Consider the following 1,153,433-nt stretch of genomic DNA (forward strand, 5'->3'; position numbering starts at 1 on the left):
AATTCGTGAAGTGTTCCATATGTTTTAAAATATTTGGATATAGGAAATGTTGTGTTATTTTTGCAGCCTTGATATTCAGGGTGGATTGTAAAATATAAATTTTTGTGAGATTTCAAAGATTAAGATTATTTTGATAACATTATTTACAGATTTAAAAGATGTGGTTATCACAAGTCTGTTGAGGGAAAACTACTGCATAAAGTAACTAACTTGGAATAAATATTTTGCATCAGTTAAAAAATTTTTTTTTAAATTACAAGCTGAGCATGATCACATACTTTGTGTTTTACTTGTTTGTTCTTTAAATGGGTAAAACTTTCACATAGCTCAAAATCCAACAGTGTGACATGGTAAATAGAGACTTTGCTGGAACTGGCTTGCACAGGTTCACTAGAGCCACTTCACACAGCTCTTCCTAACTCTGTTTTCAGTGGCATCACATTGGTATCTTGAAAATGGACATTGTGGCATATTTACACCACAGAGATTGGCAGGCAGTACAAATCAAGTCCCCCCTCACCCCAGCTAGTTATTAAACATCTACCAGAACCCTATGGAGAAAGCTCTTACCCCCATTTCCTACCTGGCTTCCTAATTTTGCTCTCTGCTAGCAACTATTATTATTTGGGATTACTGAGATACTTTTACAAACATATTTTGAGCATATAAAAGCAAAATATAAATATATACTTATTTATTTCTTCTTTTACGACACAAATAGTAACTTTTTTTTTGATACTGGGAATTGAACTTAGGGGCACTGAAACCCTGAGTCATATGCCCTCCTCTTTTTTACATATATATATATATTTTTTAACATATATATATATATATATATTGTTTGTTTGTTTTAAGAGACAGGATCTTGCTTAGTTGCTTAGGGCCTCACTAAATTGACTTTGAACTCATAATCCTCCTGCCTCAGTCACCCAAGTCACTGGGATTAAGTGATGTGTTACTGCACCCAGCAGTAGTAACATTTTATAAATACTATTCTTGGATTTTTCTTTTAGATCACTTCATCATGGTACATACAGTATTTCCTCATCCAGTTTTAAATGCCTGCAAGGTCATGCATTGTATGTGTACACCATATTTTTTAATTTAACCCAATATATGAACATGTAGATTGTTTCCCACCAGGGTGGGGGACCAGCCCTCAGTAATTACTCTGTATTTGCACATGAAGCAACATATATGTAGAATAAATTTCTTGAAAGTGGAATTGTTACATTATAAAAGCATGGAAAATATTTTAAATTTTAGTGAAGAATATCATATTGAAATTATCAAATCAATTAAAAGTATTCCAATTTGGTATGTGAAATAAATATTTATAATTAAGTGATAGCCATTTTATCATCCAGCTAATATAAAGTCTGTGTTACAGAGAGATGGTGTTTTTCTATTTTTCCCTTGAAAAACACAGGATAGATACAGTATAACATCAGTTCATTAAGTAAAATTCTTCAACTACAAGCCTCTTCTGCAACTTTACTCTCACTTGTAGTGTTTTGTGAAAAAGGGCTTCACTCAAAACTCTCAGGGAGAAAGTCATAAGATTTGACTTGAGAAATATTTTTTTATATTCACTTCTCCAAAATTATTTCTATCTTATTATTGCCACAGACAGAAAAAAGTGTATGAAATGATGTAGAGAACTTAAGTTAGGCATTGATTTATCAGAAAGAGCAGGAGCATGCATTTAAAATGCTCATCTTTAAGGAAAAAGAAGGAACAAGTTTTTAAAAATTACTTTGCTGTGTTTCTAACAAAAGAATCAATATCTGGCTTTTGCAGGAGCAATCCCATAGAGAAAATAAAATCATTCACCCTTGTAGCTTTAAACAATAAGTTTCTGTGCCTAAAGAGAAAAGGACATCTTCTAGCAAAGCTTTAAAAAACAATGAGAAGCAGAAATTACTTATGGTCCAGTCTTTTAAGAGTCTTGTTTCATGAAAATGAAGTAATGATTGCACCACTCCTAATGCCCAAAAGTCTTAAATAATTTCTCACAAAGTTTACCAAATAGATTTTTTTAAAGTACATTTTAGCCAAGAAAATTTTTAAAAAGCACAGAGTGTGTGTCTTCCTTTCATAAAGTATTATTTTTCTTTTGAAGACTTCAAATAGGCAAAATGTCAATAGAGTTGTCAGATAGAATAAGCTTTTCAAAAGCTACAGGAAAGAAACCAAGGAAAAGGTGCATAGTGTTTCCCTTAAAGGAAATAAAGCGAAATGCTAAGGGGGCAAAATCAACATTTCACAACCACCAGGGACCTTTAGGCTGTGTCCTCCGAGTCTCTGATTGAAGCCTCTTGTAGTCTTGAAAGACTATAATATTTATTATAATGAAAGAGTCAAAGCTAACACTATTTGCTGTTTGTTCTTCATCCAAAGCACTTCCATATATGCTTAAAGTCCTCTCTGTTGGGTTGTTGTTGTTGTTGTTGTTGTTTTGTTGTTGTTGGTTTTTGTACTGGGGATTGAACCTGGGGTGCTTTACCACCAATCTATATCCCTGGTCCCTTTAATTTTTGATTTCGAGACAGGGTGTCTCTAAAGTGGAACACACAATCCCCCTGCCTCAGGATTCTGAGTTGCTGGAATTACAGGCATGTGCCACCACCATGCCTGACTGTTGGTTCTGATAACCACACTTTTGGCACCTTGAAAATTTGCAGTTCAGCCCTCAGAGCAGAGTTCTCTTTAACTCACATGTCTTGCAATTTCCTTTTACTGCAGGAAACTACAGAAGAAGTAAAGTTATAGGATAAACCATGAAATGACTGATAGAATGAGACTATGAACAGGGTATTCTAGAAACATGGTCAGATCTGGTGAGAACCACTGCTGTGAATGCCATCAAAACTTTCAGGTCAAAATCACCTATGCAGAAAAACCACAGCAAGAAATAAATCAGTCTTTGTTTAGTGGGGAGTTTTTGTGGGAAGTAAGTCACATGCAGAGTGTGTTAGTCAAATTTTCATCATCTTGACCAAAATATCTGAGAAGAACAACTTAGAAGAGCACAAGTTTATTTTGGCTCATGGTTTCAGAGGTTCATTCCATGGTCAGCCAGCTCTATGGCTCTAGTCCCAAGGTGAGGCATAACATCATCTGGGAAGGGCTTGGAAGAGGAAAGCTGTTAGCTATGGTAACTGGAGTCAGAGAGAGCAAGAAAGGAGTCAGGGACAAAAAAAACCCGAGGTCATACCCCAAGTGACCTGTTTCCTTTAGTCACACCCCACCTGCCTATAGTTGTCATCCATTAATCCATTCAGATTCTTAATCCATCAAGTGGATTAATGTACCGATCTGGTCACAGCTCTTGAAATCTAATCATTTCATCTCTGAACATTTCTGCATTGTCTAACATGAACTTTTGGGGGACACCTCACGTCCAAACCATACAGAGAGAAAAATTATCTTGTTTTCTTTCATATGTGGAAGCTAGATTGAAACACAGGGAAGAAGAAGGGGAAGAAGGAGAAGGAGAAGGAGAAAAAGAACCCTGAATTTGGAAGTGAGACCACTAGGGTAGAGGAAAAGGATTGGGGAAGGAGGGGTATTGGGGACTGAAATTGATCAAGTTATGTTTTTATGTATGTAGGGATATCCCAAAATGAAACCCACCATTCTATATAAATAGTATGCAGCAATAAAAAAAACTAAATGGTTAACCAACTATTTTTAGTGTGTTGGATCAGAATCAGAACATCTTCTCTTTAAAAACAATTGTTCTTTAAAAACCCATTTCCAGGTGAAACACAGTAACCATGGTGCTGGCATTCAGTAGGAAGATTATACCTCAGCCAACCTTTTCAAAACAAAAACTCAGAAAACAGGACAGTGAGAATGTGTCCCAAGAGACCTTAACTAAGGATGCTAAATATAGAGGAGAAGGTTAGTTTTAAGACAAAGAATCACTAAAAAAACAAAAAAAAAATTCTATTACTTCCATATCATAAAAGAGTGTTGCTTCTGCACTGCGAACAAGTCTTTCTCAACCAGGAAGTTGAAAATGCAGTTCTGACATTCAAATGCATATATATATACACATACAATTCTTCAACATAGAGATTGGGGTTGAAAGATGGGCTGAGGCAGGTGCATCACTGGGTGCATGCAACACCACTTCAACACATATTTACTTGTCTCCTTGTACTGTGGTCCAGGAACCCTAACAAAGTATTTCATGTGTGGCCCCATTCCAACAAGATTTGGATGTGAAAGTGGACAACAAGAGGCAGCTGCCAGTCATGGGAAGAAGTCATTTTCACACAGGCAGGTGTAGTGGCAGAGGTGCTTGGGTCTTCTAGAACAGCCGTCTGGGAGTGCCTAGCAACTCTTCCCCGCATCAGGACTGGCCTCTCCTGGGCTCTTCTGCTGACTGTATCCCCACTGGCTTTACATTTCAGCTAAGGCTCAGGAACCCTGGGGTTCCTGTGAGTTTCCTTATTCTGTTTTATGAGTCTCTTTATGTTTATATTTGCTGAAGTAGATTTTGTGATAAGGTATTGGGCAAATTGAGAAAGAAATATCTGAGAAATATCTGTATCACTCCCATGTATGTTACAAGTTTATGTGCTATTCTGTCATTAGGGAGAGGATGGATGTGGGGTCCGAGTTGGTCTCTGTCTAGGAGTCTCACTCTGCATCGTCCTCCATCTTCCTCACTTGGCTCAGGCGAACACATTCTACACAGTCACCTTTCAGGTCCCATCAAGTCTTGCTATTGATATCGGCAGACCCCGCTACCACTGCTGGTTAGGGGTCTCTGTCCTCTATGGCCTTCCTGTTCCCCAAACCCAGTTCTTTACTCTTCCACAGTCCTCTCAGTATTCCCATTCCTGAAGGGGGTTTCAGAAACTCCTATATGCTTCTTCTTCCAAGTTATCCTTTCCCTGCCCCTGACATTATGCCATGTGGAATGCTAAGCCACTTCAAACTGGGTACCTGGAGCCTTGTCACCACAGCAGGAAATGCTGGGCAAGGGAGCATCAGTCTCCATACATTGTTTAGTGGTAATTCCATTGTTCCCATCCTACCCCTTTACAGAATTTTCAAAGTTGTGGAAGCCACAAAACTGATGTCTGCTGCAGATTTTTAAAAGTCTGTTTCGAAGAATTCTCATACATTTCCAGTTGGAGTTTAAAATAGTATAACCTCTATGGAGGGTAATTTTGCAATATTTAACAAGTTTTAGATATACTTGAACTTGAGTATCAATTCTGCTTTTAGAAATTGATACTCCAGCTACAATCATGCTCTCACAGAATGCCCTTTTTATGAGGTTATTCATTTCAGGATTGTAGGAGTGAAAGATTGAATACTACCTTGATGCCCATTAATAAGAGACTAGCTAATAAGAATTATACTAAATTCACACAATGAAATATTATGAAGGTATGAAAACTAGTGGGGTGGTTCTTTGTGCACTGATTTGTAAAATCTCCATTATACACCTGGAAGGTTAGACCAAAGCTAGTAACATTGGTTGTCAAAATGGAAAGGAAGTAGGTGGGTGTGGGTAGAAAGTAGGCATATATGGGTAGGAAGTAGATGAATTTGGGAAGGAAGAGGCAGAGAGAATTTCCAATAGCTGTTCTTTAATACTTCTTAAATTTTGAGCCTGTGACTGCAGAACCTATACATACCCATAAATAAACTTTTATCTTTAAATACTTTTGTTTTATGTTTAAAATCTACCCTTTTCCTTAAAATTATTTTTTAAAAACCCTTTTATAATAAAATAAATTTTTTCCAAGTTGAGAAATTACTTCTTTGTTCACTGGATTTTCTTTCTTTTCCCTAAAAATACAATTGCTTCAGTTTTAATGAGCAAAGAGTCTCAGGGCAAAAGGAAGCAATTCTTAGTTCTCTAGAAAAAGCAAATTCTGATAACTAGAAATGAATATCAATTTAATGTTTTCAAAGCTGCCATATTTTTACACATGTACAATGATTGAGATTTGCATTGTTCCTCATTCAGACTGTTGTGCGTTGGGTATTTCTCTTCAGTCCATTCAGTATTTACAACAAAATTCATTCTAAACCTATCTTTCTAAGGTTTTATAGATCCCATGAAATTACATCAGTCAGAGAGAAAATAACAACACAATACAACTTTTTGGTGGTTTTCAGAAAAATAAAAAGCAGGTGCTTGTTTTATAGAGTGCTCAGTACATATCAAGCATGTCCTAGGTTAATTATTCATTTGCTTATTAAATAAGTCTATTTAGTTGGTATTTTTATTATCAGCATTTCCTATACACCTGAGGAAATGGAGGCACAAGAAGTTCATCAGAGTCACATAGATAAGGTGAGACAAAAGGAAGATTCAAACCCTAGGTCCTGCTTCGTTAATGATGATGATTCTAATAACTAATGTCTATGGAGCCATAAGTACATTTAGTCACTGTCCTAAACACTTCCATTGATCAATCATTTTTGGAGGGTTTAACCAATTAAATTCTTACAACAATTTCATCAGTAGATACTATTACCCTCCTATGGGATGTGAGCACAGAATGTTCAAGAATTTTTTGGTGAGTTCTGGGAATGTATCTCAGTCAGTTGTAGAGCACTTGCCTAGAATGCATGAGGTACTGGTTCAATCCCCTGCAAGAAAACAAACACCACCACCAAAAACTTCATCATGTTCTTAGCCATTATGCTATAATATTTTATCCCCAAAACAAACTCAAGGGCAAATAAATTTATCTGTCTTTAAAGAGAGGACTCCAGCTCAGTGCAGTTCCCTAGTTCATACACTAACGAGTACTGGAGACAGGGTTTGAATCCAGTCCTGCCTGCTTTCCACAATCTAAGCTCTTCCCAGTGTAATGATCTGCATCTCCTTCAAAAAAGATACCTGGTCTACATGGCAGGAGGATCAGAGTCTGGACTTAGCTTGGTTACTAACTGGCTATTGCTATTGATAAAGTTGTCAAACCGCTATGAACTTTAATTTGCACACACTTTTTTTCTTTTCTTTTTTTTTTTTTTTTTTTTTTTTTGGTACTGGGGATTGAACCCAGGAGTGCATAACCACTGAGTCACATCCCCAGCCCCTTTTTATATTTTATTTAAAGGCAGGGTCTTGCTGAATTGCTTAGGGCCTTGCTAAATTGCTGAGGTTGGCTTTGAACTCAGGATCTTCCTGCCTCAGCCTCCTGAGCCACTGGAATTTTTAGATGTGCACCACTACACCCAACTGATTGGCACACTTTTAAAAGAACAGGAGGGAACAGATGATTTCTAAAGACAGTTACAGTCCTGAGAGGTTCTACCATCAACTTCCCCGTTCTATCTTTTCTATCCATTTAGAAATTTTTAAAACAATAATTTTCTACTTGCCCTTCATATTTTGACTCTACAAGACCCAGGAAAATCATCTCATGGCTCATGTATAAGCAGTTAAGGGCAAGGTTTGATGTTCTGAAAGAGAAGAAAAGATTCCTCTAACAGACTTGGGTTCAAATCCTGACTCTATTATCAATCAGCTACTCCTGATTCAACTCTGGACCATTGCTCCTGCAGATCTTTCCTGCTCCAATGCCTTATCCTTTCCCTTCTTCCCCTCCTTCTCCTCCTTTGGGATCCTAATCCAACAGTAGTCTTCAAATCTCTTTTCAATTGCTCCTTCTCTATGAATTCTCCCTGTTACTCACTCCCCACACATATGAGATAACCTCTCTCGCATCCAATCCAGTCCTTTTTCTACATAACAATGGGGGTCAAAGGAACAGAGACATTTTATTCATTTTTTGTTATCATTTCAGCATTTTCTCTGGTCAAAAAATTCTTTATTATCTCAAGTCAATTTTGCCTGCTACACTAGAACCCCGTCTTTTCTTTGGTTTTCATTTTTTTAACAGGTGAAACCTATAGCATAGTTTTTCCTCCAACTAGCAAAATAATCCAGACACTTCGATCTTTTCTAAAAGAACATTCCCTCTCCATTAAATATTTTTGTTACTTTTCCCTGCCTTTCTGAACACCTCCATACACATTCTCTTTTCCCTTTCTTTCTTTCTTTCTTTTTTTTTTAATGTGTAAATTCAATTAGGTTTAGCAAGTTTTTTTGAAGTCCAGCTTCAAAATGTTCAGGACTCTATCACTGTAGAACAGGGGTTAAAATTTTCAGAAATGATCTCTCCCCTCAAGAAATTTGCAATCTATTCAGAAAGAATATGTAACAACTAATTGCAGCACAACACAGTTTAAGAAATGCTTGGAAAATAGGAGATTAATCTTAATTTAAAACAAATATGCAATACAAACATGCACAAAAGCTATCTTGAAAGCAAACTGACAAAACTTACAACACATTTTCAAGGTAATGTTATTAACTTTACTAAAGGAGAACCCAAGGTGCAAGTTAATTATAATTTAAAAGTTCTTCCAATTTTAATAAAACAGGAAGCAAGGTATATTGTTACTGTTAGTTTGATAACTAATCAGATTAATTTATATCTAAATATCAAGGGATTTTCTTCTATAGTTATTTAAGAAAAATTTCATTGTAGCATAAAAGTTTTTGTTTTGTTTTTAGGACAGGTTAAGTATTAAGCAGAGTTTTTAATGGACCCACAAGTCCATTATCCATAAGATAATGTTAACTTTATATGGAAAATTTTCAAAGGAGTCCACTTCCGTTAAATGATGAGAAGCTATATATCATCCTGGGCAGTTCAGCAGATACTTTCAACTCAAACAGAGCTGCTTTTCACCTGGCTAGTATTCCCATGTTCTAGAACAGGTGGCTTTAAAATCTTTGGCATCTAAGCTCTGGTGAAGAATTTAGTGATTCAAGTTGGCCAGAGCTACCTTTCCGATCCACCACAGCGGCCACAGCCTCTTTCCCTGGCAGTGCCAAAAAGCAATTTAATTAATTTCTCCATTAGTCTCAAATGAGCTGCTCCATATTTTATAAGCACCACCATAAAAATAGTTATTCATAGTTGTGTTAACATACTAGGTTGATGATATAATCAATGCATTAATTTACTTTTCTACTGAAGAAATAGAAATAGTGCAGAGTGCAAAGCCTAAGTAGCACAGTGCAATTCCAGCAGTTGGCATATATAACATATTTTTGTTAGTGAGATCAGAATAAATTAAAATCATTCAAAGTATGCATCAGTCACATATACAAACAAACAGGAATAACTATATACATATTAAAGGTAGAGAGAAGAATCAGAGAGGCTGTAGTTCCATGACCCTTTACAAAATTTTATACTTTGGCTGACATTTTTTTCTTAACCTAACCAAAAGCCAAGTTTTAAAATAGCTCACACATAGAAAAATAACTTAATACAAAGCTCAGTGAACAACTGCTCTACTGAAAACCATTTTAGAAATGAGTGTCACTATACTGAAGTTATTTATCCATAATGCCAGTCATATGCATACTTATCATGTTCTAATTCATCAGCATTAAAAACTCAGACAGCATATAAGTGAAACATACTAGAGCTCTCCCATTATTAACAACAACAAGGAAACATAAATACCACGTCCTCTTTCATCCAGGGTATGCTTAGCAAGATTTGTAATGCATCTTATTATTATATTCACATAAACTATGCAAAAGGAAATTTAAAGTAGAACATAAAGTTTTGATTTATTCCTATTCCTTTTCCACATTTCTTCTGATGTGGCTTTGAAATAATGATAACACTTTATTTTAGTCAACAAAACCGATATTCTGTTTTTAAGAAATGAATTATAAAAAAATAAAAAATAATAGAAAATAATGCATTGGTTGAGATTCTTTGTATTTCAAACATTTTGTACTGACAGCATAAACATATTTTAAAACTATGACACAAGAGGAATTGCTTGGCCTATATATATTGTGAGGTCTATAAATCCTATTTTAAGGAATACTGAAAGAACAGTTTGCTTTAACCAGGAATGTCTTTTAAAGGAAACAACAACAACAAAAAAAAGTTTAGGGTTTTTTTTCTTTTTCTTTCTTTTTTTTTTTTTTTTCTTTTTATCTTTATTTGTTAGTTGCAGAAATCTTGTGTAGTTATATAGTACTAAAAAGTAGAAAGAAAACTGTTTGGCTATAATCCAACTATTAGTAATATTTTAGTGTGATATCTTTTAGTTTTTAAAATTGGTTTGGTGCAGTTTTTCTCCCATGGTTAGTTTTGGTTTTGTTTTTGTTTTTTGTTGTTGTTGTTGTTGGGTTTTTGGTTGTTGTTGTTTTAATAATAATACCCAGATTTCCAGATTTCCATCCTGGTTCTATTTTTTTTTTTTTTTTATTTATTTATTTTTTTTTTTTTTTACGTTTACATAGGGTAATGATGTTTATTATATTTTTCCCCTCCCCCCCACCCCTCCCACCCCTCCCACCCCTCCCACCCCTCTTTTCCCTCTACACAGTCCTTCTTTCCTTCATTCTTACTGCTCTCCTTAGCCTAACTCTAAACCTAACCCTAAACCTAATGCTAGCCCGTCCCACCCCCCATTATATGTCCTCATCCGCTTATCAGCGAGATCATTCGTCCTTTAGTTTTTTGAGATTGGCTTATCTCACTTAGCATGATATTCTCCAATTTCGACCATTTGCCTACAAATGCCATAATTTTATCATTCTTCATTGCGGAGTAATATTCCATTGTATAAATATGCCACAGTTTCTTTATCCATTCATCAACCGAAGGACATCTAGGTTGGTTCCACAATCTGGCTATGGTGAATTGAGCAGCAATGAACATTGATGTGGCTGTATCTCTGTAGTATGCTGCTTTTAAGTCCTTTGGGTATAGGCCAAGGAGTGGGATAGCTGGGTCAAATGGTGGTTCCATTCCAAGCTTTCTGAGGAATCTCCACACTGCTTTCCAGAGTGGTTGCACTAATTTGCAACCCCACCAGCAATGTATGAGTGTTCATTTTTCACCACATCCTCGCCAACACCTATTGTTGCTTGTATTCTTGATAATCGCCATTCTAATTGGGGTGAGATGAAATCTTAGGGTAGTTTTGATTTGCATTTCCCTTATTACTAGGGATGTTGAACATTTTTTCATATATCTGGTGATTACTTGTACATCTTCTTCTGTGAAGTGTCTTTTCATTTCCTTAGCCCATTTGTTGATTGGATTATTTGTATTCTTCGTGTAGAGTTTTTTGAGTTCTTTATAGATTCTGGAAATTAGCGCTCTATCTGAGGTATGGTTGGCAAAGATATTCTCCCACTCTGTAGGCTCTCTCTTCACATTTCTGATAGTTTCCTTTGCTGACAGAAAGCTTTTTAGTTTGAATCTATCCCAGTTGTTTATTCTTGCTTTTATTTCTTGTGCTATGGGAGTCCTGTTAAGGAAATCTGATCCTGAGCCAACAAGTTGAAGATTTGGACCTACTTTTTCTTCTATAAGATGCAGGGTCTCTGGTCTGATTCCGAGGTCCTTGATCCATTTTGAGTTGAGTTTTGTGTAGGGTGAGAGATAGGGGTTTAGTTTCATTCTATTGCATATAGTTTTCCAGTTTTCCCAGCACCATTTGTTGAAGAGACTATCTTTTCTCCATTGCATATTGTTGGAACCTTTGTCTAGTATGAGAAAATTGTATTTATTTGGGTTTGTGTCCATGTCCTCTATTCTGTACCATTGATCTACCTGTCTATTTTGGTACCAATACCATGCCGTTTTTGTTACTATTGCTTTGTAGTAGAGTTGAAGATCTGGTATTGCAATACCCCCTGCTTCGCTCTTGCTACTGAGGATTGCTTTAGCTATTCTAGGTTTTTTATTCTTCCAGATGAATTTCATAATTGCTTGCTCTATTTCTGCGAGGTACATCATTGGGATTTTAATTGGAATTGCATTGAATCTGTATAGAACTTTAGGTAGTATAGCCATTTTGACGATATTAATTCTGCCTATCCAGGAACATGGGAGATCTTTCCATCTTCTAAGGTTTTCTTGAATTTCTTTCTTTAGTGTTCTGTAGTTCTCATTGTAGAGGTCTTTCACCTCTTTTGTGAGATTGATTCCCAAGTATTTTATTTTCTTCGATGCTCTTGTGAATGGGGTAGTTTTCCTAATTTCTCTTTCTGAAGATTCATCACTTATGTATAAAAATGCATTGGATTTATGAGCATTGATCTTGTAACCTGCTACTTTACTGAATTCACTTATGAGTTCTAAAAGTTTTCTGGTGGAATTTCCAGGTTCCTCTAAATATATAATCATGTCATCAGCGAACAGGAATAGTTTGAGTTCTTCTTTTCCAATTCGTATCCCTTTAATTTCTTTGGTTTGTCTGATTGCTCTGGCTAGAGTCTCAAGGACGATGTTGAATAGAAGCGGTGAAAGAGGGCATCCCTGCCTTGTTCCAGTTTTTAGGGGGAACGCTTTCAGTTTTTCACCATTTAGAATGATATTAGCCATGGGCTTAGCGTAGATGGCCTTTATAATGTTTAGGAATGTTCCCATTACCCCAATTTTTTCTAGTGTTTTGAGCATGAAGGGATGCTGTATTTTATCAAATGCTTTTTCTGCATCTATTGAAATAATCATGTGATTCTTAACTTTAAGTCTGTTGATATGGTGAATGACATTTATTGATTTCCGAATGTTGAACCAACCTTGCATCCCTGGGATAAAACCCACTTGATCGTGGTGCACTATCTTTTTAATATATATTTGTATGCGATTTGCTAAAATTTTGTTAAGAATTTTTGCATCGATGTTCATTAAGGATATTGGTCTGAAATTTTCTTTCCTTGATGTGTCTCTGTCTGGTTTAGGTATCAGGGTGATATTGGCTTCATAGAACGAGTTTGGGAGGGTTCCCTCCTCTTCTATTTCATGGAATAGTTTGAGGAGTATTGGAATGAGCTCTTCTTTAAAGGTTTTGTAGAACTCGGCTGAGAACCCATCTGGTCCTGGACTTTTCTTTGTTGGTAGGCTTTTGATGACCTCTTCTATTTCATTGCTTGAAATTGGTTTATTTAAGTTGTGTATGTCCTCCTCGTTCAGTTTAGGTAGTTCATATGTCTCTAGAAATTTGTTGATGTCTTCAAGGTTTTCTGTTTTGTTGGAGTATAGATTTTCGAAATAGCTTCTAATTATGTTTTGTATTTCACTCGTGTCTGTTGTGATGTTTCCTTGTTCATTCCGAATTTTAGTAATTTGAGTTTTCTCCCTCTTTCTCTTTGTTAGTGTGGCTAAGGGTTTATCAATTTTATTTATTTTTTCAAAGAACCAACTATTTATTTTATTAATTTTTCCGATTGTTTCTTTTGTTTCGATTTCGTTGATTTCGGCTCTGATTTTAACTATTTCCTGTCTTCTACTACTTTTGGTATTGGTCTGCTCTTCTTTTTCTAGTGCTTTGAGCTGTAGTGTTAAGTCGTTTATTTGTTGATTTCTACTTCTTTTTTTGAATGCACCCCATGAAATAAATCTTCCTCTAAGTACTGCTTTCATAGTGTCCCAGAGATTTTGATATGATGTGTCTTTGTTCTCGTTTACTTCTAAGAATTTTTTTATTTCCCTCCTGATGTCTTCTGTTATCCATTCATCATATAATAGTGTATTATTTAGTCTCCAGGTATTGGAGAAGTTTCTGTTTTTTATTCTGTCATTTATTTCTAATTTCAATCCATTATGATCTGATAGAGTACAAGGTAGTATCTCTATCTTCTTGTATTTACTAACAGTAGCTTTGTGGCATAAAATATGGTCTATTTTAGAGAAGGATCCATGTGCTGCTGAGAAGAAAGTGTATTCATTCTGTGTTGGATGGTATATTCTATATATGTCCGTTAAGTCTAAATTGCTGATTGTGTTGTTGAGATCTATAGTTTCTTTATTCAATTTTTGTTTGGACGATCTATCCAGTGGTGAGAGAGTTGTGTTAAAATCGCCTAGTATTATTGTGTTGTGGTCTATTTGGTTTCTGGAATTGAGAAGGATTTGTTTGACGTACGTGGATGAGCCAATGTTCGGGGCATAGATATTTATGATTGTTATGTCTTGCTGATTTATGCTTCCCTTAAGCAGCATGTAATGTCCTTCTTTATCCCTTCTGACTAGTTTTGGTTTGAAGTCCACATTATCTGAGATGAGGATGGATACTCCAGCTTTTTTGCTGTGTCCGTGTGCATGGTATGTTTTTCCCCATCCTTTCACCTTTAGTCTATGGGTGTCTCTTTCTATGAGATGAGTCTCTTGCAGGCAGCATATTGTTGGATTTTTCTTTTTAATCCAATCTGCCAGTCTGTGTCTTTTGATTGATGAATTCAGGCCATTAACATTCAGGGTTATTATTGTGATATGATTTGTATTCCCAGTCAATTGACTCATATTTGTTTTTGACATGATTTGGTTTCTCCTTTATTTGGCTATTCCTTTAGGCTAGCGCCTCCTGTTGCTGATTTGCATCGTTGTTTTTCATCTCTTCCTCATGGAATATTTTGCTGAGAATGTTCTGTAATGCTGGCTTTCTTTTTGTAAATTCCTTTAGCTTTTGTTTATCATGGAAGGATCTTATTTCATCATCAAATTTGAAGGTAAGTTTTGCTGGGTATAAGATTCTTGGTTGGCATCCATTTTCTTTCAGGGCTTGGTATATGTTGTTCCAGGCCCTTCTAGCTTTTAGGGTCTGGATTGAAAAATCTGCTGATATTCTTATTGGTTTTCCTCTGAATGTAATTTGATTCTTTTCTCTCGCGGCCTTTAAAATTCTGTCTTTATTTTGTATGTTAGGTATTTTCATAATAATGTGCCTTGCTGTGGGTCTGTTTTAATTTTGTATGTTTGGAGTTCTATAAGCCTCTTGTACTTGGTTTTCCATTTCATTCTTCAGATTTGGGAAATTTTCTGTTATTATTTCATTGAATAGATTGTTCATTCCTTTGGTTTGTTTCTCTAAGCCTTCCTCAATCCCAATAATTCTCAAATTTGGCCTTTTCATGATATCCCATAGTTCTTGGAGATTCTGTTCATGATTTCTTACCATCTTCTCTGTTTGTTCCACTTTGTTTTCAAGATTAAATATTTTGTCTTCAATGTCTGAGGTTCTGTCTTCCAGGTGTTCTATCCTATTGGTTATGCTTTCTATGGAGTTTTTAACTTGGTTTATTGTTTCCTTCATTTCAAGGATTTCAGTTTGGTTTTTTTTCAGTATCTCTAACTCTTTATTGAAATGATCTCTTGCTTCCCGTATTTGGTCTTTTAACTGTTGATTGGTGCGATCATTTAATGCCTGCATTTGCTCTTTCATCTCCTCCTTCAATGCCTGCATTTGCTCTTTCATCTCCTCATTAGCTTCCCTGATCGTTTTAATTACGTACATTCTGAACTCCCTTTCTGACATTTCTTCTGCTGTGCTGTCATTGGGTTTTATTGATGTAGTATCTAGGTTTGTTTGGGACATTTTCTTCCCTTGTTTTCTCATAATGGTCAGTTGTCAGTGGGACCCTGAGATATTGCAGTTTTCCACTATTGGCTTATAGTGTCCCAGTAGATTTCCAGTGTATCACCTCCCAGCCTTCAGTAGCCTGATGTCTTGGAGGAATCTGATAAAGCAGCTCATTCGAAGAATACTGCCCCTAGCCCCCTACTGGTTCCACGTTTTGGAACTGGCTCTGTGCGGAAATGCTCTCACTGTGGGCCTGCACCGTGCAGCTGGCCGTGTGGGAAGAGCCCACTGCCGGAGTGTGGAAGACTACCTTGGGAGGACTCAAGCTGCCCTGCCCGGCTCTGCTAAGCCACCTCTATCTGGGCCTGCCACCCGGGCTGAGCTTTACCCAGTGGGCAGACTCACCCGTGGCTCCACTTCAGTCCGAGTCTCTCAATGCCTCCCCTTCTTAACTCCTGGGTTGTGGAGCGACCGGGGGTGCAGTCTCCCTCTAGGCCGCCATCTTGGATCGCCCCGTGAAGAGAGCCCGCAGCCGGAGTGGGCAGAGCCGCCTGAAGAGGTCTCTGGCTGCCCTGCCCTTATCCCTGAGGCTGATTGCAGATCGAGGCTCTCCGCTGGTTCTTTGCAGGAGTACACTGCACTGCAGCGGCTCCGGGACTCGGAGCCTGCTCTGTTCAGACAGGCTCTCACTAGCGGGCCAGTTCCGTTCCGAGAACCTGGAGAAGCTGGCTGTGTGGGCGGGGCCCACCGCCGGAGTGCGCAGGACTGCCTGTGGATGACTCTAGCTGCACTGCCCGGCTCCGATAAGCCACCTCTATCTGGGCCTGCCACCCGGGCCGAGCTTTACCCTGTGGGCAGACTCACTCGTGGCTCCACTTCAGTCCGAGTCTCTCAATGCCTCCCCTTCTTAACTCCTGGGTTCTGGAGCGACTGGGGGTGCAGTCTCCCTCTAGGCCGCCATCTTGGATCGCCCCGTCATCCTGGTTCTATCTCAAAAAGTTTTTGTCACTTTTTTCTCTAACCATCTAGTTCCTCATCTATAAAATGGGGATGACACTGAAGATTTCTCCATTGCAGTCTGACTTAAGCAAATATGGTTCTCACAATTGTCACGTTCTTTTAGGCGGAAGATGGTACCTGCCATAATCAGAACTTTTCCAAACTCTCTTTCTGCTAGGGAACCTGCAGCCATGACAGATAGAAAGACTCAAGCTGATTTCTACTATCATGCAAAGATTCCATTGGTGTCAGGAATGCTAATTCAGTATCTTTAGGTAACTCCACAGCAATATTCTTCAAAATTTTCATTCAGAAGCAAAAGAATTAACAATATTCTAAGATCCTTCAAAGAGGATCCTTCCAGCTAGAATAGATGATGAAATCTTATGTACAAACCCAGAGTTGTTAAGCCACTGGGTTTTCCAGATCCAGGTATAACATCCAGGCAATTATGTAGGTGTCTATGAAGTGTTTCTAGCTGATCAACATATTTGGAACATCATCCATGTCATTAATGAGAAATTACAGCTAAATGTTTCTTGTGCTAATAATTCGTGAAAAATCACACAGTGATATTTGAAACTCTGATATCAGTGTCTTTCAAACGTCAACCAATCATCTCCAAAATGAGTATTCTTGATTAGAATACTTGAATTGTTGATAAAATGTCTCTGGGTTATAAATAAAAACTAACATACAAATAACTATGATAAAATATTTTAAAGAACACTAGGGATAATTAAAAACTATCTCATATACTGTCACAGAAATTCAATGAAATCACTTAATAATTTTTGTTGAAATATAAAAATGTATCAAGAATTATTCTAGGTTTGGGGGAATATTTTAGGAATGAACAAGAAAAACCCCTGCTCTCTTGGACACCATATCAACATTGTTAGCATCCAGTCACTGTGCTCCCAGTAAATTATCTAATTGATGACTAGACAGTTGATACTCTGCTGTCATTATGAATATGATGATGATGTTGATGACAATTTGCTTTGTACCTAATGACACGCACTCATGCACACATGAACATTTTCTCTGAATATTGTCAGCTTACAATAGTGTTCCAGAGTCTGAATATGCTGCAATTTGCTTAACTATTCTTTTCAATGGTGTTTAAGCTGCTTTAAAGCTGTTTTAAATAGTAAAGATAATAGTGTGAGAAACTTCTAAGTGCAAGCAAGCTCTTTTCTTCTCCTTTTGTTCTTCCCCGATCTTCTTCTCCCTCCTACTCATTCTTTTATTTTTCCTTCTTCCTTTAAGAAGTTCCCTAGAGAAGATTCCCAGAAACTCATGCAGTCTTTTACCCCTAATAATACTTGTGATGCCAAAGAGGTTTCTGGGCCTATGTGGCTCGAGCAGAAGAGCTCCTTGTACTACAGGTTTCTGTTGCAAAAAATTTTCTGTGCCACGTTTCACTCAATGCAGGCAAACTTTGGTGTCACCTGGTAAATGGGTGAGAATCATTTTCCAACTGTGTAATGTACTTCCTCCAGAACATCAAGTGGCAACCACCACCCCATAACAAGGGACATTATATTGCTGCTTTAGATGTGTCTTTGCGGAAGGACTGGGTATTTTTACCATAGCTTTCCTTGCCTTGTCTTCCGGGAATTCACCTCTTCTTCATTAAGTGGATTCTACATTATAAAATTGGTTAATTTCTGGAAACTAGGGAAAGGATTATGAATTTTTTAGGGGAAGCTGTCCCAAGTCTTTGGACTGTCTTTGATTTATTTTGACTTTTACGTTGAAAATGTCCGTTGGCTTCTATACACGTTGATTCTTAAAATACTGTGTTCTATTAACCATCTCCATAGATAGATGCATTCTTAAATTAGTATTTAAAAAGGTTATCTAAATGGAATATTGATTGAAATGAACTGTAAAAGTCTAAGATTTTACTTTATTTGCAAGCTAACACAATTTCTTGAATGCCTGTAGAAGACATAAGATTTATGCATCAGAGACACAACATAGTTCATTGCTCACAGCAAGAGAAGTACTAACCAGAGTATGGGCATCTTTTGTGCTGGTTCACCAAGCTCCAGTTCCCAAAAGTCAAGCAAATAAGGTGCGATGATGCCTGAAAATGTAACTGGATATATTATACCAAATCACAGGAGACATACTCTGAGATTAGGGAATTGAGTCTTTCATAATGGTCAATAAGCATGTCTGCCCCCTTGCTTTACCAGGAACATTATTTCTATCTTTCAAGGCTATTTGCTAAACAGACACCCTTATAAAGATGGTTCAGACGAAGGGCAGTCAGTGCATCAGTTCTCAAAATGTGGAGAAATATAAGAGACTCGTAAAATTGTGTCCCCAAACTGGTAACATACATTTTAAAAATTCACAATATTTGTTTAACAAAATATGTAGGAGCTACAAAGGAGCTGCAATGTTGGTTTGGGGATTTAAGACCTTCATGAAAGGATTATGGTGTTTAGCCAGGTCAATAATCCTTCAATGACTGCTTTGTTCATTGAGATTTCAATTTTTGGATTATGTGATTGAAATTTTGTTGATTATGGAGAGGTTCATTTCCTTGACTCTACCTGAAATTATTTTGTTGTGTTTCATTGAATTTGAAATATAGATTATAAGATGTACCATTATTTTGTTTGCCATTAATTAAAAAACACATAATAACTATGTTACAGTGTTTTCTTATCACATCCACTGGGAAATGTATAATGATTTTAGAGATATTTATGGAAAATATGTGCGTCTTAAAATCAATAAAATTGGGTTGGGGAGATAGCTCAGTGGGTGGAGTGCTTGCCTCACATGCACAGGCCCTGGGTTCAATTCCCAGCACAACAACAACAACGAAAAAAAATCAATAAAATATAAAAGAAGACATATGAATGGAAAATAGGTATCTTTTTTTAAATTTATTTTCATTGTAAACAAATGGGATACATCTTGTTTCTCTGTACATGAAGTAGAGGCATACCATTTGTGTAAACATACATTTACATAGGGTAATAGTTTTTTATTCATTCTGTCATTTTTTTCCTTCCCCCCACTCCTCCTACCCCTCTTTTTCCTCTATACAGTCCCTCCTTCCTCCATTCTTGCCCCTCTGTACTCCCCATTATGTGTCATCATCCGCTTATCAGCAAGATCAATTCATTCTTTGTTTTTTTAAGATTGGCTTATCTCACTTAGCATGATATTTTCCAATTTCTTTTTTTTAATTTTTTTATTGTAAACAAATGGGATACATGTTGTTTCTCTGTTTGTACATGGCGTAAAGGCATACCATTTGTGTAATCATAAATTTACATAGAGTAATGCTGTTTGATTCATTTTGTTATTTTTTTCCCTTCCACCCACCCCTCCCACCCCTCTTTTACCCTCTATACAGTCCTTCCTTCCTCCATTCTTGCCCCCCTCCCTAACCCTAACTCTAACCCTAACACTAACCCCTCCCACCCCCCATTATGTGTCATCATCCACTTATTAGTGATATCATTCGTCCTTTGTTTTTTTGAGATTGGCTTATCTCACTTAGCATGATATTCTCCAGTTTCATCCATTTGCCTGCAAGTACCATAATTTTATTATTCTTTATGGCTGAGTAATATTCCATTGTATGTATATACCACTGTTCTTTATCCATTCATCAATTGAAGGGCATCTAGGTTGGTTCCACAATCTGGCTATTGTGAATTGAGCAGCTATGAACATTTATGTGGCTGTAGTATGCTGATTTTAAGTCCTATACCCAAGGAAAAGGAGTGGGATAGCTGGGTCAAATGGTGGGTCCATTCCAAGCTTTCTGAGGAATCTCCACACTGCTTTCCAGAGTGGCTGCACTAATTTGCAACCCCACCAGCAATGTATGAGTGTACCTTTTTCCCCCACATCCTCACCAACACTTGTTGTTCCTTGTATTCTTGATAATCATCATTCTAATTGGGGTGAGATGGAATCTTAGGGTAGTTTTCATTTGCATTTCTCTTATTACTAGAGATGTTGAACATTTTTTCATATATCTGTTGATTGTAGATCTTCTGTGAATTGTCTGTTCATTTCCTTAGCCCATTTGTTGATTGGGTTATTTGTATTCTTGGTGTAGAGTTTTTTGAGTTCTTTATATATTCTGGAAATTAGTGCTCTATCTGAAGTATGAGTGGCAAAGATTTTCTCCCACTCTGTAGGCTCTCTCTTCACATTGCTGATAGTTTTCTTTGCTGAGAGAAAGCTTTTTAGTTTGAATCTATCCCAGTTATTGATTCTTGCTTTTATTTCTTGTGCTATGGGAGTTCTGTTAAAGAAGTCTGAAACTAAGCCGACATGTTGAAATTTGGACCTACTTTTTCTTCTATAAGATGCAAGGTTTCTGGTCTGATTCTGACGGGGTCCTTAATCCATTTTGAGTTGTTTTGTGCAGGGTGAGAGATAGGGTTTAGTTTCGTTCTGCAGCATATGGATTTCCAGTTCTCCCAGCACCATTTGTTGAAGAGTCTATATTTTCTCCATTGCATACTTTTGGCCCCTTTATCTAGTATGAGAGAACTGTATTTATTTGGGTTTGTGTCCATGTCCTCTATTCTGTACCATTGATCTACCTTTCTATTTTGGTATCAATACCATGCCATTTTTGTTACTATTGCTTTGTAGTTGAAGTTCTGGTATTGCAATACACCCTGCTTCGCTCTTCCTGCTAAGGATTGCTTTAGCTATTCTGGGTTTCTTATTCTTCCAGATGAATTTCATAATTGCTTGCTCTATTTCTGTAAGGTACATCATTGGGATTTTAATTGGAATTGCATTGAATCTGTATAGCACTTTTGGTAGTATGGCCATTTTGACAATATTAATTCCTCCTATCCAAGAACATGGGAGATCTTTCCATCTTCTAAGGTTTTCTTTAATTTCTTTCTTTAGTGTTCTGTAGTTCTCATTGTAGAGGTCTTTCACCTCTTTTGTGAGATTGATTCCCAAGTATTTTATTTTTTCGAGACTATTGTGAGTGGGGTAATTTTCCTAACTTCTCTTTCTGAAGAGTCATCACTTATGTATAAAAATGCATTAGATTATGAGCATTGATCTTATATATTGCTACTTTACTGAATTCACTTATGAGTTCTAAAAGTTTTCTGGTGGAATTTCCCGGTTCCTCTAAATATATAATCATGTCATCTGCAAAATAGGGATAGTTTGAATTCTTCTTTTCTTATTCATCTCCCTTTAATTTCCTTGGTCTGTCTAATTGCTCTGGCTAGCGTTTTGAGGACAATGTTGAATAGAAGTGGTGAAAGAGGGCATCCCTGCCTTGTTCCAGTTTTTAGGGGGAATGCTTTCAGTTTTTCACCATTTAGAATATATTGGCCATGGGCTTAGCATAGATGGCTTTTACAATGTTAAGGAATGTTCACACTATCCCTATTTTTTCATGTGTTTTGAGCATGAAGGGATGCTTTATTTTATCAAATGCTTTTTCTGCATCTATTGAAATAATCATGTGATTGTTGACTGTCGCGCTCCCCGCCCGCAGAGAGACACGACACCTGGTTCTTTTCAGCCTTTTTATTGCGCGCACCCCCATCCTCCCTGTTCTTTCTTTGTTCTCTCTCTTTGAGGAACTTACACTCCAATATCTACAGTACTGTAACCAATCAGCATTTGAGCACAAGGGGAGAGCATGAACAGATACAGGCAGTAAATGTAGACATGCAGTGATCATGCACTGTCCACGAGGGAACTTAACCAATCCCTGGAACTTCCTCAAAATAATGTCAGTTGTTTGTGCAAAAGCCAACCATACTGGCAGCCTGCCAAGTGCCATCTTGGCTACGCATCTAAGTAAGCCAAGCCAGCTATGCCACACTCAGGCAGCCAAGCCACACCCAGGGCCAGGGGTCCGCGGTGCCCCGACAGTTGACTTTAAGTCTATTGATATGGTGAATTACATTTATTGATTTCTGGATGTTGAACCAACCTTGCATCCCAGGGATAAAATCCACTTGATCGTGGTGCACTATCTTTTAAATATATTTTTGTATGCGATTTACTAAAATTTTGTTGAGAATTTCTGTGCTGATGTTCATTAAGGATATTGGTCTGAAATTTTCTTTCTTCAATGTGTCTCTGTCTGGTTTAGGTATCAGGGTGATATTGGTTTCATAGAATGAGTTTTGGAGGGTTCCCTCCTCTTCTATTTCATGGAATACTTTGAGGAGTATTGGAATGAGCTCTTCTTTAAAGGTTTTGTAGAACTCGGCTGAGAACCCATCTGGTCCCGGACTTTTCTTTGTTGGTAGGCTTTTGATGACTTCTTCTATTTCATTGCTTGAAATTGATCTACTTAAATTGTGTATGTCCTCCTAGATCAGTTTAGATAATTCATATGTCTCTAGAAACCTGTTGATGTCTTGAAGATTTTCTGTTTTGTTGGAGTATAGATTTTCGAAATAGCTTCTAATTATGTTTTGTATTTCACTCATGTCTGTTGTGATATTTCCTTGTTCATTCCGAATTTTAGTAATTTGAATTTTCTCTCTCTCCTTCTCTTTGTTAGTGTGGCTAAGGGTTTATCAATTTTGTTTATTTTTTCAAAGAACCAACTATTTTTTGTCAATTTTTTCAATTGCTTCTTTAGTTTCAATTTCATTGATTTCAGCTCTGAATTTAACTATTTCCTGTCTTCTACTACTTTTGGGTGTTGCTCTGTTCTTCTTTTTCTAGGGCTTTGAGCTGTAGTGTTAGGTCATTTATTTGTTGATTTTTTTCTTCTTTTATTGAATGTGCTCCATGAAATAAATTTTCCTCTAAGTACTGCTTTCATAGTGTCCAGAGATTTTGATATGATATATCTTTGTTCTCATTTACCTCTAAGAATTTTTTAATTTCCCTTCTGATGTCTTCTGTTATCCATTCATCATACAATAGCGTATTATTTAATCTCCAGGTGTCGGAGTAGTTTTTTTCTTTTCTTTTTTTTTTTTTTTTATTTTGCGGTGCTGGTGATTGAACCCAGGGCCTTGTACTTGTGAGGCAAGCACTCTACCAACTGAGCTATATCCCCAGCCCCTGTAGTTTGTTTTTTATTCTGTCATTTATTTCTAATTTCGTCCATTATGATTTGATAGAATACAAGGTAGTATCTCTATCTTCTTGTATTTCCTAACGTTAGCTTCGTGGCATAGAATATGGTCTATTTTAGAGAATGATCCATGTGCTGCTGAGAAGAAAGTGTATTCGCTGTTTGTTGGATGGTATATTCTATAAATGTCCATTAAGTCTAAATTATTGATTGTGTTTTTGAGCTCTATGGTTTCTTTGTTCAATTTTTGTTTGGAAGATCTGTCCAGTGGTGAAAGAGGTGTGTTAAAATCACCTAGTATTATATTGTGTTGTGGTCTATTTGATTTCTGGAATTGAGAAGAATTTGTTTGACATACATGGATAAGCCAATATTTGAGGCATAGGTATTTATGATTGTCATGTCTTGCTGACTTATGCTTCCTTAAGCAGTATGAAATGTCCTTCTTTATCCCTTCTGATAACTTTGGCTTGAAGTTCACATTATTTGATATGAGGATGGATACCCCGGCTTTTTTGCTGGGTCCACATGCATGGTATGTTTTTTCCCATCCTTTCACCTTTGGTCTGTGGGTATCTCTTTCTATGAGATGAGTCTGTTGCAGGGAGCATATTGTTGGATCTTTCTTTTTAATCCAATATGTCAGTCTATGTCTTTTGATTGATGAGTGCAGGCCATTAATATTCAGGGTTATTATTGAGATATGATTTGTATTCTCGGTCATTTGACTCAATTTCATTTTTTGACACAACTTGATTTTTCCTTTATTTGTCCATTCCTTTAGGCTAGTTCCTCCCTTTGCTGATTTACATCGTTGTATTTCATCTCTTCCTCATGGAATATTTTGCCGAGAATGCTCTGTAGTGCCGGCTTTCTTTTTGTATATTCTTTTAGCTTTTGTTATCATGGAAGGATTTTATTTCATCGTCAAATCTGAAGGTAAGTTTTGCCGGATATAAGATTCTTGGTTGGCATCCGTTTTCTTTCAGAGTTTGAAAAATGTTGTTCCAGGCCCTTCTAGCTTTTAGGGTCTGGGTTGAAAAATCGGCTGATATTCTTATTGGTTTCCCCCTGAATGTGATTTGATTCTTTTCTCTCACAGCCTTTAAAATTCTGTCTTTATTTTGTATGTTAGGTATTTTCATTATAATGTGCCTTGGTGTGGGTCTATTGTAATTTTGTATATTTGGAGTCCTATAAGCCTCTTGTACTTGATTTTCCATTTCCTTCTTCAGATTTGGGAAATTTTCTGATATTATTTCATTGAATAGATTGTTCATTCCTTTGGTTTGTTTCTCTAAGCCTTCCTCAATCCCAATAATTCTTAAATTTGGCCTTTTCATGATATACCATAGTTCTTGGAGATCCTCTTCATGATTTCTTACCATCTTCTCTGTTTGGTCAACTTTGTTTTCAAGATTAAATATTTTTTCTTCAATGACTGAGGTTCTGTCTTCCAGGTGTTCTATCCTATTGGTTATGCTTTCTATGGAGTTTTTAATTTGGTTTATTGTTTCCTTCATTTCAAGGATTTCTGTCTTTTTTTTTTTTTTCAGAACCTCTAACTTTTTATTGAAATGATCTTTTGCTTTCCACATTTGCTTTTTTAACTCTTGAGTGGTGCGATCACTCAAAACCTGCATTTGCTCTTTCATCTCATCATTTGCTTCTCTGATCATTTTATTTATGTACATTCTGAACTTCCTTTCTGACATTTCTTCTGCCATGCTGTCATTGGATTTTATTGATGTAGCATCTAGGTTTGTTTGGGACATTTTCTTCCCTTGTTTTCTCATATTGCTCAGGTATCCATTTCTCTAGTAGTGAAACTCTATTGACTTATAGTGTCCCTGTAGATTTTCAATAACTCACCTCCTAGCCTTCAGTAGCCTGAAGTCTTGGAGGAACTTGCAGTGGTACACAAGGAAGCTGCCTCTCTAGGGGTGGTGACCTTCAGGTGGGGTATATTTCCTACTGGTGGGAAGAGGCGCCTCCACTTGTTGACCAATGGTCAGTCAAAAGGGGGACTAAACAGTCTGGGTCATAGCTGGTCTGAGCCTGTGTCTCTGGTTCTTACCACCCTGGTGGGAAAGCATTGCCTGGCAGGGAAGACTCACCCAGTGGGGACGTCTTGCTGGGCAGCTCTCCTCCGAGATGTTCCCACAGGTCTAGACCTGCCTCCTAGGCCTGAGAACTTTGCCCTGCAATTGAGACTCTTGCTGGGCAGCCCTCCTCTGTGACGTTCCCTGGGGTTGGAACTACCACCTGGTCTGGGGGGACCTGGCCCTGCAAGGGACTGTGTCTCTGAGCAGCCCTCCTCTACGATGTTCCCTGGGGACTGGACCTACTGCCCAGGCCTGGGACCCTCACTCTGCACTGAAGCCTCTTGCTGGGTAGTCCTCCTCTACCTGGCTGATCCTGGCTGTCTGGGTTCACTGCTCCAGTGGAGGAGTCTCACTGGGCAACTCCACTCCACGAAGTTTCCTGCATTCCAGGACTACTGACCCATCCAGAGAGCCTCGCCCAGTGGGAGAGACTCACCCGACTGCTCTGAGTTGATCCCAAGTCTCTCAATATCTGAATCCTGAGTCCTGTCAAAGGGCCTCCAGTCTCCTGTAGGTGTCTCAGGAAGGGAGGTGCCCTTCTGATGATGATGGCAACACCCTCAGGAATAATTCAAAATGCTTGCACCGGCCTCCAAAGAAGCAGGGGAGCCCCAGCAAGGGTGTGCTGAGTCAGCACAGAGGTAAATGCAGTGTCCCTTCACAGTAGTGAGGCAGGCAGGCAGGCTCAGCGATGGTGTCCAACCTTGGCATGGGGGTCAACGGGCTGGCTAGCTCTGCTTGATGGCGTCCCGTAAATAGGTATCTTAAAAAATACTCAATATCTGGGCTGGGAAGATAGCTCAGTCAGTAGAGTGCTTGCCTTGCAAGCACAAGGCCCTGGGTTTGATCCCCAGCACCGCAAAAAGAATAAATAAATAAAAAAAATACTCAATCTCATTAGTCATCAGGGAAATGCAAATTAAAAACATGAGATATCATATCACACTTGTCAGTATGTCTCCTACCAAAAAGACCGAAGATAACAAGTGTCTATGAGTATGTGGATAAGAAAGAACTCCTGTACACTGATGGTGATGGTGGAAATATGTATATTCATGATGGAAAATAATCTGAAGATTCGTAAAAGGTTTAAAATAGAACCAGCAGGTAATCCATCAATTCCACTTCTGGGTATATATCTAAAGGAAATGATACCAGTATGTAAAAGACACATCTGAACTCCCATATTGTTGGCATTACAATTCACAATAGCCAAGAAATGAAACCAAATGAGGTATCCATCAATGGATAAATGGATAATGATAATGTAATGTATATATTTGTACATATATAATATATGAATAAATATATAACAATATATACATATAAATTTATACATAATAATATTAATACAACTATCCGGAATATATGTATATACATACATTAAGCCAGTCACCAAAAGTGAATTAAACCCAGCACAGAAAAACATGATCTCATTACTATAGGAAATCCAAAGAATTTAAACTCAGAAAAGCAAGGAGTAAAATGTTTTTTGCCAGGTGCTGGTGGGAGTAGATGGCAATGGTGAGAAGTTGGTCAAAGTTTATAAAGTTTTAGTCACGTAAGAGCAGTAAGTTCTGAAGATCTATAGTATAGCATGATGGCTACAGTTAATGTGTTATACAATTGAAAATTGCTGTGTAGGTCATAAACATTCTTACCACAAACAGGATAAGTATTTGAGATAATGAACATGCTAATTATGTACATTCAATTATTTTCCAATGTGTGTGTGTGTATACATATATAAACACACCCATCAAAATATTGTGCCCAGTGCTCAGAACAGTGCCTGGCATAAAAATAGACATTTGGTAAATAATTGTTGAATTAATATAGAAAAAAATGTGTGCTCTAGATCCCTCCTTCTTTCCCTGTGGCTCTCCCCACCTCCAACTTTGTCCTATAATAACACTCAGTTCCACCTACATACAGAATCCTCTTGGGAGCATTAAAAACATAGCAAATGCCTTCACTTCATCCAGACTAATTAAATCAGAATTTCCTGGAGCAAGGCACACACATGAATGTGTCATAAAAACTTCCTAGGTGAATCTAAAGCACATCGAGAGGTTCAGAACCACTGATCCATGCTGTGCATTAATTGTACATATACATGCACCAACCATACATCTTGGCATTACAGCTTCTCTGTATATAGATATTTGATGCAAAGGAAATCACTGATATTCCCTTAAAGAGTAATAATCCAATTTGCTTGCTTAATCCATTCATATCAATTATATCATTTTATTCTCAAATAGTCAACTGAGGAAGGTGAAGCAAATTTTATATCAAATTGGAAAGAATTTGAATCTCAATTATTTGCTCAAGAGAAAAGGAAGGATATATATGATCACTTTTTTCTCCTCTGTTTTATGATTTCAAAAGAATCAGAAAAATGATTCTAAATTATTCTTAAATATCTATATTCAAATGACCTTTCTTAATCCAGGTGTTAGCATTAACACTGAGAAAGATCTAATTCCTATGAGACATTCATTCATTTAACAAATATTCACTGAATACTGATCTGTTTGTTGAGTGCATACAATGTTCCAGATGTTAATCTAAGGCAAACCGAGCTTCCCCTGTGACTGTTACTCCTTATAAGTAACTGGTACCTTTTTCCATCTTACTGATTCTTTACCATGCTCTGGACCTTTCTTTACCTTCCTGGTTTAACCCAGTCCCTTAGGTAAAGCAAACAACACAAGTCCATTCATACTTTTCCTTTATTTGAAAGACGTTGTCTTTTAAACCTACAGTGTCCTACTTTTTTCACACATCAAACTGTGATTCTTCCCTCTTTCCTTCCTCCAGTTAAATTTTAACCACTTAGTTTGGGACCAACCCCCTGAAAACAGATAGAAACATGCTAAAAAATAATATCCAATTAACCATTGGAGGACTGAAACAAGATATCTGAATTTGATTTTGTTTTTTATTTTTTCAGGGAAAGTAAAGTCTATGTCTCTAATGTGCTAGAAACCATTTTTCCTTGAGGGTGAAGAGAGTCATTAAACTCTCATTATCATTTTATAAAGTTGGAAACATTTAATAGAATTATAAGAGACTGAGAGAGTTTCAGCAACAGGGAATCTGCACTTAAATGATCTTATGTCCATAAATGAAAAGGACTTAAAATAAGACATTTTCCTGAAAAAACTGTTGAAGACTCATAGAATCAAGTCACCATGGCAAAGGTTTAGGCAAAATAGATACACTGTTCTAAGGATCTTAGGGACTAGACCAATTTCCTCCTAGGGTATTATAACATTATTAGAAAACTAATGAATATCAACCATCCTTAGAAACCTTTAATCCCAAGGATTTATATTACATAATTAGAGTCTTCATTAAGGAATTTCACATCATCCATAGGCATTTAAATTGATATGGAAACGATAATACCCTCTTTTGTTTTTGTGCAGTTTCCTTTTGAATTTGAAATGAGAGTGTGCAGAATCTATTGCTTCTAAGTACAACCAACATTCATAAACTGTCCAACCCAAACCCTCAATATGTTTCAAACATATTTTGAGGAAATGCTATATACTATTTCTTTCCTAAGCAATCATTTGCTCATCATCCTAAAAATTCTAAAATGACATGCAATAAATTGGGTGATCTAATATCCATATTTGCCTGATTTTTTTCTTTATGTAGCCTGTGTTCTGGCATAATTATCAATAGTGTTCCCTTTCTCTCTCACATGTATCCTACTTTGGGCAATAAGTCAGATGGGCACTGTAACAATTTTTGTTTGCCATAGTTTAACCTACTGTTCTCAACCTCATTTTACCAAGGAAGCTGTTTAACTTGTAGGACTCATCAACCTCCTTGGGAAATGCTGTTTTATAGCTTTCCTAATTAATACTTAAGATAATATCGGTCATTAGTTTAATTTTATGAGAATTTATTCCTGTCCTTCTCTTGGCAGTAACTATAAAATTCAGTTGCAGGAAACAGATGTGGTAGAAAAAATGAAGGCACGTTGAGACCTGCCAGAGGATGCAGTGCTCAGTCTCTTTTTCAGATGGAACACTTGCTAAATTGTAGCTCGGGGACATCTGGTCAGTCCTCCTTCTAGACATGTGTAGTACCAACTCAGCAGCACTACAGTAAGTGGATTATAGCTGGGATTTGTAGCAGCAAGTATTGCATGTCCCTACTTTAGTCCCCAAACTCACTTCCTTCCACCACCTGTCACCTATTATCCCCCTTGAATATTGGTGAGCAAAACAAACAACAAAAAAATACACTGCCCAGTAGCCAAGGGTGGAGTTGCCCTGCTAGAAGTTTTGTGATCACCCAGTATCCATTCAGTGTCCACACCAGCTTTGACTATGTTGGGGGAAGAAATCATAAATGTCAGAGGAATCCAACTGCTCTGGGACATTTTGTCTGGGACAGTAAATATTCAAAGAAGTATGGCAGAAGAGAATCCTCTTCAGAAACAGAAAACTGTAACTAAGTGCATTCAAAGTGACTGTATCATTTGGCTCAGGCCATTATCACTTTTTAAGAGATATGAGAAGGGAGTTCAAACTTTTATCATGAACACTGTCATAGGACTTTACAGAGTAGATCATTCAAACCTACATATATCAAAAACACACCCATACCATTAATTTTCTTCAAATATTTTGTTTTTCCACCTGACTCCCTTTTAACAGCATATTCACATAAAAATAAATCATTATACTATCCAAGCAAAAAATACTCATTACCTTGAAATAGACATAGGATTCCTGCCAATAAGAAAATCAATTGCAATTTCAAAAAATTTGTTTATAACTGCCAACATACTCAGTGTTCTATGGAAGCCATTTTCTGGAGACTAGTTGGTCCTCAAAAAACTTTGCAATACTGTCCCATGCCATTATTAAATATTCATATGCACCATTTTTTCTTATAACAATAGCTAACACCTATACATAATTTTCATGTGTTCAGGAACCATTCTAAGCACTTTCCACAGATCTGTTCACTTACTCCTTGCTATAGTTTAGATATGTCACCCCAAAGTTTATGTGTGACACAATGCAAAAATGTTCAGAGGTAAAAATGATCAGAAAATGAAACTGTAACCTAATTGGTGTATTAATTCACTTGAATGGATTAACTGGGTGGTAACCATATGACAGGAGAGATAGGTCACTTGGGGTGTGCCTTTGGGGTATATATTTTGTCACTGGCAACACAGCATGTTCTCTCTCTCTCTCTCTCTTTCTCTCTCTCTCTCTCCCTCTTTTTCTCCCCTGCTGTTCTGAACTCAGGTGCTTTCCACCACCACACCCTTTCACCATGATGTTCCTCCTCATCTCAGGCCCAGAACTATGGAGTAGATTGACCACAGACTGAACCTCTGAAACCATGAGCCAAAATAAACTTTTCCTCCTCTATGTTGTACTTGTTGGATATTTTGGTCACAGCGAAGGAAAATGAATAATATTCTCATAACAATCTTCTGAGATAGATGCAAATATTACCACACCCATGTACAGATAAGGAAACTGAGATGCTGAGTTTACTAACCAGTCCATGATTACCTGTTTAGTAAGTAGCATCCTATATTGTCCTCACCAACTACCTCTCTCTCTTTAAAATATAGTGTGTTTTTGAGAGATTTTGAAGGGAAGTATTGTCTTTCGTGTTTATTTCCAATATCTCATGCCTCTTTTAGGTGCTGCAAGAAGTTCAGAATAGATATGAAGAATCACAGACTTTGAGATAGGAGTCCCCAGTGTTTCTCCTTTGCTAGCAAAGCAACACCCATCTTTTTCCTTTTTCTCAAAACTGTATGCTCATTTTTGGATTGGTATCAGGGAGGAGGACCAAGTTTTCAGCAAAAAATTTGGCACCCCAAATGGGACCTGAGAGCAGCCCCAACTCCAGCTCTCTTGGCAGACCTGGATCTCTAACAAATGCCACTTTCATGCTGAGGATTCATGGTGCTGGTGAACTTGTTGAGAGCCAAGTGCAAGAGAGTTAGAAGACAGGTGAGTTTGCCTCTGACTGAACCACAGAACCTACTTCTGTGAGTAAAGGGAGGAACTCAGGGACCAGCCCAGCAGCTCTGAAGCTCATTTTGCTTCGGGGAACTCCCACCTTCTCTCGCTGAATGGTAAAGGTTGCTCCACCATGGTCCACTTTGAGAAAAAGGAAATTGAATTCAGTAAATTCTTGACACCCTTGGTCATTCAGTAAGCTCCCCAGGTGTGCACACTGAGACCCTGATTCTACACATCTGGTTCCCCTTTGTGGGAACAGGTGGTCCCTCTTCATGAGGACGTCTGTAAAAGAATAAAAGTTCACTGGATTAGACAAATGGGAATGAAGGGAAGGGAATGGTGATGGGAACAGGAAAGGCGGTAGAATAAATCAGACGTAACTTTCCCATGTTCGTATATGAACAGACCACCAGTGAAACTCCACAACAGAAATGACCACAAGAATGGAAAGTGAGACTCCACATATATATAATATGTCAAAACACACTCTACTGTCATGTATATCTAAAAAAAATTAAAATTTTAATAACAAAAATAAAACAACACATTAGGATTTTCCTTTTCCATGAATCACAGCTGCAATGTAAAACACTTTTACAATGACAACTTATTTCAAAATGATATTAAAATTCTTGCAAGAGGCAGCATTTCATGATGTGAATAGAACTGATATTAGGATTCCACTTTAATTAAAAGCCAACAGCTAATAATAATCTAGTATAAGACAGCTAAACATTGAAAAGGGGAAAATCATCAAGGTTGACAACTTAGTTGGCTCTTCTAAAAAAGACAATGAGTTATACCAAATCCTTAAAGAATAGACACCACTCCTTCTCAAACTCTACCAAAAAGTAGAAGAGGAAGGAACAATTCCCAACTCATTTTTCAGAACCAATATTACCCTGATACCAAAGCCAGAAAAAGATATCACATGGAAAAACAAAGACTAATACACTTCATGTGCATAGATACTAATGTCCTTTAAAAAAAAAAACACTAAAATTCAGCAACAAATTAAAAAGATTATATATCATTGTCACTGGGATTTATCCCAGGAATTATTCAATGTATAAAAATGGAGTGTAGCTGGGCATGGCAGCCCATGCCTATAATTCCAAAAATCAAGGCCAGCCTCAGCAACTTATTCAGATTCTCAGCAACTTAATGAGACTCTGACTCAATTAAAAATAAAAAGAACCAGGGATGAAACTCAATGGTAAAGCAACCCAGGGAAAATTACCAGAACACCCACCCCCCAAATAGTAAGTCATATAGGTGATAGACTGAGACATTATCACCAAGTGGAACTGGGGGAATGGCCAAGAGTAACTCTATCATGCAGGGTCTTACCTTGCTGGACACAGTCTCCTGAAATTAATTCAACATATATTCAGACCATGAATCATCAGATCAATGCAAGAATTGACAAAATTGGTAATCATATCTGAGATTGGAGAAAAATACTCCAGAACTCATAACTCAGGCTGGGGTGGAAGAGAGTGAAAACAGAAATAAGATATTGCCACACAAAAGAGTTGAAGAATGCTAGGAGTTTACACTGAAATCTGGAACACAATTTTCCTGAACTAAGAATGGTTTCTTGCAGCTAACTACTATGTGTAGAAAGGTTTTATATTATAGTGCACATTGTTACCACATACTCCACATATGGAGTGAGTTTATGACAGAGTGATTCCCCACCAGACTCATGAACATAATATCTTCATGTCTTGGACCTGGTCAGTCATACTATTAATTATTAAACACTAAAACTTGAAATAATGTGAATTATGTACTCTACCACATTAAGAGTGAAGGAAAAAATCCACAAAATCATTTCACATAGAAAAACATTTGTCAAAATCTAATGCCTTTCCATGACTGGAAAAGACACATAAACAAACATAAAACTAAGATAACAGGAAACTTCCTAACCTGATAATGGGCATTTGTGAAAAATCTAACATCATATGTATTAAAAGATAAAGCCACAAAAATTAGGGGAGAAAAATATTTTTAAAGTATCCACTCGAAAGAGAAAGAAGAAAATCTCTTTGTAGATGGCAAGAACTTGCATGTAGAAAACAGGTTAAGGCATTGAAGTCCTGTAACACCTTGGGAGGCTATGTGGGAATCTGAGATAGGAGAACCACAAGTTGAAGGCCAACTGGGTCAATGTAGCAAAACCATGTCTAAAAATAAAAAAGGGCAGGGAATGGAGCTCAGGGGTAGAGTGCTTGACTACCATGCATAAGGCCCTGGGTTTAATTTGATACCTGAACCACAAAATCTCTCTCTCTCTCTCTGTTAAACACACACACACACACACACACACACACACAATCCTAAAGAATACAAATAGGTGCACACTGACAACCAGAATTAAATATATATACGTTCTTTCTCTGTTTTGTGGAATAGTTTGAGGTACACTATGTACTATCCTGGTTGGTGGGTTTTCTCTCCTCTCATCTTCACCTCTTGCCAGGAAGGCCACAAGGTCAGTTACTATGATTACTACTGATGCCACATTGTAAGGATAAGAGAAATGCTAAGTGTCTTGCCCAAGGGCAAAAAACCAGAGAGTGTGGACTCACTCATGAGCATGGGTGTGCATAGAACAATGCTCTTCCCTTTCAGGAGGTACTTGTCCCAGTCCCTCAAAGCTTCCCCCAGGAAACACATTTCTCTGAATCTAGAACAGACAGGCAGACCAGTCATAGAATCAGCAAAAAACAAATTTATGGGGGTTGGAGAGTCATGGGGTCAGGGTGCTCCCAGCAGGGGAGTCGGGGCTCAGGCCTCAGAGGCCTGATGTGGGGCTCACATCCTGGCAGCGTGTCCATATCCAGGCATCACAGGGAGGGGGTGAATTGGAGACCAAGTCTCCCTGTGGGCCTTCCACAGCAGCACTGGGCTGATGGGAAGAGAAACAAGAGTCAGTACATGGGGCTCTCCCTGAACTCCACCCACAGCTCACAGTAAATTTTCTGAGCCCCTGGAGGCGGGACAGAAAGAGAGCTGGCACCACAAGTCACTAAAAGAGCACTTGGGAACACTGTGGGTTTCCCAACCCAGTACACATTTAAAAACCCACTCTTTATGTTTCACATGGGACTTCAAGTATAAATTTCCAATCAGAAAGAATCTCCATTAAAACATTATAAACTTCTGGACCAAAGTCTCAGTCATCAATAAGATCTGAGGAAACTGAGGCCCAGAAAGGTAAGGACCTGGTCCAGGGCCACCCAGCTAGTTAGCCAAGCAGTCTTTTCTCTCTGTCTATTCAGGGACACCTGGGTGTGGTCTGAAGCCCTGTGACCTGGACCTGCACCCTCACATCCATACTCCCACTCCTCAGCTCCAGGTGCTTCAGCTGCAGGGCCAGCCCCACCTCAGGGGCTCCAACAACACACGCGCAGCCCACAGACACCCCTGTCCACTGCACACCCACTACTCCTCACCTAGATGACTGCACTCCCTGGTGCTCCTTCATAAGATGTGTCAAAAGACACAGGTTGAGAGTTGGGCCCAGGGAGGTGCGGGCGATGGTGTTCTGGGGAGAATGTTGGTGGCTGCAGGGCCGCCATCGGCTCCCACTTGGATCCCGAGTCTTGCTGGAGCAACACAACTTCTGACATGTACCTGGGCAATGACAGGCCCAAAGCAAGGGTCACCACCCACCTTTCCTGTTCTCCCTGACTACCCTCACCCCTCAGCCTGGACAGCACAGAGCCCAGGGCTCCCATCCAGGCTAGGGTTCCTCTCTACCCCATTTCTTGGGGCTAGAACCTACAGAGGCAAGGAAGAGGGGAGTTCCCAGCGGCTCCCAGAGTGCCCTGGAGAAAATCCCCAAGGGTCAGGGCCAGAGAGCTGGCGTAAGGGACCAGGGAAGAAGACCCAGCCTCACCCACCCCACCAGCCCCAGGGTCCACCACTTGAGCCTCTGGTTTACCAACTTACTTGGACCCCAGTGGTGCACAGAGGGTGACATGCCAGTTTCTGATACAACCCTGGTCGAATGGGTTGTTGTCCTGAAGGGAGACGGGGATGGGAAGAGCAGCTCAGAAATGGCAGGACTCGGCACAGCCATCTCCCAGTGACCCTCCCTAAGTTGGTCAGCTGAGCCAGGACTGGACTCAGGCCTGGAGCGGGAATCCAAGGGCAGGGAAGCCCAGAGTGACCCAGGGATCCTGCCTCCCAGGGCTCCTGGGAAGAGCCACCTGCCTCCTCCCACTTGTGAGCAGCTCTCCCTGACAGTGCTGACCCTGCACCACCTCTCCTGCCTTCTCAGGGTTCCCTCCTCACCTTGTTCCTCCCCTGGCAGCATCCTTGTTCTCTCTCCATGGGGCCCACTCGTCCTCCCACCACGTCTTTCCAGATCCCTTATAAGATCTTCCCTTGCTGCTCAACTGCTCCACAGTCAGCGTCACCCCCTGCTCCCACTTCCCTCTCCCACCCCTCACTGTTCCTAACCATGTGCCTTCAGTGAATTTCACAATCTGGGAGGGCAGAGGCAGCAGGGATGCCCAGTTGTATTTTCCTAGTCAAAAATCACATGGCCCAGGAGAATCTGGGCTGAAGGCCTTCAGTACACAAAGGAGTAAAGGTCAAGCTCAAAGGTCAGGTCCTCACTGACTGGCTTCTCCTCTCCCTCCACACTATCCATCAGCCTGTTCCTGTCCTCCTCCCAGATTGGAATGAGTCTCACCCCAACTTCAATGCCTTAAACTATAGGGATCCAAGATGGCGGCCTAGAGGGAGACTGCACCCCCAGTCGCTCCAGAACCCAGGAGTTAAGAAGGGGAGGCATTGAGAGACTCGGACTGAAATAGAGCCACAGGTGAGTCTGCCCACTGGGTAAATCTCGGCCCGGGAGGCAGGCCCAGATAGAGTTGGCTTATCGGAACCGGGCAGGGCAGCTAGAGTCTTCCACAGGCAGTCCTGCACACTCCGGAGGTGGGCCCCGCCCACACAGCCAGCTTCTCCAGGTTCCTGGAACGGAACTGGCCCGCTAGTGAGAGCCTTTCTGACCAGAACAAGCTCCAAGTCCTGGAGCCAGTGCAGCACAGCGTACTCTGGCACACAAGCAGCTTCAGGTAGCAGGATAGGGCAGCCAGAGACCTCCCCAAGTAGCCTGGACCCCTGCGGTGGGAGGTGCCTTTCAAGGCTAGCTTCTGGGAGCAGAGCGCCCCCGAACCAACAGAGAGCTTCGATCCGCAAGCAGCCTCTGGGATCAGGGCAGGGCAGCCAGAGACCTCTTCAGGCGGCTCTGCCCACTCCGGCTGCAGGCTCTCTTCACGGGGCGATCCAAGATGGCGGCCTAGAGGGTGACTGCACCCCCAGTCGCTCCAGAACCCAGGAGTTAAGAAGGGGAGGCATTGAGAGACTCGGACTGAAATAGAGCCACGGGTGAGTCTGCCCACTGGGTAAAGCTCGGCCCGGGTGGCAGGCCCAGATAGAGGTGGCTTATCGAAGCCGGGCAGGGCAGCTAGAGTCTTCCCAAGGTAGCCTTCCACACTCCGGCAGTGGGCTCCTCCTACACGGCCAGCTGCATGGTGCAGGCCTACAGTGAGAGCCTTTCCGCACAGAGCCAGTTCCAAACTATGGAACCAGTAGGGGGCTAGGGGCAGTTTTCTTCGGATGCGCTGCTTTATCAGATTCCTCCAAGACATCAAGCTACTGAAGGCTGGGAGGTGATACACTGGAAATCTACCGGGACACTATAAGCCAATAGCGGAAAACTGCATTATCTCAGGGTCCCACTGACAGCTGACCAATATGAGAAAACAAGGGAAGAAAATGTCCCAAACAAGCCTAGATACTACATCAATAAAACCCAATGACAGCACAGCAGAAGAAATGTCAGAAAGGGAGTTCAGAATGTACGTAATTAAAATGATCAGGGAAGCTAATGAGGAGATGAAAGAGCAAATGCAGGCATTGAAGGAGGAGATGAAAGAGCAAATGCAGGCATTAAATGATCGCACCAATCAACAGTTAAAAGACCAAATACGGGAAGCAAGAGATCATTTCAATAAAGAGTTAGAGATATTGAAAAAAAAAACAAACTGAAATCCTTGAAATGAAGGAAACAATAAACCAAGTTAAAAACTCCATAGAAAGCATAACCAATAGGATAGAACACCTGGAAGACAGAACCTCAGACATTGAAGACAAATTATTTAATCTTGAAAGCAAAGTTGGCCAAACAGAAAAGATGGTAAGAAATCATGAACAGAATCTACAAGAATTATGGGATATCATGAAAAGGCCAAATTTGAGAATTATTGGGATTGAGGAAGGCTTAGAGAAACAAACCAAAGGAATGAATAATCTATTCAATGAAATAATAACAGAAAATTTCCCAAATCTGAAGAATGAAATGGAAAACCAAGTACAAGAGGCTTATAGAACTCCAAACATACAAAATTAAAACAGACCCACAGCAAGGCACATTATAATGAAAATACCTAACATACAAAATAAAGACAGAATTTTAAAGGCCGCGAGAGAAAAGAATCAAATTACATTCAGAGGAAAACCAATAAGAATATCAGCAGATTTTTCAATCCAGACCCTAAAAGCTAGAAGGGCCTGGAACAACATATACCAAGCCCTGAAAGAAAACGGATGCCAACCAAGAATCTTATACCCAGCAAAACTTACCTTCAAATTTGACGATGAAATAAGATCCTTCCATGATAAACAAAAGCTAAAGGAATTTACAAAAAGAAAGCCAGCATTACAGAACATTCTCAGCAAAATATTCCATGAGGAAGAGATGAAAAACAATGATGCAAATCAGCAACAGGAGGCGCTAGCCTAAAGGAATAGCCAAATAAAGGAGAAACCAAATCATGTCAAAAACAAATATGAGTCAATTGACTGGGAATACAAATCATATCACAATAATAACTCTGAATGTTAATGGCCTGAATTCATCAATCAAAAGACACAGACTGGCAGATTGGATTAAAAGGAAAAATCCAACAATATGCTGCCTGCAAGAGACTCATCTCATAGAAAGAGACACCCATAGACTAAAGGTGAAAGGATGGGGAAAAACATACCATGCACACGGACACAGCAAAAAAGCTGGAGTATCCATCCTCATTTCAGATAATGTGGACTTCAAACCAAAACTAGTCAGAAGGGATAAAGAAGGACATTACATGCTGCTTAAGGGAAGCATAAATCAGCAAGACATAACAATCATAAATATCTATGCCCCAAACATTGGCTCATCCACGTATGTCAAACAAATCCTTCTCAATTCCAGAAATCAAATAGACCACAACACAATAATACTAGGCGATTTTAACACAACTCTCTCACCACTGGATAGATCGTCCAAACAAAAATTGAATAAAGAAACTATAGATCTCAACAACACAATCAACAATTTAGACTTAACAGACATATATAGAATATACCATCCAACAAAGAACGAATACACTTTCTTCTCAGCAGCACCATATTTTATGCCACAAAGCTACTGTTAGCAAATACAAGAAGATAGAGATACTACCTTGTACTCTATCAGATATAATGGATTGAAATTAGAAATAAAGGACAGAATAAAAAACAGAAACTTCTCCAATACCTGGAGATTAAATAATACACTATTATATGATGTATGGATAACAGAAGACAACAGGAGGGAAATAAAAAAATTCTTAGAAGTAAACGAGAACAAAGACACATCATATCAAAATCTCTGGGACACTATGAAAGCAGTACTTAGAGGAAGATTTATTTCATGGGGCGCATTCAAAAAAAGAAGTGGAAATCAACAAACGACTTAACACTACAGCTCAAAGCGCTAGAAAAAGAAGAGCAGACCAATACCAAAAAGTAGTAGAAGACAGGAAATAGTTAAAATCAGAGCCAAAATCAACGAAATCGAAACAAAAGAAACAATTGGAAAAATTAACAAAATAAATAGTTGGTTCTTTGAAAAAATAAATAAGATTGATAAACCCTTAGCCACACTAACAAAGAGAAAGAGGGAGAAAACTCAAATTACTAAAATTCGAAATGAACAAGGAAACATCACAACAGACACCAGTGAAATACAAAACATAATTAGAAGCTACTTCGAAAATCTATACTCCAACAAAACAGAAAACCTCGAAGACATCAACAAATTTCTAGAGACATATGAATTACCTAAACTGAACGAGGAGGACATACACAACTTAAATAAACCAATTTCAAGCAATGAAATAGAAGAGGTCATCAAAAGCCTACCAACAAAGGAAAGTCCAGGACCAGATGGGCTCTCAGCCGAGTTCTACAAAACCTTTAAAGAAGAGCTCATTCCAATACTCCTCAAACTATTCCATGAAATAGAAGAGGAGGGAACCCTCCCAAACTCATTCTATGAAGCCAATATCACCCTGATACCTAAACCAGACAGAGAAAAATTGAGGAAAGAAAATTTCAGACCAATATCCTTAATGAACATCGATGCAAAAATTCTCAACAAAATTTTAGCAAATCGCATACAAATATATATTAAAAAGATAGTGCACCACGATCAAGTGGGTTTTATCCCAGGGATGCAAGATTGGTTCAACATCAGGAAATCAATAAATGTCATTCACCATATCAACAGACTTAAAGTTAAGAATCACATGATTATTTCAATAGATGCAGAAAAAGCATTCGATAAAATACAGCATCCCTTCATGCTCAAAACACTAGAAAAAATTGGGGTAGTGGGAACATTCCTAAACATTATAAAGGCCATCTATGCTAAGCCCATGGCTAATATCATTCTAAATGGTGAAAAATTGAAAGCGTTCCCCCTAAAAACTGGAACAAGGCAGGGATGCCCTCTTTCACCGCTTCTATTCAACATCGTCCTTGAGACTCTAGCCAGAGCAATCAGACAAACCAAAGAAATAAAAGGGATACGAATAGGAAAAGAAGAACTCAAACTATCCCTGTTCGCTGACGACATGATTATATATTTAGAGGAACCTGGAAATTCCACCAGAAAACTTTTAGAACTCATAAGTGAATTCAGTAAAGTAGCAGGTTACAAGATCAATGCTCATAAATCCAATGCATTTTTATACATAAGTGATGAATCTTCAGAAAGAGAAATTAGGAAAACTACCCCATTCACAATAGCATCAAAAAAAATAAAATACTTGGGAATCAATCTCACAAAAGAGGTGAAAGACCTCTACAATGAGAACTACAGAACACTAAAGAAAGAAATTAAAGAAAACCTTAGAAGATGGAAAGATCTCCCATGTTCCTGGATAGGCAGAATTAATATTGTCAAAATGGCTATACTACCTAAAGTTCTATACAGATTCAATGCAATTCCAATTAAAATCCCAATGATGTACCTTGCAGAAGTAGAGCAAGCAATTATGAAATTCATCTGGAAGAATAAAAAACCTAGAATAGCTAAAGCAATCCTCAGTAGCAAGAGCGAAGCAGGGGGTATTGCAATACCAGATCTTCAACTCTACTACAAAGCAAAAGTAACAAAAACCTCATGGTATTGGTTCCAAAATAGACAGGTAGATCACTGGTACAGAATATAGGACATGGACACAAACCCAAATAAATACAATTTTCTCATACTAGACAAAGGTTCCAAAAATATGCAATGGAGAAAAGATAGCCTCTTCAACAAATGGTGCTGGGAAAACTGGAAAACCATATGCAATAGAATGAAATTAAACCCCTATCTCTCATCCTACACAAAACTCAACTCAAAATGGATCAAGGACCTCGGAATCAGACCAGAGACCCTGCATCTTATAGAAGAAAAAGTAGGTCCAAATCTTCACCTTGTTGGCTTAGGATCAGACTTCCTTAACAGGACTCCCATAGCACAAGAAATAAAAGCAAGAATCAACAACTGGGATAGATTCAAATTAAAAAGCTTTCTCTCAGCAAAGGAAACTATCAGAAATGTGAAGAGAGAGCCTACAGAGTGGGAGAATATCTTTGCCAACCATACTTCAGATAGAGCGCTAATTTCCAGAATCTATAAAGAACTCAAAAATTCTACACGAAGAATACAAATAATCCAATCAACAAATGGTCTAAGGAAATGAACAGACACTTCACAGAAGAAGATGTACAAGTAATCAACAGATATATGAAAAAATGTTCAACATCCCTAGTAATAAGGGAAATGCAAATCAAAACTACCCTAAGATTTCATCTCACCCCTATTAGAATGGCGATTATCAAGAATACAAGCAGCAATAGGTGTTGGCGAGGATGTGGTGAAAAAGGAACACTCATACATTGCTGGTGGGGTTGCAAATTAGTGCAGCCACTCTGGAAAGCAGTGTGGAGATTCCTCAGAAAGCTTGGAATGGAAACACCATTTGACCCAGCTATCCCACTCCTTGGCCTATACCCAAAGGACTTAAATCAGCATACTACAGAGATACAGCCACATCAATGTTCATTGCTGCTCAATTCACCATAGCCAGATTGTGGAACCAACCTAGATGCCCTTCAGTTGATGAATGGATAAAGAAACTGTGGCATATATATACAATGGAATATTACTCCGCAATGAAGAATGATAAAATTATGGCATTTGTAGGCAAATGGACGAAATTGGAGAATATCATGCTAAGTGAGATAAGCCAATTTCATAAAACTAAAGGACGAATGATCTCGCTGATAAGCGGATGAGGACATATAATGGGGGGTGGGAGGGGTTAGCATTAGGTTTAGGGTTAGGTTTAGGGTTAGGGATACGGAGAGCAGTAAGAATGAAGGAAAGAAGGACTGTATAGAGGCAAAAGAGGGGTGGGAGGGGTGGGAGGGAAGGGAAAATAAATAAACATCATTGCCCTATGTAAACGTATAAAAAATAAAAAAATAAAATAAAAAAAAAAAAACTATAAATACTCACTCACATCCGAAGGAATCCAGCAGCATCACTCTCCCCCCCAACTCTCCCATGGCGCACACGTGAAGACTTTCATTTTCAACCCTATTCGTCACTACAAGGAATCAGGGTTCCACATCATCAGGACAGCTCTGGAATATTCCACTAGGTCCAAAAGCAACCTGCACCAATGTTCTCTATGAGCTTCTGACTGCTGTAAGGTGTTCACAGCATTTAAAAAACTATTATGTTGCAGTGGATCACACCTGTAAGTCCAGTGACTTGGGAGGCTGAGGCAGGAACATCACAAGCTCAAGGTCAGTCTCAGAAACATAAAAGACCCTCTGGGATTTAGTGAGACCCTCTCTCAAAACAAAATATATCGGGGGTTTCAAGATGGTGGACTAGAGGGTGGCTGCATTTCATGTTGCTCCAGGACGCAAGATTCAAAAGAGGAGATAGTGAGAGACTTGGGACCAACTCAAAGCCGCCGGGTGAGTCTCTCCCGTTGGGGAGGCGTCCCGGATGGGGCGGTAGTCCTGGAACGCAGGGAACTTTGTGAAGTAGAGTTGCCCAATGTGACACCCCTCCCCCTGCTGGAGCAGTGAACTCAGACAACTGGGAGCTTTGTAGAGGAGGACGCTCAGCACAGCGCTTGGACTCGGAGCAACCACTGGGGCTACGGGGCAGCTGCCCAGAGGAGGAGCTGTGCGGCAAGCTGTTTGGACTCAGAGCGACCGCTCCTGAACAACAGGGGCTACCCGGAGGAAGAGGAGGAGCGCGGTGGGTCGCTTGGTGTCGCAGTGACTGCACCAGAGCTACAGGCAGTTGCCAGATGAGGAAGCCCGCGGTGAGTTGTTTGGACTCAGAGCAACCACTCCTGAACACCGGGGGCTGCCCGGAGGAGGAGGAGGAGCGTGGCAGGTCACTTGGACTCGGAGTGACTGCCCAGGGCTACGGGCGGTTGGCGGGAGGAGGAGGCATGCAGTGAGTTGCTTGGACTCCTAGTGACCGCACCGAAACACTGGGTGGCTGCCTGGAGGAAGAGGCGTGCGGCAGGTCGCTGGGACTCTGAGCAACTATACGGGACTCCAAGTGGCTGCTCAGAGGAGGGGCTGCATAGCCAGGCAATTAAGTGCAGAGCAGGGTCCCAGGAGCTAGGAGGCTTCTAGAGCCGCACAGAGACACGCTTAGGGGTGGAGCAAAGGTTCCAGGACTGTGGGCAGATTCTCTGAGAGGCAGCCTAAGGAGACTCGTCTGTGAAGGGTGAGGCTCCCAGGCCCAGGAGGTAGGTCCGGACCCTGGGAACATTGCAGAGGAAGGCAGCCCAGCCCAGGTGATAGTTGTGGATTGAGGGGAACCTCTAGGAGGGGAACTGACCAGCGAGACCTCCCCACCAGGTGAGTCTTCCCTGCCGGGTGAGGTTTTCCCACAAGGACGGTAAAACCAGAGACGCAGGCCCAAACAGGCCTTGCCTCAGCCCGCAGCCTAGTTCCCCTTTGGATGACCATTGGTCAACAAGTGGAGGCACCTCTGCCCACTATCAGGGAATATACGCCACCTGAAAACCACCACCCCTAGAGGGGCAGCTTCCTTGTGGAGCACCGCATTATCAACTTCCTCCAAGACTTCAGGCTACTGAAGGATAAGAGGGGATATACTAGAAATCTTCAGGGACATTATAAGTCAAGAGAGGAAATCTGCAATATCTTGGCAGTCCACTGATACCTGAACAATATGAGAAAACAAGAGAAGAAAATGCCCCAAACAAATCTAGATGTTACATCAATAAAATCTAATGACAGCATGGCAGAAGAAATGACAGAAAGGGAGTTCAGAATGTACACAATTAAAATGATCAGGGAAGCAAATGATGAGATGAAAGAGCAAATGCAGGCATTGAACGATGAGATGAAAGAGCAAATGCAGGCATTGAATGATCGCATCAATCAACAGTTAAAAGAGCAAATACAGGAAGCAAAAGATCATTTCAATAAAGAGTTAGAGATATTGAAAAAAAAAACAAATAGAATTCCTTGAAATGAAGGAAATGATAAACCAAATTAAGAACTCCATAGAAAGCATAACCAATAGGATAGAACACCTGGAAGACAGAACTTCAGATATTGAAGACAAAATATTTCATCTTGAAAACAAAGTTGACCAAACAGTGAAGATGGTAAGAAATCATGAACAGAATCTACAAGAACTATGGGATATCATGAAAAGGCCAAATTTAAGAATTATTGAGATTGAGGAAGGCTTAGAGAAACAAACCAAAGGAATGAACAATATTCAAAGAAATAATATCAGAAAATTTCCCAAATCTGAAGAATGAAATGGAAAATCAAGTTCAAAAGGCTTATAGGACTCCAAATACACAAAATTACATCAGACCCACAGCAAGGCACATTATAATGAAAATACCTAACATACAAAATAAAGACAGAATTTTAAAGGCTGTGAGAGAAAAGAACCAAATTACATTCAGGGGGAAACCAATACGGATATCAGCAGATTTTTCAATCCTGAACCTAAAAGCTAGAAGGGCCTGGAACAACATTTTTCAAGCCCTGAAAGAAAATGGATGCCAACCAAGAATCTTATACCCAGCAAAACTTACCTTCAAATTTGATGATGAAATAAGATCCTTCCATGATAAACAAAAGCTAAAAGAATTTACAAAAAGAAAGCCAGCATTACAGAACATTCTCAGCAAAATATTCCATAAGGAAGAGAAGAAAACCAAAGAAGCAAATCAGGAAAGGGAGGAATTATCCTAAAGGATTTGTCAAATAAAGGAGGAACTGAGTTGTGTTCAAAAATAAATAAATAAATAAATAAAATTTTAAAAAATGAACCAAATGACCAGGAATACAAATCATATCTCAATAATAACCCTGAATGTTAATGGCCTGAATTCATCAATCAAAAGACATAGACCTGCAGATTGGATAAAAAAGAAAGATCCAACAATATGTTGCCTGCAAGGGACTCACCTCATAGAGAAAGATGGGAAAAACATACCATGCACATGGACTCAGCAAAAAAGCTGGAGAATCCATCCTCATTTCAGATAATGTGGACTTCAAGCCAAAGTTAGTCATAAGGGATAAAGAAGGACATTTCATACTGCTTAAGGGAAGCATAAATCAGCAAGACATAACAATCATAAACATCTATGCCCCAAACAGTGGCACATTCATGTATGTCAAACAAATCCTTCTGAATTTCAGAAACCAAATAGACCATAACACAATAATAGGTGATTTTAACACGCCTCTCTCACCACTGGACAGATCTTCCAAACAAAAATTAAACAAAGAAACTATAGATCTCAATAACACAATCAATAATTTAGACTTAATGGACATTTATAGAATTTACCATGGAACCAAGAGCGAATACACTTTCTTCTCAGCAGCACATGGATCCTTCTCTAAAATAGACCATATATTATGCCACAAAGCTAATGTTAGCAAATACAAGAAGATAGAGACACTACCTTGTATTCTATCAGATCATAATGAATTGAAGTTGGAAATAAATGAAAGAGTAAAAAACAGAAACTACTCCAACACCTGGAGATTAAACAATATACTATTATATGATGAATGGATAACAGAAGATATTAGGAAAGAAATTTAAAAATTCTTAGAGGTAAATGAGAACAAAGAAACATCATATCAAAATCTCTGGGAAACTGTGAAAGCAGTACTTAAGGAAAATTTATTTCATGGAGCGCATTCAATAAAAGAAGTAAAACTCAACAAATAAACGACCTGACACTACAGCTCAAAGCCCTAGAAAAAGAAGAACAGACGAACACCAAAATTAGTAGAAAACAGGAAATAGTTAAACTCAGAGATGAAATCAATGAAATTGAAACAAAAAAAAATACAAAAAATTGACAAAATAAATAGTTGGTTCTTTGAAAAAATAAACAAAATTGATAAACCTTTAGCCACACTAACAAACAGAAGGAGAGAGAAAACTCAAATTACTAAAATTAAGAGTGAACAAGGAAATATCACACAGACACGAGTTAAATACAAAACATAATTAGAACTATTGTGAAAATCTATACTCCAACAAAATAGAAAATTTCAAAGACATCAACAAGTTTCTAGAGACATATGAATTGCCTAAACTGAACAAGGAGGACATACACAATTTAAAAAGACCAATTTCAAGTAATGAAACAGAAGAAGTCATCAAAAGCCTACCAACAAAGAAAAGTACGGGACCAGATGGGTTCTCAGCTGAGTTCTACAAAACCTTTAAAGAAGAGCTCATTCCAATACTTCTCAAAGTATTCCATAAAATAGAAGAGGAGGGAACACTCCCAAACTCATTCTATGAATCCAATATTACCCTGATACCTAAACCAGACAGAGACACATTGAGGAAAGAAAATTTCAGACCAATATCCTTAATGAACATCGATGCAAAAATTCTCAACAAAATTTTAGCAAATTGCATACAAAAACATATTAAAAAGATAGTGCACCATGATCAAGTGCGTTTCATCCCAGGGATGCAAGGTTGGTTCAACATCAGGAAATCAATAAATGTAATTCACCATATCAATAGACTTGAAGTCAAGAATCACATGATTATTTCGATAGATGCAGAAAAAGCATTTGATAAAATACAGCACCCCTTCATGCTCAAAACACTAGAAAAAATTGGGATAGTGGGAGCATTCCTTAACATTGTAAAGGCCATCTATGCTAAGCCCATGGCTAATATCATTCTAAATGGTGAAAAATTGAAAGCGTTCCCCCTAAAAACTGAAACAAGGCAGGGATTCCCTCTTTCACCACTTCTATTCAATATGGTCCTTGAAACTCTAGCCTGAACAATTAGACAGACCAAAGAAATTAAAGGGATACGAGTAGGAAAAGAAGAACTCAAACTATCTCTATTTGCTGATGATATGATTATATACTTAGAGGAACCAGTAAATTCCACCAGAAAACTTTTAGAACTCATAAGTGAATTCGGTAAAGTAGTGGGATATAAGATCAATGCTCATAAATCTAGTGCATTTTTATACATAAGTGATGAATCTTTGGAAAGAATAATTAGGAAAACTACCCCATTCACAGTAGCCTCAAAAAAAATAAAATACTTGGGAATCAATCTCACAAAAGAGGTGAAAGACCTCTACAATGAGAACTACAGAACACTAAAGAAAGAAATTAAAGAAAACCTTAGAAGATGGAAAGATCTCCCATATTCCTGGATAGGAAGAATTAATATTGTCAAAATGGCCATACTACCAAAAGTGCTATACAGATTCAATGCAATTCCAATTAAAATCCCAATGATGTACCTTACAGAAATAGAACAAGCAATTATGAAATTCATCTGGAAGAATAAGAAACCCAGAATAGCTAAAGCAATCCTTGGCAGAAAGAGTGAAGCAGGGGGTATTGCAATACCAGATCTTCAACTCTACTACAAAGCAATAGTAACAAAAACGGCATGGTATTGGTACCAAAATAGAAAGGTGGATCAATGGTACAGAATAGAGGACAAGGACACAAACCCAAATAAATACAATTTTCTCATACTAGACAAAGGGGCCAAAAATATGCAATGGAGAAAAGATAGCCTCTTCAACAAATGGTGCTGGGAGAATTGGAAATCCATATGCAACAGAATGAAACTAAACCCATATCTCTCACATGCACGAAACTAAACTCAAAATGGATTAAGGATCTCGGAATCAGACCAGAGACCCTGCAGATTATAGAAGAAAAAGTACGGCCAGATCTTCAACATGTCGTCTTAGGACCAGACTTCCTCAACAGGACTCCCATAGCACAAGAAATAAAAGCAAGAATCAATAACTGGGATAGATTCAAACTAAAAAGCTTTCTCTCAGCACAGGAAACTATCAGCAATGCGAAGAAAGAGTCTACAGAGTGGGAGAAAATCTTTGCCACTCATACTTCAGATAGAGCGCTAATCTCCAGAATCTATAAAGAACTCAAAAAACTCTACACCAAGAATGCAAATAATCCAGTCGACAAATGGGCTAAGGAAATGAATAGACACTTCACAGAAGAAGATCTACAAGCAATCAACAAACATATGGAAAAATATTCAACGTCTCTAGTAATAAAAGAAATGCAAATCAAAACCACCCTAAGATTCCATCTCACCCCAATTAGAATGGCGATTATCAAGAATACAAGCACCAACAGGTGTTGGCGAGGATGTGGGGAGAAAGTACACTCATACATTGCTGGTGGGGCTGCAAATTAGTGCAGCCACTCTGGAAAGCAGTGTGGAGATTCCTTAGAAAACTTGGATTGGAATCACCATTTGACCCAGCTATCCCACTCCTTGGCCTATACCCAAAGGACTTAAAATCAGCATACTACAGAGATACAGTCACATCAATGTTCATAGCTGCTCAATTCACAATAGCCAGATTGTGGAACCAACGTAGATGTCCTTCAATTGATGAATGGATAAAGAAACTGTGATATATATATATATATATATATATATATGTATATATATATATATATATATATATATATATACACACACAATGGAATATTACTCAGCCAAAAAGAATGATAAAATTATGGCATTTGCAGGCGAATGGATGAAATTGGAGAATATCATGCTAAGTGAGATAAGCCAGTCTCAAATAACCAAAGGACGAATGATATTGCTAATAAGTGAATGATGACACATAATGGGCGGGGAGGGGTTAGTGTTAGGGTTAGAGTTAGGGTTAGGGAGGGGGGCAAGAATGGAGGAAGGAAGGACTGTATAGAGGGAAAAGAGGGGTGGGAGGGGTGGGGGGAAAGTGAAAAAATAACAGAATGAATCAAACAACATTACCCTATGTAAATTTATGATTACACAAATGGTATGCCTTTACGCCATGTACAAACAGAGAAACAACATGTATCCCATTTGTTTACAATAAAAAAAAGAAAAAAAAACAAAATATATCAAGGATTGGGGATGTATCTCCATAATAATGTACCCCTGGGTTCAATTCCTAGTACCAGAAAATAATAGATTATTTAGTAGCAGAACATTTGAAAAATTAAGAACTTTTTAAATTTATAGAAATAATTTTGATTAGATGTTTATAAATTATAGAAAATATTGGTTTTATTTAAAGTAAAGAAAAATCCTAAAAGGAATGTTAATTAGTACATTTTTCAGAACTGAGCAGTGAACTTGAATACCTTCCTCTCCCCACATGGAATCCTATCAGACACAAAATTAAAAGCTCTGGAGCACCCAGAACAGTTTCAATCACTGACTTCATTCTGAAACTCCAGTTCCAATTCTGGGTCTCAAATGCCATCACACTCCACAGGACCAAAATAAAGTGGCATGTTCTTCTTGCCCCATCTTCTGCCCAACTTCCTACTTCCTCTCCTTCTTCCTTTATCCTGGGGGGATCAGGGCATCAGGCTTGTCTCTCTTTTTTTCTCTCTTTTCTTCTATCCCCAAAGATTGACTCTTTTGTTTATTGGCCACTCATTTGTCAGATTCCTATTCTTTGTCCGTTGGGGATTGAAGCACCAGGGCCTTGCACATGCTAAGCACATGCTCTACCACTCAGACACACATCCAGCCAGATACATTTCAGGACATGAAAGATGTCTCAGTCAAGCCGGACAGAATGGCACGCCTGTAATGCCAAAGCCTGGGGTTACTGGGGCAGGAGGATGGCAAGTTAGAGACCAGTCTCAGCAATTTAGTGGGACCCTGTTTTGAGGTAGAGATTAGAAGACAATAAGGATGAATATCAGTGCTAATATGTGCCTGGGTTCAATACCCAGTAGCCAAAAAATAAAGTCCAGTCACTGAACTGGGTTTGAAAACACACTGCAAAGAGCATGGCCAGCCTACTTCAGGGTGCAGAGTCCAGCAGCAACATGAGGCCCTGAGCACCATGAGAAGTGGCCAGGGTAGCTCAGGGAGGGTATCATGGACAAAGCATAGGCAACCCAGCCCACAGCACCAGCTACACACAGAGGAGAAGCCCAGAGAGTTAAGCAATAACACAAGCAAGAGGGCTTGCTCAGCTACTTCTGGTTTCAGAGACGTTTTCCAGAACAAAATACTAGTCTGACGAATGTCTGCTGCTTTGGCCATTGATGGGAGCATCATCCCCACAGGAAGGGCAGGGGTTAGGCTGACAAGGGCCAGGAAGTGAAGGGTGAAGTTAGTGAGAGAGGTCAACTCTTTCCGGGAATAAGGCACAGAGGATACACCAGGTGGATTGGAGACCAGGACATTAATGGTAGAGCTCGCTTGGTTTTCAAGATAAGGCACAAACATGTATAAATGACCACGAGAAGGAATGGTAGTCATTGTAAATGCAGCACAGTGGGCCCTTTCTGGTACCAGCCACTGCTCTGTGTGTCTTTTGCAAAATAACGTATTCTTCACTGTGTACAGATAGGAGCCACAGATGGGAGGGGAGCCAAATGTGACTGTGATGGGGTGGTGACCAAAAGGCTGGGAGGTGACGAGCAGAGGGGCTCCTCTGTCTTTTCAGCTGTCTTGGGGTCTGCAGCTCCCACCTGCCCCACTGATGCTGCCCACCAGCCTTCCTGTAGGAACCGTTAGTCATGTTATTGTCATACTAAAGGAATCCCATGGCAAAGATGCCCACTCCTATCATTCCTATTCCACACTAAAAAGAAAATGAAATAAAGACACACAAATGGGGAAGAGCAATGAAACTGTGCTTCACAGATGACATGGTTTTCCATGTGCAATGGGCAACCACAAAAAATGCTAAGGGAGAATCTCAGCTGTAAAGCACCCCTGATTCCATCCCTGGTCCTGAAAAAACACCACCACTAACAACCCCTGCTCTTTGGAATATGTTATGAAGAAAATGAAATGACAAGGCACAGACTGCAAGAATAGATCTGCAAACCATAGATCTGAATCTAGCATAGAGAACTCTATGAAGTCAGCAAGAAAACCATCTTCTTTGTTTCGTTTGGATTGGCCAAAGATTGGAGCAAACACTTTACCATGATATACCAATGGCCAATAAGACATGAAAATATGCTGACCATCATCACTCATTAGGACAGAACAAACGGGGGCATGAATGGGATACCACTGCTCATTTAGTAGGCCACAATGAAAGCGCAAAACAAAATGACAATAAATGACAGCATCAAATGTTGAGGTTGTGGAGAAAATTCTCATTCATTGCTGGTACAAATTAGAAATGGTACAGTGGTTTTGGAAGAAAAATTTGGCAATTTCCTATAAATTTCCACACACAGCTACCTAATGCCTCAGCAATGCCATCCCTAAGTACTTACCCAACAGAAATGAAAACTTCCATAAACATGCCTGTACACCAATGTTTGTAAGTTTATTTGTAACTGTGAATAACTAGCTGGACACAATGGCCCACATCTGAATTCCAGAAGCTTGGGAGGCTGAGGCTGGAAGATTGCAAGTACAAAACCAGCTTCAGCAACTTAGTGAGGCCCTAAGCAACTTAGTGAGACTCAGAATCAAAAAGAAAAATAAATAAATAAATGGGTCCGTGGGGCTGGGGATATAGCTCATTGGTTAACCACCTCTGGCTTCCATACAGATCAAACAAAACAAAACAAAACAAAGAAAGTATGGGAAAACTAGATGCAAAGTTAAAATCTTTCCATTGGTGAATGTAGAGATAATCTGTAGGCATCCATACAATATTACATGGAAATAAAAGAATATGAACTACTGATATGAGCAACACATAGATGATTCTCAAATGCATTGTCCTAAATGAAGGAAGCAGAATGAAAAGGCAAAGACTCCATTTACATGGTGATTCTAAAAAAAGAAAAACCAGGAGAACTACGGAGAGAAATTGACAAACCAGGATGACTAGGGAGACAAAGTGACAACCAAAGATGATTTTCTGGGGTAATGAAACTGGTCTAACCTTCATCATGGTGGACAGTGCAGGATGTATTTATTTCTCAAAATCCCTGACCACAGACCAAAAAGGGTGAATTTTACTGTGTAAATCATTCTTCAATAAATGACTTAAAAAAAAGAAAAACCTTCCCATGGCTACCTGATTTGCAATTCAACCAAACCAAATCCCACAGTTGACTTTCTGGGCCTTTTTAATCTGGACCCCCACAGGGTCAACTTCATGGCCCCTGCCACCTTGTGCTTGAATTAGAGCCTTATCCTCATCATTCCCTCAACAGAACACCTTCAGGTTCCTTGCCTTTTTGTGACAAAGCGCCTCTCACAGGCAATGCCCTCCTGTCCTCTGCCTCTCCAAAATCACACCTGGGATGCATAGAGTGGCCTGTCCTACTCTACACTGCAGGCCTGGACAGACTCAGTTTCTTCCAGTCTGCTGCACCACTCAGGACCCACCCCCTCTCAGGAGTGTCCCTGGGGGTCTGCCTGGTGTCACTGATTGCAGCTTGCCTATCTACACAAGTGCCAGATGCACTGACTCACCTCTATCCCCTCCCTCAATGAACACGCAGCCTAGCACACAGTAGGCTCTGGAAGCAATGCACGCAGGAGGGAGAGTGACCACCGAGCTCCAGGGGAGAAGAGACCTGAGCTGCATCTTAAGAGGTGGGTGTGGAAGGACTAATGAGGTAGCATCAGGGCCCGGGGCAGCAGAGAAAGCCCAGAACGTGCCAGGTGGCAGAGGCACAAGATGTCTGAGCCCAGCCGGGTATCCGGGCATAGGCACTCAGCCCTGCTTACCTGTAACTCGTAGGGGTTCCTGGCGGTGTTCACCGATACAACCAGGACCACCAGCAACAAGAAGACTGGCAGCAGGGCGCCAGTGGCGGATAGAGCCACGATGAAGCTGTGCACAGGTTAAGAAGCCAAGTCAGTGGACGGTTCCTCACTGCCGCCCCCCCACCAGTCTCCGCCCCATGCCCCACCCATAGGCCTCGCCCATCTACTCTTCCTTTCTGGACTGGACTGGTTAGTCTAGTACACCCAATAGAAACCTCACTCCACCACGCTGTCCTCCTGCCTGTCCCTTTTCTACCTCTGTGTGACCCCGCTAGATTCTTAACTCCACAATCCATTCTACCCCACTCACCTTCAACATGGCCTTGACAGGTCCTCCCAAAGGGCTTTTCCCTCTAGACCCGCCCACATCAGCCCTGGTTCGAGACCCGCCCCTTGACTGTCCCGTCCTCCCACTCCACAGCTTGCGGAGTTCCCAGTGTGGGCCCCTGGGACTGTGTGGATACGACATGATTTTCTCTATGCACAATGGCATGTCCGAGATGCGCACCAGGAAGATGACACAGGTCACTAGCAGGGCAACCAGGTAGAGAAACAAGGACACCAGCAGGAGCAGGAACAGCCAGAAGTTCCGATGCCCAATGCAGTTGTTCACCCACCTGCAGTGATGGTCATACTCCTAGGAGAGAGGAGGCAGGTGTTCAGGGTCATTCTGGTCTGTCCTCCATCAGATCCCCCCAAATCCTGGGCCACCTGCTCTTGGCCCTACACATGGGCTCCCAGCTCCAGAGAGAACCTGGCATTTCCATTGATAGAGCGTAATTAGGACTCCATGGCTCATGAGATTAGCTGTCATGAATGATGCCTGCCATCACTTGGAACAAGATATAGAATAACTCTGGGCCTATCTTTTCTCAGATACTGGACAAGGATATAAAGAACTCCCTCACCCAGTCAGCCTTCTGCAGGGTGTGCACATGAGAGAAGAGCACTCAGAACCCAGGAACCCTCCAACTTGGACACTCAGAGGAAGACAAGCAAAGATCCCCAGAACAGGGAAACACCTGGCCTAGGGTCTGTGTATCTAGTGTCAGAAGGCAGGGGATGGGACAGGGACACCTTTTCCTCCCCTGACTCCACCAGGCTCAGCACAGATGTGATGCCCTTCACATGTCAGCACCTGTGCAAAGAAGGCCTCTCTCAGGACAGGTGCAGACACAAGGTGTTAACAAATATGAATGACCAAACGTGGCAGAGAGCCACCCTTAGCAGTCTGAGAAGACAGTCTCATACCCACCCCTGGCCCACTTATGCTGTGAGGTTCCCAGTCCTGGCCAGGTGCCCCAGGCTGGATTGGTGAGTGGACAGGGAGGAGGAGTCCTCACCTCCACGCAGATGTTACAGGTCGCACAGTGGAGGGTGCGAGGTGGGCGGTGGAACTTGCACTGGTGACACCAGGGCATCTGGGACGCATGGCGAAACATCCAAGCAGTGTGACATGCTTCTGGGTCCTGCTCCAAGGAGCCTGGCATGGGAAGCGGTTTGGGCAGTGTCAGGAGGCCCTTCCTTCACTCTGTTGCTTGGAGCATCCTGCTCTGTCCATGTTGACTGTGCTGGAGCATGTGATGATGTGGATGTGGTTTGTCCTCCATAGTTTCGCAGGCTGGGCGCTTGGTCCTCAGTGTGGCAGTGTTGAGGTGGTAGAAGCTGTAGGAGTTGCAGCCTAGTGTGAGGTGTTTCCTTCACTGGGAATGGTGCCCTCGGAAGGGAGTAATGTGCTTCTCATGGCCCCCAGTAGTTCCTGTGAGAGTGGGTTGTTCTGAGAAGAGCAACTCAACTGGTCCCTCCCCAGGTTTCTGGCCAGGCAGCCTCTTCCCCTCACATGTCCTTCCACCATGATGCCATTCACCATGTTGGGATGACCCTCACCAGAGCTCGGTCACAGGGGCTGCCAAATCTTGGACTCTGGGATAAATAAACATCATCTCTTTACAAAGCACCCAATCTTGGGTATTTTTCAGAACAAAACAAGATGAAGTAAGCTAATGCATGGTCTCAAGGGAGGTGGCATGGGGAGAATTTGACTGATTCTCATCATCCTTTCAGGCCTGGTGCTAATTGAAGCAGACAGTGCTCATTGCTTAATCTATCTTCACTTCTTTTGCTTTGTTTTGTTTTGTTTGTTTTTTTTTAACAGAGTTCCAGTTTTTGGAAGGAAGTAACAATCTACCCCACTAAATAGCTTGCCCATCTCCCTCATTTCCTGGGTGGGCTTTATGACACAAGTTTAGTTAAAGAGATGTGTACAAATGTCAGTTGAGGATTTCTGGGAAAGCTTTTGCCTTTTCAATGAAAGGGAAGATGATGCAGTTGGCAGAGCTCTGTGTCCCTTCTTCCTGTCTCAAAGCTAGACCTGCTGGCCAGGGTGCCACCTGGGACACTTGAGGTCACAAGTCATGCTACCCAGACACAACTTGTGACATTGTTGAGTCCCTGTCCTATCCCTCAACTGCCTCCCCCTGAGCTGAATATTATGAGAGAGTAACTGGGTTTCTCTTACACTGACATGTCATCGTATTGGTCAGTGAGCCCCTGAGAGCCTCTGTGTTTTGTGGATCTTCCTGTCATTAGTCTTGGTGAGGGACTGAAAACATTTTCCCATCCCAATTTGAGCTATACATGGCCAAATACTTGTGACTTCTCTCACAGTGATGACAGAGGCCTGTAATCCAGGTGACATCAATGTCACTGTAGGACTGCTACCACCAACTGACAGAGTATCCGTGATGTGATGCTAGCAATGGCACAGGCATCCAAAGACCATATGTTGTACCCAGTACCCTTTTGGACTGGGGATTGAAACCAGGGACATGGAGCTATACCCCAACCCTTTTATTTTGAGACAGGGTCTCTCTAAGTTGCTGAAGCTGACTTTGCACTTGAGATCCTCTTGCCTCAGCCTCACAAACTGCTGGTATCACAGGTGTGAGCCACCATGCCTGATCAAGGAAGTTAAATTGATTAAAGTAGATGAAGACTGGTGGCACTGAGACCAGAGCAAAAGGACAGTCAGTGTAGATATTAAATAATTGGGTCAGGAAGATGGGGGCTGATTTTAGAGAAAATAAAATGCTAATACTTCCAGAGCACTTCCCCTCCTCCAACCTTTTTCCAGGGCTACCTGCCCCCAGGGAATTGTTTCTCCCAGTAAGGAGTTGTTACTGAATACTACTTGGCGACTCCCTTCCTGCCTTTCTGAGCAGTTGTAGAAAACAGAGAGAGGTACCAGAAAGGCTCCCTTCCCACCTTTTGTCCCCATAGGCAGCATGGGAGGGAAGGACATGAGATGAAAGAAACCTGAGATCATGTAGCATAGGTGATGAAAGAAAATGACTTCATGACATCCCCACACCCTTGGGCACCTGCTCAGGATCCTGCCTCTTTAGAGGCCTCCCTCTCCCTCTCTCTCTTTCTCTCCTTTAAATAATACCTTTTGCTCTTGCCTTGGCATTTTTTTTTTTTTTTTTTTTTTTTTTTTTTTGTGGTTTAATCTTCAACACCTGGAGTCGGGGGACTTGAACCCGATCCTGATTTTCAAGACTGGTTTCAGATGAGGGCTCTGCACAGATCACCACCAGGGTAAGTTCTTCCACCCCCCACTTCTTTCTTAGGTGTGCAATTCTGTATTTCTTTTTGGAGGACAATAATGTACACCTGACTTATTAAATGCAGTTAGTGCAAGATGCACTCCCAACTCATTTTACACGACTCATATTACACTGAAACCAAAAGATATCACAGGGAAAAACAAATACCCTTTATGTGTATAGATGCAAATGTCCTTTTAAAAATTCAGTAACATATTGAAAAGTTTATATATCATTGTCACTGGGATTTATCCCAGGGATCCAAGAATGATTCAACATATAAAAATGGAGTGTAACTGGGCATGGCAGCCCACGCCTATCATTCCAGCAAATCTGGAGACTCGAACAAGAGGACCACCAGTTCAAGGTCAGCCTCAGAAACTAAGTCGGGTCATCAGCAAGTTAATGAGACTGTGACCCAATTAAAAATTTTAAAAACTGGGGATGAAACTCAGTGGTAAAGCAGCCCTGGGTTAATCCCAGGTTCAGCCCCTCCCCACAAAAAAAGTCTCCATTGGCCCCATTCATCCTCCCACCACCTCTTTCCAGATCCCTTATAAGATCTTCCCTCTGCTGCTCAACTGCTCCACAGTCAGTGTCACCCCCTGCTCCCACTTCCCTCTCCCACCCCTCACTGTTCCTAACCATTTGCCTTCAGTGAATTTCACAATCTGGGAGGACAGTGGCAGCAGGGATGCCCAGTTGTATTTTCCTAGTCAGAAATCACATGGCCCAGGATAGTCTTGGCTGGAGGCCTTCAGTACACAAAGGAGTAAAGGTCAAGCTCAAAGGTCAGGTCCTCACTGACCTGCATCTCCTCTCCCTTCTTCCTCTCCCCCCCACTCCATCCATCAGCCTTGACCTGTACTCCTCCCAGACTGGAATGAGTGTCATCCCAACTTCAAAGGCTTTAACTATTAAATATTCAGTCACAGTGGGACAAGGTTCAATAGCCCTACTATCCACTCCAAGTCTTCCATGACCCACACGTGGAGACTCTGATTTTCAACCCTATTCGTCACTACAAGGAACCAGAATTCAACATCATCAGGACAGCTCTGGAATATCCCAACATGTCCAAAAGCAACATGAATCATTGTTCTCTATGAGCTTCTGACTGCTTTAAGGGGTACGCAGCACTTAAGAAACTAGTATCCTACATTGGAGGACACCTGGAAACTCGGTGACCTAGGAGCCTGAGGCAGGAGGATCACAAGCTCAAGGTCAGCCTCAGAAACTTAGAAATACCCTCAGCACCTTAGTGAGACCCTCTCTCAAAACAAAACATATCAAGGATCGGGGATGTAGCTTCCATAATAGAGCAGTCCTGGGTTCAAACCCTAGGGCCAGAAAAAAATAGATTGATTAATTAAGGAGACTAAAAAAATTTACAAAATTTTAAAATTTAGAGTAATAATATTTGATTAGATGTGTATAAAGTATAGAAAATGTTGGTTGTATACAAGGTATAGAAAAATCCTTAAAGGAATGATAATTACTACATTTTTGTGAACTGTGCAGTAAACTTGAATCCCTTCCTCTCCCCACATAGAACCCTATCAGACAGGAATAGAATCCAACAGCTCTGAAGTAACCAGACCAGTTACAATCACTGGCTCCCCTCCTGGGGCTCTTGTTCCATCCTGTGTCTCAAACACCCTCCCACTCCACAGGACCAAAATCAAGTGGCATCTTCTTCTTGTCCCATCTTCTGCCCAACTTCCTTCCTGCTGCCTCTCCTTCTTCCTCTTATCTTGGGGGGATCAGGGCATCAGGCTTATCTCTGTTTCTTTCTCTTTTCTATCCCCAAAAGTTGATGCTTTTGTTTGTTGGTTCACACATTTTTCAGCTTCCTATTCTTTGTGTGCTGGGGATTGAAGCACCAGGGCCTTGCACATGCTAAGCACATGCTCTGCCTCTCAGATACACACACAGCCAGATTCATCTCAGGGCATCAAAGATGCCTCAGCAAAGCCAGGCATGGTGGCACACACCTGTAATCCCAGCACTGTGGCTAATGAGGAAGGTGAATTACAAGTGTGGGGCCAACCTTAGCAACTGAGTGATTCTGTTTCAAAGTGGAAAACAGAAGGGACTGGGGATGAAGATCAGTGCTAAAGTTCACTGGGTTCAAAACACAGTAGCCAACAAATAAAGTCCAGTCACTGCACTGGGTGTTGAAAACACACTACAAATAGCATGGCCATCCTCAGGCTGGACTCAGGGTGTAGAGTCCAGCAGCAACACGAGACCCTGAGCACAATGGGGAGTGGCCAGGGTAGCTCAGAGGGAAGGTATCATGGACAAAGCATAGGCAACCCAGCCCACAGCACCCAGCTACATGCAGAGGAGAAGCCCAGAGAGTTAAGCAATAACACAAGCAAGAGGGCTTGCTCAGCTACTGCTGAATTCAGAGACTTTTTCCAGAACAAAATACTAGTCTGAAGAATGTCTGCTGCTTTGCCATTGATAGGAGCATCATTCCCCACAGGAAGGGCAGGGGTTAGGCTGACATGGGCCAGGAAGTGAAGGGTGAAGTTAGTGAGAGAGGTCAACTCTTTCAGGGAATAAAGCTCAAAGGATACACCAGGTGGAGTGGAGTTCTGGGACATTAACAGTGGAGCTTGCGTGACTTTTAAGATGAGGCACAAATGGGTAAATGACCACGGGAAGGAATGGTAGTCATTGTAACAGCAAATCATAGGACACTTTCTGGTACCAGCCACTGTTCTATGTGTCTTCTGCATATTAACCCACGCTTCCCTGGTAACAGATACGGAAATTGAGTGACCAGGTGGTTAGTTAGCATGCCCATGATCTCCCTGATGGTATGTTGTAGAGGTGTGATTTGGAATTCTGCGATCTGGCTCCAGAGTCCTTGCTACCAACCACCAAGCAATTGACTCCAGGAGGAGCTGCATGAAAGTGGCTGCATGTAATGATGCCTGCACGGGTGCTGCCAGCAATGGGGGGGAGCCCTGTCTGGCGAATCCAGAGTGCAGACCACATTTCCCTAGAGTGGGGATCCTGCACTTGGAGGGTCTCATCTGAGCAGAGGAGGCCTATGGCCTGACCTGGGGCTGGAAGAACCACAGGAGGGAGGAAGGGAAAAGGCTGCTGGGCAAACTAAATGATGGCCTGAAACTGGAGAGAGAAGAAGACAGGCAGACCACAGGGTGATGAATAAGGGTTCAGCAGAGGAGCCACAGATGGGAGGGGAGCCAAATATGGCTGTGATGGGGTGGTGACCAAAAGGCTGGGAGGTGACGAGCAGAGGGGCTCCTCTGTCTTTTCAGCTGTCTTGGGGTCTGCAGCTCCCACCTCCCCCACTGATGCTGCCCACCTTCCTGTAGGAACCTTTAGTCAAGTAATTATCATACTAGAGGAATCCAGTGGCAAAGATGCCCACTCCTATCATTCCTATCCCACACTAAAAAGAAAAAGAAATAAAGACACACAAATTGGAAAGAAAGTAATGAAACTGTGCTTCACAGATGACATGGTTTTCCATGTGCAATGGGCAACCACAAAAAATGCTAGGGGAGAATCTCAGCTGTAGAGCACACCTGATTCCATCCCTGGTCCTGAAAAAACACCACCACTAAGAACTCCTGCTCTTCGAAAGATGCTATGAAGAAAATAAATGACAAGACACAGACTGCAAGAAAAGATCTGCAAACCATAGATCTGAATCCAGCATAGGGAACTCTTGAAACTCAGTAAGGAAACCATGGTTTTGTTTCTTTGTTTGGATTGGTCAAAGATTGGAGCAAACACTTTACCATGATATACCGATGGCCAATAAGACATGAAAATATGCTCAACATCATCACTCGTTAGGACAGTACAAACTGGGGCACGAATGACATACCACTGCTCATTTATTAGACAGGCTCCAATCAAAAAACAAAACAAAATAAGAACAAATGACTGTCGAATATTGGTGAGGATGTGGAACAACTGGAATTCTCATACATTGCTGGTAGAAACTAGACATGGTGCAGTGGTTTTGGAAGAAAAAATTGACAATTTCCTATAAAGTTCTCTACAGTTACCTTATGACTCAGCAATGCCACCCCTAAGAATTTACCCAACAGAAATGAAAACTTATGTTCCAATGCCTGTACACCAATGTTTGTAGCAGCTTTATTTATAACTGTGAATAACTAGCTGGACACAATGGCCCACACCTGAATCCCAGAAGCTTGGGAGGCTGAGGCTGGAGGATTGCAAGTTCAAAACCAGCTTCAGCAACTTCGTGAGACCCTGACCCATAAAGAATAAATAAATAAAATTAAGAAAAAATAAAGGGGCACTGGTAATGGGGATGTAGCTCATTGCTTTAGCAACCCTGGCTTTAATCCCTGGTACAGGCAAAACAAAACAAAGAAACTGGAAAAACTACATACAATGTAAAAATCCTTCAATGGGTAAATGTATAAATAATCTGTAGGGCATCTATACAATACACAGCAATAAAAGGAAATAAACTGCTGATATGAGCAACACATGGATGAATCTCAAATGCACTGTGTTAAATGAATGAAACAAGACTATAAAGGCAAAGACTCCATTTGTACATCGATGGAAAAAGAAAAACCAGGACTAGAAGAGAAATTGACAATAAACCCCTCCTGACCCTCTCTCCACTTCTCTGCCTGTACACTAATATTGTCTGTTTTTCCTTCTATCTCTTTGAAAGAAACCCGAGAGCTTGTATGGGAGGCTCACGGAAAAGCAAAGAGGAGGCCACTAAAGGTGACCATCATGACCACATTGAATGCAGCCAGCAGGCTTGGCATCAACCATGAATTTCCAACCAAAGGCTGGGTTGGGGGCTTCACATCCACTGAGAACATCCTGGCTAGGCCTAGCGTTCTCAATGAAATGAGAGAACCTGTTACCTCTTCTGAGTTGCCATTGGGAGTGCAGTGACAACATCAGAGAAGAAAAGAAGTATCAAGGGTGACATCACAGAGTTTTGGCATGGGGACTCTGGCTGCTTCCAGTGACTTCTGAGAGCAACCTTCCCCTACCTCCACATACACACTTCTCGTACACTGGGACATCTTGCTCTAACAATGTTGGCTCAGAAATAACTATCTCCCAAATTAACAAGTGAATTATAACTCCAACAGAGAACATGTGGAATCTAGCCTTTGCATCACCTCTATAAAAATCCCCTATTCCTGCTGATGTGTGGAATGCCTTTAGGACAGGAGTCCTCTGTATTCCTACTTTGCTAACATTCTTTTTCCTTTTTCTCAAAAAAAAAAAAAAAAAAAAAGAATAGATGCGATAAATATTTTAATCACTAGTAATCATGTTTCATATAAATGAAGTCCAATATTCTCTGCAAATGTGTCAGGCAGACTTACTAAATATTTGGTGATTTTTTTCTGCTAAAGTATACAAAGACTATACCAACATTTCCTTAAAACATTAAATACTGAGTTATTTTCTAATTCTGTAGTCTATAAAATTCAATAAAAATTAAGCCACTGAAATGGAGCAAATTATATTCAATGCATATAAGGTTAGGTCCAAATGAACCCCATTATCAATGTATAACTATAACATACTAATAAAAACATTAAAAAATTAAACATTTCTTCCAAAATAAAAATGTTTAACTGTTAATTCAGGTATATGAATACTAAAAGTATATTTTGAGCAGCACTTTTGAACTATTGTTTCTTTCCTTGCACAGGTTAAGATGCTGTATTGGGTCGAATAGTATTCCCTTAAAATTCACATCCGACCAGACACTTAGAATGTGACCTTAACTTGGAAATAGGGTCTTTGCACAAGTAAATGATTAAGTTAAGATGCAGTCACATTGGGTTAGAGTAAGCCCTATATCCAATGATTACTGTCTTATAAGAAGACTGTGTGCCACCAGAGAGACACAGAGACACGTAGGGAGAAGCCACGTGATAATGGAGGCAGAGACCGTGTCCTTGAAGCTGCAAGCCAAGGAGCATGAGGTGCTGCCAACAACCTCTGGAAGCCAGGAGAGGTGTGCTGCAGATCCTTCCCCAAAACCTCTACAGAAAAGCAGCTTGCTGACACCTAGATTTCAGGCTTTTAGTCTCTAAAACTATTAGAGGATTATTTCTATTTTTTAAGGCTCCCAGTTTGCATTGTTGCATGGGTGCTCTAGAAAATGAATATTGACACCCATGTCAATTTTTAAAATTTGTTCATTGTTAAAATTTCTCTAATTTAGCAATTGTTTGAATATTAGCAAGAAAAAATTATAAATATTGCATTTTATATTTTAAACAAACATGGTCGTTATCTAAAATGGCCACTTTTTTGAAGCCATATTTAAATGCTTAAGCTTTTGAGTAAGCTTAATCTCTGCAGTTATTTGTCACTATAAAGTGACATGAAGCTAGTACTATATTTCCTCCAATAACATTAGTAATGAATTGTTTCATCCCTACCTGACATATAATGCATTAGGCTTCTTATATTGTACAATTAATTTCATAGGACCTTTGGTGAAGGGCAAGTCAGACCTATTCCATTGTCTTTTCAAAACAATGAACTTCCAAGAAGGTAAAGCTCATATAAGAGCTTTGCAAATAATTTTAATTATCATAAACAATTTTGGAAATAATTTCTAATGTTACATTTACTCCATTAATTAAACTGAAATTACTGAATAATATATCTGGTAATTATTTATTAAGTAGTCAAAATTTAAAAAACCTGCCGAAGTCAGTTCTGATTCTATGAAGCCATCTTGTTCTATTCTACAAAAACATTTTAACCCTTTGTTTCATTTGCTCATGCAAGACTCTCCCTTTTTACTATAGGAATCTTCAGGTTGAAATAAAAGGAAAAAGAAAATAATCATGTTTATAATTTGCTTTTGGTGCCACTCAGCAACTGCATTAAACTCTAAAAATATAACTCAATTAATTGCACTTAAAATATAATGGTGATAATTCTTTCATATATCTGTTGATTGCTTGTAGATCTTCTGTGAAGTGTCCATTTCCTTAGCCCATTTGTTGATTGGATTATTTGTATTCTTGGTATAATAGAATGAATCAAACAACATTACCCTATGTAAATTTATGATTACAAAAATGGTATGTCTTTACTCCATGTACAAACAGAGAAACAACATGTATCCCATTTGTTTACAATGAAAAATAAATAAATAAAAAATATATAATGGTGATGCTAATTGGAATCCAGAGGTATCAAGTTTTTTCTACATTAGCAATTTCTTGATTTCTAATACCACTTAAGAGGCCAAGTGTATTTCCAAGTATCCAGGAGAAATGTGTGATTTTAATTTAGTATAAGAGTAATATTTACAGTTTGAACTTTTTTCAAATTTTACATTTGGGATTTTAGTACACTTGAATCACTAGAAGAGCTTGGTTGTTGTTGGGATCAACTACAGTCTTAAAGTAGACCTGGAACTGTATCCCTGGAGAAATAACTACAAAAAGAAATGAAAGAAGAGTGTGAAGTGAAGGTGCTGACTAGTTCTTTATTCTAGCCATGAAAATATAATTGACAGTTCATTAATTTTTCATTTGTAAGATAAACATATGACTATAGTTTCTCAGCAGAGAAAAAAAGTACTTAGAGAGGCAGTATAATAATCAAATGATTTCCCTTCAAACTTTGGGCTGGAGAATATATACAAATAGATGTTGTAGTCCAACTTCATTCATCCATCATAGGTATGGTTGAAGACGCTGAGTTGCCTTTTCATTTAAACAGGTCATGAGTTTATATGTAGTCCTCAGCTACATACCACATCAATACAGTACTATTTAGTTCTTATGGAATATATTTTCTAATGTCTATGGCAATCTTGAATGGCAATTGAAAGTTCTATATTAAATGAGAAGGCAGGAGGGGTGGGGGTGGAAAAGGTGGTGGAACAAGACAGATATCATTACCTTATGTATACATATGATGACATGAATGGTGTGAATCTACATTGTGTACAACCTTAGAAATGAAAAAGTTGTACCCCATTTGTATACAATGAATCAAAATGCAGTCTGTAAAAATAAAAAATAAATAAAATATAAAGAAAAAATAAATAAGGTAATTCTTTATAACAAAGATATAAAAATTAGTAGTAGTATCAACCCACAGAATGTTTGCTTTTCTAAGTTATCTAAAAACAGAAAAAGAAGTCAGTTCCTGGCTTAGTGTAGACTTTACTTTATTTGTTACTCTTATGACATCATATTAAAAAAAAGAAAAGTCAGGAAACAATGGGATGTTGGCCAGCGGCCAGCTGGTGCTCTAGCCCGAGCCTTGGTTCACAGTATCTTGAACCCAGCCTGGTAAACCAGCCGGATTGTGTGAAGAGAAGAGATGGTCAGGTGGGGAAGCAGGGGGCTAAAACCAAGCCTCCCTACATGCAGGGAGAACATGTCACATTAAGAACTGAGAATAGATCACAGAGGAACACCAAAAAGGATTAAAATTGCATATGCACCCTATTCCATGTACAGATAGAGAGGTATGTATTAATTTGGCTCTTCTGTACCTACAAACCAGGGACATTTGTAGACATGGAGTTGAAGGAAGAAAATGGAGAAGAAAATAATTGGCATTATGGTCTCCATTCCATTACCCTTGATGTGCCTGTGTGTCTTCTTATAATGACAAGGAAATGGAAGCCAAAAGGCTGTGAATTGGGAGGACAGAAGAGGTTGTGGGGATTGCTCCACTCACTCCAAAGTACAGGTGCAGAATAGAGTTAGCTTAGCATTTAATAAATCAGGATCAACTGGGTGTGCTGGCACATACCTGTAATTCCAGTGACTCGAGAAGCTGTTCGAGAAGCTGAGGCAGGATCAAGCTAAAAGACTGGGGACATGGCTCAGTGGTTGAGCACCCCTGGGTTCAATTCCTGCCACACACAAAAAAAAAAAAAAGAGAGAGAGAAAGAAAAGGGATCAGCAATCTGTTGAGGTAAAAGTAACTATAGTTTACAAAGGACCATATTTTTGAACTTTAGTGAAAAATATTTTTATTACACTACTCAGAGCTAAAGGCAAGCAGTGTGGGCAGGCTTTAGTCAAGTTGTCTGCAATCCTCCATCTTCATTCTGCCTCTTCTGGGCAATCAGAGCCCTCTGGATTTTACCTAGTGATGCCCCAGCCCCAAATCACCAGGATTCAGTGATAGGCACTTTAACGGTCCATGACACTGTGGAGGTGGGTAACCTACCTCATTCATACAGAAACCTATACCAACCTAGTCATCTCCAATTGAAGACTTTGGGTCTTCATGTCTTAATTAAGGAAAATTTCAAATATTAGTAAACTTGTTTATGAAAAGGAAAAAAACTGAGTAGTCTAATTATAATTCATAGATATTTATTACAATTCTGTGAATCCTGCATGCAGGGCCAGCAAAATGCTCCCAGAGGGTTCAGATATTGATGTTCCTGACCCTGGCTTTACTATTGTGTAACTAACTGGTGTTTTGAAAAAACAATCACAAAGTAATATGTGTGTGCATATTAAATGCAAATGCATTTTCTAGGTGACAAGCCCATATTTCATTGTGCAGTTCATTCCATTGTCCTAGGCAGATTAAACATATTGTTTTCAGGTTAGGTATGACATTTTTTCCCCTTTCTAAATTTATGCTATAGCTGATTTTTCTCCCAATCTAGTTTCGTTCTTATTAAACATGTATGTGTGCTCTTCAGCCACCTCAAGAGAGCAGCTTCTTCACTAGCTTTTGCAACCTAAAAACCATCACAGAGTTTAAAATACTGAACTACCCAAACTTAACTACAAACTTTGCATTAAGGTTCCTCTATGTCTCAAAAAAGTTTCTTGACTTCAGTAGACACTTGGTTTAACATCATATTTGTGGTTTTGAACTGTACTGTCCACACTATGAGCAAATAGCAGAAATGGCTGCTATGGGATAATATCTTTTTCCTGACCCTGCCAAAGAGAGCAGAATCAATCAACCAACCAACCAATCAATAATAAATAAATAACAGAAGCCAGAGGCTGAATGAAGTAGCTGCTTTTGCCTTACGATGATACTTCTTGGTATTCATCTGCCTTTTGCGTGGTTTATCTCTATGATACGTAGAGCACATTTTTCCATGACGCTCTTAATTTTTATGGAGGGCCCTAGTGAATAATCAATAATTGCTGAGTTGTTATATTCAGATTTGCCTGAGACATCTTGGAAGTGGTTGAACAGTCAGGAATTCAACCAGGGCCGTGGGGACATGTCATTCTATAGAGAGTATTTGCACAACACTTTCTTTTGCCTTGGATGGTCATTTTATTTTCCCTAATATGCTATTTATTTTCTCTAAGAGGAGTCTATGAAAGTGGAACTTGCTTGATTATTTTAAAATAAGGGGTAAATGAGGCAGATCAACTTGGATTATTATTCAGTTTTCTTTGGCTAGACTAATTCATTTATTTTTCAGCATCTAGTTGGCATATTGCAACTCACTGGAGATTAAAAAAATTATACTGCTTTGGGGATCTTTAAATATTTCATTTATTTAAAGCTCTGGTAAGCCCCAGCTACCACGTAATATTGTTCAAAGAAAGAAGATAGCTAGATATGGTGGCTCATGCCTGCATTCCCAGCTAAACAGGAGGCTGAGGCAGGAGATTGCAAGTTTGAGGCCAGCCTCAACAACATAGTGAGACCCTGTCTCAAAATTAAAAAAAAAAAAAAATGATAAAAGGACTGGGAATGTGGCTCAGTGGTAAAACAACACTGGATTCAATCCCCAGTACTGCAAAAAGCAAAAGGTGGTGGGGAGAAGAAGATGATGACAAAACCAGGTTGGCTTCTGGCCTCTAAACTAAGCTGCTATTCCATACCCATCCTCTTGCTCAGTGAAACTTGGTATGGAAAGAGAGAAGAGAAACCTGGGAGTCAAACAAGTCAGAGGAAGATGACCCCAGCTCCAGCTTACCATCTTACCAGTGAGCACAGAGAGGCTTCAGACCAAGACACTTGGCTTCTTTGGAAAGCTAGTGTATGTTGTTGCCAGGGATCCAAGGGCTGTCTCCTTGACACACCATAGGAAGGACAGACACCTGGTGCTACTATTAGAACATAGCAACTGTGATTGGCTCACCCTAGTGCATTGCTGTATCCTGACCAGCAGTCCCCTGACCAAACAGTGTTCATAGAAACTTTTAGTTCATTTATATAATATATATAATATAGATACATATTCTTACACACTGAGTCATGCTATATTTATTTCTTCCCATAATTCTAGTCAGAATTAATACTAATTAAACTGCCAAAATGCTCTCCTTTGGGGATTCTTTGTTATTCTATAAAAGCCACAGTGTATAGGTTTGAGAAACATTGTTCAGAGGCAAAGCAATCACGTTATGAGTTTTTTCTCAAAGAGCAGGAGATTAATAGAATTATTGACTCACGCAATTCCCCACTGCCATATTCTGAAATCCCCAGTGAGAATGTGTGAAAGACAGCAATACCTCATTTTTATAGCATTTTTAATTTATTTTAAAATACTTCAACATGGACAGAAGACTTATATACTAAGGCGTGGTATCTATGTGGGTGGGGGAGGTTAGTTCACTTAGGAAGTTGACATAGGCAGTACCCTAATTACAAGTGTATACCTCAGGGATGTTGATCAACCCTTGGCAGAGCAAATCTAGTGACTCCAAACTGGCAGAACACTAAAATCATCTGAGGGCTTTTATAAAGAATTTAATGGTTATGCTATTTTACTTTTCAGATTACCATACAATAAAACAAACTTTTTATTCTCATTTACTGTGCAGTTCTGTGAGTTCTAACAGATGCTTAGATTTGTATAAGCACCCTCACAATCAAAAAGTAGCTCCCCAAAACTCCTTTGTGTGTTCTACCCCCTTAGAGTCACGATCTCCCCATAATCCCTTCCCTTGATTTTGGGGAAGCTTTTGAAAAATGTCAGTGCCAGATTTTGCCCTTGAAACGTCTTATTTAGATAGACTGGAATGGGGACTGGGATCTTTTGCAAAATTTTTCTCAGTGATTCTGATATACAACCAGGTTTGAGAAACTGGGACTCTCACCAGAACAGATTCCAGAAGTGGCTGCCACAGACACTTCAACACTCTTCATCCCAAATCAACATCATCTCACTGGACAACACTATGGATCTTACAGGCCTTCACGGGGAGGAAATTGTGTTCAAAATAGAGGGAGAGCATTGTGTAGGTACCACTACCCTTTCACCAAGTGGGGTGAGGATATGGTGAGTCCAGCGCCCTTGCAGAAGGGCACGGAATATGACTAGAAGTCTTGTAGAACTTTGTTCCTGGAATATTATAAGGTCTGTCCTGAGCAAATCTTTCATAACTAATGATTTCTAGAATGCCCCCCAAATGGGTGTTGTGACTTCAGTGAGCTTTCATAAGAGTTTGGATGTCTGTTTCCACTGGCAGATTTGGTTTGAGATTTGGTTTTATTTAATGATTATCTGGTAGAGAGATGGTAAGACTAATATTCTCATATTAGTCCTTCCAACTTCTAACTTACAAAGAGGTAGCTCTAAGTCTTGGCTACAGCTTAGAGTCACTTAAGGAGATTTAGAAGTCCTGTTGCCCAAACTGCACCCTGAAGCAATTAATTCAGCATCTCCAGGATTGGGACCCAGGCATCACGATTTTAAACCTTTCCACATGAATAGCCAAGGTGGATAGGGTACTAACCATATCTTTTAAAAACCATCTAATAATTTTAACAAATAAATTGGCTTATTCATTTCATTAGGTTGAATTCTGTCTTCCCTCACCAACACATCCAAACCTGGCTTCCAGCAGAGCAGCTGGCCAGATGCCGAAGTACACCATGCAGCTGCACATCATCTTCATAACTGACCTCTCCCTCTAAGTCAGAAACACTACTTAGAAGATGTAGTGGTTATCTATGCTGTGTGCCCGATTATTCCAACACCTAAAAGAATAAACTTCATCATCTCATGTTTTGTGTGGGCCAGGAATCTGGGATGACTTATCTAGGTAGTTCTAGCTGAGTTTCTCACAAGGCTACAGTTTGCATTCATCTGAAGCCTTGCTCTAAGCTCACTCCTACTAGCAGGAGACCTCAGTTTCTCCCTGGTTGGTGACCAGAGGCCTCAATTCCTTGCCACATGGATGCTGGTACCATCATAAGGTTGTTGGAATAGTCTCATGACAGTCCTTGGCTTCTTCCAGAGTGAGTGATCCAAGAGACATAGCCCAGAAGAAACAATTTTATTATACAATCAAATCTCTGACTCCCACAGTTAGTTTGATTAAATTTTATTTGTTTAAGGTCAGTAACTTAGTCCACACTCAAGAGAAGGGGGACTAAACTCAACCTCTTGAAGGGAAGACTGAAAACCATCACGAATGATAAAACTAGTGAGGATAAGGAAATATAAAAGGAGTTTTGATCATCTTTGTGGGAAAAAAAGTAAATCTGCTAGGGTACATGAATTTAAAAGGAATCAGATACCTACAAAAAGCAAAAAACAAAACAACAAACAAACAAACAAACAAAAAACTCTCAAAACTGAGACCACAAATTTGACTCTAATATATTAATGGTCACCCATTATAATTGGATCTTAAAAGAAGAAAGAACATACCAGATTAAAAGATGTCACCTCATCTTGTTCAAACCCATGTTTTCCAATGAACCCGTTCTTTTGAAGACATGTACTTTATGGGGAATGCTGTGTATGTGTTAATGGATAAACAGAAATGTGTTAACAGATAAACAGAAATGACATTTAATTTCAAGCTCCATTAGTAACTTACAGGGAATAGAGAGAACAAGGTCAGACATGATGGTAAAGGACAAAAGTATTTCATTTCCAATTACTTAAAACAGTATACAAACGTAGAAGCTAAGATAATGTAGAGTGCTTGCCAAAGGAATATAGAAGAGATCATAGGAAAGAACTAGAAAACTTTAATACCTGAATTTCTCAAAATCTTCTATATTTTATTGAAATGTTTTTACAGCAAGCATTTGGACCATATGGTCTGCAGTTCAAATCCAGTTTGTTTTCTGTTTGTGTAAGTAAAGTTTTATTGGAACATAGCCACATTCACTCCCCTGTGTGCTGTTTTGGGCAGTTTTTATTGTACAGCAGTAGATCTGAGTAAGTTCAAGAGAGGACCTCTGACCCAAACAGACTGAAAGATTTACTACCTGACCCTGTGTGGAAAAAAAAATTGTCAATCTTAGCGTAGATTAATGAATGTGGACACATAAGTACTCCTAACTTCATTAGGATAATCTCTGAGCTTTTATCACAGATTCTCTGGATCTCAAAGGCAGATCGAAGAGGAAAATTGTTTGTTTTTAAGGCATGCAATCATTTATTTAAACTTGCTATGTTTGGGTTAATATGACTAAAAGTTAATCAAAAGTATTTCCTTTGTCAGGATAATATTATTCTTCCTCTTAAAAAAATAGTGCTCAACTCAGTTTTCTTTAGTCTGTTTAAGAACCTCAAACTAGCTTAATAAAAAAAGTGGGGGTGGGGTGAGGGGGAGCTGTGCATTTACTGGCAAATAGTCCAGTGAAGTCAGACCTGGGAATCTGAACACCATTGTTTCCTTGTGTCTCTTGGTTCTTTCATTTTCCTACCATGTTTTTCTCCTCCTCCTTCTTCTCCCCTTTCCCACTCCTTTTTATATGCTGGTCTAATGTTTTCCTGCTGCAATTGGGTTTTCCCTATGAAGAGGGAAGTATGGATTCTTGGCAGCTCCAGAGGTATTAGAATCATGCCACAATCAAAGCAGCCAGAGAGTGTTTCTCTCATCCAACCTTATGTAGAAATCCCAGAGCAAGAGGTTGCAGGGTTATTTTGGGAAATATCTCCCCTTTTCTATGCCTTGGTATAAGGGGTACAAAGATTGGTTCAGTTCAGGTCTTGGGCCCATTCCTGTGGTACCAGGATCTGCTACAAATGAAGAACAGAAAAGGAAATGATATGCAGACAAAAGCACAGCTTACTTCCCACGTCCACTGGCCTTCTCAGGGCACAAGAGTCAAAGGGAGACTCAGAAAGTCAAGGGTTAAATGTTTTCTGTCATATATGGAAGTTGGAGGGTATGAAGAAATTATTAAAAAAAAAAAAAAAAACAAGATCTTGTAAGAAATAGAGCAATAGAGTAGAAGCAGAGGACCAAGGTGGAGGGAGGAGGGGAGACAAGGAAAGAACTGGGCAATAAAGTTGACCAAATTATGCTCTGTGTATGTATGAATATATCACAACGCATTCCTATTGTATGTGTGTGTGTATACACATATATATATGTAACTGTCATGCATCAGTTAAAAATAAATTAAATAAAAGAAAGACCAATGGAGTAGACAGAATCAGGTGGAGGGAGGAGAGGAAGGAAGGTGATTTTAGTAAGAAATAGAGAAGACTGCTACATGTATTTATGAATATGTCATAAGGAACCCCACTATTATGTATAACTACAATGCACTAAAAAGAGTCAAAGGAACTTCAAAGAGGATATTGCATCTATTCTTCAACACTGGCACACCTCTCTTGACACATGATTATTAAATGTATTCTGATTTGAAGACCTGCCTTGATTTCACAGCTTCATCACTTGTTTCTCAAATGATTTGTTTCTCGTCCTACAATTGATGCTTCAAAGACAGAGATGCAATGCAACATCTTCCTCCAGTTATCCATTTCTCTGATCAACTCATTCCAATTTCTTGGTTCCTCCTCAAGACTCTGTGGTGGAGATTCCACTTATTTTTGACTCTAAGTATTTGTTACTGCAAAATTTAAAACACAACTTTGTAACATATGAATCTCAGCATGTAACACAGAACAATAATCCAAACAACTCTGGATATATTTGGAATTAAAGGTAGAATCGGATTTACCTGGAAAGAATTATTAGCTCTATCACTAATTCGTTGTATGATTTTGAAACAATCAATATTGTACTTAGATAAGAAGTATAAGACATTCATTTAAATAACTATTTATTGAAAATCTGCTATACATTAGTGCTTAGAATTCACCAATGAACAGGATGGTCTCTACTCTCTCAAAACATACATGGCTTGGAAGAATAGGCAAGTTTATAGACTGCTTTCATACCCTGTGATATGAAATGTATGGTGCAGGTACTATGGGAAGACAGAGCAGGAATGCAATCTGGACAGAGGAGTGGGTTTAATATCCCCTTCCTGGAGGAATCAGTATATGAGACCCAAAGCAATCAGCCAGGCAAAGTGGCAAAGAGTGAATAAAGGGATGAACAGTGTTTTGGGGGGACATTATTTTGCAAATGTACCATGATACAAATGAGCATGATTTGAAGGAGCTAAATATCATTTGGGTATCGGTCAGGAATCTTTAGGTATAAAGTGACAGAAATTCATTTCTAACTGGTCAAATTATGAAGTAAATTTTTTTGTGCATCAACTGTTTTCGTTAGTTTTTTCACCACTGTGACCAAAATACTTGACAAGAACAACTTAAAGGAGGTGAAATTTATTTAGGGCTCATGGTATTAGAGGTCTCAGTCCATAGATGGCTGATGCCATTGATCTGGGCCAAAGGTGAGACAGCACATCATGGAGGAAGGGCCCAGCAGAAGAAAGACTATCAGCTCATGGAGGAGTTGGGAAGAAGAGGAAGAGTGGGTAAGGGGCCACCAGGAAGATGAACCCTTCCAGGGAAAGCCCCTGGTGGACCCACCTCTTTCAGTTGTGCCCCACCTGCCTACACTGTCACAATCAGTCCATCCAAATGAAGGTGGGCTGATTACAGTACAGTTCTCATAATCATTTTACCTCTGAATATTCCTGCATGAACAGGAGCTTTGGTGGGGACACCTCATATCCAAACCATAACAAATCAACCTATGAACACACTTGGATGGCATTTTTAGTCATGGAAAGATCCAGGACTGGAAAAATGCTACAACTCTTTTATCTCTGCCTCAATCTTTTGTTTCTTTTCATGGGTTAGATATTTTTTCTCTACTTTACTTGTAGACTGTTTTCTCCGTACAACTAAGTACATGAGTACTAGAAGCCAGATTCATGAAACAATAGCTTTTCTATTGGAGAGGAAATATAAGAGGCTATTTTCTAACCTGCAAGAATAGGAAGCATTGTGATGGTGAGGTTTTACCCACCTAGCAACTGAATGAGTTAGCCAGCTAGTTTCCAAATGCTGGCAGAAGACACTAGGCTATTTAGGCAGAGACTGAAGACTTGTTTCTCATGATACCACAAGTAGTATAGGGTTTGTGTTCACATCAGTTCCCTTGGTTTACAAGTGTCATGAGGATGAGTGGATGTTAAACACATCCACCAATAGGTTTGTGTCACAGCTGAGGATCCCAGATCTTAGGAAGCCTTCACTTCATAAAGGAGCTGCTAGCACACGTGTCCAGGCTTTGTCCTGAAAGGAGATATCATTATCCAAATCAGAGTATCTGCTCTCTGACACAGAGGGAAATGTCTCTAGCTTCCAAGGAGGATTGCTATGCAAGTGTCCTTTATCATAGCCCAGGATAAGAACCGTCATATGGTGTGCAGGAATATCATAAAAGGACTGCTTTCCAACAAGAAAATCCCAGAGAAGGAAATCAAATTGATGAATCTGGGGTCAAGTGCCTAATCTGATCATGTACTTTTTTTCATGAGATAGAGTCATACTATTGACTCTGTTTAAGTCAATTTTCCAACCAGAGACTAGGGTCAAGATCACTTATCAAGCTGTTAGAATGTACTTGACAAAGATGATCCACTAAGAGGGTGTATATTATCAGGTTTTAGAAAAATCACACTGGCACATATTTTATGGACTAGATGCAAGTAAATGGGGAAATGAATTAATCAACTTTCCAAGTAAACATAAGTGAGTCCTGAGCCCAGACAGTGGGAGTGGAGAAAAGTAGCAAAGATGAAGATATTGCAGAAGCAGCTATGAGGTGGGAAGACAGAATTCAGGATAAACTTTATGTTCTTGTTTGGGGAAACTTGGTGAATTAAGACACAGGACCTATAAAGAGAAGGTTTTAAGTTGCAGGTGACTAAGAAGGCAAGTTTAAGTTTTGAGAATTATATGACTGTGAGGTAGGAGGGACATAGAAAACTAGGCTGAGGGAATGAATGAGAGGACATGGGTATAACACATGGGTGGGAGGAAGGTAAACAGATGTTCAGCACAAAACTGGAAAAGAACCCATATTTAAGTGATAGGCATTAAGAGAGGTGCTTATAAAAAGATGAGGGAGAAGCTAAGATGCTCAGAAGGAAATTAGGAAGAAAGAGTCATAGGAAGACAAGTCCTGAAGAGAAATTAACCTAATTCACTCTTAAGGCTGTGCAACATACTATATAGCATGGACCTTTCAGAAGGTAATCAAAGAACTAAGAACGAACACAAAACAAGGAACTCAAAGTAGTTTGAGTAAACTGTGTTGAATGCTCTGAAAGAGGAAATTCTGCAGTTGTGAGGTTTCCATCAACCTTAAAGCAGAGTGGTAGGGATTAAAGTGGATCCTTCACAAGCTCCGTGTACTATGAAGACTTTTGACACATTCAAATAATTTTCCTTCATAATGGTGAGTCACTGGTACCTGTGACTAAGATCATGATTCTTACTCTCAGATCTTTTCTGATCAGTCTATATACCAGCCATTGTATTTGAACTAACAAAGTTTGTGTGTGGGGGGGGCTCCACTTTACTTGTCCCTGATAAATGCCCCCTCTCCCCGCTTCTGCTGATTATGTCACTGATACCAAAACCTTTGACTTTCAATTGCATCAAAGTCAGATTAATTGGCAGGATAAATACAAGTGGTATTTTATTTCTGTTCAGCTCATTAATATAGGTCAGCTAAGGCTCAGTTCTCCTGGAAACATTGGTTACAAGGGCCCCTACCATGTGCTACACATGGATTAGAAAGGTTCTGACTGCTACTTTCTTGGAGGAAATTTAAGTTTTTAAAAAATTTGTGTGTGTACATGACACTTCCATATATTTTCTGTTCATTTTTTTTCCTCCAAGAACTAACTTGAATACAATAAAATTTGGGCTTGAGTTTTAAGGAAAGGAAGAAAAATTCAACTGCCAATCCAAGCAGAAAAGGATAAGGAAAACAGAAAGTGGGGAGGAAGGCATTTTATAATTCATTAATTCATATCAGTATCTCTAAAGATATTTTTTTGAAAAAAGTTGGAGAATGTTAGATCAGAAACTAATAAGAAATCACACATTTAAAAAGATTTAGCACTTGCTTTTTATAGCTTTATTGACTATTACCATGTTTCAAATAATTAAATACTGCAACTGGGACATTAAAAATACAAACTAATTTACCAAAATAATTGTATTCTGAATATTATGTACAATATAATACATTTTACATTACATAAAAGGATTTTTATACATAAAGGTAAGATTTGATTTATCATTATTGGAAATCCAAAATACATTTGAACAAAACATTCCTATGCATACATACACAACTGCTCAGCTGGGATAATCCAAACCATACATGAGTGTGGTTATTAAAAAATAAAATTACATTCATATAATAGTGGTAGAAAATGAAATTTGCTTTTATTACTTTGAAAGTATTATTTTAAAAACCACACACATGAATTATATAACCTAGTTCTATACATTTAAAAATATTTATGCGTGCAATTGAAATATGTTATTTCAGGGGAAGTTTTTGACTTTTAATTTTCTTATTTTGTTGAATCTTTTATAATTCATAGTCATTAAACTGGTGAAAAGCAAACTGGTCCCCAGCACATGGAAAAGCCACAAGGGCCTATCTTATCACCATGTATATATTTCACCACATAATTTTGAAAAATAATCTGGTGAAGTTGTACAGTTTGGTATGCTTTCATATTCATAATTGGCATCAAAGTGATTATATATTGAGGCACAGAGTTTAAAGGAGAAATACATCTTATGGTAAAGAACTAGAAATACAGATATCACTAGGTGACTTCAGGAAAAAATATCGTGAATAGGTGCTTATGTATAAAACACCACACACACTAATTTAGTTTTTAGGCAAGTTCTGTCCTTGAAAATGGTGAATACAATGATATGTCATACGTTGTTGGAACACTGAAATACCAAATTAAGTACATGATACTGCCATACAAGTTTTAATAGCATCTCACTTTGAAGTTTAATTCCTCTCAAGCAGAACAGTTGTGACTTTAAGTAATACCAAACATTTTCCTAAATGATCTGAAATGCCTGAAAAAATGGTATTTTTTACCCTGCAACAAAAATGGCTTTCTAGTTGCATGTCCCTCTGTACAGAGATCTCATTCCAAAGAAACACAGACTGCTGAAAGCTCTATCAGAACTATCCCTAGAGCCTCAGAAGAGCAGCAAGCCGTAAAACTAGTCATTCTCCTTAAAGTCTGCACAGCAGTTTTGCAGTACTTGGTTTTCAATCCTATATTTTATGAAAGGCAAAGGAAAGAACACCTGCAAACTAGAAGACAGAAAGGTAACAAGTTGAAACATATACAAAAGCAGTGCCCTTTCCAACATTACATATTTGAGAAAAATGAGAATCAGAGCCTAAGACACACTTTCCTGTTTTTCTTCTTGGTCATGTTTAGCCTGTATACAAAAGTTCTACCCTAAGTTATCAAAATATATTCATATAAATGTATGAGCATTTCTAATACAAAAGTTAAAAACAAAGTCTAAATTCTTTACTTTTTGTAATTAAATATCCTAGAGTTCAGTAGGCAGATTTCAAAGCAGCTTGAAAAAAATGTGCTGGACGAGCACTGTCTGGAAATTGGGCATAGTTACATCTCAGCTCTGCGATGGGATTTCTCAGCAATGGCAGCCCCGTCTTCCTCCTCCTCCTCCTCCTCCTCATAGTGTTCCTCTCTGCCTTTGGGGTGGTTGTCATCTCTCGCTTCTTGCTCTTCTCCATCATTGTTTTTATCATCAGCCTTAACATTACAAGAAAAAAGAAAAACTAAGAAATAGAGCGAGTGATCAAAATTTTTCTCTAAAACAATCCAGTTTGGGAGAAAGGAAACAAGTGAAGAAAAATGATCCTACACCTGATCTGTGCGTGTTCAGTTTCCTAGTTCCAGGTGGGCCTGTTCAACTCAGGGGCACTTTACAGGTGTCTTCTACCTGTGCCTGTCCCAAAATTACCTATGTACCTCCAACCTAGCATGTGCGTGTACATGCACCCACGCACGCACGCATGCACGCACGCACACTCATATGCTCAGTAGAAGCATACGTACACTTCAGTAGAAGCATATCCTACACTTACATTCTCATCATTGTCACCATAGGTCTCTTCTGCATTATGCTCCAGTTCCCTTTTTTTCTCTTCAGTCAAATCTTCCTGAACCTAAAGTGAACCACAAAGCACACGTGATGCATTCGTCATTTCAACACCTGCAGTGACATTTTTTGATTTCTAAAAAGTTTGTCTGAAATACCAGAAACAAAATTACACTTAAAAGTAAAATTGAAAAAAAAATTAAGTCAAAAGTTTGACTTGTCTATTAGGTAAGAGGAAATGTCTAATATACCTATTACAAATCAATCTACATCGTGCACAACCATGGAAACAAAAAGTTGTACTCCATTTGTGTACAATGAATCAAAATGCAGTCTATAAAAATAAAAATATATTAATTAATTAAAAAAAGAAAAAAAGATCAATGTGACTGTTTCTCAGTCTGATCTTTCCTTTGAATTTCTGATTTCTCTGAATAAGGAATAATTCTGCAGGGATAATACCTGAAGAAATTCAGCTTATAAAGTTACTCACTTTTTTCAAAATGAGATAACTGTACAACTCTGCAAACTCTGACAGAATGTAAGTTCTATGATGGCAGGAATTGTCTAATAGAATGTCTAATTAAAGTCTTCAGTAATTAGATGCACACCAGGCACACTGAAATGCTCAGCATTGTTGAGTGGATGAGTTACTGAACGAACAAATAAATCAGTGCAAAAAGTATCCCTTGTAAAAGCACACAAAAAAGATACTACTGTTAAAATTGATGGGTCTGTTCACCCTTTTGATTAATGGGGATGACATATACAAGTCATGTTCACTTAAGATGCTTGAGTTATTCATGTACCAAAATTCTTATTTTCTTCATGTAATTTGCCAAATACTAATAAATCAAAAATGGCAAATACACTGAGAAAAAAAAAAAACAATAAATCTCTCAGGTTAAAATATTCAGAAAACAGAATGCAATCATTTCAATTTCTGTATGAAATAGTCTAATAAACTAGTTCAAATCCCTATCTTCATTTAGTGTTCTAACACAGCATATGTTTTAAGTCATTTTCCTTTTTGCACACTACTATTACTGTTTCATTGATCCCAACTGCTTATCTCAAAAGGCAAATCAAGGAAAGCATCCGATTTTTACTAAATAATTTCTCTTTAACAATCATCTCACAGAAATAGAGGCTAAAATGTTTTCTAACTTGTTAACTAGTTTGAATACCATACATTTGCCAAAAGGTTTAGGTCATTTGAATGTATTTTTAAAAATTGCTGAACAGAAGTTAGGCATAAAGTAGTGTCCTGGTACCAAAAGCAAGACTGATCTCTTCCAGGATCATGGTATAGGAGTAAAGTCCTCTGGGGTAACACAAAAAATTACATGATTTTTTGGAAAGAGTTGGAGTAGTGGTTAGTGGTTTTTGAAAATCTGAGAAACCGGCAAGGGATGGAAAGTAAGCAGATGCTATAATTAAGTAGGAACAAATCCAGTGCTGCCTCAGTGGACAACCTAGGGGAGACGAGAATGAACACACCCTCCCAGAGCTTTGGATAGTTTGGCCTTTCAGGAGCCTACTCTTTGAAGGTGACTCTTCAAAGATGCCCTAGACAGAGCCAACGCTTTATTAATCTCTTCTAATCAGCCCCCAGCAATGGCTGGACCCATGGCCCTAAACTACACTGGTTTCAAGTAAATACAATTTGAAAACAGAGGCATAGAGCATCTCTGGATTCACATTTCCTGGTGGAGTAAGCTAGGGATACCCTTGTCTCACCTTACAGCTCTATCAGTAGTCCATGACATCTCTTCTGCCATTTGTCACAGAATCTCACAGCAATATCCCACAGGACATTGGGATGAAGAGGATGAAGCACTTATTTCAGACTTCATTAAGGTCTAATTGAAATATTATTAAATTGCCGAAGTGTCCTTGTCTTGATGAACAAAGATGTCTTCTATGTGGGTAATAATGAAAGCTCAATTTGTGAACACTACACATGGCGGGCGTTCAGAGTGGGAAAGAACTGCCTCAAAATTATGCAGTATGGTGGAAAGAGTACATAAATCTGGGGCAGCAAAGTCCAGATAGTAATTATTTAGGCTTTCTGGGCCATAAGTTCTCTGTCACAACTGTACAACTCCACCACTGTAGCCCCAAAACAGCTATAAACAATGTGTCAACACAGAGGCATGGCTGTGCTCCCTAAAACATTTATAAAACAGGCTGCAGCCTGCATTTGCTACCTCCCAACATATACTGGGGAGACAGACAGACCTGCACCAAAGCCTCAGTTCTGTAGCTTTTCTGTCTGAATAAACAATAAAGTCAACTTCTTATTATGCAAACCTTCAAGAGCAGGTAAATAAGGAAATCATTCAACAAACCCTTCATAAATACTTCCAATGTTCCAATTGTCTCAATATGGCCATATTTCCACTATCACTTTTCTATTTTTTTCTATTAATTATTCTTATGATTTCTAGATATGATGTAATTTTACCCTTACATCATGTCAAGGTATGTAAAAGAAGTGAACTTCTTTTTATACAAACATAATGCTATCATTATACCAGATAAAGCCAGTAATTCCATGGTATCATCTGATATCTAGTTGACATTCTTCTGATTGACTTAATAATGCCTATTCACAATTGATTTGTTCTAATCATAACCCACAGGTCATGCATAACATGGGCTTTCCTCCATTATTTTTATCTTGATGCTATTGACTTGTTCTGTAGAAGGACCCACATTTTGGATTCATTTGCTTCTGTATGGTATCACTTCACTCATTCCTCTAGTCCCCATATTTCCTATAAATCAAAGTCAGTTTGAAGGCGTGAGTTCAAGGTGCTGAATATTTCACATTTTCATCACATCAGGAAGCACATTTGTCCTACCTTTAGGAAGGCTGAGGTTGGTCAGTTAGCTCAGATGGTGACAGCCTGACCTGTCCCTGCTCAAGTACCTTGTTCATCTAGTGATACCATCCATTGATGATTATTGATTAAATCAATGGTGTTAATTAAGGGTTACAAAGACAGTAACTTTCTAGTTCCATCCCTCTTTCTGCATCCACCTATTTCTATACAGACATCACCTGTCGACTATGTACTTACCATGCTTGGTGCACTTAAAAGTGACATCCTTTGAAGTCAGAACTGGGTGGGCTCTGATTATGATAACAAGCTGTGGAACCTTGACAAATTCAACTAACTTCTCTGAAGGTCAAAATATCTTATGTATAAAATAAAAGGGCTGGGTAAAATTCTATAATTTTCTGTGTGAATGGAGTTTGAGAATCATAGATGCAGTTAAGACTGTGGCAAAAAATGCTTTAGCAAATGTGCTTAGACACACAGCATTCTGCATAAATGTTCAGTGGGGTTACACTTCCCAAGTCCTCCACTACTGCCTGCCTCTAAACGGGGTGTTCCCTAAACATAAGCATGAGCTGGGGGTGGGGAGAAGGGACTTTTGAAGAATTCTTGATTCCTAGGCATCACAACAGAGAAGATCAAAATTTCCAAGAGCAAGGTTTAGTCCAGGGATTTGTATTTTTCACGAACTCTTCACCATGATTCTTGGGCTGGGCACAGCAGCGCACCCCTGTAATCTGAGCAGCTCAGGAGGCTGAGGCAGGAGAATCACGAGTTCAAAGTCAGACTCAGCAATTTAGCAAGGTCCTAAGCAACTTAATGAGATCCTGTCTCAAAATAAAAACTAAAAAGAGGGCTGGGGATGTGGCTCCATGGTAAAGTGCCTCTGGGTTCAAACCCTGGTACCAAAAAGAGAAAGGTGATTCTTGGTCAGAGTGAAGACAGAGAACTATTTCCTTAAGTAGAAAATGGATGCTGGGTTAAGAATATCTCTAGCTTGGGAAATAGTATTCCTTCTCTAAAACCTGTTTTCTCATTCTTGGGACCTATTGTAGAACACTTGGCTTGTTCACCACTTATCAGTACATTCTTAGTTGAGAACCACTGATTTAAATTACTCTTTAATTTAGGGAATCCACAAATGAACATTCTATAATTTTCCAGTCATATAGAGAACAGAGGCTCAGAGGCTTATATACACATTATTTTAATAAGATAGTCTTTATGTTTGTGGCAAAAGTAATTCAAACTCATCTTAAAGGTATCACTAAAATGAACGACATGGCATTTCTAATTGACCTTTAAATACACTTTGACAAAGCCAGAGGCCCTGTGCTATCATCTAAAAGTGTAGATACAGCAATTATGTCTGCAACACTGGACCCTCTTTAGAATCCTGAGGCTGATGTAATGCTCTGTTAAAGATTTCCCATAAAGGTCTGCATTATTCATCTTCATCCACTGGAATCTAGCATTTTAGGCATGTGACAGATGAACCTTTTGTGACAGGGTAAAGTTTAGTAAATGACAAAGCAAAAGAAAACAAATCACTGAATCTGAAATGGGCTTTGACTGGTCACTGGGTCCTGGCCATGTGTGCTAACACCTTTGTTTACACATAGAAGACACTGTAGGATGAGCCAGGACCAGCTGGCTAAACCTTGAGCAGTCATGAACGCTAGGATCCAACGAGGAGGGTAGCATGTGACAGAAGTCGTCTTTGGCAGAGTCAGTTAGAGTGAAGAACACCACTGGCTGAGGGGCCACGCTGAATGGGAATTTCTGCCCATCAGATGCTTCTTGACATGAGGAATCCCAGGCTGAATCCCAGTCTGTGGTCTGAGTCAGTATGTATACATATCTGGCCTCTAAAGGTGAACAAATAAACCTGAACTTGCTCTTTCCTGAATGTTCAGATTAATCTGTTTTCTATAGTTGAATAAAGAAAGCATTCCAATTTTTCAAAGCATTCAATCTATATATATATATTTTAATATTCAAATTTTATACTTCAAATTTTGAAGTATAACACAGTACTTTTTGGCTATGTGATAACTTGTCCTATTTCTCAAAAGTAGACAAAATATCTGGAATATAAGCAATATGAGGAGGACATTAAGGTGGGTATGTCCTTCACCTTGACATCATATGAATAAATCAGGATTGCGGGTCAATAATCATCAGTTTTAAGTCTTAATGCTGCTGCATTAACATTAAAAGAAAAAAGGAAGGATAGTACAAATGGACAGATTTCCTAAAAGCACACTTGTTTAGGGTGATCTACCCCCGTGGTTCAGATCTTAAGTCTGATGGCTCCACCCCAGGACAGGTTTAGCCCTGGCAGGATACAGTTCCTCCTGAGGAGCAAATGCTAGCAGCCGGAGTTTGGCTGCAGGCTGGGAAGGCAGGAAACTGGAGGAACCTACAGTCCTATAGCCCTGTGGCCAGGGGGACAGCTGGAAAACGCAGAGATTTACTGGAGATTATAACCATGGATAGTCACACAGCATTTTGTGGTTTTCAAAGCACTTCCAAAAATATTGTCCCAGGCACACACACACACTTCTAAACAATACCGTAGGTGTTTCTGCTTCATTTTCTCATTTTCCTGCAGTGCCGAGTGCTTCACTGTGACTATCACTAGGGCTCAAATGGTATTTGGCAACCACCCTTCTCCCCTCTCTAGGAAAGATGACCTGGGAATGATGGAAAGATGCAAAAACTAATCATCTCAGGAAAGACCAGAAAAACACAATCCCCCCTGAACAAGGGATGCTCAGGGGACAGGAGGAAAATGATACTGGCAAGAAGACAGGCTCTCAGGGTCTTCTTGGCACATTCACATGGCAGGAGTCTTAAATGATGGGTGGCAACCTGGAGCCTATGCAATATGGGGTAAGAAAGTTGGGACAAACACTATTGTAAGATTCCTGGCAGGGAATAAACAAAGTAAAATAATCAGGACCTAGGGCTGGGTGCACGAGAGGAAAACAGCCCTGTCAATTCAGCAGGGCTGGAGGGAGGGGCTGTAGCGGGAGGGCGGCTGCTGAACCTCAGGGTGGCTGAGCCAGCACAGCCTCCTCTGCCTTGTCTCCCCTCTCCTGACCGCTGCCGTGGTGAGTCCTGTTTTTTTCACCCAGGTCCCTACTGGATCTCTGGATCTCTCTCTTCCACCTTAACTGATCATAATACAAAAGTGAAAAAGAATCAGTAAATACTGATTAAATTTTTATGTTTACCCTTCTGAATTTTTAAAAAGAAGCCAAGGTGAACCCTTTTCTCTCTTAATCCCTCAAAGATTCCTGGTATCTGACATAATGAAACAAAGTAATATTAGTCCAGACATCCTGTTACAAGAGAAGCCCAGATGAATATCTTCTTCTTGCTAAATGTCTTAATATTCAAGGCTGCTGCCTTCTCTAATGCTCTCTTTCTGATAAGACAGCTCAGAGTCCTGATTAAGATGAACAGCAGGATGAGAAAAGATAGACAATAAAAAGATCAAGCCTGTTAGACAGAACATAACTTGAGATATTGCCACTGGCCATAAAGGGCAACATCCTTTTCTGTTTTCCTGGTATAAGCACAAATTTTAGCATTAGTTCTGCAAAGCTGAAAATATCAGTAAGAATAAGAAAGCAGACCCAGGTAAGGGAACTGAGTGCGTGCTGAGCACGAGCTTTCAGAATAGGACTTCCAGTGGTGGGCGTGGTGGGCGCGTTTCTTCAGTAGGCCACGGTTGACCTCTCCAGAGGTTCCCTTAAGGGTAAAGCCATGCATTTGCAAGATACCAGGCTGATGAGTAGCTTTGAACCAGGCCTTTAATCTGGGAACTACTTACTGGTCCTTAAAGAGACTAAATGTGGGGTCAAGGCCTGGTCCATATCACATTCCATCATATTCCCAAGTACTGAAGTGTCCAGACAGGAGAAAGCCATGACAAAAAGGCTACAGCAAATAGCCTTCACCAGCTGATTGAGCACAGGCATCTGGCACCATGACAGATGCTATACAAACCTAACTAATGATAATATGCCAGATGCTTACAGTAAAAAGCAAACTAAAATGAAGTATTAAGAAATTCCATCTAAATGCATTTTAATTCAACTCAGTTCCATATTAAAAACTTTCCCTTCTCTTCATTGTTTTTATGGTGCTGGAAATTGAATCCAGGGCCCCATGTATGCCAGCTAAGTGCTCTGTCACTGAGTTGCATCCCCAGACCTTGTTTTTGTTGAACTTAATTAAGATACTAAAATCTTATGAGGGAAGAGGTCAGAGGGAAAGACTGTAAAATTCATAAAAATGTCTAGCAGGTGTTACGTGGATTCCAGTGGGCATTATGGGGTATCCCTGTGAGGCAGACACACAGGATATGTCCACAGAACAAGTTACAGGGTCAGTCCATACTCCTTCAAGGTGCCAAGCTTCATTCTCTCATTTGTGAGGGAAAAAGAAATGAGAAAAGTTTCGCATAAAGATCACATAAATCTAAGTCTGCCAACCCTGAAAAGCCTGCTTTATTTGATATTTCTGGTGAGACCCAGAGATGGATTCTATTACCCCGGATTTGTTACCTTCCAACCAAACATCTCACTGCCATGGTTCATTTCCTCTTAAACCACCCTTTCAAACCCTGCTTAAGTCTTTCTGAACTTTCTACAGAAGGAATATCAGAGTCAATACTGCCAGGGTTTGTTTACAGTTTGTGTGACAGACCAAACAACTTGATCAGTCTCCGGCATTCAATCTTCCTACCTCCTCTTCTCCCTCTTCCTGGTACTGTTCATCAACATTATCCTCCTGCTGGTCTGGATTTCCTGCCATCTGTTGAAACAAAAGGGGAGGCTCATGTTACTGTACATTGGAGATGCCTTTTATAGTACTCAGGGACAAAGAAGGAGCATGCCACCATGAATAGTGCACTCGCAATGCACCGGTGGCCAGGAAATGATGAATAATCATGGCTAACACAAAGCACGGGGTGTCTGTTACCCTCTGAGTGCAGGCATGTCATTTCACATAATGGCCTAAAAAAACACTAGAGTGGCAAACCTTTCCTCGATGCAGATTATGACCAACCTTTTACATAAACCAGGCATTTACTAAAGTGCTCAGGTTAAATCCACCCTTGGTAGTGGCGTCTGCTTACCACCAAATGCTCCTCCATGTCTGCGTTCTCTGGCTTTTGATCACTTTGTTTTGGCTCTTCGTTTTCATCTGGCAAATTTTCTTCTCTCACTTGCTCAGCTTCCTCAAATTCGTCTTCGCCTTGATTATTGGGGTCGTCTGCTGGGTTTATATCCTCTACAGCTGCCCTCTGTAAAATTTTAATAAAAACCAACCGCCATTTCAAAACAGAGGATCAAGTTTAATTTCATTTGAAAGGCCACACACTGGCAGAAAATGAAATCATCCTTCACTGCCATCCTTCAGCTCTATCCCTGCCAGCACTCACAAGTATCAAGCACCCCACGGTCAAAAGATGAAGCTCCTGCTTTATTTGCTAGAGGTTGAGGAATCAGAATGAAGGATAAGCGGGGCTTCCTTTCTGCAAGTTATTCCAACACAGTCTTCCAAACTCTACCGAACCAAGAAATGTGAGCAAAACTACCCAGACAACCAGCAAAACAGCTAGTAAGTTGGAAAACCAAATAGGAGAAAAAAAAAATCAATGCTAATTAATACAGGAGACTTAGATGGGTGAAGAGTTAACTCCTCTCATGGTGTTGTTGAACTTTATACAAATTTCCCTTTCAAGCAATTTTAAACATGAAGCTAAGTGCAAAGCAGATGATGGGAAGGAAGACCTACCCCTGAAAAGACCCAAGACAAGAAAAGGACTAACTCTAAAGAAAATGGTATACTTGTAGTATGGACCACGTTCCTTCCTTCCCTCTCTTTCTTTCCTTTATTCATTCATTTCTTTTTATTTTTGGTACTGGGGATTGTACCCTGGGGTGCTTTACCATTGAGCTACATCCCCAGCCCTTTTCATTTTTTATTTCAAGACAGGGTCTCACCAAGTTGCCCAGAGTGGCCTCAAACTTGTGATCCTCTTGCCTCAGCCTCCTAAATCACTAGGATTACAGGCACGCCCCACTGCACCTGGCTGAACAGCTTCTCACTTAAGAAACACTACCATGAAACTGGGAGATACTGCACTGGCAAGGGACAGGAGAAAAGAGCCATTCAATCTTTGGCAATATATCACAAAAAGTATCCCTCCAGATCCACCCTTGAGTGGTTCTCAGTTACTGTGAGACAGTGACTGTCCTTTAAACGATCAACTTTAGAATTATTTCAATTTCCCACTTAAGCTCCCCAGACACCTACCAAATAACACACATCCTCACAAAGATTCAGCATTTAGAAACAGAGAAGGGCAGAAATGGCGATGCTTGCTCTGAGCATCCCCAATCCCTTCCAGGTTATCTATGGGACACTTACTTTGAAGTAGCAATTGCTTCAGAGAGACACTGAAACCTCTGAGTAAGATTTGGTCTCTCCCGGTGTTCTCCAGACAAGATGACTGTACTTCACTTTGCCGAAGAGCCCTGAACACGTTCAAGAGCTCACTGTGGTCTCAGCTGATCTATTATCTGCACAACTATAGCCAGAAACCTCATTCAAGTGCAAATAACACTTTTCTTGGGAATGTAGTGACAAATCCTCACCTTTATAGTAAACCCTAATTACTCCAGAATCTCCTGCCACACAGACTTCTTCATGTGTTGTCAATAATCTGTATGGGGATATAGGAAAAGGGCAGCACACTCTCTTCAGAAAAAAATTACTAAATATATTTTGCTACAGTTCTTAAAAATGTGCACAAGTTTCCAGGTCCAACCACGTAATAAGTGAGGGTTCATGGGCACAAATAGTCACATTTAAATAAAACAGCTAAGACAGAGGGACAATGGGCCATTTCTAATTAAGAGAAGGCATGGCAGAAAGGCCAGTGTTCCCAGTAGGTCCTCAGAGCAGATAAAGGAGAGTAAAGGATCACATGGCGAGTAGTGAGCCTGCAGCCACTCCATCCACGTGAGTGGCCGCGAGGCTGCCCTTCGTCCTCCACGTACGCTGGCTTCCCTGCTCTCCTGGGAGAGCCTCTCACACTCTCGTTCTCCTGGTAACCCTTGCTCTGTCCTGACAGTATTTCCCTGCTGCCTGCTTTCCTGAACACCAGGGAGGGTAGGGCGGGAACAACTGCTCTGTGAGTCAAGTGGAAAAGCCATTTCCGTGAAAGGGTTGAAAGCGGCCGGCAGAAGGACTTGCTCAGTGATTATCAAGGAATGACGTGGATCTTCTTATTAATTCCCTGGACCAATATAAACTGGATCCACTGGCAGTGGAGATTGAATGTTATTAACAGGGGGGTTGCTTTACTGAACAAAAGACGACAGTAAAGGTGAAAGGAAGCCAGGCACGGTGGCACATGCCTGTAATCCCAGCAGCTTGGGAGGCTGAGGCACGAAGAACACAGAGTTCAAGGCCAGCCTCACCAACTTAGTGAGGCCCTAAGCAACTTAGTGAGACCCTGTCTTAAAATAAAATATATAAAAAGGGCTGGAGATGTTTGGGTTCAATCTCTGGTACCACACACACACAAAAAAAGCTAAAATAAGTTGTGAAATTCATCTTCACATAACACATGATCACTCACTCAATGTCTGCTTGCCTCACCTATAACCAAGGCCAAGGCCCTAGACCACCACCCAGGTGAATCAGAGGTCTCATTCCTTTTTTGGAAAACATAGAATAATACCAATTATTGAATGTTTACTTAAATGTTTTACACCCTCATGTACTTGAGCACCTCTTTTAACGAGTGAAACCACGTATTTTATCAGTATATTTATTAAAACGGTCTGTGGATTGCTGGGAGGTGAGAGTCACTCTGCATACCTAACTCCCTGGCAGGCCACTGGGCAGGCTGAGGAAAGGGTGATTTCTCCAACTTCCTTGCTTGCCTTTCCCATTCCCTCCATCTTTCAGAATTACCACATATTTCAGTGCCTCTTAATTTTTCTTTTCTAGGTTTTAACTTTATTAAAAACTGTCAAAGGAAAACCCTTTCCGACACTATTTTTCCCAGAACAGCCTTTAACCCAGGCTCCTTGCACACCCTACACTCTGGCTGATGGTAACACACTGCTCACAGTATGCAATCCCCTCTGTGCGCTGATGAAACGGCCTGCACATCCGGGGCTGGACCCTGGAGTCGGACAAATGCTCAAGTTTTCTTTCTGTCCGTGCGTTTCCAGGTGGCAGGTCCAGGAGAGAGGATGCTTACATCTGCCTCTGATTCTGGGTCAGCTTCTGGGGGTCCTTCTTCATGAGGCTCCTGTCCATTTCCGGGGTCTCCTTCTGCTTCGTCTTGGTGCTGGTTGTCTCTTTCATAGGCTAGTAAATCAAAGGAACTAGGATCAGCTGAAGGAATCAAGCGGGATTCCTCCCTTTTGACTCAGAGGAGAGCTTCCGCAGGCCTCTGGATACCAAGTCACCCACTCTTTCCCACCCTCAGGTAACTCCACAGCTTTCCGGAAGTGTTGTCCTTTGCCCAGACTGTGTGTTTGAGGAGTTGGGTGTGGGTGACTGATGTCATTCTAACTCCCCAAAACTAATGTTTAAAAGCAGAGGCTGTGTTTTCCCCATAGGCAAGAAAACGACAACAAATGAAATTCCCTTCAAGAAAGAAAATCCAGGCCACTGGACAGTGCTAAAATAATCAATTAATTTTTGGATAATATTAGAGGCAATGGCAAATTTTCAAAAGAAGTGTCATTAGAAAATGAAAGGAAAAACAATCTCAACTGTGGAACTCAAAAACAAACATGGCCTGTCACGGACACTGTTATGGAAGCGAGGACACCACCACAACACAGGGACATCACACATTTATGCTCACACACTGCAGGTTGTCGAAAGAAAACTTAGATGAAGAGAATTTTAAGAGCACACCGGAGAAGAGAAAATCAGTTTTTAAAGTCAGATATAAGAGGAAAGAAAGGTTAAGTATATGGAAAGCATTTAGTTTAATACAAAGACACAGGGTAGCTCACCATCAGGCTACAAGTTCACAAAGGGGTATATTAAATAAAGAAGGGGACAAACTGTTTAACAGTCTTACTGGTAACAGAAACAGAAACCTTAAAGTCACCTCAGGGGACAAAGGGAACAGGCAGGCTCTTGACTTTCAGGGTTACCAAACTGTACAACCCGCTGTTAAGGCAGGTGTCCTCACCCTCCTTTAGACTCTCTTTAGAAAAAGATTCATATCTCAGCATGGGTGGTGTTGGGGAGGGAGTCACCTTCGAGTTCTCTCATCACAGCAAGGAATGTGACAGATCCCACACTAGGCACTTACCATGAAAGAAAGCCACTGCTGATTTAATCTGAAAAACTTTTAAGGTAATGATGCAAAGACTTTCAAGGTGTGGAGAAAATGTAGAATTCCCCAAAGCATAACAATCCTATGATAATTTGTCAGAAATAACTATTTGATATGCAAGAAGCTTAAATGATGGGGAGAGTAGTAGAGACAAGGGAGATTATCTTGACCAGTTTTCTTTTTTTATGGTACTGGGAATCAAACCCAGGACAACCTTGGAGCACTATGGCAAGGATTAAGACTCATGAAGTGACAACAGAGGCATGATTTCTTCACCCTCACTCAGATATGCATTTGGCTTGTTGATGTTAGGTAACACTGGCTCACTGATATTATATGATATAACCAAGTAACGTTATTAAAACATTCATCATCTGAGAAGTCTTACCACCTCCTTCCTCTTCCTGGATTCCCTGGTCCTCTGCTCCCTGAACGATATCATTATCCATAGCATTATAATGAGCTTGCTGCCTGCCAGGGACACAAACATTATATATTCAGGGACACAAATTAAGTGGCACAGTTTGACATAAGTCATTTATCTTTCAAGGTAGTAATAAACAAGATTTTTCAACATCTTTTGAAAAGCCATAAAAAACTTTTTTGAACTTTTAGGTACATGATAAAGTATGATGAAGATTCTCGATATGCCTCCAACAGATGCCTTAAAAAGATGAAGTATCGTTCAATGATAAAATTAAAAAGTTAACACAAAGTCTTCTAGGCTACTTTGAGACCTACACTATCACTTTTAAGAAGGAAAAAGCCTGATTATTTTTAAAATTAAATATTGGCCCTTTAATTCTCAGGTAGTCATTCTTCCTGGACGACATGAGCAATATGAACCCCTCCTGTTCACGGATCAGAAACACACAAATCTGCTGGCAGTGGAGGAAGGGCCGCCTATGCCCATCAAGGGAGGGGGCAGGCTACCGTAGCTGCTCCTGGTGCTGCTGTTGGCCCTCCTCTTGCTGGACCTGCCTCTGCTGGGCCATCTCTCGGGCCAGAAGCTGCTGCTGCTGCTGCTGCCGTAACAAGTGTCCCTGTGGCCTCTGCTGGTGCAAAGCTTCCTGGTGTTCTCGCAGCCGCTGGGCCTCCTCATCCCTCCTTGCTGCCAATCTCTTCTGTTCCAACTGCTCCTCATATGGGGATCGCAACCTGGTGACCGGTCTGACTGATGGGTACACCTGGGGCAAAGAGGAGGTGATGCTGAACAAGAGGGCTCAGCACCTCAGGGGTTGCCCTCCCTTTGGTTCCCATGACAAACTCAGGAGGCAGGGAGGGTTTATTAACACCTATTTGTCAGGTGAACTGTGATTATAAATTAAGCCCAGAAATTCCTATTTGTCCTGCTGTCTCTGAATTGCCCTTGGCATCATTTAGCAACTGGTCTTCCCAATTTGCTGGCATTAAGGCAGACTTTCAATATGCTCCCTGCTCAAATGGAACACAAAGCACAACACAAGATATCAGTTTTGAACCATAATTAAATTTGTGTTCATAAGACTCTGACGCAAGCAGTCACTTGGTAACCTCACACTAATTGGGCAATTTGTGAAGCTGAGGACTTTTCTATGAAAAGTTAAAGACCTAGGAAAGCTAATTAACTTCAGCAATGTATATACCCATAGCAGGTTGAGCACAGTCAAAATAATAATGTCAAATATAATGCCAAATTCCAGATTACAGTGCAAAAGCAGTAACTGAGCTCCTTCAAAGAAACTAAGAATAGTGAGGCAATAGTACTGATTAAAGGAAAATCAGATTCAGCAATTTTTTTTTTTTTTTTGTACCAGGGATTAAACCCAGGGACACTTAGCCACCAAGTCATATCTCCAGCCCTTTTTTGAGTATATTTTAGACACTGGGTCTTACTGAGTTGTTGGGGCTTCACTAAATTGCTGAGGCTGGTTTTGAACTTGTGATCCTCCTGCCTCAGCCTCCCAAGCTGGCGGGATTACAGGCATGTGCCACTGTGCCCAGCAGATTCGGCAATTTTTAAAACTCCACTTTATTGAGCTTTTCACCATCCTCCCTTCCCCTCCTCAACTAACATAAACACAAATTCTCTGCTACCGCAAGAGAGCAAAACATGAGGGGAACTGAACCAAGTGGAGAATTGCTGCAGAAGGGTATAGACTGCCAGAGCTTCTGAAGCTAAGGTGGCACCTTCAGAGGCCGCCACACCTACCCAGCCTGAAGCCTCAAGCAGCCTCAAGTTTCACTCTGAAGCCAGATAAAACTTCAGTTATAAACAGGTGATCAGTTGGGTACAGTGGTGCACACCTGTAAGCACAGCAGCTTGAGAGGCTGTGGCAGGAGGATCACAAGTTCAAAGCCGGCCTCAGCAACTTATCGAGATCCTATTTCAAAATTTAAAAAAAAGGGGGCCTGAGGATGTGGCTCAGTGGTTAAGAGCCCATGGCTTCAATCCCTGGTACAAAAAATGAAAACTAAAGAATAAACAGGTAATCAGCAACCAGATAAAGGCCAGATACCTTATGGCTGGTATCAGTGTATAGCTAGCAGAAGAAAGGTACCTAGCTACACTCGGTGTGGGTTGATTTCAAGTTCCTTTAAAGTTTTACTTATAATAACGGCTGCTTTTTTGAAGAAAGGGAAAAGTGTACCTATGTAGAAGGGCATGTTCGGGAAGCAGGATCTGAGCGAAACTTGTTGAACACACTCACCTAGTGCACTATCCCTAAGGGGTAAGGCAGCTTGTCCTGAAAGCCTTTTGATTCATCCTAGAGAGAGAACAGGCAAAAGCCAACCCACCAACTTGTGTAACTGAACAGGAAGAAGGGGACTCTGGATCACAGAAAACGAGACCTTTGTATGCCTCAAGATGCTCGAGACAGGACTTAAACGTATCCTGAGAAGGTGCGCCGTTAGGTGCTCCCCTATGCACTGTCAGATGACGTGAGGACGGGTCTCTTACTTGCACCACTGACAATGAGGACACACCCACACACCAGTTGCAACTGCTCCAGCCTTCTTTCTGAGCTAGGTAAGAGCTGTGCTATTAATATTACAAGAAAACTTAAATATGTGCACAGGACACCTAGTGAAATCACTCAAAATATTTTTGTAGAGCTTGTGATGCATGGGGAGGCGTTTTTCTTTAATAAACATAACGCCACATTCCCCATCCCAGTGCATTTGGGTGGGTGACCCATACCTCAGCCTGAGCGTGCCCCTCCAGGAGGTTGGCAGCCTGCTTTTGTTCCTGCTGTTCTTTCCACTCCCGGTCCTGCTCTTCTGGTGAGGGATCATGTTCCTCCTCCAGATGTTCCGCCTGCCCAACCTGCTCCATTTCCTCCTCTTCCAGGGCTTTTCTGTGTTCCTCTTCCACCTGATGCTCCTCTGGCTCTCGGGGCGCCACTTCTTGTTGGTTAGGCTGGGCCACAGTCTGAAAATGTGCCTCATTCTGGGTGGGGGGATAAGGCTTTGCGTCTTCTGTTCTTCTGGGCATTGCTTCATGTTTCTGCCACGCACTGCGATATCGAGACACCTGGGCAAGCAAACCATAAGAAATGATGCTTGTCCTTTTCAAAAGTAATGATATCATTCATCACCATGTCCTTGGAGCTACAGAGTAAGCAAAATCCTGGACTCTGGAAATATACATATTCTCCTGACTTAAAAAGGAGCAATGGAGTCACTTAATTTTCACTGTATAAGCTCACCTATAAAATAGAGAGGACACTGGCAAAATTTTATCTCAAAAGAACATGGTCAATAACCAGGAAAATGAATCCTCTAAGCAGCCACATCTTAGAAGTAAACCTTTCCCCCTTTCCCAAAAAGCAACCCAACTCCTGCTTTCCCTTAGAATAAAAAGGAAAAAATTCACAAACTTGAAGTGATAAAATGTTTGCATAATTTTTTCAAAGTCAATTTGATTTGCAATTCATTACTTAAAAAGAAGAAAGATGCAACTGATGAGGTTTGGTTTGGTTTACTGGTAATTAAAATAGAAATGCCATTACGAAGGGATATCCATGTTGTTTTAAAAATGCCTGTTAAACAAGGTACAATAAAATATTCTTAATGCATTAAAAAGAGATTTATTTGTAACCAGAAGGATTCTTTTGTACGTATTTTGTATTGCCAACAGAAAACTCAGGATAGAAAGAAATAAATGTCTTTTTTTTTAAAGAACACTTCTCTAAAATTGGTTGGTTCAAATCAGTTTTTCCTTTAACTTTCAGACATCTCTACATGATCTGAGTTACAGGAAACTGAAGGGAAAATGATATAATATTGATAGGAGAGTATGTCATGCCCTTTTCCTTCAACCTTTTTCATCAGGAAAAAATAACTTCTTCAGTGAGATTACTCTTTCAGATTGAAATAAATGTGAAACTCTATTCAGAAACTAGCAGAGATATAATTACCAAGCTTGAGAAGCTGTGCTGTATAGATAATACACAAGGGAGAAAAGTCCTTTGTCAGGCAACATTTAGAGGTATACATTTTACCAAGGCCTTCAACTATCTGGCAAGTCTGACATAATACTGCCCTGGCTTTATGGCAAATACTTCTCTCAAGCACTCTAAGTGCTTTGAAACACCTCTCATTTATCTTCACAATATCCCTGTGAAGAAGGTTGGAGCAGATAATTATCATCTCTGACACACAGATGGACAAACTAAAACTCTGAATCATCAGAAGATGAATTCAGTAAACTGGTAGTCACACTAGGAGAGGATAGAATCAAATGCCTGGCCATGCTCTCTTAAGTTAGCAGCTAACATAGGGTCCAGGGAGAGAAGAAAAATCACGAGAACACTGAGCCTGTTAATCTGATGCGAATCCAGTCACATCAACTCCATTATCCCCACAAGATGGTAGCTTGCAGGCAGATCTTCTGAAACATTTATTGTTGAAACTGACTTTGTTAAGGGGAATGATAACCGTATTTCTCATTGTTTATTAAATACATGATTGTAAAAACAACTGTATAAGAATTAATGATAAGGAAGACAATACTTTTGATGTCCCACATATGAAATATTCCTAAGTCAGGCTGGATTTTCATGAAGAACAAGAATAAAGTGCATGATGGGACTAGCAACTCATACACCAGGCAGTGTCTTAACTTTTTTTTTTAATACAAATTTGACAGGCTTTGTATGGACCCAATACTGCACCACTTTAATATCCCTATGGGCTGTCACATAATCTCCTCATGATCATTTAACCTTCCCGCACTATCTGAAAGAGTGAAAAAAAATCCACTGACCCTTGAAACACTCAGACACTACAGTTCCTTTAAGACAAACCCATATGAAAAAGACAAAGCCAGGAAAATCTTTTCCAGAAAACACTAAAGCAGTAGCTCTCAAAGTTCTCTTCAGACCAGCTGAATCTAAATTAGAAATGCAAATCCTCAGGCCTAACCTCAAATTAACTCAATTTGTAAGTTAAGGAAACCATGGGGCTGGGGCTCAGCAGCCTGAGCTTCAACAATCCCTATGGCGAATTCTGATACACACTAAAACTTGAGAACACTTGTCAAGTTTTTACTGACAGCGGTTCACTCTGTGACAGCTTAACGGGAAAAGTGACCTAGCCACAGATCACCAGTTAATGCCTCTCACCTCTTGTGACTCTCTGGTTGGCTGCTCCCTTGCTGCGTTGTAACCTCTTGGAGAACGTGCCACCTGAGTAAGGGTAGCATTCTGCGGCTCTGCTAGGTCAGGATTTCGAAAGCTTGGGATTCTATTCAGAGTATCTTTCAGTTGCTTATATTCTGCAACTTGGGTCTGCATATAAATTGCACAATTGGATGCAATTGCACAATTTGAGGAGGGAAAAAGATATCAATCATAGATGGGCATTTAGGTTCATTGGAAGACTAGACAAAAAAAATTATACCTAAATACAAGTTAGAAAAATGTGGATTATGTGGATTATTTTCATGCATTAGTTATTCTTCTTTAGACATGCTTAACCATTTTTGAGCACATGCAAATTAGAGTTAAAGGAAACAGAAAAAAAGTATATAAGACAAATGTTAGTTTTATGCTATATGAAACAAAGAGAGAACTCTGTGAATAACTTTCCAGTATAATTATGAAAAGACAAATATGTAATCCAAGTTTTATCACATTCACATGTCTATTAGAAATTGACAGTTATACAACTGCTGATATCTTTTACCAATATGGTCTGAGTAACATTTTTCAGTGAAAAGAAATATATGCATATGCGTGTGTGTGTGTGTGTGTGTGTGTGTGTGTGTGTAACAAAAGCATTCAAGCAACCTTCTTTTGCTACCCCAGTTACTAGTTAATTTGTGCTTAAACAGGGTTCCTTCCTTGCCAAAACACCTCCTATGCTGTTTTGTTTTTCTGGAAAGCAGAGAAATAGGCATAAAATCAAACTGGATTTTAATTCCCCAATTCTTAATATTGTTTCTTTCAAAGCCACAAAGGCAGTGATGTAGGTATAGAACAGAACTGGAATACACTCACGTAGGAGAACCTGTGTATATATGCTGTGGGATATGTGTGCAGGATGGTTGTGTGTATGGCTGTAATATTTTTAATACTAGGAGCTCGAAAGATAGAAAATAAATCAAGTATCTTAACTAATAAAATTAACAGACACTGTGTATACATAATTCATCATATTCACCCACTCTGTTTTCCTGAAAGCAGAAATACTGTGTGTGTAAATATACACTTACATAAACACATACAAAGAACACAGAAATCTTAAACAAGATCCCCAGACAGGGCCACTTCCCTTGGTGGAGAGTGTAGCGCTGATCAGTGGAGCCACAGTCAGCCAGGCCTCTGGGACCACAGCCCTGCATGCTGCCCACAGTCCTCTTTTGAATTCACACAGAAGTGAAGAAGTCAGCCTACTAAATCCCCGTCAAAGGAGTGCCTTCATATAATTTGTACAGCAGTGTACCACCTGGCTGGTGGAGGTCTCTGGGCTCTCACTCTAGAAATTATGACTCAAAACATCTGATGGGGGGTGGCGGGTCCTCACTTCAATAGAGGAAGACCTGACCTTCAAGCCTGGCTCTTGGTCACTGATCTTGGGTTAGCTACTTGACTTCCCTTCTGGCATCAGTTTATTCAGTTATAAAATGTTACGTACTTCACTGGATTATGAAGATTAAATAAAATTCTTAACTATATTTTAAATCAAGTTGTCAAGACAGAATCTCACATGAGATCTTACGTGAGAAATGCAGATGCCTGAAACAGTATATTCCCCCCCCAACCCTCTGTGCCCAGGAGATTTTGGGAAAGTGCTAATATGGTATTATGGACTGATTATTTGTATCTTTCCAAAATGCACATATTGAAATCCTAATCCCACATGTGATGGTATCAGAAGGTGGGGACTTTGGAAGGCAATTAGATCATGAGGACAAATCCCTTACCAGTGGATTACTGCCTCATAAAGGGGCTCCTGGTCACTCTTTCAGTCTCTTTCTGCCTTGTGAGGGTACTAGAAGTTGAGTGTCTACAACCTAAAAGATGGCTTTTCCAAGAATCTGATCATGCTGGCACTCTTACCTAGGACTTCCAGCCTCCAGAACTATGAGAAATACATTTCTGTTTTTTATAAGCCAGTCTATGATGTTTTGGTACAGCAGTCCAAACTAAGACATATGGCTTTTTTTTTTTTTTTTTTTTTTTTTTTTTTTTTTTTTTTTTTTTGGCAGTGCTGGGGATTGAACTCAGGGCCTTTTGCTTGCAAGGTAAGCACTCTACCAACTGAGCTACATCCCCAGCCCAGACATATGTCTTTAATTGAGTATTGTACCTAGTCATATTACTAGTTTTTTTAAAAAGGCAGGAAAAACTTGGAGCACCCTCCCAAAAAAGGAATAAAGAAAACTACACATAGGTTACATAAAAATATTTCTTCTATTACAAAAAATCTAAAAGTCACACTGACAGTGTACATATTATAGAATTTGGTTTTGGCTATTAAAACAACTATTTCACTTACATTTGCAAGGATTTTCAGATTGTGGCTTAGTCTAATATTTTACCCACAGTGTTCAAATCCATGTTCCACATTTCACGGTATAAACAACCGCTTCACATAATATAACACTTGACAAAAGTCTGTAAAGAAGGCTTGGAATGAAATAATCTCCTCTGAAGTCAATTTAATTTATACATATGTAAAAAATTACCACAAAGCCACAGTTTAGTAGGGTCACCCAATCAATGACTACTTTTAAGAAAAGAAAAAGAGAGAAGCCACAGCCTCTGAGATGGGTCAGGGTCTAGCATATTGTACTATTTGAAAATTTTATAAAGACAAAAATTATGCATGTCCTCCTGATAAGCACGGAGAGGTGGTTTCCTCTTGCCCTTCTCTTGTAACTCCTTCAACAGGAAGAACAATGAAGACCTGGCTGAATACAGCCACTAAGCTAGCCATTCCTGTTTCTTAGCTTCTCCCAGAAGCACTCAGCACGGCAGCAATTTCATAAGCTCTCAACACTCATAGTTGTTCTTATCCATTCAGTAAATATATGCTGAGGGCCTGCCTGTACCAGGGGTTGTTCCAGGCTTTGAACAAATGGAGATTATGACTCCTGTTCTTCCTTCTCTATTGACTCTTCTCTTTTCTGTACTTTGACCAACACCACATAAGCCTTGTCCCAAAAGGAGTGTGTGCAGGTTGGAATGTGGGAATGAGGAAGGGATAGAAGAAAAAGTCTGACGACGATTTGTTGAGGTGGCTAGCATCATAAATCCTATAGGCCCTATGCTCAGGGTTGACACAGATCACACAGTTGCAAAAGGCCATATGTATGGGGCAAAATCTGTGATTTAAATAAATATTAGATGATGGCACGTAGGACTGGAAGAGGTAGAAATAGGCGCACCATATAACCAGTGCAAAAAAAAAAAAAAACAACCAGCAAAAATTTATTTAATATTCTCTGGAGTGAATTTTAAAAGCATGCATTGTGCTCAGGATTAGGATAGCTCTGTCCTAAGTAACTCACTGAAGACTGGCTTGTCAGAGACCACATGCATAAAGGAATTCAGAAATATTAAGCAGACTGTAAAAAGAACCCAGAGAGGCTGCTACCCTCCTAACCTGTGCAGCAGCTAGTGCACTCTTGTGGTCTTCCAAAGTCACTACAAGTTGTTCATGCTCGGAGAGTAAGTTCTTATGCTGTTGCTAACAAAAGAGAATTTTACACATTGAGCTTTACATTGTAAGAGAAGTTCTTCTTTGGTATGACCACCCAAATGTTACTTGCTTATTTGTTGTTGTAGAAGCATTTGTCAAGTTTAAAAGTTACTGGAGAGAGAAGATTATGATTTATGTGGTATTTCAAATCTAAAATGTGCTACCCAAATATAACCATTAACAATGAAATCAAATCCAAAGCAACAGCTCTTTCATTATTAATAAACTTTTGTCAATAAAAATCTTGTTAATATGCAATCATCTGACAAAAAAACAATTTCAGTATTAAGGAAAACATTTCGATTTTCAGATCACTTTTAGCTTATAACAGAAGGATAAAAGTGTTGGGTACATTCCAGTTATGCAAAGCCCACAGTCACAGTCTGGATTTGTAAAGCAGGTCAATTAAGGGATGATTTTTAAAGTCATTCTACAGCAGGCAAATAAATGTCTGGTTAAATTTTACCTTGACATCTTGAAGCTGTGTATGTATGTCTTGGTGTGCTTTCCTTAGTTGTCTATTCTCTTCTCTCAAATTGTACACAGTTTCTATTATAGAAAAAGGAAAAACACACACATACATAAAGCCTTGAAATTCTCAAGTTTTGATTCTATTATTTTTAAAATTGAAGTCTCTATCCCCCCCACCACCCCCACCCCTCACACGCACACTGCCCCTGTACTGAGAATAAACCCAGGGGTGCTTTACCCCTAAGCTACATCTCCAGCCCTTTATATTTTTTTTTATTTTTGAGACAGGGATTCAATAAAATTATGGAGGCTGGCCTCAAAATTTCAATTCTCCTGCCTCAGCCTCCCAAGTGGCTGAGATTACAGGCATGTACCACCATATCTGGACTCATATAACTTATTTTTGGGATTTACTTTGAATTTGACAGAATAACAATTCAAATCAACAAAAACTATATCATATTGAGATACAACATGGATTTGTCTGGACATCTTAGTATAACCCAGCTCAGTGGTATACTTTTAAACAAGTTATGTATTATATAATTATAAAAATTTTGTGTAAAATTGTGTAATTATAAAATTTTTAAACTAACCATGAGATACAAATAAAATATTTATGTTAATAAGCAAGCCCTTAGGAATAAAATATAAAGGGCAGGAATGGTCTCAGATTTGAGTCTCTTCCCAAATTAAAGTTATCAGCAAGTACAGGCCCTATTTCTCACAGTGTAATTTCCACAGTCCTCAAAGGGTACTTCAATTACAAAGGCAATTCACAAAGTTAGAGAGAGACAAAGAGAAATCCCACTTATCTGTTAAAAAACTAAATGTTTTCTTTTTCTTACCATTGAATTCTTGATTAATCCGAGTTCAACTTCTAATAGCTATGGGACATTTTTTTTTTTTTTCTTTCTTTCTTTTTTTCCAGAGCAACAATGTGAGACTGTAGCAGTCAGAATGAACTCCTAAAATCTCTTCTCTCAGGCTCTACTGTTTGGGGAAAAGCTTCCCACTTAAAGATTCTAGACCCATCTCTTTCATCTCTTTCGTAAATTTTCGTCACTCTCAGTATCTGGGCATTGTGCATTAAGAAGTGGTAGCTACTAAGCCAAACCCAACCCGCAAACATTACCTGACCTCTGAGATGTTGACCTATACAGTATTTTTCACATTTGGTTGCCACCATTTCAAAATAGAGAAAGTGGATCTGATAAAATCCAGCAACATTGGGCCAATTCTCATGTTCAACAACACTCAGCAGAAATTGAGCATCAGCAGGTATAACTGTTTTCCAGTGGGAGGTGCTTTGGAGATGGAATAGCAGGTACTATGATCACTTAGCAGGAAGAGCTGGTGTAAACCCGGAGTGTCCTGAGCAAACTATCCCTAAATGACAGCCATCTCCTTCGGTCAAGGCCCTAACTCCCCAGGTGTGCTCAGCACTGAAGGAAAGTGTCAATCACCAGCTCTCCTCATGTTCTGGTCATTTTTACTCCCTTATAGTCCCTTCCTGACTCCTGGACATTGGATCCATGACTGGGTTTGGGGGAGAGATCAGGAACAAGGTGGGAAGTATGGCCAGTAACTGGGTGGTACACCTACAAGTAATGAAGGATTTTCTCAAAATCCAGTGGCATCTAAGAGGACCTTATGATGTGTGCCACTAGATGGTGGCCTTCAGTCGAACACACACACATTTGAAATACCAAAACTCTGCTAGTTTTTGAAGCTATTTCAGATTATAAACTTAATGGCGGTGGCTCTGGGCCTTTGCTGGGCTTCTCCAAACTAGAGGCTGTTTAACTGCAGCAGGCCTCTACTTGTTCATATGTCAAAGGAGGCTGACCAGCATGCACACTTCAGTGGCTGTTGTAAGAATTAGATGAGACCACACACATGAAGAGGTTCACTGGAACTGCTGTAGGCACTCCTTCGTTCTGTGCTGGTGATCAGAATGATGATGATGATGAGGAATTACCTTAGCTTTGTGCTATGGGCTCACCTCCCTAGGAGTTCCAAGTTCTCTCCCTGTGTCACGTTCAACTACCAAAGACTGCCTGGACTCCACACCTTAGCTGGCCACCAGTGACCTGCATGGATCACAAGGTGCTTTAATTAACTGCCCTATGCTTTTGTCAAGAGTCATATTCAAACAAAGGTGCTAATGTGCACACTGTCTGTGAAAGTGTCAAAGTCACTGTTTGGGGCTCTAGAAAAGTTTCTGTCAACAATTGGTATCAGAAGTACTGCTGTCTTTAAGAGCCTACAGAGTGGGAGAAAATCTTTGCCAATCATACTTCAGATAGAGCACTAATCTCCAGAATCTATAAAGAACTCAAAAAACTCTACACCAAGAATGCAAATAACCCAATCGACAAATGGGCTAAGGAAATGAACAGACACTTCATGGAAGAAGATCTACAAGCAATCAACAGATATATGAAGAAATGTTCAACATCTCTAGTAATAAGAGAAATGTAAATCAAAACCACCCTAAGATTCCATCTCACCCCAATTAGAATGGCGATTATCAAGAATACAAGCAACAACAGGTACTGGCGAGAATGTGGGGAAAAAGGTACACTCATACATTGCTGGTGGGGCTGCAAATTAGTGCAGCCACTCTGGAAAGCAGTACGGAGATTCCTTAGAAAACTTGGAATGGAACCACCATTTGACCCAGCTATCCCACTCCTTGGCCTATACCCAAAGGACTTAAAATCAGCATACTACAGAGACACAGTCACATCAATGTTCATAGCTGCTCAATTCACAATAGCCAGAGTGTGGAACCAACCTAGATGTCCTTCAATTGATGAATGGATAAAGAAACTGTGGTATATATATACAATGGAATATTACTCTGCCATAAAGAATGATAAAATTATGGCATTTGTAGGCAAATGGATGAAATTGGAGAATATCATGCTAAGTGAGATAAGCCAATCTCAAAAAACCAAAGGAAGAATGATCTCACTGATAAGTGGATGATGTCACATAATGGGGGGTGGGAGGGGTTAGTTTTAGGGTTAGAGTTAGGGTTAGGGAGGGGGGCAAGAATGGAGGAATGAAGGACTGTATAGAGGGAAAAGAGGGGTGGGAGGGTGGGGGGAAAGGGAAAAATAACAGAATGAATCAAACAACATTACCCTATGTAAATTTATGATTACACAAATGGTATGCCTTTACTCTATGTACAAACAGAGAAACAACATGTATCCCATTTGTTTACAATAAAAAAAAAAGAAGTACTGCTGTCTTTTTCTCTGAAGTCACCAGTATGGTCTCTTTCTGACAACTGAACTCCTGAATGCTTACTGTATTTCCCCTTTTTGTCCTGGGTGTTGGGAAGTTCAGATCAGATTATGAGGCTGAACCACCTCAGTTCTCAGAAATCACGTGTCCTACTATTTCCCACAGGTTGGCTTTCGGCTCTGTGTTAAATGTTATTATGGTTTAGAGGTGAGGTGTTTTTCAAAAGCTCACATGTGAGACAATGCAAGAGAATTTAGAGTGAAATGATTGGGTTATGAAAGCCTTACCCTAACCAGTGCATTAATCCACTGATAGGAATTAACTGAGTGGTAACTGTAGGAAGGCAGGATGTGGCTAGAGGAGGTGGATTATTGGGGGTGTGCCTTTGGAGTTTATAATTTTTCCATGGTGAGGAAAGCTCTCTCTCTCTCTGCTTCCTGGAGTCATGTCCTAAGCTGCCAGCCTCCACCACACTACTCTGCCTTGATGTTGGTCTTCACCTCAGGCCCAGAGCAGTGAAGTCAGCTGTCTACAGACAGAGACCTCTGAAACTGTGAGCCCCAAATAAACTTTTCCTCCTTTAAAATTGTTCTTGACAGGTATTTTGGTCATAGCAACAAAAAAAGCAACTAAAACAGTAAGTTACAAGTTCAGTGGATTAGACAAAGGGAATGAAGGGAAGGGAGGTGACAGAAATAGGAAAGACAATGGAATGAATCTGACATAATTTTCCTACGTACATATATGAATACATCACAGTGAATCGCCACATCATGTACATTCACAAGACAGGGATCCCAATTAGAATAAGATGTACTCCATGTTTGTATAAATATGTCAAAGCAGACTCTGTCATATTCAAGTATAACTAAAATGAATTTTTAAAATTAAAGGGTAAATAGATCTAAGAAAACCTGTTTTTCAGTGCTATTGCTAAAGTTGAATGTATCAAAGCACAAAAAGTTCTTAAATCAGGCATCTAGAACATTTTATTTCTCTGTATATATACTTATTATTCATATAATTTAATGAATTTACTCAGTTTAGCAAACACTAAATAGTGTATCCATAAGCTAATGTCTCTTCCCTCTTCACACAAAGCTGTGACTCCCCCAGACACTAGAATCCTCTGGTTTTCTCTTCCTTTATGCCATTTTTGTGAATGCTTCCAGTATTTAGTCTTTCTTGCTTTCTGTCTCCAATAATCTCTCACTACCTGGCCATTACCATAGACATGCCAAGGACATATTCTCTCTCTTGGGTTCCACCTACTGACACCTGGTCCAAATAGCAAGACCATCTTAACCCTTCCTAGGATTGCTTCAGTCATGGCTTACCTATGTCTACAAGGCTTTTGTTATAACTTGCTTGGGGGTGGATATTTATAGACAAAATATTACAAAATACTGCAAAATATAGAAAGGCCCTAAGTGCCCATCACCCATCTTCACTCCATGATGGTATCTTAGTAAATGTGGCACATTTCTCAAGCTAGGACACTGTGTCACACAATACAAATGATTATAGGCCTTATTCAGATTTCACAACTGGTTTTGCATGTGCCAATTGTCTTTTAAAACTACTTCTCACACTCCAACCTTACTTAGCACTAATGCATTTGACTGCAGAATGCACTGGTTTCCTGAACTCATTTGTACTCAAAGAAGTGATGCCTTTTGTCCCCTATTACTATGAAAATGTCTGCCGCTGATGTTGGTGGAGTTAATACACTGTCTGCCAGTCACTATTCTACGTGCTCACACCAACCCTACGAGGTCAATACCTTTATGATCATTCCTGTGTAACAGATAAGGACAATGAAGCCTGTGGTGATCACACAACTTGCCCATTGTCACATTAGTCTTTGAAAAAGCCCAGATTCACAGCAGTGTGTGACTGGAGACTGAACTTTTCGTAGCTCCTATTAGTTGTCAACAGGACATCTCCCTGTCCCCCTGGGGATTTTTGGAAATGTGTGGAACAATTTTTGATCATAACAATAGTTGAGGAACACTGAAGGCATGTAGTAGGTAGGGAATCTAGAATGCTAAATGTCTCACAACACACTTTCAGAGAATTGTCTTACCCAAATTGGCCATATGCCCCACTAAAATAGAACAGAATAGAATACTAAAGTCATTTATTTTGCTTCCCTATACAAATCCATTAAGATAAAAATGAAAAGTTACAATGAAGCAAGTAGCTGGTAAAGGAACACAAGATACATGTAAATCAATCACTACACAAAAACAAGATGAAAATGAATTATTCTACAGAAACATTAATAACTACTCAATCACAAAACAACGGGCTAAAGCTAATTTGATTTTCAAAATACCTTTTAGTTTAGAAAGTTCTTGTTCCTTTTCTTTCTGAAATTGCAAGTATTTCTGTTTGTGGTCATTGAATGTCCTACTGAAGTCTTCCCCTTGTTTACGATGTTCTTCTTCCAAGTCACTGTGCTGTTTCTTCAGCTCCTCATGTTGACTCTGCAAGACGAAAACTTGAGTAGAGATATACATTCTCTAAATTACATGAGTCTTTTTTCTTTTCTTTTTTTTTTTTTCTTGCAATATATTCATAGAGGACCCAATCTTCTATGAATACTGAGGGACAACTGAATGTTGCTGGGAAAGTACCAGATTGAAAAGAAGGAAGTCATAATATTTGTCGAGGGTAATTTTGCCCTTAGCCTTATCTCATTTCCACAGTAATTGGAGTCCCTCAGACTTTCTCTAAATCTCTTCCTTTTCCATCTCTCATGCTAACTTCTTGTTGTTCGCAGCGATGCTAAAAATTAAGGGAAAAATTACTTTTGGCCTTGATCCCAAAGTCATTTGAAATGGGAAAATGGAATATTGCTGCACAAAGGAAAACCAAGCTGAGGAAGCCAAAGCCGACATCTGCATTTGCTCTTACTTCTTCCAAGAAAAGTCAAGAAATGGGTTCTTATGCTGGGTGTGGTCATGCACACCTGTAATCCCAGGGACTGGGAAGGATCGTAGGTTCAAGACCAGTCTGGGCAACTTAGCAAGACCCTGTTTTAAAAAGGACTGGGGATGTAGCTCCATGGTGTTCAGAGATGTCCCGGTTCAGTCTATTATTATTTTAAATAATATCTAAACTGCTTATAATACTTAATACAATGTAAATGGTATGTAAAACACTATTGTATTGTCAAGGGAATAATGATGAGGAAAACAGTTCATTACAGATTCAATTTCCCCCAAATATTTCAGAAATATAGAGGTTGGTTAAATACATGCATGAAGAGCCCATGGATACAGAGGGCCAAATTTCTTTTCTTTGGTCTTCCGTCTTTCAGGTAAATCAGTTTAAAAGTGAAAAAACAAACAAATCAGACTGTTTTCCTTCTTTGGGAGGTAATACAGCAATTGTTTCTAGAACTGATTTCTATCTACCTTATTTTTTATTATAACCCGACATGAAATCACAATTCAGTTCAACTCCACAGCCTCCAAATGCTGACTGTGAAAGGATGGTCTGCTTTAAGTTGTATACTGACTGGCGATAGTGGGAAAGGTTCTGGTTTCAATAAAAAGCCTGTGCCCTACTGATACAGGGAAAAGAAAACACAGAACACAGAGCTGGGGGCTTGGCAGGATGGAGTCGACAGCAGGAAAAGTGATGCTCATCTCTTCTAGCTTGACAAAAACAATGACTTTTTTTTTTTTTTTTTTTTGGTCTTTCTGACCCACAGTAATGAGTTTTACCCCAGGACCTGAGGAGAACGTTTAAATAATAAATTATGCTCCTGTGGTAGGTAAAAGTACATTTATTAAATATTGGTAGCGCAAAGGAAGCATTTTAAGAGTTCTACAGTCTCCAGGCTGTCTAAGATAAAAGAAAATGTCTGAGGAAAATCACTGATAAATTTAACATGCAAACAATTTTAACAATAAAAAGAGTAAAATAAGAAATTAGGGAACCAAAGAGCCTATTGTATAAGAAATCAGGTAATACATCAAACCTGTTCTTTGTAAACAGGTAAATACTACATTGGGACAGTACAACTATAGGTAATTTTTAGCTAAATATGACTTTAACATACTATAACACAAATCAACCCTCAGTACACTTTCTTTAATCACTTTAAAGACCATTAGTCAGTTCAAATATTAGCTAATCCTTTCATTTATTCATGAAGAACAACTTTAAATTACTCACTTTCAACATTTGATGTTGGACATTCAATGCACTGTATCTGCTATTGGAATCTTGCTGTAAATTGGAAAAAAAAAAAAAGTCAACAAAAGAAAACTAATCTGGTTCTCTTGCTAAAGACAGCTTCAAGGTCCTAATAAAAGATTTTCATTTATTTCACATGTATGAGATAAAATGAATTCTATGCTTGAAACCGGATGTCTCTGGGGCTACCTCTCTATTTAATAGCAGAAATAAAATTTTTATATTCTCATAGGTTTGCTACATTTTAGTGATGAAAATGGAGGACACTGAATTGTAAAATGAAAGGATGACAGGGCCCTTAAAAAGTCTGAGCTCTGCCTCTCGTAGTCTAAAGAACTGAGGCCCAGACATAGGGAGGGACTTCTGAGACACATGATCACTGCAGATAGCTAAAACCTTGTGCTGGGTGCTCCAGGCAAGTGGGGGAAGGGGACATGTCAACTGCGACCCAGGCCTCACAAGCTCAGCATGGCTTAATGGCAGGAAGGTAAGAGGCACTTTCCTTCTCTCAACTTCAAGAAATTCTACATAGATGGATTTCACCACAGAATGGGTCACTGAGACAGGCCAAGGACCAGGTGGCCAGCTCCTCATTAAGCAGCAGAGCCAGGGCTAGAACCTGAGCCTAAGCCTGTGGCTGAACTGCACATGTCCAGTCCATGTTTCAGGGGCACAGCTTTGGGTCCAATGGAGCACCTGTGTGTAGGGGCCTCACACACTGCCACCATCCTGGGCAGCCACAACCAGTCAGTACACAAAAGACACCTGGAATGTTCTCGCCCCTTCACTGTGATGATTTACCTATAGACAACACACCCTGCTTTTCTCCATCACCAACACAAGTACACTCTTAGGTATATTTTTTTCTTGTTTACAACTTCTAAAATGCTTTATCATTTTATTTTATTGCTTTACGACTTTGGCTTATAAAGAAAATTCCCTTACAAACGTATAATAGATTGCACACACTTTTGGCTAAGGCTTTTAAAATCATAAGAACTGAAAGCTGAAGGCATCCCAGGCAATTCAAAGAACTGACTTTTCTCAGTTTTAATACCCCCAACACTAGCATTTTATACAACTAAGGCTTATATATTTTTCTTGGTATAAGAGAATGACTTGCTTTTCTCCAGTAAATTTGGTCTTAAAAAACATTTTTAAATGCCAATATCATTCCTCCCTTCATTCATTGCATATTTGTGTTTCAATGCCAACTGTAGTCTAGGTCTTGTGTTAGATTACACTTGCAAAGCCTAACCAAAGCATGATATCCTACAAGAGACCCAATAAACAAATAAGTGAGTGAATAATCTTCTCTTTACTGTTAAACATTGAAGCTATTCTCAGTTTATCACTATCATCAATAATGTGATAAGTAAAGGTAGATTTTTTTAAAAGAATGCATTTTAAGAACTTCCTCTTAGAATTTTTTGGATAGAAAAAAAAAAAAGTCCTATAATCCTAACAATCGACAGTGAAATATATGTAATTGTATTACTATTCCTTCAAGTTTGTGATAGCAAATTAAGCAAACAAAAAACACTTACCCTTCCTTTATTTAGTGTTTCTTGTGCTTCTAACTTATAAACAAGGAAATCTAGGAGAGACGAAATGGAGAAAATAAGAGTATAAGCTCATTCACTGTGGAACTGTAAAACATCTAGAACAAAGATAAAATTTACTCAAACTTGCAAAACTGTTTTAGGTTTAAATCAATCTACTTGGTGATTTATATACTTTATACTGCCTCTGAATGTGCTTGAAAAAGTTGAAGAAAACATTACAGTTTTCTTCCTTACCTTGTAGTTATAAATCCTGCATCGACAAAATCCACATTAAAACCAATTGATTAAAAGTGCACTTAGAATATCTCTGTGGTTAATTTGTTTTGAAATCGGACTGGGAGTGGGGGAAAACTTGCACATCTGAAGACAAGGCTGATTTATGGTTACCCACTAGATGGCATACTAAAATTCTTCTGGGCCTGAATAGAGAAATCAAGCCATCTAAGCCATTTTTAATGCTCTGAAAACTTTATTATCCACTAGATGGCTCTATAAAATCACTCTGCATTTGAAGACGAGAAGACTCAGATCCTCTCACAGCACTGTAATGATGTTAACTCCTGTTCTTCACATAGGCCCAAATGAAGGGTCAGCCAAGTTCCCAACCAACACATACCTCCCCGCTCTCTCTTCTACCCCACCAAGGGGTTCAGGCACACTAACTCCGTTTTCAAGATTTACACAAAACATGAATAACTAAAAATAAGAATGCACACAACTTCAAATCATGAGCTGGATGAGGACTGTGCATTATAGAAAATTCCTAACGAAAATCAACAGCATTGCCTAAAACCTGCATTCGATGTTCCTTTTTCAAACTGAACCAATCAGCTGTGCCAATAAAGGTTTTCAGGGAAAAAAAAAAAAAAAACAGGTATTTTAATTCAAAAGACAGCAGATAGTGTGATTGATTCGTTGTGTTGTACATGGGTGTCTGTGTATCTATCAAAAGCATCATCTACTGAACAAAGCTTGCTGTCCCCCACCATCTGTGACAGAAGCTCCAGGAGTTGGTAATATACCTCTGTAACATTCAGATGAAAAGTTGTTTATTCTGAAATAATACACATAACCAATATATGAACTACCTTAAGGTTGCACAAACAAACGATTCCAAATGTAATCACAAGCAGGAATAGTTGCACATTGCCTAGCATATTTCTTTCTCTGTCCATCTAGAAAACTGACTTCAAGTTGATTTGAGAAATATCTCAGCAAAAAAAAAAAAAAAAGTCGTAATCAAGTACATGATACTTCAAAGAATGTGAGAAAAGTACAGAAGGCAAATGACATGATTAACTTACCTTCCTTTGCTTTCTTATGTTCAAGTCTTTCCTTTTGCAAGGATTTCTCTAATCTCGATCTATGTTCATATACAACTGGAAAGAGAAGAGTTAAAAGTTTGTCTTCAAAGAATTAGAAATTCTACAATAATACTAACATCTGTTTTCAAAACAGGAAGAAAGCAGTGTGGGGCCCTTATGCACAATTACAATAAAAACAAATGCATTATAAGTTCCACTTTCTGGATAAGGGATAAACATATTAAGATACATAATTATTGGCTGACTCCCAGACAGTGTCCCCTTTTCTGGAACAAACACTCTGATACACTCATTTTCTTTGCCTGTTCCTTCTGCCTCTAAATGCAGGTGTCTCAGTGAGGGTCACTGTCAGGTCCTGGCCAATGGTGTCCGCTTTCTTGACTTCAACCCCCATCTGCAGAGCAGCTGCCCCCACATCTCTAATTCCTGCTCTCACCTGTGGTAGCCACTGTATTTCCACCCAGATATCCCATAAGTACTGCAAACCCAACATGATCTTCATCTGAATGAAGGCTGCCTAGATCGACCTGTAAGGAAACCTTGGCAGCACACCACTGGGATGGAAAAGAACGTGTATTCCTACCCTGCCCTAAATCAGGGCAAACAAGTAAGAGAAGCACAGACCCAGAGTGGGGAAGGACTCTCCAAGAATCCATAAAGCACCCACAAAACAATGAGTCAGGTCTACAATCTGCCAAGGCTTGAAGAAGTCAATGGCAACAGACATCAGTTCTGTAAGACCCTCTCTCCTCTCTGCCCACCCATCTACTCTGCAGAGGCCAGAGGTGCTGGTGAACAGGGGTGGTGGGTTGAAAGAACCAGGGAGAAGTAGATCCCAGCTCTCTTCTCTGCTGCAGGCTTCAGGCCAGCAGGAAACAGAAGCTGTGAGAGAGGGAAAAGCCCAGCTTTGTGTGAACAAAGTGTGTTTAATGACACTGGACCAGACCAGAGAGAATAACTGCCAAGCTGACACTATGAGGGTATAAGCTACGGAACGTTAAGTTTTGTGTTTTCAAATCTGAGAAAAGTCAGAGAAGCAGCTAAGTCTGTCTTAGGTTTCACCCAGGAACAGAAAACTCAGTTGCCTGAGTGGTTGGAACAGGCAATGAGGGGGGACAGGGAAAGGATGGATTACATTTCTGATGTTCCCTTTGAATCCTGTTTGTTCAGCATTGTGTCAAGTATGATCTCATTCCCTGGCATGTGAGGCCAAACCTGCCACTCCATTCTTTTACAGACCCAAGCTCCCATGGCATTCCACGATTTCACCATCAGTCACAAGCTGACGGTATGATATACACAACTTCCCCAACGCTACCGCTGCTGCCAACGTTGTCAGGGTTCCAGCAATTCACCTCCCCAGCCCTACTAGGCGCCTGTGCTGCTGAAGGGATTTCTCCTGCCCTTCCTGCCCCCTCCCCCCCGTCACAACTTCCACCATGGCCACCATCTCCTGGATCCTCCACCTTCTCCCACATAAGCCTTCCATTCCTGAGGCTCCATCTGCAGCTGTTACAGACCCTGCACCCACTAGTGCCCCTGCTAACATCTCTGCCATAACACCTGGAATGCCTGTGGCCACCAAACTGGCCTGGTGCAGTCCCCTGATGGCATGCCTGTCCCATCTCATGTCCCCCCAGATCCTCAGCAGTCACTGAAATAAGTCCTGCCCCATTTCCCTCCTCTACCAGGCTGCCTATTTTATCCATGAGACAATCCTTTTCCCTTACTATTATTATAAAGGAATTCAATACAACCCCATGTGTATGGAGCCCCTACCTGAACTAGAAGTCCAGTGTGGGAAACCACATTTTTTCAAACACTTATATGTACGGTATGTAAGCTCCTGGGTCAATTCTAAAAGCCTATTAAAATCAAGAGTTTTCCTGGATTGCTACTAATACCCTCATCCTCAATGATTGGGGGATAAGCAGAAAAAGGACAAAGATTAGCACTATACAGGTTCAGTAGGCCAAGCTAACTGTGCACTCACAGTCTCTAAGAATTTCAGGACAGGGAACATAAGGGGAATTAAATATGAAATTAAAATAACATCTTTATACAACAGAGGCAAGAATAGGGTGGTACAGGAAGACCTAAGTTCCCCAGTCAGGAGCAAAAACACTCCCTCTTCCCCGATGTACTGGCCAAAGTTCTTATGGTCTGGGTAGAAGGCAGTAGGAGGATAAGCACGTCGGTGAAAAGGGAATCTGACGCCAGGCACTGTGTCACACCCCTGTAATTCCAGATACTCAGGAGGCCGAGGCAGGAGTGTCCAAAGTTCAAGATCAACCTGGGCAACTTAGCAAGACCTTATCTCAAAAAGTCAATAAAAAGGGCTGGGGATGTAGCTCAGTGGTACAGCATTTGCCTCGTTTATGCCAGGACCTGGGATCTAGCCCGAGTACTGGAAAGAAAAAAAAAGGCAAGGAAAGAATGAAAGAAAGAAAAGGGAATCTGGGTACAGTAAGTGACACTACAGACTGGACTTCAGCAAGCATGTGCTTCATTTTCAAAGGAAAGAACAGGCAACAGAGTGGAGATCTTGCTGAGCAGCAGCAATGGGTCCCAAGTCCGGGGGCTTCTGAATGGGGGTCACGCATTAAGGGGGAAACAGCCCCAGCACAGCGACACCAATGTTGATGGTGATGATGGTGATGCTGATAAAGAGCAGGACAGCGGAGAGGCACTATGAGGGCTGGGGTGCTCATCACCTGCCCCCAGCCATGATGCTGATAAAGAACAGGGCAGCGGAGAGGCACTATGAGGGTCGGAGTGCTCACCACCCGCCCCCAGCCACCTCAGGTTCTAAGTGTTAAACATCATTGTGGAAGATTAAGGAGAGAGGGAAAAGCTGCATTTAAGATCCCGTGAAGTTCTTTACTTAGTAAAATATGACAGCAATCACTATGAAGTCACTGTGGCAAAGTCAACATCATGTGGTTCCAGGGAATCAGGGAGCGATGATTCTGGGCTGAGGAAGCAGAAAACTCATCAGGGTGATTTCATCTTCAGAAAGAGTGGAGAGTCCACCAGATTCAACCAAGCAGAGAGGGAGCGTGGGGGATCTGGGTGGAGTGTGCTGCTGTGGTGGGGTGGGGCTGGGGGTAGGAGATGGTATTTCATTCTTTGTTCTCTTCCCTGGGATTCAGTCAAAAAGATAACGTGCTACCTAGGTCCAAAGGACCCATTTATCAAGCTGAATCACGCGACCATCTCTGACAGCCCCACCCTCAATAGGAATTTACACATTTAACATATTAACTGCAGTGTGTCTGGAGAGCCAGGAGACCCTAGGATACAGAGTTAGAAACTGTCATAAATAACTTACATAAAACCTATGCAATGCCCACACACAGGGAAGCATGTTTGTGCACTCTGGTAAAGATTTAAAGATCTTGGGAAATCTGAGACACATGCACTAATACACAGAGTCACATCACTAATTACAAGCTCTAAGACCAGACGAATGTGTTTTTGCAAATATAGTAGGAAAAAAGAAGATGTGGTAAACAGCAATAAAGAATATATGAAGAAACCATGAGGTAACTGCACTATTAATACTATCAGAACTGGCCAAGTCATTATTTCAGAAGCAGCTTCTGGTCCTGATGTAATATAACTTAAGTCAGAAATGGCTTAAGGGTTGGAGGATATCACACTGGAGGAAGAGGAAAGAGCAGAGCAGCAAAGAGTGATGGAAAAGTGGAGAAGTACCATTCTTCATCACTCTCAGGAGAAGGAGAAAGAGAAACAGAAAAAGGAGCCTTAAACTATAAACTGAGAAAGCCACATTAGGTGAAGGGAAGCAGAGTGGAAACCAACCCCGAGTTTAAAAGTCTAGAAAGAAGTGGGAGCAGAGCCAAGAGGGGAGAGGCAGGTGGTAATGGAATGGCTAAGAGCACATACCTGGTGCCTGGGTTCAAATCCCAGCTCCACTTCTTAGGGGTAAGTTGCTGAATTTCTTAGCACCTGGGTTTCCTTTTATGGTATATGGGGATAATAACAGCACCTATCTCTTCGACTGTATGTTAGAGTTAAATAAGTGAATATGCAGTGTTCAACTTCTGAATCTTTGTACTCACAATGGTACAAAGCGATATGCACTTAATGGAGATAGTACTTTGAATTTTTATTTATTCAGGGACTGGTGATAGGTGACAGAACATTCTCTTGCGATGCTGGGCAAAGGTGGAAAGCTGCAGCTCCCAGTCAGCCACGCGGTTAAAGAACCCACACTCTGCAGTGTACCCTGCTGCCAAGTTAGGATGCTCAGAAGTTTAGGTGTATGAAATGCATTTTCAACTTCTAATATTTTTTACTTACTATGGGTTTATCAGGACATAACCCTATCATACATGAGAACACTTATATATCAAGTGCTTACAACACTACCTGGCACACAGTGAACAATATAAAATACTAAATTTTTAACCTACATATTGACTTAAAAGTGTAAGAGAAGGCAGGGCACAGTGGTAATCCCAGTGACTCTGGAGGCTGAGGCAGGAGGACTGTAAGCATGAGGCCAGCCTCAGCAACTTTAGCAAGGCCCTCAGCAACACAGACCTTGTTCCAAAATAAAAAATAAAAAGAGATGGGGATGTAGCTCAGAGGTAGGGTTCTGCTGGGTTAAATCTCCAGCACCAAAACAAAGAAAAAAATACAAGAGAAGGAATCAGAGGCTCTCTCATAAGTTCTTCCAATCTTACAATTAAAGTCTAATAAAAAACAAAGTCAGAATACATGCATATTACCATATATACACTGACTTGAATGGCAATAATATTCTTCTGTTTCTTTTTACTTAAAGAAATTCCCCTGTAAACAGAGAAAGCAAATAAATATCCCCATAGCTCATTAAGTCTGTAAGCCTTTCTTTTTTAATAAAAACTGGAGTGAAATAGACCAAACAGAACCTTCGTGTCCTTGTAGCACTTCTAGAACTTTCACTATTTAACATACACACTCACACTCACACCCTTAATTCTTTCACCGCGCATTTTTCAGGCTTTTAGGTTGGCAATTTATCTAGATAGGTTTACTGTTTCACTTAGAAGGAGGACTGCTAATCAATCCTTGTCACCGATCTCTATTTTTCTATTTATACTATGGAGTCCAGGGCATCAGTCAAGATGAACTAATGCTGCCTGAATCTCTACAACAGAAAATGGTATATAATGAGTACACTCACAGCACTGAACGAGTCTAAGGAAAAATAAGTGTAAAAACAATGGCTCAATCTTGGCATTCAAATTGTTGAATGCAGAGTTAGACTGGATCTGAAACGTAAGAACTCATGAGAAAAAATATGAAAATCCATAATACTCATTTCCTCCCCTGCTTACTGAAAATGAATATAATTTTTTCCAAGCAGTGAAGAATGGAAAGAGGTTTTATTTCCTCTTTAAAAACACTCAGGAGTTTAAAAAACATGCCAGCTTCCTGCAGCAATTTTCCATCTCAGCTCTGACTTCCATCTGAAAACCACAAAAGAAATTAGCTGTATATATTCACTTACAGGCAAAACAGGCATCTATACCAGTTCAGAGCAAAGTGCTCCAATTCAGAATTAGAAAGCAACATTCCAAAATAAGGCAGAAAACACTGCTGAGTCCCTTAACACCTTAAGCTAAAAGACGGCAATGTTTCTTTGGCAGAAGCGACAGACCATGGAACTTTGCTTTCAGTTCTGACTACAACCTGATGTTTTTTATCTTTACAAAGCAAATAAGTGACCCAGGCTTGGCATCAAAGTCACACAATTCAACTTGTGCAAACATTAAGATCTGGAAGCAACTTTCTCATCGATGTGTTATCAGATTTAAAATGAGCACACCTGTACTTTGGATAAGTGTGACTGAGGAAAGGACAAGAGCAAGAGAGATGACCCCTCCCTCCAAAAATAAAAGTAAAAAGAAAACAACAAGGCAAATAAATAGAAATCAATACACAGTTCCCAAAACACAGCATTTGAGGTTTTGGAGGTTTGTTAGGCCTGAAATCATAGATATTTGTCATAGTCCTTAAGAACAACTTTGGATTATGGTTCTGTAGCTGGAAGTAGGGTGGAAGCCAGCCACCAGCCCACCCCTCCCCCACAGAACAGTGTGCTGGTGATTCAACATGAAGACAACACCACAGACACATTTTTTCCAATTATCTTTTCTTCCTTTCATAATTTTACTTCAAGTCTACAAAGGAAGACAGGAAATTTCCTTAGGAAAAATAAAGCAAAGAAATCAAAGAAAAAAGGAAGCAGACAACTACTGCCACTTCAGGGTTCAGACTACAGGTCTTTCTTGCAGCCCCCAGCAGTAGAGAAGGAAGGGCATCCCTAAAGCACAGTCTGCCTGCACCCATCTTCAGGACTCTCTGTGGCCTCTTGCAGGTGACTCCAAACCTTATTAAGTCCAGCTTTTACTTCTCACTCAGTCCAGTTTCACTTTGCTATACTCTGGATCTGGAACATAACCCCAACGATTTGGGGAAAGGCTTGGTTCTCAGGGTGGTGCTACCGGGAGGTGGTGGAACCTCTGGAGGCAAGGCCTACCGAGAGATTCTTAGGTCACTGGGGGCATGCCCTCAAAGAAGATTCTGGGCACCCCCAGCACTTTCCTCTTTTTCTGTTGTTCCCTGTCTCATGATGTAAGCAGTTTTCTTCTGCCATGCACTGCCACCACAATGGGCTGCCTTGTCACATTCCAAAAGAAATGGGACCAAAGAATGGATTATGAACTGGAACCTCCAAGACTGTGAACCAAAATAAACCTTTCTTCTTTTTTTTTTCCTTTCGTCTTTATGAGTTAATTATCTCAAGACTTTTGTTGTAGTGACAGAAAGCTAACTAACACACATCTTCCAGTACAACCTCTCCAATCTGCTTTACAATTCAAAGCTAAATTCAATTATTAACAAACACTACATGTTCAAGTCCAGGTTCAGGGCAACCCCTCCCAATGTCTTCCCACCACATGCTGAATGAAACCAAAGCCTTCACAAGGCCTTACTCACTGTTCATCCCGCTCCAGTTCCATGGCCTCCTTCTTACACCCCGAACATGGCAACGTGTATCACCTCAGCAGCTCATACTGCCTTTTCCTGGGTTTCCACTGCACCTTCTCCAGGTATCTGAGTGACTGGTTTCCTCACTTCTGTCAGATCTTTACTAAAAAGACATCTTTCCGCTAAGGACTACCTCTCCAGAATTGCAACCTACCTCCCACCCTCAAAACTTCCAGTCCCGCAGCACTCAGTGGCACATGCCTGCAATCCCAGTAGCTGGGGAGGCTGAGGTAGGAGAATCACAAGTTCAAAGCCAGCCTCAGCAACAGCAAGGCATTAAGCAACTCAGTGGGATCCTGGATCTAAATAAAATATATCGTAGCGCTGGGGATGTGATTCAGTGGTTGAGTGCCCCTGACTTCAATACCTTGTATCCCCCCAAAATGAAAAACTTCCAGTCTCTTTTCCTACTTAATTTTTCTAACACTGATTACTATCTATTATATATTTTGCTTTTTTGTTATATGCCTATCCCATGAAGCTCAACGGGAAAGCAAGAGCTTCTGATTTGCTCAATTTCATTTTTATATCCCTGGTACACTGGATCAGAGGCATTCTATAGCTGTTGGGTGGAATGAGTGAGTGAATAAATGAACAAACTACAAGCCTTGTCGCCTGGGACTGGCTAACTCCTTTTTTCTTCTCCTCTGTATGTCAAGTCCCCACTACTGTGCCAGCCCCCATTGCTCAGTTATTAATATCTAGTCATATTCAATAATATTTATTCAATGAACAAATGCATTTTTAAGATTGTCCGTTGTTTTCTTCCTCTGCCTGCCATTCTTTATGCTCCAGCATTCTTAACTGAATTCCTACACTGCCTGGCTCATTAGTACTCACACATCCCAGAAAACAGACAGATAACAAAATAGAGATTAAATATAAATTCATCTGTTGATGTATAGGCTCATAAGATTAGCATTAGTTAAATCACAGCCCTGAAATATAGATGCTTTCAGAATGCTGAGAGAAAAAAAGAACAGTCTGATTAGATATTTTTCCACTGCATGGCAATTGCACTATTTTTTTTTTTTTTACAGCACAATAAAGTTCCTATAATAGTTCACACGAGTGTCTATTTTTAAGTTTGCTAATGCATACAGTTTAAGAAGTAGTTAAGTGGAAATTTTAACCATGATTTGAATTGGTGCTTAACTGCCTCTTCTATTTTAAATAAAAATATACTCGGGCTTTTCCCCATGCACACTCTAATTGAGATTTGGCTTTTCCCAGCAAGAGCTGTACCAGCTGACTTAGGATATACTTGTGTGCACTAGTCTTCTTTCTGGCATTCTTTCAAGTGTGGGCCACTAATAATCATTCTGATTTTCAGATGCAATCTATTCACTCTTGGGAAAGGATTCTTCTCTTAGCAGCACAGAGCTATTGTATTACAGCCCAACAGCATTCCAGGCACCCTGGGAAACACCAGGTGTAGGAGTTATTCTTATAAAGACTTCCAATCAAACAATTTAAGTTGCCAGAAGAGGCTAAGATGGGTAAAACAGAAGACGATTAGAGATCACCAAAGGTTAGGCTGGCTGGGACGACATGGTAGTTGGCTAAGCCAGCACATTGTGCTAACTGAATCTACTGGAGTGCGGAGGGAAAAATATGCTCCTGTCCCATGATAATGCTTCACTCTGGAAAGCAAAACTCTATCCTCAAAGGTATGCAGGACTGCACAGGTATACAGGTTAGGAAGGCAGGGACATACAGAAATAGCAGCAAGTTATTCTAAGGTTAGATATGTATCAGTAGACCTGTGTGGAAGCAGTCAGGTTTCATCTGGACAGCATTACAGTATTTCAGGAATGAATGCAGGAAAGAAAAAGGAGGGAGGAAGAATATGTGGAGGGGGGGGGGGAAAGATAGACATTTTCTGGTCCCACACACTGACACAAGAGTGTGTTAAGAATACCCTTAAGATGAGCTAAATTTGCAAAGACACACTGTTTTTATAATGAATCTATGAATTTATGCATATACTCTTCGGAACTGATATGCTTGAATCAAACAAAAAGGACATTTAATTTTCATTAGTCATGATTTTTCTCTCCCAAGTGTCTCCTTAAGGACACTTGAAGAAATGCTAGCAAAAAGAGGGAGCAACCCAAAATTTCTGTTCTATTGCAGAGAATACCCACATGCGGGTCACGATGAACCTGGCTACCACTGGTTTTTCCATGAAGCCAATGCAGCAGTAAACAAGCATTCCCACCTTTATCACTTTCAATGTCAAGTTTTCACTTCAAAATGTGAAAATGGGCAACATATCTTTGAAAAGGTTTTCATAAAATTCCAGCTTATAAGGAGTTAAGGTCTCATATCTCTATTGCATCCTGAATATTTCATTTAGCAAATCAAATATTTAACTGAGCACCCACTATGTCCAGGCATTATTCTGATATTTGAGAATATATCATGAGCAAAACAGTTATTTTTAAAGGGTTCATTTTTAAATAGGTGATGAGGGCAGGCCTCACTGAAGAGATATTTGAGCCAAACCTGAAAAAGTGAAGCAGTTGGTTTCACAGACAGCAAAGAGGCAAGTGCTCCAGAGACAGGAAGCAGCCCACGCAAAGGCCCTACAGCACCAGCATTCCTCGGATATTCTAGGAGAAACAGCGAGGTCAGTGAGGTCAGCACGCCTGGGGCAGAGCCATCCTCCAAAGCACAGGGTGAAGGAGGGGAAAGGGCAGGTGTCCATGAATCTTGCAGGGCTCATGATGACTTGGGCTCTGACTTGCAGAGCTTCTGAAGAGTCCTGAGCAGAAACGCAATGCTGACTTCACACTGATCGGTTTTGACCAAATGGGCCCAAGGTGCTGGCAGGGAAAGTAATTAGTAGGGAGCCTCTACAGCAGTCGGGCATGAGGAAAGGACACAGCAGGACCACGTGGAGGTGGTGACAAGCTCAGATTCTGCATGGGCGCTGAAGAGCAGCCACTGAGCTTTCTCAGCTGACATGGAGAAGACTGCTGGTACCATGGGTTTGTGAGGAAGACTAGGAATAAGAATTTACTCATTATAGAGTGATGGACTCAGTCTGGAAAAGTCAAGTTAGACTCCCAGAGGTGACATCAGGTTGGGTGTTGAAAGATGACACTAGAGGAAGGACAGAAAAACCCAGACAGCAGAGAAAATGTGTAAAACCAAAACAAAATTCTTCAGACTTCCTCAAGATAAGGATAATCTGCAGTACCTGCTAAAAGCAGAGACTCCTGGGCCTCAACTCAAATTAACTGAATCCAGATTTCCAGAGAGAAGGCCCAACAAACTGAATATTTAGCAAGTGTGCTGCACCCATGCCTGCGGACATTTTCAGGGGACTTCTGCAAACACTGGATTCAGCGGAGTTTAGCACAGAGTTGACAAGAAGGTGGGTAATATGGGCAGGGGGAGAAAGAATGAGTTAGGGCTAAAGACAACTTAACTAGATCTGCATGATTATAAAAGCTAGCTCTAAGTGTGCAGAAGATCACAGAGAATCAGAGAACAGTTTCACAGGAAAAATTAGGAGGTCGCCACAATGCAAAAAGTAAAATAAAAATAAGTTAACCTGAAGGTTAAATTTCCTATTGTCCAAATATAAGATCTTCAGTTTTGCCAATATGCCAATGACACAATCTTATAAAAATGTTGATAATTTTTTTTTCTAAATGAAATATATAAAACTTTAGGGAAGTGGAAAAGAGTGGGGCAAAGAAGATGAACAGGCACATTTTAATAAACATATTTTAAAGGATATTTTAATGCCCATCAAATATATGGAAAGTGTTCAATTAGTCATCAGAGAAATGCCAACCGTAATCCCACTGTTCTCTCATCAAAATATAAAAAGGACAGAAAACAAAAAGAGTGAGCAAGAATGTGAAGGAGGAAACTCATCCTTTGCTGATGGATGAAAATTGCTATCACCACTACAGAAAACTGTTTGCAAGTGTTTATCAGAGCTGCTGAAGGCAAACCTTGAATCAAAAATCCCACTCCCCCCAGCACCCAAAAAAAAAAAAAAAATCCCACTCCCAGGCATCCACTCAACCAAACACTTGACATTTGTTCACCAAAAGTCACATAGGAGAGTTTTAATAACAGCAGTGTTTACAACAGTCCCCAACTGGAACCACTCTGAGTACATGTCATAGTAAAATGGATATGTGAGATTGTTCAAACCCTAAAATACCATCCAACAAGGTGAACAAATGCAATGTAAGCACCAAGATGATCCCACCAACAAAACCTCAAGGAGACAAGCCGGAGAGTAAAGTGCAACTTACTCAATGATTCTATTTATAAAAAGTTAGAAAACAAGCAAACCTCATCTACACTGACAGAAGACTGGGTACTGTTTATGCTGTGCATGTGGCAGGGCCCAGGCAATGACTGGAAGATAGCAAAAGGGAGCATTTTGGGGCAGCAGTAATGTTTTGATTCTTGGTGTGAGCGTTGACTATGTGGTCTGCCTTGTAAAAACTCACTGAGCTGTACACACATGATTTATGTACTTCTGTGCATGTATGATTTGATAATTTACCAAAAATTTAAGAGATATGAAATCTCTTTATATAAAATCATGGCATGTTAATTTTAGTTACATAAATAAAATTAACTGTGAAATGTAACAAAAACATTTAGATAGGTAAAAACAATTTGATTTAAACTTTTGATATGCATGATTCATACCTGTGTACACATCAACTTAAAAGTCATTTTTTTTTTGTCCTTTGATTGTTTTCTAGAGCACACTTCTCTTCACTTGAAATAAGGCATTTGGGGAATTTCTGGCTGATGCCAACCCTGGAGAACTAGTTCTAAGTCACATTTCCATTTGTTCCATGGGGGCATATTTATGCTTTTTCTATCACCAGCTCCTGAATGTACTAATTTTGTTTTTGTTTGTTTGTTGTTGTGAAAAGACTTGCTTACAAAGACATTTTGCATTTGCAATTGTGAGGACACAATCTTGGGAATAAATACCCATGTTATTTTAAACGCTACTGCAAGCCTTTAAAAAAAGATTTTGTCAGGTGTCCTCCAGAAATATCTAACTGCATTAAATGAGGTCATTTTGGGCTAATGTGTCTTCCTCACACAGTGCTCTGCTGTTTGAAATAAAGCAGTGAGGAAAGAACCCAGTAATAGCAGAGGCTTTGTACTGATTCCAGTACGAGATGCCTTCTTTTCTGAGGGGGGATTTTGCAAAGAGAAAGGAACCTCACTTGTGTGTGCACATATACAGTAATCACTGGCAGAGGGAGGGGAATGAACAGAAGCAAAATATATTTAGGATATTGAATCAAAATGTATATAAGTGGCTGATTCGAAGTACACTACAAAAACAGATTCAAGGACGGCTTAGCTACTAGGTAAAATGTGGACCGAAGATAAAGGAGGGTGAGGGGAGGGTCCATCTTGGGTTCCATTTTAGATGTTTCATGTTGGATAGGGACAGGAAGATAGCAGAGAGGAGCATGGAGACCAAGAAATGTGCATGCCACCGGCAGCTGAAAGGACACTGTGAGGAAGGTCTCTGTTCCCCACCACTAACATGACTAAGACCAAAAACAGAACCCTTGGGAGTTATCCCTGTCCTTCCACAGCCACCTTGAAATTCTTCTTGGCATCCTACATCCACCACTATTAACTACTCAATTCCTTATGTTTACCATTGAGGAATCTTAGAACTATATTATAAGAAACTATGAAGTCATCACCAGGAGACAAAGTTGATGGTACATGTCTAAAACCTGCTTCACCAGCTTGATCGGAATTCTCAGTGACAATCCTATATTCTCTTCTCATTTTTGGCAACCTGTAGCTCTCCTTTAGGACAATCTAAACGTTTGAAGGCTTTTTAAAAGAGAAGGTTTAGGTTCACAGCAACATTGAAGTAACGGTATGGAGATTTCTTTATGCCACCCTTCCCATATAATTCTTTCCTTTTCTCATATTTGCTACAGAAAAGGAATATTTTCCTGATGGTTTGTTAAGAACACATGTGGCTCTGAACAGCAGTATCTTCGGCCCCCTGAGATACTGGGCACTGCTACATGAGGGGAAAGGCGTGGGCATTTTAATCAGTAATCACTGCAGAGTTTGCAAAAGCCCTCAAAGATTGAAGCTGAGATCACTGGGTGAGATCCTCTCAAGGTCAAATTTAAGAGTTACTCTTCCTTCATTCTTTAAGACATTAAGGAAGGATATTGGTTTCAGGGTGGATAGTGGGAGAACTTTGATGAGGGCAGAAGGATATGGAAGTGGGCAGGTCTGGCCTGCATCATGTGAAGAGTCAACTGAGTTGGTGAAGGCAACAGGTTCTTGAGGCCTCCCTGGGCTCTGTGAATGTCCCTCCTCTACTCTCCCCTAGGACTCTCAGGACCTCTCAAACCCTACTCTTTTTAAAATGCTTTATATATATATCTGTCATTCCCACTGCATTGTGGGATTACTTATGAGAAAACTGACCTCTTCATAAACCTGTGTCCACTGTCACCTAGCCTTGAGTCTGGTACAACATGGGTACATGCTGAGTGTTTGTTAAATGACTGATTTTTTCAAACAAAAGAATAAATGCATCTAAGGCAGAATGCAATGTAGTCTTACTATCAAATGTTATTTCATAAAAAATACACATGAAAAAGGTAAATGGTTACATTTAAGACAAGACTGCTAAAGAGTCCAGTTTTAAGAAACTTTAATTTTGATACAGCTGATTTGTACCATTATAAGCACAGGAATTCATTGTCAACCTCTGAAGTTTTTAAATGGAAGTTAGAGAATATATCTACATTTAACAAAGCATATTGGGATTTTCTGGAAGCACAATAAAAACAATCAACAGCCAGGCTCTATGGAAAGGGATAGAACCAGATGCTAAAAGAAAGGAAAAAATACTTGATATCAGCATTCTAATTAGACTTTTAATCTTTTTTTTCAACCCCATTCCATAATCAGAATTCAAATAAAATCTGAAAATAACTTAAATGAGATTGAGATAAATCAGCTTGGGAGGAAAAAAATAAAAGAGGGTAAAGAAAAAGAAACAGAAAAACAAACAGAAGCAGATGATGCCAAGAGATAACTTGATGAGGATTTTCAAGTAGTTGGGGGAAAATAATGCTGGTCAGAGCCAAGGCTCCTCAGCAACCAGCCACCTAACAAACCCGGTTCTGTCCTCTGAGTCAGAATCCTCACTTTTCTGTTTCCGCAGCAATAGAATGAAGTAGTTGGAGAGTTGAGTCGCCAAGATCCTTCCAATTGGAAAATTTTGTGCTTTTACAGGCGTACACTTATAGTAAAGGAAAAGTGTACAGAGGGTCCTCGACTTCCACAGATTGACTTGTGGTTGTTCAACTTTGTGACTGTGTGAAAGTGCTGTATGTTCAGTAGAAACCGAATGTTTAATTTTGATTTTTTCCCAGGCTAGAAATACGCTGTACAATACTCCCTGGAGGCAGAGAACGGAAGAGTCCAGTCAGCCAACCGATCGGAGAAGCAACTGGTCTACAAAATGCTGTTCTGCTAAGCCAGGATGGTGGGTAGGTTAGGTGCACTCAATGCATTTCCAACTGGCTATGAGTCAGGTCAATCTCAACTTACAGTGAATTTACCGGGAAACAACCCCACGGTGAGTTGAGAAGAATCTACAAGAGTATCAGCAATATTGCTTTCGAATACTCTGAATGACTTAAATTTGAATAAGAAAGAAAAAATTCAGTTTAGCAGAATGCTGGTAAAGGCTCCAATTTTTCAGAAAAAGGCTTTTACAAAAGCAGACTGTGTTTGTCACTTATGATTTTCAGTAACTTGAAAACTATTACATGTGAACTAAGACCCTATAACATGCTTAAGTTGTCGGATAGAAGGGCTCTCCTTTTCTATATGTATGACTGGCAAATGCAGTCACATTATCTTATTCTGACATTGAATGAATAATAAAAGCAGCAGATGCATACAAACACAATTGCTCTGACTGCAAGAGGGTCTAAAGAGTCTGAAGATGCTTATATTTTTCCTATTTTATGTATGAGCTTCCATTTAATCCTTCAGTAAAAACTCTTCTGTGTCCTGGGAAATAACCAGGTATGTGTGGGGACCACCTTGGCTCAGGCAGGAGAATGTTAGCTTCCTCCACGGAGTAGGCAAGGCTCTGCACACATCTGATTGTGTGTTCTGCAGGACACATGACATGGTGAAACGGGCCAGCGGTGAGAAGCCCACAGATTTGGCTTAATTTTTAATCTGAAGAGTACTGAATGCCTCAGACTTTATCACTGATATAAAAGACCTTAGCAAATGAATTCTAAGGCCTTTTCATTCTCTAACATTCTCTGGTCTCCAATCTGGTTTAGCAGGCAAGGATACACAATCAGAATTATGAAATGACCTGGATAAATGTTTAAGATCTTAGAACCTAAGAGAGGTGTGTATTCAAAAAGAATTGTCCTAACTAGAACAGAGGACCCAGCAAGGATATAAAAAAAGACGAGAACACAAGGGACAACATCTTCTTGGCTAAAAGGCTTAAGACTAGAGCTGAAGGGCTTATGGTCCTTTTTATTCTGCAAAGTATCTGAAAATGATTAAAATTATTTTGACAGCTGCAAGTAATTGGGAGGTAGGTGAAAACAGGAAGTTCAGGCACAGAATAACCTCAGTAGTTCCAGATTCTACCAATTCAATATTCATTTTGGACATGAATAGCTGATATTCATTATTATACTACATATTCATTTTCAAGTAATGAGTTAAACTAATTATAATAATAGTACTTAAACCAAGACTCATTAACATACTAGACATTTCACCTTCATGTTATTTTTCCCATTGACAAAATGTAAATTAGAATTTCTCAGGAAGAACAGTCATTCCATTAAAGATCAGGGTTCTATCCTTTATCACCTTGTAGATAAACTTGTCATTAAGAGGTTAAATGTATTGTGAATGTTTATATATTCAGGAAAAGAAGTTCTTTAAAATACACTTTAGTAGCAATCATAATAAACGATGCTTTTATGGTCCTTTAGAGGATATAAAACCTCTTAGTTTTATATCCACTCAAATATAATTTGTGGGTGAACATGTACGCTACTAATTAGAAATTACTTCTATCTAGTCATCAGAAGATATAGTGACCTTTCTTTCACCATTAGCTCATGTTATGTGTACAGTACTGAAAAATGCATTTACTTAAAATGCATTACACATTTTGGTGATGTAGTATGGTCTGTAGTATGGTCTTCTTTTATTGTTCTGAAGTCCTGAAGAGTTACTTCATAAAAAAAGGAAAAGAAACTACTTAATACAGTAATTTTGTGAGTGTTATTCATAAATCTGTGAGAAAGAAAAGAGACTATCATCTTCAAATTTACCTTCACATGGTCCATGCAACATATGTCCCCCAAAAAGCAGCATGAATACAAAGAAGAGAATTAGGACAATTTTTAGTTAATATTCATGCTTCATTCATTCATCTTTGTTTTAAATTCTTGAGAACACACCAAGAAAAGTTTTGATTTAACATTTTAAAAGATCCACTTTTAAGTGCTAATTTTAATGCAGATAATTATGTGGCTATTTTATTACTTACTTAATGATGGAATAAAAACTACCATACTTTCAAGTACTCTATCCCTTCAATACCACAGATTTATGAATTAAAAATCCTAGCCTTGCTCCAAAGAGGTAAACCTAGGAAGACACACTAAGCAGTTATCTAAATACAAAATAAGTATTATATATAGGCAAATGAAAAACAGAAAAGTCATTAGCTTTTGTTCAGAGGCTAATACAAACACATGCACACACACACACACACACACACACACACACACACACACAATTTTTAAAAAATAAAAAAAAACAACAATAAAAACCCTTCTGTTATGAGTTGGATGTTTCCCCAGAAAGCATGTTTTGGAAATTTTATCCTCAATAAACAGTTCCAAGTGTGAAGAAACTTGAGGACAAAGTTTCCAGAGTGGCATCTGCAGGGCATCAGCATTAACTGCCCAGGACCACCTGGGGACTCAGCTTCCCAAATTCTAGCATTGTGCTTGTGGGCACGTGCATCTGTGGTTCAGGTGGGCCCAGGTTCAGTTTATGCCACAGCTGCAGAAGGTATAAGACATAAATTTTAGCAGTGTCCTCCTGATGCTAGTTCTACACATTTTCTACACAGGTATGCAGAATGTGAGTCCTAGGGGTCCATGGTCACCTCCACCTAGATTTCAAAAGATTTACCAGAAAGACTTGGGGAGTAAACAGAAACTTGTTGCAGGACATGGCTACTGCAGAGAGCCCCTGCTGGGGTAATGCCTAGTGGAGTCATGAAGTGGGGCAGCCCTCAAGACCCCCGAACTGTAGGATCACCATCATGCAACTCCAGCCTGGGAAAGCTGTGGAATGAGACTCCAACTCATGAGAGCTGCTGGGTGAACTGAACCCAGCAAGCACATGGACACAGATGCCTGCAGCTTTGGGGAGTTCAAATCCTTGCAGCCTCCAGCATCCAATGTGCCCATGATGCTGGAAAGGAAGTCAGAGTAGATTTTTCTCCAGTTTTAAGGCTTAATGTTAGTTTCCTTTTGGGTTTTGGACTCACGTAGGATCAGTTACCTCTCTCTTCTTGCCTACTTCTCCCTTTTGGAATGGGCATGTCTATCCTATGCCTGTCCCACCATTGTATTTCAGAATCAAGTAACTTGTTAAATTTACAGGCTCACAGCTGTAGGGAAATTTTCTGCAGAATAAATTTTGTCTTGAGTCTCATCCATTTCTTACTCAGATGAAGTTCTGGACATTGGTCTTTTGAGTGGGTGCTAGAATAACGTAAGGGTTTTAAAGCTTCTGGGATGGAGTAAATGTATTTTGCATGTGAGAGGGAAATGAGTTTGGGGAGCAATGTGGAATACTATGGTTTGAGCATGTACCCACAAAAACATGCACTGGACATTTGAGAGACGATTAGTCAGAAGGGCTCCACCCTCATGAATGGATTAATTTTAAAAGAGCTTGAGGCTTCCAGTTCCATCTCTTTCTCTCACTCTCCGGTAAGTTCTCACTCACTCTCTTACATTCTTGCCCTTCTGCCTTCCACCATGGGAAAAAGCAGCAAAGGGATCCACACTGAAAGTGAGCCCTTGAACTTTGGACTTCCCAGCTCCAGAACTGTAAGAAATAAATCTGTGGTCTTTATAAATTCCCCACTCTCGTGTACCCTGTCACAGTAGCTCAAAATAGATGGAAGACACCCTCTGACTTGAAAGTACTTGCTAAAATACTGACAGAATTCAGTAAATCAGACCCATTAAATGCATTGAAGAATATAACACAGACATTTGAGAAATACAAAGGCCAAGACTCAAAAAATTCCTGAAGGGCAAATAGAGAAATACTTCATTATCAATATGCAGATTGTGTGTGTGTGTGTGTGTGTGTGTGTGTGAATGTGTGTAGAACATTTATGTATAGGATGGAAATCAAGTATTTCCATCATCCTTTTAAGAATTTTATGGCTCGGAAAAGAACATATGAAACCAAACAAGAATAAATTAGTATTTTCTAACCTGGTGTTTCTCTGGTTATATACAAAAATAATTTTATAGCTCTTTTAACTTCAGAACTCAGAAATAAAGGAAGTTATGAGTTTAATTTCTCATTCTTAACTTGAATATATTTATAAAATTTCCCTATCTGGTGAAAATACACACCCAATATTACTATACTACACAATGAAAATAACTTTCCCAGATTTTCCTTAGAATTTCAATGATTAAGAATTAATTAATATATGCAAGATAAAACAAACTCTGATAACTCATGGGTACATTTTTCTGTCAGATTTACTTTCCTTACCATGATCGAAAAAAAAAAAAAAAAAACTGAAGTCAACAAAAAATAATTATGATTAGAAATCGATCATTTAACACTGTAAGAAAATAAAGCAAAAAAATTTTTTTCTTAAAATTTAGCTTCTAAGTGGTTCCATTTTCAGAGCAATTTCTTTTACCTGAGTCGTGAAAACATGCGACTTTTTTACATATCAATTTCTTAAACAATAAAAAAAATTTTAAAACATGTTCTTTTTCTATATACCCAACAAGACATTACAATATTAAGTATAGCTATTATAAACCATAGAGATATAGCATTTCTGTTTTTTCATCTATTTTTTTCTTATAATTCTCTAAAATTTCAAATGGAAATAAGAATACATAAAGTAAAACACCAATTTAGATTAAGAAAAAGAACTGTGCTTCCATTTGCTTTGACTCAGTAAATAAAGTTGAAAGTAAACTTTTACAGATGTTTCCTCTGATTAGGAACATCACTATGAATGTCTGTGTCTTTTGCCTCTCAAAATTTCTGCATTTTTCAAACACTGACACAATCATAAACTGGTATTTTAATTCATATTAATGAATTCTGATGATGCTTGTTCCAATATAACTCAACACAGAATTTTGGTTCTTTGGGGAGTTTTTTTGCACTCAATTTTTAGAAGGGAAAAAACAGAGGCTGGGGCTATAGTCCAGTGGTAGAGCACTTGTCTAGCATTCAGGAGGCCCTGGGTTTGATCCCCAGCACTGCCAAACAATTAAAAATAAATAAATAAATAAAATCTAGATAAGAAAGATCAAACTCATAAGACCAGTTGGTTCTTTATCCAAGGACTGATACACATATGGCTGATTCTTCATATCTGATCTATGTCACCAGTACAGAATGATAATTGATATTTTGGTGATCATCATTCTTACTACTGAAGTAAAGCAAGTAATTATTTGAAATGCTTTTTAATAATATAACTTAAAACTAAAAGGATTTTCTTTAACTAATTTCCCTTCCTTTTTGGGAGGAAAATATACAAACTCAAACGCAACAGAATGATTTAACTAGAGGCCTGAATCCATATGAGTAGAGAAGGTAATATGTTTTCTATTTAATGCTGACTACTAAATTCACCAGAATATTCCATTTCCTGACTATTCCACTTAATTGAGTTTTGCTGCTTTGATGTTCATAGTCTGAATAAAATGAATGAACAATGGCAACGGCAGCCTTTCAAAGATCATTCCAAAATATACTGCGTGAGAGAAATAAAAATGCTTGCTAAAAATAGCATCTTATAATATGCTCCACTTATATTCCTTACCAGAGACCTTGCAGTGGGTCATCAGAGCTTTATGTGATCTCTATATTTTTATTTTCTAAGTTAGTACCACTTTATGTCTTTGAACTAATATGGTTAGTTTTCAACTATGAAGTCTTTGTATATAAGAAGATGAAGCTGGAAGATGAAGTTGCTAACTCATCCTTAGGTAAGTATTTGTTTTTCCAGATGCTATAGTTTGTTAGCTATAAATGGTGGGTGGGGCTGACTTACTTTTTCAAGATGTGGACCAAGGACTAGGCACATGTCAATGTTCTCATGACCTTGATAACTAGAATACTCTTTATTTTAACAGGCAATGGTACAAGCTAAGTGGCTGTGTAACTTACCATAGGTCATTCAGGCATCTAACTGGAGTCTGAATTTGAACTCAGGTCTACCCTCATTCCAAATTTGGGGAAGTGCACAGCTATTTCATCTTCCTAAGCAGGATTTTCACATTGTGGCCTCCATAACATCTCTGAAATAAACGTCTACCTCACCAAACAGATTTGAAAGCAAAGTATAAAAATTCAGAGAAAGTGGGACACAGTGGTGCCCACCTGTAATCCCAGCAACTGCAGATGTAGCTTCGTGATAAAGCATCCCTGGATTCAATCCCCAGAACCAAAAAAAAAAGAAAAGATAAACCCAAGATGAATTTTTTTTTACTATTCTCTAATTAATACCTTATTAATTAATCAATAATTGTCTTTTTTTCAACCCAGGGAAAATACATTCATTTTTATTAACAGGTTCTTAGATGAATTACTTAAAACCATTAATTTCTATGACTTGCCTAGATGAGGCACATGGTTTTATACTCTGAAAGGGAAAGTCTATTGATTCAATTAACACTTTTCATATTACAGATCAAATCCTATATTCTGAAAACACTGAAGTCAGAAGTTCCCCAATTTTATACTCTTCAGACTGAGTTCAGTTCAGTCTTCTCAGTGAGGGTCATTTTCTATCCTGAGGTGTTAAGTCTATTCTAAGCCCAGTCCTTTTGAAGTTCACAGTGAAGGTGACAGCTTTCTCCATATTCCACAGGCCAGGGCAGCTCTCACAGAGCCAGAGGGGACCAGAGACAGGTGCCTGGGGCACACTGCATAGAGTGGCGACTCTCCAACCAGAGGAGGGAGGCCAGCAGAAGACTCAAGCACGACCTAGCAAGGCCTCCAGATTACATTGTCAGCTATTCTCAACTCTGGCACTCCGGGAGGAAAGGGGAGTTGTGCTAAATTGGAAAGAAAAACCTGCATTTGGAGTCAGCAGACTTGCATTAAACTTCCTTCTATATTTCATTCCCTTTGTCTTTTGGACACATAACCTTTCTGAGCCTCATTCTTTTAATCCATAATGTCAAGGATAAGGGCTTAATTCAGTGTATGGCACATAACAAGTACTCAGTGAAATTCAGCTGACTTTAAAATAAGACAAGAGCAGAGTCTGGCACTTGTCCCAAGGCTGGATTATGAATGAATACAAGACGTGCAACATTCTGGAGAGAGCAACCTGGAGTGAAGGAGCTAGATATGGTGCAAGCCAGGAGCTGGCCCAAGGGGAAAGAAAACAAGGCAATGGGCAGAAGGAAGAAGTCAGAACTCTAAGATGTTCTGGGGTAGACCAGATAGTCCACAAGCCAAGTCAATGACCCGGTTTGCTTGATGATAGAGAGAATGCTGACTTCACTGGTTTTGCTACTGAATAAATCACAAGGGTGGATAACTTCAGAAAATATGTGAAGGAGTGGGAAAATATAGGTAATTAATGAAGGCTGAAGAACTTTAATGTAAAAATTCCTTGCTCTGAATGTTTTTCTAACATTGGGTATTTACATCCTCCCTTGCAAAAACATCATGGCTGAGATGCCTGTGACTGAGTTCCACGGCTGTGAGCCCCAGGGAGGGAGTGAAATTTCATGCAACAGTAAAAACAGCTTCTGGGTATCAGATCTCTGAAGGAAATCTAGAAAGCAAGTTCAATTTTATAGCCGGTCCTAGACTCTGGGTTTTCTCTGGGCCAATTTCCTGGTACCCCTCTGTAGTGAAACTCAACTAGCATCACCCCAAGTTGCACTTAGGATCTTTGGAACGAAAGGTGTCTCTAAGATTGGTCTTCCTGGTAGGCCCTACTCTGCAGGACACAAACCAGAGGATCCTTGTCAAAATGAAGGGCAGGCATTGTGGATGATGCTTACCAAGGTGTTCGTCACTAGGCACTAAGTGACAAAGCGTGAATCTAGTTCAACCTCATTGAGTAATGACAGGAAGGAAACAGACTGCCAAGTAACGTACTCATTCATCCCTTACACCAGCTCTGTGAGGAAAATGTGTTCTTTTGTTTGTAATGAAGCCCAGAAAGATTCCACACTTGTTTCATGACCAAAAACTAAAACTGACTTCAAAACCATCTAAGATATATTAATCAATGACAAAAGTTAAATAGAAAAACCTAAGTAAAATATAGGAAGTTGTTAAAAAAAAACAAAAAAAACGGTGAGTCCCAGACACATGCAAAAGTGGGCCAAAAGGAGCTAAACTAAAAATAAAACCTCCCTTAACACTTAATTCCTTGAAAACAAAAATGGGGGAGGGATAGACTTACGTCTTTATATACAATTCTAAATAATCCTACCAGGGTTGGTTCTTTGGCTTTCAAGCCCACAGCAAAGTCAGATGAAACAACTTTAAAGAGGGAGATTCAACAACTACAGTAAGAAGCTGACACCAGCAAGGAGTACTATTAAAAAAAAAAGTCACTACTAAGAATTAATACTAAAGATGCCTGATCCAGGACTATTTAATGTATGTGCACACTGTTCTCTGTAGGGTGAACACGAATAGTGAAACAGAGTTTAATGTAGTTTTAGTCATTTAAGTCATTTAGCCATTAGGTGAAATTTTAAAAGGTATAACTAAATAATATACTAAGATTTTCTAATTTCCTACTTGGTGTTTTTTTTTTTTTTTGGTTGTTATTGTTCAAACAGTATAGTTTGTTTCTTTCTTATACTCTGAGGATGATAAAAGGAACACAGTATTACAGAGCAAAATAACACCCGTAGAGACAGCAAGAGGGTGTTCCATCGCATAGCCACCCACAACTCTCACGCTTCCTCCAGTTCTGAATTTTTTTTCTCTCTTCATTTTACTTATCCTCGCGTGACCCACACCGTTGTCTGCCTTTCTCTACTAACAGGACTTCTTGAGAATAGGGACCACATCTTATTTGTGTTGGCAACTTCACAGTATCTAGAATAGTACCTTCTACAGTACACACAGTAAATACTAGTTAAGGCCACTAAATTTTGTTCAGATATTCAATGTTGGCATACAGCCATGCACATAGAAACACTTTTATGTAAAATGGTTAACACAAAACCTCCAGGGCTTGAAAAGGCAAACTTACTTATCCATGTATGAACAATTGATTACCAACTGTATTTCAGGCCTTATCCTCAGCTCAAAGATTACAACTATGGACATGAAATACCAGTTCTCTGGATAGGGGGTCTTTATAATCTTTGGGGGAAAGACAGTCAAACAAGGTAGGCAACATCCAAGATGACACGGAAATGAGATTTCAGGTAGTAATAAGTTCAAATAAGAAAATAATGCAGGCTGATAGGTTAGGCAGAATTTGGGAGGGATGAATGTAGGCTTCCATAAGCATTTCTCTTATGGCTTATATAGGTCTTCCTCTTAACATGTCAAAGAAGAGATGCAGCTATGATGTCTATGGATCACTCAGAGGTAAAACCACAAATGTGCAGCTTCTCTAAAGCAACCAGTGAAATCTCCATGGACAGCACACCAGCCTCCTGCACTGTCCCCAGGGATCCCCACCTCCTAGCACTTGAACCCTTGTGCACTTCCCTCCCTCAGGGTGCAGGGCTGGTCTGTGTGAAGACCAGCACACAGCACAAGTGATGGTTATGAGAGACCGTGGTTTCCATGTTGGGCTCCACCTCTGTTGGATCCCTCACTCTGTGGGAAGCCAGCTGCCATGTCACGAGGACACGCAGGCACTCTACAGCAGGACACACATGGTGAAAAACTGAGGCCTCTGTCCAATGGTGAGGAAGAGCCACGTGAGTCAGCATGGACGAGGATTCTCCCTAAAGACCGCAGCCTGTTAACAGCATGATTACAACTTATGAAAAACTCTGAGGCAGAACTGCCCGGCCGAGCAGCCTCAAGGTTCCTTAACCACAGTAAACCACATGAAATAAATGTTCATGGTTTTGTTGCTTGAAGGTATTGCATCTTAGAGCAATTAGTTATTCCTTTTCAGGAAGAGGCCTAAGTAGCTGAAGTCTGAGCAGAGGCCCAAATTAAGAATAACAAGTGATTAATAGATCTTAGGAAGAACATTCCAGATGGAAGAGTAGCATGAAGATGCTAAGAAGGATGTGCACTTGGAATGTCCCTGAAACAGCTAAAATGCCCACGTGGCTGAAATCATGTTAGTGACATACAAGGAAGTTGGAAGAAAAGGGTTAAAACATCCTTCAAGGACAGGTGGAAAGTAACATTACCTAATCTACATTTTACAAATGATAGCCTTTGTAAACTATTGGACTACCATGTGGGACAGAAGGCTGTCAGCAAGAAAACCAAGTGGAAGCCTACTAGTCATCCAGTCAAGTGGTGCTGTCTATTATTTCCAGTAACTCAGAGTAGGACGTTAAATATAACAATGTGGCTTGGTAAGATGCAAGACACATCCATATTTTAAAAGTAGAGCGAATACAACTTTATGAAAAACATATCCATATAGCCTACCTCATTCCAACTGGTTTTTGAGTGACACAGCACCAAAAGAGATCTAGATAGTGGAGATATTAGATGTTATCTAGTGAGCACAACTCAAAATTCAAAAAAAATCATTTGTAGATGCAGTCATTAAAAATCATTATTGCTTATTATCAAAACTATGGGACCTAGAAACAAAGACCTTACCATTTATAAAAGAACTAAGTAGCCAGAATTTTTGGTGCCAACCAGACTGTTAAAGTATTTAAGCAAAACTAGAAAAGGAAAAAAAAAATTAAGTAACAAAACAGAGATGAGGAAGACCAAAAATAAAGCCAAGTTATTTTTTTTCCACATCAACATATTTCCAAAGGAATGGAGTGAATAATAAGAAGTATTTTTTTAAGTTAGAGAATAAACACACTGGAAACTGGAAGACTATTCACTAGTTTCATAAAGCATTTACAGTTTCAATTATTAGGGCTTAACAAGAATCTACATGTCCCCACTAAAAATTTTCTAAGGAGGCACTATTCATAAAAAGTACATAAATGATCCTGTCAAAAAAGTCTGCCTCTTCTTACTACTTCTTCTATTATATGCACAAAAAGCACGTCAAGATGACTCATAAGAAATATTCATTTACAAATCAAGTCTACATTTGTCTACCTAGAGACCAGTTTTTAGCTTCTGACATTATTAGACTAACAGATATGAAAAATAAAGATTTAAACTGTAAAATACAAACTTCTATTATCTTATGAAAGAAGGTCAATATAATAACTGACTAGTCACACACACACCATATACATACACACACACACAATATACATATGATAAATACATAGGTATACCTACATATGTTCTATATTTATGGAGATCTCACATTAAATGGTAATAATAAACATGCATCTTGGAAAGTACTTAAAGAAATGCTTAAAATCAGGTAAATTCTTCAGAAAACCAAAAAAGGCAGCATCTCCCTCTATGAATTTTCCTATCTTTTCCCTAGGCCTTGGGCCATAATAAGGGTTAAAACCATCAAATAAATACAAATGGCATGATTTTTTCATTTAATTTTTTATAAAATTATCTAAATGAATAGGTAACAATTTTCTTAAAAAAAAAAAAAAGGAAAGAAAGAAAGCATTACATACATTTGCCAGAAGATTACATAAAATTTATAATGCTCAAGCCTATCTGTTGGTCCTTGCTTTAACTTATTCCAGTTCTTTTTAAACCCACATAAATTGATATATGAAAATAAATTCTATGCTTTTCATATCTTATTTTGCTACTAAAACCAGCATACTAAGTATGAAATACTCTGGTAAAGATGTTCTATTTCACTCACACTACTTCATTTACATCCTATTCTTAATGGTGCACTTGAGTCATTAAATTTGTACCCTCAAGAAATCTATGGACAATAGGTGCCTCAGAAAAAGTATCTTGAATAAAAGAATGTATGTACTTATTGCCTTTTATTTAGAATTTATGATAAGTGCTTACTCCTTATAAACTCACATCCTCTGCCTAGATATTACACAAATGGACTGATATTATGTTCTTTGGTGTTAATCTTTTTAAGAATTTATATCAAGTCACCGTAAAATGACTTAAACAAAGGAGCTTTTTCTTTGATTTCATACTGTACCCCATTTTGAAACAGACTGTGGTACACAGGGCCATCGTTCCAAATGCTTCCCCCTTGCTACTGGAGTTACACATCCACATCCAGCCATGCACTCTGCAGTGCTTATCGATGTAGACAGAGTGCTCTTCACCTTCCCATTTATGTTGAGCTTGTCTGTGTGATCCGTCTGACCCATAGAAGGTAAATGGAAGTGACAGTGAGCCACCTGCAAGGTGTTAACACTCACCCTCTTGTGCTCCTGTGATCTCCCATGAGAAGATCATCCCCAGGTCACAATCCTTTCAGCTCAAGTTATAGATTAGAAGTATGAGGAGACAACCTGAAATCCAACAAAAACCTGTTGTTCAGGCCCAGGCCCAACCCAGCCCATAACAGCCAAACCACAGACCTGGGAACACGATTATGTTTGCTATTATAACTATGCTACTGTAAGTCACTCATTTCGAATTTTAATTTAATGGTCTGTGGCACCTACAATGAAAAAAGTGGTTAAAAAATAGTATTTGTGTATCACAAAAAACCAATTTCAAAATTGTTAATGGTGACTTTATTAGGTTATTATTGATAATACACATGCTGAATTTTCTTTTATGTAAAATCACTTTTGTGTTATATACCACATAAAAATGAGGAAAAACAAATCACTGGTGAGATTAAATGTTATAATGAAAAGGTTTGGAGAAGGAGAAGTCAGGCAGTACTTTAGTAGTAAAGAACATGTCTGCTGACAAGCCGAGGCCTGCCCCCCACAAGCTGGGTGCCCCCTGTCAGGTCAGTACAGTTCACAGACAATGCTCTTTGAAACAGTTATAGTTTTAAAAATTTCCAGTAGCCACATATAAAAACACAGAAAGCGTATGTGCAGTATAAGACTGTAATAATAATCTATACATCACAATAAATTGAAATGTAGTCCCACAAAAACAATCAAGTTATATTTTACAAAAACTGGGTGTGGGCTGGGGAGATGGCTCAGTTGGTAGAGTGCTTGCCTTGCAAGCACAAGGCCCTGGGTTTGATCCCCAGCACCACAAAAAAAAAAAAAAAAAAAACTGGGTGTGATGGCACCAGTACTTGGCAGGAGGATTACAAATTCAAGGGCATCCTAGGCAACCTAGGGAGACCCTGTATCAAAATAAAAAGTAAAATGAGGTCCAAGATGAAGATCAATGGTAAGGCACCCCTGGGTTCAAACCCCAGTACCAGGGAAAATAAAAAGTTACATTAAAAAAAAAAAAAAGTTTATACTGCTCTAATTTTAAAATTTAAACTTAAATTTAACAAAATCTGAGATTCAGTTCCCTGGTCACACTAATACTTCCAGGGTTACTGCCACACCAATACTACCATCAAGTCGTTCTGTTTCTCTGAGGGTAACTTTCTTCATGGATACACTAAAATAGTTATTTGAGATGAAGAATTTCAAACACAGGTGCTTACAGAGGCTGGGCTACAGATACCCGAGGCAATTAAAATGGTATTTTGATCAACTAAAGGTCCCTCATATCCCATTCCAAACAGGAATGCTGGTCCCATGCTACCAGACCTCATGACTTTTCCAACAACTTGGAAATCTGGATGTTTACATAAAACTTCTTTTCTTTTTTTTTCTTTTTTTCTTTTTTTTTTTCCATGTAGAGGCTACTGTGAAATTTTTCAGAGCATTGCAAGGTCCAAACCAAAACATATCCATATGCTGGTATCTGCAACCAGGGCTCTTAGTTTCCTGCTCTACCAATCTATGATTTATTTAGAGGAGTGGTATGACTTCCACATCTAGAAGATAAAAAACACAGCCAGATAATCACTGAGTGGCAAGCTTCAAAGCCCCTCTATGAAGTCAAGGTGAAGCTTGAGTTGCCTGGCAGCCTGCGGTGAATGTCAGAACTCTAGGGTGAGCTTAAGCTCTTTCTACACAGCAGAATGCAGAGAAGTCTGAAATGGAATCATGCTAAAGTAAACAACCTAAGTCTCCAATGCTGGATAAAAAAACAACGTGCCAGAGATAGAAAAGGGGGTGGAGCTGAGTTCCCCACAATGATTATCACCCTCAATACCCAAACCCAGATCCTAGGGAGCCTGCCTGGGTTCTCCAGGGCTTGTGAGAGCCCAGAAGGAACAAGGTAAGCTACAAGTGGAAAGCTGCAGAGAGGCAAGAGAGATTAGTAGTTTGAATTGCTATCAGCACCTTCCACGTACATAGAGGATGGAGATGAACTGGGGTGTCAAGTGGCAGTGGAACTCCAAAGAGACCAGTTCTTAAAGTCCAGGTGAGTCACCACCTGGGAGTATTCTTACTTGGCAGAATCTGAAAGGGTAGCATGGCTTCAGAGGAGGCAAAGTGGAAACTTTTTGTGAATGCTATAATACCTCATTTTAATTCCAGGTTAAGGAAGCCTTGGAAACTGGGGATAATAGTAAGAGTCCTGAATTAGGATTCAAGCAACTGAGCCATAATCCCAAAAGGTGCCACTGTCTTTCTGAGTGACTTGTTTCTCAAGAATAAAACAGTAATAATGTAGCAGATTGCTTTACTCTATAACACAGGGTTTTTTTCAGACCAAATGATATCCTAAAGATAAAGCAATTTGAAAGTATAAATTTCTCATATAATTTCAACATATTATTATTTACTAAGCAATTGCTAGTGGCTTCAAGGAATGCAATTTATTAAATGCTATTTAAGTCTCTAATCAGAATTATTCCAATTGGAGACAGGAAGAAGAGTGACAAGTTCTGATGACTCCATTACAAACTCAGGCACTTGCAGTCATGTCTAAAGTGTCCCATGGAAAGACCAGAAGAGGTCACCTTCCAAGATGAACTCGAAAGGACCTCAAAAGGTAGAATGGGCCCTGAAGCAGTGGTTCCTAAAACTTTTTCAGGTCACTGATGCTTTGAGAATCTAATTAAAACAAAAAGACACATATGCAGAAATGACATGTTTCTAGGAGGTTGGTTCATGAACCCCCAAGGATCCCAAAATGAAAATGTTACCTGTAAGGAACAGAGGGTCACAGATGAGACTCTCCAATATGGTCTTAGGCAAAGAGTAGCTGCTAAATAGGAGGCAGTTTTGAAAACAGCTGGAGGCTAAGGGTTAAAAACAGCAGATTTTATAAATGCTCAGCCTATTCAAAGTATTGCTACTATAGGCCCCTTGGGAGAGTTCTTAGAACCTATATGAAGGGTCTTGCACAGATTCACAAAAACCATCATTCTAGCTAACTGGCAGCCACTGCTTCCTTGGTTGGTGTCAACAGGAGGGAGTATCCTCCAGTTCAATTCCTAGGAATCCTAGCCAAATTCAGAAAACCAAAGGAAAATCATATGAGAGAAAAATACAACATGTAAGTCTCCCTAAGAACCACACCGCATAACAGCAATATTTTTCAGAACATGTAGGGGGTTGTCTTCATTTTGGTTTTTGAAGCAAAGAAAAGAGATCACATGTCCTGAGGATCTTAAAGGTATCCATGGAAATACCACCATGAGCAGAAGGCCACAGGCCCGACAGTGCCAGTGAACACTGCAGCAGAAACCTGGCAGCCACAGAGAGAGCAGTGACAGGGTAGGATGGCTAATGCCACAGAAACCCAACAGCCAGTCCTCAATGACAGGAGCAGACCTGGCCTCAAAGCTCAAATATGGATGCAAATGAATTTTGACAAAATATCCCCAATTCATTCCCAAATCCAATCACAAATAAAAATAAATGTTTCAGGTAGAGAATGCATCAGTTATTAAGCTGATAACAGATACTGCACTTGATTTTGGCCAAAAGACTGAAAAGCAGTGAAATACATTTCAGAAAGTTCAAAGAAAGTCAAATTGAAAATAGATATAATTGTCTTAATTATTGGGGAGAATGAGGACATACTCTGAACTTAGAATTACAACTGTTCAGAACATACTTAATGATTTTTTCATAATGTGCCAAAGTACTCTACTTTTGATTTTATTTTATTAATACCACATAATACTATTCATATATCATAAATTTTTAAAACTTGACTTTCAAAGTAGCGGTGAATGAAAAAATTGAAATCACCAGTCAAGCAATCAATGCTTCAAAGGTATCTAAAACCAGAAAACTTTGTGAAAAAAAATGAACTATTAAAAAACAAGAACTTCAGCAAGGACTGCAGTCTATAAAGTCAGAAGAAGATGAAAAATGCTACTTGAAGAGACACCCTGCTCTTCCTTTCTATTTACTTGCCAAGGAAATGCAGTTACTGGTAGGAGGAAGGAACTTTAACATTATTTACAGGGTTGGAAACACCCTCAGTGAGAGGGTACCTTCCTCTTTGTTATTTCCCTCAACAGTCTACTAGCTGCTTTATACTTCAGAGATTTGTATGGAATTTTAATTTTTACAGGTCGGATAGTTAAGCACCAGATGATTTTCCTCCAAAGTACCAGGATTTCAAATGCCACTTCTTGCTGATATACTTTGAACTTTATAGCAAATCATATTTTAATATGTAGTTTTACAAAAGTATGAAGTAACATAATCCAAGAAAATAACTGAGAACACAGCCTGCATGTAGCAAGTGCTCCCTGAATGTAATGACTTTGGTAATGATGATGTGGCCCACAGTGACAACCATAATGTTCAAATAAGGATTCTTGCCTCCTGGTAGGCAGTGACTGAGACAAGCCCCAATGGTTCCAACCTTCTGTTCTTCATATCTTCACAAACCTCTTCCCTTGAGTGTGGGTTCAACTTGGTGATTCAATTCTAAGGAACCAAACATGGCAGAAGTGATGGAACATCACTTCCAAGATTATTAAAATGCTTCTACTTTCATTTCAATGCTCGCATACTTCTTTCTTTCTTGGATCTCTTGCCCTAAACCCAGATGGCCACCATGTTGTGAGGCAGTCCTGTGGAAGGGCCCTGCAGAGCAGAAGCAAGTTGGAAGTGGATCTTCTCAGACCTGCCAACAACCACAGGAGTGAACTCTGAATCAGTCCCTTCAATTCCAGTCAAGTGCAGAGAGGACTTCAACCCTGGTCAGCAGTTTGACTGTAACCTCGTGACAGACTTTGAGTCACCCAGCTAAGCCCAGATTTCTTTCCCAAAGAAGCTATGAGATAATGTTTGCTGTTCTAAGTCAATTCATTTTGAGATTACACAGGTTTTAGAAAGGTAAAAGTGGATTTGGAATTGTGTAGTGGACTTTAAGAAGAGTGTTTTGAGAATGTAAGAAGTTGAGAACATACAGCACACACAACTTTGAACTTCAAGAAAATTGATACAAGGACTTAAGGGAACATGAGAAAAAGTTCATCAGAAAGTAAAAGTCATAGAATACCTGAGAGTTTAGTAATAGCTACACTTAAGTGCAGTTATGTGGCCTCAGTCACCTGCACTTATATGGGAAGTAAGCATTTCCAGATAAACTGTGTGATCCAGTTATGATTTCCTATAAAAATGTTACAGGTATCACTTTGGTTTCTTCTTTCTATTTAATACCAAACTATAGGGGAAAAGTCAAATGAGGGGAAAATGGCAAAATAAAAAAAAAGGAAGCCAGAAGTCAGAGTTTGATGGTTATGAAAATTCTCAGCCTCTCTAGATAGAAAATCATGCTACAAATAAGAAAGACACCACAGGAAAATATGGTTCTACCAGGACACTATCATAGAAACATGATCTAAGGACAAAAGCTGAGGGTATGGCCATCACACCTCTTTATTATGACCTTGGAAGGATTAAAAGGAATGTCTCAAGGTACATTCAGTCACATCACAGGACCTCCTAAGAGTGTCTCAGATCCTCTAAAGAGGCCTTTAAGAAGTTTAAGGGCCTTGTCCCTTACCTGTCTAGCGTATGCCAAAGTAGAGAAGGACAAATTTCCAAGAGAAAGGTTGATGTGGCTTCTGTCTAGTGGGAAAAATTTTCAGGAAGTTTCACAGAGAGCCCACAAAATTTTTGAGAGGGTTGTTATCAGGATAAACGAGGCCACTATGAACTGAAATGAAAGAGGCCATGGACCTCCAAAATTCTACTGGCAGGAAGAAATATGAAAAACTACTCAGTTGCAAACATATTCTACCTTTCATTTAAAAAAGCAGAATCACTCCAAGGCTAGAACCTCTTTGCCCAAAGGTAGTGTCAGGAGCCATTGGAAAATTATTGCCAGGCCTCAAGGCCGCATCACAGAGCAGTTGCCAGCTTGGATTTTAGAATTGCTATGGACCACTGACCCCGACATACTTCACATTTTCAGCCTCTTTTGAACAGAAAAACATAGGTAGTCTGTATTAAAGGCAGATAATTTGACCATTTAGTTTCACAGTTAAAGAGAAACTGTATTTGAAGAGTTATACTTAAGGAATTATATCCAAGAAAGCTCACCACACTTGGATCAAACCTGAATGACTTTTAGATTTTGGCTGATATAGTTAAGATTTATTTTTCATGTTCTAATAAAAGTGATATTGGACGGTATTACTTAACTTGTTTTAGAGCATCCAAATCTCTAAGCAGAATGCAAAGTCCTTTTAAAAGTTCCCTCTCTGCTTAATAAAAGGTTAAGATATTGAGGCAGTGTGACAGAATGATAGAAAATAAAGATTTATAATAACATTAAATCTCACTAATGTAAAACTTGATTAATTGCTCTATTTAAACCAAATTAAGTAATCAAATAATTATCAGCTATCCAACTTTAATCTATGTTTATCATTATTTTTAGCATTACAGCCATTGTCAAGATAGCACATAGGCAATGTCAGAGTCTTCTTAAATAGCTTCATTTGAAATTTTTGTTATTTCTTGCAAAATTTTCAATTAAGGAAGAAATTCTGAATAACATGTGAACTGAAAAATGGAATGTTTGATTCCCCTAAAATGATAGTATTTTTAATTCACTTACCCTCAAAGAAAAGCAAATGGTATCATTCAAATGTTCTACAAGACCTATCCTTCAGAATGACAGCACATCTTTTACTTCTCTGTTCACTATCTATCATATTGTGACATTTTATATATGAAAAATAGTTAAAGCAATATTTTTTAAATGTCAGACTCTTACAGAGAACAATTTATTCCATACCCATGTCCCCTGAGGCAACGGGCCTGTTTAGTGAAGCTTATTAGTGAAGGCAATGACTGACAGACATGTCCTCAGTGCAAGCACTCTTGGGCCAATAAAAACAAAGAACACAAGTACGCCATTCAGAAATACACAGCATTGTTTAAAAATAGCAATGCCCACTGCTGTTCAAACTGAGAAAAGGGTGCTGTTGGTCTACAGAGACAGCACAGGGAGGTGAAGGAACAGCATCTTGTTTGGGAGTCAGGGTGTGTGGACTCTGGCCTTAGCTTCAGACACTCAGCAAATGACTTTCCCATCTCAGAATTTAGTTTATTAACTGTAAAATTCAGTGTTACACGTATCAGATTTGACCAGTTAGTACATTTCTAAACTTCAGACCTCTCACATGAGTTCTTTTTTAAAAATTTTTAACTTATTCCTTTTAATTATAAATGACAGTAGAATCTATTTTGACATACTATAATACATGTAGTATAACTTCCCATTCTTATGGTTGTACACGATGTGGAGTTACATTGATCGTTTATTCATATATGAACATAGGAAAGTTATGTCCAATTCATTCCACTGTCTTTCCTATTCCCATCCCCCCTCCCTACTTCACATGTATTCTAATCACACCCATGCAAAACCTGTAGGGTACTAAGAGTTAACAAAGACTCACTTTCCCCTAAAATAAACTTCTGGAAAGAAAACTTTACACCACTGCCTCATCAATTAAAAATTTGATTTACATGGCATTAATGGGATGGGTAGTCAATAGATCATTTAAATTAAAATTGTATAACATAAGACAACAAAACAATTATTAAGTTCTAGCTGTCAGTCTGTTGGTTACCCAGTCTGTCTGCTAAAAAAACAGGTGAGCAGTCATTTCTAGGAGATTCTAGCATTACACCGAGAGTTTCTCCTTGATTTGTCAAGAAAATGATAAAAAGGAATTATACGTTTTCATCATATGATTCGATGTTATTTCAGGAAGCATCTGCATCCACCAAAAATCAATTCCAGTGCCAACCAAGATCATCTTCCACAGCAGCAGCAAACGTCCGAAACCCTGGAGATGCTGCCTCAGATAATCACACCTGTTACTTCCAACTCTAAATTTTATCTTGAATTCTCAGATGACCCACTTAACCTACTTTCTCAAACCATTAATATCATCATGAGAGATACTAAAATAATTTTGAGGGCAATGGTGTGTCATGGAAAAAAACACAGGCTATAAAGTCACATTAGGGTTCTAAGCTCAGTTTCATTAGATCACATCTTTTCACTGCTGGGTTAATTAACCTAAGTCACAGACTGGTCATTCACATGAAAGTGCTAGTGTCTCTGATTAACAGTATCATGCATGTAACATGCTTAGCAGAGTACCTTGAACATGGTAGGCACTCAGTAAATGTGTATTAAAAATAAATTAATCTCTTCAGATAAATCTTCTAAATCCTACCATGATAAATTTACTCCTCTTATCAGTGGCTCCAAAGGGAAATAGATATTACCATTTTTCTTTCATAGTAAGCTACATACATATACTTTTCACTTCTAAACAAAGTTAGAAAATTCACAAATCACCTACTGGCAAAAGTAGCTAACACATTTTGTCCTTCATGATAAAACAGGAACACTTGGTTGTCAAACTGAAAAACAGCAACTCTTGGCTGCTATTCTGTAAAGTGTTTTCAGGTTTTCTTTCCCGCCCCCCAAAAGGGTAAAAAGTGTAGAAGAGACGAGAGTGTTTCTTAAAGTTTCATCAGCACACAGCTCTGAAAACAGTCACATTTAGGCCACAACTAATAACGCCAGTACCTACCACATGTAGTAAAGCATTGGCCCCATACAGAGAAGCCCAATACTAACCCAGCAACAGCAGTCCCAGTAGTAGTATTGTACTCCAGGACTCAAGCTAGTCACTTTAGGGACAGTATTTGTAATTTCTACAAGTGTGCAAGATAGACCTCCTTAGCCCTAATTTGAATGTGAAGAAAGTGAAATTCAGAAAGGTCACTAGCCTGCCTGAGACCAAACTACTGGTAAACACCAGTTTCACTCCAGCGGCATCTGATGCCCACAGGAACTCTCCCTCCAGTAGTCCCTACTGTCTTTCTTCAGAACATGAAGATGTGAACAATCTTCCTGAGTGCTTGAAAAGTCATCAGCTGATATCAATTCCCCTTTTTGTTTCTTCCTCCCCTCTTCTGGTTTCTCCCCATTGCTTTGCTTTTGGGTCTGCTCCATCCTCAGTCTTCATTTTCCCAACTCCAATTCACTTATTCCTTCAGCCACTGAAACGCAGTCTTGTATCCCAGCCCTATAGAAAACTGTCCTTGCTAAGACAGGAAAAAATTTAAAAAGTGGAGGTAAGGTTTCAGAACGCAAACTAAGAGCACAATTCTCTTACATAGTCAACCAGTTATTCTCATTATAGAGTTGGCATGATCCATTTTACAGGGATGACTAAGACACACATCATGTATAGAACTGGTTATATACTTCTGTCTGAATCATATGCATTTAACAGAAAGTTTTACTCAGTTTTTTAAAGTATCTAGAGCTTTTATCTTTTAATCAGGGAATGAATGAATGTACATGTAAAAACCTACTGAATTTAAACAGCATTCTTTTAAACAACAGCTTGATAAGTATCTACTTTTATACTGTAAGATGCACATTAGTGAAACTATTTCATAAACATTGTCTCAACTGAAGTTAATAAATCCTAGTTTTGCACTTGAAAATGACTGCATCTACCACACATTGCCCACACTTGTCACCTATATTAGAGGTCTGCAAATCATTCTGTTGCATTCCCCAATAGCCCAAATGCAAGTTTCAAACACTAATGATCCTCATGATAGCTTTTTAAAAATCCTATTATCCCAATTATTACACATGAAGAAACTGAGTCATAGGGAAGTTAACTCACTTGCCCAAGATCATAATAAAAAGGATAGAAGAAAGCTAAGCCCATTGCTCAGATTACTCAGCTCACAACTACATCTCACTTCCCTCCATAAATAAGTACATTCATAGGCAGGGAGAAGACTACATAGATATAGACTTACTATTTACTAAGTACCTACTGTACGCCAGGCACCTGGTACTGGAGATGAAGGAATTAAAAAACTGAACTGATGGAGATTTTTCTTTTTTGAAAGGAGATTTAGGAAATGTGGAAAACCAAGATGTAACCAATTTCAATAGGAAGTCTCTATGCTTAGGCTAGTGGGCCTTCCTAAGTGGCAGAGAGCCCAATACGAAAGGAAGATAAACTTAAACAACAAATGTAACTCTCAGAAGCACCCAACTCTTTTATTTGAAACAGCCATAATATACTTATCTGAAATAGGAACATTTAAAACATTATATAAACCCTTCTCAATTTTTTTTTTTTTTTTTTTTTTTTTGGTCATCATAGGGAAGATAAAAGGCACTACAGTGCTATAACCCAATGTTTTAGGAACACAGGGCTCTTTGCCACTAAAACTATTTATAAAACTCTTCAGTTATCTTTCTCTCAGATCTTAATTGCACATGGTCGTTCACTTAAAGTTGCTCCCCTCTCCTAATCTGATATGATCTAGAAGAGAGTCCATTCGTAACCATACTCTTAATTCTATATTTAAATGTTAAGGAAGAACTCTTCTCTAGAGTAAAGGACCCTGGATTTATCCCTATTTTTCTATTTTCCTTGATGTTCATTTAGAAATAATCAAAGTAGGTGGCTAATTACAAAAACAAATTTTGTCAATTTCAAAATCTGTACAAACCTGGGAAGAGAAAAATAGACAAACCAACTCAAACAGGGACTCTGATGATATGAACAGCTGATCTTTAAAGAGCAACTATGTGCCAGGTATATGCTAAGAGTTCTATGGGAATTATTTTATTTAATCCTCAAAACACCCCTGCAAAATGAGTTATCCCAACCTCCATTTCATAAATAGGAAAAAGGAGGCCAAAGTTCACCCAAAAAGTTGCAGAACTAGAATTTGAATCGCAATCCAAAAACCAGTCTGCTTTTACTCGCGTGCTCAGGATAAGACACAGATGTCTCTGGGGCCTAATCAACAAAAACAAATGTATAAAGTGGCTCAGTTTTAAGATTATAAAGCTGTGTTCCTCAACCACGGCTGCACACTGGAATTACCTGGGGAGCTTTAAAGACTACTGAGGCCTGGGTTCCACCCCCTGCAGATTGTGATTTAATTGGTCTGGGAGCTGCTAAGTGATTCTAATGGGCAGTCTAGCCCAAGAAGCACTGCTAATAGGTACACAGAATGGTGCACTTGAAAAGCAGAGAAAAAAAAAAAAAATTAAATGTGAAATAAATATTGTGCTGTTCAAAGGTTGTTACTGCCTCTGCTACCAGCATGTGACCTATGCCCTACTCCTCAGTGCAACTAAGGTATCAGTATAGGACCTAGAAACATTTATGACTGATGGATGTATGGACAGATAGACAGATGACTGATTGACTGACAGAGACAGGCATAGACATGGGTTTTAGTGGAGGGGTAGGCTAGTCTCTCAACTTTCCCCATGCTACCCTTCACTATCTCCTGTTTATGGGACTATTCCACCACAATATTTACTCAGGGTAAAAAGTAACCTCCTTTAAAGGAATTTCTAGAGTACAGCCTTCTCTTCATCCAAAGATGACCCAACTATGCTCACTTAGTGAATGTATATTATCTGGTTATAGAACAAAACTACTTGAACTTTTTCAAGAGTCAGGTTTTAAAAGAAGGTCACTCAAAATTAACTCTGATTTTAACCCAACCCAGCTCAAGAGATCCTGCTCCCTAAACAAGTCTTAAGAAAGGAGAGTCTGATGCCCTAAAAACCCATCTATGCAGGTAGTAGATAATACTGCTAAGTAAAATATCACGTGTCATTGCAAAAGGAAAGAAAAAGCTGCATGCCATCAGAAAATATTTATTAAATGGCCTGCAAATGTGAAATCCAAAATAAATGTTACAGAAGTCAAGAGTAAATCCATTAAAAAAAGAAGAAACTTTAGTCTGCTTGTGAATTAATTCTTTCTACATAATCATATTTTAAGTATTGCAGCAATACAATCCAAGAGGAAATGGCAAGAGAGTAAATTAGGAAATGAACTTTAAGGCCACCCATTCAAACTAGGTACAAATATTTTCATCTCCTGCTACAAAGCAAAAATTATGCATTTTAATGATCTCCTATCACCATTTTCCACCCCTCCCTACCTACTACCACCATGGAAAGAAGACAAATTAACAGAGAAAAGAAATTGAGATTGATTTTCAAGTGGAACACTGCAAAAAAAAAAAAAGCTGTGATTCAGAAACCCAGGTCTCAGTCAACAACTTCTGGCACTGGCAGTTAAGGCAAGAGAGCTACTTGGGCAAAATATTTGTTGTTTGGTTTGATTTTTCAAAAAGCAGAGACGTAGAAGCAAAGCCTAAGAAAGCAGACAAGTGTCTGAAATTAACTTCTCACTGCAGTTTGTTGTTTAAATTAATACATATGGATTCTCCTTTTGAGTATCAGGTACTATATAATGCCAAGGATGTAATGGTGAAAATGAAGCCCTGCCTCCCTGGGTCTCCTAAATAAGAAACTAAGGAACACAACTCCATGTAACCCCATACATGCCTCTGCCACACCTTTGCGAAAATCCAGTCACCCTGATGTCCTAGTAGACAGCAAGTTTTTCTGTTGGTCTTGGTGCACTGAAATTCATAGGGAAGCTGCTATTAACTTCTAAATAAATAATACTCACCCTTCTCATACCACAACTCATGGGTAAATCTGAACATACTTAAAGAAAAATTTTTAACCTAAGAGTGTATCAAAACAGGTTTTCCTTTTGAGCCAAGCCCAGCCACATATTTTCATTGCCTGTGGCTATGAAAGTTCAGTGGGCTAAAAATACTTTCCTTTTTCTAAGTCGGGAAGAACAAATGAGTCCAAGCAATCAGCTGTGTATCATTTTCTCTCATCTTAAAGTTTTTACTAGAAAACACTCAGAATAGCTGGAGCAAGGAAAAGGCATCTGTTTTATATTTGTATACACATACACAAACAGAAAGGCCCCTCCAGCTTGCTTCTGCTTAATAATATAAAATAAGCTCTATCTGCATTATCAGCAAAGACTGTCAGCATTTCAATATTTATCACTGTGGCGGGGGTTGTTGGAGAAAGGGCTATATAAGTGTTGAAAACAAACCACAAGCACAGGTAAAAGCTACAAGCTTTCAAAAAATATATAGGTATATATGATGATTATGTCCTTAACAAGACCACATCATTTGTTTCTGAAATTTACATTAAATGATATTCCAAACTAGAAGGACACAAGCTTTAATTCTTTCTACAGATTTTGCTCAAGTTAAGTTTGCCGTGCCTGACAAAGTGAAAAACTGTTTCTCCTTTGACTTCCCAAAGCTAATTGCAAGACAGACAGACAGACAGACAGACACAGACACACACAGACACACACACACACACACAGCTCTGTGATGAACTAAAAGCTACTCAGGAAGACAAATTTTAATTAAAAAAAAAAAAAGACAAAATACCTTTAGGATCATGAGCAGTTAAGTAGTATGGACTTTTCCAACACACCCGAAATCTCTCAACTCACCCTATTAAACTAACAATTAAAAAAAAAATAGCAGGTTTAAGTCCCATTCGACTGACTCTAGTTGGGGTTATTAGGTCACAGTTTATTTTTCCTTCGAAAACATCACTGCCCAACTCCCCATTTCTTAGGCAACTGGCAAAGTCAACTTGAAAGCAAACACCTAGAAACCACGGAAGGGACGGGCTGGCAGAAGCGGCTGCAGAGCTACTAGTTTGTCTGCCTGGACTGTAGCTGGGCCTTTGACAAGTGCTAGGGTAAAGGACTCCTGTGCACCCGCCCACCAAAGCTCGGCTGGATGACCGGCTGGCGCAACCGATTTCAAAGGAAACCGCAGAAAAGAAGGAAGAGAATGGGGATGTCATCTCCCCTGACGCTGGGGGGCGGGGGTGGGCGGCAGCCCTGCACCGCTCACTCTGAAGTCCCTGAAGGTCAGAGGTGACACAGCAGTGCAAACGGCTCGCGAACGCCACTTTTTCAGTCCCGGTGAAGGCGCGGGGCAAAGTTGGCCGCGCGCCGGGCGCGTCCACTGTACCTTGTAACTGGGCGGAGAGGGACTCCTGGTGCTGCTGGTACTTGAGCGCCACCGCCTCGGCTTTCCGCAGCTGTGTCTGCAGCTCATAGTAGAGCATCGCGCCATAGAGAAAGCCGAACACCACGGTCAGCAGCAGCAGCGTCTGGAAGATCCGCTTCTGTTTTCGGGAGCACATCCCGTTTCCCATAGTCCCGCCTGGACCCTGCGCTGCGGCGGTCGCCGCCGTCTTCTCCTCTCCTCGGCCCGAGCGTGCGTTCAGCAGCGGCCACCGCAGGAGGTGGCCGGACACCGCATGAGGAGGAGACGCGAGACACAAAAGCGGGGCCGGAGGGGAAGTGGCGCCCGCTCAGCCCCCGCGCGCCGCGGGGCGCACAGCCATCAACGCAGCCCCGGCAGCGGCCGCCAAACTTCTGCAAGCCTCGCTCTCAGCGAGTGCCCGGGCCCAGGAGGGGGCCCTCTGCATACTTTAGGACTGGCTGCCCTCGCGCCAGTCCCCAGACACCGCCTGCTCTTTCCCTCCTCCCCACTTTTTGGCCCCGCTGTCCCCGGCGGCTCTCGGAGTCCCGCCCCGGCTGCTCCCCGCCCCCTCGCGCCGGCTCCCACTGCACGACTTTGTTGCCACTTAGAAGAGAGGGTGCTAGCCCAACAAAGGGAGCGGGCTCCGGGCGGCGCCCCCGCGCATGGCCAGCAGGGTGGTGGACAGGTAGGGGCAGATTGCCTTGGCCGGGTTTGGGGCAGGGTGGTACAGTGTCACTGACCCGGCTGCTGGAGCCTCGGCTGCCGCCACCTCCCACCCAACTTACGTGTCACCCACGGCCCCGCTATTCTGGCCAACGGGATTCCGGGAGGAAGTCCCACTCGGGCTCCCCGCTCATTGGGCCGGTCAGAGCCGCCGCTCCCTCCCTTCGGAGAGGCAGTGCTAGGCTCGATTGGACGCCCGCATTGTCCGTCCGACCCCGGGGCCGCGCCTTCCCTCCCAGTTCGGGGCCGGCGAGGGGTTCAGTGGGCCCAGCGATTGCCTGGCGCCGGGGTGGGCCCACGTGGAGCCCGGGCGGGTGGAGGAAAGGCGGAGGGGCGGGAGACTCCGGGTGGGCGGGGGACATGTCTGGGCCTGAAACTGGGTGAGGTTCTGTGTGCAGGTGTGTGTGTGAGAGATCCAGCTCTTGGAACGCACGTGGGGAGTAGTACAGTATACATACATATGAAGAAATGATGGCAGCAACCGCGTGCATCCTGCTGAGTACCTTTATTTTTTTTTTCTTTATTTCTCCCTTCTGCGTGATGCTGCAGCCGCAGAGGATAGACACAAAGTCAGCACCGTCTCCCTAGTTGAACAGCAGATGCCCCACGGACTAGGACTAAGACTGTCCCATCCAGTTTACTAACCAAGACGTTTGCGTGGCCACAGATGATTTGACACTTGGAGCTTGCTAGACTAGTACTGCTCAACTGTCCACGTGGGATGGGGAAATCAGTTTGCTCTTGGCAGAGGAAAAGAAATGATCTCATGTATTTCCCCTGACTGCAAATAGAATAATTTAAAAACAAATCTTACAGGCTGAAATGACTTTGTATTCGTTTTGTCGTATGTATTTGTTTTATCGGTGGCAAAAAGTACATCAATTTCATTTCCAAATTACATTTTAAATGCCAACAAAAGTTCCCTATGTAAAAAGGGAAAAAAAAGTAAAATAAATATAATAATCTCAAATCTTGACAGTGAAATCCAGTTCTTTTTATGTACTTGGGGGGGGGGGTTGAAGTTATGCATAAATGATAATTTTATTTCTTCTCTTGACCTGACTTCTAAGGGAAGTAAATTATTTCTCAAATGCCTCAGTAATGTGGTGGCGTTTATTACATAATGCATAATTTTATGGTATTCTAACAGAAATTTAGTTGTCACCATCAATAATGGGAAGTGAGTGCTCAAGATGAGGGTAGATCTGTTTAGCTAATTCAATCTAAAGACAGTCCCTAGTGCTGAATTTTTTTAGGTGGACTCTGAAATTATAAGTTGCCAAAAACCATAAAGTGAACAAAATTTACAACAAAGCTAGCCTGTGACATTTATACTACTGTAAAGATTAAATGTGCCTGGCATGTGCTTTTTGCTAATGAGGAATAACACATTATATTTTTCAAAATGCTTTCATTTACAAGTACACTGGCTTACTGATCAAAGCAGAGTATTGTGCATGTTGGTAAATAACCCATATTTTACCACAGTGACTGTGATAGCATTAGAAACTTCTGGGTCTTACAGAAAATTTGTTGCTCAGCAAGACTAGAATCTAGATCAGCATCCTGCTCTTTCCATCTCTCTTCTGTGGAAACCAAGTTCTCATTCTATTTAAACATGTAATATTAAGAAATTGTACTTGTTCATTATGATGAGAACCTACCTAATTTGAAAAAAAAAAATGGTCTGAAGAAGTTTTGGAATCTTATTCTGTGTAAATAGTATGTGACCTTACTTGTTACTGAATTTGACTCTTTAAATTTCCCTCTTTCTGTTTTAGAATTGAGACCAGTTAATTATGAGGATCCTCATAACTAAAAATTCTTTACTGTTTTCAGTATAAAAGTTGCTAAATGAATACCTCCTATGAAAACAGTACCCAAACTGCTATGGAGGAACTGAAGTTCATCGTAATAATTCTGGCCAACACTTGAATTGAAAATTATCTTGGCCACAAAAGAAAAAGAAATTGTACAGAGCATTGGAAAACTATTGCTGATATATCACTCGGTATGCAGTATTTAGTTGTATTCCAGAATCTTTGGAAAATTCTTATGCTTCTTGAATACATGATTACTCATTTTAAACTTCTGATTTCTTTGCATCTAATTCCAGACTCTAAAGGTAATCTTTGCCTAAAGCTCCTGGCTGACTCTACAGAATGTAATGAATGTAGGCTGTAAAATACAACTCAATATTTTAGTCATAAAATTTGAAAGAGAAAAAATTATTACCTGAACTTATCCATTATTTCAAATTCAAGAAGAGCATGTAGAAGTACATAAAATCACTAATGGCATTGTCTTTATAATATTACATTTCCATGGTGAAGTATGCTGCTAGTTTCTTGAAGATATCAGTATAGAGTTGAGCAGCTAACACAAAGGAATCCAGGGTCTATAAATTAAATTTACATAACACTGACTTGGGGTAGATCCTGTAATATATGGGCTACTTATACTGCTCTTAGAAGGTCTATTGTTACTTCTATTTTATTTTTGTTTCCTTACTATTTTAATAATAGTATTATATAATTATATTTCTATATGCATATAATTTGAAGTATTTAAAAATATATGCATGTAATTTAAAAGTTGTAAATCCTGGGTCTGGGGAGATAGCTCAGTCGGTAGAGTGCTTGCCTTGTAAGCACAAGGCCCTAACTTGCCCCCCCAAAAAAAAAAAAAAAAAAAAATGTAAATCCTGAGGAATATTACTGACTTACTAATTTATTTCTAAGCAAGAAGAAATTAAAGAAACTGAAAACCTTATATTTGAGAAGAGCTAATTTAACATTTGGGAACTTCAGCATTCTCTCTGGCTTAAGAGAATTTGTCATTTTAATCAGATATGTTCATTTTCAAATTGAGGGAAGTTGAGAAAAAGTTGGGAAAGACAACGGATCTATAACTTGAAAAAATAGATGATTCTAAATTACTGTTTAGGATCCTAGAGTAAATAATTTCCACTGTCTGAAGTTTTTAATTTAAATCTCTTTACTACAAATGGAATTCAGTGGTTTAATCTGCAAAGGAAATCAACACCTAAAACAGATGAATACTGAAATTTTAAAAATGGCTTTTTAAACTCAAAAAGTCAAGGGTCATATGTTTTTTTCTCATGTGGAAGCTAGAGACATAAAAGGAGAAAAGTGGGGGGATCAGCATTTCATGAAAAAAAAGGGGAGACATGTAGAATAGAGAAAGGAGGCCAGGGGAGATAGGGAGAGAAAGGATTGGTACCAGGGCATGAAATTCACCAAATTATGTTGCGTGCTTACATGAATATGTAACAACACATATTACCAGCATATCTAGTGATCATCCGCCAATAAAAAAATAAAATGGCTTGTTAGTATCTTTTCTTTTCACAATTACAGAAATCACGTATTTTTTATCCTTACAAGCTTTCTACTCTGTGTCTTTGCCCTTTTGTTTCTTGCTGTCACCTAATTAACACATTTGCTTTGCTGCTTGCCACCTTTACCAGGCTTCTTTGGCAGATGAAGGAAGCTACATTCAAGGCATTCTGTGTTTTGGAGGATTCTGTGAGAGATGTGTTATAACTCCTTTTTCACAAGATGTTGCTCAGGGCCGGGTGGTAATTGTCAGCAGATTTTCCAAGTTAGGAGTAGCTGGTGGCTAAAACCATGGCTGGGTAGCTGCACCCACTTCGCTGTATCTGGGTGCCTTGCTATGGTCTATGACTAACCTCCACCTTTGCAGCTTTCAGCTATTTAAGGAGTTAGAGGAAGGCAAAGGGAGAAGTAGATGATGAGCTTTCATAAGTCAAAAAAACCTCATCCTGGATATCACTAGCGAACAGTACTTTGGTAATGGAGAAAATGATTTAGAATGCCCTACTGCCGCAGATGTATAGCTTGACTAAAGAAACAGGAACTATTGTTTCAAATTTCTTGGATGATATTTGACAATATTCTAAAGCAGGACCATCAAGCACACTCTAAATTCTTCCCGGTTTCAAGGCAACACATGAAATTATGAATTTGTGGCTTAACGCTTATTATAACATATATAGTGAGATAACTAGCACAGTACTTTTAGGGGGGAAATGTTTAATTTTATGGAATGTTAGAATGCACAGAAGGGGACCATATACCAGCCTTAGAAGTAAACTTTCCAAATCTTCCAATGACTTATTCAGCTTTTCACTATAGCACTGCCTTTAGTAACTCAGAGACATCAGACAAGCAGAGAGATCATAGGAAAGATCAGCATCCAGGAAAACAAAACATAATCTATGTGTGTGTGTGTAGGTAGGAATTGAACCCTGGGCCTTTTGCATGCTAGGCAAGCATTCTACCTCTGAGTTGCATCACCAGCCTCAAAACATGACTTTTTAATGCCCAACCCCCTCACCACACACACATACACAAATGTAGATTGTTGTATTTCTTTGCCTAAAAGATATACTTGACTTTTCTGTGACTTTTATAAAACTGGTACAATTTCTTCCATATTTTTACCAGTGCATTATAGTTGTACATAATGGTGGGATTTGTTGTTACATATTTGTACATGCACACAGTATAATATAATTTGGTCAATATCATTTCTTCTTTCCCTCCCCACTGGTATTATAATTTTATTATGTTATGTGATAGATATTTATACCAATTTCTTAATTGATATGAGACATAGGTGATCATATTATGATGTATCCAATGCTAACTCCTGAGTCAGATATTCAACATTTAATTTTAAATCTATTCCTAAAGGACATCATAATCTGCTTCATAAGCATTCTTTATGCTGTAGTTTTCAGGAATATTTTGAGTCTTAACAAAGAAACTACCAATAGTTTTACTTAAAAGTAAAATAGAGTAATTTGTCAAATAAAAGATAGTAAGAATCAAGTTGTTATAATATTAAATTCAACCCAAATTAAAATAGAAATAGAAACAAATATCTGGGATCACACTGCTGTTTCCCGTTCTAGTCGATAGTTCCACTCTTCGACCCCTGGAAACAATATTTTAATAACCTCAGTAACAATGACAATGCCCTTCTCTCACAGCCTCGCTTGCTTCACCCACCCACATGTACACACACTGGACTTTCCTTCTCTAAGACAAAGTAGGTTAATCTAAAATAACCCCACGTCAAAACTCCCATCACTGTCAGTTCCTTTTCTTGGAATGACTATTTCATCAAAGGAAAGCAAATTGGGTATGTTAATTAATAGGAAGATATTTTAAATGAATTATTTTTCCTCCTGAGAACTTGGTTGGAAACTGTGTTGAAGTCCACTGTCATAATCCTGAGGCCAGAAGAGCAAAAACTACTAATCTAAAGGTTTGACTTTTCATTATCTGGTCCCTGATGCTCCTGTCCAGTTGTAAAAGGGCATCTAAACGATGACTTGATATGCAGAATGTCATGGCACAAAGTCAATGTGAATCACAAACTGTGAGGTCAAGATGAAGTGAATGCCAGGGGTGTGGCACACACCTGTAATCCCAGTGACTCAGGAGGCTGAGACAGAAGGATCACAAGTTCAAGGCCAGTCTCAGCAACTCATCAAGGCCCTAAGCAACTTAGCAAGACCCTGTCTCAAAATAAAAAGTAGAAAGGGCCAGGGATGTGGCTTGGTGGTTAAGCACCCTGGATTCATTCCTGAGTAAGTGAGTAACTGTTAGAACAATTAGTTCTTTCATCTGTCAAAGGGAAAAGATAATCATATCTGTCCTGTCTGATTCACAGGAAATCAGTTCACAGGGCTCAAGAGAGAAGTGAAACTTTAGACTTTCAAGTAATACTGCATACCACCCATACTTGATGTTGTCTATATGCTTCCAAAAATGAAAAATGATTTTTTTTATTAAGCTTCAGCTACACAACTGAAAGTAATTTTCCTATCATAACTATTAATGGAGCTCCTTTAATTATTGAGTAGGAGTACATTATGACTTCAAAACAAAGGGATTTTTTATGACACATTCCTTCAAGTCCAACTTCTAATTCTTGGGTTATAATTTACAGCCTAATGTTTTCAATGCACTTTAAGTCTCACCTTTTTTTAAAGTAGTTACCGCATTCAAAGCACAGGTGGGGGATGCAGTGATGAAGGCACCAGTGATCCTTGCTGCAAAGAGCATGCAGATTTGGTACTTATTTGTTTAAAAGCTATATTGAAGCTCTGGTTGGAATTAATGCTCTCAAGAGAGCAGAACAAGGAAGGAAAAGGTCTCTTGATGCAATCATGAGAGCAAGTAACCTCTTAGACAACGCAATTGGGACAGGTAGTTGGTTAATTAGTAGAGTCAGTTGAAGCCAGGAATCATAAAATTGATGCATAGTCACCTTAAAACCTCTAAGTGTACTTTGATTGAGTTCTCTTTTGCTTTGTGTAAGAACCTGTTGTTGGTTGGAGCTCAGCTTTGCCTTTTAAGCCACAGAGCATCATTAGAGATTCCAGTCAGAGCATCAGTGAGAGGTGCACAGTAAGATAATCTCAAGATAAAATACACTTAGCTTTTGAGGACTCTTTTTCATGGTCTTATTTTTTACCTAATTTGACTGTAATTTTTACTTAAGCCACCAGCCTCTATGGAACTTTCCCAAAGCACTCTTAATTTTTATAAAAACAACTCTTCGATAAGGGCAGGGCAGCCGGAGACCTCTTCAGGCGGCTCTGCCCACTCCGGCTGCGGGCTCTCTTCACGGGGCGATCCAAGATGGCGGCCTAGAGGGAGACTGCACCCCCGGTCGCTCCAGAACCCAGGAGTTAAGAAGGGGAGGCATTGAGAGACTCGGACTGAAGTGGAGCCACGGGTGAGTCTGCCCACTGGGTAAAGCTCAGCCCGGGTGGCAGGCCCAGATAGAGGTGGCTTAGCAGAGCCGGGCAGGGCAGCTTGAGTCTTCCCAAGGTAGTCTTCCACACTCCGGCAGTGGGCTCTTCCCACACGGCCAGCTGCACGGTGCAGGCCCACAGTGAGAGCATTTCCGCACAGAGCCAGTTCCAAAACGTGGAACCAGTAGGGGGCTAGGGGCAGTATTCTTCGAATGAGCTGCTTTATCAGATTCCTCCAAGACATCAGGCTACTGAAGGCTGGGAGGTGATACACTGGAAATCTACTGGGACACTGTAAGCCAATAGTGGAAAACTGCAATATCTCAGGGTCCCACTGACAACTGACCATTATGAGAAAACAAGGGAAGAAAATGTCCCAAACAAACCTAGATACTACATCAATAAAACCCAATGACAGCACAGCAGAAGAAATGTCAGAAAGGGAGTTCAGAATGTACGTAATTAAAATGATCAGGGAAGCTAATGAGGAGATGAAAGAGCAAATGCAGGCATTGAAGGAGGAGATGAAAGAGCAAATGCAGGCATTAAATGATCACACCAATCAACAGTTAAAAGACCAAATACGGGAAGCAAGAGATCATTTCAATAAAGAGTTAGAGATACTGAAAAAAAACCAAACTGAAATCCATGAAATGAAGGAAACAATAAACCAAGTTAAAAACTCCATAGAAAGCATAACCAATAGGATAGAACACCTGGAAGACAGAACCTCAGACATTGAAGACAAAATATTTAACCTTGAAAACAAAGTTGAACAAACAGAGAAGATGGTAAGAAATCATGAACAGAATCTCCAAGAACTATGGGATATCATGAAAAGGCCAAATTTGAGAATTATTGGGATTGAGGAAGGCTTAGAGAAACAAACCAAAGGAATGAACAATCTATTCAATGAAATAATAACAGAAAATTTCCCAAATCTGAAGAACGAAATGGAAAACCAAGTACAAGAGGCTTATAGAACTCCAAACATACAAAATTACAACAGACCCACACCAAGGCACATTATTATGAAAATACCTAACATACAAAATAAAGACAGAATTTTAAAGGCCGCGAGAGAAAAGAATCAAATTACATTCAGAGGGAAACCAATAAGAATATCAGCAGATTTTTCAATCCAGACCCTAAAAGCTAGAAGGGCCTGGAACAACATATACCAAGCCCTGAAAGAAAACGGATGCCAACCAAGAATCTTATACCCAGCAAAACTTACCTTCAAATTTGACGATGAAATAAGATCCTTCCATGATAAACAAAAGCTAAAGGAATTTACAAAAAGAAAGCCAGCATTACAGAACATTCTCAGCAAAATATTCCATGAGGAAGAGATGAAAAACAATGATGCAAATCAGCAACAGGAGGCGCTAGCCTAAAGGAATAGCCAAATAAAGGAGAAACCAAATCATGTCAAAAACAAATATGAGTCAATTGACTGGGAATACAAATCATATCACAATAATAACCCTGAATGTTAATGGCCTGAATTCATCAATCAAAAGACACAGACTGGCAGATTGGATTAAAAAGAAAAATCCAACAACATGCTGCCTGCAAGAGACTCATCTCATAGAAAGAGACACCCATAGACTAAAGGTGAAAGGATGGGGACAAACATACCATGCACACGGACACAGCAAAAAAGCTGGAGTATCCATCCTCATCTCAGATAATGTGGACTTCAAACCAAAACTAGTCAGAAGGGATAAAGAAGGACATTACATGCTGCTTAAGGGAAGCATAAATCAGCAAGACATAACAATCATAAATATCTATGCCCCGAACATTGGCTCATCCACGTACGTCAAACAAATCCTTCTCAATTCCAGAAATCAAATAGACCACAACACAATAATACTAGGCGATTTTAACACACCTCTCTCACCACTGGATAGATCGTCCAAACAAAAATTGAATAAAGAAACTATAGATCTCAACAACACAATCAGCAATTTAGACTTAACGGACATATATAGAATATACCATACAACAAAGAATGAATACACTTTCTTCTCAGCAGCACATGGATCCTTCTCTAAAATAGACCATATTTTATGCCACAAAGCTACTGTTAGTAAATACAAGAAGATAGAGATACTACCTTGTACTCTATCAGATCATAATGGATTGAAATTAGAAATAAATGACAGAATAAAAAACAGAAACTTCTCCAATACCTGGAGACTAAATAATACACTATTATATGATGAATGGATAACAGAAGACATCAGGAGGGAAATAAAAAAATTCTTAGAAGTAAACGAGAACAAAGACACATCATATCAAAATCTCTGGGACACTATGAAAGCAGTACTTAGAGGAAGATTTATTTCATGGGGTGCATTCAAAAAAAGAAGTAGAAATCAACAAATAAACGAGTTAACACTACAGCTCAAAGCACTAGAAAAAGAAGAGCAGACCAATACCAAAAGTAGTAGAAGACAGGAAATAGTTAAAATCAGAGCCGAAATCAACGAAATCGAAACAAAAGAAACAATCGGAAAAATTAATAAAATAAATAGTTGGTTCTTTGAAAAAATAAATAAAATTGATAAACCCTTAGCCACACTAACAAAGAGAAAGAGGGAGAAAACTCAAATTACTAAAATTCGGAATGAACAAGGAAACATCACAACAGACACGAGTGAAATACAAAACATAATTAGAAGCTATTTTGAAAATCTATACTCCAACAAAACAGAAAACCTCGAAGACATCAACAAATTTCTAGAGACATATGAACTACCTAAACTGAACGAGGAGGACATACACAACTTAAATAAACCAATTTCAAGCAATGAAATAGAAGAGGTCATCAAAAGCCTACCAACAAAGAAAAGTCCAGGACCAGATGGGTTCTCAGCCGAGTTCTACAAAACCTTTAAAGAAGAGCTCATTCCAATACTCCTCAAACTATTCCATGAAATAGAAGAGGAGGGAACCCTACCAAACTCGTTCTATGAAGCCAATATCACCCTGATCCCTAAACCAGACAGAGACACATCAAGGAAAGAAAATTTCAGACCAATATCCTTAATGAACATCGATGCAAAAATTCTCAACAAAATTTTAGCAAATCGCATACAAATATATATTAAAAAGATAGTGCACCACGATCAAGTGGGTTTTATCCCAGGGATGCAAGGTTGGTTCAACATTCGGAAATCAATAAATGTCATTCACCATATCAACAGACTTAAAGTTAAGAATCACATGATTATTTCAATAGATGCAGAAAAAGCATTTGATAAAATACAGCATCCCTTCATGCTCAAAACACTAGAAAAAATTGGGGTAATGGGAACATTCCTAAACATTATAAAGGCCATCTACGCTAAGCCCATGGCTAATATCATTCTAAATGGTGAAAAACTGAAAGCGTTCCCCCTAAAAACTGGAACAAGGCAGGGATGCCCTCTTTCACCGCTTCTATTCAACATTGTCCTTGAGACTCTAGCCAGAGCAATCAGACAAACCAAAGAAATTAAAGGGATACGAATAGGAAAAGAAGAACTCAAACTATCCCTGTTCGCTGATGACATGATTATATATTTAGAGGAACCTGGAAATTCCACCAGAAAACTTTTAGAACTCATAAGTGAATTCAGTAAAGTAGCAGGTTACAAGATCAATGCTCATAAATCCAATGCATTTTTATACATAAGTGATGAATCTTCAGAAAGAGAAATTAGGAAAACTACCCCATTCACAATAGCATCGAAAAAAATAAAATACTTGGGAATCAATCTCACAAAAGAGGTGAAAGACCTCTACAATGAGAACTACAGAACACTAAAGAAAGAAATTCAAGAAAACCTTAGAAGATGGAAAGATCTCCCATGTTCCTGGATAGGCAGAATTAATATCGTCAAAATGGCTATACTACCTAAAGTTCTATACAGATTCAATGCAATTCCAATTAAAATCCCAATGATGTACCTCGCAGAAATAGAGCAAGCAATTATGAAATTCATCTGGAAGAATAAAATACCTAGAATAGCTAAAGCAATCCTCAGTAGCAAGAGCGAAGCAGGGGGTATTGCAATACCAGATCTTCAACTCTACTACAAAGCAATAGTAACAAAAACGGCATGGTATTGGTACCAAAACAGACAGGTAGATCAATGGTACAGAATAGAGGACATGGACACAAACCCAAATAAATACAATTTTCTCATACTAGACAAAGGTTCCAACAATATGCAATGGAGAAAAGATAGCCTCTTCAACAAATGGTGCTGGGAAAACTGGAAAACTATATGCAATAGAATGAAACTAAACCCCTATCTCTCACCCTACACAAAACTCAACTCAAAATGGATCAAGGACCTCGGAATCAGACCAGAGACCCTGCATCTTATAGAAGAAAAAGTAGGTCCAAATCTTCAACTTGTTGGCTCAGGATCAGATTTCCTTAACAGGACTCCCATAGCACAAGAAATAAAAGCAAGAATAAACAACTTGGATAGATTCAAACTAAAAAGCTTTCTCTCAGCAAAGGAAACTATCAGAAATGTGAAGAGAGAGCCTACAGAGTGGGAGAATATCTTTGCCAACCATACCTCAGATAGAGCGCTAATTTCCAGAATCTATAAAGAACTCAAAAAACTCTACACGAAGAATACAAATAATCCAATCAACAAATGGGCTAAGGAAATGAACAGACACTTCACAGAAGAAGATGTACAAGTAATCACCGGATATATGAAAAAATGTTCAACATCCCTAGTAATAAGGGAAATGCAAATCAAAACTACCCTAAGATTTCATCTCACCCCAATTAGAATGGCGATTATCAAGAATACAAGCAACAATAGGTGTTGGCGAGGATGTGGTGAAAAAGGAACACTCATACATTGCTGGTGGGGTTGCAAATTAGTGCAACCACTCTGGAAAGCAGTGTGGAGATTCCTCAGAAAGCTTGGAATGGAAACACCATTTGACCCAGCTATCCCACTCCTTGGCCTATACCCAAAGGACTTAAAATCAGCATACTACAGAGATACAGCCACATCAATGTTCATTGCTGCTCAATTCACCATAGCCAGATTGTGGAACCAACCTAGATGCCCTTCAGTTGATGAATGGATAAAGAAACTGTGGCATATTTATACAATGGAATATTACTCCGCAATGAAGAATGATAAAATTATGGCATTTGTAGGCAAATGGTCGAAATTGGAGAATATCATGCTAAGTGAGATAAGCCAATCTCAAAAAACTAAAGGACGAATGATCTCGCTGATAAGCGGATGAGGACATATAATGGGGGGTGGGACGGGCTAGCATTAGGTTTAGGGTTAGGTTTAGAGTTAGGCTAAGGAGAGCAGTAAGAATGAAGGAAAGAAGGACTGTGTAGAGGGAAAAGAGGGGTGGGAGGGGTGGGGAGGGGTGGGAGGGGGGGGGGGGAGGGGAAAAATATAATAAACATCATTACCCTATGTAAACGTAAAAAATAAATAAATAAAAAAAAAATGCATGCAGGCATGTACACAAGTCTCTTTATTTGCTGCCACAATAATTACTCAAAACGTGGAAGTTTTATTATGTATTCTAAGTTGTGTAATCTGAGTTAGTTCTAACAATTTTAGCATAGCTAAACCAGTGCTCTCAATTTACAGTATGAATATGCAAACAGTGACAAATTAATATCTTTCTGTAGCACCCTTAATTTTAAAATGGAAATTTGTAACAAATGATTTTCTATTTATAGAGCATTACTCAGCTAAAATATATTGGCAGATTTTTAAAGTCTAAACAAATAATTTTCTCTTTGTTTCCATAGTTTCTAACTTCATGTGATCTATTTCTAAACAAATAATTTTCTCTTTATTTCCATAGCATCTAACTTCATGTGGCCTATGTAATCCAGTTGACATGATTCAGACAAAAAAAATTACAACAATGAAACCATTTCACTCAGAGTAAAAGCATACGAAGAGTGGGGAAAGGATAGGCTTTTTAAAGATAGGCAACCTATAAAGAAAAGCATTTCATTGTAATTACTTAACAAATTTTGTGTGAATTTAATGTACTATACATAGATGACACACACAAGCAAGAGTTATAAGTACTACAAGTTATAAGTACTAGAGAACAAGACTATAATATAAATTATTATAAGGCTATAATATAAACTAGAGGATAGGAAATGAGAGAATTTGCCCAAAAAATAATTTTAAAGACCTCTCTCTATTCTTTATAAGTTTATTGCCACAAAATAAAAAAGCTAAATCAGTAAATACTTACTCAAAATGAGTAAGTCTTAAAAGCATGGAATGACTAATATATCCATAACAAAGATGCAATTGTTACCATTTTTACTGTCTCTGTATATAAATCCCTATGATTGTATACATTAGACAGAATTATGCTAGTGTTAAAATAATAGAGATTTGGGGATATGAGATGCTAAAGATCATCTACCCTGAAATATCACAATGTTTTAAAGCTAAGTTTGTTTTTGAGAAATAATGATTAGCTGACAATTGACTAAATGTACTGGAAATTTATCATGTGCCAGTTAACTATTCTGTGTATTCTGAGCTTCCTTCTGAAGTTACTAGTGCTATTTCTCAACTTTTGAGAAGAGGAACATGAAAAACAAAGAGGTTACATAACTTACTGCCCTGCCTGGCCAGATTCAAACCTAAGCAGCAGTTTTCGAAGCCCACATTGGCATTCAGTAAAATGTAGGGCAAATGTAAACATGATATGCCCTTTATCATATTTAATTTTTAAAAATAGGTTTTTAATTTCTTTAAGTACTTATAGTATTCAATGTACCTTTTGAAACAGTCACACAAACCCAAGATTCTGATACCCTTCTCTCATTTTCCAAACTGACTTTTACAATTGTCGCTGCCTGCAGCAACAAGCCTGCGGACAACAATCTCGCGGGTATTTATCGGAGGTGGACTGGAAATAAACTACTTCCTATAAATAAACTACTTCCTAATAAACTAAAAAAAAAAAAAAAAAACAACTCTTCTTTTTCACCCTCATATTTCTAAGTTTACATAATATTTGATTAAGTTTCATAATTAAAATATCAGATGCAATCAGTTTTTAGAACAAAACACTTGTTTCTACTAAGCACACAGATCAGTAGGCGTGCAAGGCCTAATACAGATCAGTTTCTTAGCCCTGAAGGGTGAAGGAGAGGGGCAGGAGGCATCAGATAGCTTGACTTTAAGGAGGGGAGAGCCATCCCCAACCCAGTGAGTTGGTTAAGTGGAATTAAGTACTTCCACCACACATTCAAATTACTAGTGAGGCATAAGGAGGAATCATGGATTTGATGTCAAGAAAAGGGGAGAGAAATTACCAGAAAACCAAAGGAATTAGTAAAAGCATTCTTTAGAAGAGTGGGGAGTAAAGAGAGGACAAAGAGGAAAAGTCTTTGAAAAGACCATGACGGGTCAATAGACAGGGGCAGATGGAGAAGATTGCAATTTATTGGGAAATAAATGAGTAAAAGGTAAATAAGTAAAGAGCCACATTGAGGATGAACTCTGCTTTTGATCTGTTTGACTGAGAAGGGAGATAAAAGTAGGTGTAGCTTCAGGAAGGAACTTATTGAAAGAAGGTTTATTTGAGGGGGTTTTGTTTTGGTTTGGTTTTTTGGCTTTTTTGTATGGCATACATTTATTAGTATTTGAAAAAGTCAGTAGAGAAGGATAGATGTAAGATGTAAAGTGCTATATTTAAATATAGATTCTTAGAAGCAAAGAAGGCTCTGTTTTATTCATTAGCATGTATGGAAAATTATTTCTTAAGGTAATACCCTGTGTTAGTTCATTTTCCATATAAGAGGCTCAATAAGTTATTGAATAAATTCTTTTAAGAGTTACTCATATGGAAAAAATTGAAAACAATTGCCTGGCAAATTGAACAAGAAACTTATTTGAAGGACTAAGGTCTTATAAGCTTGTATGTATTCTCTTTGATTAAATGTGCATGCTCAAAATGTAGGCATGATTATCTCGAATAGTGGATCTATAAAAAAGACCTATTTTTTTAAGAAGAGAAATTAACTACTTTGAGAAGAGTAATGGGTCCATTAAAAACTTTGTAACTATTAGATATTCTTACTAAATAATTTATGACATATGCAGATGTCGTATAATGTTAAAGGAAAAGTGTAGACTGTAAAGTTATATAAACAATGTGATTTCAAAATTGTTGAAATGTTTATAGAAAAAATATTTTCTTATACCTTCCTACTATTTATTTATTTTGAGAAAAAGGATAAAGAAGTTATATCTGCCCCAAACAAGAGACTTTTAAAGAGGTAATTCAGAAGACTCCTGTTTCCTGAGATTATGGAGGAAAGATTAGGAAGGAGACAACCAGGGAAAAGAAAATCAGGGAGAAGATCAGAGTGGAGAGGATCAGGGAGGAGAAGGTCAGGAAGAAGAAAAAAATGTCAGTTTTAGAGCAGCAAGGGACATATTCAAAGCATAAAGTGAACCACTGTTACATATCCCCACTGTCAATTTCTATATATCATTACGGGAAAATGGATGATGACACCTGCAAGCTGCTTCCTGCTGAGAGAAGGCAAAATTAGGGGAAGTGGCCTGAAGTCCTTGTTCTCTATCAGGTGGGGTGTGAACAGTTAAGGGTATGAGCATCAGAGCTGTCCAGAGGTCCACAGTGACAGATGGCAGGTGACTGGACAAGGCATACATAGGTCAGGGATCATGCTAAGACAATAATAAACTAGGCATCAAAGTATTACTTTTTGTAAACAATTAGCACAAAAGCAATTAGTATTTTAGCCAGTTTGTTAAAACCATGAGGACAGTAACTCATAATCTTATCAGTGAAAAATAGATTGAGTTTATCAATATGGGAGGTTAGGAAGATTTGTAGGTCTATGAGATCAGGCTCAAATTAACTCAGGACAAACTTATAACTCTAGAGTCCTTTGTGATCATTATTATTGGGCATTCCCATACAAGAACCCTTCCTTTAGAGCCTCCAGCTTTACTTACATTTTTTGTAGGACTGACACAGTGTGTATCTTAAGTTACATGAAAAAAAAAATTGTTTTTTCCTTTTAAATGTCCATGTAGGGCTGTGCTTAGGCTATACTCTCCTGACAGGTGTTTAAGACCCAGTGGTTTAAAACTGATCTTGTTCCTATCTATTCTTAAGAGTCAGTTGAGATTCCTCAAAGATGACACTCGGTGATGTGTGTGAGGCCTCGTGGCTCCTTTAGCTTTCCTCTTTTATGGTGCCATGTGTCAGGATAGGTCAGTGTCTTGCTAACCACACGTGGCTTCTCTTGGAAGCATCAGGGACATTTCCACCTCCAATGACTCTCATCTTTACAACATGTGCACTGGTTGTCTTCCTGTTCTCTAGGGTCCTCTCAGTCTCCCTGATCAGCCTATCAGATGACTCAGTGGAGTTACAGGGCCCAGAGAGGGGTCCTGTCATTCTTTAGCTAATCTTAGAGTACAAGGACCAAAATGTTGGCTGCTCTTTCCTTGGTCCTTTTACTTCCTTGACTTTGGTCTCCAGGTTTTTCATTTTAAACACCCAGCAAGCCAGTTTTGCCAGTCTTAAAGAGGAAATAACAGACCAAAACTTCAATATCTATAATTTTATAGTTACCCATTTCATTTAATTGAGGTCAGTATCAGTACTGGAAGTCAGCATTATATACTATCTGTCCTGTAGATGATGATGGCTTATTATCTAAAATTAAGCCAGATTTCTTTGTTTGTTTTGAAGATGTATCTCTGCAAAACACTAACAGGAAACAGTTATAAAATTTACAAGGAAAATACAAAATGAAATTAACAAAGTAAAAACATATTTGGTTTTTATAATAGCTAGGAACCAAGAAAAATGATTTTCATAACCTTGAACTTTTACTTAGTTATATATTATATCCCCTGTTTGAGAACACAGTAATTTGCAGGGGCATGGGAGGTACTGGGAATTAAACTCAGGGGCACACAACCACTGAGCCACATCCCCACCCTTATTTCATAATTTATTTACAGACAGGGCCTCACTGAGTTTCTTAGTGCCTCCCCTTTGCTGAGACTGGCTCAGCCTCCTGAAATGCTGGGATTACAGGTGTGTGCCAGTGGGCCTGGAAGATAATAATAACAATAATCTTCACAAGAAAAATCAATCTTTTGAACACAACTTTGAGTGAGCTGAAATCTAGCCTATACTGGAGCCACTCTAACATGGAGTAAAGTGAGAGGCAAAGCTTTATCTCAGGTAAGGCAGGCCTTTTCACAAATAGTACAATACAACTTTACATCTAAAACATGAATCAAAGAAAGGCTAAGAGAACTTTTAACTTTCTTTTTGTGGAAAAAGTGGCAAAATGTTTCCATGTTTTAAAATGTCACCTTTAAAATGATCAAGCTCTCTTTATCTTCCAAAAATGCATTTAAATTTCAATTCCAGCATGAAGAGTAACAAAAAATTGTAAAATAACTTATTGACAATAGGTTACTTTATCCAACTATAAAACATCAAATAACATGAATAAATACCAATCACATTTGTTATTTCTATACACATCCGAGACTTTTGCTACAGATAATTTTAGTTTGGAGAACACCAACTTGGCAAAGTGCTCACCTAAGCTTTAAATATAAATAAGTTTAACTTTTAAAGTACAATTTAGAATCCAGAGTGTATGGTAACAACAATCACAGGTCTGCATGAGTTAACAAAAACAAAATCAAATGATAGCCTTATATCTCTTATACAATTAGGAAACAGTGTTAACCATCAAAAATTGACTTAGTCAAAGAAAACAGATATAAAACAGGTCTTCAAATGACAGTGTGGCCTTTCCATGTCAGCTACAATACATAAAAGAGAGCACTTATTGGTTATCTTCCCAGTGAACTTACATAAACTTTTATTTTATAAACTTTGATGTAACACTTAAACAAGGCTTAGACAGATAGTTCTCAGATGCATACATATACTTAGTCACTTATATTTAGGGCATCAACTATATTGTTATAACCTAAATAACAGTTGTTTGTTTAACCAGTTACAAAGTAATAATTTAAGACTTTAAAACAGGTACAAACTCTAATTCCTTTAAGACTTTGTTTCCCCAAGTAATAAAACCTAACAAATACAAGAAAATTATCTTGATGGATAAAAGATCAATGTTTCAAACTTTGTTTCACATCAGTGAATTACAGTTCAAATAACTTTAACTGATTGTGCCAATTATATTCAATTGAATCACAAACACAAACTTTTTGAAATTTACCTTCCACAAACCTTCTATGACTTACTTAAACATTCACAACTTCTTTACATCCTTAGTTTTGTCCTCTTTCATCTTGAACTTTAGCACAAGAATATTACATAAAATAATATTTTCTCATCCGTAAACATTTCTTTTACTTTCTAATTTTCCATACTAAAATGTATTTCCATACCTATAACTTTCTTTTATCTTTTCTAGATTCAGACCCTTTTTTAAATGTATATTCTGAAACAGTCCTTATGAATGTTATCTGTGCATTTAATGTACACAAGAAATTTCACCCAGGAGAGGGGTGGACAATCCAGCATATACAAAAACTGTGCCTTAACCTTTTTCTCCCAGGTTTCATTCAAGGGGTTGGAGCACAGGATATTTTTTCCTGACCTGTCTCCCTTATCATTATCACAGTGCCATCAACTTTAAGTGACTTCCCCACTATCAATTATATCCAGAGGCTCCTTTTGGGCCTTTAAAAAAAAAAAATACTAGGCATATTGCAATTGAGGAGGCCTTTTTCATCTTTCTCTTCAGGCTTCCTTGAAGATTCCTTTGCAGAGGTTGCCTACAAAACACAGGTTGATCTTAGTTTCTTTTTCTTTTCTGGGTGCATTTATTTTTCTGCCAGTTTCCCCAAGCATTTAGTTTGATGGAATACTATTAAGCAAGAATATCCCTTGGCCAAATGTTTGTCCTGTCAGATCTTAAAAGAGGAGACTGTTCCTGTCCCTAGGTCATGAATTGACAGTGCTGGAACCTACTACCACATTCTTTGTGGCCAGCAGCCCACTCCCAGGGGGAAAAGGACTGAAAGACGGGTCAGAATCCAGATTCTCTTTGATCATTTTTCTACAGCTCAGGAAATTTTCTGGAATTTTTTTCCCAGTTTAGGTCTGGTGTCCTTGACCCACAGTGAGATGGTCTGCAGCTGCCTGGAGCCAGGCTGAGAAACAATGCTGGGAGTGCCAGCCCTGGATTTAAAAGACTTAAATCTTTTTTAACCCTTTCTTCTGATGTCCTGCTATCCTTGCACACCAGAGGCAGTGCCTTTTGGCACCTTCAAATTAGTTCCTGTTGGTTCAGACCCCTTATCATCAACTGCATAAATACCTGTACATATAGAATGTCTCATATACTTTACCCCTGACAGACCAACTTCAATGTTAAGATTGTACAATAGTCCAGAAAAAAACATTCAAGGGCCAGGTTGCGTTACAGTAAACCCTCTTTCTCTTAGACAGGCTTATCCTTGGCTCATGCAGCCAAGATCACTTTACTCAGGAGACTACCATGCAGCATGGTCCATATCTTAAAAGGGGCAGTAACAGATAAAACAAAACAAAAACACAGACAATCAGAGGGCATTCCTAAACCACAGCCAAGGGACAGGAACCTTTAAAACAGACAGACCAGAAGGGGAAAATCCCAAGTTCCCAGCTCCTGCTTTTTTTTGTTGTTGTTGTTCTAATTAGTTGTACATGACAGCAGAATGCATTTTGTCACATTGTACACAAATGGAGCACAATTTCTCATTTCTATAGCTGTATATGATACAGTCACACCAGTTGTGCAATCATACATGTATATAGGGTAATAATATCCATCTCATTATACCAACCTTTCCACCCCCACACCCCCTCCTCTCCCCTTACTCCCTTCTGCCCAATCCAAAGTTCCTCCATTCTTCCCTAGCCACCGTCCCCCACCCCCCCAATTATGGGTCAGCATATGCATGTCAGAGAGAACATTTGGCCTATAGTTTTTTGGGATTGGCTTATTTTGCTTAGATATTCTCCAGCTCCATTCATTTACCTGTAAATGCCATAATTTCATGCTTTTTTATGGCTATTATTCCATTGTGTATATATACCCCAATTTTTTTTTATCCATTCATCTGTTGAGGGTCATTTAGGTTAGTACCATACTTTAGCTATTGTGAATTGAGTTACTATAAACATTGATGTGACTGCATTACTGTAGTATGCTGATTTTAAGTCCTTTAGGTATAAACCGAGGCCGAGGAGTGGGATAACTGAGTCAAACTGTGATTCCATTCCAAGTTTCTGAGAAATCTCCTTACTGCTTTCCAGAGTGGTTGAATCAATTTTCAGTCCCACCAGCAATATATGAGTATCTTTTCTCCCACATCCTCACCAACATTTATTGTTGCTTTTATTGATAATCGTCATTCTGACTGGAGTAAGATGAAATCTTAGAGTAGTTTTGATTTGCTTTTCTCTAATTGCAAGAGATGATGAACATTTTTTCACATGTTTGTTGATCAATTATATTTCTTCTCTGTGAAGTGTCAGTTCAGTTCCTTAGCTCATTTACTGATTGGGTTATTTGGTTTTTTGGTGTCAACTTTTTTGAGTTCTTTATATAATCAGGAAATTAGTGCTCTGAGATGCATGTGATAAAGATTTTCTCCCATTCCGTAGGTTCTCTCTTCATGTTATCAATTGTTTCCTTTGCTGAGAAGAATCATTTTAATTTGAATCCATCCCATTTATTGATTCTTGATTTTTACTACTTGCCCTTTAGGAATCTTGTTAAGAAAGTCAGGTCCTGAGCCCACAAGGTGAGGATTTGGGCCTACTTTTTCTTCTATCAGGCACTGATGTAACAAGGGTTCACTTGATTCTTTAACTATATCCCTTATTGCTTTGAAACTTATATGTTTTTTTCTTTTTCCCAAACTTCTTTTCTCTGACTTTCTCCCTGATCTTCTTTTCCCTAAACTTCTCTTCCCTGATTTTCTTTTCTCTGATCATCTCCTTCCTGATTTCTCTTCCCTAATCTCATTTTCTCTGAATCACCTCTTTAAAAGACCTCAGTTCCTGCTGAGGGGCAGAATCACAGCCTTTGGGACAGGAGTTTCCTGTGTTTCTTCTTTGCTAGCAAAGCAATCAACCTTCTTTTTCTTTTCTCTCAAAACCATGCCCTCATTATTGGATTAGCAGTGGGGACAAGGATGGAGCTTTAGGCAACAAGTTGTCTCTGTTCTAGTGTCTAAGTCTTTGATCCACTTTGCCAACTCCCACTTAACCATGACTTCTACAACAGTGGCACCACAGATATCCCCATGAAGAGGGACCAGATGTTCCCACAAAGGGGAACCAAATGTGCAGGAACAAGGGCCTCAGTGTGCAAACCTGGGGAGTTTACGGAATGGCGACTTTACTGAGTTCAGTTTCTTTTTCTCAAAGTGGACCATGATGGAGCAACCTGTACCATTCAGGGAGAGAAGGTAGAATTCCCTTAAGCAAAAGCTTCAGAGCTGCTGGGATGGTCCCTCAGTTCCTTCCTTTACACATAGAAATAGCTCCTCTGGTTCAACCTGAGGCAAACTCAAAACACTATCTCTTCTGCAGTTGACTCTCAACAACTTCACCAGCAACTTGAATCCTCAGCATGGAAGTGGAGTTCCTTGGAGAGCCAGGCCTGCCCAAGAAAGATGGAGCAAGGGCTGCTCTTGGGTACCATCTGGGTACCAAATTTGTTGCCAAAAGCTCAGTCCTTCTCCCAATGCCAATAAAATAAGGATGACATGGTTTTGATGAAAATGAGAAAGGTTTATTGCTTTGTTAGCAAAGGAGAAACACAGGGAACTCCTGTCCCAACTCTGGATTGCTTCATTTCAATGGTGGGTTTGTACTCAAAGACAAATAAGTCTGCATAAAATGGGGAAGAAAGGTAGTCCTGTTTTGCCTGAAACTAGGAAGGGTAGAGATTAGGGAGGGGTAGATATTAGGGAGGAGAAGGAGGAGAGGAAGAGAAAGAAACAAGTCCATTTTAAAAATAAGTTGCAGTGGCAGAGCAGCAAGAGTCACATCCAAAGCATAAAGTGGACCACTGTTGCAGTCTGGAGAGGAGGGGATCCAGAGCTGGTGCCCAAGGGAATGGAGGTGTCCTGTACTTCTATAGATTTCAGGTTTCTTTCTTCTGATGTCCATCTCCCCACATCCTGCTTATATGATCAAAAGACAAGGGATCCATCCTGGTACCTCTCCCTATTGTCCATATAGGACCAAAAAGGCCAGAAGGGAGTTGCCCAGGGGGTACTCATTTACAACTCCTTGCTGGGAGGAAAATTCCCTGGAGGCACATAACCATGGCAACATGTTGGAGGAGGGGAAGTGCTCTGGAGGTAGTAGCATTTTATTTCCTTTTGAATCAACCCCCATCTTCCTGACCTAATCGTTCCTTATCTACACTGATGGTTCTTTTGCCCCAGTCTCAAAGTCACCAGCATTTTCTCCACGAATATATAGTAGAACATGCCACTCTATGTGTCCTAGGTGTGATTGTGCCAAGGGAGAGGACAGGAGGGCATTGCCTGTGAGAGGAGCACCTTTGGAAAAAGGCACAGAAACTGAAAGTAGGATGCTAATGGAATGATGAGGACAAGGCTGTAATTCAGCCACAAGGTGGCATGGGTCATGAAGTTGACCCCCGGAGGGGAGGGGTGTCAAGATTTAAAAGACCAGAAAGTCAAGTGTGATGAAGTGAAAACCTAGGAGCCATGGTAAGATTTTTTTTTTAAGTCATTTGTTGGGAAATAACTTACACATGGTAAAATTCTTCCTTTTTAGTCTACAGTTAGGGATTTTGACAAAAAGATACCTTCCTGCACTGTCCACCATGATGAAGGTTAGACCAGTTTCACTACCCCAGAAAATACTTTCATCATCTTTGATGTCAATTTCTCTTCCTATATTCTTCTGGTTTTTCTTTTTCCAGAAAAAAAGTTATGTTAAATGGAGTTTTTGCCTTTTTAGTCTGGCTTCCTTCATTTAACACAATGCATTTAAGATTCATTCATGTGTTGCTCGAGTCACTAGTTCACTTTCTTTTATTGCTGTGTAATGTTGTATGGATGCCCTATGGATTATCTATACATTCACCACTTGAAGGATTTTTACATTGTATCTGGTTTTCCCACAGTTTCTTTATTTTGTTTTGTCTCTACCAGAAATTGAAGCCAGGGTGCTTATCCAATGAGCTACATCTCCAGCCCCACTGCCCCTTTTACTTTTTCTTTCTTTCTTTCTTTCTTTTTTCTCTTTGAGTCAGGGTCTTACTAAGGTGTTTAGGGCCTCACAAAGTTGCTGAGACTGACTTTGAGCTTACAATTCTCTAGCCTTAGCCTCTCGAACTGCTGGGATTCAGGCATGGACCACTGTACAAAGCTAGTTTTTCACAGTTATAAATAAAGCTGCTACAAGCATTGGTGTACAAGCATGGGAACACAAGTTTTCTTTGTGTTGGTAAATTCTTAGGGGTACCATTGCTAATTCATAAGTTAACTGTGTGTAGAACATTATAGGAAATTGCCAAATATGTCTTCCAAAAGAACTGAACCATTTCTAATTTCTACCAGCAATGTATGAGAATTCCAGTTGCTCCACATCCTCACCAACGTTTGACACTGTCATTTGTTGTTATTTTGTTTTGCTTTTTAATTGGATCCTGTCTAATAAATCAGTACTGGTATCTCAGTGCTCCAGTTTGTACTGCCCTAATGAGTGATGATTTTGAGCATATTTTCATGTCTTATTGGTCATTGGTATGTCTGTGGTAAAGAATTTGCTTCAATCTTTTGCCCATTAAAAAAATATATATATCTATATATTTTTTTGTTTGTTTGTTTGTTTTGTTTTGTTTTGTTTTTGTTTTTCCTTGTTGAGTTTCAAGAGTTGCATATGCTGGATTCAGATCTGTGGTTTGCAGATCTATTCTTGCAGTCTGTGCCTTGTCATTTTATTTTCTTCATAGCATCTTTCAAAGAGCAGGGGTTGTTAGTGGTGGTGTTTTTCCAGGACCAGGGATGGAATCAGGGGTGCTCCACAGCTGAGATTCTCCCCTAGCATTTTTCAATATTGTTCTTTCCACATGGAAAATCATGTCATCTGTGAAGCACAGTTTCATTACTTTCTTTCCAATTTGCGTCTTTATTTCTTTTTCTTTTTAGTGTGGAATAGGAATGATAGGAGTGGGCATCTTTGCCACTGGATTCCTCCAGTATGATAATTACTTGACTAAAGGTTCCTACAGGAAGGTGGGCAGCATCAGTGGGGGAGGTGGGAGTTGCAGATCCCAAGACAGCTGAAAAGACAGAGGAGCCCCTCTGCTCGTCACCTCCCCTGCTCGTCACCTCCCAGCCTTTTGGTCACCACCCCATCACAGCCATATTTGGCTCCCCTCCCATCTGTGGCTCCTCTGCTGAGTCCTTACTCATCACCCTGTGGTCTGCCTGTCTTCTCTCTCCAGCTTCAGGCCATCATTTAGTCTGCCAGGGAGCCTTTTCCCTTCTGGGCTGGGTTGTTTTCTCCATGATAACCTCCCTCTGCGCTATGCTGCCATTCTCCATGGTGCTCAGGACCTCATATTGCTGCTGTACTCTCTATCCTGAAGTAGGCTGCTCATGCTCTTTGCAGTATTTTCAATCCTCAGTGCAGTGACTGGATGTTATTTCTTGGCTACTGGATATTGAACCCAGGGACACTTTAGCACTGATCTTCATCCCCAGTCCCTTCTATTTTTCTGTGTTAAAACAGGTATAATTCAGTCTGTAAGGTTTGTCTCCAACTTGTAATTCACCTACCTCATTAGCCACAGTGCTGGGATTACAGGTGTGGCCACCATGCCTGGCTTTGCTTTGATGCCCTGCAATGCATCTGGCTGGGTGTGAATCTGAGAGGCAGAGCATGTGCTGAGCATGTGCAAGGCCCTGGTGCTTCAATCCCCAGCCCACAAAGAATAGGATTCTGAAAAATGTGTGAACCAACAAACAAAAGCATCAACCTTTGGGGATAGAAGAAAAGAGAGAAAGGAACAGAGACAGGCCTGATGCCCTGATGCCCCCAGGATATGGGGAAGAAGGAGAGGAAGCAGGAAATTGGGCAGAAGATGGGGCAAGAAGATGCCACTTGACTTTGGTCCTGTGGAGTGGGAGGGTGTTTGAGACGCAGAATTGGAACAGGAACCTCAGGAGGGGAGCCACTGACTGTAACTGGTCTGGGTGCTTCAGAGCTGTTGGATTCTATTCCTGTTGATAGGGTTCCATGTGGGGAGAGGAAGGGATTCTTACTGCACATTTCACAAAAATGTAGTAATTATCATTCCTTTAAGGATTTTTCTATACCTTACATACAACCAACATTCTCTATGTCTTTATACACATATAATCAAAATTATTTCTCTAAATTTAAAATTTTTTAAACTTCTTTAGTCCCTGTATTTAATTAATGTATTTTCTGGAGGTTCTAGGATTTGAACTCAGGGGTGCTTTATTATGGAAGTTACACCACCAATCCTTGTTATATCTTGTTTTGAGAGAGGGTCTCACTAAGGTGCTGAGGGTCTTTCTCAGTTTCTGAGACTGGCCTTGAGCTTGTGATGCTTCTGCCTCAGCCTCCCCAGTCACCGGGCTTACAGGTGTGCTCCACTGCAGCATAATAGTTTCTTAAGTGCTGTGAACCCCTTAAAGCAGTCAGAAGCTCATAGAGAACAATGATTCATGTTTCTTTTGGACCTGGTGGGATATTCCAGATCTGTCCTGTTGATGTGGAATCCTGGTTCCTTATAGTAAAGAATAGGGCTCACAATGAGCATCTTCATGTGTGAGCCATGGGAGAGTTGGGGACGGAGAGAGGTGCTGCTGGATCCCTTCCCATTGTGACTGAACGTTTTTAATTTAAATCCTTGAAGTTGGGGTGAGACTCATCCCAGTGTGGGAGGAGGACAGGGCCAGGCTGATGGATGGAGTGGGGGGAGAGGAAGAAGGGAGAGGAGAAGCCAGTCAGTGAGGAGCTGACCTTTGAGCTTGACCTTTACTCTTTTGTGTACTGAAGGCCTTCAGCCCAGACTCTCCTGGGCCATGTGGTTTTTGACTAGGAAAATACAACTGGGCATCCCTGCTGCCACTGCCCTCCCAGATTGTGAAATTCACTGAAGGCACATGGTTAGGAACAGTGAGGGGTGGGAGAGGGAAGTGGGAGCAGGAGGTGACACTGACTGTGGAGCAGTTGAGCAGCAAGGGAAGATCTTATAAGGGATCTGGAAAGACCTGGTGGGAGGACGAGTGGGCCCCATGGAGACAGAGCAAGGATGCTGCCAGGGGAGGAACAAGGTGAGCAGGGAGTCCTGAGAAGGCAGGAGAGGTGGTGCAGGGTCAGCACTGTCAGGGAGAGCTGCTCACAAGTGGGAGGAGGCAGGTGGCTCTTCCCAGGAACCCTGGGAGGCAGGATCCCTGGGTCACTCTGGGCTTCCCTGCCCTTGGATTCTCGCTCCAGGCCTGAGTTGAACCCTGGCTCAGCTGACCAACTTAGGGAGGGTCACTGGGAGATGGTTGTGCCGAGTCCTGCCATTTCTGAGCTCCTCTTCCCATCCCCGTCTCCCTTTAGGACAACAACCCATTTGACCAGGGTTGTATCAGAAACTGGCAAGTCACCCTCTGCGCACCACTGGGGCCCAAGTGAGTTGGTAAACCAGAGGCTCAGGTGTTTGGACCCTGGGGCTGGTGGGGTGGGTGAGGCTGGGTCTTCTTCCCTGGTCCCTTACCTCAGCTCCCTGGCCCTGACCCTCACTGTTCTCTTCCTTTCAGGTTTTCTCCAGGGCACTCTGGGAGTCTATGGGAACTCCCCTCTTCCTTCCCTTTGTAGGTTCTAGCCCTAAAAAATGGGATTGAGTGAAACCCTAGTTTGGATGGGAGCCCTGAATGAGAGCCCTGGGCTCTGTACTGTCCAAGCTGAGGAGTGAGGGTGGTCAGGGAGAGCAGGAAAGGTGGGTGGTGACCCCTTGCTTTGGGCCCGTCATTGCCCAGGTACATGTCAGAAGTTGTGTTGCTCCAGCAAGACTCGGGGTCCAAGTGGGAGCCGATGGCGGCCCTGCAGCCACCAACATTCTCCCCAGAACACCATCGCCCACACCTCCCTGGGCCCAACTCTCAACCTGTGTCTTTTGACACATCTTATGAAGGAGCACCAGGGAGTGCAGTCATCTAGGTGAGGAGTAGTGGGTGTGCAGTGGACAGGGATGTCTGTGGGCTGCACGTGTGTTGTTGGAGCCCCTGAGGTGGGGCTGGCCCTGCAGCTGAAGCACCTGGAGCTGAGGAGTGGGAGTATGGATGTGAGGGTGCAGGTCCAGGTCACAGGGCTTCAGAGCACACCCAGGTGTCCCTGAATAGACAGAGAGAAAAGACTGCTTGGCTAACTAGCTGGGTGGCCCTGGACCAGGGCCTTACTGTTCTGTGCCTCAGTTTCCTCAGCTGTTATTAAGGACTGAGACTAGTCCAGGAGTTTATAATGTTTTAAAGGAGATTATTTTTTATTAGAAATTTTTACTTGGAGTTCCATGTGAAACACACACAATGGGATTTTAGTAGTAAAGTGGAATGGTAACACACGGTGCCTCCAAGGGCTAATTTATTGACTTGTGTTGCCAGCCCTCATTCTGTCCTGCCTCAGGGGCTCAGGGCCTTGACGGTGGGCTGTGGGGTGGAGTTCAGGGAGAGCCCCATGTACTGACTCTTGTTTCTCTTCCCATCAGTCCAGTGCTGCAGTGGAAGGCCCACAGGGAGACTTGGTCTCCAATTCACCCCCTCCCGTGATGCCTGGATATGGACATGCTGCCAGGATGTGAGCCCCACATCCTGTGATGTGAGCCTCTGAGGCCTGAGCCCCGACTCCCCTGTTGGGAGCACCCTGACCCCATGACTCTCCAACCCCCATAAAATTGTTTTTTGCTGATTCTATGGCTGCTCTGCCTGTCTGTTCTAGATTCAAAGAAATGTGTTTCCTGGGGGAGGCTTTGAGGGACTGGGACAAGTACCTCCTGGAAGGGAAGAGAGATGCTCTCTGGACACCCAAGATCATGAATCCACACTCTCTTACTTTTTGCCCTTGGACAAGATACTTAGCATTTCTCTCATCCTTAAACTATGGCATTAGTAATAATCCCAGCAACTGACCTTGCTGCCTTCCTGGCAAAGGCTGAAGATGAGATAGTGAAAACCCACCAACCAGGATAATATATAGCGTACCTCAAATTATTTCACAAAATAGAAAGGGAACTTATGTATTATTTAATTCCTAGTTGTGTGTGTGCACATATGTGTATTCTTTTGGATCATGTGTGTGTGTGTATTTTGTGTGACAGAGTGAGAGATGGGGAGAGAGAGAGAGAGAGAGAGAGAGAGAGAGAGAGAGAGAGAGAGAGAGAGAGGAGATTGTGTGTGGTACTGGGAATCAAATCGAACCCAGGGCCTTATGCATGGTAGGCAAGCACTCTACCACTGAGCTACATTGCCAGCCTTTTTTTATTTTCAGACATGGCCTCACTTCATTGACCAAGTTGGCCTCCAACTCATGGTCCTTCTATCTCAGCCTCCCACATATCCTACCATGGTGTTACAGAACTTCACTGTGAAAAGTGGCTTAGAGTTTTCTATATGCAATTTCTTGCCATCTGCAAGTAGTTTTTGTTCTTTCTCAAGTGAAAACTTAAAAAAATTTTGTTGCCTAATTTCTGTAGCTTTTACTTTTCATACATATAATGTTAGATTTTTCATAAATGCCCATTATTATCTCGAGGAAGTTTCCTTTTATCTTGGTTTTTTGTTTGTGTGTGTATATTTTTTAGTCATGGAAAGGCATTAGATTTTGCAAATGTTTTTCTTCATGAAATGATTTTGTGGATTTTTTCCTTCGCTGTTAATGTGGTGTGTAATACATTATTCCATGTTTTGTTGTTTAATAATTAATAGTATGACCGGGTTTAAGACATGAAGATACTATGTTAATGAATCTGGGGTATCACTATATAATAAAGTAACTATATGGTATGTGATAAGAATGTGCATTGTAATATAAACTCCTTCTACACATAGTAGTTACCTGCAAAAAACCATTCTTAGCTTAGGAAAGTGCTGTTCAAGATTTCAGTGTAAACTACTAGCATCCTTCAATTCTTTTGTGTGGCAATATCTTAATTCTCTTTTCAAACTCTTCCACCCCAGCCTGAGTTATGAGATCTGGACTGGTTTTCTCCAATCACCAATGTGATTACCAATATTGTCAATTTTTGCGATGATCTGATGTGTCATGGTCTGACATGTATCTTGCACTCATTGCAGGAGCATTTGCCCACCAAGGTAAGATCCAACACAAGTTGGAGTCAGTTTAGCAAACTCCCCAGTTCAGTGATAATGTCTCAGATTATCACCTGTATGACAGATATTTTTTTTTTTCAGAAGGTTATACTGGGTATTTAACCCAGGGCTGCTTTACCACTGAGTTTCATCCTCAGGCCTTTTTATTTTTAGTTGAGTCAGGGTCTCATTAAGTTGCTGAAACTGGCCTCAAACTTGTGATCTTCCTGTCTCAGCCTCTAGAGTCTCTAGAATTATAGGCATTCACCACCATTCCCAGCTACACTCCATTTTCATATGTTGAATCATTCTTGTATTCCTCAGGTAAATTCCAGTGGCAATGATATATAATCTTTTTAAGTTGTTGCTGAATTTTGGTGTTTTTTTAAAAGGACATTTGTATCTATACACATGAAAGGTATTAGTCTTTGTTTTTCCCTGTAATGTCTTTGTCTGGCTTTGGTATCAGTGTAATATTCGTCCTGTAAAATGAGATAGGAATTGTTCCTTCTTCCTCTACTTCTTGATAGAGTTTGAGAAGCAGTGGTGTTTATTCTTTTAAGGTCTGGTAGAATTTACCAGTGAGTCTATAGTTTTCTTCAGAAGAGCCAGCTAAGTTGTCAACCTTGGTCATTTTCCTCTTTTCAATGTTTAGCTGTCATGGAGTAAATTCTTAATAGTTGTTGACTTTTAAGTAATTTAAGTGGAATTCTGTTGTCAGTTATATTGACATGAAATACTGCCTCTTGCAGGAATTTTAGTTCACTTTGTTAACAGCTGTCATTGTAAAAATATTTTACATTGCAACTTAGATTTATGGGAAAGGAAGATGCTAGTGTGTTGTTTTTTGCTTTGCTTTTTGTTATTAATATTTTGATTTTTTAGATATACATGGGAGTAGAGTATACTGTGATAAATTCTACACACATGGATATAACATCCCATTCTTGTGGTCTACATGACATGGAGTTTTACTGGTAGGGTGTTTACATATGAACATAGGAAAGTTACAGCCCATTCATTCTACTGTCTTTCCTATTTCCATCACCCCTCCCTTCCCTTCATTTCCATTTGTCTAATCCAATGAACTTCAATTTTTTCCTCCCCCTCTTCCTTTCTGTGTGTTATCATTCACATATCAGAGAGAACATTTGGTCTTTGGTTTAATGGGATTGGCTTATTTCACTTTTGCTTTTTTAAAAAATGTTTTATATGTTTTTTATTTGTAGATGAATGCAGTTTCTTTATTTTATTTATTTATTTACTTTTATGTGGAGCTAATTATCCCTTAAAATGGGGAAGAAAGGTAATCCTTTTTTCCCTGAGATTAGGGAGGGGTAGAAATGAGGCAGGAGCAGGGAGAGAGGAAGAAAAAGACACATGTCCATTTTAAAAACCAGTTGTAGTGGCAGAGCGGCAAGGGTTACATTCAAAGCATGAAGTGGAGCTCTGTTACATTTCCCCACTGTCAATTTCTACATCTATATCTTTGAAAAAACAGGCAATGACATCTCTAAACTGCTTCCTGCTGAAAGGGGGCAATGTTGGGGAAGTCCTTGTTCTCTGTCAGATGGGGTGTGGATAGTTAAGGGCAGTCAGCATCAGAGCTGTCCAGAGGTCCAAAGTGACAGATGGCAGGTGACTGGACAAGACATACATAGGGCAGAGATCATGCTAAGAAAACAATAAACAAAACAAATGAAGCATTACTTTTCTGTAAACAATTAGCACAAAAGCAATTCGTATTTTAGCCAATCTCTGAAATCCATGAGGACAGTGACTCATAATCTTATTAGTGAGAAACAGATCAAGTTTATCAATGTCAGAAGTTAGGAAGATTTGTAGGCCTTTGAGATTAACTCAGGACATATTTGTGACTCTAGAGTCCTTTGTGATCATTATTATTAGGCACTGTCACATAAGAACCCTTCCTTTAGTACCTCCAGCTTTACTTTTATGGTAGGGATGACAAAAGTGCACATTTTAAGTTACATTTTTAAAAAAACATTGTTTTTTCCTTTTAAATGTCCACGTAGGGCTATGCTTAGGCCAAGTGTTTAATACCACGTTGATCAAAACTGTCCTTGTTCCTATTTACTCTTAAGAGTCAATTGAGATTCCTCAGAGATCACTCTTGGGGATGTGTGTGAAACCTGTTGGCTTCCTTCATTTTGGAAGGATAAAGGAACAATTATCAACCATGTTAGTTAATAATAGTACCTAATGAATGGGTTTAGCTAAACTCTGTGAGAAGCATGCAAAACTCTGCTAGGTTGAGAGAGTGCTGAATAAATTCATGAAACCCTCATATCTTATCTCCTTTTATATTACAAGGATTTCTCCTTCCAGCCCTTCAAAAACCTGAGGAATTGTTCTTTGCTTCTGATTTTGTTTTTGTTTTTTCTTTATGTTTGTAGGGAAATAGGGACATTCATTTTCATTGACTCATCTGATCCTATTTCTAATATCTTTGTTTTTTTAAAAATTTATTTTTATTGTAAACGAATGGGATACATGTTGTTTCTGTTTGTACATGAAGTAAAGGCATACGATTTGTGTAATTATACATCTACACTGGGTAATGGTGTTCGATTCATTCTGTTATTATTTCCTCCCCCTCCACCCCTCCCACCCCTCCCACCCCTCTTTTCCCCTACACAGTCCCTCCTTCCTCCATTCTTGCCCCCCTCCCACCCTCCATTATGTGTCATCATCCGCTTATCAGTGAGATCATTCATCCTTTGGGTTTTTTTTTTGTGTGTGTGTGTGTGGTGCTGGGGATTGAACCCAGGGCCTTGTGCTTACAAGGTAAGCACTCTACCAACTGAGCTATATCCCCAACCCCATCCTTTGGTTTTTTGAGATTGGCTTCTCTCACTTAGCATGATATTCTCCAATTTCATCCATCTGCCTGCAAATGCCATAATTTTATTATTCTTTATAGCTGAGTAATATTCCATTGTATATATATACCACAGTTTCTTTATCCATTCATCCATTGAAGGACATCTACGTTGGCTCCACAATCTGGTTATCGTGAATTGAGCAGCTATGAACATTGATGTGGCTGTATCTCTGTAGTATGCTGATTGTAAGTCCTTTGGGTATAGGCCGAGGAGTGGGATTGCTGGGTCAAATGGTGGATCCATTCCAAGCTTTCTGAGGAATCTCCACACTGCTTTCCAGAGTGGCTGCATTAATTTACAACCCCACCACCAATGTATGAGTGTACCTTTTTCCCCACATCCTCACCAACACCTATTGTTGCTTGTGTTCTTGATAATTGCCATTCTAATTGGGGTGAGATGAAATCAGGGTAGTTTTGATTTGCATTTCTCTTATTACTAGAGACGTTGAACATTTTTTCATATATCTGTTGATTGCTTGTAGATCTTCTTCCATGAAGTGTCTGTTCATTTCCTTAGACCATTTGTTGATTGGATTATTTGTATTCTTGGTGTAGAGTTTTTTGAGTTCTTTATAGATCCTGGAAATTAGTGCTTTATCTGAAGTATGAGTGGCAAAGATTTTCTCCCACTCTGTAGGCTCTCTCTTTGCATTGCTGATAGTTTCCTTTACTGAGAGAAAGCTTTTTAGTTTGAATCTATCCCAGTTATTGATTCTTGCTTTTATTTCTTGTGCTATGGGAGTTCTGTTAAGGAAGTCTGATCCTAAGTCAACATGTTGAAGATTTGGACCTACTTTTTCTTCTATAAGATGAAGGGTCTCTGGTCTGATTCCAAGGTCCTTGATCCATTTTGAGTTGAGTTTTGTGCAGGGTGAGAGATAGGGTTTTAGTTTCATTCTGCTGCATGTGGATTTCCAGTTTTCCCAGCACCATTTGTTGAAGAGGCTATCTTTTCTCCATTGCATATTTTTGGCCCCTTTGTCTAGTATGAGAAAATTGTATTTATTTGAGTTTGTGTCTGTGTCCTCTATTCTGTACCATTGATCTACCTGTCTATTTTGGTACCAATACCATGCTGTTTTTATTACTATTGCTTTGTATTATAGTTGAAGTTCTGGCATTGCAATACCCCCTGTTTCACTCTACCTGCTAAGGATTACTTTAGCTATTCTGGGTTTCTTATTCTTCCAGATGAATTTCATAATGGCTTGCTCTATTTCTGTAAGGTACATCATTGGGATTTTAATTGGAATTGCATTGAATCTGTATAGCACTTTTGGTAGTATGGCCATTTTGACAATATTAATTCTGCCTATCCAAGAACATGGGAGATCTTTTCATCTTCTAAGGTCTTCCTCAATTTCTTTCTTCAATGTTTTGTAGTTTTTATTGTAGAGATCTTTCACCTCTTTGGTTAGATTGATTTTATTTTTTTTTTAAGCTATTGCAAATGGAGTTGTTTTCCTCATTTCCCTTTCAGATGTTTCATCGCTTGTGTATAAAAATGCTTTAGGTTTATGAGTGTTGATTTTATAGCCTGCTATTTTGCTGAATTCATTTATGAGGTCTAGAAGTTTTCTGGAGGAGTTTTTTGGATCCTCTAAATATAGAATCATGTCATCAGCAAATATTGACAGCTTGAGTTCCTCTTTTCCTATTCGTATCCCTTTAATTTCTTGTCTGTCTAATTGCTCTGGCTAGAGTTTTGAAGACAATGTTGAATAGAAGTGGTGAAAGAGGACATCCCTGTCTTGTTCCCATTTTTAAAGGAAATGCTTTCAGTTTTTCTCCATTAAGAATGATGTTGGCCATGGGTTTAGCATAAATAGCCTTTAGAATGTTCAGGTATTTTCCTACTATCCCTATTTTTTCTAGTATTTTGAGCATGAAGGGGTGTTGTATTTTGTCGAATGCTTTTTCTGTGTCAATTGAAATAACCATTTGATTCTTATCCTTAAGTCTATTGACATGATGTATTACGTTTATTGATTTATGTATGTTGAACCATCCTTGCTTTTCAGGGAAGAACCTCACTTGATCGTGGTGCACAATTTTTCTTAATATGTTTTTGGATATGGTTTGCCAATATTTTGTTAAGGATCTTTGCATCTATATTCATCAAGGATTTTGGTCTAACATTTTCTTTCCTTGATGTGTCTTTTCCTGGTTTGGGTATGAGGGTGATATTAGCTTCATAGAATGAGTTTGGTAGGGTACCCTCCTTTTCTATTTCCTGGAATACTTTGTGAAGTATTGGAATGAGTTCTTCTTTGAAGATCTTATAGAACTTGGCTGAGAATCCGTCTGGTCCTGGGCTTTTCTTGGATGGTAGGTTTTTAATGACTTCTTCTATTTCATTGCTTGATATATCTTTGTTTTTTGAAGTAAGGATTATAAAGCATTCATAAGGGTATGGTATTCAGTATCTAAACAATCTACAGGACCATCATGGTGTCAGTTGATGGGTGACTATACAAGGCATACATAGGTCAGGGACCATGCTAAGACAACAGTAAACAAGACAGGAAAACATTACATTTTGTAGATAATTAGCACAAATGTCGGAGTCTTAAGCCCCCCTGCCCTTCTCAATCAGCGACAAGGAAAGGGGATAGTCACCAACAAGGTCAGACCGGGATAGGTAGGGCCGACTGACCGCCCGCTCCCAGTCCTCTGGGCGGAGGACAATCAGACGCATCAGCGACACCAGTCAGCAGGAACTTGTTTACTGAGGAAGTCACACAGCTTTTATGTAGGGTGGAGGCTAGGCAGGAACCAATCAGCTTAAAGGTCAGCAAGGCAGGGAGGTTCACGCAGGCGAGAGTCCCATTGGACTATATGGCAAGCACGAGCTGATCACATTCGCGGAACTGTTGTTAACCAATCCCTGACGGTGGTCCGGTTTATCGTCATGAACCTTTGAAACCTTTGAGGCTTTGATCTTGCTCACTCGCCAGGGCGTAAGGAGTCAGCCTGAGTTAGTTAACGTGTCATTAGTCCCAACACACAAACATATTTGTATTTCAGTCAGTCTCTGAAAACCATAAAGACAGTAACTCATAAGCATACTAGTGAAAAACAGATCAAGTTCATCTTTGTAGGGGATTAGGGAGGTTTGTAGGTCTATGAGATCAGGCTCAAATTGATTCAGGACAAACTTGTGACGCTACCATCCTTTGTTGTCATTATTATTAGATACTCCCACACAAGAACCCTTACTTTATAACCTCCAGTTTTACTTACTTTTATACCTTCCTACTATGAAGTAGCCAGACAAAGAGACATAAAGGCGAATATTACCAATAACCCCTGAAAATCTGTTCTCCTTAGGATCATGATGCTTTATACTCATTTGTAGTTTTTAACATTGTTGAGCACATTCCATAGTTAGCCCTGAATAAATTTTTCTTGAATGAATTTTTATTGAAAGACAGATACTACTTTCTATGCCTGCTGTATGTCAAAATAAAATTTAAAAAAAAGAAAGAAATTCAGAAGATAAATATCAGAAAGAAAAAGAAAAGAAAAAATTCTACAGGAAAATGTGGGATAAAATTCCTCTACTTTTAAATATCAAATGCATTTTTAAATAGAGAAGCATTAGATGACTATATCAGAAGCATTAGATAACTATATTATTTGATAATTAAAATGATCATATTTCAAACAGTAAAAATTTTAAAAGCAAGTACAGAGAAAATATTTGTATAAAGTAGATTGTGTAAATCACATAGATTTAAAAACTTTAAATTATAAGATTTTAAGCATTTTGTTAACAGATAATTAATTAAAAAACCCCCACAAAACTCATAAACAGATAATTCACAAGAGAAACAACCAGGAAATATGTAGTAAAGTTTTCAATCTCATTAGTAATCAAAGAAATGAAAATAACACTAGCAATCTTTTATCTCTAATAAAATCAGAAAACTTAATTTTAAAGTTCCTATTAAGATTAATTTGATGTGGTAACATTTTTTCAAAAGATGCTGAAAGGCAACTCTGAATTAATACATATTTTGTGAAAAACAAGTTGGCAATATGGCTCAAATACCATCAAATATTTGTTCCTTTTGATTTCATGTTTTCCCTTCCAGTAATCCATTTGTAAAAAAAATAATGTGGAGCACAGAAAAACATTTTGTATGCAAATATAATCATTGCAAAGCTAGAACTGTGGCTGGATGTGATTTGTTCCCCCTGGTTCATGTACTGGGAGGTTAGACCCCAGTGCCATTGTGTGAGAGGTGGTGGAAACTTTAGAGGATGGACCTAGTGGGAGATCCTTGGGGACATCAGAATGGATGAAGGCAGTTCTCTTGTTTTAGTTCTGGTGAAAGTGTCATAAGAAGAGCAAGCCTGGCCCCACCCCTCAGCCTTCCTCTCCTCTCACCACTTGTTCTCTTCCTCTCCCAAATGCTACACAGTGGCACTACCCACCCTGGGGTGGTGCAGCCATGGCTGGAGCAGAGCTGACCCATGCTACTTGCACTTTGAGTCTCCAAATCTATGAGTTAATAAACCTCTTCTTTAAGTTATCCAGCCTCAGCTATTTCATTCTGGTAGTGGAAAAGAACTAGCTAGTTACTGCTGAAAACACTGTGGATAACGATTTGTCTTCCCTGCATACAAAACTTCTGCCAAAATTGCCATCTGTGGAAAAATTATCCATCATCATGGTACTTCACACAGCATTGCTTCTGATCAAGGAAACCACTTCACAGCAAAGCGTAGCAAGGAACCCATGCACATGGAATCCACTATCTTACCATGTTTCCCACGTTTGTAGCAGATAGTTTGTCAGATCATTGGAATGAGCTTTTGAAAAACAGAACAGTACCAACTAGGTGGTGGGACCTTTAAGGCCTGGTCAAAGGTTTGTATGCTTCAAATCAGCGTTCAATGATACATGACACTGTTTATCCCATGGTCCAGATTCACAGACTCAGAAATCCATAGGTGGAAATGGTTTCCATCTATTTGGCCTTTCTCATAATATTCCTCATTCCACAGGTCAGTTAATCAATATGGGGATTCTGCTAGCTTCTAAGTATATCTACGTTTTAGCCAGGTTTCTCTAGACAGAATCAATAGGATATTTGTTGAGAGAGAGAGAGAAGATCAGAAATGATTTATGAAGGAGATTGGCTCACATGTCACTCAATTATGGAGGCTGAGAAGTTCTAAGAGATCATCTACAAACTAGAGAACCAGGGACACAGATAGAATAGCTTAGTCCAAGTCCAAAGCCCTCAAAACCAGAAAAGCTAATGGTATAACTCTTACTTTGAGGCTAAAGGCCCAAGTACCCAGACAGTTACTTGTGATATAACAAAATATCATAAGCTGGATAGTTTATAACTAATGGAAATGTATTATACATAGTTTTTGAGCCCAAGAAGTTGAAGGCTAACTTTGGTGCCTAGTGAGACCCCACTGTTTGATACATAGATGGTACCTTTTGACTGTGATCTCACATGATGGAAAGGGTGAGGTTTCTCTCTGGAGTTTCTTTTGTAAAAGAACTAATGCCACTTATGAGGAATCCATTCTCATGGCTTAGTAACTTCCTAAAGTGAGATTCAACTTCCACTGTGAGATTTCAACATAAGAATTTAGAGGGGACACAAAGATTCAGACTATAGCAGAGACCCACGGCTCTAGTGTAAAACAGACCTGAGCTAAGACTTCATTGATCACCCGACAAGCACTAGTCTCTAATATGACTGGTGGGACACAGTAATGTTTGCAACCTCCTGGAATAGTGTCCATTAGAACCAGTGTCTGATAGTCCTTGAAAAGTCTTATTTCCTTCTCTTCAATGTATAATTACTCTGGCTAAAGGCTTTAGGAAGTTGGAAGAAAAAGGAACAGAATAGAGTTTTGGCAGTGTACTGGGGTCCTTCTTCAAGAGAAACTGGCTCCCTTTATTCAAAAGAGTCTATAAACCATGCTTATAAATTTACTGGAGTTTGGGAATTGATGAAGGGACTATGAATCTATTTTATTTTATGATTTAGGTTAGACTTCATTAACTTGACCTAGAACTTTTCTACTTATACAGATCATGTAAGAATTTAGTAGGTGTTCTATTTATTTCACTTATGGGAATATTAAGTTAAACTAGCTACATATATGAGACCGCATGAATCAGTCTATTCTTTTTAATTTTTCCCTTGATGATGGTGATTGAACCCAGGGCCTTGTGCATGCTAGCAAGTGCTCTACCTCAAAGTTACATCCCCAACCTGAGTCAGACTATTCAGATTGTTACTTTGAATCTGCTGTCTATTAAAGTACCCACATCCACCTTGCCTTTGATGATTGAGTGCTCCCAGTTGGCCCTGCCATCCTGAGATCTAATTATTGTCATTGCATTTAGGTTTTTCAATTCAGCAATTTCAGTCTCCACTATAAGCTCCAGCCTACAGAGAAGAGTAATCGCAGAGCTTTTCAAGAATGTCAGGGTCCTCTTTACAAATTTATTTATTAAAGTCGTGGTGAAAATTATATACTTTGGACTATCCCAGGGTGAATGAGTTAGAAATAAATGACAAGTACAATCTAATATTCTTAATTTCTCCTAAATCCTTTTAATTTCTTCATTTATATTAAACCAAAGCATGTCTGGCAATTATAATTCATTCATGATAGGTCACCTTTACATTCATATTTGAAGGAAATAAACAAACAAGATGGTACAACCCTTCTCAATTTCCAAAGCTGAAACACTATCTAGAATCTCTACTTAGCAAACCCATATTCATAAATTTGGACTGATTCAACTTTACATTCCTGCCACCATATCTACAATGTACATTCCCACACATGTTCCCTGATTTCTGCCTGTATACATGTAAGTTATTTCTTTCAGAGTACAGCCCACTGTGTACTTCCCAATGAGACTTGAGTCTAGTAGTAGGTGTAGAAGCAAAGGGAGGTGGTGGGGGTGTCCTGAGGAAAGTCTATATTATCTTGCTTGGTAGTTGCCTGAGGGAAGGCCATTGTGGGTTCCTCAGGTAATGCAGGGTTAATCCCATTAGATGAGGATGGAGAGGCCAGTAACACTGGGTGTGGGTAGCTATGATCACTGGAGTTGGGGAGACCACTTCTTGTACTAAAGGGAGAGGCGGACTCTACCAGCAAAGAAAACTCATCAGAATTTAGGGCCTCAATGTCCCCAGTTTCACTATGATCTTCTCATATGTCCCCCTTCAACTTACAGAACCCTAATTTTCCCAATAAGTAGCCTCACTTTAAGAGTAGGCAATGTTCAAGACAGAGTTTAGTTTGTGTTGTAATTCAGGCAATCTCAGGATGAGTTTCTGCCTTTGATTTTCAACATTTTCATTCCTTTAGTTACAAAAGATAAGAATCTCCTTAGGGCACATATGGAAGCTTTCAGATCATTTATGAGATGTTTGAACTGGGAATTTGCATCTCTAAGCTTATCATTTTCTTTCATTACTCTGACCAGCTCTATTAGAAGCAGCCAATCTTTTTATATTTTTTATATTTCCAAAAGCATTTGGAAGTATCATCTACTCAGTCACCTAGCTCCTTCCTTTTTGTAAGTGGTTGATTAGAGTGTCCGATAGAGATATTTTGCTTATCCTTATTGCCAGATCATTTTATGGACTATCATTGTCATTAGTATCTCTGAATCTAATCAGATCTGTCTTAGTTCATTCAGGCAGCTACAAAAAAGACCTTAGACTGGATAATTTATAAACAATAGAAACTTATTTCTCACAGTTCTAGAGACTGGGAAGTGCAAAATCAATACTGAATCAGTAGATTCAGTATCTGGTGGGAATTTGCTCTCTGGTTCATAATGGCACCTTCTTGCTGCATCCTCACATGCAGAAAGAACAAACATGCTCCATTCAGTGTCTTTTATAAGGCCACTAATTATGAGGACAGAGCCCTCCTGACTTAGTCACTTCCAAAGACCTCACCTCTTAATACTATCACACTGAGAATTAAGTTTCAACAAAAGTATTTCAGAGGAACACCTAATTCTCAGTGTGATGGTACTAAGATATTAGCAAAATTTACTTCCAGCAACCACAGAACCAATTCTTAAGGCTATATTCCTCTAGAACCACTCTTGACACTAAAATCTGTGTGTATCTGAGTTTTCCAGGGAAATAGAACTTAGGACATATGTTTTTAAAAATGTATGTGTGTGTGTGTGTGTGTGTGTGTGTGTGTATGTGTGTGTATACATATGACATATATAATATGTATATATATTTTTTTTTTATTGAAATTAATTTACTTTAAGGAATTGACTCACATGATTATGGAGACCATAAAGTGCATGATTTCAGTCTGAAAGATGAAGCATAAGAGAAATTATAGTGTGAGTCCAAATGCTTGAGAATCAGAAAGGCCAAGAGTGGAAGTTTCATTCTAAGTTCAAGTCTGAAGGCAGAAAACTGAAGTCTCATTTTGAAGACAGTGGACAGACAGAAAGACTTTTTTTTTTTTTTTTTTTTTTTTTTTTGCGGTGCTGGGGATAGAACCCAGGGCATTGTGCTTGCAAGGCAAGCACTCTACCAGCTGAGCTATATCCCCAACCCAAGAATTCTTTCTTACTCAGTTTTTTATTCTATTTAGGCCTTGAATGGGTTGGATGAGGCCACTTGAGGAAGGCAGTCTGCTTTCCAAGCCTACTGGTTCAAATACTAATCTCATCCCCAAACACCCTCGCAGATATACCCAGAAAAATGTTTAACCAAATATTTGTGTACCTTGTGGCCTAGTCAAGTTGGCACATAAAATTAGTTATTGCTTGAGGATAAAAAAAAAAAAGGAATCAAAGGCAATTTCATGTTTTCTACATTAGACTCTTACATGAATTGTGGGTCAATATATTCTGAAGACAATAGGGAAAGAAGGATGGAGTTGAAGGACAGGTAAGAAATTCAGTGTTAGGTATGTTTTATGAAGCCTATATTGGACATTCAGTTATAAATATATGGCTTTGAATCTCAATTGGAAATATAATATTACAGCCATCAGCACATAAGCTTTAGAGGGAGTGAATGGAATTCCCCAAAGAAAGTATATACAATGAGAAGAGTAGAGGGTGAAAGATGGAGCCCTAAAAAATTTTGAACATGAAAGAACAAAAGAAAGTTAAGGGTACAGAGGCAAAATGACCAAGACTGAATGAGAGCAGAAAAGTAAGGCAGGAATATCAAGAACAAAGGAAAGGTAAATTGAATCATCCATTGCAGAGAGGTTAAATGCAACAAATACTATTGTTTCCTATATATATGACCATGAGAAGGTCCATGTTATCTTCAGAGAGGACAATTGCAGAGGTAAAATGGATTAAGAAGTAATTTAATGGGGCTGGGATTGTGACTCAGTGGTAAAGCATTTGCCCAGTGTGAGGCACTGGCTTTGATTCTCAGCACCACATACAAATAAATAAATAAACAATTAGTAAAAAAAGTGAATTTTAAAAAAAGGAAGTAACTTACTACAGAGAAGATAGAGACATGAAATATATACTACAATGTCAGCAGCTTTAATTGATGGGAAGTAAAATGATGATGCAGGATGGAAATAGGGTCAAAGAATTCTTTTTTCTAAAGTGTTGAAAGGAAGATAAGTAACAGGAAGGAGAAAGATCCCTGGAGTCAGAAAGTAATGGAAACCAGAACACCAAGACTATTTTAGACATGCTGGGATCCCTGACCATTCACGACTTTCTGGTCTAGATAACCATAGGAAAGTGTGTCATTTCAATATTAAATTGCATTTTGTTACAGGTGATAAATAACGGTTTCTATTTTTTAGCTATGTGACCCATGCTGAGGATCTTACTTAATTCCATGATTTCAAAATATATCTATATCTAAGTGGGATAAAATATTTGAAAGTACTATGCAAATTAGAAACTCTGAAGAGTTATATAACTGCCTGCAATATAATCACTGGGAGTGATTTGAAAAAATTGCAATTTTGTCTTTTATTATCTACTCAAGTAATAATAATAGGTCCAGGATATGTGTTTTCTTTCACAAAAGATTTACAAATTCCCTCTCAGGTTTTTCATTCTATTTCTTTTATTTTCAAAATATCTACTAAATCACTCCTTTTCTTTCTGTTTGATGGTTCACTTGTCCATTTTCTTCATTAGTCTAATGATTTTTTTTTTTTTTTTTTTTTTTTTTTGGTTACTGGGAATTGAACCCAGGAGCACTCAACCACTGAGGCACATCCCAGCCCTTTATTTTATTTATTTATTTATTTTTAATTTAGAGACAGAGTCTTGCTGAGTTGCTTAGGTCCTCACTAAGTTGCTGAGACTGGCTTCAAACTCGCCATCCTCCTGCCTCATTTTCCCAAGTTGCTGGGATTACAGGCGTGTGCCACTGCATCTGGTTACTAATGATCCTTTGTAGACTCTCTATTTTACCAATTTCTGTCCCTTGGATCTATCCTGAAATCTGTAACTTAAATTTAATTTTCCTAAATCCCTCATTGCATTTCCATTATTCTATTCAAAATCCTTCAATAACCTCCTCAGTCTATTGCCTGCATTAAATGCAGGATAAACTCTGAATTTCTTGGCCTCACATCCAAGCACCTCCATAATGGAGTCTCTACTTTTTCTCTTTAACCTTCTAACTTTTACCTTGTTCCTAGTTATCTTTCACCTGGGTTAAATTTGTGTGTTCTTTGTCCATCAGGATGAGACTTACAGAGCTATAAGAGTAGTCTCTTGCCAAGAAACACCATTCACACTGCAGTGAGATTGATGTCCACAAGAGTTCTGCACTGCACAATCTGCATAAATGTAAGTGGTGATCCTACGACACAACAGAAATATTCCAACTTCTCTTATATGACCTGCAGCTGGGTTGCCATTTCATTCATCTACAAACTTACATATAGTGAAATTCTAATAACTCTATTAAGTTTGAACTCATAAACCCAGTTCAAAATCTTCTTTCAGTTAACTTCACTATAGCCATCTGACCCAAAACATAAATTCTCCGTTATAAGTGAGTCTACAAATAAGTCTCTACAAACAGAGTGTCTTCTTTGAAATTTTGTTCTTTGTCTTTCCACCTTATTCTTTCTTAACCTCTCCCAACAATTCAAAAACAATCTATCCTTTGTTAATAAAAAGTGCTCCTCATCACCTCCATAAAATCTTCAGTGACTAATCTATTCCACAATCATCCTGAGTTATTACTAAGGTTATAATCTGTGCTCCATTGACTCTGGGTTAATACAAAGTCTTATATCCTTTCGTTTGTCAAATCTCAAATTTTGTTCACTACCAATTAGACTGTCATTCCTTGGTGGTTGTAACTTTGGCTTTTATATCATTTGTGTCCCTTGAAAATAATACAAACTCATTTAATACATGCTTATTCATTTCATATTTTCATTAAAATTTAAAATTAAGTTAACCCTTATGCTAATCTGCAAAATTTCTAAAAATTCACTCAATTTGAAATTTGTGGTGTAATTTTATAAATATTTTTACTATGAAAATTGTCTACCACTGTCCAGCATGCTTTCTTATCACTTGTCTGTGGTTGCTCTCATTCTGTACTTGATACAACTATATGGAACCCCAGCTGAGCCAATGCTGGTCTTCCCTGGAGTGCGTGACCCGAGGCTGTTCCTCCCTTTCTGGTCCATTGTGTGGAAAATATCTCCATGAAAAATGAAATGAAATAGACATGAAAAGAGTAGAGAGATTGAGAAAGAAAATTGAAATGACATTCTCTTCAATCCTTTTATACTCCCGGTCAGTGGTATGCCTGAACTGCCCATTTGTATGACCCAGTGAATTTCTCTTTTAGAAGCAAAGCCAGTTTCAGTGGGGTTTCTACAATTTTGCAATTGAATGGAACCCTATTCATAAATATGTAATATCATTATATTCTCTTGCATTTTATATATGCAAAACTGCATTTTTGGTATTATGAGTAATATCTATATGGCAGATAATGTATATTCTGCCCTCAAGTTACTTACAGTCTAGTAAATGAGATAAAATGTGTGAAGACAATAGCACAGCTTAATGCATGATGAGTGCCACATGGTATGTAGAAGGGTAAAGTAAATTTGGATAAAAGATATCTGGAAGGGTCACAGAGGCTTCATACAGAAATTGATATTAGAAATGGGCCAAGGACTATGCAAAGCTTTCTCAAGGAATGATAAAAGACCTAATAGTATGGGAATATGTGTTATGTATAGGAATAGAAATTAAATTAGCAATAAAATAGGCCAGAGAGTTTAAGCTAAGTCATGTGGGATTCGTTTTTTAGAAAAAATGGAGCCATAATAAGATTTTTAGAAAGATCAAAGTATTGTAAAACTAAACTCAGTATTAAAAAAAGAACATCAGCACCAGTACACAATCCAAGAATTTGGGAAAGGAACATTTGATAGTATGAATCATAAGATCTCTAAATCTCTTTTTTGTTAATAGTGTTTTCTTAAATATTTCAAGTGAACAAGAAAGTGAAAGACTTTAAATTAGTAGCTGTCTGGTGAGGATTTTAATTATTTATTATATCTGTATTCTTCAAAGATTAATGCTTTGCTCAAATCTGTAGCTCAAACATCTCTATTGCTGAGTTTGAATTAGACTGAGTACTTTAAAACATTGTAAATAACATTAACTCTCCATTTAATTCAAGGGTGGGGATTATTACATTTTCTTGAAATACCCTTAGGATTGAAAGTAGAGTGCATTTTTTGGACAATATTACTTAGGTAATCTGAGAGCATAGTTTTTTTTTTTTTTTTTTTAATTTCTTTGTCTTTTATTCAGTTATTCTTGGCACTCAGAAACCTTGTTATTGTGAGCGCATGCTTAGGAGGGAACCCAGAGATGTTCTCTTTCACTAAGTTGTGGGCAGAAAATGACATGCGATTGAGCACAAAGCCAAATAAAGAAGCGAACATCCCACAGACTCATGAGACAGCCCCATCTGGAATTCTGGGTGTAGCTGTGGTCACATGCCAAACCTCCACTCTGGAGGAGTTAAATAGGACTCTTTCCCAGAACTTCTGAGAACAGTCGTGGCAGGGCCCCACTTGACTGTTATGATGTCAAGTATCTGACGACCAGTTGCTCAGAGATTCAGAGGAGTCCCTTCTATGCAGCATCGTCCCAATCACTTAGGAGAAGCCATGTTGCTTTGTGACAAAGAAACTGTCTAAATCTGGAAGATTAGAACTCACTTGATAATCCTGAGATTAATAAAGAATTGTTATATTTTGTTGGCCTTACTGAGTTAGGCATTGAGGAATCTTGTTATGTATTTAGAAAGATTTCCACTTACTATCTGTTAATTTAACTTTACTTTTTAATAAAAACAAGTTCTGTGTAAGAAGGGTGATTGTCTCCATACTTTTGTATCTGAGGGAAAAAAAAGTAGAACTGTTGTGAAGGTTTTCTTCTTGGTGATTGGCTAAAGAAAAATCACTGACATTTTTACATTGAATTTGCATTGCAAGTCTGAACAGATAAAGCTGTTTCAATTTTAATAATCTCCACGGAGCAATTAATTATGTCTGATGTGAGTTTAGTCAAGAAGATATGCTTCTGTTTCTAATCTGTAGGACTGGCCAGAGAAAAAGCAGTTCAACTAGGAATAAACTAGGGCTGTAAGAAAAAGCAATTGAGAGTGCAAAGTTTTAGAGAGGAAGGGACTGAGAGAGAATGCTGTTTCTCAGGAGTGACTCTTAAGGGAACAGAGGCCTTATTGTTGTGAGCATGCCTAAAGGGCTTATTCCTCCTGTTTGTTTATTTTAGTGCCTATGTACTCATCCGTATTAGTATTAATAAATTACTCTTTCTTAGCACCCCATGTGAGAACCTATTTTCCTCATAGCCTGGAACATTGCCACCACTACCACAAGATGAAACAAGCATGAAAGGTTGAGAAGTGTCGCAGTGAAGCTACATTCTGCTTTATTTCCTTTGCTCTTCAGATAATAATATCTCCGGGGAAGGGAGAGAAACTCCAGAACTACTTTGTTCTCTTCAAAGTTCAAGCCTGGGGAGAAAAAGTAAGATGAGACACCTCTCAGGCCAAGGGGCCACAAAACACACCCGTCCTCTGCCTGTGTCCCTATTTTATTATATTGATGATAATAAGTTCAAAATGACTTTTTAAAAAACAGCTCTGGGCAACAGGTAGGAAAGAAAACCTTAGTGGTGATAGATAAACCAACAGCTTGCTTCACATGCATGTTTCATGGCATTTCTTGAACAATGCAGAAATTTAAGTGTGAAGAGGAAACAAAACTAATGAAAGTATAATGAAAAACTCCGGATTCTCATCGTAAAACCAGATACTATAAAAGAAAGGAGCATGCCTTTGTAAGTGTTAGATGCAGGCAGATCAATTACAGATTTATGGGGGTTTACTGTAGTTGAGATGCTGGTTTTCAGTAAAAAAAAATAAAAATGGCACCCTTGGATCATCAGAAAGAGCACTGTGGAAGGAACCTAAGTGACCAACAATTTGCAGTAAGTGTGCCCCCGTCCACAGGAGGGAAGAAAGGAAAAGGGCAGGACTTCCTCCAGGAGCATATGCTTTTCAGGTCAGTCCTTTTCTTCCAGCTCTCTCTTGTCCAGTTTCCCATGCTAGCCGAGGAGATCAGGTTCTGGCCTGCCCAATTCCAGCCAGCCCTTCACACTCTGTGTCCTTGAATAAGGAATCTTGCCTTTCCTGCCCTTGTCCACTCACCCGTAAAACAAGCTAAGTCAGATGATCTCCTCTTTTTTCGAAACTAACATTTTAAAGTTGAAGTTATAGAGTTGAGACAAATAACTGGATATTGTATTTACATCTCCTCTTAGCTTAATGGGTGTGTGTGCGTGTGTGTACATGCCTCCGATTATTTCTAGATCCTGTTGGAATTACTCATTTTTTTTTTTCTAAATGTCCTTGGTTGGTCCCTAACCTACCTCTGTCATCTCTGAGCATAACATTTGCCTCACAAACTGTCTCTTACGGCTCAATCTTATCTTTCCTGTATTCAAGTCACATGAATATACCTCAATTTCAGCTGAACCTGTCAGATCCATAACTGTGATGGTGTCAAAGAGAAGGATCTGGAGCTTAGAATGTGATGGCAGCACATCTCCAGAGGTGTGGATTGTTTTAGGAAAATTTATGGACATAATTGCAAATGGTTCGGAGTAGATGTAATTATAACTCAAATACTATTCATGCACTCTTCAATCTTTTGTTGCTGATTGAATACGGGTCTTGTTTGCCAGGATTTCCTCATAGTCAATGAAACAACTCTCCTCTTGCTGATTAAGTATTTGATTTTGAATCACTGCTGGCAAGGTTTTAGAGCTGTTGTCATTCTTTCTTGAATATTGAATGGATGAAAGGTATCCAGTCTGAGATCCTTAAAAATCAAATTTATGTCAAAAAAAGTTGGTTTTGATATCAAAACCTTAATATATGAAGTTCTGTAAATGTCAGATGCCCATCTTTTTTATTATAAACTGTATTTTTAAAGTAATCTCAAAGCTTTGTGTGTTTACTTACACATACTCTCATTTTCTCAGCCTTTATTTATTTATTTTTTTAACTTTAGGAAGAAATTGGTAAGGGAATTTATGGAACTTTGTATGTTGGTCAGCTTTCCATTACTGTAACGAACACCTGAGGTAATTAAGTTATAAAGAGGGAATGGTTTATTTAGGTTCACAATTTTGGAGGTTTCAATCTATCATCAGTTGGCTTTGTTGCTTTGGGCCCATGATGAGGTAGCAACATCCTTGCAGGGCACACATGGTGGAGCAAATCACTCACCTTGTAGCTGGGATGTGAAAGAAAAAGATACCACGCTCACATGGTCCCCTTCAGGGCATGTTCCCAGTGATTAGAAGACCTCCCACTAGGGCCCCACCTCTTAAAATATCTATCATCTCCCAATTGTACCTCCTTGGGAAACAAGTCTCTAACACATGGACCTTCAGGGGGACATTTCAGATCCAAACTAGCATCATGAAACTGAGAGATACAAGAGTTGGGCTGGTACATCCAGCTGCTCAACACATGTGTCCAGAGCTCTCTCTCTCTGACTCTTTTGCACACCAATGTGGTCTTTATTTAGAAGATAGGCAGTAATGTACCTTTGGAAATTTGTATACAGAGTAGCTGCATGACTGGTTTCTAGAAGAAGAGGTCTTGTATCACCTTATAACACTGCAAAAGACAGTAGTGACCTTTGCATGGAAAACTCTTGACTACTCACTAAATGAGTATTGGGAAGTCAAGTCCTCTGAATGCTTGAAGAGACTGTCTTTCCAAAGTCTGGCTAATCCCTAGAGAACTCAAAAGATCACCCCTGAAGTTTTGTTGAGTAAGGTTATTTTTACACCTTCATCTTCATACAGATATCAATAAATTGAACTTTCAAAAACTCAGCTCTATAACTTCAAAGATATTTCTTTTAAGACAATTGATGCTCTTCTATTACATGTTTTGCCAAAGTAACAGGGATAATTACTTTGCCTCCTTTTATTGGCACACCAGTAATATTTCCTATGTGTACCTCCTGAGGAATAAACATGACTACTCATTTTATCTCATTTTGGAGAGAAAAAGAAATAATTATCAGCCAACTCCTTAATCACAGTACATGATGAATAGAGTTCAGCTAAACTCTGTGAGGAGCATGACCAACTCTGCTAGGTTGAATGAGAGCTGGATACATTCATGAATCCCTCATGTCCTATCTGCTTTTATGATCCTACAAGGGTTTCTCCTGCCAGTCCTTCAAAAACCCTGGGAATAGTTCTTTGTTTCTGATTTCATTCTTTTTTTTTTTCTTTATGTTTATGTTTGTATGGAAATAGGGACATTCATTTTCATTGACTTATCTGATCCTGTTTCTAATATCATTGTATATAGAGGTAAAGATTATAAAGTACATTCATATACATCTGACTTAATCCTTAGAAATACCTCTGAGACTAGCTTGGATGGTCAGGGTATATCCTCTCTTAGCACCTGCTTTTCCCTTATAGGACTTAAGATTTAATAATTGCCTACTTATTACTATCTGTGTGACTTGCTTAGTGCTTGGCACACAGTTACTGCTCAATCAATACTTGTCAAATGAATGGATGAAATGACGAATAACAATTTTTATCTCTGTTATAGTTGGGAAGATAGACTTGGAGTTACTGGTTTAAATTCAAAGAGTTGAAAATAGGCTAAGTCAGGGCTCAAAACTCTTTTAGACCTCAAGCCTTTTCTTTTCCATCCTGCAGCTGCCAGAGCGGAGAGAAAGTAACCAGGGAAATTTCAAGAACAAATAGAACTGGTAGAAGTTCAATGATGTATTACTTTCCTAGGGCTGTGACAACAAAGTGCCATGAAGTTGGTAGTTTAGAACAATAGAAATGTATTCTTTTACAGTTCTGGAGGTCACAAGGCCAAACAAGATGCCAGCCAGGTGGTTCTTTCTGTAAGTCCACAGGGAGAATCTCTTCTATGGTTTTTCTCCTAATCTATGATTCTGTCCTCCTTTTTAAAAAAAATTTTTGGGGGGTGCTGGTGATCAAACCCAGGGCCTCATGCACGCTAAGCAAATGCTCTACCACTTACATATGCCCCAGCCCTCTACCTCTGTCTTCACATGACCTTCTGCTTTGTATGTCTGTGTGTCCTCTGCTCTTATAAGAATACCATTGCCATTTCTTATAAGTAAATAGTTTAGAGCCTTCACTAATCTATCATGACTTCATATTTACTTATGGCTTAATTACATATGCAAAAATTCTATTTACAAATAAGATCACATAGACAGGGACACAATTAAACCCACAATAGTTTTTTAAGTACTAATATGTGAATAATTGAAATATTGGTAGAATATTGGCAAACTACATACAAAAACACTTTAACAAGATACTACACTGTCACATGGGTTTCATCTCAGGGATGCAAGGTTGGTTGATTGGTCTGAGTTAAAAAATCAATAAATGTAATTCACCACGAAAATAGACTTAAAGACAAGAATCACATGATTATCTCAATAGATGCAGGAAAAACATTTGCCAACTACAGTACCCATTCATGTTTAAAACACTAGCAAAACTAAGCAGAGAAGGAACATACCTCAACATTGCAAAGGATATATATACAAACCCAAGGCCAACATTATTCTGAATGGAGAAAAACGGGACACGTTTCCTCTAAAAACAAAAACAAGACAAGGATGCCCACTTTCACCATCCCTAGAGTTCTTGAAACTCTAGCCAGAGCAATTAGGCAGGAGAAGGAAAAGAAGAGCTCAAATTTATCCCTTTTTGCTGATGACATGATCCTATATTTAGAAGACCCAAAAATCTCTGCCAGAAAACTTATAGATCTCATAAATGAATTTGACAAAGTAGCAGGATACAAAATCAACACCCACAAATCAAACACATTTCTATACTCCAATGACAAATCTGCTGAAAAAGAAATTAAGCAAACTATCCCATTCACAATAGCCTCAAAAACACAAACAAACAAATAAACAAAAACCTTGGGAGTTAATCTAACAAAAGAGGTGAAAACTATAGAACACTACAGAAGTTAAAGAAGACCTTAGAAGATGGAAAGACCTCCCATGTTATTGGATAAGAAGAACTAATATTGTCAAAATGACCATACTACTAAAAGTGGTGTACAGATTCAGTGCAATTCCTATTAAAATTCCAATAATGTTCTTCCTAGAAATAGAAAAAGTAGTCATGAAATTCATTTGGAAAAAATAAAAGGTGTAGAATAGTCAAAGAAATCTTTAGTGAGAAAAGTGAAGCTGGAGGCATCACAATCCCAGACCTTAAATTATACTACAGAGCTATAGCAATAAAAACAGCATGGTACTATCACCAAAACAGGCATGAAGACCAATGGAATAGGATAGAAGACACAGAGACAAACCCACATATATATATAGTAATCTTATACTTGACAAAATTGCCAAAAACATGTTGGAAAAGACAGCCTTTTTAACAACTTGTGCTGGGAAAGCTGGAAATCCACATGTATTATGATGAAATTTAACCCCTCTTTCACCCTTCACAAAAATCAACTTGAAGTGGATCAAAGACCTAGGCATTAGACCAGAACCCCTGTACCTGCTAGAAGAGAATGTAGGACCAACAAGCCATCATGTTGTCTCAGGAACTGACTTCCTTATCATACCTCAACATTGTAAAGGCTCTATATAACAACCTCAAGGCCAAGAAGTAAAATAAAAAATCAATAAAAGGTATGGCATCAACTTAAAAGACTTCTTCACAGCAAAGGACTCTCACTCCAGTCAGAATGGTAGTTATCAAGAACACAAGTAACAATATATGTGGGTGAGGATGTGGTGAAAAGGGCATGCTCATACCTTGTTGGTGGGACTGCAAGTTGGTGCAAACATTCTGGAAAGCAGTATGGAGATTCCTCAAAAAACTAGGAATGGAAACACCATTTGATCCAGTTATCCCACTCCTCTTTATATATCCAAAGGATTTAAAATCAGCATACTACTTTGACACAGGCACATCAATGTTTATAGCAGCACGATTTACAATAGCTCAGCAATGAAGCCAACCTAAGTGCCCTTTAACAGGTGAATGGATAAATAAAATGTGGTGTATGTGCATGATGGAGTATTACTCAGCCATAAAGGGGAATGACTTTATGGTATTTGCCAGTAAGTAGATGGATCTGGAGGGTCTTGTGCCAAGTGAAATAAGCCAATCCCCCAAAATCAAAGTTTGAATGTGTCCTCTGATATGGGGGAGATAATGCAAAATAAGATGGAGGAATAATAAAAAAGAATAGAAGAAAGATGAGTGGAATAGACAAAGGGAAATGAAAGAAAGGGAGGAGGGATGGGATAGGGAAAGACAGTGGAATGAATCTGACCTAACTTTCTTATGTGGTATACTAATATACCACAGTGAATCTCACCATCATGTACATCCACAAGACACTAATTAAAAACAAACTCTAAGTATATAGTAGAAAGATCAATAGAGAAGAGGGAAAGAAATAGGGATGGTTAAAAGGGAGAGAATTACTGTGGACTGAATTAGAACAAATTATATTCCATGCTGTTATACTTATGTCAAAATAAACTCTATTGCCATGTATAACTAAAAAGAACCAATAAAAAGTACTAATATGTGAATAATTGAAATATGGCTGAATTATTTCTACTGCTAACATTTGCCACAGCACCAGTATCATAACTTTATTAAATATCTCTGTATACTATTCCCTAAAAATACTGCTTGGACCAGGCATGATGGCACATGCTTGTAATCACAAGTCACAGCCAACCTCAGCAAGTCAGTGAGACCCTGTCTCAAAATTTAAAAAATAAAAAAAATGTTTCAAAGTGCTGGGAATGTGACTCAGTGGTTAAGTGCCCCTGGGTTCAAACCCTGATACAATTCCCTCCAAAAATGCTTCTTTGAACATTAAATGGTATTGCCAAAGGTGGGGAATAAAGGTTTTATTATTAAAAAATTTAAAGAAATAGTAGGTAAAAGAAAGTTTGGTAGCCTTGCTAAAGGACTACTCAGAGTCTAAATTGCCAGAGTACATCATAAAAATATGGTAAGTTCCCCAAACTTGTATGAAGATGAGTGATATTTAACCATGGCTTTACAGGTACCACTATATTGTAATGCTCTTTTTACAGACTTGTCTCATCTATTAGATTGTAGGCTTCTGAAATGTAGAAGAGCTAGGTCATTCATCTTTAAATCCCCAAACACACTTGGTGTTAGGCAGCCACAGGGACACTTGGTTGTAGCAGAACAACTCCCACAAGGTTCTCTACATTAGCATATCAACTGCACTGGACACATAGAGCAGGTATTCTATCAGTTGGGTTTCTTTCAGCCACATGTCACAAATTATGACCATTCTTCCTTGACCATAAAGGTGTTTCTTCTGAGATAGAAATATTAGAGGTGGGAGCCTTGAACCGATGTGCAGTTGCTCAAAAGGAACCATCAGAAATACAGATCATCTTGTTTCCTTGTTCCACCTTCTGTGCAGGAGGGTTTTACCTCAATTTTGCAAAATGGCTACTTCATAACCAGTCACCAGATCTGTTATGAGCACTGAGAAGGAAGAAAAGGGAAGTTCCCTTTGTGTCTCTCTCTCTCTCTCTCTCTCTCTCTCTCTCTCTCTCTCTCTCTCTCTTTCTCTCTCCCCCGCCCCCATCTCTTAACCTTCAAGAAACAATAGCTCTCCTGGAAACGTCACCAAGAATTTTAGCTTATTTATTGCCTAGAATACATGGTCACACGAGCTGCAAGTGAGTTAAGAAGAATAATTGTCAAGTCAAAAAAAAAGTGGGATTCCTAGTTGGAACAGAAGAATGAGAAAAAGGTGTTTAAAGAGGAGCATGCCCAATAGTGCTCAGTATATGCCCCACTCTCACTATTATTGTCCACTGGGTTAGAGTAGCGACTAGTGCTGGCTTTTTGTCTATATGGAAAAAAGACTTTTAAAATTTTGTAGGTTTTAAATTCCATTGAGAAAAAAAGGTTGTTTAATAATTACTTAGGTTCTTAAGGTTATATAATGTATTAGTAATAAACCATCTTGATGGAGGAGAAAAATGTGTTGGAGAATGTCCCAGGAGTTTTGGACCCAGAATAGTAAGCTCATTCACTGATTATGCAATTGCTGAATAAACTCATAATACAACTGGACAAGGAATTAAATTTATTAGTTCAAGATATTCCATTGATTTATTATGTTGGGAAACCAGTACCAACTTACTGCATCCTATTGATTTGGCTTGATAAATAGAGTGTTTTAATGGAGACTTTCATTCTGCAATGAGTCAAGTTTCGAGCATGTGTAGAGATCTTAAATCAGCCTTGAAACAACTAACAAGGCTTGGGCCATGCTGATAAGATGTTTGCTTTACAATCTGGCTGCCCTTTCCCTCCTAGTTATAACCACTCTCAATTAAAATCCTACAATGTTGACTAAGTAACACGGCAACAACCAACATTTCAATTGTGGAGGAAAAATTCCAAAGTGCATTTGAATAATAGGAAGCAGGAACTCAAAAATAGAAAGAGCTTTTTGCTGTGATCACGCCAGTGCAGCAAGCAGATATTTTTTTTCTCCATTGATTTTGGGAGTGAAGGAGATGCAAATTGAAAACAAATAATTTAGCACCATTGTCATGACTTTTTCTGTCACATTAAATTAAACAGAAGTTGGGAAAAAGTAGAACTTTGATTTAGCTGCTTTATTTTCTTTCATTCGATTCATAGGCTTCCTGTTCATATTTAATGGGTGAATTTCAGGGATATAGGACTAACTGTCCTTCATGGATTTTTTTTTTCTTTAATGTTTAATATCATTAAACATTAAATTAATTAATTTAAATTAATTAATTAATTTAAATTTAATTAATTAAATTAAATTAATCGAAGAGTTGCTCCTGATTTAACAAGATACTATTTAGCACATCTGTTTTCTGGGTCTGATCTCACTTTCTCTTTCTCTCAGGGTGAGCTTGTAAATTCCTACTCTTGGGGACAGAAAGCAAAAGCTTTTGGTTCTATTATCTGTCAGAAGATTATGAAATTGGAAAAAAGTCTAAAACCTGAATAAAACTCATTAAGATGGAACCCAAAGTCTTGTTAAAACTCTGTCCCTAAATTTGTGATGTGGTCACTCACAAGAGCTTCCTTGTGTTTTTTTATTGTATTTATTTAAGGTGTGTAACACGCTGGTTTTGATAAATATATGTAGCGAAGTGATGTTACAAGTAAGTTAATTAACATATCTGCCCCTTTCCATAGTTAGCGGGTGTCTCCGAATATTTCTTTTGGTGTCATAAAAACACCTAAAATTTACTGTCTTAGCAAACTTTCAGTATACAATATTATTAAAAATAATATCATTAATGCTATACATTAGATCTCTAGACTTACCTATCCTTATATAACAGCAACTTTATATGCTTTGACCCATATGTCCCCACTTTCTCCTTCTCCCCACCTGATATGTACTTAACTAATTTTTAGGTTCCATGTGTAAATTAGATTAAGCAATACTTTTCTGCATCTGGCTTATTTCACTTAGGAAAGCATTCTCCAATTCCCTCTCTGTTGTCAAAAATGGAAGTATCTCTTTTTAAGGCTGAACAATATTCACACACACACACACACACACACACACACACACACACACACACCACTACAGATCTCACAAATTCTTTGTTCATTTGTTGATGAACCTTTAGATGATTTCTACAACCCGGTTATCATGAACAGTGCTGTAATAAACACAGGATTGCTGATTATCTCTATGATGTGCTAATTTCATTTCCTTTGGATACATGCCCAGCAGAGGGGTTGCTGGGTCATATAATCATTCTATTTTTATTTTTGAGGAAACTGCATACTGTTTTTCATAATTACTGCACAAATTTACATTCCCACCAACAGTGTACAAAGGTTCTCTTTTCTTTTCTCCTTGCCCTCACCAATATTTACCTTTTGCCTTTTTGATAACAGTAATCTTAACTGATAGAAGGTGATATCTTATTGTGAGTTTGATTTTCATTTTCCTGATTATTAGTAATGTCCAATGACTTTTCATACAAGTGTTGGTCATTTTTATATCTTCTTGAGAAAAATGCCTATTCATGCATTCAGGTCCTTTGACCATTTTTTAAATTGGGATTTGGGGTCTTTTTTTTTTTTTTTTTTTTTTTCTTTGCTTGTTTTTCTATTAGGTTTTGTGAGTTCCTTATACATTTTGGACATTAACCCCTTATCACATACATGGCTTGCAAATATTTACTCTCAATCCACAGGCTAACTTTTCACTGTATTGATTTTTTTCCCCTTTGATCTGTAGTTTTTTAGTTTGATACAGTTCAATGTTCTTTCATGATAATAATTATCAGCAAAATAGAAAAAAAATTTCCTCAACCTAACAAAGGACTTTTATGAAAAGTCCAAAGGTAATGTAGTCAATGAGGAAAAACTGAAAACTTTTCTTCTGAGATCTGGTCCAAGGAAAGAATGCTCACTTTTGCCACATGTATTCAACATAGGACTGGAAGTATTAGCAAGAACAATCAGATAAGAAGAAGAAAGAAAAGGTATCAGAATTGGAAAGAAATTGGTAAAATTATCTGTTTGCAGATGACATGATTTTATATTTAAAAACCTGAAAAACCCCACCAAAATCCTGTTAGAACTAGTAAATGAATTCAGTAAAGCAGCAGGATATAACATCATCATTCCAAATCAGTTGTAATTTTTATATTTCATATCTATTTGAAAAATCAGGAAGATAATCCCACTTAAAATAGCAACAAAAAATCAATTACTTAGGAATTAATTTAATCAAGAACATGAAACATCTGAACACCAAAACTATAAAACATTGATAAAAAAGTTGAAGAAGATACAAATAAAAGGAAAAATATATATTGATAGATAATGGGAATTGATGTCCATACTTTTCAAAGTATTATATACATTCAATGCAATTGTTTTCAAAACTGCAATAGCATTTTTACAGAAATAGAAAAATAACTTTTAAATATCATGTGGAATCACAAAGGATCCTGAATAGTCAAAACAATCTAGAGAAGGAAAAACCAAGTTGGAAACATCTCTTCCTTATTTCAAATTGCATTACAAAGATATAGAAAGCAGAAGAGTATGGAAGCAATGCAATGATGGACATGCAGACCAATAGCATAGAACACAGAGCCCAGGAATGGACCCAAGCATAGCTGTCAACTACTTTCTAATAAGGCCATCAAGAAGACACAATGAGGAAAGAATGGTATCTTCAGCAATTGTGTTTGGAAGACTGTTATTCACATGCAATGAAATTGAACCCTCTTCTTGAAAAATACATACAAATCACTATAATAATGTACTAAAAACCTAAATGTAAGATTTGAAACAATAAATCTTATAAATAAAAAAAGTTGAGGTGAATCTCCTTGACATTGGCCTTGGCAATGGTATTTTGGACATGAGACCAAAAAATCAGGCAATGAAAACAAAAATTAGCAAATAGGACTACATTTTCACTGGTTTCGACTTCCTTCAAGTTTTAAAGGAAACCTGTGTAGTATGCCAAGAGCATGTCAGGCTTAGGCTCTGGGGAACTTCTCAGGGTCCTTTCTTGACCACTTTCTACCACAGGCCTTTTTTTTTTTTTTTTGCTTAGAATGCTCTTCTCTCCCTGTTCCTTTGGGTCTTACATTCCCTTCAGTTCTCATTTTAAATTTCATTTGAACACTAGGTGAGTTTTCCCTAGTTCTGAGGTTCCTGACACCCCTCTCCTTTATAGAGTGTAGCATATTTATAATTATTAATCATTTAAAAATTATTTGGCTAGTACTTTACTTCTTTCCTTGAGTGCACCTTAGTGGAGGCAGGTCTGAGAGGTATAGGGGAGATACAGAGCACCCCAGCACAGTGCTTCTTCTCACTTTAGCTCTTATACAGTGTGTTGTATTGGCCTATTTAGCTGTGCTTGTTTCCAATCGGTTATTTGTGCCCCAGCACTGAGTATTTATAATCTGGCACTGGCTATTCCCATGTCCCAGGAGTTGATAATCTAGAACCTAGTTATCGATTTATAAATAGTAACTTCAAATTAGCATATGCTAAATACCAAACAATTAGCAACTATGATAGACTTGTGCTATCCATTATGGTAGCCACAAAACCCATCTTGCTATTGGGCATCTGAAATGTGACTAATGTGAACTGAAATTTTCTATAACTCCAAAATGCACACCAGAGCCAGGAATGGCAGCATATGCCTTTAATCCCAGTGACAAGGGAGATGAGGCAGTAGGATCACAAGTTCCAGGAGAGCCTCAGCAACTTAATGAGACCCTAAGCAACTTATCTAGGAAAAGGACTGGGGATGTAACTCAGTGGTAAAGTGCCCTGAGCTCAATCCCCAGTACCAGAAATAAATAAACCCCAAAGCCCACAAATGCGCACCAGATTTTGATGACTTTGATGACTTAGAATGAAAAATTTTAAAAGAATGTGAAAACAGCTCAATAATTTCAGTGTTAGTTTTATGTTAAATGATGAATATTTGGATATGTTGGATAAAATTAAACATAAAATTAATTTTACTTTTTTTACTTTTGTAATGAGGCTGCCAAAATTTTTTTAATTAGATATGGTACATATATATGGGACTTACATCATATACAGTTCTGCTATATGATTTCAGAGGAAGCATTCTGGGTAATGCTTAAGTAACTTCAGTGGGCACTGAGTGAGGTAGAGATGAGATCAACAAAGAAAGCTGAAGACAATTGAGACCAGTGCTAACAAAAACCAAAGATGAATATTACCCTAGGTAAATGTATGATTACAAAAATGGTATGCCTCTACTTCATGTACAAACAGGGATACAAGATGTATCCCATTTGTTTACAATAAAAATTAATTTTAAAAAAGATGGATATGCTTGATACTTCATAGGAGACATTGATTAGATCTGTATGTCTGGCAGTGAGCAGTCATGGACAGTAGTTGTCTGGAAAGTTTTTGAGTACACAGAGCAAGCTCTAGAGTAGGTATGAGAGAAAGAATGTGGAAGTATTGTGGCAATATTTAATGTTCCAGAAAAAAAAAAGTGTTTTTCTTGCATAGTTATTGGTAGCCACTATGGTTTAGATAGAAGGTATCCCCCAAAAGCTCATGTGTGAGACAATGAAAGAATGTTCACAAATGAAACAATTAGTTTATGAAAAACTTAACTAATCAATGGATTAATTCACTGATATGAATTAGCTAGGTGGTAACTATAGGCAGGTAGGGTGTGGCTGGAAGAAGTAGATAACCAGGGGTATGCTTTTGGGGGTTATAGTTTGTCCCTGGTCTCCCTTACTTCCTGGTTTTCATGTCCTTAACTGCTTTCCTCCACCACACTCTTCCACCATTATGTTCTGCCTCACCTCAGGCCCAGAGCTGTGAAGTTGGCCAACCACAGGCTGACTCTCTGAAACTGAGCCAAAATAAACTTTTCCTCCTCTACATCGCTCTTGTTGGGTCTTTTGGTCACAGCAACAAAAAGCTGATTAAAAACTAGTAGCAGTCAGGGAGAGAGGTTTGAAGAGAAGGGTTTGAAGAGTTGAACAGCAGAGGAATGATCAGGGGTATCAGATCATGGAACTTTAATTCTAAGGTCAAATACTGCAAGGACCAAAAGCAGATTACAGTGAATCAATTCAGACAGGTCAGAGCAAGAGGTTTAGAACCAAATCTCTTACAGGGGCACTTTGCCATGTGGGGCAGACCTTAAAGCTCAAAGTTTTGGAGAAGATGAGGCCATAGTGGGTCACATATGGCCTTAGAAGTCAAGCTAAAGACTTTGAATACAGACCTTCACGTTCTTGGTCATTGGCACTGGGATGTTCTGCTTCCAAAGTCAACCTTTGCAGTGGAGTGATGAAAGAGTGAATTAAAAATGGGTAATGCTGAGAGAGGCAAGAATTTCATTCAGAAGGGTGCCTGATGCTACATCGTGGAAAAGAAAGGCAACCAGAAGATGGGGCTGTTTGGGTGGAATGCAGGTCAGGCCCTTGGATTCTCTTAATGCCAACAAGAAGGTTTTACCCAGGGAGAGAAGACACTGATGGAGTTTTTGGAAAATTCCAGAAAATACATCCCTGCAACAAAAATGATTTTCATTAGCATTAAAAAGAAGGCAGACTTAATAGTGTATCTCAAAAAAAGCTACTAACAAGTAATACTTGGGTTGTACCCACCTTACCACAAAATAGAATTGCCTGGTGTCTTTTTATGTATCTTATAATTTAATTGATTGAAACACCAGAATTCAGATTATAAACGGTTGACAGAATATTTCTGATGGACAATCCTGATTTAAGTAAGATTGGCTTGTGGTTAAATGCTTATGATCTTTCTTGTCATTTGTTGTTAATTTTGATAGTAATTCTGGTTCAGCAAGTACTGTCATTGTTTTCTTCTTCTAAAAATATGACAGGACTAGAAGGGTGTCATCTCAAATCCAATTGGTCTTACAGTTAGACTTATATAACTGGTTCATATTGACACACTTAAATACTAGGGAAATCCCTTCACAGTCTCAAAACTGAGCAAGGGTTACCTATGTTTCAGTTTGTGTTCATTAGTCTGTTTAGGAAATGACTGAAAATAAGGAAGCAATGTCTACTGTATAATTTTGGTCCTAATAAGCCAATCTAATTATATTTCCCTATATCTAAAATGCTGTCTTTTACTTATTTAAAGTAATTTTTAGCATGGTTTAGAGATAATGCAAATCAAAAATATTTAACACTACTCATATTTTATACATGAGTTTTAAGTTCAGATACTTTTGAAAATTAACATGACAAGATACAAAAGCAAGTTAAACATTACTTTAGAATTATTTACCATCTAAGACTAAATTTTAATTCAGCATTGTTTTTAAACAGAAACATGCAAGATGTCTGTTTTTGTCAGTTCTTTCTTCCTGCAACTAAGAGCCCTGACCAGAACAATTGTAAAGGAAGAAAAGTTTATCTGGGGGCTTACAGTTTCAGAGGTCTCAGTTCATAGACAGCAGGCTCCATTCTTCAAGGTTTGAGGTGAGGCAGAACCTTATAGCAGAAGAGTGTGACGCAGGGAAGCAGCTCACATGATGATCAGAAAGCATAGAGATCTCCGCTTGTCATCACACCCCCAATACCCACCTCCTCCAGCCACACACCCTACCTGCCTTCAGCTACCACTCAATACCATCTGGTGATTAATTCACCGAATGGATTAAGGTTCTCATAACCCAATCATTTCTTCTCTGAACCTTCTTGCATTGTCTCATGCGTGAGTTTTTGAGAGACACCTCATCATGTGTGTGTGTGTGTGTGTGTGTGTACACACGCATGTGGTTGGTGAAGGTGCTTTTGCTGATTCATTAGAAGGATAAAGTAGAGCCAGGCACAGTAGCTCAGGCCTGTAATCCCAGTGACTCAGAAAGCTAAGGCAGGAGGATCCCAAGTTTGAGGTCAGCCTCAGCAATTTAGCAAGGTCTAAACAACTCAGAGAGACGCTGTCTTAAAATAAGAAATAGAAAGGGCTGGGAATGCAGCTCAGTGGTAAAGTGCCCCAGGTTCAATCTCCAGTACCAAAAAAAAAAGAAGATAAAAGATAACATAAAGAGATATATATCATCAGAACAACTTTATAAATTATATGATCGTAAGATAGTCAAAAGCAAAATCAGAGACCATGAAAAAGAAAAAGTATTGGATAAAGAGTAAGAGGATTTGAAGGGTCCTAGGAGAATACAAGGGGATTACTTCTACAAAAATTCATCTGAAGAATGCATCTGTTAGTCAAGCTAGTGGATGGAAAACAAGAGACAAAAAAAAAAAAATTAAGAGTTTTAGAAAGTAGTCCCAAATTAGGTAATAAAGACAAGAAAGAGGCAACTGGATTAGGATAAAGAGGGATAACATATAAATTACAAAAGAAGTTTACAAAGTCTAGGGATGGCATATATGTTGGAAACAGAGATAAAGGACCAAAGAAGACTCCCAAGTTTTGATCCTGCTTTATTATAAGAATATAAAAAGCATGGAATTCAAAAAAGGGATTTTTTTAGGTGGAGAAAGAAATTCATTATATTATACATTTATTATTCATTATTATAATTTTAGGTACTTGCTTAAGATACTCAAAAGGAGATTTTTCCATGGGCAGTTAGAAATATAACCATAGATCAACATCAACGGAAGAACAGAGGAAGGAAATTTGGGACCATCTACAGAGAATTACTTGTACAAATGGACAAATCACAGTGAGAGAAAAAGAGAGTGACAGTAGACCTTAAAGAAAGGCTGTAGCCAGGTGTAGTGGTGCATGCCTGTAATCCCAGTGACTCAGGAGGCCCAGGCAGGAGGACCACAAGTTCAAAGCCAGCCTCAGCAACTTAGTGAGGCCCTAAACAACTTAGTGAGATGCTCTCTCAAAATAAAACATAAAAAGGGCTGGGGATGTGGTTCAGTGGTTAAGTACTCCTGGATTCAATCCTCAAAAAGGAAAAAAAAATAAAAGGCTGTAATGATGTAATGACGGAAGCAGAGAGGGAATGAGGCCAAGAGGAGCATTAAAGTAGATGGCCAAGACAGAGGGCAGGGGTGGGTTAGACAGCTTAGAAGAACAGTTGGTCCTGAGGTCAATTCCTTGGGTGTGGCCATCATTTTGGAGAATTGGGTTTCAATAGAGAGAAGAGGACCTCTCTAGGTGACAATTTTGATAGTAAACTGCAAATAGCCCTAATTTTATTTTCATAATTAGCGTGAGTAAATTGCCTATGAATTTATCTAATTCCTTCATTATTCTATTTATTAATTTATTCCCACAAAAATCTAAGGGAACACCATATGTATCATTTGAGATATATATGTATATATATATCATTTGAATATATACTATCTTGGCAGGACATTCAAAGGCAATGTGCATCAGTGGAAATAATTTTGGCTGCAAAATGAGATCAAGATCAGGGACCGAGAGACTGGATTCTGGTCTCAGATGTGTCATTCATTAGATATATGATCCTGAGCAAGCTGCTTAATATCCGTGGGCCTAAGACTCTTGATCTACAACAGAGTGAATTTGGACCATATGCTAGGTTTTTAAAATTTGCTTTTTCATCATAAATTTTTATTTAAAAACTTCTAAAATAAAACAATTGTGTTATTATTATAAGAATTTAAAACTGGGCATATTTTTCAACAAACCCTTGCCTACACTATTTTATATCCCTTATTCCTATTCCCCACATGAGATGGAGAAACAACTTATTTTAGTAGTCATTTTATTGACTAGGAGAGATGACACATTAAAATAAAGAGATGGCATAAGTCTGTATATATATGTAAATTTAAATGCTTCCTAGTTTATAAATCATACCCTAATGAAGTTCTGCATTCTTGGTAAAAGCAATTCCTCAGAATATTGAAGGTGCACATACAGTGTTAAACAAGAGAGCTGAAATATCGTATCAGGATGTGGAAGAGGAACAAGATGTGATATTAATGGTAATTTACTATTTTTAGAACTGCTTAGGGCACAGTCATGTCTCTGAACAAAATATTGAACTTTGTAAAATATTATTAGCTGCTGAATTTTGTACTACATGAATTACCCATTCAAAATAAAATTAAGAGCAAGGAAATAATAAAAGTGATAATATGGGTACATTTTCTTTTCAGTTTTTAAAATATTAACTAATATACCTTTTCGAACTTATTACATAGACATTATTATACTATTACTATAAAAGCATACTTTAATAAAAATATATTTTGGGGCTGGGGTTGTGGCTCAGTGGTAGAGTGCTTGCTTAGCACATGTGAGACACTAGGTTTGATCCTCAGCACCACATAAGAAATAGAATAAAATTATTTTAAAAATGCATATATTTTGAAGGCGGGCTTTAGAAAACCAAGATGAAATATGTAACTTCTGTGACAGTGGGATGAGGGAACCATAGCTAGAGTATCTATTGACCACAGGGATGCTGCAGAGAGGTTATAGAACCACTTCCCAGCCAGCTGGTTTTACAGTTCTTCCATGATTTTGCAGCAGTGCTGACTTCTGTCATCTTTGTTTTGTAACTAAGAAGCTGTGGTTTTCAAGAGTTTTTGCCTTTGATGTATTTGATGTTCAGAATGTCCTTACTCTTCCCTGTCCTCAAATTCATTTCCTACCCAATAATTTTTATTATGAAGGAAATGAACATTTTAAACATTTCTCTATGACTAAAACATTAAGAGTGTGTCAGTTTTTATTATGAACATAATGGATGCACAAGTTCCAGTCTGTATTTCTATTTTAATGCTTGGTTGCTGTTTATTGTGTTCAATGAATGCTATTGATTGCATTAGCGAGATCCATTTATAAAACAGCTGTTCTTTATAGTCAATATATCAATATTAATTACTAGATAAATCTTCCAAATCCCTAAAATGAAAATGTTAATGTTCATTTTGTAATATTGCAAAAGCACATAACTCTCAAGACTCATAAAGACTTTAAATAATTTTAAAAGCAAGTCTGCTTTTTGTTTTTGGTTTATATAGAAAAATTGGTTAACTTATAACAATCCTAAGTTGAATGGGAAGTTTCCTCTGCTTAAACAGATTGAGAGTCAATTTAAGACAAACATTAGATCTCTTAGATTTGCTTTCATTATTTAAAAAAAGACTTGAAAGTTGTTTGGCTCTGAATGTCACATAGAGATTTTGGAAAGGAATATGTCTATCACAACAATGTCCAAGTTTGTAATAACAACAAGCAGAAACAAGAAATCATATGCAGTTACATCTTGATTAGCTAGAGAATGTGGAGTACATGACCACTAATATTGTTATTCTCAATAATGTATTTTAAATGTAATATGAAAGGGGGATATATCTTCCCAAATGATACATATTATTATAGTGAAATACAGGTTATTGGCTGCTCTATTAACCTGGTAATTCTCCTACTAAAAGTGTCTATATGTGGACAGTAGCAAGACAAATTCTGTTAGATGCTATTTTTGTGTCTCTAAAAATGTGTGAGATTTTTAATAACTTCTGATTTAGCAAAGAAAGATTAAATTTTATTTTTAAGTTGCTTCAGTATCCAGGAAGTGCTCATTCTTCGTAAATATTTAATCTAAACACTATGTGAATGTTATTTTTTTCTTTATTAGAACATCTTATTCTAAGCTATGTTACAAAACACAGGATGTGATCATTTTTCAGTTTTAAATCTTCTTTACAACCTGTTGAAAATTACTGCATATAAAACTAATTTTTATAGGATACAACTTTTACTTTCCTTTTATTCATATATTCTTTAAAAAATCAAGGCAGAATTACGATATTTAGATATCCTTCTGTTTCTGAAAGCCCACAATTATGAAACATTTCTGTTATTTGATTCTCTTTAGAGTATGGTTCTTAAAGATCTTCTTTCATCTAAAATAGGAATTTAAATTTGAATAAGAAATAATTGGAATTTTCTTTTTTTTCCCATTAGTATGCTCTATTTTCAGAAATATCTATTCAGGTCCTTCATTAATCTTTAAATCCCAACATTGAATTCCCTATATACTTTGTTTTCTTATTTTTTATTTGTTATTTTTAGATATACATGATGGTAGAGAGAATTTTGGCATATTATACATACAGGGAGTATAACTTATTCTAATTAGGATTCCATTCTTGTGGTTGTACATGATATGGAGTCAAATTTTCTAAGTGTGAAAAACAGACTGAATTTTTTTAAAGTTCTCAGGTTCCCTTTGTGTGTAATCCAAACAAAAAGGATGGGTTAGGTTCAGCATTAAAAGTGGGTTACCTGTGACTGCATATACAACAAGATATAAAAAGGATCTTGTGGTGTATTGAAATATAAATTAAACCAATAGCCCAGGTTTTCTACTTTGTGTTCTATTTTGTTTATAAATAAACAGTTAACCAAACTCTGGGTGTAAATCAAGCATCTTTTAGGACCATGAATTCATTTGCTCCCTCCCCTGGGTTAACCTCCTTCACTTAACAAGGGTTCAGAGGTCCAATGGAACCTTCTCTAATCCAAAGAGCCCTGGTGACCCAAGCAACCAAAGTTAAGACCAGCAGCAGCCAGGCCACAATTCATGGTCCTGTGGGTTTTGCACCACACACTGCCTGCTAAGGCAGATGCTCTTCTCCACATGTATGTTAAACCAAAAGAAGAGAAGTCACATACCATATTGCATCTGACTGAAATCCAGGGAAAATGTAAACCTAGCTGACAGGACTATTAACCAGCCTGGCAAATTTGTCAGGTCCCACGATTTACTCTTCCAATATTAAAAGATGGAATGTGTCTTTGGCACAATGTATTCATTTCCTCTTCATTTTGTCTTGGCTTTGCATTTATTATATGACCTTAAACTTGTTTTAATCTTGAGAAAGCTCAAATGTTCCTGGAAAGTGAAGCAAGTGGAGTAGTTAGAGTCTTAGAGAATTCACTATGACTGTGCTCAAATCCCAGCTGGGCCAAACCTAGGTCTGGCAAGTATGAACTTCTGACTCTTGGTAGTCAGGAGAGTCAGAGGCTCACAAGATTCCTCATCTTAAAAGGAGTTTTGAAACACTTCTCACAGGGAGCATGACTGGATGTTTAGGACTCACACTGAAGCACTTGGTATGTAGTAGGTTCTCAGTAATATTTGTTCTGAGCCTCTTTTATCCTTTTGCATCTCTGCTTCTTAATAGGACACAAGACTCTTGATGATAGCAGATTCTCTGAGTGTTTTTCTCTTCGTGTGGCACTCTGACACTTATCTTATCCTCCTTTCCTGAAATTGAATCCTCTGTTTTCTATTAATTTATTTCAGGTCAGAATGAGCCTTCTCACATTATGATAACCCCCTGTGAGCTAGACACCTGTAACTGAAAAGCAGTTGGCTTGCTGAAGAACTGATATTTTAGTGTTAGGAAATCACCCTTGTATCCTAAAAAGAAAGTTTTATTGTATGTGTGGTTTTATTTGTTGTTGTTGTTTTTCTGTTTTTGCTAACATTTATGGCTATATTGATTTTCAACTCATATTTTGGCTGGATTTTCTTTTTATTATGGATTATAGTTCCTGCATTTTGTCTTTGTGAAAGGGATAATAGTATATATTTTCACTGTTACCAATGGGAAGTTATGGGATGAAAGGGACAGAATATTGTTGCTGGACAAAGAACAAGTTAATTTTCTTTTCTTTTCTGATTTTGTTTCTTGGACTATGGATTCTGTATTTACTTTCTAAACCTTAGAAATGGAAAATATCTTCTTTCCACAGTTTTCAAGGTTTGTTGTTGTTTTTAATGCAAGGGTTCCTAAACATAAAAAACAAAAGGATTACTGAAAAAACAAGGAGACTGAAAAAGAGTGAAACTGTAGAGCTCACGTCTGTGGTACTTACTAAGATGAGCACCATTATAAGGATTTCATGTGAACTAACTTGTTAATGTCATGAAAGCCTATCATTATCCCTCTGTTACAGATGAGGACACTGACATACAAATATGTTAAGGTGATTTATCCACTATTCCTCTCAACCGTTGGGGCTAGGATCTGAACTCAGGAAGTCTGGTACTTTACCTGCCTTAAAGAGTATGACATGATAGAATCAGCTCCATCTCTTAAAATTATACTACTTACTCAAATGTCATCCTTGACCAGATGCACCAGTACAACCTAGAAGCTTATATACAATGCATAATCTCAGGTCCATCCCCAAGCCTACCAAATTATAATTTGCATTTTAACAAGTTCTGCATGCAAATAGCTTACACATTAAAGTTTAGGAAGCACAACCAAAAACATTATTTATATATATATATATATATATATATATATATATATATATATATATACTTTTTTGTGTGCTATAAAAAGAAAAAAAAACAAGTTTAGATCTCAAAGGGATTAAGATTTAGAGACAATAAGATTCAATCTTCCTTTTATAAATGTTGAAAATGAGTTATAAGATGGTTAAATATGTATTTAAGAATAAATAAATATTTATGAATTCTTGAAAATTCAATAAGCATTTATTGAGGGCCTGTCACCTGCCAGACGACATGCCAATTGAGATGGGGATACAAACACAAATAAATCATGCCCTTGGAGAACCCATTGGAGGAGACAAATAATAAGTGCATGAAATTTACCAGGGCTATGATAAAACCATTATCTGTGTCTGTTTCTTGGACTGTGAATCACGTATTTGTTTTCCCAACCTAAGGAAGGGAAAATATCTTCTTTCTACAGTTTTTAAGACTTTTTTTTAAGGTGAGGGTCCCTGAACATATAAATGGATCACTGCTCAAACGAATGGACGGTCTGAAAGGAGTGAAGACTGCAGAGCAGAGTTCACAGAAAGAAGGATCGGGGGATGGGGATCAAAAGAGACTTCTTAAGGACTTGATATTGGAGCTGAGTTCAGAAAGATCATAAGTACTACCAAAAGGTACAAGAAATTGAGTCTTTTCATTTGCAATTGAGCCAAAAACCATCATCAGTCTGCAGAAGAAACTATTTAGAGGAGTGGATCTCAAACTCAGTTTCACTCAGAATCAACTGGAGAATTAACATGAGATCAAGGTTGTTAGAGCTCTCCTGTGCCAGGTTTCCTGATTCATTATCTGTACTTTTATTTCATCTGGTTCCTGACCCAGGTTTCTGCCACAGGCATAAGAGCCGCTCTTGTCATGAATCATACTTGCTACTTTCCCAATTTTGAACTACATCTCACATCAAATGCCACATTCTTGTGACCCCATATGCATGGAAAACTCCTTCCACAAATCCCAGTCCATAGTCTTGGAAACTAAGCCGAGGGTAAGACCTCCTACTCTCTAACTAGTATCCCACTCTTTCCACAGTATATGGTGTTGTGATCTTCTTCCTCAAAGAAAATAAAATGTAAGAAGGTTTTTCTTTACAGTTTTGATGAGCCTGATTTCAAAACTAATGATAAGACCTGGATTCAGTGAGAGACTAGGCAAAAGTCTTTGTAAATGAGGTAGAATCTGTTACATTTTGCTGATACTCTATGGATCAGCATAAATGAGATAGTTCATGTTTCTCAAAGATTGACTTTGGGATCACCAACATCAAAATTTCCTTGGAAAACTAAATACAATTCAGATTCTGATTCCCTCTTGAATCCACTGAATAAGAACCTCTAAAGTTGGACCCTAGAAGGTGAATATTTAACACTTACCAGATATAATTCTGATGGATAATAGGTTTGAGAAAAACAGGGTAAGTGTATGATTTTATCTGAAATAATTTTCTTAATCTTTCAGATTTATGATTTTCATTTTTCTTCACTTATTCTTTCATTTATATCCAGAGGAAAATGTGTTGTAAGTTGTTAGTGAACATTATAAATAAAACAAGAAGTGCATTTCAAATATTTGAGCTTGCAAATATGCTGCTTATTTTTTATGTTGGACCTTTTTAAAAATGCAAGAGTTAAGAAATGTTTGTGTTTTGAATGTTTGGAGCATGTATTTATTGGTGTGATTTCATTTTACAGCAGTGATTTTGTTAATCAAGAGTAACTAACAGAACCGCAACAAGGAGAGTCTGGCACAAGGCCCAGGGATCATGGATGCTCCATAGGTACTGCCAATGGGTAGCGCTAGTGAGAAGCTCTGTGTGTGTGTGTGTGTGTGTGTGTGTGTGTGCGCGCACGTGTCTGGAGAGCAAACCCAGGGCACATGCTAGCAGTGCTCTACCTGTGAGCTACATTCCCCAGCCTAGAAATTCTGCTTTGAATGCCCAGATTTGCTAGAGTATGAAAGATGTCCTTCCCTAGCACTCGTCAACTTGTCAGGTTGTGGAGTAACTGGTGTAACCACACAACCTGTAGTTGAAGTCACATGACTAGAGATGAGTGTCTTCCACGACTACTCTCCATTTCTTCTAGTTTCTCCCTTTATCTTCCTGATCTTTTGACAACTACTCTTCATTTCTGCTGCCTATATTAGAACTCTTTCATATCTGCTTTGGATTATTGTAAAAACTTTCTGATTTCAGGTTCGTCTCCTCTCTTCTACCTGTGACCAAAATCCCCTTCTAAAATCAGATCTGTTCCATTTTTTTTTTTTAACTTAAAACCTTTACAATAATGTATTCTCATTGTCTATAAGGTCAAGTCTAAAATCTTCACAGTGATGATTTGGCTCCTGCTAACCCTTTCCCTCCTTGACTTTAGTCACTCACATGCTGTTTGCAGCCTTGTTCCACTATGTGGAGTGCCATTCCTTGAGCCATTCATGAGCTATTAACTCTGACTTTCTTCCTCAGGTAGAGATAAGCCATGCAATCTATTTACCCTCTTGAAAGTATTCCTTCTGACCAAGGCTCTCTATATTGGTTTATTATCATTATTCATAATAGTGGGATTGGTTGTGACATATTTGTACATGCACATAACATAATTTGATCAATTTAATTCCCCAGGATCTCACCTTTCCTTTCTCTCTTCCATATCCCCGGTCCCCTCCTTCACTCTACTGGTCTCCCTTCTATTTTCATGGGTCCCTTTATAAAATATGTTTTTCTCTCTAGCCTCCACATAAACTCTTTGAGTTTACTTTACTCAACATCATTCTCTTCAGTTCCATCTATTTTCCTGCAAGTGACGTAATTTCATTCTTCTTTATGACTGAATAAAGCCCTGTTGTATATATACACCACGATTTCTTTATCCATTCATCTACTGAGAGATACCTAGGCTGGATTCATAACTTGAGTTGTGCTGTTATAAACAAGGGTATGCGTGTATCACTACAGCATGCTGACTTTAATTCTGGATAAACACTGAGAAGCGGAATAGCTGTGTCATGTGGTGGTTCCATGCCTAGTCTTTTGAGGAACTTCTGAACTGACTTCCATAGTGGTTGTATTAATGTACAATCCCAACAGTGTTTAAGTGTTCCTTTTCCCCCCACATCCTTCCCAGCATTTATTATCTCCTATATTCTTGCTGGGTATCATATTAATCGGAGCAAGATGAAATCTCAAGGTTGTTTTGATTTTCATTTCCCTGATTGCTAGGGATGTTGAATTTTTTTAATGTATTTGTTTTAATGGTCAAAATGCATCAACCTGAGTTCCTAATCTATGCAACTGCTACTGAGAAATAAGGAGGAAGGGAGGGAGAGAGAAAGAAAGAATATCATCTTGTTACCAAGGCTCTTCACCTTAGTCTGGAAGTTGCTCTGATCTTCATGTGAGGTGACAGCGTCTTATGACAGTCCTTTCAGATCTGGGTTTTTTTTCCTGAACACCTTGGCACTTGTATCCCTTTTCCATGTTCAGCCTTACCCAATTGGGACATTATCCAGAATATCCTATTTTTCACCCATTAGCTGGGGAAAAGATGAAGCACCTGAGACAAAAAGCAAGGGTTGTCATATGGTGTGTCATAGGTATATGCAGACAGGAAGAAAGGGCTCCAACACTGTTGACTCCTGCAGCAGTTCTTACTCCAGGCCTGATTTTGTCTTGGTCATTGTCTAACCTACTTAGAATATTCAATTAGAAGATAGGCCAACTTTAATGTTCTCTCTCCAGCTTGCTAAAGATATACCTAAGGTTAAATATTAATGAGATGCAAGTGAATAATTCTGCTCAATTCCTAACATTTCTTCTTTTCTTCAAAAACTCCCCAGCTGTCTGCAGATGCTTAGATGTTTGTTCTCCAACAGGATTCTTAGATGCTTTAGGGCAAATATTCTTTCTGTCTCTCAAATAAAATTCTTTTATTAGGTTACTTGATTAAAAAATTATATAGTGAGCTTTAGGGGCTGCATGTTTGCAAGATGGAGGCAAGCCAAGGGCAGAACAAAGTTTGACAGTCACTGTAAAACAGTGTCATTAAAGGCTGTCTTTCCTTTCTTCCTTTTATCTCTGTAGTCTCTTTATCTTTCTCCTGCTTGGTATTGCCGTTTCTGCATCACCGTTTTTCTTTTCCTCTTTGCTTTCATTCACTTAGTGAACAATACAGTAGGGCAGAAACAAAACTAAATCTTTAAAATAAAAATATGGAAAGAAACCATTACCACTTTTGGGAAACCCACAATCTAATTTTGGGAGAAATACACAAGCACACAAGTAATTACTGGTATTTTAAAGAGAGGGAAGGCTTTGCTACCTCCCCTTTAATCATACAAGTTTTCTTTCCAGGTGCCAGGACAGTCATGACCTATATGTCACTCTCAGTAACTATAGTATGTGGGCTGAGCTGGATAGTTCTAGGAAGGGAACTAAGAACAAATAATGGTCTTTTAGTTCATCATAAGGGATCTGACATTTGTGTAGAAGTCTGTGAGAAGCCTTTGCTAAAGGATTTTAAACAGGGAAATAAGACTTGCAAATTATTAGAAAAAAGGTATTCGATAATAATGAGGATATAACAGGTAGTAAGAGCATTAGAGGTAGGGAGAACTTTCAGGAAGGCATTGCCATCATGTAGACAATAGTAGAGACTTGGACCAGGTCTTTTGAAAGTTAAATATCTAGAGAAGATGGGAGGAGGATTTGACCTCCAGGAAAGATGTGGGAGAATAGTGGAAATGCAGAAGGTCAAGGTAGCCCCAGGTATGCATGCTTGGTGCTGTTAACAGAGATACAGACCACAGGAGAAGGAGGCCAGGGGCTGGGGTAGAGGGAGGATAATGGGTTCAGTTGTGAACCTGTTGAATTGGAAGTCTTTTACTGGACACGCAACATATATTTAGGGAAAAAGAGTTTGTCACTCAAAAGAGATATCAGTATTAATGACAGATCAGCTTTGTAAATTGTCGGTCTACAGCTGAAATTGTTAGTCTCCAGGTGGTCATTAAGACCATAGGAGTGCACACAATTCCACTTGATGGGGTAAAAAATGAGTGGAGAGAGATCAGAATCTTAGGGAACATTGCTATTTAAGAAAATAAGAGATGGAAACTAAGGAATCTGAGATTTAAATGACCTGTGAGGCAGCAAGAGAGGCTAAAGCAGGTGATTTCATGGGAACCAAGGAAGAAAGTTTCAAGAAAAGGTAAAAACTAGCAATGAATGTTGTAAAGAATCCATGTTATGAAGGTACAAGAATGTTCATTGCATTCAGCAACACAGTGGGTACTAGTGACCTTAGTGAGAGATGTCACTGTGGAGCAGGTAGGGAGGAGAAGTCACATGGTGTTGACTGAAGAGAGGAGAGGAGGGGACATGGGGAAGCTGGACAAAACCTCAGAAGGCGAGGGCTGCACGTGGAAACAAGGCAACACTAGGTTGACTGCAGAGAAGCTGTGACTCAGCTTGCACACCCTGCCTGCTGGGGCTGGGGACAGCCTTTCTGTGGAGGCCCAGGAACTGGAACAAAAGAGGACAAAAATGTGTCAGAGCTACAGGGCCACAGGAAGAGATAGAACCAGCTGCCTGTCCTCTGCTTACTCAGAGTCCTCACTGTGGGGTCCTAGAGCAGGCTGTAGTGACCCTGAACACCTTGAGAGGCTCTGTGAGAACTCTTGGAACAGGAAACTGACTCTATATTCTCTTCTTGTGCAATTCAACTTAAATATGTAAAAAGAAAGGAAAATAAAATAAAAAATTGTTTTCAATCTCTATTCCCTTCACTGTGCTCTTCATATCAAACCCTTCAAAGAGGAGACAGGAGAGAGAGAGAGAGGAAAGTAAAAAGAAAGTCTGTCCTTGCTTAGTCAATCTCATTTACAATACTCAAAGGGGAAAGAAAGATGTGAACTCATTTATAGGGAGGAGTTCATATTTGGTTTTACTTTGGGGCATATTTTATTAGTTATATCACTGGCCCATGAGTTTTCAAAATTTCTTGTACTATTATTTTTTAAAAGGGTTAGACAAATATATATATGAGTATGTCTATATCTATATATAGACAGATATAGATATATAAAGATATGTAGAGACAGATATAAATATAGATCTGTATCTATATCTGTCTCTCTCTATATATATATATCCAAAAAAAAAATCTTGAAAAGAAGGATGTAGATGTAGATATAGATACAGATAGATCTATGGATATATAGATATCTGTCTATATATGTGTGTGTGTGTGTGTATTCCAAAAAAAATCCTGAAAAGAGACTGGAGATTCTAAAGAGAAATGATCTCAGAAGAAGTGGTGGATGTCAGCAGATGTCACAGATAAGCCTTGGTGAAATAGGAGAAGAGAAAGTTCTTTCCACTGAACTGGATGAGCAGAGAAAACAGATTTAAATGTGAAAAGTCAGGAATTTGACTTAATGTTTGTTGGTCTCTAGTTTTTCCACATGAAGGAGACTCATCTTGGCTCTGAGGTGTGTAGGGCTATAGGCATACCTGGGCACAGTGGGTAAAATGGAGAAACAGGCTCCAGAGTAATCAATCAGTCATATGAGTCAGTTTCCAGACAAGCTTTATGGTTCTGTAAAATTATGAAGGAGACAGAAATTTTTGTTGGAGATGAAAATGGGGGTGGGGAGAAAGATAAGGGTCTTATTTATAGCTGCTGCAAAGAAAGCCACCAACAAAAGCTAAAAGATTTATATTCCCTGAGATATTTAGGCACTCCCCTGAGATTTCCTGACTTCTCTGAGATACCTGACTCTAGGTAAGAGTTCGCTGAAACAGAGCCCTACCTGACACCTGGAGGACCCTGGCACTTTGGTTCCTTTTATTACAATGGCAAGGCCTTGGTACCAAAGGAATCTGTGAAAAACATGGAGGTGCTTAGAGAATGCAAAGTTGGAGACGGCATAGGTCTCTAAGGGATTGGTGTCTCTTATTTGGGGATGGATACTCTATGCTGATGCCCATGCAGTTACAGACTACCAACCTAAAGGTGGGGGCTATATCAATTCACATTACATTATGAAGAAAGAGGCAGGTTTCTACAATGGAAAGGGGGATGTGCATCTTTAGGAGAGGAGTAGAGGTCATTGGAAAATGGGACAGAGCCCTGTTTTGGAAAGATGAAAAATCACTGCACAGTTTGGAGGGCCTTCCTGGGAATGGTGAAGGTAGTTTGTACTATTGCCATTTATCTGCTTTTCTTCAGTGTTTAGCATTTGGACATCAGAATGAAGAATGCAGACAGCTAAAAAACTTCCAGGACTGAGATAATATCTGAGAGGAAAGTAGAGGGATGAGGTCATAAAAAGACAACTCCAAAGAATTCCCTGAAGTAGAGGAAGGTGCCTAGAATTCCCATGGACTGAACAGGAGAACACAGGTGACTACAAGAGAATAAAATCCCTGTTTTAAAAAGTCACTGTGACCCAGGGGAAATCTTTGTTTCACTTCTGGTAAGACAGACCCCAATTGCATTAGCATTTTTGGCAACCACATCATATTGTTGGTTTATATTGAGCTTACAGTCAAACAGAACCCCGAAATCTTTCACCCATGCCACTCTTAAGCCACGCTTCCTACCATCTTACACTTACAAAGTTAATTACTGTTTTGGGCCTAAAAGTAGGGTTTTACATTTATGTCTAATAATTTCACCTTGTTGATTTAGGCTACTGGGACAGCTTTGGATGAATATTTTATGTAGTGATTCAGGTTCTCACAGACCTTTTCCCATACTTTCAATAAGACAGAACCCAGAAGAATTCTTTCTCCAAAATCAAAATGACAGATTTACCCAACCACCATCTTGTTTTTAAGTCTACGTCTCCATTTTGACTAAAAGGGTCTTTCTCCTCTTTCTTCACAACATTCTGAGCTGCCAAACTGCCTTGGTTAGGATGTTTTTGCCTGCAAGGCTGGAATGCTAAATTAACCTGGAACAAACAATAAGAACCTTTATTAGTGCATAGAAGTTGGGAGGCCCAAGCATGGTACATTCATGGGTGTGACTTTGTTTGTGGTTGGGTTGTACCTTCTCCCATGTGTTTTCCTTCGGTCAACTTTGTGGTTGTAAGATGGGTGCCAGGAGCACTAAGGTAGGATAATTCCTTGTTGGTGTCCAGAGGGAAGGTGGAAAGGAAAGTTCAGATGGAAGATTATTCTCTAAGTCTAACTAGGACACCTCCTAGGCCCTAATCATTCCTGATTTGCTTAGGAGTGAGGGGCTTCCTGGGACATGGAACTTGCCATGCTAAAACCAAGAACATCTTGGGCACACAGCGATAGTGGGTCAACTTAGTACCTCTAGCTGGACCAGTCACCATTGCTAGGATAAGACCTGATGCCAAGTGACTTAAGCTAAGGCTCCTGGCAAAGTGATGGTCACTCATAACTAGGGTGGAATAAGTTTCTCAAGTGTGGTTCCAGTCTATCTCTACTAGGTTCATCCGGAGGCAAATTCCTGGCCCTCTAAATCTACTGATTCAGGGCATGGACACTGGAAATCAGTTTTCACCAAACACTACAAATTGCATTTCTATACACCAGTACTTGGAGAAACACTGATTTAGATAAAACAGTACTCACCCCTGAAGCTGGGATTCCCATCCAAAAGGGCAAGGCTGCTCCATGGTGCAGCAAGGCAAGAAGGTGTGCTGGAAAATCACACCTTCTATACCAGTACCCTATTTCCCTGGGTTTCCAGTAAAGTCATCTTTCTGCTCGGAAGAAAGGGAAGTTGTTTTGCGATTGCTTGGTTTTAAGAGAAACCATCCTTTCACTAAACACTCACAAATCATGCTTGAGAGCCACTCTTGGTTTTTGTTGTTGTTGTTGTTGTTGTTTGTTTGTTTGTTTCTTTCTTTCTTTCTTTCTTTCTTTCTTTGTGGAATCAGTATTAAACCCACAAGAAGTAGCTTGTAGGATCTACAGTCATCAGTTTTTTTAAAAAATTTGTTTAAAAGTCAAAAGAATATTTCTCATATTCAGTCTCTGGGGAAGCAACACAGATTTGAGGTGAAGAAATTGAGCTGTGGTCAGGCAAACTAAGCAAAGGATCTGAGCACCTCATTTGCACATATTGATTTTGCATATGTTTATAGTTAAATTATGAAATATATCGTATGCCTTATTGTCTATTCAGAGAATTAAATGATATAATGTTTAGAAAAATTTTGAATAGTGCTTGTCTCATTAAGTAGTAAGCAAATTCTGATAATTCATAAGCTGCCTTTTCATTCATTCATTGTTTGAGGTGTTCTGGATTTTGAGGAGAGGTCTGCACAGTGTTGATCACTAAAGAAGACAAAGTAAGTAGTAGTCCCTGCTATCATGAAACTCAGAGAATTGTCATTAAACTAGGATGACACTATAATAAGCTTATATACAAGATACCAGGACAGAAAGGAAGAAGAAATAATCAATCTGTGGGATAATCTGGGTCTTGAAGAATGATCAACAGTTGTCTAGATGAATGTGAGAGAAGAGGGAAAGAAAAGGATATTCAGAGAAAGAGTACACACAACTGTTAATAATAGCAAGGGAACAAGAAATGGTAGACAGAAGCTGACTGACTGGCTTTTGAGAGAATTAAATGAGATGATGTTTAGAGGACTGGAGAGTTTCATTCTAGAGAGAGAACAGAGATTTAAATAGAGGAGAGTTGGTTGCATAATCACACTTGTGTTTTGGAAAGACCCATCTGGGGACAGTTAGGGTGATAAATTGGGAGATTTGTTAAGAGCCTACAGCATTGCTCCTAGTGAGAGGTGAGGAGGGCTTAAACCAGGAGAGGAATGATAGGAATAGAATATAAGAGTTGGGAACAAGAGATATATAGAGTAGCTACAAATGGCAGGGCTGGGTAATGGATTACTTGTAGAGACAGGGAGAAGAAAAATTTGAGGGGGATTCCCTGGTTTCTGTCCTTGGGTGTCATCCAGATAATGTCTAGAGCTCAGGGTGGCAGAGTCAAATTTTGGACCTATTGAATGAGTTCTCTGGTGGACATCCAAGTGGATATGCCCAGTAGATGGCCAGCTCTGCAAGTTCTGTATGGGGAGTGAGTTCAGGCCTGGATTGATGGGCTGGCCTCAGTGGGGAGCAGTCTTTTTAAAACATATATATATATATATATGTGTGTGTGTGTGTGTGTGTGTGTGTGTGTGTGTGTGTGTGTGTGTTTTAATTTAATATTTCACCATTTAAATTTCCCATTGACCTATACAGCATTTACAGACTGGAAAGCTACCAGATTATAGTTCCTTTGATTCTGTTTCAAAATTATCAACATTTTCAGAGAAAGTAGTGCAGTTATCCTAAAAAAAAAAAGAAAAGAAAAGAAAAGAAAAATAGGGACCCACACACAGTCTCAACAGAAGAGGCACCTGAGAGCAGCCTCAGGAGCCAGACTGCCTGGACTGGGGTCCTGGTTCTGCCAGGTGCTATGTAACCACCTCAGTATTTTTATAAACTAGACCTCATAATATTCACTTCACAACTTTGTGGTAGGAATTGAGTTATCATATTTTAAGCATTTAATGCTGCCTGACACATTTTTATTTTTTTTTCCCTTTAAAAATATTTTTTTTAAATTGTGTTGGTTCTTTTTAATTATATATGACAGTAGAAGTCATGTTTATATGATTATACAAGCAAGGAATATACCTTATTCTGGATAGAGTGCCGTTCATATGGATATCCATGGTGGTGGGATCACTGTGTTATTTTCATATATGTCCGACTCATTCTAGTGTCTTTTCTTTGCTAATCCCCCTCCCTTTCCTCCATTCCCCGTTGTCTAATCTACTGCATTTCTATTTTTTTCCTCCCCCATCCCCCTATTGTGGGTTAGCTTCCACCTATTAGAGAAAACATTCGACCTTTTGTTTATTGGGACTGCCTAACTCCACTTACCATGATGATCTCCAAATCCATCCATTTGCTGGAAAATGTCATAAAGTCATTCTTTATGGCTGAGTAATACTCCACTGTGTGTCTGTACCACATTGCCTTTAAACATTCTTCTGTTGAAGGGCACATAGGTTGGTTCCATAGTTTAGCTTTTGTGAATTGAGCTGCGATAAACACTGATGTTACTGCACCACTGTAGTCCGCTGATTTTAAGTCCTTTGGATATATACCAAGGAGAGGGATAACTGGGAACAATCTTTTAGTTTTGGAATTTGAGGTGACAAGAATTGCCAGAAAGATGCCTCAGCTGAAGCTGTAGACTAGAATGAGGACAGGAATCCCCAGAAGCAAAAAAATTCCACAAAGCGCTAAACGAGGGTTCCGTGAGGTCATCTGCATGTTCTCCCAGAGTTCAGGCCAAAAGGACTAATTTCATTAGAGCCATTCACTCCCTTATTTCCAGGATGTTTTAACTAATCTTTCTAGGCCCTTATTTACCTTCTAATTATAGACGTAGTCCAAATTTTTTTAATTACATTTTGAGAAGTTAGTTTTCTAAGTAAATGTTTCTAGTTGTTTAGAAACCACTTGTATCTGCTTTCTTATGTTCCTGTCCCCAATGTCAACAATTCTAAATAGAAAACTTTTTTCAAAAATATTTAATTTAAAATGTTAATATCACTTCTGATGGAGAAATGAGAGTAGGAAGCATAAAAGTATGACAGATTTGAGAAATAAATGCCAAGGGGAGAAAAATCTGACAAAATCTATGACCAAAAATATTTTTCAGGGAGAAAAATATATGTTTACTGTAGCTACTCTGGTATTTAAACGAGCTGCAGCAAGTTGCTTCCTTCCTTTTTTCCTGCAGCAGTTGCTGAGGTAGCCTGGGAAAGATTAGGGGGAAAATATCCCAAGAGTATCACATATGAAGAAAATATAAGCGCCTAGTGAAATAGTCAAAAAAGACTTCTGCCAACAGCACACAACAAACCAGGGTCACTGGGGAGAAAAATCCAACAACCCAGGAAATAAAGAACTCCAGATGGTGGACGCCACCTAGCGGGCATCTGGAGGATTCCATGAAAATAAAATGACAAGAGGACTTTAGAATTTGTGGATGACTTAAAATCATTGTTAGCGATTTTATTCACTCTTTCAGTAAACATTTAGTGAGAGCCTGCTATGTACCAGGGACATTATTGAGTACAGAGCCTTTTGTATTAATGATTTATTGTTGAGTCTATGAAATCAGCTGTCCCCAAATTCTAACTTGATTATTTTTCTGACATAATTAATATCTGTATTAAACCTCAGTTTCATTTGGTGGTGAAAACTTAATCTCAGTCACTGTAGTACTCCTATGTCCCATGGCCTGGTGAGGTCTGTGTCCTGGGGCTTAATGCTGGTGAGGCAGCTGCACAGGGAGGCTTCATCTAGCTTCCTGCAGTGCTATCTGTACATAGTCTTCAAGGGAGATGCTCTTTGAACATGGGCTCTCATAAGTCATGATGAATCAGCTCTTATTTCTAAGCACTGAGTTTCTTTGTATTTACATCATTCTCAGATATTTCCGTCATCTTCTGCAACATTCTGCTGCTCTTTTACTGCTGCTTACTGCATACACATTGGTTACCCATAAAAACTGTCTTGAAACTTATCTTAGTTTCATGTAGGAACTGAATCACTGGTCATTGTGGCCTCAAATTCTCCAGATCTCTCTTGGACACAATTTGCTCCATTTTCTAAAGGTACAAAAGAGTTTATGTTCAAATCATTCCATGGGGCTAGATCATAGGCTACATTTTGAATTGTAAAGGTAGGTGAGGCCGGTTAGGAAGTTGAGGCTAGACAGCAAGATTTTATGTTATGCTAAAGGATTTTGCATATTTATTGCATTTAGCAAGTGATTGCAGTGGTATAGATAAGGGGTAAAATGATATTGAGTTGGACATTGGAGAATTATAATTTGAGAAACAATTGTGTGGTGCAACTGATTGTACTTGGAAACACCAACCAACCTCAGTCCAAATATCACCATTGTGCAAAGCACACAAAAGCAGTTCCTAGAGGAAGAGACAATCCATGGGTGCTCAGTTTGTGGAGTAGGGTGGTCTAGGTTTTATCCCACACTTGGCCAGGAGTCTTGGGTAGTAAACAACCTGTCTTTCAAACTGTGGTGACCCTAAGCATTGAAATGGAGAGTCAAGTCAATACCCTTGAAAGCATGTCTAGAAACAGATTTCTACTTATTAGTTTCAAGTATTTTTTATTTTGACTATGCAGGGTGGTAAGGTATAGTCAGATGTGCTAGTTGAGTTTCAATTTTCCCCAGTGAAATTATGATACAGTCAACAAAGATAAAACATCTTTAAAAAGAAAGTAAATATCTTAGATGATTCTTTAGGGAAAAATTATCTTATCCTTAAAATTTCTGAAAAACTTTTTTTCTTGAGAAAGTCTAAAACAGTCACAGCAAAGAAGAGCCTAAAGAGACAAAATGGGTAAGTATGACTAGTAAACACAACTATAATATACCTGATGTGATCCTTGAATAGGAAAAGGACATTACCTGAAAACTAAAGAAGTCCAAAAAATCATGGGTTTTTGCTTAATAATAATGTAACAATATTTATTCAAACGCTATCTGAGAATTTAATACCAGGGGAAACTGGCTGTAAGTTTGCCAGAAATATCTTTACTATCTTCTTAATTTTTCCATATATCTAAAACTTTTAAAAATAAAATCTATCTTTAAAAATTAAATAAATTGGGGGAAAATATGAAAAAAAATGTTCCCTTGATTTAGAGTAACTAAATTGTACCTTGAACATTAAATAGTCAGTTTATTCTGATAATCATTAAGGTATGTGTTGGACTTACCAACAACCTAGTTGGGAAGATGAGCCATCCAGGTATGTAAGAATGAATCACAAACAGGTAGCAAATGTTAAATTCCAAAAGAGTGAAATGCAAATCAAAATCTTGGAATTTAAAGAAGTATCTTTGGTGGAAAAGAAGCATTGGCTAGTGGTAGGCAAAGAGGTCTGCAATAATTTCATGTAAATGATAGGAGTTCAAGGGGATCTGAAGAAAGAGTGAGGCTTAGATCTCTTTTAATTGGCATGATGTTACCCTCTTCACATGCTAAATTAAAGTTTTTAATCTTCTTGAGGTAGAATTCCTGAGTTTTTTCTTGCATGGATTATGCTTTGGTGTCATCATAAGAACTTCTTGCCTAGTCCCAAATCCCAAAGATTTTATCCTATTTATTTTCAGGTTTATGTTTTACAGTTAAGTCAATGATCCCTTTTGAATTAATCTTTTCATAAAGAGGTTTAATTTGAAATTGCATTTTTCTTTATCTTTTCTTTCTCCCTTTCTGTCTTTAATTGTTGCATAGGAATGTTCAATTACTTCATCACTATTTGTTGAAAAGTCTGTCCTTTCTACGGTTAGTTTTCCTTTGTCAGAAATCAATTAAGTTTGTTTGTGTGGGTCTATTTCTGGTTTCTTTATTGTGTTCCAACTGATGCAGGGACCTATCTGTCCACCAAGGCCACATTGCCATGATCAGCATGGCTGTATGGTAGGCCTTAATGTTCAGTAGAATGATTCTTCTCATTTTATTCTTGTCAAGATTGTTGTAGCTGCTCTAAGGTTTTTGCCTTTCCATAAAATCTTAGAATAATTTTATCTATGCCCACAAAAAAATGTGGGCAAATATTTCTATACAAATAGAAATTGTATTAAACCTGTAGATGAGTTTGAGGACAATGACATACTGTGCTGTATTCAGTCTTCAAATAAAGACAGTTAAATTTTTTCCTCTTTAGTCTGTGTATTCTTTATTTCTTCTCCTTGCCTTATTTAAGTGCTTAGAACTTCAAATCATATGTTGAATAAGAGTGGTAAATGTGAATAAACATCCAATTTTTCACCTTTTACATTTTAAGATATCAGCTGTAGATTATTTGTAGATGCTCTTAAGCTGATTCTGCTTTATCCCTAATTTGATGAAAGGTTTTATCATTTCATCTTGTATTTTATCAAATGCTTTCTCTAAATCAATTGATTTAACTATATAGATTGAATTACAAATATTGAACTAAGCTTTAATACTTATAATGAATTTGGTTATGGTTTATAATCATACTTATACATTGTTGCACTTGATTTATTACTCTGTTGGTGAGGATTTTTTTCCATTTCAGTTCATGGGAACTTCTAATCTGCAGTTTTCATTTATAGTATCTATTTGGTGTTGGTATTAGGGTAATATGGATCTCTTTTTGTCTAGCTGTTTTAAAATGTATCATAAATTATTGTAGGTTAGACTGGAAATGTTCCTTCCTTTATTTTTTGGAAAAGATTTTATAAAATTGGTGTTAATTCTTCTTGAAATGTTTGATATAATTCTTCAGTGAAATCATTTGGGTCTGGAGATTTCTTTTTTGGGGGGAGCCTTTACTAATTCAACTTCTCTAGTGATAAATTAATTACTTAAGGAAAAATAAGCTATGTGGTTCCTTTTGTTGGCATTTTGATAGTTTGTGGTATTTAAGGAATTTGTTCATTTCTTCTGTTTTTAAATGTATGAGGTTTACATTGTTCGTAGTATTGCCTAATTATACTTTATAGTGGCAATAGAATCTGTAGTAATATCTTCTGTTTCATTATTGGTAGCTGTGACCTGTTTTCTTTTTTTAACTATTGTCAGTCTTATTAAAGATGTACCCATTTTACAGACTGTTTCAGAGAACCAGTTTTTATTCATTGATTTTCTCACCTGATTTCCTAATATTACCAATTTCACTGATTTCTGCTCAGTTTCCATAATTCCTAATTTTCGGTTATTTCCTAATTTAGGTTTATTTTGCTCTTATTTTTCTGGTTTATTGAGGTAGGAACTTTGATTATTGATCTGAGAAGTTTCTAGTATTTAGTGGAATAAATGTCCCCTTGGTACCATTTTAGCTACATTCTACATATTTTGGCCTGTTGCATTTTCATCCAATTCTCTGTAGTTTTCAATTTTCCTTTGAGATTTTTTTCAGCAGGCATACACCACTTTAGGTTTGGCATGTCAATCTTAGCGTGCTTTTGTGGGCTGTGGTTTAATTTTCAGAGATTTATAGTGTTATTTTCTTTTCCTTTGTTTTTATCTAGGGTTCCCACTGGTCTGCTTGGGCTGGGGAGGTGGCAGTATTTCCCAAGGCTGGCAGTCTGTTGTCTCTTGCTGAAGAAGAGTCCTCTCAGGTCTATGAGGGTAAAGAGGATTCCTTAGATGGGCTACTTGTTGAGGCAGGGTTTTTTCTTGCAAGAAAAAAAGTTCCTGCAAGAAAAAGTTAGGAAGTTCCATGCCCAGAGGGGAAGCCAGGAAGTGCTTCCCTGGCTGAGTTTTGTGAACAGGGTTGTAGGATCCATTCCTTTAGCTAGTGGTGTCGGGCTCATCCAGTGTTTCCAGGGAGACTCAGTATAGAGACAGAACAGGCCCACTGAACTGACTTCTGTTGCTAGGTTGGGGGTTGGGAAGTGCCAGTTCTGAGTTGCCTTCCTCTGTTCTGTTCTTGGCTCCCACCTTAGTTCCTGTTACCACCTTTTGAAATTCTCCTTTGGTTTCCTCTTGTGTTATTTCACGAATTAGAATTTAATTTGGTGAGGAGGAACAAGGAGAAATAAGTCTATGCTATTTTATCTTGGCAAGAAGCTTACCAGTGTTTTTTCAATAAAGCGAAAGTTGAAGCCAGTCATGTGCAGTGGCCTATACCTGTAATCCCAGCTACCCCGGAGGCTAAGGAAGGAGGATCACAAGTTCAAGGTCAGCTTCAGCGACTTAGTGAGAGCCTGTTTTAAAATGAAAAATGAAAAGGGTTGGGGATGAGACTCAGTGGTTAAGTACCCCTGGGTTTAATTCCTGGTACCAAAAAAAAAGAAAGAAAAAGAAAAGTTTGTTCATTTATATTTAATAGGCAAATAATATTTGTATATATTTATGGGCTACAATATGATAATTCAATACATGTGTTCAATGTATAAGAGCAAATCAGGGTAATTAACATTTCCACATCCTCAAACATGTTTCATTTCTCTGTGTTGGGAATGCTTGGACTCTCTTTTCTAATGATTCTAAAATATGTTGTGTTCACTTTAGCAGCACATATCCTAAAACTGGAAGATACAGAGAAGATTAGCATGTTCCCTGCCTAAGGATGACACGCAAATTTGTGAAGTATTCCATATTTTAAGATGAAAAGTTATACACCATTTGTGTACAATGAATCGAAATGCATGCTGTTGTCATGTATGACTAAATAGAACAAATAAAAACACTAGGCCCTACATGGATGTACACCACAGTTATTCTGCTGTGCCCTAGAACACCAGCAGTAATCCCACCCATCTGCATTTTGATGCCTGTTGTCTATCTTCTCTCCATTCTCCATCCCTCCTACTTTACTTTTCCCATTCTCTAGTCATTGCTACTCTACTTTCTTCTTTTACGAAATAAATTATTTTCAGCTTTCACAAAAGAGCGGGAACATGCAATATTTGTCTTTCTGTGTCTGGTTTTATTCCTGTAGCATGATGTCCTCCAGTTCCATCTGTGGGCCACATAATTTTTTTTTCCATCTTTTTGATTTGAGAAGGAAATATTTGTCTAAATTAATGCCTCAAGGATTTTATCTTATATTTTCTTCTAGAAGTTTGATAATTATGTTTGAGGTTTTGATACATTTTACATTTTTTGTATGCTGTGAAATAACAAGGTTTGTCTTTTGTCTAGGGATATCTAATTGTTCTAGCATCATTTATTGAATATTCTATCTTTCCCAGTATTGGACTGTCTTTAAATATTTAAGAAAAATCAGTCATTTATACATAAGAGGGTCCATTTGTGGGCTCTGTCTGTTCCATTGATTTCTATTTCTATCCTTACACCAGTGAAAGTCCTCCAGTTTTGTTCTCCATTGCATTTCTATCTTATTTATAGAATCAGCTTTTTAATTTCAATAGCAAATAGCCTAACATGATTTTGTTTGAGGTTATGTTAAATTCACAGAACAATTTGGGCAGAGATTAACAATATTGAAATATCTAATCAATGAACATGGTATATCTGCTCCATTTTCTTAGATGTTATTTACTTTCTGTAAGCAATGTTTTTTTTTAATTGTATACAAATGGATACAAATAATCCAATCAACAAATGGTCTAAGGAAATGAACAGACACTTCACAGAAGAAGATGTACAAGTAATCAACAGATATATGAAGAAATGTTCAACATCCCTAGTAATAAGGGAAATGCAAATCAAAACTACCCTAAGATTTCATCTCACCCCAATTAGAATGGCGATTATCAAGAATACAAGCAACAATAGGTGTTGGCGAGGATGTGGTGAAAAAGGTACACTCATACATTGCTAGTGGGGTTGCAAATTAGTGCAGCCACTCTGGAAAGCAGTGTGGAGATTCCTCAGAAAGCTTGGAATGGAAACACCATTTGACCCAGCTATCCCACTCCTTGGCCTATACCCAAAGGACTTAAAATGTAAGCAATGTTTTGTAATTTTCAATATGTTTGTTCATTTTTTTTTTAAAGGTGTCTCCAAGTATTTCAGGGCTTGCAAGGCTATTGCATTAAGAACCTCTTATCAAAGAATATAGAGTAAAAGAAGAAATCAGTTATTTTCAAGGAACAATTGGAAATAAAATTACAAAAGGAATAGAGCATTCATATTTCCTAGGACTTTGAGTATTGTGTGAAAGATACTTTACTTGTTCCCAGTCTTAAGGAAGAAGTATTTAATCTCTCACCATTCAGTATTATGTTATATTAAGAAAGCTTAAGAACAAATTTTAATTTCATAAAATGATTTTTTAATCCATTGAGATGGTCATATGATTTTTCTACTTTAGTATCATGTACTCTTACTCCAGACACCAGTTTTCTGGATACAATATATGTGGGTGTGTGTGTGTATCCTTCTCTCTCTTTCTGACTGGATCTCATTTGTCAAAATTTTGTTAAATATTTTTACATCTTCTTTTCACAAAGAATAATGATTGTGATTTTTGTTTTTATGCACTTGTTCAGTTTTAGGACAATAGTAATGCTGATCTTATAAAATGAGTTAAGTACTTCCTCCTCCTTTATTTTTTGAGAATTTGTGTGGAACTTGCGTTATTCATTCCTTAAACAGTAGTAGAATTCTAGACTTCCAACACTTACTTTTCTCTCCAGTCCCAGTCTTCAATTTCCAACTCTGAAAAATAGTTCTATTTTCCTTCCTTTCCCTCTATGACTTCACTAGTGCAGGTCACTCATAATCAACCCAGCTTCTCCTAAATTACTGCAGTGTTAGCTAGAATCCATTCAGCATTGGACTTGAAAGTGACAACTATGCATTCTAGACCTTCTAGCTGTTCATATATTGTCTTTTTGAAAATCAGACACCTTTAATCCCTTTAATGAAATATAGTACTTCCTAAAACAATGTATTAATCACTTCCATAATGTAATGATTTATTTACAATAAAATATTTTATACAACTCTATGGTGATGAGGAGGTAAAAGCCCCTCCCTTAGATGATGTACTGTCAAATAGTATACATTCTATACAAATATAGCAGAAAAATAAAACATCGTTATCTCTAAGGTCAAGAAAGAAAAGATCAAGATTGTGGTCTTCATAGCTGTGGGCTCCACCACAATTAAAAGACCTCATTTTAGTCAGCTTTTATATCACTGTGAACAAAAGATCTGACAAGAACAATTTAAGAGGAGGAAAAGTTCATGTGGTGTTCAGAGTTTCAGAGGTCTCAGTCCATAGGTGGCCTATTCCATTGCTCTGGGCCTGAGGTGTGAACTTAATGGCGGAAGGATGCGAAGGAGGAAAGCAGCTCAGGACGTGGCCATCAAGAAGCAAAGAGCTCTGCTCACCAGGGACAAAAAATATGTCCTAAAGGCACATCCCAGTGATCTACCTCCTCCAACTACTCCCTACCTGCCTTCAGCTACCATCTAGGTAATCCATTCACGAGGATTTATTCACCAGTGAGGTTAAGGTTCTCATAACCTAAAATCATTTTACTTCTAAACCTTCTTGTATTGTTTCACAAATGAGTTTTTGGGGAACATAGAAGGCACTTTAAAAATTCTAGTGATTCCTGCTACCTTCATATCTAAACCATAGAAAACATCCTAAAGGATCTTAGTGATTCCTACTACCTTTCAGTGAACAGATCATGGAAAAAATGATTAGTATTGTGGTTTACTGGGAAAACACCTTTATTTGCATAAAGCCCCATATTAGGCAATGTATTGGAGGCATGTGAATAAATGTCTTGGAAATATAAATTCTACCTTGTTCCTTGACCAAGTAGCCATAATATAAGTGAGATACTCAATGCCCAAACAGAGGGTGAGCACAAATGCTGAGAAAATATAGATCATGCTGATAACAAATTTCTGATAGTTAAGAACATTTTTGGTGTTCAGTGATTTGGTGTTCAATAGACTTAAATATAGGTTCCAGACAATTAACAAGACATCATGAAAAGAATGTATGAAAACAGATATCTGGAAAACTCTCGGAGAACCAGAACATTTGGGGGGGAGGACATTGAGAGCTTTCTTTGGAGCATTATTAGTCACCTGGCAATAGCATCTGATGGTAGATAGTGGTTATAGTTCCTGACAAAAGATTCCAATGCTCAAAAAGGTAGTCCAGGAGAACAAAGCATAGGAGTCTATTACTTATCACACAAACATATAATATGTATTATATATGCATGTTAAATAGAGTAATAAAAAATCTGTATGCACTTGCACCTATCTTTCATTTGATTTATATGAGCATTTTGCTCATATATATATATATATATGCTCATATATATATATATGCTCATATATATATATGTATCAATATATAGTTCTCAGAAACATCATTTAGAAGTTAATATAGTAGTTCATTGTGAGCTGTAACTTATTCAGAATTCTATTTTCACTATGTTTACTCGTTTGCCTTTCTAAACAATAGGGAACACAGATACAGGAGAATGATTAAAATATAAAGTTCAGAAAAATGTTTATGTACAGAAAGTTATATTATTTTTCTTGGTATGTATTCCTGAAGGGAGACTTTGTGAGATGGTTGAATATTTTTGTGAACTTTGGTATAGATTTCTGAACTATTCCAGAAGATGGTGGCAGCTTCCTCCTTATTCTCCTTCTCCTCCTCCTTCTCTTCCTTCTGTCTTCCTCTTCTTCCCTGCTCCTCCTCCTTTTCTTCTTCTCCTCCTTTTCTCTCTTCTTCTCACCCTTTCTCCTCCTCCTCTTTCTTTTCTCCTTCTTCTTCTCCTCCCCCCTCTTCCTCTTTCATCCCCTCCTCCTCCTTCTCCTCTTCCTTCTTTCATCCTCTTCTTCATCTCCTCCTCCTCCATCTTCCCCCTCTTCCTCTACTTCTTCTTCTCTTCCTCCTCCTCCCTCTCTTCTTTCCCTTTCTCCTCCTCCTCCTCTATCCCTTCCTCCTCCTTCTTGTCCTCCTACTTCTCTTCCTTCTTTTTTCCTCTTCTTCATCTCCTCCTCTTCTTCTTCTTCTGTTTCCTCTTCCTTTTTTTTTTTTTTTTTTTTTTTTTTGGTTCCAGGGATCGAACCTGGGCACTCAACTACTGAGGCACATCCCCAACTCTTTTTATTTTTAATTTTGAGACATGGTCTCAATAAGTTGCTCAGGTCTTACTTGCTAAGCTACTGAGGCTGGCTTTGAAATTGCAATCCTCCTGCCTCATACTTCCAAGACATTGGAATTACAGTCATGTACCACCATGCGTGGCTACAACTTCTTTTTTTTTTTTTTTAATATCTTTAGTTATAGATGATACAATACCTTTATTTTATTTATTTATATTTATGTAATGCTGAGGATCAAACCCAGTGCCTCACACATGCTAGGCAAGTACTCTACCTCTGAGCTACAACCCCAGCATTACAACTTCTTTTGACAGACTCATATGACTGCTTTGTCAAGGGAGAACTATGGGCATAATGTAGTTGGATATTACAAAGAACCTGGTAAAGAATTAGTTCATTTTTAAGGAAAAGTTTTAGAAATGCAAAGGAGATAATAGCTCAATAAAGTGGATTTAATATAACCAAAAGGTGCTGATTGATATAAAGATAAGAGTTTAAACAGGTTTCTAGCAGCCTGTCACTCTATATTCTGGAATTTGTTTTCTATGCAGTATTTCTTTTTAAAATCGATGATATAAATAAAGACATAGAAAATCTGTTTAGAAAACTTGATGATCAAGAAGATTGAGTTTTAGGAGACAGTTGTCTGGCTAAAATTTGTAGACACTGGAACATATGGGTTAGTCACATGGGATTTGGAGTAGGAGTGGGTTTTAAAGGCAGCTCCATCCCTTCGTGGTTCTCTTAACTTTGATCAAGTGACCTAATCTCTCTCCATTTCATTATCATTTTCATTTTGCCCTTTCTACATGAGCCTTGTCTTATCTGTACACTGTGGACACAAACACATATTTTCATGATATATCTACATTTTTCTTTCTCTACTCAGTTATTTATGAATTTTATCATGGCAAGGTTACTTCCCACCAAGAAATGAACTTCAATGAAAAGATTTATGTCTTCCTTGGTAGAAGAGTGGAGTGGGGAGTGGAAGAATTTAGGGACAAATGAACATATTTCTGATAGTATTATCAGGAAAAGTGAAATAATAGAAAGTGTGCAAAATGCTTAACATGTTTTCTAGCACACAGGAACTATGCACGTAATTATTATGAACCTGAATATATTCTGGCAAACTGGAAATTTGAGTCAATTAATAGCATCGTGTATGCTAGAGATAAGTATAATTCTTGTACCTGGTTCTAGAAATAAAAAACATGATTCGTCTCAGATTTAATTATAAGAACATCATTGAGCTAATTAAACATAAGATGAATGGTATGATGTGTCATTTAAAAACACTAACTACTGCACATGACCTGTGGATGATTCAGTAGACATGTGTAGAGAAAGGGAGATGAGAGCTTTGGTCTACGCTGTGTTGCTCACTCCACGCCTAAAGCATTGTGCTACATTTGGGGTTTGGAATTAAAGTCGTGTTTTTCAGATTGATTTGTTTATATTATTAAGGTTTTTTTCTGCCAGTAACATTTTTTTAGGAGACATTGTCTAAAATAGTTACATTTCACATGAAGAAGAAAAGTTGGGGAAGATATGATAGCTATCTGCAAATATTTGAAAACTACTATCTGGATAAATTAAGTTCCTTTCAATACAAGTAGGAGAAATTAGGGAAATTGGAGAATTTCACAGGATCTGTGGAAGGTCTAGCACCAGGCACGAGTTGCACAGCTCCAGGTGCCTTAAGGCAGCCCAGCTCAAGACTTCTTCCCGGGGAGCCACCATCGTGTGCCTTAGCACCAGCATCCTCTCTTCCTGGTTCTCTGGAGAGAGAAGCTGATGAAAATTGACCATCAGGTCCGCTCTTTAGATCAAAGGATGCAGCAGGAAATAAAGTGGGCTTTAAATTTAGCTTTAGAAGTCACAGCTGAAACTGCCTCCCCTTAACTTCTTTCATGCCATCTCTTAATCCCAAGTGGATAGATTTTTTTCAAGGGCACTCGACCACTGAGCCACATTCCCAATCCTATTTTGTATTTTATTTAGAGATAGGGTCTCACCCATTTGCTTAGTGCCTCACTTTTGCTGAGGCTGGCTTTGAAATCAAGATCCTCCTGTCTCAACCTCCCAAGCTGATTACAGGTGTGTGCCACCGTGCCCAGCTCCAAATGGACAGATGTTTAAAGAGGCTTTTTCCTTGATAATGTCCTCCATTTCTTTCAGTGTATTGCTCTGAACCCATTATATGACAGTTGCTGTTGAGCTTTACTTAAAACTGAGCAGAAGAAAATATCCTTTATTGAGAGTTTGCTTTTTTTTTTTTAAACTGAAAGAGGATGATTTTATTAATCACAACATAAAACTGACATGGAATCCCATTAGAATGGAACCAGGATAAATAATACTGTTATAAAATTTACATTTCTTATATTCAAGGGGAAAATATTACATATTAGGGCTCTTCTTGGTGTTATGAACTAATTTCAGCAAAACTTTATTTTAAAAAATACTAAGTAGCAATTAATATATATTCTTAAACTGTGCTAAGATAAAGTTAGAAAAGCAACTGGTAACAACCAGCAGACTTAGAATACATTTTGTTACACATTAAGAACCATATTTCTTTTTTAGCTATTATATCAGTGAACCTTTTTCATCGATAAGGCAAGTACTGGCTATGGGTGACACATGATTAGTAAGTTTTTTCTTAAGTAACAAATACTTGACTAATCAAGACTCAAGTGAGTTTTCTTTCTTGATTTTGTTCTTTTGTACTAAGGGAGGCAAATATGAAATACAACTGTTGTAAATCTTCTTAAATAAGGGTAATGAATTATTAAGAATGCCTCTGAAATATATCTACTATTAAAAATAATAGGCCTCTGAATAATTTTCAAAATTCAGTTCTCATTTTGGTATAGAATTTGATAATCATAACACATCTGATCTGTATTTTCTTCTATCAACTACATTTTGCCCTCAATAAGGGTTAGCGTTATGGTCTCAAATTATTTCTACATATAAAGCATCTTTAAATAAGTTGTTTTTGCTGAACTGATGACTTTTCTCACTTTTGTGCCCATGAAAATTAATGAGCATACACATACATATACTTGCATACGTATGTATGTATATATAAGTAAGTTACTTTACCATTAGAATAAAACTAGACACTAGGGGGACAACTCTGAGGAATAGTTTGGTCTTCTATAGAAATCTTCCTCTAGACTGAAGAAGGCAGGTATAGTTCACTGAAGGATGTGATGAGGCTGTAGTAAGTTTTTTCATCATCTGTTAATCCTGCATTGCCAGGTCTCACCACCACAGCTACATGCACATCTGCTTCCTCAGCAGCACTGGCCTCTAAGGTAACATCTGTTAGAAACAAGATGTTGTTGGTTGAGCATCCAATGCTGTTTGCAATCTTTCTGTAACTCTCACTCTCTACTTTGTGTCCAATCTTGGTATCAAAGTGACCATCAAAAAGCTCGAGAATATTTCCCTCTGTAGAATGCCCAAATAATAGTTTCTGAGCCTCTACACTTCCAGAAGAATAGATATACACCTTCATCCCAACTTCTCTCCACTTCCTGATTGCTGGGACAACATCTTCAAAGAACTCTGCTTTCATGCTCCCAGCTGTGAATGCTGCCCTCCACATGTGGCCCTGCAGTTGTTTGAGTGCTGTGGTCTTTCGGTCCAGAGACATCTGCCAGTACACATTATCTACCACGGCGTGGATCGTCTGTTGTGAGTTATCTACCCCATTCCCGGACGCTGCAGGGATTGGAACAGCCCCATCCAGGTGGGCATCTTCTTCAGCCTGTTTCCTCAAAAGATTGACATCCTGCTGGCACTCCTCCTCTTCCCAATGTGTCTGCAGATACTCTTTAACATTTTCTTTGATGTAAGGAAATAAAATGTCCTTCGATATCTAACAAGATCACAGTGACTTCAGCGGGCACCGAAAGCACGACCATTTCCCCACCAGATGTTACCACGGAAATCGGTCTGCTGGTAGGGAGGGTGGAAGGCAGCGCCAGCTGCGCCCCAAGACAGTCCTGGGCTTCCGAGAGCCCCGCAACAATCTCGGAGATGGCGACCGCGTGGGGCCTGAAGAGAGCAGGAGAGGATACCTCCGCGGACAAGCAAGTGGAGAGGACCTCCGCCCAGGGGTCAGAACTCAACGCTCCCGAGAGTTTGCTTTTCCTCTGAAATTAGTGATTAATATGATGCACCTTCAAAGGTAGAAGGCTATAGCTAAAAATCTCCTGGAAGGAATAGCTATAAGGTAATGAATTTGTTTTAAATTTGGGCCTACAGAGGCAATGTCTTTTTATACTAATATTTTAAGGAGTTATTGAATATATAATATATTAAAATAAGAGATGAGCTTTAACAAACTGAATTTTATAATATAACCTATCTCTGTTAACCTGTTAACATGGGAATATGAACAAAAACACATAATAGCGAAACATAGCAGCCACAGACAATATAGAAATAAATGTGCCTGACTGTGTCTCAGAGAAACTTTACAAAACCAGGTGGTACATAAGATTTGGCCCAAGAGCCTCAGTTTTTTTATGCCCATTTTACCTAATTATGTTTCTATAAAAAAAAAAAAAAAAAAACCTACAGACTCCCCAAATCTAGTTGTTCAAACAGGTCCCAGGAGTCTCAGAATGTTGACTCACATGACCAATGCATTTTAGGATTAAATCTATTTGAAAAATTTGTCTGCTTTTTTTCATTGAAATTAATATTCCAGAAATCATAAACTGTTCTTCAACAATCTTCATAATTTGGCATGTTACATAGAACTTTACCTTTATTTTTTTTTAATTAAACACTTTTTTCATTTAACCAAAATATGTAAAAAGAGAACAATATATCACCAATGTAAATATAAAATCAGCATCACTTATCACAGAGAAGGTGCTTAAAAGTATTAATAGAAAATGTGTGTGTGACCTAATGTTCTCTTTTTAACACCAAAGATAGTAACTATTTTTGGAAATACTGGTTTAAATGATTTCTGTTCCCTGTTTGCCTTTCAAATTCTAGCCTAACCAAACAATCAATTGGTGAATCAGTCCAAAACTGGGACTTCCTTCCCCACAATTATTTTCCTACCCTTCCCCTTCTCAATAGCCTCTTTATCTTCTAAAAAGAAGGAATCTAACAAAGCCCACTTCAACTCTCATCCCTTACTGCCTAAAATGATGACATACAAACCTGTCCGAAGGCTTCACATCCTTCTTTCCAATATCACACCAACTGCCACTCAAGTCAAGGACCACCAACCCCAGGAAAGGACATCATGTAGCAAACCATGTATTTCATCCTTCAATAGATAAATGAGTCTCAGACTTGATTTACTTTATTATATTGAATTTTAAATTTTTTTTCTCCTTCCAACTAATGTTGGTGAATTAAAAGAACTTAATTTCTAGAAAGCATATAAGGTTTTTGTCACTAATACACATAAAGCTATTGAGGAAACAAAAATTTATGGAGGAAGAGATGGTTCTACCTTTCTTTAGTGCAGTACGTGCAGCTCATTGCATTAAAAAATATATGGACATTGTTTCAGAGTATGTCGTATTTAAGACTTGGTCTCAGTCCTTTAAATCTCTTTTGTTATGATGTAAAATTGGTTTTAAATACATCAAAATATTGTTTATATTATGGAATGTTGACTTATTTTGTATTACTTTTTAAAGTTGAGACAGATACTAAAAATACTTGATAAACATAAATTTTATCAAACCAACAAATGACCCTGAATCTTCACCCCTGCTTGGCAGCGAGCACTTCATGGAAAAGGCACAAAAATTTGACCTACTTAGTCTGATACAGAAGTTGTCCTAAATTTGAGAGCTTTCCAGTTGGCAGTGCAATATCAAAAGGCCTAATCCCTTCACTAACTGCCATTTCTACAACTACAAAAGATTACGAAGGGTCACACTGTCCATCTGCCATCCTTTCCAATGAGTAAAATTACTGTACAATCCGTTTAATAACCCACAACTATCTCCCTCCAAACTCATGGCAATGCTGGCTTGTAAGATGGATCCACTAAGCCGGGTGATGTCTGCGTGCCCAAACATGGTGTTTTAACCCACCCCACAGGGAACAGAGAAGCAGACCAAGGGAAAATGCCTATCCCAAGATTCTCTGTTTAAATTCTGTTGATATTGGCCTCATTTCTATAATTCCTACTTAACAACTTCTATCTTTGTGCTGGGCATTTTATAAACAATATTGGTAATTCTACAGCAATTCAGCCCGATGGATAATTATACTCATTTTTCTGAAGGAAAAGCAAAAGTATCAAAATGGAATTATGCTTCAAGTTGAGTTTCATTTTGTGTTATCCTTCACATTTCTATTTTACCCCATAACCTTTTTTTTTTTTCTTCCATACATTTTGAGTTTGGAGTTTACTTGATTGCCCAAGTTGGAGGATTTTTCTGTTCTCTACTTTTGAGGAATTTCTAGAATATTGTACTTAGCTTGTGTATGAAAACTATGATTCTGTGGTACTATTTCTGTACGATTCTGTGTCCTTGCCAGAGGTGGAAATGGGGAGAAACTGCTTAATGGATACAGAGTTTTATTTTGAGTGGTAGAAAAGTTTTTTGCAATTGATAGAAGTGGTGATTACACAACATGTGAACATATCAGATGCTCCTCAGGCATTCATTTTATAATGATTAATCTTATGCTTTGTGAATTTCACCCGAATCAATGAAAGAATGGAATAATTTCAGTTTTTCTATTTTTGGGGGGAAACTGCTTATCATTCTCATCATGAAACTGTCAGCTAGAGCTAAGGAGCCACTAATCATTTAGATGGGAAGGAAGATGCACTTTAGGGTACCACAATCCCCAAAACTCTTGATGGTTTACTTGACTCAGAGACAAGGTATCAGGGTTCAGTTATGATACCCCCAAACTCTCTACTTGACTATAGTAGAGAACTGTTTCTTTGTATATTCCATCAAAAGTGGGAAAACAGAATAATTACTGAATGGTCTGTATATTTGAGGGAGAAAAGTAGGATCAAGGGAGAAGGAATAAATTATATGTTTTGTGAAAAAGAAATATTATCTTGTATTTAACCTATTATGTTCTGGCATCCCATATATAGGACACTTATAAACACTTAAACTGATCAACAAAGTCACCATTAAGTGGTAACTCAGCAAGTTAAATGTATTCATGCTGCACCAATGTCAAATGGAAGGCTCACTTCCATGCCCACTTCTGTGGGCATTTGTGCAGGTATACCTAACTCAGGGTAGCCTTTCAGTAATCAGATTCACAGGAATGGACTAGAGGAGACAGAGCAGGAAAGAAAGGGAATCAAGTGAAGTAAAGACCTGCCGTAACAAACAAAAAAATTGAACAGTATCCATTTTCTCCCATCACCTGTTGATGCTCCATGTGGTGAAAAGAAGAGAAGTACTCATTCCTTCTTCTAAAGAACATCATGGAATGATGTCTGAAATCAATTGAAAATAATCAGGATGTATGGTTTTACTCTTTTAATGATTTCTTCACTTGGAAGCCTGTGTAGTAAAGAATTCAACCTTGCCCCTTAAGAGATCTGGCCTTTGATCTTGCCTTGTGAGACGTATCTTTGATGTCAGGTCTGATAGGAGATTGTTTGCCTGGGCATTGGTTCATCAGATAGTCTAACAAAACAATATATGGTGGGAGCTGACCACACCAGAACCACCATTTTTATTTAAGGTGGGGGATTTGGTCTATATGGTGTCAGACAGGCTGGAAACCAAGAGCAATCACATAAGTAACAAATCTACCAATAGATTTGATGCAGTGGAATCTCAATACAAACTCTAAAAAGTGAGGCTCCAGGGAATTTCCCTGGTTGGCAATACTCCATGTGTATCGCCATACATCTATGCCAGGAAAGTAATACGTCTGAATTCATGGGAAGGAAGTCCATGTTTAGTACTTCCTGGACGCCTATATGTGTCATTCCCTGGATGATTTTAAACTTCATCTTTTCCCTATAATTAACCAGTCGTTAATATAGCAGCTTTCAGTGAATTCTGAGTCCTCCTAGAGAATTATTGAATCTGAGGGTGGTTTAGGGTTCTCCAAAACGTTGGTGTCAGAACAAGGGCAGTCTTGTGTGGACTGGGTGCCCTTTATAGTTGTGTAAACTTCTCACAAAACCTCCTTCCTGACTTTTTTAAAACACATACATGTGCGTGCACACACACCTGCCCCCCCCCGCCACATTTTATCTTGATTATTTCATAGAAGTAATGTAGAACAGGACCGATTTTACCTCTTCCTTTATGCATTTTCATAATTTTTTAAACTTTTGTAACTATGCATTAGTTTTTAAGAGCAACAAAAAATTAAAGAGTTTCATCATTTCAGCATTACGCCCTTGAAAGCAAGAAAAATTATGGAGGAAGAAGGTGGTTGACAATGATAACAGAAATAGTAAATCTGGAAACCAATCACAGAAATACATAATTAAGGTGAAATTATGCACAAGACACTATAATTCACTTTAATCTTTGGCATAACATTTTAAAGAAATATACTGAATTGCATATATAATGTGTCTGATTTTGAATAGCAATTAGGTCATTTAAACTATAATTAGAATTTTTCAAAAATCATCACAATTCCCTAAATATGCATTCTGAGTCATAATATTGCTTTATGGAAACCACATGAGAGAACTATTTAAGGCACTGAAATTTTCATAAGTTTATGTCTACACATATTTTGGACAATATAGAGGTCTTTTGTCTGGAAAAAAACCCAAACTCCTCTAAATGCCAACTTTAGAATTAAAATAAGTATTTGGAAGAGCATTAGGATATAAAATTTAAGAAACATGGAAAGTACATAGAACAAAATAAGTGAAAATAGCATTTGCTGATTTCTCCCTCCACTCTTTCTTCTTAAAGTAAGGTAGTACTCTATACTTAGGCAAAAAGTATAACCATTTCATGATGTAAAAGATAAAACTGTGTCAGAGACAAAATTAGCAAAGGTAGTACATTTATAACCTGGGCAAAGGAACCCATCTGTTATCACTTTCCACAGCAATTCTAAGATGGTAGAAAGAAGAGTAAGACTGATAGAATAAAAAGGAAATGTGTATTCATATTCATATTCACATTAATTTATACACAAAGTGTAATTTTTTAATAATTATTTTATTTTATTTATTTATTTTTATGCTATGCTAAGTATCAAACTCTGTGCCTCACACATGCTAGGCAAGTGCTCTGCCACTGAACTACACAACCCCAGTCCCATAAAGTGTAATTTGATGAAAATGCCACAATGAAACCTACTATTCTGCATAAATAATAGACATCAATAAAAACAGTGGTAAAAACAGAGGAAACACAGACTCTAATGGTGGGGCCTATTTAGGTGGGGCCTTTGGAAACCAGAGACTTTCCATCTGGTCTCAGGCACATTTGTTACTCTCCTGTTGGCTTCAAGGGGGCAAGTGAGCAACCAGGGAAAACTTGAAAAGTGGTAGGAATGTTCAGAGTTAGGGTGGGAACTTTCCCTAGCTGACCATTTCCTGGACCAGGTGGTGGTCAATCCAATGCCATTTTTGAGATTTAACTATCATAATGGTTCGTAGGAGATAGAATAGTAAAGTCTACCATAACAGTTTCTCAATGAAGAAATGGTTGGACATTTATCAACTACTATTCTAGGGTGAATCACCTGCCTCTTCCTCCCTTTCTACCTTTTCTCCTGTGGTTCCCTTCCTCATTCACTTAACTTTGAGCACTGTGAAGTCCTTCTTTATTATTTTTTAAATTTACACATAAAAATTATATATATATAAATGGACTCTCCTATATTGTTTCAAAACATGCATGCACTGTGTAATAGGTAAATCAGGGAAAGCATATCCATCTTCTCAAACATGTGTCATTTCTTGGTGGTGAAAAATTCCAAATCATTTCTACTAGCTTTATTTTTTTAAAAAATACACAGTGCTTTATTGTTCCTGATCCTTTTTTAAAAATTTGTTCTTTTTAGTTACATGACAGTAGAATATACTTTGACATATCATATATACATGGAGTATAATTTCCCATTTTTGTGGTTGTACATGATGTGGAGTTACACTGGTTACGTATTCATGTATGAACAGAGGAAGGTTATGTCTGATTCATTCTACTGTCTATATATAATGAGATATCTTGGAAATTCCATCCCCCTTCTCTTCCTCCCAATCTGCCCTGTCCTATCCAGTGAACCACCCTCCCCCATGTAAGTTAGCATCTGCATATTAGAGAGAACATTTGGCCTTTGGTTTATTTAGGATTGACTTATTTCACTTAGCACGATAGTCTAGAGATCCATCCATTTACTGGCAAATGCCATAATTTCATTCTTCTTTATGGCTGACTAATATTTCATTTGTATATGTACCACATTTTCTTTATCCATTCATCTGCTGAAGGGCACCTAGGTTGGATCCATAGCTTAACAATTCCGAATTGAGTTGCTATGAACATTGATGGTGGCTCTGCCATTATAGTATACTGTTTTTAAGTACTTTGGGTATATGCTGAGGAGTGGGATCACTGGGTCAAATAGAGGTTCTATTCCAAGTTTCCTGAGTAATCTCCATACTGCTTTCCAGAATGGTTGCACTGATTTGCAGTCCCACCAGCAATGTATAATTATACCTTTTCCCCCACATTCTTAACAACAACATTTCTTGTTATTTGTATTCTTGATAACGGCCATTCTGACTTGAGTGGGATGAAATTTCAATATTTTGATTTGCATTTCTCTAATTGCTAGAGATGTTGAACATTTTTCATGTATCTGTTGATAAATCATATTTCCTCTTCTGTGAAGTGTCTGTTCAATTCCATTGCCCATTTATTGACTGGGTTATTTGTTTTTTTGGTGTTAAGTTTTTTGAGTTCTTTCTATGTCCTGGAGATTAATGATCTCTCTGAGGTTCAGGTGGCAAATATTTTCTTCCATTCTGTGGGCTCTCTCTTCACATTCATAATTGTTTCCTTTGCTGTGAAGAAGCTCTTTAGTTTGATACAATCCCATTTATTGATTCTTGATTTTACTTCTTGCACTTTAGGAATCCTGGTGAGGAATTTGGTTCCCAAGCCCACATGATGGAGAGTTGGGCCTACTTTTTCTTCTAGCAGGCACAGGGTTGTGGTCTAATGCCTAAGTTCTTGATCCACTTTGAATTGAGTTTCGTGCAGGGTGAGAGATAGGGATGTAATTTCATTTTTTTATGGATTTCTAGTTTTCCCAGCACCACTTTTAGACGAGGCTATCATTTCTCCAATTCATGTTTATGGCACCTTTGTCAAGTATGAGATAGCTGTACTTACATGGGTTTGTCTCTGTGTCTTCTATTCTGTACCATTGGTCTACATGTCTGTTTTGGTGCCAAAGCCATGCCATTTCTGTTACTGTAGCTCTGTTGTTCCTGATTCTTATACTCATGATGCCAATTCCCACCCAGGTCTCTCAGTCTCTTTCTCTACTCTGCTGAGAGTGTTCTCCTCCCTGAACTTCACATGATTCATTCCTCCTGTTACTCAGGTTTTGGAGGTGCTTTCCCTACCCACTCCATTTGAAACAATCATTTAAAGGAAGAAAATAAGGAGGAAAAATATATTTGTTCACAGTTGCTTGTGTATGCATAGAAACACCCTGGAAGTACACATGAAAATCCAATGACTAGTTACTTCTGGGAGGAGCAGTGAGAACAAACTGAGAATATGAAGGGGTGAAGTGGAGGGCAGTTCTACCCTTATATAGTTTGAATATTTTGATTTTAAAACCACATGAATGAATAACCTATTCAAAATATTTTTTTAATGAAAGTGTATATACATAAGCAGCATTATGTCTTCTGTGGGTTTGTATGTGTGCGTGTTTGTATTCTCTTTTGTTGGAAAAAATTTTTATTCTATTTTATTCTACCTTTACAGCGAGTTAATAATTTGTCTTGGTATAGAAATTTAAATTAAATGCAATTTTAAGACAGAATTTGAATACAGTTTTCTTGTTTTCTAGTGTCTAGTGTTCCTGGTAAAGTATTAAGTGCACTTATTACTTCTTCTTTTGGTAGGTTACCTGTATTTTTCCCCTCCCATTTAGAGAAGGCTTTTAATACCACATATTATTTCTTGTCATTTTTTTTTTTACTTTTTATTGTGATAAAATACACATTATATAAAAGTTGCCATTTAACTCTTTTTACAGATTAATGGTGTTAAGTAAATTAGCACTGTTCAACTATCCATCTCTACAGGTTTTGAAAAACTGAAACCCTACACCTTTTAAACAATACCTCTTTTCTTCCCCTACTCCCTAGTAACCACCATTCTCTGCCTGTCTCTAGAAATTTTACCATTCCAGGTGCCTCATATAAGTGGAATCATATTTTATACTTTGTGTTTTACGGTGATTTTTCTGCATTTTCTTGTGTATTAATTTTTTTGTACTGGGGATTGAACTCAGAGACACTCCACCACTGAGCCAGATCCCCCTTTTTTTTTTTTTTTTTGTATTTTCTTTAGATACAGGTGTCACTGAGTTGCTTAGTGCCTTGCCATTGCTGAGGCTAGCTTTGAACTCGCTATGCTCCTGTCTCAGCCTCCTGAGCCACTGGGATTACAGGGATGTGCCACCATGCCCATGCATTCATTTTTTTATTGTTTGTGTTCTCCACTGTGTTTTAAGCTCCCTGAGACCAATGCCTAGCTTTCCTGTTCATCTCTGGATGCCCAGAACTGAGAACAGGGCCTAGAACAGAGTATGAGTTGGTTCAGTGGATATTAACTGGTGCTCAACATGGTAGGAGGAATTTCTACACCACTTTCCCAGAAAGGGTGCTGACCTGGCAGATATTTACATACCACCAACTGCCCAGGATACAGGGTGGGCTTGGAGTTTGGTTTCATTGCCAGAAATTCTGACTTGCTGTCCATTTAATATTTAGAATGGAATAACCAATATTGGTCTCCACTTAATATGATCAGTTTCAAACTACCATTACAAAACAATCCTGGGGAAATTTTTATGACGAGAAATCATTAGGTAGAGTTTCTTAGTTGGCAAAAAACTGACCTTTTTCTTCTATCTGGCCTTGAAAGTAGAAAAAGTATTTTCAATCATCAGATAAATACCAGCATATCCTGTCTAGTAGAATCTTGGCTATGATCTCATTAGAATATCAATGTTCCTTTATTTTTCTGGGATAAAGGTAGGCTAGACAGAGAGTCAGCAACATTTTCTTAAAGGCCCAGATACTCAATATTTCAGGCCTTGTGGGTCTTATGATTTCTTTATAACCACTCATCTCTGCTGTTGTAATGTAAAAACCAAATAGTCAACATGAAAATGAATGTGCTGGCTGTGTTCCATTAACACATTATTTATGGATAGTAAAATATGAGTTTCCCATATCATGATCTACTACTCTTGATTTTTTTTCTGACCACTTAGTAAAACTCATTCTTAACTCACAGACTGTACAAAAAGAGGCAGTGGGACATATTTGGCCCATGAATAGGAGTTTGTGCACTCCTGAACTAGACTGTTATTACCTTAAAGGAATGATTACCTGGAAAAGTAACATATGGGACTCACGGAAGTCAACACATAGATGCTTATAGTTCATTGAATGTGGATGTTCTTGAAATCAAGAAGACAAGGATTTATTGCTTTATAAAGGAATGTTTGAGGGGCTGGGGTTGTGGCTCAGTGGTAGAGCGCTTGCCTAGCATGTGTGAGGTACCGGGTTCAATTCTCAGCTCCATATATAAATAAATAAAGAAAATAAATGTCCATCAACAACTAAAAAGAGAAATTTTTAAAAAAGATTTATAAAAAGGAATGCTTGAGGAAGAATATTGACAATTTAAATCATTTAGACTTACAGCATTTATTAATGAGGCAGAAGAAAATTACCACATGGAAGGATGAAGTACCTCTGATTGAGATTTGCTTTTAGAAATCATTTATAGCAATATCCACTTTGTTCACAAACATACTGATAAACTGAACATGTCACCACTGGGTGTTAACTTTGACTTCACTTCTAAAAGAAATTATTCTAGTACTAAAGTTAGACACTAGCTAAAAAAAAACCCCACACTTATCAAAATAAAGTGAGCTATGACCTTCTTACTGGAAAGGAAACACACCACACAACCTGATGGGAGTTATGCACATGTGTGTATAAATTCTTGTATTTGGTCTCATTTTGCCCTTAGTGTTCTTTATCTTCAATCACTCAACCTAATGATTAAGTCCACAACATTCAGTGAGTTGTGTGTCCATGCAACAAGTTTAAAGATGAGAGAGATGAGGTGGAGAGTAGTGAAGAGACTCACAGCCCAGAGACACACAGCTGCCACATGCACAGCAGGATTCAAAGCCAGGCAGTATGACCTCAGAGTCTGCTCATTTTTTAAACCAGTACAACTTTTATTTTTCATACTAATAATATTCTTTCTTTCCAAGGGAAATTGTTCCCTCTCTGAAGAGAGAGAGTTTAAAAATATTTTCCCACATCAATAAATAAACTATGAAATGTGCACATTTAAATCTTAAGGATGGACTAAAATATGGTAAAAGAATTATCAACCTGACAAAGTAAGTCTTATCCAAGATCCTTTCAGACAAACCACTTCAACTCTACATGTACCTGAAAATATTGCCTTTCTGGAATAATGCATAGGAACGATAGTGTGTGTGTGTGTGTGTGTGTGTGTGTGTGTGTGTGTTTGTATTTAGGAGGAACACTGTACAGAAATCATTCCTCTATGAATATGTTCATTTTGCCAGATTTCACCATATATGCAAAACCTAATTAAATGAAATTTCAAATTGGTGCTTGCAAAATACTTCTTGAATGGAATTGTCTCCCTCCAATATAGAATGCTAAACAAGGCTCTTAAAAACTGATTCTAGAATACACTGTAGTCTCTTCCGGAAGATGAACGCAGGGTAAATATCTGCTCCAGAATGGTTCCAGAATAGTAAATGCAGGGGCTAGTAGGCAAACCCCTATGGCATTTCAGGTGATTTCCTTTTCATCTGACTTACCTGGGAAACTATATTAAAAAGAAATGAGACCCTGTAATGATAATGGTTTTTTCTTTTCTAGCAGTTAATATATTTTTAATCTCATAATTTTTCATTGACATTGATAATAAAAAAAGCCAGGATATGCTGACCTCCAGTATTAAGGATAAAATTAGACAGAAATGACACTTTTGATGAGGCAGTTATTGAGTGCAATTTCTTCTATTTAAAACTCCATCTTCAGTCACTTCTATCCCAAATAAGAAATAACAATATTATAAACTTAACCTGCATATATAATATTTGAAGCATTTTTGCATATATGAACTAGTCTTATCTACCCAATCCTGGTAAGTTTTCTCACTTCTCTTTATGGATGAGGAAATTGAGGAAGGTTAGGTGGGTTTCTAGGATAATTTTCTTCCTAGTGTCTCTTTTATTTTCTCTAAATGAATCATTTTATTACTGAAGTTTTTATAAAAAGACATTGTAGAGAAATGAGACTGTTGTAAGCATTCTATAATTCTTCCTGGTGAGTTATTAAATATATTTAACTCTGAGAGGGTAGGAGAAAGACACATTGATGTTTGTCTTTTGACTTATTTTTCTTAATAATATTAGTCACCATTTATTGAGTTTTTACTCTGTAGTAGGCTTTATTATAAATGTTTAATGCACATTAACTTATTTAATCATCACACACCCTGAGTGATGGGTGCATTAAACTCAGATGTGGAATCAGAGCCTTGGAGATATTAATCTACACAAGGTCACGTATCTAGTCAATGATAGAGCAGGATTCAACCCAGACCAGATGGCCCTACAACCTGAGCTTTTCTGTGTGCTTTGCTAATCCTGTAGAATAGTAAGACTACATTCTGTATTTTCCTTAGCCATATTGTTTGGTGGTCCTTGTAGAAAATTAACTTTCCTGTATCTTATATAAAAATCAAATAACTTGAAAAATCTGGGACTGCTTGTAGGCTATGGTTTGTTTTATTTTTGTTAATACTGTACATTGTGAAGGTCAAAAAGATGAGACTGTGAAAGGCAATATCAGAAATCTCCCACTGGTGTCTATTTTTGGATATAGGATATGGCAACTGGCAGAGACATAGAAGAGATAAGATTAGGCAGTTACAAGAGATAAGGTTGAAGAATGGGTGGGTTATAATAAATAAAATGATAGTTGAAATCTCCTTTAATGAATTAGACTCAATATGGGGCCATTTACTTCAGTAATATCCTATAAAGTATGGAATCATGAACTTCTCTTAACACTGTGGGTGGGGCAGTCACCCTGGACCTTAAGAAGCATGACTAAAAGGAAAGGGTTCCAACAACAGGGACAGATTAGGGCCAAGTTCAACCACCTGGAATATGGTAGAACTTGGGCCTCAAGCCCAAGTTTTTTCACTATATGTTTGAGTGTAGAATATTATTTTAAGACAACCAGAACCAACTCTAGGCAAATCTTAAGGTGTAAATTTATATGTTAACATTCTCATCTCTAGAATGCCCATTTCCCTGGACCCTTTGCACTCAGGATGGTCAAATTATTCCCTGGAATAAGAAGACTTTATTCTGCCCTGCCCCTAGCCCTGCCCATCTGAGTATGTCAGTGCTTCCCAACCACACCTCTGCCCTGTTGAGGCTTTTCCCTACAATTTAGTTTAGCAAGTCTGACAGGACTCACTGACTTCTCTGATCCACAGTAAGGTTTGAAGTACTGACACCTATCATTTCCTACACATCGGCATTTTAATGAAACAGGAGAATTCTGATGTTTTGATCAGCTGTCCCTCTTTCCCCCAACAAAAGAATTCTGGATGGTGGAATTTGGCAGTGATGCATGATTTAGGGTGAGAAATGAAACTTAGAGAAGAAAGAAATTATTTCAGAAGTAAATTCATGCTTTTAAAATGTCTTTATTAGTGTGTTACAATTATAGATAATAGAGGGCTTCATTTTTACATAATCATACATGCATGGAATATAACGTCTCCATTTTAGTCCCCAGTACTTCCTTTTCCCCATATACCCTGTTTCCCTTCCTCTATGGGACTTCATTTTATCTATTTATTATTTTTTAAAATTGATGCCTTACAGATATACTAAAGGTGGAATTTGCTGTAATCTGTTCATATATGTACATAGTATAATTTGGTCAATTTCATTCTGAAGTTTCTCTCTTTCATTAAGAATATCTCAGAACTAGATTCGAGTACAGAATGTATAAGTTCTTAGGCTATGTGATCATATACGAGTGACTTAAATGTTCTAATTCCGAGTTTCTTTGCCTGTAAAATGGAGCTATTTCTAAACTCTACCTCAGAGGGTAGTTGTAGAAATTATGTGAGCTCATGTTTTTAAAATGCTGTGTTTGATTATGGTAATTAGTCTTGTACCAATTACTGTAAAAAAGTTGTGTTTTCAAAAAATGTGTACCACTTACCAGAAAGAGTTGACTAAGGAGCTAGGATTGGGGTTGGTACATAATGGGCCATAAACAGATGAATGTAATGCAATGTTCAATCAGTAAACGGTACCTAACATCTGTAGGCAGGTCCAAATTTTCACATCCACCTACACATAAGCATTCATGAGCTTTCTTTGTGCTATCTTGGTAGCTTACACTCTGGGAAAATTGCTATTAATAATCATTATTCAATACTTTCTTACATGTATATTTTAAAAATTGATTTGAACATGAGTTATCACTAACACTATTTTTGGCCACATATTGGAACGTGATTTGAGACAAAGACACTCTAGTTAATGAGACTCTAAATATTCTTTATTTCAGATAGTATCAGAATTTCATGCGCATCAGAATCACTTGAGAGATTCTGGCTAAGAATCCTGTTTCATGGGCCCTTCCCCTAGAGATCTGGATGCAAATATTGAGTATAGAACTCAGGAAACTGTAGTTTTAATAAGCACCCCCAGTTTACCTGATAAAGTGGTTAGAGATCCATATTTTGAGAAATTCTGTTTCTTTTCTTTCTTTTTTTTTTTTTTACTTCTATGAAGAAGCAACTGTTAATCTGGCCCAAAGTTTTCCATATTTCCCCAGCCTCCTAATCCTTTTAATATCACTTTATGAATGCCCAATATAGATTTGCATGTGAAAGGACAACCTATCTACCTACTCCAGGGACCATCTCCAAACTTCAAAATATTTCATTGTTTGCACTTGAATCTCTACTGAGACAATTTTTTTCCCTATTCTCAGTCTTAAAGTCCCCACACATATATAATTCTAAGTCACTCTTTCCTGAGTAAGAAATTTTGCAAGTGCTACTTTTCAAAATTTGATAGGAAAACACAGACTTCACATTATCTACTTTTTTTTTTCTCATAGAGGCCTCAGTAATTCTCATGTCTCAGTTGAGATAAAATGACAGATGGGCCATGCATGCTATAAGGTGTAATTAGATAACGCTAATTAAATGTTTTAACATTATTAAATGAAAGCACCTTACATGCACTTCCAGATCTCAACAACACAGCCACATACCAAAGGGCACAGCTTGAGGGAGATATTGGGATCACCCTCTTTGAAAGTGCTTTCTGGTAATGAATTCCTTGGATTTTGCTTTTCAGATTGTGTTTATTTTCATTAACAAGTACAAGAACAAAGCATCTTCCAAGCCCTCATCCAAAATCCTGATGCTGTGTGCTTTCTATGAGCCTACGTAAGTTGTTTCAAAGGCAGCACTGAGGTCCTGGGTGTAGGGGTATATTATAAAACAGACCATGGCTTAAAAGCTTCTGACTCATAGTTCAATGTTGCATGACTAATAAAGTCACTTCACCTTTTGATCCCACCTTTACAAACAATAGATCATTGTAAGAGTTAACGACATCATATTTAAAAACATCCAAAATATTTAGAACTTGATAATCAATAAATGCCAGTTATTACCAACCACTATTTTTGCTGAACCCAGTTGACAAGCTAGCACCACTTTCATGGAAGGATCTAGACTTGCAAACAGCAAGTGATACCTGAACTGTAATGTTTGTTCAGATAGGCTTTATATTGATTCAATTTTGAAGTATTTAGTCCTATGGAAAAGGCACAAAAGGAAAGAGAACGATTTGGAAAGAAGGCAATATGTTGTTCACCTGGATTATACTAGTGGCAGAAGTCAGTATGAGAGAAAATTTTAGAGAAACAGCTCAGCTCTGAGGGCAATGAATTCTTTTAAACATATTCATGATATAGAGCTCTTTCTTAGTTTTGGCATTATTCTTTCTTGGGTCAGATATACATGCATTTAGTTACTTGCAAAATTTTTCCAAAGAGCATAAACCTTTCTTTAATTGATAATTCAAGAGCATTGCTACCCAGAGAAAATACCAGGTTACTGAATTTACCCAGGTAACTCTCCAGAATCCTTTATTATTTTGTGGGAATTTGATCTGAATAAATGGCACATCCAGGATAAAGGGACAACTTTCTAATGACTCCCTTTTTAAAAATGTTTGAAGGCCAAAAAATGTTTGTTTAGCCATCAATCAAATATGTCTTTCTCACCTATATACTTTGCACTTCCAAAGGATGGGTACAGGTCAACTTATTAGTACACATGAGTCTGATACACCCTCCATTTCTATAACGTTCTCTCATTTGTGTTTAGGCACAGATGCTGATCTTAAATATTCTTGACTAACCTACTTGGGAACAGTAAGACAACTTGATTGAGTAAATATTTATGGAAGGCCTGTGCAATGCAGAATGTTGAACACACCATTACGTTTCAGTGGGAGCAGGTGTGCTTTTCAGGCTAAAAACTCAGGTGTGCAACAATGGAAATCAATTTTCTTCACTATGAAAAGTTAGCAGATGAATCATTTTGATACTTTTCCCCCACATGCTCTGAATCTTTGCTCCTGTCATCCAGAATGGCAGGTAGCTTATTCTGCTTCATTCTTTTGGGGAAGATTATGACCCTTGCCAAATAAGTCCTAGCAACTCTTGCTGGTTTTTGTGTCCAAAACCCTAACCAAAGGCTTCAAATCCAAACATTTAGAGTGTCCTGGCTAAGTGATGGAGGAATGGGCTGGACAGGTCTGTGACAACTGCAGGGTGTGTTGTTTGAGTAAAGGTGGCAGCTGCCATGTACCCCAGCTTTTGTTCTATGGGACATGAGCCCAGGGAGGTCAGACTTCCAATTCTTAATGGAATCTGGAAATCCACGTTTTTAATACAAAAAGAAAACTCTGGCCTCAACATACTTAGAGGAAAAGATCAGAAGAAGAGATACTTTCCCCCAAAATAAAAAAAAAAAAAAAAGGATTTTTCAAGGTTCAGAAAAGAAGATTATTTTGTGGGCTCCAGAGAAGTAGCAATCTCTACCCAAACTTCCTGGAAGCACTTTCATGGCTTACAGAGAGCAGGATTGGCTTCATAGTCTTCTGGGGAAGAGGGATTCCAAACACTGGGATTTCCAGAGGGGAAAGGCATTCAATGAGTCAATAAAATGAGCTTTGATGTAGAAGCCCGCCTTTAGGAATGAGAAGAATAAAGAATAAATTTGGGAGGGTTTTCAAGATGGCGGACTAGAGGGCGGCTGCATTTCACTTTGCTCCACGACGCAGGATTCAAAAGAGGAGATAGTGAGAGGCTTGGGAACAACTCAAAGCCGCCGGGTGAGTCTCTCCCATTGGGGAGGCGTCCCGGTTGGGGCGGTAGCCCCGGAACACAGGGAACTTTGTGAAGTAGAGTTGTTCGGCGAGACGCCCCTCCCCCCACAGGAGCGGTAAACACGGACAACTGGGATCATCGTAGAGGTGGCTGCTCAGCACGGCGCTTGGACTCGGAGCAACCACTGGGGCTCCGGGCGGCTGCCTGAGGAGGAGCTGCGTGGCGAGCTGTTTGAACTCAGAGCGAGCGCTCCTGAACACCGGGGGGCTGCCCGGAGAAAGAGGAGAAGTGCGGCGGGTCACTTGACCTAGGAGTGACTGCATCAGAGCCACAGGCAGTTGCCAGAGGAGGAGCTGCGTGGCGAGCTGTTTGAACTCAGAACAACCGCTCCTGAACACCGGTGGCCTGCCTGGAGGAGGAGCTCCGTGGGTCGCTTGGTCTAGGAGTGACTGCATCAGAGCCACAGGCGGTTGCCAGAGGAGGAGGTGAGTGGTGAGTTGATTGGACTAAAAGCGATCGCTCCTGAACACCAGTGGCCTGCCTGGAGGAGGGGCACGGTGGGTCACTTGGTCTCGGAGCCACCGCTCCTGAACACCCGGGGGGCTAACCCGAGGAGGAGGAGGAGGAACAGGGCGGGTCACTTGGACTCGGAGTGACTGCCTAGGGCTATGGGCGGTTGGCGGGGGGAGGAGGAGACGCGAAGTGAGGTGCTTGGACTCCTAGTGAATGCATCGGAAACCGGGCCGCTGTCCGGAGGAGGAGGTGTGTGGCGGGTCTCTGGGTATCGGAGCTATTGTACAGGGCTCCAGGTGGTGGCTCAGAGGAGGGGCTGCATAGCCAGGCAATTAGGTGCAGAGCAGGGTCCCAAGAGCTAGGTGGCTTCTTGCTGGAAGAGCCTCACAGAGACACGCCTAGGGGCGGAGCGAAGTTTCCAGGACTGTGGGCAGATTCTCTGGGAGAGGCAGCCTAAGGAGACTCGCCTGCAAAGTGTGAGGCTCCCAGGCCCAGGAGGTGGCTCCGGGCCCCTGGGAACGTTGCAGAGGAAGACAGCCCAGCCCAGGCAGTAGTTGTAGATTGAGGGGAACCTCTAGGAAGGCAACTGACCAGCGAGACGTCCCCACCGAGTGAGTCTTCCCTGCCGGGGGAGGTTTTCCCACAGGGACAGTAAAACCAGAGACACAGGCACAAACAGGACTTGCCTCAGCCCGCAGCCTAGTTCCCCGTTGGATGACCATTGGTCAACAAGTGGAGGCACCTCTGCCCACTAGCAGGGAAGATACGCCACCTGAGGGTCACCACCCCTAGAGAGGCAGCTTCTTCGTAGAGCTCCACATTATCAACTTCCTCCAAGACTTCAGGCTACTGAAGGATAAGAGGGGATATATTAGCAATCTTCAGGGACATTATAAGTCGATAGAGGAAATCTGCAATATCTTAATGACCCACTGATTCCTGAACAATATGAGAAAACAAGGGAAGAAAATGCCCCAAACAAATCTAGATGTTACATCAATAAAATTCAATGACAGCATGGCAGAACAAATGACAGAAAGGGAGTTCAGAATGTACATAATTAAAATGATTAGGGAAGCAAGCGATGAGATGAAAGAGCAAATGCAGGCATTGAATGATGAGATGAAAGAGCAAATGCAGGCACTGAATGATCGCACCAATCGACAGTTAACAGAGCAAATTCAGGAAGCAAAAGATCATTTCAATAAAGAGTTAGAGATATTGAAAAAAAACCAAACAGAAATCCTTGAAATGAAGGAAACAATAAACCAAATTAAGAACTCCATAGAAAGCATAACCAATAGGATAGAACACCTGGAAGACAGAACTTCAGATATTGAAGACAAAATATTTAACCTCGAAAACAAAGTTGAACAAACAGAGAAGATGGTAAGAAATCATGAACAGAATCTACAAGAACTATGGGATATCATGAAAAGGCCAAATTTGAGAATTATTGGGATTGAGGAAGGCTTAGAGAAACAAACCAAAGGAATGAACAATCTATTCAATGAAATAATATCAGAAAATTTCCCAAATCTGAAGAATGAAATGGAAAATGAAGTCCAAGAGGCTTATAGGACTCCAAATACACAAAATTACAAGAGACCCACAGCAAGGCACATTATTATGAAAATACCTAACATACAAAATAAAGACAGAATTTTAAAGGCTGTGAGAGAAAAGAACCAAATTACATTCAGGGGGAAACCAATACGGATATCAGCAGATTTTTCAATCCTGACCCTAAAAGCTAGAAGGGCCTGGAACAACATTTTTCAAGCTCTGAAAGAAAATGGATGCCAACCAAGAATCTTATACCCAGCAAAACTTACCTTCAAATTTGATGATGAAATAAAATCATTCCATGATAAACAAAAGCTAAAAGAATTTACAAAAAGAAAGCCAGCATTACAGAACATTCTCAGCAAAATATTTCATGAGGAAGAGATAAAAAACAAAGAAGCAAATCAGCAAAGGGAGGAATTATCCTAAAGGAACTGTCAAATAAAGGAGGAACCAAGATGTGTCAAAAATTTTAAATATGAACCAAATGACTGGGAATACAAATCATATCTCAATAATAACCCTGAATGTTAATGACCCGAATTCATCAATCAAAAGACATAGACTGGCAGATTGGATTAAAAAGAAAGATCCAACAATATGTTGCCTGCAAGAGACTCACCTCACAGAAATAGATACCCATAGACTAAAGGTGAAAGGATGGGGAAAAACATACCATGCACATGGACTCAGCAAAAAAGCTGGAGTATCCATCCTCATTTCAGATAATGTGGACTTCAAGCCAATGTTAGTCAGAAGGGATAAAGAAGGACATTTCATACTGCTTAAGGGAAGCATAAATCAGCAAGATATAACAATCATAAACATCTATGCCCCAAACAGTGGCTCATCCATGTATGTCAAACAAATCCTTCTCAATTTTAGAAACCAAACAGACCATAACACAATAATACTAGGTGATTTTAACATGCCTCTCTCACCACTGGACAGATCTTCCAAACAAAAATTGAACAAAGAAACCATAGATCTCAATAACACAATCAATAATTTAGACTTAATAGACATTTACAGAATATACCATCCAACCAAGAGCGAATACACTTTCTTTTCAGCAGCACATGGATCCTTCTCTAAAATAGACCATATATTATGCCACAAAGCTAATGTCAGCAAATACAAGAAGATAGAGACACTACCTTGTATTCTATCAGATCATAATGGATTGAAGTTAGAAATCAATGAAAGAGTAAAAAACAGAAACTACTCCAACACCTGGAGATTAAACAATATACTATTATATGATGAATGGATAACAGAAGATATTAGGAAGGAAATTTAAAAAATTCTTAGAGGCAAATGAGAACAAAGAAACATCATATCAAAATCTCTGGAACACTATGAAAGCAGTACTTAGAGGAAGATTTATTTCATGGAGCGCATTTAATAAAAGAAGTAAAACTCAACAAATAAATGACCTAACACTACAACTCAAAGCCCTAGAAAAAGAAGAACAGACCAACACCAAAAGTAGTAGAAGACAGGAAATAGTTAAACTCAGAGCTGAAATCAACGAAATTGAAACGAAAGAAACAATACAAAAATTTGACAAAATAAATAGTTGGTTCTTCGAAAAAATAAACAAAATTGATAAACCTTTAGCCACACTAACAAAGAGAAGACAAGAGAAAACCCAAATCACTAAAATTCGGAATGAACAAGAAATATCACAACAGACACGACTGAAATACAAAACAGAATTAGAAGCTATTTTGAAAATCTATACTCCAACAGAATAGAAAATTTTGAAGACATCAACAGGTTTCTAGAGACATATGAATTGCCTAAACTGAACGAGGAGGACATACACAATTTAAATAGACCAATTTCAAGTAATGAAATAGAAGAAGTCATCAAAAGCCTACCAACAAAGAAAAGTCCAGGACCAGATGGGTTCTCAGCCGAGTTCTACAAAACCTTTAAAGAAGAGCTCATTCCAATACTTCTCAAACTATTCCATAAAATAGAAGAGGAGGGAACCCTCCCAAACTCATTCTATGAAGCCAATATTACCCTGATACCTAAACCAGACAGAGACACATCAAGGAAAGAAAATTTCAGACCAATATCCTTAATGAACATCGACGCAAAAATTCTCAACAAAATTTTAGCAAATCATATACAAAAACATATTAAAAAGATAGTGCACCATGATCAAGTGGGTTTCATCCCAGGGATGCAAGGTTGGTTCAACATCAGGAAATCAATAAATGTAATTCACCATATCAATAGACTTAAAGTCAAGAATCACATGATTATTTCGATAGATGCAGAAAAAGCATTTGATAAAATACAGCACCCCTTCATGCTCAAAACACTAGAAAAAATAGGGATAGTGGGAACATTCCTTAACATTGTAAATGCCATCTACGCTAAGCCCATGGCTAATATCATTCTAAATGGTGAAAAACTGAAAGCATTCCTTCTAAAAACTGGAACAAGGCAGGGATGCCCTCTTTCACCACTTCTATTCAATATCATCCTTGAAACTCTAGCCAGAGCAATTAGACAGACCAAAGAAATTAAAGGGATACGAATAGGAAAAGAAGAACTCAAACTATCCCTATTTGCTGATGACATGATTGTATACTTAGAGGAAACAGAAAATTCCACCAGAAAACTTTTAGATCTCATAAGTGAATTCTGTAAAGTAGCGGGATATAAGATCAATGCATATAAATCTAAGGCATTTTTATACATAAGCGATGAATCTTCAGAAAGAGAAATTAGGAAAACTACCCCATTCACAATAGCTTCAAAAAAAATAAAATACTTGGGAATCAATCTCACAAAAGAGGTGAAAGACCTCTACAATGAGAACTACAGAACACTAAAGAAAGTAATTAAAGAAAACCTTAGAAGATGGAAAGATTTCCCATGTTCTTGGATAGGAAGAATTAATATTGTCAAAATGGCCATACTACCAAAAGTGCTATACAGATTCAATGCAATTCCAATTAAAATCCCAATGATGTACCTTACAGAAATAGAGCAAGAAATTATGAAATTCATCTGGAAGAATAAAAAACCCAGAATAGCTAAAACAATCCTTGGCAGAAAGAGTGAAGCAGGGAGTATTGCAATACCAGATCTTCAACTCTACTACAAAGCAATAGTAACAAAAACGGCATGGTATTGGTACCAAAATAGAAAGGTGGATCAATGGTACAGAATAGAGGACATGGACACAAACCCAAAGAAATACAATTTTCTCATACTAGACAAAGGTGCCAAAAAATATGCAATGGAGAAAAGATAGCCTCTTCAACAAATGGTGCTGGGAGAATTGGAAATCCATATGCAACAGAATGAAACTAAACCCATATCTCTCACCATTCACGAAACTAAACTCAAAATGGATTAAGGATCTCGGAATCAGACCAGAGACCTTGCATCTTATAGAAGAAAAAGTAGGTCCAGAGCTTCAACATGTCAGCTTAAGACCAGACTTCCTCAACAGGACTCCCATAGCACAAGAAATAAAAGCAAGAATCAATAACTGGGATAGATTCAAACTAAAAAGCTTTCTCTCAGCAAAGGAAACTATCAGCAATGTGAAGAAAGAGCCTACAGAGTGGGAGAAAATCTTTGCCAATCATACTTCAGATAGAGCACTAATCTCCAGAATCTATAAAGAACTCAAAAAACTCTACGCCAAGAATGCAAATAATCCAATCGACAAATGGGCTAAGGAAATGAATAGACAGTTCACAGAAGAAGATATACAAGCAATCAACAAACATATGGAAAAATGTTCAACATCTCTAGTAATAAGAGAAATGCAAATCAAAACCACCCTAAGATTCCATCTCACTCCAATTAGAATGGCGACTATCAAGAATACAAGCAACAACAGGTGTTGGCGATGATGTGGGGAGAAAGGTACACTCATACATTGCTGGTGGGGCTGCAAATTAGTGCAGTCACTCTGGAAAGCAGTATGGAGACTCCTTAGAAAACTTGGAATGGAACCACCATTTGACCCAGCTATCCCACTCCTTGGCCTATACCCAAAGGACTTAAAATTAGCATATTACAGAGATACAGCCACATCAACGTTCATAGCTGCTCAGTTCACAATAGCCAGATTGTGGAACCAACCTAGATGTCCTTCAATTGATGACTGGATAAAGAAAATGTGGTATATATATACAATGGAATATTACTCAGCCATAAAGAATGATAAAATTATGGCATTTGCAGGCAAATGGATGAAACTGGAGAATATCATACTAAGTGAGATAAGCCAATCTCAAAAAACCAAAGGAAGGATGATATCGCTAATAAGTGGATGATGACACATAATGGGGGGTGGGAGGGGTTAGTGTTGGGGTTGGAGTTGGGTTTAGGGAGGGGGGCAGGAATGGAGGAAGGAAGGACTGTATAGAGGGAGGGGAGGGGTGCGAGGGGAGGGGGAGAAGGGAAAAAATGGCAGAATGAATCAAACAACATTACCCTATGTAAATTTATGATTACACAAATGGTATGCCTTTATGCCATGTACAAACAGAGAAACAACATGTATCCCATTTGTTTACAATAAAAAAAAAAGTTAGAAGTGCCTAAAAAAAAAAAAAAAGAATAAATTTGGGATTTTGAATGTACTTGCGTAAGATAACATTACATTGAGACACCTGCTACTTAGTAGCATGGTTAAATATAAACTTCTCAACATTGAAATTTGGGGTTCAGATATCATGAATCCTATTGGCTCTATGTCTTATGTCTTTAGAAAACTTATCTAGCTCTGTATCTTAGTTTACTCATCTTTAAAATCATAACATTACTCAAAAATACTAGGACATATCTTATAGTATTATGGGAATTAAATGTTATGTGTATATCTGGTATCGTAAACAAGTAATTCTCATGGGATAGAGCAGAAAGTATCTTTGTTTTCACCCTCCATTGTTATTCTAAATGTTATTCAGTAAGGAAATCTTTCTCAAACTGCTGATTGGAAATAGGTTAAGTGATGAATTTTCTGCTACATTTTATGTATTTAAAATTTTTTTTAAGACAAACTTTAAAATACTGCCTTCATTCTAAAAATAAAGTCTGGTTTCATAAAAAAAATGAAAATTCCAAATTTTATTTAAACTTAAAACTTCTCCTCTCTCCTATCTGGATTTTCCATCAGTGAGAAGGGTGGGAATGGAAAGTGCCTGCGTTTTTGGAATGGTTCTAAGACATGATTAAAGCTGACTGTTCTCTGGTCATCATCATCTCCTTTAGAGGTCCCCACTGAGAATCTCCTAGTGATGCAAGCAAAGCACTATCCTGTAGCAGGCCGCCTGCTCCTCAGTCCTCGTCTTCTTTTTCTTTCTCCTGTTATCACAGCACATACACTTTTATTACTTGCTGTCCTATTAACTTGGTAGTCCCCTTGTGTGGGTTTAAAAACACCTCCGTGCTGCCACCTGGCAAGTGCTGAATAAGTGTCACTATTATTACTGTAGTTCAAAGTGACTGGTTCAGAAGATGACTCAAAAAGACAATCTACCTCCAAACTAGGACCTTGTACTATTTGTTTTGTTTGTTTGTTTTCATGTTTTGTATTTTTGGTACTATTGGGGGCTGAATCCAGAGCTTCATGCATGCTAGGCAAGCATTCTACCACTAAGCTACATCCCCAGCCCTTAAACAGTTTTGTTATATAAAAAAAAAAATATTATAAGAAGAAATTTGACAGTTTGCTGCTGAATATGTGTACCTCTTATAAGTGTCATTCGTGAGCTCTTGAAGTGTGCATGGGACCCTGTAGGATTCATTTACTGAATATATGTGGGATTTCGATGAAGGGGGCTTGGAAGATTTCCTGGATGAGGCAGGATTTGAATTAAGTCTTTGGGGAGATGGAGGACTTTTTCCAAGTGTTTTAGTTTGGTTGTTGAATGCTCCTCAGAGGTCCATGTCCACCAGGGGTCCCCAGGGTGGTGCTATTGGGAGGTCCTTGCATCATTGGAAGTGTGTTCTCAAAGGGGACTGTGGGACCCTTGTCTCTTCCTCTTCCATTCTTTGCTTCTGGCTCATGAGGTGAGCAGTTTGCTCTGTGTAGGGAGGGCAGGACCAAGATAGCAATAGTTAGGCTCTCTCACTGAGACTTCTGGCAGCTGTTTTAGTCTATAGCCAAGGTCATAAAACACCCTGATTCAATATATGTACTCAGGGTCATAAACATTTACTTGTGAGCATGCATTCACTTGTCACCTGCTGGCAATGCACCTTCTTCGTTTGGCCTGTATATGATAAAGACCTATGGAAAAACTCAGGGGGCTGAAGTCTGTTGCCACCTATGAATAAAGCATGTCTCCTATCCCAACTGCACCTCACATCTTCTTTCACCTGCTGAGATCCCGAATGTGTTTCCCAGCATCTGAACCCCCGCAGGACATTCTGTCACATGTTTTTACCATGATATTGTGTCTCATTAGAAACCCAAAGTAATGGGATCACTCAATCACAGACGGGAATCTTCAAAAGCATGACATAAATACATATTTTTCTTTATAAGTTAATTATGTCATGTTTTTTATCTCAGGCATTTTGTTAAAGTGATAGAAAGCAGAACATCATGATAGGCCCAGATAGCAAGAAATGGGGAAGAAGTGGGAAAGCAGAGGCCAATGGAAAGTGTCCGAAGTCAACATCCATGGGTGACAGTGTGTTGCAACAGAGTTCACTCATAGCTGATGATAAAAGCTACTGTTTGTGGAATACTGAGTACTTCATTTGAGCTACTTGATTCATTCTTCCCAATTCGGTGAGGCAGGTGCTATTGGGATTCACTTTTCATGCTCACAGCAACTGAGTTACAAAGGGGAAGGTGGTTGCCTGTGGTTTCCAAACAGGTGAGCACAGGAGCCAGGGTTGGACACTTGTAGTATCCTAACTACTACATTATGTGGAATCCTTCACTGTTAGGGTTATAGGAAGGTATTCACAATATACATTGGGTGATAAAGAAGTTTCAGATAGTCAGCTTAATACAACTTTTATTTATGCATTAAATTTTAGAAAAACTTTTAGTTTTTACTTACAGTAACTATTTCTGCAATTCCCTTCTTTCCTTGTTTACATTCTCCCTTTCTTCCTTTTTCTTTTACCAAATATTTATTACCCCAGAGAGTGTATTAGTCCCTGGATATACAATGTGAATCAAAATATATGCAGACTCTGTCCTCAGAGGAATAATATTCTAGCAGGGAAGATAGATATCCTAGGAATTTCCAAAACACAATTGCAAGTGTGATTTTTACTCAAGTGAGTGTAATTTTAGGTACTAGACACTGAAAACATGGGTTTTGACTGCAAAAGGCATGGGAGAATAAGTGAGTTCAAACTATGAAATATGAATAAGAATTAACCAGATGACATGGGAACAGAAGAGTTCCTAGGCAGCAGGAGTAGCAAATGCAAAATTCCAATAGGAAGAATTAACTGTGAAGAAATCAAGAGTGGAAAATCTGAGTACACAAAAGGGTTCAGGGTGCAGAGGAAGGCTGCAAAGATGGGGACTTGATCATATAGAGACTTGCAGTGTATGTTGGGATGTGGCATTTAACTTAAGGTCTATGGTTCTGACAGAGGATTTTAAGCAAGGGTGGCTCCATGATAAATATTGCATTTAAAAAATACATACAGCTTTAGCTACAGTGTGGAAAGAAGATTGGAATTGAGACAAGTGGAAGGTGGTGGAGGAGTCAGGAGCCTGTCCAGTAACCAGGTGAGAGAGTTGAACCAGGTGGTGATAATGTTGAAGAGAAAGGAACAGATTTAAGAGATGGGGGAGAAATCAACATCAATCAATAACTACATCTGGAACATGAGAAAGCATAGTGGCACAAGCAGACTCTATGTTTCAGCTTAGAAATTAGATGGTGTGCCATCATTGACAAAGGAAAAGGAATAATTCATTGGTAGTTTGTTGAATGTTGAGCTGATGGTGGTAGGGAGGTCCATGAATTTTGCCTTGTGGTACCTGGGAAGCCTCCAGATTCTTAAATTTTAGCTTTGACTCTTTGACAGTTTCTGCCTCCAACCTACTTCAGCTTTTTCCATTCCAGGTTCAATTCTTTTCCTGTGGGGGGTGGGGAAAGCTTCACAGACCCAGAGGGCCAATTGCTATTGTCCAGAGTCATTTACTGGACATGTCCTTTGGCCCTTATATTTGACCTCTCCCTTCTGCAGATCTCAGAACAAGCACAACTGCCCAGAATGGACTTCACCTGGCCCAGGTGTTCTGGGTTTGCAATCTTAACTCAAACCTTGATGAGTGAACCCTTCCTACACTGATTGGTCATTCTGCTGCTCTGTCCTTGCTGGAACTCTTGCTAGTTCAGCTGCGTAAGCACTTTCTCCCATCCTCCTGCTCCCGCACCCATCTTCTTCATCTTCTTACAAATTTCCCAGTACATCTTGTGACTGGTACCACATTTTTTATGACTTGTGAAGATTAATAATTTTTCCTTCCTTCCGCAGATCCAAAAGGAACTTCCTTCCTCAGAAACATTTCATTAGATCCTTAAGTGAAGCTGCAAACCTGGAAATTATACACCAGATGGCACCAAAACATTATATTCTAAGAGTTAATGCCTTTCTACACTTCAAGGGAAAAAATTAAAACCTTCCACTATTTTGAGATTACAAAGTACAGTTCCAGATGCAGGTTCAACATGAATTAAAATTCTTCCCAGAATATGTGATGTTGGATTTACCCATTGAAGTGGCAGGGAACGTTTCTCAGGAATAGATCTTTATTTTTTCCTCTTTTGACTCAGACCAAGGACTATGATGGACATTATAAAGTGAGTGACATGAATATTCTCAGGGAACCTGTCATTTTCACTCTGTGTTTGCTTCCTTGTCCTTTTCTTGGTGCAGAAGCTCAGTTACAGAACTTTGGTTTGTCAAGAATAGAAATACAATAGCTTCCTTTTTACCAAAATATCTAATATAAGAGAAAATAAATCAGCATCCAGTATTGTAGCTAAACATAGGAGTAAAATTAACTATTTTTTCATTTAAAAATGTAATTACTATTTTTCTCCCATTTTAAAATTAAATATCATTGGTATAACAAAAAATAGCATTAAAGACCACTTTAATTATTAAAATAGTTAATAAAATTAATAAAATTCATCTTTGTATTATGTTTTAACCACAGAAAAAAATTTTGTTCAATCAACATAATTAATAGTTGATGGTACTGATGATATAGTTTAAGAAACTTAGGGCTTTTAAAACGTTAGCAATATTGTAATGATTGAAAGAATAACACTCCTCTGATAATGTGACACATTTTTCTAGGTAATCAGGCATCCATTTGGGCAAAATTTGATCAAAAATTCTTGTGAAGAAAAGTCTGTAAGGAGTTGTTCTTTCAAATTTGGAAATTTGATCAATGATTTTGCCAGGGTAACAGGATGTAGATGAAGAGAGAGTAAATATTAACTTTTATTATTTTTCTTCTTCTTTGGGAAGGAAGAGAAAAAGGATTCATGAGAAAATATACAGCATAAAGTGAATGTAGAAGATGATGCCAAATTAAGAAATAAGTTGATGCTATTAGTTTTGTGTATACATTTTATAAAATTTTGTATGCATTTATTTTTGTAATATTTTTGCCCAGAATGTTAGCCTACACATACATACAGTACGTTAATGTTCCATCTTTTATAAAGGTGTGTGAGTGTAAGGAGGGGAGTGCTGGATTTTTCCACTGCACAAAATAGAATGTGTCTTGCTCCAGGGTTTGGATGAATGTCTGGCTGCTTCCCTACCCCTGGGGAGTCATCTGAATGTCCACAGTTCCCAAAGTGCTTTGGGATCACTTAGGCTAAAAGATGCTGTTTATTGTGAAGCTATCTCATTTTATTCCCAAAGGAATTTCGTCATTTGTATTTGTGAAAACTGTCAGTGTGTCTTTCTCAAAATGCAATTATCTGAAAGAAGTAAACCAACACAGAGTGGACCCCTTGTCTTCAAAGTCATTTTATTAAGAGTAAATTAGACTGGAAAAATGATAGTCTAAAATGCATTTTCAATAGATTGCTGTCTAAAATGCATTTTCAATAGATTGCTGTCAGGCTTGCTACCTGTCAAACAGAGAGGCCTGAAGTTTCATAGTGACATATGGATTAGCCCAGTCTTCCCCGCAGCGTGAAAACAAAAGACAATTGGTGATGCATGGGGCAAACTCATCTTAAAACAGAGATATCAACAAAGGAATATGACAGCATGAAAAGACAGAGTGCAGTCTGCTGTCCACATTTGCAAAGAGATTCTGTCTGAATCCATAACTTCAATACACTCTGAGACAGAAAAAGAGAAAATACACATTAAGTGTAATTGTTCATTGGGTACTTCGTTTCAGCAAATGCTGAATTTCATTCTCTAAAATGGGGACTGAGTGGGAACAATGGATAAAATTGATGCCATTATAAAAAGTTATTATGAAAAAACATATGGAATTAGAATTATTTGATTTTTAAAAATCACCCATAATAGAGACCTGAATGTTCAAATTTCTCATCCACTAATCAGTCCAAAAAGAAAGGCTTAGAGTTACAAAAGAATCTCAACAACAAAAATTCTTTTCACAGTTGGAACTTTAAGCTAGACCAGTTAGGGCTTTTAGTTCAGTGTTTGTTTAGGAAAGAAGTGCATATCAAAGTTAAAGAAATCATTCAGATCTGCTTGGGTCCGGGAAAATACAGTATGGATTTTTTTTCTTTAACATCCCATGTGAACAATCACATAGAACACTTGTCTGACCAGTAACTTTCAATTAAATAGAAATGAAAGTTCCTCTAATAGCCATTTTAATCCACACATCCTAAGGGACTAGATAAACAAATGTAATAACACAATGTAAAAGTTAGTGCAGGAAAATGGTATATTAAATTACGGAAGATGTTTGCTTTCTAAGTTTAGGATTAGAGGCTCTAAAGCCAAAGTAAGATACTTTGGGAGTTAACACCATGCCCACTGGAGAACAATGTGGAGCTCTGTTGGAGAAGTTTAGAAAAAGGTACTTTCAGGGTATCCTAAAGGAATGGGCCTATGGAACAGGGGTAAGTGATGAGCATTATTTTATCCAGTCATCACCTGTGAGATGATTTCCTCACCTGGGATAGAGCTGTCTCTGCAAAAGGAATAGGTCAGTTCCATACAGAGGGTCATTTAAGGGGAATTGGAAGACCCAATGGGGTGCCATGGTACTCAGAGATCCTAGGATTAGTCATTCCTTGAAGACCTACTATAAGTGTTCCTTTTTCACGAGTATTTTACATAAAAGGAGGAGCATATTTTCTAGTTGCTCTATTAGGATTGTTTACCAAATCCATGTCTTAGAGATTTGAAAAACAGGGCAACCAAATTTGGGGGTAGCCTTTGACTGAGCCAGAGTTTCAAATATATGAGGCACTACGTCAGAAGCCATGGGGACTTGGGAGGATCTGAAGGTGTTAGATTCAGTAGGGAAATGGTAAAAAATAAATAAATAAATAAATAAATAAATAAATAAATAAATAAGGGACATTGAAGAAAGCATTTCCCAAATCCACAATTTTTCTGTTAGGTAGAGTTGTACCTGGAGAATGTATTTGTTTTAATACTATAGAGAGTTAAACATACATAGAAAATTACAAATGAGTAAAATAAATATGTTGGCTCTTTTAATATCATTTCTATGCTTGTATTTTCATTTAATGTCCCTTTGCTTTCTCTATTGATTGTATCTCTTTTCAATAAATGTCTCTCTTGCAAGAGCCCATAAGAATTGGCTTCGATTTCTCATTTTAAGGGGTATAAATTCACATCCCAGAAACCTCAGTGTGTATTGTTCTGCTGTAATTATTGATGGTTTTGTTGCTATTAGAGTTGTCCTTGTTCTTGTGCTAATGTGTTTCATTATATTATTACCTTAGCATTAGCACACTGTGGTAGATAAGATTCTTTTTAGTTACATGAAACAGATCATAATTGATTATTATCATAAGGGTTTATTTTGCTCTGAGAATAGCCCAGGGATCAGCTATGCTGGACAGTTTCGGTGGCTCTTGGTGTCATCTGAGTGTAGACGATCTCTCCTTCTGCTCCTCTATTTTTGGCATATGATTTTTATACAAGAGGTCATCTCATGAATCCAAAATGCTCGGTCTCTAGCCTTCCCTGAGCATCACAGTTTGAAGAAGAAAGCAACAGGGGGAGGGGGTTGTGTCCTCTCCAAGAAGGCAAAACTTCCCAGATACCCTTAGTCATCTTCTGCTTACATTTTGCTAGCCAGAACTTGCCTGATGACCACTGTACCTTGAGGATCAGTTTTTGGCTGGCACAAAACCAGATTTTGGGTTGTATGGAGGAAGAAGAGACTAGGTATTGGTAGGTAACTGGCAGACTGTATTCCACACTGACATCTCAGAGAATGCATGTAGAGTGGAATAAGAAGATGCACTTTTAAAAAAATCCAATTCAACTGTTTAGAATATAAAGAAAATATATTGGCAGGAAATACAGACCAATAGAAGAAGGATGGTTAAAAATTCTACTTGGGGATATGAAGAATTTTATATTGGCCCAAGTGCACTAAGAGTTGTTTTTATTTTTATTTTTTTAATTGAGTTTGGCTGTTTAGAATGAAGAGAGAGAAACACAGAACAACAAAGGAATAGAAAAAGAGAATCATGGCTCATTCTTTCATTATGTTTGAAAACCAAAGATAAGCTGGTGAATTTTATCTGTCTGTTCCACACTTGGAATGACGAAGAGCAAAGGCAGCCATGACTGGCCAAATCTGGCTTGACACTTTACAACCTGTTATGACTTGGCCGGTAACTGAGCTTCTAAAATTCATGTGTTGGTGAAATGGAGACAACAACCATTGTTATCTTATCCTATCTTATTGGCTTATAGAATTAAATGATATAATGCTATAACATATAACAGTCCATCAAAATGTGTTAAATAGCAGCAGCATTAGTATCATCATTCATCTTACAACTACAGACTGGGAATTATTTCATTCTTTCTGGCCCAATCCTCACAGCAGTTCTTTGTCACCTTGAACAAGTCATTTTAATTTTAGGCCTTCAATTTTTCTTCTTCAGTAAAGTGAATATAATAATACCAACCTCATGGGCTAGTTATAGCAAACAAATGGCAGAATTATATAAAAAGTTCTTTAAATAGGGAAATGTTTTATCTAAACAGAAGATAGTAATAGTGTTACTCTACTGTCTAAACATTATTTTCCCTTCCTATTTATTATTTTTTTTCTGTCCTACTCTTTACTGGCTCCTTCAGATGAAATTGGCAAAGGATAGGGTAGATAATATTTGGAATCTCTGAAAAAATACAGTCAATAATTATGGATAGTATTTCTTCAATGCAGCCATGAGTGCTCAAATATTTATCTACAAGAAACTGAGCCATGGTCTAAAATATTCTTTGTGATTTTTAGCTCAAATGGATAAAGAGTGTTTTCAAGCTGTGTGTGCCAGAGATGAACATACTATTCTGACATGTTCTAAATTCTCAGTACTTTCTTTCAAATTTGGAAGAAATTAAAATTGTCTATCTTTGTAATAAGCAATATCCATTAAAAACAGTCCCAGTTTTCAGAATTCCCAGAGGAGAGTAGGGCAGGACATCTGCCTCTGAAGGTGGGTGCTGTCACTGGTCTCTGTTACCAACTGCCTCTAGCCCTGGGGTCCTTCCACATACACTTGACCTCGACTATACCACGGTTCCCACAGATTGTCAGCTTTATTCATTTTAAGTGGTATTCAGTAAGCACTATAGAAATGGTTTCAGTAGGCTATTCCTAATTTTTAGGGTTTACCTAGTTTCCAGCACATTCCTTTTATGCCTCCTACATAATTTTCTATTTGTACAATAGATTGAATTCCTATTCCAATTTTCCATAGCTTTACTTAAGGGACACTTAGTACTTGATAACAACCTTTTTTCCAAATTGATGCATCAGATCTTTTGCTTTTCTGCCATTAATTCTAAACCTTTAAAATGAGGCTGAGTAACCTCAGGCATTTTTCTTTTTCATGAGTTAAAAAGGAGATTTGTTAATATTTGGCTTCAGTTCTTCTTTGGTTTATTCCTATTTTCTATTCTTTCTTGCCTTCCTTAGGGGCAGGATTCTGATGTCATCCAGAAGGTCAGCAGGCACTTAGGCAAGGTACAGCAGTGCCTTGGTCCTGATGTGGTCTCTGTGGTTTAGAGCCAATTCTCAAAGACACAGGAGTAGGAAACTCAGTTGATAGGATGCCAAGGAAGTGGTTTAAAGCAGGAAATTTTCCAGAGATGGATTTATAAATAAGAAGGTTAATGTACTATCTTATAACACAAAGTATTATTTATCATGGCTTTTATGATTGACTATCCTTAGTATTATCAGGCTCACCCTACTTTTTGTGGGACCTGGGGTGAAAGTATAGAGAAACCATTTAAGTACTTACCATTAATAAATAAAGTTATTAATGGTTGAAGAACAGAGTTCAAAGTCTCCCAATATAAATAAGTGATACATTTTTAAAGAAAAGGAAATGCTAATTATCCTGATTTGATCATTATACATTGTATACATGTATCAAATTAGCCCACCACACTCCATAAATATGTGCAATTTTATGTGTCAATTAAAAGTCAATAATAAAAAAAATCTCAAATAAACTGGGCACAGTGGCATACACCTGTAACCTCAGTGATTCTGGAGGCTGAGGCAGGAGGATCACAAGTTCAAAGTCCACCTCAGCAATTTAGCAAAGCCCCAAGCAACTTAGTAAGACCCTGTCTCAAAATAAAAAATAAAAAGGACTGGGGATGTGGCTCAGTGGTTAAGTGCCCCTGAATTCAATCCTTGGTACCAAAAATCAAAAACAAAAACAAACAAACAAACAAACAAAAAAACACAAATATCACAAATATACCTTCGTTTTAATCTAAAAGTACAGTTGGAGTTAGAATTTTTTGCTTTTAACCAGGCACTGTGACACACCTCTGTAATCCAGCTACTATGGAGATTGAGGCAAGGGGGTGGCAAGTTTGAGACCAGACTGGGCAATTTAAGAAGATCCTATTTCAAAATGATATAAAAAAGGTCTGTGATTGTAGATCAATGATAGAGTGCTTCCCTAGCATGGGTTCAATTTCTAGTCACAGATAAATAAACAAACAAACAAGAAAACAAACAAATAAATAACTCTCTGCTTTCCTTGTAAGAAGGAACCAGTCTCATATCTCCCAGTTGCTTCATTCCCATACTCTCCACACCCAGTGAAGACCCTCATATCCTTGTTGTGAACACCCCAGGCTGCATAAGCACAAGTTCAATCTATACCCCAAATAAACACCTACCCACTACTATGCCTGCCTCTGGGAAGTGGGACCCAGGGTGGCCCAAGACAGACTCTGCAGTCAAATTTGGAGCCATTTGGGCAGGGATATCTAGAGTCCTGGGTACCCAGCTTCTGATGCTAAATAGGAGATCAATCCTAGAATGGTGACTGTGATGAAAAGAGGGCCAGAGTAAGGTTTTTTAAAGTACTGGGCCCAGGACAGGGGTTTCTTGCCAGGTTTTAAGAACAGACTGAATATCAGTGTCTAGGATGTTAAACTCAGTGGTAGATAGCTTCTGGTGAGGTGGGGAACGATGTTAAATGGAAAGTCAAAAGCCTTTGAGAATATTCTCTCAGTTCTCAGGTTCCATCTCTACAAATGAATCACTTCTCCGATGAATAAAGCATGTGTACATATTGAATTCTCTTTCTCTGATTCTCTCTCTTTCTCTCCCCATCCTTCCAAAACCTGTCTCCCTCTCCATTCCACCTACAGGGCTTTGTATTCACTGTCAAATTCTTTTCCTTATTTTTTTCTTAATGTGTAAAAAGCTCTCGATATGTATTAATTTGTGTCCATGTAAGTCAGAGTTGTTCTTCTCTTTACAGGTATGTGCATGTGAGGCATACAAGACGGGCAAAAGCCAAATCCCTGGTTTGGGACAGTTGTCAATGGCAGGGTAGTCTCCTGACAGAATGCTGGCAGCTCATGAAGGGAAACCCTCAGCAGTTGCAGTCGCCATGGGAGGAGCTGCTGGGGAAACTTGGACACATGCAATGTTTCTCAGGCCTGGTCGTTAGCTTGAGGATGAAAATTCAGCTTCCATTCAGGTCCTGGATGCTTGAACAATGTTATGGTTTCTCTGCTGAAAATATTTTTCATTTTGCATGGTTTTAACAGCTTTGACCCTCTCTTCCCTTTTTCATTAAACTCTCTGCTCTCATCCTCTTCCTTTTCATCTCTACTCCTTGCTTCAGAAAAGGAGAGTCTTTATCTTTCAAGCAAATGTTTTATCCATTATATGAATTCACTGTGTCCTCAAGGCTTAAATCTTTGGAAGCAAAGTCAGGAAGAAGGTAGACTGGGTATTTTTTTTTTTCCTTTCTCTTTGCTTTCACCCAATTATGTTGCTCTCCTGGGTAACATAGCCAGCATGGAGCAGGTGCTTCTCTGTAGGTTGACATGAAGGTAGGAAGTACACTGTCTGCAAAAGGAAAATATGTTGGTGATTATGTCAAAACACAACCTGGGATTCAATTCATCATGCTGCTGGAAGACTTGACTATAACCACTCCGTGGCCAGGAATTCTGTGCTATTCCTATTGATCTAGGTAGCTATCTTGGCTGTCACCTGCAGTGCCTGTCATATTCACTAAGGGATCAGGAGGTGTCACAATTTTATCCCAAATGATGGCCTGTTGCCACCATCTTAGAAGAACTTCAAAGACCCCTAGTATGAATGCACCCTTGGGGTTTTAGGTCAGCAGGTTTTAAAAGATCCTCTTGAATAATCATCCTGTCCTTCCCCCCAAGTCCTATTTCTCCAGATAATCCAGGGTCAGTAGCAGCAGCAGAATGCCAGCAGCAGTCACATATGTACAAGTCAAGCTTCTCTCCATCTGCTTCCTCCTTAGGGAAAATCTAACGCTAAAATGACTTTCTAAGGGCAGGGAGGGGGGGAGCACAGCTGCTGTCACCACTATCCTTGTAGAGTTGCGCGGAAAAAAAAAAGCAACCAAAAAACCCTTCCTCTTCCCTTAAGCTCTAGTTTCTCTTGGACTCATTTTGAATGGCAGCAATGATTCACTTTGCTGCCTCCAGCAGCACCTCCTTCGCTGCTCTGGCCCCCACCCGTTTGTCTTCTGGACCTGGGAGCCAGCAACACAAGACTATTTCCATCTCAGGCATCTGAGTTTCCGATCCGGCTGGTGTTTTAGGTTAGTCTAAGAGTGAGGACGAAGTACTTCACATTTCTTTGAAGTTATACTGCCACTTAGATGATGGGCAGAGAAGAGGTGCTGATGCGGCAAAGCCAGAATCAAAGTGCAGGGAACTCTGGAAGGAAATGCTATTGCTGTCTCTGAGCACCCTGGTGTGATTCTGGGATCTTAGAAGCAGGAACACTGGAGAAATCTGGCAAATTCATCATGTTTCTCTGTCTAATGATGAAACAATGACACATAGAATCACTTTTTATTTCTTTAGCCCTTGAAAATACTATTATAGATTGGCTGAGTGATCTGTTTTTTTTTTTTTACATTAGCACCTTGATTTCCAGAGGTGCTCCAACTTTAAAAAATTCTAATTTTATATTAATAACTCTTGGTTTGTTGTGCTTAGCTTGTGTAATTTTATTCTTCTTCAGAAATAAAGTGTAATTCTAATTCAGTGGGTTTAAATGTAGGGCCTGGACATCATTATTATTTCAGTCTTTTGCAGGTGATTCTATTGTTCAACCAGGACTGAGATCTGCTGATTGAGAATCTGTAAGGTTGTTTCACTCTAAAATGTTATTTTATGAGTCTAAGTTTTGCTAACAAGTTACTAACAGCAACTCATTCATTGGTATCTTGCTCTGTAGTATACCAGTATGTAGTTGCATATTTTATTTAATTGTACACTTTATTTTCAGAACAACAATTCATTAGAATTAGAATATAGGGAAAATGGATTATTTCCTTGTGACTTAATAATATCATGATATATTAAGTTTGTATGGTCCTTTGCATTTATCAACAAATTTTATGTCATTTCATTTAATTCTCAAAATGATTCCACAGAGTCAGTGTGCTGCCACTTGTAATGAAATGGAGGAACAATTTCTGGAAAACTTCATGAGGTATGTTATCAGTAATGTGGCTTTTGTCTCTCTGTTCTAGTCCACTTTAAGTTCCCAGCAAGAGGTCACATTCGAGAGTGTGAAAACATGAAGAAGTGTGAAGCTCATCCCTTCTACCTCATGTGAATGGGAAGGAGTACGGGCTAGGAAGTGAGGGAAGGTAATTGTTCAGGAGGGTATGCATGGTTTTGTTTCTTGGAATGAAAACCCTAGGATGAGGGCATCTACAGGAATGGTGGTCATTCCAAGGGACCACCATTGAAAGCAGATCTGTATACTGACCTCCTGTGGGAACATAGGCATAGATTAAAGGCAAGAACAGGAGATAGTTGTGCAAAAGGATGAAGATGAGATCTCTTGGTCTCATGAGGAAAGCTAAGGTAGCTCTGTTGAGGGTCAGTGAGATTTCTCTGAGGCTACAGGATGGAGAATGTGGAGGAGACTCTGTGGAATCAGCAAATGCCAGAATAGGGTCAAATTGTCAGAGAAGGGCTCTAGGCTTCTGGATTTTCTAACTGTTTTCTCTTTACTAAACCTCACCTACTTTAGGTCTTTCCTATATGGACACTGGCTTAGATTAAGTAACAGATGGATAATTTAAATAGAGAGGGATTCAAATAGAGAGGGATAGAACAGGAATACTGTGTTATCAGACAGGCCTAGTTCAGTTTCAGCACTCTCTAGTTAGAGTTCCTCGAACAATTCACTTAGCATCTCCGAGCTGAGAATCTCTTCAGCATCAGACATTTACATCTAGTTCTTACATCTAGCTCTTTACTACATAACTCTGCTTACTAGTTTGGTCTCTATGGGTCATTGCATTAGCTTCAGTGCCTAGTACAGTCAGGTCACAGTAAACACAAAACACACAATTGTAGAATAAATTGTATGGATGGCTCTGCCTTCCTAGTTTTAATTACAAGTAGTAGTAGTAGTAGTAGTAGTAGTAGTAGTAGAAATCCAAACCAGACTCTATAAAATGAAGGAATATATTGAATAATGTAATTGAGAAAGTACAGATGTTTGGCAGTGACCAGGTATTGTTTAACTGTGGTTTTATTTTTTGTAAGTCATTCCTTTTGCCTTCCTGCCTGTGCTGACTTCTTCCTCACGCTAGTACTGAGATGGCTATACAAATTGTAGGCCTTATAATGTACAAAGAAAATTCAGAGAAAGGGAGGACATTTTTGGTGACTCAGTCTTGGGAATGAAAAAATGTCTTTCTGAGAATAGCATCAAACCTCTCTCTTCATTCACCATTTCATACCCAATGTCTACATGAGCCAGTGTCTGTGATCTAAGTGATATCATTCACTGCATAGTCCAGATATGGGCTCCTAAACCAATCACAAGCAAGGAAAACTTGGGTTACATTTAGAGTAATCAGTTAGCAACAGGGGAAATTCTTCTTGAAGAGGATGGACAATGTGTGTGGGGGGCGGCTACTTGAACCCAAATTAAGGTGCTTTGGGAGGGAAAAAATGGTTGCTAGTGTAGGTGTGGAATGCAACCAATCACTAATATTTCCCACCATATGTAAGTATCAGTTACCAATCTGGACATGTGGTAAGCTCTTAGTTAATGCTTCATTTTTTTATAAGAATGACTTGTGTAAGGACTCAAAGAAAGTGATTAAGATTTTAGGTGGCAGACAGCAATTTGGTGGGATTGGGGAAAGACCGAGTTGGAAAAATCGATAGCACATGTAAATGAGGGAATTGAAGAGAATTTTAATAAAAAAATTATTTATAAAAGCAAAGGAAACCACCTAGGGTTAGAGAAACACTGTGGTACTTGCAATGAGGGTTCCATTACTACCTCTAGTCTTAAAAGAGCCAAGAGAAGTAATTAATAACAAACCTGGAGAAAGTAGCTGTCCCTTGTTCTTAATGATGGGGGGTAGGGAATAGAAGGAGATTTTGCCACACAAGGGACATTTTGGAAATGTCTAGAAACATTTTGAACTGTTATGATTAAGAGGATATCTTTGTGGATACTATTGCTACCCAGTAGGTAGAAGTCAGAAGTGCTTTTAGAGAGATGCCTGCAGTAAAGAATGATAAGACCCAAGAAATCAGTAGTGTCAAGATTAAAAACTTTGTATTAGAGAAAGCATTGTGAAAATGAAGGGTCACTGAGTATGTGACCTTGTTTATAACCCCAGGTATTCTGAAGCAAGAAGAGAGTTAGGACAATAGACACCTGACCTCCCAACCTCCTGCCTGCCATATAGCATGGCTCTCATTGAGTAATCCCAAACCGAACCTAGAGATCAAGGAAGACCATAAATGTAGACTACAAATGCAGACCATAATGCTACTCTCACAGGTAGAGTAGAGTGGAGAAGGATAGTGGAGCTAAAGGCGCCAATGGAAAAGATCCAATGCAAAAGAGAAAGACTTTGGATGTGATTCAAAAATCCTCAAATATGAAAAATTTTACTTGGTTCAATCTACTAAGGAATCTTTCAGGTGGATAAGGTAAACTCTTGGTTCTGAATTCCAATTATACTCAGAACTTTTTTGCAGGACTCTGAGAACATGAGACAATGAGTGTCTCCCAAAATAGATTCTGTGGAGTGCTAGCCTCTCTTGTGGGTATAATGGGTGGGGTGCAAAATGACTTTTAACTAAATGGTTTGGGAAATGCATTAAATGATGGGAAATAGGACTCATCAGAGATTTTGGATATACCACTAGTTATGTAAATTTCCAAAATTTTTCCCAAAATATATTTGAAAACCTTTGTACTAGACAAAGCATTGTGAAAATGGAGTTTGGTTCCCAGACTTCTTTGACTCAGCGAAGAAAACACACATGAATCATTTCATAAATTACTGCTTTCGTCATTGCGGATTGGAAAATAATGGCATACCACTTGCTGAAAAAGATGGATTTTCTTGAATTGTGCCTGGAAAGACAAAACAGAGAAGAATATCAGTAGGGAGACTGGTAGATTCTTTTCCTCAGGTCAGTGTTTATTAAGTTGATCTTAGTGGTCTTTAAATGTTTAGTAGTTAGAAACCAAGAATATCATGACTTTTAACTTAGATCAATATTAATAACATTTTCATTTAATTCATAAAACACATTGAGGAGAGATTTCTTTTCATATTATAGAGGCCTCATTTTTGAAGTAATGAGTAAATGGAATTGGTGATTTATTGGGTCTCTTCTATGTGACAGTGAAAGATTCATGGGTGGCAAATGGTTTTGAAGCACTCAATAGAGCATGTTCAGGCACTAATAGTTAGAACTTTTCTCATTTCTGTTGACCCCAAATTCACCTAAACAAACATAAACTTAAAAGGAACTCATTGATTCATACAATGGAAAAGTTTTCAGTTTGTCTTGATTTTGGGTGTGGTTTGATTCAGGGGATCAAATAATGTTATCATATGATTTCTGTTTCTCTTTGCTCAACCCTCTGCCTATTGACTTTACAAGTTAGTCCCAGGAGTCCGAGTTTCATAACATCTCTTAGGATTGATTTTCCCAGCAGTTCAAACAATCAGGCTTCTTAATGGAGTTTTCTGAATCATATAACAATGACTTCTGTATCACTTAGGCCAGAGAATCAATGGTCAGCACTGACAACATACCCACTATGAAACCAGGGGTAGTCAGCTCCATCTAAAGCACATAGTAGAAAGAGGGAAGGAAAAACCCACAGGTTTCACCAGAATGGAATTTTGGGGGCAAATTCAGCAGAGGTACACTTGAACAGGTGTTGTTGCATAGGACAATTCTTCACATTTTAGAGTTGGAAAGGACCTTAGAGTTTATCTTCTCTGACTGTTCTTGTACAGAGGCAGAATTGAAGGGGCAGAGAAGTTAAATGGTTCTTCAAAGCTCATAGCTATTGGCAAAAGGCAGGTTACAAGCCAGATTCCTAAATTTTAGTTAGGGCTCCATTCTGTTTGACATTACATTTTACCAAACAAAGGCAAGTGCCCACTTTATACAAAGGAGAAAAACAAAAAAGTGCCAAAGGACTCATTACTAGTCATCAATCTCACAAGATGCTATCAATAAGCCAGATCTTCATGCCTTTCAAATCTTTTCTCTGAATTTACAATGGCCCTATTTCCTCATCCTTATATATTTGGTAATCTCTCTCTTAAAGTCAATAAATGCCTGAGACGTGTGTCAAGCAACTGGGTTAGCACAAGAATAAAAATGCCATTAAAATTGGGTCTTATAATATTAATCAATTAGTGTGCATGTCTGTGTAACTATTTAATTATGGCAGTCAGACCACATAGATACACTACCTGCTTTATGGAGCATGATCAGTATTAATCTTTGCCTCAGATTTTTATTTGTCTTGGTCACCACAGAGTGCTGATGCTAACATTAGCTTCCTTTAACATCTTTTACAGTTAATGCTAAATGAGTATCTTTGGTTCATCTCTCAGGGAGAAAACACTACTATATTAATTTTTGGTATGTATAATACTAAGTTTCCAGGTAAAAACATTGAGGAATGGAAGCAGGCCTTATGCTTGGAAAACTGCAAAGAGGACTAATTTTATGCTTGGCTCTTTTTCATCTTTCTTGCCTTCTGCATCTTTTTTCTTCAACTGTTGGGTGTCAGTACCCAATGCCACCAGTATTTGCAGGGCTATTGTTTAGAGATGAAATTTATTTTAACTCTCTTGGAAATCAAGTTATCCTTTAGGACTACAGAAGGTCTATTTCTAATTTGTTGTGACAAAACTTACAATTCTGTCAGGTGAATATGAGTTACCCAGAAGAGACTGGTGTGCTAAATGCAATAGTAATATTTAGTGGAAGCAAAATTGTAAGTCTAATGTTTTGAGGTCAAAGTAAGAAATGTCTTCTTTTTCCTTGTCTTTGAGGTTGAATAGCATTCCATTGTTATATATAGGCGTGAACTACATAAAGACACTTCCATCAACAACAGATGGCATATATAACAATTATAAAACTATTTTGTCTAATGAGCAATATAATCTGCTGAATGCAGCTTAGTTTCTGTAAGTATCCTCTGTAATATTTGTACAGGATGAACAGTGCCTAACAATATATTTCTCAGAATATATAACTATCTTTAAGTGATACAAGACCATATATTACATTTTCCTCATTCATCAGGTGATAGATGTTTTGGTCAATTCTATATCTTGGCTGTTGTGAAAAATACTGTAATGAATGTGGCCATGCAGCTGTCTCTTCAACAAATTGATTTCATATCCTCTGGATAATAACCAGTAGTAGAATTGCTGAATTGTACTTTTATTTCATTTTTAATATCTCAAGGGTCTTTTCTTTTCAATTTAATTGTTATCAAAAAAGTGAATCCTTTATAATAATATTGACAATTTTAAAAAGAAGAAAAAAACTTGAAATTATATTAAACAAGGGAAATAGACAACTACCTAAGGCAAGCAGTACCAAGTCCCTGTAATTGCAAATATATTCTTTCAAACAAAGATGATAAATAGCTGGGCATGGTGACACATGCCTGTGATCCCATCTACTTAGGAGGCTGAGGCAGGAGGATCTCAGGTTCAAGGTCAGCCTGGGCAATTTCGTGAAAACTTCTCAAAATTAAAAAAATAAAAAAGGATAGGAATATAGCTCAGAGGTAGAGCCCTCTCCTAGCATATGCAAAACCCTGGGTTCAATCCTCAGAATGGGGGTGGGGATGAGGATTACTGGTAGGTAGAACCAGAAAATAAATATCAATCAATCTCCTTCAACAAGTGAAATAAATAAGAACAAATTATGTCACAGCTATCTTTCTAATTTATATGTATCTGTTCTATAACCTTATATGGCCCTCTAAGGTCCCAGAGATGAATCTCAATATGTATGTAGGTAAACTTATTTCTTTCTTCCTGTCCCAAGCAAAGAAATAAAAATTTTTTCCTATGCAAATATTTACCACTTTGGTCTCTGATCAGTGTATATTAATTTTATTTTTCTTTCTCCTGAATATGGGAAGTTTTTGTCCTTAAATAAGTATGGAGCAAACTTTTGCACAGCTTATTATAGTTTTCACCTGACCTTGTTATTTAACAATAATTGAGAAAAAGTATAAATGGCCAATATATACAATGCTCACTGTTTTCTTATGTTACACATTTTTTGAAGGTATTTACTCTGTTGGTCCAGACATTTTATTTTAAGATGTTTTAGATAAAAGACAAGAAAGAAGGTGCTCTGAACCTTCAGCAAATGAAGGTAGTTAAAGACCCTATGGCTCTAGGCTAAATAATAAGCAGTAGATGAATGCCTGCTAGAATTATCACCAAGAAGCACTCCGTTAGGACAGTGGAGGCTCTTGAGTAAGATTCAGGGTAAAGCAAACTTATTAAGAGTTTGAAATAGGAAGCCTAATTTTATGGTTATGATATTTAAGTTCTTGTTTGCTTCTTTTGGGAATGTTTACTCTTAGATTTATTTACTTACAACTAAATGAACAGAAAATTCTAACATCTTGTTAACAAATACTGACATACTTATCAAATTATGTCTATGAAGTATCTTGGAGATTTATAATTATTTTACTGTAAAAATCAAACCTGAACAATTTCACAGTTTATGCAACTCTAATAAGCTGTTGGCAGCAATGAACAGGAGACAGCACAGTCCAGATGAGACCCTTAGAACTCATGTAGGTCATTCCCCTGTGCCTACTGAGGGATGCAACGATAGGCACAGCTCTAAAAAAGTGAAAAAAAATAGTCATAAAAACATCGTGACCTGGAAATAACTGTGCAGAAAAGCAAATCCTGGATATTTATAGCAAGATTTTTTGGTTCTTCCACCTGAATTTCTATGTAAAACTGTAATTTTTTTAAAAGCAAAATGACTAATGAGTTATTGACTATAGACTGTTACAACATCAAGGAAGTTTGCAGAGGAGTTCATTTAGCCTGCTGCTTATTCCTCATCTAAAAGATCATGGTCGCTGTTTTGCTTTTGATATTGCAGTGAATTGAAATGAAATTTTCTATATCAAAAAGAGGAAGTTAGAATTTTGGGAGATAAACAAGTAACTAGAATAGCTAAAACCCTGAGAGATAAAAAGATGTTCTTTTTATATTTCATTAGTGTCCTTCTGTTTCCAACCTCCCTGCTGTCCGACAACAAAATTTTTCAGAAAGTTCCTACATGTACAAATCAAATATAATGAGCCACATTTTTTCCCTAAAGAGAACATACTAAAAATGTTTTCAAAGGTATTTAAGAAGGAAGACAGACTCTGACAACCTTTTTGGTCTCACAATGAGTGTCTGGAGATAGACTTAGTAGAGAACATTGCAAAAGGTGCTCACCAAGTCAGGTCACCTGGGAGGTTTGGTTATAGGACACTGCATGTGGACATAGATACTAAGCCTTTATCCCTATTCTCCTCACCTTTTACAATGGGAACATTTCTTGGATAACCAGGAAATGAGATCCACTTTAGCTATAGGGTTTTTCAACAAAGTAATTTAATGAATCTTCTTCCCAGACCCATATCTGCAAATCTAGGTACACATTTTCTTGTCACACTCCATACATAATTCACCTGTGACTTGTGTATGTGCTTACACACGTGCAAAACATCCATAATAGATATTTTTTGGAGGTGGGGTCACCTCAGCCTATTCTGTGTGATGAAGTACAATCAGTTTCTGCCAAGACTCTTCTATTTTTCCACTCACCTCTCAGTATGTCTGTTGGCTACCATAGTGTGTACAGTTATAGCTTATCTCTTAATTATACGTTGGAGCTCAATTAACAGCTGAATATCAGATGATATGCTATAGCAGATATATCCTCCATCAGGCCCTTGCCCTTTTTATTCATTTTCTTTGACAGTTATCCTCAAAGTGACCATGCTGGGAAACAAGATGAAGAATCACAGGTCTGACATGATGAACCTGTTTACTTTTCAGACAAAGAACAAGGCTTGCTTGATGTTGCTCTAAGAGTGGCAGATTCCCTTAGCTGATGGATCTCCAGGAGCACACTGTGCTCATGTTTCACCTGGACTTCCACATATTTCTGTGAAAGGACTATAGGAGCTTAGGGCACCAGCACAAATATGCTGGTACTTCTGCTATTGTTTTTGCTGCAATTCAGTTCTTTGCTTCTGACAAAGAATCTTATGTCTTCAGTTAGTAACCATGGAAGTTATAGGTTATGCATTGGTTTGTACAGTTAATTCGGGTGGAGTTCTATGTCTTCCACTCTTCCTCTACTCAAACTTCCTTAAGTAGAGAAAAATTTCCACATTTCTAAGACTTTATATTTGTCTAAATTTATTATAATAATCTTGTGGGTTGAGATCATGCTATGCACTTTTAAATCCTCCCATCACTTAGCAGTGCAGTGATTATGGTAAGCATTTGATATACATTTGATGGATTGTTGATCTGTTCAAAGGGATCTTACGTTATTCAAGCACCTTTAGGATAAATATCATTACAACCCTAATTAATTTCTTACAGGGATGACAATACTTCTCTCATGTCCTCTTCTTTTCCATTTTCTTTTTCTTTTAAATTATCCTCCTTCCTTCCTTTCGCTACTATTTATAGCTCTCTATGACTACCTACCCACCTACCTCCTCCTGTCATCTACCATCTTTTCATTTATTCACCGAATATTTCCTAAATGCCTCCTATATATCAGATACTATTCTAGGCTCTGCAAATACAGCAGCAAACAAAACAAGTGTCTCTCATTTTTGTCTTTTAATAATTAACTTTACTTTAAAAATTACTAAAACACATTTTAAGGAATATCTACAAAGAGCAACATCCACTCTAGACACAGGAAAAAAGAGATGGAAGACAAGGAAGATAAAAGTAAAGAAACACAACAGGGCTCAGGGAAAAGTCTAAAAAATGTGAGAAACATACTTGTATTTTGCCACAAATTTAGCTCTAAGGTTTAAAATTTTCTAAATCCCCTGGCATAACAAAGGTTTCTACAATTTTTAAGAACTCTTTTTAACAAGGCCAGATGCCCAAGTACATATTTGTATTCTCCATACAATTGATTCTAAGGCAGATGTTCCTCTATTCTGTGGGAATATCTGGCCATGTGGACTTCGTGTAGAAGCCCTGGGCTGGAAGTTCGTCAGTCCACATCCATCTCTGGGATCTAAGTTCCCTGTTCAGCACATCATTGTATTGTTTACTGTAGCTCTATAAATTGTATCTCTCACTGATGTGGAATTATGTGTTATAGTATATGAATCTGGAAGCCTATGAAGGTGAAAAGTGATTATGATTTTAATCTGAGAGTAAAATGCATTTTGGATACAATCCTGCATGGAGAAAATAGATTTTTATTCCTTCACACGTGTCCTTCATTGTACCCAAGTTCTGGCATTTCAGCTCCTTAAGATTCTAACTTAGTCTTTAAGACATCTTTCATATATTAAACAATTGCAATAAGGATTTCTCAGCATGTTACTTGTTAATAAAGGACATCTGCATTTGTTTTAATGCTTATTTAAAAAGAAATTGGGATTTAGTGCTTGTCGGCACTAATGGAATCAATGGTACTTTAATATCTGTTAATGGCACTTCAGTTCCCTTAACAGCAGAAAACAGTGAGGCTATTAACCAAACACACTATTGCTCCATCGAAAGAGAAAGTATATGGAATCTAGAAAAAGGCAAAGAAGACGCCTGATTTTGCCAGCATGAGATCATTTAAACGTAAACGAAATGTATACATTTTTCTCCTTTGAAATATTTTATTTCAAAGGGCAAATAAAATTGCAATGGTGGTTTGGGGTAAAGTCATCATGCATCTTATCAAAACTGAAGGGAAAAGTACATGCTCACTCGTCCTCCTTGTGAAGTTTCAGTGAGATGCTGTGGGTTGCTTGCTTTAGGAAAGGATTTTCCTCTCCATTGATTTATATGACTTCAAAGAACCAACCGATTAAAAGGAATGTAAGGAAAGATGTGTCCTAAAAAGAACAGAGGACAAGACAGAGTTAGGCCTTAGCTCATTGCATTAAACTCAACTAAACAGGAAGACCAATTAATAACAGACTTTGATTTGCTTTTGGACCATGAATCTCTCTGTACCTGGTACCTCTATAGAGTCTTGATCTAGGCTCATTTCTGGATACATTCATTACATCTGGTGGCAGAATTTATAATTTAGGCACCAAATGTTGTTTAGTCAGAAACTAGAAACAACATTATAAGAAAGTAAGATATAATTTTCTTCCAAAAGAATGCTATTCCATTTGCTATAGCTTCAAAACAATCCTAAATATTTCCTAATGCAGCTAATCTTTATATTGTTTTTAAAGACTGGTGAAGGTTTTCTGCAGTAAATGGTTAGTCGAACACTTTGAATTAGTAAAAAGTTGTTTAATTTTTAGAATATTTTGCATAGTTACTGAAAAAATATGTTTTTTTGACATTTCCCTAACATTCATGTTATTTCTCCTTAAAATGGAAAAATAGACTTAAATCCTTACCTGAAAAAGAAAGTCACTTGAATTCTCACACAATTGATTTTTAAACTTTTACTTAATGGTTTTTAGACTCTAAAAGAATCTTCTCTAAAATACAACCTTTTTCAAATTTTATATAGAATGGATAATTTTTGGCATTTTTGGAAACTGAAAGGATAGGTAATGATTAAACCTTTGAAATGCTAGATTGGAAATCAGGAAACTTAAGGTATTATCTCAGCTTAGCACTCTATGGTCTCAGAGTCTAGGCATCTTCAAGTTGTTACAAATCCCAATAAGGCAATTTTAAGAAAGTGCTTTGTACTTTTGGGAAGAAAGGTTTTATATCAATATAAAGCATTAATATGAGTCACTTGGAGTATCAGTGCTTGAAATCTGGGAGTCAATACATTATTTGTTGTTGCTAGTGTCTAGTTACATAAAACCCGCTAGGATTATGCTGTCAATTTCATATCCACATAGGGTTTTTGTTAAAACCCACTATAAAAGGGGATGCTAAGCAGTGAGATCAATAAACTATTAGAAGTCACTCTGTATGTGGGCAACAATTCTTCCTGTACCATCCGTCCCAGTTTCCTAGAGGAACATTTTCCTGTCTTGAATGTCGACATGTTATATTTACCTTCACATTACAAAGCAAACATATTGTTTAAATTTTCTCTCTTTTCAAGGACAATGATACACAAAAATCAGTAGTCTTGAATGTTTCACAAAAAAGGGGACAACAATTCCATTGTGAATTTACATCACAATGTTGGACATGAGTCAAACAGAAATGAATTAACTCAATAATGCTGTGACTTCGATCTAGAGAGAATGGACTATCTAAAAGGCACGAGCATAACACAATTTCTGACACAAGACTGTAGCTATTTTCAAATCTTTTAAAATGTATTTCAGGTAGCATTCTTAGCACTTTAATGCAGGGCCATTTTCTCCAATGTTCTCTTTGAGGTGAATAGCTATCATCCTACAAAATGAGAATTCAGACCACATGTCAAACATTCAAGAAGGTACACTGGGAGGTGATAATGCCCCAAAGATAAATTGGAAAGATACCATAGGTATTAGCTTGTGTAAATGCTGCTTTCAATTTGTGTAGCAGCCACTGTAGCATTTTCAGAACAAGATAATGAATTAAATGTAGTTCTTGGCTGTCCCCTGAAGTCCTAATAAGGACCAAATAACTGGATTCAAACTGATTTGAAACTTATTCTGGAACCATTCCATAGATGCCTCATTCTCATTCTATAATTGGGCCAAGACAAGCTTTGATATAGCTTAATTTCTACTCTCTTTAAAGCACTGACAAGAGTAGCTCTTGAATTAAAATAAAACCTTATGTGTTTCTCTGCTTATAAAGGACTCACCAAGTGCCAAAACTTGTCCTTGATTCTCATTTCTTAGGTGGAACAGTGTTTATACTTTAAACAAAAGAAGCATTGTTATTATCTTTCTTTTTTTCTGTTAACCAAGATATTAATAATAGTTTGAGCAGCTCATTTGCTAAATAGTTTTCTAGGTTGAAAATTTAGTTTTAATTTAAAAATTTCAATCATTCTTTATGATTTCACCAAATACTGTCAAGTGCTCTGGATGATATAAATGAGTATAAAAGACACAGTTCCTATCTTAAGGAACTCAAAGTAAAACTGAATGGGGGAATCAGACAATAAAATTGAATTGTTTGGATATTAATTTGAAACAGTAAATTTCATATAATTGTATTACATGACATTCATTAAGTGGATAGAAAATGTTGCAATTTTTTTAACCCTCCAATATTAGTTATTGCCAGGAGTATATTGGGAAGGGTTTTCCCATAAGGAAAAATTGTGAAGGCAGATTAAGAAGAGTATACTTTCTTTTGAAATATACAAAATAATATTTTCTAATTCAATTTATATTTTGGTTCATGCTTTCCTGAGTATTTCTGAAATAGATTCAGCAATCAGTCAATCAAAAAGGATTCATTAAAGCATTTTCCTCCAAGAAACGATTTATTAAAAAATCAAACAGAAAGCATCACTTAGGTCTGAATGTTATAGGGAGACTAAGCACATGAGGTCAAGGTTTCTAGACGAAGAAGCAGGCTTCAGAGCTTCCTTCTTCACAACTAACTTCAGAGAAACTTCTCTCCCATAAAGGAATTCCCATTGTTGCTTTACTTTTGCTTGAATCTCTCTCTCTGACCCTGTAGGCCACTACATCATACTTCTCTATGACATCTTGCCTCTAATTGCGTTGAAACTTGTGTTGTTGAATGTGTATACACCACACTCCAGGTTCCACCAGGTTCTGATTGTCTCGTCAACCTCTTTCTGTGGTTGTTCCAGACTCTTGGTGAGTTTTCTAGTATTTAACCGATACAGAGGGTTCTCCTCACATATGGGACAGCCTCATTTGTCTTTGTCCCTCTTTCTGAAGGTCTACCTGCTATCACCCAGCAGACCAAGCATGGTATGTCTCCGCATGGTGTGTCTCAGCTGGGTGAACCTCCCCTTTGACCACTGACACCATGTGAGAGGCCTAAGTAGTCGTGCTAAACCACCACCCACCATCGCCCAGAGGATTAGGTTCCCAACATCTTTCTGAAGAGGAAAAGAAAGCTGCAATCTGCCTTATTTGCCAGAGCCTGTGTGTGTGGCTTCCGAGGAATTAGAGTAAATCAGATAATATTCTTGTTGTTGAGGCTCTAACAACTAATACTCAAGGCAGTATAAACCTAGAGATTATATGGATTTAAAGAAAAAGGAGTAATCTTGAGAGGAAAGAAAATTACTGCCTCTGGAAAATCAGAGTTAGAAAAAGCATGGGATTTTAACAGGTAGGTTTATGATTTTATTCAACAGGTAGAAGGATTAAAAACAATTGTTATATTCCTAACAATTTCCTAAAAGTCTACCTTCATTTTCAGATTCCTTCTGTACTTAGTTTCTGTTTGTAGTTTGAGCATATTTTTTAAAAAAATGTATTAAATAAAATGTTCCCTGCAAAATAAAATGAATGTCTATGCATCAGCAAAAGGCATTGTTCTTTGCATGCTCTATCTAGAAAACAACTTGACAGAGATGGAGGCTATGAGACAGCAGTGTTGGCAAGGAGACCTTGGGTCAAGCATCACATTTTGCATGTAGTCTTGAGAATGGGGCCACAGAAACACACAGTAATTCATAAAAGGAATCACCGAGAAGGAAATTCAGGATTCTAAAATCGAGGGGCAGAACTGAATTAAAAATCAAATGGGAATTCAGATATTATAGGGAAAAAATAAGGCTATAGGGCAAGATGGTTTCTTAAGTTTCACTGAGCAGATTTCTTCGGTATAGCCAGCTTTTACTGGTCCAATCTGATTTGCAAGCAGATAAACCAGTGGTGTCTTCAGGGTACTCAGGCTTCTGACACAATCACTGTGACAGAATTTCATTATGTGAGGTTACTAAGAAATATGCACATAAAAACTAGCCAAATAAGTCCATTTATCTAAAAGACATTCTATGTTTCCCAGAATCTATTCATCACCTATGTGAGCAAGAATCCTTCCAAAGAGAAAAGAAATGTTTTAAACTTTATTTCCACTCCAAAGTGTGAGAATCCAATATGTTTTAGGTTTCTCTTGGATTACCTGTCAAACAACAAATACAGCCACGTGCAAAGGTTTTGGGAGAGACCCCAGTGAGGGCTACTGTGAAGACAAATGGTTAATGTCTGCTCTCCCAGCTGCTCAGTTAATTACTGTAATAGAAAACATCTTGAGGGAAAACACTGCATACAGTTATTAGCAATTAACCCACAACTCTAAAAAATCACAATTCTTACTAATAATAGCACATTGCCCAGCCAGCCTAATTACAATTTCTACTCAAGTCTTGTATTTTCAGAAAATGTGACATATTATAAGTCACTACTATTTAAAATGCAGATAGGAAATCAGGATGAAGAAGATCACATTGAGAAATGCAGAGTGGAGTGGAGTAGCTAGAAATGGGAGGGAGCATGATTTACGTGGTAATGAACTAATTCCCTGACATGCAATAGATTCATATATATGAGTGAAAGAATTTTTTTGAGTGTTTACTTTAATATGGGGCCCTGTGGTGTTAATGGTTGATGGTACTAAAGTGGTGAAGAAGGTACAAAAGAATAACACCTGAAAGAGAAATACATAGAATAAAGCACACAAATATGGTAGTGCTTTGTTTTTCTTTGAATCATTGAATCTTCTAAGTTATAATGTAATCTATGTTTTTCCCCTTTGGTCCTGGGGATTGAATCCAGGATCACTTTACCACTGAGCTATATCCCCAGTCCTTTTTATTTTTTATTTTGAGGCAGGATCTCACTAAGTTGCCAAGGCTGGCCTTGAACTCACAATCCTCCTGCCTCAGCCTCCTGAGTCCTTGGGATTACACGTGTGTGCCACAATGCCTAGCTTATAGTACAATCTTTAAGCTAAACATTTTTTCTTCCATTTAGATTTGTCACTTCTCTTCCACATGTTGCTGACTTTGTTCAATGCTAACTAGTCTTGTTCTTTCTAGAACACAGTAAGTTTATTCCTGCCCTCAAAATCTTAGCACCTGCTCTCACTTCTACCTGGAATATATATACCTGAGATGCGGCATGACTGATTCTGCCTATTCCTTCTAAGAATTCTGTATCTGCTAAGAGAAGGCCTGATCACACTACCAGAAAACCTGCTCTCCTTTATAAATAAAGTTTATAACATTCCTTTATTTTCTGCACATAGACCACTATCTGATAGAATATCCCATTCTTCTATTTCTTAATTTATCACTATGAAGTACACTTATTGGCTTCCATCCTATTTTGGATCTGTTAAACTGCCATTTCCCAAACCCTCCTTATGTTTTCAGTGTGTTTATGTTACAAATCTGTATAAATATTTACCTCATTTTAAAAGGGGAATGTTGTTTACTGTTAAGCCAAATAATGTCCTAGGATATTTCCTTTCTCATATGAATTATTTTTTCTACAGTTAATAATTTTCTTGCATTTTTCCTGAAAATAAGTAGTTAATTTCCTCCCACATACTCTAATACCTAGAAATAATTTCTATGACTCTCAAACACACTAAATGATTCCATTTTATCTTCTGGTGGTTTTCATCCTATACTCCCTACTCACTCCCATTGGATAGGAGGCTGCTTAATTCTGACCCACAGCTTGGGCTGCAAAATTTTCCTTTGAAAATTTCCTGTGAAATTTGCCTCCCTGGAAATTCTCTTTGCCTCTTAAATGTCAGAACCCTTATTTTCTGATTGTCTACATTTTTCTCTCTTTGTTCACTTTCTCATGTTGCTGAGGCATTTCCTCCAATAGCTTCCTAAGAGAAGGTGCGTAGTTGGTCCATTTTCTGAGTTTGGTATGTCTGAAAATGTCTTGTTTTATGCAGGTTGATAGTTGGGCTGAGTATGAAAAATTATTTCTCTCTTGTTCTATGTCATTTTGGTGTTACTTTTCTGGAGCACAATATCATTCTGAATGACAATCTTTTGTGCATACCATCTCTGTCTCTTTTAGGGATTTCTCGCTGTCCCTGGTGTCTGGAAATTTCATGATGATGTGCATTAGTATGAGTCTTTATTGCTCCAGATACTCTGTGAGTCTTTTAATTTTTCAGTCTGGAGATACATTGTTCAGTTCTTGAGTTATTTCCCTATAATTTCCTCACCTTTGTTTTCTCTATCTTCTTTTCCTAGTTCTTCTGGATTAATTTACGTATTTTATTTCTTTCCTAATCTCTTTCTCCTTCACCCCTTCTCCTTTCTGGGAGATTTATTTGATTTATCTCTAATTCTCCTACTGAGTTTTTTTTCATTTTAGTTGTCCTTCATCTCGAAAACATATTCCTTATTTTCTGGGTGTTACTTTTTACAGCTAAATATGTTTGTACATATGAATGTAATATAATCTCTTCCTGAAGATACATGTTTTTGGAGGGAAGAACATTTCCTCTTCTTTCAGATTTTTAAAATTCAAAAAAAATTTTAAACTTCTTTTCATGTATGTCCCTATATCCTGGAAGGCCTCTTGCCATCTTGTGACCCTTTATAGTTAGGAGTAAACACTAAAACTTTATTGGAAGGAAGCTGGGTTTTATGTGGGAGTAGCTAAATGGTAGACTTCACTGGAAGGTGATGAGCCACGGAAATTTTCATTGGGGTTTCCAGAGAACAATCCTCCAACCTCTTGAATGGTGTAAAAAATACAAACTTAGATGTGGGTTTTCTGGGGCTCGCTATGGGGGACCATCAGCTCATACTGTAGACTTCCATCTAATCCTTATAAGGTCAGTGCTCTGTCTCACCTTTGTCAAGGCTGGTCTACTGCAGTTCAGTTTCTCCAGATGATTCTCCCCTGTCTTCTAAGGGGCAGAAGGAGAAAGGGACATCAGGGAGCTAACTAGTGTACATATTTTATAATCAGATCCCTCAGTTAGACTCACACATCACCCCCACCTTTCAGGATACTCGAGTCATTAAGCACTAAGTCCCTGGACTTCCTTCCAGCATTAACTTCTTGCCTCATGACAAGTGAATTCTATCTACCAAGGCAGTTAGGAATCCTTAGCGGACTTCTTCTGTCTTTTGAACTATTCCTGAAGTAGTTGGCCCATTTTTGTCTCCTCCTTTGTTTGTTTTAATTAGATAATAACTTAAAACTTCATTCTTCATGTAATGAGATTTAGGAAGGGGAAGACATCAACTAATGTGGTCAATTTCTTGAACTAAAACAGAACCCTCCCTAGGATTTATTTTTTTCTTTTAAGACTCAACATCTATTTTTGAAACTACTTGCCATATTTATTGAAAACAGTGGTTGTAAAACTTTAGTGTGCATCAGAATCACTTCAAGGGCTTGTTAAAACGCAGATTGCTTTGCTCACTATCAGACTGTCTGATTCAGTAGTTAGGGGAAGAACCCAAGAGTTATTTTTAACAAGGTCACAAACAATACTGGTGATGCTAGTTTGGGAACCAGACTATGACAAACATATTCTATCTATCTATCTATCTATCTATCTATCTATCTATCTATCTATCTATCATCTATCTATCATCTACATCAATCTATCAAATTTTAGTTAAATCAAGTCTAATTCTATTCCTTCATCGTCACATGAAAGATGACTAGCCCTATTCATCCTTTCTGCCCCATGTCATACAGTTCCCATGAAACATTCCTGATCAAAGGAGGAGCTTATCCTGAGACAATTAACCCCTCCTCTAATTTTTACACCTTCTTCTTTCATTATACTAATCACATTGAACAAATCAAGTGTATGACTTCCCTAGAACTGAGTGAACTCTTTGCAGAGTAGCATCTGTCTTAGTATTTATTTACATTCTTCTTCCTTCTCCTCTGCTTCCCCCTCTTCTCTACTTCCTATCCTCTTCCTCTTCCTCTTCTTTCTGCTCTTCATCTACATCACCCTTTCTGATATATAAGGAAATGATGAATGGAAATACATTTATATCACCATGTGCATTCAAGAGGTAGAACATAAGCTTGAAGTGGTCTCTCTTAAAAATGCTGAATGTCTTAATTCATTCATGAGTGGATCACATACTCAGTGGCAGGTGCACCCCTATAGTAAGTCCAGTTGATTATAGCAGCTTTACTCAAAGTAGCCAGTCTGAACTCTTTCTCACTACCTGATCCCAAGGATGATAAAGAGCTTTCCCAGAATGAAAGTCAATAGATTGCTTACTTTAAATTGAGAATGCCATGCTATTAGGAAAAAAATGTCAGCTGAACTAAATAGGATGTGTAGTGATGAGACCTATTTTTATTCTGGCATAATCTGCTTTTCATCCCTCACATCATCAGAGACCAGTATGAAACACTTTGCCCTTTGACAATAGTATGAAGACTTGCTTTTTTAAAAATAGAATGTAATTCACATACTGTAAAATCCAACCTTTTAAAAGTATACAAGTCAGATTTTTTAGTATTTTCACAAGGTTGTGCAACTACCACCACTTTCTAATTCCAAAATGATTTCAACACCCCCAAAAGGCACTAACAGTCACTACTAATTCCTTCCTGCCTCCAGCTCCTGAAAACACTAATATACTTGTTCTCTATATGGACTTCTCTGTTAAAGAACTTGCATATAAATGTAATTATAGTCAAAATGTGGCCTGTTGTGTGGATTTGTTTCACATAGCATATTATTTTCCAGGTTTATCCATATTTGATCATATATGAATACTTCATTCCTTTTTATTTAAGGCTGAATAATATTCTCTCGCATGGGTGTGCCACATTTTGTTTATGTACCATCAAATGATAGACATTTAGATTGTTTATACTTTGGGCTATTACAAATAATGTTTCTATGAGTATTCCTGTACAAGTTTTTGTGTGGACATATGCTTTAAATTCTCTTGATCTAATAATGGAATAACTGGGTCATATGGTAACTCTATGTCAAATGTTGGGAGGTACTGCCAAACTGTTTTTCAAAGTGGTTGTACTATTTTATGTTCCTACCAGCAATGTGTGAAATCTCCATTATCTCCATATATATCCAACACTTGTTATTGTCTCTGAACATAACATTGCATCATAGTAGGTGTGAGCTAGCATCTCATCAGGGTTTTGAATTGTATTTACCTAATGACTAAAGATGAGACATTTTCCTTTTGGAGAAATGTCTATTCAAATTATTTCCCCATTTTTCTTTTTATTGTTGAGTTGTTAGCATTATTTTTAAAAATTTGTCTTTTTAGATATACATGACAGTAGAATGTATTTTGGCATATCATACATGAATGGTGCGTAACTTCCCATTCTCATGGTCGTACACCATGTGGAGTTACACTGGTCATGTATTCACATATGAACATAGGAAAGTTATGTCAGATTCATCTCTACTGTCTTTCCCATTTCCATCCTTCCTCCCTTTCTCCATTCTACCTGTTCAATCTGGTAAACCTCCACTCCCCCCCTACCTCCTGCCTGATATGAGTCAGCATTGGCATATCAGAAAGAACATTGGACATTTGGTTTTTTGAGATTGGCTTATTTTGCTTCGCATGATAGCTTCCAATTTTGTCCATTTACTAGCAAACGCCATAATTTCATTCTTCTTTATGGCTGAGTAATATTCCATTGTGAATATTACTTTATCCATTTTCTTTATCCATTCATCTGTTGAAGGGCACCTAGGTTGGTTCTGTAGTTTAGCTATTGTGAACTCTTTAGCTATTGAGCTGCTATGAACATTGATGTGGTTGCATCACTATAGTATACTGACTTTAATTTCTTTGGGTATATACCAAGGAGTGGGATAACTGGGTCAAATAGTGGTTCCACTCCAAGTTTCCTGAGGAATCTCCCTACTGCTTTCCAGAGGGGTTGCACCATGCAGTTCCACCAGCACTGTATGAGTATACCTTTCCTCCCACATCTTTGACAACATTTATTGTTACTTGTATTCTTGATAATTGCCATTCTGATTGGAGTGAGATGAAATCTTAGAATAGTTTTGATTTGCATTTCTCTAATTGCTAGAGCTGTTGAATACTTTTTCATATATTTATTGAACATTTGTATTTCTTCTGTGAAGTGTCTGTTCAGTTCTTTTGCCCATTTATTGATTTTTTGTGTGTGTGTTTTTGATGTTAAATGTTTTGTGTTCTTTATATATCCTGAAGGTTCATGCTCTCTCTGAGGTGCAGGTAGCAAAGATTTTCTCCCATTCTGTAGGCTCTCCATGTTCTTGATTATTTCCTTTGATGTGAAGAAGCTTATAGTTTGATACCATCTCATTTATTGATTCTCGATTTTACTTCTTGCACTTTAGGAGTCTTATTGAGGAAGTCAGTTCCTAAGCTGATATGATGGAGATTTGGACCTACTTTTTTTCTAGTAGGCACAGGGTCTCTGGTCTAATGTCTAAACCCTTGATCAAATTTGAGTTGAGTTTTGTGCGGGGTAAGAGAGAACAGTCTAATTTCATTTTATTATATATGGATTTCCAGTTTTCCCAGCACTGTTTGTTGAAGAGGCTATCTTTACTTCAGTGTATGTTTATGGTGCTTTTGTCCTGTATGATATGACTGTACTTATGTGAGTTTGTCTCTGTGTCTTCTATTCTGTACCATTGGTCTTCACCACCATGCTGTTTTTGTTACTATAGCTCTGTGGTATAATTTAAGGTCTGGTATTGTGATGCATCCTGCTTTACTTTCTCAGTAAGGATTGCTTTGGCTATTCTGGGCCTCTTATTTTTTCAAACAAATTTCATGACTGCTTTTTCTACCTCTATGAAGAATGTTATCAGAAACTTCATAGGAATTGCATTAAATCTGTATAGTGCTTTTTGTAGTATGGCCATTTTGACAACATTAATTCTGCCTATACAAGAGCATGGGGAATCTTTCCATCTTCTAAGGTCTTTTTCAGTTTCTTTCTTTAGTGTCCTATTGTTTTTATGGTAGAGATCTTTCACCTCTTTTGTTATATTGATTCCCAAATATTTTACTTTCTTTGCGTCTACTGTGAGTGAGAGAGTTTTCCTAATTTCTCTTTCAATTGAATCATCACTGATGTACAGGAATGCAATTGATTTATAGGTGTTAATTCGATATCCTGCTCCTTTGCTGAATTCATTTATGAGTTCTAGAAGTTTTCTGGTGGAGTTTTTGGCTCTTCTAAATATAGAATCACATTGTCAGCAAATAGGATTGTTTGAGTTTTTCTTTTCCTATTTGTATTTCTTAAATTTTTTTCTTTTATCTAATTGCTCTGGCTAGAGTTTCTAGGACTATGTTGAATAGAAGTGGTTACAGAGGGCCTCCCTGTCTTGTTCCTGTTTTTAGAGGGAATGCTTGCAATTTTTTCCATTTAGAATGATGTTGGTCTTGGGTTTAGCATATATAGCTTTTACCACATTGAGGTATGTTCCTACTATTCGTAGTTTTTCTCTTGTTTTGAACATAAATGAATACTGTATTTTGTCAAATGCTTTTTCTTCATCTATTGGGATAATCATGTGATTCTTTTGTTTAAGATTATTGATATGATGCATTACATTTATTGATTTCTGTTTGTTGAACCAAACTTGCATCCCTGGGATGAATCCCACTTGATCATGGTACACTATCTTTTTAATATGTTTTTGTATTCAATTCAACATTATTTTATTAAGAATTTTTACATTTTACATTTATGTTCATTGGGGATATTGGTCTGAAATTTTCTTTCTTTGATGTGTCTTTGTCTGTTTTTTTTTTTTTTTTTTTTTGTATCAGGGTGATACTAGCTAGCTTCATAGAATAAATTTGGAAGAATTCCCTTCTTTTCTATTTCATGGAATTTGAGGAGGATTGGTGTTGGTTCTTCTTTGAAGGTCGGGTAGAAATCAACTGAGAATCAGTATGGTTCTTGGGTTTTCTTTCTTGGTAGGTTTTTTATGTCATCTTCAATATGCATTGCTTGAAATTATCTATGTTCTCCTGATTTAATTTGGATAGATCTTATGTCTCTAGAAATTTGTTGATTCTTCAAGATTTTCTATTTTATTAGAGTATAAATTTTCAGAATAGGTTCTGATTATTGTCTGTATTTCAGTAGTGTCCATTGTGATATTTCCTTTTTAATCATGAATTTTAGTAATTTGAGTTTTCTCTTTCTCTTTGTTAGCTTGGTTAAGGGGTTATCAATTTTATTTAGTTTTTCAAAGAACCAACTTTTTGTTTTGTTAATTTTGATTGTTTCTTTTGTTTCAATTTCATTGATTTCAGCTCTGATTTTAATTATTTCCTGTCTTCTACTGCTTTTGGTATTGTTTTGTTCTTCTTTTCCTAAGGCTTTGAATTGTAATGTTAGGTTATTTACTTGTTGACTTTCTAATCTTTTATTTATTTATTTTTTCTCATCATCCACTTATCAGTGAGATCATTCGTCTTTTGGATTTTTGAGATTGGCTTATCTCACTTAGCATGATATTCTCCAATTTCATCCATTTGCCTGCAAATGCCATAATTTTATTATTCTTTATAGCTGAGTAATATTCCATTGTGTATATATACCACAGTTTCTTTATCCATTCATCAATTGAAGGACATCTAGGTTGGTTCCACAGTCTGGCTATTGTGAATTGAGTAGCTATGGCTGTATCTCTGTAGTATGCTAATTTTAAGTACTTTGGGTATAGGCCGAGGAGTGGGATAGCTGGGTCAAATGGTGGTTCCATTCCAAGTTTTCTAAGGAATCTCCACACTGCTTTCCAGAGTGGCTGAACTAATTTGCAGCCCCACCAGCAATGTATGAGTGTACCTTTTCCCCCACATCCTCAACACCTCAACACCTATTGTTGCTTGTATTCTTGATAATCACCATTCTAATTGGGGTGAGATGGAATCTTAGGGTAGTTTTGATTTGCATTTCTCTTATAACTAAAGATGGTGAACATTATTTCATATGTTTGTTGATTGCTTGTAGATCTTCTTCTGTGAAGTGTCTGTTCATATCCTTAGCCCATTTGTCGATTGGGTTATTTGTATTCTTTGTATAGAGTTTTTTGAGTTCTTTATATATTCTGGAAATTAGTGCTTTATCTGAAGTATGAATGGCAAAGATATTCTCCCACTCTGTAGGCTCTCTGTTCACATTGCTGATAGTTTCCTTTGCTGAGAGAAAGCTATTTAGTTTGAATCTATCCCAGTTATTGATTCTTGCTTTTATTTCTTGTACTATGGGAGTCCTGTTAAGAAAGTCTGATCCTAAGTCAACAAGTTGAAGATTTGGACCTACTTTTTCTTCTATAAGATGCAAGGTCTCTGGTCTGATTTCAAGGTTCTTGATCCATTGTGAGTTGATTTTTGTGCAGGATGAGAGATAGGGATTTAGTTTCATTCGTTGCATGTGGATTTCCAGTTTTCCCAGCACCATTTGTTGAAGAGGCTATCTTTTCTCCATTGCATATTTTTTGGCACCTTTGTCTAGTATGAGAAAATTGTATTTATTTGGGTTTGTGTCCATGTCCTCTATTCTGTACCATTGATCTACCTGTCTATTTTGGTGCCAATACCATGCCGTTTTTGTTACTATTGCTTTGTATTATAGTTGAAGTTCTGGTATTGCGATACCCCCTGTTTCATTCTTCCTGCTAAGGATTGCTTTAGCTATTCTGGGTTTCTTATTCTTCCAGATGAATTTCATGATTGCTTGCTCTATTTCTGTAAGGTACATCATTGGGATTTTAATTGGAATTGCATTGAATCTGTATAGCACTTTTGGTAGTATAGCCATTTTGACAATATTAATTCTGCCTATCCAAGAACATGGGAGATCTTTCCATCTTCTAAGGTCCTCCTCAATTTCTTTCTTCAATGTTTTGTAGTTTTCATTGTAGAGATCTTTTACCTCTTTGGTTAGATTGATTCCCAAGTGTTTTATTTTTTGAGGCTATTGCAAATGGAGTTGTTTTTCTCATTTCCCTTTCAGATGTTTCATCGCTTGCGTATAAAAATGCTTTAGATTTATGCGTGTTGATTTTAGAGCTTGCTATTTTGCTGAATTCATTGATGAGGTCTAGAAGTATTCTGGAGGAGGTTTTTGGATCCTCTAAATATAGAATCATGTCATCCGCAAATAGTGACAGCTTAAGTTCGTCTTTACCTATTTTTATCCCTTTAATTTCTTTGGTCTGCCTAATTGCTCTGGCTAGAGTTTTGAGGACAATGTTGAATAGAAGTGGTGAAAGAGGACATCCCTGTCTTGTTCCCATTTTTAAAGGGAATGGTTTCAGTTTTTCTCCATTAAGAATGATGTTGGCCTTGGGCTTAGCCTAAATAGCCTTTACAATGTTCAGGTATGTTCCTACTATCCCTATTTTTTCTAGTATTTTGAGCATGAAGGGGTGTTGTATTTTGTCGAACGCTTTTTCTGCGTTAATTGAAATAACCATGTGATTCTTACTCTTACGTCTATTGACATGATGGATTACGTTTATTGATTTACAGATGTTAAACCATCCTTGCATTCCAGGGATGAACCACACTTGATCGTGGTGCACAATTTTCTTAATATGTTTTTGGATACGGTTTGCCAATATTTTGTTAAGGATCTTTGCATTTATATTCATCAAGGATATTGGTCTAAAATTTTCTTTCCTTGATGTGTCTTTTCCTGGTTTGGGTATGAGGGTGATATTAGCTTCATAGAATGAGTTCGGTAGGGTATTCAATAGCATATTATTTAGTCTCTAGGTGTTGGAGTAATTTCTGTTTTTTATTTTGTCATTGATTTCTATTCTCAGTCCATTATTATCTGATAGAACACAAGGCAGTATTTCTATTTTTTTGCATTTCCTAAGGGCTGCTTTGTGGCATAACATATGGTCTATTTTCAAGAAGGTTCCATGTGCTGCTGAGAAGAAAGTGAATCTGCTCGTTGATGGATTCACAAAATCCAACCAAAGAAACCATAGAACTCAATAACACAATCAGTAACCTAGACTTAATAGACATATATAGAATATTCCATTCATCAACGAGCGGATTCACTTTCTTCTCAGTAGCACATGGAACCTTCTAATCTTTTAATGAATTAGCTCAATGCAATGAACTTGCCTCTTAGAACTGCCTTCACAGTGTCCCAGAGATTTTGATATGTTGTATTGCTATTCTCATTTACCTCTAAGTATTGTTTTAATTCACCCCTGATTTCTTCTGCTATCCATTTGTCATTCAGTAGTGTATTATTTCGTTTCCAGGTGTTAGAGTAACTTCTATTTTTTATTTTATCATTGATTTCTCATTGCATTCCATATGATCTGGTAGGATGCAAGGTATTATCTCTATTTTTTTGTATTTGCTAGGAGTTGTTTGTGGCCTAAGATATGGTCTGTTTCAGAGAAAGATCCATGTGCTGCTGAGAAGTGTATTCAGTCATTGATGGATGCAATAATCTATGTATTTCTGATAAGTCTAAATTTTTAATTATATATTTTTGTTCTATAATTTCTTTATTTAATTTTTGGTTGAAGAATCTTTCCAGTGGTGAGACATAAGTGTTAAAGTCACCCAGTATTATTGTTTTGTGGTCTATTTGCTTCTTGAAATTGAGAAGGGTTTGTTTGATGTACATAGATGTTCCATTGTTTGGGACATAAATATTTATGATTGTTATGTCTTGTTGCTGTATCATTCTCTTAAGCAGTATGAATATCCTTCTTTGTCCTTTCTGATTAACTTTTACTTGAAATCCACTTTATCTGATAAGAGGATACTACTTGTTTATGAGATTCATATGAATGACATTTTTTCCCATTCCTTTACCTTCAGTTTGTGGATGTCTTTGTCTATGAGATGAGTCTCTTGGAGACAGCATATTGTTGGGTCCTGTTTTTTAATCCAATCTTCCAGCCTATGTCTTTTGATTGATTAGTTTAGGCTGTTCACTTTCAAGGTTATTATTGAGATATGATTTTTATTCCCTGTCTTACTGATTTTCTTCTGGTTTTTAATTTGAATTAGGTTCTCCTTTGATTCATTGTCTTTTAGTGTAGTTCCTCCCTTTGCTGGTTTTCACTTTTATTTTTCATTTCTTCTTCTTGAAATATCTTGAGTATGTTTGGTAGTGCAGGTTTTCTAGTTGTGAATTCTTTTAACTTTTGTTTATCATGGAAGGTTTTATTTCATCACCAGTTCTGAAGCTTAATTTAGTTGGGTATAGTATTCTTGACTAGCATCCACTTTCTTTCAGAGCTTGATATATATTTTTCCAAGACCTCCTAGGTTTGTGGTGTGGATTGTGAGATCAGTTGAGATCTGGATTGGTTTTCCTCTAAATGTTACCTGTATTTTTTTCTCTGGCTACCTTCAAATGCTATCCATATTCTGTATGTTGGCATTTTCATAATAATGTGCCTTGGTATGGGTATATTGTAATTTTGTTTATCTGGTGTCCAATAAGCCTTCTGTATTTGATTTTCCATTTCATTCTTTAGATTTGGGAAATTTTCTGATATTATTTCTTTGAAAAGATTGTGCATTCCCTTGTTTGTATCTCTAAGCCTTCATCTCTCCCAAGATATCTTAAATATGCTCTTTTCAGGTTATCCCATATTTCTTGTAAGTTCTATTCATGGTCTCTTAACATCTTTTCTCCACATTCAACTTTGTTTTCAAGATTATATATTTTGTCTTCATTGCCTGAAACTGTCTTCCAAGTGATTTAGTCTGTTGGTGATGCTTTCAATTGAATTTTTGATTTGGTTTATTCATTTCTTCATTTTAAGAATTTCTGATTTTTTTTCAGCATTTCTATCTCTTTATTGATCTTTCACTTTTTTATTTTCTCTGATTTCACTCCTTATACTGTCCTTTACTTTGCAGATCAGTTTAACTATGTAAACTCCTTCTCTGACATTTCATTGTGGTGTCAGTGAATTCTGTTATTGGAATACCTTGATTTGTTTGGGGTAATTTGATCCCTTGCTTTTTCATGTTGTTTGTGTGTCTACCCATCTAACAGTATGGATCTGAGGCAGTAGAGTTTTTACCCTGTGGACTTACAGTGCCCCTGAAGGTTTCCAGTGCCTCATTATTTAAGGGGAAACAAATAATAACAACCAGCAATAAACAATATATAACATTAAATCAAATAGTTCCTACTATGATGTCTACAAGGTTAATTATCATAATGCACAGAAATGAAATGATATGATCAGTTATTGACTACAATAAAAACAGCAAGTTTGAAAAAGGGTTTATAATTTCAAATGATGAACATGGAGAGAACAGAAGTGATATAGGATGTGATGATTATGAGGGAGAATGGGAGAAGATAGAAGTAAAAAATTAAAGGAAGAGGGAAAGATATAATAATAGAGATTGACTGTTAGTGGGAAAAAAGAGAATCAAGAGAAACAGGAGAAAAAATTATACATATAAAGTAAAATTTTTAAAAAAATTAATAATAAAAATTAAAGAATACAAAAAACTAAAAGATAATAATTGAATATCCTAGTTCACAAAAAACTATCCATGAAAAACAACTGTCTTCAAAAATGCTAGAAATGGGAAAAAAATGAATATTATAAATGTCCATGTGACCATTAAGGTTACAATTAAACAGAGAAAAAGAATTTTTAAGAAGAAAAAAACTTTGATGAAAAGTTAAGGAATTCTTTCCATTGGAGTACAAAAGATTCTCAGCTTCTCTTCTCAGCAGTTTTCGGTGGGGTCATATGGAGCATGATGCTCCACCCTCTGGATTGCTGGAGTGAGAGAGGTCATCCCCTAGGCGGAGTTCCTGGAGGCAGGGTTTAGGCTCAGGTGGGCACCAGGTTCTTTGCTGAATGCGATTTGGTCTGGAGATTTTAAATCAGCACACCTTCAGTGCCCAGTAATTACTGAGCCATGCTGGAAGACTGTACCCCAGGGATATCCTCTGGATTTCACTTGTGTGTGGAGAAGCCAATTCTTAGTCCCCTATATCACCTGTAGACTTCATGTTTCCTGGTCCTGGGTTTAGTCTCCAAACTCAATCTCTCCTGCTCCAGCCATTCCAAATTCCTGGCCAGATTCCAGGCAGTTCTGCAAGCAAACAAATTGGAGTGGGAGGGGTAAAGCTGGGTGGGTTTCCATGATCAGTTGACTCCTCTCTCCATGTTTGATTTTCTCCTGGGCACTTAAGCACACTCTATGTTGTGCAGTGTGAGTTTACTTGGCCTGAATTCCAGACCAAACTCAGGTTTGCCAGGAATCAGTTCCCTCAGCTACTGGCCATTGTGCAAAATGGTTTCTGCCATTGTTTTCCAAATGCCACCTGAAGAGATGGTGGCTTCCTTCCCACACAATGATATTGTGTAGCACATCTTTCAGTTTAGTTGGGCAATGGATCTCTAAAGACTTCATATCCAGACAGGTCTCAGGTCTTCTAAAGATGTGGGTTCCTTTAATTCCCTTATCCCCCACACTTGCTGAAGGACTTTTCTGACTGGTACTTTTGGCCTGGCCAAAGCAGCAGCTATGCTGCTAAGAATTTCTTCCTCGTTTTATTATATCCAGCGTCCTAAGACCCTGATCTGCTTTGAGTGCCCAGTTTTCAATTCCAGTAAAGTCCCTCCACCTTGTTTTTGTTTACCCAACGTGCTGAGAAGCTGCCTGTCTGCATTCTTGGTTTCGCACCATGGAGCATCTAGGAAAGTGACCCCTTCTATTCTACCATCTTGAAAACCCCACTGTTAGCACTCTTTATATATGTTGGATACTAAACTGTTCTGAAATATGACTCACAAATATTTTATTATATTCTGATTTTCTTTTCACTTTCTTACAGTATGTTGACTATATTTTGGACACCAATTTCCATAACTATATAGATGAAGCTACCAGTCTTATCTGCTACATAAAACACACGTACAAAACCATAGAAATATTTCAGGTGCAAAAATATGGGGGAAAAAACCCAACAACTATGAAAAAATGTTATAAATAGAGTTATCATATGATCCAGAAAACCTGTGTCTAGAGAAATTTACCCCAAATAAATTAAAACATATATTCATAAAAAAGAAATATTTCAGGTGCAAATATGTACTGTTTGTATGAATATCTGTTAATAATTTTCAAGTACCTTAAATTTATGCTAAGGAATTACATAGTGGTGTTAGCTCTACAACATTATGAAAATACTAAAAAAAAAAACAAAACTGAATTATGAACTTCAAAATGTTGAGTTTTATGGCATGTGAATTATAATCTTCATACCTCTGTACTTTAAATTATGGCTTTAGCCATTAGTCATAATTAGTGCTTGGCTAGGCCATCTAGATTTGATCATTTTTTTTTATAAGTGAATATTTTTATTTATTTACACTGAGGTTCATTAGCTACTATTTCTCTTATTTGTGTACTTCTATGAAACTCTTCTAAATTATCCATATCAAGTTGGAAAAGGAGTGAGAACTACATTATCAAGGCTTGGTTTTGATAATGCTCAAATATGAATGTTTGCTTTACAAAAATAAGCTAATGATATAGTATTAGTACCTTATTTCAGCTATTTTTTAAATAACTGCGTCAGAGAGTCTCTACTATCAAGCACATATTAGACTGATTTGATCCATTCTATACTTCTTTATGATCAGATTTATTAAACTGACTTAGCAAGTTATGTGTAGAGGCATTGGTAATGACTGTCATTTACCCAAGGAAGTAAAACACAAAGAATTGGACATCAGAATAAAATTTGCCTGTTTTTGATAACATGTGAAAAAATAGAAAGTCAAGGACTTCAATATGTTGACAGCCTGAAATAGAAAAATAGTAAGGGACTGCAACACTCCAGTTTTATCAATGAGTATATCACACAGACAGAAGATCAATTAAGGAGACATTCGTCTTGAACTACACTTTAGACCAAACAGACCAAACAGACATATACAAACATTCTATCCAATTGCAGCAGAATACGCATTCTTCTCAATCATATCTGAAACATTCTCCAAGATAGATTACGTTAGGCCACAAAATAAGTTTTGACAAATTTAAGAAGATTGAAATCAAATCAAATATCTTTTCAACCACAATACTATGAAATTGGAAGTCAATTTAACAAGAATTTCATAAAATTTGCAAATATATGGAAATTAGGCAAAATGTTATTGAATAAACAATAGGTCAATGAAGGAGCTAAAAGATTTAAAATATCTTGAGAAATGAAAATGAACACACAAGACACCAAAACCTGTGATTTGCAATAAAAGCTGTTTAAACAGTTAAATTTATAGCAATAAATGTCCTCATGAAAAAAGAAGAAAGTTCCCAGATGAACAATGTAATGGTATATTTGAAAAGGAATCATGAAGTAAACTCAAAGTTAGAGGAAGGAAGAAAATAATAAAAAAAATAAATGAAATAAAGTCCAGAAAAACAATGGAAAAGATCAATTAAGCTAAGAATAAATTCATTTAAAAGATAAACAAAATTGAAAAATCTTTAATTGTGCTTAGTAAGAGAGAGAAGACTCAAATATGTAAATTCAGAAGTGAAATAGGAGACATTAACAATTGATACCACAGAAATACAAAGGATCATAAAAGAACACTTATGAACAATTCTGTGGTGACAAACTGGATAACCTAGAAAAATCAGGTGAATTTCTAGGAACAGAAAACCTACCAAGATTACCTCACATACACACACACACACACACACACACACAAAAAAAAAAAAAAAAAAAAAAAAAAAAAAGAAAAGAAAAAGAAAAAGAAAAATTTTGAACAGGTCAATAATGAGTAAAGAAGACTAAATCAGTAATAAAAATAAAAAGTTTCCCATCAAAGAAAACCCTAAGCTCCACTGTTGAATTCTAACAAACATTAAAAGCAAACTAATATTAATCCTTGTCAGTTCTTCCAAATATTGAAATGGAAGGACTCCTTTCAAACTCATTTTACTCTAATACCAAAGCCAGATGGTGAAAGTACAATACGAAAAGAAAATTATAGGCCAATATTCCCAAAGAATATTGATATGAAAATTCTAAACAAAATACTACCATACACAATTCATCAGCACAATGTTAAGATCATTCACCAAATTCAAGTGAGATTTATCCTAGGAATGCAAGGTTGGCTTAATATATGAAAATAAGTCAATTAACAGAATGAAGGACAAAAAGTCTTATGATCATCTCAATAGATGTAGAAGAAGCATTTGCAAATACTCAACATACTTTCATAATAAAAACACCCAACAAATTAGGTATATAAAAAATGAACCTCAATATAATAGAGGTCATATGTTACAAGACCACAACTAACAACACTCTCAATAGTAAAAAGTTTAAAGCTTTTTCTCTAAGATCAGAAAGACAAGAATGCCCAATCTCATCACTTCTATACTACGTAGTACTAGAAGTTTTGTCCAGAGCAATTTGGCAAGAAAAGGAAATAAAAGGCTTCCACATTGGAAAAGAAGTGAAATTGTCACTGTTTGCCATACTCTGCTCTGTAGAAAACCCTAATGACTCCTCCCCCAAACTCAGATCTAAAAAAATCAGTAAAGTTGCAAAATACAAAATCAACATACAAAAATTAGTATTGTTTCTATATACAATGATGCAACCAAAAAAGAAACAAAGAAAACCACCTTATTAATAATAGCTCCAAAAACAAAACATCTAGAAACAAATTTAGTCAAAGAGGTGAAAGATCTCTACAATGAACTTAAAGAAACATGATGAAAGAAACTGAAAAAGACAATAGTAAGTGAAAAGGTATCTCACGATCATGTGCTGAAAATTCATATTGCTAAAATGTCTGTGTTGCCTAACATGAGCTATGGATTGCACGTACTCTCTATCAACATTCCAATGACATTTTTCACAGAATAGAAAAAAGTAATCCCAGAATTCATATGGAACTAAAAATGACTCCTAATAGTTAAAGCAATATTGAGCAAAAAGAACAAAGCTGGATGCCTCCCAACAGAAGTATCATGATTAAAGCAATAAGGTAGGCATAAAAACAGACACAGACCAATGAAACATAATAGAAGGTCAAGGAATAGATGAGGAATTTAGAATCAGCTGATTTCCTACAAAGATAACAAGGACACACAATGGGGAAAGGATAGTCTTCTTTTTAATAATTTATTTATTTTGATCCATTGTAAACAAATGGGGTACAACTTGTTTCTCTGGTTGTACACGAAGTAGAGTCACACCATTTGTGCAATCATATATGTACAAGGATGGTCTTTTTAATAAATGACACTGGGACAACTGAAAGCCCCATGCCGAATAATTAAATAACAAAATTTGAGCCTTATCCCAAGCCAGATTTAAAAATCAACTCAAAATAGTGTAAGATCTTAAAGAATAAAACTTAAAACTGTAAAACGAATAGGATAAAACACAGAGGGAAAGTGCCATGTCATTGGTCTGAGCAATGATTTTTTTTCCTTATGAATCCCAAAGCATAGACGACAAAAGCAAAAACAGATAAGTAGAATTAAACTAAAGAGCATCTACACGGCAAAGGAAATAATCAACAGAGTGAAGGGATAAACTAAAAATGGGAGAAAATATTTGACAACCATACCTCTGATGAAGGGTTAATATCCAAAATATGTAAGCAAATCGATCAATTTAAGGGCAAGAAAATAAATAATCCAATTTAAAAAATGGGAGGAGGATCTGAATACACATTTTCCAAAGACATAAAAGTAGCCAAGGGATGCATAAGAAGTTGCTGGACATCACTAATCAACAAGGAAATGCAAATTAAAACCACAATGAGAGCTTACCTCACACCTGTTAGAATGCATGTTATCAAAAGGATGAAAGATGCTAAGCAAACTAAACCTTTCATAAAACACTACAAGAAATACTGTAGGATTATACTGTAAAACATCTAAAGTGGTCAATAAAGAAAGACAAGGTAGAAAGGTAACTACTCAGGGCTGGAGGGAAGGTGGAGGGGGAATTTATGTTTAATGGGTGTAGAGCTTCAGTTCTGCAAGATGAAGTTCTAGAGATCTGTTGCACAACAGTGTGAATATGCTCAACCCTATTGAACTGTACAGTTAAGAATGATGAAGACTGTAAATTTAATGTTATGTGTGTCTTACTCCCCATACACACACACAAAGCATCAACTATGCAAATTAAGTTTCCAAAAAAGTACAAATGTGTATCTGGGCTGAGCTTCTAATTATGTCCTAATAAGCATATGTAATTTCAAAGCTGGTAATTCCATTAAAACTTACATATGATTTGTAAGTCATTATGACCAATAAGTATCACAGTACTGAGAAATTATGTATAAATCACTAGACAAACATGTTAGGAATTTTATGTTGAATTTATAATTTCCCTTTAAAGAGAGAGAGGACTATGTGTCTGTAGGAACAAAATTTAGTGGCAGATGAAATCAAAGCAAGAATGATTATTCACATCTTGGTATGACAATCCCAGTTGGTTCCTGGGTGAATTTCATTCTATTTTGCCTGACATCAAGATTTCAATGTACATGGCTCATTAGTGCTTGTAGGCATTTCTGTAATGGCAATTTATTACACTTTCAGGTGACAGAAGCTGTCCTTTGAAGAATTGCTTTCTGACCTCCTCCTCTTTCAACCCACAACACCTGCCGGATGAAGTGGCCTGCTCTTTTTTTCTGTCCCCGTATAGACACTAGAAGTTTTTGTGTGCAGAAGGAGAGCAGGACTGAAAAGCTTTGGCAGGAAGGTTTTTGCAGCAGCCTGCCTGTCGAACTGCATGGATCAACAATTTCTCAATTAGAAGAAGATAGACGAGAAGATAAAGTATTCGGTGACTGTAAAGCTTCAAGCAGCAGCTGAAGAAGATTTTGAGAACATCTGGTCGGAATCTATTTCTTTTTAGGTAAGCATTCCTTTTTACAACCAGCATACATAAAGCATGAAATTGGCTTACCCCACCTCCTAACAAGGAAGAAGCTTGTTAGATTTATTATGCCTTAGATGCAGGTATGGAGGGAGAGAGAGTGGCATGTGGCATGCCCACTGGAGATCTGCCCCCCCCAAATCTTTTGGACTCCTCTCAGAGAAAACATTCATCTACTTTGTCAAACCTATTTTTAAGATCCTATCTAGGTTGGCAGTGTAAAAGATCATTCACAAAAATAAAGCCAATTCATGATGATTCTGGCTTTTACCCCATGAAATTTATATTTGAGTAAGGCATATTATTAGTATAACACTTCTGTTAATTTTTAAAATTGATTCATTGTGTACCTGACTCATTCTCTTCCTTTGTTAATTTAATGTTTTTCACTCTGGGCAATAAAAGTATAATTAACTGGTGTTTTATTTTCTTTTTCTTCTGTATACAGCTTCAATTTGTGTGTTCATAGCACCCGGAAACCATCAAACTATTGCTATTTTAATCTATAAGACTGTAGCCAACAGGTTTCATAAAGCTATCCTGTTTTAAAGATATGGCATAACCAGCCAATCAGACCACATAACCAGTTATTTTTAAATTGTATGAATAAATTGCAAAGGGCGAGTTGAATTCATGTCAGGGTTTTAACCAGTTTATGGTAAAAATTTTAATGCATTTGCTTTTTCATTTAAGGATAATTGCTTACATGGCATTGTGTTCATATTATAAGCCATGCTAGAATAATATGAAATCAACCTTACTTAATGAAATGTACACTAATTTTTAACTGTTACATCCAAACTGTTTTAAATGTTCATCTATAATAAAGTGCTTTCAAAATCATGGAAGGAAATTCTTCTAATTTGTGATTTACTTTTCATGTACCTAAACTGTCCTTTACTAAATAACCATGCCATCAAATACTTTCCATATATTCTTGTATTATTGAGCTCTTAGAATAGTTCCAAATTTCAGAAGTGACTTATACTAAATTTAGCCTTATAATAAGTATGGTTTACTATTTATTTGTCTTTTTAAATATAAAGAATGTATACAAATCTTTAACATACCCAATGGAAAATGAGATTAGTTGAAGATGGACTCCTGCAGAGTTAAAACTGGTCCAGAAACAAAGAAAGGCTTAGAAAGTTACAGGAAATTTCAGGGAACAGTTAATCTTTATCATCACCTTTAGGTACACTGTAAATTTTCATCAAAACTATTAAAATCAAGCTGTATTGAAACAAACTGGAGACTTTAAGTTTCATCCAAAGGACAAACTAGAAAATTGAGTCAATGGAGAGGGTTAATCTTTATACCTATGCATCTACCCTATACAATCAGTACCCTAGTTCAGGAGCTGTAATCATTATGGTTTATCCAATTCCTTTTCTTAATTCCCATCCTTATAGTGCCCTACCTGCCTTTGGTCATTTCACTGTTCAATAGCACCTCCCTTGAAGAGGGAGAGGAAAAAGAAGAGGAGGTGAAATTAAGTAATCAACTCTGCCTCTCGTTAACAAAGATAGCAAGGAGGTTTAGAAGAATTTGGAATTAAGATTTAAAAATAAATTTTAAAATTGCCAATGTGTTTTAGCAACCTGTGCTGGGCCTGTCCCTATATAACAGAACTAATTATGAGTTAGCCACATGAAAATGCATCTCCATAGTTGGTATCAGCACCAAGTCCCCTGTCTCTGGGTTTGGAGAAGGCCTGGTTCATGTATAACTGGTGTTTAGAAAGGAAAGTAAGAACAAATTCCTCTTTTATGAAATACAGGAATTCAGATACTAATTTCTATTTTGTAAACAGCTCTAAAATTCTGTGTCAAGATATTTGCCAAAAGATAAATATATCATCTAGTGTGTATTTACAATATTTTTCACTTTAAACTTTATTTTAAAAGGTTAAAAATACACAGATAATAGAATAGAATATACTGCAAGGTTGCCTAAATTGCAAACTCGAAAAACCAAGGAAAGCAGTCACAGAACGCTAAAGAATTCAGAAGTGTGATTCTCCCCCACTCTCATCTTTGTATTCCTTTTCAGAGAACCCCCAAATGTGTGCTCTTCAGACCCTCCTGAAAATGTCCAATTGCTTCTTTAGTGACAGAAAAACCAGAAAGGGGAAAAAAAAAGGGGGGGGGGGACAAAGGCTTAGAAGACTGAAATTAAGAACCAGATGGTTAATTCAACTATGAAGGGCATGAGGGAGTCCAAAACACCTTCTGAGAAAGATCATTTTAGTGCTCCTAGGACTGTGGAAATCAGGTGGTATCGCTTTAAGTATTTGATTATGAATGAGTCGTTGGAGAGTCACTTCTGCTAAGTTTAGGAATAAAAGAAAAAAGTTGTTTCACTGCAGACGGTTCCGTTTTCTGCAGGGTTAAACTGCAGACGATGACTCCAGAGCCTGGGCTGTCCTTGTTGGAGGGCACGATGCACCATAGATTTTTATTTTCACGAAACAGACTCCAGAGGTTTGCGGCCTTCCAGACAGCAGCTGGCGCCGAGCACAGGCATAGCCTCAGGCCGGAGCTGCTGGCGACCGCGCTGCTCTTGGCTGTGCGTCCCGGGCAGCGCTAGCCAGAACTACAGCCCAAGCTTCCCGTTCAGAGCAGACGCCGTTCCCTTCTGGAAGGGCCGTAGGGGCTCGCAACTGACTGCTTTCTGTATATTCTGGGGAAAGGGAGGTGGTTTGAAGGAAAGGAGGGAGTAGTTTTATAGAACGGTTGGCTCGTTCCTATAACTCTGGTGCCTAAATTGGGTGAGATGGTGGCCAAATAAAATGAAGGGAGATTATCCCATTTTGAGTAACTAGGATTTCTGGATGAGCCGAAGATGTGTCCTGCAACTGTCGATTTGGCAGGAGATTTGACTCAATCAACTACCGTTTGGTTCCCACTTCAAACACACCTCCACCAGTCTGGTGTTCCGACCCACTCCCCAGAATCAAGGTAGGGAGTGAGCTGAAGGAGAGAAACAAAAGTCAGCCTTCTTTTGGTCTCTGCTTGTGGCAGATGCACAGCTGGTTTGATTCTGAGCAGGTTGGCGTGTGAGGTGGGAAACCAGAGCAGCTTAGCCTCTTTAGCGGGTTTTGGGGGGTGTGTGTTTAGAGGGTGGATCGGAAGAGTTAGGCGGAGTATTCTGCGAAACCCCTGATTTTGCGTCCCAGCTGCCTCTCCAGCCCCCCACTGCCCAGCCCCCGCCGCTTCTAGTCCCCGCAGCGCTGGCGTGGAGAGGAGGGGGTGAGGAGGGCGCTGGGGGGTGGGGGACGCCCAACAACGCGTCGAGCCCGCGGTGGTAGCGGGGCTGTCTCTTTAAGCGCTCCGGAGGGGCCGGGCCGGGAGGGCGGCGAGCGCGTTTCCATGGCACCGGGGCTGCGGGGGCTGCGGGGCCGCGGGGCTCGCTCTGCTCCAGTCGCTCCCGGCGGAGCAGGACCGTGCAGCTCGCCGGCCACCGCGCCTCGGGGCTCCTTTGGCCGCTGCTCCCGAGCTCAGTCTCCTGTGACGCCTGGTGGGGCCGAGCTGCTGCCGCGCCCTCCTCAGGGAGACGCACCTCGCCGGCCCGCAAGCCCTGCACGCCAACTTCTGCCCGGCGAGCCCAACTTCTGCGCGGGGTTCGGACTTGGCGGATTCTGAGCGGCGCGTGGCGCGCAGTTCGGGCGGTGACCGGAGCGGCTTGGCCTCGCCGAGATGACCTCGCGACTGTGGCTCTCGTGCTTCTGCGCTTGGGTGGCCGCCAGCTGGCCGCCAGGAAGCGCCCTACAGCTCCAACCGGGCATGTAAGTGGCGCCCGCGTGCTCCCGAACGAGTGGAGAGAGCAGGCGCCCGTGCGCCTCCGCCCCACCCTGACCTGCTGCGGTCACCGCGGGCGGAGCCCTACCCTCAGGAAGGGAAGGGAGGGATGAGATGCTGGCAGGCACGGGGAGGGATCTTTGGGTTGTCCCTGGCGGAGCGCGGCGGGAACGCTGTCACCAGCGTGTCCTCGGGGAGCGTCAGCTCTGGAGCAGAAACCTCGACCCAGGGCCGTGTGCCTTCTACCTGATACTTTCTAAGCGTCTGACCGATCCTTACCCACAACCTCCCCAGTTGGAGTGCTGTGCACGTGTGCTTGGTGTGTGTGTGTGTTTCAGTTAAATTTCCTGTTTGGGAGTAATCAGCTATTACTGATGCCACTTTCTAAAAGGATTTTAAATGAAATCCTATCGAACTGCGAGTTTCTTGACATTGTCTTCTTTATAAAAACCAATGAGCTGGTGCACTTTTTTTTTTTTTTTTTGAGAGGTATCATTGAGTCCAAGGAATGGATTATTCCACAGGTTTGAGAAAGGCGAAGTGAGAGATGAGTGTGTCAACCACTGAATGAGCTACTTGCGAAGATGCTTAGATGCTAGCTCCCTTTAGTAGAGAATTGAAGAGTTCGGAACATGACTGGAAAGCCTCGTCTGAGAATGGGACGTGGTTTTGTTTCCAGGTCAGAAAGGATGAAGGGATAGGAAATACTAAGTCTTGGTCATTGTATCAAGTGCAGCGAGATGCTCCTGGCAAGTCTTTGCAAATTGCTTGGTCTCTTTGACTGTCTGGAGAAGTTTTTGTCGAATTCTGTAGCATCAGCGGGATCATCGTCGTAAGGTCTGAGAGAAGAGCCAGATCAAATTCTGCTTTTCATTTTCTGCTTTTGAGCAGTTATGAACAGACAGTATTTTGAACACTTAAATATTTTTGCAACTTTGCTACTTTTTTGCTTCATTTTGCTTTTCTAAAATGTGAATATTTTATGATAGAAAAAGGATTTAGATAAGTACACAAAAGCCATCCATACCTTTTCCCAGGCTTCACTTTTTCGGGTAAGAAAAATACTATTTTTGGATTCACTTTACATTTCCATATTTCATCCCTCTCCTGTGAGATTCAATTTGCTACCTGGTTACTGCAAATGTCACTAACTATAAATCTTGAGACATGGCCAGGATATCAGTCGTATCACATAACTTCTTTCCTGTATAGTTTGTAAATACATATTTGGCAGAAATGCAAGGAGTTTCTGTGAATGTGATTTCTCTTGAATTGATAAGATTTGCCTTGTTTATTTTGAAGAGGTTGCTTTAGACTTTTCAGTTTATCTTTGAGAACATCTCACTTTGGATAGCTTGTGCATGCATAAGCCTTCACATCTTAGAAATTGCTTTTTAGCAAGCTCGCCCAGTAGCCCTGCTCTTACCTTTACAAGTGGATCCCAGGTTGCCTTATTAGGTAGTCACAGAATCACCCATGCACACTGAGACTGAATAATCCCTTTGGAGATAGGAATAGAGGCATTGAGAAAGAACAGAAATATACCACTTTTTTTTTTTTTTACATAACTATTTTAACTCATGTTTCAATAGTGATTCTTTTGTTGAAAAAGCTGGAGGGATGACATTGCACTTTTTTTTTTTTTTAAGGAAGCTGCTCTTGCAGCTCATTTATTTATCATGTGAGATGAAATCAGATATTAAAACCAATATAAATTCTTGAGTGTTTAATAGAGGTGTGTTTTCCAGGGAGTTATTGAGATCACTCTGATGACTTCTAGTACTTTTAGAAAACTAGATGGGAAATCCAATCAAATTTATATTTAGTCCTTCCTTGTATTAGAGTTAATGGTAGTTTCTTCAACAGGAACCATGTTGGGATTTAGTGCTAGGTTTCTGCAGATGTCTTTGCAATTTTTGTAGGTATGTGGAATGCAACCATGTATAGCACTTGGCTTCACACACCTGTCCATCTGTTAAATTAAAGAGAGTCCTTGCCTAGATTTTTTTTTATTGACCTCTGAGGTCCATTATCAGTGAAAGCAGGCTTCTAATGAGGTGAAGACCACTAATGAGAATGCATCATCTTACTGACTGGCATTTATAGGTCATTAACACAGGTATGGGTTTTATGTAGCTGATCCTGTACTTGTGCAGATTTCAGGAGCTAGAGAGACAAGGGAAATTAGGAAATGAATGTTCAGCTAACTAGCGGTCAGTTTAAACATGCATTTTATTTATGGTGCAGTCCTCAGAAGGTAAACACATTTTGTTTTATTTATTTATTTATTTTTTGGTAAACTCATTTTCAGAAGAAATTTTATTAATGAAACAAAAGATGTATGACATATGGATTTTCCAGTTTTAATGATAATTGATCAGCTGTCCAACGATCTTGTTTTATTACATTTAGGAAACCTTGTATAACTTAAGGTTAGGCAGATTCATAAAATCAGTATTCTGTAAAGAGTGCTTAAGTATCTACTATGTAAGTAGGCATTTGAAATCATAGCTAATAACTAATCCATCTGAATTCTTACTTAGATGCTAGGCAGATTTCTAGCTACTTCACATGTATTATTTCATTTAATCTTGGAAATAACCCTAGAGATAGGCACTATTATCATTTCCATTTTATGATGAAGAAAGAGACACAGTAAGTTTAAGTTCAGACTTCAGAAATTCAGAAGATCTGAAGCTAAGCAGTCTGTCCAGGGCTGGGGTTCTTAACATATGGCCCATTTCAGAACATCCAGTCCCAGCCTGTTTTTAAGAACTTCTTAAAGTAAGCCTTCTCAATGGGAATGGAACTGATTGGTACCTTCTGCCTAGTATCTAATAAGAAACCTTTGGGTCCTCTTTTGATGGTTGAAGTAGCTATAGGGTTTTACTGGCTTTTGATGCTAGTTTGGAAAGATGATTATCCTACAGTGGGTGTGATTTCTCTTTCCTCATGGAGACTCTCCACAAGAAATTGTGCTTTCTCATGCCTATAGGCACTTATGTTCTAAAATGATGAACTAGGCTTCAACTGGGATGTGTGATACGGGGAAAGGTATCCTTGGCAAGTGCATTATGAAATCTAGAGTTGTAACTGGTGATGGCATTTTGATAAAGGGATATTGAAGAGTTTACTTATGTTAATGGTGCTTGGCAAATGTTTTGTGAAGGATTAAGTAGGCGGAAATAAACTCTACCCAGATCTTTGAGACATCAAAGAAAATGACTAGCTGTAATGCATTCTATTAAAATTCATCCTTTGTAATGCACTCTTGTAAATACTTGCATAGTAACATGATGAAAAGCAGTAAACATGGAGTTGTTGTAGCTCTAATGCCAGACAGAAATGAATAAAGGCAGAGCCAGTGGCTTAATCTTCTCGAACTTGGGATACTTGGATTTCTGTGATACTTGGAGGGAATTTTAAGAGGGTGTGGCTACTTTATGACTCAGCAGTCTTCTAAATTGTGCAAAACTTCTCACATCCAACTCCTAATGAGGCTATCCCATATAGACAGTGTGGACATACAGATTTAAACCATGCTAAATACAATACTGTTTATTCACTTCTCCTCTACAATACACATGCATAGAAGTATGTTTCATTTCCTTTCTGTAGCTGTTGTAGAAACTCAGGGGTCAGAATGGGAGTGGTAGAGATTCAGATTTTATAAAGAATCCATGGATTTAGAAATGAACTTGTCAAGAAGGTGTGATAATAATCTGGAATGGTAAAAGGGAGTTGAGAGTTGTCTCTTGCCCCACATACCATGCTGGAATTTGTTTTTGGTTTTTACTTTTCTTATGACAAAGCCTGAACTTGAGCTATCTTAGTTTGTTCAGAATACTGTTACAAAATATCATAAATTGGATGGCTTATAAATAACGTTTTTATTTCTCACAGTTCTGGAACTGTAAAGCCAAGATGAAGACTTTGGTAGGTCTAGTTGATTGGTATTTGGCAGGGCCTATTTACTTGTTCATAAATCTAGCTGTGTCCTCACAGGATCAAAGAGTCAAAGGAGTTCCCTTGGACCTATTTTAAAAGGGCAATAATCTCCTTCATGAGAGTTCTACCCTGAGAATTATTTAATCACCTTCAAAGGTCCCACTTCCACTACCTCCATCTTGAGGTTAGGATTTTAACACATGAATTTTTAAAGGAAACAAATACTCAGACCATAGCATGAGCAACCTAGAGATGTCTAGGGCTAGTAAAAATCCACTTTAAAGCATGAATTGTGTTCTGTCATTTATTCATTAGCATAAATTATTTCAAAAATTTGTTTCTTTCTTGTGGGTCAACCACATTAATGCACATATAATGAATTTAAAAATAAAGCTGTGTGTATTGTGAGAGAAACTCTACTTTTAGCAATTTGTATTTTAAAAATTTTAATCCTAACAGCAATCATATAAAGTGAATAATATCATCATGTTGTTTTCAGATGAGGCGTAGAGAGGTGAAGTGATTGGCCTAAAGTTTCATATCTGAGAAGCAGTAGGATGAGTTTTGGACCCACCCTGACTAGTTCTAGGATCCAATCCCTAATCACCAGGCTCTGGAGGTCCCTTTATGTTTGACCTCTTAAACTACCGTTTGAACTATTCCATTGTATACTCTTGAACTACCAGACTATCTGATCTTTTTGCTTGGTTGGGTCTGTTTACTTACATTTAGTCATGGGTATTCTTTCTCCTTTTCTGCCAACTAGACCTCCTTTGTCTTGTAGTTTTAGCAATTCATACTGTATGGATAAAATTGACATTATATGCATTTTCTCAATGCCCTTGTCCTCCACTTCAATATTTTCCTCATATCTTTACTTCTTTCTTTTGTTTTTCCTTGGACTCAGTTTCCTACTCTTGTTTCAAGGTAATCCATTCCCTGTTTATTCTAGCTTCCATCTTTTACATACTTTCTCTATAAGTCATCTATTTTCTTTTATTTCCAACTCTTCCCTTTCTACTGTTTTTTCCCCTCTTCTCCGAAATGCTTCTAAGACTGCCATTCTACATCTCTTTCCAGTATGTCTGTGACCCATCTTGTCTGTGTATATACCTGTCTTGACCTTGCTTCTTCTCTCCTTCCCCTTCAGTTTCTTGAGAACAACTCATTAATTGATGCTACTTGCTTTCTGATAATTTATAATTTAACCCATTGCAGCCTGGCCTCCTCTGCTACTGACTTTCCAGAACTTACCCTATTCTCATTTTTCTGTAGCACAGTGACATGACAGCTACTCCAATTTTCCACTTTCCCACATCTTTACGTGTGCTTTTCCTTTGGGCACTTAGTATCATTTTTAGCAGTCCTCCACTGGCCCCTACATTCTCCGACCTTCTATCTTTGTTTCTTTCCCTATTCTTTACATGCTACCCTATTCATCCTCTCTTTTTTTCCCCCTTGGCTTCATTATATTCTCTGTTCTAATGAGACCCAGATCCGCACAGGTGCTTCAATCTCTTTGGAGCATACACTTGGTGTTTTAAACTGGTGTTATAGTTTGGATTTGGAATGTTCCCTGAAGATTCACCTTTTGTAGGCTTGGTCCCAGCTGATGGTGCTATTTGGAGGTAGCAGAAAATTTAGGAAGTGGATCCTGATTGGAGGAAGTCGTTCACTGGGGCGTACCTTTGAAGAGTTTATTTTATGACTAGCCCCTCCCCCCTGCTTCATGAGAGCTGTGAGGTGAGCACCTTTGCTTCACCATACCCACCTGCTATGATGTTCTGCCTTAATTCAAGTCCACCATGATGAGACCAAGTAACTATGGATTGAAACCTGAAACTGTGGGTCAAAATAAATCTTATCTCCTTTAAATTCCCTTTCTCAGGTATTTTGGCATAGTAACAGAAAGCTGACTGACAGAAGAGTGGTACCAATAATTAGAGTTGTTCCTGGAACTATGCCTGACCATGTGGTTCAGAAACCTTTGGAACTGGTTTGTGGGAGAAGTTTCAAAAGGTTTGGAGATTCAGACTGGAGAATCCCTAGAACATTGTGAACAGATTCTTGTGTGAACTCAGAAGACTGCTGGCAGCAGACTTCGGCATCATTCACATGATGCTGGTTTTGCAGGCATGCAGAATGCAGGAGTTACAGAGTCATGGAGGCTTTCACTAAGATTTCAAAAGAAGGCTTGAGAAGCCAAGCTTGTGTGGCAGAGTTAGAACTCCTGTGGGTAGCCAGTGAGAGAGCAATATGTGAAGCTGTAAGACTGAAGCTGAAGGGACAGTGGAGGCTCATGGAAGTTAGCAGTGCCAGGAATGTGGAACATCTACTGAGAGAATCCGCAGGCAGCAAGCAGAGCCTCTCCCATGGGAGAGGCCATTGAACTAACTATAGCCAGTAAGGCCACAGGGTTGGGTCTGCCCGAGACTTTTGGTGCTCATATCATGCTCCCATGTATCCTGGATTCTGGACATGGAGCTTCAGGGTTTAATGTTTGTCTTGCTGGGTTTAGGTTTTCCTTTCATCCCATCCCTCTTTTCTATGCCCCTATTCCTGTCTTTTGGAATAGGAATTTTACTCTTTTCCATTGTAGTTGGAAGTATATAACTTGCATTTTATTTTTATAAAGACCCACAGCTTAGAGTTTGCCTTGAGTTTCAGAAGAGACTTTGGACTTGGACTTTTGAGCACTGCTAAGACTATAGGGACTCTTGGAGATGGACTGAATGCGTTTTTCCATTTTGAGATAGGAATGCATCTTTGGAGGCCAGAGGAGGACTGTTACATTTTTTTTTTCTGGAATGTCCTCCAAACATTCATGTGTTGAATAGTGCCAGCTGGGGGCACTATTGGGAGGTGATGGACACTTTAGGAAATGGGTCCTAATTGGAGGAAGTAACTCACTGGGGGGCATAACTTTGAAAAGTTCATTTGTCTCCTGACCCTCCACCCATTTCTTGACTGCCATGAGGTGAGCAGTTCTCCCTATATTGATGCTGTGCTTCATTTCAAGCCCACAGCAACAGGGCCAAATAACTATGGACTAAAATCCCTGAAGCCATGAGTCAAATAAATCTTTCCTCTTTTAAGTCATTTTTCTCAGGCATTTTGTCACAGCAATGGAAAGCTATCACAACTATAAACTTAGAGGGTTTTAGACTTAGAACATTGTAGGCCATCTCTAGTCATCATTGTCTCCAACATTTTTTTAGGAACTTTGCCTACTTTCTCTTTTTTATATTTGTCATCTTAAATCTGTTACTTTTCTCCAAGTTTACTCATATTATAGGCTTCAGATAACATGATTGTGAAAAGGCCTTTTATATAACAATTATATAAATGTAAGTTAGTGTTTGTATTTCTGTAATTTGCTAAATCCTATAAGCAATTCTTGAACTATATTTAATTTCAATTGTTGACACATAAGCCAAGTTATGATTCTTTTACTCCTGTACTATTATAGCTATCTCTTGTTGGATCCTCTCTTTCATATCTTCTCAATTCTCTTTATTTTTATTATATATACCATTTAATTTTTAAATGTTTTTAGTTTTAATTTTTTTAACTGGTACATAAAATTGTACATATCATGTGATATTTTGACATATGTATACATTGTGTGACAATACAATCAGGGTAATTCTATCTCTGTCCTCAAACTTATAACATTTTTTATGTTGAAAATATTCAAAGTCCTTTTTTTTCACTTTTGAGAAAAATATACAGAACATTATCATTATCTATAATCACTTTACTGTGCAGCAGAAAAGAACTTCTTGCTCCTGTAACTTAGTACACATTAATCAACCTTTTGCCGTACTTCTTCCCTAGCCCTTCCTTCAGTATCCACAGCCTCTGATTGCTACCGCCATTCTAATCTCAACTTCTTGAAATCAACTCTTTTAGATTTCACATATGAGTGAGATCATGTGGTATTTGCCCTTCTGTGCCTGGCTTATTTTGTTTAACATAATTATTTCCAGTTCCATCCATATTGTTGCAAATGACAAAATTTCATTATTTTTAGTGGTTGAAATACACACCCACAGGCATATGTACATATATATGTATATACCATTTAATTTTTATCAAGGTTCATTTCTAAAGTAAATTAGTAAATACCTAGAAATGTTATTCTCTTTCTTCAAAATTGATTATGGAATAAAGCTCAAGCATCAGAATGTACTTCTTAAATATCAGTTATTATATGCCAGGAACAATTTAAGTCCTTTGCATATTTTGGCTCATTTAATCCTCACAACGATCATAACAAAATATAATATTAGTATCTCCATTTTATGATGAAGACATTGAAGTCTAGGGAAGGTAAGGTTTTTTTCGGGAGAAACTGCATATAAGGGTATATAGTTCAGAGAGGAAGAGTTAGATTATGAACCTGTGCTGACTTTAAAGTCTGTGCTCTACTATACAGTATCAAATCAAAGTCTTATTTTCTGGTATAATTCAATTTTATAAATATTGACCACTTCTCTTTTGTTTTTGTTTTGTCTTTAGTCTTCTCACGCTGTGAAGAGTCTTAAGATTTTGCTCCATTGCATGGGAAACTAGTTAGTCCGCCACAATTCATGGCTGCTCACAGAAGACATAAGATTCCCGAGTCAAAGACAAATGACTTTATTAATCCTTTATTTCATAGCAGGCAGCATGCATACCATGTTTGAATGGACTTATTTTGTACCTCCATTCCACCTAAATTTCACAGGAATAGTGAGGAGTGGCCCAAATGGATCCTGCGTACACAGTCATCACAGTCATAGCTGATAAACCTGGAATATAGGAAAACCTCTAATCTCACAAGAAGCCTACTAGCAAACATGCATAACATGTGTTCTTAGAGAATTATATTATTATGCTCAGGAAAAAACACTGTCCTTATCCCTGGCAAGAGACTCTTTCTCTACCTTTCCAGGCTGTTTGCTATTCAAACATCCTGCTAGAAAATGAGCGAGCTCTCAATGACTTTTTTTCCCCCCAGTGCTGGGGATGGAACCCAGGGCCTCATGCCTTTTAGGCAAGTGCTCTACCACTGAGCTATGTCTCCAGTCTGCTGTCAATTCTTTTTGCAAGAAGTGCAGGAGACCTTAAAGAAATCATCACCCAACATCCCTAGCATTTTCCTTCCCATTTCTAGCAGTATGTTTTTCTGAGGTGAAATCTAGTTTTGCTGTCTTTTGTTCCATTCAGCACTTGACCCTCTCATTCTTTTTAATAGATAGAAACACATTGAGACTAGATGAACACAGGTTTAGTGAGCTTACCCAAGGGGTTGTTTTCAAATCCCTAGTATTTGTTTTTTCTTCTTTGACATTGAGATCAAATCTCTAACCCAGTTGCTTAATATGTGGCTGATTTCTTTTCTTGTTACATCATTCAACAAACATTTATTCAGCGTCGAGTACTCTGCTAAGCAATGAGGATTCAGAGAGGAGTAAGGCAATTCCCTTTCCTTAAGCAATTCATAGACCTAGGGGGAGACAAACAAATGTACCAAAGCTTCCCTACACAATATTCCAACCCAGCTGGAAGGAAGAAAATACAGGACTTCTGGGTAGGTTTTCAAGGACTTATTTTTCTTAAGTTGACTCTTTTGTGGATATTAAATGGGTGGTAATGGCAGTAGTCTCCTGGTGGTGAGAAGAACAAGATGAAGGCAAGATCTCCCCTTTATGAAAACCATAATTCATTTTCTTAACAGTGTATCTGCAGGGAAGAATCTGTGTGGAGCCACTGCAAAAGATGAGATTAGGACAACTCAGATGGGGCATCTCAGGAAGGGTCTTGAGTATCAAGACTTTGGACATTCTAATAGATGGGGAGCTAGGAAAATACTGACTAAAAGCAGAGTAGCCTAATCATGTTTGTGTTTTTTCATACGGAATGGGTTGTAAAGGGATGACCAGAGGCTCCTATTCGGAAATTCTTTCAATAGTCTAGGGAGAAGTGGTGTGTCTTATAATCAAAGGAAATAGTGCTGGTGATGAAAGGAAGGAAGAGATCTGCAAGATTAATAGTAAGAGGAGTTAATGTGTGTGTGTGGGGATGAGGCAGTGAGAGAAAAAATTGAGGGTAGCCTCAAGAAAATGGAGAAAATTGGAAACACAAAGAAAGGAAGAGTGTGAAAATGAATTTGGCAGTGACCATGTGGGTGTTTATTTATGTATCTGTGGAATTTCAACTGAAGAGTTTCTGGAGAAGCTCTCCCATAAGAATTTGAGGCTCAGGAGAGTGGTCTGGGCCAGAGCTATATTTTGATGTCGATGTTATAGAAGATAGGTAAGTGAAAAAGATCACTGAGAAAAGAAATCTAGAAATTGAACATACAAGAGGAGGACAGATGAAAAAGAGCCAAAGGAGCAGATGAAGGAGCTGCCTGAGGCAAATCAAAGAAGGAGAGGTAAGTGCAGTGGAAGGCCTCAGGGAAGTATGTAGAAAGTGAACAGTGTCACTCAAAAAGTGCTCTAAACATAACCCAATGGAAGAACATTGTTCTCATTGAGGATGTAATTCTCCCAGCCATCACTTTTGGTCATGGCCGTAAGAAGTGGAAACTCTGACAGGAACCTCATGTACATTCTAGCCTGCCTAAACATTTAATCTGTATCTGCCATCATTCTCAGCTCATTATTCCATGGCGGAAAGTGTCAGGAGAAAGAACTTCTTTCTGTACTACTCCAGCAGAAGTAATTACCAATGGGGCACAATGCATCATCTGCTCACAATCACCAAGGCATGTCCTTGCATCTTCAAATATTGCAAAGATGGGTGAAATTGAGTCTCTACCTCCAGGAGCTTATGATCAACTACAGTGCTCTTTGTTGCAGGATAGTCAGGTGTCACGAAGTTAGACCAAAGCATTCCTGTATTAAGAAGGAAGGTGAAGCCAAATTCATGAGACAACTCTGAAAAGTGGTGTGGGATTAGGATTAGAAGAGCATTCATGACAGGAAGACAGCAGAACAGACAGGGCAAGGTGTTGGAGGCAGAGCAGAAACTTCTGGGGTGACTGATGTCCATATGCACATGCAGGTCTATCCTTGCTGGGGCATCCCAGGATCCCCAAATATACTCCCTGGGACCCTGGGATGCCTTTGTTCTCAGTAAACTCGAACTCTGCCTCTTCCAGACCAATCTCTAAGGTCCAGTAAAATGTCTCCTCCTTCACGAGTCCCTTACACAGGAGTAATTGTGTCTGTCTGTCTCAGCAACCAAAACAGATGTTTTTTATTTGACATAGTTACTTGGGTGTTACTATTTTCTTAAATCTATTTGATAACTATGTGACAATGATGAGGACATGTTTGGAGTTAGTAAAGATTCTTCTAGCAGACTCTTTGCAAATTCGGTTCCTTGTGTATAAATTATGTGGCTTGTCAACTTGTGATCTGGAAAATGTTTTGTCACTCCTCAGAGGACAGTTTTCAGTGGTGTTTAATGTTCCTTCTCATTGATATGGTTAATTAGGAATTGACAGTAATTCTGAGCTTTAGTGGATTTTACTCTTGAAAGAAGAGACTTTCCCCAGGAGACTTGAGCTGTACTTTCTCTGAATTTTTAAGAAAACATTTTCACGATTTAGTGTACTAGATGCTGACCAGGAGAGAATCAACCTAAATTTGAATAGTTCTTCCTTCTAGAGCTCAAAGCACTAGTATTCAGTGGCAAAACCTGAAGATTTTTTTTTTTTTTTCTAATACTGTGAAGGGTTTAGTTCATAAAGAAAAAAAAAAATGTGAGGATCTAATTTATGGCATAGTGCCCATAGTTAGTGATACTGTGTTGCATACTTGAAATTTGCTAATAGATCTTAAATATTCTTATCACACACAGGGAAAAGGTAACTAGGTAAGGTGATAGATTCGTTAAGTAGATAGATTATGGTAATCATTTCACAATACATATATATCAAACCATCACATTGTGTACTTTCAATTTATATAATTTAATTTGTCAGTCATACCTCAATAAGAGCTGGGAGAAAGGATATCATAATAAAATAATAGTCAAATTGTACTGCATCTTTATTTATTATGGAGTTTAAACAAATTTTGGCTATCCCAGCTTTCAAAGCCCAAAAGATAAGAAAACAATTCTCAGCGTGAATAAACTGGGAATGTATCTTGACATCAAAAATTTATTTTCCAACGCATTTCACAGTTTACTCATGCTGAGAACCACTTCTTATCTTTTGAACTTTTGAACTCTCTGTGTATTGGGATGAACAAAAATGAACATGGGTTTCCTTTAAATGTACTGGAATGCCAAATGTAAAATAAAACAAGTAGAAACTCAAGACACAGCAATACACATTAGCCAATTATGTGATAGCAGAATAGCATTTGTGTTGGGCTTTAGGCATGTATATGAAAATGAATTTTGATATAGGAAGCACCACAGGCACCAGCCGTTCCATCTTACGGATGCATCCCTTATATCTCCTGTGAAGCAAATCTTGCTTGAATTCAACTGACAGTAACAAGTGTGGGCCAGGAAACAGCTCAGTCAGCATTCTCCTTCTTTCATAAATCTATTTACAGTAGAAACCCTATTAACATTTTAATTGTTTCACAGCTAAAGTTGCTCTCAGTGCCACCTTTAAAGGGCTCAGGTTCATTAAAATTTAAGGGACCAGAGAGTTCAGTCTATTCTAATGACCTAGTGATGGTTGTAAAGGCTCTAAATTTTTTTTTTTTTTTTTTTTTTTTTTGGTTCGTTGAACAACTGAGAACTTTTTGTAGTGGCCAAGGATGTGCAGAGGAGGATGTTTTTGTATTGCTCTGTTTCAATTCAGTCAGAAACCTCTTTCCCTCGTCTGAATCCTAGGGTCTCTTAATGTCCCTGTCAACATTTTTTGTCAACTTTTATTTCATTGTCTACATTATTTCTACAGCTAGGTTCCAATTTCTTTGAGGGCTAAGTATGAGCCCAATGATTGTTGAATTAAAACTAGTCACTGATAATCTACCTACAACTTATATTTCTTACCTCTCATGTTACCCCCCAATAAAAATATGTACCCGAAACTTAAGTAAGCATTGGGAGTTCTTGTTCTGAATGTGCTACAAATTACCTGAGGAGACTATGATGTATCTTTTGGTCTCTAGTTTTTCATTTGTCTCTTAAAAATTGATATGTTTCAGGACATTATTTTTTGTTTTGGTTCTAAGATATATGTGCTTTGACAATGAACTAGTCTTAAAATATGTCACTAATGTTAGCCAGGCGTGGTGGCACATGCCTGTAATCCTGGTGGCTCTGGAGGCTGAGGCAGGAGGATCTCAAGTTCAAAGCTAGCCTCAGCAATGAGGAGGCACTAAGCAACTCAGTGAGACCCTGTCTCTAAATAAAATAAAAAACAGGGTTGAGGATGTGACTCAGTGGTTGAGTGCCCCTGAGTTTAATCCCCAGTACAAAAAAATAATAATAATGTCATTAATGTGATTTGCTATATACAGTTATTTAACATTGATCATTTCAGTGGAGGGAATGTCTGCCCAATACAGTAGTTTTTTGTTTGACTCCAGCTTATGTTAAGCCCTACTCAGGAGGTAATGTTTTTTCTTCTCTAAAGAATGTTTCTTATTAATAATAATAGAAACCTATAATTTATATGTAGAAAAAGAAAAATGTTTGATTTTTGTGGGAAGACTGAGATGGAAAGAGGTAAAGACTAATGTCAAATTGATCAAAAAGCAAAGTGCATTAAAGCCAGTAAGACCCAAGATCAGCAGGCTATAAATTACTATTTGAGGGCTAAGAATCTATTTTTAATATTAAGATATGATAATTCTAATAAGATGCAGATTATGTAAAAATAGTAATAACTGGGAGCATGTCAATCACTTGTCCCTTTTTAAAATTATGTATTTTCTACATGTTTATAAGCCTGAAGAATGAAGTGAAGCTGGGTGTGGTGATCCACACCTGTAATCCCAGCAACTCTGGAGGCTGAGGCAGGAGGATCACAAGTTGGAGGCTAGACTCAGCAACTTGGCAATGTTCTCAGCAACTAATGAGAACCTGTCTCAAAGCGAAAAATAAAAAGGGCTGGAGATGTGACTTAGTGGTTAAGGATACCTGTGTTCAATTTTCAGTACCAAAAAAAAAATGTGAAATATGTTTGTGAGGTTGTCAGTTTCTGGAATTGGCTCCTATGGGTTTTGGGCACAGTGTGTATTCCATTTCCAGGTGTTCTACTTTGTCTTGAAAATAAGTCTTTGGACTCATATCCAGAAGGTTCTGGTTGACAGTAGCAAAGGCTGATTAGGATAGATTTTTAAGTATCATACCAAGATGGTGCTTTTACAGGTCCAATTATCACTAGAAGCTTTAAAATTTTCTTTTTGGTTCGAGAGATATATTTCAGTTTCACTATCTTTCTTTTCATAAAAAAAAATTCTTAATTGTGGTATAAACATAGAATATACTGTCTTAACCATTTGTAAATTACAAAATGGAAACTCTGTGCTCATTAAACTCCACACCCTATTTACCTCTGCTCACTAGACCCAGCCCTGACATTCCATGCTAGATTCTATTTCTAAGAGTTGAGCCTCTTTAGAAGTGGAGTTATACACAGGAGTTGCCTTCCTATGACTGGCTTATTTCATGCAGCACAATGTCCTGAAGGTCCATTTGTGTTGTAGCATGTGGTAAGATTTCCTTCCTTTTCAAGCTGGATAATGTTCCTTTTAATGTAAATACCATATTTTCTCTATCATCTGTTGATAGACATTGCTTACACCTCTTGGTTATTATGAATGGTGCTTCTATGAACGTTTGTCTGCAATTATCTCTTCTAGATCCAACTTTCAATTTTTTTTTTTGATTCTTCTGGATACATATCCAGAAGTGGGATTGCTGGATCATATGGTAGTTCTATTTTTAATTTTTAAAAGTAACCTATGTACTGTTTTCCATAGCAGCTGCACTATTTTACATTCTCACAACAGTGTACAGGGTTTTAATTGTTCACATTCTTATAAATGTTTCTTATTTTAAAAATTTTGGTTCACAACATTGCATATGTTTATGGTGTACAATGTGATGTTTTGAAATATGTGTACATTGTGGAATGGCTAAATCAAGCTAATTAAAGTTTGCTTTACTGCACATCTTTATCAGTCATTTGTCACTAACTTTTTTTGTCTTGAGATTTTCATTAAAACTTTTTTTATTTCGTGTTTTTCTACACGAAATCAGTATAAAAGCGCCTCTATTAATTTTGTAAATTTTTTATCCTTCTTTAATTTACACAGTAGACTGGTATACCTGACAGTGCATGTTCAAATCAAAAGTAATTTCACAATCCCTAATCCGTAATCCTGAAATCCTAACACTGGTAGGTACCATTTTTTGTTGTTGGCTGCTGTTATTTGTCACAAAGCAATTAGGTGACAAAACTTACACTGAGCTGTCATGAATCTAATTATAGACTTTATTCATATCTGTATGAGAGATCTTAAGTTTCCTTGAAGAAATATTAATGTATTTGGTTGAGGTGTGGCTCTCTAGACAGGTCTGGGCATGTATGTACCACATTGGTTTTCTAAGATCTGAAACTTCTGCGTTCCAATCAAATTGGCCTGAAGAATTCTAGATGATTCTAGTCTGTATTTGTCTCTAGTATTTAAAGAATATATTGCTTTTCAAACAGTAATTTGGACTTTCAGAAGTTTGCTTATTTGAATAGGCTTTATAAAATAAGGAATTGCTTTACAGCAAAGAAGTATCCAACTACTTCTGTTTGTCTGAATTCTGGATGTTGGTTGATAAGAAGCATGGAAGGTTTAACTCCATGGGTTCCAAAGGGGGGACTTTATCATATATTAATGGATATTCTCATCCAATATTCCCAAATTTCATTACATACTCTGCCAAAAGCTTAAAAATAAAAATAATTGGATTTTATCATTTAAAGTTCCCATTCATGATAAAAAAAAAAAAGTAGAGTTTAGATAATCCATTCAGGGTGATGCATGAAAAGGAATTCTGTTATCATTTTATTAAAGTTATTCATTGCTTCTGTATAGAAGAAACAATCAGTTGACATCTGTAGCATCTCCATGCTAGGCAATATAGCAAGGACTTTCCATATTATTTCATTTATCACATCTGAACAAAAAGCAATGTGCACTTGTGCTGTGCTTCTGATATTTAAAAAGCCATTATTTAGGGACAGAAGGATAAGATAAAAAAATACCATTTTGTATAACTCAGATACTTTACTAAATCCAATTTCATTTTCTGTGCAATGGGGATAAACTCTGATTGGTCTCACCTTTGGTTACTTTTTGTAGTATCTGATTCCAGAGAGTGTGTTGGTCTTTTGAAGGATAAGGTGATCTGGTCAGGATCAGGCTACTGTATCCCTAGTACCAGTTCCAATATTAACAGAAGTGGACACTGAAGTATTTGCTCTCCTTTGCTCTGCAAACTTTCCTATTTCATCTTTTCATAAATTTTATTCTATTTGTCTTGTGATGTCCCTATTTGACCCTAACAAGATGTTATATTTTTAATTTAGATTGCATTCGTGATAGATCTATAGATGTTTAGACGCTGGTTAACTACTAGGTTCAAGAAAAGTCAACTGAAATGCATAATTCACTTTGCTGCTGCCTTGCATTTTATATTCAGTGTGCTTATAAATATTCTCTTTTGTATGTGGAGTCTTCATGACCACATGTTGCATTATTAATCGCCTCCCAAAGGCTTTGCTTCTTGCTGTGACTACTTCAATTATCTCAATGTTTAAGCTCTTCATGTGGTGACACAGGTGGGACATTTATGTTTCTAGCATGAATTTCTAGTGTAGAGGAAAGAGGTCTGTTCTGAATGAAACAGCGTTCCTCTTATGGTGGGGCAGAGTCCTTTCGTGGGGAGGTCTGATCCCCAGGGAGACAGACACTTAAAGAGAGCTCAGGGCCTAGGCAGAAAAGTTAACTCTGGAGGACCCTGGAAGCCCAGGGAAGACACTTCTGCTTTGGACAGACTGGCCAGGGATTGAGCTTGAGGAAGTGCTAAATATTCTCACAAAGGAGGAGGGTTGCACATGGGGAGGACTGTAAGTGAGGCTTCCTGCCTCTGTTCAGTGTGGCAACAAGAGATAGTAGGGCTTTTGACCTACAGACAAATTAAATGCCACCTGTCAAAAAAGTGAGCTTTATGGTGGAGTCTTTGCAATCATGTGAGATGGAAAACACGTTTGTGAGGAAGCAGCTAGGAATGGAAAGTCTGAATTAAAATGAATTATTGCTTGAAGGAAAGATAAATGCCTATTCTGATTGAACCTGAGGCTAGCAGTGAATCCATTACACTAACACATCATCACTGTCTGTTTCCTTGAGTACTTCATTTTTGTATGAAGTAAACTTGCTTTCTCTTAAAAACCATCTTTAAAATTTCAGTGTGTTAGCTTAAAAGAAAAAAAAAAAAAAAAGGAAACAGCCGAAATATCCAAGAATGAGGAAACAGTTAGGTAAATTATGGGATACCCTTACAATAGAACATTTATGCAGCTATTAAAAACGTTGCTTATGAAGAATTTTAATGCCCTATAAAATGCTTACATTATAATAAGTCAAAAAAGAGCCAGGATACAAATGCCTATAACAGGACGATTTTATATACAAATGTATAAATATAAAGACAGTAAGCACAAAAGGAGGGACATGGATCAAAATATTTTAATAGTGCTATCTCTTGGTTGTGAATTATGGATAATTTTATTTTCTCATACACAGTTCTCAGTTTTTGCCAACTTTTCTACAATGAACATCTATTGCTTTTTGTTAGCAAAAAGTACTTTAAAATTTTTATCTGCCTCTGGAATTATTTTCCAACCCATAATGTATTGCCAACCACAGCCACTTGAAGACAACTCTGTAAGAAACCACTTTTAACCTATCAGTGGCACAAAATTTTATTATACAAAATTTTATATTATTAGATCGAATAGTCTATTAAATACAAAAGAACCTTCTGGCTCATTTGTAGTTTGGTAATACTATGTCATCATGTATTCTCCATCTGGGTTGCTCAACTGCAATGATCAAATATAAGATAAAGGCAATTTTCTATATTTGAAGGTCATTGAAGCATCCCAGAGCAAGGAGGTTGAGGGGCCATACCACCTTGTGCTATGTTAACTGATGTATGCACATTCATAACCAAGGAGGCCATGAACATGACTTCTTCAGACTGAGAGTAGTTGATTCAGGGTAACAGTCTTATATCATCTCTCTCTCATTTTTTTTTTCTCTTTCTCAAAATTCCATCAAAATACCACTCAAACTTTAATGTGACTTGGCTTTTTAGGTGACACTTTTGAAACAAGTTGCCTACATATAGAAAGTTTGCTTATCTTGAACTCAATTACCTGGCAGTCTCTGTACCTGAAAAATAATTAAAAAACAGGAAGTGAATAACAATAGCAGAATAAATGTGTTACGTTAGCGTTTCATTGTTGTGATCAAAATACCCAGCAAGAACAATTAAGGGGAGGAACAGCGTATTTTGGCTCATGGATTCAGAGGTCTCCATCCATGGTTGGCCAACTCCATTGCACAGAACATCATGGTGGAAGGGCTTGGTGGAGGAAGGATGCTCAGCTCATGACTGCCAGGAAGTTGAGTGGTGGGGAGAGAGCAAGAGAGGAAGAAAGGAACCTGGAAAATAAACCTATTCAGGGAAAACCCAGTGAGCTACTTCCTTCAAGGTAGGTCCCACTTCCAGTAGTCCATTCAACCCTCAGTAGATTAATCCACCGATTAGGTCAGAACCCTCATTCCAATGACTTCCCCAAAACCCCACCTCTGGACACTACTTCAGTGGGGTTGCATGAAACTTTGAGAGACATTCCAGATCCAAACCATAGCAGTAAATAATAAGAGTTACTACTTATTGTGTACTTTGTATTGTTTTTAAACTTAATGAGGAGGACTTTGTTCATTATCTTATTTAATCATCACAACACTATGCAATATTTATTGTTTTCCCTATTTATAAATGAGAGAATGTAGGTTCAGAGAAGTTGAGTAGCTTGTCCAAGGTCACATAGATCGTTACAATGGATCTAGAAACTGAACCACATTCTTAAGTCCAAACATACTCTCAACTATTATGGGAAACAGTACATGTAAACAGATCTCACAAAGTCTGTGCTCTAAGAATGCCACACTTTATATTTCAGAATCCAAAGAAAGGATCCCTTTATTTTATAACTGCTTTTGGCAAATTTTCAAATAACATCTTTGAAAAGAGGAAGATAGGGCTTCTAAAAGTAGAAATTGATAGCAAAAGTAAGATATGACTGTAGATTGATGGTAAGAGGAGGTGAAAAACCCAGAGTATATTAACAAGAACTCCATCTGTGACCTTCTGGATTGGTTAGGTCAAGGTGTCTTGCTCACTTTATTAGTTTCTAACTGTGTCAGCATAATAAACATGGAGTTTGATCATGGTATGGATTTACATTGTCAATAAAAATGAAAGTCAATGTAGTTCTAAATTTTTAAATTTTATATTTTTATTATGGAATTTATACATTTTATTGTAGAAAGATTAGAAAACAGAAATGAGAAAGAAAAAGGACAAAATAAAAATATCTCATAATTTCACTTAGCAGAGTCATCCACTGTTAACGTTTTGGAAGAACAACAAAATATAAATACAAATGTAAATATAAAAATGTATGTTAATGTTTAAACAAAATGAAACTGCTTTAATTTTAAAAGATCATCTTCACTTACTGTTCTTGAGTATATTTTAAAGTTTGATTATAAAAGTAGAGAAGTGTATACAACTTTTGAGAATGATTTTTTTCCATTATCTATAAGAACATGCTCACACTTATTTGATGCTTTAAGGAAAAATACACATTAATCCTGAAAGTCATTTTATGTGAATCAGCTGATTTCTTAATAATGTTTATCAGTGAGTCACTACTGTACCTTAGTTATGTTCATGCCAGAGAGGTCTCATTATTTTCCTGTGTTTACATTAACTATTTTAAAGAAAGCCTTTTCTTTTTTTCTTTCTATCTTTCATTTTTTTTTTTTTTCAAGAAGAAAGATCAAGACTGAGAGTGACAATTTAAGGGTGTTTTGAAAGGAAAAGAGTATATATTCCCTGGCTGGAGCTGATGTGATTTAAAGCCATCTGCTTCTCTCACTTGAAATGCAGTTAGCTGTGTATCCATCAGCCTACTTAATTCAGGAGGAAAGGCAGGGCCAACTTCCAAAAGCTATGTTTGCACTTGCTATTTCATTTGAGAGAAATCTATTGGACCCCAACTTAGTGTGGGTCCTTTGTTAGGTGCTTATTTAGTGGAAATGTGTAAAACGTGCCCTCCATATTTAAAAAAGTCCAGTCTAGTCATAAAAGACAAATAAACAGGTAATTAAAATTTGGCACAGCAGGTCCACAGAGAGATGTGAGCATAGAGAGCTATGGGAGGATGTGGGAGGTAGGAAAGTTTCTCAGGCTATAGAGTAAAGAGGCAAGTAAAGAGGCAGGGGCAGAGCAAGCCAAAGAAAATGGGTATGTGGGAAGGGGAAGGAGAGTGATCCAGTGACGCGAGAGGGCTGCAAGGACAGGGTCTGGGGGCTCGAGAATGAGCACACAGTGTTGGGGTCACAGAGATTAGGATATGAGGTGCAGCAAGGCTTGAGAAGTAGCTGTGGCCTATCCAGGGTGTATCATATGCCATGCGGAGAAGCTGAAGGAAAGAGGAGTCACTGCAAGTATTGCCAGTTGAGCCAAGAAGAGACCAGCTGTGTGAAGCGGCCCCAAGTTGGGGTAAGAGATGACTGAGATCTGAACAAAGGTGTTACAGAGGAAGAAGCTAAGCTGATCAAATCATTGATTGCTGAATGTGGGAGGTAAGGGTGTGGAAAAAGAGACACCATTACCCATGAGTTAGGTGACTGGGTGCATGGTGATGTCCTCTACAAGCAAAGAAGGCTCCAAGGAAAGCAAATTGCAAGGATATTACAATGATGAAGAGTTTGTTTTGGATGTGCTCAGCAGGCAGTTGGATGCATGGAGGTTTAACTGAGAGCAAACAATATCTAGAATAATGGATCTGGGGATTGTCTGGATGTACAAGTATGAAACCTAAGGATGGGAAGAAGATTACTCGGGTCATATTTGTGGGTTCAGTGGGACCCTGGAGAACCACTATCATTTGAGGATTAATATGGAATAGTAGTTAAGGGCTCTCTTGGGGCTCAAATCCTAGTTCCACCACTTAGTAAAAGAAGCAGTGGCCCTAGTAATAAGCGTTCTTCAGTTTCTATACTACAACATGGCCGTGACACATAATTGAGTCATAGGGTGGTTGTAAAACAAATGAGTTAGAACTTTAATTAAAGTATGCATAATAGTGTTGGCCCATAGTAAAAGTTGAATAGATGTAGCTTTACTGTATTATTAATATGTGTGTGTGTGTATGACATTTGGAGAGCAGGAGGGAGAGAGAAAACCAATGAAGAATACAGAATGTGTGTTGTCAAAGAGACACAGGAGAACTCTGTGAGCAGAGTCCTAACAATGAAGGCAGAATTCAAGAGGAAAGGAGAGATGTATTAAATGTTGCAGGAAGGACAAGCAAAGCAAGAGCTAATCATGTCCTTTCTATTCAGTTAGGAGACTTTGCTGGTGCCTTGGGTGGGATGTGGCTGGATTCCTCCTGATACAGTGGTCTAAGAAATGAATAGGAGGTGAGAGTGGAGTGAGTGGGCATGGGCTGAGTGGAAGCCAGAGTAAGGGCAGCAGTCAGAGGGAGACAGTAGGATTGAGTGAGTGAGTGAGTGGGCATTTGCAGTTGTGTAAGAGAATCAGAAACATTTTAAGTGAGGCAAGAGCCAGCACAGGGAAAAGAACCAGGCAGTGTGTTAGAAGAACTCCTCGTTCATTTATCAGACTTTGTCACTCTATCCTGTGTAAGTACCCAGGCAAAGGGTGATGAGAGGTGGTTCTCACTCTTCCATTGCTGTGTTCTGGCTAACTGTACAGTTAGCAGAGGGGCTTCTGCCTCCTTGTGGCTGAAATGGTCCCGTGAGACTTGTTCTGATCAGGGTGGCAGGATCACTGGGTGCTGGGCAAACTACCTGAGGTCTATGAGGAACCTCAGATGCTTCTCCCGCAGGTCAGACCATAGTTCAAGGAGCCTCCTGAGGAAGAGAACCGCCCTTCAGGCTGGCTACTTTAGTCATGCTGACCAATCTGTTACTCTGTAAGCTTCTGGCCATACTTTTCATATGAATACTTTGACTTAAAAAGGCAGACCAGTGTATTGGAAAGAACATGACATTAGCAGAAAATCTGTTTCAATTCTGTTATTCATTCATTTCAAAATGTGCTTTGAGCACATACTGTATATCTGATGATGTGCTGTGGACTGGACAATGGGGTCAGGACAAGCAGGGCACCTGTCAAAAAGAACTTGCATTCCAGTGAGGGAGACCAGCAATTAACAAGCAACCATGCTTTGTGGGCAGGACAGAGGTCATCAGCTCTGTTCAGAGAAGCCAGCTTCATCTTGCAGTAAAAAGTGATTGATTGCAAAGCTGAGAGCTGGGAGTTAGGCTGGGATTAGCCAGGTGCAGGGGACAGGGGATTAAGAGTTTTCCAGGTGGAAGAAAGAGTATGTGTGGAGTCATCAACCTTATGAAAGGGTCTGGTATTTCCTGGGCCTGAAAAAAGTTGGGTTAGGCTGGAATATGAAAAAGTGCTTTCTCTGATTAGTTAAGCGATGATGGGCAACGGCAACCCTGATCTTCTGTGTCTTCTCTATAGTCAAAAGTGGGTAGAAGGAAACTCTTGTAGGCTGCTGATCTTAGAATGACTGCAGAAGTGAGAGCAGAATTACTCTGAGGACACAAGTAGGATGCACTGGGGTGCATGGAGGGCAAAGGAGAAACCAAAATCAAAGAGATCTGCAGGGAAGCTACCAACTCTTGAGGTCACTGTGCTGGAAATGTGGATGGAGAAAGGAGTGCACTGGGAGAAGAAGCCAGTTTGCAAAAGAACAGGAGATGCTGGGCTACACAGTTACTTGAGAAGTCCCGGATGGTGGGTCATTTGAGAGGGATCACCTGTGATGGAAATGAACAGAGTTTTTGTAAGACAAGTTTTAGAGTAGACTGGGCAGGGGACAGGATCTGGAGAGCCAGTGAAGAGACACAAGGTACCACACCAGAGAACTCCATAAATTTGTGTTCAGGAATTTGAAAAGAAAGCCTTTTGATGGGGCCAGAGATGTAGTTCAGTGGTAAAGTGCTTGCCTAGCATTCAGGAGGCCCTGGGTTTGATCCTTGGCATCCCCATGCCCCAGCCAATAGAGCAACCAAATAACAACAACAAAAGACTTGAAAAAACAGATTTAACTCTAACTTGGATTTAGTTCTAACTTTCCTTTGATAAATGCTCTTTTCAATCTGGTTAATTGGATAAATTCTGGGTTTAACAACAAAGAACTGAAAAGTGTCCATTTGTGACCCGTCAAAGTATACTTGGCAAATTGTAGATGTCGTTTTTTTTGTTTTTGTTTTTGTGTTTGTTTTTTTAGCAAAGAGTTGATTTCTTTTTTTATTTTTCCTAGTTTTTGAGTATTAATTTTATTTTGAAGTTTCCAATATTCTGTGTGGGGTAGCACCTTCCCATTCCGTAGCTGAGTTCTTCCTGAGCAGACTCGGAGAAGATTGGATTCTCACGTGAAGGCTTTTCAGCAATTATTTGAAGTGGAAATGTGTGGAAATTTGGCTCTATTGATGTGCGTTTGAGTTCTGAAAGAAGCGAAAGATTCCGTGAAAATGCATTGCGCGGTGTTTGTTAGGAAATGGGATTGCCCAAAAGAGCACAGCCAATGCCGGGTACAAATTCATCCTTGATCTACCCGGGTGCGCGCTGGGCGGGGCGGCTGGGATCGATAGGCAATCAGGGCGCCGCGGGAGCTGCGCGCGCCCCCGCCGCTCCCGGCTCTCCCGGGAATTCAAGGTTTCCTTAGCATCGGACCGGACCGCGTGCCTGGTTAGCACGGAGAGTGTCAGAGAGGAAACTTGGGGCCTTTAAAACAATGCCTTCTTGGGCTACTCGGATTCGGCTTTGGTTTCATTTTTCTCAGTAGTCAGAGAATAATGTTTCCAAATGTTTCCAACCAGAACATCCTTCCTATTGTGCCCTTCAAAGGACTGATTTATGGTTGCTATGGGAACTAAATTATCAAATTCTGAAAATTAGTATATTTCGGGTCCTTGGAGATGGCAACACCGTGTGTATGTGTGTGTGTGTGTGTGTGTGTGTGTGTGTGTGCGTGTGTGTGTGTGTGTGTAAGAAGGAACAGGACCTATAGAACCTTTTATTCCTTATCTATTGTTATTCGAGTGGAACATACACTTTTGTTAGGCGAATTAGGGAGTGTGTGATGTGACACTCCTTTCACTCATTTATTCATATTTATTGGGTGTCCCCATTGTTGCATTCTCAGAGGCACACAGTAACTAAAGTGCTGAGGGAGGCAGGAGGTTACTTTGATGTGATGACAAATCTTCCCAGTTTCCTTTTTAATGTGAAATGAATGATTTTCCCACAATCTCAGGATAAATAGGTTCTATTTCTCTATCTCTACACACACACACACACACACACACCTCACCCTGTATGGGGACTTTTGGAGATTTGATTGATTTTGAACAATTTCATGGTTTTCCCCCCTGGAGTGCTGTGTTGGTATAAGGGGTTTGAATGGATAGGTGTGGATACCACCTATCCATTGTTTCTTCTCAAACAATGCACAACTTTTTATTTTCCACGTCAGGAGTCACTGGTTATCACTGCAAGGATAAGGACACAGCTTCTTTCTGCTCTCACTCCCGGTGACCACTGTGTCCAGTAATACCGGGAACCCAGAGCTGCACTTCTCTGGTGGATTTGGAAGGTCCTGGCTTGCTTCCCCTTCACACCCTGCTCCCTGCCTCACCCTCCCCAGTCCTGATACTGTTCCTCACAGGAGGTTGAGGGTCTTGTTTTAGCCTCCCTTGGGGTGGGGTGTCACTACCTCTTCCAAACACACACTTCATCTTGTACATTTTTATGCTTTTTAAGCGAGTCAAAGGATTTTTTTTTTCTCCACAGCGTTTGCTGTGTTTTGCCCATTCACTTCTTAACTGGCAGTCTTCCTTTGTTCTGCAGAAGTTGCTTACCTGCATTTTAATAGACACAACTCCAAATAACTTGTTTTGTGTCATTATTGTGGCATTAGTTTTTTTGTCTTTCAGTCTTTGACCCTTGTTTTGTACCCCACAAGCACTCCCTTTTTTTTTTTTTGCAGTGCTGAGGTTTGAACCCAGGGCCTTGTGCTTGCAACAAGCACTTCCTGAAAAACAGATTCGGCCTTTGACCACTCCTTGACATCTTCCTTTTGGTCACCTGGTCCAAATCATCTGCATTTCCTGCCTGAATTATTGATATACCCTGTTACTGGAACCTCTTGGTTTAAGCCCCTTCCCCTTTTCTCCACCCTAGCCCTAATGTGCTTCTGTTAAAATATGTCAGAAAATGTTATTTTGGGGTTTATTTTGTGTGGGTTTTTGTTTATCTCAAAACCCTCCATTTGATCCTCAGGTGAGGATCAGAATAAAAGTCAGTGTTTTCACTGTGATGCACAGGCCTTGTGTGGTCAAGCACCGCCTGACCCCAACCCATCTCTCTGCATTCATCTCTGGCCACTCTCTTCCAGTTTCACCCTACTGAGGCACACTCAGCTCCTGGCAAGGAATTCTTCTGTCTCAGGGCTCCAGACCTTGCTGTTCTTTCCACCTTGGACAGCTTTCCCTTTAGACATGTGCGGGGCTTGCTCTGTGGTCTCCTTCAGATTCTTGCTCCAATGCCACTTTTGAAGGAAAGCTTCCAATTCCCCAAAACCTTAATGTCCCTTTCTCTCTTCCCTATTTTATTCTTTTCCCCATAGCACTTAAGATAATCACATCACTATATGTTTTGCTTATTCAATTTATTTATTTGCTATGCATTTCCCACATTAGGATATAACTTCTACAAGGGCAGAACTTTTTGTTCATTTTATTCACTGTTGTATCTCCAGCATTTGAAAAAAAAAAAAAAAAAACTTAGTATACAGTAGTTGCTAATAAATACTTATTGAATAAATAAATAAATTTAATTGTTGTATCCTGCTTTGCATAGTCTCCACAATGGTGTCTTGTTTCTTCTAGGAATAGTTGTTTAGTGCCTATTCAGGAGTTAATGACACATTAATTACCAAATAGCTTCCAACATTCCTAACACATTGGGGGGCCCACTCTCATCTGTGGGGAGCCCACTTTCAAGAAAGGAGTCAGGTAACTGCCTGACACTGCAATAAGTGCAGTAAGACAAGATAGCTCAGTAGCTTGGGGAGAAAGGGACACAAACTTAGCACCATTTACAAAAGGCCAAGTATCTTGCTGGCTGGTTCCTCACCATTACTCTCCCATTTTTCTGATGAGAAAATACAGCTTTTTTGAGGTAATGTGAGTTTCCCAAGAAGATATGACATGCAGATTATAAAGTTAAGGCTGGACTTGTCCAGTTCTTTGCCTGTGCTCTGGCAGATGCCACATTGCCTCTTTACTGGGAGGTATGTTTAACTCTTTCTAATACCTATTTCCTTCTTTGCTGATGGTCCTAGAGGCAGAGAAGAAGAGATTGCATAAATTCATATGATTATTTCTCATTATTAAATGTCCTGAGGTATTGTGTTGAGGCCATCATGAATGAGAATAGTAGAGACATCTTTCTAGAGTCCTCTTTGTGGAGCTTCCTAGACCACAGGCAAAGTTTTAATGCTTTCTTTTCTGTTTATTCATAGTTCTTACTTCCATATTGCTATCAGATTTTGAATAAGTATATGATTATTTAGATCACTCCCTCATCAGATGGGAGAATGTCTTGAAATAGAGGGACTTTTTTTTTTTTCTTTTTTGTCTTGATTATCTCTGTGCCCAGTGCCTCTGAAAACGTTTGTTGAGGAAACAAGTCCACAGGAAGAATTCACAATTTAACCTACCTATCTTTAGGAAACATGTACAGCATGGTGAAACTGTAGTGTTTCTTAACCTCCAATTACACTGAGGAGTTGGATACAAAGAAAATGTGTTGTGTTTGTGAACCATCTATTCAAAGCTGGACAGTGACAAGATATAGGAAAATTGATTTCTGAAGTGGAAGAGCCGATGACATTTGGAAAAAGTCAAAGAAACATGATTCATAATTAGGATCCACAAATTGCTTTAAAATTTACTAAGTGTTTTCACAAACATTGTTTAATTATTACAAAACTCAATGAGATAGAAAGAGAGAGAGGAGAGTAGAATATCTCATTTTACAGATGAAGAATCTTCAAACAGGTTAGGTGAAATGTATTTATTATTTATTTATTTATCTATTTATTTATTTTTGGTATTGGGGATTGAACTCAGGGGCTCTTAACCGCTGAGTCACATCCTTAGCCCTTTTAATTTTTTGAGACATGGTCTTACTAAGTTGTGTAGGGTCTCAATAGATTGCCAAGGCTGGTCTTGAACTTATAATCCTCCTGCCTCAGAGTCCTCACTGGTTGGGATAAAGGCATGTGCCACCACTCCTGGCTAGGTAAACTTTTAGCTTAGAAGGTCACACAGTTAAATTGTGGAGACTACATACAGAACTAAGATATTTTGATTCTACTTTCTGTTTATTTTCCACTATATCATGTTCTTTCCAGAATATTGGACTTTTGCATCAGTAAGATAATATAGGGTCTGTCTTATAGTCTCCATTCTTATTATGTACAAAAAATGAATTTTATATCATTTGTCTCATATTTTTCTATTACAACATGCTTTGGTTTATCACTTTATAAGATCATGGGATGCATGTTAAACCGCATGTTATCTTTTACTGATCTTTCATCTACAAGATGGGATTATACCTCTGAATTTCACTGAATAACTTGAAATATTTAGAATAGTCTTATGCAAAATCCAGATGCATACAATAATTTTATAATTCTTCTATACAAATTTTATAATTTTATGTTCATCGTTTGAGTTCTACCTTGAATATCATGACATTTCAAAGGCTTGTGGTTAAACCCAAAGTAACATATTCCCAATGCTATTTTCCCAAGAAGCGATGAGATTTATATATGGTAGAAGGTAAATGTAATCTTTGCAGATGAATGCTAGTAATATGAAGCAGATATTAATATGAAAAATGACAGCTTCTTTAAAAAAATCAAGTGAACTTTTGACTTAAAGTTAATACAGCAAGCCTTCAGGGACAGTAAAGACCAGATACAAAATCCTGTTCCACACCTGCATATTTAAATCAACTAGGTCTGGTTTCCCTCCAGCATTACAGTTTCATTGATTATAGTTCTTATTTTTCTTTGCACTTCATCCAAGTTTCCAGACAATTCAAAGTGGTTAGATGATTGATCTGTGTGTATTTGTTGATTGATTACATTTATCACAAACCACAATGGAAAAAGTTGTCATAAAGATCTCGATTAAATAATATACAAGCTGCCATGAACAAACATCTCATAGTTGAATTTTGGCTCAATACACTGGGCTGCAGTTTTTCATTTCATATTGATTGAACAGCCTAGTGATTGCAGATAGGGGTTGAAAATAGTTCTCTAGAGAAATTCTATCCTTATAGTGTCTGGGCAGGTAGGTTTATCTGTGAAGCAAGGTGAGAGTGCTAGGAAGGTTCATGAAGTGACTATTGATCTAGCATCTGGAATTCAGTTAAGATAATTTTGGGAGAGTATAGCAATCTCTGTACAGATTGGAAAATAACATAAACTGAGACATTAGTTATAGATCATGGTAAATAGTAATGCTAGCTTAATCTGACATCCTGGTTTAGTAAGGGCAGAACTGGATTTCTGCTTTTTTTCCCTTGTGGTTAAAAGGGAAGGGCAGTGCCCTTGTCCTGTGTCAAGTCAGTGTTCCTTCCTAGGGAAGCTTTTCCCATTTAAAGGTACAGTTTAATATATGAGAAAACTAACTGTGTGATGATGTAGGACACAAAACATCCACTTGGTAGAGTTTTTACAGGCGGTGAGAATTTTACTTACCAAGTCTCTACAGCATGAAAATTGCTTTGATATGTGATAAGTGAAAATTTGTTTTTTGTAGATAAAATTATAGATAAATTACTATCATATTTTGCCATAAATATGTATATGAAAGGGGATTTATGGAAAAACAGTAATCATTTGTTGGCTCTTATCATCAGTGTTTTACAGATGAAAGGACCAAAGTTCAGTGTGACTAATCCTTGACAGAGGCTCCATCTGAGCCCATGGTGCCTGCCTCCCAACCCAGGCCTTTAATATTATACTAAACTTACAGAATTGTTTCTGCATTGAAAATATAAATATATTTTATAAGGAAAATCCAAAATGGTATCATTCAAATGTTTTTATTTGACAGTTTATTCAACTTTTTTTACTTTATTATTTTGGGTTCCTCTTCATTGATTTTTCCCTTCCCTCTCCTATCCTTTTCTTTTTCTCCATACTTTTTTTTCAATTAGACTAAGTTTGGGTGACTAATCGAGTCTCTGCTTCAGTTCTGGACTGTCCTCTCTCAACCTTGACCATTGCCTCTTGAGGAAGCCCCCTGACCTCTCAGGTTCTTCTCAATTGAGGCTACAGGAAGTAGCCAAGGGAATAGCCAGACCCTCTTTAGGTGGTGACATGCATTGAGTCTCATAATACTTTAAATCTGAGCAATTGGAAATTGCTACTCCTGCTCTTGAGCTCTTGTTTGTGAATTGTCTTTCCTAAAGGTAATGACCGTGTGGAGCGAAGTTAACTATTTCAAGAGGAGTCACACTAATTTGGCTTTTAAACATTTTAAGCAGAGAGACTATTGCCCCTGGCCTTATAAGGTGTAGTGGGTAGAGGTGCAAAATGCTGGTGTTTATCTCATGTTTTCAATTAACATGTTTGTTTTTAGGATGTCTTTTCTTCTCTGACATTTCTCCCTCTGGACTCAGCAAGTTGTGAATTGCTGGCTGTCCTGCCAGGAGAACATCCTTTGAGAGAGGGCTTGGAGATGTGAAGAGACTCAGGAGATCTGGAGAGATTTTAATTAGTAGAAGTAAATAAATGGCCTGTTTATTGGTATGCGCATTTTAATGCTGTTCTTTCCTTTTTTAAATGAAGAAGTAGAGAATGTACTTGTGCTTAAACGTAGTGTCAAGTTTCCTATATTCCTTTGGGTGCTGGTATATCTTCCCTGATTGAAGAAAATGTGTTCAAAAGAACTTATATCTCTTGAGAATTTCTCTCCTCTATTTTATTGCTTTTTATTGTTGCTGCAGCACCCTATACAAAACCAGTATCTGAATAGTAATAATATTTTATAATCTGCAATAGTAACCATACTGACTTATTTCCAAAAATTACACAGGGCTGGAATTAAAGAATCAGAGGCTTGGGAGTTGTCCATCATTTGCATAAAACTCTTTTTATCCAAAAGTATAAAAATTCAGAGTGACAGAGCAGGAATGAACCTTTAGAATGTCTCCCCATTCTTATCTTCAAGCAGCCTCTCACTTAAGACAGCTCAGGAAAATGAAATGCTGGCCTATTTTGAAAACTGTTAAAATTATTTTCAAAACTTTTGCTACTATCCTCCTTTCAAAATATACTAAATCATGACAGTGGAGTTTTCTTGTTAGTATTTTACTTAATCTCTTGTGGCAGAATATTCTGTTCAAGGGAGGCACTATGGAATGTGCTGTGGAGTGATGGGCATGAACTCTGGAGCAAGACCCATGGTTCAGATTGTGACTTTGTCACTTCCCATTTGCTATTTGACCCTAGATAAAGAGTTAACATTACTTAGCTATGGTATTGTTGTCTCTAAACTTGGGTAATACTAGTTGTGAAAATTTAATCAAGCGTTACATCGAAGAAACTTAAAGCAGTGTCTGTACATAGTAAGTGCTAAATTATTGTTATTGGGTTAGATTTACAGTTATGAAAAGAGGAAGATGCCTGAGGTTTGGAAAGAGGAGAGCAGTAAGTGACAGGGAATTAAAGCTCAAGATGTCAGGAGATAATAAGAAAACCCCAATGCAAAGCTTCCAATGCGAGTCTAATTACATTCCAGATTACTGAGATGATGTGCATATGTTATAATAGAACCAGTTTTGGCAGTCTGTATGGGAGCTTGGAGATATTTCTGAAGTTAGGCAAGAAATGAATAATATTTTCAAGAGCCATACAGCAAAGCCTAATAACATCATTGTGTACATGATGGAACAGTATTGCCTTGATTGTAATACTGTTAGCTGGATTTACAGATTTAGACTAATACAATTACAGTGCTAGCTCATGAGTCATGAAGAATTTTTCTTCTATCAGGAGTTCAAAGCATTTATAGTAGAAATGCTAATAATAACAACAAAAAAGAATAAAAGTAGAAAATTGTCAGCATGGTGTGGAAGAACCTAGGTATGACATCCTGAAATCTAACATTCGCGTTACCATTGAACTGCAGATTTAGCCCTGAGGATCTTGAAAGCCAAGATGACAAGGGAGAAGTGATTAGTTGCTTTACTGTTATCTAAAAGAGGAGAGCAAGATAGTTTCTCAGGAGTTAATTCTTCCTACTGCAGATTTTTAAAAGAGATTAATCACATGGGACCAAAGATGATGAGCACTGATTTCACAGGCAATTCCTTCAACAAAATTTTTTGAAGCAAATGTTCTCTTTTAAAGCAACCTTGGGGAAAAAGTATAAAGGTTATCATTAAGTATGAGTTCAGCAAAGGCACTCTTGGTGAAGAATAAACTAATATGACCTGAGCACAGGAACTTCATGAGGTCATGCTTGATCCTTGTGTAGTTTTGGAGTTCCGGAACCATTCACCCTGTATTCAGTCGTGGTTTTCAAGTCGCTTCTCTCAGCAAGAACTTAAAAACAGCTGGGTTACAGGTTCTAATTTGAGAAGTGGGAAAAGTAGGCATATTCTAGGTTGGGAGTTTTAGCTGGACTAGCATGCTGTAGATATCAGCTAGGAAGCTAGAAAAATCAATTTCCTATCAGGAAAACCTTAACATGTTTCATTAGGGGTGCATTGGGGCACTTGACTGCTGGGGAAAAAGAAGGTTTGAGGAATGAGATTAAGTAGCTCAGCTTTACCTATTGTTACATGTTGGGGTTTTGCAGATGACTTAGCATGGCAAACAGTGAAAGAGGTCATTTTGCTTAGAAATGTTTGAAAATTATTGTCATATTGCGTGACTGTTTTGGTCTCATTTCATATAGCAGTAAAAAAAAAACCACAATAAACTCTCACACATTCGTTTGTTTTACCAAGAACCTTTTCTGAAGATCTAGCCAAGTGAATTAGTTGCCCAATGTATTTTTTGAGGGGTAGGAAAATAAGCAAACAAATAAATAGATACCACTTGCCTTTTGAAGAAAATTTTCCAAATATACTGATTTTAGCTTTAGAATAATTAATACTAATCCATAATCCATTAGTTTTTTTTTTAACTTTGTCTAGAAAACAGGACAAATTATGAGGCCAATGTAGGATAATAAAAATAAAAACTTATATCAGCATACAGAAGAGTAATTATTTTTGTAATTTCTCTGGAAATGGAGAATGCTTCTAGTTCATCTTATTATTCATGACAAACTTAAGACACCAAAACACAGTTATGCTCCAAGCAAGTAGAGCTCATTTGTTCTGTTTTGATAACCTTGATTATTCCAGTGTATAAAAATGCAAGTTTTGCAAAAATAGTCTATAATGGGTTTTCCATATTGATATCGAGCAGCTTGGGTCATAGCTGGGTCTGTCACTAGTGTCAAGGGCAATTCAGGGTACATAAAAAACTGCCATTAATTTATATTGAAAGGGCAAATTATGGGGAAAATTAAATAATAAAGGGCACATTAAATAATAAGGTCTTTATTTCCATCTCTCCTCTATAGTTGAAATAGAGCTTTAGAGTATTGTGGGGCTGAAGAAGACAAGTCATGGATTTGAGGGTTCTTTACCCTTCTCTACCCTTCCACAAACTTATGTTCCCAATCCTACAATTCAGTTAAAATATGATCACTATCAAATTTATTTGTAAACCAGGAGGATGGAAATGGTTAATGTCCGGACAAGTGACAAAAAAAGAGGGTACATGGGAAAGCTTCATGTATAGTCTGCAAGTAAACAGGTACAAGGATCTCAGTATATAAGGGGGTAGGGAGATGGGAAAATGGTTGATTCTGATTTAATAAAATGAAACATTCCCTTTTCACCAGTTGGACTATATAAAAATAAAAGTAAGAAAACATAAATCACCTAAGAACCTAATTCCTAGAGATCATTATTAATATTTGGGTGACTGAATTTTCAACTAGAATCTTTATGTGAACTGAAAAAAATATTTGTTTTTCTCTTTTTTTAAAAAAAGATTAGATTTAATTACTGTTTTGTGTCTCTAGCTTTTATTTAACTTTTAGTCATGAGTGTTTTCCCATGTCAAATATTATTTGAAAATATACTCATTTAAGGCTGCAAAGTATCTTATCTTAAAATTGCACTATCATTTAGTAATGTTACTCAATCATTAGTATTTTGAGTCATTTCTAAATTTTGATTCTTCTAAGATGTGATAAATATCTTTGTACTTCAGTTTTTGAGCTTATAATTTCTCAAGGATAAATTCATGTTTGTGAAATTACTGAGTCAGGTTTTCAGGGGTTTTGTTGTGTGTGTTGTGTCTGTGTGTATGTATCTAAATTGTCTTTCTGCAAAAGTATGCCAATTTAAAATACCAACAGCAATATATTATATTGTCCTAAATGATTGCTTTTATTTCTCTTCTGTAACATCTATAACACCAGTACCTCAAATCTAAAAAATAAAAGTATGTGTGTGTTTGTGTGTGCACATTGTGCATGTGTGTATAGTTTCTCCCAGATGTACCACATGAATTGTGGTGTAGCAAGTAAGTAGAAAATAATTACATCCTTGAGCTGTCTTTTGCTTGATTAACTCTGGAGAAATCATGAAATCTTTTATTTTCATCTTTTAATGTTTTTATGAAATGACATGCAGTGTATTTGGGATTGGTTATGAAAACATAAAAAGTTAAAGGGAATTGGCACCTAAATTAGTGTTGAATTGGTACTTTTGACTTAAGTACCAATCAGGTAGAGTGTGTGAGGTGATGTGAACATCAGGGCTTCTCACTTAAATGGATATTCCAAATAGGGTGGTTGGGCACTTTGATTGTGAGAGGAACATCAGCTGGGGAATCATGCCTTTGCTCAGTTGTAGAAGATAAATCAGGTTATTTTTCAGGGGCTTAAGTCTATCAAACTGGCATTGTTTTTTATTGAGAAGATGGATAGGTGATTAGAGGAGCTCATCCTCAGAGGGCCACTGTGATCGAGACACAGCAAGTGAGTGAAACATGTATTCCATTTTAATGGATCTCAGGAGCTATAAGTAGGACTTTACAAGAGTCATCAGCAAAGTTTCTTCTCACTCTATTCTAAATACTCTATTGAGAAAAAGACCAGCTCCAGATAACTTTTTCTTATCTTCTGAACTGAAGAAAGAGAATTAGTTCAGCGTTCTGAAAGGATCCTTTCATAACTATGTCATGTTTAAGGCATATAAGGCAGGAAGGCTTCTCTACCTGGTAACACATGCTCAATGGTCCTTTTCCCTCCTTCTTTGTCTTAGGTACACATTTCATGAGTGTCCAGAGATGACTGGATGGAACTTATAGACTCAGGTCAGTGAACTCTTTATTAGGACTAGTATGGAATATGAGAACACAGTATTAATTGGACACATCAAGTGTTTTGCTAATACGTGTAAGTCCTGTGGACTAGTGAGCTTTTTTGGATTTCTCCATGGAAGATGAAATCTTAAGGGAAGCCGGTCACATCACCAATATTGTGTGAGAGGCTGGATTAACAGCTGTAAGTTACCAGGCTTAAAGCTGAATCTTTCAATCCTTCATAGGCTTTTGAAACAGGAGATTTCAGCTTAGAAAAGATAACTGTGCCGAGAGGATAAAGAAATAGGATGTCTCTGATGGAGACAAAATTGTATGTACTCTTGTTTTCTAATGAATAAATAATATAAAAGACAATATCATCCAAAAGAAAAACAAAATAGTGTCAAGAGTTTCTTGGGACATATCCTAAAGGTCCTTCCCTCACAAATTATACTGAGGAATATTACTGTCCTTCACGCCTAGCGAAAGAAAAGGAGAGAGCAATGTCTCTAGCTCACAGTGTGAGAAAATTTAGGTTGGTTACAGGAATCATGTTGTGGTAGGATTGTTAAATGTTGGAAAGGAGAGACTGTGAAGCCCTGAAGAGGAAGGCAGTGGTGCAGCCCCGCAGTCTCTCTTGCATTGCAATCAGAATCTTGGCAAAGTTTATATGAAAAGTGGCTGGAAAGCCGTGGCTACAGAAGAAAAGGCGGGTGGGGGCATTTCAGGGACCGTGGAAGAGTGACGTGCTAATGCACATCAAAATAGGAAACAGTCACAGAAGGAATCGTCTAAACAAGAAAGCACACTGTGAAAAAAATAAAAAGGGAGAAGAGTTAAAATGTGAGCTTGTGATGTTTATAGGAGGCCTTATGTGATGGTAGAAATGTTTCCATTAGGCGGGTGGAAAATATGAATAAACCGTAACTATCTCTTGTATGTAAGACATTTTGAATTACTAACTAGCAGAGTATTAAAGAGTGATAGACCCTCAATTGCCTGAGATGTTTATATGCTTTCAGAATGAAGGATAAAAGTCAATGGACTCCAAGAATCACTTCTTATATTATGAGTCACTGATAATTACTGAGATTTGTTGGCGCCAGGTGTGTGTGTTATGAGGTTTCCAGTGCATATGATAATGATGAAACAAATTTACTAAGTAACTACTTTTGAAAAAATCATGGAATATAAAATATTTTGACAAGACATGATGTATTTTTTAAAGGAACTTGTAATATTTGCAGGGGATTTGATGGTAACAGATCTGGTAAGGTTTACAAGGGAGATGCACGGTTACTCCTGAGAGGACAGAGAGCAGGCAACAGTGACTTTGGACCACAGGGGACAGCAAAGGCCTTCCTGGAGGGAGGACCTTTGGGCTAAGCCTTGAAGAGGAGATGGGACTTTTGACTGATGGAGATGGGTAGGTGGAGAGGAGGAGGTCTTAGGCACAGAGAATGTAGGTGGTAGTGCGTAGAAGCTGATGTGTGTGATGTGCTATTTTCTAAAAGGGTTTTGAGGAGGAAAGGACACCATTGGAGCTTTAGGGGATGACCTTGGGAGGCAAGATGACCAAAAGACCAGTTAGACAGCTGAGAGAGGACAACTGCTCATCCTAGGTAAGCAACTTAGAAAATGAAAATGAAGGATCATGAGAGAAATGAAGACCTGGGTGGGCATAGTGGGAGAACTCAGATATCCTAAGACAGCAGAATGATTGGTTAATGCTGAGGCCATTGCAAAACAGAAGAGAAGAAAAGGACACTGATAAGCAGGTCCTTGGAATCAGAGCTAGCTTATTTTCTGTCCCCTTCTTCCTTCCCATTCCTCCTTCCATCCTATCTAGTCCCTGGTTAGTACCTATCTCTGTGCAAGATAAGGTAATGAAGGGAAATAAAAACATAGAAAAAATATCTCTCTGTTCTTTAAATGCATACCATTTAGTTTGGAGAATAGGATCTGTCCATACATATACAACAGCACAGTTAAAGACAATGTAACCACTGTGTGAATTCAAAGGAGAAAAATGAGAGGTTGGGGCCTCAGTCCTGCAGAAGCTAATCTTAGGTGCAAATATGCAGAGCATACTCTTTCAGTGGTGTATCAGGTAGTAAATGAGGTCAAGCTCACCAATTCTTGTTCCAGTTTGCTATTAACAGATTTCTCTTTCAGGTGTTCTTGAAGACGTTAGCATGTCTCCATGTGTTGTCACCCTCATATCTGGAGATCAGAAGAATATTAAATAAGTTTGCGACAAGCGATTCCTGCCCTCTTGTTATTTATTAAGATTCCTTACCCCTAGGAATTATTTTGCAGATGCTTCTTTTTTGAAAGCTTTCCTGTACTTCAAAATTATTTGTTGAACTAACGAATAGGGTGACTTTTCCAATTAACTAAACCCTAACTTTCAAATAAAGCATTCCTAGATAAAGTGAAGTCTGCAAATGATTTCAGAGTGGGATTTGTCCTGGTAGTACCTTAGCATAGGATTCAAGCTTTAGATTTCACATCTGGTAGTGCGAACTAGAATATTTAAACAACCACCCTACACGCTTCCTTTCTTTAAAGGCTCTGTCACTTCAGTAGAAGCTATAAGACTTTATTCCTGGACTATGGCTTTCAAATATCCTAAAAGAATCTGAAATGGGCTGGTTATTTTGCACTTCCCTCTTAATAGCACCCAGGGATAAATACTGGTATCTTTTGTTGCCATCTGTTTTCTAGTTTCTAGGTCTATTTTTATTTAATGTTTCTATTCTGTTAAAAATTCAGTTCTATTTATAAAAAAAAGTACATATAACTGGCAAAATGAAATATTTTTGCATCTCTTTTTGCTTTATGAGACAAATTACTTGATCATTTTGGAAGACATAGTGATTTGTGAAATTGGAGTATGAAATCCAAAAGCAAAGGGAGGAAAGCCGTCAGAGTATTTGCCAGAAGGAAGATTGCTGCTCTTGCCAAGGCCAGGGGTGAGAGCCCTTGACAGGGAAAGCCTCCACATAGCATCTGATCTCCTGATCCTCACTCAGGGCACCCACAGATTTCACTAGAGTTACTCTCTTCAGCAGTGATCCCGGTGGGGTACTTGAAGACATTTTTTCCCCCTATTTCTACTCTTTCGAGGCTCAGTTCTCTAATTAAAGTTGGTGTTTTGGAAAAAGAGAACATGAATTCAGAATATGGTAATAAATTATATCCTTGCCTCAGATGGAATTAAAATGACTGCAGACTTGAAATTTCCCTGCCTCTGAAAACTTAATTTGATATTTTCTGTTACACACCAAGTAGTGATTTGCAGAGGCGCAGACTGTAAGATTAATTGAGGCAGCCATCTCTTCTGGCGCATCTAATCTTACATCTAATTATCTGATCATCTGAATCGCAAATACAGTAGTTAAAGGGTATCTGTTGAAAGGGCAGCCTTAAAATGTAAATATTAAAAAGAAGCACTCTGGTTTTCAGGAAGCAGACATGTAGACTTGTAATAGCCCTTAAGTTATTCGTGGCATTAGGTCAGCAGGTTACATAAAAACGTGGTTACATTGCTCTGTCACTAAAATGTGAAGATACTTCTGAAGTCTGTACTAGGCTTGTTTTGACAATTAACCTCCATTAGTATTCTAGACCACATAAGAGCAAAACTCTTAAAAGGCTCTCTTTTCATGAATGTACTGTCAAATTGACTTCATCATTTAAATAGGACTGTAGTCACAGTAAATGATGAGTTGATATTTATACAAAGCATAACCTTAATTAAAATATTATGAGCAATTAAACCTAGTGTTCACGGAATTATTGTGCATTTATATGTAACAGAGTAAAAACATTACATAGGACTGTTAAGCTTTTTGTATGAATCTAATTAACTTTGACAGGCTTTGGGCTTTTCTCCCTCTTATTTTTAGAAGTGCTGTAGATAAATGTACTTGCATCTGGAAAACTTCAAACAGTTTTGATCAGCATTTCAGGTCTGATTTAAAATATATGTCTTGAGACACTGTCTTAAATACAGAATTGACAGACACGCAGTGTATCATTTCTTGTAGCCAGAAGGTGGATGTGGCAAAGAGATCAGCTGTAGGCTGGAGCCAAGGTGCATATTGTTTTTGTCACAATTTAATGTCAGGTGGTCACTTCTATGATCAGGTCTTTATATATTTGGCTCTGGTTAAAGCTGAGGATGTGAAAAGTAAATTCACACTGCAGATACCCTGCAAGGCAATTAGGAGGGATGTATTTCTCCTCATCTTTACACTCTGTAGCTTTCAGAGAACAGAGGTGCTATGAGCAAATCCAGGTTTCCATGGAACCCCAATGTCCTCCTGTTTTTATAAATGCTGTGGTTTGAATGCCACCTCCAACAGTCAGGTTGAAATTTAATTGCCACTGCACTAGTATTAAGAGATGGGACAAATATGAAAAAAAATTAAAAATTCTCCCTTCACATCTAAGGTTTGACTTGCCATGATTTAGTTAACCACAGTCATCACAATCCAAATTATTAAATGGAAAAGTCCAAAAATAAACAATTGTAACTTTTAATTTGTGCCCTATTCTGAACATAGTGATGAAATTTCATGCCATTTTACTCTGTCCTGCTCAATTTGTGAATCAATCATTTCTCCACTGTATCCACAATATATATGATACTGACCTGTTATTCATTTAGTAAATGTCTTGGTATTAGATTGACCCTCACAATGTTGCATTGCTGGTGGTCAAGTAACTTTCATATAGTAGCCTAGCACTGTGTCAAAATGCCTATGTCATTCACCAGACTTTTCGCAGGTATTTTATCATTTCTCATCCACAAGAAGGAAGGGATTGAGTAAGTACAGTATGATATTTGAGAGAGAGAGAGAGAGAGAGATCACATTCATATTCATATGAACTTTATTAAAATATATTACTATAATTGTTCTATTTTATTATTAGTATTTGCTGCTAATCTCTTGCTGTGCCTAATTTATAAATTAAACTTTATCATAGATATATATGTCCAGAAAAAAATAGTATAGAATTTGGTATTACCTGCAATTTCAGAAAGCCAGTGGGGATCTTGGACCATATCCCACCTGGATGAATGGGGATCACTCCATGCATGCATATGTAAATACAGATAGAAAGAGTCAGAGCTGAGTACAACAGGTTGCAGGCAGTAGTTATTTTGAGGTGGCTGAGCAGGGGAAAGTACAAAGCAGAAAGTTTTGTTTAGTAATTTCTTATATTGTTCAGAAAGATATTCAGGTTTTGTTCAGTTACTTCTTATATTATTTAAATCTTCAATTCATATGCCTCTTGGATAATTACAAATTTAAAGATCAAGAAAAGACTTTTGCTATTGAAGTAAACATCTGAAAACAAAAACATCAAATGAAAAGTGGTGGCAGCTTTCAACTGGTGTTGTCTGACTCCAACATTTGTGCTTTTCCACCAAGCTGTGTGGCCTTTTAAAATGTATATTAATGTTAAAAGCATCCATGAAAAGGGGTGATCAATCTCCTGATCTCCTCTTGGTCCTTCCAAACACTGCTTACACATAGATGACTTGAGGATATGCCAGAATTCCATTTTTAATAAATTTAAACTAATGCACAGATGTCAGTATCCATGATGTACCATTTGCATTAAAAATCCCTGAAGAGGCTGTGGAGATGGATGAGGCATTGACTTTGCTCCTTTATATATATATATATATATATATATATTGAACCCAGAGGCACTTTACTACTGAGCTGTAGCCCCAGTCCACCTTTTAAATCTTTTTTAAAAATTTTGAGACAGAGTCTCACTTAGTTAGTCGTTGAGGATCTTGCTAAGTTTTTGAGGCTAACCTTGAACTTGTGATTCTCCTGTCTCAGCCTCCCAAGTCTGTGCGCCTGGTTTGCCTCTCTGCCTTTAAGGAGTGAACAGCACCATGCGCAGACAGACTGATCCCCAAACAACTGACATGCAAAGCCCAGCATTAAACAAGTGACGACAATGGGGGAAACAGTGCCATGGGGCTTTAGGGAAGGGGAAATGAGTGTAAGAGCAGCTCATTCAGATACTAGGTAGTTGCTGGGAGATTGTGCATGATGGAAGATACCAAGATGTGACCCTGTGCTCAATGACCATTTTTATTGTAGGAAGAACATTAAAACACATGAAAATACTAAGAGGAAGAAAAGCCAGGAATAATGCTACATACTTGACAACTAAATGATAAAGGATAGGCCTTATGTGAAACAGGATTCAGTAAAGGAGGTGATCACTGTGGGTGAGAATTTTAGAAGGCTTCATAAGGAATAAAATGACAATACCAGTACTTTTTCAACTTAGCAGTTACTCTATAAAAGAAGAGTGATTAGGAATCTTCATTTGCAGATTGAAATTGGTCTTTGAATGGAGTCTCTTTTCATCCTCTGACCCTTATTAAACAAATAAATAGAATGACAAGTCTATGTATTAAGTAATATATACGTACAATACATGCATTTAATTGGTGTATAAATGCACATGTATGTGTTTATGTGTGTGTGTGTGTGTCAGGCATCACAGATGTTTCCTTTCCTGTCTTTCTTGTTCCTCCCTCCCTCCCTTCCTTCCTTATTTGATTTTTTTTTTTCTGCTAGTGCTGCTAAGACATTGAATCAGATACAATTGGTATAAGGAAAAAGCATTTTGACTGTAAAGAATAGAAGAAGGAAGTGTGGTGAAGCCAGCTGTTTAGGGAGCTTCCCTCTAAGAGGCCTTAAACCTCATATTTGGATTCCTCTAAGTACTTTAATACATAATTGTGTATCTAAAATACCTAAAACAGTGCTAGAACACACTAGGTACTTCATAAGCATTCACTGTCTTCTTCATAAGTCCTTAGTGGTCAAGACCAGGAAGGAGAAAAACCCACAGGAGAGGGGACTTCAAAAAGAAAAAGACTTTTCCCCCGTGGCATCCTTGCCAGCATTTGTTATTTTTCCTTTTCTTGATAATAGCAATTCTGACTTGGATGAGATGGAATCTCAGTGTAATTTTGATTTGCATTTCCCTGATGGCTGAAGATGGTGAACATTTTTTCACATAATTATTAGCCATTTGTACTTCTTTTGAGAAGTGTCTGTTCAGCTCATTTTCCCATTTATTGATTGGATTTGGATTACTTGTTCTTTTGAGTTCTTTATATATAGCTGGCAAAGATTTTCTCCCATTTTTTAGGTTGTCTTTTCACTGTTGATTGTTTCCTTTGCTGTGCAGAAGTTTTTTAATTTGCTGTAATCCCATTTGCCAGTTCTTGCTATTTCCTGAGCTACTGGCATCCTATTCAGGAAATCATTGCCTGTTCCAGTGTCTTGAAATGTTTTTCCAATGTTTTCCTTTAGTATTTTTAAAGTTTCAGGTCCTACTAAAGGATCTCTGATCCATTTAGAGTTGATTTCTGTCCAAGACAGGATCTAGTTTTAATTTTCTACCAGTGGATATCCAGTTTTCCCAGAACCATTTGTTGAAGAGATTGTCCTTTGTTTGAAGAGAATCTTTATTGAGAATCATGACTGTAGAAGTGTGTGTTTATACTGGATCCTCTCTTCTGTTCCATTGGTCTATGTTTCTATTCTAGTGCCAATAGCATGCTGTTGTTATGGTTTCTCTGTAGCATATTTAAACTCAGGTATTGTGATAACTCCAGCATCTTTCTTTTTGCTTAGGGGGATTTTTCAGCTTTCATATGAACTGTCGTACACTATTGGTAGGAATATAAACTAGTATAACCACTACAGAAATTAGTATGGAGGGTCCTCAAAAAACTAAAATAGAACTACGTATGGTCTTCTATATCACTCCTGGGTATATATCTAAAGGAATTGAAGTTAGCATACAATAGAGATACATATAGCCATGTTTACCATGGCACTGTTGACAATAGCTAAGTCATGGAATCAGCCTAGGTGCCCATCAGCAGATGAATGTATAAAGAAAATGTGATACACACACACACACACACACACACACACACACACACACACATATACATATATATATGAGTATTATTCATTCATAAAGAAGAATGGAATTACCTTATTCATAGGAAAATGGATGAAATTGGAAATCTTTAGAAAAACAAGTATCACATATTTTCTCTCATCTCTGGCACCTAGAAATAAAAAACAGGATAACAGATAACAGAAAAGTAGAAGGGGGGTTATTAGAGAAGGGGAGGTCACAAAGGGGAGGCTGGAAGGGGTAAGATGGGATAATAGGGAGGGCAGAGACGATCAAAGTACATTATATGCATGTATAAAAATGTAAAAAAATAATTATTTTGTACAATTAATATTTATAATATTAAGAAATTCAAAAGACTGAAGGTTGCACATTGGAAGAAATATGATTTTCAGTAGCCAATTTCTGCCAACATGTTGATAATATAGTGATTGAATCAAGTATTTTTTAGTAACTCTCAATTTATTCAAGGAAAGATAACAGTGTAAGTCATGAAAGTCAGTATAAGTCTGTTGGTTGGATTGTAAATTAGTATAACCATTATGGAAATCAGTGTGGAGGTTCCTTAAGACTAGGCATGGAACCACTATATGTGACCCAGCTGTACTACTTCTTAGTCTTTATCTTAAAGAATTAAAGTCATCATGCTATAGTGATACATGCATACCCACATTGATAGCAGCTCAATTCACAATAGTCAAACTGTGGAATCAGCCTAGGTATACATAAATAGATGAATGGATAAAGCAAATGTGGTATATATACACAATGGATTTTTATTCAGTCATAAAGAAAAACAAAATTAATGTTGTTTTCAGCAAAATGGATGAAACTTGAGATGATTTTGTTAAGCAAAATAAATCAAACTCAGAAGGACAAGGGTCATATGTGGAAACTAGAGAGGAAAAGGAATAGACAGGTGTGGCAGGGGGATCTCATGAATATTGAAGGGAGATCAGTACAGTAGAGGAAAGGGACCAGGGGATGAAAGGAGGGAAGGGAGACAGGCAAATGCTGGGAAGTGATAATGACCAAATTAAATTGTTGTATTGTGTGCATGTGTGACTATGTAACCACAAATCCCATCATTATTTACCAGTAAAGTGGAGGAAAAGCAAAGCAAAAAAAAAAAAAAAAATCAGTTTAAATGTATAAAAAGTACATATGCAAAAAAAAAAAGTACATATGCATTTAGGGCAAACCACATATGTTATTAAGTATCTGAAACTGTTATTTATTCAAAGATATTCTATAGGGCTTGAGATATAGCTCAATGGTAGAGCCCTTGCCTAACATTCATAAGGCCCTGGGTTTGATCCTCAAAACAAATTCTATGATATAAATTTCTTTCCACTTCTTGTTTTTTAAAATAGATAAAAGTCATTATGGCCAGTCTGACTCTTATTTACTTAATTGAAGACCAAAATCAGGTCAGCGTCTCTGCATTTTTTAAAATGATCATTTTCTCAATTTAATAAGTATGTACTCTCACCACAGAAAATGTGTAAAATAAATAAAGTAAGTATAAAAACAAACAATAAAAGACTTGCAGTCCTGACATGCTGAAAAAAAGCTTGTTAGCATTTGGTTCCAGATTCTTCTTGTCTTGTTTGTGCTTATTCATAATGTAGGTATTACATGTTTGCTTGGGATCATATTGTTTGGATTCAGTTATATATTTTCTAGTGTGACAGTGAACAATCTCTCTTCCCTCTCAGCATATTCCCAAAGTGGCCTCAGAGAAAAGGCATCTATGATCCTGGTGGGACATTCCATGCTGAGGTCCCCCAGAGTGTGGAAGCTAGAGGCTGGCTAGGCAGAGCTGCACTATGTCTGGGAGGGGGACAGTGGAGGTAACTGCTCAGTCTGAAAGAGATCATCACAGCTGGCTGGAACAGAGGTTCTTGAATGACTCAATAGATGGTATCAGAAGCAGGAAGCAATTTGAGCTAATTGGTATGTGTCCTGAGATTTGTGCACAAATAGAACAATGGTTTAGGATCTGGTATGACCTGAAGGTGATGGACCACTGGGCCATAAACAGGCAAGAGGAGTGGAGAAATACCAAGAACATGTATAGATGGAGGACTTTGACTTTTAGTAATCTTTTCTTTCTTGCTGAAACTCTCTGGATATTAAGGTGCCTGCATGTATCTAGGTCTGACCCAGACCATCTGTAGATGGAGGATTAGGACAACATGTTTGGAAAGGGAGACAAGATGTTTGTCCTAGAGCTGTTTTGGTCTGCTTATATGTAATTATATGGAGTATCTCTGGGGGTTCTGGTGGAACTTGTAGGGGGGGAGGATTAAAGGCTCCTTTCCGCAATCATCCCTTGGTACCCTTACTGATTATTTATTTGGAGCTCAAGCACCTCCCTTAGTTTAGGGGAACCTTGAAACATTGTTTGAGGGAAGTCATTATCATCTAACCAACCAGGGATGCCATGGAATGTCCCTAGACTCATGGAGGTCCTGGAAACCCATGTCCTTTTATGTTGGATGCCTGACTAAAAATACTCCTTTATTCAATGTATATTTATTAAGCATTAACCATGTGTGCTTAATACTCTGAAGACTACTGCAGATTAAAGACCTAAAGAGATGATCATCTTCACCAAGAAACACAATATATAGACAGCTTTTAAGAGATGAATATAAGTCTTGGAAGTGGTGGTAGGGTCGTTTGTCCAGTCATGGAAGTTGAATTGAGTAGGTCCTAGTGAATGATTGTTGGATGATTACATATCATGTTTACCTACTTAATATAACCTTTAATCAAAAGCTGAATTTTGCATATAACTTGTATCATGCAGAACATCTCATGCTTTTGATTGTGTGTTGAAATCTGAGCAAATACATGGTACATGACTTTTTTCCCCCATTGTTACAATGGGTTTTTGTTGGAATAGTCCTTTTGATATCCTGTTTTTTTTCTTAATTCAACGTTTAATCTCATTTATAATCTAATGAACCAGGAAGTGGATCCAAGAAGTTTCCAGTTTTATTATTTCTGTAATGGTCTTAAGGTCAGGTTTCAGGTTTGTAGCAACAGTTCCTGAGGCTCAGAAATGGGAGAAACTCATTGAGCAATGGTTTTCTGACTTCCATAGAAGGAGGGCATTGATATTAGAATATTTGACAAGTTTCCCAGATGATCAGGTGCTTATCATAGTTCAAGAATCATTCTTGACTTGGAGCTATCACTGAAGACTGTCTCTGGACACACCTCAGTTGGACTAAATATACTTTCATGATTGACAGTTGTTCAACAGTGAGTCTGCCACTGGAGACAAAAGTGGATCTGACTTTTGGCCTTTTAAAAGTAAAATAAAAGTTTGAAATTTATGGAAATTGGCTAGTTCTCTTAATGCCTCTCCCCTTCTCTGGTTCTCTTTTCCCTCTCCTCCCCTTTCTACTTAATGTCTCCTGTTTTTCTCCTCTTCATCATCCCTCTCCCTCCCTTCTCCACACTTCGTGATAGTAGAGGTAATTTGGTGTCGTCAGGGTCCATTTAAGATCACTTGGGGAGATGTGTGAGCTTCTGACCTGATTGAGTAGATGTCTAGGGTGTAGTTTTCAAACTATAACATATATTAGAATTGCCCAGAAGTGGCTAAAACCTGGATTGTTAGACTACTTCTCCAGAATTTCTGATTTAGTCCATCTAGGTTGGACCAAGAACTGGCATGTTTAAAAAGTTTTGAGATGGTGCTGATGCTGCTGGTCCAGGGATGACACTTTGAGAACCATAGATTTTGGAGATTCCCTATGTGAAAACTATTATTACTTTTTTAAAAAGTAAATTTGAAAAAAAAATGTTGAGGAATGGATTCTTATTCTGAATACATGTTTTTCTTTAGAAGATTAAAAGTCTGATTTTTAAGTGTTTTCAGAGAAGGAGACCATAGATTTCCAAATAACTTATTCAAATATGTTTTCAGTGGGAAAAACATCTAGTATAAAACCTTTTCCTGAAACTTACCTTAGCTTTATCTTAGACATTTTGGCCTTGGAAAAGTGACATCACATAGTAATTAAAGACAATTATCAATCTTCTCTATTTCCTCCCATCATATCCCCAGTACAAACAATGTGTTGTTTAGTACCTTCCTACTGTCCTTAATTTAATTTTGGTGAACAAAATGATGTTGAAGAGTAAGGACAATTATCTTTGATGAAAGAAGGTTAAACTCTTTTAACCTGCATAAGAAAGATTTAATGGAAGGCATTACCTTCCTGGAAGGAAGATTCTCTGACCCAACATGACAGACAGAAGTGACTTTAATTTCAAGTAAAGCTTTGTATTAGAGATTTCCATATTGCCAATCATGTCTTCTAATTAATAATTAATGACTGTTATAATACTTAGACTGTAGAATAGTTGTACAACCTCTCCTCAGAAATCAGGGATAAATCTCAGGATTTACATTTTTTTATACTAAAAATCATTTTTAATTGATAAATAAAAATTGCATATATTTACTAGGTACATGTCCTTTGGAACTACATATACATCATGAAACAACTGAACAGAGCTAATTAACATATGCATTATCTCACATCTTTTTCATACTTTTTGTGATGTGAAGAGTTAAAATCTACAATCTTGGTCATTTTTAAGAATGCTCTCCACTGTTATGAACTGGTCACTGGGGTGTACAATGACCTCTTGAACATATTCCTTCTATCTAACTGAAATTTTGTTTCCTTGGACCAATATCCCAATATCTTCCCCACTTACCCAACCTCTGGTAATTTTCATTTTAGTCTCTACTTTTGAGTTCAGTTTTTTTCAGGGGGTACAGGAGATTTAACCCAAGGGTGTACAACCTCTGAGTCACATCTTTAGCCTTTATATTTTATTTAGAGACAGAGTCTTGCAGAGTTGCTTAGTGCTTACTAAGTTGCTGAGGCCGTCTTTGAACTCTCAATCCTCCTACTTTAGTTTCCAGAATCACTGGGAATATAGGTGTGCACTATCATCCCTGGCTCTGAATTCAAACTTTTTAGATTCCATTTATAAGTGACACCACTTATAAACACTTGTCATTCTGTGCTTAGCTTATTTTAATTAACATAATGTCCTCACTGTTTTTTCAAATAACAAGATTTCTCTCTCTCTCTTTTTTTAACTGGATAGTGTTCCATTTTGTGTGTTTATGTGTGTGTCTCACATTTTCTTTATCCACTTGTCCACCAATGGACACTCAGTTTGATTCTCTATCTTAGCTATTGCCAATAATGCTGTAACAAACACAGAAGGACAAATGTCTTTAACATAGTGATTTCATTTCATTTGGATGTATAATCAGAAGTGGGATTACTGGATCATATAGTAGTTTTGTTTTTTAATTTTTTTGAGGAATCTCCATACTTTTTTCCATAATGGCTGTACTAATCTACATTCCCAGCAATAGAACACAAGGGCTCCTTTCCCTCCATATCCTCTATAACACTTATCTTTCATCATTCTGATAGTAGCCATTTTAATAGATGGGGGATGATATCTCATTATGGTTTTAATTTGCATTTCTCTGATGATTAGTGTTGTTAAGGATTTTTTCATGTACCTGTTGGCCATTTGAATGTCTTCTTTGGAAAATTGTTTATTCAGATTCTTTTCTCTCTTTTTTAATTGGGTTGTACTCTTACTGTTGAGTTGTTTGAGATCCTTACCTATTTTGGATATTAACCTTTTATCAGATGTATAGTTTGCAGTTTTTTTCTCCCATTCCGCAGGTTGTCTTGTTACTCTATTGATTGTTTCCTTGGTTGTGTAGAAGATTTTTAGTGTGATATAAATTCATCTTCCTATTTTTGCTTTTATTGCCTGTGCTTTTGTCTTCATATCCAAAAATGCATTTCCCAGGCCAGTGGTGTGGCGCTTTACTCTGCATGTTTTTCTACCAGGAGTTTTGTAGTTTTTAAATCTTACATTTAATTCTTCAATCTGTTTGGAGTTGATTTTTATATCTGATGAGAGATAAGGCCTCACTTCATTCTTCCGCATGTAGATATCCAGTTGTCTCAACACCATTTATTAAAAGAAATTGACCTTTCACCATAGTGTGCTCTTGATGTCTTTGTAGAAAATTGACTCTAAATGCTTGGATTTATTTCTGTGCTCTTCATTCTTTTCCAGTGTTCTGTGTGTGTCTCTTTTTACACCAGCACCATGCTGTTTTCTTTGCTCTAGTTTTGTAGTGTATGGTGAAATCAGGTATGATAATACCTCCAGCTCTGTTCTTTTCATTTGCAGATTGCCTCACTTATCTGGAGTTGTTTGTGGTTCCATATGAATTTTAGGATTTTTTCCCCCGTTTCTGTGAAAAATGTCATTGGAATTTTGGCAGGGATTGCATTAAATCTGCTTTTAGTACTATAAGCATTTTAAGAATACTGTTTCTTCCAAATCAATGAGCATGGGCTACCTTTTCATTTCTTCCTCATTTTTCTCATCAGTGTTTTATAGTTTTCAGTATAGGGGAGTTTTACCTCCTGATTAAAGTAAATCTCAGTTTTTATGGAGCTTGAGGATTATATAATATGAGACCATCCATTCAAAGAATAAAATTATATCCTTTATTTCAAAGTTTACAAAAACATGTACTAATATGAAAACATTGTTTAACTTCTTCCAGGGCTGTAACAAGTGTTGTTTCTTTAACTTCAAAGACAATTCATTTCTGATTATATTATGGGCCCCTGACACAATTGCTGATACCTGGTGGATGCTCAGGGGAATCTTGTAGAGTGAATTCATGAATTCTTCATCACAGTATCTTCAAAGCAGTGTGCTTTCCATTATTTTTGAACTTCTTGATGTCACTACCTATGACTTGATGTTGAACATACATTAGCACTATGAATTTTTTTTAGATAAAGAAAGCACACAATCTAAATCAATCAGTGTTTTCTCTGTAGAATCAATAACATATTCATCAGGAGTTTCCTGTCATAGGCTCTGGCAATGAGCAGTGAAGACAAAATGAGATGAATAGTTCAGGACAAAGAGATACCAGCTGGATAGATCTGGCAAATGGGATGCAGGGTCGGCTGCTTGGAATTCTGTAAATACTGCTGTTCTAGCTTCTGTTTTTTGAGGAGACATGCTGGGAGGTTTTATATGGTGGAGAATTTCCACTAGTGAAGTTCTCAAGTCAGAAAGATGTTGGTGCAGGCTTAGGAGGTCAGATTAGGGAGGACCAGCAAGGGGAGACCCAGTGACCTCTGATCCTAGAGCTCAGCCCTTGGGGTCAGGATGCATTGTCTCCTCTGTTCTCCAGTATGTGTGGTCAGGTTAAAATTCATACGTGAGATGTCAATAAAAAGTAAGAGAAGACTAACTAGTTGCAGTTTCCTCTTGATTAAGATCAATATAGTGGCTTAGGATCCTAGAGATCCTAAAAGAAAATATAATAAAATTGGATGATTGTGGAGGTAGGCGAAGCATTTAAAGATATTTGCAAACATTTAAAAGGTTTTTTTTCCCCCATGATTTAATTTGAAATTGTGAGGTGATCATTTAAAAGAAAGAGAGGCACATTATTAGCCCATTATATCCCAGATCAATATAGACCACCCAATTCCTTTTAAATAGTTTATGCATCATCGCTAATAGATTGCCCAGGGAAAACAAAGTATCATTTATAATTGTTATTTGAATATTTTATGTAAAAGCTAATCTTCTGAAGACTTAGAGAAATCATTGTAGATTAAAATAAGAAATAAAGATTTGCATTTATAAGATATTAATGATGGTTCTGAAATTGAAGAACCATTTAGGGCTGGGAGAAATAAATACAAATTGTAACATCTATCTGATGGAGTTTTGTTTAGATTGCTTCTGGTGATAAACCATCTATAATAATATAAATCAAGGGCTGGTGTTTGCCATAAATTTGCAATATTTAGCATAATTTTCGTTTGCACTTCATACTAAAGTGACACCAAGAAATATGAGATTAATAGTTAGTTATTAAGTGAAAATGACTTTCATGTCTGTAGTCATTTTTAGAAACGGTTACGTGTAATTCATTTAGGGAGCAAAGAAAATTAATTTGCAGCTGTAGAGGGATCTAGCACATTAAAACAAAGAGGGAAGTGGCATTTGGTAATAAACTTTCAAAGCATAAGGGTGGATTCATTTTTAACCCCTCATTTTGATTTCTCTATACCTTAAGGTGCCCCTCAGGTCACTGTACTTTTGTTGACTCCAGAATATGATACCATTAGCTTAGGGAGCAGGAAACATAGTAACTGTTCTCCAGTTATGTCCTAACGCTGACCAGCACAAGCTTATGCCCACCTAAGGGGATAGAGGGTCGGACAGCAGCAGTGACAGTATTAATTTTAATTAGTGTTTTCATTAGGAAGTGTCATATGGAGTTCTGATTCTTTAAAAAATGACACATCATCTGCTTTCATTTATTTTACTGTACTACAAATCAGCAGTGATTAAAGTTAAAATTCTATAGACAGTATTTCTTTGAGAAATTTAACCTCAGAATTTCTTTATGAGCTTAAAAGACATATAACTAATATTTCCTAAACACATTTCATGTGTCAGGCACTATTTGGAAGGGCTTTATGTATCTTAACTGATTCATATTATCTTCATTACTTGAGTCTTGCTCAGGCAGTCACACATTCTCTTATTCAGGGCAAATACCTTACTGAATAACTTGCAGGCAGCCACTAAACTAGGTTTGAAGCACAAAGAGGTGTAGGGAAAAAAAGATCATATTTGTGGAATTGAAAAGATATCTTAGGACTTCAGGTGAAAATGGTGTCATAAATTCGTATTTTGAGACTCTACTTGTTAAAGTATCTATCAAAGCTGTATAAAATATTTTAAACATGAAAGTAAAACAATATTAAATGAAAACCTAAAATTAAATCTCTAGTGGAACTTGAAAAGATATAGAAATGCTAAGTAGTGATGGGCTGGGAGGCAGTGTAGGCTTGTTAAACTCTGGGTCTGAGGTAGAGGTAGCTCAGATTTAAGTGGCCAGGTGCCAGAGAACAATAGTATCTCAAAGCCAAATTCACAACATGAAATGAGGAACCGTCCTTTCCTGTTGTCTTTCCTCCCTGCAACTGCTGTTTGGGACAGTGATTTTCCTGAGGCTGACAGCTCATTCTGGATTGGGATACCTAGGGTGACAGTTGGAGGGAACTATACCAATCTGCCAGGACTGCTGGCTTGGAAGAAGTTTCAGTATGCTAGAAAGTGACACAGGACTGTATTTATTTTTATTGTTTTTCTAATAAATTATATTACTTGGTTCCTTTTTCCCATCTTTACAACATATCACTAGCTAATTTCAAAGATGTATAGTTGCTTTGATTTATTAGCTTATTCTAAATTAAAGATTCAATTTAAATTCAATTCTCAAAACCTGGCTCCTCCTTTCTGACATCACAAACTAGAAGTATAACCCTCATAGCCTGAAGGGATTATCAAGAGTGAGGCCAAGGGTTGCTTGTGGTCTGGGTCTGAGGCATCTTCTTTCTCTCCCGTTATTCTTCTGACAGCCCTAGTTCCTCCAGGGTTGGGAGGGGCAGGGAGAACAGGTGAAGGATGCTGACTTTCTGCTCCTGGTGGACATAGTGCCTGATGTTACTTGGATGTGGTCTGCTGTGGTCTGAAGTTGGTGGTGTGCCCAGTGTCTTGGAAAAAGTATGTACCTTCAACCCCGTCTATCTCTAAGAGTCATTGCAGAGAGGGCAGCCCAGGTCTGCTTTGGCTGCCACCAGTGATCCACGTGCTCAGCCCTTCTTTGGCTGGATGTGCGATCCCTTGATCCAGCAGTCCTGAGCAGACTGACTACTATCTCTCTTTGTCTAATCTCAGTGTCCAGAACATGAAACCAAGGGAAACCTCCCCAGACTGGGAGAACTGAGATGGGTGAGAGCTTACTACAGCTCTGTACCTATAAAAACCCTGTTTTATTAGCTCTTTTATCAGCAAGGTCTCCTTACTTTGATTAACAAATCTGTGGACCCAAAGTTGTCACTCATTTACAGAAGACTCCAAATGCCAGGGAACCCTTGCAAAAGAATTGCAAGAATGGGCCTATTACTTTGCACTTTTTCGGTGCAGCCTGTACTGAAGGCTTTTTAGTTTAGCAGAGATCAGGCAGGACAAAGAGGCTGGCTTCTCTTCTGGCACAAAGGCAACAAATTTATGTCCTTTCCTCCATTTTTCAGTCCTTTATTGTAGGGGGAAAAGAAAAGAGGGGGAGCAGATGTTGATAACAGTGAGGCTAGTTTTCCAGTCTTTAAGAACTTCCCATGGGGAGGTGTCTTACAACTTTTCAGTGGCACTCTCTGGGATGTGGGAATATTTAGTGCCTTTTGCTTTTAGCTCTTGCCCTTGGTCACTATTCCAAGACAATAAGAAAATGTCTTCTCATAATCCTGTTGCCCTGTATAGGTGAGGAGAGAGAAAAGAACTTTTCAATCAAGACAAGCCTGCAAACTAGTAAACTAGTCTAAAACAAATAATGAAACTAATTCCAAGGAAAGCAACTGTCAAAATCACTGATCAGATTATCAGTTCCTGTAGAAATAAAAATAACTCAAAATTATGAAAACGTCAAATAATTGTTAAATCCTGGAAGGAACAGAGCAAAGCATACCTATATTAAATATGAGATGTGTACATTATAAGAGAGAGAACTGAGCATGGGATTTGGCAAGATTGTTTGGTGATTTAATCAATTACTGACCTTAAAAAGTCTCCATTTCAAGCTGGATATGATGACACACACCTGTAATCTCAGTGACTTGGGAAGTCAAGGCAGGAGGATTCCAAGTTCAAGACCAGCTTCAGCAACTTACTGAAGCAGCTCAGTGGTTAAGTACCCCTGATACTGGGTTCAGTCCCCAGTATTTAAAAAAAAAAAAAAAAAAAAGGATCTATTGCAGTGTGTCATTTGGTAGTTAAAACATGCTACATTTTGTTCTTGTTTGAAGGAATATACATGAGGACTCTGTTTCAACAAACCTGTCTGACACTACCTGACTGTGCTGCTATTCAATTCTGACATTTATCTGGCATTAGCACAGATCCCATGGGTTAAGGGTATGACTGACCCTCCACACGACTGCCTTCACTTTCAAGTGACAAGTCTCAGGAGGTCCCCAGGCTGCCCATGCTTCTGACCAACTACAATTATGGTGCTTTCTATGACCTCCTTAGGTTCAATAATTCTGGTAATTTGCTGTAATGACTCACAGCACTCAGGAAAGCATTGTATTTATTATTATACACCAAGCTTCAGTGTCCAGGGTTTTTACTGGGGTTTCATTACATAGGCAACTAGATGGGTTGCGTTCTTTGTCAGAGATTGAACCCAAGCCTTGACACCCTTCTAGTCCCTCCCCAGAGGCCAGGCAGCTAAAAGTTTCTACCCTCTAGTCATGTGGTTGGATTTTTCTGGTGACTAGTCCTCATCCTTAAGCTACCTACGGTCCCATAAGTCACTTCATTAACATTGGAAAGATATTTCTATTGCAGAGGAATTTTCAAGAGTTTCAGAACTTGTCAAGAACTCATGGCAAAGATCAGACAAATTCTTCATTATATCACAAGGAATAATGTTAAATTCTATTACAGAGAAGGCATATATTTAGGTATAAAATGTAAAAGAAGCCACTGAAATATTAGAATTATAATATAGAACTAGGTCTTATAAATTGTGCAAAATAGAATATAGGAAACATTTTCTATCCCAAAGGGATAAGAGAGAGGAAAAGAGTAAATGCACACTCCTGGTAAACAGGAGCCACAGAGGGAGCTGAGACTAGACCAGTTACACTTGTAATGAAAATGTGTGTAACTATATTTACTTTTTATTAAAAGATAAAAATTAACAAATTAAAAAATTTAAATGCAGCTATAAACTGATAAAATAATGTATGCTATATTTAAAGTAGCAGAGCTAGATAAAGCTAAGAAAATGTTAATCAAATGAAAGCTAGTATCAAAACGTTAACATCAGACAGACAGATTAAAGATAAAAGAAAGCAATGCAAAACACATCATCATGGGCTAGGAGAAACACCGCATTATGAAAGGAGCCATTCACTAAGTATATCCAACAATCATAACCTTGTTTATCTTTAACAAAATAACCTAAAATACGTAAAGAACTAAACTGTCAGAATTACAAGTACTATTCAAAATGACTCATGGGAAATCTCAATACACATCCAAAACTAACCAGAGGAAAACGTTTAGTAACTGTAAGAGACTTATCAAGAAAATCGTACCGGTTTGAAAATTGTATGTATGTGTGCACATGTTTGTGTGTGTGTGTGTGTACAAACATACATGTCCATGCTTCTGTTACCAAAGAATGCATATTTTTAAGTACATAAGTATGCAAAACATATAAATACATTTAAACAGACACGGATATGATTGATTCAATATACTAATTGGTGGTAGATATTTTTGTATTCATAGATTTTGAAAAATTAATACCATACATGACAGTCTTTGACATCTGTGTAATTTAATTTAATACTCAGTGTTTCTATGTGTAGGAGGAAAAATCCTTTCTTCTATTGACCAAGATCTGAGTGGTATGTGAATTAATTGATACAAATTTATAGGAGAAAAGTTTGTTATGCATATGTGGGAGTATCCTATAGGGAATCGTTCACAGAACAGCTAGAAGTAAGAATTTATGTACCCCCTTAACAAGGGGCTATTTAGGGATTTGAAAACTGGAAAGTTCTGACAGGGTTCATTTACACAGTTTTTTTTGGAATGTCCTGGTACCCAAGGTGAGTAACCTCCCTGACTGGAGACCTCCCTGGAGTCAGGAAGGAGAGACTAACTCTTGGAAAGCTTTTCCGTAGCCAGTGTCTGACAGAGTATCAGAAGCCCATCTCTACCTCCCAGCTACAGAAATGTATACAAAAATCAGAGCTCTAAAAGTCTGTATGCATTTTTGTGCACTGAGAATAAAATCAAAAGTCCTTGGCCTGGAAGTTCTGCCCAGCTCACCAAGCACCCCATCATTTGAGCCACTTTGGTCTTATTTCAGAGCCTTAGGAGGCCAAGAATTTTTCTTGCAGAGCCTCTGCTCACTCTGCTCCTTCTGCCTGAATGGCATTTTCTGGCTTTTTTCCATGGCCGTCTTCTCTTCTTTGTTCACCTCTTCAGTGCAACCTTTCCTAATTAATGAGCTCTAAGTATGCTTCACTCAATTCCAGTTCAGCCCCCAGGTATTTTTACCCTAACATGTCACATTTTGTTTGCCTTTTACTTCTCTTCTGATTATCAATAAATATGTAAAGAATGTGGACTTTCTTTCCTTTGTTAACACTTACACCTGAAACGCAGTGCCACATCCAGATACCTTCTCCTTCCTTTGCCCCTGTGCATTTCCTAGGCTTTCAACTACCAGCATGCATTTCTTGGCTTGAGGATTCACTTTGGTTTCTGGATGCTAACTCTTGTCTCTCTTTGGGCCTGAAATGCCATGGAAGGAGTAGCCCTGAACCAATCACCAACAGGAATTAGTGTATAAATGCTCAGGATCCATCACCCTGTTGGAGAGATGGTTCACGATGTCTAGTTCCATAATGCATCTTTTATTGGCTGACTGTTCTTCTGTATCTCATTTCATCACTTGCTGATTAGTGTTTTATATAGCTCCCAAGAAAACTACTTATATCCAAATCCTTGTTTGGGGGAATGCTTCTGAAACAATCTTTATGCATATAGTTACACAATAAGTATTTTTTGAATGGATGGATGGATGTAGTAAGTGGACAGATGAAAAAGAGGTTGAAAAGGGATTTCAGGGTGGGATGATGTGTAATGTTTCAAACTATTGACAGGTGCTGTGAAATCATTCTAATTGAGGCTAGTTGGCTAACAAAAAAGCATGTAAGACACATAAAGGTGTAGGTATGGCAGTTTACAGAAAAATCTAATATGGAATTTTTAAAAGCTAAGATTTTCTTTAGGCTTGCTGCCCAATTCTTGAAGATTTTATGGAAGTCTGGTTTATGCACAGTTTTTACACTTCCTGGTTTTATTACAATATTTACCTAAAATATTAAAGTGTGCTATGCAAACTCATAAATAAAGTTCATCATGAAATTTATTCAATTTAAGAGAGTTTAACAGTCCAAACAATCGCCTTTTAAAAATGCATCTGGAAGTGAGGATTGGGCTGTAAGTGAAATCAGATGGTGAGATTTAGAGCCACAGGAAAAAAAAAGTGATAACCAAAAGAAACTGCAATCACAGAGGATGATGTAACTGATAAATAGTGTGGGAGATACTGTTGGACATTCATCAGCATTATTATTTTGTCACTGGACAAGGTCACAATTTTGTATTTTTGGGGGGGCTGACTAGAGCTCCTGTCCCAAAGCTCATTTATTTTCAGCAGATTATATATGTGGGAGACTAAGTCAGACTGTGAGCTTCCTGAAGGCAGGAATGTCAAAGTCTGAAATCATCTTTCACATTCCCAGTGGGGTCAATGCTTGACTTGTAGGTGAATGGAATGTGTAAGAAGTACGAGTGGTTGGACCACCTTGCTAATAATGAGTAGTATTCTCAAATGCAAAATGATGTGAACTAGCAAATCATTCATCCTTAAGCAAAGCATTCCTCAAACTACAAAAGATTATTTAAAACTAATAATTCTGATGCTTCAGGCTCTCAGTGTATTCTAGCCCTACTCACTTAAAAATTAAAGATGGCTGATCTAAGATTCTGTAAAATGATACTAACTTTCTATAAGGGGATATTACTATGATGCTGGTTGAAAAATATTTGTGTTTAAACAAGCATTATATGTGAAATCCAATTAAATGTGCAGATGGAAAACATTATTCAGAAATAATTTCCAGGAAAAATTTAACTTCTTTTGATGAATTGGCTTGCTTTTTCTTCATGGATATTGAAATTCCTGACATACTGTTCTTTTTCAAAATTTAGGCTACCAAAGAGCTCAGAACTTAATGTGTAGCTCAATTTTTCTACCCACATGGGAAGTTATGACTTGTATATATGCCTTTTAAAATTTTCCTGGTCTTTAAATCTATTCTAATTTTTTTCTTTTGCCTGGTACTGGATTTTTAAATTTCACTTTAATTGACATGCTTAAATTTTTATTTAGATGGCCTGTATTTTTCTCTTAAAATATTTTTTAAGCTATGAACTTTTTGTGTTAAATAGAAAAATAAATGACTCATTCTTCATATATAAAACATATATTTCTGACACATCACTGCTGTTCTTTTTTCAAGGCCCAATGTTTGTGAAGAACAGCTAGTGACGGTGGTGGGAGTCGTGCATCCATGTGTCCAGGCCTTCACTCACACTGTCAGACTCCGGAAACAAGGCTGTACTGGCCCACCGTGGTGCATGGGTTATGAAAGAAGGTGAGGATGCTTTCTGCTCTTTCCTTGTGATTATGAAAAATGAAAACCAGAAGCTTTACCTGCTTCTAAATATTTCATCCAATAAATTTTAGGAAATAATTGCATACTTAAGTAAACGAGCATACGGTATGCTCACTAAGAACTTCAGAATAATGTATTTCCTTCAGAGACAGAATGTATGATCACTTCACTTAGGCCTCGTTTATGTGTGAAGTATTTTAGGCTAGATGCCACTAATTTTACCTCATGACATGATACTCCATTGAAAGCTGAAGATCAGAAGACTGACAGAAACAAGGAATATTGTGTCAGTTTGCTAAATTTAGCACGACTTGGATCCAGGGGATCTACAGTTGTGAACCATCCTCTGACCTGCCCTTGTACTCTTGTAACACTTTGAAACCTAGAGCTTCTTTAACTTTATTATGGCCTTTGAATTAGGATTAACTCTGCAGGCTTGGAAGAGGAGAGAAAAGCCAGTGTCCACAATGCTTTCTGGGAGCCAGGGCTTCCTGCAGACATTTTTTTCCCCAAAGTTTTAAAATAGTTTTACAAAACATCTAAGAACCTATTGATACAAACAGTTGCTGATGGATTGAGTTTTATGTAAATTAGTCACCTGAATCTGAATTCAAGATACTTAGCCTTAAAAAATGTGTGGTTTCAGGTTAATGAAGAATTTAGTATTCATACTCTTATTGCCAGTGGAAAGTTGAGGACATTTATAAATAACTGGGTTTGCCATGGTATAGAAATATCATAACACTTACAATATAGAACTAAGTACAATACAGTAAGACAAAATAGTTTATCATGGGGATGTTTACATATATCTTGTGTACACGTGTGTGTGCACACATGTGCATTCAACCTTTAGGTGAATACACTTTTATTTTTGGTCCAAACTAAGGATATTTAACTGACATTTAGATCAGAAAATTTCCCCTGACTTCAAGTAGTTGTGCAGTCTTACACAAAATTCCTACATTTTTCTGTGCCTTAGTCTAAAAAGTCGGAAAAATAATGCCACACATGGGTATTATGGGAATTAATTGAAATATATTTAACACATGTGGCACAATGCTTGGTACATTGTAGGACCCAATATGTGTTAGATAGTATAATGTTGTGGCAGAAAAATTTATTTTAAGAGAAATTAGAATGGAAACCATACTTACAGGGCACATGATTTATTCATCAGAGTACTTGTTTTGTAAATGGTTTTTCATTTAAATTTTCTGTAGTGCTCACATAAGTTTTAATCATTGTTGGTATTAGTCTGAGCCAAAGAAAGAAATACCTCTTCCTTATAGATATTCAGAATTGGGAAGAGCAAATCTAAATAAGTAATACAGGTTTTATATTTGTATTCTAAAGAGCTTAGTAGTTTTAGATATTCCAGGTTTGACTCTGGGTTCAGAGCAGTGGCAGCTTTGAAAGATGCTTGGGTCTTCGTACATTACTACATAATCCTATACTTGTATCCTAATCAGAGAGAGATGCTCCAAAATATTAGGTTACACTTCCAGGTGGTTAAAAATGTAATAAACTATGGTAAGGCCAATAAGTCCTATTTTTGAGAGAAGAGAAAGAGCAATATACATTGCCTGGGGGAGGGGGCAGAGAGAAATTGGAAGAAGTAGAACCTGAAATTGACCTTGAACAATGAGGAGATTTAGGCTGGAATGTGGGGAAGGTGTCTGAAGGGGAGAGAATATGATAGTGCTTTGGGGATAAAGAATGAATATAACATTGATCTGATAGAAAGGAAATCAGACTGGAGACATTGGTGTAACAGTCTCTTGATAGGTCAGCACAAATGCTTCAGTGTTGTTCCTGGTTTCCTCCCTAAGGAACGCTTTCAAGGTTTTTTTCCACAATTGCTCCCTCCCTGCGAGACTTTAGCATTGCATGTATATTTTACATCTATTTATGTGCTGTGCTCCTTCAGGGGCCACACACCATTGAATTAGTTGATTCTTTTTATTTCCCCTTGAACTAAGGACTGTCAGCTCCTTGCATGTGTCAGCACCATGGTTGAGATTATGCTATAGTGAAGTTGTGCTATAGTGGATCCAATATCTGGGGAGTCTTCAATTCCACATTGAAAAGCATGTACCCATGATTCTTCAGGGTTTCTTGATTCTCTTTAGAATTTTGGGTTTCATTCTTGATGGCTTGAGCGATCCTGAGGGTATTTTAGACCATAACACATGGGGTCCTTCTCGATTTTCATTAACCTATATTTATAATTAACTTTGGTTGCATATGTAAAGAGGTCTGTGTGTATAATATATTGAAATTATATGCACACATACACATATAAACATATACATATATCTCTATAGATCTCTCTATCATTTCTCTCTCTATGTAGTTATATATATGGTGGGATTTGAAATGGAGGGAAAGAGATTTTTGTGTATGAAAACTTTGCCTTAAAAGGAAGCATTACATTCCCCTGATCCAGATTGCTGTCCTCCTTAGGATTCGGTACTACACCACCTACAGACAGGTGTACAACATGGAGCGGCAGACAATCTACAGGTGCTGCCCTGGTTGGAGCCGGTGGGATGATGAACCAGGTTGCCTCCACCGTAAGTTATAATTCTTCCTGTCTAACTCTCTGTCATTAGAAGGAATGGTTTTGCTCTGTGTTTGGCTTCAATCATCTCATGCCTGTCAAGTTTTCGGCATCTTTAGAAGCACCACAGATTCACAGCATCTCTTTGGACTGAATATTCACACATGACATGTGCAAAAATGCACAAAAAGCCTTTCCGTTAAGCGTTTCTAATGATAGGTCATGACTCAGGACCTGTGGAAGTGCTGCTTTATATTCTGTCTTTTTATTTAAAAGACAGTTGATTTAAAGCCAGACAGGTTCTACCTTGACTTCCATTTCTCTTTTCTGTTTGCCCCTTTCCCATATCATCAAATTTGTAATCCACAGTTGATTCAAAAGTCCAGAGGGAAATCACTGTACTAAATCTAAATGGGATTTCTCCACTTGTGCTTGTCATGATTAATTGCAGAACTCTGGAGGCAGTTTACTTTTTAAGATGAGGTATGCAGTCCTTTTACAAACCTCCGGTGTGGGTGTTTCAGAACCCTTCAGGTATGTTTGACAGCACTCACCAGCAGAACTAGTGGCATTATGTAGTTCATTCTTGCCAGGAGAAATGGTTCCGTTTAGCGACTCCTTTACCTATATTATGTGTTTATGGTTATTGCAAAGTCACTTAAAATGCTTCCGTGTGTTGCAATCAATGCAGCACATAGCACAACAATTCATCTCCACTGCTATTCTGTACCTGAGGGAGTTTGTTGGCATCCTGCTTCCTTCCCCAGTGTGCTTTCTGCTCTTGAAATGTCTTCGTGAGGTTGCCGCGGGCTTCCCATATTAAGCAGGCTTACTGCTGAGTGGTGCAGCAAGGGTCACTGTGTATTTCCATGAAGTGTGAGGCTACTGCAGCTGATTGGTTTAAGATCACCAAAAAGCGCCATCCCCAATACTATCTCACTATGTAATGAACTCAACAACAATGGGACGAATTCTTTATGTTGGTGGTAAGATACCTATCAAAGTCCTTTCTTTGCCTCTGGTTTAGAATTGGTAATTCATTTGATTTTTGCATTGTTTTGACCACATAGTCTTCTTATCCATGCAGGCTTTTTAGATCAGTGCTTATCAAATTGAATGTGAATGCAGATCAACTGTTATTTTGTTAAAATATGAATTCCATTCAGTGGACCTGGAATGGGGCTTGGAATTCTGCATTTCTACATGCATTTCAGGTGATGGGAATATTTCTACACAAGGAATTCTTTAGGGCTTTAGACAGTAAGACCTTAACTTGTAATGACAACACTCTTTAGACTTGCTTTGAAGGGGCTAGTAGAAATGTCTAGAATATGTTATATTAACAATATGGAGCCTATATTAATGATTCTTTCTTTCTCTCAACTCCATTCTCCCACCCTCCTTGATTGCCCTCCTTTTAGCTGTCTCTGCTATGGGAACTCATTTCAATGGTAGGAAATGCTCAGATAGTGAAGTCCAGCGTTGCGAATGTTCTCAGGGATTTCATGGACCCCACTGTCAATATGGTGAGTCACCAACAAGACCATTTATTATGAATTGGAACTATCTGCTTTGCTTTTAGGGGACAGCCAATTTCGTCGATGCAAACTAATGGCAGGGTTATCCCTTTGGGGATTGGTGAGTGGTTAAAATGAGCCACTAAGCAGAAACCTACAACCTAAAGTGTAATCAGCCTCACAAAATATGCTTTGTAGTTTAGTTTTAATTATTCACTCTAAGAGTTCAAATGGTAGCAGTAAGTACAAAATACTCCACTTTGTAAAGGAAATGGCAGCTTAATAAGAAAACCTCTTTCTGACCTCAGATGTTAAATCTTTCACAGAGCCAAGGTTTGAAAATGCTGGTACAGTATTCTTCTGTGAGATCTCTATGGTTTATGAATGAACAAAGTGGGATTAACATGAATTCCTCCTATTGTGGTACTTACTACTTCCATGCCCTTAATTTAAAAACTCCAAAAATAAAAACTTAAAACTTGCATGATTCTCAGTTTTAACACTTGGCTACCTGGTTTTCTAGGTTGGTATTTTATCAACTGTCAATTTCAGACATGTATATTTAAGATGTTTCTAGTGCCAGAAAATTTCAGAATGGCCAATTATGCATCTTTAACTGAATTACCGGTGAGATGGGATCGTTTCAAAAGGATTTGCTTTGACTTGATCATCTGATTCTAGTCTCTAAAGAGTATGGATACATCAGCAGTTATCTTTTCAGAGGAAGAAAAGGAAAACAAAACCTAACCGAAGGAAGTTGAAGGGACAGATGTAAAAGAGTTATCCAAAATACTGCATTTATTGTCTTCTGCTGATGTTTTCCTTCTTTCTCTATTACTTGGATCTTTGTAAGAGAAATTGGGCGATTGCTAAGAGTTCATCACTCATGTCCATTTGTCCCCTCCACCCTTGGCAAAAGGTTAAGGCTTCCGTTTTTCATGGGTCACCTCAGAGTTATTCTTCTTGTAAATTAATCCTAATACTCTCTTCTGAGCTGCTTTTTTTTAAAAATGCAAATTAAAATAAAACTGCTTTTTAACCCCAATTTATTCTTTGACTATGGAACACTGATTCTGAAATAGAGGTCAGTGGATGCTTTGAGTTCCAGGATGTATCTTCAGCTATTTCATGATTTTAAAGAAGTAACAAATTCTACATTGATCCAGGATAACAGTATTTGCCTCTAAATAAATTATTTTAGCTACATATACAAAACTGGTTTTCTTATCTTGATCAGTAACTGTGATGGCTAATTGAACATATCATTGAATCATTAAGAGTTTTTAAAAATTAATTATTACTTTATAAATGCATTTGTTTTGGTACAAGCAAATCTTGCAGAACATTAAGTCCCATAGGAGAAAGGTAATGAAGGAGACATATGGTAATGATAATGATCTGGAAATCATACCTGAATTAATTTATTCTTTATTTTGTACATCAGTACTTGGATATTTTGATTATTTCAACATCTTAACAACTTTTATACACCAAAGTAATTAACATGCTTTCTGAAATTTAAGTAGGTAGATTCTTTTTTTTTTTTTTCTTTCAATTTTGGGTTGGTGAAAATACTGGCTTTCTTTAAACACATGTAGAATCATCTTGCCTTTCCCATAGGTTTGTACATCATTAAGTTTAGGAGTCATGAAAACACCATCCCTACAAAGTACCTTTCAGGTATCTTCCCTGCATTTTTTGGTATCATTGTCCAAGTGTGCTCACCTTTAGATTTTGACACTGTTCTTTCTCCCAACATGATAATTCCTGTAGAATTTAAAAAGGAATTGATAAACCCTGAGAGTTATTCAACCTGAAATGATGGGAGTTCACACATTCACTACATGGTATTGCTTTTCATCTGTCAAACAAAAGGAGATACAAAAACTATGTGAATTTAAGGGAGTTTAATGCAGACATTTTGAAGACTTTCTAGGAAATCAAACATTTGGAAAACAAGTAAAGAACCAATTGAGAAGAAATGGCATTAGCTGAGATTTGAAAGATTAAAAATTAAAATCAGCAAAGACTGTTTTTAAAAGGAATGTACTTGATAGAACATATAGTCTATCGAGCAGGATGATTATAGTCTGGCAATAGAGTTTCTAACATACCACTTATCCAGTGGTTGTATTTGAGTTCTGGGGTATGAGCACACAACCCTTGGGCTGATTGATGGGCTCAAGCACTCTCTCTCTCTCTCTCTCTCTCTTTCTCTCTCTCTCTCTTCTCTCTCTCTCTCTCTCTCTCTCTCTAAATATATATACACACACATACATATATATACACACATATACATATACATATATAGATATAGATAGCTTCAGATAGATCAATATATCTAGATATATATATCTCAATAAAATGACCTTAATTTTTTTGAATTATATAAATAATAGCTCAAATGAAAAAAAAATTAAAAATTGCAAATGATTAAAAAAGTCAAGTTAGCTCTTGGTGGTTCTGGATCGATTTTTGGTATCCAATACTTACTTCAATATTTTATTATTTTACTTCAACATATGAGCGTCCCATTGATAATTTCTAAATTTGAGTTTTGTTTTACTTTCTTATCTATTATTTAACTAGCAAGCATCAAGCTATATTTCATGCTTGAGAAATTCTGCTTAAGGAGGATGCCTGTGTTCAGGAATTCATAATTGTAAAAGGTTGACTTTCAGCTTTCAACTTTGAACGCCTTAGAAACTGATCACCATGGAAGATACTGTCAAATAAAACTGATACTTTAGGGAAAAAAAAAAAAAGCCCAGTTAGTAACACTACATAGTACTACTGCCTTCAAAAAGTGATTGTGGTCATCCTCTTAGGCACATTTATTCTTATCCACACACACAGGAACATTTACCTAAATGAGATCATATTTTATATACTATTTTGTCACGAGTTGCTGTTCTTTTCTTCCTTTTCCTTTTCTTCTCTCCTCTTTCCTTCCAGCTTCTCTCCCTTCCCCATTAACAACCTGCTAAATACCCCTTTGAACTTTGAGTTCTTTCTCTGAACTCATGTTGTTATGTACACACAGGTGCACAGTATTCTTTGATACTAGTTCATCAGAAATTTGCAACTACTCATTTATTGATAAACATTCGATTTGTTTCCATTTTTTCACACAATAGTCAGTCCTTTAATAATATGATGTTTTTAATTTTTTGGGATAGATTCCTCATACTGTGATGGTTGGTGTCAATGATTGTATGTTCTTAAGTTTTAATGTGCTTAAGAATAAAAATATTTATTTAAATTTTTTGTAAGATATTTGTGTATGTGTATGCCTCAGAAATGGTTTTACCAATTTATTTGTTGGGATGTATTATAGTCTAAGTAAATTCTAATTATTTACTTCCTTGTTTGACACATTAGAGGTTTTCCCTGCATCTGCATCCAAAACCAGGGATGTCATACAGATACAGTATCTGTGATCAGGATTATTATAAACATGAATTGCTGGTGTAGGGTAAAGTTGATTTTATATGAGATGTATGGAAAAAAGAAATTTTAAAAATAAACCAGATGGCTGTTTTTAAAATGGAGAAAAGATTCTAGTCTTAGAGAAAGAAGGGACTTGCTAATAACTGAGAAAAATGCTTGAAGTTAATAATGATTCTAAAATTGCTGATCTACTTAACTCATTTGAAAAATCTACCACTAATAAGGAAAAATGAAGAAAATGAATTTGGACAATTAGGAAGTAATGAAGAGCTTTCTAAAATAGCTATTGATTAAAGGAATCAAAAGGAATACTTTGAAGATTTGAACACATGCAAATCAGGCTAGATAACTGGTAGTGAAATTCTCTCCCTGTCTTTTTAATTCTGTGGATTCAGGCAGAACAACTTGGAGATTCATTAACTGATTTATATCATACACAAAGTCACACCTATTTTCTCACCACTTATTCCATCTTCCTTTTCTCTGGTCAGAAGTCAAGTTAAATAATAATGCTCCTCTGGTTGGATGTAAGTCTCTGGGGTCTTCTTTCTTTTATTCATATATTCATTCATTTGACCTTCCAGTTAGTAAATATTGATATAACATACTGTGTACTAGGTACTTCGGATGCCAAAACAATTAGGCTATTCTTAGTGTGGTGGGAAATAGAGACCAGGAAGCAAATGATTAGAATACAGCTCACAAGTACTGTGATGAAGGATGCTTCTGTCCTAAAGGAAACAGGAGAGGGTCCATCTATGTCATGCTAGGAGGTGAGGGAGTTTTCTCAAAATACTGGAAAATACAAAATACAACTCATTATCAAAGATAAACAGAACAATAATATGAAATTTGGCAGAGTGAATAATACATTGTCCAGAGACATGAAAGAGCATGGCAAGTTCAAGGAAAAACAATAATAATGAAAGTAATAGTTCTTTTGCCTGCAGTAAGAGATGTACATGGAGCATGCCAAAATATGGCTTTTTTTTTTTTTCAAGGTCTAGGGCAGCAGTTCCTTTTGCAAAAACTTATCTTCCCCAAGTTCAGTTCTCTGTGCAAGCAGTCCTACAATTGGGGTGGCTTGAGCTTATGATAGTACTGATTGGTACTCCTCCTCCTGTGCTGTGGAGGAGTTCTCAACTGTCTACCTCAAAGTGTCATGTATGATATTTATGCACAAATAATCTTGTTGCTAGAATGCTATGTGGTGATATGGAAAGTGCTCAAGAGTTCTGAGGTTGAGATTGGGTCTCACCATTGACTGCTTGCATTATTTTGCAGAAGGCATTTTATATTCCTAGCCTCATTGTGATCATTTGTAAAACAACAGCTTTAATTTTCCTTAGCTTCTGCCAAGTATCAGACATTATTCTAAACATTTAAAATGTATTACATTATTAATCCTTATAGATTCATAACATGAATAGTCTTAAGTGCCCCACTTTTATACCCAGCTAGGCATACAAATTTGTTGAAGGTCAAACAGCTAGAAAGCAGAGACTATGGGGTCCAAATACATATGTTCTGGCTCTAGAAACTGTAAGCTTAACTTCCAAACCACGATGCCTTTATACTAACTAATATTTAGTATAATTATATGTCTGCCAGATGATTACTTGTGAGAGTACTATGAGAAAACACACATGATTTATAAACTGTTATCTAAGCAGTGCTTCTTCTTATTGACTGCAAATTCTCTGAGAATCATATGGGGAGAGCTCAAAGTGAGAAGGGAAAGGCTCTTACTGGGGCTTTGTTTCCCATCCTGTGGGAAATCTGAGCACACCTTGAACGCTGGGTAATCAGTATGACTGTGAGCCACTGGGTGGATTATAGTCAAGGAGTCTAGTGGACTCTGCACGATCTATTTTTTCTGTTTGGATAGGAGTTTGGATCAAAGGATTTTCTAACGTTGGCATTTCCTTAAGAGCATTTCTTTTTGGGGAAGTTTTTGGTTGAATTAAATCCCCTACCTCCCTAACCCCAAATTTATATATTGAAGTTTCTGAGTACCACAGAAAGTAATCTTATTTGGATATAGGATTATTGTATATACAATTATTAAATTAATATAATTATCATATTAATTATAATTATGAGGTCATACTAAAATATGTGGACCTTGATTGAATCCAATATGACTGTTGCCCTTGTGGAAAGGGAGAATTAGAATACAGTTACATGCTTGCATGGAGAATACTGTGAGAAAATGAAGGTGGTGATCAGAATGATGCATCTACAAGCTAGGTACACCAGATTTCAAAACAGTGAACTATCCAAAGCTAAGTGAGAGGCATGGAAAGTACTTTCACTTGCAGTTCTCAGAAGGAAGCAACCCTGCTGACACCTTGATCTCAGACTTCCTGCCTCTAGAAATGTGAGACAACAAAATTTCATTGCTTAAACCACTCAGTGTGGTACTTTGTTACAGCAACACTAGCAAGCCAATATAGGAAATTCAGAAAACATTGTCTCTTTATCCACAGCTTCATTTCAGCAGTTGGCCTATTGAAACAATGAAAATGGGGAAAAAATGGCAGGGGGTTTATAAAGAGCAAGTCATGCTAAGAAAACTTGATGGCTTATTTTAATTGAATTATAAAATTAGTCTGGAAAGGCAATTTAATTTGGAAAATGTGCAGAAATCATTAATTGACGACACTTAATAATGTAATCCTAAATGAGCATTGTTAGGAAATATTATGAAATGAAATGCAGGTTATATTGTAGAGGTAAATTGATATGCATTCTTAGCATGAGTCAACAATGTTAAAATCTATAATTATTTTGTTTGTTACACAAAGATGAATTATAGCCTAAACCCTCAGCAAGGTTCTAGCAAGTCCATATTAAGGTGACTTCATTCTCTTTATATTACTTGACAAAGGTTATGACAACATTGACAGGTATTGGAACAAGTTCGTTTAAGTATGATGGACCATTTATGAGGATAATAAAGCAAGAAGTATCTGACCTCTTCGTGTGTAGCCAGAAAAAGAAAATCCTGCCGTTTGGAATCCATGCAGAAGATTTACTATCCTGACACTGATTTGGAAGCTTTGGAAATGCTTTTGTTAACATACTTTTTCAAATATGTTTTGCATGACCATTGTTAGAAATCTTAAATGCAATTTTTAAATGCAGCCTGAAAACGACTGCATAATAATCATTTGATATTTGCAAATATGACAGACTCAGAGGAGAATGACCTAACACCATCCAGGGTTATTTGATTTTACATGGTATAATTAGTGATGAACTAGAACATGTTGAATGTGGATAATAATGATAATTATAACTAACTCATAAATCATGTATTTTATATACTAGGAGCTCTCCTAAGTGCTTTACATGTGTTGCTTATTTAAGATTCACAATAATCCTATAAGACAAGTACCATTAATAGTCCCCTTTTAGAGATGACCTATTTCTTAGCCTGTTTTCTATTGTTAATAAAATGATACCACAGACTTTGTAAGTTATAAAGAAAAGAGATTTATTTTGGCTTATGATTTTGGTCCAAGGCTCAGGGGCCATATCTGGCAGTCTCTGGGTGACACAGGATATCACATGGTGAGAGACAAGAAGCATGCATGAGACTTGGTCAAACTGTATTTTATAGAAGACCTACTCTTGAGATAATCCATTAACCCATTGATTGGTTTATTAATTGAATAATTGGCTCAATTCATTCATAAGAGCAGAATCCTAATCACCTATCTATGGCCTCACATGGTGTCATCTTTTAATATCTCATAATGAGGATTAAATTTCAACATGAGTTTCAGAGGGAACAAACCATATTCAAACCCTGGCAATACACTGGAGATAAAGAGAAGTAAAACAAATTTTCAGAGATCATACTGGCTTCCAAGTTCATCTTTTTGACCACTATGTATGATCTTTCTTTAAAATGGAAGACCATTCTATTAATGAAAACATACCTGATATAATTCCCTTGAAAGAGTGATAGAGGATTTAATTTTAGTGTTTAAACCTGGCCACTGTGCTTAGGAAATATTCATGTAAGTATGAGCTAAATTATTATCTTGGTTTGAAGGTTTGCTCACTACACATGCATGTGTTGATTGACTTTTTAGGACCTGTGAAATACATGCATAGCTTTGCTATTGAAAGCCCACATTCTTGTTATGGAAGCAGGAAATCGAATCATTACTCTATGAGGAACAGCATTCTCAGAAATAATTCAGATTGGCACGGAACCACATCCTGGTGGGAATTGTGGTAAATGGGACTGAAAGTTAATGCCACGGCATGCATTATTGTCATGATAAATATCTTGGATCTCAGTTCTGTGGATATGGAATGGCACTGAAGATTTTAAGATGGAACATTTTTGTGTAAAGGTGTATTTTAAAAATGTAGTTACAATACAATGGAAATATAGTGAAATCCCAAAGGAAAAGAAGTTATCATTGCAGTTATCAGATATTATATGGTCATTTCTTCTTTGGTGCTTGCAGCCAATAGTATTTTTTTTTTCTGGTGTGTGTGTGAGTGTGTGTGTGTGTGTGTGTGTGTGTGTGTGTGTGTGTGCTATTGTTATTTTAAATTAAACTTCTCTTATTCTATCAGGCACAAAGTAAAACTTTAAAATGCCCTTTTTAGATTATTGACTTGAGTTTAAATCCTATTTTTTCTTAAGGAACATGATGAACATAGTTTGAAAGAAGGGATCTTGAGTAAGAAAAGGGAACATGCTTTATTAAGAAATCAATATTCCACATTTACTATGTCTTGGAACAGTATAGCAAGATTTCGGTCATTTGATTTTGAAGTTTGTGATGTGTGTGCACATATGTATAAGCATAGTGAGATTTTACTCAACCTTATTTATTTCTAGGTATAGTGAGCTGAAAATGCACTAACAACATAATTTGGTTTGGCAGTTTCACTTCTTAGTTATTTTTGAGACCATCAGTTTCTTATTCTACCATAAAAACCTACTAGTAATGGTGGCATATGGAATGGGACATTCTATTCCTCTCTATTGAATTAAGGCTGATCATCATTATAAAGTCTAAGTATGATAATCAATCATTAAAATTCCCTTCATGATTAGGGTATCTTATGTTGAGTAAAGAAAAGTCAGACTTCCAAGAGTCTCTGCATGCAGGTGTGTCTGGTGAGTCTGGCATTGGAGGGTAGGGGTGGGAGCAAGCACCTGGTGGGCCTACCCCTCAGGGGTGTTCTCCAGATAGGAGTGCCCTCGGGTCCTGGGAAACAAGTTCACTTAGGTATTGGCTTTTTGATTTAATGGTGCATTTCCTGAGAGAGGCAGATCAGAAGACTGGAGAAGAGAGTAAAAAGTTAAATCCTTTAGCATAAGCTAAAGAGAAGAGAGTAGTGATGGGAGATTTGAGAGGCTGAATGATATTGTAGGTGCACTTAGCTGCACAGGAAGGATATTCTCAACAGGAGTGTCTGTGCTGGGCAACCTCTTCCTTATGGGTCAAGGATAGGAAAACACTGAATATAAATGACATAATGGATTATTATTTTATTTGTGGACACAAATAATCAGCTTAATATATTATGTTTCTCAAAATTTATTCTCTGGATCACTATTCCCATTGTATTTTAGAAGTGTTACATGAAATTAAGTTTTTGTGTTTAAGTATGTTTTGGGAATGCTGCATTATATAACTTTAAATAGTGTTCCTTTCTGTAGGTCTTTCCAGAGTCTTCATTGTGCTAATTTTGTATTGTGACTCCCACACAATAGTGTATTGATTCCAGTATATTCAAACCCATGTGCCTTTTAAAGCCCTTTTAATGGGGGTATCTTGACTTGAAGCGATATTATTTGTGTGTGTATGTGTGTGTGTGTGTGTGTGTGTGTGTGTATGTGCGCGCACACACACACACACACACACATATATATATTTATATGTATGTAATAAAAAAGCAAATGTTATTTTTCCAATCTGCTCAACTAATAATAACACATTTGTATAGCAGTGGGAAGAAAACACATTTAACAAGGTGCTTTCCCATATGTTTCCTCATTTAAGCTCACACCCACTCTGTGAAAGAGTTCATATTGTTCCCAAATTAGAGCTGAGGTGACAGAGACCCAGAAAGCATAACTGATTTGCCCAAGTCACAGCTTGTGAGTAACCGAGCCAAGACTTTAGCCCGGATGTCTGACGTTTTATGGTATCGTCCCACAGCTACCAGGCTAAGCAGGCTTGCAGTGGCCCTGAGTGCCCTTCATTTTGCTGAACTGTGTACTGGATGAAGCAGAGTCTTGCTGAGGGCTCCTTTCCCATCTTCCTCCTTTTGGACCTTCCTGCAGTTTTCATAAGTAATTTTTTTCAATTTCCTCTCCTTTGCGCATCAGAATTCAGTTTGATTGCTTTTTTCAGTAAACACCTTCAAACTAAAGAATTTGTGGACACTGCTGGTTTCCCAAATATTTGCATTTTCACAGAGGCTCCAGAGGACACAAAACCTAAATGGGGACAGATCTGGTAGTCAGCAGGTAGTTAGGGGAGCTTTGAGGAATCCCCTTAAATGTGCTGCGAAGGCTAGTGTTCATGTTGTTTTCCTTCTCAGTTGTGCAGCAGGCTGTATCTCTCCCATCCCAAGCAGTGCTAGATGTTGGTGGCAGTCCATTCCTGCATTATGGCCAGTGTGTGTAAGACCTCCTGCCATGTTTGCTCCAAGCACATGTTGCAGTCTGGGTTTCTGAGTGACATCACACTGCATCCCACACCCACAACTCCCATCCTCTCATCTAACCTGACTTTTGAACCCATGAGCTTCAAATTACCATAGTTACAACCAAGATGACTATGTATACCATAGAGATATGTGCCCCAAATCAAAGTCTTAAGAGACAGTGAAGGTATGTAGTAAAATCGTTGACTACTAGAGAGAGATCCGCCTTTGACCTCAGCTTCTGGGAGGTACTCTCTTAGCCCTTGGCATATCATACCAGGTAGACTTCTCTTTTTCTGAAGATCTTAGGTCAACAATTAGGCTAACAATATGACTCAAAATGGGGCTGGGCACACCTACCTTGTCCTAAGCAGAGACTTTACCACACCAGAATGACTAACAAAGGATAGGGGATTTGGGTGATGCCCAGAGGCGCTATGTTGTAGACTGGAATCAATTCCACGGACAGTCAGAATCAAACATGCCTACTAATGGAGAGGCAACAAGTTCTCTGAACTCTGGAACTTGAATAGTTTTCCTGGTTGGTCCTAGTCTGCATACGATGTCGTATATGGGTAAGAGGAAATGAACTCATTCTAGCACCATGGGGAAAAGGAAAACGGAAGGTCCTTTTGGTGCTTTGCCAGACTCTCCTGGGCACTTCTTCCCTTGGCTGATTTTTAATCAGTCACTTTTACTGACTTCTGTGTGTCCTTCTAACAAATTATGGAATGTTAGGATGATTTTTGGACCTCCTTACCGAACTTGCAGTTGGTGTCAGAAGTGAGGATGGTCTCTGGTGAAGATTTTTCCCTTAAATTTCTCAATTGATCCAAACTCTCACAAATGGGAAATCTCTTTTCTTCTTCAAGAATAAAAAAGTTTTGGTTTCTGTTCTACTTCCTTATGAGTGTGGGATGTAGAGAAATTTAAGTAGCACTCTGGCTGCTCAACTGAGCAGGATGGCACTGAATAAGGGCTTTCCTTGTCATTGGTGAAGAACAATAGTGTCTGAACTGCCTAAGTGGGTTGAAAGTAATGGCTTAATACATCCATTTATTGAATCAGATGGCAAACCACAGAAGGCAAGTGCAAAAATAACGTTATTATAATCCGTTAGTTCTGAACAATTCTGGAGACAAGGGGATGTGGGAGAGTGGAAGAATAAAGTAGGAGACCCGGAGTTTCAAGAGCCTGCCTGCATTTTGAATGAACATTTGTCGGTCATCATAATGGCTTAAAAATGATTTTAAAAGTATATGTTAAAGAATATTTAACGACTGGATATTTAGTTATTTAACTTAAATAAAGACTATTTTTTCCCATTTTGACAGAAAAGATGATATGTTTTGTTGTGTTACAAGTTCTAGTGGCCCCTGCTTAGCTTACATTTATCACAAATAATCTTCTCCAGGATACTGCAATTGCTGCAATGTTGAGATGCTTATATTACATCTAACCTTGAAGAAGGGTCACATGAAATCTGTGAATTAAGTAAGACTATATTACAGCTGACTGAAGAGCATGTCAGGAATACCTGAAGAGAAACATAAAACTACTTTTCCCTACGGCCCATCTTCAAGTGGATGCGACACTCCTTTTTCATCAACGTGGTATTTAGTAGAGAAAAACATTTGTATCCACATGTTCCTCAGGTTCAACCAATTGCCGATTCAAAACATTGGAAAAAAAATTGTGAACATGAACAATCATTTTTTTTCTTGTCATTATTCTCTACACAATGCTGTATAATAGTGATTTATAGAGCATTTATAGAGCATTAGGTATTATAAGTAATCTAGAGATCATTTAAAGTATAGGGAAAGAGGTGCAGAGTCAATAGGCAAATCCCATGCTATTTTACATAAGGGACTTGAGCATGTGGATTTGTATCCTGGGGGAAGGGAGCTAGAACCAATCTTCTGTGGATACCAAGGGATGATTATATTGATCATCTTAGTCCCAGTGCAGGTAAATAGAATAGAAAGAACACATGACTGCACCCCTTGGGTTATTCGTAGGAAATATTCAGGTAATACACTAGCTGTGATAATTTATACTTACTGAGAAACAAAAACATACAATTAAAAGCTCAAATACCTGGACTATAAAAATATATCATTGGCTGAGGGTTAGAGATGATCCTGAACATCAGGAAAGCTCAATGGTAACTCCATTGTTGACTTAGTGTGGATAAATACTGATGGCACTTACAGAGGATATCCTGTGAAAAAGGATATAAGGAAAGGAATAACGTAGAAATTAAAATCAATGGGTAGCTCTGTTACTGTTGAAGATGTTACATACTCATTCATTTATTTAGTAATTGAACAAGTCACTGTGCAGACACTTAGCTATGTATCTTCTGATCACAAAAGTGAAATGCCCTCAATGGTTAAGAAATTTTCTTAGTGGTTAAGAGAAATAGGTAAGTTCTTTATAAAACTTTGAGCAATATTTTGTTTGGCATAAGCTGGTAATAAAAATTTCATTGTCTTATTAAATATATGGAAACATATGTGACCTTAAGGTAATCATATTTTTCCAGAGAATAGGAACATTCCTCAACTGTTCTGGATCATTTGTATTTTACTACAGAATAGTAAAGATTGAGTTATGGCAACATAACCACCAAACAACCTTTCAAACCTCATGGAAAAATGATCCCCATTGTAACCAAAGGTTCACTATTAGTATACTCAAAATCTTCTCTTATGTTTAAAAATTGCCCTAGTTATCTACCTGTTGTATAGAAATGCAGTATGCCCTCTCTCTTGACCATGTTGAATCCTGGAATAATTAATCTGGTTAGACAGAAAACAAGGTTCCAGATTTCTTTCTGGCTTTCTGACTTTTTGCATGTAGTCCTTTTGATTTCACTTATCTCAACGAAGTTTTACCTCTGAGAATCAGCCAGGGATCAATAGATGAGGCTCAACATTGTGATGCTAAATAGCTTTTTACCTAAAAGACAATCTTTTGATATCTGTCCATTAACATCCTTAATGTATATGTGCTCCTTACCTAGTTACAAAAACATTTTCACTATGCAAAGATAAAATAGAAGATACATAAGATCTAATTTTAGAGGCTTAGTTAATATGGATAATTCTTCAGTTTGTTTTGGAGCATAACATTAATCCTTACTTTATCTGTACTTTTTTTTTTAAAGGAAGAACTTCAGAAAATTTTCTTTCATTGAAGATGCGCTACTAGGTAGAATTTGCATAAAAGAGATTGCAAAGTTAAAATGAATAGTAAATGGGAAAAAAGATGATTAAGACCACTTAAAAGTCTCAGGTTGTGTGATCTCTGGATGGTGATTTTGAGGCCAGGGCTGAATCTTAGCTTCTTTGTATCTGGCCCCCAGCAAGGGACCTGAAACAAATTAAGCTCGAAATACGTGGGCTGAATGAGTGAATTATTGGCTTAATTCGAATTTCATTTAACTTGCCACTGATGGAAGTACAGCTTTAAATCTGAGACTGCAAAGTTAGGCTTCAAAGGCAGTTTATTTTTCTTTGAGTCATTATGTCAGTGGCTTGGGTCATTGTCTCAGAATGAAGAATGCTGCTGGGCTGTGACTGTCTGATCAGCTCAGCTGGGCTTTCCCAAAGACCCCTTCCTTAGTTTCACATCATGCCACATAACCCAATCAATAACATGATTTTTTGAGAAACTTTTGATCAAATAAAATATTCATATCAACCAATCACTCACATCAGCATGTGTTTTTAAAGATGTAAAAGCTTTAGAGCAAATAAATAAATAAATACCTGAAGAAATATAAATATTTTGCTTCAAATTAAATGTCATCACTGAATTTCGGAGGTAACTAATCACTACCTAAACTCAGTCCTGTGTCCTCCCAGGGATTAAGTGTCCAATCCATTCCAAAATTTGCTTGGAGTTAACAATCTTCCCAGCCGCACTCATGGCTCCACAGTGCTTTGGGGCTACAGAGCAACTTGGGCATCAAAGCTTTTATTTCAGTCTTTGATCCTTCTCTTTAGGTTAGACCTTTTTCTGCCTGCTTGCAATTTCTCAAAGAGAAGGCATTAATAATTTGCCATCGGAAGACTTCCAATTTCGTTGTCTTGTTTCTTTGTCTACTCTGCAACTTTTTTTTTTTTTTTTCCTCACAAGGAGAAAGAAAGGTGTTTTTTTTCCTTTTTTTTTTTTTTTTTTTTGACACCAAGTGCCTGGCTTCAGCACCTGGGAGGAGGGCTAGAGAAGCACTCCTGTGGCTTCTCTGGTAGGACTCCCTTGTGTTAGCCTTCTCACTTCACTTGACCTGTTTCTCTTGCCTAATTCCTAACCTCTTGGAACCTGCAGTTGTGAAGTTACTTTGCATCAAATTGACTCTTTTAAACAATTCTTGCAGCTTTACAGCAGTTGCCAAAGATAGTATTAAGCCAATAGCTTTTTAAAAGAATAAGTCTCATCTTCCTTTTGCCTATAAGCATTTAAGCAAAATATAAGTTTTAAAAATGAAGATGGGAGTGAATTACTAAGCAATAATTCTGGATGATTGCTCCCCTGTGATAGGAACTCAGTGGATATTTATTACTGAGTAAATGAGAGCAAGACTCTTAGTTGCTTTCTTAATGTCTCTTCCCTGATTTTGTAGAGAAACTATTGGGTTAAAAGAAGAGAAGATGCATTTATGGCTTATGATTCTTTTATATTCCTCCAGAGGTGATCTTGGTACTTAGATGAAATTGCAATGGACATTTGAAATACATTTTTCCCCCATATTGGCTTATTTCAGACCGAAACTAGTGGGATGCAAATCTGCCTATCTAATCTTCTTAGTATAAATTTGCCTTTGATGTTGTTGTTTCATAGACTAGATGTGCCTCCTTCACATTCTGTCTTCTGGCACACTGGGATATGGGAGACATTTTCATTTCCTGTGCTGGCTTGACTGGGGGGTCTGGTCTATCAGACACCCCTGCTTGATAATCACTTACTAAAGCCTGCATGTTTTGAGTCTACATGTCAATACCTTTAGGCATAAACCTCTGGAAAGCATTTCTGCCCTGGTCACCAGGCAGCATCTGTTATCTTCAGCTCTGTCCCTTTAGGAGGTCTCTCTTCAAAGAGTCATAGGTATAAAGCATTCGCTAGTTACTCTCGGCAATGTAAATTCATACCAAAGTTCTGTAATTGGAGTATCCGTATGGTGTTATGACATTATTGTATATCCTGACATTTTTCAGGTTAAAAGGTGAATGCTGAACACTGAGATATGATTAGTCAGACTCTCTAAAGCATTAAGATACATGTTAAATAGTAGAAATCTTCTGGCTTTGTTATGTTCTACCATAAAACATGACTTTTCCCATACTGAAAATAAAACCTTATATTTGAAAACGAGGAAAACAGACATGTTTTGAAGGTAAAACATTTGAAATTAAAAGGAAGAATGAGAGATTTAAATTTGAAAAAGTTTGCAGAAGATACCAGGGGGAAATGTCTGCTGATTTTGTTTGTACTTCTTCAAAGGTATATCTTCAGGCTGGTCACAGTTGCAAAAAGATTGATTAATCATGCTGAGTGGCTTTATATTTTCTGTATTGATATGGACAGATACCAGGCATAAGCACAAGATTGGATATAATAGAACCAGTCCAGTGCTATAGTTCATTTTTATTCTATACCTCTAGGTGACCTCCAATTTCATGTGTAATAGTTAAAATATATCAGGCATTTACTGTGTGCCACACAGTACTGTTAAGTATTGTGTACAAGTGCAGGTGGCAGTTTTTTCCTAATTAAAATGGAAGAAATATACTGAGAAATCAGTGCATCAACTCCCCATAGAGACTCTCTGAAAGATGTATTTTATTTTCATCCCCATTTTAGAGAAGAGAAGTTAGAGGCAAAGAGCAATTAATACACAAGAGAAAATAAATTGCCCAAGGTCCACATGTGTAATGAAACACAAACGAAGAGCCCACAATCTTAACTTTATTCTGTCCCTTACTGTGATATTTGGTCAATCAGTGTTTGCAGCTGACACTGCTGTTTTCTGCCTTGTATGATTCTTGTCACACGTCATGTTAGAGACCCCATAGTTTAACTGGGACATGCAGATTTCCCTTTCTCTTGCCTGTGGCTATTAAGATGACTCTTAGCCAATAGGATTCGCTTCTGTGGATTCAAAGCGATGTTGTAGGTTTTTATCACATTATAAATCATAGTCCCTTTCATCAGAAACAGTTTTATTGCTTGAAAGTGCACTTGCCACAGCTTCAGATGCTTTATGGAACCTGTTTAAAAGTGAGGCTCTCCTGTCATTTTTTCTGCTCCTTAAAAAGGCAACAGCAAAATGGTGATTGGAAAATCATCAGCCAGTTAAGTTCCGGTGGTAATAGTCCATCTTGAAGAAGCACTTGGAAGTTTCTGAAACTTCTGCAGCTGTTCGTTCAAAGATGCAGGGAGATAGACAGTGCACAAAATAGCAAACAAAGCCACGGCAGCCTGCAGGAGAATTGGGATTTCATTGTGTGTGTCAAAAGTAAATGAATTCAAGAATAACCACTTGAAAAGGAATTCTCCCTTAATGTCTTTGGTGCAAAAATGTGCTCAGATTGTACTGGCTCTGAAGAGTGAGACTCAAAGAAGTAAATTACTTTCTAGCTACTAGCTTTCAATTGCTACTGGCTCAAAGTGCTGGCTAACCTTGCAGAAGTGGAGCAGGGAAGAGAGTAGTTTGCATTTTTCTCCTAATCAAAATGGAAGAGAGGGACTGAGTGAGATACCAGAGCGGCACTGAGATTTCTGATGGCAGAAGTTTATAAATAGGCATAAACATCCCATCGCAAGCCTCAACAAGAACCACTTAAGTGTCCTGTATACATTTTTCAGGCAATTTTTATTTGGAATAAAGGGTCTCGGAAACGGTTTGGAGGTGTGAAAACTGATGTTTATAGAGAGTAAACTGTTTTCTTTGAAGGCTTTTCAAGTATATATTCAGCGGACATGTCATTATGTAAATCTGTCTGAGACAGTTAGCTAGTTAGAAGCCAGTTCTAATGAAACACTGGGTTATGGGTTCAATCAGGGTCTGGGCCAGTGTCTTTCATCTGCAGGAGAAGACTTTAGCATGGCCCAGGAAGCATCTGTGAGCATGCCCTGCAGTCTTTTGGGCTTCTTTGGTCATGAGGAGACTGGGGACATAAAAATCAAACCCTTTCTCAGAAAATCTTCCTGAATGGCATGGTAGTTGTGTCCTTTGCATCTCAAAAGGATAGAACTGGCTTTTATATACATTTTGGAAAGGAGAGGGCTGCTGTTTTGTTTTTTTTTTTTTTTAAAACACGAATCCAAGCACGGTATATTGTGCATGGAATAAACAATGAGTAATTTTTGATATAGATTCATTTGAATGAGTTTCAAAATCTGTAATTTCATTCACAAAATCACTCCAAGGGATTGAATTGCTTCTACTTTGCTCTCATCTATAAAATGAAGGCACTAATGCTTAGTTTCAGAGTTGTTAAAGGATTAAATAAAATCATTTATTGGTAGTACCCATTTCAAGTGCCAGGCAGATGGAAAGTACCCATTAAATGGTGCGTATTATTATTTTTAGGATTCTCCAAGGAATATCACTATTAATTAGATGCAACAAACACTACTTTGAAGTTACTTGTGTCAATTAATGAAAATACCAGCTGTCATTTATATACAGAACATTGATAGATTGGTTTTATGGATCTCTGAAATTCAACATGTTCTGCTGCATTGTAGCAGATAGCAGAGGGTTCTTTCTTTCTTTCTTTCTTTCTTTCTTTCTTTCTTTCTTTCTTCCTTTCTTTCTTTTTTTTTAAGAATTCTATGTGTGCCATGCAATACTTAGACAAAAATATATTAGAGATTTAGGAAGCACCGAGAAATGGACTCCAGTCAGATTGCACAGTAAGAGCCTTCTAGCAAATATCTAAGGTGGGAGTGAGTGAACAAGAAGGCAGAAGAAATTTTAGGTGTTTAGACCAGTGAGATGACTTGTCCTCTTGCAGACAGTGTTCAGGGGAGGGGCGGAGTAGATCAATTCTTCAAAAGAGCATGGGTTTAGAAGTTCTAGGTTCTGGCCCTCTTTCTGTTATAAAATCTTTGTGTTTTCCTTAGGACAGTGAATTAATTTTCTGGGCTTTGTTACAATCCTTCATACAAGGAAGAAATTAATTTCAGTTTCTAAGTTCGCTTTCTACTCTCACACTCTGTGGATTCTATGGTCTGACAGAGGCAGGCATTGTACAGGCAGCTTGCCCTTTTAGTCAGTGGCCTTCATACTCTTTTATCTTTTGGAGAATTTATCCTACCTAAGTGAATCTAAATAATAGATGTTGTGGAGGCCACAACGATAAATAGTTGTTTTTTTTTTTTTGGCAGGCTGTTGGGTACCAGAAATCAAAGCCAGGAGCACTCTTACCACTCAGCTACATCCCCAACCCTTTTTATTTTGATACAAGGTGTTACTAAGTGATTGAGACTGACCTCAAACCTGGGATACTCTGCCTCAGCCTCTGAAGTCACTGTCATTAGAGGTGCACCACTGAGTCTGGCTAACAGCCAGGTTCTTAAATAGCCCAAATAGGCTGCTAAACAATACTTATACCTTCAGCTGGGTATGGTAGCTAACACCTATAATCCAGGGACTCTGGAGGCTGAGGCAGGAGGATCACAAGTTCAAAGCCAGCCTCAGGAACTTAGTGATGTCCTTCCTCAAAATTAAAATAAAGGACTGGGGATGTGGCTCAGTGGTTTAGTGCCCCTGGGTTTAATCACTGGTACCAATAAAAAAAAAATAGTTGAATCTTCACACTTGAATGAGATTTATTATTTTTTTGGTTTGTTAAACAGAAGAAAGGATAACTTTAATGCTTGCTGGAAAACAAAAAAGTGAGAAAAGCTGGAGAATGAGGATGAAGAGAGGGATGAAAGAGGCCAGTAGTTGGTGGTCCTTGGGAGGAACAGAATTTAGAAGTGTAGAAGGAAGCAGCACTAATCAGAAGGGGAGGGTTGGGTTCTCTCATGCCCTCCTTCTCTCCTCATAGCAAACATTAATGCAAATTATAGAATTCTTTCCCATGAATCTGAACTTCAGTTATTTCTGAAGAATCATCCTGACTTTCACAAGGCCACTATCAACAGGAGCTGAAATATTGAAAGGAAATTATATTTTGGGATTATAAAATGAGTTCAAGTTTATAGGTTGTAAGCTTTTTAGACCTTAACTCTAATTGTATATAATATCCACTCTGGTTTCACCAACTCATTATTATTTCTTGTCACATTTTAATTTTTGTCAAATATTTGTTCCCTCTTATGGACTGAATTATTCCCCTTTCACATTCATAGTTTGAATTTCTAATGTTCCACCCATTGTGCCTGTTTGGAGGTAGAGCTTACAAGGAGGTAAAGTTGATGATTTTATAAGGGCAGGGTCAGGATAGAACAGAATAATTGTCCTTGCAAGCCAAGAGAAGAAGCCTCAGAATGAAACCTACCTTCTGGCACCTTGACCTTGGACTTCTCAGCTTCCAGAACTGTGAGACCTAAATATCTCTTGTTGAAGCTACTTGGTCTGTGGTTTTATTGTTATGGCAGCCCAAGCTGGCTAATATACTTCCTCTGCTGAGGTCTGCATCTTGTTCCCCAAGTATACATAAACTCTTTGAGCTCAAGACCACTTCTTACTTGTCTTGGTTTTCCTCACAGTATGTTCTTGACACTGAAAAGTTCATAGTTTATTGGTGATCAGGTCCTCACCATATTTTGCTTATTAACTCAGGAAACTATATAATCAATTTTGGAAGTTTTATAAATAACTGAAGTAAAAGCTTCAACACAAGATTAAATAATCTAAAATACATATTTCATTAACTATTCTGGACTGTTGGCACAGAAACATACTAATTTGTTGAATGTTGCTTTTTGCCATGCTAGACTGGACCATGTGCCCAAGACACTGGGGCAAGCCCATTGAAAACCTCAATATCTTTTGGCATATTTGAGTTCCAACTGATTCTGGGTAGTGGCGGAGCTAAGACTGAACCCCAGATTGCTTGACTTGAAGCTTCCTAGAATTCCAATAAACTGTGTTCTGATTTTTTCCATTCTGCTGGAATTTTCCAGCTGCTGAATTTGATGATGAAAATTATCCCTGTTCTGTTATTGCATGAGTGTTCTAAATGGAGGAGTATTTTACCCCTTACACATGCAGATGAAACTCTTCTAATTCATTTACTGAGCACCTATATTGGCCAGGCACTGTTGCAAGCCTTTTGCATGCAAACTGCTTTTTCAGTTCTGGCAATATCTCTCTAAAGTAGATACTCATTATCACTACTTAAAGCTGAGTCACAGAGTAGTGATGTAACTTTGCTAAGGCCACACAACTAGTTAATAAAAAAAGCATGAATTTGAATTCAAGCAACCCAACTCCAGAGTCCAAGTTCTGCAGTGCTGCCCTGTAAACTTCTCCATGAGTACATGCCCTAGAGGGCCTGTCTTTGATTGGTTTCATTAGCTAGTCAACATTGGCTAATGTTCTCTGCTGTTCTGAATGGTGGTGAACAGCCAGCAACTGTAAGGATGGTTATTTTCTGGAAGGTTAGCATAATGACTGCTCCATCCTTTAATTTGAGGCAATAGAGTGTAGTGGTTAAAAGCATTCTGAAATTAGACTTGATGATGTTTTAGCCAAGTTCTGCAGATTTCTATTTGGTAACCTAGGAAGGGCTATTTATTCTCTCTATACCTTCTTGTCTTCATCTACAAAATGAAAAAGAGGAACAGTTCTTACCTGATACCATATTGAATGATTAAATGAGAAAATGTATGTAAATTACTTGAACTTTTGCCTGTCATGAAGCAAACACCCCCCAAAAAACTGCCACCACTACCACTTCCATCTCTGATTTGACAGAGAAGTAGCCAGTGCTACAGGGCTACAGTGTCTGGCAGCCAGTTAAGTTCTACATTTGTTTTTAGGTGAAAGGGACAAGTCAATCACAGAGTCATTGGGTTGAGTGGACTTTTGCTAGGCCTGGCTATGCTCATAGGACAAACTACAAGTGGATCTTTATCTACAAGGACATATTGAACATAGTGAATAATTAATGACCCAATCATGATTCTGAATAGGGATGATATCATGGCATGTTTGTTCAGGGTCTTATGAATGAGTCACAGAACATTCATGATATATTTTAGGTGTATTTCTACAAAAAAGACAAATTATATTTAATGTATGAGAGTTTAACTATTTAGAAAATAATTGTTTGAAACCTAGAATGGTTCACTCCCAGAGGATTCCAGATAATGCCCATTTTGCTTTTTTTTATCTTAGCGTGGTACCATTTTAACATCCACTTATAGCATAGATTAATTAGTTCGATCACAAAAAATATATGCAGGAAGACAGGAGGGCATGATTTATGCCACAGCCACTCTGGTGGAAAAAGAGCATTTCAGTAATGCTGAGAAGAAGAGACTGAAGCCGCCTCCCAGCTGCGCCCTGGGGGAGCTCACTTGGGCAGAGTCCTGCCTTTGTGCCTATCAGCTATGCAACCCTAGGAAGATTACTTAACCTTTCTCAGCATGTTTTATCATATGTAAAATGGGGACCATAAGTTTCACCTTGTAAGGTGAGGATTATGCTGCCCACGAATACCTACGCCCTCAACAAGTATTTTTAGAGCACCATCCTTCATGTCCTGTGCTGCCATTCAGAAACAGTGGCCACTCTTCCTATGATTTAGAGTAAATATAAAGGCAATGCCCCATGCTGTTAAAATGTAGCCTTCCCTTTACTAAGAAAGGAATTTGAAGAGATTCTAGGTGTGAAATGCATGCAGTGGAGGAGAGTTGCCTCCTTAAAATGCCTAGACTTGTTTTGGTAAATAAGCACAGAGATAGATGAAGATTCACGAGTGGACTTTGTAGCCTGAGCTTTGAAAAACTGTTCATTTGGAGGGAAAAGTCTTGGAAATTAGTGATAAAAAACACCCAGATGAATATGGTACTTGTTACAATATGGGATTCAGAAGACCACCTGCAGGTGACACTTGACCAAATGTTAATAGTGGATTAAGAATTAGGGCAGATCCCAGGCAGAAGAGTTTCCTCTGAGCTAGTCCTGCTTAATGAGGTGACACCTGCTTCTGCACCTGTACACTGCTAATTCTCTGTGAGACTTGGCTTGGTCTTACATCCACATCCCTGTCCCTGCTCACACTTCTTGTCCCCCATACAATTCACTTTTCTCCTGAGCATTTAACACTATATCTTACACTATATACCTTTATTATTATTGTCTGTGTACCTCAATAGCATGGTCATTTTTTGAGGATGAGACTTTTTATGTGTTTCATTCACTGCCCGTGTCTTAATACTTAGAACATAGACATAGGCGCTCAGTGAATGTTCGTGGAATGAAATATATCATACTTTATATTTGCATAATTCTTAGCTATTGTGTCAGTATAATCCATTTAAGTAGAGTGCTGATGGTCCTTCACCAATTAGATTTAGTGATTCTCATTAGGTCTCGTCTGGAGCCCACAAACTGTTAAGCAGAAATATGTTAACTGGTGGACCAAAATACCCTGATATCTATCATGTAGGTCTGAGTGTCCGGAACAGGCAAAGACCTACTCCCTGTTATCTAAAGACCCTTCTCACCAAATAGTGACTAAATAGCATTATTTGAACCTACTCTGGCAATGTATATACAATTACAAACCATTTTGGTTTCATGAAGTGAAGTGTGAAAATCAACCTATATAAAGTCATAGACACCCCCAAGTAGGTAAGAAAATGATTTCTGGACACAAATTTAGTCATCAAGCATTCTGAGGTTGATGGCATCCTGTTTATTTATTCTGTAAGTCCTCAGGGCTCAACACCTCTGATGGCAGAAGAATATGAAACAGACAATCCTTTCAGACTCCAGATCAAACTCATGGCTGTTATGATTTCTTTCTCAGTCACCTTATTCTAAGACATTATATTCATTTCATTTATGTTCTTAGAACTTTAAACATCATTGTCAATTTTTTTCCAATGAAAGACAGTATTTTGCCATCATAATATGTGACTAAAAGAAAAAGGACATTGAATTCTTAAAAGCAAACTTTCTTATATTCAGGAACATTTATTTTTAATTCTGATAATGTGTATTAATGTAAAAATTGTGTGGACACTCATGTGGGTAGAATAATAGCTCCCCAAAGATGTTTATGTCCTAAGAACTTGTGAATACTTTGCAGATGTGATCATGGTTAAGAACCTTGAGATATGGAGACTTCCTGGATTGTCTGGATGGGTGCTCTAATAATAAGAATTCTTAAGAGTGGACAACTTCACCCAGTTATGATCAGAGAGAGTGATATAAAGATGCTGTGATACTGGCTTAGAAGATGGAAGAAGAGGGCCCTAGCCAAGGAACTCAGGCAAACTTTAGCAGCTGAAGAAAGCAAAGGAACAAATTCTATAGAGCTTTTCCAAGAAACCCTGCCCAGTTCATAACTCGATTTTAACCCAGTGATACCCATGTAGGATTTCTGATCTACAGAATTAGGAAAGACTATATTTTATTCTTTGAAGCCATTAAGTTTATGGTAATTTGCTATAGCAGCAATAAAAAATTAATACAGCCACTGGCTGTTGAATAAGCCATATTTGTAATGGTACTTATTTTGAAACTTTAGGTCTGTAAAATGAAACAACTATTATTAGACTTGTGCAAAGAAATGTGTTACTATCATGGAAAGTCTTTCTTCCTTGCAAATAATGTCAAGTGCTCATTAAATGGCTTGCATTGCAGTGCATTGTGGGCTATGTACTACTTTGTGTGCCATCATAATTTAAAAGTCATATAATTCTATACTATTTGAACTGTGACAAACTCTCTTACCATCAAGTAGAAAGTGTGTATGCACACATGCATACACACACACACACACACACACACACACACACTTTCCAATAGCTATGAGAGCACTTTGATATTGTTTCAATGGGTACAATGTTTGACAAGTTGGCTCTTTTACATTATGAACCACATCTTGTTTATAGGCTCTGGTGTTAATTTTTCATGAGCGATAAATTGTCAGTTAACATGAGATTTTGCAAGTGAAACCTGAAACATATGCCTATATGTTGAACACAATATTAATGTGTATTAGGTCAAATGGTCAGACACAAATAAGTGATGTTCTGGCACGGACTCAGCATCCTAATGATCCAACTGCATTCCTTTGCATGAATAGTGTTTATAGTAGTTTAATTCATAGTATTCTTTAGCTCTGAGTTTCATTTAATCTAAGAAGGCTAGTGAAGTTAATTATGTTGTCTAGAAATGGAAAAAGAAACCCACCAACAACCACTAAGATTGCTACTAATGTTGATATGATTGAATTCATAGTAGAGGCAGCTGGATTTAATTATCAGTTTGCAACATTGTGGTTTCAGCAGCAGTTGCTGAGGAATGGATAATGCAAGTAGCCTTCAAAGCCACTCACATTAGAGATAAAAACCTTGTCATTCAGTCAGACAGCTGACTGAACAAGTATTAAAATGAACAAAGATTTCCCAAGGGAGGTTGCAGACTAAGGTTTGGTTTGTCTCCTTGGCTTCGATTCAGATGTGTCAGACACACAGGATTTTTATTCTTTCTAATTTAAAATGTTAGCCATTCTTAGCATTAGGGGTGGGTTGTAGGGTGAGTTTGAGGGTGGGGGCATTAAGTGGTAATTATAGAAATCCTTAGTTAGCTAAATGCTCCACTCCTTATTTGGCTTATTTATGGGGAGAAATATAGAAAAGAATCTTTCAGTTCTAATTGTCTTTGTAGCATTATCTAAGTACCCACTTAAATCTGGTCACAGCCATGACTGAGCTTTCTAAGAGTGACAGTGGCTACTGGTAGTCTAACTCAATATATTCCCTCTAAATCAGGGTTTCTCAACAGCAGTGCTCTTGATATGTGGGCGGGCTGCTTCTTTGCTGTGGGCTGTCCTGTGCATTAAAAGACACTGAGCAGCATCTCTGGCCTCTTTGCACTGAATGCTAGGAGCACCCACTCCTAACTGGGAAGAACAAAATGGCTCCAGATATTGCCACAACTCCTCTGGGGGGAGGGTTTGAAGAATCCACCCTCATGGAAGCATGCTGTAAATCTGTGAGAGGAAGATATGCAAGTGACTTTTGGAAGGTAATAAGTTTCTCATTGTAACCAACTCTTGGTTGCTGTCCCATTACCATTCTATGAGGAAGACAGTTCTTGCTTAGCATTCCCAAGAGAATGGATCACTTGCCAGAAATACCAACAGCTTAGAGTTTGTGGGTGTGTGCACACCCAGAACCCTGCCCCCGACCTCTATGCATTATCTCTGTTTGCTTTTATAAATAATATCCTTATGATTTTCGGGAGAGAACATTCAGAAGCATAACGTGTCTCACATAAAATCCATAGTTGGTGTTGCTTCTCTGCACAGCAGTGCTTCATACTCTAGGAAGCAGCCCTTTAGCTACATAAGATATGAAACAGCAGGATGCAATAAGAAACGAATGAATCTTTAATGAATAGTTTTTAATAGAAGTCTCATTGTTTTAATAATGGGGAAGATAGCATGGTATTAGTGCTGGCAATTAATTAAGGAATTCTTGTCAAGATAATTGGTAATCATTTTCTTAATTTCTTTGTGTGATTCAATAAATACATTTTGGGCTTTGGGCTTTTTAATTTTTTATTTATTTATTTTTTCAAGTGTGGTAACATTAGCTGACTAAATCATAGCTCCCTTCACATGTAGCTTAGAGTTACTAGATTGAGGTTCAAAAACGTTAAGGGCATTTTTTTTTTTTTTTTGGTATTATTGTTAACTAATAAATCAAAAGAATAGTTCAAATAAAGATTTACCTGTCTTTTAAAGTATTATGTGTTAATAAAATAAAATAAAAATTTTAACAATAGCAAAATATGATTCAAGAGAAAAGCCCCTTTTGAGGTCCATTTGGTGATTGTGCTTGGGGTTATATTTTTAATATGTTCTCGTCCCAAAGCCCCAGTCCAAAGAACACAGGAATGCACAGATTGGGTATAGTTTGCAGAAAAGAAGAACTGGGAAATCTGAGTTCTGTTTCTGGCTTTTTCACCTGTATGACCTTGAGCAGTCTGGATTTACTCTTTGTTCCCTTATATATAATAGGAAATAAACTACCTCCCTGCACACACAAATCTCCCATTAGATGTTTTAGGGATTAATTAGAGAAGTCAGTTGAAGTGTTTTGTGAGCCTCGAGACAAGCACTATCTATAATACAAGATATTCCTCATTTTTTTTCCTTCCTGTTTTTTCTCTGTGCTACGCAGCTCTGCTTCCCCTATCTACTCTCATCTATCCATTTAGCTGTTGGGGGTTGATTAAACTGTTACTCACACTCTCTTTCCCAGCTTGCATTAAAGGAACAGTATTAGATTTTGTTTTGTGGAGAGATTTAAACCCTACCATGTCTGACAGATTTTGAATTCACCTCTTAAATGCATCTTACAGGCCCTAGTCACAGTATCAACAAAGTTGAAAGCACCAACTTTATTTCTTAGTCACCTTGAGTAAAAATGATGCCATTTATTTTTAACAAGTTTGGAATATTCTGATACAAACACCATCAGTTCTGATGGACTTCAGTAATGGGAATAGTGTCTATGCTATTTTTTTTATGGAAAACTTATTCTAACGGTTTCCTTTTTTTGTAAATCTAATTGCTTTTGGTTCACCAAGAATTCATGGGCAATTGCTTTTCTCACTATTACAAATATATTGCAAGTGGAGCTTTTGTATTCAGGGTTGCTGACCTGAATCTGTTTTCCTTCACAGTAATCTTGTGCTGTTTCCAAGCTTAGGAAAGCTGACAGAGTTTGAAAAGACAATATTCATCAGTCAGAATATGGGTGCTGCTTTTGCATCCTTTACACATAATTGTCAAAAAATCCTATTAATACCCAACTGTAGGCCAATGCATGAAAATATAATCAGAACATGCAGAACTGATTCAGAGACAAACAGGAACTTGAAACTGTCTGTCATTTTCGACCCAATTTTACTGCTATCCCAACAATTTGGTGTGTTCTCAATTTCTGAAGAAATTATCTACATCAGACGTGCAGGCTCCTTGTCCAGAGGTTATACGAAATGTCACTTTATATTAAAAGGAACCACCTCAAATCTGGTTTTGTGCTTTGCTCTTTGCATTAATAATGATGTCTTTCCAGCCTTGTTCTGCTTCTCAATCCTGGGGGACACATATTTTAATTTTTTATTGGTTGTGGCAGAGTTTCAGCAGATTCATGGGAAGCCCTTCCCATATGCTTCCTGATCCATTCAACCAGAGTTTGCAGAGGTGTGTGTGTGTGTGTGTGTGTATGAGGGAGGAATAGTAACAGTTGATAACAACTGAAGTAGCTCATTCGCGTCCCTATTTAAAGTAGATGGATGAAAATCGGAATATTTTCATGCACTAAGTTATTTTGCTCCTCCTGATAGAGCATGGACTCTAAAATGTGAAGTTGAAATGGGTTGGGTGAATTCAAGGCTTTATAAGGTCAAACTGTATTAATAATTTTGCCTTCTAATACCACAGTCAACTAGTTTCCACTCTCTACATGACTGCTTGACCTGACAACATTTGAAGGTAGGGTACTACATATGCCTTGGGATATAGATTTCATTTTCTATTCCTTAAATCTTTATGGGCAAATATTTTTCAAATTAAATGTTGAACCATAAAACATATCTAGAGGTTTGGAAAAATCAGAATATATTACATTTATGATAATTTGCCATTTGGAGAAATGACAGAGGACTTCTCAAATAAGTAATTGTAAGTTTTGACTTTTTAGGTAATGTTAACTTTCTTGATTGACAAGCAAGTAGATAGACATTATCCAAGGAGTCTATCTTTAATCCAAGTGTAAATATCATAGTTGGGCAGAAAACAAATATAAAATGTGTGGAACAGCCATATATATGTGAAATCTAATATTTATTTGTCACCCCAAACTATGGTATATTCTGGCAAAGGGTCTCTGGACTTCCTTTATTTGCCTCAAGGATGCCACGTTACTAAATGATATCATGATAGAATTGTCAAAAAAGATTTCTGTGAACCGACCTGAATTATATTTTCTATTGAAACCTAAATGATTTTTAGAATGAGAAATCCTACTTTTCATGTACGTGAGTGGAGGAGGTAATCGGAAGTTTTCTACCCTTAGATAAGTGGTGTTTTACTTCCCAACATCTGAGAAACTTACTGGTGTCATGTGTTTTGATATCAACTAGTACCTATTTATACCACTTACCTGAGTCTTATTCTTGAACTATTCTAATTGTATGAAGCGTGTTCCCTTTTAACAACGTGAATATGATGGCACAATGGGTGATAACCTCTTTGAAAATAGGAGAGTTGGTATTTAGCAATTTCTCAGAACCACAGTATTTTTAGAGCTGAAATGGCCTTCAAAGACTATTTCCCGTAGCCCCTGGCATTTTAAAAGGACTAGGCATATTCAAACTGACCACCCTTTCCTTCGTGAACTTATACTCCCAGGACTTTCTTCTTCTTGATGGTTAACACTATTTTTTTTTTTTGTTTTTTCCAATTGCTAAGGCCAAAATTGGAAGTCATCCTTGGTTTTTCTTTCTTTGGCAACCTATGTCCCATCTTTCCAATAATCCTTTTTGTTCCTGTGTTCAGATTATGTCCTAGAAGGTGTCACTTTCACCATCTCCATTGCTACCCTCATCCAAACTACCATCATTCTTTGCTTTGATTGTTGTAGTAGCCTCAGTTGAATCCCTGCTCTCTTTGCTTCTCATTCTCTTCTTACAAAGCAAGTCGAGTGATCCTGGTGAATGCATGGTCATCTTATGCATGGCTACTCCACTGACTGCATGCTGCAGTGCCTCCCCACTGACCGAGTGCCATGAGAAGCCACATGATCTGCCCTCAGGACCGTTTTCACTTCAAACACATCTTCCAGCTTCCCCTCTGTCCTCTCTCCTTTTCCACCACACTGGTCTTTTTGCCCATTTCTCACATATATGGGGCCTCAGGCTTCTGCAGAGGCTTTTTCCTAACCTCTGTCACCCCTATACATTCTTCTAGATATCTGTGTGCTGAGCTCCCCTATCCTGTAGTGTTTGCTTCCCATGAGGGAATTTTGATTTTCTTTAAGATCACAACAGTTTCCCTGGCACCCTCCACCCTCCTTACTCTGCTTATTTATTTTCTTCTTGTCTGGAACTTTCTAGCAGACTATACAATGTATTTATTTTTTGTTGTCACCTACTAGAATGCTACCTCTCAGAAGGCAAGATCTTTTTTTAGTTTTGTTCAATGTCATCTGTTCCCAGCCTGGAATATGTTTTGTACACACCATATTCTGAATCATCTTTCTCATTAATTTGTTGCTTACTGTTGATAAATTTCCCCTTTAACCATTGGTCCTCCTCTGTATTCCTCAGGCACTTTAGCACAACAGTTATATCTTGACTTGTGGATAGACTTAGCACAGAAAGAAGGAAAAGGAGTTCTAGGAGCTGGAAGAGAGTATGACAGTGTTCCAAGGTGTGAGAGCAGCATGTGAAGATCTGTGAGTGAGGGATTCAAGAGTGTAGGAAGTGAAAGGATGAGAGAATAACATGCACAGATTAATGGCAAACAGAGTATCAGGTGTCTGCATTTATATCTGGGCAGTAGTGACTCACTGAGAGTTTACGTAAGTGTTGACTTTGGAAAGGAAAATCTCTGCAATATATTTTTTATGATGAACTCTTCAAATGTATTGATGGATATAGAGAATAATTTTTCTTGTGGCAGAATTATCCTAAAACAATATCCTGGACAGGTTGTAACTTAATTAATTTAGACCCAAATTATAGTCACAGCTATGTTTGCACATCTGAACTTGAACAAGGGCTTGTGTGACCTACACAAAATAAATGCCTTTACACTGTATCACAATTTTAGGAGTTTTGTACTGATGATACGATGTTCTTGCTTACCATCACAACAGACTAGTTATTAAAGCACTTCCTGATCATTCAACATATTTTATATTATTGTTGCAAAATGGAAATGGATAAATTTTTAAAATTTTAGTAGCATTTCAATGATTTTTTAATGCATATTCATAAAAAAAGCCTAAATTTTTTCCTATGAATTACACTTGCCTTGTGAAAATAAAGACTTTTCTTTGTGGTAGAAAAAAATAGCCCCTAGTGGAAGAAATTTTATTTTTGTAGGAAGCGTTGGAGGATGATCTTTTAGAGATAATTGTAGGTTGCCAACAGTGATTACAAATTTCCAGGTAAAGAAAGCTTCTACTGAGTGGACAGTCTCTGGAAACGGCCACATGTTCAATTAAAATGTTTTAGCAAATTTAGAGAGAGTCGGATAGTTTTTCATCTTTATCTCAACTTCCAGCACATCAAAAGAATTTAGTTTTAATTGCCTCTTGTAGGAATTAATCTGTGTGGAAGCCTATCTCTAAATAGCCAGAGAGGCCATGCCCAAATGTGAAGCCAATCTTCTCTCCACACTTGCAAGTGCCCCAAAGAGATTTGCTCACATGTAAACAGACTCCTATCGGGTTCCCATTAGTAGAGGTAGCAGAAACTTATTTTAAATTGTGATTTTAGAAATTCTAATAAGTTTTTTGTCAGTTGGGATTCTTGGTTCCAAGCAACAGAAGCTGGCTGTTTATTTTAAGCCCAAAAGGATTTCACTGGAAGATGAGTGGGGAGGAGAGTGCACACAAATTGGTGGAAAGGTAGAAAGGCTGATGCAAAAAGTTTACAGCAACTGGGGAGTTCTGGGGGGAGCAGGAACCACTATCTGGTTTGTGCATGGTATTGCTGCTGCAGGGAGTCTGGCCTCCAGGCTGTTAAGTCTTCCTTCTTCATGATTCAGGCTGCCAGAGCAAACTCTCCATGGGCTAGCAGGGAGTGGTACTGGAAAACTCTGTCCCTTCAGTCCTTAGTGGGAGGCAACAGTATGAAGTCGATCCACTGCCAAGATGATACCCGACAGACAATTTCCTCCAAGAGAGACCAAAGTGTTCATGGGAAATTGGGGGCAGGGTTGGATGCAATCAAAATGATCAATATATCCTACATTTGGTATTTTTTTGCTTGCAGTTTTGCTTTACTTGAAAAGATTGGTATAGTGAGGGATAAAAGTTCTTGCCTTTGTAAATGGGTTTAAGATATCTATTTATCTTTATCTATTTGTGTAGTGTATGGATTTTTCTTTTCTTATAAGAAAAAGAACTGTGGGTTAAAATGGAAAATGGGGAAAATTTGACACAAACGGAATTTACTGTCTGCTTTTATTAACTGAGGATTTTCTGTAGTACTGGGGATTCAGAATGGTTGGTGTGAATTATGCTTGAATTGCTCTACTTTTCTTGCCCATCCCTTTAAAATTGCTAATAAGAGGGAGACAGGGAAAACGCAAAAAGACTTTGTATTTTATTACAAATCAGGTGAGGATCAAAAGGAACTACTGATTAAAACTTAAATAGTTATATGTGCACACATATGTATACACACAGATACACATGTGTATGTCTTTATATATTTTATCTAGTATCTTTAAGTGTTGAGTCAGTTGTAGGCATATTGCCCCTTAAAACTTCAGTATTTCCTAGGAACAAATAAATTATTTTATGTAACTATAGGAGGTTTATTAAAATCTGTACATTATCATATATTCAAACTATTCTTATAATCTATAAACCTTAGTTAGATTTCACCAAAATGTCCTTTAGTGAAATTTTCACCAAAATGTCATTGGCCAGATGTTTTTGTAGCAGAAAAGAAAAAAAAAAAAAAAAAGAATCTCAGTCCTGTGTAGCATACTATTGTCGTGTCTTTTTTTTTTTTTTTTTTTTTTTTTTTTTTTTTTTTTTTAAAGTATGAACCCTCCCTCACTGACCACTGACGTGGAAAAAGTTTCTTTGTATTTTAAGGTATAGATATTTTTGACTATGCATGGTGGAACATGCCTGTAATCCCAGCAATTTGGGAAACTGAGACAAGAGGATTGCAAGTTTAAGGCCAGTCTTAGCAATTTAGCAAGGTCCTCAACAACTTAGCAAAACCCCATCTCAAATATAAAAATAAAAAGGGCTGTGGATGTAGCTCAGTGGTAAAGTGCCCCGGGTTCAATTCCCAGTACCCAGTAAGTTAGATGAGCCAACATTTGGTAGATTGACCCTCATTTTGGGTTTGGCTGGTAATTCCTTATGGGTGACTTGAGTCACATGTTCTGGCAGGAGGATAATAGAAATGAAGTGCTTTCAGTGCATCCAGAGGTACAGGAGGTTAGGTCCCATGGTGGCACTGTTGACTCTGACTCTTAGCTGAGGTGGTGTCTGCCAGGCTTTATCACTGTAAAGGTGCTAGTTTTTACTTTTGTCATTAGTAGGTATTTAGTGGAGAGTTATTTGAGGACAATAGAACTAATCTGTTACTTCTCAAACTTCTACCTATTGATTTTAGTGTCTATTGATGATTCTTGCCAAATGCTGATTTTTCTATTGCTTTTTCTACATTTATTAGTTACATTATAAGGAAGAACTTTTTCTTGTTTGCTTATTTATTTGTATCATGGTGGACTTAATGGATGCTTATCCACTGAGTTATAATCCTTTAATCTCATTATTTATTTTAATGCTCAGCTTATCCCGGATTTGCCCTACGGTAGCCCTTTTAAGGTGACTCCTGCAAGATCCTATGCTTCTTTGCCTCCCTCAAGTAGGAAGATATTGTTTATATTCTCTATAGAAAGGAACTTTACCAATTATAGATGCTTAGTAACTAACATTGATTTTTGTCAATAATCCATGAATTATTTCCTCTGAAAAATTTTACCTTAGGTTTATGTAAAATTTGTTTTCAAAATAAATTTCTCTCAAGTGGAAATTAAAGGAAATATATAAAACTGTTTAATTATTTTCATACTGAGATGATCATGGATTGAATAAAATTCAAATTTTTCTAATTTTTTCTAAATTGTATTTGGCCTTTCTTCTTTTAAAAACAATTTGTTTTATATATATCATTTATTTTATGTAATGTAAGATAATTTTCAAAATTTATAATGAGAGTTTACCTATGTTGTTGTCTGAAATAAGATTCTGACAAATTGTTTTATATGTTACCTAGCTGTTTTTCCATCCTGAGGGAAGATGGGAAACTGCGCTAAATGAATGACAGTAGAAATTTTCTTCCACAATTAATTCTCTTCTGCCATACCCTCCTTTCTAACTGGTTAGAACCGTCTTCCCTCTGTGTTAATTCTCCATACTTCCTATATAGATAAATGCTTTTCAAAATAGTCAACATTCACCTCTTATTTCTCTATAATTTTTTTTTAAAGTTTAAAAATAGGCAAAATACCAAATGCCAAAATTCATATCTTGAATGTTATCTCTTTTTTCCAGTACTGGGGATTGAACCCAGCTGGGCTCTACTACTGAGCTGTATCCCCAGCCATTTTTATTTTTTATTTTGAGATAGGGTCTCACTAAGTTCCCGAGACTGGCCTTGAACTTGCCATCTGTCTACCTCAGGCTCCAGAGTCCCTGGGATTACAGGTGTGTACCACTATAGCACCTTTATATCTTGAATATATTTTGACACATTTTTTTCTTAGTCTTTTTCCCTCCCTCCCTCCCTCCCTCCCTCCCTCCCTCCCTTCCTTCCTTCCTCCTTCCTTCCTTCCATTCTTTCTCTCTTTTCTGTTCATTTTTCTTTTTTTTTGTGGTACTGGGGTTTGAAACTTAATGGAGCCCTTTTGCCACGCTACACTTCCAGCACTCCCCCTTTTTATTTTACATTTTGAGAAATGTCTCACTAAGTTGTCTAGGCTGGCTTCAGACTTGTGAACTTCCTGCTTCAGCCTCTGAACACAAATTTTTGAATGAAACATTCAAATTAACCTGGAGAAATGTCTTGTGAGGATAATATTAATTCATCTAACATTAGAGTGCTTATTTGTGGTGGGCACTGTGCTCAGAGCTTAAGTTATTGCATCATCTTCAAGTGTCTAACAATATAGTTGGAGGGATACATAAGCAAAACTTCCCCCAACACTAAGGGCAGTACACCAAGTATTCTGAGAGGGAGGATCTTTACCTGGAAGAAACTGGTTAACAAAACACTTTTGAAAGCAAGTGCAAATCAGTGTGTCCAAGAAACTTTCTTTCTATCCTTTAAAATGGTTGAAGTCAAAATAAAACTTATTCTAAAAGAAAGTACAGTTTATTTGAACAATGCACTGATCATTTTAAATCATAATAAAGACTACTATGTAACCATTATTAGGAATTTATGAACATGTTCTGACAAATTTGCTCTTATATAATGAGGTGATATAACAGCCAAATAAATGGACAAAAGTAGTAAATAAAGCCTATTTAGAATGTTATAAAGACTTTTGGTTAGTTTTATGTGACATAATCGGACTATTATGGATTCTTCATACTAAAGAATCCAAAATACATCAGGTGTTCATGTACCCTGTAGGAAGGGATGTGCATGAATCAGCTTCATGACTATGAAATCCTTTAAATCAAAGTCAACTTTAGGTGAGTTTTCACTTATGTATATTTTTCTCCAAAAACGTCCTTAACATTTATTAGATTTTCAGTGGGTCCCTCAAATCCTCCTTAATGAAGAAGCATGTGTGGAGTATGTTGAATATACCACTGACTAGAACTATAACTCTACACAAGTTACAATCAGTACAGCTGATAATTTAATCTTTCAAAGCCTCAGTTTCTTCACTTGAAAAATAAGAGCTTTATTAAGACCAAGACTCCCCAGCAGACATATCTCAATTGACAAATACACCTTAGAGATTTTTGCAAACTTATATGGGCACAGGGTAAGTTTTTTGGTCCATCATGTTGGCTCTCACCATGTACTTGGAAATTGAAGCCTGATTTTCAGTTTCCCTGGAAAACATCTGAAGACCTATTGCTCTGGGCCCACATGACTGCCCAGCAGCCATCTGGAGCAGGTCAGTGCTAACACATTTGGGCAGCCAATTTGCTCAGGTTCTCCAGAGTCCCTGCCTGGCAGTCTCACACCAGCCAGTACTACTCACGAGTATACTGGTTCTGCACTGGGAGCACTGATGTAGTATCCTCAGAGATGCACAGTGTACCCTTCAGCTAGGGAAGTAGATCAGATCAGATCACAGAGAGTTCATCTAATGGATGGAATGCATGACCTCAGAATGTCTTTCTTTAGTGAATTCTGAGGCTCTCTCTGTTCCTGTGTGTACCCTGATTATGGAAGAACATTTAACACTGGTTACTTAAAGAAGTTTTCTTTCTGGAAATTCGTTAGCAGCTTGCATTGTACACCTTGTGTGACACCCTGAAGCATTTGCCATCCACAATATTTTAGGATATTATGTTATACCAGATTTAATAAATTCCAACTTAGACTAGAAAGAGAAGTCTGAAAATATTGAAAAAGCCCATGATAAAACTACTCAGTCCCTGTTTGCTGAAAAGTAAAATGAAACCTAAACTTTCATTAACTGGATCAGGGGACCACAAACTGTTCTATAAAAAAGTCAAATATATATGCTTTGCTGTCTATGTAGTCTCCATTGCAAGCACATAAAATTTCTTTAGACAATACATAAATGCATAATGGAATGATTGTGACTGTGCTCCAATAAAACTTTATTTAGAAAAGCAAGCAGCTTTGACCTGGGGGTTGTAGTTTGACACATCTTGGATCAGGTGCTCATTAGTCTGCAGTTTCTGGTCAGTAAGACCAGATCACTTGGAGAGTGATCACCAAGATTAAAACAGGATGCTGTTTCAGGAGTTATTTGTAAACTGTACCCACAGGAAAAACCATGTGGGATTGCTTAACTCCACCAAAAGGAGGTTGATGGACAACATAATTTATCTTTGACATAAAAAATAACTTTTTGACAATGAGAGTGGTTGTATTTTAGATTGAATTTATTATTATTAGGCAGCATTGGAAGATGAACTAGGAAAGTAGAACTTTCTGAAAATAAAGTCGTAACCATAGTGGAAAGAAGTGGACAATTATTCTACAGTTCTTTTAAAATTCCCTAGGAGGTATTTATCCAGTCTCTGAATATCTCTGTACAGATTTTGTGTAGGGGGATTTTAAGAATATCTATTTTGATTTCATTAAGTCATTTGCTTATGTTGTATGTCACTGACTTAAGGCAGTAACTGTCAATTTTATTTGGTTTTAGGTTACTATTTCACTTAGATCAAGAAATTAAATAGAAGAATATGATAACAGCATTAGGAGGAACTTTAAAGGATATCTAGTTCAAATCTCTCATATTTACCCAGAGAAACTGGAACTCTGGTTTGGGTTCTAGTTCCTCCCACCCCCATAGGTAACTAGAACTTCAAGTAGGTTGTTTATTTTGCAAAACTAACTGTTAAAATTAGAGGGGTTTGTTTTGTTTTTTTGTTTTGTACTTTTTTTAGCCTGAACCAAAATGAGCATAAGAAAGTAAACTCAGGTTTTCTAGATCTACTGATCTACTCCATCATTGTTATCACTGCATAAAACCCACTCAAGTTTATATACCCAATTCTTTTCAAGGGCCCTACTCTGGTCATTCTGATAGCTGCATCTTTGATTTTTTCCCTTCTTCCTTCCCTCCTTCCCCCTTTTTCCTTCCCTCCCTCTTTCCCTTCCTTCCTTATCTAAAAATAACATAATAATTGTACATATTTATGGGATGCAATGTGATTTATTTGATGCATAAATGCCATGTATAATGATCAAATCAGTGCAATTAGAATTCCCATTTCCTTAAACATTTATTATTTCTTTTTCCTGGGAACCTTACATTCTTCCTTTCTAGTTCTTTCTAGAATATAAAGTTACGAACTGTAGCAACCCTACTGTGTTGCAGAATGCTACAGTTTATTCATTGTGTCATTGTGTTTTGCTGCCTGATATTCAACTCCATCATATCCACCTTCCCCACATACTTCTTAACCTCAAATGACTTCTATTCTGAATTGTTATGAAATCAACATTTTTAGCTTCCACTTATGGTTGAGAACATGTATTTGTCTTAAATGTTCTGTAAACCAGTTCATACCTGGCTTGTTTCACTTAACATATTGTCCTCCAGTTCCATCCACATTGCTATACATGACAATAGTTCATCCATTTATAGCTTAGTATTATTCTATTCTGTATACATACCACATATTGTCCATCCATCCATTTGTTCATCAGTGGACATTTCTGTTGCAAAACCATTAGAGTGCAGGTCTGTCTCTCATATGCTGAATTTATTTCTTGGGATATTTATCCAATATTGGGATAGTTGGGTCTTATTATGGTAGTTCTATTTGAGATTTTTGAGCAACCTCCATACTGATTTCCATAATGGTTGTACTAATTTACATTCTCACCAGTAATGTGCAAGGGTTTACCTTTCTCCATATCCTTGTCAGCATTATTTTTGTCTTTTTTTATTATAGTCATTCTAACTGGGGTAGGGGGGAGATGATATCTAGTTGTGGCTTAGATTTGCATTTCCCTGATGATTAGTGATGTCGAACATTTTTTATGTTCTGTATATCTACTTTTAAGAAATCTGTATTCAGATCATTGGTCCATTTGTTAATCAGGGTTGTGTTTGTGTGTCTCTTGTACAGTCTTGACATTAACTCCTTGTTGGATGAATTGTTCTCTGTTTTTCCAACTTCATAGGTTATCTAATTACTCTGTTGATAGTTTGATATAATCTAATTTGCCTATTTTTTTGTTGCTTGTGCTTTTGAGATCTTATTTTAAAAAATTGTTTATGCCAGTGTCTTGAAGTGATTCCCCTATGCTTTTTTTCTAGTAGTTACATAGTTTCTGGTGTTGCAGTTAGGTATTTGATCCCCTTTGGGTTGAATTTGTAACTAAAGAGAAATAAGGGTCTATAGTTCCTTTCTGCATATGAATATCCATTTTTCCCAGTGCCATTTGTTAAGACTCTCCTTTACCAATGTATGTTTCTGGGACCTTTGTCAAAGTCAATGGACTATAAATGTGTGGATTTATTTCTGGGTTCTCTATTCTGTTCCAGTGATCTCTGTGACAGTTTTTATGCCTGTGCAAAGCTGTGCAGGCCACTCTAGCTTTGTAGTATGTTCTGAGGTCAGGTATTGTGATGCTTCCAGCTTTGATCATTTTGCTTAAGATTACTTTAGCTATTCAGTCTCTTCTGTGGTTTCATATGAGTTTTAGGATTGCTTTCCCTCCAGTTCTGTGAAGAATGTAAATTGGTGTTTTGTTGGGGGCTACATCAAATCTGTAGATTGCTTTGAGTAATATGGACATTTTAACAATATTAAACATAACCCATAAACATGGAATGTCTATTTTTTGTGTGAGCCCTCTTCAATTTTGTTCACCAGGATTTTGTGATTTTTATTTTAGATGTATTTTATTTCCTTGGTTAAATTTATTCCTCAGTATATATGTTTGCACCTATTTTGAATGGACTTCTTTTCTTAATTTATTCATCATCGAGTTGATAAAATGCTACTGATTTTTGTATGTTGATTTTGTATTCTGTGTCTTTACTGAATTTGTTTATCAGTGCTAATAGTTTTTAGTGAAGTCTGGGTTTTTCTATGTATGAAATTATGCCATCTACAAACAGGGATAATTTAATTCCTGCCTTTTATATTTAGATTTTCTTCCTTCTTTCCTTCCTTTCTTCCTTCCCTCCCTCCCTCCATCTCTCTCTTTCTTTCTCTTTCTTTCTTTCTTTCTTTCTTTCTTTCTTTCTTTCTTTCTTTCTTTCTTTCTTTCTTTCTTTTTCTCTCTCTCTTTCTTCCTCTCTCTCTCTCTCTTTCTTTTGCCTTATTTCTCTAATGTATACACTTCTGTGTTGAATAAAAGTGGTGAAAATGGACATCCTTGTTTTCTTCCTGATATTAGAGGGAAAAAATACCGTTTTTCTGTATTTTATTGTGAAGCTAACTGTGACTTTGTCCTATATAGCTATTATTGCACCGAGTTATGTTCCCATTCATTGAAGGTTATCATGAAGAATGTTGAAATTATCGAATGCTTTTCCTGCATCTATTGAGATGATCACATGGTTTTTGTCCTTCATCCTGTTGTTGTGATGTATTGTTTATTGATTTGCGTATGCTGAATCACCCTTGCATCCCTGAGGTAAGACCTAATTGATTGTGGCATATAATCTTTTCGATATGCCTTTTGTGTTTGCTAGTTAAGAATCTGTATATTTGAGTTATTAGTTTGTGGTTTTCTTTCTTGTTATGCTTTTGTTTGGTTACGTACCAGAGTAATGCTGGATGCATAGAATGATTTGGAAATGTTGCCCTCATTCACTTTTCTGGAATAGTTTGAGAAGAATTGTTAGTTCTTCTTTAAAAGTTTGGTAAAATTCAACATTGAAACCATTCAGTTATGGACTTTTCTTTGCTGTGAGACTTTTTATTACTGAGTCATTATTGGTTTGTTCAAGTTTCCTGTATCTTCATTGTTCAATTTTGGTAGGTTATGTGTATCCAGGAATTTATCTGTTTCCCTGTATTTTCCGATTTGTTGTTATAGAGTTGTTCATGATATTTTCTAATGATCCTTTTAAGGTATCCTTTTTTTGTTTCTAATTTTGTGTATTTGTGTTTTTTTTTTTTTAAACCAGGGATTGAACCCAATGGGTACTTAACCACTGTGCAAAATTCCTAGCCCTTTATTTTGAGACAGAATTTCACTAAGTTGCTTAGGTCCTCCTTAAGTTACTGAGGCTAGCCTCAAATTTTAATCCTCCTGTCTCATTCTCCCAAGTTGCTGGGATTACAGGCATCTTGCTCAGCTCTTTTTTGTTCTTGATTAATCTAGCATAAAGTTTGTCAGTTTTCCTTATCTTTTCAAAAGGTCAACTCGCGATTGACCTACTGGAATTTTCTTTTTTCTTAGTTTCTTTAATTAGTGAATTCTCTTTTTATTCCATTGTAATTAGAAAAAGATTCTTGATATGATCTTGATTTTTAAAAAATTTGTTGAGATTTATTTTGTTACCTAATATGTTGTCTGTCCTGGAGATGTTCCAGGTGCAAATGAGAAGAGGTGTCTTTTGCAGCTATTGGATGAAGTGTTCTGTGAATGTCTGCCAGGTCTATTTGGTCTTTCATACAGTTTAACTCGAAAAGTTTTTAAAATTTTGTATGTGGATGATCTGTCCATTGTTGAAAGGTGGATGTTAAAGTCCAGAATTATTATTGTATTTGAGTGTTTATCTCCCATTGAATCAAATAATGTTTGCTTCATGCAATTTGGACTTCCAATGTTGACTACATCTCTATTTACACTTGTTACTTCCTCTTCTTAAATTGGTTCATTTGTCATTATATAGTGACTTTCTTATTTATATATTTATCTATCTATTGATCGATTGATTGTGGGGATTGAATTCAGGGGCTCCTGCATGCTAGGCAAGCATTCTATCACTGAGCTACAGCTACATCTCAAGCCCTCTTTATACTTTTTAATAGTTTCTACCATAACATGTATTTTTCTGATATAAATATACCTACTCCTGCTTCCTTTGGTTTTCTTTTGCATGGAATATCTTTTTCCATCCCTTCATTTGCATCTATATGTATTTTACTGGTGAAGTGAATTTCCTTCTGGTAACATATTTTTAAGTCCTTAAATCCATTCTGTCAGTCTTAATATTTTAATTGGGAAATGAATTCATTCACAGTCACAGTTATTATATAAAATAAGGACATGCTCTTGTCTTTTGTTGATATCAGTGGTGGTTTTATATATTATTTGTTCCTTTCTTTCTGTATTATTGTTTATCTTTGGAGTTTGGCAGTATTCTATATCAATGAAATTCAATTCTTTTCTCTTTCTATTTTATATATCAGCTATCTTAGTGAGTTTTATATTTTCATATATTTTCATGATGACAGTTATTGTCCTTTTACTTCTAGTGTAGAATTTCCTTAAATATATTTGTAAGATTCATTCTATGGGTGATGAATTCCCTCAGCTTTTGCTTGTCTTGGAAAGAGTTCATTTCTCCTTCATTTCTGAAAAATAACTTTGCTGGGTAAAATGTCCTAGGTTGGCAGGTTTTGATTTTGTTTTTTCTTTTAGGAATTTGAGCACATCATGCCCTTTGCTCTCTTGAACTGTGAGGTTTATGTTGAGAGATCTCTCTAATGGGACTCTTTTCTATGTGAATTCTCCCTTTGTCTTGAACTTTTGTTTTTATATTTTTCCTTGGATTTAGATGGACACAATATCTTTATTTTATTTTATTTATTCTTTTTATGTGGTGCTGAGAATCGAACCCAGTGCCTCAGGCATGCTAGGTGAATATTCAACAACTGATCCACATCCCCAGCACTGTCTTATACTTTTGATAGTCTGGCTATGATATGCCTCAGATGACCTTTTTTGGACAAATTACTTGGAATCCTTTGAGCTTCCTATATCTGAATGTGTTTATCTTTCCCAGTGTTTGGAAAATTTTAGTCATTATTTTGTTAAATAGCTTTTCTATGCTGTTCCCCTCTCTTCTTCTGAAAACACCAATAATACAAATCTTTGTTTAGTTGTGTCTCATGAATCTTGTTGCTTTTTCATACTTTTTAAGGTTTTCTTGTTGTTCTTGTTTTCCATGACTGAGTTATTTCAGAAAAGCATGTCTTTAGATGATGCTCAGAGATGATGACTCCTGCCTGAGCTAGTCTAATGTCGAGGTTCTCAGTTGCATTTTTTATTTCATTTATTGAGTTCTTTAGCTTCAAAATATGTTATTTTTGTGATCTCTGTGTCTTTGTTGAATTTCTCATTCTGATCACAAACTCTTTTCCTAATTTTGTTGACTTGTATTCTCTTAAATATCAGTGACTTTCCTTAAAATGATTATTTCAAACTCCTTTGCAGAGTTTCTCAGGCAAGTCATCAATTTTTCTTTTCTTTGGATTTTGTTGCTAGAGAGTTACTGTGTTACTTTGGAGGTGTCATGTCATTTTGCTTTTTCATGCATCTCGTGTCGTTACATTGATATTTGCACATCTGGCAGATCCGTTTCCTCTGCCAAATTTATAGGTCAGCTTTCATGGTGAAGACTTCATCCTGGAGATGTGTCCCAGAGTGTTGTTTGAGTAGGCCATGTTGGCTGTGGTTCCAGGTGGAATAATGTAATGTTTTTGTAGCTATTTCAGCTGTAATCATCGTTGGTGATGTCTGTGCCTGTCTCAGGGGGCCTACGCTGCTGAGGCTTGTGGGATCGAGCAGCCAGTGGAGATGCAGCTCTGTTGAATAGGGCTAATTTACCAGTGGCTCTGAACTTGTCCCACTCACCTGTGACTTCAGGTTACCCTATAGTTTCCTTGAGTCACGTGGGAGTGGAATACCTCCAGTGGGTCCAGCCAGCATGGCACAATATGCCAGGTAGTGGAGGACAGGTTCCTGTCAGTGTCTGAGGGCCACATGGGGACCAGGCTGCACCTGTGGTTTCCTCCATGGCACCTATCAGTGTCTGAGGCTTGTGCAGGAGTCTTCTCAGAATCTTAAGGGGCAAACCTAAAAGTGCACTCTCCAACTGTATCCTGGGTCTAAGGGTGTGTATACAGGATCACTTAGCTGCCTCCTGGAGGCCTTGGCAGGATAAGCTGCTCAGGGTGGGTTGCATAGCTGCCTCCGGGAGGCCCTGTAGGATAAGCCACTCAGGGCAGGCTGCCTGGCCTCTTCCCAGGACACAGGAGGGTAAGGATGGCCACTTGTGTAGTTCACAGGACCAGGTGGCCTGAGCTCTTGGGGACACTCTCCTAGCTGCTTCATAGCCCTCTGGATAGTTAGGATCTCAAGGTGACACTATCCAGTAGGAGGCTGGAAGGGCACAGCATGGGCTAAGCTCTTTTTCTGGGGCATGCAGCAGTGTGAATTTCCTAGCAACTCCCTAAACTGATCTCAGGGGTGACCTGTGAGTTCTGTAGACTTCTTGAGCAGCAAATACTTCAGTTGTCTGTGGTATTAGCAAATCCTGCTAGGGTCCTCCTACTTATCCCTTCCCCACTGTGTGATGTCCAGATTGGTTTAGTTGATCTTGACTGGGGTGAGAGAACAGTAGATGCTGTGTTCTTAGTTTCCATGTTTATAAGGTCATCAGGAGTCTCTGTGCTTCACATCTTTCCTGTCCCTTGCCAACTTGTGTTCTGTCTCAAACACTCCAGAGTGGGTGGAGCTTTTTATTTGTTTCGTTGAAGGAAAGCATACCAGACACATCTGGTCAGACATCTTGCTGGTGTCCACTTCTTTTCTTCGGCTAACATGGGCTATGTGCCAAAAGAATTTATCCTCTCCATCCCAATAATTGAAAAAAAAAAAAAAAAAAAAGACTCTGGTAGTAGAGACCACTATCCCATAAAGAAAGTTAAGGGTTAATTCTACTGTGTTATAGTCTTGTTGGGGAGAAGCAATAAGGAGGCAAATGTGATTGCTGCATTATACATATTCGATGGTAAATAAATTTTAATAGAGAAGACCTCTTTCTATTAGAAGAGATTAAATGTGAGCATAATTGCAAATTAAAATTTCATCTGAGAATATGTCTCAGAGATATTATATCAGACAAAAATATGAGATATTTCTTCCCCAGTATAGAACTATTTTAAACCATAGTGTGTGTGTATGTGTGTCACAAAATAACTGTGATTTTCTTATCAGTGCAATTATACTTTACTGCTGTCCCTTCCAAATGTGATTAAAGTTGCTCCCTTTAAAGAAGTGATACCGAGTGGCTTTGACACTTTTAACCCACGTTTAACCGAGGGATTCCACATTTACCCAAGAAGTTTTTTGAATGCTTATATTGGATTAACCATATCAATCAGTTTTGTAGTTGCTTGCATGTGTTTGTGTGTGAGTAATCAGTTTGTGAGAAAAATCAGTCTCATTAAATTAGTCACTACCTCATTATGATAAGCAAAACAGTTCTTTTCCAGCTGAAACCACTTGTATGGGCAGATTTGACCTTGAATGGTGCTGGGTATATCCGGAAGAATTTCACCTATAGGAAATTTCTGCCATTGATATCAGAGAAAGGTGTTGTGGTTGCTGAATGCAGTTCTAAAACGGGAGTTCCAGAACCTCTGTGCAACAACCATGTCATATTTTGAGGATGAATCTCCTCAAGAGGAATTGTATCTGATACACATACTTACTAATTCTTTACAATATGGAATATAATTTACTTACAGTCAAACAGACAGATCCTAATTGCGCAGTTCACTAGATTTGGAAAGTTTCATGTACCTGCGTAAACTGCAGCCTTTCAAATGTAGACCATCCTACCTCACGGGTCTTCTCAGCTGCTTTCTTGAATTTACTACAAAGGACCTCACCATTCTGATTTCTTCCCCCAGAGGTATCCAGAATATCATAAGAATGGTATTATCAAGCATGCCCTCCATTATTTTTAGTGTCTTTCCCTCAATATGATGCTTCTTGAAATTCACCCATGATGCTGCATGAATCAGCAGTACAGTTCACTAGTTTTTATTGCTGAGTATGAATCTTTTGTTACGAGCTCTTGTTTTAATTTTTCATGACATAACTTAAGAATGGTGTGAAGAATGGAGCATCTTCTTAGAAGTTAGAGACTAAGGTCACATTTTATTTTTCTTCATAACAAAAATGTTTATTAAACTTATGGGTCTAGAGATTCAAAGCCATGGTACCAGCCCTGCTCAACTCCAGTGACAACCTTACAGTGGATGGTGTCACAGTGGTGGGAATATATGTGGGAAGAAGAGATCACATCTCAAACAGGAAGCTAGAGAGGTTGAACTTCAAAATTTTTGCCATACCCCCCAGTAAAGACCTCCCACTAGGCTCCATCTTTACTTTTTCCACATTTTTTATTGGTACATTATATTTGTACATATTGATGAGATTGGTTGTTGCATATTCATACATGCACACAATATAACAACATAATTTGACCAATATCACTACCCAGCATTTCTCCCCTCTCTCCTTATCCCCCACCTCTTGATCCCTTTTCTCTGCTAATTTTTAGGAGATCCACCCCCACATTTCTTTTCCTTTTTTCTATCTACCTTCTGCATATGAAAGAAAACATTCGACCCTTGACCTTCTGAGTTTGACCTATTTTACTTAACATAATGATCTCTAGTTCTATTCATTTTCCTGCAAATGCCATAATTTCATTTTTTTATGGCTGAATAAAATTCTATGCATATATGTATACTGCTTTATCCATTCATCCATTGATGGACACCTAATCTGTTTCCATAGTTTGTCTATTGTTAACTGTGAGGCTCTAAACATGGGCATTCATGTGTCACTACAATATGATGATTTAAATTCTTCAGGATAAATACTGAGGAGTGGTATTGTTGGGTCATTTGGTGGTTCCATGCCTAGTCTTTTGAGAAAACTACATACTTATTTTCATAGTTGTACTAATTTCCCATCCCAACAGTGTAAAAGTGTTCCTTTTTCACTACATCCCCTCCTGCATTTATTATTATTTGTTTTCTTGATGACTGCCATTCTGATTGGTGTGAGAGGAAATCTCAGGATTGTTTTGATTTGCATGTCCTTAATTGCTAATAATGTTGAACTTTTTAAATGTATTCTTTGGCTAAGGCTTCATTTAATGGATTTTCTCCTTCATGTAGACCAATTCTTACTATAATATATCCTATTACTTAAGTATTTCTATATAAAATTATTCTCATCACAATGACAGCTAACAATTCACATATTTCAGCATAAATATTTTGGGATAAAAATTTTATATTAGGGTCTTAGCATTTTAATATATACCTAATAGGTATTAATTTTAGCCTACTATGTGACAAACAAAATACTATACGAATTTTATCCTGTTTTCAAGTGGTATGTAAAGCTCTCAAAAAAGGAGGCATTAGTAACTGGTCCAAATCAATACACTTATTTACAATGAATGATTGTTAGTTCTAATATTAGTCAGTCGCTTATTTATAGGCTGATGAAAATGGAAAAAAAAATGTGAAGATGTAAAATCTGCTAGAAAGATACAGGTACTGAGAAAAGCGAATTCCACTGCAGCATTTTTCAAAACCAGTTTGTCCTGGAGGCTTTCTTTCCTGTTTGTTGTTGAAAAATGGACTCCATGGGGTTGAAGCATCATGGAGATTTTAATTAAGTTTTAATTAAATGTTTTCCATGGTTTTGCATAATAAGGAGATAATATCAAATCTAATTCCTGCAAAATCTAACATGCATCTGGGTAATCAACACATGAGGAATCGCTAAGCATACACATAATTTAGTACTATTTCTATTAAGTGTATTTTAAAAGGACAATCCTCACAATGTCTCCAAATATGTTGATTAAATTGGCAAACTTAGTAGAACACAACAGGAGATAATTTTATTTTGTTTTAACTTTTATTTTAAATTTCATGGGTTTACCACACTACCAATTTTATTATCTCTGAAATTTGTGTGGTTTCACCTTTGGTCACAAAAATTTCTCGTATAAGCACTCTTGGATTTTTTTGATGTCTAAGGAGATGGAATATAAAATGTTGCATCACTTCAAACTGTGTGAACATGGCACAATTTGCCTAAGTTCTTTGTTTTTTTTATAATTGGAGACTATGATATACAAAGTCCATAAAGTTGTGGCTAGGCTGACATGAAATGGTATTTGTACAGTAACATGTGTACATCAGCAGAACCCATACAGTAAACTTACAAAGATCAACTAGCAGGATTAAATATTTAATACATATCACAGTTATGTCATTCTTCCATTTTTCATAGATTAAGCCTCAAGCAGGTGGAAGTGCCCCAGGCCTCTCTTGACCACCAAGAAACTCTAGTTTATTGTAGCATGTAGCATGTAGTAAGTTCAATTGACTAAACATGCATTGAATTTTCATTGTTTACTAAAGACTATAGTAAGTACTAGGAATATGAAGAGGAATAATGCAAGATTCCTCATTTCCTTTTCTCTATTCAGCTTTTCTCCTTACTCTTTTTAGCTTTTCATTCAGCGTGTATTTATAACCCTAATTTCAAGGCCTATGTTTTCATTATAAATGAATAGATTGGACTAGATGGTTTCTAAAATCTCTTCCAATTCTGCAATTCTCTGCCTTCAAAATCTATGCTTTAAATACTATCATGAATATGTGCAAATAATGAAACAGGTTTTGCTGAGAAATGCAGGAAGTTAGAAATTACATTATATACAAGTTCAAGAAACTAGGCTTTGGAGTCAGGCAGACCTCTAGCTACAAATTTTGCTAACTCTTGGATAAGCTACCAAATCTATTTGAATTTATGTCTGGAGAAATCTAGCAAATGGGATAAAATACTACTTTACTTCTCAAACTGTTATGAGGACTAAGTGAGAACTGAATGCATTATAATGTAAGGCATTTAAACAGATGTGTTCAAAATATAATGAACTCAAAATAAGTATTAATCATTATTATTTATGTACTGTAAATATAGATAGTTTGCCTATCTGGAAAAACATTACTAAATATTCTCATGTTAGATAAAGTACATTTGTCTTTATTTTATAAGAGAAAAAGAGAACTTGGAAATATTGACAAACAAATGTATCTTCTTTCTATCCTAATTATGTTCTTGTCAAGAACAACGCTGAGATACTGAGATTCTTTTTTTTTTTTTTTTTTCTGTTCTGGGGATTAAACCCAGGGGCCCTCTACCACTGAACTATAGCCCCAGCTTCTCCTACCACCTTGCTTTAATTTTTTTTTTTTTTTAATTAGGGTCTTGGTAAGTTGCCTAGGTTGTACTTGAACTTATGATCCTCCTGCATCAATCTCCTAAGTCTCTGGGACTACACGTGTGTACCACTGTGCCTGGGATTCTCTGCTGGCAGAGGACCACAGCACAGTGGAACCATCTTATTGCTTGTGTCCGCATTGCTCAGCCCAACACTGAATACAATGCTTTATGTTTGCTGAAAGGGTAGAGAAATGGTTGACTAATCCAATGCAGGAAATGGATTCTATAAGATGAGCTGTCATTAATGGATAAAGACAACATCTTGCCCAAGGTGACTTTAGTAAATGGTTGAAAAGACATCAGAATCCAGATTGCCTACATGTTGGCGTTTTCCCATAATTTTCTAATCCTCTCCTTCCTGCAATGACTCAAATACATGGGGACATGTTGCATTATAGTGACTTTACAAAATGTGAAACAATTATATTTTTTACTTATTACTTATTCATAGCAAGAATCCCAAGTACTGGAACAGCTACCATTAGTTGTTTTTTTTTTTTTTTTTTAAGTTTATATTCAGATCATGTGGGACTAGGAGAAAACAGATGACCTGAGATTGCAAATCAATTTTAGTAAATTCAGTAAATGTGGCCATTCACAGGGAAAGTTACAATGATACTCTATCTACTCAGTCTGGATGGTCTTTATGACCTGAAATGAACCTTCCAACTGTGCCTTGGGACTCTTTTGCACTCTCCTGACCTGTTATGATTACAGAATCCCATTAAGAAGATTCCCTTTGAGATATTGAGATAAAAACCCTGAGTTTATATGATTAAAAGTTACAGCACAGGGCCCAAGTCATGCTTCCCTTTCTATGTCTTTGTTCTTAATAATCTGAGTTTGGGTCAGAATGATGTTGGGCTCTTTAAATAGCTGCTTGGGTATGAAAGAGCATTTTTGAGAGAGATGAAGATTGAGAATTACAAATGAAAATCATCACTAGTGGGATTAATTCTGCAGGTACGTATGAAAGAGCATTGTGATATCTAGCACCAGTACTATTGGTAATATACCAGTACTTATGGGTCTGGAGTTTTAAACATACATTCATTAATTAAAAATGGAAATATGCATCCTTCTGATGCCCCTGACCCCATATTTTGTGTCTTGAGTCAGATAGAAATTAGAAATAAAATAGGGAACTAAAAAACTGCTAATAGGAAAATCAGTTGAAATAATCCAGATGCTTCTATCATTTTAAAGGTCAAATCTGGTTGGCTCATAAAGCCCAGAGTAGTGTGAAAGGAAATGTTTAATAAATCTTGGAATTTGGTAGTAGAAGAAAAGTGGTGAATTTACAGACCTTAAGCGTGGTTGCCTGGATTGTCACATTATGCCATCTAAGAGTGGAAAAGATTTCTTCCAGCTGTAAAATTGTGGGTTAAAAGAAATGTCACACTTTAACTTTTTTTCTTATTTAAATGAATATCCATATGCTGTGAATGTTACCAGATTTTCAGGCTTTAGAAACCGAGGGCTTTTTATTCATAGGACAGGCTTTGTAGGAGTTACTATAGTGCAAATTCATCCCCATAACTGCTAACATACGTACACTTCTCTTTGGAAATATCAGCTCTTGGGTAGCAGGAATAATTTCATCGTGGCCTTCATAGCTTTTGGCTTTTGTCTGAAAGATCCATAAAGTGCAGAGGTTATGATGTATTGCTTCAGTGACACGAACACTTGTCCCTTAGGATTGACATTTCAGGAACTTCTTCATGTGTTACAAAGCCACATGCAGAGAGTGTTTGAAAGTCACTGGATAGCTGACTTCACCCACAGGGAAAGTGACAGGGACCTGGAATAAAGCCTTTTCAGTTGAAACCTTTAGGTATAATTAGATTATTCTAGCAGGTAGTGGATTCATGTCAATCGAGCCATCTCCAGAGAATGCAGGGAGCTACCAGCATCACACGACAGCTTTCACTGGCTGGTTGCCACTGAACTCAGAGTTAACTTCAGGGACCTTTTGAACTGCCTTCGGGGTGTGGGCATAAGAATGCAGCAGACTCCAGAGACATTTTAAAGATTCATCCTTCTCTGAGTTGGCCCTAGGGATTCAGAGAGAACATGGGATGGTGGAATAATTCTAGGGTCCTCTGAAATGTGAACTCTAGACAATTCTGGTGTAATATATAGTGAACTATTCTGGCATTGCTACATTAGTGAGCCCAGACTGATATGATGTATGCAAAATATTTATAAAATGCTGGTCTGACATGAAGTGAAATACTTTGAAATATACATAAGCTATCCATGTTCAAACCAGGCTGATGTTATGTTATAGGTGAATTGGGTTTACATGATCTACTTGTGCATTGTTATCATGGCAGGCATAGTTTTAAAGGGACCATTTGATCACATAATCAGTAGTTCTTCTATGTAAAAATATTTAGAAGGATCTCGTGACAAACATGCTATTTGTTTACCCACCATTTCCTTTCTTTCTTGTTTAGCCCAAGACAATGCCAGTCTTGTGTGGTATTGCCTTTTCCTGCTTTTTCAGCCATGGGATCCCATCTTACCAATGAGATCTGAGAGCAAGTAGGGTAAGGTAGTTCTTGAAAAAGCCTTTACTTTCTTCGTAAAAGGCAGCACCCACCCTTAGCTTATCCACTCTTGGTATTTTAGCTTTCATTTTTCTGCTTGTTGCCCCATTTAGAAATTGGACTAGTGAGTAGAATTACCTTATACTTCGGGTTGTGGAAAATAAACTCAGTTATTTAAGGCATTTCTGAATCATGGTTGCAAAGTGGCTGTTACACCTCTAAGTATCACATCCTTTCTTAAGCTAAGAATAAAGCCCAGCATGACTACCTTCCTTTTATTTTTGTTTTATACTCTCTCTCTCTCTCTCTCTCTCATTTGTTTTCATTTTTGTTCGTTTTGTTTTTGAGATCAGATCAAGTGATCTTTCTGCCTCAGCCTCCAGAATAGGAGGCTACAGCAGGTAGCCCCCACTGTGTCCAGCTCTGACTCACTCTCAGATGTTATTGGCCAGGACAGTTTCATATGCCTAAAAAGGCAGGGCATAAGCAAAGAAGTGCCTGGACCCCAGGTGTCTCCATTTAGTAGCTGAATCTATGAGTTAAGATATCTATATCTGAACTTTCATTATTTTACATTTTGTTATAGTTATATTTTATTCTATTGCAGCTAAATATATTGCACATAGCTCAGTTGTAGAGTGCTTGCCTTGTATGAGTGTGGTACTGGATATATATCTGGAGGAGGGAGAACACTGAAGGATGATCTGGAGAATACGTTGTCTGAAGTAGATAAGTATTCTTTAGCCTAGGGGAAAGGAGGTTATTTAATCCATAAAAGACTTTTTTTTTTTAATAAAATGAGAGTCTATTTTAACATCATTTTATATTTCATTAACAAAAATCATAGATAAAATATTTTGCAAGTTTGTTTTCTAAAAACAGATTTTTAATCAGGATTTAGGAAATAACTCTAAATATGCAACTAACTCTTATATAGGCAAATTGGTAGGAGCTGGAGGGTATATAATCCAAAATGTTCATCTTGAAATATGTATGTTTGTATGTATCAATCAGGAAATATTTTATAGCACATTTACTTGCTGTAAACTGACCAGAAAAGCCTGAAGACTGTAGTCGTATGGTTAATTTATTCATGAATTATTAGTGATTAATGCTATATAACTCAATAGGTAGTACCCAGTATTCTAAAAAGTATTTCCTTCTGTTTAAACTTAGATTGGGTACACCTAACATGTGTTCACTAGTTTTAGATATTCAACTTTAAGCATCTAAATTGTTCTTTAAAGATGATTCTAATAGGATATTTGTAGTAAGATTTGTGCTTAAGACCAATGAATTTAAAATACTTCAGTAAACCAAAGAAGAACTGATTTAGAAATGATGAATTTTCTATCCAGTAAGCCACTGTCCTAAGTCTAAAAAAAATTCAGTCTGGTGTGTCAAAATGCGTTTTCACATTCCGATGCCTACTGGTGACTATTTCATTACTGCAGCGGAGCCCGATGTGGGTGAGATGTTACAAACACCAACAGCGAGGAGATCTGGTTCTTTCAAGTCTGTGATTTTGGCTGAGGCTACAGAGTTTCCCAGTGGTGTCTGTTATAAAGCAACATGCAGGACTTGGCAGCAAGTTAGAGATAACAAGACTTCCATCCCAAAGACCGTCCAAGCTGCATGCTAAATTTTGCCCATCTGTCACCAGTCTCCTCTGTCCCATGTTGGAGTCAAATTTGGAAACGGGTGACATTGGAGGTACTTGTTATGCCTGGCAGAACAAAACCCAAAGGTCTTATTGTTCATGACAGTTCAGATGTACTTGAACAGTAATTACTGTTCATATGGATCTCCTTGTGGTGTTCTCTGGTTTCATGAGCTTCCGTCTTTTCTTAGATGGTCCCCATGTGCAGGATACTGAATACAAAAAGCAATGAGAGGTGAGGCCACAAATTATTTTTAAAAAATTACTTTATGTGAAAGTCAAAGAATGCTACCTGACATTTATTGGATTGTGTTACTGTGTTTGTTGTTATTAATCAAGCAGGTAAGGGTAAGTAATATATAGCTATAACTTTTTTTCTGAGGGCTATTCTTTAAAAAAATATTTAGTTTTCTAAGTATATAATTGCAAAACTTACTCATTTATACACAACAATATGGGTAGATTTCAGATATAATTGTTGAGTAAATGAAACCCAGACCCAACAAAGTATGTGCAGTATGATTTTGTTTACATGAAGTTCAAAAATAGGTAAAACTAGTGCATGGTCTAAGAAATTAAGAGTATTGATTACCCTTGGGTTTGGACCTGGATGTGGGGAAATATAGAGGCTCCTGGGCCATTAGTTGTGTCCTCTTTGTCTTCTGGGTAAAATTCACATGATAAGTCATGCCCTGACAATTTATCAAGCTGTATATTGACAGTTTGTGTACTTCCCTATGTAGGTATCCTTTTTCAATTAAAAAAGTTAAAAAGAGAGAAAGAATTACATTGTAAAGTATATTAAGTTATTATCTTTTTACAAATACAAAAGAAACACAAATCAAGAGAATTATTTTTCAACATCATTCAGAATTACTACCAATGAAAATGGTGCTCACTTTTGGAACCCCTGTCTTGTGTTAGCTGTGGCTCCAAAGTGTTTGAATTACCTTAGGTTATTGAGTGATTGCACCGATTCTGAGATGGTGATGATCCCCAATTGCTGAGGAGCGATAGGAACTTGGAGAAGGTTAAGCCTTTCATCAGGGTCACATGGCAGGTTGGGTGTTGGTGGGAACTTCAACGCTTGTTTGCTTAACATCTACAGAGGTACTCTCTCACTAAGTCACACTCTTCCACTTTGTTATAGTTGCACATTGAGACATGTTGCTTGCTAATTTTAGACTCTGGACTTAGTTTTCATGTTCAGGACAGGCAGTTTTCTTTCTGGATTTAACTTTCTCTTCTCATGATCAGTGCTTGTTATTGCAAACATTTTGCTCTCAATCTGTACTCAGATTTTATAGAACTCAGGAAGGAATCAAATATAAAGCAGCAATAGTAGGTTAACACTAAGGATAGGAAAGCTAAAGAGCTAGTCATATTTTGCAGACAATTGCAACAGGTAAATTTAGGGAAATATTGATTGACAGCTTCATCCTTTTTTTAGGAAGTTGCTTCCTAGTTTTTGCCCTTGTGCTTCTAAAGCTTATGGTTGAGAGAGAGGGGAAAAAAATGAGGAATGCTAAGATAAAAATCTTTGAATTTAGGAACAGTAGTTTTTAATTTATTACAGCAATATTGAATAATTAGAGTTTGAGAAATCTGGTAGTCCAAGGAACTATGGTTTTGTTTCTTATTAGAAACAAATGATATATGGAAATTAACCCACAATAAGGGGGAATAAAAAAAGAATAGAAGTTGAATAGATTAGACAAAAGGAAATGAAGGGAAGGGAGGAGGGATGGGAAAGGAAAGATAGTGAAAAGAATCTGACATAACTTTTCTATGTATGTATATGAATATACCACAGTGAAATCTCACCATTGTGTATATCCACAAGAAATTAATTAAAAAAATAACTAAGGTAAATATCAGAAAGATCAGTAGAGGGAAAGGAGCAGTGGATTGGGGGAGGAAAGGGAAAAGAGAGGTACTGGGGACTGAATCTGAACAAGATATATTCCCTGCTTTTATAATTATGTCAAAATGGATTCTACTCTAATGTACAACTAAAAAGAACCAGTACAATTAAAACAGAAGAAAGAGAGAGAAAAAAAAGGAAAGTTGATTTTCTCTCATAGACCACATTACTGGTGAAGAGGTAGGAGCCTGGGAGAAGGGGATAAAAATAGGTAGTCCTGTGCCTGGAGGGTGACATTTGTTAGCTTTTGTGCAAGTCAGAATTAAGAAGTAGAAGAACTGAAGCATTCATGTCAGGTAGTTTGAAATGCACCTCCTCAGCTCGTTTTACCATCAGGATTCTACAGGATTGCTATCATTGTTATGTCCATTTTGAAGATTAGGAATCCAAGGCTCAAAGATGCTATTTGCACAAACACATTTGTTAAGAAAATCTGTGGGGATGAAGGGGAGGAGGAATTATTACTAGATACACTGGGAATGCTTTCTAACAGAAATAACTGAGGTTTTAAGGGAATAAGGAAGAGTCGAGCACAAGAAAGTAAGAGGAAGGGTACTGTCAGTTGAATGAGCTGTGAGTTCCCAAAGCCTACATGTAGTAAAAAGCTTGTCTCTTTTGGTCTATGGTCAGGCATCCGCAGTGGGTGGAGAATAGGCACAAGAGCCACTGTAGTTTGGCCAGAGGTAAAATTCTTCTTACATCAGAGATCCTGCTAGAAGGAGATACTGCCCTTGTTTTAGAAAGCACTTATTCTGTGGATGATTAGGAGATGGAAGAGATGGGAGGAAAGGGAATGTGGGCTTGGATTAGGATGAAGTGGCAGAATTAGGAAGGCAGGGAGTGGGGCCTGCTGGAGAGCACCCCAGTGTGGTAACTCTTCTCCAGTGAGGCCCAGAGATCTTACCTTTAGCAGGCTTCCTGTATGATGGCCATGATAGAGAAATTTCCAGGAATCTGATGAAAGCAACTTCATTGTAACCTATTCGCTGGTTTGTGAAACTAGGACTCCATATATTTAATGAGATGAAAGCAAGAGTAAATACTGCACTTTTCATTTATTCAGATCACTTTCTTCATTTTATGAAGACACACTATGAAATAGAATGGTGAATGACAAAACTTTGACTTTTAAGCTATTTGAAGTAAATATGACTCGCCATATCTCACATAGCCATAATTTCCTACCTTACATACTTCCTAGCTTGCATATTTAGCATGTTTAACACCCAGAGCAGATTTTTTTTTTCTTTAACACCCTATTTTCTACATAACAAGATGATTTTCTGGTAGTAGTCACAGGATAATCAGTAATGCTATTATTTTCTTGATTTGTTCTTTAGGTTGAAAGCAACATTGAAATCAGAATATATTTTAACTTTAAGGTTTAATACAAATATGATAAAACATTCCACAAATACAATGGAATTTGTAGTTAGCAAATGAAAGTGTTACATGTTATAGTTTGCACTGCTTCACTGTTTAAATTTTAAACACATATAAAAATTCCAAGTAGTCACCTAGAATGACAGGATTAAAGTACTTCAAGTTCCGTTTGTTCTGTACAAGACTGTGCTACTGTCGCTCATTTACAATTTACTGATTAAATGTAGGAACAGATAGTACTACATCTGTTGAAGACATTGCACCTGAAGGGAAACTGAATGGTACTGAACTATCAAAAAAATCAGACTTGAGATGAATGTGTGTAGTTTAGTCTTCATCTATTAGGAATTAGTTGTGTCAGTAGATGTTAGTTTTTTATTGGTTGTTCTCTGAACTTCTATACAGAATACAGTGTTCATGAAAAGATTAATTTTTAAAAAGTTCCAATTTGAAACATATATGTATATGGCTATTCTTATTAAACTCAATAATATCTATATAATTGTTTAGAAATTAGAACAACACAATATTATTTTCAAGGTATTTTGTCACTGATATTTACAGAATTGCAGATGCATGGTGATGATCAGGAGGTGAGCTTCATTTACTCAGTCTTATGAATGGTTTTGTATTATTTGTAGAAAACGAAGCCGTGGATGATGCCCAGGGTAGGCTGATTCCCAGCCCCACGCTGTATACCGCTGCCTTGACTAGTGCCTTTCTTACTTCTGACATAACTGTTCTCCCTCACCTGCCTGCTGTCCTGTGTGTGCGTTGTCTCTCCAGCCTCAGTCAGATAGTGCCTGCTCCACTAGCCCCATGATGTTCCCTTTTGAGACACCATTTCCATTACTCTGTAGAGCACCTTGTGATATTAACTTTACAAATGTTGTTGCTGAAAATAGACTCTTACTTGCTTTTCCTTTCCCAGCACCTAGAATTGAATATTCTTTTAAAATTAGTCAAATCAGTCCTTAGACACTTCATAATGATTAAACAAAAAGGAAACTATCACAACAACAACATTTGTTTTTATTTTGTTGTTTTTGTCATAGAAACCCCCAAAATAGGATTTGGAGGATATTAATGTGTAAAAGCTTCCAATTCAACATCAAATTTAATTATGATTTTTCCTAATAACATCTAAATTCATTTAATCCCTCTCTAGAACATGACAAAAAATTCTGCCCCCATCTATCTATCCCCATCCTTCTTTTCTTGCTATCTTTCTAATGCCTGGAATTTTTAAAGAATTCTAAATTAATTTTTTATACTCAGTGTTTAATTAGAATTGCAAATATATTTAATAGTTACTTTCTTCTTTCAGAAAAATATCCTTTAGTAATTCTTGCATGGTGTGTCCATTGATGGTATTCTCCTTGTCCTTGAATGTCTGGAAGATGTCATCACCGTTAAAGGTTAGTTGAGCTGAGCATATAATTTTAGATCAATAGGTATTTCCTTTCAGCATTTTAGAATATTCTGATTGCAATTGTAGTTGGTGAGAAGATGTTGTCAGTCTAGTCATCGCTTATCTATAGACAATTTATCTTTTGTTTTAGGAAGTTTGGAAAGTTTTGTCTTTATCCTTAAAGTGCACAGGTCTCATTATAAGTCTAAATGTGAATTTATATTTAATTTTTCCTTCTTTCTCCCAATTTCTACCTTCTATGTGAGAAAACATTTTTCTCGAGTTTTGAAACTTCTCAGTCATCATTTACTCCTTTTTTGTTTTTTCAATATTGATTCTTTACCATTCTCTTGACCTGTTGCTTCTGAAACTTTGAAACTTCTATTTGCAGTGTGTGGGAGCAAAGTGAATTACTAGTGCTCACCAATTTGAATGTTTATTTCTTCAAGGGCTTGTGTGTGTGTATGTGTGTTCTACCTCTTAGTTCCTTGTAGTTAAGCAAAACCATGTAATTATTGCAAATAAACTGTGAGCAGAACTTATATATCTTATTTCCACTTGGAAACAAGGACGAAGCCCCTGTGTGACTGTCCCGTTCTTTTCTTCTGCTTCAGCAGTTATGGAAGAGGGCCATGAGTGAGTAATAAATAAACTTTTATTAAGCCACTGAGATTTGGAGGATATTTGTTCTGCAATGTAGCCTATTCTTCCTGAATAAACTAGCCCTCTCAAATCCTCTAACATTTTTTTGTCATGGTTTTCATTCATTTGTTTGATAAAATCTTTCAGTTGAATAATTATTTCTGTAACTGTTTCCCAGTCAGGATTAGTTCCATTTTAAAAATGCTTACTCCAGTGACTCGACTCTGCTTTTCAATTTGTAACTCTGTTTTCATCATGATCTTATGATGTGGATTTGTAATTTTTTAAAATAATTTCTTATATTTGAATTATATGTTATCCATCTTTATTTATCCAAGTGTTTTAAACACATTCATTTGTAAATAAATTCCAGAGAGTTTTGTTGTTTGCATTCCCACCAAGTGAATTCTCTCCGTTGTTTGGGATGCCTGCTGTCTTCATGATACTATCCCCATGTGTCATGAAAGTTTTTTGGCTAATTCAATTAGGTGTCTTTTTATTATTGTTCTTATTGCTGTTGTTTCGTTTTTGATCTCTTCTCTTTGAGCATATCGTATCTTCCTTACCTAGTTGCCATTACTTGTATCAAGCTCTTCTGTATTTATATTTAGATCATGCATTGGCAGTTTGGTTTTCCCAGTCCTACAAGAATCTTGATATGATAAAAAATCTTGCTACTGAGTCAGGGAATGCCTGGACCAAAGATAGGCAGGGAAATAGTCTCAGCTCCCGCTCACTGCCACTGACCTGACCACAGTTTAATGTGGTCATAGCCCTGGGCAATGGGCACCATTTTGTTGAGGCTCTTTCATGAAGTCTGGTGTCGGCGCTGGAGTCTGGCCCCAGTCTCCTGACATATGTGGAGCAGTGTCACTCCTCCTTAAAATGTTCTTTTGGTCATTCCAGAAGCCTCCTAAGTTACTCATCCTGTTTCCTTTTTGATCCAAGATATTTATCTTGTTTCTGAATATTATTTCATCTTTTAAAAATATTACATATGAAATTAAATGTAAAGTATATAAATCTGTGTGTATTTCATCACTATAGGTTTGAAGCAGAGATAATGAATGTTTATACCTGAACTTACAATTCCACCTTAATAAGAAATAAGAGTTTTTAATTTAAATGAAATTAGCCCTCTGACTGGTCATATGTAATCATTTCACGTTATTTTTTTTTTTTCTCTTTTTTGCTTTTCGTTTTTTGTTTTTTGGTACCAGGGATTGAACCCAGGATTCTTAGCCACTGAGCTACATCCCCAGCCACTTTTATTTTTCACTTTGAAACAGGGTCTTGCTAAGTTGCTTAGGGCCTCGTTAAGTTGCTGACACTAGCTTTGAACTAATGATCCTCCTGCCTCAACTCCTGAGCTGCTGGGATTACAGGTGTGCACAACTGTGCCGGCTGGTGATTATTTTCTTATTACAAATTATAGATACTTCATTTGAATTTCACTTGATATTTAATAGATATACAATATAGATATTATATGTATATTATATATATATATATATATATATATATACACATATGCATGCTTTTAAATTTGCTGTGAAGTCAGGCAGTGAATTATGTCCAAAAAGCCATGATACTCGCCTAATAAGAACTATTAATTAAGTGTATTTGTCATCCAACTTTCTCCTGTGCTTATGTAAATTCTACCAAACCTTTAAAGAAGAGACACCACTCATTCTCAAACTCTACCAAGATGTAGAAGAGGAAGGAACAATTTCCAACTGATTTTACAGGACCAATATTACCCTGATACCAAAGCCAGACAAAGATGTCACAGAGAAAAACTAAGACTAATATCCTTTAAGAGTATAGATGCAAATACCTTTTAAAAATAACCCTAACACCCAAAGTCAGCAGCATATTAAAAAGATTGTATATCCTTGCCACTGGGATTAATCCCAGGAATGCAAGAATGATTCAACATATAAAAATGGAGGATACCTGGACATGGAGGTGCATGCCTATAATCCAAGCTACTCTGGAGGCAGAGACAGGAGGATTGCAACTTTGAGGCCAGCCTCAGCAACTTAGTCAGGTCCTTAGCAACATAATGAAACATGATTCAATTAAAAATAAAAAGGATTTGGGATTAAACTCAGTGGTAAACCATCCCTTGGTTAAATCCCCAGTACACCCCCCACCCCAAAATATGTTTGTAGTTGATAGTCTGAAACATTATCACCAAATTGGGAACTGGGGAGATGGCCAAGACCGACTCAGATATCAGGCAGGATCTCACCTTGCTAGGCACATGCTTCTGTCAAGATACATGTCAGACCACAACTCATCAAATTATTGCAAGAATTGAAAATATTGGTAATCACATCTGTGATTGGAGAAAACCAGTGCAGACCTCATAACTCAGTCTGGAGTGGAAGAGTGTGACATAAGATATGATGACACAAAAGAGTTGAAGGATGCTACTAGTTTACACTGAAAGCTGGAACACGATTTTCCTGAACTAAGAATGGTTTCTTGCAGCTAACTAGTATGTGTAGAAGGGTTTTATATTATAATGCACATTCTTATCACATATTATGTAGTTTATAGAGTGATTTTCCTCACAGTTTCTTGAACGTAGAATCTTTGTGTCTTGGACCTGGTCATTCATACTATTAATTATTAAACACTAAAACTTGGAATAATGTTAATTATGTAGTACAAATCACATTAAGAGTGAAGGAAAAAATACACAAAATCATTTTATGAAGAATAACATTTGTCAAAATCTAATGCCTTTCTATGACTAAAAAACACACACAAACAAACACAAAACCAAGATAAAAGGAAATTTCCTCAACCAGATAGTGGGCATTTATGAAAAAAATCTAACATTATACGTATTAAGAGTTAAAGCCGCAGAAATTAGGCAAGAAGAAAAATTTTTTAAGTATCCACTTGAGAGAGAAAGAAGTCGTCTCTATTTGCAGTTGGCAAGAATTTGCATATAGAAAACTCTAAGCAAGTTACGGCAGTGAAGTCCTATAACACCTTGGGAGACTATGTGGGAGGCTGACGTAGGAGGACCAGAAGTTGGAGGCCAATTTGGTCAATGAAGTGAGATCACGTCTGAAAATAAAAAAAGACTTAGGATGTAGCTCAGTGGTAGAGTGCTTGCCTACCATGCATAAGGTCCTAGGTTTGAATAGATCCCCTACTACACACAATCTCTCCCTCTCAGTGTGTCTTTCTCTCTCTCTCTCAATCTCTCTCTCTCTCTCTGACACACACACACACACACACACACACAATCATAAAGAATATACATATGTGATATGTGCACACACACAACTAGAATTCAATAATATATGTTTCCTTTCTATTTTGTGAAATAGTTTGAGGTACACTATGTATATTCTCCTGGTTGGTGGGTTTTCTCTCCTCTCAGCTACAGCCCTTTCCAGGAAGGCCACAAGGTCAGTTGCGTGATTATTACTGATGCCACATTTTAAGAATGAGAGAAATGCTAAGTGTCTTGCCCAAGGGCAAAGAGCCAGAGAGTGTGGACTCATGAGCTTGGGTGTCCAGAGAGCATCTCTCTTCCCTTCCAGGAGGTACTTGTCCCAGCCCCTCAAGGCCTCCCCCAGGAAACACATTTCTCTGAATCTAGAACAGACAGGCAGAGCAGCCATAGAATCAGCAAAAAACAATTTTATGGGGGTTGGAGAGTCATGGGGTCAGGGTGCTCCCAACAGGGGAGTCGGGGCTCAGGCCTCAGAGGCCTGATGTGGGGCTCACATCCTGGCAGCATGTCCATATCCAGACATCACAAGGAGGGGGTGAATTGGAGACCAAGTCTCCCTGTGGGCCTTCCACTGCAGCACTGGACTGATGGGAAGAAAAACAAGAGTCAGTACATGGGGCTCTCCCTGAACTCCACCCACAGCTCACGGTCAAGTCCCTGAGCCCCTGAGGCAGGACAGAAAGAGGACTGGCACCACAAGTGACTAAAAGAGCCCTTGGGGGGCACTGTGGGTTACCCACCCCACTGCACTACTAACTCCTCAATCTGTATGTTTCACATGGGACTTCAAGAAAAATTTCCAATCAAAAATAATCTCCTTTAAAACATTATAAACTCCTGGACTAGACTCAGTCCTCACTAATACCTGAGAAAACTGAGGCCCAGAAAGGTAAGGACCTGGTCCAGGGCCACCCAGCTAGTTAGCCAAGCAGTCTTTTCTCTCTGTCTATTCAGGGACACCTGGGTGTGCTCTGAAGCCCTGTGACCTGGACCTGCACCCTCACATCCATACTCCCACTCCTCAGCTCCAGGTGCTTCAGCTGCAGGGCCAGCCCCACCTCAGGGGCTCCAACAACACACGTGCAGCCCACAGACACCCCTGTCCACTGCACACCCACTACTCCTCACCTAGATGACTGCACTCCCTGGTGCTCCTTCATAAGATGTGTCAAAAGACACAGGTTGAGAGTTGGGCCCAGGGAGGTGTGGGCGATGGTGTTCTGGGGAGAATGTTGGTGACTGCAGAGCCGCCATCGGCTCCCACTTGGATCCCGAGTCTTGCTGGAGCAACACAACTTCTGACATGTACCTGGGCAATGACGGACCCAAAGAAAGGGGTCACCACACACCTTTCCTGTTCTCCCTGACCACCCTCACCCCTCAGCTTGGACAGCACAGAGCCCCGGATCACATCCAGGGCTCCCATCCAGGCTAGGGTTCCCCTCTACCCCATTTCTTGGGACAAGAACCTACAAAGGCAAGGAAGAGGGGTGTTCCCAGAGACTCCCAGAGAGCCCTGGAGAAAACCCCCAAGGATGAGAACAGTGAGGGTCAGGGACAGGGAGCTGAAGTAAGGGACCAGGGAAGAAGACCCAGCCTCACCCCACCCCACCAGCCCCAGGGTCCACCACTTGAGCCTCTGGTTTACCAACTTACTTGGGCCCCAGTGGTGCGCAGAGGGTGACATGCCAGTTTCTGATACAACCCTGGTCGAATGGGTTGTTGTCCTGAAGGGAGACGGGGATGGGAAGAGGAGCTCAGAAACAGCAGGACTCTGCACAGCCATCTCCCAGTGACCCTCCCTAAGTTGGTCAGCTGAGCCAGGGTTCAACTCAGGCCTGGAGCGAGAATCCAAGGGCAGGGAAGCCCAGAGTGGCCCAGGGATCCTGCCTCCCAGGGCTCCTGGGAAGAGCCACCTCCCTCCTCCCACTTGTGAGCAGCTCTCCCTGACAGTGCTGACCCTGCACCACCCTCTCCTGCCTTCTCAGGGTTCCCTCCTCACCTTGTTCCCCCCCAGCAGCATCCTTGCTCTGTCTCCATGGGGCCCACTCGTCCTCCCACCACCGTCTTTCCAGATCCCTATAGGTTCTTCCTCTGCTGCTCAACTGCTCCACAGTCAGTGTCACCCCTGCTCCCACTTCCCTTCCCCCCCTCACTGTTCCTAACCCTGTGCCTTCAGTGAATTTCACAATCTGGGAGGACAGTGGCCGCAGGGATGCCCAGTTGTATTTCCTTAGTCAGAATCACAGGGCCCAGGAGAGTCTGGGCTGAAGGCCTTCAGTACCACAAAGGAGTAAAGGTCAAGCTCAAAGGTCAGCTCCTCCCTGACTGGCTTCTCCTCTCACTTCTTCCTCTCCCCCCACTCCATCTATCAGTCTTACCCTGTCCTCCTCCCACACTGGGATGAGTCTCACCCTAACTTCAAGGATTTAAATTATAAACATTCAGTCACAATGGAAAGGGATCCAGCAGCACCACTCTCCCCCCCAACTCTCCCATGGCTCACACATGAAGATGCTCATTTTCAACCCTATTCATCACTAGAAGGAACAAGGATTCCACAAATCAGGACAGCTCTGGAATATTCCACCATGTCAAAAACAACATGAACCTTTTTTCTCTATGAGGTTCTGACTGCTTTAAGGGGTTCACAGCACTTAAGAAACTAGTATGCTGCAGTGGATCACACCTGTAAGTCCAGGGGAGCAAATATGGCTGTGATGGGGGGGGGTGACCAAAAGGCTGGGAGGTGATGAGCAGGGCTTCTCTGACATTTCATGTGTTCAGGGTCTACAACTCCTACCTCCCCCATTGATGCTTCCTGCCAGTCTTTCTGAAGGAGACTTTAGTTAAGTTATTGTCATACTAAAGGAATTCCATGGCAAAAATGCCCACTCCTATCATTCCTAGTCAACACTAAAAAGAAAAAGAAATAAAGACACACAAATTGGAAAGAAAATAATGAAATTGTGCCTCACAGATGACATGATTTTCCATGTGGAATGAACAACAAAAGATGCTAGGGGAGAAACTTAACTATAGAGCACCCCCGATTCCATCCGTGGTCTTAGAAAAACACCACCACTAAGAAATCCTGCTCTTTGAAACATGCTATGAAGAAAATGAAATGACAAGGCACAGACTGCAAGAAAAGCTTTGCAAAACCATAGATCAGAATCCAGCATAGAGAATGCTTCAAACTCAGTAAGGAAGAATCTTTTTGTTTGTTTTAATTGGCAGAAGACTGGAGCAAACACTTAACCACGATATACTGATAGCCAATAAGACATGAAAATATGCTCAACATCATCATTCATTAGGGACAGTACAAACTGGGGCACGAATGAGATACCACTGGCTCATTTATTAGGACACAATGAAAAAGTAAAACAAATACCAAAGATAGCCTCAAATGTTGGTGAGGATGTGGAGCAAATTCTCATACATTGCTGGTAGAAATTAGGAGTGGTGCAGTGGTTTTGGAAGAAAAATTTGACAATTTCCTATCAATTTCCACACACAGTTACCTTATGCCTCAGCAATGGCACTCCTAAGAATTACCCAACGGAAATGAAAACTTATGCTGACATACCTGTACACCAGTGGTTTTAGCAATTTTATTTATTACTGTGAAAAACTAGCTGGGCACAAACGGCCCGCACCTGAATTTGAGAAGCTTGGGAGGCTTAGGCTGGAGGATTGCAAGTTCAAAAGCCAACTTCAGCAACTTATTGAGGCCCTAAGCAACTTAGTGAGACCCTGACTCAAAAAGAAAAAAAAAAATGTAAAGAAAAAAATAAAGGGACTATGGGACTGGGGATGTAGGTCATTGGTTAAGCACCCCTGGCTTCAATACCTATTAGAACAAAACAAAACAAAGAAAATGTGGAAAAACTAGGTGCAAAGTTAAAATCCTTTCATTGATGAATGTACAGGTAATCGGTAGGGCATCCATTCAGTATTACACAACAATAAAAGGAAATAAACTACTGATATGAGCAATAACATGGATAACTCTCAAATGCATTGTGCTAAATGAATGAAGCCAGACTAAAATGACAAAGACTCCATTAACAAGGTGATTCTTGAAAAAGAAAAACCAGAAGGACTAGGGAGAAAAACTGACAACTGAGGATGATGAAAGCATTTTCTGGGTAATGAAACTGCTGTAACCTTCATTATGGTGGAGAGTGCAGGACTGTATCTATTGATCAAAATCCCTGACCATAGAACAAAAAGGGTGAATTTTACTGTGTATAAATTATTCCTCGAAAAAGATTTAACAAAAAAACCTGCCACGGCTCCCAGATTTTCACTGCATCCCACTAAATCCCACTGTTGACTTTCTGGGTCTTTCAAATCTGGACCCCCACAGGGTCAACTTCATGGCCCGTGCCATCTTGTGCTTGAATTAGAGCCTTATCCTCATCATTCCCTCAACAGCCTACTTTCGGGTTCCTTGCCTTTTTGCAACAGTTCGCCTCTCACAGGCAATGTCCTCCTGTCCTCTGCCTCTCCAAAATCATACCTGGGATGCATAGAGTGGCCTGTCCTACTCTACACTGCAGGCCTGGACAGACTCAGTTTCTTCCAGTCTGCTGCACCACTCAGGACCCACCCCCTCTCAGGAGTGTCCCTGGGGGTCTGCCTGGTGTCACTGATTGCAGCTTGCCTATCTACACAAGTGCCAGATGCACTGACTCACCTCTATCCCCTCCCTCAATGAACACGCAGCCTAGCACACAGTAGGCTCTGGAAGCAATGCACTGCAGGAGGGAGAGTGACCACCGGCTCCAGGGGAGAAGAGACCTGAGCTGCATCTTAAGAGGTGGGTGTGGAAGGACTAATGAGGCAGCATCAGGGCCCGGGGCAGTGCAGAAAGCCCAGAACGTGCCAGGTGGCAGAGGCACAAGATGTCTCAGCCCAGCCGGGTATCCGGGCATAGGCACTCAGCCCTGCTTACCTGGACCTCATACAGGCGCCTGGTGGTGCTCACGGCTAAAAGCCTGGACCAGTAGCTCAAAGATGACAGGCAGCAGGGCGCCAGTGGTGCATACAGCCACGATGATGTTGTGCACAGATTAAGAAGCCAAGCCCTGGGAGAATACCTCACTGGCCCCGCCCCTTGGCCAGGCTCCGCCCTTGGCCTCGCCCCCATAGGACCCCACCCACTGACTCTTCCTTCTTGGACTGGACAGTCCACCCAGCAGAAACCTTACTCCACGGGGCCGTCCTCCTGCCTATCCCATTTCTACCTGCATTACCCCTCTGCCAGGGCCTGCTAGAGTCTTAACTCTACCGTCCATCCTACTCTGCCTGTCTCCCTGACCCCACTTACCTTCAACATGACCTTGTCAGGTCCTCCCAAGAGACTTTTCCCTCTAGACCCGCCCACATCAGTCCTCGCTAGGAGTTCCGTCCCTGGGCTGTTTGTCGCTCCCTATCCACAGCATGTGGAGTTCCCAGTGTGGGCCCTTGGGACTGTGTTGGATACACCATGGTTTTGTCCGTGGACAATGGCATGCCTGTGGTGCACACCAGGAAGATGACACAGGTCACCAGAAGGGCAACCAGGTAGAGAGACAGGGACACCAGCAGGAGCAGGAACCACTGGATGTTCCGATGCCCAATACAGTTGTTGACCCACCTTGAGTGATGGTCAGACTCCTAGCCTCCATTACACCCAAAAGTCAAGTCCCCCCAAATTCTGTGCAACCTACTCTGCCCTACACACGGGCTCCCAGCTCCTGAAGAACCTGGCATTTCCATTGATAGAACATAGTTTGGACTCCATGGCTCATGAGATCACCTGTCATGAGTGAGGTCTTTAGAGATAAGACCTGCCTGGTGTCACTTGGAGCAGGGTATAGAATAACTCTGGTCTTCTATTTTCTCAGATACTAGACAAGGATGTAAAGAACTCTCATACCCAACCAGCCTTCTGCACTTGGAAGTCCGTCCAGGGTGTGCACATGAGAGAAGAGCACTCAGAACTCAGGAACCCCTCCAACTTGGACACTCAGAGAAGACAGGCAAAGATCCCCTACAGGGCAGAACCTGGCCTAGGATCTGGGTATCGAGTATCAGCAAGCAGGGGATGGGACAGGGGCTGCCTTTCCTCCACTGACTCCACCAGGCTCAGCACAGATGTGATACCCTTTGCTTGTCAGCATCTGTGCAAAGAAGGCCTGTCTCTCAGGACAGGTGCAGACACAGTGGTGATAACAGATATGAGTGACCAAGTGTGGCAGAGAGCCACCCTTATCAGTCTGAGAAGACAGTCTCATACCCACCTCTGGCCCACTTATGCTGTGAGGTTCCCAGTCCGGACCAGGTGCCCCAGGCTGGGTTGGTGAGTGGACAGGGAGGAGGAGTCCTCACCTCCACGCAGATGTTACAGGTCGCACAGTGGAGGGTGCGAGGTGTGCGGTGGAACTTGCATTGATGACACCAGGGCATCTGGAATGCGTGACTGAACATCCAGGCAGTGTGTCCTGCTTCCGGGTCCTGCTCCAAGGAGCCTGGCATGGGAAGAGTTTTGGGCAGTGTCAGGAGGCCCTTCCTTCACCCTGCTGCTTGGAGCAGCCCCATAGCATCACTGGGCAAGAAGAAGGGTGGGGAGGAGGTGTCCAGGGGAATCCTGGTCCATGTTGAGCAAGCTGACCACTCAGATGGGCTGGCAGTCAAAGAGAAGGGCTTTCCAGCCAGAAGCGCTCTCTGCAGAGCTCCACCCTTGGGAAGAGAGATCAGTGCTGGATGTCGTGTGTGAAATGGGAAGGAGCAAGAGTGAACTGTGCTTTGGAAGAGCCTGCTGGCCTCTCCTGCCAGCCTGCCCAGTCCTCCCTTCTAAAGTAACTGGGAAACCTCCAGGATTCTGTTTTCTCACACCTCAATGGCTTGGGAAATGAAGTGCCAGGGCCTAAGTCATGATGACGTGGAGTCAGGGATCCTGAGCCCATAGGTGGGCTTCACACTTTAGAAATCACCCCTGTGGGCATCAGCCCTTGGGGTACCACTCCTTCTCCCAGGTTTCTGAGGACTTACCTCGATGTAAAATGCCTGGGTCCGAGATGTTCAACGATACCAGGCTCCAGAGGCTCATTAGGAATAGAGGGCCGGTGACCAGGACAAAAGCCCACTCCCCATTGCCCACCAGCCATCTGCATCTGAAACCAGAGCCAGACTCACTTCTAGTCTGGGCCAACCCAGAGCTCCCCACGAGGCCTGGCTCACCTGAGGTTGGACTCACAGACCTTAAGGACAGGGGTAAATATCCAGGCTAGAGACACACCATGGAGACTCCAGCTAATGTCACCAGCACTCCCAGCCACCCGCAGTTCCCTAGATGCCTCAGGCACTCTAGACCTCTGAGCTGCTAACTGTATATCCTTCTTTCCCTCCTGACCCTCTGTCCCCACTCCCCTGCCTCTTCACTATCATTGTCTATTTTCTCTTTTATCTCTTTGTAAGAAGCCTGAGAGCTTCCATGGGAGACTCACGGGTAGGCGAAGAAAGCTGCACTCACATTGAGGAGCATCATGATGACAAAGGAGGCAAAAAGACTTGGTGTGAACCAAGTACTGCCAACCTCAGGTTCGCCAGGGGGCATCACATCCTCAGAGACAGTCATGGCTATGCCTGATTCTTTTGGGAAATGGGAACCAAGTGTTATCTGTGTTAGGTTCCCACCCAGAGTGCCATGACAATGGTAGGGAAGGAAAGAAGTATCAAGTGTGAGGTTCTGGTGGGGTTTGGACTGCTTCCAGTGACTTCTGAGGTCACCCTTCCCCCACCCCCACAAACTCACTTGTTGCACACTGGACATCCTGCTCTGTCCATGTTGGCTGTGCTGGAGCATGTGATGATGTGGATGTGGTTTGTCCTCCATAGTTTCACAGGCTGGGCACTTGGTCCTCAGTGTGGCAGTGTTGAGGTGGTAGAAGCTGTAGGAGTTGCGGCCTAGTGTGAGGTGTTTCCTTCCCTGGGAATGGTGCCCTCGGAAGGGAGTGATGTGCTTCTCATGGCCCCCAGTGGTTCCTGTGAGAGTGGGTTGTTCTGAGAAGAGCAACTCAACTGGTCCCTCCCCAAGTTTCTGGCCAGGCAGCCTCTTCCCCTCACATGTCCTCCCACCATGATGCCATTCACCATGTTGGGATGACCCTCACCAAAGCTCGGTTACAGGGGCTGCCAAATCTTGGACTCTGGGCAAAATAACATCATCTTTTTACAAAGCACCCAATCTTGAGTATTTTTTAGAGCAAAATAAGAGGAAGCAAGCTAGTACATAGTCTCCGGGGAGTTGGCATGGGGAGAATTTGGCCGATTCTCATCATCCTTTCAGGCCTGGTGCTAATTGAAGCAGAAAGTGCTCATTGCTTATCCTATCTCCACTTCTTTGTTTTTGTTTTTGTTTTGTTTTGTATTAACAGAGTTCCAGTTTTTGGAAGGAAGTAGAAATCTACCCCACTAAATAACTTGCCCATCTCTCTCATTACCTGGGTAGGCTTTATGACACAAGTTTGTTTAAAGAGGTGTGTGCAAATGTCAGTTGAGGATTTCTGGGAAAGCTTTTGCCTTTTCAATGAAAGGGAAGATGATGCAGTTGGCAGAGCTCTGTGCCCCTTCTTCCTGTCTCAAAGATAGACCTGCTGTCTGGGGTGCCACCTGGGACCCTTGGGGCCGTAAGTCATGATACCCGGACACAACTTGTGACCTTGTTGAGTCCCTGTCCTATCCCTCAACTGCATCCCCCTGAGCTGCATATTATGAGAAGGTAACTGGGTTTCTGTTACACTGACATGTGTCATCGTATTGGCCAATGAGCCCCTGGGAGCCTCTGGGTTTGGTGGATTCTTCCTATCATTAGTCTTGGTGAGGGGCTGAAAACATTTTCCCATCCCAGTTGGAGCTAAAAATGGCTAAATACTTGTGACTTCTCTCACAGTGATGACAGAGGCATGTGATCCAGGTGACATCAATTTCACCATAGAACTGCTACCACCAACTGAGTGAGTTGTCAGTGATGAGATGCTAGGAATTGCACAGAGGTTCAAAGACCATATGTAGTGCCCAGCACCTTTTTGAACTGGGGATTGAACCCAGGGGCATGGAGCCCATCCCTTGTACTTTGAGACAGGGTCTCTCTAAGTTGCTGAAACTGGCTTTGAACTTGAGATCCTCTTGCCTCAGCCTCCCAAACTGCTGGGATCACAGGTATGAGCCACTATGCCTGATCAAGGAAATTAAATTGATTAAACCTAGAGCAAGACTGGTGGCATTGAGACCAGGTCAAAAGGACAGTCAGTGTAGATATTAAATAATTAGGTCAGGAAGATGGGGGCTGATTCAAAAGGAAATAAAAGGCTAATACCTCCATAACCTCCCCCACGTTTATCTGCCCCCATGGAACTGTTTCTACCATCAAGAAGTTGTTACTGTGTACCCTCTTGGTGGCTCCCTTCCTGCCTTTCTGGGCATTTGTAGAAAATAGAGAGAGGTACCAGAAAGGTTCCCTTCCCACCTTTTTGCCCCTTAGGCAGAATGGGAGTAGGGGGACATGAGAGAATGGAAACCCTGAAATCTAGTAAAGGGTTCATGACATCCCCACTCCCTGGGCCACCATCTCTGGACCCCTGCTTCTTCAGATGTCCCTCTCTCTCTGTCTTTCTCTTCTGTTTTTTTAAATAAAACTTCTTGCTCTTGCCTTGGCATTTTTGGTGGTTTAATCTTCAACACCTGGGGTCGGGAGAATGGGACCCGATCCTGATTTTCAAGACTGGTTTCAGATGTGGGCTCTGCACAGATCACCACCAGGGTAAGCTCCTCCACACCCCACTTCTTTCTGAGGTGTGCCTTTCTGTCTTTCTTTCTGGAGGACAAAATGCCCACCTGACTAATTGAATGCAGTTAGTGCCGGCTGCCCTCTTCAAGACTCGGGTGCCAGGATTCTTGGCCTGTGTGGCCTCTAATTACCCGTGCTGCAGGTCGGGCACGTGGGGGTCTGCCAAAGCCCTCTCTCACTATCCTGTCCAGGCTGGGAGCGTGTCTGGTGTGAGTTCACAGTGTTCGTGATCCAGGTCTGCTTCTGGATGTGTGGGGATGGACAAAGGGTTGGTGCCACTGTGAGATTCTGGCCAGGGTCACTCCCCAGTGAACATCAAATATTTCTCCCCGACTCTTCTCCTAACCACCCTTATGGGGCATCCTGTAGTGACTGGTTGATGAAAAAGGTGCTCTCCAAAAGCCCCAGTGACACACACCTTCAGATGAGCCAAACTGCAGTCTTCCTGAGCATTCCCCTCCCCTCACTGATCAGATTTCAGCCCTTGAGAGACATTTCACATGGACAGGTTCCTAAAGAAACGACTAGATTCCCTTTGATCACATTTCAAGACTTTCCAAGCCTGTAGGGCTTCTCCCCATTGTTGTTACTGTGCAAAGGAGGCATTTTCTTTTTTTTTTTTTTTTTTTGTTTATTTATTTTTAACGTTTACATAGGGTAATGATGTTTATTTTATTTTTCCCCTCCCCCCACCCCTCCCACCCCTCTTTTCCCTCTATACAGTCCTTCTTTCCTTCATTCTTACCGCTCTCCTTAGCCTAAATCTAAACCTAACCCTAAACCTAATGCTAACCCCTCCCAACCCCCATTATATGTCCTCATCCGCTTATCAGCGAGATCATTCGTCCTTTAGTTTTTTGAGATTGGCTTATCTCACTTAGCATGATATTCTCCAATTTCGTCCATTTGCCTACAAATGCCATAATTTTATCATTCTTCATTGCGGAGTAATATTCCATTGTATAAATATGCCACAGTTTCTTTATCCATTCATCAACTGAAGGGCATCTAGGTTGGTTCCACAATCTGGCTATGGTGAATTGAGCAGCTATGAACATTGATGTGACTGTGTCTCTGTAGTATGCTGATTTTAAGTCCTTTGGGTATAGGCCAAGGAGTGGGATAGCTGGGTCAAATGGTGTTTCCATTCCAAGCTTTCTGAGGAATCTCCACACTGCTTTCCAGAGTGGCTGCACTAATTTGCAACCCCACCAGCAATGTATGAGTGTTCCTTTTTCACCACATCCTCGCCAACACCTATTGTTGCTTGTATTCTTGATAATCGCCATTCTAATTGGGGTGAGATGAAATCTTAGGGTAGTTTTGATTTGCATTTCCCTTATTACTAGGGATGTTGAACATTTTTTCATATATCTGTTGATTACTTGTACATCTTCTTCTGTGAAGTGTCTGTTCATTTCCTTAGCCCATTTGTTGATTGGATTATTTGTATTCTTGGTGTAGAGTTTTTTGAGTTCTTTATAGATTCTGGAAATTAGCGCTCTATCTGAGGTATGGTTGGCAAAGATATTCTCCCACTCTGTAGGCTCTCTCTTCACATTGCTGATAGTTTCCTTTGCTGAGAGAAAGCTTTTAAGTTTGAATCTATCCCAGTTGTTGATTCTTGCTTTTATTTCTTGTGCTATGGGAGTCCTGTTAAGGAAGTCTGATCCTAAGCCAACAAGTTGAAGATTTGGACCTACTTTTTCTTCTATGAGATGCAGGGTCTCTGGTCTGATTCCGAGGTCCTTGATCCATTTTGAGTTGAGTTTTGTGTAGGGTGAGAGATAGGGGTTTAATTTCATTCTATTGCATATGGTTTTCCAGTTTTCCCAGCACCATTTGTTGAAGAGGCTATCTTTTCTCCATTGCATATTTTTGGAACCTTTGTCTAGTATGAGAAAATTGTATTTCTTTGGGTTTGTGTCCATGTCCTCCATTCTGTACCATTGATCTACCTGTCTATTTTGGTACCAATACCATGCCGTTTTTGTTACTATTGCTTTGTAGTAGAGTTGAAGATCTGGTATTGCAATACCCCCTGCTTCGCTCTTGCTACTGAGGATTGCTTTAGCTATTCTGGGTTTTTTATTCTTCCAGATGAATTTCATAATTGCTTGCTCTATTTCTGCAAGGTACATCATTGGGATTTTAATTGGAATTGCATTGAATCTGTATAGCACTTTAGGTAGTATAGCCATTTTGACAATATTAATTCTTCCTATCCAGGAACATGGGAGATCTTTCCATCTTCTAAGGTTTTCTTTAATTTCTTTCTTTAGTGTTCTGCAGTTCTCATCGTAGAGGTCTTTCACCACTTTTGTGAGATTGATTCCCAAGTATTTTATTTTTTTCGATGCTATTGTGAATGGGGTAGTTTTCCTAATTTCTCTTTCTAAAGATTCATCACTTATGTATAAAAATGCATTGGATTTATGAGCATTGATCTTGTAACCTGCTACTTTACTGAATTCACTTATGAGTTCTAAAAGTTTTCTGGTGGAATTTCCAGGTTCCTCTAAATATATAATCATGTCATCAGCGAACAGGGATAGTTTGAGTTCTTCTTTTCCTATTCGTATCCCTTTAATTTCTTTCGTTTGTCTGATTGCTCTGGCTAGAGTCTCAAGGACGATGTTGAATAGAAGCGGTGAAAGAGGGCATCCCTGCCTTGTTCCAGTTTTTAGGGGGAACGCTTTCAGTTTTTCATCATTTAGAATGATATTAGCCATGGGCTTAGTGTAGATTGCCTTTATAATGTTTAGGAATGTTCCCACTACCCCAATTTTTTCTAGTGTTTTGAGCATGAAGGGATGCTGTATTTTATCAAATGCTTTTTCTGCATCTATTGAAATAATCATGTGATTCTTAACTTTAAGTCTGTTGATATGGTGAATGACATTTATTGATTTCCGAATGTTGAACCAACCTTGCATCCCTGGGATAAAACCCACTTGATCATGGTGCACTATCTTTTTAATGTATATTTGTATGCGATTTGCTAAAATTTTGTTGAGAATTTTTGCGTCGATGTTCATTAAGGATATTGGTCTGAAATTTTCTTTCCTGGATGTGTCTCTGTCTGGTTTAGGTATCAGGGTGATATTGGCTTCATAGAACGAGTTTGGGAGGGTTCCCTCCTCTTCTATTTCATGGAATAGTTTGAGGAGTATTGGAATGAGCTCTTCTTTAAATGTTTTGTAGAACTCGGCTGAGAGCCCATCTGGTCCTGGACTTTTCTTTGTTGGTAGGCTTTTGATGACTTCTTCTATTTTATTGCTTGAAATTGGTTTATTATGTCCTCCTCGTTCAGTTTAGGTAATTCATATGTCTCTAGAAATTTGTTGATGTCTTCGAGGTTTTCTTTTTTGTTGGAGTATAGATTTTCAAAATTGCTTCTAATTATGTTTTGTATTTCACTCGTGTCTGTTGTGATGGTTCCTTGTTCATTCCGAATTTTAGTAATTTGAGTTTTCTCTCTCTTTCTCTTTGTTAGTGTGGCTAAGGGTTTATCAATTTTATTTATTTTTTCAAAGAACCAACTATTTATTTTGTTAATTTTTCCAATTGTTTCTTTTGTTTCGATTTCGTTGATTTCGGCTCTGATTTTAACTATTTCCTGTCTTCTACTACTTTTGGTATTGGTCTGCTCTTCTTTTTCTAGTGCTTTGAGCTGTAGTGTTAAGTCGTTTATTTGTTGATTTCTACTTCTTTTTTTGAATGCACCCCATGAAATAAATCTTCCTCTAAGTACTGCTTTCATAGTGTCCCAGAGATTTTGATATGATGTGTCTTTGTTCTCGTTTACTTCTAAGAATTTTTTTATTTCCCTCCTGATGTCTTCTGTTATCCATTCATCATATAATAGTGTATTATTTAGTCTCCAGGTATTGGAGAAGTTTCTGTTTTTTATTCTGTCATTTATTTCTAATTTCAATCCATTATGATCTGATGGAGTACAAGGTAGTATCTCTATCTTCTTGTATTTGCTAACAGTAGCTTTGTGGCATAAAATATGGTCTATTTTAGAGAAGGATCCATGTGCTGCTGAGAAGAAAGTGTATTCGTTCTTTGTTGGATGGTATATTCTATATATATCTGTTAAGTCTAAATTGCTGATTGTGTTGTTGAGATCTATAGTTTCTTTATTCAATTTTTGTTTGGACGATCTGTCCAGTGGTGAGAGAGGTGTGTTAAAATCGCCTAGTATTATTGTGTTGTGGTCTATTTGATTTCTGGAATTGAGAAGGATTTGTTTGACGTACGTGGATGAGCCAATGTTCGGGGCATAGATATTTATGATTGTTATGTCTTGCTGATTTATGCTTCCCTTAAGCAGCATGTAATGTCCTTCTTTATCCCTTCTGACTAGTTTTGGTTTGAAGTCCACATTTTCTGAGATGAGGATGGATACTCCAGCTTTTTTGCTGTGTCTGTGTGCATGGTATGTTTTTCCCCATCCTTTCACCTTTAGTCTATGGGTGTCTCTTTCTATGAGATGAGTCTCTTGCAGGCAGCATATTGTTGGATTTTTCTTTTTAATCCAATCTGCCAGTCTGTGTCTTTTTAATTGATGAATTCAAGCCATTAACATTCAGGGTTATTATTGTGATATGATTTGTATTCCCAGTCAATTGACTCATATTTGTTTTTGACATGATTTGGTTTCTCCTTTATTTGGCTATTCCTTTAGGCTAGCGCCTCCTGTTGCTGATTTGCATCGTTGTTTTTCATCTCTTCCTCATGGAATATTTTGCTGAGAATGTTCTGTAATGCTGGCTTTCTTTTTGTAAATTCCTTTAGCTTTTGTTTATCATGGAAGGATCTTATTTCATCGTCAAATTTGAAGGTAAGTTTTGCTGGGTATAAGATTCTTGGTTGGCATCCGTTTTCTTTCATGGCTTGGTATATGTTGTTCCAGGCCCTCTGGCTTTTAGGGTCTGGATTGAAAAATCTGCTGATATTCTTATTGGTTTCCCTCTGAATGTAATTTGATTCTTTTCTCTCGCGGCCTTTAAAATTCTGTCTTTATTTTTTATGTTAGGTATTTTCATAATAATGTGCCTTGGTGTGGGTCTGTTGTAATTTTGTATGTTTGGAGTTCTATAAGCCTCTTGTACTTGGTTTTCCATTTCATTCTTCAGATTTGGGAAATTTTCTGTTATTATTTCATTGAATAGATTGTTCATTCCTTTGGTTTGTTTCTCTAAGCCTTCCTCAATCCCAATAATTCTTAAATTTGGCCTTTTCATGATATCCCATAATTCTTGTAGATTCTGTTCATGATTTCTTACCATCTTTTCTGTTTGGCCAACTTTGCTTTCAAGATTAAATAATTTGTCTTCAATGTCTGAGGTTCTGTCTTCCAGGTGTTCTATCCTATTGGTTATGCTTTCTATGGAGTTTTTAACTTGGTTTATTGTTTCCTTCATTTCAAGTATTTCAGTTTGTTTTTTTTTCAGTATCTCTAACTCTTTATTGAAATGATCTCTTGCGTCCCGTATTTGGTCTTTTAACTGTTGATTGGTGCGATCATGTAATGCCTGCATTTGGTCTTTCATCTCCTCCTTCAATGCCTGCATTTGCTCTTTCATCTCCTCATTAGCTTCCCTGATCATTTTAATTACATACATTCTGAACTCCCTTTCTGACATTTCTTCTGCTGTGCTGTCATTGGGTTTTATTGATGTAGTATCTAGGTTTTTTTGGGACATTTTCTTCCCTTGTTTTCTCATATTGGTCAGTTGTCAGTGGGACCCTGAGATATTGCAGTTTTCCGCTATTGGCTTACAGTGTCCCGGTAGATTTCCAGTGTATCACCTCCCAGCCTTCAGTAGCCTGATGTCTTGGAGGAATCTGATAAAGCAGCACATCCGAAGAAAACTGCCCCTAGCCCCCTACTGGTTCCACGATTTGGAACTGGCTCTGTGCTGAAATGCTCTCACTGTGGGCCTGCACCGTGCAGCTGGCCGTGTGGGAGGAGCCCACTGCCGGAGTGTGGAAGGCTACCTTGGGAAGACTCTAGCTGCCCTGCCCGGCTCCAATGAGCCACCTCTATCTGGGCCTGCCACCCGGGCCGAGCTTTACCCAGTGGGCAGACTCACCGTGGCTCTATTTCAGTCCGAGTCTCTCAATGCCTCCCCTTCTTAACTCCTGGGTTCTGGAGCGACTGGGGGTGCAGTCTCCCTCTAGGCCGCCATCTTGGATCGCCCCGTGAAGAGAGCCTGCAGCCGGAGTGGGCAGAGCCGCCTGAAGAGGTCTCTGGCTGCCCTGCCCTGATCCCAGAGGCTGCTTGCGGATCGAGGCTCTCTGTTGGTTCGGGGGCTTCTGGCTGGTTCTATGTAGAAAGTCTCTCACTGGGCGGTCAGCTCCGAGAAACTAGCCTTGAACGGCACCTCCCACCGCAGGGGTCCAGACTACTTGGGGAAGTCTCTGGCTGCCCTATCTGGTCCCTGAATCTGCTTGCGTGCCGGAGTACGCTGCGATGCGCTGGCTCCGGGACTCGGAGCTTGTTCTGGTCAGAAAGGCTCTCACTAGCGGGCCAGTTCCGTTCCGAGAACCTGGAGAAGCTGGCTTTGTGGGCGGGGCCCACCTCCGGAGTGCGCAGGGCTGCCTGTGGAAGACTCTAGCTGCCCTGCCCGGCTCCGATAAGCCACCTCTATCTGGGCCTGCCACCCAGGCCGCGCTTTACCCAGTGGGCAGACTCACCCGTGGCTCTATTTCAGTCCGAGTCTCTCAATGCCTCCCCTTCTTAACTCCTGGGTTCTGGAGCGACAGCGGGTGCAGTCTCCCTCTAGGCCGCCATCTTGCCAAAGGAGGCATTTTCAATTCATGCCTTCCATGAAGTCCTCCAGGAAAAGGGCGTTAATTATCTAATGACCAGTAGATGTCCTCTTTACCCTCTAGAGATTCCTTTGGCCCCTGGAGAAAATCAGCAACTTTTACAACTTAGTCAGCTCTTCTAAAAAGGACTGTGGGTTCACTGGTAGATTATACCAGACATTTAAAGAACAGACACCACTTCTTCTCAAACTTTACCAGAAAGTAGAAGAAGAAGGAACAATTCCCAGCTCATTTTATAGGACCAATATTGATACCAAAGCCAGACAAAGATATCACAGGGGAAAAAAAGGCTAATACCCTTCATGTGTACAGATACAAATGTCCTTTTAAAAAAATACTGAAGTTCAGCAACATATTAAAAAGATTATATATCATTGTCACTGGGGTTTATCCTAGGAATGCAAGAATGATTCAACAATATTGGTAATCATATCTGAGATTGGAGAAAAGCAGTCCAGAACTCATAACTCAGGCTGAGGTGCAAGAGTATGAAAACAGAAAGAAGATATTGCCACACAAAAGAGTTGAAGGATGCTAGTAGTTTACACTGAAATCTGGAACATCATTTTCCTAAGTTTAGAGTGATTTTTTACACCTAACTACTACATGTAGAAATGTTTTATATTTTAATCCATTTTGTTATCACATACTGTGTAGTTAGTTCATAGATTGATTTTCCCCTCAGTTTCATGAACATAGTATCTATGTGTCTTTGACCTAGTCAGTCAAGCTATTAAGTATTAAAAACTAAAACTTGGAATAATGTCAATTATGTAGTACACCACATCAATAGTGAAGGAAAAAATTCAACTCAATCATTTGATGTAGAAAATATTTGACAAAATTTAATACTTTTCCATAATTAAAAGCAAATGCATGTATACAAGAAAAAAAAAAGACAAAGATAAAAGGAAACTTCCTCAACCTGACAAAGGGCATTTATAAAAAAACTAACAGCATATTTATTAAAAGTTATAGCCACAGAAATAAGGCAAGAAGAAAGATTTTTAAATTTCCACTTAGAGAAAGAACAAAAAATATCTATTTGCAGATGACAAGAAGTTGCATATAGAACATCATAAACCAGTTATGGCAGTGAAGTCCTGTAACACCTTGGGAGTCTATGTGAGAGGCTGAGACAGGAGGACCACAAGTTGGAGGCCACCTTGATCAATGTACTGAGGGCATGTCTGAAGATAATAAAGGTCAGGGGATGTAGCTCAGTAGTAGAATGCTTACCTACCATGTATAAGGCCCTGGGTTTGATTTCTCTCTGATAACCCACACAATCTCTCTTCCTCTCCTCTCTATCCCTCTCCTCTCTCTCTCTCTCTCTCTCTCTCTCTCTCTCTCTCTCTCTCTCTCTCTCTCTGCCTGTCTTTCTCTCTATCTCACGCACACACACACACACACAAACAACACAATCCAAAAGAATACACATAAGTGCACACAGACAACTAGATCTAATAACAAATAAGTTCACTTTCTATTTTGTGGAGTAGTTTAATGTGTCTCTCGTATTATCCTGGTTGGTGGGTTTTCTCTCCTCTCATATTCAGCCCTTACCAGGAAGCCAGCCAGAAGTTGCTATGATTATTGTTGATGCCATATTTTAGGGATGAGAGAAATGCTAAGTGTCTTTCCCAGGATCAAAGATCCAAACAGTGTTGGTTCCTGAACTTGGGTGTCCAGAGAGCAATGCTCTTCCCTTCCAGGAGGCACTTGTCTCAGCCCCTCAGAGCCTCGCCCAAGACCCCCAGGAAACACACTTCTCTGAACCTAGATCAGACAGGCAGAGCAGCCACAGGAAGCAGCAAAAACACATTTATGAGAACTGGTCAGTCAAGGGGGTCATGGCACTCCCAACAGGGCAATGAGTGAAGACTCAGGCCCGACAGGCCTCCATTGGGAGCTCACATCCTGGCATCACCTGCAAGTCCTGGAATCACTGGGTGGGAGGGGTTGAATGGGAGGCTGAGCCTCTGCTGGGGGCCTTCCACAGAAACATCGGGCTGATGGAAGGATAAACACAGAGTCAGTATTTGGGGGACCCCACAGCTCATGGTCAAGTCCCTGGGATCCTGGAGGCAGGACGAAAGAGAGGGCTGGCACCACAAGTCACTAAAGGGGCCCTTCGGGGTCACCGTGGGTTACCCACCCCACTTTACCACTGATGCTCCACTCTGTATATTTCACATGGGACTTCAAGTAAAAATTTCCAATAAAAAAAAGAATCTCCTTTAAAACATCACAAACTCCTGGACTAGTGTCAGTCCTCACTAATAGAAGAGGAAACTGAGGCCCAGAAAGGTAAGGACCTGGTCCAGGGCCAACCAACTAGTTAGCCAAGCAGTCTTTTCTCTTTGTCTGTTCAGGGACACGTGGGTGTGGTCTGAAGCCCTGTGACCGGGACCCCTGCACCCTCTACGTCCATAATCCCACTTCTTACACTCCAAAAGGCCAACCCCACCTCAGGGGCTCCCCCAACATACTTGAAACCCATGGACACCCCTCTCCCAATGCACACCCACTACTCCTCACATCCTAGATAGCTGTAGTCTTGGTACTCCTTGGGGGATGCTGCCCATGTCTGTTGAAATTCATAATTTGAGAGATGGGCCCAGGGAAGGCTGTGGGACAGTGTGCTGGGGAGAATCTTAGTGAGCGCAGGGCCACCATGAGCTCCCACTGGGTTCTCTCCTCTTGTTGGAGCAACAAACTTCTGACATGTACCTGGACAATGACAGGACAAAATCAAGGAGTCACCACCCACCTTTCCTGTTCTCCCTGACCACCCTCACCCCTCAGCTTGGACAGCACAGAGACCAGGGCTCTCATCCAGGGCTCCTGTCCAGGCTGGAGTTCCACTGAACCCCATTTCTTGGGGCTAGAACCTACAAAGGCAAGGAAGAGGGGAGTTCCCAGAGACTCCCATTGTGCCCTGGAGAAAACCCCCAAGGATGAGAACAGTGAGGATCAGGGCCAGGGAGCTGGGGTAAGGGACCAGGGAAGAAGACTCAGCCTCACCCCACCCCACCAGCCCCAGGATCCACCACTTGAGCCTCTCATTTACCAACTCACTTGGGCCCCAGTGGTGCGCAGAGGGTGACATGCCAGTTTCTGATACAACCCTGGTCGAATGGGTTGTTGTCCTGAAGGGAGACGGGGATGGGAAGAGCAGCTCAGAAACAGCAGGACTCTGCACAGCCATCTCCCAGTGACCCTCCCTAAGTTGGTCAGCTGAGCCAGGGCTCAACTCGGGCCTGGAGCGAGAATCCAAGGGCAGGGAAGCCCAGAGTGGCCCAGGGATCCTGCCTCCCAGGGCTCCTGGGAAGAGCCACTTCCCTCCTCCCACTTGTGAGCAGCTCTCCCTGACAGTGCTGACCCTGCACCACCTCTTCTGCCTTCTCAGGGCTCCCTGCTCACCTTGTTCCCCCCCAGCAGCATCCTTGCTGTCTCCATGGGGCCCACTCATCCTCCCACCACGTCTTTCCAGATCCCTTATAAGATCTTCCCTTGCTGCTCAACTGCTCCACAGTCAGTGTCACCCCCTGCTCCCACTTCCCTCTCCCACCCCTCACTGTTCCTAACCATGTGCCTTCAGTGAATTTCACAATCTGGGAGGACAGTGGCAGCAGGGATGCCCAGTTGTATTTTCCTAGTAAGAAATCACATGGCCCAGGAGAGTCTGGGCTGAAGGCCTTCAGTACACAAAGGAGTAAAGGTCAAGCTCGAAGGTCAAGTCTTCCCCTGGGCACTGACTGGCTTCTTCTCTCTCTTATTCCACCTTCTACTTCCCCCAACTCCATCCTCTCCTCTCCCCCTCTTGAAGTCTCACCCCAACTTCAAGAACTTTAACTAGCAAATAATTGACCACAATAGATAGAAGCCCAGGGGCACCTCTCTCTACCCCCAATTTTCCCACGGCCCCACATGAAGACTGATCCTCAACACTATTCTCCACTAGAAGGAACCAGGATTCCATATCAGGAGAGCTGTGGAATATCCCACCATGTTCAAGAAGCAACAGGAACCACTGTAGTATGGGATTCTGCCTCCTTTAATGTGTTCACTACACTTAAGAAACTAGTATCCTGCCATTTTCAGTGGTGCACTCCTGTGATCCCAGTGACTTGTGAGGCTGAGGCAGGAGGACTGCAAGTTCAAGGCCAGCCTCAGCAACTTAGCAAGGCCCTCAGCAACACAATATAACAAGGATTGAGGATGCAGCTTCTGTGGTAAAGCACCCCTGGGTTCAATCCCTAGTACCAGAAAAATTAAATTAAATTAAATGCAGAGTTTAAAAAAATTCACAAACTTTTTAAATTTAGAGAAATATTTTTCGGTTAGATGTGTATAAAGTATAATAAATGTTGGTTGTATATAAGTTATAGCAAAATCTTTAAAGGAGTGATAATTAATACATTTTTAAGAACTGAATAGTAACTTTAAATACTTTCCTCTCCCCACATGAAACCTTATCAGACATGATAGAATCCAACAGCTCTGAAGCACCCAGAGCAGCCTTTCTCACTGACTCCACTCCTGGGGCTCCTTCTCCATTTCCCACACACTCCCCAGGACCAAAATCAAGTGGCATCTTCTTCTCGCCCCAACATCTGCCCAACTTCCTGCTGCTTCTCCTTCTTCCCCTTATCCTGGGGGGATCAGAGCATCAAACTTCTCTCTGTTCCTTGCTCTCTTTTCTTCTATTCCCAAAGGTTGATTCTTCTGTTTGTTGTTTCACTCATTTATTCAGATTCCTTTTCTTTGTGGGCTGGGGATTAAAGCCCCAGGGCCTTGCACATGCTAAGCACATGCTCTGCCACTCAGATACACACCCAGTCAGGTATATTTCAGGACATCATGGAAGCCTCTGTCAAGCTGGGCACAGTGGCTTACACCTGTAATCTCAGAGACTGGGGTCACTGAGGCAGGAGGAAGGCAACTGAATGAGATCCTGTTTCATAATAAAAAAAATAGAGGGGATTGGGGATAAAGTGCAGTGCTAAAATGCCCCTGGGTTCAATTCCCAGTAACCAAAAAATAAAGTCCAGTCACTGCAGTGGAGTTGAAAACTGATTGCAAGGTCAGGGCCAGCCTACTTCAGGGTGGAGAATCCAGCAGCAACATGAGCCCTGAGCACCATGTCCAGGGTAGCTCAGAGAGATGGTGTATGGGCAAAGTATAGCAACCAGCCCACAGCACACAGGTCATGCAGAAAAGCCCAGAGAGTTAAGCAATAAAGACATGCAAGTGGCTCTTTCAGCTGCTTCTGATTTCTAGTCTTTTTCCAGTTCCGAAAGAGTAGTCTGAAGAATGGCTGCTGCTTTGGCCATTGATGGGAGCATCATCCTGACAGCAAGGGCAGGGAGTGGGCTATCTTGGGCTAGCATGTGAAGGGTGGAGCCAATGAGCATAGACAACTCTTTCAGGGATTAAGGCATAGAGGGTACAACAGGTGGAGTGCAGGCCTGGGACATTAAGGGTGGGGCTTACTTGACTTTTAAGATGAGGTACAAACGTGTAAATGACCATGGGAAGGAATGTTGGTAATAGTAACAGCAGCACATAAGGCACTTTCTGGTACGAGCTACTGTTCTATGTGTATTTTGTGAATTTACCCATGCTTCCCTACTTACAGATAGGGAAACTGAGTGACCAGGTGACTAAGTAGCATACTGAACGTCTCCCTGCTGGTGTGTTGTAGAGATGTGGTTTGGACTTATGTGGTCTGGCTCCAGAGTCCTTGCTACCAACCACAAAGCAAGTGACTCCAGGAGGAGTTGCAGTCAGAGAATGGAATAGGGGGGGAATCAGTGTTGGTGCATATAATCAGTGTCTGAAATGGGTGCTGCAGGTAATGGAAAGGAGTCCTTTCTGGTGAAGCCCAGAGTGCAGACCACATTTAGATTTCTCGAGACTGGGGATCCTGGACTTGGAGGACCTCATTCTGAGTAGCGGAAGAAAGCAGTGGCCTATGACCTGACCTGAGGCTGGAGGAACCATAGGAGGGAGGAAGGGAAAAGGCTCCTGGGCAAATTAAATGATGGCCTGAAGCTGGAGAGAGAAGAAGACAGGCAGACCACAGGGTGATGAGTAAGGGCTCAGCACAGGAGCCACAGATGGGAGGGGAGCCAAATATGGCTGTTGGGGGGTGGTGACCAAAAGGCTGGAAGGTGATGAAAAGAGAGACTCCTCTGTCTTTTCAGCTGTCTCAGAGTCTGCCGCTCCCACCTCCCCCATTGATGCTGCCCATCAGTCTTTCCTGGAAGAGCCTTTAGTCAAATAATTGTCATTCTAAAGGAATCCCATGGTAAAGCTGCCCAATCCTATCATTCCTGTTTCATAGTAAAAGGAAAAAGAAATGAAGATACAAAGATTGGAAAGAAGGTGGTGACACTGTTCTTCCCGGCATAGACACTGGGCCTCGCTTAGGTGGGGTGCCTGGCGGTGCTTACATCTACAGCCTGGATCAGCAGCACCAAGATGAGTGGCAGCAGGGCACCGCTGGCAGGTACACGTACTGTGAAACTATGCAAAGACTAAGAAGCCAAGCCAGGGGAGAGTTCCTCATTGGCCCCGCCCCTCATCCTGACCCTGCCTCCATAGAACCCCGCCCACCTACCCTTCCTCCCTGGACTGGACTGTTAGTCCAGTACACCCAAGGGAATCCTCTCCACTGGGCTGTCCTCCTGCCTATCCCCTTTTTTACCTTCATTACCCTTCTGCCTGGCCCTCTTGGTTTCTTACCTCCATTGTTCACCCTACCTGCCTGACCCCACTCACCTTCAACATGGCCTTCACAGGTCCTCCCAAGGGACTTTTCCTTCTAGCCTGGCCCATATCAGCCCTGCTCTCGGTGACCCCGTCCCTTGGCTGTCCACCCCTCCTTCCCCACAACGTTTGCTGTTCCCAGTGGGGGCCCTTGGCACTGCGTGGATTCGCCATGGCCTTGTCCATGTACAATGGCATGTCTCTGGTTAGCACAAGGAAGATCACGCAAGTCACCCACAGGGAACTCAGGTACAGGCGAAGGGACACCAGCAGCAGCAGGAAGATCCGGATGTTACAGTGACCCATGAAGTTGTTCACCCATCTGCAGTGGTGGTCAAACTCCTAAGGGAGAGGAGCAGGCATCCAGGGTCTATCTGGCCTGGCCCCCATCACCCCCATATGCTCAGGCACCCCCCAGCAATGTGGCCCTCTAGGCTACCTGCTCTTGGCCCTACACACAGGCTCCCATCTCCAGTGAGAAACTGGCATTTCCATTGTTAGATCATAGTTAGTACTCCGTGGTTCATCAGGTCACCTGTCGTGAGTGAGGTCTTTAGAGACAGACCGCCTGGTGTCACTCGGAGCAGGATATAGAATAACTCTGGGCCTTTCTTTTCTCAGATACTGGACAAGGATATAAAGAACTCCCTTGCCCAGCCAGCCTTCTGCACTTGGAAGTCCGTCCAGGGTGTGCACATGAGAGAAGAGCACTCAGAACCAGGAAACCTCCAACTTGGACACTCAGAGGAAGACAGGCAAAGGTCCCAGAACAGGGAAACACCTGGCCTAGGGTTGAGTATCGAGTGTCAGAAGCAGGGAATGGGACAGGGACTCCTTTTCCTCTCCTGACTCTCACCAGGCTCAGCACAGATGTGATGTCCTTTGCATGTTAGCACCTGTGCAAAGAAGGCTGTTTCTCAGGACAGGTGTAGACACAGGCGGCTAACAGATAAGAGTGACCAAGCGTGGCGGAGTGCTACCCTTACAGACTGAGAAGGCAGTCTCATACCCACCCCTGGCCCATTTTTGTTGAGAGGTTCCTGGTCCTGGCCAAGTGCCCCAGGATGGGTTCCTGAATAGATAGGGAGGAGGAGTACTCACTTCCACACAGATATTGCAATAAGGACAGTGGAAGCTCTGTGGGCGCCAGGGCATTTGGAAAGCCCTTCAATGCATTCATGAATGTTGCTTCAGGGTTCTGCTCAAAGAGCCTGGCATGGGAAGAAGTTTCGGCAGTGGCTGGAGTCCTTCCATTATGGGTTGTCTTGGGCAGCCCCATAGCATCACTGGGCAACTAGAAGGGAGGGGAGGATGTGGGTAGGGGAATCCCAGTCCCTGTTGAGCAAGATGACCACTCTCATGGGCTGGCTATTAAAGAGAAAGGAGTTTCCTGCCAAAAGAGTGTTTATAGAGCTCCAACCTTTGAACAGCATTCAGTGCTTGAAGTCCTGTGTGAAATGAGAAGGAGCAAGAGTGAACTGTGCTTTGGAAGAGCCTGCTGGCCTCTCTTGCCAGCCTGCCCGGTTCTGCCTTCTAAAGCAACTGGAAACCTCCAGGATTCTGTTTCTTCCCACCTTAGTGGTTTGGGAAATGAAGTGCCAGGGCCTCAGTCATGATGATGTGGAGGCAGGGATCCTGAGCCCATAGGTGGGGTGGACACTTTAGAAATCACTCCGTAGGCATCAGCCTGTCAGGTGTCACCTTCTCCCAAAGGTCTGAGGCCTTATCTCAATGCAAGGTTCTAGGGTCAAAGAAGTTGAGAGAAACCAGACTGCACAAGGTGACTACAGACAGAAGGCCTGTAATCACAGGAAAGGCCCATTCCCCGTTCTGGGCCAGCCATCTGCATCTGAAACCAGAGCTGGACTCAAGTTCTAGCCAGGGGCAACCCAGAGCTCCCAATGAGGCCTGGCTCACTTGAAATTAGGACTCACAGACCTTAAAGATAGATCTAAATGTTCCAGGGTAGAGACAGACCATGGAGACTCCACCATTGTGAAAGCATTACAAAATGCTTGACATGTTCTTTACATTCTGTAATGAGTTGAGTAGTTCTCCTCCAAAATTCACGTCTACCTCAAACCTGTGAACTTATTGGAATAGGGCCTGCATCGTAGTATTTAGGTTAGATGTGGTCATACTGGAGTAGATTTTTTCCTAATTTAAAGACTGATATTATTATAACAGAGAAATTGTGACACAGACACAAAGAGAGGAGAATGATTGGTAAGCAAGGGAATGCCACTGATTGCTAGCAGTTACCAGAAGCAAAGCCATCACTCATAGTCCCTCAGAGCCTCCAGAAGGAACCACCCCTGCAAACACCTTGATTCCAGACTTCTACCTCCTGAACTGTGGGAAATAAGTTTTCCTTCTCTTAAGCCACTCAGTTTGTGGCACATGTGTCATAGAAACCCAAGGAAGCTAATACACATGGTTTACTACAATGTAGCCTCTTCCATATTGAGTAAAATGCATTTTGAATGTAAAGCAATCCTTGTCTGTAGGATAAATGGTTTGTGGTTAGTTTAATGCCATCATCTTCCAAGGGGCCACTGAGGTGCATTGGACTTACTTTTGCCCTTTAAAGAAACTAACAAGATAACCCTGTTGTTCCTGCTGGTATTCTGTCTTCTGTCTGAGCTCTTATGTTTCTTTACGTACCTTTCCTTTTTTTCTTTCTCTTTATGTTTATGCAGTTGTTGTACTTCAAAAAGGATTGAAGATTTCCCTGGAGAGAAAACAAAACAAAGATTATGAAGTCAGTTATTGACTTTTATATACAATTCTAAGTCTGGGGACTCAGGTCTAAGAGTCCTTGGTTTCTCAAAGTCTATTTGACCACAGATGCTCTGGAAAAAAATAGTGGTGGTGGTGATGGTATTCATAGTCAAAAATGGTTTGGGAAAGCTGCTTACAGTGTAACTCCTTGGGCAAATTTTCTGTTTTTCTGTCTCTGTCTCTGTCTCTCTGTCTCTCTCACAAATTATTTTGAGGAACACTGTCTTAAATGGAAAAATGTCCATTCCTTACTGAGCAGTTTTCTCCAGGCTCAGAGCTGACGTGTTCTTTGTGGATCTTCAGCTCTGTGACTTAGTTTTGAATTTTTGAAATTACTAAAAATCAGGAGTGTCAGAGACATGAGAAGTTGTTCTAATTTGTTCTTAAAGATAATTAATCTTTGCAAAGTTATTTGTTGTTGTTTGGGGTTATTTGCATTTATTTTCCTATCATAATCTAGGCCCTGAGAAAGATTAAATAAACCTTTATTTGGAAAATGCTGTATAAAATTGAAATCAAAGGCAGATAAGTATTACAATTTTTTTAAAAAAAATTTCTGTTCCTCACATTTCCACACTGTCTTGTTTTTGAGCTAATTATGCAGCATCATGTCTTATATCTACTAATTTTAACCCAGAAACCAAACAGGACTGCTTTATCAGTGCTGATCCAAGTTCTATAGGGAGTTGGAACAATTCATCCACGTATTGAGTCATTCTGAGACAACAGCTTTTATGAGCCAGGTGCTACTGTAGGAGCTGGTGATGCAGCAGGTAACAAAGCACAAAAAGTCCTGGCCTAACTGGAACATATATCCAAGTATGGAGAGACCAACTATAAACATCAGTTGGTTAAGGTTTCTAGTGTAGGCAATAAGTGTTATGGAGAAAAACAAATTATCTGGGACAATAGGAATACAGATAAGGGTGTGTGAAAGTTTGTACTTTGGATAATGGTAGTCAGATAATATCACTGAAGTAGTAGAATTTGGTAAGACACCCAGAGAGGGTAGGGGAGCCATGCATGTAGCTTGTGGTGGGAGAACATTCCAGGAAGAAAGAATGGCCAAGGCAAAGGCTGAGAGGCAGGAATGTATTGGGTGTCTCAGCACCAGCAGAGACTTACAGAGAGTGAAGATAAGGGGGGACAGATGGGGTGAGTAGAAGGGTGGAAAGACACCCATGGAGGCTGTAATAAGAACTTAGTTTCTATTCTGAGTGAGATGGAATTCACTCGAGAGAGGTAAGCAGAGAAATGACATAATCTAGCTCACATTTTAATGGGAGGATGATGAATCTTGGGTTGTTGTCGTTAAGGCTCAAATACCAAACCTAACAGAGACATTTTGAAAATGACTGAGTTAGTTCCTCATGAAGGGGGTCAACTACTGTGGAACAGATGTTACAGTAATTATAGGAACCAAGTGGACTCTTTCAAAAGGGCCTAGGAATAATGAGGAGTCACTGTGGTGGGAAAAATTTTTATACAATCTGAGCTGAGAACCCGGTTGTGTTCTGTTCTTCAGCTCTCAACTGGGAAAGACCTGCTCAGGCTGACAGGTGTCACTATCAGTTTGGATCTCATCATTTCTGCTCTGGCATTTAATTGCAACCAGCGTTTTAAAAACCTTGTAAGAGCAAGTCTTATGTTATGAGGAACCTAGGTGAAGTTAGAAGCCCAAGGTTCAAGGGTGTCTGCATTCAGCTTAATGAATATGCTGTCATTAAGTAGAGTTTTGAAAACTGGTAATTAAAGGAATAAAATCAAGACCTTACTATGTTTTTCTTAAGCAAATGACTGTATGTCAGGGTAGCCCGATAGTTGATGAGAAGTATGTTCTCTGTATGTGTTAAAATACATGAGTTCAGAGCTGTGAACCATCCTGTAGCCCCCTCGGATATTCCTTTGTTCAGATACCCATTCTGATTCCATCCTATGGTGTCACACCTTTTTAGAATAGAGTACCAGTATATAGTATAACATGCTTTCCTGATCAGTGTGTTAGATGTTCATATATTGAGCAACAAATGCAAATCATTTCCAAATGAAAACGATAATCATATAAACAATAATGAGACTGGATGAGGGGGCACAGCCTATAATCCCAGCAATCTGGGAGACTGAGGCAGGAGGATGGTAAGTTCGAGGCCAATCAGGCAGAATAGCAAGACTGTCTCAAAATAAAAAATTAGAAAGGACTGGGGATGTAGCTCAGTGGTAGAGTACCCCCATGTTCAATCCACAATACTAAAAAAAGAAAAGAAAGGAAAAGAAGTTGAGATTTAATAAAGTCAACAAGAATAGTAGCTAAATGACTTGTCAAACCACTTAAAATTATTAATAAACAAGAGTCTAGCAGACTTATATACTATTTGCCATTTGAAGGAGAGAAAAAAAATCACGGATTATATCAGAGATGGTGCTTCTAAAGTAAAAGTTTCTTGAATGTCAAAAGCTAATAATAAGGATAGTCATCAATTATTTAATGCATACCATATGTCAAGTACAGTTCCAAGAACTTTACATGTAGGCTCAGTTGGGATATTGGTTTGTTGAGTGTGGCAAAGTGTCACAATAATAGGAATTCAGATAAGCTGGACGTTTATATTTTTAATTGTAAAATCCTGAACAGATATAATGACTTTTCTCAGCAAGATGCTTGGGAGCCAAGCTCTTGAATTTCTCTTCTAGTTTTCTTCCCTTTAATGATCAAAGCTAGATGTTACACATATCACTTTTGATCATATTCCATTGATCAGCACTTAGTCATTTGGCCACATCTAGCTGAAAAGATTGGGGAAGTGCTGCATTTAATGTGGGGGGCTGTATGTACCACTGACTGCCAGCAGGCTCTGTCCCTGAGGAATGATTTTATTCCAACCCTGTAACAATCCTTCTAGATAGGTGCCATTCTGATCTCAGTGTTACAGATAAACACCTCAGGCAAGGAGGGGTTTGATGATTTCCTCCAAATTAGGATGTTATTTAAATGTTTTTGCAATATGACCTGTTGTGATCTTGTTTTGAAAAAAAGAAGAATGCCAGTGTTTTTCAAACTTTTGGTGATAAACGACCTGGGTTTGTTTTTTTTTTCCCCTTCATACTCAAAAACTCCTAGACTCATACTTGTGCAAAGTACAACAGAAATGTCATAGCAATTGCTGTAAGTTTCTAAACATTTTCAGTTATATCTTATTGTAGACTAGGAAAAATAATTTATGTACTTGTACTAGTCCTCAGATCACAATTAGTGAAACCCTAAATGAGGCTGTATAGTTTTAACAATCTTATTTGAAAAAATGATACTACACCCCCTCTCCTGACATGCTTACTGTATCCAGTCTTTGCCTCAAAAATGATGCACAAATGTAATTATTAAAAAAATAAACAAAGTGTGATATATGTCTAGCTATATGTATATATATATATATATATATATGTAGATAGATTCATGCATGCCCCATATATTATATATGCCTTAAATATCCAAGAGGACATCAGAAATAAGAAACAATTATACACATATGTATTTAAAGGTATATATTTAAGTAAATTTATTATCATAAGTTTTAGTTTTAATTTCAAAAAATAAGTTCTAATCATTTCTTTCTTTTCCTTTTTTTTGGTACCAAGGATTGAATCCAGGGGCACTTTACCACTGAGTCACAGCCCTGGCCCTTTTTTTGTATTTTATTAGAGACAGGGTCTCACTGAGTTGCTTAGGGCCTTGCTAAGTTGCTGAGGCTGGATTTGAACTCACAGTCCTCCTGTCTCAACCTCCCAAGCTGCTGGGATTACAGGCTTGCACCACCACATCCAGTAGTTCTAAACATTTCTTAAAATTCATTTTATTATTAGTAATGACATTATAAATTTCATTGTGTTTGAATTTGCTGTGAGTTATCTTTTTTCTTTTTTCCTTTCTTTTTACTAATTATCCTTAGGGACCACTTCATTTACATTCACAAGTGTACTCAAAACCTTTGGCAATCATGAGAGCTTTGGGATCTTTTAATTTCCAAAAATATGATTATACTTATGATGAAAGATATGTCAATAAAACTAACACATAGATAATGAGAAATTTTTAAGAAATCATTTGCAGGAGGGGTAGCAGATAGAGCTGTCATGTAGGCTGGTTAAAGCCATTTCATGTCATGTGCAAGTTCTGCTCAATTAGTCATGGATACCTAGAATATAATGTTGAGAAAGATTTTTGAGTCCAATTGGGTTCAACTGGGAAGTCCTGTCATGCTTGATTAATGATGTCTAGAGGAGGAGCAGGTGGGGTGGCACGAGTCCATGCTTTTCCTCCATTAACTATTATGCTGGATCTGAGCTTCCAACTGCAGAGGGAAAGCATTGAAAATGGGGAGTTATTATAATTATCTAATAAAAAGATATTCACATTGGTAAGAAAGATTGGCTTTTTTTTTTTTTTGGTTCTAAATCCAAAATGATTTTGTTTTAATAAGATAGAAGAACATGGAAAAATTCAATGATTTAAAATTTTCCCACATAGTATTCTCAGCGATGATTTTTCAGCAGGTGTGTAAATAATTAGACAGTGCCACTTTTAGAAATATCAACCCTTAACAATCCAAGAGCGTGTAAAAAATAAGAAATAAGGTTTAATTTTGGTAAGAATTTCCATAAATATTGCATTTTACTTGTAAATAGTAAGAGAGGAGGCTAGAATAAATATATAGAAAGTTAAAAGATCAAGCTGCTACACCCTTTTTTTTTTCTATACCAAGTTATGGGTTTGTATCTTTTTTTTCTTAATCCTTTCATTTTCCTTTCCTGACCAAAGAGATGATGTGACATTATACAGAAGAAGGAGAGATTCAATAATGAAGTATGTATTAGACAGGTCAGGAGGCTAGAAGGCCCTGTACAGTGATATTTGCAAACTTATAGATTATAATTGATGTTCTAACAGTGGTTTTGATAGACTGTGATATGGCAAAAGCACTGTGAATATGATTTTGAATAATTCATACAGGTAGTAGGCAAAACTGTTTCTACTGCTTGCTCTGTTTCTTTTATCTCTGGTTATTGTCCCTCGTTCAACAGTTTACATTCTTCCCCTTACTCACACTTCCCAGAATTATATGTTTTTTAAAAAATGTAATGGGAACATATTTAAAATAATCTCTAATTTCGTTATTTTCTTCAGTTGACAAAACTACCTATAAGCTCTTAACTGCTTAAAGTTTAGGTCAGTTGTAAAACAGGATGAATTCACAGTTACATTGCTTTCTCTGAGACTGCATGCCTCAATCTCAAAGTAATCCTTTTTACTTGTTTGTGTCTATCAAAATGGAAACCCCCTCATACACTAAATAACACTATATTTTAGACAACTCTCCTAGGAAGTAAATGCATTTTTAAACTATTTAAAATGTTAATCAGGGGAGATTTCCACTTCTGATCACAATACAGTGGCAGAAACTGGATTTAGGGGTCTACCTGAGAGAATGTTCTCAAAACAGATAAAATACATGAAACAGTGCTTTTCAAATCATGAGGTCCCAGGCCATGAAAGTCAGTAATCACAGAGATAGAAATCAAATGAGGTGTTGCCTATCATTGACCCAGTTTAAGGCCTTAGAAGAGTTTCCAAGCCATTGTACAGTTTGCCTAGCTTGGGTTTGGTTCTAGGTCAAATCCCCAGCACTGCAAAAACGAAACAAAAATCTCTGAACAACGCAGGAATAGAAAAGAAGCTCCTGAGCCTGATAAAGAGTAGCTACAAAAAAATCTACAGCTACTATCAAAATTAGTGGTCAGAAACAACAATAACAACACTGCATGCTTTCCTAGTAACATGAGGTGTAGGGAATACACACTCTTACTATTTCTACTCAACATCACATGAAAGTTCTGGCTAGTACAGTTTAGGCAAGAAAATAAAGATGCCATGATTAGAAAAGAAGAAAAACTGGCCTTATTTTCACATGAGGTTTTTATGTAGGAAATTGATAAAATCTATGAAGAATATTCTACTACTAAGTGAGTTTAGCAAGGTTGCAGGATATAAGATGCATATTCAATATTAAACGTGTTCACTATATATATTAGAAATGAATCATATATTTAAATTAACAAAGTAACACGGTTTATAATAAAATGAAATTGTTTGGATTAATTCAGACAAAAGAGAAAAAGATGAAGCTGAGGGTATAATTCAGTGGCAGTGCTTCCCTAATACACCAGGCCCTGGGTTCAATTACCAGCATCACAGAAGAAAGTGAATAAACAAGTAAATAAATGAAAAGATACGAAAAAACTATATGAAGTTATAAAACACTGCTGACGGAAATTAAAGAAATCCTAAGTAAATAAGGGAGGTATGTCATGTTGATTTATCAGAAGATAACGATACTGTTGAAAGTCAGTACACTCCACACTGATGTATAGCGTCAATATAACTTCAGTCAAAATCCCAGGAGACTTTTTATTTTGTTGGTAGAAATTGACTAACTTAATTACAATTTATATGGAAATTTAAAGTAGCCAAATAGCCCAAACGACTTTGCAATAGAAGACAAGTTAGAGAATTAACATTACCTGCAATCAAAGACTTAAAAATCTTCAATAGCCAAGACAGTATGGTATTGGCATACGGATAGACAAATATATCAATGGAACAGAAGAGGAGAGCCCAGAAATAGTTCCACACATACACACACAGACAGCTGATTTTCTACAAAGCTGCAAAGCCAATTCAGTGGATAAGGGATACTTTTTTTTCTTTTTTTCACCAAATGGTGCTGGAATTATTGGATATCCATATGCAACGAAAAAGAAGAGAACAGAAAAAAAAACTTGATTCAAAATGAATAACACCTAAAATATAAAACAAAATCTATAAATTTTCTTAAGGACACAAAAGAGAAAATATTTCTTAGGCATGATACCAAAAGTTCAATGCTTTATAAAAACAAATTGATAAATTATACTTCATCAAACTTAAAAACTTGTGTTCTTAGAAGTATATTGTTGAGAATATGAAAAGATAAGCCAAAAATGGAAGAATACTTAAACAATGCATACATCTGATAAGGGATGTTTGTCCTGGAAACAAACAGCATTATCCGAACTCAATAAGAAACAACTTAATTTAGAAAAAAGTTGGCAAAAATTTGCATCATCAAGGATGATATACAGATGGCAAATAGTATATGAAAAGATGTTCAACATTGTAAGTCATTTGAGAAATGCAAATTAAAACCACAAAGAAATATAACTACACAGTTACTAGAATGTCTACAATTAAAAAGACTGACCATGTTGGCAAAAATGTGGAAAATCTGGAACTTGCATGCTCTACAGGTGGAAATGTAAAAATGGTATGATCACTTTGCAAATAATTTGACAAATTCTTAAAAAATTAAAATGCATAACTTTCATGTCACTCAGACTTTCTTCTCCTAGGTATATATTTACCCAAGAGAAGCAAATGTATATGTTCAGACAAAAAATTGTACTTGAATGTTCAAAGCAGTTTTATATGTAATAGCCATATCTGGGGGAAAAAAGAACCTGATATATATCACCAGGTGTATCCATACTGTGAAGTGACCATACAATGGAACACTACTTAGCAATAAGAAGGAATGAACTATTTATATGTACATTATGAATGAATCTCAAAATAATCATGTTGGATGAAAGAAGCTAGAGAAAAAGGACATAATGTAGTTGCATTTTATGTGATTTTAGGAAATGTAAATTAATATTTACGCAGAGAAAATAGATCAGCTTTTGCCTGGTGGTAAGCAGAGGGAGGTAAACTGAAGTAAGGTTGGAGGGTGAAATAGCAAATGGGCAATGGAAGCTTTGCGGGGTAGTGAACAGGTTTGCGATGCTGATTTTGGTGGCAGTTTCATGGGCATGTATATACATCAGTACTTATCAAATGGTCTATTTTAAATGAGTGATGTTTGCTAGCTATTCATTTTACCTTAGTAAAGTCACTTTGGAGGGTTTTCATAATACCCTTTGACAACTATCTGGGGATATCTACCAGATACACAGTTTCAGTCTAGAGTAAAATGCATAAAGATGCCTGATCAATGTTGCTTTGTACCAGGCAACTACTCTCTGTTTACCCCATTTTCATTTTTAAAAATAACTGTAGCACCACAGAACTCAATAACTCCAGAAGAGACCTTGACTCACTCACCAATGATCTTCCCTGTGATCTGTCATCCAATCTATGCTTGAGCAGGAGTCTCATTCCTTAACAGGAAGGTACCCTAACTGTGGACAACTTATTCTTAGAAGGGCCTTGAGTTTATTGACTAGTTTCTTCTTATGTTGTCATTGATTGGACTGAATAGATAGGTTATTATGGAAGTATTTAATATTTTAAAACTCAAATCTAGGAATGTGGTACACATCCTGAGAGACACCTCTCTGTGTATCCTGCAGTGATTTTTCAACTAGATTCTTTTTTAGCTCCACCGTAGCAGGAGGGCCAGTGTGGGGGTGTCAAGTGTCAATGGCCCAGTTGGTAAGGCCACCAGTCCCTGATGTTTGCACATATTTCTTTCAAATAAAGTTATTTTTATCTGTTTTAATATTAGTTTTGTGTAAGTTTGTTCTTGTCAACTTTTTTCTCTGTCTTTTAAAATCATAGGAAAGAGCTTATTGTTTGAGCAGAGGGGCAGGACTTTACATCTTTCCCAGCCAGTTTGGAGATATCATACATATTAGTAACACTGGTTAGCTAGATTTAGTGGAGAAGGCATTGGAATGAAGAGTTTTTACCTCAACACTATTGTTTATTAGTTTGCTAAGTGAACATAAAATAACACAGAATGGGTGTCTTAAACCACAGAAATTTATTGTCTCACTGTTCTGGAATCTGGAAGTCTGTAATCAAAAATTGGGCAGGATTGCTTTCTCCTGAGGCCTTTCTTCATGATTGCAGATGGCTGTCTTCATGGGGTCACCCCATGGTCTGTGTCATCTGGGTCCTGATTTCCTGCTTTTTGTAAGGACACCAGTTATATTGGATAAACACATATATAATTTCACTTTACCTTAATTACTTTTTTAAAGGTCCTGTTTCCAAATACATCACATTCTGAGGCACTAAGGATTAGGACTTCAATATTTGAATTTTATGAGGATACTATTCAACCGATAACAGCTTCCTTTTTTTAAAAAAATTAAAATGAGAATCTACCCTTCAAGACTCTTTTTTCATAAAAGAGAATCTACGCAAAGCACTAGTAAAGCATCTGACATATTTTAGGTACTCAAATAGAGGATAATTATTGTAATTGTGAAATAAATATATGAATCTATGTTCAAGCAGAGAAAAAAAATTGGATCATTGGTGTCTCAATTCTAACTGCAGGATTTTTTCTCCTGCAATTTTAAATGTAAGATGTAATAGGAATCTATAAAGACATCATAGAAAATACTATTCAGTTTACAAGGCATGTCTATTTTTAACGAATTAGAATTAAATTTGAATGGGAATGGCAAGACTTGACTTCTGCTTACACAGCTCTTCATGCAGATGAAAAGGAACAATAGCCCTCAATGCTCTGTAGCTTTTTAAATTAGGAGAAGTCCAAGGAGGAGCACAGGTTATTGAGAGTGTGTATAATGGTAATCGTGGCAATTCACACAGCCTCCATCAAATTCCACTCAAGTTTTGCCTCAATTCCAGGAGAAAAATGAGGATTTACTCATCTGCATTCAAAACTGTGGTCATAAGAATAAATTATTTTGTTTCCTTTCCTATTGAGACATTGAGAAGTCTGAAATTCAAACACACTGTGAAATGCAAACAGTTTTATTTATTAATGGCCGCTAATGGTCGGTAATCATTACAGTTGATTAAGTAAGTGAGCCAATAATTTATTATAAGTGTGCAAAATTGAATTCACAAAGTTTTAAATTGTTTTTTTTCTTCATGTGGATGTAGCCATATCTGATCTTGAATTAAGTTAGGGGAACTAAGCTTCAAAAGAAGACAATTTTGAAGGAGCAGAGGAATGTCTTATAATTATTAAGTATCATGATACTCCTTAAAATTCTATATGTTACTCATAATTTCTAAGCTCAATGATCTGTGCTGTTATATTAATTAACTCTCAAAATTCTAATAGCTGAGCAGATCACTTGATTTCATTTGCCTACACTACTTTATGTTAATTAATGAAAACCATAAATTCGGAACCCTTGCAAATTGTGCTGCTTCATTGCATTTAGTGCTCTTGTAATTCCTACCCTTAATTAAATAATGAGGCTCCAGAGCACATTCCTAGCTGTGAGTTATACTAGATTGTAACTATAACTGAGATTCCTACTGACCAGTCAGACCAATCAATGTGTCTTTTCTAATGGATAGAAGAATTTATTATTCAGTTTTATAACCTGATGTGCTGGGGCATATGCCATAGGGAAAGCCATCTTTGTTTTGATCAAATTGCCCAAATTGAATTTTCATTTGCTTTTTCCCATTCTACCTATCTGGATAGGGACGGGTGAATTATTTTATTTCTTTGTGATTGGTGCAAGTCACATTTGTACAAGAAAGGAGCGAGCTATGGGAGGGGTATAGTGTATTCTTTCCTTTCTGAAGGTGACTCTATTTGTCATTCAGAAGTCAACTAGTATGGATTGAGCATTTTCAGAGTACCCTGGGGCTACAGCAGTGAGTGGGAAGATTCCTTTGAGAAAGCATGAAAATCTCCATTCACATTAGTTTGAGTCCTGAACTATTTTAACAGAGAGAACCTGTATAGTATTTTGAAACTTTTCTTATATAAAGCAATTTTTCTTGTAAAATGCATAATAGAAGAATTTAAGCTGAAAGTTCTCATAATTAATAAGCCAGACTTGGTTTTGACCTAGACTTATGTTATTAATCTATTTCCTTCCTTGCTCCTAACTACATTTCCTATCTAATTTATTATTTCATACTTTATACTTGTAGGATCTTTTATTTTTTATGGCATTGTATAGCACAAAATGAGATGTTTCCTATACTGTACATTATTCAATTTTATCATTAGGATGAGAACATCAATTACAGTTTATTAATTATTTATTTTAACTGACAATGATTATGTGCATGTGTGTATGTGTGTATGTGGGTTGTGATATGATGTTTCGAATTATGTATTCATTGCAAAAAGTTTGGTAAGGTGATGTATATGTAAATTGTATTTTACTTTTGTGGAATGAAAAATCTTTTATCACATGTAAGTTTTACTATAAAAAAGAAGCAAATTTTTCACCAGTGGCAAAAATCTTAAGGACCAAAGTAACACAGAATAGTAGAAGATATTAAATGACTGCCCTTGAAAGCAAGAAAAATTTAATTTGACAGACATAACCAATTCTTGAACCATGTTTCCAAAAGATGTAATATCTAATCTTCTTTTTCCTTCTTCTCAATTCCTGCTTTCAGATATTCAATTTGTTTCTGGAAAAAAAAAATATTCAATTTTACCATTGGCCTAGTTTAAGAAAATATTAAAATTCAAAACTACATGCAATAAGCACTATTCATAATAGCTATAAAATGGAACCAACTTAAATGTCCATCAACTGATAGATAAAGAAAATGCACACATATACAGTGGAATACTGTTCAGCTATGAAAATGAAATCTTGTAATTTGTGACAACATGAATGGAAGTAGAGATCACTATGTTACGTGAAATAAGCCAGGCGCAGAAAAACAAGTATTGCTTGATTCCACTCATATATAGAATATAAAACAACTCGATCCATGGATTTGAGACTAGATGCATAGATTATCGGAGACTGGGAAGAGTGAGGAGAAGAAGGGATGGGAAAGGTTAATCCATGGGTACTAAGTTATGGTTGGTAGAAGCAAGAATTTCTGCTGTGCAGTTGTACAGTTGGGTGACTACCAACCATGTGCTGTACATTTCAAAAAATATAGGAAAGGATTTTAAAAGTTTTCATCATAAAGAAATGGTAAATATTTGAGGAGATATGTTTAACCTGGTTTAATCATTAAACAACATATACATGAACCAAAACACCACGTTACCCCATTTTAATATGTGCAATTTTGTGTTTCTATGTCTCAGGTAATAATAAATTTAAGAGAAGCAACGAAACAAAATTCTATGCAATTTACTTTGGTTATTGCAATATTTCATTGGCTCAAACACAATGCTTTTGAAAATGTTGATTAAAGATTATTATGACAGTAAAATAATTGGAAAGAATGAGAGGTAAATGAAAAAATATTAGTCCTTCACCACAGATAATTCAAGTACTGATATATTATTAATTATTAAATGTGTTATCAATTTTAAGATATATCTCAACCTCAGAGATGTTAAAATGTGAAAAAAAACTGTTACATTAGGATCCTTAATAGAGTTTTCATTATTTATCTATTTCTTTATTTCCCATGGGGGATTTCTTTTTGCAGGGGTGTGGGGGATAGTCTGAGGGTGTTTACCTTATATTATTTGAAGTAATTTCAACAGTTGTGTGGTGCAGTAGAAGGTAAATGGGTGTTGACTTCAGGCTGACTTTTACTTTTTTTTTTTTTTAGTGTTACATTTACTGGGCTTCTGATCTTAGGCAAAGTTCATATCCCTTTATGGAAGAGCAATAATAATGCAACTCAGGATTGTTCAAGCTTCTTTCTTATCTCAATTTGACTAATTGATTGGCACTTGGAACATGTTTATTATTATTTATAAAAAAATATCAACATCATATACATACTTTCTGATGCCTTAAAATAATATAAATTAATAGTTTTAGTATTTAATGTGTACCTAGGATTGTAGTTATATGAGTAAGTCAAATTTTCAAATGAGATCAAGAATTACCTCTCATACTTTGACTCACTGACTTCCATTCTGAGTAATATCTCATTGAACAAATATTTGAAATGCATTAACATATTCTCCTAGCTTTAGTTTTCAAATTACTCCTCTGTTGCACCAAAATATTTGATATACATCTTCTACAGAAATAATATTTTATAAGCCAATATTTTAAGTTATTTGATAGAATGAATAATAATAACTCAATCTTGAGTTATTGCTAATTTTTTCAGTAAATTGAGTTATATTTAAAATCTTCAGAGTTGGATATAGCTCAATGCTAAAGCACTCACTTGCCTAGCATGTGTGAGGTCCTAGATTCAATCCCCAGCACTGCGAATACATACATATGTACATACATATATACATACATACAATTAATCATTAGCTAATGAAGAGTTCTTTGAAGTGGAATACTTACTTTAAAGGAAATAAGTCACTGGGATTGAGAATTTAACTCAGTGGCAGAACATGTGCCTAGCATGCTCAAAGCCCTGTGTTTAATATTCAAACCCAGGGGAAAAAAAAGACAGGAAAAGAAAATAGATCCCTAACACATAGTGCTCACTAGATAATCCTGACTACCACACTTGCATAAATAAATTCATGTTTATATAGCTTTTATTAAATGCTCTAATTTTGTCAGAATTATATGCTAATATCCAATTGTTATCCAGACATTTATTTTATATTATACTTACCTTATGCTTGATATCTATTAATGTTGTAATGTCTCAAATTGTATTATTAGAATAATAGCACTTTATTTCATCCTAGGTTAATGAGAAATTAGAACTCCTATGTGGAGATGAACTAAATTGCTGTATTAATAGAAAAAAACTTTCTTAACTTTATTTTTATTTGAATAATTTTAGTAGCATATTGTGGTGTGCAAAAGAATTTACACATATTTTAAATGTTTTTACAATTATAACAATATATAGCATTTATTTTTGAAAAGCAAAATAAATAAAATTATTATTTAAAGTCAGTTATTACTGTCCAACTGATCACTATTGTAAACATTGCAGTATGCTTCCTTTCAGTATTTAAAAAATATTTTTTTTGACTGGGGTTGTGGATCAGTGATAGAATGCTTGCTTAGCAAGTACAAGGCTCTGGGTCAAGGTCTCTGAGTGTGTGTGTTTGTGTGGGTGTGTTTATCTATATATGATAATATTGTTTCCTTTAAAAATAACTTTATGTTATTATCTGTGCTCATGTTAATGGTAGTCTCTTAATAATCATAACCCATACTGAGACTGTATTAACATTTAGAAGATTACCTCTTATTGAGTATTTAGGTTGGTTCCAATTTTTATCTGCTGTATAGTATTGTGCTCATGTCTTCACATGGTGTCTTGTGCTCATTACAAAAACTCTTTGGGTAGACAAGGACTGGTTAATAATTGTTTTTATTTTTATTAATGTATTGGGAGGCTAAGATACCACTCCAGTATCAGAGAACCAGTTAGTAAACTCAGATGCATGATGTTATATTAATTGTTTATTCTCTTAAAGTGCCCCATCATTTAAAGGATTTAAGACAGAGAGATTGTGTCCATAATACATTTTATGGCAGGTGTATAGTTTCTGTCTCTGCAAAGTTAGTGTCAATGGAATGGATTATGTGGCTTTGTTTAGATTAGATTCAGTGTTGGTAGAGCTTGTGACCTATCTTGGAAATGAGATTGAATACAACATAAAATTAGTAAGAGTACAGTATGAAATATTTGACAAAATGATGGTTGGCTTCTGCCACCAGCTAAAATGGAAGAGGATTCTACTTCTTTCTTTCTGGTGAGCTGAAATCAAACTTGGTCATCAGGAGGTGAACAGATGTTTGGGTAAGGCCAGCCTCATATCTGATTAACTAGAAACATATTTAGAAAACCTAGGACTAAAATTTGATGTATATGGATTCAACCATCGGTATCCCACATATGCATTTAAAATTAAACTGGAAAGTTATATATTAGAACATGTATCTTTCAGAAAAGACATATTCTGCCCTTTTGTTAGATTAGCATTGTTATTTCCCTTATACCCAATAAAAGATGTGGCAGTTCCTCTCTGATTCACTCCCCATAATGGTATGACTTTAATCTCATCTTCTGTTTTAGGGGCTGCTCTTTAATTGAATCATGGGAGTCGTTTGTATTTCACACTAGCAAAGCTGGCACACATCACAGTCAGTGGACAAGCAGATAGGGCTATAAAGAGCTCATACTTAGCCCTGAGCAAAACAATAACTGGCTCACAGGGATCTTCCCTTCCCAAAATGCTGAGGGCAGCTGAGAAGACAGCCAGAGAGAAGAATGATTTACACTATTTATAAATGGGAAGTGCTGAATTGCTGCTGGGTCCTACCCTGCTGCAAAATGAGCAGGCCACATCAGAATAATCCACATAAGTGTGTCCATGTCCCTTTCCTGGCTTGGTCCCTGTCACCAGAAGAGCTCTCTTCCCATTTTTTGCCTTCTGAAATAAGTATTCTGACTTGATTGTTTATATCCCAAACTCTCTAAATCCTAATACTGTTCTTCAAAGATGGTTTCACGCAGATTTCATGTTTGCTATCTGGGCTATCCACAGGTGCAGTGACTTGATGAGAGAGATTTTTTTGTTGTTGTTGTTCTTTCTCATGAAAAGCTAATACAGCATATTTAAACTTTTCTGAGCCTCTATTTCCTCTCATAAAATTAAAAAAAAAAGACTATTTTTACAAAGGTTATTGTAAAAAGTAAATGTAACAAATGGATATTAAGAAAGGTGAATACTCAATACATGGTAACTATTGTTATTTGTGTAAAAGGTGGTCATAATCATCACAAGTTTTGTGTCAGGTGAATCTGTTTCAAATTTTCTCTTTGCCACATTGTGGCTATGCAATCATGGTCAAATAATGTCACCGAGCTCCTATGCTGTATTATTCTTGGCAGCTCTCATGAGTTCCTTAGAGAGAAGGCACAGGCAGGTATTTTGAGTAAATGATTCTAGTGTCAGAAGAACTCTTCTGGAATTATTTAAGAGCAAATTGAGAGTTATTTTATAGTAGTCATTAATTTTTGGAGAGCACACGGTTGAATTTGGTTGTCAATATTTTGTAATGAGGGTAATGTATCATGAATGGTTGACATTCACTGTTGTAATAATAATTTAAGCTCATATAATGAATCCGTTCAAATCACTGAGCATATTTACCAACCTGTACACATAATTAACATTTTAATTCTCCCAAATATCTTATCTTATTATCCAGACAGCTTAGGAAAATTTATTAAATAGACCATAGCAACCAGCAAGCTTAGACTCTATCAGACCTCAAGAGAAGGGGGCAGAGTTTCTGTTAGTGACCAGGTTAGTTTGGATAACTTTTGAAATGAGGATAGAGTAAGTTGTATATGTTTTCATGATTCCACTCACCAAACAGAGCTTTGGAGGAATGGAAGTTGGAATTTGGATTGAGTGGGTGAGATTTGAAAGTAGACTCCTTTATCTTAGAAACTTTAATTTGCTCTAGTACAAGCAACTGGGCTGAAACGTTATCCAAGCCAACAAACAGGTAACTCTGAAATGGGTAACTACAGTGTAAGGGCCTTCCTAGGCATGAGTATAACATTCACACAAGCTACTTATGCTCTTCGGATTTCTACGCAATCAAACTGCCATCTAAATTCAAATAAGGTTTGACTCCTTCCCTTAGTATTTCTTACTTGCTTCCTACATTATTTTCTTCTGAGACTTACTTTTTAAAAAAGCAAATGTTCCACAATAGGATAGATTTTCAAAGAATAATATTGAAGATCTGGGGTAAAATATTATCTTAGGAGCAGCCATTATAATTCCCACTAGGACGCAGGGGGGAAAATTAGCAATGTTAAATGCCAAGATGTACTCTCAATCTATTGCTGGAATATGGGGAGCAATTTGTGATAATTACTAACTTGAAAAAATAAGAGGACTAACTTTGGTAGGATTCCATAAAATTCACATTTTTGAAAAGATATATATGTCTACCTATTTATTAGGTTAAAACATTTAATTGACATTAATTGAAAAATGTTGAAAATTGATTATTTTTTTAGGAGACTTCTGGCAATTGAGGTGACTGAAAATTGGGATGTTAAAAATGAAATCTTTGTACAAAAAAAAGATCAACTTAAGATAGTTTGATAAATAAATATAAATAAAAATGATTATTTCACAGTTGATAATAAAATTCAGTGGGAGAGTTAAATTCTTAAAGTATGATGGAAAATGTTAACTATCACATCATGAAAATTGATTAAATATTCAGTTTATAGTAACTAAAAACCTGAAATAATGTGGTAGAGGATAAGCAGAGCTAAAGTGTCATTTCTTTATCTTACCTAGAGAGAAAAAGGTTATAATTTCATTTGGTTTTTGATAATTTATAATTTTAAAGATAACCACTAGTGGAGTTAAAATATTCTGTACAATATGCAAATTATTGGAGAATATAAAAATATTAAGTTATAAAGTATTATAAAGCAGCATAAAGCTAAAAAATTAAAGATCAAATATAACAATTTTGTGAATTAGAATAAATTCCTATTCTTCCAATTAAAATAAACTCTGTGAACATGTAAGACTTTCACACTTGATTAAAAACTGCTTTCCCAAGGACAGAGAATTTCAAAAGAATAAATGGTTAGGACACTACTCAGACAGATACGACCAGAAAGAAAACAAAGGAGTTATTTTAATTTCAGACAATTTTTTTTCAGGAAGAATTTATTTTTCTTTGATTTAAAAGAAAGTTATAATCTCACTGATGCTGTTAAGAGGAAATGAATGTAGCAGACACTATTAGGAATAAAAGTAGAAAAGACAAATATAAATGTTTAAGAGGAATTTACTATTTCATTCAGCCAATGAAAAATTAAATAAAATAAAATAGTACCACTAGTAAAAATTGACTAGATTAAAATAATGTAACATTGAAATTTGTACATTTCAAAGACCAAATCCTCTTTAAAAATTGAGAAACACTTCTTTACAAAATCCCTTCAAAATTTAAAATTATGTGGAGTACGTTCTTTGATAACATAAGTACTGGTCAATAACAGTTAAGGAAAGCAAGTGAAGTAGAATTTAATGAACTTTTTTAGTGAAAAAAGTTCTTTAATACCAAAAATCTATATCTTGAGCTTGGGAGTGAGAATGATTATCTTAAGCAATGCAACTAAAACAGAAAGTAAGGGAAACACTCTTAGCTTCATATCCTTTCATTGTTAGATAAGAATTAATTCTACAAACTCAAAGATAAAAATGCAACAAGCATAAAGAAATTAGGTGAAAAATAATAGTTTCGAAGGCAGAAATTCATAAAAGAGAAAAAAAGCATTTTATAAAACATAGTATTAAAATTAATAAGAGATAACAAAACTGATGTTGAAAACTAGAGATCAGATATTATAAATGAAATATTAAAAATATTTTAAATATTGTACTCAATTACAAACTATTAAATTTGAAACCATAATGAAATTAAACATTTTTGGAAAGAAAATATACAAGTTACAAAAATTTATTCCAAAAGAAGTCAAACATTAGACCAATCCTAACAAGAAATACAAAATTAAAGTCAGATTGGTCACTTCATAAGTTTCTGAACTCAGATTGTACTTGAGTTCTTCTAGGTGTTTAGAGATATCTACCCGTACATTGCAGAGCATAGAATATTTAGAATATTGCACATCCCATTTTAGAACATCAGCATCAATTGTGTTTATTTGTAAATTTAGCAAAAAAAGTCAGTACATCTGAAAAGCACAGATATGGTGGCAGATCTTTTTAATTTTATGCTTGAACCTTCTCCACTCCATTTGTTCCTTGCTAATAAGACCCTCATTTTCTTTGTTTTGGATTCTTTCTTCCAACCCAAGGTGGTTAATCATGATTGGCCTAACTTAACATGATACTCATGTTCCTGTTTTCCAGCCATTTACTTTCCCAGCCCTTTTAGAGATTGGATTTGACTGATTTCAGAGTTCACTATATGTTTGGGTCAATGGAACTGTGGGAAACTCTGCAACAGAGAATTAGGGAAAACTGAATAGATACCCTGAATAGATAATAGATGTCTTCTAGAGTGGCAGCCACCATTTTACAAACATAAGGTGTTGAATGGAAAAAAATCAAAGTCTTTACTTCTGGTTATATATGATGTTGGACTGAAACTTTGGAAACTGTGAGCCCCAAATTAACTTTTCCTTCTCTAATTGTTCTTGTCAAGTCTTTTGGTCACAGTAGCTAAAAAGCTGACTAGAGCAATACTTTTGTTTGAAAATAATGTTGTTATATCCCTATAAATCCCAAGAAAATAAAATGCATTGCTAAGAATGCTCATTAAAGTGGTCCTGGTTGCAACAGGATATGTGTGATCCAGTGGAATTGCCAGAGTATGCATAGATGACATGTATATGGCGACAATAGCACTGATCCATCCAAAATGAACTAAGTTCATTAAGAGACAAAAATGTATAATGGGCATCCATTCTTATCCAGTGGAGAAAGGTATTAGCTATAAGGTAAATTAACTCCAATTACAATGAAAGTCTGCTGTGCTTTGTTGTGAGATTTATTTTGTAATATTTACCAAAAACTAGATGAAATATCCTTAAGAACACTTGTCAGCTTTCATTTCTGATCTCATTTGCACCTAACAACTTTCTGATAAATTATTTGACTTCTCAGATACCTTTGTCCTGGGAAGCTGTTTGTGTGGTGAAAGGATGCACGTGTTATTACTGATAAAAGGCTATCCTCATGAACACACCAGTAAGTTGGAATTCTGACTGACCACAATAGAACAGGAGGGATATAGATTGCTCAACAAATAATATTGTGAAAATTGGCTTATATGAAGAAAAATTGAGTGATATCATATTGGCGCAAAATACATTAAAATAAATACCATGTGGATGAAAATAAATAAATAAATAAATTTAGAAAACTTAGGAAGAATACATATATAAACATTTTAATTTATATCCCAGATTTGGAAAAAAATGTCCTGATAAGAAAAATCATTATCAGATGTGATAAAATTTTGCATAGGTTAGTAGATACTAATCATTTAAATTTTTATTTGAGACGTAAAATGTCCTAAAGTTGGCCAGTAGATCCACTAGTTTGGAGGGAGAATCTCCTCTTTTTAAAAAGAAAAAAAAATTAAATATCTGATCTGATTTCTGCACTGACTGCCCTTCTTGGGTCGGGGAAATCTAGTGGTCTTCTATGATCTTTTAGAAGTTCTGAGATTTTTTGCAGGCTGCCTTTGTGTCCCCCCAGTCATTTCCACTTACCATTAAAATGGAGTAAATCAAGAGTAATATCTCCTGCTCCCTACCCAGGATTGTACCCTCACTGTCCACAGTCAGCGGCTGGACAACTCTCAGTCTTTGCATCTCTGCTGGGACCTGTTCTGCACCTGAAGCAGGAAGAGAGGGAAGGCAGGCCTTGATCTTGGTCTGTTGTCCTGGGTGGGGCAAATGGGCGTTCTGTGAGCTTCTTGGCAGTGCCTTCCTCAGCCTACTCTTGAGGGTGGCTTCTCTATTCATCCTTGCTGCTCATCACTTTGTGGGACCTCACTGTGCCTCTGCACAAATAAAATGGAGAAAGGAGCATGAGATGTGGGCTAAGGAGGTTCAGTATCCTGACACAATCAGTGGTCCTGCTTGAATAAGCAGCTTGAAGACCTACACACCCAGAGCCTCTGTGGGAAACCACCACCCCTCACACAAACTTTGCCCCAAAGAGGAACTGAATCTGACTGCAGTTCTGCTTAAATATGACGTCACCACAAGAGCTGTGGCTTCCCACGTCCTCCTCTACAACTCTGGGTATCTCATCAGGAGCCTATATTTTTATCCCAGATCCATGAAATGTTCAAAATCACCCTTAATCACCTACTATGTAAAATGCAGATTCAAGTATAGGAAAGTATTTAAAGGGCATTGCATTCTTTTTTGATATATGAAAGGGCAGGGCGCGTGAAAGCTGTATGCAAAGGCAAAGGCTTAGCCTGCATAAATAGAAACACTTTCTCAAGGTAAAAAGAAAAATGCCCTAGAAATGATGTTTAGGAGATACAGGAGTTGGGGACTGTGTTTGCCACAAATAAGATAAGAAAAGGTTTGATTGTATTAATGTATTTTTAAAATACTCATGTAAATCAGTAAAAGTAAATCCTTATGAGCTCATGGTATAAGTAGATATTTAACAAAGAAGATTAAAAATGGAGTTATAGTTATTTAAAATTGCTCATGAGAAAATGAAATATTATTTTACTCATATCGATTGAGCAAAAATATTTTTAAATAGCAGTTTTCAGGAAGAATAGGGTGAAATGATAAGAACTTCCTTTAAAAACATCCACACATATGCCCTTCCACACACACACAAATATATTTGTGTGTGTGTGATATTAAAAATTCAAACTGTAGATAGGTAAAAATGAAAGATAAAATTCTATATCCACCTTTCCACCTTCCTACTAGTCTCACTCTTTAGAGAAAAACCTGTGCTTTCAGTATTTTTAGTTTTTTCTTGGCAAGGATTGTTAAGAATCTTAAAGCCTCATGCTTGTCAGCTTGATAATCAAATATTATTATCAACTATAATATTTATAGTCTGCTCTTTTTAAAAAGTAGTGACTTAAAATGCCTAAACTACCAATCTTTGTAAGCTTTTATATTTTCAATTCTTCCAGGTTTCTTCATTTATTACCAATGTATATGTGTGTACATGTGTGTTTGTGTGTGTTTATTATGTCATTTATCACAGTCCAAGGGAGCCAATAGGTTTCATTACCATTCCTCTTTTCTTTCATCCTCCATTTTATATCATTTGCCACATTGTTATTACCTTGTCAAATTTTATAATATTTAAATTATCTTCTGGCACTACATTTATTTTGTGCTTTACCTACAGATTGATTCTAAAAAGCTAAAAACCCAATAACATTGTTAAAATGTTATGATTTTGCATGTCTATATCAATGTAAAGCCACACTGTTGTTGGACCTATGGAAAATTTATGTCGTCTCAGTAACTTTGTTGCTCCAAGAATTATTCTTCCTGGCATTAGTTGTCATAGATTTTTTTCCTTCCTATTTTTCTTACATTTTCCTACTTTTTTTGTCCTTCAACTGTCTGTGTTTTATACTCCATGTCCTCATCACTCTTGGAGTTTTCTTGGTTTGGATGGAAAATCTGGTTCAGTAATTTTTTTTCACATAGAATGTGTGAGTTGAAAGTTTCTGTTTACTTGCATTTGCAGAAATGATTTCTGTCTCTCCTTTACTTTCATTTGGCTGGCTATGAAATTTTAACTTCAATATTTTCCTTTAAGGTTTGGAAATCATGCTCTTTCATTTTCTCCTAAGCACGATGTGACTGGGAATAGGATGGTGATGAGGAGTTCCTTTTTGCATTGCATGTACTTTGTTTTCTCCGGAAGTTTTTAGGATCTTTTCTTTATCTTGGAATTCTGAAATTTCATCAGGAAATTCATGGATGTATGTTTATATTGGATTTATTTTTAAATTTTACTAATCTTGCTCAACCTTATTTAAACTCTTCCCCAAAACATACGTTCATGTTTAGTTTTATTGTTTATTCTTTTCTTTTCTCCTTTGAGTCATTTCTTTCTTACTGCTTGGATCTTGTGCTTTCTGGATATTTCATATGTGATTTCTGACTTTCTACTCTTTCTACCCATTTTTTTGTTGTTTTGCTTTCCATTCTTTGACACTTCCTTATTTTGACCCTATAGACCACCCCTGGGGTTCAGTTGTTTTATTCTACCATTAAATCAACGTTTTTGTACTCCTGATCACAGCGCTATCAATGAGTCATGGAGTACATTTAATGAGCCCTTTAACAAAATGAGTAGAATTATCACAGAGAATGCATGGCTATGAGGGGTTGTATTATTTGGTGGAATATATATGTATATTATATATTTATTTGTTTAACTATATTTACACATGTACAATATGGATACATTTATACAGTGGTATATGCTTATTAATCAAAATAGTAAAAACCATTGATTTAGGGGCTGGGGTTGTGGCTCAGTGGTAGAGCGCTTGCCTAGCATGTGTGAGGCACTGGATTCAATCCTCAGCACTGCATGTAAATAAATAAATAAAGGTCCATTGACAACTAAAAAAATATTTTTTAAAAACCCATTGATTTAGCCCATAATTAGTTAGTTTTGTTAAAAAATTTCCAAGTCCTCTCTTGTTTGTCCTTGAATTACTGACTTGTCTTTGAAAACTCATCTTGATTTATAGACATCATATCCTCTTGGCACTCTCTGAAGATAGGGAATATATTATCTTGGAGAACCATTTTCCCCACTGATTTGACTCCATTGTCTATGGTTTGTTAATTTGTTTCTTTGTTTTTATTCTTTATTCTTTTTTTTTTCTTTTTTAAAATTTTTATTTATTTATTTTATTCTTAGTAAGTACACATCAGTTTAATTTGGGAACAGGAAAAGCGTGAATATTTCAGAGTAATCTTAGTAAAGTAGTATGTGGTATTGAAAAAATGTTTTCATTATCTTTTTTTGATAGTGATAAATATTTAAAAAATTTTTTTTCATACAGGTAGGTAGGGTTCTTTTTGTCTTTAGACATGTAATTTCCAGTCAAAATACTGTTTTCCAAGGCTACTTAAGTCAGCTCTTCCGCCATCCCTTAAGTGAGGTTATGTCACATATTTACAATATACTGATTTATTCATCACAGACTGTGTTCCATCCTGTATTTTCACATGTCTTGATTGAATTTTTAACTTTGCTTACAGTAAACAGTAAGGTTCTTTTTTTTTTTTTTTTTGGTACTAGGATTTAAACCCAGGAGCACTTAACCACTGAGCAACCTCCCCAGCTTTTTTTTTTTTTCCTTTTGTATTTTATTAGAGACAGGGTTTATGTTTGTGAAGAAAGCACTAGTTTAACTAGTATAGCTGGCTTATTTGGGATTTTTGTGCAGTGTGATAGGTCTGTTTTCCCAAACTCCTTTCCTTATGAGTTCTCATTTGAAAACTGTAAAGGGCGCAGCTTGTTGAGGGAGGCTCTGCACAGTAGTGCTGGCGGGCCAGGAATGTGCTGTTCGTGGTGCTCTCAAACACCAAGTAAGACTTGCTTTGGGAATGAGGGATCTCGGTGAATTTCTTTTCTTGGTCAGCTGGTGTATACTCACCCTCCTGTCATATATTATAGAGATTCGACAATTTTAAAGCCCTCTTCTTCCTTCTCTCAGTCTTCGACACTCATACCAGAATGCTCCACTGGAAGATGATCCATTATCTTAGGAGAAAAGTTCTCTGGGCTTAGTCCTGAGGAAAAAAATCAGTAGCCTCTATGTGCAAAAGAAGAGAAGGGTTTACCTGATCTAACTATTCTAAATAAAATGCTTTAATTAACTTGCTCACATGATGCATCTTGGGTTCTTTCTGTCCTTGTTCTCACTGACTTTGAACTGGAAGCTTCTAGAGAGCTCCTTTGGACATCCTTTGGAAGAATCCTATTAAGCAATGGTATTTGGGGCTGGAATTTTACCTGCTCTTATTTTCTATGATCAGGTTATATCTGCTTTTTATGTTTCAGGAATTTTTCAAATATATGAAATTTGTTGACATCTTTTCCTCCAGATTAAAAATATTGTAGTTTATTCTTTTCTTCTTTTTTTTCTAAAACTATCATGACTTTTTAAGTGGGAACTTGTGAGAGAAAGAAATAAGATATATTTGTTGTAAGTCTTAAAGTGTACAAATGTAGCCTTACCTGAACTAAACTTGGCTTTAAATGGCAAGAGCCTAAGATATTCTTACCCTCAGGGAACATATCCTGAAGGAAGTAAACTGACATGCAGGAATAAATTTGTGTTTGTATTGAATTATGAGAATACCACATAATGCCAAAAATCTAATACAGGAGGGTGGTTAAGTGAATTGCGATTTACCTATCCAATAATATGTCATGGTATTAAAAGTCATGTTTCTGAAATTTCTTCTAAGTTATGTGAATATTCTTCATAATATAACGTTAAGGTAAAAATGCATGTTTGTTGCATATATTTGAGATGATCACAAATCTGTGAAGAATATTGTGTATTTATAAGAAAAAAAGAATCTAATATGCTAAACTATTAGCTATACCAATTTGAGCAAGGTCTTGTTAATTATATTTTCTTCTTTGTAGCTTTATTTTTCAGTTTTATAAATATATTATTTTGCATTAATAAATTTAAGAATTTTAAGACAAATTCCATGAGAAGGGAATACAGCCTTTATTCTTTACCTCCACCTATATTTCTTTACAATGTGATTATAGTTGTCATATGCCATGTTGAAATTATCTTTGTGTGTCTGTTATACTAGCATAACTTCACTGCAGGTTCTTTAAAAATAGGGAAAACATGACTTTTTAAAATATAGCACTGTATTTAGTATAGAACTAGTGCATAGATTCTTTGTGTGTGTGTGTGTGTGTCTATGGACTCTGGTGATTCTGAAGTCACGCGGCAGTTCTCCAAGTGTATCTCTTTGGATCCCTAGATGTTTCCAAGACACTTGGAGGCATTCTGTGAGTACAGAATAATTTCCATTATCATTTTTTCAGTGTGGTGACAATTGTGCTGATTATACAAAGCAATCGTGGGTGAAAATAAACCTTAACACAGATGAAGTCAGTGGCCCTAAATCATGTATCATATGCATGATCATTGAACTCTTCCTCCTGCTCTTCCTCTTCTTCTTCTCTTTCTCCTCCTCCTTCTCTTCCTCTTCCTACTCCTTTTCCTAGTCCTCCTCCTCCTTTTCCCCTCCCCTCCTCCACCCAGTTATTCTACTGGGGCTTGAATCCAGAGGCACTTTACCATTGAGCGGCATCCCCTGCCCCTTCTAATTTTTTTTTTTTTTTTTTAATTTTGAGGCAGTTTTTCCCTAATTTGCCAAGGTTGGCCTCAAACTTGCGATCCTCCTGTCTCAGCCTCCCAAGTCATTGGTATTATAGGCATACCAACATGCCGGGTCTCTTGCTCATTGTACTCTTCATTGCCACACACTCACATTAAAAAAAATGCCAGTTTTACTTAAAAAATCTTTGCTGAAAAAGCAAAAAGATTCATTATAATAAATTATGACTCTTGCATACATAATTCAAAACATATTCTTTGTGATATCCTGGGATGTTTGTGGTTTAGTCAGCTTTTTCACTGCTGTGACTAAAATGTTCTGACCAGCACAGTTGTAGAAGAGAAAAGGTATATTTGAGACTTCATGGTTTCAGAGGTCTTAGTCCACAGAAGGCCGGCTCCATTCCTCAGGGCTGGAGGCAAGGCTGAACATCATGGCAGGAGAGAGTGGCAGAGGGAAGCAACTCACATCATGATGAGGAAGCAGAGAAAGAAAGTCTCCACTGTCCAGATACAAAATACATACCCCAAAGCCACACCCGAGTTCTAATCTCCTCCAGTCACATCCTACCACTTCAGTGACCACTCAATTAATCCCTTTCAGGGGATTAATTCACTGATTGTGTTAAGAATCTTACAACCCAATCATTTCTCCTCTGAACCTTCTTGTATTGTCTCATACATAAGCTTTTGGGGGACACCTCATGTGCAAACCATAACAGTTTGCAAAAAGCACTTCTGCTGCACTGGTAAAAGATCCATTGATCCATTTTACATGCAAGGTAGACTAATGAACTGTATGTAAAAGACAACACAAAATTCACTGATCTGGTTTCAGATACCTCATTGCAACTAACCTTTAAGATACTACCACTTGTCAAATTTTAGCATACTCTCAGAGAAGACCATCCATTATTATCTTAAAATGATTGAAATATTCCTTACTTCCTCAGCAAAGTATCTGTGTAGCTGTATATTCTTTCTGTACTTCAACCATTATAACCTATTTCAACAGAGTGAATGCAGAAACAGATATGATAATCCAGCTGTTTTCTATTAAGTCAGAACCTTAGAGATTCGCAAAAATATAAAATGTGACCTTATTCTACTTTGAAAATATGGTTATTTTTATAAATGTGTTAATATATTTATTATTATTGTTGCCAATTAAATAAATTGATGAGTAAATATTTCTTAAAATTCTCAATTTAAATTCCTCATATGGTGAATAGTGATAGACGTAAACTTATATATAGCAACTCTGGGTTCTTCAATAATTTTTAAAAATATAAACGAATATTTAATAGTTCCATAGTTTCTTTTAACTTATTATTAAATGTTAAGTGACTTGCCCAATGCTACTATATCTTACTAAAGACAAAGGCAGGATTTAAACTAAGATCTGACTGCTCCAAGCCCTTACTCCTAACATTTTTATATTGTATTTTTGAAATCTAATGGGCTTTTCTAGTTCTCTGTCAATATCTCATTCTGAATATTTTTTGCTTGATTATCACTTTCATCAGTCTAGCAGTCAGCAGGTTCTGAGGACTGAGAGAATGTTTTTATAAGTAGAGCTTTTGAGGAATCTTGTACACATTTCTGAAATATCCTTGACATCCTTAGCAGTTATCAACCATTCTTTCTTCAGTTAGAATTGACTTCCAGTTATCACACCTGTGCCTATTCAAGCTTTCAAATACTCTATAAGCTATTTTTTTCCAATTCTTTGTCTCTTCTGGATTTGAATGTTCTCAATTCTTAGTGAGCACATTGTTATCATAATGCTGTTAACAGTACTGTAGGCTACAAGTAAAACAACCATTGTTAAGTGGCTTCTATAATTTACCATTTATCACTATTATAGTATTCCTCATGTGATATTAACAATAAGTATTGTAACTTCAGTATTTCTATATGCAATTATTGGGACAGTTCAGTCTCCAGTGGCTACCGACAGCCTCCTCCTCCAGTTCATAGTTTGTTGGTTTGGGAATGATGCTACATGCTAAGTTATAGTGCCACCAACGTGGTTTCTTTCTAAGTCCTAAACCGTGTAGTTCTGCATCTACTGCTGGCTTTTGTGGGGATTTTTTCTTTAGCATATCTGCCCTAGGTAGATCACTTGCTCACTTCCTGCAACACGCCTGCCTCTGCCTGACTCAGATCTGACTCTCCTGTGGCAGTCCCCAGAGCCCCTGTTAGCTGGCATATAACATTTATAATAAATAAAAGAAACTCTTCTTCACTAGAGCACTTATAATCCCGAAACGCAGACCCACAAGTAGGTTTCAGTTCCACTCATCTCCTCTTCTAAGTCCTTGTGGAGACCACCTTCCATGGCCCTACATGACCTCTGAGAGGTCATACTGGGAAATTGGTACAGACATTTTGTGACATTGGTTTTAAACACCACCATAGTGTTCCAAACACTTTCTGAGTTGCTAACTGATTTCTGGGTAAGAATAAAAAACCTGCTCTATTTTTCAGAATAAAATGTCATTTTGCCAATTGTAGATCTGGACTCCATAGAAAAGGCTATCTTAGTTACATTCTGAATAGCTGTATGATCCAAGCATTTACTCCCTGTGATTAGTCCCGATTTTTCTGTTCTTTGGGTTTTTACCCCCCAAATTATTAAATGGTATTGTGCCTAATCAGTCCAGAAAGATGTTATGGAGTTTAAATAAAATGAAAGGCCTAGTGATTGACCATCATTTATGTCTGTTCTCTGGGATCTCCTTCCATTAATCAATTCCATTAATTGTCTGATATAGTTGCTTGTTTCTTAGTATTAATCCCTGCTTGTCTGAAGCCATTCAAGTTCATTACTTTTTGACTTTGACCTTTCTGTATCTGTCAATTCAGTCACCTGATCTTGGCTTTCTCCACATTTCTTCAAAGAGATCTACTGATAATCTCAGATTATCTTCCAATAATCTCACTTTGAAGGGCCAGGTGGTTTTACTTCAGAGACACTTCTTTATGGATGATCTGTACTATATTTGGACTTTTCCTGAATGTGAATATGGAAATGTCAAATAACCATTCTTCCAAATTCTCAAGTCTAGGTTAGTTAAGTCATCCTACCAGGTAGCCATAAGGCCTCACAGAGGAGATTTTACTCTGTTTTTTATTTTATTTATTTATTTATTTTTTGTACTAGAGATTGAACCTCCAGGAATACTTAACCACTGAGCCTCATCACCAGCCCTTTTTTATTTTTATTTTTATTTTTTTATTTTGAGACAGGGTCTTGCTAAGTTACTTGGGGGCTTGCTGAATGACTGAGGCTGACCTTGAACTTGCAATACTCCTGCCTCAGCCTCCTGAGCTGCTGGGATTACAGATGTGAACCATGGTACCCTGGCTATGCTTTTATATTATACTTTTGACTTCTCTGAGAGTTAGATTAAGTTCTATCCATAATAAAGTTTTTGTTGCCTTTGTTAGCCATACATAAGATCTTTCCTATTATGATCATTGTTGTTATTTTGATCATCCTTATATAAAGATTCACATAATGAATTCTTCTTAGAATATTGTACTGGGTAAGATTTATCTTCCTTAATTGTCTTAATTTAGACTAGATACCATAGACAGGGTGGACTTCATAACAGAAATTCATTTCACACAGTTTTGAGTCTTGGAAATCCAAGATCAGAGCCCCAGCAGTTCCATGTTTAGTGAGAGTCGTTTGCAAATGGTCATCTCATTGTATTCTCACATGACAGACACAGAGCAAAAGCAAGTTCTTGTATTTCCTCTAATAAGGGCATAATACCATTCAGGAGGGTTCTACCCCCATGACCTAATTACTTCTCCAAGGCCCCATCTCCTAAAATCATCAAATTGTGTGTTTGTACACAACATATGAATTTGTAGGGGGGACACATTCAGTTCCTGACACTAATGAAAAAGTACTTGCATATTATTATATATATAATGTGACATGCAGATTATTGCACACATTACATAAAAAGTGTTAAATAATTTGTCACATTTCCTGTTTTGCATTGACCACTAGGAAGCATAGAACTGTTTAAGTATAGAGTAGCATATGCTTACTTTTCATTTATAAAATTCCTTAATTTGACTTGGCAACTTACATTAATTCATGATTTTATGCCTTGCCTCATTCCAACACACAACTAAGGACAGAAATATAAAAATAATGAGCCAGGTGGAGTGGCACACACCTGTAATCCCAGTGACTTGAGAGGTTGAGGCAGGAGGATCAAAGTTTCAAACCAGCCTCAGTAACTTAGTGAGGCCCTAAGCAATTTAGCCTGACCCTGTATCAAAATAAGAAACAAATAAAAAAGGGTTGGGGATGTTGCTCAGTGGTTAAGTACCCCTGGGTTCAATCCCTGGTGCCAGAAAATAAAAATTAAAAAAGAAGAAATATAAAAATAATGATAACAGGACAAGAACCATGCCATAAAGAGAGGAAGTAGTTGTAGAGACCCAGCAGGGTAGAGAGAAATTAAAGGAAATTGAGATAATAAAATAAGCAAATGTTATCTAGGCTAAAGCATGACTCCAAGTCACCTTTTTTCTCTAACACACGAAGTGTTCCCCAATCCTCGCCTTCCCCTTGGTGGTGCTGGAGGCTTCTCAGCTGGACTGCTGACACAAGAAGTCACATGATAGCTTTACCTTAGAGTATTTCCATTCTGATTCTTCCTGCTTGATCATTAGAGGGAGTGTCACAGACAAGGAAGAAAACGGCATTAAGATATACTTTATAAGGCACAGACATAATGGAGATTGCCTAGCACCCTCGCATATGAAGATGTATGACCACGATGCTAAGGAGAGGTTGGGGTGTTGTCAGTACTGCCTTAGTGCATGGCAAGTTTATGGACTGAGTCGGTTTTTTTTTTTTTTCTGCACCATCTTTTATTCATCTTTATTAGCCCTTTCTGATAGGTTTTCAGTTGTAGAAGAAACCTATTTCTTTCTTTTCTTTTCCTCTCTAGGCACCTCTTTGATAAGGCCCGAGAGCTCCCTCTGAGGCTGCTGCTCTTAGATGATTTGTCCCAATGATCTTTATGACACAGCTTAGATTATTTTTTTTGTGGATTATTATTTTGGTATGGGAAATGTATTTCCAAAATATGAAACTGGGGTGCACAAGAGTGAACTCTTTATCAAGTCCTCCTAGCAACAAAGCCAGAGTGAGAATCACAGCTGTGAATGTTCCCTGGGGAATTGTGGTGCAGGTTTCTAGACATTTCTGTAGACTTGTTTGTAACCTTGGTAGTCACCTTTCCAAGGGTACCAGAGAAAAAGAGAGCTAAGCAGTAGCAATCTAATATACACCATCTTTCTTTTTCTAGGTGAAATGTTATGATCTTTAACATAGTATCTACAAAGGGAAGTAAAATTTTAGAATTTAAAATAGGAATTCAGAGAATTATCATAAGAAAAAGTTTATCCTTATTAAACGTGCATACCTCACCCCATTCTTTGTTTTTCCTCTATTCCATCTCCATATGCCTGTTGACAACTCAAATTGTATTTTTGTCTTTCTTTCTTTTTTGTTTCCTGTTCCTTATTATTTTTTTCTTTTTTCTATATTGCCCAGACTGGACTTGAACTCCTGGACTCAAGGAATTCTCCTTCCTCAGCCACCCTAGTAGCTGAGAATACAGGTGCATGCCATCATGTCCAGCCCTCAGATTGTATTTTAAGTGTTCTGTGCTTGGTTTTGCCTGCTGCCATTTTCAGAATATTTTTCATTAAATTTTTTTTCAAAATTTGTTTCTTTGAAAAGCCCCCTAGGGTTATATAGGGTGTAGGTCTACACAATTATTATCTGCTGTCAGCAAAACTGAATAGCTGGGAGGGAATAATTATACGCTCCCTGGTGCCATAAGCCACTTCTGAACATATTGCAATATAGACTGGATTCATTTTAAAGTGGTTGTAACTAAATGAATCACAACCTTTTGGGGATAGGGTAATAGATAGTATATTAAGACTGTGTAAAGTCTGTAAGAAATCAGTATATTAAAATCTGTCAGAAAAGGTCATCATTGACTGTGGGTTAATATCTGTAGTCAGTACCTCGAAAAGTACCAATATGTGTTGGTCCTTATCTTTGATATGACTCAAGGCAGGAAATGAGATCTGAAACTTTAGCAGAAGGGTGTGAACCAGATTGCCAAACTCCTTAATGGAGACAAGTTTCTGCCTTAAAAAAAAAAAAAAAAAAAAAAAAAAAAAAAGACGATTTCTGATGTTTTAGTGTTGAGTGTTGAGGTATATATAGGATTTAAAAATCTTTGGACTTTGGGACCCAGTAAGAGAAAGGAAATACCCTTTCTCTCTAACTCTACCCCCAGCCAATTACCTTTGGAAGAGTGAGTATCAGCTGTGTTTTGCTAATGAGCATTGCCGGAGGACTTTCTGGAAGCTCACTGAACAGAGGGACTTGTAAGAGTCACAGTGGAACCAGACAACCTGTCAGTCTGTTTATAGGTATGCTCACATTTTCTTTGCAAGGCATACAAACCAATTAGAGTGAGACTGTCTGATAACATTTTTGAGGGGGTGGATACCTCTTTTAATGTTTGTGATGGGCATCTATTATATTGCAGAAAATGGAATCAACAATTTTATTTTCAATTTTTGGAGGGGATTTTGGAATGAAGATGAAAAATCAAATTTCATTGTAACAAGGATCAGCAAAAAGTTATCTTAGTCCTTTATCTCTATAAGTTGAAAGTTCAAAAGAATAAGAATAAACATGTTTCCTTGGCCAGGCTTTTCATTAAGTACCCATTGTTTTGATAATTAGTTCATTATAAAGGAGAGATGTGAATAGTGACCTCTGTCCAGTCTGGCTCATGAAAAACAAATGGACTGATTTCCTCTGGGCAATGTGATCAATTACCAGTAATGAAACTGAAATGAATGATTCTCATATGCCTTTGCACATTTTATTTTGCAAAGAAATCAGTGTCTTCTGCAGTTTTGGAGAAGGGTGGGAATTAATGTTAGCACTGTAAACCATAAAGTTCTGCTTTCCACCCCCATTCTTTCCCCCCGTCAGGACTTACTGTCAGATAAATTCAACTGGTGCCTTGAGGAGAAATCAGGTGAATGTGGGGCAGAGACAGTGGAGTTACATTTTGAAGGTTTCCTACTATGTGACTAGCAGCCAGTTATAGAATAGGTAACTGTCAGCAGTTTATTTTAACTCTTTGCTATAGGAAACCTCAGGGAAGAAATATACTTGTATGTAGAGAGAGGTATTTTTTTTTTTTCCTGTTCCAATTGTATGTAGGGAAGTGGGGTTTTTTCTTCCAGTTGTACAACAATTAAAAAATTGTAGCTATCACTACTTGTAATTTTACTATTTGCAATTATAATAAAATGATGGTGTTGTTTAGAATTTGATATTGAGACTGTATAAACATTTATTGCACAAGCTGGCATTTAGCTTCAGCACCCAGAATTACTGCCACCACATCGCATTGAAAACTGACAAGGATCTGTGCCACTGGATGGTAGGTGGGTATTGTTATCTCATTCTTCTTAGGTTTCTCTCCAACTGGATATGTTGGATTTAGGAACTGTAACCCTTTACTTAAAGTGATATTGGACAAATGAGATAAAGTTCAAGTTCACTACAGTTTTGTATGTCCCATCTGTTTCTTACTTAGACCAAAACTTTAAAAAGTTATGTGCGTGCTTTTTTATACTAGCAATGAAAAACAGGTCTGCAAAGCGTTTACTTCATGTTTTGCTTCTAATGGCTTGAGGAAGAAAACTCTTGGGCCTTTTATCACTTGGTTCATAATTACTGGAGAGTGAAGAAGTAACAGATGTATTGCTTTAATACTCTCATTTATAGGTGTAGCTTATCAAAATGGTAATATGCCAATCAGCATTTTATGCTGGGAAGAGCTGAATAATAATCATCAGTAGACCCAGTCTGTGGTTCTGCCATTTATGAGTGATGTGATTATGAGAAAGTTGTCTAGCTTTTAGAATGCAGTCTTCTGATTTTTTTTCAATAGGATTTTGTCCTAAAATACATATCACTTCTAACTCTGACTCTGGTAGTCCATTCTTTAGTGATCATTAACAATAGCCTATGTAGACTACGTATAGGCAATGGAGTGTCAGGAATTTACTAGATGTTGAGAAGATTACACATGAGTAGCAACAAACTGGTTTTCAGCCTATAATCTAGAAGAGAAAACAGGTAAATAATTAAATATAAGAGTGAGACAAATACTGGGTAAGACCACTTTATTTGTCTACTTCTGAGACACTTGTGTGATGGTCAGAATTTGTGTGTCCATGGAAGGGAATAAAAGAGGCCCCAAGAGGTAAAAAGTGATGATAGATTTTTCTGACTACTCAGGTACTAAAGCAATTGAGGCACAAGAAAAAATTTCAATGTGAATATCTTAAATATGTATTTTTTTTTACCATAGTCCATTAAAAAGGGCCAAAGGTCCTTTGCTCTTCCAACCCACTGGTTCAGTTTCCCATTTATAAATTTTGTCACATTTCCCTAAATTTCATCAAATCTAACATGTCATTAAATGTAAGACACACCATTATTTTATATATAGTTAAGAAAGAAAAATATACTGAGAGAACTAAGGCTTCAATATTATATGCATCAATAAAGCTCTTTAAAGTGCTAGATGAGTTTCCTTCTTCTGTCTTAAACAACTTAAACAAAAGAGTACAGTTTTGTTTTTTTTTTTTCTTTTTTTCATTTCTCTGGCTATACTACCTCAACTGGCAGATATCAGCATGGTTGCTTGGTATAAAACCTGCCAGCGTACAGTCCAGGGGCTCTTTGATTTGGAAAGAGAAGGATGGAAAATAAGAACAGCTTTCTCCTCACTGGGAAGAGGGATTGGGAAGTAGAGACACCATAGTTCTCAGCTGCCAGAAAAGTACAAACATTTGTAAGATGCTTTCAATTAATAGATGCACCCTGATTTCAGATGTGTTAAAATGTGCATGTTAGAATAGGACAAATAAGATGTGTGTGGAGGGGAGCTATGTAATATTGACAGGTATGAATGTTGAAAGGGATTGGGGCACTTGCATAGATATTGAATGGGTTGTCAAGTAATTCTGTTGGTCAGCTTCTTTTTGTTATTTCAGCAACTCGCCAATTAGTAATCAGCCTTTAGTCATAGGTAAAAATTATAGATGATGAGACTGTGCTTCATTCTCTTCTGAGAGAGAGAGAGAGAGAGAGAGAGAGAGAGAGAGAGAAGAGAGAGATGAGAGAGATGGATAGTCTTAGTCAACTTTATTGCTGCTATGACTAAAAGACCCGACCAGCACAACTGTAGAGGAGGAATAGTTTATTTACGGGCTCATGGTTTTAAAGGTCTCAGTCCATAGATGGCAGGCTCCATTCCTTAGGACTTGAGGGGAGGCTGGACATCATGGTGGAAGAGTGTGGTGGAGGGAAGAAGCTCACATGATGATCAGACACCAGAGAGAAGCTCCACTAGCCAGATATAAAATATATACCCTAAAGCCACAGCACCCAGTGCCCCTCCTCCTCCAGCCATACCCTACCTGCCTTCAGTTACCACTCAGTTAATCCCTATCAGGGGATTGATTCACTGATTTGGTTAAGACTCTTACAACCCTTTAAACCTTCTTGCATTGTCTCACATGTGCGCTTTTGGGGGACACCTCACGTCCAAACGGTAATAGATAGGAAAGAGGGAGAAAGAGACAGGCAGACCGATTCTGTTTTGTGCTTTGAGAACAAGCTCCTAGGTTGATACTCAACCCATTTTGAGAGACTAATAAGGGCTAGAACTCAACTTTGAAAAGTATTTGTTGGTTCATGGTGAACAAGAGCCATCAGGGGCCTTGGAAGAAAAGAAATTTGGATCTAAGTGGTGTGGTAGATAGAGAATGTCACCTAAAAACAAAACAAAACATTAATGTTGCTTTTGTTAGGACTCATGTACTTTGTGCACTTCTCTCAGGTCCTCTTGGCTGCAGGGTCATGAAGAACATGGTGGAGGAAGAAGATAATCTATGCTGTTATCATCTCCCACCTCCACCTGGCTGAGTAAAATGTTCATGTGCCTAAGAGTCAGTTGAAGGACTGGTTAGAAAATGCTCAGTCCAGGACATGGTCCTGAAAATTCTTAAGTCCAGTAAAGGGGAAGGATCTTTAAATGTATTTTTTGAAAGTTTCCCAATCATTTCTAATAAAGGTGTTACAGGTGTCACATTTTGAAAAGCCATGCTCTCGTAGTCAGTGTAAATCATTTTATTTGGAAGGTCTTCTCTTCATATCTCACACTTTTTAGTTCAAAATTCCTTCTTTCTTTAAGAAACAACAGTACCAGAAAGATTTTTTTCCCTAACAGAAAGTCTCCTCTGGCATACAATGTGTGACCCAATTTGAGTTAGATGTTTACTTCAAAAAATATGTATATTAACAAATTTATTTGCATATAAATATCCTTCCTTGAGAGCTTTATAGATTCACACTTTCGTGGCAAGCTAAGTCCTCAGAAGTCCATTTCATTAGCCATTGGACCTGTCACTGCAGTGCAGACAGCTCTGCGAACAGCATTCCAACCTGCCATGCTCCTTATGTCTGAAGCTGCTCAGACACCACCATTCAGGCTTGTCTGAAGAAGAGAAAATCCACTCATGTGTTAAATTGTGTGCCTGGTAATATATTCATAGAGAAGAAGAAAACATACGATGCCATTGTTAATTGGGTAACCCAAGCATTTGTGATAATGCTCGAGCACATTGTGCAGAGTAACTAATGTGGATGGTTGCATGGTGTGGGTGGAAATATGTCAGCTGGCTCTTAGCCCATTGGCAAAAGGTTTGGACCATTTGTGTTGGAAAACTTGCTGGTGGATTTAAGAGAATTTGTTTTCCTTCGTGAAGGAAATGATGCATGCAGTATTCCATATGTAATGTTTTGAGTAAGAGATAATTGCCCTACACACTAACCGACTATTTGTATTTATTTCTACTGGGTTTTATCCACTGTAATTTTTTTTTTAAGTAAATGTTTGGTATAAGCTTGTCGTATTTAGTGACTTTTAAAAGATAATGGTATCCCTCAATACTTCTCAAGGTTATCTAAAAATCTTATTCAAAAGAAAAACATTTTAAAACTCAGCATCATAGGCTCCAATTTTCTCATCTCTCTGAGGGCTGGTACTCAGTGATGTATCATATTTGTACCAGCAGTGACATGCAGTTGAAGTTATTTGTAAGGTATTATGTTATGTATTTCAGAATGTTATTCAGTTACAACTTATTTTGTGTGTCTTTTCAAAAGGAGGATTGAGGAGGGTATGTTCTAAAGCAGGGTATTTCAGAACCTGGTCCCTGGGCTGTGTATATGAAACTCACCTCAGATGTTGACTTAAAGATTGCTTGGTATTATGGCCCAAACTGTGCCTTTGCACCCCTCTGATTCATACAATGAAGTCCCAACCTCCATTGGGACTACATTTGTTGACAGGGCTTTTAGGAGGTAACAATGGTTAAATGAATTCACAAATGTGGGATTCTAATTCTAGTAGAATTACAGGGTTGATGGCCTTATAGGAAGAGGAAGAGATCTCTCTGCCTTCCTCCATCCTCTCTTCCTTTTTCTTTCTCCATGTGCACACACTGAGGAAAGGTCACATGGGGGCGCAATGAGAAGGTGACTGTTTACAAGCCACACTGGAACCTGACCACTCTGGAACCTTGGTATGGATTACCAGCCTCCAGAACTGTGAGAGATTTAATTTATGTTGTTCAGCCATCCAGTCTATTTTGTTATGGTATCCCAAGCTTAATAGGAAGGATTTTGGTGCCAAGAGGTGGAGGTGCTGCTTTAACAAAAATCTTGGAATATAGAAGCAGCACTGGAACTGGTAGAGGCTGGAAGAGTTTTGAGGAACTTGCTACAAATGTGGATATTAAAGATGATTCTGGTGAAGATTCAGAAAGAAAGGAAGAGGGTCGGAGAGGAAGCCTGCATCTTGTTCTAGAACACAAATAATCATGATGAAATGTGAGTAGAAATGTGGAGTTAAAGGTCATTGTGGTGAGGTTTTAGATAGAAATGAGGAATGGTTATTGGAAACTGGAGGAAAGGTGATCCTTATTCTAAAGGTCAAGGGACTGGGCTAAATCGCGATCTAGTATTTTGTGGAAAGTAGAACATAAGAATGATGAAACTGCATTGTTAACAGAGTATTGGAAATATGGCTTGGCTCTTCCTTACTGCTTATAGCAAAATGCAAAAGAAAAAGTTGAACTGAGGAAGAAATTATTAAGCAAAATGGAGCTAGAAACTTGAAAGGTTTGGAAAAATTCTTGCCTGTCTATATCATTAAAACTGAGAAAGTATGTCTAGAACAGAAGACCAAGGGTGTGACAGGACCATCACTTAGTAAAGGGATCGTTGATTTATATGAACAGAAACACTGCCAGTTTTAACAAAAGGGAACAAAGATGGGATGAAAAAGAGGAAGGCTGTTGGACTTCTTAGAGTCTGTAAGACAGGGTGAAAATGCTCTTCACATGCAAAAGTATGCTGTTCTTCAAGAAAAGAAAAAATAGTGCATATGCAATTCAAGTGATTGAAAACCTAACTTGTTTTCAAGACTATATACTTTCTACTGAAACCACAAGGATGTGTTTGTGACCTTGGGAGTGTGACCCCACTTGGCAAGGCCATTATGGCAGAACTCACTGTCCTAGTGGGTCCGGAAGACAGAGCTATAAACCCAGTAAAGGTGGAGCATCAAGCCACAGAGGGTTAGTTTTGAATATCTTGATATTAATATTAACTAATATCTAATGGAGTTTGTCATCTTAGATGTTGGACTTGCTTGGGTTTTATCACTCCTTTCTTTCTTCTGGACTTTTACCTTTTGGAACAGGAATGGGGATCCTACGCCTGTCCCATCATTGTATTCAGGAAGCATACAACTTGTCTTGTTTCACAGGTTTATAGCTAGAGAGGAATTTGGCCTCAGAATTAATCATACCTCAAGTCTCTCTCATATTTGATTTGGAAGATTTTTAGATGAAACTTTGGTCTTTAGATTTAGAAGTGATGCTGGAATGAGTTAAGACATTTGAGGATGTTGGGATGGGCTGAATTTATTTTGCATGTAAGAATATGAATTGTGGGGGCCAGGCTAGAATGTCATGTTATGCCCTTCAATTCAAATGTGGAATCTACAACCCCCAACTTGACTATGTTTGGAGATGGAATTTTTAGAAGGCAATTAAGTTTAAATGAATGGGGTTCTAATGTGATAGGATCAGTGTCCTTATAAAAAGAGAAAGACCAAGATTGCTCTTTGTCTCCCCACAAATGCTCAAGGAGGACATAGAAGAAGCCAATAAGAGAAGCTTCACCAGAAACTGAATCACTCAGCATGACTAGGAAATCACTCAGACTTCCTGTCTCCAGAATTATGAGAGAAGATATTCCTCTTGTTGAAGCCACCCAATTTATGGTGATTTGTTATAGCGGATAAAGACACTTGGTTCCTCCCAAATCTTAGTCAACATAAAATAACAGAAATAAGGTGACTGTGAAATCTATTTCAAAGAAGGCCCTACCCCTGGCACATGTAGGCAGCTGACACATGGCAAACTTGTAGGAGAGGTCAACAGCAGCAGGACGGCAGGAGCTTGGGTTGAGGTATGGTGGCATCATTTGATTTCAAGGTTTAAGTGTTATGGTGGCCAAGACCTCAGCTGAATCAGGGAGGCTCTTGATGCTGCAGGCAGACTATGGTCTATGCTCAGAAAGCCCGTGAAAAGTTCTGGTGAAGTGTGGCACATCCTATTGACTCTGGAAGACGTCACCCTGTAAGGGACCCTGAGCCCAAATGCACAGGTCACTAACTCTGGCAGACCCCAGCACTTTTGCTTTTACTTTTCTCTTGAAAAGTTGTACATAATGTGAGTGGCATCTGGGGAGCAACTGTCAAGGGCCGGAGTTTGGACTTGATAGCATCGGTGTCCTCTAAGGGAGCTTTTTGTCTGCTCTCCAGATTATCGGTGACTTCATGCTGTTTCTGACCCAGTCCTCTCAGACTGTGGTTTGTGTTCCAGATCTTGTTTCCTTTTCTATTCTATCACATCTTTCTCTCCTACAAAAGTCCGTACGTGCCTGTGTGCATATGCCACGCTATCAATATATGCCACAATGGACTTGTCCTGGTCCCTGCCCTTGACCAAGGAATTGATAAACTCACCCATCTAAATATGTTAATGGATTTTCAGATGATGACTTTTCAGGTAGCTTATTTCCATTTTAATAGAGAGCCTTCAGAAGGCAAAGCCTTGAGGCATCATGGGGTTATTCTGCTGACACATCTTCAGGTTGTTTTCCTCTCAGATTAGGCAGCTGTCTCATTGACTTAAGTCAAAGAACCACCCAACTCGAAGGTATAAATAAAATAAAATGAACCCAATTCTTTTCCAGGACATAACAAGCTTTGAAAAAGACCTCCTGTACCCCAGCCTAGCACATGTGTGCCTGAATCCTATCCCTTCCTTATCCTCTTTGTTCAAGGATCATGCTTTATCAAAATTCTCATCCTTTCCTCACTTTCTCTCCCTCCCTCTCTCTCTCTCTCTCTCTCTCTCTCTCTCTCTCTCTCTCTCTCTCTCTCTCTCTCCCCCTCTCTCTCCCGACCCCCATTCCTGTGTGTGTCTGAATCCCCAGACTCCACTTCTCTGGCCATTTCCACTTAAAGTTATTCACAGATCTCTAAAGAACCAGCCCCATCTGTGCACCCATTTCCCCTCTTCTGTGCTCTGTACCTCCTAGGCCGTCTGAGTAGGAGCAGTAGTCTATAAAGTCCCTTCTACTCACAACTCTCACTCTTTACAATTCAAGTCAGGTCATCAGAAACTTCTATTTTACCAGGTTTAATCAATACTTCCCAACCTTTACCCTGGGAGGTGTTGCACCCTACTAACTATTCGCTGATTCTTTAAAACAACACAACCACCAACCCTAACACCTTGCAATTGTGTGTCCTCTACATCCAAAAGAGAAAATTTCCAGATTATAAATAACAGCTGTAAGAAAATGTCCTTGATCCTTTGGGCTCAAATAGGAGGGACAGAAACTACTGCTAAGTATAGTAGAGGAATGAGGTTCAGGGAGAAGGAAGTGTCTCATCATTCTCCTGTCACCTTTGCAGAATTTTAGGTCTACAGTAGATTCTGAGCAGGAGAGATATATTTTGAAGACAGGATCTATCAAGGTTAGCATTGCTGAGATTTTGGAACAGATGATTTGTTGTAGGATAATTAGCAGCGTCCCTGATATCAACTCACTAGGTTCAGGTGGCCTCCCCTTGCCCCAGTTGTGACTACGTTTTCTTAACTGACTATATCCTGATTTTGTCATCTTATTGTATAAAATTATTATAACGATTTCCTTCTCTATAGGGTAGATATATGAATGAATTCTAACTTGCCCCTTCTAAACACTTATATACAAGTTTAATTATTTATGGAGCCTCTTTCACTTTCCAAGTGTCTGTTTTGGGTAGGGAATTATTTGGTCACCTGATTATTTTTCCAAGTACAAGTTTCATGAAGAAAGCAGATTACTACCATGTGCACTGGTGTCCTCACAGTGCTGTTACATGGTGGCCTAATGACTGATCAATAAATGTTTGATGAACCTATTTATCAAATATTTGTTGAAAATAAAACTAATTATGTATATCATCAGCAGAATTGTCCTGGCTGCTAAGGAAACAGCACAGGCTCTCATGCAGAGTTTCGCTCTGTGAACCATCATGCAATTTGGAGTCTCTTCTAAGAGATACTGGAGTTCTGCCCACATTTCAGCCAGAATACCTTGCCCAGACCCAATGAAGAGAGCAGGCTGATATGCACATAGTTGAAGGCATTTAACTGTCACTGCTCTTTGCACCTAATTATATTTTGAAAGTACAACCATTATTCATACCTTATACATCATTGGTAGGTCAGGCCTTATTGTTTTTCCAAATGAGAATAAATGGCTATAGAAATCAAGTGATGAAGGATATTTCCTTTGTATACCAGAGTGCAGTGTCAAAGAGGTATGCCTGACAGAACTATTGTAGATTGATGTATTTGTTCCGTCATCCTTCTTTATCCTGTCCCTCATCACTATGGCATGTGTCCTGGCACACACACACACACACACACACACACACACACACACACAAGACACAAACCCATACACTCTCACAATAACTTCTCCATACTTTAGCTTGCCTTGTGTTTTGCAGGTTCCCATTTTGGGGTTGTATGCTGAGTAAATTGAGATGCACACTTTATGTAGGAGCCATTAAGGAGCAGCCTTTAGTAAGACTGGTACAATCTACAATTTGGCCTTTAATAAGAACAAGATGGAATGACTGGGATGACCTCATCATCAGCTTGAAGAAAAGCTTCTAATCATAAGCAAATGTACATTTACACTAATATCTTGGAAAATGCCTTCCTCCTGTGGAATTGCTGATATGGGTCCTTCCAAAAATAATGGTAGACTTCAGAAAATATTTATAATTCAAGTAGGTTAAGTACAAAATGTAATATTATTTTCCTGCTGTGCCTGGTAACTTTCACTTGCATTAATTTCTTATGACCCTGTGAATCAGGACTCGGCTATTATTGGCCTCCTTGTATGTTTGAGTAAATTGTGATTCTGAGAGCTTAGGATTTAAACAGGTCTTCCTGACTCTGAGCCATTCTACCTTCAAGTATTTTATTAGGAGTCTTTTGATCAATTAGAGGTCAAAAAACAAATATTCTAACAGATTTATTGCATTTAATGTGGGGAAATCTTTGTGAGCTTAGATAAATTACTTAAACAATTTTTTTTATCTGCAAAGGGGAGATAAAAGTGTAACCACCTCATAGGACTGTTAAGCGACAAAAATTAATTAGGTAAAGTATACAGAACTTGGCAAAATCTCAGTGCACAGTAAGAGTTCAGCAATTTTTTATTAAGTTCAGAGAAATAGTGCATTCTGATTCATTTGCAAGTTATTTTTAACACATATAGGAAATAACTTCAAAACATTAATGATTATTCAAATTCTTTTTGTTGTTGTTTTGTGAGCCATCAGACGTGTCACATGTTCCTTTGGCAGCACTGTGCCAGACAGACATCATAAAGAACATACAGAAGGTGTAAGGATGTTAGGCCCTTTGGCAGAAAAGTGAAGCAACTAGACAGATCCAAAACAACGACAAAAAATTTTAAGTGCCCAATTCTATTCAATGCTTCATAATTTTCCTAATGGAAAACTTGAGAAGTAAATGTATAAAGTAGGCCTCTTTGACTCTGATTGTTTTCTCATTCCTTACAGCAATGCTTACAGTAGCGAAGGAAGCAGAGAGCAGGAACAGAGATTAAGTAGTGCATGGTCTCCTTGTGTGGCTTCTCTCCATACAAGTAATATGTACAAAAATGCAAAGGCCATCCCATGATATGCTGTACATTTGTGCATGAAGTAACCTAAAAGGGTTAAAAAATGTATTTCATCACGACTCATATGCAGTTACAAGACCCCTCCTTGCCTACCTTTTGACCTTGCCTTTCACCTAGCAAGTGGGGAATGTTTATTAGACTGAGTAGTATTTACCCTAATACTTACTGTTGTGGTTTGGATATGGGGTGTCCCCTCAGAGCTCCTGTGTTGATGCAGGAGGTGAAATGATTAGATTATGACAACTATAACCTAAAGAGTGAATGAATCCATTTGATGGATTAATCATTTTAATGGATTAATGGATGGTAACTGTAGACAGGTGGGGCATGGTTGGAGGAGGTGGGTCCCTGGAGGTATGCTTTGAGGTTTATATATTTTGTTCCTGGGTCTTCTCTCTCTTTCTTTTTTTTTCTCTCTCTCCTTCCTGGCTGCCATGAGCTGAGCAGCTTCCCTCCTCCACACCCTCCTGCCATGAAATTCTGCCTCATCTTGGGCCCAGAGCAATGGAGTTGGCCGACTGTAGACTAAACCTCTGAAACTAAGCTCAAAATAAACTTTTCCTCCTCTAGATTATGCTTGTCAGGTATTTTGTTCACAGTGATGAAAAACTGACTAACACATGTACCTACCATTCATGTTTTCAACTGTTTATTTCAGTGGAAAGATTTACTTTCTTTAGATAAATTTTCAGTGAGATTTTAATAACCTTGAAGCCTTTATACTGAAATATCTATGCTCTCAAGTGTCCTTCCACATCATTTTTAACAACTTTATTGAGGTATAATTCACATGCCATACAACTCTTACTCAAAGCATACAGTTCAGTGGCTTTTAGTGTATTTAGAGCCTTCTGCCAAAACTCCTATAATCAATTTTGGAATATTTTCATCACCCCAAAAAGAAACCCTGTACCTTTAACCATCACCACCCACTTCCTCTACCCGCAACCTAGCACTATGCAAGCATGTAATACTTTCTATCTTCAGATTTGTCTATCCCAGGCATTGTGTGTAGATGGGATCATACAATATGTGGCTGCCACCTTTCATTTAGCATGTTTTCAGTTTCACACATGCTGTAACTCTAGACTCCGTCTCCGGATTTTAAATCTCTATATCCAGATGTTGGACAAAAGTTAGGTCTTTTTGAATATCTCACAGGAATTTCTAAATTAAACTGCTATTCATCTCCATTCCAATATGCTCCTCCTCCTATATATTCTAACAGGGTGAATGACACATCCTAATAAGAAATCCAATAGACATGTAAGGCTTGTTCCTTCCCACATACAATCCATCACCAAGTCTTATTGATTCAGTCTCCTGAACGTATCATGAATCTGTCCCTTCATCTCCACTTTCCCTGCCATTGCCTTTTAAGCTCTCAAGACTCTGTGCAGTAGCCTGTTATCTTGCCCTTCAGTAGATGACCCCCTTCCCCCTCATTCATTTTTCCTGAGGTTGCCAGAAGGACTGCTCTGAGGCAGAAATCTCTAAATATCACTCCTCTGCCTAAAATCGCTCATTGTTTCCTCATAATCTACAGAATAAAATGCAAATTCCTGGGCTAGGTGTATCAAACCTCTTGGGATCTTACCCTAACCATCTCCTGCACTTCTTCTTCAACTGTTTTCATCCTGAGTACAGATATACAAAATCTCTCAACATCTTCAGATAAGCTGTGGGTATTTTCAACTTCATATCTTCTTATCAGTTACCTCTACCTAAATGGTCCTGTCTTTGGTTTCCTTTGTGGTTTGGGAAATTCTGCCACAATTTTTTAGGTGGCGAACAAATAGATACACATTATAAAATAAAATTATATCTCTTAGTTTTTTAAGACGCCTCTATCCTTTGGGGAGAATTTTCCATAATCTCAGTTTGACTGTGGATCATGTACTTTGTTTCACCATAATTATCACTGGTCTATATTTTACGGGTCCCTTTTCTGGTCTGACTTCCTCAACTGACGGTTAGTTATCCAGGTATAGAACTACATCTGTTTTATCTTTGTCATCTGTGCACTCTACATTGGAAAGCACTGAATAATTTTGTGTTAAATGAATACATGAATTCTGTATGCTGCAAATATGCCAAGAACTCTCAGGTTTTCCAGATTTTCTATTTCATTGGACTCAACTTCTTCCAGGCCTAGAGCAGTTAAGTGACAGTATGAACACTTGATATGCAATGCTGGTGGTCCTCTATTCCATTGGCCTTATCTTATACTACTTTGCTGCTTGCTTTTCTCTCTGATTCTCACAATTATTCTCACTATTTTGCTTAGATTTATCACGGTTGGCTTCTTAGATGGATCCACAAAGGCCACAAGGCCACTCAATGGCTTGTGAAGGACCTGTGTACCTAGTCTTCATGCTGAGACCTTATTATTCTATGAGGCCCTGCAGGTGATTTTCTTTGCAAATGAATATAATGGGATATGAAACATTTGCTTTTGTAATAGATATTGCTTAACAACTAAAGAACAATCCAAATGGTTTTACAAGCTTTCTGTAAGTTCCTTCTGATTTTCCCTTTGAACAGCAGAATTTACTAGTTAGATTATTTTTTTTTTAAAGAATGGGGTTGGGGGTGATAAGGTAATTCAACCCATGCATACCTCTTTTCCCACACACAGTTCTAGAATCACTTCTTTAAACATCTGCTTCTGTTGTAAGGAAAACCGCTTTTATTTTAGTACCCCTGTGGGACTTCTGATTCCTCTTGTTCAAATGAATGTATTTGCAATTTGGAGGAAGAATTAATAAGGCTGTCTTGTTGAATATTGAAATGGAGAATGAATGCATGTTAGACAAAAGAGGCTTTTGCTGTACACATAAAATGTAAAATACTGTATGAAAATATTGATGATGTCTAGTTCCAAAAATATAGCTGCTGTTGAGTCTCTTAATCAACAAAATTTTCAATGCTTTCTTTTTTTTGTCATTTGACTTTTGATTAGTAGCTTCAAAATGCCTTGTATTTGGATATTGATTAAGATGAAGAAGTAGAGATAAAGAACTAAGAAAAGTTTTTAGCTTTTTGATAGTTCATATAATGTTCCAAATAGAATAAACAATTCCATTGGTGATTTTATAAATTTGAGTTTATCATCATAAAGCTACATTGCCCATGCTTTTTTTTTTTAATCTCTCAGAAGTTCATGGTTTAAAGATGGTTGGAAATCTTTTTCATAAAGTGAAGGGAGAAAACAGTGGTGTCATAAGGATCTGATGAAGTTAACACACAGAATTGTTTTTAGTTTCAAATATGGTAGGTCTGAAGAAACATGAATAGATTTTCAATCAAACAAATCCCAGCAGACATTTCTGGTAAGGTCAAGTCAGGAGGACATGAAAGCAAACATATAAAGTAGTAACTTTCATAATGAGACATTGTTTATCCCAGGAGATAAATGAGATTCACAGATGGAGACAAGAGATGTCTGCATTATGTGTAATATACTGAGTGACTAGATGATAATTTCTTTGAGAGGGTTCCCTTTGAATTTATGAAGTAATTTCAAATTCTGAAAATTTCTGCCCGTGGCTTGAGAATTGTTTCCTTCATTATTTGTAAATGTTTCTTGAAATTACCATCCAAATACCCTTAAGCTTAGAAAAATCAAAAAGGTCTTTTTAAATCTGTTGGATAAAGCAAGCATTCCTCTAAGTTTCCTTGTACACCTCCCCAGGTTCTGCTTGTAAAGGAGAGAACCAGGAGAAGGTAGGATTTGAAAGCACAGAGTTATAGAACCACTCTTTGTGGGTTGTCACAGTACAAAATGACAATAAGCAGCAGCATGAACAACAAGCATACCAAAATCAATGTGGGGTGGGTGAAGAGCCAGGGTACAAGCAGCAGCTGCCCTAGTTGCTTTTGTTGGTCGTCTAACGGAAGTCTGTAAATACAACTGGGTAGAGAAACAGAGCCAACACATCACTTGTACTTTTATGGAGTAACATATGAATACGGAACACACTAGGAAGGAAATTTTATGAGGTAGCAGTCTTTTGATGGAATGCATCCCATAAATTTTATGCTTGACTATATAAAAAGAGATAAACTGAAAAGCCAAGTCATTTTCCAAGTTAAGAGCAAAGGCTTATTAAAATGACACATTTTCCCTTTGCACTGGAGTTTAAGCTCTGAGATAAGGTTTTCAAAGAGTTGGGTTAGAGCTTTTCAAATATATTGACAATAGCAAGAGACAGATGTCTTATTTAGCTTCTGAGTAGGTTTCTCTCTCTTTTTATGTATTATTGTTAAATGCTTTTTCCTACCTGTTGTAACATAACAAAAATGACTGTCAGCAATTCAGTTCTTACCACCAATCACGTAGGCCTGATGTAGGAATATTCACAAAGATTAAACAGCAGCAGCGTTGGCAACGCAGATTCTTATTGTTGACAATAATGAGTATGTTGAATATCAGGCATGAAAAGTAGTATACTGTGGGACTTGAAGGATGTTGATAATTACCTCAACCCCCACCCCAAACCCCTACTCTGCCAACTGCTAGGCAATATTTCTCAGCAATCTGAAGCTTAATATTCCCAACATGCAAATAATTATTTGCTCGTTTATTAAACAAACACTTACATATATGGCAATTACCATGTGCCAGGCCCTGTTCAAAGTACCTAAATATCTGATAGGACAGCTAATCTTATTATCCTTAATTTGCAGATAAGAAGACAAAAGCAAAGTAACATATCAATTACTTTCCCAATTATTTGAACTCAGACTGGCTCCAGAATCTGTACCATTAGCTACTGAGTTATAAAATTCTACCTCTCCAAATGAAGAATTTATACAGACAGGCTGTATTTTAAAGATGAATATACCATAGTAACAAGGAACATATATCGATCGCGATGAAGACATGAAGTCTAAGCAAAATAAAATTCTCATTAAGAGCAGACTGGTTTTCCCAGTGAGGAACTGAGCCTGGCACATTTAGTAGAGGGACAGAAAGGCTTAAAACCCAGGCTGTGAGATCAAGAAGGCTTAATAAAGGCTCTAGGCATATTTAGAAAAGGGAATTTGGAAAGTACAATAGATGCAGACAGTGGACTTCTGTACAGACTTGACTATTGGAGAATATTAACTGGTTCTGACCACCTTCATGCATTCTTAATTTTGTACAACTCATTTCAATCTATTTATTGTTATTCTCTTATTCTTCCTTTTCTTCCTTTCTTCTTCTTCTCCTACTCCCTTACCACTCCTCTTTAAAAATTAATGCCAGGATTATATGCTCTGTGTAGCAACCTAAGATTCTATTTTACTTTTTTATTGACTACAATGTACACAAGCCCTTGTGTTAATCACACTCAGGGTGATTTAGACTGCAAATCAATGGTCCACAAAAAAATTCAATCCACATCGGTGTGGTGTGTGGGTTTGTGTTAGCCCACTTAGTGCTGTATTTGTGTTTTCAATGGTGTTAGTAGCTGTATCAACCAGAATAAGCTTTTTACAATGATACACAACTCCATACCCATGCACATCTCAGCAGTTCAAAATAACAAAGTTTTATCTCTCACTCATGTGACACATATATCATGAGAAGACAGTTGCATTAAATCATCTTCACTCTGGACCTGGCTTGAAAAAGCAGCGACTCTCTTGAATATTAGTAGCCACAGCAGAGAGGAAAGAATTTAGGAAGGTCATAAACTCACAGCTTAAAAGCTGGCTTACAGATCACTGATTAGAACTAATTGCACGACTCAATCCAGCCACTAGGGGGCTGGGCAGTGCTGTCCCAGGCTGTACCCAGCAGACACCCGTGATGCCCATTTGCAAAATTTGAAATTCAGAAGAATTTACATAAAGATTGGAATTTCTTTTGAAAAAAAAATTGGAGGATTTGACAATAATCCTCCCCAAGTCTTTCCAGGAAGAAGTTGGTTAAAGCTATATTGTAGGTGTCCCCTTGATATAAAATCTGAAGCAAGTTTCCCATATGTCTACTCTCCCTAATCTACCTGATTAGGTTCCTAGGCCATATTTATTGTACTTGTGTTATAAAAGGGAAGTGTTTTTACCTATGTCTATCGAAAGTGGGAAAAATAAAAGAAAATAAATAGAACACACGGACAAAAACAAGCAAATGGATCTTAAGAATGGAATCATTTAAAAAATATGTATGGGAGTTTAAAAATGTTTCTATTTGCTTCATATTGTTTACTCTTGGAGGAAAAAAATGTCCTGGTCAAAATTTACTTGATTTTCTCACTGAAGACATTTGAATTATCTACCATTGGTCTATATAAATTTAAAAATGGGGTAGATGGGGATTAATTTGTGTATATTTTTAAAAATCTTTTAAAGTTCCACTTCTTTAGTTTTATAAATTATTATTTCGTGGACATGATTTATTATAAATAGAGGTTATGATATTTGAGCTTTGAAAAGAACAGTAGCCCAGGCGGAGTCTAAAACAAACTCAATGGGAAAGGTGACATGTTTTTCCCTTTTGCCATTTTAGATGTTCTTAAGGATCTTATTTTCTCTAAAAGTCCTCTAGGAAGATTCCTATATATTTTCATATTGACAATAATAGGAAGAGCATGGAATTTAGTTGATTTAGAGATTGACTTTATTTTCCAGTTCAAATAATTATTCATGTATATAGACTTAAATGTAAAATTTGTCGTTCAAAAAGAACATGGGTTAGCCTAATGTTTTTGAAGTTTAGATTAATTTTGGGGGGAATCTGAGGATGTGTGATTGAAAGTAATATTAAAAGATTTTCCAAGTGGCAGTGAACACCACTGAAGTCAAACCATGACACTATGCTCTTTGTCATTTCGTGATCATTTACACTTCAGAATTGATCCATGGAATCTAAAAATGGGCATTTCACTTACCACTACTGTGAGATCTCTACATATTGCAGAGAACTTTTGAAAAAAACTTTTTCTATTAAATTGGGATGAAAAATGGCTATTTAAACCTGAATATGAAGTGTCACACTTTAAAGGATATTAAAATTTAGATGGCTCAATATATATTGCCAAATCATATGAATGGCCACAGACAGCTGAGTGAATAATTTTGAGGAATGACAACTCAATGTGTTATTCCTTTCAGATGAAAGCTGTAAAAACCCACTGTGTCTACTCTACATTTTAGAAGTTAATATAAGTTCAATCTATTTTCATATTTCAATTGTACCTGAATTTAAAATGCCAGGTTTCATCCATCTCTTACAGTCACTCTGAGTCTAAGCATTTCCCAAAATGTTTTCTAAAGTGCATATAAAAGATTATTGGAGAAAAAAAAACCCCAAATAATAGATTGGCTCTTGCAGGTAATCAAAGTATGGATAGTTAAAAAGAGACTCTCCTTAAAACAAGATTATTGAACATTTTGGATGAAGGTACCTCTCATACTGAAGTGTGATAGGCTCCAATTTCTTTTGAAGAGAGTAGAGTTGAAATCACAGCATATTCACAGAAAGACAAGTGTCCACATATCCATAGTTTCTGGTGGGCAGGGATTTTGCAATGATGAGTCCCTTAAGAATTTTGACCAAGGGGCTGGGGATATAGTCCAGTGATAGAGCACTGCCTGGCACATGCAAGGCCCTAGGCTTGATCCCCAGTCCTGAAGGAAAAAAAAAAACAACCACCAAGAATTTTGATCAGGTATACTCCTTACTAGCTTTACACATTAAGAACAGTTTCATCACAATATATAAAATACAGAATCCCTATACAATTACTTTCTTCTTGTTGTTTTTGTCCATATATGCATTATCATCTCTAATATCCCATGAACCTTTTCTTCTTCTTTCTGGCTAGGTTCTGTTCCTTCATCAAATTGTAGTTGTCTAATTTGAGCATTTTAGTCTGTTTGTTGAACTTCTTGTCCTATGTTCTTACCAGTTTTGTGATGTTCACACCATTCCTTTTTCTTTTCTTTTTTTCTTTTTCTTTTTCTTTTTTTTTTTTTGGTACTGGGGATTGGACCCAGGGGCATTTAACCACTGAACCATATTCTCGGCCCTTTTTATTTTTTATTTTGAGACAGGATCTCACTAAGTTGCTTTGGGCCTAAGTTCCTGAGACTGGCTTTGAACTTGCAATCCTCCTGTCTCAGACTCCTGAGCCACTGGGATTACAGGCATGTGCCACCAGGTGCCTGTAATCATCACATCATCTCTTTTATGACTGAAGTACACCCATTATTTTATTACTGAAGATATAATATAGGAAACCTTGAATCTTTACCTTCTTTACCCCTGTTGTTTTCTCTGAGACCTTTGAACCTTTATGAATTTCAGGGCTATAAGTGTTACGGGTGCTGTATACAACGACTTAATATCCTATGTAATGGTGTCATCATTATTTCCCAAGGCCTCCATGATTTCCTTAATCCATCGTTTCTTCCACTGGGTCAGAATGGTGTTGAGGGGTACTTCTTATTACCTTTCACTCTCCTGAGAGATTAAGTTGTCCGTTAAGCAAGTGAGACTTTTATCAAATCTTCTACTCTTGGCTGTGTGAGAACAGCCAGCTAGGTGAAGGCTTTCTCTGCTTGGCATTACCTCTGGGTTCATCTTCTCTTTACCATCAGGAAAGCTAAATATCTACAAGCTACTAGCATCCACACTTCAACTGTGTATATAGCCTTATTGTATAGTGCAGTATTTAATAAGTGATTTTGTAATGAATTTTTGTTGAATAATACAATAAAAGACTGATTCCAGACCAATTTTCTCTATCCCAAGATTCCTTCACGTTTTCTCTTCATCCTCAACTATATGTTTCCTCCCATGCTCTATCCTCAGGTTTGAGATTTTAGTGAGCATCTTCTACATCTCATGCAGCATTTTGCACAAGGTGACCACTTTCTTATTGCTGTGTTGAGTTGTGAGTTCTAAGTAATGTGATACAGAAACTAATTAGAATTTGTTACTAATCATGAGGTTTTCAATCTAATTTTACTGGTTATTCCTATTGTATACATTTTTATTTTCCTAAGTTTTATGTATTGTACCTGATAATCTTTCAAGCTAACTATGATGAAGGATTTATGGGTTCTTCCTCCAAGATATTTTTTGGAAGCTTTGCGTGGTGGTGACCAGTAGTATATTTTAGCATTTTCTCTCTCCTTTTCTACATTTCAGTTTAAAAGATTCTACTGAGTGTCTATTTTATGATCTCGTGTCTTTAAGTTGCTTTTACAATAAGAAGACACTAAAACTACCATAAGAATTTACACATTTAAAAGATGCTTTCAGGGCCGAGGTTGTGGCTCAGTGGTAGAACGCTTTCGTAACATGAGTGAGGCCCTGGGTTCAATCTCCAGCACCACGTAAAAGTAAAATAAAGGCATTTGTGTCCACCTACAACTAAAACAAAATATTTTTAAAAAATAAAAAATAAATAAAAGGTGCTTTCAGCATGTAAAAGTGTTGCTTTAGTTTCATAGGAGTAATAGCTAAAACATGTGTGTTGTGGATTTGAACAAAGACCTTTCACCTTAGACTCAAGATTATCTGATTATTAAAACACACTCACATCTCAAATCCTCAGTTCTCTTATAATGTCATGACCTTTAACTGCAAGAAGAGATGCAAATACCACTTGTTCTCACAAACACTTAAGCCATTAGAGGGGTATTTTAGATTTCATTCGGCTTTTCCTTTATTCTCAGAGGATTAGCTGAATTGATGAGGCTCTGATGGGTTCGGTGCATTTGGGCAGGAAGAGAGCAAGCCTCTCTATTAGCTCTTGATATATATCAATTATACAGTGCCTTGCCTGCATTTAAGAACATTTCACCAAATCAGCACCTGGAATTCTGTTCATCTATTTGTCCTTAAAGTTTTGGGGCACTCAGAATGCTCTGGCTTAACTTAAAAACAAAAACAAAAACAAAAACCCATCTTCTTTGAAAAATGCCAGAGTCTAACAACCCTGTTATAACTTCAGAATTCTAAAGAAACAGAGCAGTGGTCTTCAACCAAGTACACATAGAGGGCTTTTGAAAACCGCTGCTAGCTGGCATCCATTCCCAAAGACCCTGGAGGGCAGTGTTTTGGGGAAAGTTTTAAAAGCTTCCCAGGTGATTTTAATGTGCAGTGGATCTTGAGAACCATTGAACTGGTTAAGTCTCAGTGCACATGCAGATTCCCTGGAGGGTTTTGCAGAGTTCTTTTCAGGGAGTCTTTGATCAGGAGCCTATGAATCTGCATTCCTAACCAGCCTTAAGGACAATGAGATGCTGCTGGTTTGTGGGCCACACCAGGATAGTGAGCATGTAAAATTTCTCTTTCTTTCCCTCTTTGTCCTATTTTTCCCACTCTCAGAACTTCGAGGCTAGTTTTCATTCCATACCACCTTCCTGGAGCCTTTTTCTTTTCTGCTTTGCTTGTGGGTTTTTGCTCACAAGTTTTTCTAAGAGCTCGTTCCTTTCTAGTAAACCAGGATATAGAGGGCACTCCTCGACCCTTGTGCCTTCTCTTCCAGCAGGAAGGCCAACTTGCACTTATAGGACACATAATTGGTGAGTGCCTTAGGCAGGAAGATAAATATAACTCTGGTCACTGCAAGGTTTCCTTTGGTGGTCCTATCTCCCTTGTCTCAAGTTGAAAAACTGCCTTTTATCTCTCCCTTGGGAGTCCTTCTGCTAACTTCTGGGACAGAGACATCTAAGTGATCTAGCCAACCATCTTCCCCTGCAGCTAACCTCTGCTTAATTGCTCATTGTTGATAATTAGCACTAATTTGCCCCAGCTCTCTTCAACTTCGAAAGCAATATTCCGATATTCAATATTCTGTTTTAAAACCCATAGCTTTTTTTGTGTCTTTTAAGTTACCAAGAGAATCCCAGATCTCTGAACTATGTTAAATAGTGTTTCTCAACTTTTACTGTGGGTGAGAACTAACTGGATACCATGTTAACAATGATGATTCTCAATTTCATAACTGAGTCTCTCGGTTAGGGAGTCTGTTGAGGGCCCTCGAGTATCTGTACCTCCATTAAGTACCCATGGGCGCTTCTGTTGTAGGCAGTTCATCCTTGTGGAGAAACACAATTTCTGATGTGGCTTATCAAATTTTAACGTGCATACCGATGACCTGGAGTTATTTTTCTTTTTGCACTAATATTAAATATATATTTAGATATTATGCTAGATATAATATATGTGTCATATATTTATTTACCATACTATTCAGCAAATTCATTCATATAAACAGTAATTGATTGGCCTAGGATAATAGAATACTATGAGATTTTTCACTTACCTAATCTCTCTTCAGATTTATATCTCGGCCTGGACATTATCTCTTTTGTAAAATTTCCCCTGCCCCTTAGCAAGGTCAGGTATTTAGTGTTCACCCCGTTATTACACTTCTCTCTGTATGGGCCTTATACATTTGTCCTTTTCCCCAGCGACCTGTAAGAAAAAAACCAAAACAACAATTGTGAAGAGAGAGACATCCTTGTCTCTTGTATTTAAATTCCTAATACTGTACTTAGTACAGAGAAGGCATTCAATAAAATGTTCCCTAAATTAATGGGGGGATAACATCGTTCAATTGTATTTAGGGGTTATTTTGTATAGAAAAGTCTAATTTTTTCTTTTTTTTAATTGTTCTTTTAAGATATACATGACAATAGAGTGCATTTTGACATACATGGAGCATAATTCATTCTAAATAGGATCCAGTTCTTGTGGTTGTACATGATGTGGAGTTTCACTGGTCGTGTATTCACATATGAACATAGGAAAATGGGGTTCTTGTTACAAGTCAGATTCTGCCTTAGCAGTTCTGTGGTGGCTATTTGTAACAAGCCTGGGAGCCACCATACACTAATAAGGTTTCAAATCATATAATTAATACCACAAAATTTAGACAGATAGTATACAGTGCCTTAAACGAATCTATTTTTATTCTCATTACTATAGTTAAAACATAAACTTAAGGATTGAAAATCTGAAATCATAGATTTCTACACTTGGAAGTGAACTTCTACATAGCTAGTACAGAGGTTTCTTTCCCCAGCTCAACCTAAAAGCCCAAATCCTAAGCTCTACCTCATTCTCCAAAGAGAAGAAAATTAAAAATAACTATCTTTTAAAAGACTGGATTTTCCAGTTTTTCTCAGGCTCCAACTGGCCTTTCACTGGGCTAATGCAATCAACAGGCCTGTCAATCAACTGAAATAGAGGCCTTCACTGTGGCCAGGTAGAAATCTGTTGGTCAGCATCACACTGATAATCACTGAAGAATTAGGATGGGGTCTTAAACTTGTGCTGTGTGTGTAGTGACCATACAATTAGTGTCTTTTTGTTTATCGCTTAAATAAAATTTCCATCAGGGTGCTGATTTTAAAAGTTCTTTGGACCTATAGATCTTGTGAAAGACATAGCCCCTGTTTTGTTTTGTTTTCTTTGTTTTGGTTGCTGTTGCTGTTGTTAGTATTAAACATCAAAAGTTACACAAGACTACCCTGGAGATCCATTGTTGATTGAGATTAGGTTGGTCTTTGCCTTTTCGTTGCTTTAGCAACTGTAACGTAAGAGGGATCCACCTAAAGCTCCGATAAACTGACATCTCTCATGTCGAAAGGAAATTTCAGCTTTTCAAAACATCTTTTTCCAGTTAAGAGAAGTTCTTGTGCATCATCTATGGAATTTATCAGTGTATAGAAAAAAATTCATATATTTACCTAAGAAGAAAAGTGAATCAAAAAGCCTGGTATGGACTGAGCAGAAATCAGGCTGAATTCAATCAAGGTCCTGCCACCATCTGTGACAGGATTCAGATTATTTATTCTGGCGTCTCTGTAGTGATTTTCCCTCCTGTGAAACAGAGATAATAATAGTTAATCACAAAACTGTATATAATTATAAAACATGATAAAAAATCTATAACACAATATGCAGCAATGAAAAATCATTAGCTGTCTTCCTAGATTTGTTTTCTGACATGTCACAGCAACTGTAGATTCTCATTGTTTTTGCACATTTGCTTTCTCTGGGCAAAATGTTTAATTTGGGCATATTTGTGTATTTAAATCCTGAAAGTTTTATATAGGTGACATTAAAGACATTGATATAAATGGCAGATTGTGGTAAAAACATTGAAAATTACCATTGGACCTTTTTAATAAAATCCGGGTCAGGTATTCAGAATAAAATTTATGAGAGTAGCAAGAGGATACATTTGTACTGGATTATAAAATTGAACATTATTAGCTTTTTAGAAAACCATCACTTCATAAGATAAATCATTTCTCTGAAATATTTGCTGTAAATGGTCTAAAGTTTATTGTTCTTTCTGAGGAATTTTTTGGTCCATGGAAAAGCTACCAGTCTATAAGGTTTTTTTTTTACTGTGCCCTTTGAAATGTAAATAAATTCTTCATGTCCTTTTCTTTAACCTGGGAATTCTCAACCAGGGCCAATTTTCCCTCTCTTTGTCTCCAAAGGGGGCATTTGGCAATATTTGGGGACATTTTTGATTACTGTGACTGGAAGTGGGTGCTACTAGCATATAGTGCTCAGAAGCCAGGAATACTGCCCAGTGTCCTCCCATCCACAGGGCAACTTTTGCGCTAAAGAGGACTAAGCAAGGGAGTGAAGGGAGAGGAGGAGGCATGGGGTAGGAATGATACTAGAATGAATCGGACACTATTACCCTATGTTCACATATGACTACAAGACTGGTGTGATTCAACATCATGTACAACCAGAAGAATGAGCATTTACACTCCATTTATGTATGATGTGTCAAAATGCATCCTACTGTCATGTGTCACTAATTAGCACAAGAATTATTGGACCCAAAGCATCAATACTCCCAGGTATTGAAACCCAGGTACAGTCTATAGAAAGATTAAAATAATTGGTACAAATGATACAGTGTTAAAAAATCTGTGGCTCTGAACCATGCTTTTTTTTTTAATTCATTTTTATTGTAAACAAACAGGATACATCTTGTTTCTCTGTTTGTACATGAAGTAGAGGCATACCGTTTTTGTAATCATACATTTACCTAGGGTAATAGTTTTTGATTCATTCTGTTATTTTTTTTCTTCCCCCCCACCCCTCCCACCCCTCTTATCCCTCTATATAGTCCCTCCTTCTGCCATTCTTGCCCCCCTCCCATCCCCCATTATGTGTCATCATCCGCTTATCAGTGAGATCATTCGTCCTTTAGTTTTATGAGATTGGCTTTTCTCACTTAGCATAATATTCTCCAATTTTATCCATTTTGCCTGCAAATGCCATAATTTTATTATTCTTTATGGCTGAGTAATATTCCATTGTATATGTATACTACAGTTTCTTTATCCATTCATCCATTGAAGGGCATCTAGGTTGGCTCCACAATCTGGCTATTGTGAATTGAGCAGCTATGAACATTGATGTGGCTGTATCTCTGTAGTATGCTGATTTTAACTCCTTTGGGTATAGGCCAAGGAATGGATAACTGGGATAGATTCAAACTAAATAACTTTCTCTCAGCAAAGGAAACTATCAGCAATGCGAAGAGAGAACCTACAGAGTGGGAGAAAATCTTTGCCACGTATACTTCAGATAGAGCACTAATTTCCAGAGTATATGAAGAACTCACAAAACTCTACACCAAGAGTATAAATAACTCAATCAACAAATGGGCTAAGGAAATGAACAGACACTTCACAGAAGAAGATCTACAAGCAATCAACAAATACATGAAAAAATGTTCAACATCTTTAGTAATAAGAGAAATGCAAATCAAAACTACCCTAAGATTCCATCTCACCCCAATTAGATTGGCAATTATCAAGAATACTAGCCACAATAGGTGTTGGCGAGGATGTGGGGAAAAAGGTACACTCATACATTGCTGGTGGGTCTGCAAATTAGTGCAGCCACTCTGGAAAGCAGTGTGGAGACTCCTCAGAAAACTTGGAATGGAACCACCATTTGACCCAGCTATACCGAGCCATGCTTTCTTAATCAGGCTGGTATTGTTTTCAAAGGAGCAAAAATTGGTTCTTGGTGGGTGAAAAAGGTAAACATTATAATCAGGTGTGACCCTCTGAAGTTCAACCTTACCCACCACCATGAAAGATACACAGCATATCTGTGATTAATTTCTTATGGTAGAGGTGGGCACAATTGGGAGGAAAAAGTCTAACTTGACTCTGTAGTGGGTGATAATGAATAAATAAAGCTAAGAAACACTGCTCTATTTTTATGGGTATATGTTATCAGGGGGCCACTTGCTACTTTATGCCCACATGCCCTGGTGTATGCTCTTCCATGTCGGTGTCTTCTAGGTGCTGTGATAGCTGATCATGGGGCCTGGCAGGAGTCATGGGAACTCTTCTACCTGTCTCCACTATCTCCTGGCTTCCTTCTTGTTTTAATACCCAAACTTAATGCAGCTACAAACACCCTCTGCACTCCTGCGCATTCCCTCTTGCTTTTCTCAGATGAACTTTCCTAGCTCCTTTTATTTTTACTTTGATTGACTCTTGTTCTACTTTTAAGTCAGAAAATAACCCTACACCTTGACACGTCTCTGCTCAGGGAAAAGAAAACCGTAGAACTGTTGCTTTAGCATTGACAGCCCAAGTATTCTTTTGCACATCCATTCATTCCTCTCTGCTTTTCCTCAACTGCCCTTCCTTGAACATCAATATTTAATTCATCCTACAAATAATGTTCAAATGCCTCCCATGAGTCACTCACAGTAAATTCTTGCTGTTGAGGAATATGCATTTTAGAAGAGGAGACAAAAAAAAACAATGAATATAATAAATTAGTAAGTCACATGATATTCAAGGTAAAATGTGCTACAGAAGAAAAGTATACAACAGGATAGTGGGGATTTGGAGGTGCGGGGACAGCAGGGTTTGCATAATGAAATAGAATGCTCTGGGTGTGCTTCACTTATATATATAAAACAATATATTTCTTAATCATAGCTTTAAAATAGCTAACAATTTTTAAGACCTAAATTGTGCTGCTTTCAGTTAATTTTCATTAAAAATATCTGTGAAGTAGATACTATCATCACCATCTCTATTTTATAGACGAGGCCATCAAAACAGAGAGCACAGGGTACTTTCCTAAGATCACAAATGTGAGAAGTACCAGAGCCACATTCAAATCTGCAAGTCCTGCTCTGAAACCTCGGCCCTAACTGTTGTGTTATGCTGCATTTCTTCTGGATTTAATTTATTACTACTAAATTGCTATGTAATCACATTTCATAGGTAATACAGCATGTTGATTGTAAAAGAAAAAAATGCACTAGATGTTTATTTAAAATGGCAAGGAAGACCTTATTTAAGACTGTTGTGATAGGGGAGAGGTTGAGCTCAAATGTGAATATGGTAAAGGCAGCTGAGGATTTATAGGCAACACATAGTGCAGTCAGTAGATGAAAACATACTAAGAGGAACTTGATTCAGTATCAAAGATGGGATTCTTCTTTTTTAAATTTTTTTGGTACTGGGGATTGAACTCAGGGACATTCAACCACTAAGCCACATCCTCAGGCCTATTTTGCATTTTATTTAGTGACAGGGTCTTACTGAGTGGCTTAGTGCCTTGCTATTGCTGAGGCTGGCTTTGAACTCTGGATACCCCTGTCTCAACCTCCAGAGCCTCTGGAATTACAGGCATGTGCCACCACACTCGGCAAGGATGGGATTCTTGGTAAATCAACTGAGTAGGATTCTTTGTTACAACTGTCTTCAGGAGGCCAAGGATGAGACAGAGGTCATGGTTTACTTGAGAGGAGAGCTCTAAGGATCCTGGGGAGAGTTTGGTCAAGGAGGGAGTCCTTATCATGGTTGAGAAAGGACCCTGACACAGGGCTGCTGGATCTGACTTCTGGTTCCCATTTACCCACTGAATGACCCAAGGAAGGGCATTTGAGTTCTTTATGCTTCAGTTTCCCATGAATGCTAGTTCACAGGTGTCATCATGAGGGCTGAAGTGACATTAGCACCACTTACTGATTGAGTATCCACCATGTGTAAGTCTATGTATTCTCTTGTAATGCCACTCATTAGCACAACAATCCTGTGAGGTAGATATTATTGACTCCATTTTATAGATGAAGAAACTGAGGCTCATGTAACCTATTTATGGATTCAAAACAAGCAAGTGGAAAGGACTACATATGATTTAATTTCTGACACCAAAGCCTTTTTCTCTTTTATTAGCTTACTCTATAATGGTGTTATAGCAATGTTGCAAGAAGAAAGCAAACACAGGTCTAAAATTTTCATTGGGAGAAAACATGGTTATGACTTTTGCAATCCCAGCAATCTTAGGAAACTTGTTCCTTCTGCCTTTCAAGGTTGACTTCTGGGAAGGTCTCCTTCTCCATCCCTGCACTTGCCTTCTCTCCTGGAATCTTCCTCTCCCTTGCCTGCATTTTCCACCCATCATGGCCAGCTCACTCCCTACTGCCTATCCCATGCTCAGATCTCTCACTTCTTCAACCCTGCAACACCCTATATCACTCTTTTACCTCTTAGGCATTCACATTGCAAGACCCATTTATAGCTCTTTTCTTCTTCAGCTGCTTTTGCTTCTTCAGCCACCCCAAATTATGCTTCTGCTTCTAGTTCCCTAATCTCACTGCACTTAACCTATCTCTGGGATGTACAGTGTAGATACCCCTTTTCTACTTGAAGTTCTCTATTAATATCTTTCTAGAAGACACCTTACTCTCTTAGTTTCTGGGACATGCTTCTTCCCTGGTATTGCTCTGATCTTCCTGACCATTGTTTTGTGAACCTCTTTCACACATGCCAAAGTGAGGGTGTTCCGCAGGGTTTTGCCTTGACTATCTCTTCTTCTTGAGCTCTCTTTACCTTTCGTGTGTCCCTATCTTGTAGATCTATATCTTTAGCCATACTACTCCGAGCTCCAGATCCATATATTTACCTATCACCTACCAAATATCTCCACAGATTCATCACACCTAAAAGTAAACTGGTTCTGTCCTTTTCCCTGCCAATGTGATTCTCCTCTGCTAGTTCTTACTTGGATATTGGTACCGCCATTCAGGTTGCCATCCAAGATAATGTATATGCACCAGATCTAATCTTATTCATGGTGGCTACTTAATAGATGGTGGTTATTAACGTTAATCCTAACATGACACTGTGGTCTGAAAGCTAATATTTACATTATATAAATTAAAGAAGAGACTCAGAATGATTAAGTGACCTGCCTGGTGTTATTCTCTTTACTTCTTCCACGGCCTTTCTTCAGATTCTCTTTATTTCTTGTGGCCTTCCTCTTAATAACTCCCATTGACTCTTCCTATAGTGGTTCCCTGACCCCCACTTCCTATATCTGCATTCTGTGTAGGCCGGAGTGATCATTGTAAAAGATTTTACCTGTCTGTGATGCTGCCTTTCGAAACTCTATGGAGGGCTGCATGACTTGCACCTGATTCCAAACACTGTCGTGACCTGTGAGGCTTCCTGAGCTCACCTGTCTGCTTCATCTGCATCCCCAGTCTTGAATCATGTGGTCATATCACAGAAAATGATGAGTTTTATCTCCAGTGTATCAGGCTGTGTACACTTCCTGAGACTTCGTTCTCACTGCCTCCTCTACAAAATACTCTTTTCCTCTCAGGGAACTCCCACTCATTCTCTGTGGCTGCCCAGGAAATGAAATAAAATAATATAAATAAAAATTAGCTACCTTGGGAGGTTTTGCTACCCAGAATCTCAGGTACAACCGAGCACCATTTCCTTCCAATAAACTTTTAATGTAGTATCTTTAACAGTTCAGTTGTTCTAATTTGGGTGTCTGAGCATTTCAGAGGTTGAACTCTGGGTTTGAACTTTTCATCTAACGCAATAGTTTTGTGTCTTGGGGCAAATTACTCTTCCTCTCATTCTGCAAAACAAGGGTCAAATCGGGCCTTTTAGATTACTGAGATCATTAGCTGAGCTAACCTTAAAAAGTATTTGGCTTATCAGACCATGTCCCTCTCCAGTTCTCAATATTCCAATGAGTTCCTGTTAGAATTAAAGTTAAAATGATCTTTACTCTCCAAATATAGTCAGTTCTGACTCAGGAGGGAAAGAATGAAAGTTGCCTGGACTTACCTTTGTCTTGACCATCCTGTCCCCGTCCAGCCCTGGCCTATATTTCTTACTTGATTTCCTCCTCTTCTCCTTCACTCTCTCACTTCATACTTCCTGACTGTCTTTGTGGCAACTAGGCTGTCGCCTCAGGGCCTTTGCACAGTGTTCTCCACCTGCACTGCACTTCCTGCTGTCCAAGTGCTTCACCATCTTCTTCAATGAAAGCTGCTGCTCAAAGGTCACTGGGTAGCTCATCCACAGTAGACCTTCCTGCTTCCCTCATTTCCCTTTGACTTATTTAATTTTCTTCATCACCCTCATCACTGTTTGACACATCAGTCATTCTCTTTCTTTCTTTTCTTTTGTTTTTCCTTTTTTTGACCTCTTTAATTCATTGCCATGAAAATGCCATTGTTGCAAGGACTTTGTTTAGTTGACTGCTCTCTCTTCACATCAGGAATAATGCTTCGCTTACAGGAGGCATTTAAATATATTTCTTGAATGACTAGATGTATAGGTTAGGGGGTTATACTAATATTAATATTTTTCCTTATTGGATGTTTTCTGGAAGCTTTGTAAACTTGTTTCTTAGAGTCCTAAGTTTTTACACTGACATTCTGCAGGGGTCCAGTTGTCCTTGCTTTAGGGTTAGAGTTCCAATTTTATTGGTTGCATATACTGATCTATAAAAATGAATTGATTGCTAAAAACCTTTGAAATTCACTGACATAGTGTCCTTCCCAACACATTCTCTAAGTCATTTGATGAATGTGTGCTGGATAAAGGAGTCAGGTAGAATAAAACTGCAAGAGATATCTTTAACATAAAGAATAACATAGAGCTGGCACTCTTTTGAATATCTTACCCATAATAAAATATTCCCAGCAGAATTAACTTTTATTTGTGCATCCTTGCAAAACTAATTTAGACTTGATTAAAAAATTAAAATATATACTTAAAAATATTTCCCTAATACAGCCTAATGACTTTTCTGCTATTGTGGCATTACTTTTATTGTTTTCCTGATATTATTAAGTAGTCAGTGAATACCAGGGCTGAATATGAAAACCGTAAGCTCTAATTAAATTAATGACTATAGTATAATTGCTTTATTATTATTAGCAAACTGAAAGAAGATAGTTATTCAGCTTTCTTTGTTCTTATTAAAATATTCCTTACTAAAACTATACTACATTTCCAAGATATCTAGTGATATTTGACTTGAACAGGAGTGAATTTTTATTTGTATTTGATGACTGTTTTGAAAAGATTGCATAATCATACTTCATTGATATGTATAATTGATGCAAAAAAACTCATTTGAAATGATAGAATTAGGCATGGCCATACCGAAGTAAAATTTTTACGTTTTTATTTCTTTTTTTTATTTTATTTTATTTTATTTTATTTTTTATTTTTATTTTTTATTTTTTTTTACGTTTACATAGGGTAATGATGTTTATTTTATTTTTCCCCTCGCCCCCACCCCTCCCACCCCTCTTTTCCCTCTACACAGTCCTTCTTTCCTTCATTCTTACCGCTCTCCTTAGCCTAACTCTAAACCTAACCCTAAACCTAATGCTAACCCCTCCCACCCCCCATTATATGTCCTCATCCGCTTATCAGCGAGGTCATTCGTCCTTTAGTTTTTTGAGATTGGCTTATCTCACTTAGCATGATATTCTCCAATTTCGACCATTTGCCTACAAATGCCATAATTTTATCATTCTTCATTGCGGAGTAATATTCCATTGCATATATATGCCACAGTTTCTTTATCCATTCATCAACTGAAGGGCATCTAGGTTGGTTCCACAATCTGGCTATGGTGAATTGAGCAGCAATGAACATTGATGTGGCTGTATCTCTGTAGTATGCTGATTTTAAGTCCTTTGGGTATAGGCCAAGGAGTGGGATAGCTGGGTCAAATGGTGTTTCCATTCCAAGCTTTCTGAGGAATCTCCACACTGCTTTCCAGAGTGGCTGCACTAATTTGCAACCCCACCAGCAATGTATGAGTGTTCCTTTTTCACCACATCCTCGCCAACACCTATTGTTGCTTGTATTCTTGATAATCGCCATTCTAATTGGGGTGAGATGAAATCTTAGGGTAGTTTTGATTTGCATTTCCCTTATTACTAGGGATGTTGAACATTTTTTCATATATCTGTTGATTACTTGTACATCTTCTTCTGTGAAGTGCCTGTTCATTTCCTTAGCCCATTTATTGATTGGATTATTTGTATTCTTGGTGTAGAGTTTTTTGAGTTCTTTATAGATTCTGGAAATTAGCGCTCTATCTGAGGTATGGTTGGCAAAGATATTCTCCCACTCTGTAGGCTCTCTCTTCACATTTCTGATAGTTTCCTTTGCTGAGAGAAAGCTTTTAAGTTTGAATCTATCCCAGTTGTTGATTCTTGCTTTTATTTCTTGTGCTATGGGAGTCCTGTTAAGGAAATCTGATCCTGAGCCAACAAGTTGAAGATTTGGACCTACTTTTTCTTCTATAAGATGCAGGGTCTCTGGTCTGATTCCGAGGTCCTTGATCCATTTTGAGTTGAGTTTTGTGTAGGGTGAGAGATAGGGGTTTAATTTCATTCTATTGCATATGGTTTTCCAGTTTTCCCAGCACCATTTGTTGAAGAGGCTATCTTTTCTCCATTGCATATTGTTGGAACCTTTGTCTAGTATGAGAAAATTGTATTTCTTTGGGTTTGTGTCCATGTCCTCTATTCTGTACCATTGATCTACCTGTCTATTTTGGTACCAATACCATGCCGTTTTTGTTACTATTGCTTTGTAGTAGAGTTGAAGATCTGGTATTGCAATACCCCCTGCTTCGCTCTTGCTACTGAGGATTGCTTTAGCTATTCTAGGTTTTTTATTCTTCCAGATGAATTTCATAATTGCTTGCTCTATTTCTGCAAGGTACATCATTGGGATTTTAATTGGAATTGCATTGAATCTGTATAGCACTTTAGGTAGTATAGCCATTTTGACGATATTAATTCTGCCTATCCAGGAACATGGGAGATCTTTCCATCTTCTAAGGTTTTCTTTAATTTCTTTCTTTAGTGTTCTGTAGTTCTCATTGTAGAGGTCTTTCACCTCTTTTGTGAGATTGATTCCCAAGTATTTTATTTTTTTCGATGCTATTGTGAATGGGGTAGTTTTCCTAATTTCTCTTTCTGAAGATTCATCACTTATGTATAAAAATGCATTGGATTTATGAGCATTGATCTTGTAACCTGCTACTTTACTGAATTCACTTATGAGTTCTAAAAGTTTTCTGGTGGAATTTCCAGGTTCCTCTAAATATATAATCATGTCATCAGCGAACAGGGATAGTTTGAGTTCTTCTTTTCCTATTCGTATCCCTTTAATTTCTTTGGTTTGTCTGATTGCTCTGGCTAGAGTCTCAAGGACGATGTTGAATAGAAGCGGTGAAAGAGGGCATCCCTGCCTTGTTCCAGTTTTTAGGGGGAATGCTTTCAGTTTTTCACCATTTAGAATGATATTAGCCATGGGCTTAGCGTAGATTGCCTTTATAATGTTTAGGAATGTTCCCACTACCCGAATTTTTTCTAGTGTTTTGAGCATGAAGGGATGCTGTATTTTATCGAATGCTTTTTCTGCATCTATTGAAATAATCATGTGATTCTTAACTTTAAGTCTATTGATATGGTGAATGACATTTATTGATTTCCGAATGTTGAACCAACCTTGCATCCCTGGGATAAAACCCACTTGATCGTGGTGCACTATCTTTTTAATATATATTTGTATGCGATTTGCTAAAATTTTGTTGAGAATTTTTGCGTCGATGTTCATTAAGGAAATTGGTCTGAAATTTTCTTTCCTTGATGTGTCTCTGTCTGGTTTAGGTATCAGGGTGATATTGGCTTCATAGAATGAGTTTGGGAGGGTTCCCTCCTCTTCTATTTCATGGAATACTTTGAGGAGTATTGGAATGCGCTCTTCTTTAAAGGTTTTGTAGAACTCGGCTGAGAACCCATCTGGTCCTGGACTTTTCTTTGTTGGTAGGCTTTTGATGACCTCTTCTATTTCATTACTTGAAATTGGTTTATTTAAGTTGTGTATGTCCTCCTCGTTCAGTTTAGGTAGTTCATATGTCTCTAGAAATTTGTTGATGTCTTCGAGGTTTTCTGTTTTGTTGGAGTATAGATTTTCAAAATAGCTTCTAATTATGTTTTGTATTTCACTCGTGTCTGTTGTGATGTTTCCTTGTTCATTCCGAATTTTAGTAATTTGAGTTTTCTCCCTCTTTCTCTTTGTTAGTGTGGCTAAGGGTTTATCAATTTTATTTATTTTTTCAAAGAACCAACTATTTATTTTGTTAATTTTTCCAATTGTTTCTTTTGTTTCGATTTCGTTGATTTCGGCTCTGATTTTAACTATTTCCTGTCTTCTACTACTTTTGGTATTGTTCTGCTCTTCTTTTTCTAGCGCTTTGAGCTGTAGTGTTAAGTCGTTTATTTGTTGATTTCTACTTCTTTTTTTGAATGCACCCCATGAAATAAATCTTCCTCTAAGTACTGCTTTCATAGTGTCCCAGAGATTTTGATATGATGTGTCTTTGTTCTTGTTTACTTCTAAGAATTTTTTTATTTCCCTCCTGATGTCTTCTGTTATCCATTCATCATATAATAGTGTATTATTTAGTCTCCAGGTATTGGAGAAGTTTCTGTTTTTTATTCTGTCATTTATTTCTAATTTCAATCCATTATGATCTGATAGAGTACAAGGTAGTATCTCTATCTTCTTGTATTTGCTAACAGTAGTTTGTGGCATAAAATATGGTCTATTTTAGAGAAGGATCCATGTGCTGCTGAGAAGAAAGTGTATTCGTTCTTTGTTGGATGGTATATTCTATATATGTCTGTTAAGTCTAAATTGCTGATTGTGTTGTTGAGATCTATAGTTTCTTTATTCAATTTTTGTTTGGACGATCTATCCAGTGGTGAGAGAGGTGTGTTAAAATCGCCTAGTATTATTGTGTTGTGGTCTATTTGAATTCTGTAATTGAGAAGGATTTGCTTGACATACGTGGATGAGCCAATGTTCGGGGCATAGATATTTATGATTGTTATGTCTTGCTGATTTATGCTTCCCTTAAGCAGCATGTAATGTCCTTCTTTATCCCTTCTGATTAGTTTTGGTTTGAAGTCCACATTATCTGAGATGAGGATGGATACTCCAGGTTTTTTGCTGTGTCCGTGTGCATGGTATGTTTTTCCCCATCCTTTCACCTTTAGTCTATGGGTGTCTCTTTCTATGAGGTGAGTCTCTTGCAGGCAGCATATTGTTGGATTTTTCTTTTTAATCCAGTCTGCCAGTCTGTGTCTTTTGATAGATGAATTCAGGCCATTAACATTCAGGGTTATTATTGTGATATGATTTGTATTCCCAGTCAATTGACTCATATTTGTTTTTGACATGATTTGGTTTCTCCTTTATTTGGCTATTCCTTTAGGCTAGCGCCTCCTGTTGCTGATTTGCATCGTTGTTTTTCATCTCTTCCTCATGGAATATTTTGCTGAGAATGTTCTGTAATGCTGGCTTTCTTTTTGTAAATTCCTTTAGCTTTTGTTTATCATGGAAGGATCTTATTTCATCGTCAAATTTGAAGGTAAGTTTTGCTGGGTATAAGATTCTTGGTTGGCATCCGTTTTCTTTCAGGGCTTGGTATATGTTGTTCCAGGCCCTTCTAGCTTTTAGGGTCTGGATTGAAAAATCTGCTGATATTCTTATTGGTTTCCCTCTGAATGTAATTTGATTCTTTTCTCTCGCGGCCTTTAAAATTCTGTCTTTATTTTGTATGTTAGGTATTTTCATAATAATGTGCCTTGGTGTGGGTCTGTTGTAATTTTGTATGTTTGGAGTTCTATAAGCCTCTTGTACTTGGTTTTCCATTTCATTCTTCAGATTTGGGAAATTTTCTGATATTATTTCATTGAATAGATTGTTCATTCCTTTGGTTTGTTTCTCTAAGCCTTCCTCAATCCCAATAATTCTTAAATTTGGCCTTTTCATGATATCCCATAATTCTTGTAGATTCTGTTCATGATTTCTTACCATCTTTTCTGTTTGGCCAAGTTTGCTTTCAAGATTAAATAATTTGTCTTCAATGTCTGAGGTTCTGTCTTCCAGGTGTTCTATCCTATTGGTTATGCTTTCTATGGAGTTTTTAACTTGGTTTATTGTTTCCTTCATTTCAAGTATTTCAGTTTGTTTTTTTTTCAGTATCTCTAACTCTTTATTGAAATGATCTCTTGCGTCCCGTATTTGGTCTTTGAACTGTTGATTGGTGCGATCATGTAATGCCTGCATTTGGTGTTTCATCTCCTCCTTCAATGCCTGCATTTGCTCTTTCATCTCCTCATTAGCTTCCCTGATCGTTTTAATTACGTACATTCTGAACTCCCTTTCTGACATTTCTTCTGCTGTGCTGTCACTGGGTTTTATTGATGTAGTATCTAGGTTTGTTTGGGACATTTTCTTCCCTTGTTTTCTCATATTGGTCAGTTGTCAGTGGGACCCTGAGATATTGCAGTTTTCCGCTATTGGCTTACAGTGTCCCGGTAGATTTCCAGTGTATCACCTCCCAGCCTTCAGTAGCCTGATGTCTTGGAGGAATCTGATAAAGCAGCACATCCGAAGAAAACTACCCCTAGCCCCCTACTGGTTCCACGATTTGGAACTGGCTCTGTGCTGAAATGTTCTCACTGTGGGCCTGCACCGTGCAGCTGGCCGTGCGGGAGGAGCCCACTGCCGGAGTGTGGAAGGCTACCTTGGGAAGACTCTAGCTGCCCTGCCCGGCTCCAATAAGCCACCTCTATCTGGGCCTGCCACCCGGGCCGAGCTTTACCCAGTGGGCAGACTCACCGTGGCTCTATTTCAGTCAGAGTCTCTCAATGCCTCCCCTTCTTAACTCCTGGGTTCTGGAGCGACTGGGGGTGCAGTCTCCCTCTAGGCCGCCATCTTGGATCGCCCCGTGAAGAGAGCCTGCAGCCGGAGTGGGCAGAGCCGCCTGAAGAGGTCTCTGGCTGCCCTGCCCTGATCCCAGAGGCTGTTTGCGGATCGGGGCTCTCCGCTGGTTTGTTGTCGGAGTACGCTGCGCTGCAGGGGCTCCGGGACTCGGAGCTTGTTCTGGTCAGAAAGGCTCTCACTAGCGGGCCAGTTCCATTCCAAGAACCTGGAGAAGCTGGCTGTGTGGGTGGGGCCCACCGCCGGAGTGCGCAGGGCTGCCTGTGGATGACTCTAGCTGCCCTGCCCGGCTCCGATAAGCCACCTCTATCTGGGCCTGCCACCCGGACCGAGCTTTACCCAGTGGGCAGACTCACCCGTGGCTCTATTTCAGTCCGGGTCTCTCAATGCCTCCCCTTCTTAACTCCTGGGTTCTGGAGCGACTGGGGGTGCAGTTCTCTCTAGGCCGCCATCTTGGATCCCCTCTTCATTTTTCTTGTTTGATTCTTTTATTTCTGCTTTTCAAAAAAATTGATCAGTTATAAAATTTATATTTTCTTGTATGTCATTTGGATTTTATTATTAATTATCATCCTCAAAATTTTACACATATATTTAAACTAATATTTTCTATTTAGCATCAAATGTTAGTTAATATGTATACTCACCCCTATTTTTCCCAAACAAAATAATAACAATGTTCCTTCCCATCCACCATCATGCCTTCCAACAATTATGTCTTCAAATTTTCTTTTCTAAATAAGGCTGCATTCATGTTTTGTGGGTAGATTCATCATCTGAGGAGGCAAATTATACCTACCTCAACAGACAAAATCAAATTCATATGTAAGTACCAATATGGTGACGTGGAAATGAGAACTGGTGTGAAGGTTCATTTATGATGTGAATAATGGAGAGTCAGCATTGAATTGAGTAAATATATGATGTTCAATATTTAACAATCCATTTTATGTCTCCAGGACATTTATTCTCAAAATGTGATGCTCCTATAGTATCCCTTGGGGTCCCCTATCACAAATGAAGGTATTATGGGCTGGAGGTGTAGCTAAGGGGTAGAGCACTTGTTTAACATAGAGGAGGTCGTACATTTGATCCCCAGTACCGGAAAAAGGAGGAGGAGAAGGGGAGTGGAGGAAGGAGAAGGAGAAGGAGAGAAGAAGTATAACATTAGGTAGAGTGTTACAGTACATATCCCAGACACTTAAGCTTTACTATTGACTAGCTCACTCTCTCTCTCTCTCTCTCTCTCTCTCTCTCTCTCTCTCTCTTTCTTTGCCGATTCTGGCAGGCATGGCAAGTGATTCTTACACATTTCTTGGATGGAACACTGTTCCAGCATACCTCTTCTACCTTTCCTTTTTGTTGCTGTCAAAAATCACCTCTTCCTGGAATGCAGTACTTTCACAAATTAAGTTTTCTTTACAGTTTTAATGTAGTTGTTTGTACAAAACTCTTAATGCTGACTACATTTAAAGAGTGATTAATCTCTGATATGGGGTGTAAGTCTTGTGACTTTCAAAAATTCCTCTGATAAGGTCCTGGTGTTTATAGTTTCTCTACTGGAAGCATCATGGAATAGAAAACAGGGCATGTGTTTAAAATCCCCATTTCCCTACTTGGATGCTCCTTAGGCAGGAAATAAATATCTCATCAGATGGCTCCAAAGATGAAATGAGATAACAGATGAGTGCCTAACACAGGGCTGTTACACAGAGTACAGATGCTTGATCAATCTATTACTGTTTTCATTTCCCGCGGCAAACCTATACTATAGTACAAGAACCATCTCCCATTTTTATGATGAGTTAATTTAACCTTTCAAAGCACTTCTGTAGCTTTTCCAGGAAGTCACACAATGGGGAGGTAGCAAAAAATGATACCCCCAGTGGCCTGACCTTACTCTTGGTCACTGCTACAATTCTGAGATAATAATCCAGAGAACTGAATCAACTTGATTCATAATAACCACTCTCTCCCACTTAACAATAAACTTCTCTGTGTATTAGTAGCTAGTGGTAATAGAATGCTGTTTGTTTCATTTTAAATACTGGTACAGAGATATTGTAGTTTCAGGCATTTTAACCCAGGAAATTACTGAGAATACAATTTTCAGTCATTGGGTGGAAATGCTTTTAATTTCCATCTTCTCTTGGCAGTTATACTTTTTAATAAAATTCTTTGCTGTACATTCCAGTTTTACTAATGTGATTATGTGGGCTAACATCAAAAGGGGCTCATTGCTTAATGACCAAGAACCAAGCATGTCAGGTTGCAGGAGTTGAAAATGGTTTTAAATAAATCAATTTCAAGTGAATTAATCTTTGAAAACAGTGCTTGAGCATTTTCCATATGAAAGTCATTTCCATTATGACTTCATAGGAGCATTCAAAGTGTCTTTTTGATGTTTATTGTCTTTATGGTACCGAGAGTGGCTACATTGTGTTATAATAACATGGTTTATTTCTGCTTCTAAATTATCCACGGATGAGAGTGGATTTATATAGCTGTGTGTGTTTGCTCGGCGCCTCTTCAATATCCTTCAGAGTCACTTAGACATTGCCTATGGTTGTGTATGTTTCTCTGTGAAAATGACAACCAGTGTTGAATCAGAGAGGTGCGCCTTTTACTCAGCCGCGCTTTATGTATTGTCACCACAATTGCATGTTCACAGGACGCTCGGTGTACTTAAGATTTATAAACCATTTGTTTGCTACTTAGAAGCCATCAGAGACAGCAGTGTCTATTAAAGTCGCTAAACAAATTATGTTTTTAGGCCTCAAACTTCAACAATGCCAGGTGCCCTCCTTTTCTCCTTCTTTCCTTCCCTCCCTCTCTCCCTTCTATCCTTCCTTCTTTCATTGTTTCATAAAAACAGTTTGTCTTTTGTAATTCATTAGATAATTTCGTTGAGAACCTGAAATCATTTTTCTTAGAAATCTCTTGTCTTCCAGCTTTTGCCTTTGCATTGATGTTGTCTCTGTGTCCAATTTAATATTTAAGTCTCAAAGGGATTCACATTTTTTTCCCAGCACTGTTTTCCATGGTATTATTATTATGGTATTATTGAGCTTGAATTTTTTTCCTTCCTTCATCCAAGTCAATAAATTGATTAGGTCAGAAGCTCAGTGATAGATGTGTTATCTCTTTAAGAAGTTTTGTATGCACTTAATATGTGGAAAAAAAAAAACCACCAGTATGAGAACAATAGTTAATAAAAGAATCTACGGTTCTCTACAAACTAGTGAAATCTCTCTCTCCATTTTAAAAGGACACATGGAATTCTTATAAATGCTTTTGGTAAACATTTATAGCAGACCCTTATTAAAATACTTAAATTTTCTTAGAATGTAGTCTTAAGTGACACATTCACACTCAAGCTAGGTTCCTGCATTGAATCTGAAACCTAGACATGTCTATACTAAAATATCAGGTGAGATATCTTAATTTCTTTGGCATTTACTTATAGAGCGCTGCCTCCTCTTCCCCAGATGAGAGATGTATTGTTTATTATATAATTCAAAGTAAAATTTTGTTACCATCATAGTACGTTCGATAGAAGAATGCAGTGAATGAGAGTCTGTACCAGAGGCAGAGTGGGAGAAACCCATATGTAATTTGTGCGCACAAAATGCTAGTTCCAGTGCTGACTCTATATCATTCCGAGTAGATAAATCCCAAACACATAATAAATATCCTTTTATTTCTTCTTTTCTGCCTTTCTGCTTCCTTATTTCTTCTTGCCACAAATATAGCTTTGAGTTAGAAATGAAAATACAGAAGGGATGAGTACCAGTACCCTGTGGTGGCATTCAGACATAGAGTTCTGGTGCCACGAAGAACTTTGTCACAGAATTCAAAGTATTTTTCAAACTGTATAGGATTTGAATCATCAAATTTGAAAGAATTTGGCAGTTATTCAGCCCTCCATCTGCCTCCAATAAAAGCTGCTATTATTAAGTCATCTCAGTGAGATGGGAATCTATGCTTTCTTTTAGGCTTTGAGAGAAAATGATTCAATAATCTCTTTTATAACTTATTTCAGTGTTTAATAACTTGAACTGTCAGAAAAGATTTTTTCATCATTAGCCTAAATTCTTTTTGTTGTCATTTAAGCCCAAGAATCAGATGAACAGCCTCATAGAATTAATCTGTGAATGCAACATCAAAGGACACAATAATTACCATCCAGGCTGTTTTACATTCATCAAGCCATCCTAATTATAAAAGTCCAGAACTGGGACCCTTATTAATAGTGATTAAATGTTAGTATTTAATACTCCTAATATTTATAAGGAAGGACTTTCTAGGAGGTGGTTCTGAATATTTGTTAACTTGTCTAAAAACATGTTAATATTATTTCTTTGTAATGCACACATTGTTACTCTTTCTGTTTCCTGTGGATGAAATCATAAGTCTCTGAATACTATTATTAATAGCACAAATGTGTAGAATCAAACGAAAAAGTATTTATTCTTATGGAAACAATTTTACTAGCACTTTAATTTGCCTAGTTGGAACCTTAGAGAATGTCGGTAATTTTTTGTGAGAATCAAAATTCAAGGTCATTAATCCATTCCACTCAGAGTCCTGTGCTTTTCATCCGGTGCAGTCTAAACCTTTTTTCTTTGATCACCTTCCTGATCCCTCTGGTTCAGGTTCTAATCCTTCTTGTCTGCTCAGGCTCCAAAACTATTCATTTTCCTTTCTACTTTTGCCCTAGTTATAACTGTTGCTCCAAATGCTGTCATTATTCTCAGTATACTATTAGCTGTCCCCACTGCCAGTCCTAAAAAACCTTGATAGCTCATTGCTAGCTTGGATTTGGAAGGTTCCCCAAAGGCCCATGTGTTGGAGGCATGGTCTCCAGCTTGGCACTGTTGGGAGGTGGTAGAACCTTTAAGAGGTGGGGACTGGTGGAAGGTCTTTGAGTCATTGAGGGGTGTGCCTTGAAAGGGTTAGAGGGACCCCAGCATCTTCTTTTCCCTCTTTTACTTGCCAGCTGCGAGGTGTGCAGTTTTGCTTCCCCATGTATTCCTGCCTCAAAGGGCCACCACAGGGCAAAAGCACTGGGGCCAACTGATCATGGACTGAAACCTCTGAATTTGTGAGCCAAAATAACCCTTTTCTCTTTAAGTTTATTATCTCAGGTGCTCACCATGGTGGCAGTTCATTGCTGTTTCTATGCATGTGCCACCCAGTTAACAGGTGCCAGAAATATTGAACTGTGTCTGGCACTGGACTGGGAAATGAATATACTATCTGGAGATTTATAATTGCCATATGTATGAGTTAGTTTTCTATTACAATAGCAATAACAAAATACCTGAGGCTGGGTAAGATTTTAAAGGAAAAAAATTACTTATCTCACACTTTAGAGGAACTAGAATATGGTATCAATATCAGGTTGGCTTTAGTGAGGACCTGACACTGGAGAGCATTGTGATGGTGAGATTGTGTGTCAGTAGTGAGATAGGAAACCCAAGAGAGGGGAGGGGCCAGTAATAACCTCCTACTAGGCCTTGTCTTAAAGGTCCCGCCACCTCTTCACATCACCACAGAGGACTGAGGGTGCAACTAGTCAGTGGTAGAGCACCTACCTAACTCTAAAACTTCATTTTCCTTTCTCCTTTGACCCCTGTTGTAGCTGTTGCCCCAGATGCTGTCATCATCGTCAGGCCCTGGGATTCCACCTCCAGCACCCCCGAACAAAAACAAAACAAAAAACTGTGGACACACTGGGGACCAAGCTCTCAGGACATGACTTTTAGGGATAAACCACATCCAAATTCAAACCACAGCACCAGATAGTTATATAAAAGAAGCAGAAATAAATAGACTATCTGGATCTTTAGAATTTACTTTTCCTAAGATCTTTATTTCTTCATACGGTTTCCAGGTTCTGTCTAGTGTCCTTTCATTTAAATTTTCCACACGACCTTTGGCATTTTGTGAGGGGCAGATATACGGGTAATGAACTCCTTCAGCTTTTGATTACCAGAAATGTCCTAATTTCTCCCTAACTTTGAAAGGAAAGTTTTGCCAGATATTGTAATCTTGGCTGACACATTCGTTTTCTATCATCCCATTGCCTTCTGACTTCCTAAGTATCTAATGAGTAACCTGCTAATAAATCTCCAGTTTTTCTTATGTGTGATAAGTGGTGTCTCTCTAGCTCTTTTCAAAAAAAATTCTCTTTGTCTTTCAAAAGTTTGATTACAGTGTGTCTCAATGGTTCTTTGAGTTCATTTTATTATACCTTATTGACCTTTTTGGATATTTATATTCATGTCTTTCACCAAATTAGAGAACATTTTGGTCCTTATTTCTTTCAGTTTTCTCTCTTTCCCTTTCTCTCCACATTCTTTCTGGGACTTCCACACTGCATATGTCCATCCACTGTGAGCCTCATAGATCCTCTGGGCTTTGTGCACTTTTCCTTGATATTTTTTTCTTTCTTTATCTCAGACTCCGTATTTTCCATTCTCCTATTATTAAGCTCATGAATGCTTTCTCTGCCTACTTAAATATGCCTTTAAATTCCTCTAATGAGTTTGTCATTTCAATTATTGTACTGCAGAATTTTTTATGTTTTACTTCTGTTTATTTATTAACAGAATTTATCGTATTTGATTCATGCATCATTTTCTTGACTTTTTCCCATATTGTTTTATTATTTTTTCTTTGAGTGTGCCATTCATCCCTGCTTCTTTGCATGGTTTGATGTTTTTGTTGAAAAATAAGCATTTGCATCTAATAATGTGGGAATTCTGCCTATCAGAACCTCTCTCGTCCCCAAATTCTGCTGGATTTTGTTGGTTGTCATCACTGTTTGTGTTTTTGATTGTTGTGGGCTGTTTCTTTGCTAAAGATCACCCTAAAGTGAAGCCTGAAGTTCATCTCAGGTGTTTTCTGAGCCCATGTGTTCCTCTGAGCATGTGCCACGACTTTCTCATTTCCCTGGTTTGTGCATTTGTTTTTGAACGCTGTAGTCTTCAATATCTGGCTCTCAGAAGGAGATAAAAATAAAGCAGGAGAAAAGGTGCCTATCCTTTCAATTTCTTGGAAATCACATCAACCAGAGGGGGAGTATCTTGCAACAATGGAGCAGGTGCAAAACAATGGCTACTGCTCATTGTCTCTACCTCTGTGGGCAGAAAAAGACATCAGTGATCAGAATACAGATCTCTGGTCTTTAGTGGACAGGATCCTTTTTTCCCACTCTGGCTCCTGCAGTCCCTGCTCCAGCTGTTCCTGGCACGCATGCAGAACTCAGGGCTCAAGGATGGGGGATGAATAACTACTACATGGTAAGAGCTGAGATAAACCTAAATTCACCTCAATTTCCCATCCATGCCTTCGCCTGGAAGTTGCACGCCTTCAGTTGAGGCCAAGCTCCAGGGAAATTTGGCCAATACAATTGTTGCCTAGATAAAGGAATAGGTTCCTGGTGCTTCCTACTCCACCATCCTTCTATAAAACTTCTCTATTGTTCTTTGTAAACACATGCTAGTTAGAAATTACCCAAGAGGACATAAAGGATGTGCTTTATGTTTTAAAATTCATCGTGGAACATTACACATCAATTGAAAGAGTTAAAATCCCACTACAAGTAAGAGAAACCCAATTCAGAATAGTTCAGGCAGAAGTGAAGAATTGATTAGCCTAAGTAACCTCATGAGGTGAAGGAATGGAGATGTCTGCTATCAAGAACAACAGGAGCGAGTACACTAAAGTCATAGCAGAAGTCTCTCCATAACCCCTCTCTCCTCTTTGACTGAGGAATCTCTTCTCCTAAGATAGGTTTCCTATGTAGGATACATCTGGTCCTTCACAGCTCCTAACTTTGTTGCTTGATGAGCATTCAAATTCTTTCTGTAGTTCCAATGTGGAAAAATCTGATTTTTTAAAATAAAGATTCTGGTTATAAGGAGATATAATTTAAGGTTGTCAAGCAGGAATGTGTCTTGATCTGGAGGCACATCTTAGGAAGATTACCTTGGCTGCCGAGTTTGAATGTGGGAAAATGGGGGGTGGTGGGAAGAGAGGGAAGCAAGTTAGGAGCCCATGATGATACTTCAGGTGAGAAGCAATAAGGTTTGAGGTGGGAAGGCCAGAACACAAAGGTGGGAATGATTTAGGTGTATGGAAGATAACAGGTCAGACAGATGGACTGGAAGTAACAAATGAGAAGAAAAAGAGGAACCCCAAAGTAACTCCTGTGGGTTTGACCTAAGAAATAGGGTGGGTGGTAATAGCATGAAATGAAGAAGAAAATGTTTGTGGGAAGCAGGGATGGAGAACAGTGGTTGAAGACAAAAATGCTTATTAAACACGCAGTTGGAGACTCAAGTGGCCAATTGTTTATCCCATTCTGGAACTCAGGTCAGAGGCAAGAACAGAGATAAAATTATTGGAAGGGAGTTATAGGAGTATCATTATGTGAAGATAAATGTTGTTTGCCCATAAAGTTTTATAGAATTACATAAAAATTCTTAGAATTGGAATAAAGAAGTTTAAAAACGTGGAAAATCCTAAGATAAATATTACTGTATACTAGTAATAAAAATGTTAGAAGATATAAACTATTCTAAATTTCAAGGAAAAAAAATCTAGGAGTAGCCCTAATATATAACATGCCGTACATATTTTCCAGCATTTTTTTTTGTAATTTTAAATGGAGTAAAAAAATGCTCTTATATTGAAAAGAGAATATTGTAAACATTCTATCCAATTTTATTAGATACCCAATTTTAGCAGAACCAGAATAAGTCAGAGCAACTGGTAGGAAAAGTCTTAAAGAACACATCTCTCTGTTTCATGAATGAGTGGACTGATGGTAAACTCAAATAATACCAGTAGGGTACTTGGCATACCAACTAAATATTTTAATGTGATTTTTTTGTTTGTTCGTTTGGTACTAGGGATTGAATCCAGGGACACTTAACCACTGAGCAACATCCCCAGCCCTTTTTATTTTTTATTTTGAGATGGTCTCACTAAGTTGCCTAGGGCCTCATGAAGTTGCTGAAGCTGGCTTTGAACTTGTGATCCTCCTGCCTCCATCTCCCAAGCTACTGGGATTATAGGCATGTGCCATTGCACCCAGCTGGTGTGAGCTTTTGACTAAGTAATATAGAAACTGTAAGTTAGGCGGAGGGAAAAGAAGCTTGGTTTTAATATAGGAACTGAATTGGTGCAAGGAGGCTGAAATCACACACTGAGTTTGGTGGAAGTGAGAATCACACAGAAGCAAATAAAGTGGCACTGCATAGAAATTCAGGAAAATGTAGCAGACAGGAAGTGAGAAACGAATAAAAGACTTCTCCATGGTTTGAGAGATAAAGGAGTTGCCTTGATGCTTGTTTCCCCTCCAGATTCTGTATAGACTGCTTCAATTTCATTTCTTCTGCTTGAATATCAGTATCTCCTATTGTAGGTGTAGACTTGTGATACTTCCCTTATGCAGAGGCAGCAATGCTGATTCAGGTAAAGGAATTGTCTCAAATGTGGAAAATTTTGTCTGTATAAGGACACATATGACCATGTTATGTAAAAAGAAAACAAATCCTCAGTAAAGAGAAATGATCAAATTGTAGTATTAATTAAAATTTATAAGAAAAATTACATATTTATCAGTTATGTATTCATAAATATATTGTATTACACATTCATATATATTCATGTTATATATATATGATGTATATTTTTAAACATGACAATTATTTTTAATGACAATTCAATTTCATATACAAAAGCTCATGTTATAGTATTAAAAGCAAAAGCAGAATATAATAAGTCTAGGGAGCAGATTTGATAATACAAATGTATATGCATTTCTTATACCATCAGCCTTACCTGCCTGGGATTATGTGCTATTTCCATACATAAGCCATCCTTAAGTTCCCTCAGTTATCTCTGACAGGTTCTCACAGGGTGGATCTATTTATGCTTTATAATAAATCCTTCTCTGGCCATTGCTCTGGCCCTCAAGTCTTAACCTTACTATTGAAGGACCTTGTGATATTTCCACTCTGCCGGGACTGGTTACTATCCACTGGCCAATCAACACTGCTGCTCCAGTCTTGGAGTAGGAACTACTTTCTCTCTGAAACTCACAATACAATTATTCCAAGTTTTGCTAAAGGCATGGGAACAATGGAAGTGAAGTTCAAATTTGCTTTATCAGTAATGATTCTTAGAACTTATAATCTAAATGAAATCTCATATCTGGTCTTTGCAGAAGGTCTTCATATACAAGTTCAAACTTCCAGAAGTAGGAATTTCTAAAAAGGTCCACATCTACAGTTCTGGCCCAAGTGCACCGCAGCAACAGAGAGAAGAGGAAAATGTTTCCCATAAAGCCCACCCCTCTGAATTTTCTGACCCAGGATGATTGATGTAAAAGCATTTATTTCCTGCGAAATGAATTTGTTATAAGGAGGATGAATGATTCTCATGACCCACCATAATCACTATATTCCCACTACATTTCCCAAAGTTCATATCATTTAGTCTTAAAATAGTATTTTAATAGACTCGGTCTAAAGATGATAATGAACCTATGGAGAATGAAGTCAGTCATTCTCTAATCGGGGTGATGTGTGCTTTCTGCTATAATTGAGTCTTCCCATTTCTTTTTGATCAAATGTTTATATGAGAGTACACCATGCACTAAAGAATAATGATAAATTTTATCATAGGATAATTCAAATGTGGACTTAGGAGACAAAATATTTTCCAACTCAGCAAGGGTACAACCCTGCTGATAGAATTGATCTATGATACTACCAAAACCCACAATACTTTGTTGTCTGTTGTCCCTGTAACAATGGAAAAATGCCAACTGAATGCCTGATTAACCAAAAGGTTTGCAAAGGTGACCCCTTCAGAAGGAAAATTGCTTTAAGGGAAATTTACTTTTCTACCCTAAAATTCTGAAGCTGTATTCAATCACCAAAATGGTGTTATTAAAAATGAAGTAATTTAAGTTAGACTCTTCAGTGGTCATTTATTTATAGTAATGCTGTCTGGATAAAGAGATGGTACCTTTCAACAATTTTTTATACTTTTAAAAATGACTCTATTGAATGTATATTATTTTTAATGAGATAATTTTAAGAAGCATATGTTGGAGCTTACTTATCTTCATTTATTGCAAATGGTAATATAATTGTGTTAAGATAACTTACCAATGACTTGAACACCACTCAACTGACAGAGTTTCATTTTAAATGAAAATTTCTCATTCTGGATGAAAACTAGGTATTTCTATTAGTAGATGGTGGATATGTTTATAAAAAAGTTTTAGTCAGAATTTTGCCAATTAAGGGGTAAAAAGCACAAGATTCCTGAAAATTACAACAAGTATTGAATCTCCTTTTCTCCTTCAATTAAATAAAAATATTTTTAATTTATGTTGTTTGGAAATTGAGAGGAGGTTCTTTTTTGTTGGTTTTAGGTTTTCTTTGGGGGTTGTGGGGAAAGGTGGGCATCCATCCAAGTGGGGTTAATTAACTGAGCTACCAAATGAATGGTTTTTGTTTTAGGTACCAAGGTGTTATGGTTTGGATGTGAGGTATCTCCCAAAAGGTCACCTCTGAGACAATGCAAGAAGGTTTAGAGGAGAAATGATTGGGTTTTGAGAGTCTGAACTTAATCAGTGAATCTCTGATGGGATTAAATAAGCAGTAATTGGAGGCAGGTGGGGTGTGGCTGGAGGACGTGGTTAATTGGGGTATGGCCATGGGGTATATATTTTGTATCTGGAGACCCAAGTCTCTCTCTACTTACTGATTATGTGAACTTCTTCCGCCATGATATTCTGCCTCATCTTGAGCCCCAAAGAATGGAGCCTGTTTTCTATGGACTAAGACCTCTGAATCTGTGAGTTCTTAAATAAACTCTTTTTCCTCTACTCTGTGTTGGTTGGGTCATTTATTTATAGCAGCAAAAAAGCTGATTAAAACACAGGGTTGAACTCAGGGACACTTGACCATTGAGCCACATCCCCAGCCCTATTTTTGTATTTTATTTAGAGACAGGGTATCACTAGCACCTGACTTTTGCTGAGACTGGCTTTGAACTCGCCATCCTCCTGCCTCAGCCTCCCCAGCTGCTCGGATTATAGGCATGGACCACCATGCCCAGCTCAAATGAATGGTTTTTAAAAGACAAAGCCATGAATCATTCTATGGCCTGGTCTCTGAGATAACCAAGTGTTCACCATTAACAAAATTACTTTATCATTATATTATCATTTGTGATAGTATTTCTTATCTTAGATTTAAGTAATCATCTCAACTGTAATTTTTGAACCAATTAATCATAAATGCCAACAGAGTTCAAGTTCAGTTAGTTTTAAACTCAATTCCCTTTGACTATGGTAGAAACTTTAATTCAATTTTAAGTGAAAAATAATTAAATGAATTGAGCTTATGAATGGAATATTCCAACTGGAAATGCCAGGAAGTCAATTAAGAAGTTTTATAAGGTTCCTGTGAATGAAAATGTATCTCCAAGTAATGTGATAAGTATTCCCTTTATCGTATTGAAACCGTTATTGACTTCGTTGTCTTTCTTTTAATTAGACTTGAGTAGTTTCATTATATTTTACAAGAACCATTACAGAGATAGCTGAAGCTACCATTTCTTAGTATGGATAGCTAGGGAGACCTTTATCATTTCCTTTCCTTGACCAAAACCCTTTGGAGACATTTATTTTGATTTTTAGTTCTTTTATGAAAGTGATGTTCCTTTGGGTTGTATTTTGGAATATTTCCAAGCAATGTTTTGTATACTGAGATTCAGTTCAGACATATATTTTCTATAAACAGGAAAACAACTTTCATAAATGTTCTAAAAATAATGATTAGGAAGATGCCTATAACAGCATGATCTTCAGACTCTTTCTAGGTGTTTTGAAACTCAGAGCATTATTGCCCTTGAACTCTTCTTTCCTTCCATCAGTTGAAATGTCAACTTTTCAATCATGTTTTAATTGCATGTTCCAGTTTTATGTTCAGATGTAACTTACCCATCCTCTTACTGACTTTTGTAAGTAGTTCTCTTTGTTATAAGAACAAAGTTCCTGTGCCCTCTTATTTGATAATTATCAAGAAACTACAGGATCAAAGAAGGAATAGTTAATTTTACATCTTTTCCTTTTTCTGAATCTTCTATGCTGTTTGATGTCACTTCTTATCGACCAGAAAAGAAAGTCTACCTCCAGTGGAGGTGTAGGTCAGAAACACAGCCTCTGAACTCAAACAAAAGCCATCTTTTAAAATAGAAATCGAACTGTAATTATTTTTGAACAGGTTATATATGCTGTTTATATTTTCTGTGAAACACAGCAAATAAGTCAAAATGTCTGGTTTTCACGAATATTCACATAATTTTTATAATACAGTATTGAATTTGCCTATATGAAATAGTTGAGAACATGTCCATTTTTATAGAGTAATAGACCAAAAACCATAATCCCAGTCTTCACTTTGTAATTATCTCTGTATAGATAGTGAAAGGGGTGAATTTGTGGTCTTGACGTTTTTTTCTAGGTGCATTCTTATGCATTAGGTAGCTATTTGTTCTGCTGGATAATTTCTGTTAATTAAAGTTGATAATCCCAGAAAATGAAGCCTGCTACATTCATCTCTTGAGTCATTATTGCCTCCTCTAAGTTTTAGATAATGAGGTCATCTGCCTCTTTGAAATGCCTCGTGATTCTTAGCTGTTCAGAGAGACTGTCCATCTAAAACAGACTAAGATAATGAGACTCCTTTCCCACCTTATGGTGAGAAAGAACTTTTTTTCTTTTTGCTTAGAAATGCTATGTGGAGATAAGATTATACACCTAATATTTTATGACTGTTTCTCCTTCAGGGTTAGTTTCTCATGTTTTTAGTCTAATACATCTTGTTAAACAATGAAATAGGTATACTACCAATTGCTTTAATCATAAGCTGTTTAAAAGCGTAATCCATTCATCAAATTTATTTTTTAAATTATGGTTCCCTAGGCCATTTGCAAATATGTGTTGAAACAGTTTATTAGTGTAAAGATTAATTGTGGTAATTTCATTGTCTAGGGATTAGATAAAGAGACCTTCAAGAACTCCTTTGGATGAAAGAAGTGCTAAAAGGAAGAAGCTCGTTCTGTGGCTTAATATTTATGTGTCTGTGCTAGAAGCTTTACATAAATTTGAAAACTTTTTGTAGGTATTTGTCAAGTGAAAATACTGTACACTTGCTCATAAACTCCTCTCTTCTTCAGTCTCATGGGCTGTGTCAGATAAAGTTTGACATCTCCTGAAGGACTCTTAAGGTTTATTGGTTTAATGAAGCAACTTGGAGAAAGTTTTGGTGCAGCACCTTTTCTGTGCTCTGGGTTCTTTATAGAGTTGCAATGTTCCAATTTTAAGCAATTCTCAACAGAGGCTTTATTTTCAATGTGACAAAATTGGACCTGAGAGAATAACTACATGAACACACACATCTCTCTCTCTCTCTCTCTCTCTCTCTCTCTCTCTCCCTCTTCCCCCTCTCCCTGTCCACCCCTCTCCTCTCCTCTCCTCTTCTCTCCTGTCCTCTCCTCTCCTCTCCTCTCCTTTCCTCTGTCTCTCTCTCTCTCTCTGTCTCAAACACACACACACACACACACACACACACACACACACGTGCTATACCTTCTGTAGACCATGTTGATGGACCCTAAAGAGTATCTTCCAAGCAACAGTGCCTAGAATATTAATGGAAAATGGTTTGAGATTTTGATGATTAGCATTTTGTTACAGAAGAAGATCTTTAAAAGAGATTCATTCTTTATTGTCCTGATTTCTTTCTCAATACACCGATTTTCACAGCTAGACCATGGTACTGGACACTGAAGAATCCTAATTTTCTTCACTAAATCAGCTTCTACCAGAAAAATTGTCAATACTTCTTAATTTAGAAGAGAAAAAGAAAACAATGTACAAGTTCATTTAGTGTTTAGATAGATTAGGAGAGATGAATCTGGAAAATGTCCTTTCAGTAAACATAGAAAGGAGTAAAAGCTTTTCCTTTCTTCATTGTGGCTATCATTTAAAAACACTGATTTCTAGGTTCTCACTTGTAGTTTAAAGGATGCATTTTTAAAAGACAGTTTATTCCATTATTTTATAAATTTGTGTTCTTAGTGTGTGTTAAATCATAATCTTAGCTCAGTGCCTCAGGTCAGAAAACATATTCTGTATTCCCTGAAAATGAAAATAAAGTCTCTAAGACTACTTGAATCATCAGGCAAGAAAAAATGATTAGAAATGTTAAAAGATAATTTCTTAAAAGACAAATTCATGACTCCTACAAATATAAAATGAATACGAGTCAAAGATTTTATTTGATTCATTAATTAATGAGAAAACCAGGAAGATGTAACAGCTGGTTCAAAGGGCAATTTCAAAAAAATAGAGAGGAGGGGCAAAGAGGAAAGATAAAAAATGTGTAAGTCAATGCTAAACTTCTCAGTCTACCAGGCAGTAATGAATTTCATTCCTAAGAAGTCAACCAATTTGTATTTCTATAGATAAGAGACATCTGTGTCAGTTTCCTGCAATTTACAGGGTTTAAATAGTTCAATGACAAAGAGAGACAGAGGTGACCAAGAAAAGCACACCAGACAGGATGCCCAGGAACCTTTTGGCCCTTTTCAAAGCCTTTCTCAATTTTTTCTGGCAGTATTGAAGCTGTTCACTTTCTTATCTTTCCACGAAGCTTGCTTATTAAGCAAAGTCCATGAGTTTTGTTTTTGTTGTTATTTTTATGAGAAAATGTCTGAAAAAAAAAAATTCAGCTAGATTTAGGGTTGGGGTTGCAGCTGGGTCGTAGAGTGTTGGCCGAGCATGCAGGAGGCCCTGGTTTTCATCCCTAGGACCTCAACAACAACATTAATAACAACAAAAATCACAGACTCAAAGCAATGATTTTAGGACGCCTATGATTCCAAGATCAATAGAGCATGCTCCCTGCCGTCAAAACCCATTGAACTTCTTGAGAGCCGTGAAATCTGGAATGACATGTGGTAAGCAACGAGTGAGTGTTGAGAAGGCTTGACCTGGAAAGATGAGACATGACAGGACTTGATATTAAACAACTGACTCCTCATCATCCGTGTCTAACTCTTCTCACGTCCAACTCTTAGAGCAGAGGACAGACTTCCCCTCCATGAAGGAAGTCCAGTTGAGTGAGTGAGCTGTGCCCAAGTCATTTATACAAATTTCTGACACAGAATTGAAGAGACTGTAAATGTAATCTCCTGATCCAACCTATCCTGCTCTGAAGTTGTTGGGGAAGAAAAACAATGAATTACTGAAAAAGGAATGAAACAACAATTTGATATCCCGGATTGGAAGGTGGGAATCCAGTCTGAAGAAAGTTGTGTCCAAACCCAGAGTCAGATAATGTAGATATCTCAGAAATCTGGTTGGTGAGACTGCAATTAAACATAGTTAATATGCAAAAGCAAAAATTCTTTGAAATTAAAGATCAAAAGTGCTGTTATTTACTCATAAAGGAGGAAACTGTGAGTGCACCCTGAAAGAGTTCGGTAAAATCCAAATGTCATTTAAAATAGTTTGCAGGGTATTACTGTGATTGTTGTGTTTGGGAGACTGTAGCATAGTGTTCTTTACAGAGTTCTGTCTTATATTTTAGTATCATAATTATAGTAAACTTGTAAACTTTGCCAATGACCATTTTTTAAACAGGGTTTGGAAGTTTTTTATGCTCATTTTACTGAGCCCCACGACTCACATGGTAGTACATGTAATAGATGAGTCCTGTCCTACTCATTAGTAGGGACAGATGTTTCCCCAGGACTACTGAGAGATGTTCTTAGTAATGATCATTAGAATCTAAAAAATCTCTGTTTTATTAAGATGTGCTTCTGAAGAGGAATCTTTCATTTTAAAAGATAAAGGGCTTCTGGCTTGTCTTATTCACCAAAACCCAAAAATCTAATGTAGACTGGTAAAATATCCTAAATACAGTTGTTTGGGATCTCTTTGTCTTGAATGACATGTTATAAATTATACAAATGAATAAAATAAAGTAGCTGAGAAATTAATTTTGGCTTTTTCTAAACTAGTGACAAATTTAGTGAATTATAGAATTATGAATTATAGTAAATTATTAATTTATACTCTTGCATTTTAAAAACTGTACAATTGTGTGCATCAGTTGTTGACTGAATTTTGTGCAGGGTTGGTGATTCTCACCCTGCCATTTCCTACATCTATAATTTATTCTTGATTGCTTCTAGATAGAAATAAAAAAAAAAAAACCAGAAGTAGTGTATCTTCCAATTTAAAATGCACAGAAAAGATTAAAGAGGAAAGGTTTTGTAATGAGAGTTTCCTTGGAAATTCGTGTGTTTGGGCATTGTAGAGGTGGCTGTGACATTTATGGACTTGGTTAAAAATTGTCACCCGATAAAAATAAATTTAATAAGAGTCAGTTGAATGATATCTGCAATGGCAGATATATTGAAATCTAAGAGGAAAGGTTACATATATGTTGCTGATGAACTTGTAGAATAACAGGGAATCTTCTAAATCTCAGAAGAAAAAGAGTAGGGAATCTTCCACATATTACCTAAAATGCTATCAGTGTAAGATATCTGATTGATCTTGGGGTAATGTTAAAATACTGTGTGTTTTGTTTGGCTGGCAATAAGTAATATTAAAAACTAGTAGATTGGAAAGAATTAATTTAGAATAAAGTTGGGGAGACTCTCCTGTAGGGACATAAGGTTAGGCAACCAGAGAAGTATATTTTATATTATAAAATAAATTTAATTTTTGATTTTAAAGTCAGGAGTTATACCTTGGGTACCATCTTGTCATTTGTTAATCATCTGTTCTTACGAATATTGCTAAACTGTTTCCTCTGTCCTTATCTTTCAAGTGTGATTAATGATAACCATCACAGGCTAGTTGTAAGGAATAAATTAGACTATATGTCCTAATGCCTAGCACATAGTAGGTGTTCAGTAAGTATTTATTGACATTGCTTCTTTCTGGAGTCTATTTGGAATGATACACTGAATGATTTGGTTCCCTTTTGCTATGATCCTCTGATAAACATCCCTATGTATCTCACCACAGCGGAGGGAACCACTTCAAATCATCTTAGTAACAGAGACATATATCAGCAGTACCTATGTGATGCTAGAAAGTCTAGGTAATGTAGTGAAAATAGAGATAGTTTGAAAAACACCTCAACTGATTCTGATGTGATTCCCTCTAAGAATTGACATCATAATTACAATTTTTGAAAGCATATTAAAAGCAGTCAGTGGGTCTATGAATGAAATGTACAAATTTTCTGGCTCTGGAAATTCCTCATTATAATTGCAAATTAACTAATCACTGATTGTGTTCAGGTGAGCTATTAAGATCTAAAACTATGTATCTGAGGACCCAAAGCATTAAGGTGGAATGTCCAGGGAACTGATTTTTTTCTCTCACATATTTTTGTCTGTGTTTCTTCAGAAATGGACTGTGCTCTTTCATCGGAGGGGCTAGCTGTCCAATCAACCAACCATCTTAAACCAGAGATAGTCTTAGGTACCCAATTTTGAAGCCTAAGTAACATCCCATCAGTTGAACTAGAAACCTTTTCTTGAAGGCTACTTACTAGTTTCAAGCAAAAAGGGGGAAAAGTTTAATAATAGAAAAGGGACTTCTAAGTATGTTGTTTTTCTTGGGCACATTGTATATGCTGAAAAGTTAATGCTGTTTTTAAAGTTAATTCATGATAATTGAACTGAAGTGCTCTGAAAGTGCTGTTCGAGTCTATTTATGAACCCAGTGCCCTCTTTGTCAATTCAGTAAAAGCACCGTTCAGTAAAAGAAAGGAGAGCGAGATGGCTGCATGGTGTGCACTTAGCCATGTGTGCGTCCTTTCCCCCTAAAGTATCTGTTTTTCTAAGTGCTTTTTTTCTTTTAATCCATCCACCTCATTGAGTCAGCAGGCCTACTAGGCCCATTATCACTCCACTCTGAGCACTGGGAAGGGCTGATAAATGTGTTTTGGTAATGATTCACCACAAATCACTTTTGTGGCTCTGAGGCGGAGGTCAGTGTTGGCAGTGTAAGTCAGCAGCAGGAGTGTTTGTGGGACATGCGAATTAAATAAACAAAATGCCACACTGACAGATATTTTTAACAATATATAATGCCCAGACTTTGAGTGTGGTTATATTAATTACGTATGCAAGTGCTGTCAGGAGAGACTCTTTTATGTGAAATGTGATACTTCAACCTAGCAATTGCATTTTATAATGGCAAAAAGTTGGGAACCAACTTTATCTTCAATAATAGCAGATTAATTGAATTATGCCTTATTCAAATGATGGAATACTAAGTAGGCATTTAAATGGCGATGTAAAATAATATTTAATTACATGTAAAATTGTCTCCGGGGAATGAAATGAAATAGGATAATATATAAAGCAATATTATTTTTTGTTTTTTTAAAAAATATTTCTCCATGTTAAAGAATAAAGACCACCAGAAAAAAAAATATATTATTAACTTTTTGGTGATGTGATTAAAAATTTTTATTATTCATGCATTCTCTTATCTTTAATAAATATGAATCATAAGAAATAATAAGAAAATCATAGAATAAACTTTTAAGAGTATGTGTCTATCTAAGAAGTTCATTTTTGTGCATAAAAAGAAAGTAGAAACTGGGAAAGTCTTATTTCAGTATATTTCTAATTAATCACTCAATCATATTACATAGATCTGAATTGAGCATTCCAAGAACCTTTATAAAAATAAAACCATACTGACGAGAAAATCATATAGTGACCCTGAGCATGTAGTTGGGAAAAAAAAAAATAGAAACCTTAGAAATGTGTGTGAAAGCTTACAAATTAATTGAATCTATAATGATGGCTTCTTATGCTGAAAATGACATTGCAATTATTTGGAGGTAATCAACTAGAGTGCATTATTGTGTATAAAATTGCATTTTAAAGTGTTTGCAATATAAAATGCTTATAATATAAAATATTTCATGAGCTAACAGGAAATTGTGGAAATTAAGGCAATTTTAGCTAAAAGTTCCAGTCACTCAAATTGGCTGAGGTCCTTTGCAGCAATGTCTATGTAAAAGCCAGCATTCTGGGGGTTTCTGCTGGTGGTAATGGAAAGAACAGGGAGTCAGAATGGCTTTCTATTTACCTTGGTCTGTGTGACCTCTTTGGACCTTGGTTTTCTAATCTGTAAATTGGAGAAAATAAGAATAAATACCTACTAAAGCTGTTAAATAAAAAGCATATTTAAAATGCCTAGAAAAAGGCTTGCCAAATAGCAATGATTCAATGAATATTAGCTCTGTACTTGAATTTGGAATCTCCCTTGGTGATTCAAATTTAATTATTGGAAAGGCTAATGGCTTCAAAAGTAGCCATTTTAGAGAGTGAATTCACAGCAGGGAGAAAAGCTCAAGCAGTTATTCCTTCACAGAACTCCAGGAACGGGGTCCTGGGCTAATTTATTCAATTTAATACCAAAGGGCTGTGGAACAGTGAGTTTTCAAATTTCTATCATTTGTTTGGGTTCATTTTTGACTTTGATAAGTTCACAAGTGCAGAGATTCTTTTAGCTAGAGAACAAGTTGAGTTTTCAGCCTAGAAACTTCATATTCTGTGGGTTAGCTTGATTGACAGCCATTCTGAGGAAGAGATTCAGAGGTAGAATAACAAGTCTATGGCAATTAAAGACTGAACTTTTGAATAAGGAAATTAGGTTGGGATTTCGTCATCGTGACATCTGTTTGACTTCCATGATCAGTACCACAGGAAAAGAATTTGTGGATCTCTTTTCAAAGAAATGATTGTTGTAGGGGAAAGGAAATGCTAAAACAGCTTTATGAAATTTCATTCTCTGGGATGTTGTACAAATACACTCTTTGAAATGCAGTTCACCTTTAAACAATTTGGAATCACCAAATGATGATTCTGACAGTGATCTTTATCCAAAAAGTTGGGCAATGGCACCATGTGGGCTTAGCTAATTCTCTAGCGGCACATCCTGGTCAACTGGGACACAGGTGCAAGGGCAATTTCCTGGAGCCACATGGAACCAGAAGTTTCATTCAGCTTACAAAAGAAGAATCTTATCCCTTTCAATGTTTCATTCTCAAATCAATGCACTCCTAGAACTCCTTGTACCTATTTTGAAGTCACAATAATTTTGAAATGATCATTTCAGTAGCCAGAAAAAAAAAAAGTTCTCAAAGGCTTTCAGGATAAAAACAAAGCAGTTATATGATTGTAAAAAGCTTTAAACATCTGAATTGGGTCTGGGAAAAGAGCACTGTGTAATATCTTTTCAGACTTGTATAGCACATAGAAATGGATAGTATTAGACATATGGAGTTGTTCATTTTGCAAAATACTAGCTATCAGATGTTCTTAAATAACAGGATGAAGAACACATGCTTAATTAGCTCAATTGTTTGTGGATAACTGTGTTGATGCTCAACTTTTCTTTCCATTTCAAGTTTAGGATGCCGTCAAAATTCTCTCCAAAACCTGCTATAGTGTATAATGCTTGCACATTATGTTTTAATAAAATTATGTAGCCCTACTGAAATCCTGCTGTAGTCCATCAAAATCTTTCTACTCAGCAAGAATATAATCATGTAAAGTGATACAGCCATACCTTAAACTACAATTTTATGGGTTGTATTTTGAGGACATCACACTCTATGACTCATATTCAATTGTGAATACATTTTCCCATTACTTTTATTTGTAAAAGATAGACCTTAATATTAGACCTCATAGAGTTAATTTTTATTCTGGTTGTTTAGTCATTGAATGGCTGTTTTAAATGTCATGAAGTCAAATGCTGAAGATGTGAAGGGCAGGAAGAGGAGCTAACTGTGGTAAACTAGAAAGTGTGCAGCTGCCCCTTAGCTCCTGGGAGTTGTTGCCATGCAGTGACAGGGGCCTAATGTGTGCATTGGACTTGTTTCCTGTGGCTGCTATGACAAATTACTATAACCTTGAGGCTAAAACCAACACCCATTTATGATCTCACAGTTCTAGAAGTGCCAAGAGGGTGGCAGTGGTGAAAACTTCAGGTGGCTCTAGAGGGTATCTGCTTCCTTGCCCTTTCCATCTTCTCAAGGCTGCCCACGTTCCTTGGTTTTTGTCCCCTTACCTCTTCAACATCAATGGCAGAGTAAGTCTTTCTTGCCCGGAATCACTATTACGGTCTTCTCTGCCTCCTCCTTCCACACCTAAAGGAAACTTGTGCTGTTACATTAGATCCAGTTTGGATGATTAGGGTACTCTCTTTAGTGTAATATAAATTCACTAGCAAATTCCATCTGCAGTCTTGATTCATCCGCCATGTGTATTAATGAAGGTTCTCCAGAGAAATGGAAAAAATAAGACATAGACTGATGGTAGATGATAGATAGATTGATTGATTGATATATAAATATGTAAAGGTATATTTGTCGTAGGCATTATCTCATTTCCTGCCTAAAAATCCCACTGTCTACAAGCTTGAGAACCAAGAAAGATGATGGTGTTATTTAGTCCAGCTTCGAAGATCTTATTTGAATCAGGGTGCTGATAATGTAAGTCCTTGTCTAACCCTGAAAGCCTGAGAAATGGGAGCAGTGATGGCTGAGGGCAAGAGAAGATGAATGCCCTGCCTCCAGCAAAGAGTCAATTCTTGCTTTCTCTGCTTTTTTGATCGATTGGGGCCCTCAAAGACTTGGACAATGCCCACCCACACTGGTGAGAGTCAGCGTAATCTTTACTCAGTCTGCTGTTCCAAAACATACTCACAGATACACCCAGAAATAAGATTTTGCTAGCGATGTAGGCATCCTTTAGCCCAGTTACACTGCATATAAACCCATATTCACAGATCTAGGGGTTAAGGCCTAGGCGTTTGCAGGGAGCAATTCTGCCAATCACAGAATATATTTTCAGTTTTAAGAGATCTGGAATCCCCAATTTTAAGTGAAATATCTGGATATTTAAATGTTTAAAATGAATTGTTATCTTTTCTAAATCTATGAGGTGCACAGTATCTCCATAGGTCCATGTTGGCCTCCAGGCTGCCTGTTGACAGCCTCTGGTCTATTGCATGCCTGACCATGTGGAGTATCATGTATCTGTACTCATGGTTTTAAAATCTAATTGAGAAAGTAAATACTTAAGAATATCCTTAAAGCAACATTTGAACAACACAGTACATAGAACACTATGTAGAGACCAAAGGAATTATCACTGTAGGACGAAGTAAAATAAGTTAAAAAAAATGATGGACCTAGACTAGCAAACAGGAATTTAAAAGCTACTGTGATTGGGTAGAATAAGACTATCAATATCAGGAATAGTAAAGAACTTTGAGACGTCTGGAGGCAGGTCTTACTAAATTAGGAGGGACCAAATTGAGGATAGTTTCTTTGTTAAAATAGATCAGTTAGTATGCCATTTTCAGAACTTTTATAAATTGTCTTTTGACATGTAATAAACTGTTGCTTTAAATTCTTGTGCCAGAGAAATAGGTGAATACATTTTAAGAATGATCATAGAAGAGAAGAAAGCATGAAGACCAGGAAGATGACTGTAAATTTTAGTTATTCAAGAGTGCAATAATTAGAAACCTAGACTAGGATGCACAAGGTAGATTAAAAAAAAAAAAAAAAAAAAAAAAAAAAAAAAACAGAAAATGTCTGAAGGACTGTCAACAAAGAATCCGAAAGATTTGGTGACTGATTGCACCAAGCTAATGAGATAAAGGCAATGATAAGCTTTCACATTTGGGGACAAGGAACACAGAGGAATCATTGACTGAAATATAGAATATGATAGTTAATACCGTTGAATTCAATGCATTTCTCTGCAGGAGCAAAGAACTTGGAGTCAAGGACCAAGCTTTAAGAAATACCTACGTGACAGTAGTGGGGGAAAGGTGGAAAATAAAAGGAGAAGGAAGAGTAGAACATAGGGTCTCAACACTCAAGTCAGAGGAAGTTTTAGGGTAGTAAGGATTCCACAGTAACACACACATTATATTGCAGTGTTAGATTGCTTGACTAATACAGAAAACAGAAAAAATTTTTTTAAAGAAACTTGTTCAAAAATGTTTGCATTGGTATTTGAAACAGAATGATATGTTACCTGGGTGTGCAATAATGGGGTAACTCTACTAGGGTGCTCAAAGTGGGTTGAAAACCTGGATAGCCTGGAGAGGAGAGTGCAGTAGACTTTTTTGAAGGGTTTATAAGGTCACAGCTTCATCTATGAGATGTGCTCATTTAATCGTCTGTTAAGTCTAGGAAACCTTTTTCCCCTCAATAACTTTATCCTGTTGATGATAGCATCAGACTCAAACTAAGAGAATTGGAATCTTTACTCTAGAAATTTCTCATTGAGCTTGAGAAACTTGTCATTTATTTCTGTGGTGACAAGAAATGAGGGTGTATAAACTCAGGTTCTAAATGTGCTATGTGCACATCCATAACAGCAGTGAGAATCCATCAAAGGGTAGGGGGAGAGAGGAAGCAAGAGACAAACAGGGTGGGGGCAGAGAGATAAGATGTGGCAGAATGTGGCAGAGGCAGTCCACATTCTTGCTGGCTTTGAGAGTTCTGCTTTGAGCTCCTTTAGATGTTTCTCTCTTCCCCTAGGTTTTGTGATGATCCCATTATTTTACTGAGCATCTCCCTCTTCTTGCACATGGCTGAAGTGATGCTATTGCTTTTAAGCAAAACCATAATGAGTAAGATATAAGCAAAGGATAAATGTAGAATATTAGTTGATATCTTGGGGGTATCTCTTCCCCAAGTAATAGGGAAGCATATTGTACAATGAATACTCTGGAAAACCAGAAAACCAAAAGTGGTATTTTTAAAAATTTGTTCTAATTAGTTATACATGACAGTAGAATGCATTTTGATACATCATACATACATGGAACGTAACTTCTCATTCTTCTGGTTGTACATGGTATAGAGTTACACCAGTCATGTAATCATATATGCACATAGGGTGATAATATCTGATTCATTCTACTACCCTTCCTACCCCCAGACCCCTTTCTCTCCCTTCACTCGTGTCTGTCTAGTACAAAGTACCTCTATTCTTCCCTAGCCCCCCGACCCTGCCTTACTATGCAAAAGTGGCACTTTGGAAGGGTCATTTTCTTCATTCCATGATTATTTCAAGTCTTAGTGTAGAGGCTGTTTCTGAGAGATTTTTCTTACAATGCTACTCTAGTTAAGGTGCCTACTATAGTTTGGATCTTAAATGTCCCCCAAAGGCCCATGTGTTAAAGGCTAGGTTTCCAACATTGAGTTATTAGAATGGGCAGAATGTTAAATAGGTGGGCCTACACATTGGCAGGTCCTCAAAGGGTATAGTGGAACCCCATCTCTTATTCTCTCTCAATTCCCAGCCATGAGATGAATAGGCTTCTCCTGCCACTCACTTACCCTGCCTGGCATATTGTGCTACAATAGGCCCAAAGCAATGGAGCCAGTTGAGCATGGCCTGAAACCTCCAAAACTGTGAGCCGAAATAAACTTTCTCTCTTTTTAAGTTGATGTATTTCAGGTGTTTGCTACAATAACAGAAAACTGACTAACACAGTTTTTGATATGTGTCCCTTCAAAATGTTCACTCCAACATATTGCTATGAGCATCCACTATCACAGTATTTTACTGTATTTAATTTATAAGGGTATGTATTTGTAACAACCTCTAGACTTTAAACTCCATGAAGTGAGGAGTCATATATTTTCTAAAAAATACATCATATCTTCCCTGAGAATACCAACACTTGTCTGTTTTGTACAGTGTAAGTAAAACCTCTTTCAGTGAAAACAGCTCTTCCCCAAAAGGTTTAAAGTAGAAACGTAAAGAGTTGATCTTTGCAACATTATAAGAACATTCCTCAAGACTGAAAATGTGTTAACTTACTATTATAATTTTGAAGTATTTAAGTGAAACTTCTTTTAGGAAGTTGATGGTTTCTTTAACTATTAATAATAATTACATTAAAAAGCAATCTTGAATGTTTTTACATGATGGATTTAAGAGCCTACATTTGGTAGATACAAATATGAAAGGTAAGGAAAGCTATTAAAGTTTCCTGATAATTTTTAATTTGCTTTAGTACAGATTTTATTTTAAGAAGGAGTCTATATGGGCGTGGTGGAGCACACCTGTAATCCCAGTGAATAGGGAGGCTGAGGCAGGAGAAATCATGAGTTCAAAGCCAGTCTCAGCAACTTAGTGAGGCACTTAGCAACTCAGTGAGACCCTGTCACTAATAAAATATATAAAAAGGAGACCAGGGATGTGGCTCAGTGGTGAACTGCCCCTGAGTTCAATCCTCAGTACCCACAACAACAACAAAAAAGAAGTCTAAAGTGCAATTAGGGGAAAATCAAAAGTAGGGAATACAAGGGAGGGATTCCTACCATGTTATGAAACCAGTTGGACACCTGACCAGTCTACATTAGTTTCAAGAGTTAGAAACTAACTTTGAATCAAAAAGTTTGTTCCAGCAGGTCTCCAAGTCCATTGCTGTAATGAGTGATGCTCGCCCCTCTAGTGATCTCAAAGTGAAAGCATCAGCCAGGAGCTCTTCTCAATAAGACCAGAGACATATGATAATAAGGATAAAGTTGCAAATGTGATGACACAGTTGTACATAATTCAGGTCAAGTCCAGATCTTTTTGGATTAAGAGAGAGAAACCTTAATCATTGTTTCTAAGGCTCAATTTCACACTGTGCCTTATACAAATTTGCCAGCTTATTAGAACTGGCTTTAGCAAAGTCAACTCCTATGTCTGAAAACAATTCCAAAGACGCAGTTTCCACTTCTGAAAATAAGAACACATTTATTTGTCCATACCCACACCTTAGCTCTATCTTCACCTTGCACAGAAAAGTAGCCAACACATAAGGGGAAGGCCACCATGTCATTCATGTCAGTGTTGGCAGATGTCAGGTTGTCAGTCCTCCTTGGTCTTCCTGCACGTACTCGAGCTATCTGAATCAATTTTTTTCTCCCTCATTGAAACCCGTTCCATCATCTTCTGAACGTATTGATCTTCAGTCATGCACATACTCATCATACTCTTCTGGTGTTTCTGCCTGCAGGCCTCTCCTTCTCATTATTTCTGTATTGGTCACTCTGTCCTCACAGCTGATACCAATCACACTTCTTACAAGTGCATTTCAAAGGCATTGAGCCTCTGGTGTTTCACTCAGGAAAATAACACTGGCTTTTTCCTTTATACCTGCAATCTAGTTTCACTTAGCTGATTTAATGTGACTGCTAGTCAACATTTTAAAAACTTTTATAAAAGTACATGCATTTTGAGCCCCTCCCCATATTCCCTTTTCACTCAACACACAAGTGCAAAGAGAAGAGTTTCATATAAAGAGCACACAGAACAACTGTAGCACATAGAAAAAGAAAGGATCAATATTAATCATGACTTGCAGCCATATTCCTTTTGGCTATGATCATCTTAGAGCCCCTGAGAGGGGCTCAGCTGGCTGCATTTTTAAAAGAGGACCCTGTGGGAGAGCCAAGAGGTGGCCAGAGCACGTCTGGTGATTCTGTTTGTGACACTGCATTCCAACGACTCTACAAACCTGCCTTTCTTGAAAAGATGAGGTATGTTCACTGGATTTCTAGTGGAAATTTTCCCAAGATTATAACTAGCTGATGATGATCAATTGTGGACTGATCCTTCCTTACCTATTGCATAGATTCTTTAAGACATTCTGTCCAAGTAGATTCATAAAAAATAATAACTGTAATAGTCAAGCCTGATTGAACTGTTATGATTCCAGTTATGGTGCAGCCTACTTTATCACAGAAAATCCTCAATAATGTAAATTAGCTGCTATCCACATGCTACAGGTGAGATGGTTGTGGTTTAGAAACATTAAGCCTCATATCCCACGTATTTTGAAATGAACATTTTTTTCACAATTTATCACTTTCAAATGGGGCTGTCTCTTACTATTAAAATATCTTATGAAGATAACTGGCAATTTTATTTTTCTGAAAGACAAATAAAATACAAGTATATCTTGTGCCCAGCAACAACTTAAATTTCACAAAGTATGATGCCTTCTCTAAAGGCCAAGGATTCTAAAGACTTTTGCTGTTCTGACTCCAATTTTTAGGAAGAATAATTATACAGGTTAAAGGAAGCCATCTCTGTGGCACCGGATAGGGAGAATAACCTTGGGAATATCTTCCAGCTTTGAGTTTCTGATGCTCATATTTCATATGAAGATAAGGAGAGGACCTTTAAGTCTCTGCACATTCTGCTTTTGGGATCTTCTATTCCCCGAACTTTTCCTACACTGTTTCCTGTAGTCCTCTGCAGTCCTTGAATACACAGGTTATCCTCCCAGGATTTATAACCTAATTAATCAAAGACAAGGTCAGCCATTTCTTTGCTTAGGGACTGATAGTTTTCTGTTACACATTAGGAGATGTGTCCCAGAAGGCATTTATCTTTCTTTACTTGCCGTTCACATTGAGGAGTGAGTGAGAAAAGCAGTAAGTGGTTTCTCCTCTTCTAAGTGTTTCAGCATCCTCTGCATGGCTTCTCATGTTCCTCGGCCTCCTGTTTTAGTAGCACTTCAGAATGTCTGCCAGTCTGTTTTAGAGACACTTTATTGGCTGTGATACTGAGAAACATGTAACTTATGTTTCTTAGCTTTTTTTTTTTTTTTTTTTTTGCTATATTTTCCTTTCCAAATTAATACCACAAATGGCAACCATTTAAAAAGTGGGAACTTGTCAAAGGAACTGGAAAAAAATATCATCCAATCCCAGACTTCTGTGATATAATGTTAATGAAATATTTTGGTATGCTGAAACCTCAATTTAACACTGGCCTGGTAAGTGAAACTGTCTTGTAATGAGTAACTTGAAGTCACAAAAACTCTTGAAATGTTTCCAAAGATAATTGGAGTTTTATAATACCAAATTTAATCTGAGAGTAAATCATATAAATAACTCGAAATACTTAACACTCTCCCTATCAAAGATCAATCTCACTTTAGTTGTGAGATCAAAGATTTTATTGACCTTTGGTAAATGTAAATACTCTATTCAGGAATCTCTTGTTACTGGATCATTTGTCTTAAGATAGATATTTTTAAAATTAGTTATTAGATGGCAAATTTTAGTACTCAACAGATTTTTTAATTACAAGATTCATTTTTTTGTGATTTTCAGATTCTCTTAGAATTTTAAGTACCATGACTCTAGTCTTATACTTATTATTTTCCTGGAATTATTTCTTTTTATCCAGTCTGCAAGCAAATAAAGGTCAAATTCTCATTTGTAAGAATTGGGGAGTTTCCCACTAGAAGTCACTCCTTGACTCTCCTTCTTCCTGCTTGACTTCCACTTTCTTGTCACCAGTCATGCAGTTCATGAACATTCATTTTGTTTTGTCACCTCTGTTGAGAAATGTGGTTGAGCGATTAGTCCAATTTTATGCTGTTATCCAACGCATCACACATATGTAATTGTGACAAAATGCTGATGCATATAGACTTCCCTGAGTTTGTACCTGTCATTTATCACAGAGAGCTGGGGTAAGTAAGCACCACTCCTTCAGAAATGAAGATGACTAGGGTCATCTACATAATTTGTGGGACTAGGTGTAAAAAAAAAAAATGCAGCCTCCCACTGGGAGCTAAGAAAATCAGTCTCCTTTTCCCACAGGCAGCAAATGGGTGACCTCCAAGGGACTGCAATCTCTGGCACTAGACACCTGGATTGGGGGTGGGCAAGAGTTGACAACTTAGTGCATTGTGGTGTTGGCAGGTCACCTGAGGCTTGACGCATACCTGACCAACCTTCCTGTGCTCTCACTCAGGCCTCTACCCCAGTGACCAGACCCAGTTACCACCCACTTCATACACAGACTGACAGTGGCAGTGAGTCAGGGGTGGCCCTAGAAGAAGGGAGAACAGGTTTAGGGGAGGCAGGACACCTTGTAATGGTAATTCCAAGTTTCTGATGCATGCTCCATTGGCTTATTGTTCTCCATTTACACAGCACAAACACAAAGAAAAAATGAGTAAGAATCTCAAACCACAAAACACTAAATCCATTTGCAGCTGTACTGGTTGCATATCCATCAAGTCATCCCTGAAGATAACTGGTTTTTCTGTTGGGAACCACAAGTTTTTTGTTGTTATTGTTGTTATTGTTTTTGTTTTTTCTTGGTATTCCAAATACTTATTTACATCACATACATTACTCCTAGTTAATTTTGAGCTATGGAGCAATCTGATGGAAAGGGTAGTATGTCTCTTGGAATTTCTGTTATATCTTTAGCTGTCGTTCTTTGTGTAGTAGGTTCTTTTTAATTGGACAACCACAACAAATAAAAACACATGACTCAGTGAATTATTTGAAACCTATTTTCTAGTTATATAATTAAAGAATAGGACAACTACATATACAATGTACTAATATATACTTGAGTGTGATATCACTTTTCGGGTTTAAGGCCCAGAAAGAATATAAGAAAGTTGATTATTGTCACCTAATAGTTGTCCTACACATCAATGGTTTTCAACCCTGAAATACAAATTACAATCATAATCACCTGGGAATTATTTTATAAAATTATGCATGATTTAATTGACTGGGAGATGAGATTCTACTCACTATTACTTTTCAAACGCCTCGGGAAGATAGGGAATTGAGGAGAGGGGTTGATGATAGTTTTCAGCTTGGGAAGTCACCTGGAGTTCTTCACCTGTTCTTTGTCCACAGGGCTTGGCCTTCTCAGTGCCAGGCAGCTGGTTCTGAGATGCACCCTCCTGAGTGAATGTTGCAAGGAACCCAGGTGGAAGCTGCAAGGCTAGTGTTATAGGTTCAGTATGAGGTATTAATGCAGGAATATTCAGAGGTGAAATGATTGGACTGAGAGAACTGTAGCCTAATCAGTCCATCCAACTTTCAGTGTAGCATCTAGGTAGTAACTCTAGGCAGGTGGGGCATGACTGGAGGAAGTAGGTTCCTGGGGATGTGCCCTGGAAGCGTTCATCTTCCCTGCAGCACCCCCTTACCCCACTTCCTAGCCACCATATGAGCAGCTTTAATCCTTCCCCCATGATGTTCTGCCTCACCTCAGGCCCAAAGCAATAGAGTCGGCCAACTGTGGACTGAACCTCTGAAACCATGAACCAAAGTAAACTTTTGCTCTTCTAAATTGTTCTTGTTGGGCATTTTGGTCACAACAACAAGAAAACAACTAACACACCTAGCCTTAGAAATTCTAAGCATCACTCCTGCCACATTCTATATGTCAAGCAAGTCAGAAGTCCCACCCAGACACATGAGCAGGGTAATTAGACTCTACCTCTTGTTGGTGGAGTGTCAAAATCATACTGGAGAAAAGCAAGTGAGGTGTAAAATATCATTGTGGTTATCTCTGGAAAATGGAGTTTGTCAGAGTGTTATGGACCCTTGTAAAGTCATTTTAGGCAGAACTATAATATTAATAAAAATGTCAAGAAAATAGCCCTAGGTGTGGTTTGTTTCTGTTATTTTTTTAATTCATAAATTAGACTTTTAAAAATTACTACCCTTTGACTCCTACCTCTGATTGTAAAAAGTGTATTCATTAAGAAAACTTTGTAAAGATAAAAGTACATAGATAAGTTTCTAAAAAATTGAAAGCAAAAATGACAATGTGATTTTATAATACTCTATTTTCCTTTCCAGTCCCTCTTCACCAGAGCAAGCACCACTATTTTATGGAAATTTTAGGATTTGGAAGGTTGGTCAATATAACTCCCACATTTTGTGTGTATATATATATATATATATATATATATATATATATATATATATGCTAAAAAAAACTAACAGAGAAGCTAAATTTGAACAAACCTTACCTTAGCATGATCCCTTGATAGCTACCACCTCAATTAAAGTCCTCATTAATTCTTTGTCCAACATGATGCAACCCAGCCATCCAGGTCTATATGATAACAGGTATTCATTCACAACTGCCTGGATTCAAAACTTTCCTTGGCATGGTAATATTATGGAACTTTTCAGAGGGAGACATTTAGATTCAGTTTTTAGAAGCAAAATGGTATTGTTTTCATCTTACAAATGATCACACAAAGTTAAAAAAGAGTACCATGAAGGCTTCTTATTCAGCATATTTATAATATCCACTGAGCAACCTAAACTCATTTAGGCAACCTAAAATGAGTGTATAGTACATAGAATATATAGATAGTTTATCTGACTCTAAGGAGCATTCATCTTTGGTGAGAGTAAACTCAGCAGTACTGAATGCAGGCAAAGAAAGCATCTGGGTCTTCATTTTATCATAGGTAAATTTACACTTAACTCATATTTTCTTTCCAAGAACTATGAGCTATAATTAGTAGTAGAGTCTTTGGCATAGATCACTAGACCAGTCTTAAAGTATAAACTGGTATATTCATTTTGTGGGCAAAGATTCAGCCATAAGGAAGAATCCTGAAACTATCTGCACTTAAAAGCAAGCCAGTTACTGATCCAGTCCAGAGTCATTAATCTCTTATCATTCTGAGCACTTTTTAAAATTAAAGGCCTCTTTATACCTTTCTAAATGATCTTTAGATATTTTTTCCCTTTTAAAAAAAATCAGCAGTATTCACTCTCCCTTCATCTTGACATTGCTTTCACTTTTCAAAATGCCAGGATGAACACCTTCCTATCCTCCACTTGTCAGTGTGTCAATAAATGAAGGCCCACCTCCTCTACTTCAGTACTTGGAGTACTCACAAAAAATTGTGGGTTCTTGGACCTACTCCAGATCTATGAAATCAGTAATTGCCCAGTGTAGATTTTAACATGTTTCCAGGTGATTCGTACCAGAAATTTTGAGACTTACTGCCTGGTTGCCTTGATACATTAAGTGTAGCCCTAGGACCTGAAGAATGGGCATCTTTGGGGTGCTTGTTAGAAATGAACAGTCTTGGGATCTAACCATACCTACTGAAACAATCTGCATTTAAGCACATGCCCCAACAATTCTTATGCATTGAACAAGTGAGAAACACTGATGTAGACTGAGGGTTAAGTTCAAATCCCTAGACATGTCAAATATAGCCCAATGCAATTGTTATCTCCTATGCCTCTGGCTCCTCCTCCTACCTTTCCACCAAGGAGAACACTCTCCTGAAGAATTCCAACTATGCAGGTGAGCCTTCTAAAATTGCAGATATTCATAATTTTTAAGCTATAGGATAGAATTTTCATATGCTTTAGCATAAATATGTCCAATACCTTTTATAAGGGCTGCTATTCTTCAATTCGTTGCTTTTGGACACCATGAATTTCTGCAGCAATGGCCTCTTCCCATTTAGTGAATTGTCATTCATTCCTGAAGGTGACCCTTTAATAGGAGTCACCTTCCAAGATCCTGTTTTCATATGCTTGTCACTCACTGCAATGCATAGAATATATGGGTAACCCAATTCATATTTGTTAAATTAGTAAATAAAGAAATGTATAAATACTTAACAAATTTTCTTAATTTTACTATGTTCTCCAATAGAATAAACCCCTTACTTGTGATAGGTTTTCGTTTATTGATTCCTTGATAGCAACTAATATTGAAAAAAACAGAAGAGTAAAATTAGACCCTCCAAACAAAAAAATGAAAGTGGTGTAAAAATATACTTTGAATCCTGCAAAATCCAGATCTCGATATTGTGACTGATTGTGATCTTAGTAAAAAAGAAAATATGCCTTTAAGGAAAGGTTCAACCTTCTGAGGTTTTGGTCTCTATGCTATATTTTTTAATAAAGTGTTGACTCTTCAGATGGTAATAGGCACTCTTACATTTACCAATTTTTTAACTGTTTTGTTGCTACCTTTAGTGTTATGGGAAAGCGTTGGCAGTGAATCTCTGATTTGATTCCAGAAGAAATAGGAAACTAGAGAACATCTTTACATCTCAAGTTTTTCTGCTGTGATATAACTATGACAAAGAACACAGCTTGGATCGGTTTCAGCTTGGCTGGAGAATACATGCCTCACATATGCTCTTTGACTTTGGCAATATTACTTTCAGGGTTTTCCTTTTGGTTGGCAGGTTTTCCTTCAGATAAATGTATCCTTGATGAAAATGTGATCTTAATAAAACCCTACCTCAAATACCGCAAAATCGCACACATACTCTGAAAGAAAAAAAAAAAAATTAAAGATTTTGCATTACATCAAATACTAAGAGAGAAATTTTTGCAAATTGCTTAACCAAAGAATATCTAACAGTTTAGATTATTCATTTCAAAAAACTCTTTCTTTATTATTTTTTCCTGCTTGCAAAAGTAATGCTTGTTTATGCTATAAATTCTTCAAAGACACAGTAGAAAGTTTCATTCCATGGTAATAATCACCATTAATATTTTAGTGCATCTTCATTCAGATTTAATTCTTGGCCGATAGTGTACTATATGTGTTATGATCCACAGTAAGCAGGAAAAGTTGTATTAAGATGCACTGAGGGGACCCATGTTTCCCAATGCAACTATGAAGTATTTTTGATCAATGGTTTATGCAATATGTGAGTCATTGCATACACCTATATGGCAAGATTTCTCTTGGTGCTTTATTTATATATGAACATTAAAAATATTTTATAAATATATGCTGTCAGCAGTAAAATGTAAAACATAGTATTAAATGAAATGATTACTCAAGAATTTCACCTAATTTATCTTTTCCTGGAGTATTTAGAAGATTTTAATTTATATTTTTATTTTTACAGACTGCATTTTGATTCACTGTACACCCACTCCTCAGTTTATACCCAAAGGACTTAAAATTAGCATATTTAGAAGTTTTAATATTTATTTTTCAGGAACAAATAATTGGTAGAACTTTGTGAGAACTGATTGTTAAAGTTGTTTTTATTTTCTTACAATTGTGGGAAAATATTTCTAAATTGAGTGTATGGTTCTTTATGTTGTTTGTAAGAAACAAAATGAAAGCTAATGATCACTTTACTTGAACTTTATTAATCAAAAATTTATAGGTCAGTCCTTTATTTTACTCTTCTACTTTGCTTTTACCTTGAGACAAACAATTTTGGTATTTATTAATTTGCATTAGTTTAATATTCAGCATTATTTTAAATTACCAAAAGTAAAATTCCTCAATCTTCATTTCCTTTTCCAAGATATACGTGCTTTAGAGAAAGAATATCTATGAAACCGTTTGGTACACACGCACATACATTGACTTACAGATATTGGAAGCACATTTTAAGTTCAGGGTCAAGGTCTAAATATCTCAGTTGATTAAACTTAATGAGGATAAGGCATTTGAGACACTTGAATAGAGGATGCTATTCATAGTTCCAGTGATTATGTGATAATTATAAAAAGTGGACCCAAATGACCTTTATCTAGGAAATTCTCTAAAGAAAGGGAAAAGCAAGTTCTTATCCTAATAAGATATTGTTCTTTAAGATGACTCCTAAAATGGCAATAATAATTACCCTGGAAAACTTTTGAAATGCAATTCATCAGTAGCATTGGGTGAGATTTAAAGCTTGGATCAAGGTCAGGAATAAAATTACTTTGCTGAGCCAGAATATTACCTTTTTAACTGAAATTTGAAAGGACATTCCCTAAGTATTTTGCCTTGAGATTCTTCATGTTTTTAATTTCCTTCTATCATTTTAAGAAACAAAAATGAAAACTGCTTTACCCTCTTAGGAAGTCTATATGGCCTGTCTGCTGAAGTGTCAGAGGCAAAGATGATCTGTATTTTTATGTACCTTTACACCTTAGTTATCTTAAATATTGGTTCAATTTGTGAAAATGTGAAGGAAATAGCTTTATTAGGCTGATGGCTTTGCAACAGTGAAGCCTATCTTTTTTGTGTTCCACTTGGGCTCAAATTACTACAGCTATGATGCCTTTTGCTTAATAACAATGATCCCTTAGAATCTCTGGTCATCTGGATCTCAAAGGTCACACCAGCACAAGATGCTTTATTGATATCTACCATGCAAATGAGTGGAGTTTTCACCCTTAATAACCACATATTCCACACACTGGATGAGATAAGTTCCTGTCTTGCAGAATGCTGCAGAATTGCAAATTAGGATTGGGTTTTGTGAAGGAAAAGAATGGGTGGCAATGAGAGAAAAGTATTAATAGAATTAGGGAAGGGTAGAAGATGAGGGATGTTTTCCTTGGTTTTCAGATATTCAAGAAAAACTTTTTGAACAAATGTCATCATAAATTGGGTTCTTGGGGAAAAGACTCTGAAGCTTGCTATCAAGAGGCTGACTAGGGCTACTTTGCAGGATGACACGTAAGGAGTGAGAATTGACAGAGGTTGAACTGTGATGCAGTTGCAGCAGAGGCTTAGCCCTTCACGCTGAGATGTCTGGAGCTGTGATGGTCCTCCAGAGCTGTCCCTGCCTTGAAGCAGCAGGCCCTGACTTAGCCTTTGTGCAACACGTCCCACACTCACAGCTTAGAGTCATTGGGTAAGGATATAGCTTCAGGTGAGGTGACTCTCTTCAGTCAAGGATAATTCCAGGTTAGGAACTCAGCAGAGACTTCAGCCACTGACATTCCCAGCAGTGTGAGTATAAGCATTCGCTTCTGAAAGGGAAGCTGGATAGCAAGCTAGAGCGGCCACCATAACTATAATGAACTCCAGAGAAAGAGAAAGCAACAGGCGAATGAAAATGGTGAAGGTCCTTGTAGACAGGTAAGCATCATGGGTCACAAATGGGGAAAAGCTTGAGTTATTGAAGGAACTGAGGTTCAGGAGGAAAAATGTTATTGTTAGATGGAGAATTTGGTTTTAGTAAGAGTGTGAAAAATGTCAGGACATTGAACTGGTCCCAGGAAATGAAATTATGGCTTAGATATGATAGTATACATGAAGAAAAGCACACAAATCAAAGTGTAATTGAAGTACAGTCAACAAAACTTGGTGATGGGTTGTATGGTGTAAATGCGAAGAGAGGTCAAGAATGTGATCCACATTTCTGGATTGAATAACTGGGTATATGGTGGTGCCATTTATCCAGATGAAGAATGTAGAGAATCAAGATGAAGTGTATTATAGCCGGGCATTGTGGCGAATGCCTGTAATCCAGTGGCTTAGGAGGCTGAGGCAAGAGGATCACAAGTTCAAATATAACCTCAGCAACTTAGTGAGGAGCTAAGCAACTTAGCAAGATTCTGTCTCGAAAAAAAAAAAAAAAAAAAAAATTTAAAAAGGGCTGGGATGTGGCTCAGTGGTTAAGCATCCCTGGGTACAATCCCCAGTACCCCCCCCCAAAATGTCATTGATATTATTTAAGGAGCACTACAAAGCCTTTGAAAAATTTAAGTAGCTAATTGACATGATTTAATTTCTGTTTTCAGAAGATCACCAGGACTGATATGAACAATGCATTTTTAAAGGAACGTACAGTGGGAAGCAGTAGAAATTTATTTAGGCAGATGTTGGCCATTGTCAGAAACTATAGACTGAGAATTGGACTAGGGTGGTAGTAGTGGAAAAAGAGGAATGACTTGAAATTTTGGAGGTAAGTCTGATAGAAATTGTTCATCGAATCTGGAGGTGAGCAGAAAAGACACTCATTGATTTCTAACTTGAGCAGAAGTCTGGATATTAGGAGCGTACGATAAGAAGTGAAAGTGTGTCGGGAGAGTATTTTCCAGAAAGATACCAAATATTTGCTTATAGAAATGCTACATATGCTACTGGGCTTAATGTGGAACTGAAGGAAATAAGTCTAACTTGGAGTCATGAATCAGGGAATCACAAAAGGAGGGATATTGATTTATGCTATGGGATTTGTTGCCATCACCTCAGGAAAGATAATTAAAAGAATGAGACTCAGGACCAAGCCCAGGAACAGCGTGATCCGTACATTTCTGATAGAAGAGGAAAGTTCAAGCAAAAGCCACACATATACATATGCTTTTTCTCCACTCCCCACTGGTGGTACAGGGTGCCTAAGGATGGCTTTTCATTAAGCAGTGAGCTAGCAGAAGAAAGAGAAGATTGTGCAGTTACAGATACTAACAGTGGGGCGGGAGTTTCAAAAGGAGATGATGGTCCAGAGTATTGACTGCTGCTGAACGGGGGGCTGGTAATGTGAAAGTCCTTGGCAGTCTTAGTAAGAGCAGGTTTAGGAGAAGGCAGGGAACTGGAACCTGATTGCAAAAAATGAATGGGAGAAGCTTTTTAGTTTGGTTCCATTCTATTTATTGATTTTTTAAATTTTATTTCTTGTGCTTTAGGGGTCTTGGTCAGGAAGTCAGTTTCTGTGCCCATATGTGGAAGTGTTGGGCCTATCTTTTCTTCTAGTAGGTTCAGGATTTCACAGCAAAAGAAACAATCAAAAGTGTAAAGAGAGAACCTACAAAATGGGAGAAAATCTTTACCACCTGCACCTCAGATAGGGTGTTAATTTTCAGGTTATACAAAGAACTGAAAAAAGCTTAACACCAAAAAAACAAATAACGCAGTCAATAAATGACCAAGGGAACTGAACAGACCCTTCTCAAAAGAAGAAATACAAATGATCAAATATATGAAAAAATGTTCAACATCTCTAGCAATTAGAGAAATACAAATTAAAACTACACTGAAATTTCATCTACTGTAATCAGAATAGCAAGTATCAGAATACAAGTAACATTAAATGTGGGTGAGGATGTGGGGAGAAAGGTGCACTTATACTTTGCTGGTGGGAATGCAAATTGGTGCAATCCCTCTGGAAAAGCAGTATGGAGATTCCTCAAAAAACTAGGTATGGAACCACTATTTGGCCCAGTTATCCTACTCCTCAGCATATATCCAAAGGATTTAAAATCAGCATACCAAGTGACACAGCCTCATCAATGTTTATAGCAGCATAATTCATAACAGCCTAGCTATAGAACCAACCTAGATGCTCATCCACAGATGAGTGGAGAAAGCAATTGAGGTATATAAACACAATGGAATATTACTCAGCCATAACTAAGAATGACTTTACTACATTTTCCAGTAAATTAAAGGATCATGCTAAGGGAAATAAGCCAAAGCCAAAAAACAAAAGGTTTTATTTTTTTGCTGATATGTGGAAGGTAAACCACAATAAAAGGGGGTTGGGAAGGTAGAAGAGAAGTTCAGTAGATTAGACAAAGGGGAATGAAAAGAAAGGAGGGAGAACAGGAATAGGAAAGACAATAGAGTAAATCTAACATAATTTTCCTTTGTGCACATATGAAAATACCTAAGTCAATCCCACCATCATGCCCACCCAAAAGAATGGGATCCTAATTATAATAAGATGTATTCTATGCTTTTATAATTTTATCAAAATGGATTCTACTGTCATGTGTGACTAAGAAGAACCTATACAATACAATAAAAATAAATAAATTCTAAAAGATTTTTAAAAATGAATGGGAGGCAATGAAATATGAACACCAGCACAAAATACCCTTTTGATATGTTTTTGTGAGGAATTGGAGCAGAAAAGGACAGTGATCAATAAGGAAGAATGAGGAGACTAGAAATACATTTTCTAGAGAAGAGACCTTAAGCATAGTTTTATGGTAATGGAAAAATTCTAGCTGAAAGGGGAAAAGCAGAAGAGAGATGGGATAATTGTAGCAGTCATGTCCTGGAATGATGTTAGAGAGCTGGAGCTCAAATAAAGGGCTCAGCCTTTTATTGAACAGGGACAGGATGTGCCTTCCACAGAAGGAAGGCAAAGGGTGGGTATAGATGCAGAGACCGCCATGCATAGTGATGGAAAGGTGGAAAATGTTCCTGCTCTGTTGCATCCATTTCCTCCCGTGAATTACAGGGCACTGAGTATGGCAGGGGAGGTTGAGGAGGTCAGCATGTGGGAGGTGTAGAGAAGAAGAATACCAAAGCTATAAATCTTGCATGTCTTCTAGGGAAAGGTTTGAATGGAGCATTCTCAGGTTATCACTAACTAACCACACTTAATAGATAAGGAAAATGATAGCAGCCAGGAAGCACATCAAGGGCTGATGCCAAGGAGCAAGCAGTACTGACCAGAGGGGAGCCGTCCTCCAAGTCTGACTCTGCATTTTCTTTGCTCCTCAGCAGAAGTAAACACTTCTCCTCAATGAAAATTATGGACACATCTACTTCAGTTTAGTATGGACTTCTCTGAAGAGAAGTTAATGTTTTGGGAAGATTTTCAATATTAGGTTGTGTGTGTGTAGCCAAGAATATACTGAGACCAAGAAAACATTTCATCTTTAGGGGAGGGAGTTTTCAATTTGCCCTTTTTCTCCCCACAAATTAGGGGTGACCACCCCTTTTAGAGCCCTTGTTGGGTAGCTTTTAAAATATCTAATTTTAGGGCTGGGGATATAACTCAGTTGGTAGAGTCTTGCCTTGCAAGCACAAGGCCCTAGATTCAATCCGCAGCACCGCAAAAAAAAAAAAAAAAAAAAAAAAATCTGACTTTAGGGCAGTAAAACTCACCTAGAATGATCTTGTATCTCTGCATCCTCAACTCATTTTCCTCTTTCAGCTGTGCAGAATGTTAATTGTGCGAAGATCACAAGGTGGGGAAAATAAAAAAAACCTGCCCATGGAAGTGCTTTTGAGGGCAGATTTTATCATGCTTGATAAAATGCCTGTTCTACAACATAGTCTATCACTGGGAAAACAGATCATTCTGATCTTATAGCTTCTCCAGCCTGGGTGTTGACACCTTTCTGGATAACTCTTAAGTAGGAAAGAAGGTCAACTTTGGTTGAAAATAACACTGTGTTCCATTTTTAGTGTGGTTGCTCATTTATTGCATAATTGACAGGAAGGAAACAAAACCTAGGTTTTGATTAATTAGAGGGGAAATAAGTGATGGGCTAAAAATTTCCACTACCTACAAAATACACATACCTATGTATATATTTTCCTTCCCTCTTCATGTTAGTCACTGAAGGATGACTTTTTACTATGCAGTGTGATTTCCTTTGTCAAGATTAGCAACATTTATTAGTTGTTTACTTGCATTTTTAGCATTCTTAAATTACAGGAAAGAGATTGAGGATTTAAAATATTATCTAATACAAGAAAGGAAATGAGAGATCTGGTGTTGAAATTTGCAATTGAGGAAGTACAGATTTAGAATTACTTAGTATTTTTTATTTAGGTTTAAAAATATTTTTGAGAGCTGAGTTATGAGTTACAAGGTGGTAGAAATGGGAGTTTAGCTTTAAGCAAGTCTAACTTTGGAGAAATTGAAATCTGTATCCTCTGGAGAAGAACAAACACCTAGAAAGTTGAAATGGTACCTGGATACATAGAATAAAGAGAATATGACCATAAATTTTAAAGATTTGTGGACTGCAGCCAATTTGCAAAACATTTCTGAGTCTTCAGTGATCTTATTAAAATGCAGACTCACACACAGTATGCTATAATGATATGCATTTAAGCACCAACTTTGTATGCCTCCAAGTCTGCTATTCTCATCTGCAAGAGGATTTAAACTACACAATTCTACTTTTTTAATAATTACTTTATGCTTGGGTATTAGAATGTTTTGTTATTGGTTAACACTTATCTTCATCATATGTACACATATTATATGCACGTTCTTAGGAGACATGATACTTTATAAATCTAAAAAATAAATATGTACCTATTATTAATGTAGAGCTGCCAGTGTATATTTATGATACATGATATTTTTCTTTGCTCTTTTAGAATGATTGATTTTTGTCTGTATGTAGCTTTTATGGTTAGATTGAGTGATGATTTTCTCTCTCAGAGGTATCAGTGGAAACATTTCCAACTGCCCCAGGCAGTCATATGCCACAGCTGGCACCGTATTTAAACTACTTCCTCACGTAAGTGTATAATTTTGTCACCTGGTGATAAACAGCAAAGAGCTACAAAAGGAAATTTTGCAAAAAGTATCCTATTTTTACTGAGTTAATGTTGCAACTCTGTCAATTGGACTTTTCAAGGCAGATGAAGACATTTGTTTGCAAATTAAATAACTCAGCAGATTTCAACAAGACTCAGCAAAACTCAGAATGCCATCCACATTCTTGTTGGGCATGGACAATCAGATGCTTCCTGTGACCTTTAGTGACTCCCCAGATATCAGCGCTTCTAAGACAAAGAGAAAGCAACACTGTTAATTAAAGGAAGGTCTAAGAAGATAACAAATAAAACCAAAATACTGTAAATATTAAAATAAGTATTGTTGAAAAAGATACATCCTGGGGAAAAAGAAGGTGTGAAAGATGATAAATTGAATTTGAGTTAGTAAATCTTTTTATTTAATATTTCGAGGTCTAAGTCTCATTTTCTTGTTGCTAAATCATGAGAATTTATAAGGAAATAGCAGGCATATTTATTGCATGGATTGATATCTTGCCAATCGTTTAAATAAAGAACAGTGAATTAATGAAAATCAAGACTTCCACTTAAAGTGACATTTGAGGAATTACCTTAAAATATATTTTTTAAAGTTTTATACTTTTAATATTACTGCCTGTTTTTTTTTCATGACCTCATCAAAATGTATTTCTGTTCCAAGGAAAAAATATGGAAATATTTATAGTGGCACTAGTCCTACCACCACCTAACAGTTTCTGCTCCCTTGCTTTCTAGGGCTGCCTTCACCAGGAAGTCTTTGGCCTGTGTTCATATTTTCCTAACTCTTTATCACTATTAACTCTTCACTGTTCTGGATCCCATCTCTTAGATTTCCTAATTTCACCTTATTAATTTTTGCTTCCAAAGTAAAATGATACTCTCATCTAATGGATGTTTGTGTCCTTCTTGGGAGCAGGGGGTGGATGGCAGGTAGGGGAAGAACACAATTCAAGGCATCAGCAGACAAACATGTTCGTTCCCATGGAAGCTGGTAGAATGATTTGCTGCCTCTCTTTCCTTCTGTCCCCACCAAATTACGTTATGTTGAAATCTGCTACTTTTGCTCTTGAAGCTTGACCCTACATCTCTCTACAGAGAATTGAACTGTCAGCCTTTGATATAACGGAATAATTTAGGTGATGAGGTTTTGTTTTTTTCTTCTCAGAAGATCATACTAAAAAACATACTACTTTCTACAGAGATAAAACTCAAATTCAGGAAGAACAGGAAGAACAGCATCTCTTTCAAAATGGCATTTATGAAATAAGTGTACAGTTCATGTAATAAATTTGAGGTAGGAATTTCTTTCAGTAACATTATTGGCAACAAGATAATTAAGCTTCTCTGGGAACAGAAGATTGAGAGAAATAGGATTGGTTTTGATTCTAGGTAGATAGTGAAAGAAAATTACTTATAAAACAAAGAATTATGGTTATTTTTATTAGATGGGATAAGAAAATAAAATGCTGGATTGGAGGTTTTTGAGAAGCATTATTTTTAGGTAACGTTTGTTTGTAACCTGAATTCTGGAGGAAAAAAACAAAACAAAACAAAACAAAACAAAAAAAAACAGTGGTAGTGAGTTTGCTGCATGTCCTCCAAATGATCCCAAGTCACCACTGGGGGTATAATCTACAAATACAGTGTGACTAGGTTAGCTCTCAGCAGGTGGTTGATATAGTTTGTCCAACTGGGCCAGCTGTTTGTCAGGCTAAAAATATAAAAGACTAGAAGAATGAATTTAAGGAGAGAAAGGATTCCGTGAGAGCTAATAAGAATTCAAGCTAATGTCAACTCTTCATATATTCAGGCGAGGGTGAACAAATATTCCAATCAATGCCAAGTTTGAACAGTAGATTCAGTTCGGGTTCAAGTTAAGCATTTGAGGTACAACCAGCATGTGCTGATGGCTTACTTCAAGGGAAATGTAACAAGTTTGAACAGATTTCATGGTGACAGAAACTAGTATGATGTTTGAGACTCCTTGTAACAAAAACTAATACGAAATTATGAAGACTACAAAATTAGGTCCGTGGCTTTGGAAGGAGTTTATAGAAGTGAGAAAACCCAAAACACGTTTTTGAAGCTTCCTGGTAAAACTGGCCCTTAGTATGTGCCCTTATTATCTTTACAAAATTTTTATTATTACACATTTTATCAAAGGTCTGCATGAACATAACCGCATGCAGTTGATTATACAATGTTAAGACAGTTCTCCTTCAGCTTACTGTCCCATTTCCATTTTTTCAGAAGCCATCACGTTCATCTCGAAATTGAAAAACAGTATATAAACTGGTGATTGTGTGTGTGTGTGTGTGTGTGTGTGTGTGTGTATGTGCACGCACACATGCTACCTACCTCCATAACGCTAACAATCTGCTTGTTTTCTATTTTAATTTGAGCACTATCTATAGCCTTTTTCAGAAGGTGAAGATTTAATTATTTTCCCCCTCCTACCTCACAACTCATGTATACTCAATTTTAAATTAATCACTTATCAAAGTGGTTAAAAATAGGCACATTAGTTCTTCTCAGAACCCAAACTTAAAACTGTAATATGTTTATTAAACATTGGGTTAAATCCGCTTAGATGACATATATCCTTCTGTGGGGTATACGACTGTGGATTCATGTAATTTCCAGATGTGTGAGAAATTATTGGTGGGGTAATATAAAGATTAATATTTCAAGTCAGAGGCAGGAATTGGAAAACTATCAGAAGTACTAGGTTTAAAGGCTAGGTCATCCCAGAGGGAGTAAGAGCTGTAGGAAAAAGGTAAGGCATTGGCTCAAGATGGAACAGGACTGAATTTTAGAATCACCTTTGGAAATGTTTGAATAAAACCCTCTCTGGCACTATCTTTACAGATTTCCACCCACTACCTGGAATGGTACCAGGTTATTAGTATTATTTAGCCTCTGTCCACCATATAATTCTATTATGACACCATGGTTAAAAGCTAGTGATAGGTTTTAATAATAGAGGTGAATGAAGAAGATACTATATATGGAACATTCACTTTGTGTGAGAAATACTGCCTCAAACCCCTTGCAGGCACTATCTTCTTCCTCCTGATCTGCAGTGGCGTATGAATTACTATTACTACCCTCTTACCAGGATACTTCAGAGGCTCATGGAGGTGCCTCAGGTCAGACAGCAAGGTAAGGAGCCTGGATCTAAACTCTAGTGAGCCTGGTTCTTTCAATGGCCACATCTTTCTACCTTGTCAGTTGGCAGCATCTTTGAGGGGACTCCAGAAAGTCCAGCACCTCCTAGAATGAACTGAAGTGTTAACTGGATCCCACTAGGGGAATTTGCAAGAACTGCTTGCCAAATAATCTCTTGGAAGCCTAGGAACACAGCTATTTACTATTTCTGAATCTCAAAGATGTTCTTATGGAAACTTGTTTTATCACTTTTGTATCCTCTCTCTCACTGCATCCCCCACACCAAAAAAAATTGAGGGTTAAATTCATGATCAGCAGTAGTGACACAAGTCTTTGTCACACTTTCTCTCATTCACAGGTCATTCTTGATTCTCACAGAGGGCTGCTTGCTTCCTGGATGGTTATCACTGCCTCTCTGAATCCTTTTTTATTTTTTAAGAACTAAAAAATAATTTAAAAAATAAAGAAATGGGATCTTATTATGTTGCCCAGGCTAGACCCAAACTCCTGGGCTCAGCAGGTCTTTCTGCCTCAGCCTCCAGGTATCTAGGACTATAGGCATGCACCCTTGTGCTGGCCTAGATACCTTTTTTAATTTCCCATTTTGCCCCTCCTTTTCTCTCTCTGCATCAACTATGGGCTAATCTCATTGTGGATTTAGAGATTGCAGATATTATTAAGTTGTGTTACTCTCTGCTTACTGACTTGAAGTCTACTGTCAACTGTAATACAAAATCAGGAGAAATCATTAGAAAATATCTCAAACTCTTCTTTCTTGCTCATGTAGCATGTACTCAGTACTGACTTATACATGACATTGAATTCCCCCTTTCTATTCTGAAAATGTGCTCTTTCGCTGCTTTCAGATAATTGGTTAAATGAAACAACATGCGTTTTATTCTGGATATGGACCAGAAATAGAAATATAGGATACTTTTAAATCACATTTATAGGTTTTAGAAAAAATAATACAGGGCTGGGGTTGTGGCTCAGTGGTAGAGCGCTGGCCTAGCATGTGTGAGGCACTGGGTTTGATCCTCAGAGCCACATAAAATATAATAAAGGTACTGTGTCCCCCTACAATTAAAACAAAATGTTAAAAAAATACAGAGATTACATATGAATTCATTAATTATATCATCAAATCACTGAGTGCCTAGCCTATGCCAGAAACCATTCTAAGTGGTAGGAATGAGGTGATGAACAGACCACACAGAAATCTCTGCCCTCATCAAACATAAGTTCCACAACTAATAGGACAAAACATGAAGACAGAGTTCCCTCATATTTGCATCACGTGCCCACTATGACCATTAGCATATATTTGCTTGTTTGTATTATTACATGTTTTCAATATAGCTGAACCTAATTAAATCTTCCTAGCAATGTTTTGAGGACATGATTATACTTCATCTATTCTTTATATGAGGGCAGGCAATTTCAGAGGCACCTAAGGCCTGACAGTGGTAGAGTTGACCTTGAACTTTAGATTTTCTGATTTATGGTAACTTATACTTTCCATGCCTTTTAAAATCCTTATGCTAATATTCTTTCTTCTCCTCATGGTTTAACACTAGATATATTTCCTGGAAGAAAAAGAATTGAAACATTCTAATTTTTTCTTGCTTTGTAACACTACAAATGCAAAAATTATAATTATACCCATCTCAATTAATCAGTGTGAGTCTAAGCATCCTAGAAGAGAAATAAAAACAAAATTCTTGTATTAATAAAACAATCATACAAACTGGCAGTAGCTTATATCTGATATGGTTTTAAAATTTTGTTTGGGCTTTTTAGTGGTCTAGATATCACGAAAATGTATTATCCACATAGGCAGTTTGAGTTAGGTCTCAGCCTAGACTTTTATTTTTCTGCTCTCATTATTTTTACTGTGAACATAACAGTTTGGCTTTTCCTTGTGTGTAACTTCAGTGGTCTCCTATTGTTAGTTAACACTGAATCAGTATCTGGAGGTAGATAGATGCTCTCTCAAAAAGATGATGACAATAATGGTAATGATGATGATGATGGTGATTTAGACTATCTTTGGATGTGGATTTGGAAACAAGACCATCTTTTAAAGAAATCTATTGCATTAAAGCTTTTATTCCCCCAATAGCCCATTTATGAACTATTGCATAGATACACTTCAGCAGAGAATTGTGGATTGTGGGGGAAACATACTTTTATCTGTAGGACAATAGTGCTTTTGGTTGTGAGGAGCATTTGCTGAGCAGCTCACACAGATGCTTTTCAATCAGTTGTGCATAACTAAGTACTTGTAGTATAATATCGTGTTCCTGAAGCCAATCAACAGGAAGTAAAATGATCTATATTTTTCACACACTAAGAAAAAGTTCCTTAAGAGGGAAAGGAAAATGCCAATTTGAGGAAGTGAGAAACAAACATTTCCAATTCACAATTAAGGGAAAAGTTTTAAATATTAGAATATGTACCCACACGTTCTACAAACTGGTCACTTTCTGGGTACACAAACCCTGTGAGTCAGTAGTCCCTTTGACAAAATGTGCAAGATGCAGCAGAAAGGTCATGGACCCTCAGACTTTGATTCCATCCCTCTCAGAGCATTGAGGTTCAACAGGAAAATGGAACACATCAGTGTGGTGAGGTGAATTTGGATGGACATTGTATAAGCTTGTTTCAATTTTCTAAAAATCTTAGAAAAATGACATAAAGAATAATAATGAATGTCTAAAAAGAAAAAAAATTAAACATAATGTCACCATATTAAGTTTAAAAAAAATGGCCTCACTATCCCCCAGCAAAATTAGTTTATAGGTATTTTCTATTTCTGGAACATCCTTATTATGATCTTTCAATTATATTTGTCATCCATCAAATATTATTCTTTTAAATTTCAGAAACTCTACAACATTACCGAAGTTTCTTGATTATTGCCTGATTAGCCCTGTTTAATATCCCCAATAACTATGAAAATACATGGTACATAGTAGTTGTTCAATAAATATTTGTTGAATGGATGAATGAACACTGTATCCTCACATTTAAATCATTTTCATTTCTAAGATTCCCTTTTATCTCCATTCTACTCTTTTGAACTATGATTTTTTTAAAACACTAAGATCTGCATTCAGAATCTGTTCATCTTCACAGAAAGCAACCCCATATCCACTCTGGATAGATTCTCACTCTTACCTCCCTTCAGATCCAGGCAACCACAAGTCTAATACGAGTTTATGGATTTGCTTATTCTGAGCATTTCTTGTAAATGGAGTAATATGATTTATGGACTTTTTGTGCCTGACTTCTTTCACTTAGCATAATGTTTTCAAGGTTTTCCCTTTGCAGCATGTGTTAGTAGTGCCTTCATTTTTTATGACTGAATAATGTTTCATTATATGGACATACCACATTTTGCTTATTCATTTATTTATACTCATTTGAGTTGTTTTTAAATTTTTTTTAAAAAAATTCATAGTTGTAGATGGAGAGAGTGCCTTTATGTTATTTGTTTAATTTTAGTGGTGTTAAGGATGGAACCCAGTACCTCACACTTGCTAGGCACGTGCTCTGCCACTGAACTACAGTTCCAGCCCTGTTTTCACTTTTTGAGTATTAGAAATAATGCTTCTATGAACATTGATATACAAGATTTTTATGAAGATTTAAAAAAATTCTCTTGAGTAGATGCACGGTTGTGAAATTGCTGGGTCATATAACTCTAAAATTTTTTCTCTTTTTTGGGAGGAGGGGTACCAGAGACTGAGCCCAGAGCACTGAACCACTGAGCCACATCCCAAACTCTTTCTTTTTTCTTTTTTCTTTTTAAGTTGCTTAGGGCCTTGCTAAGTTGCTGAGGCTGACTTTGAATTTGAGATCCTCCTGTCTCAGCCTCCCAAGCCAATGGGATTACAAGTGAGTGTCACCACACCTAGCTCTATTTGACTTTTTAAACAGCTGTCAAAATGTTTTCAACATGGACATGCCATTTAGCACTCCCATCAGCAGTGGGATTTATACATGCATTTTCTTCTAAGAGTTTTATAGTTTTAGATCTTACATTTATGTGTTCAGTCCACTTTGAGTTAATTTTTTACACAGTGTGGTGGGGGGTAGGTGTGCAAATTAATCCTTTTGCATGTGTGTGTAGAGTTGTTTCAGCATCCTTTGTTGACCTAAGCTATGTGTTTCTAACACCGTCAAGCCTTTTCTTTCTGAATCTGCTAAATAGAATTTCTGAGACTGCGGTTCTTCATTCCTTGTGATTTAAGGCAGTAATGTAGACAAACAATTTGTTTTTTATTTTAATGATAACTGTTTATTTAGATAACTATCTCATTTTTATGTCTGGTTTGCCATTTGTTTTTTATTTTAATGATAACTGTTTATTTAGAAAAATATCTCATTTTTATGTCTGGTTTGCCATTTGTTGTAAAAAATTATTTCAGAAGAAATGATGTTGTTTTAAAGAAAAATATTAAGAAAACCATAATATAGGAGATACTTGGATTGACATATATGTCAATGAGGTAAGAATAGAAGGGACAGAAAGTATTGTTTGATAAGTCACAATTGACTTATCAAACTTATCTTAGATAATACTTAGATTAGATATTAGAAGTTAGCATATTTATAGTGGGGAATGAGCTATGACTTTTTTTATGTTCTGTGTCTTTTTTTATTATTATTATTGTATACAAATGGGATACATGTTGTTTCTCTATTTGTACATGGAGTCAAGGCATACCATTTGTGTAATCATATGTTTAAATAGGGCAATGATGTTTGATTCATTATTTTTTCCCTTCCCCCCACCCCACCCAACCCTCTTTTCCCTCTATACAGTCCTTTTTTCCTTCATTCTTACCACACTCCTTATTCCTAACCCTAAACCTAACCCTAAACCTAATGCTAACCCCTCCCACCCCCCATTATAGGTCCTCATCCGCTTATCAGTGAGATCATTCGTCCTTCAGTTTTTTGAGATTGGCTTATCTCACTTAGCATGATATTCTCCAATTTCATCCATTTGCCTGCAAATGCCATAATTTTATCATTCTTCACTGCGGAGTAATATTCCATTGCATATATATGCCACAGTTTCTTTATCCATTCATCAACTGAAGGGCATCTAGGTTGGTTCCACAATCTGGCTATGGTGAATTGAGCAGCAGTGAACATTGATGTGGCTGTATCTCTGTAGTATGCTGATTTTAAGTCCTTTGGGTATAGGCCAAGGAGTGGGATAGCTGGGTCAAATGGTGTTTCCATTCCAAGCTTTCTGAGGAATCTCCATACTGCTTTCCAGAGTGGCTGCACTAATTTGCAACCCCACCAGCAATGTATGAGTGTTCCTTTTTCACCACATCCTCACCAACACCTATTGTTGCTTGTGTTCTTGATAATCACCATTCTAATTGGGGTGAGATGGAATCTTAGGGTAGTTTTGATTTGCATTTCCCTTATTACTAGGGATGTTGAACATTTTTTCATATATCTGTTGATTCCTTGTACATCTTCTTCTGTGAAGTGTCTGTTCATTTCCTTAGCCCATTTGTTGATTGGATTATTTGTATTCTTGGTGTAGAGTTTTTTGAGTTCTTTATAGATTCTGGAAATTAGCACTCTATCTGAAGTATGGTTGGCAAAGATATTCTCCCACTCTGTAGGCTCTCTCTTCACATTGCTGATAGTTTCCTTTGCTGAGAGAAAGCTTTTTAGTTTGAATCTATCCCAGTTGTTGATTCTTGCTTTTATTTCTTGTGCTATGGGAGTCCTGTTAAGGAAGTCTGATCCTAAGCCAACAAGTTGAAGATTTGGACCTACTTTTTCTTCTATAAGATGCAGGGTCTCTGGTCTGATTCCGAGGTCCTTGATCCATTTTGAGTTGAGTTTTGTGTAGGGTGAGAGATAGGGGTTTAATTTCATTCTGTTGCATATGGTTTTCCAGTTTTCCCAGCACCATTTGTTGAAGAGGCTATCTTTTCTCCATTGCACATTTTTGGACCCTTTGTCTAGTATGAGAAAATTGTATTTCTTTGGGTTTGTGTCCATGTCCTCTATTCTGTACCATTGATCTACCTGTCTATTTTGGTACCAATACCATGCCGTTTTTGTTACTATTGCTCTGTAGTAGAGTTGAAGATCTGGTATTGCAATACCCACTGCTTCGTTCTTGCTACTTAGGATTGCTTTAGCTATTGTAGGTTTTTTATTCTTCCAGATGAATTTCATAATTGCTTGCTCTATTTCTGCAAAGTACATCATTGGGATTTTAATTGGGATTGCATTGAATCTGTATAGCACTTTAGGTAGTATGGCCATTTTGACAATATTAATTCTGCCTATCCAGGAACATGGGAGATCTTTCCATCTTCTAAGGTTTTCTTGAATTTCTTTCTTTAGTGTTCTGTAGTTCTCATTGTAGAGGTCTTTCACCTCTTTTGTGAGATTGATTCCCAAGTATTTTATTTTTTTCGATGCTATTGTGAATGGGGTAGTTTTCCTAATTTCTCTTTCTGAAGATTCATCACTTATGTATAAAAATGCATTGGATTTATGAGCATTGATCTTGTAACCTGCTACTTTACTGAATTCACTTATGAGTTCTAAAAGTTTTCTGGTGGAATTTCCAGGTTCCGCTAAATATATAATCATGTCATCAGCGAACAGGGATAGTTTGAGTTCTTCTTTTCCAATTTGTATCCCTTTAATTTCTTTGGTTTGTCTAATTGCTCTGGCTAGAGTCTCAAGGACGATGTTGAATAGAAGTGGTGAAAGAGGGCATCCCTGCCTTGTTCCAGTTTTAGGGGGAACGCTTTCAGTTTTTCACCATTTAGAATGATATTGGCCATGGGCTTAGCGTAGATGGCCTTTATAATGTTAAGGAATGTTCCCACTACCCCAATTTTTTCTAGAGTTTTGAGCATGAAGGGATGCTGTATTTTATCAAATGCTTTTTCTGCATCTATTGAAATAATCATGTGATTCTTAACTTTAAGTCTGTTGATATGGTGAATGACATTTATTGATTTCCGAATGTTGAACCAACCTTGCATCCCTGGGATAAAACCCACTTGATCGTGGTGCACTATCTTTTTAATATATATTTGTATGCGATTTGCTAAAATTTTGTTGAGAATTTTTGCGTCGATGTTCATTAAGGAAATTGGTCTGAAATTTTCTTTCCTCGATGTGTCTCTGTCTGGTTTAGGTATCAGGGTGATATTGGCTTCATAGAATGAGTTTGGGAGGGTTCCCTCCTCTTCTATTTCATGGAATACTTTGAGGAGTATTGGAATGAGCTCTTCTTTAAAGGTTTTGTAGAACTCGGCTGAGAACCCATCTGGTCCCGGACTTTTCTTTGTTGGTAGGCTTTTGATGACCTCTTCTACTTCATTGCTTGAAATTGGTTTATTTAAGTTGTGTATGTCCTCCTCGTTCAGTTTAGGTAATTCATATGTCTCTAGAAATTTGTTGATGTCTTCGAGGTTTTCTGTTTTGTTGGAGTATAGATTTTCAAAATAGCTTCTAATTATGTTTTGTATTTCACTCGTGTCTGTTGTGATGTTTCCTTGTTCATTCCGAATTTTAGTAATTTGAGTTTTCTCCCTCTTTCTCTTTGTTAGTGTGGCTAAGGGTTTATCAATTTTGTTTATTTTTTCAAAGAACCAACTGTTTATTTTGTTAATTTTTCCAATTGTTTCTTTTGTTTCAATTTCGTTGATTTCGGCTCTGATTTTAACTATTTCCTGTCTTCTTCTACTTTTGGTATTGGTCTGCTCTTCTTTTTCTAGGACTTTGAGCTGTAGTGTTAAATCGTTTATTTGTTGATTTCTACTTCTTTTTTTGAAAGCGCCCCATGAAATAAATCTTCCTCTAAGTAGTGCTTTCATAGTGTCCCAGAGATTTTGATATGATGTGTCTTTGTTCTCGTTTACTTCTAAGAATTTTTTATTTCCCTCCTGATGTCTTCTGTTATCCATTCATCATATAATAGTGTATTATTTAATCTCCAGGTATTGGAGAAATTTCTGTTTTTTTTTCTGTCATTTATTTCTAATTTCAATCCATTATGATCTGATAGAGTACAAGGTAGTATCTCTATCTTCTTGTATTTGCTAACAGTAGCTTTGTGGCATAAAATATGGTCTATTTTAGAGAAGGATCCATGTGCTGCTGAGAAGAAAGTGTATTCGTTCTTTGTTGGATGTTTGTTTTGTATTTCACTCGTATATTCTATATATGTCGGTTAAGTCTAAATTGTTGATTGTGTTATTGAGATCTATGGTTTCTTCATTCAATTTTTGTTTGGAAGATCTATCCAGTGGTGAGAGAGGTGTGTTAAAATCGCCTAGTATTATTGTGTTGTGGTCTATTTGATTTCTGGAATTGAGAAGGATTTGTTTGACGTACGTGGATGAGCTAATGTTCGGGGCATAGATATTTATGATTGTTATGTCTTGCTGATTTATGCTTCCCTTAAGCAGCATGTGATGTCCTTCTTTATCCCTTCTGACTAGTTTTGGCTTGAAGTCCACATTATCTGAAATGAGGATGGATACTCCAGCTTTTTTGCTGTGTCCGTGTGCATGGTATGTTTTTCCCCATCCTTTCACCTTTAGTCTATGGGTATCTCTTTCTATAATATGAGTCTCTTGTAGGCAGCATATTGTTGGATTTTTCTTTTTAATCCAATCTGCCAGTCTATGTCTTTTGATTGATGAGTTCAGGCCATTAACATTCAGGGTTATTATTGTGATATGATTTGTATTCCCAGTCATTTGACTCATATTTGTTTTTTGACATGATTTGGTTTCTCCTTTATTTGGCTATTCCTTTAGGCTAGCGCCTCCTGTTGCTGATTTGCATCGTTGTTTTTCATCTCTTCCTCATGGAATATTTTGCTGAGAATGTTCTGTAATGCTGGCTTTCTTTTTGTAAATTCCTTTAGCTTTTGTTTTTCATGGAAGGATCTTAATTTATCATCAACTTTGAAGGTAAGTTTTTCTGGGTATAAGATTCTTGGTTGGCATCCATTTTCTTTCAGGGCTTGGTAAATGTTGTTCCAGGCCCTTCTAGCTTTTAGGGTCTGGATTGAAAAATCTGCTGATATTCTTATTGGTTTCCCTCTGAATGTAATTTGATTCTTTTCTCTCGCGGCCTTTAAAATTCTGTCTTTATTTTGTATGTTAGGTATTTTCATAATAATGTGCCTTGGTGTGGGTCTGTTGTAATTTTGTATATTTGGAGTTCTATAAGCCTCTTGTATTGGTTTTCCATTTCATTCTTCAGATTTGGGAAATTTTCTGATATTATTTCATTGAATAGATTGTTCATTCCTTTGGTTTGTTTCTCTAAGCCTTCCTCAATCCCAATAATTCTTAAATTTGGGCTTTTCATGATATCCCATAATTCTTGTAGATTCTGTTCATGATTTCATACCATCTTCTCTGTTTGGCCAACTTTGTTTTCAAGATTAAATAATTTGTCTTCAATGTCTGAGGTTCTGTCTTCCAGGTGGTCTATCCTATTGGTTATGCTTTCTATGGAGTTTTTAACTTGGTTTATTGTTTCCTTCATTTCAAGTATTTCAGTTTGTTTTTTTTTCAGTATCTCTAACTCTTTATTGAAATGATCTCTTGCTTCCCGTATTTGGTCTTTTAACTGTTGATTGGTGCGATCATTTAATGCCTGCATTTGCTCTTTCATCTCCTCCTTCAATGCCTGCATTTGCTCTTTCATCTCCTCATTTGCTTCCCTGATTGTTTTAATTATGAACTCCCTTTCTGATGTTTCTTCTGCTGTGCTGTCATTGGGTTTTATTGATGTAGTATCTAGGTTTGTTTGGGATATTTTCTTCCCTTGTTTTCTCATATTGGTCAGATGTCAGTGGGAATCTGAGATATTGCAGATTTCCTCTATTGGCTTATAGTGTCCCAGTAGATTTCCAGTGTATCACCTCCCAGCCTTCAGTAGCCTGAAGTCTTGGAGGAACTTGATAATGCAGTGCTTCCGAAGAAAGCTGCCCCTAGCCCCCTACTGGTTCCAGGGCTTGGAGCTGGCTCTGTGCGGAAAGGCTCTCACTGGGGGCCTGCACCGTGCAGCTGGCCATGTGGGGGGAGCCCACCGCCGGAGTGTGGAAGGCTACCTGGGGAAGACTCTAGCTGCCCTGCCCTGCTCTGATAAGCCACCCCTATTTGTGCCTGCCGCCCAGGCCAAGTTTCGCCCAGTGGGGGAGACTTACCCCGTGACTCTATTTTTGTCCAAGTCTCTCAATGCCTCCCCTTCTTGAGTCCTGGGTTCTGGGGCTACTGGAGATGCAGTCACCCTCTAGGCCGCCATCTTGGATCGCCCCGTGGAAAGAGCCTGTGGCTGGAGTGGGCAGAGCCGCCTAGAGAAGTCTCTGGCTGCCCTGCCCTGATCCCAGAGGCTGCTTGCGGATCGAAGCTCTACGTTGGCTCAGGGACTTGTGGCTGGCTCTATGTAGAAAGGCTCTCACTGGGCGGTCTGCTCCGAGAAGCTAGCCTTGAAAGGCGCCTCCCACCGCAGGTGGCAGGGTTGCTTGGGTAAGTCTCTGGCTGCCCTGTCCTGGTCCCTGAAGCCGCTTGCAGGCCGGAGTATGCCGCGCTGGCTCCGGGACTTGGAGCTTGTTCTGATCTGAAAGGCTCTCAGTAGGTGGCCTGCTCCGAGAACCTGGAGAAGCTGGCTGTGTGGGAGGGGCCCAGCGCCAGAGTGTGCAGGGCTGCCTGTGGAAGACTCCAGCTGCCCTGCCCTGCTCCGATAAGCCACCTCTATCTGGGCCTGCCACCCGGGCTGAGCTTTACCCAGTGGGCAGACTCACCCGTGGCTCTATTTTGGTCCGAGTCTCTCAATGCCTCCCCTTCTTAACTCCTGGGTTCTGGAGTGACTGGGGATGCAGTCTCCCTCTAGTCTGCCATCTTGGATCGCCCCCTGACTTTTTTTTAATTAGTAAGAGCTACCATCAGTTTGAGTGGTCATTAAGTCCCACACAGTGATCAAGGCCTTCCTCATAAATTACTACCTTGAATCCATATGCAGTTAACTCTCCTGAAATCTCATGGCTGGGAAAGAATAGATCCAGGAGGAGAACCCAGCACCGTCTCACCCCTCTTTATACCAGGCGACCTTTCACCTCTCAGTTCATAGGAAGTAAACCTTTAATTCAGAGGAGTAGCTTCACATGTGGTAGTTCAGGCCACAAACTAGAGGTCAGGTGTGGTGACAGCAAGTGGAGAGACCTCCATCGAGGCAGCTATTTGACTAGCCTTTCCCTTTCTCCTCAGCCATTCCCTTTTTCTTCTTCTGTTTTCTCTTCTAAAGGATGTCTGTGAATGTACATTTATTGTTTTGTAGATATATGCACTTACTTGACCAAGATCCATATTTAAATAGGTTGATAGCAATTAAAATTACGTATTCATTATTTCCATAACTTATTATAAAAAGTGAATAACCTCAGGTTCGAACATTTTACCTTAACTTTATAAAATTAATCTTGAATCTCTTCACTTCCTTTCTTCCTTCCTTCTCTCTCACGTACTAAGAACCTGAAATATTAATATTTAGGATAGGAAAACTTTGGGGTTAGTTCTCATTATCCTGAGAGGCAATAAGATGAAATTTTACTGTTGAGTTTAAATTATGAGACATTCCCACTAATCATTAAATCTTTCTGAATTCTGTTTTTCTCATAAAATGAAGAGTATGAAACATATCTCACTGGGTTGTTCTGAATGTTACATGGTGTACGTTAATAACACCTAGATCTACAGCAGCTACCCAACAACTGCAGCCATTTTTAATTTTGTTGCAGATTGCATTATTTCATCATCATCCTCTTTGAACAAATATTTTGGGAAAAATCAAAGTGCTTAAACATCCATGCATAATGAGAAACATGATTGGTCTGGAGATTGCTTACTGGCTCCCTCTGCAGATAGATAAAGACTCTTCCATACTGGAGTAATGGAAATCCCTTACTAGTTAGTGTTCAGAATATACAGAGACTGGAAGTGTGCTTGTGACTTTTAAAAGATGCTGTGTTGTCCTTTCCATATTGAACATGATCTTAATTAAATCTGTTGGCAACATTGATTTATCTATTTAATAACCAGACATATATTACCTAAAATAAAAGTAGAGTCGTGATCCTTGACTAGTGTATTTCCAAAAATACCCTGCTGGGTTTTGCACATTTTCTTTGGATTAAATAATATATTCCATGCAACCTTTGTAATAATATTTCCACAGAAGGACTCCAAAAATCCTTGCAAACCACAATCCTCTGAGCCTACAGAGAGAAGTCGTAGGTATTGCTTTGTCACTAGGACCTGACTTGCTATATACTTTTATGGTGATATAAAATATACTAGTGCAGTTTTTGAACATTTTGATCTGGTACACAGGAAGCAATACATTTATATTGCAAGCTAGCACACAGGCATTCTTAACTTTAAAAAAAAAAAAAAAAAACTTTATCTTTGCTATGTGCAGTGTCCCCCTGTACTTTCTGATCTGTTGTAGTCTGTTCTATTTCATCAACGAATGTTGCTAAATTGATTTCACAACCCACTAATGGGCTGCAACCTACAGTTTGATAAAACCTTTGTTTCAAGAAATAACCACTTCACTTTTAACTCCCTGCCAGCCACAGTTCAAGGAATTTTTTATGAAACACCTAGAAAAATCTTAAGATTTATGAACTTTTTTAGCATTTTCCACTTTTATGTTGGACCATTCTCTTTGGCAATATGTTGCCTTGCCCCTTTCAAACTGGTCAACAGCATGCTACATATATGCACTTAAAATAAGGATGCAGACACAGTTGGTGCATCATGGAATTGTAGTTTATTTCCTTTAAGTACAATAAAAGATGATTCCACTAAATCTTTATTATATTCTTTCATTTTTTTCCTCCGTGATTTCTATTAATTTTCCTACATTTGATAAGGTTTGTATTTCATCTGAAGTTCTTCTAAATGAATGATTTGTATTGAATGTCATGTTTTAAATGCGAAAAAGAGTATATTATCACAATGAAAGGGATGGATGTCGAATAAAAGAGCACACGGACAGGGCTTGATTGATGTTCGGAAGTTATTTTTGCTGTGAACTCCTGTCAGCCTAGAAATCATAAAACAGAAAGGAGGCTTGGTTCAGCTCACACGCCCTTAGGGGATGTATGGAAAAGGATTTAAAATTCTGATAGAGTTACTTCAAAAATGGAGCAGCTGAAATAATTTATTTCACTACAGAGCAACCAGCTGAACTTTTACGTTGAAATGATTCTTTTTGAAGTTCCACATGGTAGCAGGAAGCTCAGTGGTCTCTGCACCTCTCCGCCCAGGAAGCCAGGATTGCAGGACTCTGCTTTTCTTCCACAACCTCAGCGCAGCAGCTGCTCTGGCTCTTGCTGCTCATTTTCACGATTATTCCCGAATAAGGGCAAAAACCAACCCGAAGTCCATAATTTCCAAGGAAGGGTTAAGGAGAACAAGGTTGAGTGTAATAATGAAGTTTTTTTTTTTTTTTTTGTTTTTTTTTTTTTGGTCCACATTCAGTTAGCTTGAATTATGATATTTGAATTGGTAGACCTTAGTGTCATCTTAGAAGAAGAAATAGAAAAGTAGAGAAGGCAAGGGTCACTGCTAATTGGTGACACATGACGTTTTTTTACATTCTCTCACCTTTTTATAAAGCTATACCTGGGCAGCTTCATGCATCTGCTATGCTCAGTGACATTGAAATGTAACCATCTCATCTGGACAATGTGTGATCCCATCTGTGATGGTTGCATAAATATCTTAGTTAACTAAGAATAAGCAGAATAATGATAATGGGGACTTTAAACTGTAAAATGAGTTAGCACTGTGTTAATTAAAGACAAAAACATAAATTTGATAAACAATGTATTTATCTATTATAAGAATTCATGGCCTATCATGTGTCCTATCTAGAAAATATTTTTGCACATAGGATTTCCTAGACTTCTTATGATCATTCCATATATCTTTAGTGGTCTGTAACGCACAAGTTGAAAGCAATTGCTCTAAAATTTGAAAAAAATCTCTATTCCAATCAGAGAAGGAAAGTGAACCCTGAAGGGATCCCTGAATTAATCATTTGTAGGGTCAGAAATTTTAAAATACAGAGAAAAGGAGTGTGAATAAAGAAAGATGTATTATCTAATTTTTCTATATTTATAACTATGAGACAAATTGAAAAACACCCAAAAAGATGGAAATGCATCTGTCTGCTTTTAGATTACCGTTTTCCTAAAATTTACAGTTTTTGGATTTGATCCTTCTATCTTGCATTAATGTAAAGAAACAACAGAAAATATGCTGCTACTATAAATAATATTTGTGATTTTAACATTTTCCAATGCTAATTACCTAGACATGTGATCTCTTACTAAAAACAGATAAGGTAGATAACTAGGATCAAAAAGAAAGTAAAAGAAAAGAAAAAAGACAAACAATAAAATCAAGTTTTCATATACATTTCCAGCAAAGGTGAAATAACTAGAATTAGAGAGCATTTTCAATTTATGCTATTGAAATTCTATTTATTTTTTTTTAATTCAATGAAGAAATGTCTCTATTCTTAAAGAAAAAATTCATGATCAGATACAGAACTTGAAAACTGGAAAATTCTCTTCAGGATGGGGGTTAGTATGGAATCCTTCCATAGTTTACAGTTAATTAGCATCTATCAAATGCTGGAAAGTTATAGCAAACTGAAAAGCAAGCCTCTAGGTAACAAGTTTACAATTGAGGGTAATTTTTGTTCCCCACTGAAGAACAACTAGATTGAATTCTATGCTAATGAAATTGTCTTTCAGTGGAGCATACAGTGATTTTCATAATTCTAGTCCTGGCTGGTATGTTGGGAAAATGGCACATAGCCAGAATAATTAAAATGGGATTTAAGGCCATATTTTGGAAGGATTTCATTTTTCAAGATGGTTATATTTATGACCAAAGTTACTTTGAAAGTCTCAAAAACTTCAGACCCGAGAGTAAACTTGGTATCAAGGAAAGTCATGATTTCAACTTTCATACTTCTAGCTCTGTGATTTTGAATAACTTAACCTCTCCAAAACTCAACTTCCTAGCTGAAAAATAATGTAATACTTACCTTGAAGGATTGTTCAAAAAGTTCTTATGCCCAGCACTCATGGTGGTACATGCCTATAATCCTGGTGACTCTGAAGGTTAAGGCATGAAGATTCCAAGTTCAAGCCCACTCTGGGCAAGCTGGAGAAATGTTGTCTCAAAATAAAAAATAGAAAGAGATGGAGTGCAGTGAGTGGTAGAGCGCCCCAGGATTCAACCCTAGTGATGGAAAAAAAAAGACTAGGTACTACGGGAGGCTGAGACAGGAGGATCTCAAGTTTGAGCTCAGCCCCAGCAACTTAGTAAGACCTTGTTAAAATTTTTTAAAATGACTGGGGATGTAGCTCAGTGGTAAAGCATCCCTGGATTATATCCCCAGTATTACGGGGGGAGTCTCTTTTTACATAAAGTATCTGTCATGCTGTGTTCAATAAAACATAGTTGGTATTATTATTAACGTTAGTATTACCAATATAAGCAAATAGTGATTATCATTCCTTTTATGATTTAGGTGATACTTTATAAATATGCTGAAAGTAAACTCCTTTCTAATGATGATGCCAGGTTAAATATAGCCAATTAAAAAATTATTTTGGGACTTGTGATTCTCCTGCCTCAGCCTCTGAAATTGCTGGGATGATAGAAGTTCACCACGGTGCCTCACTTCATTATAAAATAAATTAATGGGGCTATGAATGCATGGGCATGATGTACTTGTGATTATGAAATGTGGAAATGCTAAATCTGATAAATTGCCTCAATTTCCCAGAACAGATGAGATTCTTGAAGGACTCAGATTTTCACATCCATAAGTTATTTAATGACCTTTGGGACCTGCCCCTTTTCAAGTGAATATTTCTCCTTTGGTAATTTCACACTAGGTGGTAAACTGTCTGCACATTTTATGATTAACACTTCCTTCTTACATGGACCAGACAACGGTGTTGATCTTTCTTGGAATATTCCTTGACTTTGACCCAACCCACAATGCACTCTCCATTGGAAAAATAAAGTATTTCCTTTATGCTAAGAAAGGCAAGTGAAGGTCGGGGGTGAAGTCTGGGAAAACCTTTGAATTTTCATAGACTTTGTCTAGAAAAAGGAAATGCTTAGGACAAAGATATCACAGATGCGGTGGGTGTAGGTCTCTCCACAAGATGGCACTCGTTCTCCCTCTTTTTTTTTTTTTTTTTCTTCCCCTTTAGTTGACAAAATGTATGGGGCCAGAAGAATGTGGGGGGTGGGGGTGAGGAAGCAAAAGGGGAAGTAATCCAGAATGAAATTGATAAAATTATGTTATGTCCAAATATGTCACCATCAAGCCCACTGTTGCCTATAATTATTGTACACCAATAAATATTAAATACACGTGTCATTTTTAATACATAGAGTACATTGCTAGTTTATGGAGCTAATATAGCTGGTTTTGAATATTTTAAAAATTGTCTATCATGTCTCTTACTCTAATCAATGAGGTTCATTTTACCTCCTCTGTAGGTAAGTACATGATTTAGGTCTTGGGGGAACATACTTGGCCCTATTCTCACTCCCAAATGAGCTCATATTGACCTTGTAAAACTTCTCTTAAAATCTCCATGGAGTGTAAACTGTTTAAAACAAAATTGAAGATTAACTAAAAAGAACCACGCCCTTTTGTTCCTGTCATTACTTTAAATGTTAAGTGGATAGACCTCCAGACTGTAAAGAAATCACTAGGATATTTTTATTTGGCTGTGAGTCAGACACCTATCTGCCTTTGAAGAGCTTTGGTTCTCCTTACCTTTTTTAGCAATATGAAATATCACAACTATATTCTTGTCATCTTGGGCTACCTTCAACTGGAATCTCTATAAACATTGTGTGTGTGTATTCCTTTTAAAATTTATTTTTAATTTTTTGTTTTAATCAGTTATACATGACAGTGGAATGCACTTTGAGACATCATATATAATGGAGTATAATTTCTCATTCTTCTAGTTATACATGATGTAGAATATCACCCGTTTTATAGTTTTATATGTACATAGAGTAATAATGTCTGATTATTTCTACTCTCCTTCCTATAAACATTTAATATTTGATGCACTAAAAATTTTAAGATTAAATTAAAGGCAATGTTTATTACTTTTTAAAACATTAGAGAACAATGGTTCTATCATTCAAAGCCTATTTAGACTTTGAATGATAAATGGCAAAACAAAAAATAGAATTTAGTGACAATTATGCTGTTACATTTTTAACCTTGTATCACACCGCATTTCCTAGTTACCAACATTTTTCAAAAAGTTGAGGTATGAAGTGTATATGGGTAAAATTATAGTGTATTTGATTTGTTAATATGTTGATAATGATCCCCTGTTGACAAACTCTTGCTGTAACTTACATTTTCTTTTGGCAACCGTAGAATCAGACTTTATGGTTTCTTTAAGGCTAATAGTTGAAGATTATAGTAGCTTTCCATTACTATGGAGTGTTTCCCTCACTTTTTAGAATACTATTGCTATGTTGGAAGCTAATATTTACCACCCTCCAAATGAAAGTTCCATTTAGAAAGAAGGAAGAAAAAATCCAGAGAAGGCCCTAACAAGAGAAAAAAATGGTACAACAGGGAGAAAACTAAGACTTACATCAGAATGTTCATAAGAAAGCAAGCCTAATGCTTGCATTATTTAATAAAGATAATAGGAATTGCCATAATAGCTTGTTAAGGGCTGGACGCTAAGCTATGCACTTTACATTTATTAGTTCATTTATACTTCCAATGATGCTAATGAGAAAAAGATCATTATCATCTTTGTTAACAGGATGGCTGAGAATCAGAAAACCTAATGACTTAGGTTTGGAGGTAAGATTTAAACCAGGTATGACTTATTCCAAAGCTTTTGTGTCTACCCACTTTATATACACAACCCTACCTCCCTAATTTATAGGGACATAGAACATGAAAATTTGACTAAGCAGTTGTTTCACCCATTCAAATTTCAAGAACCTTGAGAAAATACATTTTCAATGAACTAAAGAGAAATTTGATTTGATATATGAAAGTTCTTGATCCTTAGGGTCTGGAAATATGGGGAAAAAAATAAAGAATGTGGATTCCGAAATAGGTATCTTCAAGAAACATGTAGCCAAAGCCAGGGGTGTGGGTACATGCCTGTAATTCCAATGGCTTGGGAAGCTGAGGCATGAGGACCACAGGTTTAAAGCCAGCCTCAGCAGCTTAATGAGACCCTAAGCAACTTAGTGAGACCCTGTCTCAAAATTAAATATATATAGCTGGGGATGTGTCTCAGTGGTTAAGTACCTCTGGGTTCAATCCCTGGTACAAAAAAAAAAAAAATGCATAGTCAAAACCAGCTTTAAAAAAACAATTTTATGGGTGAAACCCCCAAAAGAATATAAGCAGCTGCACAGGAATCTCCTTCTGGAAATTTTTGTCATGATTATAAACACTTATATATGAAAGGTATTTAATACTTTCAGAGTGTAACACCATTGCACATTCACTCTGGATCAGCATTGCTATAAAGTCCTAGGTCTTTAAACAGTTGGCATTACTTGATATGACCACTTTTCTCATTTACCATTTTTGCACATTCATTCATTGCACACTTTCACTCATAATAGCTACAAGGTGTCCTGTTGCTATGCCTTCAGTTACCTAGGTATTCATATACTGTTAGGTTTTAGATTTCCCTTGCCTTTTTTTCTACTGTGGGTGAATATTTGTTGTGGGTTTTTTTTTTTTTTGGCGGGGGCGGTGGAGTTGAAGAGGTAAATGTTGGTTTTCTTTGAAATAAAGTTACCAATATTAATAAATGTTTCATTCATGCTAAATATTTCCAGACTTATGTTTAGGAAGAACAAACAACTTTTTAATGACTTCAGCAATATATAAATCATAAGTCCCAAACTCACATCCTACATAAGTGAGCTTTTGCTAGTTTTCCACACTGTAAAATGATTGAGTGCAGTTGGTCAGGTGTGTGACAACAGGAGGTGGTGGGGCAGCACAGCCCCTGAGGGCACAGCAGTATATAAAGGGACTGTGGCCTTGGCTCATTTAGGCCTGATTGTTGCTTTGTAAAAATGAAGACCCAACATTAGTATAGAACTTTCCATTTTTATGGAGACTAAAATCCAGGTTTTATATTGAAATCAAACAACTTTTAAGCATTTGCAAGATATTCAAAGTATTTTTTTTAATACTGTGTAGGTGAAATAACCTTTCTGATTCTCAACCATCCTGTTAGCAAAGCAGATAATATTTTTGTCTCATTCAGAAAGTTGGATGTCTAAATGAATAAATAAACATAAAGTGCATAGTTTAGTGGCCAGCCTTGGGCAGTCCTCCAGTTGGTGACATCTTAGGTATGTATTCTACTTCCCCAAAGTTCTACATTGAGCCTTATCATTTTGTATTTTATTTACCCATATCAGGAAGAGTGTGTATCATTCATGTTCTCCAAAGAAACAGAATCAACAGGATTAACATAGAAGGAGATGTATTATAAGGAATTGGCTCATGCGATTATGGGGACTTGAGAAATTCGGGGGTCTGCTGACTCAAAGATGGAGGTCCAAGAAAGCTGGTGGTGTAGCTCCAATCCAAACCTACATGCTGAAAACTAGAGGAGCCAGAAGTTAAAATCCCAGTCAGAGGGCAGGAGAAAATGAGATGAGATGTTGCAGTGCAAGCCTGCAGGTAGAAAAGGGCTGAATTCCTTCTTCCTCTGCCTTTGAGTCTATTTAGGGTGTCAGGGAGTTAGATGATGCCACCCACTAACTGGGAGGGCAGTTGACTGAACTGAGTCCAACAATTTGAATGCTAATCTCATCCAGAAACACCTTCACAGACACATCTGTAAATGAGATTTAATCTGAGTACTCAATGGCCAAATTGACACATAAAATTAACCTCATTAATCTCTTGTCAACTATGCACCCATACACATCTCCTTAAGCTCTACTTAATCCCCAAATAATGATAATAACAAGGTCCTAATTGTGCTCAAATTGATACAACTATCCTCTCTATAACTGAAAACATGCTCATCTCTTCTTCAAAAGAAGGAAAGTCTCTAGCAATGTTTATTCCTCTCCTTCACATTCTCAACTTAATAATACTTAAATACTATGATATGGAAATAAATCATGTTACATAATAAGAGAATAAAAAAGAAAGAAAAAATATATATGCCACAAACATGTTCATAGCAAAATAAAGAAGAAATACATATGAAAATTACAGTCTTCGTTTCTGCATTCATAACTACCATCTTGTAATACCGTTCTGTGTTCCTTTTGCCTTCAACAAGCACCCTGGTACAGTGACCCACACCTTCATTCCTGAAAGGTCTTACTATTACTAGTTCTGCATTGATTGTTTTCATTTTCCATTGTTATCACAGAGCACAATGATACTAAGAGATGTTCGCTCCTGTATGGCAGACACTGTCTTCTGGACCCCCATTGTGAGGTAGTAGTCTCATTGGTGGTCCTTTGATAGTCAAGATCAGTCACCACTGTCAACACCAATATTCCCTTCTTTGCTTCTTGATCCAGGCACAAGGAGCCCAAAGTGGCCTGGTGCCAGGTTAATGGCATCACTGTTGTGTATCCTCATGGAAGCATTCCTTCCTCTGGAAGGAAGACCTCTGTGGCACAGAGCATAAAATTGCAGAAATGGGAAGCAGAAATGTATGTGTTTGCATATATACATGTGTATTTTTTTCAGACATTTATTACATTGTCATATCTTTCTTTCTTTTACATGTTTGCTTTCTTTTTTTACATGGATTTTCTAGTTGTACATAACTATGCTTTTCCATCTTGTCTCTGATGCAACCCTAATATACTCTATTTCTTTAATATTAGGAATGTATCTCTTTTCCACAGCTGGAGAGGAACTGTTCTTTTTCCTCTAGTTTTCAATAAAACGTTTAACCCTGACTCCTCTGTAATTCAATATAGTATGTGGTATAAGAAATAACTCTTAGGTAATTTTTCTATACTGATTGGCCCAACACTACTTATTAAATAGTAATTTATTTCTCTGTTGTTGGGGATTCACATAATCATTTGAATTGATTTTACCAATCTCAATTATATTTCATCTGTCTGGTGTTATGGGCTTTGAACTTCTTTGTAATACATAATTATTGCTTTGCCAGTTTCATCTTTAATATAGCAAATCAGGCAGAGATGTATCAAATTTCTTTATTGTGTAGATGAGGTGATCTCTTTATGTCCTCTAATGTCCTCTTTTACCCTTCATCACGAAGTGTCATCTCCTAAAGCCAACTAATATGGGCATGGAGAATTAATTGGTGCCAGTTGAGAATGAATGACAGACTGTCTCAGATAACATGTGCTATGCCAAATGAGTTGTATCAACTGATGCAGTAGTGTGATTGACAGTTTTTGTTGAATATTTTATGAGTTTATGAAATCAGGAAATGAAATAGATGGTCTCTAAGTTCCCTTATAATGCTGAAGTTCTCTGACCTTTTTATTTTCCTGAAATAACAAACTATAATAATTTGGATGATCCCAAAGTCTGACAGCACATTCCCTTGTGATGTGAAGATAATCTTAGACATGATCTCCTTTGGGGAACCATCTCTAAATGCCTTCAGAAACCTCATCCCCAAATCTACAACCTTTTCCAGCATTTCCTTTTTGTGCCCGTGGGTACCACGCACAGATCGCTATACACTGTTCACCGGAACACAGTAGGGGAGGATGAATTTGTTAAACTTCTGAGGCCCGTGGAACGACCTTCACTGACACAATGTTTCCTCCCCATGGGTGGAAGCAAGTGTCCAAACCTGCAAAGTTTGTGGTCCTGGCAGGAGGAGAGTCTGTCTGGGCTGCTTTCAGGAGGCAACTTTATCCTGGCTGTGGCTCATATGTTTGAGACTGGAGTGAATGTTAAAATGAGAACTGATGTACCTGATAGCTACAGTGACAGAATGAACATATGTGGGATTCTTTGAATTCTTTTCTTAGTCCAAGATGAACAGCGAAACTTGTATATAGATACAGAATTAGAAACTTAGGATATTTTCATACTCTGTCCAGAAACTCACAGAGGATATACTAAAGTGTAAAACTTAAAGTTGTTGCATCTTCACACTGTAATTTATTGTTCACTACCAGTGATAAACTGGTTATTCCTGTTACAAAAATGTTCCGTGCTAAGACTCTGGGAACTATATTTATCTAGACAATGATAATACATAACATAGTAAATACAAATGAAATTTTCCCATCTAGCATGTTTTCTGATTACATCTTAAGAAGAACATTTTGGTACATATATCTAAAATGAAGGTGAGGATATTTTACAACTGTAAACCATCCTTGCATAGCAGGGATGTAGTCCATTAATTCTCAGAGCTTGAGGCAAGGCTGACAATTCATAAGTGGTAAATCCAGGGAGTTATGAAGATATTAAATCTCACATCTGGTGAGAAAATGTGTTATTTCACTGGGTTGATTGATGGACACTTTCCCATTACAGTGCAATTTGGGAAACCGCACTGTTAATTGCTAGGGTTTTAGCAAAGCTCTGTAGTTCAATTCCAATTACTTTAGTTTTGAAAAACAGAACAGCTGGATGGTAAAATTGCCCAGAGCTGTCACCGAGGGAGGGCACAAGTCAGCAACCTGACCTCTATGATTCCTGACTTGGATTTTCTATAGAGCTATTAGTTAGTGAAATTGAAGGCTCCTGGCACAGAGGGGCTCCTTGCCAGGTGCCTCCTTCCAATTGGGAGCACTTGGGAACAGGCTTCTTTGCTTACTGTTCAGGTCCTTGCCATCCTAATGGTCAGGCACCCTCCTATTATTACTCATTTGCCTTTCTCTTCACAGGGGACAGATGAGAAATCCAAATCTCATCACATCTTAATCTCTTTATCACAGGGTGATCACTTCCTTGCTTTAGGTCCCAGAGGTTTTTTCTGCGTTCTCCTCGCAGATTTCTTTGGCTGTTGAATTGACCTTTGGGGCCTCTTTCTATGGGGTGAATTACATGTTTCCACACATAATCTCTTTGTCTCTGACTAAATCTACAATGAACAATTCCAGTTGTAGTTTGGAAATTACCTGGTATCAGGGGCTAAATGGAATCAAACTGGGTGGTTCAGCTACCGACTCCCTACACCTATCCTTTTCCATCCCTGTTCACTGTTTGATCCAGATAGCTATCAAAGGCTGCCTTTTGTTAATGTAAAGAAACTCCTGGAGGCTCCTTGCTTGGGATAGTGGTGAATATATAAGGGGATTTCTTTGGTAGCTTTAGGATTTAGGGATCCTTATGAAAGGAGGGTGTGACACTTCTTTTTGTCTCTCGGAGGACAAATTTGGGGAAGATTTTCAGGGGAAAATGCTGTTTTTTTGTTAGGAGAAGGAAAGCTCAGTTAAGCAATTGGGAAATTTAGAGAAAATACTGTCTAGTATTTCTAGAACCCCTACTGAGCAGTCATTGTATATTTTCGATATTGTAAATTCAAACTAACAATTTTGGGTGTTCCTTCAAGGTTAGTATTCTCTTGAAATATATGTTCAACTTATTTAGACAGGGCAGGCTGCAGGAGTTAGACTGGATCAGGAAACTGGCTACAAGAGAAGGCCTGTTTATTTTCCTCTCTGACAATTGTCCTGGGCAGCTCTGGCCCCAGAGCAGCATGATACTCAGTTTAAGAAAAACAAACAATAACAGCAAAACAACAAAACCTGCTCTGGCTACTTGGGGGAATATGATTTCAGTCTCTTATTCCCCTTCCTTCCCTGAGAGACTTATTAATTAGGTAGCTGTATGTCTATGTGGTTTGTGCCTTGTCCTAACACAGTTATTAGCAATGCTCCTCATAACTCTCAAAAGAGTCCCAAGTTGGATGACAAATTATATGGTCACCCTAGGTTTTCCTTTAGATATGAGGTGTCCCCCTGAAAGCTCATGTATGAGACAATGCAAAAAGTGGTCAATGATTGGGTTATGAGCATTAACCTAATCTGTGCATTAATCCCTTGATAGGGATTAACTGGATGATAACTGTAGCCAGGTAAGGTGTGGCTGGAGAGGTGGGTCACTGGGGTATACCTTTGGGGTATAGAATTCATACATGGTGAGTAAGTGGAAACTCTTTACTTCCTGATCATCATGTTCTGAGCTGTTTTCCTCTGCCACACATTTCTGCCATAATGTTCTGCTGCACCTTTGACCCCAAGGAATGGAGCCAGCATCTGGACCAAGACTTCAGAAGCTATGAGCCCCCAAATAAACTTATCCTCCTCTAATTGGTCTTGTCAGATCTTTTGTTCACGGCAGTGAAAAAGCTGACTAAAATACCCTACTTGTCAATGTATGTTTTTAGAACTGTATACATTATTTAACTTTAGACTTTCTCAGTCTCCCTACATGAATTGTCCTGTTTTTAACCTCTGTAGATTGATGCCCCAGTATGTGGCTCACTCCTGTCACTCATGTCAAAGCCATGGTTAAATTCTGAAGTCAGAGAGATGTGTGTCTAAAGAGAACCTTAAAACAAACAAAAGAAAAAACAAAACCACTTGGAAAATTAAGAGAGTTGACTTACTTTCAAAAATCAAGAAGTAGTTGTACACAGAAATATGGTTTTTATTGGTCATTATTTTTTACTTGGTATTTTACATCCATGGCAAATCTCTCAGTTCTGAAATATTCAGTTCTTTGAAATACTACTTTTCTGAACCTTCATCGTTGTCTCCTGTAACTCTTTTCTTCTTTACTTTTGACAAGCCTCTCACTCTCATTCTTCTCTTGTAGGTTTTCTCTTCCATCTTCTATTCCTGTGGACCTGTCCTGTAACCTTTCCGTACTTATCTTGTTTGGATTCATCTATTTTCTGAAGAATGAGTGGAGCCTTGTGGACAAGGTGTGTTTGATTATGAACAGAGGTAGGATTATTTGCATGGAACTATTTTTGCAAAACAAAATTTTGCTGACTCCATTACTAATGTATATTTTTTCAAAGAATATCTTGATTCTTCTCACATAAAATCCCTCCAAAGCTATTCATTGTGGGACATTATTATTCTTGTTTAAGTGTATGCACTGGTAGTTTTCTTCATTGACTTTCATGAACCTATACTCCTAACAACAGGGACTATTTATTGAGCCTTTATTCTATGTTCAATCCTGCTCTTCTTCCAGGTCTCTGAAGTTCTGTTTTGTTCTGTCCCTTTCCAGAGCTGTTATTGCACAGAAAAATGGGTATTTTTCCTTAGTATTTGGTTATGCATAGTAATCATTTCCTTTATGTGATTTCTGTCTCCCCGACTGTATTTAAAGTTTACTGGACGCAGAAACCATGTCTTCATATACCTTAGAGATCTCTTACAGAATTGAGGTTCTTGTACAGTGTATTTTAAAATTGTATTAGTCAAATTGACAGATCCTCAACCAAATATGCCAGCACTTTTGCAGTCTCTGATTCTTGGATACAGAAACTCTTTTAGTCAGGACCCTGATTGCAGGCATGAGAAACCTCTTCTAGCATACTTAGCAAGAAGTAAGAATATTGCTGAGAATATTAATCACCTCTTAAGGATCTCACCTCTTAGTACTGTTACAACAGCAATTAAATTTCAACATGATTTTGAAGGGGTTAAATATTCAATCCATAGTAATGCTAAATGCATTATGTCCTATACAAGTCTGAAGATCTGAAGGTGGCTTTAAATATTTAAGGAAAAAAGTCATGTGTATAGTCAAAGTTAGCCTTCTGGTGAATATATATGATATGGTAAGTGCTTATCTTAGTCCATTTGTGCACTGTAGCATATATATCTGAGATTGGGTAATTTATTAAGGAAAGAAATATATTTCTTCACAGTTCTGAAGACTAAAATATCCAAAATTAATGTGCTCCCTTTTAATTAGGTTCTTCTTGCTGCATCATCTTATGGTAGAGGGCAGAAGGGCAAGAGAGATGTAGAAGGGGTCAAACACCCTTTTTAAACAGTATCAGTCACACCTATGAGAGTGCACCCCTATGACTTAATAACCTCTTAAGGGCCTCATCTCTTAGTACTGTTACAATGGCAATTAGATTTCATCATTCATTTTGGAGGGGACAGATATTCAAACCATATCAATGCCAAATTTGTTATATCCTTTACATTGATATATATATTTTTAACCTTAAGTATATTGTGTTAGATATAAAAATAATTTGTTTTAATCCATTTCATTAACAATTTTTATTTATTAATTAATATTAAATATTAACACTTTATTGTAACACTGGCAAGGTACCATGATTTAAAATAATTTGTGCATTTTAAAGTGTAATCATACCTTATATTATATATATTATATATTATACCTTTATGTTTTTTCTATTTGGGGGGTATAATTTATTTGATTTTTTTAATGAAAGCCTATACAAAGAAAACTACTACTGAATTTTATTTATAGTGCAGTTAAGACATTATGAAATACTTTTATATCTTGTGTTTAATTTTAATTTTAATATTTTTGATCCTAACCATGAGATGAGGACAAGTGACTTAGGTCAAGAGCTTTGAAACCCACAATAACAACCTGAAGACTACAGTTCACCAAATGGACAATCGAGCAACGCTATTATGTGATTGAGCTCCAATAAAAACACTGAACATTAAAGTTTGGGGGAAGCACCCTAGAGGTCAGTCCTCTGTGCGTATTGTGACACATCAATGCCATGAAAGTGACTTTGTCCCCATTGGATAGCAAAAGGACAAAGGAAGCTACATATTTGGTACTTACCCAGATTCTTCCCTTTCCCCTTGATTGATTTCAATCTGTATCTTGCTCTGTAATAAACTATAACTGTGAATATAATGGCTTTCCATGAGTTCTGCAAGTTCTTCTAGCAAATTATTTATTTTAAGTGCAGCTTTTGGAATTTGCTATCTTATAATTGGTCTAACTATTCAGTCACCTAAATTCCTAAGAAGTTGTCTTAAACTCTTACAGTAAGGCACCCATGTTATTATTTTTTTCTAACCTATCATGTCAGTCCTTTTGTGAAAGAAACTAATCTGAATAATATTCCACTGTGTATATATATCACAGTTTCTTTATCCATTCATCTGTTGAAGGGCATCTAGGTTGATTCCACAATCTAGCTATTGTGAATCGAGCTACCATAAACATTGATGTGGCTGCGTTACTGTGGTATGTTAATTTTAAGTCCCTTGGGTATATACCTAGGAGTGGGATAGCTGGGTCAGAAGGTGGGTCCATTCCAAGTTTTCTGAGGATTCTCCACACTGCCTTCCCGAGTGGCTGCACCAATTTGTAACTCCACCAGCAATATAAAAGTGTGCCATTTTCCGCACATCCATGCCAACATCTATTATTGTTTGTGTTCTTGATAATAGCCATTCTAATTGGACTAAGGTGAAATCTTAGAGTTGTTTTAATTTGCATTTCTCTAATTACTAGAGATATTGAACACTTTTTCATATATTTATGAATTGCCTGTATATCTTCTTCTGTGTCTATCCAGTTCCTTGGCCCATTTATTGATTGGGTATTCAGCCATAAAGAAGAATAATATTATGGCATTTGCAGATAAATGAATGGAATTGGAGAATATCATGCTAAGTGAAATAAGCCAATTCCAAGAAAGCAAAGGCCGAATGTTTTCCCTGATAAGTGAATGATGATATATAATGGAGGTGGGGGTGAGAGAAGAATGGAGAAATTTTAGATTATGTAGAGGGAAATGAGAGGGAGGAGGGGGCAGGGTATGAAAGATGGTGGAATGAGATAGACATCATTACCCTATGTACATGTATGATTACACGAATGGTATGAATCTACATCGTGCACAACCATAGAAACGAATAGTTGTACCCCATTTATGTACAATGAATCAAAATGCAGTCTGTAAAAATGAAAAATAATAATAATAAAAGAAACTAATTTGAATTCAGTTTTGGAATACTTATGACAGACTTCACCCAATTTATTATTTTCTAAGTTTATCAAAGGAAATAATGTGTTTAAGGAAATCAGTTAACTAGAACTGTAATACCCAAAAATCTTTTATGTCTTAAAAATCTGATTTATTAGCAGCTAACTAATCTGATTTTTAGTTTTAAAAATATCTAAAAAGAAAGCAAGATAAGAAAGGAAAGGAAAGTGAAAAACAAAGGGAAAATAAATTCTCACACATGGTAAAAGTTCAAGCAGTACAAAAGAAATTGTGGGAAAATAAATCCCCTGCCTTCCTCTCTGATGAGCTCTTTTATGTTTCTTAAAATAAGAATTGCTTCCTCCTTTTAATTAATACATTTGTGAATTTATTAATATTAAAGAATTCCTTTCAGATTGACTGAAGGTCTTAAGGTTCTTCTTGTGTGTGAAGTTTCACACCACACATTGGCTCACATTTTCTCAGTGTGCTTTCTGTCTCCCTATCAATAATTATCAGACCCCACTTCATTTTGTTTTTGATCTCTATGTACATTAATTTTTATTATCCTTTTTTTATATCTGTCATTTACCATTTCTTTAGACTTTTTTGCTTTGTTACTCCTTTTAGAAATATGTGTCTCTCCCTTACCATATTGGTTCTACTACTGGTTTGTTATTGTGTGCCTACTATGTATAAGATACCACTTAATATTATGAGGGTCACAGTTTAGAAAAAACTCTGAGTTTTAATGTGTCTCTCTATTGTGTTTCCATTCTTATCTTAGATTACTATGTGTGTGCCTGTTTGCCAACCTTTCAGAAAAGACATTTCTTTTATCAGAAACTCCCAGTAGACTGGCATAATGGTTCATGCCTGTAATTTCAGCCATTCAGGAGACTGAGGCAGGAAGATCTCAAGTCCAGGCTAGCCTGGAAGACTCTGTCTCAAAATAAAAATTGAACATGGGTTGGGGATGTAGCTCAGAGGTAGAGTGCCCCTGGTACAATTCCCAGTATCAAAAAAGAAAAAAAAAAAAGGAAGCTTCAAATATTCTGTGATGTAGTCTTCATTTGTTGATGAGGGGAAGCAGACACATATCCTTACAACTCACTGTAAAAGTCTTAAGTAGATAATAATAGTATAAAGTGAATTTGACTGAATGAAAACTATGCTATACTTTGAAAATAGTACATACTAAGTAAGTGTCAAGATGCTATAATGAGAGTGTAATCTCACAGTAATTAAAACACAGAAGATCTAAAGAAGTTGACCATTAACAAAAGCCCAGTTGAGAATGTCTGTCATTTTCATTGGTAGATGTTAGATCTTCAGAAGACCAAAAGAGTAGTTTGGGAATTAATTGCTTAAATGAACTGATTTGAAAGAGCTCATCAATTAGCAAAAATATGTCTTAGTTAAGTTCTTGTATGGTACTCTTATTCCATTTCATAGATACATGCAGGAATTATAATGTTGTGACAGTGTATATTAAGAAACTATTCAATTTTATTATTTCTTACAAAATCAACAATGATTTCTATACCCTGTTTATAGATTTTTTACCCTCTTTATTATGAGATGATATATTAAGATTTCTTAAATTCTAATGATGACAACAGCTTGTGTGCTACTATGTGCCAGACAAAGCATTTTTTTATATGTTTTGATCATTAAAATTCACTAAATTACTCACAAAAACACCATAAGAAAAGTTCCATTATCTTCCCTATTTCAGCATGAGAAGACAGGGAGTTCTGAAATAGCTTAAATATCAGGTTTGAAAAAAAAAAAAAAATAGCTAATGAATACAGGTGCCAGGGTTTGATCCTAGTCTGACTGTAAACTCATCCCAATTAAAAACATTAGGGCTGGAATAAGCTGAAAATATGTGTCTCTCCCTTACCATATTGATTCTACTACTGGTTTGTTATTGTGTGCCTAGTGGCAGATATTGGCAGGTTTCAGCTAAAGAAACTGAGACTCAGCAAGTTAAATGACAGCTTATGGCAAAGCAGGAAACAAGGTGCACGTTCTCTGGACCACAGTTTAGGGCCTCATTTTCAGTTTCTTTTCTTTCTACATGTTAGTTCAAGACAGTTCCAGCCTCAAAACTTTCCAGTGGGAGCCATGCAGCAGGACATCTTTATACAATTTGTAACCTCTCTGCAATTTCTAAAGAAAAAGTCATCAAGTCATCTATTCAGCAGATGATTATTTAGATTAATTTAGATTATTTAGATTAATCATTAGTTTATTTAGGGATTATGAGAACTTCTTTTCAGTACAGTTGCTAATTCATCTCCAACCTGCTCTAAGCAAGTTACAAACTGACAAAATTGCTCACCCTAAAACAGATGGAAAAGATTCATGCCTGAACTCTTTTCAATCTGGATGACTAGGACTACAGTTTGCAGCCACAAAGAGAGAGAAATATATGGTTTCTGCAGAAGATTGAGTAAGGAAACAAACTTGTGTGTTACTTTAGGCATGTTTTTCTCTTGTTCTTTCCTTTCTTTTTATATTTAACTTATAATCCAAACCTAACAAAATATGTAACTTACTTTAAATGTTGGAAAGACCAGTTCTCTCACTGTTTCAGATCCCACTTCTCAAACGTTTTCACTGAAGTTCTCTGCATGGCAGAGGAAACTGGACTCATTCCTAGGTACTCGGGATGAGGTGGGGTGCAGCAGCACCCCATAAGCAAAAGTGCTTTAAAGTAATAACTTTTTCTTTGTTTTCATCAAAAATACTGTTTTCCATCTTTTAATCTTTAAATGGCTATTGGAGTGATGATTCCAGAGCTATATTCCATACTTTACTTTGAGGTATTTCTGCCATACAGCAGAAATACTCTTGTACAAATGTATGTTGTAGTCCAAGAAGCACAAGGGTAGGATATGCCAATTTTGGAGGCCATATGATCAGTCAGACAGGTTCTTACTCAGAATTTTTCAAAATTTTTGGTGCATTAATATAGTCTGAAAGTGAAGAAATAGGGGCGACGCAACTAAGCATTTCCCAAACATATTTTACCACATAAAATTTTCATGCAGAGTACTTAGCAGCATCTTATGAAATGAGAGTTCTAAAGAACACATATTTGGAAAGGCTGGCCTAATTCATTGTTACCTCTCTTTTATTATGCAAATGCATTTTTTCTCAAAATAATTGCCTTCATTTAAAAATTAAATACTATAAATATTAATTCTATTGTGATGTCAAAAAAGATTTATGTTTTGGTCACTTCTTTTAAAGCTTGTCATAAAACTGTGTCTGCTATTTGAATAAAGATTTCAAAGTATTTTTCTCAGTGTTTGAAAATAATGTCACTAGGTCACTAATCTAGAAATTTGTAGAATTTGTCACTTGGATTCTGATGCATACCAGCTCTGGGATTCCAATCTTTCTAGTTATCTAAACTTTCTTAGGCTCAACTGCTTGTTTAAATTTCTTTTTAAAATGATAACACCTATTCTATCCACTTCACCGTGTTTTGAGTATTAAAACAAATAATTAAATTTACTGCACAAACTGGGAAATGTGATAGCAATATCATTTCCATTATATGACTAATTACACTTTCCTTTATTTCTTTGTACATATTGTGTGGGTTGGAGGAGACTTCCAAACCTTGCTCAAAACAATTTCAAGTAAGGAATGATTGATTATTTTGATTTCTTCTAGTAGTTTCTTCCACCATCTTATGAAAAGAACCCTATCTATATGTGTATATACGTTAGATAGCTTTAATTTGTTTCTTTTTATTTGCTCTTAGTGATTACAGCTACCATTCCCATGGGAAGCTTTCTTTGTCTTATAATACATTTTTAAGTGAGATGGCAAAACTGTTTTAGTTTAATGCATTTTTTTCTTCAGGTTTCCTGTAAGTGGCATTTATGAGCAATTTCAGATTTATTCTGTTATAATGGCATTTTAAAAAGATTATCCTTAGGCATTATTATGGCTTTAGAATAAATCTAGCTAAAAATTTCATCCTCGGTGTGAAAAAGAAAGCTCCTAAAGGTCTTTAAACATAGTCCATCTTTCAGAGACCTTTCTGTTTGGAGACAAGTTTGTCTCCTGAGTATATTGAACAACAGTAATTCATGGCATTTATTCAGCCTTGTGTATTTTCAAAGCAATTTGCAATCATCAATTCATTTAACCACCCAGCAATCCCAGCACTGAGAAGCAAATGTGACCCGACCACCACCTGAGCTAGCATTAGCACCCCAAATTGCCTCTGTGCTCACATTATTGAGCCTTGCTTTGATTAAAAATCCCCTAGGCAAAAAAAAAAAAAAAAAAGTGTATATAAGCTACTTTCTTCTACTTTCTTGTCCTTTGTTTGCTTGGAAGTATAGTAATCTATTGCCATTTCAGTTGGAGCTGTCTACAATCCTTTTAGTCCTTAGAGGTAGTTTGCCGGTATAAATATGACAAACTGTTGTGGTGACATCCTTTTAGGGAACTTTTTGTACTCTCCCTTTAAGGTCCAACTCAGATGTTATTTTATAACTGAAATGTTCCATAAAACTTCTCCTTCTGTCTTCCCATGATTTAATTAATTTCTCCCTCCTGTGTTCTCACAAAATTTTATACATACTTCTGTTACAGCTTTTGCCACAATTTTGGTGTAGCTCTCAGTCTACAATGGGAGCAATTATATGGCCTGTAACCACATCTCATTTGTTCCTCCATCTATTGTCATCCCTTGGCACAGCGTCTGCAGCATGAGAACTCAAGCATCATTAAATCCAGTGTTAGAACTCAGCTGTTCCAGGTCTCCAGGGCTTTTTGACCTAGCCACCTACCTACCCTTTGCTCTGCTGCATGTGAAGAGCAGAGGAAGGGAGCCTAACCAGATGGATTTGGGAATTCTTTCTAGAGGCATCAGTCCTCTAGTTAATTCCTCAGAAGGATAAGCATTCTTTAATGAAAAGGACAGGAAACAGCATGTGAAGACTCCAAGGCAAAAAGGGGCACGCCACACCAAACTACGAATGATCCTCATGATAGTGAAAGTAGGCGAGCATCTCCTCATTGTCATTGCTGCCATCATCATCTCAGTCACCCTGTCCTGAGCACTCTTGAGATCCTGACACCATCCACAGTGTCTTAGAGACTCTCTGACACAACTATCAGCATCGTCATGCAATGTAGGACTTATCATCATCATACTTTTTCAGGGGAAAAAAAAGGAGACCACGCTCAGGCTCAGCAAGACTAAGAAATTTTCTTAAGTTCAAGCCGGACTTGAACCTTATCATGAGGATTGTATTTTTTCTGTGTTGTGTAGTGCCACTTGGATGCCATCTCAGGAACTGCTTGCTTCTTGGAATACCTGCTGATTGTATCATTTCTCTTTTCTCCTTTGTCTATGAACCTGTGAGTGGTGAGAAACCCAGAGGCTACATTCGGTGGAACTTTTCAGTTCTGTGATTCTGTTCACAATCCACACATCCTCTAAAAGGTTTCCTATAGAAGGTGTCCCCATTAACTGCAAATGGAGCTCTGATCACAGGAGGAATGAGGGCAGGAGCTGAGACCATTATTCTCTATTCTAAGATGTCTAAAGCAGACCATAGCAGCTTTTATGTTTTCATTCCTTGCTTTGAGGCCTATGCCTTGAAGGCTACCTTTCTTCTCAGGTCCCCAAAATGGTTTTTATTCTGAAAATTATAAAAGGCAATGCTATTAGTGCACACTCATGCTGTTTAAGGAAGCAAAAACTTTTAGAATCTTGAGTACAATTACTTAGGGTATATTTAATTTTAAACAAGGCAAATTGAGCTCTACTGCTTGAGGTTAAAGATGTGATATATTCCTTACAGTGCTTTGGACCATGTAGTGGCTCATTGCAGAGTCAGCTAGAACCACTTGAGAATTGCCTGACACAATATACAGTCACTCGCAATTTACATCAATCAAAGAAATCGATTAAATTTGCAAAGATCTGTGGTTTTCTGAAGACTTAGGTGTTACCTAGAGTGACACCAGTGAAGAACAGCCTATCGTATTGAAAGGTTCCATTCCATCTTCCATCCCAAAGATAGCATGTTATAATATTAGTTTAAGGGACATTTAATTAATAAAAAAAAGGATATAATGCATCATGCAATAGTGGATGTATTTGCATGCATGTGTTTCTGTACCATTTGGGGGTGTAGACCATGCATTTGGAAATTTAGAAAATGTGTGATGTGTATCATTTCCTCCTTTTCTCTCTATTTTCATAACACACACATATATTTTTATTTGATAGATTCCATTTTTAGGGCAGTTTTAGATTCACAGAAAACCTAAGCACAAGGTACAAAACTTTCTCTTATATCTCCTGCCACCTCACATGCATAGCCTCCCCCATTAGCAACATCCCCCACTAGAGTCATACCCTTATGGTAATTGAAGGACCTATGTGGACATTGTTATAGCCTTAAGTTCATAGTTTACATTAGAGCTCACTCTTGAGGTTGTATTTACTGTGGGTTTTACAAATATATGACATGTATCCACCATTATAATACCATACAGGGTGGTTTCGCTGCCCTAAAAACCCTTTGTGCTCTGCCTATTCATTTCTCATTCTCACCTACACCCTGGAAACCGATCATTTTACTGTCTCTATAGTTTTGACTTTTCCTGAATGTCATATAGTAGGAATCATGAAGGATATAGCCCAGTATATACAACATTAAAAAGAAATGAGTTGTCCAGCCATGAAAAGCCATAGAGGAAATTTAAATGCATATTTGTATGTGAATGAAACCATATGAAAGGTACGTTCTTTTTTTTTCTTTCTTTTTTTGTTGTTAACAAATGGGATACATGTTGTTTCTCTGTTTGTACATGGAGTAAGGCATACCATTTGTGTAATCATAAATTTACATAGGGTAATGTTGTTTGATTCATTCTGTTATTTTTTCCCTCCCCCCCACCCTCCCACCCCAAGGTACATTCTTTATGGTTTCAACTGCATGGCTTTTATTCTAATTTCCATCAGTTGCTTATCTTATCTTTAGTAAACTTGACCATTGACAATTGAACATAAGTATTCGTACATTGATCTTACCTGATCCATTTTAAATTTAGTTTCTTTAAAGTATATCATGAAAGACAGATGCTTTCTTGATCTTACCCAATGAACACTTTTCTTAGGTTGTAAATCTAGGCTGGATGACACGAACAATGACAAAACATGGAGTACGTAAACATTGAGACTCATGGTGTTCTTAACAAGAGATTTCAGTCTGGGTCTTACAATATTTTGAAAACAACTATTGTAATAGATGTTATTGGAATAAAAACAATAGGAAAAAAGTAAAACAGAGCATCAAAATTTTTTACACTGATGACTAGAAACTGGTTCATTGGAATTAAAATGTGCTGTTAAGTATAAGCTTTGTGATGTTTACTTGAAATCATCAACATGATTAGGTTAACAAAGGCTTCTCTAAATAGGCCAAAAATTATAGTGCTATTTCAAAAATATGTACAGACTATATATGAAATTGAGGAAATAACAGGGATTATAAATACTCTATTTTACAAAAAAAAAAAAACTAGAAAATGAGTGTTTTTGACATATTGGCAAGTGAAGGTAAGACATGGGAGTTTCTTAACTGGGGTAAGAAGATAGTTATTTTTAAATGAATTCATCATTTAAATGAATTTCACAGAATGTTTGGATTCCAGAAGTGAGTTAACAAAGGGAATAATGATAAAAATAATGATAATTCCAAAGCAGAAGTTCCGTGAAATTTATTTGTCCTAATGACTAGGTTCCTGAAAACTCTAAAGTAACTAGCTTAGAGCTTAAGTTATTGAAACCTAATGAGGAAAAACAGGATTGGGAGATAGAGATGGGGAATAAACCACTGAATGCTCTTATATAAATATTTTATGATCATTAAAATAAAGCAATTAAGGTATACACCTAAATATATATCACATTAGTCCAATTTTGTAGGCCTTAAAATTAGTAAAAAAATTTTTTTACCATATTTAAGGATTTCCATTTACCAATCTGTTGCTCATTGTAAATGTTTTAAGGATATCATTCACTGCTTTAAGAAAAGGTTCTTAAATATGCTGTACTTTGTTTCAGTTATAGCTGTTCCAGTCACCAATTCAAGGTTTTAATGTGTTCTGATCGAATCTCTGAATTGTTGACCCTTGTTCCAGGCTTTTTCCAAAGACCTTTGTCTGTCCTTGTGACACAAGTCTCAGACATGGCTTTATCCCAAGCAGAATCAGAGCATGCCTCTAAATCCACAGGTCTGCATTCTCTCTCTCTCTCTCTCTCTCTCTCTCTCTCTCTCTCTCTCTCTCTCTCTGTGTGTGTGTGTGTGTGTGTGTGTGTGTGTGTCTGTGTCATTTGCCTCTCTTTCTCTCTATGGATAGATAGATGAATAGACAGACAGACAGATCCCCCAAGATTTCATGGGGAGAGGAGTGTCAGGAAAGAAAATCTCATACTTACTCTCTGCCCTTCATTATATTAAATGAGAATCACAGTTCTTATTCTAATTGTTCCCAAATGTAAAGACTAGGCACTTAAGAATGTTTGAACCCTTTTTCATAATTACTGACCAAGCATCTAAAAATTAACTCACATATATGATGCTTGAATTTACAGTAGAGAACTCCTGGCAAGATTTTGTGTACCACTTGTTACTAATAAAAATAAATAAACCAATTCACTCCTAAAGCTCTCAAAATGGTATTTTTAGAAAATTTTTAATTGTGCTAGGCACGATTTGCTATATTATATGTATATTACAGAAAAACTCTTACAGTGATGATCTAATGGTTTAAAAATAATTTAAAAAGTTTGTTATAGATACCAAACATTGTGGTCAACATCTGAAATTTCTTCCATTGCTAGACAGTTCCCTAAGTCTCACTTTCTTACTCTCCGTCTTTCTACTGCCTTCTCTTTTCACACTTTCACTTCTTGCCAGAGGATGAAGCAGATGTAGAACTTCAAGACAGATGGGAGACCATCCAATGCTGTATTTCATGTGAGAGCACATTCCTAAGAAGGGTTTCAGATTTGATGCACAGAGATCACCTGGCTTCTGTTTAAACTGTGGAGTAGTGTGTTCCAGAGGGACCATTTCAGTGCTGAACTTTTTGATTCATAGCTCCAAAGGGCTTAAGGATGGTGTCAACTTTTTTCAAGCTTGTGATGAATTTTTATGCAAGAATAGAACCCCCATTTCCGTGCATTTTGGAATAATGGCCATTTGCTGGTCATGACATAAGGTCAGAACTTCAGGAACAGGTGATTTTAGCAGTGATTGAAATTCAGAGTTGAAGGATGGCCATTTCCTGAGTATTTTCCACATTTTGTGTTTTCATAGCATTGACATTGTTTAAAATCAACTAAATGGGAGACCACTGGGATGAGTTGTCTAATGTCTTGGGTTCCTACTTAAAAAAACCAAAACATAACTCAGAATTGAAAATAAAGTGAAAATTAAGCTCAGCTAATCTGAGTTCATCAAATAGGCATTAGCTATATTGTCAGAACTCCACCCCGCAATGTAATACAAATAAGGCAGTCTTTCAAACTTTAACCAATCAAGTGATGTATTTGCTCTGCTTCTGTGATCCTCTTTAAGAGCAGACTCTTGATGCCCCTTTAGTAGAGTCCCAAACCATGCCCACGTGGGCCTGTCCAACCCATGAATAGTCATCTGTTTAAATAAATGCTTAAATTTTAATGTGCCAAATGTATCTTTTAATGGATGTATGCATGCTTTATATCATAACACCCACCTACCTGTAGCTTTTCTGTTTTCAAGTTCAGGTGAGCAATGGCTGAGAGTCAGCTTTCTGAATTCTAGTCTCCACAGAATATTAATTAGCCTTGTGGTTTTAACAAAGGCTCTTTAACTCTCCGGGCTTTAGTTTAGTTCCTCCAAAGGTAAAATGATTCATTCTTCATGACCTTTAAGACAATTTACAGCTTAAAAGGTCTTCAATTCCATGCATTTCTGAATACAGATATCAGTCTCCATGAGGCATAGCTTCTGTATCTGACATATCTAGAACAGTGCTGGTTGTATAATTGAGGCACTCAAGAAATTGAATTCATTCAAAGGAAATAAAGTATTAAGGAATACACTTCTGCCATAAATTAAGGATTATCTTTCACTTCTTCTTGGCTCTCAGTAATGTACTGCTGGTGTATGAAATAGGGTTACCTGGGAAGCTGTTTATGGTGAGACTGGTCTTCCTCTGGCTCTGAATTGAAAGACTGTCATAACTGGATGTGTTTGATCAGGCTGTGTGTCTACAGATAACATGTGGAGAAGAGTATTGGAATTGTGATGAATTTATACAATTTCCTGCCAGGCATTGGAGAAGACGTACCCCTTCTTCCATTAAAAAAATCTTTCTAAAAATTGAAAATTAATATAACCCATAGATTATTTACCAAGGATGAATGATTCTTACCTGAGAATGGCCTCACTTTATTTCACTTAATTGGAGATGAAGTGAATGAAAAATCATTTTCTGGAAAAAAGTCAAATAAAACTGGATTTTTAGTTCGGAGATTTTCATTGACAGTGAGGCTGTATTTTTTTCCTTCTTTTTCCTTTCTTTCTTTTTTAACCAAGAACTCCTGAGCTTTGTTATTGGAAACCACAACTCCCACTGTTGCAGTTTGCAGTTAGGTGTGTGGGAATATTATTAAGAGTGCATTTTCAGTAGAAGTCTCTAGAATGTGTTACTGCTAATCTTCTGAGCCATTAGTGGCATTCATATGATAAAATGTTAATGTTTCTCTTCTAATTTAAGTGCATTTCTGAACATACCTCAAAGCCAAGCCAAGCTGGGTTGAAATGAGGAATGTGATTGGATTTGATTTTAATAGAACATAACATTGATGGAATTGAGATTGACCTCATTATGATTCTCAATTCCATACTAGATCTTTGCTTTAGGCATTAAAGAGCATATGGTAATAACTCTTTTTTTTTTTAAAGCTTTGCTGTTAAAGATTTAGTGGAAAGATTATCTAGAATACTTTTTATCAAATATCTTATTTAAATAAGAAGAATTCTTTAAAGCATTAGCATTAAAAATTCACAGAGCCTACAAAATTAAAGATAGAAAAATCTATTAGGTTATCTTTCTTCTCCCAGAAAAGGATTACTTCAGAGGAAAGAGCTATGAAAATGAAAATAATAAGTGAAACAATTATAATATCAACATTAGAGATGAGAGAAGAAAGAATATTCGATTGGTTAGAGAAATCAAATGAAATAAATATTCTATTCTTTAAAAATATTTTATCCTATTTTTATATGTTAAGTGTAAATGTCTATAGCATTTATTATTAAATCATCAATTATTTTTGTATTTTAAACCTAAGTGATTTTGAGAACTTTTTGTTAAAAATAAGAAGCTGAAATTTGAATTTGGTTGAAAACCTAATTCAGATGATCTGCTTGCAGAGCTTTAACATGCATTGGCTTTTTTGTTTTGAATTATCAACACAGAATTCAGTTTAATCACACATACATGACATTTTCATTTTGGTATATAATATGCACACGTATGAAATGTCTGTTTGTCTCATGTATGTATCAGAAAGGAATTATCAGCAAATTTATAAATAGAATACTGTTTCTGGTTTTATTTTCAAGAATCAATGAGCTCTCATCCTACTAAGCATAAAGTGAGAAAATAAACTTTAAATTTGTCAGTTTAGAGCATCAGTGGTACTTTCAATTTAAATAATCTTTTTTGGATGATTAAATACTGGTTAGGAAAAGATTCAGTCCTTCAGATAGACCCATGCTGACTCTGCTTCTCTCTGGCAGGACTTATGTGGCTTTGTCTCTTGTGGCGGATACAGCAGTAGTGTGACTCATCTGGTGTGCTCCTGGGGCTGGCACCTGTGACTGATGCAATCTGTACATTTGGGTGGAATGCTAGCACCCACACTTGTAATCTATTGCCCCAACAAAGCATTAATTTTTCTTTCTTTCTTTCTTCCTTTTTTTTTTTTTGTTGTTTTTTAAACATCCCCAGTCCTTTTTATTTTTTATTTTGAGACATGATGTTGTTAAGTTGCCAATAATCTCACTGAATTGCTCAAGCTAACCTCAAACTTGTGATCTCCTGCCTCAGCTACCAGAGGACTGGATATAATAGTGGACCTACAGGTGTGTGCCACCATGCCCAATTATTACTTGTGTTGATGTTCTATGGCCATTTCGCATTTCTTGTTGGATTTCAAGATTGATCTTACAAATTGAGGTAGGATTGATGCCAAGAGTCAAGTAGTCTTAGCTCTGGAGGAAGGAAAAAAAAAAAACAAGGTGGTCAAACAAAGTGGATGCTCTGATGGTTACTTTAAAAATAATATTAATTTTCACACTTGAAAGGAATTAACTTATTATGTGGCAGTCAACTTTTAGGTCCTAGTCAACTACAACCAAGAGACAAATAGAGCCCTTTAAGATTTTTCCTGCCTGCCTCCCCCAAATTATTGTCTTGCTCACTCTCTACCATTTACCAGCTACTCTGATCTCCTCTCTATTTCTCTGTCTTAAACTCCTCTGAAATAGCCTTTGAACTTGCTTGACTCTCCCTACAAGGCTCTTTGCTTGGATGGTTTCGTCTTACCCTTTTCTCCCTCAGCACAAATGTCCCTTCCTCAGTGGTATGTCTTTGTCCTTCATATGTTTTTAAATTTAATTTTTATTCTATATTCCTATTGCTTGGAATGCTGCCTATATATTTCATAATACATATTAATTAAATGAAAGTTGAATGAATGATACTACACAGTCTTCACAGTAACCTGATATATTGCTGTCTCTAGTGTATAATGGGAAAAATTAGAGAGGTGACTTGTCTAAAATTGAACATACTAGGGTGGGGCTGATATGGAATTCAAATTCAGGTCTGTATGAATGCAAAGCCCATCTTTGGCCACTAAACTATACTTTCTGCTTCTGTAGTGTGAATTTTCTCACTTATTTCTAGTAGCTTGGTCCATATGCCAATAGACTAATGTATTATTTTTTATCTATGTGCTACACAGCATAAGCATATTTTTATATATAAATTGAAGTAGATTCTTCTCCTTACATCTTATGTGAGAGCAGAACCACATTTGCATATTCATTTTTTTCTTAAAGCCTCCTAAAAGGGGTGGTTGAATCATGTCTCTTAACAGTAAAGCTGAAAATGTCAGATCCACACTGAAGTAAGGAAATAACTTTCAAAAACAATCCAAAGATATTAATTCATAAAATAACCCAAACGTTTTTAAGTAGTAACAACTTTCTCAACTTTAAGAACATGAAATTTCTTATGATATTTGGGTTTTATGCTCAGCTGCACTTGGAAATTTCTATCATAATATAACAACACATTTCACTGAATGAAAAATTCAGGTAGAAAAATTCAAGGATACTAAGGATTAACCAAAGCTTTATTCATACATTAACATAATTTCATTTGTTTTTTGACAGAGTTCCAGGTCCTCTGTGACCATTGTTATAGACAGTCTGCTTGCTCAATGGCCCACAAACACATCTAGACAGCAGGTAACAGGGAACACTCTCAGATAGGTTTTATCACTTATCCTATAATGAGAGATTTTTTGTGCTTCTACTTGCTACGGTTACTTTGGAGTACTTCTGACTGAATGCATCTTTTCTTATTTTATGGATGAGAGGAAAAATATAAGTATTTTTTTTTTCCCATCAAATTTCCAACCTATTCATGTTTTGCTTCAACAATTTGTGCACTGGGAGGTGGAAAACCTGAGCAGTTGCTAGGCTGTGCGTTTCTGTAAATCGATCCACAAAGGACAGAACAGGGTGCAGTCTGAAGAGGTAGGAATTAGAAGAGGAAGCCAAATCAGCAAAACCAAACAAAGCAAAGAAACTGAAGCAAATTAATCATGACAAAACCTGTACAAAATTTGGAGAACAAGTTGCTATACCTTGAACCTTCAATAAACAGATTCTGTTTTGACTATACTAGGGTGGAGATTTAAATGTAAACTGAATCTGCATATAAAACAAAGTCACTCAAATATGTCAGATGGACTAGCCTTCACTGGGAGAGATTGATTTTGAGAGAAATTAATTATACTAACTAAAATTGTTGTTAAATATTTTACACTTTGGGAACCAGTTGCTAGAATATTGCTGTTGTAAGGAAGAAAAGTGAGAGTTTTCATTTCCTTAAATAAAACTTTGCTTTCCTTTATTTAAAGTAAGATGAAACTACCAACATGGAATGCTGCAGTTTGCTAAGATCCTAATATTTGGGACTTAATTCTTGACCTGGAGCTTTAGAAATTTTTAATGTAAAACTGGCAAGTTGATGAATAAGAGAAATGATAACTATTATAAAACTAATTCCCTTTCTTTATTACCACCTGTTTATTTGAATGGTTTCTATTGTAAAATCAGCTTTATTAATAATCACTTGCCCTGGTAACCATCTTTACTGATTTTATGATAAAGAATATTAGACTGACTGATTTGCTTGCTTTTATATTGCTTCATGTGAAAATCAACTGCTAAATTACTAGTGGCATGCTCCAGAACTCAAAAGCTTGTCGCTGTCATACCTTGTTTCTTCTTCTCAAAACTGGTGAGAGATTCTTGTAATTAGGAATTCTCTTTTTGAATGAAAGACATGGGTGCAAAAAAAGAACTGGCTAATGATAATTACATGCACAGGAAAAAGAAAGTTAACATATTATGAGATAGAACTTGCTGAGATGCATGTTTTATGTAGTAGGACTAGTAGCACGAATTGTCATCCAGAAACTCAAAGAATCCTTGGTATTTCTTAAAACTTAGGCCGAAAACAGAAGATTTGGTGATCACAGTTGGAAGCTTCCTTGCTTCTTTCTGAAAATGGGTCAAATGATGGAAGAGACAAGGGTTGGAATACAGAAGATTGGCCAAAAAACAGCATAGTTAATGACCAGACCTTGAAGTTTTGAACCTTGGCTTAAGATACAAATGGTGTGTGGGTAGGGATCAAAAGAAAGAATAGAAAGATTTCTTTTCTCACAATAACTGCTAAAATTTTTGTAAAAATAGAATGGGCTGCTTCAGAAGGTAGAATTTCTTATTTCTGGAAAATGTGAAAGTCAATGAACAACTTCTTACTGAGAGAACTGTTAAAGAAGGTTCAATCGTAAGTGATAACACTAGATGATTTTTAGATTTCCTTATACTCTGAGTTGTCATGAATTTTTAAATTTTTCTGAACTCTGAAAAAATTATTTTTAATGAGGATGTTACTTTTTAAAACCAACTAACTTGGTTCCAAAACATAAAGTCTTCTAATTTAAAGAAAATTAAGTTGTCTCTACTACTTTTTAATCAAATCCATAGAGTTTATATAATGTGTATGTATGTATTCTTATTTAATTCATCTTCTCAAACTTAAGAAGGTTTAGAAAGGACTATTTCATGTAATCCCATATTGGGGAATGGGGATATGGCTAATTAGCTCTACTTAGTCACCCTTAAAGGTAAAAATAGAGAGCAAAACTTAGAACTACTGGGTGTGTGTTCAGAGGAAACTGAATCTCCAAGAAGATAGTAATGACCAGGGAAGCAGAGGAATTTTTAGATATTGGAAGAGCATGTACAACCAGATGTAGAGAGTGACTCCATTGATGATTGATGATTGATTATATTGAATATTTTTCATTTACTTGTTAGCTGTTGATGAAAGGATAAGGAAAATGTGGTCCATATACACAATGGAATATGATTCAGACAGGAAAAAGAATGAAATCCTGTCATTTGTGACAACATGGATTGAACTGGAGATCATAGTGTTAAGTGAAATAAGCCTGGCATAGGAGGACAAGAAGGGGAGGTTGGTGAAAGGGTAATGGAGGTATACTGAGGTACAGATAGATAGGAGTAGGTTATGGTGTGCTACTGCAGTAAAGTGACTTCAGATGGTATACTATAAATTTCAAAATGCTAGGAGAAGCAATTTTGAAAGTCTTCACCATTAAGATTTCATAAATATTTAAGAAGACAGATATATTTAACTTGATGTAAACATCATACAATATGTACTTATATCAAAATATCATGTTACTTCATTAATATGTATCATTTTCTGTTTATGTATCAATTAAAATAAATTTAATTTTTTAAAAAGTTAGGTAAACTGTTAAAACAATTTCCAGCTCTCACAATGCCACACATACCCTTATATGACAATAGTCAGAGTACTTCAACACATAATTTATAAATGTTAAAGTTGACGTGTCATTTTTTGTCACAGTGTGGTAATATATACCTTTGATTTTATTCATAGAAATGAAAATTATTATCAACTTTTCTGATAAATATGTTATAGCATTGAATGATTTTGTTTTATCTTGTGCTATTAGCTTGTGGCATTCCTAAAACATAATTAATGAGAGTCAACACATTCTAATTTAACTAAGCCCAATTAAGTAAGATTCAAAGAAAGTAACTGCCATAATTTGTCTTTTAATTTTTATTTCAAATCATTTCAAAGAAAACCAAGTAGTTTCATGGAATATACTGTAACTTGAAACCTCTCTTCATGATGGTTGAAATTAATACCTCAGATCAATAGACAAGGTTTTAAGGTGGTGTATTTTCTATTGCCATCAGAAGGTAATTAGTACTGACTTGTGATCTACTGGTCTCCTTAAGCTCCAAGTGTATCTCCATTTCTAACAAATTATATAGTTGGTTAGGTGATAATGACGTCTCTGGTCCTTTTTCAACCTGAGCATCTAAAATTCCCTTCTATTTTATAATTCTTTTACTGAGAACTTGCAGTAATTATTTTTTTCTTTAATAAAATTTATTTTTTGTTATATCAATAGCTCAATATAGTATAAAACTGGTTGTCAAAAAGTTGAGATTCTGTGTGAAATCCCTAAAATTAGGCCAGTTGTTTTGCTAAGTATAGCCAGCCACATTGGAAATGTGAATGTGTTACTGACCAAGGCTGGGAGTGTTGAGTGGATGAATATGATCAGACAACATGTCCTTCTCCATCCTAAGAGATGATATAAACACATTCCTTGGGGCCTGTTATGGCTAAGATATGAGGTATATCCCCAAAGATCATGTGTTAGACAATGCAAGAAAGTTTAGAGGTGAAATGTTTGGTTTATGAGAGTCTTAATCAAATCAGTGCATTAATCCAGTTGAATGGATTAATTGGGTGGTAACCACAGGCAGATAAGGTATGACCTGAGAAGTATCCTGAACTCTTTCCTCCACTGCACCTACCGCCTTCATGTTCAGCCCAGAACATGAAGGCCCACGTTGGACCCAGAGCAATGGAGTTGACCATCTACCGACTAAGATCTCTGAAACCATGAGCACCAAATAATTTTTTCCTCTAATAGTTTTGGTCACAGCAGTGACAAAGCTGACTAAATTTGGATCCCAAATCACTACTACAAATGTAAAAAGCCCTCTTATTCAGTATGATCAGGCCCAGAAATTGACTTATTTATGAATATGTTTGTTGCGGTATGGACTCTATATTTACACATGACAAACTTAAGCATTTATTTAAACTTTTTAAGATGTATAAATATATTTTCAATGGCCAATCTTTTCCTGATAAGAATTTTTTCTTTGAACATAGGTCCTCTCTCAGGTTTTTTTTTTTACTGTATTTTTTAGTATAAGCCACATCCGTTGCATATAATTTCAATATCCGATATTATTTTCTTGAAAAAGAAGTGAAAATGTAAAGATGGTTGCAAAGTTATCTGTGAAAAATCCTTCTGGGATTTTATGATTTTTTTTCCATGCTTAATCCAATCATAGTTTTTCAATTTTTTTGTGATTATCAAGCTCTCCCAACTCTTCCAACTAGTTCTGTATAATTTAACACTCAATTTTTTTATAAGATAAAATCAAATTTACATAGTTAAAAGGACAAAGGATAGATGGTTTGGGAACAAACACCACTGTCTCACTGTAGGTAGACAGTTCAATTGGGTAAAGAAGCTCATTAGCTCATTATGAAAGCATAGTCACTCCCTTGAGTGTCCAACACACCACAGACATGTCACTGTGTCTAAAGGAAGGAATGGTGAGCAAAGATTAGTTCAAGAAGTCAGATAAATGGAGGTCAGTTAAGAACATGTCAGTGTTTTAATTTCCTTGATTATAAACTCCTTGAATCAAGTGACTGTGTCTTCTGCATATTTTTATTTCCTGTTTACCTGGCACAGTACCTAGACAAAATAGATATAAGCATTTTTCCCTTCACTTGAATTAATACATTGACAACATGTAATCATCTCCATGAATGACTGCTTCCTCTAAGGGTGTGAGTGGCGGTTGTGTTTTGCTTTGTGTTTTCCCATGCTCAGTGAGCAATAAGGCAATATTAACATCGTGTTTGTGTTTCATTTTGATTGCCATTTGGTCAGCTGGAGCCTGAGAAAAAATTTATGCGCAGTGTTTAAGAGGACCAATTTATGCTGAAAGCTTTGGAATTATCTTAGAGCCATCTTGAAGCCACTGCAAATTGCAGTTGGAGTCATAGAAATGCTAGAAATCAAATGAGTAGAGTGACATTTGGTACGCAATGTCAAAACATGTTTGGATTACTTCCTCGAACACCAGCATAGAAAAGGGCCAGCTTTTAATGGACTATAAGATCTTTGTTAGATGTGTGCTTCCGATAAACTTATATTTGTATCTTATGAAAGAGACAGTGTTCATAGTTTTAAAAGTCAAAGAAAGAGTAATACAAAGTTCATTATTTTTGAGTTGGGGCCCTCTCTCCTTACCCACCACTCCTACTCTCTTACCTAGACTAGACCTAATCTCAGTCCTTTTATAGTTTTTTTCTTCCCATATGTATTTCTATATGTCTAAATGTGACTTTATTATTGCTTTCTGATATGTCTGTTCTGGTTATTATCTTTGTACTGCAGAAAATAAGGATTGAACTCTCTTTATGTCTCTATCCCTTATTATATACATTTTCTCTCTCTGCCACCCTCCTATTTACACCACTTATTTTTATTAAATTATTATTCAATATTTATATAACCATATGAATATCAATCATAGATAAGCCAGTTAGTGTACTATGATTACACTTCTTTTCTAACATTTTTTTGGGGGATCAGTAATTGCTTCATTTTTCTCGTATATTTTTCTCTGTAACTGTCATCGATTCAGAGCAAACTTTCTTAGAGAATTATAGAAAGGGTCAAACCCACGAAGGAACCTAAGTGTCCTATTTTCTCTTTCAAGAAACCTAGCTTCCCTTGGGGTCAGCAGATGCTGCTGCAGTGAGTTTGGTTCCTTTTGTCTGCAGCACAATCCTGGTATGAAACTGCTCTTCATTCTTACTCCAAGAGTTGCTTCTGCCTCTCACACATTGGTTCTCCATATCCACTTATTTCTTATAGCGATTGCCTTTCAGTAGCATCTTCAGAAAGACTGACGGGTAAATTTCTTGAAGTCATGCCTGTCTCAACTATTCCTTCTTAAGCCTTCATATGCATATGATTGATTATATGGCTAGTTATAGAATTCTAGGTCAAAAAAGTTACCCCTCAAAATTTTAAGGCAGTCATGTACAACCATAGAAATGAAAAGTTGTACCCCATTTGTGTACAATGATTCAAAATGCAGTCTATAAAAATTTAAAAAAAATTTGAAGGCAGCACTCCACATTCTATTCTAGTCAAATTTCCAGTTTGAGTCATCTTGATAACCTTCAGGTTCCAAATCTATTGTATCTGACTGGTGGTTTTAGATTTTACAAATTTTTCTTTCTACTGGGTGTTCTGCAATTTCACTATATTGTATCCTGTTGTGGACAATCAATTGTGTTATGAATTTGACTGATGCTTTAAATCACTTCCTTCCACACCTGAAAATTATCTTCTATTATTTATTGGGTCATGTCTGACCTTCTGTTTTCTCTTTCTGGAACCCCTACTAATCAATGTTGATTCTCTACTATATGTATATGATCAGTTTCCTATTTTCTGTCCATTTGTTTTATTTTTATAGTCTGAGAGATTTCTTCAACTTTTTTTCTATTATTTTTGAACAATCATTATTTTAATTTCTAGAAATTTTATCCTGTTTTCTAAATTGTTTCCATGTATACTTTCCTGATTATATTACATAGGTGCAATATCAGCACTATCTTTTGTTTTATATCTGAAAATATACATAAATACAAACAGATAACCTTTAATTTAGTTTCTTCCTTATGAAATGTGCTATTTGCTTTAAGGTTTTGTTTAAGGTTTTGTATTTTTTATTACTGCTTATTTTTGTCTTTCTTTCATATTAAAAGTATTCCTTAAATATAATCTTTGACTAACCATTTATATTTGAAAGCAAAGGACACAAAAGACTGAGTGGAAATCCTATGTTGTGTGTCTGTTTGGTGGTTGTGTATGAAGAGAGTCATCTTTGCGTTAATGAACAGGGACCAGCTATATTTTTGTTTGACTGATTTTGGAGAATTATCAGAATGTTAATCAGAATGTCTTTTATCTTGAACTACTTAGTTTCCTCAGAAAAGAATTCCCTGCTGCCACTCAATGTGGACAGTAGATTTGACCTCTCTTTTCAGTGAAGTACTTCACCCTCACCCTCATCTGGTACCCCTGAATCTTTCCTGAATGTAAACTTCACATGAGGAAAGAGCAGGTATCTGTCTGAATGGCCCATGGGATCTGAGAGTCTGGATTTCCTTACAGAGACTTGAAAGCAATCCTTCTTCTCCCAGTTGCACCATGCTCCCAGATGTCCGAGTTTCTTGGTGACTGACCCTAAAGGAGAAAGAATTGGGCCTGCTAACCTGACTCCATCCTCCTGGCAAATTCACTTCCTTTATCCAGCCAGTGACTTCCGGTTTAGCTCACTGAACAACCTCTTCATCTGCTTTCGTCTTGCCAAAATCTGGCTGCTTTTGCTTGTCTCCTGATGTCCCATCTCCTGTTCCAGGTACACTGCTGTTTATACTGGATTTCTTATTTTCATGTTAGTGAGATTTCGGGAGGGAATAGAATAAAGAATATGAGGGTTTCTTTTCTCATTAGTAAGGGGAAACTGCTCAATATTTGGCCTTTTAAATGCAAAATGTACTGTATAGTAAATTGCTATTGATTTATTTATCAGTTCTAACTCTTGGTTAACAGTGTTTTAGCTTTGGACATTACTTTTCCAAACTCTCAAAACCACTAAAATCATTTTTCATTTACTTTTATAACCTGAAAAATAAACAGTCTGAGTTTCCATAAAATCATCTAATTTACATACTGTTGCTTTTGAATGTTGTACTTAGATTATATTCTTAAGCTTGTCTTATCTAGTCTAATAATAAGATGTTTTAATGCACATCTGATTCCCTATCATCCTCACAGGTATTTGCATTTAGTGCTTTGTTTTCTTTATCTGATTCACCTTATGAAATATTTCTTTTCTAGAGATTAGAAATAGTGTATTACTTATTTTTTGAGTCAATGAGATTTCATATGTGTAAATATTATATTTCAGTTATATGGTTTGAATACTTCTGCATACATGCTTGAATCATTCTCTCTACTAACATAATTGTCAATTGAAATATATTACTTTCTTTTGCAGATAAAATGTATTAAGGGTCTCTTCGTTTTAAATAATGTATGAATTATAAATCTATGCTTATAACTTTATGATGCCTTCAAGTGGGCAACATTGTCAGTGGAAGAATTATGGTTCAAGTTTGTTTTTATGCTGCTAATAAAATGAAACTGTGTTAGGTAAGAATACATTAAAAATGATAGTTAAAGTTAAATAGGCAGCCACTAAATTGTGTTTGTGTTCAAATTTAAACAAAAGGCAATGTTTACCCAGCACTCCCTGAAGCAACCATTCCAATGAAGTTTTTATTGAACTTGGCAAACAAATGATGACATTCATATTCTTAAATAGAACAAATTGCTAGAAAAATGAACAGTTCCACCTCAATGACCATTTTTGCCATTTTTTAAACCAAATTTTGGCTTAAACTGAGCTTAAGTGGGTGGTTTCATTGTGGCTTGATTTAAGCAGAAATTTTAGCCTATATATGTAGGATGAGTAAACTCAGGTTTTTGTTGCTTTCCTAGTTTGAGTTAGTTCAACACAGAAATTACTTGAGAAATCCTGATCCTAGTAAAGAACCCAAGGCAGTATGGTAGGCTAAATAATATTTCCCTCTGTCCATATCCTAACCTCCTGATCTGTGACTGTGTTACCTTATATGGTAAAGGGGAATTCACAAATGTGATTAAACTAAGGATTTGGAGATGGGAAAATTATCTTGGATTTTTCAGGAAACCCAAGTGTTCTGAGAAGGATTGGCAGAGAGAGATAGTGCTTCTGACCCAGAAGATGATGTGGTGATGGAAGTAAAAGGTTTGAAGATTCTGCTGCTGGTTTTAAAGATGTAGGAAGGGTGCATGAATCAAAAGGAAAGCTACCAAGGAAATCGGAAAAGGAAAGCAAAAGGATTCTCTTCTGGAGTTTTAGAAAAAGTGTGGTCCCTCCAAATACCTTACTTTAGATCAGTGAAGCAGATTTCAGACCTCTGACTTCCAGAATGTTGAGAGGGAAAATTTGTGTTAAGTGTAATTTGTTGTAGCAGAAATATGAAACTAATACACCCAGTTATCCCTAAATCACTTCAGAGCCCAAAATAGAAAAATAAAGCCACAAAACCATATTTCCCTTCAGCCATAACCAAGATTCATGCCGAAGGAAGAGTCTGGAAGATTACTTGAAAAATGTTCCAGCTGCCCCTATTTTTGTGGAAAGGTTTCTGAGGAGGTTTTTCATTAGGAAGAATATTTAGCAAAATGGTTTGCAAAAGTTATCAAAGGTAACCAAGCTTAGAAATATCCTGAGGTTCAGCAAGAGAACAATTTTCTTTTAATCCCTCCTGGAATTTTCCTTTTTATTCTGTGTTCTCTAGAGGAAAATGAAGTGAATTATATAACACAGCAATTATAGAGAAACTTCAGGCTAATTTATTTCCTGGCTTTTTTAGAGATGGCTATGACACTTATCTCCTCTTTTTACAAGTGTTCATAGAAGAAATGAGATGCACATGTATGATTTTATGAAACTTAATGGGGAGAAGTTGAATTGCAAAACATTGTATGAAGCCACAACCTTGAAAATTAACTACTAAGTTACATATAACATAAATATAGCAAAGCAAGCACAACAGTCAATTCTTTTGAATATTACATATACTTCTCTTGGTGCATGGTAAGCCACCCCAATACATACTAACTTTAAACAGTAACCACGTATTTGTTCATCATTCTGCAGTTTGGGCTGAGTTCAACTGGTGGGTTCTTTTGCTGGTCCTGCTGATGATGTTGCCTGTAGACCACATTGATGCAGCTGTAGACATGTAACAACTCAGCTGGAGTTGGGTGGTCAAAAAGTATCTCACTCACACAGGGCAGAATCTTACTGTTGATTGTGGCACCTCTTTTCCACCTTGCATCTCATTTTCCAATAGGTTGGAAGCAAGCTTTCTTCAATGATGATGAAGCATTTTGAGAGGGCAGAAATAGCAGCTGCAGGTCTAGTAAGCTTAACCCGAGAAGAAACACAATAGTACTTCCATTATATTCTCTTGATGAAATTACTCACAAGAGCCATCCACTTTCAAGGGGTGGAGAAATAAGAGTCCACTTCTCAGAAGGAGAATGGTAAAGTTGCATTGAGAAAGATGTGGATACAGGGTGGTGTGGTAAATGAGGGCCACTAGTGTCATCACCTGCTGCTCATATCTGATATACATGGTCTCCACCTTTTTATCTTTGCCTAGACAAGGTGGGGTCTCTGTGTTTTTTATTTATTTTTAAATCAATGATGATTGATGGTGGGGAAAGGTAGGCAAGGAGGTAAGGAGAACTGTGGAAATTTGGCTGGGAAAAGCAAATTACTTAAATTTTGAGGACATATATGGTGGACATTTGTTTCTTCTTGTTGTCTTTTTTCACCACTTCCAAATATTTATTTGAATATAGAAAATATAGTACCCTGTTTGAATGTAGAAAATACTGTGAGATTATGCAAATTATCTGATAGAAAAATATTGAAAACCAGGTTGATTGGCTGTAAGGTTCTATGTGTTTGAGAGGAGAAAGTGATTAGATCTAAGATTTGGTTAAAACTGGCAGTGAAAATGGATGAGGGGAACAGCCAGGAAATTGCTGCAGGCTGTGGTTCTCAACCTGGCTGACACTAGCTCACCTGAGCAGCTTGTGAAAATGATGATGCCCAAGTCCTGCTCTGCCCAGTTACATCACGGTTCTAGGTGTCTATGTTTTTAAAAAGCTTCCAGGAGAGTCTAATGTGGAGCCAGGATTAGGACCACTCACAGCTTTAAGGGTCTGAGATTTGGAGGAATGGTTTGAAATAACAGGGTTCCTGGATACAGTGGTAAAAGGTTGGGTTTAGACAGTGGCCTCTAACCAGTTGTCAATATAATGATAAGTTGTCAGTGTTTCGAGGTAGAAAATTTATTAACCTTCCTATTCGATTGGACAGGAGAAAAAAAAAGTGCTAATTTTTTGATGGGGCTCCTAACTTTTGAAATATGTTTGCAAAGAGAAAACAACATCAGTGACAACACATTATTTTGAGGCAATATATGTAATCATACCACTCTGAAAGAAGACTGACTAGATATAGGAAAATTCTTTTACCATTATTTTATATCTAATGCATTTTTATGTTTTATACCTAAGAACAAACTTACTTATAACTAGAGTTGAAAGTATACTATTTAAAAGATGAGGCTTTTCAAAAGAGCAAGAGGCTATGCTACATTATTGTAATCATTTTAAAATATATTACCTCCAGGAAATGGAAAGCCACATCTGATTAAATGCACATTTGTCCAATTGCACTGCTGGATATAGGGGAAAACTATTAGCCACCATAGTTGGGGAATTTATAAGACTCTAGAGTAAGCTGAGATGAATAGAAATATAGTTTGTATATTGGTGCCACTGTAGTTTAGCTTATTATACCAACGGTCTTTTCTCAGTAATATTTTCCATAGTGAAAAAATAAGTGTTTGCATCAAATCTGCTTATAAAGGACTAAAATAATATAATGAAACTCTTCATCCATTGACCCTCAGAAGTGACTGATTAAAAATAAAGTCTTGATGGCCCAACACAGTCATCCCAAGACTTGATTCAATCATAATCAAGATCTGATTGTGAGTGGAAGAGTAATCTGATACTGTACCTGAAGTGAAAGATTAATGTCTCAGACTGGGTGAAACCATCAAGTAGGTAATATTTCTTTTTTGTTTTCTCCTTAAAAAAGTAATTACTGGTGGAATAAAAAAATGCACACAGGCATCCAAAGATTTAAGATGACATGAAATCTTTGGAGTTACAGTTATAAAAGGTGATTTATACTACAAGATCCCAAAAAATGTTTCAATGAAACCATCTCTGCATGTTGAGACTGTTTGCTTCAACCCAAGCCTTTATGATAGAAAAATCAGTATTAAGATAAAAAAATTTCACCCAAGGAAAATATTCTATGTAAAAGCTTAGGATTAAAAAAATTAAATAAAATTACTCCTTTGATCCTGAGGCTAAATCTAAAGTAATCTGGAACAATAGGCCCTTTCTGTTTAAGGATTCCCAATCCTTTGAGGTGAGGTGAGTGCTGTGTTTAATAAAGATTATGTGACTGATTACTTATCACCTACTGACAGCTCCCTGTGGTGTCTTTTATATGGATGGAGGAGATTATATTAAAGCTCTGTCTTTCTGTATGGTGGCCACCTGCTCTTAAAAAGGGTTGTATCAAACTTTCTTGGAAATGATGTTAGGGGTCCAAAACAAAGTGAAGAAACTGATGGGGCTGATCTGCATCTAAACTGAGCATTTGGTCAATAACAATGAGGCTGGGTGGATGGAACCCCCCCCCCCCCCCGCAAGTTAAGATACACATTCTGTTGTTATATTTATAAAGAATTATATTGAAGCCTAATTCTGACTTTCAATAGAGTGTTGAACAAAAGATAGTGAGTGAATAAGAACAAGTAAGAACCTTCTTTTTCTGTGATGTGTATGCATAAATGAACTTTATAAATCTATTTCCCTAATTGATTTCAGGGAGAAATCTGCCTGGGTCAGTATGGAAAAAGCAATTTTTACAGGAAGTGTTAGTATAAGGTAAAGTAAATGACAACTAGAGGTCCTCAAGGTAATTGTACTACATGGAAATCAATATAAATGCTGTATGAAGCATTTATTTCACTTATGAACATGCATGTGTGTGGTGGAAATGTTTGCAATCTTATAATAATCTCAGATGAAATTTACATTCAAAATAACAAAAAGTTAAACACCTTCTATGTTAATGTCGAATATGTTTAAAATCTGAGATTTGATAAAATAATACAAAAAACTTTAAAAGCTTTACATTTTTCTAGGATGATAATATGTCTTCCTACAGCCTGTGTAAAGTTTGATATGCACTTTTTTTTCTTGTTTACTCTCCCCTTCAATTTGAGGTACCTCGTGTTTTGTCCTCTGTCATTACATTTTATCTACATGCTGTCCTTGGAATGTCCTGATTATTCTTTTGTTTTTGTTTTTGGGGGTTTTAAAACTTATGATTCCCAAGTCTAGTATTTTAAATTCATCATGTTTAAAAATGAGCTAGTTTTCTGCCTTCTTTACATTTTTAAATGCATTCTTTTTTTTTCTGAATAAATGTCATCCCAGTATCCATGATTAGATAAGCTGAAAAACCAGATATCACCAAGCATTCTCCCTCCACTCAATACCCAGTTTATAGATTCTACTGAGTTTCAATGTTCTTTTTCTGTCTTCACTACCACAGTCTGATTTTATATCCTCTTCATTTTTTACCTGAAAATTGCACCAGTTTTCTAACTAGCCTCCAGTATGTCATCACTTCCTGGGAAAACATTCCCTGTTCCCTGGCAGTGCATCCAAGGTCTTTGGCAGCATGATTGTTCAAATCCAAACTTTCATCACTTTTCTGCATCTGTCACTGGGTCCTCCCAGTGACACATTTATACACATTTATAATACCCCTCTGGTGACAATGAACTTCTGGAAGTTCCTGAATATCCCCTCTCTGTTGTCTTTGCACATCTTTCTCTCTTTTCTACAGTTGTCCTTTCTATTTTGATTGTCCACTTAGAAAATTCCCTTTCATCTTCTCTCTGTCCATTTATACAAGTACATCTCTCACATTATGTATTACGATACCCACCAAATCATGTATTAATGATGGTCCTCTGGAAGATTCCTGTTATGTTTTCGGTGCTCTTAGAAAAAATACCATCCTCACATGAAACTTTCTACAAAAAAGTTTTGTTGGTTAAAAATGGCACTTGGGAATGAAAGAACAGTGCCTTGAGAAGTAAATCCAATGACTTTAAAACTAGAAATTGTTAACTAAGGGGCTCTCCCCAGACTGGAACACTTGAGAGGAGCAGTGTTCACACCAGGGACTGAACTGATGGGGAGGAGGAAGGTGTTTTGGTGGTGATTATAGTGGAGGGGAGAGTCCCAGACAAAATGGGTCTTCCTGTCTCAGCAAAACAGAAAAGTAAAAACCAAGGACAGTAGTATAAGGCAGATTTTTTTTTTTTTAGAGAGATCCAAATGCAAGTATCAAATGTAAATGTTGATGCAAGAGGAGATGACAATGAAATGAAGTTGAGCAGGGAGTCAGGTAGAATTGGAACTAAATAGGAAAAGGGAAGGAATGGATTAGGGAGGTGTTTAGGTCTTTCTTTAGAATCAGTCATGAAATGTCATTAGTTGTCATTCTTTTTGGAAGGTACATGGAGGCACGGAGCTTGGGCAAGTTGGACCTGCATGAGTCACAGATTTCAGAAACCTGAAGTGTCACATTTCCAAACTTAGATAAAAGAGAAGAACAGTGTTTTAGTCAGCTTCTTCTCTGCTATGACTAAAGGACCAAAAGAACCGTGCCAGCACTACTATAGACAGGAAAGGTTTACTCAGGGGCTCATGGTTTCAGAGTCTTTGTCCATAGAAGGCTGGCTCCACTCCTTGGGGCTCCAGGTGAGGCAGAACATCATGATGGAAGAATATGGTAGAGGGAAACAGTGATCAGGAAGCAGAGAATCTACTCACCATATACAAATATACACACAAAGCCACGCCCCAATTCCCACCTCCTCTAGTCACACCCTACCACTTCAGTTACCACTCAATCCCTATCAGAGGATTAAATCACTGACTGGGTTAAGACTCTCACAACCCAATCATTTCTCCTCTGAACCTTCTTGCATTGTCTCATATGTGAGCTTTTGGGGGACACCTCACATTCAAATCCTAACAAACAGTAACATCTGCTATGCCATTTCTAAATAATCAGGGTTGAACTAGAATCTTATTTCTAAGGTATCTTTCAGTTCTATTGTGCTATAACTCTAGGATTTTTTAAATTTAATAATCTTATCTGAACTATAACTGCATTCTACAAATTTAGGAGGATGTCAGTGTGCTTTTCATCTGTTACTTAGCTTCTGGTTTTCATATCGAAAGATTATGGTACACATTTATAATACCCCAAATTAACAGACAACATAACTCAAGTCTTTAGAATTTTTTAAAATGATATAGTATGCTTTTTTTTTTAACTCTGCATGTTCTAAAAACAAATTTGTCACATGAAGTTTAAGTATCATGAAGGAATTCAGTGGATTTATGTATTGGCAATATATCTTAGATTGTATTTATATATCTTTTTCTCTCTTGATATCTCATAAAAATGTACACCCACGTTAGAAGGACTCTATGGAAGTGCATGCTTTGTAAATACAATCCGATGTTGGAGAAAGTTAGGCATTTAGGTTCAGAATGATTGGTGTAAAGTACATTGGATGAGACTATGTAGTTGAATTTTCCAGATGATATAAAATAGACCATAAAGAAATATATACAAAATAAATTTCAAAAGAGTTGTTGAATGTTTGCCTGTCACTACAAATTATGTTAGAGACAGTACAGATAATCTGAATGGAAAATTGCACCTGAAATGTCTTCCTCTGAGCCATTTTTACTGACTCTTCTAAAATGATACTTATTCCAGGATTTCAGAAAACCTTCACTTGCTTTATTTATTCTTTTGCCTTCTGCTGATGCTCCTGACTGCAGATGTCCATCAGACTTGCCGGATGTGCTCTCCTGGCCGGTGAAATCAAGCGTGGGTGAGACCTGTTGCAAGCGGGAAGGCGACCCATACTTGGTTTCAGAGGCTGTGAGAATACCTGCGTTTTGAGAGGATACTGTTTATGTTTTTTTGAACCTTCCAGAAAACAAAAACATCAAGACAACCTTGTGTGAGTACAGACAGAAACAAATGAGAAACAGATAAAATTCATGCTCCAAAAGGTTCGTTTCGACCTTTCCAAATGATTTGAACCAAGTTGGAGCACAGTGATTGGATGCCTCTGTTAAGGATTTGACAATATTTTGCAAATCTGAAGCTCCTTCCTCTTCTCCCCCAGCTTCTCCAGCTCAGGTGGTCATTTTGCTCATGGTCCTGGGCTGACTCCTCTGTAGCTAACAAAATGGACAGAAAGAGATACAGAGTAAGAGTAAGGATTCTGCTGAGGCCTTCTTTTATGCTTGGGCATCTACCAACTCTTTTTCTAGCCACATTTTTCCCCCCACACCCAGCCTCACTCACATATGCTTGCCTATAGGGCCAAAAAAAAAAAAAAAAAAAAAGTCTCTAGTTAAAGATCTGCCAGAATCCCACTTTTCTGTGTAGGAGATTGGAGTTATTTCAAATAATCCATCTGGTAAGATGAAGAGAAGTAAAGAAACTGAGGTAAATAAAATATATATTGTTAAATACTTTATTGCACGTGTTGTATCTTGGCTGATTATTCATTTATAGACTATATTTATTAAACTGTTTTTGGTTAAGTTTATTTTTTTTCTTTGTTCGACTATAATTTAGTTTTGCTGGGGAAGGGTGGGGCATGGTGGTACTGATATGTGTTGTTACCCTTTAGGCCAAAGGAACCATTCACAATTGCTTTTTTTTTTTTTTTTTTTTTTATTTTCTCAACCAAAGATCTGAAGGCCCAGATCTTTGGCATAGAAAATTACAGTGGAAAGGAAAGTTCTGCCAAGTATATATTGCATAGCTCCTGGCCATTGATTTTGGTAGACTTACCTGGACAAATATGATAGTCACTTCCAATGAAGAGTTATTCTTTATTTTTTTTTACCTGACTTTCATATTTATAATACCTTTCCTATTTATACATGATATCCCTTTTTTCCACTTAAGGTAGTTTTATTTAGAAATAAGAAAAATTAATAAAGGACATATTCCCATTTTTGTTGGGCTCTGATACTTAACAAGTACTTTGCCCAAACTTTTCCTTTGTTGGTAAATGATTTGGAGAAATTCAGTTCCTTTAAACCTTTATCTCCATTAAGGAACTTTTCCTGGACATTGTAGAGAAGAACAATTAGTAGATTGTTCTTCAGTGATATAGAAATGAACTGTAATCTGTGCCAAGTTTGTAGCTGTTATCCACAGGATGCTGAAAATTTGAGTAACAAGATTGAGGAATTAATTTTAAATTTATGTAGCTGCACATGGTTAGTGCTTACCATATTGCCTGGCAAAGTTCTAGAGTACTTGAGTCATTTGGACAATTTTTCTAAGTTAAAAATTCACCAAACTCATCCTTATCAGTTCTCTTATTAATTTGATAGGCTTTAGTTGGTAACTTTTTATATTTTAGAGCAGTCTTAGTTGGTCAGATCTAAAAGCTGAAGAGTCCACAAACAGGACACATGCATATTCTGTGTTTGGTGGCTGTGGATTTCCTGGTTCATACAGAGAGACTTCTTGCAGTGTCTGTATCTGATGCAAGAGGCAAGCAATTATTCTGGGCTTCTTTAACAAGGACACTAATTACATTCATAAAACCTCATTCACAACATCCAGACCATAGCATCTTTAGATAATAAACTGTCCTAAAAAGATTGAACTTAAACAACTTTCCAAGTTTTAAAATATTTATAGGTATGCCACTTACTTTTTAATAAAAATATCCTTTAGATTTATGCTGAAAGCTAAAAGCTGGCCAATTATCAAGCAGTGATCACATAGTCATTTAGTGTGACTATTCAGTCAGCATTTTAAAAACTATTCTTTAATTTGCCAAAAAGAATTTGCGGTGTGTATTCTCCTCAAAAATCATATAGTCTTGCTGGAAAGACAAAACTAGAAGCCATGGATTAACTGAAAATAAATCAGTGCCAAATTCTATTATGAAAACAGGGGCATAGAAAAGAGAGAAATCAGTATGGATCATAGTAGTCAATCTCTGTATTTTAAAGTCAAAGGATCCATAGAAGTCATTTGTTCTGATATTTAGAAATTATAAACTTGAAGTTTAGCAGGCTTACCCATTCAAAATTCACAACCAGCTACTGAGAGGTTCAGTATTGGAAGGAAGGTCTCCTGATCTACCCCCATCTCTAGTCTTTAAACTAGTTTGCCTTTAAGAATGCTTTCAGACCCCCAAGATAGCTTGGGGTCAAGCAATTATAAACCAAGTTCTATGTTACCTAGCAGAACATTTAACTCAATACATTCAGTCATGTACTCAATACATGATTTTTGCCATATCCTTCTACCACCTATGCTACTATTTACATATTTTTATTTTATTTTAAATTTAAATCTATTACAAGGAAAATGGAAAAAAAACAGAATAATTTATTAAAAGTAAAACTAGGAAATAAACCCATGAAAATTAAAAACTAAATTTTGCCTACACCAGGGGCCTGTTCTCTTTCTTATAAGGTGATCAGTGAGTGGCAGAAAATGTTAGGAAAAATAGTCCTATATTAATATAAAGGCAATCCATTCCTTTATTTCCAGTTTTAAAATTTTGTAATTTACAAAGTCCAATTGCTGAACCTACTAGCTCTCTTTGATCCCCCTTTGGCTGTTCTGTGACTACCTAAGGAAGAAATTGTCCAAGGACCCTTAACTCTGTACCAGCCCATGCACACATCTGTGTGAATTTGTAGGTCTATGTTGGTTGGTGGCAGGGGACACTGAGTGATGGTTGCTTTTCCAATTGTCTAATAATTGTGTAAATCATTTTTATTTGTTTTCTTCACTGAATCAAAGCTCATTTGAATACTTGTTGCTCCTCTTTATGAGAGAAAGTAATTGTATAATTTAAAAAATCTTATTTTTTAAAATGTTAATTAAGTAGAATTTAGATAGATTATCCCTCCCTGTATAAACACACAATACTTATAATTCATAAGTAAAGGAATAGACTATGTAGATGGCAGGGCAGTCAGGACTACATAAGTAACTCTGTGGCATGTAGAACTGGTTTACTAGGGGGAAAGAATGACATGCATTTTTCTCTTAAAAGATGAAAGTAGAGTTTTTAAAATCTTTAAAACATGACTGATACAAATATCAAGTGAGATAGGTCACAGTGTATCTAACTCATTAAACCCTTAGGATGATGAATGGGTCTAAAGAGCCTTCAAGAAGCAGAGATTTACCTTGTTGTTTGGGAAAAGTATAATGATTTGGTTTTGCTAAGTTAGAGAAGCTTCCAATTAATGTTCAACAGGGCAATAAAATCATAACCTTCAAGTACATTTTTTTTTCTATCAGAAATCATTTGTATTTATACCACACAAAAATCTGCAAGTTAAAAGTAATTTGATGGACTGTGGGTACTTAACAATTGAATGTAGTAAACCAAACAATGACACATTTCCCAAGAGCAGTGGTTCTTGGAAATGTGGGAGATTTTTGCCCCCCCAGGGTACATTTGGTCAAGTCTGGAGACATTTTTATTCTTGCAACCTGGAAAGTGCTACTGCATCCAATGAGCACAGTCCAGTCATCCTGTTAATCTTCTTGCAATGCACAAAACAGTTCTCCCTGTCTTTCTTCACTCACCCGAGAAAGTATCATCCCACCTCAACCTCAGTAGTGCTCAAGTTGGAAAACCCTACCCTAAAGAATTTAATAAACCTTATGCTATCCTGCTGCTGCTCCAGTATGAAAGACCCCAGCTTTCATCCTTTTGTCTTATTTTCAAATTTCAGATATTTTTTTCTTAACAATGCAAAGAGACTTGTCATGCAATACAAGGTTTTTATATTTTCTGAATCTACCTAGAGGAAGTAGACATAGTGGGGTAGGCTAGAGGTCTGCTTTGTTTTTACATTTTTTGTCCCTCTCATTCATTCTGTGGTTGCTTCCTTACATTTGAGTTTTTTTTTTTTAATTCTAAAAATAAATGGTGAAGAAATGTTAAAATGAGTATTATCTGTCACTGTGACCATTTTAATGAATGCTTCATTCCATTTTCTACAGGACAACATCTTCCTCAACTGACTGTATCCTTTCCTGATTGACACTTGTGATTCTTGAAAAAGAAATACAGACTGATGCACAATAATACTGGATAGGAAAGAACATATCAGAAAAGCATAGACTCTCCACATTTCTCCCTCCACAGAAAGTGAAGGAAGACTGACATACTCTCTATAAGGAAATACGAAATTGATAACATCATACCTTATTCTTTTCAACCCTTCAGTGGATTGAACTCAGTAAGAAATTAAGGGAACTCTTCTCTTATTCCCCTAATTTAGTGAAAAGCTAGTAGAAAAAAGATTTCATTCATAACTAATTGTGACAATCAGCAGCAGTCACTATCATTTTTGTGTATTAATTCAATCTTTTACTGGGTACAGCCTCATAGTTTTCTTCTCTTTAACTTATTGCTATTTAATTCAACATATACTTCTTGGACTAGACAGTAGCATACAGAATCTAGAATGAAGATTTGATTCTGCATCCAAGAAACTCAGGCTAGTATTCAAAGTTGTAATTACACAGAATATGCAATTTTATTTACCAGTTTTTCCCTTGAAATGCATCAGCATTTTTCATGTTGCTACATTATCATTCTGGTTATCATTTTAATGGTATGAGTTAGATAGGTTTAAAAACAACTCAAGTGTCCTGTAGGAAATGTGTATTGTTACATTCCAAGCATAACTTTTAGCATAGGACCAACAAAAGTAAAATTATCCTCCAGATCATCCAGCACAGTACCTGGTACTTGGTAGGTACTTGGAAAATATTTGTTCTTTTGTTTTCTTCCACCTTCTGTCCAAGCAGAATTTTTATGCTGGAAAGAAGATTGGTGTAGACTCTTTCCTCTTTTCTTTTCCTTTTCTTTTCTTTTCACAGGAAAGAGCCTGAGACCTAGTTAATTTAATTGAGGCAATGTAGAGCTTCCCACTTGAACATTAAAGATTAAGTTCAAGTCCTAGTCCCACGCCTTATTGACTATATCATATTAGATAAATCACTTTACTTCCTGAGAAATTTTTCTTTGTAGTAGGGGAGTGAGTGGCACTAGATAACATGGAACATTTAAGATTTAATATTTTTTGCTTCTATCCAAGCTGTCATGCTAATAATTTTGATATAAAAATTCATAGTGTCTTTAAGAAAAAGTCTAATAAGGTGAGACTTAATCTACCAAATAAGCTCATTGCATAATGAGCCCCACAGTACTACAAAGTAATACATATTCATTTAGAAACAGAAACTTACATTTTCAGAGCACACTGTGTATTAAGGATGTCTTTAAATGTTTTATGTGGGTTTTCACTATTAATCCTCAATAATGCTTTCAGTAGCATGGTTCTCAGTTTATTTATGGAAACTAAAATTCAGGGAAGTTACCACATTGTCCCAAGTAGCCCATTTAGTACACTTTCTAATATGTTATGCCAATGTCTAGAAAATGATGTGTTCATTTACAAACATTTCTTAACCTGCTACTTGATAAGCAGTATTTTCCCTTACATCTTTAAAGCTTTAGAAGGGCCTTTTGAGAACCATTTTGTGAACCATGACTATTTAAGAAGCTCTTCATACAAGTAGGAGGTAGCTTCTAGTGGTTTTATCTGACATGAATTGTCCCTATAGCAAGGAAACTGTCAAAATCATTCCTTTCATCATTTTTCAGGAAAATGATAGACCATGAGGCCTGGTATGCCCTGTAACTGGATGTCCAGGGGTCCAGGGGAGACATGGAGAGCATCTAAGTGGAGGTCAGACCTCCCCACTCCCTGCCCAACACAGTTGCTAACAGGGTGTGAATTCACTCATTTCCAAGAAGGTCATCTATAAAAGTGGGGAAGATGTACCAGATGACCTCCAAGATCTTATACTGTTTTTTTTCCCTTATTCCTGTACATCTGTTTTTTGTTCTTGGGTGTTCTTTGTGTGCAGTGGAGCAGGGAATCAATAGTTCTAAAGACAGTGTCTCAATATTCAAGGTTTCAATATCCAGTATTCACAATTTCCCCATTTTTGAGCTTCATATCTTATCTCAGTCATCCACTCTGATTTTATAGGTACCAAATATCTTTTTCATTTTTTTTTTGGTCAGGCAACTCATATTTTTATGACTACTCTATGTTCAACATCCATTTCTCTTTTACATTTTTTCCATTGCTCAAAGAAATTTCCAGGTTTGTAATGAGGTTTCTTATTCAGACATAGCCCCTGCCCCATAATCTTTTTGTGATAGGTTTTTATTATCATTATTATACCTTTCCAATAATTTCAGTATGATTTCTAGACAGAACAGAGAAGAATACATGTAGGGGTTCAATATGAGGTAGCTGTGGGTAAGTGGGGATGTTACTGATAAGTTGGAGTCACAGGCAGAAAATATAAGTGGATACTCCACTTATATTAGTTAATTCCAGTCTGGAGAAAACCAGAGACAATTGGTAGAGCATTAAGAGACAGGACAGTTATTACAAACCACCAGAGAACAAATATGTTGACTTTTTTTTTGTATTGTGAACATCTGGTTGAGAAGGTAATACTATTCATTAATCCAACAAATATTTCCTGAGCACCTAGTATAAGTAAACTCTACCCTGGGTACTGTTGCTGTTAAGTTCAGTAGGTGCAGCTCTGTCTTCCATTTGCTCAGGACATTGACAAAGAGTCAGACCAGGAAAACCAACCAACAGAATAGAAATATAACATAGGAAGTGCCAAAGAGAAGATAATCATAACTTAGAAGGAACTAGCTGCCCAAACTAAAAGGGAAAACTATATAACACATATTATGGTTAATATTTTATAGGGTAGATGGTAATTAGCTTTTAAATTAATCAGAAGTTTGAAAAATACTTATTAGGGAGTAGGTCATATGATTACATCCAATCTAAGATTAATACATGGCATCTAATTCCAAGAATCATGTTTTGGGTATATAATCATAAAGAATATTAGAAGTGAAGCTCTGAAAGGAAGAGTTAATTACGGCTAGGATTCTTTCTTATTTGGGGAAATACAATAAATAAGAGGCAATGAAGCAGTGTTTTGTACTAAGTGTAGCAGCTCAAGGTCTAATGTGTATTGAATGAGATGTGCACTTTAACATACAGATAATACCTTACAGGGCAGGGGGCTCAGATGTCCCTTTGTTTAGAGGGAGACATATTTTCCAAAGAATAGACTTTCCTCAAGTATTCCCAGAGAGATTGTAACTACTCATATCTAAGCTTTGAAATGATGGGGACTTCAGCATGTACCTATCTGTAGACAGGATCTCCTGGGAGGGAGAGATAACTGCCTACGGTGTACTAGTGTTAGCAACCTTGAGATCTCTCTACCGCTTACCATACCATTATCTTCCTCTACAGTTTCTCTTATCCTGTAATTGGAAAGGGGCCACAGAGGACCATAATCTTGTTGCCCATCCCTTCAGACCCTTTCTAATGATCAGGAGGATGGAGCTGTGAGATAGGAAACACTTACTTCCAGGCAGGCAATGCTTTTTAAATTCATTTTCAACAAGGAATTGTTACCAGGCACAAGCCATGCTGTTATTAATTTCAAATTAAAACTCAGACTATGTATGACTTCTATAAATCAGCTATTTTCCAATTCATTTATTTCGGCTGTAATTATGACTGATTGCTCAATTCTTATTGAAATAGTATGTGTGGTTTAATTTTAGTTGAAGCCTTTACAATAATAACTAGGGAGTCTTTTCACATAAATGTGCATGATACCTATTTTTACCTTATAGAATTAAGATGACAGGTCTGCATACCTGATGTATTTCTCCTTACTAGCTTGTAGAAAAGAATTTGTTTACTTTATGTCTAGGTAGTTTTAACAAATTGAACTTTCTTATTTTAAAAAAGATACATATCAGCCATGAAATAATTACTGGTATCAAATGTTTGTGCACCTCCCCGCCTATTCACATGCAGTCACACATATGAACCTGAGAGCAGAAGCAAAGTATTCCTTGATAAGACATTTTTAAAAAGTCTTGTCAACAAGGACGTTGCATCCTCCCTCTTTTTTCTTTTCATTTCTTTCCTTTTGCTTTTTTCTATTTTTTGTTTCATTTTTACATATTGAAACTGGAAAAGAAGCTTCTTCGATTGCTTTTATTTTCTTAAAAGGCCCAACCTTTCTATTTGACACTGTGTTCTATTTAAGTCCATTCTTTATCATCTGACAGAAATCCATTTTAAATATTGTTTTGGAAGCCAGATTTCTGACGCTCTCTACTGCCACTAGACCTTATTTTTGTGTGTGTGATGTACTGCACAAAATTGTCTATTGATATGAAGCGGGCTGTGGAACGATTTTTCAGCTTTGATCACCAGAATGAATCGATTTTTAACAAGCCCTCGGTGTGGCAGCGGTTGCTGATGTTGTGTATCTAACAACTTCATTGAAGGGCTGCATTTGATTTGCTGTTGCTAAGTGCTCTTTCAGTGAGCTTGTCTGTGAAGATTTCCTCACCCAACGGAAGATCTTTTATGGGGTTAGAAAATACTGCTAAATGTTATTTACTGATTAAAATATAATTATAGGCAGTCTCCATCACACACAATCATCAATTTGCCATTAGTGCAACTTGGTGTAAGCTTTGAAAATGCTAATGAAACTCCAAACCAGACTTCCCACTGAACGTGCTGAATAAAATAAGAAGGTGTTTCATCACTTTGAATGTGCACGGTTAGTGGCAGAATGTGTTGTGGTGTTACTTCTCTTTTGTGTTCAGCTGGTAGGCTAGATTAGAAGGCATTGTTGTCTTCACCGAAGAACTCTGCAATCCCAAGTCTCCTGAACCGTCAGCATCCTAACATAATTGGCAACACAAAATCATAATTCCACTGGCTATTTATGGCCCGTTTGTGAGCTACAGTGTGGACGAGTATACCAAGCTGGACAATTAACTATTGTCATCAGCTTCCTGAAAACAGCAATATAAATTCTTAATCTACAATAGAATTGTCAGTCCCATTCCTTTTAATCCTCATTTGATTTCTTACATTTAGATGGTAAGCCAAACTGGATAAAATGTCAATAAAGAGGAAGTATTTTTAAAAGGAAATTTTCATTAATATTACTGCAAGTTTTATTTATCAAAGTATTTTACTCTAATCCTTCTTTTAATGCCTGTTATGAAGTTAATACATTAGGAAGTCGATATGTATAGGTGTGTATGTGTATTATTAGCTCTTTGAAACATGGAAAGAGATTTTTTTTTTCCTGAAAGAAAATTTTAGCCTGGTTGTGAGGTCTTATTCTCCTTTTCTTATTGGATTCCACTAAGAATTTAATGTCCTTTAAATATATTGACAACATGATCTCAGAATATTCATGATTTCTTCTTTCCACTTAAAAATATAGTTTAATTTTTTTCACTAATCTTGAGATTTTCATCTTGACCCAAGATTGACAATTTTAAGAGTATTTTTGACAGCTGTGACTGTTAAGAATAGAACAGAATCAATGATTAAACTGAGTAAATCCAAGAAAACCAACCTGCCATAGCAAAGAAAAAAATTAATTCTCGTTTTAGAAATAAATATGTCAAAGTAAAATGATTACATTTGTCTGCAGCCCACTTTCCTGAGAGGTTTGGATTCTAGCCACTTATCAGCTTCTTACTGCCATGCAAGGATTCAGATCAGAGAAAGAACAAATATTCTGCAGTTTCACAAGTATAATCATTTAGCATAAAAATTAGTCTCCTATTAAAATAGTTTTAAGTTACATGAAAACGGAAAGAAACCAAGATCATCATAAACTTTGAGTTTCATTTTTACCTACAAGCAAAGGATGAATGGAAACCAGATTATGACAAAATTGCTTGTAATTTCACGTTTTTCTTCTTGTCTTCTTTGCATTTGCTTATTTTTTGTGTTGGCAAGAATTGACCAAAATTTGGGGGATTTTCTGTTAAATACAGGTGCCCCAAATATTATTTAGTAACAATATTTCTCGATTCACATTTTGTTTTCCATTAACAAAATAGCAAAATAAACAATTCAATGAGTTTCTGTGTTTATTCTGCTTCCTTGGGTGATCTTTGGTTCTCAGTACAATATTCTTTTTTTATTCATATTTTAATTGGTATGTTATAGTTATATGTAAGGGGATTTGTTGTCACATATTTATACATACACACATATTTATACATGTCACATATTTATACATGATTATGGTCAGTATTATTCTCCAGTATTTCTCCTTTTCCCCTCCTCCCCCCTCCTGCTGGTTCCTTTCCTCTACTGTTCTCTTCTCCCTTCGATTGTCATGAGATCCCTCCCTCCACCTTTCTTTGCCTTTTTCCTCTCTTGCATTCATATATGAGAGAAAATATACTACCCTGGACTTTCTGAGTTTGACTTATTTCATGTAGCATAATGTTAAGTTCTTAAGTTCCATCCGTTTTCCTACAAATGACATAATTTCATTTTCCTTTATGAATGAATAAAACTCCATAGTGTAGATACACTACATTTTCTTTATCTTTTAGGAACATCCATTCATTTATTTCATTCTTAAACATAAAAGTAACAGAGCAAAAAATTAGGACTTTGTGATTTTATATGATTTTTCTTCACTCTAACAGGGCATCTAAGACTTTCAAGGGTATGATTCAATCCTGTCTTTTCTGAATAAAACTGCTAAGATTCAAACCATAAGCTACCATGTGTTACCCATGCAGTTTTTAACTGTATGAGAGCCCTTTATTAAGACCTCTTGGTGCTCATTTATTTATTCACCAAATCACAGGTGCTTAATGATTTACCACTTACCACTTGTATCACATCTTAGAGTAAAATTAGACACTTCCTTTAAGTAATTTTGTTTCCTTTCATTCTTCTTTGGGAAAGGAAGAATATTTTGTGCCAGTTGGGACATGTTTGAAGACCATCTTTGCTTAAATAATTTTCTCAGAGAACACTCAAAGTTTCCATCACTTTTCTAAAATGGCAATTCTATCTTCCTCTCTGAAAACATGTTAGAATAAAAGATGCCTGACAGCTGATTAGGAAAGTGACATATATTTTACCTCCTTTCAGATGAAACCTTCTAAAATCGTATTTACTTACCAGGGGCAGTGACAGCCTGTCTGGCAAAAATAATTGATATCCTTTCTGGTTATTGTCGAAGGGGAACAATGGAACAAGAAAGACCTTTCTCCTACCTTCAGAGACAATAAACTGGAAGAAGCTGATTGTCATTAAATTAAGGTTTCTTTTTGGGCACATCTGACCACTGACACGTTCTTGTATAATTGTAGGAACTCTTTTTCTCACTGGGGTTAATAATCAAACTTGGTGTGGTATTTTCAAATATTTCTGCCAGGGAAACAGGCATAGTCTGCCTTTGAGGTAGCATAAAAAATGTCTGAAAATAAGTAAGTTTAGATATCACTGTGTCCCTGAAATATCAGTTGCATCAAATATAGTGTAACTTCAGCAATTCAGATTGATATGTACAAAAGTCTTTTCTAAATAAAAGCTTATTCACTTTTGAATGAGATTTGAGCTGGATTGTTGGTTCCAGTATTTATAAGCTAAGTGATCAGAAGGAAGCAGGTCTACCTTTGGGATTTTCACTTTTGACGTATATAAAACAGATAAAGCATTCATAGTAGGCTAGATGTAAAATAGATTAAGTGCATATGTAGTATGCACTTCACAGAGTTCTTTGTTGCGAGGCTTCTCTGCCGTCATGCATAAGGAATTACATAAATATTATTAATTATTATGAATACCTTTAAAGAAATATGGTTTGGTTCTTATCTGTATAAAGAGTAAAAATGAAAGAAAAATGTTCCTTTATTCTGAAAGAGACTCTGTTCTGCTTTAAGAAACAAATAAAACCTGGTTGTTACTAGTTTATCAATTATTTGTTTTCAAAGTGTTGCAGCCACGGTTGCCAGAATCATTCTTTGAAGCACCACTTTGGTCACAGGCACGTTTACAACATTATTTCTGAAAAGTTTTTTTTTTTTTTAATAAATTATTTTTTTCTTCTTGGCACTTTAACCCCATTTAGATCAAACCACTATCTGTAAGTGTATTAATGTATATGTTTTCTTGTCTTTTTTTACCATTATAGATCAGTGTTGCTCATTTTAAAACTTGGTACAGTAAGGTTATTCCCTACTTGGGAAACTACAATTAATCCATGGCAAACCTAGGAACCAGAATCTGAGTCATTGTGCTGAATTCCATATTTTCCAGGCACTATGAAGTATCCCTGTTTCTGTATTGAAGCATACATCAATATGTGGCAGATCCCATCCAATTAGAGCCGAGTTGTGGGGCATCTGTAGAAGTCATGCTTTGCTGACCTAATGGAATCTCTGTCTTCAGAGAAGTAGAAAATTGGTTGTTTCTGTAGGTTATAAAGTTCCAAGCCATTGCTTGCCACCTGAGAGCATTAATTCCATTATATTGGTTGTTTCCATAGTTAAGGAGTGGCTTGTCAGAGGGCTAACTGTCCATGTCTCTTCCCCAAGCCATTAGGTAATAAATTGGATATAATGTGTAATTTTCATTTTTTTATAATGAAATATATTATTTTAAATTCTGTGCACTCAAATGTTCTTCACTCATTTCAAACATCTCATGTTTTCTGACCTGTGAAAACTGCAAAAACTCCTGCTTTTCAAGAGAGATTCCATTTTGCCACCAGATTTATCAGTTTTCTCCATTAAGAATGTTTGAATTTAGGGAAATCATACACAGGGCTTTTTGGCTCGATTTACATTTTATTAAATCTTCCCTTATGTCTTTTTCATTCCTCAATAATAGTGCAATTTTTAATGAATTTTGAGAAATCAAGAATTTGGCTGAAATTTTATACAGTATTGCCATATTAATAACTTTTCCATGGATACCCTTTATAATATGGAAAGCTAATATTATAAATCATACATTAAAACATTGAATACTGAGAAGTAGCAATTTTTTAAAATACAATGCATTAAAGTATTTCATATTTTTCAGCATGTTGTAATCTTTAGAACACATTGCTATATTATCTCACTACTTTTCATTATTAATTGCTTCTTTATGGAATTTAGTACATTTTTCTCTGAATTGAGGAAATTGGAGTGACCAGTGAAAGACCATAAAACTTGCCAGTGACATTCAATCACATCTGGGGGCAGAATATCTGACAAGTTAAACCACTACCCAGTTTTTGGGTTTGGAATCTTCCCTGTTGTGGGTAAAGACATTCTGTGCTACTCTGCTACTAATACTACTTGAAAAATGTAAATCAGGACATTTTCTTGAGCAAGTACAAAATATTTCAATTAAAATGTGCTCTAAATACGGAAACAGCACTATTTTATCACTTCAACCAGAGCATTCTAAAGCAACCCCATATCCCCAGTCAATTCTCTCCATCAGTGTTTCTTTTTTTCCCTCCTTCAGGAGAACCTTGTAACTTCTACCACTGCAGATTCTCCAAATGAAATTATAGTTGAAAAAACCACATAGGTTAATGTTCTTACCAATCACAATTTCAAGGACCTTTTGGATTCCCCCGTGTTTTGGTAGAGAATCAAAGAAGAGAAACTATGTTCCCAGTGGAGAAGCCACAACGAAGGCCTAATGTAGAAGCCAGAGTTAAAATGATGCCAACAGGCAGATGGAATCCATGTCTGAATGAGGAAATTCGGAGCCAGGCCTCTTGCTGTGGCTTTAATGTAACCCGGCTGTACCCTGATTTTGCTGTCCTTATTACTGGGATTCCAGTTATTTATGAATTGGATTCCCATGTAGTTATCTTGCTGTTATTGTGAAATGCCACATGATATTTTGTGCTAAGTCAATAAATGCCTCGTGCCACCACTGTATTTATTTTGGGTTTGTAATATCTGTGCTTTTACCCTTTTTCTGACATTTTCCAAGTCTTTCCCTGCAAATCAGCTGGCCATGAAGCAGAGCTTCCTTTCAGCGACTGACAGGCTGCTGCTGCAGGCCTAACTACCAATTCACACCCCAGGGGACTCTCCACCCCAGGAAGAGATTTGCTATCAGTCCTCTGACACTTTGGTTAGTTTAAAAATTACTCCTAGGATTTGGACTTCTTGAAGGTAATTCTTAAAGAGACATCAAAGAAAATATTGTTTGGTTGCAGCTTAAGCTTAAAAATAAACACGAGCATGAAGCAAGATCATTTGAATTGGAAAAGCAGAGGCTATTTCAAGAGGTCATTGGATAAATTTTCTAACTCAGTAACTCTCAAACTCTTTTGAACAAGATCCACAGTAAGAAATACAGTTTACAGTGTGACATTATATTCATACTCTGAAACCAACGTTGTATAAAATAATACTTATCCTTATTACATAGGATTATCAAAGTATACTTTCTAAAAGTTAAATATATTTTTCTTAAATATTTTGGTTAAATGTATATTTTCACTTGACTGGGTTAGGGCTGTCTAAGTAAGTGGAAAACTGTATGCCTGGTGTATGTGGGAGTATTTCTGGAATAATTTAGTATTTGAATCAGTAGACAACTCAGTAGATTCAAGAAGATCTGTTCTTCAGTGGATCTGCCAATGTAGGCAGACATCATTCACCCAGTCTTTAGAGAGCACTGCTAGAACAAAAACATGAAGTAAGAGCGGGTCCTCTCTCTCCCCACCTCCTCACATTCTCACTCTCTTCTAAGAACTGCCTATGTATGCATCTTCTCCTGAGTGTCAGAGCTCCTGGTTCTGAAACCCTCAGACTCCAGGGCTTACACCAGTACAGCCCACCTCCTACCCTGCCCACCTCCATTTCAGGCTATGAATTTGGCTGAATTACACCAGTGGCCTTTGTGGTTCTCCAGCTTATAGATAGCAATCATGGGACTACTTAGGCTCTAGAATCTCATGAGCCAATTACCATAATAAACTTCCTCTTAATATATGCCTCTATGTACCCTATTAGTCACATTTCTCTGGAAAACCCTGACTGATACATTTAAAAATAAAATAAACATGCGTCAAGATTTCATTCAACTTATTAATGAATGAGGGTTCTAGATGTTAAGACTAGCTAAATGATTAATTGGTGAGGTAAGTATTTGTACACAGTTTAATAAAGAGATGCTGAGATTGCTAGTTTGGGTGTGAACCTGAATGATGTACTACAGGACAATCAAATGTAACATTTAAACTTACCTTTTCTCTTGGACAGAAATGATTTGCAGTTCTGCTGGATAGAAATGTACATTTTAATATGTAACTTCACTAGATCTGTGACTCTTCATTAGAAAGAAGTCAAACTAAATAATTCTTGGTTGGGCCAATAATGCCCACATGATATTGAAAGACCTTCTGCTCAACTTTTTACTTATTTCTTCCAAATTCAGTTGACTTTTCCTACCAAGATGCACTCCAATATTTTCTGTTACATTTTATCATGTTTTATTCTACTTCATTTTTTAAAATTCTAGTACAGCTCACTAAATTATTTTCATAAGCCATGGAAGGTTATGACCAAGTTTAAATAATACTACTCTAATATGCATATATGATGCTCCCAAACACCATGAGACAGAGTCAGGTTTCTTTCTTTGCCTTATGAATAAAAAACTAACAGGAAGATGTGAAGAAGGCAGGAGAAGGGGCCATACAAGAAGAGGAAAGGCCTCTTCAGTCTATCTCCAGGATGTTAGCCCTGTATAAAATGACAAGATGTTCCATAAAAGTCCTAATTTTTTTCCTCTCACAAAGCACCAATTTTGCTTAGTTGCTACTCTGGCTCTTTTTCTCCTGATTAGAGTGGAATTCAGATAGTTTTGTAGAGTTTAGCTTAAAGTGAATTAGTTACAGTCTCATTTTCAGATCAGGAAACTATGATTCAAAACTAAGAACTTTTCCATTCCCAGCAATTCCATGGGAACAGTCCCTGGACTCACAGGGTAGTGACAGTTCCCAGATAGGAAACCTCAGGCAAAGTACTGGTCTTCTGAGTGTGACTTGCCTCATCTCTAAAATGGGGAGGGAACTGCTGTAGAGACCAAAAGATGAACCATCCATAAACATCTTTGTAGATCAGAAAAGCACTTTGAAAACATACAGTAGCTTTCCTTATTTCTGATACTTTATACAGTGAACACTTTTCCATCCCTGGATATTCTGTAGTACATAAACTCTAATTGTTGATCTATTTACACATATTTAGAAGTAATTGAGCTCATGAGTATAACATCTAGGTAAGTCGAGTTAATTCTGTAAGTGCCTTCTCTCTTCTACATCAGTTTAGATTAAAATATATGAAAACGTGATAGCTATTATTGTTAATAGACCATCACTGTAAAATGCTCTAAAATTTCCAAGTTAAAGAGCACTATTCTGAAAAAATGTGCTATTATTATATAAGGCTTTCCACCTGTGGAGGCTTCTAATTATGCTTTCCATGCATAAAAAATGCAGCTAGAAAAACTGATAAATGGCCAACAGCTACTTCCCTGCTGATTACACAAAATTTCATTATAGTAGAACATTTAACAATTTAATTCTGAGCTCTCACAGGAATAGTCTGTAAAATGTTTTGCTTAGGTCTCTTTTTAAGCACTGAATTCTCAGTTTAAATAAAAGGCATATCAAGCCTTTGCCATAAGCAGAGTTAAATCATTTAATCACCAGAGATGAGCTTGAAGATGGCAGGTAAAAAAAAAAGAAATAAACATGACCAGAACATGCTCGAATATTTTCCTCTCTTATTAGAGAGACAATGATTGTTGATATGGTAATGAGGCTGTTTTATGGCAAAGGCTATTTCAGATTCCTAAGAGATAGTTTTAAAATTCCCTATAAATATTAAGGGGAATATTGTAGGCATATTTATGACTTTTATTCTTTTACAAAGTGTTTCAGATAGTCACAGTAATAGTTATCTTGAGCTTTCTCTTTTTTGGTGGCTTCTTCTACCTCCACCTCTTTCCCTGATTCTCCTGATTGTATAAAAGAAGGCTTCATTCTGACTCTAATGTGTCTGTTACATTTGCTGCTCCTACACTGGGCAGGTGCTATTCTCCTGTTTTAAACTGGAGGAGCAGGCCCCAGATTGATGGCCCTGGGACCTCTCCAGGCAGCAGAGGGTACCAAGGCATGCGGAAGCAGAGTCTGCATTTGAGAACCAGCAACATTAGAGCCTAGGAGGACATAACAGAGAACATTTACTCCCAGCTTTTCTGTGTGAATCCAAAAGGCTTACATGCCATTGAAGTCCCAGGACTCTCCCTTTGATTCCTGCCTTATAGGACTTAAGTGCACACCACTTTTGGATACCATTTCCTGTTGCTAAATTCTGAGCCTCTCAGTCTCTTTCTTCTTTTCCAAGGATGCTGAAGGAAGCTCCGTTACTTCACTTATTCCTGGATACTTCCTTCTTGTGCTCCTACTAAGATGTTCTGGACCTCTGCTAACGACCTCTTCTCAGTCATACTCTGGCTCCCTCCCCTCTCACCTGCCCCAGCTACAGCACTCTTCAACACCACCCTTCTCACACACATGGGGCACGTGGTGTAGAGAAGATCATGGAGTTGGAATCAGATCAACCTGTTCTTGAGTCCTGGTGCTCACCAGCTGCATGACCTTTACTTTGATTCCTGTTGTATAAAATGGAAACCATCTCAGGACTTGTGGTGAGCCTCCTGCCCACAGCTTCACACGGCCAGGTTCCCAGTTCAAGGCCTCTGGGAAAAAGTGCTTCTGTATTCCTCCTGTTTCTGGAATTTATCCGTCCTTTCTCTACTCTCCATTCTATTAAGTTAGCTTAGTATCTTCCAGTTAGGCAATTCTACTTAGAGTTTGGGAGAGGAGACATAATCTACAGAGGGATGGATAGGGAAGAAGTAGAAGAATGAGTAATGAAAACATCTATCATTTTTGTCTCAATTCATAAATACAAACTAGTCAAATAATAATTTTTCCTAGAACAACTCCCTTATTCTCCATTCCCTATATTCACAAATAGTGCAGTTCTGATCTTTGAAGACCCAACCAAGATTTTATCACATTATTAAAATTGTATTTGATTACCATATCTGGAAGTATGTTCTCTCCCCCAGAACTTCTCAGGGGTTTTTAAATGTATTATCTTGGTGTCTTTCCTTGTTTAGGATAGACGTGTGTCTGAAGGGTCTCATTTGTTTAATTGACCCACAGAAACCAGTTTTTTTGTTTGTTTTTGTGACATGAGAATTAAATAAGTGCTGTACTTAAGTGGTCGAACTCACATCTATAAATAGAAATATTAGATTTAAATTATCACTTGATATGTGCAGCATCCTGATACTGTTCTACCATCATGAAATATTAAAAAAGGAAATAATTTCTGAAAGATTAATTTTTTCTGAGGCCCCAGGTTGACTCCTCTTGTCATTAAGATTGTTGATTGTGCCAATCATTTAGCAATGTAAGAGATGATTATTTTCTATAGATGTCTTCCTGCCTTGACTGATTGGTAGCAATTCCAACAGCTGATGTGTGGGGCAGGATTCCAAACAGAACCTTCTGGGGAAAGTTGTAGTGTCATCAGTGAATCTGTGAGTCCTCTCATCTTGTAGTTTGGAAGTTTCAAATGAAAAATTTTTTTTTCCTCTCACATACACTGTTTAAAGTTAGAGCAGACCCCAAAAATCTCAATTTTTTTTTTGAAGTTTTAGAAATTTTGTTAAAGAAAGTCAGTAACTATTTTCATTTTAGCTGCTTTTCCCACAAAAGGGCCCAGGAGAGTTGTGGAATACATTTTGGTGAGAATGAATCTATGAAAATCTATGGTTTAAAGTAAGGTGAGTCTCCTTATTATGGCAACTGGGTCTTGTGTTGAAGCTTGACACTTTATCATAGTTCTGCTTCATTCCTTCAAGACTTTTGGTGGTTTGCCTTTGCAGAACCAAGATCACATCTGTAAGTTTTAATTTCTTAATGACAAGAAGGAAGAAGAGAGGAAAATTATAGTTGGTGAGTAAAATGGAGATATGTATATATATACATATATGTATGTGTGTATATGTACATATATAAAGAAATAGATATAGATTCAACTATGATTGAGTTATCTAGAAGATTAGCCAACAAATGCCTTTGTATTTCCATAGTGGCTTCCATTTGTAAATTAGAATTTTGCCCCCAAAACTGAGTTGCTACTTTTTGAATACCATTGACTTTGGACAGGGAAATTCATATGTATGCCCTGAGGGGGAAAAATGGAAAGCTTGTCTTTCTTTTACCATCTCTCTCTGTCTTAACATAAATTTGTGATTCTATTGTGATTATTCTTTTCAGGAAAGGCAAAGCATGAATGATTTTCTTTGTAACGAAACATTGTGATTTAATTGTTTTTAATAGTTGATTCTGGTTTCTGACTTCAGCTGTGTTCTTCCTGACAAGCTCCTATTTCCTGATCTCCGCACTCCCGCCTTCCCATCCTGTAACTTGACAGGAAGACATTAAAAGACTGATGAAAAACTGCCTCATGCCTCTAGCATGCTGCATCTTATCTCAACAGTTACTCAATAGTTACTTATTGAAAGAGAGCTTAATTTTCCCTTTTATGCAAGACTTGGTGTGGGGCAGAGGGCAGTAGGCTGGAAGTGGTGTCTCATGCAGAGTGCAGAGCTCAGGAAAGAGTGAGCCAAATGCAGTCGGCAGGGAGGTACAGGAACCAGAGGGACTGATGCTGCCCTGCTCCTGACTGGGAACCATAAGGACCACTTCAAGCCATCCAGGACCCCTGAATTTGTTCCACGAGGTTAGAACCTCACTCTTTGTTCTTTTGCTCTTTAATCTCACACCTGGCACAATGAAAAATGCTATTAATAAACTTACTGTTAATACAAACAAAATTAACATTCTCTAAATGTGAAATGGAATGAAATGAATCCTCTTTTCGCCTCTGAACTACTTTAAGATGTTTCAGACTGATTTGAAAAATGATTATTTTTTGATGGAATTCATGTTCCTATGAAAGACAGTAAGGCTATCTGCAAAATCACTACAAAATCAAATACTGAAGTTGCCTTTCTATTTATTTTTAATATTGAATAGTAAGGCAGTGGCGCACAGTGTTCAATAAAATATTTGGCGACACAGACATAGAAAACACTTTAAATACTCTATTTTGGGGAGCAAAAATAGGATTTCTAATCAGTGCAGCACCCTTTAGAATCATTCAATTGATGCCTGTGTATTTAGGGAGAAAAGAAATGAGGAACATGAATAGATTTCCTGAGAGAGTTAGAATGAACAGTGATTAAGCTTAGAACATAAAATTACCATTTATGATTAGTTCAGTTCAATTAATTCCATCTATCTATCTATCCCTTAATTCATTTATTCAATCAACCCACATTTATTGAAAAACCTATTTTGTGTCAGTCTCTGTGCAATGCCCAGGGGACACAGGGATCAAAGACACCATCAAAGAATTCATAGTCTTGTGGTAAAGACAGAGATGTAATTGCTGTACCCCAGGGCAGCCCAAGTTTCATGCGAGGAATTACAAGGGGGTCTGGGAGCACATAAGGCTGGCAATTGGTCACAGATTACATAACCACATAGGAGGCAAGAGGAAGAGGCATCAAACAGTGACCAAAATATAGTTTACACTGAAATAGAAAATATTTCCTACCCTCAGGGAGCTTTCAGTTCTTATTTATCTTGGTTTTAATGCATATGTTTTTAGGCAATCATCTTTGAAGATATTTTTAGTTCTGAAAACTTTCATTGAAATTTCTGGTAATAAAACGGGTATGTAACCCCTTGCCTCTGATTGCTTATTTGTTCAGAGATTCCTGATTCATTTGCCACCATTCCTATCTGCAAAGTATTTCAGCACTATCACAATTTTTGCTTAATGCTATATTCAAAAAGTCATCAAGACACAGCAAGAAAATCCAAGCAACTAATGTTAAGTTCGGTGACATGACATGTTCATAAGGTTTTACATATTATCTATGAAATGCTGTAATCCTGTTTGTCCCAAGAAAACTCTTGCATTCCTGTCTTAATTAAATCTCTCAAACCAACTGGTTTTCTGCAGGCTATAATCCATTCATTCAGGTGTGAAAGGCCGGAACCTATTTACATATTCACAACCCTGATAGCTGTGTCTGGGATAAAATAAATTTATTTCTGAGTTGTCTGGGTTCTGCAGATATTGCAATTACTATTGTGTAGTCAAACTTTCTCCTAAAGGACTCATTTAGGGCAGTTCTGAAAAATATTGAAAATATGAAAATAGATTGTAAGCTCTTGGGGCAAAGACCATGTTTTGATTTTGGTTCTCTTTATTGCTCTGAAAGTGCTGTATGCCTGAAGTTCCTTATAAATATGTAAATAAAAATAAAATGATTAGCTGAACTAGAAGAAAGAAAGGAGGTTCTTTCTTATAAAAGAACCTTTATGTGAGGAAATAACTGGGCAATAGAAAATGCAGCCATTGGGAAAAGAATGTTCTGGATTATATAGCTCTGGGTTTATTTTCTTATCCTCCTCACAATGGGAATGATATTTGTTTGAAGTCATGGCAATAGTCTGAGATGAAAGAGAAAACAAGGAAAGCAGTAATTTGATACCTGGCAAGTAGAGTAATTATAGTACTTAGTCCCTCGTGCTGCGGAAATGACAGAATACTAAGGAAGGAGAAGGAGCAAAGAAACAGAATTCAGAGAGGGATGAAACAGACCCACAATTGGGCTTAGCATGTTTGAGGGTCTATCCGGCAGACACTGACTCTCAGGAAAAGAGGTGTAAGCGAGTTCTGGGAATTATTTTAAAAGTGAAAAAAAAATAAGAGCGTATGAAAGGCGAAGCATAGGGATAACCTCACAGATGAAAAGCAAGATAAGGAAACCATAGGAGTCCACCATCTGCAAAGCCTAGTCTGTTTTTAAGATCTGAAATGCAAAAGCAATTATCTTCTGAATAGAACAAGGGCAGATCAGCAAGGACGAGAGTAAGGGAACAGCAGAAGCCTGCGGGGCGGTCAGAAAGGCCAAGACACAAAATGAGTTCCAATTAGAGCAGGTCACCAAGGAGAAAGAAAAACCTTTCATAACACATTTGAAACAAGAGCAAAGCAAAAGGAAGTACAAGCTCCCCAGTTAATAAGAGGGGAAACAAATAACCTGAGACGGAGAAGCTTCAGGTTTTATATGTATTTGCTTTTAGTTTATGGGGAGGGGGAAATAGCATCAAGAATAAGAGACCGAACACAAGCCACAAATTGAGGCTCAGAAATAGTGATTAAAGGAAAGACCAAGCAATTAAAACTTCCCTCATCTTAGCTAAATTCAATAGAGAGATTACCTGCAGTGACCACTGAAATGACTTCTGAGAGACTCTTCTGCCTTTCTGTGGTTCTATTCCTGAACCACTGGGGGTTGGACAGAATTCTGTGAATTAGTGTTCAGAGGCCTTCTGGGATGCCTCCCCTCTACATAGGAGTGCTGCAAATGAAGTCATTGTGCCTAATTTTAAGTATTGGAAATAGTATGGAAATAAATAGAAATAATAATTTTTTTATATTTTTTGGTACTAGTAGGGAACGGAACCCAGAGGTACTTTTCCACTGAGCCACCTCCCCAGCCCTTTTCATTTATTTATTTTGAGACAGGATTTTCCTAAGTTGCCCAGGCTGGTCTCAAACTTGCAATCCTCCTGCCTCAGCCTTCCCAAGACCTGGGACTGATTACAGGTGGATGCCACCACACCTGGCCAGCAATACATAATTTAAACACACTTTCATACTTAGAAACTGGACTATTTCTTCCCAAGCCAAGCAGTCATGTTTGATTAGTGATGAGCACTGGTTTGCCAATAGAAAATTAGGTAAACTACCTCGACTTCTTTTTAGAAAATTACTGTACTTTAAGTTAAAGAGGAAATGAGCCTGTTTTACATTTTTCTTTGTATAGTCAAGGAGAACAACACAAAGGATAAGGCGAGTGATGTTCTCTGGTATCTGGAAATATCAGAGCATCTCAACATGGTGTAATGGATTCCTGGTCTCTTCAGAATTAACTCATTTCAATAAGCATTTATCATGCCTCTCATATGTATATGCAACCAGTTTATTGAGCAGTTGAACTCAGTGGGATAGTAATAGGAAATGGCTCTGCTTTTCCAAATGTCTTCTTAAACTGCATTTTTGTGCCTCTCTTACAGATTCTAATTGCTAGAGTTTGAAGAATGTGGTGTCAGTGGTGAGCACCTGAGCCACCTGTTTCTAACAGGAGATGGTCATCTCATATCATCCCAGGAAAGATATTTAACCCTTTATGCATCATTCCACATCCACCAAATGGGAATGACAGTGTTCATACTTCAAAGGACTGTGATGAAGATACAATAAATTATTTAAACCAATTGAAACTGTGCCTAGTATATAGTAAACACTCAGCAAGCATTTGCTATACTTTTTATCCCAGTCAGATTCCATGTTTCTTTCCGTCATGCTCAGTTATTGAATACTTTATCAATATCTTCTGAAACTCTCATCTTGTATTCTCTCCTCTCCCCAGTTCAGTTTTGACCCTAAATTTGAGGGAACTGCTTTGAAGAGAAAGGCAAGTTCTTTTCTTATCGTCTCTGAAGTTGAGACAGACATTTAGGATCAGGAATAAAAGGCACTGTGTCCCATGAGGAGGCCAGATTTGGGGCTCCTGACACACAGTTGATATTGACACCCTAGGTCTTAGGCAGCGACACAGGATCCATATGGCAGGAGCCCTTGCCTAGCTTTCTCATACTACATAACGTATGTGTCCTTGGAGAGGTTTCTGTAGGAAGTCCTCAAAGTATAGTCCCCAATGTAGAATCTGTCTTCTGCTTGACAGTTTTGACGTTTGTTCATAGTTCCCTTCCTTCCTGCCAACTGGTCAACCCCGTAACTAGGGTCTGCTCTTACTGGCAGCCCACAGTAGTGGGAAGGCACTGGCAAGACAACCCGGATGCTATTCTGGGAAGTCTCTCAGCTCTCACATTATTGCCCTGTGAAGCGGGAGGAATACAGGCGACTCCCAGCTACCCTCAGCCTTCTGATGATAAGATTTGGGTTGGCAAGTGCAGCAATACTTGGCATGTCTGTCTCTTAATTAGCCCTGACCTAATTGTTGGCAGCCCTTTTCAGAACACAAGATAATCAATGTCTATTTGGTCTCAGCTTTGGGGCTTGTCATCAATGCTAGGGCAACAGGAAATATTCCCTGTGAACTTGGTACCAATATTTGAGCCTCTTAATTTGAGACCAAGGCTATGCATTGTAGTCTTTCATCTTAAGAGATTCTCTCAATTTTCTATCCTCCTATGCTTTTACTAAATAAGAACATCCCTTGTTTGAGTCCTGCCTATCTGATTTGTTTCCTCTTCCCTGTTTTCCACCTTTCAGTCCCATATTTGAAACTCACTTTTAATTATTGACATTTTTGGAATTCCCATGAATACATGATGCAGAACAACTTAGGTAAAGATTAGTTCATTAAATTTTCCCAGTCTAAACTTATGGTTTGACTCCATTAAATATGCTGTAAGAGTAGGTATTTTATAAGAAGGTTATTGGATTCATAGGCAGAAAGTAAAATTGAGATGGTTCTAGTCAGTAGCTCTGTGTTCCTACATTCCTGGTCCCAGGTCTCCTCTTATCTATCTGAACTATGGATGGATGATGCAGTGGGTTCCTCCTCTATCACTGCTTGACTATTTGCATCTGTGTTTTATAATTCAAGGAGAGATGAAAAAAAAAAAAAAACCAGTAGATTAGGTACCAGATCATCACCTTAATGGCAAAAATGGACCGTCAGCTGTGCCATCTCAGGAAATGAAATACAAACTTTTTATAAGGCCCATCCCTGTTCTTGGGTGTGGTTAGGCATAGCCAGCTTTTCATGGATCCCTCTGCCCCAACATTGTTACCCTTGCAATGAGATGCTTTATCTTCACTTGTTCATTCCAAAACTCATGTGGAAGAAAGATCTGGTACTTTGTCTTATGTTTAATGATTTAAAGCTCTAAACAATGTGGCCTTTATTCTTTCCTTTCCTTCAAAATTTTCTTTCTTTCTTTCTTTCTCTCTCTTTTTTTTTTTTTTGCGGTACTGGTGGTTTAACCCAGGGACACTCTACCACTGAGCTACGCCCTCAGCTTTGGCACTTTTGGCACTGTGTATTTATTTTTATATTAAGATGAGGACTTGCAAAGTTGCTGAGGCTTACCTTGAACTTGGGATGCTCCTGGGGAAGTCCTCAAATCGGGATTACAGGTTTACGTGACCATTGCCAGCTTCCTTCTGATGTATTTTTAAATAAGGGAGAAACACTTGTGAAGGAAAATTAGCTAATGCAGACTAAAATCTTCTTTAATTTTTGTATCACAAGTGCCAAAATTCAGTAACTAAAGAGAAGAAATCTTTAGTCTTCTTAGCACGACACTGCCACTTCTCTAACTGTTCCTCCCCATAAGCTCATTATGCCAACTTTCCCTTCGCTATTGTGTGGTAGTCCCTTCTCAACTTAAGTCTGGTGTGAGAAAATTGAGAAATAACACTTTAATCCTGGAGGACTGATTTCATTAAAGATCTTATTATACATTGGTGATCCAGCCTTGCTGTCTTAAGAATGGCTCTGAGATGACATTGATGAAATTGCTCCTGTGGATAGAAGTCAGTTCTAACATGGTTCCAACACCCAGAGGCACAAGAGTGTTAAGTCATGTCAGGTGACTCCAGATTAGGAATTAAAACTCTTGGATTCTACCAGTTCAGAAAGCCACTCCATCTCTCTGGGTCTTGGCCCAAAATGTAAGGCTAGGTCTCAGTCCAAATCAGTCCTGTATTTTGTCATTCAGCCTCCCAAATAAAATTCATCTTGCTTTAAAAATGGCACTTATTGAGCACTTAGTAAGTGCCAGGCATTGTGCTAAATATTTCACCTTCATTATCTCATTTAATCCTAACAAAAGCCCTTTCAAAAAGTAATCTTTTATACTTGAAGAACCTGAATGCTAATGCAAGTGTTTCTTGTAAAGTTTGACATTTTTATATGGGGGATCAGGATTTGAATACAGTTCTTTCTGGTATATGACTTTACACTTTTAACTCCTAATACTGCTTTGAAATATTTAGACTCAGTCTTTTTTTTTATCAATTAGATTATTTAGCAGAGAATGACATGATAAAGATGAAAATTTTAATGACAGGTTTTTTATTTACATTGCCAAATTATATTTGTTGACATTATCCCTCAGATGGGTCAGGAAATCTTCACTTTAGGTTTGAATGTTATTTCATATATCAGAGTTGCAGTTTCACATAGAATAAATTATCAGCCTCATGAATGGAAGCGATTGTTCAGTGGGTCTTGTATTGTGTTCCTCTGTATGAGCTCAGGGTTGTTGTTCCTGTTACCATTTTCTGTTTACTGCTATTAGTGGCCTATGACTTGTCTGTATATTTTTGTTCATTATGGTTCATTCCATTGCCTTTTATTAAGTGCCTATGTCTATTTGTGTTATATGCTACGAAGACTTTTGTTAAGTGATTTAAGATTGCTACCTGAAAATAGTATTTATCTGATGTTGGGATAATATCAAATGGAAAGAAAATTCTAAGAAACTGCCAATTTATCTCTTAAGGGGAGTGTTTAACCCTTTCATTAATCAGGAACAAGTGTAGTTGACACTGCTATTAATAACAAGTGGTGACATGTGGTGTTATTCACTAGGTGTCAAGTTCACGTGGAATATTCTATCAAAGTTGCTGTTACCCCAGAGCTTCCCTTTTTTTCAGTGATTATGTTCTTATGTTTGTGATACAGCAGCCGCTTCATTGCAAAAAAAAAAAAAATGGATAAATCAGGAATGAGTCGAAAAAATGAGGGAGAGAAAAAAAGAAATAAAGGGAGAAGAATTCATTTTGTGAGCAGAGACCCAGATAGCTAGAGAGATAACATGTAATTCTTCCTTTTCCAGCCTCCCCACTTTCCTGTGGGAACCTGAAAACATGGAGCCAGACAGTCTAAATTTGGGCTAATTGTGATCTTTTAATGTGTAAACATTTGGCAGCAGAAATTTTCAAGAAAAGACTCAGATTTGGGGGAGCATGTTCCTGGATGCCTCTTAACTGCATAGATTCTAGGCATCATTATTTTCTTAAGGCATGTTCATTAGAGCATGTTTCCAAGACACGATGAGCCCAAGTGCTATAAAAAGTGGGGACACTCAGTGGTGGGTATGTTTGGGAAACCTGAACAAATTTAAACAGTTGCCTTTTTGACAGGATACCACAGAATTTTTTGTGTAAAGTGAATCTCTTATAAACATGTGAGCGAGGTCTATGGCCTGTGTGTTTGTGTCCCCTCCTAAATATTTGGGGTAAAATCCTGCCCGCCATGTAATAACATTAAGAAGTGGGGACTTTGGGGAGGTGATTAGGTGAGTTGGGTTCAGTCTTCTTGAATGACATTATAAGAGGGTATGTCATTTGCAGAAAAACAGATGGAACTTGAGAGCATTATGTTAGGTAAAATAAGCCAAATTCAGACAATCTAGAGTGGTATCTTTTCTCTCATATGTAGAACCTAGACAGAGAAAAGGGGAAAATTATCTGTTGGGGGAAGTGATCTTATGAAAATAGAAGGGATACCAGTAAACTTAGAGGAAAGGAACCACTGGGAGGAAGGTGGGGAAGAAACGGGGAGATAATAGGGAACAAAATTGACCACATTATATTATTATATTATGTGCATGTATGAATATGTAACAACGAATCCCCCTGTCATGTATAGTTGTAATGTGCCAGTTTTTAAAAAACTAGAAAAAAAAAAAAGAAAGAAAAGAAAAAATAAAGAGGTCCCTGAGGACTGCCTTGGCCCTTCGCCATGTGAGGACACAGTGAAAAGTCACCATTAATGAATCAGGAAACATGCTCTCACCAGACAACAAATCTTCCAGTGGCTGAATTGTGGACTTTCCTGTCTCTAGAATTGTGAGAAATATATCTCTGTTTTTATACTGCAGCTCATACAATCAAAGGCAGTGAAAAGGTGTTTTTCTAATATTTGGACATGATCACCTTCTTTAAAAAGCAATGACAGAGATAAGTATTCCTAGGAAGACTCTGAGGAAAAGAAGTGCTATTATAGACAGAAATTTGAGTGGTTTCCACCTATTTGGGACTGAAAGTCATATTCCCTCTGCCATCATAAATTCTTAATAAATATTTTCCCAAAATTTCTGGCAACAATGTATTTTTACAAATAAAGAGTCATTACCATATTTATACCCTTTGACCCAGTAATCCTATCTTCGAAAATATTTTGTAAATAAAGAATCACAATATATATATGTATATTTTTTAGTGCAGCATCTTTAACAACACATTATGGTATTAAAACAATCTAAATGACCAAAGAAAAGTAAAAAAATTATGCCATATTAATTTTGAATTATACTGTGGTCATTCAAAATGATTAGAAAGCCTACAACACTATGAAAACCGTATGAGAAAGAGTTCTCATAAGCATAATATAAAATTAATATATAAAATAATTTTTAAGTAACAAAAGAAACTAAGGAAAATTTCCCATAGAAAAAAACAAAATTCCAGTAGTAATTTTTTTTAGGTTTGTGGGTTTATGCATGATTGTTTTCTTGTTTTATTTTCTAATTTTAAAAACAATGTGGTTATTTGAGATTTATAGTAGTACTTTAAATGTATTTTTGTTAAAGACCAAGAAATTAAAAAAAATAAAAACTATTCTCTTTGCGTTCAAATTGAGGCTTTTGGATGAGCCACATTTGTTAATATTACTTATGATAAACAAGGCCCACCTTTCTCACCCAAGGCAGATGGCCTAGCTCTGAGGGATGTGGGAATTCTTCCAATTAGCTGAGGATGCTCCTGCCCAGACCTTCACTGATCAAATGGGAAAATTTTAGTAAAAACTGCAAATATTTGTGAAGTTGGTACGTGGGTTTGCAACATTGCTTTTTGTGCTGTCCATGAGTGATCAGGTAATAAAATGCGAAATGAAGAGAAACTGACACAAACATTTCTGTTTTATTTCATTTACATGAGCTCTTTAAAAAAAACCCCACAGATGAGCTCTTCAGCGTCTAAAGTTATTTCACACAGAATTTTAACATCTTATTATTGAAATGAAAGAGGAAAAAAATCAATGATAAACATCCTGTAGATGGAACACATTTGATTTCAATTTGCACCAAATTGTTAGTTATTAAATCCATTGTGAGGATCTCTTCTACTTGCCTAAATTCCTCACACTCTTGACTGCAGAACAAGTGCCTCTGAGTTTTCTGATACTTATTGGCAACTTTTTTCCATAGTATGTGAATTGCCATTCAGTGAAGGATGTAGCGTGAGAGAAATTTCCAAAATACATTCACATTCAATTTGACATTAGGAAGTTTACTTTATTGGTTTGACTTTTGAAAAAGAATAGGAATGAATCTCTTTTGTCCTAACACAAAGCTCTTTTGATTGGAGCCCTGAAAGTACTTGCTCATGGACCCTTCTCAAGTCTTCAAAAGAAAATCGGGGTGACCTTAACACTAATATGCTTTGGATGTATATATTTCCTTGGTTTCTGTGAAACTGTCTTCAGCAGTTTTGAAGTCATCTTAATCATATTTTGCAATTCCACATTCTCCTTAGGGAATATTTAAAGACAGAACAAATTTGATATCGTTGACTTCTTGAGATACCAGGTATATGATGCCTAAGGGTTGTATGGACTATGTTCAACTGTCAATAACTAAGATAAGCTCAAACAATGAGTAGGTTATTTGTCTCCTATTACAAGTGGTCCAGGGAAGACATGCAGAGCTGACAACATGGCTCAAGAATGCCTCCAAGAACCCAGGCTCCTTTAACTTTCCCACCCCAGCATCCAGAGAATGCTCACTTTTATTTCACTTTCCATCTGTGGTTTCAAAATGGCTTTTGCACCTCCAGACCGTCATCTACACCTACAAAGTTTGAAGCATGAAGTAGAATATGTCAGCACCTGTATTAGGAAGTCCCCCTGGAAGTCCTCTGTGGGTTTCTGTTTACATTCCAGTAAGCTGTCACTGTGTCCCACTGACCACCAGCAGCTATAACAGAGCTTTAGGCTCTAGAGAGGAAAAACAAACAGGGATTAGCAATGGGAGACAAGTGGACCTGTCTCTAGTAACTGCCACATATCAGTAGAGCACAGCTTATAACCGTAAAATAAACACAAACATTTTTTCCAAAACTAAGTTAAATGTTTCAATGGGCAGACACTTCACTCTTATCCATCAAGCATGTTCCCAGTTCTGAGCAGAATTATTTCAGGGAGAGGAAGTGGCCAGGACAATATTATTCCAGCAAGTTCGAACACAGAACACTCACAATGGATAAACCAAAACTCAAGGAAAAGAAAGAAACATGAGAAGAACAATCCTATAGAACTATTCAACCCATGAGGCACCTGGTTCTTTTAAAGTAGGCACAAGAAGCTGCTTATTTTTACAGTAGAGAACAATAAATGAGCTTTTCAATGGCCTCTGTGTTTTCACGAAGAGGAAAACTGTTCTGTCTTTATTGTTTCTAGTAAAGAAGACATGGCAGAAAGATTTCCTATATGTTCATAGTTGAACTTAAGATTTTATGTAAAAAGGCAAATTAATAGGCCACCTGAGAAACTCGAAGAGTTCCAAGACAGACTTCACCTTTTTCTTTCTTTCTTTTTTTTTTTTTAAATGAGGACCCTCACATGCAAGGCTATTGGGGGGAAATTCATCTATCATTAGCATTATTTCATATAAGAGACCATTTAACACCCCCCAAAAGGAAAAGGAACCATACAGTCTTAGAATTTAAAAATAGTTCTTAAGTTGAAGTAAAGTTAAACTTTACTAAAGGGAAAACATACTCTTCTCTCTCTGTTTTTTAAAAATTTTACACAAATGAGTATAAAAACTTGGTTGCAGATTAGTATCAGTTGAAGGAAAGATGTTTGTGGAATACTATGAAGGATTTTGGAATATTTGGGATTAGCTTTTTTTTTTTTTTTTTTTTTTCCTGATCTTCTACAAGCATTTGACATTCCTGTTGGTTTGATAACTGTTGTGTGTCTCATGCCCACTGCAGCCAGGTGCACCGTGTGATTTGTTATGTATGGTGAATCATTTCCCTTCCATTGTCTGAAATAATTGTCTTGTTTGGGGGTTAAGACCACGTTGGCAAGCACCATACTCATGCCATTGTTGATCCCATCCTATTTTCAATGGCAAACTTACCTATTCATAGTAATTCTTACTGCTGAGACTAGATCTGACGTCAGACTCTGTCTCGACACAACACTTAGGAAGCCACATTCAATCCATCAGAGCTGGCACATAAAATCTCTCTGTCCTTCGTGATTTAGGTATTATCCCCAAAAGGCCTTTGTTAAAATGCACTTGTTATGTGAAAGGGGAATCTTATTGACACATCAGTTCAGAATAACCGGCTGTTACATGGCAGAAAGAGGAGTACCAAGGGAATAAAATAGAAATCAATTATGTCTTAAATGCCCTGGGAGGAAAGGGCTGAGAATAGCAGAGAGCCTTCAACAGAGCAACGTGAAGGCAACCTCTGAGTGGAGGCAAGAATGCTATCAAATACCTTGCCTTTGAGCTCCTGTAGTTCCCCCGCTCAAGTGCTCCCAATAGCTTCTCATGTGCTCATCAAATTTCATGGAGCCCCCTCAATTTGCATTTCCACCAAATATCCTGCACCAACTCTAGCAAATTTGACATTGATACCATTGAGGCATTTGCATCTCTGGGCTTTGATGTGACTGTTCTCAAGCCTGCATGCTTAAGTATTCCAGGTAATTGCACACAAGTAACAACCAATACAAGAATATTATGGAAATTTAGAAATGTTAGCCATCTCTCAAACAGAATCTCTTCTGTGATCTCTTTCCAGAAAACTTTTTTTTTTTTTTTTTTTTTTGGTTTTTTCTTCCTACCTAAGGTTTAGGATTCATTTCCTGAAGAAGCAAAAGAAAAATGTCATGAAACATCGTTTCCTAAAATGCTTCCAGAAGGAGCAGTCTCAGGGTTACGACTAACCACAGCATTAAACAGAACAAGTTGGAAGTATTTATACTGTTCTAGGACAAAGTCTAAAACATATGATTGTAATTATAATTTCAATTAAAATCTATTTAAGTAAAAGATAATAGGATGAGGATTGCAGGAACATGAAAAACAATTATTCATAATTCCACTGTATTTGTACGAATGCTCTGGCATTGGCTGCCTTTCCTCCCAGTCTCTTTCTTCCCCCTTTTGGTGAGGGAATGCTATGCTTTGCTGTATGTTTGTATTTTACTCACTCAACAGATATTTGTACACAAGTTCTACCTGGTGGATATACTATGCTCCTTTATTATGGGAACAGATTTTACACAGCATGGTTTTCTTATATACATATATATGGCTTCATAGTTTTTGAAGCCTCTTTCAACATTAATGGATACAAATGTACACATTATTAATGGTTCTGTTATCAGTTTTTTAATGACTGAAAGGCACATTTGTACAGCATTTTCCTTCATATTGACATAATTCTTTCCGAAAGTTTAGATGACTATTTGTTATTCTATCAACAATTCCTAGAAAAGAAAACTTCATTTTATTTTCTAATTTTAAATAAAGTTATATTTTATAGGTTAAAAATGTGCTACCGCCTGGCATAGTGGCACACACATGAAATCCCAGCAGCTCAGGAGGCTGAGGCAGCAGGATGGCAGGTTCAAAGGCAGTCTCAGCAACTTAGCGAGACCCTGTCTCAAAATTAAAAAAAAATAAAAACAGGCTGGGTGTGGCTCAGTCATTAAGCAAACCTGGTACCAAAATTAAAAAAAAAAAAAAAAAAAAAAAAAAAGAAAGGAAAAAAAAAGGAATAAAAGCTACATACTTATTGTACTAATTTACTTTCATGTTTTCTTTTTTTCAGGATGCAGGGTACTGGGGATTGAACTCAGGGGTACTTGACCACTAAGCCACATCCCCAGCCTTACTTTGTATTTTTTTTAGAGACAGGGTCTCACTGAGTTGGTTAGCACCTTGTTTTTGCTGAGGCTGGCTTTGAACTCTCAATCCTCCTGCCTCAGCCTCCCTCTGGGATTACAGGAGTGGGCCACTACATCCTGCTACTTTCATAATGTTTAAAAAATGTTTTTTAAAGGTGTGAATTGCCCCATACAGATTTTCTTATGAATCTATTTAGTGATTTACTTATTCATAAGTATATTCTCTTTAATAAGAATGGTAAACTATTATTTTGATATATTTTCAAACATTATGGTTCATTCTTTCTTTTTTTCTGTTTTTATGACATGCAAATTTTGAAAAACAATTTTATGAGCATAATATACTGATTATTTTCTTTATATTTTCTTTCTTGTAATTACAAAAAACTATTTCCCTCCTCAGATATTAGATAAATATTCCATTTTAGTTATTTCACAGGTTTTAAAATACATTTAACTCTAACCCACTCAAATCTGTTTTGAGAAATGGTGTGAGGTGAGGCTCTAAATGGATTTTCCCCAAGATTGGCAACCCTTTATTTAAAGAAAATTCATTGAATAATTTACTCTCCTATTATGAATTGTGATGTTCTACAACTATGATTCAGATTTCATAGAGAATACACTGTTTCTGGTACAAAATATTATTTAAAATTTAAAAATCAAAACCCATTTTTAAATGCAAATTATTGTGACATTCATTTTAATTTTCAGGGTACGCATAGCAGACACTTTGAAATAGGTCTCTGAAGAGAGAGGAACATTGAAATCACTATTAACACATTAAGTGCAGAGTATGCTTGCAATATTTCCTTTGTGTATAGAACTTTTAAAACAGCATACAAATGACAGGTTAGCTTCAGTTGTGCACAGTTGTTTTCAGCAACATTAAGGACTCAAATTATAAGCATGTATACTTAGTATAAATATTTGGCTAGAAAGATGTTAATGGTAGCATTATTTATAGTAGTAAAAAACAGAAGCAAACTAAAATTCTTTAACAAGAAATTCTCTTTGTAAATCATGGCACTTCCTTAGAAATATGAAAACTGTTGTAGGCTTAAGGCAGGAGGATTTCAAGTTCAAGTCTAGTCTCAGCAACTTAATAAGGCCCTCAGCAACTTAGTGAGGTCCTGTCTCAAAATAAAAGATACAAAAAAGGATTGGGTATGTATCTCAGTGATAAAGTGTGCCTGTGTCAAATTCCCACTATAAAACAACAACAACAAAAACTAATTGTAGAATGGCTGTAATTTGGAAAATGTTCATGAAATATTTCTAAATTTTAAAAATATAGTAGTTGACAAAAATAAATAAGAAGAAAGTATAGTGTGGCCCCATATTGGTATAACTCTACATATATTTTTGCTTTTTTTGCTATAGAAGTCAGAGAGAAAAATATCTGAAAGATATCCAACACAAAATAATGGAGATTAGCTGTCCATCTTCATGTGGATCTATGGACATGACTACGTAAACACACTAGGATTAAGCAGCGCTCTGCTCTGGTTCTTTCCTTGTTTCTCTCTGATTCCTTACTATAAATAGACAATTGATATTAAGTGAAATTACTTTGAGGAGGTGGTTCAACAACATAAAAACACTGAGGATACTTGGTTTTTGTTTAGATAAGAAAATGGAACTGGCACCACATGTTATTCTCCTCCCATCTTTCCTTGCCTTTGCCATTAACAGAATTCAGTGAAAAAAATTTTCAAAAGCGTTCAGCATTCTTTCCAGCACCCAAAAATACAATGCTTTTATTTCCTGAACTCTGTATAAGGCAAAGAAAAGGAGGATCCTAATGAATAAAACCTTGGAATAAGTGGCTATCCTGAACTACCCATGCAAAAATCTTTTGTTGCTCCTTTGACATGTTTATGTGTACCTTATGGCCACTGTCTGAAGAATTATGTAATCAGTTAGTGCTGACAGGACCAAGCCACTAAATATAATTTGTTTGTCCTACTTTGAAAATTCAATCCTCCTAAAAAGTGTACCAAGTGTGGTTTTTATATTTTTGTCATTTGGGGCTTACTGGCCATTAGTGACATCAATCACATTATATTATAAGAGATAAAAATTGTGTCCTGCTCCAAGAGCAAAATATGTCAACATTGCCAAAAAAAGACAAAGGGGCAGGGGGTGCTAATTAAACTCTGGAGTTCTCTAGAAATGCAAAATTTTCCTACATAAAAAGACTTCATGTGCATGAAGAAGAGAATGTATATTTTATTGGGTACATGTAAGAAATCTTCTTGGTCAGAGAGCCAGTTTTCATCTACTGACAATACAAAAGGCATAACTAAAGCACAATCAAGGAAATCCTATGAGCCACATGGGACAATCAGTTTTATCACTTTATTAGTGACATCTCATATTCACTTTATCTCATGCTGCGCCAATCTCAGGAAGGACCACTGAAATTGGAAACAGTAATTGAAGCTTTGAATTCAATGCCAAACAGTTATATTAATATTCCTTTCTGTTAACAGTATAGATAAGGGTGATGGTGGAGGAAACATCTTATTTTTTGTGAAGAATACGGAAGACTACTATGTACTGAAGGGCTGATGTAGTGAAATTGGAATGAAACAATACAATATAAAGTGCACTGGGCACAGTGGCACAGTCTTGTAATCCCAGCTCCTTGGGAGGCCGAGGCAGGAGGTTCTTGAGTTTGAGGCCAGCCTGGGCAACCAAGCAAGACCCCACTTAAGAAAACAAAATATATAGTGCTTCACCTTGAGTGTGGAATTTATACAAAGGTGATGTTAAAAGTATATACTGGGTCAAAAGGTGGGTCCATGCCAAGTTTTCTAAGGAATCTCCATACTGCTTTCCAGAGTGGCTGCACCAATTTACAAATCCACTAGCAAATCCACTATCTTTTCCCCCAAATCCTTGCTGACACTTACTGTTGCTTGTATTCTTGTTAATTCCCATTTTGACTGGAGTAAGTTGAAATCTTAGAGTAGTTTTGATTTGCATTTCTCTAATTACTAGAGATGTTCAACACTTTTTCACTTATTTGTTAATTGCCTGTATATCCTCTGTAAACTGTCTGTCCAGTTCCTCAGCCTATTTATTGATTGGGTTCTTTGTATTTTTGGTGTGAAGTTTTGTAAGTTCTTTATAAATTTTGGAGATTAGTGCTGTATCTGAAATGCGTATGGAAAAGATTTTCTCCCACTGTGTAGGGTCTCTTTTCACATTATTGATTGTATCCTTTGCTGAGAAAAAGCTTTTCAGTTTGGGATCCATCCCATTTATTGATCCGTGCTTTTATTTCTTGTGCTTATCCCACTCCTCGGTTTATACCCAAAGAACTTTAAATCCTTTAGTACAGCATACTATAGTGATACGGCCACATCAATGTTTATAGCAGTTCAATTCACAATAGCTAGATTGTGGAACCAACCTAGATGCACTTCGACAAATGAATGGGTAAAGAAACTGTGGTATACATACTCATGGAATATTATTCAGCCATAAAGAAGAATAAAATTATGGCATTTGCAGTAAATGGATGGAAGTGGAGAATATCATGCTAAGTGAAATAAGCCAATTCCAAAAAACCAAAGACGGAATGTTTTTCCTGATAAGTGGATGATGATACATAATTGGGGTGGGGGGGGTGGGGTAAGAGAAGAATGGAGGAACTTTGGGATGGAAATGAGAACTTTGTAGAGGGAAATGAGAGGGGGAGGGGCGGGGATATGAAAGATGGTGGAATGAGACAGACATCATTACCCTAAGTACATGTATGATTACACAAATGGTGTGAAGCTACATCGTGCACAACCATAGAAACACAATCATTTGTGTACAATGAATCAAAATGCAGTCTGTAAAAAATAAAAAAAGTACATTCTGTCCCAGTACATACTATCCTGGAGGCCCCCTGCCACAGGGCACTAACTAGTAACTTCTTTTCTGGGCTGGGAGCAGCCTGAGAAGTCCTGGAAAGGAGTGAGGTAGTTCAGAAAGTGATGGGTGCTTGGGGATCTCAGCAGAGAGACTATTTTCCAACTGGTGTGGAAATACATAATATTTTAAGTAGAATGCATATCAACAGCCAAAGTCCTGTCTGGGAATTAATTAGGGGATGTATGTCTAAGATTTCAGATTTCCAAATGTAATTGAGAGCTTAGGATCCAAACTTTTTTGATTTTGTGAGATTTCTTTCAGGCATTTCCTGCAATCCCTTTCCTTTGGGTCCTAGTCTTTTGGCTGACCTTGGTACCCCTTGCTTCCCAGCTTAAGTCCTGAGAGGAAGTTTCCATTAGAAGACCATTTCCTGTGTCTTCTGATGGAAACAACTGTCATGGAAGTGACCCTGTCCTAGGACCACAGCTCTCCTGTATGAACCCCCTCCTTTGAGACCAATTGTCTGTGCCTGTGACCCCCTACCAGTGCTGCTCTTCTGGTAGAAATGTGGGGCCCCAACATCTGGGCCTGACTTGGAGAAACATGTCTCTTCACAGGCACCTTTTGAAACTGTCAATTAAAGGTGTCAAGACACATCTGTTCAATGTACAGAAAACTCCACTTACCCTGGGAAGAGGTCTGTCAGTCCTTAAAGATATTAATGACTTGACTTACGTCTGTACTTTAACATGTCTCTCCTTAGCTAGTATTTGGATTTTCATCCCTATTCTTTGTCATTTTGGGGAGCAAAACTTTGTTTCTGACCATCATTTGTTTTTCATAGGCTGATTTGACCTTAAATAACCTTCTGTATGAAATAAGTTCTCGCTTTGGGGGGTTTAAATGTAAGTCGTCCAAAAAGCATATATATATATATCAATTACTTTTTGTTAATACAGAATTCATTTTAAATCAGATTGAAAGAATATTTCATTTTAAATGTTTGGGTTTTTTAGCACACCGACCCTTATTTTTTCTTTACATAAGATCCTTTTAACTTCGTCATTGGGAAGAAGCAGGGGAATTGATCTCCAGGTGAGATAATGAACTGATGATGTCACAAAGGAAAAAGAAAGGCAGTACATACACAAAAAGTTGGAAGTAATGATAAACTGTGCTAAAATTAGTATAGGGGAATGCAAAAATATTTTGAGAAAAATCTTAGCCGAAATATTTTTAATGGACTGATGGGGTCGCTTTCTAATTCAGTTTCTAATTCTCCCGTTACTTACCTTTCTGGGGTTTAAAAAATAAGCAAGAATAGGAATCATTTTCCAAAAGCTTACATAAATGTGACATTGATTCATTGATATACAGTCCATTAGCCTAGAGTTTCATCTCTTCATCTATCATTTCAATTATCTCCTGATTTCTCCAGGGCATTTGATAAATGGGAGACCATTTACATTTGGTGCATTAATGACCTTGGTAAATTCTGAAAATGCACCCCCTTTTATGTATCTTTATTTTTTCAAAACTAACCTACTAGTTCTTTGGGCATGCTAAGGGACAGCATGACATCCATGCAACCCCATTACTTGGAGGTAATTTTAAAATAAAATTCTGCAAATGTAGGTTTTTCATAATGATATGTTATTATATCCATAACAAGAAGTAATTATGTAAGAGTTAAAAATACTTATTAGCAAAAGAGGCAAAGGACAATGTTCAACATAAATATGAACCTTTTGGGTTCTTTTACTCTTTGTGTCCATTTCCTAAAATCTACCTTATTAGAAATGATTACAGACAAATTTATTTTGTTTCTTTTGATGTTAATGTTATTTTATTATTGGAGTTTTTTGTTGGTTTGTTTTTTTGTAATGGTGACTTGAGTTTTTTATCTAAAGTGTGGTTGGTTTACCCCCAAAGACACAACAATCAAAGGAAACATTTTATACTTATAATATAAATTAGACAGAAATGGATGTGAGTCTACCTACCTACCTGTTGGGCCTTATTTGTAGTTGTTTCTTCCTTCACAGAGGAGTTGTGGGTGTGAGGAGCACGCTCATGGGTCCTACCCTGCTGCAGTCTGGAGTTTCATTGATCATTAAGAATTGACAGACTTCTGCAAGAAATAAATGTGTGCAGGAAGGAGCTCTTGAGCATCTCTAGTCTCTTCCAGTCTTAGAGAACTGGAGACTGCTAATTGTTTACAAAATCCAAATTACTTATAAGCAGCTTCACTGGCCACAGTATCCAATCTCTTTCCTATGGAATTTGGGCTTTTAATTCTTCACATTAATTGAAGCACATCAATTATCTTTGTGGAAAAGAAATTTATATCACTTCAATTAACTTATATCAAATATGCAGGATCATCTGTACAGTTGTCTCTTGTATTAATTTCCTCATTAGTTTCGTGATATTGCCCAACACATCTTTGATCAAATAAACTTCTTTAGAATTAGAATAAATGTATTCTTGTGAAAGGAACTTTGAAATTATAAGATAAATAAGAAATTTAGACTGAATAGTTTTAAATGACTGATAATTAAACCAACATTGCTGAGAAATAAAAGCTATTGATTTTTTTAATGCAACATTTAAGTTTGTCACAGATCAGTCAAATCATTGTAAAACTTAAAAAGTAGCTTATAGATCAGTTAATGTACCATCCTTATTTTTGTGTGAATTTAAGGTAAACTAGAATATTTCGGATTAGAAAGAATCTCTGTGATGACTGTCAAAATCCAGAGAATAACAGTTAGATTTGACTTAGGAGAACTCTTTGAGTTTCATTTCTGCTTCCCAGTACTTCAGGGTTACAGTCTAGTCTGTTTTGACAGATGGCTCCTTTATGTGCAGGGCTTCTGAGCAGACATGTGCAGACCTGGAATGTACTAGAAAAGGTCAAATGTTCATTGCTTTCTAGTCCTCAGTGGTTCAGATTTTGGATGACAAGTTTATATTTTATTTATCTATATATGCCTTCCAGTCCCCAGCATAGTCCTTAATAGGTACAAGGTATTTAATAACTTTTTGGCAAACGAACGAATGAGTGAAACAATGGATTTGTGAATGAATGAATTCTTTGCTGAAAGGTTACTAGAGATATTTACAAAATCACATGACAAGTGCTAAGGGCTCAGGAAAGCAGACCTGTGCCAGTGACCCACAGAAGAACAAAGGACCAGAGAAAAAGTTAGAAATCACATTTATTAATGGAAAAAATTTTCATCTCTGTGCAGGTGACACAAATATATTTTTCTGGCTCCTGTTTTTGGGTAAGGCTCAACTGAACACCCAGCCAAATGAACTGCATTCTTCATTTTTAGGTCTAGATTGGTACCAGTATATCCTGCCAGAAGTTTTAGGTGAAATCTGGCTCGGAGGTGCTAGGATAACCAAAAAGAAAGCCTGAGGACAACATACCAGGGAGAAAAGAAACAAGAACAAAGGAGAGAATTCATATGAAGAACACAAAGCCAGGATATAAAGCCTGTTAGAGGGATTTGATCACAGTGAAGATTGTTAATGAGAAAGGCAGAGGACAGGGGAGGAGGCTTGAACAGTTTCCCAGGTTTCAACCTATAACCTGTCTGTTTTAGGAACTCACTGATAAGGGATGTGGAAAGAGCAAGCAGAGCTGACAAATCTCTTCCCACTTGTCACTCTACTGATAGGCAGCTTCACATTTCTGATTGCATGCAGAACATGTCTAAAATGAAACATTTTGCATTGATTGTCAGAAAAAATAGTCCAGGATTGGAAATGAGCCAAAGAAGACACAGGGTGACTGTCATCTCACTGGAATGCCGAACATCGTTTAGAGGACCAATCTAGGGGTTATAATTTAGTCAGCTTTTTCATTACTGTGACTAAAAGACCTGACCAGAACAATTTTCGGGGAGGAAAAGTTTATTAAGGGCTCACAGTTTCAGAGATCCCAGTCCATAGACAGTGTGCTCCATTCCTTAGGGCTTGAGGTGAGACTGTACATCACGACTGAAGGGTGTGATGGAGGGAAGCGGCTCACGTGAAAGAGATTCCACCCAACAGATACTGAATATACCTCAAAGGCATGCCCCAAGGACCCATCTCCTCCAGCCACACCCTACCCACCTTCAGTCACAACTCAGTTAATCCCATCAAAGGATTGTTCACTGATTAGGTTATGACCCTCACGATCCAACCATAACAGATTATCTAATTCTAGAAAAGTGTGCACCTTTGATTGTCTTTCCATTGACTGGGTTATTTTACAACTCTAAAGGCATAGGAGTTAAGTAGTAGAAATCTGATAATCATGGAAATGATTCTTTTCCACAGCAATTCAAAGATATTTTGCCCCATAGAGACACATTGAATTTCTGCATTATGGAAAAAAAATGACCCAAATCATTTTACCATAATAACTAGTTGGGCATTTATCAGCAAATTAATTTCAGCATTCCCGATTGCCTTTGCGTGTATTATTGGTTTCCTTGTTAATTAATAAGTTGAATAAAATCTGTAACATGTTCCTTCGCTATTTCCAGGAAAGTGAAGTTTTTTAACTTTTTGGAAGATATACTAACATTGTTATTGCTGTTAAATGTCTTCACTGTGCCAAACGCTCAGTACCATTGAAAATGGATCTCTGGCTCTAGGTTGTATGATTAGTGTCCAAATTAACACTTTATGTTAATCTCTTTCTCACCATCGGTGAACCAGTCTGAGTCACCATTGTTTTGTATTTGGACTGGTCCAATAATCCAGTACTCTCCAAAACCATCTTCCAAATTCTTCTGCCCCACCACTACATTTCAAAGAAAAAAGCCAAACCTTTCCATCTATACCCAGATCATCAGGACATTCTCAACTCAAAAACTTTGTTTGATTTCCCATTGACTGATAAGTCAAGTCCCTGCTGTTCATCTCTTTAATAGCAATTCAAAGATATTTTGTCTCATAGAGACACAGAGGTTTGAAATAAACAGACTGGGTGACTTTAAGCAACAGAAACTGATTTCCTCAGGGTTCTGGAGACTAGAAGTCCAAGCTGCTAGCAGGGTTGGTTTCTTCTGAGGTCTCTCTCTTTGACTTGCAGATGACTGTCTTCTGCTGTGTCTTCACTTGGTCTGCCCTCTGTGTCTGTGTCCTAGTCTCCTGGTCTGACAGGGATACCAGTCATCTTGGTAGGTTCCACCCATGTGCCCTCATTCTACCTTGTTTCTTCTGTAAAGACCCTATCTCCAAATATAGTCACATTCTGAGGTACAGGGAACCAAAGGCTTCAACTTACGAATTTTGGGGGGGAGATGTGGTTCAGCCTATAACACCATTACGGGAATGAAGAAAATTGTTTGCTGAATGTTTACCAAGTCAAACATTGTTGTGTTTTCTGCTTTCATGTAAGTTAAAAATGGTGTTTTCCTGAATACAGTTGACTTTCAATATCCACAGTTCTGCATTAACCAACCAGGGATCAAAAATATTTTTCTAAATATTATTTCTGTACTGAATATGCATGAATTGTGTTTTCTTGCTCCTATTTCATAGACAATACAGTATAACACCTATTTACATAGTATTTACAGTGTATTAGATATTATACATAATCTAGAGATGATTTAGAGTATATGGTAAGGTATATGTAGGTTCTATGCAGATACTATACCATTTTATATAAGGGACTTGAGCATCTACAGATGGGTGTCTGCAGGGGTTCCTGGAGTAATTTCCTTGTCAATACCAAAGGATGACTGAATATCCCTAGCTACTTGATTCTTGCAATATATCATGTTGACTTTGACACCTCTCTCTTTAAGACTCCTGGCGTCCTCCTGTCAGAGGTGATGCCTCCTTAGTCTGAAACCTCTCATGACCCTTTTCCCCTTTATACTACTTTTAAATTCTACCAGGTTTTATGATCATTTGCATTTATATTTATCAATAACAGATGATTAATTCCATAAAGACAAGACATTCGACTCAGAGTGCCTTTGTGGTATATAGCCTATTGTCTGGAATATGAATGTTTATTTAATTAATAACCTAAAGGAAAAAGAAAAGGGTTGTGAAAGAAAGAAGACAGGGTAACCATGATTTCTTTTTTGGGGGGAGAGGGCATAGGGAAAATGAGGCAAGCGTGAAAAGGAGAAGTAATGTTAGGTAAGAGCTACAATTATAAAGTTTTTAAGTTAGAGACCAGCGAATAATATACTACTTTTGGAACATGGAGATGCTAATACTTTATCTTTTTAATTGATGTTTTTAGTAAATCGAGTCATTTAAATAGTTTCATGCCTTCAAGCAATGGAGAACATTTTGATTAACGGGATCAAATGATTTTAATATTGACCTTCAGCCAGGCAAAGTGTTTCATGCCTGCTGTCCCAGCTTCTAAGAAGGCTAAAGCAGGAGGATTTCTTGAGCCCAGGAGTTTAGGGTGAACCTAGACAACACAGGGAGACCCTGTAACAAAATATATATTATATATTGATCCTCATTTCCATTCTATCACTTTTTTTTTTTTTTTCTGAAATAGAGTCTCACTATGTTGCCCAGTCTGGCCTAGAATTCATGTTCCCTCAACCTCAGCCTCTTTAGTAAATGGGATTACAGGTGCCTAACACCATGCCCAGCCTTATCACTTAGGTTTGAAGATCCGATTTCATTAAGATGGTTTCTCTTCTAGAGTCAGCTAGCGTGTGACTTAAGGGGACGTTGCAGCTAATATGTTCTTCAGTTCAGCCAATCTGGTATAGCACGTGAAGCGTGAAAAGACTTGAAGGTCCAAGCTAATGTGCGTTTCATATGTCACATTTCCTAAACCAGGTCTTACACATGTGAGGCTATGATCATAACTCCATCTACTGCCACCACAATGTGATATTTATTGCTGTGAAAATGCCCGTGACAAATTTGTTTCTGTGGCACATTTACCATTATGAATTGACACGGAGCCATAGATGTGGTGGTGTCAGACATTTCAGCCCTAGTGCTTTTATTATTTTTTCACTTCTTAGACGTAGGATACTATGGAATTATTAGAAGTTCCTGTTTTCTTGAGATATTAATAATAGAAAATCATTCTCTTGATAAATTATATTATTATTCAAACATTTTTGAAAACAAAGATTCATCTGATTTCTAAATTTAAAAGTGTGCTCTTTTCTTGAAATTTCAGTCACCGGCCACTTAACATGTATCTTTCTCATTATTGAAGTATTCTAGATGCTTCCCTTTTTAAAAAAGACTTGAGACTAAATTTAACAGTTTACACAGGGAATATGGCGGGAAGGATATACATATATATACACACACACATACACACACTTATAATTTCCCATTAAAATAAGGTCTTCTAAATTGAGAATTGTACAGTTGGATTTTTGATTCAGTGGGCGTGGCTCTGTGCCATGTCTGGGTAACATAGGGATGAATATGACATTGTGTGGGCTCATAGGAAGTGTATAGCCACCCACCCACCAAAAGAGGCAGATAACAAGGTATGAGTTCACTAGTGCTTCTCAGCAGGGAACACTTTACCCTCAGGAAACAGTCAGGATGAGGGTCTCTATCAAAGACTTAGATACTGTTGGTACTTAGATAAGGACACACCCAGGTAGAATGTGTTGAAATGCTGTGCACTTTGAATTAAAGGAAACTGGAAGGCCTTAAAAGCTGTCTTAGAATCAAGGTCTCTCTTACCTTCCCTTGTTCCCTCCTCTGTGTCCCAGGGAAAGGAGAGACTTTCTCTGAAATTCACTTTTTAAGCAAAGATCTGATCCACCAGAAGGGAGAAAATTACCCTGGACTCCACTCCCTCCCCCCATAGAGTACATTAATCAAGGGTGATTAAACTCATATGCCAGGAAGGAAGGCTCTGGAATGTCATTACACCTGGACAGACTTTGTCACAAACTGTTGTTCTTTGGGCCTATTAAATTTCCCTGAAAATCATTTACCACCCCACAAAATTACCTATATTGCCCCATTTCCCTCTCCCCTATAAAGAAGGGTACATAAGTTATGGAACCTCACTGGGTCATTGGGTAATTACCTTCCTATGATGCCTTTTGCACACTAATAAATTGGGGTGTCTTTTTTCCCATTAATTTGTGTCTACTTTCAGTTTGTTTTGGTGAACTTTCAGAGGGCAGAGGGGAAATTTCCACATTCCATGTATGGAGAGTTAATGGAACACGGGGCTGCAGACACAGATGTGGTAGTAGGAATCAATAATTGTTAAAAGAGAAAGGTAGCTAGAATGACCTAGCAAGAGTGTATAGATGACCAGGGTATTGGGAGGGTTATGCCTATATTTAAAAGGATGGACACAAAAACATGAATCACAAAGGTAATGGGAAAAAATGATAGAACAATGCTAGCAAACATTTTTTAGAAACTATACTATGCAAAAAAAAGTTGTGCTAAGCATTTTACTTATATTAATATTCATAACTGGCGTATTACTGTCAGTTTTTTGTCCAGTGATTAAGGGAGGCCAACAGTACCAAATTCAGCAGTTATCCATTACAGTGAACATGAAGTGTCCATAGATTTTGCAGTTAGGGGTCATTGGTGACCACAGTAAGAGCAGTCTCTGCAAAACAATGAAGGTGGTCCAGTGGGTAGAAAAGCACAAGGTTGTCATGGAAGTGGAGAAGTATAATCCAAAGAAATTTGAATTTAGAAGGAAAAAAATGGGAACCTGATAATGCTTTAACAGGAATAAAACAAGAGGACGGCATTTTTTCTTTTCAGGGTGGAAGAGATGAAAAGTTAGAGGAGCAGACATTGTTTACAGACCTTGGGGACAAAATATGAAGATTACTTACAGACTCTAAGGGGACCATAGAGGTTTGACAAAGGAGGTCAGAGAAAGAACTGTGAGAGAAGGTACCTGGGGCCCAACTGTAGCTGGATTCCACTTTCTCTGTCCCTCTGTCAACCTCTTTTTGAAATCTTTTTCCCTTTCTCACTCACTGTGGCTTATCTGAACTACTCTTTCAGAAACATTTTTGAGTGTCTCACCAAACTTATTTAGTAAGATCCCATTCTGTGAAACCAAATCACGTGAATAACAGCATTGCAGGCCTTCTAGGCTTCTGCAAACCCAAGGAGTTTCATACCTGAGGGAAAATCATACACTGTGGTACAGACAGGCCGTCTTGAGGGAGGAGATTCCCCCACATGGGTGTGACAGTGGCCACTTTACCATAGTGTGTCAATGCATGTTGAACATTTGTTTCCCTAATGCAGTCCTTATGAGGAATGATTTTTCCTTCCTTACATATCTTCCCATTTCTGAATCTTAGTCAGATCAAAAATGTGTTTTCTGCACTTTTTCTAGTCTCCTTCATCTATTCAGTTACAAATAGTGAAGATCTGCTGTGTCCCAGGGTTCTGGTGCTTGAAAAGGCCAGACTCTCTAAGAAAAAGGTAGGCTAATAACCATCTAAAATAGAAAAGAATAAGTGCCTTAATAGATACAATATGTAAAGCGATTATGCAAGCCAGTGCAGTAACAACAGCCCCCTTCCTGATAAAAAGTCTTTTACCCAAATACTGAATCACTTTTATTTTTTTCAAATGAGCTGTCAAGAATAGAAACACCCCTTTTCTTTGCTTGATAGATTTTTTCTCCTCTTTATTTCTCTTTTCTCTTTTTGGTTCTTACCCTGCCAATTCTCTGCATGGGCTCCTTTTATATTCTGAAATCCCAGTTAAGGGACTTTCTCACTGATTATAATGACATAGGTTTGTTTTCGCAGCTGTAATCTTAACGTTTCTTAATAATGCTCTGCTTTAAAAATTATTCTGAAACGCTAGAAGGTTCGAAGGCACCAAAAAAGTAAACAGCTAGCTCATTTAAAAAGAAGAGAACAGTTAAAATATAAAACTTTCAACAATTTGTATCAGATCAGAGACACTTCATTGAAAATCTCAAACTCTTAAGGCAACAAAAATTTCCCCCCAAGGGGAACTAATTCACTAGACATGCGTGTACATTAGAACCAGATGAAGGTGAAGCAAGGAAATTGGAAAGACAATTCCTGCGCTTATTAGAGGCTGGAGACCAAGTATTTGTGTCTACTGGCTTCTTTGGCCTTGACAAGAATCATTTTCCCAGCAGAGCAGATTTTGAGAATTTGCATTTATGTTCATGATCACCTTTGACATCTGAGGCTCTGAGGACTTGACATCACATACTATTATTATTATAAACAGAGCTCCCAAGCTGTTAAGCTCAAATTGCTACTTTGGTGTTAACAAGAATGGTGCCACATGGTGAGCATATGCTGTTTGTGAAAGTAAATGATGCTTTAAGGGTGTTTTACTCTCAGAAGGAAGCCTAAGAGGCAGATAGCTTGTATTAAAATGCCGTATATGTTTTCATCTGACCACCATAAACAATGTTTAAAGAGTCAAGGTTGTTACTCGAGAATAAATCAGGGAGCCCTGGAATATTTGGCTGACTATATTCACTATAAAACATAGTGGACATTTTCCCCAATGTTTATCCTTTTAAAAATGTATATATTTCACTTCAGGGCTCCATAGATCTTTTAGATGCTATCTTAATAGAGCTTCCTCAGCACAGAAGTGATTTATTTCTTTCAATGGAGGATTTACTTAAATCTGCTATTTAGAAATTTAGCATTATTTTAATTGGGTGTAGAATTCCTTTACTTTGGACAGACTTAAAAAATTCCCAAGACTAATTAGGCAGTTTAAATGGTGAATAATGCTATTTCCCTATGCATTTGCTTTGTGAGTTAAACTGATGAAGATTTAATCTTCTTTTTTCACAGTTCCTTTTGTCTACAAAACTAAAGATCCATTTTTATAAAAGATTTTTTCTTTGTTTTGGTTTAGAAAGAGATTTGACACCTGAATGTTAGTGGTAATGAAATTCTCTGTGGGTTAGGCTTCAAGGAAGAAATATTAACATGAAATTAATGAAGTATTAACAAATAGATTGAGTTCATAATAGTTACCATTTCCCTATGTTAAATGTGATAACTGTAGACTTATGTGTGAGTAGTGTTGAGCTTTGCATCTGATCACTCTTAGGAATGCCATCAATACATTTCTAAAAATAAAGCAGCTGGGAAAAACTATAATTAATAACTTCACAGAATGAGATTATGAACTCCTCAGTTCTCTCAAATCTTTTTTTTTCCACTTTATTTTTTTCTCATAAGGACTGAAATTCTAATGTGTGATAGCCTGAAATTGGAGATTAAAAGTGAATACAACTTGAATTGAATAAGGAATTTGACTTCCATTTTGTATCCTATAGATTCTCATTCTTTATGGCAAATAGCTGTAGTGTACAAGACACCAGGTTAATCTTACTTAAATTTGGTTATCAACAAATAACTACTATGCACAACTGATGAAGGACCAGCAAGGCGAGCAGAACCGTTGAGTCCCCATGCAATAATAGAGGCAGAGTCACTGATAATATCAGAGCTTCCAAATAGTAAGATGCAAATACCTTTAAAGGACAATTAGTCTGGAAACAGGAATAAAATAGGCATGCCAGAGTGAAAAGATGGAGACAAAGAGACAGTGTTCTGATCATGCGGAGAACCTGGCATCAATTCAGGAAGTTTTTTTCTACCTGGTATGGCTCAAGGCAAATTACAGTGGAGAAAAGGCCATTGGCCTACAATGAGGAGACCCTTGGTAACTTTAAGAATGCATTTTTCAGAAAATTATGGAAATAGCTATCAGCTAGAGGGGAATTTGAAAGGAAAGTGTCTGTAAATATAGAGAGATATAATAGGTATAGGGAATGAGGACTGATGCAGGAAGTAGAGAAAAATGGAAAAATAGCTTCAGGAAGAAGCAATACTACTTCTAATATGTTAAAGTCCTGAGCAATTTGGTACCACACCGGAGTGATACCCAGTGAAGATGAGTATGTGTCAGCTGTAAAATTAGTGACTTTGAGGAATAATTCAAATTGCTGAGTGCAGAGGTCTTAAGAACTCAGTTCTCCAACCAGGTAGCCCCCAAGTCTGGGGGGTTCACCATTAGATATTGCAAATATATCTTGTATTTTGGGATTCAGCAAATGGTTTGATTTCCTGAGGATAAACTTTGTGAATGAGTCCACTTTCCCAAGTGACAGATGTGTCATGAGGGCCATAAGTAGGGGATTCTTTGATGTCTCTTTCAAAAGCAGAAGGCTGCCAGTTCTTCCTTTGTATAAAAAAAACAAAAGAAAATTACAAAGGGAAAATAGAATGTTCATTAATATTTCCATGAATCACATTTTATAGTCACAGCTGTCCCCAGCAGGAAAGGAATTCACAGTATCGATGGCTGGTGGAGGGAGGGGTAGAGGAGAGAAGGAAGAAGACTTGAAGGGGAGGATCCTTACAGTGTGTGTGTGCAAACATGAACTAATTTGCTTACATACCAGGAGCTAAATTTTATACCAAAAGTTTGTCTGTAATTAAAATGCTTTAGATGTTTAGTTTCAAAGACATGCAGGTTGACCAGTAGTTTAGAGAGTCGTAAGTTGTTGGATAATGATCTCAATCCAGCTCCCTCCCCTCACCCAACCAAAACTCTTCAACCCCCAGCAGTAATTACTTGGGTTTTAGCTTTCAGGCACCAGACAGCTGATCATGATCAATAGCAGCTCTGTCATTTGGGGAATGAGGCTGCAGGTAAAAGGTGAGAGGCACTTCTCAATTCACAAGCTTCTGGAAACAAGTGTCTTCTCCAGTCTTCAGCCTGCTGCACTAAAGGGTGCTCTCTCCCTCTGTCTGTCTCTCTCTCTCTCTCTATCTCTCTCTGTGTGTGTGTGTGTGTGTGTGTGTGTGTGTGTGTGTGTGTGTTTTCCAGTTTTCCAGGTTCACATTTTTATTGAAGATCCTTTAAATGTGGATCTATGATATGCCAAATTCTAGATTGCTATGCCTTTGAAAGCCCTTGGTTCTTACAGCACATGAACCAAGCACAGTGTCTATTTTTTCTTTTGTCACAGATCTTCACTGTTACTGAAATTCTTCTCTATTTTTGAAGGAAGAATAGGATTTAACTCATCTCCAGTTTAGCGGGTTTATTTTCTCAGTGTTTTCTTGTTATGGCAAATGTAATATTTGAAAGACAAGTATCTATCACAAATCAAAATTGATGTTTAAACACAAAAGATGCATTTGCCAAATTACTTCTTCTCCCTGATGCTCCTTTAGGGACATATGAGACAGTAAATGGAAATTAATTTTTGTCATATGCATGTCTTTCTCCCTTTCTCTAACTTTCACTGGTTTCATTCAAATTTGAACATTTCAGCCTTTATCTTTTCTGGTCTTCTGTGAGACTTATAGTTCTTGTCCCCTGGCTTTCTGTAGTCCTATTGTTGTAGCAGTATCACATTTACTTTTCTTTTTTTTTTTTTTTTTTTTGATATTGTTGTTTCTGTTGTCTTTTTCTCTGTCCTGTACCTTTTGGTGAACAAGATAGCAACTTCACCCTATAATAATAGGGTAATTAAATTATGCTGCATTAGGTGCTTTGGACTAAGTGGGGACAATTACCTAAGAACTGGAGGATTAGAGGAATCAGGCTGATGCTGAACAGGATGAAGCACATAACAAAGAGTTGGGGGAACATTGAAAGAGGATATGCATACACAGCTCAAAAACAGAAGTACATTTGCAATGTCATGACACTAAGTATCTAAAGACTTGTCAAGTTTTAATCCTGATTTTTCTGCTTCCCAGCTCAGTGACCATGAGCACATCACTTCACAGAACTTCTTTTTCCCTTTTGGAATATCTAGATCATAGCACCCTGGCAGGATTATAGTGAGGAAAGCATGAGTCCTTGCACAAACAGTGCTTTGAATACCATTGATTCTTAAAACCATATTATGCTGGAACTGTGGAAGAGAACGAAAGCAAGCTAGAGAAGGGCCATGGGGAAGGTGATTCTTTTCTTTACAGTTCAGGCTTTGCAGGGTGGCATTGGAATTTACCCTTCATTTGGATTGAAGTCTAGATGCTGTTTTTTAGGCAGAGTGACAACTTCTATTTACTGCTTTCATTAGCCTAACCTTGCTTCAGATTCAGGTACCCACTTCTCCTCTCTCTAATTAGCAGATTCTTTCAAGAAATGGAGTCTCATTTTCTCTTACCTTAGTGTTGGCCCTGGTTACCTTCTAAGTTGAATACGATAGCTCTGCTCAAACCATCTTCCTGGTGACCTCGTGCTCCACCTGATTTTGAGCATTCTTCCTTACATGAGTGGACTTCTCCAGCCTTCTCATTGTCAAGGCAGTGAAACTCTGGGTTTGGGAAAAGTTCCCAAGTTGTAGAAAGGACTTCTTTGCATGTATGGGAGGATCTAAAGGTGGCCTAGTGAGTTTTGTCCCATTTCTCTGTTGTGCATGCTGTCTTCCTGTAGCTAAAGGTGAGAATTCTGAAATACACTAATATAAAACTGAGGGCTTTAATTTTCATCCTCATGTTTAAACATCCAGGGGATACCAGTAAAGTGGGTAATTGTGGGTTATTAGAGAAGACTTTCGCATATTTAAATTGCCATGTTCCTGCACAGTAATTTATGTCAACTCTTAAATTATAAGCGTTGTTTGTCTCTGGTGGGTATAATCAGCCTGGTCCAGCTCTGTGACCCTCTGTTACTCGTTCTGGGAAAACTCATCACTGAACTTCATCCTACACTTGGTAATCCAGGCAGCAGCATAGCACAGAACAGTTTGCAGATTGGCAACTGGTGGGGTAAATGAGCCACAAGAATGTTGTGTTTGATTCATATAAATTATGCTAACTTTTTTTTTTTTTTGATACCAGGAATTGAACCAAGAGACATTTCACCACTAGTCCACATCTCCAGTCCTTTTTATTTTGAGATAGGGTCTCACTAAGTTGCTAAGGCTGGATTTCAACTTGTGATCCTTCTGCCTCAGCCACCTAAGAAACTGGGATTACCAGCATGCACCACCCCACCCATCTGTGCTAACATTTAAACATTGAAAGAGTTCATATGAAATTTACAGATTAGCTTAACATAGCAAATTATCTGACAATCACAAACCAACTTTCTTCTTATAGAAAATCTTACTCTTGTTCACCACTCACACTGGTCATTTGCATCCAGTACCTCGAAACTCCCATCAGGTATTTAAGTTTATTCAAATAGATTTGGTTTATGTGTGTGTTAGAAACATGGAAAAATGGTACTTAATTTTTCTTATCAATATGCACATGAAAAGGAATTGGGAAATCTGTTTTGATAGAGGATCTTTAGTACATGTAGGTGAAAATGGGGTATGTTTTCTTCCCATTTTCACAATGTGTCTGTACCCAAACTCACTTTCTATCAGAGAAATGATTCTGTACTTTAAATTGTAGGATGATGGAATCCTGACTAGCCTAAGTGAGACTATAATACAGGTGAATGAATTTGCATATTATTGGATAAAATTTTAAAAGTACTATTTAGAGATATTCAAGAAACCACACAAAATATTAATGTATAAAGTGCCATGTAACTTTTTAATGATATCTCTATTTTATTATACCTAAGTGAAGTTTCCAGGGCAAACAAAGATACATTGTCATAATGATAAATTATACGGTTTAATCCAACTTCACCAACGATAACTTAAATACCTTTTACAAATATAAGAACATCTTTTTCATGTTTGCTCCTAATTCCAGCACAAACACCTAATTATAGAACAATAGTAGCAAAAAAAAAAAAAAAAAAAAAGTTTCTCAGGGAAAAGGCTTTATAAGTAATCAGAGCAAAAGCAGAACTTTCTTGCTAGGAATAATATGGGCCAACTAAGGTTTCTATGAGGCTTTTTGTTTTGTTTTGTTTTGGTTTGGATTTGTAGTGCCTGAATGACCTCTTCTTCTCATCCATCACTTCATCAGGAAATCAAAAGACAGCAAGCTGCAAGCCAGACTCTTGTTCAAGATAAACCCTGTGACCTCCTAACAGGTTACTGAATCTTCTGCAGGAGTTCAGCTGGCCAAGTGACTTCTCATATTTGGGAATTTATTCATGAGCCAGCAAAACTCTGGCTGATCTCACAGACCTGAGTGCATTAATGTGTTCATGGCTTCATCTTTAGGCACAGCTATTCTGTTCCCTTTCAGAAATTCAAATGAGGAATTAGACCTTTAAAGTCAAATATTTCAGATAAAAACAGCATCCACTTTTTCCCATGAGCACATGTGCATCTTCCATTGATCCTAATGAACTAGGGCCATTTTGAACATTTTGATATGGTAACAGTACTGAGTCTTTTTTTTTTTTTTTTTTGAGAAAGAAATGGGCTTTCTGTGGGGTGTACAGAGCAGTTTATTTTCAACAATTAAATTGTTTAGAGATGAAGCATGTAAAACTGGCATGCTTTTATCCCTTTTGTATTTTCTGAAGACAGCTCTGCCTACGAATCCACAAAATGGTACAAATACAAATACATCACATTTGCCTGCTGTGATTAAATTTCTCTAATTACACAACCACACTTGATATGTAGGCCTGCTGCATCACCTCTTTTTTTTCTCTTTGTAATCATTGTTATATCCGTGGTCTATAATCAACGTTCATCACAGCTAATTAGAGTTTCTTCGTCTGTTGTTTCTGAGAGCTGACATTCCTAGAGTTCAACTGCAAAATTCATTTTAAACATCTCTGGGCTCTGGGGGAAAAAATGAAAATTCTAGGGTTGTATTATTCACAAATGGCTTTTTGAAATTTTAATGTGCTATGATTTTCCTTTTTATTGAATTCAAATGATTATTCTTAGATCAGGAAACCAAATTCTGCTCATGGTTTAGCAGGGCTCTCCTATGATTTACAAGTACATTCCTGTTAGTAAAAGGAGCCAGCAGTCTTTGTTGTTGATAAAGGTCTCATGCATTTTTATATGATACCTGAGAACCGATATTTCTGTTGCATTAGATTGACATTAATGTTGATTTCTCTTCTAAAAAGAATGGAATGCTATGGTTTTATGTTATTTTCAGGTTCAAAGCTTTTGTTCATTCTCAAATGCAGCTGACTTTAAGCACATTTTTTTTTAATTGTGGACACTTTAAATGCTAAATTACAGGGATAAGAATGCTAGCAAATTTGAGATAGTCTATTACAACCAATTTAACCTACTTTCTAGGTGTTAATTCAGGATCAGAGTTTTCCAACTCACCACACTGTTGTCTCATCTGGAAATCTGGTCTCCTGATACTCCTTATTAAGGTGACTGTAACCTTTAAAGTGTTGAGAGAGGCGCAAACCTAACTGGAAGTCAAACATTCCTTATAGTGTAAGGAATTACATGCTTATACACCACCTTCTTTACTTTGTATTGTCCTACCTTGTTTTCACCATTATCCATTTGCATTTTGATTGCTGATGTTTTCACATGTACTGTAGAGTGAATCATCCCCCCACCAAAAAACACCTATATTATGGGACAACCATTTTGATTCCTGCTTCTGAGATGTTCACAGAACACTGGGGGATCTATGTGCCCTGCATAATTACAATTGGGCTTTCTTAGCCCAATTGCATAATTGGGCTTCCTCTGCATAATTACAAAATCTAAAAGGTCTCTTAGACAAGAGGCAACTTCACAGCCATTGTGAGTTTGAAGAGAGTGAAAACTCAGTGAGAAAAATGGGGAATTCTTCTCAGCACTGACTGTGTATATCAGGTACAGTTCTTAGAACTGTATTACCTCCTTAAAAATCTCAAGAAAAGCTTACAAGATGCTGTAGAGAATGTCCATATTTAAATAGAGAAACTGACACATGGAGAAGTTAGGTAGTTAGATAAAGGTCACTGGAGGATTTTATTTTCCAAAGATAGCTATGATGATATCTTCCTTTCTCCATGTTCTTCACAAACCTTGCCATTACCACATTAAGGAATCAGCTTAATTCCTCTTCTTGAATCTAAATTGGTTTGGGACTTATGTGAAACCAACAGGAAGTGGCAGAAGTGACACATAGGCCCTTCAGTCAGAAAAGAAGATAGACATCCACCTAAATCACTGGAACACATCCACAAAAGTGCCAGAGAACTGAGCTGCCCCAGGCGGTCATGCTCTGAGGAAACCCAAAGTAACCCAAGTGAGGCTATCAGAGGAAGCTGCAGATTACAAAGAAGGGGAAAGAGGCTCTCTGTGGGGTGTAGAGAGCAGTTTATTTTCAACAATTAAATTATTTAGAGATGAAGCATCTTGAAACAAGTCTTTCCAAAATTCCCAGTGACAGAGTCTATGAAATAATAAAATAACTGTTATACTCAGCCACTAAATTTTAGGATGATTTGTTACACAGCAACACTAACAGAAACAGTCACATGGCTAATAAGCAGGAGAGCCAGAATTTGAAGAGCTGCTTGAGGTTTATGAATGTTCCTTCAGGTTTCAATAAAAACTCTGTATTACATTATCTCTCCTTCAAGTCAGCATTCTGAGGAGCAGGAAATGTTTTTGCAGAGTGAGCTATTTCTTGTATGGTTGAAAATTAAACTAAGGAAGCAAAAGAGTAGGTTTAAGGAGCCCATAAATACATCAGCTGTCACATTTGTAAAAGTTGATTGTCCAGTGATTGGGAAGATATATGTTGCATCATTAGGGTGATGACTTCGATTAGTATTAAAGTGATATGAAACTTTAGATAGAGATGGAAATGGTAAATGCTTTTAATGAGGCAATAATTTCTGATGTAGCACCTTTGATTAGAAAATAATGAAGACAGAAATCTTGGACTTTAATAAGTTTGAATTTCAACCTTTCTTTTAGTTATTTTTACAGCAACTTGTTAAATGACATCTCTCATACTAACCAGTAACTTTCTTAGCATGGGAATGAGGGATTATCTTCTAAAAAAGTAATGGGGTTGATCCTTAGATTTCCTGGACCCAGCATAGAGAAGACACTCTATAAATATTTATTCAGTAACAAATGATGATACTCTCTTAGAGCCTCAGTTTCCTTATTTCTAAAATGTAAATCAGTAGTTGAGTTTGCAATCCAGAAATCATCAGCATTTGTCATTCTAGTATAGGGGACTTTCTAGGTCATGAAGGGCTTGCACTTCATAAATAAATGAATAGCTACATTTAAAATTTATCTCCTTGACATGTTAGAGGATAGATCAATGTTATGTGTAAAGCAAACACTATTAGCACTAATGTGACATCTGTTCCTTCCATTGTCCTGTAATGATGCATGAATGAAAGAGTACAAGAATCCAGCAAAAAGATAGATTTAGGATATCTCATTTCACTTCAGGCTACAGAGGTTCATGTGATTTCTTAATACCCTTCTGAGATAGAAGTTTCTCAACCATGGCTAGCACAGTCAGAAAGTTGTATTTTAACATTATTAATAAGAAGGCATATTCTACCTCCCTGACCATGAAGTTCAAATGAAACCCTGGATGTGGAAACTATATTGCAAATGTGCAACTGTTGATTATATAAAACAATGTTTACTAATTTTAATTATTCTTCATGACTAATTGATGTTAATAATCCTAGGAAAATATAGACAAATTATCAAATCATTTTTATTGTTTCATCAGATTGTTGTTGTGTCGTAGACTTTGCATGTGACTTTTTGTCTTTCTGAAGAAAAACTGATAGTAAGACTATATGTTACACAAACTTCAAACCTTTCAACATATCACACAATACACAACGGAGCAATTTTTGTGCAGCTTCTTCATGGAAATTATTTATAAACTGCAAGAATAATTTGAACTAAAGTCAATTTCCTTTGGAAGGTTACATTACTATAAATAGAACCAAAAATAAATAAATAAATAAGAGAGAGAGGGAGAGAGAGAGAGAGAGAGAGAGAGAGAGAGAGAGAGAGAGAGAGAGAGAAAGAATACATTTTATATGTAATTATCATTTGGGAAATAATGATAATAGTAAAGATATCACACTTATTAAACCTTACTATAAAACTGTTCTTCTCACATGTAATGATTCATTGTTTTTTCACAACTGATAGAGCAGGTATCACTACTATTATACTTATTTTACAAATGAGGAAACTGAAGAATCATGAGATAAGTGATTTAACCAAATAATAGAGAATCTGAGATTCAGATTCAGCCCAAATCTCATAGCCTTGACCATCTCACTATAGTTAGTATGTGATTATTAATTTCAACTGAAAATTTATGTTAAAATTTTTAAATAAAATAAATTCTCAAATGTTTTAAATATATCCCAATTATTAACAGATAACAACTATAGTGAGAAGGTAACTAATTTTAGAGACATCACTTAATTTACTGATTCATCACAAGTTTTGTGAGCTATGACACTAAGTTTAAAATCAGCATAATTTTAGTTTTAGTATTTCCTTCACCTTTTGATGTCTTCTTTAAAAGTAAATATATCTCTAGTAGCAATGTAGGCTGCATTACATGGATGCACTCATATAATGGCTCTGTTTTCAATGCTCTGATGTCTTATTTGAAGCAGCATATTTTAATGTAAAATCCTTTCTACTCAAATGTAGAATGCTTTTTCCACAATTCCTTTTATTAGGTGAATTTCTGCTGAATCTTTTTTAAAAGTCTGCTAGTAGAGATATGAAAGAAAAAAATAAAGCATTTGTATTTCATACCTGAGAGTGCAGTTAGGTTGGATTTCAAATATATAAGCCATTTTCATAGGTTTTATCATATTTATGCATATCAATATTTCTAGAAAGTATCATCATTCTCTTTTGCAAATGAATAAGAAAAGTCCCACAAATGCAAAGCAAATTATATACAGTATTTCACAGAAGTGGTAGAATTAAGAGTCAAACCTGCTTTTCAGAGCCTGAAGTTTGATATTCTATTGTCTGATGGCTGTGATTTTTCATTTTCCTTTCTTTATCTCCGCCACCTGTAATGAATAGTGTACAAAGAAACTTGGTTGGGCCTTGGAGACTCATGAAGGTCAAGATTTTTCTTTTGAGATTCTTTTGTCTTCTAGTGACTAGAATAGAGTGAGTTAAACCAGTCTTGAAATGGAACCACATCTACATCATTTTAATGAAAATCATAGAATTAAAGCCATGTATTGAAGTTATTCCATTGGCATTATCTAAGTTCTTCAGATAGACATTTTTTAGTATGCTTACTATATAAATCTATAGATTCAACAACAAGGTTATAAAGTTACAGGACACTGGGGTATTTGTGAATTTTCCAGTGATGTGGATTAATGTCATAGCTTACTTTAACCTAAAGAGAATTACATTAAGTGTGGTACCTAAGAGAAATTGACTGACTTGCTATAAATGCTAATTGCAATTAGAAGCTTAGGTTCTCACTTCATGAAATCTATTGATTTGAAAATGACTGTGATAAGCAAGATGCATATGCACTTTTGGGTAATTTTCATAAAACAAACAAAAATCCTTTGAAAACAAAGCAAAAATACATATACTAAATCGGGTCCAGTATATTTGGTTTAGAAGGAGATGTGAATTAAAACATTTCTCATTTTGCCTTTTTTTCTCTGTTGTGCTCACCTCTGTTCAGTTTATTTGCCAAGTTTCTGAACACAATATAAGGTACCACTAAAACTATACAATCATAGACTAAATGGAGCACACAACTTAAAATATAGAAGTCTGTTTAGGAAAATGATCAAATATAAGGAACCTAACCCTCAAAATTTCTTTAAAGGTAGAAATTAATAGCTAATTTGTGCAGCTAATATTAGAGATCTTTTATTTATTTGCAGTTCTATTGTATTTTTTTGTCCTACAAGCAGAAATGCAACACCTCTCTTGCAAACATCATATTTAATTCTTGAAGAGACTTTAGTATGTCATTACAGATGGATTGATAGCCTTGATGATATCATTGAACTTTTGTCATGACTAACCTGGAAGATTTGCTATATGTCAGAGAATTTTTGTCATTCATCTTGCTTTTGAAAGACCAAATTTATTTGCAACCTTGAATGACATTGAACACATGAAACAGCCTGAAATATATCATGCCATGAGTATCTTATAAAAGTGCAATTTAAATCCTATGTATTGACCCTGTTTTCAGAACTATCTTCAAAGCCGATGGCTTTCAAATTTTTAACTTATGAACACTGATTTCCATTTGATAGCAACTTTATATTTTCATTAATTTATTTCTGAGTACACAAGTTCACCAGATGTGTTCCATGTGTTTTTATTTACTTTTTAGAAGCAAAGTAGAAAACAACAGAATGGGGAATGCATGTATATGCCTTTCATTTATTAATGTAACTGACCAGTGAACAAGGTTAGATAATGGAGTTTAACTTTTGGTTGGTCTATTCAGCCAATTTTTAAAATATTCAAATTGAACATAAATGTAGCAGAAATGCATGAAAATAATGATATCAGAGGAAAAGAAATATTTTGAGTTTTCTGTGTTGTGCAGCAAGAAGTATATGTTCCTATGAATTTATAATTCTATCCATATTGAAATTGAATTCATGTTCAATGCAAATTAAATAAGAAAGCAATTGAGCACCTTCCATGAACTGGACTTGCATTTTTAAGTATAAAATAATAATTAATGTTTAGCTAATGATAAGTGACCTTTTAGATAATGGCCATTTATAAAGCCTATTCTATGCTAGAAACTATGCTAAGCATTTTTAACATATATAATTTGATTCTCACAATAGCCTTATAAAGTGCTTTCTTTTCTTTCTTTCTTTCTCTTTTTTTGTCTTTCTTTCTTTCTTTCTCTCTCTCTCTCTCTCTTTCTTTCTTTCTTTCTTTCTTTCTTTCTTTCTTTCTTCCTAACTATACAGATGACAAATTTAACATGTATAAAGTTAGAGAGAAACCTCTCACAAAGGAGTTGACTCTTGTGATCATTTGTGCCCTGACAGATCAGGAACCCAACTAAAGTTAGACAAGAGTCATTTCATTAGAAGTTTGTACATACTCAGGAAGGTTGCCTGCCTGTTAAAATTAGTTGTCATTAAAGGGCTCTACTTTAGTCTTGACAGGGGTTTTGTGGTAGAAACAGTGTGACATCCTTTCGTTTTATCAAATCTTCAGCATGTAAGTGTGGCTGGAGTTTTCAGGGGAATACGTGGCCTCTTACAAGCCTTCCACTGAGGATATTCTAGAATGTTGGCATTGTCATTCACATCTGAAGAGTCCTCCAGAGCACAAAAGCATTCACATGCCTTGCTGCTTTCTCAAGTGTGGAGCATCCAACTGGATGGATGATATGAACTTGGCCACAAAGACTGACTGAAAAGAATGCCAGCATTCCACATCATTGAGCAGCTTTAAATTCTTTAGGAAACAATTTAATCAAAATCTTGAAGGTTTGCCGTGCATATTGGCCCAAACCTGTAATCTCAGATACTTGGGAGGCTGAGGTAGGAAGGCAAGTTAAGTGAGATCCTGTCTCAAAATACAATTTAAAAGAAGGCTAGGATGTAACTCCGTGCAGAAAGCTTTGGGTTCATTCCCCAGTAACACACACACACACACACACACACACACACACACACACACAGTCTTGAAAATTATTTATTTTTAAAAATTCACATATTCTATTAAATATTTTAAAACTTAAGTAAATATAGTATATGGACTAAAATGATATAATTGGCAGAGAATATATGAAAAAGGAAGATAGAAGGAACTTTTTAGCTTTATAAAGAAATTTTTACTGTTCATTCGCTGTTTTGTTTTTTCTGAAAGAATACTTACCATAAAGAAATTGGGAATCAGGCAAGCAAAGAACAACAAAACCCAAAGCATCTATAATCATTTTTATTCAAAGTTAGACACTACTAGCATAGTTGATGATGTCTTTCAAAGTACAAATATTTTAGATATATAGTTACATATGGAAATACCTTATGTATGTAAATATTAGTAAACATCTTTTTTATAGAAAGACATTTGTAAATGTAAATAAATATTATTTAGAAACATTATTATTAATTACTACATGGTAATCCTTGACTTGGACATGTTATAATTTTCTTAAAATTCTATTGTTTGCTATCCAAGTAGTTTCTACTTTTCTTCCTGTGATATTAAAAATCTGGTTTACATTATGTACATTATGATTATATCCTTGGGATTTGTTCTTAAAAGTGGATTTGCTGGGGAGGAAGGTAATTGCATATTCTGTATTTGTAGCCACTTTAATCTCTATTTTTCCTAATTTGTGCTTTTATTAGCAAAGTATGGTACATCTTTTTTGCCACAACCTGACCACCCATGTACACTAATATTGATTTAATATTTTAATATTTGTAAATCCAACAATATAAAGATTATATTGACTTTATTTTACTTTTAATTTTTTTGATTACTAATACACTTAAACAACATTTGACATTTATTGGACATTTGTCAGTTTGACTTTTTAAAATTTATCTTATTTCATTAGACCATATTTCTTTTTGGAAATTTTCATATTTTCCTGTTGAATATAAAATATATTTATGTACTATATTTAATGTACATTAAATATATATTGAAAATATTAAATGTTTAATGTCAAATATTTAATATTTTACTTATATATATATAAATGATTTTTGCTTTTATTTGTACAAATATTGTTATTTTCATTTCTCATTTGTCTTTGAATTTTGAATACTTTAAAAGGGAGATTTTAAAGCGTGTATGCACATATTGATCATCCTTTTCATTTATGCTTTCTATTCCTGGTGTTATTCTAGTTCCAAAAATACAAAATATATGTGTGAAATATTTTTAGCAGTTTTGTGTTACTAAAATTTTTCTCAAGCAAAAGAAAGAGACTTTAAGTCCTTTCTGTATCATTTTGACCAACAAAACCTCTAATTATCTTTTATTTCGCCCCTGCCAATGTGCAAGTTCAATATTAGCAGTTTGAGAGTTTTCTGAATGCAAGGGGCCAAATTTAATTTTACATTTGTTAAGAATGTGCATAATTATTAGGCTTAAGGTAAATAGACCTACAGAAATGGTCCCCTATATATGATATTTATTATTTTAATATTTTAGACTTAAAACTGGGCATCTTTATTAATAGTTCTCTCTGGTGTTATCTTACAGAGATATACTTATTCATATACATTATAAGTAATAGATCTTGTATTCATCTCCCCTTCAATTAGATATGACAGTTTAAGGGAAGAGAGTTTCAAATATTTTTAATAGAAAAGTAGTCACTTTATTCAGATAGATTTTAAGTAGAGAGATACCTGATGTGCTCAGCAGATCAAAGAGGTTTCACTCATGGGCTGGGTGTGATTTGCTAGGGTGTCCTCCCCCTCAGCCTCTTTGCTCCCTGCCAGGGCCTTCCCTGAAGCTGCTCTGTGGGTCCTTATGGACATGAACCCAAGCCTTTCATATCACAAAGTCAGTCAAATGAATGAATGAGCTTGCTCAGTGCGAAAGAATAGGCAGTGTGGATGTGAAATGTCTGTGTTTGATCCAAAAGTATAAATTATTTTTCAAGAAAACCCTGTTCAGAACCATGAAAACCAATTATTACTTTAAAAATTTTTTATAATTCACTTAAAACCAAGCAGAAGCAATTTAAATGAGCCACATTCACTTAGCTTTACAGGCAAGTAATTTTGCAAAACTATGGTGTTACATTACGTGTTATATTTTAGTACTGGTCAACATTAATAAGGAATTGAAGAAAAACATGTGGCCATTTTTGAAAAATTGCTGCTGGAGATTCCACTGATGCAATAGTTTTAATTTACTTAATTATTCTTCCCATATTGATGAACATTTAAATTGCTGAAAATATTTTTACTTTATACACATACACACAGAATTGATCTTTAATGCTCTTTTTGATGACTATACTTTTCTGAATAAGCATAATTTAATATGGTCTCATCAGTTCATTGTAAGATCTGCAAAATAACATATAGGAAAAGGTGTCTAACTCAGTTTAAGTCTTAAATCATTTAGAATATATTTTTGAATTAATTTTTAAGAGTGGCATCACAAGACTCTTGATACCTGAGATATTACAACATAGGTCCTCTTTCTCAGAACTAAACTTGAAAAATTATATGCAAATTTATTTTTAAACTTATACCCTGATGTTCCTTGGGAAGTCAACCTTCATTAATCTTTTTCTCTATGATGATATTCTGCAGCACAAAGCACAGGACCTAATTATAAAGTCTTATATTCTTTGTTAATTACTTTATGTTTATGAGTCACGAAATCCTGGCTTGTCGAATGAATCATATGTAGGAAAGATAAACAACTACATAAACCTCAGTAAATGGAATTTTCTTTGGAATAATCTTAAGTAAAAATAAGGAGAGTTATTATGGTTTGGATTTGGATTATCCCCCAAAGGTTCATATAGTTAAAGGCTTGGTCTCCAATATAGTGATGTTCAAAAGTGAGGCTTTTAGGAAATGATTTGATCATGAGGTTTCTAACCTTATCAGTGGATTAATCCATTTGATGGATTAATAATGTGAGTGGACAACTAGAAGGAAACCGCGAGCATATGAGGCATGGTTGATATAATATGTCACTGGGGGCATGCCTTTGGAAATTATATCTTGTTCTCTAGCCCCCATCCTCTGTTTCCTGGCTACTGTAAGTTGAGCCACACCCTTCCCTCATGACATTCTTTTTTACCTTAGGCCCAAAGCAATGGAGTCAGCCAACCAAGGACTGAACTTTGGAAACCGTGAATCAAATAAATACTTCCTACTCTATGTTGCTCTTGCAGGTATTTTGATCATCAGGATAAAATGCTGACAAACACAAGGTTTGTCTATTTAGACATTCTCTTCTTAGTTATAATGTGCTAAATAGTAGCACACTGATTCTCTTTCTGAGAACAATCAGAATAGTTAGATATAAAATCAAAATCATTCATTGGAAGACATCAGAGAATATCATTGCAGCCAAGGCAATCCATGAGGTGAGCTTTCCAAACCTGGAGGAATCAATTCATAAGTGGCATGGTGGGAAAAAACTGAAAGGGATGAAAATAAAATTTTCTAAATGGGCAGACAAAGCAGGCTGAGAAGGCTATAACCTCATTGGCTAGGAAAACAAATGAGTTCAAAATGAACATGGAAGCCAAAGATGAATTCAAAACTAGGATAAATCTAAAATTGAGGTACCATGATACTGGAGAGAAAGTATATCATTCAAAGTCCTGCAAGTGACTAAAATAACAGCAGGGAGTTGGTCAGAGAAAAAAAAATCATAAAGAATTATTCATTAGAAGTTGGATATGAAATACTGAGAGTGGCAAAGAGGACATTGAAGAACACAGGAATGCAGATATAGAGTAGTTACTATGTTCAGGACCAAAGGAGAGCACCCAAGAAAGGAACACACTTGAAAGCATCCTCTTTATTCCCAAGCCAGGATGAAAGTAAACTCACTAGAGAGAGGGTGTGGCCATGGCCCACTCAACTGCAGAAAAGTTTTCAGAGATGCTACTGACCAAGAATGGTGGGCAGGAATCTGCCCACTGTGGTGGTGGAAAGATTCGCTGGAGCATTGGTGAGACTCCCTGGAGGTTATGCAACACTAAGCTCCCCACACACCACTAGCAGGGTGGCAGCTCCTGGGAAAGAGGCTTCTTACTGATAAAGCAGAAGCCTGATGGCAGGTACAACACAGAAGCCTGAAAAACATATAGCACTGGCACCAAAGTGAGGAGTCTTGCTCCTGCAGCCTTCCTCCAATGCACTCTACTAAGAAGGCTCAACAGTGACCAGTTGGCAAGGGAGGAATGCTTAGATTTCAATTCCATTGTCATAAAGCAATGCAAAGAAGAGCAGACTTATAAATGCAAGAAAATTGATGACAATGTGGAAAATTTCACCAGAGAATGATAATATATAAGAAGAATGAACTGCAAATCATGGAAAGGAAAAAGATAGTGTACAGTAAACAGATGAGATTAATTGATATTATAAATAGCTGATTACAGCATTGATAACCTGGAAGACAGGTTAGTAGACTGTATCTAGACTAAAACTGTGAACAAAAATATGTACATAATATATTAAAACAGAAAATAGCACAAAACAAATGATATTTAGATAATAGAGCTCAAAAATATGCGTATGGAAGTACTAGGGAGAAAGGACAGAGAGAGTAAGGCAGAAGCAATATTTGAACATTAACAGTGGGAGCAATTTCTTTAAAATGGAAAGACCTGAACTACAAAATCAAGAGGCATTACAAACTCTGTGTAGGAAAATCATAAAGGAACTACAATAAGACATTTAATAGTAAACCATATAAGGAATAAAAACAAAGAGAAAATCTTAAAAGCAGGCAAAACCCAGTCACACTATTTTCAAAAGAACATTAAAGTGATAATGGAAGGACTTTTAATACTTAAAGCATCCAACAGCCAACCTAGAGTCCTATCCCTTTCAAAATATTCTCAAAACTTAATGTGCAATAAATGGAACACAGGCAAATCTATATGTGGAAGAGTTTCAGGTAAATTATGTAGATACCACTCTAGATGAGAGGAGTTTAATTCTTCACTTCTGAAGTATGGGCTGTACATGATGACTTTGTTCCAAAAATTACAACTTAAGAATGTGAAAAAAGAATAATTTTATGACTGTATAGTGGAGAAACTGACAAATACTCTATCAGTCAAGGGATCAGGGTCAACATAAATAGTGTTGTTATGTTGACATGAAAATGGCACTTCACCTCTGTGGTCTTCCTCCTTGAAACACATAATGCCAGTATAAAATAAGAAAAAGTCATTAAAAAATCAAGTTGAGAGTCATTCTACAAAATGAACATTCTTCCTCAAGAAGCAAGGAAAGTCTGAGAAACTTAAAACCAAGAGGAATCTAAAGAAATATGACAAGTAAATGTAATATCATATCCTGGAAGGAATCCTGGGACAAAAAAAAAAGGAAACTGTGAAAAACTAAGGAAATATGAATTGTTTGGACTATTTAATTATAAGTGTCAATGGTGATTCATTAATTATAATTAATGGACCATATTAAAGTATGATGTTTCTAATAGTGGAATTCGGGGTATGTGGGTTGCAGAGGAATTATGTAATATGTTTGCAATTTTTTCTATAAATCTAAAAATGTTCTAAAATAAAAGTTGAAAAAAATTCAGTTGAAAAAATATTTCCTGACAAACAAAACCTGAAGAAAAACATATGCCAGCTAATGCATATGAAAAGAAAGACTAAAAGCAATTTTTAGACAAAAGGAATATTGTTTCAGAAGGAAGCACAGAAGCAGAAAGCAGTAATAAGTTCCAGAAAAGGGGTGATCCAAGATGGCGGCCTAGAGGGAGACTGCACCCCCTGTCGCTCCAGAACCCAGGAGTTAAGAAGGGGAGGCATTGAGAGACTCGGACTGAAATAGAGCCACGGGTGAGTCTGCCCACTGGGTAAAGCTTGGCCCGGGGGGCAGGCCCAGATAGAGGTGGCTTATCGGAGCCGGGCAGGGCAGCTAGAGTCATCCACAGGCAGCCCTGCGCACTCCAGCGGTGGGCCCCGCCCACACAGCCAGCTTCTCCAGGTTCTCGGAACGGAACTGGCCCGCTAGTGAGAGCCTTTCTGACCAGAACAAGCTCCGAGTCCCGGAGCCAGTGCAGCTCAGCGTACTCTGGCACGCAAGCAGATTCAGGGTCCAGACAGGGCAGCCAGAGACTTCCCCAAGTAGTCTGGACCCCTGCGGTGGGAGGTGCCGTTCAAGGCTAGCTTCTCAGAGCTGACCGCCCAGTGAGAGACTTTCCACATAGAACCAGCCATAAGCCCCCGAACCAACGGAGAGCCTTGATCCGCAAACAGCCTCTGGGATCAGGGCAGGGCAGCCAGAGACCTCTTCAGGCGGCTCTGCCCACTCCGGCTGCAGGCTCTCTTCTCGGGGCGATCCAAGATGGCGGCCTAGAGGGAGACTGCACCCCCTGTCGCTCCAGAACCCAGGAGTTAAGAAGGGGAGGCATTGAGAGACTCGGACTGAAATAGAGCCACGGGTGAGTCTGCCCACTGGGTAAAGCTCGGCCCGGGTGGCAGGCCCAGATAGAGGTGGCTTATTGGAGCCGGGCAGGGCAGCTAGAGTCTTCCCAAGGTAGCCTTCCACACTCCGGCAGTGAGCTCCTCCCACACGGCCAGCTGCACGGTGCAGGCCCACAGTGAGAGCATTTCAGCACAGAGCCAGTTCCAAATCGTGGAACCAGTAGGGGGCTAGGGGCAGTTTTCTTCGGATACGCTGCTTTATCAGATTCCTCCAAGACATCAGGCTACTGAAGGCTGGGAGGTGATACACTGGAAATCTACCAGGACACTATAAACCAATAGCGGAAAACTGCAATATCTCAGGGTCCCACTGACAACTGACCAATATGAGAAAACAAGGGAAGAAAATGTCCCAAACAAACCTAGATACTACATCAATAAAACCCAATGACAGCACAGCAGAAGAAATGTCAGAAAGGGAGTTCAGAATGTACGTAATTAAAACGATCAGGGAAGCTAATGAGGAGATGAAAGAGCAAATGCAGGCATTGAAGGAGGAGATGAAAGAGCAAATGCAGGCATTAAATGATCGCACCAATCAACAGTTAAAAGACCAAATACGGGAAGCAAGAGATCATTTCAATAAAGAGTTAGAGATACTGAAAAAAAAAACAAACTGAAATCCTTGAAATGAAGGAAACAATAAACCAAGTTAAAAACTCCATAGAAAGCATAACCAATAGAATGGAGCACCTGGAAGACAGAACCTCAGACATTGAAGACAAATTATTTAATCTTGAAAGCAAAGTTGGCCAAACAGAAAAGATGGTAAGAAATCATGAACAGAATCTACAAGAATTATGGGATATCATGAAAAGGCCAAATTTAAGAATTATTGGGATTGAGGAAGGCTTAGAGAAACAAACCAAAGGAATGAACAATCTATTCAATGAAATAATATCAGAAAATTTCCCAAATCTGAAGAATGAAATGGAAAACCAAATACAAGAGGCTTATAGAACTCCAAACATACAAAATTACAATAGACCCACACCAAGGCACATTATTATGAAAATACCTAACATACAAAATAAAGACAGAATTTTAAAGGCCGCGAGAGAAAAGAATCAAATTACATTCAGAGGGAAACCAATAAGAATATCAGCAGATTTTTCAATCCAGACCCTAAAAGCCAGAAGGGCCTGGAACAACATTTACCAAGCCCTGAAAGAAAACGGATGCCAACCAAGAATCTTATACCCAGCAAAACTTACCTTCAAATTTGACGATGAAATAAGATCCTTCCATGATAAACAAAAGCTAAAGGAATTTACAAAAAGAAAGCCAGCATTACAGAACATTCTCAGCAAAATATTCCATGAGGAAGAGATGAAAAACAACGATGCAAATCAGCAACAGGAGGCGCTAGCCTAAAGGAATAGCCAAATAAAGGAGAAACCAAATCATGTCAAAAACAAATATGAGTCAATTGAGGGAAATACAAATCATATCACAATAATAACCCTGAATGTTAATGGCCTGAATTCATCAATCAAAAGACACAGACTGGCAGATTGGATTAAAAAGAAAAATTCAACAATATGCTGCCTGCAAGAGACTCATCTCATAGAAAGAGACACCCATAGACTAAAGGTGAAAGGATGGGGAAAAACATACCATGCACACGGACACAGCAAAAAAGCTGGAGTATCCATCCTCATCTCAGATAATGTGGACTTCAAACCAAAACTAGTCAGAAGGGATAAAGAAGGACATTACATGCTGCTTAAGGGAAGCATAAATCAGCAAGACTTAACAATCATAAATATCTATGCCCCAAACATTGGCTCATCCACGTACGTCAAACAAATCCTTCTCAATTCCAGAAATCAAATAGACCACAACACAATCATACTAGGCGATTTTAACACACCTCTCTCACCACTGGATAGATCGTCCAAACAAAAATTGAATAAAGAAACTATAGATCTCAACAACAAAATCAGCAATTTAGACTTAACAGACATATATAGAATATACCATCCAACAAAGAACGAATACACTTTTTTCTCAGCAGCACATGGATCCTTCTCTAAAATAGACCATATTTTATGCCACAAAGCTACTGTTAGCAAATACAAGAAGATAGAGATACTACCTTGTACTCTATCAGATCATAATGGATTGAAATTAGAAATAAATGACAGAATAAAAAACAGAAACTTCTCCAATACTTGGAGACTAAATAATACACTATTATATGATGAATGGATAACAGAAGACATCAGGAGGGAAATAAAAAAATTCTTAGAAGTAAACGAGAACAAAAACACATCATATCAAAATCTCTGGGACACTATGAAAGCAGTACTTAGAGGAAGATTTATTTCATGGGGTGCATTCAAAAAAAGAAGTAGAAATCAACAAATAAACGACTTAACACTACAGCTCAAAGCCCTAGAAAAAGAAGAGCAGACCAATACCAAAAGTAGTAGAAGACAGGAAATAGTTAAAATCAGAGCCGAAATCAACGAAATCGAAACAAAAGAAACAATTGGAAAAATTAACAAAATAAATAGTTGGTTCTTTGAAAAAATAAATAAAATTGATAAACCCTTAGCCACACTAACAAAGAGAAAGAGGGAGAAAACTCAAATTACTAAAATTCGGAATGAACAAGGAAACATCACAACAGACACGAGTGAAATACAAAACATAATTAGAAGCTATTTCAAAAATCTATACTCCAACAAAACAGAAAACCTCGAAGACATCAACAAATTTCTAGAGACATATGAATTACCTAAACTGAACGAGGAGGACATACACAACTTAAATAAACCAATTTCAAGCAATGAAATAGAAGAGGTCATCAAAAGCCTACCAACAAAGAAAAGTCCAGGACCAGATGGGTTCTCAGGCGAGTTCTACAAAACCTTCAAAGAAGAGCTCATTCCAATACTCCTCAAAGTATTCCATGAAATAGAAGAGGAGGGAACCCTCCCAAACTCGTTCTATGAAGCCAATATCACCCTGATACCTAAACCAGACAGAGACACATCGAGGAACGAAAATTTCAGACCAATATCCTTAATGAACATTGACGCAAAAATTCTCAACAAAATTTTAGCAAATCGCATACAAATATATATTAAAAAGATAGTGCACCACAATCAAGTGGGTTTTATCCCAGGGATGCAAGGTTGGTTCAACATTCGGAAATCAATAAATGTCATTCACCATATCAACAGACTTAAAGTTAAGAATCACATGATTATTTCAATAGATGCAGAAAAAGCATTTGATAAAATACAGCATCCCTTCATGCTCAAAACACTAGAAAAAATTGGGGTAGTGGGAACATTCCTAAACATTATAAAGGCAATCTACGCTAAGCCCATGGCTAATATCATTCTAAATGGTGAAAAACTGAAAGCGTTCCCCCTAAAAACTGGAACAAGGCAGGGATGCCCTCTTTCACCACTTCTATTCAACATCGTCCTTGAGACTCTAGCCAGAGCAATCAGACAAACCAAAGAAATTAAAGGGATACGAATAGGAAAAGAAGAACTCAAACTATCCCTGTTTGCTGATGACATGATTATATATTTAGAGGAACCTGGAAATTCCACCAGAAAACTTTTAGAACTCATAAGTGAATTCAGTAAAGTAGCAGGTTACAAGATCAATGCTCATAAATCCAATGCATTTTTATACATAAGTGATGAATCTTCAGAAAGAGAAATTAGGAAAACTACCCCATTCACAATAGCATCGAAAAAAATAAAATACTTGGGAATCAATCTCACAAAAGAGGTGAAAGGCCTCTACAATGAGAACTACAGAACACTAAAGAAAGAAATTCAAGAAAACCTTAGAAGATGGAAAGATCTCCCATGTTCCTGGATAGGCAGAATTAATATCGTCAAAATGGCTATACTACCTAAAGTGCTATACAGATTCAATGCAATTCCAATTAAAATCCCAATGATGTACCTTGCAGAAATAGAGCAAGCAATTATGAAATTCATCTGGAAGAATAAAAAACCTAGAATAGCTAAAGCAATCCTCAGTAGCAAGAGCAAAGCAGGGGGTATTGCAATACCAGATCTTCAACTCTACTACAAAGCAATAGTAACAAAAACGGCATGGTATTGGTACCAAAATAGACAGGTAGATCAATGGTACAGAATAGAGGACATGGACACAAACCCAAATAAATACAATTTTCTCATACTAGACAAAGGTTCCAACAATATGCAATGGAGAAAAGATAGCCTCTTCAACAAATGGTGCTGGGAAAACTGGAAAACCATATGCAATAGAATGAAATTAAACCCCTATCTCTCACCCTACACAAAACTCAACTCAAAATGGATCAAGGACCTCGGAATCAGACCAGAGACCCTGCATCTTATAGAAGAAAAAGTAGGTCCAAATCTTCAACTTGTTGGCTTAGGATCAGACTTCCTTAACAGGACTCCCATAGCACAAGAAATAAAAGCAAGAATTAATAACTGGGATAGATTCAAACTAAAAAGCTTTCTCTCAGCAAAGGAAACTATCAGAAATGTGAAGAGAGAGCCTACAGAGTGGGAGAATATTTTCGCCAACCATACCTCAGATAGAGCGCTAATTTCCAGAATCTATAAAGAACTCAAAAAACTCTACACGAAGAATACAAATAATCCAATCAACAAATGGGCTAAGGAAATGAACAGACACTTCACAGAAGAAGATGTACAAGGAATCAACAGATATATGAAAAAATGTTCAACATCCCTAGTAATAAGGGAAATGCAAATCAAAACTACCCTAAGATTTCATCTCACCCCAATTAGAATGGCGATTATCAAGAATACAAGCAACAATAGGTGTTGGCGAGGATGTGGTGAAAAAGGAACACTCATACATTGCTGGTGGGGTTGCAAATTAGTGCAGCCACTCTGGAAAGCAGTGTGGAGATTCCTCAGAAAGCTTGGAATGGAAACACCATTTGACCCAGCTATCCCACTCCTTGGCCTATACCCAAAGGACTTAAAATCAGCATACTACAGAGATACAGCCACATCAATGTTCATTGCTGCTCAATTCACCATAGCCAGATTGTGGAACCAACCTAGATGCCCTTCAGTTGATGAATGGATAAAGAAACTGTGGCATATTTATACAATGGAATATTACTCCGCAATGAAGAATGATAAAATTATGGCATTTGTAGGCAAATGGTCGAAATTGGAGAATATCATGCTAAGTGAGATAAGCCAATCTCAAAAAACTAAAGGACGAATGATCTCGCTGATAAGCGGATGAGGACATATAATGGGGGTGGGAGGGGTTAGCATTAGGTTTAGGGTTAGGTTTAGAGTTAGGCTAAGGAGAGCGGTAAGAATGAAGGAAAGAAGGACTGTATAAAGGGAAAAGGGTGGGAGGGGTGGGGGGGAAGGGAAAAAAATAAACATCATTACCCTATGTAAACGTAAAAAAATAAATAAAAAAAAAAATTAAAAAAAAAAAAGTTCCAGAAAAGGTACATATGTGGATAAAACTAAGTGGCTATCAATTATTCAAATAGCAACAATGAAGTCCATGTTGTTTAAATATCTAAAATTAAAATACATGATAACAATAGTATACAAAGTTCAAGTTTAAGGGAGTTGAAGTGTAGTTTCTAGCATTATATGGAAGTGGTTAAAGTACTAATTATATTTGACTTTAATAATAGATATTGTAATATATAGGGTAACCCCTTAAAGAATAACAAAGTAATGTATGACTGACAACCTAAAAACAGGACAACTAGAATACTAAAAAATAGGTTTCAAGGGAGAAAATAATGGAGGATAAAAGCAACATAAAATATATGGGAAAGTTAGTAAATTGGTAAATTTAATACAAATATGTCAGTAATTACACTGAAAGTCAATGATATAATACCATAATAAGACATAGAATATATTAAAATAAAATGTACAGAAGGAATATTTCTCAAAAATATGAATACAAAAAAGGTTCAAAGTAAACTTCAGAAAATGAAATTTCAGGCAGACACTAACCCAAAGAAAACTGACTCAATGATACCAACATCACAAAAAGTCAATCTTAAGGAAAGAAAGATTTAGATTTAGCTAAATCTAAAGAGGTACATTTTATAATATCAAAGGGTTTTACCTGCTAGAATGTTATGCAGGTTCTAAATTTGTATGCACCTCAAAATAAAGATTCAAATTAGACAAAACAAAAATTATGTTTATGAAAGGACAAATGTAAAAATCAGATAGATTTTACTGTGCTTCTTTCATTAACTATAAAATAAACATATGACAATCCATAAAATAATAAAATTAATGTAATTAAAAGTATAATTGATGGATTGAACAAATTACATATACATTTTGATACATCTTTTAAATATAGACATATGAATGTGTGTATGTATATATATTGTTTATTTTGTATAATTTGCACATGTCTACATACAAGAAACAGCAACTGATAATTGCAGAATATACATTATTTTCCAATAAATATACATTTTTTAACCAAAATTGACCATGTGTTGAAATATAAATCAAGTTTTAGTAAATTTTGAAGAATTGAACTTATACAGAGTATATTCTTTGTCCAACATGGAATTAATCTAGCATTTTATAATAATGAGATGATTAGAAATTCTTCAGACATTGGGAAAACCCCCCAAATATACTTCAAATAGTCATAAAAAGAAATATTTCTGTAAATTATCAAATATTTGAATTGAATGATAATTAAAATATATCAAAAATTGTGGGATACAGCTAATACTTTGTTTTTAGGAAAATATATCACTTCAAATAAACATTGGTGCAATACACTGTGTTCAAGAAGACTGCCGTCAGAGGAGGAATTGTTCCTGTTCCTGAATTCCCAGTTGTCCTGTGACTTAATCAATAGATATCTGAGGAGTGATGCTGTCTGACTTCTAGATCCTAAGAAGCATGTAGCTTCTGTTGGATCTCTTGGATTGGTTCCCCAGGGGAATGATAATCACTGTAGAAAACATCTCTACTCTGAGACCATCAAGCAGGGAGACTCCATGGAAAGAGAGGGAAACACGCTACTAACCACCCCAACTATTGCAGCCCAAATCCCAGCATGTGAATGAAAAGCCTGTGTCCAAGTACAGTCCTGTTGGGACTAATGACACGTTAACTAACTCAGGCTGACTCCTTACTCCCTGGCGAGTGAGCAAGATCAAGGCCTCAAAGGCGGTTTCAAAGGCTAATGACGATAAATCGGACCACTGTCAGGGATTGGTTAACAACAGTTCCGCCAACGTGATCAGCTCGTGCTTGCCATATAGTCCTGTGGGACTCTCGCCTTGCTGACCTTTAAGCTGATTGGTTCCCGCCTAGCCTCCACCCTACATAAAAGCTGTGTGACTTCCTCAATAAACGAGTTCCTGCTGTGACTGATCTCCCTGACTCATCTGATTGTCCTCCTCCTGGAGGGCTGGGTGCAGGCGGTCAGTCGGCCCTACCTTTCCGGATCTGGCCTTGTTGGGGAGTGCTCCCTTCCCTTGTCACTGGTCGAGAAGAGCTAAAGACCCAACACAGTCCCACCTGCCACTGATTCCATCATCTGTGGGACCCCAAGTGAGGGCCACACAGCTAAACCCTTCAATCCCCAGAAATGAGAAAAATAATAACAACCGTCTTTTTAAATCATTTGCTGTTGGGGTGGCTTGATACATGTTTATAGATAACCAGAAATATCTTTTAAAGAAGAAAAACTAAAAAGCAATAATTTCAATGTCTGTCTTGAGAACTTAAAGCAGTAAAAGAAACCCATACAAAGTAGAAGAGAGGTAACAGTAAAGATTGTAATACAGATTAATTAAGAGGTAAATTGTGCAATACTGAAAAAATAATAGGGCCAGAAACTTTTTTTTTCTTGGAAAAGACTAAAACAGATGAGATAGAGCTGAGGGAGGTAACTAAAATAGAGAGCTGAGACAGAATAAAAAGATGATAGATGGGAAGATAAAATTGATAAATCCCTTATAAAACTGGGTAGGAAAAAAGAGCAGCCAGGTTTGGTAGCACATGCCTGTAATCCCAGCAGCTCAGGACCTGAGGCAGGAGGACCACAAGTTCAAAGCAAGCCTCAGCACCTTAGCAAGACCCTGTTTCAAATTAAAATTTAAAAAATGGTGGGGAGCGGGGGGCGGGGATGTGGCTCAGTGGTTGAGCACCCCTGGGTTCAGTTCCTCATACCAAAAATAAGAAGGAGGAGGAGGGGGAGTGGAGAGAAGGCACATATGATGAATTTCAACTATAGGGAAGGGGGCCTAATTGCAACCTGGGCACACATTCAAAAGATAATATGGGAATATTACAAAGAACTTAGCAGCAGTGCATTAGAACATTTATACAAAGTGGATAAGTTCCTCAAAACACATAACTTCTCCAACATACTTAAATTAAAAACTAAATATTCTTATATGTAGTAAATAAATTGACTTTTAATCTTTTTCATTGGTTCTTTTTAGTTATACATGACAGTAGACTCCATTTTAACATAATTATAAAAGCATGGAATATATCTTGTTCTAATTGAGTCCCCAGTACCTCCCCTTCCCCTCTGTTCTCCTCACCCCTGCTCCCTTCTCTCTACTCTGCTGATCTTTCTGTCATTTACCCATATTTAAAAAAAATTTCTGTGGGCGTACATGATGGTGAGATTCGCTGTGGACTATTCATATATGTACATAGGAAAGGAAAGTTATGCCAGGTTCATCCCACTGTCTTTCCTTTTTCCATCCCTCTTACTCCCTTCATTCCTCTTTGAATAAATTAAATTTATTAATAAGTTTTCACCTACACAAACACACAATCTCAGGTCCTAGATAGCATCATAAATGAACTCATCCAAACATTTAAGAAATGACACCAATCTTACACAAATTCTTTCAGAGACTAGAGAAAGAGGAAGAATTTGCAATTTGTTTCACATAGCCAGTACAATGTGGCGCCCAGACCTAGTAAGAATATTACACAAAAGGAAAAGTACAGGCAAATGTCTCTCATGAACTTAACCACAAAAATTCTAAACCAAATATTAGCTTACTGATACATAAATATGTAAAAAGATTAGTGTATCATGACCAAGTTTATTTCAGAGTTGCAAAGATGAATCAATGTTATTCAAACCATTATGGAATTTGTAAGACCATATAATTATCTTTATAGATTCACAAAAGCAGTAAATAAAATTTGTCACCTATTTATGATACAAATATGCATGAAACTAGGAGTGGAAAGAAATTCTTTTAATTGATAAAACTAATCTCTCTATGTGATAGATGGAGATAGAAATATAGATGTATCTCCAAACTTATAGCGCACATTAAACCTACTAAGAAATATTGAAAACTATCCTTGTAAGATCTGAAGGAAGACAAAGATGACCATTGCCATCACTTCTATTTAACATTGCACTTGAAAACCAACAAGTAAAAGAACCAATATTTTAAGAATTGAACAAATGGACAAAGTATTTGAACAAGCATTTCAACAAGATGTCATCCAAATGGCCAATAACATGAAAATGTGCTTAACCTAATTAATAATCAGGAAAATGCAAATTAAAGTTGCAACATGATGCTATTATAACTCCTCAGAAGAGCTGAAATGAAAAAACAGAATATCCCAAATGTTGGCAAAAATGAGTAGCATCTGGTCCTCAATACACAGCTGGTGGGAGTGTAAATCAGAATAATCTCTTTAGAAGATGATTTGGCTATAACTACTAAAGTAGAGCATGTCATACCTTTTGGCCCAGAAAATTCAGTCTCAGATATATTACCCAACAGGAATACGTATGCAAGTTCATTGAAGATATGTATGGAAATGTTCCCAGCAGCACTCTTCACATAGCCAAAAACAAACAAAAAATATCCAATTGTCCATCATCAGTGAACTGGATAAACAAATATTGTGGTATATTCATAGAATGGAATAATGTACGGTAATAAGAATGAATGAACTGTAAGTATGTGCAACAACATAGCTGTATGTTGTAAACAGAATTACAGATGAAATAAAACACACACAATTATTTATGGAATAATTCTACATGTACGTTATCAAGACAGTTACCATCAGTAAGACAGGGTTTTTCTTGGGTGCTAGTCATGTTCTAGTGTTGTCCTAAGATTGCACTGGTGGGCTAGGATGTAGCTCAGTGGTACAGCACTTTCCTAGCATGCACAAGGCCCTACGTTTGATTCCCAGCACCACACACACACACACACACACACACACACACACACACAAAAAGGGCAAAGAAGAGAAAAAAACTGTATCAATACATTTTATTTCTGCAAAATCATCGAAGTACTTTAGGAATTGTATACTTTTCTGTGTGTGAGACACAGTTCAATGAAAAGTTAACTGAAAATAAGCAAAAGCAGTCTTACCAGCAGTAGGCAGAGGGGCAGACAAAACCAATGGCATTCAGTCAAAATGCCTTGTAGCTCCCTCTGCCTGTACCTTGTTGCTCCTGCATCAGTTGTTCCCTTCTCTGCAGGCTGCAGTGTGGTGGCACAGCTCCTCTGTCTTGCTCTCATTTTACTTCTGCTGTTCCTGACTAACTGGTTCTCTCTCTAGGTCTCCTAACACTCCCTCTCCCACCCTCACCTATCCCTTTTCTCTGTACTCTCCACTGTCTCTCCCAGCCACACTCATCTCATGGGAAAGGATCTATCCAAATCAGCTTGACAACATGAAGTAGAGGTGCCCGTTTTGAGTAGAACTACAGTAGCAAGTCAGCGTGGGCACGATGCTGCACACATAATCCCAGCAACTCTGGACGCTGAGGAAGAAGTATTGCAAGTTCAAGGTCAGCCTCAGCAACTTAGTTTGAAACTGTCTTAAAATAAAAATAAAAGAGGCTTGGGATATATATCGCTAAGTGGTAAAGTGTTCCTGGGTTCAATACCCATACAAGGAAAAAACAAAAAACAAAAAAGGAACCTTGGTAACAAGTCACCTCACAAGCTACTGTCAAACCTGCAGATAGGTTGGAATACTTGTAAGCCACAACTGGATAGGAGGAATATAGAAAATTGAGCTCTGTCTTAAAGATGAAATCTGATCATACATTTGGACTTGGGAATATATTCAATACATGAGCACAACAAATCACCCTTGGTTAGCCCTCAACCTTGGCTAGGTTTCAACCTTTGGAAACTACAGAACTACCCACTCACCTTCCTCCCAGTGTCTAGCACATTGCAGAAAATGCAAGAGGAGAAGCTCAGCAGTTATTTACTAGAGGAACCCATAACAACAAATTTAGTGGGTGAACAGATGACCTACTGTCCTGACTTTAATGTCTCTCTTTGTTCTCAAACTCATCCTCAATGACTTGGATGCAAAATTTCTGGATCTGTATTATAAGTCTCCGAAATTCATCTTGCAACATGAAAAGTCACAACATGACCTCAGTTCACAGTTCAAAGGTAGCATTTCAGATATCAAAGATTAAAACTTGTCTCTTTCTTTACATCAAACTTAGAGTGCATTGGCTCTAACTAAAATGAGATGCCTGTCGATTTCATTACATCTGAGGTCAAAGAATGATGTCACTATGATGGTTCATTTTTAGGAGAGCCACTGAAGTTTCTTTCTGTGTGGTTAGTTTCAGGAGCTTGATTCTGTTTAACTATTCAATTGCAGATATAAATGAATGTGCTGTTGACAATGGTGGCTGTCGGGACCAGTGCTGTAATACGATTGGCAGTTATTATTGCAAATGTCAAGCTGGCCAGCAGCTGGAGGAAGATGGCAGAGGATGTGAAGGTACCAGTTAAGACTGTCTGCTTACTGATAAGGAAAAAGAGAACATGTATGCAATGCGAAAGAGGGGCTTCTCTTTTATCCAGAGCCAGTTGAAGTGCTTGTGTTGAATATTGTCAAGAGCACAGATCTTCCTCTCATGCCTAGATTACAAAATTGTAACCCATTAGAACACTTCAAGTAGCTTATTATAGGAAACATATGATTATATGCTGGTTTGGTTGTGTCATGTTCTGATTATGGAATTTCAATCGTTCATTTAAATCCCTGGGTAAAGTACATAGTTTTGAAAGCATTTCATTTAATTCTAAAGTAAAAATGGTGCTTATCATAAAATACTCATATGTTGCTACAATACAAATGCAGAAGCACCAAACTAACCACAGGAATAGTATTCTTAGTGCAGAATTAACTTTTTGCATACACTTCAATGTTCTGTCTCCTTTTTAAATTAATTACTTCCTTCCTTTATTTATTGATTTGTCATCTTATTCATTTGACACTCACTGAGTTTCTGTTCCATATCAGGCATTATTCCATGCTCTGGAAATATAAAAATTAATGAGGAATAAATTCTTCCCTGAAGGAGCTCATTGATTAGAAGCAAAGATTGAAACATTTGCCCAAACCTTGCAAAATGATGTTTTAAGACATTGTAGCATGGGGTTAAGTGTACTGGATTCAAAGAAACATGGGTTTGAGTTCCAGCTGTGTCACTTACTATTTGTGTAACCTTGGGCAAGTTCTTTAAATATTCTAAGACTCTCTAAATCTGAAAAACTTAGAATAATGCTAGTTATCAAAAAGTCACAAAACTTGCTATGAGAATTAAATCAGATAATGCATGTAAAGCACTTAGCCTAGTGGGTGGCACAAAGTAGGAGCATCGTACTTTCATTTATGAACTCAGTTGCTGCTCACATTGGGAATGGAATGGGAGCCAGAGAGTGCTTCCTTCTTTTAAGCTTTAAGAAGAGAAATACTCTACTAAAAGAAACACTTGTGCCATGCCTTATAACTATTCTGACTTTCCCCCCATCTATTCATATTGCTAAAATGCCCAAACATTTTATAGATTCAAGATTTTTGTTTATTAGTTTAAGATCACAGTATAAAAGCATTTGTTCTAATTGTGTTTTACCATTTGACCTTACAAAATCACACTCATTTTTTTCTCTAATGATATCTGTTCCTAATGGGGCGGGGGGCCCATGTTAGTAAATTGGTAGGAGAAAGAATCGACAAAAGACATTCCCTCAGAAGGTGCCTGGGGCTGCGGCTCTGGGTCTGGGGTTGCTAGGTTGGATCTTTGATCCAGATCCTTTCATGAGTCTCTTCCAGCAGACTTGGACAGGCAGCAACAGGAAACACTTTGGGTAGGCACCTGAATATGTTCAAGAGCAAGGGAATCTGAGCCTTCCTGAGGCAGGCTTCAACCCAGGCAGGGTCCTCCACCTGGAGAGATGGAAATTCACAAAGGCAAGTCCTAAATCCACCCAGGCTCTTTTTGGTCAAGTGAAATAATGCTTATTTCTGGATGTGATTATTTGTTGATGGTGTGCTCACTATGGATTAAATGACAGGGAAGAGAAGGAGTGGAGGACCATGAGGTGTTCAAGGGGACAGGGGCAGGGGGGTGATGGCCCCCAAAGACAATATGGTCCTATAAAATGAGAATATCACTTTTCATGACACTTTCCTTGTCTGCTAGGCAGTGACCTATTTGTTTCTCTTTAGTTGGGTGTTATTATGATCATGATTGCCATTATTACGGATACATTCCCCGTGATTAGTGTAGTAATTAGCCATTGTTAGGTATAACAGTTTTTATTATTATTTTATAATAACTGTTAGGTTGATAAAGCATGTTAGACTTTATACACCCTGGTTCTGGCTCATTTAATTTCATTTAGATCATATTTTAATTGAAGTTAGTTACTCTTGGTGGCTCATATAAATGTTAAAATATTGAGAAAAGAGATTTCCATGGTTTCATTAAACAGAAGTCCACTTGTACAAACTGTGTAAGTTAGAGTGAGACTCAGGAGTTTGATAATGAGGCAACACTGACTTGCTCCTCACCAGGATGCAGGTGGTTGCATGGAGTAGAACCCAGTGCCAGCAAAGGACTCCTACCTCTGTGTCATTCACCTTAGCGTCTTTTCCTTGTTTCCTTAAGTTACTATTTGGTGGAGATGGTAATGCCAGAGATTCAGCTTAATTGTGGACCACACCACAATCTCAGATTTGTTTATATACATAATTAAATAAAAAATAAGAGAGGTCATTTTGCATTCCAGTGCATTCTAAAGTAATAGCAAATGAGGATTTCTGTTCATGTGCGTGCACTAATGAGTCATCCGTGTTCTTTCACCGGCTGGTAACTGTAAAGGTCAGTTGCTTTCAAACAACATTGTGTTGAATGCTACAGTCATAGAATTAAGCAGTCATTTTAAAAGACTTTTTCTTGGCATTAATATATATTTGAATTGCTTTTTAAATACAAATCAACATTTTAGTGGACATTTGTGGTGCTATTAAAATAAATATAGAGTCTGCTCTTAAATGGGATTGAAACATTTGTAAATGGCCTTGTTAGCTAATCTTTTTCTTTAACTTTTTCCTCTAAAGAGATACAAACTCGTGGAGAAGCAGAAGCTTCTGATTAGCTCAGTTGCATTGGTATCCCCTGATCTCAGGCACAGCGCTGAACCTAAAGCACGTTTTCTGATTCACAGTGCACATGGTCTCTTACAAGGAACAGATCAAAGGAGTAAATGAGAGAAAAGCACTGCCTGCCACTGGATGCTATGGCAATTTTAATATATATATACATATATGTACGTGGACTCAAAGGACACAAGATTTTTATTCTTGAATTTGTTAGTGTGTTAACATTATGATATTTACAGAATTTCAAGTATGCAACTATCTTTGCATTTCAAGTGATAATCCAACTGGATGTTAGCATTTTATTTGCTTTAAATTTATTTTTCTATTGCTTGCTTTGTGATTTTCAGCCCCCACCACTATGAGTGAAATAGATCAGTAATTTTTACTTCTTTGAGTTCTTTATGGCAGGGGTTCTCCACCAAAGTGATTTGGTCCCCCAGAGAAATGTGGGTGTCTAAGACACTATTCATTTTCACAAACTGAGAAGAGTGGGTGCTGCTGATATGTGGGGTAGAGGCTAGGATTCTGCTCAGCATCCTCTTCTGTGGCCCTGATTATACACGTTAGACCTTTCCATTATAGCCTCCTTTGTCTCTTTAATATATTCTATTTTCTTTCTCTCTTTACTGCATATGCTCAACCAGTCTATTGAGTTTTGGGTTTCAATAATTTACCTTTTTAGAAGTCTTATTTTTTTCTCAAATCTATAGGTTCCTTTCTGTAAGTATATTCGTTTTCATCCTTGTATATTTTTCCCTTTTACTTTTTCACATACAGCCATTCTATATTCCGAATCTTATTCCAACCTCTGTGGTCCTTGTGGGGACTCTAACTCTATTGGTTCTTATTTCTAGGCATTGTTTACAAAGTCTTTTTACACTGCCTTTCCTTTCCTTTTGTGTATACCTTGGTGTAGAACTTCTAATGGAGCACTGTAACTATTTATATGTTTCGATTATTAATTAGATTGGGATTCTTGGGAAAAGGATTCCCAAGTTAAAGGAAAGGATCTTGTCTTTCCATTTTTCCATTCCCAGTTCACAGTTGTCTGGCACACAGTAGAATCCCATAAATATTCATTGAATGAATGACTGGATGAACAGCCATCCCTTCAATGTGAATACATACAAGCACCCAGTCAATACACCTTTCATTCATTTCCTTATCTACAAATCCCAATAATGTTGGGGTTGTCATTTAAAAGTTTGCCAGTTAAACCATTGGGTTATCAGTAGGTCTTACTATAAATATTTGCTCAAAGTAAGCCTGTTAAATTTGAAAGGGCACAACACATTTTATTTCTAGGGAATAAGTAAAACTTTGAACTTCCTGAACTATTTCTTCCTGTGGCTTATCTAAACCATTGGTACAGCAGCATAACTAGTGAGACTAGTAGTCTAATGGAGTCAAGAAAATTTTCTGAATGATTACTATACATTTTAATGTTAACTTACAAAGCTAATAAATACTGATTAGACACTTGGGACAAATTATTCTGCTTGAGAGATATAAATGAACACACACTATTCATAAAGGCATGTTATTTCATTAATTGATTGTTAGACTCTTTTAAAGTTATTTTAATGATATTTCAGAGTGATATTTTTTCCCAAAACAGATTAGATGTGATAATGTGAATAAACAGAGACTAATTCTGTCCTTGTAAGTTATAAAACTCTTGAACTGATAAAAACTTCTGTAGATGAAATCTCAGAGAAATTCAGTGTCTTGAAGAGTTCATAAAACTAGTTGGTGGACAGAGTGACACTATAAACCAGACTTTCATATTCATTATTCAGTGTGCTTTTCCTGGGATGTGGTTGATAAGCAGCATGCACTGATTCAGAACAGGTTAATCAGAACCATAGTCACAGTACTGTGTGGGCCCAGGGCCCCTCGACACATAAAGGCCATGATCAAAGAGAGAAAAGTTAAGACCTGGAGAGAATGACCAATTTCCTCCATGTTCCAAACAATTCATTTGTAGAGCTAGGAACACAATCTAGTGCCCCTTTTTCCATCAATCTGATCAGTAACATTTATTGGGTAACCACTAGATGTAGTTGGGTATTTTGAGCATACCAGAGTAGTATGAATTATGTTTTCTTCCTTCATAGAGTTTTAGCATCATTTAGCATTCTGGGTATAAAATTACTGTGTGAAAACTTAAATGAAAAAAAAAAAAAAAAAAGGCAAATAATTATTTTATGTGTTTTGAAAGTTCACCCAGGCCAATGCTGTGCTCCCAAGAAGCATTTTAACTAAAGCAGCTGGTTGTTTATCATGTTATTAGAGATTTTCAAGGTGGGGGTTATCTGCTTAATAACCTTGCTATCAGGAAAGCCTTCCCTATTTGTAGCCTGTATTATTCTTGCCGAAGTTGAAAGCCATTTGTGTGTGTGTACATGTGAGTGTATGTAAGTGTGTGTGCTACTTGGGACTGAACAAGGGGTGTAATCTACCACTGAACTGCATCCCCAATTCTTTTTATTTATTTTTTTAAATTTTGAGACAGCATCTCAAACTTGTGATCCTCCTGCTTCGGCTTCCTGAGTAGCTAGAATTTCAGGCATATGTCACACCTGACAGTTAAAATCGTCTTTGACTTTATTTTCTTTTTGTTGAGAAAATTTAACTGATCGGAATCCTCTTTTATGATAATTCTTACTGCATTTAGAGATTGATTCAGAGTACCATTTCAACTTAGGAAAAACATTATTATTATTATTTTTTTTAAGAGGGGTACCTGGGATTGAACTCAGGGATACTCAATCACTGAGCCACATCCCCAGATGTGTGACCTATTGTGTATTTTATTTAGAAACAGGTTCTCACTGAGTTGCCTAGCACCTTGCTTTTGCTGAGACTGGCTCGTATCTCAGCCTCCCAAGCCACTGGGATTACAGGAGTGTGCCACTGTGCCTAGCAAAAAACATTAATTTTTCCAAATACTAAAGGCTGTTGGTATTTGAAAAAAACACTATTATGTGTATATACTCAATGCCCACAAACATCATTATTTTTGCCTTCAAAAAACAGCTTGAAAACATTGCGAAGGAGTTATCTACTTTTGTATATATTTTCTCTTTGTCATTTATGAAGTAACTCCTAAACTTCTGCTGGTGTTATGGAGAATGTCAAGGTTGAAGTAGCTCTCTGACTGTGAAGAGCTGAAGACCGATACATACGTGCAGAAAAATTTGAGAAAATTCCCATACCGTCTATCTTCATGTACTAAAGAAAGGTTTTTTCCTTGTTTAAATTATTAAGATCCACTTACAATACAGAACTCATTGTGTTTAAAAAGGTCAAGTCAGTTAAAATTCTGGAAATTTACCAGAGTTATGTAAGTACATACAGTTTTTCTCTTTACTCATTTATTCATTCATTCACCAAACACAGATCTGATCTGTGTTTGGTGCATGGTCAAATAGAGAGTGCACACTTTGGTTTCAAACATTACCTCTGACATTTATAAGCAGTTAGATTTAGGGCATGTTGCTTAACATGTTTTCCATTCTTTGTCTATAAATCCAGGATAGCAATACTTCAACTGATATTGATGATTAAATGAGATATTGCAGGAAAACACTTTGATGGTGGTAAGACCTTCTTTCCCCAGTTTTATGGCCACATGAAGAGAGATTGATTTTTGTTAGCAGAACATTCCTGATGTGTCTGTGTTCCCTTCCTCACTCAGTCCCCTCTTCCCAGGGGAGGAAGGTCAATTACCTCACTGGTGAGTTTTTGCAAAGAAAGTAGGCTGTGGTTCTGCTCATCTTCCTGTTTCCTCTTTGGGATCTAGAAATGTCTGCAAACAGTGCCCATTCTGGTCTATTCTGCTGTGCTGCACACTTTGAGCAGGATCTCCCATGGGGAAGACAGATTTTCCAGCGACACCTGTGTCCAGGTGGGATAATTTGCCTAGAGAGCCCTTTGCCTCCACACCCATTAATCCTATTCTCCAGTTATAATTTAACAAAAATAAAGCTGATATATTGTCTCTATTTGCCTATTTTGGATTAGATGGATAGATCTCTGTTAATTCAAAAGGAAGGCAAGCAACATAAACTTGTTATTGGAGCCTTTCAAAGTACCAGCATGCTACACTGGCTAATGCCTAGTAGATGCTTAGGAAATTTTACTTCTATCCTCCTTTATAAAAAAGTTCTCTCCTATGCTATTTGTTGTTGAAGATAAAACTACGCCCAATGTTATCTTTCTCTCTCCAAGGGGCTTCCAGTTCAATAAAGGAGATAAGATGGATACACAAGCAACTATAGTGTTAGATAGCAGGAGTAAATATAAGACAGGCACAGACAAAGTGCTATGGGAGTTAAGAGGAGAAAGAGATAACCCACCGTTGCAGCTCATTTTGATTCAAAGAATGGCAGACACTAATCACTCAGTCCTGGAACTGAAAAACCCTGCTTCATTTCCTTCACTTCCTTAATCAAGTTCCCTATTAGAAGTGTACCTAGGACCACTGGTCCTACTCTCGCTGCTTCTCTCCTGATTGACACTGGAAGGCATCTGAGATTCCAACAACAAAGCTGCCACTGTCACACCAAAGGCATCCATCCTTTGCAGAAACTCTGAAGGTATTAAGCCTCTGTGTCTTTTAGATTAGAAAGAAAACACACACCCTTCAAGCCTGAAACTTGGCTTTCAAAGTAAAAATCCACTTTATTCCTTTTTAAACCAATTTTTTAAATAAATCCTATCATTCACCCCCTAATAATTCAGAGCAGTCATTTTAGCACCTCAGCTTTCAGCTAACGCTCATTACAGTCAACAATTTATTTGGTATTGAGGCAAACTGGAAGAGACCTTAACTGATACAAATTCCCTGAAATGAGCTGGCTCACTTTCCAGGTGTCATTAGGGACATGCAGATGTATGGCCCTTACAGCTTTCCTAGGTCTCAGAAGCGACAGATTGAAAAAATAAGCTTCAGAAGTCTGTGGCTGACAAACAGGGCATCGATCACCGAGGTCTCTTATCACTAATACAACAGGTCACGATTTTAGCACAGGAAAACGTATTGCTCAGTCAGCAACCTGTGCCCCTTTGAAAAAGAACGAAACAGAAGCCTCCGTTCAGGGCAAATGGCTCCATGGGGGTGTCTGGGAGTGGAGGGCAGAAAAGCTCTCCTTCCCAAAGTTTGGTTCATGCTCCTTAAATATTATCCTATTTCAGGAAGCATAACATGGGTTTTATATTCTGAAAAACAGACCTTCCCTTTTCATTCACAATTATTAGTTTCTCTGCCCAGTATTTTTGAAAATGAGCTTCTCTTTTTTAAAAATCATATTATTGTATTTTTAAAATTTGTTTCCAAGAATATTTTCAAACTGAAGCATGCTGTCTTGAATTCTTCAGATATGTTTACCCTCCAGATATTTTTTTAGATTATGGAATTCCACCTATCAAAGGATCAGTTTGGTTTATACTCTAAAGACTGGTTCTTTTAGACTTCTGAAATGTCTAGTGTTGGTTCCTGCCCTTGCAAAATCCATATTACTTTCTATTGCTATCATAAAAAGTAGTCATGGATGACTGATTTTTTAATATTCTTGCTATGAGAAATTCCTTTATCAATTTCTAAATAATGGAAACATTTTTTCTTTCAATAAGGACATATTGAAAGGGGGCTATGAATACATATATGTGATTTTTAATCAGAAAGTATGCTGGTTTAAATTGACTTGTTATTTTGCTATTGACTTTCATGTGTCTGTGTTTTTAGTGACCTTCTCCAGACTAGTCACTCTCAGCACAGGATCTCATAGAAAGAAATGAAGCCACTCATTTCTGAAAGAACTGTATACCTTAGTTCATAAATTCAAGTTAAGTTTCTTTTTTATTATTTATTCTAGTTCATAACTTCTTAACAGAACAGGTTTGTACTTCCTTCAATATAATTAATATCAAAATAAATGGATATCATTCATTTTATTTGTCCCAGTGGATATATTTGGTGGATATATCCACATGCATTACCAGAAAAATAAAAAAACCTGAGAGTATGTATATTTATTTGTCTTTTTACTTTGTATCTTCCATACAGATGTCCCATTGGTTAAAAGTATATTCATAAAAATAGTAAATACTATAAATATGTAGAGAACTTCATGCTATTACAAACTAAACATGCACATATTTCACATTTCCCATAAATAGGAAAAGCATATTTAAAGAATCTGGAACATATTCCTAAAATGTGTTGTTCTCATTTTAACAAAGGGGGTGGTAGGCCTCTGGCATTTACAGAAGCATAGACTTCTGTGATTGTTTACCAAAATACTAAGGGTAATTGATCATAAGTCAGTTACTATCATCCAAGTATAATGTTATTTTAGCACATATTGCAGACTGAGAAATGCAGTGATGTATTGTAAAACCATTTGATAATACTACAATAATGGGCCACCTGACCATGTGAGGGGCACCGCTTACTATAGCAGGCCCTTGCTGGCTAGAAGCACAACCATGAAGGGGAAAGTATTAGCTTTGGTTGATCTCAGCTTATCACTGGGTCCCACTGACCCCTACTGAAGAGTTGGGATGGAGAAGACAGAACCAAGAAGCCTCAGGCTCCTCTGACTTTGTGAACATGAGGTGTGGGATGGGGCAGGAGACAGGTAGAAATAGAATAATCAGTAAAAGGAATATATTTTTATGTATAGTTGATGAACGCGTTCTAACTTAAAAAGTTCTGTAGTTCCAACAAACTCAAAAAAGTGGGATGCTTCAAATCCTTTCCCCCAATGGCACATACCATCCAATGGGGGCCTGCCAAAAGTGGCTTTTCTCTGCTTCTTATATTTTAAATAATCATCACATGTTGGAGGCCTGACTGAGTGCTGAAAAACACATTAAAACTGCAGCCAAGAAAATGAGGTTAATTGTAATTCATTAGATGCTGTCCTTATTAAATGTGAATTGATTTAATCCCTACAATAAGCCCTAAGGCATGAGAAAGTAAAATAGCTCTGTAAGTATGGTGTGCTGAACAATTAGAAGATACCACAATTAATACTACATACAGTATTTTTAAACTCGTGTGTGTGTGTGTGTGTGTGTGTGTCACCTTAGAACTTGTGAAAATTCAGACTCCAACTCAGCAGATGTGGAATGGGCCTGAGAATCCACATTACTAACAGGCTCCCAGGAGAACAATGCTATTGGTCCACAGAAAACACCGAGCAGAAAGTCTTTTCTTAGCCCCTTCAGTCAGTTTGTCAGATAATTGTTGAGCATTTGCTAATTATAATATGTTCAGGGATTACAAAATTCTTTGAAATATGGTCTCTAGATCTTTATAAAAAATGGTTATCTTACATACCCTGCAATTCCCCCTTTTAAAGTATACGATTCAATGGTTTTTAGTATATTCACAAATATATGCAGTCACTACCACAGTCAATTTTAGAACATTTTTTATCACTTGAACAAGAAACCTTGCTCCTTTTAGTATCACCTTCTTATTCTCCTATCACTCCCTTGGCTCTAAGCAAATTTGCCTTTAGTCCCCATAGACCTCCTTATTCTGGACTGTTATATGACTGGAATCACACAGTCTGTAGTGTTTCATTACTGGCTTCTTTTATTTAATGTTTATAAGGTTAATCCTCATTGTAGCACATAGCAGTACTTCATTCCTTTTTATGGCCAAATATGACATACCACTTTCTGTTTATGCATTTGTCAGTTGATAGACATTTGGGTTGTCTCCTTCTTTTGGCCATTATGACATGCTGATACAAACATTCATTTGTAATTCTTTGTGTGTACATAAGATTAATTTCCCTTAGGTATATACCTAGGAGTGGAAATCCTGAGTTATATGGTAATTATACATTTAATTCTTCTGGAGCTTTAAATTTAGATAAGTCAAAACTATTTTAAAATGTAGAAAATAGTACGTGTATGTATAGGGATACATTTATATCAACAACTAAATTCATGTAAAAGGGGTCCATTGTCCAATAATTTTGTAGAACACTGCATACTAAAACTCTTTTAAGGAAAACCAGGCACTAAAGAAAACATTTAACTTTGTGTAACTTGGGTTTCCCAAACATGTTTTCCAAACATGTTTAAAATTTTTGGAAAGTAAAATATTTGCAACCCAAGGATTTAGAATTTGGTAGAATGTGTTTTGAGAAATGGTTTAATTCATGCTCTGAAGATAGAGACAATGCCTATTGAAATGGGCAGAGAATATATTCAAGGAACTAGTGGATGATTTGTGGGGACTAGACAGAGTGATTTTAACTTAATAGATAAATCCTATAGGTAACCGGGTAAAGGAGCAATTTTCCAAGGGAGATATGTGGGTAGAACAATGACAGAATGGAAATGTGATTTCTGAAAGTTTTGAATGGTTTGATATTTAAAATGATACAGACAAACAAGAAAAATATGGAAGTGAGAGAAGAATTTGTAGGCCAATGAAATGATCCAGGTATTAACAATTGTAAGTTCTGTAAGGAAAGAATAATCAGTAAGTTCTGATGACACACTGAACCCAAAAGAAATGGGAAATATAAAATTCTTTGAAAATAAGATTATAAATAACGTGCAATAAAATATTGGTAATAGAAATGCCAAATGCAGCATGACAGATTAAGTGTATCTTTAGAAACACTAGACAGATATCACATCCCAACTAGATTGTTTAGAAAATCTATATAATTTTTCTACATTATAAAAACTATTCTAAACCATTGCTTCATCATTTTTCATTTGAAAATCAGCACTTGGTTTCCATGCATGACTGTGCCACAGGTTTTGATATCACCATCTGGCAGAATCTGCTTATTATCTTCATTATGAACCTCAGCTTTCTTTTTATGCTAATTCCTATTTTTGTCCATTAAATCCTAAGTTAAGTCAGTTTCAAATTAATGAGAAGCAAGATAAAAGGTGGAAACTTCCGCTGCATGTTATTATTAATTATGTTGTCAGGGCATAATATTTAGCACTGCTTAAATTTGGTTGTAAATAAGTTTTCTCTTTGATGAGATGACCCATCTATACTTTTGTTCCTGTTGCTGTATTTACCCATTTCCCTTTTGTTAGGTGTCCATGAAAAATGGAATTGCCAGATGGTTTGCAAAGACAATTGAGCACGAACTTTGAAAAACAATTCTTTATATACACATAAGCAAGTAAACGAAAAGGTTTTCTTGAAAGAAAGAAAGAAAGAAAGAAAGAAAGAAAGAAAGAAAGAGAAAACACCTTTTGCTTAAACCACACATAATTCTCTCAGAATCTCAGAGTGTTATCTATATTGTTTCTCTCAAGGTAAATATAAGAAATAAAAGTAATGATCCCTAAATGATGTAAAAATAAAGATCTGTAAGCACCTCACATTGTCAGCATGACACACATGATGTGCAAACACCCCAATTATTCCACTAAAATTGAAATGGGTTCCAAGAGAACTCTTACCCTCAGAATTTAAATCTCTGCTGTGCCCTCTGGCCAACCTTCTTTCGTCAGCTGTAGTAATTTAAATCTCTATCTTCACAAGTAGTGCACTTTGATTCTGGTAATGATCCACCTGTTTTGCCCACATGAGCTCAGACTGTAGGTTCACTCACTAGGGCTTTGAGAGACCTCCATGATGGCTTCAGGTCCATCCACTACACAACAGGGAATGTACCTGTTTTCTTTTCTGTGCCTTAATTTCCTCATCTGTAAAATGAGGCATTTGGAATGAAAAAATATCAACATCTTCTTCCAGGCTATAAATTCCGTATTTCACAAGCAGCAACTTAAAACTTTAAATGTCATCCAAAAGCTGGAATTCTTTGAAAGACGAGGTCAGGAAGAGATTTCTATGGGTGATAATAACAATATAAAAATGACTTCTCTGAACCCCCAGCTATAAAGAGAACCTAAGATATCTAGTAAGATCTGAGATTACATTGATTTAAAGAGTGGGAAAGAGCAAGGCAAACACAGAATTAAACTGCATCAGAGATTATGGTAGCCATGAGTTAGTTTTGCCTGGTCCTTAAGGCATTGCTTTAAGGTAAGCTTTTTTCCCATTTAGGAGTTATTTCTGGGTCTTTCAATAAAAAAAAGTCTTGGATTCCCACAGCTCAAACCCAGTATTAGACACCTACTCTGTGTTCAATATACTCGTTGATCTTATTGTCGTCAATTATTCACTTTGGTAGTCTGGAGGAGATTTTAGACAAGAAAGTAAAACACAATATAGTTTCTCAAATAATTCTATGAATTGCTCATTTTTTTTCAACTGAGAGTTGAAAATAGCTATAGTTTCTATAAACATTTCTGCAAAAATTATATATACATATTCATAAAATGTGTAAGTTGAGTTCTTTTGTGTCCAGTGGAATGCTTGATATGTGCTCTACTGCTTTATAGAAAAATTTAAATTTTAAAAATGTGTGTATTTCTTAATAAAATATTAGTAAAAATTTTCTTTGTGTTTTTTAGATATTCTCTATATGTACTCACATAGTGCAATTCATAGTTATCATACATTAACAAACTCATCAGAAATGAAAGGTAGCAATTATAGCTTTAGGGAGGTGGTGCCTTTTAAAATGCTGCTCTTCATGGGTCCTTTCTAATGTGTATATGATATTGGCCTAAGTGAGGGGTCTGGTGAGGCCAAGCGCAACAATTTGGATAGATGAAGAAAATTAATGTCCTCTGAAAGTCAAAATCAAGTACAGCAAAAATTGGGAGAATTAAGTCTGTTCTCAGAGAGGGTTGAAGAGCCTGATCATAACCTTAACAACTAACAGAACATAAAAAATAGTTTGACAAGCAAGATATGTTAAAAGAGATAAATGCATCCAAGCATGCCCAGGAATTGATACCGCTGTTTACCGGTGACGAGTTCTGCTAGATGTTGGAAGTTTGAACACTAGAGAAGCACGCCAAGGCAAGCATATTAAGCAGGTTTTATTTAAAAGTAGTAATAATACAGACTTCTCCCGGGAGTGAGAAGGGGGCCATGGCTGATGTTCTAGAGTCCCAAGAAGTGAGCACACCCTACATCTTTTATAGGTTAAGGTCTCTTCTGTTCTCCAGTTCTCTCCCCGCTTATCTCTCCTTCCTGCCTATGTGACTAGGCCTGGTTTTGCAGGTGAGAAGCGGTTGGGGCAGGGGGAGGGCCAAAGTGATTCAGCCAGGCAAGGGCCCAGGGGGCATTAATTAGCAGCTCCTTGCCTGCAGTCCTTGATAAGAGCAGGTAAATTTGGTAATCAATAGACTCCGGAGATCCTTGACATTCCATTCTCCCAGAGGCAGTCTTCAACTTCCAGAGGCAGATGGCTTTCATGGCCTCCATTTCCTAAATTTGGCCTGATCCCCTATTTCTACACTAACTGCCTGATCCCAATTCTGGCTTCAGAATGATGGAATATTAACGAACAATTTTAGAGAATCCCAGTTCTATGTGCAAGTGAATAATTTAGGCTAATTTATCCCATTGAGCGAGTTTCATCTAACTGGTTCCATTTGTTAGATCTCTGTGATAGCTTGTAATATGGTTCCTGTATCAGTTCAGGTCTAATCAGGAGAGAGAGAGAAAAAAAAAAAAAACAGTAATTTGAAAGTGGGAGGTTTAATATAAAGAATTGTTATCTGTGATAGGAGGCTGATGTAATAAGGAATTGATCAGTTAGAAATTAAAGAGAACTCTGAAGAATATAGAGCTTCAACATCTACCTCCCATGGATGAACTGATTCCATTTTACCCAAAGAGACTCCTGGAGAGCTGAGATTCAGACCCTGGTGGTAAAGACACAGCCATTGTTCAGTTAATAGCAGAGAGGTCACTGTGTTGCCACACTAGCAAAACTTGGAAATCCGGAACTTGTCAGAAATCTGCTCTCAAGGGTGCCAGAGAAAAGTGTTCATGGAGAGGTAGGTATCTTTTTTGTACAACATTGCTGGAGGAGAGAACAAGGGAAGATTCTGGTCATTGGGTACTACTGCTCACCAGTCACTGCAGGAGCCAGATCAGAAGCAGCTCATACTAGAGAAGCTGTGTACACTATAGAAGCTGGCACTGGAACAGCTGTGCACAGTGTAAACTGTCTAGTTGCAAAGCCTAGACACCAACCATGCTGGATAAGGGCAATGCTGGAGAAACAGCCTGCATTATAGATGCTAGGAGCTGGGAAAGGTGGGCACATTATAAAACTAGGTGCTGAAAAAGATGCACAGACTTCAGGAGTCAGACTGGAAAAGTTACCTGCTCCAGGGGAGCCAGTCACTGGAAAATGTCCACCAGGAGCCCATCTCGAGGAGTACACTGTTTACTTTGCTGTGCATAATCTTTCTAATTTGATGCCATCCTATGTATTAAGTATTGTCATTATTTCCCGAGCTTTAGGAGTCCTATTGAGAGTATTTGCCTGTGCCCATATGCTGGATTGTTGACCCTATGTCTTCTTCCAGGAGTTGCATGGATTCTGGTCTAATTCTTGCATCTTTGATACATTTTGAGTTGTTCAGGGTGAGAAATAAAGGTCTAGTCTTATTCTTCTCCACATGGATAACCAGTTTTCCTAGCATCATATATTAAAAATGTTGTCTTTTCTCCAACATAAGTTTTTGGCATCTTTATCAAAGATCAGATGTCTAGATGTGAGGGTTTGTCTCTTTGTCTTCTGTTCTGTGCCATTGGTCTGTGATGCTGTTTTCATGCCAGTACCAGGCAGTTTTTGTTACTGTAGGTTTGTAGAATACTGTAGGTTTGTAGTCAGGTGTTGTGATGCCTCCTGCATGGCTTTTTTGACTCAGAATTGCTTTGGCTATTCTTGGTCTTATTCAGTCCCAAAGGAAGACTTCGTACTCTATGATGACTCTCCAGTGCTCTCTCTTGGCAAGACTTAACATCATGCCCAATTACAAAAGAATATTACTTGAAAAGCTCATATCCATTTTCACAGAGAAGGCCAAAAGAGTGAATTTGGAGCTTAGAGTCCACATGTCAACAATAGTATGGTTCCCAACTATGCTTCCCTCACCCCACAAAAGAATTAGTAATGCATGACCTCTGCCATATAAATTTTTCTCGCCCAAAGGCAAAGATATTTCTTCTACCCATTGACTAACTTGGTCATGTGATTTGCTTGGGCCAATAGCATATGAACGGAAGTGAGGTCAGTTCTGAACAGAAGTTTTAAATGTGAATGTGTAGTTAAGCCTGGTATGTTTCATTCTTTGCCCTCTGCCATGAAAAAAGAAGTTCTCAACAAGCACTATCCTTTTGTCTAAGTACCAGTATGAAGTACAAAGCTGAGTGGAGCCACAGTCAATCTGATCCACCTAACAAGAAAAGATATTGATGGTTATGTACACAGGAGGTTTTGTGTTATTACAGCAAAATCTGACTAATGCAGTTTCCATGCTCGATGTCAAACAAGTTTCTAATGTGTTTTGCTTACCATGATCTTGTCATTTGAACCATTCAATTTTTTTTTCTGATTTTATATATTTGCCTGCATCAAGGAAATAAAATGAAGTGGCATGGCTCCCCTTGGGTTGAGGGAGATTCATCACAGTAGTGTCATTTTGGGAGAAGTCTCAAGAGGCAGTTAGCCAACATTCCTCAAATGACATCTAGCTCTTGCTTGGGCATAACTCCTTGGTTGGAAGGTGAGAGATGGAGAAGTCATTCTCAACAGCCTCCACATTCCTGAGCTCTTCTCTCTTTGCCAGTTTTGGTGACGTGCTGCCAACATTATTGTTTATCTCATCTGGGCTTCATCAAATGTCCTCAAATCATTTGGGATACTGGATTGTGGCTTATCTTTGGATAACTTGCTGTTCTTAATGAGACTTGGCTGACTTCTACACAACTTTTTGTGGAAGAAATCTTTGATTAACAATGTTTGTAAATTCTTTAACTGTTACTATATTCTTACCACACAAACCCAGTTCATATTCACATAAGCTTTCTTTATCCTCAGTGATTTGTTAGGTGAAAATCATTTTCTAATTCATTGTAATAATAGTCATTGTAACTGCAACTGATCTCTTTGTACATTGCTATTATAACTATATTACATTTGGCAATCTCAAAACATCCTCCAAACACACACACACCACACACATACATATTGCAGTCTGAGACTAGATATTTCAGGCTTTTTCTCAGCTGAAAAATCATGCTGCTACTCAACAAAAATTTTAATTATAATTGGAAATAAGAATTCACTTTCTATGATCACTGAATATTTAAAAGTATGGATCAAATATTAACATGTATGTAAAATTTATGTCTCAAAAAATTAAATAATTCTATCGCTTTTACTTGAGTACTAGGACTTTGTCTTTCTATAAATAATTTTTTTAAAATATTGGCTAGGACTTTCAAATATTTTTTCTGAAATAATAATCCGTCCTAGAATGCATTTAATTTGGGGGAGGTGCATGAAAGACATCATAAGGAGGCAAACAAAACAAAACAAAACAAAACAAAACACAGAAATCAGTTCAATTTCTGCTTGTGCTTACAGAATCTCAGTTTTCTCATCTCCAAAATGGGGATAATAATGTCTGCCTGCCAAATTCATGTGATTTTTTTTCCCAAAACTTAGTGAACATTTCATTGAAAATGTCATGTTCAACAGTAAAGATATTTTCAAACATGGAAGATTTTGAAATCATGATGTAATTAATTAATGGTGTGTTAATATCTTCCTGGGTTAAGACATAATTAGAAGAGTGATCTTCAAAATGTAGCCTACTACAAAGGAAAAAAATAAAAACAGAAGATATTGGGATAGACCCTAAAGGTAGAGGTAAGTAGAAATGTAATTTCTTCTTTTTCTGAAGTGGTTAATAACCTGATTATAATTTCACCTATCAGGAAGGATCATATTTCCCAACTCTCATGACAAAAGTATATGGCCAAGAAGTAGAGAAATTTACTATGGGACAGTGTTTTGATAATTATATGGTATAAGCATTAGAAGAGGAAGGATAAGAATGGTGGGACAGAGGGCTAGTGGGGAGATCAAAATGGCAGGAATATCCCTGAACTATCCTTGACTTGATATTTTTTTCCTAGTTTATAGTGAACACTCAGTTCCTTTATTTCTCTGTGAATCCATGGCCCTTTGGGCAAATACTCTATTAGAATATCACATGGTATATTTATTTGTTAACTTGTCTGTTTCTTTCACTGGATTATGGATGACTTAAAGGTAAAAGTCATTCATTATATACTAATATCCCTAACGGATGCCTCACACAGGACATAGTGTGTATTCTCCATAAATACTAGAAGGGATGAATGGGTAGGAAACAGATCAGAGTAAAGTCCTTGAAAGAGAAAATTTAGTAAATTTGTACTTCTTAATGTTAAGGAACTATTTTCAGGATGCAGCACAATGCATATGTTATAGTATAATTTCATATGAAAAACAGTGCATAGACTTGGCACAAACATTTCTCAAGGATAATCCTAGAAAACATAATTAATTTCTAATGTCTGAGTTCCTATGCTTAAATCCATTTATTTCTTTAAAATAGTCTTGAAACAACTAAGATATTTTGTTCCACAAGTAACAATTTTCTTTCATAAAGGAATGTACTTTCAGGATGGAATGGTACATGGAAGGAGATATTATGAAAGAGAGGCATGCCCTTTATATAAAGCTAAAAGCATAGAATCTTTGTCACAGCATACAGAACATTGTAATTATTCTGTAAATGAAACTTTATAAAAGTATGAGGCTTGAACATAATATAAATTAAAATAATGGCATTAATTTCCTTTTTTCATATAAATGAGGATAGTGTGGGGTTCTCAACATTTTCTGGTATTTTTGAACAGACATAACTATTAATATCCATAAATAGGTCATCTAACTCTTCATCTTGAGCATGACAAAAGAGAATATATAAATTTTGAATATGCTTAAAGGAAATATTAGGAGGAATATCATATCAGCCAGGCTGTTCCTATTTGACTTTCAATGGGAATGTTTGGTAAGGTAAATCTTACTTTGTCCATTACCTCGCCTGCTATGTGATATAAATTCTTTGCCTACTAATCACAAATCTCAAGATCAGGGAAAATGGAGTTCCCCAGCACAGGCTCTATATTTTTTATTGCCATCTCGAATCAAACCAATGCCATTTTTCACAAGAGGACTAATAAAAGTCACAATCTGTATTGAAACATCCCTGTATTTTATGGACCCATCTGATATACCCTTAATAAAGTTTTAAAACAATCCATAATGGATTTCACAAGAAGCTCAGATCTGCCAGCACTCTCATTAGCAGCTCAATTTTAAGCACTACTTTAGGCATGATTATCTGCAAAATGTTAGTGGGGTTGTTTAATATTGAAAGACTAGTAGCTGAAGGGACAGGAAGCTCAATTATTAAAAAATCTAGTTAGATTGCTATTTAGAGTAATTTAACAAACAAAATTGCATTTTGTTCTTATTTTCAAAGTACAGACTTGTATTCATTTCCTCAAATATGTAGTTCATTGAAAATGCCAACATTTCCAAGTGATTCTGCATGAGAAGAAAGAGTTGATTAAAGCAAAAACACCTCTCAGCTTGTTAAAACACAAATGTTTTATGATTGACATGTTACTTATAGAGCAATTCCTCAATTGATGATATTATATAAAGTAAAAATCTATAACCTTTGCCTCACCTAACATTTGCAGAAAAGACAATCAATTAACAAATTCACCACTGTGATTGTCATTTATATATAATTGTTTTTTCCTGATTCTCTGTTTGGGAGGGATCTTTCTGTCCCCAGACCTATTTACGAAAATATTTATTTACTTAGACTTTCCTGCCTTAATCAAAAATACTAGAAAATTAAAACATGAGGCAATCATCAGAGAGAATGAGAGAGTAACTTATATGGAAACGAAAAATTATCTGCCCTGTATTAACCTTTGTACATATGTGTACATATATGTGTTAGAATTGGTTTTGAAAGGGTCTGGAATGAATTTAAAGGAAATTATTGGCAGTGTGACCTCTGAATCAAGGAGGATATAAGGGGTGATCTAAAGGAAGCAAGACTAAGTTTCAACTGTTTCTTCTTTGCACTATTTTCATTTTTCTTCTTGAGCACATAACACTTTTACAATAAAAAATACCTTCAAAATGACACCATTCTGTTTCCTTATATGTAAGCACATTTTACATCCAATAAAAAATATTAACACAAAAAATAATGAAATGTAAGTTTGTTAAATTAAAAATGTGCAAGAATATTTTTATTTATCATTAGCTACAAAGAAAGAAAATTCAAGTTGTGCTTATCAAACTACTAGCAATCATAGCAGAACTTTAAAAATAATAAACACAAAGATTTTACATACTTACTGGTAGTCACCTCTTTCTTCATACTGAGCATAATAGTGGAATTTTCGTTCATGTTCATGCTTTATTGCACAACTTAGACATCTGCTATCACTTTGGCATGAGAAGGCAACATAGTTTTGACTATGTCACTTAAATTAAATTTAGATTAGATATTAAGATTTGGAAATACAGGACTGAAATTAACATTAGTAATTCGTTCTTGTTCAATTTTATTAGTGTCCAAATCACATATGTCTAATTCATGAATCTATTTATTTCTTATCATTTATCCAAATTATTTTAAATTCCCAAAGACCATGAGGCTAGAGGTAGGTCAAAGTTACAAAATATATCATATTTGAAATAATTTCTCCCTCTAGTTTGATTGGCTGTCCTCATTGTTTCATCCCTAATGATTACCTAATCTGGCATGAGACCAGAAGGACAAAATGAGATAAATTAACATCCTGGGCTCCTGGGTACAATTCAATAAATGACAGTTTTTATTGCCCTGCAAAGAGAATCTGGTCTCCTTGAAAGAACTACTCACTTGACTCATAGAAAGTGGGGAACCCCACCCCCGATCACCACAGCATCCCTATGAAAGGTAATACTTACAGGATTTGTTTTTCACTTTGCTATATCTGTGTGCTTTTCTGAATGTCACTCCTAGGCTGTCACGGCAAATGCAGTATTTCAAATGCTAGTTTAGAGTATGTCTCTATGTAGCCAAGTAGACCTGGCTTTTGAAATTATATTTTTTGGCCCATTCTGTCTTGTTATGTTGATGATATTCTCTGTGATCAAATCTACAACATCTTTTTCGTTTTCAGTTTTGTTGCTGAGTTCATGCTAATTTTAGTTTGGTATTTTCAACATGAAGAGTCAGAAACTCTCCCTTTAATGTTAATGAGGCATTAGGATAATTTGGGGATTTATTTTCATATGTAGTTTGTTTTTCCTAATGCTAGTGAAGAATAATTTAGGATCATTCAAGAGGATCCATTACCCAATTTATAATTTGGAACCACTATTTTAGGCATTTTTTTGTTGTTTTATATAAATAAGGATGTTACCCAAATTTTGTAGAAATGTCCTGATTTACTAAGAGCTACTCCTTTTTAATGAAGGCAATTTATTAAGGATGTTACTAAATATATGTTGATTTTATAACATTTTATATGAATGAATTTGTATATAAAATATATTTTATTAACACATCCCAAAATTTAGTTCAGAAATAGAATCCTAATTTTTTCCTCTCTGGCAAGTAGGCAAATATGAAATATAATCACAATGCAATAATTCTGGAGATTCGGTGACATAAAATTCTGCCTTGTTATGGTGAGATTAACAGGATGACAGGTTGAGCTTACCAGTAGCCACCTGGAGCTTCTTGTACTGGTTAGGGATTAAAATCTTCTCTAGTTCTAGTTCAGGTTTGGTAAAATAATAGGCAATTATATACTCTACATAAATATCAATAAAGAAAACCCTGATTTCTATGGCTGGGTGGAAGTTCAAGGACAGTCATGAGGAGTCCAAGTGTGTCTCCATATGCTGTTGCCCAGATGCACAAGGCCAGGTAAGTATCGGGGTCACGGAGGAGGATAATCATTACATTTATTGCCTAAACTAGGACACTTTGGAGGATAAAGATAGGATAAGAGATGCTTAAATAATTAAAATGTCATCATTATAAGTATTGAAACATAAAGCAACATTACATTCCACAAAAAGAGTATTTGTGATTTATCACTTGTAATAAGTGGAAACATCAGTTCAGCAAGGACACTCACACTGTGCTAATGCCCTTGTGGCAGGTCTTCTCGGCCTGTAATTTCCCCCATTGTCCACTGACCCTGTCAACCGATGGCCTGCTGTGGCAAAAGGACTTTTGGAGCCAATCTTCTACAGATTTGTAGAGGATGAGGCGACTGTAGCTAATAGATGGGTTACAGCAGTACCTCGTGGAATAGTGAGAATGTTAAATGGGACCAGATAGTGTGTGGAGAGTGCCTACTCTCCTGTCAGCCTAGATGGCCCAGTAGTGTTATTTGGCTTTTGTTTTGTTTCACCACATGCTGCATATTTTCATAAACTTTACACAGGACTCACTTCATCTTATCTTTATTATAGTTAGTGTTTTCTCTGTCTTATGATATTCAAAACTCCTTGAATACATCCCTCCTTTTATACATGTATGTCTCTATCTCTAATAGCCCAGCTTATTAGTGAATTATACAAAAAATAAATAAATAAATAAATAAATAATAAATGTTGGCTAACCAAATGTTTCTGACTCTTCCAAAGGAAGAATTTGCTTTTCTGTCCATCTTGCTTTTAAAAAGGGGAAATAATACATAGTAAAGATGGGAAATTCACTGGGTTTGTTCAGCTCGATGGCTGTAACTGTTAAAGGCCTGTGACTTTCTTTGTTCATAGTGACAAGGCTACTTTCTCATCTATAATTTGGATTCCTGAATAGACCTACTCCCTGGGAGCACGATTCACTGTGAAGAACAGTCCAGGTTATTAAGCCAGTAATATATCCACAAATAGGAAGTCAGATGAATTTATGTGAGCATGGTCTCTCAAACCCTCCTTGTGAACCAAAGCATTCAGACCTCTACCTCCACCATGCTGAGTCAGAACATGAGGCAGAAAGGTCAGGGCCAATCTCTCTGAGTGCTGTCTATTCACTTAAGTCTTCCTGGAGTTTCTGACTAGATGCACATACACCTTTGAACAAGTTGAAATAGCAATGCCATTGTTTCTTTGCTTCTCAAAGAGATCTTGAATCTATAATGAATTTTATTTTTGTTCTCAGTTTTTCAGTTGTTTTTCCCCCAGAATTTTATGACAATGTAAATAAATGCTTGCTGTTGACTAACACTTTGTTAGTCACATAATCTACCATGTAAAGTGGAAAGCATTGGTATTTCTATTTCTACTAATCAGGACAATAAGGCTCAAAATTATTACAGTTTTCATATGATTGAGAAAATTCTTTGATTCAGGAATCAACATTTTCTACAACAAATCTAATACTTTTTCTCCAGTGCCAACTGCCCCTTTTACATATTGTGTAACATTATTCATAATTCCTCTAAATGAAGAATTTAAATGTATTAGTAAATAGCCCAGAAATGCTTTCTTTTAAAACTATAATAAAATTTTGATGAGAATATTGTAGGGGATAATACCATTATATATTCATTTAATTTATTGTCTATCTTTTATGTATATGACCTAGATCTCAGTTTTATTAGATATTTTTAATGCATGTTTCACACTGAGTTCAAGTCTATTTAAAATTTTCTAGGTTGTTCAATTTGATTCTGGGCCATGGCTGATGTTTGCAGACATTCCAAATCTGGAATCATTGTGAGGTTTTATTAACGAGTCCTTCTCAAGCTGTTCGTCAATGAAAATAGCACAAATGCATATGGATGTTAGTTTCTGTGTAACAGAGTATGTCTTCATGCCTGGCTTCCCTGAAGGCCTAGGAAGCTTGACACTCTCATCCAGTACTCAATTTAAAGTATTATTTATTTATTTATTTATTTATTTATTTTTCTTAGACATGTGAGTAAGAGCTGGCAAATGAAGGAATTAAGGAAAACTCTGGGTCTAGAACAGTGAATTAGAAAATATTAAAATAATTCAAAGGCAAGTGGAAATGATAATAGATTTTGGTTACTGCTAGTGTAAGACTTTTGCCAGCTCCCTGGAGTTTGTGTGTGAAGAAATCTTGATTTATGCTCTAGGAAGAAGACTGCTGTCTTTCCTTTGCCTCCTAACTTTCTCCTTCTTCACAACTTTTTCTTTTCCTTTGTAAAATATTATTAAGAATATGGAGCAGGATATACATTGTTAATTGCCTTCCTTTGTCTTAAAATGTTTTTTAATATCATAAAAGAATATATGTTTTTATGGAATACTTAGGAAAAGGTGATATATAAGTTCACCTATTAAACTCCTTTCATCCTCACCAGAGATATGATAGTGATAAATAAAACATTTTTAAAATTAAATGAGAAAAACTATACTAAAAAATTAAGATTAAAAGGTATAAACTTTTTTGCATAAAAAAAAAGAACCAGAATTGCCAAGTCATCACTGGGTATGGATGGAGTTGGCTAAGGTCACAAACTTTTGGGGCTCTAAGTCTGGAAAGAGGCAAGAAACAGAATTGAACTCATATCAGAGACTAAAAGAACCCTACCTGTGGTGGATTTGTTGGTTTGCTAGTGCTGCAAATTAACATAAGCAATGTGATTTAAGTAACAGAAATGTATTGTTTCAAAGCTCTGGTGGCTAGAATTCTGATAACCAAGAGCTGGCAGGGTCATGATCCTGAAGACAGGAATGATCTGCTCCAGGTCTCTCTCCTGGTTTCTGGTAGTTTTCTAGCAATCTGTGATGGTCACTGGCTTATCAAAGTTATCACCCCAGTCTGTTTTCACCTTCACATGGTGCTGTTCTTATGTGGGTTTCTTTCTCTTCACATGGTATTCTTATAAGGACACTAGTCATAGCAAATTAGATGCCCACCCACTCCAGTATGACCTCATTTTAACTAATTACTTCTGGAACAACATTGTTTCTAAATAAGGTCACATTCTGAGGTCCTAGAGGTTAGAATTTAAGTGTATGAAATGGGAAGGGGGACACTTGAACCCATACTATCAGGATACCAGGACTAATTTCACTGCAGGAAATCAGGGGCTAGGACAGAATTTCCCTAACTTTGAATGGAGGCTGACTTAAGCTGTTTATTCTAATTTGGATAACTCAGAGGGTGAGGGAGTTAGAACTAAGCCAGATTACCTGCTTGTTTAGACTTTGTCTGCATTAGCCCCATTTCCAAGAATTGTTGTCCCCTATAGCAATACCTTTTCTGTAGAGTCCAGATGCAGGCAACAGCAAAACTGATAGAAAGGGAGGAGTGAGTTCAGAGAGAGCAGAGAAAGAAAAAATGCTTTCACATAAATTGAATTGGCCTCCTAATAGAAGAATATCAGTGCAAAAGAAAGAAAGAGTAAAACTGAGTCATATGAATTTAGTTCTGTCAACAAGCAAATACTGAAATAGTCATAAATGACTTTTACATAAGTATGATCAAGATCCTCAAAGAGGCAAAGGAAGGAATACAGAAAGACAATAGTGAAATAAAACCTGTCAGAAATAAATCAAAAGCAAGGGGCACAAAATAAAATGAGCCAAAATTATGAATCTAGTTACTTTAAGAAGAAATTAATGAATTGAAAATGCTGGGAGAACTCATTTAGCATACAGTTCAATGACATGAAGAGATTAAAAATGCAACAAGTTAAGATATATAGGTGACATCCAGAGGTTCCAATATAGGTGTATTAGGAGTCCCAGAAATAGAAGAGAAATGAGAGAGAAGCAATGTTTGAAGAGAGAACAGAAAATTCCAGAAGTAGATTGGAAGGTTATAACTGTTACAAAGGTAATTAAAATTAAAGTCATATTTCCTAAGGAAGATTTTAGACATCAAGAGTAAAGAGAAATTTTTAAAACAGCAAAATAGAAAAGACAGAATATCTAAAATGGCAGATGGTTTATCACAGTAGACTCTAGGAAAAAATGAAGTAGTCTCTTTAAAATGGTGCTTACAGTCAATTCTCATTATTTCTGAGTTTTGTACAGTCTCCAAAACCCTCACCAGCCATTCCCCCTAGAGACAATTGTTAAAATCTCATCCAGGATTTAAAATGTGTGTCCATATTATGTACATTTTTATTCACAAAAATTTAACAAGTGTTTTTTTTTAATCCTAGAGCATCTATACAGTAATTTAAACATTAATTGGCAAATTCAATAAAAATATATTCTCACAAACTGAATGGGACATCACATCTTTAGCAAAAAGTCAAAAAACAAAAGAACAATTTCTCATAAGTCTACCTTATTTGTTTCCTTGCCTTAGTTACCTAACTTTTTATGTGATTGTTTGGTTTGGTTTGGTTTTCTTTTTCCTGCATTGTCCTATATGTGGTGAGGAGCCTGTGTGTAAGAGATGTTTCATTTTTTTGACGGACTTATGGCCTGCATCACCTTTTGGGGTATTAATTGCTGTTTAGAGATTTTAATACATTTTGAGTTTAAAAGAAATGACCTTGATGGAGAGCACTTGCTCTGTTCCTCTTGGACTGTAAATGCCTTTGTGGGCATCTCTGCTTCCTGAGGACTCTGCAAAACCTTGTGAGAGGGCCTTCATTTAACTGCTAACAAGAAGCAGCTGTTTTCCATGGGAGATCAATCATTATTTTCTGTATTCCTTATTCAAACCTTATTTCCAACATGTGTCATGTCCTGCTGAGGCAATGTTCAGGGGGCCTGTCACATAACAGAGCTGGACACAGCTTGAGTTTTGAAATGGCAGACCTTCGGCTGAAAAAAGGAGTCGGACATTTTCTTCTTTAATGATTCAGTTATTATAATAATAACGTGGCATAGGGAGGCCAGTAGAGTGTGCAGGGAACTCTACTGGCTGAGTAGTAATGTGTGTGAATTAAGAGGGGACAGAGCAGACCTCGGGAGAATTTCTCAGTTCACTCCGTGGCTTCCGGCTCTTTTGTGGTGTTGCTTCTGTGTTCTCCTCAGGATAGTACTTTCACCTTTGTCAACTCCTATTAAAGCCCCAGTGTCTCCATCTTATCAAAAGCACAATATGAGAAGGATATGAGATTGCTGATTTAATCCCCAGTATTACTGGAAGTAAACCCTTCCAGAGAATTTTATTTAATTTTTATCAGTTTGTCTTTGGTTCAAGGGATTTCAGACATTGTGAAGTAGGAGAGAGAGAGCATTTGGAAGGATTCTCCTGAAACCCCTTAATAATAATGAAAATCATAAAAATAATGATAGAAGCTAAGCTTTGTTGACTTCTCACTATGTACTAAGCTCTGTGCTATTGATCATCTCAATCCTCAAAACAACCCTTTGGGTTATGCACTATTACTGAGCTCCAATTTTACAGATGATAAAAGCCAAGTTAGGTTAAGTAACCAGCAACCTCAGGGTGCCCTAAGAGTTTGTTAGGAATGCAAATGATTAGTTCCCACCCCAGACCTAAGAACAGGGAACACGGAGGATGGAGACCAGCAATGCAATTTAACAAACTCTCCAGGTAAATTGGATGCCTACTGCCCTATAGTTTGAGAACAATTGTGCTAAATTGTACCTTTCCGAATGAACTTTTGATGAGGGTCCTTTTTGCTTTTTTCTAGAGTGTAGAGTGTTTGTTTCTGTATTTGTGCCTAAAAATGTATCTGATACAAAGGAGGTGTTTAATAAATTTGCACTGCATGGTCATGAATAAATCTGTAATGAATCATCTCATGTAGCTCTATGGCAGGATGATCCAATAATTCACTTGCCCATTTTATCCAGATGTTTTCTCTTTTCTTGGGTAGGAAGGTCTGTTATTCATTTCCAGCAAACATCAGTTTTCTGAGACACCAGGACCAATGTGTAAGGATGGGATTTTCATTTATGAATTCATATATTCTTCTTAAGACCACAAACCCCAAGCAGTTGATCTGGATGATTATGTTTGTATTTTGACAGGGTGGGAATGTAGGGTGGAATGGAGAAGGCTTCTATATTCTACGTATTCAGGGAGTCACAAATGAGAGTAGCCAAACAGACAAATTATAAACACACAATAAGCCTCAGAGTTTTCAATACTAATTTAAAGCAATAAAAAGCTAAATAATAAAGTAGATCAGAATTAATAAAATAATGCTTGCAGATAGTGTATTACCTTCATATCACTATAACAAAATACCTGAGACCATTAACTTATGAAGAGAAAAGACTTATTTTGGCTCACATATTTGGAGGTTCCAGAGCATGATCAGTTGAACCCATTGCATTAAGCCTATGGTGGCACACCATGGCAGGAACATGTGGCAGAACAAAGGCACTTACCTCATGGCAAGGAAGCAAAGAGAATGAGGAGGTGACTGGTGTCTCACATTATCCTTTAAGGGAATTCCCCCTGTAACCTAAAGTCCTCCCAGTAGGTCCCACCTCTCAAAGTTGCCACAACACCCTAATATTGCCAGCCAGGGGACCAAGTCTTTCTAACACCTGGGACTTTGTTGGAGATTTAAGATCCCAACTATAACATATTGTTGTTAAAGATATTGAGTCTGATGCTGTGTTAGGAGTCCTAGAATAGCAGTCCACAGTCCAGGGTTTCAGTCTCCTTTCTGTGATTTACTTGCCACATACTGTTGGACAAACTTTTTACTCTCAGAGCCCATGAATTTATATCTGCAAAATGAACAAAATAGCCCTACCTACCTTTTATTAAGAGCTTCAAAAAAATTAAGATACAAGTATTTCAAATGTAACATGAGTTCTTACCAAACCTAATGGCACTAAAAATAATGCAATTAAAAAAAAATAAGGCCCCAAAATTACAAATAAGTACAACTTTATAACCAAAGCTCTATCTCTCTCAAAGTGATAAAAATAATAAACATACTATTACAGTTCAAAACATATATTAAAGTCCAAATGAAGAAACTGTCCAGTAAATATATGACTTTACCTTAAGGGGTGGGAGGAAGAAACCTACTTTATAAGACAGGAATAAAGGAGGAGAGAAGCTATGAAGATAGATCAAATTATGGTGAGTTTTAGAATGTATGTTCATCTAAGCGAGAATTTGACTGACTCAAGCTAAGAAGAAGAATATGGGGCCATAGCATGTAACTCTACACACTTGCTGTGTTCAGCTGTGCAGTGTACATTTAGATGTTGGTATTTGCTGGGGTAAAACACTAAAATGCTGGAAAAAATTCAAATCTGAACTATTGCATTAAATTGACCTAGTTCCCTTATTTACAAATAACTTCCAGGAACACTTACAACCAAACAGGCTGTATTTGGAAGTGTTGTAAAGTATGGTACAGAAGTAAGCTATTTTTATTAACACTATTTTATTTAGGCTTATAAAGAAAGGTCCAATATAACCAAAATCATTAGTATACTCTTCCATCTGTGTGGACAATTCCTTCCCTTTTTTTTTTTTTTGGTCCATTGGCCTCATAAAATGGTCGCTATGTGTCAGGTATTAAAATACTGAACAACATGAAGGGAATGTTGCTGGACTCTAGAGTGTGGAGAGAATTCAGGAAAATATAATGGTTAAAGAGGCAGAAGCAACCTGGATCTTAAGTAGGAGGGAGTTGCTTGGGAGCTGGGGAGGAGAGGGACATATTAGTGGGTCTCATAAGAACAGGGCTTTGCCCCATTGTTGCCATGGCCCCAGGAGTCTGGAACATGATGTGACAGTGTCACAAGGAAATGGCCTCTAGGTGTGAAGGCTCTTGGTCTTGATGAAAGGGCCCATCCCACTGCCGTGCTTGCCAGAGGTGCAGTCTGCCAAGGGAACTCTGCATGTGAGTGGCTCTTACAAACTAAAGACAGAGTCTCTAGAGTCCAGGAAGAGATGCTGCTTTTCACAGGCAAAGGACGAAGATTAAATTTCCTGTTAAATGGAAATCGGAACAGATAATGTTTTGTTTAGGAAAAAAAAAATTAAAAAAGGAAAGAAAACTGACTTTCTTTACATCTTGTAAAAAATGGAATTTATTTCCTCTTGTAAATAAATTGGCATTTATTTCCTCTTTGGTGTGGAATACATTGTATTTCTAATAAAAGTGTATAAATTTGTTTTAACTTTGCCTACTGGTCAACTTTACATACATGCAGGTGTTATATTTATCCTTATAAAACAATGTAACATGACACTCTGCTATTTGGGAATATTTTGTCCACTTGATATAATTTTCCATGCTATCTTCATTCTTACTAAGTGACATTTCCTAGTGCAACAGGTAGGTAGCAGTATTCCTGGTTTCTGATCTGCTCTTCTTATTTAGCTATGGACTTACTTTTAGACAATAAAGATCATTAGAAACACAAAAATGCATTGGAATATGAATTAATAATTTTAAAATTACATTTACATGATGAGTATTTGGTGTGGATGTGAGGTGTCCCTCACAATCACATGTGAGACAATGCAAGAAGGTTCGGAGGAGAAATGATTGGGTTATAGTCTTAACTTAATCAGTGAATTAATCCCTGATGTGATTAACTGAGTGGTAACTGGAGGCAGGCGGGGTGTGGCTGGAGGAGGAGGACATTGGGACGTGGCTATAGGGTATATATTTTGTATCTGGAGTAAGGAATTTCTTTCTCTTTCTGCTTCCTGATCACAATATAAACCACTTCCCTCTGCTACACTCTCCCACCATGATGTTCTGCCACACCTTGAGCCCCAAGGAGTGGAGCCAGCCTTCTGTGGACTAAGACCCCTGAAACCATGAGCATAAACGTTTCCTCCCCTAAAATTGTTCTGGTCAGGTCTTTTAGTCACAACAGTGAAAAAGCTAATTAAATCAGTGAGGAAGTGTTTATGACACACAAGTTAAGTGAAAAATCCAAATATAGATTTGTACAACTTGGACTATACTCTATACTAGTAAAGTTTAGAAGAAATCATAATTTGAGCCACAATCTCCATTGAAATGGGCTTGAAAAATTCTAATTACCTGGTGATAGACCTGTGCTAGGTTGAGGAACGTAAAATGATTGGCATGAGATAAAGATTTACTTTTTATTTTGCATTAAAAGAAATGAAAAATCTAGAAATTTCTTGCAAAGATACCTTGAATGGCCTGAAGGAGGAAACAATGAAATGGAAGGATAACTACAGTTTACCGATTACCTGATAGATTGATTTATGTACAGAGATTGAAAAATAAATAAAGCAGAAATAAAAGTAGGATGGATGCAGACAGAGATATGGAGTCTGGGAAAGAAATTTCACATTATGTAAGTGAAGACGAGAGAGAAATACACCAAAATGTTAACATACTTTCTACCAATAGTGACTTTATGGTATGTTTAATTTCCTTTCTAAAAATTATTTACTATAGTATCCACCTGTCACCATAGTAATGTGTGACTTTTATAATCCTAAAAATATTTTAAATGTTTTATGCAAGAGCTAAGCTTCAATAAGCATAGAGTAAGGACCTGTTTCCTTTGGCAGGTAGCTAATTATGTAGAGACAAGAGGTAATTAACACTGATATATAACATATGTGTTAAATGAATTGTTGGTTTTTCATTGTGATCTACACCATGTTATTCATATTTCCCCCTTTTTTTTTTAAACAAAAATACCTGTGTGTAGGATCTGCTTAAGAGTACACGATTGTGAATGGCCTCCCACAGTCATTTCTCATGGGTAATTTTTAGATTTTATCCTGGAATCCAACCTGTAATTTGGTCTTCTTCAATTCTCTATTCTCCTTTTGAACTCACTGACGCATTTGAAGAGTAAATAGATTTTTAAAGTGAGCAAGTATCACCAATAACATCAGAGAGAATTTTAGGAAAGTAGAACCACCCAAGAATTCATCGAATCTAGTCATCTTTGTCTTTAGGGGAAGTAGAGAGTAAATTAAACCTTCCTGCTGTTCTTTAACATTTCAGGAGATAACTGTATTAAAAGAGTCATTGTATCTATTCCTTAAGAAGATTGTCAGGGTTTTTAATAAAGTATTCTAAGAAGTTTGGATAAGATGCTAATGAGCATGCTAGACTGTATTCACTATATTGAAAACTCATTTGCTTCTTCCATTCTATGCTTAGAAGTGTTCTGAAAACCAGGTGTTAGATTTCTTCTTTTTTCTCCATATTAATTGAAAAAAAAAATTAAGGTCTTGAACTTTGTGAATTTGGTAGGAGACAAAAACAGTAGCTTTTTAATATTTAAGTTGCTTTTAGAAGGAAAGCTTTCAAAGATTGGTAATATATTCAGCATATTACTTTTGTGATGACATTTTGATAATGTGTGATTTAAATTGGATAGATGTGTATCAAATATCTATAAAAATATTCATGAGAATATTAGACGTACATTTGATGTAGGAATCTAAGAATAACCTAAGGTATTTTTCTGGGCTAAGATATCTGTGAACAATTAACTTGGTAAAGCTCTATTATTAGATTTTTAATAAGGGGGGAAAAGCACTAAATATTGAAGTTTATTTTTAAGTGATATGTTTTTAAAACAAATCTTTGATATCCATATGCTGTAATTTTTTATACTTATACCAAATGTTATTCTTATTTCAAGAATATTTTGAGAGCCAAGCCCCATGGTGCTTGCCTGTAATCCTAATGGCTGGGGAGGCTGAGGCAGGAGGATGGCAAGTTAAAAACCAACCTCAGCAACTTAGCGAGGCCCTAAGCAACTTAGAGAGAACTTGTCTCTAAATAAATTATTTTAAAAAGGGGTAGGGGTCTCACTCAGTGGTTTAACACCCCTGAGTTCAATCCCTGGTACAAAAAACAACAGATATTTTAAGATTCTGGTGTATTCAGAATTAATTAAAATTATTCGAACTTTTTATAGTGGGTGATTTATACAAAACAATTTTCAAGCATTGATGTAATAAAGGTGATTCTAACAAAAAAGCAGAAGTAGGGTTCTCTTTGTAGCATAAATTAACAATTAGATGAAATCGAAGAAGAGTATCTTCTCCTTTCCAGTTGGCTAAAAAAATGTCCAGCTTCTGTTCAAAGTGTAAACAGAATTCTCAAATTAAAAAAAAATATTTGCAGGACTTCCTTTTTGAGAAAAGGCTTTTCTTAGGGAAGTTTTAGAAAGTTCATTTTAAGGTTTTCCGTGTGGGCTGAGGATTAGTGTTCTTTGTCTTCCCTATTATCTCACACAGCTGTATTATAAGTCATCAGCTTTTACTGATTTCACCAGAAATTGATCTGCTTTATTATTTTCAAAGAGCATATCAAAATAATTTACAGTTTGGAGTGTTTCTCAGCTGTGCCTGTTAAGAAGAATCTTCTCTAAAGGTTGGTTATGTGACTCTTGGTTGACTCTTGATGTCACTCCTGTGCTGGCTGCGTTGTCTTCTCCAGCTGCAGTACCAAGGGTGCTCTGTCCAGGACCTGAATACAAGCTTCCATCTCAAGTAACCTTTCCACTTATTTCCAATTATTGATAATTTTACTTACATTTAATAAACATCTAGTCCCTATCATGCTTTTATCTCCCTTCATCATGAACATTTTTTGCTTTGACTCAGAGAGGAAATTCAAGTTTCCCCAATGGACTCCCTCTTAAAAATTAATAGCAAAGTGTTGTATCAAAGAATATGTCACATGATCAGACATATATGTTCACAGAAATATGGAAACCAAATCATTTCCAACATTAACGTTTTACTGTATTTTTAATTTTTTTCTTGTGAATTATTCTGTTTTGATTTGATTTTCAGCCTGAGATTTTTAGATAAGCAGTGACAAGAAGCAGCCTCTGAAATGGAGATTACCCCGCAAGAGTATTATCTAGGAGGTGCCCTTAGGATCTCCAACTGTGGGGGAGTAGGGAAAAAGGAACAGGGAGGAGAAAATGGAGTACGGAGCTATGAGATGAAAACTTCAGCATCTCATGGCAAGTTCTGAGGCTCAGGTGGTCTTTACGAGTTGTTCCCACTTGAAGCCAGAGGCCAGGCTTTTAAACTCCACACTAGCAAGTCACTGGACATGGGCCACCTCAAAAGGGGACATGTCCTAGGATAAAGAGGCACTCCTGAGCAAAGACAGCTTCCCAGGAGGGGTGACACTGAGGGACTGCAGAGTGCAGAGCTCGTGGCACCTGGCAGATGATCCCCTCAGTCCTCAAGGGACATTAGGATTACATATCAGGAAGCAGCCACCACGAACAGAGTGTAGACACATTCAGGGAGTTAAACCAAGCTGTTTGGTCAAGACACACCCACAGCTATGTCACACAAAATGATGAAGCAGCTATTGCTTGCTTTGCCTACTTCTTTGCCTCCCTGACATTTTAGTTTTCTTAGAATGTTTCAGAGACCAGCTTCTATGTGCTTTGTCTTCTGATATTTTGTGTTACAAATCCACATGAAGATGGCAATAGATCTAACTGACAATAGGTCTGTATGTTGCTCCTTATGGATAGTTCCCCTAAAATATAATAGTAGGTCTGAATATAGTTTCTTTGGTGACCTTGTTTAATTTGAATGGACACTTTTAATTAGAGCCTGCAAAATTTCTAAATGTGCCATATGGTTTGCATAAAAGATTTAGAATAGAAGGAGGATAATTACTGTCTGTGGAGCAGCTAAAAGAATGTTCCACCAGCCACTTTCAAATGTGATTCAGATGTAAAAGAAAAACTAAAGCAACAAAGTAATCAGTTTTGAATTACATGTAATAATTCCTTCTGAACTTTATATTTTATTTAGAATTTATGGGTATGCCTTAATAAAAACAATAGCCACCTCCCTCTCCCCCATACCCTGCCATATCATTACTGAGATTAGCTGTAACTTACTCTGTCATCTGTTTATAGTACTCATTTGGGCATACGTTAAAACTTGCAAAGGAACATTCATTCTCTGATCATACCAAATTTTTTAAAACTCTTCTGTGATAAATAATTGAAATTTTTCTTAAGTTTTGATTTTTTAAATGTGAGCAGTAACTTGTGCTTGTAATCCATCTTATGTTACTGAGAAACTTAAAGAAAACCCTACCAGAGGCACAGTCACAACTATGAATTATATGTAGACTATGTAATATGTGCACTATCTGACAAATAGAGACTAATAGCCAGGTGTCATTAGTGACTTCAGTTTCCAACTTTGAAGACAAAAATGTGCATATAATTTAAAACATGTAGAAGTGATCCATTATTATTAGAATATGTATAAATAATGAAGAGAATTTTTTAAAAAATTTAGTAATCTTTTCTTCATTTTGTGCTTATACTTCCTTTACTTAATTACTGGTATCAATTCTGTGTACATTCTCAGTGGTCTCCATCTAAGCATTTACAAAGACACACACATATGTGCACATATAAATATGTGTGTGTGTAGATTTTGAATATCTACTTAGATGCTGAAAGAGAGAGAGAAGTGCATATATCCATAGTATGCCATGCGCATTATTCATGAACTTTTCTTACCCTCAACTTAGCATTATTACAAAGACATTTTCTTGCCAACATATTTAAATAGAACTTATTCTTTTAAAACTGTTGCATAATATTCCATAGGGTGAATTTACCATTTTTATATAATCATGCTAAAACATATACATGAGTTCTTTGAAGATATGCTTATTTGATTTATTACAGTTCATTTATTTTGTTAAATAGATGGATCATTTTATTTATTCCCTTCTAAGTAAATTAGAAATGAAAATAAAAATGAAAAAGAAATTTAAAAATGAGAATAAAAGGAGTGAAAACTTTTTCTCTATTACTTGATGCTTAAATTTGTGTAGAAATTTAAATATTCTTCTTTTTTAATTTATTTTTTACTGGTATATTGTAATTTTCTGTAATAGTGGAAATCGTTATGCCAGGTTCATACATATACATAAGAGAATTTGATCAACCTCATTCCCCAGCACCTTCCCTTCTCTTCTAAATATTATTCTTGTTTAAATGATTTTAAGACTGTAATGTTAATTCTATAATAACTCTTCTATTGTATTGTTTAAAAGATTTTTATATCCGTCTCTTCCATATGTTCCTTTTCTGTAGACAGCTTCTTCTTTGCTTTCTCTTTTTCTGAGAAGACAGGTTCTGCTACAACATTAGGTAATACATAATAGCAAACACCAGGTTATTCATAAATAAGTGCAATCCTATAAATTAAAGTCTACCTTTAAATAAAGTTTATATGTTGGGTTAAACTTCCCATTTTTGAGACATGCATTATAAAATCCTGACCCACTACAGCACATTCTTCCAATTTCCAATCAATGTCCATTCAACCAGAGCAATAACTGCTTCATAAGCTAAATTAGAGTGCCTTCTTATAGCTGATAATTCTTGGTACAGCCTCTTGAGCATCAAGTGCGAATTTCAAGAGAATCCATCCCTAGACAAGTTCAGCGTTATCAGCTTGAATCCAGACAGCTTTTGCTTCCCTTTGAATGTTACTAGCCTGTACTTTTCCATCTCTTTCATTTGTGCTGCCTTTGTGAAGCCACAAAATCACGTTCAGAACAGTAGTGGAAGAAAGAGCACAGGGGTAGACGCGTGTTTTCTTTGCTAAAGCACTTCAGGCCCTACACATTTCTCCTCCTTGTTCAATTCTCACTGAGAACCTCATCTACGTTTGTTTGCCTGCAGTTGGAATCTCTTAAATGATAAACTTGGAAATTATTTTTCTCACACTGTCACATCAGGTGCTAACAGTGTTCTCCCTTTTTGAATTAGTTCCACTCTCTAAAATTATGATAGACTTAAATCTGTGTCCATTCTGCAGCACTTTTTGGAATAGTTTTAACTTTGACTAAAAATATTCTTGGCACCACTGACTCTTTTAGATGTGTCTCTTGATAAGTGAGTTGTTTTATTACATCTCTTTTTTTATCAATTAAGCAAGTTGTTTTGCTTCTAAGTGAATACTTTGTGTACATTATTCATTTTTTAACTAATATATCTCTCTTTTGTATCTACTATGCCCAAGATAATATGCTAAGCACCGGGGCTCGTTTCTCTTTATATCACATAAAAATGATTATACATAGTGTAATGTGAAGAGTACTAGATTTATCATCAGAAACTGTGGGTTTGGATCCTGCCTCTGCCACTTAATTGTGGTTTGACCTTGCCCAAATTACTTAAACTACCTCTGCTTCAGTTTCCATTTGTATCTCAAATGGAGCTGATAATACACTTCTCACTGAATTCGTAAGAATTAAGTGAATGCCAAATCACTCTGAAATTGAGTAATGTACATGCTAACTATAGAAAACTACTTATCCATGTTTCCTGCTCCTAATAAACTTATTTCAATGGAGGACAATACAAAGTATTTACAAATAGTTACAGGCCAGGTAGAAGGTCCACAAGAAAGGACAGAAAATACAGTCATTTTCTGGGGAACTTAATCAATTTCTACTTGAAGAACCAAAAAAGTCTTAATGGTAGATAAGAATTTAGCTAGGACCAGAGAGAAGTGAATTTTGGTATGTAGAAAATGAAAAATATCACACCCAGTGAAGGGTTTTTAAGTGAGTCAGAGCAAGGAGTCAGCAAAAAGCTTTTACAATAATGTGTGGAATATCTTGTTTAGAACCTTGAGTATGTAAAGAAAGGTAGTGAGATTTAAACCTAGATGGAGGGTCATAACTAGCACAAGAAGTGACTTAGATGCCTCCTTTTGGTAAACATTAAGGACATACTGAAAATTTTGGAATTTACCAATATACCCCAAACTTTCGACAAATAAACATTACATTTTAAACATTAAGTCATGGAGCTCTTTGACAGGGATAATTTTTCTTGACAGAACAGAGATATAGGTAACCTTTGACCAAGCAATTTTGGCAGTGTGGAAGGCAAGATGGTTCAAGTACCAGGTGGGATGACAGTGAATCCAAGACTATAATTGTCAGACCGCTGGCTTTTGGAGTAGAAGGGGTAGCAGAATGGTGGGGGGAGGGAAGGTGCAAAAATGGAAGATAGGGATAAATAACCAGTGGCAAGGGAGAGAGGAGACTGGAGCTGAAGGGAAAACTGATGTTATGAAGCCTGGGGGATGGAAATAGAACCAGATGGAGGGCGTCCTGTAGCAGAACTGACTTTGGACCCATAGGAAGAAGAGGAAGAAGAGTGGACAAAAGGCATTTTGTGACAGAAACAAGTTAGGAGAGCAGTCATTAACTAGCTTTAGGTCACAGTAAGATAAAAGGAGAACAGCTCCTAGGAACTGAGGAGAACAGAGCGACCTTATAATTTGCAGGACCCAGTGAAAAATGAACGTTTGACCCTTTGTTCAAAAGTAGTGGAGGAAAGTGTTGTTAATGAGACTAAGCGGGGGTTGTGGCTCAGTGGTAGAGAGCTCACCTAGCACTGGTGAGGCCCTGGGTACGATCCTCGGCACCACAAAAAATAAAAAAGGTATTGTGTGCACCTAACCAAAAATTAAAAAAAAAAAAATTTTTAAATGCAAAGATATAAAAATTTGTTTTGTGCCTCCCCGCCCCCCTTTTTCCTTCTTTCCTTGCCATCATGGTGTTTTCTACTTGGTCATGAGGATACTTGAAGTAGAAGGTGAGTCGTGGATACACTCAGGTTGCAGGGAGTCCAGCACCAACTCAGCAAATGTATGCTCCATGGACACATGCCCTCGCGTGGGGCAGGAAAGTCAGTCTCCACTTTCTATCAGCTTGTGCCCCTTTCCGCTGTCCCAACCTGCGGGACATCAACGGGGGACGGCGAACCTAAGAGAGAAGGAATGAAGAGACAAGAGACACAGGGAGTGACAGCAAGACAGGAATTCTGATCAAGCTGCAAATTTTTATTGTTCTCATGGGTATTTATACTGAAGGAATGAGGGGTATGACAAGAGGCAGGCTGGTTGACTGTGTTCTCCTATTGGGCTCCTGATAGGGTGCAAGTTTGCGCCGGCGGGAAGGTGAAATCCCGGAAGAGAAGCAGGAACGGCGCCATAGGCGCCATATCATCAGAACTATCAGCCGGGAGTGGGGAGGGGCACGCTCCGCGAATCCGTCAGCCATCAGCTGCAGGGTGTTTGCATCAGCTGCAGGGTGTTTGTGCAGAGCGAGGCAACCGCAAAATGTTCCCTGGGCTGCTGCTTATCATAAAGGTCAGAACGTTCTCAGAATGAGAACTTCTTCTTGGTCCCTGACATTCCACAACAGACAGACAAATGCCAAGTGAATGCAGCCACTACATGAGGACTCTCAGGGAGCTGGATTGCTTGGAGGTAGAGGGAAAGCTCAACCCTACTAAGTTATCCTTCAACTGTGCTGTGGTGCTGCCAGCCTGGGGTGGAGCCAGCTGCTGCTATAACCTGCTATGATACCATGGAGTTTCTTCATTACCTGACACTCTCCCAAATGTGTTCGGATACCCACAAGGGCTAGGGGAACTGCAAGAGGATACTGGGCAACAGTGAACAGCAGGGAACAGTAAGAGGTGGAATTGTATGTGAGTTAAGGCTCCAAGTCCCTGGTACATGCTCCAAGGCCGCCTCACTTACAAAATGCAAATTCCAAGATAAAATTATTGGTCATTTTGAAGTTAAGCGCTAGGCATGAGGCCTGAGTTAACTTTTCCTTGTATCTGACAAGAACAACATAGAAGGAAAAGTTTATTTTGGACTCACAATTTCAGAGATTCAGTCCATGGTCTACCAACTGCATTGCTCTGAGCCTGACGGAGGCACGACATTGTGGCAGAGGGTATGACGGAGGAAAGCTGCTCAGCTCATGGCAACTGGAAAGCACAGAGAGCAGAGTCTCCAGTGACCTACTTCCTCCAGCCATTCCCCACCTGCCTATAGGCATCACCCAATACTGTAGCCCATTTAAATTATTAAGCCATCAAATGGATTAATCCACTGATTAGGTCATAGCTGTCATAATCTATTCATTTAGATCTGAACCTTCCTGTATTAACACATGAGTTCCTGGGGAGAAAGGCCTCATATTCAAACCATAACAAGGTCCTTCTAGTTAGAGGCCTTTGCAGTTGCACTGGTCAACTGTCCATGAAGTCAATACTGAGTGTGTGTGTGTGTGTGTGTGTGTGTTCATGTTGGTGTGTGTGTCTGTGTAAAACATATAAAACTTAAAATAATCACTGCAGAATTCCAAAGAGAATCAACATGAGAAGAATAGGAAGTAATAGTTTCTTCAATAATGCAGTACTTGGTTAGTGTCTTTGGGGGCAAAGGGGAATGAGTGGATAATAGAGTCACATTGTGAGTTTTGTGGGCTGTGGGCCTATAGTGGACCCCTTTCTCTAAAATTAAAAAAAAAAATGTACATTTTATGATTGCCTTGGCATAAAGACAAATATGTTAATATTATGGCTGGAAATATAGCTCAGTTGCTACAGTGCTTGCTTTGCATGCATGAGGCCCTGAGTTCAAATCCCGACAAAAAAAAAAGAAAGAAAATATATTTTTTAATCTTAAAGTTTATTTTTTTCTTAATTTTAAGATATTGAAACATATGCGTGGGCCTCTGAAAGTATTATGGTGGTCAGAGGAATGGGGTAATAAATGGAAACTTTGGGTCAGATTGAGAAGTAGTTTAGGTCTTAACGTTGTTAAAACTTCCAGAAAATAAAAGGTTCAGTGCTTTGGTTGAGAGATAGAGGCCAGTCATGTATCATTTGACTGTTTAATTATGTTAATTTTATTCATTTGCTTTGTCATATCTGCCACATAGTATCATTAATAAGTAATTCTCTAGGAAGTAAATTCTAGAGTAAAAAGAATTTTTGTTATCTTAAGTTTTGAGAGGGAAAGATCCCTGAATTATTTTCTCTCACTTCCAATTTATTTGACTGAGATTTAAAAAGAAATGTAAAAAGAAATATTACTTTGTTCCAGTTGGGATAGTTAAATATAATCACAGATTTTTGTGAAGAGTAACTTCAGGGTTTTGAATCCAGCACATTTATATTTAACTTACAAGTGTTAATATTTCTGAGATAATTTTAAGCAATAGAGCATCAGATTATATATGAGCTATTTTATAATAATAGAAGTCACTTTTAACTACAGGTTAAGTGACTACATTAAAAGGGAATACAATTATATTAATGGATTTATAATTAAGTGCCTAGGTCCTTGATAATTTAGAGGTGCACTTTAAATTTAATTGATCTTTCTTGGAAGCTTGGTTGAAAGCCGTTGGAAAAGAAAAGAAAAGAAAACTAAATAAAAAAATTCTGGTTTTAGCTTTTATAAACAACAGAGAATAAAAGGTGCAGAGAAAGAACAGAAGAATGTCATTAAACAATAGGTAAAAAGTTTCACCAAGAGGGAAGTATAGCTCGTAAATCAACGTAAAGAATTTATTTTCAATAGAAATAAAGTATAAACTTAAAAAGTTATCAAATTTACTAAATAAATTAGCAAAATAGACATAATTTTGTTTGTATTATATTATCTTATTTATATTATTTTTAATGTTTTAAAATATTCTTTTTCCTGGTGGAAAAGATGCATAATTGTGGATTTTTTTCCCTTAAAAGAACTAGGGAAAGGAGAAGATGCCACAGCAGGAGGGATAGAGAGACTTAAGCAGGATTAACTGGTGAGTTCCCAATAACTGGAAGTGTTTAATTAGAGTCTGGGTTGTCATTTGTTAAATATGTTAAAGAAGGGATTCCTATAGTGTGCAGGAGTCGGGAATACTTCATTTTTAAAGGTTCTTTCAAAGTCTACAACTGGATGAGTCAGGGATTCCTACCATATTCATTAAAATTCTTACTAGAAGAGAAAGAGAGAGATAGGTGGTTTATTGATTTTCCTGAACATATGAAAAAAACAAGATTTTGTGATATACATTAGTAGCAATTCAGATATCCTTTCTGTCATTAATGTTGGCTGTATATGATTTATTAGGTAAAGGAATAAAATACTTATTTCTGAATTACTTCAGAGTTTTGTTGGATAAGTTGCTTTAAATCTTAGATTTTTGGTCTGTTTCTTGAAGTGTAGTCTTTGGAATACAACATCAGACTCACCTGTAGAGCTTGCTAACAGGCAAGCTCTGCGACTTGTACTGAGACTAGCTGAAGGACAATGTCAGAACTCTGAGTTCTGGGAAACTTCATTTTAATTAATTTAGTTTAAGTGCTGTTTGAAACTCAAAATGTGACCCAGGAGCAGCAACTCTGGTATGGCTTGGAGGTTTATAGAAATGCAGAATCTTGGGTCCTACCCCACATCAGAGAATCAGATTTTTCTTTTTACTGTGGTCCCTAAGTATTTTGCACCCATGTTAAAATCTGAGAGACCCTGATTAGATAATAACCACACAGTGACAAACTGAACTGATTTATTTCAAGTCAATTGTGTAATCAGTAGCTCATTTTCAGTCAACAAATATTTGTTGAAAATGAACCCTATAAAAACTGCTGTTAGAGAAGAAGTACATCAGGGTACATCAACTTTCCATTTGAATCGAGTTCTAAAAGGTATCTTAACCAGAAAGAGAATGGGCAGAGAGATGCATGCTAGGAAGAGCCATGTTTTCTGATGAACAAAAATAAAACCCAGAGACAAACTGCAGTACAAGGAGGACAGAAGCCAACCTGACACTGGTATGAGACCAGCAGGGTCCACAAGTAGTACTGGTGGTCAGTAGACATGTGAATATGGGCACATGTCTTAAATTCCATGTACCTCCATTTCCCCTTTCATAATTTGGAGTTCTTCTTAGTGTCCACGTAGGTTGCTCTGAGGATTTAGAAAAGTGTTTAGAAATGTACCTCCTAATGATCCAGTGCTCAGGAATATCCAGTCAACATTGTTAGTTGAGCATGACCAGAGTTTACATAAGCATGATGGGAAATAAAAGCACAAATTTTAAAAAGAAAAAAAAATTAAAAGAAGTCTGATTACCCATCCAAATGAGCAACTAGTTTACTTGGCAGTAGGTGAGATGCAGGGCTTTGCACGCCATGATAAGGAATTTGGAGGACAAGTGAGGGACTCAGAAGAGCATTGCACCGCAGGAAAGTAAAGAAGGAGGAACCTGTGAAGGGTCTCCAGGAGGAGGAATGTGTGTGGGAGAATGAGGAGACAGTGCTGCTGAGCAAGCCAAGACAGGGTGAAGCAAAGAATGTTCCACAATGTCCAAGATGGAGAGTGGAATAAAATGAGGACTAGAAATGCTCATTGGATTTGACTGAAAGTTTCTTTGTGACTTTCCCAAAAGTTCTTTCAAAGAATTAATGTCTTAATAACCAAAATCAATGGATCAGGGAGGGAGTGAGCAAAGAGGAAATGAAGATAGTGAGGGCACTTTTTAATGAAAACAAGAATGTAAACTGAATAGGGCATGGAGAAGGGGATGTTAAAGATATGTCAAAGTATTTGCCATGTCAATTTCTTGGTAAATTAAAAGCAATTAAATTCTAAATATAGGTGAATTTATGAGACTGAGTACTTTCTAGCTCTCTGGTACCAAAAGATGTTTTAGATTTAACTTCTACTTTCCTTGCTCCAGTCCTGGAGTGTCACCTATGTATCCAAGAACCCTGTTTCCTTAGGTAAGGAATATTATTAAAAACTAAGTCCTAGATAACTGAGGAGACAGCCTGGTGGTAGAGCGTTTGCCTAGCATGTGCAAGGCCCTGGGTTTTTACCTCGACATACACACATGTACACACACACACATGCACACCAAAAATAAATAAATAAATAAAAAAGAAAAACAGGAAAAAAAACCACAATTAAGTTCTGGGATCCAGATGTCTTTATTTGTTCTCAATTGTCATTCATTGCTTCAAGACCCTTTCAAGGAATAGAAATAAGAAATAATATAATAATATATGCCTGTATGTATATTATGCATATTTATGCACACTTAAATTATGATATAATACTATTCACACATATATTTTATAACATTATTTTATCAATTTTAAATTTCTTGGGTGTGATCAAGGCAATATAATTGTACAGGAAAATTTTTTTTTCCTAAAAGATAAATATTGAATTATTCATGATGTTCAAAAGTTATTTTTAAAGGTTTCCAAAATAATTTAAACATATAGGTAGACGATAAAAAGGATAAACAGAAGCAAAATAATAAAATTTGGCAATAAGAAGAGTATGAGCATGTTCATTAACAATTCTTTCAACTTTTTGGTTTTGAAATTTTCAGCAATAAAGATTAGGAGAATAAAAACATAGGTGGAAAGATAGCTCTTTTGCCAAGATTTGAGATAAAGAAATAAAGATAAATATTTGTGTGTGTGTGTGTATATACATATATATACATATACATAGATAAAAAATAAATATATAAATATTGAAAAATATAGATAAATAAAAATTAAGGTTAATTTATGTTTTATGATATAGACATATGATAAAAGAAAGTCTTACTTGGGATTGCAATAAGGTCATGAACTATTTCTAACTGATATTTTCTTTTAGTCACTGAGAGCATGAGATGTGACATTTGTGAGTTAAGTTGCAGAGAATAAATAGGGTTTGCAATCACTGTTGAAGTTGATGGGAGATGTTACTGAGCACAGGGGATTCCAGGAGATGTTGGAGACAAAGCACTTGTAGAGACACAAGTCATCATGACTACAAAACTCTCGCAAAACTCAACAACAAACTACAGAGAAGGTGGATTATTTGAAGACCAGCATTTCCTGGGTAATTGTTGGAGAAATATAATGTGACAAAATTATAGATAATATTGGCAAGGGAGAGACTGTGTTGGAAGGACTGTGGAGTGAGGAATATAAATGGGTTGAGAATTGAAGATGGGAACAGTTCGGGTTGAAAGTGCTCCAGAATGGTTGGGGAGCTGGAGACGAGTGAGATGGAGACAGAGCCCATTGAGTACGAAGCTGTGGGACTAGGGTATCCAGTGGGCATCCCTGGCTAGAAAGCGGGCTAGGCTTGCATAATAAGGTGACTCTGCATCAGGTCCATCACCCTCAACAGAAGGACATGACTTCAAAGTTAAAAGAAGGAAACAAGGAGAGGGGTGTGCCAGAAGTCATAATTTCCAGGAATCTCTATCACAGAATATTTCTCATTGAATAGGGTCCTTTTGTAAGGAATATTTTTATTGGTGCATTATAATTATATATAATGCTGGGATTCATTAAGCCATATTTATATATGCACAAAACAAAATGTGATCAATCTTATTCCCTAGTATTTCCCCTATCCTTCCCTCTTCCCTCTCTCCGATTCCCTTGCTCTATTCTACTGTCCTCTGATAAGGGTTTATGTATATTTAAATTCTTTAAAATTATTTGCAGAGTAAACATTGGGAGTCTTAAATGATTTAAGGAGAAAAGCAGAAAAAAGAGGGTATGAATTTGATTTTTAATTCCTTGTCCTACTTTTGTTATTTTATATATTGTAATTGGTATACATTAGTGTTCTCCTACATAACTATATTCCATGTGTTTGGTAATGTGATAGAATGAATATTCCAAGGTAACTTCAGAAAGGCATTTCTAAAGAGGAAGGCAAGTTACCATTTTTAGAATGGCTGAGTAAACTACAATTAAAATAAGCCTATCATGGAGAATCATAAACTTAATATTTGCACGTGTATTTTTTTTTAATTACCTGAGAGAGGAAAAGCAGAGGAATTCTAGAAGGATATTAAAGTTGAATAAGGGGATGACGTGATGATCCCATTTTAAAGATATTTTAGCCTGAAAACAGGTTCACACCTACACCTGTGGGCAGCTGAAATAGGCTCAGTATATAGTGGCCTGACCCACACATGCATGTGAGGGGGCTGCACAGGCTCAGGAATGAAGAACTCAAAGTATTTGAGGGAGCAAAAAAAAAAAAATCTCCTTCAGTATTTGCACAAAGGGCAGAAATAGTCCCAGTGTGACTCAGGAAACTGAGGCAGGAGGATTTCGAGTTTGAAGTCAGCCTCAGCAAAGCAAGGCGCTGAGCAACTCAGTGAGACCCTGTCTTTAAATAAAATATAAAACAGGGCTGGGGATGTGGCTAGGTGGTCCAGTGCCCCTGACTTTAATCCCCAGTACCCCACCCCCCAAAAATAAAAATAGTGCCTTTTCTTAGCAACCAGACTAGAAAACTTCATAATGAGGAAGCCCTGAAATGAATAATCAATATCTCTTCTCAGTATTGGAGTATTTAGCCCTCAACTAAAATGCTGCTTCTGTCACATAAGTCTGAAAAGCAAGGCCCACGAGGACCAAACTGTTTCCAAGTAACTAAGTTATATTGATGAGCGAAGCTCAATAATATTTAGAGGAATACAAAGCTATCCAGCACTCAGCAAGATGAAGTTCACAGCATCTGGAATACAGTCAAAAATTAGTAGCTCTTCAAAGAAGTGTGACAGTATGACTCATCATGAAGAGAAAAGCAAGTCGGTCAAAACTGAGGTGACTGATGTGTTTTTGAACCCAAGGGTGAAGGAAAAGTAACAAGATTTTATTGTTGTTTCTAAACATGATAATCGAAATTCTTGCTATCTCTACAAAAGAGAGAGAAAATATCAGTTGTTTTATATCTCCTACTCCTTCCTGAAAATTTTGTCATTTCACTTGCCAAGAAAACAAGGCAATTTGAGAGGTCTTTCAGATTTTCCCCAAAATAAAGTGTTATTGGACATATACAGTATATTAACCTATTATTTGTAATTGATTGCAAAAATAGGTAATTAATGATTATATTTTCCTGAAATGGAAGCTTGGATAAAAGTCACCAAACATTGTAGAGGAAGGCAGGAAATGTGGCAGAGGGTGAGGCGGAAGAGACAGAGAGAAAGAGAAAAGCAGATTATATGTATCCCAAGTGGTAATAATAAAGTGAATATTTTAAAATGTAAAATAGAAGTTTAAGCAGTCAAGTTCTTGAGCATAAGTTGGACAGGTATCTGTGGGACTCTACAGAGAACCTTTCATAGGACAATTTTCTCTTCCACAGATTATAATCTCTCTTCTATCAATTATAATCTGATATTCCAAGGGGGGAAATCTTAGGTAAGGAATGTGATAGAATATAAAACATTATGAAATCAGCCTTGCAAATTAAGACACTATTTTATTCTATTTGCTCTGAGACACAGGGAAGTATTTTTTCATAAAAGTATCAACTAGAAATATAGAAGTAAATATTTAAGTATATAAGTAAAATCTTGTGGATAGGTCTACCATTGTTACTTCGCAAAGTCCTATCCAGCTGCCCTAATGAGATAACAAAATGGATATCTGGTGGTGGAAATGGAAGAAGAGAGATTCTTTACAAGGTAATTGTTAACATTGTTTACACTAAACATTCTCTCATCTAGTCATTCATCTTATTCTCCTTTGTGCAGAGCAAACATTATTAAACCACCAATGATAATATGAACAGCATGTTTATTTAAAAGAGTGTTGGTGACGGATCCAAAATTATTTGATTTTTTTATCTGAATTTGAATCCCAGATGTGTCAGCAGTAATGTGAGTACATTGCTTAATTTCTTAGAATTTTAATGCCATCTTTAAAATTCATAATAATTCCTATCTCAAAGAAATTTCAGGAAGGACAAAAGGTGGTAAAATACGTAAGTGTGCAGCATATTATAGGAACCCAAGCATGCCAACTCCTTTTCTGCTACTTCCTTTTATTAGATGAATCCAGAATATAGGACTGTTGGCCAGAGAACAGTCAACAGACAGGATTGACAGAGCCACAGTCAAAATCTTTACCTTTTCTGGGAAATATTTTGTTGCCCTAGTATTTGAGAGCCCTCCTTATTTAAAGTATACAATTATAAACATGAATAATGACATAGAGATATCCTGAGAATAACAATTCCTATCTCATCGGGATTCAAGAGACAAAGCAGTGACAAAGCAGTTTCCCGTCGGGGATATGGAATAGCAGATGTTTTTCCCTAAAGATGTTCTCAAGTCATCCAAAATGATGGCCTCATTTTGAGATGATACATGAATTAATCAAAACTCATCTGGTTGCACCTGAGACATATCCATATCACATTAACTTGCTATTATTGCTGTTTAACTGGGGGGTGTTAGAACAAGTAACCAAAACATTCAGCTGTGCTCTGTGTGATAGAACATAAGACATCAGGCAGAGTTTTATCTGGGTACTTAAACCCTGTCTTCAGAAGGCTGTCTGTTTCCATCTCTTGAATTTGCTTCCCACTGGGGTATCTGTATTCTCAGGTAGACTCTGCCTGTGGTGGAAAATATATCCCCTGGAATCTGTAGGCTTTCCCTGTCTTTATAATTGGTAATTCCACAGAAAAGATAATGCTTCTTTCCTAACGGACTTGTCAGGATTCTGCTTCATTTGGCTTGGGTCACATGCCCATTCTTGAACTGCTCACTGTGGCTAGAGAGATGGAGTCCTTGGCTTGTCCCAGGCAGAGGTCTTGTGTCTACCTTATGGTTTAGTGATGGTGACCATGGGGCAGAGGGGTGGGAACAGGCTTTATTTTGTCCCAGCCCACAAGAAAGAAAAAACAGAAGAGGAAAAATGTTCTGTACAGATGAAAGTATCACAAGAGTCTTTCAAAGTCATTACTGATGCATCATTATTACAATGATTATTATAACAATCAAACTGCCATCCATGGTATAAACTATAAGGTTGGGGATATTATTAAAGGAACTAACTTGACTATTTTGATTGGGATATGGAGTATGGTCACTTAAAAAGGGCCCATTGGAGGATACTGAACAGAGAAGTTGGTTCTGACCTCCTTTTCTGAATCTTAATTGCCAGCCTGTGGACTCTTGTCCTGCTTCCCCACATGCCCGTGACCATGAGCTGTGCCAGACCTTGAGGCTGTCCCAGCTGGTCTGTCTTTCCCTCCCTCATTTCTCTTAGATATCTTCCTCTTCCCTGCATCTCAGACACATGGAAATAAAACCTAATCAAAACAAGCCACTGAAAGAAGAATTCTAGTCATACATTCGCTTTCCTAGAAGAGTTTTCCTGTTGACTCAGTCAGTGAGAAAGAGCTTTGGGCCTGGGAGCTTTCCTTATATTTTTCTATTATCTAACAGAATCCAGAGTGCACTCTGTCCTACACCTAGGAAAAGTTGAACCTTCCAAGCAATGACCTCTTAAAATCTAGAACTTCAGATGTCTTTCCCTAACTTGACACTACTTGAGTTAGTTACTCAAGGCCTTCTAAAGGGTCTTTGAATAATATCTAGATCAATTCAGTTATCTTAATCAGCAAGTAGTCAACCAGACAGACATTATTCATTATTTGCCTTCAATTTCCAGACCCATATTGGTTTTCCTATCTCCTATGGTTCCTCTATACCCCATTCTTTGGGAAATGCTTTCTAATCATCATCTGAAAGCTAAAGTCATGTTTTAAACAGAGGGAAACAGTCACTGTCCAACAAGTAAAATCTCAGAGGAACATGCCATTCATTTTCCTAGGGAGTGAGTGAACTATGAGTTTGTTTCAAGGTTTCTATTTCTGAAAATGTTAACTCATTTATCCCGGGAAATGTCATCTTTAGTCCTTAACGCCCCTCGCCCCCAGAGTATTTGGATTTTCTTTGAAAACTGGAGGAGAATCAGTATATTTTGAAAGTAGAGGCAATTGGTTAGGCCAAAACAGCTATATAGATTTTTGCTCATGTTTCACTGGCCCACCCACCTTCTTTTGCTTAATCATGAAGTTCAAAACAATTTTGTGTGTCCTTAAGTATATGTCAAATTGATGCTTCTAGTACGTCTGTGCACATGCTGTTTTTTTCAATGTTTTCTGTTCCCACACACAGAAAGAGTGTGATGACAATATTGTATCACAATATAACAGAGCCTTGTCACACTGTGGTCATCATGGATAATATTGAGTCGTGTTATAGGTAAGGCAGAAACATAACAGATCCAAAAAACATGACCTTGGCTGCATCATTTTCAATAAGGAAGAAAGAATAGGTCACTCTGGGCTTGGGGAAAAAACTAAAGAATTAGAGATCCCCAAGTGTTTAACTTGCTACCCACATTCTGTATGGCACCAGGAAAATCTTATCATTGCCAAATTTACCAGATTATCTGCCATCCCCATTTTATTTTAGCAGTAATAAAATAATTTTAGCAATATTAAAACAGTTGTTCATTCTCTTTTATGAAGACTCCCCTCCCCTATTCTACCTTTTCTTGCTCCTCCTTCTTAATCTCATTTGCTTTTAATTTGACTTTCTTCTTCTGTCAATTTGTTTATCAATCCCTTTTTTCATTTTTTGACAAATATTTATGGTGCAACTACTATAAGTCAAGCACTAAAATAGATACTAGAAATAAAGTAGTAAGCAAAACAGACTTCAGAGAGCTGATAGTAAAGTTACTGGTTTCCTGGTTTGGATATTTGTTTCCTTGCTGTTCCTTAAAGTCACATGAAGGCATGGCAAGATGACATCTCTTCCTTCCTCCCTTCTGAGTGAACACAAAGAAATAGGTTGTCAAATCAGGCTCGAATAGAACAGAGATCTACCCTGGATCATGCTTTACTAATAATTCCAGGTCTGCAAGCTATCAACAGACATCAGTAGAGCAGCATAAAAACAGGGGCATCCTCTGTGGATCCTCAAGTTCTTTCATTCTGCAACAGACTACTTTAATCCAGAGTAGAAGAGGATCCTATGTGTGGTTTTTATCCTTCATACTGTCAAGAAATATGTAGAGTCTGGGATTTTATACTACTTTCATGCTAATAAGTTAAGTTGCTACTGTTTCATGGATGCTGACAGAAGACATGAGATTCCTAGGTCAAAAGTGAAGGACTTTATTATTCATGGCAAAAGCAGTAGCCAGAGTTTCATTTGTTTGTGTCAATTCCCCATGTTTCCCCAAATCCCACAGCAGTGCCACAAAGGGCCTATTATGGATGCCTGTGTGTGCAGTTGGTTACCATGTGTCAGGGAAACATTGACCTTGGGGAATCTACTTCTTTTATATTAGTGGGAACAAGGCTGCTCTTTTTCTTAAGGGAGATGTTAGCTCATTTCTCCGTGCAAATACAGACCTGAAAAATGGCTTGGGTAAAGAGTGATCTGAGCCATACACTCTTAGCATACCCAGCAAGAAGGTATAGGGCCTGTGTCAGATTCTCTCCTAACATATACTTCTATTGGCACATATTAATGTAATTTGGGATTCTCAATGACAAATCTTCTCCTTAGTATTCAAACTTATAATGAGGCATATCTTAACTCACACTTAAGGAACTAACTCAACAGACAAGTTCATAGGTCCAAAGGAAAGACTTTTGCAAGAAAGTATAACAAATCAAATCTGACCTAGATTTAAAAAAAAATGCTGGCCTCTCTGAAGTGGTATTTGGGTGAACATCTATAGAATACATAGATACTATGTAAAATATATGAGGATGAAGTAAAAGGAGGTAGATAGTTTTCAAGGAACTTAAAGAACATCAGCATTGCTAAAACATTGTAAGATGGAGATTGGACCATGCAAGAACTTGCATACCACGCTGGTGTTCAGTCTAACCCTAAGAGCTATTATAAGAAGTGATCAGAGAGTATAAAACCGCAGCAGGAGTGAGGGTTGAGGGGGTCGATCGCATTTTTGTTAATACATCACTGATATAGAATGGAGAAGGTACTAGAGGGCCCAGTGGTGGATGTGGAAAGAGTTGTTCTTAAGTTATTTGAACCATCCCCAGAGGTTAAATTAGTGTGGTTATAGCGAAGATGAGAAGTGAATAGATTTGACTTGTATTGGAAAGTAAATCTGATGCAGTGAAATTTGACATTAGATTGGATATGTGTGAGGAAATTATCAATAGGAATTCTATTTCAATGATGCACATGGCAATGGATGGTAATTGAATATGCCACAGATATTTTACTCCTGATCTTAGTCCACATTCTCAGTTGCCTAATAGATATCCCCAAGTTTCCATCTCACTTGTCCATCAAGTCATTTAAGTCCCAAACTGAACTATTCCTCTAATATCTAATGTTTCTCCAATCGTGCTATTTCAGCAAATCCCATGGCTAAATCCTTCCAATTGCTCAAGGCAATTAGCCTTGAAATCTTTCTCCTTCATCATTTCTGCTTAATTGCAACCTCATGTGCATTTCTTCTCTTTAACATATTTTGTATCTGCCCACATCTCTCTACTTCTACTACTACTAGCTTCAGTCAGATCTTCATCAGCTTTCATCTGGATTTGTCGAAGTGATGAATCAACTTCTCACACTTCTAATCTATCCTTCCCTATGTTAAAGCCTATTGCCTATAAAGTAAAGCGGTGATTCCTTAGTAGGGTGTAAAAGACTCTCCATGATCAGGATGAAGGCACTCCTCTAGCTTTATATTTTTTCACCTTAATCTTTACACAGACCAAACTAATGGCATTTTCCATGAAAGGGCACACTTTCCTATCCTCATCACAAAGTAACAAGTCCCTTGAGCTTTGCTTTAGTACTGTCATTTTCTCAAAAGTTCTATTTCCCTCTTTTCTGAAGTATGTGCTTTATGCTGAGATAGTCTACCTTGATTGCTTAGTGAAGTTCTGGTTAGAAAACTGGGGAGAAATTAGGGAAATAATAGTATCCACAAAGGTACCAGCATTTATTCATTTCCTACTAGCTGGGATCTGAGTGTCATGCTACCACACATTGTAAATACCCATAAAAGAATAAAAAAAAAAAAAAAAAAAAAAACTGAGGACAAAGATTGAGGGGAAATGGTACAGAAGGATCATATAGAGCGAGAGTAGGAGGAAATGACTCAGGAAAACATTTTACCAATCCTGGCACCATGAGATGTACCATGACCTTGTACAAGCAGTTTCATATACCCTTAGCATTTGTAACACAGATGAACCAGGATTTGTTCCAAACGCCCAAATTCAAATTTTGATGTAATGTGATTTCCCCAATAGATACTACACAGAATAAATAGAAAGCATACTTTTTAGACCCTTGATGAAACACATTTTGAAACATTTTACCAATTAAAAACATCTCTTTGAAAAGCAGATGTTATATTTGAGCAGGAGTAAATGACTTCCTTCTGCACACTTGGCTTTACCACGTGTATGTAAAGGATGATTTTGCCTACAAGCAACAGAATCAAGATGCTTAAACAACACAATCAATAATTTAGACTTAACAGACATTTATAGAATATACCATCCAACCAAGAGCGAATACACTTTCTTCTCAGCAGTACATGGATCCGTCTCTAAAATAGACCATATATTATGCCACAAAGCTAATGTTAGCAAATACAAGAAGAAGGAGACTCTACCTTGTATTCTATCAGATCATAATGGATTGAAGTTAGAAATAAATAAAAGAGTAAAAAACAGAAACTATTCCAACACCTGGAGATTAAACAATATGCTATTATATGATGTATGGATAACAGAAGATATTAGGAAGGAAATTTAAAAATTCTTAGAGGTAAATGAGAACAAAGAAACATCATATCAAAATCTCTGGGACACTATGAAAGCAGTACTTAGAGGAAAATTTATTTCATGGAGCGCATTTAATAAAAGAAGTAAAACTCAAAAAATAAATGACCTAACACTACAGTTCAAAGCCCTAGAAAAAGAAGAACAGACCAACACCAAAAGTAGTAGAAGACAGGAAATAGTTAAACTCAGAGCTGAAATCAACGAAATTGAAACAAAAGAAACAATACAAAAAATTGACAAAATAAATAGTTGGTTCTTCGAAAAAATAAACACAATTGATAAACCTTTAGCCACACTAACAAAGAGAAGACGAGAGAAAACCCAAATCACTAAAATTCGGAATGAACAAGGAAACATCACAACAGACACAACTGAAATACAAAACATAATTAGAAGCTATTTTGAAAATCTATACTCCAACAAAATAGAAAATTTCGAAGACATCAACAGGTTTCTAGACACATATGAATTGCCTAAACTGAACGAGGAGGACATACACAACTTTAATAAACCAATTTCAAGTAATGAAATAGAAGAAGTCATCAAAAGCCTACCAACAAAGAAAAGTCCAGGACCAGAAGGGTTCTCAGCCGAGTTCTACAAAACCTTTAAAGAAGAGCTCATTCCAATACTTCTCAAACTATTCCATAAAATAGAAGAGGAGGGAACCCTCCCAAACTCATTCTATGAAGCCAATATTACCCTGATACCTAAACCAGACAGAGACACATCAAGGAAAGAAAATTTCAGACCAATATCCTTAATGAACATCGACGCAAAAATTCTCAACAAAATTTTAGCAAATCACATACAAAAACACATTAAAAAGATAGTGCACCATGATCAAGTGGGTTTCATCCCAGGGATGCAAGGTTGGTTCAACATCAGGAAATCAATAAATGTCATTCACCATATCAATAGACTTAAAGTCAAGAATCACATGATTATTTCAATAGATGCAGAAAAAGCATTTGATAAAATACAGCACCCCTTCATGCTCAAAACACTAGAAAAAATAGGAATAGTGGGAACATTCCTTAACATTGTAAAGGCCATCTAAGCTAAGCCCATGGCTAATATCATTCTAAATGGTGAAAAATTGAAAGTATTCCCCCTAAAAACTGGAACAAGGCAGGGATGCCCTCTTTCACCACTTCTTTCCAATATCGTCCTTGAAACTCTAGCCAGAGCAATTAGACAGACCAAAGAAATTAAAGGGATATGAATAGGAAAAGAAGAACTCAAACTATCCCTATTTGCTGATGATATGATTATATACATAGAGGAACCAGGAAATTCCACCAGAAAACTTTTAGATCTCATAAGTGAATTCAGTAAAGTAGCGGGATATAAGATCAATGCACATAAATCTAATGCATTTTTATACATAAGTGATGAATCTTCAGAAAGAGAAATTAGGAAAACTACCCTATTCACAATAGCATCAAAAAAAATAAAATACTTGGGAATCAATCTCACAAAAGAGGTGAAAGATCTCTACAATGAGAACTACAGAACACTAAAGAAAGAAATTCAAGAAAACCTTAGAAGATGGAAAGATCTCCCATGTTCCTGGATAGGAAAATTAATATTGTCAAAATGGCTATACTACCAAAAGTGGTATACAGATTCAATGCAATTCCAATTAAAATCCCAATGATGTACCTTACAGAAATAGAGCAAGCAATTATGAAATTCATCTGGAAGAATAAAAAACCCAGAATAGCTAAAGCAATCCTTGGCAGAAAGAGTGAAGCAGGGGGTATCGCAATACCAGATCTTCAACTCTACTACAAAGCAATAGTAACAAAAACGGCATGGTATTGGTACCAAAATAGACAGGTAGATCAATGGTACAGAATAGAGGACACAGACACAAACCCAAATAAATACAATTTTCTCATACTAGACAAAGGGGCCAAAAATATGCAATGGAGAAAAGATGGCCTCTTCAACAAATGGTACTGGGAAAATTGGAAATCCATATGCAACAGAATGAAACTAAACCCATATCTCTCACCATGCACAAAACTAAACTCAAAATGGATTAAGGATCTCGGAATCAGACCAGAGACCTTGCATCTTATAGAAGAAAAAGTAGGTCCAGAACTTCAACATGTTGGCTTAGGACCAGAGTTCCTCAACAGGACTCCCATAGCACAAGAAATAAAAGCAAGAATCAATAACTGGGATAGATTCAAACTAAAAAGCTTTCTCTCAGCAAAGGAAACTATCAGCAATGCGAAGAAAGAGCCTACAGAGTGGGAGAAAATCTTTGCCAATCATACTTCAGATAGAGCACTAATCTCCAGAATCTATAAAGAACTCAAAAAACTCTACGTCAAGAATGCAAATAATCCACTCGACAAATGGGCTAAGGAAATGAATAGACACTTCACAGAAGAAGATCTACAAGCAATCAGCAAACATATGGAAAAATGTTCAACATCTCTAGTAATAAGAGAAATGCAAATCAAAACCACCCTAAGATTCCATCTCACCCCAATTAGAATGGCGATTATCAAGAATACAAGCAACAACAGGTGTTGGCGATGATGTGGGGAGAAAGGTACACTCATACATTGCTGGTGGGGCTGCAAACTAGTGCAGCCACTCTGGAAAGCAGTGTGGAGATTCCTTAGAAAACTTGGAATGGAACCACCATTTGACCCAGCTATCCCACTCCTTGGCCTATACCCAAAGGACTTAAAATCAGCATACTACAGAGATACAGCCACATCAATGTTCATAGCTGCTCAGTTCACAATAGCCAGATTGTGGAACCAACCTAGATGTCCTTCAATTGATGAATGGATAAAGAAACTGTGGTATACATATACAATGGAATATTACTCAGCCATAAAGAATGATAAAATTATGGCATTTGCAGGCAAATGGATGAAATTGGAGAATATCATGCTGAGTGAGATAAGCCAATCTCAAAAAACCAAAGGACGAATGATATCGCTAATAAGTGAATGATGACACATAATGGGTGGTGGGAGGGGTTAGTGTTAGGGTTATAGTTAGTGTTAGGGAGGGGGGGAAGAATGGAGGAAGGAAGGACTGTATAGAGGGAAAAGAGGGGTTGGAGGGGTGGGGGGAAGGGAAAAAATAACAGAATGAATCAAACAACATTACCCTATGTAAATTTATGATTACACAAATGGTATGCCTTTACGCCATGTACAAACAGAGAAACATGTATCCCATTTGTTTACAATAAAAAAAAAGATGCTTAAACAACAAAAGATGGTTATTGAGTCACTTGACCAAGAAGTTCAGAAGTAGTGAGGACTTCAGGTATTGTTCAATCAGGGATCCAACTCCAGTCATCTGTGATCCCACTTGTTGACTTTATCTTTAATGTTGCCTCATTCATGGAAGCCACGTGGCTACTGCAAAATATCTTTCATGTATACATTACAATTTCCAGAGCAATAGAGTATTTATGTCCCAGGATTCCCTACCTATATATTGAGCTTCATGTTGGTTGGATCACATCTGAATTCATTCATACTTTGCAAGAAAGCCATGCTAAAACAGATATAACCCAATCCAACCATTGCGATAAATGGAGATGAGATTATACCAAGTAAAGTCCACTGGGATTTTTGGAGAGGGACTGCATTCACCAATCCCATATAAATTGCCTGGCATATTTAAAATGAAAGATGCAGTTTCCAAAGGAAAACCTGAAGGTTATTTGGAATGTGAGAAGGAGAAAACTGGAAAAATTCTAAGCAGGCAACCAAAGCTTAAAAGTGTTCGTCAGCAATTTGGGAGTTATATTGTACCCTGAAGTTTAAAGCTACTTTTGACTAATGAGAAATGAACATCAAGTGTCTGCTCCAAGAGTGAAGAAAGAATAAACAGAGTCAAAGCACCCAATTCTGAGAAATCTCATTGATGAATATAGGAAGATGGGAAGATTGAGTGCTGTGCATGATTCTCAAGCTATTCCTTTGTTCATTCATTCATTCATTCATTCATTCATTCATTCACAGTACTTTTATAGAGTGACTAGTCCATGCCATAAATGCTTGATACAAAAGGATATTTGACCTCGAGGTGCTCATTCTATCACACACTATAGGATTATAAGCAAAAGTCAGAAGTTTTGATATCTGGAGTAATTGCCACTTAGTAAAACTAAGGCCATATAGGAAACCTAGTGGTGTTTTTGCCACACCATTCAATATTTCCTCTACACTTAACTCTTACACAATGCAATTTTCAACATAAGCAAACCCAAGGATACTTTTTTTAAATGAACAGGTCTCTGAGAACAGTATATTAAAATGCAAATGGAAGAATAATTTGTCTTACTCTGGTTCTCATGTAAATGGTTACAAAAATCTAAGAGAAATAATATGAAGCAATTTTTGTTGTTTGGTAACAAATGTGGATCATTGTTGTCTCAGAGAGCTTTCATGTGCAAAATGCACTTGATAATAAAGTGAATTCCTTTAAGCTATTAGATTCTGTGCCCATCTGGGGACATATTTGGAGAGATAAATATAGCAGAAAAGATATTAAAAGGAAAAATAGCAGACATAGTTGATTTTTTCATAGTCTGTTATAGTTTGAAATCTTAGGTCCATATCATAGTGATAATACTGAAAAAATTCTAATCACTTTGTCATTATTCCCAGCAGTGTCCTGGAGTTCCAATTCTAAGGGCAGGGCCTTCTGGAGGCACCTAACATGAAGATATAACTCAGAAAATTTTTTGAGAAATTGTTTCTTCAGATGAAGTATACTTGATAATAACATTTTAATGTAATATTGACATTTCTGGTTTTTAACTCTGTTGAGCAGAATCTTGATGAAAAAGAAAATCACTTCTGACAGCTTCAGCATAAGTGTCTAATATCACAGCAATTTAACCCGGTTTTATCCTATATCAGAGATACTCTATCAAAAAAGAAGCAAAGTTTCCTTCATGTTTTACAAAAGTGAATCATTTCTCACAACAAATAATGCCAAAACTGTCTTAAAGTTATTAATTATCAGAAAGAATATTGTGGAAAATATTGATAGTTTATTTTGGAGGTTTGTAGTAAATAGTTAAAATATTCTATAATTTTATTTATTCTAATATGTATATTTTTAATATATTTAAGTATTTGAATTGAGAATTGATTTGAACTGAAATGGTCTGAGTCAGTCAAGCAACTAAGAAGTTGAGCCAAACACCATATTCATGTGACAGTTATGCCTAAATATGCCTTTATTCTTGCAACTTGTAATATGGTCCACAGACAAGTAGCATCAGAATCACCTTGAATTGAATGGGAAATGCAGGTTATTATTCACTACCCCAGATCTACAGAATCAGCATCTGCATTCATAACAAAATACCCTGATAATTAAAGTACTGTCTACACAATGTGATTTTGGCTCTGGCTACACATTAGAATCACTTAGGGTGCTTTTAAAATGTTTTGATTCCCAGGCCTATACCCAAACCAATTAAATAAGACCCTTTAAGGATGGAACCCTTTTTTTTTTTCTTTATGGTACTGAGGATTGAACAATCTCTGTATTTTTTAAACGGTATCCAAGTTATTCTAATGTGCTACCAGGTTTGAGAACTATCGATTACACAATGTCCAAATAATCAGCTAATTCAGTATATTCTGAAACAAAAAAAAAAAAAAGGAAAAGAAAGAAAAAGAAAGTCAAACCAATTACTTAGCATTTGGTACCACTCTATAAATGATTGATTTTTTTTAACTTTTAATAAGTTTGCTTTGCTACTGTGTGAACACAGCCTATTATGGCTCAACCTGCCCAGAAGTGTATTGTATTGTTAATCAAGAAGAGGAATGCTTTACTATCCCAATTAATTAAAAGAGGTTTTATGTTTGTTTCTCAACTATTTCCTTTTACCAACCCTATTCTCCAGCCTGACAGATCTAAATGATGAATTTTAGACACTGTGCACATTCTAACCGCTGCATCTATGGATTGTCAACCCACTTCTCCAAGCACTCAATTCTCATTTTTCCCCTTGAGCATTCCCTTCTCACCCCAAGAAAAATGAATATCCTAGCCCTGAATTGCTGTATAGTTCACATCTCTCCTTTTATGGTCTTACATTTTTAAGCTCTAACAGTTAGTGAAGTAAAATTATTGGTTGTTTAATTTCTATATGCAATCAAGAATTAGCAATCTATATCAAAATCTTAAATGTGAATAGAGAAGAAAAGGAATCTAAGCATAGTACATGTGATCACTGTTACCACTGACAGATGCAGAAATTGAGTCTCAGGGAGGTAAGGCAACAGGTTAATAAGATTCAACAGTCAAACTATTTTTCCCAAGACCATCTGACTCAGTACAGAGAAGTTTGGATAGGCTTTGCGTGTGTATCTGTGTGAGCATGTGTTTGTTTCTAACAAAGTATAGTATTTAATTCTAATTCTGGTGTTCATTAATAATGTGGAAACAAAAAAAAACATACTGAAAAAATTTTTGTTCTCAAAATCTCTGCCCCCTCTTGTCTTTGGGATGGATTCAGTGATTTTCTTATTTTCGCTAACTTTGTGTCTTGATGAAAACCTATTAAAACTTTGTGGGTGAGTCAATTTCTTCAACATCATTTTTTGTTATGAAAGTAACACACAGATAACTTTTTCTTGAAAAAAATTAAAACACAATACATGTGACAGAAACCTCTTTGTCCTTCAACTCCAGTACACCCTACCTTCCACCCATCTCAGACTCCTTTTCTCAGGAGCAATTATTTATATCTGTGAACATGCTTTAAAATATTTTTCAGTGTTCTCAAGCACATATAAATAGTGTGCTATAATAATTCTCAATGGTGGCAAAGTCATTTATCATGTGAAATGAAATACTCTTGGGAATTAAGAGTTTTATTTATATGTCCAAAATAAAAGACTTGGGAAGGATATCTAAGTCAGAGGTTGATGGAGTTAAGATTCAAATTATATCTCAACTCTGCAGAATAATGCCCTAAAGACAGAAAGATAAAAATTTAGCCTGCATAAATATTAAAGTCCTGCATAAAGTATAGGCAACAAATGGAGAGTTCTGGTTTAATATTAGTTTATATGAAAAAAGACCTAGAGGTTTGGTTATCATAGACTCAAAACGTAATAAAAATTCTAGTCCTTTGAAAAGTCAGTAATTCTTATCTGTAAAATAAAATTCCTTAAAAATATCAGGAATTACTCCAGACTAACTTATTTTTGAAGGAAAATACTAAATTGTGCAAAATATAGTGATCTCGTGGTTTTAAAGTGTAGGACTTGTTCAGGGTCTTAATATGTTCTTCATAATACTTTCTTCCCTTTTATAAAACAAAACAAAAGGAAGAAAAGCAATGCTAGGTAAAAGAAAGTTCTTTTGTTTCCTTTCACTCAAAACCTTGCAACTCTATTATATAAACATTTGTTACATATCATGAGATTTAGCATGAACAGGTGCTGTGAGTCATTGCAATATTATTCATTCTGTGTTGATGTCTTCTTGAATAAGGATCTTGCCTTGTGGAATTAAGGTCACTTGATGTATTTCATCCTGCTAATTGTCTAGTAGGATGATTTATATTTTGGTGAAGAATATTCACACCCAACATTCTTTGCTGCAAAGTCTGGAGTGAAAAGCAGGAAAACTGAGGACATTTTCTGCATGGGACTTGTACTTCTCCAGGCTACAAATCCACCCTATGTAGGAAGATGATTATTATTTTGGAACTCACCAAATGACATAGATTTTTATTTTTTTTAATTCTGAGACAAGAAAATTTAGAAGTTCTTCATCATCTGATTACCTGAAAATCCCTCCCTAGCCTTGTGGATATTTTCTTTTTATGATATATGTACTGATTAAATAGGGCACAAATAACTATGGGTTCAGGGAGATGAATTGATTTTTTCTAATGAAAAATGAATATTGTGTCATAAAACATAGGTGATCATGAGTCTTGACCTCTACCTACTTTTTTTTTTCTAAAAATAAAGTAATCTTTCATATAAACATGGTAATTCAGAAAATGGTAGCTTGAATGAGAAGAAAGAAGCTGAATCGGTGGAGCAAATGTATTGATATGTTTTTAAGAACACCAAACCATGGTTTTATTTGAATTTATCTGTCTTTGCCCTGATGTCTACTGCAGCATATGAGAAGGAGATTCAAGGTCTTAACTCCATTACTGGTTTTATTCAACAGTGTCAGACCAATAATAGGTGTTTATCTACTAGTTTGTGCTGCTCCGGATGGAGTAGCTCATTGTAATTCTTCCCTCCAGTTTTCCTTCCACAAGGATATATCTATATATCTTGGAGCTATCTAATTATCTAGTGTGTGAAGAATAGAAAACTGTGAGACAATTCCTAGGTTCATTGTTTCTGGGCTTTAAAAAGCTCCATAAAGTTTTTACCTACATTTTCTTGTTTACATAGTAGAGCAAAGTGGATCAAACAGGCAAAGATTCGTGGCCACAGAGATGTTGCCTGTGTACAATACAACACATACTGTGTATCACAGAAATATTGTGCCACTTCTCCAAAGCTGACATTGGAATGACATTGTAATCCTGGCCATCTGTCTTCCTCCTCTAGATGTCAATGAATGTGCGGTGGTGAATGGAGGCTGCCAGCAGAGCTGTATTAACACTCTGGGCACCTTCCACTGTGAATGTGATACGGGATACAGACTCCACGCTGATGCACGCACCTGCATAAGTGAGTAAATATTAGAACCAGCTTGAAGCCATTTTCAATGAAAATCGACCTGCCCATGTGGGGACAGGAAGAAAAGGTTTTCCTATTGTGGAAATATCCATAGAAGCTGATAGTTCTCAAGGCACAATGCTGTCTTGTAGAATCAAAAGAAAAATCGCTATTAAAAGACTGAAAGAAAAGAAATATGTGGAAAGAAATATAGAAATTAACATTCAAAAGCAAAGCATGAATCTCCAAATGTGGGAGTATTTCCGTAGCATATAATTTCTGTTGTATTCAGAGAAGTATAATTTGTTAGTTATGCTTATGTACAGCACAGAGCCACAATGAAGTGAGGGTGCTGAGCTGTTGTAATTATTAGCTCTAAGGTTCTTATTTAAAACCAGGCTTAGATTTGGATTCAGAACCAGAGTCATGATTAAAATTCAGTCCTCAGAAATATAACACATTATATGTCAAAGAGCATAGAGTTGCTCAAGCACAATTTAAACTGCACACATTGAATCTACATTATATTTATTTGCATCACAGTGTTCTTAAATATAGCTTCTATGTGATGGGATTATTATTTTTATCTTCTTTGTATGTTTCTAAATTTTATAAATTTCTTAAAATGAGTGCATGTTACTTTTATAAACAGATGAAATGGAATAAACTTTAATAATAGTGATAGCCTTACAATGTATAAACATTCCTTCTTGTTTTCACTGAAGTAATGTGCATAAATGTGTTTTTTATTTGAGTCATGATCCTAAGATGATGTAACAATAGATTAGGTTTTTAACTCCAGGTCTCCATTAAAATTAACCATCATTTTAAAATATAGCATGTTGTGTAGCACATTTATTTGCTGGCTTTATTTAGATAGAATGTGTTAACTAGTCCACCCACCCAAGATTATAGGTGTCTTATAATTTATTCTACATGAAACTTGTAATAGAAGTCAGTCAGTTTCCCCTAGTTTCATAACATTTTCTCCCTTTCTATATCTTATCATGTGTTATATGAAGTAAGAGAAGACCAAGGTAAACAGTTGAAGATATCTTGGTCATAAATCTAATTTTGGCATGAGAAAACAGGTTATGAAACATGTTAGCAAAAAAAAAAAAATACTTTTCCAAAGTCAAAGTCAAGTAATTGTACTAATATCTGGGGAGCCCAATATTATAATGTTTGTATCTACTGTAAGCACAAGCTGTGGAACAGGGGCATATGCATATTTATTTAATCAAAATATCCTCTTCTTTAGGCAGGATTAATGGTCTCAGCAATGAGATTCCCTTTCTCAGCCCCAATCTCAACCTTGTAAAGTCTTCCACTGGTAGCATCCTTAAGCTATCTCTATCAATTCTCTGAGTCACAAAATATTTAGTAGCAGCAGGATTATTGATACTTGCAGATGAGGTATTTATCAGGAAAGACTGAGCTGGTAAATTTTTGTATCTGATATAAAAATAGTTTGCAAAGTAGTGATTTATATGAATCAATGATATCTGGTCTTTGTGATAAGGCAAAATAAACACTCTAGTTACCAACTAAATTGTGTTTACAAGAATAATTAGTTTTCTAAACCCTGGAAGTTATTAGCTATTTCTGAGTAAAATCATTAAGCTCTCTTTTTTCCTACCATCACTGCCCTTGAATTTTCCAATTTTTGTTTTAATGACATCAGGTCAAAAGTTGAGTTGGATAAGGATATTATGGTTTATCTTTTCCCATTTCTTAAAAGGCAATTCTTATTGTACATGTACATGGACACTATGATAATAGCTTATTTGCAACTCTATAAACTGATTTCTTTATGCAGAATTTCAATACAGTATGCAAATTAAATCGATTCAAGTATATATATGATGAGTGAATTAAGCTAATGAGAAATAGGAAATTCATGACTGTAATTATTTCAAAGTCTTTAACCCCTTGGATTCCATTCTACAGAAAGTACTGGGCTGAAAGCCCAGCTCCTGACCTTCATGGAAATTTTGATGTTATTGTCACATGTACACATGGAAGTGTTTATTTCAAAAGTCCTCTCAAGAGATTCATTTGACACAGTTTATAATTACCTCAATCTTGTTAAAAGGAGTTCAAGAAGAATTTAAGCACTTTGTATTTAAAGTTGGATAATGTGACCTTGAGGACAACTGTTCATTTATTTTTTTAAAAAAGGCTTTGCTGTAGAGAACTAAGTGTCACATTGGTCTGTTTTGACTTAGATTATAGGAAGAGTCAATTTGATTTTAAATACAGGAAAACAGAATTGTCTCACTTTTCCTTTAGGATATTTAATTGACCGAAGACTGAGAAATGTGGTTGATGTTTAATGGGAGGTTATGTTAGAAATTCGTTATGATTGGTGGTAGAGACACAAAAGAGAAGATGGAGCTATGGAAATTGATGATTTTTGGCCTTGTGGCCTCAGTTTGAGCCAATGACTTTGTGAATTTTGGAATGTATGCCATTTTCCTGGAGGGAAGGGCTTATAATTTCTCTCAGATTCTTAAAGAAGTCTGTGGTAGTCCCAAATATCCCATATATCCTTTTGTCTTTCTGAAGGCACTTTAAAACAAGATGTGTAATAGGGAGATTCTCATGACACTTACATTAGGATACTGACTTATGATACTGCCATAAGGGCTGAGGCCAAGTTGTTCATGACTGCTTCTACCTACGGCTTCTTGTCAATAAGATTCCAGGCCAGGGGCCTGGGTTCCTGTCCTTGAGTAGCATGGCATCTGGCCCACTGTCATGGTCCTGAAAGGCAGCATCAGGAAAGCCAGTTTGGGGAGATGTCCCTCGGGTGAGGAGCAGCCACAGCAAGTGAAAACCACTGCCCTTGGCTGGTGGCACAGCACAGGCGCCGCATGGGGAAGCAGAAGAGTGCAAACCTTGCCAGATTTTCAGTGCTACCTTGTTCTGCAATAACACAAATATCACCAAGATTGGACACCAACAACTTTAAAACAGGGAAAACGAAGCTGGGTGTAGTTGTGCATGCCTATAATCCCAGCTACTCAGGAGGCTAAGGCAGGGGCACTACAAGTTTGAGGCTGACCTAGGCAAATTAGCCAGACCCTGTCTTAAGTTAAAATAAAAAGGGCTGAGGATCTAGATCAGTGGTAGAGTACTTGCCTAGCTTGTGTGAGGCTCTGAGGTCAATACCCAGTACTGCAAAAAACAACAACCAAACAAAAACTAGATTTTAGCAATCTTTAGAGATGTTTATGTTCATATTAATTTGCTGATTAAATCTCATCCATGTAGATTAGGGACAGTGGTACAGTGGAATTCAAGTTGGCAAGTGAACTCCAGCAAGTCACTCAATCTCACTACATTCTGGTTTTCTTGTGTGTTAAATGTAGAAATCGGATAAAGTTGTCTTAAAATTACTTCCTCTTCAAAGTGCTGTAATTTTATAGAATTTCCAAAATCACTAAATCCTTACACATCATCTACTAACTAAAGCTATTGGATTGTGCATAATAACTCTCTTGTAGAACTATAATTAAATTTGAAAAAAAAAGTTTAAAGAACTAAGACTTTAAAACAACCAAGCATAAAAACAGTATGAGAATTCCACGATCTAGTTTAATTAAAAAAAAAAAAAAAAAAAAAAAAAACTGTGAGAAACTTACATCCCACTTTAATAAAAATGACTGGCTAAGAAATGTTTTATTGAAAAAAATATTCAGTGGTGCTTTTGCAAAAATACTGCTTTCCATATCATAGAAGCATATCTAGAAGGAATTCAAGGAATAATCCAGCCCCAACTCCTTCCTTAGAGATAAGAAGACTCTAAACCAGAGAGATCCAGGAACTTTCTCTCCGAGAAAGAAAAACAGTTTCAAGAAAATCTGGCTAATATCACTCCTTATCCAATGACTTCAAATAAGATATGATAAATATTTTAAAGATAGATTAGGAACATAATAAAGACACTGCTAGAATAAATTCTTACATTCTGTTTTAGTAAATGAAGCTAAAGTTTAAAACAATATATTTTCACAGTAGCTATCTATAACAGAAAGTAACTTTATGTCATCAACCTATAATTGCATACTTAATATTTCTCTTCTACATTTTGAAAATAGGTTCCAAAATACCCTGACTGCTCTCCTTTCTCTAAGTCAGTCATTTCTCTACTTCAGTACCTTACTTTACTCTTAAACTACAATAAATCTCACCCCCGGGCCTCTATCAAAATTCTACTTGCCATGGTGTATGTTAAATGTCATCTGTCCTGTTAAGCTTTCTGTGGATATTCTCAACTGAAGATATTCTTTTTTTTTTTTTCTTCTTTAAGAAATGTCATGTCATTTGTGTTGCTTTCATGACTATATATATATATATATATATATATATATATATATATATTTGTAATGTGCAATTGTGCTTCTGATCAAATGAAAGGCACTGGTGACCTCCTAATTCTCAGTTCCAGAAGGGGTTTTTACAGTCTTTTCTTGATGGTCTTTGAGACTGTTGAGCACTAGTTTTCTTCTATATTTTCTCTTTTCCCCTGACTTTACGACAGCACAACTTGTACTTTCAACTGCTGCCTCCCTGTATTTTTAACCTAGTTACCAGGGTCTGACTTGGGATCCTCATCCTTTGCTATTCTAGTGTCCCCTAGTTGTCTCTTCTCTGATCTGTCTTCATTTTGCTCCTCTACTTTTATGTGTGAGTAAAAACCTATAAAATACTTATCATTTTTATTTTAAGGATTTCTTAGAGTTTTTAAGTTTATTTTTTATTGGTTCTTCTTAGTTATACATGACAGTAGACGCCATTTTGACATAATTATACAAGCATGGAATAGATCTTGTTCTAATTCAGTCCCCAGGGCCTCTCCTTCCCCTTCCATCTCCCCGCCCCATGCTCCCTTTCCTCTATTCATCTTTCTACCATTTACCCAGTTATTTTTTTAAATTAATATCTTGTGTTTGTACACGACGATGACATTCAACTGTGGTATTTTCATATATTTTACATAGAAATGTTTTGTCAGATTCATCCGACTTTGATATATAATAACAGAATATCAGAAGATATTAGGATTTTGTCCAGATTGGTTTGCTCATAGGGAAAAATCGAAACCTGTTCATCATTTGCCAATATCCTGTCTGTTACAAAATATACTTTTTCTTAAATTTTTTTTTTAACTCATGATTTTTTCATTGTTGAGTGGCAGGTGTTAGTAAATATACCTAAATATAAGTAGTAATAATGTAGGCTGAACTCATTTATTTTCAGTGAATATTTTTTAATAGCCAGTGGCTAAATACTAAAATGATTTATATTATCTAAATATTTAGTATTGAGCTGTGCTATCTGCATTTTCAGCAACTTGTAAGATTTTTGCTATAATTTGATATATCACATAAAATCATTCTTCAATTTCCATTTTTAATAAAAATCTTGTGAAAGATGACCAGCTCAAATCCTCATTCAGAATCATGTCCTTCCTCTGATATATTTGCTGAAATTGGCCTTCCCTGAGGGGGAAATAATGAAATGATTGAAAATTTTAATGCTTGCTTTGTTCTTTTTCCTGTCTTTTACACCTTTGGCACATAGGTCTATTAACATATGCATTCAAAAATAAGCAAATGGAAATTACTGATGTCTGAATAGAGAAAATTCAGGTAAAGGAGATTTTAATTACTTCAATCTCTAACACAAGCATTCTTCTTTTCTAGTTGCTAGGAATGGTCAGGATCTGTTTTTCTTCAATGGTCCCTTTTTATTCTTACTAAAGGAGAAGAAAAGACAAAAGGTTACCCAGAAACTAAAATTTAAAGATTTTTCTATGTTGGTAAGAGTTTGACCTGGAAAAGTCAATGTTATACTTTAATTATAAGTAAGCAGAAGTTGGGTGGCAAGAAGGTATAACAGAAAGTTGATTAAAATAATGATATTCTCAGTAAAACTTGTAGCTTGAATAAATTTCCTAGTATCAGCTTTTCATGCGTTTCATATTTTAAGATAATATTGAATTTTAAAAAAAGTTGATAAAACCATTAGAAGTGGTGGTCATCACACAATAGATTCTTTTGTTTTTGATCTCAGTGTTCTGATCAATGATGTCTACTTTTTTTTTTTTTTTTTAATAAGAGGAGAAGAAGATTCTTTCTAGGAAATATGAAGACATTGCCCTCAAATTGGAGATGAAAGAGGTTAAAGATTTTCATTGTAACTGCCTTTCAATTAGTTGCATTATTTATGAAGACAAATTAGAAACAGAATTCATTTCAGATGACAGCTGATGTCTTCAATAGGGCTATGTCAGGTTAAAAAATTTGTTTAGTTTGTCAGATTGATGGCATTTCTCCGTCATTATCAAATTCATCACCCTCGCAATATTAAGCACTTTTGTGTGGTAGATGGTTAAATTTAACTCTTGAAAGTTGAATTTAAGGATCATTTCCCCTCTGCTCTCCTTGTCCCCATTCTGTGGCCTTGGTGAAAATGATGAACTTAAGTTTCCATCCAGAGTCTTGAATATTAAACTAAATTCAATAACTCTTTCCATCCACTTGAACTTTGGGAACACATTTAGAATTTCCCCTTTCTCCCTAAAATTTTTCTACAGATTGTAGTCAGGAAGATAAGACTGGCAGTTTTAGATAGAGACAGACTGAAGTTTGCATTCTGACTATATCAAGTAAGAATTGTGCAATCTTGGCCCAGTTACTCAGTCCTTCTGATTTTCAGATGCTGTATCATTTCTGTCTTGATATTTGTGTCTATCACTAATAAAACCAGGAAAATAATTTACAATGATCAATATTATACATTGCACAAGAGCACATATCTTACAGACAAGAGCACATATCTTACAGAAGAATGTCTGTAAAGATATGTGGTCAAGAATGGTTATTACCCATGAGGCTGAAGGTGAACAAGGAGCTCTTCCAAGGATCAGAGAGTGATGAGAAATTCCCTTGAACTGCTCACTGTGATAAATTTCACTCTCTGTACCTGAGGTTAGAATAAACACGAAGACAAAGCAATGAAATGCTAGCACAGTGGTCTTCATACTTCGTAAGTGCCTTTTCTTCTTTCTCTCACTGTGGGAAATATCTTCACATGCCACCCTTCGGGATAAGGTTTAGGATTTTTTTCTAGTTCAATTTGTAAAATATTTAGAAATATTTTATAGTACATATTATATCAAATAATAAAACCCTGATGTTAAGCAGTAATTAATTTTGGTTCCCTGTGTTTCACCACTGACTTCATAATGCATTGTAGGATACCTACCACGTGGGATGAACTCAAGTGTGAAGAAATTAAAATAGTAACCGGCACACAACAAATGCCCAATAAATAGTGGCCTAGATCAATCATTTATAGCCATTATGAATCTACTGCTACATTATTTTCCCACAATCAGAGCACTCATTCAATGCAGAGAATGGGAGATTCTTCATTGTGTGCAACTAAGAATCTCAGAGGTTAGTTTTAAATTACTCATTTATGAAAATATATTATGGGGTTTAGGATTGTGAGAAAAAATAATGCTAATCTGAGAACAGTATATTTTGGGAAAAAATTTTGCCTCCTTTTCAGAATAATAGTATTAACTTACTATGTAGTTTTTACATACAGACTATGTAGCTTTGATCTAGCCAGTTAACCGTTCAATCTGTTCTGTTAACTAGCAGTTTCTATGCTGGGTGCAGTGAGGAAAGTAACAGTACAGATGAAATCCTTGCTTCAGTGCCTGACACCAAGCAAGCACTTCAGTTAATTAACATCAGTTAATTCCTGCAGTTGGCCATAAATCATGGTACTAAACAAAATCATGGAAGGTCAGACACCATAGTTCCAAACTTGCTTTGGTGATTAGAATAGCTTCCATTGTGCATCTTTGTTGGAAGGTGCAATAGTCAGAATGTGTGTTCCCCCCAAATTCACATGTTGAACTCCTAATGCAACAGTGAAGGTATTAGGAGGTAGGGCCCTTTGTGTGAAGTGGTTAAGTAATCAGGATAGAGCCATTCTGAATGCGGTTAGTACCCTTATTTAAAGATGCCCTGAGAGCTCTTTTGCCCCTTCTACCACCTGAACATGCAGACAGAAGGACGAATGGACCCTTAACAGACAATCATAATCAGCTGGTGCCATGGTCTTGCACTTCCAGCCTCCAGAATTAGGAGAAATACATTTTTGTTATTTATAAGCCAGCCAGACTATGGTATTTTGTCATAGCAACACAATGAACTAAGACAATGGATTTTTAAAACATACATTCATCCTTTTAACACTCCTCCATTTTTGCATTTTTAATTTTTTTATTTTTAGAGCAATGTTTGCAACTACATTTTGACTATGTGATGAAATGCTCCCATTCTCATTTATCAGCAGGTTGCAGATTTATATCTCCCTATTTCCAAAAGCACTGGAGGCTGTGAGCATCAGGCAGCTGGTGCATTTTCACAGGGCACAAAGTGCAAAGAGACATTGAACATAAAATAGTACTGCCTGCATCTCAAAGAAGCAGGCAGAGTAGGTGCTTGCAAATACCAGATAGAAACAGAAAACTTAAATCCAAACCTAGTATCCCCATATAGCTTCTAGCTACCGACAAGAAGAGAGCCACAGGGCTTCAGGGTTTGAATTTTCTGAACCAACAAAAATAGAGACATCTTTTTGCTCTGGTTGCGGGGAATTCAGTGATTTCATAATCTGTCTTTTATTTTGCAGAGAAAAACAAATCCTTAGCTAAGGGACTTCCTACATTGTAATCCCACCCAGAAACCTAAGAATTAACCCCATCTCTGCTTTGCTCTTCACTCAGAGGAAAATGTGCTCCACTGTGTTTTAAGACGAATCTCCTTACATCTGAGATCCCATCCTGACCTCTGCCTTAGAACCTTCTCTCTCCTCTATGATCATTTTCTTTCTCTCCATGTTAAAAAAAAAAAAAACCTCCTTCCTAAAACATTTTGCCACAGTTATTATAAATGATTCATTGTTAAGTTCAAGGAGCACTTTTGAGTCCTTATTTTGCTTAATATCTTGAAAGTAGTTACCTCTCCTTCCTTCTTGACTTCTCTCCGCTTGGCTTGTAGGTCACAATTTTCTCTTGGTTCTCTTCCATCACTATGATGATTCCATAACCTCTTTCATGGAGTCTTTTACTTCGGCCCACCATGAAAGTCCTCATGATCTTCAAAATTCAAACTTTGTCCCTTCCTCTTTTTCCTTCTGTGATTATTTTCACTTACAAAGCTTTACCTACCTCAATTAGCTAGAGGGGAATGATGCCCAAGTCAGCATCCCTAGATGAGCTCACTCTCTTTGTTATCTCAACCCACAGATCTGACTACTTGCCTGAGTCCCTCCCTCCTAGAGGATGTCCTCTTGCATTGCCAATCTGGTGGGTCTATAACTGAGTCTTCCTTTCCCACCCACCCCAACTCTCCTCTTCCCTTGTGTTCCCCCGCCCCCTTTTTTTTTAAAGTTTTTTTAAAAATTTTTTTACAGACTGCATTTTGATTCATGGTACTCAAATGGGGTACATCATTTCGTTTCTATGGTTGCACACTATGTAGATTCAAACCATTCATGTAATCACACATGTACATAGGGTAATGTTATCTGTCTTATTCCACCATTTTTATACCCCCTCCCTCTCATTTCCTTCTACATAAAGTTTCCCCATTCTTCTCTCCCTTCCCATCCGCCACCCCCATTATATATCATTCTCCACTTATCAGGGAAAACATTCCACCTTTGTTTTTTGGAATTGGCTTATTCCACTTAGCATGATATTCTTCAATTCCATCCATTTATTTGTAAATGCCATAATATTATTCTTCTTTATGGCTTAATAATATTCCATTATGTATATATACCACAGATTCTTTATCCATTCATCTGTTGAATGGCATCTAGGTCGGTTCCACAATCTAGCTATTGTGAACTGAGCTGTAATAAACATTGATATGGCTGTGTTACTGTAGTATGCTGATTTTAAGCCTTTGGATATTTTTCAGAGGCAGGCCAGGCTAGCAAAGTTAGAAATCATTTTGTCCAGGCCAGGCTAGCAAAGTTAGAAATCATTCATGGCTTCTCATCTCTGGCTCTACACATCTAATTCCTCAGTAATGCAAATGGACTCCACCACCAAAACATTCCCCAAAGAGATACCTCCACTATGACTACTCTAATTAAGGTCCTTATAATTTCAGAAAAGTTTATTGCAATTTATGTTAACTGGTATTTTCTATACATACCCCTTTTAGTCCATTATCTTAACTATAGCCAGAGCAATCCTTTAAACATCCAATTTAAAAATTAAGCCAGGCACCATGATGCACACCTATCATTCCAGCTACTCGGGAAACTGAGGTAGGAGGCTCACATGTTTGAAGCCAGCCTCAAAAGCTTTGGGAGAATCTGTCTCAATATAAAAAACAAAACAAAACAAAAAATACTGGGGATGTAGCTCAATGGTAGAACATCCCTGGATTCAATCTCCAGTACCACAAAAATAAATAAATAAATAAATAAATAGGTAAGTATGTAGGTAGGTAGATAAAAAATTTATTTTGCCATCCTTGAAACCCTTTCTCATTTCTACCTAGTGTTTAGAATTAACCCCAAGCCCCCAGTGGCTTAAGAGATGCTTCAGACTTTGACTTCTATTTACTTCTGTCTCACCTGTCATGTTTCTACTCCATACTTGATACTCTAGCATCAGTCACAAAGAAAAGTTGCAATTCCCTAAGTGAACCAGGAAGATCCCATCCTACACCTTTCACTTAGTGTTCCACCTGCCACAACCCCCTGCTTCTGTGCCTGCTCCTCCCCTGGTTTGGATGCATGATTTCCCCTTCTCTACCTGTTTTTAAATTTAACTTGTGTTTGTCTGCCCTTAGTTTGAAGTCACTTCCTCTAGGAAGACTTCCTAGATCTGCTCCCTTACTCATAAATCAAATACACCACCTGTTTCATAAGTTTAAAGATTCTTCTGAAGGCAAGACATAACCTAGAGGCACTTAGGCAGATGAAATCCATAACCTGTTGTTTCTTACAGCCCTGAATGAGAGAGGGCTGCAGAGCAGGGCTGCACTCTTGGCTGCACCCTTGGCTGTACCCTGGGCAGGGTAACCACATGCTGGAAATGTCCGGGGCTGCTTATGTACATTAACAGAGTGGAGATAGACTCAGTCTCATCATCTTCTTATAGACCGATTATTTTGAAAAATTCCACAAGCCAAAGGAAGAAGGGGCTACTCTTGGGTATTAAGTGTTCGGGGGACCCTAGCATTTGGACATGTGCATTATAATCCAGACATATTAGAGCCCGATAGGAGAAATAGCCAACCTATGGGATTAGCTTACTGCATGTGAAGGGGAACTAAGAGACTTCAGTCATGTTTTCAAAACTGGGTCAAGATAGGACTTGTAAAGTATTCTTTTCACTCCACCACATCAAACCAGGACATAAACCTAACATGGAATCTCTCACAACAAACTCTAAAGGGTTCACTTTTTGTCTGTCTCTCCCACTAATATTTCTTTTGTGTCCCCAGTGTCTAACATGCGCCTGAAATAAAGTGTTTAATGTTATTTCATGACTGTATTAATTCAATGTTCAAAATATAAAGATCCTAGCAATAAGTTATGTTTTGTTTAGAAATAGGAACATTTTGTCTCCCTCATGATCATCTCCTTTTAATTAGATAAGAAGAAATTTATAATTCATGACTTTGCCTCTTAGGAAACCTGACACTAAGTTGAAGGTTTAATTGCAGGGACCCTATTTAACCTATATTCTTAATTTAGCTATCTCTACCCTACTTCATGGCATGATGCTTGTTTTCTCCGCAGTGGTTATTTTTGTACTTATTCCTCTCCTTATAAACCTTAGTAGTTCTATTATAAATGTGTTTTACTCTGTTCACTGCCTCAAATCATCTTTGGAAGTCAGCAAAATATAAATGTGATTTAAAAATACTAAATTCAAGCCTACAGCTGTTACCTGAATCCTCACAGAAATCAGCAAGTGACATCATGGACAACATTTTAAAACCCAACTGTACCAGAGATATAAACCTGTCATTCAGCTGAATGGTTTGCATATTAGTCCTCTAAAATCCTGGGTATTGCTGCCTTTGCCAGGGTGAGGGGAGGACAGTTTTTCAGGAGGACAAGGACTGGCTCCACATCACAAGAGTGGGAGGGATACCTAGAGTTAACAGACCTAGAGTCTGGTGTCTAGTGGTCACTTCACAAAGAAAAGACATGTGGTTACCAATGATGGTCAAGGGCAAGGCTGTGATTTGAGTCTCTGTCATCATTTTCAACCTGAGGACAGAGCAAGAAGTAAGAAACCAAACACAGGTGAAAGTCAACATCTAGAAACTCAGGCTGAATTATAAGGTTTGCACACAAATTCTGAACATGAGAGATGGAAATTCAAGGTGCAAGTGTTGTTAAACAAGTAACCCAAGTTAGGGTTAAAATTTGAGAAACAAATAAGGAGGTACTCTACAAATATATTGTGAATTATGACTCTGAAAGTTTTTCAGGGAACTGTAACTACTGACCTGACCATCAAGGTCTGTGTCTTCTGGCCCCACAGGTCAGCTTGTGTGGGTGGGACCAGGTTGCTGGGAGAAGGAGCCTTCCCTGGGAAAGCAGCTCTTCTCAAACATCTGTCCTGTATGCCATGAAGAAGCTGAGCAATCCTGGCATGGTGGTGCACACCTATAATCCCAATGACTTGGGAGGCTGAGGCAGGAGAATCACAAGTTCAAGGTCAGCCTCAGCAATTTAGCAAGGCTCTAAGCAACTTAGTGAGACTGTGTCTCACTAAGCATGTTCCAGCTATTCAACTTGAGATGTTTTAATGAAACTAGTGATTAACAGTAGAATCCAGATAGTTTGTAGGTCATTTTGGCCACATGTAGTAGTAATAATAATTACTAAGATTTTAAAATATTATCTCTAATACTCAAAACAACCATAAGAGGCAGATGTTATTATTTCATTTATAAAGTACTGTAACTGGTGTTCTCAGAGGTTAGTATCACAGAAGTTGTAGAATCTCAGACTCTGATTTCATTCCCCAGATCTAGTTTAGATCACGCCTTTGAGATCACCTTTGGAAAGCTTTTGAAGGGGAAGAAGGAGCTGGGCATATTGTTAAATACATCTGCTATGTAATCTTTGATAAGATTCTCTCTTCTAGTCAATGGAGTATGGCAATTTAGAGTCTTATTTCGTCCCAAGATTTAGAGTTTGAGAAGATGCTCTATGTTCCCTCTTGGCAAGTACAAAGTTGACTCATTCCATAGATGTGCTTGGACTGTAGCAGTTTGGCCTTCTGTCATGGCAAGAATACAAGTCAGAATCTTAAGCTTTCTCAACAGAATATCAACCTTGCCTCCCCAGTGTCTGGTGTCTAAATCTTTTTGCTCTCACTTCAATCAACAATATAGAAATTCCATACTACAGTCCCATGTTGGAGGATTTGACTATGAATTGAATGGGAGCCAGCATCCATTCAAATCTCCCCTAAGACATCTGATATACAGAGTGCACAGCAGAAAGATCATAAGCCTCGGCACCAAGAAGCTCTAAGTTAAAATCCCAGCTTTGTGCCTACAAGCTGTGAACGTGGACATGTTGTTGAATGATAACAATGGCTAATGTTTATGAAGCACTTGTTAGCATGGGGCACAGTGTTAAGCACTTTATACCCACTGGTTCAGTTAAGCCTCATAACAAACCCTGGAAGTAGGCACTATTGTCACTGTTTCACCATTGCAAAAAGTGAGACTTAGAAAGTTGAAACAACTTGAGGAAAGTCACCCTGTTGTAAGAAGGAAATCCAGTACATGCTATTTGGGTATTGCTGACCCACTGAATCCAGTTGTGCAAAAACAAACCAAAATTTGTGTCTATGCAAAAGTAAGGTGCTAGGACTTTATTAAAGCTTTTTAAGGAAGGAAAAGACCATAATTAAAATGTGAAGGGCTCACATTGCCATGTTGTATAGAAAATGGGTTCATCCTATATGGGATTGAAGAACCTGGTAAAGAGATTATTCGTTTAAGAATGGACTAAAGAATCTGACATTTTGAAATTTTATAATAGTGAAGAATAAATGCCAGGAAGCAGCAGTCTTTTTTCCTATGAATACTTAACTGTATACAGTTTATTTTATAAAATATAATATTTTCTAAGCTATAAAATTTTGTATTTTCAAAATTTTAATTTTGAAATTGTAATTTTCACAGTTTTAAAATTGGCTTTATCAAAGTCAATATAATCATTTGAATATGCAACTGAAGTACATGGATTTGCATCAAGTTCTAAAACTTTGCTGGATTGTCTAATAATAATCCAATGTCTTGTAATAAAAAGGACATTCCATGACTTATTCTTGTTTGAGACTGTTGGAAATTTGATTTGAAGGATTTATACTGTATGGTTTCGAATTTACTAGAAACCTTCATCATGTTGGTCCCTACCAAATGAGATTCATAGATTATAAAACAATAGCATGAAGAATGCTATTCCTATTCTGCTTTATAGTATCTCAGTGCCCGCACTCATTTATTTTAGAACTGAATATAGTATATGACTCAAGCTTTTAATAATTGCAGTGGAATGGTTTGATTGATTTTCTGCCTCCAACATTTTCTATATTGCACATTGGAAAAATGTTCAAGATTTCAATATTTCTCCTGGATTCAGGGTAAAAAATGTAAATTTATTTTCATACCCATCTGATTAATTAGTCCTCTTTCCTCTGTGGAGAATGTCCTGTTTCCTACAACTCACATTTTTAAGTTCTTTAAGTTAGAAAACAGTCTAATTTCAACCTGTTCTTATTTCCAAAAGAAAATGATTTAATAATCTTCCTTATTTCTCATTATAACTTTTATGAGACCCTGTGGTGTAAGAACTACACTATTTCATCTCTTAGTATATCCACGAGACCAGTGAAGGTTTTGCTAAGTGCCATATCATGCACATATCAGAACAATGGAGTAAAACTAGGAAGAAAAAATTGTATATTAAACCTGTATAGCCCCACTCAGAATGTTGAAACAGACTGTCCTGCCTTTGTTACACAGTTGATTAAGCCCATGGTATAAGGAATTTAAACTTGTATGGAATCATTGAACTACAAAATTTAAGATGTGGAAGAATAAGCTTTCTTCATTCCAGTGACTGACGTATTTGCTAACCCTTCTCCTTGTAGCAAGCATAAATTAATAAGTGCAGAATCTCAAATTCAGTAGGATACATCTTGCATTTGAAGCAAAAATTATGAGATCAAGAATAATTGATATTCCATGTGACCCATTAAAACAGGTCTCACTTAATGCAATACAGTTTAAAATTGTATCTCTTTTAAGTAGGCTAACCTGAATGTGGGCACCCTTTTTTGCACTTTACAGCAAAACTGAGCAATTCCCTTAACCATCCCGATCAGAGGACCTTGAACCGAGAGCACATGTTTAATGATGCCCGGACTAGCTATTGATTAAACACTGACAATGTTCAGAGGAATTGAGAATCAAAAAGCCTCCCCCATGGCCAGCTCTGCCATGCTCACTTCTTAATAGATGGCAAAGGAGGATTCTAAATGAGATCTGCTGCCCTGCTCATCCTCAGAACTCCACAGGCAGTGGGATTAATTTCTGCTTTGCAGTCCTTTGGAACTACCATGTCTAAAATGTCCATCATTCTCCAGAATTGAATACAGATGGTCCTTCTTTTTTATTTTATTATTCTTCTTTTAAGAAAAAAAAACATTTTATATGAATTAAATATATAGAATGATATCATTCCAAGCATAGGATGAATTAATATGTAAAAAATTAAAAGGATGCTAATTTAGGCTACATAATTTAGGATAAATAATCATTCCCCAAAACATGAAAACAAACAATAACAACAAAATTTCCAAAAGAACATGCAGAAAAAAAGAAAATTAAAAGGAAACCTTTGTTTCAGAGATAGGATGAAGGTTCTCACTGCATTGCTCTGTGGAGTTAGTTACTACCTGAGGCTCAGGTAGGTTTAGGATACTCTTTTTGTCTGGGTAGAAGAGTGTGACCCAGAACTATGAAGTAAGTCTGTTTTTACATGTTTAAAAAAAGGTGATTTCCAACAGTGGAACCACCCAGCTGTTTTACCTTCAACAAACATTGACGGAACACCTAGAGGGTGTCAGGCACATTGCTTGTCTCTTTCCCTTTTAAAGTTATTTAATCCCTGCAACAATCCTGCCAAATACTCATTATAATCTTTTTAAAGATGTGAAAACTGAAGCTTAGAGGAATTAAATAAATCCCCTATTATCAAACAATCAGCAAATAGGTGAGAACAAAGTCATGCTGCTAGGAACCGTCAGAGCAAGGCTTAAAACCAGATATTTTGATTAATAGTCTATTGAGCTAATTACCATATAATACCTTCCTTAGTTTAATAATACACACTTAATGAAAGGTTTTGTGAAAAGCTCGGATATTTTTAATTGTTATATGTTCTTTGACTACTTCATTTGTTTTTTATCCAAAAGATTATATCCTTAGTGTTCAAAAAAAAATTGGGAGGACAAAATCATATAAATAAGGAGAGAATAAAGCAACCATAATCTTACCACTCAAGGGTAATCACTGTTAACATTTGGACTTATCTCATTCCACTCTATTTTCCATGTATTGTTTTCTTTATATTAGGGAGCATGCTATTTTTTGTTATATATTTATATTTTAAAAAGCACTAGAATAATATACACCAAAATTTATTAAGCTAAAATATTTGTTAAGCTAACATTAATGGTGGCAAATGCTTCTCAGTATGTGTTGATATAAACATATATTATGAATTTTCTCTTCCAACTAATATTGATATTAATATTTATTTGCATAAACTGTTTTCTAGAAATTCTATTATTTTCTTGGTCAGATTTCTATCAGGGGGATTAAATAAAAGAAGTTAAAACAATAGGTATTTTTTAAAATTCTCAATTCCATTTGTCAAACTGTTCCCCAATTTTAATGCAACTTACTGATTCATTACCACTCCATAATGGTTTCTGTCTTAACCTCGTTAAATTTTATTTTCCCTTTTAGTCTTCGCTAACTTGCTAAGTAAAATTTGATATTTTTCCACCTCTTTTATTAAATTCAGATTCTAAAAATGTGTTTGTTGTTTATGTATCTTTTTATAAATTTACTGCTGTGGTACTTTGCCTAAACTTTTTAAAATTGTGAATTTCACCTTAAAAAATATCATATGCATAGATTGTCTTATAAAGCAAGCATAATTCTTTGTCACCTCTGTTAATGAATTTGTTACCATAACTATTTTTAATAGCACACTGTATTTAAGCCATCCTGTTAGCATAAAAGCAAGATATATATACACATACATATGTATAGGGTATCTATATACATGTATATGTATGTGAATAAAAGAATATATATGTATATAAAAATGAAAGTATGAAAAAATTTTAAAAAGGTAAAAATCACCAACCTCACCAACAGAGTTAACCATCATCTTTTCATTCTACTAGGTGGAAACTCACTGGGGCCTGGAATGGTCTTTAGCGAGGCAATGTACCTCTTGTGCTTTTACGGTCTATACACTTATCTATCTAGTGTGAGAAGAAAAGCTTAAGACAAGATAAAGTTTGATAATTTGTTTTATATAATTCACGAATCAAGAAACATCAAAATGAAAGGTGATGGGATACGTTCTGGAAGCATGAGCAGCAAGCTTTTCTAGACTGAACATGAAGGCACATGGGGATATGTCTAGACTGGGACAGCTCGGCCTTTGCCCAGTTTGATGTGGTTCAATGGGAGTCAGCTATATAACTAATCAGATCTGATTGGCTGAGGTTCAGGACTCTTTGTTTTTTCATTTGTTTGTTTGTTTGTTTTTGTTTTTATTTGCATTGTTTTAGTCAACTACAAAAAAAATGTAAAATTATCCAAGTTTAGTTTTGGTTTATTCACATAAGAGATTGGAGCAAGACAACCTCCCGGTAATAGCTTCCTTGTTTCATTGTTTTGTTTTATCTAACTAACCAGTCACCAACCAGTCTTCTTTATGGCTTTAGAAGCTTTTGAACTAGGACTGCCTTCCCTCCTTCCTCAGCAGATGAAACAGTATCTCCCTTCTCTGGATTGTAATTAAATGAGAAACAGAGACTCCAAGGGAAACTCATCAAAGGGATTCAGTCCCCTGTCCCAACAATGTCAATTTCACAGCCCCTGACATAGCTGTCCTGGAGGTGAGATTCTTCCTGTGGTCCTAGGGCTGGTAAACACAGAGACAACCAAGTAATTCTTCAAATGGAAATAAATTCTGAACTTTTATATGGTTTTATTCAAGGTAAAAAAAAAATGAGTAAGGCCAATGGTGACATCAATTTAAATTTTTATTTTTAAATGTTGGGACATTAGTAGGTAATCATTTCCCTGATATTATGTAAAGAGGCATACATATTTAAAAGAGCCTAAAAACATCAATCTTAAAGAGGAAGTTCTTAGGACAACAGACAAGTGTGTTTATTAACTTTCAAAAAGGACTAAATGATGTGGAATTTCCTGTATTTACTGCAGCTAGGAAAACAATTTCTTAAGAGCAAACACCAAAGTCTTGACACAGGGTCCTCAGTCTGCTAGACTTCTGTTTCCTACAAGAAGAAAAGATAGCAGTTTTAAGAGTCTTGAGTGTGAGTGAATACATACTCCTTTTCCTTTCCTAACAGAAATGGAATCATACATTTTATGAATTTTAGAAACTTTAAAAAATATATATTGTCATTCATGTATATTTTATAAAATCATTTTAATAACAAATATTGTAATATGATACATAATTTATTTAATGATTTAGTTCCTTGTGGATTTTATTCTGTTTTCTCTCTCTTCTTTATGTAGTAAATACTGCCACTTATAAGTACATTTGTAGCCAAATCTTTAAATATTTCCAGGGTTATTCTCTTAAAATAAATCAGCATAAATGGAATTACTACAACAAAAGTAATGTTTATTATGAATTTTTTCTTGAAAAAATATCAACTTAAATTTCTATCTGCAACATATTGGAAAAACTTGCTTTTTTTCATCATACCCATGTAAAATCTATGTCTTACCTTTTGTTTTATCATTTCCCCCAATATGATGAGTGTCAAAGGTTGGGTTCCTTGAATATAGCCTGTAAGCTGTTATGCATGAGGTTTATTGGGAACTATGCAAGTGAAACCTTGGGGAATGGCATAAGGCATTGGGAGAAGTCAAACGGAAACACAATTTCAACTAGGGATCTGCCAATCTTTAGAGAGAACTCAACAGCTGGGTGTTCCTTCAATATCATCTTGCCTTAAAGCTAAGCATGGTGGCACTCTTCTGTAATACCAGTCAGGCAGGAGGCTGAGGCAGAAGTAATGCGTGTTCAAAGTCAGCCTCAGCAATTGAATGAGGCCCTTAGTAACTTAGCAAGACCCTGTGTCAAAATAAAAAAAAAATTTATAAAAGGGCTGAGGATATGGGTCAGTGCCCCCTGGGTTCAATCCCCAGTATTTAAAAAAAAAAAAAAAGAAAGAAAGAAAGAAAAGAAAAGAAGAAAGAAATACAGAAAGACAATATCTTGCCTTGCAGAAAGGAAACTGGGACTTGATACCCTTATAATAACCTGAAGCCTGCAGTGGGATAGGTATGACCTTGGATGAGGAGGCTCACTCAGTTGAGGACAACTCTTGGAGGACTTTGCCAGAAGCTGTGTGATAATAAGGCCAGCCCTGAGGAATGAGTACTGTTCTGGGTGGTAAGCCAGAGCCTCTGCAATAGTCAACTTGCACTGTGTAGCAATTAGTGGGAATGGCTCCCCTAGGATTTTGGTTAGTTTCTTTTTCAGGATTTATAAGAGGAAGGTTAATGAAATGAACCACAGTCCCTGTTCCAGCAATTGGTCTTGAGGCTGCGACTGAGACCACTTCTCATTACAGTTCTAGAATTCTCTTACCCTACTTCCATTACCAATTGTGGTAGGTAGGGCTCACTGGGAAACAAACTCTGAGTTATGCATATAGGATGCTTCTTGAAGCACACTAAGAACAATAAGGGTGAAGGGTGAGAGGAGTCTAATTGGGCAGAGGGATGAGTTAAAATGGAGATGCAGTTGCAACAGGCCTCGACCCATTCTATAGGAAGTTCAGAGCTGAGGTAGTTTTTCTTCCTGCCACGTGGCAGGACTCTACATTATTGCACTGGACATTAGATGCCAGCTGCTGGCTGCTATAGGGTAGAGGGTGTGAACTTGAGCAAGGTGTCTCTTGTCAGTTAGTAGCACTGACTTTCTAGGGAAGACTCAGCTGAAATCTATGAGTTGCCTGAACCCCAATAGCTGAGAATGTGTACTGCAGTCCTAAAATGGACTAGTACCTAGAACAGTGATTTTATATGGCATTTCATTATTACTGTGATAGATATTATTTCATATGCTAACTAATCATATGCATTTCTTCTTTTTGAATTATCTGTATATTTCTTCCATTTTTATGTAGCTAATATTTAGTTTGTTTCTTTTTTTCTCATATCTAATATGAGATAGTTTCCATTTTTCAATTTTGGGTTTTAATATATGCATGTTTGCATTTTATGTAGTACATCTCTTTTCATTTTATATCTTTTTTTCCCTTAGCTTTAATAATTCTTTATTTCCTTGATAAATACTTAGATAATTTTATTTTCAAGTTTTATAGTTTATTTTGCTAGATTTAAATGCTTGATCTTTACAGAATTTACTTTGGTTCTTGGTAAAAGACAAGAACTTAAATTATGCATGTGTGCGTTTCCCAGTTACAATATTCCAACAATTATCCCAACACCATATTTGAATGATTCTTCTCATATTCAGTGATTTTTATGTTTTCCATCTAATATATTAAATTCTTTTATATACCAGGTTTTTGATGTAATATTCTACTCCTCAATTAACCTGTTTATATTTATTTCCAAAACACATTACCTAATTTACTATAATTAGTTAAGCCACCAGGGTGATCAGCTTATCAATACAGAGGAAAATGATTATGACTATATTAGAACCTAAAGTCTACACCATTTTTGCCTATATGGAAACATCTACATTTCTTCATTTTTGACCATCTGGTCTATGCACTCAGCCACTTGACAAATGTTCAAATGCTATTTGGAAGTGTCACATTCTGTCCTTCTTGTTCCCCTCTTCTTTCTTACCCCTTGTGGATTTTCAGTATTTTAAATAGCCATTGAGCTGCACATTTCTTTTCAAATTCCTCATACTTTCTATCCTAGGACTCAGCAAATATACGACATAAATAACTATTAATTGAGTGTTGGATGAATACGATCATCATTTCCTCTATGTGTCATCTCTATGGCTTTTGATTTCACTAAGTTACAAACCATGTCCAGAATACCTCACAATATGGTAGGAAAATATGAAAACAGTGGTTACATTGCAATTCACTGAAATGACATACAGATATGTACTTTTCTTTCTTTTTTTCTGAAGAGATTTCATTCATGAGGCTCTTAATATTTATAATTTGGATATCTGGTTCTTAACACAGTACACTTGTGGAATGAATTTTAAAACGTTCTTATCCGAATGCCATTTAAACTGACTTAACTTTCAAGAAAGTTATAGAGCCTAAATTTGAAGAGCTCCAAACACAGCTGAAAATTCAGGAGCTCCACAGAATGAAAATGCTAGATAGTTGCTGCTTTTAGTAATTTGTTTTTATTCATGCTACACATTTACTGATTGAAAGCCCAGCTATACAACTTATAGAGACAAATACAAAAATGAAAGTTGTGGTCCCTTATTCAAAAGAGTATTAAAAATTTTAAGTGGGCTGGGGTTGTAGCTCAGTGGTGGTGTACTTGCCTCACACATATGAGACACTGGGTTCCATCCTCAGCTCCACATAAAAATAAAAGAATAAAGGCATCATGTCATTCTACAACTAAACATTTTTTTAAAAAAGAATTTCAAGCTATGAGAGCAAAACATTCAAAAAAGTGTGGAGTTTTTTGCAGTTGTGTAGGTTGAAGGTCCTTGAAGTTGGCCCCTTTCTGAACACAACCTATGTACATTGTGCTGGGCACTGGTGTCTCAGAGCTGAGGAAACTCCTGGGGTTACTTGTCCAATGTGGAACTCACTGAATTAATGTATGTGAGGGCAGAGAATAACAGTATGTTTCCTTGGCAAGTTCTCTAGCTTCTCTAATTCAGAATTGGTTTTAGAAATTTGAATCTTTACACTCATTCCCAAACCCCAACATAGTTTTTCATTTACTTGGGTACCCATTTAAGAGAATTTTTAAAATAATAATTGTTTGCAGGACTTGTTTCTATGAACTAGGTAATGATAAAATCCAGAAGAGTATTATAATCTTCACAAAGGTATTTTTCAATAAAGCAATACAAAGGCCCTTTATGGAGGGAATTTTATATCAATAGTGGGCATGGATGTGCTATGGATTGTAACAGCAGCTGGAAATTTTTCTCTCATTACTCTGACTTCCTGAAAGGATATTGTCCTCCAAATGTGAGAAGCATTGTCACTACGAAAGAAATACATCTTATTAGAATGAGAATGTTGTAGATAATGATTATGTGATTTGTCTTGAGTTTGGGACTAATGCATACGTGATGGTTTTCTTTGGGGAAGGGGGTTATATCAAAATATATTAGCCCCAAACCCTCAGGAGTAGGTAGGAAATAGACAGAAATATATTCCCTTTGGCAATTGATTCCTCAGCATGCTAGTTATGCCCAAACAAGCACAGGATTCTTTTGACATCTGTTTTATTTTGTTTCTTGCTTTTTCCAGTATTCAAGCTGTCAGCTCCTGCTCTGTTAACAATGGGGGCTGTGAGCCGGAGTATATTCAGATCACTGATGAACACTTGCAGGCACTGGTGCCTTCCCCACCACCAGCTGAAATGAGATGGCAAACACTGCGAAAGGAAGTCGCAGTGAGCACACATTACCTGCTGCAAGGGAGCAACGTGTTGAGAGCAATACAACTTTTTTGGCACCATGTACCATTTTGAAACGTTGCATGTTTTAAATAATAATTCTTTTTCCTAAAATGTACCTCACACATTGCTTGCCATAAACAGCTGTTACTTTTTTTTTTTGTTAATTTTTTTGTCTCTCAAACTATTTGTAGTTCTAGGTTCATATTCATTCTCTTTGAAGAAGGGCAGCCAGCTATGGCAGTGTGATTCATGGTGTTGAGCTGTGATAGGATTCAGGAATTTAAAGTGATGTTAAGTATCCCATTGAGTTTTATAAGAAACCCCAAAACAAAGATTTCTGGAGAACGCTTAAAAGCACAAACTAAGACAGACAGGTGAGAGCTTTTATTTTCCATTACGTATTTTGTTACTGTAGACTCCCTACTATATATTCATAGTAGTGTTTTGGAAAAAAGTCTGCCTTTTATGCATATATGTAGGTGAGAAATAAAAGTCTGTCTTCTATTTTTATTTAATTCATTAAAGTTCTCTGAAATGACTTGGAAGTTTGGAATGTCAGCTCAATTCTTCAGAAGTGGGATGAGATCAAGGAAGAGTCTGCATTCTCCCATCATCTCCCTCTGCTCCTGGGGCAGAGCCCAAAATGAGTGTATTAACAGATTCGCTAGGATGGCAAGATACTGTTCTCAGACTTAAGTAATATTTAAAGAAAGCCATCCCTTTAATTTCTGAAATTTTTATAAATCTCTAACATGCAATATAAGTATAAACAGGGTTTTGCTGTGAAAAGGAAGCCTCAAGACTTCTTTTCCTTCAAAACACATTTTTTTTCCTAAGTTCCTCCTGTATAAAACTTCTGAGGCTATGAATACTCATTCCCCAGATGATTACAGCTTTTTTTCTAATACATCTTTGGGTTTCTTTTCTTTTCCCTACCTTCTGAATGCTTCCCCCTCTTCTAGTCTTCCCATCAGTGAATCTCAACTTGGCCATAAAGCTCTCCTAAACAATCTCCCTTAGGACTATATTTTTGCATGACTGCTGCTCCTTCCTCGCACCTTCTCATTATCAAAGATAGAGACTACATATTTAGGAGTTCTTTAATGAGGAATCATTCCTAGGTCATTTGACATTGCCCAAAAGAATGGCAGTTTTTCACACAACCTGGAATGGATTTCCTAAGCAAAAGATAGAGGACAACTGGGATTGAGTTTAACATTGCAAGGTGACAGGGTGAGGGAAAAACCCTGGTTGTACAATGAAAGAAAATCTGCCCTAGGTATTTTAACATAGTGGGCCTAAAAGTATTTTTCCAACTGAAATTATGCATGTTTATTAAATCAAATGTATAGTTTGAGTTTTGGATGATTCTGCTGCAGTTGTTCAGAATAAACAATGGAAAGTAGCAAAGGCCATTTTTCTGAGCATCAACCCATCCATATCTGAATTTACATAACTAAAGTGTAAGTTCATAGGCTTTTGGTAGCTGATATCCATCACCTGTATTTTCAGTTCACCATTAATAGACAGCAATATCGAAAAGAAGTTGGAGGAAGAAAATGATTAATGCTTAAGGTTTGTTGCTTTTAGATTTATGTAGATGACTAAGATAATGTATTACATAGTACATGCAAACTTCCCATGACTGTGATATTGCTGCACTTGGGGCAACATCAGGACTCAAGAGATTTTTCTACTGGTATCCTGGTATAAATAGCAGGGAACTCCAATTGTTCCCAAGGAACATGCTCCTACAGATGTTAGTCATTACTTTGCTTAACTAAATCCAGTGTTGATATCAGCAGATTTATGTTTATAGCCATCTAATCCTAATCTGACAAAAACAGGTGTTTCTTCATTTGTTCAACATATATTTATAGATCACCTCCGTTTAGTTCAGCAATGGACTTGAGAGTGATTTCTCTGCCCTTAAGAAGATAGTCATTATAAATTCAGTTGAAAGATTAGTTCCACTGTAAACTGAGTTTGGTAGCAGTATCCCTGTTCCTAGAAACCAATCATGGAATAGACTGACTATGGGAAGCATGACCATTTTTCAAATTCTAACTTAGATAGTCTCAGCGATATTTTAACATTTTATTTCAATTTACTGTTTGGGACTTTGCTGTTACATATTTTTTTTTCTATCAAGAGCTATGATTTTCCAATTATGAAGTGAAATAACTGAGAATTCGTTGATTTAATTATATTGATTTGTCTAATTTTAAATATAAGTGTGAAAACATGCAATTGTGCTGAAGAAGTTGATTTTAGAAAATGTTCAGCCCTCTGAGATGAATCATGGTTCACCTCAATTCTTATCCAGTCCCATCCACAAAAAAATCATTATGTCAGTTGGAAGAACATTTGCAATGCTCATAGACATGGGGCTATGATCTTGCTGGTAATGTGTCCCCTGCCCAGGGAAATGGACAGAGTACAATGAGAATAAAATTAAAAGTGCAACATCTCAGAGGTCAGCAGTGGTAATTATCAAAGAAGTTGGCATCATTTATGAATGAGATTACAAAAAAATGAAGGTTAAAGATAAGTGAAGGAAAACAACACTGAAATAGTTGAGCTCTATTTGGTAGCAGAGGTAATGACTTGAGGGAAAAGGCCCCATCCATTGACTCACAGACACTGGCTTTAAAGGAATGTGTGTGAAGCTTTATGAGCAAAGCAATTCCAGCTATTCATGAATCAGGACTAGTATGTGCTCATCACTTGAGGTTCATAATAAAGCACAGGAAGAAAAGAGGAATGCTGGCTTCTCTTTACTGTAGGTATTACATTTTTCTGTGTTATCTAACTACTCACTGTACCTCAGTTTCTTCTTATGAACTTGTTCTAAAATTCTCTCCTTTAGTTATAGATTGGAAACTATAGAGATCTCCAAGCACGAAGCTAAGTTAGGGAAGAAGAGACTGGGGGCTAGGATCAGAAGAAGAAACACAAAAGACCAGGATCTTCATGACTTGCTTACATTCCCCTGGGGCAGGCACATGGCCACCAGAACCTGATAGTAAGGAAAGAGCAACCATGACACATCAGACACATCAGTGTCTGCCACATGGTGCTTCAGTCCACAGGGTGTGCTCTTTCTTGTCCACTGACACACACAGACAAACACACAACCAGCCCCCTCCGGAAATTCTCTTCAGAAAACTTTGTCCATTCATGCATTCATTCAATTATTATTTATAGGAGGTGGCTCACGTCCCTACCATTTTGTTTTAGCTTTTTCGTTCCTTCACTAAGCAAATAAAGGATAAACTAAAAAAAAATACCAATGGATGAAAAAGAAAGAAATAATAAGCTTCACCCTTAATCCCACACCTTCAACACCAGTTATTAGTGGATTTGCCTTTATTATTAAACATTCTTCCAGAATATATGTGTGTTAGTTTCATTTAGTTTTGTCTTATTTGGGGCAATTATGGAATCACATTGTAGGTTTTTGTGCCCAAACCTGTTTTTTCCTTACCTCATATTTTATGAACATATTTCAAAGTCAATGAAAATATTTATACAGATTGAACAGCCCTAATCACCAAATCTGAAATTTTTTGAGCACTAACATGATACCACAAGTAATCCCACATCTGACTTCATGTAACAGGTCGCTGTGAAAATGTAAGCACACTGAATATATTGCATAACATTACTTTGAGGTCAAGCACACAAGGTATATATGAAACATAAATGGATTTTGTGTCTAGACCTGGGTCACATTCCTAAGATCTTTCATTATGTACATGTAAACATTCCAAACACTGAAAAAATGTGATATCTGAAAGAATTCTGATGCCAGGCATTTCAAATAAGTGACTCTACCTGTGCTATATAATTTCTAACAGTTGTATAATTTTCCATTGAATGAATATAGTGAAATGTCCTTAATAATTTTTTCATTAACAGATAACAAGGATTTTTTTTTACTCTTGTTATTAAAATAATAATACTTCAGTATTATAATAAGCATATAATACTTATTTTAAGTGTTATTAAAAATAATACTTCAGTAAACACTCTTCTTTTAATTTCTTCATAGGTGATATTTTTAAAAGTGTAATTTTGGGTTCAAATATTATAAGACTTTTGATATATGGCCAAACTACAATTATGAAGCTGTGTTTCATTCTACCAGAAGTAAAAAAAAAAAAAAAATTATTCTTAGGTTCACCAATTTGAAAGACCCAGAGTTACCTGTTATTATTCATGTTGACCTTTTTCTCTTTTTCTTTTTTTAATACTTGAAGTTGAAATTTGCTTATGTATTGCTTAGCAATTAGAACACATTTTATATTGTGTCACAACTTTATGCCATTTGGCCACTTTTCTGTGGTTAGTGCCTTTTTCTTTAAATAAATATCAGGAATTTATTATATAATCTGAATATTAATGAATATCTTAAGCATTAATATGTATTTACATAATTTTTTCAATTTATTGATTTTTACGTAGTTTATAAAAGGGTTTCTTGACATTCTGAAATTTTTTCTTTTGTGTAATATATATTCCCCAAGTAGAATTTCTATTCTAAAATATTTTATTCTAAAATACATTCACCAAAATATGAGTTTCAAGATTAATAAAATGTGGAAAACTTCAAAGTATGGAAAGCTTTTACATTTCAAATGTGTGAAATCTCTATTATTGAAATATAAGAGTACAAAGTTTTCTTGATGTTTTATGTCTACATAGTGTTCCATTGTACAAATTACCATCATTTTTTGGCTGGTCCTCAATTAATGGAAGCTTAAATTAATGTGCTAATGCATAATCTTTGGACAATGGTCAAATTATTTCCTTAAGAAAAATTTTTACATGTTATGAAGCATACAATATGTAGTGTTTTAGACTTTTAATACAATTTACTAATCTGTCTTTAAGAAAAAGGGACCAGGGTTGGGGTTGTAGCACAGTGGTAGAACTCTTGCCTAGTATGTGTGAGGTGCTGAGTTTGATCCTCAGCACTGCATAAAAATAAATAAACAAAATAAAGGTATTGTGTCCACCTACAACTACATATATGTGTGTATATATATGTATATAAATGTATATTTTTAAAAAGAAAAAAGGAACCAATTTATGCTTCCAGCAGTGTATAAGAAAGACAGTTCTTCCAAATCTACCAACATGGGGTAGTGTCATTCTTGTTTATCTTTGTAGATAGTTAAAAATAGCTTTATATATGACTTCAATGTTAACACTTGATAGGGAGAATAGAGGAACCAAATTTTAGGGTGTTTCAGAGAACTGGTTGAACATAGACTTGACAATGAAGAAAAACAGTGTCAAGGAAATCTATATATCTGTTTTCAATTTTGAAGTGACATAGTAAAGATGAAAAATCAGTTCGGTGATTAAGAAATGAATTTCAGTGATTCAGCAATGATTAAATAAATTCCAGCAAAGACGTAGAGGAAGGCTTAAAACTCAACTGAGGAAGAAACTGGTGGGTATGGTGAAGTATTTAAGAGAAGATTTTAGAATTTTTGGATTTCCCATTTGGGAGTAAGAGATAGTGGTAGTATGATGATTGGTAAAGAAAAATCTATTGAACTCATGAGCTTAAGATGATGCTCAGTGAGGGAAGTAGGGAAAGCACTGGGATGGAGGACCCATTTCAAGTGAAATAGGGAAGACACAGGCAAGCCAGACAGGAGAGCTCAAGAATATCTTCATGCAGTGCCTGAGAAATCATCAAGAAATATCATGCTTGCCCATCTAGCATTACAAACCAAGGAGTAAGACTAATGGGCTGTATATTCCCAAAACTTGAAAGTAAGGTAATGCTAATTGGATGAGACACTGGAAAGGAGAAAAGAGAACAGATGGACAACCTTTGTTAAAAGACCCCAATTCTTTGAAAGAATTTTAGAGGTTGTGTAGTTCAGTAGTTTTCAAATTAAATGCTCCCAGGAACTTAAGCAGATTTAAGAGGTTGTAGAAGGTAAATCAGAGAAAATACTGTGTGTGTGTGTGTGTGTGTGTGTGTGTGTGTGTGTGTTGTTCATGTGCACTTGTGGAGAGAGGAAGCTGTTACCTTGGTCATCTTGGACTGTTGTGACAAAATACTGTAGACTGAGTCACCGAAACAACATTGCATTTACTTCTCATAGTTCTGGAAGCTAGGAAGTTAAGATTAAGGTGCTGGAAGATTTAGTGCTTGGTAAGAGCACTTTTTTTGCCTTGCAGACAATCATCTTCTCCCTGTGTCCTCACATGGTAGGGAGGCAGCTCTGTTGTCTTCTTGTAAGGACACTAATTCCATCATGGGGCCTCCATCCTCATGACCTCACCTAAATGTAATTACCTCCCAAAGGTCCCATTTTCAAATGCCATCACATTAGGGGTTTGGACTTCAAACTATGAATTCTGGGGAGCCACAAATATTCAGTCCATGACATGTTGTAGAAATGTTTTAGACGTTTCATCCACTCTTTAATCAGAAAGACTCCATAATTCTCTAGCATATCAGATTGTTATATAAGACTTTATTTACAAAAATAGTTACTATGACATTAAAAGATTTGAAACCCAATAGTTTAGTTCTAAATCCTAAACTTAGAAATGATTAAAAAAAATTTGAATGTCTAGGAGATTAAGTGATTTGTTTAAACTCATTCATTCACACTGAAATAGGAATTGAAAGTCCAGCAATGAGTAAGAAGGAACAGAGACAAAACAGATATTGATCATAACCACCAGACAAGCAGGTATACAAATGCAAAATGAGATGTCCATAATGTAAGTAGTCCTGGGTCAGCAGTGTCCTAACTTATAAATCCTCCCAAAATGGTGTCCCCAGGCTTCCACTGGGAGTAAACCTGCCCAGACCCAGAAATGACCTCTACCACCAGATTTAAAAGTAAAAATAATCCCAAAGTAAGCACAAAGAAATTCACAAATTTAATTAGTATCTTACACATTTAACTCAAGGTGAAATTACTAGATTTCTAGATAATTAGAAATATTCTCTCCTTCAACAGTAATGGTCTTAGTGTAAAAATGGCAACTTAGGTGTTTTCTGTAGACATTGACTTTTGGTCTGAATGTCATCAACCTCAAATGCTATTACTTTATATTGAATACTCGAATCTACCCCCACACCTCTCCCTTTCCCTGTGGTCTTTTTGGGTTCATTAGCATCTCTTGCCTCAGGAACTATTGACATACTGATAACAGCAACTTCTACTGAGATCCTTTAAACTTTGTCATGGATCAATACATGCCATGCAATTTATTTCCAAGGCTTTACACTTCCCATTATAAAAGTAGTATGTGTTCATTGAAAGAAATTTTGGGGGGGAAAGGATAACAAAATAACACAAGTGAAGAATAATAGAATAACTTACAATCCCACCATACAGAAGTAAAAATGATTAACATATTGGTATATATTTTTTGAGTATTTTATGTGCATAAATGAACACTCCTTTGTAAAATACGACTTTTAAATTCTATTTTACAACTTGCTTTACCAAAATATTTTTTCAAATAATTTGATATCACTCCCTACAAGTTTCTTTATGATGATATTATGAGAGCCTATATTTTTAAGAATTTTCTTTGAGACTTTCAGTACTGAAAGGACATTTTTATGCATTGTCTCATTAGGATTTCACAAAAACCTTATAAGATGATCACTTTTGCTATTCCTATCTTATAAAAGAGGAAATGGAGCACAGTAGAGATTTGATAATTGGCCCCAAGTTTCATAGTATATAACTGACCAAAGCTTGAATTGAACCCAGGAACTATAACTCTGAAACTCATGATTTTTCAAACTGGCTGTATAAGGCATAGCATGCTATTGTTTTTAATAATTTCACAATAATGATTTCTTAATGTTGGCTACTTAAATTTTGTACATTTTTATTATTTTAAAGAAAATTACAACATATTATTGTTAGTAAATTTTTGCCCCTATTCCCGCTGATTTCCTTAAGATAAATTTTAGTGATTAAAGCTGTAGGGCCCAACAGTTATTTGCACAATTTATGTTATTAAATTTTTATGCAAACTTAAATCTAAATGCAGTCCAATTTAGCAACCATAGACTGAAAACTAGAAATAATAGGGCATTAAATTCAAATTCTTTTCTGACTTTCAGTGAATCATATCACCATTGTGTATCTTGTGAGAAAAAGTCTAATAATCCTTTTCTTACCTTGGAATTAAAAAATATTTTGGAAATATAAAAGATGTTTGGTATGAAATCACTTTGGCAAAATTTTAAGATGGGAATTTTAGGAAGTATTTTAAGGCAAAATTTGGTACCCAGAAAGGTGCCTTGAATACGTAATGAATCCTCATTAGGGGCTTGGTAACTGATTTGTCCAGATCAGGAAAGTGCCCTGTGTTTCTTATTTTTGTGTTATCTGTCATGACAAAATAGTCACCTGAATTCTTCAATAATTACAGAGATAATCTTGAAACTGAATAAAATATATCATAAAGGATTAAGAGTAAATGATCTTCAGTGACCTATTATGCACTTTGCATCAAATAATTATGTGTACCATTTAGTGGAATTTCCTAAAAAGCTTATTTCCAATTTTACTGTGTCTGAAAATGCCTTTTATAACTGGAAATTATTTGTGACGTATTTTTAAACTATAATAGCATTTTGGAAACACTTGGAACCTTTTGCACTTTAACATTATTTAAGCCCCAAATTAAAAGTTTCATCAATACATCAATACATGAACTTGAAAATTTGACTTTTCTTGAAAAATATGGTTTCTAAGTTGCACACCAGTATGCCAACATTTCTCTATGCACCATTAAAAATAGATTTTTGATAAATACTTTCCATTTAGGAAAAGCTAAGTAATAAGGATTCATTTCCATTGTTTCTCTCTTTGTTGAAATGAATCAATGTTATCAAATTTTCTCCAAATCATATCCCTTGCCTCCATCACCTACCTTATAAACATCCCCTGTAGAAAGACTGCTAGAACATTAGGAATAAGTTTTCCCAGCATGCCACCTAGGTCCTTGAAGTTTGTCTACACACACAGATAATTTCAAATAAGGGATTTCCAATTGCCCCTGCTACCATGATTCTCAACCTTCTGCCTTCCTATATTTAGAGTCCATATTTGTGGGTTGGGTGTAAAATCATAAAGCTTGTTTTTTCTCATCAGTAGAATTGGGTCATTAGAGATGCATTATGACAGAGTGATCTGGGATCAAATAGGTCTGGTTGGAGTCCTAGCTTCCCCACTCACTGTGATGTTGAGTAGTTCCTTAAACTCATTGATTTATTTCTTCTGAGACTTGAGGATAATAGCAGCACATATGTCATATGGTTGCAAGTGAAGGTTTAATAAGATAATGCATATACGGTGTTTAGTTGGTTTCCTCAATCATGTTAAATTGCTAGAAAATCTAAAGCACAGACCTACATGGTGACAAAACTTTCTTGGCAGAATCAGGGTTGGAACTCAGACTCATCCACATTACCAAATCCTATGCTCAAAATTCACATGTACTATCCATTACAACCTTCTCTGGGGCTCTTCTTGGCTTTCAATGGTGAATGCTGAGTTTTAAGAATAAGTTCCCATATATTCTCAAATATGTCTTACACTTCTTACCATCTCCCAATGCACTATTTCCCTTTTAGCTTTTATGTACCCGTTATTAACATCATACTTTGGTTCTGACTCCTTTCCACTTATCATTCAAAAAGACATTATCAACTTGGTTTACACCACTCTTTATAATTTATCTTTGTAGGCATCCTATGTCCATACCTGTCAGAAGAGAACCCAGACCTTTCCACGTCAATCGAGTGCAGAAATAGCCTCTGTAGCCAGACCATCTAAGTTTGGAAATCCTCTATTTCCACAAATGCCAGTTCAATCACATTTTAGCTCAGAGACTTTGAATACATTTTCTGCTTTAATTTCCTTATCTGCAAAATGGAGATTAAAATTGTATCATTGTTGGTGGGACTGCAGAGTTTAACTGCTAGAAAATCCATTAGTACAACCACTTTGGAAAGTGGTATGGAGACTCATCAAAACACTAGCAATGGAACCACCATATGAACCAGCTATGTCACTCCTTGGTATTTATCTAAAAGAACTAAAATCAGCATACTATAGTGATGTAGCCACCTCAATATTATATAATGGTACAACTCATGATAGACAAATAATGGAATCAACCCAGATGCCCATCAAAGATAAATGAATTAAGAAATCATGGTGTATATGCACAATGGAGTTTTACTCAGCCATAAAGAAAAACAAAATTATAGCATTTACTGGTAAATGGCTGGAAATGGAGACTATCATGCTAAGTAAAATAAGCCAATCTCAGAAAATCAAGGGTTGAATGTTTTCTCTTATATGTGGAAACTAAAGCAAAATAAGGAAAAGAAAGAGGGGGAAGATTAGACATCATAAAGATAAAGGGAAGAACAATGGAGTAAAAAAGATGAAGAAAGAGAAAAGAAGGACAGGAAAGGGGAGGAAATTAGAATGATTTTTTAAAAATCCTAACATGTGAATATATAAGTATACCACAGGGGATTTCACTTTTAGGTAGAAAAAAGAAACAATTAAAAATAAATAAATAGGGTTTTTCAAGATGGTGGACTAGGGGGCGGCTGCATTTCATGTTGCTCCAGGACGCAGGATTCAAAAGAGGAGATAGTGAGAGACTTGGGACCAACTCAAAGCCGCTGGGTGAGTCTCTCCCATTGGGGAGGCGTCCCGGATGGGCTGGTAGCCCCGGAACGCAGGGAACTTTGTGAAGTAGAGTTGCTCGGCGAGACGCCCCTCCCCCCACTGGAGCGGTAAAAAAGGACAACTGGGATCATCATAGAGGAGGCGGCTCAGCACAGCACTGGGACTCGGAGCAACCACTGGGGCTCCGGGCGGCTGCCGGAGGAGGAGCTGTGTGGCGAGCTGTTTGAACTCACAGCGACCACTCCTGAACACTGGGAGGTTGCCTGGAGGAAGAGGAGGAGCACGGCGGGTCGCTTGAGCTAGGAGTGACTGCATCAGAGCCACAGGCGGTTGCCAGAGGAGGAGCTGCATGGCGAGCTGTTTGAACTCAGAACGACAGCTCCTGAACACCCGGGGGTTGCCCGGAGGAAGAGGAGAAGTGCGGCGGGTCACTTGGTCTAGGAGTGACTGCATCAGAGCCACAGGCGGTTGCCAGAGGAGGAGGCGAGTGGTGAGTTGATTGGACTAAAAGCAACCGCTCCTGAACACCAGTGGCCTTCCTGGAGGAGGAGCGCAGTGGGTCACTTGGTCTCGGAGCCACCGCTCCTGAACACCCGGGGGGCTACCCCGAGGAGGAGGAGGAGGGACAGGGCGGGTCACTTGGACTTGGAGTGACTGCCTAGGGCTACGGGCGGTTGGCGGGAGGAGGAGACTCGAAGTGAGTTGCTTGGACTCCTAGTGACTGCGTTGGAAACCCGGCCGCTGTCCGGAGGAGGAGGTGTGTGGCGGGTCTCTGGGTATCGGAGCTATTGTACGGGGCTCCAGGTGGTGGCTCAGAGGAGGGGCCGCATAGCCAGGCGATTAGGTGCAGAGCAGGGTCCCAGGAGCTAGGTGGCTTCTTGCTGGAAGAGCCACACAGAGACACGCCTAGGGGCAGAGCGAAGTTTCCAGGACTGCGGGCAGATTCTCTGGGAGAGGCAGCCTAAGGAGGCTCGCCTGCGAAGGGTGAGGCTCCCAGGCCCAGGAGGTAGGTCCGGGTCCCTGGGAACGTTACAGAGGAAGGCAGCCCAGCCCAGGCGGTAGTTGTAGATTGAGGGGAACCTCTAGGAGGGCAACTGACCAGCGAGACGTCCCCACCAAGTGAGTCTTCCCTGCTGGGGGAAGTTTTCCCACAGGGACGGTAAAACCAGAGACACAGGCACAAACAGGCCTTACCTCATCCCGCAGCCTAGTTCCCCATTGGATGACCATTGGTCAACAAGTGGAGGCACCTCTGCCCACTAGCAGGGAATATACGCCACCTGAGGGTCACCACCCCTAGAGAGGCAGCTTCTTCGTGGAGCTCCACATTATCAACTTCCTCCAAGACTTCAGGCTACTGAAGGATAAGAGGGGATATACTAGCAATCTTCAGGGACATTATAAGTCAATAGAGGAAATCTGCAATATCTTAATGACCCACTGATTGCTGAACAATATGAGAAAACAAGGGAAGAAAATGCCCCAAACAAATCTAGATGTTACATCAATAAAATCCAACGACAGCATGGCAGAAGAAATGACAGAAAGGGAGTTCAGAATGTACATAATTAAAATGATTAGGGAAGCAAACAATGAGATGAAAGAGCAAATGCAGGCATTGAATGATGAGATGAAAGAGCAAATGCAGGCATTGAATGATCGCACCAATCAACAGTTAACAGAGCAAATTCAGGAAGCAAAAGATCATTTCAATAAAGAGTTAGAGATATTGAAAAAAAACCAAACAGAAATCCTTGAAATGAAGGAAACAATAAACCGAATTAAGAACTCCATAGAAAGCATAACCAATAGGATAGAACATCTGGAAGACAGAACTTCAGATATTGAAGACAAAATATTTAACCTTGAAAGCAAAGTTGAACAAACAGAGAAGATGGTAAGAAATCATGAACAGAATCTGCAAGAACTATGGGATATCATGAAAAGGCCAAATTTGAGAATTATTGGGATTGAGGAAGGCTTAGAGAAACAAACCAAAGGAATGAACAATCTATTCAATGAAATAATATCAGAAAATTTCCCAAATCTGAAGAAAGAAAGGGAAAATCAAGTCCAAGAGGCTTATAGGACTCCAAATACACAAAATTACAACAGACCCACACCAAGGCACATTATTATGAAAATACCTAACATACAAAATAAAGACAGATTTTAAAGGCTGTGAGAGAAAAGAACCAAATTACATTCAGGGGAAACCAATACGGATATCAGCAGATTTTTCAATCCAGACCCTAAAAGCTAGAAGGGCCTGGAACAACATTTTTCAAGCTCTGAAAGAAAATGGATGCCAACCAAGAATCTTATACCCAACAAAACTTACCTTCAAATTTGATGATGAAATAAAATCATTCCATGATAAACAAAAGCTAAAAGAATTTACAAAAAGAAAGCCAGCATTACAGAACATTCTCAGCAAAATATTTCATGAGGAAGAGATAAAAAACAAAGAAGCATATCAGCAAAGGGAGGAATTACCCTAAAGGAACTGTCAAATAAAGGAGGAACCAAGATGTGTCAAAAAATAAATAAATAAATTAATAAAAATTTAAATATGAACCAAATGACCGAGAACACAAATCATATCTCAATAATAACCCTGAATGTTAATGGCCTGAATTCATCAATCAAAAGACATAGACTGGAAGATTGGATTAAAAAGAAAGATCCAACAATATGTTGCCTGCAAGAGACTCACCTCATAGAAAGAGATACCCATAGACTAAAGGTGAAAGGATGGGGAAAAACATACCATGCACATGGACTCAGCAAAAAAGCTGGAGTATCCATCCTCATTTCAGATAATGTGGACTTCAAGCCAGTGTTAGTCAGAAGGGATAAAGAAGGACATTTCATACTGCTTAAGGGAAGCATAAATCAGCACGATATAACAATCATAAACATCTATGCCCCAAACAGTGGCTCATCCGTGTATGTTAAACAAATCCTTCTCAATTTTAGAAACCAAATAGACCAAAACACAATAATACTAGGTGATTTTAACACGCCTCTCTCATCACTGGACAGATCTTCCAAACAAAAATTGAACAAAGAAACCATAAATCTCAATAACACAATCGATAATTTAGACTTAACAGACATTTATAGAATATACCATCCAACCAAGAGCGAATACACTTTCTGCTCAGCAGCACATGGATCCTTCTCTAAAATAGACCATACATTATGCCACAAAGCTAATGTCAGCAAATACAAGAAGATAGAGACACTACCTTGTATTCTATCAGATCATAATGGATTGAAGTTATAAATAAATGAAAGAGTAAAAAACAGAAACTACTCCAACACCAGGAGATTAAACAATATGCTATTATATGATGAATGGATAACAGAAGATATTAGGAAGGAAATTAAAAAATTCTTAGAGGTAAACGAGAACAAAGAAATATCATATCAAAATCTCTGGGACACCATGAAAGCAGTACTTAGAGGAAGATTTATTTCATGGAGCACATTTAATAAAAGAAGTAAAACTCAAAAAATAAATGACCTAACACTACAGCTCAAAGCCCTAGAAAAAGAAGAACAGACCAACACCAAAAGTAGTAGAAGACAGGAAATAGTTAAACTCAGAGCTGAAATCAACGAAATTGAAACAAAAGAAACAATACAAAAATTTGACAAAATAAATAGTTGGTTCTTCGAAAAAATAAACAAAATTGATAAACCTTTAGCCACACTAACAAAGAGAAGACGAGAGAAAACCCAAATCACTAAAATTCGGAATGAACAAGGAAATATCACAACAGACACGACCGAAATACAAAACATAATTAGAAGCTATTTTGAAAATCTATACTCCAATAAAATAGAAAATTTCGAAGACATCGACAGGTTTCTAGAGACATATGAATTGCCTAAACTGAATGAGGAGAACATACACAATTTAAATAGACCAATTTCAAGTAATGAAATAGAAGAGATCATCAATAGCCTACCAACAAAGAAAAGTCCAGGACCAGATGGGTTCTCAGCTGAGTTCTACAAAACCTTTAAAGAAGAGCTCATTCCAATACTTCTCAAAGTATTCCATAAAATAGAAGAGGAAGGAACCCTCCCAAACTCATTCTATGAAGCCAATATTACCCTGATACCTAAACCAGACAGAGACACATCAAGGAAAGAAAATTTCAGACCAATATCCTTAATGAACATCAACACAAAAATTCTCAACAAAATTTTAGCAAATCGCATACAAAACATATTAAAAAGATAGTGCACCATGATCAAGTGGGTTTCATCCCAGGGATGCAAGGTTGGTTCAACATCAGGAAATCAATAAATGTAATTCACCATATCAATAGACTTAAAGTCAAGAATCACATGATTATTTCGATAGATGCAGAAAAAGCATTTGATAAAATACAGCACCCCTTCATGCTCAAAGCACTAGAAAAAATAGGGATAGTGAGAACATTCCTTAACATTGTAAAGGCCATCTACGCTAAGCCCATGGCTAATATCATTCTAAATGGTGAAAAACTGAAAGCATTCCCTCTAAAAACTGGAACAAGGCAGGGATGCCCTCTTTCACCACTTCTATTCAATATCGTCCTTGAAACTCTAGCCAGAGCAATTAGACAGACCAAAGAAATTAAAGGGATATAAATAGGAAAAGAAGACTCAAACTATCCCTATTTGCTGATGATATGATTATATACTTAGAGGAACCAGGAAATTCCACCAGAAAACTTTTAGATCTCATAAGTGAATTCAGTAAAGTAGCAGGATATAAGATCAATGCACATAAATCTAAGGCATTTTTATACATAAGCGATGAATCTTCAGAAAGAGAAATCAGGAAAACTACCCCATTCACAATAGCTTCGAAAAAAATAAAATACTTGGGAATCAATCTCACTAAAGAGGTGAAAGACCTCTACAATGAGAACTACAGAACACTAAAGAAAGAAATTAAAGAAAACCTTAGAAGATGGAAAGATCTCCCATGTTCTTGGATAGGAAGAATTAATATTGTCAAAATGGCCATACTACCAAAAGTGCTGTACAGATTCAATGCAATTCCAATAAAAATCCCAATGATGTACCTTACAGAAATAGAGCAAGCAATTATGAAATTCATCTGGAAGAATAAAAACCCAGAATAGCTAAAGCAATCCTTGGCAGAAAGAGTGAAGCAGGGGCTATCGCAATGCCAGATCTTCAACTCTACTACAAAGCAATAGTAACAAAAACGGCATGGTATTGGTACCAAAATAGAAAGGTGGATCAATGGTACAGAATAGAGAACATGAACACTAACCCAAATAAATACAATTTTCTCATACTAGACAAAGGGTCCAAAAATATGCAATGGAGAAAGATAGCCTCTTCAACAAATGGTGCTGGGAGAATTGGAAATCCATATGCAACAGAATGAAACTAAACCCATATCTCTCACCATGCACGAAACTAAACTCAAAATAGATTAAGGACCTCGGAATCAGACCAGAGACCTTGCATCTTATAGAAGAAAAAGTAGGTCCAGAGCTTCAACATGTCGACTTAGGACCAGACTTCCTTAACAGGACTCCCATAGAACAAGAAATAAAAGCAAGAATCAATAACTGGGATAGATTCAAACTAAAAAGCTTTCTCTCAGCAAAGGAAACTATCAGCAATGCGAAGAAAGAGCCTACAGAGTGGGAGAAAATCTTTGCCAATCATACTTCAGATAGAGCACTAATCTCCAGAATCTATAAAGAACTCAAAAAACTCTACGTCAAGAATGCAAATAATCCACTCGACAAATGGGCTAAGGAAATGAATAGACACTTCACAGAAGAAGATCTACAAGCAATCAACAAACATATGGAAAAATGTTCAACATCTCTAGTAATAAGAGAAATGCAAATCAAAACCACCCTAAGATTCCATCTCACCCCAATTAGAATGGCGATTATCAAGAATACAAGCAACAACAGGTGTTGGCGATGATGTGGGGAGAAAGGTACACTCATACATTGCTGGTGGGGCTGCAAACTAGTGCAGCCACTCTGGAAAGCAGTGTGGAGATTCCTTAGAAAACTTGGAATGGAACCACCATTTGACCCAGCTATCCCACTCCTTGGCCTATACCCAAAGGACTTAAAATCAGCATACTACAGAGATACAGCCACATCAATGTTCATAGCTGCTCAGTTCACAATAGCCAGATTGTGGAACCAACCTAGATGTCCTTCAATTGATGAATGGATAAAGAAACTGTGGTATATACATACAATGGAATATTACTCAGCCATAAAGAATGATAAAATTATGGCATTTGCAGGCAAATGGATGAAACTGGAGAATATCATGCTGAGTGAGATAAGCCAATCTCAAAAAAACCAATGGACGAATGATATCACTAATAAGTGGATGATGACACATAATGGGGGGTGGGAGGGGTTAGTGTTAGGGTTATAGTTAGTGTTAGGGAGGGGGGCAAGAATGGAGGAAGAAAGGACTGTATAGAGGGAAAAGAGGGGTGAGAGGGGTGGGGGGGAAGGGAAAAAAATAACAATGAATCAAACAACATTACCCTATGTAAATTTATGTTTACACAAATGGTATGCCTTTACGCCATGTACAAACAGAGAAACATCATGTATCCCATTTGTTTACAATAAAAAATAAATAAATTTAAGAAATAAATAAATAGATGAGCAAAAGGAAGATCAATAGAGTAGAGGAAGGATAATAGGAGATGGAGGAGGGGAGGGAAAAGGAGAGAAATGTGAACTGAAACCGAATTCCATGCAGGTATGATTTTGTTGGGATGAACCCAATTACTATGTATAACTATAATGCTCTGATAAAAAGTGAAAAAAAATTGTATGTGCCTCCCTGAATTGTTGTGAAGATCAAATGCATACGTGCAAAGCACTTACAATTCTGCCTTGAACATAGTGAATGCTATACAAATATCCGTATCATCCATATCATTATTGTTCTGTTAAAAAATTCCACTTGTAACTCAGAGCAGCCTATTTCAAATTCATATCCATATTCCCTGCTTCCATCCCATAAATGGACCTTACTTGAATGATGTATTGAACAAACATGTGTGAAGTGCTGGAAGCTATGCTCAGCACAGGGAAGCACTCACAAATGAATCCTTTTTGTTGACCCCTAACCTCTCAAGACTTGCTCCAGTAGCCCTTTATATTCTTGAAAATCCTTCCTTTGGATTTTGAGATCCTATTCTTTACTACTTCCCTTTGTTTATTTGTTTGTTTTGTTTTGTCTTCTAACACTTGAACATTTCCTTCTTTAACTCTTTCCCTGTGTACCTGTTCATTTCTCCATGTGGGATGAGTTCCCTGAATGCAGTGGGAATATCATTTTATCTTTCTCTCTCAGTATCTTTAAATAATAAGAATTTAGAAAACTTTGTTAACTGTGGTATTTGTCTTGGTTCTCTGTTCACTTGCTATGTAAGGATTATTTTAAATTTCATCAATTCTATTTATGTTTACTTATATAAAAGCCTAAATATGCTCTGGATTTTCATACAATCATGGTTGTTTTACTTGAATATCTTAAATAGTAAGATCTCTCTCTGATGCTAGCTTATTATCCTTCCGTCCATTTTAATTCCTCCCTGTTTATTGCACTTACGCTAATAATGCCTAATATTCATTGAGTGCTTAAAATATTCCAGTCACTGCCTTAGCTACTTTACATAAATTATTTCACTTAACATTCACACAATCCTATGAAATAGTTGTTATTTGCTTGTTTTACAGGTAAGGGGCTTAAGGATCCAAACTGTCAAATGATTGTCCCAAGGTCCCAGATATAGTGGCCTTGGCAGAGTCAGGCTACAAATTCATGTCTCTTTAATCTTTTCTCTGTCTTTTTGAAAGTTTAACGTATTAAATGTCAGCATGAATATTCTAGACAATAATTAGCATAGAAATTCTGAGGAAAAGAATCGTTTTCAATAATATGCCTTAACTTTAAAAAATATCTAGTCCTAATCCTTTTTTTGTTTTGTTTTGTTTTGTTTTGTTTTGTTTTTTACTACATCTATTAATACCTTACAAAACAGTCTCCCAGGACTCAGAGAATGTGGCATTTGACTACCAGATCTCTTGTCTGGGCTGGCTGCAATTGTGTTGGAAATTGGTTCTCCAGCTGGGCTGGACCACAGTTGGGAGACGTGATTGTAGATGGTGAACTGCTGCTGCTGGGATGTGAACCACACATGAATGCTAAGCAATAGTATCCACAATTTGTAACCCAGGAACTGCCGAAATGACAGCTAGACTAAACTACAGCTGCATAGGAAGATGTGGCTAGTTTCACTGCTCAGTCAATACAAAGTCTTACATTATACTGCAATGACTGCAATCTTACTGTCCCATAAACCGAGATGCTGTCAATTATGAATCTGTTAGATTCTTGGTGAGCGTTTCATGTGTGTGCACCCTTGTATGCCTCGTAATGGTCCTAACTTGAGTTGGTTTGGATTAGCTTTAAAGTGAACATGCAGTTCATTAAGCTTATAGTAGCTCCACTGCAACTGCACTTCTCTCCATGAACTAAATAGATTTCTTGCATTTTATCTAGGACTAGATGAAAGAGATCCATAATACTGTGCTAGAAATAAGCCTTGACTCTGAGGGACTTGAACAGATAGACTATATGAAATGAATAATATTAGTAATGAGCAGAACTTAAAAGGAAAAATCTAAAGGTTTAGAGAGTTTTCTGTCTCTTTTTTAAAGAGCATGTACCAAATGATTGTTTTATCTCATTTTTGCTTTGAGGATTCCTTCCCACAGGCTTGGAATAGTCATTTAGTATTTCGCCAGATGGAAAATCTGCTTACTTTCCTCACCATCCTCTCACATGTTGCTTTGTCTTTCATTTCCTTCAGGAAGAGATGTTTACAGGTTCCCATTATGGGCCAGGCACTGGAACTGTGCTGAGGAGCTCTTTCACACAAAAATCAGTGGTCTCTGTCCTCAGAAAGCTCCCTTCTAGTGGGGAAATCGAATGCAGAAGGAGGGAGTGTGGTAGCACAATGGTTTAAATGTTTATAGTGTATTAAGGGAACCCCACCTACAGGGGTTTAACTAGTTTTAGTGAGGAATAGAAATTAGTCCAAAGAAAAGAAACACCAGCGTCCCAGATAGCTCCTGTATGATAGAATTTCTGCACAGATAAGGAACTCATTATATTTCAAATATTAACAACTGAGGAAACCATTGGGGTTTTAGAGTGAATGTTTTTATTTGCAATATAACTGAAAGGTTTTCTTCTTAGGAACACATATCTTGGGGCGAAGACGTATTTCCCCATAAAACGGCACTGTATCTTCTCACAGGAAAATGCACATTGTTCAGCCACATGGGTGCTTGTTAAACATGGACACCTCATCCTTTGAGTAGAATCACTGGCTATCAAGTCTTTTTGAAGGTCAGGAAGTTAGAATCCAGATATAGATGAAATCACTCTACTAGTGAAATACTTAAGCAAATATACTAGGCCCCACAGGGCTATGCATGGTGGTCCTTAAAACGAATGTTTGAGAGTGTTCCATGATCTCTTTCACACTAAGATCAGAATTAGGCAGATCCTTTCCATAGCATCTGTAATCTTTTTGTCTTTAACTTTGAAAAGTTCATTGGAAAACCCAAGAAAATGTTATATAGCATCTTTTAGGGAGAAAAAATTCTGGGCTTACTCTTAAACTTTGCGTCACTGATTATAAGAAAATAACATTTAACTGCTTTAGGGTACATTTGCATATATTCTAAATGAGGTTTTCCTCAAATTTTCAGAGATGTAAATTGGATATTATAGTTTGCAAAGTATATGTATGTTTCATTTGACAAATAATTCAAGAATATCTCTCCAGTTCTTTATGCAATATATCCTTTGGAAAGTAGAAGTACACACAAATCTGGAATAAATGTAACATAGACAAGTTCTAAGCTTTTTATAATGAATGTTCATCTTCTGTATTAGGCTCAGAGACCTCTCTTCCTCCAGACATATTAAGGTATAATTGAAAAATAAAAATTATAAATATTTACAATGTATACACAATATTCTATATAGGTATATATTGTGATATGATATGTCAAGCTAATTAACATCACCAACAACTCACACAGTTATCACTTTTGGTGATGAGAATTTTTAATATTTACTCTCTTAGCAATTTTCAAGTATAAAATGCAATATATATTTTACTATAGTCATCATGTGTTATGGGTTGGATATGAGGTATCCCCCTGAAAGTTCCTATGTTAATGCAGGAATGTTCAGAGATGAAATAATCAGATGTGAGGGCTGTGACCTAATCAGTGGATTAATCAATATGATGGATTAATAGATTGATAAATTAAAAGGACTGAGTGGTAACTCTGGTTGGTGGGGACTGCTGAAGGTGGTGGGTCACTGGGGGCATGCCCTTGAGGATTATGTCTTGGCCCTCTGGCTCCTTCCTCCCTCTCTCTGCTTCCTGACTAGCTCTCCTCCACTGCACTCTTTGGCCATGATGGCCCCCCTCACCTCAGGCTCAGAGCAATGGAACCAACTGATCATGGACTAAACCTCTGAAACCGTGAACCCAGAGAAACTTTTCCTCTTCCAAGTTGTTCTTATCAGGTATTTGGTCACAGAGATGTAAAGCTGAATAACACTCCATGTTATATAATATATAATAACTCTGCAGAAGGTATTCATCCTGTCTAACTGAAATTTTATACCCTTAACTTACATCTCCCCCCTTCTCCCTTGCACCCTCCTCCATGTCCCCTGGCAACCATCACTCTACTCTCTGGTCCTATGAATTCACATTTTTAGACTGTACATATCGGTATAAATACTAAATACTATAATTTAGTATTTGTCTTTCTGTGCCTGTCTTATTTCACTTAGCTTAAGTCCTCTAGGTTTAACCATGTGGTTACACAAGACAGTATTTCCTTCTTTGAAAGGCTGTTTCAGTATTGCTTTTGTAATTTATATTCCCACCAAGAGCATGCAAGTGTTCTTTCTTCTCCACATTCTCAACAACACTTACCTTTTGTCTTTTTGATAATAGCCATTTGTATGTTTCCTTTTGAGAAATATTCACTCAGGTCCTTTGCCCATATTTTGATTTTGTTTTTGGAGATAATCCATCATGCGGGAGTGTTTGGTGAAGCACAACCATTCAACTCCTTGACAGGAAGCTAAAAAGAAAGAGGAGGTGGTTGGGGTCTTACAATTCCCTTCAAGATCACACTCCTGATGACCTGAGGTCTTCCCACTGAGGTCCCACCTCCTAAAGGTTCTGCTACCTCCCAATAGCACCATCTTGGTGAGCAAGCCTTTCACAAAGTACCTTTGGGGTACCTTGAACATAATTTTTTTCTCACCTGCTTCTTTTTAATTTCTCTTTTTGTCCTTTCAGAATATGATTATAATGTATCCTGATGAAGACATCTTCATAGTTAATATATTTGGAGTTCTTGGATTTCATGGGCATACTTATTGAATTTATTACCCAATTTTGAGAAGGAGCTTCTTGGCCCTTCTCTTTCTCTTCTCTTCTTGAACTGAGGTTCCTTATGATGCATACACTGGTTCACTTGATGGTGTCCCATAATTACTGTAAGCTTCTTCTTCATTCTTTTTCATTCCTTTTTTTTTTTTTTTTTTTTTTTTTTTGTTCCTTTTGAGTGGGTTTTACAGACCTCCTTTGGCAGGGAAAGCCCTTCACCAGTCCCAGAAATTCTGGGAGGATTATCTAGCATGCTGCTAGAGTCCTCAGACGCTGGCCTGGTGCCTGAGTCATCTGTCAGCAGCCCTGACACCTGGGTTCACAGGATAATCTCCAGACTCTGAGTTCATTGAGAACAAACTTGTCAACTGAGACTCTGAGGAAAGTGCTGGAGCTTGGATTCACAGGGTTGTACCAGGAGCCAAGGTAAAACAGGGGTAACCTGGCAGTAGAATGCTACTTGAGTTTGAGTCAACAAGGTCTGGCTTAACATTTGAATAGTGCTGGTGCCTCATTCCATAAGGTAGACCTGGTCCTGAGTCTGTGGAACTGGCCTGGAGCTAAAGTCCAGTGAATCTGTTAGTATCTGGCTCACTGGGGAAGACTGGAGCCTAAGTCCTAGGGTCCATCTAAGCATTTTGTCCAATCTGGATCTTGATGAAGATGGTAATCTTGGCACTCTCTGGACTGAGGGACCAGCCTGATGCTTTGTTCTACTGTAATGAGCCTGGACCCTGGCTCATCTGGAGCCTAGGGCTGTAGGGATAGCCTGGAGCTTGGGTTTGTTGGATGCCAGCTAGGGGTCGGGGACTGCTGATAAAGGTCTGAAGCTTAGGGCCATGGAACCTTCCCTGAGGCCCAAAGGGGCCAATCTAGCACTGGGATAAACATGTAGGCTTTGTCTATGGGTACTGTTCTGAAGCCTGGGACTACAGGATTTGGCCTGGTGCTGGGTTTCATTAGGAAGAACTGGTGGTGGTATCCATGGCAAAATTATGTGATCAATTATTCTCCTTATTATGTGATCAATTATTCTCCTTCTCTCATGCAGAAGGTATCTCTTTCCATACTCTCAGAGGGTATCATCCTCTCCTGCAGTCAGGATGTGGAGTAAGGTGATATGTGCAATGTAAAACTGTCCTTCCTACTAACTTAATGCAGCTTTCTTATTTCTGTCCTATAATCAAATGCTATAATCTCACACCTTGGTTTTTTTTAACTCTTGTGAAGGTATTTTCATACGTAATTAGTTGTTCAAATTAAAGTTTCTGTGAGTCTATTAGTACTGGAAAATCCTATATTGCTATCTGCTGATGTCTTTCTTTCAACTTTTTTTTTTCTTTCAACTTTTAATCTTATATTTTTTTATCTCATATTTCTTAAAAACATAAAGTAGGCCTTAGTTCATACTGGAAATACATAAATAATTTTTTTAACTTAAGCGTCTTCCAAAATTGTGACTAATAATTTAGTCCTCAAGTGATTTTCTAGTCAGGTTTGAGCAGCTCAAGATAAATTACCATGTATTGTTTTTAAACTACTTGTTATACTAATGTATTAGTAAAATCCTTGCCAACTAATCTATCCAAATTACCTTCTTATTTATATTATCGCAAGTTATGTAAGAAGTACAAAGGAAACAAACAATTTCTTTTGAATTTAAAATGCATTAACTCTGCATAAGTGTATAAGCTATGGAGGGATTTAAGAATGCAGTCAGTAACCTACTACATGACTTCAGGATTACATTGTGGAATAAAGCATTTTCTTAATAAAATACATATATTCAAAGTATATAATAAAAAGAAAGGATTAGTGAACCAAGAGTCAGAATACCTGGGAATTTTACCTAAGACCACTACTACTTTTCTGCTTATAACCTTTATGGTTTCTATTACATAAATGCCAAAATCATTACCTTGAGCCATGATGTTTTACATGTGCAGCTATAGAGTTTCCTTTTTGTTCATTGAACGTGTGCTACAGTTTGGATATGGTTTGGATATGTTGGAGTGAGTTCTGCAAGTGTTTATATGTTGAATCTTGGTCCTGAGTGTGGCAGTGTTGGGAGGGAGCAAAACATTTAGAGGTGGGGGCCTAATCAGAGTCAGTTAGGTCATTGGGAGTATCATCCTCAGGAGAGATTAATACAGGATTCATGGAATTCTAATGAGAGTGATCGGTTACAAAAAGAGCAAACCTGACCTTGAATCTCTGGCTTCCTATCTTGTCATGTGATATCTTCTGCATGTACTCTGCCATCAAGATGCCATCTGCCACAAGGTCCTCACTAGAGGCTGACCCAATGGGTCACCCAGTTTTTAAAATTCAGCTTCCAAATCTGTCAGTTAAATAAAATTATTCTCTTTATGCACAATATAGCCCTGGGCATTTTGTTATAGCAACAGAAAACAGACGATGACAATCAGCTAAGCCTGTCCTACCTTAGTGTCTAGAACGTTGCCCCCATTTTTCCTTGTGAGAGGAAAGTTTTATTCCCTTCTTTTGAAGGCTTTATCTCCAGCTACGTTTTTCACATCTTTCTGTTTCCTTTAATCAGTCACAATAAACTGTGCTGATTTTTTCTTACTGGATTACTCATAGGCTGTCTTTCTCACACACCAAATTGGATGCTCTAAGAGGGCAGGGAGATGATCCTATTCACTACAATGTGCCTAAAGTCTGCCACATTCAATCTATTGAGTGTAATTCAAAATAACATTTGATTTTTATAGCAACTGCCAAACCAATAACTGAAATCAGATTTCCTGATGGCTACATCCTCTTTCCATTAGGATGTCATGCATCTTCTCTATAAGTTGAACCATATGAGTGGATCAAGGTATATGAATGAATTTGGCTCTACCTTTAAGGAATTATAACCTATTCAAAAGTACAAAATGTGTCCTATAATTGCTCTTTTAAAGTTTAAGGTAGTATAGTGTAAGAATTACATGTATATTGTCAACCACAGTTTCCATATTACTCCATGAAAGATTTGTCAGTTGGACAGATTATAATGAAAGTTATCATGGTCATATATGTGTGGCAAAGTTAATATCTTATCATTTGGGGGTGACTATAATGCATTGCATGTCAAAGGTTCTGAGACATTCACAGAGAACAGGTTTTTTTTTTTTTTCTCATTCACAAGCTTTTTGAATGTTGGAATTTTATCATATAGTGTTTACCAGTATCCCCCAAAAGTACTATTGTAAGAGATTCAATTTGAAAAAAGCAGGCTCCTTTCATCATGAGAGTGGTCACCAGAACAATGGGGAAAGGTGTCCTGGGGGGAGATCATAGTTAGAATTGAGTCTTGGCAAAAGAACAGATTTTAGTTAATCAGATAGTCAGGACAATGCCTAAATAGCAAGGAGAATAGAAAATAGATTATGACACTGTTTTCTTTAGAAATAAATTAAGAAGCATATCAATTATTCATAGTGTCATTTAGAACATTAACTTCATTTATTAAATATGTTTAAGTGGCTTTGGAATAGAAAAATAAATAAGACATGGTACTTGCTCTGAATGGGGCCCACAAAATTCACTGGAACATGTGGAAAGAATGATATGAAATTCCTCTGTCTTTAATGTAAATCGCAGGCAAGCAAACAAAAATAGCCCTTATTTTTTATTATGTTGTTTACCTTTTAGATTCAACTTTTTACTAGTATAATTTATATTTAGTAAATAATTTGTAATTTTACATATTTGAAGATATACATCATTTAACTATCAGCACAATAAAAATGAACGTTTCTATCACACCTCCAAAGTTTCTTTATGACCTTTTCATACAATCTTTCTACTGTCAATCCTAGCAACCAATGATCGGCCGTGTATCACTATAGATTAGATGTGTGTATTCTAGAGTCTCAGATAAATAGTATAACTTTGCATGTAATTATTTGTATCTGGTTTCTTTTCTCAGCAAAATTTCTTCTAGATTCATCTAGGGTTCTGCACCTTAAATTAGTAGTTCATGGCTTTTATTACTAAATAACATTTTATTACAAGTAATAAGCAAGAGTAGACTATATGGTACATATGTGTTTATCCTTATAATATGGCCAGATTGTTTTCTAGTGTTAACCAACTTTAAATTTTCTCCCAGTGTATGAGGCTTCAGGAGCTCTATCCCACTGTAAAAGTTTAGAATTATTAGTCAGGTGTTATGTGGAATTTCTGCATCTAGGGTAATTCAGATTATTTTCTATAATTTTACTTTTTGCAGTGTGTGTCTGGTTTAGTATCAGCCAGCTAAAAGAAGCAACATGAGATGCACTGCCTACCACTGTTTTCTGTAAGAGTGTGTGTGGGATTGGAATAATTTTTTAAGTGTTGGAAACAATTCACCAATGAAGACATTATGATCAAATATTTTTCTTGGGGAAAAAAATCATTTTAGAATTCAATTTTAGAAAAGGAAATAAAGCTTTTTTTAAAGGGTTCCATTACTTCTTGAGTCAGTTTTGATAAATGGTATTAAATTGTTCTTTGAAAGGTATTTGCCTATTTTATATAAATATTAATACAAAGTCACATAAAATTCACAATATTATGTTTTTATCAGCTTAACTAGATATTTGATAATTTCTTTGATGCTTTTAAAAATAACCTTTGATTTTATTTATTATTTTAGTGTTTATTTTTATTTCACTGATTTCAATCACATTTATTACTTTTTATTAATTTTGAGTTCATTTGTTTCTTTATCTGTAGTTTATTTCTGTTCTTATGTAAATACTTAAACTGATACATTTCTCTAACACTATTTTTCCTCTGTGTGCATATATATATGCTGTAGGTGGACAAAAAACTTTTATTTTATTTATTTATTTTTATGTGGTGCTGAGGATCGAACCCAGTGCCTCACATTGTGCTAGGCAAACGCTCTATCACTGGGCTCCATCCCCAGCCCCTTCCCATGCATTTTGATAAATACTACTTTGCTTAAAAATAGTTACTAATTTTCTCTGGAAAGATTGAGTCATGAATAACAGAATTCTGTTGTTGAATTTCCTAGTATTGGGGGAATTTTCAGATGTGATTTTGATTTTGTATTCTAGATAAATTCCATTTTTAACAAAATATATTGTCTGTAATTATTTATATTTGTTAGAATTTTATTTTTGACTCAGAATATGGTTTCTCTTGTTCAATGTTTATTTGCACTTGAAAAATGTATGTTCTGCAATTGTTGAATAACATTGCCATAAATATCAATTAATTTACAGTATTTAAGCTATGCCTACATGCTTACTATTATTCTGTCACTTTTTGTTGATTAGAGGATTGTTGAAATCTTCAACTATTCTACAAGTTTGTATACTTCTCCTCATAACCTAGATGAAATTGTGCAATTCCTTGAAAGACACAGTCTGCCAAAACTCATACAAGAAGAAATATAGAATCTGAAGTCTTATATAAGTAAAGAAATTGAATCAATACTTAATAATCTTCCAAAAAAAGAAAGAACTTAACAAGATAACTTCACTAGTAGACTCTCACAAACATATAAGTAAGACATTAAACAAAGATCTGGTATTTTTTGGAACGTAGAATCAGAGAAAATACTTCCTAATTCATTTTACAAAGACAGAATTACCCTAATACCAAAACCAGAGAAAGAAAAAAAAACACCACCAGAAAAGAAAATTAGACAAAATCATTATTTCTCAAAAACAAAATCTTTTTACAAGATAATAACAAATCAAATTCACAGTGAATACAAGAATTGGATACTAGGACTAAGTGGGATTAGCTCAAATTTTTAAAGATTGATTCAATATTTAAAAATCAATTAAGGTAATTAAAACAAATAAAAAATTAAAAAATCAATTAATGCAATTCATCACATCAATAGGCTAAAAAAAAATCTGGGTTCCATCCCACACACGCACACAAACACACATAAATCAAAACTCCTACATGAAAAACAGAGGAGAAAATCTAGCTATCTAGATGATCTCATGTTTGTTAGCCAGTCTTTAGATTGAACACCAAAATACATGCTCCTTTAAAGAAATATTAATAAATTGGATTTCATTAAAATCAAGATTTTCTGCTTTATTAAAGACAATGTCAAGTTCATGAGAGAAAAGTCACAGACTGGGAGAAAAAATTTTGCAAAAGACATGTGATAATGGACTAGTACTCAAAATATGAAAAGAACTCTTAAAAACTCAAAAGTAAAGACACACACAATTAAAATAAGTGGTCCAGGGACTGGGATTGTGGCTCAGTGGTAGAGCATTTGCCTAGCATGTGTGAGTCACTGGGTTTGATCCTCAGCACTGCATATAAATAAATAAATAGCCATCAACTACTAAATAAATAAATAAATAAATAAGTGGTCCAAAACCTTAACAGGCACTTGACCAAAGAAACTACAGACAGACAGCAAAGGAGTACATTAAAACATTTTGCTACACATGTGTCATTAGGTAAATTCAAGTTAAAGTGTCAAGGAAATATCATTACATACTAATTAAAATGTCAAAATCAGAACAACTAATAATGGAGCTATATTTGGTTTAAATGGATTTGTTGGGCTAACCTGGGAAATGTTACCATGTTTACTATTTTCTACAGCAAAAATATTTTCAGAGTTATGTGTCAGATAATTCAGAGGACTTAAAATTACAACCCATTTTCCGTGTTTGAGCTCTGTGCTATGGTTCCTCTGCAGTGTACATAAATGTTTTTACTATAAATAAGTTAATATCACATGCTGCGTTATGGCCAGAAGAAAAAAGATATTAGTAAAAAAAAAAAAGGAACGCTAATATACCAAAGAAATTATGATGAAGAGGTAGAGCCACAGAACTCTGATTCCTTATACAAAATAGTCAGACATTTTTGAAGAGGATGGCAAGCTTTTTACAAAGAGAAACATATTTTTGCCATACAGTCCCACAAGAATGCTTATTAGAATTTTCCCAAAGAAATTGAAAATTTATATTCATACAAAAACTAGCACAGAGGTGTTTATAGTAGCTTTAATCATAATTGCCAAAGCTGGAAGTAACCATGACATCTTTCAGTAGGTGAATATATAAGCTCTGCTACCCTCCAAACAATAGAATATTATTAGTGCTAAAAATAAATGGTCTATCAAGTTCTGAGAAATACAGAGGAAACGCAAATACATATTGCTAAGTGAAAAAATCCAGTCTCTTTGAAAAAGGAATTCACTTCATCTTCTAGTAACCTCTGCCCCTAGGGTGCTATAGCCAGAAGTCACCTTGAGATAACTGAGTTTGGACTGCCAAAGTAGTCAGAAACCCCTGCATATTCCCATATCTGAGACCCTACAAACATCTACTGCATTGGCTCCGTGGGTAGCTGACTCCTAATCCAGGCTTGATTAGGTGTTGGGGAGAGTAGTTTAACACAAACCCACTGACAATTCTACATAGTGGGAAAATGAATGTTTCAATGTGGAGGATGATGGAGATTGCTGCCTCCAAAAAACCAGGGAATCAGGGACTTTGACTTTTGAGACTAGGGGCACAAGTCATGTGTGATTTCACATGGGTTTCAGGACTGAAGGTATGGATCAGGTGATTTCCATCAACCCTTTCTCAGTGACACTAGCAAAGTCACAGAAAGAACTCTTGAGTTTCTGCTGTTCCCTTAGCCACAGAGGCATACTAGGAAGTCTTCAGTAACATCACCATGGCTCCAGTTATAGCCCTAAGTGTTCATAATCTAAGAAGGCCTGGTGTTGGCCATGTTCTGCTCTTGCTTGCTCCTATAAGCATTTCAACTCCAGCCACAACCCATTTCCACTCAATCCCTGGAGGGCTCTACAACTGAAAAAAAATGAGAAGAAGAAAAGCCGACCATTACCAGGCCTTCCCAGCTCAGGATTTAGAGGTCTGGCTCTTGGGAAGGCTTGTCCACAGTAGCAACAAAGATGAATAATACTACTTTTGCTACCACTGACATCTATATGGACCCCCTGAATCAGCTGGCCCCACACTTGTCTAATCATGCACTATTGATAAGAATGAGTATAAATGTCACAGAAGGGATTCTATGATTCCCTGCAAAACATATGGACCCACAGCAGTGTCCTAATCAGAGGACAAGTGCTTCTGACCCCGTAGCCATACTCAAGGAGCCAGTACCACAATTCCATTGCAAGGGACACAGCCATATCAACAGTACCTAAGGACCCCCATCACCTGACAGGGCCACCCCACTTCTATTATTACCACAGAGAGCATACCCCAGCCTTCTGGTGTCCACACATACCTGTCTAAACGGCTGGAGTGCTCCTATTTTACACAATGAATAGAAACAGTGGGTTTCTCTAACTCTAATATGGTACAGATTGTGCCCAAACTGACTAATTATAGCTCAGGAACTACCAGGAGATTACACTATGACACTGGAAATAAACTCAACATTGCCTAACAAATCAATACCCCAAAACATATCTTCAGGAGAAAGCCACTTACTAAGAAAGTCAACCCACACAAGTAGTAAGATATCCATTTCACCAAATATGCAAACATGAATGAAGGAATACAAGAGATGTGAAAAAAAAAGGAAATCTGACACCTCTGAATTATCAAAACTCTCTAAGTAATAGATTCCAAAAATATTGAAGTGGATGAAACAACTAATAAAGAATTCAAAAAATGGACTTTAAAAAGCTCAATAAATTCCAAAAGAATGCGATAAATGGTTAAATAAAACTAGAAAGACAATTCAGGATATGAATGAGAAATTTAACAAAGATATTTTGAAAAAGAACCAATTCAAGAATCTTGGAAATGAAGAGCCCAATGAATCAGATTAAAAAATTTGAAAGCCTTGACAACAGACTAGACAAAGTAAAGCAAAAAATATCAGGACTTGAAGACAGATATTTCAAAATATCACAATTAGACAGAAATAAGGGAAAAAATAAGAATGAAAAGAACATGCCATGTATTTGGAACATCATTAAAAAAATCAAATGTTCATATTATTGGCATACCTAAAAGGGGAAAAATAAAGGTTAAGGGCCTAGAGAACCTATTCAATGGAATAATAGCAGAAAACTTCCCTAATCTTGGAAAAGACAAGGACATTCAGATACAGAAAGTCAATGGAACCTAATATAGAAAAAAGAAAAAAAATCCTCACCACTACATATTATAGTCAAAATGTCAAATCTACAGGACAAAGGAATTTTTTAAAATATGCAAAAGAAAAACTGCCAAATCATATTTAAGAGCAACCCTATTAAATCAATGCCAGAGTTCTCAGAAGAAACCCCCAAACTAAGAGGGCATGAAATAATGTATTTCGAGTCTTGAAAGAAAATTGCCAACCAAAATATTATACCCAACAAGTTCTACCCTACTGAACCAAAGAAGAAATAAAGTCCTTCCTAGGTAAGTAAAAGCAAAGGAAATTTAAGACTGCCAGACCAGCACTAGAAAAGATGCTTTTAATGCAGCCCTATACTGAGAAGTAGAAGAAAAATAACCACCATCATGAAAATATGTAAATATAAAAATCGCAATATAAGAGTAGATACACACATGAGAAGTAAAAAAAGAATTAAACATTATTAATAGGTTAAACCATCCAAGTTCAAAGACAAATGAGAGAGTAAAATGAAAAAAGAACATTAAAAAAAAAGAAGATCAACAAAATTATAGGTATGAGTCCATACCTTTTGTCAATAACTCTGAATGTAAATGGTATTTAAAATATTCAACAATGCACTGCTTATAAGCAACTGATTACAGACACAGACCGAAAGTAAAATTATGAAAAATGCATTCCAATCAATGGAATGGAAAACCAACCAGAATAGCTACATTTATGCCTGATAGTATGTTGACTTTAAGGCAAAAAATAATATGAAGAAGACAAGAATACATCATATGATGATCAAGGAATCAATTCATCAAGAAGAAATAACAATTATAAGTCAACATGGACCTAATATTGGAGTACCCAATTTTACAAACCAACACTACTACCTAAAGGGATAGGTTCTGATACAATAAAATTGGGCAGATTCAATACCCCACATCTCACCATGGATAGAATCTTCCAGAGAAAGAAATCAACAAAGAAACATCAGAGTTAAACTACACTACATCTACAAGAACATTTGTCCAAAGCTATATAATACACATTCTTTTCATTAGCACATGGAACCTTCTTTAGAATGGACCATGTATTAACCCACAAATCAAGCCTTAACAAATTTTAAAAAATTATAAACATCCTGTATCTTTTCTGATCACAGTGGATTGAAACTAGAAATCAACAGCAAGAGACTTTAGAAAGTTATACCAATATGTGGAGACTGATCAACACCATTTTGAATGAACAGTGGGTCATTGAGGAAATTGTAATGGAAGTTATAAAGATCCCTTGAAGCAAATGAAAATGGAAAGAAAACATTCCAAAACCTGTGAAATGCAGAGAAAAACAGTATTAAGAGAAAGCTTATAGCAATGAATGCTTATATTTAAAGAAAGAAAGAAAAAAGACAAAGTTCTCAATAAAAAAAATCTAGTGATGCATTTTAAGGTCTTAGAAAATCAGAATAAAGTTGTAAAGGAAACAAAATCAAACTAGTAATGGAAGGAAATAATAAAGATCAGAGCAGAATAAGAAGAGTCTAAAAATGGATACAAAGGAAAAATGAAATAAAGAGTTTCTTTTTTGGAAAAATAAGCAAAACTGACAGATCTTTAGAAAGAGAGAGAGAAAGAGAGAGGACTCAAATAGATAAAATTAGAGAAGAAAAAGGAAACACTACTACTAATACCACAGAAATTCAAAGGATCACTTGGAATTATTTTGAAAATTTTATGTAACAAAATGGAAAATTTGGAGAAACTTGATAAATTTCTGGGTACATGTGACCTAGCACAATTGAATTAAGAGGATTTAAACAAAACCTGAATCAACAAGTAAAAGTAATGAGATTGAATCAGCAACAAAATGTCTCCCAATACAGAAAAGCCCAGGACTAGATGGTGTCACTGCTAAATTTTACCAAACATTTAAAGAAGAACTAACACCAATATTTCCTAAACTATCCCATAGAATTGAAAGGGGAATGGTAGGCATTCCAAACTTATTCCATGAGGTTAGTAATACCCTGTTACCAAAACCTGATACAGAGATAACAACAACAAAAAATAAGACTATAGACTAATATCCTTGATGAACATATTTGCAGAAATCCTGAAAAATAAAATGCAAGCAAATCAAACTCAACAGCACATCAAAAAAGGCCATGCAATATGATCAAGTTGATTTCATTTCAGGGATTCAAGGATAAGTCAATTTGTGGGAAATGAATGCATACAGTACATGACGAAAAAACAAAGGATAAAAATCATATGATCATTTCAACAGAAGCAGAGAAGTGATCTGATAAATTTAAATTAGGTGTAGAAAAACCATACTTCCATATACCGAAAGCTATATTGCAAACCCATAGCCAACATCATGCTGAAAGGGGCAAAACTGAAAGCATTTCCTTTAAGATTAAGAATAACATAAGAGTGTGCATTCTCATGTCTCCTATTCAAAATAATGCTAGAAATTTTAGCTGGAGCAATTAGGCAGGAAAACAAAATAAAATGCATCCAAATAGCAAAGGAAGAAGTCAAAGTATCCCTGTTTGTAAATGATATGATTCTATACACACATACATACACACACAGACACACATACACAAAGATTTAACCAAAAGACTGTTAGAACTAATAAATGAATTCAGTAAAGTGACAGGATAGAAAATAAATATGCAAAGTGAGTAGTTTTTCTACATGCCAATAATGCATTTACTGAGAAAGAAATAATAAAAACAATCCTATTCACAATAGCCACAAAAATAAAAATAAAATAAACAGGAATAAACTTAAGCAAGAGAGTGAAAAAACATCTATAGTAAATATTACAAAACACTGAAGAAAGAAATTTAAAGATACTAACCAGTGGAAAGACCTCCTGCGTTCATAGATTGGGAAAATTAATATCTTTAAATTGGTCATACTACCAAAAGCAATCTATGGATTAAATGAAATCCCTATGAAAATACCAATGACATTCTTCACAGAATTAGGAAAAATCCTAAAATCCTTAGGAAGCACAAAAGACTCCAAACAGTCAAAGGAATCTTGAGCAAAAAGAGTAAAGCCAGAGGCATCACAATACCTGATTTCTAGACATACTACAGAGCCATAGTAACAAAATCAGCGTGGTATTGGCATAAAAATGAACACACAGACTGAAGGAACAGAATAGAGAACCCAGAAATAAATCCACAAAACTCCTTCCAACTGATTCTCGACAAAGCTGTCAAAAACATTCCACTGGACAAAAGACAACCTCTTAAATAAATGGTGCTGGATATCCACATACAGAAGATGGAAACAACCTCCTATCTCTCATCCTGTACAAAATGCAACTAAAAATGGATCAAGGACTTAATGTAAGACCTTAAACTACTTAATAAAAACATAGGGGAAATGCTTCAAGACATTGGCACAAGTAATAATTTTTTTAGACTGGATTTCTAAAGTAGAGGAAACAAAAGCAACAATCGGAGATGAACCTCAGTGGTAGAATGGTTGCCTAGCATGTAAGAGAGGCCCTGAGATCAATTCCTAGTACTAAAACAAACAAACAAAAATATTAAAATGAGCAAATGATCTGAATAGATTCTTCTCAAAAGAAGTAAGATGGATAGCCAGTTAATCTGTGAAAAGTGTTCAATATCATAGGTAATTAAGGAAACAAATCAAAACTACAGTGAGGTACCCTCTCACTCCAATTGGAATGTTTTTATATCAGCAAGGATGTGAGGTAAAAAAATAAATAAATAAAAACCCTTGTTGGTGAGAATTTAAATTAGTGCAATACTTTGGAAGTCGCATGTAGATTCCTCAAAAAAAACTAAAAATAGATAAATCAGCTATTCCATACCTGGGTATATACCTGAAGGAAAGGAAGTCAGCCTACAAAAGAGACACCTGCATGATCATATTTATTGTGCTTTACTTGCTATAGCTAAGGAATCAGCCTAGGTGCCTGTCAATGAACAAAATTCATTGTTCATAAATGAACATACAAATAAAAATTATATAAATACTTATATACACACACACACACATATATATAATGGTGTATTATTTAGCCATAAAGAAGAATGAAATCCTATCATTTGCAACCAAATAGAAGGAACTGGAGGACATATCAAGAAAATAAGACAGGGGCTAGGGTTATGGCTCAGTGGTAGAGCACTTGGGTTTGATCCTCAGCACCACATATAAATAAATAAAGGTTCATTAACAGCTAATAACAAATTTTTAAAAAAGAAAATAAGTCAGATACAGAAAGACAAGTATCATGAAAGACACACTCTTTCACTATGTGGAAACTGAAAATAAAAATTACCTGAAAGAAGTGGAGGATTACTTTGAAATGGGAAGACTGCCTGTAAAAGGTTAGGAATGAGCATAGAAAAGGGTGGATTGACATGATCAGTGCATGACATATGCATACATGGAAATGTCACAAGGAAGCCCACAATGAATATGTGCTAATAATAATAATTAATAGAAAGGAAAAAATGCCAATATAAAAAAGCTACATAGTATGTGATTTAAGCTACATTACATTTTTCAAAAGACAAAATTGTGGAGATAATAAGAAGAGCAGTGATTGCCAGGAATTGCTGTGAGGAGAGGAATGAGTAAGCAGAAGAAAAAATAATTTTTATAGCAGTGAAAATACTCTGCATGATATTATAATGGTAAATATATGCTATTCTACATTTGTTTCAACCCATAGAGTGTGTATTACCAAAGGCAAATGTCAAACTACAGCTTTAAGTGCTTATGATGTGTTAATGCAGATTCACCAATTTGGAAAAATGTTCCATTCTGGTGGAGTATGGTAATAATGGGAAGACTATGCATGTGTAGAGACAGAGGGTACATGTTAGCTTTCAATTGCTGTAATAAATACCTGAGATAAATCAACTTCAAAAAGAAGAAATGCTTTCGTTCACAGTTTCAGAGGTTCCAGTCCTGTTGGTTCTCTTGCTTTGGGTCTGTGACAAGGCAGCATATCATGGTGGGAGCATTTGGCTGAGGAGCCTGCACACCTCAGGGTGACTGGGAAGCAAAAATGAGAGGAAAGGGTCAGGTTCCCAGTATCCTCTCTAGAAGACCAGGTTTGTAACTTCCTCCAACAAGGCCCCACCTCTTAAAGATTCTACCAGTTCCCAATAGTGCCATTGACTGGGGACCGTACATGCTTTACACATGCTCCTTTGGGTGACACTTCAGTTCCAAACTGTAGTAGTGTGTATGGAAAATCTCCATACCTTCCCTCAATTTCACTGTGATCCTAAAACTACACTTAGAAAATTTTTAAGGTAAGTCGTACATTCCTAAATAATCAATACAGCAGGGGGAAAAATCATGAGAAAAATTAGCTAATACTTTCAGATGAGTCAAAATAAATACACAGTTTAACAAAATTTTAGGATGTAGCTAAGGGTAGTGATAGATGGAAATTTATCAGTGCCTGTAGTAAAAAAGAAAAAGAGATTCTAAACCAATAACCTAACACCTCACCTTAAAATGGTGGAGAAACAAAAACACCAAACCCAAAGCAAGTAAAAAAGAAGACAGTAATAAACGTTAGTGTATAGATTAATGAAATAGAGAATAGGAAAACAACAGAGAAAACCAATGAAAGCAAAAGTTGTTTCTTTGAAATGATCAATAAAATTGACAAACTCCTAGCTAGGCAGATGAAGGAAAATAGAGGGAAGAGTTAAATTACTAAAACCAAGAATGAAAGATAGATCCTGCTTTCTGACCCCACAGAAATAAATAGAATAAGGGAGTGTTATGAACAACTTTATAAGGACAAATTTAGATGAAATAGATAAATTCCTAGAATAATATGAATTACTGAAATTGACTTCTGAAGAAATAGAAAATCTGATTAGACCTATAATAAGTAAAGAGATTGAATTACTTGCTTTTAAATTTCCCATAAGAAAAGTCCTAGGTGAGATACTTCAATGGTGAAAGACAATACACTTTTAAAGAAAAACTAATATAAATTATTCATTATTTTTCCCAAAAAATAGAAGAGGAGGGGACACTTCACATTCATACCTTGAGGACAGTATTACCTTGATACCAAAAACCAAAATATTGCAAGAAAGAAATTATAGACTAATATCTCTTATGAGTATAGATGTGTAAATCCTCAACGAAATACTAACAAATCAAATCCAACAACATATAGAAGTATTATGCTGTAGACTCAAGTGAGATTTATGTCAGAAATATAGATTAATAGGGTATCTAAAAATTAATTAATATAATAAAGCACATGAGTAAAGGGCAAAAACCCCATGATCCTCTCAATAAAGAGGGGAAAAAATTTAAAAATTTAATATTGTTTCACGATAAAATCATCCAACAAATTTGAAATAGAATGGAACTTCCTCAACCCAGTAAATGGAGTTTATTAACAGAAAACATAGATGACATTATTAATACTTATTTGTAATTGTGAAATAGCAAAAGTTTTCCTTCTAAGACCAGGAATAAAACAAGGGTGTCAGCTCATTCAGACTATATGTTTATTCAGCATGTATACTGAAGGTTCCAGCCAAAGCAATAAGGTAAGAACATAAAATAAAAGGCATCCAGTTTGGGAAGGAAGAAATGTTTATTTTTTGTACATAGCATTACATTCTCTAGAGAAATCTCTAATCACATTGCACCCAATAAATATGTACAATTAAATAATTAAATAAGAAATAAATAGAAAGATTTTTAAAATGAAAATCCTGAGAATTACAATTTAAAATCCTATTAAAACTGACAAAGGAATTCAACATAGTTGCAGAATACCAGATTGACACATTAAAATAAATTGAATTTCCATATACTATCAATGAACAATCCTGACATGAGATTGCAAATCAATTCCATTTACAAGAGCATCAAAAATAATAAGACACATAGGAACAAATTTAACAAAAAAAAGTACAAATAAGTATACTGAAAACTATGAAATGTTGAAATGAATTGAAGGTCTAAATAAAAGGAAAAACATGCTCATAATTCAGAAGATGTTGTTCAAATGATAATATTCCCCTGGTTCATCTATGTTTCACCTCAATACCTCTATATCCAAAGAGCAAGAAGCAGCACAATGTATATTGTTCTGTATGCATTATTTATATTTTTATAAAGCCTGGACTTTGTATGAGCAGACAGGGGTAGGAGTGGATGTTCAAGGGTCCTGTTCCAGCAGGCTGTGTTCATAGAATCAGGCCAGAATCACTTAACTTAAAACCTGACAAATAAGCTCTGTGTGGAGGAACTCTTGATAGGTCCTGATAGGTCCTTCCCATTGCTTTGAATTTCCAGATAATATGACTAAGAATGATTGAAACAGGATCAAGTGAAGTGGAGAGAAGGCAAGCTGATTTAATTACAGTGGTGGCATTTGAATGTCTTTAGTACTATCTGTGTGCCTTCTTTAGCTAGGAATCTCCATCTCCCCAGACTGCCTTCTCCTGACACCATGACTGCTTGTTCAAAGGCAGAGCAGAGCTAGTGGAAGAGATAGACTTTATCTAAGGATGATCCTGCTAACTCAAAAAAGCAGAAAAGGTGAAGAGGTATCCGAAGGAGTTTCTGCTGGTTCTTCACTTCAATTTAGGTACCAGGGAACAGGAGGCAGGAAGGGTGACAATAAATTAATTATTCTTTGGCCTTGATCTACATTTAGATTAGTCTGAGTTTGAGGTTCTCATCATAAAATGGAAAAGCTTTTGTTGAAAAAGTTCTACAAGAAAGTGGGAAAGGACTTTGTGGAGTCCTTTCCATCTTTCCATGGGGAATCCAGGGGCTCCATGCCTGTTCGGTTCTTCTTTGTCTGTCCTTCCACTCTGCTCGTCTTTCTAAACTGAATGAATTGTAAACTCTCACTGCTTAATTGCTTTCAGAGATGGACCCCTGCATAGGTGGGAATGGATGTGCTCACATGTGTCATAGTGAGAATGGAGTGGCCAGGTGTGCCTGCCACCCAGGGTACCAGCTGTCTGAAGACAAAAAGGCCTGTGCAGGTAGGAAGCTGAACTGATGGCTTAATTGTGTAATTGTTTGAAATTTTGTGGTAGTTCAGTTTTGAATAGGCAGAACAGCTAGGTGCAGAGGTGTTTTCATTTCTGTGTAAAAAGGAACATTTAAATTCCTATTTGATCACTCTGAAAGGTATTTTTATAATGCTATAAAACTAAGTGAAATTCTTAGTTACAATTAAAAAAAAAAGACCTTGTGTAGCTTCAGAATTAATGCTTTTTGTTTTCTGTTTTTTTATTCTGAAGTGACTTCTAAAATTAATATTTCAAAACCTTCCATAACCGCACAGGGAGATTTTTATTACAGACTACGGAAGGTGGGGATAACCTTTGAAAAGCAAGTGTGTGCAAATGAATGTTCTCAGAAGGTAGGAATAATTAAAATAAAAAAGAAAGGAACTCTGTAAATACAAGGTTACACATTTCTGTTTCTCAGAAATAGCAAAACAGTCATACTTCAATTCAAAGATGAAAGGGATAAATTATTCCATGACCAGGACAGATGAAGGAAATCATTCCTGTGGGACATTCTTTGTTTTTATAACTTCTGAATAATCACAGAATCCTTCTTTTTTATCATGACATTTTCATGTAATGAGAAATAGCTTATTTTGACTAATTATAAAAATACAGAAATGTTTCCTGACTTATGGAACTGATAAACATTTTAAGAAATTGAAAATAATTAGACAAAAAAATCAGTGTTAAGTTTGTTTTATTCCTTTAAGCCAAAACTAAGATAAAATATTTTTATGGATTCTCTTGGCCTACTATGCTAAGGAGAACATATTTTGCTTTAGGCCTCTCTTTCCACCTATCTGCACTTGGAACAGAATAAGGTCTTATTAAATAGTTGAAAATTGACAAATATGAATAGGCAGACAGATGAATTCATATAAATACACATTCATACATACATACATACATATGTAAGGTATGTAGGATATGTATATGTAGGATACATCTATCCCTACTATCTTTTTCAAACTTTTAAAATCTGATACATTGATTTCATAAAATCTATCCCTAAAACTACTGCCTGTTGAGAGTTTTATAAACCTATTAGAAGAATGAGTATTTCTCTTCTGAGCCCTGGCTTGAGACACGCATGACAGTAGAAAGAGGAAATCCTAGTCAAAAAAATTATGATGAGACTTGACATTTTAAAAGGAAGGAGCAAAGATTATCTGGGCCTCAAAACTGAAGTCACATGAACAGAATTGATGGTCAACACCAGGAGAGAGAGAGGGGACCAGTTTTCACCTGTCCTGCCTTGTAACATTCCCTTGACAACACACACTATGAATTGCTACATATAAAGGCCCCAAACCTGCCTTTCCAGTGGCTACACATATTGTCTAATTTAAATCAGAGTGGTGCTGTTTTTGATTAACAGTGTGATATATATTCCTGAAGACAAATTTTGATAACTTTTATTTGTATTGTGATCTGTTTTTTTTTTTTTTTTCTGTTTTTCCAATTAATAGTTAACTGTAGGTTCTAATACATAGATGTGCTTATGAGCATAACACCAACAGTAGGAGTAATGTCAGGAGCAGTTGGTTTATTTACAAATGCCCTCTTCACACTAAGAATAGGGAGCCCATGTGGCATTTGTCCCTTCATTGAATGCCAGGGGATAAATGGCAATTCATTTTTATAGTTTACAAAGAGGTCTTAATTAGAACTGCTAAGACATGGCTGGTGTGTCTCTCTCTACAGATATAAATGAGTGCACCAAAGGGCTTGCTCACTGTGGTCATCGCTGTGTGAACTCAGTGGGGTCTTTCACCTGCGCCTGCCATCCTGGCTTTGAGCTGGGAGCTGATGGACAGCAATGTTACAGTAAGTGGCCACCATTGCTGCAGAGGAAATGGGTATGTTTGACTGGTATTAAATAAATGCAATAAACAGAAGAACAACACTGCATATCTTGCCAAAGAAAAATCTTCAGAAAATTTCCTCCTGGGGTGGGATGGGGGTGAGGGATGAGAAGTCCAACCCCCTTCATTTTACAGGTAAAGAAATAGGGGCTTATGGGGCTGGGGATGTAGCTCAGTTGGTAGAGTGCTTGCCTTGCAAGCACAAGGCCCTGGATTTAATCCCCAGCACCGCAAAAACAAAACAAAAGAAAAAGGAACAGGGGCTCAGAGTCAGAAGAAAATGGTTGGCAAAATGATCTGCCATGGGACTGGCAAGGACTAAGCCTCAGGCATCCTGATGCAGGACTCTTGGGCTCATGGATCTTCTTTGTGAAGCATCTGCCTTCCTTTATCAGTGCTGCCATGTGGCATTTATCAATCACTACAAAACTGAAAGAAAAGGAACTAGAAGAAGTGAAATAACACTCTGTTGAAGGAGAAATTCTAGGTTGCAATATCATGCCCAACTCAGTGGGTGCCCAGATGCCTCACTTGTGCCCTGGCCCTTCTGCTTCTTCCCCCATTGTCACTCAGCTTGCCTCTTTAAGAAGCTCATCCTATCTTTCCCTTCTCTGTCTCATGCATCCCTCTACTTCTTCTCTTCAAATAGTTCTGATCCATGTCCTTTGACCTTAGCTTATTCCTTATCTAAGTCCAGTTACACAGTTTAATATGCCCCTTATTAGGGCTATGTTACAATATTATTGTGCTGAGCTCTCCATGGTAGCTGTATCTTCCCAACTGTGGATGAACACATTTCATCTGTGGATGAATACATTTCCTATTTTACTTAGCTTAGAGCTATCTGATATAAATTCCTCAAGTTTTTTTTTCTCTCAATATTTCCCATCCTTACTCATCTCTACTTCTCCCCATCCTCTTTTTCAAATTACAGAAGTTTTTCTCTTGTTTATGGCAGATTTCTTCATCTCTACTTCTTATGTGGTCTTGGTATATCAACAATAAAATTTTTCATCTTCAGATCCTACCTTCTCCCAATGGCTTCTTCCCTTCTTTCGTTAGTTCATATCTGTATGCTAGCAGGAGAGTTTTGCTGTGTTGAAAGCACAGTCGTGCTAACCGGTTTCACTTTAAATTCCGTGTCATAACTCTCAAATGATTAAGCATATGACTGAATCTATATATAGTGATATAACCTATATTAATCTATAGTGATATAACCAGGTTATATCACTTTTACCTTCCTTTCTCTTCCAAATAGTTTTTACCATCTCTCCATACTTTTGCCTTTATCCCATCTTTTCTCTGACCTCATCCAAAAATGTAGGCAATCTATCATGCCAACAATCTCCCAAAGTCTCTCATAGAATCACATGGAAAGCCTTCACTTCTATTAGTATGAAAGAGTTGGCCCTATTACTCTCAAAGGCCATCTTCTCCATTGTGTTTTGGATTCCACTATCTTTAACATCTCCATATCTTTGCTTTTGCAATTATCCCCCCCTTTTCTGGATAGTCATTTCTGCCTTCTGGAATGTTCTCATCAACATAGAAACATGGTCAAGTATTTTCTATCTTTAAGGTATGTTCACAGGGACCCATATCCCACTAGAACTTTGAAAGCAAAATTTATGATGACTATAATCAGTGTCTCCTTTTTCTCATCTTGTAGCCCATACTAATCAGGATTCCATCTCCACCCATCCATGGTCAGCCAGGACCTCCACATTGCCAGATTAAATGGCAGTTTCTCTGGTTTTATTCTCCTTTGCCTCTCAGTATCTTTCAACACTGTGGACTACTTTCAGTCTTCTTAAATTTCTCATTTCCCTTCTGTGGTAATATACTTTCTTAGCTTTCCTCTCTGTCTATGTTCTAGTTCAATGTTAAATTTGTATTTCTTGTTTTAACTACATGTGAATATAATTAACTATAGATTCAATATCTTCATTTGTAAGACTTGTAAAGTCAAAACTGATAGAGTCAAAACCAAATGCTGATTACAAGTCTAAGTCCCAAAGATGCTCTTCTCAGTTTTTCCATATTATTAAACTGTCCATTCAACACTAAAACCAAAAACCCATGACACAAAATCAGCAAGTGACAGAACTTGGAATGGAACTAGAGTCTTTCAGTTCTATATAGACTGCCCTTTCAACCTCATCATCTGTTTATATGCATTATATTAACCAAGAAGAGGCGTAGATACAGTAGTGATAAATAGAAAAAGTATTTTAGCATTTAATTTTTAAATTTTTAAATGTTGATAGACCTTTATTTTATTCATTTATTTATATGTGGTGCTTAGAATCAAACCTACTGCCTCACACATGGTAGGCAAGCACTCTACCACTGAGCCACAACCCCAGCCCCAGTATTTTAGCATTTTAAAACTGAACTTCCTCATGAAGAGACATTATTAAGGTCACTGAATTCATTAGTCTCTTCTGTATAAAGTTCTATGTATCTTGGTTTGCCAGTGTGGCCTTCAAGTCTACTGATATATTTCTAGTGTTAGTAGACTGAAGTTTTTGCTACGGTGATATTTGCCTTTCAAAGAGCAAACTAAATAAAATGGCAGGAAAAAATTGACTACTAATTAAGATACAACTTCTAAAGTCAGTCTTTTCCTGAATGCCCTAAGGAATCCTTTCAGGAAGAGAGAAAATGTTGGTGGATTTTTCCTTTATTATTAATATTTGGTTTTTAAATATGGACACAGTTTTAGGGGATGAATACGTTTGCAAATGAATGAAATAAGCCTTTTGCAATCTGAGTGGCGCATTTTCAGTTATCATGACAGAGGGGGTCATTATTGGCAATGATTTATGAGCTATAGGCTTTCTGTAGAATTTACTTGGGAAAGGAATTTGCCACACAGTTGAATATATTTAGTGGAAATATATTTTTATTTTTATTTCCATTATGTGACTATTTGGCTAAGTTCTTTCTGCAGTCATCACCAGACCTCAGTATTTACTGACATGTAAGCCCTTCTTGGTGGAAATTTGTATTATGAAGTATTTCAAAACCTATAGGTAGAATAAATCTTTTCCAAGCATAGTAATATTTAACAATGAATTATTGCCCATCATCTAACAAGTGTATTTTAGGGAACTTGCTTTACCTTTTGCCTAGAAAACAGTGTTTTATATTGATGTAATTTCTTCAGAGAAGGTCTCAAAACATTTTATACTATAACCATTAAATCTTCACACTGTGCTATGAAGTAGCTCTCACTAATTTCCAATTATTAGAAGTTAGAAACTTCTAGACATAGCATGTTAGATAAAACTTCCTTCAAAAGAGTGCATAATACAGTTAAACTTAAGTTCCATGCATACTTATTGAAAATAATGTATTCAATACCAATGGGAATCTGTGAGCATCATTTTTTAAGTATGATTTTTTTCAAAAGAAATATATTAAGTCATTATTTGTCATCTGGACTAAGAATTCAAAATGTCAATTACTTCTTGTAGGCAGCTGGAGATATGAGTTTGAACTTGTTTTAGTCATATAGATATATGTGTACACACATATACACATATATGTAGGCACATGTATACACATGTATAGATATAAAGCATACATATACACACATATGCAGATATGCATACACATGCATAATCATATGTATACATATATACACATATATATGTGTGTGTGTGTGTGTGTGTGTACACATATATATTCTTTTCAGAACTAAGGATTGAATCTAGAGGTGGTCTACCACAAAGTCCATCTCTAGACCTTTATATTTTTTTATCTGAGAGAGACTCTCACTAAGTTACCTAGACTGCAATCCTCCTGCCTCAACCTCCCAAGTAGCTGGAATCACTGATGTGCATCACCTGGCTTAGTCCCATGTGTTTTTTAAAGAGGTTACTATACTATGGTTAATTTTTCATTTAAATTACTACCAGCAGACATAGAACTGTACTGATGAACTATCACAGGAAACCAGCCAGAATGAAAGGAGTTCACATGCAGTTCTTCAGATGAATACTTCTATTGATTTCCCCCCTGAAATTCTGATACATATTGGAGAATGTATTGCAGGTTCTGGTATTTTAAATATAATATATCTACTCCAGGGATCAAAACTCTTAACACCAACACAAGACAGGCACTAAACAGTAATGTATAAAGAAGGCTGAGTAAAAGGAAATAAGGAGCTGTGAGCACTATGTTGACTGGAGAGGGAATTCTGGTACTGAAGAGGACACTTACTGTTTACTTCCTACTAAGTGTTGTCCAGAAGGAGGAGACAGACACTCCTGCCAATGTGTCTGGATTTACTGACTCACTAACCAAGTGCTTAGTGAACACCCACCATGTGCAGACACCGTTCTCAGCCTAGGGACACAATGATCAACAAGTCAGACAAGATTCTTGCCTTTGTGGAACATAAACTCATATAGAAGAGATAGAAAATGGAAGAGCTATCAAATAAATATGTACTGTGACATCCCCTATTGATAATACAGGTTGACTCTTTCTAATTCAAAAATATCAACTCCCAAGTCTCCAAAATATGAACTTTTTGAGCCCTGACTTGATGGCACATTGGAAAATTCCACACTTGACCTCATGTGGTGGGATGTAATCAAAACGCAGGTGCACTGAAAATATTGCACAAACATTACCTTCAGGACACATGTATAAAGTGGCTAGGAAACAAATGATTTTCATGTTGAAACTTGCATCTCATCTGCAAAATATCTCATTATGTATAAGCATATGTTCTGCAAACTGAAAAAAATTAAAAATGGAAGGCATTTTGGTCCCACACATTTCAGATAAGGGATATTCAGTCTGTTTGTAATGAAAAGAAGAACCAAGAAAAGACAACAGTAAGAACTAAGACCCTAAGGTAGGGGTGAGCTTGATGTGTTTGGGAAACTGGTCAGAAGCCGAGCTGGGCTGAAACAGTGAGTAGGGGGATAAACAAGCAATGAGATCAGAGTGGAAGGAAGGGAGAGGGAAGAGGCACATCATACAAGGCCATGAAGCCAGGGCAAAATCTAGCAAGAGTTAGGACTTTATTCTAAATGGGATGAAAAGGCATTGGGTGGTTTCGAATAAGCAGTGAGATGCTATGATATTCATTTTTTTACAAAAAGGTCATAGACATAAAGAAAAAAGAAATTATGTTGTATGAAGGAAAATGGATGGAGTTGAAAAACTTCACATTAAGCAAAACCAGCCAGTCTCAGAAAGTCAACAGTCATATGTTTTCTCTGATCTGTAGAAGCTAGAGATAAAAGGGAACTCTTGAAAATAAATAAAAGGGATAATAGTAGAGCAGAGGAAGATTATCAGGAGAGAAAGGAGGAAAAGGAAAGGAAATGTAGTAGGGAATGAAATTGACCACATGATGTTATATGCATCTACAAACATATCACAATGAATCACACTATTGTGTACAATTACAATGTACCAACAGTGTGACTGTACTTCAGGGAGTTGACCATGGGGTGTGTGTGTGTAAAAGTTCTATTGAGGAAGTAGCAGCAGAGGTGTCAGGGACAGATTTGAGATTTATTTTTTAAGTAAAGTTGAGTATTGCTGATGTAAATGTAAAGAAAAGAAGAGTCTCTGAAGATCCTTGCTTTGGGAATTCAGGAAAGAGATACATGGGAATTACTGCTTCCAAAATGTGGAGTTCAGTGGAAGAACAGTTTGGGACAGTGGGATGGGTATATTTGGAAATCATGAGTTCTGTCTTCACTGTGTAAATTTTGAGAGGCCAAATGAATCTGATAAGTTGTAAGATTCTGCCTATGTTCTAACTAGATAGAATAATCTGGAGGTTTATAAAGGAGAAGGCTGGATGGTAGTGCTTAGGCCATGAGCAAGAATAGGATCACCTACAAAGGGAGGGCATCTGGAAGAAAGGACAGAGAACTGAGGCTGGGACCTCAGCACCTAGCAACTAGAATATGACAGAAGGTCAGGAAATGCTGAAATGTACAGGAAAGTATGAAGAAAACCTGGAGAATGTGATTTCCTGTGAGAAAATCTAAGAAAAGATGGAAGAACTTGGTCAATGATGCCAAGTACTGCTAGAAATCAGGCAGTGTGACATTAACTGGAGAAGGTTTTGGGATATGAACAGGATTATCTTCTCTCCTGATTGGATGTTTTCAATTAGCAGATTGTAAAATCTCCTTTTGTAACACACAGTTCCATCCATGCTACCACGGGCATAGATTTATAACCACTATTGCAATTGGAATTAAGCACATTTTCATAATCCCAGAAAACTCCCTGTGCTATTTGTGGCTTGCTACCTGTTCCCTACCCCTAACCTTTGGCAACCACTCATCTGACCTCCATCACTGGAATTCTGGTTTTTTTTTTTCAATAATGTCAGATAAGTGGAGTCCCATGGTATAGAACCTTTCATCCAGCATAAGCCTTTAAATAAGCCTTTAAGTCAGCTAAGTTGTTGCTCACCAGAGTTCCATTCTGGGATGAGTAGTATTCTATTATATAAATATGTCATAGCTAGGTTATTACTTAACCCTTCAAGGACATTTGAAGGTTTTTTTCAGGATTTTTTTGGTAATTTATGATGAAAACTACTATAAATATTTTATATAGTTTCTTGCATGAACATACCCAGGACTAGAATTGCAAGGTAACAGGATAAGAGTATATTTAAGTTTATACGAAAATGCCACATTATTTTTTGGAACGACTATAACATAGGTTATTGGCTTTTAATTCATTTTTAAAAATAGGAAACTTTTCATTTTTTAAGAAAAGGTAAACCAGGTGCAGTAGTGTATGCCTGTAATCCCAACAGCCAGGAAGCTGAGCAGGAGGATCACAAGTTCAAAACCACTCTCCAAAACTTAGGGAGACCCTGTCCCAAAATTCAAAATCAAAAGGGTTGGGAATATGGCTAATGGGTTAGGTGCCCTGGGTTCAGTTCCTGGTTTAAAAAAAAAAAAAAAATGAAGGAAGAAGAAGGGAGGAAAGAGAAGGTAAAAATCCAGAACTTTATCAAAAATTTTTCAATTTTTAAAACATCTTAGTGGTCAAATTCTCTATCTCTACAGGCCACTAGTTTTCAAACCTTAACATAACTCAGTCTCTACGTTAATAATGGGTAAAAACTGAGGAGAGAAGAAATAATGTGCTATTATCCAAAAACCCTCAAGTGCTAGTTCTTCTGACTTTAAACATTGTGTTATTTCCATTGTTCATGCTACCTCCCTTAGAACTGTTTTTACCCTTCAGTGGAATAGGTTGACCTGCTGCTCAAATCATTTTCTGTTTACACATAATATTATATAGGAAAATCGTTTGGAAGTGTGAGACTCTCCCTCTGATTAACTCTATTATCTTGGGTAAGTTTTCTTCATCCTTCCTGAACCTCATATTTCTAATCTGTAAGCAAAAGTTTTAATATTATTTTAAGTCTTCATTTGCATAGTATATTGTCCAAATAAATACAATTAATTCATTTAATAGTATCATTCAAAAAGAAAATTTTGAACAAATATTTATCTAAACTCTACATGAAAGCAATCTGAGAAAGTTAACATTACATGGTAGTAAAACTGGCCTGGGAGACCTGACTTTTAATACCAGCAATGCTCTAAATGTTCTTAGCAATCAACATTGCATTTATCTTTCTAAAAAATAATGGAGATTGATGTGATGAACCCTAAGATATCAAATATGATTTTATGTACTTCAAAGTAAGACTGACAGTGGGAGTCATATGTAAGAAGGAGGAAAAAAATCTCAATTCTGTTTCATAGAGATGTGTGTACCTACCTCCACTACCAGACTCTTAAGTAAAAATATGTCACCCTAAAGTGTGTGTTTCAAAGTGTTCGAAAAAAATCAGTTCCCTGCACAATTTTAATCTTTCTTTCTGCTTTCCGATTTTGCTCGGTCCTAAACTAGTTGTTTCTAAACTCAAAAGGGTTCTTGCTTTCAACAATAATTGATTAGCATAATCCGTCTTTAGTTTATTCAATCATTCAAAACCCATTTTAAACATCTGTTATGAGCTGGGTAATGCAAGACGATGATGGCACAGTGGACTAAGCCCAATGACAGGGATGTGCACAGGATGCTTGGGAGTGTGCAGGGCTGCATCTGCCCAGAACTGGAAGCGAGGATCAGGGATCATGAAGGATGATCTCTAGAATTGTAGCCAATATCTATGCAGTTTCAATGATGATTTATGCTTTTGAGAAATACCACAATCCCAATACTCTTGTCCTGTTCTTTTCCCACTTTCTTTTTCTGAAGGATTCAGGAATGAAGACTGGAAGAGAATGAATCAGTGTAGGTACTCTCAGTAGACAGGGTGTGTCCACCCAACACAAGTGAAGAAACATGGACTCCAGTGGTAAAAACAGTAGTCAGACTATCTAAATTCCATATTGGTAACAATGATTCAAAATCTCTTCTTATTTCTCATTTCCTCACTTGGAAATTCAGTGACTGTAATGCCTGCCTGCTCAGGACAGTTGAAATTCATATGCTGAAGCCAGAGCTCACCAGTATGTCCCCAATTGGTAGCATGTAGCAGGATTTGCAAATTAGTTTTCAAAGTAATGGTATGTTAATATAACAAATGAATCGTATACATCAAAACTGATTAACATACCCACATGACACTAATTACGTGTGATCAGCTAATTCATTGGTTTTACTTACACATTTTTGTCCCAAGGCTATTTTTAACAGTAGTTTCATGTGCTTGTCGACCCTAAAAGGGACAGATAATAACATGCCATTAGCTGAGAAAGAAACGTCAGCTGGAAAACAACCTATTTGCTTTTTGGTCGTTGATTCAATACATGTACTTTTTATATCCTGAAGATATTGAGAATTCCCTAAGTTACCTTAAGGTAAGTGTTTAATACTCACAGATGGACTTGTCCTGGTCTTTCTGCATCACTTGGTCAACTTAACATTACTTATAGCTTTATTAGTATTCCAATATGGTATAGATATTTACAATGCTAAATAGTTCTCAGACTTTTACTTTTATATGTACAGAGTGTTGATAAATTTCCAATAAAGTTTGTCATCCTCTCAACAGAGAAAGTGTGCCTATTGTTGACATATATTCAGGTTTCTCTTTTGTTATGTTAATAACCATCTTTTGCTTGTTTTGGAAAGGGATTGAATTGGAAATTGTCAATAGCTGTGAAAAGAACAATGGTGGTTGTTCCCATCACTGTGAACATGCAGTTGGTGGGCCCCTTTGTTCCTGTAACCATGGACACTAGCTTGATTCGGATGAGAAAACGTGCATAGGTAATGTTTGGTAAATGCCATCTTCATTCAAAAGTTGCCCTGTATTCATTTAGTCCTTTCATCTTAATGCTCATTGCTGTAAAGTGAGCCATATCTCTCAAACTTCAAGGAGAACTGGATTGGACAGTGTCTCTGGCTAGCGGATAAATGTAAAGGAAAGATCACTTGGCAGAAGATATCATTACATTTAGATATTTGCCCTGAAATTAAGGTGATTTACAGCTTTTAAGGAAATACATGGGCTTAATAGTTTAATTCAGGAAAATATTCCATGGTCTACCTAACTATCTAATGTGATTCATATTCCAACAACAGTTGCTACCATGTGTCCCACTTCTCCCTGCCTCAAGCAGAAACTAAATCAAATGTACTGGTTTTCAAGTTAGTAAACACTTGGATAAATATTCAACTTTAAAATACCAGGTCACTGTATTATGAAAGAAAACTTTGGAAGATAATCATTGTTTGGACATCCCAGTCCAAGCCCATTCCTAATTGCTAGCTCTCCTGACATACTATTAGAATTAATATCATTTGGGACAATGAGAAGAATAAATTTCACCCTGACCTTCCCTCATAATTAAATGTTTAATCAAGATCTTCTGGGGTTAAAAAAAAAAAAAAAGAAAAAGAAAAAGAAAAAGGAATATCTACTGTAAGGATAGAACATCAAACCACATTATTATGAGCTCTGGTTCTGAGGACACTTTCAAGACTTTAAACAGTGATTTGTCATCATTCAGGAATTATGATACTATATTTGCTTGTCTTCTTTTGTGATGCTGTCTTCAAAATTATAATGTAAATGCTAAGAAAAAAAAATTCTTTGGTCCACTCCATGCTCTTCACTATGGTGAGAGACAATCTATAAATACCCAAGTAAAATTAATGGTTTAAGAACTGGAGGTGTTTTTGTTTGTTTGTTTGTTTTATTTTTTGATCTTGTCTCTATGATGGGAGAGGATGAATCTCAAGAAATTTTGCAGTATTCTGGTTTCATAAATTACTTAAGCAAAAACACTGCCATTGCTTACATTTTTTTTCTATTGTTTGTTCTAATTAGTTATACATGATAGCAAAATGTATTTTGATTTATTGTTCACAAATGGGGTAAAATTTTCCATTTCTCTGGATGTACAGGATGTGGAGCCACACCATTCATGTAGTCTTACATGTACATAGGGTAATGATGTTTGTCACATTCACCATCTTTCCTTCACCCTGCCCCTCCCTCATTTCCCTCTACATAATCCAGTATTCCTCTATTCTTCACTAATGCCCTCCCCCCACCCACTTACATTTCTTGATCCAACATTGTTTACTGCATTGCTGCCTGAGTCTGTAATGGTTAACTTATTGAAATCAACTGTTTTCCTTTTGTCTTTTGGTACAATGAAAAAAAAAATGCTTGCTATTTTCCCCTACCATGATAATGTTTATATTTATGGAAAATTAAAGACTATCTGACTTCCTTTCTTCCTTCCTTTCTTCCTTCCTTTCTTCCTGCCTTCCTTCCTTCCTTTCCTCCTTCCTTCCTTTCATCTGTGTTCCTCATCTGAGTATTGAGTAAGGGAAACTGATATTTTATTAAATCTTGTCTTTGCAAATTATAATTGATGTATTTCTTTACTTTTTGAAAAGTACAATTTAGTAAAGTTCTTATTTACAGTTAGAAAAAAAATAGCATCTGCCAGGGTCAAAATGCAGAAAATTGCATATTTATGAGATTATAGCAGTCAATATGACAATGTTACATTCTTTATGGTTCAAATTTATTTCATTTTCCAATGAAAAAAGAGTCATTTCTAAAGACAAATATTCACTTAATGTAAAAGGCAGTGATTCGTGCGGAGTGCATTTATATATACATTGCTTATTTGCCTGGGAACAGATTAAAGTCATGGATGCTTTGTAAAAACATTTATGCATGAAGGAAATGAAATATTTTTTAGCTTATTTTGGTATCAACTATTTTTTTTAAAAGGTGAACATACAAAGAAATGTGAAAATAATTGAACCAAAATGCAAATGGTCAGTCAGTCTTACCAGAATATGAAAACTTATTAGTGCTACAACCTAGATAGAGTTGTACCACAGTTTGAAAGACTGCTATTAATAACTAATGCAAGTATCTGACCAGCAACAAATTTAATAAATTTAAGTAATCCAGTTATTAGAAAATATTTTTTAAAATTCTAACTTATACACAGTAACTCTGTATATCAGACAGATAAAGACTATGATGCATTTCAGATCTGAAATGTTTAATTATTTTGCCTGGCTACAACTGGTGTTCTACTTTTAGTTAGGGCTCAATTTTTATGTACATGTAAATGGTGCAGTATGTCTCCATAGTGAGACAATATTTGATATATTGTCCAATTTAGATAAAATATGATCATCATAAGGGAGAAAAATTAAAAGGGAAAAATTATTCAGTGAAGATTTCAGCAAATGAGATCTGAAAAGAAATCAAGAAATGTAGAAAATAGTTGATGTAAGGCTGAAGTGCCAGGACATTCTAAGAAAGGGTTGTTGTAGAGGAAGAATGGGGTTGCAGATGAATTTAGAATTAAAAATGATATATGTGAAAGAATCTAGAAATATCCCCAGAGAAATGACAGTGGAATAATAATCCAAAATGCATCATAAAATAACGGTCAGACCAAGGGACTTATTACCTAATTATGAGAGGCATTTAGGCTTCTTGCTATTTGAGACCTGTATTACTATTTGGAGCCTCTGGTGGTAGCTAAGAAGACTTTTTTAAAATCTGGAAATTTGAAAAATAACATAAAGGGCAATGTTTTAGATGAAATAAAACAATTATATTTTTTAACTTTTTTTATCCTCTAAGCCATGCCATTTTGTCTAAAAGGCAGAAGTTTTAATAAGTGAAATTGAGCAAATTATACTGTTCTGTTTTGTGCATTTACAAATATATAACAATGAATTCCACTGTTATGTATAATTACAATGCACCAATAAAAAAATCATCTGAATTTTTGTGAGAGGAAGTGCTTGTAATATTTTACAGGAGAAAGAATGTTTTGTCTCCAAATGACCTTCATTCAGATATTTTATGGCGACCCCTCACCTTGATTGACTGATTGCATTTTCTTTCATTTCTGTCTCTTGTCTTCATTTCCTTGAGTTGGTTGGTACCTTTTCCCAGGTTAATTGAGACAATGACCCTTTTTTATCTGTGGCTGCTCCTGTAGTTATGGAGCAATAGGATTTTTGTAAACTCAGCAGTGACAGGCCACCCAACTTAACAGAGAGCTGAACTGAACCAAGGGCGGAGAGCCAAAAACCCTGACCACACAATTCCCAGGTGCCCAGCTTAAGGAAAGCAGAAGCAGGTGTCTGTTGCTACTCTTTGGCCATTATATTAGAAAAGACCACTACAAAATTCAGGCAAAATAGATTACTCTTCAGCTGAGGTGTTTCAGTTTGACATCTTCTGGGGCATTTCTATTTTCCCCAGGGCACTTATGTTTTAAGAAGAAACATTCAGGCTGGTAGAATTCTAGAATAATAGTACTGCAGGAGACTTAAAGATCATGGGTAGAAAGCTGCTCATTGGGCAGGACATTAAAGGCAACAATGTCACAATTGTAACAAAAACCCCCCAGATCTCACTCATCCCCACAAGCATCATCTAAATGTTCAAACAAATGCTCTGAGTTAAAACACAATATTTAAAGTAAACCTTCTGTCCTTTCTCAGAAGTATATTACCACTTCTCTTCCCAGTTGTATGAGAAAGGAACTTTTGCTGGAGAGCACTCTTTGATCTGAAGTTCTAGAAGAATAAGCGCATTATGGAGTTTAAGATGGTCTCCTTTTTTGCAGCTGTCAAATGCTACTAAATGGAATTCTTTGGCTCCTCTCTCTCCAGCTGTTTTTTAGTTCTTCAGGTTTATTCATTCCAATGGTGTTTGAATTAGAAAAATAGCAGAGATCTCTTCTCCTGTTCTTATAAATGCATTTGGAGATTATTTACATTCTTTTAAAATAAATAACAGGCAAAGAAGAAGCATGTTGGAAACATAAGTCAGAATAGGTCTTGTTATCTTTGAGTTATAGTTTCCTCAATGTTTGTACTATAGGACCTGAGAAAGAGGAAAACAGCAGGAACACTGTTTTAATTTGGAAAGGAGGCTTCTCAGAGATTCCTTAGGTTTGCTCAACCCCTGTCTCTGCAGTAACAGGTGTGTCTCTTCCCTACAGACCTTGATGAGTGCGAGAATGGAGAGGCCTGCTGTTCCCAGCTCTGCATCAACTATCTAGGAGGCTATGAGTGCAGTTGTCAGGAAGGCTTTCAGATCAGTTCCGATGGTTGTGGATGTGATGGTAAATTCCAGAGATCTAATATGCAGTAGTGGATGTGATGGGGCAATCAGAGGAGGAGGACTCTGAGGTGCAGCACTGTGACACTAAAGAGATTGGATTTCTATGTGGTTCTACCAGTTCCTATTGTGTGACCTTGGCAGTTCCAACTTCTATGAACCTCAGATTTTCATCAGTAAAATGAAGGCAGTATTAGGATGAGCAAATAAATTAAGGAAAGTAATAGATGCAAGTATAGTGGTTGACACAGAGAAGTCCCTCAACTAAAATAAGTGATTATTATCATCATATTCATTAGTGCTTACCTCATCTCCCACACGTGCATATACACACATACACATGAACATGCACACCTAAGCAGTTACAATGTTCTAATTTAACTTTCAGGTAATTTCTAGCTTGTGAGGTTTTTTTGTTTGTTTTTTGATATAGGGGGGTTGGACTATAGTGAGTAGAGTCAGTTAACTTTCTTTATGCTATTAAAAATAGGTCATGTAAGTCATTGCTTGATTTTCTTTAAAAAGTTACCTTTGATGTACAATCTTTAAATTTTCATTTTTTAATCATTATTATTCAAAACTACATTTTTTCTTGAAATCAAAGCAAAGATCAAAATGTTGATCTCTACTCAAATAACAGGTCAAATGTATGACTTCAGTGTCTCAGAGAAAATAATGTTTCTTTGCTTAAAGAAACAAGTGCCTTAATTCTGTTGAGATTTTTTTTTCTTATAGATAGCAAGGCCCCCCAGCCTTTCAGTATAGATAACAGCAAAAATCACACAACTATGTCTATATATACTACACATAGTAGAGTATATTACCATTTACCACATTGTATCCAATTAGCAGAGCCAACAAAAAATTTTGAATTTTATGTACCATCTGCTCTTTGGCAGAGTGAGCCAAGAAATGATTGTATGGCATGAATGTACATACTTGCGTACACATATCCAAATGGAAAATTTATCTGTAATCTGAGGCAAAGCCTAGAAATACAGCTTCATTTGTGAATTTTTAGTATCTCGTACACATTGACCGAAGTCTGGACTCAGATCGGTCATAAATCAGTAAGTCATATGAGGTCAGAGACTAGAGTTCTTCCATCTCTAAAGTTCTCCAAAATCTTTGTACCAACTTATTCAGAGAGTAAGGGTTCCATCAAATATTAGAATTCATGAATGAATGAACATTGTCCAAAATGGTGCATAGCCTAAAACCATGGTTTTTAAAGTTTTGTGTTCTTTATCTGACACTCATAATCAAGGTCTCAGAAAGACCTTACTTATGTAGATAAACTACAATACATTTGGAAATAAGCAAAGAAAAAAGAATTGGCAGGGTACCTGGAGAAAGCATGGGTGGGGTGGGGCTGTGCCTGCTCTCTGCATGGCAATGCACTGTTATTGGCTAATAAAGGTCACAGAGGAACACAAACAGCAGATACTTTTCCATCTTGCTAGATGTGGATGAGTGTTTGGATGTCAGCACAGTCTGTGACCAGCTCTGTATCAATTCTGTGGGAACCTATGACTGCATCTGTGCAGGAGGCTACAGAATTGGAAGTGACAGGAGAACTTGCATCTGTAAGTAACTCGAGAATTTTCTTGGGTCTTTTCTAAACTGCTTCCACCCTCATTTTGTTTTCAAGAGCAACAGAGATCACATATTCCTCAATGCCACCTGTCTTCCCCATTTCATCTTCAACAGAGATCACATATTCCTCAATGCCACCTGTCTTCCCCATTCCATCTTCATAGTCCGAGACCTCTCTCTGTCCCCTCTTCCCTACACCTTCCTTCCTTCCTGCTTGCTTTTCTTTCCCTCTTTCTTTTTCTTTCTTTCCTTCCTTCCCTCCTTTCTTTTTTCTTGTCTCTCTCTCTCTCTCCCCTCTCTCTCTTTCTTTCCCTTTTGCTCTCTCTCCCTCACTTTCAACTCCCAGTAGTTTTCCCTTCATTTTTGATAGACTTTTGAATGGGCCATCTCAAAAGTGCTTTGCCTGTCAGTGGCTTCCCCTGGGCTGCTTGGTTCCAGCCCTCACTGCTCTGTCCACTTGATCAGTGTTTCCTTTTCCAACCAACATGCTGAAACCCAGCATGTCCTCTATGGTCTTAGCTTTAGATGATGATGAACTGGAGGGTGAAGAAGAGGAATTAGAAGTTGTGAGGTTTCCAGGACTTCTACTCCAGAGCCTGCCTCAGCTGGGTCATTATGTTGCTACCTCCCCGGCTGCTTCTAATGAAGATGAAGAAGATGAGGGAGAAGAGGAAAAGGATTTCCAGGAAATAACTGCTGTGCACAAAGACGGTGAGTAAAATAATTGACCTCATTACACAGGCCTCTCCTTATTTTTAGGTAACTCACATATATTCTGTTGAGGCAGTTTCATTATCATTATTTAACACCATCAAATGTTTTAACATGAAGTTTGCAAAAAAAGTCTGACTAAGATCACTTCTTTACTGCTTCTATCAAATTTCCCATCTTTTGCCTTTCTTCTTCTTGCACAATAAAGAGGTGCTGGGTAGGTATTTGCAAAAATCAAGGTGTAGGGTGAAGAGGTGCCCTTGCTATATTACACAGGGAAACAGAGCGGGAAAATCTTTAAATTCACATAAAGGGGGAACAAACCAGGATTTTAAATTCTTCTAATTATTAAAATTTCATTAGAAGTCACCTTATATAATTAAAATCTACCTTAAATAGCCTTATAGTTTCCTTTCTAGATTTTAAAACACAGAACCAATTGTTTAATATGCTCAGATGAAGAAAATATCATCAAAATGTGAACAGTTTTTCTTCCATATCCAAGCAACAGAGCTCAAGCATTAAATCATTTCCGATCAAAATAAATTAGCACAACCTCTATCAAAACTAACTGTGCACAGCCAGTCAAAAACTGCTTTTTTCTTTTCTTTGTTAAACAGAGCTACACATTTTGTTCTACTTCAGTTTGTTGTGTTTTAGCAATATAAAAGCTTGATGACTGCTATAGAAGGCATTTATAAAAGAGCAGAAATATTTTTATGTTATGAGAAAATCATAATAATAATATCAATAAATGCTTCTACATGAAAGGAGGAATATTTTTATGTTTCTTAACTAAGCTTCTGATTCTTTGGCTACTAAAATCAGAATAGAAGTAGTTCAGGGCAACAGACAGTCAGAACTTGATTAACCTGAGTAAGTTTTGGAACGAAGGGAAACAGACACACCTCTGCTGTGTCCCACGCCCCGCTGCCCCACAACTGTTTGCCAATATATGGACTGTGCTGGGAAATCCAAAAGACAGCTGCTAAGAGCTAGGCAGAGCTAGGCACAGTTCTCAGCAGTACAATGGTGACAAGGAAGCAAAAATTATATCTCAGGGTCCGTCAAAGTAGAGACCTTGCTAGAAATGGCAACTTTTAAAACCATTATATCTGAAAGAACTCACTCTAAAAATAGCAACAAAATTTGAAAAAGAATGAACCTTAAGTGAACGCAAGTCTTATTCAAATTAAAGTGATCTTCCTCAAAAACAGAATGGAGAAATAAATTACATTGGTATAGTTCTGTAATGGGATACTCTACAGCCAGAAAAAACAAAATCACATACATATAATGTGGATGACTCTTACAAACATTACATTAATGAAAGAAGCTTCACACCAAAGAGCACATATAATTCCATTTATATAAATTTCAAAAATGAAAGCAATCTAAGGTGTTAGAAATCAGGATAGTACTTAATTTGTGAGGTTAATGACATACCCATCAAGTCACCTTTGAGATTTTAGGTAGCTGGTAATATCTTGACCTCAGTGGCATTCATATAAATTGTTTATATCATGAAAAAATTTTAAAGTGTACACTTGAGGTTTGTCTACTTTTTGCATGTGTACTCATTTTGGGGGGCAGGGATACCGGGATTGAACTCAGGGGCACTTGGCCACTGAGCCACATTCCCAGTCCTGTTTTGTATTTTATTTAGAGACAAGAGTCCCACTGAGTTGCTTAGTGCCTCGCTTTTACTGAGGCTGGCTTTGAACTCTCGATCCTCCTGCCTCAGCCTCCCCAGTCTCTAGGATTATAGGTGAGCGCCACCATGCCTGGTTTGCATATGTATTAATTTTTGTTAAAAAAATTATTTGTAAAAGAAAACCATGCACATAAAACCTGGAAAGAAAACCACTAAACTACCTGGGATATTTGTTATTAGTGTGTTCTGGAATTAAGAGTGAATTCTTTTTTATTTTTTCTTAAGACTCTGGATATTCTCTAGGGAACATATTCTAATATAATTGGGAAAAAATAAAGTGAGCTCTATTTTAAAGGTATCTCTTTGTTGTGGTCTCTCTGGAACTCTCTAGGATATATGCTTTCAAGAATCCTGGTTTTCTTTGGGCAATAAAGGATTTCCTTTCCATTTTCTGATATGTAGACAGTTAGGAACTGACTAAGACAGCATCACGTTGCAGTTATTTAGGTCACACTTTGGGACAACCTTGCAGCCGGAGCCATGAGGACAGCATCAACAGAGACAAATGCCTGAGGGAAAGACCCAGTGCTCCTGCCCTTCTTTGCAATGAAATTAAGTGATGGCCTGAGAAATGGTACAGGTCACCAAGCTACTGGGGACAAGTTCTCTTTAAGTCGTGCTCCCTAAAATGTCGAAAGAAGATAAAGAATTGATGTGGGTGAGAAACCAAGTCATTTACTGTGCATAAAGAATCCCTGTGAATGCTGAGGTTAAACTGAACTTGGAGCACAGAGGAGACTTTGTGTTCCCTGGGAAACCCGTGCTCTGTCTCTTGTTTCTCCACAAAATGTAAAAGTTAATAAAGGATCTTAATATTTTAGGCTTCTAAAACTCCCTCCATTTAAATAAGTCATCAGACCCTGGCAAACTATTCCCAGTGAAGGAATAAAAAAAAAGGAAAGGAAAGAATTTCTGGTACAAAGTGCAACTAAATGAAATTGCTTGACTTATTCCTGCCCATTTTTCATTTTTGTGAGATATTTTTCTTTTCTTTTTCTCTTTTTTGATATATGCTAACAGAGTCATTTACATAGGTTTAATTTTTTATATGTCTCTTCTGAGAAAATAACAAAGATTTAGGCATGGTATCACCCGAAAATCTTTTTCTTCATATTTTAAATGAAGATATGTTTTCTGGAGTTACAACTGATCCTACAATATGTACAATCAGAAAAATGAGAAAGTATACTCCATTTATGTATGATTTGTCAAAATGCATAAATGCATTCTACTGTCATGTATAACTAATTAGAACAAATTAAAAAATTAAATTAAAAAAACTGTCCTGTGATAAAATAAAGTATATTGTTTGTCTTTGTTTTCTTTTTAAAAATCCAGCATACACCTTGTTTCATAGAAGGGTTTGTCCTAGTCTTTATGGTTGCCTTGGAAAATGGTATAAACAGATTTTCTTCTAAACCTCCTGTACAAAAAAGGGCACAGATTTTCTTTCTGTTATATGATATAGATGTAAAGCATGAGTCGTGGCACAGAGAAGTGGGTTAGCCAAGATGACTTGTTAGGATTTTCTGCATCTTCCTTAGCATCCCTAGATCATGCTTCTCTGCTGTTTTAAAGCTTTAATTAAGAGTGTGCATTCCCTGTACAAATGTGTGTACTTCTTGTTCAGTCACTGGTAACCATCTAAAATCGAGCTCCCATAAATCCCTTTTGTTTTTATCCCAGGCACACCTCCTTGCCCAGCCCATTATTTCCAGCAATCTAAACCACCTGCCACTCGATCCCCTGTACTTTTTAAGTTGGTGCTTTCTGTTAAACTACCGTCTTTGATGGTCCATGCTACCTATGGCATGAAGACCTAGATGGTGACCCTAGTCTAACACAGCTATTTATCTTTCCAGTGGATTAAACTCTCTCTACATTGGCTGAAACTCCCTTACTAAGCTGTTTATTCATTGGCCAGGTCCCGTTCATATTTATTCGTTGTTAAATTATTCCACATCACAAGCACCCACTACTTCAGGGAAAAAAATGATAAAAACAAATTTAAAAAAAAAATTTGGAATTGCGACACCCAGCTATACAGTTATATTGAACTATAACTTGACATGCTCAATTATATAAAATTGGAATTAAGAAAATGTTCTCGTATGATTTTTTTGGAAGTAAACATTTACCTTACATTGTAAGTTGTGTTCATAAATATGCATCTTCTCAACTCTTGATCCCTAACATGGTAGCATGAGAAATAAAACTAAAAATTCCTATGCCAAATACATCAGAATAAAACATTTCCAGAACAAATGAATATAGGAGTATTAGAATTAAGCTGCTGATAAAATAAAGGCAGGATGGCCCCTTTGGCTTTAGAAACCTTGAACATCTACATAATCATGAGGTCCTATAAAGTGGGGTCTACTTGGGAAAGAACACTGACTTATTAGCATTTCTTTTCCATCCTCTTTCATCATTTCTACAAAAATGAAAACATAACAATCCCAATCCATCTATCAGTAATGAAAAAAAAAGCTTGTACTAATTCATTAATAATAGGAGGTATTGGGGGTATTTCCTTAAAAATTCCTATAAATTATAATAAATGGATGTGATCAATCATTCATTACCCATATTTTTAAGATTCTCAGCTTTGAAAATGCACCAAGGGAAACAGAAAGGAACATTCATCAGGGATCTAGAAAGTAGGCTTTCCTACAGAGTAACTCTTCTGACCTAATATCTTTTATGAAAATATCTACTGTGATTTTTCAGGAATTTCTCTAAGTAATTACAATGAAACAGTTTAAAAACTATAATATATCATTTAATTTTAATAGCAGATTTTTAGGACCCCGTTCCTTCTGAAGAAATTTCATATTGAAATCATTTATTTTTTGAGATTACCTTGTGCTAGGGAAGAAAAGATCATTTCACACAGCAGATGAATGGACTAGAACATGGAAGGGAAGGTTGATGATGTCTTCCAAATCATCCACTTGTGGTTAGGAACATGTCTTAAAATTCTCTTCTCTGGATCTTTGCTCTATTGGGTGCTAATGAAATATTTGGCAAATCCTTGTATTTTATGATATAATATTCTTCTTCATGCAGTAGTGCTAGATAATAGTGTAGGTTTGCCTGTATTGATGACTTGCGATAATCCAGACGCTGTGGAACCTACTGAGAATTCTTCAGCTTCATTTCACAGGTGTATTTTTTAAACTGTCCCTTCTATAGTTGCTGTGAGAATTCAGACACTTATTACATACAGATTAATAATGTAGAACTAACAAATGTTCATTTCTTGTCGCTGTGTCTTCTCTTTTGTTTTCCTCTCATCTTTTTTCTCACCCTCTTGTAGTAGCCTGTGGCTTGAAAGCAAATAAAAAGGTGAATGAAAAGCTGAGTTCCACATTGGCATCTGGAATGGTGTGGGAGAGTGTAGAGAGGAAACAATATAAATGTAGTTTTGTAATATTTAGCCTATTATGGTAAAATGTCAATTAAAATGATTGGTAAAATTGCCTCAACAACTATATTTACTCAAGTTCAAATAAAATCAGACATTTTTCTCAATGTATTTTTTTTATTCAAATACTAAACACTTTCCCCCAAACCAAAAAAAAAAAAAAAAACAGACAAAACTATTGTAAGCTTAACTTTATCCATCTTTGACAATGCAAAGTACCTCAGGACCCCCAAGAGAACCTTAGCTGCATTCATTTCTGGTTAAATAAATGACACTTTTTAATGCGTTTTTCAAAATAGAGGGTACAGTTTGTTTCTCATTAAGGTTAGTTTGAGTGGTGCTGCAAAGGTGTCTGGGCAGCTTTGGAAACGGGAGAGTTGGAGTTTAAGGAAAGAGGGAGATTTCACATCTGAACCTTGTTAACATTTCCTTCACCCATCATTATTTTAACTAGCTGCATCAGTAATTCCCCCAGGAATGATTATGTCATATGAACTAGGAATATGCCAGAGATTTTTTTCCTGGGTCTGCAAACTAGTAAGATTTTAATTACTTGTTATCCATCGTAATGGACAAGCTTTTCTTTCCCTCCATTTCTAATGCAAGAAGTATGTGACACTACTTGTTTTTTCTATTTTCTTCACAGCTTGTGCCCCAGAGATGGATGGGAAAGAATGTGACAGCATCTGCAAGTGTCAGAATGGAGGCACCTGTGACCTTCTGACTGGACAGTGCCGGTGCCCACCTGGGGTTCATGGGAAGATTTGCGAAGATGGTAGGAACATCTGTGCGGGTCACATGAGAATCTTTTCATTTGTTGAGGTTTCTACTAGAAATAAACTGAGTCAAAGTTTCATCTGCATTTTTCAGATGAAAAAGTAAAAGGCTGTGTCTGTACATACAAGAATGCAATGGCTTTGACCAATGCCATGTGTAATTGAACAACATAATTGATAATTACATCACCAACTGTGATCTAAGCAGGATGAATCTTAAGACAAAGAAAGCCTTATTTTTACCTGCTGAGCAAAAGGTTGAGCTGTGTATAAACATGTTTATACACACATATATAGAATATATATATAGTATAATATATCTACACGCATATAACATACATATGTTTTGGATGTAGAACTTGGGAAGACTTTATTTGTTTTGCATAATAAAAGAAAGAAAAATGTGATTCCCAAGACAAACAGAGAGGGAGAGAGATTACAATCAGGGAAAGAAGGAAAGGAGGGAAAGAGGAAAAAAGAAATGATGGATAAAAATCTCACAAAATACCAAGGAATGGTGTGTATGGATTTTTCATGGAAACCAGTGAAAAGACCCCATTTCCTACATGAGTTGACAAAGCACAAATATAAAGACTGCTTATACAGACACAAGAGCTGAAGGCAGAGAGTCAATGAGGATGTACATCTCTAGGGATTGCCAGAAATCATGGCGAGTTTATTAGATTCTCTCAGACCACAGAACTGGGAAGATGGAAACCAAATTTACTTCACTTTCTGAGGCACAGGAAGGGTCCTGCTGGCATTTCACTTACCTCTGAGCAATGTTTGTTTATTTATTTAAAAAATATAGGGGCTAGAGTTGTAGCTCAGTGGTGGAGCGCTTGCCTAGCATGTGTGAGGCACTGGGTTCAATTCTCAGTACCACATATAAATAAATAAATAAAATAAAGGTCCAAGAACAACTAAAAAATATTTTTAAAAATATAATAAGCGGGGCAAAGAACTGTGCCTGGTACTAAGACATGTTAACATAAAGGAAGTAGGAAAGTTCCTGGTCCTTCCATATGGAGCTTGTAGTCTCGTCCAAGACAAGCATAGGTATTACAAATGGAATATTAATGCGTGACTGGAAGTGAGACCATGAGGACAAGCAGACTGTGTGAGAGGGGAGAGACTTCTGGAGAAGGAACACTTAAGTGGAAGTCTGCAGACTGAGGAGAGGAGACAAGAGAAGAACCAGGGGGCAGCTTTCTAGACCAAGCAAGAAGGTGTGCAATGCACTGCAGAACCCCAAGGAGGCAGAGCAAAGGCATTAGGAGATAGTAGTGCAACTCAACTCATCCAGCACAGGGACTTGCAGTGCTCAGTCTGGTTTTTAACCTGCCGCAATGGCAAGTCACTGCAGGGTTTGAAGCACAGAACTTGGCATTATATATGTGGTTTTCAAAATATCTCTCCAGCCTCAGTCCAGCCAGCTTGGAAATGTCTTGAATTTCTCAATTTCATACAGTAACAGCTCTAGCAAGGTTTGCATATGGGTTAATATTTTCTTTGTTTGTCCTTCCACCCTCCAGGATGCCCAAAAGGGTTCTTTGGTAAAAACTGCAAGAGGAAATGTAACTGTGCCAACAATGGACATTGCCACAGGATGTATGGTGCCTGTATGTGTGAACCAGGGCGCTATGGGAGATTCTGTCATCTGAGTAAGTCACAAATGCCAGTTGCTTTCTGTGTGGAGCATGGTAACTTAATATATATGGACAAAGAGGAATAAGAACATAGTTTGTATATATGTGTGTGTGTGTGTGTGTGTGTGTGTGTGTGTGTGTGAGAGAGAGAGAGAGATCTAGCTTTTATTTAGTTTTTTTAAATTATAGACTCTAGATTTTAACAAATGAAAAAATATTTCTAATTTTTAACTTTTTTTCTAGTTAGTATTTCTCTTAAGTATTGAGAAAAGATAGTTAATAGTTTGGTTAAGTGGACATTTGACACTTTAGAGGAATTTAATATCAAGGGCCAAGGACAAGTCTCTTTCTGGGTTCTAGCACAAAACAGTTATTCCCTCAAGTTTCTAAAACAGGTTCTTCATTTTGCATCTTGCCTATTAATCACAGTTTTCAAAAGGTGCAAGAAAACAGTTCTAAAATATATATCTAGATAGGGACCCTCGTCAGGGTCTTTTAGAGTTTCTCCCAACAAGATAACTCTGTATGTTCACCATCCTGCCCTAAAGCTATGCGCAGGATCTGTGGGCCAGAGTGATCTCAGCTCCATTCCTCCACCTCTTTCATTTCCCTCTTCCTTTAGTTGAAGGACTCACTTCTCTGGAAATCTCTCCTGACTGAGTTTCAGTGTCTCTGTCTGTTTGGGCTGTTATACAGAATGTTGTGAACTGGACAGCTTGCAGATAATAGAAATGCATGTAGTTCTGGAGGTTGGGCAGTTCCACCTCAAAGCACTGTGGATTCTAGATCTCCTGAAGCCTGCTTTTTGGTCATAGATAATACTTTTTGTGTAGACAAGGAAATGGGCTTGTGGGCCTCTTCTATAAGAGCAAGAATCCCACTCATGACAGCCCCCACTCATGACCCACCTTCAAGGTCTCACCCCAACCTACAATCCCCCGGGGTTAGGGTATCAACATATGAATTTTGGGATGAACAGACCATTGCACCGAAAAGTATCATGACCATCTCTTCATAAAAAATACCTTTTAGAGTTTTATAGTCTATGTAAAGTTGAATATCCATGAGTCTTATCTATTTTATAAAAAGTATGTCCCTGGAAAATGTAGTGGTGAATACTACAATAAGAAACCCAAAGAAGGGATAATAGAAAACTGAACCTAGATCACAGGGAAAGGTTAGGCTTAAATAAGCAAAATAGAAGAGAAGGGGGTAAGGCATGGGTAAATGTGAGCAGTGGAGGTGTAGATGGTGTGTTCTAGAATATCATATATCTCCTAGAACATGCCCAGTGAAGACCAGCCTAGAAACAGATAGTCTGTTTCTATTATTGTTTCTGAAATATAGCAAGATATATCCCATATTTAGTAATACCCTTTTTCTTTTCCATACTGGAGGGTTGAACCCAAGGGTGCTTAACCACTGAGCCACAGCCTGCCTCAGCCCTTTTTAATATTTTTATTTTTATTTTGAGTTACAGTCTTGTTAAGTTGCTTAGTGTCCCATTAAGTTTCTGAGTCTGGCTTTGAACTTGAGATCCTCCTGCTTCAGCCTCCTGAGCTGCTGGGATTACAGGCCTGTGCCACCATGCCTGGCTAGTAATAGCTTTTGAATATTTGACAAGGCAATATCAGATGTTTAGGCACAAAAGCTAAATCATAATAAAACATCTGAATTAAAACTTAAAGAGCTAATTTATCAGATATATCTAAAATCGAAGTGTTAGGTTTAAATATAAACCTAGCATATTTTTATTCATTTTCAGGCTGTCAGGTGAAAATCAAGAGAACATCCAACAGATGGGTTTGTTGTTGCTGGAAATGGTGGTTAGCATTTTGAATGTGATCATCTTCAAGTAAAACACATATCCTATTCTTTGGGATTCTATTATTTTTGGAATTGAGGCTTCATTTATCAATGTTACTTGACTGGCCCTGAGAGAGATTGAGTTTACAATCATATATATTATATATATATATATATATATTTTTTAGTGCTGCTACAACCCAGTACCACAAACTAAGTGTCTTAAACAGAAATATGTTGTCTCACAGTTCTGGAGGCTAGAAGTCCAATTTCAAGGTATCAGAAGGGCTGTGCTCCCTCTGAAGAGGCTAGGGAAGCATCTGTGATAGGCCTCCCAGCCTCTGGTAGATCCTTGTCCTGTAGCAGCATAACCCAATCTTCATATGGGTATGCTCCCCATATGCATGTCTCTGTGTACAAATTTCCCCAGATTATAAACATACTAGTCACATTGAATTAAAGGCCCATCTTATTCTAGTATGACCTCATCATACCTCAACCAATTGTATCTGCAGTGGCTTAATATCCAAATAAGCTCACATTCTGAGGTACAGAGAATTATGACTTCAACATATGAATTTTTGAAAAATACATTTTAATACATAACAAACCCTGAACAGGCACTTGGTTGGCAATAGAGCTAACTAACTTCTACTTTTCCTTTTTCTCCAAACATATTGCCACAATTACATGCTCTCAATATACCCAAATGTCAGATTTAAGCATTCCATTTTGCTTAAATTGTCTCCAGAGCCACAATTCTATATGCTGAAACAGGTAGAGTAATTCATGAAAGTCAATCCAGGGTGAGTATTCTGAGATGACCAAAAAGAGACTTACATCAAGACAGACAGAAGTCTGAGAAACCCTGAGGCTTGGAGGGTCTGAAAAAGAATTCAAAACTTGAAAGTCACAGAAAAGGTAATAGGGGAATCATGGAATTTTGAGAACAAAAAGGGCCCTGATGATACTTCTGTTTTGCTTCGGTAGTCACTCTGGACTTTGTCCCTATCAAGTGGCACTAGGATCATCTGAGGCGGTGCCATTGTAACTACTTCTTTGAATGATCTCTACTTGTCCCTCTACATTAACCAGAAAGTTGAGGAGTGTTCTTTGTTTTCTGCAAGCACCTTTCAGTACTTAAGCTCATAAAGACACACAGAACAATTACCTTGAGCCTGGAGGGCACTTGAAAGGATCTCTCATTTGATAAGTCCCTTGAACATCTGAAATAGGAGAGAAAAAGTGTCAGAGATACAATTTGGAAAGGGAAATGAATTATTCTAGTAACTCCTCAGAGAGGGAATTACAGGTATGTTTTCCTAAATGCAAAAGTGGGACTTTTTCCAATTGGGATTCCAATGCTGACTACCATCCCTAAAGCTCAGTGGCAGGGGGGAAATAATGACATGGGGCAAGCATCATTTGCCAAAGACGCGGTTAAGATAATGCTGCTGTCGCTGTGCTATCTGCGTGATGTAAAATTTTTTTCTGATTACCATATAACGAAGGGGAGTGAAAACAATGGCAAGCCTTCACACAAATGCTTGTCCATCATCTCCATGCGGCAGCAGGATGGCTATGGGTCCTGGCAGCCGCAGCAGTCCTTGGAGAATATTAACTGTAGGCACCAGTGGAGCACACTGAGAAGCAATTTCTCCCCCAGAAGCACCAAAGCCTTTTAAGTAGTTCAGGCTTCACTGTTCACGTCCAGTTGCCAAAAAGCAAATGAATTGTCTGATTTGAAAGACATTTGTTTCCTTATTTTATTTTGGCAGTCAGGATGATCCCCTTGTTCTCCTTATAATCAGGCCTCACAGAACGACATGCCTGTGCACTAACAATTTAAAATAAACAAAGCGTGGTTTTCAGGTGACCAGTTTGCCTCAATCTGCTTGCAGACTGTCCCAAGGGGGCCTTTGGAGCTGGCTGCTCTCTGGAATGTCAGTGTGTGGAGGAGAACACCCTGGAATGCAGTGCCAAAAATGGTACTTGCACCTGCAAATCTGGTTACCAAGGCAACAGATGCCAGAAAGGTACAATCTGATGATAGATTTTCTTTCTTCTCTAATAATAATGCTCAGTCTTTGTTCAGCATCATATGATCATTAATTAGTAAATTCACCAGTGTCCTCAGGTGGTGGTATGCTTTATTAATCCCCTGTTTGCAGGTGAGGAAACTGAGACACAGGGCAATAAAGTTATTTAACCTTGTCTTCTCACACTCTGCTGTTAGACTCTTGCTGACTTGAGAAGGGAAGAAAGATCATTATATAGTATCTTATCCAAAAAAAGATGAAAACTACTTGGGTCCACTTCTTTGAGCTGACCGAATCAACCAAGAACACTGGTGGCTTCCAGAATTAAAGAGTTGTTCTCTTTATATCTAAAAATGGGTCATTCAAACAAATAAACTTAATGGTGGAAAATTTAAAATGGTTATCAGTTTGTCCTGTCTCAAATTTCTAGATATTGCATAATTTTTATATTTAAACTATGAGTAGAAAGGTTTATAATTTTTATATTTAAACTATGAGTAGAAAGGTCTACATACATAATTTCAATGTTAAGTAATATATTCATATATATGTGTGTCTGTGTGTATGTGCATGTGTGTGTGTGTGTTTGCATATAAAATTTGGAAGAAAGTGTCCCAAGATGTCAGCTATTCTGTTTCTGACTTGTGGACTCATGGAATGCTCCTCCTCAGTTTTTTACAGGGGCTTTTTTGTGTTTTTAAAAATCTCACATCACCTTTGCACTGAATTTTATCAGTCCTGTGCTAGCTAACTTTGCAACTTGCAAGTTTCCCTGAACTTTTTTCTTTCTCTGTCGTGTTTATCATATTCTAACAGACCACATATTCTAATTATTGTCTAATATATATATTGCCTCTCCTTCTCTGCTAAAATCTGAACCTCACATGGGAGAGTATCTGCAATTTTATTCTGATATCCCTAATCCTCCTAGAACAGTCCTGACAAAGATATTTCTCAGTAAATGATTTCTTAAATTAATACATAAGTTTGCAGTTAATTTTTATCATTTATTTATTTTCTCATAGTGTGGATAAGGCACTAGTTACTATTGAATTCAGAGGAAATTATCACAGCATTTTTTCTCTTTAATATAAAATAGTGAGCATACAACAAATACAATGATCATAACTAATGATAAGTTCTACTTTTTGCCCTTGCAGTGATCAAAAGGGCAATGTTGCTTAAAATCGGGAGAAGATAAGGGGTTTGAAAGGAAGTCATCATCACTGAGTTCACTTACAGAGGGAAGCCCTGAGATGGACAGTTGTCCTTAAACCTCTTGTTTCCTCATCTGCTCATTGCACTGCAGTCTACAGAGTCTAAAAGGCTTTTCTGGAGCTGAATGAGAAAGAGAGTGACTGTTCTGGGTTATATTCTGTGCCTGTGGAACTGAAGCAATTGAACAGTAATGTCCATCTGGATTTCGTGGAGAGTGGGTTCTTTAGATAGCTGAATTGTGATGGTAATGGGGAAAAGAACCTGGGGGAATAGAAGCCTGGTATCACATGACTGTGTTTTAAATGGTATAAGTGGGTCTCATGTCACTTTCTAAATCTCCTGCCTCAACGGATTTTTAAACCTAGAGCTGGCCCCTTCTTCCTTTCCCTACTGGAGAAGTCATGCCCTGGAAGCCAATGCACAAGGAGATAATACCATATCCACACACCTGGGTAAATTTAATTTATTCTGATAACATTTTCTTAAAGCAACTGCTGAATATACTTTATTGGAAAATGCTTCTGAGATTCCTACTGTGAAAGAAAATGAGTTGAAAGTATATGTAAATCAGCAAAATAGAGAGGTCACCATAATCTCTGGAAAACATATTATTTTTCAATCAGATAACTTTGTCCAATTCTGATATTTTTGTCTAACCACAAAATGAAATTATGAATCAGACTGGAGTGGGTGAATGGGCTTGCCATGATTGGCAGCTGAAATCAAGGCAAAAAGAGCTCTTTAAGAGTTGTGCATGATGAAAATCAGAACTGTTGTTTTTCTTTTTCCTTTTAAAAAAAGTGAAGTAGCCCAAGTGCTCCTAGAGCCAGACAGATCCTTAAAAATCTTAACTCCAGACCTGTGTCTAGATTGCAGATGAATAGTTAATTAAAGACTTCAAATTGTTTCAATGGCACTAATGAACAGTATTCCTCCACAATCAGCACCGGTCCTTATTTAGCTTATCAGCGCTGACTTCTAAGAACAGAGGAGCTGGTTTCTTCAACTAACCTGTGAAATAGCAAAAAAAAAAAAAAAAAAAAAAGAAGAAGAAGAAGAAGAAAGAAAAAAAGATTCTTTTTTAAAAGCAGCCAATGTCTTTGGCTTCTATTTATGTTGATTAGTTTATAGCCTGGGGTATTTTGGAGCTCATCTACCTGTAGAGGACCCTGTGGTCCAGCAATTCCCTTAAGTTCATTTAAGGAGGTCCATAACAACCCTCATGTCATAATAATAAAGACAGGTTATTGTTAAACTAATTTTACATTAGATGAACTTTGAATTTTGAACTCTCATGGGTCTCTAAGGGCAAGTTAATTGACTCTGAAGGTACTGAGTACATAGGCCAGCAAGGAAAGCTGGCTGTAGTGACTGACAGCCAGAGTTTCAGAAGCCAGATGATCTGGGTTCAAATCCTGACTGCTACTTCCTAGCTCGGTGAAGGAATAGGTCACTTAACCTCTCACGTAAAAGGAAAATAAAGTGATCATGGGGAAATTTTATGGAAATACGAGCTAATTTACATAAAGTGCTTAGTGCAGAGCAAGTGATCAACAGATCAGGTACAGAAATCCCAGAAAATAACTCACTCTGCCCAGTACAGAAGATACTTCATGGCTCGACTTCAATTGCTATAACTTTCTATAATTACCATATGTTTTGGAAATTTTCACTGTGTTAAAAGAATGCTTCCCACTAGGTTTCTAATTCCAGTGATTTTGATGGTAGAGCATATGCTGAGACCTCTGAGTCTCAGTGTTGACTACAGCTTCAACTGTCCTTTTCTAGTTCAAAGGACATTCAACAAAGCAGGACACAATTTCTCTTTAGTGCATTGTATACTTTCATAAAATGCACAATTTAAAAACCTCCAATGTCATTATTCTGGCTTAGAAAAAAAAAGCAAAGACTAGGAGCAAAGGATTTAGGCAAGCATTTGGGGGCAACTTCCTGAGCACCATGCCTCCTGAGCTTCCTTTACAAATTACATCTCATTTTCATGTTTTGTTCTGTGCAACTGCCTCCAAAGATATATATCAAAATTGCTTCCATTGTTACTGTCTGAAAAACTACATTTTCAGCAAAAAGCCAACCACTGTATCTGTGTTTCCAAAGTGACAAGATAGAGCATCATGTTGATTTCTTCGGGGAATATTTTTGGAAGTGCTATAAATCCTCAGAGGCTACTAGAATGTTTCTTTCTTTGCAGCTCAGACACACGCATGCATGTGCGTGCGCGCGCACGCACACACACACACACACACACACGTTTGCCAAGTCACTTAAGCAACAGTAGAAACCTGGGACCATCTTGAGCTTTATTACAAGTCTGAGCTCCTTTCTTTCTCTCTGTATTTTACAAGACTGCCCCGATGGCCTCTGGGGAACAGAATGCAGGTTCTCCTGTGGACCCTGTGAGAATGGAGGTCAGTGCGACAAAGAAACTGGAAACTGTGCCTGTGCTCCTGGTTACACGGGAAAATCCTGCGCAATGCGTAAGTAATAAACCTAGACAGGATACCCAACAGAGTCAATAAAGTTGTTGGCTTTATAAATGCTTTTCTTTCTGACTGCTATACAAGATGCTGCTGTTAGAGTACATGTTCCAGCCATCATTGTGCAGCAACCCACCCCAATACTTTGTAGCTGAAAACAATGATTTATCATTTCTCTTGATTCCGTGGGTTGATGAGATGGCTCTAATGGCTGGTCACTCATGCATCACTTGTGTGGCTATTTCAGGTTAATCCGCTGGGCTTCTAAACCATGCAAACTGGCCTTTCCTCTGCATAGCATTTCTACAAGGTTCACTTGAACTTCCTCCTTGTGCCACAGTGTCAGGACAACATTCCAAGAAGGAGCATATAGAAAGCATGAGAGTAGAGCTACAGATGTCTTAAAGTGTAGCCACAGAAGCCACATACTATTTCCACCACATTCCACCATTTAAAACAAGACATGAGGCAAGCCAGAGTCAGGGGGAGGAGAAAGAGGTTCTACCTCCTGATTCAAAGGAGTAGCAAAATTTCATTGCCAAAGTCTTGAGAACTGGGAGAGATGGTTGTAGCCATTTGGGGAACCAGTCGACCATAGCACAGTAGTTAAAGTTATACTGAAAGGCGTTTTAAGAAATTCTAGACTAGAATTATCATTCTTGACAGAATGGGAGCAGATTATAAACTGCTAAAAAGTGATTAGCTAAATTGAACCTGTTTCAAAAGAGTCAGTAGAGCTACTTTCCTGCCATACCCTCTTCTGATTGTGATTCTTACCTAACCCACCACATCATCTTTTCTGCTCCATCCACAGTGAAACAGAGTAGCTGGAGAGTGTGAGAAAAGTTGCGGGTTGGATGCTAATGATGGCAATTTCCACATTACTATTTCAACTTTGTCTAATAAAGATTAGCAAATCTCTATTGTTTGTGATTATCTATCATTTTGTAAAGTGTGGACTGTGAGCTGAATGAGTTCTCAGTGCTTAGGACTTTCTATAAACAAACAAAACAGAAACAGAAGCTGTAAATATAAGATATAGCACAGGAGAGTATTTAACACATAGCTGATCATCTGATCATTTGGGAAAATACATTACTGCCCCTAAGGATAACCCGCAAGCAAAAGTGACAGGGCAGGTCTTTGCCTGACAGGTTTTCTGTATATAACTAGACAGTTTTTATTTCGGGGCTGTCATTCTGGCACTGTTGACAATCATCTCAAATAGTATAGAAGTTTGTCAGAGCAGCAGTTGACTATCCCTAATCTACTTGTTTGCTTTAAAAAAAAAAAAAATTTAAAGGTAAGAATTTACATATTCAAAAGGTAGTTTCTTGCTCTTTCCACAGCAAAGTGACATTTTCTCTTGCCTAACTCAACTTTAATGGAGTTATTATTAAGCAGATAGTAATAAAATTTACATCATTTAAATTGGCAGGTGATATCAATAGATTATTTAAAAACAAGTGAGGAGAAAGATAAACTGCTCATTCTCTAAAATATTAATTTTAATAGTCATGCTGTGTTATAATGCTTCCCTCCTAGTACTGCAAACCCCAGGAGAATATTTTATGATTGTCCTGAGAAATTTGGGATGAAAATCAATGGTTATTTAAATTGTATTGGCAATTATGATACACGTATCGAATTGACTAGACAAAAACTTCCCTGACTCCTGGTCCAGTTTGGTTTTAGCGAGACTTGCTATTATCTGATTTTAAACACAGAAACACAAACATATATTATATAATCACTGGAATAAGATATTTAGGAAAATGAGTGGAACTGAATGATAGGACTCATAAAAAATGCTTCACACACACTTCCCAAAGACTGTGTGTGGCATTTTTAAAAAGGCCTGTATTTGAAGAAAAACATACAACATATCTCTAAATACCCTGGTATGGTGCTCACAGAATTTTAAAACCTACTTACTCTGCATAATGAACTGTAAAAACACAGACGATACAAGGTAATATGTTTTACAGACAGGAGAGACCAAAAAGCTATTTCTAAAGATATTGGCTTTGTATAAATCCCATTGTTTCTAAGTCACAAACACACATACTTGGAGAAATTTTCTTTTTAAAAAGATTTTATTTCACTGGTAGAAAACCCTCTAGATTATGACTTATTCTGGTTAATGTTTTATGTGAATATGTGGGTTTTGTGGGGTTTTTGCTTCTTTCTGAGCAGTGTGTGTGGCACGGGGCGGGGGGCAGGGTGTGGCTTCACAGGCCCTCACACCCTTGGGAAAAGTGCCACCTCTGTGAAGGACATTGTAGCTTTCTATCAGGCCTTTTACCAAATAATCATAAAAGTGGTCCCAGATTTTTCTTTATCCTGACATTATTTCTAGTAGCAAAAGTACAAAATAGAAATAGCTTAAATATCCACCAAGGGGAGACTGATTAAATCATTATATAACACATCTGTGGACTATTTTTAGACTGTTAGGATTCGTGTTTTTTGATGAATGTATACTGTCAGGAGAATTGACATTAAATGCTGTATATAGAGAATGATCCAAATTTGTAAGAACACATACCTGTGGAAAATTGTAGGAGAAAGGACAGCTGTTGTTAACAGTGGCTGTGGATGAGTATTTTTCTCCTGTATACATGTCTGTCTTTTCCATATTTACTACATTATTACTTTTCCTTGGAAAAGTTGTTAATTTAAAAAGTAATACGAGTGCACAATTTTTGTCATTATTGTCTGGTAACCTTCACTGTTCACATGACAGTGAATACCAGTCTCGTTGAACTTCCTTTTTTTTTTTTTTTTTTTTTTGACAAGAATTTGAATTTATTTATATCTAATGAAGAAGAGACCAGAGTAAGGAAAATTAGTCAACATTTTTTTAAATTGATTGCTTTGTTCGAAATGGCAAACCATTGTTAATTAATCTTCCTGTTGATCTCATTACTAATGTCTCCCATTTCTTTATGCACCATATCCTGGTCATCTTTCTGAGTTCCAGAATCCTTTCTTTCCTGGCAACTTTCGCATTTGTACATTTCCTTGAGCTCTGATCCTTTCACCTCACCTCTGAATATTACCAGCAGTACATTGAACATAACAAATGAACAACAAATGCTTGTTTCTTTGGATGAAAGTGCCATGAAAATGTCTCAAATTCTTATTTAAATTTGTTGTTTCTGTTTTTTTTTTTTTTTTTTTTTTTTTTTTTTTCAGTGCTGGGGATTGAACCCAGGGTCTTGTTAAGTATTCTTAAATAGATGCCTTGAACTTGCTTTTTTAATTGAAGTCCATTTTTATCATTTTGTTGCAAATATTGAGCACAGTCCATCAATACTACCAAAACTTAAAAAAAAAAAAACTAAAAAACCTTAGTAATATTTCCTCTAAACATTTGTTTCCTTTCCCTTTCTTCTGAAATTCAATTTTCTATCTTTTAGTCATTTCGTCCATATATTTCTGATTTTTGCCATGTTTTTCATGAACCCTAATAAAATAGGCCTCTGTACTACTAAAGTGGAGTAAGTGACAGAGAATGGGGGAAGGATATGAGAAGGGAGATTCTAACAAATACCATGCTTTAAACATCACTAGATAAAACTTCATGGAAATCAGATTGACCACAGGTCTAAGTTCCCAGTGAAAAGCTGGTAAATATTTAACAACTGGCTCTCTGAAATATAAAAAAACCTGGATTGTACATTCGCCTATTTCCATGGTGTAATACTCCCTCCGTAGTCATTTTAAGCAACCAATGTGATGTCAGATGACTTGCAAAATCCCTGAAAATTTAGCAGTTGGTGTCCCAAGCTGGTAGTAATGGCTTCAGCAAACCACTGGCTGAACGAACACTGTGTTTTGAGTACACAGAATGATTTGTCGACTTTTACTTTCTCCTTCAATATTAAGAAATGATTACTTTTCAGGTAGTGATTTTACATTTCTCTTTCTAAACAGCTAACTAGTTTGACCTTTCTGGTCAAATTAACCAGCAAATAGTTCCAACCAACAAAAATTTGGCTATTGGGCTAGTCTCTTTTATTTTTAAGAGAAAAATTCAATTGTTTGAACTCATGAGATTCAAAAAAAACAGACCAAAAAATGTTGAGTTGGAAACAGAGCCTCCTTTATCTTTTTCTCTGGAATTTGTGTAAAATTCTGATCTAAAGGGATCATTTGTTTTCCTTTAACAACCTATAAGCTACTTTCAACTTCTATCACTCCACAAACCATGGCTGGCATTTTCTTTATGACACATTGTTGTTGGAAAAAAAAAAAAAAAAAAGACAGTTACCTAAAGTAAAAGAAAAAGAGATTATATGTAAAATTAAACAAAAGAAGCAGATGAATAAAAAGAAAAACTTCAAGAAGAACAATTAAAAGTCCTCAGTATCTCCAAAAACAAAGAAGTGAGATGCAACAAAAAGCTTCTCTCTCGCTGAAGCAATTGCAAATCTGATTTTTAAAGTTGCTGTAAAATAAATTGTATTTAAATAATACATCGCCCATCCTTTCCCGCAGTGAGATGCATTTCCCTTACCAATCTGGTTCTCAGCAGGCGGGCCAGCCTGATGAAGTATCAGCAAAATGTCAGCTCCCACAGAGAAGTGCGACAGAGGCGACACTGAAGCAGTGACAGGCCTTTCAAGAAGCTATTGTGCAAATTCGGTTTTGAAATAGGGATGTGGTTGAGGACGGATGGATATGTCATTACCAAGGCGTTCATCTCCCCATCGTCAGGAGGCAGGGAAGGGAAGCCTGGAGCAGCTGATGTACAGACATTAAGTTGAGGGGTGGTAGAGCTGGTCTGGGAGACTCATCTTTATATCTGTGTTTTCAAAAAGTTAATATTCAAATTAGCTTTCATTTTTAACACATAGCCATTGAATGCAGCCCATGAGCAGTCTCGCCCCTACTGGATGAGTGTCCATTAGATCATTAAGAACAAAGTAAATCTTGTCATTGCTCTGTAACCCTTGTTGACTTAGGCTATCCACAAGAAAGTGACAACTCCATAGTACTAAGGGCGCATCATCAACCTGCCCCTAGCCTCATGTTGACCACCGTCACATAGAACCTACCTCTGTGGTCATATGAGACACCACTGTGCTTCCAGAGATGACCCACATACTTCACTCCAAGCACCACATACATTTAAAATGTGGTACCATTGTTCATTGTTCTCTCCTCTACTAAATATCTTTTCCTCCATTATAACTGCTGGTGAAATTTCTTCAAGGATTTTTATTTTTCAGTCATATGCAAACAAATCACATCATGAAATTCCTTTCTTCCATAACACCACTGATCATAGTGCCTGATAATTAGTTGTCTATTTGTACATGATGAAGTCGGCCTATTATTCTTTTTTTTTTTTTTTTTTTGGTATTCTTCAGTTCTTTCTGTATATGGAATGCTCAATAAGATGAGCTGGATCCAATTAAGAACATTCCTGACAACTTAGTAAAGAAGGTTGGGGTTTAAGTTTCATAGAAATAACCCACCAAATCCAAAGGAGACATGAGAAACATGGAGATTATTGTACTTCTGAATATCATGTGTCCTACATTGAACTATTAGGCTTGTTAGAATGGTAAAAGGAGAAGGGAAGCTATAGCTTATGGCAGCACCACAGCTCCATTGGCCTCAACTTCCTTTCTTTAATTTCAGAAACTTTTTCAACATTTTAGAAAACTAACAAGAACAGACAATGGTGAAGTGTTTTTCTGTTTTGCTTTATTCTGTTTTGTTTTGTACTAGGGATTTAACCTAAGGACACTTTACCACAGAGCTACATCTCCAGCCCCTTTTATTTATTTATTTATTTATTTTCATTTTTGAGATGGGGGGTCTCACTAAGTTGCTGAGGCTGACTTTGAACTTGTGATCCTCATATCCCAGCCTCCTGAACTGCTGGGATTATAGGTGTGCACCACTACACCCAGCTTGAGTTTTTATGTTTGCTTAGTTTTTCTCTCAAGATTCTTGACTTATTTCCTTCTATACACATTTTTAATGTATGCATTCTTTTCTTTAAAATAGTATAACCATCTTAGATAAATGAATAAATGTCTCTGGCTCTTAGTGTCTGTATATAAAAAGGAAAGTTTCAATTAGGTAATGATATATAATATATAGTTCAATGTATAGTAAATAACAATATATGGTAAATATAAACATGTACAGCATAGTGATAATATATTACTCAAAGCTCTTGTTAAATGATTTCCGACTCTGTTATTTATGGCTCTAAGGGTTTTCCATCAGATTTGTTGCTTAACCCTCAAAACAGGCACCTGAATTTGGTACCTCATTTTATGACTGAGGAATTCAAATCAAGAAAACATTAAGTGACTTCCATGAAATAATATAATTAGTGATTCTGGACTAGAAAATCAGTAAAACACATACGGACATGACACATTTTTGCAATGAAATAATACTTGATATTGTAGCTACCTGCTTGGAAAATTTAGAGGAAGAGAAACATTTCCAAGAAAGTATCCCATAGAAAAACCAGAGTAGTCAAGAAGTTCAATGAATGTTGTTCTCTTTTGAACCCCACATTTGTAGGCTGCCAGAAGTTGACACAGTTCAGAGTATTGTTGGAATGTCAAGAGCCAAGATAGTGTGCTCAGCTTACTGACAGAGAGAGATCTGTTGTTTGTCTGTATGCAGCAAGCCCAACCTATTTCCAGAGCATAAATTGCTACTGTACCACACTGGTAATGGTAGTTCTCAGAGGGACTGTGATGCCAGCCAGTGTACCTGCCTGTCCAACCGCACCCAGACTGATGACAGATGCTGTAAATCAAGGGCTGATTATAAATTCTGTTCTTCATCTAACATAAATAACGACCTGAGTAATTTTCTCTACATTCTGCAGATGCTGAGTGGTCCCAATCCTCTTTGTTTTTATAGGACTTCCCAATCTTTACTGGGTTTAAAATTCTCTGTGTGTTGGTAAATATCATTGGCTAGCTGCCTCCAGTAATCCATGATTACTCTTGCTGCTGGCTTCCAGAATTCTGAGTTGAATATCTGGCAGAGTACAAAATAAGTTCTGAGTCATCCAGAAGTTTTACCCTCTAATACACACAACTTTCAGAGAAATATAGGCACAAACCCTTTGTGTGTTCTTAGTTGGTCTCATGGTCTACTGTGTCTTGCAATTTTTATCACTTGGGACTGAATATTTATTTTTAATTGTTTGGCTTGTATTCATTCTTGTGCTACAATTCCTAAGTATGCAAATATATAAAGACCAGTCCGACATTAGAGGAAACTACTTTCTCTCTAATTTGATTTTTCTTTCACCGTTGTTGCTGCTGTGTCTAAATATCATTGTTTCTTTTGCAAGCAGAGATTTTTAAAAGGTCCATATGGTGGTGAATTTTGCAGAATGTGTTGGAGATGAATAGGTCTCAGGTCATAGTACTCATTAAGGTTCAATTTTGTTATTGTCTCTTGAGACTTCTATATACAAGTAGTTTTCTCAGTGCTATATGGAATAGTAAAACAGATAAGACATCTTCTTACCCTCAAATAATTTATGCACTATTTAGTGAATAAGAAAGGTATATAAATCACTAATTTTAATTGTACTGTAAAAGAGGATAAGATAATAGATGTGTAATAGAAGGCTATGATTAATCCCACTAGGAGGATATCTGAAGTCTTTCTTGGAAAGGTAGGATATCAGCTAAATTATAAAGGGTGGGTAAAAAACCTTGAAGGGTGAGCAAGTATGAAATCCATCTCAGGTAGGGCTATTCGTATTAGCACAGACCAATTGGTGTGAAATAATACATATTAGAGTAAGATAGGATTTAGGTTTCAGTGTGTTGATAATTTAAGGAAATATGAAGGAAAATATAAAGTTTTTGAGAAATAAATGAATATTACTTCAAGTTGTATTGTGCAGGCTGTTCTTGTGTATCTGTTCTACCCAGCTTCCATGTGGGTTCATTTTTCTCTACTTCTGAATGAATATCCAGAAAGATACCAAGACTTTTCTAATAATTCTCAATCATGATTGTGTAATTAAAAAGCATAGTTCTAGCCAGGTGCAGTGGTGCATGCCTGTAATCCTAGTGGCTCTGGAGGGGGCCAAGGCAGGAGGATTAAGAGTTCAAAGTCAGCCTCAGCAAAAGAGAGGTGCCAAGCAACTCAGTGAGACCCTGTCACTAAGTAAAATACAAAATTGGGCTGGGGATGTGGTTCAGTGGTCGAGTGCACCTGAGTTTAATCCCTGGTACAAAAATATATATATATTTTTTTAAATATATATATTTTATAAAAATATATAAATATATAAATATATTTAAATATACATAAAATATATTTTATATATTTTTGTATTTTATATATTTATATTTTTAATTTATATTTATTTTTAAAATATATAAATAAATATATATTTATATATAAAAATATATTTTTTAATATATTTTTAAAATATATAACACATATATTTTAAAAATATATTAAAAAATATATATATTTATAAATAAAATATATATTGTTCTATTGCTGCAGAAGGAGCCTGCTGTGTTAGCCTGAGACAACTCTGGAGGTCACTGCTCTGGATCCTTGCGGTCTTGCTTGACAGGATTCCAGGCAAGACAGGAGACTTAGTAAAAGAATGGCAGTTTATTACAAGGAAGAAGAAAATGGGTAAAGGGGACATTCACAAGGGAGAGAGTGGGTCCTTTCAGAGAGGAGGACAAGTCAGGGATTTTTAAGGATTTCTGGGTCTCATTTTTCTTGAGTCAATTTCTCATACTCCTTAAACTGTTTATTGCCCTTTGAATAGCTCCCAGCAAACTTTTTTTGTGAGGGTCTGAGATGTCGTGGTCTCAAGGAGTGTTTGGGGTGGTTTTGACATAATTTCAGTGATAAGGGAGCATCCTGATCACCTGGAAGGGTGGGACACAATCTTGAAACTATTTTTTTTTTTCTTAAGGGGATTTAATTAATTATGGCTGGGGGAGATTTTGACATACCAGGTCCTGGTCTTTACCAGTCCATGGCTGACTACCTACCTAACACTCTGTGATCAAAACTTCAATTTCTAATCTAACTTAAAGCTTATTCCTTGGCTAGTGCATGCCCAACACCAGCTCAGAGAGGGAAGATAAAGGGTGGGCTTCTTTGCTCTCTCCTTCCCCTGCATTGTTCTTCTACCCCTTGTAAGAGGGCTGGCCTCTGGCCAACAGGAAAGGTGCTCCTTTATTCTCCGGTTGGCAGGATCGTTACTCTGTAGTCTCTCCTCTCAAATGAAGGTTATGTACCAGCTCATGGGTCTCCCAGTTTCCAGAAGGCATATACCAAGTTCTCAAAGTGGTTTTCTCAAAACCCTCTGCACCTGGCTTAAGGCAAGAGGAACGTACTCTGTGGAGAGCAGAGAAGGAAGGTAGCAATCCTTTGATAACTGAAGGATGCTATCTGGCCTGATAATGAACATCTGCACCTAGGGGCCAGACTGCCTCACCTCTTACCCTGGCTTCTCTACTTCAGCTATCTGTTTCATTAGGTGAATACTTAATTTGTCTTAGTTTCCTTACCCATAAAATAGGACTATTAAAGGACTTACCAGATTCTCATAAAGATCAAATAGGCTAATATACGTTGTACCCTTGGAAGGGCATTGAGTGCATAGTCTACACACAAAAAATAAAAAGAAAGTAGCTGAAAAGCCAAGAATCACAATACTAGATTAGCACTTCTTAGCAAGACCCAAATAAACTGTCACACATTAAGTCTTTTCTGCAAATCTGGGTCCAAAAATAATTCATTTTGTATCCTGCCTTCTAGTCATTACTTTTAAAATCCTTATAGTAATCTCTTGAAGTAGTACTATAGGGACATCATTTCCAGATAAGGGAAATGTGGCACAGGGAGGCTACTTGGGATGTAAGTAAGAAAGTTGTGATTGAAACACAACAGTTTAATTCCAATGACTAATCTTAACTATTACAAAATATTACCTCTCAAAAAAAAATCCTATACATTCAGAGAGAGAGAAAAAACAAAGTTTAATGAATACATCCAGAAGATGAAAAATGACAAAAGCGTTAAACCATACAACAGAGAAGGCAATGCTATGGACCAAAAATGAAAAAGAGTTGGCAAATTTAGTTTGAGTTATGCTTAACAGGACATACATACTTTCTTGGAAAATCAGAACCTAAGAATCCAAAAGAAAAAGCAAAAGTAGAAGTATGAGTTTGAGAACTATCCACATGGAGATGGGCTTGATGAGATGACTAAGTGGAAAATCTAAAGGGAAGTCAAGAGGACTCAGTAAGTTCCTAAATTTGAAATGATGCTCAGAAAGGGAGACCAGTGAATGAAACTAAGATTGATTTAGAGTAGAAGAAACTAAAAGCTAAATTTGGCTTGCAGGTATGTTATAAATGGCAAGCAAATTCCTTTTAAATAGGTGATTCACTATTTTAAGATCAGAAGATGTATGAACACTGGGCTACATTCCTGGTTGGGCGAGAATAACTCCTTTCAACCAGCTGTTCAGATGTGGTGGACACACTCCAGGTGGGGTAGTCTTGGGCACTCTGGCAGATTCACAGGCAGAGACTCCCCTGCTGCCTCCTATGTGTTACCTGGTCCCTGGGACCGTGCTTGTGGCTTCTGCTTTAGGAAAAGGGAAGAGGAAATAGAAAACTCAGAAATGTAATTCCAGAGAAGAAAGCTTTTCCAGAAAAATCTACAATCACAGTCTCACATACTGCTTTAAAAAAAAAAAAGAGAGAGAAGAAAAAAATGAAGGACAAGTGAAGAATTTTAGATTTAGTACATAGTAATTTTTGAAAAACACAACAAAAAACAATACTCAGTGAAAAGAACATGAAATGCAGGTTGAGATTAAAGAATTAATGGAAAGTGGAGAGATAAAAATAGCATCAATTGACTACCCTTCCAGAAAGTTTGATAGTGAAGGATAAAAATGGTGGATTCCTTTTTCCTCCACCAACAGAATGCTTAAAATCTTTTCTCTCCAATTTAGAATATCTGTCCTGGTCATCAACATACATCACTTATCTACTGATGAATCTTACTCAGTCTAAATCTCTCTTGTTATAGAAGGTCATCATAGAAGGAAGATTTCAGAAGCCATGAAAATTATTAGTGCTGAAATAAAATCAAATATTCAGAAATTTGTTTCCACATGAACCTTGTCAAGAAAATATTAAAATAATTCTACTGATGAATATTTCTAGAAATAATTTTCAACCCATTGAACTTTTCTCCTCTTGTCAAATTTAATATATCCATCCACCGTCTCATCCCCCCCAATATACACACTTATCATATTTACATTAGGTATTCTAAATAACAACTTTTGGTAATTTTAATATCACTAAAATTAAGGAATACCTTACAACTGATAGCACTATATCTCTATATTTATAATTTTTCTAATATAGTCCGTTTTCATAATACCTTGAAGGAAAGTGTTTATGACTACATTACAAATAATTTCAATCTCCTGGGCCCAGAGGGAGATAGAATGTGAGGGAAAAATCAGTTGAAATATATGTATTTAATCAATTTTCAAACAGTTTGAAGTGGCTCAATTTTAAATGCCTGATTGATCATAGTAGTTATTTTCAAGTTGAAATAAATAACTGCTTGTTGGCTTCAGAGACAATAGTGATCCTCAGTCTGAGATATCTGTATTTGCTATTTTTTCTATAATAAAAATGACAGGTCCAAGAAACTGGAAAAAAAAAAAAAAAAGAGGCTTCTGCTATTTTAAGATGCTGTCGATCTTACTAACTGTGTTTTTGTGCCATCATTAATCAATTGTCTGAATACGGAGAAGGAAGGGAAGGAAGCCTGCAGACCACTTAATGTGCCTTCCTTTAGCACAGTGGAAAAGAGCTAGGCTTCCTGCTTGTCTACCTTTGTGAGAGTAGCCACATAATTAATGTGTTTTGGAAGCTCACCCTGCAACTTTTCAAATCTTGAAGAAGGAGCTCTGCAATGTCGTTGAAATTGCTGATGTATTCCCTCAGGGATAATGTGTGTTAGCTATCACCAGAAAATTACATTTTATTATATGATAAAATCTGAAATATACCCATTATCTATTTCAACTGTTGGTTGCTCATTTTTAATGTAAATTTAAGAGAATGCAAATTGAGAATGCTACCCAGTTCATATGTAGTATCCATACAAGTGTTCATGGTATTAAAGGATGTGTACAATTTAAACCAAGATTTAGCAGTCTGACATACATCTCTATACTCATACCAGGGTAAAGAATTGTGTGATACTTCAGACTTACAAAACACTTTCACATCTATTATTTTGTGCGAACATGGACATTTTTCAAGGAAAACAACAAAGCCCACTTCAGTGTTACTCTACTATTGAAATCCTTATTATTTTCATCAAACTTGAATTATGTGTTCTCTCTAGTGACTAATGTGCATTCTTAAGATTTCATATCTTGGATTCCATACGTTTTTCTTATTCTAGATGTTGGGAAATTTAAAATAAGACTATCAGTTGAAAACATGAAAAGACTATATATTAGATCATGAATAGCTTGAAGAGTGCCATGCAAACATTCAAAAAGCTATTCTTTGCAAAAAAGTTGCACATTCTCACATACTTGATATTCAAGCACATTACCCTCCTGACAAGATAGTAAAATAGGCCACTCATCAGTTCAGGGCTAATTTTTCAAATTTTAATAATTTTATTAGTCCCTGGCAAGCCCTTTAAAGCTTTGCAAAGAATATTAATATTAATTAATATTAATTCATGGTTAATTACATGTCAGATTTGAGGTCAAAGAGTTTGAGTGGATTTTGGTTTTCAGAATTAGCATACATCTGTTCTGAAAAGAATACATTGTACAAGACTCTCTGCCTTCCTCACTAACTCTAAATTCATTTGAACACACACACACAGGGAAACATTAACTCAATTATCTTTCACAATTAAATGAAAAAAAATGATGGCAAGATGCACCCGGGTAAAGAATTTTGGTAAGGAGGAATGCATTCAAGAGAAAACAGGTTACTCCTTAACCTTGTGTAACTTAGTTGGATAACTCGAGGGCCAATCAGAAGTCATGTCAATTGAGAAATCTTTAGTCTAAATCTGTGCAAGACTTTCGTGAAGTGTGACCATGAAAATAAGTTGAGCAAGAGTTTGGGAATAAGAAGATAAATTTAAAAATAGATATCTAAATAAAGGATAGAGGAATTTTGAGAATCATGAGGAATCAGGCAAGAGAAATGGGGATGAGAAGAAAGTCCAGAGAAGTTTTGTGATTTTTAGATAATTCTGACTTGGATGTGTTCATACAGCCAGCAAAAAAATAATGATAAATGTAGAAGTGAAACAGACAAAATTTGATCCACCCCTCAAGTGGGGACCACATTTCTCCTCCTGAGAGAGGGAAGCTAATGGGCTGGGACCCCCACATTGACAAGCACCCAAGAAGATGGGAAAGGAGATCACAAACTCACCTGTCTGACATAGAGTACCTAAATCTGCATATGTGTGTTTCCTGCCTTCTCTCATTTCACCCCTCTTCAGGTCAACAAAATTGACACAAATCTATCACCTGGCATTGTGTTTCTATAAATTGTTAACTACTTCAGAATTGACACATGTCTATCACCTGGCTTTTGTTTCTATAAATTGTTACTATTTCTGTGGGACCAGTTTGATCAAACTGCCTGGAGTCCACTCTTCATTTTTCCGTCTTTTGTCTAGTTCCTGTGTAGGCAGGCAGCCGCATTCCAACAACCCCAATCCACGCAGGGTCCCTGGGTAGGCTGTGAGTAACAGAAGAAAGTAGAAAAGTTGTATTTCAATCATTTTCTTGCAAACTATTTACTTAAATCATTAATGTATTTCAAATGTGACTTCTAGTGAATTATGTAACATTTTCCTCATCCTTCAAATCAAGATAACCATACTACCGATCTGTGTTGATGAATTATTGTGAGGACCAGGGTTGCTATCTAAAAAGAAGTTTTGCACAGTAAAGCCTCAAAACTTAGTAACTATTACGATGGCATTTAATTTTCTAAATATCTACATATCATTTTCCAAGAACTTTAAGTTTTAAAAAGGATAATCTAGTGAACTATACTCTCTTATTTAGCATGATTATGCAAATTCCTGGAGTTGTCTTCACTTCCAATTGGGGGGAAATTATAGTTTTTTTTCAAAGGGTAAATTTCTTTTTTCGTAGGTGCTTATGTATCTGTCCCTAAAGGTTTACTGGTTTCTTTTCGTCATTAAAAAAAAAAAAAAAAAATGCTTTGGGGGAAATTACACTTCCTTCTTGGAATCCTGGAACTTGAATTAAGGAGCCTGCCAGTCAGCATCGCCTGTTTTCCCTTGGTCCTGGCATACAGCACATAAATTGGTTTCCAAGGCAAAGCATTCAATAATCTGTATGCAAAGTAGTATTTTTACATAGCTCTGAATGTCATATCCAAATGTAAAGCTGCCTGTTGCCTCAAGTGTGAAATTCATTCTCATTTAAATTTTATGTTTCTTTGCAACTAGTGATGCTGGTATTTGGGGACTGGGCTATGGAAACACATGTGACAGTGCTTAAAAGCAGTAATAGCTGTGACCCTTCCCACTGTTGCTTGTCTCCATGAAGAGGATTTCATGCGGAAGCTACCCTTGAGCCAAAGCAGTAAATCTGCAGGAGTCAAGGGAATAGAAATGTTTATTTTTTGTCTTGATGATATTTTACAATCTCTTCCAAGTTGTAGATTTTCCAATATGTTGTGAGCACCAGTGTTTTTAGAGAGCCCATGTTTAACATTATATCATTTGAATTCAAATATGTAATAGATTGGATACCAGGTTATTTTCAGATTTCTTTGCTTGTGAAAGGTCTGTCTGCATAGCAATTAGAGTTTGGTTTTTCAGGGAGAAAGACTATTAGGATGTTTGTCTTTGTTCACTTAACTCATGAGACCAGTGATCACAGTTGGTACCTGACCATGATGATTGAAAGATACTAGTCATTTTTCTGAACACATTTCATTTTGAGCTTTTGAGGTTGATTTCAGTTCAAAGTACCAATTGAGGATGAAAAGGTTAGTAGAGGTTTGCCTATTCATGATGCAACCCACTTTTCATCTGGATCCCATGCCCAGATCACTTTTAATCTTCCCACTGCTTTTCTGTACTGGCTGCTGCTCCTTTGAACTCCTTTTTCTAATGCAGAGGGTCAATGGCAAGAAACTAGTGTCTCTGGTTAGAAGCAGACCTCCCATTTAGGCAAAGTGCTACACCAGAAACCTGGATTTCTAAAGCCATTAATTACAGTAATTATTCAGGGCACTAAGAACTGCATATCATATGAGATAGCAAAGATGATAATGATGGTACTAATATAGAATTTTAAAAGGAATGTGAAAAATATCCTTTTCTTAGGTGACTCACCGTAAAGGAGAACCTGTAGCTATTGCTGTGTCTCATGCTGCACCAATATGTAATGTAATGAAACACTAATTTCTCAAGAGAACAGAAATAGACTAGGTAGTTGTGCTGGTGTAGGCCAGGATCATTTCAACTCTCTCATGTCTCAGTTGGCTGGTGGGTCGCCTGTAGTTGCCTGATACAAGGTGGCCTTCTAAGGCCTGTCTCAGAACTGGCACATCATCACTTCAGTTGTGGTCTACTGGCCAAAGCAAGTCAGTCAGCACAGGATCGAGGGGTAGGGAAATCAATTCCAGCACTTCAAGGGAAGAACTAATAAGTTAGATTTCAAAGAGAAGGGATATAAGGTTAGATGGAGGATTGGGGCCAGTTTTATTGTCAGTTTTCCCATGGCTTCCCAGATTATGAAAAGCAGTATTGTTGGCCCCTCAAATACTGAAACTTGCCAACACACTCTTGGAAAGCGCCATGGGTCAATAGTGAGATGTGAGGTTTGGAATGACCTCTACCCTTCAGTGAATTATTCTGTTTGCATTTGAGAAAAATTAATAGACAAAATTATTTTATTGTTTTGCACAAATTAAAACACTTTTTTTTCACAAAATCAAAAAGTTGCATTTTTATTAATTCAGTGCCTGATGATTTTTTAAATTTTGTGACTGTATTTTCTAACCACCTCTCCATACAACCTAATTTTTAAAAAAATTTTAACAAACTGCATTTTGATTTATTGTACACAAATGGGGCATAACTTTTCATTTCTATGGCTGTACACAATGTAGATTCACACAATTTGTGTAATCTTACATGTACGTAGGGTAATAATGTCTGTCTTAGTCCACTATCTTTCCTTCCCCCACCTGCTCTCACCCCATTTCCCTCTACACAATCCAAAGTTCCTCCATTCTTCTCTTGCCCTCCCACCATCCTCCCTTATGTATCATCATACACTTATCAGAGAAAACATTCAGCTTTTGGATTTTGGGGCTTGGCTTATTTGACTTAGCATGATATTCTCCAACTCCACTTACCAGCAAATGCCATAATTTAATTCTTCTTTATGGTTGAGTAATATTCCCTTGTGTATATATACCACAGTTTCTTTATCCATTCATCAATTGAAGGGCATCCAGGTTGGTTCCACAATCTAGCTATTGTGAATTGAGCTGCTATGAACATAGATGTGACTGCATCACTGTAGTATGCTGATTTTAAGTCCTTTGGGTATAAACTGAGGAGTGGGATAGCTGGGTCAAATGGTGGGTTCATTCCAAGTTTTCTGAGAAATCTCCATACAGCTTTCCAGGGTGGCTTCACCAATTTGCAATTCCACCAGCAATGTATGAGTGTGCCTTTTTCCCCACATTCATGCCAACACTTATTATTGCTTGTGTTCTTGATAATAGCCATTCTAATTGGAGTTCAGTGAAATCTTAGGGTGGTTTTAATTTGCATTTCTCTAATTACTAGAGATGATGAGCACTTTTTCATGTATTTGTTGATCACCTGTGTATCTTCTGTGAAGTGTCTGCCCAGTTCCTAGGCCCATTTATTGATTGGGTTCTTTGTATTTTGGGTGTAAAGTTTTTTAAAATTAAAACACTTTTGCAACATTTGGTTTAAAGTGGATATAGTTTTCCTATTTAATGTAATCTTGATTTTTAAAATAGCATATTCTGAAAGTGGTTTGTTCCTTTCTATTTTTTTTTCTATACATGTATTTTTATTTGCATATGAATTGGATATGTATGTGTATAAACAGATATAGATATTACAGATGCACTTGTGTTTTAAGCATACATGTGTACTTGTATATATAATATACATTTTCTAATTCATTTCTACCAGCACTCCAGTGTCTTTGTCATTCTTTGATCCTCTAAACTGCCAAACTATAGTTATAGTCTGAGGTAGCTGATTACTCTAAAGGTCTCTGTCCAGGACATGCTACCTGCATCGCAGGCCGAGCTAGTTATTTTACAAAGGAGAAATCTAGGTGGCGATGTGGCTAAGTATGTTCACACATCTGTTCCTGTGGCAGTTCTAGGGAACATTCAGACTCAGCAATGCGGGACTCGAAATCTGGCCCATAATTTTGCACCTGGGGTAGCTGCATTTATAATCCTTCTTCGGGTGTAGTGTTGTCATCTCCATTAAGAATTTAATGAGCACCCACAGGCCTACCTAATGCACAGAACACAGGTAGCCAACATCCTCTGCCCAGCAAGCTGCTGTGTGATTACAGGGCTGCTGGTGTGTGCAAGAGCTGGGACCTCCCCGTGTTTACTTACTTCATAAATCCAGACACAGACTTCACTTTGGGGCTCATATTATTAAGAGGAGACTACAGAGGAAAAATAAACCCCATTTGGTAAAGTAAATGGTATGCCTGCTTCTGTAGCTACCCGTGGTTTATTACTGCTGTATGTTATTTCCGGCAGTACTTATAACAGTGATCATAAGGGACCTTTAAAGACTTGCTGATGCCTCTTGGGCAGTTTCGGAATAATACAGTTTATAAATAATTCTGCCTACACGTCTGTGTCTTCAGGAATCCTTTTGCCTTGTTCTGTTTGTTATGGGTATATTTGCATGGAAACAGGTTATTTGGAGATCTGTCCTTTGAGAGCTCTTGCTTATTCTTCCCTCCAACTCAGAATCATGTTTTCCAGGCTGTAGTCATTTCTGCACCAAGGGAAGATTTGCGAACCAACTGTACCCAGGGACGAAACAGAAGCAGATAAAGTTCTAAGAAACCAATGTGATCTTACTGAGATTTGTTTTGTTGCCTTCTTTTTAAAACTTGTTTACTGTTGTTTGAGGATTCAAAATTGCTTATTTGGACTGAGTTTTAACTACATGGGTGTGGAGGGGAGATGTTTTCATTAGAGTGACATTTAATTGTGCAATAGGTGCATATTTTCTATAGATGTGACTCTTATTGCCTGTATGTTGTATGCTGAAGTTATATGCTGAAGGCAGTAAACTATATGTGATTCTGCTTATTTTTATTTTCCAAAGATATTTGAAATAAGAATTTCTATATTCAAGCTTTATTTGTTGTTTAGCCCATTTTAAGAGAAGTTAAGAAAAGCACCAAATATCCTATGTGTATGCAATTGAACTGTGATTTCCATTTGGAATTCAAAAGACAAAGTATTTACCCAGCTTGCAGAAAATATCTGCAGTTTTATTTCTATGTTTTACAAAGTATTATCACTGAGGTACCTTGGCCTTTCATCAGTCCTACTGAATCAGAGTCCCCGGGAGTAAAGGCAGAGTATACCCATTTCAATCCCCTAGGTATTTCATATACATATTAAAATTCAAGAAACACTGCTAACCTTATAGCAAAATTAATTTATTATTGAGAAACTATATAGTGGGCCCTCATTAATTTAATTCCCTAAAGAATTATCTTCATGACACAATGATTCACCATTTTGTACTTGATTTTTTAAAAATCAAGAATCATTATAAATGGCAACATGTAAAGTGAATCTGTACTTTTAAGAAACTAACATCAAATAGTAGTTCACTGTACTATTCAAAGACCATCAAAAATTCATGATATATTTCCTTCCAACCTAACTAAACTGCCTAATGAATCATAACATACGTATAGAAAATGAATGAATCAGAAGCATATAGCCTGATAATTTTTTCAAAATGAAAACATCTCTGTCACCAGCACTCATGTCAACAAATGGAACATGATTAATGCTCCTAGAAACCCCGTGGGTCTCATGCAAGGATCACCACCATCCTCACTTTGATCCCTGTAAATTAGTGCATAATGATATTCTATGTAGTGTTCAGTTTTTTTTCACTAAACATCCTTGTCAGATTTATCTATACTGTTACATGTGGTGGTAGTTCATTCATTGCTATTGCTATTTAGCATTTTATCTTATTATCTCACAATGCTCCATTCTATTGATCATGAGAATATTAGATATCTATTGCTGCATAACAAATTATCCCAAGTGTGCAACAACATTTGTACCTTCAGAGAATGAACATTATTTTCTCTAAGGGCCAGGAATGGATGAATGACTTGGTCTATAGGGGTTCTGGTTCACAGTCCCCCATGAGATCATGTTTAAGTTGCTAACCAGGCTCAGTCTCTGAAGACTTGCCTGAGGCAATGCGCTTCACTCTTGGGGTGTTGGCAGGAGACTCCAGCTCCACTTGAGCTTCTTCATGGGACTTCTTATGATGTGACTCACCACGAGGCTATTAGAGAAGATTTTGACTTTTGACTGATATGAATAATGCTGCATTGAACATTCCTTTAGATACATTTCATGAATACATTATGCATTTCTGTTAGATCTGTACCTAGTAGTGAAATTCCTGCATCATATGTTGTACAGAATCTACCTTTAGTAAGATGCTACCAAATAGATTTATAAAAGTGCTTTCATAAATTTATAATTTTACAAACAACTTGTTCCATCCTTGAAAACATTTGATATTGTGTGTATTTTTCATTTTAGCTCTTCTTGCTCTGGGTATTATATAATGGTATCACATTGTGATTTCAATTTGTACTCCTTTGATAATTAATGCTGTTTATTTCTTTTTTGTGTGTGTACTGTCATTTGTATTTTCTGTTTTGTAAAATTCCTATTCTAGTTGCATGCCCATGTTTACAGTAGGCTGGTTGCTTTTTATTATTGATCTACAGAGGTTCTTCCTATGTTCTGATTATGGTCCTTTGTAGGATGTATGTATTACAGATATTTTCTTTCATACACACATTGCACTTTGTTAATAATATCTTTTGATGAACAAAAATTCTTAGTTTTAATATGACTCAATATATCATTGTTTTTTTCTTTTCTCTTTGTGTTTAAATTTTGAGCTTTGTTGAGAATCTCTTGCTTATTTAAGAGCACATTTGCTTATGCTTTCTTCTAAAGTTATATTGTTTTACCTTTCACATTTACGTGTACAATCCATCTAACCACATATATAAAGGATAGTATGCCTTGCCTAAGAGGGTTTATAATAGGAATTGAAATTAAAAACCAATCAGTGCAGTGCACCACATTATTAGGGGAAAAAAAAAACAGGACAAAATTATATGATCATATTAATAGATGCAGGAAAGTATGTGATAAAATTCAATACTCATTATAATAAAACTCAGCCATACATGCATGCACATGTGTATTCTCTTAGCAGATTAGGAAAACAGATTTATAAATCTCATTTTTATGGATAAATTTCATAAAATTCAAGTTGAATTAGAAAAACACTTTGAAGGACAAAATTCTGATTTTGCAAAACCTATGAACATACATACAGCAAACATTGGTAAGAAAATGAGGAAAGCATCCCTTGAGACAATGGAAACAGGACAAGGACACGGCACCCACCACTTCTTTTCACCATTGTATGATCGTCAATGCTGTGTCTAGTGGAGCAAGTCACAAAGAGACCTACAGGAAAGAAGATGTAAAACTGCCATTATTCTTAGATGACATGGTTATTTGTCTAATAAATCTAAAAGAAACTACTTATTATTAGAACCAATTGGTAACTTTAGCAAGGTCATGGGATACTATATCAATAAACAGTCTAATATTTCTACATCAGAAAGAGAAAGGGTTTTTTTTTAGAGAGAAAGGGTTTTTAAGATACCATTTATAATCACATTAGAGAATAACAAATGTCAAAAAAATTAGATACAAGATAGATAATGCCTCTAACTTAAAAGTACACAATATTAGTGAGACATAAAAGAAACCCTAAGAATATGGAAGCAAACATACACCATAGTTATAGGTTGGAAGATTCAATCCAAAGTGATTTATAGCTCCAACTCAAACATAATCAAGATCCCTGAAGTATTTTGGAATCAACAAGCTCGCTCTAAAATGTATTTGGAAAGGAAAAGATTCAAAAAGAGCCAAGACAATTTTGAAGAATAAGAATAGAGTTGCCAAACTTTCACTAATGTAAGATTCTTTAGTAATTAAGATAATTTGTTTTTGGATCAAATATAGGTAAATGTACCACTCAAAGATAATAAAAACTAGAGAAAATGACCCACTAATACCATCAGTTGATTTAGGACAGGGATCACCCTTCAGTGCAGTAAATATGTGAAGGTGTTTTCAATTAATGGTGCTGGGTCCATTGAATATTCATACAGAGGAAGAAATTTCTCTTAACCCTTAACTAACACCACACACAAGTCAAAACAGTTTAATTGTACAAGGATATGTGTCCTTTCTTAAAAATTAGCATTCTCTTAATCATTTGGGGAATTGTAGTTTTATTCGTTCATTTGTTTTCTTTTGCTATCTAGAAATACAACTTAAAGCACATCTGGTTTCAGCAGTTTTCTGTAATGTAAGGCTTTGGACACTATTGTCTTTTTCCTTTTATTGCATGGCCATTGTTCTTTCCATGCTTTAAAGATTCTATTTTATGGGTCTCTCCTTCTTGTATAAATTATTTTCATCCTTTTTTTGAAATAGAACTAAATAATGAATAAATCAATCAATGAGGCAAGTTAAAATTCTCTTGAATTTTGAAGCCTGATTGAATTGTCAAAAAGAATTATAGTTCATATAGTAATCCTAGTAATTATGCTTTGATAAAATTATAAATGTCCAACATCATATTGCTAATACATATTATGCATATAAATATTACATGGAATATTCTTTAAATGTTAACATATGCATCTATAAATAAGTAGCATTTACATAGAGAAAGAACCAACTTTTTATAAACTGCATGTAATATATATTTGGATTAAAGAAAAGATAGCTTGTTCCTTTTTAGGAAACATTGTCTGAATGTGAAAATATCTTTCTCCTATGGAAGGACTATGTAGAAGGGAAGGAATAATCATCTCAAAGGTGGGGAGTGTAATGAGAGCAGTTTTTAATGCTGTTAGTAACTAAGAACACAGGCTTTCTAGTTATTAGACCTACCTGCATAGGAATACCAGTTCTGCTACTGTGTGATCTTCTTATGACTCAGTTGCTTTCTATCTGAAATGGGGATAATAATACCTATCTCATATAGGCTTGATGCTATATAAATAGCTGAATGTATACATGAGACAGACATTTTTGCAGAATGTAATTTAAAAAACTTTAATACCCATCCTTTAAAGGCTTGATTTTAAGTTTTGGAAGGAAGTAAAATTGGATACCTCTATGCAATAAGCAGACTGAATATGTAATAGCTCAACCAGGAGGACAGGTGACAAACCTAGATGATATGGGGTAAATAAGAAATTCTGAGTACTGTGTGCAGCCCATCAATTGCAATGAGGACCTGGGGAGTTGTAACCTCTGTGACTGTAGCCCAGGCTGCTGTACTGTGGAGCACCACAGTGCACACGGGCTCTCTGAGCGCCCATTCCACCTAACTCACGTGGCAGTAAAGTACAGCGCATAGTATCCACGCCAGAGCAATAGCCACATCCTCAAAATAACAGTGTAATGATGTCTCTAATCTACATCAGAGGTGATGATTTCAGACCTCAAGTTTTCTCTTTTTCTAGGTTAATACACTTGCACCCTCAGATCTCTGCATTTGGAGAAATATGTCACCATGTATTCCCAGAGTACTTTGTCTGATTCAGAATGCCCAGAGGGAACCTTGATGCTGTAAGTTCAGCATCAAGAACCAGAATTCATGTCAGTGGTGATGTGAGAAGTCTGCACATGTTCAGGAGGATGGGGAGGGACACTCTTACGTCCCTCTTTTTTCCTTTTTCCTTTTTTTAATTTCTTAAAGACTGTTTGTTTGCTGTTAACCTGGGTGCTGGTGTTTCTACGTCCTCTTGTCTTTGGCAAAGGTAGATTTTGAATTCCAGATTGTAAGGCAAATTTCTAAGTTCATTGTTCTCTTCTATCGACATGCAAATCTGTTGGCACTTGCAGTAGTATTATTTGTTTTTTTCTGTTGCTTGGGTGACCAGAAGCACTATATCAAGATACAAATATTGGGGAGGTGACATTTTAAGCCAGCCCACCAACTCAGAAAACTACCATTTTTGGTAATAGTACTGAATATTCTGTTGTAGGACAGGGATTGGAATTACTAAATATATTCTTCATTTCGACAGTACCCTGATCTAAGAATTCCGTGATTATCTTATAGTTACATGGAATAGAGTGTCTACCTTAATAGCCATTCAGTAAATCAGAATACCCTAAAGACTCAATGCCATCTTAAAATCTCACTTATAGATAGGAAGGACCCAAGCATGAAATTTAGTAAAAAAATCAAAAGCTTAATTTTACTTGGTTGCAAGAAACACAGAGGCATGTAAATATCTAAAATTAAAAATGCTAGAGAAAAAAATTCACTTTTCAAAAATGATTTAAGTGTAGAAGTGAATTTGCTATCACACAGTAATCTGCTAAACTGAAGCAGGAGTTATTTTGGATTTCTAGCTCATGCAAGAAATGATCTGTTGCTTGCTCTTGTGAAGTTGTTTTCACACTATGAAACGGCAGAGGAGAAGAATGCATTCTGTCTGAGGCATTGTAAAAATATTGAAAGCTCTGACTGAAGTTTTTGTAAAGGTATCTGACTACAACTTGTCATTTATACTTTACGGGCCAATAATTGTTACGCCAAAATAGCAGATGCTTAGCTTTCAGAATTATCTCTTAATTTAAAATGGGTTCAGAGACCCAATTCTGACATCCCGAGATTGCCACTCATGTGATCACACTGCCACCGTGTGGTTTTAAAGATCCTTTTCAATGAAAAGAAAATCAGAAATGATCTCACAAAAAAGAAAGTAATAATCCAAATATTTTAGCTATTTTTGTTGTTTATCCTGTGCTACAATGGCACATATAGTGTATGGATTATTTCAGGTGATAGGACAGAGGACGCCATTAAAGAGGTGGAAATATAGGCTTCATGGATTCAGTTTCTGCCCAGTGAAGGCTATCAGGACCTTTGCTAAAAGACACTGCCTTTTCTGTATAAATGTAGCATTTCCAGCATCCAGAAAAATCTGAAAAATACTTTACAGGTATTATTAGGCATTTTCTAGTTCACAGACCAACAGATCAGCATCCTATGTGAATTTGTTAGAAATGTAAATTTTTCAGCTCCATCTGACCAATGTAACCAAAAACTCCAGAGGTAAGGCCCTGAAATATGTATTTTGAAAGACTTCCCAGTGATGCTGGTGCTGGTCAAAGCTGGAGAATGATGGTTATGGACTCTCACACCTCCCTTGGGGTAGATAAGCACATACTTCTCCAGGTAGTGCTAAACCCAGCCACCTGCTCCTGGCCACTGAAGAGTCCGCAGGGAATAGAAAGACAAAGGTCCCAATTGCTCTCAACAGGGTCATCCAGCACCCTGAAGTCCTCCCTGGGAAGGGAGAAGCAGACTGCCTGCGAAGGTTCCCATTCCCATCAAAGGCTGTGCCAACTTTTCCCTCTTTAACCTCACCTCAGAGAGTTACTGCAATCTGGAATAAATCTTTCAGACTTTTGGTATTATTGGAGCAGGAGTCAATTATGACCAGATATTACACATCAAACATTAAATATATAGTTTTGAGAAAGAAAGCTAAAAATATCAAAGACCTCTAAACTTTAGAAAAATATTGGGAATAATGGGTGGAATGATTTGGCAAATCCCATCCCTGTCGTAGCGGCCATTCATTAAACTACTTCCCATCTGCAGTCTACCTATACAGGAAGAATGACCCGGTAATCAAGACTTCTAATGTTACTAAGATGAAAAACTTAAACTCATAGGTTTCATGTGACATATTCCATTTTTAAGTGTGAATTCAATTTTAAGTGAAGGTTTCATTTAAAAAATAAATTTGATTCTATCCATTGTCCTCTGTGCTTTCTGGAATGGACAGCTGCTGAAAATTGTAGATCAACTTCAACACACATTTATGAGCAGGTCTTGTATTGAAACAATTTGTATCCATGTGTTTTCATCTCTGTATGTGTAAATTTATGTGTAAATTTACACAGGATCCCAGCATCTCAACACATGAAGGAAGTTATTGTGTTCAGCAATGAACTAGCTTTAAACTGAACAGAATTCAAGAATCTGAAAGGTACCTGAGTTCGAAAAAGCACATCCCCAAAGTACCATGTTTAAGGAAAAAAAATTAAAAGCATGATATTTCTACTAATGTGAAGTGTGCTTTCATGACATTTTCACATCTTAAAAATTTCACAGCATATGTAGAATAAAAATACAGATGACAGAGAAATTACTTGTAGTGTAGCTTGTTCTTAAAGATATATAAAATACCTTAAAATTATTAAGCTCAAAATAAAATTTAAGGTGCTCATTTGGAGGGAAAATCATGTTTTAATCATTTTTTTTTATCCTTGGCTATGAATGGAGTACATAATAAATGACTGCTGAGCTAATAGCACAAACACTAGTCAGGTGTTACCAAGTAAGTTTTCTTCTCAAGGCATGCGCTCTGTGATTTGACCCTCTCTGTCCTCAGTGCATCCAAGATTCAGAAAATGCTGTCTTATTTTACTGCAACTTGTAAGTTTTCTGGAAGGACTTCAAAGGTAAAGCCAACTCTATATGGACTCTTGGTTTGCTCTGTGGTTTCTTTCCTACTCTGGTCAAATTCCAGGTTTTGCACTGACTGCACTGACTGACTCCTTTTGGGATCATCTAACGAGAGAATTAACTCTGGGGTAGTGTAATAGTTTAGATGTGAGGTGTCCCCCAAAAGCTTATGTGTGAGACAACGCAAGAAAACTTAGAGGTGAAATTAAGTGTGTTACTCTACTCATAGGGATTAACTGGTTGGTAACTGTAGGCAGGAAGGATGTGGCTGGAGGAGGTGGGTCCCTGGGGTGTCACTTTGGGGTTTATATTTTGTGCTTGTTGAGCAGAACTCTCTCTGTTTTGGGGTGTGATGTCTTGAGCTGCTTTCCTCCATCACACTCTTCCACCATGATGTTCTTTCTCACCTAAAGCCCTGAGGAATGGAGCTGGCCATCTATGAACTGAGACCTCTGAAACTGTGAGTCCCCCAAATAAATGTTTTCTCCTCTAAAATTGTTCTTGTCAGGTCTTGTGGTCTCAGAAAAAAAAAAAAAAAAAAAAAAAAAAAAAAAAAAAAAAAACAGGTAGACTTCAGGGCTCACACTGAGCTGAAAGTCATCCTGGTCACTGAGGGTCACAGCCTGGATGTGTTCCCAACCATCTGTGCAACCATTTTTTTTTTTCCTGAAACTCATTCTTCAGACACATTGCCAGAATAAAGACACCCTAACCAAATTACTTTGTCCCAGAATTCATCATTGTACTTAGGATCCTGACTGTGGGGATCCTCCTCCGGGATGTCTGAATTTCAGAAGTATCTCATTGGTAGAGATTAACATGTAGTGATTTCCTCATCTGTTCAGCAAATATTAGGAATCCAGCATTAGAACTGGAGGCAGCCTAATTAAGACTTTTACATGGTTCCTGGCCAGGAAGAGTCCAGAAACCAGAAACCAAAACATACAAATGTATGGCAGTGCAATTAAAATGGGAAAAACAAAACAAAAAACATCTGGGGTCCACTGGGCAAAAGAAACAATTGTAAATCTGTCCCAAGGGATCTAGACTGGCTACACAGAGTGGTTAATACTGAGACTGAGCATCTTGGGATTAATGGTCATTTACCCGGTGAAGGGGAACAGATAAGAGTGGAGCCCTAAAAACAGCTGATACAACAGTACCCTTTATCCATGGGGATACAATCCAAGATCCCCAGTGGATAACTGAAATTGCAAATACTAACACACACACACACACACACACACACACACACACACAGTGTTTTTTCTTCTATGTACAGATCTATGATAAAGTTTAATTCATACTTAGGTATAGTAAGAGATTAACAATAACAGATAATAACAAAGTGGAACAATTGTAACATATACTGCAATAAACATTATTAAAAACTTATTAATTGTTTATTTATGAAATTCTTCATTATATAGTTTCAGATTGAGGTTGATTCTAGTTAACTAAAACCATTTTGTCTTTAAAGCTGAGTACAGGTTCCTGTAATGAATTCCATAACAATTCTTTGAATTCGGGAATGAACGAACAGATGAACCATTTGTCTGTATGTAGGACAGTGTTAGTAATAGAAGAATTAAGACTAGAAAGAGTGGTTAGGGACAAAGACCTTGAAGTCAACATTTAAGTGTGATTTTATTCCTTAGACTGGTGTGATGTCTTGTATCAGTATGCTCTTGCTTTTGGATCTGCTGAGGTACTTGATAAAAACAGCAGATCTTTACCACAGATCAACTAAATCAGACTCTCTTGGAGATTGGACAAGGAGATCAGCAGCTTTTGCACTCTGTGAAAGAACACTGCTGGCAGCCATGCCCAGTCCTTAAGACATAATTTTTTTTAAACATTTTTTTTGGGGGGGTGGGCAGGTGTTCTCAGCATGTTAAGGGAACTGCTCAAAATTATGGTGATTCTTCCTAGGAAAATATAGGTACACATTCAATTTTGTTAACAGTTCTAGAGAGGTCACAAAACTCCTGTTAATAACTTGTAGTCTCAGGCTAGTAACCCCTGAAACCAAGTTGACTAGCAACCAACTTAGAGAAAGTCAGATTAGAATCATTGTTAGCAAGAGTTATTGCAAGGAAGGCTTTTAGGTGAAGTTGAAGAATATAGTATCCTCTGATGAGTTTTGTTCAGGACCAGCCTAATCTTATCCTGTCAATGTTTACTATAAAAAAAGACATGTTCATATTTAAAAAGAAGAATTTATGCTGTGAGCCAGGAATCTTCTAGGTCATTTCCATCTTAAGTAAAGCATTTAATGAAAAATTGGAATGTTTCAAAAGGCGGGTGGGGGGAAAGTCTTTCTTGAGCATTTAGAAAATGATACGTTGTTTTGCCCTGTTTCAAATAATAAATGACGTTGCTGGCATCCTAGAAAATGCATGCATTAACTGTTTAACTGTTTATATACTTAACGTTTCACCAATTTAGATTGTATCTAAAAAACGTGGTATCTTTCTGATAATCTTCCATTTGGAAACCACGGAATAGTTCTGTTTCCCTCAAAATCGAGAGCTGCATCTGCAAATAGCAACTCAAATGGTCTATTGCTGGAGATATGTCACATGGAACAAGATAAAGCCTATGAAAACAGCCCTTGAGAAAAGTCATGGCTGACCTCTCAGGACCTAGATCATTTAATGCAAACATTGTGCGTAACTTTTGAGATTGGGGACAGCCCTCCCTGCAGTCAACTAAAACAAGCCTGTTTATGTGAAATCAACGTGGAAACAGTTCAAGGGCACAACTTGCTATTCTTTGTACCTGGGGCAGAATCACTGAACTTCATCCAAAATTGGAGCAGAATCAGAAACAGGGTGAGAGGGAGTACTTGGTGCAGAGCGAGAGTGTGCACAGCATGTGGCAGAGCTGAATGAACCTGAGAGCAGGACACTCATGGCATGTTCAGCTTACAACGTGTAGTGTCGTTATGTAAGCTTGAAATCATTGATGAACCAATAGTATCATATTGTGATTCTCAACCTGAAAACGTGTTGTTTTACTTCATAATGCTTTGGGAGTTCCTTTGTAATGATCAGTGTTGACTGTGTCCATTTCTTTTATGGGTGTGAAAACTCATGGTCGTGTGAAGGGGCCACAACTATTTTCCATTCTCCTAAAGGGAAGACAAAGGCCATTTTCAGGTGCTTAGTGTGACCAACATTTTCTCAACAAACATCTCTCTACATATATGCTTGTCCATGTCTCAAGATTTCTTTTGGGTTTGTAATCAGAGGGGATTTGCTGAGCAGATAGAAAACTGTATCCTTTCATCAACTTTACTAACTAATGTTAAATTGCTTTTCAAACTAGTTTATTTACTGTGTGTCTACCTTGCATCAGATTTTAAAAGATGCTTTATTTTTATTTTTCTGATTACTGGTGTGGTTTTGCACCTTCTTGTGCATTGTCTATTCAAGTGTATTCTTCTAGGAATTGCCAGTTAACATCCTAAACCCATATGTTATATGCAAACTAATCTTGGGATTAGCTAAATTATACCTGTGAGCAAAGCAAAGAGCACTGCCCTCCTAGAGCTTATAGTCTAGCAAAAGAAAACCCACAATAAGCAATCGACATAAGTGCATTTTATAGCACAATAGAAGGCAAGCACTGTTGGAAAAATACAAGCAGAATAAAGCACAAGGGATCAGGAGTGCAGAGTAGGCAGCACAGTTCATAGGGGTCAACAGAGTGGTCAAGGTGGCCTCCTTGAGAAGGCCAGACAGGAGTCAAGGTGGGGAAGTTAAGAACAACACAGGCCCATGGGTCAGAAGTGAAGAGACAGAAAGAGCTATAGAGATGAAGTCGGAAAAGCAGGAGGGAGGGACTGTTTTACAGCACTGTGGAGGCCATGGCGATACTTCTGCTTTTAGCAGGCTGAGATGGGGAACTACTGAAAGGTTTGGAGCAGAGCGACATGATCTGGCTTATGTTATAAAAGGACCACTCACATTAAGTGTTTGCCTGCTTAGTTTCTACAGAATGAACAACTTGACTAAGTTTTTCCTTCCTTTTGGGAAATATGATTATCCAGCAATAGAACATCAAGGAAGATAGGGATACTTTGCACCTGAATGAACAGTTAAAGTTAAGGGCTTGGATAAGAAAAGTAAGGTCTAGTTGTAAGTTTTATGCTTTTTCTCTGGCAGCTGTGGCCTCTTATCTTTGACCTTTGCCCCTTAGCTTATCCACTTGTCATTCAGGAATAAAGTTACCCCTTGCATTGTTGCCAACTGTATGCCAGTCCCTGGCTCAGCTTTTATTTATGCTTCATCTCTAATACCTGATGGTGCAAAGGATAAATAGTGTCATCTTCATTTTGCAGAGCTAAAACAGAGCTGTATCTCTTCAATACTTCATTTTTTTTCATTATACTATGGTGCCCATTGAGTGTGGTAGGGCTGTTACAGAATTTTTAGAATGAGCTGTCAATGAAGATTAAAATAATATGCTTTAATGAATGGCACTGAGCATTACATAAGGCTATGTTAAGATTTTTTAAAAAATCATTATTATTTTAATTTATATGATTCTCTAAGTATGCAGGTTTTTCCTTCTTTGATAAGAACTATATTACTCCTTTCTTGTTGAGTTGATACATGAAATGACACAAAATTTATGGGATGAATTTTGAGTCTCCAAAAAGATTTATCCTGCTGCTTTAAGAAAGTGTAAGTTCAGTCTAATATGGTAAGGTGGTATGGTAACTTATCATCAAAACCCAGTATAAGTAACTGATTCCAAGTGTTTTAACAAATTCAAAATTTTGAAAGAAAAACAAATATGGATTTTGAATAATAAACTATGTCTTATTTTCTTGAGTAAATGCCATATGCTTACAGGTCTTTCTCTGTGTGCCTTTATGTATTCTTCTCCTTCATGTGATGGTAGCACAAATAATCCAAGTCCCAAATGGGTTCTATCAGTTTTAAAATTAAGGTGGGCAATTTAAGTCTTCCAAGTCTGGACTGTTTAGAGTCAGTCTTAGCCAAGAGATGACTGTTATTTTCCTGTAACCATTTAGAAGTCAAATAATGTGTCTCTTTCTTAAGTCTAGAAGTCTATACTAATCACATATTGCCTTTAGGTACAGTTTATTTTAAACAAACTTCAAACAGACAGGTCAGAATAAATTATTTCAGTGTTGGATTGTAATAAATTGGTAGACATATCATCATTTACTGCAAACAAATGTACATGTCTGAAATGGGGAATCTTGGACTGAAGTGAACTCAGCCACCTAGTCATTACATAGTGACATGAAGCAGTGCTGCTCAGTGCCATGGTTACCGTCCTGCTGTGTCTGGACAAGCTCTTTCAAGTTCACCTCAGTTGCATGAACCAAAGAATCTAGAAATTAAGATGCTATGCATGTGTGTAACTGTGTCCAGTTGAAATAACATTTTCTTCTTACAGAGCATTTATTATAAGAATATCAAAAAAAGGCAAAGCAAAGCACAGAAAACAAAGTTTTCTAAAATTGATATCAGTTTATTCACTTTTCAAAATCTACTCTAGAAATCCACCTACTAGGGAAAAAAAAAATCAGAAGATAAAAATGATGTCCAGGTCTAGGGTTGTAGCTCAGTGGTACAGCACTTGCCTAGCATGTGTGAGGCACTGGGTACTATTCCTAGCACCACATATAAATAAAATAAAGGTTCATTGACAATTTAAAAAAATTCAGGAAAAAAAATGTTGTCCAAAAACACATCTCCTCAAATGAACACAGCTTAAGAAAGAGAAATAATTAGGAGTCCATATTACTTGCTTAGAAAAATGTCTGCCTTTCCAAGAAAGTTACCTCTATTTTCTAGGCTAATATAACCAACATTTTCCCTTCCTACACATGAAGTTTAACTGAAAATATTAGTGGCCTCCATTACATTTCTGCACAAGAGTTCAAAAGGCAAGATTATGATGTAAATGAGTCTGGTAGATTCTCTTTTGCCCGGGCAAAAACACAAGTTCACTTGTTCAAGATGATAAAGGGTTAAATCCAGAGTTCATAATGTGACCTTATCCCATGACACTCCCTCCCCCTTTTACTTGATGAAAATATGTTCATGTGAAGTGAATTCTGAAACCGAATCCGCTGAACATGCTCAGCATTTGGTACCAGATTTGTACTGTGACATTCAAACTTCTGCCATGGCCATTGCAATGTAAATAGGAAATTCTAAATGTGATTTGAATTGCCCTTTGGGGAGTTTTACAATGAGAGACGGTACATTTCCAAGGTAGCCAATAGTTAATATGGAGCAAGCCACAGCGGTCGGGCTGGAGACTGTTCTGCTTCAGAGCGCAAGTTGACAGGAAACTCCGCACGCCTTCAACCCAACCAAGGGAATTTGGCGGTTGACATAACCATATATAGTTTTGAAATATTTTCTCTTGTTAGAAATGTTTTAGATTAGCCCATGAACATAGGCACCGTCATTATTCACATACGTGATTCAGTCTTGAGGTGACAGCTGCCTTGGAGATCCTACTTGAGAGATTGGCATAAGCAACAACTTCTTCTCAATTAGAAACCAGCTTTTGTAATTACTGGAGGTCAGCGTTGCCTATATTGAAGCATTTTTTTGTACTAACGAATGTACTCTTGCAGCAAATGGAGGTGCTCAGAGCTTCCCATGAAATTCAAGTTAGTAAGTGAATGTTGTCATGTTACACACAGAAAATACATCATGAATTCAAATTTTTCAAGATATGTTCAGGAATTTTAAAGTCAGAAGTATATTCAACAGCATTGAATTGTGTGTATTTTGTGATATTTTCTGATATAAAATTTTACTTGATGAGACTTTGCTGGAATGTAGGGAGGGATTAAGTAGCCTTAAGAGAAGCGCATTGCTGACGTTGTCCACTAGAGGGCCGTGGTTCCCGCATTCACTGTGAGTCTATACCAAGGCTCAAAGAAAAAGGTAAATGCTATTATTTCCTCTCAAAGTCTTTGTTTCATATATCTAACATATATTACAAACATATGATAATATGTTTTCTAAAATAGATGTAGAAATGTGCAGTGGAAAGAAGCTTCTCTATGGATTTCCCCTTCAAGCTCACCCCTCTGACATAACTACCATTAGAGTCTCCTTCCACAATTAAGCTAAGCATAATTTGGGGGTTTTTGGGGGGGATTCTTTTTGTTCTTTTGTTTTTTTTCACAAATGTGATCGCACTAAACACTTACTATGTTTGGCTTAGTTTTTATGCATTAACAATATATTGAAAGCAGCATTTTATCTCAGTCTACATAGATTTGCCTTTTCTCTCATATGGTTGAAGAGTATTCTGATGCCTGTGTCTAAAATGATTTGTTTAATAAATTCCATATAGGTGACATTTACGTTGTTTTCAGTACTTTGCTATTAAAAGCATTGCTGCTGTGAGCATTCTTGCATTTATTTCTTTGCACAGATGTGAGAATTTCTCTGGAAGTTAAATTCCCTAACTGCATAATTGCAGGGTGTGTTTATTTAAAACTAGAATCACTTATATAAATTGGGTCTATTCTCCCCACCCCAAGAAGAAGGTTTCACTAATTTACACTCATACCAACTGTGTGTGAAAGTGCCTTTTAGGCCTGGCCTTGACAAACACTCAGAATATAAAAGCCTTGTAATCTTCGCTGACCTGTTAAAGGAAAAATAATATCTTGTAGGTAGTTTTAAATTTTTCTAGGCCCATAATAACTTACCTCAATGAATGAACTAACTGTACTTATTTAAATTTTCTTAAACTTGCAGAAATTTGTTTTACAAATTTTATCAGGAGGTGGAAGAAAAGATATCTTAGGCAAACTGACCCAACTTCCATATACTAGTGATAATAAAACCAGTTGTATATCTAAATAAATGATTACTATTTCCCCCAATAATTTTATCTCACTTGAAAAATTTTGATTATTTTGAAACCTCTGCAAAATAACATGGTTAGACATTATCATTTCTATCGTACAGCTAAGACCAAGTGTTTGAACAACACTCTTTTTCCTTCATTGATATTATACTTAACAGTTTTTAAAACTTTGGTAAATAATCTCAATGTTTCTAATCTGAATTTACTTATCCTTCTAAGCCTCTTTTTTTTCTCCTTAGAGGATATTACCATTTGCCCATTCTTTTCTTTCCATTCTGAACTACAAACACGCCCTTTCCTCTCAGTTTTTAGCAAAGAATAAAATGCCCAGAATTGAAATGTCAAGTATATTTTTCCCTACCAAAATATTTTTATTACTGATTTAAATATGCCCCCAAAGTAGCAGATTGAAAATAATAACAAAAATTGGTTTGTTTGTTGTACCAGATCTGTTCATTTTCCCCTGGGGGAAAACTGCTTTTACTTGTGATAGCCACGTATATTCTACATGGAACCAAAATATCCCCTCCAGGGAAAAGTCCACCTTGAAAACAGCAAAGGCGGCAAGACTTGTCTACTGCCACCCTGCCTTCCCAGCATTGTCCCCAATGAGTTCCTCTTCCCTCCTTCCTTCCATTCACCACCTGCCTGTGTTTAGTTTTGTCTAAGTAGTTCCCATAGGGAGGAAGGTTCCTGAACTTCAATGTTATATGAACAAATAAGTCATGGACTGTGCATTAAATAGAGGACATTCCAGAGGCTCAAAGGAAAGTCTCACTCAAGGGGATGCATTAGGGAATGGTGAGCAGGAGATGTGTATTCAAGCAGAGAGCATTTCATGGGTGTTTTCTATACCTGCCAACATGAGGCAACTCCAGCTCTGTGTAATGGCAGCCTCCCAGATGGAGCAGCATTGAATGGTGAAGAGCCATTAGCTGTACTGGACCATCACTCTTTCTTTCTTTCTTCTTCTTCTTCTTCATTTTTTTTTTTTTTTTTTGTACCAAAGATTGAACGCAGGGGTGCTTAACCACTGAGCCGCATCCCCAGCATGCTTTATTTTTTGAGACAGGATCTCTCCAAATTGCTGAGCCTGGCTTTGAACTTATGATCCTTCTTCCTCAGCCTTCTGAATTGCTGAAATTACAGGCATGTGCCACCATGCCAGGCTTATTACTGTTTCAGTACAATGGTTGACTAATTTTTCTGTGGGTATTTTGTTGTCATTGCTTGGCTTTGTTGTCACCTACACTAAAGCTTTAGAACAGAATATGATACATCCACATTCCAGTCTTTCTGGATCTGGGGATTTTGTTCATATGTGGTGCTAACTAAGGAAACATATTCCTCTTCCCCGCCGCTTCCCTACAAATAAGAATTAGTGTGATATGAGGGCTCAATACATTCTTATTTTGGATTTTTTAATTGTCCTATGTAATTTCCATTTCTAGTTACTAACTAATGTATTTCAAATAAAGGGGGTGAAAGGAAGCAGGATTCTTATTAACTGACAATTTCTGAACTTTAAATATGGCATTGCTAGAAAAGGAAAATACATATGAATCAGGACAAATGAGTTAGTGAGTATATGGATATGGTTATTGTCTGTGAAAAATGAGTTACGTATATGGGATGAATTCCTGAGTGTGAGCGTTATTGTAAAAAAGTAATAATTTGATAAAAATGTGTTCATACAAACCAGAAAGGAGATTTGTGTAGCTAAATTTTAATTTATTCCTGCCTTTTGCTATAATTTTCTGTGTTGAAAAATATGATTTTGGATTCTGAAGTTCCAACCGTGCATTAATTTCTTATCAGTTGTACAAAATGACCTTTGGACTGGTTATTTAAAAATTGTCACATATTCTCCATAACACATATTATGCATAAAATTCTCCATGCTCCATGCCAGAAAGGTAATGAGTAATTTTACAGAGGGTCAAATACTTTTAAACATGAATAAAAAATTAAAAGAGTTCCCAGTGGTCAAACGGTTTATGTCCAGAAACCTAGAAACAGAGCTGATTCATTTACCAGACAGTAGAGCAGTACATAGAAGAGGCACAAGACAGAGAGGGAAAGCTGATTTATTATTTTCCTTTTTCAGCTTTATCACATGGATTTCTATGGTTTAACTGTCAGCCAAGCATATGACACTACCAGTCCATCTCAATGGTATCCCAATGCCTCCCTGGCTGGCTTGGAGCTAGAGATGACATTGAAGGTAGACAGAGCTGTTCTCCTCTTATGCATGGGGATGCCCTACTCGTAGCTTATAAATCTTCATCCCTCTTTTGTTCCAAATGATTCCTGCAGTTTTAAGTGAATAAAATTCTGGTTAATGAAAACACACACAAATAAAAAGTACCCTACATTCTATTTTACAGTCAACTTGCAAAAGTATCTCCTTTAAAAACATTTATACACTCATATGTAGACAAAGGAGCTATATACATTTCCAATCCCTAAATATAACACAGACTTGACTTTATAACGTGAATACAGTTGATCAGCTCAGTAATTTAAGAGGAAAAAAATCAGACCAGTTAGAATAGGCAAAATAACCAGTTGAACAATTGGCTTTTTCATATTTTAACCAGCACTTTTGACAGCAGGTTGATTAGGTGACAGTAAGAGGTACATGATGCATTAGGATCCCCAGCTGTGCATACACCTTGCTCGTGTCCTTGGGTATACAAGTGTGCTGTTGGCTTTGTCAGGTGTGGGCATGCCACTTTCTATTTAGTTGCATTCTCCAGATGCACAAAGAAACGTTCGTGTTTCTAAGTAACTAGCTGTGCCAATGTTTAAACCTTCAGATGTCATAAGAGCTTACACTTTGGCAAACCCTTAAAAGAAGAAATGTCTGCAGTGTTTCTGGGATGTATCATCTTTTGTTGGAAACATTAGATTACAAAGCATTCTGGGAAGAACACTCTAAAGGGTTTATTTGCTGTTTGTGTAGAAAAGCAATTTTTCCCCTTAGAACAATTTTCAAAAAGGTTTTGTTTTGCAAAACCAATACTTTTATAGAGACATCAAGAGCAATAATATTGACTGGTCACATGTCTCCAGAATGGTAACAGAGTTCTATCCCCTTCCAGATCTGAAGTAGAAAAGTAAGTACTAAATGTAACCTAAAATATTAGAATCAGTATGTTCGTCATCAATTCTAAACATTTTTCAACTTTCAATTTTGACTTTGTTTGGTTTTAAAAACTAGATTTTATAGGCAATTTTTAAAAATCATAAAAACATTTTAGTTTCTACCTCTACTTTCTAGTTAAAACTCAGTGGGAAACAGAGTTCATTTCATAAACTAATAACAATAATGACCTGTTATTATCTAAACTTTCAACTCTTTCTTTTCCTCATTTGTGGATCCATACTGTTTCAATTCAGTTCAACCAACATCTAATAAAATTGCCATCTAACTCATGACAAGATGAGTTTTAATCAACTTGTAAAATTCTTATTTGATGATCATGATTTGCCTGGACTCAGCTCTGGCCTAACCAACCTCATCACACCTTCATTTACCAAAGTCATTTGTCTTTTCTGGAGCAAAAATTTTCCCCTGGTCTCCCTGTTAGCAGACTTTTGACTCCATCCTCTCTTCTCTTATCTTGCTCTAAATCTTGCAAGTAAGCCTGTTAATAGAACATAATTTACTAATTTCATTTGGTTGCAGCAAGGAAATTAAGACAATATTATCCATGTCACTGGATAGTTTCCTTTTTGTTGTCTCATTCATAATCTTAGAAAAACTTTGCTCCCAAGAACTACACAGTTAGTTCTCAGAACGAGCCTATTGATTCAACCACGGAGAAGTTTGTTTCTCCATATTTTATTAAACTTAATTAAGTAATGGGGTCTTTTGTCATCAGTCTCAACTTCATCTTCCAGGGAAAACCCACAGCACTTTACCATTCATAAGATGCCAGCCATTCATTTCTTTGTAGTGCTGAAGGTAATTTGATTTATGACTTGCTCTAGTTAAGATGCCCAGGTCTTCAAGTGTTTTGGACTTGGAGTTAGAGGCTAAGGTCAAGTTAACAATGGTAATTTGTCTCTCTGTTTGTAAACAATGAATCACCACTTGGATTTTAGGACCGGATGGTAAGCTTTGACTTGGCAGCTTGGTTCAAAGGTTGCCAGCAAAATGTATGAAAGTGGCCTGTGTCTGGAACCTCTGATCATAGATATCAAGGATTTTCTAAGGCCACCAATAGAGTCGTGAATAATTGGTAAGAAGGAGGTGTGGTTAGAAAGCATTAGTCCCTTGCTCGATTTAGACTAGATTGATTTGATCTAGACTTAATAATATTAAAAGCTCCTCTAGTCATTCCCAGGGCACAAATGAAAATGCTTTCAAATTATTAGGAAAGAATGTGACTTATTCAGGACAATATGTAAGGAGAGAGTGATAAAATGAAGTAGTTCATTTCAGTCCCCTACTTTGGACCAAGCAAATTGCCACTGGGAAAGGAAAGAGCTTCATGGAGAGTTATAATGTTTTAGTACTAATTGAATTGGAGTTTATTTTGGAGAGTTGGCAGTTAAAGTAGCTGAAGTGGAGATGCAAAATTTATAAAGGTTAAGCATCTTCTTGTTCTTATTCTTACAGAATTCCCACTAGTGACTGACATAAAGAAAACCCTGAGATCTGGTCAACTTTGAGTTTTTCCCAAATAACCTCTGTGCCTATTGCACAGTAAGTTTTGGATTAAAATTTGCAAAATGAGTGAATACAACTGTTATGGATATTCTGGAGTGAATGTTTTTATTTGTATTACACTATTAGTGTTAAGAAAAGAGCATTTGTTTTCATAGGCCATGATCTGAAAATAACAATTCTATCATTTGAACTGACAAGAAACTACTTACTCTCCTATTATTATTTCATTTTATTGCATCACACAAAGTGACATTAGCTTCTATTTTTTTTTTTTTTTAAACAGGGATTGAGCCCAGGGACTCTTAACCACTGAGCCATATCCCCAGTCCTTTTTATTTTTTATCTTGAGGGAAGGTCTCACTAAGTTACTTAGGGCCTCACTAAATTGTTGAGACTGGCTTTGAACTTCCAATTCTCCTGCCTCAGCCTCCTGAGCTGCTGGGATTATAGGTATGCACCACTGTACCTGGCTTAATGTCTATTCTTATATTTCTATTTTTTGCTGGTAATATATCTACAATGATAAAGGGGAATAATGTTCACTTTTCAAGTTCAGATTTGAACTGGTAACTGACACAGGAGTTCCATTAGTGTACTGGAATATAACTTGTTGGCTTTCATTGATCTTGATTAATATGAAAAAATATTTTTATTAAGGATTTATTGATCCTTTCATTAAGGATTCTTTGTATATGGATACCCAAAATGAACACCATAAGATTATAATGTAATGTAAGTACCCACCTTCTGGTAGCAAATCTGAAAAGAGGAAGCAATTACTATGAATTATGTTGCTTTTACCTCTTATATTACATAAATGTTGTCTTGTGTCTCCCTTTAAGTTGATGAACTTGAGTAGAAACACAGGCACTCAAGTGTTTTCAATTCTAGGGTTTCTTGCCTACAAGGTAAGCAGTGCTCTCCCTGGTCCTGTACTTTGTCTGTCATATCCCTCACCATTGTCATATCTCTGAGTTCTAAATGGATATTATGGACATCCTCCATTATCATTCTGAAGGAAAATTCTTGCATCGAGTATGATTGGTGTGATCCAGTAACTTGGGTCTTTGAACAAGGATGTCCTTTTTTGGTGTACATCTCCTCTCCTTTAAATTCTGCAGGTCTTGAGAAAAAGCAGTTATTGGTGACATTTTATCTCACATTCAGTGCTTAGTTGTTTTATAGAGGAACAGAAAATTACATAACCTAACATAACGATTACTCTTGGTTGTAAATATCGTCTAGCCAACTTATTATATACTCAGATCAAAGTATAATGCACCAGAATTTAATTGTTAGAAGTGCTTTGCTGATCATTTTGATAGTAAAAATTATTCGAAATTGAAAACTGAATGGAGCTATGGAAATTACAGAATTCAATATAGGCCTCAGGGAGCAGGTAACTCTCCCAGACTAACAAAAGGCAAGAATTGGTAACTTCCAATACTCAGCCCGGATCTCTTTCACTGAACTATACTGATTCTATGAAGTGAGGGAAGGACATGGATTACACAGCCCTCTTCAAGGGCCCATGAACCAATATGGCATGTTCATATTACCCTGTCTGTGTAGTAACTGCTGGAATTTAGTATATCATAGTTACGAATGCTGCCTCTAGGGAAATGACTTCACGTTTGTTTCCTTAGTTTCTTCTATAAAATGATAATAGTTGCTCCCTCCGAGGTTGCTTTGGTTATCAAATAAGATAATACAGCTAGAAGGCTTAGAATAGTGTCTGGCGCATATAGGTACTCAGAAAATGTCAACCCTTTCATTGTGATTCTTTCTTCAAGTTTCCATGAAATTCATTTTTCACACTTACTATCTGGTCATTCTTATTTTCTCTTATTTCTGCAAAATTTTCTTTCATCTCCCCACCACCCCTGCCTTGAGTTCCTGTGTTTTAAATATCTACAGAAGGTTAGTCTCTTGACTACAAGAATTTTTAACAGTGCTACTTATTTTCATCTTTTAGTAGCTAACCAAAAACAAAGGAGAAGATTAAAAGGACAGTTATGGATAAATTAACCCTTGGTTTTCTGAATGGATGTACGTATTCTGTGGGAATTAATATAATCCATCAACATTATACTTATTAGGAATTGTGCCCTATGTGAACATATACTCAGGAAGGAAGTCTAAAAGGAATGAGCCAAGAAAAACCTGTTTTCAGGAACTGAGATTCAGTCTCTTGGAAGCATCCCCCTTGTGAATCCACATGTTCATATTGTTCTCCAGTCCTGAGCTCCCTGAGTATACACACAGCCTTTTCAAATCCTCTGCCCTGTCTTGTCCCATCTCCAGCCAGTGCTCCAACTGCCAAGGTGAGCTGACAAGACCTGTTATCAAAAGCATCAGAATGTCTGCATACTGGTTCAGATTTGCTTGTTTACTGTCATCTTCTGATGCCGATGTCTTAACATTTTTAAATCTATTTGTAACTGGAATGTGAGACTCTTAGGCCATTTCAAATTAGAGAAGCTGTATAGCAAAACCAAGCAAATGAACATTAAACCTAATAAAATGAATGTTTAGGAAGTGAGAGAGATTCCCTCTAATCTCTCATGCGATCTTTCATCCAGTAATTTCCATTCCACCTTAAAAAATAAATAAATAAATAAAAATTCTTGGTACAGCTCCTATCCCCTTTGCTCTCCAGTTTAGGATCTCATGTGTGAGACAATGCAAGAAGGTTCAGAGGAGAAATGATTGGGTTATAAGAGTCTTAACCCAATCAGCGAATTGATCCCCTGAGAAGGATTAACTAAGTGGTCACCGAAGTGGTAGGGTGTGGCTGGAAGAGGTGGGAATTGGGACGTGGCTTTGGGGTATATATTTTTATTTGGCAAGTGGAGACCTCTCTCTCTGCTTTCTGATCATCATGTGAGCTGCTTCCCTCTGCCACATTCTTCTGCCCTGAGGTCCTATGTCACCTTGAACCCAGAGAAATGGAGCTGGCTGTCTAAGAACTGAGACCTCTGAAACCATGAGCCCCCAAATAAACTTTTCTTCCTCTGAAATTTTTATGGTCAGATCATCTAGTCATAGTGATGAAAAAGCTGACTAAAATACTATCTCTTGCTAGGATGTCTCTAGTGTCCCCTAGCTGAGTTCCCATCTTCAATCCAATATGCATATTATCATCAACATGATATTAGAAAAAAAAAAAAAACTCATTTTTGAGGACCAATCCAACTCTAACACCAGACTTATCCCTACATCCTGTCCTCTAGTCATGAAGCAAAAATAACTATCCCTTCCATTAAAAGACGTTAGTCTTCCCTGTTTTCCTTTGACTAGGACATTTCTACCCATTTTTCTAGCCCCAGTCCTGGTGCTACCTCATGAGGACACCCTGATTCCCTCCTGATAAGATTAACTATTTTTTATTTAGGTAACTTAGCTCTTTTTATACGTCTCTGTTCATAGCACTAGTTACATTTTTCTCTACCAGTTTTCCACCTGTCTTCCCAAATCAATATAGTTTTAAAAAAAATTCTTTAGTTGTCAGTGGACCTTTATTTTATTTATTTATATGCAGTGATGAGAATTCAACCCAGTGCCTCACATATGCTAGGCAAGCACTCTACCAAAGCTACAACCCCAGTCCCCCAAATCAGATGTTTAATACTTAAAAATAGACACAAATCATATTTAATTTTATATCATCAGTGCCAAGCACAGTGTCCTCTTCCAGTTAATTATTCAATAAGCTATTGAATATATAAGCACACCATATAGGGAGCCAGTGTTCCATCTTGGTGTAGGATCAGCCTTGCATACATTTATATATTATATAAATATATATATGTCAGTATACACACACACACACACACACACACAGTATTGGGCTAGAAAAGTTATCTTCTCTCCTTTCCCTCCTTCCTTTTTTTCCTCTAAACAATTATTGAGCACCTTCTGTGTTCTGAATCCATTGTAAGGTATCAGGCACATTGAGAATAATCTGTTTCAGTGGTTCCTAGAGAATGGTATCTGAGAGAGATATTTAAGGTCATTTATCTGAATTTCTGGGTCCCTGGATTCTAGTGACTACTAACTAGTTATGGCCCTAATTCAATAACTCAATCTGTCAGATACCTTATCTATAGATTAAGATACCCGTTGAGATTAGAGATTAGTCATTCTCAACCATAAATTCATATTAGATTTTTAAAAATGAAATATATACATAATATAATACTATACATACAAGTTTCCACCAAAAAATTCACTGAATTAGAATCTCCTAAGGGGTCCCAGGCCAGGGGCTTTAGCAAAAAGCTTGCCCATGATTCTCGGAAACTGACTTGAGCTCTATCTGTTCTTGATGATTTCACGATATGTGAGATTTAGGGCCTCTGTGATTCTATGACATAGCCTGACAGGCCCCCACCCTGATTGAGCCATAGAGACTCTCAGCCCCCTTTAGCCATTCTCCTTTAATAGGCTGTGAGAACCAGGAACATTGTTTCAAAAAACAATCAGATCAGTAGCTGACATCATAGGTCTTCCTGAAAGAGAGGAAAGAGATGCAGAACAGAGATAAGACCAAAAAAAAAAAAAAAAAAAAAAAAAAAAACAATTAATGCTAGATGCCTGCTAGACTGGCTATCAGCTTCTTGAACTTTAAGAGGGACCCAGTTATGCTGATGCCCTGACTCCCATATATTTATTCTCTGAATGAGGCACAAAGATCCGGGTGAGCTAATGCATCAACCCATGAAAAATGAACAATTAAAACAATGAAGTTGTCAGTTCTTTTACCAGATTGCAAATAAATAACCTTCCTGTCAGGCTGGCTGCTCTGCTGGACCATTAGTTTAATACAAAGACATTCTGAGGAACGGGTGGATGACAGCTGATCTATCACCCTGGTGGTTTTGGGCCTTTGATAAAGACCTGAGAAAAAAGACGCTGTCGTAAACCACAGAAGGTCAATCCCAATTTGCGAAAAGCAAAATATTAGACAAAATTTGAATACACCTCTCTGCCTATTGTGAAAGTGGAAGCTTTTTTTTTTTAATTGGCAGGATAAAGGACTTCTTTTAACAATTCAAAACACTATTCTTTCTGCTGATGATTATTTAATTTGTTAGGGACACTATGCTACTAGAGATAGCCATGGAGTTTGTAACTGCCACAGTAGAAAGACTAAGATCTTAGGGTCACACAATGATCTTGCTAGTCTGAACAGGGTCTTCTTATAAAAGCTACTATATGTCCTGCCAATCAATCATGATTGAACAAAAAAAAATTAATTCTTTTATAGGTATGGTTTCTATATACCATCTTATAAAATGTTTGCCATGCAGAAGTATTGCTCAAGGACAATAATTATATAAACCAATAGATCAGATAAATAAGAATCAATTATTTAAATCTTCTAGTTGATATCTCATTTGTCTTTAAATTTTATGGAAAAAGTAAATAATTGCCTTTGAGAAGAATATTCTTACCTCTCAGAAACAGAAAGTTGAATTAGAAAATGTAGCCTAATATCTAACTAGGTGAGATGCAGAGTTTATGAGGTTGTCAGGGTTGTCGAACTTGTATCTCTAATTCATTTTGTCTCAAGTTGAATCTTAGCAAAGCTGACTTCTTAATTTTTAATAAAAATAAATTCAATGCCTGGGAAGTTAATAATCAAAATAGCAGACTCTCTTCTTCCGAGATCTTTTGGATACTATCTCTATCCAGGTTAATCGATGGCCAAAAAGATTTAAAATACATAAGATTAAAATAAATTGCCCATTTATTTTTATTTATGAGTATATTCACTGGTCAATTCAAAGAGTAAAATATAGATTTATAAGGATAGATAGCTTAAATCTACGTGGAAGCCACCCATAGATGTTTTATGATCATTTGGCTACCCAGAATGATTTTCAACTAAAAAGAGGCATTGGATACATTAGCTCAAACTGGGTTAACCAGTTCTTGCAATGGCTCATAAAAGGTAAACAAGATTTTTTTTTTTTCTGGTAATAGGGATTGAACCAGGAGAACTTAACCACCAAGCCACATCCCAGCCCTTTTTAATTTTTAGTTTGAGACAGTCTCATGAAGTTGCTTAGGGTCACACTAAGTTACTGAGGCTAACCTTGAACTTGGGATCCTCCTGCCTCAGCCTCTTGAGCTGCTGGGATTACAGGTGTGCACCGGCATGGCCAAAGAAAAAATGTTAATGTAAAATTTTTCATACTGATTTTCCTATCTAGTGAGTTAAAACACTAGATTTTGTGATTTCTTCAAGGCTAAATAATGTTAGCATTAGTCTCATTTCCTAAGTAGCAGCACTGGGAAAGTGATATATAAATATATAACACATAATTATATATGTTTATATAATACATAGTTAGATATTTATATATTATATAAATATACAATACATATATATATATATATATATATATATATTTCTTTTTCAATGCACAGTTATTATTCCTGGATCTCCTTTTAGATGTGCTGGGAATCCCAAGACAGTTTCAAAGATTCTCTGAAGAATCCCAAGTCATTTTCTTTTATTCTTTAAAAAAATGTTGTTTTTTTTTTTTGTAGTTGTAGATGGACAGCATGCTTTTATTTTATTTATTTTTTAAAGTAGTGCTAAGGATTGCCTCACATGTGCTAGGCAAGCATTCTGCCACTAAGCTACAGGCCAGCCCCTCAAGTCATTTTCAATGTGACATTGTATTAATACTCCTCTTTTGGATCCATAAATATAATTTTTTAAAAATAATTGATAATAGTTTTTCCCTGTAATTTTTTATAATATAGAGAGGAGATTTGTATTCATTTCTAAAAAGAGTTATTCATCAGGTTACTATGGAGAACATGACCCTATAATAACATGATCTCTATGGAATAAATCAGAAGTTACTTGAAATGATTAGGAACATGGAAGTGTGGTAGGCTGAATAATGGCCTCCACAATACCCATGTCCTTATTCCTGAAACCTGTGGACACATGACCTTACATGGCAAAAGGACTTTGCAGATGTGATTAAATCAAGCATCTTGAGATGGATGAGGGATTTTTCTGATTATTGGGTGGACTTAATATAATCACAAAAGTTCTTATAAAGAGATCAGAGAAGCAAGAACCTAAGCTTTTGTTTGAAGATGGAAGGAGATGCCACAAGCCAAAGAATGCATGTGACTACTAGAACCCTGATGAAGCAAGGAAGAAGATTCTCTACTCAAACCTCTAGAAATAAGACAGCCCTTCCAACAGATGAATTTTAGAATTCTGGCCTTCAGAACTGTGAAATAATAATTTTGTGTTGTTTTAAGTCACTGATTTATAAATGCACACTTGTTATGGCAGCCTTAGGATACGAAATGTTTATATGATGAGATTGTGACCCTTGTCCATCATACATGTACTCTCACCCATGTTCTCCTTAAGACTCACTTCAGTTTCTCAAGTGACCAGGGTTTTCCCTCTGATATTTCTTCTTCTCCCTGCTATTTCCTCCCACTCCACTTCTCCCTTCACACCACCTCTTTAGTGTTTCAGATCTCAGTGAAGTCATGATCTCCTTAGAGAGAATATCTGTAACCAAACATCCATCTCTCACTTGGTGTCTAAATTTGAGTCCCTGATGTTATTCCCCACAAAACACTCTGCACCCTTTTAATATGTTTAAATTAGGTATTTGATTGAATGATTATTTGATTTTGTTTTGTTTTGTTTTTGCAGTGCTGGAGATTGAATCTGGGGCTTTGTGTGTTCGAGGCAAGCACTCTACCATTAGAGCTATATCTCCAGCCCTTATTTGATTGTTTTTGTCTCCTAGTTTTGTGAGCTTCATGGGTACAAAAATCAGGTCTGATCTTGCTCACTGTTGTGAACCTGGACCACAGTGTAGTCAACATTTCTTGATTGAAAGAGAAGATTCCAGAATTCTGCAGGTCTTGCGAGATGGGCTGAAGCACACACTGCAGTACATCTGGACACATATGAAAATAAACTAATGAGAGGAATTGTTTTTGTTCCTTATGACCTTCTCTTGCAGAGAAAGCTACCAGGCTTTGCATTAACTTGATTTCCTCTGAATCTTTAGTCAAAGTCATGTTTTTAGCCAAGTGACAATTGATAATGTGTTTCATAGTGACTGTGTAATCTAAGAAATGCTGTAATATTTCTCAAAACTTCTTTTTGCATAACATTTAGAATGTTATTCCTTGCTTTTATTTCTTTATTTTCATTTTCATTTTATTGCTTTACAGTACAAATTGTAAATTCCTTTAATGAGGTTTAAACATCCACTGGAGAACTGACCATAAGAGCACGAAGAGGTCAACTTTTCATGAGCAAATTATTTATATCTTCTAAAATTTTGATTTCTCCAGAGTTCAATAGTGCAGGCTTAAAATGTCTCTGGGGTTCTCCAAAGATAGAAAAGTAGCCAACAGTTGTGAATGGTTTCATAAAGCCCCAAAAGAGTGGAAAAATTAATGAGAATGTGGATAAGTTTGCTATATATGTGTAACAGAAACTTCATATTAAGTGATTTCATTGTTTGTTTTTAAGAAATAATTTTCTCTGAATAGCAGATACATGGAAAGATGGTCTGTAAATTCTAGACAAAGTTTCTTCATAATTATGTGGAGTTATTCTGTGGTTTGTCTACATAGAGCACCTTTTTTTGGACAGTTGATTCTGATTTTAAATGTGTTTTAACAGAGAGGGAAAAATGTTGCCTAGGCACTGTGAGTTATATATTACTACATTTTACTGTGTCCTCTGTGTTACTAATAACAATCTGTGAGATAGAGTCCATTAATCTCATTATATGGAAAAGAAAATTGAAAGTCTTACAGCTTAATTAACTTCTCCAAAGCCAGGGATAAGGTCAGTGGTGTAGCAAAGGGCCACCTGACCCTGGACCACACCACCTTCATTGGACACTTTTAGACCTGTGCAATTTTTTGATGGCCCTCTCAAAACACAGCAACCCAAATGGCACTTCCCTCAAAACCCTATGCCAGCGGGTTCCAAACCTCCAGATGGGAAATGGATATGAAGATCAGGTTACTACAACTTATTATACAAACCTTATGGTTCCCAGCCTAGCCACTTGGATTTCTCAGTGTAATTGATCTTCTTGGAGGACTCTTTTGTGTGTTTATTTGTTGTGGGAAGAACAAGCTTTTGCTCATGTAATCCCTGTGACCCAGAACAGGTCTTCCCAATGATGGGAACAATTTTTGGTAACTTCAGCTCTGGGGTTCTAAAACTTTCAGAAGTCTCTAATGGCACATATTTTTATAGTTTTGATTGTTTGTCACCCCTTCCTGTTAGAAACCTCCCATTAAGTAGTTCCTTCCCTCCTGCCACAGGGGAATGTGGTGATGCCCTCATGTGTTTACTGACAGGAGCTGAAGGGAGAAAGAACATCCCAGATCTACTCCTGCCACCTGAGATCCCATCATTGGTCATTCTTGTTCAGTCACTTATCAAATAAATAAGCTTTTCAGACAGTAAAGACAGATGTACTTCTTGGTGTATTTGGAAATTTCAGGATGAATGTGTCTTTGATAGATATTTGAATGATCAGTGACTTCTAGATAAAAGAATGTCTAGACCAACAGCAGAGTACAAGAACGGCTGCTCAGATGCTGAGTAAGATCCCAATTATTGGTCTCATATTTGTGAATGCCCAGTCAAGAATCAAAGGAAAAGCCCTCTAGTGAATATTTTGCTTTTGTGTGTGTGTGTTTTGTGTGTGCGTGTGTGTTTGGTTGTTGTTGTTAACCACCCTGAGTTTGATCTCTTTGATGTTAGTACTAAGCACGTAACCACTGGCCCATAGTTAGAAATTCCATCCTTCTTGTTGTTTTATTTAAAGAAAGCTGGAAGATGAAGTATTCTTTAGAATAACAGATGCTACAAAAACAAGGGACAGAATGGACTTAAGAAACCACAAACAAAAATATGGAGGGAGACAATAAAACAACCAGTAATTTCTCAAACACAAGGTCTTTGAAAAGAGTTTACTTCTTTCTTATACTCCTGGTAGTAAATAGAAAGATTGGTCCAGAAATTATTATTCAATTTTAGGCCTGCAGGACCTCATGACCAACTTGTCTGCTTTTTTCATTGAATCTATTTGAATCTGTATGATCATGAAACTCAAAATGTCTACTTGACTCCATTTTATAAGATGAAAAATACCCAGAAAACCTTTTTATTTTCTGAAAGAAAAGGTATTATTTTATTTAAAAGTTGGAGGGAAAGCTGTTACTATTTGGTTTGTAAAAGGAAACAGCAGAATCCAGCAGAGTGGCTGACAAGTGACACAAATATAGTACATGCTAATGTGCAGAGAGAAACAACCTTGAGAGTTTAAACCAGCTGTACCAGAAAAAAATATCTTTATCCAGATATGTGGTCCCTCATGAATTATACTATTATTTTGGTTGATTTTACCTGACATCACCCTATGATTTTTTTTTCAGTGACAAGAAAATTGCAGCTGGCCCTTGACGGTCGGTCACAAATTGACTGAACAAAACAAAATCAAACAGTGAAGTAATCCCCAAGTAAATTTAATGAAACCTAAATCCCAAAGGGCAGCACACTTCTGTAGGCAATGGTCTTATTTAATAAATTTTTCCCTGCTTTCACTTTTAGAGCTATATTTACACAGACAAATTTAATTCATTGGGTTTACATTTCCTCTTCCCCTTAGTTTGTCCACCAGGCACATATGGGAAGGACTGTAACCAGGTATGTCAGTGTTCAGCGGAGAATGAGGACTGTCACCCAGTCACAGGGAGATGTACCTGTCTGCCTGGCTACCATGGAAACCACTGTCATCTCCGTAAGTGTGGTCTCTGTTTAGTTGTAATTTACTGAGGAGACACCAATAGGTTGGGTCATTGCTTAGAATACTAAAAGGCAAAAGTTAATTCATAGCAAATTCCATGGGATTTCTTACTTGAAGTTTAAAGCATGTATTTTCTTGTGTAACTCCTTCTTTTATTTGCCTTTTCCATTCAAAATATACCCAAGTTCTTCACAAATATCCAACAAGAAAAGAAAGAGAAAAGAGAGGAAAGGATGAACTTATAAATCAACATGTGGGAAACGACAATGTAGTTAAAGTGATTCACATAGTAAGTTAGTTCCAGGGTCTGCTTAGGAAAAATTGAATCAAATTCTTATTCTGGAATGTAAATGATAACTCACTTAAATGACAAAATGCCAGTTGGCTCCTCTCATGTGATAAAAAAGAATAGTCCCTAGACAAAGATCTTAATATTGACTTGTTAGGACGTTTTAACATTGAAAATGGTTGCTGAAGAATGTACAAGAAAAAAAAAAATGTCCCAAGGAGCATGTTAAAATGTTCAGTCAGCTACTTAATTTTTAAGCTTGTAATTATTTATAATGTACTTTTTATTGGTTTAAGAATAGAATGATTTGGCCTCAGTTTCAATTTTTCCTCCACTTGGCTCTGAGTACTCTCTTTCTTCCCTAGTCCTTCCCATATCAGATTGCTTCTGCTTTCCTTTCCTAATTCTACAAGAATACGACTGATTTGGGGATTTATTTCCCCCCAAATATCACTTAAACATAAACTCATGATCAAGCTATTTAATTTTCTACAAGCCATAGAATATATATTTTGAATGTCACTTCTTGATTTTTTTCCTAACTTTAAACATTACCAGCTAAAAACACAATTAAACACATATGAAAATGGTTTCAATTAATATTTTGTTTGAGGCCCAGAACGATTAAAGTTATTCAAACTTAAGCTGAAGAACTTAAATATAAAATTAATCAATTTCTATTAGTTTTTTATGATGGCACATTTCAAACAGCCTTATACTAGAAAAAAGGAAGATACCTATCTTGAGATATTTTTCCATCGTGATATCCAGGATATCATTTTTCTCTTAATAAAAATAAGATTGAGTTGCATACACCCAGGTTATGCTTTCATTCAGAAGGGGGGCTAGCCTGGGCTAAGGAGGGTGGCTTCACCTTGGGACAGGGAGGCTGGCTAGATCAGGGGAGCTGCTCCCCTGCCTGGTCAAATTGGCTGAGTTCCAAGCAACACGTGGTGAATGTGGCTGCAAGGGTTCCTTGGCAACATCCACTATAATTACAGGACTATGAAAAAGGATTCAAGAAAATATCCATAAAAGGTGTAGCTGGCTCCAAAGCAAAAGTTGCCGCAGCCAAGAACAACTGGGCTTTCATGTTCTCAAGTTCAGAGTAGAGAATTAAAATTTTCTCTCGGCAGAGGTCAGAGGAAGCAGGCAGACTTGCAATAAGAATCTCACCACTTCTCCTTAATTCTCATAGGCAGGTCAGTCCCAGCTTGTGGATAACAGGTAGGAAAAGCACAATAACTGCCCAGCAGAGGCAAACTCACCCTGTTATGTTTTTCTTATGACCGATGAGAGGTCTAAAAGTAGCACAGACCCTGGAAACCTTTTATTTCTGCAACTTGCAATACATACTGTTTATATCTACTCTCCTCAAGAAAAGTTAAGGAGTCCTCTATAACCATAACCAGTTCTATTCAAAGTATTCGGAACAGCCTCACACTTGGTATAGAATGCTTTGAGAAATGTGGGCCACAAAATAGCTTACCAGGGCCAGGAGGAAGAAATCAAGTCATTCATGGAAGTTTGACAGTAATGTTTTTGCTCATAGCAATAAATATTCAGCAAGACCAAATGTTAGTACCTTTTTTTTTTTTTTAACAATAAAGCAATACTGTGTAACAATGGTAAATGCATGGTGAATAACCTGGTCAAACCCTAGGAAAACAGACTGTGGAAAACTGAATCATGCTGTTCACTTGCTTGGGAGCTGTCTCAGGATTCAGTAATAGCCTTGTTTGTTCTAGGTTTCTAATGAAACTACCAAATGCCATTCACATCATCAGAGCATACAGTAGCAGAGAGACTTGCCATTTAATCTTTAATATTTAAACAAACCAGAACTGTAAATGCGAATCCAAGCTCTCTCTTAGAATGAAGGAGCAGAAGGGGATTGTGCAACGACAGGGAAAAATCACTTTGTAATGGAAAATAACTAAATACCCCTTGCCAGGGAGACAACATTTCCAGAGAGAAATAATTGTAAAAGATCAAGAAAAGGCCAAGTAATGATCAAATGGAACATTAGGAAATGAGGGAGGGGGACTGAATTTTACTCAGAAAAGCCAAATGAAATCATTATGTCCTGGGTGTGTTTCCTTGTTAAATATAGTGAACATTTGAGCAAGGGTTGTTTGCATGATTCCAGAAATCCAACTTTCACGTAATAGAGAATTGAATGATAAAGTAGAATTATCAATAAAATAATTATTCTTGAAAAAAGTTTAGAGCACTTTTATAAACATATACCATGGTCTTGATACAAATTTAATGAGTTGGGGGACTAAGAGGTTAGCATATACTATCTTTGAAAGATGGCATCTTCCTTAGTAGACTAATTTCATCAAATTCGGTATTCCCATTTCAAAAGGATAATTAAGTTGAAGTCCAGAAATGAGGTGGTGTTTTTCTCCGTATGAAAAAGGAATAGATAGGGCTGATTCTATCAAATGTAAAACCACCATTAAGATAGTCTGCAGTTAGTTATATGCCAAAGGGAAATTATGTTTCCCAAGGAACTTCAACTTATGTGAAAATTATCTTCAAATATAGACCATCACAGGTATCAGTTGTTTGACTTAATCAAATATTTATATTTAAGCCCTTCAGTCCTTTCAACAGAGATGCTGACTCTTTGTTACTCAGAATTATATCTGCAATTCAACATTTTCCTCAATAAGAGCATCAGTTTCATTTTCTAAACTGTTGCTCTTTTCTTCACTTGCACAGAAATTCATGCCATCTTTCACTTCACAGTAATGTGACTCTAGAGTTTTCCATACTAATCAACAGTTGTTAATTCAGCCTCTTTTTTTAGAAGCAACATGTCAGCAATATATACCAGACCTCCCTGCTTCCCTCTCTATTTTCAGCTTGTCTTATGTGTTTTTCCCTAAAACCAAGCCACTGAACATTATTTTTCAGCTTTATACATTCACTTTACTATGTTAGTAATTTGATAAAAACTATAAACATTCACATGACTAACCCAGTAGGATGTGCTGGAAGAATTTGTATCTTAGTGAATGGGAGAAGAGAAGAAGACACCTTTTTAAATCATTAATTTTATAGTGAGTGTTACACTCTATTAAGTTTTTATAAGGTCAGGAAATAAAGAACTACTTGGGAATACTAAAGGATGCTATACACCAAAAAAGAGGTCAATTAGCTTTGAGAAATGAGATCCCTTGGAAAGAGAGAATGACAGGAGAGAATGCAAAGTGAATTCATCATTTTACACAGAAGAGGAATAAAGAAACACCACAGCTATACCAGAGAAGTAAACCCTGGTCTGAACAATTTGGGGGTATTTTGCTTCCCATTTCCATTGTAGAGAATTTTATTTTTTAAACTAGAAGGACAAGGGAAAGAAGACAAAGCCACTTTTTGAGACTATTAGCAAAATCTAAGACTCCAGGTAAGAACCATGAGTTTGGGGACAGGACATAGATGGAGATTATAAAAATTTGAATCTCAGAAAAACCCTTCTTTAAACATTTCCTTATCTCTTATATAGGTAGCATCCTGGTAGACCATACATCTACAGATATGAAAACAGACAATTGAAAGCTAACAAAAAATGAAAAGCATCCTTTATTTGGCATCTTTTGAAATCTTACTTTTATTAAATAAGCCTAGATCATTCCAGACAAAACAAACTATAGCATTTAAACCTTAAGCAAAATAATACATATATCTAGGTTGGAATGAAATACTCTTGTTTAGAAAAAGTCTCCCATTCTAAGCTTTCTTTAGAGATAGATTTCCAAGGAAGCTCAAAGTTAAGTCCAATATCTTCTTAAGCTACTGATATCCATTCATCTCTATGATTTTAGTGGACCTCTATATAATCTCATATCTTCGCATCCTTGAATCAGTAACTTGAAATGCCTGAAAATACCATAGAGCAATAATTGGAATGTTGAATTAACTACATGACTATGGACTGCTTTAAGTTATGGCACCACATATGGTTTTGGTCTCCTTTAACAGGGTGCCCAAAAGGCACTTACGGCCCATATTGCCAAATGACATGCAAGTGCTTGAATGGTGGTAGCTGTGATACCATGATTGGCACCTGTCACTGCCCTCCTGGCTTCATCGGAGCAGACTGCAGTCAAAGTAAGTTACTCTTATCTATTATGGAGTGGGTGTGCTGATGGTTCCATGCCCAATACAGGTAGCAGATATGCTAAAGTTGAGGTTTTTAAGGATTGCAGTTCAAAGAATAAATGCTGTTGTAATTCACTTAATAATTTACTGCAGTAACAGCAAACACAAGCAGACCTAAATTCATGGTTGAGAAGTACTTGTGAAAGATTTTGGTTGAGGGCTGAAATTGGTCAAAATAATGAAAGTGATCTTTTGGGTCATAATCCCTCCTACCCCAGTAATTCTGGCCCCAAATCAAGATTAGAAAATCTTTTTGCCAAGAACAGAGCAAACAGGTTGTTCCTGCACTCACAATGTCAAACTCATTGTCTAAGTCCCACCATTTCAATTATCCTCAGCAATTTGCTAATTCATAAGTAAACAAAAAGTAATCACTAGAAAGTAAACAGTGCCACAAAATCCAAAGACCTTACCTGTATGGCACAAAACTATTGACATAAAGTTTAAGGGACAGAAAGGTGAAGAATGTTTAAAAATGTACAGGTTTAGACACACAGAGCAAATGTATTTCATTGTTACCAGATCTTTTGGTTTCTAAATATTTGGGTAGTTTTTGCTTAACCCAAATAATTTCGGATGTACTCATCACCTATGACTCTGCTGTGAGTCAGAAGGAGACCCTAGTATTTGAAGTTAGGATCATGATGATTATTCTGGAACATAGGGAAGGAGAGCACATAATGGGGGCAGTCCTGGCCTTAGCAATTTGGGGACTGGGAGCTTTAGATGAAGATGTTCATTTTGTGATCATTCATTAAGCGGCACATGACGTTTTCGTGCTCTGTTCTGTAATCTCATACCTCACTATGGAAAGGGCACAAGTTCCATTGGTAAATGATCTTACAAGGAGAAGAACTGCTATAAACATCATCAAGCATGCACACCTCAAGCTATGTGATCAGACTGTGAAATTCGTTCAGTCATGATCCTGTTTGAAAGAATGATAGCTGAGTTTGTGCATGGACAGAATACTAAGTTTTTCCTATGCTGAAGATACCTGAAATGCTTGGATTTCCCTGCCAGGAAGCTACTCTGTCTTCTTTGCATAAGGGTAATATTTCTGTTTAATTTTCCTTCCTGCTGTACTGATGAGGATAAAAAACAAATCAAACAAAGTCTTGAATCCAGGTAGGGACGATGGACACTTAATGGATACAGCCTCTGGGTTCTCAACTGCCAGCTCAGCTTTGAGTGGAAGCCATAAACATTTCCCAAAAAAGGTCTTGGCTAGCTCCTCTGTGTTTGTTTTTCAGAGAGAATCAATGGACAAATATCCTCATGCCAAAGCATTTTCAAAAGCTGTGGTTTCCCTGAATGTTAGGAACACATTGTCTTAAGAAAGCTATGATCTCCTACATCAGCACTTCCCTTTGTTTTAACTCTGAAGATTAGAGCCAAATTTGCAGCCCACTTCTTATGCAAGGTCAAGGATGAATAATGTTGTTTTTTAATTATATTGTTGCTATATTTTTCCCTCCCTTGATTCTCAAAGATAGTTTTGCTTGTGTATTGACTGCATTTTGGTAAGCATCATAATGAATTTTTGGAATGAAGCAAAATAAATAGGTAAATAGACTAATAAGTACTAATACATAAATCAATATTTGAAAATGTAGACATCATGGATCTTATGCTGATGTTTAGGATTGTAAATTAAGTTTCCATATGGATTTTAAGAGTAAACAGTCAAGATTATTACAAATATAATATATATGCAATGCAAAAACATGTACATGTGCACACACTGTAAACCAGTGCCATGGGGCAAAGTGAGACTGGATCCATGCTGGAAAGAGTTGGTATTCATTATTTATTATTTTGTTTATTTTATTTTTTGCAGTGTTTCCCAGAGCCATACACATGCTAGGCAAATGCTTTACCATTGAAATACATCCCTAGCCTGGTATTCCTAATTTTTAAGGGACATATGTAAGTTTTTGGCAATAGATATTTGGTCATTTATTTCTAATTTCAACTAAAATGTCTCTAAAATAAGTGTCATTTGAAGAATTCCTACTTCTGTTTTTTTAAAGTAAACTTTTAGACCAAAAACCAAACTGAAGACTAGAAAGTAGATCCCATTTGATTAAGAAAAAGGGCTGTATATTTAAGTTTTTAAAAATCTTAACTGGCAAAATGTTTAATAAGAAAAGTGTAGTTTTGTTTTGTTTGACTTTGTCTTGCTCTTTCCTGCAGCTTGTCCTGAAGATCACTATGGGCAGGATTGTATCAAACGGTGTTCCTGTGGCACAGGACAGTGTGACCCAGTGACTGGAGGGTGCCAGTGTCCCCCTGGCCAAATGGGAGTCAGGTGTCAGCAAGGTAACAATGACTGCAGAGTCACCCTGTCCATCCAAGCACTAAGCCAAACCATTAAAGCAGATTTGGTGCCAGGGATTACAATTGCATGGGCATTGTTTACAACGCTTTCTTTTCTAAATGCCATTTTAATACCATGAAAGTACACACTCCTGTAGCAATATTTAGGAAATAGTCCAAAATAAGGTAAAAAATATTGGAAACAGAAACAAAAAATAATTTATGAATATTCTTGACTGGGAGGGAATGTTCAAGTAATTGTTACTAATTTTATAAAGTTGCTAAAAATTTTGTGTTGGAGATGTCAAATAATGGGAACTGAAGAAAGAAGTGTACATCCTCTTCAACTCTCAGAAGCCAATGGAGGGTAAGAAAGACAGAAGCTAGAAAGAAAAACATAATCTTTGTTGAAAACTACAAAACTTTCTTTTTATAAATCATAATGTCAATTGTTATAATAATCATAATAACAGAAGAAGTATCAAATTCAGTTCAAGGAGGACAGGTAGAGAGGATGCTGGGTCACTCCAGCTCTTGAGTGGGGCTAGCAGAGTAGTCATTTCTCCTGGGCACACACAGGTGGGCAAAACTAATGACTCCTTGTTGAAAAACAAGGATTGGTTGAATAGGTGGGTCTGAAAATGTCTTAAATGTAACAAAGGAAACATCATAGGGTGGAGGAAAATGGGGTGAACAGAGGAAATACACAGTCATACCATGTTTTCTACTCTGCACTATGACAGAGAACATAAACAGTCTTGTAGCTAAAGTGAGGATAAAGTACACATACATACTTATACCTACACACATATGCATACACAAACCCAAATGCATGCTCAGATACACTCACACACAAGCATACACACATGCATACATATGCATATATGTACATCTGCACACATATCTACACACACACACACACACACACACACACACAAATCCTGCAAATTTTGATATATAGAGCTTTATTCTAACCAAATGACTGAGGTCAGTTTCCTAGCCCTGGATCCACACTATCCTTTTTCAAAAGGTGGTTTAAAAAAAAAAAATCAATGAAGCTAGTGAATAAAACATTCCCCTCATTTTAGAAACAAAAAAAGTTGAAACTGTTCAAAGTTTTGCTTGCTTTTTTAGTGCAAATTTTGTAAGAAGGAAAAAGGAGAAAAGAAATAGGAAAAATGAAAACCTGATGAAACTAGATCAGAAAGGTTTTGCTATGGAACACATGAAGATATTACCCAGAATTTCTTCCAAGAATTCAAAGGACATAATGAAAAAGTGTTCTCCATAAAATGTGAGTGCAATACAAAGATACAGGGGTCCATGGAATAAATGAAAAGACAACAAAAGGAAATGAAAAAGTAAGCTGGCAGAGCTCAGAGAAGTAAAATTAAATTTAAACCTCACATGATACAAATGAAGGCCACATTCGAAGCAGGTAACAGGAGGACAGAATCTGCTGATGATGAAACTAAGAATACAGAGAATATGCTGAAAATAAGGAAAGTGAAGTAATAGAATGGAAAAGAACAGAAATGATAAGTGGAAGAGGTAAATGTTCAAATATAATTTTCAAGATTTTTTTTTCTGAAATAAAAGAACTGATGCTACCTATTAAATGAATGCATTGTGTCCTAGGAAATAATAGTTATGATTGGTTGCAGGTCAGGGGTAACTCTGTTGAGGATGTAAAGGAACATATAAGATCACTTAAAAACAGGTAAAATCAGGCTTGCTTTATAACTCACAGCAGTATTCATTGCTAGCATATGATTAATCAATGCCTATTCAATTCTTGAAAAAAATGTGAATCATGTATTTTATTCACAGTTAAACCATTACTTGAATATAACATGGTGGCAAGTAAACAACTTTAAAAAAAAAGGTGTTGGAAATATAACAACCTTAAAATATTTTGAAAAAACAATTGAAAGGTAAATTTGAGCAACAAAATAATAAATGGAGAATCCCTGTAGTTCAAAGACCACATTTTAATTATGGCCAAGTTTAAAACAATGGTTGGAATATGACTAAGTGACAGAAGGTAAGTATTATAAATTATAACAGTACAGAATTTTAACATAACTTTAACAAGCAATAAACAGGAAAAACAGGTGAAGGAGTAGAAGGATATGGATCTTATTTCTTCACTCAAGGTTTACAGGTGGAGGGGGACCATTATGTATCAAAATATTATTTAAATACAGCAGCTCAATAAGTATGTTTATATGTATAAAGATAAATTCTAGAATTTAGAATGCTGTAATTGAGAATTTAAGAACAAAATACAGCCAACTAAAATCAGGTAGAGGAGAGGAATGAGAAAAATTAGGTGAAAACAGAACTCTATTAATTTCCCTTGCAATTCATATTGTGTAATAAATAAGAAATTCACTATATTATGTAATATTATATGTGCTATCTAAAGAAAACCCCCTAGATTACATAAAATCATATTTATAAGACTTTCACTTAGATAATAGAGTACCCATACTGTCCCCTATTTTCCCTCTGAACACAGTAACAATTCTAGAGCATATGTACAAAACAAATATAAAAATCACCATAATGATAAAAGAAGAGGCAGACAGACTAGAGACTTCATAAACCTAAGGAACAACATGGCGGCACGATTTCTGGCTTTTCTTTTTGTCTTTTGTATCCCAGAATGAGTGCCGGAGAAGCCTACATCCCAGAGAGACGATGAAGGCAGAGAACAAAAGGCCTAGCTAAGTCTTCTTTCTTTCCAGTTGAAGAACCAGGAATGGGGGCAGCCCAGCAAGACAGAAAACTTTTTGACAATAACTGGTTTTCTTCTGCGAACACTACAGAATAAAACTGCATACCTAACTGCAATGGCGAGTGCACTTTCCCAGACCCACCTGGAGGTAGCAAGCCACTCCTCTCCTCCCTGGGGTAATGTGAGTGGGGACTCATAGCTGGACGAGGAAGTAATGAACCTCCCACCCTTGCTGTCGGTGTGAAGTGCAGGGAGTGTGAACCTGCACCCAACAGGCAGTAAGGAGTCGCCAGCCTTTCCCTCGAGGGAGTGTCAGGAGATTCAGAGGAGGGGCAGCACTTCCATGACCACCAAGCAGAAATGAGTCCATCCCATGCAGTGTCAGAGGTGGTCCAGTGGAGAGCCATATGGAAGCACCTCTGCCTTTCTCGGCGAGTTGGTGTCTACAGAGGCCTAGTGAGATTCTAGAAGGATCTGGCCTAGGAGGAAGGGAGCACACTTCCCACTTGAAGGCCAACTGGGGAACTTGGACTTCGACCTCTATCTGGTGAACCTCTTTTTTTTGCCAGTGCAATGTCATAGGAGGCTTTCAAAAATGGAAGACTTAAATGAGATCTGTAGTCTCATTTCAGAATATTCAAAATGTCCACGTTTCAACAACAAAAAATTTATTCATTATACCAAAACCAGACAATTTCCACTTAACTAATCAAAGATAATAGATATCAACCCTCAGATGACTAAGATAAGATTTATCTAACAAGAATTTTAAACCAGTCATTATAACATGATTCAATGAGCAACAATGCACATAATTAAAATCAACAAAAATATAAAGACTCAGCAAAGAATAAGAAACATGAAGAAGAACCAAATGGAATTTTATAACTGAAAAATGCAATAGCAAAAATTTAAATAGCTCACAGGATGAATCAAACAGCAGAATAAACAAGATACAGAAATGAATTAGTGGACTTCAAGACAGAACAATAGAAATTACCAAACTAAACGAGAGGAAAAAAAATAACAAACAACCCCCAAATAAATAAACAAATAGATGATAGAGCCACAGGGCCCTTGAGACATATAAAAAAAAACAAAAAACTAACATTGATGTCATCAGAAGAGAAGGGAGTTCCAGAAGAGAGGAGAAATGGATAAGGTCAAAAAGTAGTTGAAGGAATGACAGAAAATGTCTCAAATGTAACAAAAACATAAGTCTACAGAGTCAATAAAATGAGTGAATGCCAAAAAAGATAAACTCAAAGAAATCTGAAAAAAAAAATTTCAACATCAAACTTCTGAAAACTAAAAAAAATCTGAAAAGCAGTGAAAGAGCAATACCTTAGCTAAAGAGGAAGTGCAGACAGAGCGACAGCAGAATTCTCATTAAGAATCCTGGAAGGGAAAAAAGCAAAAACCAAAAAACTTTGAATCCAGAATCCATATCCACTGAAATCATCCATCAAGAATAAAGGAGATAAACATATCCTCAGATGAAGGAAAATAAAATTTATTGCCAGTAAACTTAACCTAAAGAAATCCCTAAAGGAATTTCTCAAAACTGAAAGAAAATAACGAAGAATGAAACTTGGAACAGGAGGAAAGTTAGACTGCAAAAAATGAAAGAATAAAATACAGATACATGAAATTTATTTTCCTTCTCTTAAGTTTTCTAAAATATGCTTGAAAAAGGAAGCAAAAATTATGCTACTCTCTGATGTGGCTCTCAATAAATTTAGAAGAAATATTTAAGATAATTGTATTATAAATGGGGTGGATAAAGGCACATAAAGGATCTGAAGTTTCAAAACTTCATTCAAACTGGTAAAATGTCACAGTGGAGCATGGCAAGTCACATGCGTATGCTGTAATAGCTACAGGAATCACAAACAATCTACCTGGAAAGATGAACTGGGATATCTCTGGAAATCAAATTGTATTCAAAATGTTAAAGTAATTAAAAAAGAAGTTGGAAAATGAAAAACATGGAACAAACTAAAAAACAAATGACAAACGTATCATGTTAGCAATTACATGGAATAAAAAAATCATTTAAATATGCCCTCTAAAATATATCCTGTCATTTGTGTCAACATGGATAAACACAGAGGACATTAGGTAAACCAAGCACAGAAAGACAATTCATAATCTCTCTCATAAGCTGAATCCAGAAAAGTCAATCTCATCCAAGGAAAATTGAATGGTGATTATTGGAGGCTGGGTGGTTGGGACTGGAAGGGAGGAGAAGCCTGGGACATATTGGTTGTGGGTACATAATTATGGGTAGATAAGAGGAATAAATCTCAGGAAATTATTGAACAACATGGGAACTAGGGTTATTGTCCAAATTTGAGTTAATGCTCAAATATATTCTTGAGCAATGTAAACAGTAACTGTTATATGCTATTACAAAAAAAAACTATGTGAGGTGATATATTTGTTAATCATTCTTCAATTTGTACATCATTTCAAATTATGTTACACTCAACAAAAACCTACAGTGTTATCTGCAGGTTACATATGTATGCATAAATATATGGAGAATGAAACATATCCATATAGACTATTTGAATATAGAAGGATGGAAAGCAATATACCATGTGATGAAGTAGACTTCAGAACAGAGAAGAATTACCAGTGACAGGGCCATTTCATAATGATAAAAGGGTGAATTCATTAAGAAGACACTGAACTCCTAGATGTGTGTGCTTCAAATAACATAACTGCCCAATATACGAACAAAAGTCGGATACTTCTAAAGGGAGAAACAGACAAATTCATAATTATAGTTGGAGACTCCAACACCTCTTTGTCAACAATTGATAGAACACTTAGAAATTCAGCAAGGCTGTAGAAAAACACAACCATGATATAATCAACATGTATGGACTGCTCTATCCAATCATAAGAGAATACATATTTTATTTCAAGTGTCCATAGAACATATTTCAGTAATAACGAAACTCACTCTCTTTCCACGGGAAAAAAACATTATACCACTTCATTTAAAAATATCCTTCTTAAATACCTAGTAGATGAAAAAAAGCCAACAAAATTGATATTCCAGAAATTTATTAAAAATAGCAATAATGACATCTAGAATCCTTGGGGTAAAAGCTAATTTCAGTAAACAAAGGAAAATTTACCTTCCAAAATACATTAGTATATAAGAAGTAATAACAATAAAATAATAAAATAAACTTAAAGACAATGGAAATGAGGAATTACTGAAGTGAAAATAGGGAAAATATGACATATAATAAAGTTATGTTAAGACAAATGACCACCAATCTAAACAAAACTAAAGTTGCAATCCTATATTACCTTGTTTTCCAAAATTACTTCCAGTTGTGCAAAGTACTTAACAATGATGTCAGAAACTATGAGAGTATTAGAATTAACATAGGGATTTTAAAAGAAATTGTGAGACCATATATAAAGCTGAACAAAAAATCAGAACCCATGAAAGAAAAAAAAGTTAACATGATCCTTTGAATTTAAAGAAATTCAAAAATGTCTTCAAAGTATAAAATACACACACAAAATGAAAAGATTAACAAACTGGAATAATAAAGACCAACTTTCTTAATAAAGAAGTGTTACTATCTATCTATAGATAAGAAAAGGATCCACATCATCAATAGAGTGTATCAAAAGCCATTCAGCATCTTCCATAATGTGAGAAGTCCAAACTTAAGTTCCACTTACACCCTGTCGTCCCCCATCAGATTTTCACAGTATGCCTCATTAGATAAACATTGAAATAGAGCCACATTGCTAAGGCTTCTTAGTATTTATCTCTTTGTAGACAAATTTGATAAAATTAATCACAATTTAAAATGCACATATTGCTTTATCCAAAGAACCCTCTGGTAACTTATTCTACCACTATAATGTTATATTTGAATAAACACATAACATATTCATTATGGCATTGTTTATAGTAAAATTATTTTAAATAATCTACTTGTCATCCATAATGGAGTGGGGAATATAAATTTTGTGTGAGGGAATAAATTCCGATGCACCTGTTTTTAAAAAAAATGAGACAGTTCTCTGCTAATTAAGAAGAAATCTTGGGAAATTTTATTTATCAAGTAAAGCAAAATTTATGTTATTCTTCATCTCTATTAACCCTTTGCTAAAAAAGGGTTAAAGAAGGAAGATAGATACACCTACAAATACTTCATTAATGAGGAATACTTCTGGATCTATTCAGTCATTCTCCACTTAATTCGACAAATATTTATTGACGCCAATGCCTGTTTAAGCACACAGAACAATATCTGTAAAATATATAGTATTCATGCAACTTGCTTTCTAGAGGGTAAGGAAGACAATAAATAATAAACATCATTAGTAAGTGAGTTATGTGTATTCTAGAGGGAATAAAATATGTGGTAGGAGAAAAAATGGAGAATGACTGGGGCCAGAGAGCACTGGATGGACCCGTGGTGTCAATAGAGCAGGCAAGGTAAGTCTCATTGAAAGAAGAGAGCCTATGCTATGGAGAAAACCTGGTGACAATGAGAACACCTAGTGGTGTTGTTTAGGAAGGGAACCAGGGAGACTGGAGTAGGGGATGGAATACTTTATCCAAGATATATAATTATATACTGTTTGAAAGAATTGTGTGATCACCTTAACTCTACAAAAACCTTGTTATATTCACAATTCTGCCTTAATATTGTCCTAAGACTTGGGCCTGCAGAAACATTTAGGTCCTCGCTTTTCCAATCATATATTTGTCCCTTATCTTGGGGTAGTAGGGGTTAGGGGCAGTAGGGTTCACAGATCCCTCAGTTCCAATAAGGCATTTCAATGCTTAATTTGCCTTAAAGGCAAAAGTTAACTTGAGGGTAGTTAACTTAAAGGTGGTGAACTTAAGGTAGCCTATTACGCATGCAATGAAGATTCAACCATTATTTGTACAACTATAACTGTTACCTAACAAAATCGAAATGGTTCTTTCATTTGGTTCTAAAGTACAGCTATTCAGTCAAATAAAGTGCCATGCATATTGAATTCAAATACCTGCTCTGCTTTGTATTAACCAATGCCTTTGGGCAGGTTTAAAAAAAAAAAAAAATCTGTCTAATGTTTTTCCTGCTAGCTGGAATTAAAAAAATAAAGAAATCTCTAATGTCTCTCCTGCTAGCTGGAATTGAAAGAATAGTTGATTAGAAGTCAAATGTTCTAAATTTGAGTTTTGATTCTTAATCTTACTGGCTGTGTTAGCAAGACTAGTCTCTGAGCTTTGATTTTCCCAAGAGTAAAATAAGAATACTGTTACCCACATCACAGGGGTATTTGTGAGCATTAAATGAGATAATTCACGTGGAAAATATCATTATGTAAAAATACTATAAACTGGAGGTCATAAATGGCAGGCCCTTGGCCAAATCTAGCCACAAATGTGTTTGAATTGGCTGGCATAGTTTGACTTCCACCATGCTATAAAACTATTTTAATTATTTGCCAACTTTCAAAGTTTGGATAATTTCATATAAAATATGGATTTTGAGTTTTCCTGAAAAAAAATCCTATTAGCTGGCAATATTGGACCCATATTCCTCATGACAAAATCAACTAAATGTGAACATTATTCTCAGGCTAGGGGGCTCTACTTTTCCATTGGTAGCACTTCCCGTCATTCAGTTACTTCTCCTGGACATGAAGGAGAGTCTCAGTTTTTCTTACGTCTGGTCATTGTCACTCACCTATGTACTAACTTCCCCTGGCAGTACATTTTACTTTGTGTCTTTCACTGCTCTATGATAAAGTGCTTTTTTGACTTCAGCACACAATGTTAAAAAACAAACAGCTCTCATCTTTCTTTTTCATCATTTATGAGACTAAATATACAAAATGCTTCCTGCTGTAATTTAGAATTATTGCTGATTGTTCATTAGGATACCTGCAGTTCACAGTGTTCCAGGCAAATAGTACAAGCTCAATAAATATTTATGGAGTGAATGAATGAATGACAGTAATGTACTTGCAAGCTTACAGATACATCCAGGGGATTCTTTAAGATATGTTATGCTTTGCTGTCTATATAGATATGGCTACTTTATCTCAAGTACAGAAAAAATGTTTACTCATGTGACACTTTTATTTAGTTTGACATTTAAAAAAATATTTTCCTGCAGGGTGTCCCCAGAAAAGATATGGCACAAATTGTGAATTAAAATGTACCTGTAAAAATGGTGGACTTTGCAATTCCATGGATGGAAGCTGTACCTGTGGCCTTGGGTGGACAGGAAATTATTGTGAAAAAGGCAAGTTGAGCTTTCAGTTTCTAGGCACTACTCACCTCTGGGGCCTTGAGGCAGCCAGGGTAGAGGATGGGTGGCCTGAAAGGAACCAGTTCTCATTAATAATGGACCCAGTACAAGGGGTGACAGTGACCTGCCAGAAGTCTCCAAACTACTTCATCAGGAAACATTTAACCCTGTATTACTACATATGTATTTCATATAGATGTTTTCATTTATCAATGATATTCTTGTATTCCTTGATATATTTTATATCATATATATTATAAATGTATAGAAAAGTTGTAATTAATAAAGATGGAAAAAGATAAATATTGATGGTTACTTTCTTCTTGAACCACAATTATTATTTTGTTAATCACTGGAGAGCATTTACTAACTACCGTTAGTGCCAAATATTATAGAAGACAAAAATTGCATTTTGGCAGAACACAGCACAATGGTTCTTACAGTTAGACAGTGTGCTGGGGGTCAACTTGGGGCACCCTGAGTTTAAAACATACACACATATGTGTCTGTATGTGTGTATACATGTATATTTATTTATTTACAGTTACTTTTTATCTAGATGATTTCAGTTGTGAGTGGTATAGCTCTTTAGGTCACAGTGAATGTGATTGTCCACCATCCATCACCTCTAATTTAATGGTCATGAAATTTAACAGCATGGTATAGAAAAGAACACCCTGCAATTTGAATGGATAAATATAGATGCTAACTACCGCTCTGCTAATGCCATACTGGCTGTCTTTGGGTAGCCTTTCTGTGGATTGGTTTTCCCATCTAAAGTGAGAGGGTATGGAGTTAAATGTTACGCAACAGCTCTTTTAAATCTAAGATTCTATTGGTATATCTATATACAAATGCAACACTACTTTTATTATAGACACTTTATTAGATATGCTTAATATGAAAGTTCTATTCATCCTTAATTGCTCTTCTCATCCAGAAATTTTCTTCCTAGTCTTGTTCATGTGTTCTTCCAAGTGATCTTCATAATCAAATGTCTAAATGCAAACCAAAACAAAAAATAATCAGGTATTTTATTGTCCCTGAGTCTGCTTTATTTCAGAAAGAGTTAAGATTCTTATATTAACTCACCCTATAAGAACAGACATGGTATATCTTTCCATTTGCTGAGACATTTTGCTCCCTGTTCAGTAAGATGCTGGATTTTAATATTCATATTAAAATATCACCAATTAATTTTCTAACTTATTCAATATTTTACTGTTTCAGTGTATCACACTGGAACACTTATGAAATTAATTACATGATTTTTAGAATGATAAATATATTATGAATTTTTAAATTCTGAATGACCTTATATACTAGGAATAAATATTTGATCATGATGCATTATTTTATAATGTGCCTTTGAGTTCTGTGTACTTTTAAAACTGAATCTGTGTTGATATTTGTAAGTGAAATTGAGCAGTACTTATTTATGCAATTTTTGTTTGGTATTGAAATTGATGTTATACTCACTTGATAAAATATATTTGAAATTTTCCTTCCTTTAAATGCATTGGAATAGTAGAAGTGGTAAGACAATGAACTCATTGATAAATATTTATAGAATTTCCCTGTAAACCAGGACTGATGCTTTTCCTTTTTAATATGGGAGCTATTTTACTATATATTTTTTCACTATGATTGACTTGTCTAGGCTTTCTACCTCAAATTAGGACAATTTTGGTAAGTTGTTTTCTATAAGATTTTCCATTTTATTTCATTTTAAAAAATCTATTTTGTAATAATTTTGATATTTATCTTTTTTGACGATTATTTCCTCCATCCTTTAAAAAATGTTCTGTATGTGAGTGTGCTTTTAATTTGGTTAGGATAGCCAACAGTTCATCTGCTTTCATTTTTTCATGAAGTCTATTGTTTTTTTCAGTCTTTGAACTCATTTTAAATTCAGTTGTCTGTTAACTAAAACTAATGACCCCTTGGTTTCTTTATCAGAATGTTCTCCTGGTTATTATGGCCCTAACTGCCATTTTAATTGCACATGTCAGAACAATGGAGTTTGCAACAGGTTTTCTGGAAGCTGTGAGTGCCTCCAAGGTTATTATGGACAAAGCTGTGAGCATGGCAAGTAGAGAAATTATTGGTCATACTATGATTTTTGTAAGTTCTATGCTTTCAAAACAAGTTCAAATCATAGAAGTAATATATTCACATTATATGAAACTAAAAAGCTTTTAGTGTATATTCTTGCAATTAGAGCTAATTTCACAGTTCACATTTAAATTCTAGATGTTGACAACTTCCATGATGGAAAAAAAAATCGGTCTTTTTAGTTCTTTTTGTTTCTTCTCTCCAAGAAATGGTTCTATGATCCCACGATCATTTGGAGTAGACACTGGCAGATGATATGCCCCAAGAGCCACCACAGGTCCTTCGGAACAAAATTATTCTTCTGATAGCTGCCCAAAGGCAATAATAGATGAGGAAACTGCTTATTTCTGTCATGTTAATCTAGACTTGACTCTGAACTATCTGCCTTCAAGTTCTCTTTGAAAACATTAATTTATACTGTCTCTTAATTTATTTTCAGCTAAAATTAGGAATGCAAATAATATAATTTGTCTTTGGCATCAGAGAGACCTGTTGGACAAGACAGTTAAGAGATTAAGATGTGAGACTTTAGGCTCTAGAATGAGTCATGTGTGGTCCACCTCTCCCAGTTTCACCATCTATAGAGCAGGACTAATAATATTAGTGGCCTTAGAAGGCTGTCATGAGGACTAAGTAAGAAGACACCTTGAAAACATTTAGCTCTGAGACTTATGGCAAAAGCTCAGTTAATATTAGTTATTTAGAATGAAAAACATTTTCTAAAGTCTCTAAAATGATATTAACTATGTTCCCTTTTGTTTCATCCTGACAAACATATTTCATGGGAAGAGATATTACCAAGCCCTTTGAGAGTTTAGAACTCTGGAAATGATTCTAACTTTTCTTGGATCAGGTAGTATGGAAACAAATGTCTTTTTTTTGTTTTTCAAAATTGGAATAAGAGATAAAAGAAGAAAAATATTTATATGAAACCCATCAATTTTATCCTGCTTGCAGTGGGATATCAGAGAAGGTTTTGAGTAAACAGGAAATATCAACTCTGGTGAAATAACTGTGTGATGTGGGTTCATTATTGATCTTAGGAAAAGGACTCATCAGTGGAGTATAGGTGGGAAACTATAATGATAATCCAAGTTTTAGAAAATCTGGACTGGGTTGAAAACGGAAATGAACAAACTGAAGAATATCTTGGAAGAATAATTGTCTGTGTTGGTGGTTAGGTGGTTATGGAGATAAGGAAGATGGAAAAATCAAAGTTGGTTCTAAAATTCCAAACCAGGAAACATGGAAGCATAGTATTATTTAGGATAATGGAAAGCTCAAGCAAGGCTACCTTTATGATCTTAGTTTTATACATAATTAAAGATAAAAAATCTTATTTTTGTATGCATTCTCAATAAAAAGTAATCTCACAAGAATGAAAAGGAGAAAATCTGAACTAGATTCCACGTCATTTACATTTAAAGAGTTATAAGGAGATCATTAAATGGAAGAACATATACTATATAATTAATGCTCTTGTTATTTACTTTTGTGTTTGCCTCCTTTTTTCTACTCCTTGGTTGTCTTCCCTAATGATATATCTGTCCTGAGTAACTCTACTCAGAAATGAGAAGGGTCAACCACATCAAACATAGGCAAACTCAGCTCTATGTGCCTGGAAAAGGGACAGGGAAGGCAGGGGAGACAGACAGAAAGAAGGAAAGAAAGAAAGAGAGAAGCAAAGAGAAAGGGAAATAATGGAAACTAAAGGGTGAATAAACTCTGTTTCATGGGTGGATGTCAAGCACATCCCTAGGGAAAACTGGAGATAAGAAATGGAAATACTTTGTCCTAGTCAGACTGAGTTCTGGCACACTTCCTCAAGACGCCATCGCCTTGGGCAGCTGACAATTTAGTTTCTAAAGAAACACATTTGCTTGGATACAGGGTTTCTAAATGTGAATCAATTATTCCTGATGTTCAGTCACAAAAGTAGTGATCTCCAACTCTGGAGGTAAAATAGATCATGCTGGACTTACTAGACGGCAACTGTGTATTGCATTTAATAAGTCACATAAGGAAAATTTTCAGTGATTAAATTTCATTGACTATTCCAGTCAGACTTGGTGGCACAGGCCTATAATCCCTTGGGAGGTTGAGGCAGGAGGATTGCGAGTTCAAAACCCATCACAGCAAAAGCAAGGCACAAAGCAACTCAATGACATCCTGTCTCTAAATAAAATTCAAAATAGAGCTGGGGATGTGACTCAGTGGTTGAGTGTCCCTGAGTGCAATCCCTGGTACCAAAAAGAAAAACATACAAACAAAACACAGAAAACAAAAACAAAAAAATTCAACTTCCTTGTGAGATGTGCACCCTATTACCTGTCTTTTATCCTGTTTCTCTCTCCTTTTCTCCCCTCCCCATTGTGTTTCATACCCACCCTGTTGTCCATTTCCAGGACTTTAAATATCAAAAACTGTATGAATCACCTTCCACAGACACCATCTTCTTAAAAAATAATAATTCAAAATGTATTGTCATTAAATTCAACTTTGATCTGAAGTTTGAAGGCTGTTCTTTTAGGTGATTAGACTTTGAGAGAGTTTAATGGTGTTTTGGGCAACTATTCAGTTACTCATATGGCTGAACTATTGTCAGTGTGCTTCTCCATATAGCTTTTTCTTATTTTCAAATTCCTCTCTTCTCCTTATTTATTCTTGGGAAAGAAGTGATCTGGAACATATTCTTTAATTTTTTTCTTTTCTTTATTTTTAAAGTTAAAATAGCATTTTGACATTTCTATTTTCCAGCATGCCCACCTGGTTTTTATGGCTTGAATTGTGCTCACATCTGTCACTGCAAAAATGGAGGCAGCTGTGATACAAGAAGTGGACAATGCATTTGCCCACCAGGTTTTCATGGCAGCCAGTGTGAAAAAGGTATGACCAGAGCAATTTTAAGCACAGGAATGTGAAAATTCTGTGTGACTGTGAGATCTTCCTAACCAACGACAAACATTTAAACCCAAATTGAAAATATGCAACAATCACATAGCTCCTGACACCAAATGAACAGGAATTCACTCAATGACCAATATAATGGGTCCTTCTGATTTTGTTGCTTGATTGTTGCTTCTGATTTGTTGTTGATTTTTGTGCACAAAAATGTTATTTTTCCTTAAATTAAATTGCTTAATATCTCAAAACACAGTTGAAGCTGTTAGTCTTCAACAGATGAAGATTCTACCTCTGAATGAAAGTAAACATTTCATTATTTTTTTTAATGTGACATATATTGAGTTCATTGATATTGAAAATAATACAAAGATCATGATAATATTAAATGAGATGATTTAGGCATTTATCGCTAGAAAGAAATTACAGCTATGAGTATTTATGAAGATATGAAGGTGAGAATTTAGGCTAATCATTTTGAAATTATATATTATAAAACCCAAAATGACACTGATCAATTCTATTAGAAGTAATGCCAAACAGACTACATAGTTTTGGGTTAACAACTAGGAGTACCATTTTGACCTATTTTATGTACATTCTTATGCACATAATTACAACAACCATCAGAATGTTAATAATATAATGATAAAAGAAATTTAATGTTATGTGATGAATCAAGTTATTGTCTAGGATCTTTTAAAAGCATCTCTGTTAGTCCCATAACATATTCTCAGATGTCACTAAAGCTTTACATCTTTTATCTCTTGTTAATCTTCTATTCATATATTATTTAATGATTCAATAAAATGATAACTATTATGTGCCTGTTTCTGTGTTAAATTCTAGAAATATAGTGGAAGACGTGGAACTTACAGTCTTCTAGAGAGATGCACAATAAATAACACTTTGAGGAAAAATATTAAAAATAACACTCTCAGGCAGTAGATTTTGTATTCTTTCTTAAGTTTTTATCTTTAATTTACTTACATTCTCAAAAATATAAACCAGTGTCAAAGTAAATCAATTTTAAATCCTAAGTGTCAAATCAGAATGGACCTTATTTCTGAGAATTCTAAAACTTTCCTCTCTTCTGACCAGCAAATCTCACTTTATCTTACTACTTTGCTATATGGAACTCAATCTTGATGATTTTATCTTAAATCTCAATTTAAAGGTTGCATTGTCCACTATGGTAGTCATTAGCAGCATGCTGCTATTTAATTTAAATTTAATTTAACTTATGATTCACCTCCATAGTCACACACAACACATTTCAAGTACCCAGTGGCAAGTTGTATCTATTGACTACCATATTATAAAGCACAGTGTTATGGTTTGGATGTGAGGTGCCCCCCAAAACCTCATGTGCGAGATAATGCAAAAGGGTCAGAGGAGAAATGACTGGGGTTGTGAGAGTCTTAACCAATCAATGAATTAATCCCCTGATTGGGATTAACTGAGTGGTAACTGAAGTGGTAGGGTGTGACTGGAGGAGGTTGGAATTGGGTTGTGGCTGTGGGGTATATATGTTGCATCTGGAGAGTAGAAACTCTCTCTGCTCCCTGATCACCATGTGAGCTGCCTCCCTCTGCCACACTCTTCTGCCATGATGTTCAGCCTCATCTCAAGAGCCTTGAGGAATGGAACCAGCCTTCTTTGGACTAAGACTTCTGAAACTGTGAGCCCCCAAATAAAACTTTTCTCCTTTACAGTTGTTCTGGTCGTGTCCTTTAGTCACAGCAGTGAAAAAACTGTAAAGCGCATAGTTATAGCACATTTCCATCAGTGAAAGCTCAAGGGGTTCATATTTCAGCATTTCTCTTTCCTTTGTAGAGTGTCTGCTGGGAATGTTTGGAGATGACTGCCATCAAGTTTGTGACTGTGAAGGAGAAAGTTACTGCCACCCAGTAACTGGAAAATGCTTCTGTCCACCAGGGAGAACTGGAGCTCGATGTGAAGCTGGTATGATCCAAGGCACCTCAGAACACCCCTCTGACTCATTCACACAGAGATCTGCAGATACTTTTTTTTTGGTATTGGGGATTGAACCTAGGGGAGCCTAACCACTGAGCCACATTCCTAGCCCTTTTTATGTTATACATTTTATTTAGAGACAGGGTCTCTAAAGTTGCTTAGGGCCTCACAAAGTTGCTGAGGCTGGCTTTGAACTCGTGACCCTTCTGCCTCAGCCTGCAGAGCCATTGGGATTATAGATAGGTGCCACTGTGCCTGGCCTGCAGACACTTTTATGCTGGAAACAACATTCTATTGAAGAACATTGTCTGAACATTACTTTCCACCTTACCCTTAGTGAGATGAATCAAGGTTCATATTATTACACTACAGTCACCCATACCAGCACCTTGGCTGACAGAGGGTATAAGGTAAGTACCTAAATAGACAATTAACCTCATAACAAAGGTGACTCACAGAATTCAATAGAATAAAGTAGTTATAAGATACAGTCCCAGAAATATTCTTGAGACTCAAGCTCCCAGGTAGTCTCTGCAAATTGAAATTTATACTTTACTTTCCTTTTCATTCACTGGAAGAATGACACAGAATGAAAAGCTCCAATTCTTCAGGAACTATCCTAAGAAGAAGATAGAGTAGATTGAAATGATTTCTGACTAATCACTTGCTATTAGCCTTGATGAATGCTTGCCAGATCAAAAAGCTTTATGTAATTCACTATAGTCCTAAATGACTGAGCCTGCCTCATGTATGATCCAAAACAGATAATCAGAATTTACTTTTATTATCTTCAAAAAGAGATGGGTTAAGACTATATATTTCTAAGATAATTTTCTGCAATAATAATCTATGATCCTATAACATGGGATTATAATAATGGTGAGAAAGTCATAGTAACCTTCTAGGCTAAAAGAAAAATGTTTTTCACCAGGATTTCTGCCTTTTCACATCCCATATTGGTTCTGAGCAATAGCAATAAAGCTGCTTTCTTTGAGTGCCAGGCATTATCCTAAATATTTTACCTCAGTTCATTTTATTCTTCCCTCAAACTTGTAAGGTTGTCACTAGTCATATTCCTTTTTGTCAGAAGAAAAAGCTGGAGCACAGAAAGTTAATGAGTGACAGAACCAAGATTTAAACCCAGGTAGTCTGCTTCTAGACTTGGTGCAGTGCTATCAGTGGACAATAGTGTATGTGAAAGTTTACATGTACTCCAGAATAAGAAACCATCAGTGACTCTCAAGAATGTTGTATTACTACTTTTTCCATTTTTCATAGACTTGTAGACTACGACCAGGAGGTTATGAATATTGATTTGCAATCCTTTGGGTTTTCCCACCTAGGCATTTACTGAAAGGGGCCTCTCTCTCTCTCTCTCTCTCTCTCTCTCTCATTCTCTCTCTCTCTCTTTTTCTTTCTTTCTTTCTTTCTTTTCTTCCTTCCTTCCTTCTCTCTTTTTTCCTTTCTTTTCTTTTCCTGTCTTTTTTTTTTTTTTGCAAAACAGCATCATTTAATTTCTGATCCTTGTGCATTGCAAGCTTTTTGAGAGTTCAATTCATATTATTTTTAATTTTTTCTTTTAGCTAGGCGTGGTGGCACATGCCTGTAATCCCAGCAACTCTGAAGGCTGGGACAGGAGGATAGAAAGTTCAAAGCTAGCCTCAGTAATGGCAAGGTGCTAAGCAACTCAGTGAGACCCTGTCTCTAAATAAAATACAAAAAAATAGGGCTGGAGATGTGTTCAGTGGTCAAATCCTCAGTACTAAAAAAAAAAAAAAAAAATTTTTTTCTTTTACCGGAAAAAAAAGCTTAGAGCACAGTTTAGCATAGATAAAGCGTCAGCAAATGTTTGTGGAAGGGATTTTTACTTCTCAGCATTCTTCATGAATCATAGTGGACAGAAGGACTTGAACCTTGTCATTACTAAACCTGTCAGAACAAATATCTGCAGTACATAAGTCATCCATTGAATGGGCACTAAAAGCAGATGCTCCCAGCAGTTGTGGTCCCACCTGAATACTGAAGACACCCACAGATGTTTATTGGTGCACATCATGTGACATGCATTTTGGTTTATTTTCTGTGCCCTTCCTGTCATCACCACTCCCCTGTTATAGATGAGGAAGCTGAAATACAAAAACAGCTAAGTACCTTGCCCACTGTTACACAGCAAGGAAGTGGCAGATTGGGGACGTGAAACAAAGAGTCTGGGTTCAGAACTGAACTTTTACCACCCTCACTATATCACCTCTCAGGGGGGCAGAAAGAAAAGGAAGTGATTTTGCTTGTCCAGTATGGTAGTCATTAACCATAAATTGCTATTCAATTTAAATTTAAAACTTAAAATTCATCTCCTTGCTCACATAGGACACACTTCAAGCACCCAATGGACACATGTTGCTATTGACAACCACTCTGGATAGCACAGTGTAGAACATGTCCATCACTGCAGATTGTTTTATTGTATAGCACCCAACCATGTTTTAAAACTAATCACTAAACTGAGAGAGCTTCTGGTCAGGATGTACGTTAAAGACTCCTCTATCCTCTATGGCCTAAATTCCTGCATCACACATCTCTCATCATCCAGAAGCAAATTGCCACATGACTGTACCTTTGGGTACCACAAGGTCCCTCTTGTTGTGAGCTCACGGAGGTGCCCACAGCCTACACAGATGTACTACAAGGTCTTTTATTTGCATTTTTATTTTCAATTAGGCACAGTTCATCTGTGATATTAACTGTGAGCAGCTGGGTCTATGCAGGAGCCATAAAGATAAAAGACCTCATTTTAACTTGAACTCTGGTAAAGGACCTATTAAACAGCCATAATATTAATTCATAAAAGAATGTAACAACTTTTTATTGGATTATTCCCCCCCTTGGTAAATTAACATTTGCAGACATTCAAACAGATGTCTTAAATACACACTGTTATTAACATGAAAATGTGGTATTTTTATAAATTAAAATCAGATTCTGTACTGCTCAGGAGAAATCCTGACTAATAACCCTCTTTTCAAACAAGAAAACGTGGTCTTACCACCAAACTTGGTAATCCTGCAATACACTGGGCCATAGTGGGTGTGTGGGGCTAAATTTGAAATAACATATAACTTCTTAATTTTTTTTTCAAAAGCTCAGTGGTTTAGAGAAAAGATTCATTTAAAAGCAACATTTGCACTGTGTCCAAAGCTTCCTCCTGAAGAAAAAGATTGAATTACTGCTTGCTAATGTTGAACCCCATAAAAAAATTAGTTACAAAATCAATTTTTTGTGTTTCTACTTGCTTCATATTTAAAATCTAATTAGTCGATTAAGACAGGAGAGGTAGACCACATCTTAACCTACCTTCATAATGCAAGAGAGTCACAAAACTAAGCATCCAACTGCTCAAGGAGTATTTATGAAGAACCAATCTCCCAATCCAGAAAACAGGATATTGAGGCAATAAAGATGTATTCAACAAAATTTTGCCCATGGGCTCAAATTCACACTCCTACCTATATCCTCATGTTTATAATGATATTTCCAAAATTTTCACTTTCCAACCCACTACTTCCTTGTTTCAACTTTCTTCTACATATGCTTACTACCTTGTGTCTTCCCACGTAGTAGTGCAGAAAGAGGAAAGAACACTAGGTGAAAAGTCAGAAAGGTAGCTCTGCCATGTAGCAGGGATGTAACAATTGAGAAGGTCACTTATGCCATATCAAACCTCAGTTTATTTCTCTCTAGAATGGGCACACTTACCTCACTGCCATGCCCACCTCACAGGTATTTGTTAAAACCAATTAAGATAATGTATTAGGAACCCCCTTTGCTAACTGGACAAAAGTACATGATTGTCATGAGAGCAAAGGGAAGTCTCTCTGGTGACTTCCCAATCCTGCCTGACTGACCAGGAAATGTGAGGTTACTTTGTTACTTGTGGGCCAGACTGGGCTTTCTTATCCTCAAAATCCTTCAGAAAAAGAACCTTTTTTTTTTTTTTTCCTGCTAATTCTTTCCTGGATACCAGACTAACACAGACTAACAGCAAACACCCAGGCTGTCCTCTTTTATTCCACATTTAGTTATTTATAAAGCTAACACTTTTTATTCCTTCCCCTCATTTTCCTACTGGTTGCAAGCATAGTGCAATTCAACTTAGAGATGGTTTGAATCCCTTGGTGCATAGAGCAGGATTTTACAGCAGCAGACACACAGGGGATCTATGGCCCTTTGACATATTTTAAGAGATGAAAGAGTTGAATTTAAAGGCATTTCATTTTCAACAACAGAAGCACAGATAATTGTGTTTTCAACCTACAGACAAATCTCAGATGTTGTGTATTCAGGGCAAGTCCCGCCTTTTTCTGACCTTGAGGCAACTAATCCATTTTCCCTGTGTCCCTACTGCTATAAATGTTATTGAATAATCTAATTCTGAGAAATCACTTTAAAAATATCAGTTGCCGTCCTGACTTCTCCTCTTCCAATTTTGTCACAAACTTCCTTATTACTCCCTACCCTCCTCCTGTTTTTTTTTTTTTTTTTTTTTTTTTTAAGTAGTTGCTTTTATTATACAACATTCTAGCATGGGAAAAAGATACCACAGGATAAAACAAAGTTTTTTACAAGTCTATCATTATCCTATTAAGTTCCAAGAAGTAATAGGAAGAAGACAAGTGTGCTTGAAAAGCATGTTTGAATTGCCGTCATTTTTATTTTTTTCCCTCACAGAATGCAAGCCAGGCCAGTATGGATGGAACTGTGCTCTGAAGTGCCAGTGTGCTCGGGGAGCTCCCTGCAACCCTCTCAACGGGAGCTGTGCTTGCCCCGCAAGGAGGATGGGTCCAACCTGCGAGGAAAATGGTTTGGACCATCCTCAATAACCAAATACCAGAAGATTTTCTGCTGGCCAATAGACTTTTGTTGAAGTTCACCCATAGTTTATCATCTAAACTTGGCAGAGAATTGTACTTTCTCAACCCCTCTCTGCCCAGCCTTGCCTGTTATAAGGGGAAAACAGGAAGTCTCCAGTTTATCACTTCCACTCATTAGTCTAATCTCTAGCCTAGCTTCCCAACTTCCCTTTGCTGAAGAACATACCCAAGAATAAGAGAATGTTTTTTCAGGATCCGAACCATAGTAACATTTGGACTAATAAAAGAACCTCTTTTTTTTCATGTGCACAGGAGGTATTTAAATTTGGAAGGAAGAACTGCTTTTCAGTTCAGGTTGGACTGCACTGAAATATTCACACCTATTCAGTGAAGACCTCAGTGGCCATTAAGGAGCTGGATCCTCTTTAGAAATGTCTAGAATTTCATCTATTTATTCTGGGGATCCTGCTTCACAGCTAACTGTGCTTCGGATTGCTAATGTATTGTATTTCAAACATGACTCCTGGTGTGGGAGACTATTAAGATTCTAGCCACAAAAAGATCAGGATAAAAGTATGACATGCACATTTACAGTGAATCATCAAAATGTTTAGTGCTGTTTTTCCTGTCACTGGCCAGGAGGCAGGAAAAAAGTGGGTAGAAGTGATTGCGGCCAGTGCTTAGCCTACTCTGGGAGACGCAAATTTCCCACAAATTAGGACCAGATTGAATTTAGACTTTTAATCCAGATTGGTAATCTAGACTCAAATTGCTCATCATTTAGGATAAATTTACAGCCACACTTGTAAGTATAAGGTGGACCCTGTGATAAGCCCAAGAGAGACACAATGATAAATACAATTTTATTTTTTTTCTCAAATATTTTATAAAGTTTTACATTTTTCAGACTGATGGCTAATTTACATTAGCAAAGAATAACTTTCTTTTTGGAAATGCTACTCAGGTTACCCATTTCTTATGCTTTTTCAGAAACAGAAAATAGTAAAAGTACATGACTAAATGTTACTTATACAAAATGAGTAGAGAGTCTTTTAAATCAAAACAGATGAAGGATTGATGAAAAAAATATTTAGTGCTATCAAGTCAATACAGTTGCTAATCTTTACTTAAACTTTATCTTCCTCTATTTCATCATTCTTACATGGGAAGCCATGCCAAAATTAATGTCATTGAGTGAAATAAAAGATTTAATGAGAGCATTTCCTCAGAGATTCTTTATAAATAATTTAGCTTAGTCTTAAAAGAGATACAATTTCTTTTTATTTTTCTTCAGTATTTAGAATTAAAGTTTCATATTTACATGCATTTTAATGATTTATATAGTAATTAGTATTCCAACTATTAGTTGGAATCAATTAAAAACCATGCTTTATTCTGAACACTTGCCCATTCTCCTAACACAACATTTTTTATTTCCCTCAATTGTAACCATCTAGCCTACAGAGAGACTAAGCAGCAAAAGCCAACATCCTCTCTTGTGCTAATATCCACCTGTGTACTCCATTCATTTTAGCAGTTGTTAAAGACAGTAACTCAAACAATATAAAGAACAGCAATCAGATTTCTTTTTCTTACTGGAGATTTTATCTCCAGTAAAACATAGGAGCAACTCTAGGTTTAGTAGGAAAAAAAGAATTAGGAATTTCTTTTGGCAAATTTTTTGTTATATATTGCCTATTTCTTTGTAGATCAGAAGCCAACTATTGAGCACCAGTTCTCAGCAAAAGTCAGATATTCCATATACTATCTTCTTTCATCCTGTTTTCTACTCCCTGAAAACACACACACACACACACACACACACACACACACACACACACACTGAGAGCAGGAAAGCAAAACCATAGCATGAACCTGTATTTACTCTATCACATGACTCTTTAGACAGTTGAGTTTCACTTTCATCTTGATATAGTCAGCTAGAACAAGTATGCAAGTTACCAAAGTCCTTTTTCTTTACAAAATTTTTACAACCTGTCTCTTACATATTACAAATAAAGTAGAAAAATGTGTAAAATCCAGAATATTTCCATTATACTTTTGGTTACCTTGAAAAATCATCTTTGTGTAGGTATTAGTCAACTTTCTGTTACTATAACAAATACTGAGATTATCAACTTTAAAGAAAAAGGGCTTACTTTGGATCACAGTTCTGGCTATTCCAGTCCATGACTGGTTAGACCGATTGCTTTTCAGACCCTTGGGATAGAGGTAGCACACCACTGAGGGAGCACATTGTGGACCAAATCTGCTTATCTCATGGCCAGGTTGTGAAAGAGGAAGAGAAAGTAGTTAGGAACATACTATCCCTTTAAGGACAGTTCCTAAGGACCTAAAGACCTCCCACTAGGCCCCACCCTTTGTACAGTCCATCACCTCCCAATAGTGCCATGCTGGGGACCAACTCTTCACCACACAGACCTTTGGGAGAAACTTAAGATCCAAACTATAGCAGTGTGACACTCTGCAAAAATTAATGTCCAATGCAGTCATCCTTCCTAAAAATAGTCCAGTTCTCCTAATTGAAGACACTAACTTCTAATGATTCTGACACTAGATCTAATGATTCTGAAAATCATTAGAGGCAATATTTCACATGTGGATCAACATAGAATAAATGTTAATCTGAAATAATATGACAGCCAAAAATGTATAAAATATAATTTCTTTGCAAAATCATATAACATAATTTTAAAATATGCTTTCTAATAACTTCCATGTTAAGAATATTTCAAAATAAGAAAATAATATATAAAACTTCCATGCTTTTGAACAAATAAATAAAGCATACTGTTTACTTTTGCATTGTATAAGGATTTGCCTGAGGTTTAGCTATTCAGGTAGAGTGAAGTGTGATTTAGTTACCAAGAAATAATTTGCACAAAATTGTAAAGAATCTATTGTTAGGCATATGCTCTTTAAGCTACAGTTCAATGCAAAATTGGAATCATTGTCACTGAATAGGAATATTTTGTAAATTACTTCTCCTACTTTTCATCCCTGAATAATCTGTCCTTTAATGTAGAAATGCTGATCCCCAAAGGAAATTCATCCACACATAATATTTAACCTCTTTACAAAAGTGCTTGTGCCATGATGCTTTAGGCACTTTTATTTGAAACACAAGATCAGAGTGGGGATTATTATGCTTTTCTGCAATAATATAGCTCAAGTTTAAAGAAAAGTAAGCAGATGGATGGAAGTGTGTTGGCTAATTTGAAATCCCAACCCAACATGCCTGGGATATACCATTTCAGTGTAACACCTAACTTTCCCCTACTCTTTCTAACTTCTACATTCATTTATTGAGTTTTCCAGATGAGACAGCTATTTGACACAGGTTAAATTATTTTTAGAGAACTTGGAAATCATTCCAAGAGTTAGTGGCAAGAATGGCATTTCCTTTGTTAGAAATAGCAAAGAGGGTTTGGCCTCTCCTGGGCCTCTTTCACCTTGGTTTCTCCAAGACCTGGTAATACAGATGTAGCAAGAATTTAAAAGAGCATTTTGATGAAGTGAACAAATAATAGCAACTGTCTACACTCTAGGAGTTATGTATGCAATTCAGTTGAAATAACTTTTCATGGTTCTGTAATAGAAAAAAAGTCAAAGTAGCTGAGCTTTTAAAATAGGTTTCAAAGTGACTCCAAAGTTTTGTCCCCTTTCAGCTAATCATGTGGAAACTATGTTCCAAATTTTCCTGTTTACATTTTAGTGTTTCTAAATCAAAACCTCCAATACTAGTAACTAAAATCTAGGATATATATTTTAAAACAGCGATACTGCTTCATATTATTCCAAATACTGGCACACTGTTTTTCATCTCTAATCTTACATCAGGATTACATGAAGCATTTAATCATTCCTTATTTTAACGTTTGCATGCAAACAACTCAAATTTTGAAGACTATTAATTAATTCAAATAACATTAATATTTTAAAGTTTTTTCTCCAATGCAATATCTTAAAATATGTAGGAAATTATATATTAATGCCTCTACTTTAAAAGATACAAAAACATTTATGAAGTATAATTTTATTGCTCAGATTTCATGAGGAAAGTTCAACAATAGTCCAACAGACAAAAAGATTCATGTGAAGAATTGGATATGAAGTGCTTAAGTGTTGACAATATTGGTCTCTTGAAATGTAGTGCACTGGCTTATGAATAAAATTCCATATGTGAGATTTGGATGAATTTGAGAAAGTATTTGGTGAATGATGGAACCTGTGACTGATTAGATATCTAAATGATTAATTGGTGATAATTCAAATCATTTATTAACTGAAAATACCTCACTTGATGTCACTTTTTAAGCACTACCAAAAACACAGCTTTTTGCATTTGAACCCTATCATGAATTTACTAAATCATTTAAAAATCTTTATTAGGTGTATATTACACTAGATACTGTTTGAGTCATGAAAGGTATAGTATTGACTTACAGTCAGGAGACTATATTAACCAACATGAGCAAAGGTTTTCTACATTCTTGGCTATGCAATCAATTTTACCATTCTTCAGTTCTTTTGTTGCTCATTAATCTTTGCCTAAGAATATATCTCAAATTTGTTAATTCTCCTATATTAAAGTACATTTTGATAAATGGAATGTATTCTACCTAACCTTAGAGCAAGTTTCACTTGCTAGAGGAAGTGAAGTAACTTTTTAAGAAAATTCATGAATTACATTTCAGATTTATAGAAAACTATGGAAGGGAATGTAAAAGGGAAGTTCATTTTCAAAGCTGCTGTAGCCCTAATGTGATGGGGATTTAAGTGGTGAAAACAGAGAATATGGGCCCCTATTCTGACCACTGTTTGTCCTTTCCTGCATCCATTACTGTCTTCTTTCTTGGTAGAGATGAGAGTTTCCCAGGGAGACAACCTTCTCTATCACTCTACTTTTAGACATTTTAAAGAATCTGATTTTATTACAAGGCTTGTAATCCTTACAGATATTTAAAACTATATTGCTTTTAAGTGGGATCTCAAAGCCTACATTTTTTAAATTGTGGTAAAACACACATAGTCAAAAGTTTGCCATCTGAACCATGTCAAGTGTACAGTCCAGTGCCACAGAGTCTGTTCACCTTGTTGTGCTACCACCACAGAGGATTTCTTTTTAAATTAAGGAAGAACATATTTTTGACAATTGAGTTACAAGCAGGGTCTCAAGTTCAAGTTATTGGCCCATTCGGACAACAACCCATGTCATGCTTGCCCATCTGAAGTTTTTCATCATCTTTGGAAAGTTTGGTTATTTGAAGTATAACCCAAATATAACTTTCTATAACTTTTCCCCTATTTTATGGCCATTTCTGCAACAAAGACACATTCACCATGTCAGCAGTTATCTGTTTTCTGGGAATCCAAGGACTGGAGAGCAGTCATTTAGTAAACACCATTGTCGCAGCTCATTACTCATCATATTTCTGAACATAACTAGAAAAGCATGAGGCAACAGCAAACTCACTGTGTCCTAGGAAATATCAGTTTTTAACTTGGAATCATATCTTGAACTACCCTCAGAGAGTTCTAAGATTTTACTGTTTTCCAAAATGCCTGCTCCCAGGATTCCACTCTGGCCTGCAACAGTCAAAATACCATGATTATAATATAGAGGATCCCAAGGCCGTGGAGTCTGGAGCAATGCTTGCTGTTGAGCATATGATGGAATTACAAATTAGTAGCATTTAGCAGAAGTGAAAAAGAAGAAAAGAGTCGACTGGTTCATTCTTATAGTCCGTAACTACACCTACCACTGAGGAAATTTTGTCTAAACAGAGCTAACTAATATATTTTAGTGCAGTAACTGTTGGGAACTCGAGTGTATTATTGTGATCTGTGAATTTCAAATAAGAAGACAGAATATGCCAAGAATTTCAAATTGTTCAACCAGAAATTCCTTTTATGGGGCAATATTTTTGAAAAACTAGTGTCCCAAGGAAAATCCTTACTGAAAAATAAGAATAAATGTTAAGTGAAGCCCAGAAACATCCTTGATCCAGACACCCCAACCACACATTTTTATGGTGTTTCTAGTAAATGCCTGAGACATCTCTTTAAGCAAGACCTGTCTAGTTTCCTGTGGATCCCCTATAAGCCAGTAAATATTTCTCAAAATGGAGCTTTGGAAATATAAAGCAGAATGTTGATGAAGGCTTTTAAGAAGATCTTCTTCTCTTGTCTGATTAATATGAAAAATTGAGTAAGTACTTTTTTAAAAACTAAGGACTATTAAGAAGATGTGAATTGTGTTGTGTTTATATGGAATATTCTAAAATTATACAGGAATAGGTGTTAGAAAAAGGTGTTAGAAAATAAAAGACCAAAATTTTGCTAACATCTGGGCATTTTATAGTAGTTTCACATACCATATTTTGAATAACCTGTGGGGATTATTTAAATGCATTAAAAACTCCAAAGAAAGAATGTCTAATATCTCACTAGAATGATTATAATTACTTTCTGAAAATTACTGAATGGTTACATAAATTGTTGTCATATCATGATTGAAGTATATGGATTCTGATCATGCTAGAATCATTACAATCTGTATAATCATTGGCTAGTGAATTTTAATATGGTTCAGTAAATAAAATATTTAACATAAATTATCCCTTAAAGCCACCCCTACCAAACACACACACACACACAGAGACTTATTTATTTGATGGTAAAAGCTTTAAGGGAGTTACATTTACCATGATATATGTAAGACATCTCAAAAGAAAAAAGAAAAAAAAAAAAAGAACTGGGTATGCAGCTCAGTGGTAAAGAGCCCCTGGGTTCAATACTCAGTACCAGAAAGAAAGGAAGGAAGGAAGGAAGAGAAAGAAAGGAGGGAGGGAAGGAGGATGGGTGCCATTTATTTCAGATAAATGTACACATAGTTGTATTCACAAAATCTTTCTGAGTTAAAGATGCCTCTAGCTGTACATGGTTTTATAGACATCCATTTGAATTTTCAAATTAATAAATAAACCTAATCTCAATTTGTGTATGGCCAGGTTATAATGAAGCCTGTATTCATAATTTGGGCTGCTTAATCTTTAATCTTTGCCATACTATATTATTTAACCTAACAAAACAAAAGAGCATTTCTTATGGAGTGGAGAACCCTGAATACTTGCTATCACAGAAGAGCAGAACTGGAGAGACCTAAGGTGCCCCTAGTTCTTATGTTTAACAGGCAAGGAAACAAAGGCACAGAGATCAGATCCTACAATGAAAACTTTATGGAACCAAGACTTTCTCAGTCTTATCTCTGTTCTTTTGATTATCTCCAATCTTGTGCCTTTTGATTAGTCCCTCTCTCAGACATGTGAAAAATTCTTTTGGCAAGGAAAGTCAGCAAGCTTTACTTTACTAAAATCCTTTTGAATTCCAACCTTGTGGTGTTACCACTTTTTAGATATTCACACTGCATCTGAGAGGAACAGTTAAATACAGCTATAAGGAACTCAAGCTAATGAGAAGATCATGGTCTGTAATGATTTCACTGTCTTCCAAGAAAAGTGATTTGCATTTAATATTTTTAGATCTTCTTTAACATATATTATTCAAACTCTATATTTTCTCTTTAAAAATATTCTTTGTCAGCCTATTTTAACAATATCTTCATTCGTCTCAACTTGATAGTTTCTGTAATGAATGATAAACACAATTCCCAGATTTATGTCACATAAACATGAATTCCTTCTTGGAGTTCATTATGTAAGTGCCAAAGAAACCTGTGAGAAGCACTGCTAGTTAATACCCTTTTGCAACCATAAGGAAAAGTTGCATTGTTTATCATTTTTCCATTAGAGTGAGAGTACTTGTGATGGACACCCCAGAAATGTCAATGAACCTATTCCTCAGGAAGGTGACTACTCATGTATGTAGCTTCAGATTTTCCTTACTCAACAGAGATATAATCAAAGAAATTTAGAATAATTACATAGAAATGGATGATCCAGATGTGTGTCCTTCTAAAGTGGTTGTTCTCAAACATGATGAGGAGTCAGAATCTCTGAATGTCATGGTGCTCAAGGAGGAATGTGAATTATTGACATATTTAATCATATATGACCTGGAATTGACACTATGTAGAGAAACCCTATTTTTTGCATGTAATAAAAAAATCTTAAACCTGAATACATATGATAACAGAAGTTTAGTAAATCTTCAGTCAGGCAGTTATCTTTCTGAGAAATCCTATCAATATATGGTACCATATTTATACTTCATACTATTTATACATATTTTTACTTTGTCCAACTCCACAATTATTGCTTACTGATTTTTAAGGAAAGTTGTATTGGTGAAAATATTAATATTTTAATACATTCTTTGACATATTATTCAACCTCTGTATCTTCTATTTTAAAATAACTATTCTGCCAACATATTTTAACTATACCTTCTTAAAAAAATATGTATTGTTTTCCTTTTGGTGCCAGGAATTGAACCCAGGGGTGCTTAACCACTGAGCCACATCCCCCACCCTTTGTTATATTTTATTTAGAGACAGGATCTCACTAAGTTGCTTAGGGTCCTGCTAAGTTGCTGAGGCTGGTTTTGAACTTACAATCCTCTTGCCTCAGCCTCCTGAACTGCTGGATTACCGGCGTGCACCATCGTGCCTGACTTTAAAAAAAAATTTTTCTTAAATAAGAAAATACATTCAAATGTAAACTTGGAGAAAGATTGGCCAAAATCAAATTAGCAGTAGAACAAATTCTTTTCCCAAGTTCTTATCATAGCATTGCATAATTTGAGGAACATTCCTACAAAGACTATATTTAGTTTGTTGGTCAAAAGATAAGTATGGCAACTGTGTTTAATATGTGTATGTATATTTTTTTAAAAAATAGAGAACCTGAAGCTTTACTCAATAATGCACACCTTTTTAAACAAACCTAGGTATTACAAAAATGGTGCTTATTTTAACAGAATGTGTCTTTGATGTGCATCCTTTGTGATATTGTATGTGTTAAAAGTCACAAACATAACTAAAATATTACATTGGGGAAGAATTGTTTAAACTTGAGAAATAAAGAGCTGGCTATTTTTAAAAGGTTAAATAAGTCTGGTATTTTTAGATCCTCATCATTTTACTTGACAGTATCAATTCACTAGCTGACATGATGTTTTTTCCACTCTGGTTATTTGAAAGTATTTGTTGTGACAAATTAATCTTTTTGAGAGGTTTCCCTGCTTCCTTCATTTCCTTGATCTATTCTGGCATGAATTTGTGTGTAATTTTTTTTCTTGAATGTTTTATACTGATTTTTTTTCTTTGTGAGCCATAAGAATATTTTATCTTTTATAGTTCATAGTGTTGTTAATAAAAACAACATTATTTATTCTTAAATCTGAAGTATTATATTTTGTTGATATTATTACCCCTTTTAATCATCATTTAATCAAGCAAAATGCACTCAATCAACTGGCTTGAGGGTGCAGATAAAGTTGTTTATACAGATGCTTTTTCTCAGACTGATTATACATGTTTATCTTTGGGTGATAATAAAAATTATTTAATTGACATTTATCAAGTCTTTAGTACCTACCAGCCACCATGATAAGAATTTTTTCAAACACTTTTACTTAATCTTCATGATAATTACCTGGTAGATAGGAGTAGTCATCTGATTTTTCTTTTTAACAGTTGAGAAACCTGAGCCTTAAAAGAATCTCATAACTTGCTGAGGTCATGTGAATCTTAGGAGGCAAGGAGCTCAGGTTTCCTTGGTTCTGGAGCCCGAACTCTTGACTACAGTATGCGGGCATGCAAATATAAAACACTAACACATAGCATAAAAGTTGATAGCTAAATATTTTGGATAATAATCTGGACAAAACCAAATTACAACAAGGTCACACTCTAGATACTGATTACAGAGGCGCACACAAGCCATATGGTCAACCACCTTCATTTTGTGTCATAAAAAATATGCATGACACAATACTTTTTAAATTGGGTTTTTCTTTTTGACACATAGATAAGCAGTGATGAAACAAAGGGTATCTCTGAGTGACCTTCATTTTAGATCAAAAACCAGTCACAGTAATTCCATCTATGTACCCTCTTATTTACCAATCCCCAACCAAATTCCTAAAAATCAGCATGACAACAAATGATGGGGTAATCTGTCTGGAGTATTGAATATTTTGTTTCTTAGTTTCATAATACTTTTTAAGGTAACTTTTACCCCTAGTTACTAGGCCTGTTAAGTTCAGGCCTATATTTGCAGATGTTCTTTGTTTGGGAAGAAGATACATCAGGGTTTCTTGTCATGCTTTGGGGAAGGTACTGTTGTTTTTCAGTATTCATGGGCATAGAGCTTCCCCCTCACCGTCATCATCAGACTTCGGATGACCGCACTCTTGAACAGTAAGTCCACGTTCCCTGCCATCCCCTTCCCACCATCTTGTCTCCATTCAGGCCACCACAAGTACTCCTGCCACACAGGACAACTCGCTCTCCCGCTGAAGACACCACACCTCCCTGCCATTCTCTCTGTCTGAAATGTTCTCCCTTCTCTGCATGGCAAAGCCATTCCTTCTTAAAGACTCATTCAGAGTCCTACTTAAACTTAAGTCCCCTAAGCAAATGTATAAAGAAACTTTCTTTTCAGGTTTCTATGGCACAGAAGCCAGCATGTAATGGGAGACAAACAAATGATTTATGGCATTGTCAGCTACATTAAAAATGAATTAGAGATGGATCTACCTTTCGAGAGACCTCTTCTCTCCTCAAAAATTTAGAGTTCTTTGTTTAAATTTCAAACACCTACTCCCCTTGTGGCTATAATTGGCTTAGACTAGTCATAGCCAAATGAACATATGTGGACAGTAGATGCCAAATAATGCAATTTTATTGAAATATGCATGTGGCTTTTTTGTTGGCGGCAGAGTATATTGCTATCCCACCATATATACTTAGTTCAAAAAATGCAACATAAGGAAAAAACCAGATCCCATCTGCCAGGCAAAATAGCTATAAAGTGGAAAAATCAGTTTTCTAATGAATCCATCGAGAGTAACTTGAGTTATTTTTTAATGTAAGGGCAAATAAACTCTTGAGCAGAGCTGCATAGCCATGTAGTATTCTTTTAATTTATAGTGAGACCAAATCCAAATCCTGGTTTTAGCTAAATTAGAGTGTTCCCAGAAGAGAGAATGATTAGACAATACAAGTAGGCTTATGCTGGCCTCCTTCTAGAAGCTGGCTCACCATCTACTGGGACAAGAATTCCATTCTCAAGACAAGTAAACATTTCTTCCTGTATTCATGAGACTCACTGAACAACTTGGCCAGATTTTTATGTTTTCTTTAGCACATGTTCACAATGACAAGAGGGTTGCTCTACTCTCTTCCAGTATGAAGGAGTGTAGAATAAAGGCTAACACCTGTTATTTCTTCTTTTTGGACCAACATCTTCTGGCTCAATTTTAGGTCTTCCATTTTGTTGAACACATTTCTTTTTCAATATCTACCAATAGGATTATTTGAAATATAATACCTTCATAGGAATTAAATGCTTACAAAGAAAGTTATTCTATAGTGAAAAAAAATTAATTATAATGTACATCACATAAAGGTCAAGGAATTGAAAACAAGAATTTTGGACTTCTTATAGTTAAGATCCATTGTTCTTCTTGAGGAGTATAAACTTCACAGCATCTTCCTGTACTGCAGTGTGAATGCAGACAGGTGACTTTAGACCCCTCATTATCCTATAAGAAGTGATCTTGGCAGGTAGTTTAACACATTTGACTCAAGATGGGACTATCTTTCATCATATGTAGTATGTCCTTTACAGGTTCATGTGTACATTTTCACATCATTATTATTAAACCATACAAGTTGTTTGGGTAATTATACATAAATCAAGTGATAGCATTTTAAAAATCCCTTGCTTCAGTTTGGAACCAGGAGAATTTAGTTAGTACCCAAGCTCTATGCAGCTAGGTGCTTCAAGGAACCAGTTGACCCTTCCAGCAAAGAATCAACCACTTGATCCTTTGAACTTCATTTTCTCATATGGACAAATAGGAACAAGGTTCTTCTCTCAGGGTAAGCAAGCAGTTTAAATGAATATAAAGAGCACATCTATATACCTGGAATGTACAGATGCTTGACAAATACCAGTAGAATCTGGACTATAAATGGGTTTTAGCCATTAATAACAATAATAATAGTGCACAGATTTTGTCATTCATACTGTTGGGCTCAGAACACAAAACCCATAAATATGAAACCTTGGCATACTACATGTTGTAAGCTGAAGGAAACTGAAAAAAAGTGTAGAAACAGGAAGGTCCTGTCTGATCTTCTTCCTCCTTTGAAGACCCTCATGTCACAGGTATCCTACCCTATCCCAGGAGAGAAGAAATGTCACATAGAAAGTCCAAGAAAAATCTGAACAGGCAGCCCTTGCTAAGCTCCTTCCAGCTCGTTCCCATTAGGTCATATCCTTTTGTTTTCCAGTCACACTTTTTCTCTGCACAGTTGTCTATAAAGAGACATAATTTTGCTTGTTTTCTGCATTTTCATTAATGAAACCTCTTGTGTCCCATACAACTTTGTTTCGGTAAACTTATTATGCTTTTCTCTTGATTTTTTTTTTTTTTTTAAGGAATCTTAGCTATGAAGCTTATAACGCGTGAGAAAAAGTTCTCACCTTGTCTCCCCTTCATGACCGAACTCAGAAAGTTATTCTATGCACAGGATGTGTCAGCAACTTAATGCCTGTGGCAGCCCCTGAGGCAGTTACTATTGATACTTTCTTTAATTTATAGGCCAAAGTATCAATGCTGCCTTTTGTGGGACAGAACTTTGTAAACCATGTGTAAGAACACAGGAAGTGATAATGTAAAGTTTAGCATGGAATATTTGAAATTAAAGTCTTGCTCAGAAAATTCAGAACTCAAGAATTTCAGTTCTGGTTTGGCAGGCAAAGACAGGAAGACAGTAAGTTTCAGGCCAGCCTCAGAAATTTAGCAAGACCCCGTGTCAAAATTAAAAACTCAAAAAGGCAGGAGATGTTGCTCAGTGGTAGATCATCCCCATTCCCCCCACCCAAAAAAAAAAAAAAAAAAAAAAGTTACAGTTGTCTCTTCCATGACATGGCCTTGAATCTAAGAAACAAAGTAAGAATTGTCCAAACTATCCACACCTTTCATATTATCAAAAAGATACACTTGAATAACTGAATCATCCCTCTAATTTTTATGCTTTTTTGAATGGAAGAAATTTGCTAAATATCCTAATTGTCTAAAATTCTGATCATCTATATTAAATTCTTTCTATTAGAAGACATTGATTGATATTTGTATCAAAAATTTCTGATACTCTTTGGCTGATTCCTGAATGAATGGTGTTAAGCATATTTGCTTCCTATCTTGGGTCAATGAGAGGTAAGTGCTATACTCATTATCACACTAGAAGCATCCTGATTTCAGAGACTGAAATGCTGGGTGCAGTGGCACATGCCTATAATTCCAGCTACTTGGGAGACTGAGGCAGGAGAATCACAAATTCAAGAACAGCCTGGGCAATTTAGTGAGAATCTGTCTCAAAATAAACTAAAAGGATTAGGGGAATGGAATCTGTGGGAAAGTCATTCAAAGAATATCTTTCACCCTTTTCCAAGTAAAACAGCATGGAAATTGATGGAATGGAGAAAAGAGTGGACAGCATGGGTCATGTCAAGTGTGTGATCAGATAAATCATTGTTTGAGCCCATCTTATTTTCTGTGATTTGTCTTATGCCTCTGGAAGCCCCAAACCAAAAGAACATTTCCCTACTACTAACAGTCCATAATTAACACATGGTGGTAAATTAGACAAGTCACTCTTTTCTGTCACTTCTAATTCTACTTCAGTCAGAAGCTTTCTTATGAGCAATTTGCTGCTCTTCTAGCATTGATTTCAAGGGCAATTTGTCCAAGTGCACAAGCCAGCACTTTCTGTCCATGCAGGAGGGAAGTGGGAGTCAGCTAGGGAGAAGAACAAAAGAGAAAAGGAAAACCAAGACCTGCAACCTCTAGAGATTGGGGCAAATGTGTTCAGTACATCAGATAATTGAATCCAAGGTTTTTAAGAATTTTTCATTTTTGGTACCAGGAATTGAAGCAATAGGCACTTACTACTGAGCCACATCCTCCAGTTCTTTTTTATTTTTTTTTATTTTGAAATAGGGTCTTGTGAAGTTGCTTAGGGCCTTGTTAAGTTATCGAGGTTGACTTTGAACCTGCAACTTACTGTTTCAGCCCCCTGAGCTGCTGGGATTACAGGTATGTGCAGCAGTTTTTAAGGATCTTAAAAACCCCCAAATCATATTTCTAACTCAGTGAAGCACTCATTTTTATACACTGATATCTACTCAACCTTGTCTTGGATGCCTTCAGTAATTCTGGAATACCATTCTGTCTCTTTGTTCCTAGAATTTTTTTTTTCATTAAGAAAATAACTATCTTCATAGCATCTCTAGTCTTTGGAAAATAAATCTTGATACTAGACTTTAAATATTTGAACCTAGCTACCATGTTCCATTACTCTTCTTCTTTTTCCACTGCAGGTGAAAAATCATACTGTTTGTTAGTCACCTCTGAAAGTATTCCAAACTAGCAGGATCTTTTTTGTAGTTGCCAAAACTGTAGTTAGAGTTTAAGATATATTTTATATATATAAAACTTACTGGATATTTCCTGATGAAGAAGTATATGTGTACTGTGGTGAATCAGCCATAATACCAGCCTTAAGATAACCACTGTTTACATTTTCATATGCTTCCTTTCTTCTTTATATGTTTAGTATCATTTTAAAAAAACAGACTATGTAAACAATTTTGAGTCGTGCTTTGTCTCTGATGTTATGGTTTAGACAATTTCCTACCTCCTTAACCATCTTTGAGAAGATAGCTCCAGCAGTTCCTCCCAAATTCAGTATTCTAAATTCTACCTTGATCGTATCTTCTTGACCCCTTCACCCTAAGTATCTACAGAGCTTCTTTTTGAAGCACTCAGTCAACATCAGGAAGAAAGCTACAAAGACTTGAAGCACTTGCCAGGTAATCGTTGATAACAAAACACTTCAGCTACAATGGAAAGCCAAGGTTCTTATGGAGAGAGTTAACTTAAACTGAGAACACTTCTCTCTTGTTGACTAAGTCTTCTTTCCTGAAAAGACACTTCTCAAGCAGATAAAGAAATTTGCACTCTCTATTCATAAGGTATTTAATCTTTGTATTCTCATGATGACAAACTGAGAGCCATTAGCACAAGGAGACTCTCTCCTGATGACAGAGGTGGATCCCCAGTGAAAGGAACCAAGTGAAGGTGAAGCAGCCCGAGGTTTTGTAACCATAGTTACTTTAAGTCTGAGATTATAAATGTGTTGTTTCCATTATGAAGGATGCATTAACATTCCTTTATGTCCACTCTTGGAAACCTTGTTATCCTGGCTAGCCTGTTTACTTACTTATCTCTTAAGAGATGGCTAGGCTTAATTAACACTTAAACATTAACCTTGAAGATATGTCCTGGGGGTTGGAGAGAGAGTGAAAGGGAGTATGGACTTCTTTGAAAATAGGATAATCTTAATGAAATGCTCAAGTTCTGAGAGAAGCAAAAACTTTATAGTAGGATAATCTTCAAGAATTTGTTCCTAGTGACCCAGAAAATTCTGGAAATGACCTCCCCTGTCCTTACTCATACACCTGAAAGAAGAGAAGGGTGAATTCGGGGTAGTTTGGAAAGCAACCCTTAAAATCAAAATTGCAATCTACTCTGCAACTAATCATCCATTTAGTTGTCACAGATGTTTTCTTGTAAATGGTAAAAACTATTCACAGTAAACCACTGGAATGATTCATATATTCATAACAATGAAGCGTCCTGTTCTTTTATGACTAGGCTGTCACCACATTTTGGAAAACTACTGCCTTTTTCCCTTTGCAGCAAACATCCTGACAACCACAGCATATTAGTAGCTGCACTAGGAGGCTGGCTATTGTAAACTACTATATTTATTATGGAAACATTTTATTGTTTCTATTTCGATGAGAGTTTTGAAAAGAGTATCCCAGTTTGAGTTGTCCCTCATTATTTATAATATATTTTCAGAATAAGGAGTTTTCAACTCATTTTCCAAAAACATTCTAAACTCTAGTATCAGCTTTACTCAAAATCTTTTCTAAACTTTCCCTCTGTCTTTGTAAAGTAAGGGGAACCTTAATGCTCACTCAAAGCAGTACTCTTGTCACTTAATATGATAGTCCTCCCCAAGTTTACTCAAGTTGCTTACCTGACTCCTATGCATCCTGCAGATTTGGGCTTAAACATAGTTTTCTCAGAGACTTCACACTAAATCAATCAGTATACTCTCCCACTGCCAGATAACATTTTATATACTCAGCACACCCTAAATTTTTTCATATGACTCAGCACATTTTCAATTCTTATTCAATACTTGTCTTCTTCATCAAGTTAAAAAAAAATTCCCTGTAAAACAAAATACTTACTTTTGCTCTTCTAGTTGTGTTTCCTCAGGACCAAATCACAGTGCCTTGCATTTCTCCATAAATTTTTGCTGAGTGAATAAATGAACATATTAAATGTGCTGTGTTAGGGTCCTTGAAAAATGAGTTTTTTTCATAATATAACTTTATTAGTTTTACCTGAGAAAAGAGATGAAGAGTGCAACTCTGCTTTGGAAGGCAAAATCTGGAACCTCTGACTTGGGTGTACCCATGTTTAATGGAAGGCTGCCATCTTGGGAGAAGCTCAGAGATTCTCCACTCATTCCCACCTCTGTTTTACTTCAGGAGGAGTATAGATATAAACCAAGGGCAGTATTGGGTCATGAACAAGGATATGAAACCCTTCATGTAACAATGGAAGTGTTTACAGCATCTCATGTTCCCATAGTAAGTTTTCTTTGTATCTGGGAAGAATTATTTTTGCCCCATTGAGAGGATTAAACAGAGCTTATCAATTTGACTCCTTGCTCTGGGGATAAGGAAAAAAATCATTATTAAAACTGCAAATGAGTAAATGAATATTCAGGGAAATGCATCCTGGGAATAAGATTTCATGGAAGATACTCCCTATTCATTCTTAGCACTGTCAAAAATGATTTGATGCTAAACACAACATGCAGGGCATATAAACTGAAACAGAAGGAAATGTATTATATTCATCTACTCTGATCCCTTAAAATCTGTGTGAAAAGCCTGACAAAGGATTTATTTTCACATTTGGAAATGTATTTATAATAAAGCATAATATCAAATAAATACTTGTAAGGCAAATAATAAATTGCCTTTCTTGAAGTGGATAAAGTTAAATTAAATCCAGATTGCCTGTAAAACCAGCACATTGGAAAGAAAACCAAACTTGTAGTCTGGGGCCCCAAATTCTAGTACAACTTTTTGTTCTAAATCATCTAATTCATTAACCTATTTGAGATTCAGTTTCAACACAGATTAAAAAAAAAAAAAAAAAAAAAAAAAAAAAACAGTAACACTTAGATAAATGACCTTACATATCACTTACAAGCTGTTATGATTTAGATTTTAGGGATCCCCCAAAAGTTCATGTGTGAGACTATGCAAGAACATTCAGAGGTGAAGTGTTTGGGTTATGAAACCTTAACCCAATCAGTGAATTAATCCCCTGATAGGGATTAACCAAGTGGTAACTGAAAGTGGGTAGGATGTGCCTGGAGGAGGTGGATCACTGGGGGTGTGCCTTTGGTGGATATATTTTGTATCTGGCAAATAAAGTCTCTCTCTTCTTCCTGATGTGAATCCTGAGTTGCTTTATTCCACCACACTCTTCTACCATGATGTTCTGTCTCACCTCGATCCCTGAGGAATGGAGCCTACCATCTATGGAATGAGACCTCTGAAACTGTGAGCTCCCAAATAAACTTTTCCTCCTTCAAAATTGTTCTTGTCAGATCTTTTAGTTACAGCAACAAGAGAGCTGACTCAAACAAGCTTTACCATTTTTGTGACTCAGAATACTCAAGTTGTTCAGAAAGCTCCAGTTAGCCACCACTGAAGTTGTCTCCACCATGTCCTGAGCTGTCCTGAAGGGGATGGGCTGATAAGAAGATCAATTGAGAAAGAAGACAAAATGTTTGTATGTCAGAAGATGAATAAATGAGTGAAAGTATGCTTAATAGTCCCCCAGGACTGCCATAACAAAATGCCACAAACTGGGTGGTTTTAAAAAAAAAGAGAGAGAAATTTAGTGTCTCACTTTCCTATAGGCTAGAAGTCCAAAGGTATTAGCTGGCCCGTGCAGCTTCTGAAACCTGTGGTAGTGAATCCTTCATCACTTTTCCAGCTTTGCTGATAATCTTTGGCATTCCTTGATATGTAGATTTATCACATGACATCCTCTTTGTGTCTCTATCTCATTATGTGACAGTCTTTTTATAAGGACACTAGTTAAACAAAAATAATTCCATTAGATGCCCAACACATTCAGGTTGATCTCATCTTAATTAATTATAATCATATGATTCAACTTATAATAACATCATATTCTGAGGTACTAGAGGTTAGGATGACAAGAGGACACAGTTGAATCAATAAAAAATTGCATCTGAAGCTGGCACAGTGGCACACACCTGTAAAGTTAGCATCTCAGGAGGTGGAGGCAGGAGGATCACAAGTCAGCAAGCCTTGGAAACTTAATGAGACCCTGTTTCAAAATACAAAATAAAAACGGATGGGCATGTGGCCAAGTGGTGGAACACCCCTAGGATAATCCACAGTACAATAAGAAAAAGAAGAAGAAATTCCATCTGAAATAATTTTCTAGTAGTTTCCTCAACCTTTTCTCACCCAACTAAGGAGTCCTTTGGGGCTTTTTTTCAATTGTTCTTCTTGGAAATGTTATATCATAAGTATACCCTGTATCTGTTTATATCATGTAATCCTTCAGAAGGTCATAATCCATTGTATTATCTAATAGTCTGAACTTGTCCCCCTACAACCAGCAGACAATTTTTAGACTTTTAAGAATAGAGAATACATACTCCAATAGAGAGGGGAAAAAAAGTTATGATCACAGAAATGCTTTTAATAAAACATACCTATATTTTTGTTACCCTGGACCAGGATATTTCTTTGTTATAGATAAAATACACTACAAATGTTTTGTTTTAAAGATAGATCATATCAATAATAATAATGCACTGTGTATTTCACAAAAAAAAGCTGCAAGAAATGATTTTGAAGTTTTTGCCACAACAAAATGATAAATATTGGAGAAACTAAATATGCTTATACCAATTTGAACATTACACAATGAATACATATATTAAAACATCATATGGTACTATATAAATATGTTCAATTTTTAGTGGCCAATTTAAAAATTGAAATAAAATAAAATATTAAGATAGTTATGATATTTTTCAATTTAGTTTTCCACTGAATATAGTTTTACTTTCTTCAGTATATTGAAATTGTTCTTCCAGGTGATTACAGCCCAGTCTGTTTTGTTGAGTTACTTAGAACTGTGAAATAAGACACATGATCAAGGAGGTCTGACAGTTTGACAGTAAGTTTTAGGTTTCCATTTCTTCATCAGAAATTTCCTTGAGTATGGTTTCATTAGATTGTTTTTACCATTAATTATGTTAAATGTTTGAGATTCCTTGAAACCTATACATGGCTCTAGGCCATTGAAATTGGAGGTTAATTTATCTCAAAGTTGAGTGAATAGGAAATAAGTTCTGATACAGAGGACATATTAATGTAGGTAAAATAGATATGCTCTACACAATGAGTTTCAGAGAAAAAAACAACATATTTTGCTGAAAATAGTAAGTCAAGGAGACAGGAAAACACTGGAAGAGAGTGGTGTCAAACCAAGGAGGAAGAATAAATAAAACTCTTTGTTTAAAGTAACCTAGTTGTCTATGTAGAAACCCTGAAAGAATCAATTGACAAACAAACTCCTAGAATTATAGCAAGTTTGCAGGATACAAGGATAATATACAAAAGTTCGATACTTTCCTGTGGATCAGCAGTGAACAATTGGAATTTGAAATTTAAAAATAGCATTTATAATAGCATTTAAAATAGCATCCCAAAAGTGAAGTACTTAGGGATAAGTCTAACAAAAAAATGTACAAGATCTATATGAGGAAAATGATAGCACTGATGAAAGAAGACAAAGAGCTAAACAAGTGGAAAGATATTTTGTATTCCTATTACAGAGGAAGACAACACTGTCAAAATATCACTTCTTTTCAACTTGATTTATAGGTTCAACAAAAATCCAAATTCCAGCAAATCATTCTATGGATATTGACAAATTGAGTATAAAGAGGCAAAAGAGTCATACTTGCCAACACAATGTTGAAGCAGAACAACATTGGAGGGCTAATACTACCAGATACAAAGACTTACTTTTAATCTATAGTAAACTTTCCATGTGATGCAGACATGGAGTTCCTTGATATTGACCCAAAGGAGCTAAAAACATGTTCACAAAAAATTGCACAACCAGATACAAAGACTTACTTTTAATCTATAGTAAACTTTCCATGTGATGCAGACATGGAGTTCCTTGATATTGACCCAAAGGAGCTAAAAACATGTTGACACAAAAATCTGCACACAGCTGTTTTGAGCAGCATTATTCATAGTTTTCAAAACTTGGAAACAACCAAGATGTTCTTCAGGAAGTTAATGGATAAGTAAATGAAGCTACATCCATATAATGAAATATAATTAAGCACTATAAGGAAACAAGCTATCAAGGCATAGCAAGACTTGGAGGGAAATTAAATGAATAGTGAATGGAAAAAGTTGAGCAAGGTCAAAACTGTGTGATTACAACTCTACAACATTCTGGAAAAGGCAAAACTATGAAGACAAAAAGAATCAGTGATTTCTAGGCGATAGGAGGAGAGAGGGAAGAAAGAGAGGATCACAAAGGATTTTTAGGACAATGAAACTATGATGTATAATACTAGAATGATGAATTTATATAATCACATTTGATAAAACCCATAAAATGTAACAAGTGTGAACAATGAAGTAATCTATGGATTGGGGGTGATAATGATGTGTTGATGTTATATATGTGATTAATCAAATGTACAGTGAACAATTCTGATGTGGGATGTTGAGATTAGGAGAGGCTATGCATGTATGGGGACAAGGAGTATATGAGAACTCTATACCTTCCACTAAATTTTGTTGTAAACCTAAACTCTTCTAAGGAAAATATGAAGTCTATTTAAAATAAAAAGTAATTGCCTCTAATAAGATAGCCTAACTAAAGAAGGATAAAGATTGAGGTAGTTTGGGTTTGTGTCTGTGTCCTCTATTCTGTACCATTGATCTACCTGTCTATTTTGGTGCCAATACCATGCTGTTTTTGTTACTATTGCTTTTAGTTGAAGTTCTAGTATTGCGATACCCCCTGTTTCATTCTTCCTGCTAAGGATTGCTTTAGCTATTCTGGGTTTCTTATTCTTCCAGATGAATTTCATGGTTACTTGCTCTATTTCTGTAAGGTACATCATTGGGATTTTAATTGGAATCGCATTGAATCTGTATAGCACTTTTGGTAGTATGGCCATTTTGACAATATTAATTCTGCCTATCCAAGAACATGGGAGATCTTTCCATCTTCTAAGGTCTTCCTTAATTTCTTTCTTCAATGTTTTGTAGTTTTCATTGTAGAGTTCTTTTACCTCTTTGGTTAGATTAATTCCCAAATATTTTATTTTTTTTTGAGGCTATTGCAAATGGAGTTGTTTTCCTCATCTCCCTTTCAGCTGTTTCGTCACTTGCATATAAAAATGCTTTAGATATATGCGTGTTGATTTTATAGCCTGCTATTTTGCTGAATTCATTGATGAGGTCTAGAAGTTTTCTGGAGGAAATAAATACAATTTTCTCATACTAGACAAAGGTGTCAAAACTATGCAATGAAGAAAAGATAGCCTCTTCAACAAATGATGCTGGGAAAACTGGAAATTCATATGCAACAGAATGAAACTAAACCCCTATCTCTCACCCTGCACAAAAATCAACTCACAATGGATCAAGGACCTTGAAATCAGACCAGAGACCCTGCATCTTATAGAAGAAAAAGTAGGTCCAAATCTTCACCTTCTTGACTTAGGATCAGACTTCCTTAACAGGACACCCATAGCACAAGAAATAAAAGCAAGAATCAACAACTGGGATAGATTCAAACTAAATAGCTTTCTCTCAGCAAAGGAAACTATCAGCAATGTGAAGAGAGAGCCTACAGTGGGAGAATATCTTTGCCACTCATACTTCAGATAGAGCACTAATTTCCAGAATATATAAAGAACTCAAAAAACTACACGAAGAATACAAATAACCCAATCAACAAATGGGCGAAGGATATGAACAGACACTTCACAGAAGAAGATCTACAAGCCATCAACAAACATATGAAAAAATGTTCACCATCTTTAGTAATAAGAGAAATGCAAATCAAAACTACACTAAGATTCCATCTCACCCCAATTAGAATGGCGATTATCAAGAATACAAGCAACAATAGGTGTTGGAGAGGATGTGGGGAAAAAGGTACACTCATACATTGCTGGTGGGGTTGCAAATTAGTGCAGCCACTCTGGAAAGCAGTGTGGAGATTCCTTAGAAAACTTGGAATGGACCTACCATTTGACCCAGCTATCCCACTCCTCAGCCTATACCCCAAAGACTTAAAATCAATATACTACAGAGTTTCAGCCACATCAATGTTCATAGCTACTCAATTCACAATAGCCAGACTGTGGAACCAACCTAGATGCCCTTCAATTGATGAATGGATAAAGAAACTGTGGTATATATATATACAATGGAATATTACTCAGCTATAAAGAATAATAAAATAATGGCATTTGCAGGCAAATGGATGAAATTGGAGAATATCATGTTAAGTGAGATAAGTCAGTCTCAAAAATCCAAAAGACAATGATCTCACTGATAAGCGGATGATGACATAATGGGGGGTGAAGGGGGGACAAGAATGGAGGAAGGAGAGACTATATAGAGGGAAAAAGAGAGGTGGAAGGAGTGGGGGGGAAGGAAAAAATAACGGAATGAATCAAACATCATTACTCTATATAAATGTATGAATATGCAAATGGTATGCTGTTACTCCATGTACAAACAGAAACAACATGTATCCCATTTGTTTACAATAAAAATAAATTTAAAAAAAAAGAATTCACTTGAATCATAAAAAAAAAGATTGAGGTAGTTACCTAGAAAAATAAAAACAACAAAGGCCAGGTGTGGTGGTACATGCCTATAATCCCAGCAACTCAGGAGGCTGAGGCAGGAGGATCATTAGTTCAAGGCCAACTTCAGCAGGTAAGCAAGGTGTTCAACAACTTAGCAAGACCCTATCTCAAATAAAAATAAATAAATAAAAAAAACAGAAGGGCTGTGAATATAGCTCAGTGGTAGAGTATGCCTGGGTTCAATCCCCAGTACAAATAAAGAAGGAAAGAAGAAAAAGAAAAGAAATAGATTCTACATGTATAACTAAAAAGAACAAATTTAAAAATTACAACTACACATAAAAGCATAAATTATTATAAAAAAAACAAAAAGAAATGAGTCCTTATTTTCATTGAATCCTCATCTTCATTTGAAGACAGTGGATTAGGTTAATGACAAACAGAGAAAGACTCATTATCTGTGGAGACTTATAAATATTAGAATGGATTATTCACTTTAGCAAGCTATCATGTACATTCAGGATGGCAGTAAGTTAAACATGCCGGCCTTTGAATGCACAAAACCAACACAAGAGCCCAACTTTGTTCCTAAAATGGAAAAGTGAGTTCAAGAACAGATCAAACTCAGGGTCTTTGAATCCTGGTGGGGAAAGAAACTCTATTTTATCATTGGCCTGGCCCTAGGAGTTTTTAAACTGACTGCTCATTTCTCTTCCTGGAGATCAGAGTCTTAAAGTGGGGGACAGGCACACTTTCATAGATTATGTCTGTAGGAAACATACCAGGTTCTCATTGTAAAGAGCCAAGAAAGATTCCCTCGTGGTTCTAGAAGTATAAGAGGGAAAGTAACCGTTGTGAAATATGCCTGCAGTATTTTCTATAACAAAAGCCTACTGTTCAGGTGAAAACTGTCTACCAATGCCTCTGCTAAAACCATCCTAGGAAAGGGCATTTCCCCAGTTCCAGCACCCCCCCCCACACCTTCCTCTATCACCTAAAGGTGAAAACAACAACAACAACAAAAAAAAACAACTAAGAACACTAGTGAAGGACACAGTTAACAGGCCCACTAAGAGAACTAACAATCAAAAGATTACAGAAAACTTCCTCTGTCCAGCATTTTATAACCCCCCCCATAGGATGTTAGTATAAAAACAGTGGATTATAGCTGAAGGACTGAAAGAGGCAGAATTAACACCAAAAATACAAATAACTCAATCAATAAATGGACTAAGGAACTGAGCAGATACTTCATAGAAGATATACAAGCAATCAACAAATATATGAAAAAAATGTACAACATCTCTAGTAATTAGAGAAATGCAAATCAAAACTACCCTAAGATTTCATCTCACTCCAATTAGAATGGCTATTATCAAGAATACAAGCAACAATAGGTGTTGGCTGGGATGTGGGGAAAAAGGTACACTCATACATTGCTGGTGGGGTTGCAAATTTGTGTAGCCACTCTGGAAAGAAGTTTGAAAACTTGGAATGGAACCACCATTTGACCCAGCTATCCCACTCCTTGGGATATACCCAAAGGACTTAAAACCAGCATACTAGTGACACAGCCACATCAATGTTTATAGCAGCTCAATTCACAATAACTAGATTTTGGAACCAACCTAGATGCCCTTTAATAGATGAATGGATAAAGAAACTGTGGTATATATTCATAATGGAATATTACTCAGTCATAAAGAAGAATAAAATTATGGCATTTGCAGGTAAATGGATGCAGTTAGAGAATATCATGCTAAGTGAGATTAAGCTAATTCCAAAAATACCAAAGTTCTCTGATAAATGGATGCTGATACATAAGGGGGAGGGGATGAGGGAAGAATGGAGGAACGTTGGATTCTGTAGAGGGAAATGAGGGGAGCAGAAGGGGTGGTGGGAAGAAAAGATGGTGAAATCATACAAACATTACCCTATGTACATGTATGATTTCCCAAATGGTGTGTCTCTATATCATGTACAACCAGAGAAATGAAAAGTTGTACTCCATTTGTGAACCATGAATCAAAAGGCATTCTGCTATCATGTATAACAAATGGAACAAACAATTAAAAAAAGAGGAATTCTTAGAAACAAAACAAGACTATTGGAATCTTAAGCTTCTGGTACCCATAGCTATAACAAATATTAAACAGCACAAGTCCTGACCAAATTAACATCAATCCTCATGCTAAGACTCATTTACCTTACATTATATTACCTGATATAAAGTTTTAAATTATAAGTCATGCTAAGACACAAGAAAAATACAGTCTGAAAAGAAAAGGTGAGCATCACAATCAGGTGCAAACTATGGCATAGATATTTTAAATTACTAAGCAGAGAATTTAAATTAACTATTCCTAATATGTTAAGGGCTTGAATAGAAAAAGTCAATAACAGCAAGGAATACATTTGTAAAGTAGGCAGAGAGCTAAAACTCGAAGAACTAATCAAAAGGAAACTCTAGAAATCAAAAACCATATCAGAAATAAAAATAGGCAAATGAGATCACATCAAACCAAGAAGCTTCTGCACAACAAAAGAATCAATCAACAGGATTCAGAGATAACATACAGAATGGGAGAGAATATTTGCAAATGGTGCATATAACAAGATTTTGACTTCCAGAATATATAAATAACTTGAAGAGATAAACATCAAAAAACAAAGGAAAAAAAAACAATTAAAACGGGCTAAAGAATGAAAAAGACACTTCTCAAAAGAAGAAATAAAACTGGCCAATAAATACATAAGATAAATCAATTTCACTAATAATCAGGCAGATGAAAATAAAAACCACAACAAGATGTCTTCTCACCCTAGTTAGAATGGCCATAACATTATAAAGACAAGAAAAGAATGGTATGAAGAAATGGAAGCACTTATACACTATTGGTGGGCATATAAATTAGTATAGTCATTGTGAGAAACAGTATGGAGATGCCTCAGAAAACTAAAAAAAAAAAAAAAAAAACTACCATTAGATCTGGCACTTCCTCTACTGCATATGTACCCAAAGGAGTAGAAATCTTTATACCAAAATGATACTTGCACTTTGATGTTTATTGCAGCCCTATTGGATTAGTTGGCTTTTCATTGCTGTGACCAAAATATCTTAAAACATCTTAGAAGAGAAAAATTTATTTTGGTGCATGACTTCAGAGGTTTAGTCCACAGGAAGTCAACTCTGTTGCTCTGGGCCCAATGTGAGGTAGCCCATCACGGTGGAAGAGCATGGTGGAAGAGTGCCAAAGGGCATGGTGGAGGAGTGCCAAAGGTCACGGTGGAGGAGCACTGCTCCACTCATGGAAGCCAGGAAGCAGGGAAGGGGGACAGGATTACAGGGCATGCCCCTAGTGACCCACTTCCTCTAGCTGTATCCTACCTACCTACAGCTACCACCCAGTCAATCCATTCAAATTAGGATGAACTGATTAAGTTATATCTTTCAGAATCCCATCATTTTCCCTCTGAACATTCCTACATTAACGCAGAAGCTTTTGGAGGACACTTAACATCCAAACCATAATATTCCACCCCGACCCCCAAAAGTTCATGATGCAAAATGAATTTAGTTAGTCTCCAAGAGCCTCCATAATCTTAGTACTTAGTACTTCCAGCATTGCCCAAAGGTTCAAGTCCAAATCCTCATCTGAGACTCAAAGTAAAGTCTTGACTCTGGGCCCAAGTAAAGAACAAAAGCAAGTTCCATACATCCAATATACAGTGGCACAGAGTAAACATTCCCATTCCAAAAAGGAGGAATAGTGGCATAGAAGGAAGGGATGGAACCGAAGAAGACTGAAACCCAACAGAGCAGACAGATAGCATAGCTGTGCTTACGTCATCTAGGACACATGTTTAGGTGTGTTATGCGAAGTATTTGAGTAGTCCAACCACTTTGATCTTGCCAGTTATAGTACACAGGCCTCTCTTTTAGCCTAAATCTCTCTGCAGCCCCAGCTTTTCTTTGCAGACAGTTTACATTACTGGCATCTCTTAATTCCTGGGGTCTTCATTCCAGCTTTTTTTGGCCTTTGCGGCTTCATACATATCACTCTCTCAGGGGTCATCCTGCAGGGACTCTGACACAGATACACTTTACCTAGCCTCCCGAGCTTTCTTCTGAAATCTTGGTGAAAGCCTCCATGGTCCCCAACTCCTGCGTCCTACATTCCTACAGAACCAGCATTATGTGGATGATGCCAAGGTCTACCACCAGCTCACCCATAACAAGGACCCTGGGGATCATGGCTGCAGTGACCTCTGAGTACCCGCCGTGGTGTCTGAACTGAGCATGTTAAAAAAACTTCCTGCTGTGGATCCCTACACAAACAGGTCACCAAAATGATTTCTTCTCAAAGGAATTTTCCTTTTTATATCCTTGAACCTACAATGGGTGTGATCTTACAAATTCCTGTGTTGGTCTCAAACCATCTTTCCTATTGTCTCTATAAAAAGTATTTGCAGTCTCTTTAGTGGCTGTAATCTCTTCAACAACCACAACTCTCTTGGCCCCAGTTTTATACCCACTTTTCTGGTCAAACTACAAGTTTTAAAACTCTATTAGCTCTTCCTTCTGCTCCCCATTCTCATAGTAAGCCTGGCTAAAATCTGCCAGCAGTATTCATGTCACTGCCTGAATGCTATGCTGCCTCAAAATTTCTTCCACCAAGTGATTTAGCTCCTCACCTTTGAATTCAGCCTCACACAAGTCTCAGACAAGGTAAAAATGTAGACAAATTATTTGTCAGAATGTAACATGAGTGTCCTCTAGTCCCATTCCCAAAATAATCATCATTTCCTTCTGAAACCTCATGAGCACAGTCTTTGTTGCCTGCATTCTGGTCTTCTGAGATTCTGCCAGAATCACCCATTAAGCTCTGCTTACAAAATTCTAAGACTTCATTAGCTTTCATCTCCAAATATTTCCAAATTCCTCCTGCAAACCAGACCCAAAGACTTCTGAATCACATGGTCAGATTAATCACAACAATGACCCCACTTCTGGTACCAATTTCTGTGTTAGCTTTTCATTGCTGTGACCAAAATATCAGACAATAACAACTTAGAGAAGGAGAAGTTTATTTTTCTTCTTGGTTTTAGAGGTTTTCTCCATGATGGGCTGACTCGATTGCTCAGAGCCCAAATGTTATGCAGCACATCATGGTGGAAGAATGTAGTGGAGGAGCACTGCTCTATTTATGGCTAGCAGGAAGCAGATAAGCTGAGAGGGAATGGGGTCACAGGGAAAATGTGCCTTTCCAGGGCATGATTTCACCTCCTCCAGTCAAGCAGGACATCTCATATTCAAACCATAACAACTATTCGCCACAGCCAAAATATATAATCAGCCCAGGTGCCCTTTGGTATATAAGTCAATAAAGAAAATGTGGTATATTTACACAATAGAATACAATTCCATCATTAAAAAAGAAGTAAATCCAGACATTTTCAGCAGCATGGATGCATTATATTGAGTTAAAAAAAACAGACACAGGAAAAGTGCCACAAGTTCTCATTCATTAAAGGATTAGTAGAAGCACAAAATGGAATAATGGTCATTAGATATGAAGAAGGTGAAGAGAGATGGGAGACAGGAAGAAATAATGAGGGACTTTAAAGGATTGGGAAGAGGTAAGAGAGTCCAAGGTTTGAAGAAGGATGGGTAGACACAATTAATGCATGATGTATAACATGCATGGAAATACCACAGTGAATTCATCCGTTTGTACAATTAATATGTGTTAATAATTATTTTAAAAAGCACTACCAGAAGTATGCCTTTGGTGAACTCTTTAATATACCAAAAGAGGTTGAAGGGGAAAAAATTAGTGAACTTCAAGATAGGTAAATAGAAACTTCCTAATCTGAAAAGCAAAAAGAGAAAAGGGTGGGAATACAAAGCCAGAAAGGAACATCCAAGAACTGTGGGAAATTTTGAAAACTTAATAACACACATATTTCTCCAGAAGGAGAAAAAAAGAGAAAGAAATGTAAGCAGAAGAAATACTTGAAGTAAAAAAATGACTGATAGTTTTACAAAATTAATGACTCAAAATTAGATTCATCAATCAGGATAAATAATAGTAACTGTATGATTGGTGTTGCTCAGTGGTAAAGCATGTCCTCAGCATGCATGAGACCCTAGGTTCAATCCCTAGCACCACATAAATAAAGAACAAATATAAGTTTGTATATCATATTCAAACAGCAGGAAACTAAAGAGAAGGAGAAAATCTTAAAAGATGTCATAGGCAGGGAAAACAACTTTACTTATGGAGGAACAAGGATGAAAATCCACAGTGAATTTTTCTTCAGAAGCTATGCAAACAGGAGTTATGTAAAGTGAAAATTTTAAGGCACTGGGAGAACAAAACCATTAACCTTGAATTCTATATTCACCACAATTATTCTTCGAAAGTGAAAGAGGTATAAAGAATTTCTCAGACAAATAAAACTTAAGGTATCTATCATGACAACATCTACCATGGAAGAAATGATAAAAGTTGTTCTTCAGGGAGAAGGAAACTTATGTAAGTCAGAAACTTAGACCAACATCAGGAAACAACATTGGAGAAGGAATTAATGAAGAGAAGATAAAATCTTTTATTTTCCTTAGTCTTAATTTACCTAAAAGATAACTGTTTATTTTTTACTAAAATATGCATAACTATAGTAATGTGGTAAGATATATATCATAACATATGGGAAAGTTAAATGAATTAAAGCAATATCATTGGAAATGGAAAAAAGAACTGAGAATAACTACTTATAAGATGTCTGCACTACATATAAAACAGTGTAGTGTTATTTGAAGGGAACCTGGATTAATTTCAAATGTATATTGCAATTCTAGAAAAGTGTGGAGATAAAATGGAATCATACAAAATTCTCAAACTAGAGGGAAAGGGATTAAATCATCAGTGTAAACAATTCAAAATAACCAAATTACGGAATCAAGCCAGATGCCCATCAACAGATGACTGGATCAAGAAAATGTGGTATGTCTATTCGGTCATAAAGAAGAATGAAATTTGCTGGTATATGGATGGAAATGGAGAAAATCATGCTAAGTCAAATAAACCAAACTCAGAAAATCAAGAGCCAAATGTTTTCTCTCATATGTGGACGCTAGAGTCAAATAAGGGAAAGAAGTTGGCAGGTAAGGAGATTGGATATCATAAACTTAAGGTGGATCAGTAGAGAAGACGATGGAGAAGAGAGGGAGTGAGGGAGGAAAGAAGGAAAAGGGGTAAAAATATGGAATGAATTAAGCAATAGCATGTTACATACATATATAAATGTCCCAAAAAGAATTTTACCCATACATATATATATATGTATATACACACACATATAATAGCAATCAAAAATAAATTAAGAGTGAAAGGAAAATCAATAGGGAAGAGGAGAAACAACAGGAGGACTGAGGAAGGGAGGGAAGTGGGGTTAGGAATGGGGATTTTTCTTAGTTTTTTCAATGCTGTGACTAAAGCATCTAACCAGAGCAACTGTAGAGGATGAAAAGTTTATTTTGGGCTCGTAGTTTCAGAAGTCTCAGTCCACAGACATCAGGTTCCATTCCTCAGGGCTAGAGGTGAGACTGAACATCAGGGAGGAAAAGTGTGGCAGAGAGAAACAGCTCACATGATGATCAGGAAGCGGGAAGAGAGATCTCCACTCATCACATACAAATATATACTCCAAAGCCAGGCCCCCAATGGCCCACCTCCCCCAGTTACACTCCACCTGCCTCCAGTTACCACTCAGTTAATCCCATCAGGGGGATTGATTCACTGATTAGTTTAAGGCTCTCACAACCCAATCATTTTCCCTCTGAACCCTCTCATATTGTCTTACACATGAGCTTTAGGGGGACACCTCACATCCAAACCGTAACAGGATTGAAATCAAATTCATTGCATGTACTATGTTATCAAACTGAACCCAAATACTATGTATAATTATAATACTCTAAAAATAAAAAGAAAAATTACCAGTGCAAAAATGGAGAACAGTGACAACATGGTAGCTACTAATCTAACTAGATCAATAAACATTTTAAAGATGAAGGGTCTTCATACACCAACTAAAAGAGGATTGTCTGAGTAGTTTTTTTTTAAGACACTACTATATGTGATCTACTTGAAAATAATTGTGATTACATTAACACAGATTGGTTAAAAAAAGGGGGATGGAGAGAGATATGCCATGGTAACACTAATCAAAATAAAGCTAAAATAGTTACATTAATTTCAAGTGAAGCCACCTTCAGAACAGAGAAAATTGTTTTCTTTATAGAAAACTTTACATTGTCTATTATCTTAGAATACAGAATTAATTCTTAATCTGTGTACAATTAACAATAATCAAAATCCATGAGACAAAACCTACTGCAAGGATAAACAGACATATCCACTCATAAGATAGAAAACTTCACCACACTTCTGTCAGTAATTGATAATTCAAACAGGCAAAAAGTATGTAAAGTTGGCTTGAACCTCACCATCCACCAGCAGAATCTAATTGTCATCAATAGAATACCTCATCCAGCTATGGAATACACATTATTTTCAAGACTACATGGAAAATTCTCCAAAAGAGACCATATTCTGGACCATAAAATATATCTCAATAAATTTAAAGTTATAGAAATTGTATGAGGATATTCTGTGACCACGATGCAATTAAACCAGAAATCAAGAACAGAAAGACTATTGGAAAATTTCAGCATATTTGGAAATTAAAGAACACAACTTATAAGTAACACATGAGTCAAAGAAGTCTCAAGAGTAGTTAAAAATATTTTGCACTTAGGGAAAATAAAAATAAAATATTGAAAGTGGTGGAATGCAGCAAAAGCAGTGCTTACAGGAAAATTTCTAGAATGAAATGCATATAATTAAAACAGAAAAAATCCATGTCTTAAGTGAAGGTTGCACATAGTAACTTTCCTCTAATGAATAAAGTATGGACAGGAGGAGCTGGGAGAATAACTATAACAGATAAATTTCAGTAATGTTCCCTCAGTGTTTCAAGGTTAATATCAACAGTGATGTCCTTTTTAAAAGGTATCAGTCACTTTGGTGAGGGTCTATCATAATGATCTTAACTTGTTCATCTTCAAAGACCTCATTCTCAAATAAAGTCATATTTACAGGTGTTGAGGATTCTTATTTCAAATCTTTGAGGGGAAGAACATAATTCAGTCCATAACAGACACAGTCTTTGAATTCCAAATGTCTCAGGAGTTCATCTCAGAAGTCACCCTGCTCATGGAGTGCCTCATATGATAGTGGTAGAGCTTGGATAGAGCTATTGTTTCCTTCCAGCACTGGAACTTGAGTTTTCTGCAAGGGACCTTGGAATTAAGTAATGACAACCCCCTTTCTTGGGCCAATCAGATTTCAGGCTTTATTACATCTGCACTGGCAAAATCATAGATAAAACAGTATGTATAACTTTCAGCTACTTATAAAATTGACAACAATGGTAAGTCGAAAGGAGCTTACATGAGACTTCATTTGCATACATTTCTCTTCCCCACTCTCTCCGTCTTTTCTACTTTCAACCATATTTAGCAATCAAAATGTTCAAACGTTTATAAAGCATAGAAACTGATCACTTATAAAGAATTTTTCAAAACCCAATTTAAAGAAATATCATCATCCTGGTCAAGCCTTTTGAGATAGTATATTGTCATGAGGGGCACAGTCCATGGAGTAGATCTGATAGGTAGACACCTCAATCTATCAGGTATGTAAGTGTGGGCTTTTCTATCCTTCTCCTGACCTGAAAGCAATAAAATAAGCAAAATAGGTGTGCTAGACAGTATGTTAGATATGACAAGTGCTAAGGAGAAAAAGTAGGTTATGGAAAATAAACATGAAATAATGGACTATGGAACTTTAGACAGGGTGTCCAGGAATGGTCTCACTGGGGAGGTAACTTTGAAGGACTACAGGGAATGAGGAGCGCAGATGGGTGACTGTCCCTATGGAAACAACCAATGATGTTCCAGGCAGAGGGATCAGCTAAGTTGAAAGCACTGAGGAAGGAGTATGCCTGGGATATTTGAGGCCAAGTTAACTAAAGTAGAGAAAGTGGAGAAGAATATTTAGATGAAGTCAGAGAAATATTATGGAACCAGATTATTTAGTTGGTTGTTTAACATAGTGAGTATTTTGGTTTTCCACATTTCACATCTGAATGATGTGGAAATCCCCATTAAACTTGTTTCCAAAGGAATAATTAACATGAAAATAAAATTTTTAATTTTTTTTATTATATGTCACTATTTTGCATAGAGACTAAATTATGGGAATTAAGGCAGAAGCACATAGATTTTTTAGGAGTTACTGCAGCAATTCAGGCATGTAATAAAATGATGGTTTAGGCCAGTGGAAGTAGTAGAGTGAGAACAAGGTGTTAATTTTGGATATAGTTTCATGGAGAACAAAGAAAATTTGCTGATACAATGAATGGGCAGTGTGAGAAGAAGAGGAGCAAAAAAAATTTTAAGAATAACCTTAAGAAGAATTGAATTTCTATTTAACTGAGATGGGAAAGATGTTAGAAAGAGAAGTTTATTGGAGAGAGATAGATATGAGATCAGTTTTAAGCATATTAAATTTGAGGTGCCTGTTAGATTTTCAACTGGATATACCAAGTAGTTTCTTGGACAGAATTAAGTCCAGGGTTCAGAGAAGTATTCTGGGCCAAAGATATAAAATTTCGCATCTTTTCACATAAATTATGAGATGACAAAATGACCTAGGGAATGTATAAACAGAAAAGAGAAATGGTCCAAAGACTAAGCCCTAGATAATTCATCTCTTAACTTTCATTCCTTTTTTGACGTTTCTTCTTGGTATATTCTGCAGACTTATCTTTCTCTAACTAATTATTAACAGTTTGCATTGTTCTACTGTATATCAAAACTCAAAAAGCTATAGTAATTAAAAGAGTGTGATATTGGTTTATAAAGACATGTCAATCAAGGTAGTAGAATCAAGAGCTTATCAACACACTGATGCATATGTAGATATGTGATTTACAACAATGGTGTACTATAATAGTGGGGAAATAATGTTCTCAACAAATGATTTGAGTATGCATAGAAAAAATTAAAAATTAAATCTCTACTTTATGTAACAGAGATTAACTCATTGTTATGGTAGATTTAAATGTGCAAGGTAAAACAAGTCAGCGTCTAAGAGATAATATAGTAGAATATCATCAAATAAAACTTCTTAGATGGTAACAAAAGCATTAGCCATAAGAGAAAGATTGATAAATTGGGTGATATATTAAAATTGAACATTTTGTTTTATCAAAATACACCATTAACAAAGTAAAAAGGCAAAATACCAAGAGGGAAATAATACTTTCAACACAAATTACTGGCAAAAAGCTTGTTTCCTGGTTACACAAAGAACTGCCACATAGGAACAAGAAAAAAGAAGACAAAAAAAAAAAAAAAAAAGAGAGAGAGAGAACTGAAAAGAACTGAAAAGGACCACACGCACATACACACAATGATTGACAAATGTTTAGTAGGTATACTAAATACATGAAAAGTTAACCTAAATAGTAATGAGGAAATGCAAATTAAAGCCACCTACAAGAAAGGCTAAATTTTAAAATATTGATAATAAACATTTGGGGGCAATAGGATTAAATGTAGCTATAACTCCTTGGAGAGATATATCTAATAAATCTGAAAATGTACTTATGTTGTGTGTACTTATAATTTTACTCTTTAATATATGCCCCAAATAATGTAGATCATGCATTTCTGGAGGCATGAACAAAAATGTTCATAGCATTATTTACCATAGTCAAAATTGGAAATAATCCAATGTCCTTTAACAGTGGGATGGTTAAATAACTTGTGGCATACCCATAAAAGGATGGATATAATGTTGAATGAAAAAAGTCAGGAAAAATTTATATATATGTATATATTTTATATAGTACAAATTTATACATGCTAAAAATAGAAAAAAATGTATTGTTAAACAATGTAGGCTTATATGGTATAAAGGAAAGCAATATAATGTTAATTTTTAAGAGGGAAAGAGTGATTGACAGAAGGCACAAAGTGACCTTCTGGGCAGTGACAGTGCTTTATTCCATAGTCTTGAGGATAATAACACTTGGTGTTTGCTTTGTAACAAATAATGGCATTCTTAAAAAAATGAATTCATGATCTGAAAGATAAGGCAAAGCAAACAGCTACTGTTTTTGTTTGTTTCTTTGCTGTTGTTGCTGTTATCGACCCTTTTAAAAGAGCCTATTTACTGCAGGGTCACATCTTATGCTACTTTTGATTTTACTCCTGGGGCAACTTTAGAACTGGGAGAGAACTCTAACAGAACAAATTAGAGACACAGAGGGATATTGTCATAGTATACCAAAGAATAGGATAATGATGGGGAAAAGTTTTCAATTCACTTGACAATCTGATTCATTGGTATTCTGATTGATTTTGGGACCACTCATGAGCCAAAATAGAAACTACTCTGTGATCGATTATTAATATCTATTAATGGACATTTGTTATACTTGTCCTAAAGTTTAGAGTTCCTAGGAAACAGATTATCTCCAATTCCTGCTGAAAGGTGAGTCTGGAGAGGGAATGGTTCAATTAAGTCAAGGCTTCCACAGAACTCCCCCATGCTGTGATACAAATTTAGTCTGCATTTTCCTTCTGAATAAAAATAGGGTGTGCATACTGTAGGTGTGAGTGTGTATGCCCTGTTGGGGAGTGGAATGTAAGGTGAATGATTTCTCAATAATAGGAAATCATGAAGTGCTTACTCAGCAAAAGAAATGGGATGTAAAAATTGACACAGAACACAAAGATTTTTCTTAGTATGGTCTTTTTACATTTGTACAACAAAAATAAAACTGGTATCGACTTATGATTTATTGGAAAAATATGAAAATATTGTAAACATCACCAACTTGGAAGCTGAAGCCTTGGTTTCTAATTTTGGCGATGTCACTAGTTGAGTATGTAAACACATACAGGTCACTTTTTCTCCTTTGTTACTTTTCAAGTAAGCAATCAGGACAAGATGGCCTTTGCATTTCTTTCTACTCTGATAGTCTATAACTTTGTAATGGAGGTATTTGGATTATGTGGGGAAACACACAGGATCAAGTCTTTGTGACACATATGTTTCTTGGACTCTAGGGTCCTCCTTTCCTTATCTGTCAAATGGAGTGATAGTATTTAGAGTATTTTGATTGTGAAAGTTAGAAAGAGATGAAATTTTCAAGAGCTCAGCCTGGTGCCTACAACATAACAAGCTTCCCAAAATGGTAAATGATAATGGGCTGAAACCATCCACATGAAACTATCCAAGGAGAGATTCCAGGAATTTCCCTTCTTCTGACATCAGATCAATTAGTAACTGTAACCCATCATTTTTGGCATCTCTTCTAGTTTCATCATTTATATTGTCTGGATATGACATTATATTACTAGTAATGATAATAGTGGCTATTCATCTGTCACTAACTTCACTCTAGGCACTGTGCTAAGTAATGGTATATAGTCTTCAGAGCAGCACTGTAAGGTAGGCATTTCCTGGCATGAGGTTAGGGCCAGGTCATATTTTATTAAATATCCCACAGCACAAAACCCTGCACCTTGGACCCAGTAGATCCTCATTACACATATTTTTGATTGACTGAAATGTGGCAGTGTGTTCCCTCCCTCTCCCTCTAATGTATGTAGTTATTTGATTTATAAGAAATTTCTGTCTCTGGCTGTGGTCAGTTATTGAATTTATGTATGACAAGAAAACCATAGAGTTTGGCAACTCTGCAGTGATAGGTGATGTGTGATTCATTTGGGGGAAGAATAAACATTTTCGATTCAGACTCTGAGTACCTGGGTCCTATGGTTAGTTAATCATGTCTACAGAACGCATGACTGAGCAGACAGGTTCAAAGGTAGGGAACTTTAAATCACTCCACTGTGTGTTTCTAGATATCATCTTGTTGCCTATTGATAATATTTTCTATAGCCACTGCTCAAATGTGTGAGACAAATGGAGTCCAGTATCCTTTCATCTTAAAAAAAAATTCTGTAATGTAGGAAGCAGGGTGGAAGCTGAAAGATCCAGGACACTGTGACCCTTCAAGAGTCCAGGATGTTCCCCTCAGTAAGTCACATGTGTCTGCATCAGGAGGAAACTTTGTGGTTTGGCATGCAGTGAGAGATTCCTAGGAGTATGCCTTTTTAAAAAGAAGCTTCAAGGCAGGAATTAAAAATGGTTCCGAAAGCTTCTCAGAGACAGACTAGCAGGGTAAGAGCTGGCAGATGTCACAGTGGGTCACTGGTTCAGCTGGGGCTCTCAAGCATCACCCCCAGGGTACTAGCCCAGGCAGTTCCTCCTCAAGTAATTACTCTTGGCCTCCTGGACCTGCAGGTTCCCAGTGGATGTTTTTCTTCACTTCCTTATGAAATCACTTGAGTCTGGCCAGTGGTGCGGGTGGGGAGTAGAATGGTAGGTGCTGAACAATTCCAGCTTCACTGGTGGGAGAAATGGCCCTGTAAATCCTTTCAAAGGGCGCCCACCAACTCTTTCAGTAAGAAGGGGCAGCCAGTGACATGAATACGATTATTGTAATGGAGCAAAATGTGTGACCCATCAGGATTCTGTTAAACGCAGCCAAAGGGAATGCCACAGTTAACCCGTGTCCCTGGGGAGCACTAAACCTGAAGCAGACTTATTAATTAGGGCCTCTGAGGGGCACAAAAAGGAGGAGGGGGCTTTCTTAGTTACAGAGACAGAGCTCCATTCTAACCAATTCCTTTCCATGGGGGCAACTCCTGTTTCTTTCTTTCTTTCTTTCTTTTTTTTTTTTTTTTAACCAAACAGTTTGAGTTACACGTTCACAAGGTCTCTGTTGTGCCAAAGAGCATTTTCAATTCAAAAAAAAAGAGAGCAGGGGAAAAAAAGTTTTTAGAATGAATCAGTAGGTGGAGCTCTTTCTTTTTATTTATTTTTCAATCCAAGGTCCCATTTTTAGTGAGGGACCCAGAGCTTTTGAATGAAAAAAAAAATAGGCATTTTAAAAATGAAAACACATATACGATGTCCTTTCCTAATTGAAAGGGTATATTGTGAAATCATTACTGTCACAGAACATTTGCGTTGCATGTGAATGCTTAAGCAAAGAAAATATATAAACCTAAATTGACTTTAGCAATTTGAAAGTGATAGTGGACATCTGTGTTCAATAACTTTTTGCTAGTAACTGGTGTTTAATATTTCATGTCAAATCAAGAAGAGTGATAGAAGGTTTCGAACACAGAGATGGCTGGCATTTTTGCAGCACAGCCTGCCCTTTGTCATAGTCACCATAAAGAAACTTGCTGTAGTGAGGGTTGAAACTGTACCAGAGTGACTCCTTTTTTGGAACTTACATAAACTTCCAGAATACACTGTCTCTATTTTCTTTTGGAAAGATGTCTATAAGAAAAACAGGTTAAAGGACTTCCAAAGCTCATTATTTATTTAAGGAAAAAAAATGGGTGTGTGTGTGTGTGTGTGTGTGTGTGTGTGTGTGTTGTGTGTTGGGGGTAGGGAGCTCTTGGAAGAAATTACAGCAGAATAAATCATCTAGAACAAATCTTACCTTTGTGTTTTCGTCAGTCCTGTTTCTTTTCCCGTTGGTGCTCAGTGATGTTAAAGAACAGGGTTGCCAATAGAAACATGTAAGCCTTCCTATGACTTACAATGAGGTCTAGATAGTGTTTTAATTTTTATGTGGTTGGGCAGGGTGGGGGGTGGAGATTGAAAAGTAGGGACGAAGAACTTTTTAAATAACTTTATACATTCTTTTTTCACATTATCTTAGACATGCAATCTTGACTCTAAATGCAATATTTTGTCATTTGGTCTTAGCAATGAATGTGATAAAAGGAAGGCTTGAAGATGCATTAGTTTTCTTTGAGCTGTCCATAGGGTTAGCATTTACTCTTGAAGATGATCTTGTTTATCTGCTACTCATGTTAGGTCATGCTGACCTCAATATATTCCATTCAATTCTCAAAGTCTAAATGCTTGGGTCTATTTTATTTAAACTACAATGCAAGCAATATAGGAAGACCTAGAGAGTTTGAGATACCCTTGATGCTAATCTAGACATCAAGGCAAAGATGAACACTTATGTTGATTTGAGGGACTGCATAGCTGAACAAATCAATGTTCCCCACTGTGTCCCCAGTAAGGTGATTCAAGAATGATCAAACTCTTATGCAGGCAGACAGGGGCTCTTCTTCATTTTAAACAGATGATTCTAGGGACAGAGAAGCAAGATACAGAAAGTATCCCCCAAACTGGAGTAATTTGCCTATAGGCTTTAATTTATCTAACAGGTTCAGGAATGGAAAAAAATAAGATTAAGCAAGTTCATTATTTTTTAATAGAAAAAATATCAGCAACACAGGAAAAAAACATAGATAAAAGAGTAGGGATATGCTCAGTGACACAATAGTGTCTAATGGCCAACCAGGCTAATTTTGCACGCAGAAATGCACAATGCACATGTGCAGGGAAAAATTAGGTAACTAGACAGAATAAATCACTGTGTGAAGAACTCCTTCCTTGGCCTAAAATTACGTTAAAAATAATACTATCTCTCATGCTTTCCAAAATTACAATGATTTTTGTCACTTGATTGTCACAATATCCCTTTTAATATCACAGAAGTGCAACTATCTTCCTTGTTTGGGACACCAGGAATGAGGTAAAGTAGACACCAGTTGTGCCCAAGATTACCCAGAATCTTTGTAGGCACGAGTATCAAAAGAGTCAAGCAGCATGGCCAACAGTAAGGGGTCAGGTTCCTTGCGGCCACAGTCTAATCGTCTCTTTTTTCCTCTTAATGCAGGAAACTACAGTTGTCCACCAGACTTGGGCCTTCAATGTGCAGCATGCAGGGCAAGCTGTTCTCCCTGGCAGATGTTAAAACAATAGAGAAATGCAGATAACATACATGGGAAAGTATAGCCTTCTCTTTCTACAGCTGCCAGGGTGATCGGCCTTGGGGCTTAGTCTGTTTCCCATATATTCCTTAAATACAATCCCAGCTATTGTGGCTAGTTAAAGGGGTGAAAGAAAAAAGATGTCATCACTCAAGAGTTTCCCATGTAGGGTATGTTTATTAGTCATCAGTCTTATATATCACCAGTCAATGGCAAGGTCCACATTTACAGTAACCATCAGCCCCTTCATTTTCTCCAGACTGCAACTAAGCCTGGACAATTTAATGCCACTATAAGCATCCATGTGTGAGACATTGTAGCTTCTTGCCAACTTATTGTGGCATTGAAGTCAAGGGTATAAACAGAACTTTATGGCACAGCTAGAGAAAATGATATTTCCACTGACATCAAAATGTCCCATCTGCTTCTTCATCATCAAAGAGGACCCAATGTCTCCGTCACAGGACAGTGTCATTCAGAAAACTGATTCTCACTTTATTAGGAGCCTGCTTTAGCCACCAAACTGCAAACCAGCATCATCTGCTGCATGTAAAAGAGATCCGTTTCTAAATTGTTTGTTCCTGGTAGCTATTTTATTAATAATCACTTGTGTCTTTTCAATTTTAGACATTAACTGTCTTTTAAATCAAAATGAAATGTGTATTTGGCAACTTCTTTCTCAAGCATTTGGTTCCCCATAAATCCTGGAAATGACACAGCGTGCACTTTGCCTCTGGCGTACCTCTTCAAAACCCAGAGTTATGCAAGGAGGGTCACTTGAGAACTAGGGAGCCCTATCCTGCAAAGCCTCCCCAAGTACTGGGAACAGTGACTGTTGAAAATGACAGAAACAAAGCTCTTAATCACATGGAATTAAGTGTGCGTGTGTGTGTGTGTGTGTGTGTGTGTGTGTGTGTGTGTGTGTTGGAGTACACCAAAAAGAAAACTAAGCACAATTTTACTTCCTAGTACTATTAAGCAATAACTTCTTAGAGTCCAACATTTTCCCATTTGTTTATACTTTTCAGGTAATCCATGATTTTCAATTCTGATTTTATTACAATCATGTTTCTCACCTTCTTATCCTACTCAAATTCTGTAACTTACACAATTATACATTTCTCCAAAGTGTTCTTTCACCCAATTAAAAATCAAAGTTATTTTTAAATTTCCTTTTTACCTGACTCCCACTCTTCACTCCTACCACAAACACGATGAGATTGGGCATGCCATTAATCAGCTCATTGCTATTCTCAAAATTCCTTTACATTGGATTCTTTCAATGATCTAATAGGGAATAAGAAATGGGAAAAATATTATTTCTCAATTTAGAAAAAAAGATAACTTGAGCACAAACACTAATGCTTACCCATTATTAAAATTGTTCTTAAGATTAGAAATCAGGAAAATCCTAACTCCTAATAATAAAATCCCTGTTGATAACCAAAGCTGATGTATATTGAATAGTTTACCAGGAACTGTAGTCACTGCTTACATTCCTTATCTCTTTGAATCCTCACAAAACATACCTTGGTAGATATTAGAACCTTTATTTGAAACATGAGGAAAAAAGCTTCAAAAGATCAGAAAGCAAGTAAGCCAAGAAACAAACCTGTCTGACTAATTCTCAAACTTTTGACCTAAGCACCTTGTATCTCAGGTTCCTGTGCTTCCAGTCTGCATTACTAATGCATCAATTGTACCAGTCATTAGAGATAATGTTTGGTTTGGATGTGAGGTGTTCCCAAAAGCTCACATGTGAAAAAATGCAAGAAGATTTGGAGGAAAAATGATTGGGTTATAGCCTTAACCTAGTCAGTGAATTAATCCCTAATGGGATTAACTGAGTGGCAACTGGAAGCAGGTGGGGTATGGTTAGAGGAAGTGGTTCTTTGGGGGCGTGGCTACAGGTGTATATTTTGTATCTGGAGAGTGGAGTCTCTCTGCTTTCTGATCAACATGTGAGCTGCTTCCCTCTGCCACACTCCCACTATGATGTTCTCCCTCACCTTGAACCTGGAGGAATAGAGCCGGCCTTCTATGGATTAAGACCTCTGAAACTGTGAGGCCTAAAATAAACCTTTCTACCTCTACCATTGTTCTGGTAGGTCTTTCAGTCACAGCATCGAAAAAGCTGACTAAAATAAATAACATTGCTAACTTTGTCTTGAGGACTGTATGCTTTTTATTTCCTTGAATTCTTTTAAATACTATTATGGAGGAAGTAAGGACTGGGTAGTGCATATCACTAACAATGAGTAGTGGTCTTGCCAGACCATTTATTGAGAGGAAAAAGACAAGGTCACAAGAACCAGTTTGTAAAATGAGATCAATTGGCAGATGACTTCTGGTTCAGTGGGATTTTTATTCTGTCCCCACTGAAAAGTGAAGTGCATGTTATCACAATGTAAGAATAGATAGAATACTGTCTGTTGTGTTCTAATGCTACTTCTCATGATGACATCAGCCATCTTCTCTTCCGATGTTGAAAGACTTAGGTGAGCGGAAAGATAGATCCCACCCTAGATAAAGATGTCTACTGTCTGCCACTATGGAACCTATCAAAATTCACACCTCACTGTCCTTACTTTAAATGAATCTGTTTACTTTTAATAGAATTCACTGAACTGAGCTCTTCTTTTCCTTCCTGTGTGATTCCAGATCCAAGAACAGTGGTTCACAGGTGTACTTCACCAAGCATCCCTTTTCCTCTACATTGCTAAAGAGAGCTCATCTCCTCTCCTCACATCTGCTGCAAAGAACATAGCTTCAAAATAAGCTGAGAATCCACCAGAATCTCAAACTTTCATGTTCCCTTCATTACCTGAATTTTTTATAATTTTAAAAATTGTATTAATTCAGATATGAAACGTTAGGTCAGAAGTCAATGTACCTCTAAAAAGCAAAGATAACTTTGACATTACCAGTGTGATAGGTCTGAGAAAGTGGTAATAAAATTCTAGTGCTTTTTTCAATATAATTTTTGGAAGGAATTTTGAAAAGAATAATTATGAAACTAGAAAATCCGAGAGTATAGTTAATAAAATGTATAAGTATCCCATGATTTTAGAGGCATGTTGTGATACAATATTAGCATTTACTATATTATTTATGCATACTTTTTTCCCACTAAGCTGAAAGCTACCTTAAAAGTCAATTTTATTAAGGTGTAATCTACATGTGACAAAAATGTTCCCATGTAACCATCACTGCAAACACATATATCCCTTATAACCATCACCACAGAGATTTAGAACATTTCTATTGCCTGCAAATATTTCCTTCCCAATCTACACCCTACTCTCAAAACCAGACAGCCTTGCTTTGAATTCTATCATGAGGCATTAGAGTTTCAGATAAATGAATTATACAGAATGGAGTTCATTCACGGTGCCATTTTCTCAGTAAAACATTTTTCACAATTATTCCCATTGTTGCATGTAGGAAGATCTTATTCCTTATTGTTGCACAGTATTAATTTGTATGGCTGTTATACATTATCTGTGTAAGTTGCTATGTCAGGTCTTTATTTGGGTAGTATAGTTTTTTCTTTTACTTAGACTTATAATGTGGAAATGCAGAGTCAGATGGTAAGTAATATATTTACCTCTATAAGAAACTGTGCACATTTCCAAAGCTTCATACAATTTTACCTTTCTATCAGATCTGAGATTCTAGGTTCTCCACATCCACTGCCTCACCACCACCTGGCATTATCTTGATTTTAACCATTTCAGTGAGTGCAAAGTGATACCTATGTAGTTTAAATTTGTGTTCACATGGGAAGTAATGAGTTTGGGCCTTTCTTCATAACTTATCACCATTTATATATCTTACTCAAGTCATTTTATCCATTTTAACTCAGTTTTCTTTCTTATTATGACAAGTAAAGTATAAATTCTTCATATATATATATACATACACACATACATATATACATATATGTGAGTATATATGTATTATATATGCATATACACACAAATATAAATATATCTTTCATATGTATATGAAAGATTTTTTGTCTGCCCATGCCTATCAATTTTCTTAATGGTGACTTCTGAAGAATGGAAGTATTTTTTAACTTTGATGAAGTCAAATTTATCAAATATTATTATTTGTGCATTTTGCAGCCTAAGAAGTCTTTTCCTTTTTCAAGGTGACAAAGATTTTTGTGTAATGCTTTTTTTTTTCCCTAGAAATTTGTATCAGGTTTGCTTTTATATTTAAATATATTATCTCTTTTGAGATAATCTTTGCATGTGTCTGAGTTAAAGAGGTAGGTTGGTTTTTGTTTTGGGGGTTTTTCTTTCTCCCATATGAATATCCAGTTTTCTGACATACTTTGTTGAAAAGACTAACCTTTCTTTGTTGAATTACATTGGCGCCTTTGTCAAAAATAAATTGGCCATATATGTGTGGGTTTATTTTTAGAATACCTATTTTGTTCCATTGAATTTATTGTCTATTCTCATGCCAATACCATCCTGAACTAGTTACAATAACTTTATAGTAGGTAAGTCTGCAAGTCAGGTACTCTAAGTTCTCTAACATTGCTCTTCTTTCACAATGTTCTTTTGGCAGGCTAGCTCCTTCAACTTTCCACATGGATTTTAGAACTAGCTTATCAGTTTCTACTGTTATAAAAAGCCCAGTGGTATTTTCATTTAGATTATGTTGAATCTATACATCAATTTAAACAACAGTGAGTCTTCCAGCTTGTGAACATAGTATAATTACTCAATTTCTTTAGGTCTTTATTTTCTTCCAAATATGTTTATGTTTTAGAGTCCAGACTTTACCCATATTTAAAAATAACACTTTACTTCTAGAGCAGTTTTGGTTCACAGCAAAATTGGCACAAGGTACAGAGATTTCCCACATAGCCCTAGCCCATGTGTAACCATAGCCTCCCCCATTATCAACATTACTCACCACAATAACACGTGTTATAATTGATGAACCTATATTGACACATCATTATAACCCAAAGTCCATAGTTTATATTAAGGACCATTCTTGGTGTTTTACATTCTATGGGTTTGAGCAAACTTATAATGACACGTATTCACCATTATAGTATCATACAGAATAGTTTCACAGGCATTAAAACCCTCTCTTCTCTACCTATTCATTCTACCCTCTCCCCTTCCCCCTGGAAATCACTAATAACTTGACTTTTCAGAATGTCATATAGTGAGAATTTAATGTTATGTAGTCTTTTCACATTGGATTAATTCCTTTACTAATATACTTTTAAATATATTCCATTATATTTTTTCCTGATGTGGAAACTTACTTCTTTTTAACATTGAATAATGTCCATTATCTGTAAGCACAGTTTACTTATTCATTTACTGACTGAAAGGCATCTTGGTTGCTTCCAAGAATATGAATAAAACTGCCATAAGCCTCTTCGTGAAGTTTTTTTGCATAGATGTGTGTTTTCGGCTTTCTCGGGTAAATAACAAGAAGGACAATTGTTGGATTTTTTAGTAAAATGTTTAGTTTACTAAGAAGCTGTCAAAAGTGAATTTCAAATTATATTATATTCCAATTATATTCCATACCACTTTTCAATTAATTCTTACAGTGATGCATGAGAGTCTCTGCTACTTCAGTGTTGATAGTGTACTGAATTTGGGTCATTCTGATAGATACGAGTGATATCATTTTCAACTTGCAATTCCCTGATGACATATAATGTGGAGGATCTTTTTCATATGTTCATTTGCCACCTGTATATACTCTTTGGTGAGGTGTAAAAGTCCATGGGTCATTTTTTAGTTGTGTTATTGTTGAATTTTAAGATTTTTAAATATATTTTGGACAAGGGTCTTTTACCAGATTTGTCTTTTACAAATATTTTCTCCCAGGCTATGACTTCTTTTCATTGTCTTGATACTGGCTTTCACAGAGAAAGCATTTTCACATTTTCAATTTTTAGAGGAGTCTGCATTATGCAGTCTGTCTTTCATGGATTGTGCCTGACTCTGTGCTATAGATTTGGTGTTATAGCTCAAAAGTAATTTCCTAACTCTAGTTCATCTAGATATTCTTCTGTTACCTTCTACGAGTTTTATAATTTTTTGTCTTGTCTTTTTTTGTTTTAAATTTACATCTGTGCTACTTTTCAAGTTAAATTTTTGTGAGTGTAAGGACTTGTCTAGATAAATTTATTGCATGTAGATGTCTTGTTCCAGCATCATTTGTTGAAAGATAACCTTATCCCATCATATCATCTTTGCCTCTCTATCAAAGATTAATTGACACTATTATTATAGGTGAGTCTATTTTTAGACTTTCTGTTCCATTGATCTTTTGTTCACACTGACTTGGATGCTATATTTTATAGTTGTACAGTGTTAGTCCTAAGGAATCACTCATATTCTAGATATACTGTTCTTTCTCTCCATGGTGGAATAACAGCCCAATCTCCTCTTGGTGTTCAGATTCAATAACCCAACCAGGATGGTAACTCCCTTCTTTGCCTGTTTATTCAGAGGCATGTGAAACCCAAAATGACCAAGTGATAGACCCTAGAAAACAAGGTATTCTTGTCTTTGAAGTTATCTGTGAGAAGGAGGAATATAAGGAATACAGAAAGAAAGTAACTACCCATGATTCAAGCATGAATCCTGGTGGGTATCCTTCTTTCTAATTTATTTTATTTTTTAATTTTTACAGACTACATTTTGATTCACTGTACACTAATGGGGTACAACTTTTCATTTCTATGCTTGTACACGATATAGATTCACACCATTCGTGTAATCATATGTGTACATAGGGTAATGATGTCTGTCTCAGTCCACCATCTTTCATACCCCCGCCCCCTCCCCATCTCATTTCCCTCTACATAATCCAAATTTCCTCCATTCTTCTCTTACCTCCCACCCCACCCCAATTATGTATCATCAACCACTTATCAGAGAAAACATTCGGTCTTTGGTTTAGTGGACATCCTTTTGTTCCTAGCCAGGGATACAAGCACTCCTTCCTTAGTGTTCATATCCCATGATTCCTATTGATTTTGCCTCCTAAATATATCTTGACTTCTCAAAATTCTGTCTCCCTCGCTACCATCCTCATACATGCCACCATCAACTTTGTTCTGAACTTCAAATACAATTTCAAAACTGGTCTTCTTGAGTTCACTCCTTCCCCTTAAATGCAGTCTTTATGATAGAAAAATTGGTATTTCAAAAGTCACAACAATTCAATGACTCTTTTCCTGAAAATTAATCAATGATATCCCATAACTCTCAGGATAAAGTTTAAAATCCTTGAGTGACCTATAGTGCTCTTCATAATGCTACTCCTGCAACCCTTCAAGTTTTGTTTCTTGGGTCTTCTCTCCTGATTCAACCTACTCCCCTTCCATTGGGCCTTCTATGTGTCTTGAGTATGGTGTGTTCTTCCCATCACAGAATTTTTGCTTTTATGCTAAATCTTTGCATATATATGTGCCATTTTCTCTCATTATTGGCTACTTCCTTCTTCCATCCTCCCAAGTTCTCTTATCTCCCTTTCCAACTGCCTGATACCTAATGATCCTTTTAGAGTGAAACTTTGTTCATTATAGTCCTTTTCTTTCTATCCTTGTAACTCACCTATCCAAATTTAGCACTGAGATCCCCATAATTTATTCTTTCATATTAAATTATAATTATATAGCTACTCTTCCTTATTTTTATATCTGTCTATGTTTCATCTGTCTCTTGGTAATCTGACTGAAAACTCCATGAAGTTAGACTGTGTCTGTTTTTTGATTTTTGTTTCTTAAAGTCCTTATATAATACCTAGATACAGAATTAATGCAGAACAAGTCAAGATATTTAAAAAGATATATGCCAAGAATAGTACAAGAATATTTGAGCAATCAAAGGTCATATTCCACTGTGTTAGAAATAATGGCATCAGGTTGTGTGGAGTGGCCCAAAGCTGAGGCAGGAGGATCACAAGTTCAAGACCAGCCTCTGAAACTTAGTGAGATCTTGTCTCAAAATAAAAATTAAAAATAGGACTGAGGGTGTAGCTCAGTGGCAGAGCACCCCAGTTAAATCCCTAGTATCAAAAAAAAAAAAAAAAGGAAAGAAAAGGAAAGAAAAGAAAAAGAAAAACAAAAAAGACAAGACAGGAAGGAAGGAATGAAGACATCACCCTGAACACATCTTCCATTATTCATGGAACCAAGGACAGATTATAAAAGGGATCATGTTTTCTATTACCTTTGGCACCTTGACCCTAAATAGAATAAGCAACATTTGTGGATTCCACTTCTTACTCTTTTCCTGTTTCATTTACATTCCTATTTTCTCAAATACAATCTTTTACCCCAAAGTTACTTCCATTTCTCCTTTGGAGGAAAACTGCCTCATAAAAATTACATTTCCTACCCCTGAATATTTGCATCTTAGAAAGCATCCCAAAATAAATCCCACTCTAATGATAGAATTCAGACAACATGAACAGGCACTGGATATCCCTCTAGTTCATGTTCAAGTGTTCATAAATGATATAACTTCTAGGATATTGATGGTAGCTTTTCTACTTTGTCTCATTCTTCAGATATTTCTGAATTAGTCATAATAGACTAAATCACAACTCTAAGTTTTTATGACTTAATATAATAATCATTTATTCTTAGGCATAGTTCAGTGCAGTGTTCTGCCAGGCTTTCTTCCAAAAAGAAATTCCTTTTCTCTTGTGGCTTTCCTGTCATATGGCTCTGCCCCTTTTGAGTGCTTACAATGCTCCAAATTCAGCATAGAGATGGGAGAGACAATGTGGAGAGAGCATGGAGGCTTACATCAGAAGACTGTATGATCCAACACTGGAAACATCATGCATTGGATCTATTCACATTCCAGTGAAAGGGAGGCTGGGAAATGTAGTTTGTTTGTCCAGATAGAAAAGAGACACAATTTGGTGAACAAATAGCAAGTCTCTGCCGCTCTCTCATCTCAGAGGTCATAAGCATTACCCCAAATCCATAACAGGTCATCCAGAAACTCATTTGTTCAGGCCTCTGTTCTTATACTTTCCTCATGCCAGCAACTAACCCTAAAAGTTATTTAGAATCCCAGCAACTTGGGAGGCTCAGGCTGGAGAATTCAAGGCCAACAACTTAGCAAGACCCTGTCTCATAATAAAAAAAATTAAAAGACCTGGGTATGTATCTCACTGGTAAAGCACCCATGGGTTCAATCCCCAGTACCAAACAAACAAAAAAAAAAGTGTATTTTAATTTTTTTTTTTTTTTAGTGTGGTGAAGGATACTTACCATTTGACAAGTAATTTGAGGTACCATTTAAAATATAGTCCACTATATAAGAGAAGTAAACAACAATAACCAAACAAACAAACAAAAGTCATTCTATTTGTGGTCATTTCCTGTTGTACTTTAGTTTGGTAAGAAGTAAAATTACTATATTTACACAGCCACCAGTTTCTTCTATGATGAAGACTTCATTCAGAGGAAAAATAAAACAGTGATAAAAGCTTTAGCTCTCCGTGACTCCATAAAGCATTCTGCCTTCCCATTTTTAGTGAAAACTGTAAATGAAGTGTAAGCATATTCAATGAAGATAATAATTAAAAAATCGAACTATCTTGAAATCACTGCATCACCAATTCTACTATTTTTTCAGAGTTTGAAGATTTTGTGGCTAGGGTGTCATTTCTGTTTGATCTCATGAAGAAAGAGTATATTATGAAGAGACTCAAAGCAAACCAAATAACAAAGACATCTGCCAAGTATCCAAAGGAGAAAGCTCAATAATAAGCATAAGTTCACAAATATCTACCTTTTTGGATTTGTCTATCCTATCTTCCCAGTAGTTCTTTGTACTTTGTTAGACTCATTTAATTATTATTTGGTCAACCTGCAATTTTCCATTGGAGAGATAAATTTGATAAATGGTAAGTGTTCCATATTCCAGAGAATTTTAATTTCTGAAGATATGGTCATTGCTGAACTAGATTTAGTTTCCAATGTTTTAAAGCTCAAACTTAACTCTCACTAGATATCCACAGAGATTTTTTTCCTCTTGGCTTAAAAAATTTGTAGATCTCTTACTTTAAAATGGGTGAGTTAAAGTCAGAGTTAAATTTGAAATTACAACTGATTGAGTTGCACTCAAAATAATAAATACAACACTAAATGAATTATTATATTCAATACACTTTTTACTTTTATCATTATGTACTATAATACACATTATTAATATACTTATAATACACTTATGTTGTTTAATATACTTTATAAATATATCATTGAAACAGGCTCTTTTTGCACACCAGTTTCTTTCTTCTGAGAATTACTCAGTTATTGGTATGATTTTTAACAATGTATGTCTTCTAAAAACTATAAATACCACTAGGGCTGAATATAAACACATTTTGTTTATCATACTATATAGACAGCATTTGGTACATAATCAGTCTCGTGTTGGTTCAAGCAAACATTCCCCAATAAATCAATGATCAATAAGTAAATTTAAATAATAAGTAAATATCTACATGGTAGATATTGTTACATCTATGTTCTTATATAAATACCTTTGGTTTAGAGATTATAAGAATCTCATCCAAAGTTAAAAAAATTTGGGACCAGAACCTGAACTCACATTTTTTTTCTTCAAACCCTTGCTATAATTTCTGATTCTTAAAGGTGAACATAATGATTGTACTGATTTATTTTCCAAAATAAGTTACATAATATGTGATATTGTTTTTTTTTAAGATATAGATAAATGTCTGTAAAGAAATAATATATATTATAGAACAAATAAACAATGGGTGTATATTCTTTAAGAGAATTTTAATTGAGAAGCAGAGATTCATATGTTGTTTAACTTTAGACTTCAAAGTCTAAAGTAAAACAGGTGATACAAAGTACAAAGCAGTGAAGAAAACAACACAGTAAAGGTAAAAATGACAAAAATAACCTCAATAAATCCATAAAATAAAGATAAGAAAGGAGATACAACATTTTAAAATCTGGATATGAAAGTAAAAATTCATATCAATTAACATATCAATAATTTAATTTTTCAGTTAAATCAGATCTTTCATATTGAATTAAGGAAAGGATGCTATCTATAAGTTGTAAGAGATGCTTCTAATGCATAAAGAGAAAAAAGATTGATACTAAGATGTTTAAAATGACATACCAGGAAAATACTAGCTGAACGAATGCTGGATAATAAAGTGATATCAGTGAAAAGATTTTAGCACAAAAAGTTTCATATTGTGTTACATTCTACAATAAAGGCAAACCTTCAAAACATTATCTAAATGAAATAAGTCAGTCACATAGTAATAAGTAGTATATGATTCCATTTATGTGGGCTATGTAGAGTAGGCAAATTTCGAGAAACAGAAAACAGAATAAAGGCAATCAGGTACTGGGTAGAGGAAGAAGGAAGGAGTTATTTAATGAGTACAGATATTCTGTTTGGGGTGATAAAAAGAACAAATTTCTGGAAATGGATATTATTTGCTAAAGAATTCCTGCCTCAGAATTACAGGTTGAAATTCTAAACTCCAAAGGCATGTTGCTAGGTGGTGAGACCTTTGACATGTAATGAGATTTAGGTAAGGTCATGATGTGGACTCCCAGGATGATAATAGTGCTTTCCAAGAAAAGAGTGAGAGGATAGTTCTCTCCTCCACTCCTCAATAAGAGGGCAGCCATCTGAAAATGAGGAAGAGGTCTCTCAGCAGAGACCACTGTCACCTGATCTTGCACCTCCCAGACTCCATGCCTGGGAGAAATAAATTTCTGTTGGTTAAGCCAACCAGTTCATTATAGCTTACTGTAGCTGAATTGACAAGGACAGTGGTACTGGCAGTACAACCTCATTAATGTACTAATGCTACTGAACTGTACACTTAAAGAATAATTTAAATCATTTTGAAAAGTATATGGGCATCAAATTTTTAAAAATCTATTAACTGGGTGCAGTGGTGAACACCTGTAATCCCTGCAGCTCAGGAGGCTGAGGCAAAAGATTGCGAGTTCAAAGTCAGCCTCAGCAACTTACTGAGGCCCTAAGCAACTTAGTGAGAACTTTTCTGTGAATTAAAAAGGGCTGGTCCTGATCCTGAACCATTGCAGGACCCTTCCACCAAGAAGACCATCATCATGGGCCATGCTTTGACCTTGGACCTTCAGAACTTAACCAGTGGAGGTTTCAAAATGACTGAATGGAGAGGGACACTTTCCTGGCTGCTCTGTAGTGCAAAACCAAGAAAGTAGACAGGAAGATTCTCAGCAAGTGGGGTACTGGAAACCTTCAGGGACACTATTATTGCCTCAGATACATACTGTTAGATGAGTAGACATACAAACAACAAGAAAAAGCAAGGGAAAAAATCACCACAAACAAACCAATACTCCAATAACAGTATCCACTGACATTACAGTAGAAGAAATGTCAGAGAAGGAGTTTAGAATGTACATACTTAATCTGTGAGGTAAAGGATGATGTAAGGAGAGAAATCAGAAAATACAGGAAGTAAAGACCAATGAAGAGATTAAAAAAGAAGAAGAAGAAATCCTCAAAATGAAGGAATCAATAAACCAAACTAAAAATTCAATTGAAAGCAACACCAACAGACTAGATCATTTGGAAAACAGAGTTTTAGGCAATGAAGAAAAAATATATAATCTTGAAAACAAAGTTGACTGTGGAAAAAAGATAGTAAGAGACCATGAACAGAATTTCCAAGACGTATGGTATAATCTGAAAAGAACAAATTTAAATTTTATTGGGATAGATGAAGGTTCAGAAATACAAACCAATGGAACACACAATCTATTCAATGAAATAACACAAGAAAATTTCCCAAACCTAAAGAATGAAATGGAAAATCAAATACCACAGGTTTACAGTACCCCAAATATATGAAGCTACAACAGACCCACACCAAGGCACATTATTAAGAAAATGCCTAACATACAGAATAAGGGTAGAATTTTAAGGCTGTCAGAGATAAATGACCGGTAACATTTAGTTGGAAACCAATCCAGATCTCAGCTGATCTCTCAACCCAAACCCTAAAAGCTAGGAGGTCTTAGAATAATATATACCAAGCTCTGAAATAAAATGGATGCTAGCCAAGAATAATATGCCCAGCAAAATTAAGCTTCAGACTTGAAGATGAAATAAAACCCTTCCATGATAAAAAACATACTCATACTATAAATGTACTCAATAAGATATTTCATGAAGAAGAAATGAAAAATAAAAGTGAAAACTAGAAAAGGGAGGAACTACACGAAAAATACTGACTCAATGGAGAAACTAATTCAAATTAAAAGCCAGAAATAAATCAAAATGACAGGGAATAAAAATCATATCTCAATAATAACATTGAACATAAATGACTTAAACAACTGGCAGATTGGATTAAAAAACAAGACCCAACTATATGCTGTCTCTAAGAGATTCACCTCATAGGCAAAGACATCCACAGACTGAAGGTAAAAGGATGGGAAAAAACATATTCACATGAATCTCATAAACAAGAAGGGCTTTCTCTCCTCATAACAGATAATAGCAGACTTCAAACCAAAGTTAATCAGAAGGGACAAAGAAGGACATTGTATACTGCTTAAGGGAATTATACATCAATAAGACATAAAAATCATAAATATTTATGCTCCAAACAATGGAGTATCTACATATATCAAACAAACCCTTCTCAATTTCTGGAATCAAATAGAACACAACACAATAATACTGAGTGACTTTAACACACCTCTCACCACTGGATAAATCCTCCAAACAAAAACTAAATAAAGAAACTTTAAAACTAAATAATACAATTAATAATTTAGACTTAACAGACATATATAGAATATTTCATGCATCAATAATTGAATACATAGTCTTAGCAGCACATGGATCCTTCTTTAAAATAGACCATATCTTAGACTACAAAGCAACTCTTAGCAAATACAAAAAAAAAATAGAAATAATACCTTACACCCTATCAGATCATAATGGAATTAAATTGAAAATCAATGATAAAATGAAAAATAGGTACTACTCTAAAACCTGGAGACTAAATAATACACTATTGAATGACAAATAGATAGCAGAAGAAATCATGGATGAAATAAAAAAAAAATACTTAGAGGTAAATAAGAATATTTGGTATGTTGTATTAACAACATACCAAATTATCTGGAACACTATGAAGGCAGTGCTAAGAGGAAAGTTCATTGCATTGAGCACATTCATTAAAGGAATATAAAGTCAACAAATAAATAACCTAAAATTACATCTCAAAGCCCTAGAAGAAGGACAAAGCAACACCAAAATAGTAGAAGACAGAAAAATCATTGAAATCAATGAAATTGAAACAAAAGAAAAAATCCAAAAAATCAATGAAACAAAAAGTTGGTTCTTTGAAAAAAGTCAATAAAATTAATGAACACTTAGCCAACCTAATGAAGAAAAATAGAGAAAACGAATTACTAACATTCACAATGAGATAGGAAATTTCAATGAACACTACTGAAATATAGACAATAAGCAGAAGCTATATTGAGAAGTTATACTTCAGTGAAATAGAAAATCTTGAAGACACTGACGATTTCTAGAGACATATATTTCTACTCACATTGAATCAGGAAGATGTAGAAAATTTGAGCAGATCAATTACAAGCAATGAAATTGAAGACGCCATCAAAAGCCAACCAAGAAAGAAAAACCCAGGACCAGACAGAGTCTCAGCTGAGTTCTACCAGACCTTCAAAAAAGAATTAACAGCAATCCTCCTCAAATTATTCCATGAAAAAGAAAAAGAGGGAACACTTCCAAACTCATTCTATGAAACTAGAATCACCCTGATATGAAAACCAGACAAAGACACATAAAGGAAAGAAAATTTCAGACCAATATCCCTGATGAAGACAGATGCAGAAATTCTCAAAATACCAGCAAATGGCATACAAAAACATATTAAGAAGATAGTGAACCATGATCAAGTAGAATTCATCCCAGGGATGCAAGATTGTTTCAACATATGGAAAACAAAAAACATAATTCATCACATCAATAGACTTAAAGACAAGAATCATATGATTAGCTCAATAGATGCAGAAAAAGCACTCGACAAGATATAGCCTCCATTCATGTTCAAAACACTAGAAAAACAAGGGATAATAGAAACATACCTCAACACTGTAAAAGCTATATATGCTAAACCTAAAGCCAACATCATTCTAAATGGAGAAAAATTGAAAGCATTCCCTCTAAGATTGGTGAAACAACAAATATATGAAAGATTGTTCAACACCCCTATCAATTAGAGAAATACAAATTAAAACTACACTGAGAATTCATCTCACTCCCATCAGAATGGCAGTTATCATGAATACAAGTAACAATAAATGTTGGTGAGGATGTAAGGAGAAAGGTACATTCATATATTGCTGGTAGGGTTACAAATTGGTGCTACCATTCTGGTAAGGGTATGGAAATTCCTTAGAAAACTTAGAATGGAACCACCATTTGACCCAGTTATTCCACTCCTTGGCATATACCCAAAGTACTTAAAATCAGCATACAATAAAAACACAGCAACATCAATGTTCATAGCAGCTCAATTCACGATAGATAAGCTACAGAACAAACCTAGGTGTCCTTCAATGGATGAAAGGATTTAAAAAATGTGGTACATATACACAATGGAATATCACTCAGCCGTAAAGAAGAATGAAATTATGGCACTTGCCAGTAAATGGATGGAACTGGAGACTCTCATGCTAAGTGAAATAAGCCAATTCCAAAAAAGCCAAAGGCCAAATGTTCTCTCTGATATGCGAATGCTAACTCAAAAGAGGAGGTGGTGAGGGAGGAGTGGCAGTTCACCCAATTGGACCGGGGGAGTGGGGAAAGAGAAGGGTGGTGGGAATGGAAAAGGCAGTGGAATGAATTAGACAAAACTTTCCTATGTTCATATATGAATACACAACCAGTGTAACTCCACATCATGTACAACCACAAGAATGGGAAGTTATTCCCCATGTATATGTCAAAATACATTCTACTGTCATGTACAATTAAAAAGAACAATTAAAAAAATAGTTACCAGTGACTGCCGAAATAAAAGAGGGTGCTGGGGATGTGGTTCAGTGGTTAAGCACTGCTGGTTTCAATCCCCGGTACCCCCCCCAAAATCCATTATATATAAATAGGATCAGTACATAATAATAAATGTTCAATTTATTTAGAGATAGCATTTGAATGAACCTATAAAGTGACCTCGAAATACACAGAGGAAAAATGAAGCCAGACATGGTAGCACATGCCTGTAATCCAGGTACTTGGGAGACTGAGGCAGGAGGATCACTGGCACCCATGAGTGTGAAACCAACCTGAGTAACACAATAAGACTCCATCTCAAAAAGATGGAAGTGCAATAAAATTAATAAATCTATCTTCATAGTAGGAATTTCAAGAAAACTATATATTTTAATTATTAATAGATCAAGCAGATAGAAAAACAGAAGAGATTTAACATGCTTGATCTAAGAGTATATATAATTTGCATTCTGCTTATACACATTGATAATATTTACAAAAATTGATCACACATATATTAGGCCACAATGTAAGTCTCAATCACCCTGACTACACTAAGAAAATAAAGAGAAAATAAAACAAAATTGGAAAGGAAGAAACAACACCAAAGAATCTAGTACAAGTAGTTGAGCATAAGATGAAGATATATAGTAAACTGGCAGAATATTAGATTTATGTGCAAAAATCAATTGCATTTTCATAGAACAGCATCAAAAAGAAAATACAATTTTTAAAAAATAACCTGGTAGTAGTGATAAAATCTCTATTATATTAGAGGAAATCTAATAAAAGACACACAAAACAAAATCTTAAAATACTATCACCAAATAATTTAAGGTGGGCCTAAATTAATGGAGTAATATCTTATATGTAAATAGAACCAACATTAAAATGATATCAAATGTCCTTGAAATTGATCAATAACTCAATTGATCAATAGCTCAATCCTCAAATTGATCTATAGCTTTAATGCTGCAGTGGAAATTCATTGCTTTATATGTAGTTTTTAAACCCAAACCTAATATATACATAGAAAAGAGCTAAGATTAGCTAAGATATTCATAAGGAAGAAGAACCAGTAGGAATGCTTATCCTAATAGATAATAAGAATTATAAGAAAGTGATATTGATGCATGGATAGACAGGTTGATAAATAATACAGAATAGAAGTTCAGGCATAGAAGAAACTATGCCTGAAGGAGGAAGTGACATGAGAGATCATGGGGGAAAGGAAAGGTTACCTTTTCTAACATTGCTAGAAAAAAAGTGAAAACATAAAAAAATAAATTAGCCCCTTGTTCTTACTATAATAAAACCATGCTTTAAAGTCTTCTCTGTGAAATAGAAAACCAAAAATTTTTGAAGAAACTATGGAAAAAAAATCCCTCTGAAACTAGGGTAATTGGAACTTTCTTAATTTGTAAAAAAACAAAACAAAACAAAACAAAAACAAAAACACAAAAGAAAAGATTAATAAGATTGACTCACAACTTCTGTACCTCCAAAGAAAATGACAAAAACAAATCACAAAGAAGATATTTACAAAATATGTAACCAACACAAGGTTTTTATCTCAAATATTAAAAAAAAAACAACTTCATGAGTCAATAATACAGTTACCATATAGAAAATTAGGCAGAAAATACAAGCAGAAATTTCACATAACAGATAATACTTTGCCAAACAAAATTGGAACTCAATCTCATTAATAATGCAAATGTAAATTAAGGTGCAATGAGCCTGGGTGGTGGATGGCTAAGTTAGTTATCAACAGTTGGAGAAGTATTTAAATTAGCAAAGACTAAGTGTTTAAGAGACTAAGTCACCTAAACAGACCCATACAACCTGTTAGGTGCATAGTTTGTGCTTGAATCCAATTCATTGTCTACTATTTTCCCTGTACCATTTTACCTTTAAAGATAATAATAAGCTTATAAGCCTGTAAAATATTTCACCACTTTTAAAATGCCTTTCATATCACATCATCTGTTTTGATTCTCACACTTGCCCTTGAGTTTCTTTAGTGTATTTCTTCCTTCTCAGAACATACATAGAGCATAATTTAAACCAAACAGGGACTGGGCTATCAACATTTAAGATCTTTCTGTTAAAATTTTTTCTAGATAATCAAGTCAAAAGTAAAAATAAAATAATTGTGTTTTTGTTTCATTGACCCCATGGTAATATTCATGGTTTTATCTAAGAAATAAACAAAATTAATTACTTTGAAAACTGCTTGATTTTGGGGGTGAGAACAATTGAACAAATGAACAAATGAATGAATGAATGAATGAATGAATGAATGGGCATAGGGTCCAAACAACTTCTGTTCTTTTGGGTTTTGTGAAAATAGTAAGGAATCTGTTCCTCCCCACTGGAAAACCACTTAGGTCACATCTAACAAAGGTGGGAAATATTTTCAGAAATTTCTCTTTAAATAATCTATACATATAATGAGCATCATTCAAATGCATAAAGTAGCAACACCAAGCAATATGGTTTATTTCCATTCTTATTTGTAAACACCTCACTTAAATTTTTCGCTCTCTCACCCTAACATCCCTGTGATCTTGCCAGTGAATGGTAGCCTGCTTATAGGCAAACTACATCTCACATCCCATTAAGCCCACCTGCTCACACTTGGCAGGATTTGGCCCTTGTGGCTGCTCATTAGAGGCTCTGGCAGAGAGAAAGGGTGGGTGGAAGAAGCAATGAAACCGGGGCCTGAAAAGTGAAACTGAGGTTTAGGTTTTATATGGGGTTTTATTTGGTGAGTAGTTACACTGCTTTTCATTATACCAGATAACAGGTTGCTGGCAGCATATTTAAGAGATATGGAACTTTTAAGGGGCTGAAAATGAAATTAAAGCTTGATGAAATAAATTCTAATCTGTGCCTCGCGTTCATATGTGTGCCAGGAAATGAACATGCTGCTGTTTTAATTGTAATGCTGTTCCCTTAAAGGCAGCAACAGTATCCACTTTGCTGCACATGGGGAATCTAGGAAACAATGCCATTAAGAGTTTATATGCCATCTTATGCTCCACTTTCTTCATAACATTACATCAGTTCTACAGGCATTTTCTGCCCCATTTACCAAACTGGCTCTAGTCAATGAAGTTTTGCATTATATGCCCCCAGGGAAGAAAATAATGCAAGAGTTTTACTGTCCATGTTAATGCCATTTAATACATTACTCAAACACATACTTAAGACCAACAGTTCTGATTACACAACTTTGGTTTAAAGTGGCTTCCAAACTGACTTCTTAACTGGCAACTTCTCAACAGTGCATGTCTTCCCAAACTTCTTTTTGGAGGCCTGGAGGGTCAAAAGAATGCAGTTTGAGAAGTGTCAAACGCTTTCTGTGTTGTTTGTGAAAAGGTCTTTGTCTAAAAAGAAAGAGAGAAAATGGTATGTCCAGATAATTTGTTTTGCTTTGTTTTTCAAAAAAAAAAAAAATGTTTAAATGTTCCTTAAACTGGAATTAATCCTCACCTACCTCTTGGGAGGCTAATGTCTTGGAAAAATGGTTTACCATTTTAAAAATGTCATGAGTCCAAAAGTCGAGTTTGAAATAGGAGTGAATAGTGAGGTAGAACAGCATTCCATCTCTTTTTTTGGAGGACTTGGATTTCACTCCACTCCTTCTGAGTAGGAGAAAACAGATCTGTCTTTTCTCTGTTTGGATAAGGAGGGGAGAGGGCTTAAAGAAGAGAAACACTTCCAGTACCAGCTGTTCCCCAACCCAAGCCCTGCATAAATTTATTCTTTCCTGAGCTGAAGGTATCAGGAGAAAACTCTCCGGAGAGTGGAAAATAGAAAGTGAATTGGTGAAGCCAGTCGTATCATTCTAAATTACACATTTTTAAAAGCAGAACAAAAAAGCTAAGGGATAAATTAACCACAGTTCAATCCAGAACCAATAATAAAAACATAGTTATCAAAAAGATTCTCTGGGCTACATTCTAGTGGGAGACCTTTCAAGGCATCCCTATGTGATAAACACCAGGGTCCAGTTCTTTTACCACGGTCTCCAATATCTTGAAGCAGATTTCACTAGCTTCGTGAATCGAATAATGCCATGTCAGGGTTAAGGAGAGAGCTCTTTTGTTTTTTATAAATATGGATTTAATATCTAGACTTAATATAGTATTACTATCAGACTCTTAATATCAAAACTTAATATCTAAATTTAATATTTAGAGATTCTCCATCAAGTTTAAGGTCTCATTTAAACTTTAACTCATAAGCATAATGCTGACTACATTTGCAAAATAGGTTTGGGATGCGTGTGTTTAGGCTCAGGAAGAATTTAAATATTTCAGCATACAAGTTTGAGTAAAATGTAAATGAACAAGGATGTCTAAAGAGATTTTAAAATAATGTTTCAGTACAACTGCACCTTTTGGTTTGGCCATTGACAATATATTGGATGTGCAGGCAAGCTAAAATTCAGTTTTCTCTCACCCCACCCATTCCTTATGACAGAATATTGATTAGACAACTCATTCTCTTCTTTAACATGATACCAGATAGTTTCTTCATCAAATTTTTCCATTTCATTCAAAGGCACAATTTTCTGAATTTACTCAAACAAAAGTTTTATGTCTTTTTCCTTGTATTCTAGTATAGTTATTATACTATTGACTGCATTTTTAGTTTTTCCAAGGCATACTAAGCTCTGCCATGTGAAAGAGCATGGATTTTGTAACTCAACAGACCTGTACCGCCCCCGTGTCTAGTAGGTGTCTGTCTTTTAAACTGAATATCATAAGCATCAATTTCCTCATCTAGAAATGAAACCATCTTTTAGGCATAGTGTAAAAAAGAGAGATACTGTAAAAAGATGGCATCAGCAGACAGTAGCTCTTAAAATGAGGACTCAGGAAGGGAGGATGAGGAGGTAGCAACATGCTATTCTTGCTTCTTCCAAACAGAGTTGTTCTGAAGACTGTGGAAGCCGCAGATGGTCCACAAGACAGCAGGGAGAGTGACTGACTACAAGTCCACTTCCCAAGTGACTAACTCCTCTGGGCAAGGGAAGCGAAGCCTGAAATGTTGGGACTGCGGCGAGGGGAAGTCAGCCCGACAGACTGGGTTGCCTTTCTTGTCCTTGGCATTGTAGCAGCGCACGGTCTTCTGTTGTTCCTGGAACCACTCAAGCATATAATGAATGGAGTACCAGTGATTGGAAACGGTCGGCCCTAGATGATATTTCCGCAAGTTGTTTTCCTTCTACAACTTGGTAATGGATTTTTCTAACTTTAACAGGATGGTTGAAGTGTCTCTTGATTTTATATGCTGTTGCCCCCTCTGGATCCAACCCTGTCCAGTTATCATGTCATTTTTTTCAACACTGAAAATCAACTACTCTCCAGAATCTTAAATGTTTTCCTTGGAGGGTTACATGATCCTAAGCAAACAAATAAACGGAAGAGCCATTCTGACTTTTCTGAAGAAATTAAAACTTTTTTTTCTTTTTGAATGAGTTAAGTTTGGGGATCTGTAGCTTAGGTTCACTGAATTCTGCAGAGGTCAGGGGAGAGTAAGGAATGCCTGACAGTCTTCGGGCAGGAGGGAAATGGAGCTGTGAGGCGGATCCTTTCAGGGTACCAACACCTGGGAGCCAAGTAAAGGGTGAGACAGAGTCCACATTGTGCATAGGAAGTGACAAAGCACTGTGAAGATAGATTAGCCAGATGAGCGAGGGTTAAAATCCCAGCTCTGCTAGCTGGAGGCATGAACTCAGACAAAGTTGTTAAAATCAACGAGCTTCAGTTTTCACATCCTTTTAGTGCCGGGAGGGTTCAGGTATATGCTGCCCACTATTCTAAGTACATTACCTGCAAAATTCCATTTAGTTTTCACGGCATTCCTAGGAGGTGTGAAGCACGTACTACTATTTCGATTATAAAAAGATGAGGAAACTGAAAGAAAGGATCCTTGGTCAAAGCTGACAAAGTTAGTAACAAAGTTAGTAATGACAGAGTTTGAACATAGGCAGTCTAGCTCTAATGTTTGTGCTTTTGGCTACTAGGGTATAACTAAGTCACTTGACATATTGCCTGGTATATAATGAGCATTTAATAATAAGAGATTTTAATATTCATTCATTTATAATATATTATATGTATATGTGTACATATATATGTATATTTATATCAAGGTTTGGTTCTGGAACTTTGAGCAAGAAATTAGCAACCTTAGTCTGCTAAAAAATTAATGGGTTTTGAGAATTTGTTAGCATTCATAGTTATTCCGATTACTTACTGATTTAGAAGGCTCTATTTCCCTCTAAATACTTAGTATAAAGAGAAGCTCTGAAATTACTCTCTATATGAGGTAAGGGTCTTTTCACTTCCCCTTTGTTCCTAAGGATTTATGTTCTTTTATAGAAAAGGGAAAATAAGTGAAGATGTTGTTAATTTTCACTATTATTCCCTCATATTTCACTTTGCTCATATTAATATGACCTTGTGCTTCTTATTCCTCTAAAGATTTTTTTGATTCATACTTTCTTCTAGTCACTCTTAGTGGCTAGGTCTCTGCGCTCAAAACATGGCAAGGGCAGAGTTCTGACTCAGTGGTCACAGACAGTCAGGTAGACGCCCTTCTTTGCATTTCTGAAGACACAAAGTAGCACCAGGTCTTCATGACTACACGCATTCATTCATCTTGAATATAAACCCATCGAATGAACCACAGGGCCTTCTTTATTCCTTCTAGGAGCCTCATACCAATCATTCATCAGGCTGGGCCTATACAAATTTAGTAATGATAAATCAATAAATTAATTTTAAAACTTCAATACACCAAGTACTGAATTAACTAGCTTTATTTGCATCTTTTAAATCAACAATACTTTTTTTATTCCTCTTGAGCATCTTACAATGTTCCTTGGTTTTCAGCAACATTATCTCCTAACTTGATCACCTTTCTCCAGGTTCACTGGTGTCCATCTTTCCAATTTTGCCTTGTTTCCCCAGCCTTTGTGACTCTCTATATGTCAATCACACATCTGGGTTCTTGTTATTCCACCTTGAAATTTACCTTGCCCCAAAATACATTCTGTTGTAAAATTTTACCCTATGATGTCCTAAGTATAGAATAATGATTCAATAAGTGCTGAGTATGAGAAGATAGAGGGCTTGAGAATTTTTAGTAAGCATATATTTAGATGTATATAGGACATGAGATCATTAAACTGCAAGATATTTATGTATTGTCAGACCTTGCCATGTTACCCAGTCTAGATTATACCCTCTCACATAATTTAAAAGGTTGCTTTACAAATATTCTCTACACTTTTAATCTGTGTTCATTTTGTTTCTTGTACTACCTTGTTTGGAGGAAGGAAAATTGATTTTTAAGTTTTTTTCACTTAATTCTGACATCTAATCTCTCAAGTTCCCATTCAAATGCTTTCGGACATAATTAAAACATAGTTCGCTATTAATGATTGTCATATTCATTTTCCTTCAAAATTGTTTAAGTAAAAAAAATTTTTCTAATTTATGTTTTCTCTGTCTTCTATATTTAAGTCATAATTAATTATGCTGTATATCAGCTATCATTTTCTTAACTGCATTTTGCTAAGTGTTCGATAAACCATTCAACCAACCAACAAATCAATAAATGAAGATAAATAGGTCAACCAACCGCAGAGAACCTTTGGGTAGGAAAAGCCCAATACTCCTGACATTCTCAAACTCACATGTGAGACCCAGATTCACGCAGTGCATAAACTGAGTTTAGCAACCAAAGTTTGACATTCTGGCAATTTCAGCAGACTAGTAAAAGCTGTTATTTTTGATTGAAGGAAAGAAATTTGCATTGATTACCCAAACAGACTGACATTCATTTGCATGAATATGATAAATCTACAGCGCGCACACTAGCCAAACAGCACGTTCATTGGAAAATAGCTCCAGTGTGAAATTAATAAGCTATTTTCCTTTTTTCAACATGGGGAATAGAAACTTTTTGGTTTTGCTTAAGTATTATCTATTCCAGCTTATACGTTGTTTACTTTTCTAAATGTAATAATAACATCATGGCACCAATACATTCTTTCCATGTGAGATAATAACATAAATTAAGTTAGTCCAATACTTACACCTAGCCTGAGTTCAAAACAGTTTTTAATGTTTTGATTATAAGAAAGTAAATGAGCATATGTCCAATTACATTTTGGGTGCAATAGCTTTAGCCACCACATTTTGGCATTTTTATTTTATTAGCTAAAAGTTCACATATGGTTTCCATGTCTCCAAGCTGTCTTTAAGGATACAAGAGTTGTGTAACCCAACATTGTTTTCTTTCCTTCTCTCTCCCCAGCCCCCTTCCGATGTCTTGCATATGCTCCCTCATAGATGCACCTCTCTATGTTTTAAAGATTATATGTGCAAATATAATATGTGAAAATTTGCTGATGCTTTGAAGCAGTGAGGAAAGAAATGCTTCCCACCTTAAAGTGTTTAACTAAGCAAAGATTCTGAAATGAATGCCAAAATGTTTACTATAGGAACAGGGTGTTAACATACAAATCTATAAGGCTTACTGTGATTATTTGGCTATTTTCTTCATTTGGCCTGGTGCCACATTCACTCAACTTGCTGAAGTCCCTTTCCTCCTCGGGACCCTCCTCAGCAGCTTTGAGGCAAAGGAAGGGGGACGCTAAGTGAGTATCTCAAACACTGAAATGTATAAGACTCAGCCGTGCTGGTGAAGGACACAGGATGAGAGAGCACAAAGAACACATTCAGCTCCTTTTGGCTTCAACATTCTGCTCTGTGTATCTGTGTTACTGATATACTTAATGGTTTGGAAAACTGCAAGACTTGCATATTCTGGCCAAGGGTTAAAGACAACCTTTTTGAATAACTGACTAACAACTTGGTTACTATTTAAGGCTGTTGCTCTAGCATTTCAGGAGCCCTGGAGTACATCAAATTTCTTTCTTTTTCCAGTTGTCTTCCCTGTGTATTGCAAATGTTATATCCAACTTTGAAATAAAGTGGGAATTTTGAATAGATTGTTGATTTTCAAATATCGCTGAAATTTTGTATATAGACAATATTCAATCAATGAAGGAAACTCTTCAAGTTCAACATGTATTTAATTTTAAAAGAAAGGTATAGTATTCTGAAATAGCTGTGTTAAATGTTAAATGTAAACTACTGTGTGTTGTAGCAATAGATCCAACCCCTAGCTTTCAAAAACAAAACTTAAAATGATTCCACTATTAGCAGACAACCCTAAGAATCCAGAATGGAATATTTTACTACTTTCTTTCTGAGGAATAAGTTGGGTGGGTTTCTTGCAAAGCTGATATGGTAGCTCATCACCCAGTAGCTACTTGTCTAGCTAATTTTCTTGTCTCACCTTATATGCACAAAAGCCTTTATATGGAAGACAGAAAATCTTTGATTCTTTGGGGAAAATAGTACACCAAAGAAAGCATCCTCTTAATAAATGACTTTAGTATTTTACTTAGAAAATCATTAGCAATCTGAAAGGGCCATTTAGCTTAGCTTTTGTTTTTGTTTTCAGTTTTGAGTAGGTCATATACTAATAATGTCATTTAGAAATTGGGCCTACCATGAATTTTAAAGTATTGACATGTTGCATTAACTTAGGTTTCTGACATTGACTTTTCAAATATTCTTTACTTACCTACCTGCACTTCGAATGGTTCTGGCTGTTTGAAAAGTCACTTTTTTGCAATAAGTTGCCAATGAAAGTTGGGGGTGATATAAATTCATAGGTGGGTCAGAAATTTCAATTAATTTTTAATCTGGCAAAAACATGTTCAAGACTGACTTCATTTGCAGTGTCCAGAACCTACCAGTAATAATATTCAATCTAAGGGATATATCCTTTTGACCGTACTGAGCCTAGTGATTCAACTGTTTATATCATACAAGGTGATGCTTATAAAATTGTCATGCTCTCAGTCTCTGATTAAGACAGAACAGGCTACCATTCTTTACTACAAATATCCCTGCTACTGTACTATTTTTTGAACTGACAATCTTTGCACTATTATTCCTTATAATATTTAGAGAGAGAGTAAACAGTCTCATATTCATGTTGTCAGGAACAATAATTATTGTAATAGTGAAAAAATAGTACAGTCCCACCTATGAAGCAACCACTCTGTGCCTGGTGCATGTTAAATGCACTACACACGTTCATTTAGCTTAATGCCATATCAATAATCTTTTCCCCATGTTGTGTATGAGAAAACTGACATTTAAAGAAATTAGAAGTACTTTGCCTTAACACATACAACTCATAATTGACAAAACTGAAGTTTTGATCCAAATCCTGTTCATGAAAGAAACAATGTGTTTTTATAAAGGATAAATTGTATGTGTGGTAGAAAATATCTCCTTATTATTAGAGCACTTGATTAAGAAATTATGTGCATTAGAAGTTTTAAGGAAATGTCCTTGAAAAAGTATATTAAAAGGAACTGAAATTTTTATTCAAATATTTTGGGAATAAGTAATATATTATGAGGTATAAAATTCAAAGGTTGTACAGCAAAAAGTACCTCTTTACTCTCAAAACTCTTGATTTTCCTTGGAGGAGAAAACTAAGACCATCAGTTTCTTATTCATCATAGATACTCTGCACATATAAGAACATACTCAAAGATACATACATCTATCTTTCTATACTCCCAGCAATCACCAGATTCATATAATGGATGTTCATTCCATTCAGGGTAGAAATGCACCCCAGCTAAAATAGAAGGTAAGGTAACTTGACATTTGGGTGACTGTTTAACACAGTTCTGTTCAATGGGAGGAAAACAGAAGTTGATTGTGGGACTTTCAGGAATGTTCTCTGGAAGGGTACAGAATGTACAATTCCACTTCTCTCCACCTGGAAATGTCAATAAGACGTTGGAAATGGAGCAGGCTTCTTGCAATAAGTAAGTGGTAAACCACACAGTAAGAATTAATGAAAGAAAGACAGAAGAACCTGAATCATTGCTAGTATAATGGTGTCATCATGATAGCACAAGACTGCTTTTATGTTAGAAAATAAAATTCCTACTTTTCCAGTATCCTCTTAACTGTAATGTAATATTCTATTTTATGGGAATGATATAATTCATTTCTATACTTTCATTAAAGTCCAGTTGAGTGTTTTAATGTTCCCATTAAAAACAACTCTGCAAAAAAAATACATATTATTCTATGCATGAGCAAGAATATCTGCAAAACAGATTCCTAGAAGAGGAACTGCTTGATCAAAGGGTATACACATTTTATAACTTTAGAAGCTGCCAAAATGCTTATTGTAGAAAGTTCCAGTTAATTGACATCAATTTATGAAAAAGCTGGTATGGAGATACCTTTATTAATGTAATATACCAAACTCCTAGATTTTCTTTTCTAAATTGAAAGGTAAAAGTTATATCTCAATGTATAGAGATATAAAATTTCTTTAATTATAAATGTGGTTAAATCTTTTCATTTGTTTTAGATTCATTTATGTTGCCTTTTTTATAATTTTGGCATTTCTAATTCAGTGAATTAAATTTTACTAAATTACTCATCAGCAATATTAAAATACCAAGAGAATGGTCCCTTTATTTTTATACCATTTATAGATTTACTAACTTTTAATTTGTCCTTACGTTTTTTTATGTTTTTCTTAATCTAGGCAGAATTCTTTAACATTTATGCACTTGAATTTCTTTTTTTAAAAAGTAACTGCTAGATTCACAACTGACTTGCAAAGGACTCACACAATCATATGGCGAAAACATTTTCCTGTGGATTTAAATAAGAACACATCCCTATGGATTTACATGTCTGATCCATTTTGGGGTTCATTTTGGTATAGCATGTGAGGTAGGGGTTTAACTTCATTTTCTAACATGTTTACACAGTTGTTCCACATATTTATTAAATAAACCCTTTCCTTCTATTTGTAAGGCCACCTTTGCCATATGTTAAATGACTCTGTGTGTGTGTGTGTGTGTCTATTTATAGCCTTTTTGGTATATTACATTAATCAACCTGTTTAGTCATATGCCGACACCACACTGTTTTAATTGCTGTAGCATTATAGTGTGGTTTAACATTGGACTTCCTCCATCATTATTACTTTCATTTTTTAGAATTGTTCTTGCTATACTTGTTTGTTTGTTTTTCCACATGAATTTTAGAAACAGCATTCTGCTTCCTAAAAAATTTCTTTTCTAAAAATTTAATATTAAATAGATTAATTAAGGAAAAACTCGGGTTTTTTATCTTCCTGTTTATGTGTACTTATTTAAATCTCACTTTGTTTCTTTAGAAGCATTTTACGACTTTATTTTCATAGCTTTATGCATTGCTTTTTAATTTATCCTTCCATATTTCAACTTTGATTGCTCTTATAAAAAGTGATATCCATTTTTCCTCTTAGCATTTTTTTTATATATAATGATAGGCGATATTAGCATATTAACATTTCCCCAACAAATTTATTAAATGATTTTATTGTTTATGAAGTATTTTAATTCATTTTCTTGAACTTTCTAGATAAAGAAACATATATATATGCATACATATATCCTATTTTTACTGGTTCATTATAATTATAAATAATTGTGGTATTTGTTGTTACATATTCCTATGTACATATAATAGAACAATATAATTCTTAGCAAATAATATTAATTTTCTTTCTCCCCAATTTTTAAGCTATTTATCATTTCCTTTTGTCTAATCGTAATGGGTAGAATAGCAGTCAAATTCATATTAGAGCTCCAGTTTAACTGCAAAAATATTAATCTACTCTCCCAACTTTGCTCCCTACCCTCACTTCCAATACTATTAAACTTAGTACAACACTCTCGCTCTCTCTCTCTCTCTCTCTCTGTCTCTCTTGTGCCAGGAATTGAATTGAACCCAGGAGCACTTTTACCATTGAACTACATCCCTAGCCCTTTTAATTTTTATTTTGAGACAAGGTCTTACTAAGTTGCTTAGGGCCTTACTAAGTTGCTGAGGCTGGCCTTGCACTTGAGATCCTTCTGCCTCAGCCTCTGGAGTCTCTGGGATTATAGGTGCACACCATCACACCTGGCTTAGTATAACTCTCTTGGAAAATCTCAATCCATAGAATGTGTATGGTAATTATTTTTTGGTGAAAAACCAAAGTGGTAGAGAAAGGCAAAAACAGCAATAAATGTAAAAACTATATCCAAAACCAAGGAACTTTCTAAAAATGAAAATATATATCATCTTAAATAACAAGTCCACCTAAGTAGCAATTCTGATAACAAAATTCAATACAAACAATAGCATTTCCCTGGAGTTTAGTGTAAAAACAAGTTATCAGGAAACCTCTTCACTTAATGAAAATAGATGTTCCCATTGAAGATAGTGTTTTACAATTATGTTCGATTCATTTTTAGTGGAATCAAATTTCAATTATTTACTATAGGACATTTTACATCTCAGAAAATGGAAACTTTAAAAAGACTAGATAACTTTCACCATTAGTGGACTTTGAATAGAATTGTCAAATGCTGGAGCGTTCTGTGTTATTTGTTATATATCAGGTTTGATTGTCAAGAGGGGCAGACAAACAAATGGATGAAAGGAACCATCATATAAGAAAAATGGAACATATGAAATAATGAATAAAATGAGATCAAAGATGATAAAGTTGGTTACTATGATGAATAGTTTACCTTTTTCACATGTTGATCTCAAAACTAATTTTACAGCAAATTCTTTTCTTAAAAAAAAAAAAAGAGGAACATGTCATGGCCAATAACTGCTGAAAAACTGGAGACTGGCACTTCCAAATGCTTGGCAGATTATTAAGCCAATTTTTATTGAGTCCACTCTAGCTGTTGGAGGGTCTGTGATTCCCAACTGTTTCACATCAGAGAATGAAAACAAGGAGGGCCCGGCCAAGACCACATTGGTGACTGCCAGCCCCTTTATATGCCAAACATGAAAGCAACAAGTCCAGATGCTTTGATCCTTGCATTTTTGGACTCAGCCCAATGTTTCGGAAAAAAAAAAAAAAAAGCACAATTCATGTTAGGACAACATATATTATAACTAGAAATCAATCAATAGCACTGTGACCTTCAAACTCAGTAAATGTTTGGAGTTAGTTTCAGAGCATGTAATCTAAATTGGGGATTGGAAGTTGGAACTGATCCTAAGCTAACAGAAAAAAGAAAGTGTATTTTTAAAAATATAGAGATTAAAGAAAGCAACAGATGAAGTTTTAATTTATATGCATATGTGTGTGCATGTATATATACATATAGGTTCATAAAGAATGTATTCTCATTTGAAAGACTCTAAATGGTAAGGAAAAGAAACTCACCAACACAATGAAAACCTCTTTTCCTGCATATAATTAAAAGAGAAAGTGGATTGTGGCAAGAAAGTATATTGGAAGGAAATTATGAGTTTCTCCCAATTTCGGGTAAGAGAATAATGAGATAATTGAAAAGCTGAGTCACTTGGTTGCTAGGACACTGTCCTGACATGCAGCAGCACTCCAAGCCTGCTAGCTTAGGAAACAACTGGCCTTGGCCTTGGCAGGGCTGTGCGCCTGCATTCCCCAATGTAGGTATACCCAAGAACTGGCAATGTCAGGGCTGAGCTGAGAAACGATGGCCAAGCAGAATTTGGGCACAAGTAAAATCACAGCCCCAACTCTCATATTTAAATCACTGCCTCTAGCCAGGGGATTTACTGGTCAGCGGGCAGGGTGGGGAGACTTCTGAAACAGAAGAAATATCTGTTTAAGAAACAAGACACTTAGGGCGTAGAATCTGGCACCAAAAAGTAATTAAAAGTAATTTTGCATCATTTATTTTATTTTGTTTTTAAATGATGTGACTGTATTGTCACACAATTTCTGTCTAGACTGCATTGTGTTAAAATCTCACCTTTTTGTATTATAAGACCTTTGGATTGTTCCTGGCACCCAACAGGCTCTACTAGCACAAAAGCTAATTTATAGTAACGCTGATTAACATTCAAGACCTATCATTAAGTTTTCCTCCTATTTTTTTTTAAAAAGGTACACTTTTCTCCATCAGAAAAGCAAATTAATGGTGAATGATAATACTTCATAATCTCTACTGACATGTCAGAAAGGCAATGTACAGATAGTCTAACATTTTCAAAAGCTTCCAGAAACTGGAGAAGCCAATTACTATGAAATGTGGTACCTGCCTGAAAAATAATATATAACCTGCAATATGAACTGTCTCAAAATGTCTCACAGTGTCTCCAAGAGAGCAGGGTCAGAAAGATGATCATGTAGTCAGTTTGAGTGTTATCCCTATGTGTTTTGGACATCTACACGGGTGCCAAGGCAGAAAGCAAATGTAGTAGTGAATCCAAGATAAGATTAAGGCACAAGATCAGAAGTTAGACTGTTTTTAAGTAATCCCATTCATTCAAGTGCTGAGAACAGCTTGATTCAGAACTTAAAAATATTGATATCAAAACAGAATCCATATTCTGCCTTGAAACTTTCAGTCATTGCTGGTTATTTCTTACATTGATTAATGCTCACGTCCTTCCATGTGTATTCTGTAATCATAGAGGAATTCTTTTACTCGGAAGCAAATCTCAACCAGGTCTATTTCTGAATAAATATTTAAATGAAGAAAGGAAAAAGACATTTATCTATTTGATCATTTTGTTTGTTGAGTCTTTAAGACTTGTGAAAGATTTTGCTAAAGGTCAAAGGGGGATTTAAAAAGTTGAAAACAGCATGCTACAGTAGAAGAGTCAGAGCCCTTAGAGGAAGAATATTTGTTTAAATCCTGCCTTCTTCACAAGTTAGAACATGACCTTGAACAAGTCACTTATTCTCCGTAAATTTTAGGTTCATCACCTCTGTTGTTGTTGCTTGTTTGTTCATTTGTTTTGCTGTGTTGGGGATCAAACCTGGGCCACGTTCATGTTAGGTAAGCATTCTATTACTGAGCTACCTCCCTAGCCCTCTTCATTTTAAAAATTGGATAAAGAACACTATCTTGCCTTACTCTGATCATTGAGAATTGAAGGGCACAATACAAAACAGGTGACTATTCTTTGTGAACTAAAAACATGGTATCATAAGGACAGGATGTTTTTCCTTAATAAAGGAAAGTCCCATCCAACCATTTCTGGAGGCGAGGTATCTTTACATAATGTGGTTACAGTACTAGTTGAATGAAGTTATCAACTGATCCCAGTAAATGGTAAAAAAAAAAAAAAGTAACTATTTTAGTAATTAATTTACAAAAGGTATCAAACAGGCAGTGAACAGAGGCTTTAAGATTTAAAGGGACCCTAAAGGATGGGCATGATTGCCTAGGCCAAGAAAAAGAGAAAACATGCACAGAGAGCAATATGGTTTGAATGTGAAGTGTTCCCCAGAAGCTCACATGTCACACGATGCAAGAAGGTTTGAAGGAGAAAGGATTGGGTTGTGAGAGTCTTAACCCAGCCAGTGTTTTAATCCCTGCTAGATTAACTAAGTGGTAACTGGAGGCAAGTGGAGTGTGGCTGGAAGAAGTGGTTCATTGGGGGCGTGGCTATGGGGTATATATTTTGTATCTGGAGAGTGGAGTTTCCCTCTGCTTCCTGATTATCATGTGAGCTGCTTCCCTCCACCACACTCTTCCACCATGATGTTCTACCTCACCTTGAACCCTGAGGAATGGAACCTGCTATCTATGGATTGACACCTCTGAAACTGTGGGCCAAAAGAAACTTTTCCTCCTCTACAATTGTTCTGGTTGGGTCTTCCAGTCACAGCATTGAAAGAGCTGACTAAAACAGAGAATGCTGAATGACATTATGAAAGGAGAAATACAAAACAAATACTGACTCAGTTAATTATTTATTCACACAAAAACATTCATTTGGGGGAGAGAACAGTTTGGGTAAAACAGATTTAGAGAAGTTTGGAGATAAAATGTAGACCATTCACGGCTTTCTAATATGCATTAAGTCATTGTAAAAGTTGAGGCCACTCTGTCATATTAGAGATGGTCTGAGTAAAAGATGAATTTCTGAAAGAAAAGAGAGAATATGAGAGATGTTAACAGGAAACTCTGTTCCAACTTCTCTTGCCTAGCATGCCAAGTAGGGAAATGACACCCAACACAAAATTACAGTGATGTGCTTTTGAAACAACTCCTGGCCTCAGTTTGAGTTTGGAATAACCTAGAGAGATATTTTGGAAGGTGAATCTGGTCTACTTTGGTTGGCACCTATGATGGTATTCTGAAGCTAGGTGAGACACTCTGTCTTGTCAGAATGAAGCAAATCTGGATGTCAGGCAGATGGGCAAGAACTCCAACAAAGGCCTGAAAGAGGGTCAAGGGTGGGGAAGGAAAAATGGAGAAAGATCGTCTCAGTCCAAGCTGGAATACATACAAGCACTGCAAGCAGTGGATGTCTTAGATCTACAGACCAAGAAAGAGTCTGAAGGAAGGGTGGTGGGATGCATCCAGGGACTGAGGGCACCATGAACTTCTCAGACAGGTTGGTTGAAGCAACAAGAAGTGACAGGCACAAGAAAGACACAGGGTGTTTAAAAAAAAAAAACAGAAACAGAGAGAGGTCGCCTCTGGATGAAACACATCTGGAGATCATATTGTCTCAGCTCTGCCTTGATAGTGGTGTTTCCTCCTCCTCCTCTTTTTCCTTTCTGTCCTCCTCCACCTCCCCATTCTCTCCTCCTCCTCCTCCCCTTCCCCTTCCGCCCCCCTCCTCCTTTTTCTCCATCTCTTCTTCCTCCTCTTCCTTTTTTCTTTTCCTCTTCCTTTTCAACTTCCTCTTCCAATTGCTCTGAAAAACTTCTTCTTGTTGTTTCCCTCGCTTTCTTTCCCAATTTTTATTTTAGCAATAAATTCTATGAACATAATTTCAAGTTCATATATAAAACATCATGTTCATCACCTACAGAATTCATATCCTTTATAAGCACCCTTGAAACATCCATCAAATTGAGCAAATATTGAGCCACAAAGTGCATCTTTATCCTTGAAAGACTGAAACCATTCAAAGCACCTTATCCTGACATTGGAGCATGAAACTTCAAACAATAATCAAAAAATATTTTCAGTCTACGTATATTTGGAAGCTCATGACAATTCTACATAACCTGTGGGTCAAGGAAGAAATCACCATGCAAATCAGAAAAAATTAAGTTAACAGTTATAAAAATAGAGCAATCAAAACTTATGAGATGTTGCAGCTAAATTCTTTTTTAGGGAATACACATTAATTTAAAAAGAAGAAAGTTTGAAAACTCTTCTAAATATCAGTCAAAAGGTAATAAAAAGGATGAAGAAATAAAACACAATGAAATAAAAGAAATCATAATGTAATATGACAGTAGGAATTAATGAAATAGAAATTCAACAAAAGCAAAAATAATTGTTTTTTAAAATTATTATTTATAATTATTTTTATAATTATTAATACCATAGAATTAATAACAAGCAATACTGATCAATACAGTGAGAGTAAAACAGAGAGAGGGCATTAATTACCAGTGTCAGGAATGAAAGTGGTATAGTCACTACAATCCTACAGTTATGCCAAAGAAAGATAAAATAATGTTACCAACTGCTTTATATCAATAAATGGACAAATATTTAGGAAAAAAAAATACTTTACCTAATAATGTCTGTTATGGTTTGGATAAGTACTTCCCCCCGGAGGTCCACGTGTTAGACTTAGTCCCTGCCTGTGGCACCATTGAAGGTGATGGAACCGTTAAGAGCTGGAGCCTAGCTTGCAGTCTTTCTGCTACATGGGAATATGACCTCCAAAAGAATATTGGGGCCACCCTGACTCCTCTTCTTTACTCTTCCACTCCTAGTCATGAGGTGAATGAACTTCCTCCAGCACATTTTCCTTCCATGATGTACTGACTCACCACGGGCCCAAAAGGAGTGGGTCAGGGCTGGGGAGATAGCTCAGTCAGTAGAGTGCTTGCCTTGTAAGCACAAGGCCCTGGGTTCGATCCCCAGCAGCCAAAAAAAAAAAAAAAAAAAAAAAAAAAAAAGGAGTGGGTCAATAAACCATGGACCAAAAGTTCCAAAACTGTGAGCCAAAATAATTTCAAATCTTTTAAATTTAATTCATCTCAGGTATTTTGATACTGTAGTGGAAAGTAGACTAATGCATTTTCCTAAATCAATTATTAGTTTAATATTTAAAGTACCCTAAGGAATAGATTTTGGATTAATATTTGGTGTGGATCTATAAAAGTCTTTTAGGACTATTCTGAATACTATTCTATACATTTCTTATCTCTTGTATAACAAGCAAATGATATTAGGAAAACCTTTAATAATTATAAGTCCCAAACTATTCCTGTGGTTTTAGTTACAAAATTACATATAGGAAATTTTTAGAGTTTGACTCATAGAATAAGTAAACTTTGGGTTGCATTACATGGTGAAGGAGGTAATTAAAAAGGAGTTGAGTTGAAGGTTTTACATACTGTAGGATATGTCCTACATCATCTCAATACTTCAAAGGTTTTCTGAGTATATAAACCAGGTATTTGATGAACTCCAACAGGATAAAATCCCACAAGCTCTGTGCTGATGTGTCTGAGTGTTCTCTAAAAGAAAAAAAGAAAAAAAGAAAAAAAAAAAGGAAGATTTGGTACACCAGAACATTCCTCACTGTCTCCCTGTAGTCTCTTTCTTAATCTTTTCCCCTTTTCCCTATTTCCTTCTTTTTTGATATGAAAGACTTTCCCAAGTTCCATCTTCATCCACATCTGCTCTCATAGACATTGTTATTTAAAGTTCGAAAATGAGGTGTCCCCCAAAGCTCCTGTGCTAATGCAGGAGGTGAAATGATTAGATTATGAGTTTTGTGATTTAAGCGGTGTATTAATTCATTTGGTAGGTTCATTTTTGAATGGATTACTGGGCCGTGATTATAGGCAAGTGGGACATGACTGGAGGAGATGGATGGGTCACTTGGGGGAACATCAAGGATTATATATTCTGTCCTTGATTCTTCCCACTCTCTCTTCCTGGCTCCTCCATCATGTCCTCCTGCCAGGATGCTCCACCTCACCTCTGTTCCAGAGCCATGGAATCTACCAACCAAGGTCCGAACCTCTGAAACTGTTAGCAAACAATAAACTTCTCCTCTTCAGTATCATTCTTATTCAGTATTTTGGTCACAGTGAAGAAATCCTGACTGACATAAAGACAATATTTTACAATATCCTTCCTACAGTGACAATTGACCATCTTTATGGACAATGCCTGAAATCTCTAAACTTACTTCTCTAATAAGCTTAAGACAGAAATCAAATCACGACATGTTCACCTCATTCTGATGTCCAAGTTCCTCAATCTATGAATCAAATAATTCTGCCCTTCAACTACAAATTATTATTCCAGCATTGACTCCCATTAACCTCTGTTTCCCATCTTGCAACCTAAGAGTCTCACTTTCCTGTCCAACTGGCACGTGACAGTCGTGAACATTCTACACATGCTTCAATTCACACTCACACTTTCTTCTCCCAGAATTGTTCTTTCTTCCTCAATCCATCTCTCATATTCTTGCTCCTCTTTCAATATCTAGCTCAAACGCCATATTATCTGAAAAGTTATCTCCATTGTCATTTTCTTTCACTTTTCTGTAGTCCACAATAATATACTTCTTTCTTTATTATATGAATATCCTCTTGTTCTATTACATTTCTCAAAATAAAGTTATTTAAATTGACTTTTCACTAGATTATGATGGTAGGCACCATCTTTTATTCATCCTTGCTTTCCTATAACTCTTAGTCCACATTGCATATAACACAATGGATAGAATCCTTTTGACTTGAACTTTGAGCTCCACACATGTTGTACACACACATCCTTATGCCAAAACTGCCCCTCTCCCACTGGGAAAAATCCTGCTTATTCTCATATCCAGCTCTTGGATCATTTACTCAGTGAAACTTCCCATTATCACACTGAGCCATATTTCTGATTCCACATGGAGAGTGTACTATCTCACTAGCACATCTTAACAGTATTTTTCACAAAGACATGTGTTTTTTGGCCCTAAGTTTGTGATGTTCAAGTTCAGTCATATGTAAATATGTTTAGTATCATCATGAAGCATATTTTAAGACATCTTTGAGTGCAACCCTCTGTTGATTTAATTAATTTTGACTAAACGTGGTAACGATAATGTGTGAGAAAAGATGCATTCACGCTAATTTGTGTCCCTTTAGAAGGAAGGGTTTGAGGGTAAAGGTTGCCACAAAACTACAAAGTCAAAGAGAAAATAATAGAACAGTGTCAGAAGCCTCAATCAACAGGTTTGCAAAATTGCTTTGGCTCAAGGTTAACAGTGTGTTCAGGAAAACGATGAGTGACCTGCACACTTCAAATCTAATCCACGTGGTTATGCGATGGGAACAGCAGTCAACTAAAAAATTTAGAGCAGATATGCAGAGTGTTTGGGAAACCTGACTTACTGGACCTAAGGAAATACTCCGTGCAACAAAAACATCCTAACTCACTGAGCATTTTTGATCCAGGCATAAATCCAATAGTAGCATACGTATGTTCAACAACTGATCAGTACAGTACACACTTCTAGTATGATCCAGAATTTGAGTCATTTCACTATAGATTTATCTTGTCCTGGCCACAGTTTCAGATGACCAATGGCTTGACTAAGTCATTAGATAAACAACCAGCAATTGGCACTTTCATTAAACTATATTTAATATATTTATTTATTATTTTATTTACTTATTCTGAGTGCTGAGCATCAAATCCAAGGCTTCATGTAAGCTAAGCATGCACTCTTACTACTGAGCTATCCCCCAAGCCCTAGCAATAAATTTTAAAAGATGGGTTGAGGCGCTATTTTTCATTCTCTACTCTCTTCTACAAAGTAATATATCTTGTGATAGAATTAGAATACAAGAAAAGATGCCATCTTTTGCTATAAGAGAAGTCACAGTTCAACTGGAAAAACAAGATAGGCATGAAACTGTAGCTATAGTAAAAGTTGAAAACTAAATGTGTTGTTTGTAAAACTTTTATTTCACATGAGAAAAGACTTAGCAGATGGCTAGAATGGAAAGCAAGAGGTAATCACTCTCTGAAGGAACTGTACACACTTAGGAGGTAACAGCAATCTCAGGCCAAGTTGAAGTCAAAGAAAATAATACAAGGTTTTTCCTTTAAATTTCTTATTTGGTAGGACTTGTGAAACTTACCAGCTGTGATGTCAACTCAGAAAGTGAGTGTTCATGGTGTACGTATATAATTGGGGTTCTCAAATTTTGACAGTTCTATAAGTGTTTTTTTTTAACAAGTTGAGTTTAATTATGCCATGGCAACCCCATAGAATAACAAAGTTTTGTTTAAATTATCCAGCAGTTTTAGATGCTGAATTTTAACCTGGTGATAACTCTGCATTAATAAGTAAAGTCAAATTTAAATAGGGAAAAATGAAATAAACTTTATACTTGAGAAAATAATTCTGGTTAAAAAGGACATGTCTCAAACTAAGTAGTTAATAAATATGAATCCTTTCAGCATACACTTGGGAATGTTGTTTTAAAACTGAAGCAAGTAAGTTTTTTTTTTCTTTCCTAAGATTGCCCAAAAATAGATCTTCAAAGCCAGATACATACCACAATACTCATCCAACTTGAGTGTTTTTGATTGAACAAATACCTTTAACAGAAGCAATGTGGCAAGAATCATCTGGTGGTATCCTTTTTTAAATTGATGTATACTTTTTTCCATAGCTGACAATATGAGATTAATCTGAAATAGTCATTTGACATTTTCAACTACATTTTCTGTGGACAGTTTCATTCACTCATAACTAAAGACCTAATAAAGCATCCAGTGTTTATTGAGAGTCTGCTGTGTGCTCTGTTTTATGTGAGGGTAGAAAGAATGCATCCCTGGCCTTGGAGGGACTATAATCTGATCAGGACACCATTGGCACACAGACACAGAGGCATCTTTGACTAGACCAAATAGAATCAGACTGTTTAAAGTATGGAAAAAGCCTTAAGTGTGGCAAAAAGTGAGGGGGAAAATTCGTTTTTAGGAAACCCCAGAGACTGAACAAGCAGGGTTCAGTAGGTGAACAGTGCTACAAAGCCAAAAAGGAGTACTGACTTCCCTGAGAGTGTCCCAGAGCAGAAGCCCAAAGCTGAGAGAGCAGAGATGTTCCATGCCAGAGAGTCCCAGAGATGCTGGCCTACTTTGCATTTCCTGGCACCCCATACAGTTCCACTGGCTGTGTTTTTACAATGAGTTCTTCTCTTTTTTCCATGTCTGTAACCCTGAAATGTATTCCCTCAAGGTCAACCCCCAAATGCTGTCCCTTCCTTGATGATTCCTGCTCTCTCCAGAGATTTTCTTTCATGAACTCTCAGACAGCACCTCTCTTACTGCAGGACATTTATTTTATTTTTTTACATTGCACCATATTTCTGATGTCTAAGCCTTGGGTTCTCTCTTTTCCCTAAAAGAATTTTGGCCGAAAAGATCAAATCTGATTCTTCTGTCTGTGACAGAGCCTAATAACAGCCTCACATTCAAGGATTACTTGCTGAATAAATGGGTATGTTACAGACTCATAAATAATATATGGGATAAACTATAAATTACATATTTGCCTTTGTACCTACTCATGTGATTCTCTACAAATTGATTAAAATAACACTCCATGATCCTAGCAGAAATGACAATCTGCTTGAAGATCACATACAAGAAAATACTACAGAGTCTAAAAATGTTAAGGAAGAAGGTTTTGGTCCCAAGCATAAGGAGACAAGAACAGGAACAATATTAGCAATAGCAATGAGGGACAGGACAGAGCCATCAGATTGAGTAGATATACACCTGAAAAAGATAGGCAATTAATTTGGTATATTTCTAACTTCCAAGTTCCATAAAAGTTTGCATAATGTTTTGTCATTAGGGATGCCACAATATTAAGTAATGATTTGCAAGTGAAAGAGAAACACTGGAAAGAGAAGTGCTAAATTCTAGTTTCTCCATAGGTGTTCTCTAACTCCAGGATGTTGAAAAAATTACTTAATATCTCCGACCCTCAATTTCTTCAAGCATAAAATGGGTATTTTCTGAATACCATGAAGAAATAAGAGAAAGTAGGGAAAGTACCCACTGCAGTGTATAACATACATTTTAACTGGTTCAAGGTAATTATTGATGAATATTTATCTAATTTATGAATGAACGCCTCAGAGTAGAGGTGGAAGGAAAAGAGCAAAGAAAGGACACATGGAAGGCGAGAATAGGCAGTTGGAAGAGAATGAAAATAGTTTAGGGTCAAGGGAATCAATGGAAGATGTCAACACCCTTTGATTGTTTGAATTGTGGCAGGAGACTATGCCAAAGAGGTGAGCCCTTATGAAAAATGAGCTGGAATTAACAGGGTTCATTCCTGTGCTAACTGAAGGCATACCACAAAGTGAATTGGACACATCTTTAATGTGAGTAATTCTTATGCTGCATGGCTATTAGATATAAATAGATTGCAGTTAGGATAAATGTCTGCAATTACCATCACAGTTCCATGGCTCAACCAAGCATTTGGTAGAGTTACTTATGGAAAAAAATGATGAACTAGGCAGAGGCCTAGGCTGTCATAGCCATCTTAACGACAAAAGCATGAGGCAAAGAACAGTCATTGACAGTGCATGCCAATCATTTAATAGTCTTGACTCTTGCTTTCTGTCCCTTTTGTATGCCCTCTTTTATGTAGACCTAGTGAAGAATAAGGAACTTGTAGCATGATTTTCAGATTCCTCAGGATATAGAAAGCAATTTTTAAAAATCTCCTTATATGTCAAAGACAATTTGTTGGGGAAAAGTAATCCAGGCTAAGCACATCTGTACTTTGAAATTACACCATCAAGTACCCCTTTGATTGGGTGTCCTTGAACCTAAATAATTTAGACTGATGAGGACAAGTGCATTGCACTCAAGTCACCTCCACCCCAGTATGTGTCTGGGATATCAGTCCTGGATCTGAGCAGTGGAGAAGTGTCCTGCATGGTCATGGTAGACATTACCAAGCAGATATGGCCCTCCTTCCTCAGAATTCACCTCAACATGATGTTCTAGGCAGTCAACTACAAACGGATTGGAACTGGTCTCCAGGTTAAAACCTGATTGTCATCCCTGGCCCAGATATTTATCAGCCTTAAGGCAGGCACCTGGAACAGATGCTCTCTAAAATCACTGCCAGTTCCATGAGGCTACAGACCTCTCAGTTCCAATAATCTAGTTAGCAGAACAAAGCCATGATTATGTAAGAGAGATTCAAGTATTGAAGCCTGGAGGTAAATGGAGATTATGATCATTTAGGTCTAGCATTGCATGGATATGTCTATCTTTATCTTGGCATGCTTTAGATCCTTCTAGTTGTGCATGCATGTGTGGGCTGATAGGATTTCTACATATTTAATTTTATCTATGTTCATAATTTTATCCCATATTTGCCTAAGTTCATATTAATTTTTCATAGGTTTTGTTCTAATTGTTGAGTGTTTCTGAAATGACTCATAATTCAGTCTGAAGTTTTCTAATCATTTCTCTTGGCATTACCAATCAGTCTGAAATATGATAATGCTAAAACACTTTTTAAAGCCCTGGCACTTTGAATGATGATGCTTTGATTGAACATACCTGACAGCTTCTTTTCAGCACACTGCCTTATTTCCAACAATTTGAGAAGAATAAATGTTTAAAACATCAAGTATTCCAGATTTAAAATGAGTTTATGATCTTTCTACACCCTCATAGATTGGGGGAAAAAAAAAGATTTTCCTTCCTTTTTCCTTATTTCCTCTCTTTCTTCCAATGTCATCCTTTAAAGATGTCCAGTGTCTGGTCCTTGTTCCACACAGAAGGCCTCAAAGTTGTATGTATGACTATACATTTCCATTTTTTCTCTATTACTCTTTTACTTTCTTTTTTCCCCCAAATTATTAAGCATTAGTCTCTTTGCATTGTTTTTTTTTTTTCTTTTTTCTCTCCATATTTTCTCCAAAAGTAAAGTTTGCAAAAAGAAGCTATGCCATGTGGCTACTTCCCATTTCTCCCATGACACCAAAGTAAACAGAGAAGGTCCAACACTGGTGATCGTTTGATTCTATAAAAGACATGCATGCCTCCAAGATTTTCTCAGTATCTACTGCATTAAAGGATTTTAGTTGACTTCACCAAAATCATAGTGTAAAATCAGAGTTCATTTCAAATAATTCTACTCGTGTGTCATTTTTCACGTATAAAGAACAGTGTAAACAAGCACTCTGGGGGTGAGAAAGAGCACATAACATTTCACAGGGGTGGTTAATGGGAAGGTTAGTGTAGCTAGAACAGAACTTTTAGGACATGGTAAGGAGAGGTAGAGATAGGTGCAAAGTCTAAAATCACCCACTCACCAAAATATATAACAACTTCAAGAAAAGTGGCACCCTTCAGGGTTACCTGGGTGTCTTTACGACATTTTAATTTGCAATAGGGAGGGGGACCATGGTAAGGTTTCTCTAACCCATCTTAAAATTAAATACTCCAGAGACCATTCTTTAACAACTCTTTTGGGTTATTCCAAAACACCTCTGTTATGGAGATTAATGCTCTTTGATTCTGAGCCAAAAGCATGGTTTTCAGATGTTACAATTACCTGTTCAGCTTCTCAGGGGCAATTATTTGAAAGGAGTAAATGCTCTAGCTACAATTGCCTCTGTGGGAGCCACAGTAATTGCCATTCATCAGGGCAGCAACCTGCTGAGGGCATCAATTCATAAACTCTGAGCCATCAATAAACTGGAACCTGGGCCCCTGGTGCCAACATTCTTTACACAATGAAATATTATTACTGGCAATTAGGTAAACAATGAGCCAACCAGGAAATGGAAGAGAAGTTGCCAATGACTACATTAGCGCTTCATCCACTGATGTCTTGATTCTTTCCTGTAAAAAAAACACCTTGAGATAACTCTTTGTACATCACCAGGAACAAGCTATCACAAAGGGCTCCACAGACTAGAGAATAAAGGAAATGGGCGATGTAAACAAATGAGTTTGGTTTCAATCAGGAAATGTGGTGTGGGGCAGGGGACAGAAAACTGCTTATCTCAGATATTCATGGGTGTCGTGTGCTACCTCTATAAACAGCTAGCATAGAGTTCGGTGGATGGAGAAAGAGGACGATGTAATCAACTCAATGAAGCTACCATGACAGCCACACACCTGGCATTTAACATGTAACGACATTCGGGGAATTTATGTTAACAAATGCCAATAATTTGGGACACACTAAGAGTTTCAAAAGATTTTGCAATCCATCATGAAATCTGATCACCATAATGCAAGGTAAAGAAGGTGGGCATTATTGTTTCTGTGCTATTGCTTTTAATGGGGGGTAAGTATTGGGTGTCAGAAATGATAGACATTAGCTCAGTTCACACAGGTCACTGGGTCTATTCCCGCTGTGCTTTGTGTCTTCTTCCCTCAGAGGCACTCACACCAGTCTTGAAGTACATCCTCAGTTTCCCTGAAGCCTACCACTGAGAATCTTGAGCTCAAGTCCCCATCTCTCAGAGGCTCTCACAGGTTTTCTGACTCGAGGGAACAAGAAAATACTACACACCAGTACAGGGGCAGGAATTTGAAGTAAATTTCAGCTTCTGATGGGAGAGCTAGAAGACCAAGGAGAGAGATCCAAGGCACCACCAGCAACTCCAGACAAACACAAAGACAGGGCTGTGAAAGTTATTTGAACCTACAAACAGAACAGTCAGGTTGAAATGCAATCAGAAAGTGGATGCCTGATGAATGTGTGGGATGTTTTATGAGGTGAAAAAGAAAGTAACTCCAAACCAGATAATTTTAGTCATTTTTCTGTCTACCTTGGAATTGATGAGTCCCTCATCTCCACTCCTGTTGTTTTATCTGAATAAATAATGCTGCTGAAAGCTGCCTGATGGCATAAGAGTGTACAGCTAAAACAGGAAAAATCTGTCAGGGTAGAAGTGGTGGGAGGTCAGGAATTTTTAAAAAGACACCATTAGAGAAATGATGTGGTTTGGGGTATGTTCTTAAGTGCACCCTTGGTCAGGAAATTCTTTTGACTGATAAATCATATTTTATTTTATATGACCCTTAAGTTTATTAAATTCACTTTATATATCAAACAAGTTCAGGATCAATAAAATATATTTCAGAAAACTAAGCAGGAAATGGCAGTCTAGTGGTTAGAGCACAGATGGAAAATCAGGAGTTTATTTTATTTTCATCACCACCACAAGCTCTCAACTTCATGTGGTGGGCAGAAGAGCTAATAATTTTTCTTCTCATTCCCTTTTTTGAAAACAAAGCAAAACAGAAACACAAACTTTCTCTGTCCAAAGCACTTACATTCTGTCTTGCTTCTCTTATTATTTGTTCTGTTTCCTTTTCTTTATCTGACAACTGTAAATTGGGGAGGGAATTAAAGTGTTAGAGATATATTCTTGCAGCCAGATGTGGTGGCATACTCCTGTAATCCCAGTGGCTTGGGAGGCTGAGGCAGGAGGATCTGGAATTCAAAGCCAGCCTCCACAACTTAACAAGGCCCTAATAAACTCAGTGAAACCCTGTCTCTAAATAACATACAAAGAAGGGCTAGCATGTGGCTTAGTGGTAGAGTGCCTCAGGGTTCAATTTCCAGTACCAAGAAGAAGAAAAATAAATAAATAATAAATAATATATTGTTTTCCGATCTCTCAAGCTCACATCGCTGAAACATTTATAGTTCGTTGTTTGCTTGTTTTATGGTGGTGCAAATTGAACGGTGGGTCTCCTGCATGCCAGGCAAGTGCTCTACCATTGAGCTCCACCCCAGACCTCGTGGCAACATTGTAAACTAATGTCAAGGCATGAGAACCTTAATAAGAATTTAAAAGTGATTATATTCACCTTTCTCAGGATAGGGACAGGGGCTAAGTGAGGAGAAATCAAGGATCCCTAGAGCTAAGTACATAAAAACTGTTAAAAAGAATTTTCTCAGAAATCTCAATAGAAAGACATAAGCTTAACTCAGATCCTAGGTATAGGATTAATTCATAGACTTATGAGAAGAAATAAACATTAGAAAATAATATCAAATAAAAGGTTTCTTAAGCTCAGGGATATCCTGGTATAGCCTGTGTCTGTAAGTAGGCAAGTAAAACAAATTATGTCAACAATTACTTTAGACTTTAGAAAACCATGTTAGAATAGTAAACATTTTCACAAGAAAATGTGATTTACCTTTTATTACTGCTTTCCTGTCAGTTCAAATACCTCATTATTTTCTCCCTCATTATATTATAAACTTTTGAGAGCAAGGACTATATGTTCTTTTTCTTATGGGTTTCCCACAGCCTTGGGACCATTAATTGACATTCTGAAGTATTTGAATCTATTAGCTAAAGAGGTTTTCCTTCCTGGAAGTATGAAATTATCCTTATCGTCTCCTAAAAAGCAAAAAGCAAAATAACAGCATACACATGAACTGATACAGAATTACAATTACTAAAAAAAATAATATTTAAAATTTTTATTCTGTATTTAAATTTTGTACATTTTATGTTTATTTTATAAGATTCACAGGACTGTGTCAAACAATGAACACCTTTAGCAGAAATTGAATCTCCCCTTTTTCAACCAACCTTAACTTTGGAACATCATTAGATGTAATTTAAATAGACAATTTTAAATTTCCTTTATTCATTTGTGAACTTAGGTGTGAATGTCAAATACAATATAATTAGTTGTTTATTTCCCTTAGGGTCGTTGTGACCTCCTGGGTGGTAGTTTTTAGACACAAGGAGACACTTGGTCATATTTGAGCTTAAACAGTTTATTGATGTGCTCCTGTGGCACTTAAAATCTCCAGCACAAAATCAGGATTTGGTGACTTGCTGCTTTGTATTATTATCAGTTGTTCATGGAGGGTATTGTTTTGGGAGAAAGATGACAAAATTTTTGAATGTATCAATCAGCTTCTCATATGAGCCATAATTTTAAACCCAACTTAAGAATTGAAAGCAATCTTATGTAGTCCACAAGTTCACTAACAAAAGAGTATAAAAGATGACAATGTTTACCTCACAGTCAAAAAATGGTGTGCCTGTGCATGTCTGTGTGTGTGAGTGGGTGTGTGGGTAGCTCATGCTGAAGGCTTCCAAGTACAGAACCATAGATTTGCATTGTACCATATTTTTAAATGAATCTGTTAATAGTCCCTTACTTTAATTGTTCAACGGACATTCTTTATGTGAAGAGAAATGTTTTGAAATACATCCCTTGACTTAAGAGAGTTTCAACTCTTACCTACTGATATGTCATGAGGCAACAGTGTGGGTCATTATTTAGGGTCACATGATTGGTAGGAAAAATTAACTTCTAATACTAAAGTATTTACACTATTAAGTGAATGAATGTAATTTTTCTACAACAAACTGAAGGGCGTTCTAACTAATATCTCCATGATTCAAGTTAATAGCAGTTGGAAAATAAATATTAAAATAAACCTTTGAATGTCACAAGAAAACTCTAGTATTTTTACTCGCAACTAGAAAGAAGCTATATTGACTATCAACAGATTAACTGTAGATATAACTTAAATTTTAATTGGGGGCTGAAGTTGTAGCTCAGTGGTAGAGCACTTGCCTAGCACATGTGAGGCACTGGGTTGGCTTCTCAGCACCACATAAAAATAAAGAAGCAAAGGCATTCTGTCCATATACAACTAAAAAATATATTTTAACAAAAAATTTATTGCAACAGGTATACCAACTTTTCTTCACATTACTTCTTTCTTTTTCTTTTTAAAAATGAATAGCTAATATAGTGCTTTGTATTTTCTATGTCTTATTTCAGTAGTTCCTTCACTGAAGTTTTTAATTAAGTGGCTTTTCAATTTATGGTCCATGAATTTACAGTGTGTCAAGAATTTGTGGCTTGTGATCATTTATTTCCACATGATATGTTCTTTCCATTTCTTAAGATGCTCTCCCAGGTAGCTAGACCTTTCACCTTGGTCTGTGTAAATAAGGATGTATGAATAAAAAAATAAAGGATACTAGTTGCTGCTGGTAACAACCCTGAGACCACAAGGACAATCAGCCTGAGAAACAAGCTAGCACTGTGGCTACCAGAGCTAAGAGATAAAACAAACCGACCTTTGATAGCATTGTGAGCTGTTAGTCAACTCCAAGGTGCAGTATTTCTGAACTTCTTCTAACATATTAAGGAAATTTGGGTGTTATTTAAATTAGTTTGAGTTTATATTTCAGTTACTTAGAAATAAAGGTCTACTAAGACAATACTCAAAGGACAGTAAGAAACAACAGAGACTTTACTCAAATTGCAATGTTTCCTGGAGCCAGTCCATGATTATCAATTAGATTTTACCCAAGTTGGAGTTAAGAGAAACAGCAATAACCAAAAATCAAGAGATTCAACAATAAAAAGTCCTCCTAATACAGTTTCAAATAGGAATCCTAGGTTGCTCTCCCATTGTTATTGCTAAAGGTTTCTTCTATATAGTTTAGGTTATTAAACTTTATTGTATGAGTTAAGTACTATTGCTGTCTCAAGAACTCAGAATGTGGTTCTTGCATCACCAATAGTTGAGAAACCTGTTGCTTAATTTTATTTATTTCTACATGGTTACCTAAGAACAAAGAGGGAATCATTCCTTAGCCCTCTTACAATACTAACAATCACTCAATTGATTAGTTAAGCTCACCAGTGAAAGGCTTTTCTTTGGATCATCACTTGACCTCATCTAGTTAATGGATAATTTCCTTGTACTTCTACAAATTCTAAGCTAATAATAATCTTTCTATTTCCTTCACGGGTGACTAAATGCTGTTAACTCTTAAAAAATATACTATTCATTTTTCTATTTTGTTTCCTCTTCTCTAACGTACTAATTCAATAAGCTCTTTTTAATACATATTAGAATAATCTGAAATCAGTTTGCCTGGGTTGAAACCTTATTCTTAAGTTACAGATTCTGTGTGAATAGAAACTCTGTGCATGAATTTCTACATTGCAAAAGAGAAATAATAAAATGTAATCAGGATTCGCAGGAGAATACAATAATTACACGTAAACTTTTCCAAGAGTAACCTCACACACCAAAGTGCAGAACAAGTATTAGTTATTTATTCAGTCCTTCACACATCCAACAAATAATGCATGGAGATTCTAATACGAGTCTCAAGGAGCAAAGATAAAAAGGCGCAGTGTTTTTCCTACCTTCAAGTTATTAACTGTCTGTTCTCAGAAATAATTCACAAATAAAAATATCAACAATGTCAGATAATATTCAAAACATATCACTTAAGTATATTAGGTATGAAAGTGAAAAGAAGACAGAGTGGGTCAACACTAGTATTATTTTTCCTTATAATCCTGTAATTTAAAGTGATTTGGTGTTTTTCTGTGACCATGAAGGATTCCTTTGTCAGAACTTGCTTGCCAGTTGCCTGTTTTCTTATTACCCACATAGCAAAGCATCAAAGTGTACTATTGTAGCAAGCAAGGGTGCTAAACATAGAAAACATTGTGAACTTCTTCCTGATCACTAGCTGAATAGAACTGGTCTCACCCTCTCTTGTGACTCATTGTACAGCATAGTTCACTAACCTCCGAAACATCAAAGATGAGATCCTTTTGAGCTATGAATCCCAAGTATCTGGTCAAATGTCCCTGGTTTCCAAGACCTGGCTCCTTGGAATATCACTTTTTCCTGGTCACTATGGTTGACTCAGAAAAGGGAAAAATCTTCTAAACAAGACTCAGAACTTTTCTGCCAAAACAATTGTTGAAAGATTCCTTCTGTCTACTCATTTTGCCAAGCTGTTGGAATACTAATATGGAGTTGCCAACAACCATCTTGCTGCCACCTGGAGAAAGTCTGAGAGGGAGGCAAAAATTCCAAAGATAGAAAGAGAAAAGAAGGATACAGTCAACATTTGGCCTCTGGATTCAAGCAGGTTTGACCTGCAGCTTGATCTTCCCAGCTCATGAATCACTACGTGCTCTTTGCTTAAAACCAGTTTAGATGGGACTCACACATAGGATGTAGAGCAAGTGTTATTAATGATATTCACAGAATTTTTGTAAGTAAATCTAAAACATCATGTGTTAGTCAACTTTTTGCTGCTACGACCAAACATACCATCTTTTTAGTAATTATGAGTTTACCTTCCTTGCTCCCAGTTGTACAAGCACTTTTCTGATCAAACTACAATTTTTAAAATCTTTAGCTCTGCTTTCTGCTCCAAATTCTCACAGTAAGTCTGACTAAAAACTGCCAACTATGTCCCTGCCACTGACTCAATGCTGTGCTGCCTTAAAATTTTCTCTACCAGATTAATTAGTCCATTGCTTTTAAATTCAGACTCACACCAAATCTTAGGACATCGGTCAACACAAGTAGCCTCTAGTTCAATTCCAATGGAATCCTCATTTCCTCTGAAGCCTCATGAACACAGTCCACATTCCATTCAGCATTCTGGTGTTCTGAGCTCCCACCAGAATCACCCATTAAACTCTGCTTACAATATTCTAAAGGCTTTCCAGTTTGCATCTCTAAACTTTTGGAACTGCTCCCATAAGCCAGCTCCAAAAGACTTCTGAACAACATGGTCAGGTTAATCACAACCAAGTCCATTGTTCTGGGCCCTAACTGAGGCACCACATCCTGGCAGAAGGGCGTGGTGGAGAAGCATGTCTCCATTCATGGCAGACAGGAAGCAGAGAGAATCAAGGGAGGAAGAGACCACAGGGAAGATGTAAACTGCCGAGGCATGACCCAGTGACTCACCTCCTCCAGCCATCTGCTGTATTCATCACCCAGTCCATCCATTCAAACAAGGAAGGACTAATTTGGTTGCACCTTTCACAATCCAATCATTTCATCTCCAAGCATTTTCTCATTATCACAGAATCTTTTCAGATATCTTATGTCTGAACTATAACACATAGTTTTATTATCTGAATAGTCATGGAAGAGGAAAAAGTCATCATCATTTTAATCCACCCATGCTCACCCAACTCTCAGCAGTGCCATTTGCACAGATAGAGCTTCATGATTTACAAAATCCTTCCCCTGTCATATGGGATCCTAATCACAATCCAAGAGTCAGAATGGAAAGCTTATTATTAACATCATTTGTGCAAGAAAATTAAGGTTTTCATGAGTTAAGTAATTTGACTGGTTTAATTCATTTAATAGATCTGTTTCCCAAACCTGAACAGTTCTGTCATAAAAACAATTGTATATTGACTTATACTTGTGGCCAAAATAGACTAACAGGTCCAGAATTACCTCCTCATCTAAAACAAATGTAAAAAAAAAAAAAAGATACATGCAATTTTCAAACATTGAAAATCATACAATATAAAATTGTAATCTCTGTGACCGGAGGAAAAGAAAGGTGAAACACAATTGTAACAGCTTCATGTGTGGAGGCAGTTTCCATACTACACTTCAGGAAGACAAAATAAAAAATGAGATTTATAGTTCAGGAGAGAAAGAAGAAAACATGGGAGGTCAAGACAAATGGAATTTAGAGAAAGAGTATCAGAAAGAAGGGAGTTACAGGAAGCTACATAAAGAGAAAACTCAAAAATCTGCAGACAAAACTTGGAGCTTTTTAAAAATATTAATAAGCACATGCTGATAGAAAAATTTCCAAGTTCAGAGAAACAACCAGCAGAAGGGAATAGGCAGAAAAAAATTTCTTACAGTCACACTAATCGGAGAATAATTTGTGTTCCCACAAGCCAAAGTAAAAACAGCTTATCTTACAATAAAAGGATAGAATACTCAAGAAAAGTCATGTATTTGTGTGGTGCTGAATTAATGATAGACTAAAGGCCCCTCTGTTTCTGCTTAAAGTTTAAAAGCAGTCTCACCATGATCCAAATCCTTCCAAATAACTCACTATATACTAAAACATATTCCAATACTATTTAAAGAAATGCAGTATGATCTTGATACCAATAAGGGAAATTTTGCAATGCCTGGAATTCATTTAAAAATTATTGCACATGCTTAAATAAACAGGAAAATATCACTTATAACAGGAGAAAATCAGTCAATAGGAACAGTTCTAGATATGACAGAGATGAGGGAATTACCAGTAAAGTACATTGAAACAGTTATAAAAATGATTCACATATTCATGAATTTCACAATGAAGGGAAAAGTTTTAAAAATATAAAAGGACCCAATGGAACCTCTAATGATGAACATACAGTGCATAAAACTTAAAATAATTTGGATGAGATTAGCAAACTATTAGTCACTGCTGAAGAAAATATAACAACAGAAAACTGCTAAAAGTTATTGTATTAGAAAATATAGATGCATTTTAGTTGAACTATCTAAATGCGAAGTATCACAAAGATTGAAAAATATGAGCAAACATCACTGACCTGTGAACAGTATCTATTAGTCTATTATATGTGCAATTTGATTCAAAGAAATAAGGGTAAAACAGAAGAGAAATTTAATAAGTAATGCTAATTTTATTCAAATGATATATATACTGATACAATAACTACTAACAATCTCAGGCAAAACAAACATGAATAGTAACATGCAAAGCTACATCATAAGCAATTACTTTAAAACAGTAATAAAGTCTTAAAAGTTGCTGGGAAGAAAACATTACAAATTAAGGAACAAATGTAAGAATTACAGCAGACACATTGTTCTGTTCAAAACTATGCAAGCTAAATGACAATGAAGTAAAACTTTCAAGTCTGGAAAGAAGGAATAGGAAAAGATAAGAAGAAGAAAGATAGGAAGGAATTACTATCCACCTAGATACTTTTTTTCAAACAAAGAAATAGAGAAATCATTGGGAAAAAAAAAGGCAAACAAAACTAAACAAAAAAATCCAGAGTTATTCATATTATATTTTTAAAAGTGAGACCAAATTAGACTCTATTTTACAGAAAACTCATTTTTAATATTGTATTATTCAGGGTTCTTTAGAAAAACATATCCAATAAAAGATAGATATAGAAATTATAGTATGGAATTTGTATGATTTTTGAGGCCACAAAATGACAATTGCAAGCTAGAGAGCCATGTCTGGTAGTGGCATAGATCTAATCTGAGTGCCCAAGCACCATGAGAACGGAAGGAATAACTTGCAGTCCTTATGCAGGAGAAACAAATGTCCCAGTTTTTCTGCATGTCCAAGGCATGCAGAAAATAGAAATTCTCCCTTACTACTTCTTTCATGTTCTACTCAGACCTCCAGTGAATTGGATGAGGCCCATCCATAATGGAGAGGACAATGTGCTTTACTCTTTCTACAAATTCTAATGTTAATCTCATCTAGAAACATCCTCACTGACCCAGGGTAATGCTAAACCAAATATCTGGGCACATCATGATTTATTAAGTTTATACATAAAATTAACCATAAAACATAAATATGGCAATAAGTTAAAAGTAAAAGAATGAGAATGGATATGCCATGAAAACACATATTTTTAAAAAATCTAAAGTTACCATATTAATATTAATCTTAATATTAATACTAAAATATAACAAGAAAAATTTCTGGTAAAGAAGAGAGAAGAGAGATGTTTCATAAAGGTAATAAACAAATATACAAGCATATATATCTATATGTGTGTGTACATATATATATATACACTATACCCATATTTATATATATTATCTATATATATATATTATCTATATATATTACATTAAGCAAAAAATGAAGGAAGAGAACTACAAAGATAAACAGTAAAGTTATGGGGATTTCTGTTGTTTTCAAACTTACCTTTTTATGGATTCATTGTATACAAATGGGGTACAACTTTTCATTTTTCTGATCGTACATGAAGTAGATTCATGTAGCTTGTATAATCATACATGTACATAGGATAATGATGTTTGTCTCATTCCATTATCTTTCCTTCCCCCTGCGCTCTCCCCACCCCTCATTTCTCTCTACACAATCTATCCTTCCTCCATTCTTCCCTTACCCCCACATTATGTATCATCATCCACTTATTAGAGAAAACATTCAGCCTTGGATTTTTGGGATTGGCTTATCTCACTTAGCATGATATTCTCCAAACCCATCCATTTACCTACAAATGCCATAATTTTATTCTTCTTTTATGGCTGGATAATATTCCATTGTGTATATATACCAGAGTTTCTTTATCCATTCTTCTGTTGAAGGGCATCTAGGTTGGTTCCACAATCTAGCTATTGTGAATTGAGCTGCTATAAACATTGATGTGGCTGTGTCATTGTAGTATGCTTGTTTTAAGTCCTTTGGGTATATGCCAAGGAGTGGGATAACTGGGTCAAATGGTGGTTCCATTCCAAGTTTTCTAAGGAATCTCCATACTTCTTTCCAGAGTGGCTTCACCAATTTGTAGTCCCATCAGAAATGTATGAGTGTAACTTTTCCCCCACATCCCAGCCAACATCTATTGTTACTTGTATTCTTGATAATAGCCATTCTAATTGGGGTGAGATGAAATCTTAGGGTGCTTTTGATTTGCATTTCTCTAATTACTAGCGATGTTGAACATTTTTTCATATGTCTATTGATCACTTGTTTATCTTCTTCTGTGAAGTGTCTGTTCATTTCCTTAGCCCATTTATTGATTAGGTTCTTTGAATTTTTGGTGTCAAGTTTTTTACATTCTTTATACATTTTCGAGATTAGTGCTCTATCTGAAGTGCATGTGGCAAAGATTTCTCCTACTCTGTAGACTCTCTTTCCACCTTATTGATTGTTTCCTTTGCTGAGAAAAAGCTTTTAGTTTGAATCCATCCCATTGATTGATTCTTACTTTTATTTCTTGTGCTTTGGGAGTCTGTTAAGGAAGTCTGATCCTAAGCTGACATAATGAAGATTTGGAACTACTTTTCTTCTATTTGGTGCAGGATCTCTGGTCTAATTCCTAGGTCCTTGATCCATGTTGAGTTGAATTTTGTACAGGGTGAGAGATAGGGGTTTAATTTCATTTTGTTGCATATGGATTTCCAGTTTTCCCAGTACCATTTGTTGGACAGGCTTTTCTCCATTGTATGCTTTTGGCACCTTTGTCTAGTATGAGATAGCTGTATTATGTGGGTTTGTCTCCGTGTCCTCTATCCTATACCACTGGTCTACCTGTCTATTTTGGTGCAAATACCATGCCATTTTTGTTACTATTGCTCTGTAGTATAGTTGAAGGTCTGGTATTGTGATACCACCTGCTTCACTCTTCCTATTAAGTATAGCTTTGACTATTCTGGGTCTCTTATTCTTCCAAATTAATTTCATGATTGCTTTCTCTATTTCTATAAGGTACATCATTGGGATTTTAATTGGAATTGCATTGAATCTGTATAGCTCTTTCGGTAGTATGGCCATTTCAACAATATTAACCCTGCCTATCCAAGAACATGGGAGATCTTTCTTCTAAGGTTTTCTCTAATTTCTTTCTTTAGTGTTCTGTAGTTTTCATTGTAGATATCTTTCACCACTTTTGTTAGATTGATTCCCAATTTTTTTTTGAGGCTCTTGTGAATGGAGTAGTTTTCCTATTTCTCTTTCAGAGGATTCATCACTTATCAATAGAAATGCATTAGATTTATGAGTGTTGATTTATATCCTGCTATTTTGCTGAATTAATTTAGTAGTTCTAGAAGTTTTCTGGTGGAATTTTTTGGATCCTCTAAATACAGAATCAGCAAATAGTGACAGTTTGAGTTCTTCTTTTCCTGTTCGGATCCCTTTTATTTCTTGGTATCTAATTGCTCTGACTTGAGTTTCAAGGACAATGTTTAATAGAAGTGGCGAAAGAGCGCATCCCTGCCTTGTTCCAGTTTTTAGTGGGAATGTTTTCAGTTTCTCTTCATTTAGAATGATGTTAGCCATGGGCTTAGCATAGATAGCCTTTACAATGTTGAGGTATGTTCCTACTATCCCTATTTTTTCTAGTCTTTTGAGAATGAAGTGATGCTGTATTTTATTGAATGCTTTTCTGCATCTATTAAAATAATCATATTGATTTCCAGATGTTGAAACAACCTTGGATCCCTGGGATGAAACCCACTTGATCATGGTGCTTTATCTTTTTAATATGTTTTTATATGTGATATGCCAGAATTTTGTTAAGATTATTGCATCTATGTTCATCAAGGATATTGGTCTGAAGTTTTCTTTCCTTCATATGTCTTTGTCTGGTTTTGGCATCAGGGTGATACTAGCTTCATAGAGTGAGTTCAGAAGGTTCCCTTCTTTTATACTTCATGGAATACTTTGAGGAGTATTGGAATTAGTTCTTCTTTGAAGGTCTTGTAGAACTCAGCTGAGAATTCATCTGGTCCTGGACTTTCTTGGTTGATAGGCGTTCGATGTCTTCTTCTGTTTCATTGCTTGAAATTATCTGTTTAAATTGTGTACATCCTCCAGATTCAGTTAGGACTTTGAGCTGTAAATGATAGGTAATTTATTTGTTGACTTTTTATTCTTTTATTGAACATGCTCCATACAATGAATTTCCTCTTAGTACTGCTTTCATAATGTCCCAGAGATTCTGATATGTTGTATCATTGTTCTTATTTACAACAGTAAAGTTATGGGGATTTCAATACCCTTTTCTCAGTAATTGGTAGAACAAACAAATGGATTAAAAATAATGTTATAGACTTAAATACCGCTATCAGAAACTTGATTCATTTTACATGTATAGAACACACAACTCAATATAGCAGCATATAGATCAATAAGACCAAAAGAAAGCGGGGGAGAGGGAGAGGGCAGTGTATGAAAGCAAAGGAAACAGGCAAAGATTTTAATAGAAACTTCAAATCTTCAGGAAAGATTCACAAATAATGAAAAAATCAATGAAAACTGCTTAGAATTAGTCATTAGGGAAGTGCAAATAATATCACCATGAATATCACACACTGAAATTGCTCAATTTTCACTACTTGATAACATTGTATATTGGAAGAATATGGAACAATTAGAATATTGATACATTAGTAGTAGGAATGCAAAATATACACCAAAAAACATTTTGGAGTTTCTTAAAGTAAGAACCACACAGTCCAAATAATCTTATGTTTACATGTTTACCCATGGGAACTGAAAACATAGGTTCAATAAAAGGTTATTCTCAAAAGTTTATGAAAACCTAATGAATAAATGTAAAAAACTAAACAGCCCAAATGTCCATCCTCTGGTGACTGGATAAGCAAATTGTGGTATATCCATATAAATGAATACTATCAGCAATTAAAAGGAATACACTTCTAATAGGCACAACCACATGGAAAAAACTCAAAATCTTAATGAAAGATAATTGATTATTCATATGCAGAAGAATGAAATTAGAGCCCTACCACTCACCTTGCACAAAATCAACTCAAAGTGGATCAAAGATCTAAGAATTAGACCAGAAACACTGAAACTGTTAGAAGAAAACAGAGTCAACTCTTCAATAAATTGGCACAGGCACCAACTTCATTAGTAAGATTCCTAAAGCTCAAGAAATAAAAATGAGAATCAGTAAATAGGCTGGCATCAAATTATAGTTTCTGCACAGCAAAGGAGACATGAGCATAAAGAGAGGCTACAGAATAGGAGAAAATAATTACCAGCTACTTTTCTGATAAAGGACTGATATTAAGAATACATAACTCAAAATGCTTAACTCCAAACAACCTAATAACCCAATCAATAAATCAGAAAAGGATCTAAACAGACATTTCCCAAAAGACGAAATACAAATGGCCAACAAATACATGGAAAAAATGTTCAATATCTTTAGCAATTAGGCAAGTGCAAATCAAAGCTACCCTGAGATTTCATTCTCACTCTGATTAGAATGGCAATCATCAATTATACAATTAACAATACTTGATGGCAAGGATATGTGGGGGAAAGTACACTCAAATAGTGTTGGTGGACTGAAAATTAGTACAACTACTTTGGAAAACAGAATGGAGATTCCTCAATAGACTAGTAAGAGAACCACTACAAAACCCGTTGTTTCACTCTTCGGTATTCATCTACATGATCTAAAATCAGCATTCAGTAGTGATACGTGCATGCGTATGCTTATAGCAGTACAGTTCGCAATAGCCCAGTTACATAACCAGTCCAAGTGCCCATCCACAAACAAATGGATAATGAAAATATGGTATATATGCACAGTAAAGTTTTACTCAGTCACAAAGAAGAATGAAATTATATCATTGTTGGTAATGGATGGAAATGGAGGGCATCATGCTAAGTGAAATAAGCCAGATTCAAAAAGTCAAGGGTCAAATGTTTTCTCTCAGATGCAGAAGATAGAGAGGAAAAAATAAAATATTTTAAAGGGGTACCTAATAAAAATAGAAGGAAGACGAATAAATCATAGAGGAGGGAATTTAAGGGGAGGGAGGATGGGAGGGCATGGAGAAGAACTGGGAAATGAAATCTACCAAGCTGTGCTATGTCTGTGTATGAATATATCACAATGTATTCTGCATCCATACACACACACATACTGCACTGATTAAAATGGTAATAGAAGAGGAGATCAGCAGAGTAGAGCGAGCGCATCAGGAGAAGGGAGGAGAGAAGAAAAGGGAAGAGACTGGCAAATGAGACTGATCAAATTGTGTTATGTGCATATACGAATATGGCATAATGACTCCCACTATTATGTATAATTATAATACATCAATAAAAGTAAATAAATGAATTTTGAAAAAAGTAAGAAGCCAGATATGGAAGTCTTCACACTGGATAGTTTGCTTTATATGAAAATTTAAAAAGGCAAAAATACAGTGACACAAAGTCAAAATCAGTCAGGGACTGGGAGTAGGTGAGTGGGACCATGAGGGTCACAAGGACACTTTTGAGAATAATGGGAATGTTATGATCAGCACTGAGGTGATGGCTACACAACTGCTTACTTTTGGCAAAATCATCAAATTGTACATTCAAATTTGGTGAAGTTTGTTGTATGAAATTTATACCTCACAAATATTTACTTACTCTCCTATGCACAACACACACACACACTAAGGATTGGAGAAGAAAGATTTTTAGTTCAAGTTGCATAATCTATAATTTTCTGGGTTTTTTTTTTCCCTTCTTTCTTTCTTCCCTATTTTATCAATCATTTTTACAATGCTTCTTCCTCCATCTACACATAACAATTGTCTCAGCCACATCTCTACTTGGAAGTTTCAGAAGCTTTTTAAATTCAGCTCATCCAATTTCAAGTCAACATATGAACATAAGTTTCCCCACATGTTCTGTGGGATCTTCTTCTGTTTTCTATCTCATATCATGCACCAAAGTCAGAACCTTTGGCAGCACCCTTGAGTCCAGCATTTTCTCCACCATCCCCAGACAATGGTCTTATCTACTCTACACTTAAAATCTCCTTTCTCTCCATCAGCTCTGCCTTCACTCATTACTGCCCTCTCTATCCTCATCATTGTGATGACTAATTCCAACCAGATTTGTCACATATACTTCCAGCAGTGCCACACTGCCCACAGGATTGAGTTCTAATTATTTTACATAGGCTAATTAAGACCAGTCGCAATCTTCCCGCTTACCCTTTCAATCCTATCTCTGGACTCTTCCACCATAGAGCACTGTCTGCTTGGAACATGGCATGTTTCCTGTCGCCTTGGGATTGAAATTTGCTTTCTCTGAAACATTCTCTCCTCACTCCACATGTTTCTGTGTCCCAGTCTCATGAACTTCACCATTTCTTATTCATCCTGCAATTCTTACCCTAGATATCATTTTCTCTGGGCATCATTAAACTTATCCTGTTTCCATGGCTACCAGAAAACCTGTCATGGCATTCAACACAGTGAAATGTTTTGGAAAAATTTAAGTTTATATCTCCTTCTAGACCATAAGCTCCACAAGGGGGAAAAAAAAACCAGTTATCACCAGACAACCAGAGTCAAGTATAGTGCATAGTGCATTTTATACTCAATAAATAAGGATCAAACAATTAAACAAATCAGCTTTCTCACCTCAGAAATAGGTTAATTATAGCAGCTTAAAAAAATTATGTGTTGAACCATTGACCTAGTTTTTGAATACATAATTTAAATATTCTATGTGGTAAGTCAGTTTGTTTTTAAAAGCCAGTTTGAAAGTACCATTAATTCCCCTCTCTCCCTCTTTACCATGCATTCTTTAAGTTTCAAAAATTTATGAATATATGGTACCAAAAGTGCCTGCAGAATGGTCATGTCATCTACAGCCCAAGATGACCCATCATCGACTGGACCTGTGTCCATTTTTGTTTCCTCTTCACAAAGAAAGAGTCAAGTGTCAGTTTGCATTCAATGTGGTTCTACTTAATAAATGTGAGTATGAGTTTGTGCAAAAATTTTGTATATTCAAGGCAAAATTTCAAAGATGGTGATAGAGCTTCTCCCTGATAAATTGCATTACTCATTGCTAGAAATACTAAACATGCTGTAAGTCTACTTGAACATTTTATTGAGTTCTGGGAGTGTTCAGTGAAAACAAGAACATCTATATCAAAAGATGAGACAGAAACCAGTCAAGGTTAGTGTTTTGCCTTTTTCTTCTACTTATTTTGTGACTTTAAAATTATTTTCTTTCTAACATTTTAACTTATCTACCACTTTTCAATATTGTGAGGTAGGAATGAAGTTTATATTTTCCAACTAAGCAATAAAATACGCCATCCCCTTCCTGTTGATTAAAATAATCTTTCCCTGCTATAACAGAAAAGCACAGAATGAGTGACTTAAACAACATTTAATTCTTCTATTTCTGGAGACTGCAGACCAGTATCAAACCATAGATCCTGTGACTTGTGAGAAATCCCAATTTCTGATCCTCTTATTGCAATAAGAATATCATGTCCGATAGGCTTACCTTATGACTTTAGACACCAAAGCGTCTAAATATGTGATTTATAACCAAGTCTGTGGATCATGCAGCCTCAGACTTGCCTTCAAAAGAAACTGGAGATCATGGGTATCATCAGTCCAACCTCCAGAAGAAGGTACGCAGTGTATAATTGAACCTCAGTAAAAACGCTGAAATGTGGAAGTTTAAGATCATTTTCCCCAGTGGCAATACTCCCTGTGTACTATCAAACATCAGTGGCAAAAAAGTATTACATCTCTGACTCCACAGGAAGACAATACAACTGCATGTCAGGTACCTTTCCCAGAATCTGCCCCGTGTGCTTCCTTCCTTGGCAGATTTTAAATCTGTACCTTTCCCCAGGAATGAACGTAACCTTGATATAATAACTTTCAGTGAGTTCTGTGAATCTTCTAGTGAATTATCAACTTGACATTGGTCTTTGCAGGGACTCGTCCCTACAAACATTTGCAGTTGGTTTAAACTCCCACATTTTGTTAAAGTCCTAAGTGACCTGAGCCTTCACACACCACCACCCCATGCAGGGAAAGGGAATAGAACTTTTCAGTTTTCAAAGATATTGAGAGAAAAGAAATCAAGAAAATATTGAGTCACTTCTACTTGGAACCATTTTTGTAAAGACATAGAGGAAGCAATTCTCTGAAGATAGAAAATTTTCCAGAGTAAAAGAATGTAGAAAGAGATTGAAATGACTAGAGTTAGATCAAATGACAATCATGATTCTGAAAGACACCTAGTATTCTAAATGTCCTAATAAGTCCAATTCAAAGTACTAAAAGTATTTTATAATGATATGAAAGAAGCATGGGACAATCTTGTGAAATTATAAAGAGGTGGGAATACCCAGTTTCAAAAACAAAAGGTAAGATTTTATAATTGATGCAGAAGTGTATATTTGTTGGAAAAATAAAATAATACTATATCAAGCTTTTATTGATTGTGAACAAATTTCCTATCTGATTCATAAGGACACTAGGCTGTAGCTTGTGTTCACTAATGATAACCTCATTCTAAATTATACATACCTCTATTTGACACTTAACTTTTATAATATCAAAAAACAAAGGACAGAGGTATAGTTAAGCCTCCAAGATAAATGGACAAAGAAATTGATCTTTTCCAAGTCTTCCTCACTGTCTCCGGTCTTTCTATTCACCATGGTCTCTCATCATGTAATGCTTCTCCTAATACAGACAGGGTATATGACTGCCAGAAGTACCTTAGCATCACATTCTAGAGCTAAATTTGAGGGACTACCCCTTCATTTAGCCTTTTTGAAAATAAGAACTCTAATTGTGCAGCCCAGATCAGAGTTTACCCATGAGTCAATCAAAGGTGTGCATGAGAAAGGTTCACATAGTATCAAAATGGTCACTGAGGACCAACCTGTATATTAGGGCCGAGTCCGAACAAAGACAGGCGCCTACAGGTAGACACCACTAGTAATACTTATTGCATTTGCATCCAACTAAATTAGGCAAACAATGCTCATGGTTTGCCATGCAATGACTTCTAGAGAAAATTCTACCAAAACACTATGAATTTTAATCACAAAATTGTGGGGTGCTTTTTGGAATAAGCTTCAATTATCTAGATTTACTAGGACATTTCACTGTTTAATGACCTGGATGTAGCTTACATTCTAGTCAAAGTCTTTTTCCCAGGCATGTCTCAGCATTACTAGAGCACTGAATTGTGCAACAGTATTAAGTGGCCCAGAAAAACAAAACACTTCCATTGTGATTAAAGTCCGAGGGGAGTCCACAAAAAAGCAAGTCCACAAGAAAGCAAATTTCTCTGATAGTTTAATAAAATATTCCAAGAATGGTTTCAACTTCTAGTTCAGTTGTTCTGAAGCTTATGAATTGAGGTGAAAATGTATAATATTGTTTTCTTTTCCTGAGGTAGAAGCCAAAACTTGGTGAGAGCAATACATAGAAAGGATGTTAATCATGAGAGGATGCTTAAAATTGTATGTTCCAATGACATGTCTCTTTTGGTACAGTTTTCAACTGGAATACTATTTATGTGAAAATTCAAGCATCTGCCACTAGCAGAGTCTTCATGCTGAAGACAACTGTCAAATAGAAGTGTAGGGTCTATAAGGCTGGTCTTGGACAGATTGAAAAACACTCAGCAAACAGACTGCATTGTTGGCTGAAGTTCATTTTCAGAAACACATTGCTCAGCACTAAAGTGGACAGTCTAATCAGCTCCTCTGCAGAAGTAGCAAGATTTTTACAAAGGAAAGAAAATCTATGGAGATGAAACTGTGACTGGAAAATTTGATCCACATGGTTGTATTTTTAGATCTGTCAAAGATTGCCCTCGGTTTGCAGTTTTCCTAGCAAAAGTTTAATATAAATTAGTCTATTTCATGGAATTGTGCTATATATTACACTTATCTATTATTTCTGGAAAGATCATATAGTCCCTTTACTAGTACAAATATTCCTTCTTTTTTAATTATGCAAGTGGTAGGCAGCTAGTCCATGTACATCACGTAGTAGGTTTGATGGAAATTTATGAAGGATGGAATGTACTATTGTGCTACCCTCAGAACATCTGAGGGTAAAGAGATGCTGAACAGATGGGGGAAAAAACCTTCACTCCTGGAATCCAAACAGGAAGATTTTTATTTTTATTTTTCCCATCCATATGTGGGAAAATCTTAACTGGGAAAAAAAATGATGACTTCTCCTTATTTAAAACAGACACAATCTGGTTGTTTTCACAGGCATATCATTATTATTTTGTAGATAAGTAAGTATATATGTGTGTTGACACATATATACATGTGTGTGGTTAAGTAGCATGGTAACCAAGGGTAAAAAGATCTAGAGTAAAACCATTACCCTATTTTAAACTATGCTTTTGATAAACCTATTATTGGTAATTCAGTTAACAATCATATTATCATGTGATATTCAAATGTCAATGCGTATCTCATTTCAACTAAGACGATTACATCATTCCTTGTCAAATACACTGAAATATGGCTAAGTCTAGCTCTGATTAGATAAGAGACCTCATGCTGGTGTTAGCAAATCCAACCCCAGGGATTGATTCCCATGCTGAGGGAAATGGCAAAGTTATTATTGATGACGGTGCCAAAACTAACAGGTTTCACATGTCCTTCATGAACATGCAGCTACAGCCCCAACAGTGACACAGTGAACAGCCATTTGTTGCAGTGTCCTAGAATCTTTGGTGAAAAATCTGCAAATTTTAATATCCAACAGTATGGAAGTTTGCTCAACTTGTTGTGGGTTGTTTGGTTCATTGCTCTGCCTAGAATCTTAGGAATAATGATCCTTTATGTTTATGTAGAAGTTGTCTTATTAGAGAGGCTGTATAACACATATTGGAACGCAAGCCTGAGGTTTGATTCTGGGCTATGGGCTATATGGAGCTCTAGCTGTGTGATTTTGGGGGTTTTTAATTTCTCTTGACATCAATTCTTCTACACAACTATGATGATTAAAAATTGAATGAAATCATATATATATATATACCTGGAAACCAATGAACAGTAGATCTTTCTGTCATTAGTTATTTAGCTTTTTCTCAACTTCATGAAATACACAGGATCTGCGTTATAATCTTTATCTAGATCACGGAACAGAACCAGTGAAGGGAAAGTGGCTCACCCAAGGTTACATGGCTAATAAGAGAATCAAGCCTAGGTCTCCTGATTTGAAATCCAGCATTCTTTTACTTATTTTATTTTTTGTTGATGGATCTTTATTTTACTCATTTATTTATATGTGGTGCTGAAAATCTAACTTAGTGCCTCACACATGCTAGGCAAGCACTCTACCACTGAGCCACAACACTAGCCCTGAAATCTTGTGTTCTTGAAGTGTCTGTGGAGAACCTGGCACAATGTCTGTAATCCCAGTGACTCAGGAGGCTGAGGCAGGAGGATCACAAGTTCAAGGCCAGCCTCAGAAACTTAGTAAGACCCTGTCTCAAAATAAAAATAAAAAGTTCTGGGGAAGTAGCTCAGTAGTGGTAGTGTGTCCCTGGGCTAAGAGAGAGGAAAAAAGAAATAAAGAGAGGGTAGAGGAGGGAGGGAGGGAGAAAGAGAGAGAGAGAGAGAGAAAAGTATTGTCTATAAACTAGACAATAATTAAGGTACTGCTACATTTGCAGGGGCAAAGCAAAATATTGGTCCAATTACCAAAATAATTCAAACCCCAAATATCAAAACACTTTTATGTAGTATGCCTGAATATTTCAGTCCAAATATCTGAATAATTGCCCCAATTATTCATATCATCTTGAATATATGTATAAATCTGATCTTTTTGTGGAGGAGAGGGTGAGGTAGGCCCTGAATTGTGTCTCCAATTTTCCAACATAAATAGAGTATCGTTTTACATTTTTCTCCTTCTAATTTGTTTCAAAATTCAGTGGCTTTTTATTAAATTGAAGTTCATGGATAAATGGCAAAATCTTTACTGAAATATGGTACTTCCAACTGTAATTTTGGCTTGAATTAGGCTGCTTACAAGCACAACCTCATACAACAGTGACAAGACATGGCTTTCTTTGTGGGTGAGTGTTGGGGGTGGGGCACAGTTAGAAACACAATTTTTAAAATCCTTTCAGTTTTTATTCTACATACAGAATTAAGATCTGATCCTGGAGTCAATGCTTCAACTCTGCTAAAAGAGTTATAGTCCAATCAGTCCAAGACAATTCTGATATCGGAAGAGAGTTAAAATTACAGTTATTTGAAACTAAAAAATCCCACCCCTTCTTTTTTTCTGATCTTTACAAACCATATACCTATGTCAAGGTAGAATGAAATTCTTCTGATTGTATTTCTTTAGCTTCAGCCCTGAACTGAACATAATATCGGCATTAACATAGAAATTAGCTTCGTTTAGAAAACAACCAACAAAAGTTTCTTAAACTATAGAAGTACACATCAATTAAAATAGATGGGGCATAGTTAACATCTAGTGTCTGTGCTAACAAAATCTGTCAGTCTGCTGTCATTTATGTTGGATAATAAATACTGTGCTTGGCAGAATGTGGGAATAGCATTACCATGAATTGACAAGCCTATTGTACTTTGAACAGGTACTACACAGAAAGGGGTAAAGCTAGTGTCTTTGTTCCCCATGAAGTCTGTGTTGTGGAATGATTCCTAGAGATGAGGAAGGAAGAGGCACAGACACAATTATGGCCCATTTGAAAGGCTATGCTTACTCAAATGCTGGGGGAGTAAGGCCCTCAGTGCTAGTGTGCATACCTCTCTTCCGGTTGCTAATAAGTCCTCTGCTCCTCTAGTCAACTTCCTGGCCTTTGCTTTTAAACCTGTCCATACTAAAAGGTACAAAAGGTTCCCTTGAGCTAGACAATAGGGTTGTACACAAAAGCACATAAGGCTGCTTCTCCCTGGGTCTTGATAGGTCCTGTCTTTGGAATTTTCAGCCTGTGATTTGCAGTGGCTGCACCCTCCTTGTCTGTGGACTTGCTGGGGTGCCATGGAGGAGAGCAACCCTTTCACAGAAGAGGTTGGTGAAAAAAGTGCTGCCCACATAGAACTTCGAGGGAGCGTCATTGACTAGAAACGAAAGGAGCCATAAGAAGCACAGAGAGAAGACGATAGAAAATGAAGTGAAAGGAAGTGCTCAGAGCCTCATTCTTCATCTTTAGGGGGAAACTCCCCATGTTATGCCTCCCCTTGTGCTTAGGACAATTTGAAAACATTCTTTTTCTCACCTGACTCCAGAAAAATCACATTATGAATCAAATAAAGTAGAAGATAAACAAAAACAATTTGCCAAATTGTCATGACTAAGATGCTAATAAACTGGTTTTTATTTAAATTGCTATCCTTTCTGTTACTGTGGATCCAAAATTCTACTTCTCAGAAATTTTCCCAAGGGCATAATCATACATGTGCACAGGCTGTGTAATGATTTTAATAAGCATAAAATAGAAGAATCATTAGGTGCATTATAGCATATGCATACATAATGGAATAAATACAACCATTAAAATGCCCTTATAGAAATGTTTAATTTGGTCTGTGTGTACATTTTAGGTTCTTATAAAAGGCCAAATGCTGGCCAGGTACTGGCATACAATAATATTTGTTTTCACTGAACTCACATTCTACCACAAAGACAGAAATGGAAATATTAATTATACTGTGTGGTTATATAGTGACTGAAAAGAAAGAAACAGATTAAAATATTGTGCCAAAGCATAATATCCTTTAACCAGTACATCAGTACATATGCACAAATTTATCTGTATACACATTGTATCTGTTACTATTGCTGTGTAATAAGTCACCCCCAAATGACAGTCACTATTTCCACTCATTCATTCATTTTCACTCATGCATCACTGTAGGCCTGTGGTTGGCTGGAACAGTTCTGCTCTACATGTTCCAGAAGTCTTTCATCCTCCTTAGAGAAGCAAACTAGTCTGAGTGTGTTCTTCTTATGGTTAAGTCACAGACAGAAAAGGAATCGGAAACAGGGAAAACTCTTTAGATCTAGGCTTACAATTATTCTTTGAAAAACAGAAAAACCACAAGATACATAGACTCCAACATTAGTTATCTGGATGGTAGTATTATGTATAATTTTCAATTCTTTTGTTATTTTTTCTAAAAATAAAAATATACTACTTTCATATAATAACAATAATATATATTGCTTTTATAATCAAATTATGATGAAAAATATTTTAAATATTTCACCAAACTAAATGTTCACAAATTTCCCCCTTCTTGAGGTCACTTTTTTACTTTATTAATATAAAGGGAGGCCAAGTGGAGAAAGAAGACCCGTTTTATGTTGTCTATTGATATATCAACAGGCATGCTTAGCTCCTGTAATCCTGCAAATATAAGTTCTGTGCCACTGACCAACTTAAAGAGGTACAGAATTATGAAGCTCATATCATCCCAGTATATTTCCTTTCCTTATTTAAGAAAAACTATCCACCACAAATAAAGGATTCAAGTTCATTTACAAAGATAACAATCTCTCTCCATCCACACTTATTAGCATGCACTCAGTTAAATGTTTTGCTGTGGTTGGAAAAAATGGGTTAACACCGTGAGCTGCTGGTACGCTTTCCAGGAGCACAGGGTTTCTCCCGATACTCCTTAGTGTGACACATAAAAGGAAGCTTTATGCCCATCCTGATTTTTGCTTTCTTTTCTACTTAAGGAAATGTTTTTTTCATTTCCAATAAAGGGTTCCTAAGGCTTTCCCCTTCCTTTTTTTTTTTTTTTTGGTGCCATGATGAGATTGAGTGATAGATGTTTCTAGTGAATCACTCTACCATTAGACTAAAATATTAAAGACAAGAAACTTGAGAAGGAAACTCACATTTCTATAGCACTTTGCAGCAGATGTATCCTATTTACTTCTTTATTTTATGGCTTAATGACTGAATCTGAAGTAATTGCACCATTTGACAGATATTTATTTGTAAATGTGATTCATTCAGTCAGACACTTTTAGAATGATTTTCATGCCAAGTGTTTAAAATTGTGTAGGCCTGAGTAGCTGTTTCAAAAGATGCAAACATGCATGTAAATTCCATGCATCAAGCACATCGACTTTCGGCTCTTTTTATTATAGAAATATTCCAGTTGACAAAGAGTGCTAGTGAACAGACGGCAGGGACTTCTGGACTTTAATCAACCGCAATCACTGGCAGAGTTCAGAATTAATTTCCTAACCATGAATCACCTGCAGACAATGAATCACGTTTTAGAGAATTTTGCCAACCAAAACAAGCCATCATGCCCTGTACAACGTTTGAGGACAGGGCCATGGAAACTCATTTGAGTAGCATAGCTGAAATAGTGAAAAGAAAAGAATACTGTGGAATGGGTGGAACGAGCTATCAAATAGTGCTGGTGACTTCCAATTTATAAAAAAAGAGGGGAAAAAAGAGCTCAGCACAAACACTCTCTTTTATGAAATGGTTTACTCATTGATTGGATTCTGTTCCTAAATTCTAACTATCGGCAATCAAGGTAAATAATTTTTTTGTTAATATTTTGGCATTAGAACTTCTACATATTACAGCATAGACAGAACACTTTCACCTATTTTTGAACTGAAGTCTTCAAAACTTTTCCTTTAGTTTCTGATTCAGACACTGTCTCTCCCTAGACAGAAATGGATGGTTAGAATTAAACAAACATTCTTATAATTCAAGTGAAGAAAACTCTTTTGAGCAAATAGCCAAGTCATTTTTTTATCCTGAAATTATTGGTGAGAGTTTCCAGTTTCTCTTCCAAGTATAAAACAAAGGAACCACTTACCTTTATTTGTTTCTAGTGGAGATAATTTTAAGTTCCAAGACATGACATAAAGATTTTAACATTTTACATATTATTAAAATAAAAAGCAATCATCTGAAAAGGACATATTTGTATTGTCAAATGTGAATTGAAGTAAATTTCAATCCACATCATCAAATAAACAATGTATAATTGCAAAATATAAAAGGCCCTGGCCAACCCAAGGTATTTGACATACCCTGCTCCCAATCATGCACATCATGGTAAAGAGAATCAGGAGTAAGTAGATAATTCTTATTGAGAAGCAGTAGTGAATAATAAGAATTTGTGAATGCATTATTAGATATCATATACTCAAACTCACCAGAATGTTTTTTTCTTGTTATTGATTGATTATTACATCAAATAAATTTGTCCTTGCAGATTCAACCAATGTTGGCGTACATCAAAAACAAAGAAACAAGATTCATGTCATATGGCACAGAATAAAATAATTTTCCAGACAGGCAATCAATGTTCTCATTTTAGACCATGAAAACAGATAAACCAGGTTACAAAACCTATATTGTCACTTACTCTTTAGCCAAGTGAAATGATGACATTAACCATTAACATCACTGGGTGAAATTAACTGGAATAATTTTCTTTGGCCTATATGCCCTTTGCTTATACCATCCTGTGTCCTCCCCTCTGCATTGTCTCCCTACCTCTGATCATTCTCTCCTTCTCTCTCTGATTCCCTGGGTGCCTGGGTTTCCATTTCTCCTCTCTTCCACAGGTTCTATTATCATCTTGAGGGCCTGAAAAGATTTATGCTCAGCCCAAACCAACTCTTGGCTTTCAGCACATTGGTCTCATATCCAATGGCTTTCCCTTTCCTGTCCATACCCTTCAGGCATCCCTAAGCAAGTTGTAAATCTGAACCTTAATCTTTACCTGAAACAGCTCCAGTTTTTAAATTTCAAATTAAGACACTATAATTACTTGACATAAAACTCTTACTCTCTGACAATTGTTCAATTATTTCCAATAATTTAATCTCATTTGTTTAGTCACTTTAACCTATGATTGAAAGCCTTGTGGGTGCCTGGTAATATTATAGACCTTGGATCTCTAGAGTGAATCAGGCAAGGAAAGACACGGCTCTCCTGTGACAATCAAATTCTGACCCTTCTTCACTCTCTGATTAAGTATCCCCTAACTTTTTTCTTACATAACTTAAATCTCATGATCCATTATTTCAACTACTCTGCATTTAATATCCCAACTTCCTCACTCATTATTCTTCCATCATCTGCTGGTAGAAGCCCAAGTCAAGAGGAATCCAATCAACTCCTTTTTCGGCATATTCACCTCAACAACTGAACATAATTTGGAGGAAATCACAACATTTGCAGATTGATATTGCAATAAATTCATAGTCTCCACAACAGTCATTGGGTTCTTCTTAGAAATACTTTCTTCTATTGAAATTATGACATTTGCTGGTAAATGGATGGAAGTGGACCCTAAGTGAAGTAAGCCAGTCCTTACAAACGAAAGGCTGATAAGTGGATGTTAACACATAATGGGGGAGGAGGGAGGAAAAAAATAGACGTTCATTGGATTAGACAAAGGGGATTGAAGGAAGATGGGAAGGGACAGTAGAATGAATCAGACACAACTTTCCTATGCTCATATATGAAAATATGACCAGTGTAACTCCACATCATGTACAACTATAAGAATGGGAAGTTATACTCTGTGTATGTATAATATAACAAAATACATCCTACTGTCATGTATGACTAAAAAGAACAAGTAAAAACTGTTTAAAAATACTTTTACCTTGTCTTAGCCCTTTTGTGGATCCCTTGGTACTTATACCAATAGTGAGCCTAATAATGTTGGTATCCAAGGCAAATGTTTCAAAGGGACCCTTGAATTAATTCTATAATGTATGGCATGACTAGCAAATGGTGCTAATTGCTATCAATATATAAAATCCATAAGTGTCTTTCTTTCACTTATCAGAGCTAAATGGGACAAATAGGAAAGTTTCTGGACCTTGGTCAAAGTAGAAAAACTAATGTGATTTTCCTTGTTGTGAAACATTTTGGGGGAGTTAACTTGAACTCTCATTTAGCAAAAATAAAGTGGGAAGTGTCCCAATGATATGCATAGAGAAAGGGCACACATACATAACCTCCCTGGACAGATTGGTAAGCAGCTATAGTATAGCTGTGATGAAGGGTGCTTCAAAACTTAGTGGGGCCTTGGGCAACTATTCCAGGCCTTTCTGCCTTAGTTTTTCTATCTGTGAAATACGCTTCAAAGAACTGATTTAATAGGGTTGTTGTAGAGATTGAATGAGACAATAAATGTAAAATATTCAGAATATCTGATTTGCATAGGCACTTGGTGAATATTAATTATTGGTCATCGATCTCATTTCCGTCTATAATTATGCCACACTAAACTTCCTTAAAATGCTCTCTGTGTTTGCAGGCTTCTTTTCCTTATTTCTCTGTCATCTCTTCATGCTATCACCCCACTGAACTTGCTCTTTGTGGCCTTCTTGACTCTAAATCTCCTAGACTTTTTCTCTTGTTCTTATTTGCCCTCATTTGGCACTAATGACCACATTCTTCTTCCTGAAACTATCTTACCCCAGCTCACAGAAAGACACACCCTTCCATCCCCTTTGATACCTCAGGTCCTTACACCTTTTTGAAGATTCTGAAATATACTGTCAACACTGGTGTTCCACAAGGACCTATCAAATGGCCTTTCTTTTCTCATCTGAATTTTTTCCCAGGTGCATCTAACACATTCTCTATCACTGGGGTAAAAGCTAAGGCACCATGAAGAAAAGTAGTGTCTCCATTTTCCACTATTTCCCCACTGAAACTTACAAGTACTTCCCACTCCCCGAATTAGGAATTCTTTGAATCTGTTTCCTCAGCTTGAACAGAAAGGGTTCAGACAGGATGGGATATTAAGTTATCCAAATCTATTTGGTATTGCAAGTCTCAAGAGGTTGGGGCAGGTATTACTTAAAAGTTTATTCAAGTCTCATCACTCCTGGATTGGGACACTATGAGCTCTTACTACTGAAAAATGTGGGTAGTGAAGGGTGCCTCTGTTCTCTAGAGTGATGCCCAAGTAATCTTTTTGAAATGCAAATCTAATCTACAACACTAGGTAATTTTTCAATGGCTTCCCATGGTCCTTACCATAACCCAAAGTCTTAACTTGGCTTAGGAGACTTAGATTATCTGATTTTTCTTAATGCTGCCACTCCACTAAGAAATTTTAACTCCCAAACAGAGGTACTTTATTCTGAATTTTTGTACATATCACTTATCCCTAGTCTTGAGTCCTTTGTACATGGCATTCTGTTTGACTAGAACTCTTTTACTTAAGCTCAGATTCTTCTGCCTGATTAGTGTGTCACTAACTCCCCATCAATCCTCTGGCAGCAGCTAAGTTCTCATGTCCCCCAGGTATGGGGCCCTCGCTTGCACAGGAGATGGTTACTTAATTTGTTAGCATTTAGTGCTTACCCTTCAACATTATAAAACCTTGTTATAACTGCTTTTTGTTACTTATTTCCTCATGCAGGATGTAAATTCTGTAATGACAGAAGCGATTTTGTTCTCTGTTTTATCTGTAGAACTTGAAAAGAGTTTAGAATATAATAGATCTCAATACACATTAATTAGATATTCACTTAGTATTTGTATAGCCAGATATTTTGGAATGAGAACAAGAGTAGTACAAAGGTATCTAGTTGCAATTAAGAGTTCTTGACATAATTATTAGGATGAACACATTAACTTTGTTTCCTAAAGAACATTTTTATTTAGAAAAATAATCCAAGAATACTTTTTGAGAGTAATGAGCTAAAATGAATGATGTCAGGACAGACATGGAAATGTCAGAGTCAGCAGGACTCCTGAGCTCTTTCCCTTGTCTGGGTCTTCTTGAACAGTTACAGGTAAGAGCTCTTGCTATAGCACCATCTGATTCCTGAAGTCCTTCTCAGTGAGAGCTAGGAGATGGTGAACATCAGATGGTCTTAAACTTCATTCTAAGTCAAACCTTCCTCTTAGGTGTCTATCTTAGGAAATAGTTCAATCACAGTTGCAATTGAAGTATCACTGGTGATTACCGATAAACTACCTGCAATTATTAGTGTTTTTTAAGTTAGAGTAGATTCAATGCCATCTATAAAGCATCATTATTGCCATTTCTTTAGCATGTTCCATCTTATCTGTTTTCTTGAGTGGGAAAGAAATAGTGCAATCGATGGCAGAGAAGACCATTGGAATGTGACAGATTACCTGGTAATCTTGTTTTATAAATGGAAGTCTGAGTGGTTTTCTCTTCATATAAATGAAGAGAATATGGAACATGGAATCCTGGGCATGGACCAAACAAGAGGTAGCTTGACACTGTTGCCCTTGAGGAGAGAAGGGAGGGAAGTCACAGGGCTGAACAAAGCAGAGTGGTGCCACCAGAGGAAAAGAATGGAATTATCCTTCTGAAAGTGTGTGGGTCACAAGGGACTGCATTAACTCCTCCAATCTTGAGAATTCATTTCACCTGTGTGTTCCAGCAGATCCAAATTCTAGGCAAGTTTCTGTTGGCTGCAAGGAAGGATACAAAAGCCATCTTCATGGACCTAAGTGGGTATAGTCATGGGTTTTTTGCAAGAGAATTTAGGGACTTGATAGCCCACCAGTCAGCAAAAGACGTCCTTTTAAATTTTTTGCTAAGACTAAGCAAACTGTTATAGTTCAAGTAACATTTAGTGTTATATTCAACTGGTTCATAAACTATGCTGCAGATTCAGGTTTCAATCTCAGGCCTCCAGGCTTTGATTAATTTAGGGGATAATTAATGTCCAAAGACAATTGTGTTTTGTGCAGGGTGAGATATAGGGGTTTAATTCATTTTGCTGCATATGGATTTGCAGTTTTCTCAGCCACCATTTGTTGAAGAGGCTATCTTTTCTCCCCTGTATGTTTTTGGCACCTTTGTGTAGTGAGAGATAACTGTATTTACATGGGTTTGTCTCTATGTCTTCTATTCTGTACCATTGGTCTACCTGTCTATTTTGGTGCCAATACCATGCCACTTTGTTACTATTGCTCTGTAGTATAGTTGAAGATCTGATATTGTGATACCTCCTGAATCACTCTTCCTGCTAAGGATCACTTTGGCTATTCTGGGTCTCTTATTCTTCCAAATTAATCTCAGGATTGCTTTCTTTATTTCTATGAATAATCATAGGGATTTTAATTGAAATCACATTGAATCTGTATAGCTCTTTCGGTAGTATGGCCATTTCGACAATATTAATTCTGCCTATCCAAGAACATGGGAGATCTTTCCGTCATATAAGGTTTTCTTTAATTTCTTTCTTTAGTGTTCTGTAATTTTCATCATAGAGGTCTTTCACCACTGTTTTTAGATTGATCCCAAGTATTTTAATTTTTGTTGAGGTTATTGTGAATGGAGGATTTTTCCTAATTTCTCTTCAGAGGATTCATCACTTATGAATAGAAATGTATCAGATTTATGAGTGTTGATTTTATATCCTGCTACTTTGCTGAATTCATTTAGTAGTTCTAGAAGTTTTCTGGTGGAGTTTTTTGGATCCTGTAAATATAATCAATAAATGGAATAAATTCAAATAAAAAGCTTTTTCTCAAAGATAGCCTACGGGGTGGGAAAAAATCTTTTCCACACTCACTTCAGATAAAGCACTAATCTCCAAAATTTATAAAGAACTTAAAAATCTTGACACCAAAAATACAAAGAGCCCAGTCAATAAATGGACTAAGGAACTGAGCAGAAACTTCACAGAAGAAGATATACAAGCAATCAACAAATACATGAAAAAGTTTCAACATCTCTAGTAATTAGAGAAATGCAAGTCAAAACCACTCTAAGATTTCATTTCACCCCAGTTAGAATGACTATTATCAAGAACACAAGCAATAACAGGTGTTGGTGAGGATGTGGGGGAAAAGGTAAACTCATACATTGCTGGTGAAATTGCAAAATGGTGCAGCTACTCTGGAAAGCAGTGTGGAGATTCCTTCGAAAACTTGGAGTGGACCAACCATTTGACCCAGTTATCCCACTCTTCAGTTTATACCCAAAGGACTTAAAATCAGTGTACTGCAGTAGCACAGCCACATCAATGTTCATAGCAACTCAATTCACAACAGCTAGATTGTGGAACCAACCTAGATGCTCTTCAACAGATGAATAGATAAAGAAACTGTGGTATATATATATACACAGGAATATTATTCAGCCATATAGAAGAATAAAATTATGGCATTTGCAGGTAAATGGATGGAGTTGGAGAATATCATACTAAGTGAGATAAGCCAATCCCAAAAAAACAAAAGCCAAATGTTTTCTCTGATAAGTGGATGATGATACATAACAGTGGGGTGGGGATGTGGTATGGTAAGAATGGAGGAACTTCGGATTGTGTAGAGGGAAATGAGGGGAGAGGAGGGGCAGAGGGAAGGAAAACTGATGGAATGATGCAAACATCATTTCCCTATGTACATGCATGATTACATGAATGGTGTGACTCTACATCATGTACAACCAGAAAAATGAAAAGTTGTACCCCATTTGTGTACAATGAATCAAAGTGCATTCTGTAAAAATAAAAATAAATAAAATAATTAAAATTATATGATGTTTAGATATTAATATGACATATTCAGATTTTAAAGATTATCAAAAGCTATAAAAATTCTTAATTATCATTGCATAAAATAAGTATCCATCATATTACACATTCAAGTGTTTAGCTATATTCTGTTTCTATTCTATAAGCAAAGTATTTATTAATTTGCTTCTTGTATTTTTTGCCCTTTGTGCATGTCCAAACTAATCTTTGCATATTGCTTTAAAAGTTTATGTTGTCCTATAATTCTTGTGTGTGTGTTTGCCTATATAAGTAAAATTGTATTCTCTCGTAAAAAAGAAAAAAGAGAGAGAAATATGCATGCCAAGATCTGAGAACAGTGTCAGGAACATTAAGGTCTCAATAAATGTTTGTGAATGAATAAACAGAAAATCATAAAAAAAAAGAAAAGAAAAGAAACAAAGACAGAAAGTCTTATCACAAAGTGGAATTTGCACCGAGTGAGACACTAGGACCCGAAAAGCAACTATCCCAAAAGGACCTTACCAACACATCCTTGTGTATCTCCACGAGAAAGATTAAAAGGGATACAGCCCTCCTTCAACTTGCACAGAAGTCTCCATTTGACCTTGACCTGATCTAATGCCTGATCCTAACAGCATCCCCTGGTATGATCAGGGACAGCTGCTAATGCTTCTGTGTGCACAAGCGTAGGGAAGAATGAATCCTCTAGAGATCCGATGTAGAAAATAATTCTACGCAGTTTTGTGTGGTCTCATTAACAGGGTCAGGTCCTATGGACTCAGACACAGACAGGTACTCTTTTTGGTTCATTTGCTGTTTGCTATTGTTCTTATGGCTTATTTGTTTTGTTTTTAAAAGTCAATGCTTTTACAAAGTATTTTAACAAATAATATGTACCCTTGAATAAAAATTTCAGAGGACATGGTGTCGTGTCTGGAAGGGCCACAGATCTTATTGTTTCTAAAGATCGAAACATCCTCAGACTTGCTCTGGATGAAGAATCTCTGGTCTATGCAGACACAATGTGGCTCTCCTGCATCTTCCTCTACTTCCTGCTCAAATTATGTATGAGACTAACAATGTAGACTGGTTGCTCCCCAGTGAATCCTAAACTGTCCTAAAGATCATTTTCTACCACCCTGAAAGCTTAACTGCAGCTATGTTTAATTGGCGCTGGTGGGCAATTCATCTGGGGCTCTGCAGTGTGACTATTCAGGAAACGTCTGGCTGCCACAGTGCTGGCGGGCTTATTCCTCTCAAGTCTCACAAGATCAGTTGTCGAAATGTTTTGTGCTGCAATGTTGATGATGTGTCCAGTTCAATCAATCAATCAGCAAATATTTATGTTAAATGTGTTCTTATCAGTATTGCTGACATGACACACCTCCTCCACTGGCCAATGTGCTCACGTGAGTGGTGTTGAGGCAAAGATCAAGACGATCAGTGGTTGGGTACTTTTGCTTCTGGCCGTTTCCAAATGGACAAACCAATTAATCCACCAACTGGTAGTTATTGACTACCTACTATGTACCCACATTTTTATAGGCTTATATTTCTTCCAGTTGAGTGAAACTCCCCAAAACTAGGAACCTCTCCCAGACTTTCATATGCCTTTGCTCTTTCAATAACTTTATTATATTAATACCAAGCATTTATATAGAATGGTGTAGTTAACAAGGTATTTTTTATTCTTAATTCTACCAAAAATGCCAACAGGGAGGTGTTTTCCCTCTTCTACAGCTAAAGAACCAGGATACTTGGATTTGTCCAAAGTGACAGACAATGAAGAGTGACTTTCACCAGCACATTTCTCTCTGTTACATATAAAGCACAGTAATAAGTGCTTGGGTTTGGAAACAGGATTGATAATGCGATGAGCAAAATAGTTTTTGACCTCAAAAATTTAATATCAGAAGTAATACAATGAATTTGTCTCATTTGAAAGCAGAACTAACAGCCTAATAGATTTCTGAACCACTCCCTCATTCTATAGAGTAATGACCCAAAGCTTTGGCATCTTCCATAGCTGCCGGGAGCTCACCAGAGCCTTCCTGGCACACGTCTGTCTTTGGATCTGGTTCAAACTACATTTCTCAGATCAGCACCTCTTGAAGCCTATGTGTACTGCTGGACCCAATGCAGTCTCTATTTCCTTACCTCGCTGGCTCTCCAGTTCACTCCAGGGTGGCTGTTGGCCCTGTCAACTCAAATAGCTTCTGGCAAGGTCATTACCGACCTTCGTGTCACTGAAGTCAAGAAAACATTTTTCTGTCTTTATCTTTGAATTTTCATGAAGTAGATAGTGGTAAACAAAGCATGACACTCTGAAATCAGACTGCCTTGGTGCTGTGGTTTGGACCTTGATTGTCCCCAAAGGCCCTTGTGTTAAAGACTTAATCCCCAGAGTCATAGTATTGGGAGCTGGTAAGAACTCTAAGAGGTGAGGCCTCTTAGAGGTGAGGAAGTTTTAGGTCATGGAGGTATGCCCTTGAAGGGGATTGTGGAAACCCCTTCTCTTCCTCTCTGTCTCTCTTTTCATGTCCCATTCAAGATGTGAATAGCTTTACTCAACCATGCTCTTCCCACAATGATGTACACAGGCCCAAAAGCAATGGAATCAATTGATCATGCACCAAAATCCCCAAACTGTGAGGCAAAGAAAACCTCTTCTCATATTAATCTTATCATCTTGGGTATTTGTTGCAGTAGAGGAAAGCTGACTTACACATTTGGTTTACTACTTGTGTGTCCTTAAGCAAGGTACTTAAACTCTGTGATTCATTTGCACCACTTACAAATTCTATAAGATAATAGCATCTACTTCACAGGATAGGTGGGAGAATTCAGTGAGCTAATACAAGCTAAGACCTGAGAAAATAACTGACTCATATTAATGTTATAGGCGTTAGATATTATTATTTGTTATTACCTTATCAACTGCTTGACATGCTGATATGATTTGGATCTGAAATGCTCAATCCATTACTAGAATCATAACTTAATGGGCTCTAAGCTTAGAACACGAAGCCTCATTAGAGGAAGTACGTCCTTAGGGGTATGACTTTGAAGGTCATATTTTATTCCCAGTCCCTCTTCTTCCTATATCTCTTTTAATTGCCACCACAAAGTGAATAGCTTTGCAGCATCAAGTGCTTCCAACCATGATGTTCTCCATCCCCACAGGCCCAGAAACAGCACAGCCAACTGCTCATGAACTGAAACCTCTGCAACTGTGACCAAAATAAATCTTTCCTTCATTAAATTAATTTTCTCAGTTATTTTGTCACAGCCATGGAAAACTGATCAACACACATATAAATCATCTCTTTATTCTTTAATTCCAATCTTCCATTGATACTAAGGTACCATGTGCTCATGATTTTATACTATCCTCTACAATGGTTTTTCTCACTCTCCTTCGCTGTATCTCACTCCCCTCTGTTCTTCATTCATTTGTTTTTACTTAACAAATAAATATTTAAGTTCTTCAGGTTTTACTTACAAGGTTTATTCTTTTTATCAGTTTTCTACCCCTCAGAAATCTCACCAAAATTCACACATTAGAACATTAAGTTCATGTAAATTATCTTTCTAGCATGCATCACTCCTCTGAATTCTTGATTGATATGTCAAACTGCCTACTGGACATCTCCATTTGAATGTCTCCCGTACATCCTAAACTCAATTTTTCTCCAAAGTGGCCACTTTCTGGTATTCCCCACTCAGTAAATATAACCAGCAGTCAATGTGTTATTAAAGCTATGAAGCCAGGAATTTTCCAGACTACTTCTGTCACGCCCATCCTTGATATCCAATATAAGCCCTAAAGATATGACCTCCTATGTCCTCTTATTCACATATTCTTCACACCCAGTCCATACTACCATTATGTTTTACTTGGACTACTGCAATATCTTTCAAAGAACTCACTTCTCATTGCTCTGACTTATGTCAATCTATTTTCCACACATTGAAAAGAATGATCTTTTCAAACATGAGGAAGTCCTATCATTACATGATTAGAGATGTCAGTGTCTTCCTTATACTCTCATAGTAAAGTCATGCTATCTACTTGACAGTTCAAAAAACCTACAAATGTCAGTTTCAAATCATCCCATTTCCTCTGCCTTTCTTACTGTAGTCCGTGACTCTTTTTGATTTCATTGAAAGCTCCTTGCTTCCTCTTAGTGCAGGGCTATTGCACATGCTGGTCCTTCGGCTCTTCTCTTTTTCTCATTTGTTCCTACGCATCATAACATCTTGGATGTGGTATCACATCCTCAGAAAAACATCATCTGACATTCTCAACCCAATAAACTCTTCAACTCTCTCCTTTTTGTAGCATTTACCATGGTTACAGTTTTACATGCTTTCATGTCATTCATTGATTATGTCTGTCTCATATAGTCAACTGCAAACTCTATGAGGCTATGCCTTCCAGGGCGGGTGGTTCCACTGTTTAACCAGGATCTGGCATATAGATGCAGCTCCAAGATGCATTGGTTAAAGCAACTTAACCCTTGGCATTCAGGGTGCATCACTGCAGGAATGTCAGCTACAAAAATACATGTGTGCTAATTATAGCTCTGTATCAACCAATTCTGCTTAAATCCTGGCATGTTTGAATAGATGTGGTCACAGAGATTGAGGACAAATAAATAAGAAATTTGTTGGACTACATCAGAATTTTCATGACTAACACAAGTTCAACAATAGAGCATTTCAATTCCTTTTGTCTTAAGATTGCTAAGATGCAACTTCTGGGTCCTCCATATTCATGGATAGTTTTACATGCCCAAAATATAGCAACGTAATTTTATATATTAGTTATGTCTTATGTCTTATTTGTACTCTAACATATAACCAGTCTTTTTTTTTTTTTTTTTTTGCCCTTAAGAAGAGGCTGTTTTAAATTATGATGACTAACTCAGACTCTACTGATAGTCCCAAAACCACAGTAAGGGAATAAGCTGGGAATTCCATTATTTTATCTTCGGGATGGCCAGAAATATTTCAAACTTCAGCCTTTTGATGACTTCACAGATGAATAACAATGTGGTTGACTTTATTAAAAAAAATAGGAAGAAATTAACAGTCCTTTCTTTTCTGCAATTCCATCCCAGTACTTAATAATAAAATATTTTATGTCCTTGAAGTTCAAATGTCAAAAACTCCAAATTTCTTACATAAACAAAATCAGATGACTCTGCTTGGAAAACTTTTTCCTATTAATATAGGATCTGTTTTTAAAAAATGCCTTTGGACAGTTCATTTGAATGGCCACAAGAGAGCAGTAAGAAATTAAAGCTTAGGAAGATGACTCACAGTCACACTGCTGTGTGTGCTTTCTGCTGTTAGGAAGAATTGAAAGACAAGCCTACTTGTTCTTGGATTTAGCAATATATTTTAGAGTTTATTCACTTTCCTTTTTTTCTTTGAAAAGCTATTTAGGAAGGATAATATAGATAACATGAGTAAATTAAGTGAAAAGAATCAAAGCTTTTAGAAAACTCAAGTACATGTGTGAAAATGGAAGAAAATAATTACCCAGAGTAAAAGGGACATCTTGAGAGGTCATCTGGCCCATCCCCGTGGATTATGCAAGCCTGACAGAAAGGTATGTAACACATTTATAAAGTCCCACAGAAGACTTGTGCGTCTCTTTCTAGAGCATGGCCAAACTTTTAAAATGTTAACTATTAGGAATTTCTTAAATGTCTGATCCTATTTTCATGTTATAATTTAACCACTATTTTAAAAAATATCTAGGGACACCCTGGATCTTTCTCTCATGTCCATCCCTATTTTTTTATGCACCCCTGTTCCTTTTAGCCCATATTAGTTTTGCCATTTTTTATTTGAAATTTGGGTGCTATTAATTTAAAATAAAATTTAAAAATCATAAATTTGCAAAATGACTAGCAATAGTCTTAATATATGATTCACTGTTAGGAATCAGTCCGTAAAAACATTAAAGACCAGCATAAAAATAACAATACATAATAAGCAGGCAATTTGCAAAAGTAGAATTATAGTCAATGTATGTATGAAAATTGTTCATGCTAATCAGTAAACAAAAAAATGCAAATTCCAGGCATGGTAATGCACGCCTATAATCCCAGCAATTTGGGAGGCTGACACAAGAAGATTGCAAGTTCAAGGTCAGACTCAGCAACTTAGTGTCCAAAAATATAAATATTTTTTAAAGGGCTGGGAATGAAGCTCAGTGGTAAAGTCCCCCTCAGTTAGACTCCAATATCAAACAAAAGAAAAAAAGAAGAAGAAGAAGAAAAAGAAAGAAGGAGGAGGAGGAGAAAAAGTAAATTGAAATATACTTTCAATTTAATATACCTTAATTACTTTAATATACTTTATATTACTAGAAAAGCACAGATTAAAAAGAACCACAATGTCTAGAATTAACAAGAAAGAAAAGCTATTCACAAACATGCGGACACAGTGGAAAAACTTTCAGAAATTAGTTTAGAAATACATATAAAAACTTTAAAAATGTGAATTTCCTTTAACCTAGTAATTTCATTGATAGTTAATCCTATGGATACAACCAGACAAATAAGTGTCTATGTTTTAATAGTAAGAATTAGGAAAATAAGAACTTAAATTGTCTCAAAAAGGAGAATGAGTAAATTAAGGTATAGCTATACAAATGGACTGTTCTGAAAGTCATTAAAAATGCTACAAATACATGTTCATTGACATTGAAAGATCACAGCACATTTTAATTTAAAATAAGTTTGAAGACATCATATATAGTATGAAACCACCTAGGAAGACCCTGTGACTACTTTAAAAAACGTCTAGCCTAGATGATATACACCAAAAAGGCTGTCTGTCTGAGTAATGACCTTATAGATGTTTGTTTTTCTTTTTGGGCACTTCCTGTAGGTCTGAGTTCATTTTCTGTTTTTTTTTTTTTTTTTTTTTTTTTTTTTGTTGTTGTTTGTTTTTGGTTTTTTAGGTTGATTTTGCTTTTTAACAGATAGTGTGTACTGCTTTCAAAATCAGCAAAAACATAAAAAGCAATTTCTGTGTTGGCAAAAAATTCTTCATAATCTGAAAGATTAGTTTGGTGAATTTGTGAGAAATTTGCAATTTAATCTTCACATAGTTGCAATGAAAACATGAATTAATAAAATACAATCTGTAGCATTCACATTTTCTTAGTAATGTGAAAGAAAATACATAACAATAAGCTACTGGGGTAAATCAGGTTGGGTCTACAAGCAACTAATACAACTAGATAAACAATTTTCTAAAATCCACTCAATAGATTTTCATACTTCATAACATAAATACCTTTGTTTTTTAAGGGATTGGGGAACTTCTCACACTTTGCACTCATGAACTGGCCAGTAGCCTGGCATTTAAACTCTTTTTTTTTCTGGATATTCTCATAGATTTTTCCAGGCCCACACTCAACCTGTAACTAATACAATGAAATATATTTTTAAAGAACCTTTATTCAATGCGGCCTCTGTATAACTAAGGATAGTTTACGTAACGATAAAAATCATTACATAAGGAATTTGCAATTACTACAGATTTGGAAGAGGATATTATGTTTCTTAGTATAAGATATTAGCAATTATTTAGTTTTGATTGAGCTTGAATTATCCCTATAATTTCTAACGTTATCCACCACCAAATGTCTCCTATGAACCTCATATTAGATTAGACCTCAAAACAACAGTGCAAGGTATATATTATTATCTCCACTTTAAGAAGTTAAACTGGGGTTCAATCCTTGGCCCAGGAATGGTGTCACTGAACCTGAGAAAGCATCTCACACACTATGCAGCCTCCACCGCCTGGCATCTATTTTCTTAATAGAAAAGGCCCTTTTCCCCGACTGTTCACACTTTGGGGCTCATTTTCCTCATATTACTGAACCCTTCCAGATGGAAAAGGTGTCTATGAGATTTTCCTTTCGTTTATGCTTCTGGGAAATGATGGTCAGGCTCTGTTGGTGGGTGCAAGGCAAAGAAGTCCCGTGGACCAGTCATAGTTTAACAACAGATGATCCCAAGCACCTGGAGGTTGCTGTCTATTTTTTGCACGTTTTGGTTCCCCATTTGTGGAATCGGAGCAGGTGTCCCGGCTACCCTTATTAGCTGGTTGCAACCCTGCACCCCTTCAGTATGTATTTTATCCTTCCCGGCAAAGTTTAAAAAAAATGGTGTCATTGAGCCTTGAGAGCAGAAAAGGAAGTAAATGCCACTGTTTTATCCATCACAACTGAAAATCTAGTCTTTAGCAGCCAATCAAATTTTATTTGAGAGCCAGAGCATTTAAATGTTCTCAAATGCTGGGCTCCCAGGATGACTTGGAAACAGGACATCAAGGTTCTGGTTGCACACTAGGGAAAGCATTGCCGTCAAGGATGAGTAAATGCTGGTCATTTCCAGTCTTCCTCTGGCTAACTTTGGAGAGGAATTACTTCACCTTGCACTGATCTTTTTCTCTTGATTAAAAGGCTCTCTTGAACTTCCGAAGATCTCGCGATGTTTACCACCATCTCTCCCCACCTCCTTTTTTCCTACTCCCTGAACAGTATTCCACTCCCTTGCCTTTTGTTTGTGCGGGCCTTTAAATGATATCATGGAAAACAAGGCGATAAATTTGAACTTTAATAAATCCAATGGAAACGAAAAAGAGCAAACACATTCAAACAGCAAATAGGCAGAAGGTAGGGACGCAGGAGGCAAGGAGGGAAGGTCTTGGGCATGGTAGGCATCAGAAACGGGAGGTGCTTCCTGCTTGACCTGAGTTGCTTCACATGAACTCCATCTGGAAAAGGGACAAGTAAGAACACCTCCTTAAAGACATTCTATGTAAGCAGACATAGTAATGTGTAAAAACTCTTTGAAAGTTAATTCTATAAAAACTGGGAGTATTGTTTTTATCTCTTAGCTTGCAGGGCCTTCACATTTTGGGAACCACGGAGAATGTCTTGCGGACATTAGAAGAGGGAGTGTTATCACTAATTATTATCTTTTTATGTGTAAAAATTTGGCTATTTTAGTAGAGTTAATGAATTATATGGTAAATATGAGATTGTTCAATTTATTGAAAAAAAAATGTCAGAGTCTAAGTTTTTCAATACTGCCTGAGCACTTATCTGTTTGGGATTCTCTTTCTAGGTAGTAATAGAAATTAAACAAATGTAAGGTTCTGCCAGATGTGGTGGTACATGCCTGTAATGCCAATAAACCTGGAGGTTGAAGCAGGAAGATTGCAAGTTTAAGACTAGTCTCAGCAACTTAGCCAGACACTGCCTCAAAATAAAAACTAAAAAGGACTGGGGATGTTGGTCAGTGGTAAAGTGACCCTGGGTTCAATCCTCAAAATAAATAAATAAATAAATAAATAAATAAATAAATAAATAAATGTAGAGTTCTGACAAGAATTAGGGTAACTAAGGAAACAAGTAAATGAAGATTAATGGACTCCATGTTACTTTTGTTGTAAATTGAGACTCTAAAGCCTATAATGAGCTTTTTCTGCTTAGTGGAGAAACTAAGATATGCTCAATGATTTGGTCTTCATCCACCTATGGGGTGACTATGCCCTGCAAGCTGTGGCCCACCATGAGTAAGATGCAATAATTTTCCTTAGATAGCACACATCCTTGTACAGAAAGCCTCCCCCCAAAAAATAAACAGGTAAACTAATAAAGTAACTAGATAATATTAGAGAGTAATGAGTGCTATGAAGAAAATAAGGTAGAATTGTGGAGAATCCCTCAAGGATTTGTCCAAAGATAGTGCTCCTGGAAGAGTTCTCTAAGGAACTGACATGATGGACCAGCTAAGACCTAAAGGATGAATGAGAAGGAGGTAGTATGATGGAGCAGAAAAAGAACCTTTTAAAAATGAAGGCATGAATAGCCAGCTCAAAGGTTTTAGGGAGGAGCCATTATCCAAGGAACAGAGAGAGTGCTGAGAAATGAAGTCAGAAAAACAGTTCTGCCCAGATGGTGTCGGCTTTTGACGTCACAGAAAGGAGCCTGGATGTTGATCAGAGTGCAGTGAGAAGCCCAGGAGGATTCCATCAAGAGGCAAACTATCACCTATGCTTATTTTTGAAAGAGACTTCAGCGTTCTCTGTGAGGAAGTAATTATAGGAGACCAAGAATGAGAGGACAGAGATGAGTTAGGAAACTGCCATATAAATCAGGAGAGCAAAGATAGTGCCATGGACCAGGTTCATTATGCAATTTTAGGTGAGATTGGGTTCTTCATTGTACCTCTGGAAGTCTTTGGCAGTGTTCCTTTGAAAGATAATCATGTTGCCTCACAAACTGAACTTGCTGGTCAGAGTCAGAACTAGAACCCAAAACAGGTGTGCTAACTTCACTGCTCTACCTAGAAAAACCATTTTCAGTTTTCATTCCATTCATCATGATTCTCTTCTCCAGTTGAAGATCATTGTATGATGACTTGAAATGTGGACTGTCTTCATTCCCCTCGCCACAACCCCTGGGAGTTCGACCTCCCCAAACATGGCAGGCAAAGAAGTGGGAGGCAGAGTTCCCAAGTTGTTCATGTTAATGTGGGAAATGAGAGGTAGAACTGCTGGCAGAACACAGGTACTATGCCTGGATTTCAATAATGCTGTAATCAGAACCACATTGCTTCATAACGGGAAATCTGGGCTTCTAAGAACTGTGAAGTGGAGATTTACCAACTGACCGAATCATGCAGAGAAAATGTCAAACTGTAGTAACAGATTTTTGTACTCTTGTCTGCCTGAAGAGCAGAGGTTGGGGCCCCTGTGGGGCACAGATCACGAAGCACACAATTACCCAAGCTCCATGTTTCAGTAAAGAGTTTTGCTTCAATGTGCCAGATATTGTTAAAAACACAAAGAACCCTGTTCATAAACACCAGGCTTTATACTGATCCAAAAGCACATGTTTATTTGTGTGGTCAATGGTCTGCATATTTTAAGAATCATGTAAATAATAAAGTCAAACTACTTTATTTGGTATGAGTGAAATTGATGGCCCAATAATCAGACACATTTGTGGGCCGTTGTATCTGTACATATGCTATTGATGAGAAATAGTTACTGTACACATGTGAAGGAATTTATGAAAACATAGTTCAAAATTTACATATTTTTTTCTTCTAGAAGGATCTCTCCTTAGTTTTGTGAATATAATCATAAGATAGATTTAAAAAAAAATGACTACAGTAACTATTGCTTAGCTGTGCTTCCAAGTAAGAAGTAATACAGCAATTTAAGATCAATCACACTTGGAGTGGAAAAAGATTCTAACCCATTAAATATAATCAGAATATTTGGATGATTTTTTGGTTTTACAGTGGGGGAAAAAGTAGGTAACTAACTCTTTACTTTTGAAACTGAGACAATAGGTTTTCTTCCCATTTGAACCTTAACCAGAAAAAAAAAAGAAAAACTAAAAAAAAAAAAAAACAAAAAAAACATTTCAATCTCATTGAATAAAGTATCCAATCATAACCAGTTTTTAAGATATGCATGGGTTTCCTCGAAATGCTCTAAAATTTGTTTTAACCAATAAATGATTCTTTTAACTGAATAAACTTTTTTCTTAATTTTTAAACTGTGCCTTTGCACTTTTATCTACAGTGACCTGAAACCCAAATTCAGGACTCTGCTCAATGTAGATAACTGAGCCCCAGTTGAAGTTATCACCTATTATCAACCATTTTTAAAAGGGCTGAAACAAGATCAACATTCTTTTTTTTTTTTTTTTTTTTTCTGTTTAGCTTTAGGGGAAAGTAAGTTAACCTCTTCCCAAGTAAAGATTCCTTCCATTGCTGATTTCAGATCTTTAAAGCCCTGAAGTATAATTTTATATATTTATTTTTCTCAGGTCAAGCCAGAGATAATTTGAAATTGGCATATAAATAACACAAAATCATTGTCTGATTTTTAGAAAAGCATAGCTGCTCATTTGCTGAACTTTGCACCTGGCTCCAGGATAGCAAACTTTTCACTTCTGTGCCCAAGGTTAGCCATTTCCACTCAAGCACGGCACTCTCTCTCAGGCCTGCCTGGAACCCCAAGGCAGAATCCACAGGGACCTACTGCAGAAAGGAAAACAGTGAAGGGGAAGACATCTCCTTGCTCTTCTTGACCTGTGTGCCAATGAAAGGAAGTTTGGGATTGTGTTGTTGTTTTTGTTTTTTCACATGACAATAAAGTACAATACAACTTCTCATTCCTGTCACACTCTCCAGTAAACCCCAGAGGAGAGAGAAGAGAGGACATCCAGGACTAAAAAACATTGAAAGTAAAGACAAAAAGAAAAGAAGGAAAGTACCTCCTTTGTGCCATGCACATGTAATCTAAATAAGATAATCCAAGCAGAATAAGTCAATAGCAGCATGGTCAAAATGGAAATTTGAAGTGCTCAGTGAAGTCAGGATCTTATAATGTTTCTATGGCCAAATCATGTGGCGTATTACAACTTTTGTCTGTGAGTTGTAATTCACAGGGATGGAGCATGGTTTGGTATTGCTCTTAATTGTAATTTTATGGAATAGTTGATTATGGAGGATCACATCCCAGATGAAATGGTTGGCTTTGATGTGAATCAACTGCAAGAATGTTCTTTTTGGATATTGGACTAATACCAAATAAAAACAGGAAACAATATCTTTGACAATCAAAAGGAAAAAAAGGACACAAAAGAAAACTGCCATTTTAGGAATACATTTAAAACATGAGTTTCTTTATAATATAAATATATATTCATATATATATAAATATTTATATAAATAATATATATTTATATATATAAATAATATAAATATTTATAAAATATACATATTTATAAATATTTATATATATGAATATATATATATATACTTTTTTTAGTTGTTGATGCACACAATGCCTTTATTTTATTTTTATGGGGTGCCGAGGATAAACCCAGTGCCTCACAGGTGCTAGGTGAGTGCTTTACCACGGAGCCACATCCCCAGCTCTGAGTTTCTTCTGGAATACCATTAATTTGCATTCTTGTGAAAACATATCCAGGATAAAACAGCTTCAGTATTTGAAAGTTAACTAGCAAAGTGAATTAAGAAGTCTGTCTTAGACTAACTAAAAATAATTGCTACTTAAAATATTATAATCTGTTTTAAAATTCAATACTATGCATTATTTTAGTTGTTCCAATAGGTAAAATAAAATTCCTCAAAATACACTGTTTAGAGCCTCATGGTTTGAATAAGTCCAATGTGCACTCTGATTAAGAAGACAGATTGGTTTACAAATTTAAAAATGTTACTTGAAATTCACCAAGTTATATGAGATAAGAAGTTTGTTCTTCTTCAAATTTTTAAGATGAATGGTGTGGGTTTTTTCCCAGTTAATTATAGGGTAAACATCACCATCACTCAAAGAAAAAGTTACTATAAATAACCTTAAAGTACTAATGTAAAAGTTAATGTCAAGAATGCATTGTTTAATCTACGATATTACAAAGTTGTTTCCTTAAAGCATTTAGCACACGGTAACTAATTATTTCATTTAAAATATTAGAATAATTTAGATTTTTAATACTTAAATCTAGTGGAAAATATATTTGTGAGCATTATCTTTATATTAGCACAGGGAGCTAGAATAGTTCTTACTGTGAAAAGGGGGCTGTGTAAAACCATTTTAAATAAATTGAAGAATGGTTCTACTTGTATCATTATCAGTTATCTTCTTTCCAAGTGATGTTTTGAAGAATATATTCTTTTACTTGAATATTTATCCCCATACAGTTTCAATTACTTTCCTTTTCCCATTTCTCCATTCACACTTCCAATGTAGGGATTATGAATAATAAATAAGTTGCTTCCACATCTTGTTCAATTTTAGAATTGGGAACCACCTGCCTGGACAATGACAATAGCTTCACATTTATTGTCAACCATCTCCAATGTCCCTTTTCCTGATCCTATATCAGGATATGGAGCATTTGTGAAATAAACAAAAGGAAAAAAAAACAGTAACTTGTCTTATTTTTATATTTTCTTTGTGAATGGGTGATTCTCTGGCATAAGATTCAAGTTAGATTTACTTTTAAAAGTATAAAATCATCACCTCAAACATTTATCGTTTTCCATGGTGAAACATGCCAAATCCTCTCTTCTAGTTATTTTAAATCCCATAAATTTACACATTTATTATGTGTCAAATAAAAATAAGATACATTTTTTAAAAACATAGAAGCATATTTTAGAATAAATTCTGCAAATAGAGCAGTATTTCTTACTATAGTGTCATACATACCGTCTGCAAGAACTAGAAAGATTCTTTATATTGGCTGTGTTTATGTGTTTTAAGTGGTCTAAATTTTTTTCCCAAATCAATGTAAGCATTCAAATGTAGCATTGTAAATGTACACAATGGTGTGAACTAACCTGATATAATACGACTGTTGTTTATGTAACTCTTTTTAAAAAACAATTTTTCCCAGCAGCTGCTTCTGACTTGAGTTTTGAAACCTTATTTCCATGCACATCCTTGAATTATTTAGAATTTCTCATTTTATGACTCCTCTCTGCTCTTCCTGGTTGCAACACTGGTTTTAAACCATTGTCCTTAGAAAGATAAAGCATATGCAAGACTGAATTCCACATGAACCACTTCTTCATGTAAATAGAGTTCTCAATAAATGCTCGTACTTTCCAGATTGAGTGTTCAGTACAGTGACTACATAGTTCATTAGAGTTTAATATAAACCATTGTAAAATAAGAATTTGGGTTGGTACAGAACCTATAAATGTAATGCAGAACAGTAAAGAATGTAGTCTCAGTTTCTGCAATAAAGAAAAGAGAATTTAAAACTCACTAGCTATCCAAAATTTTAAATGTACTTAATTATCAAATATTTCCAACAAATGTGATCACATAGAATCCATGCTATGGACAAGCTCTCTCAGTGTGTGGGGGAGATAGCAACACCACAACAGACCAGGAAGCATGTGACCAAGGCTCTTTGCAAGTCAACTCAGCTTTCTTTGTTTTTTTTTTTTAATTTTTTAAATTTTATTTGTTCTAATTAGTTGTACATGACAGTAGAATGCATTTATGCATTTTGATAGAGCATACATAAATAGAGTGTAATATCTCATTTTTCTGATTATACATATTGCAGGATCACACTGGTCATGCAGTCATACATGTATATGAGGCAATAAAGTCTGTTTCATTCTTTGCTTTTTCTCTTTACTCTTGCCTTTTCTTCTTTCCTCTCTTTTTTTGCTGTTTTCTCCCCATAACTTGCTTGATGGAGTTTTGGTGTTCTCATTGCTCAACCCAAATTAAAAAAAAGAAAAAGAAGAACAACAAAAAAAGAATCACCCAGATTTTCTTATTTGACCTGAATTTTCATCCAGATGATTTGCATTCTATAGACACAACCCCATTTTTCAAAATAAGGTCTGGCAATATTCAACTGTGAGGTTCAACTGCAGATGCCAAAAATGCAAGGTGCTATGATGGAGTTTTATAGTGTCTAGTGGAAAAACTCGTAAGAGGAATTCTTTCTCCATCAACCTTCTTGCATTAAAAGGGTCAATTTTTAAAAATAAACTCAGATTTATGGAAGAATCATCAAACACAAAGGCATGATTCCTTAGGGCAAAGCGTCTCAGTTAAGACACATTTTTACAATTTGCTTCTATTCCAAACGTTTGAACATTTTACTATGTTTGAAGGAGTTAAAACTTTCTCTTCGGATGATTCTTGCATTCTCCAATAAATGTTGTTTATAAAAACTGCAAACAAATCTGGCAGAATACATAAAATTACCATCTAAGAATATAGCCTCAAATAATCATTTTTAAAAGTATTTAAAGAAAATGTAAGCTGATAGTTTTGTGGATTCTTAGTAGAAAACAGGTTTTGAAATTTATCCTGATAAGTTATGAAAAAGATATTCTGGTTGTATTTTAATAACAACATACAGTTTTCTCAATGGCATAATTTAGCCATATGTAATAACATAAAACATTTTAGAACATTCATTATAAAATTGCCATTGTGAATATTTTAATTTGCATTAAAATTTTTTTGTCTTAGCAAATTTCAAGGAATTCCATATGATACTTCGAAAAGTGAGTTTTGTATAAGTATGAACTTTTTAAAGTACGTGGATGCCTCCAATGGTTTTGAAAATCATTTTTAAGGTTATCGATAGTATACAAATAATTTAAAATTTAGACTTGCCAAGCTAAAATATTAAGTTAGGTGTTTTAGCATTAAAACAAAAATTATTTATTTCTTATTTATTTCAAGTACAGAATGAAATCATGTAACATTCTTAGGAAAATAATATTGAAAGTTTTTCTTGATCTGATAGACTGGTATTACTCCTTTGGGTCCATGATATGAGTACAAACAGGAAGCACGAAATATATTTTTCTAAATGAGTTTGGCTTTTTTTTTTCAAAGAACTTGTATTTCATATATAGCTCTCAACTGTTCATTGTTTGGACAGGATATTATAGTAACTTCCTACCATTTTAACTCATTTGAAATATATATGTATTTCAAAAGTCTTAATGGTCAAAGATAAAAGTCAAGACTCATAGACACATTTCTAGCAGGAAATTTTAAAACCATACATGATTTTTGCAAGGAAATTCTATTCATTTTCAACAAATGTCTTTGCAAATGAGACAGAGTACATGATAAACAAAATATTTCTCCTAATAAGTATCACATATTAAATAGGTAGCAGCATTATAATGTGCAATATTCTTTACCTGTTCTAAATCATTTGGAAATACTTCATAACATCAAGCAACAGCTCATTTATTTAGATTTAGATTTAGATGTTTTAAAAGTGATAATGTACTTTCAGCCAAAAAATTGCCTAAGTAAAATTATATGACTTGTGACTAACACTGTGTGCTTTTGTTTTTAAAGGGAAAAAAATACAGTTACCTACATTGTTGGGATGTATTTATAGAGCATTTTATTGTTAAGTTATGCTTTTAGAGCTTTAGGAACATTTGAGAACAATAATCAGTGGTGTGTAATGGTATTGTTAGTGGAGGCCTTTCTATTGAATTTTCAAGATGTTGTAAAATGAGATTATGTGAGTAGCACCTCTGGACACTTTTTCCCATCATTGTGTTGGTATCAATCGCTGACTTCCACCATTTCTCCGGGTATTAAATAGAAACACTGGTTCCCACTGCCTTGATTGGAGGGTTTATAATACATGACAGAACTGATAACCTTAATGAGACTAAGCATTGTAATCTTATGAAAGCTAACTGAAACCTGCACTCCAGAGAGTATCTCTAAGACCTGAGAAGGTGCAAGAAAATGTTTTACTTTGATTTCTTATTTTGACCAAATGCTTCTCTCCCCTAGGCAAACCTGACCCAGAGAGACACTGAGAAAATCCATCTTCTGTAGCTTTAGACACAGCTGGGCAGAGCCATTCTCCTGGCAGAAGTAACCTTTGCCAGATGTCGAAGCTAATGCCTCATTGCAGAAAGGGTGGCGCTTGATCACTTACTGCACACGGACAGATTGCCAGCACACACCGGATCAGTTTGCAATTGGCAGGGCTCTGCGTGGCTGGAAATTGAAGTCTGTATAAAGAAGGGGTGCCTATTCCTGGTTCTGCCCCGGGAGTCATCCATAACTATGTAAAAAGCCTTTTTACATTTGCTTCTCAGTTTCACACACAGAAAAACAAAATGAAATTTAACAATCAACCATTGACTCTCTTCTATAAGGAGTTATGAGGATCAGATATTAAAGTATCACCGAATCTGATATATTGAGGGTGGTATGCCAGTTTGTGGAACCTGGATGCAGACCAATAGATCTGCAGCTAATCACTGGCAGTTTAAAGATTTTTGCTAATCTTATCATCCTCACTGGTCATAGACAACCACCCATGACCAGAAGAACAAAATATTGCTTGCTCTTGGGTCTTTACTTCCTGGACTGATCTTAAGAAGAGAGCTATCTGGGGAATGCTTCATTAGCAGAGAAGTGCTACCCATCACTAACTTGCTCTGCATACCTTTCCACCTCTCATTTAATTTCTTTACTTACACGAACCTCTCTTCCAAATCTATTCAATCCAATATTCTCATTGACTTAGAAGCATAACTCCTCCACTTCCACACATGAATGGTTATTCTGACCCAGAAATCCTTATTCTTCTCTCAAAATACATAATATTTTATTTTCATTTTGATAAGCATCCTCCAGCTGACCTACTAAAAGGACCAGAAGCTAAGGTGTAAGTAGCTAGTGATAACAATTGCATTACCTTACTTAAAATATTATTTTCATTTTACCAGGTGATAGTGTCTTAATCCAAAGAAATTGGGGGGATTTTTTCCTAGAAAATTATCTATGCCAAAGAGTAAAAGCACAAATATAAGAATTTTCTGAAAAGAAATTTATCTACTACAAAGGTACAATGGAGAGAGGTACCCTATGATTTTCTGATAATATATGAAGCATTATACTTAATTGTGAGCCCCTTAATTTAAGAGGCTTGTCAAACCATAAAATATTGAGATAAGTGTAACAGAATGGAGGAGAGTTCTGAAAATTAAATCACATTAGCAACAATTAAAGATGAATGTTTTATGTGAAGAAAAGAAGACCTGTAAGAGAGGTACCCTCTGATATTCAATGAATATGACTATAATAGAAGAATTGGACTTATTCAATATGGATCCCAAGGACCAAGGTACATAATTTGCAGGAAGAAAAATGTGATTTTGTGTATGGAAGAAAATTGTGTTCACTGCATATGTTAAATGGGAATCTTCTTTATGATAGTATCTGAGACAGATATTCAATGGTTTCAGTGAAAACCCGTCTCTAGCATATATTTTTTAAAGTAGATTAATGAAAGAGAAAGAAAATACTTGCACAGGTAAACTACAGTCAATGCAGTTACACTCCAGGGAAAACAAAATAGTATGTGGCATCTCCTCTCTACCCTATTCTCTCATGAACCACAAGATCCCTATTCTCCCTTTCTTTTCTTTAAGTCTGTTACATTCTTCTTTCTGTAGAATGCATGCTCCTTTGGGATTTCAGGTTTCTGTGCCTCCATATATTCAACTAGCATGTGGCTCAATGTAACCACAGGAACAACTCTATAACCATCTCTGTTTTTTCTTAGCATTCCCAAACCCAACAGCATCTCTCTGCTACTTCTGAGTCTTGTAGCTCAAATTCTCCCAGTAGAATATTATCCAATTAAACATATTTGCCTCAATTTGTTATGCCAAGTAGGTTGGGTCTACTAGTTATCAATATGGTCAAGACTTTCAGTTTGTACTGGGACCGGAGGCAGGAGGAGAGAGTGTGGAGAGATACTCAGTAGTATCTCCATAAAGTAGTAGTGAACTCCTTCTTACTGGAAGTAAGTAGACACTGAATAATCATCCTACAGTACTTTTATATGAATGCAATAGAGATACATTGAGAAGATTACCTATAAATCCCTTCCGACATTTTATATTGCAATCTTAAAATTTTCAATCTTAAAAATCGTATTTCAACAACGTAATAGATTGGAGGAGGGAGATTTTTGCAAGCCTTCTGATTTCATGAAGTAGATGATCACATTCATACTACCACTTACTCAACTAAGTATTTCCCATCTTAGTACTTTTGTCCACCATTCAGCTCATGGCTTTCACCAAAAAGCCGTAAGTCATTCTTGACTCCACCCTTTCCTTCACTTTCCAAGTTCATCATTCAACATATCCTAGCAATTCGATCTCCTAAACAACCCCTTGTTCCATGGAATTTTTCTCATCTCTATTGATCCCACCTCAGTCCCAATTCACCATTTTTTCCCACATGTGATATTTCAAATGTCCCCAAAATTGTTTTCAGAAGGTAATTCTAACATAAGCTAAAGCAACTTCTCCAACCAACACTGATCATGTCATTTCCTGTTTAAAACAAAACTTGCTCTAAGTTTAAAATCAAATCTACATAGTTTGGATCTTGTCAACTTCTCTAGCCTCATCTTCAACCACATAGATCCTTGTTCTTTGAGCCCTATTCATACTGTTTACTTTAAAAAATGAACGTATAACAACTTCTCCATCTCCTTAGGAGATGGACTTGCTACTTCACCTACCAGGAACATTTTGTTCTACTACTCTTTCACTGGACGCTGCCAACTCAGCCTCCACATTTAAATTATGCATCATTTCCTCAGGGACATAACCCTGCTGAATGTTGGCTCCCATCTTACTCTTTTGCAACATTCATCTTAGGTGAACTCACTAGTCCAATGTCTACCTTTCCCACCAAAGTATAGGATCAATGAGGACAACTTCTACTGTCTTCAAGGCAAAATTAGTGCTTGACATAAAATATGATTCAATAAATATTTGTGGAGAAAATGAATTAATGATAAACCTAGATCAAATATCAGTCATTCTAAAGGTGTAAAATTGTAATTTTCTTAGATTTTTAGAGATGAGGAGAGCTTCACACTTCTTGAGATCTCAAATCATGATTAAGCAAAGTAAGACACTTTGTGAAAACTTCTAAAATAAAGAACATATTTTTAAAAGGTTAGATTATTTCTCCACAGAAAATAAAAGCAACAAAAATCATAATGTGAGTTATGGTTGGTAAAACTAAATATTGGCATCAAGGGATGTCAAAAGCATATTAGCAGAAAAAAAAGTAACAGATCTTATCTTTTTTAAAGACATGTTATATATCAAGAGTTTAATACATGCCAGGCTGTGTTCTAGATAATTTAGATATAGATAGGGTAAAAGAAAATAGAAACTAAGGTCTTCTCTCATCATATTTACATTCTAGTAACATAGCAAAACTAATCAAATACACAAATACAGAAAAAAATGGAGACAGTATTCACCATGACTTGGCCAAATTTTTATAAAATCTCTTAAATATTCCTGAATTTGATCTGCCTGCCAAATGGTAGTGTTTTTTGTCTTTCCCATGAATTTCCTAGGACATATTTTAGATATTGCAGAAAGACACAAAGATGAGACACTTTGATAAATGCAGAGGTGATGTACGCTCTATGGATTTAGCACTACAGAGATTCATGTTTAAGTAGGTAAATATTATTTGAACCTGGTTATCTTAAATATTTCAAAGCAACAGAAAGGTTCTTATATCACACATCAAATAGTTATACCGAAGAGGTTTGCAAGCAATAAATTAATTTTAGCCCCTTTTTATTTCCTGTAACATCCACCATTTATACTGAACAGCAATGACAGGGCTGATTGGCAGAGAAACCTTGGAGACTGCCTGACAGTCCTCACAGGACAGTCTGGTCATGGGAATGCTAAGGCTCTAGATGCTAAGAGTTAAAAGAAGTCATGGAAAATTGGGTGATATGATATTCTTCTTAATCCCTTCATTTTGATTCTAAGGGATTATATGTTGATGCAAAGCTGAACAATAGACTCTGCAAGAATGAAATTCACAGTACAATAGAGATTCCAAAATGGATGTCGGTGTTTATGGAAATAGGGCACTTAGAAAGAATACTGTCTTTTGCCTCAAAATTAAAACCACATTTAACTCAGAAAAGATAATTTTGAATATAAAAGCAGGTGTGTGACTTCTTGTATTGGTTCAATCAGGGCCCATGAATATTTTAACATAGGTCATCAGTGTGATATCTGATAACACTAAGTTGTCAATAATGGACTTATTTATTAATTTTACAAATATTTAGAGGGCCCACACTGTATATCAGACACAGTTTTAAATAGTGAACCAAAGAACATTGTGTGGAAGATGAACATGGAACAAGTGAGTAAACACATATCTTCTCGTAGCCATGTCTGATGGTGACGAGTACAGGGAAAAACAGCACAGCAGGGTGAGGAGAGAGTGCAGGGCGGTGGCACTTAGAATGAGGAGGGCACATGTAGTCTGTCTGTTCAGGTGGCATTTGTGCTACAGAGGGATAAACCAAGAGAAGCATGTTCAGAGAGGAGTCTGGACAGGGAACTGGGGCTCAGATCACAAAGACACCATAGACCATGATAAGGTGTTCTTGTGGCCTGGACAAGAGTAATAAGAGGCTGTAAAAATAGTCAAATTCAGGAGATAGATGGATGGAAATAAAGATAAACAGATGATAGATGATAGATGATAGATAGATAGATAGTTAGATAGATAGATAGATAGATAGATCCCTCTACCTATCTACCTGCCTACTTAATTACTGTTGGCTGGGATGCTAGCTGTTAAGATCCCTTGACTTAATTTAGGGCCACTCTAAAGGGGCATTTCAGTTCCAGAGTTCCTCTTGTATCCACTGAGGTCTTTGATGCAACTGCGCAAAAGCTCAGTTATCCCCCTGTTCAATCTTGCTTCCTGTGCTCTTGCTCTGTACAGTGTTAATTTCAACAACACCTTTCATCAACATCTTACATGTAAATCTCTTCCTCAGCGTCTGTTTCCCAGGAAACCTGGCACTTGAACACTAGGACTGATCAAAGGATGCAGGATCAAAATGGAATTTTGGAGCTAGATCATGGATGACCAGTTGGTAATGGAGACCACATTGAGAGTGTCTAAGTAGAACACTTGTTATCATTGGCTTGCACTAATGGGGCAATTGACAAAGTTTTCACTAATTCTAAACTAACTTGAATGGGATGCTGTGAAAAGCCTAAGTTGTTCTCTAATTAACCTCACCTCCTGGAATGCATTCTCTGAAGCCATTTCCTACCACACTGAATCAGGATGACTTATACACTTAATAGGACGTTACCAAAGTGATGGTACATGACTTCTGAGGATAGGTTATTAACACGTGGAAACTTCCATCTTAGTATCTCAAATTACTCTTTCCAGGTGCAGCCAGCTGCCATGTCATGAGGACATTTAAGCTGCTCTGAAAAGAAACCCTGAGGTCTAACTCAAGAACTAGTCATATAAAATTGACTATTACAGCTACAGTCAAACCTTTCTATGAGCACAGATCTGGTTGAAATGTGATTCAACCCATGATAAACCCTGAACTAGAAACTGCCCAGCCAAGCCATTCCCTCATGTCTGACCCAAGGAAACTGTGAGAGATTACAAATGATTATTGCTATTTTGATTTACTAAATTTGGGGGGTAATTTTTTATGTAATAATAGATAATTAATATAGATACTGATGGAAGGGAATGTACTAAAAGGTGCAACATATTATATTGAAGAAATAACAGAGAAATGCTAATGATAAAGATTATCAAGACTATCAAATTTTATGCCTCTAATGTGGGCAATGTATGCATGGGAGAAAGAAAATGAAAGGTTTCACAAAATTATTCACCACTTAAAGACTGAGTGACAATATATCAAGAGCCTCTTAGCCCCTGCAGCTTTAGAGCAGAAAAAGCTGTGGACCAGATCAAGAACTTAATGATGAGAATAACAAAGCTCCCAAAGAAATTCAATGTTCAAACGTGGCAGCTCTGTAATTCTGGGGTCAGAACTCAGTGAGACACTGAGACAGGTTGTGGATATCAGGGTAATTGCCTTAAAATATTTTGAATCCCTATATACTCCTGAACTCTTTGAATCTGTGTAAGTGACCCACCCTCCCTGATCAAAGTCAGTACTTCTCCTTTGTCTAAAAATGATGCAAAGTTCCTACTTTATAGACAAACATCTCCCTTCCTGGATCTAATTCCCCAATTAGTCTTTTAATATGATTGCCAGAATGGAATCTCCACATAACCCAGTGAGGAAAGGGTCAGGGCCTACTAAGGAAAGAACAAGTCTATATTTCAAAGGCATGGCAGGGTCCAGTCAACATGTACCAACAATATAACAGGATGGTAGAAACAATGTTGGATAAAGAACAATTTATTAATATGGGAGCACTCTACCACTACACAGGATTTAATGCCCCAGCCAAGGAGCTTAGGAGATAGTGTTAACATGCTTTTTGGATAGTCTTGGATATTTGTTGAAAGTTAATGACATTATAAGTGAACTTCATTTACCAGGGTACTCTGGCAGAAAAGAAAGGAAGAATTTTTACAAAGCCAAGAAAAAAGGGACATGCCACCATATCTACATTTCATAAGATTGGACATTTTTGTAGGAAGGCCAAAAGATAATTTCCCAAGATAATAAAGAACTTGCACATCAGAGGAGAGCCAGCATCACTGAGAACCTCTGTGATGAATATGCGGCATAGGTCAAGACTAATGATAGGTGATGCTTATACAGAACTGTGCTCTCTGACGGCATGAGGGATAGAAGCTGGAATAATTACAGAAGCAAGGTGGAAACAATGGTTGCCATGAGCACCAGTGTTGGAGTGACAGCTGTGAGTGTATCGAATAGTTATTGAAATGTTTGCTTTTTACCTTTTCCAAGTGACTGATAGAGGCTCTGGTCTGGAAACTGAGTGAGGAATAGGTCCTGAAATTTGACAATAGACTATTAGAAACTCAATAGCAGCCCCAATTGTAGCTGCTAAACCAGAAATGACATGTTTACTAGAGCAGATTAATAAAGTCCTAGACAGATTATATATGGCCACTAATCTGGTAAATGCATTTTTTGTAGTCTAATTAGAAAGATCAGGAACACTTCACATTTATTTAAGATAGACAAGAATACATATGAATAATCTTGCCCTCTAGTTGATACTCCCTTTCCCATTCCCAATCATAATATAGTACAAAAGACCTGCACTACATAAATATTCTTCAGAAATTACATCAATCCCGTATATAGACATAGGCCTTTTACTTAACCTAAATGAACAAGAAGTGACAAGAATGCTAGAGATCTTAGTAAAACATAAGTATTCTCAGGATTGGGGGTTAGAAATAAACACAGTAAAGATTCAGAAATTCATATCATTGAAGATCTTTGGAGTACAGTTATCTGGGACACAGTAGAACTTCCCATTCAATATAAAGGACAAATTCTTGCATTGACTAACTCCCATCACTAAGAAGAAAGCAATAGTTTTCTGGTGAGTCTCTGTGGGATGTGGAGAGAGCATATTACACAATTAGGGATTAGGTTACCTGCTCACTGGGTCACATGATGGGAGACACTATGGTATAGGAGGTATCTGTGGAAAGTGAAACTGCTGTATGGATTTTATGGCACACCCCAGTGGGAATATCGCAACATCATGAGGTCGTGGAGCAAAGGCAGACAGTTTGCAAATGAGAATTACATAATTTTGGGATACTAGTTCTTGGTTTGCTGCAAGTCATCATAGACACCAAGAACATGATCATGGACATATCAAGTGACCCGATGGTCAAAACTTCCCATTATAAACTGGGCTCTTCCAGAGTCACTGAGTCATAAATGTGAATGAGTCTAGCAGCAATGTATATTAAGGTGGAAGCAATATATCTGGGATTATGATGCGTAGGACCAGAGGCCCTAGAACACTTCCCTCTAGACTCTGTTCACCCATGGCCTCCAGCACTATTGTACAAGACTCTCTTTCACAGTTCACACCTGTGGTCACATAGTGAGGGCAAGGAACCAGACAGAGAGGAGAAAGTTTTGAGCTGCATTCATGGAAGGATAGGCCTGGTCTGTGTGGGCAGGTCATAAATGAGCTATAACCACACAACAGCCTCATTCCTGGGCAATACTGAGAAAGAATAGTGATGGGAAATTCTCCTAAAGGATAAAGCTCTGAGCAGTGAACATAGTCATCATTGGCATCAAGGTATCTACTTTGTATGGAAAATAAGTACTCCAGGTTGGTGTGCAAACAGCTTCAAAGCTGTTTACTCTGGAACCTGAAGGAAAAAAATAATTAGATACTTTAAGGAAGTTTATGACAGGGGAATTTGGACAGATTAATGCAAGTGGTCATAATATGTAAAGATTTTTGTGTCACATTAATGTCACTTAAATACAGCGTTTGCTACAGAAGAGGCTCTAAACAAAATAAAAAGAATGATTCATAAACTCATAGAAACAGAATATTATGATGGTTGCTGAGGCTGGAAAGCAGGGGAAAGGAGGAATGTTGGCCAAAGGGTATGAACTTTTGGTTATAAGATGAGTAAGTTCTGAGGTTCAAATGTGATGCATGGTAACTATGGTTAGTAATCACATATTTGAAATTTTCTAAGAAAGTAGATCTTAAATGCTCTCAAAACCACACACCCACAAAAAGGTAATGATGTGAAGTGATGAACGTGTTAATAAATGTGATTGTGGCAATTATTTCACAATGTATACATATGCCAAATCTCACATTGTACACTTAAATATATTGAATTTTATTTGCCAATCGTACCTCATTAAATCTGGAAAAAAGAATGAATGACTCAGTTGACGGATGGGAGGAATGGAGAATCAGAATGAGACCGAGAGCCTGAGCTCGCCCTCATGGAACACATCTAGCTGCCGCCACTGCCAAATGTCCAACTTTCCAGTAATAGAGACCAACACTGAGTCCTTTATGTGACATTATATTTCAAGGAGAACAATTTGGTGGCAAGTTGACAACATTGGAACTCATAAAAGAGCAAAAATTTATCTTCAGCAAAATCAACATGAATTCTAAGTATGAATTTGCCATTCTTTCTTACAAGACCCTGCAGCACCACCAGCTGAGGATGTATATAGAGTTTGATTACCAACATAGGACCCCATATAACGTCATATTGGTCCAAGCAATATGGTGTAAAAAAATATGGCAGTGGGCACAGGGCCTTGGTACCTGTTGAATATTTTCACATAATGTTCTGCCCAGCTGGCCTGATAGAATATGGAAGAATGCAGTTAAGGGGTCAGAATGGAGCTGAGAAACAATGAAGATAGGACCCTAACCTTCATGATGCAGCATACAACCAAAATTAACAACCATAATACTGTTCTCTCTTCAATACATGGAACACTTGAGTCCAAGATCCAGGGAACAGAAATAGGAGTGGTCTTACTACCATCACTCTCACTGATTTGGGGGAATTTGTGCTTCCCATACCTGCAAGTTTAGAGGCAATGACACTCAGTCAAAGTGCTTTCACTAGTATTATATTAAACTTCAAACTGCAGTTGGGCCTGGTCATCTTGGGCTCCTCATATCAAGAGAACAATAGAAAGAGAGAAAGGAAGAAAGAAAGGGAGAGAGAAAGAGAAAGAGAGATGAAAGAGAAAAATGAATGAAGGGGGAAAAAAAGAAAAGAAAAACCAGGATAGTTAACCCTAATCATCAGGAATATAGAGAGATGTTATTCTAAATTGAGGACAGGGAAGAATATATTTGGTACTCATGGGATCCACCTGGGTTTCTCTTGAAACTCCCTCACTGATTTTGATGGTAAATTAGGAAGTGAAGTAGCCATGAACTGAGAAAGGCATGGTAACCCATGAGATCAGATGTCTAAAAGATGAGAATCTATATCAGGGGCACAAGGTAACTCATGTTAACCAAGGGACTTAACAGATGCTGGAGGAAGGAAGATGATGAGTGTTGGTTACAGACTCAAGATCAGCAACAGCAGTAGTTGTTGTAGCTCCCACCTCATGTTCTCTTAAGTTTTCCCTGGAAAAGAGGTCCATAGGAATTATGATGGAAATTCTCCCTGTAAGTGAAGCAGTACCGAGGGAGGACAGTACTGAATACTGTTCTCTGTTGGAACATGTAGCACTATCCATGTTTTCCTTCTTCACTGAATTGCTGAGACCTTCAACTGTTGGAAACTGCCCTCAGATGAAGAAAGCCTCCTTACCCAAGACCATGCTTCCTCTCCAGGACCAGTCCTCCTACAACGACTAGTTAATTCTGGGAATTACTTTTTTTTATTTCTTTCTATAGTATTAGTCAACGCTAAAGGCTATCAATTCCAGAGTTCTTCACAAGATGGACTGAGGTATTTAAAAAAAATTTTTTTTAGTTGCTGTTGGACCTTTATTTTTTTTAATTTATTCATATGTGGTGCTGAGAATCAAACCTAGTGCCTCACACATGCTAGGCAAGCTCTCTACCACTGACCTGCAACCCCAGCCGCTGGTCTGAGGTATTAGATGTTACTCTATCATACCTCTTTGACCCTCACAGTTCTCCCCAACAAACTGCCTGCACATAAGTCTCCAATTCAAAGTTTCTTTCCCTGGGATCCCAACCTACACCGTAGAATTAGATATGGTTATTGTTAATTTTTATTATTAACAGGCACTTGTCGTGTATTAAGATAATTCAGTCTCCCCAAAATAAACTGTGAATTCAATATTGAAGTAAATCCTGTAAAGTTGAGAAAGCCGAAACTTAGAAAAATTTAATACCTTACTGGTTATGACATTTTGTCTTAACTATTATTACTGTCAAGATTTGAGCCCAGTTAACTTGTCAAGCCTGTGAAGCATGAGTAACCAAACGTTGCTATCAGTGGCAATCACATGAGCAAAGAGTAAATAGATAGGTAGGTAGATAGTTTGATAGATGATTGAGAAATGATTGATAGATGATAGATAGATGATTCACAAAGAGAATTCCATGAAGGGTAGTAGCTGAGTGGTAACTGGACCTCAGGGGCATGAGGAGAGTTAGAGAGAAACAAGTCTGAAAAATACAGAAGAATTCAAATTGGAATAAGCCATAAATTCCAGAGCAGACATGGACTTACCACAAAATTGAGTCGAACCAGTGCTGAAGAATTCTCCACTATTCTCTTATCCCCAAGAAGGAAATTCAGAATGGCTTCTTGACGAGACAAGAGCTAATGGGAACGTTACATTTGCCCCCTTAATTCTGTAATGTCTTTGCTTCATATGAGAGATGGCAGGGGAAGGAGGGAGAAGTGTGGGTAATAGCATAGGAAGAAATCCCACACCCTCCTCCCCAGGGCACCCGGGGCGAAGGTGCCAGGCGTGGAATGCTGCACTCTACCGCCATGTTTATTCAGGCCTGGGGCTGAGGTTTGCTTGGAGTTGTAACCTTTATAAGGGGTTTGCTTAATGACAGAATTATTCAGCTGCATACCTCACCCCAATTAGAAAAAGGCTGTTTGGATTCTAATTGGCCTTGACACAAGTCTGCTTAAAGAGATTCCCCAAGAATTATAGAGCTACTTTGAGAGTTTGACTTGGCCGAGAATATGAAATGTAACACGGTTTTTCAAAATTTCTGCACTTACCATGAAACGACCAAGCCACAGGTATCAAACATGCTTTGTTTTTGTGTTATAATCACATTACAAATTGAACATTTCCACATGTGCAAGTTGGCAAATCTAAAATGAATGATTATGAAGATTGTAACTGCATATATCAGGTATATATGACCTACATATTTTCACTCACACAAAAGTATATTTTCTTGAGTCCCTAGACATCCATGTATAGTGTGTTTATAGGATGTAAAACCATCATCCTATATATAAACCAAAAATGTGTATTTTTAAACAGTTATTGCCAGGCCAGGTGATAAGTCGACATAATATTTGGAAGGTGTAAATACCAGGAAGGGATAGAGATTCCTAAGCTAACCATGAGGAAATGACTAATAATAATAGGTTGAAATCAAGAAGAATATAAGTTGGACTAAATATCAAAAGGAGAAAAAATAAGCCTCCTGGCTACAATAACTGTTAGGCTATGAAATAATTCCTAAAGGAAGTGGAGATCTCTTCCCTAACAGGACTTTGGAAATGAGGCATGCATTCTTGGAGACCCTTATAACAAGCAATATTACTTGGGAAATGGAAGGAGATCTTTTCCACTTATATTTTCTCTGACTTGATATGAAAGAAAAATCTCAAAAATAATTATGTAATTACCCCCTAAATATTCACCAAACCACCTTTGAGTGTGATCCTGCATTTACCTTGTAGAAAACATTATGTCTCCTATTCCGCCACAGCCAGGAAAAATCCCATAGTCACACAATTAGTAGCAACCACAATTTTTTTTACTCCAAACCCAGTTTGATCCTGAAGGCCATGTAGTGGACTTCCAACTCATTTCTGAACACCTCTCCTGCCACTGCAATGGGGATTTTTTTTTTTCTAAAACTTGCAATTCCCTGCACTCGTCACAATCACTCTTCTCATTTGCCTCAACCCCAACTGCTTTCTCTCAACAGACAGCTTCATGACTTCCAGGGAAGTGAAATATAACATCTGAGAATACTAAACTTCTTCTCCACTTACAAATTGATCCATAGTTTCCCTTCTTCCCTATGGAAGCCTGTCACCTCTATGTAAAAAAAATCGAATAAAAATAAAAATAAAAACCAGTATGGAAAAGATGCCCCCTCAAGCATCAAACTGTATTTTTCATCCTCAGTATTTTAGGGGGTGTTCTTCCAACCAGCTCTCTAGAAATCAAAGTATACTGCTTTGGTGAGCACAACCTAGAGATCAAGGAGGGGCCCAGAGAGGATGCTGACCGGGTATGTTAGTCAGATTTTCATTGCTGTAACCAAAATACCTGACAAGAACAACCTAGAGGAGGAAACGTTTATTTTGACTGAGTTTCAGAGATCTTAGTCCTCAGTCAGCCGACTTCAAGGCAGAAACATCATGGTGGAAGGACATGACAGAGGACATGGTATCCAGGCAGCAGAGGGACAGAAAGCACAGACTCCAGGGCAGACATAGACCTCAAGGACACACCCCCAGTGACCTATTTCCTCTAGCAAGGCCCTACCTGCCTATGACTACCACCCAGTAATTCATTCACCTATCAATGGATTAATCCAGCAAATGGATTAATTCACTTCTGAGGTCAGAGCCCTCATCATTGCCTCAAAACCCCACCTCTGAGTCTTGTGGCACGGGGGACATTGCTTTCAAAGCATGAGATTTTAGGGAGATAGTTCAGATCTAAATCATAACAGGGAAACAGGTGTGAATGGATATTGGACCCGTAACCTAACTGGCCACACATATGTGGCAGCAGAGGTCCTCTTGGCACAGAGTTTATAGGAATGGGAATGACACATAGGTGACTCCTGTGGGTGTTGTCGGGGCTTGAAGTTGATCTGTCCAAGTTACCACATACTAGAGAAGAACTCTGAGGAATCCATGAGTTTACAACTCAAGTCTAATCTTCTACACGTTTATAGGGGTATTTTTATCAAGTTAGGTGATGCTATAGTTGCAGTATGTCCACCCCAGAAGGATGGATTGCAAACTAAATCTCCAATGCAGCAGTGTTGAGAGGTGGGGTCTATGAGAGCTGATTAAGCCATGAAGACTCTGCCTTCGTGAATGGAGTAATGCCATTAGCTCAGTAGTAGATTCTTTTACCTTGGAATGGATTTCTTATAAAAAGGGCATGTTTGCCAGGTATGGTGGCACATGCCTGTCATACCAGTGACATGAGGTTGAGGCAGGGGAATCACAAGTTCAAGGCCACCTCAGAAATTTAGCAAGGCCCTCAGCAATTTGGTGAGACAGTCTCTAAATAAAAAATTTAAAAGACTGGGGGTGTAACACAGTGGTAAAACCCCCTGGTTTTAATCTCTAGTAAATAATAACAATGATAAATAAAAGAACAAGTCTGGCACACTTGTCCTCTTTCCCCTCTCTTCGCCCTTATGCTATGAAACGATGCAGCAGGAAAGCTCTCACCCCTGTCTTCTACTGGCCAGTCTCCAGACCTAAAACGAACACATCCATGTTGACCCAGATTGAAAACTAGAACATAATTAGTACTAGAATTTCCTTCTAATGACATCTGGATCATTACTCCTTCCCTCTTATGCCAAAGTAGCCACTGTCCTCATTACTAGTTTTGATTATTAGTGCCTTTTAAAAATATTCAAGCCAAAAAACACAGTATGTATTCTTTTGCATCTAAGTTCTTGCACTTTAAAATGTATTAGTGAAATTTATCCATTTTGTTGCATTTAATTGCAGTTAATAAATTTTTGGAGATAGAGATTTTCATTAATTCTTTTAAGTTAGACATGACATAAGAGTCAATTTTGACATATTTATACAAAAATGGAGTATATCTTATTCTAATTAAGATCCCATGTTTATGGATGTACATGATGCAGAGTTTCATTGTGGTGTGTTCATATGTGTACATAGGAAAGTTAGGTCAGATTCATTCCATTGTCTTTCCATATCCTATCTTCCCTCCCTTCCTTTCATTCCCTTTTGTCTAATCCACTGAACATCTATTTTTCCCCTCCCCCATCCCTTGTTGTATGTTAGCATCCCCATATCAGAGAAAACATTTGACCTTTGGTTTTTTGGGATTGACTTATTTCACTTAGCATGTAGTTTCCAATTCCATCCATTTGCCAACAAATGCCATATTTTCATTCTTCTTTATGGCTGAGTAATAGTCCATCATGTATATATACCACATTATCTTAACCTTTTATCTGTTGAAGAATACCTAGGTTGGTTCCATAGCTTAGTTATTGTGAATTGTGTTGCAGTAATTATGGGTGTGACTGCATCAATGTAATATGCTGATTTTAACTCCTTTGGATATTTATTGAAAAGTGGTATAATCCAGTCAAATGGTGGTTCCATTTCAAGTTTTTTGAGGAATTCCATACTGCGTTCCAGAGTGGTTGCACCAATTTGTAGTCCCACCAGCAATGTGTGAGTCTACCTTTTTCTCCACAGCCTTGCCAGCCTTTGTTGTTACTTATGTTCTTGATAGTTGCCATTCTGACTGGAGTGAGGTGAAATCTCAGTGAAGTTTTAATTTGCACTTTTCTAATAGTTAGAGATGTTGAACATTTTTGTCATGTATTTGTTGACTGTTCCTATTTCTTCTTTTGAGAAGTCTATTTAGTCCCTTTGAGTTATTTGCCCATTGAGTTATTTGTTTCTTGTTGTTGTTAAGGTTTTGGAGTTCTTTGTATAGCCTGGAAAACAACACCTTGTCTGAGGTGCTGGTGGCAAGATTTTTTTCCCATTCTGTAGGCTCTCTCTTCATGTTCTGGATTGTCTCCTTTGCTATGAAGAAGTTTTTTAGTTTGATACTATCCCCTTTATTGATTTTTTATTTTACTTCTTGTGCTTTAGGTGTCTTATTGAGGAAGCTGGTTCCTAAACTGACATGTTGGAGTGTTAGATCTAAGTTTTCTTCTAGTAGGTGCTGGGTTTCTGGTCCAATACCTAGGTGTTTAATCCACTTTGAGTTGAGTTTTATGCAGAGAGAGAGAGATATGGGTCAAATTTCATTCTGCTGCATGTAGATTTCCGGTTTTTCCAGCACCATCTATTGAAGGGGCTAGGTTTTCTCCAGTGTATGTTTATGGCACCTTTGTCTAGTATAAAATAACTGCATTTATGTGGGTTTATTTCTGTGTCTTCTATTCTATTCCATTGGTCTTCATGCCTATTTTGGTGCCAAAACCATGCTGTTTCGTTACTATAGCTCTGTAGCGTAATTTAAGGTCTGGTATTGTGATGCCTCCTACTTTGGCTATTCTGGGCCTCTTATTTTTCCAAATGAATTTCATAACTACTTTGTCTATTTCTATGAAGAATGTCACTGGGATTTTAAACAGCAATTGCAATAAAAGTGCATGTATAGCACTTTTGGTAGTATAGTCATTTTGACAATAGTAATTCTGCCTATCCAAGAACGTGGGAGATCTTTCCATCTTCTAAGATTTTCTTCAATTTCTTTCTTTAGTGTTCTGTTGTTTTCATTGTAGAGGTCTTTCACCTCTTTTGTTAGATTGATCCCAAGTATTTTAATTTTTGTTGAGGTTGTTGTGAATGATATCCCATACTTTTTCTAACTCCGATTTTCCAGAGGTAAGAATTTTCTTTCCTCTTAAGATTACTCATTTTTCTTTAAATCCAGAAATTAAAAAAAAATAGATACCATTTATTATCTTTTCCAAAAAATGAGAATAACAATAAATTTTTAAAAGTCAGGCAGGATGACCAGGAAAACACAACACAGGTGGTTTATTGGTACTGCCTTACAAACAGATTCTGTACTATATTCTTCATATGCATCAATGTTGGTAATCGTCCCCAAATGTGGTAGTTGTTCCTGTCCCATTTTACAGTTAAAGAAACTGGGGCGTAATGAGAGAAAATGACTTGTCCACGGTCATGGTCATGTATTAGTTAAGGACAACCATTATCCTTACTGGGTGCATGTAGGTCAAGCCATGAGCTTTTCACTCCTTGCTTCCTCTTGCAGTGCCATGTTTTACTGAGAGTCTCTCTAAAGCCAACTTGATGAAGTCACAGCCGAGTTTCCAGTCCATCTATCACTTCACTAGCCCCTTCACGTTCCCTCTCTACCCTGCCCCCCGCCCTATGCTCACACAAACTCACGAGCATACAGAAATGACTTTGTTTGGAAAGTAACCACCTACTGTGAAATGACCCAGAACCTTGCACAGTTCCATGAATAATTGTAGGAAACCAACAAATAGTTTTCATGTTCGAGACATATGTGAGTAATTGGTCAAAGTTAAGTGACCTCCATCCTATTCCGCATAGCTGGGCTGCTCTCGCAGTCCGCAAGCCTTGCATTCCTCTGCAAACTTGTTTACCCAGGCAAAATTCTAAGCACATGGATATGACCGTAGACTGTCTTCATGACCAAATTCCAAATATTTGAAAGACAAGGAGCAGTACACAGTTGATATAGAAAAAGATAACTGCTAGTTTATTACTGGAAAAAATGAAGTAAATCCCTCATCATCAGGATGAAGGGAAGTGACCGACTGCCCAGCGTTCAGAGTCAGAAATAGATGAGGGGTTTCCAACATTTTTATTAACTTGCTGTGACATCTTGGGTAAATTTTCTAACTTCTTTAGTTTTGATTCTCAGATCACAAGGTGGGACTAATAATACAGTCTATCTCATGGGCAGGATTGTTGTGAGGGTTAAAAATAAAGTCTTCTTCTCATGCTATAAACTTGGTAAGGATTCAATAGATGATAACCATTGCTTTAGGTAATATTTGGATATGCTATAATTCAACCCATCAATAAGTTCTATGGCTCTCCCTCCAAAACATATACAAAATGAGGCAGTTTTCTGAAACTGCTTCCCTGGTATCTGGTGTCCCTAATTCTACTCTTTCATACATAGGGATCTCTGAGGACCATAACACCCTTCCCTCTGCCTTGTACACCCTCGGGAGATCACTCACAGAGTATCTCTTTCCGATGTTCAGGCTTCCCCATGAACACCTAAGCACAGACAACCTTGCCCAACCAAAGGATTGTCTTTGTTTCTTAGAACTAAGAGCCTAGAACAGTGCTAAACAAACATTTGTCTTTCAAAGCAACATTTTGCTATGTTGCTTAACTGCATGCAATTTTAACACAATTTACTAAAAATGTTCATTGTATGCTGAGTAACTGTCATCTACATATATTTTTCTCTTATCATGAAGCCAATTTTTTTCTATCACTTTTTTTGATGAGGGACCAAGGATCAGAGTCCACTAACTGTTCCCAGTGTGTTTTGAGGAATGGGGATACATCTGAAAGTAAATTGTTCTCATTTTAACTATTGTTTAATTGGTTACCATACTCAAAAACCAAGTCTCAAATCAGTTCTAATATTTCTTTAGCATCTCTCAAACACTTTTGTCAACAAAAAGCAAACACAGCAAGAGCCCATAGTCATAGGTAGGCAACAGAGTTATAGTAAGCAGAATAAGTTAGGTTTCACTGTGGGAAAAATTATGAAGAACACCCACAGCCTCAGTGACTGAACTGAACAGAAGTTTATTTTTTATTCCCAGTACATGCCCTATATGGACGATATTCAGGATGGAAGCAGGTATGTGCCTTTGTCATTCAGGGAACAAGGTTGAGGCTGCAACCTTTTATAGTTTCATCTTCTGAAACCTGGAGCTTTCTTATTTTTGTCATATTCAGGGAAGCAAATAGAGAAACTCGTGCATTGCCAATTAAATTGTTTGGTCCCGCAAGACTGGACTTCTTAGAAGGCTGTTAGACAGAGCTAGTCACATACATCTCCCTAACAGAAGTATGTTCTTCTCAATATGCCCACCAACAATAGCACTGATCGCAATTATCCAGCTGGGATCTATCATTATAGTTTCTCATGGTGCGTATGTCCATGATTAAATGGTATTTATGGCAGGTGGCTTGCTATTTGTATGTTCTTTTAAAATTAAGATGAAAAGAAGATGAATGAAGACAAAGGAATGTTAAATAAGTAACATGGGTGGTTTGGGGAGTTTAGAGATATGCAAAAGTTGCAGTGATAGCTAAATAATTAAAATCTGGGAAACACCATTCTTGCATGAGGTCATACAGCTAGTTTGGGGCAAAACCAACAAGATTCCAGATTTTGGGGATTCTACATATGTTCCCTTCCCATATTGCCATTGCCTGTATAATTGCCCTAAATCACTTATGCTACTATTAATGAGAGAAATTCCACTAATTATTCTTTAATTTTTTTTCTGTATATTTGGATGGCATATTAGGAAAAACTGAAATGACTCAGCAATCACTTTTTTGTTAATTCTACAAAATTTACTATACTTATAGCAAGAAAATAGAAAAGAAACTACGGATGTGAAGTACATGAAAAAATAGTAAAGAAGATATCAGAGGCACTGCATTAGTGATACTAAAAAGGAAATTGTTTTCTGTAAAGATCATACTTATTTCTCCATAAAGAAATTCAAAGGTTACCATAAATAAATTCAAAGGTTAAAAACAGCAGATCATCTTTTGGGTGTTTTTGTTGTTGATGTTTGGTTTGGGGGCTTTGTTATTGAAACGGGGTCTCGCTGTGTTGTCAAGACTGGTCTGGAACTCCTGAGCTCAAGCGATCATTCCTGTTATAGTTTGGGTATGAGGTGTCATCCAAAAGATCCTGTGTTAAAGATTAGAGAGCTGTGACCTAATGAGTGGATTAATCCATTTGATGGATTAATAATTCCAAAGGACGACTTACTGTGTTGGGTGGTAACTGTAGGAAGGTGGGGTGTGGCTGGTGGGGTGTTACTGGGGACATGCTCTTGGAAATTATATCTTTTCCTGACTTTTGTCTCTCTCTCTCTCCTTCCTCACCCCTGTGAGGTGAGCAATTTCTTTCCACCAGGTACTAGGTTCTTCCGCTTTCACACTCTGCCTCGCCTCTGGCCCATAGCAATGGAGTTGGCAGACCATGGACAGAGACCTCCGAACCCGTGAATCCTAAATAAAATTTTCTTTTAAGTTGTTCTTGTCATGTATTTTGGTCTCCATGATGAAAAGCTGACTAACACGATCCTGCCTAAGCCTCCTGAGTAACCAGGACTCGAGGTGTGAGCCACTGCGCCCAATTTTAACCAATCTCTTTTAAATCAGATTTTTGTTTCAAAGAGGTTTATAAAACAAAACTGAAAATTTACACTATCCCAATAGTTCAACTTATTAAAAATCCTTTACTGAGATCTCCAATTTGTCCTTCTGATAGTCCTTTTTTATTCTGTCAAGTTGAAGATCTTGAAGATCTTAGTCCTTAACTTTCATCTTTAGCTAGTGAATTTTGAAGAATGAATTGTTCCTCATCAAAAAATTTTTTTAAAAAATGAAATAAATATCAATAGTAAGCAAAATAAAAATCTGCATTCTTCTCTCCCTCTGAAGGCAACTTCTCCCGACCTGGAAAATGGAATTCCAGATGGCCCTGCCACCATCTGCTGCTCTGCACAGCCCAGGCTCGCTCATTCAGTGGCTCCTCAAGGGTGTCCCCTTGCATTCATTTTCACACTTCCCTGGCCTCTTAAAAAAAATATCCCCTCCTCTGGTTGTCACAGAGAAAATGGTTGAATTCACTAAATCACAATAATGCAATGCTGACCGAAAGCACGTTATCTGTTACCTTTTCTAGAGTAAAATGTTATTATTTTAGGTGAAGAGAATCTGACTGTCCTGGGCCAGAATGACTTCAGTGGTGGTGACAAGATATTTTTTGACAAGTTCATTGCAGCGTCCCGCCTCCTGCCTTTGCTTCTTTGAGAGTAGGGGTCTCCAATTATTTTCCCCATGTAGTCAACCTGGTGTAGAGATGCTGCTTGCCTGTAAGGGATGATTGGAAGAGGCCAGAATTTTATCCTTCAGAGACATAGTGGAGAGAAAGACCTGAGAGTTAGCTTTGCCTTCTGAGATGTCACATTGGGGCAGGATCCTTACACAAGATTCTTTCAACCAATTTTCTCTTGCTTTTATGAGCTCAATATCATTCAGTTGGTTAAAGGAGCCCATTTCTTTTTTTTTTTTTTAATTAATTTATTTTTTTATTGTAAACAAATAGGATACGTGTTGTTTCTCTGTTTGTACATGGAAAAAAGGCATACCATTTGTGTAATCATAAATTTACATAGGGTAATGTTGTTTGATTCATTCTGTTATTTTTTCCCTTCCCCCCACCCCTCCCACTCCTCCCACCCCTCTTTTCCCTCTATGCAATCCTTCCTTCCTCCATTCTTGCCACCCTCCCTAACCCTAACTCTAACCCTAACACTAACCCCTCCCACCCCCCATTATGTGTCATCATCCACTTATCAGCGAGATCATTCGTTAAAGGAGCCCATTTCTGATGAGGAGTTAGAATCCCAAAGTGTGAATCAATGTGAAGCAAGATGAGAAATGGGTACTGCACTCTACTTCTAGAATGTGAACAATAAATTTGTTGCCTTAAAGGTATGTTTTCTTTTAGTTTACAGCACATAAAACAAGTTCAAATTGGGTCCATTGTCCATGGCACAGTCAATTTGGGAACACTTAAAGGTGCTTCAACCACTGAGCTCATCAGAAAAGACTTTGGGCTGAGTGCCCTTGTTGGACACCAGGATTTCCACTGCGGTGGCTCAGGAAGCTGAAACTTAGGTTTGGACTACAAATTAGCTGTGTGATCTTGGACCTTGAACAAAACAACTGCACCTTATTCTAAATCTCCCTGTGTCATCCATAGTAGGCAGGTGGGGCTCATCCAGTCCTCAGAGCTGATGATCAGGAGTCACCTGTTCACTCCCTTAGACAAGGTTTCTTTTTTGACAAGGAATGTTTTTGTGTATTTTCATAATAATTTTTTCTTATTTAAAAAGCAACATGTTTATTTTTAGATAATGTAAAAAATGTAGACAAGCAAATAGAATAGAGCAAACAAAATTCATTCGTGATCCCACTAACCAGGAAAATGTTACAGTATATAGCTTCCAGACATTCATAACCTGATTCTTTAGATAATGATATGTTGACATTGTCTGTCCATGTACTTGAACGTGGCATGTGGACAACATGGCTTACTTCACGAGTCTCTTTCATTGACTTATTATCAATGTTTTAACAGTCACATATATAAAATCCTAATGTGTAATGCTAATTTCTTAGGGTGAATTCCCAAACCAAGAGTGTCTTTATCATGACTTAAGTTCGTAAAAAGAAATATATGTTCTTTTAAAAGATGAGAGTAATTTGTTCTTGTTGAAAACATAATCAAAAGTATGCAATATAAAAAACATTGCCCTCCCCACTTCTTAGAAGTAACCATGGATGACAGCTTGGTGTATGTCCTTTCAGACAATTTATTTATTTAGTCATTGATTATAAACTTTACAGAATAGACTCATTGTGCCACGAGTAATACAGTTCTGATTAAAGCAGATGCAGTCTGTGTATTCATGGAGCCTAAGACTCTAACAAAGCAGATCCTAAATTACACACACACACACACACACACACACACACACACAGAATCACAAACTGTAACAGGTGTGTTGAATGTATGGTAAATGATTCAATGAGAGACTAAAATAGGACTAATTCATTAATTCTAATAGGTGGGAAAGAGTGAAAAGATAGCAGGGGAATCTTTTCTGAAAGAGTAACATATCAGTTAAGAATCTGAAAAATAAATTTATATGTCAACTAAGGCTAGGGGGGAATTTAGGACGGGGTTGGTTCCAATGGGAAGGAGACAAGAGGAAGTGCCAAGAATTTGCCCGGTACCATGTGCAAAGTCCTCCAAAGTAGAGTTGAACTTGGTGATCTTATAACAATCCAGGAAATCTGAGACAGGAAGTGAGGAGACACTAGAGAGTTAAGCAAACACCAGCATGCAGTGGGGAGTTAGAGCAATTAAGAGAAACCCTTGGTCTAGAGTGCATGTCCAGTTTAGGCAGTTGTATGCCAGATACGATCTGAGGGGACCCAACGCCATTCATCGGTACCACCACAACCTGGATGCTCCAAAACCTCACTCCCATTCTCCCTTGCTGGCTGTTTCCAGTGAGGTGCAATGCAAGGTGCTGGGGAGGAAGTAGCCAAAGGTCACTGAAGGACATCAGGGTTTCCCCAAGAGCAGCAAGGACAGTGTCTGTGCAGCAGCATCAACAGTCACAGAAACCACACTCCAAAATTCCAGGGTGAGTGAGACCTTCAGATATTTTCATGCTCTTGCCCTAGAATTTTAATCTGAACCCAGAGTTCCAAAAAAAGACTAAACATGATAGTAGATTCATCTTGACGACGGTCTAAGAAACTGCCTGCCTGTCCTTGCTATCGCCTACTTGCCGGTTCCGAGTTGTGTCCCAGCCATCCTTGTAATTGTATGAGCCCTCCTGGGTTCACCTGGCAACTTGTTTCTCAGGGTAAGTTGAATAGAATTGAATTCTTGCCGTCTGAGGAACCATAGAGATAGTGAGGGATTATTTTTCTTTCCTTTTTAATAGTTGTCAAACATACATTCCATAAGATGCATCATCTTAACGACTTTAAGTGTACACTTCAGTAGTGATGGTACCTCCATACTGCTGTGGAACCACCCGCCAGAACTCTTTGCATCTTAGAAAACTGAAATTCTATACCTGTTAACTCCTCACTCCTCACATCCCAGCCCCTAGTGACCACCATGCTGCTTGCTACCTCTGTGAATTGACTTTTCTAGGTGCCTCACATAAATGGAATCAGCACTTCTCTCCTTTTTTATGCTTCTATTAGTGTGTTATGCTTGGATGTAATTTTGGGGTTCATTCTGAGAATATTTCTCTTTTTGCAATTGACTTTTTCACTTGGTAAAATGTTCTTAAGTTTTATCCATATTACAGCATGTCAGAATTTCCTTCCTTTTTTTCCTATTATTGTTCATTGGTGTTTTTTAGTTGTATATGACAATAGAATTCATTTTGACATAATTAAAAAGCATGGAATAGTTTTTTAATTTAGTCCCTGGCACTTCCCCTTCCCCTCCCTTCCCTCTGTTCTACTGATCTTTCTGCCATTTACTTTTGTTTGTTTTTTTTTTTTAATTATTGTCTTGAGGATGCACATGATGTTAATTAAGGTTCACTAGTGGTATATTCATATATGTACATAGGAATGTTATATCAGATTCATTCCACTGTCCCTATCCCATCCTTCCTCCCTTCTCTTCATTTCCCTTTGTCCGCTCCACTGATCTTTCTTCTATTCTTTTTAAATTTTTATCCCCCTCTTTATTTTGAATTAGTTTCTGCATATCAGAGAAAGCATTCAACCTTTGACTTTTGGGGACCAGTTTATTTCACTTCGCAAGATAGTCTTGGGTTCCACCCATTTACCAGCAAATGATGTAAAGTTATTCTTCTTTATGACTGAGTAATACTCCATTGTACATACATATCACATTTTCTTTATCCATTCATACAGAATACTATCCCATTGTATGAATATATCACATTTTATTTTTCTGTTCATTTATCCATGGTCACTGAATCACTTCTATCTTTTGGATGCTATGAAAAAATGCTGCTATGAGTATGGAGTACAAATATTCCTTACAGTCCCTGATTTTAATTCCTTTGGGTATACACCCAGAGGCAGAATCCTAATTTTTTAAGGCACTTCCATATTGTTTTTCATAGTGATGCACTATTTTACATTCCTAGCAAAAGCTCAAGGACTCTGATTTCTCCATGCTCATGCCAGCAATGGTTATTTTCTTTTTTTGAATAGTAGCCATCTTACATCCTAATGGGTATGAGAAGTTCTTTGATTTTTAAAAAATATATGTTGATCCAAAGACAGTCTCTCACATTCACAAATAGTTATGAAACAATGATGAACAGTTAAATATTAGCCCGTCCCTTGGGGAAGAGTTGATTAGCTCCCTTAACTCTCTTTAGGGCTCCTGGGTCCAATCTGTTAGCTAAATTTCTTCCTGCACTCTTTCCAATCCCCTCTTCCTTCCCTCCATTAGTAATTCCTTTAAACCTGATAAGTACACTTCCCAACTGCACTTGAATTTGCATTTACTTTCTCTCATGATGAGTCTGCCAACCATTTCAGAAAGTTTAAATTATGCCTTGTCAGTGAAAATGGTGGAATGAGACAGACATCATTACCCTATGTACATGTATGATTACAGGAATGGTATGAATCTACATTGTGCACAACCATAGAAACGAAATGATGTACCCCATTTGTGTACAATGAATCAAAATGCAGTCTGTAAAAAAATTAGAAGCTAAATAAAAAAAATAATAACAAATACACATAGCTTTGGGGTAAATCTTTCTTTTTCATAAAGGATAAGGATTAAATTCAAGCCACCTGCTAGGAATTTGCAAATAAGATGACTAAGGCCCTTATTAAGGAAGTATTTAGGATCTTTCAAAAGCACTAGTTGTTGTTTCTGACTTGAGATAACCTGAATTTTTAAGCCCTGGGAATCATTCATTCCTTGGCCTCCACCTTGCAAGTGCTTCACAGCCAAGACTTAGTCGCCTAAATGTCTAGGGGCATATTTACATCTCTGACAGCCTCTCTCTCCATGGGGCACATTTCCTGTTCTGGAACATTCTTTTTTGGCTTTTCTTCTACTGTACCTGAACCAGGAGGTCTGAGACACTAAGTGTACCTCCCTCCTGAAATTCTCTGCCAACCACTTCCCAGCTGGGTTACTTTGAGCAAGTTTCTTAAATTCTCTGGCCTCTGGTTTCCTCCTTTATAAACAGGAATAAAACCCCCTGCCTGTAGTCCTATTGTGAAGATTAACTGAATAATAGATATACACTTTTCCAGCATGATAGACATAACAAGCAGTTTAATGAATAACTATTTATTTTATTTCTTCTGTACAGAATAAGATTGGTAGATATTCAATATCTGAAAATAAAATTATAAATGTGTTTACTCTTCGAATGTGTTTTCTTGACTATTGAATTTTTTTGAGCCCTCTCAAGAATTATAATGGGAAAAATATCCAAGAGATATAATAGTGACTGTAGTTACTAGCAATATAGTGTATACTTGAAAATGTTGAGAGAGGAGTCTTTGTATGTTCTTACCACAAAAATTATGTGATATAATGGATACGTTAATTCATTTGATTTAGTCATTCTACAACATATACATATATCAAAATATATTGCACATCATAAATAAATACCATTTTATTTATCCATCGAAGTAAAACAATTGTATTTGATATTTCATGTTTTCAAAGGGCTAACCTTTCTTTAGGACTGGAAATAAGGCTCGGTGGTAGAGTATGTGCTTAATATGCACAAGGCCCTTAGTTCAATCCCCAGCACCAAAAAAATCAAAACAAAACAAAATTTAAAAACCCAAAAAAACAAAAAACAAAAACAAATTCCTTCTATAGAAATTTCCATATATATACCTTTGCCTGGTCTAGATTCCTTATATTATAAAACATTCCTCTTAGCACAGCGTTTGCATACATGTGTACATACACATTCTCTATTCCTTTAATTTTTCCCAAGAAAATTATAAAATGCCTTGCATTTGTAGAACCTTTACCTAATATTTTCAAAAACTTATTTTGAATTTTGACATTCACAGAAACATACTGCAGTAGCAGAAGTGGGCTTATTATCCTGGTTTCACAGATGAAATTTTGGAAGGTATGTGACTTTCCCAAGACTTTGAAGCCAGTAAATAGTAGAGCCAGAACTCAAACCCAGGCCTTCGGTTTCCAAGTCTCAGATTGTCTGCGATGTAACTCACTGCCTCCCCCCAGGGCCATGTGGTGAACTGTTGGCAAAATGAATGGAAAAAAAGAAAGAAAGAAAAAAAACAGAAATGTAAGGCTTGAAAGCCTTTTTGGAATTTGGAGGGATAAGAATTAGGAAACAACCAAAATGACACGATCAAAGACTAACGGGAAGTAGGAAGTGTTGTGAGTACTTGAATTGCTTTGATATTTGTAGGTGTATTCTTTAATACAAAGAAAATTGTGTAGATCGTCCCTAGCTCCACGTTTTCAAATGTGTTTATTCTTATGTCCCAAATACTAGATTCCTATTCTTCTTCATTAGTTATGTATTTATAACTTAAGTACATTTTCTGAATACTTTTTCCTATCTATACTTTCTAATAAAAAATACATCTATCCCATGTTTTTAATTCCTACACAACACTCAAAAGTGATGCAAGGAGATTCTCTGATATTGTGACTAAGAATGAATAAATGAAGGAAGGAATTAGCCAGGATATATTTTCACATGTCAAATTTATTGGTTCTTTGGGACTTTTTAAGCAAAAGCCCTGCAGTCAGCCAAAATTGGAATAATCATTCTAAAACAAATTGGCATTATATTAAAGGAGCAAAGAAAAAAAATTCATAATTGCTCCCCCACAGGATAACTTGCATATATGTATGTGAATACTCAGAAAAAGTGTATGCATGAAATTTAAAATGTCCTTGTTTATACCAGTGAAAACAGAAAACAACCTAGATTTTCAACAAAATTAAAATTCTTCAAGAAATTATAGTAGATTGAACCTGAAAGAAAATATTGGAGTAACCACTAAATGATTATTTTGTACAATATTTAGCACCATGCAGTGATTTTTTTTTCTTTCTTTTTTTTTTTTTTTGCCACAAGTAAAGAAAAAATGGAAAACCATGTTTGCACTCTGATTCCAAACTATGAGAAAAGGATAGTTTGCATGTGGACCAAAACTTAAAAGGAATGTAGAAAAGTTCAAGGTATTTTCACCTCCTTGGAAATTAGTTAAGAGTATTGGTATTATTAGATACAAAAATAAGAAAGCTCTGTTTGGCATACACCATGTAAAATCCAGTAGAAAAACTAAGTTGCTTCCTGCCCTACAGATAATGAGTGCTGTGAACATGGAATGACACTACCCAGGAATGGGTAGATGGGTAGTGGTGGAAAGTTCAGAACCACAAACAAGACTCATTGCTGGTCAAGGACTATCAGTGTGTCATCGCAAAACAACACACACAGACATGCTTTAAATTCCAGGTTTCTGTTAGGGCATCAAGGTCCCAAACGCTATATCTTTAAATCACTTTGACCCCAAAGGAGAACTAAAATCCTAAAATTGAATGAGAAGGGAAAACACCACACGATGGGAAAGGATAACCCTTTTTGTAAGTCTTTATTTTTTTAGTTGCTCCTCCCATAGTAATGCACTGAAAGGCATAACAGTTTATATTGTACAAAGCATTTGAAGAAAGTACCTCGACTTGCTGATTATTTCAAAATGAGATTACAAACAAAAAGAAAACAAATCTGGTTCCTCAATAAAGGGCAAAATAACTGAATACAGTCTGTTATTTACTTTTCTCTTTTAACATAAGGTCAGGAACACTTCATTTTACAAATAGGATTAACATGAACATAACGTCGCACAAGCTTGCAGACGACCAGCATAAAATACGGGGTACAGTTTTTAATCAGAAGAATCATGCTTTCATGAAAGAAATTATAATCGTTTATACAATTGAATCAATTTCAGTATTACAAAAACTAAGTTGCATCTATTCGTATTTAGTTCATTAAGAAGGAAAAACAAAACAACAACAACAAAAAAAGGAATGTTAAGAAAAGCCAAACACCATTTGGCACTCCCATACACAGGTCGAGTCACCTTGGTCCTTGAAATTCAGAAAGGGGTGTGCCTCAAACATCATAAAATAGTGGCTGACCGGAACAGTGCTATTTTAATCAACAAACAAAGTTTGCCAACAAATAAATACATGATACACGCAACACACACAAAAAAATTAAACATTAAAAAACAGTGACATGATTGTCTAAAATTAAGATGTTATTACAAGGATTTGGCAAACATTTTATTAGTGGTACAGCGGTACTGGTGATGAACGGGTTAGGTCACTGACTTAACCGCGTTGAGCATGAACATCCATAGTTTACAATATACACATACCCTTTTCCCCTAGTTTTAAACAATGTACTTAAGAAGGCAAAAGTTAATTGTGGAACAATTTCTCCCTGTGATCAGTTTCTATAATAATTGACTGTGCATTTCATCCAACTACTTCCATCTTCAAAGGGTTAAATTACATAAAACTTTAACAAAGGAAAAAAAAAAAAACCTTAAATCTGTAATTGAAAGCAACTGTTCCCAATCATGTCAGGTGATCTTGTACAAACAAGAATTCAGTTTCTATGGAGTGTTCATCCTATCAATGCTGCCATCTCAACTGCCCCTCTCACCCACCCACACCCTAGGGCAGGGGGAACTGGAAGGTGCCTTCTGCCCAGCAAGGTTTTCCTTGACTCACTTTAAGTCAAACTGATCCTCCGGAAGTCAGCAGCTGCCTTTGCTGTGCAAAACAAAATATTGAGAATAAATAGTTTCCTTTTTCTTTCTTTTTCTTTAATCTTTCAGTTTAAGGTCACCAGACTTTAAATGCGTGACCCTTCAGGTTTATAAGGCATTCTGCTCAGCAGTCTTGTACATAGTCCTATATGAAAGAGCCATGCTACTGTTGGACTTGGTCCCACTCTGGTCAACCTTGGTAACGTCATACGTGGCTTATGGACTGGATGGCACTGGATTCCGCCGCAGCCCTCGCCATGCTGTGCCACACGTTGGAAGAACTGTGGGATGTAGAATGGAGGGACTCCTTGTCGGACAATGACAACATCATAGCATATGCCTGAGGTAAAAAGGAGAGACCTGGTAAATGGCATTTGAAAAACATCACTTTCAATTTGTAGAATGTAGGTGAATGTTGGGAAGGGAGAGGACCCTGGGGAAAAGCGTCCTTCATGATTGTGTTTTGTGAAGGGGGCATGTCTTTTTGTTAAAATGACATGGGCACACTGCTGATCTAAAGTACCTAGGGATCACAAATGGGATGCATCCTACAAAACAAAGATTAATTATTCTAGCTAAAAGATCACCAGTGCTTCCATTGAGAAATAGGTCATCCCTCTGTATAACCATAAGGAGAGTCACCCATCTTACATATGTTCAACTCACCAAAGATATCATTGTGTACTTAAGACTGAAACTGAAAACATTAACTGACAGAGCTGTGGTCTGGTGGAGACAACAGTCTCTAGTAACTGAGACCTCTGGAAGGGAAATGACCTGCCCAAAGTCACTCAGCTAGATAGAAGAACTGACTTCAGCCCAACTTTTAATCCAATACCCTTTCTCCAATTTTCCTCCATGCTTGAAATAGTCACAGCTGACCCCCAAGGACCTTGAGCGTTGGGGTGGGTCAAAGCAGCTCGTCCAGAATAAAATGAAACTCAGGACCTGACAACAACCTGAGCAATTTGTGTGTAGGTGCCTGCCAAGCAGAAGGTGTGTGAAGGTAAGGAAGTGTTCTTTCTTCCCTATTATCATGTCAAATTCTAAATAACTGTTCAGAGAATCCCCCATTTACTGCCAAGTAAAATATTCAAATGAAATGTTTGGTCTTGACTTGTGAGTGAACTTTTCACTGTTGATTTACTATTGTTGGTCTCATCCATTCCTAAACTTGCTTGTCAAAATGCTGTTGAAGTGGAATCATTAAAGTCCTGCCAAAGACATTCCACTGTCTGTAAACAAAGACAAAATGCCTCTGTTGTTAGGCAGAATTTCATCTCTGGGAGTCATGCTGAGACATGTGGCCAGTCTGTGGTTTCTTCGGTAATCATGCCATTCAGTTAGAAATCTGCCCTTACAGGCTGATTTCGATTTGCTGGGTCATTGCTCTAAATGTACACATTTGACTTTTATGTATGCAATTTGCCTTCTGGACCTGTAGAAAACCACAGTATCCATGTAACACATCTTGCTTAAGTATGTACTCAATGCCAGGCACCATACTAGGCCCAAAGATATCAAGGGAAGTAATATAGAGTCCTTGTCCTTTGTAGAGTTTAAAGTATGAGGTAAGTGAGCATCAAACTTAAATTACCCAAATTATGTGCCCACTTTTAGAGATCAAAATAATAAAGAATATTTTGAAATAGCTTTAATAACTGTTTTTTTTCCAATATTTGGGAAAGATGAAAGGGAGTATAGAGAAAATTTTGGAATACTGAGTTTGAATCTGGAGTCTACGCTGCCTCTACTCACCTGGCTGTGAGACCTTAGGCAACTTGCTTTACCTCAGAAGTTTTACTTTCCTGGTACAAAATGGGATAATAATAATAGCACGTGCCTCCAAGGATTGTGGAGGAAAAGAGCTTAGTCAGTGCACCTATATAAATAGTACCTATTATATAAAACTAATTTTTATAGAATAGGGTTTTTCAGAGAAGATTCCATGCAGAATGCAGCTATTGTTGTATTGGTCAACTCTTTTGGATTCAATCACTATAAAATCACAGAGAGAGAAATACATAAATGTTTTGAATAAAGCATCTAAACCTTCAGATACTAGAAAATGGCAAATATAGAATGTCCACCTTTTGGTAATCGAAATAAATGAATACTTTCATGCACAAGGATCAGTGCCCAACACATAACTGACAGTTGATAAACCACTGAATGAATGAATGAATGAATGGTCTCATGAAACGAAGTGAATTTGCACAAAGTCTCATTGTTTACAAATCAATATATGATATAATCAGTAAGACAAAAAATATGAGCTAGGATTGCAGAATGTTAACTTGCAGAATGGTAGTTAATTTCTTGTGATGGCAAGAGTTAAATACGAGACTTGACATCAAAATGCTAGTACTTAAATATATCTCATATATGTTCTCCCTTTTGCTTTCTATCATATCTGAAAATTTCTGGAGGTTTTAGACATTGTGTATTATAATGAAAAGTATTTTGAGTGGACCAACTAAAAGAAATTTAAAGAAAACACCAATCCCTTTGGTATTTCTGATCTTCTAGGAAGGAAGAATGGAAAGCAAAGGGATGAAAATAATACTAGCTACCTCTTAATGCATGTCTCTAAGTGAAAATGAGATGTCTATTTTTGCTAGTTTACTTTTAATATTAAAAAATGTAAAGCTCACTTTCATCCCCATTGAGGCATAGAGAAGAAAGGGATATCTTCCCCACAGGTCCCCCAGACAGTGAGGACATGGTCCCCAACCATAGTCTAAGGGATGCTCTCAAGGAAGTGGGGGTGGGCTGTAGGAGTCTCTAGTGTTGAAGCTGGCTACCTTTACTTCAATTCAGAAAGACCATCAACTTGATCTGTCATCATACATAAATATCTTAGACTTTTTATTGAGTTGTATTACATTTAAAGATCTGTATTATTTACACATTTTTTTTCCCAACCTTCCTTGAAATGTTACTGCTTCTTGGCTTTTAAGACCAGCCCAGAAGATCTCAGCTAAAAAAAAAGAAAATCATTTCAAAATATATAAGTTAATAATGGTCACATTGTTTGACAGGTTGGGTTGCTTCCAAAATGGTGTAAATGGATTAAATAATCCAATAATTTGATCAATAAAGATGGTAAGAGGATGTTTCTACTTTTTTTTTTTTTTTTACCATTAGTTGAACTGAATGAACAATAATTGAGTACAGATCTCAAAAAGAAAGTACTGACTTTCTTAACTCTTTAGTAAAAGAACAGAAGCCCTTTTAGTTGGTGTTTATGGATCCTCCAATGGATCTCTTTTTAGTTACCATAATGCTGTAGAATAAAGTACCTTCCAGTCATTCAATAAAAACTAATAGATTTTATTTCCAGATCTGCCACTAAGTTGGTATAGATCTTGGACATCTGGTTTCATTTCTGATCTTCAGTTTACTCCTAAGTTCTATAGTTTAATGAATTGTCAATGAAAAATACACAATTCACTACATATAGTAAAGGAAAAAAATTGAATTTGCTTTCCAAAAATCTTACAGCATAATTATGTAAACAAAAAGACTGTAAGTTAAAATTTTCAAATATGAAACAATTAGAAAACAACTCTGAGGTATTTGGTGTGGAAAACAAATCTTATGGATTATCTATACCAAAGAAAGGAACTGCAAAGTAAAGGTGAGGTTTGCCCCAGGAGTTTCTGTGCAGAAGGCTGCTGTGTCGGTGAACTCTTTTGGATTCGTCATATACAGAATAGAGATAGGAACACTGTGGATAAAACATCTGAACCTGCTTGGATTCAAGAATATTATGAAGAAAGACTATCAACTTTTTGCTAGTTTGAAGGAAATGTACGTTTTCATGCACAACATCACCATGATGCTATACTGCAGGAAAATATGTACCTGTGATTTGGACTTTCTGTGTAACGGCTGTTTAAGATCCTCTGGCACATGGGAAGTACTAAAAGAAGACAGCTCAGCTTCAGTATATTGATTATCTTCCATTTTCCTCATTTTGAGGCTATCTGTGAAGTGCCTTATATGATCTAGAGCAGAAAGTCCAGTTTTATATTCTTCCTCTTTATACCTAAAATGAACCAATAGGAAAGCACAGAAGATTTTTTTTTTCCTTTTTCAGTTTGTCATCTGATCAAATCACTTTCATTTGACCCCATACAGCTGCTGAACTTTGTATTGTAGTTACAGTGTAAAGTTGCATGCATCAGTTGTTGGAGTCTTTAAAAATATTTACAAATATCACATCTTAAAATATATTTCTCTTAACATTTTGAATGACTAAAGTCAAGCATATATTGACATAAAGTCAATGACACATTAAGTCAGTCATGTGTGGAGACAGAATTCATACATTTAAACTTTCCATTTAGCCAAGTTAGATATGAAAATATGCAGTCAGCACACATTATCTTCATAAAAATATAGTACCCCATCAATTTAACTAGTTGTTTTTTTTCCATTTAAAAATCTATCATCTATTTAAATTACATATATATCTAATGAAGTGAAATTCATCTTAATAATACTTGATAGATGACCATGCCAGATTACTCAATGAATTAGATAATGTTGAAATCCCTATTTTCTGTTGGATTTCATAAGTAAAATCTAAAATTATATGACTGCATGTTTGTGTAATTTTCACTTGTCCTTCCTACCTCAGATTAACCGGAGTTCCACAATCATTAATGTATTTATATGCTTGCAGATTATGTTGATGGCCACCCTATTTTCCTCTGTAAAACCAATACACTGTGTGTGCCTTGCTAATTCAAATTTAATTTTTAAGATTCATTACTCCCAAATTCCTTCTCACTGGAAATGTTCACAGAGCAGGAGTCGTCGCGACCCTCTGTGGCTCTGCTCTGGCTTAGCTCCTGAAGTCACCAGAGGTGCTCACCTCACTGGGGATGTCTTACAGCTCATCTCCAGACCACTGGCCTCCTCAAAGTCATCCTCAGTGTTTCCTTCATGTAAATTACTTGTCACTGGTTCCTTCCTGGGTTTTCCAGTCATCTCATTGTCTTCATCATCCTCATCTAACAACACTTCATCTTCTACTTCTTCATCATCCAGTAAATCTGAATTTTGACTGGTCACCAAAGCCTTTTCATCCTTAAAGTGACTGCCATTCATTCTTTCACAAGCATAAGAATAAAGAGGTTCAATTAGTGGGTTAATTTTAAAACAAGTGCTTAGCTTTCTTATCTTTTCCCTAACAATACTTTAGATTTTCAACACTTACAAAGGGACATTTGTGTTGTTCATTTTTTATGGCAACCTTGGGGAAATAATATAATTTCACAAATGAGAAAATGAAATAAAAGTAATTGGTGATTATTCAGATTATAAAAGGACTTTCTCAAAGAACAATCTTAGATTCTGGTTTCTTATCAGGCTTTTGCTTATAAATGATATTGTTATTTAGAATACAAAAAGCTCACAAATGCTTTCCCTACATAATGTACCTAATCAAAAATCAAAAAGAGTGGATTTCTGGAAAACTCGTAACACAAAGCAACACTGACAACAGCTTCAACACATCCACTTATATTGAATCTAAGAATTCAAAGAAAACATGTAACTAGCAGCCAAAGACCAACTGGTATATACTACTCTTCCTAGGTGACATTAGTTTTTAACTCCACTTAGACACTCCACCCAAGCTTGAAAGTGATTGACAGCTCACTTATTTGTACTATTTCCAAATTATTCTTAATAGTCTGAGTGTGAAAAAGTTCCTTCCTTCCCAGGAAAATACTGATGTGGGAAAGGAACTAGAAATGGAATTGTACAGATTTCTGAAGTTTTACTTAAGAAGCAGTTCTAATATAATATGCAAAAGAATACCACATTTAAAAAAGTCATGCAAGATTTTTGTTTGCACAGGTTGTAATGTGCAATTCAAGAGTAATTAAAATAATTAATTACCCAGGAATTCCAACTTAATATATTTGAGGGTATTTATGAAATTACAGTAAGCTTCTCAGGCTTTCAAATGAACATTAAAATGAGGGTAATTTGGATTTAAGCTTTGTCATGAAATTTATAAATTATAATTGGTTACAAAGTGAGTATAAACAGTTTGATCTGAAGAATATTTTGCTCAGGTTCAGAACACTTGTGAGGGATTGAACCATCATGACCATCCAGACATCCTAATTTCTGGGCCATTCATAGTTTCCCATTTTGCCTTGCTCTTTTATCTACTTACTAATTTGGAAAATTCAGGGAAACTGTTAAATTACTGTTGTAATCATGTATGACTTTCACAAGTAATGTAAACATTTTTTCAGATTACGGAAGATTGGGTATCAGTAATTTATCCCCATCATTTTTTCATATAAAAATGAGCAGAGCTTAGTACTTAGGTTTCCCAGAATAAAATTAATCCATAAATAAAACAATCTTGGATATGACAGATGCACATAGTAAAAATTCATTTGACCAGAAAAAGTCATATCATTATTATTAAGCATTTTATATAACCAATCTTTTAACCTCTTTTATCAAAGAATGATGGAAACATATTTTGCACAGACATAAATTATTAGTTTCCAGATACGCTGCCAACTTGCTAGCTAGAACAGATCAAAATTGTTACTTTTTTTTTTTCAAATGAAAGAATAAGTAAAAGAACAAAAGTGCATGGATGAAAACCAAAAGTAACAAAAGCCAACATAATTAAGACAATCTATTTGTTAATTATGCTTTCAAATGTGGCAACTTATAGGGGATAAATTATTCATCAAAAGTAGCCTGATAGGAGCAGAGGAGAGAAAAACTGGATGACTCAGCCTTCGTACTTCTGTGCTATTTAGACATGTTGAAGCCAGATGTTGTGGCCATACAGACTCCCAGATCTTCAGTTAGGAGCTAGAAACTCTGAACAGGCATCTCAGAATTCAAACTGTATCTTCTGTTCAGTATTTTTATTTGCAGCTTCTCGATATCATTATCAAAATATAAGGCTGTGCCACAAAAGTGAGCCCAGAAAACGTATTTAGAAACACATTCATTTTAGATGTCACAGAGTTTAAAAAGTAAAAACCAGCTTTACCTCTCCTCTGCGTTCCTGGGAGATTGACTGCTGTGGTTGCTGTTCCCAATGAAATTTCGGATTTCTGTGAAATAAGCATCTTCTTTGTCATCCAGAATCGCACCTGTACTTTCTAGTTCAGAGTGAGGTGACGATGTTGCTGTACCTGAGTGGAGCACAAAGCCTTTTGTGACAAAGATTATTATTTATGTGGGAACTTATTTTGAACCTCATTACTTATTAATTTGATCAATGTTGTTTCTTAAAACACACCCTTTTGAATAATAGTAATAGTAACTTTAGGACGTCGAAGTCTTCCCAATTTAACAAAATATGCAATCTCATCTCAGTCCCTTGAGAAAATTCTAATCCATTAAAATCATGAGGCACAGTCTCCAAGGAGGTCATTTTTTTCACTAGCTTTCCCTGCCCTCACTGAGACACAGATATGTTTTTATTCATCTAATGAGTAGATAGAGTGAGTCAAATTAGAGACAGGTCTTAAATAGTTTTTGTCATAAGAAACTGTACCCAGTCCTGGTTGTAATCAATACGCATTTATTACTGCTGTACTAAAATGTGTTACAAAAACAGATTGAAAACATACTGAATATTCTGCATCCTAACTTGGGCAAAGCTACGGGTAGGCTCAGAACACAGCAGCTCAAAGGCTGATCCAATAAGATGAAAACAATATAGGATCTGCCTGCTACAGGGTACTCTTTAGCTTTCTTGCCTACAAAATTAGAATCATAATACCTGTATCATATCACAGGGCTACTGTAGTGTTTACATACATTGGCACAATTATAAGCACTATATAAGTGGTCAACCTTTACACCAACACTAGCTTCATGCTATTTATCTTTCCCATAAAGTATCTACAATTTAATAGCTGATCATAATCTATTTGATAAAAAAAAGAGATCAGAATGTCCGATCAGTTTAAAGAAGTCATAATCTGTGTTAACAGATAACTATTCAACTTTGAAAAGTTAATTTTTTAATTTTCTTTTTCCTAAAATAGCTTTGATTAGAAATAGGCTATAAAGGTACACAGGGTTAGAAAGTTGGTCTTTTTGAATACTGGGTTAGATTTCTATGTCTAAATTCTGATATTTAAAACCATGAACATTAGATGTTTTTACTTTGAAGGAAATGAACAGTATGTAGCTGTAAGCAGTCATACTATTCAAATCATAAACTATGTGTCTTTATAGGCACATTTTAAAACCATGATAGAAAAATGAGAGATCGGTAATAATCTCCTTAAATAAAGATCACTAGTCTATGTAAATCCAATTGTTTTTTCTGCTCTTTAAATCTCTGTTCCTGAACCCCATCTGAACCCCAGAAGGGTTCTCATCCTTCTAACTCATTCCTTGGCACCCTAGAAAGAACCTGTGACTGCACTGGTGGGTTCTGCACATGTATGCCACCAGGCCAATGTCACTTAATGGGTTATTATCAAACTCTTGAAAGCCAAAGACAAAAAGACCTACAGTCTTTTGGCTAAATATATGCTTGTAAGTTTACAGGACAGCTTTTATTTATTTATTTATTTATTTTTGGCCCATTACCCTTGATTTAATTTTATATCCGAATTAGGGACAAAAACAAGCCACCTCCACGGTTTGCTGTGGGTTGCTCTGATCATGCTGACAGTCTTCTATCCCTAAACTTCAAAAGAGTTACCCTGGACAGGTTCCCTGCACTGCAGTCCTCCTGCAAAAGCAGCCATGGTTTCTAGGTTAATATTCAGAGTGTGGTATTCTGGGGCTGCCCCTCTGGAAATTCTGCCATGCTTTGGGAACACCCTCTGGGAAACAGGTAGAAATATTGTTCTCTGCTATTCAGAAAACCCCCATTCAGATGCCTACAGTGAGTACAGCCATGATTCTCTTTGCTTGAGGTTATCCATTGAGATAAATTAGCAGAATAAAATAATAATTAATAATAATAATAATCCAAATAAGGCCATTGACTTGTGCATTAACCAATGATCCTACCATTCACATGATTCCAAATTCTCAAGAGAAACTTGTTGTGAATTTATAGTAAGATCTGATTTGGGAATCAAAATGGAAAGAAAGAAGAAAGATCACAATTATCTTTTAAAATATGAAAAATAAAGTCATCTTTTTCTTGTAACACACATACTTACCAGACATATTCCCATTCTCATGTTTCTTTAGGTGTCTGTCTAGATTGGTTTGTTGACCAAAACACCTGTCACATAAGTGACACTTAAAGGGCTTCTCCTTATTATGGATGTTGCGAACATGCCGCTGCAAGTTGGAAGATATGCTAAATGATCTGTCACAGTATTTGCATCTGAAAAATAAGCACAGAGAAAATACTTGCAAGCAAATCAAAGGATACTTCTCAAAACTAGGAAGAGAGAGGGAAAAAAAATCACACATCAAATGCCATTTAGAAAAGGCACAGGGAAGAATACTATTCACACAGTCAAGATTTCAATTCCAATAGACTTTGAGGGTTATAAAGATTTCCATGACTTTATGAAAAAATGTACAAATATACTAGTGATTTTATTGCTCCCAAACTTATTGTAGTACTTAGTTCTAATATGTTAAATAAACCTCACAAAATTAAAAACATTAAGAAATGAAATAATCTTTTATCTTCTGCTTAGCATAAATACAATTAGATCCTTTTTAAACAAACATGAAACAAATTCATGTATTCCTCAAAGTAAAAGATTGCTTCTTAATTCAAAATTAGAGTGTTTGATTAATTAATTTCTTAGCAAATTCACCTAATCTGCTGTTAATTCTTTAAATTTTTTTTTCTTATCTTTTCCAAAGTAGCAATAAACATTCCAAACCTTTAAAACTGAGGCAATGAGAACAGTGTCCTCTGATGCCAAAGATGGTGATTGTCATCGCCTTTGGTGATTGGGAATACCAAAGTATATACTAATTTTTAAACTGCTGCAAAAGCAAGTAAAGCTGGCACTAAACTCTCTTCCATATGAAAGCAAATGTTTCCATCAGCCCCCCTCTCTCCATCCCCTAATTTTCCATTTCAATGTTTCTTCAAATTTGCAATCTCAGTACAGTCCCAAAGGAGGTCGTTTTTTTAAGAAAGCATTTATTATTGGCTGGTTAATTGTTTCTGCTTTCCATTTGATTTAAAAAATAAAATAAAATCATTTGAAAGTTATTTTTAGTATAAAGTAAAAATATAAAATGCAAGACCCCAGTATTTCCACCAGTACTTATCAATGAGGAAGAAAAGTGAATTTTGTAATTAATGGGGTTATTTTCTACTGGCATTTGAAGATAAAGAGTCCTTCATTTGTTTATGTGGTGTGTGTGTGTGTGTGTGTTGCTTGAAAGAAAAAAAAAACTGACTTTCTCCAAGTGATTTTTAAGTAAAAGTTTCTAACTTAGTGACCAGAACATTCTTAACTCATTCTTCCATGTGTGAAGGGCCCTTCTCTTCCCACTTCTGAATGCAGACTCAAGTTCAAGGGCTCTAAATCAGAAATCACCCCATTCCACTTGAGGTCCTTGGGCTTCTACAGCTGTCCTTATGTGATGCCAGAAGTCTAGTCAGTTCAGTGGGAAAAAGAAATCTGTTGAATAGTCGCTTTGGCTTAATATCAATAAACCAACTTAAGGACTGCTTTAATTCTTCCCCCCTAAAAAACTGTTCTGGCATCATGAGGTTCCTCAACTTTTCTTGCTTATAATATTAACAAAAACTGTGTGGAACCCCATGTTAATAGTGATTGTACTCTTTCAGCCTCTACTTCTGAAAAATAAGTATGTGGAAGCATAGCCATTTCTGAAATAGGTTTGTTTACCTCAAAGGCCCACTATAATAGAAGCAAGGTGCATGTAGCACAATTATGTTGTACTAAGCAGAACAACCTAGACAACACTGACAAAGAACACCTAAACTCCCACCAAAGGTTTTAGAAAAAAATTTATTCATTTTTTACACAAATCATGAGGAAGAGAGATATAGTCTATAACATGCTTCCAACTTCCTGCTTGTATACAAAGGGCTCTTCCAAATCAAGAGATCATCTTCTCAAATCTGAATAAAATTGACCCACAAGCATGTTCTAACCATGATAAGCTGTTACTGTATATTTCTCTTCTGCTAGCATATTAATCAGAGGAGTAAGCAGTCTAAATAAAATTTTTAAAAAGCATTCCATTCTACTTCAATAAATTAGTAGGTGGTTAAAAAAAAAACAGCTCAAATCAGATCTAAGTTCCTGAAATTCTTAAAATGAACAAATAATTAAATCATGAGCAGTATACTATCAGGCCTTCCTGGTTACTGGATGTAGGTATGGGGGTCAAGAGAATTGAAACCCTGGTCAAAGAGAAAAACCTAGACATGAGAGTTCTGGGCCTGGGTTTTAATTCTGACTCTGTTGGTACCAGACTTTATTGAGGCAGTTAGCATCTATAGATGTCTCTTTCTCTCTCTCTCATTTGTAAACCAGAGGGAAGAGCTGGTCAAATCATTGTTTAAGATCTCTAGCTATGCTGGTTTAGGTACTTTTTAAAATACATGTATAATACCACCATTTATGAGGGAAAAATAAAAACTAGTGCATTCAGCTACAGAGAAAGAGTAAATACAGCACGGTAACATAGTTGCATACCAGTACCGTGGGCCATAACAAAACAAAAGGGTGCAAATCGTTTCTTCTCTTTAATCAGAATTCCCAGGAGATGGAATTTTCTCGAAACTAAGGGGAAATTATCTAAAGTTTCCCATTGTTTTATCACTTAGAGGTCTGTTAGACCAAGCACATTCTATCATGTGTAAAGTAAAAATGTCACTTATGATCAGTGATTTATAAAATACGTAGGAAATCAAGGAAATTTGTAAAACGCTATACTTTTTTTGAGTTTAAGTCCCTCTAGTTTTCTCCTAAAATTTCCATTATCTTCAAATAAACATTGGTGCCTGCCCATTGTCTCATTCCTGCATGTAAAGAACAAAAACAAAAATAAAACAAAACAAAAACAAAAAACTCTATAACTGTGTAATTTACTTATTTTAAAGAAAAAGTTAGTATTCAGACCCAAGTAATTTTACACATATGAAATGCATGAGAATTTCAAAGGAGAATGAAATTATGATATTACTTGAGATAAATACCATTCTTTCTTGGAAAAAAATATGAGTTCTTAATACTGCTTACAAAGAATTGCACATTAAAAAACATAGGTTTTATTTTAAAACTGGAAGGGGTCACATTGCTTATTTTCATTCTTTTGTAAACAATAATATTAAAATTAGATGTGTCTGTCATATTGCTAATTTTGACATTTAATAGAATGAGCTAATAGGTTTTTCAGGAAATTGTTAATTGAATTGGCTCTTTTCCTATAATATACTCTATTTTATCTGTTCTATCTCCAGTTGCATATTTTTTCCTCTTCCTGATGCTTAAAATTTGCTTTAAAACCTCCTATTGGGACCTGAGGACACAAGTTTGCTGTGCTGGGAAAACAAATTATATACAAACTGTTATTTCCTAGCAGAGAGTCAAGACTTGGAAAATGGAAGATATAATGTTTTAATTTTTGTCAACTAAAATAATACTGATTGAGAAAGAGCAATTAAGTAATAAGAAATAATTTTTTAAATGGCTAGCATCTCTTAAATGCTATTCTTTATTCAACTCTGACCCAGAACTTTTAAATTGGTAGGTAGGAAGCCTTGGCTAAAGAATTTGGAACTCTTCTAAATTTTGATCCAAGCAATCAGACAACTCTTCCTTGACTCAGCTTTGAATATACATTCATTCAGCCACAGATAAAAGTAGCTTCCTTTAAATTTGTGCCCATGAGTCCAGTTTGAATTTTACATTATTTATCAAGATATTTAGAAGAATCACTGTCAGACCTGTACGGCTGCTCTCCTGTGTGGGTTCTCAAGTGTCGTGTTAGGTTTGCAGACCTTGGAAAAATCTTGCCACAGTATCTGTTATGAAAAGATGTTTATAAGAGAAAGTCAGCACAGTCAACTTTATTTCACTCGCGCTGCAGAGCAGCCAGATGCTTATTCCTGATTTAATTAATCTTGCATGGAACTCACATGTCTTTGGCATTTAAAAGTTGCAACAAAGCCATTCTACAGATATAAATAACTCTACAAATAAAGGCTGCATTATGAGATCTGGTTGAATTTGCTCGTGCATAAGTAAGCAGTTTATGAAAATAGACTTTAGTTTTGATGACCCCCATATGCCTCTTTTATTAACTCCGTATCTTTACATTCACAAAACTGAACCAGACAAGGGGATAAAAAAACAACGAGAGTTTGCGATTCTGGGTTGATGTAAACATATTTCAAAGGTTTCAACTCATTTTACATGTCAGCCATAGTGACAACTCTCTGCACATTGAGTGGTATCAGATCAGACAAGATCCTGAGACTTCATCCATCAAGGTATGTTCCCATAAAAGCCTTTCTGGAAAGAGAGTGACACATTTTCCTAAGAGCAGATAAATTGATATGCCTGAGTAGATAGCACAATTTTCTGAGAAAAATCAGAAATTAAAGCACATAATTTATTTTTAAAAAACACTAATAAACCAGAAACATAAAGACAAGCTTTACTCTTCCACTGATAAGTAGCAAGAATTTTATTCACTAGTTTTCTTTTTCACTTATGGACTATTCATCCTTTATGAATGGTCTTACTCTCCAATGCCATGACAATTAATAAATGTATACTTGAGGACAGTAGTATTTTACCTTTGGATGAAAATAATTAACTGTGAAAGAAAATTCATAAATAGCAAAGTGAGACAAGTAGATAGTAGTTGGACTGTTTCCAACCTCATTTATCACAACCAAATGGCCTGTGTTAAAATTCTCATTTAATAATAATTTTTTAAAATCACTATTTTTATATCTCACTGAATAGAGAACACTTTGAAGTGCCTAAAATCTATCATGGTTTCTATTAGTCATCCAATCAAGAATAATTTCCAAAAAAAACAAAAGGGCCTTTTGAAATCAGAGGAGAGATTTTTGGAAAGTCAGCCATAATTAACTTGGCAGTTACCTGCAGGTGTAACGCTCTTTTCCCTTCCGCAGTAGGTTCTCGGGCAGGGTGTTGGGAGGTGCTCTAAAGTTGAACATAGAGGGCACCGACTGGAGAAGCTCGCTGGCCTCGGGTTTCAGGGCACTGAAGCTCTCTAGCTTTTCTGCCATGTTTTCAATAGCTGACATCTGAAAGGCAAAAGCAGAGGATCATGAAGGATTTGATCAGACATTTTTCCTTCTGTAATAATCACTGGCAAACCAAAAACATTATTAATGGGGAAGCATCAAATCTCCTGAATACTATAAGTTTGGAAAAAAAATTGTAGTCTCAACATTAAATCATGAGATGATTGATTGAGTGTGGAAATAAAGGTAGAGCCAAGCTCATACAATGCTGGGTGAACGTTAAGCCATTTTTTAACAATCAGATATATAATTGAAGAATAGAATACCTAAAAGAGATAATGAAATCAAGTTCACATTTTATTTAACTGATAGTATTATTATGGATGTCAATAACAAACTGGAATTTTAGGGAAAGATGATATATGTCTTGCCTAGGTAATAAAAATCATGAGACCAAAGGCACTGCTTAAGTCCAATGGGTGTAATCCAGAAATAAAAAATAAAATAAAATGTTCAAGAAGTATATTGTCTAAAAATATGTTAAATTAGTATGTGGATATTCCAGATGTTTGAGCAGGATCACATACGAACACTTCTGATGAAATATTAATTTGTCTGGATAAAGATTTGAGTTGCAATGACAGTTCATCAAGAATTTCATGTAACTTGATGTACACTTTATAAGACAAGGGGAAGTGGTCAAGTAACCATACTCTTAGAGAAATACACATGAAGAAAAACTACTTTATCTAATTCTCACAACCTAATTTATTTTGCTTATAACAATCAAACTTTTGTTTACCTACACACACAGTTGACAGAGTCATAATTAGAGGGTAGCATTTACTTTTAAAGTTAGCTTGATCCTGAATATCTCCGGTTAGAGGGACTCTTCCCGCTCCTTCTATCCTCTCAAAATGTTGTTAAGTTTCTTCAGTACCCACATTTTATGCGGAAGTTAGGTTAACAACCAAATTTTTAAGTCGACAAGCCATCCTTGTTATATCAAATCACTTACTATTTGCAATATTTAGTTCTCATTACACTTCTAGGGAAATACCTACTTAAAAGGCTCTGTATGCATTCTGTATATTTCTCAAAGAGCTGGAGTAGCAGACCAGAGGACACATAAAGACTAGATGGTAACAACCACAAATTCAAGCAACTGGTCAACCCAAGGCAACTGGTAAACCCAAGAAGTGAACTATTTCATTGATGAGACAGCAAGAAAAACATAAGAGATCTAATTTACAAGCTCCAGTTAAAAATAAAAGACAGCATTTCCTACTTTAAAAAAAGGAATAACATCAACTTCTTAAGCTAGAACAAAATGCTAGCAGAATGGCCCGAACACGAAACATGATTCTCTTCTCATGAAGGAAATATTTTATGTTTGATTCTTCAAATGCCTATTCATGTTCTAGTTAGCTCTCTTTCTTTTCTCTTTATCCCAGAACCTGCCCTCTCATTTCATGCCCAGACTCCTAATGCTAGCTACAAATTGCAATGTACAGGGTACCACTGCCAATTTGCCAAATGTCTTTCATCAAACACAGTGCAAAAAAATCTCAGAGGAAAGTCAAGATACATTTACTTGTCAGACGACAAATGTGAACGCATTGGGAGGCGGTAAGGGCTATAAGCTCAAGGGTTTGATTCATAATCACTCAGCTGCTAAAACATTCTCCACAGATGCAAGTGGACAGCACATTTGTCACTATGAAGGATTTTGACACATACTGATCACAGGGCAGAGATATGGAATGATGATGTTGCTCAGAGAGGTTGGAGGAAATTCTGCCTCTGCAGAATACAGTCATTATCCTTTCTAGGCAGGGCATTAGCATTTTCACATTACTTTGGATTTTATTTATTAAAAATCAATCCAGAAATATTTTATGATACTATTTTATTTGCATTTATTCTTTCTAATTGTCCCTTGCAGAAAATCATTTTGATATTCCCGCCACTGTGGAATACATTGTCTAAGTGAAAAATGACCTCTGGTCTTCAAGCTGATTAGCAGTAACAAGCAAGGGTAAGGGTCATGATCACATGTATTTATTGGGAAGAACAGTAAGTGCATGGGTGATGATTATAAATGTTTTATTTATGTACATTTAATATTTGGGCAAAGTTTCATTATCTAGTGGTTTTAAATCACTTGAGTGTCTGTCCCGCTGACACACTCAGATTCCTGCAGCAATACATCTTATAGAAACACTTTTCCTTTTATATGGAAAATAGCTTACTCATGACTACTATTATTCTCGGCTTTCATCTCTAGCACACATAAACTACAAGTCCTTCAAGTTATTTGAGAGCAATTGGCTGTTGAGAAATGTGTCTTGCTTTAGTAGCTGCTAATAGCTAGCTCCTTTGAAGAAAGATCACTGTGATTACTTTATCTCAAACTGTTTCAATTTGAGAAAACCATCAAGACACGAGAAAATATATTATGGACATAATGGCTAAATAATGACATTCTTAAAGACAATAGGGAAAAGAATAGGGATGACCCACATGCTTCTCTTAGAAGCCATTCCCACCTTTGGCTTCTGGTGTCAAATAAGAGAGGATTAAATTGGAGGGAGAACGGGAGAGAAGGAAGATGGGAAGTGAGCTGAGGATAGCTATTAATACCACATGCAGACCCGCACACACACATACAACACACACACACACACACACACACACACACACACACACACTTTCTGATCAGCTGGCAACAACTGAAGCGACATAAAACCTATCATTGAATACTCCTTTCATCTTAAGATTTGCTCTTATAGCTCTTGATCTCAGTTGGAAAAAAATGTGTCCTCACCAAAACGGAAGTGACTTAGCATCTGCCAGTTGGGGTAGTTCAGCAACTTTGTGACCAATGTCAGTCCTAGATCAAGGTATTGGGTTAAGATAGCTTTATCTACATATGGGGCAGAACTCCAACTTTTTCTTCTCTCTGGTCTGACTCACAGAATATATAATGAGTTTTGACATTCATTTTAAAGTCTAACTAGTATTTTAAAAATCAATTAATTGGGAGGGATGGGACAGATCTAGCTTTATATTTTTTAATTATGAAAAAAACCCAATGAAAAGGTAATGTGTACCACTATGAATAAGAAATTTGCTGAGCATAGGGAAATTGAAGGGGAGAGAACTTAAATCATAAATTTTAGAAATGAATCATCATGTGACCCATTGATGTCTTAGGCTAATCTCAGATCAGCAAATGACAATTTTTTTCTATGGAACAGTAATTTTTATTTACATATATAATCATTGTTGATGGTATCTGCAGCCAGATGTCTGGAAGAGGAAGTTGTTTCACCTCCTTTGAGTCCCCAAGAGGCTATTAACTTTATACTGACGCAAACTAATATTTAGACAAAATTCCCTAGCTCCTACCAAAAATGTAGCTATATCTCTAGTCAAATAAAGCTAGTATTTTTAAAAACATTTCAGCAGGCAAGATATCATCAACTGAGTTCTAAGCACTCAGCCTAACATTTATTATCTGGCAGCCAAGAACTGATGACATAAAAAAAGTTTCTCATTAAAACTATTAAAGTGACAACCTGATTATATGAAATGATATGTCCAAAGGCACCATGAATTATGGGACCCAATGTTTCACAATTAAATTACACATGTCTTTATCATAAAATAACTAACTATTCATAAATAATTAATGATGGGAAAGTTTGTAGATTTGGTAGCTTTCTATATTTATTCACTTGATAATCTTGAGAAATCTCAAAGTCATAGTCATTTCAGGGAGAAGTAAATATTCATACTTCATGTTTATCTCACTCCATGCATCATATTCAGCAGCCATGATTATGAAACAACACAGTTTTTTTTTACCCCTAAAAACTATAAGCACATATCTTTGATATTTCCCACTAATATGTTTTATAACACAGATGTGAATCCCAGCCCTGAGAAATCTGTGATGGAGCAGAAGCGTTTCCAGAGCACTGCAATGGCAGTTGCTATACTGTTACACTGTAACAACAAAATTCCAACCGGTTTTGCAATTGGTCATGTATGTAGGGGGTTAACATCTTCAGCTTTAAGTAAATAACAGTTTAGCTACTGCCAAAGTCATCCTACACCTTAGAAAAGATGAAGGCCATGAGGTATAACACTCAGGAAAGACCCAGGCCAGGAAAGGCAGAGGAGGAATCCTGGAGATGTAGGCCAGGATGATCAAAGAAGCAGCCCACAGACTGCCCAACTAACTTTCTCTCTCTCTCTTCCCCTGCTCCCTGCTTCTCTTTCTATAAATTGTTCATATTTTTGAAATAAATGAATTTAATCCTTTAAAGTTCATCAGAATGAGAAAAATGACAATTTGTCATATGTTACACGTAAGAGATAAAACAGAGGAATTCCTTATAAAGAAAAAGTAACGCCGGATAAAAGAAATAGGTAAATGTTAAAGTGCTCCAACTAAATTCATTTTATAATACCAATTTAGGGGTTTTTAAAGGGCAGCTAGACTGTGCTCCAAGATTTTCCCCATTCCTCATAAATCAGCATGATTTTGAGTGAAGAAGTAGATGCACATACACTTAGAGAAAATTTTGAGACATATATATTTTTTTCCGTTGACCAAGTTGTATTTAGAGGTGAAAAGTAAATAAGCAGGATTCTTTATATCCTAAATGTCTTCACCAATAAAAAATAAATCTGTTCTCTAGTATCATTAACAAAACTGACTATTTGGAAATAGTAACTGGAAGTTGAGGAAGTGAGACCCCGTGTTAAAAGATCCATTCACTAGTTAGATAAGGATTTTTAAACATTTAGTTTCATTTCCAAATTGCCAGAACCAATTTCTGCCTTGGGATATACAAATGAGAATTCTAATGTCAGCCTGTGACTACAGGAGTCTAAGTTTTATCCTGTTTAAGGCTTTATCAAAAGTATCTTTAACATGCCGTACCCCAATAATGGTTGTTTCCACTTACTGGACCATTGAAGCCTTCTTTAACCACACACTCCAGGTGTCCAGAATTCTATATCAAGGAATAATTATGTGGAATGGGTCATATTTATCAAACAAAATCATTCCATAAATAATTTCCAGCTTACTAAAGGTACAATTATATCTGAAAGTATTGTGCAGCTTGATAAAGTAGGGAAGTTATCTGTTGTAGCCATATCATTTCATGGAAAGGGGCTCAGAATCTATTATGTATGTCCAGCAATTTAGAATGTAAGTTGTTTTCTTTTAAATGCTACATTACTTTAGTTAAAAATATAAGTAGGAAACTTACCCAAGTTCTCTGATCAGGCAGTTGGAACTGGGAGCAAAATTGAAACAAAAACAAAAAATTACTTCTGTGTTGGTATCTTTATTGCAATCTATCCTTTGAGAAATTAACATTTATCCTAATTTAGTAATTTTGGCTTATCACATAACTGTACCTTGAGTAAAAGCTTAGGAAATTTAAAAAATGAGTATTTTCATAATATTGCTAAGCTTCCTCTACTAAAATAAACTGTAGAATCAAAGTTAGAAACCAAGAACTTTTTTTATTCTAAGAAAGCTAAATGCTACCTACTAGCAAGTCTTAAAGCAAAGCAGATGCCCCTTTTAATTTATTACTCACTGCAAAATGAGTTCTCTAAATTTTTCCTCAATAATTAAAAATTAAGCAAATTCCTGCAAAAAATCCAAATTCTTGTATTTTTATATTGTTACTAATAAGGAAACATGGTATTTACTAAGACGTAAATAGAAGAGTAACAAAAAGGTGATGTTCTTGGAAATTTATTGCTTGATAATGTGGAACTCAGACCATCAGTAGTCATAACTCTTAAGAATATTAATTAAAAGAACTAAAAAAGGTCTCATTATTTATTACAATCTATAGCAAGATTCACTGGGGACAACTTCAGTGAGTTAAAAACTCTTCCAGAAAACACACAATGATTATACCCTTAATAATGTTATTTATTTGGTTAAGGGAGATATATATACATATATATGTATACATATATATGTATATATATATGTACATATATGTATATACGCACACACATATATATCTTGATTTCTTAAATTTTGGTATCTTAAATAAAGAATATATGTAGATTTAAAATGATGAAATCACTGAAGAAATATTACAATAGGAAACACTTCATGAAAGCAAAATAGACGATGAATGGCAAGACTTAAGTGATTTTCACATCAATGTACAAATGACAACTTGGGAAAAAACTTATTCCCAGTTCCTTGGACTGTAGTAACAGGATAAGGTGGAGGCAGCAATAAAAAGAAAAAATAGAGATGAATGAAAAAGGACATAAGATTAAGAGAATCTTTTTTACAAAAAAAAAAAAAAACCTTCAAAAATAAAGTGTATAAATAGCTAAAAATAATATGAAAACTAAACTAAGGAATAGAAACTACTTTTACAATGAAGTAATTGCCAAATGGTTTCTATGACAATTCCAATGAGCTATCCATGTGACTGCCAAGTACTCAAATAGAAATCAAGGAAACAGACACTGGAGATGACACAGTAACACCGTTCCTTCTGGTTCAAAACATTTGTAGCCATTACCGGCTTTTCAAAATTATAATTTAAAATAAGACATCGTAAATAATTTTCAGTTGTGTAACTATGGATAGTATCTACAGTGCTTATCTCTCCTCCTAGTAAACTAACTTATTTGTAAGAGAAAACGAAAGGTTAAATAAGTTGTCTAGTGGCCTGAGAGATGAAACATACTTCTTTAAGAATTGAACTAAGAGAAGAACTTGAACCCTGAGGATTTATCTGTTAATTCTGATATATGAATTCATCTTACCCTCTAATTATTTTTGACATAATTTAAAAAACATATGTTATTATTCCATATGGCAGGCCTGATAATCTTTCAATACAATTGAATAATATTTACTGAGATGTTCACTTAAGTGTTGACTAGGGATTATGCTCTAGGGGAAGCATGTGCTGGTAGAATAAAATAATAAACAAAAATTACAAAACCAAACTTGCCCAGAGAATACCACTACTAGGCACTGACATATCTTTCATAGATTTTCCCCAAAGCATTGAGAATATGACCTTTTTATTAGCATAAGAAGTAGATAGGACAGATGTAATCTCCATCTTGAAGAGGAAGATCCAGAAGCCCAGAGGGACCATGTGATTTGTTTCAATATACTTTAAATTGAAAGTGAAGAAACGAATGCTCTTATGCATTCACTTATTTAGCTATGAAATCATGGCAAGCCCTGGGAGCAGGGGCCTGCCTTTGTTTTGACTTCTTGCTCTGTGCCACCCTTACTGCTGCCCAGGGAGGTCATGCCAAGAACAAAGCAAACATTGTTCCAAATTCTCCTGGATACATGGAACAGCCCTGGGAAAGAAACTGGGCTCAGGGAATGGGAAGAGGGTATTTTAAGAATATTCCTTTATATTCACAGTGGGATGCTTCTGTATCCACCAATAAAGTTCTTTCCCATTAGGTCCTTCTACGTGCCAAGTACAAGGCTAAAAGTATCCTGTATGTAAACACTGGTCTTTACAGCTAGCCTAGTAAGGTGGAGAGTGGAGTTCTCATTTTACTGATCAAGGTTCAGAGAGGTTGCTCAAAACTTCAGCACTTTTGCTAATAAGTAAAAAAAAGCAACTTGTGAAAGGGACTAATTCTAGCCCTAAATTTTACATTTTGTTTATTTGTTTTAAGGTATATCTTGAGGCTAGGATGAAATTGTAGAATACTAGAAAAGAGAAAAAAAAAAACCTGCTGTGACTTTGGAACATTAGAGGGAAGTTTCTGAAAGAACAGACCATTTGGTCTGAAGATTTGATGAAAATTGGAGGAGGAACCAAGTTGCTCCTGCTGTGTCCCAGCAGTGCACAGCCTTGCACATTAAAACAGCTGTGATGGTTATGAAAACAATGATGTATATCTATGGTAGTTGGTAGATAGCCTCTGCCTTAAGCACACTGAATGTGCTTCATCACCAGCCCCTCAGACAACCCTACTATCGGCAAATAGAATGTCAGTGGTGGGTACAGGAAGGTCTCTAGATGTTACTCTAGAATAGTAGGAAGCCTTGCTGACTGGAGGGTGGTATTCATGACACACTGGCTGCTGCATATTTTGAGTGTCCCTCTTGGGTCCTGATCTTATAGAAGCATGCCACAACAGGCAGTCACTTACACCAAGCCTGACAATTCTGTGGGGGAAAGAAATGCACTGTCGCTGTCTGTGAAGATCTGAAGAAAGGGTCACCTGCGTTCCACACACTGGGTGCACGGCTCATCTTTTGTCATCCTTCATAAACTTTGGGAATATTAAAAGCTAAGGTATCTTCTCTTATTATTTTATTTAAAAATATGTACATGCTAAATTTATAATAGTGGCTTGCAGCTATGGAGTTACAGGGAGACAAAACTGCCCATATTATGAACCAATAAATTTACCTTGATTAGCCAGAGATCTCTGAATTTCAGAGTAGATGGGGATGTTAAGTCAACTCTTTCATTTTTACAGATAAAAAAACTAAGAACCAGATAGATTGAGTTGTTCAAAGACACTGAATCCCAGACCTATTTTTCTCCATTATACCATGGACCATAGCACTCAATTTTGCAGTGGTTAATTACTAAATTTTTGAGATTATCAGATTGTGATAATCAGACTGTTTATTATAATTAAATGTCTATTGATATTACATGCTCCTAAAAACATTTATTTGTACTTAGGAAGCTACGGAGACAGATGTACTTTTTGTACAATATCTGACACAAAATGCATATTATATTGAGGTTTACCAACCCACAAAACCTTTCAAGTGCTATTTACATCAGCATAAGTATAAAATATTTACTGATAAACATTCACTGTTTTCCATAATTATGTAAAAGACATTACCTTAGTCTCAGCCTTTCTTTATAAAGTTAATATTAACAGAAATATTTCTAAAAATTTTTATACTAAATTATATATTTTCTCAGCTGAATTAGAGTGAGATTTTTGAGCAATAATAGATTTCACCAACCATCCTAGGAGATTGTATTTCAACTGTAATACTCTTGCTCAGGATTTTGAAAAGATACATGAAAAAGTGAAGAAGAGAAAGGGGAGATAAAAGAATCACATCCCCAGGTGAATTAATTTAATTACCTCATAATTTTCTATAAGACTCTTTATATAAATTTTCACCCATTTTACTAGAAGATCATTATTTTTGGTTTGAACATATTGCAACAGAACCAATTAATTAATTCTGCTTTCAGACATTTTCATAAAAAATTTGCTATCTATAAAGATCAGAGCTTGTATTCTTGAAACAAAAACAAAATAAAATGAAACATAACTCAGGGAATTAGAGTCAAGATGTTTACATATTTGGTCTTTTAATACAATTCTCCAGATGTGGAGTGATAAGTAAACCAGTTTTTAAAAAATAACCAAATGAGTAGGGACACAGAGATGAAACAATCAGATAATACCATTTTATGTTTTCCTTGCAATGAGAAACTGTATATATTTTGATAAATGGGCACAACCCTATTCAGCAAATAGCTCTGGGTATTGTGGTGAATTCTTGTGCAATTACAGAACCTTGCTGGAATGCCCAATGGTCTCTAGATAAATTCCTTCACCCTCTATGGTAACAACTCGTCAGGTAGACTCATTTCCTGTTTTTATCTAAGCACTAAAAGAACAAGAATGACCTTCATGAGTTTGAGACGAGTCACAGTATGATACATATCTTATTATCTTATTACCTTAAACACAAAAGAAGACTTCAATATTTATTTCCTTAACTGACTTCTGCTTAATCCAAAATGCACTTTGGCTCAATAAGCAGGTAACAACAGACAAAAATTTAACACCAAAACCATGTTATTTTTACACATATATTAATTACTTTTTCTTTAAGGAGCTTGGGTTTTAATTCCACTAGAATTTCCTGTGTTCTTCCACAGCAGCGTCATAGGAAATCCTAGTGTTCTCAAGATTTCTTTCATTTCATTGCACCTGCTTTTCAGGATCAACAAGTTAGTTTACAAGCTTGAAATCTCAAATTCAAAATACTTACTTGTGGGTGAAACAAGAATCCAGGAGAAGGTCTCAAGTATTTCTCTTTTAAAGCTTCAAGTGGGTCGGTTAGCTTTCTTTTCTCTACTCTGAAAGGTTAAAATTAGATTTTGGAGGTGAATCAGTCTCACATATCAATCACTACACAATCACTGACATTTAAAACAGCAAAGCAAATTGTAGGTTCCTGGGACATGCACTAATAAAAACACAAAGACATCCGTTCACTTCTTGAAGAATACTTAAGGCACTTCTAGGAGCTGAAATAGAGAAAGTCCTATTTATAATGGAAAAATCATACTCAATGCCTAGTAATAATTATAAGGAAATATGAAAAATGAACAGTCACTAAATTAGAGGCATTCGTCACAAATTTAGTAACTTTCCATTTCAAATCAAGAGAAGTGTGCTTGGCGATTCTGAGGTCAGGAAATCAAGGCTAATTTTGAAAAGTAAAGACATCTTCTATCAAGAATGTGTTCGCCCAAATATTTACTATGTTTCTTCCAAATCTACCAAAAATATCAAGTGCGTTTCCAAGGATACTCTACCCTCCTAGCCACTCTTTCAGGTATACTCAGAGGATACCTGATACATGATTAAATTAGATGATAGACAGACAGACACACTCTCTAGATGCCACTGCTAATAAAGAGGGCAGGTGGAGGCCAGGTTGTGAGAAAAGAATGAGTAGCCATTTGAAGATACATATAAAACTTAACTATATGTCCCTTCTGCTTTAGAAAGGTTTTTCATTCTATTTTCAGTTACACATACATGGAAATGATATCATGAGCTGAGTTTTAATTTCTTTTGCCAACTATTGGTACTTTTCTTTTAATAGTGTTGAGTAAGTACACTTCCAAAATAGTATTGATACAAATAAAACAGCTACCAGTTCTGGAAATTTTATATATACTGTTTTGCAATATACTATTTCACCTATTGCAGTAGGCAATATTATACCCATTTAAGGTGAAAGGAAAAAGTCTAGGACATTGTAAGACTGAGATTCAACCCAGGTCTAACACTAAAATTGGGGGTTAGGTCTTTCTTGAGTTTGGTAAAATGCCATTGGAAACACTAGAGAGAAAATGGCGACTAGCGGAAGAGGAAGGTTAGGAAGCAGTGAAGGTTAAGTCCAGTGAATATGTGGAGTAATTGCACACTCATTGCTATTGGGAGGGTATGAGAAATTACCTTAAGAAAGTATTGAGGTGTCCAACTTAATTGGAAATATGACCTTACTGAAAATGTGTAACATACAATCTACAAACAAAATATGGAAGATTTGTTTTTCCTCTTTTGTTTTTATCTTTTCTAGTGATGGGGCTGTCACTGAATTAATAATCTTTGAAAAAAATACTTAAATAAAATAGTTGTAGCACTGAGATATTTTTGTGTTGTCCTTTTTCATTCCTCTTGTCCTATTGAGATGGGAGTGACCCTTTACACACTGGCAATGCTTTTTTGAAAATGCATTTTAGATAATATAGGTAAAAGAAGACTTTAAATGAAAAAAAAGTTGCAGTTCTAGTGCCTACTATGTCATAGGAAGTTCATAAGTATGGTTGAATGAAACAATAGCCCCAAATCTCTGCATAAAAAATATCAGGCAAATATAAAAATACACCCATCTTAAATAAGTTCAATAAAAATTATCCATGAAGTCTTAATAATGTTCAAAATTTGAATGAGAAAGTAAACTGGAAATGCTTGTGATGTTTAAAAGCTATAATGAATATATTACTATTATTCATACCATGTAAAGAAAACTAGTATTTAAAAACTAAATCACATCGAAGTGTCAAGTGACTGTTACAGCATACTACTAAGGAGACTTTTATTAAACATGTTTCACCCAGAGAATTTTTGGACGCATCAAAGGAAAATGGATAATGAAGGCATTAAATACAGACATAATTTTTAGGCAAACCACTCACACTTATATACAAAATTTTCTTGTGATTAATGTTTCCTTTACTTGGGGTTTCTAAGAGGTTTATTTAGAAGCAGAATGTGACCAGCCTTTTTAAGGATGTGTTGGTAAGTTAACAAAGGGTAGGTTTGCTGTAAATAGGTCCCATCTTCTTCTAAATAACCTGATCCATTTAAGTACCCACACATATTTGCATTAATCCTTCAGGAGCCTCATTCTTCTGCCACTTGACAATTTGCTTTAAATATGGCTTTCCCATATTTTCCACTCCAAAAAAATGGTTTAAAAATAAATTTATTATCAAGGGAAAAAAGTCCTATGGGCCTATTCCAAATTCCCAACTTCAGAGACATTCAAAAATAAGTCCAAACCTAATGAGTCAACTTTCTCAATAGAAAATGGAATTCACTAGATCAAACCATTTCACTCTGTTTTACAATAAGAAGAATTGATTTTTAAAAGATGTGACTTTATGATATAAAATCTACCTTTCATATATCTATACATATTTTATCACCTCCTACCCACCCTTACCTGTAAATAGGGTCCATAAAGAAGGGTGTGGGTCTGGCGTGCTGCAAGGAACCATCTGAAGCTGGTCTTGCTTCCACATTACTTCCTTTCTTCTCCCCAAACACGTGGTTTTTTCGAGGCTCAGACAGCTTTGTCCCACTGGCTCTACTCCTACTGCCCATGCTTAGATCCAGGGGTTGGTCTTGGCTTGTGGCAGAAGTTGCTGGAGGTTTGGAGGGGACTGGAGTCAAGGGCTTCTCATCCTTTCGCTTAGTGGTGAGATCAAAGGGGGACTCAGAGCTTCCTTTCTGCAGTTTCTTTACTTCACTTGGTGATTGGGGTTCCATTTTCAAAGGTAACGATCTCAAGTCTCTATCAGGAAATGGGTACATTGATTGAGAGAATGCTGGAAAAAATGGGAGGGGAAACATGGAAGGGTAAGGTAAAGCTCCAACTTTTTTGTCTTGCAGCCCCACCAGTCCTGTTGAACCAAAGTATTTTTCAGCAATAGAAGCAATAGCCTTTATAGAATCATTCACAGCTCCTGACACCGCAGTCTGCTCCTCTAAAGATGGTGAGAAAATGGAATGATTGCTGTATTCTTTCTTATTATTTATTGAAGCCAGATTCTGAAGAGGGCTTACTTTGTCTTTGAACATTTTACCATTTTCTTTAAATTTCTCTTTATCACTTTCAATGTCACTTTCCAGATCAGAGCCCGAGGTTGTTTCCAGGTCACTGCCACTTGGTGTACTGACATCATCAAGGTCACTACTCTCTGACTGGTCACTGATTTTCTCAAGGGGCCTCTCTTCAGAGGACCTCTCGGGCTGGAGCTCCACTGGCTTATTGTCCCCTACAGGTGGGTGTTTAGATAGTGCCTTCAAAATATCCTGTGTAGCTGGCAGTATCTGAGGATGTGTCATGAGGGGACTTTGACTTTTGTTTGTCTGTTCAGTACTTGATAGTCCTTTAACAGGAGAACTAGCAGGTATCAAAGGAGGCCTGTGGTACAAGCCGGAAGGAAACAGACCAGGGAAGCTAAAAGAAAATCCAGGAGCTGTTGGAAAGGTAAGACCAGCAGGATGCCTATTGGCGCCAAAATAGTCAGCAAGGCCCGGGTTGGCATGACTCATATTAACCATGGACGTTTTATCCATAGCTGGGGTTCCAGGAAGTGAAATGCCTTGGCCAAAAAATCCACCTGCCGCAAAATGGTTCTTGCCCTCACAAAACCTCCTGTGTTTATTTAAGGAAGACGTAGTGCTGAACATTTGTCCACAGTCTTTGCACTTGATTTGGGTTCTGCAATCAGCATGCATGCGCTTATGACGACAAAGGTTTGAAAACTGAGTATAGGATTTATGGCAGACCTCACCTGTGTGCAAACAACAAAAAAGAATCTCAGGCTTTATGGCAATTGCTTCTGAATTTAGCAAGTATCACAATTGGTTTACCCCAAATAATTTCAACTAGGAAGCCATGGAAAGAAGTCGGAGGCACTGACCAATATAGGTGCTCCAAACACAGAAAACCCCCATTTCACTAGATTCCAAAGCAAGGCATCCAACCTGACAAATGTCTTAAGGCAGCACAAATATTTCATACACATATAAATATTTCGTCATCCCCTTGCACACAATATTTAGCATCTTTGTATACTTAAATATTTATGGAAAAGTCAAACTCCAGCATGCATTTCTCCCCCATCCCATTACTATACTAGTAGAATCTTAAAAATCAAATGCTTAAGATGCATCGAGTATGAAACATAATAGGAACACCTTCCAATTTTTAAATCATTTAAAGAATCCTATATTGGAGACATGAAAACAAAACAAAATAGCCTTTCCCTTGACCAGAAACTTCACCTTTATTACCTTTCCCCTTGGGGGTAAAGCCTGGGCCTGCTTGACCATTATTTAATTGGTATTATATCATATGCTCTCATCATTCACACATCAAAGCCACACAACAATGCACATTGTGTATTCTGAGACTTTTTTAACAATCATTTTCATGATTCGAGAAAGACTGACATAATTTACAATGGCTCTATTTTAAGCCTGCAAAGGAAACTACATTGAATGTAGCCCATCCTGCATTGCTGGTTCCCATGAACTAGGATCACGTCCTCTGACTTCCCCTCACACCAGTGGTTGTGCTAACCTTCCTGCATTTTTGAAACCTCTGTCCTTGGGAAACATGTCCACTTGTTGTCATATCTTCCTCGGTTATCTCAGGGCGCGACTTCTGTGTGTTATAGCCAACTATGGTAAGCAAGAGAGAGTGCTGTGAATGCTCTGATCCAGAAAGGAGTGGGTGTGGCTGTGAAATATTCCCCTTCATCAAGAATTTGCCATTTAAGTGGAATGTCTTCCTCCTCACATATGTACTGACATACTTAAATATATCTTAAGGTCAGATTCTGTAACCCTTCGAAGTGAGAATCCTTCCTATTCATTTCATAGCTGGATTCTATGGACTGCCTAAGCATTTTTTATTTCACTTTCCCAGGGATGAGTTACTTTATATGTGAACTTACTTTAGGGCTTCCATACGCGCCTAATACCTGTGGCAATATGATATGCCTTCCTGGTAATTGTTGAAACAAATTGATTTTAAGAAAACAAATTTAGATAAAATGTTCAGTTATTGCTTTCCCGTGATGGCTGCTTGCAGAGCAGAATGGCAGAATGGTTGCATTTCCAAGTCAAATCAATCATCATTTTTTTAAAAAACTCATGCAAAAGGAGATTTTATAGACCTCAGTCAAGCAAAACCCATCCAGAACTTGGATTATCCCACACATATACAAACAGGAAGTGCCAAATGATTGCAGACCTATTTCTTTCACTGCTTAAGGTTCACCTGTATTGCAACAATGTATGTCAATGTGCTTGGTAATACCAAAGGCACCTTCAATTATGGGATGATTCATAACATAGTAGAGGCTGTAACATGCATTTTAATAGCAAAAGACTTGGGTGACTTCTTTTCAAACCATTCTACCAGAATATATTGATTAGAGTCTGTTTTAAAAGTTAACAATGCACCGAAAATATGCATACTATTCAGATTATTTGATATGCTAATTAAAATCATATGATGGAAACATCAGACTTTCACTAGATACACTAATTCAGCTATGAGTTAAAACAAGAAATTATCAATAAAATATTGTTAGAATTCTAAAAACACACTCATCAAGAAAGCAGTCTCTCCTCTGGGCATTAAAAGGCATTGAGAAAACATCCTGATGGGTATTCAACCAAGGTGTAAGTTTTTGCAAGGTCAGCAACTCTGGGGAAAAAACAGGTTGCTCTCTACTCTTCTTTCAGCTGGATGGTTTTCAGAAAATCAAGAGCCTCTGTACTGGGGTAACAGAGGGTGCACCTGACTTGCCTGGACGTACCCCTTGTTACACAATGAGTAGCACTCATTTCTAGTCTCAAGAACATAGACTCTGGGCTGTTTCCTTCAACTTTGTTTCCAGCTTTTGAATCCTTGGCCTGGGATGTCACAAGCCACCAGGCCTCCAGGTAAACTGGTTCAATTGATGTTGAAGTCTATACTCTACTGTAATTTTCTCAGTAATAAGGAATTAGCCAGCAGTTAACATTGCATTTTTCTACTTATTAAACAAATTAAGAGGCATTTTGAATATATCCAGCCTATTAGAGCATGTGGTTTCTATTTGGGAAGGCTGGAGGTTCCTGTAAAGGCAGTGAGTAATTACCTTAGCACTGGTGAGTCTGGGCTGAGGCTCAGCGGCACACTGTAATAAGAGACAGTTGCCATAAACACACCAGTGGGGGTGAATCTTGGTGTGTGGCCTTCTGGTGAGAAACAGATATCAGCCCTAGGTGAACCTCCTCCACTCCAGTCTCCACACCAACTCCTGATCCTTAAACCCTTTTGTTCTGAAATTACACGGCTATTATTCATAATTACTCCATGGTTCTCTGTCAGATTTTATATTTGAAGAATGCCATCTGCTGTTTAAATTTACCAATAATTACTGAAAATGCATTCATGGGAAATACTTCATGTGATCTGATTGGAAAGGGGCAACCTATGGTGCTTTAAAGTGAAACCCTTGACTTCAGCACTATTAAAATTGCAGATTCCAGAGTCTCGGATGATAGAAGTCCATATTTTCTGGCTTTTATTTCAAATTATAGAGAAAGCATTAAATGGGTGATGAGAATTATTTGTGGTCTCTTTCTCTCTTTTTCACAGAAACATAGTAAAATTTACGTCAGAAATAAATGAATTATCTAATATTGTACATAATAAAAGTTACAAAACATTTATTTGAGAATTCAGAAATAAAGCAAATCTATAGTACTGTATGTCTGTAGCACTTCCTAGTATGTTTTCAGGGCCTTATAGCCCTGAAAGGGCTAGAGTCATGAATGCCTTTTTGAGACAAGAAGTCTAAAATTTCTATTGTACCCTTCGTTTCCCATGATTTTCAACAGGGCTTTCCCAAGGGACACTAGAGCACCCTTTTGTTTATCTATGAGTCCACTTCACTCCACCCAGAGAACAGAACATCTGAGCAAAACAGGACTCTGGTGTAAGCTGGAAAGGACCGAAAAGCTCTCTTGGTGCTTGGAAGCACAAAAGAAAACTGCGTCAAGACAAAGAATGGGAGAGTTTGCCTCTGGCGCCTCCATGTTGGCACTGAAAACTAGTTTTTTCCACTAGATCCTATAGAATTGTCTCATATACCTATTCCTACCACAAACCATCAGGTATGTGTCAGAAAAACTGTTTTTCAAGGGGTTCCCAAGTCAGAGGTTTGGCCAGGGTTGAGTCTGCTTCCACCAATTCTATGTGTATCTGGATCCAAAGTCAGTTTTGCAGTTTGCAGCACAAATCAGTGAGTCACTGGATTTATATGCCCAGCCAAGCAAGGGAACAAAAGAAGCCCAGAGTTGTTGCCCAGATGGACGAACAACTGATTTTCCTTATAAAATATTTCAGTACAATGCAGAGGAGTGGGTGGACCGAAGAAGCAGCCAATGAGAGCTGAGTTTAGCTTTACTTGAAATGTGTTACTCAAGTGCCCTGTCCAGGGATATTCTAAGTAGGTGGCCAGACTGGATGTCCCCTGAAAGCACACTGCCTATAAATTTGCTTTAATGCAGTGGGTAAGAGAAGCAGTATGTTCAGCATCAAAGTGAAAATATTCTGCTTTTCAAGTAACAGTACTACCTGGTCCCTGGCCTGAGAGCAGCAACAACAGGCAGATTAAAGGGCGTTTTATTCCTCTCTCTCTCCCACACATCCACACAGACACATACAGACAGAGTCGTAAGCCTACTTGCCAGGTGGGGTTCTTCCAGCTCTTTCTGATCCAGAACAGTTTTTTAATCACTTCATCTTGTTCAGTGATATCTGCTATTTGCTGTTTTACAAAGCCATGAACATTTACAGTGTGAGGCAAATCTGGTTGTCTCCATTAAATCCTACAACCTGGGGAGGCTTCCCTTTCATTATTTAACGACTTCTCTTTTCTCTACCTGTTATTGATTTCATCTAAAAGAAAACACCCCAGGGATCATAGACAAAATACCATGGATCTGGTTATAAAAGATTTTCTTGTAATAGAAAATAGCCCTACTGGATTGGACCATAAAGAGCTATTACGGTGATTCCCCTAATGGCCATGTGTGGCCATTCTGCAGATCGCAGTGCCTTTTGGAGGAGAGACAGATGCAGGAAGGAGGGCTGGATGTTAAAAACTTACAGATAAAGGGCTTCACACTGCTGTGGATGTGCTTGTGCTGTTTGAGGCCTGATGAAGTGGCAAACGTTTTGCCACACTCCGGGCAAGCGTGGGCCCGGGCACCAACGTGCTGAGAGCGAATATGCCGCTGAAGGTTGCTAGGGTCCGTGAAAACCTGCTAGGAAATGAGTACTGATTAATCAAGAAATTTAATTCAAGGACACAATAAAGAAGACCAGGGATGACTCAAGAAGGAATCTGGCTTAATTTTTTTGTTTTATTTGTTTTCCCCAAAGACTAAAAGCAAGTCACATTTTTCCAAAGTGTAACTTCCTTTAGGATAGGAACTGTAAATTATTCAGCTCTATGACCTTAGCATAGAGTACCTTCTGGTATCAGTTACAGAACAAAATAATGAATGGTACTGTTAGGCCATATTCAGGACTTTTTGATCCCATTTACAGCAACTGGAATTAAACAACAAAATACTGGTCATACTATTATTAAAACTCTTATGCTATTTCCACTCTCAAACTAAAGGCATATTATATATAAAATTTGGGGAACTTTGACTAAAGCACCCAAATCTATTCAGACAGTTTCCCAAGGGGGTTAAATTCTAATACTGTGTTTCACTAAGTTAGCAGCAAGCTTAAACTATTCCTTTGGATGTTGTACTAAAAAATAAATTTAAAAAGTCAGCCAACACATACCGGGAGTAAAACATCTTTAAAGAAAATTTGGAATATTACAATTTCCACTGTCATGAGAAGTGGTCTTCAGATGATATAAGAAGTTATTGGAAATAGAAAATGATACCAGAACATCTTTTAGTTAATTAAAACATGTGGAAATCAAAAGTTACATATTACTATTCCTGTAGTCCAGAGTTAAGGTCCAAGTGGAATACTTTCATCGTGCCTGTATGTTGTTCAGCACTGGCCACAAAGACAGAGGCTCTACTCTTTTTAATTAGAATCAAGTCATGATTTACAATGAGGACTTGGGTGGAAAAATCTGCAAATGTAGGAGTCTCCCATTCTTTCTGAATAGGCATTCAGAAACTTTATGTGACTTCCGCACAAATTGCTATTAAGAAAAATTGGTAATGTGCATTGGATGAAATTTTCATTCCCCCCGTAAGGCTATAAAACAACCCCACACTGGCAAGTCAGTAGCGGAACCAGGAATTTACCAAGGATGTCTGACACCTAGTTCTGGAACTCACCATTAAGCCTCACTTCCTCCCTTACAAAAATAAAAGGGTACCCACTAAGTGTTTTTATACACTCTAGTAATGCCTTTTAGCATACAACACTCAGCCTACTTTTCTCTAGATATTTATAGTTTCCCCTCTCAAGGCTTGTTTTCATATATCGTAGCAAGTGATGGATTAAGAGAGAGCAGGATGACAGAGAGAGGCCAAGTAGCCTACAAATTCACTGTACCTTGGCACAGTTTTCACATTCATAGTGCTTTCCACTGTCATGTGACATCTGGTGTCGAATTAAATTGGACTTCCAGTTAAATGCCTTGGGACACTGATCACACTTGTATTCCCTCTCTTCAGTATGTGACAACATGTGTTTCTCCAAGCTGTTAAGAGAACAATTGATTTAATAAACTTGGTGACAAAGAACATTTTCATAAACAGAATGTTATTTTATTACTAATCTTACTGTCGATGAAGATTTGGGAAAAAAAGAAGTTGAGGTGAAAAAGGGAAAGAGAAGAAACAGGCTTGTGGTAGACAAAAGTACATTTTATGTTTCCTAGACTGAGTCTCCCACCAAAAGAGAAGTGGCCCTGTAATATGACTAGCAGGGATGATCTGCCAATTTAGGAGCCTGGTAAACAATGACCTATTTGTTCAGTTCTGGATTCACTACACAATTCTAACAGCAATACATATTGCTAATATCTGCTCTATTCAACACAAACACTCCAACAAAAAAAATGTTATTATGGGCAAGTATTCTGTCTAATATATGCATTCTCTAGATGTAAAGAATATTTTGTTGTTGTTGTTGTTTTTTGTGCCAAAGATTGAACTCAAGGGCACTTAACTACTGAGCCACATCCCCAGCTCCTTTAGTTTTTATTTAGAGACAGAGTCTCACTAGGTTTCTTATAGCCTTGCTAAGTTGTTGGGGCTGGCTTCAAACCTGCTATCCTCCTGCTTCAGCCTCCTGAGCTGCTGAGATTACAGGCATGTGCCACCATGTCTGGTACAAAGGGTATGTTTATTTCTATCAATGTCACCATGTGAGAAAGACAACAAGTGAACTATTCAACAAGCAACTTTCCAACATGGCCCTGTGATGGACAGATGAATGGACAAATGGACAGAGATGTGTGTGTGTGTGTGTGTGTGTGTGTGTGTGTGTGTGTGTGTATAGATATACATGTAGTTAGATATAGACAGGTAGGTATGGATGGATAGATAGATAGATAGATATAGCTTATATATTAGAAAATAAAGCATATGATATTGTAAGCAGATGCATTCTTAGGGTACCTAAAAGAAAAAAAAAATGGTTAGAAGTTTCTCAAAAGGAGAGTTTATCTGTTTAAAAAAATGTTCTCTTCAAATTTTTCTCTCCCTTTTCTATAATTTTTATTTGAAAATTTAAAGATTAATAAAAAATAGGTACAGATAATAGATTATTCTGATACATACACACATAACATGGTAGCGTACCACTCTGAAGTGCAGTAATCAGAACTCCTTGGAGAAATGGCCTATTTCAAGTCTAATGAAATACACAAGATGCATTTTGAACATCTTGTTATTGCCAAAAGCAGAAAAATTATACATGATGCTCAAAGAATTAGGGACCAACTTGAAAAGATGCTCACTGAGCAAAGTAGAGACAATGCCAAGCATTAATAATAATGTCTTTCAGTAATGATAATCTTCAAAACACACAAACAGAACCTACCTGTCACCATTGGAGGATGCTATGAAGCCAATCATTATTCTGAAAACTGGTAAAAAAGGGGAAAATTCATGCATGTGTCTTGCTTTCCCTATATGAAATGTACTTTATGGTAACCAAATAGATAGAGAATGAAGGGCAATTTCTCTAAATAAATTAATCCTTATTACAAATGATAAAAGAATGATAGAATTAGAATACATTTATTTTGCAGTGCCTAAAGAATTAATGAATCTAGGCAACCTGTTACATGCCTCCTGATGGAAATCAAAAACATCATGGATGAAGTATTCTTGCTAAAACATTGAACCTAAATACCAACTAAGGCTTGGGAGGTAATTATGAGTTTACAGAAAAGAGAGGGAATGGAGAAAGATGTGAAACACACTTTCTACAGGGAATCAAGACTGGAGGAAATGCTACCGGAAAAGAAGAAAACTCAGTTTCTTCCATAGTATTTCATAAATATATTACAACACAAGAGAAAGTCTGACAACAGGAACAAGTAGACATCAGAAGTTTGTCAGCCAATTACTCTATATAGACCTTATTTGATCTTGATTTTTTTCAAAGTTATAACTGGGAGAATCTGAACTCCAACTGAATATTTGATAATGTTAAATTATTTTTTAAAGTGTAATATAGACAATGCTTTAAAAGAATTCTTACTTTCTAAAGACATACTGAACTACTTGTGAATAAAATGATACATTGTCCAGGATTTGCTTCAAACAATCCAAAACAGGTATAGTTGCAACAAGATGCCTTGTGTGATCATTATTGAAGCTGAACATATTGTTTTTTTAATGTACCATCTTCTCAATTTTGTGTATATTTGTAACACTGCATAATAAAATGTTACTTTTAAAAGAACACAACTACTCAATATACAAGTATTGTTGTCTTCTATGGTTTTTAAAATTTCTTGTATCTCCTTTTCTGTTTTAATTGGTGAATTACAACTACATATAATAGTGGAATTCATTATGCCATGCTCATTTTATTTCTCTATGAAATGAATACTCTTGAGTATCAACTAAGACTTCTGTACACCAAGAATATGTTCCTGGGTGGTTGTGGGTGGGTGGGAGTGTAAGAAAATGAAGCACCTGCTCTCCTATCTTGGTAAATTAGAAGTACCTTTCTCACACTAATTCTCTGCATCAGTTTCCTCCCTACAATTGTATTCGCACTGGCACATGAACTTCTTTGTGTGCCCAATGAGTCAGTCCAGTAGGGAATGCTATTCTATTTGAGTACAAGTGGAGATATCTCCATGAACACAAAGAACCAGGAAAGAACAGGTTTGGGGAGTCCTAAGAAGCCCTATCTTTATCTACAATATGTAATCCTCTGTTTGGTACAGAAATGGAAATGCTAACAAAAGAGCTAAGACAGATATCCATAACTGCAGTTAACATTGAACCAAGTCAGGGACACCCTCCAAACTCAAGTACAGATCACGATTCTCACTATCATCAGCAATCCAAGAAGGCAAGCCATTTTAGGATATATACTTCAAAATGCCTGGAAATCTAGTGGCAAAAGATAATCCTACATGTTGAGTCTTATTTCTTCTCCTAACTC

General features: G+C 37.0%; 7 protein-coding genes, 3 non-coding genes and 1 pseudogene across 27 annotated transcripts in view; 5 read left to right on the top strand and 6 right to left on the bottom strand.

Moving 5' to 3' along the window:
* Positions 1–25, top strand: part of LOC124993875 (U6 spliceosomal RNA) — a 107-nt gene extending 82 nt beyond the window's left edge. The window contains exon 1 of the small nuclear RNA XR_007110389.1: positions 1–25. This exon is cut by the window's left edge and continues 82 nt beyond it. This is a non-coding gene — a small nuclear RNA (U6 spliceosomal RNA).
* Positions 26–35,047: 35,022 nt separating this feature from the next.
* Positions 35,048–54,740, bottom strand: LOC124993587 (palmitoyltransferase ZDHHC19-like). Its single transcript, XM_047565458.1, has 5 exons — positions 54,594–54,740; positions 53,715–53,887; positions 53,212–53,317; positions 35,547–35,617; positions 35,048–35,228 (listed from the first exon to the last, which is right to left on the bottom strand). The coding sequence occupies exons 1-5, from the start codon at positions 54,738–54,740 to the stop codon at positions 35,048–35,050; spliced, it is 678 nt and encodes a 225-aa protein (XP_047421414.1).
* Positions 54,741–76,131: 21,391 nt separating this feature from the next.
* On the bottom strand, positions 76,132–152,159 carry Golim4 (golgi integral membrane protein 4). 6 transcript variants are annotated; one of them, XM_047563956.1, is made up of 16 exons: positions 151,327–152,159; positions 110,438–110,512; positions 109,116–109,165; positions 107,548–107,601; positions 105,698–105,848; positions 100,097–100,179; positions 99,535–99,618; positions 96,048–96,212; positions 93,623–93,955; positions 91,375–91,628; positions 90,833–90,912; positions 89,344–89,453; positions 86,200–86,367; positions 85,806–85,874; positions 78,188–78,268; positions 76,132–77,852 (listed from the first exon to the last, which is right to left on the bottom strand). In XM_047563956.1, exons 1-16 carry the CDS (start codon positions 151,511–151,513, stop codon positions 77,703–77,705), a joined length of 2,094 nt encoding a protein of 697 aa, XP_047419912.1. In that variant the 5' UTR covers positions 151,514–152,159; the 3' UTR covers positions 76,132–77,702. The 6 variants fall into 6 exon arrangements, with proteins under 6 accessions (XP_047419912.1, XP_047419910.1, XP_047419915.1 ...); XM_047563954.1 differs by having other exon boundaries at positions 90,830–90,912; XM_047563959.1 differs by lacking the exon at positions 99,535–99,618.
* On the bottom strand, positions 140,698–140,893 carry LOC124993895 (U2 spliceosomal RNA). The gene has a single exon (XR_007110409.1). It is a non-coding gene; the product is annotated as a U2 spliceosomal RNA (small nuclear RNA).
* Positions 152,160–211,746: 59,587 nt separating the features above from the next.
* Positions 211,747–212,022, top strand: LOC124993588 (cytochrome c-like; annotated as a pseudogene).
* A 24,742-nt stretch (positions 212,023–236,764) lies between these two features.
* On the top strand, positions 236,765–236,870 carry LOC124993891 (U6 spliceosomal RNA). Its single transcript, XR_007110405.1, has one exon. It is a non-coding gene; the product is annotated as a U6 spliceosomal RNA (small nuclear RNA).
* Positions 236,871–244,504: 7,634 nt separating this feature from the next.
* On the bottom strand, positions 244,505–245,263 carry LOC124993309 (enolase-phosphatase E1-like). Its single transcript, XM_047565070.1, is given in 2 exon segments — positions 244,505–245,212; positions 245,214–245,263. Coding segments are annotated over 2 exon segments (756 nt in total). The 3' UTR covers positions 244,505–244,506.
* Positions 245,264–319,658: 74,395 nt separating this feature from the next.
* LOC124993589 (EGF-like and EMI domain-containing protein 1) lies at positions 319,659–943,437 on the top strand. Its single transcript, XM_047565459.1, is given in 22 exon segments — positions 319,659–320,003; positions 378,064–378,198; positions 380,686–380,795; positions 382,204–382,308; positions 720,193–720,315; positions 781,989–782,111; positions 844,398–844,517; positions 846,255–846,377; positions 855,572–855,709; positions 859,942–860,064; positions 861,524–861,646; positions 862,176–862,367; positions 868,155–868,283; positions 869,820–869,948; positions 873,641–873,775; positions 875,362–875,448; positions 877,360–877,491; positions 926,740–926,871; positions 931,160–931,288; positions 933,536–933,661; positions 942,554–942,792; positions 943,345–943,437. Coding segments are annotated over 22 exon segments (2,835 nt in total). The 5' UTR covers positions 319,659–319,914.
* LOC124992762 (palmitoyltransferase ZDHHC19-like) lies at positions 448,613–450,836 on the bottom strand. The gene is made up of 4 exons (XM_047564018.1): positions 450,706–450,836; positions 450,251–450,372; positions 449,588–449,727; positions 448,613–448,873 (listed from the first exon to the last, which is right to left on the bottom strand). The coding sequence occupies exons 1-4, from the start codon at positions 450,834–450,836 to the stop codon at positions 448,613–448,615; spliced, it is 654 nt and encodes a 217-aa protein (XP_047419974.1).
* A 1,267-nt stretch (positions 943,438–944,704) lies between the features above and the next one.
* On the top strand, positions 944,705–955,857 carry LOC124993590 (multiple epidermal growth factor-like domains protein 6). The gene is made up of 4 exons (XM_047565460.1): positions 944,705–944,780; positions 947,561–947,689; positions 949,541–949,669; positions 954,407–955,857. The coding sequence occupies exons 1-4, from the start codon at positions 944,705–944,707 to the stop codon at positions 954,556–954,558; spliced, it is 486 nt and encodes a 161-aa protein (XP_047421416.1). The 3' UTR covers positions 954,559–955,857.
* Positions 955,858–1,115,234: 159,377 nt separating this feature from the next.
* Mecom (MDS1 and EVI1 complex locus) overlaps positions 1,115,235–1,153,433 on the bottom strand; it is a 530,147-nt gene continuing 491,948 nt past the window's right edge. For 4 of the 13 annotated variants that reach the window (XM_047564293.1, XM_047564303.1, XM_047564301.1 and 1 more), the window contains 12 exons: positions 1,150,356–1,150,503; positions 1,148,929–1,149,085; positions 1,143,192–1,144,548; positions 1,140,720–1,140,807; positions 1,135,927–1,135,953; positions 1,130,532–1,130,698; positions 1,129,364–1,129,441; positions 1,125,627–1,125,796; positions 1,123,484–1,123,646; positions 1,121,324–1,121,560; positions 1,120,309–1,120,492; positions 1,115,235–1,116,781 (listed from right to left, as the gene is read on the bottom strand). In XM_047564293.1, the coding sequence (XP_047420249.1) occupies positions 1,116,647–1,116,781; positions 1,120,309–1,120,492; positions 1,121,324–1,121,560; positions 1,123,484–1,123,646; positions 1,125,627–1,125,796; positions 1,129,364–1,129,441; positions 1,130,532–1,130,698; positions 1,135,927–1,135,953; positions 1,140,720–1,140,807; positions 1,143,192–1,144,548; positions 1,148,929–1,149,085; positions 1,150,356–1,150,503 (2,911 nt within the window). In that variant the 3' untranslated portion in view covers positions 1,115,235–1,116,646. The remainder of the gene's footprint in view (positions 1,116,782–1,120,308; positions 1,120,493–1,121,323; positions 1,121,561–1,123,483; positions 1,123,647–1,125,626; positions 1,125,797–1,129,363; positions 1,129,442–1,130,531; positions 1,130,699–1,135,926; positions 1,135,954–1,140,719; positions 1,140,808–1,143,191; positions 1,144,549–1,148,928; positions 1,149,086–1,150,355; positions 1,150,504–1,153,433) is intronic. The other 9 variants (XM_047564296.1, XM_047564294.1, XM_047564304.1 and 6 more) reach the window with 9 other exon arrangements.

Source organism: Sciurus carolinensis, chromosome 9 (genome assembly GCF_902686445.1).
Source record: "Sciurus carolinensis chromosome 9, mSciCar1.2, whole genome shotgun sequence".
Lineage (NCBI taxonomy): Eukaryota > Metazoa > Chordata > Mammalia > Rodentia > Sciuridae > Sciurus > Sciurus carolinensis.

Coding starts and splice junctions, on each gene's coding strand:
- LOC124993587 (XM_047565458.1), bottom strand. CDS start 54,740: ATGCCAGGCTCCTTGGAGCAGGACCCAGAAGCATGTCACACTGCTTGG. Junction 53,318..53,714: donor TGCATAGAGAAAATCATGTC/GTATCCACACAG, acceptor ACCTGTGCACAG/CTTCATCGTGGCTCTATCCG. Junction 35,618..53,211: donor GGAACCCCTACGAGTTACAG/GTAAGCAGGGCT, acceptor GTCTCCCTTCAG/GACAACAACCCATTCGACCA.
- Golim4 (XM_047563954.1), bottom strand. CDS start 151,513: ATGGGAAACGGGATGTGCTCCCGAAAACAGAAGCGGATCTTCCAGACG. Junction 110,513..151,326: donor CCTCTCCGCCCAGTTACAAG/GTACAGTGGACG, acceptor TTCTCTTTCCAG/TTGTATATGAACATAGATCG. Junction 77,853..78,187: donor ATGGTGACAATGATGAGAAT/GTAAGTGTAGGA, acceptor TGTAATGTTAAG/GCTGATGATAAAAACAATGA.
- LOC124992762 (XM_047564018.1), bottom strand. CDS start 450,836: ATGACTGTCTCTGAGGATGTGATGCCCCCTGGCGAACCTGAGGTTGGC. Junction 449,728..450,250: donor CCCAGGCATTTTACATCGAG/GTAAGTCCTCAG, acceptor TTCCCATGCCAG/GCTCCTTGGAGCAGGACCCG. Junction 448,874..449,587: donor CCTGTAACATCTGCGTGGAG/GTGAGGACTCCT, acceptor AATGGAGGCTAG/GAGTCTGACCATCACTCAAG.
- LOC124993590 (XM_047565460.1), top strand. CDS start 944,705: ATGGAGTTTGCAACAGGTTTTCTGGAAGCTGTGAGTGCCTCCAAGGTT. Junction 944,781..947,560: donor CAAAGCTGTGAGCATGGCAA/GTAGAGAAATTA, acceptor TCTATTTTCCAG/CATGCCCACCTGGTTTTTAT. Junction 949,670..954,406: donor TGGAGCTCGATGTGAAGCTG/GTATGATCCAAG, acceptor TTTCCCTCACAG/AATGCAAGCCAGGCCAGTAT.